This window comes from Lissotriton helveticus, chromosome 2_1 (assembly GCF_964261635.1).
Source record: "Lissotriton helveticus chromosome 2_1, aLisHel1.1, whole genome shotgun sequence".
Classification (NCBI taxonomy): Eukaryota; Metazoa; Chordata; class Amphibia; order Caudata; family Salamandridae; genus Lissotriton; species Lissotriton helveticus.
The window spans coordinates 1,110,183,644-1,111,337,076 of record NC_136059.1 but is presented as its reverse complement, the minus strand read 5'-3'; the positions used below and the strand labels follow the sequence as shown (position 1 = coordinate 1,111,337,076).

Genomic DNA, 1,153,433 nt, shown 5'->3' with positions numbered 1-1,153,433 from the left:
AACACACAGTGGTTTGGAGCAGTTCGACTATCTACTTGCTCGTCGCGCCTTGCTACTGCAAGTGCCGAAGGAAGCCGACCCTCCAGCAGACGCTCTGAGATAGACGCTGTCTTTTCTCTTGCCGAGAAACCCAGCTCCATTGTTTCCAAGCTACCCTTGCGGTTTGTTGGGAAATCGAGTCCTGCGCCTGACCTTCTCCCTTCCAAATTAAGGTACGGAGCTGATTAGACACTAAGAGAATTCTTGGACAGATTCTTAGCAAAAGAATACTACATTTATGCTACACCTCACTTACTTCTTCCCTCATACCAAGCTTAGGTTAGGTACATCGGCGTAGGCGTATTTTAGAAGCACCAGTTGAGTACTTTTAGCCTCTGTTATTTATGTATGTATGTATTTATGGTCTAGGAACCATACAATGCTCTTACAGTATTATTTTATTCTACTCTTTATACTGTCTGCATTATATTTTACAACCAGTTTTAGGATTGCAGCAGTTCATTTCTTATGCTTGAGAAAGAAGACTGTTCAATAAAACCTTTTTTATTAAAAAACGCCATTCTATCTATTTCTCTTCATCTCTGGTGAAACGAAGCATGCACGATTGACTGAGTGAAATATCTATCTATTGTTTACAAGACTCTGAGGATCAGTTTTATCTTGGGGAAACAAATTTGTCATATTTATGCGGTTGTCAGAGACTAATCCCTTCTTGTGAATTTGAGAAAGTTTCTAGTGACCTCTGAGCTAGCTGGCACTCACAATTAAGTCTAATATATTCGATAGAGACCTGGTAGACCTCACTCCTACGTCTAACCTATAGGATATATTATTCCAATGCTCAGAGCCTATTGGGAATATAGGAACTACAATACATGGCACCCAACATTTGGTAAGGCACTAATTTACCGCTAGATAATAGAGTAACTCAGTTGTGCTTTTCACAGAGACCCCTTTATCCCGTAAATACTCCAATAGACGTCTGGAGTGGGTTAAAGGATAAAATATCCACCGTAAACTGAGTAAGACAAAAAATCCTATGTATTAGTTTTGCTTTTGTTCAACGTTGAAGTATACAGTGTTCCAAAATATTGTGCACCTTATCTTTATTTAATTTAAACTTGCTCTGCAAACTTCTTAAACAAAATGTCAGACGAAGACAACCCTGGGGGCAGTGGAACAGCAGTAAATGCAAGCGAACCAGGTTTTGACACCACAGGGTTTAATGAAGACGATGTAGATGCTATAAACATCCCGTAAAATGTGCGGAAAGCCATAGCTATACAGCTTATAGAAAATGGCCTATCGCCAAGAGGTGGTAGAGTCATATTTGTCATAGAGGCACATGAATATCGGCAGACAGAGGTATTCTATTTATGGATTATATTTCCTCAAGAAAATCCAACAACACATGTGTTCCACTTCTACAAGATGAAGTAACGTCCAGCGGAATACGCTCCTTTCGAGGACGTTGAAATTCCACTAACTTACCAAGAGCATCAGCTCTGGTTTAAAGGCGCCCTACAACATCAAAATCACATTACCAGGCTCGGTCCACTAGGCAGACCAGGAGCAACATGGCTGGTACTAGCCAGCTATACACCAAATCCTGCCATAGAACAAATGACAGGTCCATAACTGTTAGCTCAGCTAAAACAATTAATCAAAATACATAGACAATTGGTACAACATGTCATATGGACTTTAACAGTCCAACCTGCTATAAGAATTCCACAGCACACCCCTCATCAGGGGAACACAAACAAAATATTACCACAGACTATACAGTCAGTCATCGGTAAATTGCCTGCAAAAAGGGAACAAATTCCATTCTGGTTAGCTCCAAAAATTACTTAAATAGAGGCAGTATTTCCCGATAGTACACATCATGAGAAACACAGAATTCTAACAATCTGTCCACCAATGGGGATTGCACCTCATGTGGAGGACTGTGACACTTGAGGTACAGTCTTTGCTTCAATCTACACAAAAACACATGGTGTTCCATCTATTGCGGTGATACAGACGTTCTGAGACAGATTCAAAATGAATACGGTCCAGAACCAGCTTTGAATCTTGGTATGATATTACTGAAAGATTTCAAACAGGTCTCAGCTATTTCATTAGCTAACAATAAAGTTAAAGCAGCATCGGTGGCAATTCACCAAAATTTAAAAGAACTGGATATTACTGAGCAACCATATGTGATGGAGCAAGGATTCGCACGTTACGCGACTTGCTTGTACTCATGAACCTTGAATAACTATAATAGATTAACCCAACCTGTTTGTCTTACTAATTTCCCTTTTATTTTGACATTGGGAATGTCCAAGAGAAGCTTGCCTATGTGTTTATTAACATTAACAACGCTTGTCATTAAAAATGGCAGCTGCTTGGCGGGGTTTTCTTCTGCGCATGCGTTGGTCACACTCACGTGACGTGACGTACTCGCAGTTCTGGTGGGAAATGTTTGCTCATGCGCAGTATAGCTAAAATGGCCGCTTTGTTTCTCATATGATCCGTGCTTGCAGAGCTGCTTTTGCAAAGTTGCTTGTTCTGCATTAATTCTAATGCTGTAGTTATTATAAAATTAAGGGGTATAGAGTAGCTATTCATGGTATACAGTGTAATAATTTTTTTCTGTATTTCTAAATAGTTTTCGCTTACTTTTCATGTACCGCGGTCTTGAGGGTCTGAGGAACACTCGTGATTCCATATTGAACAACCTTTCTGCGCATGACAGTCTTCTGCCGGTGGCATTGACCGCCTGCCAACTGGAGGTCCCTGCCAAGAGGCGCCTGGGAAGATGCACCTTCGCCTAGCAGAATGAAGCTGAACTGTCCTGCAAAAGCAACAATTGTATATAATCTATTGTAATGTAGAAACGTAGGTCATGGGAACCCCAAATTCAATAGGCGGTCCCATGATATGTAAATGTAGGCTTGTAGAAATGAAATGTGGTTGGTGTGTTGATCTATCCTACTTGGGGACCAATCGAAATTGGAGATTCTGGCACTTGCAACATTTGGGGGTGGTACACTGACCCGAAAACAGTATAACTAGCCTAGGTTTAGCTAGAGAAATTGTCCGACTTGTCTGAATAGCTGACCTGTCACTGACCCAACGCACTCAATAGGTGACTGATACAGAGGGCTGTGGAGCACTCTGCCCGTAATTTCCATAGACTCAAGGGGTTTTGCTGAGAGACCTCAAGTGCTGGCGGAGCACTTTGCTGGGGAAATCGTTAACCCAATCGGGATTCTGGCTGATCGCTGCAGAGAGGGTGGAGCGCAGGCGTTTCTTCCAAACTGCAGGTGCTGGTCGTACCTTGGTGGGCCTGTCCTGATCCTAATCTGGGTTTCCTGTCCTGTCCTGGGGTGTCCATTCTGCACCTGCTGTCCTATTGATGACTGTCCTTCCTTGGGGTTCCTCCTGTCCTTGACTGACCCGTGGCCAGGGTTGGTCTTCACACCATACTAGGTAAATATAGTGCTGAAAAGTCTATTCTGCACCTTCTATCTTTCTGTCTTTTGCTTCAATAAAGACATACCTTTGCACATATTGATTTTTCCATGCTTTTCGCAAACTACTAAACGAAAGGGTCATACATGATTGCTGTTTTCTTAGCATGTTCCTATGTTTCCCTTCCTTTAAGTACAATTCTCCACACCATTTATGAAATATAGAAGAGTTTTACATTTTCCTGATTAAGCTGACTGAAATGATGTTTCTAGAATTATAGCGTGTCCCACTTTTTACCTTCCCTATTAATGTATAGGATTCTAAAATTCTCACAGTATAAACTAAAGTTCTTTTCAGACTCATCTGTCTGAAGTATTTACCCAGTAGTGACATTCTAGTGTATTCCTTAATTTGCCCCATCTAGAGTTAATTAATTTGAAGTTCCATCCCTGAAATTTCTGATTAGCAGGTTTTCTATTATTACCCTCCTGTAGACCCATAAATGGTTAGCCTGATTTATTTCCTTTATGGATATGTGCTCTTTATCATCTTGGTTATTGATTGCTTACTTGTTGTAAATCTTATGTTTTCCGAATCTGAACTTTAGATAAAGGTTTTAAAACTTCTTGAGTTTGTGTTTATTACCCGAGTGCAAATATAGAAAATATTTTGGTATTCTGCCTTTCTTTTACAGCTAGCTCCCTGATCCGTCGTGATCATAGGTACCCGTAACGGTGGATTGGTAAGTCGGGTACATTAGAAATAAATAGGAAGGAACAAGGGTTACTGGTAGTAGAGTGTAAGGTTGCCCGATTAATAAATATGGTGAATTGAAATATATGGGCCCGATACGTGTATTGGTAAAATTGTTGGTTGGGTGACCTGCGCGCTCTATCAGTAATTTTCTGGTAGCAGAGGATGGTTAGGGACTAGCTAAAGATAGGTAAGTAGGTCGGATGCTGCTATAAAGATTTTTGCTGCTAAACTGTGAACATTTTATTGCTGCTGAATCGATCGATCACGTGAAATGTTTTTGTTTTAAAAATTATGAAATGTTTTAAATTGTTTTTTCTGCTGCTATATTGATAAATGTACTAATACACTCGTTAGTGATTGTTATATGTTGTTTGGAATCTCCGGGGAATTGAATAACGGGTGGTGAGGAGAATCCACGCCATAGTGAGGTCACTTACTAGAAGAAATTTGGTGAAGGTTAGGCAGAACTGGAAGCACTAATTAGGGTTTTCTGAATGTATGTTTGAATAAATGTTAGCAAAGAGTTCGCTGGCAAAACTTCTATTGTGATATAACCTAGTAAGGGTCACACGGAAGGAGTAGCAGGTTTGTCTAAGCTTGAGAGACAGCAAAGGAGTTCGCTGGTGAAACTTTAGGCTCAGTATATATCCCGAAAAGAAGTGGATGAGTCAAAAGAAGTAGCAGGTTCTCTAATGCTTGAGTGAAGGGTAGGCAGAAGAGATCTATCCGTAGTTTGAATTTAATTTGAATTTAAAAATATTTATATAGCGCGCGTTTACCTAACGGTTTCATGGCGCTGTGGGGACAGTACAACTTCAAGAGCAGGCACAGAATTAGATTAAGATGAGAAGGCTTGTGAAAACAGAAGAGTGTATGAAAAGTAGACAGAAGAGGTTTACTTGCAGTGAAACGTATCTTTCCTTTCTAGACACTCGAGTACAGTGGCGAATGTGTTTTTGTTGTTAATTTACTAAAGCACTTGCGCTTTAAGAAGAGAAATTAAGTTTCCGTTACCTTGTAAAGGAGGGAGTCAGTTGCGGAGCTGCTCTGATGTCACTCTGAGCCACGCTGGTATTGGTCAAGACAGCAGGTGTGTAGCAGAGCTGGAATTGTAAAGGAGGGGTGAGTGCCGAAGCGTGAGAACCTGTCTCGCGAAAAGGCTGCGCACCCATTGGTCGAGATTATTTGAAACCGTGCATTTGATTGGTTGCACGAAAATATAAGACGTATTTGGATTGGGAGTGATTTTGTAAACAAAGTCGCTCGCAGGAAATTGTATGTGGCACACGTATATGTCAGAGACTAGACCGGATCCAAGATATCTAGGGTTTGGAAAGGATCATTGGAAAGGGCATAACACCAGCATTATGTACGGAAATAAGAGAAAAATGACTTTAGTAGACAAAGTGAAGAATTATTTCAAAAAGGATAAACCGATCAAAACTAGAGAAGGTGTTGTTATTCCGGCGCCTGACACTCCCGCATCTTTCATGATGTTTGATAAAGGGTACCATTCGTGTGTGTGGTTGGAAAATTGGGTGGAATATACTAAAGATGATGGAATTCTGGCTTTCCCGATAGATGGTACTTTTAATAGTCGGATTCTATTTAATCTGAGAACCCGAATGAATGATTTGCATCCCAGACCCAGATTGACGCAGTATGAAGCTCTAGAGCAGGGGTCTCCAACCGGTCGATCGCGAGCTACCGGTAGCTCACTGGACCCCAGTGAGTAGCTCGCGCCGTGAATCTACATTTTGTAGCCAGTCATGCTCATTTATTTCTTTTAGGTATTTTTTCACAGCCGTTGCCTGCCCTCACCAAACTCAACAGCTCAGATTGGCCTAACTGAGCTCAGCTGGGGCGGGGCAGACCAAAGATGATGACGCTGTTGCAGAACTCAGCCTCCACGCCACCTGCCCTTCACTGCCTGGCACCGCGCTCTTCATCCTGCACGACATGTGCCGGTGCAAAGCAGCAGGTGAGCCGGAGCGGCGCAGCATGTCCTGGGAAAGCAGGTGGTGCTAGCAGCTAGTAGTATTGAACTGCTATGAACCCGCACCACCTGCTTTTTTTCTGCTGGCACATTATATTGGAGCTGCGCATCAATCAGTAAGCACTGGCCTGGCCTTTAACCTCATAATGCTCTGTTCTCCGGCATGAAGCTGCAATGTGCGCCGTCTGTACTGTAAACATACTTCAGCCGCTCTTATGCCACAGGTGATTGAAGGACTGGGTCTTGTCTTTAATATATAAAAAGTCTGCGCCCGCCCGTCTTGCTCGATCTGCTCCTGAACTATCAATGCTAAATATATTATCACTATGGTAAATACATTTCTGGGGATTTAAGTGCGAAAGAGGCCCAACCGAGGCCTTCAGCAACACTGCCTGATAGTGTGGAAGCAGCCAAAATCACAGCTAACAGACACAAGTGATAATTTATTTTTTTCCCCCGCTTTCCAGCTCTGGGTTTTACATCCAGATAAGCAGGGTTTTGTAAATTGTCAGTTTCCTTTACTTAAAGCACAACATAAAGAAAGCTCTCCCCATCTGCACTCTTAAGACAAATGTAAAGTGTTCCACTCTTTAGAACAGCTTTGAATTTCTGAACTAGTTTCAACTCTTTCATACCCTCTTTGGACAAGTCATTGACAGAGCACAGGCAAGCTCGTCCAAATTATAAATGTGTTTAAATTTAATATTCAGGGAGAGTGATGTGTGTTTTCACTATTTAACACAGCAGCAGCACACTACCATTACTGCAAATAATCCTCAGTTTGGAGTTTAACTGCCTCTTGAGAACATAGCTTTTTTGTTAAGAGTGCTCCGGCACCAATATAACCCTGAAAATAGCAAGTCCTACTCTTCATTCAATAAAAGCAATTCAATAATAACGTGTTTCACACACTTACATGAAGAATTGCGTCCCAAAGTTGTTTTACAATGCATTCTGAGCCTCTGGCCTGCCTAGCTGCATTGGTAAGGTGGATTTTACTTGCACATTAAATGCTTTCTCGACAAACAAATAAACGTGTTAAACTCTGCTAATCATTAAAATAAAGTAGTGTTTCAGACTCTTTTACTCCATATAAATAGCATTTATCTCAGAAGTTATCTTGTTTGCGAAGAAAGCTTGGGGAGGGTACCCACCTGCCTAAACAGAATAGCCACATATAGATCTGGAAACCTTCCTATTGGCCCCGGACCCAGAGCATCTGTGAGTGTTGTAATTGTATTTTTTTTCACAAACTCAGTTAATCTTCTACTTGATTGGGCCATGTATTATGTTGAAAAACATGTATTCTAAATAAAGAAAATTCAATTTTCATCCTCACATAGTATGAATAAAACCCCTAATCATAATGAATCAAACTAGTTAAAAATTATTTAAATCTGAAAAAGGATGGGAAATTTCAAAACTGTAATAAAAAAAAGAGTATGTGGTGAACTGGAAATAATTGAGGTTGTTAATAATAAAATGAGTCTCTTTTTTTAAAACAAGTGACTGCACATCTAAGCTAGACTTCAATAATTCACATTTGGTAAGAAATATATGTTCAGGTTTAACTGTTGCAGTAAGTGAAGTGTGAACAATTCGGAGTAACGATCACAAAAGCAGGTCATAGGCTTGTATCCTGCAGTATTTCGTTACACTTTTCAGGAATGCTACCAAGCAAGACAAGCTTTTGCTTCAGGTAGCACAACCTGCAGCTGTCTGTACCTTTAAAAGAGGGAGTGTGGCCCCTTTTTTTCAAACCACAGTAAGGGCTCTGAAGAAATTAGGCTTAATGTGAATGACACTGGGCATGGGGGGGTCTATCGAAAAAATGCGCGAGTTGCTTAGCCTTCAGTAGCTCACAATGATTTTCACTGCTCAGAAGTAGCTCTCACTACCGAAAAGGTTGGAGACCCCTGCTCTAGAGGAATGGGAGATAGAGGCTTTTGAGAGAGATAAGCCCCGAATGGATAAAGGGTTAACCAAATGGTATCCAAAATTGAAACAAGAAACACGAGAGAAAAAAATGAAACAATGGCGACAGAACATGATAGTAGAAGGATTGTACCCTATGATGGCATTAGAAGAACCCGGGGGAGGGAAAAAGACAGAGAAAACAAAACATTTGATGACCAGTGGGGATTCAGATGATGATTATTTGGAGGAAATATTGATGAAGAACCCACCTCCTTATAATGAGAGTTTGAGACCTGTAGGTGCCAGAGATACTTGTCTAAGACCACCCTTTAGTGGAGAGTCAAGATATTCAGGTGAGAGAGATTTCTGCCCAAGACCTCCTTATGAGGAAGAACCAAGATCCTTAAGCACAGGAAGCTTGTTACCGAAACCTAATTATGGTGAAGGACCGAGTATGACTCATCCTACTGCCCCAAGTTATGCCCCAACTTTGACCCCACAAGTATTGCATGAGAACTCCCTGGAAAGGATATTGCAGGAAAAAGAACGAGAGGTTCTAGCTAAACAAAGAACCGAAATAATTCAGAAAATCTCCCAGCTAAATACAAGCCCTGAAGCTTTGACAATCCCATTAACTATTGGACCAGTGGTTCCTTTGTATGGGGATAAACAGGGGAGTCCAAAGACTCCGATCATTACCCCAACTATAGCAAAGCCGAGAAAAGAGCCCTTAATTGTGGATGATCAGACGAGTGAATGTGAATCTGAGGTTTCTTTAATGGATTTGCCGATCAGGGAACCAGGAAGCGGTTCGCAGAGAAGACACACTCCGTTCTCTTCCGGAGAAATTCAAATGGAATCAACTTCAGGTACTAAAAGTGTCACCTTAGTGACTCCTGAAGAGATTGAGAGATGGAGTCGAGAATTAGAGAAACAAAATCCCCAGTCAAAACCATTAGATATTTACAAACTGAGAATAGAATTAGAAGAGCTGATGGCTGGAAATGTGGGGTTAGATAGACTAAATACCTATTCTGACGAAGAGCTGCTATTTATCTGTAAAAGTATCACCCGTAATACCAGGTTGTTCCATGAGAAATTAACGGACACCGCGGCTAGTATGGGAATAGATATTGGGAAATCAAAATCGTTGCAAAAACCATACAGAGCAGAGTTTTCAGACAAAGATTTGGAAAATATGAATGTGTCAGGAAAGAAGGTACAGATGAAAGAATTGTTGAACGTGTTGCAAAAATGGGGAGAACTAGAAAAATGGAAAGCCAGATGGGCAAAGAAAAAGGAGGAGGTTAGATCAAAACAGGTGACTCCTGAGTATGTTTTAAAAGAAGCTGACAAGCCAGAACAGTTATATCCTATGCGAGAAGTACCAGGTGGAAAGTATGTACATGTTCCATGGTCCCGACAGGATATTGTGTCTTTTACTAATGACTTTCCGAAATTACGAGAAAAGCCCGTGGAGTGGTACAGACAAGTAGAGAGGTTTATGAAAGTACAAAAATGCCTGTGGAAAGACCTGGATGGGTTTTTCGATATCGTAGTTCCCGTAGATTTGTGGACAGAATGTAAAATTGCCGTTGATTGGCCTAGTAAGGAATACCCGAGGGACCCTATTACAGGAGCTCCTTCTGATGATGTAATGAAGAAATACAATAAGGTAATATTGCATCTGAAGGGAAAAGTGCCTGCAAAGGAGACAGATTGGACCCGGATAGATAGAACTACCCAGGATAAAGATGAAACTGTGCATTCTTACTATGAACGACTGTTACAGGTGTTCAAAACGTACAGCGGCATAGATAACATTGAGATGAAGGATATGACACACTTCATTTACAGGTTTGTAAACGGTTTAAGGCCTGAAATTTGTCAATGGATCAAAGACAATAAAATTTGTTGGCAGTCAAAAAAGATTGATGAAGTTTTACGGCACGGAAAGTACTGTGAAGACGAGATGGCTGAGAAGCGCAAAGCCTTAAAAGAAAAGGCCATGTGGGCACAAGTAAAATTAGCTGAGCAACAAGAAAAGCAGTTAAGTAAAACAAATACCCAAAACCAAGGTTCTGGGGGTGGAGGGAAGCCCAAGGTAAAGATGAGTCGAGAGGAAGCCAAAAAGAAGTTTCCCTGTCACGATTGCGGACAGATAGGGCACTGGAGAGACGAGTGTCCATACGCACAAAATAATAACCCCCAAACAACTGATTTAAATCCACAGACGCAGAATGAAAAACCAAGAAAGACCCAGCAACAGGTAAAATCGAGTCAGTTGCCTCGTGCACCTAGACCGAATTTTAAGGGAAAGACACAGCAGGGTGAAGACATAGAAATTTGGGGAGGAAAGGAGGATAGAAATGCAGCAACATCACAATTTTTGTTGCGTGATACCTTCCTCTGTGATGAAAAATACTGACAGGGCCTGAGGGGGGAGGACGAGGAGTGCGTACTTGGCGCCTCCTTGCCGGTAGACCAGTCAGGGCCATACATTGAAGGAAAGGTTGAAGAAAATGACGTCACCTTTCTGTTGGACACTGGTGCTACCCGTTCTACTGTGAGAACAGCAGACGTTCCAAACCTACCCCTCTCGGGAGAAGCAATCCAAGTGGTGGGTGTATGTAATCAATTGATTAGTACCCCAGTTACTGAGCCCATGGAGATTACAATAGGGAATTTCAAAGAAATGCATAGATTTGTTGTTTGTAATACCAGTCCTGTAAACTTACTGGGACGTGATTTGCTGTGCAAAATGAATTGTACCATATTTTGCACACCAAAGGGCGTCGAAATACAAACCCCAGACGAAGATGGAATATACAAATTAATGTTAATCAGACCTGACTCATAAATTAAACGACTGACAATACAAAACTTACCTGAAGAACTCCAACAGACAGTGAAACCAGAAGTATGGGACTTTACTGGAAAAGATGTAGGATTAATGGCAAATGTAGACCCAATTAAAATAGCCATAAAAGAAGATGCAGTTTACCCAAATACTAAGCCATACAAAATGAGTACAGAAGTAAAAGCAGGAGTTGCCATTGAAATAAAAAGATTGCTAGAAGCAAACATCATACAAGAAGTACAGGGTAGTGCAGGACCTAAGAAAGGTAAAGAAAATCGTTGTTCCTTGCTGTCCTATTGTTCCGAACCCAGCAGTGATCCTGTACCAAATCCCATGGAATGCGGAGTGGTTCACCGTGATTGACCTATGCCATGCATTCTTTTCGATCCCATTGCATCCAGACAGCAAATTTCTTTTCTCATTTGAATTCGACAGTCACGTGTTCGTCTGGAATCGCGTCCCCCAGTGGTACACAGAAAGCCCCTCAATATTTAATCAGATTTTGAAAAAGTGCCTTGAATCTTTGGTCCTACCAGGAGAATCGGTTTTGGTGCAATATATAGTAGACTCTTGGTGGCGTCTAAAAGTCAGAAAGACTGTGTGACTGACACCATTGACTTACTGAACCATTTAGGTGAAGGAGGACATAAAGTATCACCTGACAAACTACAGTTCTGTACAAATTCAGTAAAATATCTGGGGCACCAGATAGAAAAGGAAGTCAGGAAAGTTACTTCAGAAAGAATCAGAATAGTTCGGAACATGCAATTACCCAATCCTCAGAAAGAAGTCAGAATGTTCCTTGGAGTTGTAGGATACTGCAGGCAATGGATTGTGGGATTTGCAGTCCTAGCAAAACCATTGATAAAAATGACAAAGAAAGGAGCAAAGGACCCAGTGGAATGGGATGAGGAAAGCTTGACAGCATTCACGAAATTACGAGAATGTTTGTGTACAGCCCCTGCTTTAGGAGTGCCTGATTATTCGAAAGAATTTGCACTGTTTTGTGATACACGAGACAATTGTGCACTGTCAGTCCTAACACAAGCGCATGGTTTGACTAGACGTCATGTAGCATATTTCTCTGCTACTCTGGATCCAGTGGCTGCTGGATTGCCCGGATGTCTGAAAGCAGTAGCTGCAACTTGCATGAGTCTAGAACAGAGTGAATCCATCGTTATGGGACATCCTGTAACTGTATATGTCCCACATGCAGTTGTAATTTTACTGACCAGAACTAAAACCCAGTATATCACCCCTAGTCGGCTGACTAAATATGAGAGGATTCTTGTAGGTGCTGCAAATGTAGTCATTACTCGGTGTAACATATTGAATCCAGCTACCCTATTACCAGACTCACTAATTGCAGAAGCAAAGGGAGAGGTCGAGCATGATTGCATTGACCTAACTGAGTTCAGTACTAAACCACGCCCAGATATCAAGGAAATGCCCCTGCCTGTAGAAGATTACGAGCTGTTTGTAGATGGCTCATGTCTGAGACACGAAAATGGAGGCCTAAGTGCTGCTTATGCTATAGTCACGGTAGCCCGCACTATAGAAGCATCCTGTCTATTTGGAGTAAAGTCTGCACAAGTAGCCGAATTGGTTGCATTGACAAGAGCTTGTAAAATTGGGAAAAATAAAAGAGTAACCATATATACTGACAGTCAGTATGGTTACGGGGTTGTGCATGACTTCGGCCAATTGTGGCTGCAAAGAGAGTTTCTGACTTCTTCAGGTACTCCTATCAGAAATGGAAAAGTGGTACAGGAATTACTGGATGCAATCCAGTTACCAAAAGAATTGGCATTGGTCAAGTGTGCTGCTCACAAATCTGGCGATGACAATGTGACAGTAGGTAATCGATATGCTGACCAAGTAGCCCAACATTGTGCCAGACATCGAATGTCTGTCAATATCAAATTGGGGGGATATGGAAACAGCTGCCAACTTATGGTGTTTGAGAATGTACCGACATGGGAGGAACTGAGAGATTTACAGAGTGCAGCAGGGCCAAAGGAGAAGGGAAGATGGAGAAAGATTGGTTGTCAACAGAGAAACGAGGATGGTGTCATTGTTGGCCCTGATGGTATGGCTGTGTTGCCTGACAGCCTGCTTGCTTCTATGGCCAGATTAATACATGGAGATGCACACATTGGTAGGGATGCCATGGTTCGTGTTTTCAAACAGACATGGTTCAGCTCGAAATTCAGGAAAGTAGCGGAGTCACTCTGCCAGAGGGGCTTGACATGTCAGCAATATAATGCTGGGAAGAAAACAGTAGTTGCCATAGGTAAAATAGGGAAAGCAGGAGGTCCTTTTACAAGATTACAAATTGACTTCATTCAGTTACCCCTTTGTAAAGGAATGAGATACGTTCTTGTCATTGTTTGCCTATTTTCAAAATGGGTAGAGGCTTACCCGGCAAAGAAAAATGATGCCATCACTGTGGCAAAATTGTTACTGCGAGAACTAATACCTAGGTACGGGGTGCCAGTCACAATTGAATCAGACAGAGGTGGGCATTTCCAGAATGAGATAATTGGTCAGATCTGTGAAGCATTCAAAATTACACAAAAACTGCACTGTGTATATCGCCCAGAGGCTTCTGGAGTGGTGGAACAACTGAATGGCACTATCAAGTCGAGATTAGGGAAGATGTGTGAATCTACTGGCATGAACTGGATAGAGGCTTTACCTCTTGTTCTGATGGGAATCCGAAGTATTCCAGACCGAAATACAGGCCTGAGTCCCCATGAGATCCTGATGGGAAGAGTGATGAGACAAGCATGGGTACCAGGACACAAACTGATAAGCATTTCTGATGATTTGGTACTTGAGTACTGCAAGCAACTGGGTGACCAAGTGCGTTCTATCTCTCACCAGATTGGGGAAGACGCCGTCGCCAGTCCAGCAACTCCAGTCCATAATTTGAATCCAGGTGATTGGGTGGTACTCAAGAAACACACTCGTTCAAGTTGCCTTTCACCAAAGTGGGGAAAACCAAGACAAGTGATTCTGGTGACCACAACAGCGGTGAAGTGTGCCGGTGTGCCGAAGTGGATCCATGCCAGCCATACCAAGAAGGTGACCCAAGATGAAGAAACTGACGCTGAAGGTTGTCCAGCTGAGGGATCTCCAGACGTTGGTCCTGAAGTAGCTGATGACGAACAACCGAGCACCAGTCAAGATGAGTGGATACCCATAATTGACCTGACATTTGATCCCATAAGAACCAGAAGCCAGACATATGCAGCTAGAGAGTGGAATAGTGAGGAGGAGACAGGGATAGAAGGAGACAATCAGATTATCGAAATCCATGTCAAATCCGATGAGGCAGAAGATCAGATAGGGACAGAGCAGGTGATCGACACACCTCCAAGAACTCCTGAGATTGAAAAGGGACAGACAGAAATTAGGGCGAAAGTTCAAGCGGAAGAAAATCAAAGGTTCGAAGTGCTTGAACAGGATCAGATAGAAATAGACGAACGTGTTCAGGATACAGAAGTTGAAACGCCCAAAAGTCAAAGCCAGACTACACCTGAACAAGGCCAGCTTAGCAACCAGGCAGAAGAAACTGAAATAAGACCTGGGACTAGTCAGACAGAAAGGGAAAAAACAGAAGCAGAAGTGCCACAACCAAACGAAAATAAGAGAGAAGAAAACCAAACCACAGTGCCAGTTAAAAGGTTCAAGAAAAAGAATAAAGAACCAAGATACATTAAAAGACTGAGACTGAGACTGAAAACTGTAGAGGAAAAGCTTGAGCAAAGAAAGCAAAGTTCCGGTAAAACAGAGCAAACTGGAGAAAGCTCCAAGCGAAGAAGTGATCGAATTAAAAGGCAGAACGAAAAGTATCAGGATCCTGAGTGGACTTACCTGGTGATGGAGGAATTTGAGGATCTTGATATAACTGACGAAAGTGACGAAGAACTGACGACTGACCAGTCTGCCGAAGAAGAAGAACCAACCTGAAATTGCTCAGTGTAAGCTACCTGTGCAAAATTACAAAGAGGGGTTGGAAAACTTCTTTTGAGCGAAAATGTCTGATTCAAATGTGAATGGAAGACCTAGACGCAATTGTTGTAAAACATGCTGCAAAGTATGTATATGTAGTGTAGCTTTAGTATTAATATTATGGATAGGACTAACCATTACTATTCCTTATATGATGAGCAAAAGTACTAATACTGACACTACAGAGACTCTGACGAAAAACATAGAAGAAGTGACTCCACAAAGTGTAGAAGGACATGAGAGAGCCCTTAGCGTTAGACAAACTAAAAGGGATTTAGAAGCACCAGATGAGGAAGGACTACATTATCACGGAATCAAGAACAGGACTCATTTAAATGTATTCGCTAACCTTTTAGTGCATTATGTAGAAACCATGGAAATAGAAGATTGTTATGTTTGCATGAAGCTACCTACTTCCGTAGCTGAGGGAGTGACATACCATCACTTACCACTAGCATATGGAATTTCCTGTAGTATTTTAGCTAGCTTATTCTATAAAAGAGGACCGTTACAGTACTATTACTCTAACTCAGACATAATATTTTCTGAACTTCCATATACGTGGAAATCTGAACCCTGTACATACGAAAAGTGATGTTACACGTTATATGGGAGAATATTTTCTGACTATAGGTACCATAGATTTAGGTGAAGCACATAGAGATAACTTGACCTGTTCATTACATGAACAAGAAAAAATGTTTCTAAACATGGCAGAGAAAAGAAGAGAAAGTTTCCAAAGAAAAGCGAATGATAAAAAGCAGAAAACTCCTAAGTGGGCTGAAAACATGGGAAGCACCTCAAATGGTGGGACTAATCCTGCTTTGTTGCTGAATTTCGAAAGAAAAGGGAAACTTTGTCTTCACCGAGAAAAGACTAGTTATTATAATAACATTTTCATTGGTTCCAGTCAATGTGAACACAATTACAAGGTAATTGGAGGTTGGGGTTTCAAAAATGGGTCAGAACCACTGTTCCCAATAACCTGCGCGCATGAGCACGCGCGTACAGAAGTCATCCTTAGCGCGCAGTGTGCTATATTTAGCGCGCACTCGGGTTTGATTTGATATTCGTGTTCATTACTGCGCACACCAGCAACTGTGCACTATTAGAAGAGTAATGAAAAGCGTTAAGTTCAAGGCAAACAGTAGCTGCATTAATGCAACACTGTCCAGTCTCTCCGCATTCAGAAGGGATCATAACATCTCCTCCTAGTTATTAGCGAAAGAACGCTTTAGAAACTCATTTCTTCAGTTTAAAACTACGGAAATGATATCTGATTCCATAGTCTTTAAACAGACGATTGCAGCTCACACGGACTAGAAAAGTAAAAACCGTTCTAACATACAGTAAGAAAAGGTTTGTCATCATCAACTCCAACAAAAACATATGGCTGTATAACACCACAAAATGACAATCTAAAGATGCACAGGCTGACGCATTCTTCGCAATAAAGCATTCTCAGTAGATCCTGGGTGACTCACTGCTTTAAAAATCTGCATAGTCGAAACCTGCAACCAATCACATTCAGCCTGCCTTTTCCTGACACACACGGATTCCCTGCTCTCTGCTCTCGAAACAGACAGAGGACTACACTGTGAAAGTTCAAGTTCAAACAGGTAAACAGTGCGTAGCCATAGTTTTGTTTCGTGCTTTGGCTCACAGCAACAAACACAATTTTACTTATTGAAAAATTAGAAGACAGAGCAGCCCTTGGCTGGGCCTGCAGATTTACTGTGATTACATCGATCTGCAGATAAACCAGGCTCATTCAGAAGGATGATGAGACAGAGCAGCCCAGCCTGCAGATTTTAAACTAAATTGATTGTGTGTGACTAAAATAATTTATCAGAGATAAGACTGTGCGTACCCCTCCATGGCGCCACCGACACAAGCACTAATTATTAAACTGTACACAGCAGCCAAGGTTTCAGATTGCTATGTGACATTTTCATAATTTCAGTGTAATTATGAGTGACACACAGTGACTATGAGTGACACTTTCTTGTGTGAAAAATCAAGCAATGAAGATGAGGAAAACATAAATATCAGAAATTACACCAATTTGAGCAACAAAACACTAAGGAAATCTTAAAACTTTTGCACAGCACCAGAAATGGAAGGGCACTAACTTCACACGAGGGCCTGTAGTGATAAATGAAGGCAAAATTGCTATTGAACTAAAAATGCTTGTGACAAGTGTACTACAGCAGCAAGGATGGCCTTGCACCTGAGCGGTGATTTACACAGTAAAGCTCTCCGCTCCTCTGGCCAGCTCTGCTCCCTGAAACTGTTGCAGGGCTGCTTGATAGTGCTGGTGCTGTCATCTGACAGACAGCCTTTCTGTTGTAGTATCTCTCTTCCACGGGTCTTGTTAGAGATGAAATAAAAGCCTGTCCTCCAAACTGTGACAAACGCACATGACTGGATGGCTTCACTGGTAAGTGTGAAGTTCAGATCCTTCTGGCCTGCCAATTATGTCCAGATGGGTTGGGGGAGGCTGCAGTTAGAGAAAACATCCTGCACCGATACCAAAAACTCAACAACACAGTACAGCACAGACCAGCGCAAGTGTTGTGCACGAAACCAACTGGGCTGGTGGCAAGGGGAAAAAAATGAAGAGTAAGATGTTTTTATGTAAATGCACCCACTGGTGAAAAGTGACAACATGCCAAAACCAGCTGCATTACTAGTGATTTCATAGGCCTAGTAATGCATGTCGTTTTTAAATCATCACACAGCTAAATTTTACCCACAGTCACCAGTCAATGCTACAAATGTTCCAAAAATGCATTTTTTACTGACACAATCAAAAACTTCGCAAAAGAAATAATAAATTATACAGCAGGCATATTTATGGCTTACCAAAATGGAAAGCGGAGTTCAAACAGCTAATAACACTGTATGTGTGCTGTCGGCACTTGGTTTTGGCCAGTGTAACGTAACTGGCAGCCAGCCCCTCGCTAACAATCCCACTGCCCTGTTCTCTCGGTCTCTCCTCAGGATCAGACTGTGTTAATTGGAGTGCGGCCGGGCGGTGCAAATAGGAATGGAAACTTTCAGTGTTTGTTTCCGTCTTCCAGCCCTTCCTCAAATGAAGAAAGGAGCATCCATTTATAGCAGTTAGCTGTTCCACAAATGCAACTCTGTCCGTTCCCTTCCTGTTCATATCAGGAATTTTCTGCAACAACTTTGTGACACCTATAAACACTATTTCCAACTTCTTCTTTCATTACATATCAAGACAAAACTTTTTATAAAGCTATGCCAATCTGTCCCAATGCACAGGAGGACATCACAGCAGCATTCTTACCGCCACCTGGCTAAGCTCACAGCAGATAAGATGTAGTCTTTAAACCTGCCGCTATGGTCTAAGCCGCTAACTAAAGCCTTGCTTTGCCATGCTAGGTTTAATTTGAAGGCAAGAGCAAAAATTAAGGAAGGGGACCAGAAACGTTCCACATGGCCTCTTGCGGCAGGCTAGAAGGCTACCACAATTTAGGGTCACTTTCTTTTGGGTTTTTTAATAATGCGATCCATGGCTGGGAAAGACGTCAGGATATGCCCAACCTTTACAAAGGCAAGATGTGGTGAAGATTCGAGGCACTCCCCCGGCCTGCCGTCAGACCGCCAACTTCACCAATTCATGTTCTACCGCCAACCCAGCCATGCAATGGAAGAAAGTACCCTCCTCCGTTTTGGATAGTGGAAACAATCTGTCATAAGGAAACCATCCAAATGACCTATGGGGCAATGATAGATGGTCAGATTTTTTAAGACATCGCACTCCTTTCACAGCTTGATTTGAATAGTTTGCGGCTTATTCAGACTCAGTTTCATGACATGTAAACAGACAGCGGAGTAATACAGTAAGCTAGAAAAAATACGGTATACATTTATAAGAGTAAATGAGATGTCCTCACCGTGGAGACTACTTTTGAAAAAGGGTGGAGATATTCTTGTCAATTAACAAGGATGCATCACCTAAAACTTCCAGCGGTTTAAGTGTTTGAGAAGGCGGAGGTGTATCATTGAATTCAACTGGACAACATTCACACTGCTTTGCTTCATGACTGAAAATAGGGTTTAGGTCTTACTGATATTAAGACAGATGGTTCATGGTTATGCAATACCTACTTTCTGTGTATCAGGGCATTACTGCAGACGTATAAAGTTACTTGACGTATTAAGAGCTATGGACTGTGACAGGGTGCAAGAGGAACCCTATAAAAAATGAATAGTATGGGGAAGAGATCAGAGCAAAGGATCCAAATAGTAAAAAGACTTTAATCAGATGGGTAATATCTTCGGGCAGTATTATTCTTGATCAGTTCTACAAGGAAGACATGCACGTGAAACCTGATGGGTTCAGAATTGGTATAATATGTTCAGCATCCATTGGTTGAGTCACACCCCCCTAGGCATTCAAAATGGCATAGCCTCATTCCATATCCATGGGTACCTTCACTCAGCAGATTTAAACAAACATAAGTATTTAAAATGCCAACCACCCACCTGTAAAGAGTATATCTATCTTAAATACTCCCCTACGTAAGCAGGTAGGATAGCTCTCCTTCCAGACCTTCTAAGAGACACCTCTGGGGCACCAGAGTCCACTGAACCTTTGCGGATTCCATCATTACTGCACCCTGAGGACGATTACATATTTTTCCTCGACAAAATTTCATCCAGGGCCACAGACAGAAAACAATGCACATCTACTGAGCTAAGCTTTGATCCCCGACACTTATTGTTTTACAAATTAAGCACTTTATCCCACAGTTATTGGCAATAGTTGAAATTGCCAAATGAAGATGAACGTTTCAGGCAACAGAAAAAATATTCCATTCCACAACTTATTGTGTATATGTAATCTTGTGTAGGCTCTCAACATTTACCCACCCAATGAATAGTGCTCCAGTTAAGAATCGTTAGTAAAATCTTATGATGACCCCACCGTTGGAATCTTGTGCTTTTGTAAACCTGAAGTGTACTTGACTGTGTAACCAATTCATGTCATGGCAGGTATATCCAAATTGCAAATCTGCCTTAAGACTCTTAACGTGGCACTGTATGTGTGGAAATGCACCATCTTTTAAGATTTTTAGGCAAAAGTTTGGAGTGATATTTGGCGCTGCACACACGCACGGTCTGGTTCCTGGCACACATAGCCATGGCTGCAGCGCACAGAGACCCTACACTGCCGCACATAGAGGAAAAAAATTAGAGGGAACATTGGTCAGAACCTGTGTTTCCCGGAATTTATTATATATGTGGAAACAAGGCTTATTTCAAATTGCCAGATCACTGGTATGGAAGCTGCTATTTTGGAATTGTCTTCCCGAAAATATAACATGTGAATGAAATTGCTGGAAGCAGTGAAAACACTAATGGCTTAGTGCGTAGTAAAAGAGAAAGCATAGGGGAAATAGTGGGTAGTATCTTTAGTGCATTGATACCTGCAGTGGGAGTGGTTCTGAACACACACAGAATTTGCAAATTGTCAACAGTAGTGAATCGGTTATCTACTGACACTGCTAGTGGGTTTCTGATGATCAATACCGAAATGGTTGCGATCAGATCTATGGTTTTACAAAACAGACTTGCTCTTGACACCTTATTAGCAAAAGAGAGCAGAGTCTGCCGAATGTTGAAAGCGCAACATTGTTGCACTTACATACCGGACAAAAGTGTTGAACTCAAAAGGTATGTGAGGAACATTACAAATTTGGAAAAGGAACTCAAACCACTGGAGGTTGATAGTGCTTGGAAGAGACTTACTGATGGTCTCTCCGCTGTAGGTCATTGGTTTTCTAAATTAGGTAAAGGTTTTTTGTTTAAGGTACTGATGCCAATTGCAGTAATAGGGTTTATCATATTCCTTATATTTGTCTGTTACAAATGTCGCAAACACCAAAAGAAATATACTGTGAATAAGAGAGGTGTGAAACGGAATGTGGATGAACTTGAATTAGAGGAACTGAATAATCAGATTTATAAAAGGGTGAAGAATTCTCACCCTAACAAAGAAACTAAAGAAAAGTTAAATCGAATGTTGGAAGAAATTGAATTGGGCAAAGTGTGAAGAAGTTGGCATCTGATTCCATTGGTTTTGTGATGATAGTAAATATCATCAAAGAGGGGATTGATGGAGCAAGGATTTGCACGTTACGCGACTTGCTTGTACTCATGAACCTCGAATAACTATAATAGATTAACCCAACCTGTTTGTCTTACTAATTTCCCTTTTATTTTGACTTTGGGAATGTCCAAGAGAAGCTTGCCTATGTGTTTATTAACATTAACAACGCTTGTCATTAAAAATGGCCGCGGCTTGGCGGGGTTTTCTTCTGCGCATGCGTTGGTCACACTCACGTGACGTGACGTACTCTCAGTTCTGGTGGGAAATGTTTGCTCATGCACAGTTTTGCTAAAATGGCCGCTTTGTTTCTCATATGCTCCGTGCTTACAGAGCTGCTTTTGCAAAGTTGTTTGTTCTGCATTCATTCTAATGCTGTAGTTATTATAAAAGTAAGGGGTATAGAGTAGCTATTCATGGTATACAGTGTAATCATTTTTTTCTGTATTTCTAAATTGTTTTCGCTTACTTTTCATGTACCGCGGTCTTGAGGATCTGAGGAACACTCGTGATTCCATATTTAACAACCTTTCTGCGCATGACAGTCTTCTGCCGGTGGCATTGACCGCCTGCCAACTGGAGGTCCCTGCCAAGAGGCGCCTGGGAAGATGCACCTTCGCCTAGCAGAATGAAGCTGAACTGTCCTGCAAAAGCAACAATTGTATATAATCTATTGTAATGTAGAAACTTAGGTCATGGGAACCCCAAATTCAATAGGCGGTCCCATGATATGTAAATGTAGGCTTGTAGAAATGAAATGTGGTTGGTGTGTTGACCTATCCTACTTGGGGACCAATCGAAATTGGGGATTCTGACACTTGCAACATTTGGGGGGTGGTACACTGACCCGAAAACAGTATAACTAGCCTAGGTTTAGCTAGAGAAATTGTCCGACTTGTCTGAATAGCTGACCTGTCACTGACCCAACGCACTCAATAGGTGACTGATACAGAGGGCTGCGGAGCACTCTGTCCGTAATTTCCATAGACTCAAGGGGTTTTGCTGAGAGACCTCAAGTGCTGGCGGAGCACTTTGCTGGGGAAATCGATAACCCAATCGGGGTTCTGGCTGATAGCTGCAGAGAGGGTGGAGCGCAGGCGTTTCTTCCAAACTGCGGGTGCTGGTCGTACCTTGGTGGGCCTGTCCTGATCCTAATCTGGGTTTCCTGTCCTGTCCTGGGGTGTCCATTCTGCACCTGCTGTCCTATTGATGACTATCCTTCCTTGGGGTTCCTCCTGTCCTTGACTGACCCGTGGCCAGGGTTGGTCTTCACACCATACTAGGTAAATATAGTGCTGAAAAGTCTATTCTGCACCATCTATCTTTCTGTCTTTTGCTTCATAAAGACATACCTTTGCACATATTGATTTTTCCATGCTTTTCGCAAACTACTAAACAAAAGGGTCATACATGATTGCTGTTTTCTTAGCATGTTCCTATGTTTCGCTTCCTTTAAGTACAATTCTCCACACCATTTATGAAATATAGAAGAGTTTTACATTTTCCTGATTAAGCTGACTGAAAGGATGTTTCTAGAATTATAGCGTGTCCCACTTTTTACCTTCCCTATTAATGTATAGGATTCTAAAATTCTCACAGTATAAACTAAAGTTCTTTTCAGACTCATCTATCTGAAGTATTTACCCAGTAGTGACATTCTAGTGTATTCCTTAATTTGCCCCATCTAGAGTTATTCAATTTGAAGTTCCATCCTTGAATTTTCTGATTAGCAGGTTTTCTATTATTACCCTCCTGTAGACCCATAAATGGTTAGCCTGATTTATTTCCTTTATGGATGTGTGCTCTTTATCATCTTGGTTATTGATTGCTTACTTGTTGTACATCTTATGTTTTCCGAATCTGAACTTTAGATAAAGGTTTTAAAACTTCTTGAGTTTGTGTTTATTACCTGAGTGCAAATATAGAAAATATTTTGGTATTCTGCCTTTCTTTTACAGCTAGCTCTCTGATCCGTCGTGATCATAGGTACCCGTAACGGTGGATTGGTAAGTCGGGTAAATTATAAATAAATAGGAAGGAACAAGGGTTACTGGTAGTAGAGTGCAAGGTTGCCCGATTAATAAATATGGTGAATTGAAATATATGGGCCCGATACGTGTATTGGTAAAATTGTTGGTTGGGTGACCTGCGCGCTCTATCATATGAACTTGCCAGAATTATTGAAAAATTCTATGAAGAACTAGGTAGAGATAGTTTGGGAGGGAAACCTGTAAAGCCCGAACTAACAGAAAATCCTGAAAAGGTTTTTATCAAAAACAATCTAAATACTCCTAAAAAGAAATGGGAAAATAGTAGGCAGTCACTTCCTAAAGAGAAGCGCTCTCAGTCCAGAGGTAGATCTCCTCAAAAGGAGCACTCTGAAAAGAGGTATATCCTTAGAAATTGGGATAATTTAAGAAAACCTGATAGATATCAAGATACTTATACACAATTCTCTCATACCTTTCAGACTTCCTCACAAAAATCAGAAAGAAGAGGACGATCAGAACACAAAGAAGAACGAATGAAGTCCAAAGACGATTAACACGTCCCAAAAAATTAGAAAACTCAATTCTCCAAAAAGTAGGTAGCAAGTATTAAAATCAGACATGCCGAGGATCTTGAGGACACAACTCAAGAATGAGGAGTGGGCCCAGACAATGCTGGACAGCGCAGCAGAGGTCACCATAGCTCGCAGGATCCTGAATGATCATCTGGAGACAGCGGATCTGAATGAATGCATTCAGGTTGAAACTGCAGACACCAGGGTTAGTGTACCACATAAGTTTTATGAAGTAACACTCCGGATAGAGGGGGACATAACTAGAAAAATTAAAGCACTCTTTTGGGAAAAGCGACCTAAGGGTTATGACATCCTTCTGACTGAAAAAGACTGGCCACCTGAATTTGTCAGGGAGTGCCCACATGGTGAAGAGATCATTATGCCAGCCTTCTCAAATCATATTCCAATTCATAGCAAATACACCTATGCCAGAAAATGGGCTGTGGCCCAGGCTCCAGCATAATATAAAAATCATGTGGGATGGGATGAGGACGCTCCTCAACATAAAATCCAGTTAAAAACTCAACCTACTGCTCAGCGGCAGTACCCAGTAAAGCAGGAAGCTAAAAAACAAGTCAGGGAGATCTTAGATCAACTTGAATACCAAGGGGCGATTGAAACATGCACCTCGTCCATGAACAATCTTTTGTTTTCTGTCTCTAAACCAGAAGAATCATATTGTCTAGTTTTGGATTACAGACATTTAAACTCTTGTTGCAAAACTTTTGCAGTATAAAATGCACACAGTGCAGCACGGATGAATAAAATCGTTCGCAAAAAATACAAAACACCATTAGACATTTCAAACGGTTTCTTCTGTCACAATATCGCACCAGTAAGCAGGTATTTGACCGCTTCCTCAATAATGGGGACACAGGGTCAATTTTGTCGTCTCCCCCAAGGATTCAAGATAGTCCAGGGTTATTTTCAGCCAGAGTAACAGTTACTACAAACGTATGATGAGGAGGCATTATCTTATGTCGATGACATCTATCTTACAGATGATGATTTGGACAGGCACTTGAATAGGGTGAACACCATAATACTTGGCTTCGCCTCTGAAGGGTATGAATTCAACTTAAAAAAATCAAGAATTGCCCACCTCAACGTCCTATTCTTGGGGTAGGAACTTTCAAGTGAAGGCAAAAGCCTAGCAGCCAACTTTTTAGAAAAATGTGTGCTGCTCCAACCTCCAAAATCGCTGAAAAACTTACAGTCAATTCTAGGATTCCTAAACTTCGGAAGAATTTACATTCTGAATTACGCAGAAAGGGTTAAACCTCTCTACGAACTAATCAAACCTGATTTCAAACATACAAATTGGACTCAAAAACACACAGTAATTTTGCGTTCAGTACAAACAGACATGTTGGCAACAACACACTTACAAACATGCAACAATGTATGCAATCTTGTAATCCGAATCATCCCAGGGAGATGCGGATTCACCTACCTAAACTTTAATGAAGGTGAAAAGGTACCAATAGCTTACAAATCACACTTGTACACACAAGCTGAAATGAAATTCACTTCAACAGAAAAAATTCTGACAGCGGTTCAAACTGCACTAGCAAAGGAGAGAGTCCTCGCACAGGGTAAAGGCATTAAAGTCGTTACACCTGTACCTGCCTTAGAGGCAGTGACAAAGGCAAGCATTCCAAATGCAAAAGCAGTACATCCGAGATGTATACAATGAGTTAATTCTCTTGCTGCAACAGATGTTGAATATGTTTTTGACACTTACTTGAAAACACAAGAATTTCTCCAATACGAACAAGAATGTCATCTGCCTACTGAAATTCTACCTCTAAAACATTACGGCTGTATAATACATACAGACGGATCAGCACAGCCCGCAAATGGGGGTAAACAAGCTTAAAGTGCAGTGTGCGTGATTGTTAAAGGTCGCTGGCGCGATGGTAAATTCAGACCGATGGTCACAAAAACTCAATCTCTAGGAGACTGTACAGCTCAGCGAGCTGAACTACAGGTTTTCAAGATGGCGCTTGAAAATATCGATAGTGAATTCCCCACACTTATAGTGTGTGATTCGTATTACTGCGTCCAGTCTTACAATTAATATCTGCAGAACTGGGTTCAAAATGGTTTTAAAATCACAAAAGATGGCACAATCAAGCATAAAATGCTTTGGGAACAAGTAGTTCTTTTGCAGAAAGAACTACGAAAGACTCAAGTGATCCATACACTGAGTCATCAGTGTGATGGTGTTCAAGTTGAAGGGAATTCATTGGCTGATGAAGCCGCGAAGACAGCTGTGCAAATGGCTTCCGTAGCTGCAATTACTCATTCGAAAATGAAAATAGACAGCAAAATATTGCAAACTGTCACTGCTTCAATAAAAGACAGTGGTGAAACACTACCAAATGGCTATCTACTCAAGTGCTCATAAATAACTGATGCAAATAATGTTCCATTTGCGTGGGGGATAGAGCAATCCCAAACATGGAACACAGGTTAGGACTAATCTTAGCAGGACATGAAAGGCTTGCCTTTGCACACGCAGGAGTTTCCGGCACAGTTTCATTATTAAAGCAATGATACTGGTGGCCACGCATGAGGAAACAAACCAGAAACTATGTTTTGGAATGTGAAATCTGCCAGAAAATGAAAGTTTCAACACTGAAACACCCGGCACAGTCGCCCCTTCTGATTTCAGATAAACCACTAGAGTGTGTTTACCTGGACCACTGTGGTCCCTTACAAAGGGATGGCAATTATAAATATATCATGGTCGCAGTGGATTCATGCTTAAGATTCATTTGGATGTGGCCTCAGCGCTTGGCTGACGCCCACACTGTTATAAAAGATTTCCGAATCTTTATCGGCACATATGCAATCGGTACACTACATTCTGACCAGGGTCCTGCTTTTAGCTCTAGGGCTTACAAGGCGGCCTTGGCCGGCTTGGGCGTTGCATTGCGATTTTCGAGTCCATTCCAACGTGAGGGAAATTTGGTTGTGGAGAGAAAAAAACGTGACATAAAGCAATCTATAAGATCTAGGGAATTAGGTTCGGCTGATGGGTGGGTCAAAAAACTAATAAATGTCCAACGTAGTCTTAGTAACCTGCCAAGAAATTCCCTGGGTGGAATCACTTCATATGAACTCCTTTTTGGTACTAGAATGCTGGTTGAAGACCTCGATCATCACACTTCAGTGGTGGAACAAAAACCATTTGATATCAAAGATTGTTTGGCTGTTTTGCAGGACTTAAATTAAACATGAAGAAGTCTAAGCAACACCAGTGAAAAGCCAACGACCACTGAAAAAAACCCACCTGTCCCAGCAAGACCTGTCTGTATTCCAGGTCAGGGAGAAAATAGCGGACAAGAAGGAATTTGTGCCTTCTTACAGAAAACCGGTACCTGTACTAGCAATCCACGGATCAAGAACAGTGCTACTGCCGCCCCTTGCTGGAAGAAAGGAGAACCGGTCTGTATCAATTGACCTTTTAAAACCACACCATGTGGCCGATAATAAGTAGTAGGCCCAGTGGGCTCCCAAGATGTAGCAGACGACCAAATCTTGCTACTATCCAAGAGGTTCAAACTCATCACCTTTGAAGATTCTGCAGTAAGAAAGGAAGGCCTATGCAATAAAGCCATGGAACTGTGCCTCTTGAAACTCAAATAACAGTTCATCGAGACACTCCCATCTACAATGATGTAGCATCTGACTATACAAACATCAAGGGAACAAACAGCTCCAGCGATTTCAAATAATCCGGATGAGATACCAACTATTGACAGAACTGCCTCTGGCTATTTTATCAACTTTGATAACTTTTCTGAGGATCCCAGTGAGCCAGAAACAACGCCAGCAAATAAATCTTTCAAGGAACAATTGACGGAACTTTGTCACCAGGTGGCAAATACATATCTAGTTTCACCATGGGTTGAATTTTGGATTGGATTAGGTGTATTTTATCTCCTACTATGGCTCATTCTCATTTTAAGTTTGGGAAGGCTGATAGATGGAAAACACATTAAATGGACACAGCAAGTAAGAACATCAACTTGCTTCTGAAGCCACACAAATCATCTCATCGTGAACAACGAGACCTGTCTCAGTGAACATCACAGCGGTTCCTCTACCTGGTGGAATACCATGGGATAGAACTGATCTTTACATGTATGGCTCTGTCGAGCTGCTGAAAATTCCACACCAATTTAAGGTTTCCTTGAGTGATTTTGTTTCACCTAGCACATTTTCTAATGATTAGGACTTTGAAACTGTTAATAACATGATGGCAGACTTAGAAATGTCAGCTACATTTGCAAAACATGAATCCTTAGAAGTTTAATCAAATTATGAAGAAATGTATTGTTTTAATCATTTTGGTCATCATTACTTGCATAAATCTGCAAACCCTAGAAATTTCTTAACTTATAATCAATGGGAACATTTGCCCAACACCTCCAAAAGGTAGTTCTAAAACATGTTTAAGAAAAATGTCCATATTTTACAGGTTTTATTGTTACAAACCCAGAAAGATTTACTTTAAAAATGAAAATAAGACAGGCATGAAAAGTATATTGACAAATACTAAACAAATTTATTCTGCAGCCTTTTATGCTCAATTGTCCACCTTAGGCTTTGACTTTTGGGAAGACAACTTTGGGGCAAAAACTGTTTGGGGCAGAAAAGACTGGCAGGTACAAGGTTTAGAAGTATTGTTCAGAGCCTGCACCATCCCAGAACAAATACTGTTCTTAAATGAAACTGTTCAACAGACATCTTGTCTTGGCCTGGCTAAGATAAAAGATTTAAACAAACCGTCCAAACTTAAGCCCACACCTGATAGTAATATAACTTCAGGTGAGGAGGTAGACGTAAATTATATTTTTCTACAAAACAGAATACATCCTGATTGGGAGAAATGGTTAATCTGGCCCACAGACACGAATAACTGTCAAGATAGATTCCTGAACAAGACACAAGGGTTCACAGTAACTCGACCAGATCCAAGATATATCCAAAGTCAACATCCAGGGATAATTACAACTTATAGTGTAGGAAAACTATGCCTTGAGTGGCTACAGAGATCTCCACTTCCAGAAATAAAACAACACTTATCTTTGCTTAAAGAAGGCTTTGATTTATGAGAATTCTTACTGGGTCCTCGTAATCCACATCATAAACGTTTCATATACGCCGGTATATAGCTACAATACAGAACCTGGTGACAGGGATTATTGCCGCACTACCTTTCAGTTTTTAAGAACCGTTCCTTGGTTACAGCCACAATACGCACTATTGGCCACCTCCTAAAACCAGCCACCTATATTGGTCTTAAATGTACTTCAAAACTTGGCCTTTCCAGGAGTAGAATCCAGTGAAGATTCCTTGTTTTTGGAGCTATCACGTCCCAGTTCAAGACATACAAATAAGCCCTGAAGAAGTTCGTGTTCGGCGAAACACGTAGGCTGTGGATTATATGAAACCCAATAAAAGCATTTGAAAACGACGCCATCTGTTTAGAGATTCATCACTCCTGTCATCCATTTATGTTTTATGTACGGCATTTGAAGCCAAAATCTGCATTGTACACGTTGCCTCTCCACATGTGTGTAAAAAAATACGCCGGTATATACGCTGCATACGATGAAGCATGGAAAGTCAACCAAATGGAAACAGCTGAATGAATACGAGAAATTGATCGTATTAAGTTAGAGAAAGTACTCTCCGTAGTTGACAATCGATTAACAATGGATTAACAACTCTGTCATCCAGAATATATTCTTTGGACAGCATTGTATCCTCTGCCATTGACATAATGGAACAGGAATTGCTAATGTTACAACATGGCCAGTCTCAATTACGTTCTATAATGCTGTTAGGCTGGACGTTGCAAAACCTTTGTTCTGGCTATGTGCCTTGGCGTTTAATCAACACTAGGTCATTGTTTACTGTGTTTAACCTTACAGATAAACAAATCTCGTTGGCACAGAGGGGAGCAGACTATACGGTGCTGAGCATAGAAAAACTGGAGAGATTACCTTTGACCGTTTCTGAGAAACCATAAGTTGAATGGATAATACATGTAATGTAATGGAATGGAATGGACACTTATATAGCGCTCCTACCACTCCAAGGAGTATCTTGGCGCTCAACCAACCCAGATGAAAATAGATTGGAGGGAAGAAAGCAGCTCGGTGAAACATACCTTACACAAATACTCTGCACGCAGCATCTGTGAGGGAGAACACCCAGGTTTTTAGGGCTTTCCTAAAATGATTTTCATGGGACAAAGACTGAAGGTGCGGCGGGAGCTTGTTCCAGGCCTTAGCGCCCAAGACAAAAAGAGATTTCCCTCCTTTAGTTACCAGACTGAATCTGGGGATTATTAGCAGATTCTGACTAGCAGACCTCAAGCAGCGGGTAGGATGATACCGTTTAAAACCATTGGACAGATATTTGGGCCCTTACTGTTGAAAGGCTCTGAATGTAATCAGGAGGATCTTAAATAAGATCCTTTTACCAATTGGTAACCAATAAAGCGCATTAAGCGCGGCCGAGGCAGATGACTTGCGGGGCCACCGTAGCACCAGCCGGGCGGTTGCGTGCTGGACCATCTGTAGCCTATGGAGTATGGACTTATTAACTCCAGCATATAGGCTGTTGCAGTAGTCCAGCCTTGAAGTTATTAGAGCAACTGCAACCGTTTTCCTGGCTGTTGGACCTGCGATGGGCAAGCCCAGCACACAGGGGGTAGCTTGGCACAAGTGACAAGGCAAGTGAAGGCTGTAGTGTTAAGCCGGCTTTGACCCAATAATAACCCCCTGTGCAGCCACACCAAAAAGAAGGACACCACACCACTGCTGTAGAAAAATACGATTCCTTTATGTAAAAATTCTCTGTAAATAGGGATGATTGGGATAGCACATATACATTTCTTTTAGTCACACATTTCAGGGCTTCAATTCTGTAATGAGTAGTTCCATAAATATTATCAAGAATAAATAGCATCAATAAATAGAATAAATATCAGGAATAAATAGCATCAATAAATAGAATAAATATTATCAGCAATCAATATCACAAATCAATAGATTATATATCACTTTCGCCTAGCAGAATAAATACTGGTTCATTTAAATAAATAAACACATGTTCATTCTGGTATCGCTGCCACCAATTAAATATTTTAGGAACATTTCATTTGCATTACGTTTCAATTTGGAAAGATAACTCTTACAGTTTGTGTTGGTTTCAATAACAATGCATACAGGCTTCTCTGGGCACAGAATGCGTTTTGGGACTCTTTAAGGCTCATTCAAGGAGTACGCGCGTCTATCTAAAAAGGCAAGGAAACACAGTGAACTTCTCATTTTCACGCGGCTGCCATCGGGATAGGATCTCTGCTTGCCGGTGGAGTCTCTACGCGCCTACGGGCTTTGTCATCGCTTGCACTCCGGCGGCACCAGTTCAAAGTCTTTAGACTGACGAACAGGCTGACGGCGAGGTCACGTAACTTCCGCGCTTAGGGAAAACAATGCCGGTTCACAGTTCCTTCACAACGCTGCACATTACTGGAAGAAACGGGCCCACCTCACGTTGGCTGTGATCGAAAAGCGATTCAGTCAGGGCACAGCCATCCTCACACCAGCGGCGCGATTCTCAGGGGCTTACCGGACCTCCCTCTTACTTCCGCGTTCAGGGTGGTTCCCGCCCACGGCCACAACTTCTGGGTCACTGGGGAGTGGCAGGGACGCTAGTCCCGCCCAACAAGGGTTGGCGCTCCGCGCCCCGGCGCACCACCTCACCTTCAGATCGCGCAGGAAGCGCTCTACGCTGGTGGGGCTCGGAGACGTCTGAGCTCCCCTCTAGAGGCGCCTGTCGCAAAGGGAGGCACAGTCGACGATCGCGGTCGTGGCGAACTTGCTCTCGCCACGCGACTCGTGAAGTCTGTCGCAATTCACAACCGGGGGGCGGGGAGGCACACGATATTGGCCACAGTCTTTGGGGATGATGAGGCACTCGCTGGGCAGGCGCTGTAGGCGCAAGGTCACCGCTAATGCGGATAACTGGGACGCCAGCCAGGGTCAATGCCAATGACCTTTGCCACTCTACTGCCCGCGCTACCAGCCACCTCAGGGGTCAACAGGGCAGGTGTCAATCTGGTGTCAAGTCTGGAATCTAAAATGAATCTAAAATGGCCGCCAGGGACTGAGCCTTATATAGCCAGTGCCCTGGGGTGCTGGCACGAGCCAGAAGGTTCCAGAACCTTCTCTGGCTGTGACAATGACATGGCCCTTTGGAGGTGTATTTAGGCCACACAGAGCCACCGTACTGTGGTTCTGGAGCAGCCATTTTGTGTACCTGAGAGGAAATAAAGAAATTCTTGTCAGAAGAGCGCGCTAAACAAAGGGCGCCAAAACCTCCAAAGGTCAAAGTTCATGAAGGCTCCAATGGGAGTCACTCACATGAAGGAAAAGGGTGTCTACCATTTTAGGGCCATATCTTTGGGTTGACAACCCCAGTTTGTAATGCCACCGGTTTCACCATGTCTTGTAAATAGGTGCCACAAACCTGGTGAGCTTCAAGGAACATCTAACCCCATGAAACAACACATAAAAAGTCCTGGCAGACAAAGAAAAGCGACAAATTTTGGGAGGTACAGGGGAACAAAAGAAATCATAATGGTGAGGGGACTCTCAGAAGCAGACAGGTCTAACACGCGTCCCCCCCAGCTGAAAGTGGGGAGAACTACCCAACCCCTTGGGAGTCCTCAACACTAAGGCGGAAATACCTGGAGAGACCGTCTGCATTGGCGTGGTCAACTCCGGGCCGGTGTTCCACCCGAAAGTCCATTCCCTGTAGGGAGATAGACCACCTCAACAGTTTGGGGTTTTCCCCCTTCATTTGCATGAGCCAACGAAGGGGTTGGTGGTCTGTCTGAACAAGGAAGTGTGAACCAAACAAGTATGGTCGCAGCTTCTTCAGTGCCCAGACCACCGCAAAGGCTTCCCTCTCAATGGTACTCCATCTCTGTTCCGGGGAAGCAGTCTTCGTGACAGAAAGACCACGGGTTGATCCAGACCCTCTTCATTGAGTTGCGATAACACCGCCCCATGCCAGTACTCACTCACCTGTCAAGCGCTTAGAGACCCCGGGGTGATAAGGCGCTCTACAAGTTGAAAATACAAATACAATGTCGGATGTATCTGTCTGGACAATGAACTCTTTCGAAAAATCTGGAGCCTTCAGGACTGGAGCTTTACACAATGCTTGTTTCAGAGTGTCGAAGGCTCGCTGGCAAGCCTCCGTCCAGATGACTCTCCTGGGTTGCTTTTTGGCTGTGAGTTCTGTAAGGGGTGCCACGATAGTGCCATACCCCTTTATGAATCGTCTGTTGTAACCTGTGAGGCCCAGGAAGGCTCGGACCTCAGTCTGGGTCTTGGGGGGTTTCCAGGCCATGATTGCCTCAATTTTCGCCTGAAGGGGCCGCACCATTCCCCTGCCCCCCAAGTGACCTAAGTACACTACCGACCCCTGTCCAATCTGACATTTGCTGGCCTTGATCGTCAAGCCAGCCCGTTCCAGGGCCTGGAGAACGGCTTGCAAATGCTGCAAATGATCCTCCCAACTGTTACTAAAGACAGCGATGTCATCCAAGTAAGCAGCAGAGAATGACTCCATCCCGGTGAGGATCGTGTTCACCAGCCGCTGAAAAGTGGCAGGAGCGTTCTTGAGCCCAAAGAGCATGACGCAGAACTGGTAGTGTCCACCAGGTGTGGAGAAGGCTGACCTTTCCTTGGCTCCATCAGTCATGGGAATCTGCCAGTACCCTGCAGTAAGGTCAATGGTACTGAGATATTGGGCAGCTCCCAACCGGTCAATTAGTTCATCTGCCCGAGGGATTGGATGAGCATCTGTCTTGGTTACTGAATTTAGTCCTCGGTAGTCCACACAGAATCGCAATTCTGGTGTGGTGCCAGGTGGGGCAGCTTTGGGAACCAATACCACCGGGCTAGACCAAGGGCTACTTGAAGGTTCAATGACTCCTAGCTCCAGCATCTTAGCTACCTCGCTTTGGATACTGGCCTTCACCTTGTCAGACAGCCGGTAAGACTTCGACTTCACAGGTGGGCTGTCTCCAGTGTCCACGTCATGGGTACACAGGTGGGTCTTGCCCGGGACAAGGGAGAACAGAGAAGCGAATGATCCCAAGACCTGGCGACATTCCTCCTGCTGCTCAGGAGTCAGGGATGGTGAGAGTTTCACTCCCTCCACCGACCCATCCTTTTCTTGAGACGCAAAAAGGTTGGGGAGAGGCTCAGTGTCCTCTTCCTCTGAACCGTCAGTCACCATTACCAACATGACTTCGGGCCTCTCAAAGTGTGGTTTGAGGCGATTGGCATGTAACACCCGATGCGGGTGCCGAGGGGTTTTCATGTCCACCAGATAGGTAGTCTTGCCCATCTTTTCCAACACCTCGTAAGGGCCTGTCCATCGGTCCTGGAGGGCGCTCAGCTCTCCAGGCTCCATCACCCACACCTTCTATCCAGGCTCCAACTCCACTGGGTGAGCATTGTGGTCATACCACGCTTTCATGACTGCCTGGCTGGCTTCCAAGTTGTCATAAGCTTGCTTCCACAACTTAGCCATTTGGCTTCGGAAGGCCAGCATGTAGCTCACCACATCCTGGGAACTTTCCGGGGAGATTTTTCCCAGGAGTCCCTCACCAGGCTGAGAGGTCCACGTACAGGGTGCCCGTACAAAAGCTCGAAGGGGCTGAAGCCCACTCCCTTCTGTGGCACTTCCCTGTAGGAAAAGAGCAAACAGGGTAGGAGGACGTCCCATTTCCTCCGCAGGCTTTCAGGTAGACTTCTGATCATACCCTTCAAGGTTTGGTTGAACCTTTCCACGAGACCATTGGTCTGTGGGTGATAAGGAGTGGTGAACCGGTAGGTCACTCCACACTCCTTCCACATGGCCCGCATATACGCTGACATGAAGTTGGTCCCCCTGTCAGACACAACTTCTTTGGGGAATCCCACTCGGGTAAAGATCCCCATCAGGGCCTTCGCCACTACCGGTGCAGTAATGGTTTTCAGAGGAATTGCCTCTGGATACCTTGTGGCGTGATCCACCAGTACCAAGATAAACCTGTGACCGGATGATGTCGGTGGATCTAGGGGCCCAGCAATGTCGATGCCCACCCTTTCAAAGGGGGTGCCAATGACGCGAAGTGGTTCCAGGGGAGCTTTCAGCTTCATCCCTGTTTTCCCACTGGCTTGGCATGACACGCACGACCGACAGTATGCGTCAGACGCCACCCTCATTCTTGTCCTGACCCAAGTGTCCTGCCAAGGGAATCTCATGAGCCAACTCTAATAGGAAGGCTCGGTAACACTGTGGGACTACCAGGGCCCGTGACAATCCGTGCACTGGTGCCCTGGGTTCACTGTAGAGGAGACCATCCTCCCAGTAAACACGATAGTTCCCAGACTCGTTACCTGCTGCCTGGGCTTCAGCCTGTTGCCTCAGACCCTCGAGGGTGGGACATTCCCTCTGTCCCTTGCTTAGTTCCTCCCTGGATGGTCCCCCTTCCACTCTCCACTCAGCGGGGATAGGCAAGTCCTCCAACGGAACCATGTCCTCCTCCGCGGACTCCGGGTCCACCTCCACAGGTGGCCTATCCGTCTCACGGGGCATGGACATCGAGGCAGGCTCCTCCTGTCCTCGAGACGCTCCCTCATCAGCAGCTGGGTGGGCCATTGTTCCAGGCTCCAACCCACGCGACTTCTCCTCCCGAGCAGCCGCAGACCTGGTACTCACACAGGCCCAAGCAGGTGTACCCAGCATCTCAGTATGAGTCCGGTATTCCACCTCCTTCCAAGCATTGTGCTCCATATCATTACCCAGCAGACAATCAACTGGCACGGCGGGGCTTACGGCAACTCGAAGTGAACCTGCAACCCCTCCCCACTCAAAGGGAACCTCGGCCACAGGATAGTGGCCCATTCTGCCGTCAGCCATCGCGGTTGGATGAAGTACGCCTGGAATCACCTGCTCTGTGGACACCAGATGACTCCTTACCATAGTCATACTGGCTCCTGTATCTCTCAGAGCTTCCCCTCTATGGCCATTGATGGTGACCCATTGCCCATACTTGGTAGTATTTGAGGGCACCTGGATCTTTGGAACCATCTCCCGATCACCCAGGGACACCAAGGTGACACCCGCCCACTCCCTCCCCTTAATTAAGGGCATCTCCTCCCCGAGCGCTACACTAGCGACTCCCGGGGCTTTTCCTCCAGTGGGAGGGGGTGGTCTCTTTGGGCATTTCACGCCTCCCTTATAATGTCTAATACCACCGCACTCAAAGCAATGGATAACCCTTGGCTGCTGACTCTGGCCAGGATTAGGGTTCTTCTGCGGGTTAGCCTTAGAAGTGGAGAAGAAACTTTTCCCCTTAAAGGTATTTTGGGGGCCTTTGGAGAACTCCTGTTTCTTTTTATCTCCCCCTCTTTCTTCTGGGAAGCGCCCTGTCCGGACTTCTGAGAATCTCCTCCCGTCCCCTTCGTGGACACTCGGGTACTTGCCCAAATGTCTGCCTCCTCAGCAAGCTTACGGGGGCAAGTAAGTTTGCTGTCTACCAGGTGTTGCCTCAGCTCAGGAAGACATTTCTCGAGTAGATGTTCCTTGAGTATTAGGTCGTACAACCCTCGATAGTCCTCCACCTCATTACCTTGGACCCACCCATCCAGGGCTTTCTTGGCAAAATCCAGGAAGTCAACCCAATTCTGTGAGCTCAGTTTGTGGCTGCCCCTAAACCTTTGCCGGTATTTCTCGGGGGGTCAACCCAAACTTTCTGATGAGCGCCACCTTCATGGCGGGGTAATTTACCTGTTCCTCCCGGTCTAGGGCCAATAGGGCATCCCTACCTGTCGGAGGCATGTACCGGTATAATCCACCACCCCAATGCTTCTCATGGATCCCATGGGCTCTTACGGAGACCTCATAGGCTGCCAGCCACTTGCCTATGTCTTCTCCAGCGGTATAACTGGCGACTACGTCCTTGGGTAAATGGGGCCTGGACTCCCTGGCAAATTCCTTTGACTCGACATCTTTCGGAGTGATGTTATGGGCCTGGAAGTCGAGTTCTCGTAGCTTGAACTCATGTTCCATTCTTTTCCCTTCCATCTCCAGCTTGGACTCATGTTCCAACCTCCTCCCCTCCCTCCTTTCTTCCAACTCCATTTTTGCTATTTCCCACCTTAACAGTCTTTCCTCTCTCCTGTCAGCTAACTCGGTCTCTGATAACACTCTCGATGACACACTGCTGCCCTCCCGTGAGGTTACCTTGGGGCTGATTGACATCTCACCCACCCCTGGGAGACATTCCGCAGTCCTATCGATGACAGTACCTCTGTCCGATTCCTCCTCCTCCACCGTTCCCTCCGTGTGTGCTTCCACCCATGCTCGCAGACTAGTACGGAGCTCCTCTCTTTTGGCCCCTCGCCTGACAAACACTCCCCTCTCCTGACAGAAATCCTTGAGCTGTGCCACTGTATAGGTCTCCAGCTCTGACATTTCGAATTCCATCTTGTCAGTGAAAAGTGTAGACAACCACCCCGAAGTAGGTGACCAGGATAAGAATTTTGAGGGTCACTTTCACCCACCTCCAGGAAAGAATTTGGAAAAAGCAAAACGTTGAATTTGAGGGCCGCTAGGAGAAAACTCCGGGTGTGTACCTGTGGTGCACACTGAATTATTATGGGGTACAAAACAAGCACGGCTCGCAATCCCACCCGCTGAGCACCAATTTTATGTTGGACCTGCGATGGGCAAGCCCAGCACAAAGGGGGTAGCTTGGCACAAGGCGAGTGAAGGCTGTAGTGTTAAGCCGGCTTTGACCCAATAATAACCCCCTGTGCAGCCACACCAAAAAGAAGGACACCACACCACTGCTGTAGAAAAATACGATTTCTTTATGTAAAAATTCTCTGTAAATAGGGATGATTGGGATAGCACATATACATTTCTTTTAGTCACACATTTCAGGGCTTCAATTCTGTAATGAGTAGTTCCATAATATATATCAAGAATAAATAGCATCAATAAATAGAATAAATATCAGGAATAAATAGCATCAATAAATAGAATAAATATTATCAGCAATCAATATCACAAATCAATAGATTATATATCACTTTCGCCTAGCAGAATAAATACTGGTTCATTTAAATAAATAAACACATGTTCATTCTGGTATCGCTGCAACCAATTAAATAATTTAGGAACATTTCATTTGCATTACGTTTCAATTTGGAAAGATAACTCTTACAGTTTGTGTTGGTTTCAATAACAATGCATACAGGCTTCTCTGGGCACAGAATGCGTTTTGGGACTCTTTAAGGCTCATTCAAGGAGTACGCGCGTGTATCTAAAAAGGCAAGGAAACACAGTGAACATCTCATTTGCACACGGCTGCCACCGGGATAGGATCTCTGCTTGCGGGTGGAGTCTCTACGCGCCTACGGGCTTTGTCATCGCTTGCACTCCGGCGGCACCAGTTCAAAGTCTTTAGACTGACGAAAAGGCTGCCGGCGAGGTCACGTAACTTCCGCGCTTAGGGAAAACAATGCCGGTTCACAGTTCCTTCACAACGCTGCACATTACTGGAAGAAACTGGCCCACCTCACGTTGGATGTGATCGAAAAGCGATTCAGTCAGGGCACAGCACTCCTCACACCAGCGGAGCGATTCTCAGGGGCTCACCGGACCTCCCTCTGACTTCCGCGTTCAGGGTGGTTCCCGCCCACGGCCACAATTTCTGGGTCACTGGGGAGTGGCAGGGACGCTAATCCCGCCCAACAAGGGTTGGCGCTCCCCGCCCCGGCGCACCACCTCACCTTCAGATCGCGCAGGAAGCGCTCTACGCTGGTGGGGCTCGGAGACGTCCGAGCTCCCCTCTAGAGGCGCCTGTCACGAAGGGGGGCACAGTCGACGATCGCAGTTGCGGTGAACTTGCTCTCGCCACGCGACTCGTGAAGTCTGTCGCAATTCACAACCGCGGGGCGGGGAGGCACACGATATTGGCCACAGTCTTTGGGGATGATGAGGCACTCGCGAGGCAGGTGCTGTAGGCGCAAGGTCACCGCTAATGCGGATAACTGGAACGCCAGTCAGGGTCAATGCCAATGACCTTTGCCACTCTACTGCCCGTGCTACCAGCCACCTCAGGGGTCAACAGGGCAGGTGTCAATCTGGTGTCAAGTCTGGAATCTAAAATGAATCTAAAATGGCCACCAGGGACTGAGCCTTATATAGCCAGTGCCCTGGGGTGCTGGCACGAGCCAGAAGGTTCCAGAACCTTCTCTGGCTGTGACAATGACATGGCCCTTTGGAGGTGTATTTAGGCCACACAGAGCCACCGTACTGTGGTTCTGGAGCAACCATTTTGTGTACCTGAGAGGAAATAAAGAAATTCTTGTCAGACGAGCGCGCTAAACAAAGGGCGCCAAAACCTCCAAAGTTCATGAAGGCTCCAATGGGAGTCACTCACATGAAGGAAAAGGGTGTCTACCATTTTAGGACCATATCTTTGGGTTGACAACCCCAGTTTGTAATGCCACCGGTTTCACCATGTCTTGTAAATAGGTGCCACAAACCTGGTGAGCAACTGGGCTTCAAGGAACATCTAACCCCATGAAACAACACATAAAAAGTCCTGGCAGACAAAGAAAAGCGACAAATTTTGGGAGGTACAGGGGAACAAAAGAAATCATAATGGTGAGGGGACTCTCAGAAGCAGACATGTCTAACACTGGCTGATAGAGGAAGGAGGTCAAAGAACTTCCTCAGAGATTTAATTATGTGAAAACACATACCAGCTACGGCCACCGCTTGCTGTTTAAAGGACAATTGGTCATCGAATTTGATGCCCAAATTTCGGGCAGACGAGCTGGTATTGGGGGGGGGCTTCGGCATCATCAGGCCACCAGTGTTTCGGGGAAAACAAATTTTGATTTTCGAACGGCAGGATTTCCGTCTTACCGGAATTACATTTGAGATGATTGTTGGTCATCCACTCAAACGTAGCCGTCAGGCAATTTTTCAAGTTTTCCTCGGCACCAGGCAGTTCCTTATCCAACAAAAGGTTGAAGGCTGGGCACTCCTTATTTTGTATATTTTTTGTCTATTTGTGACTCTTTAAATGCGTGCTGCTAAGGTAAGCACAAAGTCCAAATTGTGCTATTCAAACTAAACAAACAACTCAAGTGGAACCCACTTGACCTTATGCGCACTGTTGCGTTCCCTGCTGGAAGGCTAGATAAAAAAACTGTTATCATAAATTTCTTCAATCATTCTTCAACATCAACTTAATTCAGTTCACTTGAAACATTTTGTGATTTGTTCATCTTTACTTTACTTTGTTTCATATTTAGAATTTGAATTCATAATTTTCAACCAATTACATATTCATTGGATTACAATTTCACAAATTGTTCACATATACAGCGACTACTTTTTTCAATGCCCTATGCATTTCGAGCCTCTTGGCTCTTCATCGGGGGCTGAATCTGAAAATAAACAGACAGATACATGCTATTCATTATGATCCTTCAACGTGTTCGAGAATGCAGTTCATGCCTACTTAAACATCATGACTTTGTGTTATGTAAAAGTGAATTCATGCTGTTTGACTGTGACTTCAATAATGCAAAAACGAGTGAAAAAGAAGAATTCAAGAAAATAGTGAGGGTGCTCTATTAAAGCCGTGCGTAAAAAAATAATGTAAATTCGAGATGGACAGATAATAGCCCAAAGAATAGCGTCCTCTGGTCATGCAATTAATATAATGCCACTATAGAAACTAAAGTCGGAATGTCACGCAAGGCCTTCTATGGCTCCGTTGGTACTGACCTTCACAACGCTAAGTTAAGTTACTTGCGTTTCCGTTAATACATGCCGTTTCCTGTAGATCCTAAAACCACGAGAGAATTCAACTGAGTTACAGCTGAACTGAAACATATGCCATACAGTCAAAAGTCACAAAACTGTCACCATGAATCGATCCTACCTTCTCTTAAATCTTGTGCTCGTGGCGGAAGGGACTTCTAAGGTCTGCTATGGTCTTAACCCCATGCTGAAAAAATAAATACACGGAGTGCGGTCACTAACCGCGCTCATTATTGAACGGGGGGCCAAACGCTTTGACAGTTATACTCCCAGTATTTACCTGTCACGGGTCTCGAAGACTCGGTAAAGTTCCGCTACTGGGAAACCACGGTGTCTCCTATGCTTCGGCGAAGTATGGGTGCTCGGGTGGGTCAATACGACTTGTTTTAAAAGACGGACTACCGGAAAGAGGTAGTGTGTGTCGGCGGCCATGTTGGTTTGGGCTAACTGTGGGATGTGTTGCGTGTAGAAAATGTACAAATGAATAACGTGTTAAGACTGAAGTGCAATGTTCCAATTATTTCAATGTGCAATTAAAGATAAATAAATAAATTAAATATACCTAAACATTTACAATTGCTTATTTTCTGCTATTTTAACGATTATACAATTATATCAATATGTACCTTCGGATCGCACGCAGGCGACATTCGGGCAATATTCATAAAAAGCATCCTAAATCCACCCTATCATTGATCCCTTTCGGATCCTGTGTGTCTAGTCTCCTTATCCAAAAAATCTCTCTTTGTAACAATGCCTTGGTGAGGTTTTTACCGGGGGTGGGTTTAACTACCTCGAGTACCTGGAATTTCACTTGAGCTATGGTATGTCTATTTTTAGACCAATGGACTGCTAAACTGCTGTTGGGGTTGTTATTTCTTATAGTACTTTTATGCTCTGATATGCGGGTTTTTATTTTCCGCTCAGTCTTTCCGACGTATAAAAGCCCACAGGGGCATTTTATAGCATAAACCAAGTTCATTGTGTTGCAGTCAGCATTGTGTTTAGTTTTAATGGTCTCACCTGTGTGCGGATGCGTGATACTGTTACTCACGATAACGTTATTACATTGTACACAATTATAGCACTTCTTTGTCCCATTAAACGTCTCTTTAGGATCCATTTGGGGTGCTTTCAACATTTCTTTAATGTTTTTAGATCTTTTGTAAGCAAATATTGGTTTGTCTTTAAACTTTTCTTGGAAGTCATTCTCGTTGCTGAGTAACTCCCAGTGCCTGTTAATGCTTTTTTTAATTTCTCTAGAGCTGGTGGAGTATTTTGAAACGAACACTTGACGAGTCTTTTCAGTTTTGTTTGTGGTCGTTAACAAAGATTCTCTGGTTTTTCCTGCTGCTTTTCTGATGGTGTCTTGTAATATTTTTTCTGGGTATTTCTTCTCTAGAAATTTGTCCACTATTTTTCCTTGGTTACTTTCAAAAGATTGGGAATCTGTACAGATCCGTTTAGCCCTTAGTATTTGTGAGTATGGCAGGTTCTCTATCAGATTTCTTGGGTGGAAACTATAGTACATTAAGGCTGTGTTCTTATCTGTTACCTTGTGGTAAACCTCCGTTACAATTTCTTTCCTTTCCAATTTTACTAGTACATCCAAGAATGATATTTCATTGTTTTCAATGGTTCTGGTGAATTGCAAATTTTCATTGAGTGTGTTCAGTTGAAGTATTTTCTCTTCAAGCATTTCCTTGCTGTTTTGCCATATCATGAAGATATCGTCGATATAGCGACAATACATGGTTGTATTCTCTGTCCATTCAGGGTCTGCCAGTATGAATTCTTCCTCAAATTTTGCCATATAGGTATTGGCGTATGCCGGTGCTCCGGAAAATCCCATAGACGTTCCTTTGTTTTGAAGAAAAAAATCATTCTTATGCTTAAAGTATCCATGATGCAGACAAAAGTGCAATACTTCTAATAGAAATACTTTATCTGCCCTGATTTCCGTTTGCTTCAAAAGAGCCCATTCCACTGCTTCAATTCCACCTGTATGTGGAATGGAGGTGTACAATGCTTTTACATCCAGTGTACATAATATCAATCCTTCTTTGTATGGTACTGTGCCTAGCTTCTGTAGGAAATGGGTGGTGTCCTTTATGTACGAGTACCAATTCTGTACAAATGGTTGCAAAAAGTGATCCAGATATTTACCCAGGGGCTCGAAGATTGTGCCACACCCTGCTACTATCGGACGGAATGGTGGTTTCAAGAGGTCCTTATGGATTTTTGGTAGCATGTATATCTTTGGTTGCTTTGGGTGCTCTACTGTCAGGAATTGTTTGGTTTTGGCTGTGATCCATTTCATATTCTCGGCTTGATCCAGTAACTGATTAAGAGTGTGTTTAAGTTCTTCAATGGGATCCTTATCTAGTTTCAAATAAATTTCAGTATCGTTAATGTGTTCTTGGATGCTGGCGTCGTAGAACGATTGGTCCATTATAACGATTGCTCCTCCCTTATCAGCTCTCTCAATCCGTATGTTTGGGTCATTTGCTATTTGTTTCAATATTAATCTTTCTTGTCTGGTGAAATTCGTTGTCTTCTTCTTCCATGTATGAATCTTTTTTATGTCATTGAGTACCAGATTCTCAAATGCGTCTAAAATCTTGTGTGACGTTGGGGCTATGAATGTTGACTTGGGTTTAAACTCCTCATATTCAGTTGTAATTGGAGTGATTCCTGAGTCTGGAATATTCATGAAAAAATATTTTAAAGTGTTCGTTTCAAAATACTCCACCAGCTCTAGAGAAATTAAAAAAAGCATTAACAGGCACTGGGAGTTACTCAGCAACGAGAATGACTTCCAAGAAAAGTTTAAAGACAAACCAATATTTTGCTTACAAAAGATCTAAAAACATTAAAGAAATGTTGAAAGCACCCCAAATGGATCCTAAAGAGACGTTTAATGGGACAAAGAAGTGCTATAATTGTGTACAATGTAATAACGTTATCGTGAGTAACAGTATCACGCATCCGCACACAGGTGAGACCATTAAAACTAAACACAATGCTGACTGCAACACAATGAACTTGGTTTATGCTATAAAATGCCCCTGTGGGCTTTTATACGTCGGAAAGACTGAGCGGAAAATAAAAACCCGCATATCAGAGCATAAAAGTACTATAAGAAATAACAACCCCAACAGCAGTTTAGCAGTCCATTGGTCTAAAAATAGACATACCATAGCTCAAGTGAAATTCCAGGTACTCGAGGTAGTTAAACCCACCCCCGGTAAAAACCTCACCAAGGCATTGTTACAAAGAGAGATTTTTTGGATAAGGAGACTAGACACACAGGATCCGAAAGGGATCAATGATAGGGTGGATTTAGGATGCTTTTTATGAATATTGCCCGAATGTCGCCTGCGTGCGATCCGAAAGTACATATTGATATAATTGTATAATCGTTAAAATAGCAGAAAATAAGCAATTGTAAATGTTTAGGTATATTTAATTTATTTATTTATCTTTAATTGCACATTGAAATAATTGGAACATTGCACTTCAGTTTTAACACGTTATTCATTTGTACATTTTCTACACGCAACACATCCCACAGTTAGCCCAAACCAACATGGCCGCCGACACACACTACCTCTTTCCGGTAGTCCGTCTTTTAAAACAAGTCGTATTGACCCACCCGAGCACCCATACTTCGCCGAAGCATAGGAGACACCGTGGTTTCCCAGTAGCGGAACTTTACCGAGTCTTCGAGACCCGTGACAGGTAAATACTGGGAGTATAACTGTCAAAGCGTTTGGCCCCCCGTTCAATAATGAGCGCGGTTAGTGACCGCACTCCGTGTATTTATTTTTTCAGCATGGGGTTAAGACCATAGCAGACCTTAGAAGTCCCTTCCGCCACGAGCACAAGATTTAAGAGAAGGTAGGATCGATTCATGGTGACAGTTTTGTGACTTTTGACTGTATGGCATATGTTTCAGTTCAGCTGTAACTCAGTTGAATTCTCTCGTGGTTTTAGGATCTACAGGAAACGGCATGTATTAACGGAAACGCAAGTAACTTAACTTAGCGTTGTGAAGGTCAGTACCAACGGAGCCATAGAAGGCCTTGCGTGACATTCCGACTTTAGTTTCTATAGTGGCATTATATTAATTGCATGACCAGAGGACGCTATTCTTTGGGCTATTATCTGTCCATCTCGAATTTACATTATTTTTTTACGCACGGCTTTAATAGAGCACCCTCACTATTTTCTTGAATTCTTCTTTTTCACTCGTTTTTGCATTATTGAAGTCACAGTCAAACAGCATGAATTCACTTTTACATAACACAAAGTCATGATGTTTAAGTAGGCATGAACTGCATTCTCGAACACGTTGAAGGATCATAATGAATAGCATGTATCTGTCTGTTTATTTTCAGATTCAGCCCCCGATGAAGAGCCAAGAGGCTCGAAATGCATAGGGCATTGAAAAAAGTAGTCGCTGTATATGTGAACAATTTGTGAAATTGTAATCCAATGAATATGTAATTGGTTGAAAATTATGAATTCAAATTCTAAATATGAAACAAAGTAAAGTAAAGATGAACAAATCACAAAATGTTTCAAGTGAACTGAATTAAGTTGATGTTGAAGAATGATTGAAGAAATTTATGATAACAGTTTTTTTATCTAGCCTTCCAGCAGGGAACGCAACAGTGCGCATAAGGTCAAGTGGGTTCCACTTGAGTTGTTTGTTTAGTTTGAATAGCACAATTTGGACTTTGTGCTTACCTTAGCAGCACGCATTTAAAGAGTCACAAATAGACAAAAAATATACAAAATAAGGAGTGCCCAGCCTTCAACCTTTTTCTAAGATATTGTCCAACAAGCCGGAGCACCCACTTCATAAAAAATGTCATTTGACGCGATAACAGGGCTGACAGACAACAGAGCAAAAACTTTGGCTTACACAAAAGAACAGGCCACGGAAATATATTCATTAATTAAGGATGTACGCTCCTTCAACGTACAGGGAAGCAGTCTTTCCCAACAACTCAAGCAACTAGAATTTTTAACGAAGAGACAATTGAACCAGCGATTGCACGCTTCCACTTTGGTGCAATATCATCGAGCACAAAGAATCCCAAGAGGTTTAAGAATGCCAATTAAACCAATGTTATTCAGGTTCCATATGAAAAAGGACTTTATGGACAAATGGTACGCTGTACTTAATAAATGTTCCTTAGATTTGTTGTTACTACTTATTGAAGAATTGGCAGTAGTGATCAAAGAGATCACAGATGAAATAACTCAAGTAGAGACAGATTTAGAAAGCCGGATGGACCCCACTGATTGGACTAAATTTTTGGAGGATATGAACGCAAGACTGGAAACATATTCAAAAGACATACAAGAAGGCAAATTAAGAAAGTACAAACGGGACACTCTCGATTATAAGTTGAACGAGGTTTATACTTGGGCAGAAGTATATGCGCAAAGGAAAACATATTTCAAAAAAACATCTGCTACCTCATCCCAAGAAAGTGTTACATCAGAAAGTGAAACGACTACCAATCGGGTGCCCCCAAGTGTACAACCAAGTGAGAAGACTTCAGGAACATCAGGCGAACCTAGCACAAGTAGTGAACCAAGCACAAAAGGAGCGACGGGCGGGAAGCCGTCTTTTTCCCAACAGGACGGGGGTTCAAGCCAACCACCAGGCAAAAAAGGAAAACCAGGCGAAGTAAAAGAAACAACAAAACCAAATCTAAGGAGCACCAAACCAACATAGTAGTGAATATATCTTCCCAAACCATAACAAATCAACAAATCAAAATACTCAATAAAGGCTTCAATTTCGTACCCACTTACCATACCAACCAACTGGAAACCGAGATAGAATTTTTCAAATTTATGAGAGTACTACGTTTAAAATATTTTTTCATGAATATTCCAGACTCAGGAATCACTCCAATTACAACTGAATATGAGGAGTTTAAACCCAAGTCAACATTCATAGCCCCAACGTCACACAAGATTTTAGACGCATTTGAGAATCTGGTACTCAATGACATAAAAAAGATTCATACATGGAAGAAGAAGACAACGAATTTCACCAGACAAGAAAGATTAATATTGAAACAAATAGCAAATGACCCAAACATACGGATTGAGAGAGCTGATAAGGGAGGAGCAATCGTTATAATGGACCAATCGTTCTACGACGCCAGCATCCAAGAACACATTAACGATACTGAAATTTATTTGAAACTAGATAAGGATCCCATTGAAGAACTTAAACACACTCTTAATCAGTTACTGGATCAAGCCGAGAATATGAAATGGATCACAGCCAAAACCAAACAATTCCTGACAGTAGAGCACCCAAAGCAACCAAAGATATACATGCTACCAAAAATCCATAAGGACCTCTTGAAACCACCATTCCGTCCGATAGTAGCAGGGTGTGGCACAATCTTCGAGCCCCTGGGTAAATATCTGGATCACTTTTTGCAACCATTTGTACAGAATTGGTACTCGTACATAAAGGACATCACCCATTTCCTACAGAAGCTAGGCACAGTACCATACAAAGAAGGATTGATATTATGTACACTGGATGTAAAAGCATTGTACACCTCCATTCCACATACAGGTGGAATTGAAGCAGTGGAATGGGCTCTTTTGAAGCAAACGGAAATCAGGGCAGATAAAGTATTTCTATTAGAAGTATTGCACTTTTGTCTGCATCATGGATACTTTAAGCATAAGAATGATTTTTTTCTTCAAAACAAAGGAACGTCTATGGGATTTTCCGGAGCACCGGCATACGCCAATACCTATATGGCAAAATTTGAGGAAGAATTCATACTGGCAGACCCTGAATGGACAGAGAATACAACCATGTATTGTCGCTATATCGACGATATCTTCATGATATGGCAAAACAGCAAGGAAATGCTTGAAGAGAAAATACTTCAACTGAACACACTCAATGAAAATTTGCAATTCACCAGAACCATTGAAAACAATGAAATATCATTCTTGGATGTACTAGTAAAATTGGAAAGGAAAGAAATTGTAACGGAGGTTTACCACAAGGTAACAGATAAGAACACAGCCTTAATGTACAATAGTTTCCACCCAAGAAATCTGATAGAGAACCTGCCATACTCACAAATACTAAGGGCTAAACGGATCTGTACAGATTCCCAATCTTTTGAAAGTAACCAAGGAAAAATAGTGGACAAATTTCTAGAGAAGAAATACCCAGAAAAAATATTACAAGACACCATCAGAAAAGCAGCAGGAAAAACCAGAGAATCTTTGTTAACGACCACAAACAAAACTGAAAAGACTCGTCAAGTGTTCGTTTCAAAATACTCCACCAGCTCTAGAGAAATTAAAAAAAGCATTAACAGGCACTGGGAGTTACTCAGCAACGAGAATGACTTCCAAGAAAAGTTTAAAGACAAACCAATATTTGCTTACAAAAGATCTAAAAACATTAAAGAAATGTTGAAAGCACCCCAAATGGATCCTAAAGAGACGTTTAATGGGACAAAGAAGTGCTATAATTGTGTACAATGTAATAACGTTATCGTGAGTAACAGTATCACGCATCCGCACACAGGTGAGACCATTAAAACTAAACACAATGCTGACTGCAACACAATGAACTTGGTTTATGCTATAAAATGCCCCTGTGGGCTTTTATACGTCGGAAAGACTGAGCGGAAAATAAAAACCCGCATATCAGAGCATAAAAGTACTATAAGAAATAACAACCCCAACAGCAGTTTAGCAGTCCATTGGTCTAAAAATAGACATACCATAGCTCAAGTGAAATTCCAGGTACTCGAGGTAGTTAAACCCACCCCCGGTAAAAACCTCACCAAGGCATTGTTACAAAGAGAGATTTTTTGGATAAGGAGACTAGACACACAGGATCCGAAAGGGATCAATGATAGGGTGGATTTAGGATGCTTTTTATGAATATTGCCCGAATGTCGCCTGCGTGCGATCCGAAAGTACATATTGATATAATTGTATAATCGTTAAAATAGCAGAAAATAAGCAATTGTAAATGTTTAGGTATATTTAATTTATTTATTTATCTTTAATTGCACATTGAAATAATTGGAACATTGCACTTCAGTTTTAACACGTTATTCATTTGTACATTTTCTACACGCAACACATCCCACAGTTAGCCCAAACCAACATGGCCGCCGACACACACTACCTCTTTCCGGTAGTCCGTCTTTTAAAACAAGTCGTATTGACCCACCCGAGCACCCATACTTCGCCGAAGCATAGGAGACACCGTGGTTTCCCAGTAGCGGAACTTTACCGAGTCTTCGAGACCCGTGACAGGTAAATACTGGGAGTATAACTGTCAAAGCGTTTGGCCCCCCGTTCAATAATGAGCGCGGTTAGTGACCGCACTCCGTGTATTTATTTTTTCAGCATGGGGTTAAGACCATAGCAGACCTTAGAAGTCCCTTCCGCCACGAGCACAAGATTTAAGAGAAGGTAGGATCGATTCATGGTGACAGTTTTGTGACTTTTGACTGTATGGCATATGTTTCAGTTCAGCTGTAACTCAGTTGAATTCTCTCGTGGTTTTAGGATCTACAGGAAACGGCATGTATTAACGGAAACGCAAGTAACTTAACTTAGCGTTGTGAAGGTCAGTACCAACGGAGCCATAGAAGGCCTTGCGTGACATTCCGACTTTAGTTTCTATAGTGGCATTATATTAATTGCATGACCAGAGGACGCTATTCTTTGGGCTATTATCTGTCCATCTCGAATTTACATTATTTTTTTACGCACGGCTTTAATAGAGCACCCTCACTATTTTCTTGAATTCTTCTTTTTCACTCGTTTTTGCATTATTGAAGTCACAGTCAAACAGCATGAATTCACTTTTACATAACACAAAGTCATGATGTTTAAGTAGGCATGAACTGCATTCTCGAACACGTTGAAGGATCATAATGAATAGCATGTATCTGTCTGTTTATTTTCAGATTCAGCCCCCGATGAAGAGCCAAGAGGCTCGAAATGCATAGGGCATTGAAAAAAGTAGTCGCTGTATATGTGAACAATTTGTGAAATTGTAATCCAATGAATATGTAATTGGTTGAAAATTATGAATTCAAATTCTAAATATGAAACAAAGTAAAGTAAAGATGAACAAATCACAAAATGTTTCAAGTGAACTGAATTAAGTTGATGTTGAAGAATGATTGAAGAAATTTATGATAACAGTTTTTTTATCTAGCCTTCCAGCAGGGAACGCAACAGTGCGCATAAGGTCAAGTGGGTTCCACTTGAGTTGTTTGTTTAGTTCCTTATCCAACACCAGAATGAGCTGCGTGTCGTCAGCATACGATATTGTGCTAATCTGGAATGATGCAATTAGCTCAATCAGGGGTACCATGTACAGGTTGAAGAGTACAGGGCTTAAACTAGAGCCCGGAGGAACCCCAGAGCTGATGACTTTAGCTTCAGATTGAAATGGGCCCAAAACTGTGACTTGGCATCTGTTGTTAAGGAAATTTCTGAGCCAGGCCAGAGCCACCCCTCCTATACCTGCCATAACCATCCGGTCCACTAAGATGGTATGTGAGACCGTGTCGAAGGCTGCCGACAGGTCAAGTAAAATCAGGACAGCCTTCTTTCCCTGGTCCATGGCCATTCGTAGGATCTCTGCTGTAAACAGCAGGGCAGACTCGGTGGAATGTTTCGACCGAAACCCTGACTGGTGTGGGTGCAGGATGTTATTCTCCTCCAGAAAGTTTGTGAGTTGGCTATTCACGAACTTTTCCGCCAGTTTGAATACCAGTGGGAGCAGGGAAATGGGACGCAGGTTGGAGAGGGTGGTCGGATCAGATAGGGCCTTTTTCTGGATAGGCTTGACTGCTGCAAGCTTCCATTCATTCGGGATTTCTGCCGTGGCTAATGATAAATTTATGATGCCATTGATGGTAGGGTTAATCACCTCTACTAGCGTCTGCAGAACTGAAGGTGGGCAGGGATCAAAAGGAAATCCAGATTTACTGACCAAAATGGCTTTAAAGGTATCCTCAAGGGAAACAGGGTCGAATGAGTCAAAGCGAGGGGACCTAGTTAATGACTTCTTCCCCTCCATCTGTTCTGGATTCCCTGGAATGGGGGATACCGGAGGAAAGGTCTTCACAATGTCAAGGATCTTATGTTCAAAATAGTCAGCAATCGCATTGCAAAGATTTTGAGACGGAGGAATCTGCTGCGATAAGGCTGGTGGGTTAGTATAATCATTTACTATTTTGAAAATTTCTTTTTGTCCGTTGCCCGCGGTAGATATGGCCTGCAAATAGTGGGCTTTCTTGGCTGACTTGATCCCTACATGGCACCATCACGATAGCAGTGACGACTTTCCAGTTTCAGTATTGCTTAAAACGGATACCAGCAGGCCTGTATGAAAGGTTGGGTAAAGAATACATTAAGTCAACCTGGGATTTACCATACACACACAAATGTTGGAGTGGGGGAAAGGAGGTATTTCTTAGTGGTAAAAATTGTAAAAACTCACTAAGCGGTACACTGTTATGTCAAGGTATTAATTTACACGGAGCCTGCGAGGGTTCTTCCAATAACCGTTCTTGCCACCTGCAAGGTTCGTCCACAGCGGTGATAGATGCAATTTTTAGGCAGCTTTCCAATGGTAGCTACATTTTGTTAAATGATAACAGCTATTGTGGAATGATGCCAGGAATAGGCTATCTGGTTAGTGTGTCAGCCAGGGTCACTTTTTGTATGCAAGTATTGTTTCCTAAAAGCAAGACAGACGAGGAGTCGCTGCTATGACCTTCACTGAACATCTCTTCTATACGAATTGATACTTTAAGCAGAATGAAAGCCATTCTTTTGCAAAAAACGGTGCCACTGACCTCGTCCAGAGAGACATATGATCTGCAAGTTGCAAGGTCCTCTGCAGAGATACATGCGTTATTATCAACAAACTGCCCAATACATTTCGCAGAAATGTTAGGTCGTATCTTTAACATGTCTGATACCAGCGGTATTGCACATGTATTTAAGATGACTTTTTCGGGACTGTTAGCATCCTTTGAAGCAGTCCTGGGCAATTTTCCTAACTTCGCACATTCTGTGTTCAGCGGCCTGCCTCTCTTTTTGGGACTCGTAGCAGGGATACTATTTTTATTTCTCCTGCTCCGTTATGGCAAATCTGGCCACCAGCGAAACCCAAGTCAGCATGGAGAATGTGCTCCAGGCCATGAGGTATCGTAACAGAATAACACAGATCCTTGGCGTGGCTCGTTTGAGAGATCTGAATACCACATGGTTCCTGTCATTCCGACCAATCTGGCAAGATTGCATCTTACCTGTTCTACGATGCCTGCTTTGCGGAGTGGAATGCATGTTAGATATGTGTCTAACACTACCATTGGCTATGCCAACGGATGTTGACGCATTACTGGGTCCGGTAACGGCTCATGTGTTGTGTAGCCCCCAACGGCTACCAATCCTGATGACAGCATTTATTGAGATCTCACAGGCAAATCAAACTGGAGGTGAGATATGCGGACCGACAGGCACACAGGTACCATCTGCTATGAACGTTGCTAATGCGGCTGACGGCGATGCTTCACATTTATGTACAATTGACCTTCTTAACACCTTGGCTGCTAGGGGGTTTTCCCGCTGGGTGCTGGATCCTTTGTTTTCCCATTGTTCATGACAAGGTCAACTCGTCATAAGCACAGGGCAGGTAAAACCCATGACGAGTTGACCTTGTCATGAGCACTGGAGGGGTTAATGAAGTACTTGAACTTTCATCTACTGTGGTCGACGATTTCTTTGCCAGCCTTGACGACTTAATGTTTTCTCCTGACACCGAGAATAACTTTTGAAATTAGCACACAACGTTCTTTCGAACTCTGAAATTCGACCTTCACTTTTTTCAAAACAAAAGCTTCCGAGTTTGGAACTCTATTTCAATACAAATTAATTTGACTTTTTTCCAAAACAGACTGAACTTTGGCGCAAAGCAATCTGCTTAAAATAGAACTATTCCCAGAGAACCAGAATTCTTTGACTACTTCCTAGAAACAATATTTACCTAATGCACAAATAGAACTAACTTGCATATTCTGCTATGTAATGGTCTCGACCTTTTTTCTGTATCTAGAGCCATTTCATAAATGTAAATTTCGTGATTCATTTGGTAAGCATTGCTAATATCATATGCTTAAAATGAAATCATTGCCCTTAGATGCATATTGTACAAATGCTCATTTTGTGTACGACCATTTGTTTAATACATTCCAATTCTGCAACTCCATCGCCGACTTCATCAGCTCGCACGCACTGACCTCCACCAACTATATCCTGCTCGGCGACCTAAACTACCACCTGGAGAACAACAACGACAGCAACTCCTCCACCCTGATCGACAACCTCGCCACCCTCGGAATGAAACAGATCATCACCACCCCGACCCACATCGCCGGCCACACGCTCGATGCCATCTGATCCTCCAGCCCCCACGTTGCCTTCAGCCACGCTTCCGAGCTCACCTGGACCGACCACCACTGCGTCCACTTCACCTTCCAGAAAACCATCACCCACCACTGCACCCCAGAGTTCCTCTGCCGATGCTGGGGCAAAGTCACCAAAGAACTACTAGAAACACACCTCGCACGCAACCCACCGAGCTGCCCCACCGAACCCGATGAAGGGGCCCGCACCATCAGACTCTGGATGGAAGACTGCGCCAACACCGTAGCACCACTGAGACAACCCTCCGACAAAGACACCAGCCAGAGAGCCAGCTCGTTCACCCAGACCTCCTGGCATCCAAACGCACCTGCCGAAAACTCAAAAACACCTGGCCAACCGCGCAGCCCACAAAGACGCCATCCGCAACCATCACCACCTTATCAGGACCACCAAAAGAGCCTCGTTCAAAGACTGCCTCGACAACAACGCCCACAACAGCAAAGAGCTCTTCAACATCGGGAAAGAACTCTCCAACCCCAGGTCCTGCACCACGACATCCCGCCGTCGCAAGCCCTGTGCGACACCCTCGCTGCCTTCTTCCACCGCAAGATTACTGACATCCACAACAGCTTCAACCCCCGGCGGCACCCCACGGTCCTGGCCGCAACGAACACCCGGAACCCCACCCACCATGACCCTCTAACCACATGGACAAACGTGAGCACCGAAGACATTTTCAAGACCATGAACACCATCCACTCAGGCTCCCCATCCGACCCTCTACCTCACCACATCACCAACAAAGCTGACAGCCTCATCACACCCCACCTACGCAACATCATCAACCTCTCCTTCAGAACCGCCACCTTCCCCGAGAGCTGGAAACATGCTGAGATCAACGCCCTACTAAAGAAACCCAAGGCGGACACGAGCGACCTCAAGAACTTCTGGCCAATCTCCCTCCTTCCATTCCGAGCGAAAGTCATTGAAAAGATCTTCAACACCCAGCTCACCCGCTACCTAGAAGACAACAGCATCCTGGACCCCGCCCAGTCAGGCTTCCACAGCAACCACAGCACCGAGACCGCCCTCATCACCGCCACAGACAACATCAGAATCCTACTCGACAACGGCGAGACAGCAGCCCTCATCCCCCTGGACCTCTCCGCCGCCTTCGACATCATCTGCCACCACACACTACGCACACGCCTCTACGATGCAGGGATCCGAGACAAGGCCCTGGACTGGACCACCTCCTTCCTCACCGACAGAACCCAGAGAGTCTGCCTCCCCCCGTTCCATTCCGTAACCACCAAAACCATCTGCGGCGTCCCGCAGGGATCCTCACTCAGTCCGACGCTGTTCAACATCTTCATGGCTCCCCTCTCCCTCACCAAGGACCCCCTCATCGCCAAATCCAACTTGCACCAAGGTATGAAAGCGGCCGCCGATTGGATGGAGGCAAGCAGGCTGAACGGAGATCCTTGGACCCGACCCCTCAGCATGGGATGACTCCTGGTGGCCAACATCACTGGGAACCCCCCCAGCACCTACAAACCACGCACGCAACCTAGGGGTCATCCTCGATTCCAAGCTCAGCATGACCAACCAAGTCAACGCAGTCTCATCCTTCTTCTTCCACACCCTTTGCATGCTCCACAAGATCTACAGGTGGATCCCGACGGACACACGGAAAACCGTCACCCACGCCCTCGTCAGCAGCCGACTCGACTATGGAAACGCCCCCTACGCCAGAGCCCCATCCAAACTCATCAACAGACTCCAAAGAATCCAGAACGCCTCCGCACGTCTGATCCTAGATGTCTCGCGCCGAGACCACATCACCCCCCACCTGAAAGACCTGCACTGGCTCCCCGTCGACAAAAGAATCACATTCAAACTCATGATCCATGCAAACAAGGCACTCCACAACACCGGCCCAGCCTACCTCAACGACAGACTCTCCTTCTACACACCCAACAGGAAACTCCGCTCCGCCGACCTGTCCCTGGCCGCCATCCCACGCATCCACAGAATGACCTCCGGGGGCAGATCATTCTCCCATCGCGCCGCCAAGACCTGGAACAGCCTCCCCCTCCACCTACGACAGACCGCAGACCTCTCGGCCTTCAGAAGACTGCTCAAGACCTGGCTCTTTGACCACTAACTGTAGCCCCCCACCCCCCCAGCGCCTTGAGATCCTAGCGGGTAAGTAGTGCACTTTACAAATCCCCTGATTGATTGATTGATTGATTGATTGATGCATTTTTAGGGTGGGATTGTAAAATCACATACTCTAGCTTTTTATATCTAGTACTTATTTATAGATGAACATGATAACGTGGAGTGAGTGTTGTGAACCATTTTAGGACACTATTGTACATTTCCTGATTCATGCCCTTATATAGGTATAAATCACTATGTCCTTATATAGGCATAAGAATCATAACCATATTTAGTCATAGCTCATGCAGTCCAAATAGGGCAGGCTACTTCCACTAGTTCCGAAAATCTACAACGATTTCTTGGAAAACTCAGCTTCAGCAGCTAGGGATTTTTCCTTGCTCGTGAACTGACTTGTCCAAGAACTCATGGAGTTTTCAAAGAACTGAGAACTGAGAGTCTTAAACGACGACGTTAATATGTCCACCTTTACGTCAAACTCAGCAACTTCAAGGTATAAATATGCCCAAACTTGCCTTAGCAATCCACGGTGGTTTGGAGCAGTTTGACTATCTACTTGCCCGATGCGCCCTGCTACTGCAAGTGCCGAAGGAAGCCAACCCTCCAGGAGACGCACTGAGTGAGACGCTGTCTTTTCCCCTGCCGAGAAATCCAGCTACCCTTGCGGGTTGTTGGGAAATCGAGCCCTGAGACTAACCTTCTTCATTCCAAATTAACGTACGGAGCTGATTAGACCCAAAGAGAAATCTTGGACAGAATCTTGGCAAAAGAATACTACATTTATTCTACACTTCACTTTCTTCTTTCCTCATACCAAGCTTAGGTTAGGTACATCGGGGTAGGCATATTTTAGAAGCACCAGTTGAGTACTTTTAGCCTCTGTTATTTATGTATGTATTTATTTATGGTCTAGGAACCATACAATGCTCTTACAGTATTATCTTATTCTACTCTATACTGTATGCATTATATTTTACAACCAGTTTTAGGATTGCAGCAGTTCATTTCTTATGCTTGAGAAAGAAGAAACACCCGTCTATCTATTTCTCTGCACCTCTGATAAAACGAAACATGCACGATTGACTGAGTGTCATATCTATCTATTCTTTCCACGACTCTGATGATCAGTTTTATCTTGGGGAAACAAAGTTGTCATGTTTATGCGGCTGTCAGAAACCAATCCCTTCTTGTGAATTCGAGAAAGTTTCTAGTGACCTCTGAGCTAGCTGGCACTCACAATTAAGTCTAAAATATTCGATAGAGACCTAGTAGACCTCAGTCCTACGTCTAACCTATAGGATATATTATTCCAATGCGCACAGCCTATTGGGAATATAGGAACTACACTACAGTCTGAGTGGATCATTGATTATATGTTACCATCTGTAAGAATATGTGAGCAGGTGTGTGTAAATTAACCCTGGGCGTAGTTTGCATAGTAGCGGTATACGTAGCTACGCGAAGTGCACTTTGCACTACGCACGGTACGCGTAGCTACGCGAACTGCGTACTGCGGTAGGGAAAATGCAGTTCGCACTGATTGCACTGTGCAGGATGCTTGTCCTCACTGTGCAATCATTGCAAACGGCATCTTGCACAGTGCAAGCGGTAGTTTTGTGCCGCTTGAGTAGGTTTGTACTCGAGCGGCAGCTTTCACAACATGAAATGTTAGTTTCTCATCGCGAGCATACGCGACCACTCGTAATGAGAAACCTGACCTCCCCACGTTGAAAATCTCACCGGGAGGTTTATTTTCCATGCTCGCAATCAGCAACTTGATGTTGCTGATCGCAAATGAGGAAAAAGTCTTGCCAGGATGTTGATTTTGCCCGCTCGCGGTTGCCACCTTGATGTTGAGGATCACGAGCAAGCAAAAAATGCCTGCTACACTACACATTTTTGCACTGTGCTACGTGCAAGTTGGGTAGTGGGTAGTAGCGCAAACTACACGTGCTCCACGAGCGTAGTGTAGTACTACGCCCAGGGTTAGTGTGTATAACCTTATAGGTAAGTAAATGGCTATCTGATTGACTCTATAGGTGAGTGAGTAACTGTGTGAGTAGCTCTATGAGTGACTGACACTGTGAGTGGCTGTATGGCTTTCTGAGTCGCTATATCACTGGCTGTATTAGTGAGTGAGTGGGTGTATGAGTGGCTGTATGGGTGACTGAGTGGATGTGTGTGTGTAGACTTATGAATCAGTAAGTGGGTATATACATACTGGTATGGGTGTGTTAATGGTTTTGAGAATGGTTGTGCAGATGTTTGAGTGGGTGTTTGAATGGTTACATGGGGTGTGAGTTGCTGCATCAGAGATTCTGTGGATGATGTCATCAGTGGTATAATTTGAGATATCAGCAGTGATGTCATCAGTGATGTTACTGACCTTGTCATGAGTGATGCAATATGTGGGGTCATAAGAAGTGCATTGCGGGGGCATGAGTTATAGTAAGCTCAGCTAACTATAACTGCTGAATTTCTCTGGTTTTGTACAAGTGAAACGTGAGCCTAACTATAACGTTCCTGTAACCTTTGCTTGTTTTATTGAATTTCTAAGGTCTTTTTAAATTCTATTTCCTAACTTTAAGAGCCCTGTGACTTTTTTTCAGTGAATTTCCATGTTTCTTTAAGTAGCAATGGTCTTTGCAGAATGGTGTGGAAAGGGGGTGGGGCCTCTGACCGGATCTCAGAAATCCCGCTGAGTAGGACTTATAGAAAGTACCAGGAGGGTCCCAAAGGTTCTTTAGCATCCAAGACAACTTTACTCCCCAACCAGTAGTGTGCCAGGAGACATGTTTACATAGAGGGGCAGAAAGGAAGTGTGGCCTCAGAACACCTCTTAGTAAACTGACTGTGTGGAACTTCCTGGAAGTAACAAGGGGGATGCTTGGGCCCCAAACACCCTCAATAGCCAAGGGGACTTCATCCTCCAACAAGTACTATGCCAGGAGGCATGTTTGCAGAGTGATGCAGAAAGAAAGTCCTTGATGATTGCACAGATAGTGCCTGTATATTTCTATGAGTGCCATTGCCAAGGACAGACTGCGAATACCTAGTGTTTTTAACAAACTATAAAAAACATATATAGACATATTTTACATAAGGTTTTAGTGTAGTTGTTTAGTAAGATACAAATGTAACTATTCCGTTTGTATTCATTTGTCAAAATAACTAAATCAAAAATGCATTTTCCTTCTTTACTGGAACACTAGGGTTACAATGACATCAGTAATCACCAATACAAATGACAAAGTGAAAAACAAATATATAGACATATTTTACACAAAGTTTGAGTCTAGCTGTTTAGTAACATAATTATTTAACTTGAATTTAACTGGAGCAAGGTCACTGAGGAACACCTTAACTCCACCCTCAACCACGATACCTCCCACCTCAACCAACACCAACCTTGCAGCCGAAGAATTTCACAGATAGACTGCCAACTGCGCAGATGAGCTTGCATTCATCCACAATCCCGACAGACAGCACCCCAGGAAGGCTACCTGGTTTACCGCCAACCACCAAGATTCTAGACGCACCTGCAGATGCCTCAATAAGAATTAGGGAAACAGCAAATCCCCAGAAGACCAGACCACATACAAGAACGTCATGACAGAATACCACCAACTCATCAGATCCACCAAAAGGACTTTCACCTAGAAAAAGATCCCCGCCAACTCAAGCAACTCCAAGGAACTATTCAGCAACAATCAGGAATTCACCAATCCTACCATCGAAACATGGACATAACTCCCTCCCAGGACCTCTGCAACAAGCTCTACTCCTTCTTCCATCTCAAAATCGCTGTGATCTCCACCTGTTTCAACATCCTATGCATCCTTCAGGACATGTGCTATGAAATAGACAGAGCTGTCAGCTGTGGTTGTGTACAGCGTATCCTTTTTTAAATTGCGTTTCTTTTAAATAACTGCACTGTTGTTAAGGCATCTGCAGAGGAGGAGTAAGATGGCGAGTTGAAGCCGCCACAGAGCTCAGCCTAGTGGTGTCTCTCTCGCACCCGCACTGGTGAATCGAGCGGAGATAAGCATTCACGCTGTATCGGACAGCAGCTACGAAGCGGAGGATATCAGGAATTTGGAAAATAGAGCGAGTACAAACAGAAACTGCATTTGAATTGAACCTGAGCTTGAGCCCCAATTGAAACAGAGGAGAAGGAACACGGATGTGGTGGCCTTTCACTGTTAGGCTAGGGCGCTTGCTGTGGGTGTCTCGGCTGCTTTCCTGGAGGCTGGATGGCCGGTCGGCGATCGACTGGCCGGGTCTGGGCTTTGCTGTGACTCTGGCTATAACACCATTATCGGAAACTAGAGGATGGCACCACCGAAATCTGCCCTGAGGAATACCCGCGCCAGGAAGAACGATGTGGTGGGAGAAATGAGCGTTTCTGACGGCGGGAGCGCAGTGGAGAAAATTAGCGTGTAAAAGCCTAGCGTGGCTATTGGAAAGCAGCTATCGCGCTTGTTGCAGTCTGGGAAGGCGGCAGAGCTTCTTGTAGGTAACTTAGAGAGGGATAACCTAACTAGAAGCAAAATGACAGAGGTTCTGCTCGCAGCAATCTCAGATGGTAACACTGTTGCAATTGATGCTGTTGATACTTTTTCTGCTTCTGCTACTGTTTCTGCTTCTGCTACCACTCCTGACACGCTTCCATCTGGAGTTGGAAGTACAAATAATAGTGACACCACTGTAGGAGAGGGGTGTGGAGGGGCAATGTCGAGTCAGTCAGTGTATGAGACTTGGGTATCGGACAGGAGCCCCTATAGTTCACTTAATATGCCCGTACCTAGTGCTGCTGCTCAATTGAAAAAAGTGGAAGAACTGGGGGCAAGAGTCTGCAATGCTATAGATGTTATTGTCGGAGAGGCGAGAGAAGGGGAGAATGAGGAGCCAGACTCATTTGATGATATTGAGGAACCATTGGAGCTCTGCACACAGCCGACGGACACTGTTAAACTATCTATGGATAAATAGGGGAGAGAGAAGGCACAAAATAAAACAAAAGAGAAATCACCTGCTGGTCAGAGTGCGATAACCCCACAAGGGAAGACTATCTCGGATAATAGCCCTCTGCCGAAATGGGTACAAGCAAAGGGGGGCGTTAAGAGCATGGCGTTACGGATCTCGAGCAGTAGCCCTACTGAGAGTATTCCAGTAAGAGCTCATTCGGTGTCTATGGTGGCAGATGGTTCCAAGGTTCCAAGGTGGGGCCCCCGGATGGGATGCAATCTACACATTTAGGCCTTGGAGCTGCTCGTACTGTGGAAGGCACTCAAGGCACACAGGCGGTGGTTCCATTGGGGGATGGAGCAACAGGAGCAACTGGTAACCAAGAAGCTATGACACCATTGCTCTATCTGATATTGCAGTCACTGAATGAGCAAAGGCAGGAAGCTCAACTGCATTATATACAGGTCCGTAAAAATAATAACAGAGTGCAACAGTCTCTACAGGAGATGGCGAATAAGCTTGGAGGGATAACCCAAGATATCTCAGAGCTGCAACAGAGAGTTGTGGATACTGAGGAATTATCAGCTCTTACAGATGGTCTTATGAAGAAACATGATGATCAGATTTCAGGCATACAGATCAAATTTGAGGACATGGAAAATCGCCAGTGGCGACAAAATCTTGGACTTTTTGGCATCCCTGAAGGCTCGAAGGGGTGGACCCGAGGGCCTACATGGTTCAACTATTCCAGAAGGCCCTCCCTGACCTCTCCGATCGGGACTGGGACTCTCAGTTGCAGAGGGTTCACAGATTGCCATCAGCCCAAAGGAACAAGGGAGGACAATACCCTTGTCCATTTATGATTTCTTTTGGAAATATTTTGCTGAGACAGGCAGTTACACTGAAAGCCCAAACCTAACTCTACGGTAAGAGTTGAAACAGTTACTTTTTTTTGTCAAATCTGATTTAAGTAAATCTACAATGGACCAGCGTTGGAAGTTGCGCCAATTTATTGACTCGATAAAGGCCCTTGGGGCTCAGGCCTTTTTTGCAAGAACCTGCACGCCTAAAAATCCTTAGTGACGGACATACTTAATTTTTTGTTGCTGAAAAGGAGACGGGGCAGGCAGTGGCCAAGTGGCAAATTGAGGCTGCAGAGAAAAAGTAGAAAAGAGGGTCATAAACTTTTGTCTTTGGATATGGATACTGTCTAAAAGCTTAGATAGTGTGTGTGTTTTTTTTGTCTAACTTGCAGGGGGGTATTTGAAAGTAACTTATGTTCCTCTCAAAAGGATTTGTGAGTCTTGCTAGCTTTGTTTTTTTTTTCTCTTTTGTCTGCTATAGTCGCATTAAGGTTAATCCAAGGCTAATTCAAGCACTATCTCAAGAGAAAATTGTTGGTGATATCTTATGAGGGGGTGCAGGGATGAGCACCAAGGCTGACGCTCTGTAGGGCTGCCCTGTCAGCAGCTGCTGTAAAAAGGGGGAATCTTCTTCTATGGGACTGGGTGGAGGGAGAGTTTGGGCGGGTAGTGTGGGGTGGGGGGTAAGTGGGGGAAAGGGGGCAACATAAATCATCACTAGGGCACTGTTGGTCTAGTGCAAGTGGAAGGTTTTTAGCTTCCTTTTTTGTATTCAAAGGCAATATACTAAGTATCATTATATTGGAGGTGGTAAAGGGGACCTATTTAAAAGTCAGACATTTTTATTATGAACCAGGTTAAATGTATGGTCTGGAATGTGGCTGGTCTCAATAGCACAATTAAGCGACAGCTAGTCCGCGAGGAGTTGGGACTGTACCAGCCTCAGCTAGTTATTGTAACAGAAACACACATTGCTTACAAAGATTGAAACATGTTAAAACATTTAGGGTACGATTTTATTATATGTACTACTCAATCAGTATCTATAAAGGGAGTAGCTAGTTTAAAAGATAAAAGGTTTAATTGCAGAGTGCTAAAAAGTCAATCTGACCAACAAGGGCGTTGGGCACTTGCACAGCTTGAGGTGGGGAGCAAAAAATGTGTAGTCTGTACAGTATATGGTCCGAATGTGGATGACCCTGCTATTTTTTGAAAAGCTTAGTTTAGAACTGTGAAATTGGGAGGGTGAAAGATTGATAATGGGGGATTTTCAATTGCATCATAGACTATGGCACAGATTCTTCTGAAAAATGCCGTAATCTAAGAATGCGTAAGACACTTGCTGCTATATTTCAAATGGCAAGGCTTCAGTTTGTTAAAGACGTATGAAGAAACATATACTCGACAATACTGGGTTACACATATTTTTCGGCCCCCCCACAAGTCTTATTACAGGATAGACATGGCTTGGGTGTCGGATGGTCTAATTAGTACTTAAGATATGAAAATATGCCCTTGCGTTACATCAGACCACAACCCTATTATTTTAGTATTTAGGGTCGACGTAGAGAAGAGGGAGGTCAGGCCATTCTCTTTTCCTGGATATCTGTTGACAGACAACGATTATTTGGTTAATATGGCCCGGGAATTGGAGGAATTTTTTTGGGTAAATAAAGGGACAGCATCACCAACAATCATGTGGGATACAATGGAAGCGTTTGCTCGTGGCATTACACAAAAATATATTTATGCACAGAATAAGAAGCGTAAAAATGAAATGGAGTCTTTGGTGCACACTCTGTGTAATCTTGAGATGTAGCATGTGGAGGCAGTAAATAAAGATCAGATGTCTCAAGACACTCTGCTTCTATTGTTAATAGATGCTAGAAGAGCAATACGTATTGGGAATCAATGAACTAGGTTCTGTGCAAATATAATTTGGAAGTAGTGGATCAGACGCTACAGAAGGGACAAGTGGAGTTACCAACTTTTGAAGGGCATCGCCAGTGTTCAATAATTGACCACATAATAATCTCAGTACAAGGCCGGAACCATATAGTAAAATAGGAGGTGAAAAAAAACTGCTTAAGCGACCACAACTCAGTAATCTTAACTGTCAGGTTAAATGATATCCCCCGTGGAGGATTGTGTTTGGCACAAAGTATAAAAACCCAGGGAGAAAATGGTATTTCGATCAAATGGTCTGGGATAAATCAGACCGGTTTTATAGAGAGATTATTGAGCCAGTGTAAAAATGATAAAGAATTATGTAACAGCGGGGATTCTACAAATAAAAACATTATTGGGGCTTTTTGCAAAATAACCTAAGCAATTTCTCAGGGCTTAAAAGTTAAGAATAAGAAAAATAATAAGAAGATAGTTAGCTGGCTTGACTCAGAATGTACAGAGGCAAACCGCCTACTAAAGAATGCTCTTGAGATTAGACCAAAATATATTGAACAGATTAAAAATCGGAAGAGGATATATAAATTGACAGTGGAAAGAAGAAAGAGATAAATTCAAAGCGAGGCATGGGACAAGCTTAAACAGGCAGCAAGTACTAGGGACTTCTCTCTTTTTTGGAAAACGATAAACCATCCATATTTTAAAGACAATAGTGCTGTAAAGATTGAAAGCTTAGTACAACCCCAAGAGTGGATTAACCATTTTACGAAGGTTTTTAACTCAGAAACTGAAATGTCTGTATTAACAGTTCATAGTGACACAAAATATTCTTCTGAATCAAATGATAATAATATCTTCATAAATTTTGATAATGTTAATTTAGACCCCATTACAGTAAATGAAGTCACTTCGGCCTTAGAAAAATGTGCTAATGGAAAGGCAGCTGGTGTTGATGGTGTCCCTATAGACATCTTAAAACAGAATGTGGGCCTATGGGGTCCGTTGTTACAAAATGTGTTCAACAGTATTGCTGAGACGGGAGGAGGAACATGGCGGCAGGTTGACGCCGGTCGCGAGTGCTCTGCCCCGGTCTGAAGGAGCCTCGTGAGCTAAGTGACTAGCCTGTTTTTGGAAAGACCTACGGCGTCGTCCCATAGCGGTGAGACTATGTGGGTACTTTATTTCATATAAAATGTTAAGTTACTAACTGGCTTTTCCCTGTTTTCATTCGCTCCGGTGGAGGTGCCAAGGTTGGAGGTTGGAGGTGCCGAGGTTTGGAGGTTGGTGGTAGCGGAGGGGCACTAGGACCCCGCGGCATTCTCAGCGCGTCGGAGGTTTCATATTCTCGGATGACGGGACTCACGGCTGGCCGTGAAAGAGGAAGGGACGTTTGGGGATCAACCGCGGCAACATTTTGTCGCAGAGCGAAAACGGCTGCAGCAAGGACCTATTCTCGACCGGCTGTAATAGCAGTGAGCCGGTATTGTCTCCAAATTGACCGATGGGGGATTAGACTGTGTGGAGGGCCCGATAATGATAATGATTATGGTCTTGCACTTGGAGTAGCTGAGTCTCAAGTGCGCTCTATTTCCTTCAAGCGAGCCCTCAGTGAAGGTATGGACATTTCATCTGTCCCTGCCCCCCGAATACACCGGTGCGACCAGTTAAGGTGGGACAGCAGAACTTACATAAAGGAGATAAGGGTGATAAAGGAGATAAGGTAGATCAACTGCCTCTACCCACAGCATCAGCCCAGCCATCTCAACCGGCTCCTCCTGCAGTAAGGAATAGATACCTCCTTCGCTCTCAGCCAGACAAGGAGTCTTTATCCTCATTTAGCCAAAACTTTAATCAATTGGTCCCCCTTACTCCACGCCAAAAAAAAGAGAGAGAAGGGAGAAAACTAAAATAGGAGCCGAAAAAAAATCTAAAAAAAGCTCCATTATCTCTAAGCCAGCTCCCTCTCTAAAAACTTACTTCCAAATAATGGAGAAAGCAGTGTCTGCCTCTGCTAGGGATGATAAGGCAGTAGAGGTACAAATACGGACCCTGAACCCCTCTTCTCTTCCCTCAGCAGTGATTTTACAGAATAGCTATGCTCCCCTTATATTGGACCCGGATACAGATCTAGACATGGTAAATTCACCTACTGTTCTTGAAGTGTATGGGGAAGAAAATAGAGAGAGCGCCTTTTGTTCCCAGCTAGTATCAGTCCCGTCTCCTAAATCTAACGCCCAAACTCAGGCTACTCATTTTAATCGCCCCCTGGAAACTAATCCCTTGCAACCAGAGCAGGAGTGTAGCAACATGGGCAGCATGGGCAATATGGAGAGCTTATGTAGATCTCTACATGAAGATCTGTTGGCCAAACTGCTCTCCAAATTCGAGATTTCGGAGGGCAATCAGAGGGAGATTGCAGAGAAATGATCCTCCTTGGAAAGTAAACTGGATGATATTTGCTCCAGAACAGAGGTTTAAGAGGGGGAAGTAGCCATCCTATCAGGGACCTCTCAGACACACTCTAAGGCAATATCTGAACTCAAGGCACAGAATAGAGCATTACAACTAGATATGGAGCGTCTGGAAATTCATGCAAGGAGAAGTAACCTGAAATTTCTAAAAATCCCTGAGGGGGCAGAGAATGGGGATGTAAAATCATTAATATGTAAGCTTTTGAGAGAAGGCGTTTTGAAGGATAGACCAGACATCAATCTGGAAGATGAGATTCAGCGGGCACATAGGGATCCTTTTCGTCGTCATCCAGATAGGAGTGCCCCAAGGAAGATATTGGTCAACTTTCATGCCTTTGCAGTTAAGGAGCTGATTTTGACTAGGGCTCTTATCGACTCTACCTTCCAGATTGACTCTTCAAAATATTTGATTCGTTCAGATGTCGGCAGAGTTACAGCTCAGAGGCAGTGGGAGCGAGGGTCTCATATGTCGGATCTAAGAAGTCAGGGGGCCAAAGTCATGATGAAATTTCCCGCTGCACTAAGAGTAGTCTGGAGAAACAAAACTTACAACTTTACCTCCGTACAAGAGGTTGATAGTTTTCTCATCAGTATGAAAGAAGCCCAAAGATAGTCCCTTCTTTTTATTCCCATTCTGTATAATGATAAGTTGTGTTATTGGGGAAATAAAATTCATCACTGTGGAAAAAAAAATATATATATATACACATAAGAGCACATAAAATATAACAATATAAAATATAAAAAGCAGAAATAAATCTTTCTATTGTGAGGGGATGCTGAGAAACATAAGGGTGAAGGCATAAAAATACGCACTAAAGTATTGAAAAGAGGCAGACCCCAGGATCGGGTTGAGCCCTCAATGGCGACGAGATCGCCAAAACTCAAGGGGGGGGGTTCCTCAAGGGAGGTGGTATTGGGTGGGTTCTGGGGGGGTGGATAATTAGAAAAATTATTCCTCATAGAGTCGTAAAAGACGAATTGGATACGGAACAAATCTTTTCGATGTTTTGCCCAGAGATGAATTATACATACAGTCCTTTACTATTAGATCATGTCAAATACAACAAATAAGATAATAACTTGGAATGTTAATGGCTTGAGAGACGCAAAGAAGTTAAATAGAGTTAGTGAATATTTAAACAAATCTGGGGCCCATATTATCCTCTTAGAGGAGACTCATTTAGACTCAGCTGAATGTAAAGATGCTTTTAAAAATCAAAGGTGGATCCAAGATCTACTCTGTTCTACACAAGGTGGTAATACCAGGGGAGTAGCAATGATTATTCGGGCACATTGCGGGATTAGAATTGAAAAATACGAGACAGATTCTTCAGGTAGATGGTTGACATCATCTCTGATATTAAATACAACTAGATTAGCCTGTGCAGTATACTATGGGCCCAATCTAGATTCTCCTGAAGCCCTGGTAAATTTGAAATGTAGTCTTGCTGTTATGAATCTACCTGTCATCTTGGGAGGGGATTTCAATTTAGTTCTTGATTCAAATTTAGATCGTCCCTCCAGAGCCATCTCCTCCCTTTTACATAAATCAACAAGCATTTGCAATGCAATAGGTCTCGCATTAGGAAACTTTGAGCTATTGGTATGGTAAATGACAATTGTTGTATTAATGTGTTGGTTTTGAAAATCGCTAAATTAATAGCTTTGTCATTTACAATGCCAATAGTTTTAACTTTCGCAAATGTGACACCTATAGCATTTGTAATGCAATATGTGTTGTATTTACATGACTTAGATGTATTGATATTACAAATAACAATGGCTTTTATTTGTTTTAATAATTAATACTTACATAAAAGTTATTGTAATTTATAATGGCAATAGCTTAAACTTTTGTAAATCACTTTTGTGAAGATTATGTTCAGTGTGTTTTATTGTGATGAAAATCCAAGAAGAGAAGTGAAATATTAACATCTTTTTATGACATTTGTAATAAAGCTTGAAATATTGAGAGAACATATTTGAACCTGTTTTTGTTGAATTGTTGCACAGATTGATGCTTTGGTGGCACTGAGTGATGTTGTGGTGGGGCTGAGTGATGCTGTGGCGATGCGATGGATAGAGTGAGTGCGATGGATAGAGTGAGTGAGATGGATAGAGTGAGTGAGATGGATAGAGTGAGTGCGATGGATAGAGTGAGTGTGATGGATAGAGTGAGTGTGATGGATAGAGTGAGTGTGATGGATAGAGTGAGTGCGATGGATAGAGTGAGTGCGATGGATAGATAGTGGGAGGGCGATAGATAGAGGGAGGGCGATAGATAGAGGGAGGGCGATAGATAGAGGGAGGGCGATAGACAGTGAGGGCGATCAATAGATAGAGTGATGGCGATAGATAGAGTGAGTGCGTTAGATAGACAAATAGAGTGAGGGAGATAGAGTGAGGGCGATAGATAGAGTGAGGGCGATAGAGTGAGGGCGAAAGATAGATAGAGTGAGGGTGTTGTTGAGTGTGTGGTTGGGTGTGGTTGTGTGTGTGTGGTTGGGTGTGGTTTTGTGTGTGTGGTTGTGTGGGTGGGTCTGTGTGGTTGTGTGGGTGTGTGTGTGGTGATGTGTGGGGTTGTGTGGGTGGTTGTGTGTGTGGGCTTGTGTTTGTAGTGGTGTGTGTGTGTGTGGTGTTGGTTGTGTGTGTTGTGATGTCATATCAGACCTGAGTGTGATGTGCTCTGCTTTGTGTGATGTGGTGTCAGACCTGAGTGTGATGTGCTCTGCTGTGTGTGATGGGATGTCAGGCATGAGTGTGATGTGCTCTGCTGTGTGTGATATGGTGTCAGGCATGAGTGTGATGTGCTCTGCTGTGTGTGATGTGGTGTCAGGCCTGAGTGTGATGTGCTCTGCTGTGTGTGATGTGGTGTCAGACTTGGGTGTTATGTGCTATGCTGTGTTAGGTAAGAGAGAGTGAATAAACAAAGTTTAAATGTGTGCGCTGCTCTGCCCCTTACGGTGCCTGCCAGCTGCTGCTGAAAGGGATGGGCTAAAAGGGAGGAGGGAATGCAAGGAGCACAGCTGTACCCGTGATATGATCAACACATTTTATTTAAAACTTTCACAGAAACCACACAGGTGTGCTGGAAAATGTAGTAAAGGGTGGGCGTTGTTATTAAAGAGCCCAAACCGAACCTTTTTTTGAATGTTTACTGCAACAACGCTCGACTATTTTGGGAATGTACAAACCAGGTCGCCCAATATAAACATTGTTTTTCACCTAGCCAAAGTGGGAGAAGCCAGGTCTGAGTGACAGTCGGTGTGATCTTGGGCATGACAGCCTTCAGCGAGCAACGGGGGACGGGGGAACGGATTACTTTGAAGTCTGATACCGGTTGCAAGCAAACCAGCATGAGTGCGGAGAGAGGCTCACAAGCTGCCAAATGGTGTGTTCACCCATTCACTGCCTTACTTCGGACTAAGGCAGTCTGTGATAGAATGAAGCAAATGTCATAAAATGCATAGTCGGCATGCTACGAAATAACGTTAACGAACTGCACTCATCGTACCTGTCTGATCGTTTGCATCCTTGTGCATCGCCAAACACCATGCTGCCAATGCCGCAAGGTTCAACTCATGCCACGGAAACCCCAAACAGGACCAAATGACTACAAAGCTAGCAGCAACACACTGGTGCTGTCTCCTGTTTTCAAGTTGTTGAAGTGAAATAGTAAACAGTGACGGGTACATCACTCAGTGTGTGGTGGTTTAAGATTCACTCCGATACCACCAACACAGTCCAAGAAGAAATGGACTACACAAACGTATGCACATATAAGTACAGGGTCAAAACATAAAACACAGCTTTCTTTTTGTCTCTATCATTTTATCTATCTATAAGTTGGAATGTTTGCAATGGTGACACAGTAGAGCTATAGTGGCACAATAAAATTACATGCAAGAAATGGCACAGGTGCGTGCACAGCGAACAGGCAAATGAAGGGATATCGGACTCATGCAGAAATATTGGGCTGCACGTGATGGTATGCAATAAAACCACGGTAGTTGACATCGAGTTGCAGCTTTTGTTAAAATGCGGATTGCTGGTATTAAGACCTCTTGAATTAAACAAACACAGAGCTAAGAAGTATGAAAGAAAATATAAAACGTATTAAACAGAAAGAACGCTGGTTATAAAGCCTCGTCAGATTGTGCATAAAAGAGAGAAAAGTGCCCCATTTCAGGGGAAAAGACAGAGCTATCAGGTTACCACACACACTGCATGTGTTCATACGTACTGCAAAATTATTTTCCCTTTTAAGAAAAGCACAAACAGCATGTGTAGATATGTCATATCATTCCGTAAATGACAACCAGATCATTTCAAATTATGGCTTTATTTGGTTCATATATACATATCTGCAATGCAAAGTTGGAAAAAACACATGGACTAAAAGTCTCTCTTAGAGACCGCACCCACTTTCCATTAGAATACAGAAACAGAAATCTTTAACTATCGACCCTGCATTTATCATTCAATCGAACATATCACAAGCTAGCCTGATAGATTTAAAAAAAACAATGTGCCTATCTCTTTTTGGGGAGTTAGCACACATTTTTCAGGTACAATAGTACGTGTTAAAATGTACACAAAGATGCCTTTATTTTAACAGTTCACTGCATCTGGTTACCCCCTCCCCACACACACACAATAACAATAAATAAATACCGCCTTCGGGTAAAGTCCGTGCTATATAAAAATGCATAAATACATAAATAAATAAATACCGCCTTCGGGTAAAGTCCGCGCTATATAAAAATGCATAAATAACTAAATAAATAAATACCGCAAATCACCGCCGTCACTCTGCCGGCCTGCGACCAGGAAGTCAGGCAGGCCGGCGCGACAACCGGAAACAGGCAGTAGGAGGGCGGGAGCCTACCCCGCCTCCCACGGAAGAGCCGCGATTGGTTGCAGCACCGGAGCAGGCAGGAGCCTACCCTGCGCCCCGGTGCCGAAGAATGGAGGAAGAGTCCTGCTGCCGGTGAGTGGGGCTTCGCTTTGTGGCTGGCCTGAGAGGGCGGGGGGAGGGGCATGTGTGGGCGCGCGCGTGGCGGCGGGCTGTGTATGTGTGTGAGCGTGCGTGTGTCTTGGAGTCTGTGTGTATGCGTGTGTGACTGTGGGGGAGGAGGAGGGGATTGCCTGTCTGGGTGCCTGCGTGTCTGTGTAAGTGTAAGTGCGTGTGCGCATGTGCGCGTGTGTGTGTGTATGCAGTGTGTGTATGTGCGCATGCGTGAGTGAGTGTTTGCGCAAGGGAATGTGGACAGGAGAGGGGCACGGCGCCGTGCGCGCTCACGAGGTGAAAACTGAGCAGCTCTGCGCTCGTGCACCCTCTCCTGTCTACATTCCCGAAAACGGGCGACATAAGGTCTTTCGCTGACGCGAGACCTAAAAAGAGACCAGGACCCTCATAACTCAAGTGTGGCGCTCCCTGGAGGCCTGGCCCTACCTGCACTCAGCGGGGAGAATGCATTACGTGTTCCGAGCCATTGAGCACCGGGCAGCGGGGCACCTTTTAATCACAATTGAAGCAATCTGAGGCGTAAATAATGCATGCAGTAGTGCACAGTGAGGGGGTCGGACTCATTAACACACGTGAAAAGTGCATTCCATTTTACAAAGTCCACCCGTGCACCCTGCCTTTAGTCTGCGTGTGCGTCTTCTTCCACCGCCACGTGGTGCACCCCGTTTCCTGGCGGAAGCGGCCGGCAGGAGACAGTGTGGAGCTGCGGTTCTTCCCGGGAGCAGCAGGCGAGGGGGAGGCGCGCCGTCGGCCGTGACACGGTTCCGCCAATTACCCAGTGGCGCAAACAATCTGCTTAATGGAGAGTGGTGGGATTTATTATCCTCGCTGGTGAGGGCAGGCGCTGGGCCAGGCACCGGGGGGCGCAGTCTCTCGCGAGATGTATGGCCCTTATCATCACTCTCCAGCAGAGGGAGAAAGTAAATCCCACTGCTCGCCGTCCAGTAATCTCTGTAGAGCTGTTAGCATCACTTTTTTCTGCCTCTCTATTGTTCTCGCATCACTTCTTCCTGGTGTTTTTCAATACATTTGCATTTCTTGCTTTTCCTCCCTTCCTCACTCAATGGCCCTCGGGTTATGCCTCCTTCTCTTCTTCTTCTCGCCTGTCTTTCTTACCTTCTTCCTTCATCCCTTCTTTCCTTTTTTCTCGTTGCCACTTCTATTTCCTTCTTTTATCTCTCACCATCATAAACACCATCCCTCCCTCCTCTGTCACCTGTCTTCCTTTAGCCCCACTTCCTCCACTCTCTCTCTCCCCCATTCTTCATCCCTTTCGACACTTTATTAATGTTCCATCCTTTCTCTGTCTCCTTCCTCTCGTCCTTGCTATACGCCCTTTCAGTCACCCCTTTAGCTTTCTTTCCTCCCTGCTCCCCTCTCTCCCACCCTTCGTTCCTCCTACCATGTTTATTTCAGTGCAGTGAGACTCCACTAGCTTACCCTCCCAATGGTGTCGGAAATCAGAGTTTTAGAAAGGTAGACCTACCTCTCCCCTTTAGAGAAGTTTGGCGGATGAGAATCTTAATTTTAGCTGGGAACTCCTGATTTTGTTAAACAAAATATGAGAGTTACAATATTTGTCTACAGTGAATTTTAAATATCCGACATACCCCCACACACAAGAACGATAAGGAACACAAGTCTGGGCATACTGTTGACCACTTAGGACTTTAAATCAAACACACCAAAGGTGATAGAAGGAATGCTCGCAATAGTCTAGACTGCTTTCCCCCCACTGTGACTCACCTTATGTAAACATGTTCTGACCCAGCTTCTCATGGGAACAGTGTATCCCGAACTACCAGGCGGAGCCACCTCCTAAAAGGAATGCAAGTAACCCCAGACAAGTTTCAGCCTAAAAAAAACATGTATTCTCTGGTTCTTTTTAGTCTGAGAGTGTTCATTTGACTATTATTGGATTCAAGCTGTTATCTAAAGGCAATGGAGTTCTGGAACAGTTCTCCTGCTGAATAATTTTAGCTTCCTAGCAATCCCTTGCTTCTTTGTTAGAAAGTGCTGACTAGAAAAACAAGCTCATTTTATGGAATTGTTTTCTAATTAGTCACATTACACACCAACAGGCTGCTGCTGCAGTGCTCATAAAATAAAAGCTTACAGAGCAGAAAGCAAAGACGTGCGGAGAACATGACGGGAAAGGCCAGGGGCAAGTTAACCACGTGAATGTGTTTCGAGTTTGGTAAGAAAGTGAAAAGAAACTTCAAACATGGCACAGACACCAATATTTATGAACATACTAGCTATTGTTTTTTAAATGTATTAATTCATCTCTAACACGAAGGTGAACGATTAAAAAAGTGCAGATGTCAAATGAGGGTACATATATACAAGGGTCGCTCGAAGTCAGGCTGAGCATAGTAACACCAGGGTGAGAACTCAGGACCATAATGTTAAATTGCAAAGTGCAGTGACAGAGGGTGTATGATTTGTGAAGTGCAGACGGCATGTGAGAACACAGCTGTATGTATCCGTGATCTATGGTATTATAATACAAAGTGCTGTTACCAAAGGAATGCAATTAACAGTTGAACTGCTGAGCCTGTTGGCCGATCCTGCTCTTTAACTAAGTGCGAGCTTAAGATATGATTTTGCCAAACTTGGCTCTGTCAGTCACTGATTCCAGGGTGTCTAAAAGAAACAAGATTTGCCTAGTGTGAATTTTAAATATCTCAAATATCCGCCCCCACCCAAAAGAAAAACAGGATTAAGGCCAAAAATTCAGGGTAAACAGCAAGTCCTGGCGATTTGCCCTAGTGGAAAAAACTGCTGTCTTTGGATCCTACGACCTGGCTTTGCTTTTGCAGCTTAAAGCGTAAATATAAATTGTGAATACCTGAAACTCCAATCTCAGAGATAGAGGAATCATCGGATAAGCAGAGAGCCTAGGAACCCGGGTTCGAATCCCAGCTGCGGCGCATCCTGTGATTTCGGGTGAATAGTTGAATAACATCTGGAATACTCGAGGGACATTTCCAGAGCTCTGAAGTTGAGGTCTGAGCAGAAAGGGGAGTAAACGCTGCTCGGAATCTTCTGTGCACTTGATAGATTATCGAAGAAGGCGGTTACACTGAACCAAGCCACCAGCCATCGCTAACCCAGTCGGTTCATAATGGAGGGTCATAGCGAACGAAAGGCCTTGTGGTAAAAACCCGCCAAAACGGCGAGTTCATAGGTGTGCGCGGTCGTGGCTCAGTCATTCGTGACAACGCAACCAAATTTTGTTACCACCACAGTTTCGTAACGAAATAAAATAACGTTATCATTTTTGCCAGATAAGTAGTGTGCAATATCAAGCAAAATACGCATCACTTGTGCGATTTATTTCTCTTCATATATTTCGGGACGCCGGCCTCGCCGGCGGGGTGGATGTTCAGGTTATCAGCGGAAGCGCTGTGCAGTGCCGGCCGCCCGGCCCTGCTGCAGACAATGCCTCCTGAATGAGAGGAACCCGGCCGCGGGAGATAGGAGCCCGCGCAGGATGCCCGGGCCCGAGAGCGCCTGTTCACACAGCCCCAGATCGCATGTTTTGCTAGTCAGGTAATTAAACAAGGAAGCCTGGGGCTGCCGTTTGTGTGTGTATGCAGCGTGTGTATGTGCGCATGCGTGAGTGAGTGTATGCAGTGTGTGTATGTGCGCATGCGTGAGTGAGTGTTTGCGCAAGGGAATGTGGACAGGAGAGGGGCACGGCGCCGTGCGCGCTCACGAGGTGAAAACTGAGCAGCTCTGCGCTCGTGCACCCTCTCCTGTCTACATTCCCGAAAACGGGCGACATAAGGTCTTTCGCTGACGCGAGACCTAAAAAGGGAGTTGAAAAACATCATGAAGGATTTTAATCTTTTGGATGTTTGGAGAATTAAGAATGAGAATAATAGGGACTACTCTTTTTATAGCCATAGGTATAAACATCATTCACGCATTGATTTTTTTCTCATTGATCAATCTATTCTCCCGTCAATTGCCTCTACCTCCTATATTCCAGCTATATTATCAGACCATTCCACAATAGAATTAATAATTAAGCTTCCCCAGAAGTCGCAGATTAAACGCTGGACTCTTGAAAAATCTCTACTACTACAAAATGATGTTCAAGAATGCGTGTTGAAACAATCTGTTGAATACTTTAGATTTAATTTTGCTTCGACATCTGAACAAATAGTGTGGGAAGCTTTTAAGCCTTATATAAGAGGTATATTTACGGCACTCACAGTAGGTAAAAACAAGGCTAGGAGAAAAGTAGAAGAGGAATCGCTACTTAGAATAAAACTAAAAGAACAACTGTTACAGCAAGCATCACTAGAGCAGCATACAAACTTGGAAATTATTAAGAAAGAGCTTGAAGGATTGAAAGCCAAATACCAGGCTAATCTAGACAAAATAATGAAGGATAGGTGGGATGTGAGTAAGCTACAAAATTTCTCCTATGGAGAAAAATGTGGTCGTATACTGGCATGGAAGACCAGAATGGATAGGGTGAGAAATCAAATCGGTAGCCTGAGACTAAATAGTTCAGGTGAAATATCCTATGACAACGAACGTATCTCTGAAGAAGCCAGGGTATACATGAAAAATCTTTATTCTGGAGAAAGGGAAGCCTCGACTCATAGAGCAGTAAGCTGGTTAAAACAGGTGGGCCTACCGCAGTTAACAGAAGCTGATAGTGCTTTTATGAGCTCAGCCATCAGTGAGGGGGAGGTTCAAACCCAACTGAAAAAGATGGCGAAAGGAAAGGCAGCCAGCCCGAATGGGCTCCCAATTGAGGTTTATCAAATAAGCTCTGACATTCTGATCCCAGTCTTAACTTCCTTATTTAATAAAATACATCTGACTGGTGAAGCTATCCCTTCATCCTGGTTGGAAGCAACGGTTACCCTGGTTTTAAAACCAAATAAAGATCCCCAAACAGTTGAGTCATATAGGCCAATCTCGCTGCTAAACACCGATTATAAAATCTTTGTGGGTATATTGGCAGCGAGATTGGCCAAGGTGATTAAAACTGTGATACACGAAGACCAGAGGGGGTTTATGCCGGGGAGACAGCTGAATGAATTGACCTTCCAGGTAATTGCTGCAATAGACTATGCTATAAATAAGAAACCCCCGCTAACTATTGTGGCAATAGATGCCGCTAAGGCATTTGACCAGGTTAGTTGGCCATACTTTAGCGGGATTCGGTATCCCGAAAAACTTCATATCTTCAATAAAATCACTTTATGTAAATCCTCGGGCTAGAATCCTGGTCAATGGACCCCTTACAGAATGGGTTCAGATATCGTGTGGCACAAGACAGGGGTGTCCCCTTTCCCCCTTATTGTTTAATTTATATATCGAACCTTTGGTTATACAGTTAAGATCGGACCCTTTGATAAAACCCTTTTTTTTATGAATTAGCCTTAAAATGTGCATTATATGCTGATGATCTATTAATGTTTACGATTAACCCGGAGATTTCTATTCCTCGCCTTTTTCAACAAGCGGAAACTTTTGGTGAAGTATCCGGATATAAAATAAACAAAGAAAAAACAGAGGTTATGCAGTGGCATCAGGAAATAATATCCCCCTTAGCCAAAACACAGATGAGATATCTGGGAGTGGTATTGACGCAAAACATCTTAGACATATCAAAAATTAACCTCAATAGAATTTATAAAGAGGTATGTGGGATTCTTTCGCGTTGGTCTGGTCTTCCCCTAAATATCTTTGGTAGAGTTAATTTAGTAAAAATGGTTATTTTACCTAAGATTACCTTCTTATTTAATGCTATTCCTTTGAGTTTTTGTTCTAAAGATATAGCTAAATTACAGGGTAAAATTGGAACTTTTATTTGGAACTCGAAATCTCCTCGCATATCCTGGACAAAACTGAGGAGGAAACTTAAAGTTGGGAGATTGGTGTTACCAGACCTACTTCTATATTGCCATTCATTCCATTTTAAAAATTTCCGGTTTTTGGCAGATAAGGCTGATATGTCATCTCTGGGCCGTTTATTTCAGGCTTTATTACAGGGCATCCCACAGGGGCGTGAATATTTTCTTTATAAATTTGGTGATCCCAGATTTTATAAGAAAGTTAGGCTAAAGATCTTAGAGACTGCCCTTAAGAATTGGGTATTTATAAGGAAAAAACTGTGAATCCCTTATTTTGTGTATAAAGCACCAATATGGGATTCTCCAGGGACACCCGAATGTCTTAAAGATCCATTGTTAAATTCCCTTAAAATGGCGGGTCTTACACATTGGGGGGATTTAGCCCACAATACACAGTTGATGGACTGGGACTCCATCTCTAGGCTGACGGGAGGAACTCTTACTAGATTTAAATATTATCAATTGTCAGCTTGGTGGGCCACTATACCATGGGCCCCAGAGACCATTGACTCTAAGTTAGATCTAGTAAATAGAAAAGGAAAATGGAAGAAAGAGGTATCCTTCTGGTATGAGGCTATGTTAGACCCAGATGGAGTCACGGAACAGGAACTTTTAAAGTTGTGGGGAGGGATAATAGATGCCGAAGAAGGCAGTTTAAACATCAGGTGGGCTGACTCCTTTACGATGTTAAACACCATAATTAAATCGGCTCCCCTTAAAAGGAATCATTTATTTACTCTCCATCGAGTCTATATTTCTCACAAAAAATTGGTCAGGATCACTAATCAAGAACATTGTTGTCCAAGATGTAAGGTTCTCGATGCTGATGATCTTCACATGTTTGTGGACTGTCCTAGACTTTCCGACTTCTGGTCTAGGGTAGCTGATTTTATAACTGATGTGTTGGGAAAACAATTTTTTATCACTCCCACTACAATTCTATTTGGTTTAGCCTTAGAATATCAACTTAAAGAATTGGCGACCAAATTTATTTTTTATTTGATGATCTTAGCAAGGCGGGAAATATGCAAGGCCTGGAAAGACCCCTTGCCTCCCAAATTCTCAGATTGCCTGAACTACATCATATATATAAGTGAATTTGATATGGCCTGTGACAGCTCTAGCCATGATAAAATCTGGGCGGCCCTAACGGCTTGGCGGAATCGATGAGATTGTTTCTTCGTATTCCAATGATTTCACAGGGGCACTGTGGGTGTAGACTCTCCAGTTCAATCCAAGGGTGGTACAGTTAGTGAGAATTGGAGTGGAGTCTGCGAACAGTTGTACTAGAGGGGTATCCATACCCTTCCTTCACCCTTGCCTGAATCGAGAAGGTCGGAACAATATTGCAAGGGGGGGAGAGTGGGAACATCCCTATCTAGAATGGCCATTTCTGGTATATGAGGAATTCAGAAAAAAAAAACAGTATTGCTGAAGGTTTGATCCCAAGAACATGGACAGAAAGTATCATTGTCCCAATCTTTAAAAAGGGAAATAGGAATGACCCCAAATGTTATAAGCCAATCTCCCTTCTTGACACAACATCTAAAGTAATGGGTAGGATATTGCTGAAGAGATTGGAGAGGGGAGAACAAAATCCTTACTGAAACACAATATGGCTTCAGAAGGGAGATTGGGACAATAGAACAGTGCATACATTTACACCTTCTTATTTCTAAATACACAATTGCGAAAAAGGGTCATTTACATCTTTGTTTTATTGACCTCACATGTGTCTTTGACCTAGTAAATCACTAAAATTATGGGAAACATTGATTAACATGGGGGCACCAAATGACATTGTGAATTATCTTTCACAATTGTATAGTCGTCTGAGTACTAGAGTGTGTTAAGGGGTTTGAGGAGAGTGTACATCGAGTTTTAGGGTAACTCGGGGAATTAGACAGGGCTGTGTCCTTGCCCCCCTTTTATTTTCCATATATGTAAACAGAGTGGATGCAGAGTTACAAAATGTAAATGCCGATACCCCAAGAGTAGGTAAACGCTCCGTTCCAATTTTACTCTATGCGGGGGACGCACTCCTTCTATCAAGAACTTCAAATGGATTACAGTCCCTGATAGAAACATTTGCTGAATATATGCAGGATAGGGACCTTGCATTGAATTTGAAAACAAACTTCTCGATGGTGTGTGGACAAGGGAAATCAAAAACAAAGATTCACCATGTAAATAGTGTTCCTATTAAAGAAACAAACTCATTTGTATATCTGGGGTTGGTTTACAATGCACAAGGACATTGAAGAACCCAGAATGAGCAATGCAAATTAAAGCTTACCAGGTCCAGAGAGGCAGTCTTTAGGTTTTCAAAAAAGATAGGAAATAGTAGTAAATGGAACTTGTTATAGAGCAGGACTTTGGGGGGCGGCAAATTGTTCATCCCTCCAAACCCAAGAAAATACCTTCTTACAAAGATTGCTTGCTGTACCAAACTCCACACCTACATATAGTGTACATAAAGAACTTGGGGCACCGTACATTAGGGATTTTATAAAGTGTGGCTCAATGGTTAGAGCGGCAGACCCTGATGCAGAGGTCTAGCCCGGGACCAGGGTTCAATTCCCCGCCTCGGCGGCTCTTGGACTCAAAAATTCCACGGACCTGATAATTCTCGCCTCGGTGCCTATTCCAATCATGGAGTCCCACTCTGCAACTCTGGGCAATAGCTTGCTTAATCTCCACAACGGCCCCCACAACGCTAAGGATGCCTGGCCTCCACCTTGGGGGTGCCCAGGAGTGGACACCTCACAGGGAAAGCCAGGATGGGTTCCACAGCGGTATTCGTACAAGCGCCTTGAGACCCTTGCGGGTGAGTAGTGCGCTATACAAGTATCAATTTACATTTTTACATTTACATTTATAAGTACAGTAAGTTGAAATACTTGGTACGGGATATGGAGCAAAGAGGGTGCAAGGTTTACTTAAGAGGTAATCAGAGACTTTATTGCCGTTGACCATGGAAATAAAATCCTGTGGTTAATTTGTATGAGAAATCTTTTAAAGGAATGTGTCGAGGATGTTGACCTAGAAAATCCCTCCCAAGTACTATAAAAAAGAATTAAAAAGAAGTTTGGTGGACTCACGTAACTGGTTGAGGGAAGTAGATGCTAATGTGAAACCCTTGACAAAGGATTACTGTGAGAGAACTTTTGGGACTAGGACACAAGATTATTTACTGCAGGTTACAAACATAGCACACAGATTTTACATTATAAGATTGCGGATTGGTTTGGCTCACTTTTTAATAGCTTTTCCAAAAATAGGCATGTGGAGCCAAAATTTGACAAAGTGCCCCTGTGATGGAAAATCAAAGCAGACAATGTTACATTTTATTTTGTTTTGTAACTTTTATAGGGAGCTTAGGAAGTGTCTTTTACGACCTCTGTTGTTAAAGGAGAGGTTATTTTTATATAGATCCGCTTTTGAATATATCTGCAGTCTAGGTAACGTTAAAGTCTGTAATGCCGTGGCGATCTTCAGAAGGCAATTAAAATAAGGCACAATAATTCATATCTCGAAGCACTGATCTATGAAGAAACTGGGACATAATATGACAAATGATATTTGTACTGTATACTTATTTGCCCAAATTTGAATCTTATTGGGACACTATTACTAAGCCGGGGGATAGGAAGCTTTACTTTCAGCTTAGAGCGGGTTCTCTGCCCCTGAAGGCATTGACCTCTAGATGGTCTGATGCAAGTACCAACAGCTGCCCGGCCTGTGGGAACCATAAGGAAACTCTTGCATATTTTCTTTTTGTTTGCTCAGTTTATGCAATTCCGAGGCGTGTTTCGCGTGCACCAATGTGCAAATTACTCGGCACCAACAGAAGCTCTGTAGCCGAAAGGCTGATATGTACTAGCACCATGATTTATTTCAATAGCAGTAGCTAAATATTTGAGTTGGGTATGGATGCTAAGGCAGAACTTGATCCGAAGTTTATAGATTGTTTCCGAATAATGTACACAATTGTTGTCTTTGACCATGTCTAGATTAATTGCTAATTGATGTTATTACTTTTTTAACTTTTTATCAATTGATCCTATTTATTTTAAGGTATGAAATTGGATTTTTACTTCTTCCATTTTGCTGCTTGTTTCTGATTCCTTTTATTCACAATTTTTCAACTGTGTTATTTTTTTATTTATTTAAGATTCATGTAAGCTTGTCTGAACTATGTGCAATTTGTCTCGCTTTTATGAGTTTTATCTCGAATATAGCTATTTTGACTGACTGTATACTTATTTGTGGTTAAAATGGTATACAACCTTTACAACAAAACTTTTACCACGCACTACCATTACAACGCGGTCATTACAACGCAAACCATTACAAAGCAGTGCGCTGGGGGGCGCTCTAGGATAGGGAATAGGTTAATTTACTATCCAATAACCTTCCCTAGTGTCCACGGGGACTGGAGTTGGAATAGTAAATTAAACTATTCACTATCCAGCACCCCAAAGCGCTATGCGGTGTAATGGTATGCGTGGTAAAAACCGCGTTGTAATGGTATGCGTGGTAAAAGTATGCGTTGTAACGTCATACATCCGGTTAAAATATATGCATTTGTACTTTGCAATTTATTCCTTATTCCTTGTACCATATTATTAAATATTGAGATGTCAAACACTACTGTAAAAAAAATGAATATTGTTATTGATAGGAAAATCATTAATTAGATATTCTGTATACAAAGCTTGCAGAGGGTAAACTGCTAAGTGTAAATTTGTTAGTACTTCGTGATGTACAAAGTTTTATGATATTAGGATGCTTTTATGGTTTGTGTTTTTGAAACCGAATAAACCTACAATTGATTGATTGATTGAGATGCTAGAATACTAGTGAAGAAGTTTCTTAGGGATAAAATGGCAGCCAGTTATAGTAAACACCGTTTAGAAAGATATGAATATGGGGAAAATATAGGGCAGGTACTTGCCTATCAGACTGCAAAGGCGAAGGCTAAAACGAGGATAAGTGCTATAAGCGGTGTAGATGGGCATCTGCATACTGAATCTTCAGCTATTTTAGATCAATTTCTTTTGTTTTACCAAAAGCTCTATTCACTTACATGGGAACCAAATCAAGATGAGATACTAGGTTACATTGAGGAAAGCTGTATCCCAGTAGTAGATGTTGAGGAGGCTGCTATCTTAGAGGATACAGTCTCCGCAGAAGAAGTGGAATTGGCGATATCAGCATTACCAACAGGAAAGGTGGGCGGAAATGATTCGCTGCCATTAGAATTTTATAAATCTTTCAAAAGGGTATTGCTTTTGCCTTTATGCAGGGTAATACAATCTGTGGCAATTAGTGGGCAGATACCGGAGTAATGGAACACAACACAAATTGTTTTTTGTTTTTTTTTAAAGGGAAAACCATCAACAGAATGTGGTTCATATTGGCCCATTTCCCTTATTAATACAGACGCCAATTTATTTTTCAAAAATCTTGACGACTCGCCTGGCACCGCTTACACCGAGTTTAGTTTCTGATAGACAGCATGGGTTTATCATGGGGAGGGATACTACTGCCCACGTCAATATGACCATTGGAGCATCTGATTTTGCAGATAAGTAAGGGATTGATTTCGGCATGATACTTCTAGACGCCGAAAAGGCCTTTGACCGGGTCAGGTGGGATTTCGTATGGGCCATACTGGTCAAGATTGGCCTTGGATCTCAGTTTTGGTCCTGGGTACAGGCTCTGTACTGTAATCCACAGGCCAAGCTGTTGTATGGGTGGCAGATCTTGTGTGGGACTAGGCAGGGTTGCCCCCTGTCCCCACTACTTTTTGCTCTGTATATAGAGCCATTTTTAGGTACTTTACAAACTTGTGCACAAATTAAGCCATTGGTAGCTGATATTTCCAAACTTAAGATCACAGCATATGCTGATGACATCGCGGTCCACGCAGTTAACCCAGGTGAGGCCATGACACGTATCAAGGAAGAAGCAGAGAAATTTGGCAATGTTGCAGGCTACAAATTGAATGCTGATAAAACTCAAGTGCTCACTACAGTTGGGATTCAGAATTTTATTACTAGGCCTTGTACTACTGTGACCTACTTGGGGGTAAAGATAACGGCTACATTTACTCAGAATATCAACTTAAATTACACACCACTCCTAAAAGAAACTATCAAACTGTTAAATATTTGGCATAGGCTCCCTGTAGGCCTAAAAAAAATGAAAATTCTCCCTAAATTTTTATTTTCGTTTCGGTCCATTGCTTTAAAAGTCCCTAATATATTCTTTAAAAAACTTGAAGGGATTTTTAGCAGCTTTATCTGGGGATATAAAAAACCTAGGAGGGCGAGCGAGCTACTCAAATCTCCATTTGATCAAGGCAGACTCGTTTTCCCAGATTTTAAAATTTATTTTTGGGCTTCCTTTACGGGTTGGTTTCCCGGACTGCTTGGTTTGGATCAGACAGATTCAGTGTTTAGGTTTATTTTAGGGAACCAGAGGGACAAGTTCCTATATGGAATTAGAGACCCAAATTATTTCAAACGAGTGAAGTTCAAGACCATTAGAGTGAATGTATATATTTGGCAAGCAATGTCTGCTAGGTGTAATTTACCAAAATTTCATAAAAAATATCCACTGTGGGGGAATCCCATTCTTCCTGAGGTGTTTCATGATCAAGCATGTGAATCTTGGCTGAATTTTGAGGTAACATGCTTGGGTGATATGTATAATGAGAGAGGAATTAAATCGTTTGAAAATTTACATTTAGCTTATAAACTTCCTGCCCATTTTAAAAAAAAATATTTACAGATCAGAGATTATTTGGTCACTAACTCGGAGTCAAAAGAAATAGTGTATTCAAGTGTTTGGGATTGTATACATGGGGGGAAGTCTAAATCTCTGATAGGGTTAATGCACGCTCATTTACATAGTTTTAGAGCAGATGGTAGTGAGAAATTAGCAGAACGCTGGAGCCAATCCTTGGGAATAATGGTTTTACCTAGAATGATTAAACAGGTTTTAGGCCATGTTAATGATTCGGTTCATTCTGTTAGTCTGCAGCTCCAGCAACTACGTATTACCTGTATGTTGTACTACACCCCGGCTAGCTAATTGGGCCCAGGGAAAGAAGACGGGGATAAGGTAAATTGCCCTAAATGTGGGCTATATGCTGCTAATTTGAAACATATGTTCATCGAATGCCCAGAATTGAGGGGTTATTGGCAGAAAATTGAACAAATACTTCACTCTAAACTAAGGTTGGACCATCCACTCACGGATCTTGAAATTATGTTGGGGTACAAGGATGATGATCCAACAGTAGCACTTCTTTTTTCAATCCTGATGGCTGCTGCTAGGTTGGCTATCGCCAGGGTATGGGTCTCTTCTACACCACCTGTGGCAGAGGATTGGTGGGTGATTATTAGAGATACCTACGGCTTAGAGGCAACCTTGGCAAAGGCAAGGAGTATTCGCTTGATAGTTAAGTTAGAAGGGCTATGGAGACCATTGGCTTTGGATGGAATAAAATAGCTAGTATTAGCTTAATATGAAATAAGTTGTGTCTCCTTTAACCTCTCCATATTTGATATTATGGTTTCAAGTTTTTTCTTCCTTTTTATTTGTATCTTTTGCCTGATGTACAAACTATAAAACCTCCAGTTCATGTTTATTGTATAAATATGCCCTTTGGGATGAAAAAAATAAATAAATAAATAAAATACGGCATTGTTGTTTTTAACAATTTTACTCTATTGCTCTGTGCACTGCTTTTGTCTACCTGCACATCTCAGATACCCTCTTCTTTACCACACGCTCCTTGGTCCACTGTGGGTTTTCCCGTTTGCTGTGGAGGGAGCGGCTGTCAGTCTCACTTCCGGGTTAGAGGTGAGGGGAGGCAGAGTATAAATTTACATGCTTTTTGCTTCGTGCAGCGGAAGCGAGCTATGAAATAGACAGAGCTGTCAGCCGTGGCTGTGTACTGAGTATCTTTTTTTAAATCGCATTTCTTTTAAAAAACTGCACTGTTGTTTTTAACAATTTTACTCTATTGCTTTCTGCACTGCTTTTGTCTACCTGCACATCTCAGACACCCTCTTCTTTACGGCACTCTCCCCGGTCCACCGCGGGTATTCCCGATTGCTGTGGAGGGAGCGGCGGTCAGTCTCACTTCCGGGTTAGAGGTGGGGGGAGGCAGAGTATATATTAACTTGCTTGTCGCTTTGCGCAACGGACGTGCGCTATGAAATAGACAGAGCTGTCAGCTGTGGCTGTGAACAGTGTATCCTTTTTTTAAATAGCGTATTTCTTAAAAACGGCACTGTTGTTTTTAACAATTTTACTCTATTGCTCTTTGCACTGCTTTTGCCTACCCGCACATCTCAGACACCCTCTTCTTTACCGCACGCTCCTTGGTCCACCATGTGTTTTCCCGTTTGTTGTGGAGGGAGCGGCGGTCAGTCTCACTTCCAGGTTAGAAGTGGGGGGAGGCAGAGTATAAATTTACATGCTTGTCGCTTCGCGCAGTGGACACGTGCTATGGAATAGGCAGGGCTGTCAGCTGTGGCTGTGTACAGCGCATCCTTTTTTAAATCCCATTTTTTTTTAAACTGCACTGTTGTTTTCAACAGTTTTACTCTATTGCTCTGTGCACTGGTTTTGCCTACCTGCACATCTCTGACACCCTCTTCTTTACCACACGCTCCTTGGTCCACTGTGGGTTTTCCCGTTTGCTGTGGAGGGAGCGGCTGTCAGTCTCACTACCATGGTTAGAGGTGGGGGGAGGCAGAGTATAAATGTACACGCTTGTCGCTTCGCGCAGTGGATGCGCACAGCGGGCGCACTGGCGGTGCGCCAAAGGCAAGCCCGTCTGTACCCGTATGCTGCCGGAGAGGGCTAGGGGCCAGAACCCCTGCTCCAACTTGTAATGGCCAGAGAACTTATTCGCAAAATTACATCATGCCAGGTCCTAACTGTAAGCCTCTTATCGCTGGCAAATCTACCTCTAATTGCCTCTGCTGTGGTTTCTCTTTTAGCACACCACCCAGCTGGGAATCCACCCCCAGCAGACATAAAATTACACTCCTCTCTGCTAACAAGGACGTTGATCTTCGATCTGAATTTGTGTTTTTCATTATTAATTGCAGGTCACTCTCTAAGCATAAAGAAGACATCCACAACCTCTTATATATTTCACAACCAGATGTAATCTTCCTCATGGAGACTTGGCTTAATGGGAGGTCGGGACCTGACATTGCAATTGCTCTACCACCAAACTACACGATCCTTAGGAAGGATCGTGTGGACAAATTCGGAGGGGGTATAGCAATAATTTTCAAAACCGCGTATATCTGCAATCGGAGGACTTATCTTTTAAGGGCTGTGAATCTAGTCTTTTTAAACTCTCACACTCTCCTAATTTCACCCTGTCAGGTATCCTGCTCTATTGCCCGCCGGGACCGGCTGGGCATGGGCAGCTGCACGGCCAGATCTTATTGCCCCTATACTGTTGAAAGCCACTAATTTTACTATTTTAGGTGATTTTAACATACATTTTAATGAAGCCACCTGCGCTATTAGCTCCACTCTCGTTACCGCTCCGGCTGCACTGAGCATCTCTCTATGCAACTCTGGCCCCACCCATAACGCAGGGCATCTATTAGACCCTATTTTCTCTAACTTAGCCAAGATCTCATGCCAGAAAGCCTTCCCTATGCTATGGTCTGACCACTTTCTAGTCAGCTTTAAGGTGAAGCGGGAAATGGGGCATGATAACCCCTCTATCCTTTCTATCAAATCGGGGTTCAGAAATTGGGAAAAGCTAGATATTGATTGTTTTAATCTTCATCTTAAAAACACCATGCCTGTTATCACCACAACCCATATAGATGATGCTGACACAATTCAAAACTGGTTGACATCATCTATTGATGTATGCCTTCCTCTGGCGAAAAAAAAATTGAACCACCATCATCCTCCTGCCCCCTGCTTTTTCGAAAAACTAAAAGCAGAAAAAACTAAATGCAAAACCTTAGAGGAACGTTGGAGGAAAGACTATGCGCTGGAAGCAAAACGTATGTATAAATTAGCTCTAAAAGGCTATCATGCCCTGTGTTATACCGCTCGGGCTGAGCACAGACAGAACACTATTTTAATGTTACAAAATATCCCTAAAGTTCTGTTTAAAGTGGTGAAAGAATTGTCAGGCACTACTTGCCACCAGGGTTAGATGTACGCAATGTGAAGATCTGGCTGAATTTTTTATAGACATAATCGATAAAATGTATGCAGAACTTAATAACACTACAACAAACATGGAGTTGTTACCTGAGATCTTCGGCTCATCATTTGATTGTCCCATCTTGACCCTGTCGCAGGACACAAATGATAGACTAGGCAACACGCTGGATAATTGGATACCTTTCGACATCTCTTATTTTTGTTGTATTCTAACTAGCATCAAATCTGGTTCTCCTAAGATCCCCTCCCCAGCTCCATTTTGCAAAAACTGGACGTACTAATACTTAATATCATTATGGGCCTTCTAAATGCACCGCTTGGAAACATGCCATGGTCCTTCCCTTATTAAAAAAAGCAAATTCTGATCCAGAAGTTCTATCCAACTATCGGCCAATCTCACTACTTCTAGCTTTTTCCAAAATTCTTGAAAAACATATCAACTCGCAGTTGACGCAGTTTGTTGACTCCCAGAACATTCTAATCCCATCTCAATTGGATTTTAGAGCTGGATTCTCTACTGAATCCATGCTCTTGGGAGTCACTGAAACTATTCGCCAAGGTGTTGATAACGGAGACACTGTGGCACTCATTTTGCTTGACTTGAGTGCTGCGTTTAACACTGTCTCACATACAACTCTTTTACAAGTCCTACATTCTTGAGGCATTGTCGGCTCAGCACTCAAGTGGTTGTCGAGCTTCTTGTCAACCAGGACCTTTCAGGTCTTTTCTCCAACTGCAAGCTCTCAGACCCATGTCTCCCCATATAGAGTACCTCAGGGCTCCATACTCAGCCCATTACTTTTCAACATATGTTAGCCCCCTGGCCACTATAGCGGAGGAGGCTGGGCCGACCATATATTCATATGCGGATGACACCCAGGTGATTTTCTCTTTGTCTTCCGAGGAGACTTTCAGTGTGTCCTCTCCAGGTTGGGCTGCAAAAGATAGCTTGCTGGATTCACACAAACAAGTTGAAACTTAATGCTGGGAAAACGGAACTCCTTATCTCCGGTGGAAAATAAACTCTCTGGGGTCCCCAGCATTGGCCACCTCAGATGGATGATCGCCCCAATCCCTCACAATCTGTTTGCAACCTGGGTGTAATCATTGACGACCAGCTGCCTATGAAACAGCAAGTGGTTAAGGTTGCCTCAACCTGTTTAACAATTTTAAAATGTCTCAAAAATTCTCTGGATGCTTCCACCTTCCACGCAAAAAAATGTCATCCAGGCTTTGATCGTGTCCAGATTGGACTATGGTAATGTCTTATATCTAGGGCAAAGTAAGGAGATGATTTGGAAGTTGCAAGTGGTCCAGAATTCTGTGGCCAGATTTCTATGTCAGCTACCCAGAATGGCCTCCATTACAGGCGCAATCCGTGACCTTCACTGGCTTAGAATGGAAAACTGTTCCAAACTCAAATCCCTCTGCTACATGCAAAGGATCAAAATGGGTTCAGCACCTTATTATCTTAGTACCTTGGTACATCCTTACCTCCCCCCAAGTCTCCAGCGATCCTCTTATCAGTCAAAATTTCAAGTCCCCAGGATCAAAAGAGTACGTATGGGCGAACGGTTCTATGCCTACTTGGCTCCATCTCTATGGAACTCACTCCCGTCTCAACTATGTCACAAAACTATCTATCACAAATTTCTCAAAGACTTAGCTATTTAACCACTAGAGTCCTGCCCTCTTCTTTCCTGTGCAGGTCCATGGGCACCGGGAAACCTCCGGGTAGCTGTGCGCCATATAAATTTAAAATAATATTAATAATAATAATGGATCCCCCTAAATCAATGAAGAATGTAACCCACACTCTCAAAACCAAAAGGCTGGACTAGGGATACGCCCTCTACACTGGGATCAAGTTGCTGCTCCGCAAACTCCAGACCATACAGAACACCACAGCCAGATTTGTCCTCGGCATCCCCCCACACCTGAAAAACCTCCACTGGCTCTTTGTAGAATAATTTTGATATTGGATACTATAATATTCCCTGCCCACCGCTAATCTTCTCCCATAATGCTTTGCAGGGCCTTTGGTTGGGATTATTTTTTTGCCAATAACTGTGCTTGAGGTGTTCCTAATAGGATCGGACCACCACTGAAATTCAACAAAATGTGCTTTTTGTTTATGCTCTTTGTGTTCAAGGCATCTGCTTGGTCCTCTTCCTAGGTTAAGGGGGACCCCAAATTCATCAGCTCTCTCATTGCCTAATGCTTTCATTGTAAAAGCATGTCAAATTGCTTTTTCGGAGTATCTGAGGATGTTGTTCATTTAGCTGCTATGCTACATGATTAAGCACACTGTACTACGTAACTTTGCATGCTCCATTAGCTAATTATAACATTTGCTCAGAACCTATGTGTGAGAAGTTGGCCTAGTATATGATGTCCACTGTTCTAGTGGGCACCTTGCACTAGTCCAAACTACCCTTATTGATGGTAGGTTATAAAGTCAACCTTATAAAAAGCTGTACTAGTGGTAGCTGTCGAGAGCAGCCTTCAGGCTAAGACATGGAGACAAGATAAGAAAGTTGTTTTATCAATTATAATCTCTTGAATGATCAAACGAAAGCACACCATACAAGGTATATAATAAATATATATATATTTATTCTAAACACAACCCCTCTGCACTCTTTATGAGGTCAGAGGTAAAAGTACAATACAAGGAGCTTAATTAGCATACGATAAGTTGCACAGTATACGTTATGCCCTAGGGGCCTCACAAACCATACAAAAAAATAGTGGTATAAGAACCACGTGAGAGTTGGGGCTGCCTAGAACCACCAAAGGTTTGGATGTAAGAGGCCCACGGGAGACGCGTGCAGTGTCTAAACACAGCCACGGGTTACCATTGACTTTCTATGGAGAACGAACAAGTTACAAAGTTACAGTTTAAGGGTACTTCTAGGTGAACTACGATGGAACCCTTTTAGACTAGGACACTTTGAGAGTCAAGACCCACGGGAGCACTGGAATTCTCATGTTACCTCACCCAGGGAAGCCGGGTGCATAGGTGCCTTTTGGTGTTGGGTTTCGTCGTCGATTCCAATGGAGACAGCGAAGAAGTGCTGCAGGCGACCAGAGGAAAAGTTTCCGGATGGATCCAAAGGTGGATCGGAGATGTGAAGAATCTGAAAGCAGAGAAGACAGAGTCTGGGTCACTAGCCAGTGACCAGGATGGCGATAGGAAGATGCCAGCCGATGTTGGTTGATTTCAGGTGAGAATGTGAAGCTTGTCTCTTCAGCCACGAGGACCAGGAGGCGTTGACAGTGACCAGGAGCTGGATTCCAGCTGTCCAATAAAGATCTAGTTGACTGCAGTGTCAGTATCTGAATTGGACCCAACAAGCCTTGGCATATGTAATCCACGCAGGATAGTGAGATGGGCTTCGGTGCAGACCAGCAAGGTCTTAGGAACTCCCCCTTTAGAGAGAAGTTGGAGCAAACCTGGAGCAACCAGGAAAGCAAAGCAAATCAAGGATTGTCTTCTTTGGGGCTCACTAGCTAACAGACTAGGAACCTCAAAGACACATCAAGCTGAAATGCACAAACTGGGCCCAAGGGACACTTGTGGAGTGTGGGCCTCTAATCTTTGGTGCAAAAGGTGTTCGGGCTGGGGCTTCAAGCACCCCAAGGCAAAATTTCAGGATACCTCGGTAAGTGGGTGAAGGTTGCAAAATGCAGGATGCCCAGGAGTTCCGGTCCCATATCTCTCATGTCCGCTACAGATCTCAGCTTTGCTGGGAGCGCAGGTCAGCATCAGAGATGTCTGGAAGTCTGTGTCCTGTGTAACAGATTCTTTGGGATCTGGCAGGAGCCTCGAAAATGCAGACAGGCAAAGATGCAGTTGGTGCTTGTTTGAACAGGGTGGTCACTCCATGACCACAAGGGAGATTTCTTCCGTCTTCCAGTTGATATTGAATGTCGAAGGTCCAAGATATACGTTACAGATTTTTGTCAAGGGTAATCTAAAGTCCTAGGGAATGGGGTTCTATACTTATAGTAAGTTTAGGGGTAGGACTAACTCTAAGGTCCCTCCTATGGGTGGACCTGGGAAGGGGGTAGTTACACCCCTTCACCTTTTTTGTCCTTCATGCCAGAGCTGGGGCTGAGTGCCCCAGCAACTGGTTTGAACTGGGAAATGCATGGAGCACCTTGTGTACCCCAGACAGTGTCTGAAAAGCATTCACTGAATGCAACCCTCCCTGCCCCAATACACTAAAGCCTGTCTGGGGAGGTGCTAGCACCTCCCTGGACAGGAAACCTATTGTCCAGGCCTCCCCTGCCGGAGTTTCATCCAGCAGCAGGAGGGCAGACTTGTGTCTGTGGCAGCAGCATCCATTTTGTGATGCTGGGACTCTGTTTAACTTTAACCAGGTTTAACAGTAACTACATGTCTTCTCCCTCTAGAAGGGTGGAATGCTACCCCCGCCTCCAGAATTGATGGGGGAGTAGTATTCCAAATGTTTAACACCTTACACAACATGTTTTGATAAAGCTAAACCAAAGTTAGCATTAACTGTGAGGATTATAATGCACTTAAGAGTATATGGTATGTCTATATCATAGAACAGCTATAAGTAGATGGTTCCGAAAGCTGCAGATGGGCTCAGCTCATGCTAGGGCACCCTCTCACACAACACCAAGCACTCTGCCTCCAGGATTGTCAATGCCTGCCATAGGAGTACCTTATAGGTTACTATGTGTCTATATATAAGGTAGATATAGATATACTATATCTAAGTAAGGGGTGATTACGCCACCTTGCCCAGGCTGTAAGTACAAACCTGTGGTGTCAGTTCAAAAGGCTAACCAGGGGTGGCACAATACATGCTGCAGCCCCAGGTAGGCCTAGGGTGCACCTATGCCCTGGGTACATAAGGTGCCATATACAGGGGCTCACAAGGATGAACCAGTAACCAATCTGGTATGTACCTAAAGTACATGGTATCAATTTAGAGAGAGTACAGCTAGGCTGTGGGCCTGATTAGCAGGGGCACAGCCATACTAAAGTCAAAAAACCAGTGAAACACAGCAAAAAGTGGGGGGAACCATAGGAAGCAGACCCTACTCTCCTACACAATGCAGCCATCTAAATACCCACTTACAACTGATGCACACATTGGAATGCTGATGCATATCTGTGCACTGATGAAACACTCTGGCTCTATTCATTTACTCATGTAATTTTATAGAGAGTACCATTGTAGTAAACCTATCACCCATCTTGTCTAAAGACTACATATTCCTCAGTAAAACTTGTAAATATATGGGATTGTAGTTGAACACATCAATACTCCCTGCATGATTGAATGAGTGCATAGGTAGTGCCTACGTGATTCAGTAAGATTACAATTAGTGCCTAAATGATTCCCTGACTATGTCATAACTCCACGGGTCAATCCATAACTGCATAATTCTTGCCTGTATGTTTGCATGAGTGTACAAATAGCATCTGTGTGTTTGGATAACTGCATGAGTAGAGTTTGAATAATTTGACAAATGTGTGACAAATTCTTCAATAATTCAATACATTCATAGATACTGGCTGGGTGATTAGATGAGTGTAACTCTAGTACCCTAGATGTTTGCAAGAGTGCGTACTTAGTATATATGTGATTTATTCAAAGCATTGAAAGTGCATACATGATTGTTTACATAGCGCCTAGCCTATTGGATGCATGAATGAATAGTGTTTCAGCGATTGGATACTGCACATGTCTTTTGGGTTGACTGACTAGGTAGTGCCAGGACGCTTACAAAACTACATGGGCAGTGCCTGGAGAATTAAATAAGTTCATCAGTAGTGTCTACCTAATTAGATGAGTGCAAGACTAGTGTCTGAGTGGCTGTATGATTCCATTGTTAAAGCTTGAGAGATTGGATGAAAGTAAGTATGCTGCTCGGGTGATTGTATTCGTACAAAACTATTGACTCAGTAATTAAATAATGGTACTCTCTACGTAATTACATGAGTACATGGGTAGAATCTGAGTATTCCATCAGTGAATGTGTGTGCCTCAGTATTTCAGTGACCGCATGGTTTGTAAGTGGGTGTTTAGATGGCTGCATAGATTCTGCGCAAATGTTATAATGAATGCATAAAGCAAACACAAGGAGATGATGGACGGAGTGCTGAAACTTTCCAGACACTCACCCCCAGTCACAGATCTAGGTTGAATCCATCATCATTCTTTAGTCCACTTTGCCACCTCAGTTCAGACCCAGCTATATGCAAATCAGTCTTGACCCTGTGCCTCATGGGAGCAGTCCAGCCCGAACTGCCAAGCCAGGTCTTCCCTGAATTGGAAACAAGCATCCTGGGACCGGTTTCTCGGTAACACCCTTCATCAGCCAGGCTAGCTCTTGAATCCAGTGGCAAAGTGAGCAAGGGACCCACGTCTAGGCATACCCTGCCAACTTAGGGTAACCAAAGCAAACACAAGGAGATGATGGACGGAGTGCTTTAACATTTCGCACACTCACCCCCAGTCACAGATCTGGGTTGAATCCATCTTCATTCTTTAGTCTACTTCGCCACCTCAGTACAGACCCAGCTGTATGCAAATCAGTCTTGACCCTGTGCCTCATGGGAACAGTTTAGCCCGAACTGCCAAGCCAGGTTCCCTGAACTGGAAACAAGCATCCTGGGACTGGTTTCTGGGTAACACCCTTCATCAGTCAGGCTAGCTTGAACTCAAATTAGGATTTTGTCTTAAGACCAAAACTTAACACAAACTTAAGATAAAATCCTAGCTAAATTTGACTTAAGTTGAACTTGAGTTAGGATTTTGTCTTAAGACCAAAACATAAGACAAACTCAAGACAAAATCTTAACTTTACTACTCCTAAATGCCTTTTGTGAATACTGAAAAGTCTTAAAGTTATGATTGTGTTGCAGATTACTTTTGTGAATCGGGCCCCTAGTTGTTAACCTGGTTTCCTTTCAAAGCATCTCAATAAACGGTACCTATAGATGAGGAATATACCAGGCCTTCGTCACAGCCTCTCGGGCATCTGTACGTGCTTTAATATATTACATTCTATGCCAAATTTCTTCTTTCAACTTTAAAGTGCAGCATTTTGTACAAATGTTGAGCAGACATTTGTACTGATCGAGTAATACAACTTTGTTTTTCATTGGGTCAGTCTGTACTAATGTTATTTTCCCACATTTTTTGTGAATGCAATTGTGAATATGCAACAAATTATGAAGCTGCCGTGTTGTATAACTTTTTTCCTTACATCTGTTGGGATGGGGGAGTTTAAATGGAGGTGGGTGGAGGGTGAAACAGGGACAGTTAGAAGAAAACAGTGATGTGGCCTGTCAGGAGCTCAAGATACAAGGACAGGTGTGGGATGGAAATATGGGTAAAAGCAAAATGGATGAAGATGAAATAAAAGCATAACAGATGGCGGGGTATAAAATATATTGCACGCGAATCACAGTGCGAGCAGTAGATGGACAGCAGCAGAACGCCAATCAAACTAAATGAATTTGTCCTTGGTCCATGAGCCACATGCCCAACTAGAATACGGCAAAGAAGAGTGAGTCACTCAATCAATCAATCAACCAAACAGCATTTGTAAAGTACAAAACTGGCACTTGAGTCTCTTTCTGAAGTCTGTAGCTGGAGGGAAGGTTGTTCCAGGTCTTGGCAGCAATATAGGAGAAGGAGTGGCCACAGCTCTGGCTGTGATGGATGCAGGTGCAGGCAGTGTGTGCGAGTGAAGAGGAGTGCAGGTATATAGAACGTTGGTGGAAATTTAGTTGATGATTGATGTAGGGAGGTCCTAGTTCACGTAGGACTATGCAGGCATGCATGAGGATCTTGAAATTAAATCTCTTCTGCATGGGGAGCCAGTGGAAGTCTTCCATGTGCGGGGTGATGTGGATATGTTAGGAGAGGTCCGGGTTGAGTCTGGCTGCAGTGTTCTGTATGGTCTGGAGTTTTCTGATGAGCTGGGTAGAGATGCCGGTGTAGAGGGTGTTGCCGTAATCAAAGCAACTGGTGACAAGGGCCTGCAAGATGGTCTTTCTGGTGTTTGTTGGGATCCACCTAAATATTCTGTAGATTGTGCAGAGTGTGGAAAAAGCAGGAGGAGGCCACTGCATTGACTAGTTGTTTCATGATCAATTGGCTGTTGAGGATGATCGAGAGGCTGCGTGCATGGTCAGTCGGTGTAGGTCCAACTTCTACAGGCTACTAGCTGTGGTCCTGAGTGGATCTGTTTTCTAAAAGATCAGAACTTCAGTTTTGTCGGAGTTGAGTTTGAGGCAGTTGTCTCTAATCCATTTGACTTAGTTGGTCTTGGTGTTGCAGAAGTTGGTTTTGGCATTTGCGGGGTCCTCGGTGAGCGAGAGGATTCAGTGCGGATAATCTGCCTAGCAGATTATGTTGAGTCTGTGGGATCTGACGATGTCTGCGAGGGAGTCATATAGCTGTTGAATAGGGTGGGGCTGTAGGATGACCCTTGCGGTAAGCCACATATGATGTCTTTTGGTGCAGAAGTGAAGGGAGGCAGTTTGACAATCTCTGTGCAACCTGTAAGCAAGGAGGCGATCTACTTGAGGGCGTCTAGCTGTATGCATATTAGTATAGTCTGGTGGTGAGGGTGTTGGGGGAGATGGTGTTAAACACTATGAAGATGTCGAGGAGGATCAGTGTCACAGTTTCTCCATGGTCACAAAGTGTTCTGAAATCATCTGTGGAGGCAATCAGTACGGTCTCAGTGCTGTGGTTGTTACAGAATCCTGATTGTGACTCCTCCAGTAGGTGGTTTTGCACCAAGAATTTGGTAAGCTGCTGGTTGGTGTCTTTCTCGAGGACTTTGGCCAGGTAGTGGAGCAGGGAGATTTGCTGTGGTAGGTGGAGGCTTTCTTTAGGAGGGGTCTAACATCTTAGAGTTTCTATTTTTCCAGGAAGGTTGCTGTGGAGATGGAGGGTTTAAGGATGCTGGTGAGTTATGCACTGATTGGGTTTGTTGCAAGGTTGTAGAGGGGATGGGGTCAGGGGTCAATAGGCACCCTGAAGTAGATGGAAGACATGATTGCTGAGGTGGTCATGGTGGTGAGCGAAGACTAGATGGTAATGGTTTGGCTAATGATCACTGGTTGGTAGAGGTCATAGGGGTTTGAGGGTGTTGGTTGAAGTTGTTGTAGATGTTGGTGATCTTGCTGTGGACATAGTCGGAGAGGGTGTCACAGACTTCTTGATAGGGGTGGTTAGTATTCGCTAAGGCTGTTGGGTTGGATAATTCTTTGATTATTTTGAAGAGTTCTGTTCAGTAGTTGGTAACAGATACGATGCAGGTAGTGATGGCTGCTATCTTGGCTTATTTGAGGTGTTGGTGATAGGTTCTGAGGGCTGTTTGCTGTTTTGCGAGCTGCTGTTCTGTCTGTAGGGTTTGTGGTGGTGCCCCATTGTTTCTCAAGTCGATGATAGTTGCTCTTGGTGGTCCTGTGTTCTCGGGTATACCAGCTGGCCTGTTTGGAGGGCTTTTTGCATTTAGTAGGTTCAGAGGGGCGACTTTGTCAGTGCCTTTGATGATCCAGGCAGTCAAGTTCTAGGCAGCTTGGCAAAGCTCTATAGAGGTCTACGGTTGGGGGCTCATCACCAGTGAGTTGTGGTGACCTTGCCCCAGCTGCACTGGGGGGGATATCTGGTACCTGGTGAAGTCGTGTTGGGCACAGGTGATGATGACGTATACAATGGTGTGGTCAGTCCAGGTGACTTCTGTGGTGTGGTTGAATTTGATTCTGTTGCTGGAGGTGAAAAGGGGGTCGAATTTGTGTCCGGCTTTATGAGTGGGTTTGGTGACCAGTTGGGTGAGGCCGATATTGTTCAGATTGTCCATGAGGGTGGTGGAGTTACTGTCGTTAGGGTTGTCTGTCCATTGCTCTGGAGGGGATGCAGTTGGGGATGGAGTCACAGAATGTGCGGGTCCCCACGTTGTGTAGGCAAGGGAAACCCTGGTCTTGTGGGGTGGTGGGAGGGATATGAGGTGCTCTCTGCTCTCTCAGTACAGTGATACAGGTGGCAAGAACAAGAGGGAATACATTTCCTGGAGGTAAGGGCGGCGAGCCAATGAAATGTAAGCAGTGGGTGGGTTCCAAGCCCATTATTGAACACAAAAGTCTTGCAAGCAAAGCTCATGCACCAGCTCATGGTAAAGCAGACTCGACCTAAAAACTAGTACCAAGGCCAGCACTGCATGTGGCCACCCAGTGGCACTGCAACACTCTTCCGTGTAAAATAATGGAGGCAGGAATGTAAAACAAAACCCCTTAGGAAATAATGTTAAATGAAAGTATTGAAAATATTTAAAATATGAATAGCTATAAATTAAGGCTAAAAAAATGTCAACAGGGTATATATTTTATATATTTTATGGGTACATATTTGAATACCCTATTTTAAATGATAAAACAATATTAACAATATGTATTTTTCTTTAGGTGAAAACGTTTTTTTCATTTACATTTTAGAAAAATAATTCAAAATATATCCATAGTTTACTGAAATATTAATTTGATTTAGAATTATTTCCTTACATTTCAAAAATAAAAACACCTTAAAAAAATCTTTTTTTATTTGTATTTATCATTGTTAAGAGGGGTGTGAAGTCAAATAAAATTCTTTAATTGTTAATAAAATGCATTTTTACATACATTATTGAGGAGCCTATTAACATATTTTATAATAAATATGTACTCTATTTGTAAATATTTATTACATGAATGTGTGTGTATTTATATTTATAACTATTTTCAATAATTGAATTTCATTTAACATTATTTCCTAAGGGTTTTTCTTTTTAAGTCCACCACTATTTTTTATTTACTGGTGTAGAGTGTGGCAGTACTAGTGGTTGACCATGCACTGTGGTGAGTTTACTACTGTTTTTGGTTTTAGTAGTTACTTACAAACAGAGTTTACGAATATAAAAAAATGTGTAAACTTACTCAAAGGTGAACGTGAAAGTTACCTTCATAAACCTAGGACCAAATGAGTCCCTAAGTTATCTAGCAAATTATGACATGATACATAGATTCAGCCCAGTTTATCCTGATTTTCTTGTTTGACAACTACAATCAGCTCTAACTAAAGATAAGATTTGTTTTTGCATCTAAAGTCAGAGATGTGTAGCCTCCGCCTTACTTTCTCAGAGTCATGCCAAATTGCACTTCACATTTCTTACCTCAGGTCTTTCTTCTTTGCAGATCAGTTACGGGGCTCAGAACCCTGTACTCAATGACAGAGTAAGATTTCCATCCTTATACCGGACTGTCCCAACTGAGCTCTCCTTCTATATTGGAACTGCTCAGTTGTTAAAATATTTCAGATGGACCTGGGTGGGGGTCCTGACCACGGATGATGACAGCGGAGAGCGAGCGCTGAGAGAACTGAAGAACATGATTGGTCAGGTCGGAGGCTGCATCGAGTTCTCTTATATGATTCCCGCTTATGTTTCTAGCACTGACCCATTGAACCTGGGGACAGTCATGGAGGCTGTTAGGACATCGACTGCACAGGTGGTCATACTCTACTGCAGTACAGTGAACGCTGCACATTATTTCTCCTACAGTGAATGGAGAACAATGACCAATAAAATATGGATTTTGTCAGAGACTATCTCTAATTTTGTCAACTTTGGATTCCCCTTACATTTATTCAATGGAAGTCTGGCATTTTCAATCCAAAAAGAAGACATTTTGGGTTTTAGAGATTTTCTCCACAATGTCACTCCATGGAAGTTTCCAGGTGACTCAGCCCTGAAATTTATATGGGAGTTAAGTTTTAAGTGTCTTTTATTGGATAGAAATAATATAAATGTGACAGATGTTTCATCTGATGTTTACTGCTCAGGAAAAGAGACATTTCAAATGTTGTATGAATATCGCAATACCAACTATAGTCTGATCCATACTGTTAATACTGCTGTCTACGTATTGGCACATTCCTTACATAACATGTATTCATCTGACCCCAGACCAGGAAGAGGAAGTGAAGCTTGGAGCTCAATGAAGGAACAGAAACCTTGGGAGGTAAAGATGTGTCACATGTAAAATGAAGCCAGGAATGTAACTCCTTCCCTTATAACTCTAGAGTCAGCCAAGAACGGTTGATTTTACTTAAATTACATATATCATATATCATATACTTACTTATAGGCATATACAACTAGTTCTCTTCATCCATTGGTATGATCTTGTGTCATTCACATTTACATTCCACCCACCACAGCAAAAAGCATGGGGCAATGTGCCAGCTATCTTTGTCAGTACGTCTCTCCCTTTCAGTTTGGATCAGCAGCTCCTCTCACCCTAGGAGTTTGTATCAGCTGCTGCTCTCCCTTAGAGTTTGGATCAACAGCTATTCTCTGGATCAGCAGCTTCTTCCCCTAAGAATTTGGGTCAGCATCTCTTCTCTGCCTAGAAGTTTGGATGAGCAGCTCCTCTCTGGAAGGAATTTGGATCGCTGGTCCTGTCTCTCTAAGAGTTTGGATCAGCAGCTACTCCCTTTCTCTCTATTAGTTTGGATCAGCAGCTCCTCTCACCCTAGGAGTTTGGATCCGCAGCTCCTCTCTCCCTCCAGGAGTTTGAATAAGCAGCCCTCTCTGTGGGAGTTTAGAACAGCAGCACCCCTCTCCCAGGGAGTTTGGATCAGCATCTCCTCTCTCCCTAGGAGTTTGGATAAGCAGCTCCTCTCTCCCTAGGAGTTTGAAACTGTAGCTCCACTCTCACTAGGAGCTTGTGTTATAAATTGGCAGCAATTGGGATCAGCATTTGGCTGACGCCATCTTGTATTTGGCAGCCATCTTGTCTGCCATGTGCTCACCATGTGCTCTTTCCTACCTTGCTTGTCATTTACTCTTGCACTCTGCTTAAAGACAGACTATATTTAGGCTCTGCTACTCTGCACATGCAGAGGAGACTGTGACTGTCCATGCATCTGTTCTAGTGTGTATATGTCAGGTTATTCTTACCAGAGTCAGCAAACTGCTAGCTCCTCCTACTGTTGACTGTGCATTTCTGTATGACCTTTTATGTATGTAACCCTTCTCTTCTCTACTTGTACCACCTTCTTTTGAGCCCCTGTGTTGGTATAAAAGGACCATGCTCCTTCTGTTCAGTGTGCTACTTCATACACTACCCAAGGGTGTTGTGTGAATGCAGTTCCACCTCATGAGGTTAATACAACTTGGTTTTACATTCCAGTTTCTGTGTCAACTTCTATTCTATTGGTCTGAGGACTTGTGCAGAGAAGGGCAAACCCCTAGCACTGGTAGGCCTTGCTGAGGCCCACCACAACACTAGGAACAGCAGCTCCTCTATCCCTTGGGAATTTCCATAATTCACTGAAGCACAGGTTGAGGTAATCTTACACCAAATGAAGTCTGGGGCCCCTGGAGACCCTGCCTCTCCCCAAATTCTATCAAAAATAGCTCCTGCTCTGATCCCTGCCTTAACGAAAACTTCAAAAAATCAGTCCCTACTTCACTCTTCTGTCCCATTACATTGGAAGGAGGCCGTAATAAGACCTATCTTAAAAAAACCTTCAGCTGATCCTAAATCACTCCCTAATTATCGGCCCATTTCACTCCTTCCTCTGTTTGGGAAGATTATGGAATCCCTAATAAACAAACATCTCAAATCACATCTGGAGACACACAAACTCCTTGACCCCTCACAGTCAGGTTTTAGGGTATTCCATAGCACTGAAATTGCCCTGCTTGAAGTTGTGGACAACATAAGAATGACACTAGACTCCAACCAGTCTGCCATACTGGTCTTGCTCGACCTGTCTGCGGCCTTTGACACCATCTCGCATCTCATTCTTTTAGAACGTCTTGCTGAGATTGGTGTCGAGGGCTCCGCACTATGCTGGATAAAAAGCTATTTGACTAACAGACGGTCCAAGGTCCAAGTTGGTGTCCATTCCTCCAACCACTATGACAATGATAAGGGTGTTCCGCAGGGGTCCATACTGAGCCCTACGCTCTTTAATCTGTATGTGTCCCCTCTTGCTAAGGTTATTCGAGCACACGGTTTTGGGACCGTGTCCTACGCGGACGACACCCAAAAATTGATCACAATTAATCAGAACCCGGACGTAACTAAACTGAGATTTAAAAACTGCATGGTAGACATTCATGACTGGATGACCAGGAACTTTTTAATGATGAACGCAGGAAAGACGGAGGTACTGCTGTTTGGAAAGGCAGATAAAATCTGGTCCGATGACTGGTGGCCAGCCTCCCTTGGCCCATGCCCAACCCCTAAATCCTCAGTGAGGAATCTCGGGTAATAATCGACAATAAACTGTCCATGGCTGAACATATTAGCAGAGTAGTCGGTACCAGCTATGGCCTCATGCGTAGCCTGAGGAAAATCTTTAAGTGGCTTCCCCTCTCAGCTCGTATGCCTTTAGTACAGGGACTTATCGTCAGTAGGATTGATTATGGGAGCGCACTTTTGGCCTCAACAAATACCACCCTGCTGGCCCGCCTACAGGTCTTGCAGAATACCGCTGCAAGACTGGTGCTTGACCTTCCCTCCTGCACCCCTTCATTACCTTGCTTAAAAATCTTGCACTGGCTCCCAATATAAAAACGTATTAAATTCAAGTTGTGCTACCTTGTCCATAAATCCATCAATGGGCATGGCCCGGCATACCTAGAACAAAAGCTTAAGGTCTACCACCCGGTGAGAACACTTAGATCATCCACTAAGTTTCTCCTAAATGTCCCCAGGGTACGTACGGCCAGAAACGGTGACAGGGCTTTCAGTAAAACCGCTCCCGAAGCCTGGAACTCCCTGCCCCTCCAGATTAGGACGGAACCCGATTACCTGAGATTACGCAGACAGCTAAAAACATGGCTCTTTTAGACCTGCCTCTGCTCTGTCTGGGTTTCTGCTAGGAGTTTTCTGCGAGCGCTCTGAGACCTTCGGGTGATTTATGCGCTATACAAATGTAATAAAGTAAAAAGTAAAGTAAAGTTTGGACTAGCAGCTCCTGTCTCTCTGGGAGACTGGATCAGCAGCTCCTCTCTCCCTGGGAGTCTGAATAACCAGCTCCTCTCTCCATAAGATTTTGATCAGCAGCTACTATCCCCCAGATAGTTTGGATCTGCAGCCCTTCTCTCCATGTGAGATTGGATCAGCAGCTCCTTTCCGTAGGAGTTTAGATCAATCAATCAATAAATCAATTAATCATTTGTAAAGTTCACTACATACCCACAAGGGTCTCAAGGCGCTGGGGGGGACACTACTGATCAAACAGGCAGGTCTTGAGTATCCTTCTGAAGTTCAGCAGGTCTTGGGTCTATCGTAGACTCAGTGGTAGAGTGTTCCATGTCTTGGTGGCGAGGTGGGAGAAGGATCTCCCACCGGTGGTTGTTCTTCGAATGCGTGGGACGGTGGCGAGTGAGAGGTCGGTGGAGAGTAGCTGGTGGTTGGGGATGTAGAAGGAGAGACGTTTGTTGAGGTAGGCTGGGCCCGTCTTGTGGAGTGCCTTGTGTGCGTGGGTGAGGAGCTTGAGGATATCCTCTTGTTGACGGGGAGCCACTGCAGGTTTCTCAGGTGGGGTGTGATGTGGCCGTGGTGTGGTACATCGAGGATTAGTCGTGCTGAGGCGTTTTGGATACATTGTAGTCATTTGAGGAGCTTGGTCGGGGCTCCCGCGTAGAGGGCGTTTCCATTGTCGAGTCTGCTGCTGACTCGGGCCTGGGTGACTGTCTTTCTTGTATCTGTTGGGATCCATCTGTAGATAATGCAGAGCATGCGGAGGGTGTTGAGGCAAGAGGAGGAGACGGCGTTGGCTTGCTTGGTCATTGAGAGCATTGAGTCGAGGATGATTCCCAGGTTGCGTGCGTGGTCGTGGATGTCGGGGCTGACCCAGTGCCGTCGGCCACCAGGAATCGTCCCAGACAGAAGGGTTGGAGCCGAAGATGAGGACCTCCATCTTGTCCGAGTTCTTCTTCAGATGGCTGGTCTTCATCCAGTCAGCAGATTTTCTATACCTGGGAGTTTGGATGAGCAGCTCCTCTCTCCCTAAGAGTTTGGATCAGCAGCTACTCCCTTTCTCTCTATTATTTTGTATCAGCAGCTCATCTCTCCCTAAGAGTTTGTATCAGCAACTCCTCCAATCTCTCCAGGAGTCTGGATAAGCAGCCCCTCTCTGTGGGAGTTTGGAACAGCAGCATCTCTCTCTCCCTGGGAGTTTGGATGAGCAGCTCCTCTATCCATAGGAGATGGATCAGCAGCTCCTCTCTCCCTGTGAGTTTGGATAACCAGATCCTCTCTCCCTAGAAGTTTGCATTAACAGCTCTTCTCTCCATTGGAGTCTGGATCAGCAGCTCCTTTCCTTATGAGATTGGATCAGCAGATTTTCCCTCCCTGGGAGTTTGGATCACATGTTCCTCTCTCCCTAGGAGTTTGTATCAACAGTTCCTCTTTTGGTTGGAGCTTGGATCAGTTGCTCCTCTCCCTTTGAGTTTGGATAAGCAGCTCCTCTCTCCCAAGGAGTTTGGATAAGCAGCTCCTCTGTCCCTAGGAGTTTGTATCAGCAGCTTTTCTCTCCTTGGGAATTTGGATCAGAGGTTCCTCTAACCCTAGGAGTTTGGATCCACAGTTCCTCTCTTGGTTGGAATTTGGATCAGTTGCTCCTCTCCCTTTCAGTTTGGATCAGCAGGTCCTCTCTCCCAGGGAGTTTGGATCAGTTGTTCCTCTCTCCATGGGAGTTCGGATCAGAAGCTCCCCTCTCCCTAGAAGTGTGAATCAACAGCTGCTCTCCCTAGGAGTTTGGAACAGTAACTACTCTCTCCCTAAGAGCTTGAAACAGCATCTCCTCTCTTCCTGGGCGTTTGGAGCAGCAGCCTCTCTCTCCCTAGGAGACTCGATAAGCAGCTTCTCTCTCCCTGTGAGTTTGATCAACCAGCTCCTCTCTCCATAAGATTTTGATCAGCTGCTACTCTCTCCCTAGGAGTTTGGATTTGGTGCTCTTCACTCCATGGGAGTATGGATCAGCAGCTCCTTTCCTTAGGAGTTTGGATCAGCAGCTTTTCTCTCCCTAGGAGTTTGGATCAAAGGTTCCTCTCTCCCTAGGAGTTGGGATCCCCAGTTCCTCTCTTGGTTGCAGTTTGGATCAGTTGCTCCTCTCCCTTTGAGTTTGCATCATCAGCTCCTCTCTCGCAGGGACTTTGGATCAGCTACTCCTCTCTCCATGAGAGTTCGTATCAGAAGCTCCTCTCTCCCTAAAGAGCTGCTCTCCCTAGGAGTTTGAAACAGCAAATCCTCTCCCCCTAAGAGCTTGGAACAGCAGCTCTTCTCTCCATTGGAGTCTGGATTAGCAGCTCCTTTCCTTATGAGGTTGGATCAGCAGATTTTCTCTCCCTGGGATTTTGGATCGGAGGTTCCTCTCTCTCTAGGAGTTTGGATCAACAGTTGCTCTCTTTGGTCGGACCTCGGATCATTTGCTCCTCTCCCTTTGAGTTTGGATCAGCAGCTCCTCTCTCCCTGAGAGTTTGAAACAGTGGCTCCACTCTCCCTATGAGTTTTGATCAGCAGCTTCTCTCTCTCTCCAGGACTTTGGATAAGCAGCCCCTCCCTGTGGCAATTTGTAACAGCAGCACCTCTACCAAATGTCACTTTCTGTCCCTGGTTGTTTGGAATGTTTCAAATGTCACTTTTCTTACTGTGTGTCTTGGTATGCTCCAAATGTCCTTTCTGTCCCTGTGTAGCTTGGAATATACCAATGCCACTTTCTGCCACTGGGTGTCTTGGAATGTTCAAATATCACTTTCTGCCACTGGGTGTCTTGGAATGCTGACAGTGAGGCTTTGGGATGGTGCCATTGGGGGTTGATGCTGGAGGCTGAGAGGGAATATTAAAGATTTATTTTTCTGGTTGGAGCATTGTATACTTCCCCCTAGTCACAAACATTAGGGAATGAGGTTTGGCTGCTACTTGAGCTAAAGCCTCATCCAGAATTACCAGCCAGAAAAATGGGATATGGTTCTCTCACTCCTAGAAAAGCCTGGTGTGGAAAAATGCACCCACTCTCATTCATGCTGAGTTTAGTTCCATTTTGCAATTTTGCTCAGAGTGACAGTGAATCACAGCCGAAGACTGCAACCATCAATATGGATTGAGAGTCTCATTATGATGCCGGTCGGACACCATGGCGGAACAAGGACCACCTGACCAGGAGTCGGAGGCCCCGCCATAGAGATTAGGATGCAACCGCTTTCAAGGCGGTTGCAATGTGTATATTTTGTATTGTTGCGTGTGCGGCAGGCTGCAGCACATGCCGCAGTACAAAATAAACACATCTGACATATCCCTGAGCTATGTTGCAGGCACCATGTGGTACCTGCCACATGGTGCAGGGATATGTAGGGGGCACCATAGGTGCCACCCAGGGCCTATGTCAGAGGGCCAGGGAGGAAGGGAGGCCCACTACGGGCCCCAATTCCCTTTCTGCCAGCTTTTTCATGGTGGGTTCACCGCCATGAAACAGCCAGCCGAAAGGGACATTGTAATATCTATGGCGGTGCCTGAGCAGGCACTGTCACCTTTGTAGGGATTGAAGTCTGTCTGCCGGTTGTTTTCTTGAGCCTATCGGATGTTTAGAGGTGGGTCTCTCCACCTGTCCTCCATCTGCCCACAATGCAGTGGGAAGACATGCAGGGTCCGATGGCAGTGGGACCACCACCGACAGCCTGAGTGTGGCGGTACCACTGCCATCGTAATCAGGCCCTACGTTTTTTGCATCTATGTTTTTGGAATGGAAATCATGCATTCTTCCTGAATGTTCTTTGATGCCTGGATATAATGCTATTGCCTGCTCTGAGGATACTGAGAGGTAGAAGTCCAAGCTGTTCATCTGTTATTTATGCCATGAGGTATCCGAAGCTATGACCCAAAGTGTCTAATTATTATGTTTAGGAGTGCCTTTCCTACAGACCCAGTTAATTTTGAAGTATTAGTAGCCAAAAATGTTGATGTGTTCTAGAATTCACCCTGAATGCTGATGTCATCCTTTATTTTGGTCCCAACTGTAACAAAAATTAAAGCCACACTGTTTGTCCTGAATTTGACCTTCTGATCCTGTTTTTTGTGTTTCAGGTGAACAGTTTCCTCCAAAAGACACATTTTAAGACTGCTGCTGGGCATGTTATATTTTTTGATGACAAAGGGCAAGTACCAGCAAAGTATGACATTCTGAACTGGGTTTATAAAGACATCTATGTTGTGGAAGTTGTTAAGGTTGGACATTTAGATCTCACAGCACAACCAGGGCAGCAACTTGTCATCAACCTGAACCCCATTTGGTGGCCCGTTAGTGGCGACCACAAGAGTCAGGTCAGTGTAAAATCCTTCACGTATCCAATTAGTGGCAATCAGGTGGGACCTGTTTCAACTGTTTTAATTTGGGATCAACTAAGTTCCCAACATGTCAGAAGCATTGTACCACCTTTAAAGTTTTAAAGTGAGCAATGTGCTGTGGAACACACACTGCTATGCACATTCTGTCTAGGTACTTAGACTCAATGAATGAGGCAAATACTCTTCAGACACTAGAAATGCAGTTTACATTGATGATTGTGTTTTTATCTTAAAAGCATTCACCTTTGACTCAGTCAAAAGAGTTTCTCTGGGCAGATTTCATTGACTTATGAGTGGCAAGAATCAAGCTCACTGTTGGACTTGGCCCTTTTTGCAGGGTCATCCCTGGACTTTTTGCATTCCTCCTGTATTGTTTTATGACCCGTTGTTGGCTGTTTTATCACTCTGGGCACTTTATCACTGCTGATCAGTGCTAACGTGCATATGCTCTCCCTATGGCAGAATGATGTATGGATTAGTGACTCCATGGTTGGCTGGTTTTGTTTACTTTTCTGACCCTAGTACAGTGCACTGAGTATGCCCAGGGCTTGTAAACCATACATTGCTGGTGGGTTTGCAGCATTGCAGAGCCTGTGTGTAGTCTGGTACTGCTATGCTGACTGGGCAAGTGCACCCACTTGCCATTCCCTAAACCTTCACTTTTCAGCATATTAGTCACCCCTGTGGTAGGCCCAAGGGCAGGATGCATTGTAGGTAAAAGGTAGGACATGCCCTGATGTGTGTGGCATGTCCTAATAGTGAATAACAGCCATTTTTGTTTTTCACTATTGCAAGGCTACCTGTTCCACGTGGGCCAGAAAGGACAGTTTGATTATTACAGTTTATAATCCTAACTGGGTCAGGGAACTAGGTAGAGATTCAAGTTTAGTATGCCTGAACTCAGAATTATAAAATGCATCGTTTAGTAAAGTTGGTTTTAACATTCTGTGTTTGAAAATACCACTTTTAGAAAGTAGGTATTTTTTTGTCTAACCATCCAATCCTGCCTCTGCTAGGTTGTGTATTCCTTGTCTGGAGTTTGAGTGACAGGGGCTGGGGGATTCCAGGAGACAAGGTGAGTCAGAACAGGGCTGAATAGAACGATGTGCATGCATATGGGAAGGCGGAGTTGCACATGTGACCTGAAGAGGGCTGTGCCTTCCCTCCACAATGCTGGCTCCACCTCCTGTGGTGCATCTGATGTCCCTGCCCTGCACTGGGAAAGTAAATAAGGAGTCATGTAAACAGAGTGCTCCAGGACCCACCAGAACTGGTTTAGACTAGGCAAAGGCCTAACTGCCTTCAGAGAACAAAGATAAACTGTGTATAAAAAGGGGGACCCTGACCCCAGAACTTTAGATCACTTTTGGGATACAGGAATAAACCTTTGTTGAGGAGAGAAACCAGAGAGACTGAGGAGAGACGATCCCTAAGCTGAAGTGCTTCTTGGGGCATTGGCCTGCAGTGGTTGCCTGATTGCCAAAGAAAGGAGAGAGGAACTTTGTGTGTACTTTCATCAACTTGTGAAGGATCTCCAATGGCTTGAGAAAGAGCTTGTCTACTTCTGAAGTCTCAGGGACAACAGACTTCCCCCACGGGCTCCCGAAGAGTTCTTTGGAAGTGCTTGCAGTGGTATTGGGCTTTCTGAGGGTCTGCGTTTTGCAAGGAGCTGGAAGCGCAACTCACAAAGAAGTGTGTCGCCAAACTGCTGCAGTTGCTTTACAACGCCAAAGCGCTTCGCATCTCAGGAGGAGAGGATCGATGTTGCACTAGACCCTGCCACATCTTCAGAGAAGCGTGTTGCCGCTGTCATCGCATCGCTGGAAAAGCGTGTCGCCGCTGCAAGCTGTCGCACCATTTCCGAAGCACCTCGCATCGGCGGAGAAAAGGATCAATGTCACCGCGGCTCAGAAGAATCGTTGAGTCACCGCACCGCCGTCGTTTTGCATCCAAGAGAAGATGCCATCTTTGTTTTATTGCACCACAACTTCATCGCATCACGGAGTTGCGGGCTGCATTGCCACGGAAGCGCATTGAGAAACCGACGCATCACCTCCCATCGCAGAGTAGAACCGATGCATCTCCTATGCATCTGTAGGAACCCGATGCATCACCGTTCTTGCGTGTAATGAACCAACGCATCACCTTCCCTGCAACACTGTCGTTGTATAGCGTTACGCATCCTAAGGTACATTGACTCAGAGTGTTGCATTTTACATCTTAAGAGAACTAAGCTAATTCTACCATTTTTAAAGTACAGTATTGTGGATTTTTGTTGTTTGTGGTCTTGTGTTAAGTCTATATAAAAATACTTATTTTTAATATACAACTTGTGTGGTGTCCATCTGTAGTGTTGTCACTGGGTTACTGTATTTGGTCACAAATGCTTTACACACTGCCTCTGTGATAAGCCTGTCTGCGCGAGCCAAGCAACCGAGGGGGTGAGCAGGGGTTATTTTAGGAGTGTATTCCCTTACCCTGACTAGACACAAGGGTCCCTATTTGTCACAGGTACCTACCTCTGCCAACTAGAGACCCTCAAATCTAACATTCACTATTACCTTATGAATATATATAAAGCTTCTCTTGTTGGCCTGTCCTTGATACAAGTATGTTAATATTGAGAAAGTTGATGTCAATATGAGTAACGATATATTCATGTAACAAAAATAAATCGTATCTTAGTTGACAAATGCAGAATACAGCACACATGGAAAGAGGAAAAGTGAGTTTAAAAACATTTATTTTCCTTGTTGCCCTTCCCTGGGGAAACGTAATGATTTTTCAGCATCCCCAGGTTCACATGATCTTGTAAATCCATGGGTGTCGCATGGAAAAACCCACCCCAATGGCCATGGAAAACCTCTGGAGCACAGAGTAAGGCAACACAACCATTTGCGTGCCTTGTCGTACTCCATATCTATGAGGCCATTCAAAACCCACACATAGTGACTTTGCTTCGCCTCATAGATACAAATTTGAAATTTCCCACTCTGGAGCATCACAAAAAGTGACGCTCCGGCGGTGCAAGGTGCCCTTGAATAAGCCCCCTAGTGCAAAGCAAAATAAAAGCACATTCTGGGATATTTTTGAATTTCCCTACAATGAGGTATGAAATTAAATTTGACTGATAAAATATGCATTGCTGCATAGATCACTTTTTAAATATTAGCATTTTTCCCCCCAAAAACATTTTTAAAACATACATATCTGATGATTCATCCAAACAATGAAAATGCATGGATGACACTCAATGCTGTTCAAAATCTCCAAATCTTTGTAAAGCATGCTAAAATCATTTAAAAATCGTGCAATTTAAATATATTTTACTGTTTTGTGCCTAAGGAGATGAGTCCACATGGACCTTACTGCGTGTGGTGAAAGATGCATTGCGGGGTGGGAATCAGCCGCCACTGAACAAATGTATCCCAGCTTCTTCTTCCTTCTACTTGGCTTCACAGACTCCTCGCTCTGTCTGCAGTGAGAGCTGCCTCCCAGGGTACCGCAAAGTTCCAATAAAAGAGAAGCCTGTCTGCTGCTTCGAATGTGTGGCTTGTGCAGAAGGAGAGTTTTCCAACATGACCGGTATGTGGGAGATTGATGCCCTAAAGACTCACATTAAATATATGATCAATACTGGGGAAAATAGTTATGTGTCAGAAGATGACTAGTGACTGCAACATAAAACTTCAAAAGAGAGGAAATATAACAGTTAGTACAGTATGCTAAATGTAACGCCTGCCACCACCATTTCTGTTTTGTAAACTCACTTAAGTAGAATCTTTTACAAATCATAGTCACATATATAAAACAGTACAACATTAAACTCCCACATACAACAACAGACGTCCTCATTTGTGATAATATGATGCAGAAAAAGAGAGGTGAAAAAGGGTTCCCTGTTGCTCACAATCAAAGTAAATATGATGTTCAAAAGGGAAGAATGTTCACCCAGCATTCACAAATTACAGCCCCACTCGAGGTTCTATGTAAACCTATATACGCCTATACGGCACACGCAAATGTGTATGTGACACAGTTTTTATTAATAATGTAGTCTACGATAGATGTTGTTCCTTCAATCTTGTTCTTTTCAAACACTTTATTGCAAATTCCAAATGGTTCTTCACAGTAGTCAACACATGTTTCATCCTAATCAATTTCATCAGGGCTACAAATGTCAAAAAAGATATCAGAAATTTTTTTCTAATCTCAAATAGTTTTTGCTAAGATAATCTTGAACCTCCACCAGCTTCTTCACGCGGTACACTCCTGGTGGAGTGAGTGTGATGTATAGTGTGGTAGATGTGATGTACTTTACTTGCAGGGTTGATGTTGCAATTGTCTGGAGTGTAGGACAATCCTTCAATCAGGGACCCACCATACATTACCCAGCTAAAAAAAAACTTATGCTATACTTGTCTCATCACTTTCAGTAGCCTAATTAAAATATGTCAATCAAAATGAAGGAGGAGCAGGATAATATAAAATGAGTTGTTATGATTCAAATAATACATTTGCATTTATACAATCAGTTCCAAAAACAATCTTCTACGGCCATACCACACTGAAAGCACCTGATCTCATCTGATCTCAGAAGCTAAGCAGGGTCGGCTGTTAACTTTGTATTTAAACAAATATAGAGCTGACTGACATCCCCATATGGTTTGAATAAAGAAAACGAATCATACAACATTCGCCTGGAAGATGGTTTTTGGAACTGATTGTATGAATGCAAATGTGATTTTTGAATCATAACAATTCATTTTGTATTATCACGCTCCTCCTTCATTTTGATTCATGTAGTAGAAATAGGGGTTATTGACGATGCCCCTCTAGGAAGTTGAGCGTGACCATTTAGCCTGAATTATTGAGTAGGAGATTTTGTGTGATCGCTCTCTAGTGCACACAGCAGTAGACCCTACATCGTCTAGTCTTAGAGTATTTGTAACTAAAGTATGTGTGAGATGTGTATTTCTCTTTATTCTGACACCCCTTCCTCAAGATTAAAACACACTGGACCTTGCTTATCAACTGATGTCAATGTGTTTCTGCTCTTTTCACAAGCCTTGTATGGGGTTAAACATATTCATATTTATATGGACACAAATAGCACAAAATATGTGCCTGTCATCTTCAACATGATTAGGGTAAAATTGGTAAACAATGGAAAAGATCAGTCTCTTTGGAGTGTGTAACTGGTAATATCTTCTAAAGGCACCTGGCAAGAAACAAGAAACCTGTTATGTGTCTGCACTCATAGGACCACACCAGAGCACAGAGTACAGTCTAGCTCAGTTAGCTGACTGCCATCAGTTAACCCAGATGCAACTCAGAACAGCCTCCTGATGGACTACCAAGTGAAAGCAGGGAAAATATGTATATGTTAATGCCTCTTCCACTGTTCAAACTACTTTTATAGAAGAGACCTTTTAGTAAGATGGGACTCAACAATAATAAACATGAAATATGTCCACCACACTGTTGTCCACCCACAGTGAGAGAAAGTGCTAAGAGCTATGTTGCATATTTCAGAAACCAACCAATCCTGGAGCTACACCGCAGTTCTAGGATTGGTTGAAGCAGGCTAACCCAGCACTCATTGTGAGGTTGGCGGCCTTTGGCTGCAATCCCTCTGCTGTTTCTCAGTCTTGACATTGCATGTTATGAAGTGCGGAAGTCAGATTGGTCAGCTGCATGTTTTCCGTAATGGAGCCAGCCAGTCAGGACTGACTAGTCCCCTCAAGTGATCAATCAGAGCACTTCTCCACACCAGCACTTCAGATATACCTAATGTTTTAATCTCTTCATACCCAACTGAATTCCCTTTTTTAATCACTAGTTTCTTGAAAAAGGCTTAAAGGCATTTACAACAAATTTTCTGAGTAAATTGCCACATTTCGTTTAACTCTATTAAGTCAATTTTTTCCGTATCGGAGAGATAGATTTCTTATACACATTAACATGGAAAATCACACTTTTTATCTCTGTTTTTCTTGACTGGATCAGCACAAACCTTTCGAGAAAGGAGCCAAGGTGGATACATTTCTATTTTGGTATGTTTTGTAGTTTCCCCTTCTGATCCTTGGCACTGCCTTTGTGACCTTTAGCCTCAAAGGTAGCAAAGGCAGAACAATGATTGGAAATTACACAGGAGTATCTGAGCTTTGTTTACTTTCTGTCACATGCAGGGAATGTAACAATGGAAAGCACATTCAGAAAAACAATGCTACCATATTAAACCTTTGTAACCTGGTGGCTCCTTTGTGAGGTGCCTAAAATATTGTACCTTTGGCACGCCAAATGGTAGGACATTTGTTCACTTATTCTTTTAGGTATCACAGTACCGGGAGGGAGCTGCCAGCCAGCTTTGTAACAGCTTTGTCTCCCCAAGTTCTGACCCGGGCAACCACCCATCTAGAACCTCGAAGGCTGCAGTGTCACACTAGACAATACAACACATCTCCCTCCTACAAACAATCCAAAGATTTCCTACAAAAAATGATATGCATCACAATGCTATGGAAAAAATACATATTATTACACACAGTACATGTAAATTGATAATAAACAATAGCCACTAATATCAACATCCCATATTTACAATAATTTTCTTGAATGGAATACAAATAATAAAAAAAGTTGTATTCTTATTCTCATGCATCACTAACGTTCCATTACAAAGACATCAAACAATCTAGGTGGGTGGGGCACTCATCCTTGACCAGCATCCACATGTTCAAACACACCATCGTCATGTGATTCCTTGTTACCTTTTTCACCTCTCAGCAAACATTCCGCCATCCTTACCACCTACTTGGTGTTCTACACATTATCATCACTCAACAACAATGTATAACAATTTACCTTCCTGATTTGGAAAAGTTTTTAAAACATGGATAACCCCTTACACACTCTCAATGCCTTCCTTACATGTACCTAATCCCCCACTGCCCATCTCTCAATGACACTCTCAGGGGGTCCACCAAGAAACTCACCATTCCTTTCCTTCTTTTCCACATCTTAATCCAAAAGTGTCTAGGCTTTGCTTCCCCTCATAACACCGAAAAGCACATTGCCAGTGACACTATTGGGTGCTGTGCAATATGCACACTCCAACTCCCTTACTGCATCCCTCCAATGACCACCCTGAAACAAAGCTAACTATATACCTTTTTTAACAGTCATATTCAACCTTTCGACAGGACCAATACTTTGGGGATAATAAACTGACAAGCTCATGTGCTCTACCCCACTCTTCCTCAAAAAACCCTTCATGTTTTAAGATATCAACTGCACCTCATTATCAGTCACTGCACACTCCCTTATACCTTCTTGTTCCCATAAAAGTTTAATCACATCCAGAGTTGTCACCTGATCAGTGAACTTTACCTCAGGCTAACTCGAATAATAATCAATAGTTACCATGGTTTATTTAGGGTGGGAACCTAAGACAGCGAATGGTCCTGAAACGTCCAATCCTATTTACTTCCATGGACAGGCAGGTACTTCACTGTTCGCAGAGACCTATCGATCCATGCACATGCAAACAATCCATTACAATTCTCTCCACATCCTTATCCAAACCGGCCACCTGTACTCTGTTCTTATTCTAAGCTTAGTTGAGCTCGTACCACAATGTCCATCATGAGGTAACAATAATATGCACTTTCTCAATACCACCTGTACTACACACAAAACACCCCTCATCAATATGTTACTCTCCATAGACAGTTTTGTGCATATATTTCTGAAAGATTCTACCTCATCCAATGACTTTCCTTTAGCCAGCAAACCCACAGTCATGCACTGTACTATCTCCTGTAACATCTCGTCCTCCAAAACATCTTGTACCCACTCCTTATGAGAAATGAGTCCATTGGAAATGATGCACACGCATGCAACCATTTTTTCACTCTCATTGACCTCGTCAAACTCCAAGTCTTTTACTGGCAACCTCGACAGAGAATCTGCAACCACATTCTTTTTACCAGGCACATACTCCATGGTGTATGAAAATGCCATCATCCTCAACCACCCAGCGCAAGCTTGTCAATGAAGCTTGTCAAGTCATTGTATTAGTGAAAAGTCCATCAAAGGATGGTGATCTGTACGCATCAAAAAATATGTTCACCACACAATTTTTTTATGTATCCCCCACCAACATGCCAAAGCGTCTCGTTCGATGGTGGAATACTTCTGGTCCGCATCTTTCAACTATCTTAAAGCATACGCTATGGCGACTTCTTTCCTTCATCTGAGCTGCACCAGCACTGCATTTAGACCCACTGCCCTAAAAAAATACATATAAAGCTTTTATCTGTGTGGCAAAAGGTTTAAGCACCTGAGCAGATGCAATCTCCATTTTGAGCTGTTTTAACTGTTGTTCGCACTCCATATCTCATTCAAATCTGTTATTCTGCAACATTAATTTCTACATATTTTTGGTTTTATCTTCATATACCTAAACCACTAAAGAGAGAGTCTGGGGAAGACAAGGCAAACCTAATGTTCCCTAGCACAATAAAACAAACACAAAAGAAGTAGGTTGCCTCCTCGACCTTCTTAAACTATTCATGCCTTACAGCATCTAGATTTTAAGATCCTACCACTGTTTCCTTGCTTTTTGCATTATTAATTCGGCAACCTACTTCTTTTGTGTTTGCTGTATCTGAAAACATACACATGAATTGCGAATAATATTCCACTAAAACCAAAAACGTAACTCATGTTTATCACTTGGTGACAGAGCATCTTCAATCGCTTTCACCAGCTTCAGCTTTGGTGACACTCCTGCTTCATCCAAGCAGTGTCCAACATATTCAACACCATTCGCACAAAAGGTACACTTTTCTAACCTAATGGTTAAACTTCCTTGTTGTAAAACAGTAAGCATACTAGACAATAATGCTTATCATAATTCCTCCCAAAAATCTAAATATTGTCTTAGGAATCGGTTACATTGCACAGCCCCTTGAACAGTTGACGCATTGCCCTCTGGAACACAGCTGACGCTAGACCAAAAGGCATGTGTTTAAATCTAAATGGCCCTTCTGGAGTGATGAACGATGTGAGGTGCCTTAAATCAATACACATCCTCAGTTCTCCATTAGGTTTTTTAGCCAAAACCACAAAAGTCAACTACTCACAAGCCTCAATTCTCTTGATGATATCTGCTTTACACAACGTTTCCAGCTCTTTTTTAAAGGCTCGTTCATAACCAATGGCACAATATGGGTTTTTTTGCAATTAGAATGACTTTCCTCTTTCAGTACTATCTTGTGGGCAAAACCCTTGAGCAACCCCAACCCGCTCTTGAATACCTCAGCAAACTTATTGTGCCATTCACCTTTGCATGTTACATTCACATCAGCCCCTGCCCCAATACCTGATAACGGTGATTTGGGTCAAAATGAATCAGCAAATCCTTCTGTTGTTGCTACCCTAGCACAAAAGAGCCATCCTTAGCTATGTAGAACACGCTTTCAAACCATGAAACTCCAGTGAACTTTTGAAGCATACTAATAATTCTATGGGCTCACATCCAAGCACAATTGACTAGTAATTGGCTTTGTTCAAGAAACACACTTGAATATACCAGTTCTGGCATTTCAACGTAAATGGCGAGGACAAATCTTTAGTACAAATTTGCATGGGGTGCCACTATCTGGGTTGGTGTGGGAACCCCTTTCCAATTAGAAGATACTCAGGTTGAGTAGATATGTACTGGTCTAAGGATGCTTGTATGGCATGCCTATGGTACTGGGAATGAGATACACTCCCAACACAGCCCAACCACAAAATCGAGCCTCCCTCTCCACTGATCTCACCCCATGACTGATCTTTAATAGATCCTAAGCGGTGACTTCAACACTGTTCTAGACATTACACTGGACCAATCATATCATCCCCTCCAGGGCAAACCTGCTGTATGCCTCTCGGTGGTTCAGGCTGATTGGCTTGACCAATGGGATCTTGTGGAAGTTGGGCAGACATGACACCCTCAGGCAAATACATTCTCCTTCTAGTCACCTTCCCATGCCTCCATGTTCATCTTGATCCTTTCCATCAACTGATTTGCAACACATCGCTCCAAATACAATCGGCCACGTGCATCAACGTCAATTGCATTCGCAAACGGTGCGAATCGCAATTTTCGGCCGTTTGCGAATGCAATTGACTAATTTGCAATGTTGCGATTTCTAAAATTGCGGTTGCATTTAAGAAATCGCAATTTCAGATTCCTTAAATGCAATGCATGATCATTTTTTATTTGCGAATTCGCAATTTGGAAGCAGGAAAATAGCATGAAGTTGACCTTCATGCTAATTTACCGAAAACGTACAACTATGTACAAATTGCATTTTTTTAAGTTTTAATTTACACACACACATGCCCTTGGGGCATGTGTGTGTGTAAATTGCATTTAAAGTCACATTTCAGGGGTGCAGGGAGGGGTTCTTTGGAACCCCCTGCACCCTTGAAATTGCATTTACATTTTGCCAATCGCAATTTCAAATTCGCAAAATGTGAATGCCTTCCCATTCATTCCTATGGGCCTTTTGGCCCATAGTAATCAATGGGAAGGGTTTTCCTTAATTGCGATTCGCAAAATGTGAATCGCAATTAACGAAAAATACCAAATCGCAAAAGAAGTTGAGATTTTTTCATGTATTGCCGTTTGCGATTTCTAAATTGCGATTCCTTAATTTTCGCAATTTAGGAATCGCAAACGGAACCGTTGATGCATGTGGCCATAAATCTTTATGCAGATTATCTCTCTAAAACCTTCTCTGGTTATAATCCATTAATTGTGCACCTTGCCTGGGGAAGAGTGCCTACCCTAGTACCTACCTGCACTACAGTGCAGTACATTGTGGACAGTAATAGCTCAGCCTCAATCAGAGCGATTAAATAGGAAGTGTGCAAAGTGGACATCGGTAGCACTACACCGCATACCACAATTGGAGCGTGTTCATCCTAGGAGACACATTTACAACAGACTGAGTCAGAGACACAAGAGCTCAAAAACAAACTAGCCACTGCCCAACTTATCTCATATGCTTGAACACAAAAGAGACAAACATGTTGATCTTATGGAATGGCTGCAATGCCTGGATACTACAGCTTATGTGGCTCAAAACCATGCTGGAGCCACTAGACCAGAGTTACTTTAGCACACTTATTTTAGCCCTTGACATTAATACTGTATGCACTTCATCAGAGAAATCTCAAGGTCATTAGTATTCACACAGCACAGCATTGACCTAACGTTTGTGCCTCCATACTACAGGGACTTATACACATTGGCGCATTCTCTGCAACCAGCTGCTTTAAATCAATTTCTAAAGGTCCTGATAACATTGAAATACTTACATTTCCTAACATTATGCAAGAAATATATAAGGCAATATTGGTCCTCTCAAATGGTATGGTCCTGGATTAGCCTATTGATGAAGTTATGGGCCAACCATTACAAATCTTAAAGTCAATTGACGGTTGTTGTAGCCGAGAATCCAATAGGTTATCAACAATGTCTAATTCTATAGACAGTGTGAACAATGTGACCACACATTAAGAGTCAGAGTCCGTATCTTGAAGTTGAAAAAGGATTCATCATAAGCTCAAAGTCAAAGTAATATAAATCAAATAGAAAAAAAACATCTAGGCTTATTATAGGGAGACCAAATCAACGTTCACTATTGATCCTTAGCAACAAAGAATAAATCAGAATGTCCATAATTGTAATGCAGAAAATTAGGAATAAATTCTGATGAGTGGACAAATGGGTTTTATCATTCTCCCCATACATAGGAAACAGTTCATAATGTATCTATCTATACACTAAGCTAAAAGTAAAGGAAGCTGTATTAATCCAAATGCAAAGAAAGGTGTACGCATCAGAACTTTTGTAGAAGTCCGGGAAACATATGATCATGTATAGCATAATGTCGCAGAAGTCAAAAGAGATATATACCTCTCAGATTCTAAATGCATCTAATCTGAGGCATGGTGAGCTATCGAGCAGCTTTGGAGAGCCTCGATTCCCCACTCTTTGTCCTCTTGGCAATATGATCTACAACACTTGGCTCAGGCAGAGGGTACCTCCTTATGTAGGGAGAAGAAATGGGAGCTCTGTCGTATTCCATTCGCCGATCGCCTTGCTACTTGAATACAAACGGATGATCTCTAATGACGATCTCCTGCCCTGAAGGAATAGACACCTAATAAGAGGTGCTGCCAGACACAGTAGCCCCCTTCATCTCCTTGTTGCACATTCTGCAGGTGGATCTGGTTTCTTACTTTCACTGCCCCGCAGCTAGACCACTATAACACCGTACAATATCATGCTACAGCCCCCTCCATCTGAGCTGTATCTAAAGTCATCTCCATCACACTCTTCTTCTCTTTATATATTGTTATTTTACACTAGTTGTGACTTCCCCCCATTTGCTGAGCTGTTACTAATTGTTGCTTTACTGTTGTTGTCAGAACTACATTGTCATAGCTCAGGCAATGACGATCTCCCCATACACACATACTCGATTGTTGAAGGTATCGCTGCCGTGCATTCCCAGTACTATGTAAATATCAATAAGCATGGTTTTGAAAAGAAAGGAGTAGATGTTCTGGAAGTTTGCTGATTGAGGTGAATGTTGTTCTAAATTGGGACCCAGATTTAAATCTGTCTTTAAGTAGTTCCTGAATGATTCTATTCAGTTCTTTCTCATGCAAATGTTGTCTGTCTGATGTCTCAGTGGGAATGCTATCTGGGCGTTCTGTGCAATTCTGGTCAGAGGATAAGTTTACAATGTCCATCTGAACATTCCAAAGATGAAAGTGTAAGATCAACGGTTACAGAGTTTAGAGAGTTCAGAAAATACTATAAATGACCTTGAACATTGAGCTCTGAGGCCTCATAATCCATGTGATAAGCATTGTTGTTGGGTCTAAGAGACCATCATTTATTTCCTATTTCTTGAGGAGTGAGCTATGGTCAAGAACTTCTATAGTTTGGGATGGGTGTCAACAGAGCAATCTGAAGAGATAGGTTCAGATGTAATTCCTTTAGCTGCTTGGATGACTGTTCTTATATCGATGCTGCAGTAGACAGTCAGTGATAGAATGTGGTCTGCTTGAGGCCTTTGAAGACCTCTGTTGGATCTAATGTGACCTCCTGAACTCCACTGGGATTTTGATTCATTTGTGTAGCACACAGGGGAAGAAATCTGTCAGGAAGTTGAAAATGTCATCTTTTTCTGTGGTTTCAGTCACACCACATGTCCTAATGTTATTGCAGCATGACCCGTCTTCCATGTCTATAATCATACATTTTATAAACTAGACATCATGCCCCCAGTCTAGCAAGTTAGGCATTTGATTTTTGACTGCCTTCATAAGTTTCTCATCCGAGTCAATCCTTGCACGGATGCGGCAATGGCTACTCCCATGGATTTGATCTCATTCACCATTTCTGTGACTTTGTGTTCTTAATTAGCAATTGCTGGGACAATGGTGACGTTTCTTTCATGATGAATTCTCATGTAAATTTAAGCATCTTTCATGATGTTTTTCTATTCACCTGCTTATTGCCTAGACAGCTGACGTGCTGTTCTTGCACATGCTGCAACTGGGAAAAGTTACAGGGTTGTGACAGGTAGTGAAGTAAGTTTGTATGTGTGGACATATGTTATTGCAAGCTTTTAACATTGGGCATTAAGCTCGTATTTGCATGGTAGTCAATCCCATTTAGACGTGTGGCACAGAATAGACAGTATGTTACAAACCAACCACCACCTTTTTACTATTCCACATAGCCCTCATCTCTACTACAGGATATCGGGTCCCAGTGGTACACAAGCCTCAATGCATCCATGCATCAATACACACAGAGGGGATGATATACTGTACTATTCAGAAGGTGTATGAGCAGATGAAAAGGTTTTGTTCTGATTCAAATTCAAGGTCTCAATCATGGCATTTAAGCACTGGCCTTGACAGTGGAGTATTCAAGCTAGGGCAGGGAGGCGGGGGGTTGGATCATTTCAGTTTCACTATATAATTTGTGCAGTAGTCTCTGTCATAGCCTTTGGTCAGTCTACGCTCAAGAAAAAAAGTCACAGTGATGTTCTCTCACTGGCCTGCTGCCGGGGCACATTTCAGGGCGCCTTAAGGCAGTTGCTGTAGGCTCTGTCTACTTCCGGAGTCAAAGTAATCTACATGAGTGCTCCCCTATCCCCAGCCAAAAAATCTTTTTCCTAGTGTATGTAAGCACTAACTCCAGCAGTTTAGGTACATGCCCTTTACATTATTTGTAATCAGGAGGATTGAAGTCCAGGTTCTGCTGGTGTGCAAACATTCTATTATGCATTATCCATAGAAATGAGTTGTTGACCTGGACGGTTTAATGTGCAAGCAGGCATGGAGATTCCTGCTGTGTTTGGTGTGTACATATTTAGCATCTGTAGTAACAATTCTCCACTGCTTTGTACTTCATATTGGCTAACTCTTACAGTGGGAGGAGCAGCAATGTCTTTCTCTTCACTGCTCCACTGTCGATCACTCCATAAGTGAATATGACAATTAGCACAAGCTTCACGCATACTGTGTCATCCCATCACCAGCTCTGGCCCTGGTGCGGCTCTACAGAACTGTGCAGAATGGTCTCTGGGGGGATGCATCACCCATTTCATTCATCTGACCACACTTCTCCATCATTGTACCCCCTCAGTGTGATGCAGTAGCAAAGGTGGGGGACATGCAGCATCCAGTGGACAGCTAGGATTCTGCAGGTGCTCAGAAGTGATGGTAGCCTATACCCTCACCTCCACTTAATGGTGTTGATTTTCTTAAGGATCTTGGTCTCCTGGGATGGTGCATTTAGGTAGTAGGATGTGTAATATCAGCATTATATACTGATGCAATAGAATAGATCCACATCCTCTTTTCTGGTCACAGTCTAGTTTTAAATTATCTAATGTCATAGAGAGGTGAAATGTGTAGCCATTAAGTGATTGCATTTGAGTAGCAAGAGTCTAACTCAAACCCTGCACCTTTACATTCTTTTTTTACATCTAAAATTGCCAAAAGCTCACTTTTGTACTAAAAGTAAAACAAATTCGAAATACGTTGGGAATAAATGCTGTATTGAACAATCAAATAAACATTTCGGAAAAGCTTGAACCAGTGGAAATGATTGATTGTGTTTGCATTTTATTGTAGACATGGAAAACTGCATGCAGTGCCCTAAGGACCAGTGGCCGGATGTCAAGAAGGCTGGATGCCTCCTAAAGGACGTTGTTTTCCTCTCATACAGTGATATCCTTGGTGTGATTTTGGCCACTGTGGCCATGATCTTCTCTGCTATCACTGCTGGAGTGCTGGGAATCTTTCTCAGACACCGAGACACACCCATAGTGAAGGCCAATAACCGGGATCTCAGCTACGTACTCCTCAGTGCCCTAATGTTGTCCTTTCTCTGTTCCCTCCTATTTATTGGACGCCCTGCAGCATGGACCTGTCTGATCCAACAAGCTGCATTTGGGACTATTTTTACTGTTGCTGTGTCTTGTGTTTTAGCAAAAACTGTCCTTGTTTTCATTGCCTTTAATGCCACCAGGCCCGGGAGCAAATTAAGCAGATGGCTGGGATCACGGGTGTCCGTCTCTATTGTCCTCTTCTCCACACTGGGAGAAGTGACAGTCTGTCTGTCTTGGCTGCTCACCTCTCCACCTCACCCTGGCACTGACACACAGTCTGAGACTGGGAAGATAATCCTGCAGTGTGACCAGGGCTCGGTGACTGCTTTCTACTGTGTGATTGGTTACATGGGACTCCTAGCCTTTGCCAGCTTCATAGTAGCATTCTTAGCCAGGAACCTCCCGGATAAGTTCAACGAGGCCAAGCTCATCACCTTCAGCATGCTGGTGTTCTGCAGTGTCTGGGTCTCTTTCTTCCCAGCCTACGTCAGCACTAAAGGCAGGTACACAGTGGCCGTGGAGATCTTCGCCATTTTAGCTTCCAGCGCTGGACTGCTGGGCTGTTTGTTCATTCCCAAATGTTACATCATTCTGTTCAGGCCGGATATCAACGCCAGAGGACATTTAACTTTACATAGTCATTATTAGTTTTATATAGGAGTTCACACTTGAATTTAATATTAAAATGTTGTATTTCTGGAGGGCTTTAAAGAAATGCATCATCCTTTTGTATAGCATTTGACTGCCTGCAGTAAAGCATTAATACCTCTAGTAATAAAGATAGTTATTAAGGATATCCACTGTGCATGATTCTGAGACCTTTCTGTACTTGCATAGTTCCAGTGGTTTTACTACCACTAGTGATCCTGCAGCACTGATTCTACCACCCAGAGAATCTGGTGTAACATCTAGAGCAGCCAACCTCGCAGCTGGGGAATTGGGGTTGAGTCTACGCTGGAGGCTCAACAACCTTTGATTCTGGGCAAATCACTTTAATACCCCATGCCTAAAAAGGAATGTGCCCATCTGTAATACAAATGGTGCTCATGATGAGTTCAAATTATATAGAATACAATCTTTTAAAAAGTAGCCCTTTAAACCTTTTTCAGGATTGTCACTGCAAAACCTGTGTGTGTAGTTTAGCTGTTACCTCGACTTAACATTTAAAACCCTAAGCCAGGCCTTAAACTCACTTTTTATTACATATAAGTCATTGCTAGTGTAGGCCGTTGGTAGCCAGTAGAGCTGGGGACTGTTTAATTAAAAGGATGAATATGAGCTTTTACATTTTACATGCCCTGGTAGTGAAAAAGCCCGAAACTCATTTTTCACTACTTGCAGGCCTTCCCTTCTCATAGGATAACATTGGAGATTTCTTACATTTAATATGCTGTAATTTCTCATTGGGAGCAGGAAGATCAATCATGTTTAGTAACTATGAAATTGCAATTATAAACTCTCATTAATGGTAAAGTAAGACTTTTCATTACAATTTTGAAAATGCCACTTTAAGAAAGTTTACATGACCAAGTTAACCAAGCTGAAATTATTAAGTCAATATTCTAGATTCAGGGTCAAGTGAATGAATTATGACGGTCTGTGTATTTATTCACAGCTGTTCTGTCCTCTGATGCAAATATTTCATGAGCACTTAAACATATCTTTCAGGCCACAATTCAAATTTCAGGCACATTATTACCTTGAACACACATAAGTAAACACATCATTACAAAACATATTATACAATAAATTAACCAATAACTACAAAACTCAAAAGTGTTCACAAAGTACTTTCCATTTGAAACCAACCTCATAATCAATGACATGCAGAGGTTATAATCATTATTAATGTTTGGGAAATGAACCTCTTGATTGAAACGTCTCTTGGGGGTTAAAAATTCACTCTATTAGAGTAGGCCTTCCAGTTTTATTGATTGCCTGCTAAAAGTTTTCTGGTCAAAATATAGCATTCCCAATTTGTGTACTTTTTTGCTTTGGGTTATCCTCAAGACCGTGACTGACAAAGTTTTGTGATACAATAAAAGGTAATACTTTTAGTACACTAGATGCTGTAAAATTCTATTCTCTATAGTGTCTCTTCAGCCACTCTGATTTTTTAATTACCTCAGTCTTCTTTGAGTTCAACATATGTCTTAGGCTCAATAGGTTTTTAACAACCGTGTGCATGACAAGATGCACAACTGCATGGGAGTAAATGAGTCAAATACATTAACAAATAGATATTTCTTACTGCATAATGCTATTGGATATCTATTCCCCAGCTCAGACTAATGAAAAAAGAAAAAAGTCCAAAATACTGGTCTGCAAGATTTGTGTATCCTGGAGGTACAGAAGAAAGCTGACCAACCCACACAGCCAATTCTAATGGCTGAAACATGTCGACCTAAGATATATAGGGTCACTATTCCTTCATGACTACCCACTGCTTTTAAACTTGCCAATGGACCAACCATTAAAAAAGTAGTAGGATCCAGCAGGGAATTTAAATTACTTCTCACAATTCCTAAAATCACATATCCGAGGTACTCCACTTATTAACGTGTTGAGCCAATCCCAACACTAGATGATTGGGGCGAAGGTCCGATGATGAAGCACGCCATAGGTGGTACCTGTGGGTGAGGACCCTAAAATATATCCCACAAGGGCACAGTAATTGTCACTGGTTTACCTGGGTGAACAATTCCACACCCGAGTGAGACAGTGGCACCGCAACATTCTGTCTTGTGGATAGTAATAGGATCCAACAAAATAAGGTAACCCTCCACAAGGAGCGTTGCATATGAACAGGGAAGCTGACGGTAAAACCTTACACATACTTCTCACGCCTCCCAATTGTTGTCCTTACTAGGGTGTCTTCAGATGCATTTGGAAGGATTAGCTTCTGTCTTCTAAAGTGTTTCTTCTTCTGTAAGAAGGAGTTTAATACTAATTAAATGTAATTAAGTCAACCCTGATGGGGCTTCCATTCCTAGTTATTAGCAGTCTGTGGAGTACATTTTGGGCTGTTGCTTGCAGAGGTAATGATAGATTCCAAAGCTTATTATTTTTTATTTTAAAAAAAGGTGCTTTTCTTTCTTTTCATTTTATAAAGTACTTTTGCTCTTTTCAAATTCATTTGACTTCCTCTTTGGGAGCTGGCTAGGTGTTTTTTGACCTTGTGTAGGGTACAGGTATCAGTAAAAGCCCACTGCATTTTAAAGGTACATGAGCGGATAGTGTTAAAAGACCTACAGTGTTGGCATTTTCTTGCCTTAGTCCTTTGTACCTGCAGCCTCCCTTGGGTCACATTTGTGTTTTTGTCCTAGAGAGTCACACAATAGATGGATTAGGTGTGCCTCCATGGTTGCCTGCTGACAGGATGGGGGTGTGGAGCTGAGCACAGCCCTACTTATACGCTAATAGCCTGTGCTGTGCCTTCACACAAAGGACCCAGCGAGCATATGCTGTCAATATAACCAGCTTAGAGCCAGGGCAGGAGAGTCAGGAAATTTCATGCACTTCAAAGAACCTTTCACAAAGCTTCTCCAACGTTCCAGAAAAAGGGCACTAGGGTGTAAAAAGAGTACCTTCAGATCCACTCTTCAGTTTTATTACAGTACCTGTGGACCTACTGCTTTGACCTGCTCTGTACTCTGCCAGACTGCTCCTGTACCTTGGAAAACTCTTTTGCTACCTGGGGCCTACCTTGAACCCTCAGAGGCCAGCCCTGAGGGGAGCCCGGCATCGTCACCTGCACCCAGAACGTTCAGAAATGACTCAAAGGGCTAGTTTGCTGACTTCTTATTCCGTGCTGCAGGTGCATAAAAGGCTCCCACCATCTTGATCTTGCACTTAAACCCAGCCTGAGTGAGTCACACCAGTCCTGGACACTTGGCTGTGGTGCTAAATGTGCCCAAATGGAACATTTTCAAAACTTAGGCCAAAATTTGACCAAAAATTGTCTGTGAACAAGGAGGAGATCAGGACTCACCTGATCGCCTACCCACTTGAGGTACATTGTCAGCCATATTGTCTCATCTGCTACGTTCTTGTCCGCAACAGCAAATCCATTTGAAAAGTCCTTTGCTAAAGGGGTATCCGACCTCAGGAAACTGTCTTTAGCTACAGCCCTCTGCTTGGTGCTCCTTGAGTTTTTGACTGCCATTTTGGCGATTAAGTCCAAGCGTAGAAATCTTCAACACAGCTTCCACCTAGGCTATCCAATCGTGAGCTACTTCCTTGGACACCTCTTTCAGCCTTGCCCTGCTGAACTTCACCTCCTCTGACATTTTTCTTCAAGAATGATTTTAAGTCTGAAGGTAAGCGCTGATCAGGTCCAATCCACTTCTTGCATTCAAACTGTGCTCCATCACGGCCAGCCTTAATGTTTGACTTTGACCCAATATCACGTGACTACATAAGTGCAGTTGGTGCTATGATCTATTAGGTGCTAGATTTCTCATAAAACTTAAAAAAGTCACAACTCTGGTTGTATTGATTGGATGTTTGTTGTTTTGGTGTCAATACATTTAGTAAAATATACTCTATCTCAATTGGTTTATTGTTTTTCTTCTGTTGTATTTTCACATTATTACTGCTTGTGTGCTGCATAGATACTTTACACATTGCCTCTAAGTTAAGCCTGAATGCTTTTTATGCCAAGCTACCCAGGGTTAGGCATAGGTGAATTTAGTGATTTTGTGGGCGATCATTCTTCGTGGGATTGTGGCTGTTGCTTGACTAGGACTGACACCCCAGTCAACCAACAACCCAATTTCTCACTCCCAGGTTCATCCTTCAAGGCATGCTGAAAATCTTTGAAGGGATACTCATCTTCCTGCAATGTGAAATAGTTGCATTCTGCTACCCATGTTGTAGCCTAATATTTACATGTATCTGCTTTCTACATGATTTCAAAACATTTGTTGCAATCATCAGACTATGGTGTCATATAAATATGTTTATGTTGAATCTTAATGCAAATTTATTTGATATATTTACTTTAAATGTAAAACAAAATGAATTAAAACTATAATCAATGGAAATATATAAGATTAAAATTACAAAATCTATTACCATCTTAATATAGGCTATTAATAAAACATTTTATAATTAAATATGAAATATGTTCTGTCGTACCTTTTATTAATTGTTCATATATATTTATATTTTAGACTTTGTTAAGTAGTTTAATTTCATTTAAAATTACTTTCCAAACTGTTTTATTTTAAGCCTCTACTCCCATTATTTTCCATAGAGGATACTTCATGACCAGTTGTTGGCCACAATTATCTCTGGACTTCCTCCTTGTGTTTTTTAGCAGTAACTTAAACAACGGTAACTAGCATTTTTCTATAAGTTTACCCTTTAGAGTAAATATTCATAAACTGTTTTAAAGTGGGCTTCTGGTTGGCAGAGGTATGCACCCTTTTGAAGCAGGAACCACAATCCTACTCAGGGTAAGTCACAGACACACCCTAAATTACCCTGTGCTCACCCTCTGGTATCTTGGCACTGTGCAGTCAGGCATAACTTAAGAGTCAATGCATAAAGTCTTTGTGCCAACTAACAAACGAAGGCCTGTCTGTTCTGGCGTGAAATAACCCCCCACAGGATAATGAGAAAAAACCCTATATTTTTTTAGGTAATCATCACCCATTATGGTTGCACCTTGATGGCATGCTTCATCATCGGATTCCTCCCTCCCTGCTGCCAAACGAGGCATGCTGCAACCTATGGTGTATGTGGGAGCACTGAATGGTATACTATGATGATGGAAGTAAATAGTAGTGGCATGAGTCTTGTTTCGAAAGTTAAAAATACCTGCCGAGCAGGTTGATGAATCCTTTAATCTATCACAAGAGTTTAAGTGAGGGTTTTGAAACTAAGTTGCGGGGTCTGCCACTATTCCCAGATCTTTAATATATAATCTTCTAGCTTCAGTAGAAGGGAGGTGGTTTTAGGATATGCTGTCTTGTAGCATTACAGAGCTTTTTATGATCTATGGTTTATTGACCATGCTAACAGAATTATAATATGCATTTGTTTTCAATTCAATTCAATAGAGACTTTATTTCGGTTTTGATTCAAACCATAAAAGTACATGTGCAACAATGCAATTTAAAAATACAGTAGTATATGGGTATACAATAAAGTGCAAAACATACAAGGATCATTGATTTTCATACAAGAATAAGATTCAGAAAAGGAATAAATAAACACACAGATCTTCACTGATCCATACAATTTCTAATCCTTATACATAACTTTAAAAATTCAGTCACTTGAAGAATACTGTCCTTATGTAAAAGTTGTAAGTACATAAGGGCTGGTCTGATTTGTTTAAAATTAAGTTTTTTTAAAAGAACAATCAGATAGCGTTTGTGTGAATAATCATAAAACCTATATAAAAATATAAAATGCTGCATATCCTGTGGAGACTTTCCGTCGCAGCCACAGGGTGCAGCAGATTTATTAAAAATGTCACTTTTTGGTCTAATCAGCAAATGGTGATAGAGGTTTAGCCTAAACCTTGTTAGCAAAAACTTCTCATGCGAGTTCAATGAACCAGTCAAATATGGCTCCATTGAATCACATGTATTAAGCATGACATATTTTCTGACAGTTGGTTGAGAAGCTCCACACCTTCCCTTTGCATACTTCTGTCCATAAGGAAGGTCCTTTTAATTACCTCCACGTCCCTTTTTTCAATCCTACTTGGATGTTCAAAAAGATCCGAGCGACCAAGCCTGGAAAAGCTGGATTTCAAATAATTTAGCCATGGGGTGCCTATTGCATTGTCCTGGGACAAAAAGTCTTTCATGATCAAATGAGTCAATGGAATATCCTCATTTAACCACACATTAAGCCAGCAAATCAGCGGGCGTAAAGAGAAAATGTTGCTTAAATAATGTGCCCCCAGCTCTCCATGTACAGCAAAATTAGAAGTACCAGCTGGGACACACAAAAGGCGCTTCATAAAAGAGTTTTCAGCAGTCTGTAGCTGCTCCCCCACAGCATAACCCCACAGTTCACTACCATATACAGCAGTTGCCACTGTTTTCGCATTATAAAGTTTCATCATGGCACTGGTAGGGGGCGTGGCTTAAGCGCCGATGTGAGTGGAAGCGGGGCTCCGGAGCTCCTCCGTGCCTGCCTCTCTCCATCCTGTATCCTGACCCCCGGCCCGAGCCCCGGACCCCCAGGCACGCATGGGAGGGTCCCGAGAGCGCTGGGGGAGACACTGATGGCCCTGGCAGCCCTGTGCAAGCTGGAACCGAGCCCCTTACACGGAGCGGAGTGGCCGGTGAAACGAGCGCCTAAGATGGCGGCTGGTGTCCCTGCCTGCTCTGCCTGACGCATAGGAGCAGTTGCAGGTGAGGAGCGCAGGAAACGGCGGAATAACCCCAAGTGGCAGCGGAGGCCCCCCCGCAGTTGTGAGAGGTGGGGAGCTCCACCTGAAGCCGTGATGCAGGGGCGACCGCAGAAAGGGAGAACATCGGCCTGCCTGACTCAAAGATGGCGCCGCCCACGAGTCTGAGACTGCCCTGGCTCTAATGACCACAGGGTCACTGGGCCGCCATCGCGTGGTGGGACTGCCCTATTACTGAAGCGGAGGCCCTGGTAACACTTATCCTGAGGAGAGCGCCGCTTGCACACTGGCCTGGCCGGAGGGGCACTGCACTCGGTGGTGACACTAGCAGGGGCTGCTCGAGGTGAGGACACGATACCTGACAGGAGGCGGCGGACTACTGGGCGCCCGCGCTTTCGAGGCTGACCCGGATCAGGTGCTCGGAAGCGCCATATACACTGCGACTCCCTGGAGAGACCTACGCCTGGGGCGAAGATACTGGTGGCCCCCCCCCCCTCTTTTTGGGGGTACGACGTTAGTTCCCTGAGTCTGCTGCCGGACTGGAGCAGCACCTGGTGAGGGACGTGAAGGCGAGGGAGTGCCGTGCAGCTAAGGAGGGACCGAGATAGCGACTGACGGCGCTTGGAGCCCCTGGAGTCCCCAAAAAGAGACGCACCAATATTACGGATCGGCAGAATGGCGAGAGGAGGCAAAAAGAAGGGCTTCGACGTACTGAAGCTGGATGACCCGGGACACACCTCGGAGGTAGAGACACCGGCTCCTGGGCCGGGGAGCTCGACCCGCTCACGAGATCCGTCCTTGGGCGACATGCAGGCGATAGTGGATTCGAGGGAGGCCCTGGAAAAACGGATGGACACCATCGGGTCGGACCTGTCCCTCTTGAAGGACGACCACAGGAAGCTGAAAGAGCGAGTGGCGACGACAGAGGTAACCCTGAAGGAGCTACCGGGTGATGTGGCCACTCTACGAGCATCTCTGGCGGAGGTGGTGCAGAAGGTTCGGGTGCTGGAGCTTAGGGCCGAGGACAGCGAAGGGCGCTCCAGACGCAACAACCTCCGCCTCGTGGGGGTTCCCGAAAAAGCGGAGGGCCGGGATGCGGTCTCCTACTTGGAGGAGTGGTTGCGGTCTGAGGTGGCCCCGGAGGGGCTTTCCCCGTTCTTTGCCCTGGAACGCGCCCACAGGGTCCCGGCGCGCCCGCCCAAACCGGGAGCCCCGCCGAGACCGATAGTGATGCGCCTTCTGCACTTCCGGGACCGTGACCACATTCTCCAGAGGGCCAGGGACCTGCCGGACTTGCGAATTGACAACAGTAGGATCATGGTTTTCCCGGACTTCACCAGGGACGTACAAAGAAGTAGGGCCTCTTTCATGGCGGTCAAGCGGAAACTGCGATCACTACAGCTGCCCTATGCCATGTTGTTCCCGGCACGACTGCGGGTCATAGAGGGAGATCGCACTCACTTCTTCCTCACGCCGCAGGAGGCTTGGAGCTGGCTGGATACTAGGGGGAGTCCGGTGCGGATATCCACCCGGCGACCTCGCCTGAGGGGCGCTCTGCTGGAACGACGCCGATACGGAGGTCAGGCTCCCAATCGGGATGGCGGCAAGAAAGAGCCAAGGCGGTGCTGGCGGTGGCGGCCATCAGTCAGGGAGACGCCAGCCCTGCCAGTAGTGCATCGGAGCAGTCGAAGAACAGTGCTCTTAGTCCCGGCTCCAGTAGTGTACATGATCTTTCGGAGGCGGACCTGCCGGTGGTGACTCCCCAAACAGCGGACGGAATCCTTAGCTGAAAGGGTTCAGTGGACTCTGGACACATCTGTGAGGTACTGGGCTGGGGACTGAGGCTGCCTCTGGGTGATGGGTGGCGACATGGGGATGCCTCCTGGGCCTTGCCTTTGAGATATGGGGGAGGCTGAGCCGAGGGGGTCCTTCTGAATAGCCCAGAGGGGAGAGGAGGGTGCGGGGGGCTTCGGACCTGACTGGGTCAACGTACGGACCACTCCAGCCCTCTTCTGATGAGATACACTTACGTTGCTAGAGTTTGGATGGGATTTCCAAGTTGGTTGTCTGTCCTGGGGTGTGGGAGTTGGGGAAGTTTAGTTGATCAGGTTGGGGGGGGAGGGGACCTGGGCGTGCCGGGGAGATTGCTGAGAGAGTGGACGAAGCACGATGGGATCTACAATGGGACCCGGCGTAGGATACAAATGTCTCACGTGGAATGTAAGAAGGATGCATACCATGCATAGACGTCACAAAATACACGCCTATTTGGTTAGACGGGGCATTCATTTCGCCTTCCTCCAGGAAACACACATATTAGCTAAGGAGGGGAAGGCACTGCAACGGAGGTGGAGGGGGCAGGTCTACCACACCGGTTACTCCGCATATGCTAGGGGGGTGGCCATATGGATAAGGGCGGGGGTACCATTCCAATGCACACAGCAACTAATAGACCCGGAGGGGAGATATGTCATGGTACGAGGCCGACTGGATGGGAGGGATCTGACACTGGGTTGTTTGTATGCCCCGAATGTTGACCAACCTGCCTTTCTCTCGCTTCTGTCCAACAAGATGGCCCCGTTCTTGGTGGGACCAGTGCTCCTTGGAGGAGATTTCAATAGCGTGACTGACACTGCGCTGGACAGGTCGCACCCCCCCCTACCAAATGCACCGGCTGGCAAACTGGTGCTTGCGCGTTCTGCCTGGCAAAACCAATGGGGCTTGGTCGACTCCTGGAGAGCGAACCACCCGTCGGATAGAGACTACTCCTTTTTTTCCGCCCTTCATGACTTACACGTCCGCATAGATGCCTTCCTGTGCTCACAGGACGTGCACGCAGAGGTGTGCCACAGTGAGTATCTGACGCGCACGATCTCTGATCATAACCCGCTTCTCGTGCACCTGCGCTGGTCGCAGCGACGCCCACGTATCCCCGCCTGGAAGTTGCGCCCAGAGGCGCTAGATGATCAGTCCTTCCGAACCATAATAGCCTTGACTATCGAGGAGTACTTTCACATCAATGCGGGCACCGCGGGCTCAGCCGCGATTGAATGGGACGCCTTCAAACGGTGGTGCGAGGACAGTGTATGGCAACGGCGTCGGGAGTAAGGAGGACGCTACTGGCGGACGTTGCGCGGGAGGATGAGAAACTACGGGCTCTGGAGAGGGCGAGACCTGAACGGCCGGGAATACACGAGGCCCTACTTGAGGCGCGGGAGATGGTGGCGGCGACAGTAGAGCGTCTCCGATGCTTTGACTACAAGACCTATCTCACACGCGCGCACTCGGAGCGGAATAAAACAGGGGCTCTTTTGGCCTGGCTGGCCAACCCAGCTCGTCGGAGCTCGATCATCCTTGAACTCAGAAATCACTCAGGGGTGGCACGATTTGATCAGCAGGGGATCAACGAGATATTCCACGACTACTATTCGGAGCTTTATCGCAGCCGGGTCCTACCATCAAGGGACGACTACCAGGAATTCCTGGAGGGACTGGACTTGCCGGGGCTGGTGGCGGAAGACGCGAAGCTACTCGGGAGTAAAATAGAGGAGAGGGAGGTGAGAGTCGCCATTAAGAATATGGCACGGAACAAATCACCGGGCTCTGACGGGCTCCCTACGGAGTTCTATCTCACCTACGTAGACCTCCTGGCGCCCCGACTGACATGGCTGTACAATGAGGCGAAACGATCGGGCGGCCTTCCGGTAACCACTAGCGAAGCACTTATCGTCCCACTACTCAAACCGGGCAAGCAGCCATGGGACAGGGCGGTGTATCGCCCATTGTCCATGCTCAATCAAGACTATAAAATATTGAGTAAAATCTTGGCGTCGCGCTTGCTTCCCCATATGTCCGCGTTGATCCACGCGGACCAATCAGGCTTCATCCCGACCCGCAACACAGCGCTCAACGTCCGAAGGCTCCTACATGTCCTGGAGGCTGACACATATGATGAAGATGAAGCGGTGGTGTTCGCGGTTGACATGGAGAAGGCCTTTGACAGCCTGGAATGGCCGTACCTTTTCCATGTCATGCGCACAATGGGACTAGGCGAGGACTTCATAGACTGGACTACACTGCTCTACCGGAATGCGACGGCGAGGGTCCGAACCGGCAGACTTATCTCGGAAATGTGGGCGGTGGGCAGGGGTACCCGTCAGGGGTGCCCTCTCTCCCCCCTGTTGTTCGCCATTGCGGTCGAACCCCTGGTGGCGCGAGCCCGGCTGGGACAAGCATATCAGGGGTTGGATGTCTATGGACAAGTGCACCACATTGCATTGTATGCTGATGACCTGCTGATTTTCCTGGCGGACTCGGATGCCTCTCTGTGAGGGGCTAAGTCGCTACTGAAATCATTGAGCAGAGTGTCCGGCCTTCGTGTGAACTGGACGAAGTCATACCTGTTCCCGGCCCGACCACGTAGAATGTGTCCGCAGTTCATGGACGAAGTGGCTTGGGAGGAGAGGAGTCTGCGCTACCTCGGTACCTCGATCTTCCACGATCAGGCGGACATCCTCGAGGGCAATATTGGGTCGGCGATCAGACTAACTAAGGCGAACTTCGACTTCTGGAGCACGCTCCCATTTTCACTAATGGGGAGGGTGGCGCTCCTTAAGATGGTGACCCTGCCGAGACTGCTCTATCTCTTCAGGACACTCCCGATCTGGATCCCGGTGAGCTACTTCCGCCGACTGCGATCGATGGTGATTGGCTTTCTGTGGGGGGCGGGCAGGCGCAGGGTGGCGCATGATACGCTCCTCCGCCCTAGAACAGAAGGAGGGTTAGCGGTGCCAGATTACGAACTATACTACCTGGCGGCTCAGCTGCAGTGGCTAACTCAGTGGGTCGCGAGAGCCAGGAAAGAGGAGGATGGGTCAGGGGAACCGGCGGGACCGATCCAGGTGTTATCCCAGATTGTCCTGAGACTCCCGTTGGGGGATTTTCACCTCACCCAGGAATTTGCGACGGCCAGGAAATGCTGGAACAGGTATCTAAGGAGGAGTCGTATTGCAGTCCCGTACGCTCCTGAGATTCCGCTCCGGTTGTGCGGGGCACTTCCACATGGGGGCTCATGGCACCGCTTGGGGGGCTGGGACCTGCTGGGGCTGAAATCAATGGGAGACCTTTATGAGGATGGGGTGCTGCTGCCTTTTGATCTTCTGAGAGACCGCTTTGAACTACCGGGGGGGACTTTCTCCTTCATGCGGCAGTGACAACAGCAATCCGCAAGCACTGGAAAACGGGCTTGACGGAACCGCCACTGTCTCTAGGATGCCAATACATAGTGATGATGGCAGGGACGGTCAAAGCTGTCACGTGCCTGTATAGGCGCCTGATCTCGGAGGCTATCTCCCCGCTGCTGTCCCTGAAAGCGAAATGGGAGGCTGACCTGAGGACGGAGATCCCTGATGAGGCATGGGCTGGCATAGTGGAACGGGTCCGGAATGGGACGCGCAACGCTAGGTTTCAGCTGGTGCACTTTTATGTCCTGCATAGGGCTTACCTGACCCCTGACAAACTACATAAATATTTCCCGACCCATCCAGCGACCTGCCCGCGGTGCCCAGAGGGCTTGGCCGACTTCCAACATATGTTCTGGTCCTGTCCGGAGTTAGGTCCCTTTTGGCAGGAGGTAGTGGATTGTTTGAGGGAAGTTATGGAGAGGGACTTACAACTTACCATGGCACACTGCATCCTACATTGGTTCCCACACACGTCAAAGAACAAAATTACCAGCAAGTTTCTGGATCTGGGCCTGCTTTTAGCGAAACGTACCATAACATCCCAATGGAAAGCTTGTAGGGGCCCCACGATAGGAAGATGGAAGGATGAACTTAAAAAATGGGCCCGGTGTGAGGGGGAGCTCCGTTTGCAGGCGGCACTTCGAGCGGGCACTGACACTGCTCTGGAGAAGGCCAGAGCATGGGAAACAATGGTTTTGGACCTCACCCTTTTAGACCTGGTTGAGGAAGACACCCCCGCGCCCAGCCCCGAACCGGCGGCGCCGCAGCCTGGGATAGTGCTCTCCTAGCCTCTCTCACTTGTTTCCTTACTTTCTACGTGATGACTGCCAATTTTTGTGGTTCTATCCTGCTAGTATGCTTAAGGTTTGGTTGGGTCGGGGTGGAAGCAAGTTGGCACTGATGGTACTCTAGCACGCCTGGGGGGATGGGGGGTGAGGGGGGGATAGGACAGGGGGGGGGTTGGTAGAGTTGGGCGAGCAAGGGGTTGTTGCTTAGGGGGGAGGGGTGGGACTAGCTGGGTTGTTCAACAATTGAGGATATGTGGGGGAGGGGGGAGAGAGGATTGAAACGCAGCCCTGCAAGTTTCTGCACTACTGGCTGTCACTGCACCATGCTGTCTTCACTAGATCATACCTACTATATCCCTGGATTACGCCGCTCGACCTCAGGGGTGTGAGCTAAATGGCTGTGTAACTTGGGTAATGGCAATTCATAGCTAAGACAGACAATGGCTGTAAGGATATATGTGACCTGCTTGTACAATATATTTTGCTGCAATAAAAAGACATTTACAAAAAAAAAAAAATCATGGCACTGGTAGGTTTTTTACCAAGCTTTGCTGCAAAATTAAAAATGGAGGCATTCACCCTGGCCAGTTCGCCCTTCTTCTTAACAAGATGTGGACCCAAACTAAGTTTGTTATCGAAAATAACCCCAAGATACGAAAATGATTTCGAAACAGGGATCACTACATCGTCTAGCTTGAACAGGAAGTTTCTGCTTGGCTGTTGGCCGACTTGCATTATATAAGATTTTGAATTATTGACCAATAAATCTCTGTCTGACATAAACAGTTTAAAAGCGTTGAGTAGAGCTTGGAGTCCCCTCTCAGTTCTGGAAATTAAAACCGCATCATCTGCGTATAAAAGAACTGGAATACCCCGCCTTCCAACTCTTGGGCAGTCGGCTTGGATATTCTGCAGGTCGCTATCAAGATCGTTAATATAAAAATTAAAAAGAAAGGGGGCTAAAATGCAGCCCTGATGCACACCCTTTCTGATGTCAAAATTGCAAGTTACCCCCAGATCCTTAGAATACCTTACATTAGCACTGGTATTACTATGTAGGTCAACAAGAAAATTAACAATCCCGTTGTCAACACCCTTTGCCTCATGGTTTGCCACAGCTTTCTTCTGTTTACACAGTCGAAAGCAGATGACAAATCCATGAAGGCAAGGTGGATTGTCCCCCTCCTTGCTATAGTATACTTGCTTAAAATTAAGAAGAGATTGAGGCACTGTGTTATAGTTGAACGTCCACTGCAGAACCCGTACTGCGCGCTGGACATGATGTTCTCTGCAGTAGTATTCTGCCTACTATTTTAACCATAGAATCAATTAATGAAATTGGACTATAACAAAGTGGGCTTCCCCTGTCCCCCTTATTAAAGACCGGAACAATAGTGGACACCCCCCATGATTGTGGACAGCCGGCTATTACAGCAGCATTGAAGACCGCCTCCAATATGGGTGACCAAAAACTGGGGTCCGATCTAAACAGGTCAGGGGGGATCCCATCAGGGCCTTGCGCTTGCCCCGCTGTCAATCCTACTATGCCCTTCATAATCTCACCTCTTTCAAACCTGATAGTACTATCACTATCGCAAGGAGGAGAATTTTCCGTTGACGTACAACAGTATAGTGTTTTAAAATGATTTAACCACTCATCCTTAGTTATGCAACATTCCAGACCATCACCCGAATCCTGCACCAGGAAGGTTTTTTTTACCACTGCCCAAAATCTGGAACTGCACTTTAAGATATCAGGGTCAAGAATCTCATTCCACGCCTCCTCTCTTAGAAAGTCCTTTCGTGTGGCAATAACTGATTTTTATTATTTCCTACACGCTTGAACGGTCATTTTTACTCTGGGTTTAGCTACCAGAGCCACCCTTAAATTGCGTGCAGCTTTCGAACAATCCTGGTTAAACCATCTTGGTCCCCTGACTTCTGTATTTTTTGCAGGGGCCAACATCAGCTGAGATACTTTATCCGACAGATTTTGGAAAGCGTCCAAGACCCTATTTGGTTCGGTGTCAGCTGAGATACAGCTCGAGATTTCGTCTGTACAAGTATCTATTATTTTTCTGTACAGCACATCAGCATCAATCATAGAACATCTAATGCGGCGTCTACCATCCGTTGTACTAAGCCTACCTACAGCAGAGTTCCGCTTTTCCTTGACTACCCAGGGGCCCTTCAGCTGAAAAATGAGCAGGTTGTGGTCACTAAATACACTATTTTCAATAGAAAACGAATCCACAAAGGACTGCATTGGCAGTGTGAGTAACACATAGTCAATGAAAGTTCCCCGTCCGTGCCCTTTAAAAGTTGGGGTAAGAAAACACTTAGTAGGGTCCCTCAATTCCATAGCTATTATCAAATCTAAATCATTCAGTAGATCATTGAGTAATTCCCCTTCAACTGTGTGTTCCATATGTAGACCCTGGGAACGTACACAATGCACATCCGAGATACTTTTCAGCAAGAGATCACCACATGGGTGGACATTAAAGTCACCCATGATCAAGAGGTTATGGAGACATTCTTTCATATGGGAGCGAACAAAATTATTTAGTGCCTGAATTTGACTAAGAACAGAGCATAAATTTACACTATTATAAAAATTAACCAGGCCAGCCGAACAGTTATCTCCAGTTAATATCAACCCGATGATGCCTGGGTTATCAGTTAAAACTCTACATATATTACATGGTAAAGCAACAGAAATGAATATGACTAAAACCCCCTTTGGCCTACCCCTGCTAGATGCAAACGCAGGAGCATAAAAAGATTTGTAACCTTCAAGAAAATAGTCTCATTCAATTGACCAAGTCTCCTGTAGACAGATAATCTGATATTGCTTAATAAACTTGATCCAGTTGCAATCACCCATCTTTGAACCCAATCCCGCAATATTCCAACAAATTACGTTACTACAATTTGCTATCGCTGCAGGAATACATTCCAATCCTTCTTCTACCACATGTTCCTTTCCTTGCTCCACGCACTCCTTGCGTCAATCACACGCTCCAGTCCAGAGAGCAAATCATATCTATTCTGAATGCCAACATTAAAGCCGTTCCCCCCCTTGGATATCAGCATTATGACTATTGTATTTTCCCCTACTATAGTCATTCCACTGGTGAGCATCAACATTATGCATATGTGGTGTCCTCTGAACCGGTGTCAAAGACTGCGTCAGTGGTCTTAGTTCCCTGGTGTCAGAGGATGCAGCAATGAGATGGGCATAAAAATAGCCGAGTGGGCGTACACATACACTGTTCGTGTTGTAAACTAGAGAGGCCGCCCTTAGTAGTACTGTTGCCACATGTTGCGGGTGCTTAAAATTCACAACAATACAGTCCCCACTAGTGGTCTTAACCGACGGACCAATCCAGTTCACCCTGCGTGTTGATAATATTTGGTCCGAGTATTTAGTTGGGAAACCACCGTTTTTATTCAGCCACGCAACTGTTTTATTTTTTAAGGAATCATGAGATTCGACATGAGGCTGGGCAGAAAGATTATCAATAGGTGGAACATTTGTTAATACTGCCACATAAGGAGCACAGTCCGGCGGCAAATTGATATAACGACTTTTCCTTATATAGTTAAAGTCAGGCCTGCCATCAGGCTCCACTATAGGTTGTTTATTCTGAGCAGTTACTAGTTGTTGAGCAGGGGGAGTAGATCCAGCGGCAGAAACCTGCCGACAGATCTGCTGCACAATCTCTCTCCTGACACTCTGACCCTTCTCGACAACCTTGGGTGGGGCAGCTGGAGCTGTTGCCAGATATGCTGACAGTAATCCACCCAGTCTATCCACTTCTAGCGAGACATTGTCCAGCTTAGTGGTCACGGATCTCAACAAGTCTTCCATTTTAGCCTCTATTTTTGCCACTATGGAGCTAACAAGTAGGGAAAAATGCTCAGGATGTAAGAGCGTGCCCTCCTCTTTGTTTCCATCCACAGGACAAGGTCCTACAGTAGGGCCATTGCAAACCACTTGTGGGGGATCATTTTTTTTTTAATATGCTTCCCCCCACGTTTAGACTGCAATTTTCGACATAATCTCACAGGTCTAGTTATTGATGTTACCTGCTCCGATTCCTCGATAGAGGTATCATGCAGAGCGTCAGGTGTCTCACTATGTACCTGTGCTACTGTTGTTATGCTGGCCTGATCACATATAACATTACTGTTTCCAATACAATAACCCCCTGTGGAGGCGAAGCCTCATCATATACCAAGGGGAGATCAACTCTTCCCAGGGAAGCCCTTCTCTCATTATTGATTTGGTTCACCTTTTTAACAAGGTAGTTATCCATAGTGCCCAAACCGGGAGCAGGCTTGTCTGTTTTGGTTTTGGACATTTGCACGGTCTTGCCCCTACACAGTGGAAAGTATATGCAGTAGACAATAATCGCGGAATATCGGAGCACTTTGCACAGTTCACTATAAAATACAATAAACTATAAACAATAAACAATATACCGAAGTCTCACGTGAATCACAAAAATTTTGAACAAATCATAAACAATCAAAGTCTATGGGCCCAGCCCAGTCTCTTCAGGCCTCTGAGGGCCACAGAGGGCCCACCCTTTGCCCGGGCTTAGCCCGGCACGTCCCGCGCACGTCCTCGCGGGACGAGGTAGCAAGCGGTGCTTTATGCGCCTCCTAGCGCTGGCTGATGACGGGGGGCGGCGTCCCAAGTTCAATGCTGCTGGGAGATGGAGTCCTGACCGGCGGAGCCAAGCCCGGCCAGTCAGGAAGCAGAAGGACCACAAAGCTCGGCGGAGCAAAGCCCGGCCGCCACCCAAGAACAGGAAGCTGCTGACACGCCTCAGCGGAGCTAGGTAAGCTCGGCGGGCGTAAATTCCCCCTTCACGCTGCCACCGGGTCCTCGGCAGCAAGCGGTGCTTTATGCGCCTCCTAGCGCTGGCTGCATTTGTTTTCTAATAGTGGCACAAATACTGCATTTTAGAGCACGATAGTTCAAATACATATTCTAAACTTCCTTTGTGTCTCTTGGTCATCTTATTTTGGACAGGTATGAGTGAGAGAGCAAAAGGGTGTGTCCTGTCACCGTAATCCCTGAGAGGATTGAGAGAGTTGTGTTCTAGGGGGACAATTCACTGGCTTCTCTAATAAGGTTAAGAGGGCAAGTGAGGCACAATAGCTAGTCAGACTCAGGCTCATGGATACTGAGGTGGAATTGTGACTCAGTCCCTACATGCCAATGTTCTATAGTCCCAAGCATAGTTATGTTCCTGGGCAGAATACGTACGACAGGCTTACTGTTGTGTGGTTGGTTGATGTCCCATGATAAACCCCTCCCTGACCTTCGTTAAATACCTCTTAATCCTTCCTAATTTTTCTACCCACGTCCTCCATTCCCACTCTGTTTTAATATTAAAACATTATTTAAACTTAAACTTAAGTTAGTGAAGACTCCGAAGTCGGGGTGAAGAACTCCACACACATTAGCATAGGTAATGCACACACAGGGGCCCATTAGAATGTTGGGCGGACTTTGCCCGCCCGCCATCCTAATGGGCCCATCCTAATGGGCCCACCCTTGCGGTACTAGGGACCGCCCGCCATAAGGGCGGGCGTCCCGTCAGCAGCATTAGGATGCACCCACCACAGTGGCGGGTGCATCCTGCATTCCTACCATTGTGGTGGGTGGTGCACTCAGCACCGCCCGCCACAATGGCAGGAAAGCATGCTGTGCACTTCCATGCACAGCATGGCAGGCACCGCGCGATGCCTGCCATGCTGTGCATGGAACTGCTGGGGGGTACCATAGGTACCCCCCTTGTGCACCCCCCAACCCCCCGGAGTCCCTGGGGGCCCACAACGGGCCCCCGCAGGGATTCTCCGCATGCCTTGCCGCCACAGAAAGGCATTCACAATTGCCCATCATAATATGGCTGACGGTGTCTGATAGACACCGCCAGTATATTATTCCTTTTCCGCCCCGGCTGCAAGGCGACCGGGGCGGACAAGCGGCGGACGGTCTTTCCATCCGCCAAGGTCCCCCCCGCCATACTAATATGGCAGGGGAAATACGAATGCGGATGTCGGGCAGATTGCCCCCGCCAGCCTGGCGGGGGCAATCCGCCCGACATCATAATGGGCCCCTTAGTTTGTGAATTACAATTTGCAGTATGTTTTACATTTCTACAAGGCATAATACAAAGTACAAATTGTGAATCTGGCCTGGAGTTTGTGAATACCAAAATGTGGTACACATTTACTCAAAAGTGTAAACTTTCATAAAAGTGTAACTTTGTGAATCAGGCCCTATTTGCTTAAGAATTGTGTCCTACTTGTCTAATAAGTTGAGTCCTTGTAGGACACATTTATTTCATTTTTGTAATGTGTTTCTTCCTGAGTGGTCATGCCCACTTGTTCACTGCTCCATTACACTTGAGCTTGTTTTGCACACTTACCAATGCATGTATTTTGTATTTTCTTACTGTTATCAGTTTTATATAGTGCAGTCCAGACCACATGGGTGACAGAAAACCTTTCATAAGATTAAGCTATAAAGCAATTGCTACAAGTAAAATAGTTACATAAAATGCACAAAATTGGACATTATAACAACATGTATCACAATTTCATAAAATCAGGGTTATATGAGGGAAGAAAGATAGCAAATATCATACACTTATGAGAATGATAGACATTTTGAATTTGTAACTCAGTGCTTATGTTGGCAATAGCCTCATAAAATTACCATGTTCTCATGAAGAACAGACATTGAAACAACAAACTTTTCTGCCACTTTCAGAAAAGTTTTGTAAGTCTAAACTTGGCGCGTGCCCTTTGACCTGAGAGATGATTTGCTCTACCCACTCATGTTCGATCCTGTCTATCACTCTTTGTTCACTCTTCTAACCTTGGCACATCTAACCACCTTGTTTTAAGTCTGCCTACTACCAAAAACAAAAATAACAGTTGATGGACAGAATGCAGACCAATGTTATACATTCACCCCAGTACAGAGATCTGGGCCTAAATCCATCGTGTTTTTTGCTCACTAGACCACCCCAATTAAGACATGGACATATGCAAATCAGCCTTGACCCTGTGCCTCATGTGAACAGTCCAGCCCGAAATGCCAAGCCATGTCTTCCTTGGACCGGAATCCAGCATCCTAGGACCGGTTTCTGGCTATCAGTCGTCTTCAGCCAGGATAGCTTGACTCCAGTGGTGTGGAGAGCACGGGACTCACATCTGAGCATACCCGTCCCACTCGGGGTGACAAATACAAAAATACCAGTTGATGGACAGAATGCAGAACAATGTCATACATTCACCCCAGTACAGAGATCTGGGCCTAAATCCATTGTTATTTTGCTCACCGAGCCACCCCAGTTCAGACACGGCCATATGCAAATCAGTCTTGACCCTGTGCCTCATGGGAACAGTCCAGCCCGAACTGCCAAGCCATGTTTTTCCTGGACCAGAATCAAGCCTCCTAGGACCGGTTTCTGGCTATCAGCCGTCTTCAGGAAAGGCATGGCTTGGCAGTTTGGGCTGGACTGTTCCCATGAGGCACAGGGTCAAGACTGATTTGCATATGGCCATGTCTGAACTGGGGTGGCTTGGTGAGCAAAATAACGATGGATTAAATCCAGATCTGTGACTGGGGTGAATGTGTTGCCATTGTGCAACATTCCGTCCATCATCTTGTGTGTTTTGCTGTTCACCCTATGTGGGAAGGGTATGCCCAGACGTGGGTCCCATGCTCACTAAGCCACTGGAGTCAAGCTATCCTGGCTGAAGAAGGCTGATAGCCAGAAACCGGTCCTAGGATGCTTGATTGTGGTCCAGGAAAGACATGGCTGGCAGTTCGAGCTGGACTGTTCCCATGAGGCACAGGGTCAAGACTGATTTGTATATGGCCATGTCTGAACTGGGGTGGCTTGGTGAGCAAAATAACGATGGATTAAACCCAAATCTGTGACTGGGGGTGAATGTTTTGCCATTGTGCAACATTCCGTCCATCATCTTGTGTGCTTTTCTGTTCACCCTATGTGGGAAGGGTATGCCCAGACGTGGGTCCCTTTCTCACTAAGCCACTGGAGTCAAGCTATCCTGGCTGAAGATGGCTGATAGCCAGAAACCAGTCCTAGGATGCTTGATTCTGGTCCAGGAAAGACATGGCTTAGCAGTTCGGGCTGGACTGTTCCCATGAGGCACAGGGTCAAGACTGATTTGCATATGGCCATGTCTGAACTGGGGTGGCTTGGTGAGCAAAATAACGATGGATTAAACCCAGATCAGTGACTGGGGGTGAATGTTTTGCCATTGTGCAACATTCTGTGCATCATCTTGTGTGTTTTGCTACTACCAAAAACAGGCAGTAGCAAAGCTACAATGTCTCCCCTTTGCTGCAGGCCTTTGGGCTTTGCCACTGCATATTTGGTTTGATTTTTCTGAACCTTTATTAATGGAGCTTCCAACTCCTCAACAGTGTAAGTAAAAAACAAGAGTGTTGGCCCTGGCCCTATCTGCATGGTGGTGCCAGATTTTTGCCTTCCCTTGCCTCCCTTTGCTGAGCCCTTTTTCTTGTTTTAGGTCGAGCCTATAGCGGCACCGCGCATGCGCTGCTCACTTTGCGAGGAATGCAGTATTCAGTATGGAGTGGAAGCTCCGTAGAAGCTCAGCCCCACTCTCTACCCATGCTTTTCATTGGCTCGGGTCATTGTCTTTCATAAATGCAGCCGTCTGATTGATAATGAGTCTTATTAGTCCCTCCTTATCATGGCCATGTCATCATTTATCGTTATTTGCACCCTCCCATGGCTACTGGTCCCTTTACTTTGAATGTAACGCAGTACGGTACATGTTATTTAGACTGTGAGCACTTTTTCCCCCATCTCCCCAACCTGCACTGTGAAGAGACATCCTGCTGACATAATGCTGCTGACTCAATTACAGCATGAGCGCGCTGCTGCCCCAAACATGCTGCTGGAAGGATGCCTGGCAACCCGTCATACACCCACTCTCTCACCAGGACCATTCTCATATGTAAACAAACACATGCTTTTCTACTCTAGTCAGTGGGTACATCTTTATTTTAATTGATGGTATCAACGTACGTTGTAGAGGACCCCAGGGTTTCTGTCCCACGATGTGGTAAGCTACCCCCGTACCTCTCGCTGCTGTCTATGCTAACCACATTTGATACAGCGCAAAATGAATTAGCCCCATAGGGATATATACATGTCCACGGTCTATTTGTGCCACGGAACTGCCAAGTGGAACCGACCTGCTGCTTCGAGCACACTAGCCAGAATCATCTCGGTACAGGTTAAAATGAAACTGGCTCCAATACCTGAAACTAGAGACAGCTTGCCCGGATAGGGCAGTGGAGGGAGAGTGGATGAAAAGCTCAAGTGACATAACTGCATTATCAAGCAGGATTTTATTCAGAGGGTGCTGGGCAGCTGTTTACATTCCGTACGTGCCTCCGGGATCGAATGTCTGACAAAATATAGAAAGACAAATTATTTACCTACAAAATTACCGGAGCAAAAATATCGATGTCAACAATATTGACATCCTATCTACAACATGGTAAGTACAAAAATATCGGGAAAAAATATTAATGTCAAAAATATCGTTTTTTTAAATATATCGTTTTTTTAAATAAAAAAATATGTAAAGTAAAGTAAATAATACTTAAAAACATAATAAACTTAGTTACAAATATTTTATAATATTTAAAATTAATAAGTAATAAATAAAATGTAATAAAAAATTAATTAAGCATATACATATAATATGTAACATAGATACTTAATAATCAATTTATTTTAATAAGTATTTTAATAACTAATAAATAATTATATATATTATAAATTACAAATTCATCTATACACATAAAAAACAAATACAAATTAAATAAGTATGCAAAACAAATTTAAAAAATGAAATTTACTTTTAATATTCTTAAAATTAATCAAATACTACATTAAATAAAACAATACGAAAAAAATGAAATAACAGAGGTAATAAAATTCTATTACAACTCTAAAAAAAAAAAAAACAGTAAGGAAAATGTTGTTTAGCGTAGGGGTAAAAATTACTATTTCCACTCCAAAGAGTGCAACAGTAGGGAAAGTGTTGGATAGCTTAGGGGTAAAAATTACTATTCCCACTCCAGAGAGTGCAACAGTAGGGTAAGTATTGGCTAGCGTAGGGGTAAAAATTACTATTTCAACTCCAGAGAGTGCAACAGTAGGGAAAGCGTTGGATAGTGTAGGGGTAAAAATTACTAGTCCAACTCCAGAGAGTGCAACAGTGTGGAAAGTGTTGGATAGAGTAGGGGTAACAATTACTATTCCCACTCCAGAGAGTGCAACAGTAGGGAAAGCGTTGGATAGCGTAGGGGTAAAAATCACTATACCCACTCCAGTGAGTGAAACAGTAGGGAAAGTGTTGGATAGCGTAGGGGTAAAAATCACTATTCCAACTGCAGAGAGAGCAACAGTAGGGAAAGTGTTGGATAGCGTAGAAGTTAAAAATAACATACTTCTAAATAAATTAATATTTAAAAATATTTAATACATTAATTATTAAATAATTCTAAACTATTTACAAATACCAATAAATAATGATTAAAACCATAATTAGCTATGTGTCCTTGCTTCTTTTGCACATACCTTCACTCGCACTTTCCCACCGCAGCCGATTAGGTGCTGTCGGGTGGGGATCTCTCTAGCTGCCATCTTAGCTGAGGATTGGGTCGGCGGACTAGCTGATCGCCCCTCCCGCCCTCATTGACTCAAAAGCCGCGCCGCTCCCTACGCACGCAGACTAGCTGGCTGATCATTCCTGAGGCGGAAGCCGGGAATGCAACATCGCGTCTATTTTTTAAAAAATTGTGCTTCTTTGTTTTTAACATTGTGTCCTTGCTTCTTTTGCACATACCTTCACTCGCACTTTCCCACCGCAGCCGATTAGCTGCTTTTGGGTGGGGATCTCTCTAGCTGTCATCTTAGCTGAGGATTGGGTCAGCGGACTAGTTGATCGCCCCTCACGCCCTCATTGACTTAAATGGCTACACCTTTTCGGACGCAAAGGCAAGCCCGACTGCGCCCGTCCGTGGCCGACCGGGGCCATAAACCTTACATCCTCTGCACCCGTAATAACATCCTATACCTCCTGTAAACTACACGAGCTTAGGTGCAATGCACCTAAACCATGCGACCACTCTTGGCACCCGGCTACCACCCAGATCACTTGCTCATCATGCGGCTTTCATTTTAAGGGATCAAACCCTAACAAAACTCCCCCGATTAAGTACAAGATGTTCCTTCTAAACTGTAGATCCCTTGTAAAACACTCCCTAGAAATCCACCTACTTATTCAGGATCTCAATCCAGATATTGTTTTCTTGACTGAAACATGGCTTACCGATGACTCTGAACCAGACCTTGTCCAAGCCATTCCCCTTGGCTACCAAATAGCTTGCCTAGATTGTAAAACTGGGAGGGGGGGGATAGCCATCATCTTCAGGGACACGTTTCAGTGCCGTAGCTCTCACCGTCTAATTCCGGATTGTGAAAGCCTATCATTTGCTATAGATTTCTCCCCTACCAATACGTTTTCGGGATTGCTTCTATATCGTCCCCCTGGAACCTTAGGTGACTTCGTCTCCAACCTCCCTCCCATATTAGCTTGTCTAGCGACCAGGCCAGCCAATTTCACTCTTCTGGGGGACCTCAATATCCATTTTGATGACACCTCCAATCCCACTGCCCTTCACTTGCTCGACAGTCTAGCAGCCTTACAACCTACCCAGCAAGTAGCCAATCCTACCCACATGAAAGGCCACCTCCTCAACCCTATCTTTAGTAACTGTCCGGAGCTGGAAGTCCGTACTCCTTCCCCATTCCATGGTCGGACCACCATTTAATCTCCTTCGCCTGGACGGCTACTAACTCACACCTCTCGCAACATACTAATATTTTTCTCTACATAGAAACTGGTCCAAACTACCTCTGGATGAATGGCGGACTATCCTGGATAACACCAGACCCCATAACAACCCAGACCCCACCTCAGCAAACAAGGATTTTAACAGCTGGATTTCCAAATTCTTAGACTCTGTACTCCCTTTAAATCGCACGGAATCCAAGCGTAGCTCTAAAACTGCCCCCTGGTACTCCCCTGCACTACGTGAATTAAAATCCAAATGCAAACGTCTGGAAAGGAAGTGGAGACTAGATTTCTCCCCGCCAGTAAAATCAACTACAGAGATATGCTTAGTACTTACAAAAGGTAGATTAAATCAGCCCAATCAGTCTATTTCGCAGTGAAAATCAACACAGCAGCCTCTAAACCAAAAGAAATCTACCGCATTGCAAAAACTCTCCTAAAACGTCGAGAGCAGCCCCTCGACCCTGCCAGTGCACAAGCCTGTTGTAATAACTTAGCTGAGTTTTTCTCTGAAAAAACTCAAATTATCTATTCCTCCTTTCCGCTTTTCCCTACTTCTGCTCAATCAGCAACTATCCCCTCCACTGATACCCACCCCACCGCTTCCCTGCAATCCTTTCCTCCTCTCAACCTCATGATATTAAATTCCATACTACCTCTGGTAAAATCAGGCTCCCCCAATGACCCGGCCCCTCCACGCACTCTGAATATGTTAAATGACAAATTTTTCCAACGGTACTCAATCTACTTAACTCCTCTCTAGCTACGGGCTCAATTCCAACACCCTGGAAATGCACTATGGTTAAGGCCCTCCTAAAAGAAATCAAGCCTTGACCAGACAGACCTAAAAACTATAGGCCTATCTCCCTACTCACATGGATGAGTAAAATACTCGACAAATATGCCAACACCATACTAGTAGACTTCATGGAGTCTAACCCCCTGCTCGATGACTCCCAAACCGGTTTTCGCCCCAAGCATGGCACCGAAAACGCGATATTGGCAGTGACGGAGGAGGCACGGAAGATCTTGGACCAGGGAGGATCAGCTGCAATAATCCTCCTGGACCTAAGTGCCGCCTTCGACACTGTCAATCACAGCGCACTTCTTCTAAGGCTTGCTAACATCGGGATCTCGGGTAAGGCTATATCCTGGCTTGAATCCTTCCTCACCAATCGTTCTTTTCAAGTATTTGAGGGTACCTTCACCTCCCCATGTAAGCCCCTTCTCTGCGGTGTTCCCCAGGGCTCGTCCTTGAGCCCAACACTGTTTAATGTCTATATGGGGCCACTAGCTGAGGTACTCCGTCCATTCAGAATTAAAATCCTCACAAATGCGGACGACACTCAGCTAGTGGTGTCCCTCAACCAACTAAATACTGGAAGAAGTCACCAATTGGATGACCCTGTCATACCTCAAACTGAACGGCGATAAAACCAAGCTTATGCTCTTAGGCAACCCTTCCCCACTTGCTCTCAAGGCACTCTGGCCTCCCTCACTAGTTCCACCTCCCACTCCTAAGGACAAAATCAAGAGCCTAGGAATATGGCTTGATAAATGCCTCAATCTAAACGCCCAAGCCACTAAACTATCGGCGACTTGCTTTGGCCTACTGAGGCTAACACGAAAGATCCTTCCCTTATTGCCCTTCCAAGCCAGGAAAATAATGATCCAAGGACTCTTCCTTTCCAGACTGGATTTTGGAAACGCCCTGTACCTAGGAGCCCCTAAATCTACCCTCAACACTCTCCAGATTGTACAGAATTGCACGGCACGCACACTCCTCCAAATCCCCAGGCGCCTTTCGGTAAAGTCCGGACTGAGGAACCTCCACTGGTTGCCAGTGAGATGAAGAACTGAGTTTAAGACTCTCTGTATTTCCCATCGAGCCTACTGGAAAACTGGACCTCCCATCAATCACTCTCTGATCACTACATATAACCCTGCAAGACAACTCAGATCATCAACCTCCTTCCTGGTGACAGTCCCCAGGATAAAAAAAAAACAGATGTGGAGGCCGGTACTTTTCATATAACGCATCAAAGCTCTGGAACTCCCTCTCCCTCAATCAGCGCACATAACCAAATCTACTTTCCTTTTGCAAGCAGCTAAAAACACTTCTTTTCTCTCACCCTGATTAACTTTCCACCCTACCTCCAGCACGCACTAGTCTGTAGCGCTAGGATGCCTTAGGGTAGCTATCGCGCTGCATACATTTTCTTTTCATTTCATTCATAATTAATATCCAATAAATTAATTATGAACACACAGCTATAAATTTATTACCTACATAATTACATATTAATTACTTTACACACTATTCCCCTATTGTCACGGTTCCTGGGTTCCACCCTCCCGCTTACCTGTTGCAAGTGTGTGTGTGCCGTCACTCGCGTGGGACGCAGCTTTCCTCACTTCCGGCCTCGGCAGGTTAGCGTTTCAGCCTATGGCCGGAAGTGCTGTTGCGTCGCTTCGTATACTGTATTCGGCCTATTTCCTGTTTCTGAATTCCTTGTTATCGAGACCCGTTTCCGACTGCGTAGGAGCGCTTCCTGTTTTCCGTTTCAGCCACAGTTACCCCAGCAGCGTAGGAGCGCTGTCCTGCTTCTGGATGCTATCTCGCCTTGAACTCCGGATTTCCTCAGGTACAAGCGAAAAGAACGCTATAGGCATGTGGCGCAGGAGCGCTTGTGGGGGTTTTCACATGCTTAGCGCAGGCGCGCTGATATCATTATTTCTTTGGTGCTTAGCGCAGGAGCGCTGATAACATTATTTCCTTGGTGCTTAGCGCAGAAGCGCTGATAACATTATTTCTTTCTTTATTTCCTTGGTGCTTAGCGCAGGAGCGCTGATTAACATTATTTTTTTGGTGCTTAGCGCAGGAGCGCTGGTTACCTTATTTCTTTGGTGCTTAGCGCAGGATCGCTGATAACATTATTTCCTTGGTGCTTAGCGCAGGGGCGCTGATAACATTATTTCTTTGGTGCTTAGCGCAGGCGTGCTTAGAATCTTCAGTTCCTTTTTCATTTGATGGTAGCAAGGCTTCTGAAAGTTTAATAGGAGGTAAGCTGTTTCCTACCTGAGTGAATGTATGTGAGTGGTTGTCGGTTAGCGTATTGTTGGTAACCTGTGTTCCCTTGTCTTCCTGTCCAGCTGGTGCCCAAGGTCCATCCAAGCAGAGGGACATTCACCACTACCTACCCGACACCATCATGATCCTTAGTTATTGGCTACCATCTTCACTCCCATCCTTATCCTGGTTTGTTCCTTATCCAGAATAGGATAGGGTGGGTGTGGGGACGATAGGTCTTGTCGTCTCTGCGAGAACTCTCCACGAGAAACAGGTACTTGTGGGGAACCTGACACCTATAAATGCACAACAAACGTCAATAATAAAATAATACACTTAACATAATTATCAATTAATAAAAATTAATTACCAATTAATAAAAAATTAATTACCAATTAATAATTAATTAACAATAGTATAATTAGCAAAAACAATTAATGAAAATGAATTATTACTCAATTACATTTAAATTACTTCCCACCCCATTCCCCTATAAACCCCTAACCCGCTACAGAACATAATTATCAATTAATCAATCAAATTTTTTTTAACAATTAATAACAATTAATTACAGATTAATTAAAATTAATTCATAATTCCTAAAAATTAATAAATAATTGTGTATAATTAAATTACTTCCCACCCTATTCCCCTATAAACCCACAACCCGCTACAGAACATAATTATCAATTAATCAATTAATTACAATGTATTACAAATTAATTAAAATTAATTACCAATTAATTAAAATTAATTTATAATTCCTAAACATTAACAATTAATTTAGTATAATTAAATTACTTCCCACCCTATTCCCCTATAAACCCACAACTCTCTACGGTACCAAAATTCAAAATGTACTTAAATTACATAAAAAATAATAAAATACATATTAAATACGTAACAATAGACATAAAAATCATATAAAAATCGATATTACTAACATCGATATTAGTAACATCGATTTTACTTACATCAATATTAACAAAATCGATATTACTTGCCTTCGATATTCTGTCCCTTCTATATTAAAAAATTCGATATTACTTACCTTCAATATTCTGTCCCTTCGAAATTAAAACATTGATATTATTGTAGGTCGATATTAAAAAATCAATATTTTGTCTGCCTACCTCCGGGATCCCACAGCTCAGCTAGCGTGAGGCATGCTGCATAAAAGACAGGCGCTACTCTACCTGGCCCTGTAATACTTAGGGTCTGCTCCGGAGGCAGGAGGAACTCCCTGTAAATTTCCAGGTCTAGGACAGGTGCCTTCTTTTGGCAGAGGTCCCTGACAAGGAGCAGTGCCCTCTGACACAAATTGGCATTGTCCTCCTTAATGGCACTCATCGCCCAAAGTACATCGTTCACCCCCTCCTGCCCATTGCAACATAAACCAGAAGTGCGGGCTGTCTGAAAGATATTGAGGCTTGTTGGTCCCTCCTTATTATAGACATGTCGCCATGTGCACCCTCCCATGGCTACTGGTCCCTTTACTTTGGAAACTGGGCGCTGCACGCCAGAGCAGCGCCCCTCCAGGCAGGTCCATCCTTTCTGCAGACATCCATGCAGTCTCCTGGCATGTGCCCTCCCCTTCCACTCTGTACAGTCCTTTCCAGGCAGTCTAGGGGCACTTTGCACTCACTGGCTCTTCTCTGCAATCCTGGCACTGCCATGTGATTTGTCGTGGTTCCTCTGAGATCAGATATCTGTTTACTGCCACAGCATGGCTCAGACAGAGAGATTCTCCCACTAAATCAGTGTGATATCCTAATGGCACCAGCAAACATAGGATATATCCATTTCGTGTTAGCACCATCAGACAATAACGCCCAGGGCCGGCTTATACACTGGTGGCGCCCTGTGCGACAATGTTTGTTGGCTCCCCCCAATGACCACCTCCTCTACGGATTCCCTCACTACCATCATTTGACAATGTCCCCCCAAGTCTCCATAACCACTGTCTCTTAGATTTGTTTAGGTTTATCGCGCCACTTACACCTATTTAAAGTGTCATAACACTTTCCATCACACATACAGTGAATTGAGACAGGCGTATGTGTGTAAATCAGTGTACAGGAAATGTTACATAAGACAGAGGACAGCAAGGTGTAGGAGTCACATGTCATCCATACAGGTATGTATTATTTTTTAAGGGTCCTTGGTCTGGAAAAGCACAAATTCAGAATTTAAAATGAAACACCATTGTTAAGGGTTTACTTTTAATATTAAAATTAATTTCTACCCACATTTTTTTGCAATATCACAATAAGGAAAGACTTGGCAAAACAAAATGTAGCTTTAATATTTTCCTTGCAGTTTCCATGCGATGCTTTGATGGCAGTAAATAGCTTACTGCTCTGTATTAGGATTTAAGGGCCAGATGTAGGTAGCCCAATACCGGTCGGTAATGGCCAACATTACCGAATTTCTGCCGTTACCGACTAGAATTGGGTTTTGGGGTGTAAGGGCCAAATATAAGGATTCAGTAATTTACCGAATTGGTAATTTAAGGATGCGGTAAATTACCGATTCCTTAAAATACAGATTTGGTAAATTAATGAATACTTAATGTAGGGAACACTCAAGTGAGTGCATTTCTGAGTTAAGGATTCGGTATTTACCACCAACTAAAGGTTGGTGGTAAATATCGAAAACCTTAGAAAAAGCAAATTTGTGCTTTTCCAAAAGTGCCATGTGGCAGAGGGCATGTATGTATGCCACATGTGTACCCCTGCACTATTCAGGGGTGCTACAGGGTGTCAATGTGACATCCTGCCACCCTTGTAAGTTTTCCCCCTATTACTGATTCAGTATTTACCGAATCGGTAATTCCCATTCATTCCTATGGGCCTCCAGGCCCATAGGAATGAATGGGAATTACCAAATCGGTAAATACCGAATCGGTATTTACCTAATTTTCCCGATTCAGTAAAATTTACTGAATCAATACCTACATACCATTTACCAATTCTGAAATACCGAATCGGTAAAATTTGGTCTTTTAGAATCGGTAAATTTGGATTACCTACATATGGCCCTTAGTTTTTCTGTACATCTTCTGGCGTGAATTCATTGTTTTGGGTTCCTGTGACCTACGCGTTCTTAACAAACCCCATTGAACTTGTTTGGCTAGGCTTGCCAAGATGTGTCTTTCTCCCTGTGAACTGTATAATATATGAAATTAAGGCCCACAGTGCGTTTTTGCTGATGTGGGGATTGTTTGTCCTTTAGGGTGATATGTTGGCACAATGGTGATGTGAATTTTGGGCTCAGTACCGAGGCGAGTTGGTCGTGAGAGATTTATGATTACTGTACCTGTTGGGGTGACTTAGCTACGCATTGCCCCTGCCCGTAGTCTGATACCAAGGGCATTATATATACATCTTTTTTCAATCACCTTACTACCATTGGGGTGTCCTTTGCAGAATTATAGGAATGTGAAGTGTCGGGGATGAAACAATTGGGTGGACACACATTTTTGACTCGAGCAAAGAGCTTATGTGGACTCATCGGGTGTGTTGTTAAAATACTAGAAATATACTTTTATTTTTAGAATTCATCGATTGCGGTCTATCAGAACCTCTTTTGCATTGAAGGATGGGCGTCCTATATTATTGAACCACGTAAGTGCATTATGTATTATTTTGTGTTTGGGTTTCATTATCAGTTGTGGGGTTTCTTTTATATAGATACAGCCTATACAATGATTCATTAATTATGTATTTGACCAATATAGCGCAATATAGTTTCTCATCATGCTTCCGTACATGACTCCTTTTAGATACACATATTGCCATGTTTACATATACATTCCCGGGTGATATTAAAGTCTGGGAACAGTAACCATGTGCTATATATGCTTACAGTTTACTTTAGTTGGACTCCGCCTGCTGGCTTTTATATTTTTGCTGTGAATGCGGACACGCAAGGACCTTTTCACCTGAGTAAATCTTGCTCTGGGTAACTATGTTCATACTGTTTACTTATCGGATATATTTCAGACATACATATTTGTACATCTTTTACTAATTATCAAAACTTTTTTCTTTTTTTTCTTTTCTAGTTTTTCCAGTATTATGGAAATAAATGGTTTACATTACCAAATCTAATGGTGATGGCTAACTCAGACTGCCTCACTGTTTGAAATATAAATCAGGGGTATATTAGCAACAAACAGTGATAATTATTGCTAAATTAGCTTAGCGATTATTTATCGCCATATTTTATTGCAGAGATGACATGCTATTAGCAACGTTTATCTCAGTCAGTCAGTCAGTCAAAAATTCTTTATTTCGATTAATTAAAATCATAAAAGACAATACAAGGAGCATGAACCTCTACACATTAAAAATATAAAAGAATAAAACGAACATTCAATTATTACAATTCATATATACACTGACTAGAAATCGTTAAATAAGTATAAAGTGCATCATTGGGTATTTCCAAGTAAAACCATGATCCCCTTTTGAACCCACTGGGAAATTGCATTTAAGATAGTCTTCTTTTGTTAACCCGGGCCGCAGCCGCCAAGAAACTGGCCACGCTATAAATGACCTGGACAGAACTGAGCATTTGTAAATATATAAGAGCGGACCTTACTTGTGCAAATCCAGCCTCGCGCAAGATGGGATTTAAAAATTTTTTACGCGCTTCTGAATAATGCTCACAGAACATTACCAGATGTAATGTGTCCTGTATGGAAAAATGATCACAAGAACATGGCGCTGCTTCTTCGGGTTTCCCCCATTTAGGAAATGTACCCAACGTAAGATAAACAAGATTAAAACAGAATCTAACCAATAAAAAGCGGTGGAAGGGCTTAGTGACACAGTTCAAATACGGTTCAATAAATGGAGAAGTTGATAAACCATAAAGGCTTCTCACCACTGGTTTTCTCATCTCCTGCTCCTCCTTTCCGCCTCCAACAGATTGCGAAAGTTGTGTTTGATCCATCCTATGTCCTCCCTCATAATGCCCTGTGGCAATGAAAACAATTCTGTCCGACCCAGCCTAGCGCATGCCGCTCTAACATACTCCAACCATGGGACCCTATCTGCCTTCTCAAGGGCTACACAATCTTTCAAAATCAGGTGGTTAAGAGTTATCTCCTCGTTCAGCCAGGTTTTTGCCCAAAAAAGCAGCGGAGCCATTTTAAGGTGATCCGTTACGTAACCCATGCCTACTTCTGAGTGTATTGAGAATGTAGGTGGGGGCGGAGCCAGACCGGCGACCAAGATGGTCGCCCGGGCTCCCGGCTCCGTCGACCTTCTTCCCCTACCGCCGGATCCTGCTATCTATTCTGCGCTGCTGTCAGGATCCCGAACGTCGGAGAGGGCGCTGCCCCTCCGTGTGAGACTCCGGCTGATTTTTGAGCCCTGAGGACGAAGTTATGCCCTCCTGAGCATTGCGGCCTGCACGAGCCCCGGAGCCGCGACCCTGCATGATGCAGCTGCCGGCCACGAATGGAACAACAGCGGCCACACAGACCCGGAAGGTGCCGGTCACCCGATATGGAGGTCCGCCCACCTCTGAACATGCACTCGGCATCCGTTTTGTTGGCCCTGGTATATCTCCGCGCTATGCTGGCTATCCATGCCTGTCGTGCCCCCTCCTCGATTGCTGCCTATGGATCGGGAAACCACGCCGTCGCTCTTTGTCTCCCTTACATGGCTTTGTGTACCCGCGTGCAGCCGCTGGTATCCTGCACTCTAGGGGATCGGAGCCGATTGATCCGCAGCAGTTCTGCCGGCGCCTTTGAGACCCGGGGGGCAAGTGTTGGTGGGGACACTCCTGTGGAGTGCTGTTGTGGCTTTCACTGTGGCTGAGAAGCGAGAGTGCGTATTTTGGAAGCCTCCCAGTTTGCTCTGTGATGGATCGTCCCATTGATACCTGGTACCGTGGCACATGGAGTGTCGGAGAATCCATCGGGCGTGTGTGTCTCGGAGTCTCGTGCCATGTTCTTACTCCGGTTGCTGCTATCGTCATCCACTCCTTACGAACTGCAATGACTAATCTTTTTGGATTGGACTTTGTTCGCTTGATCTGAAGCTGCCGGATGGGCTGTGGATGGCTTTCGAGTGTGTCGTGCCCTGATATATTGCAAGATTCCCTGCTTTCCTCCGGACTTACCTGTTTGCCTTATTTTTGGTATTTGCTTGTTTGACCCTGCACTGAACGGACTGGGATATGTCTACGTTATGGCTGGGTGGGTCTGGGTTGAATGGTGGCTATCTGTGTCTTTTGGTTGCTGCATGGGGGGCTCTCGTCTTAGCTATATGACTTGTGGAGCTGGAGTGGTGACTGTTATCCTGTTTTAGGTTGTTGCCTTTGACAATTTAGTAACAGCGCTGGGGTGTTTGAATTGCTGCACGGCGGTGTGGGGGAGGGGGGGGCCGGGGGCCTGTTCTGGGGACCCCTCACTGTTTTTTCTTCTCTTTCTTTTTCTCCTCTTTATTATATTTCTTCTCTCTTCTATATTTCGGGTTTAGATACTGGGCGACGGGCAAGCTGCTAGGGGGGTAGGTCGTAGCCACCTGCAGAGGTGCGGGGTGGGGGGTTGGGGGAGGGGTTTTATTGTTTTTCCCTTTATTGTTTCTATGGCCTTTTTCTTCGCTCTTTTGGTTTTTCTTTTCTTTCTCCTTTTTCTGGGTTCGGGATCAGTTTACTGGGTGGATCTTTGAGCTTTCATTGATTTGTCTTAATTTGTGTTTCAGCTGTTGTTGTATTGTGGGTGGAATTGGGCGGGCGTCTAATCGGTACTCGTAGTAATTGTGTGCATGTATATCCTGACTCTTTGATGCAGTGCCCATGTCTTATTTGTGATCGTCTTAATTATGTTGGAATTCTTGTTTGGCCCGCCCATTCTATAACTATAACTTACGATTCGGCACCTGATCCCCCGTTTCTTTATACTATATTTGAGCTTTTTCCGCTCTTGATGTCATCCTGCTCGAAAATTAAAAATGAACCTCACTTATCCTGACATATGATCGATGTGCGCCATGATACTATGTCTTGCACGTGCTGCCGTGCCCCTGGGATGTTCGGCTGAATAGCGGTGTACACTTTTACGTAAATAAAGGTTTTAAAAAAAATAAATTAAAAAAAAGAATGTAGGTGACGATTGCGGCAGAGACAGGAGAGATCTAAGAAACCTGTTTTCAGCAATTTGTATTTTGTATGGAGCTACATAGCCCCACATAGCTGCACCATAAGAAGCAATCGCCAAGCACTTGGATTTATAGATTTCTAGCATGGCCTCCATGGGTCTAGCTCCCAATCTCTTAGAGAAATTCAGGAGAGCCGTTGTAGATCTTACTACTGAATTGCTCTTTAGCTGCATCTGGGTACCCCAATTACCCTTCTCATCAAAAAGGACTCCCAGGTAGGAGAAGAAAGGCACCCTCGTCAATTCCTTGCCATTACATCTGAAGGTTTTAACCTTCATGTTCTTCTTCCGTGCACTGGCCACCATTACATGGGATTTTAAGATGTTAACTTTCAAATCCAGGGCCTCCATGAACAAGCCAAAATTGTCCAACAGCCTCTGTAAGCCCAGGCCCGTGCGCGCAAGTATAACCGCATCATCCGCGTACTAGAGGACCGGGATACCCAATCCCCTTATACGCGGAATGTCCAGTGTAGCCAAACCCAAAGATTTTTCTAGGGCGTTAATGTAGATCGTAAAAAGAGGAGGGGCCAGTATGTAGCCCTGTCTGACCCCCCTTCTAGAGCTGAATTGCCGAGTACATTGGCATTCCCTCGTGACCCTAACAGAGGCTGAAAGGTCCTGGTGAAGATCACTTAAATAATTAACCAAGGATGCATCTAAATCAATCTCACGCAAAATAAACCATAATTTTGAACGGTTAACTAAATCAAATGCCGAAGATAGGTCCATGAAACCCAAATATAAAAAACCCTCCCTAGCAACTGTATATTTGCTTATGAGGAGGTGTAAATTTAAACATTGGTCCATGGTGCCCCTAAGTTTTCTAAAACCGTACTGAAGGTTAGAGAGGACTCCCCTGTCCGTAAGCCAATCCCCCACTCTCTGGAGAATGACTCTGCCCAAGATTTTAACGGCAGAGTCTAGCAATGAGATCGGCCTATAACAGGAGGGGTCCCCTCTGTTCCCCTTCTTAAAAATAAGTACTATAACGGAAGAGGACCAGGAGGAAGGAAAACCAGCTGTTGATACTGCATTGAATACATTGGTCAAAATCTTTGCCCAAAACTGTGGATACATGATATACAAATCTGCTGGTACCCCGTCCGGGCCTGGAGCCTTATGTCTGGTTGTCTCTCTGATCGCCCTTTCTTCCTCGGCCATGTCGAACCTAAGCGGCATGGCATGCTTTGCTGTATCTGTGAGGGCGGGCGATGATCCCTTCTGATCTATGTCATAAATGCTCTTAAAATGTTGGAGCCAGCTATCATCGGGGATCGTGCAGTCCGTATCTAGGTTTTCCTGTTCAGAGAAGAACGGCTGGTTTATAATGGCCCAGAATTTCCTGCTGTCCCTTATCACGTCAACGGATTGTAGATTTTCCCAAGCTTCCTCCTTAATGTGGCGTTTGTGTAAGTCAATGGCGATTTTGTACTCCTTACCGAGGTGGGCTATTACGGCTCTGTTCCTCGGCCTACTTTTAAGTGCCTTCAATAAGGCACTGTGAGCCCTAGAACAATTATTATCAAACCATTTAAAGGCCCTCCTAGGTTGTATGCTGACGCCAGCCTCCAGATATTTGGCAATCTGCTTGCACACAGCTACATAAGCTTCCACAACATGGGCTCCTGCAGCAGTGCCATCCAAGCAGATAGCCAGATTGGCCTCAGTTTTATTTGCAAGGTCCTCAAAAAAAATTCTGGGACGACCCTATTCCATTTAATCCGTCTCCCCTGATCAGTGGACGATAGATCCCTAAGGCCCCCCCCCCCTTGTTGAATCATTTTGCTCCCTAAAAACATCGAGATCAACCTCCAGCAAAACCGGGTTGTGGTCACTGAAAGTTGAAGACACTACTCTATAGGCTATTGATTTAGCCAAAACCACTGGGGATAGGAAGATGTAATCAATAACGGAGTTTGCACCTCGCCCTATAAAGGTAGGGGCTCTCTCCTCTCCCTCGCCAGTACCTGGTTCAAATAAATTCATGTTGGAGAGGAGGGCCTCAAGGGCCTCTCCCTCTTTACTTTGCTCAAAATGGGGAACCCCCTCGCCGGTTGACCCTCCATACTTGTCACTATAACAGTCCCTCGAACAAGGATGTATATTCAAATCTCCCAGAAGTACCACCTCTGGGGGAGAAGACTGCTCCTGATTGTAGGCTGACAAAAATAATTCCAAAGCACTAAGGTGCTCGTTTTGAAATGGCCATCCCTAGCATTGTAAAAATTAATTAATAAAAATTTGTGCTGATCAGATACAGTCCATTCGATTATTAGAAAGTTCTTTGAATCAGTTTCAAGTTTTTTAAAAACACCTGCCAAATTAAGCGAGATAAGGACAAGCAAACCCCCTTTGGGTCTACCCACTGTCCCGGAAACCGCTGGAGTAGAAAAACTAATGTAGCCGTCCAGGAAAAAACTGGATGAGGTGTCCCAGGTTTCCTGGAGGGCAAGAATTTCGTGCTGCCTAATATACTCCAGCCAGATAGGATTTGTGCTTTTAGATCTAATACCCGCCACATTCCAGGTCAAACATTTACATGAGGGTGTCTGGGCTCCTACCTCATCCCTCCCTGCTGCCAGACTTGGAGGTAGTCAATCGTTCGACTCCATAGGGGACAGAGGAGAGAAACGATTAGATAAACCTATCTCTACTGTGGGTAACCCACCAAGCTGAAGGACTGGGGAATTGTTAGAAGGACCCTTTTCCACACACCGTGACAACTACTGTGTGGATATTTGCTGTGGGATAGTATTAGCCTGGTGAGATAACATCCACTGGCTGGTGCAAGGGGGAGCATCCCAATGTGACACCAGAGATTTATCTGTTATTCTGACTGGCCTAATTGGTGGATAAAAAAACCCAAGGGGGAGTGGTCTAATGCCCTTATTCGTCAGGGCTGAAGCATCTCAGAACAATCTCTCAGCACTGGCCTGGTTGTTAAAATTTACCACCACGCAGTCCCCTGGAATAGATTTTAAACATCGCCCCACCCAACTAACCCTCCTTGCCATAATAACAGTACTCGTGATGTCTGCACCTCCACTACTAAACTGAGAACACCATTGCTTAGCCAATAACATGAGGTCATGGGTTGTTTCGTTTAAGCCCCCCTTACTGGTGGTACTCCTGTAAAGACAGCCACTAAGGGGGCCGCCTGCGGGGGCAACTCCAGATAACTGTCCCTGTGAGGGACCGGCCTAAGACCATCTAAACTGTTGTTTCTCCAGTTACTATCTCCACGATTACTATTCACTGTACCAGCCCTCATGGGTACCTGCCCACTGCAGGGTCCCACTATTTCCGGGCTTCTATCCCTTGAGGCTACAGGGCCCTTGTTCAATGTATTAGGCATGGGCACATTAGTGGTTACATTTTGAGAAAGTACCGAGATCCCCTTTTGACCTGACTGTAGTTTCAAAAAAGCATCAATTTTTTCACATTTGCTCAAAAGTCCCGCAACACATACATTCAATGTGTCCACAATGTCTTTCACAATGGCCACCAATGCGGGTTCGAGTCTTGATGAAAATAAGTCCTCAACAATTTTACAAACGTGGTCCCTTATGCTGTCTTCCAGATTTAAAGCCTTACCCGTTGCACATTTCCGTCTAGATGGTTTTAACGTTGACCTACGCTTGTGCGTCTGCTTAGGTGGTGAAACAAATAGGGATGTGTCCTTTAGGAGAGGGGGAGGGTGTGAAGAACTTAGGGGGACATTCGAGGGCTCCACAATAGGAGGGGGTTTTAGAATCACGATTGTTGGTTCCAGCGGGACACTCGGGCTGTGGTCTGTTTCTAGTGCTGGCTCAATGTCAACAGAACCCAACCCCAGTTCTTTCTCAGCACTCCCGAGTTATTTGGTTAAAGCCCCACAGTTGAAGTCAAGTATGAAATTATAGAATCAGACTTCCTAGGTATCTTAGCATTTTTGCCCTCATGAGCTTCCCGACATAACTGCTTTCTCTTACCCATAGTAGATGTCAGTGGGGTGGCCCAGCCTGGCCTCTGCCGACCTCGGACTGCCACAGATGGCCCGCCCTTTGCCCTGGCTTCGCCCGGCTTGTCCCGCGACGCGGAGGGCAGTGTCGGCTAAATACGCCTCCTGGCGCTTCAGCTGCTTCGATTAGGCGCGCCGCCGCTGGGGCTGCCGGGAGATGTGGTCCCGGGGCGGCGGCAGCGCTGTTGATGATGCCTGATGACTCCTGGCGGTGGCAGCTGAAAGGTAAGCCCCCCGGGAAAGTGGGCTTGCTGGTGGCGTGAGGCTACTGCCGGCTTACTGATGGCGTGAGGCTACTGCCGATGTTCCCCGCTCCGTCGAGGGCAGTGTCGGCTAAATACGCCTCATGGCGCTTCAGCTGCGTCGATTAGGCTTGCAGCCGCTGGGGCTGCCAGGAGATTTGGTCCCGGGTCCGCGGCAGCGCTGCTGATGATGCCTGATGACTCCTGGCAGTGGTGGCTGAAAGGTAAGCCCCCCCGGGAAAGTGGGCTTGCTGATGGCGTGAGGCTACTGCCGGCTTACTGGTGGCGTGAGGCTACTGCCGATGTCCCCCGCTCTCTCGAGGGCAGTGTCGGCTAAATATGCCTATTGGCGCTTCAGCTGCGGCGTTAAGGTGCGCCGCCGCTGGGGCTGCCGGGAGATTTGGTCCCGGGGGGCGGCAGCGCTGCTGATGATGCCTGTTGTCTCCTGGCGGTGGCGGCTGAAAGGTAAGCCCTCCCGGGAAAGTGGGCTTGCTGGTGGCGTGAGGCTACTGCCGGCTTACTGGTGGCGTGAGGCTACTGCCGATGTTTATCTCAAATGTGATAAAATATCCGGCGATAGCGGCTTAATGCGTGAATATCGCTGTAAATCCAGCGATATTCAAACATCATCGCCAATAGGGTCTTAAACAGAATATCCACCTCCCATTGGATATACAGGTTAAGAAGTGGTCTGAGCAGGCGTTAGCTTTTGCCGATATTCGCACTTAGTGCACATTTTTTTATCGCTTCGCCTGCGTTGATAATGGCCGATAGCGATGTGACTGTGACTGCTTTCAGTCGCTAACAGGTTGGGTACGCCCACTTTGCATGTCATTAGCAATAAATATAGCTGACATGCAAAGCGGGCCCCAAACCGGTCGCCATTGCCTACAAGCTTTCGCTAACTGTTGTTAGCGACAGCTTGCTAATAGGGCGATAAAATTATCGCCGCTTTCGCGGGAAAAATTCCTGCTAAAGCCACGATAATGCCCTTGATAATATGCCCCTCAGTTCTTACAGAGCCCTGATTTCGGGTTATCATTATTATCATACTTCCAAATCTAGACATCTAGGTCTTTATATGTGTTTTGAATTTCAGACATTGATTACATCTGTGTCTTCCCAGACTCTGCAAATACTGGATGAATATAGTCCGGTTTGCTATACTCGAACTGTGTTGGATAACCTTGAGCGGGCTGTTGCAGCAGATTGAATCCAGTTCAAATGGTGTGTTGACATTTTTAGGTTAGGAAGTAAGAATACTATATAGAGTTTTGAGTATGGGCTACAGCACTGACCCTCCCCACCTACAGTTCAACATTTTTAATTTAAAATTTATAATGTATAGCTTGGTTTGAAATCTGGGTCTGAAGGAAGAATTATGCTTCAACTTGGGGCACAGTACATGTATTATTTGTATTATTTAAATCAGTGTGATATTCTAATACTAAATCTTACAGCTGCAGTGCAGCTGAGGCAAAGCATTCACAGTTTATGCAATTAGCAGCCTCTCGGCTGAAAGGAGGCTGTGCCCTGCTCACATCCTCCAGACACCCTCGGTGCACACCAGCGGAAAGGTCACTGACATGTCAAGCACGCGAAAGGATGTGACATGAGCTTTTAGACAGATATATCTCATAGTGTGCCAGCAAGGCGGTGTAATGATGGTGTGTCATGGGCACACTGCCCCTTCCTCACAAAAGAACTGACATACACATATTCACATCAGTGAGTTATATCAACTTACCATACCATTTCAGGAAATTTTCTTTCCCAAGCACCCGTAGACAAACTTTCACACTCATCAAATATGAAAAGTTCAGCAAATGTTCCACTATGTAATACACTTTTTAGGACGAATCCCAAAATCTTAAGTGATTTTCATCGTGTGTGCCAATCTTCCTTAACATATGCTCTTTTTGGGTGAGAAATTTGACTTTTGTATCAAGTGTTGTGATAATTAATGCTGTTCTGGTTAGGTCTGGTTGTACTGGGAACAGATCCACGGAGCGTTAAAGAGTATGCCGGCCCTACACTATATGATGGGGAAGTAACCACTAGTTTCTAAATGCCATGCCAGATACCTGACATAGCACAAAGAGTTAGGAAGACAATACCGTTGGTGGTGATATCCGGAAGGAATGTTAATGGTATGGAACTATAATTTGCCTCATATATTGACAATATACTGTAATGCTTTCTGTCATATGCATATGGTTCTTCATGCGTAGCCTCAATATGATCTCCAAGCATTTGTAGGACTGTACTCCGATACTCACTGTATGTAAGCCAAGATTGGTTATTTGTGAATACGTCTTTCAGGTGCTATTTGGATTGCCCATTTGAATTGAACATGAAAATGTTAAAAATAAAAGTTTAAAAAAAAAAATAATGCTGTTTTGGTTCAGCCAGTGCCCAGTTCTATTATTTCTTGCATTTCAAATTCTTCTTATCAAGACATTTGCTAAACCAAATATTGTTAGTTTTCCACAGTGATGGTAGAACGTGTCTGTTCAAGAGCCACAATGTGCTTATCTGTATTTGGTTGTGCACCATAAGTGATTTCCTGATGTCACTAGGATTGTCCACAAAAGTAATTTACATGGAATTTGTTCGTAAATTTATTTTCTGTATAAACACTAAAGAAAAAAAATATTCCCCTTTCTGAATCCATTTTCGAAAAAGGAAATGAATGAAAATCGGGTCTTTCTTTGAATTGGATGGTGTCCTACAGGACTACAGAGTCAATAGCTCTTTAGAATAACAGAGTAGAGAGTTAGAAAAACAACAAGCATTTGCAATGCAATAGGTATCCTGCATTTGCGAGAGTTTGAGCTTTTGGCATTGTAAATGACAATGCCTTTTATTTCTGTGTTTTGAAAACCTGCAAGGGGTGCGTAAATATGCACTTAGTACTTATAGTCCTTGCTTACAATATGCAAAGCTGGCAGTAAAAGAGGAGCATTTACTGCCAGCCTTGCTTCTCCTAAGTAAAAAGGGCCTTATTTATGAGACCATATGCCGTTGTTGCGTCACTTTTTTGTGAAGCAGCTGTGACATAAAAAATGTGCCACACTGCGTCCTATGACAAAGTGATGAATCTAGGCAGATGCGTCACTTTGTAAACCTTTGTGCTACCTTATACTTGCATCAGGTATAATGTATGCAGGGTGGGCATATTCCCCTGTAAAAAAGGCTGGTAAAAGTAGAACTTATGACTTCACTACATCAAATTCTTACACCTGCTGCACAGCAGGCATAAGGAGTGACGCAGGCCCTTTTACATGGGACTTGCCCATGTGTAATGGCACATTGCTGGAGTTGCATCTATTTTGTGACACACTCCAGCAATGTATTGATGACTGGGTAAACAAATACGTCAGGATTCGTGACGTATCTATTCATTCCTTGCTTACATGGAGAGCCATAGTTTAAACACAGCTGCGTTTCCCTCATTGTTTCTGTGGAGGAATGCAGACTGTCTAAACCAGCACAAAGGAATCCGTAGCGATGACGAATCTAAGAAATTAAAATCATTACTTTCACGTGTGAAGTCTAAAATAATTGCTTTTTGTTCCTCTAACTTTCGCAGGTTGAAGTGAGGGGTTTTGTTTTTAAGATAGGGCCAGCACTGGTTATTTCTGGAGGCTGGCTTAGCCCACTTGTGAAGGGGCCCTACGTCATGTACCACACCAACATCAATGCCTGCCTTTGTAGCGTGCAGCACATTACATTTTGGGACATGAGGTTCTGTTTCAAAATTGAAAATCGCAACATGCAAAGTTTTGGGGCTAAAGGCAGGAAAGATATCACACATAGCCACTTGTTGGCCGTTTATTGTGCAAAGCCTCACCATATTATATGGGTTAAAATACCACCTTACTATACATTCTAAGGATATTGTACATCATCTTGCAGTTCCGTGTACAATAAAGGTACTCGGCCTGCAGACTTGCACCTCTCTACGGTCACATAACTTCTCTGTGACTTGCAATGTCCTTATAATATATACGAGGGAGTATTTTAATCCCATGTATATCACCTTTTCATTTCTAAGTTTAAAATATGCAAAGCTATTCGAGTATATCTGTCTAGTGTATAGCAACGTTTGTGCAAGAACTATCATTCAAAAACCCAAAATCTAACAGGTACCCCCTACTCAATTTTAATAATTCCTATATAAATGTTTCTCTTTAAGTTCAAAAACCACATATAAATTCTTTCACATTAAAAAAAACGTATAGCTAAATCACAAACTCTGTGGACTGTGCATTTCATTTGCGGGAGATACACATTACAGCATTTACGAGTCCCTTTACCTTTTCAAGTACTCTGCACTGTTAACATGCTCAGGTAGACTCTCCTGTGGTGAATTCCGGACGACGTAATAAAATTACAATAAGCATTAAGGAAGCCATTTCCTATGGGTTTACATGGTGACATGGTATTCTTATGATTCGGTAAGGCATATAGAACCCAAACAAGTTTAATTTATCTACGCCTCCTTATTTAGCAAATTGTAATGCTCTCAGAGGTCATAGCAGGCATCTCCGCTTGCTGTTCACCCACTTTTCTTTATCCTTGCTCACATGGCCATTCCTCCAAGTGTCACTCCATGCATTCCTGAGTAGGCACAGTGTGAGACGTATCACACTGGGCCTACTAGTGCTTCCGGGGAGATACTTTCAATTCAGCTGATCGCCAGAAACCGGTCCTAGGATGCTTGATTCTGGTCCAGGGAAGACATGGCTTGGCAGTTCGGTCTGGACTGTTCCCATGAGGCACAGGGTCAAGACTGATTTGCATATGGCCATGTCTGAACTGGGGTGGCTTGGTGAGCAAAATAAAGATTGATTAAACCCAGATCTATGACTGGGGGTGAATGTTTTGCCATTGTGCAACATTCCGTCCATCACCTTGTGTGTTTTGCTGTTCACCCTATGTGGGAAGGGTATGCCCAGACGTGGGTCCCGTGCTCACTGCGCCACTGGAGTCAAGCTATCCTGGCTTAAGACGGCTGATAGCCAGAAACCAGTCCTAGGATGCTTGACAGGTCCAGGGAAGACATGGCTTGGCAGTTCGGTCTCGACTGTTCCCAGGGACAGGGTCAAGACTGATTTGCATATGGCCATGTCTGAACTGGGGTGGCTTGGTGAGCAAAAAAAGATGGATTAAACCCAGATCTATGACTGGGGGTGAATGTTTTGCCATTGTGCAACATTCCGTTCATCACCTTGTGTGTTTTGCATTACTAGAGGGCAGCAGTATGACCATAGGGGCAGAGATGGGCTTTAAATCTGCTTGCTGACATATCTCTTGCCCATGTCGGTTTTTGCTAGGCCAGTGGTGTGGAGGACTACAATAAGTGAGTGAAATAAGTATTTAGGACTAATTAGCCTGTATTTGTGGTGAAGGGGGTTCATTTGGAAGGCAAAGCGCAAGATGAAATGGTCAAAGCATAGATGTTTGCTAAGCAATTGAGTATGCCATCTGTCTCTTTAACGGGATATGTGCAAGAGGAACAGCATCTCTACGAATCTCAGATGGGAGAAGAAATACAGAAGACTATTTACCCAAAATAAAAACACTTACACCATCTCAAAGCTTACAAGTGTGATACCATGCTTTGCATATTGAATGTTTTGCCATGTTTGGTGCATAAATATGCACAGTAGCGAGGCTCTTCCCAGAATATAAGTAGCACTCACTTTGGGAGTATTCTTAGGCCAGAAATGTCAGGCACTTAATTGGGAATATGAGTCCAGGATAAATTTAGGGCAGCTTCCTCTAATCATCTGAATTATAGAAAGACACTGGAGATTTAATTACAGAGGGAACCAGGCTGCACAAAAACAGTCATGGTGCACCACAAACTATCTACAGGCCTCACCAGTCCATGCACTGCTACCAATTTGGCATGTATTGGTTATTCTGTACGCCCCATCCAACCAATCGCCACCGTGGTCCTCTCCGTGCCTCACTCATCTAACCCCCTTATTTAGCAAATTGTTATTCTTTCAGCTATCGTAGCAGGCATCTCCGCTTGCTGTTCCTCTGTGGTCAGATGGCCATTCCTCTAAGTGTCACTCAACGCTTGCCTTCCGTCTGTTTCTCTAGCTTATATAGCCCCTTTCAGTACCAGCACACCAATTGTCATTTCTTGGGTGACCCTTGTGGTGGGTGAATAAAGAAGAAGGTACCACACAAGATATTGATCCCATGTGACCAGTCCTTCTACACCCCAAGGGGTCCAATACCATAAAAGCAGTAGGTCTGTGTGGCTCCCCTTTGTGGTTGGTAATATAAACTGTCACAAGCCTATTCCCCAAGCCCCCCCTACCCTTTTGGATAAAGTGTGTGCATTAGGAGTTAGGCCTGGCTGGCGAATGGTGGATTGTTTGTGTGTGACAGAGTACAAATGTATGAAAGAGTTCAAACAATATAGTGAGTGTCTGTGACAGAATGTGTATGTGTGTTAGTGTTGGACCTGGCCCTTATTGCAGGGTTATCTCTAAACCTTTTGCCTTCTTCCTTCTATTTGTTCTGACCCGATTTTGTTGGTTTTAGGACTTTGGGCACTTTACCAGTGCTAAAGTGCATATGCTTTCTGCCTAAATTGTATTGGTGATTGGTGTATCCATGGTTGGCATATGTGATTTACTAGTAAGCCCCAAAAAGGTAGGACATGTACTCGTGTGTTTTACATGTCCTGATACTGAAATACTGCTAATTTCGTTTATCACTATTGCACGGCCTATCTCTTCCATAGGCTATCATTGGGGCTGCCTTGTAACATCTTACAAGTGTAAATTCCAGTAGAGAACAGATTGAGATTTGGAATTTGGGATCTCTAAGCTCACAATTTTAAAATACATCTTTTGGAGGTGTTGTTTTTTAAATTGAGTGTTTGAAAATGCTACTTTTAGAAAGTGGGCATCTTATTGCTTTACCATTCCGTGCCTCTGCCTTTCTGCGGAATCCACATCTGGGTGTGGTTGACAGTTCGGCTCTTGTGCATTCACTTTAGACAGTCACACAAAGGGAGCTGAGGTGCGCCTTAGATATCTTGATGGGCCATCACCAGACTGAAGGGCCTTCCTGAGCTAGAGTGGTGGGAGGAGTTCTCACGGACACCTGAATAGGGCTGTGTCTGTCCGCACACAAAGCTGTCTACAACCCCCCTGTAGTGTGTCTGAAGCCAGGTCAGAGAAAGGTAGGGTCTTGTGCACTACAAAGGCCTTCCTTTGAAGTTTGCCTACCTCAAAGGCAGAAAGGGGTTTACATATTAGACCTCTGACACTCTCAAAGGAGATCACTTCTGGACTAAGGAGACATTCTGCCACGAAGAAGAGCTAGAGAAGCTGTTAGGACGGACTATCACTTAGCTGTGTACTTTGCTGTGTTGGCCTGCTCCTTGCTGCTTCTGTCTTGGGCAGTTAAAGGACTGTACTTTGTTTCCTTCATTATGCTTGTCAAGGTTCTCCAAGGGCTTGGGTGTGCTTCCCTACTGCTAGGAAGTCTAAGGCCCATCAAAGACTTCGTCTGCAGCCCCTGAACTCCTATGCAGGAAGTTCTGACCTGCCGAGTGGTGCTAATTCCAGTCCTTTGAAGATGGCTTTTGCTGCAAAGAATCAAGAAAATCCATGTATCAACCACCAGAGCCTGCCTTTTCCGAAGCAGCACCGCCGTGAGGTTTACAAAACAACACATCACCACAGTGCGGTCAAAGAATCAACGCAGAACCTGCCTTGCACCTGAAAGATCACTGCCACCCGGGTCCCGAGCACCACATCACCAACATCCGTGTTGCACGCTTTGACTCTGACGCAGGCCCTGCTATGGAGATGAAGGAATCAATATATCATCTGCTCCGCACCTTGAAAATCGATGCAGCACCTATTTGGCACCACCGCATCGACCTAGCACATTGGGATTTTCGCCGCATTGCACCTGTGCGAAAAGTTCTGCATTGAAGTTGCCCAGCAGTAAGGAACCAAGGCCGCATATCCGGATTTCGACACATCACCTTCTCTCACAGGAAGGAACCGATACTTCACCTCCCCTGGCAGTAAGGCACCGACGCATCACTTACCCTGGGAGTAAGGGACCAACACATTGCTTTGCTATTCCGGCATTTAACTTTCCCTGCGCCTGTTTTCGTCTTTTATTTTTACGCAGCCCAGGAACTTTGTGCTAGAAGTGATGTATCTATAGATTTATATGAACTGAACTGTTTTTAACCTATAAAAGTGATATCTTTACTTGTGTATGTTGGATTTTTGTTGATTTGGGCTTGTGTCTGTCAGATAATTATTTATTAATTTCCCAAACTGGTGTGGTGTCCATTTGTAGTGTTTTCACTGTGTTTGTATAAAAGCTTTATACATTGCCTTTGAGACAAGCCTAACTGCTCGTGCCAAGCTACCAGGGTGGTGAGCAGAGGTCAACTTTGCTGTGTGACTCCGTTACCCTGACTAGAATAAGGGTCCCTACATGGACAGGGTGCAAACCATTGCCAACTAGAGACCCCAATTTTCAACAGTTATGCTTGCAAGTGTGCTGCTCACTGGAATTTGTGGGCTGTATCAAATCCAGCCACTTAAAAAGATCTTTAGTCAGCATGGTGAACAGAATTCTCAGGGTGCATAGAGGACAGTGTAAGAGTAGAGTGTGCGCGGTGTCTGCAGAATGGACAGGAGGAGAGATTTGGCAATGAAGTAACAACATTTTTGAATCTTAAAATAGATATAATTGCTTACATTTCAAAAGTGGTTAATCTTGTGTCTTTCTTCTGCTGCCTGTAATTGTTCCCGATTTATATTCAAAATTAGGCCCTTTGGTCCAGGTTATGCCAGTACCTCAGTGAATCTGGCTCCCATGGCTTTGGGGGACTGGCCATGTGCGGGCTGCAGCAGTTGAGGAGAGCGAACCTAGACAGTGGGCTGGTGTGGATGAAAGGACCAACATGAGGCTGTTGGGGATACAGCAACTGGAGTGTCAGTTGGAGTGCTGGATGGGATGGTTTAACAAACTGCTTATTCTTCACAGCACACACGTAAACAGGAGAAATAACATGCACATGTGCCTTCGCAGAATTTTGGTGGAGGTCATTTTGAATGAGGGAAAATGCTATAGACTTAGCCTATTAATAAAAACATGGTTCATGCAGTAGCTATTGAACACAGTGAGCATTTCATGATGCTTCATCAATATTATTAGCCAATACTATTAAAGCATTGTAGAGGAGTCTTTCCCTTCCAAACTGCCACATCATTGCATTTTTTAAGTGACCGATCTCCCCTCAGGAGCCAACAGGAGTACGACAAGCACTGTTTTGTGACGGCAGCATACAACTTCTGCTCAATCAAATACTGTACTCAACTTTACCATTACAACTTCCAGTAAAGGGCTTGAAGAAGGGCCAGTAAATTCTGTCAATAACCAGGAGATGACGGCTACAATTAATAGTGATTTCAATTTCAACGTTTTTCAATGTGTTTATAGTCATCTCTTTGGTGCCGTCATATCCCAAGATTGCAGTTTTTAGTGACTATTACTTATTTGTTTTAGAGATACTTAGGTACAAGAAATTAGAATTGCAATAGGCTCCTAGGGCCATAAGAAGACATTGGAGATCAACATCTATCCCGTCTAGCAGGAAAGTGTCATCAACGTATCCCAGGAAATGTACGGACATCCCACCCAGTTATGTGGGGCTTGATCTGTCATTCCTAAAGCTGTTCTGAAGTCTGCCACATACAGCTTCAATAACAGGGGAGAAAAAGCATCCCTGTTTAATGCCCTTATTTGTTTTTGTTTTTTGGTCGAAGATAAAGTTACCTTGTCCTAGTTTAATACATATCCACGTCTCATTACATAATTGCTGTATGGCCCCTTGATAATGTGTCAAGATTAGCAAGTAATGTGTTGCGAATCTCCCTGGGATACAACTTGCTCCATAGAAAGTCTTCAATAATTGTATCAAAGGCGATTTGAAAATCTATGAAGCAGACATACAACAGAGTATTATCGGAGAAAGTATGGGAGTCAATCAGCATGGTTAAGGCTACTATGGTGTAAATTGTTGCACCCTCTTCATGGAAACCTGTCTGCAAACAAGGAATTAGTAGTTTTTTTGTTAACCCAATTCAATTCAATTCATTTTATTATGATTTCGAATTTCGAAGAATTCCACATAACATTACAATAAAACATTAATTCATAAAAAAACAGTATTAAAAACCCATGAGGTTACACCCTGTAATAATCCTACATTACACACAGTACATAATATTTTTTTCATTAAACCCCTAACTTTAGTTACGAATAAATACTGAAATAAACAATTTTCCTAAAATGACCTCCTCCCTAAAGGAACTAATCTCTGATGATCATTAAATATGTCACTTCGAGGGACAGAAATCTTCTAATCATTATCTAGTGAGGAACACTATTGGCTGACTCCCTAATTTGATGAAGAGATCTAATCTAATCTACGATTACATTTGGACAGCGCATCGTTAAGAAATTATGTATAGTTCATCCAATATACGTTTAACGATAATCAAAAAATAGTAATTAAAATCTTGTTTTTAAAATCATATTTTTGGGAGATGAAGTTTAAATGAAGATAGCGGCCAGTTTTTATAAAATACCATGTAAAGTGCCCATGCTTTCTACATTGTGCTGACGCAATAAAACCTTAATCTTTATCCAGGGCTTATACCTAATTCGACCCTTTTGGCTTTAGCCCAAGATTAATAAACTCAGCTACATTTATACAAATGTTATCCAATATACAGGCAGCAGATTAACAAAGGCAAGAGAAATTAAAACATTTCTTATGTCGAGGACAGAGAACAGTGTTAACAACAGATGATTTTGTAAAGTGCTACTGAGAGTGCAAATATATCAAGATAAAGTGCTAGTGCATAGATGCCCTAATCCTGGACAGAGCCCAGAATGATTATCTTGCATCAATATAACCAAAATAACTCAAAAGCTGCACAAGAAAGCAAACAGGATTATTAAACACACTAATAAATAATTGTTACTTATCGTATGTTTCACGAGTTAAAAATGCTTAAAGTACTCAAAAATGCTAAAACAAGGGAAATTATACAAGGTACTACATAATCCACTGATCACCCTACTTATTGGCTACTAATATACATTTAAAAATTCTTTAAAAAAACAGAAAATCTTAAAACATATCTGTTCTGACGGAGGGTGCAGAAGAAAGTTGCATGCCTGTTCTGCTGTTGAAATATTATATTGTAAAAAACCATGCCTTAGAAATTTGCGTCGTATTGAACTAAGTGCTGGGCACACAATCAAAACATGATTAAAATCTTGGATGCCACCATTGCATAAATCACAAAGTCTTTCATTTTTGGGGATACCTTCCCAGGCTCCTGTTAATATCCTCAACGGCAACAAATTCGTTCTGGAGAGTAGAATCACTCTGCGTACACCTTGATTCAGGTTCCAACGAACATACGGCTGAGGATTTTTAATAATTGAGCTCTCCGCTATGCAGTCCAGTCTGCCATTTCCTCTGCATATTTTCAAATCTCTTTCTCGTGAGATCACATATATGGATTTTTTAATTAATTGCTTTAATGCTATTTTGTTTAAAACTGCTGCCCCTACTAAGTCCAAACCAAAAATGCTTAACACTTTTAAATAGTTTCTAAAAATTACACTTTTACACAATAAATTATAAAAAATTTCCTTGTGCAATGCTAGCCTTAACAGGTTTTCTTGACCATTTATCAAAGCGTTACACCACCTTAAAGTCCCTGCCAATGACAAAACATACGTTGAGAGAAGGCCAAATTCGAGCCTAAGAGCCGCAATTAATGCAGCATTACTCAGGTTACATATTTGACGCCAAATTTTACCTTCCACTTTCTCAAACTTAGCCCACTCACATTCGTCAATTGTTTCACATGCGTAATTCAGGGTCTTTATTTTGTACACTGCAATAGTATGTGAAAAATGTCTTTTTTTTGTTAACCAATTCTTTCAGATCATCTAATGGAAGTGATCAATAGGCTTTCACATCAACGTTGATTAGGGAAATCATTCTATATGTTTTTGGGTACGTTTCGCAACCCTTTTTATGTAGAGAGTATAAGATTTAGCCCACCCATGAGAAATTAATTGGTGAATTTAAAAAAACAGTCATCTTAACAATAGATGGGTTGGCTATAAAATATATGTAGAATTGACTGGGACAGAAAATAGACCTGCAAACCAAAATAAAAGAGAAACCCATAAGTGAATTAAAAAGTGGCTCAAGTTTGGAAACTGGGGCAGATTTGATCTTGGATAGATACGCTGTATACATTTTTTGCACGGAATCGAAAATTGCGTAGATTGAGCCTGCTACAGATCGTTTGTTTTACTATTTCTGGCAATTTAACAGAAACAAGCATTGGCATAGCCAATAGGTCTCGCTTTTGGGACCTTATAAGTATTTAGTTATGCAGCACAATATCCTTGGTGCAACAACACCAACTGTTGCATGGGTAATCACTTATAAGGTCCCAAAGGTGAGACCTATTGGCTATGCTAATGCTTGTTATTAAACTTAGCATGGAGCTGTCCACTGATGAGCGACTAATGGGGAGTATATTCAAGGACCCATTAATGGCATCACTGGGATACGTGAAATAGGTTGTAAAGAGTGAGCCGAAAGTTGTGAAACTCGGATTACTGCGCAAACACTGACTGACTGGATTACAGTTCTAGCCACATGTCGAACACACGCTGAAACTACAATGAACTGCTGCCCACAACTTCCTGACCCAAGGATATTTGGGGCACCCTAAAGGCGTATCTGGCTGGTGTAGAACCAGATTAAGAGACTGATATGACACCCCAAGGTGGGCCTCTGGCTTAGATACTCCCAAAAAAGGTATAAATGCAATGCATTAGATCCTTAGCAAGGGGTGAAAGATAACTGTTTTTATTTATCGGATGTACAATAAAAATATTTTTTTAAAGGATGTGGACAATCAGCACAACAAATGTCTAAATAATAATGCATTGTTTTCAGTCACTGAATTGAACAAACTTCAACAGACAGTTGTACAGAGTACAGTGAAGCAGAGGAAGAATGTTTGAGAGGAGTACGGAGACGCATATTCAGTGAATGCCTGTATTGCCGGTGAATGTGATGGACGATGGAGAGTGCACGGAAGGTCCCACACGAGGGAGGTTAAGCATGGGACACAGGACGCCAAGTCCCTGGAGCTCAGGTTGTAGGCTTGGGATTGAAAATGTTTTACAGTACTATTGTGAAGGGGTGATGACGAAACAAATGGACGTTATATCACTGTAAAATGCAAAATGGACATTGCTCATAGGTACTAAGCCCTATGTCGCATGAAAGTGCCGGGGGGGAGGGGGGGAGTTGAATTACTGCACAGTTGCAGATAGGAGTTATCCAATAGTAATCTTGAGATAAAGGGGGGGGGCACCATTAAAGAGGAAAGGGAAAACAAGGAAAATGGTAAAGTCGTTAATCATATTGTATCGATGATGTAAAATATTGTATGTACAGCGGTAGACGGCATGTATATATGGTAAGAATGCCCCTGCTATGGCAATAAATACATTTTCAAAAAAAAAAAAAAGCAGAGGTAGAATGTAAAAGTTCCCTATGCAGGTAACATTGTTTGCGCCTGAAAGGATTTACATGCACATATACACTGGGTATTGATAGATTACATCCAAGTAATTTATCAAAATGTTGCTGAGAAATAGTGCAAATAAATCCAACTTTGGCTAAAAGCACGGATGAAGATTCGATGTAGTCAAATGCAATCATAATGGGAACTTGAGCTTAGTACTCAAGGAAAATAAATAAGTGATCCAAACAGTGGCACTCCTCTCATCAGCGGACCGCAGAATCAATTATTTTTCAAGATGGCGACTATGGGGCCGATTTCGATGTCAGACGGAAACGTGTCCGACCGCCATGGTCGTGGGAAAAATACTCCCGACCGCATCGCGGACAAACCGCCGGTGCGTTTAGGATTTTTCCACCATCACACACCGACCGCGGCGGATGGATCACACCAAAGACCGCTGCACGTGGATGGTACCACAGAAAAAATGTCCGCCGCGGACGCAACGCCCGCGGAAACAGACCCAACCTCCGCAAGGCCTATGGAGGGACCGGCCGCACGATTAGGATAACCCCGCAAACCCAGCGGAACTCACCACCGTCCACGACCGCCGCGGAAAAAATTCATCGACAAACGGAACTTGACTGCAGAAGAACCAAACGAACATCACCTCTGTTGTCAAACCGAAACAAAAATGGCGGACAGAAGGAAATAGTAAACCAAAAAAAAAGGGGACACACCTACCTGGAAAACCCACCCCCAACAACTCCACGCCCCAATGACACACCCCCAGCACAAACAAGAGCATCCAAGTCTCCACACCCACAGAACACCTGACTGCAAAAAACCATTGGGACACAACCACCACACAGATTATAAAAGGAATCCCTCCCATCACCACAATCCTTTGCATCACAGCACAGCTGCAAGAAAGAGGCACACATCACACACAACTGACACACACAAACACACATACAACCTGCACACCAACACACCCACCACACCAACCAGACACCACAATCCCTACATACCACACACCTGCACACCCAACACCGCCAACACCTTGCACATCACACACCATGGCCCCCAAGAAAAACACAAAGTTCACAGAGAGTGAGTTGAAGGTCATGGTCGATGAAATCCTCCGTGTAGAACCACATCTGTTCGGTACCCTAGTCCAGCCGACCACCTAGGCAAACAAGACCACAATGTGGGACAGGATAGTGACCAGAGTGAATGCTTCAGGGACCGTGCCACGCACCAAACACGATATCCAGAGGCGGTGGCACGACCTCAAGGCAAGGGTGAAAGGCATCAGGGCCAAGAACCACCTGCGGGCACACCAAACTGGCGGTGGCCCTCCCATGGATCCAATACCATACACCCAATGGGAGGAGAAGGTGCTAGCCACAATGCACCATGAGAGCCTGGAAGGAATAGACGAGGGAGTGGAGGCTGGTAAGTACAAACCAATGACCACCATCACACTGTAATGTCCTGCCTCGCACAACTGCTAAGACACATCTCCCAGTCTCCAATCCATGCATGTGGACCACACAGTCACCCAACTGTGAACCCCCAGGGCTCAAATGCACCCACCATGATTAACCACAAATGTAGCCTCCTACGTTCCCAGGCATGCATGTGGTCAAGCAGCTAACACCACAACTCCCAACAGGCCCCCATGTCCACAGGGAGGGAGGGTGGGTGAGAGGCCAGCACTACAACTCCCAGCAGGCCCCCATGTCCACAGGAAGGGAGGGTGGGTGAGAGGCCAGAACTACAACTTCCAACAGGCCCCCATGTCCACAGGGAGGGAGGGTGGGTGAGAGGCCAGCACTACAACTCCCAACAGGCCCCCATGTCCACAGGGAGGGAGGGTGGGTGAGAGGCCAGCACTACAACTCCCAACAGGCCCCCATGTCCATAGGGAGGGAGGGTGGGTGAGAGGCCAGCACTACAACTCCCAACAGGCCCCCATGTCCACAGGGAGGTAGGGTGGGTGAGAGGCCAGCACTACAACTCCCAACAGGCCCCCATGTCCTACCCCAGAGCTAAATGGAGTCCTCCACCATGTGCTGACCAGTGCATTTCCCTCTTCAAACTTACAGGTAGGTTGCCATCTTCACAGGGAGGGGTGGGTGTGAGGGGGAAGTCTGTACTCCAAATATAAATGTGCACCCTCCACCCTCATGATTGCAGCTAGGAGCAACACAACACATGGCTACGTAGTAACTCCATGGTGAAAATGTGACATAAAACATGGGACAGGTGAGCCTGCATACTGCATTCTTCAAACAACAAACAAGTACCATATGTCCACATAAGGACCCACAAATAACAGACCATTGGACACATGGAAGAGAAGCGTCACATCTGCACACATCAAAGAACTTGCAAGGGGAAACTCAGACATGGTGGCAGTCCACACAATACATGTAGTAGGCAGTCTGTGTAAGATGTGAGACTTGACATAGCCACAACAGCAAGTACAATGTGTGTCCTGACACAAGGCACATGGAAGCAATGTCCAAAGCTTGTCACTAACACAAGGTAGACCATCCACATGAAAGACCAACACATGAATCTTATGACAGTGACTAGACCAGGTACAGTAGCAAGGTAGGTTGTCCACAGCCCTGGTGAACATGCCCTAGTCCACATTGCTGAACAACACCAACCATGTCAAAATGACTCCAATGCTACACAGAGTCCAGGGGTACCAACCAGTAGCAGAACAGCACTACACATATCCAAGTATTGTCTCCCCACCTCCACACCACCATAATGCCCAGTACTGTGTGCCACACCAATGTGATGACATCAACAGCCATGTCCTGAATCCCTAGGAAATTGAAATGTAACAACAACAAACCTGTCATGTCCACAGCATTGATTTACAATTTGTGTCCCTCAGGTGACCGAGAACTGGCAGGAGAAGCCAGCAATCGCCAGCACCAGTCGCCCCCATCCCAGCATGGACGCTCTGGTGATGATTCCCTGGACATCTCGGATGCGGAGGGCGATGCCGGTCCGCATACACTCCCTGGGCCATCAGGCTCCCCGTACATCCCTGCCCCCACCACCTTGACCAGTGGAACCACAGCAACTTCTGCCATTGTGACCTGTGCAGCTAACACCACCACCACCACTACCAGTCCTGCCTGTGCCACCCTCCCTGACCCATTGGACGATGCCAGACCATCAACATCACAGGCTAGCAGGGAGAGTGGACGGGTGAGGACACAGGTGAGGACAGGAGGGCAGGTGCAAGGCCTGGTGGGGGACAAGACACACCCAATCCTAGGACCGAGACCCTGGATCTCATTTCAAGAGTGCATGCATCGTACGAGCGGTCCCAGGCACAGGCGGATCGTGCGCGCCAAGACTCGCTTGAGACCCACCAGCTGTTGAGGTCCATGGACAACCATATGGGACAAATAGTGGACCTCATGGACCAGTAAACATCTGTTTGGAGGGAGTGGTTATCCCGCAACACACCACCTCCCCCTCACCCAAGTGGCCAGCGGGACAGGACACCACCACCACCACCATCACCTGAGGCCACTGACAGGGAGGTGTCCCCCGAACAACCTGCCCCCACAGCTGGGTCCACTCCGGCTCGAAGACGAAGGGGCCGTCCAAGGCTGGATCCAGGACAGAGCAGTGGCAATGCACCAGCCACCCGCCAGAAGAGGGGCCAGCACTGACTTCAACATACCTTGAACCTGGCATTCACTCTGTGAACTATCTTGCCCCGCAATGCCATGCATTGACACACGACTGTTGGACTAGGTTAACACCACACAATGTGGTGTCTACACGGTGGGATCATCTGACATGACCTTCAACTCACTCCCCTCCACCACCATTTTGTAAATAGGTACTGACACAAATCCCCCCTGTAAATAAACACCACGGAAACACTCAAGGCTGGGTGACCTCCATGTTTTAAACACAGGTTTGTCTTAGTAGTTGTCATTACCAGGTGCAGGGATCAATGTTCTTCAGAATCATGGCTCTGTGGGAGTGACCTAGGGATAATGAGAGAACAACAAGCACAGGTCAGGAAACTGAATCACACCCATCACACCACACCGTACTGCAATATCCCACAAACCACACTCATCACAAATTAAGCGGATCGCAGGACACACATCAGGGAGCATTGCATGTACACCATCTCCCACACCCATTTGCGAACAGAACATACCAGAACAGGCAGCATTCACACACAACATCCACACAACACCACCAAACATACATCACGCATTGAACACCAGCACAAGACGTACTTACTCACATTCAAGGAAAGTAGCGGTCAAGGAGCTGACGTCTCTGGTCCACACCTTCTTCCTCCCCACTATCGTCATCACTGGACATGGGTAGGATGGGAGGCGGAGCAACCTGTTGGTCTGCAGCGTCCATGATGATTTCAATGTTCTTGCGCAAGGCCAGGTTGTGGAGCATGCAGCAGGCAACCACGATTTTGCATACTTTGCCGGGTGAGTATTGCAGGGCCCCTCTGGTTTTATCCAGGCAGCGAAACCTAGAATTCAGAAGACCAAATGTACGCTCCACCACCCGACGTGTCTTCCCATGGGCCTCATTATAGCGCATTTCCCCTGGGGTAGTTGGATTCCGTAGGGGGCCCAGCAGCCACGGCCGGTTTGGGTACGCAGAGTCACCTAGGTGAGGGGATGACAGACACATACATCAGTACCAGTACTGGTGGGAACAGCAAGGCACACATACAACACAGTAGTCATCGCAGCACACTCACCTACAAGCCATGCACGATCTTGACGCAGATTAGCCATCAGTTGGGGGACAATGCTCCTCCGTAGGATGTGGGAGTCATGTGCGGATCCGGGAAATCTGGCACACACATGAGAGATGATGTTGTCAGCCAGGCACACCACTTGCACATTGATTGAATGGTAGTGCTTCCGATTGCGATAGATGGGTTCACGTGCCTGGGGTGGGACTAGACCAATATGTGTGCCATCAATGACACCCACTACGTGTGGAATCTGGCCCAGGGCATAGAAGTCCTCTTTCACTGCTGCCAAATCTGCTGGACCTGGGAAATGGATGTAATCATCCTTGTAACGCATCATGGCTTCAAGCACATCCCGCAGTACCATGCTAAACATGGATTGGGACATCCCCCCGGCATGACCAACTGTGTACTGGAATGTGCCCGTGGCGAAGAAGTGAAGTGCCGCCATCACCTTTGCTGTGGGTGTAATTGCTCCAGGATACGCCCTGCGTGGCTGCAGGTGCGGTGCCAATTGTGCTACAAGGTCCAGCAATGTTGGTCGGTCAATCCGGAATTTGCGGATCACCTCCTCTCCTACCATGTCCTCCAGCACAGTGTATGGTCGATGCACATTAGGAGCCCTCCTGTCTGGGAGTAGATGTGAGCAGATGTCAATTGTACAACACAGCACAGCTGAACCACACTAGCACATCTTGACCAACACACCACAAATAATCCATGTTGCAGACACTGATTGTATGTGTGATGTGACAGAAATATAAGGCACTACAGACAACTACACACACAATGTTCACCCACAAACAACATCCTGTGAGCAAATGTGTACAATGGTACGTTCACACATGTTTCGAGCACAGCCGACATCACATGACGAAGTGCCCATGTGTGGACAAGCATCACCACAGACACACATAGATGTGCACTCACAAGACGAACCTGGAACACACCCTCCTTGTCTTCGTGCACCCATGAAACCACCAACAATGCTGTGCATGCTCACATGACAGGCACTGACATTCAACATACGACACACAGATGCATACACTGAATGCATGTATCCCCCATCATTACTCCTTGCACACACAAAACACACACTCACGACTGGATTAAACTGTGGGTGCACAGCCTTAATGGACTGTGTCGATGTGTACACTTTCAAACGTGTGATCCCAAAACCAAGATTGCAAAAAACACAGTTGATGGACAGAATGTAGAACAATGTCATACATTCACCCCAGTACAAGGATCTGGGCCTAAATCCATCGTTTTTTTGCACTCCACACCACCCTGGGTTAGACACTGGCTATATGCAAGTCAGCTCTGACCCTGTGCCTCATGGGAACAGTCCAGTCCGAACTACCAAGCCATGTATTTCCCAGACCGGAATCAAGCATCCAAGGACCGGTTTCTGGCTATCAGCCTTCATCAGCGTGGATAGCTTGACTCCAGTGGTGTGGAGAGCCTGGGACTCACGTCTGAGCATACCCAGCCCACTCGGGGTGAAAATTGCAAAAAACACAGTTGATGGACAGAATGTAGAACAATGTCATACATTCACCCCAGTACAAGGATTTGGGCCTAAATCCATCGTTTTTTTGCACTCCACCCCACCCTGGGTTAGACACTGGCTATATGCAAATCAGCTCTGACCCTGTGCCTCATGGGAACAGTCCAGTCCGAACTACCAAGCCATGTCTTTCCCAGACCGGAATCAAGCATCCAAGGACCGGTTTCTGGCTATCAGCCTTCATCAGCCTGGATAGCTTGACTCCAGTGGTGTGGAGAGCCTGGGACTCACGTCTGAGCATACCCAGCCCACTCGGGGTGAAAATTGCAAAAAACACAGTTGATGGACAGAATGTAGAACAATGTCATACATTCACCCCAGTACAAGGATCTGGGCCTAAATCCATCGTTTTTTAGCACTCGACACCACCCTGGGTTAGACACTGGCTATATGCAAATCAGCTCTGACCCTGTGCCTCACGGGAACAGTCCAGTCCGAACTACCAAGCCATGTCTTTCCCAGACCGGAATCAAGCATCCAAGGACCGGTTTCTGGCTATCAGCCTTCATCAGCCTGGATAGCTTGACTCCAGTTGTGTGGAGAGCCTGGGACTCACGTCTGAGCATACCCAGCCCACTCGGGGTGAAAATTGCAAAAAACACAGTTGATGGACAGAATGTAGAACAATGTCATACATTCACCCCAGTACAAGGATCTGGGCCTAAATCCATCGTTTTTTTGCACTCCACACCACCCTGGGTTAGACACTGGCTATATGCAAATCAGCTCTGACCCTGTGCCTCATGGGAACAGTCCAGTCCGAACTACCAAGCCATGTCTTTCCCAGAACCAAGATGTCACCACATTGCTGTTGCACATGTGACGCAATTTGAGGTCACATCACTGTCCTTTGATGACGACTGGTGATGTGAATAGTATGATTACACATGCAACAAATGGACATCGATGAGACACATGGACACGGCACATTTACATGATATGCTGAGTGTTGATGCATTCCGGACATCCCCTGACACACATGAACAACTATTATCATTAGATGAGTTCGGAGACATGCAGTGTGTCTACACACCGCGTCACGGCACGCCAACCGACATCACAGAAAATGGTCCTTACTACTGCAATCGTGCGTATCTTTGTCTGCATGGGGAAGGTCCATCACGGTCACAAACCGCCAACCGCCTGTGCGCGCTACTGCGATGGTGCATCATTTGAAAATCAACACTCACTGGCATCGAAATGGCAGAGCACGCAATCCGCGGGGGCGGGGCAGGCTAACAGATACATTTGACTGTGCAAGTGGAAATGGCAATTGGTATCCCCCCATTCACTCACATAGCGGCACCCACCGCCGGGTCCGTGCGGTTACCTACCGCCGGGTCCGGGCGGTAGGTGCCAATATGTGTATTGATGTCACCGTGGCATGGATGGCCATGGCCGGTTACCTACCGCCGGATCCGGGCGGTGGGTGCCAATATGTCACCGTGGCATGGATGGAACATGTTGGTGTGCTTGAGGTGGTCCCTGACTCCTGGCCTCTAAAATCTGGGAGGTGTTCTGTGGGAGTCAGTGTGGGTATGCCCCAGCACGCCAGGTACGTTGTGATGTGTTCCTGGTTCTGTCACTGACTGATTGACCTCTATGCTGCAAATTGTTATCTTTGGGGAGTCTTTGGGGAGTCACAAACATGACATGTGTAGTCTTGCGGCTGTGCTGGCCACAACCGATCACCTGCTTTGCATGATGGAATAATGCCATATCAAGCTGTCCGTGCCATACGTTGTACTGTGCTTGGCTGCAGACAGATACCTGTAACTTCTATCTGTGTGAACGGCAACTGTTCACTGACTTGCCCCCTCTTGTCTCCCATTATGGTAGGTCGAGCTGCACCATCGCAAGGCCGTGTGAAGGGCCATACCACGTGATGTACGGGCAGTGGGGGTGTGCAACAAGCGACACACACACTGCCACAAGCGGTGGGACGATATCTCCAGGCTCAGCAAGACTGTGGCGGAGATGACACTGGGGATGATTCCAAGATCAGGCCATCTTGCACGACGTACCATGACCCTCTGATGCTACGTATCATGGATGTGACCCATCCTGACCTGTCTGCACGGTTGAGAGGGGAGCAGCAGCAAACTAGCGGTAAGCACACTGAATGGGTCTGTGACTTGGGACTGCATGCATGTATTGCTGGTCAGACACAGTAGTGACATCCGTGGTGTATATGGTGTGCTGTTATTGATGTTGGTGGCATTAGAGGAGTGAGAGTTAGCATCCATGTCAGCCAGCTGCACATACTAGTTGCATTGTAGTGCAGGGGCCCAGGACATGCCATTCAGGTCTGTGGTCCCATGCCATCACATGTGTGGTGGGCTGCATGCACTTGCCATGTTTCTTTCATGTACATGTGTCACAGGGCCCACTAATTATCTGACATGAGGATGTCTGGTAGGGGTGATTCATGTGCAGATGGGTGCTACATGTTGGTCAGCAGGGAAGGAAGTTTGTATTTTGTAATTTGCATTACGTGGGTGTAGTACTTAGGTATACCTCTTTTCTCTCCCTTATAGCTTTGGACGAGGGCACTGACCCACATATGACGGAGCTTAGTGGTGGCAATGCATCTGTATCTGAGATCACACACATGCAAACTGAGACTGAAGAGAGCAGCCCCGGAGAGGGGGACAGAACTATCCCTGAGGACTCACATGTGGAGACCCCATCGTCCTCATCTTCAGACAGCGGTGGTGAGTCAGCACTGTTGTTAGACACAGGGAGTGGGCAATCTATAACTTCAATAGGTACACAGCACACTGGGCCCACACTGCCACCAACTGCAACAAGTACTGCTTGTGCTCGCCAGAGTAGGGGGAGCAGAGTGGCCTTTGGTGCAGGCACCGCTGCTCCTGCCCCTGTGACACAAACTGGCCTTAGTGCTGAGGCGGTTGATCTGCTTCGCCATCTGTGTGTAGGGCAGACAAACATGATTAATGCATTCCTGTACCACGATAGGAAGTTGGGGCAGGTGATAGCATTCATGAAGGGGATGCATGGTGATGTTGCTGGTCTCCACAGAACAGTACAGACCTTATCCAACACAGTGTCTGCAGCCATTCAACAGTCACATGGACACGGTTCTACTTCAGTTCCCCCATCCACACCACTTACTGTCTCAGGGGAGAGTGACATTTCTGAACAGGCCTCATTTTCTAGGTATTGCACTAGAAGCAGGCACAGGCAGCAAGGCAGGCAACGGAGGCCACAGACACCATCCCCTAGGAAAGTGAAATCTTTTACAGAACACGACATCAGCTACCCTGGAGTTGACACACAGGATCCTCAAGGGGTGTTGGGGGACACAGATTCACAGGGCACACAGGCATACCCCTCAAAAAGTACTCCCAAGGCAAAGTCACATCTCATGGACAAGGCACACACCAAGGACAGACGACCACCCACGGACACGGCTCCTCCCAAGGACAGGGACACTAAAAAGGACAGGGCACCTCCCAAGGACAGGGCACCTCCCAAGGACAGGGCACCTCCCAAGTACAGGGACACTGCAAAGGACAGGGCTCCTCCCAAGGACAGGGACACTACTAAGGACAGGGCACCTCCCAAGGACAGGGCACCTCCCAAGGACAGGGCACCTCCCAAGGACAGGGACACTACTAAGGACAGGGCACCTCCCAAGGCCAGGACACCTCCCAAGGACAGGGCACCTCCCAAGGACAGGGACACTACTAAGGACAGGGCACCTCCCAAGGACAGGGACACTCCCACGGACAAGGCACCTCCCAGGGAGCAGGCAGATCCCAGGGCCAAGGCTTCTCCCATGGACAGGACATCCACCAAGGACAGGCAGCTATCACCCCTGCATCCCCTGAAGCTGGTGTTAGTGAAGGAACGTAAAGCACATGTGTCAGAGGTGGAGTCACCCCATACCTCTGCTCCCATCCACCCCCCGGTGATGAAGAGGAAGGAGTACACTGTTGTTGCATCCCCCATTACACATGATGCAGAGGGCAGAAGGCAGGGCCAGAGCAAGCATCAAGCAGGGTCCAGCACATCCCCAGAGGGCAGACTCCCACCAGCACATGATCCACCTTTGATGTGCGATGTTTCAGATGAGCCTGCACCACTTACCAGTCCAGTCATGTCCAGGGAGCACTTACATATCCCAAAGAAACGGAAACACACACCAGTGATACCTGGCCACCCCAATGTCGCTCCAGTACAGCTGTCCCCAGCTCCCAGAGCCACCCTGCCTCCTGGCCCATACAGCCCTGTGGCTCATCATTTCAGTGGTCCTAGTGGGCCAGCTGCAGTTCACTCTCATGTGTCAGATAGTGGCACTGTGTCTGTTGTTCGCTGTCATGCCTCATGTAGTAGCACTGTGTCAGTTGTGCCCTCTCCTGTTTCAGGTACTGCCACTGTGTGTGTCCGCCACTCTCATGTCTCAGATGCTGGCATGGTATTTGTTGGTCACTGTCCAGGGACATGTCCTGCCAGTGTGTCTGGGTCTATGTCTCATGTGTCAGTCACTAGTGCTGTGGCTGTGTCTCACACTCCTGTATCCGGTCCTGCCAGTGTGTCTGGGTCTATGGCTCATGTGTCAGTCACTAGAGCTGTGGCTGTGTCTCACACTCCTGTATCTGGTCCTGCCAGTGTGTCTGGGTCTATGGCTCATGTGTCAGTCACTAGAGCTCTGGCTGTGTCTCACACTCCTGTATCCGGTCCTGCCAGTGTGTCTGGGTCTATGGCTCATGTGTCAGTCACTAGAGCTGTGGCTGTGTCTCACACTCCTGTATCCGGTCCTGCCAGTGTGTCTGGGTCTATGGCTCATGTGTCAGTCACTAGTGCTGTGGCTGTGTCTCACACTCCTGTATCCGGTCCTGCCAGTGTGTCTGGGTCTATGGCTCATGTGTCAGTCACTAGAGCTGTGGCTGTGTCTCACACTCCTGTATCCGGTCCTGCCAGTGTGTCTGGGTCTATGGCTCATGTGTCAGTCACTAGTTCTGGTGCTGTGTCTCACACTCCTGTATCCGGTCCTGCCAGTGTGTCTGGGTCTATGGCTCATGTGTCAGTCACTAGAGCTGTGGCTGTGTCTCACACTCCTGTATCCGGTCCTGCCAGTGTGTCTGGGTCTATGGCTCATGTGTCAGTCACTAGTTCTGTGGCTGTGTCTCACACTCCTGTATCCGGTCCTGCCAGTGTGTCTGGGTCTATGGCTCATGTGTCAGTCACTAGAGCTGTGGCTGTGTCTCACACTCCTGTATCCGGTCCTGCCAGTGTGTCTGGGTCTATGGCGCATGTGTCAGTCACTAGAGCTGTGGCTGTGTCTCACACTCCTGTATCCGGTCCTGCCAGTGTGTCTGGGTCTATGGCTCATGTGTCAGTCACTAGTGCTGTCGCTGTGGCTCACACTCCTGTATCAGATCCTGCTACTGTGTCCGAAACTACGAGGTCCCACAGTCCACCTGATTCTGTGCTGTAAGATGCAGTTACCATCACTAAAATCGCATTGTACTTGATGTCTGGAATGTCCATTGTAACCACCCTTGCATTATTATTGTCCATGGGACAGTCCACATGACACACGTTCATGTGCTGCCTCAGATGTACCTGCTCTGTTGTGAACACTGCCCTGTTGCTGTTAGGATGCTGCATTGTGCCCTCTCATGTGCTTCCTCAGATGTACCTGCTCTGTTATGAACACTGCCCTGTTGCTGTTAGGATGCTGCATTGTGCCCTCTCATGTGCTGCCTCAGATGGACCTGCTGCTCTGTTCTGTGCCATGGACTGTTGATGCTCTTTGCCCCTCTCATGTGCTGCCTCAGATGGACCTGCTCTGTTATGAACACTGCCCTGTTGCTGTTAGGATGCTGCATTGTGCCCTCTCATGTGCTGCCTCAGATGGACCTGCTCTGTTCTGAGCAGTGCCTTGTTGCTGTTAGGATGCTGCATTGTGCCCTCTCATGTGCTGCCTCAGATGTACCTGCTCTGTTGTGAACACTGCCCTGTTGCTGTTAGGATGCTGCATTGTGCCCTCTCATGTGCTGCCTCAGATGTACCTGCTCTGTTATGAACACTGCCCTGTTGCTGTTAGGATGCTGCATTGTGCCCTCTCATGTGCTGCCTCAGATGGACATGCTCTGTTCTGTGCCATGGACTGTTGATGCTCTTTGCCCCTCTCATGTGCTGTCTCAGATGGACCTGCTCTGTTATGAACACTTCCCTGTTGCTGTTAGGATGCTGCATTGTGCCCTCTCATGTGCTGCCTCAGATGGACCTGCTCTGTTCTGAACACTGCCTTGTTGCTGTTAGGATGCTGTATTGTGCCCTCTCATGTGCTGTCTCAGATGGACCTGCTCTGTTCTGTGTCATGGACTGTTGATGCTCTTTGCCCCTCTCATGTGCAGCCTCAGATGGACCTGCTCTGTTATGAACACTGCCCTGTTGCTGTTAGGATGCTGCATTGTGCCCTCTCATGTGCTGCCTCAGATGGACCTGCTCTGTTCTGTGCCATGGACTGTTGATGCTCTTTGCCCCTCTCATGTGCTGCCTCAGATGGACCTGCTCTGTTCTGTGCCATGGACTGTTGATGCTCTTTGCCCCTCTCATGTGCTGCCTCAGATGGACCTGCTCTGTTATGAACACTGCCCTGTTGCTGTTAGGATGCTGCATTGTGCCCTCTCATGTGCTGCCTCAGATGGACCTGCTCTGTTCTGTGCCATGGACTGTTGATGCTCTTTGCCCCTCTCATGTGCTGCCTCAGATGGACCTGCTCTGTTCTGTGCCATGGACTGTTGATGCTCTTTGCCCCTCTCATGTGCTGCCTCAGATGGACCTGCTCTGTTATGAACACTGCCCTGTTGCTGTTAGGATGCTGCATTGTGCCCTCTCATGTGTTGCCTCAGATGGACCTGCTCTGTTCTATTCAGTGTGCATGCTCCTGCCTACTCACAAAGCCAACCTCTGTGCTGTGCAATAAAGCAAGTTAATCCTGTGTTGTGGTTTATCTGTGTCGTTCCTGGTTGTCTCCTTGCATTGTTGATATATTGCTGCTGTCGTACATGCTGTGTCTGCCACTTTGACATGACCATTGCCCAGCACTGTTTACTTTAGTTTGGCAGGGGTGACAGTCATTACAATATGGCTGTGGACTGTGTAAGGGTGGGGGAGGCTCTCTGAGGCTTATTTTGGGACAACAGTGGCTTCCCATACACTGCAGGTTATGTGGATGTTTTTATATGGTGCAGGTGTCACAGTCATGATTTGTGGCTACCCAAGAGGTTGTTCAGTCTCGACTTTGACAGACAACATGTCAGGGCTCATCGTGTGTGTGTTTGTTCTTGATGTGTGTGCAGCAGGGTTGATTTTTGTGGTGTGTGGTGTATGGGCCCCTGTCTGTTAGTGGGGTAGGTGTGGTGTTTGCCTGAGGGTGGGCCAGCATGTCTCCTTATGTGTGCTATGCCTTTGTGTGGCGGTGTGTGTATGTGAGCCTGGGAGCTGTGTGGTGTAGCCATTCCTGCCTGCCTACCTAGTTGATTGTGGGTATGATATCCGTCGTCTGATCCGCTACGTTGCGATGTCCGTGGTGTGGCTGTTTGTTCACGGTGCGTGTTCAGGGTGCGTGGGGTCAGTTGTAGCCAGGAGGTTTTGCTGGGGGTGCATGTATGTGTGTTCCTGTCCAGAGCTGGGGTTCTGTTGTGGGCAGGGGCTTGGACACGTGCATGGTGTGTGTGTTGTGTGTTTGCGTACCTGCGTCGTCGTCGGCGACGGTCGATGACTTGCTGGTGATGGAGCACGTAGAGTACCGGGAATGCGTGTAGGGCTGGGTCCATGACGGTGGTCTGCCTGTGGTGTGTCTCTCTGCAATGTTTTGCCTCTCAGCTGTGGTGGTTCCGCCGAGTTCGGGCTGGTGGTTTTTCCGCAGCGATTTGCTGTGTATTTTCCGCCATGGTGATTGTGAGGACGGTAGAGACGTCATTCCGTACGGCAGTGTCTCTGGATTGGTTACGTCCACCGCGGGGTCGGGTGCGTTTCCGCGGCGGTACACGTATTTCCGCAGCATACGGAAATTTGGCAGTGCTTCCCATCCTATTATGGCAGACGGACTATCCGCGGTTGCGGACTGTTAAATGCATTTTCCGCATACTACAGGCCGGCGGTCATCCTTCCTTCCGCCATCGTAATCGACCTCTATGTTAGTCAGATGCTGCATATCACACATCAGTACAAAATAGTCCCTAGGCTGACATATCCTGGGTGATAACACCTAAATGACCCATGCTATCAGCGTAATAATTGATTAATTATTAGCACAAGATCGCCCCTTGAGATCAGTGCATAATGACATCAAACAGCAACAATACTATCCCAATTACATAAGTAACATTTTGCACTGCTAATTGTCATTGTGGCTTAATTTACTCTAATAAAATACCGATTTGAATGCACAGGATGATGAGTCCCAGGGCCAGACAGCTCCTCCACAGCCCCTAGGCTCTGCAGCTTTGCAGGATGGACATTGCTCTGCGGCCCACCACTGCTCGTCGTCTAGATCCCAAGGCTGGTATCAAAAAGGCTGTGTCCTTGTGTAATACAACTGGTGCTCATGTGAAGCGCTCTGATACCTTCGGGTCAAGTTCGCGCTATATAAAACTCCGGAAAAAAATAAGTACTGCAAGGTTGGAAGACTCAAGAAATTAACCTTCCATGATGGAGTTTTTTTAAGTGAGGAGTGACAGATTCGCCCAGACTTTACTCCCATGCTCACTGGGCAATACCTCTCAGATGAGGCCCAAAATGTCTGAAACTGTTCACTGGCTGCTTGATTTTCAGAATAGAGGTGGCTTTGACATGTAGTTCAGGATGGAGCATTCCTATTGGAGCATGGCTATCTCTGATTTGCATATGACTGGCCTCTATCCAGAGTGAAATGGTGGCGAAAACAATGCACTTAGATTGTGGCTCCCAGAATTCAAGCATTCCACACATCACTTTTTAAATGTTTTGTTTTTAAGTCGGAGCGCGAACACCTGGCATCCCTAAGCGTTACTCACGCTCTTTAACTGGTGACTATCTAACTTGACCCGGAAGAGCCAAGCCTTATTGGGCATATAAGAAGGGTTTCAGCCCATGTCCACTATCTCACCTGGCACTGATAAGTATGTCTCCTCCCTCAACCCAGACTGGTGCTGGTCGCAGGGGCACAGAGAACAGATTAATAACCCTCCCAGCACCTCAGGGTGGGTTTATAAAAACAGGAGTGCCCAGGGCAAACACCCTGTCCGCACTTGTCTTACCTAACCTTTACTTGTGACGTTCCTCTGTAAGTCTTGGCAACTCTATAGACCATGCACGTTAGAAGTGCACAAATGAAAAACCTAGAAAGTAAGATAAAATACTAGTTTCAATAAACGTAAATTCGAAGTGTTCCTTTAACTCCGTATCTGTTTATTCTTTGTTTGTAAATAACAATTAAAGACCTTCAAAGAAAAATACAACCTTGCACGGAAATGGATTACGCTGCTGCAAGTAAGAGATGCGCTGTCGCTAGAATCATTTTTTCGCCTCGGTTGTTTTATGTATTCTTTCTGGGTTTTTTTTAACACGAGGCACGTTTCCTCATATGGTGCGGTGTAGCTGCAATGTCGTCAGTGTAAATGCGTCCCTCCCGGCGGGTTGTCGTAAAGGGCGAAAGCAGCATGTGGCCAGCATCATCGCAGGCACTGAATGAAGGGTACATGGAGACAAGTGCTGGATTGTGACATCACCGGGGAGTGCACAGCGGATCAAGAAAGAGCGAGTTTCGGTTACACGGACAAAAATGTCCAGCCACAAACAATGGTGGGAACGGAAATGAAGACAAGCATTGGCCGCGCGGCTGTGAAAGAGAAAGTGAGTGAGGAGACTGATGGCGGCTGCGCGCATGCAGGCTCACATGAACGCAAGCGCTAGGCCAGCCAGTAGCACTTTAAAAACTCACCTACTAAATGTCTCTCTGAGCAGCGCATGCGCTAGCTCAGCGAGACCTAAAAAACGGCCCACCAGACCATAAAACAGGCCCATAAACAGCTACAAAATGGCACACACACTGATCTGTCAAACCAGCCCATCAGGCACTGCCTGATTGCCCTTTAGGCCAGTCTGACCCTGAATATGTGGTTTGGCGGTAGGCAGAGTTCAAAAGTCGTTGGGATCTACTATGAATGACGTCCCAAAGCTTTTTTCATTTTACTAAAATAGTCCCCATACTTTTTGTTAAAAACACAACTATTTCTAAACAGTTAATGTGACTTTTAAGGGCCGAAAAGAAAGGAAAGGATCTCCTGCACTGTGAAGTGAGGGGAGGGCCAGAATGCTAAAGAAACACATTTTTTCTCCAGTGTGCTTGCTATCTAAAAGAAATTAAAATGTGTGAAATTGATTAATCAACAAATCTAAATGCTGCTTGGGAGACAATATAGGCTTTAATTGATAGAAGCATTTGAAGCTTCATGATTGATGTCAAAGAGTTTTTTGTTTTTGTTTTAGAGGTACAATAAAGACGTTAACACCCATGCAATGCACCCTTTGAATGTAGACCAATTAACAGGTTTGCAACTAAGTATAGCTAGTGTATTACTAAAAATATAACTTTTGAAAGCTCTTAAGCACTTAATCTTTTTATACATTTTGTAGCTTATGTTGTGATCATTGGCGAAATACACATGAACTATTATTCTGTACCTCCAGGACTCCGCGTTGTACTACCTTCCTGGCCCCTTGGTCTATTTGTATTACTTGTATTATCGTCTCACTTGACTGTATACGTTCCCTCTCTGCATATCTTATCTTATATTATTGTCGTGCCTATCTGACTCTGCACCCTTCACCTACACCACCTCAAATATTACCTACTGTTATAATATTGATTCTCCGGCGTGACTATGCACCCTGTACTCTCCTACCTCAACTATGCCTACCTCTATGCTATTTACAAAAGTAGTTTAAGCACGCTTAAACAAGTTTATGCTCCCTCTTTATGTACTTTCTTATTATTGGTTTACCTGTTTGACTATGCACCGTGTACCTATACTACCTCAACTATGACCTACCTCTTATTTTGACCTACCTATGTAATTTTGCATATTGTACCTAACTACCTCAACTATTACCTACTATTATGCTATCACCCCATGTCCTTGTAAAGCGCTCTGATATCTGCAAAGATCTTGTTCGCGCTATATAAAACTTTGAAATAAATAAATAAATAATCACAGTGCTCTCTGTCACAGGCTGGGACCTTGTATTACTATAAATAGACATGTAACTATTACCCAGTCTACCATCAAGGGCTCATATCGGTGACCTCTGGTTACACATACTCTGACACCTAAAAATATTGCATTAGCCAACTAATCTTTCCTACCAGAACAAATAATTTCCCACAGCTTTATTTAATTTGCATTTCATCTAAGATGTGTGTATTACATTTAAAATGGACTTACCTATGGGTGAAAGACCAACTAACTAGTTTCCAAATAATGTATTTTCTTTAACAACGTCTTTCAACCCACCCCTACACTCACTGATCCCGCTTCCCAATTGAGCTCATGATGTTCCCATTCTTTTGGAGTCTGGCTTTTGAGGCAGTTGAAGTAATCTTGCCAGACTATAGTTTGTCCCAAAAATAATATGTAACATGCATAAGAAGAGGCTTTTGGTTATCTGCCTTTATCTAATAGTCAGTTAAATTTTCATTCACATTTTGCTGTCACTGAATGAGGCAATGACTCAGCACATTATCCCCAATGGCTCCTTTCACTTTGAAAGACTGCACAAAGCCTGTGTGCATTGGTTCCACCCACCTAAAAATAAATTTCTCTTCATTGATAAAGGTGGTTCAAATTATGCTTTTTTATTGTATTTATTTTTTATATTACGTTTGAACACCATTTACTTATTTTGCTTGGAGTTTTGGGTTGTCAGTTAAACAGCAATGTATCTTCTGTCTCTTTTTTAAAGTCGTTGTTTTAAAGTCTTTAAGGGGCGTTGTAACATTGTAACTGTCTCCAATTAGGTTAGGTGGTGATTTATTCGTGTCCCCTATTAAAAAGAATTGCTAGTAAAATAGCCACATTTGCACATTTCACAACACACTTGTGGCGGTCAGGTTTAGTTGATGGCATTTTTTTTTACTTTTAAAGCACTTCTTTGAAAAAAAATAAAGAAAAACGTAACCAAGGCAACAGCTTTCCAAGGCTCAACTTCTTAGCCGGGGCCGGACTGGCATTGTACTTCACTGCGCATTTTCCAGTGGACTAGAGTGACCGAAGGTCAGATTTTGAAGCTCAAGTCCACTACTGGTGCCTCTATCACTTTCCTCAGCTCCCCAAGGTAAATTGCAGCAAGCACAGGGAGGCTTATAGACAGAGAAATAAAGAGAATAGGGGAAGGTAGAGAGGAAACGATTAGGGAAGGAGAAAAAAAAGAGGAGGGGCACAATGGTCGAAGTGCAATGGAAAAGTATGGGAACTGTGATGCTGCGCTCAATGGATGCGGGGTGAGTGAGCATGGGGACAGGGTCAAAGGCGTGGCTAACGAAAACAAATACTCTGTAGCCTATTTCAGTCTTTCGCCTTCAAGTGACAACATGTAAAATAACACACAGCTTTACTGAAAAATGACTGACCGTTAAATTAATCAGTGGTAAATGCACTATCCTACATATGAACACTCAATTAGTTAATGCACTGCAGAGGTCTGTGTCTGTAACCAGAGAGCCACAAAATTGAAGAATTTGACAAACCCTGCACAGACACCACAGACATCCCCCTACCAAGACCCCTGTGACAACCCCGCCACCTTCTTCCACTACAAGATCATAAATATCTATGACAGCTTCGCAATTCAGGCCGCACTCGAATGTTCCAGAACCCAACCGATTGTTCGACTGGACCACCCTCACGCCTGATGACACCCTAGGGATCATGAAAACAATCCGCTCTGGAGGCACTGAAACCCCTGCCCCTTCAACACATTTTAAACAGAGCCGGCACCACCATTGCCCCGAACTCTGCTCCACCATCAACTGCTCCATCAAATCTGACACCTTCCCTGAAGACTGGTAACACACAGAGATCAACCTACTCCTGAAGAAACCCATTGCCGACCCAACGGACCTCAAGAACCACAGACCCATCTCTCTGCTCCCTTTCCCAGCCAAAGTCATGAAGAAGGGCATCAATGTTCAACTCACAGAATTCATCAAAACACACCTCACCCTGGAGCCCTCCCAATCTGGCTTGAGGAGCAACCATAGCACTGAGACTGCACTCCTTGCCACAACTGACAATATCCACACTCTCCTCGGCCCAGGGCAAACCGAAGTCCTCATCCTCTTGGACCTCTCTGCCAACTTCAACACTGTCTCCTACCCGCCGGCATCTGCAGCAAAGGGTTAGAGTGGATCCGCTCCTTCCTCACCGGACGAACCCAGAGACTCAGGCTTCCACTGTTCTCCTCAGAACCTACAGAGATCAGCTGTGGAGTCCCCCCGGGCTCTTCTCTGAGCCCCACCCACTTCAACATCTACATGGTCCTGCTTGCTGCCTTCATTAGAAACCACAGACTCAAGAGTGTCTCCTACGCTGACGACACACATCTTATTCTTAAGTAAAGTAAAAGTAGCTGATTCTCTCCCTCACCAAGAACCTACAACTGCTAAGAGCAACTTCCACAATGGGATGAAGGCAGTAGCTGCCTGGATGAAGGAGAGCTGCCTTCAACTCATCTCTGGCAAAACCTAAGTCCTCATCCTGGGCTCCACTCCCTCGGCATGGGATAAATCCTGGTGGCCAGCAGCATTCAGAACCCCCCCCAACATCCATCGACCATGCACACAACCTCAGCATCATCCTCTACTCCTCGCCCTCAATGAACTTCCAAAACAACACTGTATAATCCTCCGACTTCCACACCCACTGCCTACTCCAGATGATCTTCAAATGGACATATCCAAAACAATAAAGTCAGAGGGTTTAACCGCATCGATGCGGCGGCTTTTCCCGCTGTACGCGGCAATTTTAAAATTACCGCGTTACATGACGAGCTCAGCTCGTCATGAGCGCACGGCAGGTTACGCTCATGACGAGCTGAGCTCGTCATCAGCCTGGAAGGGGTTAAAGATGCAACCTACAACTAAGGTGACATGTGTGCCAACAGTGCACCAGAAACTTAATCTACACAGGAAGTCCTAACTTAAAGGACAGAATCCCATCACTCACCGAAGTGACATGCTTCATCATCTGGGAACTCCTCCCGGCTGTAACTCATAGTACAGCCAAGGGTTACAATCCCCTCACTGTGAGGGAGGAGCTCTGTGATGTTTTTATTGATGATAGAATTGACTAAGGGCTACTAAAACCCAAGAGGAAGAGCTGTGAATGTTGTATGTGAGTGAGGAGCGAGGTTGTATGTCAGTGCAAACTAATACAGAAGTGTGAAAAGTGAGCTGAAACTAACTATCAGGGGAGAAGAAGGACATTTAATAGTTATATCTTGATGTTAGGATTAAAAACAGTGCAAAGTGCAGTTTTTTTTTTGTGGTTTTTTTTAACGAACCTTTATTTGTAGCAAATTAGAGTACATAGATGGGCCTACAACCATCTCGGCTGGCCGCTAGTAAATTCAAAACATTGCAAGCGATAAGCATTGTGGCAACAATTCAAAGCACAGGATAATACAGTAACAGTACAGAATTCGGATGCGGCATAGCAGCTCGATTAAGGATATGAAAGGTTCATTTTACTAATAAGGAGCGAAAAGAAGCGTCACGCAGTCACACGCAGTCCCACGATAGTGTATAGATCAGGATAGATGAAACAGTACCTGTACGAGGGGGGGCCCCAGGGGATAAAATATACATAAAAGGAGAAGCAAAAGCACAGCCCCAGCATACAACAGGTCCAAACCCCACCCTTCAGCGCCATACACACCGCAAGAGACACAGGCAACGACGACAACTGAGAAAAAGAAAAACTAAAGGGCCATAGAAACGAACACAAACATACGCCTCGCCCGCAACCCCCCACCCTGCACACCCGCAGAAGGACATGGCCTACCCCCCAGCCGCGTGCCTGTCGCCCTAATAGAGCCTGAAATATAGAAAGATAGAGAAGAAGGAAAATGAAAAGAAAAAGAGAGAAATGGAGGAGGACCCTCAGTGCGCCTCTCGGCCCCGCCCTTCACCCCAACACTACGAAAATCCCAAAAAGGAGACAATACCACAAGAAAGATCAATAGAGCCTGGGCACAGGAACAAGGAAATAGCAATCACAGATATCCACCACACCGCCCGTCAGTAATAAAGCAAATAGATGGCAGGCCACCTCAGCCCTGACCCTGTCTGATAAGAATACTGCCTGAAGTTCTATCAATAAGCAATGGGAAGCACAGTCTCGAAGGTCCAAACAGGATAGGTGGGCCATAAAAAAACATAATAATTCAAAGCGACCCAAATACAGACAGTAAAGATAAGGCAACCACAACGCCGGTCCCATGAACTACCAAAAGCTGACACAAAAGAACAGCATCCAGGAGAAGAAAGTCAAACAGTCCGGCCATGGCCGCGAAACCCCGGGGCCAGTCCAAGAAGGAAAACAGCACTCCACTCCCAGCCGCCAGTCAAACATGTGTCCCAAGGATACAGTCATACATGCGATCAAGACGGCCAGCACGGGCAAAGAAGTCCGGGCTCCAAGCAGCCCAAGGAGCCTCCGAGGAACCAAAACCTTCCCCACAGAGGCAGCAGCATGGTCATCGGCCGACTCCCGGAGTAGAACCATGGTCGTCATAGGTAGCGAAACAGCAATGGCATCCAGTCTTGTACCCAGGACTTGGGCGTAGCAATCAACAGTCTCCTGCACAGCCGTTAAGGCAGCCGACACGTCACGGGGTGTGAACTCCGTCGTGCGATGCGGGCATCCATGTCCCATCTCTGCAACAGCCGCCCGGCCCGGACGTGAGCCGCGAAGAAAGGCACCAGCCGCCATCTTAAGCCGATCGGCGCCGGTCCCCTGCACAGATCCAGGGAGCGGGCCGCACCGTGAGGACACCGAAGGATGCATCTCCAGGGCAAACAAATTGTGGGGCAGGGTCCAGAAAGGAGAGCCACCAGAAGGCTAAAGTCCCGCCGGGCCCCGGGAGTCGCCCACCTGTATCAGAGCGATCTCCGGTTATGCCAGGGCAACAAACGTTGGGGAGGGAGCAGGAGTCAAGCGCCCCCTCCGATCCCACGCCGCCACTCTGTCCCACGAGGGTCCACGTCGATCAGTTCGGGCCGTTACCGCTGGCAGCGGTCGTTCATAACATCGGCCCCCACCGGCGAGGCGCCGCTCCACCCTCGACGGCCGTCGATGCTGCGGCCGAGGCCAGAGGCCCCGCCTAATCAACACCCCGGTCCCACCATCGCATGGGCCGCAAAGCAGACGGGGAGATTTCCCAGAATCGGCGGCACGTAGACGCTCCGGAAGCAGACGGTAGGTGTTCGCTTTCTTTCCGTAGGCAAAGGATGGCACTGTGGGTCAGGATATTCGGCACGATAGTCGTGTGGGGCGAAAGGGCTCGCGGAGCCGAGCGACTATGCGGCCATTTCAGATGGCTGCTTGGCTCCTCCCTCGCAAAGTGCAGTTTTAACATAATAACTGCAACTGTGGTCAACATGTTTTGGCTATCATGACCTAAAAAGTGTCTAGCCTTCTTCAGGACCTAGATGTTATGTGCTACAGCATCATGTGTATTAAAAAAATGGTGTAACCAATAAATAAGTGAATGGAACCAATACAACCTATACCACACAATATCTCTGATGGAGGCTCACGGTGTATCAGTCAACCTGTGTAGAAGAAGGAAGTAGGACATCAATTAATCATGTGTCAGTGAAAATAATGCATCAGTCAGTTAGTAACACTGACTATTATGATGTCCAATGGAAACGTACCTTTAAATTACGAGTAAGTATCATCACCTCACCTGGCAGCAGCTCAGGACGTGAGGCACCGCTCTGAAAAGAACAGAGTATGAAACTGTGAAATTATCAGATCCAAATAAGTGGTCTGTTTATCTCAAGCAGTAAAAATATCAGATCCAATTCAGTGGTCTGTTTGTATCAACAACTTGTGACTAATCGAAAGGCTTTGTTAGAAAGAACAGTATAAAAACCATGAAAGGAAACTACAAGTATGGTACAAATAGTATCTTTGAAATAAATTCATAGTTCAGCTGTAATGTGTATATCAAATATGTAACTGTCTATTGTTCAATTGCATGAGGTGTCATAGCAAACAGTGAATCAATATTAACCTTGATCAAACAATGATCCAAAGGAAACATAGACTCTATCTCTGTGTATATAATTGGGTGATAGGCAGAGATATCATTATTTACTAGCCCCAAAGAAAAGCCTATTACACGACTTGCTTTCAGCATAATAGGAACAACAAGAGTGTTGATGCTCAAGGAATCGTTGTAACCCCATCAGTCCATGCAATATTCAGCAAACGATGTAGCCTCAACAAGTGTATAAGTGTTCGCTAAGCGCTGTCAACAAAGCGTCAACTAACACCTAATATTTATGTTCTTTGTCTGGTTTTTATGGACAAAGATGTGGTTAATTTTTATGGACAAAGATGCGATTGATTGTACAACCACACATGCTGTCTTCAATTATAAAGTTATGAGACTCATGGGCAGCTCAAATGTCAGAGGCACTTAAAAGCTAGCACGTAGCATATTAACACAATGCTTAGCTTGTACGGACCTCAGTCAATGGTGCCGACAATTGTTTAAACACCCCCTCTACTGCTTAACGATAAAAATCTAATTGTTGAGGGCAGCTTAGATCTCAAAAGAGACATTCCAAATTACTTATAAATAGATGTCATGCACGCCTGTTAATATCTCCTCGCACAGTGCCTATTAATAGCAGGAAGCGAGTAAGCAATACAAAAGATGACACCAATTGCACTAACGCGGCAGGAACACAGCGCATACTGCGTAGCGCAGAACATATTGTGTGGATCTCACAGTATGTAAAGTATCAAGTTTGAGAGGACTTACCTCTCCGTCGGTACCCCGGGCTTTGCAAGGCTGCAACCGGAGGCACCGTATCAGGAACCTTACTTGCATTTCTGGAAATGGAAAAGGTATATTGACAATGTTTTCATGGTATGGCGAGGCGAAGAGATCACCATCTCTGAAGTTCAAGCATGGTTGAATTCTAGGAATGCATTCCTGAAATTCACAGTAGATGTGAGCAAGGACAATGTGCCTTTCCTTGACTTGAGAATTTTTCCCACGGCAGACGGACTACAAAGTGAACTTTACAGGAAACTGATGCCATTAAATTCACTATTACTATATACTAGCCATCATCCCAGGTCAATTCGTAACAACTTGCCATATGGACAATTTTTGCGCATTAGACGCAACTGTTCAACCAAAGAGAAATTCACTGAACATGCAGAATCTCTCTTTACAATTGCAGGAGAGGCAATATCCCAGAAAGTTGATTCGCCAGTCCATGAAACGTGCTTCTAATAACAACAGGGATGCACAGCTAGAAATCAAAGCACCTAAGTCTGATACTTCCAGACTTACATGTGTGACTACATTTAGCACCTCATCAAATGGCATTCAAAAGGCTATACGCAAACATTGGCGTATTTTGAACATTGACAAAGTATCTTTACCTCCACCTCTGTTTGCTTTTAAAAAGAGTTCCAACATCAAAGACAGTCTGGTGCATACACGACCAGCTAATAAAGTCTTAACACCTTCCACTCAAGACACATTGTGGAACTTGCCACCAGTCCAGGGCCATTACCCCTGTGGGTCTTGTGCGGCTTGTCCCCAAACAAGTCATAGTACCATGATAGACATAGGGACCGATAGACCGGGGTCTCAAGTCAAGCACACTAATTGCAACCATGGGCGTAGGAAGTGTGGGAGACGCGGTGGATATATCCCCCCCCAGATTTTGGAGTGGGGGGACAAGGGTGGGGGGACGAGGAAACAATTCCCCTCTACCATCCAAGATTAGCAGGGCCATTAGCGCGCAAAAGTGCTTTCTATAATGGCCCTGCATTTGCCCTGTGAGCTTCCGCCAGTTACAGAGGCCACCTGCCTTTTGTTATCCTGCACCCTCCAAAGAAATAGCCAATGCCTATGGATAAGGCTCGGCCACTCTGAGACGGGCAGAGAAGGAAAAAAGACATTGAAATGGTTCCAAAAAAAGAACTAAACACTTTTGCTGCAAATGTTGTCGTTTTCTGACCTTATTCTATTCCAAAGTGACACCTCCAGACCAAGAGGAAAAAAAGGATCAAAAGACGAAAAATAAATAACTAAATAAAGCAATACAGAGCGCTTACAGACAGGCCAGATTGGTGTTAATCACACCCACACACATTAGCACCACTTTACATAGTTTGCCAGTGAAGCGCTACTTTCTTTTTATCTTCTTTATTTGAGTAACATTGTTTTCCCAGGGTGGGGAAGTGCACCATTCCTACAGGGACTGCAATACCTGGTTGATGGGTGAGTGGAAAACGTTTAATGTAATCCTTTTCAACTGTTTTAATTATTTTAGCTTATAAAATATGTACGGTGGCTCTGTGTTTAAGGATGTGGTCTTTTTAAACAAACTCCTTAGGTTCTGTAAGGATATATGCAATGGACATTGGAACAGGTCCCTTCCAGGCCCTGTAGTCATGTCCTGAACTTTTGAGACAAAAGCACTTACTGATTTTCAGAATAATGAGTGTAAAAGCGTTAAGATAACCATGTTGTTCCTGCTTATATTTCACCTGCTTTACTTATCCTTGAATTCCCTATGAGTGTTTGCTTTTTCCAAGATTTTATTACTTTTTTTCTTCAGGCAGGATAGTACTCCTGTCTAGTACATAATTTGAATTGAGTCGCCGTACAATTAGGTTGAGTTTGAGTTGAGTTTAAAATATTTCTTAAGCGCACGTACACCGAGCGGTTTCATGGCGCTAGGCAGTACTACAAATCCCAAGGGACAGGAAAACTAGGAAACCAAAGGGGCATTTAAGAAGGAAAGGCTTGGGTGAACAGAAAGGTTTTTAGTGTCTTGCGGAAGAGGGAGTACTGAGGGCAGGATCTTAAGTCGGCCGGGAGGGAATTCCAGAAGGCAGGGGCGAGAGTAGAGAATTTGGAGCCTCCCCATTTAGGTTGAAGTTGAAGGCCGTGCAAGTTTCTCTCAGTGGGGCAGTATGATGTTCAGTGGGGGAGAGGATGTGGCACTCTGGCCAGAGCTGCCAAATTTGGAACTGGAGAACCAGGTTCAGCCTTCATGACCAGTCCACCAGAACACTCTCCTGACGGAACACATTCCCATGCTACACCTTAGAAGGCCTCGACAGACCTTAGAAGCCCTGGTGTCTTAGCACCAGTAGGTGGATCCTTGTGGTGGCAAATGTGGGTTAACCTTAAAGGCATGTCCACCACAATCCATACTGAAGTTCACCTCTAGTTTTGCGGGCAGGCATTTGAAGCAGCACACCCTAGAGTGATAGTGACTCTGTCACTGCGGTCACAAGACGCTTGAGGCCAGCCCACCTCACCTAACTTATTGGTATCGCCATTGGTCTTTTTCAGCAGTAGTAGAGCATTTCACTGGGGATCGGCAATCCAGGTTTTGTACACACACAACACTAAGTTTGCAAACTTCACGGGTTCTCTGCTTCATGCATAAGCACTTTAAACATCTGCTGCTTGCTCTGGGGCCACTGGAATTATGCAGCAATGAAGGAAAAAATTATGTCACAGTGAAGACTAAAATATGCAGCAAAAAAAGACTGCAGCGTAATACGGTATATTTTACAATACTTTATTATTTTGACATTCTTATATATACTAACAGCCTCTGCAAAGATTTTGCCTCATTAGTACCTGTGTAATATACAAATGCAGCAGTGACAAAGGTGACCAGTCAACCTTTGCAAAGGGCCCTCCACTTCGCAGCAACATAAATCAAAATTATTTTTGGTAATTTTTGATCCGTTTGAGCTACAAACAATTATTTTTTTGAAATCGTTATATTATGCAGCAGATGATGTATTATGCGGCAAATATGGTACATCCCTAATTAAGTGGAAAACATTTCTAAACTAGGATATTTTACCATTTATGTTTGAACTGCTCTTGTGGAAAAAGGGAGGAGAAGTGCAGATGACAGAAACGGCATGGCTCGGAGACAGATGGCTTATGATTCCACTTTTAAGCATATTTGTCATATTCTGTGATCGCTTTTTTATATGAAAAAACGGGGTTAACCCTGTGTCCCTCAGAACCTGGGTAGTTAATGATTAATTATACAGTGGTTCTGTCGGGTGACAACACAACTGATTTGCAAATGCTAATACATGCAATAGAAGAAACCAACCTTTGACCAAAACACAAAACAGGTTCTTACAATTAATGGAAAGAAAGCCTGTGTATAATTTGTTATGCTTTTGTATTTATCAAATTTCATTCAAAGCAATTCACAAATGACTGTCAATATAGTCATAAAAGTGCAAAAAGTGACAATAGTGAATAGTGATCACATGACAGGAACAATATATACAATAAAAAGAATTTCAATATGAACAATCTATACAAATATATACAAGTTTTAATTGCATAAAGGCCAACAGTTACTTTAATTTTACAGAATCCTAATCGTTTCCATCGATGTACTAGGGTTCTGAAATTTTAAGGCCTAAGTGGAAATGTCGACGTTTCGACCCTTAAAGCGCCAATCTCAGCTGACTGTCTGCAGCCGATGGATGAGAAGCTACGTAATCCAAGAGATACGAATACAAGTTGCTTGATTAAAGGACTCTGTGCCAACCCGGTCCAGGTGACTTACACGCACTTGGATCTCAGGACTGTTGTGCCCTGCATACTTGTCTTGAGAAAGACCCGCCGCGACCTCAAAGATTGGCGCTTTAAGGGTCGAAACGTCGACATTTCCACTTAGGCCTTAAAATTTCAGAACCCTAGTACATCGATGGAAACGATTAGGATTCTGTAAAATTAAAGTAACTGTTGGCCTTTAAGCAATTAAAACTTGTATATATTTGTATAGATTGTTCATATTGAAATTCTTTTTATTGTATATATTGTTCCTGTCATGTGATCACTATTCACTATTGTCACTTTTTGCACTTTTATGAATATATTGACAGTCATTTGTGAATTGCTTTGAATGAAATTTGATAAATACAAAAGCATAACAAATTATACACAGGCTTTCTTTCCATTAATTGTAAGAACCTGTTTTGTGTTTTGGTCAGAGGTTGGTTTCTTCTATTGCATGTATTAGCATTTGCAAATCAGTTGTGTTGTCACCCGACAGAACCACTGTATAATTAATCATATTCTGTGATCGCAGCATATCCCTGTTGTTAATGTATTTTAATGTTAATAACTTATATTAAACCTTAAATAAATATGTGTATTGGTTGAATTAAATAACGTAATACGCTGTAACCGGTTAGTGAAGTGCCACACAAATACTAAAAATAGGAACGTTTTGCTCTTTATGGCCACACCTCTGAATGCGCCCACAGACCCAAATCTCATGTTATTCTCGCCCTCTGATTCTCCGCTCACAGTTTTCCCACTTTTTTTCCCCCACTTCGACCACTGCTTCCTGTTTATTGTGTTTTGAATGTCAAGGACTCATGAACTGAACTATTATCGTAGCCTGACTGTGGGGTTAATCACAGCAGTTGCAGATCATAGTTGGCTCAGGTGGGAGCTGGGGCTTGAAATTAGGAATCACGGACAGTTTATGGCACTTTCCCTGTGCCTTCTTTCTTCACTAATGAAGCCTAGTAAAGGTACCAGATGACATTGTTCTATGTTAGGATTTTAACTTATAAACTGCAAGTAACAAAAGAATTTATCAGACAAAAGCAGTAACTCACTGACCTATTTACATTATATGTACTTTGTGACCTGCATGGTACACGTTCTTTGCAGCAGGCATATTAACCCACTGTGGCCACCTTACTATGAGTCAAAAATTCCACTACACAAACCTCCGATCTCTCTCAATGAGGAACATTAATCACTAGAGTTATCTTCACATTTTTATTGTTGCATTAAAATTGATGGACAGCAGGAATGCAGAAGCAGGTACTTTTCAAACCATGATGCAGTTGCAAACACCACGTCCCCAACCAAAGTCAACGACCTTTGTTTGCTTGGTACATGAAGAAGCAAATTTCATGAGCATTTTTTTCACATTTGGTCTAATTACTATGAATGTAAATAACAATAAAACATACTTGCAAATAGTTACTACATGCCTGCTTTTCTCAATATTTCACTTCAGAACTGTGCAATTGTATTTGTTTAACAGGTTTATGGTCTCACACAACGGGTGATTTGTAGAGGGCCACTGGAAAGTCCACAAGGTTGTCCCTGTCCCTCCAGAATTTTAGTGTCTCGTACGCCCCTGATTGCAACAGTGATAAACTTACCTAACTCATCACATGCCCTTTCCAACTGAAATATGTAGGCATGACGACTCGTAAGGTCAAACTTCATATTTCGGAGCACAAAAGTACGATCAGGTGCAAGAAACACTCCATGAAGTTGATCAGTAATTTTCTAACCCACCAACACAAAGCAGATGAATTGCGGTGGACGGTGTTAGAGCAACCTTTTATTCCTAACCACGTTACAGATGTCACAACATTTCTTTTCCTGAAAGAACAGCGTTGGGTTTTTAAGCTGAAGAGCGATAGTAGAAGTCTAAAAGACAATATACCATGGTCCCTTATATAGTCTCTGATTAAAACTCAGTTTAACGCCTGTTCTTATCTTGATGTATATGACACATTGAAATAAGTGTTACAACGCTAAAGAAATATAGTGTTGACAATTAGAAACATCTTCTAATAGAACTATAATGAATTATCAACATGCTACGATCCCTTGATGTGTGTCTTTTAAAATATAAATGACATTGGCTCTTTACATTACCCTTTTATGTAGCCATTTGCAATATAGTCATAGTAGCCATGTGGCCTGCTTCAGGAGCTTATTCAATCACTGGCAACTTTATTGTACTGCGATTGTACCGCGACCCACTTATACAAACGATTATCTAACATGCTCGCGGAAGCTCCCTTGTGCATCTCTGCTCACTTCATAGAACTGATACCCCTAAGATTCCAATAGAATTGTTGAATAACATTAGCTCCGAATAGCTAATTTGTGCGATCTATTGAATTATTAACGAGATCATCAGCATCGGTTTGTAAACAACTACATTACCCAGTTTTCTTATAAGCACAGTTATGTCATCTTTGGATTGAACAGGGGCAAATCGGCACTCCAACATGTTTCTCTCAAACCTTGTTTATACATTCTGCTCACCCTGTGAAAACAATATTTTCTAGATATCAATACAATTGTTGAATAATATTGCCTCTAATAGTTACGGCCGTGATTTATTGAATCACTCATGAGATCGGCAATTTTTTCATCCAACTGACTACATTACCCAGTTTTCCTAGGATCACTGTGACATCATTTCCGGAGGGACCAGGGGCAAACCGGTACTCTGTAAGAATAAAATGCAAGACAGGTTCCTGATACGGTGCCTCCGGTTGCAGCCTTTCAAAGACCGGGGTACCAACAGAGAGGTAAGCCCTCTCAAACTTGATAGTTTACATACTGTGAGATCCGCAGGATATGTTCTGCACTGCGCGGTAAGCGCTGTGTTCCTGCCGCGTTAGTGTAATTGGTGTTGTCTTTTGTTTTAATCACTCACTTTCTGCTATTAATAGGCACCGTGTGAGGAGATATTAACAGGCGTGCATGACATCTATTTTATAAGTAATTTGGAATGTCTCTTTTGAGATCTAAGCTGCCCTCAACAATTTGATTTTTATCGTTAAGCAGTAGTGGGGGTGTTAAAAGGCGCACAGCTAGTCGGAGGTTTCCCGGCGCCAAGGACCAAGCAACAGAAAGACCGTAGTTACTGGTTGAATAGCCAGGTCTTAAGATTTTTGCGGAAACTTATATGATTGGTTTCATGCCGAAGTAGAAGAGGAAGAGAATTCCACAACACGGGTGCCAGGTAGGAAAAAGAGCGACCCCCTAAGCAAGCAAATTTGAATCTTGGGACTGAGAATTTGGCTTCGGAGGAGGATCTGAGCAGGTGTGTCTGGTGATAGGTCTGGACCAGAGAACATAAATAGCGGGGAGCTGTACCTAGTTTAATTTTATGCATATAGCATAAAGCCTTCAATTTAGTCCTGTTCTCAATTCTTAGCCAATGGAGTACCTGAAATGGAAGATGTTTTGGGAACATGACAGAGCATCCTAGCCGCAGAGTTCTGTACAACCTGTAATGTGCAAATTACCTCCTTGTTAGCTTCCAGATAAAGGACGTTGCCATAATACAATCTCGATGTTATCAGTGCTTGGATTACAGTTCTTTGGGTAGGTCTAGGCAACATCCATAATATCTTACGGAGCCACCTCAAGATGTAAATGTAAATGTGTTTGTATTTATATAGCGCACTTCTACCCAGAGGTCTCGTAGCGCTGTATTCATACTGCTGTGGAACCCTTCCTGGCTTTCCTGTGAGATGTCCACTCCTGGGCACCCCCAAGGTGAAGCCAGGTATCCAAGCGCTGCTGGGGCCGTTGTGGAGATTAAGCAAGCTATTGCCCAGAGTCACAGAGTGGGACCCATGATTAGACTAGGCACCGAGGCGAGAATGATCAGGTCCGGGGAGATTGAGTCCAAGAGCCACTGAGGCGGGAATTGAACCCTGGTCCCGGGCCAGACCACTGCATCAGGCTCTGCCGCTCTAACCATTGAGCCACGCTTCTCCACCAAGATGATAAAGCAGGTAGAAGCAGTTTTGATAGCTTGCTGCTTCATGGAAAGTTGATCATCGATCACTATACCCAGGTTATGAGCGGTTTGGACTGGCTGAGGAAGTGTACCCATTTCCAGAGGCCAATGACGTGGGCCCCAAAGATCTTTATCTTTCCCTATAATCAGGACCTCTGTTTTACCCCCATTTAATTTTAGCCAGTTGTTGTACATCCAACTGGCTATTTTAAGCAGCCCTGTCTGTAAGGAAGAAACTTTGGAGGTATCATTGGCAGATAGGGAAAAAAGAAGCTGGGTGTCATCAGCATATGAAAAGATAGACAATCCAGCTTCTTCCGCTGTCGTGGCCAACGGGCTAACATAAAGGTTAAACAACACAGGGCTCAGAATCGAGCCTTGCGGTACTCCATAGGGGGATCCGTACGTCTTTGAATTAGCCAAAGAGGAAAAAACCTGGAAGGTTCTTCCAGTAAGGAAGTCTTTGTCCCAGTCCAAGGCTGAGCCAGCAATTCCCAGCGATTAAAGAACTTTTAAATGAGTGAGGTGTGACACCGTATCGAAGGCGGCACTTAAGTCTAACAAAATAAGTGCTGCCGTTTCCCCTTTATCAAGTATCTAGTGGAGTGTTTCAGTAACTCCCAAAAGAGTAGTCTCTGTGGAGTATCTGGCTCTGAATCCTGATTGAGATACGTGCAGGATTTTATTAGTTTCCACAAATTGTACAAGCTGTTGGTTCACGTATTTTTCCAATATTTTTTAAAAAATGGGGAGGAAAGAAATCCGTCGGAAATTGGACGGTTCTACTGGATCATTGTTAGGTTTCTTCAACAGGGGAACCACCATCGCGTGTTTCCACTCTGCAGGAAGAACGGCCTCTTTCAAAGAAGCATTAAGTAGTTCCATAATGGGATGCAGAGTAGTGGGTTTTAATTTTCAAAGAATCTGGACTGGTAAAGGGTCCTTGGGTGAGCCCGATTTAAGACTATTTAAAATACTGTTAAAAGACAGAGGGTCAAGTGATTGCCAGTTAGTGATTTTATGAGAGGAAACAAAAGCAGGGGTCTCTTCTGATTTATTTTCATCAGAGCTATAGGGTGCGGTGTTATTTTGCTACTCCACCTTAGTGGTTGCCATCTCCAGCTCCGTATAGATCTTTTCAACCTTCTCAATAAACAATTGTTGGCACTATTGACTGAGGTTAGTACAAGCTAAGAAGTATGTTAATATGCTATGCACTAGCCTTTTAAATGCCTCTTCCATTTGAGCTGCCCATGAGTCTCATTACTTTATAATTAAAGACAGAGGGTGTGGTTGGACAATCAATCGCATCTTTGTCCATAAAAATTAACCGCATCTTTGTCCATAAAAACCAGACAAAGAACATAAATATCAGGTGTTAGCTGACACCGTGTTGGCAGCGCTCAGCGAACACTTATACACATGTTGAGGCTACTTTGTTTGCTGAATATTGCATGGACTGATGGGGTTACAACAGTTCCCTGAGCATAAACACTCTGGTTGTTCCTCTTATGCTGAAATCAAGTCGTGTCATAGGCTTTTCTTTGGGGCTAGTAAAGAATGATATCTCTACCTATCACTCCATTATATACATGGAGATAGAGTCTTTGTTTCCTTTGGATCATTGTTTGATCAAGATTAATGTCAATTCACTGTTTGCTATGACACCTAATGCAAGTGAATAATAGACAGTTACATATTTGATATACAAATTATAGTTGAACTATAAATTTATTTCTAAGATACTATTTGGACCATACTTATAGTTTCCTTTCATGATTTTTATACTGTTCTTTCTGACAAAGCCTTTCCATTAGTCACATGTTTTTGATACAAACTGATCACTAAATTGGATCTGATATTTTTACTGCTTGGGATAAACAGCCACTTATTTGGATCTGATAATTTCACTATTTGATACTCTGTTCTTTTCAGAGTGGTGCCTCACGTCCTGAGCTGCTGCCAGGTGAGGTGATGTGTCTTACTCGTAAATTACGGGTACGTTTCCATTGGACGTCGTAATAGTCGGTGTAACTAACTGACTGATGTGTTATTTTTACTGACACATGATTAATTGATGTCCTTCTTCCTTTTTCTACACTGGTTGACTAGTACACCATGAGCCTCCATTAGAGATATTGTGTGGTGCAGGTTGTATTGCTTCCATTCACTTATTTTTTGGTTACACCATTTTTTTAATACACATGACACAGTAGCACCTAACATCTAGGTCCTGAAGAAGGCCAGACACTTGTTAGGTCATGATAGCCGAAACATGCTGACCACAGTTGCATTTATTATGTTAAAACTGCACTGTGTATAGCAAAAGAGGACAAAGTTCCTACGCCAGGGTACAAAAAGTCACCCATGCATGGTGGTGCAAACAGTCACCCATACTTTAAGAAGATAGAGGAAAAAGAAAAAGTGATTCCTAGGAAGGGAAGACCCAAAACTGTGAGAGGGAAAGACATTTTGTTTCCTCTGTTGCCCTCACAACCCGCATGCACCATCCGGCATTCCTCAAAAAAGATCTCCTACAAAGTGACCCTTCGGGGGACCCGTAGGGAATTGCAGCGCCGGCCCTACGAGGAGCAAACGCCCGATGATGAAGCATGACACTCTTCGGGGTGTGTGAGGGCAACAGAGGAAACAAAATGTCTTTCCCTCTCACAGATTTGGGTCTTCCCTTCCTAGGAATCACTTTTTCTTTTTCCTCTATCTTTTTAAAGTATGGGTGACTGTTTGCACCACGATGCATGGGTGACTTTTTGTACCCTGGCATAGGAACTTTGTCCTCTTTTGCTATATACTAATATTAGGAGCACGGACACTGGACCTTAATAAGCTCCTTGGTCCCCCCCTCTTTCCTTTTGATAAATATATTTAGCACGGCTGTTTAGCCGAGGGACCGTTAATTCTATCCTTTTTTCTTGCTGTTTGTTAGGCACATGAGACAGGATCACATCATTAGTGGGACTTGGTTCTACGGCATACCTGGACTCAATTGCCATGGTGATGCCGTGGTTGATTGCCACACTTCCGTAACTGTAGACGTGCAGAATGTATCCAACAGATAACCCTTAAAGATATCAATGTTACATTATGTACTTTTATATCCTAATATTTTCAAGAAATTGCTGGTGGCCATTGGAGTGTTCGTTATTAGTTAATAGTATCACAGGGCTATATCTCTTGTAGTACGAGGTGCGGTCCAGGTATGACATTAGGACAACCCTTTAATGGTAATTTATATGGCGATGAAGGGTATTGTACGCATACCATTTGGTGCTGTAATTGGCAGTACTTATTTGGGCATTATTAGCGACAATACCTGTCCTTTCATCCTGTAGTGGGCCATTGCGCATGAGCGGGGGAGTAGTGTACCCGAGTAATGCTCATGCGCAATTTACTTTGGCGCTCACACATGCGCATTCAGTTGCTTTTCTCTAGGACTACCCGGAAAAGGATACTGCCTATCACCTGACCCGGTCCGTTTATTTAAACCGGCGGTTTTGCCGATGCTGATTTTCTTTCGGCAGATGCGTGGACATGGGTAGGTTGTAAGGAGGCAGCACCCGAACTCATTTGTAAGTACACCATAGATGCAATGTCTGGCACTGTGAGCACTCGGCCTAGCACTTTTTACGATTGGCTAATGTGCCTCTATGCTCCTGTTTATGTGCTTATTGTTTCCTCAGCCCGGCTGCTCGCGGGCGTCCATTATTCTGACCACGTAGGATCTCTACACGCAGTGCTTGGTGAGCATGTTCTTTGAGTACTGGTAATTCTACAGTTTGGACGCTTGTTCTAAGTAAATAAACTTTGACAGGATGTTTTGTTTTATGGGGCACATAATGTGTCCCGAACCAGATTGAGGCCCACGTAATCCTTCCCCTCCTCGCTACTCGCTATGTAGGGGTGGATTTCCCCTTCCCCCTTTTTCTGCCTAGTTACGATTGACCTGTCTTGTGTGCCTATCTACTCAATTGTTTATGTGTAATTGATGTACACACAGAAGTGGTACATGCTGCGGCAACAAGTTGGTACTGATGCTGACCTATTACTTTGTCTTTCTTTTATTTTCATTTTCCTAGGTATCATTCAGGAGTGGCTCCCACCGAGTAGCTGTGACCATTATAAGGGTATACAGGTTTCTACTCCGCCCTGATTGAGATAAGAGGGTCATTTTTACATTCACTATTTCACGTGCACTTTATTTTTATTTGATGGTCCTGACGAAGCGCTAACGACTTTTTGGCAACGGAAGCGCGAAACATGTTGACCTTGATAATTGACACCTAGGCAAATAGGCCTCTTGGGTCAATAATTTTTAGCAGTATTGACTGCCAAGGGTATACTTATGAATCTTATCGCTGCATGTTTACCCTTGCATTATTTTTAAATTATAACACTGGCACGAATTTTTATTACCCTCCTTTTGACCCACTCCCCGCACACCCGCATGCACCATCCGGCATTCCTCAAAAAAGATCTCCTACAAAGTGACCCTTCGGGGGACCCGTAGGGAATTGCAGCGCCGGCCCTACGAGGAGCAAACGCCCGATGATGAAGCATGACACTCTTCGGGGTGTGTGAGGGCAACAGAGGAAACAAAATGTCTTTCCCTCTCACAGTTTTGGGTCTTCCCTTCCTAGGAATCACTTTTTCTTTTTCCTCTATCTTTTTAAAGTATGGGTGACTGTTTGCACCACGATGCATGGGTGACTTTTTGTACCCTGGCATAGGAACTTTGTCCTCTTTTGCTATATACTAATATTAGGAGCACGGACATTGGACCTTAATAAGCTCCTTGGTCCCCCCCTCTTTCCTTTTGATAAATATATTTAGCACGGCTGTTTAGCCGAGGGACCGTTAATTCTATCCTTTTTTCTTGCTGTTTGTTAGGCACATGAGACAGGATCACATCATTAGTGGGACTTGGTTCTACGGCATACCTGGACTCAATTGCCATGGTGATGCCGTGGTTGATTGCCACACTTCCGTAACTGTAGACGTGCAGAATGTATCCAACAGATAACCCTTAAAGATATCAATGTTACATTATGTACTTTTATATCCTAATATTTTCAAGAAATTGCTGGTGGCCATTGGAGTGTTCGTTATTAGTTAATAGTATCACAGGGCTATATCTCTTGTAGTACGAGGTGCGGTCCAGGTATGACATTAGGACAACCCTTTAATGGTAATTTATATGGCGATGAAGGGTATTGTACGCATACCATTTGGTGCTGTAATTGGCAGTACTTGTTTGGGCATTATTAGCGACAATACCTGTCCTTTCATCCTGTAGTGGGCCATTGCGGGGGAGTAGTGTACCCGAGTAATGCTCATGCGCAATTTACTTTGGCGCTCACACATGCGCATTCAGTTGCTTTTCTCTAGGACTACCCGGAAAAGGATACTGCCTATCACCTGACCCGGTCCGTTTATTTAAACCGGCGGTTTTGCCGATGCTGATTTTCTTTCGGCAGATGCGTGGACATGGGTAGGTTGTAAGGAGGCAGCACCCGAACTCATTTGTAAGTACACCATAGATGCAATGTCTGGCACTGTGAGCACTCGGCCTAGCACTTTTTACGATTGGCTAATGTGCCTCTATGCTCCTGTTTATGTGCTTATTGTTTCCTCAGCCCGGCTGCTCGCGGGCGTCCATTATTCTGACCACGTAGGATCTCTACACGCAGTGCTTGGTGAGCATGTTCTTTGAGTACTGGTAATTCTACAGTTTGGACGCTTGTTCTAAGTAAATAAACTTTGACAGGATGTTTTGTTTTATGGGGCACATAATGTGTCCCGAACCAGATTGAGGCCCACGTAATCCCTCCCCTCCTCGCTACTCGCTATATAGGGGTGGATTTCCCCTCCCCCCTTTTTCTGCCTAGTTACGATTGACCTGTCTTGTGTGCCTATCTACTCAATTGTTTATGTGTAATTGATGTACACACAGAAGTGGTACATGCTGCGGCAACAAGTTGGTACTGATGCTGACCTATTACTTTGTCTTTCTTTTATTTTCATTTTCCTAGGTATCATTCAGGAGTGGCTCCCACCGAGTAGCTGTGACCATTATAAGGGTATACAGGTTTCTACTCCGCCCTGATTGAGATAAGAGGGTCATTTTTACATTCACTATTTCACGTGCACTTTATTTTTATTTGATGGTCCTGACGAAGCGCTAACGACTTTTTGGCAACGGAAGCGCGAAACATGTTGACCTTGATAATTGACACCTAGGCAAATAGGCCTCTTGGGTCAATAATTTTTAGCAGTATTGACTGCCAAGGGTATACTTATGAATCTTATCGCTGCATGTTTACCCTTGCATTATTTTTAAATTATAACACTGGCACGAATTTTTATTACCCTCCTTTTGACCCACTCCCCGCACACCCGCATGCACCATCCGGCATTCCTCAAAAAAGATCTCCTACAAAGTGACCCTTCGGGGGACCCGTAGGGAATTGCAGCGCCGGCCCTACGAGGAGCAAACGCCCGATGATGAAGCATGACACTCTTCGGGGTGTGTGAGGGCAACAGAGGAAACAAAATGTCTTTCCCTCTCACAGTTTTGGGTCTTCCCTTCCTAGGAATCACTTTTTCTTTTTCCTCTATCTTTTTAAAGTATGGGTGACTGTTTGCACCACGATGCATGGGTGACTTTTTGTACCCTGGCATAGGAACTTTGTCCTCTTTTGCTATATACTAATATTAGGAGCACGGACACTGGACCTTAATAAGCTCCTTGGTCCCCCCCTCTTTCCTTTTGATAAATAAAACTGCACTGTGCACTGTTTTTAATCCTAACATCAAGATATAACTAATAAATGTCCTTCTCTCCTGATAGTTAGTTTTAGCTCACTTTTCACACTTCTGTATTAATTTGCACTGCACTCATCACTCACATACAACATTCACAGCTCTTCAACTTGGGTTTTAGTAGCCTGGAGTGCTAGTGGCACTCTTGTGGTTTGACACCCTGTGACGACCTTTGACTACCATTATTTTAACTGACTTTAGTGTGTTATTTCATCTTAGCCTGGATTTACGATGTCCTGCATTTGCCTGCTTCTCTTAAAAGTTTTGATCCTGTAATCTTGCTGTCTTTCAGTGGGAACTGTCACGGAGTAAAATAGCCTTGCCAAGAGCAGAGTGTGTGGGATGTACATTTGAAAGCATGAAAGAGAGAGAGAGAGACGTGTGGAATGTACTCTTTGGTTTCGAAGTGCAGTGTTGTGGGCAGTGATGCACACATGTGCTTGGTGTTGTATGATTATTATGAAGTGCTTACTATTGGCTTTGACATGGCCTCATTTCATCCTTTTTTTCTGGCTTTGCCTTGCTTCAGCTTTTCTACATGCACAGCAGCTCTTGCAAGTTGCTTGGGTTATTCACGTTCAAGGTCTTTCTGTTTTGGTGAGGGATTGTTTGTGTTCTGAAAGGCTTTTTAAGCTTTGTCAAGATAGAGGCTGGAACATGTGAGATTTGCAGAAGGGGATGTGAGAGCTCCTTCCTGCCATGCAAATGCTTGCTTGGAACTTGGCCAGTTCTGGTAAGATTCCTCTGGCCCAGGGGGAGGTCTTTCCCGAATCTTTTAGTGTGTTTAAAGCTGAGGGTTGTGGACTTGGAAACTGGGAGTTTGGAATCTGAGCGAGGACGGACGCCTCTATCTCTGAGCGTGGACCCTGGTTGCTGAGGTTCTCAATCACAGCTGTTTACTTCCCCAGTCTGAGATGAGGTATTTTGCACCAGGTAATGTACTGAGTTTTGATTATTGCCATTGTGATGTGAGCCAGTGGCTGTGATCATTTGATGTGTGAGTGACTGTGTTTTCTTTGTGTTGGTCCTTATTCAAAAGAGAGAGAGTCCTTGCATTTTGTTAAGGAAAACCCTTTTCTAAAGGTGCTGTGTTAAAGTGTTTCGATTGCGCCGGGTGTTGGGCTACTGTGTAGAAGATTCTGTGTTATCTGATAGGCGCAATGAAAGCATCTTGGCGTCACTTTCACAGGATTCGAAAAGAAAATTAAAAGGGGAACATGCTCTCTAAAATGCCTATGTTTTCAGAATCCCAGATGCCAAGTGACTTATTTGAAGAGGGAAAACAATTTGATATTTCAGACTTTAACAGTGGTGTCATTTTTAAAGCATTGATTAGCGTGTATCGAAAATTTGAACATTTAGAAAAAGAATGTAGTGAGCTGAGACGAGAGTTGGCTGAGGCTCAGTTTGAAAACAAGTCTTTGAAAAAAGAGTTAAACACGTACCAAGCTCCGATGCCATTTGTTTTGACTAGCTATTCCAATAGTCGAGATGAGTCAAATGTGAAAAATGTGAAGCCAGTTAATCTGCCGGCCTCACAGAAAATCTTAATTAATTCTTTTGACAATGTTCCTCAGCCAGAAATGAATTTGAATGAAGAAAATGTGAATGTGCAGGTCAATGAATTAGTGATCACTGGTTTCAGGTATAAATTAGACATGTCAGTGAATGATGAATCTTGGGCTACATGGAAAAACTTAGGGGCCGATTAGGATGGCGGACGGACTTGCGTCCGTCCGCCACCCCTGAGTTGGAGGGACCGTCCGCATGGGCAGCGGCGGTCCCTCCATAGCAATTAGGATGTGACCGCCACCCTGGCGGTCACATCCTGTATGTTTTACATTGCGGCGGATGCTGCTTGAAGCAGCATCTGCCGCAATGCAAAAAACGAAAGGTGTGCTTTTGCATGCACAAAGCGGCAGGCACCGCGCGGTGCCTGCCGCTTCGTGCACGCAAGGGCAGGGGGGTACCATAGGTACCCCCCATGTGCACCCCCCACGCAACCTTCACCCAGGGGGCCCGCAACGGGCCCCCAAAGTGACTGTCCGTATGCTTTTCCACGGCGGAAAAGCCGCCGCGGAAAAGCATGACTCACCCTGCATCCTAATATGGCTGGCGGTGTCTGATAGACACCGCCAGCCATGTTATTGCTTTTCCGCCGTGGTCGCCTTCCGACCGCGGCGGAAAAGCGGCGGACGGATTGGGAGACCCACCAGCCATCCTGATTTGGCGGTGGGTCTTTCAGGCCTCCTCGGCGGATTTCCCGCATACTCCGGGCCGGCGGTGGCTTCCGCCGGCCCGGAGTATGCGGGAAATCCGCCATCCTAATGACCCCCTTTATTTTGAAAAAAGAAATGCAGCAATGTGCTTTTGAATCTGCACAGCAGACTGTGCAGAAGGTTTTTAAAATATGGTCAATTCAGAAAGGAGACAGTGTATCTTGTGTGCCAGTCCAAGAGCAGTGTGCTATTTTCAGCAATTGTGAAACACAGGGAAAGAAAAGTATGCTTTTAAAGTTGTGATCTGTAGCTAGACAAATACAGATGCTTTTGTGCTTTTGCACATTGAAAGACACTGAGCAGAAGACAATAAGATAAAATGCTATTTGTCAATGGGAGGAAGCAACTGTAATAAAATGGGGTATACAGACCAAGACTGCAGTTTTGCATGAACAGTTTTTGCAGGTCCCAATAGAAATTCCAGGGGTGGGGTTTGAGACACAAGATTCCCCAGTGAAGTGGCAGATTGTACTGCAAAGTGCAGTTACTGTGCATGACAGAACCTTTAATTTGCTTACAGATGAAAAGGCTAAAATCTTGGAGACAGATTCAGATTTGGTGTACATGACTAAATATGAGCACCTATGAGAGAAAGACCACACAAACAGGTGGTCAGAGAATGAAGGGATCCATATCCCCCTAGATTTACTCAGAACTATTACTTTTATGTGTCAGAATGCACAAGCCAGACCAGTTTCACGGAAGGTGAGGGGCAAGTTGAAGAAAGGAAAATTACTAGAGCAGACTAAGCAGATGGATTGCCTTGGGTTTCTGCCAATTGATAAAGGGAGCATGTATACAACAGTGAGCGGAAAAATAGTCAGGAAGGAGACTGCCCCAGCCCTTCTTACCGTGCAGGGAAAAAGAGAATTTCATCCTAATACCAAGAATTCAGAGCCTAAAGTGTGGGTAGAATTCTCAGATAATTCCCCAGAGCCAGCAGAGAACCTTGCAGACAGGAATGATAATATTGTGACTTCAAACTCAAAACAGGGACAGGAAAACGTGCTTTTTAAAAAAAATGTTTTTTGCAAGAAGAGTGATGCTTGTTTCTTTTCCAGGTCATCATACTGTGACATGTTGGTGTGCCCGATGCCCGTGATTGTGTGCCCCGTTTGGGTGGGACCCATCCCCCTCTCCAATCCTGGAGAGATCACCGGACGGTGGAAGCTGACATCCTGTGGATGAACAAACCAGACAGACCCCTAAGGCCGATGAACTGATTCTATAAACATGAAGTTAAAACGAAATGCAATAAGGCTGTGTGTCTTTCACACAGATAGACTGTTTATTTAAAAAGAAAAAGAACAACAAAGATTTTTTTTGAGTTAAAGATAAAAAGAAAACAATAATGTTGTCTTTATTTTTTAGTGCAGAAATATATATTTGGCAGCTTCAACAGTAGAAGTTCCAGTATTAGCCATTTGAGACATTAGGAGCATAACTGAGTTCATTTGCTTGATTCTATTTGCATCATTTATTTTGTGTATCCATCAAACATTTATTATTGCTGAGTATCCAGATGTATATGAGCTATTTTTACATGCTTTTATGATTTCACAGTTTTATACTTGTGCTTTCAGTTCAACACATGATTGTTATACCTTGATTTCTACAAGTGCATCTCCTCCTTAGCTGCTCAGCCAGAATCAATGTGATGTCTGCGTGGAATGTTGGAATGCTTGATGACAGAGAGAGTGGAAGGTGAGTGCGCCTGCTTGTGTGTGGAGAATGACAGTTGAAGAGAGTAGGCTGAGCAGCAAACATGCAGCTCCTGGTGGGACCTCTACAAGATCTTCTTGAGACTTCTATGTAACCTGTAACTTACTACTGAACCATCCAATAAACCTTCTACATGAAATATACTTCCTGGCTACCTCTGGTCATTCTGTGGAATTTACCTTACAACAATTACCTTATAATGTTACTGCTTCAACATGAGCTTCAAACATAGTTGTGTTTTTCAGTTAAGAAATGCAGTCTTTCAATCATAGTTGTGCTTTCAGTTAAGACATGCATTGAAATGATTATCACATGCTTTTATGCTTTTATGCTTTCACTATTTTATTGGGTTTTTCATAGTTATGGTTACAGTTAAGAAATGCCGTTTTTCAAGCGTAGTTGTGCCTTCAGTTAAGAAGTCTAGTTTTGATATATGTAGATGATGATGATAGTCAAAGGTCATAGGGTGGAATGTAGTGGTAGAGGCACTCTTGTGGTTTGAGACCCTGTGATGACCTTTGACTACCATTATTTTAACTGACTTTAGTGTGTTATTTCATCTTAGCCTGGATTTACGATGTCCTGCATATGCCTGCTTCTCTTAAAAGTTTGGTTCTTCCAATCTTGCTGTCTTTCAGTGGGAGCTGTCACGGAGTAAAATAGCCTTGCCAAGGGCAGAGCATGTGGGATGTGCATTTGAAAGCATGAAAGGGAGAGAGAGGTGTGAAATGTACTCTTTGGTTTTGAAGTGCAGTGTTGTGGGCAGTGATGTACACATGTACTCAGTGTTGTATGAGTATTATGAGGGCTTACTATTGGCTTTGACATGGCCTCATGTCATCCTTTTACCTGCCTGTGCCTTGCTTCAGCTTTTCTGTGTGCACACCAGCGCTTGCAAGTTGTTTGAGTTACTATTGGTTTTGAAATGGCCTCATGTCATCCTTTTTTCCTGGTTTTTCCTTGCTTCATCTTTTCTGTGTGCACAGCAGCGTTTGCAAGTTGCTTGGGTTATTCATGTTCAAGGTATTTCTGTTTTGGTGAGGGATAGTTTGTGTTCTGAAAGACTTTTGTATGCTTCGTCAAGATAGAGGCTGGAACGTGAGATTTGGAGAAGGGGACGTGAGAGCTCCTTCCTGCCGTGGGAATGCTTGCTTGAAACTTGGCCAGTTCTGGTAAGATTCCTCTGGCCCAGGGGGAGGTCTTTCCTGAATCTTCTAGTGTGTTTAAAGCTGAGGGTTTGGAATCCGATCAAGGACGGACGCGTCTATCTCGGAGCGTGGACCCTGGTCGCTGAGGTTCTCAATCAGGGCTGTTTGCTTCCCCAGTCTGAGATGCGGTGTTTTGCACCAGGTGATGTATTGAGTTTTGATTATTGCCATTGTGATGTGAGCCAGTGGCTGCGATCATTTGATGTGTGAGTGAGTGTGTTTTCTTAGTATTGTGTGAGTCAAGGTGCACCTCCATAGTACTCATTTGATGTATATATAGCTTTCTGATCTCTTGCAGGACGTCCAGTATATTTGCTTGAGTCTTATCTCATATTATTTGCTTCTTGTTTATTCATCAGTATTATTCATGCATTTAGATTGTTGCTTGCATATAAATATATATATATATATATATATATATATATATATATATATATATATATATATATTTGTATATTCGAATCTTTTGCATTTGACATCTGGGAAAGCTTTTATTAGAGAGCATTTGGTAAAATAAACCCCAAGCCTTATTCAAAAGAGAGAGAGTCCTTGCATTTTGTAAAATAAAACCCTTTTCTAAAGGTGCTGTGTTAAAGTGTTTTGACTGCGCTGGGTGTTGGGCTACCGTGTGGAAGATTCTGTGTTATCTGATAGGTGCAATCAGAACATAGCCTTTAGTCAATTCTATCCTCAATAAAAACATCCCAGAGTTCCTCCCTCACAGTGAGGGGGTTGTAGCCCTCGGCTGTACTAGGAGTTACAGCCGGGAGGTCATCCCAGATGATGAAGCATGTCACTTCGATGAGTGATGGGATTCCGTACTTTAAGTTAAGACTTCCTGTGTAGATTACGTTTCTGGTGCACTATTGGCACACATGTCACCTTAGTTGTAGGTGGCATCTTTAGACCCTCGGACTTTATTGTTTTGGATATGTAGATTGGGGGATATAGTCTATGGTGGTCTTTAAACTTTTCCCTCAGATCCTCCTATCCTGGTTTGTATTTTTGATCTTCAAATTGATCCACATTGAGTCCAGGAAAATGGGCACCCAGGTGCTGGTCAGCAGCAAGCTCGATTACGGAAATGAACTCTATGCTGGCACCACCCAAAAACTCCAAAAAAAGTTGCAGTGCTTTTGGAATGCTTGACGTATCCGGGACAACCCCCGCTGAAGCCACATCTCCAGTCACCTGAGAGAATTCTACCAATCAACAAAACAATCACCTTCAAGCGCCTCACATATGCCTACGAAGCCCTCCACAACACCGGACCCGAATACTTCAACCATCGCCTCTCCTTCTACACACCGACCGGACATCACCGCTCCACCCACCTGGCCCTGGCCACTATCCCCCTGATCCACAATATCTAAGCTGGAGGAAGATCCTTCCCCTTCCCCGCCGCAACAACCTGGAACTCCTCGCCTCTGCAGCCCAAGAAAGCACTGTCACTGCCTCAATTCAAGAAGGACCTCAAGACCTGGCTCTTCAACTGAACTGCAGACTCTCCCCCCCTTTCCCCCTTAGACCCTTACAGGTGATTAGCAGCACTCTAAAAGAACCTGGTTGATTGGATCCCGGTAGGTGCAGGGGAGAATAGTGACTTGGGTAAGTTTAGTGCTATATGGTCCCAGCATTGGCAGAAAGCACTGTGAATATGCAAGTTGTTGTTTTAAACTTGCATTACACACAGTATAAGATAGGTTGCTACAAAATGCACAAAAATGCTTTAAGATAAAAAAGGACTATCAAAACATAGATTTTAGTAATGCCCAGACTGTATGTAGTCATTTTTAGGTCTCACTAGAGCCAGCGCATGCGCCGGTCTGGCGAGACATTTAGTGAGTGGCTTTTAAAAGTGCCACCAGAGGCTTTTGCTGGCCACAAGCTTGCGGTTACGCGCGATCGCGCAGCTGCCAGCTTTCAGTGCCTGATCGCGATCAGTTTCACTTTCGCGCGCACACAACTCCTGCTTCTCCCCCTTCCCCACCACAGATCGCCGCGCGCGGCCAATGCTTGTTTTTGGTGCTGCAGCTACTATGACTAATTGATTTGCTTTAGAGAAACATACGTGTGCTTTGTTGTGGACACTGTAGTTTACAACTACTTTGTTAAAAAATGCGTAATTGAACTTGACTGCAAGCACAGTTTGTGGTCTGACAACAATATAGAAGGAGGTTCCCTGTTTGGGCTAGGAATGGCAGCAGGTAAGGGAAGTAAACAGAGCAAAAGAAACAACAGAACCCTGCCAACGCTAGATCAGAATTGTCAAGTACCTGTGTTCCAACGATGATTACCGCAGGAGCCGATGCTAATCCTCTAACTCCCACACCTCAATGCCAAAATCGTATAGATTCTGACAGCAAGGAGGGGGGAAAGGGGAAGTGGAATGAGAGAGAGAAACACGCCACGTCTTCTGCCTGAAGGGAATTTTGGAATCTGCTCTGTTGTTCTTCCTGTCAAAAGAGTTATTATGCAACCGGGTACATTCATATAATAATATGCAACTCAATTATTTACTAGGATTAGACTCTAAACTTTATGTCTATGTTACCTTAACCTTCAGGGTGGCTAGCGGATCTCTACTGAGTTCTTGTACTGGTTTTGGTCTTACTTTCTGTAGTATTGTACCTAGAACATAAAACACCTGATTATTCTCCACTCGCTTTCACTGTTGACATGACTAATGGGACTTCTGAATCTGGTTACCTAAACTAAGTCTTAACAGTCTTTAAACTTGAACCTTGAAATTCAACACCAGAAGTCGAAGAGCTGAGAAGTCTTCTCTAAAGGTGGTAAGTATCTTTATATATATATATATATAATGCACACCTACTTGTAGATAACTCTAAGTGGACTGGTGTCTTCTTCTGAATGCCCAAACAAACTTTGGTAAGAAGTCTCTATATTAGTTGCGCAGTACAAGAGTCTCTGGAATAAACTTAGGAACTGGCCTTGGGAATATCTCTAGTTAAGCAGTCACTAGAAATTGAGTTCTATTTGCCAAATTTCCTGTGACGAACAGTCACTTTCCTTGTCGAAGAAAATATATACAATATTCACCAAATGGAGATTACAGCAATATCTCACCACAAATGCGGTAAGCAGGAAATGCAACGTGAGAGGAATTCTACTCACGAACTGCCTGAAATACGAAAACTGAAGCGCCGCAGGAGAATAGGCAGCCGCTTCGGGGAAACGAACAGTTGAAGTGCGCAGATAAAAATCAGTAGGCGCGCGACAACAACTGCGGTGATTTCTGACGAACAACTAGACCGGCAACCGATTTGGCAACACCGGCGGCCATCTTGGGATCCCTGCAAATACAGCGTATCAATCTCCTATGCACCAATTGAGACCAGCGCTTGGCAGGAGTTGAAATGATTTGCCCAAAACCATGTCGCTGCAGACTTGACAGGACCATTACCATTCCAGTAACATCACGTGGATTAGCAGGTCTAAAGGTATCCGAGTGATCGGGGGGGACGATCCTGACAGTACCCCGCACCAAAACTCCTCCCTCAACTTTTTTGGGTTTCAATGGATGTCTTTTATGAAATTTCCTTAGCAATCTGGGCGAATGAATATTGTCCACTGGTTCCCAAGTTCTTTCCTCTGGACCAAAACCTTTCCAATCCACTAGGTAAAACAACTTATTCTTCCTAATCTTGGAGTCTAAGATCTGTTTAACCACATATTCTTCTTCGACTGAATCTGCACTGGATCTGGCGGGCCTTTCTGTCTTAAATTGGGAGGACTTTTCCTTAATAAGGAAACATGGAAAACCGAATGAATCTTAAATTTCGGGGGAAGCTGTAATTTCACACTGACGGAGTTTATCACTTTTTCTACCGAGAAGGGACCAATGAACCTTGGCTGAAATTTTCTATTCCCTTTTAATCTCAGATTACGTGTAGAAACCCAAACCTGATCTCCAAGTTCATAACTAGGACTAGGACGTCTTTTCTTGTCGGCATATTTCTTATAGGAAGCCTTGGCCGTATTTAGATTAACTGTGGCCTGTTTATGTACTTGTTGTAGATTCTGTATCACTTCCTCTACTGCAGGAACTTCACTGTCTTGTTTACCTATCATGGTGTTTGGATGCCTACCAAAATGTAGGTAAAAAGGGGAAAATCCTGTACTAGCATGAACCGCATTATTATATGCAAATTCTGCCGCCCAAAGGATTTCCGGCCACTCAGATTAATGGTCCATCAGAAACAATCGCAAATACTGCTCCAATTCCTGATTCACCCGTTCCGTTTGACCATCAGTCTCCGGATGGAAACTGGAAGACAAACGAGAATCGATGTCCAATCTTTTCAAAAAAGATCTCCAAAATCGAGATACAAATTGTGGTCCCCTGTCAGAAATAACCACTCTAGGAATACCATGTGCTCTCACTATGTGCTGAGTGAAAAGTGCAGCTAATTGAGGGGCATTGGAAAGGGAATGCAAAGGTACAAAATGGCTCATTTTTGTGAAATGATCTACCACCACCCAGATTACTGAATAACCCTGACTAGAGGGAAGTTCAACAATGAAATCCATGGATACAGTGTGCCAAGGGTATGGTGCGGGTGGCAATGGTAGCAATAATCCCTGAGGAGACTGCCGGGTAGTTTTTCCCTTAAAACATTGTTCGCAAGAGGCCACATATTGTCCCACCTGAGCTTCCATTGATGGCCACCAAAATTCTCGTCGAATCAATTCCAGAGTCTTTTTAGTACCTTTATGACCAGACAACAGTTCATCATGAAAGTGCTGAATAATCAAGGTTTGTAATTCTTCAGTTGGAAAAAAAAGTTTCCCTTGAACGAATGGTCGACCTTCCTTTATCTCATGACTCTCACTCTGCTGTTCCCATTCTGCAAGATTTAAAGAGGCAAATTCTTGATTCAAACGTTCTTCGAGATCCGCAAATTGAACCAATCCAATAATTTTTTCTCTGGGAATGATTAACTCGGTCTGTAGAACAGAAGCGTCATTCTTGATATCCAAATGCGACAAGGTATCCGCCTTCCCATTGCTAGAACCAGGCTTATAAGTAAGAATAAAATTATAGTCTGCAAAGAAAAGTGACCATCGCAATTGTCTTGGTGTCAAGGTTCGAGCCGATTTCAAAAATTGAAGATTTCGATGATCTGTATATACAGTGACCTCATGCCTGGCGCCCAAGAGATAATGCCTCCACTCACGAAACGCATCCTTCACAGCCAGCAGTTCCTTGTCTGCAATTGAATAATTTAACTCTGCAGGAGTCAACTTGCGAGAGCGAAAGGCCACAGGGTGAAGCTGTCCGGTAATCTTGTCTCGTTGAGACAAGATTCCTCCTAAAGCTGAATTTGAAGCGTCGGCTTCCACAAAAAAAGGTTCTTCAGGGTTGGGATGTCGTAGTATCGGAGCAGAGATAAACTTTCCTTTTAGATTCTTAAAGGCGTTCTCTGCTTCCTCGGACCAAACAAATTTAGCTCCTTTCTTCAACAATTTCGTCAAAGGGGCAACTTTCTCCGAAAATCCTTCAATGAAACGTCGGTAAAAGTTAGCAAAGCCAATAAAACTATGCACCTGTTTTACCGAGAGAGGGGACGGCCAATTCTCCACTGCCTTCACCTTAGATTCATCCATAGCAATGCCATCTGGAGAGAGTACAAACCCCAAGAATTCCACCTGTTGAGCATTGAACACACATTTCTCCAACTTGACAAATAACTGGTGCTCCAATAATTTCCTCAAAATCCACCGTACCTGTTCAATATGATCCTGGAGGTTGGCTGAAAAAATAAGAATGTCGTCAATATAGACGACCGCAAAACGATCCAAGCACTCCCGCAACACATCATTCACAAAATGCTGAAAGGCTGCGGGAGCGTTGCAGAGTCCAAAAGGCATTGCCTGATATTCGAAGAGCCCCAATCGGGTGCGGAAGGCTGTCTTCCATTCATCTCCTTCAGCTACACGGACCAAGTGGTAAGCACCACGCAGATCTAATTTGGTGTAATATTTGGCCCCTTTTACTTGGTCTAGCAACTCCGAGATCAAGGGCAATGGATATCGGTTTTTCTTTGTTGCAGGATTCAGCGCTCTATAATCGATGCACGTTCTTAAATTGCCATTCTTTTTTGACATGAAAAATAACGGAGAAGAAACTGGAGATGTGGAAGGTCTGATAAACCCATTGGCCAAGTATTGATCGATATACTCTTTCAAATGTTGATTTTCTTTTTCCGTGAGTGCGTAGATGCGACTACAGGGTAATGAAGCCCCCTGTTCAAGCTCAATTTTACAATCATAGTCCCGATGAGGTGGCAACTTATTAGCTTCCACCTCATCGAAAACTGCTGACAAGTCGGTGTATTCCACTGGTATTTCTTGAGTTCAAACAGAGCAAATGGAAGAAGCCGAACTGGCAAGCAAGCAACATGAAGACATTGTAACCTTCTCAGTATTCACATGTTCGCAATTCTTTATGCAATATTCAGAATTCATTTGGATAGTTCTCTTAGCCCAATCAATCTTTGGATTGTGTTCCGTTAGCCATGGGAGACCCAGAATAAACTGAAATTGAGGAGCGTCAATGAGACTGAAATTCAAAACACTCACATGCTCCCCTGGGCCAAACAAACGAATCTTCTCTGTATGATAAGCAATTGGTCCTGAGGACAAACTTGTGCCGTCGACAGCTCGAACAGGTTCAGGTCTCTCCTTCTTGATAAATTGAATTCCCAATTCTTTTGCAAAACCAATATCACAGAAATTTCCCGTTGCTCCGGAATCTATCATCACTGAAATGTCTTCCTGACCTTTTTCCCCAAACTCAATTTTGCTCAACACAATTAAATGGGGAGCTGCCGATTGCAATGTGTTTGCTGCTGATTGTGTCTCTGGAGTTGACTCTTCTTTCGCTTCCACCAGGGCAACCCCTTTTACTGTGGAGCCTGTCTTTTAACGGCATCTGACTCTTGGGTTTCTTTTGACAATCTTTCAGGAAATGACCCGAATCTCCACAGTATAGACATAAGTTTCCAGCCCGCCTTCTTTCTCTTTCTTCTTTAGAAAGTGGTCCCTGAACTGAACTAATCTGCATAGGCTCTTCCTCTGACTGGACTTCCTTGGTCCTCAAACCTTCGAACTTGCTGCGATCAAAACGAGGGGTAACGTTTCTACCTTCTTTCCGTTTTTCACCTTTTCGTTCTCCCTGTCGCTGGTCAATCTGCAAGACCAGGTCGATCAACTCTGAAACCTCCGTAGGTCTGCTGGGAATTTGAGCCAGACAATCCTTCAGTTCATCTTTGAGGCCTCGATAAAAAATTGAAGCTCGCTTCGCCTCCGGCCAATTAGTCTCTACAATAAGTTTATTGAATTGTGCCAGATAGGCAACCAAATCTCGATTTCCCTGTTTAAGATCTAACAACTCATTGTCAGTGGTTTGCGATACTGAACGACGATCAAAAATTCTCAGAAATTCCTTCTTAAAGTTATCAAAGTTATACAGAATCGGATCATCTTTATTTACTAACGGCATTGACCAAGACGCCGCATCACCGCTCAGGTAGGACAACATGAAAGCCACCTTCGACTGGTCTTCCTTAAATATGACTGGTTTACAAAGAAAATGCAAAGAGCATTGTGTAAGAAAGATTTGGGCCTTATGCGGATCCCCATTGAACCTCTCTGGAGCAGCCAAAGGTATAGTAGGGGACATTGCATGGATTACCTGAGTGGTTAATTCTGTTGCTGATGGGGCTGGAGCAAAAGTTTGAGGTCTACTTCCCTTATTACCCACTACAGACGCTGTCAATAATTCATCTATTCTTTTTCGCAAAAATTGAGTCTCCTGATTTGACCTCTTTATCTCTTCCTTTAGGACTTGATTTTCTAGCATTGTGTCATTCAATTGTGCTTGAATACCATCTAAAACTGTGGCTAACGACTTTAGGTCAATTCCTTCAGCCATCCTGCTCAAGCGGAAGTTGGTTAGGGCACTTCAATCTGTCAAGTACCTGAGTTCCAACGATGATTTCCGCAGGAGCCGATGCTAATCCTATAACTCCCACACCTCAATGCCAAAATCGTATAGATTCTGACAGCAAGGAGGGGGGAAAGGGGAAGTGGAATGAGAGAGAGAAACACGCCACGTCTTCTGCCTGAAGGGAATTTTGGAATCTGCTCTGTTCTTCTTCCTGTCAAAAGAGTTATTATGCAACCGGGTACATTCATATAATAATATGCAACTCAATTATTTACTAGGATTAGACTCTAAACCTTATGTCTATGTTACCTTAACCTTCAGGGTGGCTAGCGGATCTCTACTGAGTTCTTGTACTGGTTTTGGTCTTACTTTCTGTAGTATTGTACCTAGAACATAAAACACCTGATTATTCTCCACTCGCTTTCACTGTTGACATGACTAATGGGACTTCTGAATCTGGTTACCTAAACTAAGTCTTAACAGTCTTTAAACTGGAACCTTGAAATTCAACACCAGAAGTCGAAGAGCTGAGAAGTCTTCTCTAAAGGTGGTAAGTATCTTTATATATATATATATATATAATGCACATCTACTTGTAGATAACTCTAAGTGGACTGGTGTCTTCTTCTGAATGCCCAAACAAACTTTGGTAAGAAGTCTCTATATTAATTGCACAGTACAAGAGTCTCTGGAATAAACTTAGGAACTGGCCTTCGGAATATCTCTAGTTAAGCAGTCACTAGAAATTGAGTTCTATTTGCCAAATTTCCTGTGACGAACAGTCACTTTCCTTGTCGAAGAAAATATATACAATATTCACCAAATGGAGATTACTGCAATATCTCACCACAAATGCGGTAAGCAGGAAATGCAACGTGAGAGGAATTCTACTCACGAACTGCCTGAAATACGAAAACTGAAACGCCGCAGGAGAATAGGCAGCCGCTTCGGGGAAACGAACAGTTGAAGTGAGCAGATAAAAATCAGTAGGCGCGCGACAACAACTGCTGTGATTTCTGACTAACAACTAGACCGGCAACCGATTTGGCAACACCGGCGGCCATCTTGGGATCCCTGCAAATACAGCGTATCAATCTCCTATGCACCAATTGAGACCAGCGCTTGGCAGGAGTTGAAATGATTTGCCCAAAACCATGTCGCTGCAGACTTGACAGGACCATTACCATTCCAGTAACATCACGTGGATTAGCAGGTCTAAAGGTATCCGAGTGATCGGGGGGGACGATCCTGACAAGAATAGATCCCATAAAGGGATCCTTTAATTTTTAGAGGGCAACAATAAGCAGTTTCAAAGCCAAAAAAACACTAGGTAGTCTTGAAATGTAATGTTTATTTATCATTTCATTCATGTTTCTTATAGGATTCCATGATTTTGGAAGTTTTGTGAAAGACATTACATATTTTAAAATCTATACAAAATTCAGATAAATACACCTAATAAGGTCCCACACATTCCACGCACATCACTCACTCAAAACCACAATCATATCCATTGGACTATCTATCATTCACACAATCTTTCATATCCTTATGCAAAAAACAGGTACATCAGTGCCTCTACGTGAAGTTGAGATGGTCAACAATTCATAAACAAAGAGGGGTGCGGGGCAGATGGAAGATGGAACACAGGATCAAAGGATGTACAATAAATCCTGTCGCCAATAAAAACTACGCCGACGTGCGTTTCGGTGTACTGGCCCACACAGGCCACATCTTCGTCAGGGCGATGAGGTACCGAGGAAATGGGGGGACAAACAGAGGCTGAAAATACACAAAAAGAATTTATTTAAAAATATACACATAAGAAACAGTAGCGTTCAAGTCATTTCATTGAGATACATCATCATTTACATTGTGTTTGGCTTTGAAATCTAGGGTTGCCTCCCAACGAATATCATAATCTTTGTAGGAAAACTAAATAGGAACCAATTAGGGATCGGGGAACAGCACCATAGCGACATATGATTACACATATTATAAATCAATAAACTCATTCATTCCTCCATATACACACACTCTGTAGACAAAGATAAAGGTGGTCACAACAATTTCAATGGGCATGCTCACTGAGGGATAGGTATAGTGAGAGAGGAGGATCAGCACGGGATCAGAAAGTATCATCCCAGGGAGTAAAGTTAGCCCAGGCACTCAAGGGTGAAAACGAAAAAATCAGGCTAAGTCAAAGCATGACTCACCAGAACTGGATTTAATTTCCACTTTATCAACCCACCCTAGATCACGAGGAGGGGGGGGGGAAAGGGGGAAAATGGGCCCAAAATCAGGGCTCCTTCCAATGACCCTCAGGACGGATAGTCTGGCAGGTGCGCGATTTTCTGTGGATTTCAAAGGAGAGGGAATGGCCATAATCTATAGGAGAAAGAAAAAGGGAGAAAAGGGCAACATCACTTTAGGGAATATAGCACAGACAGGGGGCTCAAAAGATAAGATATCGGAGGACAGAATGCCTTAAATCATAACACCACCCAGAGTATCCCCAACACCTGTCTATACCTACCTTAGAATAGTCGCCAAGGTGGAATACAGAGACACAACTTGGGAATAGTTGGAATATGATAGTTAACAGGCAGGGCGGCTTTAGGTGATCTTATTCTAGTCCTGGAACCTCTATGGGTTTTAACATCAAGAGGAACCGAGTTAAATCTGGACTAAGCATCTCCTCGTGAAGAACAGCAGTTATAGGGCTGGTGGGGGCTCTAACCAAATCATATGGTCACCATTTAGCGGGCCTCCATTAAACTAAGGGGGGCCGAGGGACTGAACATAGTTACCTTATGCGGGGTCACCTAGGCAGCTGGAATTCACCCTCGACTTTCAAAGCCGCTCATTATGCAGGTAACATATATCCCGGGATAAGCAAGGGGCAATCTGGGGAGAGGGATAAAAGAAATATTAAATATAATAAAAGTGAAAATTCACTTCAGGGGAGAACGACATTCCTATTTAGTCAAATCCTGGTCTTAAGCGGTACGCTCCAGGGCTAAAGTCTCGGCGGCCCCTGGAGGCATGACCCAGGGTGTGGCCCTAGTGTAATGTTTACAACTAAATAAACCTGCTAACGCCTCGAGTGAAGAAGTCGCCAGGGGCCCGGTAGCACTTACCGTGTGGCTGCATAGCAGCGCCGTCACGAGGGGGTGGTCAAGAGTACGCGGATGTGTCTAACTCCTCCACGGGAAGCCAGGAAATAGCCATAGTTCACAGTTCTATTTAAACCTGAAATCATCTGGAAACGCCCATCAATTAACGACTAAGTGGGTGATGGTAGAAATCAAGGACGGGCCAGATCCCACATTAGATGGCTCCAGTATATCGGCCATCTTGGAACGGAGCAAGGGAAACTCCTACTGTATCAGAAAGGTCGCATTATCGGGTCCAGGTGGTATATAGGCCTATGGAACAAAACTAGGACAGTTACTGAGGATTTGGAAAGGCTCAAATGGAAGGGGGAGGAAGACATAATATAGGATGCCCTGAAGATAAGGCTCATGAAATATAGTTAACCAGACACGGTCTAGATCGTATCTTAGTCTCTTTAGAGGGGCAAAGGGGGTGGGGGGAAGGGGGAGGGTGATGGGAGGGGGAGGGGGGAGAGGGTTCCCCCCCCTTGTCCCCACAAGGTTAAACGGTCACCTATTCCAGTTATAGGGGATCAGGGAGTACATAAATGAATATCGAGGGTACTAGCCCAATTCAGATATTCATGGCCCATAAACCCTGGAGCTCACAGATGCTTAGAACAAATAGGGAGGGGCCCATGAGAAAATCAGGACACAAGGTCCTGAGAGAGAGAATCAATCACAAACAAATATCGGGACAAGGATCCTGTTGGAAATTATACACATTATATAATAGCATTGGTCCAGGGGCAGTCCTGGTTAAGACCTTTCTTGACAGAGTTAAAAAAAAAGATCCAGAACACTTCTCGTGGAGGATAGTAGGATCCACTCCTGGTTTGGGTTGAATTTTCTCAAGAATGAACCATCTTAGTTCCTTTTCAGAGTGTTTTTTTTCTAGCCAATGTGACACAATCGAGGCTGACATTTTCCCATTCCGAATGTTGGACTTATGTTCCCCAATCCTCAGGTGACATTCTCGTCCTGTTTCCCCCACATATGGCAGATCGCACGGGCATAGGATTACATAAATCACATTGCCAGTGTGGCAGTTGGTCAATCTTCTATTGCGTGCCACAGAGATGGTACGTTCAGTGGTGGTAATGGTGTCACCAATCACAGCCTGAGGGCAAGCCTGGCACGTGCCACATCTATGGTTTCCAAAGATGGGGTCCATATTAGCAATCGCAGTTTGTTGACTGGTGGGGAGATCCTGAACCCTATCTATCACAAGATGGTTTTTTAAGTTCTTATTTCTTTTGAATGCGAAGATGGATCGGCGTAGGGGGGTTCTGTTTTCTTCCAGATTAAGGAGGTGCCAGCTGGAGTTAATGATTTGTCTCACCTTGTGATCCAGATTAGAATGTCGGGTAATGCACACCAGTTGATCAGAGGGTTCCTTGCTGCTAGTTTGGAACATGCATTCCCGATTGAAATATCTCGCTTGTTTGAATGAATCTTTGATCAACTTAGTGGGGTATCCTCGAAATGTAAGTTTCTCTTTTAGGATGTCCAATTGGGCTAAAAAATCTCTGATGTCCGTGCAGTTTCTCCGAATACGGAGAAACTGGCTGAAGGGTATGCTGTCCGTATGGCAGCGTGGGTGGAAGCTACCATATTGTAGCAAGGTATTTCTAGCTGTGGGTTTCGTATATAGCGATACCCTCAGTTCTTGGTCCTGATGACACACCCAGATGTCTAGAAATTCAATTTTGGCATTGCTGACATGGGATGTGATCTTGAGATTAGCATCAGCAGCGTTGAGCCACAGTAGGAACTAGTTTGTGGTCTGATTATATGTTTAAACTCTGGGGCCATGGTTGACAAGCTTTTTGACAACTAAAATCCTATAGCCTGACTTACTTTTCTCCCCGTCCGCATCATGTACAAGAGCAGCGTGCGCGTCACATCGTGACCATCTGTGAGAAGAGATGAATCGGGCTGAGCTCTTGCACGGTTGTTCTGTCAATCTCCCACGAGTCGTGCGTCGCGAGCCCGCCCACGTGACTCCTATTAAGTAAACGCGGAAGTACCCTCGGGCCAGGCCGTGGCGTTGAAGCGGTGGCATCTGCGACCTTCCACACAGAGGAGGTCCGGGGGCCTAGTCTTCCAGACATGACATCGAGAGCAGAGTGCATCTGCGCATCTCCTCTCGCTCTGCAAGTCCAGCGAGTAAGGCCTCTCAGGTGGAAATTCCTGGGATGATTTCACGCTAGCCTATTACAGCGCTAACTACAGACACAGGACGTCACAGTGACGTTCAAACCAGCTGTGTAAGGACACTGGTCTCTAGAACAAGACGCATGTATTTGTGTGGTATTATAAAATGAGAGTACATTATCTCCCTATAATGCACTTAATTTTATTTTCGTAATAAAGGAGCATTCTGATGTCAGAATCATATCATCCTCGTCTGATCAACCTGGACTGCATGATTTTAGGATTGGATTATAACAGCCTGATTGAACTGGTCGTATTAGGTGAAGGAGCACTTTAGACAATCTGGCTAAAACCTCGCCCAATATTAGGCGTTTGTTTCACATAAGAGACAGCCCCATGGAGGGGGCCCCATTGACAGCTATAGCCTCCACTGGTATGGAGAAGCATTTGACACCTTGAGAGGGAGGTTTTTGTTTATAGCTATGGAAGAGATGGGGGTGGTGGTCGCTCAGTAATACAATATTGGGCTGGATCAAGATCCCCTACAAATGCTGCAGCCAGAGTTAACAAGCATTGACATAGCCAATAGGTCTCGGTTTTGGGACCATATAAGTATTTAATTATACAGCACAATATCCTTGGTGCAACAACATCAAATGTTGCATAGCTAAACACTTATATGGTCCCAAAGGCGAGACCTATTGGCGATGCCAATGCTTGTTTTTTTTATACCTGTCCTTTAAAACACGCACTTCACAGCTCAGCTGGTAACTCCCTTGCAATACCTCTCAACAAGAATAAATGTGTCATCAGGAAGCTTCTAGTGATTCCATCAATTACAGCCAATGTGGTTTCCAAGCACTGTTTATGTAGTACATGTAAGTTGCCTTTCTAGTTTATCTGGAATACCTGTTAGCTCATGTTCTATATTCTATGTTCTTGTACTGTTCTCTCATGGGGTTCTTCACAGTGGCAGTTGGTGTCCTGCTGCTGCTGTGGAGGATCCGCTCTTACTCTGCTACTTATGATCCAATAAAGATCATTACATTTACCTAACTTCCTTTGGTGGACTGATTTACTACAATATTTTGACAACGATACATCGAATCCACGATTTACACACCCGTCTTTTGACCAGAGTAACCAGAGCGGACTAAATCAAGATAAAGCCAATCTCGTGCTGCCATACAAGACTCTACCGTGACCTCAGAGACCTCTTACAGAAGATTCCTGTTTCTTCTTCAAGCGCTGGCAAGTACTGTTCTTCCCATTCCCGCCTACCTGTTCCGCCGCATCGTTCTTCTCCTGCCTGCCTTCCCAGTCTGTGTCTAAGAGGGAATGATGACGCATTGGAACGATCCAAGAGAGTTGGTGGAAGATTGCATGACGCGCGAAGCTTCCCGAGCTGAATGACTGCAGCGGCGCTTCCTAACGTCAAGTCCAGGTCGCGTGAACAGCGTTGTTGTTTTCCTACGTCAGCACGCTTCGGGCAGCCATCTTGTGTTGCCGGGGTAACCAACGAAAGCCATTCACTTGGTGAAACCAAAGGAAAGGTTCACCCGTTTTATCTTCAGCAAAGCAGCGACGATGCGCACGTCTTTTGCGCATTCATTTCAAGTAACTTATTAACTTTATATTGCCCATTCCATAGCGTTAAAACTTCGTTTGGAAAGTTGCTTTTTTTATTGATACCTGTATAGTTAATTAACATCCACAACCTATCACCACAACTGTTTTGTTTTCATTAATTCAGTAAGTTGAATTTACCATGTCGGAACATAATGTCATACAGAGTGGTGCTGTTGTCCTTCCACCTAGTTTCCTTCCTAACCCAGGTCAGCCAAGCATATCCTGGGAAGATTGGTTTCCGATGTTTGAAAACTACTTGGATGCTTTGGATGCTCAAGACTACTCAGCTAAGAGAAAAAAAGCGCTACTCTTAAGTTCACTGGGCAAAGAGGGACAACGTGTTTTTAAGTACTTACCTCAAGTCTTACAAGCAGGTGCACAAGCTTCCTTAGATGAGTACAAAGAAGCTATCTCTAGATTGGAGATAAGATATGCTAAGGAAGAAAACCTAGTAATGAACAGATACAAATTTTACACTAAAAGTCAAAAGGTTGGTGAAACAATTGATGACTTTGTGTCTAGACTCAGGGAAATGTCCGTCAAATGTAAGTTCGGCAACATGACCGATGAGTTAATTAGAGACCAGCTCATAGTACAATGTAACAACAAGAAAATTCAAGAACGCTTATGGGCAGCGAAAAATCCCAATCTTCAAACTGCCATTGATCTAGCAAAGATTGTTGAACAATCGGAAGGTTGTATGAAGGAGCTGGAAAAGAGAATAGTCACTAGTGACGTCAGTGAAGTATCTAGTCACCCTCATTTGTTTTCTCCACACGAAGAAGATGATCAAGATGAAGTTGCAATAATCAAACAGAGGAAGTTTCCTAACAAGAAAATGGGGAATATCAAAAGTCAGAGTACTTTCAAACCAACTACGTCTAAACAATGTTTGCGATGTGGTAGCTATGGTCATACCACGGACTCAAAATTTTTTGCACTTAAGCAAGAATGTCTGAAATGTGGCAAGTTGGGACATTATGCTAGGGTATGCAAAAGCAGACCTCGCTCCTCTGTTTCGTGTATAAATGACATCTCAGAATCAAATGGAGAATTTGACAACATTTTAGTAGTTAGTGATGAGAATAGTGTACAGTACGAAGAACTCAAAAGGAAAAACAGACCTAAAGCCTTGTTTACTATCAATGAGAAAGATGTACATTTAATGGTGGACACTGGTTCACGTTACACTATCATTCCAAAGTGTGTTTATGTGCAAGTGTGGGGCATGGGTACTCTTCTTCCAAAGGACATATCTCCAGGTGGCTATCAGGGTGAACCCCTAGACATCCTTGGGTATTTTCAAGCTACTATAAGGTTTTCCATGAGACAAATTCAAGGCAAAGTTTATGTCTCTGAGTCTGGTCCTGCTATTCTAGGTTGGGTTCACCAATATGATCTTTCTATTATTGTTAATCCCCGTGCAGATCCCCAAGTCATGGTGGTAGATGACTCAGAATTATATTCAATTCTTTCAAATTTTAAAATGGTTTTCAGCGAAAATTTGGGTCATCTTAAAGGTTATTCCCATAGAATAATCCTTAAAAAGGATGCTATTCCCGTCCAACACAAAGTTAGACGCATTCCCATCATTATTAGAGATGAGGTTAAAAGTCTTCTAGACGACATGCTGGCCTCTGGAGTGATTGAACCAATTGAGGCTTCTCCTTGGGGTTTCGCCCATTGTCGTTACCAAGAAATCTGACGCCAAGCTCCGTTTTTGTGTCGACCTCAGGTCTCTTAACCAGTGTGTTGTAGCTGACACTTTCCCATTACCCAACATAACTGAACTTGTTACCACTCTTAATGGTGCTAAGTTTTTTTCTAAATTAGATCTTAGGAGTGCGTACCACCAAATAGATTTGCACAAAGATTCCAAATGCTTGACGGCATTCATAACTCCATGGGGTACCTATCAATTCACTCGTCTTCCTTTTGGTCTCATTTCGGCAGCGAGTGTTTTCCAACGAATGGTGTCAAGCATTTTTGAAGGTGTACCAAAGGTTGTCTACTTTCAAGATTACATTTTGATATATGGCCAAACTGAAAGTCAACACAATGTCACTCTTAAGTGTGTTTTAGAGAAGTTATCCACTGCTGGTCTTACCTTGCGTAAAGACAAGTGTTTGTTTGGAGTGGACCAAGTGGATTATTTGGGGTACACCATCACTTCTTCAGGCATCAAACCAAAGAGAAATTTATGTGAAGCTATTCGTTCTGCACCTCAGCCAAGTGATAAGGATCAGCTATGTTCCTTTATGGGACTGATTGAATATTATTCGAAATTTGTCAAAAAAAATTCTGATAAGACTGTTGAAATGAGATCTTTACTTAAGCGTGGGGTGAGCTTTATCTGGGGAATCCAACAACAACAAAGTTTTGATAATATTAAGAAAGAGATTTGTGATGCCAAAGTTTTGTCTCCTTTTGACATTCATAACAAGTCTATTGTCACAGTGGATGCCAGTGCGCATGGTTTGGGTGCCATGCTCTCACAAATGAAGGGGTCATCAGAGGTTACCATAGCTTTTGCTTCAAGGACACTCACAGATACTGAGAAAAATTACTTACTCAGTCATTGAAAGGGAGACATTAGCTGCATCTTGGGCGGTGGAATATTTCCGCACGTACCTTTGGGGCATGAAATTCACATTGAGGTCTGATCACAAACCCCTTATTCAGATACTTTCACCGGGAGGTGCAGGTAAGGGTTCAGCCCGGCTCATGAAGCTTGCAGCTAGGTTACAAGAGTTTCAGTACTCAGTAGAATATATTCAAGGGTGGAGGAATATTCAGGCCGAATGTCTTTCAAGATTGCCGTTGGACTGGCGTTGTTCTCATGAAGTGTACTTAGACAGTGATGACATTGCTGTAGCTTCAGTTGAGGATGCTGTTTTTGTTGGTGTGGGTGTGTTCTCTTCTAGTGATTGGTTAAGGGAGATGTCTGCCGATGCAACTCTTCAAGAAGTTATCAAACTGATTAGGTTAGGTTCAAGAGGTGAGAGTTCCGTCTCAGTATCAGTGAGACCTTATATAAAGGTTTTGGATGAGTTGTCGATTGTCAATGACATTCTTTTTAAAGGTGAAAAATTCATACCACCTTTTGGGTTGGGAAACAAGTTGTTAGCATTGGCACATGAGGGACACATGGGTCAGACTATCACTCAGAGATGCATCAAAGACCACTTTTGGTGGCCAGGAATAGATTCGCAAGTTGTTGAGTGGGTTGAAAATTGTTCATTGTGCAGAGAGGGTGAGAAGCGTCTGAAAACTGGTCCGAAAGTAGTTCCTGGTATTCATATTCAGAATCCTGGTCTACCTTGGCACACAATTTGCTTGGACTTCATTGGCCCGATGGGTGAGCTCAATGAGAGAGACAGATTTGCTATAGTGGTTGTTGATGTTTTCACCAAGTGGTTAGTTGTTCATTTTACTAATGACATTACCACGTCTTGTACCATCAGATTCTTAGGTAATCTCTTTAAAGAAGAGGGTCTACCTTCTGTCCTCATTACTGATAATGGACCTCAACTCACTTCTGGAGACATGCTGGCATTTTTGAAAGATTGTGGTATCTCTCATCATCGCACGTCCTTGTAAAATCCCCAAGGCAATGCGATATGTGAGAGGGCGAATAAAGTGGTCAAAGGTATTATTCAGATGGCTTCCTCTGGTGGTTGTGTTGTCAGAAAGATGGTGGATGAAATGTTATGGGCCTACCGTACTACGCCTCTAGTTGTTGGGGATTTATCACCTTTTCAATTGATGAGAGGGCGTGACCCTGGTTTGAAGTTGTTTCCTTCATGGATGAGAGATGTTGTCACTCTGCGGGTTCAGTCTGACACTTTTGATGGTGAGGAGGTCGGTCCTTCCTCGAAGGTCAGTCCATCTTCTTCACATGTTCCTGTTTCTTCTACCTTTTTGGTAGGGGATTTAGTCAAGGTTAAGTTGGGTAGGCTGCACAGGGGCTTGTCTAAATTCAAGGGACCTTTTAAAGTTAAGAAGGCGTTGAACCATTGTGTAATTCTTAACAATGTAGCATCTTGCTACAATAACCACAGACACTTAGTGATGTCTAAACTGGAGCTTTATTTTACACGTCTTGCTCGTGCCCTGTCCCTACTCTAACTGTCCCCTTCCTGTGTCCACTCCTCCTCTTCCTCTGGCCCCCTAGCTCCGCCCACTCCCAACTACTAGTGTGCTGACTTCACAACATCTCCCCCCTTGGTAACAAAACAAGCAAAACATACTGACTTCTCAGTCCATCTCTACGATCAGTCTCTTGGGTGGACGTATGTCGCAATGAGGTCGTGGCGATCTGACTCTCGGACTATTAGTACTCAGTGTCTCAATGATCGGAGTAGTGCTCTCACGATCATCTGAATGCAGTTCATCCGAACTGGGAGTGTCCATTTCACTCATCAGGATTCTGGAGGTGTCCTGTGACAGTTCCTTACAGTGTGAGATGGTTCTCGTGACTCGCCGCTGCTCGGACTCCACCGTCAACATGGTTCCTTTCCTCTTCGTGATCACCACTGGTTCGTCCTTGAATAGACAAGCTCTGCTGCTGAAGTCTGGACAGATGGAGCCTTCAGTGTCTGAGGTGCCAGTGTCTGAGGTGCCTATGGAGAGCTCAGTTTGATATCGGCAGTCTGTCGTCCTTTGTGACTCGTGCTCACGTGACGCTCTGCCTCTTTTCCAAGGGGTGTAATTCTAGTTCCCTTCCGAGTGTCTGCATGTATTTTTACTTCCTTTTGCCTTGTCAGGTTAAGAACAACACTGTCTTCCTGTTTCGAGTCTGGGATGCCAGTCGGTGGGGTATGAACTGGGGAGGTCATCTTGGTATGGCTTGGAGATTGATTGGCTGTCTCGGGTTGTTTCTCCCACTCCTGCTCGCGCCTAGAACAGACAACCCTTGGAACCGGCTGGGTATTTGTGTGTTTCGTTCTTATCCGATGATGACTTGGCTCTCCTGACGTGTCCGGCTTCCTTTGCAGATCGACTGGTTGGTTCGTCTTTATTTGGGTACTAATGGCCACGATGTCTGTTTCCACTTTATAGGACCAGGACCAGGACCTTCGAGTCAACCTTGCTGCCCCTACCCGGGGTGACGGTGTAGTATTTGTGTCGCGATGCACCTGTGATCGATGTGACAGGTTGTCAGGTGGAGTGATCGAGTGTGCATTGACATTGGTGTGAGACATGTCGCTCTTGACAGGAAGAGTGTCCCTTGGTTCGCTGATGTGTTCAGGTGCCTGGCGCCATGGCTGTTGTCGGGACCACGACTCTGTCGACTCAAAGGATCGGACCGACATGCTATCTGAATCAGAGGGGTTCTCCGTCACTTCCCTCTGAGAATGTTCCTTTAGGAATGTTGCGCGTGGTCGTTGTCGGGACCACGACTCTGCCGACTCAGAGGATCGAACCGACGTGCTTTCTGAATCAGAGGGGTGCTCCGTCAGTTCCCTCTGTGAGTGTTCCTTTGAGAATGTCTTACCAGGTGGTCTTCGGAACCGGGTAGTCCGTGACGAGCTGCTTTCCGCCTCGGAGTTGTCTTTGAAAAGCTTCTCCGTGTGTCTTTGTTGGAACATCTTCAATGTTGTCTCATTTGGTAGATTGTTTGAAGATTCCGTGTTTGTTCCTTGTGCTTGATCCCAAGCTTTTGCCTCTTCGTCCTTCTCACTTGAGGTTACCCATCTCCGCTCTGTTTCTTCGTTGTCGCGGGGCCCATGGATGCACGGATCTTTTCTTGCTTGTTGTTGTTGTGAGGGACTAGTCCGTCTTGTGCGATCTGGTTCTCCTTCCCGATTGTTTGGTGCTCTAATATTTCTGATCTGTTGGAGGTGTGTGCTCCTGCTAGCTGTTTCCTCTGACTCATCTTCACTCCTTGGCGATTGATGTTCCGGCGTCGATTTCCGGTGTTGACCATTGCGGCCCCTTCTTCTATGGTTTGTCTTTCTCCCCCACTTGTTGTGCAGACTGCCATTTTGTCCAGGAGTGCAATCTGTCCCACTGGACGCTCCCTCCTCGTCAGAGTGGCGTGTGTCATACTTTGAATGGCTCCTGGGAGTTGTTATTTGGATGGTTGACTCTGAGTAATCTTTGGTTGATTCTGAGTGGTCGGAGGCTGAGTAATCTGACTCTGAGTACTCCTTGTCACTTTCCTTGTCACAGTGTCTCCCCCGTTGTCTTTTCGCTGGTCTGCCTTCTCTCTCTCTCCTTTTGTGTTTGTTGGATTTCTGGGTTCTCTCTTCCCAGGTATCTCGAAGTTTTGTACTCAGATGCACATCCATCAGTTTGTCTCTTGCTTGGACTTGCATTCCAATTTCGGCTTTCTTGATAATTTCCTTTAGCGACCAATGCCCTCTCAGTATTTTGAGCCTTGTTTCGGGGTTTTCACAGCCTTCAATTATTCGGAGCCGAACAGCATCCTCATTTGTAAACGTGTTGAAATGGCAGCCTTGTACCAGACTCTGCAGCCGAGTGATGAAATGCGGCAATGGTTCGCCTGGTTCCTGCCTTGCTGTGTCGAAGACCATGCGATTATGATCCACCTCTGCCTGTGCATTGAGATGGGCACAGAGCTCCTCCTGGAGTCTATCATAGATGTCCGCTTCTTCTTTGGAAAATGTTCTAATTGGGCATCGGCCCCCGGGACCCACCAGATGGAGGAGTAGCACCAGACATTTTCTTTCTCTTTGCTCACCGTTGGCTTTCAAGAAATTGTCCAATGCTTCCAGCCACCAGTGCCGTTTGAGGTCCTGGATCCAATCGTCAGTCCGCGCCGCTGGGGGCGATACTTCAAGGTGTGGATTGAAACATTGAGCTACGTCTCCTCCCGCCATAAGAGAAGAAGGTTCTGATCTGTCGTAGACGCGGGGCATTATGCTGTACACTTTTCTTCGGGTTTCAGTTGCTTCTGCTTGTGTTTTAGCTTGAGCTTGATTGTCAGTTCTTCTTTCAGTGCACTCGTGTTTGGTCAGCATTGCACCCTTGAATTTATCCATGGTTAGTGACAATGTTGGGTTTCACTTGCTTGTTGTGTGTGTTCACCAGCTACTCCACACTTGCATTGGCTTATGCTCGTTGCTGGTTCCGTTGTAATTATTTATGCGTCGTCTTTGTTTATGTTTGCTTGTCGCTTCTTTTATTTTATGGATACGCGTTACTGCATTACATTCGCCACTGCGCATTCGCTTGCGTTTGTTTGGTCTTCACCAATGCCTGTTTTCTTCCTTTACCACGATTCGTCCAATGCTTGTTGATCTGCATGTATCAGTGCTTGCGTCTCTTTGCATGGATCAATGCTTGTTTCTTTGCATGTACCAATGCTTGTTTACTCTTCGCCAATACTTGTCTTTGCATGTACCAATGCTTATTTACTCTTCGCCAATACTTGTTTCCGTTTGTCCAATGCTTGTTGATTTGCATGTATCAATGTTCGTTTACTTGCATCTACCTTATGGTTATCAGTGCTTGTTGACTTCCTTTTACCAATGTTTGTTTCTTTGTTCTTGCCAATGCTTGATGATTTCTTGCTGTTGCCTGACTCCAAGATGGCCGCCTATGGATCACACAGGATATGTCCTTAAAACCCGCCTGACTCAAAGATGGCCGCTCGCCTGAAATCTCATCCCTCGCGAGACTTGCTTTCATTCAGTCTGCCACTCACAGGAATCTCCCCGGCACTCACCGGCCCCCTTCTAGGCAGCAACTCTTCTTGAGCCTTACACGCTCCTGGGCCTCCAGCACATCCAGGTAGGATCGGGGCAAACTCCCGATTATTCTTCGTTACCGGCATGCCATTTCTCACGCCTCGGGGGTGAGGTTTTCCATCGGGGCAACACAATTTCTTTTGGCGGGGCAGCGCTTCCTCTCACAGCGCTCTCACAGTCTCCGCTCTGCGTCCTCACACTCAGGCAGCACGGCAGGGTCGGGGTTGGGCTCCCGATCCCTCGCACAGTCCGTTTCAGCCCTCACCTCACTCGGGCACTTGCAGTTTCTTTTGGCGCGAACAGCGCTCTTACTTCGGGGCACATTCACGGGGCTTCCGTGGTATCTCAGGCGCCTTCTGATCACCGGAGCATCCAACAGAATCGGGGTAGGCTCCCGATCTCTTCTTCTTTACCTGCGTGCCGATATGCACGCATCGGGCGTGAGTGTCGTTTTGTCACGAACGAGCGTTCCTCTTCAAACGCCCTCAGCACTCACCAGCGCTCCACAGCGGGGCTTTATCAGGCTGGTAGCTCACAGGGCAAGTGCGATCACCACTGGCCTCTCATTCTGGCGCTCTGCTTATTTTGACATTCAAGTCTCGCCGGCAGTGTCTTCTTGTACTCGGCATGGGACGGGACACTTTTCTTCAGGGTCCTGTAGGCGGCAGGCTTCACCATCCCATCCTCGTCGCCAGTTGTAGCATCTTGCTACAATAACCACAGACACTTAGTGATGTCTAAACTGGAGCTTTATTTTACACGTCTTGCTCGTGCCCTGTCCCTACTCTAACTGTCCCCTTCCTGTGTCCACTCCTCCTCTTCCTCTGGCCCCCTAGCTCCGCCCACTCCCAACTACTAGTGTGCTGACTTCACAACAGTGAGTGTTGGAATTTCAGACGAGTTGCTCTTTACAAAAGGGTGAAATCTAACTTGTCCTCTGCTTCTCTGCCAGAGAGTGATTGTACTTCTCGTGTGCCTGATACTGCAGCTTCTTCTATGAGTGGTTACTTATTGGCTGATCATTTGTCCTTGGGGTCTCCACTCCATAGTGCTGTTACTACTTCGGGTGGTGGGGATGCTCCTGTTTCTTCACAGGTTTTTCCTTCTACAGAGAGTGGGCTTGTGAGCTCACGTTCTCCCAGGTTTCGACAGCCTCCTGCTTATTTGCAAGATTTTATCTGTTAAGTTTTTTTTTCTCTCCTTTTATTTATTGTTTTATTTTATTTTCATAACAGAAAGGGAGAAGATGTGTAGTACATGTAAGTTGCCTTTCTAGTTTATCTGGAATACCTGTTAGCTCATGTTCTATATTCTATGTTCTTGTACTGTTCTCTCATGGGGTTCTTCACAGTGGCAGTTGGTGTCCTGCTGCTGCTGTGGAGGGTCCGCTCTTACTCTGCTACTTATGATCCAATAAAGATCATTACATTTACCTAACTTCCTTTGGTGGACTGATTTACTACAGTTTACATTTGCAGATTGACCAGTAGCGCATGTTCACATTTCTTTCAGGCAAGCAGGCTTATTAATCTGTCAGCCCCTTCCTCTGCTTCACAGTTGAATTTGAACTCTCGGGCCGGTTGTTGTCGTTTCCCAAGAAGTAGGGGGTCTGATTTAATCATTTTTTTTAAAAGTATAAGTATGTCGTGCCCTTCAGATCCCTCCCACTTCAACTACTGGAAAAGAGACTTATTTAGCGTTAAAATCGTTGATATTAATGCACTTCAACTAGTGGAGTTAAGCTCCCAGATGACCTGCGTTTAAATTGGAACTATTTTAACTGGTATTAAGCTATTAACAACATCGTGTCTAGCTAGAAAAAAACGGCAGTTTTCTTTCTAAATAGGGAATGCTGACAGATACACCGCTTACAACTGCTGCGCCTCGCTGCATTGGAGAGAGAAACATTTACATTTTGAACAGCCAGGACCAGACTTTTCTTGAACTTCCTATTTACTTCAACAGGCTTTTGTTTCAGTTCTATTGACAACGAACAGCTGGCACTATAGAAGTCAGTGTAAGACGTCACTTCCAGAAACAAAAGCCACGCGTAATAGGGACGCGTGTGAAAGTCATTGGCATAGAAATGGGACTGCTTGACGCGCGTGTCACAGTGGGGAAAGTAAATAGCAATGAGAGGCTTTAGGATCATGTAACGATTGGTTAACAGGTGATGTCTGGGAATAGCTTCACCATAATTTCTTTTGACATAAAGCGGCATTTGCCATTCGTTTACCTGCCTTGACCGTGCGCCACAGGGCTAGAACCTCCAGCTGCTAAAGGAAAAGTTGTAGAGGACCTCTAATCCCTCTATAGCGAAGGTGAAAAGGCGCTGGCTACGGTGGGAGTTAACAGATCGGACAATCTGGAGTGAAGTCAGCGGGGATTGTAAATGGGTCGAGAAGTTTAAAAATACACCAAAATATACTTTGTTTTTGTACTCAAACACAAGTATAAACATGTATCGCGACTGTTTGGGGCGATTTGGGACAAATATTGTACTTTCAAATAATTCCTATTCAATGACAAATAATAACAATACGCTTTCTTCTATGTACTGTCGTTTCCTATGAGTGGCCGATGTTATGATTGCTAAAACAGTCTTAAGATGGCCGCCGGAGGTGGGCCTCCGTGTCGCCCCGGTGTCTAGTGTCATAGGCCCCGCCCCCATGGCTGCCGCTGGACTGCATGGAATGCAGGAGATGGCGGCGGCGCAGCGGGCCACGGGCGGCTGGAGCGGCGTCAGAAAAGCTAGCCGGGGAGCACCAGGGGTGGAGGCGCAACTGGAGCCCACTGCCGACTCCTAACGGAGAGAAAAGGCCCGCACCGTGGAAGAGGTGGCGGCAAGGGACTAGTGCGCTGGACTCGGGGACTGGAACCGTCAGCCCGGAGAGGCGACATGTACTTCTTGAGCGGGTGGCCCAAGCGGCTCCTGTGCCCGCTAAGGAGCTTGGAGCAGCCCTTCCAGCTGCAGCCCAACCCGCAGCGCGCGCTCTTCGCCGTGATCTCCAGCAGCCAGCTGAGCGTCTGGAGCAGCCGGGTGAGTAGACAGTTCCGGTGTACACGCTCTACCTCTTAAGTGACATTTGACGTTCGTTTTATATTCTCTTGCTGTCGCACAACATGTCATTCAGTTTAACGTTGTGTTGTTACGTTCAAGGTCGAACATTTTTGTGATGCTACATGAACCTTATTGCAACTATGCAATAGTTACCTTGTAGAACATCGCTATATAGGTATTGGCACGCAGGGACATGTTATGTATAGCTACATAAGCTGGGCAATGGGTGCGTTGTAGCCGGATGTATTGTTCACATAGTATTGAGTGCATGTGGCAGTGTCTCAGGTGGGCATGTGTGTACAAGCTGGGGTATTACTATATAGCGCATGCAGGCGTAAGAGACAAGGGCCTTAGTAAAAACAAATGTGCGTGGTGTAAGCAAGCGCTAGATCTGAGACCCACGCTCCTTGTCATATTTGCCTGTGACTGGCTATTTTTTGTTTGCTACTTTTACGCACATTTGGAACCCTTTTATACTCCCTTCAGTATGTGTTGTGAGACGTCAACAAAGGAGGTGATCATCTGCCAATGTAGGCAGACTAGTTCTCTGTTGGAAAGAATGGCCAGCTTCTCATGTTTGTTATGAACTACTTCTGAATCGAACTCTCATGCCAACTTTGACAAGATGCTCTGTCTGCGTTTACTGTTGCATAGACGCCTGCCTGTCAGTCACAGAGAAGAGCTGCTTGCTATCTCACTTTTTATTTTATTTTACACCTTCTTTACATAACTGCTTTGGATTTTCGATAATTTGCAGTTGAAGTAGCAAAGACGTTAAGTAGGGTAACGCTTTAAAAAATAATTTAGACTGTCATGCCACTTTTAGCCTACACTAAATTTTCTGCTCATTGGGAATGGAATGGCTTGGCTATGTTAACCGATTCTTTCCTGGAGCAAAGTGACCCCCTTCCAGAGCAATTGAAAATCTCGTTGATTGTCTTCATAACTGTAAATAAACTAAAACGTTCTAGACTGGCCGACACTGTTCAGTGTCACTCCATTGGCAGATTTGATCAGATCTTTTGGCTTCTCCCTGACATCCCATGATGGCAACCCACCAATTGTCATCTCATTGAACACTGATGTTTCTGGAGCAAATATCTGCGAATGTATGCAGGCAGTTAGTTCATGGATGTCAGGAAGTGTCAAAAATTAAACTCTGGAAAGAGTGAGGTCTTGAACTTCGGTGCCCAGCCATCCTTCTGGTCTCCTGCCAACTTCCCACACCTATGAGAATACCCAAGAACCTAGGAGTTCTTGTAAACAACAAATTGTCTTAGCATGACCACGTGAATGCAGTTACTTCTGCCGCCTACTATAACCTCAGGCTGATCCAGAAGATTCTACAGTTTATCCTGGCTAACTTACAGAAAACTGTAGTTACTTCTCTGTTGCTGTCTAAGATTAACTATTGTAATGGACTCTATTTGAATTCCCAACAGTACGTCCTCAACAAATTATACAAAATGCAGAAGCCTGTGTGCATTTGAAAATCCAGAAATACCAATCTGTCTCTGAATCTTTTAGAAAGCTTCACTGGCTTCCCGTAAGGCAGAGGGTTCTTACAAAGCATTGCATGAACAAGGTCCTTATATTTTGAAAAAGATCTTCACCTGGTACGTTCCAGCTAGTTCCTCATGATCTGCCTCGGCTAAATTGGTGTTAGTGGCTTGCTCGAAGGTGTAACCTGGGGTAGCAGAGACTTTGGGTTGGGAATTACAAAAGCTTGAAATGATCTTCCTCCTTATATAAAAGCTATGCCAAATCTTTTGGCTTTTAGGAATTTCTTGAAAACATGGATGTGTTCTGCAAATTATTTTTTTCTTAGGGCCTCCTTTTATCCCGTGCAACTAGCCCAAAGACACCTGTGAGCATTCAAGTGCTGTATATAAATACAAATATAACATTGCATAAAGTCTCTGAAATTCACATTTGCTGTCTTAGGGACCTCTAACTATTCTGAAATGTGGGCACTGGGTTGATTGGTTTGACCTTATAATTGTTAGAAGTCTTCTAATTTTGCAGCTCTAACTCGTGTTTAGTTTTGTAGTTTCGCTTCGCTTAAGCATAGTGTGTTTTGAAAGTGTCTAGGGTGCTTACTTTTTTGAGTCGCCAAAACCTTTGGCCTAGGTCGCTCATGCGATTGTATAATGTTGTGAGCATACTGAGCTTTACTCTTATACCTGTATGTAAATGATCAATGTGTGGCTTTTTTAATTTGATGCTGAAGCCTGCTTTGACAGACCAAGTACTGCATTTTGTTTTAATGAGTTACTTTGTGATCCCACGAACAAGTCCGCATTGGCTTTTTAACACAAACATAGTAAATGTTCCTACTTACACTGGATTGTTAACAAAGCACGATGTGGCTTAGATTTGAGCAAGGATTATGAAAGAGTTTGTTAAATTCTTTCAGTTGTCTCGTGAGCCCTGATTCTAAGGCATAATAAAACACCCTAGGTTTGTAATATCAATTTGCAATGTTCTTAAAAACCAGAGACAGCAAGTTCACAGTGCTTGCTGGTTTTATGCGTATGCAGGGATAAATAACACTGAGTGCGCAAGGATGAAGTGGCCGTCTTGGTAGCTTTTGTTTCAAGCATGTATTTTTTGTGTTGACCTAAGGGGCCTCTGCCCTTAATGTCATTGTATTTTCTATAGTTGATATTTTTTCATTTGTGATGCTATGAACATCTTTGGATGTGACAGGGTCCGCCTTAGTGATTGCCATGTATATGTTCCTGCAAAATAATTGTCCTCATGGTGCTCAAGGACGATGTGGTAAATGTTTACTCTGAGATGCGGGAGTTGCATAATTCCAGGAAAATACAATATTATAGACTTTATAAAAACACATTTATCATTGTAATTTAACTGCAATTATCTTGCTCTCATTGTGATAGCTGTATCGTTGTTGACCACTGATTCAAATGTCACATGCAGCCCCCTTCATGTGATGGCCACTGGATAGAATATAAAGTTAACTGAATAGGCCAAATAAACCTCTAAGAATTGTGGCAGCCACATTAAATATAGACATTTCGCATTATTGGAAGCCACTCCAACATTCAATGCTCGGGAAAAGATGGTTAACAATGTTTTTGCCTCATGTGGCGTGAGTATATCTGGAACTTTAAGAGTATGCTGCAGCAACTCAGAGAAATCTTGGTGAGACAGGTCTAAGTAACCAGCACCGATCCTGTGATCAGAAAACTACTTTAGTTTCGGAATACATTTCTCCATATTAAACATGGCCTATTGTTGATCAAAACGTAGTGCTTTTAAAACGTCTTGCTCACAGGAATGTTGTCGTACCTGTGAATTATTTTATAGGATTTAGGGAATAACATTCTAGTCAATGACAGATTTTCACCCAATACGAAAATCACAAAAGGAGTTCTTCAGTTAACTTTCTATCTGCACCACTTGGAAATTAATTATGACAAGTCCTTGATAGATTGGAAATATTAAAACACACTGTACAACTTAATTATTGCATGTTGTTCATTTCAGTTTGATCAGTTACCGTTGTTCACAGTTGTTCACAGAAAAGTTAGACTAAGCATTCTGTCCTGCAGTTAGTGGTTTGTTTATTAAATATTATGAAAGCACATCGCAATCCCCTTTTCCAAATTCCTGCCAGTGATGTTTACAAACATCACTGGCTTCGACTTTGTGTGTTTTTAGGTCGAGCTAGAATACGCATGCTTGCATGCGTCTAGCTCGACAACTATAGCCGTCCGTCTCCTGGGAATCTGAGACAGGGGCCGGACACGAGCGTCGACTTCACCTCGTGGGCGCGCACGCCCAGCCCGGCGCCGTGCTTATCCCCTGCCTCAGATTCACAGCAAGACAGGCTCTCGCCCGCGCGCACACACAGCCGCACTCACGCATGCACACACACATACACCCACGCAGGCACACAGACCCACATATACACACGCAGCCACACTCACGCATGCGCACACACATTCCCACGCGCATACACTCGCCCCCCTCCCCCGGCACATGCAGGGCTTACATACACACACAAACGCGCAAACACAAAACCCTCCCAACCCCACTCACCGGGCACACGCAGTGCTTCCATCACTGGGGGGGCGGGCACCGTCAATGTGCCCGACGCCCCCCTCACCGGGTCTGTTATACTCCTCTTGTCCTGTTCCTCCCTGTGTCCAGACTCCGCAGCCCGCTCCGTTGTTTCTCCGTCCCTTCCAGACAGTTCGTGCGTGTCACGCCTCTCCTTTCTCCCGCCCGGAAATCCGATTTGCGTGTCAGGCCTAGCTCTCGCTGTTCTAGGCGGCATGTTTAGGGTTTCTTTTGCGTGCCACGCCTCGCTCTGGCTATCCATTGCTGTTCTCAACAAGCATTTGCAATGCAATCGGTCTTGCATTTACTGCGAGTTTAAGGTATTGGCATTGTAAATGACAATGCGTTTTATTTACCAAAACATAAATAAAAGGCATTGTCATTTACAATGCCAATAGCTCAAATTCGCGTAAATGCGAGACCTGTTGCATTGTAAATGCTTGTTTATCATACCATTAGAATCCTTTTGGTCGCATTATAGGACCCGTCAATATGGTTAAGATGGTAAGTTTATAGGAAATGCTGTTTTTCAAGTACCTTTGGGTATATTTGCTGAATCTGCACCAATATTGACACTGATATCTTTCATTTAGTTCTGAATGTTTGTAGATGTGGTTATGTACAGCCCCCATATTGGGCTCAGGTACACACAAAACTACTGGAGAGAGATTGTAATTTAACAGTTTTTATGTAGCACATACTCACCAATTACTTGGTCTCTTAATGCTTCAGTGCAGAGTGTGTGCAGTTGAGGTTTTGTCATAGGTTCCACATGTTAGCCCCATGGGCACACCGTGCCCCAATGAGTAGTGTTGTGATGATGAGTGGACGATTTCTCTGCAAGATAGCGTCATGAAGGTGGTGAGCCTAATGGCCTGCCATCTTTCTGGGATACTTCTGCTGACGGAATTGACAATGAAGGTTTAATCTGTTTTTTACCAGTACTGTTATGAACTGCAATGCTCAATTTGAAATTTTTCTAAAGCCCAAAGTTATTACAAGTGGCACTATATCTTCAAATACTGCTTATGTATCCTAAAGATTCGATGTTTTACCTTGGTTGTGCTGTCCTGTTGTAAACATTACAATCTTATAACAAAGCATTCTTAGTGTTCATTGTGATTTTCGATCTGCTTGTGATAACATGCATTAACTATCACTGATATTATTCCAGCCTTCTGGACACACAGTTGCTATCACTGGTGCTGCAGACTTATCTCCATGTCATACAATATATGAGTGGATTGTGTGATGTTATTGGTCCCATATCGGAGGTCACAATCAATGTATCGTCAAAGTGAATATATAACCTTGTGAGGGGTGCCTTAATCTTCATACTCTAGGCCACATTGATACGTCACCTTAACCCAAGAAAGCCTTTTTAGAATGCAAATGCTTTGGCACTTTTAGGTGTGAACTTTTATAAACTTGCATATACAGCTTTTATATAACTCTTTTTATGTCTTGTGGTGCAACATTATGTCTAAAAGTACTGTGTAAGCACAATCCCCAGTCCAATCACGTGTCAACCGATTATTTGCATCAATTCATCCCTTTATTCGCTGTACAAACGTTGCACAATGCTTTTATGATACAAGGTATAAAAATAAAGCAATTGATGATGAATATATATAGGATTAAGAATAGTTAATGTACACTGGCATATCTATGCTGAGGATCGTAGTCAATATTATGGACACTGTATTGCTACAGGTATATATCAGAAAAAATAATTTCAACATAAAACAGATGCAGGGCATGGTAATTGGTGATGCCTTTTCCCTCTAATACCAACTTGGCATTACCCGAGCAAACATTTGTGTTCTAGCTTATTAATAATTCTCTATTGGAAAATTCAGTTTTGACACCTCACACTTTCTTCAGTATCGCCTTGTATTGTGGACATGGAGTGCTCTATATCTACTGCATAATGGCATAATTGTAGGGTTGAGGTCCGAACTGCAGGGTAGAGTTCACTTATGTCCTCTCCACAGAAGTTTGATTTGATTTGGAAAGAAAAATATTACTTAATGAGAAAAGCGTGTTCAACACCTCTTTAGAGAGTTTTACAGCTTGACACTACACTTTCCACCTCCCGCCTCATGCTCTCTGTCTTGCTCTCCTGCATCCCAGCTTGTTTGTTTGTTTCACACCCTTCCTACCCTGCTTTGCTGTTTATTAGGTTTCGCCTAGGCAGCTCATGCGCTATCTCTTTGAGACCAGCTGTATCACACCGCCTATCTTTTTAATTGGTTCCCCTTTCTGTCCTTTGGAAATGCCGGCTTTTGTTTGGTGAATACGCTTAGTAATTCCTCCTTTTGGACTTTTGTATCTTCCTATGAGGACTGCTCCTGTTACATGTGCTCTTACTCGCCAGGTTATTTATAGAGCATTAAGACGATTTTTTTGGGCCTGCCTCTACTTGTTAAATGTTCGGTTTACTTCGTTTCCCCATCTTCATTTGCCCTGCCGTCACTTAATCTCCTTGTGCTGTTCCCTTACCCCTCCCACAACAATGCTTGTCTGCCCCCACCACCCCATGAGATTGTTGCTTAAACAAAAAAAAAGTTATTAGATTTATTTAGTTTGGGCACGTGGGGAGATTAAGTGATTTGCCTAGATTCACAGGATGTTGAGCTGACACCAAAGCTCGAACATGGATCACCATCTCCTGAGTCAGTAGCTCCGACTGCTGTGCCACATCCTCTCCCTCTGGGGATCCATGTTGGAGTCTCCCTTTGTTGAGAAGCAGTGCCAGAAAATCGTCTCAAAGGTGCTGCTTTTATGTCTGAGGAATTGTGAAGCCATGCACCATTTTTTTGCACACCGCTGCTTGAACAACAACGCGCTTCGCACTTGTTTATTTTTTGTGTTTTTTTTTGTTTGCAGCCTGCATGTTGACAACGGGCACTTCTGTAGGTGCATGTGTGCCTGTGCCTCTTTATTCGAATGGGTGACGGGGGCTTTTTTGCGCCTTTTTGCTTTAGGCAGCAGCTCGGGGACCATGCTTTGTGTAGGTGCGGCTGCTATGGCACTGTGGTTTCGCCAGTGAATATGGTTCATGAGCAGCGCTTGTTGAGCGGGTTTTCTGCGCCGCAGCTGCCCCGTGAAGCCAGGGCTTGGCCTCCAACCTTAACTGCTTCAGCGCTACCGCATTTACCTGCTGTGCGCTGAAAAAGGAGCAAATGGCTTGTTTGTGACAAAGCCAGCTCGTCATGAGCGCAGGGCAGGTAACGCCCATGACGAGCTGGCTTTGTCATTAGCGTCGAAGTGGTTAATATGGTTACCTGTTTGCACGCTGCTCATGTACTCATGTAGCTTCTCGGGCAGTGCACCTCCTTGGTCATATGACAGATTACGAAAAGGAAGGGTGCTAGAGTGCCAGGAGTATTATTCCTTGTAATGTCTTCACTTGCAGATTTCCACACAGGCGGGGAGGTTAGTGCTCATTCCCTTGCCGTTTCAGGGGGTGTGCCTCCTAGATTCTAAGGTCTCAACACCGTTTTGTTGGTGTGCTGTCTCCTTTGCCCCCACTCCCTACCCATCCTTGCTTTCCTATACCCCCCTTCTTGTTCCTTCATATCCCTACCATCCACCACTGCTCCATGTTTCTGCCCCTTGTCTCTGCCCCTTGTCTCTGCCCCTTGTCTCTTCACTGCTCGCGCTGTGATGGAGGTTTGAATGTATTTTTATTACCCTTTCGGCCCTGCTGCTTCTTTTTACACTCACTTCTCCGTTTTCTTGCCCCACTCGCGGCTGCCATTCCTTGCATCTTCCTGGGATTACTGCGTTGTGCAGGCAGGCTCCCTTCTCAGCACTCATTTATCATCAGAAAAGAATGGCAGTTGGAGGGGCTGACTCTCCTCTGATCAAATTTGCAGGGACCCAAGCAGTTCCGGCCAAGCCCTCGCAGGAGACCTTTTGCTTATTTTCACTCTTCCGAGCTGTCCATTTAAATACTTTAAATAACGCGAGCCCATTCCAAGTCTACATCAATCTAAGGCCCACTGAGATCACTTGGCAATATAGCTAACTGATGCAGACTGCGCCCGCACTCAACTGGCTTATGAAGACAACAAGCATTGAACTCCACATAATTCAAAACACCAACACACAACTAAATGCCACTAAATTCTACAACTCACAAATGCACACCACAGAATTCCACTACACAACGCATTTCAACATCCCATAATTCCACACCACACAATACAACTCCACATCATTCCACTACATGCCACACCATAACAATACATCAAATTCAACTCCACAAATTTCCATTCCAGTCCATGCCACATAATTCCACTTGACATAATACCACAGCATGCAACATAATTCCATTACACTCGACGCAACCCAATTCAACTCCAGATAATTCCACTACATATAATTACATCCCAACCTACATAATTACACTTCACGCCACATAATTACACTGCACGCCACATAATTGCATATATCCACCCAGCTCCAAAAACTCATAATTACACTCAACAAAATTAAACTCTGCAACATGCCCCATATTTACACTCCACATAATGCCACACCACACCACACCACACAACATAAATACACTCCACTGCATACCACATAATTACACCCCACATAAATTTACTCCATGCCACATAGCAACACTCCATATAAATACAATCCACACCATGCAGCATAATTCCGCTCAACATAATTTCACTCAATGTCACACAATTCCACGCAACACAATTAAACTGCACACAATTCCACTCTACAACACATAATTCCACTCCACGACACACAATTTCACTGCACTCCACATACATCCACTGCACCCACATAGATCTAATCCACCCCACAATATTCCACATAATGCCACATAATTCACACCACGCAACATAATTCAACTAAATACATATCACTCCACGACACACAATACCACTACACATAAGTCCACTACACTTAATACCACATAACTACTATCCACATAATTCCATTGCACAATAATCCACTGATCCAGCATTTTTCATACTGATTCACTTCAAGTTTTTCCGCACACAGTTTCTTTACTATAACTCTTTACAAAAATTGAAATCTCAAACACACTCTCCTCCACCTCTTTCGGTGTCTTCTGTGTAACCAAACACAGCCTCTTTATGCATCTATAATCTTCAACCCCCTTCATTCTCTTTCTTCTACTCTATCTAGAGTTTGTTCGCCACTTCACACAGACTACCTATCACTCTAAATCTTAATTAAAGAGATTGCTGATGAAGAAGAATCGATCTATCTAGAAGGGGAAGAGAGTAGCACCAGAGAGGGGTGTAACGCTGGCATTGCACTTAGAAGAGGTTACTCGTCCTGTCCTGAACTGCTGGCTCCTGATTAGTCGCGAGCCCTTTATTTTTCAGCTCATGGCCAGGGGTTGGTCCTCGCACCATTCTAGGTAAATATAAATCTATGTGGTATGTCCTTGTACCGTTTTGCTTTTCCACCCTTCCCAGATACCAATGTCTAGATATTTTACTAAGTCTTTAAAGATTTTTGTTTTGATCAATAATTGTATTCTTGAGAAGTTGGTGATTGGCATGTTTAATTACAGTGAGTACTTCTAGAAATGTAAAAAAAATGCCCATGGACTTTGTTGTTTACATAATTCCATTGTTTTAGGGGCAATAGATTTTAGAGGTGAACTCTTCTTTGGGTCTTGTGTAGGTATGTTATCACAAAACCTCTCACGTTCACTGACAAAGCTTACGTTAAGGAACTTTATGATAATATCTAAATATGAACACTCATCAAAATTGTTCCTCTATAGTCACCTCTCGAGCAATATTGCTCCCACAGTGCACACATAGAAGAAAGAAGCCTATATTTGGGGTACTTTGGGTTGGAGGTGGGGACCATAACTTTTCAGTTTCTCAATTTCTTTTTTTAAGTCTTACATCGGACCATCATTTTCTTTGATGTAACTTTTCTCACTTAGGCATACATTACTGTGGATCAGTAGCCCCTCTGTACTTGTGAGACAATGTTAATGCAGTTCTGTTTAGTAGATGTATGGTAATGTTAAAATGAACACTTAAGTTTGGTATTGTAAATGTCGCCAGACACGCCTGAACATTAAGAGGTACTGAGTGCAGATTGGAAGTTCATAAACAATCAGTCTATTAATCTGCAATCTTTTTAGTTTGCAGGCTTTCACAAAAATCTGCTGGCCTCTGGTCAGAAATCCTTTCAGAAGGCTACAGGGCACACAGGGGGTTCTGGGCCTAACCGTGGTGGGTGAGGCCATTTACCCCTGACATCCCTGGGCCCGACCTACTATGGATCCTGAGCAACTGGGCCAAGTACTCCTTCTTCACATGACTCCCACTGGTAGATGTGGACAAGCAGTGAAAGGCTCCCTCGGGAGAGGGTGGGGGGGGACGTGCAGATGCAGGTATGTGGACTGGACTCATATATTCAAAGTGTGCCATTACGAACAATAAATGAATGCCCAGTCAAATACTTGCTTTTGTTGGAAAAAAGTATTTTATTTCCAACTCTACACATGCAAAGGAATAACGACCTCCATGAGCAATAGCACAATCCTTTTGAGGTTAGGCACTATTCGTTGTCAGGCAAATCCATGTCCTACCCTTTGTCTTGTAACATGGTTGGGGTTATTCCCCAGTCACTGGTCAGACCCTCCAGGATATCGCGATTTCGCGATTTGCCGCGAAATCGGCACTTTTTAAAAAATGCCGCGATTTTTACAAAAATTCCCGCGAAATCGGCATTTTTGTAGAAATCGCGGCATTTTTCGCTATATCCTGGGGGGTCTGCTTTATCCAAAGACATGCACCGGTTGCCCCACACCTGTAGATGATCTACAGACACTGGGGTCAGAGGGTTAAAGCAGCTCGGCTGCAGCTGGCAGTGTGAAGGTCTAGGCTCTTTGTCATTCAGAGCTGCCTGGGACTGCGCTCGTTCGCACCTCTTCCTGGCCCACAAGAATGACAATGGGAGCCCTCACCTTGCACATCAACAGGAGGGGAGGGGGGGATGGGTTGTTGTCACCGAGGATGGAGCAGGAATCGGACAGAGCAATTCTCCTTCGAGTGTAATGTGAAAGGGTTTGCAGTGACAGGAATAGGAACTTCGAGTCTTAGGCCTGTGAGAAGGCTCATTTACTGACCTGGCAAATTGTTTTTAAACACAGTCAGCAAGTCAATTTGGGAAAGAAACGGAGAACAATTTAAATTGAAAACAAAAGACACGCTACCTTAAATCTGTTAATATATATTTTTTTAACTCGAATCTTGCATTGCTGAGAGATTATCTGCAGCATGCACACCCGGAACTGTCTATGTGCTTGCACTTCTACTCTAATGTGAATTGTATTAGCAAAATGTCTGACCTTGCTTTAAAGATGTTGCACTAAGTGCTCCATCCATGTACGATTTTTAGCATTGGATCGTAGCAAGCTTCTCCTTAAAGCTGAAGTTTAGTGCAAAAACGCTGGGCTCTCTATGAGCATACTATGAAATCATGGTTTTATTCTATAGATTAAAGAATTAGCAGAGTATCAATTTTCCGATTTAAAAAAAGGACTAGAGGCCATAGAAGGCAAACAAGCAATGGCACCTTTCAGTACTCCAGGATATGGGGTGAATGGCTGAATGAAAGATTGAATAAATGGATAATGAGAGAGGATGGATGGATGGATTGATGAGAGGGGAAGGATGGAGAGAAAATTTAAATAGCTGGATGTATGGGTGGAAGGGTAGATGGATGAGGGGAAAGATGGATGAGGGGAAGGATGGATGATGGATGAAAGGAAGGATGGATGAGGGTAGGGATGGATGAAGGGAAGGATGGATGAGAGGAAGGATGGATGGATGAGGGGATGGATAGAGGGGAAGGATGGATGGATGGGTGGGTGAAAGGATGGATGGATGATGAGGGGAAGGATGGATGATGAGGGGAAGGATGGATGGATGGATGGATGATGAGGTGATGGATGAATGGAACAGGCATCCTCCAAAGTCAGTGGATTAAGTTGCCCCTCCTAACTGTGATTTTGGCTCCCAACTGGAGCTACTTGGAACCCTGAGGCCAGACGTCGGCCTGGCCCGCTTGCAGGAAAGCAGAGGAGCAGTGGACTGCTCTGACAAGTGCTGGTGAGCTGGGTGCTGCCATCAGGAGACGGGGGTGGTGTGCAGAGGACCCCTCTGTGGAGTGGATGCTCAGGGCCGGCTCTGGCCCTGGTGACTTGCTTGCTGATTGGTGTGGCCTTGGGGGAGGCCCATGCCAACTTTCCCCCCCCCTTTCTAAATGTGACTTTGGCACCCACCTTGTGCTGCTTGGAGCCCTGAGGTGGCCTGGAGCCTTGTTTTGACTTCCGGTGGCCTGCCAAGGGCTTTGGATCGGGCAGAAGAGCCAACTCCCCGATGACTTCTTCGAGTTTTGTCACTCATGCTTCTGCCACAAGACTGCAGCCAGTATAGCGGGCAGTAGATGTTGCTGGAGAGTGGTGGGAGTTGTTCGCCACCCCATCAGGTGTCCTGGGGGTTTAGTGCACAGTGATGTCACTTTCGTGGCTGGTGGAGTTCTGGGACTAATATTGTATATCCACTCTCAATTAAGGAGCCTCACTGGGAAGGTGCTACCTGCAGGCACCCTGTTGCTATTTCCGGAAAACCATACTTCATCAGGGTGGGTTAAACAAGATCAAGGACAACAGGAGCACCACCTGATCAGGAGGATGTCGCCCCTGAGCAGAAACAAGAGAGACAGGCGTTGGAAACCCTGGAAGACCAGGTGCAGAAACAGCTAACAAAAATACTCAATGTCATTGCTTACACTAGGGCCTCCTTACACCAGGATATTAGTACTGTGTCGGTGGTGCTGGGGCTGCTTAGAACAGAACACCATAAGCTAGCAGAGAGAGTTAAGGTAATGGAGTCCTCGCTCGCCGGCCTACGCCCCAAACACTATCACTTCCAGTTGCGGAGCTTTCTGTAAGGGTCCGCATGCTGGAACACGGCAGAAGATGCCGAAGGGCGTAATAGAAGGAATAACATCAGGGTGGTTGGGCTGCCTGAGGGGGTGGAGGGCAGAGACATGATTGCCTTCTAGAGCCATGGCCCAGCACAGTTGTCGCATTGGATGGCCTGTTGAACTTTTATACCCCAAACGGGCACATCGCGTACCAGCTCGCCCTCCAGCGCGCACCAGTGTGCCCGCCACGCCCAGTTGTGGCAAAGCTCCTACATTAAGGTGAAACTGATCCACTGGCGGCGGGGGAAGATGGCGGCTGGGTAGGACGCTCAGCCGGAGAGCTCCCGACTCCGTGATTCCTCTGATATGAGGCACCGTAGAAGAGCCTGTTAAAGCACCACACGCATGAAGGCAAGGTAACGGCAGACAAGCGGAGAAAAAAAAAGGATCTCTTACTATTTGCACAGGCCACACGGGATGGTTTCTTGTCTGGCATCGGCATCGACATCGGCATCGGTGGTGGAGTGCGGAGCCTCGTGGGGAGAGCCGGGCTCACGTCGCGGCGTGCTGGGGGAGGCGGAGCCGCTTGCTCTGGTGGAGAGACGCTGTTCGGATACTTGGGCAGCCGCTGCGAGAGCAAGGACGTGCTGCTGCCGGGCCTCCAGGAGACTGAAGTATCAGTTCCGGGGCGCGAGCGGCAGAGTAAGCGTCAAATTCTGCCCAAGCTTCGAAGAGAAATGCGGAAGTGAAAACCTGTATCGAACGCCTAGAAGATTGGAGTTTGGCTTAACTAGCACGGAGGGAGTGTCATATCTACTGTCGGACATCGAAATTGAAGGAGGTAACTTAAAGAGAGACAAGTGGGCATTGTTTGAATCCACACGCTTAATTACCACAAACATCACAAGTATCTCCCAAAACTTGCACATTAAAAGCCTGAGACTTAACACAGATAAACAGCATATGAGTGACTCATTAAGAGCAACAAAGGAGGGTGGTAAAAAGGACTGCTGTGAACTGGAGGAAAGCCCCCCTCAAGAAAAGTTAGCAGAAAAGTTAGCAGAAGCAAAGATACAGGGAGGGCGATCCTCAGAAGTACAGGGGAAACAGGTTATATCATCATATAGCTTGCGGAACAGGAATTTTTTGAGGCAAGAGCAATACCCTAAGGGCATATCTCCAAGGGAGATAAAAAAAAAGGCACAGAAAACTGGCCATGGAGAGCGCCAAGACAGCTCCTGAAGGTGGGTTAACCACCTCCAAGGGAAGAACAGTTTCCTCGTTGAAAACCAAAATAAAAGTTACACCCTCACTAAAAACTTACTTCAAAGTTCAACAGCAACAGGGCACAAATACAGAAGATCAGGCCTATATGCAGGCACAGTCCTCTACAGAAGACCCCTCACTTTTGAGGGAAGAAGGAGATACGCCCCCTCAAGCGTAGTAATACCACCCTCTCTTTTGGCGAGCCCCCAGACACTGCTGGAACCTGAAAAAGTGGCCCCAGATAGTATAAAAAAAAAGGAACAAAATAAAAACAAAAACAAGGTTGAAACAAAGTGTTTGGAGGACATTTGGAAGACTAACAAAGAAAGCAAGTTGGAAGAAGTAGTTAAGCCTCAAAAAGTACTCATGGCGGAGGGGGGTGAAAAGGAGATCACCGTCGAAATATCACTCGAGACTACAGATGACGAGGAAAGATTACAAGGGGGGCAAAAAGAATCCCAAAAAAACCACACAGACGAACTCCTAGAAAAAATATGGACAGAAATGAGGGAAACATTTTCAATCTCAGAGGCTAAACAAGATAAAATTCAGGAAGTCTGTGAGAAGTTGGACAATAAGCTAAATGCACTGGGTGACAGAGTGACGGCGGTAGAAAGCGAAGTTGTCGCCCTGGATAAAGGGGTGGAAAAGAACCAGAAAGAGATAAATTCCCTGAGGCAAGAGAGCAAGATAATGAATGAAAAGATGGAGTCACTGGAAAACCAGGCAAGAAAGAACAATATCAGGATCTTGAATGTTCCGGAAAATCAAGAGGGACCAGACATGAAGAAGTATGTGGTAGCACTACTGGCAGAATATTTCCCTTGGGCCGACGAGGCATTGCTAGAAGAAGACATACAGAGAGCACATAGAGACCCATATGGGAAAAACAAAGAGAGAAAAACACTGAGGAAAATACTTGTTAACTTCAAAACTTACGTGCTAAAAGACAAAATTTTGGGAGAGGCATTGAAAAAAGGTAACTTTAATAAAGAAAACTGGACCTTCAAAATAAGATCTGATATGTCGAAGGCCTCCCAAACCAGGCAATGGGAACTAGGAAACTTGATGCCAGAGCTTCCGCAGTTGGGTGCTTCGGTACAGATGAAATTTCCACCATCACTTAGGATAATGTGGCGGAATAAAATGAGAAACATGAAAGATCCGGAAGAGGTTAAATCTCTCATTGATCTAATGCGAGATCAAACAAGGACAGAGAAACGATAGATCTAACAAGAAATCCTTTGAAACATAATATTGGATACATTTTAAAAAGTATAACGGTGTAAGGCTATCAATAACTTTCTTTATGTAAAAAGTCAAGAATCACGGGAGAGGGAGTCATGAAGGGTTACGAAGATAACCGAAGGAAAAGAAGAAGGAGGCTTCCCCGGGGAGGGCAACATAAAAACACAAAAAAGAAAATACAAAAACATCACAAAAAAGAGAAAGGGTGGGGAGCAAAATAGGGAGAAAAAAAACAAAAAATCCTCATACGCCGGAGTAGAAATAAAAAACAAAACGGAGTTTCAATTCATAAACAATGACATAAGCTATGAGCAGAAGTGGGAAAGTGTCAGAATGAACAGAATGAATGGGGAGCATAAGTAGAGATATCAAAATACTCTCTTGGAACGTAAATGGATTGAGGACGAAGAGTAGAAGGAATAAAATCTTAGAGTATATTAGAACATCAGAAAGCGAAATAATAATTTTGCAAGAAACACATCTCCTGAAAGAAGAATGGGCTCAAATAACAAAGACCCTAGGCTGGGTAGACACATATGTTTGCACCACACAACAATGCAATATCAAAGGAATTGCGATAATTATAAAAAAATCACTGAAAGCTGTCTTGGACTCAGTAGAAGTGGACAATAAAGGAAGATGGGCGATTGCCAGAGTAAAGATTGAAAATAATCCTCTCACGATTGCCGGATATTATGGCCCAAACTTAGATGATGCAGATCCCTTACGGAAACTTTATTCGCAGTTATTATTAGCCACTTCACCTATAATACTGGGAGGCGATTTTAATTTAGTACCGGATCCCAGATTAGACAGGTCACCACCAGGGAGACAAGCTAATCTGCCAAAAATGAGAGAGTGGATTGGCTTCTATAAAAGAGATCTAGAGCTGGTTGACATCTGGAGGGATAAAGGAGACAATAAGCAACCTTTCACTTTGTACAATAAAAAATTGGGACACAGGTCGAGGATCGATTATTTTCTTATCGACCGAGATCTGTCAGGAAGTATAAAAAGTGTAGCCCACCTCCCAGTCAGATCACTCGGCTGTACAACTAACTCTACAAGTTAGAACAACATAAAGGAGAAGGAGATTTACAGTAGAGAGGGCTATATTACAAGACCAGCAGATTGTAAAAGAATTGGAAATCGAAACAACAAACTTCTTTGAACTTAACAAAACAGGCACCACAAAACAAATAACTTGGGATGCATATAAAGCTGTGTTAAGGGGGAAGTTGCTGAGTCTAGGGGCTCATAAAAACAAAAAATTAAAGCAAGAGATCACAGATCTGGAAACTAACATCAACACTATAGATACTTCAATATTAAGGGAACAAGATATGAGTAGAAAAGAAGAATTATTGCAAGAAAGACAACATAAAAGAGAAAAACTAGAAGACATCTTGGAAGAAAGAGTGCGAAAAAAGTGGGAGTCAAGCAAGCTAGCAAAACATGAATATGGGGAGGGATGTGGAAAGTGGCTGGAGTGGAAACTTAAAACAGACCTAGCCAGAAATAAAGTAAGGAGTGTACACCAGGGAGATCAAACAGTCCAAAGCACTGATGAAGACATAATCAGGCAAGAATTCAGGAATTTCTTTGAGGACTTATATACAGAAGATACAAATCCGCAAGAAACCCTGATCAACACCTATCTTGAGGATGTTCCATCCTCAGCACTAGCGGAAGAAGACAAGAGAGAACTAAATAAAGAGATACTAGCAAGTGAAGTAGAGGAGGCTATTAAGAGTTTGAAGAAAGGGAAGGCAGCAGGCCCTGATGCTTTACCAAACGAGTTTTACATGGAATTAAGAGACACCCTGCTCCCACATATCACGGAACTGGCAAACTTGATCCTCAAGCAAGAAAGTACTATACCAGATTCCTGGAACGACGCGATAATTACCATCATCTTAAAACCTGGTAAGGACCCTGCTAGATGCGAATCATATCGTCCGATATCGCTGCTAAACTCGGATTATAAAATCTTCACTAAAGTTATGGCAGCACGGTTAGGAAAAATATTGCCGCAACTTATAAACCAGGATCAAAAAGGATTCATCAAGGGGAGACAACTGCATGAAGTCACACATGAGCTTCTGACTGCAATAGACATAGCCACGCAAAAGAAAGCCCCTCTTACCATACTTACTGTCGATGCCGCAAAGGCATTCGACAGAGTGAACTGGGCCTTTTTAGAAAAAGTTATGATCAGAAACAACATTGGCCACCCCTTCATGCATGTTGTGAAACAAATATATAAGACACCGAGATCCAAAATTTTAATCAATGGCAGTCTCACAGATGATGTAAAGATAGGCAGGGGAACGAGGCAGGGATGTCCCCTTTCGCCTCTGCTCTTCAATCTATATATTGAACCACTTGCAAATAATCTAAGAAATGCTAAAGGAATCACTCCATTTAAGTATAAAACAGGGGAGAAGAAAATCGCATTATATGCGGATGACCTAATGATTTTTAGGGACGATTATCCTAAAGCTAAGGAGACGATTAAAGAAACTATAAGTGCGTTTGGGAAGGTCTCTGGCTATCTGGTAAATCATACAAAAGCGGAAATTATGACCTGGAACACTCAGTTTGAAAGTTCAAACATTAAGAAAGAAATAAGATATCTAGGAATCTTAGTGAATCATGATCTAGAGAAGATTCCGCAACGTAACATAAATAAGGTAGCAGGAGAGGTGAGAAAACTGCTTAAGGTATGGTCCACCCTACTACTAAGTTTGATAGGAAGATCCAACATTATCAAGATGTCAATTGTACCAAAGTTCACATTCCTTTTTAATACAATTCCTCTGGAATTTGGAAAATCATTGTTGAAAAAACCACAGAGTGAAATCACAAGTTTCATTTGGGCCTCTAAGGGCACAAGAATCTCATGGAGAAAACTTAGGAGGGGGAAGCAAGATGGAGGACTTGCTAGCCCAGATTTGGTAGAGTATCACAGAGCGTTTCATTTCAAAAACATCCGAGTGCTATTAAAAAGTCATCAAAACTATCCAAGGTACCTACAAGTAACAGAATCAGTTGACCACTTCTTATTTAAATTCGGACATCCCAAGTATTTCAAAAAAATAAAACTGAAGACCTTAAGGGAGGCAGCAAAAATCTGGGTACAAATCAGAGTCACTTTAAATATTACGTATTATAGCGAAATGGCCCCCATCTGGGGTTCACCAGGAACTCCAGAATGCCTAAAAGACTCATTGGCAATTCCTTTGAAACTAGCAAACATCAACTACTGGGGACAGCTATTAAACGGTTCAACTCTGAATACTTGGTCAGAACTTCAAAAGATGACAAAAAATTCAATTTCAAAATTTAAATACTATCAAATTTTAAGTTGGTCTAAAACGATACCCACATATACCAAAGAAAATGAAAAATTAGAAAAAGAAATGGTAAGGATTACACCGATACCTAAAGAAGTGGCAAAGTGGTACTGGGCGTTAATAACTGCTGGAGATAGAAACACGAGTATAGAAGATCAAATCTGGGGGAAAGACTTACTGACAACCGACTTGGACTTAATTTGGGAAAAATCAGTGGGGAAATGCTGGTCGACTCTTAAATCTGCGGCACTGAAAAAAAATCATCTATATACCATACATCGAGCTTATTGGACGCCAAAAAAGCTATCCAAATTTAAAAACGCAGGAGCAAAGAAATGCCCGAAATGTGGGGAAGAAAAGGCAGACGACATTCACATGTTTAGAAAATGCCCCCTACTAAAAGAATTTTGGAATGAAGTTGGTAAGACCTTGAGCATAATCATGAACAAACGAATAACTGTAAGTACTACCCTTACTCTTTTTGGGATCGAAGATACAGCAGATGGAGGGGGGTTAAAACAATGTCAAGAAAATCTACTCTTTGTGTTAATTGTACTTGCAAGGAGGGAGATTTGCATTAAATGGGTTGGATCTTCCCCCCCCAACACATGGAGAGTGAATGAACTCAGCTATAAGGATTAATAAACTAGATAGAAAGGGAAACGTCCGTAAGAGATTTAAGTACTGGGAAAGTTTTGAAAACCACCTAAATCCTAATACAGGGTAAAAACATCGGTCCTATGATTAATGCGAAACAACTTCTGGCAAACAAGTATGGTACTTGTTGAGTAGCCAAAGTGGCTAGCTCCCCCCGTTTCGAAACCAGAGTTTACGTTATGTGACGGCCTAAGGGTACTCCTCTAAAGATCTTCGAGAAGATGATAAACTCCCCATACAAGAGAGACCAAGGGGCAGAATCGGAAAAGAACAAAAAACTAGAGGCAGACACCTGAAACTCCGAACACATAGAGCTTCGCAATATGAGGAGAAGAAAAAAACAAAAAAAAAAAAAAAGCTCCTACATTAAAAGGATAGTGACATACTACTACAGAGGGCGAGAACCAATAACCTGTTTGTGGTGGATAATAGTAGGGTCTCAATATCCCCCAAATACACGGGGGAAGTTCCACTGAGACAGGCTTCTTTCCTCTAGGCGACAGACTGTGTTTTTATTGTTTAATAAACTAGAGGACTAGATGATGTGTTTTTAACTTTGAAGTATATATCTAATTGTATAGGTGGATACAGTCTATTATACATATGGATCAATGTATTTGGTGTATATCAAGAATCATAGTGAAAATATTTTGTGTAAGAAATTAATTTTAATTAATGAGACATTTTTACATATAACTATGTTCAGGGTTTAGATTCTGGAGTGATTGGTAGTATAGACATATTGAGCCTGAATGAGACTATATTAAATTATCTTATAGAACGGATAACTAGAGTGAGTGACACGAAAGGGACCCCTTCGTGTTTTTACTACATATTGACCCTGTCCGTTTTGATTGGAAGGACATCTCTCCCACTTTGTGGTGTGTCCTGTATTGCCCTGGATATACAATATATTTCACCATACATTCTCTTCCATACAAAAGAGTGCTTCTGAATGCTCTGTTTTAGTCATTCTTCAACCATCCCCCTATTTCCCTTTCCTTTTTTAGTTCTAACTTTACAGTGCACCTGCTGTAGTTTAGGAGGAATTCTTTGGATCCAACTGTTGGTGTGGGCCAGATGAAACATCTGTGTGCAGGAAGCCTCGGAGGGGGGAATCTGTTTTAAGTTTCTTAGCAGTTTGTTGATGGTTTAACGGCGCATACTTTCTTGAAGTTGTATAGCAACATCTGCGTCTTGGATGAATCCCAACCTTTTATGTTGTACTTTGTGTTGTGTTTGTAGAGGCGCTTCTCTAGGTATGCATACCAAAGTGGGATATCTTGTGCCAGTGGCAAGTTTCCACATTTAAGGATTTTGGCTTTGCCGGATATGAAGACGTTTCTCTACCAAAATAGCCGAAAAACCTGTGCGGTGGCATGCTACTGTTGCTCAGATTGTAGCGTTTCCTTCAGATGCTGGAAATTATTTTTTTAAATGCAAAAAATATATGTAGAATCTTTTTTTTGGAATCCTTTTCAAGTGTAGTAGATTCAGAGAAATTGTTGTATCTTCCCACTTTTACGTACTGTTATAAAGAATGCATAGAAATGTGGAGCAAATGTCAATTAACCAGTCTATCAAGGCCTATCTAGACCTATCAGATGGCCACTCCGGTACGTGGACGTTGTGTAGCATTGTGCTACTGACAAGGTAAGGAGTTTGTGTGCAAGCGTGTACACTCAAAGCACATAGATATTACTTGAGAGAATACTTTGTCCAGGGCTAAATGGCAGTGTTGGCTGGTACGGTGCAGGGGCGAAAAAAAATTAAAATTTCACTTGCCTAATCGCACCATCTCTCCTCAGTCCCTCCCACTTATTGTCTCCTCTGTGCATCTTCCAGAAAACACCCAGGCTACTCTGAGCTAATCACAACGCTGCAATGCATCATTGTGATTGGTCTGAGCACCGAGGTTCGCCGCTCAGTCTGGGACAGGGAAGCTGGGCATGATCTCCACTCAGGCTGTAATGCAGCCTGCGTGGAGAACATGCAAAGTCTGCATGATTGTTTGGCCGAGCAAATACCGCCGGCCAAAGCGGCAGGCACACTTTAGTGTGCAGCAACCACCACTCATCCTCCCTGACGATACTAAAAATAAAATGATAACTTCAGTTATCATTTTATTTTTTGTTTTACACTTCGTCAGCTAAATGGTGGGTCATTGTCCTGGGTGCCATGCACAGTTTCACTCGTATTCTGTGTCTTGTCCCACTAACCATTGTGGGATGTAACTTTAGGGGACTAGTGTACATAGATGAAACATAAATTCTGAACTTTCTCCTAACCTTACACCTGAACCCTTATCTTCTTTATTGGTGTAGCAAATTGCTTTCGTCTGTAGTTCCACAAAACAAAAACAAACCTTTATATTTTATATATAACTGTGAACAGTTGTTGTTTTAATTTGGAATCATCTTTTTGTGTCTCCCAGTTTGAACTGAAGTGCAGAAAAAGCTACCTTCTTTTTCTTTTATCTTCAGCTAATGATAAAGCAATGATCCGACTGGATATATTTAATGTTGATGTAGACGGACACTCGTGGTTTTGTGATTAAGTAGCAAGCCGTTTAATTATCGTCCAAACTGTACTACTTGGAAGCTATTTCCAATGTTTGCGGGAGGTAGTTTTTTACTGGTTGGTTTTTTTTCGACTTGTCTAATCTAGTGTGTAAATTTAAATCAATTAGATGGCAAAGCCTGCGCCGTACTCTGCTCGCTGCATTATTCGCCTCATGCTTGTACAAGTGTACTTACTTGCTACTTGTACAGTAATTATGTAAACGTTCACGGCACACACATAGTCGATTTGCATACATGAGCATTTCCTATGTTTAGAAATAATGCAGAGAGACAGAGGGCCAATAGGGAATTGTTGGCATATTGTGTATTTATCTCGAAGTCTGTGGCACGATGCTTTGCAGAGTCAGAGCCAGGTAGCTTCACATCAATAGATGTTCCCCATCCAACACCAGCAACCCTGAAAATGTACAGGTGCAAAAATGCACGCATTTGATATTCTGACTAACAGACAAATATGCTTTGGGTTGTGGAGGTATTGAGGTGGTTTTGAAGTGACATAGATACAGTTTAGGAGATAATATTTGAATTATGTGTTGGGTCTGCGTATTGCTAGGAGAGAACGATTTCACTAGGATTGGGAAATGTGTAAATTTTCTTAGACTAGTACATTAACCCACTTATCTAGGGCTTGGACTGGAACCTGCAACCAATATGTTACTACACACAGACCTTTAAAGTGTGCTGATGTATTAGCTTCAGCATATACAGAGATCTTTGCATGTTTATATACCCACAGTTTACCGACAGAGTAAAAATGTTCAACTCCAGGCTACTTTTGGATCTGTGCCATCTGATTAATAACTCACTCAACTATCTGATTAGAATTGGATCAATGAAAAAAAGTCACTGTCCTTGTGCCATCCCACTCAAATTGGAGCCTACGATATAAAGATATAGTTTATTTTACTGATATTTGTCAATAATGGGTTGATTTGTAATCTTTCCCCTTCTATTCAAACTCGATGTCTTCCCAATGTTTTTTTTCTGCTCTGTTATATATTTTTTTCGCTTTACTTTCACAATGCTGGAATAGGTACCAACTTAATACCACTATAATCTAAGGCTATTGGAAGCATTGTGGATCAACGGGTACATAGATAACAGTTCTTAATTAAATGGGATATGGTTAAACGGGAGATCGGTTCCCTTTCTCACTGTGATGTAATGTAAGTGACACTTTTATATCGCGGCTGCCACCCAACGGGTATCCTGGCACTGAGATTACCAAAAAAGAAACACTTTGTGTAACTGAATTTGAAGAATCAGAGCTGGAGAATAATCTCTGGTAAAGAGTCTAGTTTTCAATTCCTTCCTAAAACGTGACTAGGTGTTCCTTTGTCTGAGCTCAATTGGCAGTGTATTCCAGAGTCTGGAAGCTACAAAACTAAATGATCTGCCACCCAGTCGAACTTTGTTTGGCTGAAGAAGAACGCAGGCTTCTAGCTGGAGAGTACCAGAGGAATATCTTCTGTAGAAGCTTAGGCCCCATTTTATGTACTGCCCTGTAGACAATAAAGAGTGCCTTAACTGCACTCTCTGCGCAATGGGCAACCAGTGATGATCTTTTAGGGCAAGCGAGGCTGAAGCTCTGCGTTGTCTGTTTAATGCAAGCTTAGCTGCGATAACCTGTATCCTTTGCAGTATGTTCTATTTTCACTTGTCAATAGCAAGCAAGACTGGTGAAGTGCAGAGAACACCTGGAGTATTAGACACGCTTACCTCCTATTTGGAAGCACTAGCAAAAAGTGTCAATATGACCCTATCTCCATGGACACCAGGTTCCACTCTTGAGCTGGCTATATGGCAGCCTACTATCCCTAGGAGTTGTAGTCTTGGTTTACACTTCATAAGACTATGGCTAGAGGAGTTGGGACTATTGCAGAGCAATTATCGGCACACGTCTTGTTCTCACTATACAGCCTCAATGCCACCGAGCCATGTTTCTGGCAGGTCTAACGCTTTACCATGTAATTTGCTTGCACGATCTGGATTCCTCAGTGTACTGGATGTCCGGAGCACACATGGATGGTCTGCCTTTATATGTCTTATCACACTTACTAGTACAAAGATTGATAGAGTAGAGGAGGAAAAGAAAAGACGTGGCCTAATGACTAGAGCTGCAGACTGGAACTGAGGCAACAAGGTTCATATCCTACCCTTGGTTCAGCATCTTGTGATTCTGGACACAAAGCGTAATATCCTCTTGCCTACAAATTTGTACCATACTCTGGTAAAGCACTCTAATGCTCTTGGGCCAGATTTGTGCTATTGAAAACTGAAAAAAGGGTAATTTTCTAAACCACTATGAAGCATCTACCCAAGACAGACCCATTATGATACAGACAAGTCACAAAGGTAAAAGACTGGCGGTTCTTAACCTGTAGTCCAGAGACTCCTGCGGGTCTGCAACACATGCCCAGGGGCTCCGAGGCTGTTTAGAAAACAAAATATTGTTTGCACGATTAATAAAGTGTATATAAATAAAGAAGCAAAATTGAGAATTTTAAAATATTCTGTAAATGTGAAGGAATTTGAAACTGGAGGCAAAAAATGTATTTAGTATCCTCAGAAAAGCTTCCTTCTTTCTATTTAAACTTAGATTTGTTTATATTTGTTTGTGAATTAAATAAAATATTTCATTATTTTTGTCCCCGTATTCCAATAATGATTCAGTGGGGGTCCCCGAATTCCAGTAATGAAGGATAGGTAGGGTTAAAAGAAGTTAAAAGGTTAAGAACACCTGTAATAGATTAAATAAATGATACAACAGTTTTATACCAATGAACGTTCAATCGGACAGTGAGGAAAAGCCTGAAGACCCATCTGGTCTCCCATACGTTGGCGTCTTCTTGTCTGTTGAGTTCCCAGTACAACTCTTTGATTGTTTAAACAAGGTCCATTTATTCTACCAAGATCTGGCCTGCTGTTACAGTCCTAGTTTCCCTTTGTCAGTTCTAACACTCTTGTGCTTTTGTCCAAGGCCCACCAAATAAAAAGTGAATTAATGTGGGTACTTGCAGTTGTAGGCTGTTGGAAGTGAGGGTCCTTATCCCTCACCAAATGCTGGAGGCGGGAGTCCCTGCCCCACATCGCTGTTGCTGGGTTCGAGATCCGGACCCCTCTTTTCAACGTTACGCTAAGTAAGAAAACCGTCTGAGATAGCCCTGCTCACCCCCTTAGTAGCTTGGCACGAGTAGCCAGGCTTATTTACAAGGCACAAGTGTACAGTATGTGCAACCACACTCACAGCAACCCAATGATGTCACCACAAATAGACTTCACACAAGTTTTGTATAAAACAAGTATAATCTTTATATGAGAAGATATACGAAAGGACCACACGATACAAAACCAACATATAATAATGAGTAGTATTACTTCTGGAGGATTGGTACGTTCTAATCCTAACCACCGCTTCCATCCAACAGTTAAGCTTACTTCTAACCGTTCCCAAAAGGGTAGGCAGGTCGTATTGCTAGAATTGCACACGTTGGAAAAGAAAGGAAATATTGCAATGCGTAACGATATACTCCTGTACTGTGTAATAGAAAAACAATGCAAAACACATCACCACAGTCATGTACTTTGCAGTAGAAGAAATAATGCCATGCGTATCACTACCAGCATGGCCTGTGCAAGGAAGAAACAAAGCATTGCGTCACGCTACAATCATGTACTCTGCGATGAAGGTATAATGCAATGCGCCATGTTATAATCAGGTACTATGTAATGAAGAAATAATGCAATGCACCATGTTACAATCATGTACTCTCCAAGGGAAAAATAATGCAGTGCCTTGCGCACCAAGCATGTAGTTAGTCAGGCACAAAAAAGGTTGGGTGTCTTCTGACCGTTCGATAGTTCGTTAGCAGCAATAATGCAAAGTGTAATATGACAGTTTAGGTGCTCCGTTAACAAGTGCCCCCAATATGGATCAATGATGACACAAAAATACCGCTTCTCACTCCGGCCCCAGTACTGCTCCTCCTTGGGCCAGCACAGGCCTAGATCTGAGCCGAAGCAACAGGCTCGCTCAGCTGATAGAAGCGAGAGGCCGAGAGAGTATCCCTCCGGGCCCGCACCCCACCCCAGGTGGTGATCCACGTTACCTGGGGGGGGGCGCGACCCCACTCTCCTCTCCTCCTTCATCGACTTGGGCCTTTATCTAGAACTCCGTCAATGGGCACTGCGAGCAAGAGCCAGCGGCTCAGCTCCTCCAGGGCTGCCGGTACGGGCCGCTGCTGTTTCACTTCGAGGGACAAATGACCTTGCCCTCCTTCCGGCGGTCTCAGTGGACACCGAGACCCGCCCTCAGCACTGTGGAGACTTACTTCGAATTCGGTGCACACACTACCCAGGCGCTCCTCACCAGCGCCTCTGGGTGCACCTCGACACACACTCTGCGCATCCGAGACTCGCCTCTTCCCCGGTGCACACAACGACCAGGCGCTCCTCACCAACGCCTGAGCTTGCACCTCGACACGCACCCTGCGCGACCGAGACTCACTTTTTCTTTTAGTGCACACAACGACCAGGCGCTCCTCACCAACGCCTCGGCCTGCTCCACGACACGCACTCTGCGTGTCCGAGTCTCACCTCTTCTCCCGGTGCACACTATAACCAGGCGCTCTCCACTAACGCCCTGACTTGCACCATGACACGCACCCTGCACAGCGAGACTCCCTTCTTCTTTCGGTGCACACAACAACCAGCCGCTCCTCACCAACGCCTTGGCCTGCACCATGACACGCACTCTGCGCGTCCGAGTCTCACCCGGTCTCACGGTGCACACAACAATCAGGCACTCGTCACCAATGCCTTGGCTGCCCCACGACACGCACCCTGCGCGTCCGAGACACAGCTTACTCCTGCGTGCCCACGATCACAAGGCACAACTTCTGAGGGTCTCACAAGCTGCAAAAGCATGCACACACAGCATTGCTTGGGACTTCTCTGGAAACTTTTATGTTCCTGTGTTTCCAAAAAGGGAGCCAGCTCACCTCGGGCCCTTGGGGTTACAAGACACAGCACAAAGCACAGTCTCTGTCAAGCACAGGGACCCAACACCTCCAAGCACAGTCCCAACAGCCTCTTCCTTGGTTAGAACAGCAAACTGCAGACCAGCCCCTGATCACGAAGCAAGGATAGGTCTTTCCACAGCAGTCTCTTCAGTTGCTCCTTCTTTAGCAAAGGCTCCTCTTGACCACAAAATGGGTCCAAGCCTTTTCAGTCTCAATCCATTTCTGTTTCATTCCAACGTCCAGGGGTTTCAGCTCTCATAGTTATATCCCTTAATGTCTTTGAAGTTTGTATTGCTCGGGGGGGGGGGGGGTACCTGACCCCTCCCTAAATCAGCTCTGGGTGTCTCCCTCCCATTGTCACTTTCTCCCTTTGATACTGAGGGTCTGGATCCTTAATCACTCAGCAGGAGTTGGTTCAGTTGGTTTATAGCACCAGCCCAGGCCTTTTCACCTCCTGGGCTTCTCCTCCCCCTACTCTCTAGTTGCAGGTCAGCCTGGTGCCATCTAAACCCCTCCCTATGTCAAGACCTCTCCAAGCTCCTCTCACCTCACAGATCCAGACATTCAATCCACATTTAACAGAGACACACACAAATGCTTAAAGCAGCCACTTTCCAAAAGAGTGATTTCTGAACACAGTGACAAAAACACTTTCACAGAAAGATGGGTTATGGTGCTATGAGTTCATACATACTAAACTTCATCTCTGCATTTTAAACTTATAGGAAACTAGGCCAACAAACACAACACCCAGCCTCCCCCTTCTGTCCTATGGGCAGGATGGCCTTTCAGCAGTGAAAAACGAAATGGAGTGTTTTTCAATGTCAGGACATAACACACACCTTAGTATATGTCCTGCCTTTTACCCACACTGCACCCTGCCCAGGGGTTACCCGGTTCCTACCACAGGGGTGCCCAATGTGTATGCAAAAGAACTTAGTACTCTGCACGCATGCCCTACACTGCAGGCCTGAGTTCCCTTCTCCGCACGCCTTTGCAGTACTAGCCCTGGCACACACAGTGCACATCACTAGGGACTTTACTAGTAAGGCAAACATACCAATCATGGCCAACCAATTACCATTACACTTTACACAAGGAACACTTGTACTTTGACACTGATCAGTAGTGGCAAAGTACCCAAAGCATCTAAAAGCAAAAGAGGCAGAGGCAAAAAGTGAGGGGTAATCACACCAAGATATGCTAGGTCTAATATGGGCCATATCTGGTTCCCCACAAAATAACTCAGGTTGTCAGTTCTGTTATTGTACATGTTCAAATCCATGCTTATCCAATCTGCATGCTTACTTTACAGCTAACTTAAAAGGTCTGCCCAGCTGCAAATATGGACACAAATATTTAGCTACTTTGTTTTTTGGTCTCGCCTAAGCAGCGCTTGTGCTGTCTCTTTGAGACATGCTGTCTCTACTGTGTGCGCTTTAAACGTGCCCATCATTTGTCATTTGTTCTTTTTTTCTGCCGTTCATAAATCCTTGCTTTTCAGTGGTGCATTGGTTTTATTTGTCCTTCCCTCTGATGTTTGATTCCCTCTCATGGAGAATGGCCCTATTACATGTACTTGTCCCCTCTTGGCTATTTATGTTAGTTTCGGCAGGCTATTTTTTCCTTGGTCTTGGCTCGTTGTTTTAGAATGTTGCTGATAGGAAGTTTAGTTAAAAATCTATGTATATATTCAGCTCTATTTTCTGAACAGTGCACATGGTTGATTTCACAAATTTAATGTGATTTTAAGTACCTCGTATGCCACAGATGCTGTAGACATGGCTCCCCTTCTCTCCCCCAAACACTCCCATTTCACTGTTGCTTGCTAAATAAAACTCTTTCAGGACAATACAAAGAATTTCAAACATTCACATTTTGTTTTTGTCATTATTTTCAGAACCGTTTCCCCCCCCCCCAAACACCACATGCTTCGTTGTTGCTTGCTTAAAAGAAGTTTATCAAAAATTCAAAATTTGTATTACTCATTATTTTCTCAACGGCGCATGTGGGTGTTTCCCCATATTTTCTGTTGTTTTTAGTACCTGGCAGCGCACGGCTGTCGCAGATATTCCTTCCCTCCTCCCTTTATTAACCATGCACCTTAATGACTTAACTAACCGAACACTTTTGTTACCTAATAATTGTTACTTACTAATTGTACACCTGAAGTGTTGTTCTTTGCATTAGCATGTGTGATCCCCATTGCATACCATAAGGGCCATGTCTATTTGTGTGTGTTTGCACGCATTACTCTGCCCGCTGAAACTTTCTACGTTCTTGGGCAGCCGCGCATCACCAGCAGTAGCCCCTGCTTTTGTAGACATTTTAATACATTAACACTTGCCCCCCTGATACTGTACTCGAGCAATGCTTCATCCTACTCTCAAAGAAGGGCAAACATTGGGGTGCACCTCCCCATGTGACATCTTCTCTCCTGCCACTATTCTTACATATGTGAGCATTGCAATTCTTTCCTGCCTCTACACACGTCCCCCTGCGCACCGCATATGCATATGGGTCTTTGATATGTGTAAGAAAAAGTATTTTATTTTCCTCCATCACTTTACTGTGCGGATACTTCAATGTTGTTCTGTGTAGCAATGTGCTATTAACTTTTAGCATACGTTTATTTCATTTTCAAAAAACATAATATACGTCCTCTACTTCCCAAAAAAAACGGGGCTGTAATTACCTTTGTTGTTATGCATTATATAAATATTTTTGGATATTTCCCTAGTATGCATTCAACAAATAACCTACTGTATCCCAACCCTACCAGAGATTCCTAAAAACTCTTTCAAACGTCGTGAGGTCTAACCCAATATTATCTGCCTTTAAAAAAAGTTTTTTGCGTTCCAATTAAAATACATTCTGCTACTATGGTGTTTTTTAAAAATTTGAATTTTATATATTTACTGAACAGCGCACATAGGCAGTTTAGCAAATATACTATAGTTTTTAGCACTCCACATGCAGTGCTACTAGGGTGGAGGAGCCAGATGGAGAGACAGAGGGATACTTAGGTGGGAGTTAAGTCACACACTCACCTTGGTTCCCGAAGATGGCTAGCAGCCAGGTGAAAAGCTGTGCCATGCCAACTTTGCAGACACCGCTGCCACTGGCCTTCCACCTGCTACTTGTACCCAAGGGATAATAACAAATGGACCAAGCAGAATGCAGCCTTCACAGCTTTGGTCCTACTAGCTGTTGAAGAGCTATACCAAGGAAGTGCAGATAAAGAGCTGTGGGCAACAGCGGGAGCACAGTAAGGAGGCTCATAAGGATTGTTACGTTTATTACAGGGTAACTTAGTTGAAGCCGGAGAGTGGCCCAAGAAGTGAAAAACTCTTGCTGCACACCTGAGGAGCACCACACAGGCCCAGGGTGATGCAGTTAAGCACAGCACCCAAGAGTGGACATGAGAAGCTGTGGGGCAGTTGGGTGAGATCCGAGAACTCTGGGAGCAGGGCTTGAGGGCAGCAACAGGGGCCAGGAGGAGTAAAGAGTTTGCTGCACAACATCTGAGGACCAACACCTAAAGCAAAGAGTATAGGTCAAGGAATTTGAGGGGCAGCATGATAGAGTTCCAGACATAATGCAATGTTTATTACAGGACATAAGGAGAAGCAAACATGCCCAGTAGGAGCAAAGAGCTCAGAGCATTGTTGTGTGGCGTTTTCGGCTCCGAGTGAATTCTCCCGATTCATGCCCTTATATAGGTACAATTCACATTACCCTTATATAGGCATATAAATCAATCCCTTATTTAGACATAGCCCATGCAGACCAAATACAGGCATGGCTACTTCCATCCGTATCAAACGTCACAAATATTTCTTGGAAAATCGGCTTAAGCAGTTAAGGAACTTCCCCTTGCTTGAATATTGATTTGTCCAATAACTCATGTACTTTGCAAACAACTATTCCCTAGGGGTTCTTTCCTGACGTTATTATGCCCAACTTTACGTCAATCTATGGCATTCCTAAACACCTTCAAGGTATAAATATCCCTTCACTTGCTATGGCAAACTACGGTGGTTCGGAGCAGTTCGACTATCTACTTGCCCGACGCAACTCGCTACAGCAAGTGCCGAAGGAAGCCGACCCTCCAGCTGCCTTTCTCTCGCCGAGAATCCAGCTCCAGTATTTCCAAGCTCCCCTTGCGGGGTGTTGGGAAATCGAGTCCTGAGACAGAGTACCAGACCTCCTTCATTCTAAATCAAGGTATGGAGCTGATTAGAACCTAGAGAAACCTTTGGTAGATTCCTGGCAAAACAATTAAACCTGTACTACACAATACTTACTACTTCCCGCGTACTAGACTTAGGTTAGGTACATTGGGGTAGGCGTATTTAGAAGCACCAGTTGAGTATTTAACCCCTTCCTTGCTGATGACGAACACCAGCCGTCATGCACTACGGTGCTCGTGTGCTGATGACGGCTGGGGTTCGTCACGTCCCCGCCCTGTTCGTGGGTTTACCGCACAGCAGGGGAATCGCGGCCGCATGGAAGGGGTTAAGTCAGTTATTTATGTATGTATTTTTATATGGCTTAGAAACCATACAATGCTTTTACAGTATTATTTTATAATACTATTCTCGCTTTTCGCATTATACTTTGCAGTCTGCTTAACGATTGTAGCAGTTTACTTCTCTTGCATGAGAAAGAAAACTGTTCAATAAACCTTTTTATTGAAAACGCCCGTCTCTCTATTTCTCTGCAACTCTGTTGAAACGAAGCACGCACGATTATTGTTTACCCCCACTTTCTGCCTGGTGTTTTGCTGGGTTTTGACTAGTCTGAATTGGATCCTGCTAATCAGGACCCCAGTCTATCTGCTTTCTCCTTAACATGTTATGCCATGTACTTATACTTAGGTACACTTCAGATTGGATTCTGGGGTACCCTTGTCAGTCCCTAGTATAAGGTATACATGTACCCAGGGCATAGGTACCCCAGAGGCCTCAAATGGGCTGAAGCATGTATTATGCCATCCATGAGAGGCCATGCAAAATGTAACTGCAGGCCTGCCATTGCAGCTTGTGTAAGATGGTGCATGCACCACTTACTTTAGATATAGGTTTATTATATCTATAGGTCACTACACTTAAAACTTATCAGTCACCCCTCTAGTAGGCTTTGACAATCCTGAAGGCAGGGTGCTGGGTTTTACGTGAGAAGGTGCTCCTACATGAGCAGAACCACTTTGCAGCCTTCGGAGACCATTCTCCTGGGTTTTCGGTGACGCAGCCAGACATAAAGGTAGAGGTGCATTATATGCTCGCATGAAATGCTATCTCAAACGGCTGCAACAAAACATGTTGTGTTTGGTATCAACCACTTTGGAATCATACCTCCACACCGGTAACAGGTGTGGGAGGTATAATTCCACCCTTCTGAAGCAAGCTTCATTGGGTAACTGGTCTTCCCGGTACCAGCCTTCCCGAACCGGGCAGCACAAAATGGTTGCTGCTGATCAGAGACACATTTCTGCCCTGCTTCTGAGCCAATCTCAAGCAAGGGGAAGGCATGACAATAGTCAACCTGTCACAGGGAGGTTTGACCACCCCTCAGACACTATTTAGTGTATTGAGGCTGGGTGGATGCACTTCAAAGGGCCTGAAAGTCTGCATCTGGGGCACACTTGGTGCCCCTGTGCATAGTCCAGTTCAAACAAGTCCTGGGAGCCGTTGGCTCCTGCTCTGGCGCGAAACTGGACAAAGGACAGGGGAGTATTCTCCCCACTGCCCTGACCCTCACCTGGGAGGGTCCCCTGAATCTGTCCAAACTTCCCCCGTGGGTACAAAAGGGCTTACCTGGCTGTAGGACCCCAGATTCAACATAGACAAGATTCTGTTCAAGAAACCACTGACCTTCGACTGTCTGTACACTCTGGACTTCGACTGGGCCCGACTTTGTGTCCCTCTCCGTCCAAAGCATCGTCTTTGCCCATGCACCATACAGGCTTCGTGCAGGACCTGTGGCACATCAAGGACAACTGAAGTATCTCCCTTGGGGTAAAGGAGTTACTCCCTTCCATTCGCAGGCACCGTAACACAACTGAACGGTCTGCTGATCCTGAGCTCCTGCGGACTCCGAAGGCTCCAGCAACACAGGATGTGGGTTACTACGTTCCTTGAGGTCGAGCTGCCCTCTCACCAAGTTTGAGGCCAGTATCCCTCGTTTTGACCCCATAACCCAAACCCCTGTGCACCACATACATTTGCAAGTGCATATGCTTGATGACATTCCATAATCAAGTGCATTGTGCTATCAATAGCCCCAACTTCTGTGCACATTTCGTACAAAGGACTTCAGCCTCCTTGCACTCTGTGTCCTGTAAGCTGTTGTTTTGTGAAACTGCTAGAGGTCTCCTCGCGACTCCTGTGCTTTTGGCCTGTGGGTCCATTTGAGGGACAACACTGCTTTTCTTGGGCTCCCCTGGTTGCTGCAGGCTGGCCCTGACTCCCCTTGCTGTGGTTAGTCCCCTGGTCCTTGCTGGGCCGGACCGTAACCTTGTTTGTGGGTTGCCGTCGCCAAAGCCTGTTGGTGCTCCCGCCGGACACTGACCACTCAGCACTCAACATCCTTCGTGGGACAGCTCGTATCCGACTCCTGGTCATTCTCGACGTCTCCTGGTCCGTGCAGCTGTAGAGTCCAAGTCTCCTTCTTCACACCTGAGGCACCCGACATCGGTGCGCATTCGTCTACTGAGCCCCTGGTCACTCCTGAGTGATCCAGACTCTGTCCCCTCTGCTTTCAGGTTCCTTCCATCAAGAATCCTGCTGCGGATTCCACTGGACACTTTTTTTCTTCTTTCCAGCAGTGGCATTTCTTTGAAGACTCCCATTGAGAACGACGACGCTTTCTGATGCCACTTCAGCCCTATGCACCCGGCTTCCCTGGGATAGGTAACGCTGGTACTTCGGTATCTACAGGTTGGGTGGCTCTCCAACCTTCTATGGGAATGGTCCTTAAACTTTAAAATTGCAACCGCAAATCTCCCATTGAATTGTACGTAGCACGCGGTCGTGTTCTCACACTGCAACCGTTCTCCGTGGGGTTCCTACTTACTCACCTTGGGTTGTTCTTTGGGGTCAAAGCGATTCTACATCCTCTAGACACTGTCTTGAATCGAGTCGTGGTTCTTATACCGCTATTTTAATATATGGTCTGGTCTGCCCCGGGAGCCCACTGTGTATTAGTGCTACTTACGATTGTTTCTGTGCTACAGTATTTTGTGGTTTGTGTTTATCTGTGTGTATCGGATGCTGTGAGGTATTTAAGGTGTGTTATAATACTAAATATATATTCTTATAACTATTGTGCGGTTCTCCTCTCATTTATCCAATACAATAAGGTTGCATTCTGGTAAAACAAGCTGCTTAACATTCCTTCAAGACTAAGACTGAAGCCTGCTCTCAACAGCTACCACTTGGATAGCTTTCTGAGGTTATCTTTGACCTCTTAAATCACCATAAGTGTTGTTTGGACTTTAATTAGTGGACATCATATACCAGGCCAACTTCTCACAATAGGTCCTTGGCACAGGTATTTAATATCTGTTGTGTAAAAGAGTAGAAAACACTCCTTAAGTATCCTCTGAGAGAAGTGGAAAGAAATTGGAAGTGGACTGATACCTTGTTATACTCATTCTAGAACACTGCCCTGCCCAACCGATTGAGGGAAATACCAAGAAGCAGATAACCTTACATACTGGCTTGAATCTGTGCCCTTATGTGACCACTTCAACCATCCAAGCCTCGTCTGTGGTCTCCATCATCAAAGACTTGCTTTTATTGAGCCAGCGCATCGTTATGCAGTCTTAACCACAAAGAATCTCCTCTGGGTCGTTCATTTTTGCAGCTAAGCTTACTTAGCAGGTAGTTCAATCACAAAAGTCCTGTTTTGTCAACTTTTGCTGCAAAACACCACTTTTTATGATGAAGCACAGTTTACCCCTGTGAACATTTGACACACTCACTGAATCTTCGGCCTATAAAATTTCTTTTGGCGAATGACTTTTGCGGGACAATGGAATTTCAGTGTTGTATGTTTATTTTCGCTTTAGTTGTCAGCACTGAGCTGGTCCTTACTTTTGTCTGTTGTGATACTGCTAGTTTCTTCACCACTACAAGAGGGACTCCATCAGGATGGTTGGTAACCGCATGGAATATTTGGGAGGGGGTCTCCTTTTTTGTGTGCCACAAATTGGCCTCTTTTCTTATTTCTTGTAGTAGGAGATTCAACAAGTCTTTGCAACTTCTGGTGCCCTGGGTAAACCTCTCCACTTTGAGGTGGCCACAGCCCTTTCCAAATTTATGCTACTTCATGCATCATGGTTAGCAGTCCTTTGAATGTTCAATGACTCTACGTTGCACATCCAATTTTATCCTCAGTTGGCCTTATTTTCCTCCGTTCACTGAGTTTTCTGAGCCTTGCACCTCAGGAAACTAATCATTCATGATGTCTCTCCTTGACAATTCTATGGCAGGACCGGAGGCTCAGATTATGCTTTTCTTTCTCCGCAATTTATTATAATAGGGAAAACACAGCAGCCGTAGAAAAGCTCATAACGTAGAAAAAATGCTTAAATCACAACAATGAAGCATTATTATTACATATTCCAAGAAAAAATGTCTCTGGGACTACAACTCCCATCTTTGTACATAACAGTCTGTACGGAGTCCTTCTTCTATGTACACAGTCCATAGATAGGGAGCCCCTTCTCCATGTTCTTCCTCTTTCTTCGCTGCTTCCGCAGCCAGTTAAGTGTTTTTTCCCTTCCTCACAGTGTTTGGTGCTGTTTTGGGGGATTACTGGTGTATTTATTCTATATATTTATTCCGTTTGTTGGGGCTATGGGTCTCTGATGTTTTTCTCTTTACAGAGCCCCAGTTAAGTCGCGGAAGCGCCGTTTCGCTTCCTTCGCGGCTTTTCCTTTCGGTGTGTGTTGCGGTGCACAGACACCCGCTAGAGGGCGCTGCCGCGTCTCGTTGGTCTCCGGCGCGAGTTTCTCCTCACAGAGGAGCCGCGCTGAGGAGACCAACTGCCGCGGAGCCGAGCCCTCAAGCTGCCTCATTTAACGCCCGTATTTCGGGTCTGTATTCCTTTGCCTCTTATTGAACGCCCCGGTGGGGGTCTGTACTGCGGTGTTCTACCGCGTTTGACGCCTATTAGGCAAGCCTGCACTCGTGTATAATTGCTGGTGTGGTAGCGCGCTGTGAAGTGGCTGACCTGGTCCCCCTGGGGTGGGTCTGCGCGCTGAGGGTGTGAGTGCGCCCTATTCTTGCCAGTCCCTGGCATTCAAAGCCTTTGCAGTCTTCTGGTCTGCCCTAATCTCTGTGACACCCAAGCTGTTGGGTAGTGTGTGGAACCCTTGTGCTAGCTTTGGGCAGCATGGAGGACGACTATTATGGGGGTGATTCGCAATCCTACCTACAGGATGAGGAGTTCTACCAGGCAGTAGACAGCTCCATCTACCGCTGCGTGACAGAGGTGGTAGCTCCTATGGAGGAGCGTCTCTCTGCGCGCATAGTGGAAGAATGCGCCAAGTTAGCTCAGGCGCAGTCAGGAATCCCTTATGCCCTCCCAGGTCCATCAGGTGAGGGCCCCCCTGCTCCTAAGAAACCCTGCAGGGAGGAGTTACCGGAGGGTGCCCAGGGGGTGGACAAGGGTGCCTTTGAACGCCTGCGTGACGCATTTTTGGCTAAGGCAGCCGAGTCCCCGCCTGACCAGCCTGCGGCCCCCGCCTCTGTGGTGGCTACTGGAACTGCCCCTTTGTCTCCGGGGGATTCCCCGGATTCGGACGGGGACGAGGAATCAGTGCGTTCCTGGCGACCTTCGAGCTCGGCCACCGAGTTACCGCGGGACAGCTCGGGTATGCTGGACCCGGATGAGATTATGCATCCGTGGTCCGCAGCCTGGACCCCGGGTGACAAGGTGGCAAAGTTCGTGGCTAGTCGGTTGCGTAAACCTCTGGAGCAGGAGGCCAGGGGATGCCTCCGTGGGGAATGCCCTAGGCCCACCTTGGAGGGGAAAGTTGCCATGACACCGGATTTAGATACCAAAATGGCGACTTTTTTGGCAAAGTTTATGAAAGACCCGTGTAAGGGCATTGACCGATCCTGGCGGTCGTGTCAAGACAAGCTGCTCGACGCGGTGGAACCATTACTAAAATTCTTGATATGGCGGAGGAAGCTAAAGTTACTGGATCCGCCATTTCTCCCGACGTCTTGTCAAATTGGGCGCAGAGGGTGATTATATTCTTAGGCAATGCCAACTGCGCCCTTTCCACCGAACGTCGGAGGTCTTTCCTGATTAAACTAGACCCTAAGTTGGGAGACTTGGCCTCTTCGGAGGCAGGGGCGGTTGCCCAAGGCGGTCTCTTCGGCGAACCGTTTATTAAGGAGTTAGGGAAGTTCGTATCTACCTTCACCTCCCTTGATAAGGCCCAGGCCAGTATCAAACGCGTGTTCCAACAGCGTTTCTCCCAAGGGGCCGGTCGCGGTAGGGGCCGCGCTACCGGCCGTGGCGGGCAGAATGCCGGCAACAGAGGGCAAGGCTCCGGACGAGGGCAGTACAACACCTCAGCCAATTTCAACTCCTTCTACCCTACAAGAGGGCAGCGTTTCGGAGGACGAGGCTTCAGGAGGAACTCCAACGCTTCCAACACAAACGGTGAGTGTTATCCCCGCAGAACGGGTTCAGATTGGCGGCCGGCTGGCAGCCTTTCAGAGAGCGTGGGTGGATCTTACAGCGGATGCTTGGGTGCTGCAAACTATCCGCGGGTTTCATATCGAATTCTACGATCAACCTTTTCAGGTGTGCGTCCCACGGCCTATAACCTTTTCGGTGTCCGATGCCCAGTTGATAGACGAAGAGGTCGCGGAGCTCCTCCGCAAAGGGGCCGTTCGCCAATCAACTCGGCACCCGTCAGGCTTCATCAGCAATATTTTCTTAGTGGACAAACCCGGCGGGGGCCGTCGTCCGGTGATCAATCTCAAGGAGTTCAATGGATGGTTGGTCTACCATCATTTCAAAATAGAGGGGATTCATCTCCTTCGAGATATCCTCCTTCCGCGGGATTGGTTGGTACGGTTAGATCTCAAGGATGCTTATCTTGTGGTTCCAATCTATCCTCCACACCGTCGCTTCCTCCAGTTTCTCTGGCGGGAACAGGTGTTCGAATTCACGGCCCTTCCGTTCGGTCTATCCTCAGCTCCATGGTGTTTCACGAAAGTGTTACACCCCGTGGTGGAATTCTTGCGAGCGCAGGGGATTCGCCTGATCGTCTACTTAGACGACATTTTGCTAATGGCGCAATGTCCACACAGCTTGCTTTCTCAGCTGTGCCGGACTGTGGACCTCCTTCAGGAGCTCGGGTTTGTCATCAATGGAGACAAGTCGGTTCTTGTACCCTCTCAGAAAGTAGAGTTTTGGGGATTTGTCATAGACTCCGTCGACGCCTCCCTCAGTCTTCCGTCGCGGAAGTTGTCCAAGATCAAGCACGTCTTGCGACAAACAATTGCAAAGTCTCACACGTCTTTACGACAAGTTGCCAGAGTGGTAGCTCTGCTATCGTCTTTGATTCAGGCCATCTTCCCGGGCCCTCTTCACTACAGGGCCCTTCAGCGCCTCAAGGCCTATCACCTGCGCAGAGGCATGTCATACGACCAAATGGTTCCCCTCTCGGAAGAAGTCAAGGACGAGATGTCGTGGTGGTTGACCCACATGGAGGCCTGGAATGGCCGGGCGATTTTCGGGTCTACCCCGGACCTCGTTATCGAATCCGATGCCAGCAGAGTCGGTTGGGGAGCGCGCTGTGGAGATTTTTCCACAGGCGGCACTTGGTCCTTGGAAGAACAGAAGTTGCATATCAACTGTCTGGAACTTCTGGCGGGTTCCTTCGCAGTACGCTGCTGGACCGGGGACTCGGTGAAGTCGTGTGTCCTACTGAAAATGGACAATGTGTCGGCAGTGCGTTATGTGAACCACCTAGGGGGCTCGAGATCCCGTGCACTGGCGAATTTGGCAAAACAGTTCTGGGATTACTGTCTAGACCGTCACGTATCGGTAACGGCGGAGTATCTGCCGGGTCAGGCCAACCAGGTTGCAGACTGGCACTCCAGATATCTTCGGGACTCCAGTCTGTGGATGTTGGATCCCCAGGTCTTTCGCTGGCTCAACGAGCTGTGGGGTCCTTTCTCAGTGGATCTGTTTGCGTCCCGCTTGGACCATCAACTTCCGAGGTTCTTCAGTTGGAGGCTGGATCCGCTGGCAGAGGCCACGGACGCGTTTCTCCAGGACTGAAGCAAGGAGAGGCCCTTTGCGTTTCCACCTTTTTCGATGGTGATGAGGACGGCGGCTCAGGTTCGCCGGCAGGAGGTGGAGCTGGTGCTGGTGACGCCTCTCTGGAGGTACCAAGTCTGGTTTCCAGTTCTTCTGGAACTTTCCTGGGATTCTCCAATCCTACTCCCCCGGTTTCCTCACCTGCTCCTCAATCCGGATCGGGATCCTCATCATCTCATCGTTCAGGGCTCTCTCCGCCTCATGGCATGGAGGCTTTCAGGAGACGTTGGTCGCTCCCGGGCCTTTCGAGATCAGCTGAAGGTCTGTTGTCCAAGGCCTGGGCTGTCAGTACGTCGAAGCGCTACAAATCCGCTTGGTCTAAGTGGGTTTGTTGGTGTCTTCGACGGAATTTGGATCCCTTGGTCGCGGGAGTCGTTCCCGTGTTGAATTATCTAGCGGAACTGGCAGTGGATGGGTTTTCCTACCGCACAATTAATGCTGTGCATTCGGCTATTTCAGCGGCACACCATCCAGTTGACGGTTCTCCGGTCGGAGTACATCCTTTTGTGTGCCGACTTTTGCGGGGCATCCGTTTGTCATTGCCGCCGGAGCCCCGATACTCGGTCCTTTGGGACGTCAATGTGGTATTGAACCTTTTTCTGTCTTGGCAACCTAACAGGTACCTATCGGTCAAAGAACTCTCGGCGAAACTGGCTATGCTTCTATGCTTGGTGTCCTGCCGGAGAGTGTCGGATGTGCGTGCTCTGGATGTCTCGGCACGCGTGTTTTCACCGGATGGTGTCACCTTCACGATTGGTCGCCGAACAAAGTCGGCTTCTAGAACGATCTCGTATCCGGCTTTCGTGGATGTTCCAAAGCTATGTGTTGTTCAGTGTCTGAAAGCTTATGAAGATATGACTTGGGACATTCGCCCTCCGGGCGAGAGACAATTGTTAATTGCCTTACGAAAACCACACCATGCAGTCTCTTCCCCCACCATATCCAGGTGGGTGCGTTGGGTCATGCAAGAGGCAGGTATTGATACCAAACGTTTCGGAGCTCACTCTGCCAGGGGGGCCATGGCCTCTAAGGCTTTCTCTGTGGGAGCTCGTTTAGAGGATTTGATGCGGGCCGCGGACTGGTCCTCCGATTCCACCTTTAAGAAGTTTTACTTTAAGCCGGTGGTGGATATTGCAAATTTGGTGGTGAGTAAGCTTTAAACTATCATAATCTGAGCCTCCGGTCCTGCCATAGAATCGAAATTTGCCTAGCTTATGTAACGGTAAGTTTCAATTCTATTAAGGACACGGAGGCGAGGATTATCCCACCCAGGGTATCGTCGAGCGACATCCCGCCCGTATGGCAGTAAGTAACCAGGTTTTTCAGGGTTTGTTCCTCATGGTTGAATACTGGTCATGTGATTGTTTAATTCGGTTGTAAGCTTCTGTACTTTCCGTTGCAACGCTTACGCTGTTCTATTTTTTCTGTTAGGAAATGACGGTTCCAAACCAGACCAATGAACTGAGTGCGTAATTCGCGCCAAGAAAGAGGAAGAACATGGAGAAGGGGCTCCCTATCTATGGACTGTGGACATAGAAGAAGGACTCCGTACAGACTGTTATGTACCAAGATGGGAGTTGTAGTCCCAGAGACATTTTTTCTTGGAATATGTAATAATAATGCTTCATTGTTGTGATTTAAGCATTTTTTCTACGTTATGAGCTTTTCTAAGGCTGCTGTGTTTTCCCTATTATAATAAATTGCGGAGAAAGAAAAGCATAATCCTCGCCTCCCGTGTCCTTAATAGAATTGAAACTTACCGTTACATAAGCTAGGCAAATTTCGATTCCTCACCACAGCCCTGCCTCTCATCGCCTGTAGCAGTTTCCTGATGATCTGTTTTTCTCACACCTTTACCACTTACAGTTGAACCACATTTTCCAAGGCAGGCTAGTTAGGTCCAGTTGAGGAAATGATCCTTTCTGCTGCTTAGAACAGAGCACAGATTATCAAAGATTTCAGACTTTGTGAGCCCTCTCCTTCCATTCTTCAGGTCTTGGTTTGGGTTTCTATGGATTCCACCATTAGACTGGCTTTGATACGGAGAGGTGGTGTAGGGGGCACAGAAATGTAGTGCAGTAGATGGTGGGACTCTATCATGGAACTCTAAAAGCTCCAACACCCACCACCCATGCATTTGTCTAAAGGAGATGTTACAGTAGATTGGTTGCTCCGTGTCTGGGGTCACCAATTTCTCTTATGGCATAGCCTAAAAACATGTCTGATTTTTTTAAAAGAGCTAATGTATCTGCACTCTATGGCTTGATGTTGTACCCTTTTATCTTATTGAAGGCCTGAACAAAGCCCAATCATAGAAGTGACCTTCATAAAATCATAGTTTGTAATCTTAATGCCCTCTCGCCTTTGTGGGGGGAATATGTGTCCATTTGTTTCCCTCCAATCCTAACATTCTAATGTGCTGATTCTCAAAATGGAGGTGGCCAATTTTTGGTGGGCTATATATTTCACTCTACTCTGCTGGCAGAATTTTGCACTCTATGCATTTCCTTTGTAACGTTCAGTTCTGGGCAAACTCCGCCAACCACTACGTGGCAGAGTTTTTCCTCATTCATGGCTCCTAAAAAGTACGTTGACAGGTGAGATTTTGTGTCTGCTAGGGCGATTTTCAGTAAGTAGGGTGGCATCCAGCAAGATTTCTCCAACGATGGCGGTTGTGATTGTCCGCAGTCACAGAGCTGCCTCTTGAGTGAAAAATCTACTAGAGTGGCAGCGAAATCAACTCGAGAAGCTGCGCCCTCTGGTGCGCCGCGTGTTGTAATTCGCTCCGAGTTTTCAGCGTCGAAGGAGTTTACGGTACCAAATTACAGTGTGAGCACCACAGCATGTCTATTCCCGTCCATTTGCGAAGTTCCTTGGAATCTCGCACAGTTTTTTTGTAACTCCGTGAGTTCTACCCAGGCCTAACCAAAATTAGAAAATAGATCTTCCCTCATACTGTAGACTGATCCTTTATGTGGTGTATTCCATTTGTACCCGCTACAAAGAAAGCTTACAGATTCATATTTTACTAACTTACATAACACTAGTTCTTTCACTAACTGTTAATTGAAAGATTATTTCGGGAGGCACTTCAGTTCAGGGTGTGGGCAGTCTCCTCTGTCCACGTCAGATGGCTCTCTGTGGTACGTTGCTGCGGCATAGTGCGTGCTCTTGGGAGGCAGGGAACCTGGGTAGGTGTTTGCACCATGCCGCCTGTGTAGCACCATCTATGCACTGGTGTGTGTATGTGGCAGGCACTGGCAGAGCTGCGAATATAAACAACACATGTTCCAGTTGGAAAGGGACAGTTGATCGCAGCTGCTCTGGCGAGAGCAGACACAAGCTGCCTGGAGAGACAGGTTGCCTTGCTCTTGACACCAGTCACTCTGCCCTGAATAGAACTGTCCTCCCTCCCGCGCTCTCCAGTAGTCCTTTCTAAGAACTGCTATAACCAGTATCTCACAGAGCTGAGATGATCACTGATGTGTAATGGCGTGTGGGTGGCGTTTTTAAACTATTTCAAAGATACACCAGCCTAGCTCAATTTTGCCGACGTAAATGGGCCATTTGTTGATGCAGTGACACAAGCCGGAACTCTGTGTGTATGAGCCCTGTTCTGTGGGCCAGACCGAAAACTAATAAATGACTTGTTTCAATCATAAGTAAGAAAGGTTCTAGATTGAAAGTAAAAGCCACAGCACTTTCAGGTACATATTTTACAATATACTGTCATTCCATTATCGTGAAATTAAAACACAGTTTTTTAATGTTATTTTCTGTCACAAAAAGTGGAGCAGTTTGATTTGAGAAACGTTAAATGGCCTTTATTCATTCAAGTTATGCTAACAGTATGGGTGTATACAATAAAGATGTGCAAAAAGGTACTTATTACCGTTAAAGGTAATATATTTTCATTGGGGCCAAAAAGGGCAGCAGGGTACGTAGCTCAAGTAGGTGGGGAAGGACTGTTCCACACCTTCCCAAAAAACATGAAATAAAACAAGTATATTCTTTTCTTTGGGTTTTCTTTTCAGTAATTTTCAAAAATAACTTTTTATTATACATGTACAGTTAGACATAGTGATCGCTTTAACACCTTGTACACTCCAGAAATTGGCTCTCATTTCTTTCTTTATATATCAATTAGCATTTTTTTCAGTTGCAGCGCTGTGTTAAACTGGTTATGGATTTTCTCTTATTAGGGGTTTAATGACCACAAGTGTCGCATGATTTACTGGCCCACATTTCTATAGGCTGATAAAAACATTAATAGGATTCAGCCTCCTATGGAGCTCCATTTCGCAGTTATATGAAGACTTTCTGGGTGGTCCTTTGAAGCTACATGTCCCATGCTTTGCTTAGAAATCAATACACGCTGGAACCAACACCTGCCATGCTGAGAAGTTGACTGTTTCAGAAAAACGTCAGTCCTCTGGACTACTGATTACCCTTTAGATATCCCACACCGTTTGGGCCTCTGTTTATTTTATTTTAAAGGTTTTATATAGCGCTGCCAAGACCCGGAGGTATCAGAGCGCTTTACACAACTGAGATAGTGAAGTGATACCACTTCCCCTGGGATCACAGCTTACTGGACTTTGGACGTTGCTTTGACTCGTCTACCAGTTTGTGTCCCCGTCGCCCTTCCCCTCCTCTTTCCATGCGGTGGCCTTCACCCTCCCCTCTTCTTTCCCACCTTCATTACCTGTCTACTTCCCCAGCTCCTTCCCCCTTTCTTCAGTGTCTTGGACCGTCGCTAGTTTCACTGGACTTCTGTTTTATTTAATCCTTTATGTGCTATTAGACTCCCAGTTTTCTTTTTATTGCTCTTACCCAGACCTGCCTGTCTGCGTGTACACATTTGGAACAAACCCTAATCATTCTAAGAAACATAACATCCTGTTTGCATATATTTATATAGTGATCTCGCATCTAGCATGCAAAAGAACTTACTTTTCATATAATACCTGTTGTTGATCTCCGCCTACTTGAACATTTTTTTTAGCTAAACCACTGTCATTCTATGAACTTTTGTTCACACTGTAAAAAGATTTCTAAATTATGAGCGACACCACGTTTTACGGTCTATGTTATGCAGTGCACAGGTGCACAAGGCAAGCCTATCTGTGTGCGGTTGTTCACCATTATCTTCAGTGGAGGAGGACCTGGTGGAGATGTTGTCTAATGGCACAGTTGCTGACCTGGGGTCTAATCTTTGCTTTGCTGCATGACCAAAAATGGTTATATTTTGAGAAAATGAGTGCAAACAGACCGAAAATGCCTTGTGCCAGGGCATTTTGACAATGGCGAAAGTCTTTGGCCACACATTTTTTTTTTTTTTTTGATTAAGAAGTTTTTTATTGAGTTTTCCAAGTACATAAGACAAAAGAGAAAATAAGAACAACCAAAAAAGGAGAAGCAGTCATAAATATATACATCATATTACAAAATATAGGTACGCAAATAGCATAGTGGTGTAATATGAGCATAATATTGGAGAGAATAAGGGAGGAAAAGGAGAAAAAGAAGAGATAGAAAAAAAAGAAAAAGAAGAGGAAGAAAGGTTTAAGATTGTGTATAAGAATAATATAGAGAAAAGAAGAAAAGGACTAGTGTACGGGAGTATGAGTAGAGAGATATGTTGTAAAAGGTAGCCAAAAAAGATCAGATTTAATTTTTTGAGAGAGGGAAATGGAGGAAACATTTGCAATTCTGTGCTCATCACACAAATTAAATTCCACCAAGTTAATGAAGATATGTTAGATTTATCTTTCCAGGATGATGAGTTAACTTTGAAGGCTATTGCAATAAAAAGGTCAAATAACATGGAAATAGAAGATGAGTCATCAGCATCAGGTGAAGAAGAACCTAGAAAAACATTTTGTAACGATAATGTAGGATTCCATTTAAAAATTTTCATGCAAATAGTCCAAACAGATTTCCAAAAAGTTAATACATTTTAGCAATCATAACGTTGATGTCTCAATGTGCCAGTATCGTGCGAACAAGACCAGCATACTGGAGAAGAGGATGGAGAAAACTTGGAAATACAAACAGGAGTGATAACAGCTCTATTGTAAATAAAATACAAAGATGGGTTATACGAGCAGCAGCAGAAACTTTAAATAACTTAGACCACAATTTATCCCAAGTCGTAATAGAAAAAGAAGCCGACTAGTCCATTTCCCACGCAATTTCAATAGGGGATTTGGGTCTTTCAGTAATATTTGATAACAATAACTTATATACAAGAGCAGCTTTAGGTCTGTGTGTTGAAAATAAAAGATATAAAGGAGTGGGTGGGGTAAGAGATGGTGTTTCAGCTGGAAGGTCAAAAGTAGCTAATTGTGATTGTAAGGCATTTAAAATTCTAGTATATTCATTGATGCAAGAATCAGGTAATTGGTATTGTACTTGCAGAATGAAAAGGAATAACAGAATTTTGGTGAAACAATTGGTGCACAAAAATAATTCCCTTCTCCTTCCAATATTTGTAATAGATTGATTTACCTTTATATTTAAGAAATTTGTCATACCATATTGTGGAGGATACAAAACATTGAAATGGAGTGAAACCATTAGAAAATGTGTTGTATAATAGACTCTGGGAATATTTTAAAATAGGGCTATTGGACATGGAAGTGCTGTTGGACATAAAAATTACATTCTGAAAAGAAAAGTCTTTTAGTAAGGAGCGTTCAAAAACAATCCATTTGGGAATAGGGATATCTGCAAAATCATAGGATAAAGCAAAGGATTGCTTAATCAGAAAAGCCAAGTGATAGACTTTAAAGTTCTGAAAGCGCACACCACCCTCAGACTTAGGACAAATAAGTTTGGAAAGAGCAATTTGTGGATGCTTCTTATTCCATAACATTTTTATGCATGTGGAGTTAATTTGAGAAAAATAAGAAATTGGAATCCGAATAGGCAACATAGATAATGTGAATAGAACATGAGGTACAATCATTATTTTAATAGTATCCAACCTACCCCACCAGGAGAGATATAGGGGAGACCAAGTGAGAAGGAGTGATTGGATTTTAGTAAGTAACGCACTAAACTTGTATCTAATTGTGGCGGACAAAGTAGTAGAAAACCAAATACCAAGATATTTAATTTTTGTGGGACACCAAGCAAAATTAGTAATATTAAACATAAATTGGTAACATATGTAATTTAAAGGTAAAACTTCTGTCTTCGAAAGGTTTAGTTTATAACCAGAAATACTGGAGTACAGTCGGACCTCATGCAAAAAAGGCGGGAGTGAGTCAATGGGGTTCGACATGTAAATTAATATATCATCTGCATATGCAGATATTTTGGTTTCTATGGAGTTATAAGTAAAGCCAGAAATATGTGAATTAACACGGATACCCTCCAACAAAGGTTCAAGGCATAAAACAAAACATAAAGGTGAAAGCGGGCAGCCCTGTCGTGTCGTGTACCTCTGGATAAAGAAAAAAATTTGGAAAAATGATTATTAACAAAAATGCTAGCTCGAGGGCATGAGTACAATAATTTAATATAAGAAATAAAAGTAGGTCCAAAACCAAACCATTGGAGAGTTCTAAACATAAATTGCCAATTGATACGATCAAAGGCCTTTTCGGCATCCAAAGACAATGCTGCAAGAGGAGATTTGTATTTTTTACCATATGAAATAATATTTGCAAACATACGTGCATTATCTGATGCTAATCTACCCTTCACAAACCTAACTTGATCAGTTTGAACCAATAACAATAATTTCAAGTCGGGATGCAAGAATCTTTGGCAAATATTTTACAATCATAACTTATTAAAGATATTGGGCGAAATTTTTTACAATGGGAGTGGTCTTTATCTGGTTTGGGAATTATAATAATTAAGGCGTCCATAAAAGAACCGGATGCTTTAGCATCTGCATTAAAGGAATTAAAAAGTGCCAAAAGTTTAGGAACAAAAATGGAGGTAAAGGTAGTGTAAAATTCAACAGAGAGACCATCAGGCCCTGGAGCTTTTGATTTTTTTTTAAGGTTTAATAGCGTTAGTTATCTCCTGATTCGTGACCTCTCTTTCTAATGCAGTAAATCCATCATGAAGAGAAGGGGGAGGAGGTAGACTTCATCTGACGCCACCATTTGTTTTAGTAGAGTCATTTATAATGGGACCAATATCTTTACGTTCAGATTTGATTTTCAAATAATTGGCTAGCCTCTTACCCGCTTTATTTTGACCACCATGATATTTGGATTTAATTTTAAGAAGAATATTACAGGCTTCAATTGTTGCCAATTTGTTGAGTTCAGATTTGGCCTTAATCATTTCACGGAGAGCGGAAGGTGATTTAGAAGTAAAATACGTATGTTCTAACAATTTAAAATGTAGTAATTGGTCAGTATATTTTTTCCGCGTGACTTTCTTTTTATTCGAGACATATGAAATAGTGAAGGCACGAAAAGAGGCCTTGAAGGCATCCCAATTATTAGAAACAGAGGTGTCTAGTGAATTATTGAAGTTAAAAAATTCATTAATAAAAGTAGTGACTTCTTTGATGTAAACAGCACCAGATAATAAAAAAAAATTATGTTTCCAAGGACTGAATTGAAGGGAGGTAAGTGAAAGGTCAAGTACAGCATGAACCGGTGCATGGTCAGAAATAAAAATGGACCCAATTTCTGAAGTTTGAATGGAAGGAAGCAGGGATTTACTAACCAAAATATAGTCAATTCTAGAACGAGTGTGATGCACATTGGAGAAAAAAATATATTCAAGTGAGTCAGGGTTACATGTCTTCCAAACATCATATAATGAACGAGAAGCAATGGCCGTTTGAAATGCTTTGTGAGATTTATCGGGGTTAAATTTACATTTAGATAGTCTATCAGAAAAAGGGTCTATCCGTTGGTTAAAATCACCAGCCACAATAAAATTAGGGCAGTCTATGGAAGAGAGTAGAATTTTAATGTAATTCAAAAACTTAGGGTCTGGTTTAACAGGGCCATAGATATTTAGCAAGACTAGAGTCTTGTTTTGAATAACAACCTCTGCCATTACCCAGCGTCCTTCATCATCCTTTTGTGTAGACAACATTTGTACAGATAATGACTTATCAATAATGACTTATTAAACAATATAGCAAACCCATTTTTTGCTAGATGCCGGCGAATAACCTACTTGACCCACCCAATGCCTTTTCAACTTAAGTGACTCTGCTTCAGTACAATGAGTTTCTTGAAGAAAAGCAACCTGAGAATCAAGGTTGGATAAATGAGATAATACCTTCTGTCTTTTGACGGGATTCCCAAGACCACGAACGTTCCACGTAACAAACTTACACATAATGGAGGGATAGGAGGGTAATACACAAATGGAGTTGATACACGTCAGGAATACAGCTACAAAAAATAAAACACCACAAATGAGATTCATATATGGAAAACGTCACAAAAAACACACAGTACCAATATACACAAGCAACATATTGAATATATTTATCAGAGCAAAACAGATATGAAGAAACAAAGAAAAACATGATACAGAGACCAGGAAGAAAAAAGAGAAAGAAAATAGAAATAGAAGAGAGAGGGAGCGAGAAAAGAGATGAAGCAGAAGAAAGAGATAAGTAACAAAGAATGGAGTTGAAGGAAAAGGAGCATAGTGGCACCAGAGAGCACGGACCTCAGCAATAAGGAAATAGGAGAAAAAAGGAAGATAGAGCTTTATGAAGAGAAGAAAAAACAAATAAGGTACGACCATTAAAAGAAGATCTATTATAAATGCAAAGCAGTATTCTTAAAACATAGAAAAATCAAGTATTGGTATCCATCCCAGCAGATGAGAAATTTTGAAGATTAAGTTTGAGTTTTTCCGGGTCATCAAAGGAGCGTGATCGACCACCATGAGTAATCTTGCAGAGACAAGGATGGAGGATTCCATATTGAATATTGAGGTGTCTCATTTGCGGACGTAAAGCAAGAAATTATTTGCGACGAGCATTCGTTGCATTATAGATATCCTGGGAAATAAACAGATTATGGCCAGACCAAATAAGACGACGCTTAAGTTTTACAGCCTTCAACACATGCATCAGCTCAGTAAATTCTAGAAAAAGCATGATGATTCCACATGGTTTGGCAGCATTAGGATTTTTGACGACGTAAGCAGTGAGCTCTTTGTATATTGAGGGGACTTGCCGACACTTGAAGACCTAAAAGTTCTGGAAGGAATTTTTGAAGAAACAATACCATATCTGCACCTTCAATGTTTTCCGGAAGTCCATAAAGGTGTAATTTATTTCTGCGATTTTGGTTATCAAGGTCCTCAGCGTGGATTTTTAGCTTATGAATTTCCTGTTCTAGTAGAGGTATCTTTGATGAAACATCTTGCAGATCGCGAACACGTTGTTCCAGTTGTCAGAACTTTGCTTTCCATAACAATCCATCTCTCCTCAATCTGTTTTAACTTTTCATATGTCGTGGACATAAATGGTTGAAGACCTCGTACTTCATCCAGTATTGAATCCAGAACGGGATTCTGAGAAGAATGAATGGGAGAAGGCGGGTCATTTTTATGTCTTTTCGTTTTTGTCTTAGATATAGAGGATCTGGCGATGTGATACTCATTAGCCATTGTAGATTATACCGGAAAATACCAGCAGAAGTAAAAGAAAAGAATATGCAACGATTGCCACAGGAAACCCCAAAACTAGTATAAGTGTAATGTCCGTTATGAGCAATGTAAAGTAGGTTGAGAAAGAAAAAGACCTCCAAAAAGCAGAAAAAGCCACAGGTAAGTATCCTCAAAAATAAAAGGGCATCATTTTTAGACAAAAGGGATACTCAATTCCTTAAAAATGCTGGACACTGCATGAGAGCAGAATATATACTGAGGCAGAGGAAACATGCGTAGAGTCAAAAGTGGTTCAAAGTCAATAGGATGTGCCATAAGGATGTAAATTCATTCATTGCAGTAATAGAATTGTAGTACTGAGGTTAAAAAAGCGAGTGCAGCATGCAATTAAACTTAGGCTGAGGGACCTCCATAAAGTAAAAATAGTCGCTGAACTACAAGTATTTTTCCTCAGTACATAAAAGGCAGCATCAGTTGAGAGAAGAACAGCTCAATTTCCTCAAATGACAGTACATTTCATGTGGAGAAAGTATATGCTGAGGCAGAGGAAAAAGATGCATGGAATGAAAAGCATCTAAAAATCATTTACAAGTGGCAGAAGACGGTGAAGTGAACATTGCAGCAGGAGAAAATGCTTATTGACGCTTAAAAACGGAGGCAGCAAGCATGTAAATATAGTCAGCAATGAAAACGGCAGAAAACGTCATCACTTGAGTGAAAAACGAGACGCGAGCGCAGCGACCTAAAATGACGGCCGCTCGTGTCACTCACAGAGCAAATTTGCCGATAATAAAGTTCCGTTTAGCAAAGGCGTATCGTTGTCCCTGATGCTGTTGTCCAACTCACCGCATCTTCAGAAAGACACTGCCGTCGTTCAGCGCCCCAGGGATGTGGATAAAAGGCTCTGAAATGAATGAAGAGTTCCGCAGTGCAGCGGAGTTCACGCTAGGTCCGCCATGTCACCTCGGCGCCGTAGCCACGCCCCTCCGTCTTTGGCCACTCTAATCTTGAGCTCCAAAGGCTTGCTGTGTGTGAGAGTGTTATAGGGAAATCGCCCTCTCGCATCTAAGAACAAACATCTGCGTTGAAGCAGGCACTGTGCCCACAAAAACTTCAGGTTTTATGTTGTTTATTTTTAAACATTTGGTTTATATTTATCCATATTTATTTTTTGGCCATTTGATTGGTATTTATCCATATTTATTTTATTTTCTGGGAATAAATAGTCGTAAGATGGTATATTTCGACATTTACTTAACTTATAAACGTACTCTCATACATTAATGCCTGTCACATTTCAGCAAATGAAGCAGTCAAATATAAGCAAATACTACACCGACAGGTACATATTAGCATTCTATACAAATATATGTTAACCTATGACTGTATTTAACGAATATCATCCTATTTTTAAATCGCCATGGTGTCTCTGCTTAGCAGTTGGTCTGTACTTCATGAAGGACAACAAGGAGAGTCACTCACAAGAAGCACAATTTTCTGTAATTTTCCGCTTTTGAAAATAAATACAGACAGGAAATATATTGTTTTCTGTCTGTATTTCTCTGTAAAAATCAGTACAAAAAGGAACACTGGAAGCCTTAATTCTAATTTGTGCTCTGGTTGTCTATATAGGACAGCTAGGCCTGCCACAGTGAAACATGCTTTTAGGTCCTTGTCACTGTAGGGACATGGTAACATTGATTTTCTACATGCCCTGCTTTTAAATACCGTGCGCCCTGCCTTGTGGGCTACAAGGCTTCCGTAGGGCTGTCTTAATAATATTTAAAAGAGAGATTTTTACATGTCAAAAGGGCTTTCAAGGGCCAGGTTTTACAACGCAGAAGTCAGATTACAGTCGTAGATCCGAAGCGGTCTTTTATTTTGTCACACTAGTGGATGGCACAAAACTTGCTGAAGTCTGCAGGTCACATTTAACTTTTCATGCCATGGGTGTATTTCTGCACCATATACTATGGCCAAATAGAAAAGTTAAATACGCCAGTAAGAGATTTGGGACTTTCTACGTGTTTTAGAGGTCAGAGTCCCAGTTAGACACTGCGGTAATTGTGAGGGTTGAGAGCTGCCGCCTAAAAGGTGCATTGAAGTATTTCAATATATTGAAAGAGTCTCGTAGTTGTCTGAAGAACAAAAGGTGACTTTAGAATTTGTGGTTTGTCTTCTCGACACCGCTGCTAGCTACCTTACAATGTCTCCATTCTCTTCTAGTGGGCCTGTAGGAATGAGCCCATACAATGTTTTACTTGATATGCAATGTGCCAAAATACAAATAGCAGCATAACACAGCATCCATACATATTCTGTCAGTATAGCGTGTTGATAAAGCCTCCAGTTTGCAGGCAATTTAAACATGGCCAGTTACTGTGTGCCTGGCGAACTTTGTACCACTTTTTTTTGCCCGAGCTTGGCTTTCTGCACATTATGGATTTTGAAAAGTACCTTTCTTTTGTTTTTGTAAAGTTATTTTGTTTAGGCAAAGAAGCTTCATTTGATAACCAAAGATCATTCGGTCCAATCGTGGAGTAGGCATTCAAAGCCTTTGTTAGTGTAGTGACAGAAAACCATGCATGGTAATAAACATGTACCCATGCCCTGAGTACCCCAGATGCGGTAAAATCTGGAGCCTTGGTAACAAATTGAGGTCATGAGTGAACACAGATCATGTGTGTGCCTCATGACCTAGCCCTTCTCACATATTGCTGTTTGGTTAGACCAGGAGGAAATACAATGTGCTATCCTCCTAGGGGTGAAGTGCTGTTGTCCTTACCATGAGCTAAGTAGCTCAAGCATGGTGGTAGCAGCATGCAGTTATTAGGTCTCGCCTAGCGTTGCAGCGCATGCGCTGCTCGCTAGTGAGAGATATTGTGAGAGAGGGATTTCAGAAGTGGGCTTGAAGCCCCGCCCCTCATTTCCATTGGCTGCCGTCACCGTTTATGCTAAACGGTGGGCTGCCATTGGAAATTAGCTGTTTGCGTTGCCTCCCTTTCACCCTTTGGTCCAGCCTATCCGGACTGGATTGCCTGCTTCACAGCTGTTGTGAAGCAATTTCTTATCTCAAGGAGGCGTGTCATATAAACAGTCCGGATGGGTCGTCCCAAAAGGAGACGGGGCGCAGCGTGTTTATTTTTGCATCACGCTTTCACTTCAAGTGAAAACACATTGCAAAAATAAACAGCTGCTGCCTTCCCGCACGCTGTGCCTGGCAGGGTGTGACAGGCTCCAGGGGAAGCTTCTGCAAGCAGAAATGAAGAATTTTTGCAGGCGGGCTGAGAGCCAAACGGTGAAACTGTGTCCCTGCTGATGAGGCCTTAGTGTCTGCAGCTGACCGGCTTTGTGGTTTTAGTGCGAGTTCTGTCCTTGTTTTTCATATATACTCAGTCACCTAAACCAGTATTGGAATTTGGTGAGGACTCGAAGACTCAAAGTTGCAAGGCACGTGATTTCACTGTATCTGTATATATTTGTAGCCACATTAAAGTTGCACTTTGTTAGCAGTCGCCCCACTTGCCGCCCAGGAATGTCCGCTGCCCTGAGCTAGGCGCGGGAAGGCGAGTCCCCATGGAGTGGTGCGCCACAGCTCCTCTTTAACAACACTGCTCCCCGTGGAGGCGCTTCCCACTAATGCTGAGCGCACTGGAAATCTCCAGTGCTTGCTGTATCAAACATTTTGCCGAGCACATCCGGAAAAGTACGGACAAGTGATACCCAGACCCATTCTCTCCTTGAACTGGTGTCCGGTAGAGATCACCTTAACTATTATAACTTGTAAGAAGATGTCACACATTATGCTTTGAATTTAGAACTAACACGCTGGGATCAGCAGCCACAAAGATGATCTGTCAATATTAACAATTACGTTTAGGCGGGCTCTCCCCGCAACGCCCCGTTGGAGGAGGAGGAGAGCTGGGGAGGGGCGGGTAATTTCACATGTTTACTCAAGTCTCACTCTCAGCCTCCTTGCTGAGGAAAACAGGCGATCAATTAGAACGATTTTAATGGTGATTTTAATGATGGGGCAAATGGCTAGTTTAGCAGCTGCTGCCCTCCTCGCCTCCCCCGCCCTAGCCCCACTCCCCACGTCACGCTGCTCTTTGTGACAGAGTGAAGCCCCAGGAGAGGCTTTCATTGACCTCATGGCTTGCCAGCCGGGGTGGAACCACAATCCAGGAGCCACCCTCACTGCTCTTTTAACACTTAAAGATGTTTGATGTCTTCTTGCAAAAAACGTACAACAGCAAACGCCGTGATCGATCTGCTGTGATGTTTGCTCTGCTCCCCCAAGGATGACCACCTTTTAAAGTAAGAACATTCTCTTAAAGGCCCCGTCTGGCCGGGTTACAGGAAACTGCGGTGGTTCAGGCTTCATTTAAATATCTTCCCGTTTACCGCCTCCTGCCTTTGAGGTGGATGCAGCTTAAGAGGCAATAAGGAGCATTACCAAGTTGTACCCACGCATAATCTATAGAACTGCCCTTCCATTCTCTCTCACCCAAATGTTCATGCCTCCCTCCCACCCAACTAAGGCCTATGTACTCTTACTCACACATATATTAAAATAACGGACACTTTTCGGGTTTGTAATCACGGCACGTGTGTAAGGCGCGGGTATAAGAATGAGAACAAAAGAACACCCCCCCACCCTTTCCCTTCAACTATACCCAACAGGCTGCCCAGAAACATTTCATATCCCCAGCGTCAAGGCAGATTTCTCTAAAAAAATGCTCAACAATCACAGAGTGTGCTGGGCGTTCGCCCCTTTGGCTCCCCGCTGTGATGACAAGCTCCGACAATTACGAGGCCGAGCAGGGGCTGCACAGTACACTGATGTCTGCTCGCGGCTGTGCCACTGTGTCATAATGTTGGAATAATTAGCCATGCTACTGTGACGGAATCTTCAGAGGAATGCAAACTGATTACCCGGAACACACAAGCATGTGCAATGCAATAGGTCTCGCATTTACGCGAGTTTAAGCTATTGGCATTGTAAATTACAATGCCTTTTATTTATGTTTTAAAAAGTAAAACAAAAATAAAAGGCAATGTCATTTACAATGCCAATAGCTTAAACTCGCGTAAATGCGAGACCTATTGTATTACAAATGCTAGTTGAATGAGTAATCAGTAGCATGGCCAGGCCCTTTTTCCTGCGCTATGGGAGTAGGCCTACTGGTCCACTCAATGGAGGTTCTGTTGCTGTGTGCTTAGCTCTCACTTGGCCACCCTCAGGATGGATGTAGGGCTGGAAAAGCATGTGTATTACAAAGCACGCTGTCATGTATGTATGTCCATGGCAGCAGTGCATGGAGGCTTGCATGCATCTTTACATGGCGCGCTATTATGTATTTGTGCCTTTGGCAGCAGTGCATGGAGGCCTTCTCACACATCTCTACACGGCATGCTATTATATATTTGTGTCCATGGCAGCAGCGCCTGGTGCCTGCATGTGTGTTTTTACACAGCAAGCTGTTATGCATGTGTGACCTTGGAAGCAGAACATGGAAAGCTACAGAAGGGTTTGCATGTACTGCTAAGGATGAGCAAGTGCCTGGGAGTGGTACAGTGCATGTGGACTGTGGGTCCAGATAGGGAACCTCAGGGCTGGCTTGAGGTACGTTTAGAGGATTCCCCCAGATAGATCTGTGAATCGCTGCTTTCTTAAAAGCTGCGTGAGGCACACACTGGAGAAAGGTCGAGCCACACATCGTATACTTCAAAAGAGACTCTCTGATTCTGAAAGAGGTCACTCGTCAAAGGGTGACTGAATACATCACATGAATGAGATGGGACGGATAAGGGAATCATAAAGAGTAGGGCTGGAGCCTATTGATAACCTTTTGCTGCATCCCTGTGGCTGATATCTAGGTGTGAACCTCCAGTTACTTCCAGGAACTGTGTTTGGGACTGTCCATTTTTTAGGCTGCCCTGCTGTGATAAATTGCTCACTGGAGGAAGAGCACAACAGAGCAGTATAAACTTCAAAGTGATTGACTCCCAGAAAACAAATGTCAGAGGCAGAGACACTAAATGACATTTGTGTCTGGAAAAGTATTATAACCAGCATTAAAAATGCAATAGGTCTCGCCTATCATTAAGTTAAAGCCATTTGCTTTGCTATAGAATACCATTAGCAAAGCAAATGGCTTTAACTTAATCAAAGGCGAGACCTATTGCATTTTCAATGCTTGTTTTTATATGCCCCTGAAGCCGTCCTCCTACCGCCAGCTGCCTTGCACAGGGCAAGGACAGCAGGTTGCTTTATGACAGAAAGAGCAGGTTTCACTTTGTAACCTTCTGTCATTGGCATCGGGCATCCTCCAGTTCTGCTAGAGACTGTGAGGTTACAGATTGTAACACAGCACCGTCTCCAGCAGTTACAGCACAGGCCTTGGAGTATTTTGGTGGCAGTCACTTGTTTGGGCCACCCCAAAAATATCGCGAATTTTCAGGTTTTTGGTTGCAAATGTTGCTTTTTTTGGCTGCAAAATCCTGGAGGGTCTGACTAGTGTCCATGTCGTCCTTGGTGCAGCATGCACCCTATTACGGTGGTCCAGGGAGTGCAATACTCAAATGTATAAATATTAAGCGTAACACCAACAAAGAGTGAAAGAACCGATTGTCCTGTGTCGGTGTCTCTTTCTTATCTATCATTAAGTCAGGGTGTAGAATAGATACTGTGTAGTTATACTAAGGAGCTATATCTAATAGAAATACAAAACTTTGGAACTACTTTCTGAACCCATTGACGTACTTTTCTGTTATTCAGAGTCATTCTAAAGTGATCAGTTGTGCGTACATCTCACTGATTCTGTATCCAACAAATTCTTAGTGAAGTCTCTTCCGGGTCTTCTTGGTCCTCGCTGAAGGACTCAGACTTTTCTTCGAGCAGGGAACAAAGCGTCCTGCCCCATGCCTTCACATCTCAGCATCACTCAGATTCTATGCGCGATGCACGTATCACCTTAGCTGGGGCATGAAGTCAGCTGTGACCGTGCTTTAGTCAGCAGTGAGTCAGCCGCCGCCTGGACTGCCGCAGCGGGCTCAGGTGTGCGCTGGTGGCCCCCGACCAGAAATGAGGGCCGTTCTACCGGCTGACTGTGTCCTCAGATGCGTGGTGGCGGCCCCCGGGCCAGAAACGCTCACTGAGAGCAGTTATGGCTGACTATTTGTGTTGTGTCCTCCTCTCCTGTGCTGTTTGTAAAGGGGTTAGGCACGGATGGGGGAAATTGACCACTTGCTGCGTACATTTCGTAAAGGTTAAAAGATAAAAAGGAACATAAAGGTTTCTATGGGATCCCGTTAAATAAAAAAACAAGTAATAACATGAGCGACAGGAGATGCAAAGGATTGGCGGGCAGGCGCTTCTTTACATCGTGCTGTCTGTCATCCAGTCAGATCGGAGGTGAAAGGGCGTCCACAAAAAACCCTAATTTCCAATTGCAGGCCACTGTTTAGCGTAAACTGTGACACCAGCCAATGGAAAGGAGGGGCGGGGCTTAAAGCCTTTTTCTGAAATCCCTCTCTCACAAAATTTTACGCCAGTGCTTGAGACTCCCAAATTGTCAAACTGAAGCTATACATCAGTGTGATGAAGCTGAATGCCGGAGCACCCAAGACCTGCCGCCGGGCTTCGGACCACTCACTGTGTGACCAGAGGAGCTCCATGGAAGCCTGCTGCATCGACTGCAGGACTGAGATCTCTGCTCATCACCGGACCACAAAGGCAATCTCAAACACCGTCTGACACTCCTGCAAGAGCTGGTAAGACTGAACAAGGGTGGAACTTGCTTAGACTTAACTATGGCGTAGGTACACTTTGATTTTGGCCGAGCCATTGTAGATCTTCTAAGACTTGAACTCACTAGCGTGGCCTAGCTTAGATGTCACCTCATGAACTGGGGAATTACACCGCATTTTAGAAGAGGAGACTAAATTTGAGAAGGTGACCTGGGGAATGCTGGTGGGCTGATTTTGGAAGCTTGTATATCATTTGTACTGTGCCATATTATACTTGGTGTTCATATATTAATACTGCCTGCATTTTGTATGAAGGCACCAATTTGACTGGACCGTAATTTATTGGGAATTGCTAGATGTATTTCGAGTTGTGAGCCTGTATTTACGCTACACCTACCTCCCTGAGAAGCCTTGGACTTTGTGTGCTACACAGTGTCAAATGCTGAAGAGGTTCGTGGCCCATTTTTGCTCACAGTTCATAGAAAGTGGGGCCCCAGGACATTGGACGCAGAAGGCCTCTCCTGCCATGGTTGGGCCCAGTAGCTCCTGCTTGCCCTTTGGCCCTTTAAAGGGTTTCTCACAGATAGCATTTGATGGAGATGTTTAAGACCCCACCACTATCATTGCCTTAACTTATATTTCACGTTTCTGGACTCCCACATACTGTTTAAAATCGCCCCTAATGTCCTTTGTATTCTGCCCACATGCACATGTGAACTTGTGTTCGGTAATATGACGCCATGTGAATATTCAGCAGAAAATGTTATAATTTTCAAATTCAGAAGTCTGACTGTGCAGTAGAAAATAATAAAATATTTCCTTTGAGAGTTGGAGACAATGGCGGGAGCACATGCAAGGGTTGTTGTAGTCAGGTGGAAAAGACCAGACCTACTGATTCTCACCAAATCTGAAGCTTTCCATCCACGACTGCAAACACCGTTGAATTCCTCTTCCGATAACCTGGCACTTAACCTTATCAAAAACCGTTAGACCGAGGTAATGTTTTATGGTCACTCTAAAGCGCCTGCCTTTAGTTAAAAACTTCTCAACTAGAAATGAAGAAATTGTGCTCTTAATTTAGGTCTCTGCAGGAGGATTTTCCAGAAGGGATTTAGGGGCATAGTAATGAGGGTTAGTGAAAAAAGTCTGTGTTGGCGACAGTGTTTCTTGCATAACTGGCCTGTCACAGGACAGCGCTTGAGGAACATTTGGTCTAGCTGGAAAAGATGTACGCCTACAACCTCGATGGTTTGCAGGTAATTTCTCACCCTGGAAACACACACGGATGTATTCGTGTTCGGCGCACCTTAAGTGCATTTCCAGGGTTGCAGTATTTTATGTTACACCCCAAAAGATTATGTGTAGTACGAGGGGTTTCTTCACAGGGAATATGTTTTATGTGGAGCAATAAAAACACGATTAATATGCCAGCACATCTTTTCATTGGCTCTCTACATGCTGAATTGTATGCTTCCTTACAATTAAACATGAGTAAACATGTACACAGTTTTTTACTTCTAGTGACAGTCACGTTCCCAATACTAGGCCTAGCATTATTTATACATTTCCAAAAGCTCTCACATTTTCCAAACGTAGGAGTGATCATGCTGTAACAATTCTCCAACCATTTTTGTCTGGAAAACTGTGTGTAAGTTGCCTAGTGTGTTTGTAATAGTCTGTAAAGTGCAGCAATTAGAACATTAATTAGAGCAATGAATGTAGACAATTCTTAGTGTTTCTTTTTAACTATACCACATTTTAAGAAGATTGCACTTTTTTTTAATTACTTTGGATGGTTTGGGATAAAAGAGGCATAAAGTAAAAACATTATCAGTAACAGGATTCCCATGGAAAGGGTAATCTAAAGTCCCTCCAGGGATTTCGAAAGAGTAGTCCACAATAACGGCTACAGACTGCGTAGCCCAGGGCCGTGTATTCCACACCAGGAACTGCCTGACCTCGTTTAGATATTGAGCCCTAACTGTATAGTCCTCTCTGGTCAGATGGTTCAAAGACCTTGTGTATTGTAAAGAACAAATAGACGTATATGCTGAAGAGCTGCCCGAGGCGTCCAGACCTAAAGACTTTTGGTCACCACTGACTGCATATTTGTTGGAACACCCTGACATGGTATAATATACTTCTGTGTAATTGGCTTTTTTAAATTATTGTAATGTGTACAGGTCCTATGAATGCATATACATTTGCATGTGATGTGAATGCTCTACATTGCTCTGCATGCTTAGCTGTTTATATAAAGTTGCAACAAGGGGGGATGGGATAAAAACTTGTATCTTTTGTACCATCCTGTTTTGTCGCAGTTTGCGCGTCTGTGCATACTGCTATATGTAATTTGACCATGCAAAAAAAAAAAAATCAAAAAACAAGCAAACTGTATAGTCCTCTGAACTCCATAGGTCCATACAAATTTTTGTTTAGAAATTGACAGCTTTGAGAGAGCTGGGAAGTCACGATGTCTCCTGATGTGTTGAATGAGAGGGCTGAACTTGGGAAGATTATTTGGAAAGTACATCTGAGATCATCCACTTACCTCCAGTTTCTTGGTGTGTGACTTAAGTGTTTATTCTTCGGAGCGGAATAGAGAGTTCTTAATCAGTGTCTGCCTTGACATTCTACAGTATAGGGCGACCTACGGCTCATACTGAGCTATAATGTGTGTGAGTCAGCCAAAGAACAGAGCTCCAATTCAGTCATCAGTTCTAGGGATATCATTTAAGAAAGAGCAAATAGAAGTTCATGGTCTGGTGCAAAGGCATGTCCTTGAAACGGGTCATCGGTGATCTGCAAGCTATAAAGCATACTATGACTTCCAAGATAGTTGAATATTTAGTATGAAATTCATAAAGGGTCGTGTAGAACGAAGGGACAAACGTACCTACCCTCTGGGCTCTGATGCACACTGGATGTAAGCTTCAGCAATGCATCCTAACTTTTTCTTGCACATGCAATGTCAAACGATGTCCTTGAGCATAACAGAGCAGTTGGCCTCTTACTCTCAGCGTGGGTTGACAGATCCCATACAGCTGGTAATCAGTGAAGAGAATGGCAAGTAACGTGAAACCGATACAAATGCTGTTTGTTCAGCCGTCTTCAGACTTGTGCAGTGTTTCGTGGACGGAGCTGGATATTTTCTTTTTAATTGGATGGGCACATGTTAATTAGTGACCTCCTCCAACACTCGAGTTCATCTACTATCTAGGGAAACCTGGCTCTCGATTTCAATGAAGCTAATCCTTATTAGTACATTGGAATGTTGCGCACTTCATTTAAAATAATGGAGTGCAAAGGGTTTCTAATGGTTGGTAGAAGCCCGGAGCTTCAACATGCCAATGTTTAACAAAGGCCTCACAGAGCCCAAGGGGATTTCAATCCCCTCGGGCTCCATGAGGCCTTTGTTTTACAAATTAGAACTTTCTGCCCTCTTGGGGCGGAATGTTCTAATAGCCATTACAGCCTTCCGTAGCGGACTCTAACGGCCGTTAAAGGCCGGCTCCCTTGTTAAAGGACCTCGCCTTCGGCTCTGGCCTTTACCGCTGGAGTGGGCCTTTAATGGCCGATAGAGCCTGCTACGGTGTGCTCTGAGGCTATTTTACCGAATCGTCACAGACAACATTATTTAATAGCAATAATACTTGGACCTTTTGAAGTGGATGTGGGTATAAAATGGAGTTCATCACCTACAGAGGTTATATCCTTCCTCCCGCTCCCCAAACCTTGATTGTGGTAACCGGACTGTCAATACACTGCCGTATCCATTTGTTGTAAGCACCTTATTGCCTGAACCCCTTTGTCTTATTCAGTCGCGCTTCATTTGAACACATCAAGATTTCCTTTAACTCGCCCATATCCCTGTGCATCTTGTAAGTCATGTAGAAACTGCATAATGTGATTGGACTGTAGTCAAGCGAGATAATAAAAGATGTTCCAATCGCACAAAATGGAAGATGACAATTATAGCCGTCTGGTTCTGCCGTGGTTCCTGTTTCCCACTTGTTCAGCTTGCTCCTAAAAAATTGTAGTTGAATATAATCAAGAACAAGGAATTTGTGCATCAATTTATCCCCAAGCACTTACTGTTGAGAGCAATGAAATGTCAATAGTAACAGTGCAAGTAGCAAGTTCCAAGTGCAAAAGGTGGACGCATCAAATTCGGGCACACATACCAGACTGTACTTAGCCAGATTTTGATACGGTGATGTTAGATATTTTATTTTCATCATTCTTCATTTCATGTAGTAGCACCCACACATTACTGATTAACTTCTCTAACAAGGTGCCACCTGCACATAAAGGCAAATTATTTTCCTTCAAAGAGACCCTTACGGGTGATTGTGCGCTTTACAAATGTGGACTTTACTTTACTTTAAAGTCGTTATGGTTTTTTTTTCTACACGCGTGGTACAAAGGCTTTGATTATGTGTGTAATGCCCTTTGCTGGCAGGTTTGAACCCACCCACCAAAAAGCGTTTTTCTAGCCTTGCTGCTACTTGACAAAAATAACATTTAAAACAATTAACCGTGTCAAGCTTTTGGTCCCTACCGTTCTCCAAGCAGAAATGTCACCTTTTGTTTACCCCTGGCATTATCGTACAAGATACGATTCCTCCTCCACCTTCCCCCAAAACATGAAAAAGGCTGTCCAACTCTTTTTCAAGTGTCTTCCCTAGCCAGTCAAAAAACGTCTGGAATGGAAACACAAGGTGATAGTTTTAGGCCTATCCAAGCCTCATGTAATCAACTAAATTTAATTTTAAAAACATACATACAGAGTGGCTTTTGGTCCACTTTCTTCAACCACTGATGTGCTATTCTGTCATTCAGTTTTTGCTACTGCCCACTGCAAGCATACTCCATAGGCTAATGGGTCAGCACACTACAGCCATTTGCTCTCTTAAACTGTTACAACATTTTGCTTGACCACATGCACATCTGCCTAAAAAGAAGTAATGTGAAATGCCAGAGCTGGTGGGCCTATTCCTTAATCTAACGTTGCTCCGTCTTGCCATGTTTTATCCTTTGTTTTTTCCTCCTATGTGTGTGTTTACATTATGACGTCAGATTACAGAAATTCAAAGCCAATACTGCTTTTCTTTGAGCGACTAAGAATCGTATTTCCCAACGATGAGCATTACAATGTTGGCTTCTATATTTGTTTGGAGTGTATCTGCCTGCTAAGAAGCATTCGTACTGTTCTATTAATAGTATATGTGATATTAATTTTCATATTAAGTTGTTTATTGCAAGCATATGATAACCAAGTGTTTTATTTATTTTGGTAGTATATGCTTGAAATAAAACAAAAATTAACCAGTATACCACCTGCCAGTGCCATATCTACTGGCATTGCATGTGTGTGTGTGTATGTTCTCATGGATAATTGTACTGTTGTGCATTTGGACAAGATACAGGCACAGTGAATAAATAAACTATAGGCAAGAGGTGTGTTGCTGTGCAGCCGTTTTTAAATGTGCTACTCAATCTCTCCTAACATATCCTTTATTCCTTAGATGTCCTAGGTGGTCTGAATTTAGAGTCCACTAGTTTCTGCTCCGTTATGATATGCTTCTAGTTAATTTGAATAACATTCTCAATCTGGCACCTACCTGAAATAACGACTTGCTCAGAGAACTGATTTATTGTAACAGATCAGAAGAAACGCTTATTCTGAAACTTTTTGGTGTTCAATGGATGTAGAAAATCTGAATGCTATTCTGTGGGAGCGAGGGGCCAGTGTCTTCACTCAAGGCACAAATTCTGTTCCAATAAAGTACACTTGTTTCTATGCGGAATCCCAGGCTCACTCTTCGAAGGTTGGTATAAGCAGCAAGCAAGCCCATCCTGAAGAAAATGCATGTGGTTTATTGACATCTAGCTAAAACAGAAAGACCGTTACAAAGTAAAGAGTTTAACGGGTTCAATACAAGGATAGACAAAAATGTGATGAAAATGTCACAAAAAACGAAGACAATTGGATAAGGGCATAAAAAGTTATAAACAAAATTATAATCATCCTGGAGTAAAGCATTGGGGGGGTTGGGGGGAAATTATGTTGTTGCAAATATAAACAAGCATTGGTAAAGCCAATAGGCCACACTTATGCGATAGTTATTGGCTTCAGCAATGTGTTTTAGCTATTATGTACACCAGTGTGGCTGCTGTTCAGCATGGCTGAGTGGGGTGTGGTGGAGTAGATTGGGGTAGAGTGAATGGGGTGGAGTGGGGTAGAGTGGATTGAGGTGGAGTGGGTAGATTGGGTGCAGTGGGGTAGATTGTTGTAGAGTGGAGTCAGGGTAGAGTGGGGTAGAATGAATTGGGTGTGGAGTGGGGTAGATTGGTGTGGAGTGGGGTGATTGGGGTAGAGTGGGGTGAAGTAGAATGGAGTGGTGTGGGGTAGAATAGTGGGCGTAGATTGGAGTAGAGGAGTGGGGGTTGATTGAATCTGGGTAGATTGGGGCAAAGTGGGGTGGATTGGAGTGGGCTTTATTGGAGTGGAGTGGACTAGATCAGTGTGTAGAGTGAAGTGGGAATATATTGGGGTAGAGTGGAGTAGATTGAGGAAGAGTGCAGTGGACTGGGGAAGAGTGGAGTGCAGTTGATTGGAGAAGAGTGGAGTGGGGGTAGGTTAGTGAGGGGAGGGGTGGAGTAGATCTACTGATGATACCAAATCAAATATAAAATAATTTTAGTCGGAGTGTAAATACAAAACATAAATCACCATGGCGGGCATGCACAGAAAACCACTGTGTGCTAAACATGTTGTTTAAGAAAAGGCAAATCTTTCATGGGGAGGAGGCAGCGTGAGATAATTAATAACTAAAACGGTTGTGTAAGCTATGGACCTGGGTCTACTCTTATTCTCAAGATCACCAACTTATTTTGAGGAGCTACATTTTGTGCAATAATTGGGAAGGAGAACAGCCATTTAAAAGGTGTGACAAATCTCATGATCTTTGGTACGTTTTATTCATTTAGGTAGTCGGAGATGGGAAACGGCTGCAGACATTTAGCTGAGGAAGGAAGAAAGCAGCTCGTATTTTTTTCCGTTAGACAAAAGTTTTTTTTTAAATCATCTTTAAAAAAACGCTGGTATGGATGCGGACCATGGGGGGGCGTGGCTTGGAGGCAGATGGAGCTGGCTTCGTGAGCGCCGAGCTCCGTGATGATCCCCATGTAATCCTGACTTAACGCGGCCCTTCGGACCCCCCGGTGGCACCAGGAGTCGCAAGCGGAGGACGACCCTGCCCTGGAGCCTGCCCAGCGACACATAAGGCGTGGTGTGGGGGCTCCGGGACGTTTTCTGGCCTGAGGCTAGCGGCAGGGAAGAGGCACAAAATGGCGGCGGAGCTGGCGAGGGGCGTCCGGGCCTCCGGCTGAGGCACTGTGGAGCCGCCTGAAGTACGGGAAGACCAGTGCAGGGGCCAACGTGGAGCGGCACAGAGGGGCTGGACGAGTAACGGAGTGCGGCTGTATCCGCGCGGTGCGCGCCCTGTGGAACTCTACGCTGCGAGCGATCTGGAGTGGGGCGCTCGGAGAGACGGCGGTCTCGGAGGGAGCGCATTCGGCTGCCTGGGGGTCCCACTGCGGCCCCCCTTGCTCAAGAAGCTGCACGGAGGAGAGGAGCTGCGGAGTGACGAGCGGAGGAGCTCGGCCGCCTTCCTACCTGACCCGGTGAGTGGGGTACGGCCTGTCCTGCGGCCCTTGGCTGCGGAGGCGGTCGTGGGGCCGGGGGGCGGCTGTGGCCTGCGAGCCGCGGCGGGGACGGAAGGAGGCGCAGGCGGAGAGCATAGGCCCTCCTGAGAGAGGTTGCGGTGGGGCCGCTTGGCGGTCGATGCAGAGGGAGCCCAACTTACACACCGCCTGGAGGGGATGCCCCGGGGCACACCAGGCGGAGGTGCGCTGCATATCGCGGGGGGGGGGAGCTAGCGACACTGCCCCGAGCAGAGGGACCAGCGGGCTGGAAAGTAGAGGAAGTCATGCATGAAACAACTATGCAGGGGGAGAGGAAGCAACCCTACTGGCGTTTTATTAAGTGGAGGTGCGCAGGCTTTTGAGAACTGAGCTTGGCCTGGCACCGTGAGAGGGGCACAAACTAAGATGTGTTGTGGACAGTTAAGCAGCGTCGCCTTGACTTCCAGGGAGTGCGGGCCTTCGCCCCCCACCCCCCCGACACTGCAGGTGCCGGGAGCTGATGCCCACTATTGAGGATTGAGGACTGGGGAGAACCGGGTTTAATAGACACCGGTTGCCCTCAGGTTGTAGACCGGGGCGGTCGAATTACACGCTAAGACACTGGGGCTGCTAGGGGTAGTCCTCCCTGGCAAGCAAAGTACCCGAACTCCTGTGAGGCAGAAGCGGGCATTGGTGTTACTCCGGGAGCCTGGGAGACAGCGGCGAGCGCACTCACACCTTGCTGGTAATAAGAGACTCCGACCATGGGGAAACCAAGAGGAAAGCAGGGAGGTGCGTCCCAGCCGCCGGAGGGCGAGTTGCAGTCCCAGGCTGAATCGGATGGAGCGGAGGAGGCCCAGGACCCTCAGTTGCAAAGACAGTTTGACCGTATACTAGCGGCGATTGCGGATTCGCGCACAGCTCTGCAACAGGACATTGCACAAGTAGCGACAGGGCTGGGACTACTGAGGGCAGACCACTCTAAGCTGGTGGATAGAATGAAGCAGGTGGAAGTGACACTACAGGAGGTGACGCCAGCCCAAAAGATATTGGAGAGCAAGATGGTGGATGCGCTGGATCGCATATAAGCGTTGGAGAAGCGAGCGGAGGATGCCGGAATAGGCGGAACAACATTCGCGTGGTGGGCTTACCTGAAAAAGTGGAGGGGTCAGATATGGTGCAGTACCTGGAGCAGTGTTTGAAGACCGTGTTAGCGGTGGAGGATCTATCTCCCTTCTTCACATTGGAACGCGCACACAGGGTGCCTGCCAAGCCACCGCAGCCTGGGCGTCCCCCATGCCCGGTGGTAGTTAGGCACTTACATTATAAGGACAGGGACTTACTACTCCAGAGGGCGCGGACGGATGGGCCGTACCAGGTCGATAATGGTAGAGTGACTATATTCCCGGATTATACACTGGAGATTCAGTGCCGTCGCATATCATTCCTGGCTGTAAAAAGAGAGCTGAGATCGGAAGGCCTTCAGTACTCGTTACTGTTCCCTGCGAAACTGAAAATAATGCTAGATGGTGACACTCATTTCCATGACACCCCGGAAGACACATGGGCATGGCTGGAAACGTACAGGGCTGGCACAGATCAGAAGGAGCGACGATTGCAGGAGCTCTGAAGGGCTGCCCCAGCGCCAATCGCAGCGCCTTCGACGCAGGCGACAAAAGGTGCGGAAACCGTCGCAGGCCCAAACTGAGTTGGGAAGACATGACTCACTGGAGGCAGTGTCTGCGTTGTCTAGCAGCCAGACGTTGCAGTCGCCGGGGAGCACGGACGCGGAGAAGGACAAAACACAGTCGGACACTGAGACGTCGGAGGTTGGGAGTGCTCGGATGCCGTAGGTCACCTCGACTTCAGCAGATGGACTCATGGATGAGTGATAGATCGAACTTCCGGGAGCTGGGGCTGGAGGGCGGCTGAGAGGGCTGTACATGGGCCATGTATTACACTGTAGTAGAGCGCTGGTAGTGTGTGGTGGATAGAGAGGGTATTCTGGGAAGCGGCCGCGGGGCGGGGAAACACCTCAATGCACAGTGCTTTGTTACATTACTGACTGATGCACGGGTGGGGAAGTCAGCTGTGTTTTATTGGGGGATTACAGCGGAGTTACTATGTGAGCGAGAGCGGTCACCCATTGGCACTAGCCCCCCCCCCATCCCCCCCCCCCCCCGTTGCCCTTAAGTCATGCCTGCAGTGGATACTGCTGGGCTTAGATATGAGGTGTGTGTTGGAATGGTTTGGATGGGGAGTAACAGTTTTGTTTTAGGACCTGTTCTTGGTAGGGTGGGGGAGTTGGGGGCTGGGTTGGGTTTTGGGGTTCACCGGTGTGTTCAATATTGTAAATCAAGAGAAGAAGTGGTTGAATTGTGATGATGGGGGCAGTACCTGATTTGCGATGTATTACTTGGACTGTACGGGGGCTACATACTATGACAAGGCACCACAATGTTCATGCATATCTGGTCAGGAGGGGGGTGCACATAGCATTGCTCCAGGAAACGCACCTTACTAAATCGTAGAGCCTAGCACTGCAGCGTGGATGAAGGGGACAAGTTTTTACCACATCTTATTCGGCGTTTGCGAGAGGGGCATTGATTTGCATCAGGGCAGGGGTCCCCTTTCAGATGTTTAAACAAACAATAGATGGTGAGGGCAGATTTGTTGCGGTTGAAGGGTGCCTGTATGGCAGGGAGGTAACCTTATGTAGTATTTATGCCCCTAATGTGGATCAAGCGCGATTTCTGGACTAGATGTCCGGCACTCTGGCACATTTCCTGGTGGGCCAGATAATATTGGGAAGAGATTTTAATTCAATAGCGGATACGATCATGGACAGGTCTCACCCCCCCTTGCCAGATTCCCCAGTTCATAGACTGTCCAAGTATAGGCTTCATTGGCAAGCTAGGTGGCATTTGGTTGATGTGTGTAGGTCACATCACCCGCAAGTTAGGGATTATTCCTATTTCTCAGCACTACACGCGCTTCATGTTCGGCTAGATGCCATACTGTGCTCCCCATTGGTAGTGTCTTCCCTAACCCACTCTGAATATCTCACTAGGACCCTGTCAGACCACAACCCGTTGCTGATCACCTTGCATTGGACGAAGGAAAAAGCTGAAATTTCCACATGGCGATTGCGCCCGAGACATTAGATGACCCAGTGTTCCGTAGGGAGGTGGAAGAGGGGATAACACACTACTTTAATGAGAACGCAGGAACTGCTACTACTAGGGCGGTGGAATGGGACGCCTTTAAGGTGGTAGTAAGAGGGATATGCATAAGCAAGTATGCTGGAGTAAGGAAAACCCTGCTGCAGGACGTTGAGAAAGCGGACCGACGATTGAGGTTAGCGGAACAGGCAAGGCCGGAGCACCCGGAGTACTAGAAAGAAGTAATAGAGGCTAAGGAGATGCTGGCCACGGAGGTAGAGAGGCTGCCCTGCTTTGACTATAGGAAGTATGTTGAGAAGGCTCACGCAGAAGGCGATAAAGCTGGAACACTGCTGGCTTGGTTGGCTAATCCTATTCCGCGGGGCTCCCCGACCTTGGCACTAGAGGCGGGTGAGGGGACTACGGTCTATACTCAAAGTGGGATCATGCATTGGTTCCGGGAGTATTATGAGAAGCTTTATGTGAGTACGTTAACGGCAGGCGAGACTGATATTGAGTCCTTCTTGGAGAGCGTGACACTTCCACAGCTAGATGAGGAGCCGGCGAAACATCTGGGTCGGACCATTACGCTTGAAGAGATTAGGAGCGCCATTAAACAGATGGCACGGAATAAGACAACCGGAGTAGATGGGTTGCCTGTTGAATTTTATATGCAATATATAGACATATTGGCACCAAGGCTACTAGAGGTCTATAGTGAGGCGCGGGAATTAGGACAGCTCCCGGTGACTATGCGTGAGGCCCTCATTGTTCCACTATTAAAGCCGGGACGTGATAGTACAGACACGGCGGGGTACCGTCCATTGTCAATGCTGTCCACAGACTATAAGATACTTAGTCGGATCCTGGCATCGCGCCTGCTGCAGCATATGACTAGCCTGGTATACGAGGATCAGGCTGGGTTTATCCTTACCAGGAATACTGCTGCCAATGTGCGGAGACTGATGAGGGTCTTGGGAGAGGCTTGCGAAGGCTCGCCCATGGCTGCAATCCTCTCAGTGGACATAGAAAAGGCCTTTGATAGCCTAGAATAGCCGTATTTGTATAAAACGATGGGGTACTTTGGGCTGGGCGAGGCGTTTGTGGGGTGGACGACGGTGCTATATATCTCGGCAGTGGCAAGAGTAAAAGTAGGGCAGATGATTTCCCCCCGCTATGCGGTAGCCCGTGGGATGCGACAGGGTTGCCCACTCTCCCCGCTGTTATTTGCTTTGGCAATAGAACCTTTGGCAGCGCGGGCTCGGTTGGGACAGTGGTATGAGGGCCTAGCTTTTAGAGGGGAACAGCAATACATCTCGTTATACGCGGATGATTTGTTGTTTTTGGCGAATACGGATGACGCACTGGCGGGGGCAGCACGACTGTTATCAGACTTTGGGACGGTTTCAGGACTGAGGGTTAATTGGTCTAAAACATGTTTATTCCCAGTGCAGCCAGGGAGGGTAGCACCTAGGATGCCAAAGAAGGTGCGGTGAGAACCGTCTTGCTTAGCGTACCTCACAGTACATATCTGTCATGGAGCCAGCGATATACTAGAAAGGAATATATAGAGATGCATACGGGCCCTAAATGGGAGCATGGCATTTTGGAGTACCCTTCTGTTATCGGTGATGGGGGAGGATAGCCTTACTGAAGATGGTGGCACTCCCTCGGCTGCTGTACTTTTTTAGAACATTACCTATATGGGTGCCATGCTCAGTGTTCGCCAACCTGAAGTCCATGATAGTGGGGCTCATTTGGGGTCAGGGAGGCGCAGAGTGGCCCTGAAAACATTGATGAGACCAAAGGTGGAGGGCGGACTGGCGGTTCCTGACCTGGAATTGTTTTATATAGCGGCGCAACTACAGGTTCTTAAACAGGCGGTAGTCATGGAATTCAGGGGCCCTGAATCCGTGAGTGGTGGTGGAATTCCGAGACATGTCCTGTCTTTTATAGTATTGCAACAGCGATTGGACCTTAGAGATCTCACCTTGGAAGAGAAGACTCTGAGGCTGTGTTGGAATAGGAGCCAGCGGAGAGCGGGTATGCAGCACCCGTATGCGCCTGAGATACCACTAGGGATGCTGACAGCATTACCCCATGGAGGAGACTGGAAGTCATTGTGGGAATGGGAGCAGACAGGGATCCAAGTGCTGGGGGACTTATACGAGGATGGAGAGCTGTTGCCTTATCAGGTATTGCAGGAGTGGTTTGATCTCCCTAGGGGAGTTTTCTGATACATGCGGCGCTGGTGCGTGCAATTCAGAAGCATTGGAAGGGGGGATTGATAGAGCCTAAAATAACAATGGCGTCTTAATATGTGGTGATGGCAGCAGGTACGTTTAAAGCAGTTACATGCCTATACTCGAGGATGTTTAATGAGGGTTTAGCCCCCTTAGATACGCTGGGCCTAAAATGGGAGGGGAGCACTGGGAAGCCCGTAACAGAGGCCACATGGGGGCACATTCTGCGTAGGGCGTGGAAGGGCACCAGAAACGCACGATTCCAACTGGCGCATTTCTTTATATTACATAGAATGTATTTGACACCTGGTAAGATCATGGAAAATTATAATGTTAGCAATGTGATGTGCCCTAGATGCACTACAGTGGGAGCAGAATTGAAACATATGTTGTGGGGATGCCCGAACTTGGGGAGCTATTGGGGAGAAGTGGAAGACCTATTACATTTAATTACAGAGCGCCAATTGGACTTTGATATGGCTACATGCATACTACACTGGTTCCCTCACACCTCCAAGACGAAGGTAACAAGTAGGTTTGTAGATATGGGTCTAGTGCTGGCGAAAAGGGAAATTACGATGCGCTGGAAATCGAAAGAGGGTCCCAGCAGTAAGAGGTGGAGGGCTGAGCTGCTTAAGTGGGCTAGTAGTGAGGGTGCTATTCGCTTCCAGCAGGCGCTACGTCAGAATAATGAAAAGGCGCTGGACGCTGCGAGAGCATGGGAGGAGCTGGTTCAGACGCTGATAAGCCAATCGACCGGGGAAGACAGGGAATAGAGTGATAAGGCACACAGGGGTAACTAACACCCAGTAGGAGCATCCTGGCTTTCTGTCAACACAAGCCTTATCTATTGAATTGTTGTGAATATATGGAACACACCGGTGGAAGGGAGGGGGGAGGGGGGAAAGGGGAGGGAGTTCTCATTTGTTCATTTGATTAGAAATAGTATGTAAACAGTGTTGGTTGTCTGCCACAATACATGTGGATTGGCGGTACGCCACAGTTTCTTATTGTACTGCAAGGGGAACATTGGACATGAACATTACTTAGCAGAATCGTTGATATGTAATTGAGCCCACTGATACCTGATTAATGGGGTGAGGAATGTTTGTTAAATGTGATGGTGAATATCTGATTGCTGCAATGAAAATAAATAAAATATGTTTACAAAAAAAAAAATGGATGTGGACCATCGAATGATTATTTGGTCTAATTCTTGAGCTTGTGAAAGTCCGGCCCAAACGTTAATCAGAACTCTTTGTGGGAGGGATCGAATAGTTTGTGAACGGATAGATAAGTGTAGTTTGCTGTTTTTAAAAGATGAAAGTACTAAAGTCCTTCTCGACGAAAGGTATCACTAAGTTTTTAAAAAAAATACAGAAACGTGTTTTATGTGACCGACTGGAAAATAACCTATTAATACATATATTAGAAATATGACATAAAGGACATGATTAAAATGAGTCCACCCACCCTTCCTTCCAGAAAAATAGGATTGGCTGCTGTGGTTTGAAATCTAATGCTGTGCTGAAAGTGTCATATTGGGTTGCAAGGCCTTTCTGCAATGTTTCATTAGATTTTAGAACCTGGAGCGTAAACTACTACAACCCTGGACATACTGCTATAAGTCTAGCCTCAGGTATCACTGTGATGCTCAGGCTTCTGAGGAGGTAGGGGGTAAAAGGGAGGAGGTATCCCGTGGGCCCTTCGGTGAACTCCCCTCCTTCTCGCCCCCTTCACCCCCCCCTGCGCTTTTCCTCCCCTCTAACCCCCATGTGGGAGAGGCCCTTACCTGGCACAGGAAAGCAGTCCAGTTGGCCTCCATGGCACGTCACTGCAGTTATAAAAACAAATCTTCTCCCATCAGAGTGTACCGTAGTCTACAACAAAGCCCCCAACATGATAGCTCCACAACTTCCGGTAACCTCAGCAGGCCGAGCCCCTATGGCAACGGGGATGCGCGTCCTGCGAGGGCCTGATGGTTCCTCCCTCAAGAGTCCAGAAAAGCACAGCTGCGTCAACCCAAGCAAATGCTTCTTTTTAGTGAAACAAGTCACAACTAGTCATTTCGTAGCGGCAAATGGAAGGTAACACCCTGCAGTGGCAATGGTCCAGTCCACAAAGGAGGGGTAGGGTGAGATTAAGAGAAGATGACCACTGGTTGTCCAATTATAATGAGCAGAATTACCTCACAAGCCAAATTACTCCTACAACTGTTGAGACAAAAGCAACTGCTTTCTTTTTATTATAGCAAATTTCCTTAGTCATTTCAATCAGGAGATTGGGGGTATAACAGACCGACAAACAAAATTGACGCCGTACTCTTTAATCACGTTGTGCAAAGCCAGACTCTGTTGACGTGAAAAATGTCATTTCTTTACCACGGCATCAAAACCCACTTCATATAACATAATTGAAATATAAATACATAGCAACATCTCCTGAATCCATTACACTTCAATGTGAGGATAAACATTTCCAAGCTCCATCCTGACCTTTGACTGCGAGGGATTAACAAACACAATGAGGACTGACGTGTGGCGAAGCGGGGACGGGTGCAGATACAGACAAAGAAGAGCAGGAAATAAAAAAAAAGTGTTCCCCAAAACAAACACATAAACACCAAAGCGTAAAGATACCTTCAATTGGGCGGTGGGAGGTGGGAGGAAACAAAAAACAACAAGGAGGGGCAAAGAGGAAGGATTAACCACTAACAAGCAAGCCTTTTTAAAGGACAATCGAAGTAACAAATAAAAAGGCAATGGGCGGACTCTAAGCCCACAAAGTATGTACATGTCTCGAAGAGACGGGCAGGCGCTGCCTAGGGCCAACTTAAAAATGGTTTAAAAAAATAATAATAATTGCTACGTTTTCCCACAAGTCGTAAATTCACAAGAACTACTTCTTCAGACTACCGGATATGATTTACAGTTGTAGAATGCTTTCCACAACACATCCTCAAGAATGTTTCCAGTTCACTTCCAACGGGAGACGATCTCTGCAGCAGAAAACAGCTTTGAGTGACCTCTTTTGCCTTTTATCCGCAGGGAGTAGTTCCACATGGTTAAGCAGACTTCTATTGCATGTGGTTTACGCCCCTTTTATTCCTGTGGATCAATGGGAGATTGGTACCACCAGCCCTCGAGAAAAAAACAGGAACAAATGTTCCAGGACTGACCCGGAGACAGTTTGCCATGCTCCTCAAATAGGCAAACACAAATTCTTCTAAACAGCAGCCTGAGGGGGAAGTCTTCAGTCTTCCTTAGGTCATGGAAGATTGTCTATTTGGTGTTGATTTATGCAGGCTATAACACAGTATACCAGTCCGCTGTTGGTGATGATACCTATCCACTTCTAATAGAATTTCTAGTGTTCCTGTTCTGTTTTTTAGCACCATGATGCATTTCCTCTCCTGAAATCCTGTTTTGTGGCAACAGAACTATCCCAGAGTCCCAGGGCCCCATCCCCGAATGGGGTAGTAGACACATGTCTCGGCTCATTGGATTGTTTTCCCACTCTCCAACTCGTGCATGCTCTTTTCAGCATAAAAGGAAGTCTGCTGCTCTAATCCATGACCTGACCTCATCCCAGTGAGGCTGAGAGGGTCAATGAAGTGCCACAGAGATCTTTTAAAACAAACGTCTCACTTGATGGCTCTGTGAAATGTTCCCGCTCCTTTTTTCCTCCTTTGAATTAGCAGATGGTAGTCCGATCTTCACAGAAGGTGCGAAAAAGGCATAATCATAGACACAAATATGTATCTCTTTGGGATGGCAGAGTATGTTTAATATTCGTAAAGTAGTACAGGGTTTACAGGTAATAATTTTATTTAATTATTGATCGTTGCCGTCCGTGGTACCTATAAGTTTTGTTTTGATAATGCTTCCGTACTAGAAGGTCTATAATTAAGGGTTTTACATAAGGAAGACGTCTTGCAGTAACATGTAATCTAAACCACATGTTGCTTTTTTAGGTGTAGGCGGGGAAACTCCATTTCCTTTTCAACTTTATCCCATATATCTAATCTTACTTTTCAGGGACTTTATACGAAGGCAGTTGATTTACCAGATTGAAGGTTATTGCAGTTTACAAATTAAAAGGTGGCTCATTCCAGTAGAAAACGTTGCAGAGGTTTCTTAAGCAGCCCACTTAAAATATCAAAACCGAAGCTGTCTAGTCCAAAAAAATGGGGAATGAAAGAGGAAATAGAGTAAGCAAGTTTTGGCAAAGCCAGTACTTTTCCCTTCTGCAAGAGCAATTGGTTTAGTTTATTTCAACTGTGTTGTACAGCACTATGGTTGTTTAGTATATGTAAGGTTGTAGGTAGTCTAAATTGCCATGAAATAGCCATTATTCTTTTGTCGTTTATTAATGTGTGAAGGATGGTTTGAGCTTGAAATGGAAGGTAGGTAACAAAATGAACAAGCATTTACAATGCAATGGTCTCGGCATTATTAAAGGTAGAGCTATTGGCATTGCTCATGATTTTTTTAAATTTTTTAAATCAAACAAATGGCATTGTCATTTACATTGCCAATAGCTTAATCGTTAAATAAATGGCATTGTCATTTACAATGCCAATAGCAGCAGTGTCCTCACTCAGCAGTGGCCCTAGGCTGCAGCAGTGTCCTCACTCAGAAGTGGCCCTAGGCTGCAGCAGTGTCCTTACTCACCAGTGCCCCTAGGCTGCAGCAGTGTCCTAGCTCACCAGTGGCCATAGGGTGCAGCAGTGTCCTCACTCAACAGTGGCCATAGGGTGCAGCAGTATCCTCAGTCAACAGTGGCCCGAGAATGCAGCAGTGTCCTCACTCATCAGTGGCCCTAGGCTTCAAAAGAGTCCTAGCTTACCAGTGGCCTTAGGCTGAAGCGGAGTTATGGCTCACCGGTGGCCCTAAGCTGCAGCAGTGTTCTCGCTCACCAGTGGCCCTAGGCTGCAACATTGTCCTAGCTCACCGGTTGCCCTAAGCTGCAGCAGTGTTCTCACTCACCAGTGGCCCTAGGCTGCTGAGGGGTTCTCACTCACCAGTGGCCTTAGGCAGCAACAGAGTCCTCGTTCACCAGTGGCCCTAGGCAGCAACCAGAGTCCTCGCTTACCAGTGGCCTTAGGCTGCAGCAGAGTTCTCACCTATCAGTGACCCGAGGCTGTAGCAGTGTCCTTGCTCATCAGTGGCCCTAGGCTGCAACACAGTCCTCGCTCAACAGTGGCCTTTGGCTACGTCTGATTTCTCCCTCGTCAGTGGCCCTAGGCCGCAGCAGTGTCCTAGCTTACCAGTGGCTGCAGCAGTGTCCTCACCCACCAGTGGCCCAGGGCTGCAGCAGTGTCCTCACTCACCAGTGGCCCAGGGGCTGCAGCAGTGTCCTCACTCACCAGTGGCCCTGGGCTGCAGCAGTGTTCTCACTCACCAGTGGCCCTAGGCTGCAGCAGTGACATCGCTCGCCAGTGGCCCTAGGCTGCAGCACTGCCCTCACTCACCAGCGGCCCTAGGCAACAGCAGTACCCTCAGTCGCAAGCGGCCCTAGGCAGCAGCAGTACCGTCATTTACCAGTGACCCTGGCATCAGCTGTATGCTCATTCACCAGTGGCCCTAGGCAGGAGATGTGCCCTCACTCGCCAATGGCCCTAGACTGCTGCAGAATTCCAATCCATTAACCCATTAGTAACCACTGGGCTGAGAAAGCCTCCACCTACCGGTGCCCCCATGGTGCAGCAGGGTGCACCGCCACCAGTGCCCCCTGGACTTCAGCAATGGTTCAACCCAGCACTGCTCCCCTAGCCTGCTGCAGTACCCGCTCCAGCTGTATCCCCCAAGCACTAGCCCCTGTACTGCAGGCGTCCCCCCTCCCTTCCACCAGTGGCCCCTGGGTTACAGCAGTCAGTGTCCTCAGCCAGAGTGCCCCTAGGCTGCAGCAGTGGCACCCCCGGCCAGTGGCCTCCAGGATGCAGCAGTTACTCTTCCCATCCAGCACAGGGACCCTAGGATGCTAGTGCCTAGATACATTTGTCCTCAGCTGTTTGTCCGAAAGCACTAGCTCCTGTTCTGCCAGTGGCAGTGGTGCAGAAAAGCTCCCCGCCGCCCCCCTTTTGGGATGCAGCCGTGTCCTCGCCTTGAGTGGTCCTACCCTGCAACAGATACTTCCCCGGGCAGTGTCCCCTACATGGCAGTAGTCCGTGTTCCCAATCCAGCACCGATCCTCTAGGCTGCTAGTGCCTAGATCCTCTTGGTTTTCAGCTGTATCACCGCAAGCGCTATCCCCTGTGCTGCCGAAGCCCGTGCGGCAGCTCTGCCCCACCGAAGCTTCAAAAGCCCTCTTATCAACAGTGGCCACCCCTTGGCCACAAAACCGTGCTCGCAGGGCGAGATCTCGCATGCCACAAGAACCCGGGCCGTTATAGACAGTTACTGCCTGGCCAGAATCTCTGCTGGCACTTACCAGATAGAGCGTGGGCTGTAGCAGGAGCACGACATACCAGTACACAGTCTGCATCCTCCCGGCTCAAAGTTCCTGCGATGTGCCTGCGCGCTGCCTCTTGTCTCCCCAGCGCATAGGTCCAGGCGCGCCCATCCACTCTTGTGAGCACAGCGCGCTCCGTGCAGCCCGGACCGGCGCCAAGGCAGGGACCCCATGACCACCAGGCGAGGCTGGGCTTCGAGGCAGGGGCGGGGGCCGAAGGGAGCCCGGCGGCAGATCAAATTATTACAATCCAGCTAATCCAGCAGAGGCAGCAGGGCTCGGGGGGCTGCCGGGGGGTGCAAGGGCAGGACGACCACCGGAGACTGAGGGCAGAGCACCGTGCCACCGACTGCAGGAGCTACCTGTCCGCTCCACTCCAAGCAGTACAGGCAGAGGCGGCGGCAGCAGCAGAGAGAGGGGCAGACGGGCTGTCGGGGGGGGGGGGGGTGAGGCTGGGATTAGGGACGACACAGCTCCATGTGATCGCGACAAGCTGGCAGACGGATTTGCATACAGTGGATGTGTGAGAGTCCGCTGCTGGTGTGGGTGGGAGGGACACGCGTCCTGTGTACTCCCACAACAAACTCACCCTCCCCTCGCTTGTGCCAGAGAGCAGCCAACACGTCCCCTCTGCACTCAGCGCTGCACCTGCTCCCAGAGGGTGGCGTGGGCGCTAATGCCAAGTATTTCCAGCAGGACTGGTGTCCTTTCGAGTACGGTCACGGGAAGTGTGCGTGCACGGGCGAAGCAGAGCAGCCAGCCACACCTGTCTCTTTTTGGAAAGGACCTGGGCGCGTGTCCTCCAGAATTAGTCAGTACTCTGCAGACGGCACAGCAGTGCTCCGCTTTTACTGCCCGTACAGAGTAGAGGGTGGCTTGACGGTACTGGCGGGTGTGAGCCGCGTCGTTTTCTGAGCAGTGCTGTCCTGCGGGGATTGTTCGCGTGCGGAACACTTGAGGGCAGGGGGCGGATGTTAAGTCAAGCTGTGTGGCGACACCCAAGCCTTGAAAGTGCAGGCCCGTTGTATCCCACCTGGCAGGGCGGGATACAACGAGAACGAGGACACGGACAGCGGGAGGGGGACGGGAACAAAGACACGAACAGCGGGAGGGGGGCAGGAACGAGGACAGCGGGAGCGGGCGACCTCATCTTAACGAGCAGCAAAATGGCGGCCTCAAAGCTCCGAATATTTCGGAATCGGGGGCGTGTTTTTGGCGTTCTGAGTGACGGATGACGTCACAGGGCGAAAGAACGCAAAAAACACGCCCCCGAATCCGAAAGAGACGGGGCTTGAACTGAGTGATGCCTCTCTCCTCCAATGGCTGTCCTCCGTTTAGGAAGCCAGCCAATGGAGGAGAGAGGCGGCTTCAAGCCCCCATACTCGAAATCATTAAATCTCCTCCCGGAGACTGCGCAAGCGCAGCCTTCCGTCCTCGACCTAAAAACGGCTGTCTTAAAAAAAATAAAAAAAATTTAAATATTGTGAAAGCTACACTTTTTAAGGGGGCGCTTAATATAGAGAATGGCATGGGTAGTGGTAGGTAACAAGTAAAATGGGTAGTGTGATAGTAAATGCGCATCGTGCTCAGTGGAAAAGACTGATAACTTTTTAAATAATTTAAATTGATGGAAATTATTGTAAAATGATGCAAACTAATTAACGTACACATGTGAAATAGATTAATGATGCCCCCTCCCCTCCGTAACATTGCAGGTGATTAGAAGTGGGAAGCACATTTTCGTATTTTAAAGGACACGTAACAGACCGTGTGTTTATAACAGGCAAGCAGATATCCAAATTTGATAACGTGTGCTTGAGCTAAGAATGAATGCTATTCGTTTTTAAAAGCACAGCAAAAGTGTGTTCTTAAAGCTTTTTTTTGACATAGTAAAGTTGAAATAAAACAGGTTGCGGGAGAGGTGCAGTCGTAAATATTGTTTAAAGCTGTCTAACATAAAAAATGAAAGGCAGCATTGTTTGAGGTGGAATACATGTACATTTAAACCTGAATGTAAATGTTGCCCTCTTGGTCGGTTTTCTTGACACTCATAATCTAAAATAAGTGACTGGTAACATTTCCTGTGTGCCTTGCAAACATATGTTTTTGCATTCACAACTATTGTTTAAAGTGATTTAACAAAATAATTGTAAGGCAGCATTGTTCGAGGGAAATAAATCTTAGGTTGCGGTTGAGGTGCTATCGCAAATATTATTTAAAGCTATCTAAAATAACAAATGAAAGGCTTTGTCCGAGGTCCAATAAAGGTAAATGTAAAGCTGAATGTAAATGTTGCCTTCTTGGTCGCTTTATGGACACCCATAAACTAAAATAAGTGAAGAGTAACGTTTTCCAGTGTAGCTTGCACATAGTCCATGTTTCTGCAGTCACAACTATTGTTTAAAGCTGTGTAAAAAGACAGCATTGTTCGAGGGCAGTAAAACTTAGGTTGTGTTTGAGGTGCAGTCGAAAATATTGTTTAAAGCTGTCCAACAAAAGACTCTGAAGGCTGAATTGCTCCAGGTGGAAGAAAGGTGAATAAACAGCCCTCAAATGCAAGGTCCATTTCGTTTGAGATAAGAAAATGTGCTTCCCATACTGCTTTCGCTTGCAGGCGTGTGGGAATGGATGAATTAAAAAAAATAATAATAACGTGTCCACATTAACTATATTTGCATTACAATCATAAGAAGTTGTGCTGCCACTGAGACTTGAACGGGATTCCCCAGCTTCAAAGGCCACATTTATGCGCATAACGAAACACAGAGCAATGCAGGTCTCCTTATCTGCAAATCAGTGACCTTTGAAGCTGGGGAACCCGTATAAGTCCAGCTTCAGCATTGGAAGTACATTTTCTTATCTCAAAGGAATTGGAATGTGACAATGTGTGTGTGTATAACAGGAAAGCAGTTCCCTGTATGTTTAAACGTGTGCTTGAGCAGAGAACATACACTTGTGTGCAGGGTCCCCTCACAGTCACACATTAAACACATAAACTCAGGCAAATTAAAATTGTTTTTTTTTTAAAACACAGTAAGGATGTGACCGAGATACAATTGCAAACAGCGGGGAAAGTTAAATAAACAAGCGGACAGACAATGGGAGGGTGAGAGGGAGCACATGACTGAGCTAGCTACAAAAGATGTTCTCTGAACAGTAGTTCAACAAAAAGAAAAAAAGTACCTCCCAAAAGTGCGAGCAGTGGAAGGACACAAGTATTTGGGCATTCTGTAGGGGAGGGTCACATGCAAGAAAAGGGGACCTCCGCAGCAGGAAGCAAGCAATAGACAGTGTCTTTGAAGCCCACCAATTGTAAGTAATGGGAGCGCTCCAAGCCCACTAACAGTAAACAAAATGTCTTGCGAGACCTGAAAAGATGCCTCCATTTAATTATTTGCATCAAACTTACCTCACATTACACCTCCTACACAAAATGTTTCATTCAGTATCCTCTGTGTGCCTGAGATGTGACCACATTGACTAGACATGTATGGGAATGAATGCCCTCCACTGATGCACACCTGGACCCAGGTGCTAGAACAGGTGTCATGGGTGATCGATGTCCAGTTGCCACGGAGCTGCTTCTTTGCCTTTTAGGGTTTATGCAATGCTCTAAACGTAATAAATGCTAGCTGAAGCTAGTTAATCTGGAGGTGTCCTCTTTAAACGCTTAATTGACATGAACTGGAAGCCTCTCACCCACCCTCAATCAAGAACTGGCTACAGGTGACACATGAAAGCGCTCTGGTAGAGGCAGATGCCACGACACATGATCGTAGGGTGCAGGAAAGGGGTGGAGTAGCCACAATGTGGAACCCTTATGTTCTCAAATTGTTTGACAGCCTGAATCTCACCTTCCCCCTCACCCCCACAAGGCTGCGGAATCTGCCACAGGGTGCCATATGACTAGCTAGATTGACCCACTGGGTGACCCTTCCACCCAAACATACTTGTTTAAGGGACACTGAGGAAGCCCCTGTGTCCCCCTGGGCGGGAATATGTAGAGGTTTCTCTCCCCCCCCCCCTGTTCCCTCTGAAGCACAAGTTAGTTTACATCCCCCATGTTGTAACATGCTCCTGCCAATCACGTCTCCACAGTTCTGGTTAGCTGCCTTGGGCAGCATCAGCCAGACAGTTCCAGTAATTACTGACTTTTTGTTCAAATTTCTGATGAATACATTGACTACTCCTTTACTAGACAAAGTGATTGATTAAGGTCCTATCCTTTCCTTATTTACTTTTATTTAATGCCCCGCTATACCCTCCATAGCATTGTGTGATCTGCTACCAAACTTTGATCTATGTCAATATATTGGGATGTCTTTGATGCTCCACTGCATGAATGTTTATTAGTGTATCCTGTACCATATGTGAAGATTCGTGATTAAAAATGCTAACAAAGACATTAAAAAACCAACTTGCCCGTGAAATGAAGCCCACTTTCTTGTAGGCCATTATCAATTTCTGAACAATCACATTTTGATAATGACCAGCAGCCTCAAACTCACCATGAGGACCTTTAGCTCATTTTCCTGGAGACTGACTTCTCCTGGATCCCATCAGATGTCTTAACCGCTGCATGTGCATGGTAAAGCTGGTCATCTTCAGTGTACATCTTTCAACCTGTCTGCTTGGGGTTCCAGTTTAGCAGAAAAATTAGATGTCTCCAGGTGGACATTTTTTTGCAAGAATGGTTAGGCAGTTGAATATGATAGGTGTGTATACATGTGTAAAGATTACATAATTATTGTCTTGTCTAAATTGTAGCCAGATTTGGAAGACTAAATTAGTCTCACTTAAATTCTAGAGTAGGAGGGGTTCTATTAAGGAAATTATCAGTCTGAACTTTTCCAAAACCCATCATGAATACAACGCAGGCCTTTAAAATTGCACAATGTGCAGACATGTCGGACATTGTGCTTCTTATTCATTCTCCTGTCTTTTCCCATACTCTTTAACCAATCCTGTAAAAAATAAAAACGAAAATAAACGTACCTTGCGGCTTCCGTTTCTCCTGCGAATCACCTCGTCCTCCTTCCGGTCCTGGGCACAGGCTCCCAGCCTGCCCTGTGGCTCTTGCAGGAGAGCAACTTCAGGATTGGCTGGAGCACCGTCAACTTGGAGCCTGTGCCTGCTCTCTCCAGCCCCACCAACACAACTGGGACTGGAGATAGCTTCACTGTGCAGGAGGTGTTTGGTCAGCCTGAGACGGCCGGCCAAACACCTAATGCGCAGTGAAGGAAGTGCCCACCACTCCCGCACCAGGTGTCAACCCCTTGATCCGCCCCCAAGACTCTTTAGAGTCCTGGGGCGGGTCCAGGGGATTAAAATAAAACTGATTAAACCCCTTCGGTGCTGTCCGACGTCACGATGGGCATGTGCGGAGGACATGCATGCACATGCATGTCAGATGGCAGGGGGCCATCCGAATCCTGCCCACTTGTTAATTCACCTGCACAGTGGGAGAATTAGCGTGCAAGGGGTTAACACCCGTTTTATTATCTGCTTATGGAGGTGTGGGGTCCGCGCTCCTCCGCCCTAATGGAGTGGCCGCCCCTGCTGGGTTATACCAGCTGCACTGAATTAAGCCACTATAGAAATTGTATGCATAGGAACGATCCCGATCTAACACATTAAAGAAATACCATTCAACCAACTTACGCAGACACCTTCAACCTATATGTAGCTTACTACAACCCACACCACTCCCTGCTGTTTATCTGCCGGTATAACCTTGCTGTATTTGAATCTGCACTACTTCTTGGGTGACATTTCATCATATAGTTAAACGGGTGCCTTTGATGCCTCCTCTCCCACCATCTGTTGCACTTGACTGCTGTTCTTAGAGGAAGCCCTGTGGTTACCTTTAATGAAGGATCTTTGCAATACAGCCTATTGAGGAAAAAAGTGCGGCACATCGGAGACTTAAGATTCTGTAGATGTGTGATGAATGCATGTGCTTTGGCAGGAGCTGTGTGTACATGTTGATGGGTTTGGGCGGGTGGCTTTGTGGCTGCACTCCCAGTCAAAGCTGCTTGTGAGGGAGATGAATGATAATACGCATGCAAAGTCTACAGTGCATTTGCATATTTTAGTACTTCCTTTCAGCAATATATTCTGTAGACTGTTGTTCAGATTTTGGATTTCTTGTGCCAAAGTAGGAGGACTGTCATTAATATTCTTTTGGGTAAGAGTGACTGGATTAAAGATGAACACTGTGGAAGTATAATGATCAGATCAATGCTTATTTATTTAGCTTTAGTGTGTAAAGTATCGTCTACTATTCCTTTGTGCAGGTTTGTGTTGAGTCACGTTGCTCCTCCCCTGCCAGAATTATGCTTTCACATGTAAGAAATGGGTCCTGTCCATTTAATCCCCCTGGATATTTCACTTTTCAATTACCAGGTTTTTAAACTTTCTTCAACTGAGTCTCGCTCATGGTCAACTCTGTGGAAATTAACTGAGAGTGCTAACTTGCCAATGACCGCCTTTTGAGATAAGATCTGCTGTTGCACAGCTGGTTTAGAGACTCTGGGTTGGTTACACATATGCACACGCATTCACATACATGCGGGTGGAGCCTGTGAAATGACCTTCAGCATCAGCACGGTATCTGTACACGGGTAACCTGTCACAGAAGGAACCCTTAAGGGAGTTGTTCAGACCTATTGTATACCATATAGTATCTGTGGGCATTCCAGGTATACTCTCTATTGCTCACTGAAAGGCCGTGTACTCACTGTATTATACCTTATGTGTGAAATCTGCACCACAGCATAGTTTTGTTATACATATGCCTAGGGATAATGGCCAGAAATAAAGTTTAGAGTACAAATGTACACCGAGTGCAAATCCACAATCACATTTGTGATAACTGTACTCTTTTTGGCACTTTAGCAAATGTTGTATTTCCCTGGCTCGGCCATAATCGGATTCAATATATTTTGCCCCCTACTGGGCCAAGTTAATAACTCTGCTGGGCATCAGAAGGATCAAAGGCTTCCCCACACAATGGAGCTATTAATAGTGCTTAGCCCAGTTCCTGGCAAAGGAAAGGGTGTGGAGGAAATCTGCAATTGCTAATTAACTCTTCACACTGCACCTGGCCTAGGCAAGTCCACGCCTACCAAAACAGTACTGGAACTTGGGAGCCAAGCACAGGAGTGGGCTCCCCTTTGAAGTTTTGTTGGGAAGGGTTCAGGCAACTGTGTTAGTTGGGGGACCGAGCTGGAGCTCTCAGGGATTTTTTCTATAATCCACTTGTAGCTGCTATTTTGAAATGTCCCAGAGTGCTGTTCAGGAGGGTTGAGGCAGTGGCAGAGTTGATGATCTGGCACCCTCTGACTGGCCAGAGGTGCCCACCTTCCAGAACTTTCCACCCTCTCTCAACAACCTCTGCACAAGGAAAGCGACAATTGAGAAGAGAGTGCACTGGGCCTGTGATGCTGGACTAAAGTCCAACTGGAAGGAGAAGTCAGCCGGCCCTACTGAGAAGATGAAATTATGGACTTTGACTCCAACTAGCTTCTAGGACTAGGATGGTCTCTCCAGGGCCAGTGTGCTGGCTCTCATATGCCCCCTGTGAAACAGTAGGGTGAATGGCCCTGCTGGGACACACAGGAGAGTTCCTCTGGGACTTCTGTGGACTGGCTACTGAATCCATTGCTGACACACCATTGCCATGCAAGACAGCCAAAGCCATAGGGCCTTAGGAATGTTGCAGTGACAGTGTGGTGCTTGTTGCCTGTGGAAGATGCCCCCACAAGCAGGAGAGTGTGTCGGGAGCCCAGGCAGAGGACTGATCTGGTGAAGAGATCCTTAAGAATAAAGCTCGGCATCAAAAAGCAAATTTGCGTGTGAGGAGGCCTGACGAAAATGTACCTGGTTGTTAAAGCTGATCCCCAGCAGCAAAGTAAGACCCAGATCAGGCAAATTGGCCCTGTGGGGCCAGCAAAATTAACCCGAGATGCATAGTTCCATGGGGGGACCAGTCAGTAAACAGAGCACATAGAGGGTCTGCTGGGATTTCTACAGATACAGAATGTCAGCTCCCGAGCCCACACCAAAGCAATGTCGACCAGGATGGGAGCAAGGAGGAGTACGTAGTAGTGGACTTCCCATCACTGCCCCAATGGTAGGTGCACTCGCGTGAAGAGTATTTAATGCAGCGTGAGGCCACACACCAAAGCTAAACAAAATATTTCTGTCGAGAGGCAAAGTATTCATGATCCCAATCAGCTGGGACTTAGGAGCACTCCATAAGCCTCTGCGAGGGCACATTAATTTGCGATTTGTTTCTCATGGTGCCTGAGGAAGGGCACCACCAACAAATTAAAGAGTGTGTTTGGGAGATTGTCAGATGCGAAGAATTTTTCACAAAAGTTGCCCTAAGTCTCCTCGGTGGATCTGTATATGACCCCAGGTAGAGTTTGCTTTGGTTTATAAAGCACCCCTGGAGCTTGGGCTTTTGCATAGATACTCTTGGATGTAGGGACCCCTGTTAGTTGACCCTAGAGCTGCAGCAGCAGCAGTAAAAAGGTAGAAATAAGCCACTGGAACACGTTATTCAATATGTTGTTTTATTGAAGATATTGATGATTTACATTGCAAGGTTTTATATTACATTGAATAGTATTGAATTCTCCTCCATTTACCTGATTGTTTATATTTGTAATGAATGTGTAGTATTCAGTACTGTGTGTGTACCAAAAAGTACTTTTCCATTTTAGAAGTAAAAACACTGTCTGGACATTGAGTAATTCCTAGTTTTTTATATGCCAGTGAGCTGGGGGTGCTAGCTCACACCACCCCACTTGAGCAGGCCTTGGGCTGACAAAGTCAAGTGCTATGTTAGAGTACTTGGTTGTCAGTAAAGAGAAAGTTGCTTACTTAATTGCTTGTGAAGGACTCGCATCCTTCTCAACTAATAACCCAATTTCTTAAATCACTCCATACAGTTTTAGGTCTATCCTAGCGGCAGCGCGCACGCGCTGCTCGCCATGCGAGGCATGCTGTAGTAGGGTATGCTGTGGAAGCCTCGTCCACTCTCCGCCCGTATTTGTCATTGGCTTTGTGTCATTGTCCTTCTTAAATGATGACTTCTGATTGGTAAATCGGCTTTTTAGACCCTGCTTGGTATTGCCTTGTCTCCATTTGTTACTGTTACTTCCCATATGGACTGGACCTTTTACTGGTCATGCTACACGGTCTGCTTTATCCTGGCTAAGAGCACTTTTTTAAAATAACATTTTTTTTTTCAGCGCGGGCCGCTTTCACTTTTGCGGCCGCGTTTGGTTATTTAATTAAATTTGGTGTTTTCTTCTGCATGAGGGTCATAGGCAGAGCTAGAGCCAGGCACGTCACGCAAGGCTTGGTTCTGTTGTGGTGAAAGGCAGGCACTTTTACCTAAACCAGCATTTACAATGCAATCGGTCTCGCATTTACGCAAGTTTGAGCTATTGACATTGCAAATGACAATGCCTCTTATTTGTGTTTTCATTTTTAAAACCTAAATAAAAGGCATTATCATTTACAATGCAATAGCTTAAACTCGCATAAATGCAAGACCTATTGCATTGCAAATGCTTGTTCTTTTCTGGTTTCTGTGTGTTTGCGGATTAGCACATAGGTTTCATGAAATATGGCTTTGTTTGCCCTTTTCCTATGATTTGGGCACATGTTGACCGTAATAGCTTGCCCTTCCTGGCGCTTAGGGTTGCAAGCATGAGTGTTTTTTTTAAAATATCTTTATAATTTTGAGGGAAAAAAGCAGTTACCTTGTACTTATAGTTACAGTATTCGTAACAAATAGGCACAGATGGCTCCAGCGCACAACATATCAAATCTTGAGGTTGACCAGTGAAAATATGTACAAAAGCTGTGCATCATTACCAGCCAACCTCTCAGCCACAGGCAAAGAAATCGCAGAAGCACTGCTGAACACTTAACTAATTCAACCTAACCAGCGCTCCTCGCTGGTAACGTAAATATGCATCACCTGTGCAGCTGTATGGACAGTGAGTGACCGCCCCAGGTTACACCTCCTGTGGGTGCACACGCTGCACTCTGTCATCTGGCACACCGTCATAGGCGCGGACTGCACTCCTGCGTGCCCTCTAAGCGGGGTCCCAAGCTTATTTGGGGGATGTCCTCCCTCATAATCAACAGCCGCCCCCTATCACCAAATTCAACCATTACTGTCGTGAGTCTCCGGCATTAGTATGCCATTCAGTCGATCCAAATACTCTCCCCATTGCTCCATAAGATGACGTTGGCCATCCTGGGCCCTTGCATTTGTGCACACTGAAAGGTCTGCTGTGGCCCACATCTCTCTGCCACAACCTGATAATGGGGACTGTCGCCACTTTGCAACACGTAGCGATACACCGCTATGGGAGCACCAGACCCAAACCTGGCAGGCTGCCTCATCTGCTTGTTCACTATTCCAGTGTTAAGGAGGCAACGAGCGGGGTGCTGTGGTAGGATAGAAGATGTGACCTCTGATATGCATTGAGTCACTTTCCGCCAAAAGTCAACAATCAGCGAGCATGCCCATATCATGTGGCAGAAGTCTCTGTTAACTATTTGACATCTAGGACAAACTGCACTGGCACGCGGAAACATCTTTCCTATCCTGTCTGGAGAAAGGTAGGTAAGATGTATGTAGTTGATCTGAGTAAAGTGGAAATGAGCGTTCCTTGTAATCATCCCAACGAAACCTAGGCATCTCTTCCAGGAATCCTATCTCCAACTGTTCTTCCCACCACCCATTAGGAAACTGGATGCTGTTTATAACAGAGTCTGTAAGTAGAGCACTATAAATACCTGACATTACCTGCCCATGCCAGCCCAGGCTACCATCATTTCAAGGGTCCCGCCGCAGGAAGTAAGCCACCATCGGACTCTCACATACTGCTTGCCACTCCAAGCAAAGCCAAATACAGCAGGAACTGCCCTGGTTCTAGAACACCTGCATCAACCAGTTCCTCAAACGTACGCAGTTTCCCCTCTGACACCACATCGCCCCACATTGTGTACCCGCATCGATCCATTGTCCAATCGGATAAGCCAGTTTCGGACGCCTACAGAGCAGGGGGACACATAACGGCAGACCCGGGGCATAGGGCACCACCCCTCTTGCCTCTATTAATGTACTTCTTCCGGCACCAGACTGCCACTTTCAGCAGTATGTTTGGGATATTCTGAAAAGAGGGTTAGTTCAATAACCTTTCCAGCAATGGTTTACCCCTAAGATCAAAGCCTAATAGTTCCCACTTGGGGTTTGTAGTGTTCCTTAGCCATCGTAATGGCCACTAAAGCAGGGCAGAGGCATAATACAGCTCACAGTTGGGCACCACCAGATCCCCATCCTCCAACGCGACATATAAAGTGGTTATCTTATCCCCAAATCAAGGAGGCTAATAGTCGTTGCAGATCCCTGAAGAATGACGACCTCTGCACCACCGGTAGTGCAGCATAGAAAGTAAAGGAGTCTGGGGGAAGAATCAGCATTTTTAGGTCTCGCCTGTCGATGCGCATGCGCATCGAGCTTGCGAGCCTATTGCGGCTTAAACAAGCTTTAACTAAGAAGCAAGGAATCGTGGCGATTCCTTGCAGTGCCCGTGACTTTTAAGCTCAATGCGCATGTGCATTGAGCTTAAAAGCGCGTGCACATGCCCCCAGCCGCCTGGATGTCTTTTCCCTCAGCCGCACTCCTCCCACACCCCCGCTCCGCCCCCTCCCCTGTCTGCCGTGTCGCATTTCTTCAGGGCACTTTCTCCACGGCCGCCAGGCCACATCAAAGGCTTCCCCAGCACTGCCCCACCCATCAATCACCATCCCACTGCCACCCCCCTCCCTCTCCATATGGTGCGCTCTGCCTCAGGCCTCTCTAACTCGGCCCCCTCCTCTGCCCGTCGTGTCGCATTTCTCCTCCCCCCTCCCCTTCTCTTCCTTACCTCCGTCTTGCTTATTTTAAACATTTGCACGACTTCAGTGTTTGCCTTCCTCTCGTCGCAATTTGTTTTGAACAGTAATTGCCGATGAAGTGCCTCAAATCAAGTTTGCTTTTCTCTTGTTTTTTTTTATCACGTCTTTCCGCATCTCAGCTTGCTGCCCCCTCCCCAATCTCTCTCCCAGCACCCCCCCCCTCAAGCCCCCTCCCCTGCCCGCCGTGTCGCATTTCTTTTCTCCTCTTTGCCGCTCTCCCTGCTCCGCCCCCTGTACCCGCCCCCTCCCCACTCTCTCTCCCAGCACACCTCCCCCTCCAGCCCCCTCCCCTGCCCGCCGTGTCGCATTTCTTTTCTCCTCTCCTCATGTTTACAACATGGTATGTTTCCCCTATCAGTGCTGGGGGGGCTAGGGTGGCACCCCTGTGTCCCAAGTGTTCTCTGTCGGGAGCCTGCATGTTTCTCCCCACTCGGTGGCATGCACGGATGCACCCAGCTCGCCTGCCTGCAGTGTGAGTGGAGGCCATTAATAATCCCGGGGCGTGCACCCATTGCACTCAGCGATGACTTCATTCCCAGGGCCACCCGGTCGATGGCAGATGCACGCACTGCATTTCAATGCGCACCACTGGAAGGCAGCCCTCGAGCATGAGCACACCCCGACCTGACCGCATGCAGACGCCAAACCCAACTACCCCCAAAGCAGAGAATGCACTCCCAATATCCACCGGCCACTTTTCCTTCTTACGTTATTATGCATACAACGGTGCATGTTCTGAATGTAGGTTTGCAGGATTGTTTCTGAGGCATGGTTAGCAGTGCATTATTTGTTGGAAATGTTGTGGCGGTTTCTGTCTGGTAACTTTGCATCCAACAACTTACTAATGCAATAGGTCTTGCATTTGCGAGAGTTAAACCTATTGGTATTGTAATTGACAATGCCTTTTATTTACGTTTTAAAAACCAACACAAATAAAAGGCAGTGCCATTTACAATGCCAATGGCTCAAACTCTAACAACTGCGAGACCTATTGGCTATGCCAATGCTTGTTGCTATTGACACTCTGCCTATGGGAGACAGACACAACTCTGTCCAAAAGGGTAATGTCTGTTGTATCAATGTTAAAGCTTTCCCCCACATTACCCTCTATGACGTGTGTTCCATATGATATATCTGTTTCCCTAAGTATTTAATGGTGTCATACTGCCAAGGCAAGGAGTCAGTTTCTTGTGGTCCTCATGGAGGAATCCCATGTCTATTACTAAATTAACCAGTTTTGGTTCCAGGGAGGCTTTAAGACTACTAACAACGGTCAGTAGTTCCACAACTTTCTCCACATGATCTTATAGGAGATGCTCCATTGATGTTTTGGTGGTGGCTGCCCGTGATCCACTGCGGGGCGCAGCGTCATCTACGGTCCTTCCCTACCTTTACTGGTCTTCACTTTGGCCATGGTGATGGTCGCCTGGTGCCAGGCAGTGCTCTGCGGGGCATATGCATGTCCGTGTCCCTTATGCATTGCCCACAGCCCTGAGCAGTACCTCGGATCTCAGGCTTCGGGATTCCTGTGCTTTCCACGTGTGTCCACCTCCTCCCCCCCTGCCCCCCCCCAATCCCCCCCCCCCCCCCCCCCCCCCGGGATTCTGGATGTCGCTGGCTGCAGGACAAGACAATTTTTGGCGCAGGATCTCTGGAAACTGCATACGGGCTGGGACCAAGTCACTTGTTCTCTGCAGTCTCCTCTGCTGGGCATCTTCTTTTGCACTTTTTCTTCTTAGGTTGCAGGAATCTGCTTTCTTGGTTCAGGGTCCCCCCTAAATACTGTATTTAGGGGGCGTTTTAGGGGTCTCAAGGTCAGTAGCCAATGGGCTACTGATCTTAGGGTTACTACACCCTTGGTGTGCTCACCCCACGTGGGGGAGTGAGCACAATCCCTAATCCTGATTGGGAAGTGCCTGCCATCTGCAAGATGGCGGGCACTGAAGAGTGGGCTGCACCTCGCCTCCTCCACCTGAGTGGTGGAGTTGGCAGAGGTGGGCACACCTTTTGGGCTAGCTAGTTTTTCCCGCCTGTCTTCCCGCCGAAAAAGAGGGGCGACAGGAAGGGGGCCTGCTCCTGATAGCAGGAGAGGCCAGGGGTTGCATTACAAAGGCTGCCAGGCCTTTGAAGCTCCCCTGCCACAGATGGCTCTTTCTGGCCTGGGGGAGGTGTGAGCACCTCTGCCCAGGAAAGGCTTTGTTTCTGGGCTCAGGGAGCGAAGGCTGGCACCCTAGGGGTCCAGAAACATGTCTCGTGGTGGCAGGCTGTGTTGTACCAGTCAGGGAACCCACCAGAGGCTGGACGTTTTTCAGGGGGCATCTCTAAGATGTCCTCTGTGTGCATTTTTCATTAAATCCCACACTGGTATCAGTGTGAATTTAATGTGCTGAGAAGTTTGATACCAAACTTCTCGGTTTTCAGTGAAGCCATTTTGATTGTGTGGAGTTTGTAATGACAAGCTCCCAGCACCATATACTCTTAATGGCAACACTGCACTTACAATGTCTAAGAATGGACTTAGACTAGTCACTGTAGGGGTACAGGGATCATGCACCCGTACCCTCACCACTGGCATAGGGCACCCAGCTAGAGAGGTGACTGATCTATGCCAGGGCAGTGGGTTGTAGGCATGGCACACATGGATGTGTGCCATGTCGACTCTTCACTTTGTTCTGCACCAAAACACGGTCTATTGAGGCATTCGGGAGCTCCTTGGACCAATTGCAGATCGGCCCTCATCATCGAGTTGTCCGTTCTTTATTTTTAGTACCATTGCGATAGCCATTTCAGCTTGGCCACACGTTGACCACATTTATTATTTATTTATTTATTTATTTTATTTTTGACATTTGTAGAGCGCAGCGAATACCCGCAGGCGTCTCGGCGCTAATTCGTGCTTATGGCGTTCAGATCTGTGGTCTCTGTGAATCTTATGGCCGGTTGTGTTCGCATTATGTTATACTAATTACCTCCCTGGCTTGTGCTGTACCCGGAGCTCCTCTACCGACAGGGAAGTTATACGTCCAATATGGCGTCTGTTTTTGTGCCCATGGCTGACTGTGTGGATCAGCACCACTCGTTGATTTGGGAGCACCCGCACAAGGTGTTTGCAACTTAGCTCCCTATTTATTCACGCATGTGCGGCTTTTGATTTACTGATAACCTCGGAAGCAGACAGGCCCCCGGCTGCAACTCTCGAGAAGGACTTACCAGGTATGCATATTTCGAGAGGAGTGATATTGGACCTAAAATTTCTGCCATATACTGTTCTGCTTTTTAGGTCTCGCCTAGACGAAAGCAAAGCGAAGCTTTGCTGTCTAGGGCGAGACGACTTATGTTGTTACTTCTGGGGGAATGAGGACAGCAATGTTGCACGTGCTTTCTCTTTCCGAGATTGTACCTCGTGAGCGCGCACGTCGTCACTCACGCATGCGCACAAAGAAAGCCATACACACTGCATATACACACACGCACCCCCCCTTAATCAGACACACAGCGCACACAGACAGACAGACGCACGCACAAACACACTCAAACAGACACACGCGCATACACCCCACCCCCACTCACCCCTCCTCTCACTCAACACACTCACCTGTTCTGGCGGTGCTCGGCGGCGGATCTGCATCTCGGGCGGCGGTAGCGCTTTGCGGGGCTCTCTCACCACATGAGAGCCCCGCCTTCCCCATGCGCCCGGCCGTTCTTCACCCGGTCCCCCATCTCGGGACCGGGACTCAATGCGGAGCCTTCGTGGCTCCTCGGGCAGCTCTCTCTGTCTCTCGCCGCGATAGGGCGGGACTTCCGGTTGGGGCCGCGCTGTGATTGGCCGGGTCGTCGCAGGCAGCGCGGCGGCCCGGCGGGGACTTGTTTTAAAAGCACTCGTTTTCGATGCGTCATCACCATTGCCATGATTTTTTTCTCGTCACAAAAGGCCCTGCACAGAATGAATGGTTAACCGATGGCTGTAAACACACGGATACACAACAGGCAGAAAAACACGTGTCAGGAAAAAGCAAGAATAAAAGACCAAACATGCAACTAATGCTGCTGAATACCTGATGCTGTCAAGCTCTGAAAGCGCTAGGCAAACAACCCTAGTTTTAACTGCACCGTGGCTCCCCCCTGTCACTATTGTTGTGATAGAACACATAGGAGCTTTCAGCTTTTGTTAAAGACCTGCAGATCATTACAAAAGCGTGCAACGAGATGAATGATCATTGTCCCCCAGTTTAAAAATCACTTGAGGCCTGCACCCCAAATTAATTCAGAAAGCGGTGATGTACGAGATGAAGCTACAAGCCGATGCTCACAGGAGCTTTATCAGTTAAAAAAAAAGCTACAGAAGTACTGATTTTCATGAGGTATGTGAAAAAAATCAGATCAGGTTACTCCACAATGAGAACTAAAAGTTAATGCAGAGCACTGACCATCCCCTGGACATGTGTCACCATCAGAAGTTGTAAGAATTGTCTTTAAACCATTTCATAGAAAGTACAAAAGGATATTCTGATATCTTCAGATGTCTCTTCTTCAGTGGGATATGCGTGAGGTTAGTGTTCTGTGTCTTGGTGAAGGAAGAGTGTTCCATGGAGTTCTCTGCCGACCCACTGACAGATTCAGATGGGTCCTTGGCTCAAATGATTCTAGATCTCTGGTCCTGGCTTTGCCATTACTGCTTGTTCTAATATAGAATGAGCACGTTCAGATACAGCCAGATCTGTTCCTGTGAATGCTTGTACCTGATTCTTTGTGTGGACCTGCTCATTGCAAGGGTCTCCTGCACTCTTTTGAAAAGGAATCTAACCCCGTAACGAAGGCACGAGTAGAAACAGAGTACCACCGAGGAACAAACACCTTCTAGGTGCAATTATTTCAAGGGAAAGCTCTGAATATAGCATTGTTTTAGGAGTCTACAACCAGCGGCTCTCAAAGCTGTTCAGCAGTGAGAGACCAGCATTGCCCAGTCTGGTGATCCTTGGAGTAATCTGCTGATAAGCTCTAAAAGAAATATGCCTTCATGGGGCTAGTATGAAGACAGAGACTGTCGATCTTTGCCAAAGTGCATTTTGTACATACATTTGATTTAATTTTGTTTATTGTTTCGGGTGTTGAAGTTCACAGAGCTAAGCCAATATTTGAGATTTGCTGAAAGGAAAGAATGCAAGCCGTTAGTGCATCAGTACAGGAAGAGGTGATCATGTAACCTACTGTAAATGGGCTACTGTGTGAGGGGAGAGCACATTAGAATAAGGAGCAAGCAAAGGCAGCAGGAGATGCCACTAACATTGTGAACAGTTCCCTGACTGCCGTCATGGTACCAGATTTACTTTAAAAAAGTCTGGAGTGATGTCACGGCTAAAGAAAACATTATTGACTCCTGCTTCTCTTAATAATGTTCTGGCTATCATTTGGCTTCCATGGTTGTCACGGGTTTTAGAAACACTGTGCATCCAACTGCAAATTGTCTTTGAGGGACTTGAGATATGGGACTCTTATCATGAGGGAATTTGCCTCAACATGGCACTGAAACTTCCCTCGTGATGATAAGGATGAGCTACTATTGGCTGCGGATTAGCAAAACCTGTACCTGCTGTTTCAGAAATCAGCTCACTCTGCATTGCTATTAAATTTTGATATTGGAAAATCTACTTCAGTTTCAACACTTCGAAGGTTTTAAAGCCCATACCTCTGTGGACCAAGATCGTTCAGTCTTTGGGACCACTGGCTTGAAATTAAATACAGACAAGACAGAAGGAATGGTGCTGGGTCCTCAAAGTAATTCGTAATCACCTGCTGTCTGTCCTTGTCCCCATAAAGTTCTTTCAATCAGCTATAACAAGCATTTGCAATGCAATAGGTCTCTCATTTATGCAAGTTTGAGCTATTGGCATTGTAAATTACAATGCCTGTCATTTATGTTTTAAACACCAAAACATAAATAAAAGGCCTTGTCATTTACAATGCTAATAGCTCAAACTTGCATAAATGCGAGACCTATTGCATTGCAAATGCTTGTATTATATGTCATTCTCTGTCGCTTCTCTCTTTTTCCCAGCCTTGATAGTCATTAACCAGAGAAGCCTCTTCCTCGATCGACCCTCAATTAACCCCAATGCTTTTTCTCTTTGGGGCTACATACTTTTTAATAAAGCATTACGTAAGTAATACCATCGTGATTCTACGCATTCTACTTCTCGCTAGATCCACTGCATTAGCTGCGAAGTGGAAAGATTGCATAACTTTAACTGTAGGCTTTTAGCTTTGATGCTTAATTCCTTCACTTTTGTCTCTCGTCGTTCGGGTTTTTCCTCTGCCCTTGGTGATTGACACACATGCTTTCCTATGACTTAATATCTGAAGACTCCCATGTTGTCCATAATTTATCGACATATCATGGAGCTGGAGTAAGTCCCTTCCTTATCTTTGTACTGCTTTTAAGTGTCGTATCAGTGTTGTTTATAAATTGTTAGAATCCTTTTTCATAGGATCTTTATTCTTATAGCATATTTGTCTATGTAATCTAGCCTAGAGACTGTCTTTATTTAATAACTACTTTGTCGGGATAGCTAGTGCTTGGGCTGTTCACCATCTGGGAATGTATGTCCCCACTATAATAGACCCACCAGCGAGGCAGTGAATTGTTTTAAACCTTTTTTGACCCTGTACTCTTGAGACTTACTATGCGTGTTTTGCCTTTCCAGCGGGTCTTATCTGCATTTTAGTGCACTTTTGAACTTTTTGAGGTCAGTTTGATGTATGACTGAGTCTTTTGACTTCTTCTTGCGAGCCCGCTCTATTCAAGTAGGTTTACCTGTGGGATTTTTATATCTGTTTGGTCTTCACCACCCGGGACATTTTGTCATTTATTTTCTTCTAGTAGTATCAGAAATTGTTACTTTGTGGATGTGGCTCCAGTTTATTCTCTTCTTTTTTATTTATGTGGGTTCATGGTTGCTTGTCTGTAATCTCTCCCAGACTAAAGATTCTGCTATCTTTCTTTCATTCTTTGACGTCTTCTTTAGCAGGCTGCTTTGATGGCACATGCATTTTCGTGGTTTTTTTTCATGTTCAACATAGCTTCGAGATACATGGATTCTTGTCTGTATATTTATCAATTTTTTTTTCATTATTGTCCACAGATTTTGTTTTATGATAAATTGTGATAAGGAGCCCCCGACACCACTGTGTATAAATATATTTGAGAAACCTTGGATGTGATTAGACCCCTTAATGAATTGTACTGCCTGCGCCCTGACGAAGGAACTGTTGGTTAAGTCCACTCCGAAACGCGCGTCGGCGCTTTCTGTTTTTTTGTTGCTGTACATTGATGTTTTGAAACATTCATAGTGTGATTTTTTGACAATTGGTGGTCTGAAAAATATTTGTGTGATTTATGTAATTATTGTTTGTTGGATGTATTCTTCTTTTTTCTTTATTTGAGGTATGGCTGGTGTTTTTGGTGTGTTTGTGAGTTGTGGTGTTGCTATGTCTGTGAATATTTTGTATTATGTCATGGTGGGGCTGCTTTAGTGATCATGTATAGGATTGATCAGATTTGTTATAATTGAATTTATATATAAAAAATGTTAAAAAGCTACTTTTTGATAAAATAAATCAACAAAAGAATTTTCTCTGTGGGACAATGATGTCATTCTTATTTCTGGATGTATTACCTATCGATTAAGTAAATTGACTGGGGGGGGGGGTTGTTGTTATTGCACAGTGCCCTGGGTACCTGTGGTACCATTTACCAGGGGCTGACCTGTGGCCAGAGATGCCAATTGGATTAGTTTTGGGGAAAGAACATGCGCCCTGGGAACCTGATTGGCAGAGACCCAGGGTACATCAAGTGAAAATGCATCAGTAGTCTGGCGAAAAGTGGGGGGGTTACTGCAACAGAAACCCACTTTTCTATAGTGCGTTACTCTGGAACCCATGAAGGATTAGTGGTGAATTAGTATAGTGACATGTGAAAGGAATTTAAGTGGTTTATATGTTAGTCAGTTATTTGGATTGAGAAGGATAGTGGAGGGATAGACGAGGTAAAAAAAATTGCATTTATGTAGCGCTTGCTAACCCTGACAGGGTGTTGAAGCACTTTTTCGGTGAGTAGCATGATACTGCTGAACCCATAAAAGATTAGTGGTGAATTAGTATAGTGAATTATGAAAGTGATATGAGTGGTGGATAGGTTAGTCAGTTATTTGGATTAATAAGGATAGTGGAGGGATAGAAGAGGGGGAAAGCTTTGCATTTATATAGCCCTTGCTACCCTGATGAGGTGTTGAAGCGCTTTTTCGGCAAGTAGTATGCTACTCTGGAACCCATAAAGGATTAGTGGTTAGTTAGTATAGTGAAATATGAAATTAATTTGAGTGGTGGACATGTTAGTCTGTTATTTGGATTGAAAAAGATTGTGGAGGGATAGAAGAGGGAAGGATTTAGAATTTTGTTTTTTATATTTTTTAAATTATTTGGAGCTCATAGCAGTAGGAGGAGTCTTTGGATGAGTAAAAGGGAGGTGTAGGGGGAAGAGTCAGATGGAAGGGTTTAGATAGGCTGTTTGGGAGATCTGAATAGTAAAGTGGTATGCGATGATGCAAGGAGTGGTAGAGTAGGGACCTATGAAGCCATCCCAGGCGTGTAGGAACTGTCTTGGTTCCCCAGTGAGTCAGAACGTTTTGGACCGCCACCCCTAAGGCGAGTGCCATCTGTTTACCCCTACGGGATTTAAGCGGAAAAGTGAAGGCATTAGAGAGGTCCAGAAGAACATAGGCTGGGAATCTGGGGATCTGGGTGTCAAAGTGGGAGTCTATGTTGTCAAGGATCTGCTGCCAATATGCCCCGAGAGAGGGACACTCCCACAGTAGATGGGTAAGGGTGCCGAATGAACCTTATGCTCGCCAGGGCTGCGGGCTGCGGGCTGCGGGAAGGGTTACCTCTATGAAGCCGCACAGGAGTTAGGTACCGATAAGTGGCCACTTTAGTGGCAGTCTCAATGGATGCAATGTTACGCGCTGTGCGTCGGGCCCTATAATAAATGTCCATCCATTCTTTCTGTGTCAGGGCCCTACCCAACTCCCCCTCCCATCGAAGTTGTCCAGGAGTCTTCCCAGCATCAGGGGCACTTCTGGTAAATTTATATAAGTCAGATGTCAATCATGTGTCGCTATGTCGTTTTAGCAGCCACTTCTCAAACGGGGAAAGAGGTCTCTCCGCACCCTCCCGCACGTCACCGTGTAGAACCCAGTGTCGGATCTCTAAGTATTGATAACCCTCCGTCTCCGGAATGCCATAAACTTTCCGAAGGTCAGGAAAAGAACGGGGTCCCGAAAGAGCAAAAAGATGACCTATGGAGCGACATACTTCTTTGGTCCAGTGGTGAAACCTCCTACGGTCGAGGCCCGGTGTAAAGTCAGGGCTTTGTGCTATAGGTGTTATCGGGGATGGGAGTGTCGTAAGCCCTACCCTGTCCCAGGCCAAGAGGATAGGACGAGTCACCTCTGAGAGATACAAGTTGCGAGGTCGCCCTGCGCGCGCGAGAAAGGGGACTCACCATAGAGGCTGGCCAGCAAGTGACCTGTCCATGAACAACCAGTGTTTCTCAGATTTCGGGCATGACCACTCCACCAGTGCTCTCATTTGGGCCGCCCGCCAATAAGCTAAAAGGTCAGGGACGCCCAAGCCCCTCTCCACTGGGTCTCTATAGATAAGTTCCTGGTGCATCCAAGCCCACTTATCCCGCCAGACAAAGCGTTCTATATCTTGTTGCATCGAACGTATGACTCCAGTTGGTGGCACCAGTGGAAGCGTATGAAACAGGTAGAGAATTTGGGGCGGTATCACAATTTTCACTGCCGCTATGCGGCCCAACCATGATAGAGAATGTGGTCTCCACTTCCTATGGGAAGCACAGACTTGTCTCAGGATTGCTGTGTAGTTTGACATTTTGATGTCTGTAATAGTGGCGGAGACTTGCAGTCCTAGATAGGAAATGGAGTCGCAGGTCAACTGAATCGGGTAAGAACGCTGTGACATCCCCCGCATCTCCTACCCCAAGAACAGATCTAAGGCCTGTGACGTGTGCACGTTAATCCTGAAGCCAGAGGCAAGGGAGAACCTGTCCAGTTCGGCCAATAAAGAGGGTAAGGATTCCCTAGGGAGCTCTAATGTAGCCACCACATCATCTGCATCTATAAGCAGAGCTTGTGCTCTACCTCCCCCGAAGCGCACCCCTTTAATTCCGGGATCATCTCTGACCCTTTGGGCCACGGTTTCCATATAGAGGGCGAACAGGAGCAGCGACAGCGGGCATACCTGCCATGTCCCTCTGCAGATAGAAATGGCAGAGAAAGACGTCCCATTCACCCGCACATGGCCGTGGGGTTAGCGTAGCTACTAAAGACCCAGCCGATGTAACGGCTCGAAGGCCGAAGTGGGCCAGGGTCGTCCGGAGATATGGCCAGTGGACCCGGTCGAACAGGGTCGCCCAGAGATACGGCCAGTGGACTCGGTCAACCGCCTTTTCAGCGTCAACAGAGAGAATCCTGCGTTCCGCAGGAAAGTGCTCCAATCTGTCCACTAGATGAGTAAGCCGTTTGGTATTGTCGGAGCACTGGCGTCCAGGGATAAACCCGGACTGATCTGGGTCAATAAGCCCGGGGAGGTGTCGAGAGAGTCTGCTCACCAGTATACCTGTAAAGATCTTCAAGTCAACGTTGAGAAGGGATATAGGGTGAAAGGATCCACAGAGGCGCTTATCCTTACGCGGTTTAGGTATCACCGCTTCTAGCATGGTGGGCCGGAGGGATGAAGCCGGGTTAGACCCGATCGAATTAAAAACCCGTACTAGAAGTGGGGCCACCACTGCGCAGAACTTTTTATAAATCCCGTCTGGACCCCGGTGATTTATTGAGTTTCAAACAGGAGATTGGGGCCTCAAGCTCTTAGAGGTATTAGAAGAGAACATCTGATGTGGCAAGGCCCTGGAACTCAGCATGTGTGTATCCGTGGTTAACAGATGTGTTTCTCGAAGCAGGCAGATATGGGCATCCTACTGTTCACAAGACAGCCCTACATTTGGTGGGGTTATTCAGCCCTTTCACGTTAAGGGACAGGACATTAATGTTAGAGAGCATAAGGAAAAGTCCTGAGTGTGTTGTAGCGGAGAGCCCCCAGCCAGTGCAAACGGAAGAGAGTCGTCAGTAAGAAGTAACAACCTCCCTGCGAAGTTAGGAGAAGGAGGAGAGAAACCAAAAACCCACAACCAAAATACTAACCACATAGAACATTTACTTGCAAAGTCCACAAGTGTCCCGGGCAATTGCCCTGTGGGGAGGCGTGAGATGGATAGCAGGAACTCCCCGCCGCCCCCTCCCCGCACAGGGCCCAATCAAATACTTCAAAATGGTTCCCAGAAAGATTGCAAATGACATCGCCTTGACCAATATGTTTCAGTCTGCAGTGTTCGAGTCTTCTGACAGGGATTGCAGGACAGCCGTGCGTTCTTTCGCGATGGTCTCTGAGTCTGGACGTAGACCCAACTGAGAGTTCCCAACTCGTTGCCATCGTGTGGGGTCAGTTCGATGCCCTGATGAAACATCCCACTCTGGTGTAGTGCGGTCGTCCTCTGGAAGGCAGAGAAGCGACGTAGCCTCCTGAAGGGAGCAAACCTAACGAAGCTTGCCCTCCCATTTAAAAATGAGTCTGAACGGGTGGCCCCAGGAGTAGGAGATATACTTAGAGCGCAGGAACTCAGTAACTGGACGGACATCCTGCCTTTTCTACAACGTAGATGTCGCCAGATCTTGAAAGAGAAGAGGCCTGCTGGAGCGGAATTCAATGGGATGTTTAGCCCGTGCCTCACGTAAGATTGGCTCCTTAAGTTTGTGCACACATGTCAAAATGTCTGGAGGGGGGCGGTCGCTGGCATCTTATGTCCCACCCGATCGAGTTTAATCTTTAGTTCTGGGGATCCCCCTAGGATGTGGCGAAAAAGATCCACAACAAAAGCCTCGATATACTGAGCTTCCGTCCCCTGTGGCACCGCACGAATCCTAATGTTGTTCCGGCTGGAACGGTTCTCAAGATCCTCTGCGTGGGCTTGAAGATCTAAGTGTTGGTCTCTAAGGCGCAGGACCTCTTGGTGAAGTTGGGATACTTCTATGTCTCTGACTGTCGTCCCCTACTGAGTCGATGTCTCTGCTCATCTCCCGGATCTCCGCAGTCAAGTCCTTCTTCATGATGTGGAATTCCCTAGTGAGATCTGCAAAGAGGGATTCCAGGACACTGTGCGTAACTGGCCCATCCGAGTCCTCCGAGCCTCGTCCCGCCGAAGGTTCATTCTGCGTCGTGGTTGTCTCAGCACCTCCAGCCCCGGCCTTGAGTAGAAGGTCCTTAATCGAACTATCTTTGCGAAACTTGTTGGTGGCCATCTTTAGACAGGCGTCCCACTCGCCGTCTGTTAAGAAGCGACGAGGTGTCTGATGAGGTCCCACACCCCAGTTGCCGACGAATCTCCCTTCTGGGTAACTCCCCTGGTTCTCGCCACAAGGCACGCTCTATAGATCCAGGAACCGGTGTCTCAGTGGCCAAGTAATTGTGTCAGGTCCCCCGGTCAGGCGACCCGGCCAAATGGCGCTGTCGTATCCGTGCAGAAGGCCAACTCCAGCCCCATTGCGGAAGTCCAATGGAGGTCTCCGTAGCGACTCTCTCCAGCTGCAGATCCCCGCCGCTGCGGCTGCAATGGTGAATGCGTTGGTCTGCTTGCAATCGGCCCTCCCAGCCACACTTCCCTCTCTGGGGTGCAGGGGTCTCAGTCAGCACAGCAGCTCCAGACAGGGCCTCACTCCTGCACCCCGTTCTGTGCGGTAAGGAACCCGCCGGCAACGAGACACCAGTCAGGAAGGCGGGCATAACTGCGGGCCCGCCGCCTAGCGGCCTGTCTCTGAAAGCTCTCTGGCCCAGGCTCGGTGCTAGCTGCCTCTGTATCACCCTACGGGGCCGGAGGGAGGGACCGCAGTGTCAAGGGAGTGCCCTGTAGCTCGTTGACGCGGCGGGGAGGCTCACCTGCGAGGGTAGAAGCGATAGCTCCATCCACAGCCTTAAGTCTCTGCCGGCATATCTGCGCTGCCGCCGGGGCTGCGCACCAAGCACCTCCCGGTAATGGGACACAGGTCTCTTCAAACCGCCCCCCCACCCCGTATCCAGCACCAACACTCGGGGGTGTGGGGGTGAATCTCCGGCTGAATCTGTCCCGGGATACCCCCACTCTCACACTCCTCCCTCCCCGGACACGAGGTAGGCTGTGGGACACGCCTGGGCGGGCACGAGCCGTTCTCCGATCTCCAGATGAAAGAGCCGGTTTCGGGCCGGATTCAGGGCAGCGGCACTTCAGCGGGTACCGGACCCAAACGGAGTCCGAGGCAGTGTCTGGGAAAACGCTGGATGCTGCTATGCAGATTGGGCCCAGGCCAGCGGTCCGAGCGACGAGCAGGCACGTTCTATTTGGCTGCCATCTTGGCCTCGCCCATATTGGTTTACTTTTGAAGCTATCGCGTCACCTGTGCTTTATTAGCTTACGATGTTGAAAGCTAAAGCACAGGTGCCACAAAGGTCTCGCATTTGCTAGAGTTTGAGCTATTGGCAGTGCAATTGGCAATTCCTTTTATTTATGGGTTCACAAAACTAGCAAGCGGTGTTTAGGCACTGCTTGCAGGTTTTGGAAACACATAAATATAAGGCAATATCATTTACAATGTCAATAGCTCAGACTCTAGCAAATGCAAGACCTATTGCATTGCAAATGCTTGTTTCAGGTTTTTGCACTATGCACTTAGAAGGGAGTTGTGCCCTTTGTCAGGCTTGAGCGCGCTTTCACGCTTATGGTAGATGGAGACGAGAAAGGTCTGCTGAGGGGGTGAGGGTGAATACAGGCCGGTATGTTTCACAGGGTTTGTCTGCTGTATACCAGACAGCTATTCTATGTTTCTTATAATTGCAAGTCTACAGACCTTTAGGTGGCATTTGTACAAATCAGGAATAATACGATGTCAATGACACTGGGGAAATGGCAACGCTCAGACAAGGGTGAAGCAGCGACTGCCCTGCAAAAATATAAAGTAGTCCATTGAATAAGGTCAGGAAGCCTCTGCTTCAGTGAAAAATCAGCGTTTAATTTTGGATGAGAGCAAATATCACGTCCTCGTAAAAACAAGCATTAGGAATGCATTAGGGCTCGGGTTTGTTTTAAGTTAGAGATAATGGCATTGTAAATGGCAATGTGTTTTAGGCACTCTGCACTACCACTCTGCACTCTCAATCTGCACTACCACTCTGCACTACCACTCTGCACTACCACTCTGCACTCTGCACTACCACTCTGCACTCTGCACTACCACTCTGCACTCTGCACTACCACTCTGCACTCTGCACTACCACTCTGCACTACCACTCTGCACTCTGCACTACCACTCTGCACTGCCACTCTGCACTCTGCACTACCACTCTGCACTCTCACTCTGCACTAGCACTCTGCACTACCACTCTGCACTACCACTCTGCACTACCACTCTGCACTACCACTCTGCACTACCACTCTGCACTACCACTCTGCACTACCACTCTGCACTACCACTCTGCACTACCACTCTGCACTACCACTCTGCACTCTGCACTACCACTCTGCACTACCACTCTGCACTCTGCACTACCACTCTGCACTTTGCACTACCACTCTGCACTACCACTCTGCACTCTGCACTCTCAATCTGCACTCTGCACTACCAATCTGCACTACCAATCTGCACTCTGCACTCTGCACTACCACTACCACTCTGCACTACCACTCTGCACTCTGTACTACCACTCTGCACTCTGTACTACCACTCTGCACTACCACTCTGCACTCTGCACTACCACTCTGCACTACCACTCTGCACTCTCAATCTGCACTCTGCACTACCACTCTGCACTCTGCACTACCACTCTGCACTCTGCACTACCACTCTGCACTCTGCACTACCACTCTGCACTCTGTACTACCACTCTGCACTTTGCACTACCACTCTGCACTCTGCACTACCACTCTGCACTACCACTCTGCACTCTGTACTACCACTCTGCACTCTGCACTACCACTCTGCACTACCACTCTGCACTCTGCACTACCACTCTGCACTTTGCACTACCACTCTGCACTACCACTCTGCACTCTCAATCTGCACTCTGCACTACCTATCTGCACTCTGCACTACCACTCTGCACTCTGCACTACCACTCTGCACTCTGCACTACCACTCTGCACTCTGCACTACCACTCTGCACTCTGTACTACCACTCTGCACTTTGCCACACTTTACTGCCCCGATTAAACATGTTCAGCAACCTTCCTCTCATTAGGCCTGGCTGTCTCTGTAAATTTTTCTCAACCTCTACAGTACTACGAAAAATCTGGCCTCCCACAGTCTATGGCTCCGATGAAGTACCTCTGCTAGGCACCTACATGTTGCATGAGGCAAGGGTGACCTATGTCCTTTTGTGGGCCGAAAGCTAGAGACCCTTTCCCTGTAACTTGTGACTTGGCCATTAGCAATAAAGCTCCAATTGCGAGGCCGTGTTTACACGACGAAGCAACGTACAATGAGGAAAAGCATTACACCGAGTTCAGCCACCGGCCCTGATTTTTACCAGGACCCCACTAGGACGTGAAAGTGTTGATAGCAAGTATGTTGAAATAAGCCCGAAGGTCTGCCAACTGTAAATGACCATGGAATGCAAGCCTGTTCAGATACTTGGGCGGACTTTTCTGCCCACCGTGCCCACTGCGAAGTGTTATTGATGGAAGGCCGTCAGCAGAAGATCTTGAAATTTTAAGCTGTAATACCCGTTTAGATGTAACAACGCCACCCAGGCGCGGTGTCCGGCAAACAGACCAACTCCTTACAGCGCGTCTGATTGCTGCGAGACTACTGAAGGGCACACCCTGGCCCTGGCCGCCCCACGCAACCAACTGCAATTAAAACTTTTTGCGACAAACAGCGCGACACACAGTACTCCAAAATACCGCTTCTAAAACCCTGCCACCAAGGTCGGGAAAATTAAACAATAGCGTGGCATTTCGTAAGTCAAAGACGCCACTAGTAAGGATAGTTATGTCTCTTTCACTCCAAAGTCAGAACAGTAATAAGGCAGAATAAACAGATTGACAGAATAGTCCCAGTATCATCTCATCTAATACATGCCAAATAGACCCGATATAGAAGTCAATGGGTGAAATGCATTATCGTAGAACTTCCCTACATTCCCACTTCCTTTCCTACAATGTTGGCATGTATATTAACAGACATCCGGCAATCAAATGAGGGTGACTGTACCTCACCGCGTAAGAAAAGTCCAGGAGGTAACCGAAAGAACTTCGGGGCTTCGACCCATCACTGCTTTGTAACGGAAAGTACTTATATAATGCATAACTAGGAAGCAGGCATCAAACAGCGCTGCTATATTTCGGCGCGACTCAAAGATGAATTTGAAACCTATACCACGAAGCCACGCTCATACATATGGCCACGCTGTACCCCCATCGGGACAGCACCAAGACGTTGAAATGCATTATCCCGTTTAATTTTCCAACATCTCCCACTTTCCTTTCCTACAATGTTGGCATGTATGTTAACAGTCATCCGGCAATCAAATGAAGGTGACTACCTCACCGCCTAAGAAGAGGCAGGGAGATAACCGAACGAACTACGGGACTTCGGCCCATCACTACTTAGTAACGGAAAGGACTTGTATAACTCCTAACTAGGAAGCAGGCATCAAACCGCGCCTCTTTATTTCCGCGCGACCCCCGGCCGAATTCAAAACCTATACCACAAAACCACGCCCCCTCCATACGGCGCGCTCTCCCCCCATCTGGACAGCACAAAGACATTGCCGCCGCAGTCAGAATCGAAACCATACTGCGAAGCCACGCCCCCTCCACCCGGGCGCGCTCTCCACCCCTCGGGACAGCCACATTACATTACAGTTGTCAGAATTGAAACCCATTACCCATACCGTGAAGCCATGCCCCCTACACCCGGGTGCGCTTTCCACCCATCGGCACAGCAACAAAAGCACGGATAACAGCCTCATGTACCTCCATCAATGCAACACTCTCGCACCATCTGGATTGCATTACACGGGCACTCTGACAGCTCCTAATTAAGATTAATCACTCTGCCGTGCTCGTTCGCGCACAGAATATGCCAAATCGGGCACGCGTACATTACATACAGCCTATCACGTCAACGCTACTAAATACACAGCACAGCGAAGACGAATCACTACGCACATGCCAGAAAAAACTAAGGAATGTGCCAGCCGGAGCCCTTTCTGAATTCTTTTTCTTTTTGAACGCATAAGACCTCGGGAAGCTCCGCCCCCCACTTCGTGGAGGCGGAGGCCCGAGCCCTAATGACTGAACTCTACTTTCGTTTGGGGCATTTGGATGTGTTTACAGAGTACAGGAGCCTTCTGAAGTGGCCATGAAGTTAGGGCGTCCTTTTTACTCTATTTAAAGCACTGAAACATAAGAGCTACAATTAGTTCCTGGGCCAGTTGTTGCATATGTGAAAAATAAAACTCCGGAAGTGTGGACTTGGGTGCTGTGGCCTTCATAGTACGCCCCAACTGAAGTCGGTGGCATCTGTGTGAATCACAGCGCCTCACAAAAAACGGGGCTATTCTTCGAGAGCTTTTCGTTCCTTGGTATGCTTTGTAGTACACAAATCGTATTTAATACGTTGTGACACGTCTCCTCTTGTTCATACCAGTCTTTGCCGCCCTCCCTATGAAGCCACCCAGAAGACAGTGGAACAACAGACACCTTAAAAAGTTATTCCCCGAAGTAATTTCATTTCTGTGTTATCGCCACCACAAACTTTAAAGGCCTCTTTCAGAGGATAGATGGGAAATCCTCTTGCCAAGCAGCATGTGGACTACAACCATTCATTTTAGGTTGGCTGGCCCTTTGGTTTTACTAACAAGCCCAAGACAGCTTCCCAGTTTTCAAAGACATTTAGAGGTGTGCTGGATAGAAAGTCGCTGTGGATTGTTGCTTCTCTTTGAATTCACTCTAACTCAAGGTTTGTGCCTTCTTAACACATAGCTGTTGTAGTATTATTATTTTTTCCTCCAAATATTTTTTTGTAATTTCATGATATCATAAAAAACATTACACATTCTGAAACTAGAGCAATACTACGTCAACAGTAACAAGGGGTAGCAAAAACGGACACTTGCTACCAAAATAATTATTAAAGCAAATTAGATACATTAGAATAGTAGCTTTGTATACCAGTAATGGAGGTATTATAAAAGGTTTAACGTTCACCATGCTATAAAAAATTCACTACAGTTTATTCCTAACTTAAGCATGATTTAAGGACATTTAGAATCCTCTGCTAAAAAATGTTTGTTTGAGCTAGCTCCTGAAACTTCTGTAACAAATTAGCGAATATCACCCACAAACTCTCACTATACTGAAATATTATTTTAAAGTTCTTACATGTATAAATAATAAAGAAAGGTTTGGAAATGACTGCATCAAGCATACGGACTTGTGATGTATTTAATCTACTTTTTATACCTGCTGAGGTCAATTCAGTTACGAGAGAATTGGAAGAATTTTGAGAATGTATTTCCCAGACCTTATTCCAAAAGCAAGCATAGGCAAAGCCAATAGTCTGCCTCGGCAGTTTTGGGCAATAACTATTTTTAAAACGTTTAAATTGCAAGTCTATACCACCACCTAAACGTGGTGCTATATGTGTGCAATAACATAATTTAATTTTAAACAGTTAATTGAACCGGCTGTATTACTAGTGATTTTTCAAATCAGAACCATTTTAATTGCCCCATGCATTCTATTCTTATTTGTGAAGGAGAGAAGAATAATATCCCACTAGCCCTCAGATCGCAGGCAGCTGCTGGTTAAAGTGCCACTTTAGCACGGTATCACAGCAAATTTAATTTGAGATAAAAATAGATCCCCATCTAATCGGGCACCTGAATTGGAGGCAAAATAAACAGCCAGTACTATTAGTTATATGAAAAGAAATACCATGAAAGAGCTCACTTTGAACCAGCTTTGCAACTATAAAGAAATAAACCATTTTAGGCTCATGTGAGTATTGTACACCAGCTTTGTGCAGTCAGTCAGAGTAAAGGGAGCCAATGGATAAAGTGGTCTGACCCACTGCCACATGCTGAATGGTGTGAGGGGCAGAGGCAAAATATTAATTCCAATTTAACAGACTAGGTGGTGAATGCTGTTTACCAAAATAGCCCCTGTCTCTATTAAATGTATGATTTTTATTAAAATAATAGTTTGGTAAACACCTAAAGCTGTCTCAAATGCCATACATGACTCATAATAAATAAGTGACTGAATATCATATGTTGCAATGTTCCAGGGGAATCTCCACAATGCCAAAACAAAGCACTGCAACACTTTTATATAGTCTTAAAGTCCACAGTCCATTGCCTAAAACTATTTTTTTGTTACAAAGAGGCGGGACCATTAGTTTATATGGTAGTATGTAACCCAACTTCCAGACATTTTCCCTCTACTTGAATTCTTGTAGTTCTATTCCATTTTTTGTTATTACAATCTTTGCTTGCCCCTTTAAATCTCATATCTTAGATTTGTATGCAATTTAGAAGCCACATAAACTCCTCCGGATGCTGCCCTCAACTTCTCAACTAAAGGTGGTAGATCAATCTCACTTCTTCTATTTCCTAAGAAACAAGTGATGCTATTTTCAGTCTGAAGAAAGTTTAAAATGCAAATGTAGGCACCTGTTTTTCCACACATTATATATCGACATTAGTCTAAATGTGTAATAGTGAGACTCTTCTTCTGCTCCATTCATCACATTAGGTAGCTTTCCCTTTAACTTTAAATTTAGAAATACCCCCAAAGAGACCAGTCTTTTCAATATTTCATCAGTGGTAAACATGATTTATCTACGAGTAAAATAGAATCTATTTTACCCTTCGTTATAGGATCATTTTTGATCACACTACAAAATCCTTAGTCATCTAGGTTTAACTAGGGTTCGTATAGCCATACACAAAAGAGCACCCAGCCTTATTTGATGTGAATGGAAAATGCGGAGTTAAATTTCTCCTATATCTCTAGAAGGCTTCAGTGTTGTTTTCCACTTTTCCACTTATTCTAAGGTGCATACCCTTCCATGAGAATGAAGGTGCAACCTAAACTGCAGCTTTGGAAAACATCTGCCCTTGGAAGAGGGAGAAGACTCAGTATATGTGCAGGGCAATTTGAATTGTGGCAGCGGAGGACCACTTTCCACAGTAGGATTGGCTAAATTATGCAACAGGAAAAGTGAGGTCAAATTATGAAAGGAAAATGCAGAACATTATACGGCAGTACTATTTCCCTATATTCTCATTTTTACACACTAGTACTATTGCCTTGGCAAAACGTGTCCTTGTTACTACTAATTTAACCTTGTATCGAGCAGTAGCAGTATGTAACTGAACTGCGGTCAATTCACCTATGCCACCAGTCTGTAGATGTGTATGGTTGGGTGTGCTGTAGGCTATTGTTTTCCTTTTGATTGGTTGATTTGATGCCTTCTGTTGATGTATCACAATCCAAGTAGGTAATGATTGTGCGATTTTGTTAGCGTCAGGGGGTGGTATAAATATGCCGGATGTATCAATTTGGTTGTAGGGCACATATTGGTGTGGTGCTCGACAGTGCTGTTCATTTGGCAACACTTGCCAAATGTATTGCTTTGTTGTTCTGTTCTGTGCCTGTGTGTAGATTCTATTTGTCTTAAACGTTTATTGATATTATACGTCAGCATTCTGAACATGCAAGTACATATAAATGAATGTGTGTCCTGATGTAACGTAACTGGCGCTATGTAAAGCGCTCTGATACCCGATTCGGTTCGGGTCTAGTTTGCGATATATTAAACTCTGCAAAAAAAAATAATATATATATATACATCAACAGATGAAGGTGGAGCATCTTCACATTTAGAATTTTTTCGGACTGTTAATGGTTCCTGCTTTTGAGCTACATTTATTCTTGCCTATCTGTATACCAACCTTTCAAAAATTGGCCCTCCATCATGTTGCTAGTCAATCCAATGTGTAGTTTTGCCTTGATAGGACTCAGGGCTGCCATTCAGTACTGCGTGCCTCTGTTTTTTTTTATTAGGCTTGTAGATCTAGTGCACAGGGTTTAATATCCAGTGCAGTCACTACAATGTAGCCTGTGTATAACATCGTTCACTCTATAACAGATGACCAGCAAGTGCCAGCGTCCTCAAAGCTGGACTTTGACCAATTATTGTGGAGTATACATAAATCACCCTATTCATATAGAATAAGGGATAGGATGTGACGTAACTGCCAGTTGCCCCATTTTGAACTAGGGATCCAGGTTCGAGTCTCTTCATCGGCTCAACTTCATGTGATTCTGGACAAATCACGTAATCTCCCCGGGCCTACAAAAAATGAATTTGTTCTTGTGCAATGTAACTGGTGCTCATGTACAGTGCTCCAATACCTTCGGTCGCTAGATAAAACTGATATGTGTGTGTGTGCGTGCGTGTGTGTGTGTGTGTGTGTGTGTGTGTATATATATATATATATCATCATTTAAAAGATGATCTAAGGTAATTAAGGTGTGCTGTCTCGTGATGGCCATTTGCAGTAGGTGGCTGGTCTGCGCACATATAGACGTAATTGGGACCTCCAAATGGACTGTCACAGTGTGCACAGAAGACAACTGCAGTGGTGATCTAAAGGGGAAACGGCCTTTACAACGAAGCCGTTTCCACGAAATCTTTAACCACGCATGCAGTACAACGCATGCGTGGTTACCACTAATGCCTTTACCACGCATGCCTTTACTACGATGTTTGTAGTAAAGGCATATGCGGTAAAGGTAAAAAAAAAAAGGGGGGGTTTGGGGGGGTCTCCCCCCAAATAAAACAACTCACCAGAAGTCACGTCGGCATCAGAGTCGTTTAAGAGAAATCGGGAAAAAATGCCGTTTTCTCTTAACGACGTATGACGTCACCACGCAAATAGTCGAGGAAAAGTTTATGCGTGGTAAACGAATTCCGTTGTAACGCATGCGTGGTAAAGGCATGCGTTGCAACGGAATTCGTTGTATCGTCATAAATTCGATCTAAAGTGTAGTATGCATTTCGCTTCGTGAATTTCAGACATCGAACGCTGGCTGCCATTTCGCAGCCTTTTGTTTTCTCAGAGACGCACTGCAATGATCTGCACGACTCTCTTAAGCAATGTACTTCGCTCTTGTTCAGCTGTGTGCTGGGCTTTCTTCTGATTTTCCGGGCATGGTTCGTGACAAGAAACCATCTGGTGGTCGAGCTGAGGTGTTTTAACGGACTAGTGCGTGGCCCACAGGTTCCCGGAAGCGCGCGTGCTGGTCTTGTCAGTGATGGCCGCGCGGCTGCTGGCTTTCGTCATGGAAACGTGTTTACATCTTTTACATTTGCAATGTTTTTCTGTTAGTATCTTCTATGTAACGCATGTAATCCTAAATCCTTATGTTGTGCAACCGCTTCTTATTTAAAGCGCTCTGACACCTGTGGGTTAAGTTTGCGCTATATAAAATCGCATTAAATAAAATAAAAATATATAAGCGCGCTCCGCTTTGAGCCGCGCTCCGCCTCATCCTGGGGGACAGTAAGCCGTTCAGGAGCATCGAAGCATGACCCGGATTAGGGCAGGGCGGCCCAAGGCCAACGACGAGATGTATTGTTCCCTGCGGGGGATCGGTTGTCTGTGTCTGGCAGTTCAGGGTATTTTTTCAGTTCCACACACATGTGCCACTGAAGTGCCCCCGTAGCCAGCCCCAATAATAGCATTCCTTTCAAGACTGTTTGTTTTAGTCGCTGTGAAGTTGTCTTGGGGTCTCGACGCAAAGAAGCCAACACCGTCTGCTTGTTTCAAAGCCAGCATGGCAATATTGTTCATCGACAAACATAATTGCACTTAAACACACGGCCTGTTTAGTTTAGTTTTGGTTGAGTCATTACAAACAAAGGGATTGACTTTCACTTTCTTGGCACGAGCACACTCGGACTGTGCGTGTAAGCGAGGAGAATTAAAACAACAATGTCCCTAGCCTCCCTTCTTCTGCTTTAGTGAGAGGTTTGGCTTATTGTGTAACCCTTCATATTCGCATCCACTGGTGGTTGGTTTGTTCCCACTCTTTAACTCCATTGGATCTGTTTTTTTATAGCAAATTCTCTGTACGAGTAATTGCAGCCGTCCGTTTGTGTGTCGAAAACCTAAACTAAACTTTAATGAGAATGACAGCGCTTTAAAACCTTGTTGCTTGACTAGCACAGGGCATGCTTGACTGTACGGACTCTGATGTTTGACCTGCTCCCTAAGGGCGAATCGCAGTCTTTGAAAGCTATAAATAGATTAGGACCCCAGTGCAGGAGCAGTTGTGGCCTAGCGTGTGACGACCCGTAAACACTGTTGCAGAACTCGCCTTCACCCCAATAATATAGTAATAATAATCATCACACTCAACCACCTGAATGTGCCCGATGCAAGAATTTAAACAGCATGCATGTTACATCAATAACTGATTTTTCACTTTTAATCATTTGGTTCTGCTCTGCAGCAAGGCTGGTTGGCACTACGCTACTGAAGTCTTTACAAAGCGCATAAGTGCGGCTGCATGTTTTCATTGCACCACCACGAGGAATGCAGGATTGTTGAAAATCCTTTTTTTGCGCACAGCGCCTGTTTGAGGCCATATTATTTCTTTATTCAAGTAACACCTTATTTCACTATTCAACTTTTAACCGGCTTATATAGACATCACGTTAAAGGTATGTGATAGTAAGAGTTAAAATGAGAGGGCAAGTGAGTTTCCAAGATTCATAAAATATATCAGTGTGAAAGCTAAGAATAGAACTAGGTTCTAGTGATCTTACAAATAAGGAAGCTAGTTACCTGCCCATACCTTCATGCCACATAGGCATTTTGGGATCTCCCAAAACTAGATTTGGATTACCAAAGCGCCTTATATTTCACCAGTGTAAGAAATTGGATTATTAATAGGGGTGGGTAACTACCCACCTCAAGGAGTAATTACAACGCTTGTCAGGGTGAACCCTTAAAGTCATTAAATTAACCTGAGTTCAACCCCCTGATTGCTATGGCACAGAGCAGAAAGGCTGAATTTAGGACAGTGTGTAAATTATGCAGTACCAAAACAGTAATAAAGTTGAAAAGCAAAACAATAAAAATCCGAAACCTATTTAGAAAAATAGAGTAAAATGCAGTAAACAAAATGACAAACATCCAATTAGGGGATCTGGAGATATGTCTTTTTAAAGTTTTAAGTAGGAATAGCACCAAGAGCATGAATTGATAATGATAATCAATGGTTGATGCAGGACGGGGCCCAGGAAGTAAGTAAAGTAAAGGGAATTTCTGTATTGCAAATGTTATTCTGAAGAGTGTCCTGAGTCTCTGCAAAGACAGTGGAGAACCAAGAGGCGAAAGGAGCAGAATTAACTGTTAGAGAAAACCCATGTTTTTAGATTCTTCCGGAACAGAGAGTTTGGTGTAAGAAGTCTTAATTCCAGCAGGAGTTAATTCCATAAAGAGGGTCCCAAAAAAGAGAAGGACCTGCCTCCACCCCATGTGGATTTATGGATCCGAGGAATTTTGGCCAAAAAGCGATCTGCTGAGCACAGACTTCTGGGAGGGATGTAGAAACAGATTCTAGCTTTCAGGTATCCTGGACCTGTCCCGTTCAATACTCTGTGGATTAGTAATAAGCTCTTATAAGTAATCCTCTTTCTTACGGGAAGCCAGTGCAGTTCTCAGAGAGTCGAAGACACGTGGGTTCTCAGAGGTAGGCTGAGTACTGTGCAAGTGGCTGCATTTTTGACTACCTGCAACCTACTAATCAAACAATCAGGCAGGCCCAGATATAGTGCATTACCATTGTTCAGTCTAGATGTAATCCGAGCCTGGACCACCAATTTTCTAGCCAGCAAAGACTAAGTGCAGAAACTTCCTCAGCATATGTAATTTGCCAAATCCGGTCCCTACTACTGCATTGACTTGTGAAAGAAAGTAAAGTTCCCCATCAAACTTAATTCTTATATTTTTAATAGCATTTGTTTGGATAAGTGGAGGAGAAACATCCTTAGGCCAAAATGTCTGCCAGGGCACTTACCGATCTTGAACCAAACAATTTGGCACTGACCGCAAAGGAGAGCAGGTTAGATGCACCAACTAAGTTTGTTCTAGATAGAGATTTTACCTTCTGACTAAAGTCCTTTATGACCCAATCCCCCAGAGGCAGTGCTTAATTTGATTCGGTGATTTCCGGTGCTTCGCACTGGCGCAAATGGCGGCACAGTTTGACTAATTTAGAGATGGACACACAACAATTGTTTATTAATTCAACATACATTAAAAAATGACTAATACTAGACTGCCCACACATTCTTTTAGCTTTGGGTGCCTGGAATAGTCTGATTTGTTACACCAGTAGGGGTGTGATGGATTGAAGTTGTGTTGGTACTGTTATTGGCAGCTCTGGCAAGGGCAATGGGTGGTACAAGCAGCAGTGACCGCCTGACGAGGACCCGGGCATTTATTTTTCTATAAAAGCACTGCTCAGAGGAGTACACTTCTAAAACCCACCAAGACCCCTGGGAACACTTAGAGATTCACAGGTGTTCAAGGCAAAGACCTATGGCAGGGTCCAGTTGCCACTAGTCTGCTGGACAGCTCACCAGAAAAGGCATCTTCTAGCTTTTGTCTCTGTAGCTTTAATAAGTTAGGCATATGACCCTTATACTACTTTGTCCAGGGTACAAGAGGGAACATTTCCAGTCTCCCAGTGCTCCTCTCAGGTCACAGACAGCAGGCCCAGTCCTCTTCAGTTCTTCCGCAGGTCCAGATTTGGTCTTAACCTATGGGCCAAAAGTTCCTAGGGCCAAGCCTACCCACTTTGGGCAAGATGGCAAAAGTTTTCAGTCACACTAAACTTGGTCTCTGAGGGCTGGGTGTTTGTGGATAGGGGACTGTATTTTGTTAATCCTAGTGTCTTCTCACATAAAACACTAAAAACCAATTTGGAGCAGTCGCTGTACTCTCAATAAACCCAGACACAAGAATCTGGTAGAACAAAGCAGGATTTTCCAGCAACTAGACAGTGGATACACAAAAAAATATTTTGGCATCCTGCTTCCCATCCTTTCAAGTCTGTGTCCTGTTTTCTGTGTAACCCCCGCAGACCTGTCAAGCATGATTGGACATGCAAGCAGAATTCGACACTGTGATGCCAAAAGGGATGCTCACAGCCCCACCCTAAATGTTCTGTCGGGTTCAGAGGAGTCTCATCTCTATTCATTCAGGTCAGTCTGTTTGCTCCTGGGAAGCATTTCACACCTATTCAAATGCTTTTTACTGACTGGCAGAAGGCGTAGAGCAAATGTAAATGTAAACTTCAGGGGCTTCGTGGAGGTAAAATTTAACTTTCCCAAACCTAATTTTCCTTGATATTTATTAAAAAAAAAAAAAAACTTCACAATTCAGTTGAATTTTTAATAATTTTTAAAAATAGTGGTTTTTTTTTCTAGCTAGTTCCATTCCTGTAATGCTGTCTTAGATTGTTAATCTCTGCTCTGGTTTTCTCCATTGGACAGCAAAACCTATCACTGGGAAAAATAGCTTATGAGTGCTAGTCTCTGTAAGGACATGTTAACATTACATTTCTGCATGTCCTACTTTTAAATACAATGCAGCCTGCCTTCTGGGTGACACGGCCTACACAGAGGTAACTTATTAATATTCAAAAGTGAGGTTTTGACCTGTCAAAGGGATTTATTTTGACAGGTCGAATTTTTTTTTTTAAACTTCTACAGTCAGGCTACACTGGTTGGCCTGGAGCCATATTTGCATAGCCACTGTAGTGGATGGCTCAATAGGTGCTACAGTCCACTGGTGGTATTTAACTTCCAGGCTTTAGGTACACCTTGTACCATATTCTAGGGACTTGCAGGCAAGTTAAATATACCAATTATGGTTATGTTAAGTCAACCATGTTTAAAGGGGGAGCACATGCACTTTTCCACTGGTTAGTAGGGAGTAAGCGCACAAAGGTCTAACGCCAGCAAAGCTGTAGGGTCCAGCATAACGAAAAAATAAGGGGTGACCACATAAAAAGGCGTATTTCCTACAGTTTGCCTGCACATGAAACAGAAAGTTGACATTAAGTAGAAGGCAGCAGCATTTTGCACCTCCAGTTTACAAGTATGGAATTTAGCAAGGCCCTACCTTTACCTTGCTAGTTCTCTGTAGTTCTTGTGTACTGAGACCGATAACAGTGTCTGTAAGTTTCCCATCAAATTGAACCTCACATACAAGGAGTGCTACAACGTGTTCCTATGCTACAGTATGACATCAATGTGAAAAGGCGACTCCACTCTTGAATGCTCACATATTCTGATTGCACTCCTTTGACCATCAACCAAAAAACAAGTCTGTGCACCGAAGTCAGACATTTGACATCGTGCTCAGCAGTTGCCCTTTGGCACCATTAAGATCGGGACCAAGTTGAAAAGAATGTTGCTGCCCAATCGGCAAAAGGCAAACAAACATGGATGGAATCATATTGTTTATCTTGTTCGTAGAGTTCCTAGAATGTTGTTTAGTCGTACTTGCATATCCCCCTGGGTTGGCCGCTCTTTCTAAACATTATAATGATAGAAGTTACACAGTGAATGGTTATTTGTAGAGATTAAGGATGTTAATTAAACTCAGTAATTTGTTGTTTAGTGACACATTGTGAAATTAAGCCGACAAGTACCTGCTCTGGATTGTGGCTCACGGTCATTAGGTTAATTGTTCTATTCGTTGAGTCACAGCTGACCACAAACCATAAGATACGCACACACGGCAGACGAACAGGTACTAACTCAGACGCACAATGCCAGTCTGTCTGCAAACCCCGCAGGACCACTGAGTGGGATTCATATGTATAGCTGTGACTCAATTGATAGAACAGTCACCTTATTGCTCTTGAGATATAGGCTACACGCCTGGAGTGAAGCATTGTAACTGCATTTATATAGCGTGCTACTTCGGAACCTAAGGTTAGCGGTTAATCTCAACAGTCAACCAATAAGCACCGGATTAGTCTTGAGCTGTGAAGGGCACCATTCCAATCACTTAAACCAGTTTCCTTGTGGTAGGTTACATTGGTAGTAGTTGGATGTAATCACTATTGGGGTTATTTGAGTACACACAGTGGTTGAGTAGAATGAATGGATATGCACGAGGAGATTGTGTTATTGGTTTGCACAGATATCATTTCAAATATGGAGGTTGTTTCCGGTGAGGTCAGATGTGGGAGAATTGCATAAAAAAGTGATAGTAGGCAGACAGACTTGCAGCTTTGGACAGGCAGCTCTCAGATAGTAAGGTGTGCAGAGGACCAAGAGTAACGAGAGGATCATTCGATACAAAAGGAGAGAGAACAGATGATGATTTTAAGCCAGGCTCTCTCTTTCATACATAGTTTTGTCATATAGAGGAGACTTTTTGAGATAGCACACAATCAGAGTATACAAAACTGCAGAAAGAAACGTGTCGCATGAATTTCACAGGGTCTAATTTTGTGACAAACTACGAATTTTAGTACACATCCTGAATCATGAACGTAAACCTTAAACGGTGCATTCTCCTAATGACAGCACGAGAGTGCTTACTTCTATCACACCTCCATCAGTGAACCGCCTCCCTCCGCTGCAGTTCGTCCTGGGGCCCAGCACATCTGGGGGAAGCTGTGCAGAGTGCGTGGAATGTCGTCAGCACGCACCTGTCTAGACTTGTCATGAAGATTTCAGACATTACCACAGGCCTCAATACTTTACAAGACATTCCTTCCTTTTACCGGGTGTTGAAAAATTCCGAGCATTTAGCATGGCGAGCGAGGTTCCCGGGAGCAGAAGAATCGTGAAATACAGCCGACCGAATGTGGAAGCTTGCTCTTCACGAGGGCAGTGGTCTTTATTCGCACGTCCTTGCTACCATCACTGAAGTATGTGCGCCCTGCTTGTTCTTCATTGTACGTTGTATTGCCATGCTCTCGCGGTGCGTGTGAAAGCACGCACTTTATGAACCTCATGACCTCCCAGTGAGTGCAACTGATTGCCAATTCTGCTTCTCTGAGTGGCGGACATCCAGTCTTTTACTGTTATACAGCGCTCCGAAGCTAGAGAACACACTCTGACATGATCCGATAAACTTAGCCAAAGCTTTGCGTTTTATCTTCAACATTTCGAACATAAAACACTAGAAAAGCTGTGGATAATTTACCCGCATTATGGAAGTTACTGGTTGGTTACTTTACGTTGTTCCACGCCACCCTTCACCAAACTGTACCCCCTTCTGCCCCGTCGTTTGTTTTTTAGCAGAATTGACCTCTTAAGTTGAACCTCCAGTTTTGCTTTCTCTGCCATGAGAGCAATATTTCCTTCTTCATCACGTTATTTTATTTCAGTGGCAATTTAGCAGAAGAGAATGCTTCTAGTAATTCTGGCAGCGTCCATCTCCAACGGCTATTAAGTTATGTATTTGGTTACACTTATGAAAAGAAGTCTGCTCTACACGAACACTTTAACTCCGAACCGCAAAACCGAACATCGACATCCGTGTGCGTTCCAAGAATCCTGCTCTGCGTATGGGGGGTGTGCTTTCAGTTTGAGTCAAGCAGGTACATTCACCAGTATTGGGTTCTGCAGTTTGTAAAGAGGGTGGAAGCTGTTCCTCTAACTGCATCCCGAAGGACGTGACAATATTGTATACCAGACCACACTTATTTTTCAGATTTGTCGAAATGATATGCATTTATTTGGCAGTCTAAGTAACGTTGTATGTCTTGGTTTGCTTTGCTAAACCAAACCAGAAGTATAGACATACAGGCTGGTTTAAATCTGAAACCAGACACACAGGAACAAATGCTGTATCACGTGTTTTTCTCTTGATAGTAGACAACCTGAATCAGAGAGAAAAAAACAAAGCATTGGATTGGAAATTGCAATCCACACAGGCTTGCTATAGAATATGATTTTAAATTCAGCTTAACGTCCTTGCACACCGGCTAACCCCTCATACTCGTATTTGTAAAATAGCTCCTCTCTGTCACATTCGTGTATGTGAATGAGGCAACTCTTGAAAATGTGTGTGGTGAGAAGGGGTATTGTTTTGACTATTTTCCAAGTCCTGGGGCAATCTATGGTTGCTGTGTGGCCCTGGGGTACTATTGGGTCGAAGTCACAGGGCCTTGTACCTGATTTCTTAACATGTTAGATGTAAGTACAGTTCATTATCCTTAGAGGAGACCAGCAAGTGTTCCATGCTGTCCTTTGGCAATCATTTTAACTTATCAATGCTTTTCAAATACCCATACACATCGTTACTATTTTCAATGTTGTATTGTTTACTAAGGCATCCATAGGGAGCCTGATCACTGACTTTAAAACATTTAACCGAGAGCTATCTGAAAAGTGGTACGGGATACTACTCTAATGCATTTCTATTCTACCTCTGCACTGTTCAACAGAGCCAGAGGCTTTCAGTTGGACACATAACGTAAGTATGGAGATCTATATTACTTGATCTTGATTTTCCTATACTTGTCTCAGCACAGTCCTGGAAACTTGTCCATTTTCATCTGGTGGGCGGTGTAGTTTTGATGTAGATTAAAGGGTCACTACCTGCACCTCAGCTGCATTGTATTGAAACATCCTGCTCCCGCTCCTGAGCCCCCATCTACCAATCCCACTGACGACCCAGGAAACTTGGTCCTTAGTTCTAACAGGAGAAGGGTAAAATGGGCGAAAATAATTAGCTCAGAGGAAACTATTAGAAAAATCTTTGATATAGCGCTCCCAAGGTTTGCAGAAATAGATGAACTAATCAATCAACCTAGATCACCTGATTATGCCGTAAAACTCGGACATATACATGCAAACCTTGTGGGATCTCCAGCTGAGGTTTTTCATCCGGTGGTAGTACCTCGGCGAAATAAGACCCGAACTCCAACATGGTACAATTCTTCCTGTAAAAAGGTGAAGACAGAGCTAATTGCCACAATTAAAGCAGGAACAGACAAGGGCAAGCTCGCCAATCTTAGACGTAGGTACAAGGAAGCCATGGCCCTGGCAAAGTCGGAGTGGGATTGGAACCACTGGCGGGATCTCTCCTCTGCATTGGAAACCAGGGACTCGAAAAAATTCTGGTCCCTGGTTAATAATGGTACGGGAGAAGCTAAACCCGCAGTGGAGCCCAATATTGCACCATCTGCCTGGGAAGACCGTTATGGCAAATTGTATCAGGATATTGATCAGCCCGGCCATGTAGTGGCCTGTGATGATATACCCATCCCTGCAGCTGGTTTGGAGTTTTCATTTTCACTGGGAGAGGTGGTCAGTGCATTAGAGAGACTGGCAATGGGGAAGGCCCCGGGATTGGATAGATTGCGTGGTGACCTTTTCAGACATCAACCTGAAATCTGGGGCCCGTACCTCCTTATCATCTTCAATGCCATCCTGGGAGGTATGGAGATCCCTTGTACTTGGCTGGGAGCAGAGATAGTGCCAATTTTCAAAAAGGGCTCTCCTCTCCTCCCAGCCAACTACAGGCCGATCAGCCTCATAGATGTCCCCCAAAAACTCTTCTCTCGGCTCCTTCTGGACCACCTCCTCGAATGGATGGAGGCAAATGAAATCCTGAGTCCCCTCCAGGCTGGCTTCAGAAAAAACACGTCCACCATGGACCAGATCTTCCGCCTCATTCTCCTGTATTGGAAAACGGTGAGGATTGAGGGCGGGAGACTATACATGGTGTTCGTGGATCTGAAGTCAGCCTTCGACTTGGTCCCACGGAAAAAACTATGGGAGGTCCTAAAGGAGTTGGGTGTTCCATCCCAGCTGCTGCATGCCATAATCAGACTCCACGATGGCAACTATGCGCAGGTTAGGTGTGGGAGAGACGGCGCATTGTCCTCAAGGTTTCCTGTTCTTAGAGGGGTAAGGCAGGGCTGCGTTTTGGCGCCGACCCTGTTTTGCCTCTTTATTAACAGCGTTATATCTCACCTTGATGACGTCGAGGACAATGAAGCCCCGTTTTTGGCAGGCAGGAGGGTGCCAGCTATTATGTTTGCTGACGACACGCTCCTGCTTTCCAAATCCCCAATGGGGATCCAACGGATCTTAGATGGATTTGGTCTCTATTGTAGTCAACATGGTCTAGAGATCAACGCAGAGAAGACCAAGTTCATGATCTTTAATCCATCCCCAAAAACCAGACCCAATCCCACTCTGGGCTCAGCCACTCTGGAAAGGGTTACAACTTTCCAATATCTGGGGGTAACACTGCATGAGAATTTATCTTGGGACCCCCAAATAGCCAGATCTAGGCTAAAGTTGTCGCAACTATCTGGTGCAATTCTGAAGGTTGTAAACACTTCAACCTTCAAACCCATAAGCCCTGCACTGGAAATGTACAAGACACAAGCAAAAGCGGCAGCATCGTATGGCAGCGAGCTGTGGGGACATAAAGCGGGGCAAGATCTCGCGCTAGTGGAAAATACCTTTCTTAGACGTCTGCTGGCCCTCCCACGTGGCACTCCCTTGCTTCCCTTAAGACTGGACGTGGGGTTACCGTCCATCGCTGCTGAGCTAGAGTCCAAGCCATTAAGATTCTGGCATAGGCTTTGGTCCACCAGTGAGCTTACACTATATAGGAGTGAACTTGCCCATGTAATGGACCTGAACAAGCGGGATAGAATTCCCTGGCTGGCATTTGTTAAGAAGGAATTTTATCGCCTAAATTTGCCTGAGCTTTGGGAGGCTCCAGAACAAGGATGCCAGAGGCTTTCTCGTAAACGTTTGGTCCAAATTCACAAGGAAAAAAGCCTAGAACTTATCCTGACCGCAACCAACAACGGCACCTTAACTGAACGTTTTTTACAATCCAAAAACACATATGATTTTGAATGTTTTATGGACATAATTTTCCCCATTTTTGCCAGGAAACTGTTCATACAGTGGAGGCATGGCACTCTGCCCATTAAATCCTTTACCTGTAAATGGCTCCAGAGCAATGATAAAACTTGCCCAGGTTGTAATTCTTCTTACGAAGACGAAGTCCATTTTCTCTTCTTTTGTCCTGCGTATCACAGACCAAGGAAGTACTGGCTGGTCCCTCTATGCAGGAACCTGGGTTTCAGGAGCCATATGCATGCGTACAGAGTATTGAGAACCAGTACCCTGCCCCACATAGTTTTTGCAGTAGCGAAATGCATTATGGCTATGTGGCTGATTAGGAATAAACTGTTAAAGGCACAAATGTTGACAATATGAATCTGTTCCATAAAAGTATGGATTGTGCTCCTAATCAGGATTTGAAATGCCTTTCCTAACTATGAACTATTTTCTATCTGTATTATGTCCGTATCAATTTGGTAATTGTTTTTAATTACTGTATTACACAACTGTAATTTTTATAACGTGTTGTTTTAATGTATTTTGTATGCATCTTTTATGGTCTAAAAAGACCGAAATAAAGAATTTTTTGGATTGGATTGGTATTTGGCTCTGCCTCAAGCATTCTAGTTGAGAGTCTCCATCCTGCCTCCCATTTGCATAATTTCCCCAATTTCATCTGATTTCTTGTGCAACCCTCCAAGTGAGGCCATTAGTGTGTCTTACTCTTTTGTTGATTGCAAGCTTCACAGGTGGACTCTTCATAATTCCTTCTTTGTGAGGGGCACTCTCAGTTTAAAGGAATCTGTATCACCACTGCCTACATTTCATTTGAGCCTCTAGGACAGAGATTTTCAAACTTCTGGATGCCAACACCCCCAGTCAAAATTTTCAGTATTAAGGACCCCCTCCTGGCAAAAATCCCTAAACATACAGACATGGCTACGGGCATTATGAGGACCTAATTAAGCGGCAGGTTCGACTAAATTGTGTGGTAAGAAAATGCAAATAATACTTTTCTGATGCAGCATATATTGGCATAGTATTGCTTCATTATTATGAATTTTTTTACTCACAGTAACACTGAGGAAAGATTTCACCTCGTCAGTACCAGTTTATAACCAAAATACCACAATAAACAACAGAAAGATGTCTAGTCAACCTTTGAGAAGGGCCTTTACTCCGCCGGAATACATGTTGCCACATTAAATGCTCACCTGGCCTTAGCCAGGAGCAGCAAGGGTCCCTTAAAACCCTGGCGGTTCTTGTGCAGAGCTAAGCAATTTACCCACGGCTCTTTCCTCCCACCCCCTCCCTTCCATCCCATCCCTCTCTCCTCTCCCAACCCAGAATCCCTCTCTCACTTTGCAGGCCATTTTCTTTCACCCCTGTTTACAACTTCCGAACTCTTCCTATTTAACCTCTCCCTTCATGTTTAATCACCTCTTGCCATTCTGTCTTTTCACTGCCCTCATCTTAAACAGTCTCTTGCATTTATCTCAAGGCCTCTCTGGCCCCGTCCCCTCTCTCGCCCCTCAGCACTTCTCTTTAACCTCAAGTCTCTCCCTTCAAATTTGTCTATTTGTATTTTACACTGCTCCAGTACCCACATTCATCTTTCACATCTCCCCTTTGTTCTTTCACACCTTCTTGAAACAACGTCACTCTCCCCTGTTACCTCAGCACCCATCCCAGTACTCCCTCTCTTCCCCTATCGCTGCTGTTCCTCACCCATGTCGCATCAAATTCTCTTTTTACGTCACAGATCATCTCTCAGCCATCTTCTCTCACAGTTTAACATTAACCTTCACTGTGCCCTCACCTTTCGCTCACACTCACCTCTACTCTTGCATTTCTGCACATCCTTCGGCACTTCATATTTCACCTCATCCTTGACCTCTTAAATGGAATCCTCTCGTTCCCTTGTTGTACTCTTTCATCCCGCCTTCTCTCACCCTCTCATCTACCCTCAACGAGCATAGGGGTTGGTTTATAGTATAAACCGACCCTTATGCTCCTATCGGCCTGTGCCAATCTTCTTATTGTTCCCTAATTCAGGAAGGCACAAATTGTTGGTCTCACTGTTTTGGTGCATGCCTCACAGTTTTGGAACTTGCACCCTCCTTTGGTTCCCTCCACCAACAATCTGTTATCCTTTAGGGAGCTATAAAAACCTGGCTCTACACCCTGTAGGTTACCCCATTTGACTGGTATCCTTCCCCCATCTGTGTGTTTCTCATTTGCTATTTTAGGCAGCAGATATTTATTATTAGCCCTAGGACACCTTTTGGTAACAGTAGCACTCTACAAATGGAACTAATAATAGGCAGGTGTGACCAGGAATGTGCGACCCCCTTTCTATCACTCCACGACCCCCATGGGGGCGTGCCCCACAGTTTGAAGACCCCTGGTGTAGAGCCATTACGAAGGTGGTCGCCCCTCGATTATTTGAAAAACACTGGTGAAATTTCTCTTAAAATAGGAATTGTGAAAGTGCCCCACACCCTGTGGGTCACACTACAGCCAATTTGCGCACCCAATATATAATCCCGATTTGTGCCTCGAGTGTTTTGTTCTGGACACATTTTCTTATGGGCATATATAACTTTTAGAAGACTGTGCTGAACATGCACTGTGTTGTCCTATTTTTTCCTACTCTTCCTGGGAGGAAACCCTTTTATCCCCATTAATGACCTTGAGAATGTCCGGCTTGCTCACTATGTTCGCTTGTAGCAATTTGTAGCTAGTATCGAAACCACCTGGGCTGTTTTGGGTTCCCTGTCCATCTCTGAGTACATTAGATCATATTGATGTACTAAATTACAGTTAATAAAGGTAATCGTTTTTAAACATTCATGAAGCTCATCATGCCATTGTGATGACGTCATTAGTTTAACAAGGAGACAAGTCAATTTGGCGTGCCCACATGACTAAATAAGCAGAATAATTTTAGTATACAATAGTAATATTATGGTCTATTAAATCTGGTTAGTACTCACCCTCAGCTGAATAACTTCAAAGTGCTCTCAAATGTGATGGCAGCCTGGTAAAGTGATTTGCCATAAATCACACAATCTGATCAAGCAAGGAAGCTGAGATTTTGATCCCAACTTCCTGACTCAAACATTGCACAAATCAGCCATTGTGTGTATATCCGCTTCTCTAATATTAACCACCTTAGACAAAGCTCTGGGTTTATATTTCTGCGAGTAACTTTGCACTGTGTTGTCAGTAAATTGCATGTTGCATCAATATGACGTAAGAAAATCTTTCCTAAGAAAAGGCCAAAGTTAAGGGTAAGAGCAATCAAACAGAACTATTTGGGAAATGTGTCAACACCTCACTGAAAGCAACTATATACATTAGCATAAACAGGACGTTTAAGAGATCCCACGGAGCTCTGACAAACATTCACAGGGACAGGCGAAGCACCGCCTGGCTGTACAAAAACGACCTCAACTGCAGACAAACCGAAGGCACACTTTCTGCATTTAAACTCCCGGAGCAAGTAAAAGCATTAAAGTACCCTTGGGGGGCAGAGTGTGGCACTTACTGCACAGTAACAGAACTGCAAGCGGTCAGCACTGCCTGACACTGATTTCAAGAGCCTCTTTCCGTGTGGCCACTCACTGCCTGTTGCCTCGGACTTCTGCTGGACTCTCGGTCTGATTTCTATGGTCCTTGACTTGGAGACTTGGGGCCTCGCTTTCACCTACGCTATTTTCACGTATTTGACCCCTGTGTTGATGCAGAAAGGGAAGACACCACCTGCATTTGGTAGGGGCGTACTTTCGAGCATGAAAAAACTGCACTTCAGCAGAAAGGAAACAATATTTGTTGAGCTGGAAAAAATTGGAAAACTGCAGAATTAAGCACACCCTGCAAGTTTGTATGCAATCTACACGCCTCCAGAATTATGTCATTCCCAATTTAACGAAACGTCCCATTTGGGTTACGAAAATGTTATTTAGGTACCGGATGACAATTCATTTGGCACTGTCACTTTTAGCAACAGTTGGCTGAAAACGTAGAGGGGCCTCTCCACCACTCCCACGAACACAGCTCAAGTTACAGCAATGACAAAAATTCCCATGTGCTGTCTTTGCTTCATAAGGCCCATGTGTTATCTTTGCTCCTGTGGGCCCATGTGCTATCTTTGCTTCTCTAGGCCCATGTGTTATCTTTTCTCCTTTAGGCCCATGTGTTGTCTTTGCTTCTGTGGGCCCATGTGCTATCTTTGCTTCATTAGGCCTATGTGTTATCTGTGCTCCTCTGGGCCCATGTGCTATCTTTGCTTCACTAGGCCCATGTGTTATCTGTGCTCTTCTGGGCCAATGTGCTATCATTGCTTCACTAGGCCCATGTGTTATCCTTGCTCCTCTGGGCCCAAGTGCTATTTTTGCTTCATTAGGCCCATGTGCTATCTTTGCTCCTCTAGACCCATGTGCTATCTTTGCTCCTCTAGGCCCATGTGCTATCTTTGCGTTTCTAGGCCTGGGTGCTGTCTTTGCTTCTCTGGGCCTATGTGCCATCTTTGCTTCATTAGGCCCATGTGTTATCTTTGATCCTCTGGGCCCATGTGCCATCTTTGCTTCATTAGGCCCATGTGTTATCTTTGCTCCTCTGGGCCCATGGGCTATCTTTGCTTCATTAGGCCCATGTGTTATCTTTGCTCCTATGGGCCCATATGCTATCTTTGCTTCACTAGGACCATGTGTTATCTGTGCTCCTCTGGGCCCATGTGCTATCTTTGCTTCACTAGGCTCATGTGTTATCCTTGCTCCTCTGGGCCCAAGTGCTATCTTTGCTTCATTAGGCCCATGTGTTATGTTTTCTCCTCTAGGCCCATGTGCTATCTTTGCTCCTCTAGGCCCATGTGCTATCTTTGCTCCTCTAGGCCCATGTGCTGTCTTTGCTTCTCTAGGCCTGGGTGCTGTCTTTGCTTCTCTGGGCATATGTGCCATCTTTGCTTCATTAGGCCCATGGGCTTTCTTTGCTTCATTAGGCCCATGTGTTATCTTTGCTCCTATGGGCCCATGTGCTATCTTTGCTTCTCTAGCCCCATGTGTTATCTTTGCTTCTTTCGACCCATGTGTTATCTTTGCTTGTCTACGGCCATGTGCTATCTTTGCTTCTTTAGGCCCATTTGCTGTCTTTGCTTCTCTGGGCCCATGTGCTGTCTGTGCTTTACTGGACCCAGGTGTTATATTTGCTCTTCTAGGCCCATTTGCTGTCTTTGCTTCACTGGGCCCATGTGCTATCTTTGCTTCATTGGGTCCATGTTTTATCCATGCTTCTCTAGGCCCATGTGCTCTCTTTGCTGGTCTAACCCTATTTTATTTTCAAGGTTTTGTATAGCGCGAACAAAACCCTTGCGGGTATCAGAGCACTTTCTATGTGCTGTATTTGCTTCTTTAGGCCCACGTGCTGTCTTTGCTTCTCTGTCCCATGTGCTGTCTTTGCTTCTCTGGCCGGCCCCATTGCTGCAAAACCGGCCCCCACCCTTCCAGCCTCCCGGGAAAATGCCTAATGCCCGCTGCACCCAGTTCAGTACTGAATCCCACTTTTGACTTCATCAGTGCTGCAGAGATAAATAACTGCAGCAAATGCAATACTGTGCTCATGTCCTGAAGAGACCGACCAAGTAAGATGCAGAGAAGCTGCAAGCCTACGCACAAAGCAACAGTTATGCGGAGTGTGACCATGGGATAGAAAGTACGTCTTCTTACACTGTGCTATTGTAACTACTGTGTTAGCTTACCAATAGGCCAAGAAAACACAATAACAAGCCACACCTGCCTTTCATGAGTACTGGCTCTGTTACCGTAGGTATGCGGCGAGGTTGGCATCTGTAATAGAAGCAACACAGAGAATCTGTGGAAAATTAGAATTTTAAAAACAAACTAATATGTACCTTCTAAGTGAAGAAAATGTAGTTGTCCACAAAATGCTGTGGGATAATATTAAAATGTTGGACCAAAACGTTCTTTCTTAAAACAGTATTTAGCTATTCTTATATATCAAAAATATACAACTCAATGTAATAAAAACTATACAAAGCAATGTTACATAATGTAAAATAAAAAAAATCCAATAATCTATGACAAATTTTACAACTCCCATCGTAATAAAATGCATCACAACATTTCACAGTTTATATACTTTTTTTCTTTAAAAAAAGAAAACGTTTGCCACCCGCACGTTTGTAAGGAACAAATAGTAAGCCATTGGGAATTTTGGCCTCCCAGATTAGCTGAAACCACTAACATTTACACACTGAGGCGAATGCATTTTCTTGGTGTTGGTATCTAGTTGTTTTTGGTTCATCATTCTCAAAAGGGAGCAGTTGATGGTCGTCGGTAATAGTATACCCTGTTCCATTAGTTGTTGGATGTAGAGGGGTTGTTTTTCTCTCTCTGTGTTAGATGATAGAAAATTGTGACAAACCCATGTTTCAGCAAAAGCTAAAAGGAGTCTCAGTCAACCAAGACTTATCTTTGGAGGCAAAGCCCCAAGCCAAAAACATATTTTCATGTATAATATTTTGCAGGGTTTTGCTGTTCTGACCAGCCCTAAAAAAGGCAAGCAGCAGCTGGGAAAAACATTGAAGGGTACTTTGAATGACATGGGGAGTTGGGGAGCTGAGCACACTTTGGTTCAACCTGCTATGCTATGCAGTTTTATATAGCTCACAGCTGCCCCAGCAAAAGGGCGTCCCAGTGCTGAACAGAAAACAGCAAAACAATAGACAACAAACAACAATCTTCGGGGAAGGAAAGAGGTGCGTTTTGATAGCCTTACGAAAGGCCAGGTAGGTATCTATTCTACGTATAGCAATGGGGAACGCATTCCAAAGTTTGGCTGCCAATTCCCCTAAGGGGCGACCACCAGCACGAACCCTCCTCGCCCGAGGGACAACCGCCAAATGCTGGTCTGTGGATCGAAGTTGGCGGAAACGTATGTAGGGTGTGAGCAGATTAGCTAGGATATCTGGGGAGGACAGATTTAGGATTTTAAAAGACAAGCAAAAAGTTTTAAACTCAATGCGTTTAGCTACTGGCAGCCAATGTAGCCGACGAATAGCACTGGAAGTGGGGCATGTCCTGGTCAAACCTAGCAAGACTCTAGCAGCAGTGTTCTGAACCCAATGCAATCTTGTAACTTCTGCTTTGTTAACTCCCAAGTAGAGTGAGTTGGCGTAGTCTAATCTAGGCAAAATAGATGCCTGGATAATCACTTGCCTCATTGCGGGTCAAAGAACCCCAGCACTGGTTTAAGCCCCCGTAAAATGCCAAAACATGATCCAGCTACTTTCTTTGTGTCTGAAAGCTAAGGGCTGAATCCACCCACACACCCAGATTTGTTACCAACTGTTTGGGGGCGGGTGCACCACCCAACTTGGCAGGCCACCAATGCTTGCTCCACACCTCAGTGTTTTTCCCAACAAGCAGGACCTCAGTCTTGTTGGGATTTAACTGAAGACCGTTGGCAGTCATCCACTCAGATATGATCTCTAGATCCCTCCGGAACTGCATTCGCCCTCACCAGAGTCATCTGAGAGAGCGACCACCAACTGTGTGTCGTCCGCATAGGACACTGCTGTGAGCCCTCTGCTTTTTGCTACTCCTGCTAGAGGTTGCACATACACGTTGAACAGCGTAGGGCTCAGAGCTGAGCCCTGTGGTATCCATATTTGATGGTATGGATCTTAGATGCAAAAGGGGGCACTGCAACCTGAAAGGTCGTATCAGCAAGAAAGGAAGCAAACCACTCAAGGGCAGAGTCCCTGATCCCCACCTCCTCCAACCTCTGCAGCAGGATCTGGTGGGAGACAGTGTCGAATGCGGCACTGAGGTCTAACAAAATCAGTGCAGAAGTACGACCCTCATCTAGGGCCCACCTCAAATGCTCGGTCACAGCCAGAAGACCTGTAGGCCTGCAGTTGGTCACTGGAGGCATGATGCGGTTCCACCTCTTTTTAACATTGGCATATTTCACAGCAAGGGTTTCCCTTCCGTTTCAGCAGCCATGTTTTATATTTAAATTTTAATTGTTTGGGGCATTTCATTTATTACCTTTGCTTCTTAGAGAATGCATGTTGTTTACTAAAGGCCTTAGATACATCATGTTTTCTTTTTAAGGAGAGGAAAAATCGCTCAAAAATTAAAATACTTTTTGAGTTTATTTTTGGCTTTGATATACATTTTCATTCTAAACGACATAGGCAACGTTCTGTCTTTATCAGTCATTTTATGAGTAAGTATTAATTATTTTGTAATTTTAACAAAAAACCTATAAAATGTTCACTTCATTGAGCAGTTTCCATCGACCGTTTGCGTTTAATTTTATCCCTGTGGATCAGAACTACAAATTTCTAAGAAAACATTATTGCTGAGATATTTTGGACTCCTCAGTTACACGAAGATATTTGCACCTTTCTAAGATTCTGTTCAATTTAAAAAGTTGCGCTGTTGAACCTCTGTTTAATTAGCGGTGTCAGGTTGCAGTAAATATTTGATGAGATTTTCTTACCCAGATGTGTATGCTCTCATTCATTCTAATATTATAATAAGTAGTGCAATCTGAATAAAAAGGTCTACGTTTTGTCCTACCTCTTGCACTTTCTTCTGTGGCACTGATCATTTATTTACCATTTAGGGAGTAGTTAACAAAGCAAATTTTATAAATGGCTCCACTTCAAATTTACTATGCAAACATCCAATTTTCAAGCCTCTTCAGGTCAATGACTCTTTGCCACCGTATTAGTATGGAGCACAACCCAAACACATCTCTAAAATAATCTTCTTACAGCATTTAATGTTCAGTCAATGACAAAGTTTTGCAAGTATTATATTCTATTTAAAAGTTTAGTCTGTATTTTTGTCTTTTTATTCAGATTACTGAAATTTGTTTACAGAACTATTGAGAAAATTTGGTTAGAGAAAGCATACAAAATAACAGCAAGTTCCTTAAAGGAATTTGTCCCTATCTTAATCTAAAGGACCTAACCTATCCTAGTGAGAACCCCAAAAGATTTCTTTTTGGAAAAGAACAAGTACAATCTGGAGCAAAAGCCTAATAACTATGAAAAGGTCAAACTCCCCATAAAGAGTTGTTCTGGAAACTCAGCCTGGTTCCCTGACAGCTGCAGTAACAACCATTAAAACAGTTACAAGGAATTAATCACAGCAGTAGCTAGGATCAGCATAAAGATCACCGTTAGCAGTAGCTTGTGGCAATTCGGGCTAGCTGCTAGCACAACAAAGTGCTAAAGGGCATGGCAGGGTAGGAGTGCATAGAATACCATATCACTCTAGTTAGGAACACGTACTATGTAGAAAGCACAAAACTTGTTGCAAACCTTCAATGTTTAATCATTTCTAACAATAGGAAAGGATCTTCCGATGGTCTGTCTCGATTCCTACGGTAAACATCCATGCCCACATGTAGTTATTTGGATGCGACTACAGTGTATTTCAAAAAGGGTCTCGGGAAAACCTTTGCAAGTCTACTCTGTTAGTTGCTCAGTGTCTCATCATGTAACAGTGGTCTGCTCTATGAAATGAAACATTAATATCTAGCTTGTCCTCGTTAGATCATAGAATTTAAACCTACAGCAAGCATTTTCTTTCATTAATATGCTTGTTTATTATAAGCACGTGACAGAGGAAACACTACCTAAAATTTGCTGAATTCATATTGAATGAGGAAGGAAAGAAATACATTTTGTAGCAAACATCACATTTCACGAAGTTGTCAAGTTCTTCTGTTCAGTTATACGGTTAAAATAGTATTTACAAAAAGGCAAAAAGTGATCGAACAATAGAAATGAGGGCTATCTGCAGAAATTAGCATTATTTTCACTTTTTGCATGTTTAATAAAAGCAAATGTTCTCTAACCACTATTTTATAATGCATTTTCTATGTTGGCGTTAAAGCATATTTCTACATTGGTATGAGGTATATTTACTTTAAAATTTTCAACTTCAGAGAAGCAAGATGGCGCCTGACTGACTGCAGCACAGATCACCCTTTGCTGCCGAGTAAACCTTACTGTTGAATACTTGATGCAGATTGACTAAATCCTCCGTAATAACGGATCAGATCCCCCCCCCCATGACTCACTGGCTGGGGGAAGACGATTTGGACCCCCTTGCGGTGGCGGAGGAGCTCCCGACAGTGGTGGTGGTGGCTGCCCGGGTGGTGTTGAAGGAGCTTTGGTGGATTGCGACTGAGAACGGACCAGGAGGAGGGGCTGGAGACGCCAGAGCTGAAACGCCAGGATGGGTCGAGTGGCTAACGTTAAACCAGCTGAAGCAGAAAGGATGCCTCCAAAGGCAAACCGAGGAGCTCGAGGGAAAGCTCCCGACTTGCAGGTGAACCCAGGAATAATGCTGGGATAGCTGTATCTAAAGGAGTCAGAATAGCGGGCCCCATGAACAATAGTGCCTTGGCAAAAGGCACTGCGACCCAGGACTGCTTGAAAAACAGGTGAGAGCCGTGATGTACCTAAAAAGGGGGAATTAAACAGCAGCGGTATGGGGGTCAAAGGGACAAAAGCTGGGCTAACAGACTTGGGGAGGCGACACAGTATTATTGATTTTGTTTTCCCCACAACCCCGCCAGCTTCCAAAACCGATATCTCTAATGCAGGGAAAAACGGGCAAAATGAGATAGATAATGCTAACCAAGACCAAAGGCAGACTCATATGGCAGATTCTGTTTGCATCATACAGCCGGCAATTGTCCAGATGAATGAGCTCCAAGGTGATACCGCTGCAGAGACTAGTCAAAATGGCGAAAATTGTAGCCCATCAGCAATCTCCTATATTTACTGTTGATGGAAGGCGCACAAGAGGGCACAATAACCGGATTATCCCAGCGCTGGAAGATCTAGCAGGCACCATGGATCAACTGAACACGAGTATGTCAATAGAGGGGATTGCTGGAAGCAAGGGCCCAGAGGACATGTTAGACCTAAGGGACACGTTTTTTTGGGTGACGGATGGCTCCGAACTTAGCCCTTCTGAAGCAGAAGATAGCAGTAACATTCAGCTCTCCAGCTCCACCTCCGGTCTACGCACGCCACAGAAAGATACAGTTATTAGAAAAAAGAAACTCCTGATGAAACAAAGAGACTTACAAGTATGGGAGAAAAATGAAGAAGGGCTCTGCAGAGGAAGCATGGATTCTACTTTAAAATGGGATTATTCGGCTACTAGGAGTACCTATCCGGATCATTTAGGACAGGAGGATGAGGAGGCTGCACCCTCCTTAAAAATGATATTCGACTCAGTCAAGCAATTACAGGAGGAGAACAGAATGGATGGAAAGAAAAACAGATTGGCAACAAAGAAGCTTCAAGGTGCAGTAAGAAAAATGGCCAAGGCATGCCCGGATACAAATGTAAGGCTGACTCATGTGGAAGAACGCACAAGCACACTAGAGGATAACCTGGTTAGAACTCAGGCACAGGCTGAAACATACGATAGGCAGCTCACAGATCTTCAATGGAAAATGGAGGGTTTTGAAAATAGGCAAAGACGCAATAACCTCTGGATTCTTGGCGTCAAAGAAGGTATAGAAGGAGAGGATGTGAGGGCCTACATTTTGAGGTTGATGAAGGGAGCCTTTCCAGAACTCGAGCATTGGAACTTGGAGGTTGAGATACAGCGTGTTCATCGCTTTCCCATGACACCTAGGAAGCCTCCACAACCAAGCAGAGATGGAACCACAATGCCAAGAGCAATTCTAATTTACTTTGGAAATTTCCTGCTTCGTGAAGAGGTATACTCTAAGGCTCGCCCAAACGCCAGACGGACTTTTGAGAACCAGTCCTCCTTCACGAAGCCAGTCTATTGCCATGTCAATGTGGAAAGGCGCTGGCAACTAAGAGAACTGATTCAGCCATGTCAAGCCATGGGAGGTCGAGCTTCCCTGATGAACCCTGCAAGGCTAAAGATCATCTATAAGAACACTTCCAGAGTTTTTACCTCAGAGATTCATGCTAAAGCATATATGGAAACTCTAACATCTTAGAGAGAGGCTCACTTGGGTGTTCACTGATGGGAATACAGGAGGTTTATTAATGGGTAACTTGAGTTACTGTTTAAAAAAAAGGGGGGAACATAGGGGGGTGCGAGGGGAGGAACGGGTGGAGTTCAACAAGGAGGGTTAGAAAAGCGAAATCAACAAACACAAGGGCATCTAGTAAATAGGCGGGAAGGCAGCAAAAGGGGGTCGACTTTCAGGTTCCATCACAGAGACCTTAGGTCTGCTTGCTTCACAATATAGGTGGGGGGAGGATGGAAGGGGATGGGCTCGGGAGCAGGGAGGGCAGGGGGGAGTTAAGAGGGGTGTTTGGGGAGGAGGGGTGAGGAGGGGGTGAAAAGGGGGAAAAATCACCATCTTGCAATGAAAGTAGTTCTGGAATTCACTCAACTGAAAAAGTGGGAGCAGGGATTAGGCATCAAGTGCCAGGTTATATGCAGTATGACAAACTATACACAGTGTGCGAATAGTAACTATTAATATATGTGGGTTGAACGATGCCGCCAAACGAAGGACGGTGAAGAATATCGTAAGACCCTGCGTGCTGATATCGTCTGCTTACAGGAGACGCACATTGAGGGGTCTCGAAAGATTCTTTTAGATTAGTTGGGATTTCACCTGATAGCATGTACTGCGCAAGGGACTAGGACCCAGAGAGTGGCAATACTAGCTCAAAGGAGGGGGATAACTGTTAAAAATTGTCTAACCGATAAGTAAGGCTGGTGGGTAATCGTGGAATGCCAAGTGCAAGGGCTCAATTTCACGCTTTGCTCAATCTACAGGCGAACGGTGGACGATCCAGAAATATTTAATCATGTAAGTATGCAAATGGGTTGTGGAGGGGGGATTCAACCAAATTTGTAGGCCGGTAAAAGAAAGTCCATAGGGCTCTAGTTCAAATGATGGAGGATAATGGGTTTACAGATGTATTGGAGCAACTAACTCCCCAGGGAAGGGGCAGCACATACTACTCAGCACCACATAGGGCCGTAGCACGTCTAGACTACTTTTGGTCTCCTTGTCTCTCCCTCTGTAAAATCAAAACATTTCCACTAGTGGTCTCCGACCATAATCCCTTGGTGTTAGAGATCCAAAATTCTGTTGGGAAGACTCTGGTAACGAGCTACACGTTTGAACTGGCCTTACTGCAGGACTCAAACTATGATTTACACATGAATAAATGGCTTAAGGAATTTCTCGAGATTAACATGGGGAGTGCTGGGTTTGGGGTAGTATGGGATGCTCTCAAGGTTGGCATTAGGGGGGAAACCATGAGTTATTCTTTGAAATGGAACAAGATTGAAACAATGGAGATGGAGGCCATACATAGAGTAATCATGGACCTAGAAGAAGAATTGGCTAGGGCTCCAGCTTTAACATAGACGAGATTGCGCAGAAGCTTGCCTTAGCAAAGGTTGCAGCAGGGGAAACCATGGCTGCTAAAGCAGCAGGCCAATTCTTGGCCTGGGAACAAACTCACCACGAATTAAGTGAGCAAGGTGGACACATTTTAGCTCTAAAGACCAGACAGAGAGTTACCAGGGGGGACATCTCGGAGATCAAAACTTCAGAGGGGGCGGTAGTTACCACCCCTAAAGATATTTGTAACGTAGTCCACAGGTACTACCAAAACCTATATAGGGAGGATACTGTCGGGGACATTAAGGATGTAAAGGATTAGTTAGTTATCGTCCGTCGAGGCATTCTCTATAAGAAGACTCCATGACCACTGAGGCTAGATTTTTAGATGAAGAAATTCATGGAGCCATCAAAGATTTGCCATCAGGCAAGGCAATTGACCCGGATCTAATCCCATTAGAATTTTACATATTTTTTTTTCAACTTTGGGAGAAGATTTAAGTTTTGTGATGCACCAGGTACAGAGTGGGTAAACACCTCTGCTGTCATGGGGAGAAGCCAGTATGATTATCTTTTTAAAGAAAGGCAAACCCCCTAACGAACCCGGATCTTATAGGCCGATCAGCCTAATGAAAAGCGACGCAAAGATCTTCTCAAAAAGTTTAGCTAATCGCCTTAGTACTATCATAGGGAAGGTGATCTCACCCTGTCAGTATGGGTTCATCCCAGGAAGGGGTACGGTGGAACATATCAGGAGAGTTTGCAACTTGTTTGATGGCACCTCAGTCACACGAGACCCTATGGCGCTTATACTGCTGGACGCGCAGAAGGCGTTTGATAGGGTCTTGTGGGGCTTCCTTTGGTCTGCACTGGAGAATGTAAACGTTGGTAAGGGGTGCATGAAAGCCATACAGGCACTGTATAGGAATCCGAAGATCCGACTTCGGGTGATGGGGGGGGGACAGAGCGATCCAATAGATATTACGCGAGGAACGAGGTCTCCTATTAGCCTTCTATATTTTGACCCCTTTATCAGGAGAATTGAGGTAAACAAGGGCATCCTCCCAATACGGCTTAACAGCTTTGAAACAAAGATCTGGGGTTATGCAGACGACCTGGCAATTATGGCCGTAAACCCGTCTGTAGCTTTAGATGAAATAGAACATGAGGCAGAATGCTTTGGGGCAGATTCTGGCTACAGACTTTATCGCGGGAAGACACAAATTGTAGTCAATGATAAGACCAACTTGGTAGATCCAAGAGTAACTGATTCTGCTACTTATTTAGGGGTTATTGTAACCTCAGATTTAACCAAAGTTATTGAGAAGAATCTCGCTCCAGTGATTCAGAAATCAAAGAGAGACCTTGACAGGATGAATAATTTACATCTCTCGATTATGGGAAGATGTAACATTATTAAAATGATATTCCTTCCAAAAGTTTTATATCTGTTCAGGACAATACCCCTGAAGTTTGACAATATTCGGTTTAAAGAAAAGGAGAGAATGATTAACCGGTTGATCTGGGCTCAAGGGAGGACGAGAAGGGCACTCAGATTTATGTCACTCCCTAGGGAGAGAGGGGGCTGGGCGGGACCCGACTTAAGAGCATATTATTGAGCCTCGGTGATGCAATACATTTGTGGGCTACTGGGCGGTAAGATGACCGACCGGTGGAGGGATGATGATGCTATTCTGGGCTTTTATGAGCTACTTTTAAAAGGTGAAGCTCGCAACTGGCTTCTGAGCTTTAGTGAAGCCAACTACTATAAAAAAGTTAAATTCAAGACTCTGGGAGCAGCAATATCGGTTTGGACCGCTATTAGGAAAAAGCTGGGATTGGGCAGAATTCATTATTATACTCCTCTATTCATGAATCCATCTTCACCTGAGGTCTTTCGTGATGGTGTCATGAGGCGGTGGGATGTTTTGGGTGTTAAAACAATTGGTGACATTACTGATCTCGATGGCATAATTACATTTGAAAGAACCCAAACCCTGTTTAATCTGGAGTGCAGGAAATGTTTAAAATTTTTACAAATCCGGTCGGCCCTTGCAAGGAAAAGGGGGGATCAAGAGCATTTGGTAGGGATGTAGTAATGGAAAGGGTGCAAGATCCTGATGGGTGTACTATCACCCAGATTTATGGTGAGCTGAGCCAACAACAAAACGATGATCTGGAAAAATATTCCTAGAAGTGGCAGAGGAAGTTGAGCATTGAAGGGGGTGAGTTCAGGGCGTCACTTAAGTTAGGATGTACAGTTTTAAAGGTGGCCAACCTTCAAGCTCAACGTATTAAAACTATTTTTGAACTCTATTACACCCCTGCTAGAATAGCTCAATGGGGTGGGACTATGGGTATTTGTTGCCCACGTTGTCACAGCGACGAGGCTGATACAGTTTATATGTTCGCCTCCTGCCCTATGTTGGATCCCTTGAAAAGGGCGATAGAGAACTTTATGGGACAAACTCTGAGGATCCAGATAAGATTAACCAATGAGCTTGTGGTTTTAGGTGTGGTTAGAGATGATGTTCTAGTAGCTCACCGCAAATTTACATTTCTTGCCATGGCGGTAGTTAAAATCTGTGTGGCATCTGCATGGAAGGACCCTAACCCTCCCACTTTTCAACAACGGGTGTCACGGCTTTTAGCCATACATAATTTGGAAAACGGTCTATATGAGAAGAAAGGGTGGAAAGCTATGAAACTTGGGCCCCGGTAACAGGCTGGAAGACTAGATTGGAGTGAACCCAGCTATAATCATTGGTCCTGAATATAGCAAAGCAGTATTTGTCTTTGCTCCGATTGCTCTCTTATCCTTTGGGGGCGGCGGGTATATGGTGTGATTCAGATTTAGATTCAGATTTAATGATTTTTGCCTGTTTGCTCTTCTGATTATTTAGCTGTCGGATGGCTTGGCTTATCCTTTTTTCTCCTCTCATTATATACAGTGTAAGTTTGTCCCTGTCTTCTCTGATTTATCTTTGATAAGAAAACTTGTATAATGTCGGATTGTTATTTGTAATGATGAATTTGAAACTGACCGTGAATAAAAAAATATTTTAAAAAAATCAACTTCCACAGGAGATTACAAAAGTAGAATAGCATGTCCTTTGGTTGTCAGTCAAAAGTACTACCTCTAATGTAGCTGTGTGAACTGACCTTTTTTAAAATAAACTGTGGGCTAATGAGCATGTGCCTACTCCAGTTCACGCCTTTAAAGGATTTTGTTGTGTCAAAGTGACGCAATAATATTGGAGGAGCAGGTTTCAGAAAGGGTAGATGGTGCGTCATTGCTAGTCTTTAATTGATGCTTTCAGGATATGAGGTGGCTCGGTTTCCACTGGATTGATTGTTACTTTTTTGGGGAATAAACACCCCATATTAATACAGCTTTTAAAGGAAGGGCAGTGCTCTGTTCGAAATGGCTCATTACTTTGATTCTTATAACCATGTTAGCTAGATTTCTATCAGCTCCAAAATTTCCTTTGTTTCGCTCCAGCTTTAGAAGCTGGTCCTGTGAAACTTGGATTATTTAAAGCTCAGAAGGAGGAACTCCTTCTATCCATTAGAGTTTCACTTTTAGCGTCTCAAATCTGATTTAATACTGCTTTCGACTTGAAAGACTGGGTGATAATGCTCTTCTATGTGAATTGTTCTCTTACTATCGCTGAATGCAGGTGACCTTCAAAAAATCCACAGATCCGCAGGTTGTACACCAGTAGTGTAAAGTTCACCCTGATATAGAAAAGGTGTAACAAATGAATTTCAATTCGGTGAACTAATAGGTCTTGTCAATGGGCTAATAAAAACATTGAAGCCTTTTTAAGGCTGATCCAAATGCTTTCTGTTTTAGCAATTTCTCAGTTCACCTGTGGGGTTAGGACTCTTTGGTGGGCTGCCATGCTTTACTTTTGAAAGTTATGAGGTGAAAAGTTATGCCAGTGACGCTTTACAAGGTGATTGGATAGGAGTTAAGTCCAAGATTTGCGTTAGGCGCGCAAGTATGGAAGGTCTTTAATAAATTAAGTCATTGCCAATTGTAGTAAACTTGGATGAAGGTTGTCCTTTTAACCAAACTTCCGCCTGAGAAAACAAATTCTGTCAGGAGGTAGTTGCTGAGTGCGATTATGCTATTCCCCATGCAGACCTCTAAACCCTGTACATACTCCATAAAAGCTTATGTGGGCCAGCTTTTGTTAACATCTTAGGGCTGGGGAGCTAAATCAGAATCTCGGAGCCCGAATGTAGAACGGTGGCCTGGACTTTCACTGAACATATCTGTAAACGAAAGAGGAAATGTCGGGACATCCTTGGAAATGTCATGCTTGTAGTGTTAGAACCAGCATTTGCAATGCAATAGGTCTCGCATTTAAGAGAGTTTGAGCTATTGGAATTGTAAATAACAATGCCTTTTATTTATGTGCTGTTTTTAAAACAGATAAATAAAAGGCATTGTCATTTACAATGCCAATAGCTTAAACTCTCGCAAGTGTGACACTCATTTCATTGCAAATGCGTTTGTGCTATATTTTTTTTTTTTAAAGCGTTAGGAAAGAGCGTGTCCTGCCTACAACAGCAGGTAGGACAAAGCTAGCTGAGAAAATAGTGCTCTGAGGCTATATTTAAAGCCTACCGAGTAACAGCACACAACGGGTTTTCGCCATGAGAGGTTATAAAATGAGACATGGCGGTACTAAGGGGGGACCACTAAGCCTATTAACCAATGAACAGTCACAGTTTACAGTGGACAAGGACACAAACCAATGAAAAATATGGGCGGAGAATTGGTAGAGCTTCAAGTCCCTGTCTGAATACAGCATGCCTCGCAGGGCAGCGCATATGCTGCTCAGGCTCGGCCTAAAAAAGTATAAAGAGTATGCAGGAATATACTTGAGTTATAATGTTGCCATCTTCTCGACTTCTACATAGGTCACAGAAAGCACTACAGCCTCATCAGGTAATAAAAAAAATCCCCAACGTTTTTTGTTTACAGTTTGTCCTAGATGTTTGCTGGCATGTTTTCTGCAGCGAGAAAGTCCTTCTATCATGTAAGCCTGACTATTGCCCAAGCCTAGTCTGTTGCAATCTGTATAGTATCGAGGTTGCTGTACCAGGATCCCTGTCAGCCTACAAAAGCATACTGATTTGTTTAATGAAAGCCCAGGAATACCATGTTTTTTGGCATATGAGCAGGAATGTGGCAACCTTTGCTTCACTACAGATTAACTTGTAACATGTTTCCTTTTTAGGGCTCGGCTGAACGCGCGGAAGCGCGTCTCCGCCGAAGCTCTTTTGTCGGCATGTGTGCTTCCCAGGAGACAATCCTGGCCGCGCGCTTCGCCTTTGAGGCGATTTGAAAGTGGCACGCGCTGACTGGCACACGCCGCGCTCGGCCAGGCTGTCTCCTGGGAAGCACAAACATACCCAGGCACACCTCCCCCTGCACGCATGCGGCCACACACACACACGAGCGCAGACAGACATGCAGACAGAGACACTCCCCCCCTCCCCCGCACACAGAGACACACACACACACAGGAGCGCACATACACGCACACATACAGAGACACATGTACACACATCCACACCGTGATGCCTTTAAAATGTGGCGCGCATGGCCCTTGCGGTGCAGTTTACCCTATTTCCAGACGTGGCTCGCACCCATCCATGCCCGGTCGCCTGGCGCCCTCTCCCGGTCCCTCCTCCGGGTCTTGCTCTGCTCCCCTCTGCGGGTCCCTGTCCTCCGTAGCTCTCCAGAGCGACCCCTGGCGGAGAGTGTGTGTCCGTGCCTGCTACCTCCGGCTTCGCTGGGCAGCCCCGAACTCCTCGTTGCTGCTTGATCTGGGAGTCCTTGGGGCCGCCCCGACCCCCTGTTGGTCCTAAGTTCTCTGCCGCGCTCCGGGCTCCTCTCTGCGGCTGCAGCCCTCTGCTCTCTGCCCCTGACCTCTGCCTCCCTCGGCTCGCACACTCCCCGATCCCTCTCTCAGACCCCGGAGGTCTCCGCTCCTCCTCCTTCTCCCGGCCCGCACTTCCCTCCTCCACAACTCATCCCCCTCCCCTGATTTGGATGTCCTTTTCCAGGACACCCCTCCCCTGCACCACCTCCTCCTTCTCTCTTTATTTATTTATATATTTATTTATGCATTTTTATATAGCGCGGACTTTACCCGAAGGCGTCAGAGCGCTTCACATTAGGAACAGAAATGAAACATAATGAGAAACATTACAAAAGAACAGATTGCAAAAACAAACGTTACTTACATAAGGTAATAGTGACAATTGTGAGCAACCAAAATACATGAGGTAGTAAAAACTGTGAGCAACCAAAATTACATGAGGTAGTAAAGGTAATAGTGACAATCGTGAGCAAACAAAATACTTGAGTAAAAATTGTGAGCAACCAAAATACATGAGGTAGTCAAAAGTGCACAAGAGGCCCCCTCCTGCCCAGGCATCGGAGCAGCAGCCACCTGGGTATGTATAACCACTGGAGTACGCCATAGCCTGTGCCATCACTCACACGGAGTCTGACAGCATACGGGGTTACCTGGCAACGTGCACTGTCCTCCCCTTGTAATTGGTAGCCTCCACTAGTATTCCCGTGAATACCTGACGGCGCGCACAGTTGCGCACATATAGTGTATGTAAACAATGATTGGTAGCCCCAGGGAGCAAATGACACCATGCATTATTACCTCGGGCAGTACCCCACAGAATGGATTGTTGCCCATAGGGAATAGGGCATATGTGCAAGCATGCCACGTTAGCCCTGCACCACACCCGGTAGTAATAGCATACAGGCTTTAATGCCTAGCCTACATTATTAGTCCCAGGCAGTACATGCAGTATGCTTTGTTGGTCACGGGAATATTCAACAGGATGCACTGTTACCGCTCCCCCCCCCCCCCTCCCCGATCTAACTTGCAGTTTTATCCCCAGCCTATCTGACGCCTGCATTGTTAGTCCCAGGTTGTACATGGCAGCATGTACTGTTGGTATCAGACACGGAATTTCTGAGTGTGTGCACATTTACAGCATGACGGCATAAACTGTTAGACCGAGGTGGTGTTTGACAGCATGTTTTTTTTTACCCTACAACATGTATTGTTATTTGCTCCATTATTATTCCCAGGGAGTATCTGACTGACAGCGGTCACTGTTGCGAACACAGAGATTCAGTAAACCTCCATTTTTATCCCACAGGGAGTAACTCACACCATGCATTGTTACCCCCAGGAGTAACTCTCAGAATACAATGTCATTTATTTAAGATTTAAATAAATAAATAAAGAGCAATGCCAATAGCTCTACCTTTAATGCTGCCGAGACCATTGCATTGTAAATGCTTGTTCTACACAAGTGATCAGGTGTTTATATGATGGTGGCAATTAGACCTATTTTCATTTCGCCGCTTTCAAATTAATTAACTAGTTCAAAGCTGACATTTTGCCGTAGCGTAAATAAAAATGGTAAACTACAGCAACATTATTTTGCTTTGATCAGCAGTCAGACTTTTTCTTTAGTGTAGGATCCTATATCTGTGAGGACATGAATAGTCCAGTGTAGTAGATCATGAAGTACATCGAGAAGACCTGCTAAGCCTCTTTTGAAATTGATGACTAATTTCCTAAGTATCCTATGTAAATGCAAGCTGTTGCTGCGAATGCCTGGTTCTAAAATGCTTTCTTCGAAGATGGTTCTTTATAGGTCTGGCTACAGACAGCTTTAGTTATTTACCACAGCATATGTTTCCTATTCTTTAGAAAATAGAAAGTTTGCATTCACTCTACCCAGTTGCATGTATCTTTCACCTCATGCAGTTGACTGTTAGGTCTATCTTCCAGCCTATAGTGAAATGCTTGCCCTGCAATGCATCAGGTAATATTTTACTTCTGAAAAGAGTGGTTAACCATCATACTTTTTGTGATATTAAATTATTTATCTCATACGTTCAGAACCACTAGTACCTCCAGTATTACCACCACAAATGTCAGCACAACCAATGCCATCATAACAACCAGAACACCACCATAAAAAACACCTCACCAATGCCATACTGCCATCATCACCAAATATCAATACCACCACTAATACCACACCTCCACTAATACCACACCGCCACTAAGAAAATTGCCGCCTGAATACCACACTATCATAAATACAACACCACACCAATGCAACAACCACCAGTATCACACCACCATCAATACCGATGGTTAATACCACCACCAATACCACATCACCACACCACTCTACGGACACCGCAGCCAATACCAGCATAATTATCAATACCATTGCATCACCTGCCACCGGAACAACACCACTGCAACCGCTACCACGTTACTACAAATAACAGCAGTGTCATACCATGTCACCGCAACTACCAGTACCACCATTTTATCAATATAAGCACCACAACCAGCAACACTAATATTGCCACCTGCACCACTGCTATTACTACCAACACCATAAAGCAATGGTAAAGAAAATAGGTCTGGTTTTAATGTACGGTGGCACGGAACTCATATCTGCATGTATGTTTGCCTGTGTTGCCACATTAAATCTAAACCTATTAACTTTGCTAATGCTTTTTTTAACATTACTACCAAAATAGTTAAACGCCACATGTTATCCATGACATTTTCTTACCTCTTTTCTTTCAAATCATAGAACCTACAGTTTCACGTATGTTCTTAAAAATGAATATAACAGTCAAACGGCGGAGCGTTTGTAGTGAAAAAGTTGTTTGAAGTTTAATACAGGTGTATTATTATTGCACCTTTTTATGATTTGCATTGGCTGCCTCCCACAGACAAAATGCTTTTATGAACTTCAATTTTATTATTAATACCACTTGCTTTAGGTAAAATATTGTTTGGGCTTTGCATGTGTTTACTCGTCTCACTGTACCTTTTTGATTAGTTGCAAGGTACAAGGAGCACTTCGAGTATTGCGATTGGAGAGCAAGGTTTACACCCACACCTTCATATAGCACTCACTGTGCTAAGCAGAGGATGTCCCCATTCAGCAATTAAAAATCCGCAGCAGTGGAAAAATAATTTCCTCAGTATAAATGTTTTTAGAACAGAGCGGCTTACACACAAACAATAAAATGTCACTCAAGTTTTGGTCTGGGTCACACAAAACGTTATTGGCAACAAACACACTGCATGCCACTGAGTATGAATAGAACTACCTTTACAAATAGAAATCAAGCTTAATCACCCATCATGAACTGAAGAACCACAGACCGATTAAAAAGTTGCAAATTCTGTTGTAGCTATTACAATATAAAATGGACGAGCGCTGTCAAAGAATTAATCCAGTCTGAAATGTTGGCCAAATTATTATTGAAATGAATTTTCTCGCAATACATTTGCTGTGATAAAAAAATACCATGCTAACATCTATAGGAGAAAAGATAAAGAACCGTCCTGCAATTACGAAATTTTAGCAAGGATTGGTAAAAGGTCAATAGGTTTGGTGTTGGCAACCAGCCTTTTGTCTTTGTCAGTGCTTGATTTGTCATGATTTTGTAAAACTTTATTTTTGTGGCGCTATAAGGCCCTTGCCAGTATAAAAAAATAAAAATTGGCTAAAAGCAATTTTCTTTGGTCTCAAAAAGAACAACTTGCCATAGCAGTACTTGGTAGTGAGGGGCACTACTTTGTGTGTCGGTGCTCTTCGTGAAAGAACAGGAACTGTCGTAGGCAGTTAAGTTAGCCAATGGCTGAAGTGGATTAACCCGTTGTCCCATGCTATATGCTGTAATGGGGGGGAAGAAAAATGTGAATAGCACAACAAACGAGCAATTGATGAAGAGAGCTGGCTGAAAACCCATATAAGTAAGCATAGTATCAATATAATTTTAGTATGAACAAAAGGTCTTTGCGAATGCCACACCAAATAAAAAAGGCTAGTACAGTAGTATTGCTGATGACCCTCAACTGCTTGGATCCCTAGCCTCCACGTGTAGGGTCACCTCCTTTGAAAAGTTTATGAGCTCTGTGTGTGCAACCAATATGAATGTCAGCTCAGTGGAGTAGATTACACTCTCTTCTTTCATGTATTGTATGTGTTTGTCTTCATACATTGCTATATCTTTCCGGCCCTAGGGGTCATGCTCACCCTTTTTAGGTTTTGCCTGGCGAAAGCTGCGCTCTGCGCAGCTTTTTCGCGCAGGCGAAAACCTGATGAGAACTGTAGTGGGGTTTGGGTCGGCCCTCGTCATTTATTGGCTGGCTCCATAAATGGAGCCTAGCCATTGGACGAGGGGCCTGTCCGTCAATGCCGGACCAGATTCGGAGGCGTTCCCGAGATTCTTTGGCTTTTGCCGACGTCACGCGACGTCAGCCGAAAGCCGGGAACGCCCCCGAATCTGGTCCGGCATTGCCGGCACCAGTGACTATCCTGCTCCTGATTGGTGAAGCTGCGTGGACGTCACTGCTGGTCCACGAGGGAGCCCACTCCTCGGGAAACTTCGCCGCCCGCCTGCCTGAGCTAGAGACGGGCCGCCGCGCTGCCCGCGGCGACCCGGAAGTGACCGGCCGGCCGGCCAATCCTAGCGCAGCCGGCCGGAAGTGCCCGCCCCCCGCAGCCCGGGGGAAGAAGGAAGACGGCAAGAAGTATGGCGGCGCCCGCGGGGCTCCCGTGGCCTGGAGGGAGCCCCGGGAGATGCGGAGGACGTTGCCGGTCTCCCATGCCAAAGAGGGAGACCGGAGAAGTGCCAGCGAGATTGCCGCCGTCGATGTTGCCGGTCTCCCATGCCGAAAAGGGAGACCGGAGAAGTGCCGCCGTCGCAAGGTGCAGGTGAGTCGATCTGCTTGCACAGGAGGAGCCCCGGGGAAAGAGAACGTCCCTCCGCGGCCCCGGAGAGTCCCGAGGAGCGGGAGCTCTCGTCCAGCAGCCGCCGGACCCGGTGAGTGCCTGCAAGGGGAGAGGGGCGTCGGGACACATTGTCGGTGTCCGCCCCTCCCCCCGTAGTAGAAGTCACCATGTCCCCTGCGCCTCTGTCCCGTGCATCCCCGTGCGCCTCCTCCTTCCCTCGTGTCGGGTCTCCTTCTCCGTGGGTCTCAGCCGTCTGGCAAGAAGCTGGGACTCGGGTAAAGATGGCGGTAAATGCTCCACTGGGGCATATTTGGAATGCATGCACCGGGCGGGGGGTGCCAAAAAAACGAAAGTAGAGTTCTGTCAGCACATGGAAGGGTTCTACTCCGTGCTTGACACCTGCCTTTATTTTAAATGCTGCCTTGCCTTCCTGGTGTGGGGTCTCGGTGGCACAGCCCATATGCCAGTATACTCTTCGATGTTTACATGAATGCTTTGCCTTTTCATAGCCGATTTACAGATTGCTCGACTGTCAGACTTACAGCGCTGTGCTTTTAATGTCTGTTCATGGTGAGGAGGGTGTCATGTGAACTGTGAGTGTGACATGATATTAGTTCTCCCCCTTCATGAGGATCACAGAGGCCCCGTATATTTCTCAAGAGTAAGTTGTTGGCAGTGTCTGCATGTGCCTGGCCTGCGTGCAGTTACTGCTAGGAAAATACCTCCAGAGAGGACTTGCTGTCTTATGCATACCGAATGTTAACCCCTTAATTGCTGCCGTCGGCCAACGGTCGTCACGGCCACTACCTCCCCAGTGCTGCGCACGACCGTTGGACGTCCATTCAGCACTAGTTCCAATGGACAGCGCAGCACTGGGGAGGTTTATTTACAAGCTCTAAAGGGGTTAATGACACAGATTTCGTTAACGTAGGCCAGGCGTGTTAATGGGCTGGAGGGGTTATGTGTTTAATGAACCTACTTTCTGATGTTTAACCAAGCACAGGCAGCATATGGGTGGGGAAAGAGGGGTGCTTGATCCAGCCGCATCCAAAGGATGGTCATGGCCCCACCCATGGTCGTAGATGTCCATAGTGCAGCAGGTGCAGTGACAGTGTGACGTGCGACCCTATTTATGGCTGTCCTTTACTACCAACCACAGTGCCGGTCGGATTTTTCCTTGATCGCATTGTTTCTGTACGTATACACCAACAAGAGACAGGGTCACGACTTGTGCAGTCAGTGAACCCCCCACAATGTCACTCAGCTTCCCCGGAGGCTCCCCAGCCTCCTATGCACTTAACCGACCGATGAAACAAAGGGCGTGGCTCCAAAACTCAAAAGCTAAAAATATGTGCTTCGCAAAGAGTGCCAGCCGCCTGGTATTTTACTGTTTCTGCCCTTGTGTCCAGAGAGATAGGGACCCGTCTCAGCAGATGCTTTTTGGAACATCGTTGCTGAGCACTGGCAGGACCTGGCCCACTTAAAGCCCTGTCTATATGTGTGCCTGCTTCCATACATAATGTCAGAGTCTGAAGTGTAGAGGAGGTATGGATCTCTTTCTACAGAATCAATACTTCATGACGGATTAAACATGCAAACGACTTCATACTTGACCCCTAGTTTGTATTTTAAAATAAATGTAATAATCGTAACTACTGATTAGTAGAACAAACTATCACGAATTGACACTACATATGTGTTTTATTTTGTAGAAGGGCCATGTTTTGAGTTGGGTTTTCTGGGTGTGGCAAGTCTCTAGCTGTATTTGGTGAAGGAACAGCGACATTGTAATAAAGGGTCTCTTCTTTGAAAATTTCTGTGACTTAAAAAGGCATCTTGTTTCAAGAAGAATGTTACCGAAATATATTTTAGAATGTTTGAGTTCAAAAGAGGTCTTTGCTCGGTAGAAGAGGCCATCATCCACTTACTGCATTGTTAAAGGTGCATTTGTAACAGGGAATCAGGTGGCCCCCTATTGCAAGGCCAGAAATACACATAAAACACAAAGTAGGAGCAGATTATTCCAAATGCTTCTCTCACCCATTTGTCCTCCGTTCATGCACTTTGGGCACAGAAGGCCAAATCTCAAGCGTTTTTCTGTGAGTAGTGCCTTGCTCCAGACCTAGCTTGGGCGCCGCCTGTGATTCGCTGGAGTAGACGTGCTTCGTATTTAATTGTGCGTCTTCTTACCTTACTGCGCTGGCAGGTAGCCCTCTGAGGATGCAATGACCATGCAGCTGTGGGCTTGAATATTGTGATGACACAATGTTGCTCATCCCCACCCACCACTGCGTTCAGGCTTCAGGGCCCCTCCCTCTCTTTGCGGATGAGATCTCTGCTTCTGGAAGGTGGGACTATGGATCCATGCTTACCTCTAACCGGGCTCTCCGGTTGTCCTCCGTTCATGCACTTTGGGCACAGAAGGCCAAATCTCAAGCGTTTTTCTGTGAGTAGTGCCTTGCTCCAGACCTAGCTTGGGCGCCGCCTGTGATTCGCTGGAGTAGACGTGCTTCGTATTTAATTGTGCGTCTTCTTACCTTACTGCGCTGGCAGGTAGCCCTCTGAGGATGCAATGACCATGCAGCTGTGGGCTTGAATATTGTGATGACACAATGTTGCTCATCCCCACCCACCACTGCGTTCAGGCTTCAGGGCCCCTCCCTCTCTTTGCGGATGAGATCTCTGCTTCTGGAAGGTGGGACTATGGATCCATGCTTACCTCTAACCGGGCTCTCCGGTTGTCCTCCGTTCATGCACTTTGGGCACAGAAGGCCAAATCTCAAGCGTTTTTCTGTGAGTAGTGCCTTGCTCCAGACCTAGCTTGGGCGCCGCCTGTGATTCGCTGGAGTAGACGTGCTTCGTATTTAATTGTGCGTCTTCTTACCTTACTGCGCTGGCAGGTAGCCCTCTGAGGATGCAATGACCATGCAGCTGTGGGCTTGAATATTGTGATGACACAATGTTGCTCATCCCCACCCACCACTGCGTTCAGGCTTCAGGGCCCCTCCCTCTCTTTGCGGATGAGATCTCTGCTTCTGGAAGGTGGGACTATGGATCCATGCTTACCTCTAACCGGGCTCTCCGGTTCCATGGAAGCTCTTTAGCTACCAATTAAACAGGAAGGGCAAAAAAAGAGATGTGGCAGCAGTTAGATATTGGTGATGTTTCCTACAAGGCAGGAAGTCATTTAGCATCCTCAAAAAGCTATGAGGCTTGTGCACAAGCGGGCAGCTTGCTTGGTACATCTGCTTCCAAGCAGAGACATATTTAACAACAAGGGGTGGTGATGGACAGAGTTTCTGAATTAAGCGGAATACTCTCACCCAGTCAAGAGATCAGGGCTAGATCCAACACTGTTTTTTAGCTCACTGCACCATCCCAGCTCAGAACCTGGCTATATGCAAATTAGTCTGTTCCTGTCCCACTCCCAGCCTGCCCACTCCCAGCCTGCCCACTCCCGGCCTGCCCACTCCCGGCCTGCCCACTCCCGGCCTGCCCTCTCGCGGCCTGCCCTCTCGCGGCTTGCCCTCTCGCGGCCTGCCCTCTCGCGGCCTGCCCTCTCGCGGCCTGCCCTCTCGCGGCCTGCCCACTCCCAGCCTGTTCTCTCCCAGCCTGCCCTTTCCCAGCCTGTCCCCTCCCTGCCCTTACCTAGCCTGGCCTCTCCCAGCCTGTCCACTTCCAGCCTGCCCTTTCCCAGCCTGTCCCCTCCATGCCCTTTCCCAGCCTTTCCTCTCCCAGCCTGTCCACTTCCAGCCTGCCCTCTCCCAACCTGCCCTCTCCCTGCCCTCTCCCAGCCTGCCCTCTCCCAGCCTGTCCCCTCCCTGCCCTCTCCCAGCCTGCCCTCTCCCAGCCTGTCCCCTCCCTGCCCTCTCCCAGCCTGTCCTCTCCCTGCCTGTTGTCGTGTCCCAGCGGCAGCAGGCAGCAGGCAGGAGCGTGCACTGCGTCCCCGAAGTAACAGCCCTAAAGCAAGCAAGAAGTATGCCCCCCTCCCACCAATCCCTGTTAGGTAGTGGAAACTGTCCAAACTGGGGTGCAGACAGCCCCTCTCACCTTTCGGCCTGGAACCACTGCACCAGCCGCACTACTTCCCTACTGACCGTTCTCCACTTAAGCCCCGTCTAAATTACAATTCCTGCTTCTGACCCTTTTGCCTGCTTGTGCTTGTTTTCATGACCCTTTTGCCTGCTTGTGCCTCCGTGTGCCCCTGTTGCCTGCTTGTGCCTCTGTGTGCCCCTGTTGCCTGCTTGTGCCTCCGTGTGCCTCAGTTTTCGTGACCCTGTTGCCTGCTTGTGCCTCCATAAGTGCCCCTGTTGCCTGCTTGTGCCTCCGTGTCCCCCTGTTGCCTGCTTGTGCCTCCGTGTGTCCCTGTTGCCTGCTTGTGCCCCTGTTGCCTGCTTGTGCCTCCGTGTGCCCCTGTTGCCTGCTTGTGCCCCTGTTGCCTGCTTGTGCTGTGTGGGTGTGTGTGGAAGGCTCTGTGTGGGTGTGTGTGGAGGGCTCTGTGTGGCTGTGTGTGTGGGAAGCTTGTGTGGCTGTGTGTGTGGGAAGCTTTGTGTGGCTGTGTGTGTGGGAAGCTTTGTGTGGCTGTGTGTGTGGGAAGCTTTGTGTGGGTGTGTGTGTGGGGGGGCTCTGTGTGTCATTTGCGAGAGATAAAGCTAGTGGCATTGTAAATGACAATGCCATTTATTTATGTTAAAAAAACATAAATAAAAATAATGTCAAGAGCAATGCCAATAGCTCTAACTTTAACAAAGGCAAAACCATTGCATTGTAAATGCTTGTTGTGGAGGGCTACTGGTTAGTGCTCGCCTAGCGAACGCAGCGCATGTGCTGCTTCGCCTTGGCAAGACTATTGTTGTGGGATTGGTGCGCAAAGGGAGACAAACCATGTACAGGCACGGACAGGCGATGTGCACACGCATGGCGTCTCCTGTCTGCCTCACACGCTCCCACCATACCTCACCTCGCAGCCTGCTGCCCACCCTCACAGCTTCCGAAGGGAGCACGGCGGCGGTTATTTATTTATAAAGTATATATCATGATGCAATCTACAGCCCCTCCCTGGCAGAGGCTGCAAGCCCAAGCAACGGGTCTGTCTGCCATGCGCCACCCGTGTCTAACAAATGGCGCTCCAGAGCTGCGATGTTTACACAGAGACCTTCGCACCGCCGGCATGTCAGGAAGCCGGGGCTTTGTTTTGGATGTAATCCCCCCCCCCCGCCCTGTGGAAAAATAAACCGTGTCTGGCTTATTACACCCAAGGGCCTGTCTGCTGTGTGTGTATGGGTTAGTTATGGGGCCGGAGGAGCGCTCAGATTCATCAATTTGACGCCCCCGTCACAGCGCTGCACTCATTTAACACCTGTGATCACGTTTACAGTAGTCTGTGATTTTACAAGATAAACAGCAATTAACTCTCTTAAATACTTCCGTCTTTATTACGGTTATGTTACGCAGGTTTTTACAGAGAAATATTTGCCAGTTACGTGGCCTCTAGGCACTGTTGGCGGTGTTTGTGTGATGGGGCAGTTCCAATGAATCATTTGCTGATGGGGGCAAGGGAGTCTTGCGAGTTGTCTCTGTCCTTCCCGGTTGCATGGGCAGTTTCACAGTGAGTTTGGCCAGATTGCGGGCGCCCTGTTCCCTAACGTGTGTGAGGGTGCAGGGTCATACGCTGTGGTGTGCAAAATTTGCATCATTTCCTTCTGTGTAATTATGCAAAATTCCACAAAAATTAACAAAATTATGTTAAATGCAAAATTGGTATTTAGCGTGTAATGCATCCTTGTGTCCATTTTGGATGCCCAGATGCACTTCTCCCTCCCTGCCCCCCCCCCCCCCCCTCCAAAAAAATGGTGCCAATCACACAGGTGCAGCTAACATCCATCGCTTGTGTGCTAGTCCTTAGTTTTGTTCCTGTGCTAAACGTTTGCAGGATTATTCTGCTACCTGGTATATTTGTAACATTTCAGGAATTTCAAATAACCATCTAACTCGTCATTTCGACCACTTCTGAAAAGCATCTGCAATACAATAGGTCTTGCATTTTAGAAACTATGACCTATTGCAATGACCATGCCTTTTATTATTGCAGGTTTTTTAAACACATAAATAAAAGGCATTGTTATTTACAATGCCAATAGCTCAAAATATCGCAATTACGAGACCTATTGCATTGCAAATGCTTGTTTTGTCTGTTGCTGTTGCTCTGGATCGTTTCTTCTAGCACTTGTAAGATGGTACTTGCCATTAGACAAGTGCCAAACCTTTAACCAGAGCCTTTAGACACATTCTATTTGTTAGCTGTTGCTTAGGGAGAGAGACTAGGGGTGGGCTAGGGATAGGGGAGCACACTTTGTGCTAAATCTCCTGAATTGCAGCGGTGCCAGATTCAAGTGCAACCACCACACTCCTGTAATTAAACTTTGATCCTTGTGATGTAGATTACTTGAAAAGTCCCTCGGATCTGAACCTTTCTCCCTTCTGTCTCTGCTCCTGGCACTGCTGGGCACTATATGTCGGAGCAAGTGCTCTGGGTCCTTAGCTGGCTCCAGTCTCAATCTGTGCATCTCTTACTCCGCCTCTCTGAACCGGCATTAGCAGGAGTCCTCTTAGACTTGAGGAAGCTGCCAAACTGAATCCACTGTAATGTGACACATTGCTCTGCCCATTTGTTGGGCTTCTCCAACTACACGTCAAACACTCCATAGAGCTCCCTGGGCCTCTGCTTGAGTTTCACCTCTAACCTGCCTCTGTGTTGCCATTTTATGGCCCTGGTCCTTGGCAGGGACCCAGCCACAGGGCTCTGTGGGAGAGTTCATTTAGTGAGCCACGTAGGTTGTTCGGAGAGTTAACAAGGATTCATAGCATTTCTCAGAGATATTATCACTTTAGGTGATAAAGAGCTGGATGTATCCGAGCTGATCTTTTTATACAACACAAATAATATGGCTTCTGCGAAAATTGGATTTAAGATAATGATGATTTGTAGTCATATCTATGTCTTTCTGGTACTGAAACGTATTTAAAGCTACTGTTAACAGAAATAGAGGCTGGCATTAAATGTGATATGCTCTCTTTCTTTCTTCAGCCTAGTGTTTTGATTGTAAGTTACAAGGAGTCTGCTAAAGCTGCTACACAGTTTGGACCTTACAAACAAGCAGAATGGCGACCAGACAGCACAATGATTGTTGTGGCGGTAAGTACATCATTTAGAATTTACACTTTTCAATAAAGTAACATACGTGGTACATGTTCTTGAAGATGGCTGTTTACTAATGCTTCAGCTATTAATTTCCTGTTACGGCACAAATCCTTCCTTGTAGAATTCTTGGAAATGCCCAATTATCTTTACTGTATTGAATGTGCTGGCTTCCCGCCCGCAAACTGCTTCTACTGCTTTTCTAAGTCTGCCCAACAGGTCGCACATAAATATGCCTTAGTATTAGTTTTCTGTATTATTCTTTCCCACTCTGTCAATATTCTGGTTGGATCTGCCCACTCCACATAAGTCCAGTAAAGAATGCTGTTTTGACCCAAATTTTCATAACAAAACTATGGCCAGTGTACTTCTCTGATTTTTTTTTTGTTTGTTCTTCTATCTTATTAAAATATGTTTCTTCTTTGTTTTTGTTGTTTTGAGATATGTTCCATTCATGAAGGGAGCAGGACTGCTAGCCAGCTGTCAAATACACCACTTCTCTAGTCCTTGATGGTTGTGAAACACTCAGTTGACTTTGGATTTTTTCCTACCACTTCTTTTTAGTTTAGTCCATTGTTCTAGTTTCTATTGAAATACTTAACAGATCTGCACATTGAAAAAAGTCCCTTCAAAACCAATGCAAGGATGAATCGTTAGAGTGGCTCATATCTGTTGTCTCAGCATCACATTTTACACTGTTATGTTATTTATTGCCTCTCACCTTATGGGTTTCTTTGATGGATCTTCTACTTCTGTTCTGGTTGGTGTGTAGGTTTATGGACGGACTCTCATTTCCCATGCTCTTTAACCCCTTGATGCGCAGTGATTTTTCGCCCTGTGCGGCCGTTTTAAAGAGTGGGCGGGATTATGACGGCCCCCAGCCGTCATCAGCACATGCCCACCGTGATGCATGACGGATGGGGGACGTCATCAGCATGGAAGGGGTTAAATCCTGTGCTGCACCTCCTGGAATGGGTCAGGATTTAGGACTTACAAACTAGCTTTGCATAACCATTACATTGCAATATTTTGATCCTAATTACTTCAGAAGGGTTCAGTTCAAGCGGATAAGTGCGGTGAGACACATCTGATGGAAGTGGTGCAGCTTGTTTGAAATGATACCTATTAATAAACATACTTCACTTTGGGGTCAGTCTATGTTTACCAAAATACTTAATGATAGCATCTCCAATAAATGGGCATTTCTCTGATTGAATAACATAGGTCAACTTTTTTCAAGGGGGCGAGGGGATTAAAGTACGTGAAAAGTTAGAAGGGAAATGTAATATTCCTAAACATGATTTTTTTTAAATACTTGCAAGTTAGATATTGTTATTGATAAGGTGGGTAAGAATAAAATAGGGATGAATAGGATCAAAATAAGAGAACAAGCTTTTCTTGCCAAGATGGATATAAAGATTAGGCATGCTTATAAGATATTCTCGGATGCTGTAGATGAGGATTCAGATGGCAAATAAAAGGGACGGAAAAATTAGGTTCAGAATAACAAGTAAAAGATATCCAAGATACTATAGATACCGGAAACAAACACTTTATGGCAATTAACTTATGCTAACAGCAGTTAAGTGTTTAAAAGGTGTATTACACCACTGAGAAGATGTATAAATATGTTGAAGAGCCAGCTCCGATCGCCTCAGATGCCTATGAGGAGGGGCATACGTTTGTCACCTGTATTATTCTGAGTCCGTCGATAGCTTTATTTCGGTCTCATGGACCATAAAAGCACATTTTAAAATACATACATACAACAATAATAGAGTTAATAAATAACATGAAACAATACTAAAACAATCTTACATTTAGCATTATTGACAAGTTAAAACTAAATAATAATAATTTATTCATTGTATAGTTAATAAAAACCGTTACAATTTGCGTAAAAACAATATTCAGCAAATATTAGCCTAAAACAACAAACACAGAGAAGTTTCCATAAAATTTTCTTTCAAGTTCGTGGACTTTGCATAAAATTTCCTTTCATGTTCGTGATCTTAGCATGAAACATAAAAGAACAATTCTTAAATCAGTATTTACATATTAATAAGACTGAAGTGTCCAAATAAGATTATTTTGTTACAGACTCGCTTGCTTTCAGTAGTTTTTCATGAGCTTGCAAAAACTTTATCATTCTACAGTTCATTTGCGGGTCAGTTGGATTCAGGCCTCCAATAATGGCGGTTCTACATGAACGTATTCTCCTGTCCAGGAAGGCTTTCTTCAAAAAGATTGCACGCTCAGATTGCAGCTTCTTGCAATGGCATATTAGATGAATCAAGTCTTCCTTTTCATAGCCACAGAGACGGCATTCTTTTGTCTCAATATGCCTCCAAGATGGTTCGTCGGCTAAGGTTGGAAATTTGCCAAAGCGCAATGCCATAAGTCATTTTTTAATATAAATAGAGAATGTTGTGTCTAAGTAGGCTGCCGGTTTAAGAGTTTTGTAATTATTAAGCACAGTGCATGAATGAGAGCGATGGGCAAAAATACCTTTATCTGTTAACTGCGAATGAAGTTTTGCAGCTCTATTTAACGCCTGCTTGAATGATAAAAAAGGCAGATTTTTATTCCAAAGGTTAGAAGAACATGTTGCCTCCAGTGCACTGGTCAAGAATTTGTTGGCCTGTGATTTTGTTTTGCAGTTCCAATTCCAGCCATAAAAATTTGTTAAGGTTGTTTTCACTAGCGCTCTGTTTGAGTCGGTACCACACCTTTATATATGTACAAAGTCTGCCCAGTGATTCATTCATTAAACCAAATTCTAATCGCATTTGCGCTGGTGAGGCAGAACTGGGAATTTGGAGAACCTTTTTATAAATTTTTGTTATTCAAGTCAGTCAGTCAGTCAAAATACGCTTTATTCGATTTTTGTTAAAATCATAAAAGGCAATACATACAGCACAATATAAAAATCTCATTGCAATTTACATACAAAATTCAATTCATAATCAATTTATATTAAATTTTAATTTACTTAAGACCCTCAAGGCCAACATTTAAAATAAAACATTCCCTGGGGCTTGTTTCTTTCTTAATCTAAATGCAGCCGTTAGGTAAGATGCCACGCGAAAGATGATATGCGTGGTACCCAACATTTGAAGAAAAATTAATGCTGGCCTAACCTGAAGAAAGCCTGCTTCCTTCAGAATAGGTATTAGGTATTTTTCCCTAGCGGCGGCATAAAACCCACAAAAAACATAAAATGAAGCGTATCTTGGGTAGAAAAATTGTCGCATTTGCAAGGTAAAGCGTCCTCTGGTTTTGCCCAAGTAGGAAAACAACCAAGTGTATAAGGAATCAAGTTCATCCTAAATTTGATAAGCAAGGCTCTGTGAAGGGGATTAGTGACAATTTTTAAATAGGGTTCCAGAGAGGGAGTGGTGCCTAGAATCAGGTAAGCTCTAACTGACGGTTTCATTACTTCCCTCTCTTCTCTCTCTAACCGTACCCTTTTTAGGTTTCGCCTATTATCATTCGCTTGCGAATCTAATAGGCGAAAATTCAAGGGCTCAATCGACTAGTGAAACCACTGCGGTTTCTTCACAGTGCATGTGACCACGTGACCACAAAAGCGGGTCACGTGACCACACAAGCACGCGCATCTCCCTAATCCGCAAACAGCATTCATTCAAAAAAACACAGAAACCCCCGCCCCCATCCGGCTTCCCTCCGCGCATCTGCCTGCCACACTTCTCCTCCCCTCTCGCATTCCCGCCCCCCCCCCCACCAGGCTCTCCCGCCCCCATCCGGCTTCCCTCCACGCATCTCCTTTCACCATGCCTGCTTCTATCCCCACATTTCTCCCCTCGCTCGCATTCCCGCAACCCAAAATACCCTTTGTTTAATGGGGTCTGTGCCATACGATATTCTCACGTCCTTCGGGATGCAGTTAGAGGAACAGCTTTCACCCTCTACAAACTGCAGAACCCTAATACTGCGTGAATGTACCTACTTGGCTCATAAACTGAAAGCACACCCCCATACCCAGAGCAGGATTCTTCGAACGCACACGGATGCCGATGTTCGGTTTTGCGGTTTGGAGTTAAAGTGTTCGTGTAGAGCAGACTTCTTTTCCGCAAACAGCATTCATTAAAAAAAACATAAAAAAAACACAGAAACCCCCGCCCCCATCCGGCTTAACCAAATAGCGTTGCCAATAGGTTTCGCATTTGGAAAGTTGGAGCTATTGGTTTTGTAAATGACATTTTATATTTATATATTGTTATTGACAATGCCAATAACGATATATAAATATAAAATGTCATTTACAAAACCAATAGCTCCAACTTTCCAAATGCGAAACCTATTGGCAACGCCAGTGCTTGTTAAGGAAATGTTGTTTGATCCACCCAATGTCCTGTTTTCTAATGCTTGATGGGTCTGAATAGATCTCCGGTCTCCCAAGCGCTGCAAATGAGGTTTTAAGATATCTCAACCATGGCATTCTCAAGGCGCGGTCCCTTGATACCACGTCCAGCAGAATGCCATGGTTCAGCGTCAACTCAGAGTTCAGCCATGTTTTTATCCAAAAGAGTAGGGGTGCCAACTTCAATCTGTCAGTAATATATGGTAGACCCAATTCCTCATGGATGGATAACGTGGGAGTGGAATTTGGGACAGATAGAAATTGACGAATAAGCCCATTTTCGACTCTCTGAATGCGATCCTGGTTGACGTAACCCCATAGAGCAGACCCATAGGTGGCAATGGGAACACACTTGCTATTATAAACTTTAACGAGGGCTTCCATTGGTTTGGCCCCCAGTCTTTTCGAAAAGCCCATCAAAGCAGCTGTTGAGCGAGCCAGAGAGACACTCTTTGCCTTTATCTGGGGGGCCCAAGAGCCCCTCTCATCAAAAAGGACCCCCAAGTAAGGGAAAGTAGGAACCCTAGAAACCACATCCCCCCCACAGGTGAAAGTTAACCGTATGGTCTTGCTTCTCTGGCAACCTATGATCATAGTGTGCGATTTTGTTGCATTTACTTTCAGGTCAAGGCTCTCCATGAATGAACCAAAACGGTCCAATAGGATTTGTAAACTATTGCCAGTACGCGCAATTAGTACCGCGTCGTCCGCGTATAAGAGGGCCGGTACCTGGGCTCCTCCTACACGCGGGACATCTGCCACCCCTAGTTCAAGGTGTTTCCCTAAACCATTAATATAAATGGTAAAGAGAAGGGGGGCCAAGATGCACCCCTGTCGTACCCCTTTCTCTGATCTGAAACTATCAGTGCATCTCCCCTCCCTAGTGACCCTTACTTTAGTGAACAGATCCTGGTGTAAGCTGGCCATAAAACCTACCAACGGAGCCTCTATCCCCATCTCTTCTAGCAAGGACCATAACTTGGACCTGTTAACCAGGTCGAAGGCCGAGGAGAGGTCCATAAAGGCCAGATAAACTGACCCCTCTCCGACCACCGTGTATTTAGAGACAAGAAGGTGGAGGTTGGAACATTGATCCAGGGTACCTCGCTTTTCCCGGAAGCCGTACTGTATGTTATCGAGCCCCCCACAAGCCTCCAAATTAGTCCTTAATTTACCCAATAAGACTCTGCCCAGGATTTTAATCGCAGAGTCAAGGAGGGAGATGGGTCTATAGCACCCAGGATCCTCCCGGTTGCCTTTCTTAAAAATAGGGACTATGATAGCGGTGGCCCATGAATTTGGGAAGATATTATCATTTGCGGCTCTAAATACTCTGGTTAGGACTTGGGACCAAATTTTCGGGGAATGTCTAAAAAAGTCAACTGGTACGCCATCCGGCCCTGGCGCCTTATTTGTGGAGGAGTCCATTATGGCCTTAAAAACCTCATCTCCTCCAAACACTACTTCAGAGTGGACCTGAACAGTTCTTGTACCAGTCGTAGATGTACCACCTTTATTACCATATACCTCTTGAAAATGGTCAATCCATTTCTCATCCGGAATAACACAATCAAGGGGAGTATTGTCAGTACCCGAAAAAAACGGGTTATTTATGATATCCCAGAAGTTTTTGCTATCTCGAAGAACATCTATATTAAGGAGATTATTCCAGGCCTCATTTTTAATGACATTTCTCCTTCTTTTTAAGGTAAGTTTGTATTCCTGCCTCAGGCAAGTAATTAAGGCTTTATCTCTCGGCTTGTCCCTTAAGGCATCCTTTAGGGATCTATGTATGCGAGAGCACTGGGAATCAAACCATTTGTAGGGCCTTGGAGGGAACCGTGGTTTAGGTACCGTTATGTCCCTAGAGACTTGGGCACAGATAGACTCAAAGGCCTTTATGATTAGTTGGTTTGAAGAGCCTTGGGCCAAACAGGTTACAATTGAATCCTCTATTTTGGGCAGGATGGTGGCCATAAATTCTTCCTCGACTACTCTACCCCACTTAAGCCTTCTATCCTGGTCACTGGGCACCGCAGTGGCGCAAACCTTAGTTTGTCCAGCTAAGTTGCGCCGTAGGTCACTCCAGTGAATCACTAATAGCAAGGGATTATGGTCGCTGTGGGGTGAGACAGTTGTCTTATATCCTTTTACCTTTGGCATGATCGAGGCCGAGATAAAAATATAATCTATAATCGTCCCCTGCGCTGTCCCCTTGTTTGTGGGTACCCTCTCGCCCGCTCCTGTATACATTGGTTCATATAGATTTATACTGGCAAGCATCATTTCAAGGGCCTCTCCTGATTTGGAATGTTCAAAGTGGGGGATATCTACGGCGCCCATACCCACTTCAGAATCTATAAGACATGGTAAATTGCATTTGTGAATATTAAAATCGCCCAGTAAAATGAGCTCAAAATTATTTTGCGTGGATTGACTGTAATTAACTAGAAAATTCTCTAAAAAAACTATATGGTCCACTTCGTTCGCCCTCACCCATGAGTTGTAGAAATTTATTATTAGGAGTGTAGAACTTGAAGAGACAGTCCATTCAACGATTAAAAAGTTGTGTGAGCCATGCTCTAGTTGCTTAAATGTCCCAGCTAGTTCTAGGGAAAATAGGAGCAGCAGTCCCAAATTTTTGTTATTAAATTATTAAGAATATCCGAGTCTTTACCATGCATGGCGGCACTGGCATATGATAAGGTAGACGGGGCTTTGCCTGAGATAATTGTCAGGAGCGGCCTCAAAGATGGCCCTTCCAACTTCTTTGCCGCCAGTGAGCTAAATGCAAATATTAAGGCCCCTGCTCTCTGAGTCATATAATTTTTCTGATCTTGTAGGGATAACTTGTCATCTATGTAGTATCCCAAATACTTATAACCGGATACTTTTTCCAGTTATTTACCTTCTAGCCAGATGTTGTGATGAGCGGCTTGCCGATTAGTAAAAAGCATTGTTTTTGTTTTAGACAAGTTAAGTTCCAACTTATTTCTAGACAGGAAATCTGAAAGTTCAGTTAGGAGCCTCGACAAACCAACTTTAGTTCAGCTCAATAGCACAATGTCATCTGCTTAGGCAAGATGAGAAAGTTTTAACTTGCCTAATTTCGGGGAATGTGTAATAATATTGTCAAGTTTTCCTGAGAGATCTGATATGAAGAGCTTAAATAGGTGCGGGGCCAGTACGCACCCCTGGTTTAAGCAGATAGTTGTATATACTTTTCTTGATATTCTGGCACCTTCCCCAAGTTTTACTTGAGTCCAGGTGTCAGTATAAAATAATAACAAACCCCTCAATATCCTCTCTGGTATTTCCCATGCTTTCAACTTTGCCCACAGCAGGTTCCGGTCCACGCTGTCAAAAGCAGCTTTTAAGTCTATGAAACACAGATGCAAGTCCTGTTTCTCACGCTTGCATTTTTCAGCAACCATTGTAATAGAAAAGATGTTGGAGATTGTTCCAATCCCTTTTCCAAAACCTGTTTGATTAATTGGAATCCGGTTTCTTTCCCCAGACCAATTGACCAGATCTTCCAGCAGTAATGATGCAAAGTATTTAGCTTCTACGTCCTGCAGTGCCGTTAGCCTGTAATTAGTTGGGTTTGTTCGATCTCCTCCTTTATAAATTGGGGTTATAATGGATCCTTGCCAGCTGTCAGGTACTTGTTTATTAATCTAAACTTCAGCGTATAGTTTCTCTAAATGTGAGCTCCAGTATTCAGAGGCATGTTTGTAGATCGCTTGCGGAATGCCATCCAGACCTGGAGCCCCATTGCTTTTACCCTTTTTAATTATATTTACTATGCCCTCTGCTGGATAGATAGCATGATTTACTACTGGCTTAGGTGATTGGGACAAGTCTGTTGGTAGGGACTGACAGCTGCCTTCTTCTTCTGATTTTAGTTTATTCGAATTATCGAGTATTAATTGTTTCCGTGGAGCGTTTGGTAACTTTTGTTTACATTTTTGTGAAAGGAAGTTGACCCATTCTGTTTCCTGAACGTTTGACGTTAAGATGTTTCGATGCCTAATCAATTGATTTATTGTATTCCAAAATTTGTTTGAGTTTTGATGCCTAATGCTGAATATCAGTTTAGTCCAAAAGTTCTCAATTTTCCTTTTTTTGAATACCCAAATCTTCTTTTTGTATTGTTTGCTTTGTAGGAGAAATGTCTCCAATAATAGCCCTTCTGTGATATTTGATTGTAACTTCTTTTGTGTTCTTCTTAAGGCCCTTCTTAGGTCTTGCACCTCTTTCGGGAGATCAGTATTTGGATGGTATCTTTTGTCCTTCACACTCGAGACTTTCATTTTCGTCTTTAGTTTGTCTAAGAAGAGAGACCAGGCTTGAATCTTATTCATAGATTTGTTTCCCAATTCAGCCAAGATTTCCTTTATTATAGAGAACCACTCAATTTTGTTTGTATTTGTCCAATTAATACGTTTTTGATTAATTATATTTATTTGGCCGTCCACTATATTAGATGATTGGAATCTGTCTATGCAAAAACTAAATTTGATGTGTTGAAACCAATGATCACTCAAGGGGTGTAGTCTATATAAAAACTGACTAGTAATGGCATCAGCGATAGACTTATAATTGTAAAATCAAGTATTGATTGTGCCCGAGGGCCGTAGTACGTTTTTTTTGGCACACAGACTTCGTCTGTCTTTCCGTTAAGTACTCGCATGCCTTGATATTCAATATCTGTCACTAATTGCTGGCCCAGTCGATCCTAACGATCCTTCACCCCAACTTGAGATTGCTGTGGAACACACCAATGTGTATTATCTGCTATCAAGATTTCGTCTTCTTCTGGTGAGAATATCAAGTTTGAATTAAAGTCTCCAGTCACTATTAAACTCCAAGAAGGCTCAGCACTGCGTATGCCTGTAATTACTTTATTTAGTAGGGCATTTTTTTCCTTTTTGACTCGAAACTTCGGTTGTGTAATAATTAATCAAGATTATCGTTCTTTTGTTAACTGTGTTTTGATCCGAGGATTTAATCAGTTGTATACTAGGGTCAGGAGATTTAAGCTGTTAGGTTTTAATTATTAAAGCTGTAGATACATAGGCTGTCAGGCCGCCTATTGCACGACCATAATGCTTACATTTTTCTGCTGCTACAGTGTAGTGGACAAAGCCTGCTATCGGGAGATCTTCTTGTGACCATGTTTCTTGCAGGGCAATTACGTCGCAATTAGCCCACTCTTCTAGAGGCAGTCCGTTCTCTAGCAATTTCTTCGCACCCACTATATTCCACGATAGCAGATGTATACCTTCGGATTCTACGTAGATCTCCCTATCGCTCTTTGGTCAATTACTCCTCTTATTACTTAGAAGGCTGGGAATACTTAGCAAGTTTAAACTAAACATTTAGCCATCCCATTTCAGTAGAGTTATTGACAGATCATTTTAAAATACTCCTATGTTTATACCACATACCATTTAAAAAGCGCGAGACGGCAAAAACAATAGGGGGATGAGTATCATACTTTAAAACTCTTAAAGCTTGAAGACAATGTCTGAAACCTAAGTTTTTACAAATCGGAATCACCCAACGTTTTCTTAGTGCATAATATGCAGGACAAGTAAAAAAAAAATGTGAATTTCAGTTTCTATCTTATGTTTACAAGCTGGACACTCAGTATTTTTTTGGCTGTCCCATTTGCTAGTAAACAACATAAGAGGAAGAGTCCCCATCCTGAACTGCATATATAAATTCCTAGCCAGTGATGGATAGATCAAGTCTAGGACCTACTCTTTTTTGTATTCCTCTTTTACTCGAAGAAACTCAATTGTCAAAAGACTGATTGTAGAACTTGCATGAAGAGTTAAAAGATTGTGGTGCCTATAGGATCGAACCAGATGTGTCCTGGGTATTGCAGGGCATGCTACATCTGGAGTTTCCCACAGCCCAGGCTTTCCTATTGAACTACTGAGTGCCTTGATGTGACTAAGCCACAATTATTTTTTTGCTACTTTAGGTTACCCACACCTCCCTAAATTCATTTCTATAGGAGACTAATTCAGGGACTGTCCATAGCCTTCTCCAGTACATCAGTGACCTTAGAGCCACTTCCTCCTCAATGGGAAGTAACCCTAGATCCATACGAAGGGGCACCAACGGTGTACTAGGTGGAAGTCCCACCAAATTCCTCATGAATGTATGCTCTACCTTCATGAGGTTGGCAGGCCTAGAGTGCCCCCAAAGTTCAGCCCCATAAAGGGCGGCCGCCCTGGCCTGTAGATTACGATAACAGGGGCAGCTGGTTTAAACTCTAACCCTCTATGCATTTTCAATATCCCCCCCGCCACTTGGGTTAACTTTAGGGATGCCTTTACTAATTGGGTACACCATTCCAGATGTTCCGAGAGGGTGATGCCCAAATACTCAAAAGTCTTTACTCTCTCAAGGGGAGTGCCGTCAAAAAATGTATTCGGGTGAGTGGACCTCGGAGTGTTGAAGATCATAAATTTGGTTTTATTTAAATTGATCTCCAAACCTCTCATTACACAGAATGTAGCAAAACCGTCCAGGGTGCGTTGGATGCCCGTTGATGTCTTGGACAACAACAATGTGTCGTCCGGGAACATCAACGCGGGCACCCTACCCGAGACTAGCCTCGGTACATCACTGTCCTTGACTCCAAGTAGGTGGTCTATAAGCCCATTAATATATAGACAAAACAGGGTGGGGGAAATAACACACCCCTGGCGCACCCCCTGTTTCACCGGGAAGCGTGCTGACAGTTCTCCATGCTTCCCACACCCTACTTGTGCATAATTCTCCTTATGCAACCTCACCAGCACATCCAGAAGGTAAGGTGGAATGCCAAGATCGTACAGTACCCTCCACAGTTTTTCCCTGGGGACCAGATCAAAAGCAGACCTCAGGTCAACGAAAATGAGGTAGAGGCTGCCACCCTCCACACTCACCGTTTTCCAATATAAGACCTGAAGTCTGAATATCTGGTCGATAGTAGATGTGCTCGTCCTGAAGCCAGCCTGGAAAGGACTCAAGATCTCATTTTCCTCGATCCAACCCTGGACTCTGTCTAAAATAACACGCCCCATCCGTTTTTGGATAGTATCAATCTGGCTAATAGGCCTGTAATTGGACGGTAAAATAGGGCAGCCTTTTTTATGAATCGGGACTATCTCGGTACCACGCCAAGTATCCGGCGGGTCCATGCCCTTTAAGATAGCGTTGAACAAGGCACACAAATATGGTGCCCAGATTTTTGATTCTGACCGGAATAGATCCCCAGGCAGCTTGTCTAAACCAGGCGCCTTATTTGGTAGTAACTTGTTAATGGCGGATTCTACTTCGCATAGAGTAATCTCCCACGCCCCCTCCAATCGATGCTCATGGACAGGAGGCTTGTTAGCGAAGTAGAAGTGCCGTCATCATCCGAATTTGCATACAAAGCTCCAAAGTGAGCTTCCCAAGCGAGTGCCCTCCCTCCCCCCAGAGCTGACTATTGCCCAAAAAGTTTTCAGGTCTTTCACCATAAGGGCATTCCTGAGATCACCCCATTTATCAACTCCCCAGTTTTTCTTTTCTGTTTGAACAATCCGTTTGTAATTGCCCCTACATAAATTAATTTTTAACTTCTCCTTAGCCTTTAGAGCACTTAACAAATCTGTTTTGGCCTTTCGGCAGTTGGCATTATACCAGGGATGAGCAGTGACCTGATTCACCCTTTGAGTTCCTGCCGGATAAAATACTTCACGCAGTTACAAAGACAGCTGTTTATGTATTTTTAAAGGCCTATCCCCCATCCCTGTTTGTATGTCCATTGCCCCGCCCTCTCCCATTTCTCTTAAGTATGGCAAGACCTGGTGATAAATGCTAGCTAATTTAGTTGGGGAGCCCTGAATAAAGGACCATTTCACTCTCCGCCTATTATTAGTTAGAGACAATACATGTTCAGTTGAGCTGGGCACTAGTACCGTGTTCAACAAACCCAAATTCCCTGGTTTAAGAGTCATAACTAGAGCGTTATGATCACTATCTTGTCTCGGGTAAATCTGAAAGTCCAGGACCCTATCCCATGTTCTGGGTTCAACCATAATGTAATCCAGAATTGAATTTTGCCCTTCTCTTTTAAAGGTGGGCAGACCTGGTGTCATGTGGCGGCTTTCCGCCGTTCCGGGCGCCACAGGGCACATGCAGGCGTCGGGAATACTCACTTCCGTCCGGAAGTGGTGTCCCGGTCTAGTCCTCCGCCTCACTAGCACTTCCGGGGGACTACGCTTAAATGCGTGAAGCACCGCTGGATCGGTGCTTCTGATTCCGAAGTATTGTTCGAAGCCCAGCAGACGTCGGAGGACTGTTCTTCATCTCCTTTAGACTCCTGGAGGCTCCGCTGCACTACGAGTCACGGTACGGTAACGCCTTTCCTGTGTCAGTACGCGTTACGTGACTTTTCCTTGCCGTTTTGTTTCGTCCTCATCATCGTGTGGTGCGCTGGCCATTACTCTCCTGTGCCTCTAGTGCTCAGACAGCCATGCGGGAGCACTGCTACAGGCACCAATTTGCCAAGCGCTGAGAGCGCTGTGATACTCTCGTTGGGACCAGGATTAACCCTTTCCTTGGCAGCCGCGCAGGTGCGCTGCTGCATTTCTTTCCTTGTGTTGCCCCTCATTTGGCAGTGGCGCAGGAGCGCTGCTGCATTTCCTGTCAGTAAGCGCAGGAGCGCTGCGACATTCTTTGCTTGTGTTGCTTTTGTTTTGGCAGTTGCGCAGGAGCGCTACTGTTAGTTACCTGGCGCGTGTAGCGTAGGAGCACTGTGGAACTATTGCATGTGGCGCAGGAGCGTTGAACAAACATGCACTGGGCCGCGCTATAGTGCTTACCCTTGAGTCCTGGTATCGTACCCTTACGCGCAGGAGCGCCTTCTTATTGTTGTTTTGTACTTTGGTGGTTCTTACGCGCAGGAGCGCTTTATTTCGTTTCCTCTCCAAATTACCAAGGCACCCGGACGCTAAGTTGCTGACCTCTTCCTTGGTTCTGCACGAACGGTGTGTCTTGGTAAGTACCGGAGCCAGGGGCTCCTTCCTGCATGTGTTTTGTGGGGTGTTATGCTGTAGGAGTAGTACCACGTCCTAATTGGGTCTTTTCTTGTTCCCTCAGCTGTGCCAAGACCCTACCCTACGTCCCTTCCACCAAGGCCACTCCTCTTGCTTATTTGGCCCCCATCCCTGGATCCATCTAATCCGTGTCGGGTGTTACTCCCCGCGGGGGTTAGTTGGGAACAAGGGTGGTGGCTCCTGTCGTCTCTGCAGAATCGCTTCACAAGCCCAGGTGAGTCTTGTGGGACGCCTGACACCTGGTCTATCAGATTTTGTCCTCCTGTTACATGCCCTTAGTGAAGATGACAGAGTAAGCAAATTAATTTGTAGAACCAACGGCGTCCACGCTCTGACTGATGAAATCTGGGATTCGGGTATATGCCAGTACTGATCCTCATCATCTGGGCCTTCTATGCTTAATAGGGCAAGAATGGGAGGGCGCTCCTTCCGGTTCCTGGCCGCACAAAGATGGAACTCTCTTCCACAGAGGCTCCGTTTGGAGCCTTCTGAGGCATTGTTCAGGAAAGAACTGAAAACTTTTCTGTTCCCAAAATCCTAAGTTATCACTGCATTTCTTGCGTCTCCTTCTCTAGCTTCGACTCAGTCTTGACAGCGCGGGGACACACCGATAGGTGTAACCAGGCGCTCTAAAAACTCAGAATTATTATTATTAATTATTATTATTATTATTTTTGAGTTGGTTAGGGGTTCAAACTGGCAATTAAAATCGCCCCCTATTATCAGGGCGGCTGCTGGATCGAGAGTCAAAATAAACTGTCTCAGATGTTCCACGACTCCAGACTCCTGCCCACTCTGCACTGGCCTAGAATAGATATTAAGTAGGGCGATTTGTATGTTTGCTGGCATTGTTAAGAGGACACATTGAACATCCTCGGAGTTTGTTACAATCTGCTCAGCTTTAGCACCCAGGTGCGTCCCCACCCAGATACTTAAACCCCCCGATGGTCTCCCCCCTACCCCTCATCGTGGCCAGTATATTAAAAATGGCAAAGCCTCTCCACTGACAATCTTCCCGAGCCCACGTCTCCTGGAAAAGGCAGATATCGCAGTTCTCTACAAAAGAACCCCAATCTGGGCAAAACTATTTATTTTTAATGCCGGCCAGCTTCCAGGAAAGTATTTTAATATTGCCATTGGCCTTCTGCACTTGTATTTTTTTCTGTCCCCTCGTAAGTCCATCATCCCTAACTAACGTGCCTTCTAAATGCAATCCTACCTGAATAAAGTCTTGCCCATCCCCCCCTTGTTCTCTATCGGGGGCACTTCCAGCTACTGAAGGTAATGTCACACTGGCTACATCCTCCTGTATTGATGGAAACGAATCACCCAACAATATACCATCATCTACTGAAGGTAATGTCACACTGGCTACATCTTCCTGTATTAGTAGAAACAAAGCACCCAACAACATACCATCATGGTTACTACTACTAACCCCCCTTAAATTACCCCTGTTCTCATTAGTGATTCCCTTTTGGGCACTCTCGCACACCTGTGAGCTAAGGGTATTGGTGGGCCAGTCGTAGGCCACAGAGCCTTCCTTAGTTTTTATTGGGTCCTGTTTATTAGCGAGGGGGGCAACACATTGGCCACTTTTCAACTGTCAATCTACCAAATCCAGAACACTGAATCTGTTACTTACAGGAAACAGAGAAAGTGCAGGGATGTGATTACAATCTCCAACTCCAACCCGGTTGATGTTACCTAACTGGGCACCTGGACCCCGTCTATCCCAATCACCCTGGGACTGACCTCTTCTCCTTGCATTGAGGATGAAATTATTTGGAGTAGGTGGATAGAAATAGGTTAGGGGGAATGACTGTATTTGGGTTGCTGGCCGAGCTGAGAACCAATTGCAAATATATTCGACAGCCCATCTGTTCCTGAAGTTGATTACAATACAGTCTCCCTCGATATCTTTCTTCCGATGCCCCACCCAATCCATTCTACGAGCAAAGAGAATTTCGCTAGATACCTGGGTGGGTAATGGCCTATTGTAGTTCAACCAATGGATTCATTTATTTTTAAGGTCAGTGTAGGACTCCCGTTTCCCCCGACTTAGAGCAGGAACCCCTACCAACACCACAACGTACGGTGTTGACTCGGGGGGGGGGGGATATCTATAGAAGGGAGTACTATCATAGGTACATCATTGGTAAAAGCACTTTCTGCTGGAACTAGTAGTCTAGGCATTCCCTCTAGATCTTGCAACAGGCCCCCCTCTTCTCCCAACCTTACCGGATGCCTGTTCTCAGTTCCACCACCCCCAACATTTTCGACCCATCTACTCATTGTCATATCATTAATCGCAACAGAGCTACTAGACGAGGGTAGGAGTACCTTAGGCGGTGGAATGGGGGGGTGGCTGGAATTGCGCTACAATATTAGGAACAAACACATTACAGGGTACATTTGATAACCCAGAGAGCCCATCATTGTTTCCAATACCCCCTTCATTCCCTATAACAGCCTTTTCCTGGTTAGGAACAAACAATGATTCAAGGTGCAAGAGTCTGACTTCTATAGAATTTAGTCTATCGTAGAGGGGAAGGCATGACTTAGTAAATATGGATTCCATTTTGAGCCAAAAGTCCGCTCCAGACTGAATTAGATTATCAACACCTGGGCTTGATGTAGACATAATATCTTGTGCAGGCGACTGGCTCGGTACTGGACTAGTTGATATTCCAATTGTTGGCCTTTCCCCCACGTTACTAGATTTTAGAATTTTCGCTTTTCTACTTTTCAATGGGGCTCCTCCACGTTTCCTTTTGGATGTTGTGTCCAGTTCACAGATCTTGGCCGCTACTTTCAAGGTAGGACTGCGTGCTGACCTTGTTCGCGATCTTGAACTTAAGAGTTCAGAGTGTTCTTGATTTTGCAAAGAGGCATTTGAGGCAGTCGATATAGCAACCATCGAGGGAGAATTACTAGACAGACCTCCGACAGCTTGGAGTTGTTGGCTACCATCGCCTAAATTGCCTTGTGCACCACTGTCTGTACTAGGCTGTTGTTTCTGTGGCGAGGGCACCTGAGCCAGCCTACCCATTAAAGACCGTTTATCAAATGCGAGATCCAAGGATAACCGCTGTTCGGTTATTTCTATTTCATGGGCCAATACGAAGGTCGCCCTGGTCAAAATGTAATCCAATGTGCCCACAATCGACCCTCCAGATAAAGACTTCCTGCCCTTTCCAGCTCTTGAGGTCGTTATGATCAAAAAAAAAGTACAACGGCTACTACACTAATAAATTACAAACTGAGCGTAGGATGGATAACACAACTAGGCAAGCAGTCTGATACTCCAGCATACGAGTACTGACCTTCGTATGTACTTCACAACGATGGTGTAAGGGGGGGGCCCCGTCCCGTCCTCTTCCGTCCTCGAACGGGCTCAAACAGGCCAGCCTTTGGCCCGGGCTTTGCCCGGCGCGCGCCTGTGCGCGCCCCGCGAAGCGGGAGCCTCGAGCGGCTATGTAGCGTGTGGAGGCGGGGCAAAGAGGCATAGGTGAGGACGATTGAGGGGCTCCTGGGCATTGTGGTCCATCACCCTCAGCAGCAAACACCCCCAACAAGAGTCCGCGGCTTTGAGCGGCTCCCGCGAAGCGGGGGTCGCGGGCCACTATGTAGCGTGTTGAAGTGGGGCAAAGAGGCACAGGTGAGGACGATTGAGGGGCTCCGGGGCGTTGTGGTCCGTCACCCTCAGCAGCAAACTCCCAACAAGAGTCCGCGCCTTCGAGCGGCGCCCGCGAAGCGGGGGCCGCGAGCTGCTATATAGCGTGTGGAAGCGGGGCAAAAAGGCACAGGTGAGGTCGATTGAGGATCTCTTGGGCGTTGTGGTCCGTCACCCTCAGCAGCAAACACCCCCCAACAAGAGTCCACGGCTTCGAGCGCCATTGAAATGTAACTTATAAGCGATCAGGAGCCTACCACAACAGAGCATTTTAACAACGTAGCTGCCGACCAAGATAGGCCCTGTTTTCTCTGGTTTTCGAGGAGCAAGTACTGATGTTCTATTGCACCTTAAGCTGACCTACCTATAAACATAAGTAGCCCACGTTGCAACGCACTGAGTCATTTCTGGACTCAGGTTGCTAAAGTAATATCTATCCACGCCTAGCAGATGCAGTAATTTCAGCTAAGAGTATAATGCTGGCATCATATGGTAATGTTGTTTTTTATATCACAAATCATGTAATGCCGAAGCATATATGTAGTATTATTCAGTAACTAGATGCCATTCTCTTCTATGCTTATGTTACAGGCGTGAGCTAAGGCAATTTTCGACATTGTGGTCCCCAAAAGTATATGGCAATAACCAATTTTCAAATAGAACAGTTCCTCTTCCCCCATAACTTGACATTCATATATTCAAGCATGCCTTGTTGCAACACATTAGGTAGCAACTAGGTCAATTAGCGGATATACTCTTTGGTTCAGCAGTTAACAGGAACAGTCTCGGGCAGTATGGCTTCACAGGCGGATCCTAGACGTGTGCAGTCATGGGTGGCATGCAGCAGTGGCTGCCCATAGAGGACAGGTGGCGGGCCAAGACTCACAGATCTAGGGTATCACAGCGGGCCTACCAGTAGCAAGTAACAGCATTCAGGTATCGGGCAATTCTAGGCAGCAGGTGGTAGTGTATAACATGAGAAGGCTACTGTAGCCATTGCCTAGCTCTGTATAGCCCAGGATTGGATTAATTCTGCACCTAAGAATATCGATAAATGGCTGCCTCGTCTGTGGCACGTTTACGAAGTTAAAGGGTAGTCCAACAGATGGAAGACAGCATTTTTCAAGAAAATATAGTCCAACAGATGGAAGTACGCATTCTAAAAGAAAATGTAGTCCAACAGATGGAAAAAAAGCATTTTTAAAGAAAATAGAATGAGATTTTCCATTATTCGTTTCTAAGATAGGATGGCCAAGTCAAAGGGAAGATGTTTGTGCGGTTATATGTTAATCTTTTGGATAGAAAGACTTATGCTAATGTACTGGAACGTATTTATGCATATTTCCTTAAATACAAAAATTAAAAATTGGCTTTGCTTGCAGCCTGTTTTGAAATAGCTGGTAGATTAGTGATTTGACATTTTCTGGGGCTCTTTTTAAACACTGCTAGCAGAAAGTGCATTCTCAGAGGCGCTGAAAGACTTCTTGATTTTGCCTTTTACGTATATCATGTAGTTGCGTTTGCAGTTAGACTTTATTTTTTTTAAGACCTTTATGATCAGTATCTTACTCGTGATAGGGGAAGCTTAAACAAAGATAGAAATAAGCAGTCTTTTGTTTAGCATGCCTGTAAAGCAACATTTCCACAAGCACCATTCAGCTTCTCTCAAATTAAAACAGAATATCATTGATGGACGCGTGGAGCGCCCTCTGATCCGGTGAAAGACGTTTAAAATTCAATAACGTTTTATTTACATTCACAAAGTAACAAGTCAAGGCAGATATTCACATGGTAGTATCCCAGGCTTAGAGGTGTTCTGATTCATTTAAGGTCACTTGGTTATTCCCACAACAACAACCTTTTGAACTTTTCTTATTTATTTATTTATTTATTTATTTATTCAAAGTTTTATATAGCGCGAACAAGATCCTTACAGATATCAGAGCGCTTCACAAAGACAGGGTAGGGGCAGTAGGAATGAACAGAGATAATGGGAGCAGTATAATAGTCACTAACATGGTAGGATAATAATAACATACATAAAACAAATCAATATACAATCAGGTAAACAAGTAATATATGACGGCAAGTCATTGATCCCACTACAGAGGTGTTCAGGTACACCTTGGGTGTGTGGATGGCTTATACCAATGTTTTAGTATAGAGAGAACACTGAGTGGGGGCATCGGGAGAGTGGATCAGTAAACCAACGTGTATCATATATTGGTCGGTAGTAAGAGAGTAACATAGTAGTGTCCCCCTCAAGTAGAAGCATAGTGCCAAAGGACAAGGTGAACAGTGATACAAAGCATAGCAGAGTCTCTGATCAGCACCTATAAGGTTCAGGAGATCTTGGCCAGAAGGATGGTTTTCACCTCTTTCTTGAAGATTGCGGTGGAGGAGATAAGCCTGGTTTCAGGAGGGAGCGCATTCCAGATCCTGGGTACCATTCCTGAGAAGGAGCGCTTGTATATTTTCTCTTTCCTGAATCTACGAGGTTTCAGGAGTAGATTTTTTGTACTTCTATTGGTTCTCGAACCTCCTGATATGGACAACTTTTGAGCGAGGTAGTTGGGTGCATTGTGGTGCACGGCCGCGTGTGTCATAACTGCAATTTTTAGCTGTATTCTGGCTTCAAAGGCAGCCATTTTAGAGACTTTAAGTCTGGAGATATATGCGAATGCTTTCTTGAGCCAGTAATGAGTCTCGCGGCAGCATTCTTAATCTTTCAGCTCTGTGTAGCTACTGTTATGTCTGCAGAAGTTCCCATAATGATGCTTGTGTCATCCACATGCAATGTACATATGATGCGGTGTCATTTTCCACAGCTCTGCTTGTCACAAAATGGACAGATAGCTCTTGTTTTTCTTTTCTGGGCTGTCTCTGCTACCATCCTGCGGTCAATGTTTTGTTACTTGGTTGTTATTACTTAGCGGAGGTTTGGATGTACATTGGTTGTACACATTCAGGAGTTCCAGGCAGTGTTTTCCAAGTTAATGTCATTCCTACAGGAGTGTGCGAGTCTCATCTCTGGTAGTGATTAGCAGATTCTTATTTTGTTGATGTTGTTTTGAACTGGAAAGGCATATATCTATTTCCGAGGGTGTAGCCAAAAGTTGTACCTTTCTTTATTGTCAGCAGTAATTGATAACATGGTAGCACATTCTGGCTTGCACTGCTCAGGGCATGTTAGTGGACCCTCAGAACTTCAAAAACAGTAGATCTGTTTTTTTCTGAACAATAAATAGGTTTCCTACAAACCCAATTTTAATTCATTAGGTTTTACATTATGATTCTGCATTTGCCACACCTGATATAATCTTGGTTTTGACCACAGGGTGATCTTTCGTAGTGATATAGTATTAGTTTTCAAAGCCCAAAAAAATATCCTGGTCTTAAAGCAGGCCTCTGGCTTTGGTATCCCGTAGTACTAATCCATAGCAGAAATTTCTTGTATTGTGACTGCCCACTTGTGTATTTAGGATACCATTAGGCTGGGGCAGCTTTCTTTTCTTGCTCCCTGGTTCTGTTTAAAGGAATCTGTATGTTTATATTCATAATGTGTTTTGTTGGAGTGAAATATAATTACGTGCTACTACTATATCATCACTTGGGCTAAAATCAGTCCTCTTTCACGCCATTTCTGTGAAGGAAAGTTCCGGAAACTGCTGGGAACCTCAAAATTCCTACCATCCAGCATTCCCACAAATGTGAGGAAAAGTGTGATTTCAGCCAGAGGTTGGGGTTTGCATGGTATTCTTGCTGCGAAAAGATAATGGGATCCATAAATCTCGCAGCATCCTGCACTCCCTTGGTAGTCTCTAGTTTTCAGAGATGTCTGGGCTTAGTAGCTTGGTGGAGGCTGAGCCAGGACACAGTTACCACAGGTACCCCTAGCACCACAATTTATTTCTTTATTGTCAATTTGCAAGGCAAAATTTTTAAAATCGACATGTTGCATTTTAGAGCCTTTCCTGTCAATGGCTATAGGCCGAGTCTCACTATTGGAGTACTGATTTTATCTTATCGGGACACGTATGGGAATGCAGAATAATAGCCAGTTGGTTATTATCAATTGAATGTAACTTATTTCTTGGCTTCAAAATGTAAGCCAGTATGCAAGAAAGAATGCATTTTGCAAACTGCCCTCTGAAGTACTTGATTGCATAAGTAACCCCACATTCAGAGTTTTACAAATAACCCCTGTTCCTAAACTCAGTATCTTTGGCACAACTTAGCAATGCAAAGGTTTCCTGCATAGCCATGTTTCCTTCATTCAATAGGTTTTACAATATGAGTTGCTGTGTGTTTGGTACAAAATACAATATCTTTATAAAGTGCAGCTCAGTAGCTGGCTCATGTATTAAATGCTTTTGGACAACCAATATGCACCATATATCCCTGTCACTAGAAGCATCTAGTGGACATAACTGTATATTACATATTATTAGATTTCCAATTAAATCATTGCAACTTCTTTTTTTTCCTACTTATTGTTATTCTTTTTTTATTTCCAAAATTAGCTTCTTTGGGAAAACTATGAGTAGCCTACATAAATGATCTCTTCCTGAATTTGGAATCTTCTTACTTTTCTGAAATGTATAGCTTTCACTGATGAGTTTCCACCTGTTACCACTGCTAACTGCAAGTGGGTAGAAACCATAAAAACAGGAACATTTGACCAATACTTATTTTTAAAAAAATGAGTAAATGGTAAAATAATAGTGGTTTTTTCACAACTCTGCTCATTCCTGAAAGCTCGGGAAATGGTGATCTTAGCACAGCCGACCCATGTTCTTGCTATTTTTTACAACAAAAGAAAATGCTTTATTTCACAACACTTTCTTCCGATTTAAAAAAAAAAAACCAAAAACTTTTGCTATACTTTGACGATTTGCTTCTCTCTCTCTCTCCAAGGGAATCCACAATCCATCTGTACCTTTGGAATCTCCTGCATGTGAGTGAAGAATGCCGCAAATTTGGCCATTGCATCCTTTGTAGAAAAAAAAGTTATAAAGGTTTAAGCATAAAGTGTTCAAGACTGGGCGGGAAGCAAGCCTCAGCAGCTCAGGGGCTAATATACCCCTTATTATTAGAGTGCGGTATCTAAAGTCTCTATGTTTGACTATTTAAGAGCTAGTCTAGAACACAGATCTTCAATCTGCGGGGAACGACCCCAGGCGGGCTGTGGAGCCATAGGAATAATGGCTCGCTCATTCCCCAGCCTTACTTCTGCCTGAAATCTGGAAAAAGACAATAGTTTCCGAACGGGTAATCAATAGTTAAAATGCTTCAGCTGGAGTATCATTCAGGGAGTGTCTTGTGCTGTAAAACCAAAGCCGGCCAGACAGCTACAGAAGGTTCCCTGCCAGGGTGTCTGCTTGCTGAAAGAAATGCAAATGTGCTCTACGAGTTAAACCTGCAAATGTATAGGATGCTTGGGAGCTGGTACTGGCTTTAAGTGATCGAATCACTGTAAGATTTGTTCTTTTTGATTGGTAGAGCAGAGTTAACCATTGAGCTCTGAAGTGTGTGCTTTTAATTGCAATTGTATTTATTTTTCGCTTACTATGCCTGAGGAGGTGTTGAAGGTGAGTAACGAGCAAGAAACGGAGAAAACCTGGGGTGGGGAATGCGTGGAGGCCAGAAAAGAAATTGTGGCGAAATGTGTTGGAAGAAATGGAGTGTTTTATTTATAAAATGTTTGGGGTTTTGATGTTAAACAAAGGAGGGAGGCTAGACTGTAGGGGAGGGCAATATTCGGCATGGGAACGGGTTAGAGTCAAGTGTTAGTACAATTGTAGAGAACCAGTGTGTGTGCTGGACCGAAGGTCTCTTGTTCTTGTGAGCTCTGCATGCTTCCAAATAACGCCGTCTTTTCCACAAAACGTAAGCAAGAGTCAGTCATTTCCCAAGGTGGTAAATTTGTTTTCTAAATTAGCCGTGTTAAGAGTTTAAAAGGAAGCAATTTAGGAATATAAGAGACACAAACACATACCTAGAGAAGTGCTCAAACACCCGGTAATATGCATTAGAGTTTGTTGCTGTAAAGTGTCGCTTACCTGTCAGGCACATTACGAATTCCTGTTCTGACTTTCCTGCGGCTGATTTTTTCCCTTCGGATCAGTATCCCTGATGCGTCTTATGGCAGCTGACAATTAGTTAAAATGTTGGGGTACTTCAGTTTCATAGACAAGTACATTTTTACAGCAAATATCAATGTACTGAAAGACACTACTAGAAAAGTTGGTTTTAAATGGACAGCTGAGCTCTGAGGTGCATGTTTTTCATTGTATTTACATAGCGCTTACTATCCTTGAGGAGGTGTTGATGGGACAGTTATGTAAAAACAAATTGCATTAGCAGTTTATCTTATACTGTGTGTAATGCAAGTATAAAATAATGAGTTACATAAGTGCTTTATGTCATAGGCTTTGACCTTGTAGCACTAAAAATAGATAAATCACCCCCCAAACAGGACTGTCAACAACAGCAGCAAACTAATATAACCAGGAGTCCGTTTTTTGCTAAAATAGAAGTGTTTGTTTTCATAATGTTCAAAACAAAAACCTTTTTAGAAAAACTGTTTGAAAGAAGATTAAGAGACCATTTCCTCCCCAGGAATTAAAAGAAACCAACCTGCTTAGACTTTACAGTTCATCATTTATTTAAATTGTTTTTAATTTTTCAAAAACCTTTATTTGAGAAAAAAAAGGCACAGTACAATTACATAATTCCACAATTGCAAAAGGTTAGACACACCAGTACATTGCAGCAGAGCAAAAATAATTTCACAGAGACAACGCCATAAAGGATTATCATAACCTCATTAAAGGGGGTGCAGGAATGAACGGTCAGGGGGGAAGCAACCATCCTAAAGGGGACAGGCAGGGAGAATAGAAAGGCCGTGGACCAAAAGGGAACAACCTATGGACCAGCGGCCGGGGAGTCGGCGGGGAGCGCGGGAGGGGGCGCTGATTGTAGAGGGTCACGACTAGAGAAATAAGTAACGAGGGGGCCCCATATATCCAGATGACGGGACTTGGCTGGCAGGAGATCCCAAAACTCACACAGGAGGATTTGGCAGCGGGATACGTCTTCAAGCCAGAGAGGCACTTTGGGCACGGGCCTTCTGCCCCAGTACATGGAGACCCTGCGCCGCGCCAGAACCAACAGCATGGCAGTCAGGCGGCGGGAGGCGCCCGGGCAAAATTTAACGAAGCCCAAGAGGCAGATCACAGGATCAGGTTGGAGTGGTGAAGAGGTGATTTCGGAGATAATTACACAGACCTTCCGCCAATATGCTGAGACTCTGGGGCATAAAAAAGCGAGATGAGCAAAATCAGCTGCGGGTGCAGAGCAGTGCAAGCATCTGTCACTCGCCACGAGGCCTAATCTATGGAGTTGGGCGGGAGTGAGATATAGCCTGTGTATGTATTTGAAATGTATCAGACGCAAGCGGTAGTTGAGGGAAAGGCGTTTAATCTGAGTGCAACAATACAACCAGTCCGCTTGGGAGATCTTAATTCCCAGGTCCTCGCCCCATGCAGTGCGCGCCCGATCAGTGGAAATGGAAGAAGCCGCTAGTGTGCAAGCATAAATCTTAGTGACAAATTTCTTTGGAGAGGGAGATGCGTAGAGCATATCAAGGGAGGCCAGCGAGGGAGGAGGTTGGGGAAAGGTAGAATGAAGCTTTCTGCAAACCGCCCGGAGCTGATAGAATAACAGCGTGTCCATGGAGCCAGCATCGGAGGCGAGTGAGAAAAAGGTCTCTCCAGGGTAAAGATCCGAAATTTTGGAGAGGCCGAGGCGAGACAGTTCATCATTAATTATTGTAAATGGTATGATTTAATTATGGTAAATGATGATCAGCAGTCTCCAGTTCCATGCAGCTGTATAAGCCAAGCTGTCAGCATCCATGAAATTTAGTATGGTTCTCCCCGGATTCCATGCACCAAAGTTGCGGCCCATGCATTATAGCCATTATACCCAGGGGCACTGGGGTTATTCAATTTTGTGGCTGTAGCGATTTTCCCATAATTATAGATTTGCTGCATTTGCCACACAATCCATCATCTCCCACATAAATCTGCTGATTTTAACAAAAAAAAGTTTTTGTTTATAGCTTAACTGGTTCAAAAGTTACTGAAAAGCAGCCGCACGTTAAACTGGTACTAATGAGGCGCAACCACAAATTGACCGTCTCTTTGGAGAAAAAAACAGGCATGCATCACATTAGTTCAGAAAAGTTTTGTCATCCAACTAAGTTTAGTCAAATTATGACTTATTTGTGAAAAATAAAGTACCATTGTGCAATTTTGGGTAATCCTTTTTGGAGATTTTTTTTTTTAACTCTGTGGGAAGCCTCTGATACCGAAAGACTGTCACCCACAAACCTTTGGTTTGCTAAACACTGTTTAATATTCTTTCCCCACTGTAAAAATGATTTGCAGTGGGAACTGGGGACTTTGATGGTTCTCAATGATGATGGTGATAAGTACCAGGTTTTTGTCATGAGGGGGTCCTTATGCATAAAAATATTTGACAGGGAGGTCTTGATATCTAAAAGTCTGAAGACCTCTGGTCTAGAAAATATTAAGAACCTGTTCTTTGCTTAACTGACATGTTGAGGGTTTTTGCTGTGGTTAATTTGGCCAAATGCTTCCCCTAGGATATAGTTGCTCAATGTTATCCAGTAAAAGAGGTCAGCACCATGGATAATTTTGAACAAGTGGTGTGCTGAAAGTGTTGAATGTCTTATATTCTAGAGCCAGTGGAGGTGCCCCTGTAGTGCTGCAGTCCAAAGTCTGATGGCACAATTAGGGTCTCAGCCTTTCGGTTTTATGCTTCTTTTTAGGTTACTTCATGGGGAAAAACACTAAACTAATATTTAAACGGAACTAAAATCTGTTTAACCAGCTTTGCGCTGGTCGCATTTATAACAATGTACTAACCTCGTGATGGTAGACTCTCCTATTGCATCCTATTTGAGGAGTGGGGGGGGTCAAAGGCTATAATAGACTATATGTATGTTGTCTTGTAATCTGCTGTTTGCATTCACAAACAGCCAATTGGTCACTGCAATAAAGCAAAATCAGTTAGTTTGCTGAGGGCCTAAATGTGTCTCGTTAGAGGCACAGTAACATATTTTTTCAGAGATGCAAATTGTTACAATCTCAGAATATAAAGTGGTAATTTAGACCTGATGGGTCAAAGAGTCACAGAAAGGACTTTGTGACCCAGACAGTAAGCCTTATAACTGGGGTAAAGAGGCCAGATTGTTGCTGAACTCTGCATAGCCTTACAGAGTCACTGGGCCTCAAAGACAGTGAGATATTCCATTCTCGAAGCCACATCAGGTGGAATCTTGGGCATGCTGGGAATGGCAAGGAAGTGATAAGGGGTAGATATGTTTGTTAAAGGAAAGAGTGAGTCCCCGATCCAGCAATCCTCCCTTTTGCACTTAAAACAGTCTTCTGTTCGCCATCTCAAGATGGTTGGTAGAACAGAAGTACAGACATACAGCATACAAGTCACTGTCTGTGAAGCACCACAACTCGGGTCAGGTTGGTGAGCCTGGAAGTACTGGTCCAGAAGGGTCATCTTACATTCAGATTTAAAAGGAGCTGCTCATTAAATTTCTTTCATACATATATCTCAATTATCTCATCAGCCCTTAATAGTTAATAACTGTAAAGTTTCAATACCCAGTTAGTTTTTTATGCATCTAGGAGGTCTTTTAGCCGAACAAATCTTAATAGACATCTCCACGGCGATAGTCTGGTGCTTAATATGACAGTAGTTCTGAAAAGGAGCCCCTCTTCACCCCCCTTTTTACCTCTCTTTTCATCAGCTACCTCATGCAATGTCATCCTCATGCCCCCAAGTGTGCCAGGACCCAAACCCCATACATAGTTTTGTGTTCTAGACTTTACCAGCTGTACTCAAGCAAGAGAGGAGAATGATTAATGAGTTTATTAATGCGGAGTAAACAGAAATCACTGGATCGGCTTTCTTGTGTAATGAATTTTTCTACTGAGTTTGGCAAGGCTAGTCCATGTGTGTGTTATTAAAACAGATTATTTGTGCCAATTGCAACAGATTTGACAGACTCCCTAGACTAGAGCTTATTTTTTTCTAAAGTTAAACTTGTTTGTAAGAGTTCCTCTACCCCTCAATATCCTCAGGACTCCCATGCACGCTGATGGCCACCTTCCATTTGGAGATTCTCTTGTTTTGTTTCCCCTAACAGCAGTGCGATTGTGAAGACCTTGCTCAAGGCAACATCTATGAGCCTTTACACAAGATGGAGCAAGGGCTTTGCACCTTAATTTGAAATTCAAAAATCTGAAGCAGTCTGCAGAAGGGTAGCTCACCTTCTCAAATAGGAAATGAGAGTAACCTGAGAAAATGTGAGAACGCTTTGGCTGGCACAAGAAAAAAATCAAGCCCAGTGAACAAGGCCACTGAATCTCCAACCTTTTTTAGAACTGATGCTTTAACAAAGTTCAAATATGAGGGGCATTGGCATTAATGTTTGCTTTACCTGGTAGCTTTTAGCGATCAAGCATGGAGGATTTTATGATGAACGGCTTGCTCACTTGTTGGAAGTACCGGTAGGGTAGTGGTCTGGTGTCTTGAACATCACTGCAACAATAGAATGAAGTTGACTAGGAGAGTGCCATAGGTTTAGACGGGGAGAGTATGCTAGACAGTAGTAAGCTCCCACTGTCTACGGAATAGGGAAGAAAAGATACTTGTTGTCATAGTTTTAAGGCTGCAAGAAGAATGGCAAATTGCAGCGTAATGTTTATCTTATGGATTTATTTCTTGAGAGAGCCTTATACCAGATATGGATAGTTATGTTATTTGCTATATTGATGGTGGTAGAAAAATTGTTATCTTACTAAAAGGTTAACTGGGGTATCCCAGGGGTGCCTCCAGGGAAGGGGAGGTGCACAACGGTTAAATATGTTTGCATTCTGCTTCTTTAAATGTGTTTGTTATTTGGTCGGACCTGAATTGTAATGGATTCAAATTTAAACAGGAGTGAACCAGGCTGCATGTGCTGGTGAAGTGTTCCTGTATGGAGCTTCTAGGTTAACATTAAACGAGCTGGTTCATGGTATTGCTGAGTGTTTTTTTTAATACAATCAAGTGGACCTAATAGTAATCACGCCCTTCCTCCCCCCAAATAAACAGATGTATTGAAATTGCAACTGTGAGGGTAGAAGAAATTGTTTTCTTTTAAATAATGATATAAAGTTTATATCTAAAGTAAAATATGCAGCGATTTGATTGACATTAGTTTTAAAACTATCAAATATAAAATATTAAAAAGCAACCTGAAAAGTGTATCTGGCAGGTTTTCCTCATATTTGGGTCTTTCAATTTAAATGGTTAATGGTGATCCAACATTCCACTATTGGAAGTTTAAACCATCTTCATGGCCACTCTTCAGCCTGAGTCCAAATTTCATCCAAATTATTGTTTTTCCGTTCCATTAATTCTTCTTTTGCGGGTTAACATGTGAAAATGTGTTCGCCATCTATGGGTTTAATATAACGTAAACTTATGAAAATGACTTCCTGATGTTCGAGAGTGCACCTCCATAGGTTGACTCTGTGGAGATTCTTTCATGTATAGACAGCTGTTTCAACATCCGTGACTGCTATATTGTTTCCAGAACATAAACCCGTTGTGGCTAAGTATTTGTGGGTCCCTGAAGCGAAGCATATTTTGGGGCTCCCCGTTCGGCACAAATTTGAATTTTTATTAATTATTTTCTAAGAATTCGAACCTGCATAATGACAAACAATATTATATTGTATTTAAACGTTCACACAAAACAGATGAAATGTGTCTTGGTAGAGGCCCAAACATCCTTAAAATGACACCGAATAGAGAACCAGTCAGAGATAGACAAAGGTCCTGCTAGACTAGAGTATTCAAGACAAGTGGGAGAAACGGAGAGATGTTTGTTTACTACCTTTGAAGGTTGAGGCCCTGGGCAGTTGCCCTTAGCACATGCTTTAAAACGTCTCTGCGTAAACCAGCTCTGTCATATATCGCTGTCGGGCTTGAACTCTGGCCTACCTTTAAACACCGAATTTTGCCTCAAAATGTAAAGGTGGTATTGTACCCAGTTGCAAGTTGTTTTGTGTTATTTGCGGTCTGAAATCTTACGGTTCACTTTCATTGTCCTGTAAGCCGGAATGAACTGGTCTCAGTGTTTGGACAGGTTCAGGCACGTGCGCAGCGTCAGGGAATCCCTCCATGCCTCCGAGTCACCCTGTAGGCGAGGATTCGCGAGTTCGGTTGAAGAACAAAGTCTGCTCTATTTGTGTACAATCATTCTCGCCAGCAAAGCCTTTTCTTCTCTTCCAAGACTGTCACTTTATATTCCACTCATTGTTCTGAATAGTAGTTTTATTTTCAGTCAAAGCCTTCCTCAGTGAGACGGTTCGGTTTTTTTCAATGTAATAAGTGCACATGCGAATCTATAATTCATGTGGTTTACGAACTTTATAGTCTGGTGTGAGCACATTTCTTTGGTATTTTTGCTTTGCAGTCTTTGCCGCTTCTGCTCATTTTCACATTTGATTTTTGTATAGTGTCAGTATTGTATTTTTCTCAAACCCAAGAGGTCTCGGTAAATGTATAATTTACAGCTGCACCTTCTCTTCTTTACAATTGAAGGCAGATTCTCTTTTTTAAATAATCATTGACCCTGCATGTTTAAGTGTGTATTGCTGCTCTCAATTTCTATTCATTAGGCACTTGGTTACATTAGCTATGTTACTCCTGGAATCAGAACTTCTGCACTGTCACTTTATTCAAAGCAAACCAACATAACGATTTTTTCTTGCTAAAATGTGATCGTTTATAATTTACATCTTTTATTATTATCCCAGACTTGATCCACCTGGAAACTTTATTTTATGGACTGTTACTCTAATAACTAGATTTGCACAGTGAATTATATCTTTTATAACACCACCGAACTCATCGCTCTCAACACCGGCCGAACCCCGGGCTGCTACCGAGCCACACCGAGACGCACCCACGGACCCTTCAGCTGCCACTCCTGCAAGTTCACCTGCAACCGGACCCACGCCACACCAGCACCCACCAAGCCGAACTCCAGCAGCACCCACCTGAAGTGCATCCTGCTCAACACCCGCTCCGTCCACAGACACGCCGTCGAGCTCTGGAACCTGCTCGACACCACAGCCCCAGACGTCGCCTTCCTCACGGAAACCTGGATGAACGCCTCCTCAGCGCCCGACATCGCCATCGCCATCCCGGACGGCTACAAGATCATCCGGAGGGACCGCGTCAACCAGACAGGAGGAGGCATCGCCATCATCCACAGGAACACCATCCGCATCACGACCTACACCGACGACACCCTCGCACCCGCCGAACACCTGCACTTCCAGATCCACGTCAATCCCAAGACCACCCTCAGAGGCACCCTCATCTACAGACCCCCGGGACCACGCACACAATTCAGCGAGGACATCGCCGACTTAGTCAGTCCACACGCCCTCCCCTCCACCGACTACATCCTCCTCGGGGACCTCAACTTCCACCTGGAGAACAACAACGACCGCAACACCACCACCCTGCTGGACAACCTCGCCAACCTCGGACTCAAGCAGCGGGTGACCACCCCCACCCACTACGCCGGACACACACTCGACCCCGTCTTCTCATCCAGCAAGGACATCGCCTTCAGCCACGCCACGGGACTCCACTGGACGGACCACAGCTGCGTCCACTTCAGCTTCAGAAGGACCACGCTCCACCATCACCAGCAACAGGTTCCCCGCAGAAGCTGGAACAAGATCACTGCAGACCAGCTCGTTACCTCCCTGAGCAAGAACCCTCCCACCAGCACAACGAACCCCAGCCAAGCGGCCACCAACCTCACGAAATGGATCAGCGACTGCGCAGACGACCTCGCCCCTCTGAAGACCCAGCCGAGCAGACCCGGCAGCAAGAAAGCCCCATGGTTTAACGACGAACTCAAGAGCTCCAAGAAGAACTGCAGAGCACTCGAGAAAACCTGGCGCAGAGACCCAACACCGGACAACATGACTGCCCTCAAGCTCGCCACCCGAAAACACCACCAACTGATCCGCGCCACCAAGAAAACCGCATTCAAGAAACGACTGGACAACAACGCACACAACAGCAAGGAACTCTTCAACATCGTCAAAGAGCTCTCCAACCCCAACGCCGGAAACAACGACATCACCCCTTCGCAAGACCTCTGCAACTCCCTCGCCTCCTACTTCCACAACAAGATCGCGGACATACACAACAGCTTCAGCACTCAACCAACGCACGCCGCGACCGAACCACCGCCCCCCACCACCACCCTCCGCGCCTGGACCCCGATCAGCACCAAAGACACCATCCGCACGATGAACTCCATCCACTCTGGATCTCCGACAGACCCCTGCCCTCACCACGTCTTCAACAAAGCCGACGCTGCCATCGCACCCCACCTGCGGGACATCATCAACACCTCCTTCGACATCGCCACCTTCCCGGAGAGCTGGAAGCACGCAGAACTCAGCGCTCTACTAAAGAAACCATCAGCCGACCCCACCGACCTCAAGAATTACCGCCCCATCTCACTACTCCCATTTCTGGCAAAAGTAATCGAGAAGACCGTCAACAAGCAACTGGCCGCCTTCCTCGAGACGAACGGTTCCCTCGACCTCTCGCAGTCTGGCTTCCGGGCCAACCACAGCACCGAGACCGCCCTGATCGCAGCTACCGATGACATCCGAGCCCTGCTCGACAACAGAGAAACAGCGGCCCTCATCCTCCTGGACCTCTCCGCGGCCTTTGACACTGTCTGCCACCGTACCCTAGTACAGCGCCTCAGCAACGTCGGAATCCAGGAGAAGGCACTTGAGTGGATCATCTCCTTCCTCGCCGGAAGGACACAGAGAGTCCGCCTCCCCCCGTTCAGATCGGAGGCCACCGAAGTCATCTGCGGCGTTCCTCAAGGATCCTCGCTCAGCCCAACACTCTTCAACGTATACATGAGCCCCCTCGCAGCCATCGCACGCCAGCACAACCTCAACATCATCTCCTACGCCGACGACACCCAGCTGATCCTCTCCCTCACCAACGACCCCGCCACCGCCACCGCCAGAGCCAACCTGCACGAAGGGATGACAGACGTAGCCAAATGGATGTCGAACAGCCGCCTGACACTGAACTCGGACAAGACGGAAGTCCTCATCCTGGGATCCTCACCCTCCGCCTGGGACGACTCCTGGTGGCCCCCCGCCCTGGGCAGCGCACCCAAACCAACAGACCACGCACGCAACCTGGGCTTCATCCTGGACTCCTCCCTCTCCATGACCAGACAAGTCAACGCCGTCTCCTCGTCATGCTTCAACATCCTGCGCATGCTTCGTAAGATCTTCCGATGGATCCCCACCGAGACCAGGAAGACGGTCACCCAGGCCCTCGTCACCAGCCGTCTGGACTACGGCAACTCCCTCTACGCCGGAACCACCGCCAAACTCCAGAAGAGACTCCAGCGGATCCAGAACACCTCAGCACAACTCATCCTGGACATCCCCCGCCGAAGCCACATCTCCGGACACCTAAGAGACCTGCACTGGCTCCCGGTCAACAAGAGAATCACCTTCCGGCTCCTCACCCACGCACACAAAGCCCTACACAACCAAGGCCCAGGATACCTCAACAGCCGCCTCAACTTCTACGCTCCCAAACGCCAGCTTCGATCGACCAGCCACGCCCTCGCCGCCGTCCCCCGCATCCGAAGAGCCACCACAGGAGGAAGGTCCTTCTCCTACCTGGCCGCCAAGACCTGGAACTCCCTTCCGACCCACCTCCGCCTGACCCAAGACCACCTCGCCTTCAGGAAGCTGCTCAAGACCTGGCTGTTCGAGCAGTAGCGGACCCCCCCACAACCCCCAAGATCCCCCCGCCCCCCCACCCCCAGCGCCTTGAGACCCTCCGGGTGAGTAGTGCGCTATATAAATACTATGATTGATTGATTATAAATATGTGGTCGTTACTATTTAACGTGTGTATACTATGTAGTTTGTGTATTTTTTATCGTGTGTGTCTTTTATGATCTGCCTTTGGAAGATCGATTAAAGACAATTCAATTGAGAGCAGATTGTAATAGAATATATACGCGATTCTACATAGAGTGAGGACATAGAGAATTTTTTACCCTCCCAGGGACCCTTAGGCCTACCTAGTTCAGGATGGACTGGACTTTACCCCTGCTTTATTTTCAGACTCAACCAGGTAATTATTAAAGACAGTTTTGCAAATGACTTTTAAATGCATTTTCTTAACTAAATGTTCAATACTTATCCTGTCTGGAACTTTCCTCTGCCTTCCTCTCTGTTGAAGCACTGGTTTAAAGGTTAAAGGACTATCTAAAGTTTGGTTTCCATATCAGATGTTCATGCATTCTCCTGTATGTATAGAGTGTTCTGCTGATTACGAAAAAATATTAAATGAAACAATCCCTCAAGAGGCCATTGAGTTGAGGTGTTCACTCTGTGGAAAGAGGGACTGAGGACTGGTCAGCATATCTTAGTGAGCAGGAACTGGCAGTAGTATTTTCAGTTTCCCTGACTTATGTTTTGTTCAGTGCTTTGTTTGTCTGTACATGCAAATTCGTGCACAGGAGTTGAGCTTGTGATGCGGTTAGTGTTCTGTATGAAGTGGAATGTTTCCAGTGCCAGTTGGCGACAGCAGTGTGGAGGATGTCCTGGTCGAGGTAGTTTATGTTCTCTGTAATGTTTGTGTAGCATGATTTCTGAATGTTAAAAGCTTGCAAATAATTGTAAATACCTATGTCATGGGCATAATCACCTTTTTAGGTCTCGCCTGTCGATGCGCATGCGCATCGAGCAAGGCGAGAGTATTGGGACTTATCCGCTCTTTATCCACACTGCAAGGAATCGTGGCGATTCCTTGCAGTGCCCGTGACTTTTAAGCTCAATGCGCATGCGCATTGAGCTTAAAAGCGCGTGCACGTCCGTCTTTGTTTACCCGCTCCGCCCCCTCCCCTTCCCGCCGTCTCGCATTTCCCCTGTCGCACTTCTCCTCCCCCCTCCCCTCTCTTCCCTCCGTCTTGTTTATTGTACCCGCTCCGCCCCCTCCCCTTCCCGCCGTGTCGCATTTCTCCTCCCCCCTCCCCTCTCTTCCCTCCGTCTTGTTAATAAGCGCTTCCATGTGGGGGCAATACTACAACCTCCTTCTGTTCCTGAGCGCGTGCCATCAGGTGGACCCTGAATGCACACGTTCTTCGTAAACATCTTTCCACAACTTTTTCCAAACTCGTTCCCACGTTATAGCTTCCTGCGAGCATCATTTCATGTGCACGCTCTGCACACCCCACAGTTATAGCCCCACTGTGACTTCTAGGATTCCCGCCATTTCCCTCCGCTTACCAGCCTCGGCAGCGTCCAGCGCCAAGAAGCCTCCTAGGCCTGAGGAAGCACTGCCACAGCCTCCGCAGCGCCTTGAAGTTCCCTCCGTCTTGTTTATTGTACCCGCTCCGCCCCCTCCCCTTCCCGCCGTGTCACATTTCTCCTCCCCCCTCCCCTCTCTTCCCTCCGTCTTGTTAATAAGCGCTTCCATGTGGGGGCAATACTACAACCTCCTTCTGTTCCTGAGCGCGTGCCATCAGGTGGACCCTGAATGCACACGTTCTTCGTAAACATCTTTCCACAACTTTTTCCAAACTCGTTCCCACGTTATAGCTTCCTGCGAGCATCATTTCATGTGCACGCTCTGCACACCCCACAGTTATAGCCCCACTGTGACTTCTAGGATTCCCGCCATTTCCCTCTGCTTACCAGCCTCGGCAGCGTCCAGCGCCAAGAAGCCTCCTAGGCCTGAGGAAGCACTGCCACAGCCTCCGCAGCGCCTTGAAGTGCGGGGATCTCCTGCAGGTCGCACTCCGAGGCATGGCTGAGCTCAACATCCATTTTCAAATCTGGTAACCGCTGGCGAGCAGCGAGCTGGGCCGGAGCCAGCGCCTCCGAGTCACCGCCCCGCCCCGGCGGAGGCGCGCCCTGGTCTTTGGCACAGGGCGCTGCTTTCCAGACATGGTCTGTGACGCTCCTTTCTCACCCACCTGCACGTAAACCACTTTCTACTGCCCACTGTGTATCCGCATCTTCAGAAGAACCTTCACAGACACGGGGCATGCACTTTTCGTGTTTGTGTTCATTCACGTTTTTTTTTGGTTTCAGCATCAAGGGCACGCGCCGGGCGCCCGCGCTCTGTTGGTGATATGTATGCGTGAGAAATATGAAAGCGCACCGTGTTCGCAGCCGAGGTGGCCCAGCAGGAATGAAAAGCATCAAAGGACGTGGCATTTCCACAAGGGTTTACAAGGTCACCTTCACACGGCTTGAAGAGGCATTCACGGCACGTGCCCGCTTCACCCGGTGACGTGATGCCACAGCTGTGCTCGTGGCTGGTCGCTAACTAGGAACACCCTTGAATATTCCATCTCTTCTTCACACAGACAGCTTTAAGTCCCAGACTGCCCCCCCCCACTCCCTGTACACTTCTCCCCACTTCTCGCCCCTTCGCCCTTGCAGCCTGTCTAATTGAGTTAAACGTTCGCTGCTGAGACGTGCTGTAATTCGAATGCCTGACATACTAACGGATCCTATCCAAGTAGGTGTATAATAATACAAAAGGTATTTACCACACACGGCCGTGATGGCAGATGCGTGCAAGATGACAGATGCCGATCCACTTGCCGATCACTTCTATCAATACAAATTATTATGCAATTAGCAGGGGCACATGGATGACATAGTAGCAAAGGATGCATGATGCGTGCAGATGACAGATGCGCATTATGACTGATGCAAGATGCGTGTGCTGCAGTGACGTCATACCAATAGACACGGGGGTGCGGCAGGACATGGCAGATGGGAGATAGTATGCACTAACACGGAAGATGACAGATAAGATGGGAGATTGTATGCACGAAAACGGAAGATGACAGATGCGTGCCGATTTATGACATTTTGCGTGACGTTATACCAATAGCCACGGGGCTGACATTAGATGACATATGGTTACACTATGAAAAAAACGTTACTTTTAAACTATAGAAAATTATCACTTTAGACCCACTGATGCAAGATCACATGAGTTATCACGAACACGGAAGATGGCAGATGCGTGCAATCCATATTAACAAAGTCTGGACTATAATAAACACTTTCGGGAAAACGATTTTCTAGCATGCGATGTGATGACCGGCGATGTATTTGCCTAAAGCGGAAGATACACTCCAATAGCGTGGGGACAGCATGCGCACTGAATGCGTGCGATGTGATGCCTTTTGCGATGTAAAAACGGCGTGGTCATTGCTGGCGTTGAGGCGGTTAGCGATGTATCATCATACATCCCTAAGTGACACCTTCAGGCAGTCCTTACTTTTTAACCAAAAGCTATTTGTATCGTTGGGGCAGGGACAGTCACAACACATCTTTGTGGCAGCATTTTCACCGTCCTGGACTTTTCATTTACAAATCATTGTTTTCAGGCGTATTTGTTTAATTGGACCGAAACAAAGCTGAAATCCCCATGGCTTCGCACCTGCCATGTTCACGTGCATGTAATCGAGGGAGTTGTAATATTGTTTTGCTGTTGTTTTTCTATTTAATTATTATTTTTTTGAAATGTTTGACTTTGTTCACATTTATGAATGTATACCTGTTTTTTGTCTGTTTATATGAAAATGTTTGATTTTCGATCCCCTCACTCTACCGTCCTCACTCTACCGCCCTTGCTCTACCGCCCTCACTCTACCTCTCTACCGCCCTCACTCTACCTCTCTACCAACCTCACTCTACCTCTCTACCAACCTCACTCTACCACTCTACCGCCCTCTCTACCACTCTACAGCCCTCACTCTACCACTCTACCGCCCTCACTCTACCGCCCTCACTCTACTGCTCTACCGCCCTCACCCTACCACTCTACCGCCCTCACTCTACCGTCCTCACTCTACCGCTCTACCGTCCTCACTCTACCGCCCTCACTCTACTGCTCTACCGCCCTCACCCTACCACTCTACCGCCCTCACTCTACCGTCCTCACTCTACCGCTCTACCGTCCTCACTCTACGGCTCTACCGCCCTCACTCTACCACTCTAGCGCCCTCACACCCTCACTCTACCACCCTCAATATACCACTCTACTGCCCTCATGCCCTCACTCTACCACCCTCACACTACCACTCTCACTCTACCGCCCTCACTCTACCACTCTACTGCCCTCACTCTACCGCCCTTACTCTACCACTCTACCGCCCTCATGCCCTCACTCTACCGTCCTCACTCTACCGCCCTCACACCTACACTCTACCGCCCTCAATATACCACTCTACTGCCCTCAGGCCCTCACTCTACCGCCCTCACACTACCACTCTACCACCCTCACTCTACCGCCCTCACTCTACTGCCCTCATGCCCTCACTGTACCACCCTCACTCTACCACTCTACCGCCCTCACACTTTGACTCTACCGCCCTCACTCTACCACTCTACCGCCCTCACACTTTGACTCTACCGCCCTCACTATACCACTCTACCGCCCTCACGGCCTCACTCAACTGCACTCACTCTACCACTCTACCGCCCTCACTCTACTGCCCTCACTCTACCACTCTATTGCCTCTACTGCCCTCACTCTACCACCCACACGCCCTGACTCTACTGCCTTCACTCTACCGCCCTCACGCCCTCACTCTACCGCCCTCACTCTACCGCCCTCACTCACTCTACCGCCCTCACTCACTCTACCGCCCTCACTCACTCTACCGCCCTCACTCACTCTACCGCCCTCACTCACTCTACCGCCCTCACTCACTCTACCGCCCTCACTCACTCTACTGCCCTCACTCACTCTACTGCCCTCACTCACTCTACTGCCCTCACTCACTCTATCGCCCTCACTCACTCTATCGCCCTCACTCACTCTATCGCCCTCCGTCTATCGACCCTCCATCTATCTATCTATCTCCCTCCCCTCACTCTACTGCCCTCACTCTACCACTCTATCGCCTCTACTGCCCTCACTCTACCACCCACACGCCCTGACTCTACTGCCTTCACTCTACTGCCCTCACTCTACCGCCCTCACTCTACCGCCCTCACTCTACCGCCCTCACTCACTCTACCGCCCTCACTCACTCTACTGCCCTCACTCACTCTACCGCCCTCACTCACTCTACCGCCCTCACTCACTCTACCGCCCTCACTCACTCTACTGCCCTCACTCACTCTACTGCCCTCACTCACTCTACTGCCCTCACTCACTCTATCGCCCTCACTCACTCTATCGCCCTCACTCACTCTATCGCCCTCACTCACTCTATCGCCCTCCGTCTATCGACCCTCCATCTATCTATCTATCGCCCTCCCTCTATCTATCACCCTCCCGCTCTCTATCTATTGCCCTCACTCTATCGCCCTCCCTCCATTGCCCTCCCTCCATCTATCAACCACACCCAACCACACACACATACAACTCCACACACACACAACCACACACACAACCACACACACAACTACACACGCTGAACCACACGCTGAACCACACGCTGAACCACACACCCCACCACACACCCCACCACACACCCCACCACACACCCCACCACACACCCCACCACACACCCCACCACACACCCAACCACAAACACACAATCACACACATCTATCTATCTCCCTCACTATCGCCCTCACTCTGTCTATCTATCGCCCTCACTCTGTCTATCTTTCGCCCTCACTCTGTCTATCTATCGCCCTCACTCTGTCTATCTATCGCCCTCACTCTGTCTATCTATCGCCCTCATTCTGTCCATCTATCGCCCTCACTCTGTCTATCTATCGCCCTCACTCTGTCTATCTATCGCCCTCACTCTGTCTATCTATCGCCCTCACTCTGTCTATCTATCGCCCTCACTCTGTCTATCTATCACCCTCACTCTGTCTATCTATCGCCCTCACTCTGTCTATCTATCGCCCTCACTCTATCTATCGCCCTCACTCTATCTATCGCCCTCACTCTATCTATCGCCCTCACTCTATCTATCGCCCTCACTCTATCTATCGCCCTCAGTCTATCTATCGCCCTCAGTCTATCTATCGCCCTCACTCTATCTATCGCACCACCACAGCATCACTCAGGGGCACCACAACATCACTATGCGCTACCACAGCATCACTGAACGCCACAGCATCACTCGTCGTCACCACAACATCACTCAGCGCCACCACAGTATCAATCTGTCTGTGCAACCATTCAACAATAACTGGTTCAAATATTTTCTCTCAATGTTTCAAGCTTTATTACAAATGTCACAAAAAGATGTTAATATTTCACTTCTTTTCTTGGATTTTCATCACAATAAAATACACTGAACATAATCTTCACAAAAGTTATTTACAAAAGTTTAAGCTTTTGCCAATATAAATTACAATAACTTTTCTTTAAGTATTAATTATTTAAAAAAAAGAAAAAAAATTGTTATTTGTAATATCAATACATCTAAGTCATGTGAAGACAAAACATGTTGCATTACAAATGCTATAGGTGTCACATTTGCAAAAGATAAAAGTATTGGCATTGTAAATGACAAAGCTATTAATTTCGCTATTCTCAAAACCAACACATAAATAAAAAATGTGTCATTTACAAGACCAATAGCTCAAACTTTCCTAATGCGAGACCTATTGCATTGCAAATGCTTGTTGTCCTTTACGTTCATTCATGCAGTACAGCAGCCATGTTGCTGTACAACATGGTTAAACAAAACCTTGACAAAGCCAATAACTCTTGCATAGGTGAGACCTGTTGACTTTGCCAATGCTTGTTAATATAGCATGGTCTAGAAATAAGCAAAGAGACACAGACAGATTGGGGATACAGACACAGTAATGGTCAATCACAAACACCAGTCTAGAAATCCAATGCAACCCATGCTTTACAGTTGACATCATTCTGCATGAATAACAACCCGCAGCAGGGCAAGAATGATTCAATGGCTGCCACCCATTACTAAAAAAACAGCTCTGCCATTACTGAGGTGCATGGGTGCAAAATAAATCAGTTTAAGACGTGAATGATGTTATTGTAAAGATACAAGAATGGCAACCAAAAACACAGGCTGTTTAACGTTTCAAACGTAACTCAGTTGTTTGCGCTCCCAAAGCAGGGATTTCTATAAGCAACAGTCCAGATGTTTTATTCAGACTAGGTCAAATCCGCCCGCTGTCCTTCGATTAGTCCGGTACCACCGAATTGAGTAGTAATAACACCATGTAATATTGAACTCTCAAGAGGCAATCTTCTGGAACACACCTTGTGAACAATCATTATTATTATACACACCACGTCAAAGATACAAAGGAATAGCAGCTGATTATTTATCAAAACGATATATTTAAAAGTGTATATTGCGCTTTAGCTTTCATGTGAAAGTTGCTGTATGTAATAAAAACACATTCATAACATGAGATAATGAAAATGAGTGTCTCAGATCATATTTGGGACTTGACTCCGCAGCATGCTGCATCTAGCGAACGTGTGTAGGAATGCAACGCCACAAAGTCGTACTGCTGTCAGAAGAACATTGCTTCTTGCTAACAGAAAACAGTACTTCAATCAAGAGGAGTGAAAGGACTCTAATAAAGAAATTAATCAGTACTGTGGTATTACTGTAACAATGTAGCATCAATATTCTCTTTCCCCCACTTTTTTCTACGCAAATCTGGACTTGCTCTCTCTGATTTCTTGAGGATTTTTCTAAAAATCTAAGTGCAGTGAGGGATGTCTCCCACCAAAAAATCAGGATTCAGACTCTGGTGCTGCAATGGACAGAAGCCCATTGCAAATCCACACAAGTTCTGCCTGTGGTGCCTGGGGCTGCAGCATGATTCAGAGTTGTGCGACAAATCCAGCCTCATACGTGCCAAGACCATAAAAGTGTGCATGGCCAACCCTTTTCCTGCTCATGCCGAATGTGGTGCTCGGTGCTGGTCTGGATCAAGATCTGCCTCAAAGTTCTTTCCCTTCATCCAAATCCTCAAAGGAGAAGAACAGTAAATACTAGAAGAAAAGGAGATGGGCCAACAAAATCCCCTGACGTCGATTGGGGTCTTGAGGTAGGTCACCTCGATACACTCCAGTGAAAACCCCTCCTCCTCTCACCCTCCCATCAGTGAATGCCTCTGGCACCAGCTGGATCCACCCCAGCACCAAGCCCTTCGCCAATGACTTTACCACCGCCTTGGTTACTGACGTCATCCTCGGCATCTTCACAAGAACATTTGAGGGCCAAGGCAGCCATCCACAGAACACAAGTGGAGGCTTAGAGATTGGAAGAGAGTCCAGGCACAAAGAGCTTTCTCGACTTGAGCCTGTGCTATGCTAATGTTATAGGTAAACTATGGAGGTTGGATTCAGACCCTATCCAGATACCGGTCCCAGTCATACACTGTGGTGATGACAGCTGTGAGGTGGTAGAATTGTTGTCCACCGCCTCAGATAATGAATACGACTGGTCTGCTCTCCAGGTATGCATATGTCTTATGGGAGATTATGCCTTGAAATTTTTAATAATGTTGCTAGTCCTGCAGGTCTAGTGACTCAAATTGTCTACTTGACCTATCTGTAATGCACTCGACCTACAATATGGTCACACTTTTGTTTGTTTTTTTAATTTAGAAGCCCAAGAATCCCTAAAATCTTTGAGCCACCATACTGCTAACAAACATAATGCCTAAACTGGTTCACTAACGTGCTACCATGAGAAATGAGCCATGCGTTTTAGACCGTGTGGAGCCTTGCCAGGATACCAACAACATACATGCACACAAAAACCCCAAATACAGGTTGGTGAAATAAACTCAGTGCAACGGTTCAGACACTTACCTGTTATTTCGGCAGCTTTTAAGAAGCTCTGTAAATAGGTGTTATTATTAACCAATTCAGAACTGAGTTTAATGATTCTTAGAAGGTTAGATGGCTCAGTCGCAATCTTGGGATTTGAGCTAATGAGCTTCCCATTACAGCATGTTTTCATCAGTGACAATTTAATTCATTGAAGTCCAATATAAGTTTCATAGAGTGCTTAGTTATCTTGAAAGTTACTTCATAGTGGAGCAGTAAACACAATAAAATTGGAGCAACTACTACATTTTGATGTGGAATTGTAACGTGGCTCATTGAACAAACCTTGACTGCCTCACTGAGTGTATCACCAGTAAAACCTCATTCATGGCACAAGTTTGCTTTGTTCACACAGACTACAAACCTTAGTCTCGCCCTTCCAATACATCTGTAGCTCTGGCTCCCTCATCTGAGTTGGGTATGATCCCTGACACAGTGCTTTGTGTGGAGTTTCTGAGCAGGTGAAAGACATGCATACAAGTTTCTCTATGAAGAAAGCTTTACGGCTGGCATAAAATATCAGCATTTTCTACATTGAGGCAGGTTAGTGAAGGAGACACACTCAGGCCAGTCTCAAGGTGCATAATTGTAAAAGAAGATTCATTCCATGGACCTAACGTGAGGAATTTTACTGACAGATGCTGAGCAGAACATGAGTTTAAGCTCAGGGTACATCAGCCACTTAATCAGCAGGTCAGAATCGTTGTGGGCTATATGACCAATGCACAGCTCATATCTTGCACGGGGTCTGTCCTGCAGAGCTCCTGTAGCCATTGTCTTACCAACTCAGACTATCTATCATCCTAGCGTGGGATAGATTCTTCACAGCTCACAACCGACACACCTCATGCCACTTGCACAACCTCCACCAGGAATGGAAAGGTCCAACTGCCATTTACACCTCGTTCACGCTGCATATCCTACATCCGGACCAACATTGTCCTGTTTGTCAACTTATTTTCTGCCTAGTTCAGTAATGTACAACAACTCTTCCTTGAATGCATGACACTCTACCCAGCTGATGGTGCATAGCTTGTGTCTGTTGCTCAGGTCCCGTCCTGCTCCTTTCCTAGCTTTAGTGGTAGGCAAGCCAACAAATGAACTGGGGGCGCTATGCTAGGAATCTGGAATGGCCGCCGAGAACAAAATCTCAAGCTGAGCCATAGCACTATTTGGCATGTAAACTGCGTAACAAACATGTAAAAATACATATACAAATGTAGAGAATTCGAGTTCCTGAAAGCGATGTCAAGTGTGAAATGAGAAGCAAGTGTGTACCCTTTACATTTAGCCTATATTGTCATTATGAAGCAAAATTATAGTCTATTAAACCATATTCAAGAAAGGCTTTTGCATAGGGCACAAGCTGGGTTTGAAACCGTTTAGCCACTGGATGTATATCTTCTTTTCTATCCCGTTTAACACCCCTGCTTTCAGTTCAATTTTATTAGAAACTTCCCACTGAGTAGTCTATGAGGCAGGTGCCCGGCTAAGCCCAGGGTCCACTGAAACCAGACCGACCTTTCGGACACCCCTAACACAAAACGCCGCAGGGTATATGTTTTATGTTATATGGCATATGTTATATGTTTGATAATAGTTGTAACTAGGAGCTCAAGCCTTTGTAACCCAGGCTACCAACACCTAAGCCTAAATGGAATGCCACCCTGTATTGACAACGCGAAACGTCTAAATGTTAACTGTTGTATAGGTCTGTAAAAACCCAATAAAAATATTTGGAATACAAATAAATAAATAGTAAACAGTGTTAAATAAAGTGATCACATGTTAAATCCGGGGTGTCTAACAAAGGTCAAATAGAGTTGTGAATTGGGGGTCTCTAGTTGGCACAGGTAGGTACTTGTGACAAATAGGGACCCTCTCCTCTAGTCAGGATAAGGGGATTACACTCCTAAAATAACCCCTGCTCACCCCCTTTTTAGCTTGGGACGAGCAGCAAGGCTTTATTTCAGAGGCGTTGTAAGTTAAGCATTTGGGACCACATACCAGTAACCCAGTGCCAACACTTCAAATGGACACCACACAAGATTTTATATCAAAAATAGGTATATTTATATAGAGTTACCACATGACCAATAAACGACAAAAGGAATCCACAGTACTATTAGATTTCAAGAGTTCTGGTTAAAAGGCTCAAATCAAGGGTCTGTTCGAGTCGGTAGCCTGGTCCGGCTACAGCGTTGTTAAAATAACATAGAGTCTAGCAAATCCAGCGGACCGCGTCGGTACGGGCCCACTCAAATGTCGACAGACTCAGTCACAGTACCTTTTACTTCCGGCGGCCGGCACAGATGTGTGAGCCGGTTCCGGTGTTCGTCGCGGTGCAGAAAGGAAGCATTGCAGGACACGGTGTCCCTCGATGCGGTGCAGGCAGCGCCCCGTTGACAGTTGGTGGATCCAAGGCTTGCGTTCGGGAGTTGGTGTCAATCAGTCCGGACAGTGGTGCGAGTCGGGCAGTGCATCGCGAAGCGTGCGATGCGGTGCCCAACTCCGGTGTGGTCACAGGACTCGGAGTCAGCAGCAGGGACCTCTTTGGTCAGTCCAGTACGAGTTAGTGTAGTGAGGCGTGCACGTCGCGGTGTCCACCAGTCGTGGTGCAGGCTACTGCTTGGTGACGGCGTCAGGACGGAGTCAGTGAGTGCAGGGCTTGCGCTGTTCGAGGCGGACGTTGCTTGATGCGGTGCCTACAGGACACCAGGCCAGTCGTGAGAGTAGGTCACAGCTCCCTGCCTCTGTAGCCACTGAAACAGCGTTTCCAGCAGCAATCCACAAAGGCTGGTGAAGTCCACTGGTCCTGGGACTTCGGTCAGGGGGCAAGCTCTCTTCCAAGCCCTTGGAGATCTTTTGCACAAGTTGAAACAAAAAGTCCACAAAGTTCTTTCTCCTCTCTTTGGCAGTCAGGCACCCACTGCAGGGCAATCCCCCAAGCAGCATTTCAGCTTGGGAATAGTCTCTCCTCAGTTTCTTCAGGTTCCTTCTCCTCAGCAGAGGTTTCATCTTGTAAGTCCAGAAGTGATCTAATTTCTTGGGATCAGGGTCCGAATATTTAAACCCCAAAATCCTTTGTTCTCTGAGGGGAGAGGGGCCTGTGCCCAGTCCAAACCAGTTCTGAAGCACTCTGTTTACCAGACTTCTCATATCCTTTCATAGTGCAGGGCAGGAACATCAGACGCCCCACAGGAGGTGGAGCCAGCGTTGTGGAAGGCAAGTACAGTCCTGGAGCACTTTGTTGACAGTCTTCCTACTCTTCTTTCAGTGTGCAGGGCAGAGACATCAGATGCACCACAGAAGGTGGAGCCAGCATTGTAGAGGGAAGGCCCAGCCCTATTCAGGTCCCAGGTGCAACCCCTCCCTCCCATCTAGATGCAGACTTCCCTATTCACCATCTGGCTGCCCCAGCCTGTCGCTTGGAATACCCCAGCCCTGTCACTCACAAAACCAGACAAAGGAATACACAACCTCGCAGAGGCAGGCTCAAATGGTTAGGCAAGCAAATACCTACTTTCTAAAAGTGGTATTTGCAAACACAGAATATTAAAATTAACTTCACTAAAAGATGTATTTTATTATTCTGAGTCCAGGCATACTAAACTCAAATTTCTACCATGTTGTCTGAGTCTGCTAGGATTATAAACATGTCATAATCTAGCAGCCCATTCTGGCCTATGGAGAACAGGTGCCTTGCAATAGTGAAAAACGAAAATGGCTGTAATTCACTATTAGGACATGCCACACACATCAGGGCTTGTCCTACCTTATACTTACAATGCACCCTACCTGTGGGCCTACCATAGGGGTGACTAATATGAAGTCAAGGGAAGGTTGAGGGACTGGCAAGTGGGTGCACTTGCCCAGTCAGCATGACATTACCAGACTGCACGCAGGCTCTGCAATGTCAGACCTTAGACACGTTTTACAAGGCCGCTTCTGTGGGTGGCACAACCAGTGCTGCAAAGCCCACTAGCAGCATTTGGAATTACACGCCCTGGGCCCACTCAGTGCACCGTACTAGGGTCTGACAAGTAAACCAAATAGTCAATCATGGCATCACCAATTAATATATTCATTTTACAATAGGGAGAGCATATGCACTTTAGCACTGATCAGCAGTGGTAAAGTGCCCAGAGTCATTAAACCAACAACAACAGGTTGTAAATGTTTTCCATGAATATTTATTTGATGTATTTTTATATTACTTGGCTGTCTTGGAACTCTGGACCGGATCATGCCTTCTTTGAACTATGATAGACACCCCTTTGTTATATCACTGGACATAAGCTGTCGTTCTTAAAACAAATTACTTGAAGAGGGGACCGAACACTATTTAATTGCTAATATCACTGGTTTCCTCTAATGTTAAGATCCTGTAGATATACAAGGTAACTGTTATATTCCTGGGTTCGGCCAGTGTAGCGAGGCAGCTTATTCCTTACATTGTGCTAGGAAATAACATTTGAGCTATGAACTTTTGCACACATTTGCATGCACAAAAATGTTGATTAGTTTCTCTGGAACTAGTTTGTTTATACATCTTGCTTCGCACATTAGCACGATGCCTTGAACCTCATGTACTAGGCCTCTCTACGTAGTTGGTAGAAAAGTCGTCCTATTGTCATCAATGGGGCGAGAGCGCTATCTACATATCCATAACATCACTAATCTAGTGCACACATCGCGAAGGCTCCTTTTTATTATAAATAATAGGCATCCCGATAGATTGGTAGAGGAGGCACTTCTGCTGACACTGAAGGTCAGTGCATGCTGAGAAATCACCACCCCCTGGCCTGACATTCCGTGAAGGATGTCCATCTTGAGACGGGGTCCTTCACTCTCTCCCATCAGGTAATGGGGTTGGGTCGTCACTAGGGGGGATTCTTGGCTCTACACCCATACACAGTCTAGGTACACATAGATTTGGGTCGGCATCGTAAGAGTACGTTAGAGTACCATATTGCATATATACCTGTATATATTGATTGCTTTAGCACCGTGGTAGAAATGGATCTACTGTTCACTCTTTTGGTGCTTGTAATCTCCGTTATTTGCTTTGGTCTCCTAATCATTGTAGCACATATATTTTATATAAGAATTACATTGGTTAAATAAATACTATTGAAAACGTCCCGATGTGTATTCTCTGAATATTTCTCTGAGAACAAGTGAGCACAAGTGACTGAGCGAAAGATTCTGTACTGTTTCCACAATCCCTGAGTGGTCAGAGTTGTCATGTTCAGTGGTTGGCAGAAACTGTTCCCTCCCTGGTAGGTTAGGGTGGGTTGGGGGCTTACAGTGGCACTGTTTGTTAGCTGGTCTATAGACCAACATATCTTGCTGGTGTCTCCGGAACCAGTCTATTCACCAAGCCCTTAGTTTATGTTGTCCAAACAATGCGCAGATCCTACGGATTAGTAGGAACTACACAACAGAAGGTGAAGGGTGAACAGGACATTTGGCCTGAGCCACGTCCCAGTCTTGTGGTTCACCCACATGTACACAGCTTTGCCCTGTTTTTCCCATGCCTGTACATCTTTTATCCATAGTGCTTACTGGGCACAGCTTACATCTTGCGCTGCACTTTGCTTCTACCTATTGAGCTTTTACCTCTTTAAGACACAGCACTGACCCTACTTGAGTATAACACAGAGGGAATGGGAGGAGGCGGTAATTGGGTTCAGGTAGCTATGGAATCCCCTATTGTGATGTATATACTGTGCAAACATGCAGCATGAAATTAACATCGGGAGAGTTTAAAATAGCAAGGAACGAGTGAGCCGAATAAACATTCCGCTTCATATCTAGACAGAGTTTGAAATTAAAAAACTCGATGCAAAGGAGGTTTTGCTTGAAACGAGTAAAACTTCAGTGGTGCAGCCATTCCCAGACTCCAACAAAAATTATCAGACACCGCGTGTTGCCTTATGGTTCAGTTTAATTCCAAAGGCGAAACCGCATTTTACGGGATGATGCACCACTAAACAACAGATCCTGCTGTGTTTTTTAGGTCACAGGTGCTGCAGAAAAGCATTTTGCAGAAGGTATCATAAGACTGCTGTGACTAGCTGTCAACTGAGGCTGGCACTTAAGCCGAGGCTGCACGTCCTCTGCACTGATTTGGCAGTTTGACAGGCTCTGTACTGCCCAGTGCAAAACCCGAATTAGTTCTACTTTGTAGTTATGTCTACAGTCTGATTTAATTGGGAGCCAGATTACCAAACAGTACCCCTCAAGTCTCCTTCAGTCCTCTGCGCACTCTCTATCAGATGTATTTAATTAGTTTTATAGCACCACTCATTGCAAGTGGGGGGGGGGGGGTCCGAGCATTTTACATCACACACACGCACATTACACAATCAGTCATAATTGTGTAAATCAGTGTATAGGAAATGTTAAATGAGACAGAGTACTAGAAGGTGTAGCAGTCGTATGTCGTCCATACTGGTAGACAGTATAGTTAAAGAGTGCCTGGTCTGCAGAAGCACACATTCCGAATTTAAAATGTAACACCATGTTTGGGGGTTCTCTTTAATAATAAGAATTGATTTCTACCCAAATGAACCCTTTTTGTAACATTAGGATAATGAAATAGTGGGGAAAAAATAACGCTCTAATCTATAATTTGCAGTTTGCATGTAGCTCTTTGAGGACAGTTAATAGCTCACTGTTCTATATTATGATATCTGATAGAGACTACTAGCCGCAGATTCCTTAACATAGAATTATCCCCAGGCGTGAGACTGGATCGGAAAGCTTTTTGCCACCGCATCCCTGCGCGCCGGGGGGACAGCACCACGTGACTCTGCCCTGACATCTTCCACGTCCATGACGTCAGCGAGGATACATAAGTCCCACCCCGGCGCGGCTCTGTCAGTTTTTTCTCTTTTCCACGTGCAGCGTGGAATCTGATTGTGTCCTGGCCTGTTTTCGGGCCTTCTATTCTTTTACACGCTTTGGCGTTAAGTGGAAGAGTGTGCGTATGCCTTCGGGCTTCAAGACATGTACCTCCTGTGCGCGTCCTATGTCGGCGATGAACCCTCACCCAATTTGCATGTGGTGCCTGGGTGAACACCACGACTCGGAGAGCTGTGACGCCTGCCAGCACCTTAAGTCTAAGTCACGGCGGGTGCGCCCGATGAAGTTGCTGTTGGCGCGCTTGTGCAGGTCGGTGTCATCCCAGCGTCCGTCCCCTGCCTCGGAAGCAAGGAACTGCAGGTTTCATCTGCGACATCGTCTTTCGCCGCGGCCCCAAGAGCGTGGCTCGCTGGCTGGTAGGTCCTTTAGTTTGTCTCCGAGGCCTTGTCCTCTTTTCGCGATGGGCGCCTGCTCCCTCTGGGACATGTGCTCCCACCTCTCGCTTTCCTACCCGGCGCAGAGGCAACTAGGGCCCAAATGACAGCCTAAGCAGCGGTGCTCCAGGCTTCTTTGGCCCTTCTTCCATATCCTGAGACGTCCGCGGAACCTTTGCCTCGTGTGGGGCCTTCCGCAGAGTTGCCGGTGGAGTTGCCGGCGGCCCCGGAATTTCTGGCTCCAGTTAGTAGGAGGGTGGTGCCGTCGAGGTGCGATCCTTCGGGGCTCCCCTCTTTGGCGCCTGGCATCCCTGCCTCTCTGAAAATCCCTACGGGGCTCCCTGCGGTGTCGCAGGAGACCGCCGTGACTACGGGCTTGCCCCTGAGTCCCACTCGGTCCTCTGAGTAGGCAGCTGCCTCACCAGAGGCCGAGCCGGGCGCAGTTTCGGCACCAGGTGCCTTCCTCCCCGGCTCCGGTGGAGTCACGGGTGGAGGCAGAGGCCTGGGGTGCTTCCCCAAGTTTCCCTCAGTCCTCTGCGCAGGTGGCTGCCCCATCTGAGGCAGAGCTGGCGCCTTTTTGGTGCCGCTCCCTCGCCGTTGTGGCGTCGACCCTGCCCCTACCTCATGGAGAGAACGTGGTGGCAGGAGTTGACCCGCTTTTGAGTGAGAGCTGCTCTGAATAAAGAGAGTGGGCTGCGCTGCCTGTACAGAGGAGTTGAAGCCCCCTGCTTTAATTAGAAAGACTCGGAGCAGGAGCAATTATTCTACATATTTGTGTAGTAGTCCTCTCGACCCAAAGGGCTAGTAATGCCCGAAAAAGTGCTCGCCCCACCATAAATTGGCTTGCCATAGCGAGGGAGTGGAATTTTCGAGCCCTGGCAATTTCAGAGTCTACATGACCATCTTAAGGACTACTTTGCCAAAGTGGTGAGGGGCTGCCAAGATTATCAGGGCACGCCTGGGCACATTGGTTTCTGTGGACAGGGCTCCCAATGGCTTCACACACAGGCCAGAGTAGGCATGAGTGACTAGCACCTGGTTCTCCAGAAATGTACAGGAGTGCCTTATGGATATGCAATTTTACTGGGCTCATCTCTTTGGGGTCAAGGCAGACTTGGCCTAAGAGAAATTAAAGGCAGGGACAGCTTCCACCAGTACCCTTGGTCTCCAATCCCATCCCAGAAATATAGACGTTTCAGGATGTTTTGGGCCTTTTCAAAATGATTTTGCTTTCAACAGCATCTGGCCTCCCATCTAGTCCAACAGCCCAGTCAGTTGCTGTACCAGTTCAGAGGCAGAGACAAAGGTAGAGATTTGCAAGTCCAGTAACCACCTCTTTGTGCTCCCCCACATCACCAGGAAAGATGTTTTAGGTTCCTCTTAAAGGAACACGTGCAGCTGGTTTGTTGTTTGGTGCCCTCACTTCCATCTGGTGGGACTTGCAGCCATTGGAAAGAATGTATGCCCTAACCATCAGGCTCCTTCCAGTCCTTCTTCCTCAGCCCCTTCAGTCTGTAGATCACCTTTGAATCCTGCATCAGAAAATGGCAGCACTGCTGCAGACAGGTACGTGGATTGTGCCCCATAGCAGGAAATTAGGTTGGGTTACTACTTTTCTTGTTACCTGGTTCCGATGAAGAACGAAAAAGTTCAAAATTGTGTCCCTGGCCATATTATTCTGGTGCTGAAAGTGGAAGGTGACCCTCCCACCCAAATTGCAGGACGTGTATTTCCACATATCGATCCTGCAATCACAAATGCAGTACCTGCGTTTCATGGTAGAGTTCATACTTCACCAGTTTGCGGTCCTCCTATTTGGCATAACAGCTGCAATTTTAGCCCCTATCAAAGTGATGGCCGTGGTCGCAGCATAGCTCAGAAGATCATGGATCTTGTTGTTCCTGTACTTAAATCATTGGCTGCTTAAGGGGAGCTTGCCGTAGAAAGTGTCAGACCAGCTACAGGCAATAGCATCCATGCTGTTCTATTTAGACTTTTCCATCAATCTGCCCGAGTCCCACCTAGAACCCTCTCAGTGCCTCCTATTCACAGGGGCAGTCCTGGACACAGCATCTTTCAGAGACTTCCCACGTCCTCTGATGATCTGGGATATTATTTTGATGTTTCGGGAGTGAGCTTTGGTTCCCATCCTGATGGTTCTTTGGCTCTTGGGCTTGCTGTCTGTCTGCATCCTGCTGGTGACTTATGCACGCAGGCACATGGCAAATCTCCAGTGGTACCTTCGTTGACAGTGGTTTCACCTATGGGGAGATCTGTATGACAACTTACGATCTTCCAGGATGCTGCTGCAGACTTGAGTCGGTGTTTGGTAAAGGAGCACCTGACGCAAAGTATATCTTTCTGCCCTGTTCCTACAGTAGCCACAGTAGTTACAGATGCATTCACCCTAGGGTGGTGTGTGCACTTGGCGTAACTGTAGATCAGGGTTCTGTGGTCCCTAGAGGAGTAGGCCCTGTGCATTAATCTGCTCAAACTGCCAGTGATTCACATTGCCTTAAAGGCTTTTCTCCCGTTCTTTCACGGCCATTCTGTCCAGATTGTGACAAACAATACGACTGTAATGTGGCATGCCAAAAAAAAGGGAGGAGGAGGCGCAGGCGCAGACAAGTGAAATCTGGCAGTTGCCAGCTATCTGTCAAGCTTGTAAATACCTGAGCCAACAGCCTAAGTCCGCGTCATCTTGACGTACACGAGTACCAGTGTCACCTGGAGGAGGCATGTGCCAACTTTGTACTGCGGGCATCCCCAAGTGGACCCCTTCTCAACTTGCGATGACTCTCTCTGCCCACTGTCCTTTACCCTACAGTATCCGTTGCAGGGAGCCTTGGAAAACACCTTTTGGTTGAAGTGGAATTCTTAATCATACCCTTGATTCCTTGAGTATTTGAGGACTCTCCAGGACCGGGCCCAAGTCAGTCTGATCACCCTGGATTGACTGAGGAGTGCGTGGTATGCAGACCTCTCCCTGCATCTTCTGCTTCATCTGCCACTCAGCAGGGAACTCCATTCACATTTAGAGAGGCTCCCCAACAGAATATGGACCTATAGAACACGTCTGTTAGTGGTCCTTGATTTTCCTCCGTTACATTCCAGCACGGGTGGACATGGACTTTTTCTGCATACACAAAGTATGCTGCTCCAATGGCGTTTGAACCTTGTTTTGAGATTTTGAATGGGGGTTTCTTTTGTTCCCTTCACAATTGTCACTTATATTTACTAACGTTAAAAACTGTTTTTCTGTTGGCCTTTAGTTTGGCAAGGTGCTATATTTGTCCACCCTGTATGTACTTCTACTCAAAGAAACCAGATTTGAGGGCTAAAGTGGATTTTCTGCCCAAGGTGTCGCTGCCTTTGCATCCGGCTTAATCCATCTTCCTTCCCACCTTTTTTCGTCTACCCCCATTCCACCAAGGAGAAGGATCAATCACATTCTGACACATGGAAGACATTTAGTTACCACATGATGGAGATGAGGTTTGGTAGCAGGTTTCTTTGGGTATGTAGGCAGCAAGAAAGGCTAAGTAGTCAAGAAGAGGACCATAATACACTGTATCATTTTGCTCATCAAAATGTGCTATGCCCTTGCCAATAAGCAATCTCCTGAGGGATTCCGCACTCTTTCCTCCTGAGTGAAGTCCTATACATTAGAAACCAAATGTGTGGCAACATGACGCCACCTCACACTTTCGCATTTAGTATTGCATAAACTCAGAGCTGTGAAGAGATGTCCAATTTAAACAGTCGATGGGCCAGGATTTCCTCATCTGACCATACCTTCAGACCCTGCAGGTAGAAGATAGGTAACAATCTTTCTGGTGGATAAGCTGTCTACTTCCGATTTCTCACTGATCCCACCCGCCTCTCTGTCTAAAAGATGGTCGTATGACACATATAATAAGATTCCAAGTTAGTTTGTAGCTTTGTACTTTGGGGGTCTATCTGATGCTTACCTCATATCAGTCTCTAAAGCCACAGGAAACAAGCATTTGAAATGCAATAGGTCTCCCATTTACGTGAGTTTGAGCTATTCACATTGCAAATAACAATGCCTTTTATTTTAGTTTTTGTTTTTAAAACTTAAATAAAAGGGATTGTCATTTACAATGCCAATAGCTTAAACTCGCATAAATCCGAGATCTATTGCATTGCAAATGCTTGTTCTTTATCAAAAGTGTTCCCATAGCTCCTGTGCTGTTAGTGGCATGCCTGCCAACATTCGAGAAGAGGGAAGTGAGAGATTAAAAAAAAGTATTTGGAGAATGTATTTCCCTCATCAAAATGTATTGAAACAGAGGCAAGATCAGTCGAGAGGAAGAGGTGTGGCGCCGCGGCCAGGGCGACTGACGCTGGAATCTGGGGACCACGGTTCGATCCCCGGCTCCGGCGGCAGGTTAGCCCAGCACCATGTGACTCTGGGCAATAGCTCGCTTAATCTTCCCGACGGCCCCCAGCGCCTAGAGACCCTTACGGGTGATTGTGCGCTTTACAAATGTGGACTTTACTTTACTTCGAGAGAGAGCCAAAATGAACCTATTTTGGGCTTTTAAAAAAATCAGGATTTCAGTTATGTTATTACTCCACCCCCACAATCACTGATCCCATGTGTGCTCGGGATCAAAGTTTCCATACATTTTTATGCACTTCCATCAAAGTCTCATAGAAAGCAGGCTGTTTATTGTGACCGTTTAGACAGTCAAAGAGCGCTATCTGCAAGTTTCACATTGATCTGAAACTGGTTCCTGTAAGGATTCTGCACATACTCGGCCCTTAAAGGGTTCCATTTATTGTGGGTTTGTTTCATCTCAGTTGCTTCAAAGCCAAACCCCCCACCGCAGCCGTTCGTTCTGAAACCCTCACCAAGGGGAGAAGGCGTCTCTATCACGAAATACAACAGCGCCACCTATGGAGCAGTTCTTCACTCACTCTAACTGAGTGATGCCCTTAATTACTCAGATCCGTGATATATCTCTTTTAAATTATTTAAATATGTCCTGTTTAATGAGGAAGCATAAACGTGCAAATACAGTAAGAACGTTTCCAATGCTTTAAAAACAATTACGTGAGCTCAATAGAAAAACAGCGAAACGAGTGGTTGAAAGAACTCTTGAAATAGTAACAAGGGAGGGCGAGAGTAGAGGAATGTCAACAAGCGCGCGCGGCCACGCAAATTGAAACATATGGCCTCTGCGCGCCGCTACTCGCTCCCGCAAGGATGCCAGCACAAGCACGAGTGCTTGAAAAGAGCTGACCGATTTCTAAAGGTCACTCCTAAAGCAGCGCCGCGCGCTGCCCTAGGCTCGACCTATAAATGGATGGGCAACTGACGTGGGTGCACCAGGGTTGCATTATATGGCATATAAGCTCCAGTGACGCACTACTGCGCTGCTAGCGTCACCTTACGGCTGAGTAGAGCTATGAAAAGTTTCTGGAACCAATCTAAAGGTGATGAATCTGCAAGTGGTTAGTGTCTGCCTGAATGGTCGTTACTAACTTTTTCTTTTGGGTTGTAGTAAGTGTGCCTAGTGTGTTCTGCATTTTTTGTCCCTATGGCCCAATATATAGATTTAGATTTCTTGAAAGAAGGTTCGACAGTTAGTTTGTAGGGAGCATTATCATCTAGTGCTTCGTCTGTTTAAATTTTTTTTTTTTTTTTAAAAACACCAACCTTTATTTTTGGTTTTAACAATTATCGCCGCAATCGTAGGAATACAGATGTTGAAGGCATGTGATGGTCCACACCAGGTTGTTTTTTCTCTTACAATTACAATGCCAATAGTGATGGAACAGTAATTAATAATACATATGAATGCAAGGGTAAGTACATGCCCCTCACCTATCGTTCTTCACTTTTCACACGCCCTCCCTTTCAGGCATATCACCGCTAGTGTCTGATTTATGCTGGTCGTTCACAACTAAATCTGAGGCCAGGACAGCATTACACAGCTCAGGCCATTCACTAAGGTTCTCTTGCAGTTTGTCATCCCTACAGTTTAGCTTCATGTGGACTTCCTCCGCCAAGGTCCATTCGCGTACGTCCCTATGCCATGCTTTCATATCTTGGGCTCTAAGTTAGATCCAGGATATAGCCGCGGGGGAAAGTGGGGTGGGGACGCACGAACAAAAAAAGAAAAAAAAACACTTACCTGAAAGCAGCCAGCCGCCACCTCTCCTCTGTTCTCTTCTTCCTGTGTCCGGTCCAGCAGCAGGAAGCACCCGGGCTCCCAGGCTCCCCTGAGCCAATCACAACCCTGCAATTCAGCGTTGTGATTTGTCGGAGTGCTGTGGAGCATATCATTTTAATTTTCAATTTGAGCAGTGGGGCAATGCTCCTCCGCATAGCGGAGGAGCCGCCACTTTGTGGAGCCAGTGGAGGGTAGTGTAAAGACAACTCACCCATGAGGTGGAAAAATGCATCCGAAGTGGTTTGAAAATGACATTCTTCTCCGTAGCTAAGTAACATTTTGCCCACAGACGTTAAACGTGGGTTCCTGTTATACTTTGGGGTGCCTTCATGCTTCCAGAGCTGCACATACTTAAAGAATAAATAAATAGAAATGAAAGTACTGGTCTCAGGGCATTACGAAAGATAATGCCTTCAACACTTAACCTGTCCCCATTTATGTTGCATGGACCAAGAAAGAAATAGTTGAAATGAATACTAGGAAGGTTCCAATGGAATGCCCCTGTGCCCAGTTTTGCATCACCTGGACGGATAGATTGTTAGAGGGCTAACAAGTCTACAGCACCGTTTCACATCAGAACGTGACAAGGCACTATCTTTTTATTACCTGCATCAGATATAGCCAATGATGTCTCCTTAAGCAGATGTTTGGCCTAAGTGTTCCTCAATGACTAAGCAGGTTCAGTGTTAACAATAGATTTTGTCCACATATTCGAAGATGTGACTGCGACGTAAGGTTGAAGGAACCACTTTGGTCAAATGATCTCATGTATTAGGAGGAAGCATGTTTGATGGTATGTTTGACTTTGGAAGCAGGGACGTCCCTTTCTTGTTCCTGAATCTTGAAGACTGTGGATTGAAAGATGATCTGTCTGGAGTGCAGAGTTTACCTGTGCCCTCACCATGTTGCTTGGGACCTACTGTGCTTAGGTATCATTATTACAGGAAGTTTGTTTGAGTTTGCAATAATATTCGTTTGTATCTTATTTAATTGCATCTGCCTTGATAGTCTACGTGTCTGCATTTCAAAACTATATGGTGATTCCTTGTGTGCTCCATTGCATAGAGCTCTTCATTCTTTGGTGAGTAGATAGAAGCTCTAGTTAAATGTATCTGTCTCCTTGGGGAGATTTGGTGCTGGAGTCTGTTCGCTGCTGGTTCTTTAAAACATTATTGTCCCTGCTTAAATTCTAGTCTATGAATTGGAATTTGGTGCTCATGTAAACGTTGCATATGAAGTGCAGCACCGGTCGTGACACTGTAGACATTGTCATGTTTCACATACTGATTGCTGTTTTTGGGCATTTAAGGAGGAGAGAATTGGTCACGTTCTACTATTGTATCGGAATTGATGGGCTTGAAGCACTTTTTCTTGTAACGAGAAACAAAGGTTTATATTTAGGTATGATTAAAAAAGAATGGAAATAATGATTACCCTATTTTTATTAAAAAGGTTTTCTTTCAATTTCCATCCACATTTTTGTTTATTTCTCAGTGTGCTTCGAGTTGCACTTATTCTGGATTCACAAGAATTAAAAAAGTTTTGCATCTGTTTGTATGGTCCGAAGCGTCATTCTGAAATGCCTTATTGAAAATCCAGTTGGATAATATATATCTAAAGTAGAATAACTTCCGATGGGGCTGTATTTTATTGGGACAGGGCTTCGACTACAACCACAGTGTATACAGATAGTAAACAAAACAACCATTTGCAATGCAATAGGTCTTGCATTTACGCGAGTTGAAGCTATTGCCTTTGTAAATGACAATGTCGTTTATTTATGTGTTAAAAACCAAAACCAAAATAAAAGGCATAGCAATTTACAATGCCAATAGCTCAGACTTGCGCAACTAGGAGACCTATTGCATTGCAAATGCTTGTTCATGTCGGCATACCTCTGAAAAATAGAATAAAACCGGATACTTGTACCCCTTTCCACCCCCGTCATTAGTGTGTGCCATCAGCAAATATGAAGGACGTGAGGTTGCCCAAATACCTCTTCGTCGATCCGGAAAGTCAATTAAAGCACCCTTCGTCCACTTGCTCCGACCCCCCCTTCGCCAACAATACAACAGACGAAAATAAAGAAATTGGTTGTGCGGTGACCACCTCCGTACACACCAGACAAGCACTTCACACAGCCTCCCCTCAGCACCTGGGTGACCAAATCACTCCCGCAAGCATTCCTACGGCATAAATAAGGTCCCACAAAAGAATCTCAACAGCCATCATATTTTAATCCTGTTTCCCTTGTTTATATATGGATTGATCATTACACATGACTTACTCCGCTGCTTCGATAGAGCCTCGTTGAAAGGCGTACGCAGATATTTTGGTCGCTGTTCCTAAATAAGTAATAAACCTTGTATTTCTTCGCTATCGTAGTGTCCGATATGATCTCGCTGCATACGGGGGCCATTCAGTGCCTCTCTAAAAGACATGTGAATAATAAAAATCTTCCTTCGAATCTGTGAAAAGGGAAATTCTTAGGAAAATGAGAACAGGGACTGCAAGTGTGATCAGAAACGGGAAACTCATACGGAAACACGCACATCAATACATTTTGTTTTCATTAAGCACATCCCGGTGTCTTTAGGGACTCTGTTACACGTATATGTGCTTCTGAAAGGGTAGTTTACGTTTAATTTTTAGGTCTCGCGACCTATCAATGCGCGCAAGCGCATTGAGCGGAGCAAGAATTCATGTCCTGAAAATCCTTGTCAAACCAAGGGCTTCTTGCTGCGGTTTTCTTTAAGTTCATGTGAATCACGTGACCAAACAAGCACGCGCATCAGCCTCCCTCCCTCCTAATTGCATTTTTTTTTAACGCCCGCACAGCACATCAAAGGGCTTCGCCCAGCGTGCGCTATTCGGCTTCTCGGCTTCTCCTCCCCTAATTATTCATGGCTCAGTTTCCCGGCGCACGCATTTGTTCACCTCTCATTTCACGTCTTTTGTTGGCTTCTTTACCATTTCACTCCCTCAGCCGTTCACTAGCTCTCCCACCTAGAGCTTTCGCCTCCTCGGCCGACGCCTGCTCCTCCCTTATTCCTCCTCCTCCTGCCCGCACCTCCTTCCCTACTGCTCCGTTCCGATTACCTCTGTGTCCTCCACGTCACCCGTTATTTGACTCTAGCTTTCTCGTTACATGCCCATATACGTCTCCCTTCATTTTCCTCCACTTCTCCCAGGTCTTGTGCTGTCATCTTTTTTTATCATTCCATCAAGTCCCATCCTTACTTTCTCTACCTTCTCTTTTTGACACCCTGCTGCTCTGTTCTTTGTTTCCGCAGCGCAATCTTACTTTTGTCCCTATTTTGATTTCCCTTCTTTTCCTTTTGCTGTGTCCTTTTGCTCCTCCTTTTAGCCAGGTTTCCACTGTTGCTACATATCCGGTTTAGCTTATTCTTTCCTCAATTACTCTCTCCTTCCTACATCTCCTTCCTCCTCCATACCGCATCTTTTACATTCTGACATCTTCCTACTCCTTCCTCGTTCTCTCCGAGTCTCTTTATGTCTTCACTGTTGGCTTCCTATTTTGATTTCCCTTCTTTTCCTTTTGCTGTGTCCTTTTGCTCCTCATTTTAGCCAGGTTTCCACTGTTGCTACATATCCGGTTTAGCTTATTCTTTCCTCAATTACTCTCTCCTTCCTACATCTCCTTCCTCCTCCATACCGCATCTTTTACATTCTGACATCTTCCTACTCCTTCCTCGTTCTCTCCGAGTCTCTTTACGTCTTCACTGTTGGCTTCCATTCCATTTCACTCCCTCAGCCGTTCACTAGATCTCCCACCAAGAGCTTTCTCTTCCTCGGCTGACGCCTGCTCCTCCCTTACTCTCCCTTCTCCTGGTTAGGGATGCTTCGTCTTTTTTTGGGCAGGGTGGAGGTTGTCTATGCGATGCTGAACTGGGGCAGTTTTGTGTATCGATGTTCAGTCGCCCATCTTCCCCACACTTTTTCCTCTGCAGACGGAACGTGTCTGAGCACTTTTTAAAGGCAAGCATACATGCAGCCCCCCACATCCAAAGCTTTAGCATCTGTGCCGCCTTTTAGATTCAGCAAGCACAGATGGGTATGCTGCCTGTCGTGCAGATGCTACTTTCATTTCTACAGCTCTACATGCAATAGTGCAAACGTGCTGAAGGAAAAACGAAGAGAGGTCAAAATACAAATAATACGTTCCAATATTTGTTCATTTATCCGCCTCGCACATGCTTGGTGGAAGGCACAGAAAATTTTGAATTGAAATGTTCATTGTGTGTTGCAGAGCAGGTTGTTGGGCGACATTATGTTAATGCTAAAAGAGCAAAGAAACCTTTGGCTCGTAAGAACCATTTCCACCTGATCACGATGGAATCACTGCTGACTGATGCCTTAGCCCTCCAGGAAGTAGAGGTGGACGAGCCAACATATTAACACGGTGAGCCGAAGCCAGGGTCTGGCTTGGCCCTTAAAGTCGTGCACGAGCCGAGCCCTTAGAAAGTTTGCCCTGTAAAGCATGCAGAAACTTTGACATCAATTAGCACGTCACGTTACAGCGCTGCACTGAGAAGTGCTTTTTAAAAGAGGCAGTTTTAAAACCTGAACTTAAACTGTTCCTGCCCACCCTCCCCCTGACGACAGTACTATTAGTGAACTAAGAGGCAAGCAGTTGTCATGTGAACCCTGTGTGTCGCTAGATTCTTATAGACCGAGCAAAATTATAGTCTATTAAATCAAACACAATAGGTTTTGTACACCTGGTGTTCTGAACTTACACAGTGGCACGCGCTTTGGGCCCCTCGCCAGCCAGCTTCCCCCAGGCCGTAGCAGCACTCCTCCCACACCTTTGAAGTGAAGCTTAGCTTCACTTCAAAGGCCCCTGCTGCTTCACACCCTCATCGCCGCTCTCCCCGCTCGGCCCCCTCCCCTGCCCGCCGTGTCGCATTTCTCCCCCCCCCCCCCCCCCTTCTCTGCCTTCCCTCCGTCTTGTTTAGCACTTGAAACACATGTTACGGCCAATCTATATACTTCTTAAGTATGAATCTCTAAGTATCCCTTGCAACGATTCCAATCTGTACCCTGCAGGATATAGACACTCGTCAGCAGCGAAACTCGTGGAATTGTAAGGTGGGTGTAGCATCAAAATCCCGCAACATCATCTGCGTCTCCACGAGGAATAAACACTTCTAACGTTATACCATTTTTTAGTGGAACCGTGTAGCAATTTGTGCACACGGCAACTAATTAACACGCTCATTTCAAATGTTATCGGTCTCATGTTTGTAAAAGTTAGAGCACCTAATGTCTCCGATCAGGGAGACGTGTGTGTGAAGTACAGGCTGGGCAGCAGAACAAAACTAGGGAGCAGTCAAGGCTCACTCCAAGAGGTTGTAAAGAGATGTGAACTCGTACACAGGATGACATTTAAATGCTCAATATCCTGATGAACTATATTTTTTAAAATGGCTCGATATTAAGGAGGAATTATGACATAAAACCAAAACAAACAAGCACTGGCGTTGCCAATAGGTCTCGCAGTAGGAAAGTTGGAGCTATTGGTTTTGTAAATGACAAAGCCCTTTATGTTTTTAAAATGAAAAGAAAAATAAAAGGCATTGTTATTTGCAATTGTAATAGCTCCAACTTTCCTACTGCGAGACCTATTGGCAATGCCAGTGCTTGTTTTCTATTGCATGCGTGTATTCTACTTCTCTTTCACATGCATGTATTCTAGCTACGCTTTACCTGTGTGTAAACTCTATTTGCTGTTGTTCGGTGACACAATGTGCTCAGATTACAGTGTCTTTTTGCTAGAGAAGCTATCGCTTAATTAGTCACGGCCATCATTCAAATTAGCCTCTTTCACAGTTAACTGCCCTTCTGCGCTCGACTTTCAAACAGTAATACACATACAGTCAGACACATTAAATGCAATTAAAAATAACCGCGGCTGCTAAAGTGAAAGCGACTGTGCTGCAATTAAAAAAGTGCTCACCGATTAATTGAAGGAGACAGAATAAAGCCGCAAGTAAAAGATCCAGTCCTGATGGGCGGGCCCCAAAAGGAGACCGGGCGGTAACAAGGAGGTACTAAGAAGCCTCATTATCAATCGGAAGCCAGCGTTTACCATGGACGATGCCGCCAGCCAATGAAAAATATGGGCGGGGCTTCCACACCACTTCTAAAAAAAAATACCGTAATGCAGCATGCCTCGCAAAGCGAGCAGTGCCTGCGATTCAAAGCTAGGCGAGACCTAAAAATGAAGACATTTTTCAGACACAGCTAGGAGGCTCTTTTTATTACAAAGATCATGTGCTTGCGGTCTTGTTTTCTACTTTGTTCATATGTGCTTCACACAAACTGTTATACAGTTTGAGTATGCAGAACAGTATTAATACTAATAGTCAAACTTGTAAAGCACCTGGTTACACCAACTGGTGTATCCCCTCGCTGAAGCAAAGACTCTTCAGTGAAGGAGAAAGACAAGGGACCTATGCGTGGAAGAACCAGGTTTTTAGTTTCTTCCGGAAGAGAGACTCCGATGGTTCAGCGCGGAGAATGAGAGGGAGTGCATTCCAATTCTGGGCTGCCAAATAACTGAACAAACGCACACCATTCTAGCTTTTTGTACTTTAGGAAACTTGACTGAATGAGTTCTGGTCAATCTAAGAAGGCGAGTTTGACTGTAGGGTTTAAGTAGGTTGTGCAAGTAACTTGGACCTTTACCCTGCAGGCTACAGTAGCTAATGCATAGAGTTTTGAAAAGGATTCTTTCCTTAACCGGTAGCCAATGTAGGTTGGCAAGAGCCTTCCTGGTGGAAGCTCTCCTGGGAAGCTTCAGAACTAGGCAAGCTGCCGCATTCTGGATATATTGTAGCCTGTGAAGGCATTTTTCTGTTGCTCCTAGGTAGAGAGTGTTTCTGTTGTCCAGTTGGGATGTTCCCAAGGCGTGGGCCAAGGTTTTCCTTGCTGAGGTGGGGAGAATGTCCAGAGTTTTCTGTAATACTCTTAGGATTCCAAAGCACTTCCCTGCCACCTTTCTGATGTATGCCTCAAAAGAGAGAGTGGAGTCTAACCACACTCCTAAGTTTTTAACCTGTTTTCTTGGGGAAAGAGTAGGGCCCAATATCTGTGGCCACCATGCCGATTACCAAATGCAGGGGGATTTCCCCACCACTAGAATCTGTTTTGCTGCCATTTAATTTAAGGCAGTTATTTGTCATCTATGATGACAAGTCCTGCAGGCAAGCGGAAAAATTATTGGCTGCTGTGTCAGAGGCCTGCGACAGCGAGACAACCAGTTGCGTGTCTTCCACATATGACACAATGGTGACTCCCTGCCATTGCATAATCTCAGCCAGAGGTGCAATATAAAGATTAAAGAGAGTAGGGCTCAGAATGGAGCCTTGAGGGACCCCTTGGGACAGCGCTATGCTTTTTGAGAAATGAGGTCGTTGTGCCACCTGAAAACTCCAGTACTGCAAAATAGAGGCCATCTATTTAAGCGCTGCTTCGTCCAACCCACCTACTCTGAGACGCTGTAGGAGCAGTTTGTGGGATACCGTATCAAAGGCCACACTGAGGTCCAGTAGGACCAAGGCCACTGTCTGGCCTTCATCCACGTGTCTGCTTATTATCTCAGTGGTAAGAAGCAGTGCTGATTCAGTAGAGTACGTGGCTCTGAAGCTCGATTGTGTGGGGTAGAGTAGATTATGCAGATTCATGTGATCAATCAATTGAGTATTCACCACTTTTTCAGCAATTTTTGTAGAAATAGGGCAAGAGTGAAATAGGGCACAAGTTCTCCAGCTGACTCAAGTCGGCTCCAGGCCTTTTCTTAATGGGGAGGACCATTGCTTGCTTCCACGACTTTGGGACCACACTACTGGCGAAGGAAAGCTCAAAAAGCTGCCAAATGTAGGGCATTATAATCTCCAGGCCATCTCTCATAATTTTGGGTGTAGTTGGATCTGTGGGAGAGCCGGATTTAATACTTAAGACTACGCCTTTTACATCTTCAAAAGAGGGTGAATCAAATTTGGAGAGGCGGTTAGCCTTGTCCACATTAGTCCTCTCCAATTGGCAGAACATTCCATTGCGAGCCTCATCCGGAAAGGTAGTATATATTTTGGCTACCTTTGCGGCAAAGAAATCCGCAATTTGATTACACGACTCCACTGAGGTGGCAATGGGAGATAGAGTTCTCGCAGTCGAGGATATATCTTTAAAGATGGTAAATAGTTCTTTGGAGGAGCTCTCTGCCTGCTCTATTCTTTCATTATAATAGGCGGCACACGTTTTTATTTTATAAGGGGGTGATAGTGTTTTAAATTCAACTTATATGCGGTCTTCTTGTGGTCTGAGAAATCTCTCCTCCATAAGCGTTTTGAACGTGTACAGGATTTGTTTGCTATTCTGAGTTCTTCATTAAACCGTGGTGCAGATTTTGACTGTCTGCTTGGGAAGTTGGAGGTTCAGGGGGCCACTCTATCCAGAGCTTCCGTAATCCACTTGTCCACTGAACAATAAGCCACATTAATATCTTTTCCAATAAGTGGGCGACTCTGCTGGAAGGCATGACTAAAGCTAGCGGCGGTAAATCTAGACCATCTCCTATGTGCCATACTTAATCCTCTTGTAGCTGTAGGGAGGATATTAGCTAAGGGAATAGCGAAGGGGACTAGATGGTGGTCAGACCAAGGGACTGCAATCGGGGGTCAGTCTCTAAATCAGAACAGTTAGTGAAGATCTGCTCTAACATATGGCCGTGTACGTGTGTTGGGAGAGTGGATTTATGTGTTAGCTGGTGAGCGGCTAATTCCCAACAAAGAGGTTGAGCTTCAAAATTAGTTAGGTCATCAATATGTAGATTCAAAACCCCCAAGACTATCAATTCATTATAATGAAGTGCAGGTTGTATTATTTGTTCCCCTAGGCTGGGAATAAAATTAGTGGCAGAACCTGGCTGTTGGTAAATCAAAAAAAACCTTAACACTGCAATTCTCAGCTGCCGTGATCAAGAAGAAGGCTGCTTCACTTTTGTCTATGTTGGACATATCAAGAGTCATTGTAAGGATAATTTATGGATAATGGTTATTCCTCACCCACGTTTAATTTGGCGATCCTATCTGAGGATGCCATAATCCTGTGGGAGGGCTTCCAGTATCTCAGGGTCAGAGTCCTCATTCAGCCATGTTTCTGTGAGGAATAGGGCATGAGGTTGGTTGTCTAGAATACAGTCATGGATTTCGAGCTTAGGTTTGTTAAGAGATCTACAGTTGATAAGTATTAATTTTAGCTTGTGTCTTGCCCCAGGCCATGTCTTGTGAGCAGTTGTTTTATATGCACAGGGGCTGCAATCACAGATAGATTGTGCTTACATAGGCCTAGAACCGGGGAGACATAGTTCGAGTAATCACTTAGCTGAATATTTCTGAGTTAACCACAAACTGCCAGGGGTTCTGGCCCCTAGTCCCGGCCGGCCGCGGGCAGATGGGCTTGCCTTTGGCACGCCCACTGCGCGTGTCCGCTCATGCATGCATCTAAAATAGGTGGCGAGCCACCAAGAAACTAGCCTGCTAACTACTGTGCACGGCGGGCCTAGCGGAAGTGAATAAGAGTGTGGTCCCCGCCCTCCGCTCAAACGACACTGCAGCCGTGGCAGAATAGGGCAGGAGCACCAATGAGGTAAAGCGGAAAATACAGGTAAGAGCAGGTATAGAAGTTAAAACACAAAAGTCTTGAATAAAGTTTAAATATAGTTAAAAAACTGTTCACCCCCTTTATCTCGAGTCGTGCCCTATGCAGACACGGCCACTGTCTGCTTCTTCAGCGCGTCCGCTCAGGCATGCGTCTAAAATAGGCGTAAAGCCTTCAAGAAACTAGCCTGCTAACTAGTGTGTACGGCAGGCCTAGCGGAAGTGAGTAAGAACATGGTCCCCGCCCTCTGCTCAAACGGCACTGCGGCCGCAGCGGAACAGGGCTGCAGCACCTTAGAGGTAAAGTGGAAAATACAGGTAAGAACTGGTATAGAAGTTAAAACACAAAATATGTCTTGAATTAAGTTTAAAACTAGTTAAAAATCTGTCCTCCCCGCCCCCATTTACCAGCCGTGTGCTATGCAGACACTCCCACTGTCTGCTTCTTCTTAAATATAGAGTTCCTGCTCTTCCATGAGAGGCAAAATGAAACACTTTTTGTGAAGGAGAATTTTTCATGTGTACTGCTGAAAGTCTTTAGTATTGTTATTAACAATAACAATTTGGAAACGTATGTATCTTATAGCACTGGGATCCATTTTCAAGCAAGCACATGAAAGTGTATTTTATTTATTTATTTGAAAAGTTTTATATAGCGTGAACATGACCCGTAAGGGTATCCGAGCGCTGTACAAAGAAGCAAATATGATTAGCAGATAAAGGAGTACATACTAAACATATAGGATGTTGCCTTGCACAAATACTGAAAAAGAGCAACCAAACGAATGATACATATAAAGTAAACAAAAATTGAATAGTTGAAAGGGAGACCAATGTTGTGGACAAGAAATAAAAGTTTGTTAGGGTGGCTTCGCGTCTATTGTTGCAAGTGGTTATTCAGAGTAACCATTCAACTTGTTTTTAGAATGAGGAGGTCGAAGTGTTAGACCTTATTTCGGGAGGAAGAGCGTTCCATATTCTCTGAGCAAGACTAGAGAAGGCACGTTGTAAGTTCTTTTCTTTTTGAATTTGTGAGGTTTCAGCAGGATCGTGTTAGAGCTTCTCAGGACCCGATTCAAACCAGATAGTTTGAGTTTTTATGCCAGGCAAACGGCGGTGTAATAATGAAGAGCTTTGTGCATCAAGCAGGCTATCTTGAACCAAATCCTTGCTTCGAGCGATAGCTAATTGAGTTGAACTAGGTTTGGTGTGATGTGATCATGTTTTCTTGATCCCGTGATGAGTCTGGCACCAGCGTTCAGAGTGGGCAGTCTAGCTTTGGGTAACGCTGCTAGGGTCACAATTTCATAGTCTAAGCGAGAGATAACTAGGGATTGGACTGCTAACCGTATGTCCTCAGGAGGCAGGAACGGCTTGATTTTCCTTAATGTGTTGACATGGTGATTGGCTCCCCTAGTTGTTGCACTGATGGGGGTCTTGCATTTTCAGGTATATGTCCAGAGTTATGCCTAAAGATCTTGTGGTGTCAACAACATGTGGAGTGCATTTGAGTGCTGTAAGTTGTTTGAGCCAGTCTTGAATGGGTGCAGAATGATTGTGGGTGGCAATCAGAAGCAATTCCGTCTTGGGTGTTTTTAGCATGAGGTGATTGGGAGTTAACAATTGTTGAGTCTCCAGAAGCGCACAGTTAAGAGTTTTGATGTCATCCGGTGAAGCAATTTTCATGTACAATTGTCATCGACGTACATGTGATATTGTATGTTTCAGCGGTTCAGAATTTCAAAGAGGGGTTCCATGAACAAGTTGAAATGCGTGGGAGAGAGTGTGGAACCTTGAGGCACCCCAGATGAGACCGGCGTACTGTTATCGAGGGAATGGTTGACTTTGATTCTTTGCGTTCTATCATGTAGAGATGAGGAAAACCAATGTAAGACTGAGCCTGATAACCCCATTCCTTTTTCAAGAAGATCAATCAGGTTTTCATGTTTGACCGTGTCAAGTGCTGAGGTCAGATTAAGAAGAATAAGTAGGCAAGGTTCGTTCTGGTCAAGTAGTCTGAGGGCGTCATCAACAGTGTGTGTTAGAGCCTTTTCAGTACTATGTCCCTCTCTGAAACCCCATTGGTATTGGTCAAGGAGCTGAAACTTTTCGATGCGATTGCAGAATTGTATGTGTATGCATTTCTCAAGCCGTTTGGCTAAACTCATGATATTAGAAATTGAACGGAAGTTGCTGGGATCAGATAAGTCTGCATTTGGCTTTTTTTGGGATAGGGATGACTTGTCCTATCTCAAGGCAATCAGGAATCCTACCCTGCACCAGAGATTCATGGATAATCATGGACCAGAGTGGGAGAATAGCAGATCCAAGCTTTTTGAAGAACTTGGCGGGCAGAAGATCGTTGTAATGATTAGAGGGTTTTAATGAAGTTAAAGTTTTGAGTAGCTCTGCATCGTCTGGTAGGATAGAGGTATTCCACAATGCATTGTTTTTTGGAGTATACTTCATAGAGCAAGAGGCTAACCATGACGAGGGAGTGGGCTGGGTCTGATATTGCCGATTTGGTGATGCGAGTTGCGATTTTCTGTTCAATCTTTCTTTTCTTTTGAATGAAGTGTGCAGAGAACTCTTCACGGCTAGGAAGTGAGATCTTGCGTTCAGAGTGTTAGTTGGTTCAGTGGTTAGCTTGTTGTTTGGGTCTATTTTTGGCATTGTCAAGCTGTGACCTAAAGTGATCAGCTTTCACACTACGGATATGTTTGTGTCTGGAGGAATGTACCTACGCATAAGACTTTGAAGAAACCGATGAGGAGTTCTGGTGTCCACCTCACGGAGTCGACCCTCTTGAGTCCGTATCAAGAGAAGAATTGTCTGAAGAGCAACATTCCCTCGAAGCGATTTCCTCCAACTTTTACTGAATGTGGCTCCTTTAATTTGGGCCATTTTTCAAGATGATCCGAACCCTCAGAGTAACGTCTTCAGTCGCTCGGGACCAATAGCGAGTGAAGAAGATGCATCACGGGAGGAGACGGGAAGTGAGAACTGGAGAGAATGGCGAGAAAGCGGAGTTCAGGAAGGACAAGTGGAAGAACGACAAGAGGAAGCAGAGGAGGAGAAACAACGGGCTGCCAACGCTGTCGAGGGTCCCCAGCTGGGATCAAGTTGTGCCAAGCCAGGAGGCAAATATTTTTCACGATTCGCCCAGTCAGCATTACTTTCATTGTTGGTGCCAGGGGACTTGTCATACCGGGTCAGAAGAAGTGAGGGAGAGGCATAGGAGGTGGTAAAGGTGGAAGATGAGGCGTGAGGTTTCAGTGCTGAGGGGAGACTTTGATTAGGTTAGGTAGTCTGAACATTATTATCCAACTTTTTAAAAATCCGCTTAAAGATTCTGTCAAACTATTCAAGATTTTGGTCTGATGATTGTATAAGGATGTTTCCATTGTTGTAAAGGAATATGGCAAGATCAGCATTGAAGTCTGGTGAGGATATTATGGTTATTCAGAAACCATTGCTTTGGAACTAAGAATTTAAGTTACGACTCTTCTCCACTGGGCTCTTCTGTTAGTGAAGAAGATTAGGTCATTAACTACAACACCCTTTGACGTGCAGAAATAGGCATCAGAGACAACTGTTTCAGGGAACCATTTGAGCAGATTGTGTTTGAAGATCTTAGGAGCTTTTTCAGATAGGTTAAGGGGGTAAACAATCTTAAATGCATTAAGAGCCACCCTTGACAGAAAGTTATCGTTGGAGCTAATGTTAATTGGTGCCATGGTGGAAATGGAAACAACGTTGTGGGTTGCGAGAAGATCTAGGTTAGAGATTGAAAGATCTCTAGTTCATTATAGGATATCCAACCCTTTTTGAGTGTAAAGTTGACTTGAGTGCCATAATATGTGCTGAATAATTAGCTATGGTTTGCAAAAGATTTTTTTTTTTTTTGCTGACTGGGTTTGTTAAGTGCACAGTACGCTTTGATCCCCATCTTCTTTTTATTTCCGAGTTGCAAAGAGGTATCTACAGCAGGTCTTCAGTCGACTTGGCTGTCTGGCTGAAACTTTGTGTATACTGCAAGTTGTAGAAGTTAGAGGCAGTCACAGTTAAGCACCAGTACTGTGTTTCCACTAAATCTGCTATCACCACATGGTGTGCTTACCACACCTTCTTACATCTGACAATGTTGAATATTCACACAGCTCGCAGAACCATTGAATTTCTTTGTACAGTTAAGTGATGATAATGCTTGATTTAATTTGAGAGTAAAGTGATGTACTCTGAGTTCAAAGCACAAATCACAAGTAATATCTGACCAAATCATCCTGTATCTGAGCAACCCTATTTGGAAGTTACCCTAGCTTTTAATCAGTGTGGCATGTTTCATTTATCAAATTGTTATGTGGGTGTTAGACCTATCATCCTTAGGGAGATCTTCCCCAAACATTTTGCATGCTTACCTCTTTTTGCTGTATGTTTTTGTTGGTCTTAAGACTGAGCACTTTACCACTGCTGATCAATGCTCAAGAGCATGTTATTCTCCCCTAAATGTGGTGACATTGGTTTATATACATGATTGGCATATTTAGTTTACTTCACAGTCCCTTGTAAAGTAGTTAACCATAACCTGTAATCTAAATGCTACTAGTTGGCCTGCAGCCCTGGCTGTGCCACTCACACAAGTAGCCTTTCAAACTGGTTTCAATCCTGCCATGTTTGTGTGCAGTTTACTGCCACTTCGACTTGGCATTTAAAACCACTTGCCTAAACCTTAAACTCCCTTTTTATTACACATAAGTGACCCATAAGTTAGGCCCTAGGTAGCCCTAAGGGCAGGGTGCTGTGTAAGTAAAAGGTAGGAAATGTACTTGTAAGTTTTACATGCCCTGATAGTGACAGACTGTAAAAAAAAAATTAATTACTGTGAGGCCTACTCTTTTCATAGGCTAGCACTGAGAATTCCTTAAAACACCTTTTAAGCTGTAATTACTGATTAGAAAGGAGTAGCTGCATCATGTTTCATATCTTTGGAATAGTAATGAGAAATCCTCCTTAGCGGTAAATATGGATTTCACATTACTATTTTAGAAATGCCACTTTTAGAAAGTGAAAATCCTCCCAAATGCCAATACTGAGATTTTTGAGTTTTAAGAGGGCCTAGCCTTACTGATTATGTACCCAACCCTGTAAAGTGTATACAGTTTTTAGAAAGTGGACATTTCTCTGCTCTTTTCTTAACTCTGTGTTTGCAGCCTGTCTCGAATACACATCTGGGATGGGTGACAGCTACACTTTGTGCATTCCCTCTAGACATCCACAAACACAGGTATGATGGGTGTGACAGAGAACACATCTACATTCTGATTAGATCTTCCTGGGCAGGAAGGAGAGGGGGCTGACACACCTGAAGAGGCAGTGTCCTGATTCCCACACAAAGGGCTAATTAACCCCCACTGATAGCTTGGCAGACAGAACAGGGATGAAATGTGACTTGTGCATTTCAAGTGTCTGCTTTGAAGTCACCCCACTTCAACGGCACAGCTTGCGTATAAGTACTGGGGCTCTGACCCTACCAAGGTGGTACACTACGGGACCTGTGAAGAACTCTGCCAGGAGTAAAGACTGCTCTGCCACAAGTATTGCCACTTTGCCTGACTGGTTCCCTGAAGGAACTGATTTCTGCTTTGCCGAGCTGCCCTGCTGAGGATAAGGACTGGACCAGCTCACTTGAACCCAGACTGACTCTCAGGGCTTGCTGGCTTGTCTCTGTTCTGTAGTCTCAGGACCATCAAAGACTTCCTTCAACTCTGCACCAGCTCCTAAACTCTTCCATCTGTGAGTCCTGCTCTGCCAAGTGAAGCTAGTCTCCAGTCCTGGGCCTTTAAAAGTTTATTTCTAGTGTCCATAACCCTCAAAATCAGAACTAACGCATTGCCCTTCGACGCAGAGGCCGATCGACTGCATGACCATGACAGACTGCACGGCTCACCGATGGCGGACAGTGCGGCCCGACAATGAAGCAGTGCCTGCATCATGAAGAGGTTTCAATGCCTGTGTGGATTGATGCCGACGCATAAAGACGTCAGCGTTGGCGCTTTGCTCCATCCAAGGTACTTTCGCAACGGGACCTGCGTGAGTCCTGTAGCCAGCCTGCCCTCCATCGCGGTCAGCCTTAACTTTGGATTTGCCCCGTTCTGATGTAACCTCAAATAACCCCTTAGTGCCATTGACTTCCAAGCACTACTTTTGGTTTATTCTTTAAAATTCATACTCTGGATATTGGATTTTAGTCATTTCGGTCTTATTTTACTCATAAAATGATCCTCTATTTTCTAAACCTTTGTGGAGTATTTGTGTGGTGTTTTCATTGTGTAACTGTGTGGGTATGTTACACATTTCCTCTTTAGATAAACCTGACTGCTTTATGCCAAGCTACCACAGGGTCAGCTCAGGGTATCTTTTAGTGTGTTTCTAGCTTACCTTGACTAAGATTGTGGCTTCTGCTTGGACAGGGTGTATACCTCTGCCAACTAGAGAGTCAGTTTCTAACAGTGGGGTTTACTCGTGGTTTTCACTAGCTAATTTTTCCGCACTCATTGTCCTTGTACTGTTAGCAGAGGTCTTTAATCTGTGCTCTGACACAGCTGTTTGGTCGTTTACTTGTTATTGCTTCTCAGCTGGTTTCAAAGACTTTTTTTTAGTACAGTCGATCCAGTACATAAATGATTTAATTGAGGAAAGCATGGCATTTCAGAGAAGGCCAGCCACAGCAGTTTATCAAAATTCACGGAACCTTCCGTCCCCGCACTTCCTTTCCCCCCAGTTCAAGCAATAGTTGTATGTGTGTTGTGCAGAATGCTGTCAGTCAGGATAAAAACAAACTTGGTGCCAAATGTGTGCGTGGACTTGAGATTGCTAAAACTATCAAATTACCGGAGTGATACAGTCTCTTAAGATGCACTAAAGGGTCAGGCCAGTCAGTAGTGTTACAATTGGTCTCATACCCAAGCAGACATGATCAAAACACCTCCTGGAATTCTAGTGATTGGTAACTGTTGGTGATGCAGTAGAGGCTTGATAGAACCGTTTTTCTTTTCACAAGAAACCCTGTTAATATCACTAATCAGTGTGCACCCTACAAGCGAACCTTATCATAAAAGACATTCCTAAAATGGGGGGGGTAAAGATACAGTTCTCGTTTCGCTCTCAGTTTCTATCACATTAACATTTAACTTTGTCGGAGAATGTATAGTTTTTTGTTTTTTTTAAAGTTTATAGCGCTGAATGATGAAGCTGACCAAAATGTTCATTAACAGAAATACTGTACTGATGTGCAAGGCATACCTTTCAAGTATAGAAAATCATGCCCAAGAGTTTTATTATGTAGTAAGAATAAAGCCTTGAGCTACTGGGCCCTGTCAGAAGCGAGCAAAGTTCAAAGTTCAAGTATGAGTTAAAGTTGTCCCAGAAAGCAATTATACTGTTTAATACCAAAAGTTAAAACAGGTCAACCTTTAGGTACCCGTTAACTAGAATGTAAAATTTCCTAGCTACAGTGAAGAAAAGTTTCAAATCTATTCAGGACACCGAGGTGAGAATTATTGTACTTACTTTCTTTATTCAGCTCATCAGCCATTTTATTCAACAAAAACTTGAATACAAAACTAAGGACTACAAATCCTATGCTTCCAAGAAGAAACGTTCCAGTCCACCTATTACATAGATCGGTCACCATATATTAACATCCTCAAGGAACAGCACTTCCTCTTTCTTCGTGTGATAACTCTGCAGCAACCATTTCTTTACTGACAACCTTATTTATCTTTATCTCCTAGAAAGGCATAATATCCCATTACCACAATGAACCACACACCATAGTTCAAAGCCAAACATTGAGTACTATACAATAGCAAAATTTCATGTAGTCAGGCATTTGATTTAAACCCTTCGTAACATCATAAGCATTACCATATAATAAAGACAACAGAGAAAAGGTAACCAAGCATACTCATCCTAAAAGGAGAAAAACAAATCTGTGTAATTTACAGTCCAGGGAGTGCAGACCCTTGTAGTCTATTCTCCAGTGAAATAATCCTTGCCTCTGTTTCCTTAATAGATTGAAACTTTCCTTCACTGTAACTATGACATTTTACATTTTGCTTCAGGACCGGAGGCTCAGATTATGCTTGGTTGAACTTTACTGATTACCAATGATGCCGTCCCCCAATCCCATCACTGGTTTAAAGTAAAACTTTTTAAAAGTTGATTCTGATAACATATCAGCCACTCGTTGGATAGCCTCCAAGCGTCCAGCTATCGAAAAAGCTTTAAAAGCCATAGCTCCTCTTACTGAATTGACACCGAATGCAGAGGTATTGATGTCAGCCGCAAACATCACCCAGCAAACCCACCTTGCAATAACTGTGGAAGACACTGCCTTAAAAACATTCTCTAATGAGATCAACAATTGGCCTGTACCTTCAGGTTTGATATCCTCTGTAGAATATACGTAAGCTTTGATGCAGTGGACCGCTCACAGTTTTGTATGGTCTGGCTAAGCTGGATAATGAACCATTCTAATATGGGTTTTGGTGGTGCGAGACACCATGAAGGTGATCCCTCTTTAGGAGTGAAAATTCTACAAGAGATACCCAAATCCTTACGTGTGACACCAGAATATTTGAAACCATGCGCAAAAGCATTGCAAGCTTACCTGTTCTCTTCTTCCCCAGAACAAAAGAAGCTTATTTTCTTGCCAGGATTCCAAGAAACGTAATACCACATTGACATCCAAAAGTTGCGGATACGAACATTTGGGGTGTCTGGGGGTGGGTTCTGGATAACCTGAGCCCTCTGAGATGATGACAAACCAGGTTAATGTTCCCACACTGGAATGTCATTGAGCGGTTTATGACCTGTTGAGATTGACAATCTGACTGTGTTGATTATCTGATAGGCCAACCAATCTTGGGCCAATTCTGAAAGTAAATTCAAATTATGCACTACCTCTGCCCCTGCAGGATCCAAATTCCCTCCCAGACACCAATGGGACCACCAGCGCCAAGCAGACCAATACTGTTTGTTGGAAGACTCCACCCATGCACTTGAAATGAGGTCTGAAGCTTGTTCCGATATGCCTGGGATTCCCCAGAGTCTCCTGTTATCCGTCATGCCATCAACTGAAGCAATCCTCTCACCACCAGCACCATTGACAGCTGTCAGTATGTTCAGATCACTGGGAAAGTAGGATTGGAGACTCGATAGAAAGTTCCAGAAGAACTGAAACCACACTTGAAATCTCCAAACTGGGGTCACTAAAACCAGAGATGTCTCCCGATAGAATTACTTTCTTGCCACAGCCTTATAGGTCAGCCACACGAATGCAACTAAAGCAGGACAAAGCAAGCAATTTCAGTTGATGAACAAGGCATGATTATGAGCACTAGGAGGTTATTTGCCTGCAAGCAGGCTATTGGCTGCATTTATTTTGCTCTTGTTTCTACATAGGGCTTGAATCCTTACTCTCCATTATCACCTCTGTAAATATGGTACAGATATTGAGGGCGGTCAACCAGGAACCTGTGAGAGGGTAAGTGTTATTGAAACCCTCATAAAAGTTGGGCATAAGAGTTTAAAGGAAATAAATCACCTGCATTAGGCCTTAGTACACAATCACAAGTCACTACCACTCTTCCTCTCTGGTAGACTTCAAGCAAGATTTGAAATCCTTCCGCTTGTTGCAAGTGTCCAAAGTACACTGTGGTCTAGCAGCACTTTTTACTGTTCGCTGTGTGCTTTTACTACCACCCCTTTGAACAAGTGTCTTAATGAAGACTACTGGTTGTGTAGGTGCTTCAGAAAAAATATGAAAGTCTGATCATCATTTGCTTGATGCCAAGAAAACAAAGTTATTATACAACTGTGTGTTTATAGGACCAACAATCTTAGATCAGTCAGTAAAAAAGAAAAGACAAAAAGATGGAGACGTCATTTTGTAGGTGTGCGCATATGCTGGCTTGTTGATGTATGTGCGCACCTACTGAATATGTGAACGCCAACAGCAGCTGTGGTGTTGTCTTATATTTGTTGTTGCTGTTGACGATGTTAAACATCATTTAACTAGCAGATCAGCTAACTAGTAAATGTGTTTGAACTCATATTTTTATGAGTTAGGTCATTCCTTGATTGCTTAGAGATGTGACCTGATTATATCTGTATCCTTTGTGTAAAAGTTGTCCAAAAGCTTTAATAAAAAGGTAAGGGCAGGTACTATCTGTGATATTGAGACAATCTATCCCACTGAATTGTCTTATTTGTCAACCCCCCATTAGTGCATTCCTAGCTTCTAATTCATAATTCTCTGGAGACACCTCCCTGCATTTAGCTACAAATAATACCCATCCCACAAATGTATACATGGGCAAGAACAGTGGCAGGAGGGATGAAGGAGCAAGATGTGCTGTTCTTCAGAAATTATATTATGGACATCTCTCCAGTTCTCAATCCCTCCCTTCTCCCACACGATCACCTCCATCTTCTCTCAAGTCGGTTACCCCACTGGACACAGTTGCTTCCTTCAGTTGGTCTTTATCGCTGAGCTAGCTCCCTGAGAATCTGTGTCAATACTCCTGCTATTTGGTCCCAGACTCAAGTTGAGTCTCCCTTCGGCTAACTCTTTTTTGTTAAACACTCCTCGTTTTCATGCCGTTCAGATGGATCCTCCTCTTGTGGAATTAGCAAATTAATGTTTTGCAATGTAATTTGGTTTAGGTTCCAACCCACTGTCCAAATATGTTGGTCCCTTCAATTTTTCCAGGTGGGCTGACTTGCTAGTGAAAAGTGTTCCTATGGGTGTTTGCTGCCATAATTCAGTGAAATGAGTCACAGAGCTCCTCTAAAATTAAACGAGCATTTGCAATGCAGTAGGTCTCGCATTGGCAACAGTTTGGGCTAAGGTCATAAAACAAAAGCGCACAACAGTGGATCCCTACAATCGACAGCACCTGAAGCGCTATCCCTCCATTATTCTAACCTCATCTTTACTCATGATATGTGTGCACACCGTATCAAACCTACTGTCACAATTTTATTCCTAACGGAACTCTACAATTTTTAAACAAAGCACAGGTGCACCACTTCTCAAAAAACAAGAACAGACAATTATACAATTTATTCCCAAACAACAGTATTATTCAAAATTTCCTTTATTCAAATATCAAAAAGAGGTTTCTAAAAGCGGAGTCATAAGCATCACTTGTTGAAAGTGGCACAGCCGACGCGTTTCGTCCTTGAAGCGGACTTCTTCTGGGCATCAGTAGCTTCCCAAATTATAGGGGGGTAACTAAGTTTGGCAAGTATGTGGATCCAATTGCAAGGTGCCAAAGACAGCAAAGGTTCAATCAGAAATATCTGGTAGCAATCCACAGTGGAATCTTCTATTTGATTGGGTTAAGTGCCAGGCTACAAATTCATAATCGAAAGGAAAAAATGATCAGCTTAATGGCACTTCCTCCCAAAACTTGCTCTGTCAACCTGGTTCTGTTCGTCGGCCACATTGCCTGATATTTCTTGGTGAATGCCGAAAGGTCCGTCTGACAGCATACTTTTGTCTGCGAGCCAAATATTGACGATGTGTTGTCTTTATTACACATGAGGCGCATGGTTGGGTGTGGTTGATAGCTTGTTGCACCCAGTAATACCAACGATGAAGCTTGACAGACCATGTTGTGGGAGGAAGTGCCATTAAGCTGATACTTTTTTGCTTTCGATTATGAATGCGGGTGGACATTGGCGGTTACTTTTAGAGCAGCAGCCATTTTAATTGCATGCTAAATATATTCTATGGAGAACGGCTGCCTGTTTCTTGAAAACAAGTTGTTAAAGATTACGGTTACGACAGCATAACCATAGGGAGTTTATAAACTACAGCATCTGTACATACATGCCAACAATTTAGAAGAAGGCCTAAAAGTAAAAAATAGAAAAAAATGCAGACTGCATGCTTTTTTTCTATTTATTTACTTTTGTTACAGTGGTGGCACCCGCATTTTAGCTTAAGATTTTTAAAGCATGGATGCCACTGTTGTAAATACAAGTAAATAAATAGAAAAAAAGGCATGCAGCTGCGTTAGGTGATCGCAGGTTACAAAAGAATAGTTTTGCAGCCATTATTAGTGCTGAGGCTGCTGCGCTGTTAAAAAGTAAAAAAGTGTTGCGGGAGAGCATTTCCTGCCTGCAAAAGCTGGCAGGACAAAGCCTTTTAAGAAAATAGTGCTCACAGACTAAAATTAAAACCTATGGCGTAACAACACTTGTAACAGGGGGTGTCCTCGTGGGGGGCTACAAGAAAAGACAAGGCGTTACTAAGGAGGGATTACTAAGACTATTGACCAATGAAAAGCTACTATTTACAAAGGACTGGGACAAGAGACAATTAAAAAGATGGGCGGGAAAGTGGGTGGATCTTCACATCCTATCCTGAATACAGCATGTCTACAAGAGACGGCGCAAGTGCTGCCTAGGCGAGACCTAAAAATGTCTGTCTTTGTCAGTGAAACCAGACCACTGTTATGTTATGTTATGTTAAATGATTCTTGTTAAGCGCACTAACACCCGAAGGTTTCTTGGCGCTGGCTGAAGGGACATGTAAATGAGCGGAGAAAAGTTTATTCAGAAAGGGTGAACTAAAAAATCTTGAGAAGTTTCCTGAACTGAAAAAGGGAATTGCTGAATTTGATAATCAAAGGAAGGGAGTTCCAAAACTTGGGGGCAAGAAAAGCAAAACGACGGCCTCCAAATTTATGAAGTTTAAATTTGGGGGTGACAACCAAGTGATGGGAAGCTGAACGAAGAGAGCGAGCAGGTTGATACAGGGTAATCCGGGATTTCAGAAAAGCAGGACAAGGGCAGTGAAGGGATTTGAATACCAAGCAGCCCATCTTAAAGGCCGCTCTCTCCTTCACTGGCAGCCAATGAAGCCTGCGGAGCAGAGGCCTCGCCGATTGCCACTTAGGGATCTTAATTATGAGGCGGGCTGCCTGGTTTTGTACAACCTGACCACTCACTAATGTTGGAACAGTGGGCCTCCTCTTTTGAAGTGTGTAGAGGTAAACTCCACCCATCATGGGAAGCTTAGACTTGTCAGAGTTCTCACTCACGATACCTTTGGCTGCCTTATTTTTTGTCCTCCTTTTTTGTAATTCCATTGGATACCCAATGGGTCACTGAGGGTAAGAAATTTTCTCCAGTGGAATTGTTTGGCCATAGTCTTTCACTTGGCAGGGATCTTGTCGTCACTTTTCGTAGATGGCTTTTCACACACTGAGAGACCCAGATGCTGTGCCCCCTCCGCCTTCTGTTTCTCAGAGTTATCCTTATGGTGTGAAAACATTTTGTGCCAGCGTCATTGCGTCTCTCTGGTTTTGTAACCTTGCATCAAAAGCCACCACTTTGCCAACCAACAGTTAATAGCAGCATTTTACAACATAAATTCACCAGGAAAGTACCTAAGAAGCCAAGGTTTTTCTTTTACTTTTAATAATCCCTGCATGAGGTTTGACAGGACCTCATAGTGGTTTAAAGTATTTTTACCTCCTTCGCTTCCACTGCCTTTCATCATTCCATCCTATCTTTAGAAGTAGATTACCTGCCACAGAAACAAGAAAGTAATCCCTTTAACCAAGAAAACCGTGCTTTTGCATCATACAGTGCATGCATGCCCCCATGTGAACATGTGTTATCCCTCAAATAACATCTGGAAATATTCAAGATCCACCTTTTCAGTTTTAGTACATCATTCTTTGCATGTGCCCAAAAATATTGCGCTCTTCCGAATACTCAATCATTTTATCCCTAACACATGCTTTTCAATTTTAGAAGTTCACTAGATTAATTTACTCCTGCCTCAATTGACAGATAACTAGTGATTGTTCCCCATGGCAGAATTATGTGAAAGTTTGCCAGCATTTTCTGCCGTGAGCAGTTTAATGTTAATTCTCGCATGCCAAAGTGCTATTCTCCTATATAAAGAATTTACATCTTGTGCCAGGGGTACCCACTATATTCCCAGTAATGTCATGCCCATCACGGTCATTTTATGCCTGATTTTTGTTTTGCAGAATTCCTTGATATGGTGCTAGTTGATGCCACAATCTTCCCCAGAAGCCTTGTCCTCATCACATGCACACTTGTAGATGAGTTCACCACTACCCCTCCCTCTTTCGCGACTCACTCTTTTTCTACCTTTCTCTTTTTCTCTACCCCTCTCTCTTATGTGCCCTCACACTCCTGGTCTCTCCGTCTCACTCTGAATGTCTCCCTCCTGACCTAAGGGCCTATGTAGCTCAGCACTTATGCCAATTCAAGCATAGGGCAGGCTTTGGCTGCAACCATTAATTTGAGTCAGTGGTGAGGTACTGGCATAGGCTGGTGGTAGTGCTGCTTTGTGCTTGTCTCTGTCTCGCCTCCAACCGTTATTGGATGAACATCCATTAGGGTTATTTATTCACTGGAGTTTGCAAGTATCTGTGTTATTGTTAGGTCGAGCCTGGGCAGCGCATGCACTGCTTTACGAGGTATGCTGAATTCATGTTTGGCCTTGAAGCTCCGCCCATCTTTTTAATTGCCTCTTGTCACCGTCCTTTGTAAACTGTGGCTTTTCATTGGTCAATAGGCTTAGTAGTCCCTCCTTAGTATTGCATTGTCTCATCTTGAAACCTCCCATAAGGCCTGGCCCGCTTACGTGCGTTGTTACTCGGTAGGCTTTAATTACAGCCTCTGAGCACTACTTTTTTTATGACTTTCTCCAGCCTGCCGTTGCAAGCAGTACATGCTCTCAACTGTTTTTATTTTTTTAACCAGCACGTGCCTTTCTTTATCCATCGCATGCCTTTCTTTGTGTGTTCCTGGCCATATTAATGTTTTTTTTTTTTAAAGTGCTGCGACATCGCGCTTTAACTTAAAATATTATTAGTGAAAGTGCAACATAGGGCACTTTTACAAAGAAAAACATTTGTTTGTCAACTTAACAAACAAATGCATTTTTTAGTAAAATCGCCCCATACCGCGCTTTTACTTTATTGGCGACCGCACACCTTTCTTTAGACGCAGGTCGTCTAAAGAAAGGAGCGGGCCGCAATTAAAGTGAGTCTGCTCAGATGTGAGTCCCTTGCTCACTTTGCCACTGGATTCAAGCAAGCCTGGCTGAAGACGGCTGAAATGCCAGAAACCGGTCCTAGGAAGCTTGTTTCCGGTCCTGGGAAGGCAGTTCGGGCTGGACTGTTCCCATGAGGCACAGGATGAGACTGATTTGCATATGGCCATGTCTGAACTGGGGTGGCAGAGTGTGCTAAAGAACGGTGATGGATTAAACCCAGATCTTTTGACTGGGTGTGAGCGTTTGATTGGTTCAGATGCGCCGTCCGTCACCACCTCCTTTTGTGCCGCAATTAAAGTGAAAGCGCATCATAGGGCACTTTTACAAAAAAGCATTTGCAATACAATAGGTCTCACATTTGCGAGAGTTTAAGCTATTGACATTGTGAAATATAATGCCTTTTATTTATGTTTTTAAATTAAACACATAAATAAAAGGCAATGTCAGTTACAATGCCAATAGCTCAAACCCTCGCAAATGTGAGACTTATTGCATTGCAAATGCTTGTTGAGCTTGTTGGCTGGTCTTGAGATGAGGATGGTAGTGACCATGTTCCTAAATTGTCACACTGTGCATGTGATTCAAAGAGGAGACCAAAAGTTTAAAGGTCCAAAGCTCGCATCTGTGTGAGTGCAGCAAAAAATCCTCTCTGGGTCTCTCCTCTTTCTCATCCTTCCCCTGGTGGAGCCACAACTGTTGATAGGTCTTTGAAGAGGACCATTCCTACAAAGGACTCTTTTAATAGACAAATACATGATTTCCTGTTGTCTTCATCATGTGGCAAAATATTAGTGTGCACGCTTTCAACCAAGTCACCTTACATTTGACTCTTTACTGGTCTTGCCAAAATCCTTTCTATTGAGGAAAAATTAGAATCAGTAAGGGATGTGGAGAAGTAACATTTCATGTAATTTGTCCCTGTTCTCTTTTGGGAATCTAATAAGTTACCTTCTCCATTTGACCACGTCTTCCTTACTTATTTAACTGCTGAAGTTCTTTTGAGATATTTAACTATTCAGCATTATTGTTAATGGATGCAGCGTTATATAGGCCCACCAGTCAGCACAGTTGTGCTTCAGCGAGGCTCTGCATCTGTTTCATACAGAGTGGAATTGTGCCAAAATGAGTAATGCAAGCTGAAGTTCAATATGCAGGAAATGGAGGGTTTCAGATTTCTTTCCACTGGTTGTTTTGTGTTATTCACTGAAGTAGGCATGGAATGGAACAGTAACCCTTCTACTTCATGAATCATTGAACGATTTAAGTCTCTGCCTACCGAAGAGCTAGGTTACCAAACTATGGCTTGGCGGGTCTCTATTACAGCTGCTTGCTGGTCGCTTCCTTTTAATTGTTATTACTTGGTTATGATCTAGTTCCCTAATGCTGTCAACTGTTCCGGGGTCGTCTCCCTTGCTGACTAAAGAATAAACGTAAACACCAAATATAGGAAATGGTATGTTCTTTGTCTATAATGCGCAGCAGTATTCTTGTTGATCACATGTGGTATATTCAACATATTTCTAAACTCTCTCTCCTGCCCTCTTCCCTCATTTCCCATGGACCCTCATCTGCCCCATAAGTCACACAAAACGTAAGCATTTCCTAAATGCTTTTAATAATTTGTCATGCTTCTAACCTAAACTTTATAACCTTTTTGAAACGTATAAAATAAAACCTTCTAAATTCAGAGCTTTTTTGTTGTTTTGACAACATTTCTATCCTGCATTCGCCTATGAGGTTTGTGTTGCCGGCTATGCTGATTTTGTATCATGAAGACAACAGAAGGCACAATAAGCTAATGCTGCAGCAAGCCAGCTTTACTCTGTTAATATTTTTAAATGTTCTTTCCCTGCCTCTGTTCAGCATCTAATCCCTCTGTTGTCTTAAAGACCATACAATAGCATAGAGCTCTGAAACTGCTGGTGGTGACATAATTTCATCCTCTCATCACGAGCCACTGGCGTCAGCAGACAACTATAACATTCACTTCTCTCAAAACTCTCCTTTCAATACCACAACCGAGTTAAGAAAGTCAAGTGGAACACAGGCAGCTGCAGCAGCAAAGTAGGACACAGGTTAGTGTGGTGCGAATACAGTCATGGTGCACAAACCTGACAATCAAACTGCACAGAGCTACATTTAAGTAACCTTTGGATTATAACTGGGGCCAGTTGGGTGACAGCAGTATCAACAAGTGAGTTTCAGCATGAGCACCTCATCGAGTTAATTCCAGTCTGCTGGTCAGTCCTTCTCAGTACCTGACGGATAGTATCTCCATAAGAGAATTCATATCTTTCATCACTTCACTGGTCTTGAAAACTGCTGAGGCTTCCTCCAGGCTCAGAACATTATAATGTGCCCAGTAGAACAGCATTTGGACTGAGACGTACCACTCTTTTTCCAAGAGAGACATATCTACACACGTGGTTGTAACAGCTCTATTTTTCGGAAGCTTTAAAAATTAGCCCTTTTTAGTTCCATCATTCAGGCATGATCATGATTCATGTCAATCGATGTATCTTCAAATAAAGAATACTTTCCTTCCAAGTAGAACATTACCATATCTCAATTCTCAACTATGTAAAGTAGCTGCAGTGTACTGACCCAGCATGGCCCAAGAGAGATGTGGGCGTAGAAGAGACAAATGTTAGGAGCAGTCACTCGATTGCTCTAGCGCAGTACTTCTAAACCTGTGGTTCAGGGACCTTTGGGGCTCTACAACACCTACTCAGGGTGTCCACAGTTGCTTAGAATTTAAATAATATTAACAGTTAAATGTATGTAAATAAAGAAGTGTAACTTAAAATTAAAAATTTGAAAACTTTAAGCAAATCTGAAGGAATTTGCAATTGGAGACTGAAAATTAAGGTCCGTCCTTTGATTTGTGGGAGCAGTGCAAATGCTTAAAAATAATGTAGTATGGACAGTGAGTAGCCTTAATTGACTTTAGAAAAGCCCCAACCTTCTAAATAAAATGAACATTTTGATTTAAAAACATATATATATATATTTGTGAATGCGTGTTTCTTTATTTTGTGTATTGTTGTGAAATTCAGATCATCCAAATTGCTTTTTCCTGGTTCCCTGGCTTGCTGTAATGACTCATTGGGGGTCTGTGGATTCCAGTAATGATTCAGTGGGGGTCCCTTGATTCCAGTAATGATTACGGTGGGCACCACAGAATGGATACTAAAAGGAAAGACCAGAGTTAAACTTCTTAGATCTGGCCTTTGAAACCGCTTTATCTGCGTCGCCAGATTGTTTTAGCCTACTTCAACCACTGGCTCCCATGATTGTGAGTCACAGCATTTTATTTGTACACGATGTGCACTTTCTTCTTAAATAGTCTCCTTCATTGCCAGCGGTTGTGGGCTAATAATGTGCCAGTCTTATAAATATACGCTATTTTCTTCTTTAAAATATGTTTAGTTTTTTTTCTCTTGCCGAGGGCCCCACAACTTTTGCAAGATGATCACTATTTTTAATCTTCGAGAGCATTAAACAAGATGGAACTTTGGAACACACTCTCATTATGCATTCCAAAGCAGCCACAGCCATCTTATGCATTGCTCTCAATGAGTAAAATAAAAATACCAATCTGACAAATGAATGTCTCCCCTTCTATTTCCTTCTCAGAACGGTATATATTCAGTGATACAGACCAGAGCGAAAACTGTGGACTGTTGTTTCAATTTGTGCCCTATTCACAGCTCAGTGAGACAGACTGGTTTTTAGGTCTCGCCTAGGCAGCACATGCGCTCTCCCTTTGAGACATGCAGTTTCTAGAATATGGGCTTTAAGCGCTGGCCATCTTTTTTTCTATTGGTTCCTCTTACCGTCCTGTGTAAATGCCTGCTTTTGATTGGTGAATAGGCATTGTAGTCCCTCCTTTTGGACTTTTGTATCCTCCTATGAGGATTTTCCCTGCTACTTATTTGGTTAGTTAGAAAACTTGGGGGGGTTTGTTGGCCTGCCTCTGCTCCTGTTGTGTGTTCTACTTACTTAACCCGTTTCTTGCGTCGAACGTTCAGCGCCAGTGCTGAACGTTCTAAGAAACGGGTGAGGCCGCGTCGGCCGTTGGACGTGCACAGCACTACGGAGGTAGTGCTCACAACGGCCGATGGCAGCACTAAAGGGGTTAATGCATGGACTTAATGAAACGCCCGTCTTTGGTGTTTCAGCTTTGCCGCTAATTAATCTCCCTGCACCACCCCCAGTTGTATTAGAGACCGATGCATTCAATTTTCAGGCAGGACCGATGCCGATGCTTGAACTGGGATGCCCAGGTTCAAGGTCTGCCTCTCTGTACCTTATGCCACATCTAACCTTGCTCCATCCTCTCCTGTTACTTCCTCTTCCTGGTGTGGCCACTCCCTGCGTCGTGTGCGTTTAATTTTTTTAGGCACAGTTTTACCGGCACCAAGACTTGAACCCTGTTCCTAGGGTCTGAAGTCTGCAGCTCTGGAGGTTATGCCACAGCCTCTCTCCTGGTGGGCATAAATGTCAGTGTATTTGGCTGCAACTTTCGTAATTTATGTTTTTCTCGCTTGGTTTTTAAGCTAGGAAGTAACTTTAGAATAGCATAATTTCCAGCTCAAACAAATATAGCTCACCATGAAAGTTACTCATAAATAAAGACATATTGGACAAAACGTTTTCGTAGCAGTTTTATCAACTGGTCTTGTGGTGAGGATCATAGGTGACTTGCTGTCACTTTAACGCATTTCTCCATTGTTGAAGGTCCTGAGGCACTCAGTGACTGTTGCTAGCAGTGCTTCAATGTATTGAACTCAGGTGTTTATTAAACTTGGCGCCTTGATAATATTTAAAAGAAACCAATTTGTACACAGTCACGTTGATCGTGGCATTTAAATAATATTGTCGTAAAAGAATACCGAGGTCCTCGTTCTGTCAATGAGATAGTTGGTGCTCGGACAGAATGCCAAACATACATTTTTCGTGGTGGTACCGCCCCATGGAGCACAAGATCTTAGTCATGCGAATGCTGCAGTGGGTCCCTGAGAAGCTCCACGCTGGTACCGTGCGCCGGTATTCAGAATTTTATTGAAAGCAATGGCCATGCCTGCTCCATGGAGCCTGAGCAGTGACAAGACAGTTGTGCGCTACATGGTCCGTCCTCTCTGCATGTGCACTTTTGTGTTCACGCTCCCTCCCAGTGCACCTAGTGTCTGTGGTCGATGATGGCTTATCTTGCTCAGGGGTGTGGAATTTTTGAAAAACTGTACTTGTCCAAGGGACAAAGGGATACAATAATCTTCTAGCCCTGTAAAGAAATCCACTAGTCCCACGCACTCTATAAAACCAAAAGCTATACAGACTAGCAAGGACTTATTACTAGTCAACTATAAAACCCAAAGTATACATGACCATCTCTGCCTCTTTGCCCTTGCAAACTCTCTTATTATAAAGTATTACCTTCCACACTGTTTTCTTGCTATCAGCAGTAATCATTTGCCTTTCCACTAACTTGCCATAGGGCCCATACCAATTCCACATCTTCATCATAGGGTTCATAACCCGCCTGTTCTCTTTTCTCACAACAAGGGTTTCACACACTTACTGTTAAATTACACCACTCCCTTACTACAAATATACCTTCACACTATATACATTGGAATGGATATCCCTCTCACTACCCATCCCATGACCTTCTCTCCACTCCCTCATCACAGGCTCTGTACCCCTAGCACATTTCACTACAAGTTCTCCTCCCCTCTCATAAGAGGTTTTATTCCATCTCCAGTTTCACCATAGGCTTCATCCCTTCCAAAACCCTCTCTTGTCTACTGTTGCTACCTTGCCTCCACTTATCACAGGCTGCTCAGCCTTCTTTACCCCCTCTGCGATCTCATCTAAGCGCTCTGAGCAACCCTTTTACCTTAATCAGCTCACTTTGCTTCCTGCCTTCCATCAGCCCTGCCAACTGCCTCCACAGAAACAGAGGAAAGAGTCAAAATTGAGAAGCCTGCACAATACAGCTCTGAGAGTGGATATTTAAATAGCATAATACCTGAATCAATGAAGGGAATGTTATGAGACTCACAGATGGCACGGAGGTAGACCTCAAGGGGACCAGGCTGGATTGAGGTGGAGAGAACAGACACCCAAGCTGTGAATTAATGAAAAAATCACCAGGCAATATTCAGTGAGCTATAAACTGGCATCAAGCACCTGCATGTAAACTGCAAGACATGGGTTTAGAACCTTGTTTGTTCTCAATCTGTTATTATAAGGCTGCTAAATAGTTTTTTTGAGCATTATTAATAGACCATCCAGGCAGTGTCATATTTTAAACCCCAACTTTCAATTTCTACCAGCCAAACAATCGTGGCATATAATCCCTACCAGTAAAGACTGTTTATGACACTACACACTTGTATGATTAATAGTCAGTGTATAATGTGTGTGAGATGTAAAGCGCTCTGGCACCTTACAGTGGGATAAGTAGCGCTATGAAAGTATTAAATTAAAAAAGTTAGGAATTGCTATTTATTTTGTCATTCCTATCAAAACTCATACGTACTTATACAGCTCAAATTTTTACAGTGCATGCATATGTTTTACATATAGGAGCTACAGAAAATCAAAAACCAGCCTCCAAATCTTAGCTTTTTTTACTTAGTGATAACAAGCTGTGTGCCTTTGTTTCCCCCATTACTGTGGCATTTAGGTGTTAGGATCTAGATAGCTTCCACCCAGGATTATACTCGAACAGAAGGAGGGATGATGGCACTTTAAATGTTCTCTTAGTTTTGGGCTCGAGCATGAAGAGAAGATTACTAAAACCCTGGCAGGGCAGCCTCCGTCATTCAGCCTTCTAAGGTCACTGATTATCATCTGATTAAGTAGTGGTAAAGTCTGTTTTTATAGTGCTTGAAAAGAACACGAGTGAAGTGGGAAGCACTATAATATCAACAACAAGTACTGGCTAGTAGGGGAGAACTTGTGAACGACTGAGATATAGCACTAGAATGTGGTGCTAAAAGTTCAGTGAATGTGGTGGGAGGAAGAGACAGGCTGGGCACAAGCAACTGAAGGATTCAAAGCAGATATGTGGGCACTAGAGAACAGCTTGAGGTGGGCATTTATGATTATGGTGTGGCATTAAACAAAGGAGGTATTTAGAGAAAAGGATCCAAATACCTGAGGAAAGTGGGGGAGAGCGTGCAGAGCGGGTCAGACTACTAGCGTTTCGCCCGGGGAACCTGATCATCCCCATGAGAGTCTAGGCTCGGGCTCAGGGTAAGTGAGCCACGTATGGTGAAACACAAATTGTAGCAGCTGATCAGATAGGTTACTTGAACGGGAACAGAAAACAGTGAAGTTAGAAAACTGGGGAAGACAGGGAGAAGGAGGAATGGGCACCTTAGGGGACAAGAGGGTGCATTAACCACCAACAGCGAGCTCCCAGTGAAGAAAGGTCAGTACCATCTCCATTGGAAAACATATGCCTTTAAGACAATGTAGTAAAAGAAGGATTGAGCATTTTGAAACACGCGCAATGTCCCACTCCGTTGCTTGTTGCCTGCCACTTAGTTGGGATTTTGTTCCCACTAGTTGAGTTTTTTGCGCTTTCGGTAAGTGCCTCCTGGAAGCTCCTGCATTTCATATTTATCAACCTTGACACTGAGCCTACGCAAATGAGACGCATTGCAGAACGGACGCTGCACTTGGGAGTTTGCTGCTTTTTACCCTTTCTCCTCTACTCCTCGCGGTACCCGCTCTGCGGGTCCCGCATCGTGAAGGGAGTCTGAACATCGCCGGGGGCCACTGCTGAGGGACAAGCAGGAGAGGACTGAGCGAGGCGGGGCTGCGAGCGCGGGTGCTGGGACTCTGTTTCCCAGGAGCACCCGCCTGCCTGGATTGTGATCACCTGGGCCGCTCTCCCCGACCCCTCCCCCTCCTAGTCAGTGATTATTATATTTTGAGGCCAGTTCTCCCGCGGCGCGGGAGCGCGCCGGGAGAAGCCCGGGACAAGGGCGGGACCGTCTGTGGCCGTCCGGGGCCGCAGGAGGCCGGGCCGGGCCCACCCCCCTTTGTTCGCGTATTTGATTCCTGGACACACTTCTGGCCACAATCCCCGGCCGAATATAACTTTGTATTTGTATAATGCCGTCCCCTGCAAAGGAGAGTACCCCACTGAAGCCGGGTGGAGCTAAAAGCAGGACCTTAGAGAATTATTTCTCGCGGGCGGGGGGGGAGGGGGACAAAGAGTGTAACCTGTCTCGACTAAGGGCTGAAAGGAGACGCTCAATAGACAATTTGAAAAACACCCCCCTTGGAGATCAATCCACTATGCCCAGGGAGGAGCTGTCCTTAATAGATGATGTCCCACTCCTGTTGAGGGGTTGTATGAACACATCACCAGTTGAAGCTATGAGTATAGTCCCAGTTACCAGTCCCAGCCCCACCAGGATGACTATTGATTTAGTCTCCCAACCACCCCTAGTTCCTAAGGCTAGTAAAGTTCAACCCATACCCGCCATTGCGCAAGGAGTACTTGGGCCTCCCCCTAATAAACGTAGAAGAAAGTCGAAGGGCGTGCAGGGAAGGAACAAACCAAAAATCTTGCGTTTGGACTTTGGGAAGTCTTCTACTAAGCCCCCTGTACTAGTAACAAAGTTACCGGTTGACCCACATCCCAAATCTACTGCCCAGGATAACTTAGCGCCCGCCTCAACAACAATAAACGTGGGAACTAATATCGCTAACCTTCCCCTTTCTGTTGTGCCGCTTGGGAACTTGGAATTCTTGCTAAGGTCTCTATTATTACCGATTAGCGAGAGTATAAAAAAGATCGAGATCAGACTAACCATACTGGAGACCACATTAGGTAGTCTGAAAATCCCGGCTGATCACCAGAAAAGGAACTCAGAACACACTCCCATTACTTTAGCCCCCCAACAGCCTGTAAATAGGGCTGCAAATACAGTCCCCTCACAATCCGCAAATACGGCGGTTTCGCAACATCCTTTAAAAAACAACCCTGTATCAACTAGGCCCCCTAATTTTAACATCCCCATTCCCCCGTCAGGTCCGGTTAATCCGGCACAGCAGGTAGACAGCACCACACTGATCCCCCTAATGAAACTTCCCCCGAGACCACGTAGGCCCAACCTACCCCCCGAGACTAATGATTTTACTGTAGTCTTGGCAGGTGTTCGCCCACTTGAAGTAGGTGAAACTGAGGATTTTTGTGCCTTGAAAAGTAGGGTCATTAAGTGGCTAAATACAAATAGACCCCTCCCGTTACACCTTAATAATGAAATCATAATGGTAAGAAGGGTGCCATGGGTGGGAAGAACCCAAAAATCCAATTTTGGGGACTGCATATTGGTGAGTTTTAGGGACACAGACACAGTGACCTATATATGTCAAGGGAAAAATAGATCTAGGGAATCCACTATTCAAACCCTTCGGGTGTCTTTCTTCTTTCCCATCACTCCAGTCCCATTGAAGCCACCACAAATGCAAAACAACTGGGAGAGGGCTGGCAGGAGGGGGAGACACCAGGATTCTAACCATAGATCTTCATTTGGCCGACCAGAACCACCCATTCACACCTATAATCGGTTCAATTGTCTGAATGATTTAGAGGGGGTTGATTGACAGATGGATAATGCCCCCCAGGGTCATATGGAAAAGAGTGCCCTGGTAGAGGTGTTGGGAGTGCGGAGCTCTTATGTTCAGCAAACTGAAATGACTGGCGTTGGGAAACCAGGGTGCGTCGAACCCAAGGTTACAGCCACAGAATGTACAGGAGGGGGACATGGGCTGGCCATGCAGGGGCCAACAAAGGAGATTTTATCAAACCTACAGGAGGGTTTAGAAGGGAGGGGGGAGGGAATGCGACTGATTTCCTGGAATGTAGCGGGGATAGCGGGTAAATTCACCAACAAGGAATGGGTCGATTTTATTAGGAAATTTCATGTCATATGTGTTCAGGAGACATGGGCCTTGGTGAGCAATTACCACCTACAGGGGTACAAGTGCTTTTTTGTTCCTGCCCGAAAATCCAGATCCGGGAGAGCAATGGGCGGGCTGTCCATTTACATAGATTTAGACCTCCCAGGCACCTGGTCTTCTCCAGATTGGAACTCACATGGGATCCAGGTAGCTCGGTTCCTTGGAAAGGGGCTAAGACTCTCTATCTTTAACATCTATAACACTGAGTCATTAAACAACCATACCTCGCTACTAGCTGAATTAGACCAGAGGCTGGAACAAGAAATAACATCCCAAAATAAGGGGCAGTCTTATGGGCTGCTATTAATGGGAGATTTTAATTGCCATCTCTGTCCGGCATTGGTCACGGCAAATTCAGATTGGTCACAATGCCCATTGGAAAAGGGGCCGCATTTCTCTCACACACTGGGTCGGCTCTTGGTCTACTTCGGCTGAAGTATGACTTAGAACACACCATTACCATGATTGACCCACAGTTGGATGGTACACTTCCTCCAACTTTTAAGGGCAGGGGCTGCTCATCCATTATAGATTATATTTTGGCTTCGAGATCCCTGATAAACAAAATAGTCAGGGCAGGGATAGAATGGAGCAGCTTTAGCGACCACAACCCTCTCGTTTTGGTGCTCTCATATAGGGTGGGTGCTGGAACTAGACCCCGTGGTATAATTGAGGAGAGGGTCACAGACCAAGGTAGGCGACTGAAATGGTCCAAAATAGATGGGGCAAAGTTTTTCAAAACCCTGGGTGATAAGGGCCTACCGGCCATTAACGATTGTCTAGACTTAGAAGTTCAGGGATCAAGGTTACTGGAAGCATTTGAGCAGATTGCTAACCTGATCGATGGCCTACTTAAGTCCAGTGCGCCCCCTCGTAACCTGGTCAATCCTCGGTGGTTTGACAAAGACTGCTCTAAGGCACTAAGGGAGTTGAAATGCTGCCTAAAGCTAAAACCGAGGGACCCCCAAAAAATTAGGGCGTGCAGAGAGAAATATAATAAAGAGACCAAAAGGAGGAAACTTGCCCTGCAGGCAGAAGCTTGGGCAGACTTAAGAGAGGCAGGGGAAAGAAAGGATCTTGCGGGCTTTTGGAGAATTATTAATAGTCCGACTTTTCAAGAAAATGATTCCCCGGACATAGGGGCTAACATCCTACCGGAACAGTGGATCTCACATTTCAGAGGTTTATATAATTATGAGTCCGGTACCTCTGTTGAGCCACCGGTAACCCTAAGTCAGGTTTCTCCGGTGGTATTTACTCTCAAAGAGATCACTGTAGGGATGGAGGGTCTGACTAAAAATAAAGCTCCGGGCCCGGATGGGATCCCCCCTGACCTATTTCTCAGTAATATAGATTTATGGGCCCCTTTGATGACCAGGGTCATAAATACTGCCATCTCTTGTGACCTGCCTCCATCCTGGTCAAAAGCAATTATTGTGCCAATTTTTAAGAAGGGCAACAGGGACGACCCTAAGTGCTATCGGCCGATTTCCCTGATTGACGTATCGGCCAAACTCATGGGTAGGGCAATTCTTAACAGACTGTCCGAGTGGACCGATGAGAATAACATCTTCTCGGACACTCAATACGGGTTCAGGACAGGGAGGTCTACCAGCGACCAATGCCTGAAGCTTTACATGCTGACTGCCAAATACACTTTGGCTAGTGATGAACCTATTTATATGGGTTTCATGGATTTGGCAGCAGCATTTGACCACGTCAATAGAGGGAAGCTATGGGACATGATGTCAAGTATGGGGATCGAGAGTGGTTTAATCACCATACTAAGGGAATTACATAGCGACACTACGGCCAGGGTCCGATTTAACAGGGAGGGAGGTTTGTCTGACTGCTTTCCATGCAAGAGCGGAGTAAGACAAGGTTGCATCCTTGCCCCTTTTCTGTTTTCCCTTTACATTAACAACTTGGAGCAGTTTCTTTTGGGTTTAAAGGCAGATTCCCCCAGGGTCGGGCAGAGGCATATCCCTGTCTTGCTTTACGCAGATGACGCGGTTCTGCTCGCGCGCACCCCGCATAGCCTACAAATCTTGATTGATGGGTTCGTTAACTTCATGAGCACCCTGGATCTATCTGTCAACCTGGGTAAATCTTATGTGCTCCTGGCCGGCAAAAAACCTTCCTCTAAATTTATTTATACAATAGGTACCCATATTTTAGAGGAGGTCAAAACGTTTACTTATCTCGGAGTGACTTTCGATGGCGCTTTACAGTTTAACTCCTTGGTGACGGAACGTTGTAGCAAAATGATTGCCTCAAATGGGGCAATAGCAGGATACAGCAGGAGGCTAGGTAGATGGAGCCTGGAACAGGTGGTGAATTTGTATTGCTCCATATCATGCTCCAAAGTAATCTACGGGGCAGAAGTATGGGGCTTTGTGAACACTACTAGAATCCAACAGGAAGAAAACAAATATTTGAAATCTATCCTGAGGGTACCAACTAGCACCGCTGGATTTATAGCTCACAGGGAGCTAGGGAGGCCATACCTGGATGACCTGATAAAATTTAGGCCAATTGTGGCCTGGTTAAAAATATGGGCTAACCCAGAGGCGCATCTAAGCAGAGAAATTTTATTGGACTGCTTAGATAGGACCAATTGCATGCGTATCCCTTGGCTCAAATATGTGAAAAATACCCTTGAAGACTTAGGTTTTGGAAACCTCTTCACGAACCCCACAACAATTTTAGCCCAGCATAAGAAACAAGTAGGGGAAATTTTCCTAGAGCGGAAAATCCATTACAGACCTGAGGCAGAAACACTCAAAAAGACTGTGAGGGCGCATAATCTGGTGAAGAGTGTGGAGGGTATGGAGCCTTATCTGTATCTCATGCACAATGCACAGGATAGATTTCTTATGTGCCGTTTTAGACTGAATTTACTTCCCTTTATGTTGGCTTCCCCAGTAGGTTTTTCCACATCAATTGAGCAGAAGGGACCCTGCGGCTGCGACAATAGGTCTCCGCAGGACTCCCTTCATTTTGTTTTGCTCTGTCCCTACTTTTCTATGCCCAGGCGCAGTTTTCTTGTAAATATTTTAAAAAATGCCCATCAGGAACATGCCAGGGATGCACTAGTCTTTTTGCAAAAAGCTTCCGATCCCCTTACCCTGTGTTGTATCATGAATTTTATTAAGGTTGCAGTCCGATTAAGGATGACCAGGGGTTAGGTATGAAAGACTTGGACTCTTTATTGTATGCTTATGGATTTGTATATCGATATCTTTTTACCCACGCTGACTTTGTATAAGGATCTTGACTAATGTTTAATAACTTTTTATCAATGTATATATGTTTGTGCTTTTATGGTGTTTTTTAATCACCGAATAAAGATTCTTAAATGAAATGAAATGAGACGATCTATTCCCCTGGACAGAAACGGCTTTCCTGTGGAAAATGGCATCACAAATGGCAGCATGCATCTTTCTGCACAGTAAATAGAGGAATGTCCCAGCAGTTCCTTGAATCAGGGACTTCAGAACTCTCTACAAGTGCATCAGATATTTCCTGCATTACTGGTTTTAAGGCTCTCTGGTGTTCACACACAGTTGACTTCAGGGGCTTTTAAGCAGTGAGAAATCTGTATATGTTTATCAAACAAGTACATCTTATATCCGTAACCCTTTATGTAATTGAGGGCGTCCAGTGGCACCACATCCTCCTTGTTCAGCTTCCTTGCCTTCAACTTCAGCTCACAGGGCTCCTCTGACTTCTTACTCTTTTCGAGAATTTGCATACACAGCATTCCTGTACACTCTCAAGGAATTGTAACGTACAACATGCACATTGTTTTAAAATGTTGGCTTTAGTAAAGAATTTTAACCATTCAATTTTATGTCGGTTGCTGTGAATTGGTTTCCCACACCACTGCCTTGGAGATTTGTGACAGTTTTATTTCATTTTCTAAACCCACCCCCAAATGATTTAAATGCATAGGTTTTCCAGACCGAACCAATCTGATGGATCAGATTAGTTTCTATAGGGAATCGAAATGCAGAGCATTTGCGCTCATGGTAGGGAAATGTACACTCAGCATTTGTTTTCAGGGAAGCGAATCTTGCTTACTTATTTATACGGAAGTAGAAACAGAAAAAGAAATGCAAACCTTTTTTTTACTGGCATTTCAAGCATTGTTTTGGGTAGTTTTCTGAAGTAAGAATTTTTTTTCTGCCAAAGGATGGCGTTTTGCTTTTTCATAAAATTGAATGCAGTTCACAGTATTTCCTTTCCATTCCGTGTCCTTTTACATTGTTTAATCATCTTTGTGTGTTTAAATTATAACTTCAATTTATAGTAATTCAAAGCACATAGTACATCCTTGTTACATAAGTGAGAATCATATTTTCCTGCGATGTGCATTAATCTACAAAGGGTTTGTATACCTGTTCCGAGTATGCCTGCCTGCACCCGTTCTAATCCACTACCGTTAAAATGATATACAATGTTTATTTTATTAAGTCATATTTTAATTGCAAGCATATGGCTCCCTCTTTTAGATATTTTAACCAAAGAAGGGGGACTGAGCTGGGTTATGAGGTCCTGCACACAAGCTCCCAAAAGGGACAAGTGTTTAAAGAGGGTATGCAGTTCCTATGTGACAAGGGGGGTATTGAGGTGAGAGGGAAAGGCAGGTATTTCTTCGTGCTGCCCTCACACACCCCGAGAGGTGTCATGCTTCATCATAGGGCGGGTGCCCCTCGTCAGGCCGGCCCTGCAATGCCTGACGGGCTCCCTCTTTTAGATAGCATAGTTTATTTTTTACTTTACATTTTGTGGCGTATGCTTGCAATAAAAAAAGGTTAAAAAAAGAAACAATTGCAACTGCCAAAGCCAGGCTTACTAGCTTTACCAATGATTGTTCTTGCTTGCTTCAGGTTTTACGTTCCAGTTTCTCACAGTTTGGCATTGTAAGGCCGCACGTGTCCTCTTAGCCCCAGATAAAAGCCCCTTTGCTGCATTCAAGAAAAGGAAACATTTCCCCTTCAGTCTCTGGGTCTTCAGGCTCAGTTTAATCCCTTCACCGGTTGAATGGGAAGGCCCAGTGCTCAAGGGTGTCCATTATGTGATCATTTGGAAGGAGGGGGCCTATCAAATGGTCGATTAGTTCTCCTTGCAGGAGCCCATTGATCACATGCTTTATTAGGTCTCGCCTGTCGATGCGCATGCGCATCGAGCTTGCGAGCCTATTGCGGCTTAAACAACCTTTAACTAAGAAGCAAGGAATCCTGGCGATTCCTTGCAGTGCCCGTGACTTTTAAGCTCAATGCGCATGTGCATTGAGCTTAAAAGCGCGTGCACATCAGTTCCCTCAGCCGCAATCGCCGTCTGTTCCCTCAGCCGCATTCCTCCGACACCTTTTGAAGTGAAGCTTAGCTTCACTTCAAAGGCCCCGGCTTCTTCACACCCACATGCCGCTCTCCCCGCTCCGCCCCCTCCCCTGCCCGCCATGTGCATTTCTCCTACACCCCCTCCCCACAGCAATGCCCTCCGTCTGTTTTACAATTTGAAGAGGTGCCTCCTCACATTTCACTTCACTGCCTTCCAACCTCATGGTTGAAACTTTAGTCACCATCTCCTGTTTGTCGTACCTCAAGCAGCGGTGCACGCACTACCAATCCTTCTGTTATGCCACATCTCGCAGCTTACATTCCTTCTCTCTTTCTATTCCTCTCCACGTTTCTGCCTCTTTCACTTTCTCTTCCAACTCTCTCCCTCCCTCTCCATTTACTTACACAAATCTCGCATATACCCCAAGCAGCTGTCCCCGCACTACCAATCCTTCTGTTATGCCACATCTCGCCGCTTAGATTCATTCCCTCTTTCTTTTCTTTTCCTATCAACGTTTCTGCCTCTTTCACTCTCTCTTCCAACTCTCTCCCCCTCTACATTTACTTACACAAATCTCGCAGATACCCCGAGCAGCTGTGCCCGCACTACCAATCCTTCTGTTATGCCACATCTCGCAGCTTAGATTCCTTCGCTCTTTCTTTTACTCTCCACGTTTTTGCCTCTTTCACTCTCTCTTCCAACTCTCTCCCCCCTCTCCATTTACTTACACAAATCTCGCATATACCCCAAGCAGCTGTGCCCGCACTACCAATCCTTCTGTTATGCCACATCTCGCAGCTTAGATTCCTTCGCTCTTTCTTTTAACTCTCCACGTTTCTGCCTGTTTCACTCTCTCTTCCAACTCTCACCTCCCTCTCCATTTACTTACACAAATCTCGCAGATACCCCAAGCAGCGGTGCACGCACTACCAATCCTTCTGTTATGCCACATCTCGCAGCTTAGATTCATTCCCTCTTTCTTTTCTTTTCCTATCAACGTTTCTGCCTCTTTCACTCTCTCTTCCAACTCTCTCCCCCCTCTCCATTTACTTACACAAATCTCGCATATACCCCAAGCAGCTGTGCCCGCACTACCAATCCTTCTGTTATGCCACATCTCGCAGCTTAGATTCCTTCGCTCTTTCTTTTAACTCTCCACGTTTCTGCCTGTTTCACTCTCTCTTCCAACTCTCACCCCCCTCTCCATTTACTTACACAAATCTCGCAGATACCCCAAGCAGCGGTGCACGCACTACCAATCCTTCTGTTATGCCACATCTCGCAGCTTAGATTCATTCCCTCTTTCTTTTAACTCTCCACGTTTCTGCCTGTTTCACTCTCTCTTCCAACTCTCACCCCCCTCTCCATTTACTTACACTAATCTCGCAGATACCCCAAGCAGCGGTGCACGCACTACCAATCCTTCTGTTATGCCACATCTCGGAGCTTAGATTCATTCCCTCTTTCTTTTCTTTTCCTATCAACGTTTCTGCCTCTTTCACTCTCTCTTCCAACTCTCTCCCCCCTCTCCATTTACTTACACAAATCTCGCATATACCCCAAGCAGCTGTGCCCGCACTACCAATCCTTCTGTTATGCCACATCTCGCAGCTTAGATTCCTTCGCTCTTTCTTTTACCTCTCCACGTTTCTGCCTGTTTCACTCTCTCTTCCAACTCTCACCCCCCTCTCCATTTACTTACACAAATCTCGCAGATACCCCAAGCAGCGGTGCACGCACTACCAATCCTTCTGTTATGCCACATCTCGCAGCTTAGATTCATTCCCTCTTTCTTTTAACTCTCCACGTTTCTGCCTGTTTCACTCTCTCTTCCAACTCTCACCCCCCTCTCCATTTACTTACACAAATCTCGCAGATACCCCAAGCAGCGGTGCACGCACTACCAATCCTTCTGTTATGCCACATCTCGCAATCTTCCATCACACACGGAGCTGGTACAGCGCAGGCAACGGCAATGCAAGCTTCACTCAAACACGGAGCAGGTACAGCACAGGCAACAGCAGTGCAAGCTTCCCTTACACATGGAACAGGTACAGCACCGACAGCAGCAGTGCAATCTTCCCTCACACATAGATCAGGTACAGCACAGGCGGCAGCAGTGCAAGCTTCCCTCACACACAGAGCAGGTACAGCACAGGCAGCAGCAGTGCAAGCTTCCCTCACACATAGATCAGGTACAGCACAGGCGGCAGCAGTGCAAGCTTCCCTTACACATGGAACAGGTACAGCACCGACAGCAGCAGTGCAAGCTTCCATCACACACGGAGCAGGTATAGCACAGGCAACGGCAATGCAAGCTTCACTCAAACACGGAGCAGGTACAGCACAGGCAACAGCAGTGCAAGCTTCCCTTACACATGGAACAGGTACAGCACCGACAGCAGCAGTGCAAGCTTCCCTCACACATAGATCAGGTACAGCACAGGCGGCAGCAGTGCAAGCTTCCATCACACACGGAGCAGGTACAGCACAGGCAACGGCAATGCAAGCTTCACTCAAACACGGAGCAGGTACAGCACAGCCAACAGCAGTGCAAGCTTCCCTTACACATGGAACAGGTACAGCACCGACAGCAGCAGTGCAAGCTTCCCTCACACATAGATCAGGTACAGCACAGGCGGCAGCAGTGCAAGCTTTCCTCACACACGGAGCAGGTACAGCACAGCCAACAGCAGTGCAAGCTTCCCTTACACATGGAACAGGTACAGCACCGACAGCAGCAGTGCAAGCTTCCCTCACACATAGATCAGGTACAGCACAGGCGGCAGCAGTGCAAGCTTCCCTCACACATAGATCAGGTACAGCACAGGCGGCAGCAGTGCAAGCTTCCCTCACACACAGAGCAGGTACAGCACAGGCAGCAGCAGTGCAAGCTTCCCTCACACATAGATCAGGTACAGCACAGGCGGCAGCAGTGCAAGCTTCCCTTACACATGGAACAGGTACAGCACCGACAGCAGCAGTGCAAGCTTCCATCACACACGGAGCAGGTATAGCACAGGCAACGGCAATGCAAGCTTCACTCAAACACGGAGCAGGTACAGCACAGGCAACAGCAGTGCAAGCTTCCCTTACACATGGAACAGGTACAGCACCGACAGCAGCAGTGCAAGCTTCCCTCACACATAGATCAGGTACAGCACAGGCGGCAGCAGTGCAAGCTTCCATCACACACGGAGCAGGTACAGCACAGGCAACGGCAATGCAAGCTTCACTCAAACACGGAGCAGGTACAGCACAGCCAACAGCAGTGCAAGCTTCCCTTACACATGGAACAGGTACAGCACCGACAGCAGCAGTGCAAGCTTCCCTCACACATAGATCAGGTACAGCACAGGCGGCAGCAGTGCAAGCTTCCCTCACACACGGAGCAGGTACAGCACAGCCAACAGCAGTGCAAGCTTCCCTTACACATGGAACAGGTACAGCACCGACAGCAGCAGTGCAAGCTTCCCTCACACATAGATCAGGTACAGCACAGGCAGCAGCAGTGCAAGCTTCCCTCACACATAGATCAGGTACAGCACAGGCGGCAGCAGTGCAAGCTTCCCTCACACACAGAGCAGGTACAGCACAGGCAGCAGCAGTGCAAGCTTCCCTCACACATAGATCAGGTACAGCACAGGCGGCAGCAGTGCAAGCTTCCCTTACACATGGAACAGGTACAGCACCGACAGCAGCAGTGCAAGCTTCCATCACACACGGAGCAGGTATAGCACAGGCAACGGCAATGCAAGCTTCACTCAAACACGGAGCAGGTACAGCACAGGCAACAGCAGTGCAAGCTTCCCTTACACATGGAACAGGTACAGCACCGACAGCAGCAGTGCAAGCTTCCCTCACACATAGATCAGGTACAGCACAGGCGGCAGCAGTGCAAGCTTCCATCACACACGGAGCAGGTACAGCACAGGCAACGGCAATGCAAGCTTCACTCAAACACGGAGCAGGTACAGCACAGCCAACAGCAGTGCAAGCTTCCCTTACACATGGAACAGGTACAGCACCGACAGCAGCAGTGCAAGCTTCCCTCACACATAGATCAGGTACAGCACAGGCGGCAGCAGTGCAAGCTTCCCTCACACACGGAGCAGGTACAGCACAGCCAACAGCAGTGCAAGCTTCCCTTACACATGGAACAGGTACAGCACCGACAGCAGCAGTGCAAGCTTCCCTCACACATAGATCAGGTATAGCACAGGTGGCAGCAGTGCAAGCTTCCCTCACACATAGATCAGGTACAGCACAGGCGGCAGCAGTGCAAGCTTCCCTCACACACAGAGCAGGTACAGCACAGGCAGCAGCAGTGCAAGCTTCCCTCACACATAGATCAGGTACAGCACAGGTGGCAGCAGTGCAAGCTTCCCTTACACATGGAACAGGTACAGCACCGACAGCAGCAGTGCAAGCTTCCATCACACACGGAGCAGGTATAGCACAGGCAACGGCAATGCAAGCTTCACTCAAACACGGAGCAGGTACAGCACAGGCAACAGCAGTGCAAGCTTCCCTTACACATGGAACAGGTACAGCACCAACAGCAGCAGTGCAAGCTTCCCTCACACATAGATCAGGTACAGCACAGGCGGCAGCAGTGCAAGCTTCCATCACACACGGAGCAGGTACAGCACAGGCAACGGCAATGCAAGCTTCACTCAAACATGGAGCAGGTACAGCACAGCCAACAGCAGTGCAAGCTTCCCTCACACATAGATCAGGTACAGCACAGGCGGCAGCAGTGCAAGCTTCCCTTACACATGGAACAGGTACAGCACAGGCGGCAGCAGTGCAAGCTTCCCTCACACACCGTCACACACCCTCAGCTTCACACACCCTCACTCACCCTCACACACACACACACACACACACACACACACACATACAACAACAAAAAGAAGAATAGAAATAAACTATCCTAATCCACACTCTAACTCCTAGATTGAAATCCTGAGTCCTAATTCACCCTAATAAACTAACAGCCTAATTCACCCTACAAATACACCCTCAAGATACGCAACAGAAAGACATCCTAGAAAATAACAACCAAAGTAAAAATACGCGCAATGATGTTTTTCAAGCTTCAGGTCACCAAACTAACAATTATTAGGACAACAGAACACCAACAAAAGAACGAAGAAATCTCGGTCAGGATGCGAGGACGAGGATGTACAAACACAAAAGTAAAACAGCCTATTTTTAACTTGGGTAATAAACAAGCACTATTCATCCGGTAAATGGAACGGATTAAACACAATTGTCACGAGTTACACACAAAGCCGTAGGCATATAACAATAGCAGTTCATCACACGGATTTACATCAAATATAGAAAACATATTACGCAAGTTGGATTCAGCACTAACATCCCTCAGCCGCTCTCCTCCCACACCCCCGCTACGCCCCCTCCCCTGCCTGCCGTGTCGCGTTGCTTCAGGTATCTTAGCCCCACTCCAGGCCCCTGCTGCTTTCACACCCTCATGCCGCTCTCCCAGCTCACCCCCTCCCCTGCCCGCCGTCTCAGTTATCTTAGCCCCACTCCAGGCCCCTGCTGCTTTCACACCCTCATGCCGCTCTCCCCGCTCACCCCCTCCCCTGCCCGCCGGGTCACATTCATCCCCCCTCCCCTTCTCTGCCTTCCCTCCATTCACCCCAGCGCCACTTCACTTCCCCCCTAATTACATGCCTTTCACGGCAGCTCTCTCGCACATCAAAGGCTGCCCCCCACGCCTCGCAACAGACTTCGTTGGCCCCGAGGCAACCAGTTCTGACACACACCAACTTACAGCTTGACTTGTACTGACCCTGCACCCCAGCAGACATGCAATCATCAGACATCCACTATCATCAGACATATATATTCACCCACTCTGCTTCAGTCACCCACTTACACAAATCGCGCCGATACCCCGAGCAGCAGTGCCCGCACTAGCGAGCGTTCTGTTATGCCACATCTCTCAGGTTACAGATCCCTTCTCTCTTTCTATTCCTCTACACGTTTCTGCCTCTTTCACTCTCTCTTCCAACTCTCTCCCCCCTCTCCATTTACTTAGACAAATCTTGGTGAGGCACAGGCAGCAACAGTCCAAGCTTCCCTCACACACAGAGCAGGTACAGCACAGGCAGCAACAGTGCAAGCTTCCATCACACACGGAGCAGGTACAGCACAGGCAACAGCAATGCAAGCTTCCCTCAAACACGGAGCAGGTACAGCACAGGCAGCAACAGTGCAAGCTTCCCTCACACACAGAGCAGGTACAGCACAGGAAGCAACAGTGCAACCTTCCCTCACACACAGAGCAGGTACAGCACAGGCAGCAACAGTGCAAGCTTCCATCACACACGGAGCAGGTACAGCACAGGCAGCAACAGTGCAAGCTTCCCTCAAACACGGAGCAGGTACAGCACAGGCAGCAACAGTGCAACCTTCCCTCACACACGGAGCAGGTACAGCACAGGCAACAGCAATGCAAGCTTCCCTTACACATGGAGCAGGTACAGCACAGGCAGCAGCATTGCAAGCTTCCCTCACACACGGAACAGGTACAGCACAGGCAGCAACAGTGCAAGCTTCCCTTACACACAGAGCAGGTACAGCACAGGCAACAACAGTGCAAGCTTCCATCACACACGGAGCAGGTACAGCACAGGCAACAGCAATGCAAGCTTCCCTCTAACACGGAGCAGGTACAGCACAGGCAACAGCAGTGCAAGCTTCCCTTACACATGGAACAGGAACAGCACCGACAGCAGCAGTGCAACCTTCCCTCACACATAGAGCAGGTACAGCACAGGCGGCAGCAGTGCAAGCTTCCATCACACACGGAACATGTACAGCACAGGCAACAGCAATGCAAGCTTCTCTCAAACACGGAGCAGGTACAGCCCAGGCAACAGCAGTGCAAGCTTCCCTTACACATGGAACAGGTACAGCACCGACAGCAGCAGTGCAAGCTTCCCTCACACATAGATCAGGTACAGCACAGGCGGCAGCAGTGCAAGCTTCCCTCACACATAGATCAGGTACAGCACAGGCGGCAGCAGTGCAAGCTTCCCTCACACATACATCAGCTACAGCACAGGCGGCAGCAGTGCAAGCTTCCCTTACACATGGAACAGGTACAGCACCGACAGCAGCAGTGCAAGCTTCCCTCAGACATAGATCAGGTACAGCACAGGCGGCAGCAGTGCAAGCTTCCCTCACACATAGATCAGGTACAGCACAGGCGGCAGCAGTGCAAGCTTCCCTCACACATAGATCAGGTACAGCACAGGCGGCAGCAGTGCAAGCTTCCCTCACACACGGAGCAGGTACAGCACAGGCAACAGCAGTGCAAGCTTCCCTTACACATGGAACAGGTACAGCACCGACAGCAGCAGTGCAAGCTTCCCTCACACACCGTCACACACCCTCAGCTTCACACACCCTCACTCACCCTCACACACACACACACATACAACAACAAAAGGAATAATAGAAATAAACTATCCTAATCCACACTCTAACTCCAAGATAGAAATCCTGAGTCCTAATTCACCCTAATAAACTAACAGCCTAATTCACCCTACAAATACACACTCAAGATACGCAACAGAAAGACATCCTAGAAAATAACAACCAAAGTAAAAATACGCGCAATGATGTTTATCAAGCTTCAGGTCACCAAACCAACAATTATTAGGACAAAATAACACCAACAAAAGAACGAAGAAATATCAGTCAGGATGCGAGGACTAGGATGTACAAACACAAAAGTAAAACAGCCTATTTTTAACTTGGGTAATAAACAAGCACTATTCATCCCGTAAATCGGACGGATTAAACACAATTGTCATGAGTTACACAAAAAGCCGTAGGCATATAACAATAGCAGTTCATCACACGGAATTACATCAAATATTAAAAACATATTACGCAACTTGGATTCAGCGCAAACATCATCAATAAACATTACATATGTCTCTTAGCTTCACAAAAGAACTCGTAATACAATTAATACATTTTAAGTGTACAATATTCATGGCGAAAAGAGTACTTAGAAACTCAATGAACAGCTCTTGTACGTCAAATAACAAACAACTGCTAATAATACATTACATAACACTTTAAGAAAATAAATACATTACATATCGAATAATAAAAACAAGACTTTAATTACACGACATAATAATCATTTCGAAATATTACAAACAAAAAAATACAATGTCAACATTATTAAAAATACACTCCTATTCATTCGTTAACTTAAATATACTATATGTAGTAAATAAAACACTTAATTACATATAAATTACATAAATAACTAAAATAATTACAATCGCTAACAAAATGTCACTATTTATATAAATACACTCGTAATTATTAACTATTTTATGCATACTATCAATACTACTTTACATTATATTAAAAAAACACGTCGAGGGAATCTCTTACCTATCATACGACGCACCAACAGCACACGTACAGGAACACGCCTTCCGCATCCGGCTATTCTCCATGTTCTGGAGAATTCCACCGATTACGTATGCAAATCGGAACGCGACGTCAAAAACGTCGCGCTCCGATTGGCTAAAAAAAATGTCCATCAAAAAAAATACGTAACGGTAGGGAAAAGAAAAAAATAAACTAGAACGCTAACCTGGTAAATGTAGGTAGCGTTAAGGTGGCGATTTGCGTCAGACATTTTAATAACAAAAATTTTTTTCAACATCAACCCCTCACCCTCTATAACTCTCTATCACCCTCAACACATCACCATCACTCACCCTCACTCACCCTCAATCACCCTCACTCACCCTCACCCTCACTTACCCTCACTCACCCTCACCCTCACTCACCCTCAATCACCCTCACCCTCACTCACCCTCAATCACCCTCACTCACCCTCATTCACACTCACTCACCCTCACTCACCCTCACCCTCACTCACCCTCAAGCCCTCACCCTCACTCACCCTCACTCACTCTCACTCACCCTCACTCACCCTCAACACCTCACCCTCAATCACCCTCACCCTCACTCACACTCAACCCCTCACCCTCACCCTCACTCAGCCTCAAACCCTTACCCTCAATCACCCTCACCCTCACTCAGCCTCAACCCCTCACTCACCCTCAAATCCTCATCCTCAATCACTCTCAACCCTTCACCCTCACTCACCCTCAACCCCTCACCCTCACTCACCCTCACTCACCCTCACTCACCCTCACTCACCCTCACTCACCCTCACTCACCCTCACTCACCCTCACTCACCCTCACTCACCCTCACTCACCCTCACTCACACTCACCCTCACCCTCACTCACACTCACCCTCACTCACCCTCACTCACACTCACCCTCACCCTCACTCACCCTCAACACCTCACCCTCACTCACTCTCAACCCCTCACCCTCACTCACCCTCAACACTTCACCCTCACCCTCACTCACCCTCAACCGTTCACCCTCAACCCCTCACTCACCCTCACTCTCACTCACCCCCTCTGCCTCACCATCACTCACCCTCACTTACCCTCAACCTCTCAGCCTCACCCTCACTCACCCTCAACCCCTCACCCTCACCCACCCTCACCCACACTCACACTCAACCCCTCACACTCACTAACCCTCACCCTCAACTCCTCACCCTCACTTACCCTCAACACCTCACCCTCACCCTTACTCACCCTCACCCTCCCTCAACACCTCACACTCAATCACCCTCACCCTCACTCACACTCAACTCCTCACCCTCACTCACCCTCTCACCCTCAACCCCTCACCCACCCTCAACCCCTCTCCCTCACTCACCCTCCCTCACACTCACTCACCCTCACTCACCCTCAATCACCCTCACTCACCCTCACCCTCACTTACCCTCACTCACCCTCACCCTCACTCACCCTCACTCACCCTCAATCACCCTCACCCTCACTCACCCTCACTCACCCTCAATCACCCTCACTCACCCTCACTCACCCTCACTCACCCTCATTCACACTCACTCACCCTCACTCACCCTCACCCTCACTCACCCTCAAGCCCTCACCCTCACTCACCCTCACTCACTCTCACTCACCCTCACTCACCCTCAACACCTCACCCTCAATCACCCTCACCCTCACTCACACTAAACCCCTCACCCTCACCTTCACTCAGCCTCAAACCCTTACCCTCAATCACCCTCACCCTCACTCAGCCTCAACCCCTCACTCACCCTCAAATCCTCATCCTCAATCACTCTCAACCCTTCACCCTCACTCACCCTCAACCCCTCACCCTCACTCACCCTCACTCACCCTCACTCACTCACCCTCACTCACTCACCCTCACTCACCCTCACTCACCCTCACTCACCCTCACTCACCCTCACCCACACTCACCCTCACCCTCACTCACCCTCAACGCCTCACCCTCACTCACTCTCAACCCCTCACTCACCCTCAACACTTCAACCTCACCCTCACTCACCCTCAACCGTTCACCCTCAACCCCTCACTCACCCTCACTCTCACTCACCCTCACTTACCCTCACCCCCTCTGCCTCACCATCACTCACCCTCACTTACCCTCAACCTCTCAGCCTCACCCTCACCCTCACTCACCCTCAACCCCTCACCCTCACTCACCCTCACACTCAACCCCTCACACTCACTAACCCTCACCCTCAACTCCTCACCCTCACTCACCCTCAACACCTCACCCTCACCCTCACTCACCCTCACCCTCCCTCAACACCTCACACTCAATCACCCTCACCCTCACTCACACTCAACTCCTCACCCTCACCCTCACTCACCCTCTCACCCTCAACCCCTCACCCACCCTCAACCCCTCACCCACCCTCAACCCCTCTCCCTCACTCACCCTCCCTCACACTCACTCACCCTCACTCACCCCCACTCAACACCTCACCCTCACTCACCCTAAACCCCTCACCCTCACCCCCTTACCCTCAATCACCCTCACCCCCTTACCCTGAATCCCCCTCACCCTCACCAATAACTACAACTTTTCTAATGCGATACTTATTGCATTCCAACCCCACTCATCCACGCAACGCCACTCACACACGCAACGCCACTCACACACGCAACGCCACTCACACACGCAACGCCACTCACACACGCTACGCCACTCACACACGCTACGCCACTCACACACGCTACGCCACTCACACACGCAACGCCACTCACACACGCAACGCCACTCACACACGCCACTCATCCACGCAACGCCACTCATCCACGCAACGCCACTCATCCACGCAACGCCACTCATCCACGCAACGCCACTCTTCCATTTGCAAAAAGAAAAATGTCTAACTATTCTATTGCGAGACCTATTGCATTTCCAATGCTTGTCTAGCTTGATAGCAATAATACGAGCACAGCGTTTGCAAGTTAATCTGCACTGGTTTGCTGCTTTAAAGCACTGGAAGTAACTAGTTAATTCATGTTCAAAGCACATTTTAGTCTGTGTTCGGCACTCAGCAAAAAAGTTTAATTAAAAAAGCTGTGTGCAGACACTCGCAGAAGTTGTGCAGCTATTTTGAAGAGGTCTTTGTAACTTGGGTAGGATTGGAATCTTAGTAGTGTGCGTGCATACTATGAAGGTGCTTTTTATGTAGGCTCTGAATTATGTGACATCATGGGATGTTTTAAATAAGAAAAGTTCTTCATCTGCTACGCTTTGGACCAAATTGCGGAAATTACATTTCAGGGATGTCATTACAGAAATAACGAACACGCGTTTCTATATTTTTCTTTCTTCTGTTGTTTTATTTTGTGCTATGTTTTTTGATCCATGTTGCGGCTGCTTTTTACCAGCCTCTTAAATTCACACACATTCTCGGGCAAAATGATGCTCCTTAAATGAAAACATTTTCAGTAAGCGGCAGACCGTTCTTGGTGCCCATAGTTTCCAATGCCGTGATCTTCTCTCAAGGCACTGGTCTGAGAACGCCCCTGGCTCTTCTTGACCTCTACGCCCCTGCATCTCCTTGTCCCCTGTGCCCGTGTCTCCTTGTGCTCTGTGCCCCTGCGTCTCCTTGACCTCTGGGCCCCTGCGTCTCCTTGTGATGTGTGCCCCTGGGTCTCCTTGACCTCTGTGCCCCTGCGTCTCCTTGCCCCCTGAGCCCCTGCGTCTCCTTGACCTCTGGGCCCCTGCGTCTCCTTGTGATGTGTGCCCCTGGGTCTCCTTGACCTCTGTGCCCCTGCGTCTCCTTGCCCCCTGTGCCCCTGCGTCTCCTTGCCCCCTGTGCCCCTGCGTCTCCTTGCCCCCTGTGCCCCTGCGTCTCCTTGCCCCCTGTGCCCCTGCGTCACCTTGCCCCCTGTGCCCCTGCGTCTCCTTGCCCCCTGTGCCCCTGCGTCTCCTTGCCCCCTGTGCCCCTGCGTCTCCTTGCCCCCTGTGCCCCTGCGTCTCCTTGCCCCCTGTGCCCCTGCGTCTCCTTGCCCCCTGTGCCCCTGCGTCTCCTTGACCTCTGTGCCCCTGCGTCTCCTTGCCCCCTGTGCCCCTGCGTCTCCTTGCCCCCTGTGCCCCTGCGTCTCCTTGACCTCTGTGCCCCTGCATCTCCTTGACCTCTGTGCCCCTGCTTCTCCTTGCCCCGTGTGTGCCCCTGCTTCTCCTTGACCTCTGTGCCCCTGCTTCTCCTTGACCTCTGTGCCCCTGCGTCTCCTTGCCCCCTGTGCCCCTGCGTCTCCTTGCCCCCTGTGTCTCCTTGACCCCTGTGCCCCTGCGTCTCCTTGCCCCCTGTGCCCCTGCGTCTCCTTGCCCCCTGTGCCCCTGCGTCTCCTTGCCCCCTGTGCCCCTGCGTCTCCTTGCCCCCTGTGCCCCTGCGTCTCCTTGCCCCCTGTGCCCCTGCGTCTCCTTGACCTCTGTGCCCCTGCATCTCCTTGACCTCCGTGCCCCTGCTTCTCCTTGCCCCGTGTGTGCCCCTGCTTCTCCTTGCCCCGTGTGTGCCCCTGCTTCTCCTTGACCTCTGTGCCCCTGCGTCTCCTTGCGCCCTGTGCCCCTGCGTCTCCTTGCCCCCTGTGCCCCTGCGTCTCCTTGCCCCCTGTGCCCCTGTGTCTCCTTGCCCCCTGTGCCCCTGCGTCTCCTTGCCCCCTGTGCCCCTGCGTCTCCTTGCCCCCTGTGCCCCTGCGTCTCCTTGCCCCCTGTGCCCCTGCGTCTCCTTGCCCCCTGTGCCCCTGCATCTCCTTGACCTCTGTGCCCCTGCGTCTCCTTGACCTCTGTGCCCCTGCGTCTCCTTGCCCCCTGTGCCCCTGCGTCTCCTTGCCCCCTTGCCCCTCCTTCTCCTTGCCCCGTGTGTGCCCCTGCTTCTCCTTGACCTCTGTGCCCCTGCTTCTCCTTGACCTCTGTGCCCCTGCGTCTCCTTGACCTCTGTGCCCCTGCGTCTCCTTGACCTCTGTGCCCCTGCGTCTCCTTGCCCCCTGTGCCCCTGCGTCTCCTTGCCCCCTGTGCCCCTGCTTCTCCTTGCCCCCTGTGCCCCTGCTTCTCCTTGCCCCGTGCGTGCCCCTGCTTCTCCTTGACCTCTGTGCCCCTGCATCTCCTTGACCTCTGTGCCCCTGCTTCTCCTTGCCCCGTGTGTGCCCCTGCTTCTCCTTGACCTCTGTGCCCCTGCGTCTCCTTGCCCCCTGTGCCCCTGCGTCTCCTTGACCTCTGTGCCCCTGCGTCTCCTTGCCCCCTGTGCCCCTGCGTCTCCTTGACCTATGTGCCCCTGCGTCTCCTTGCCCCCTGTGCCCCTGCGTCTCCTTGACCTCTGTGCCCCTGCGTCTCCTTGACCTCTGTGCCCCTGCATCTCCTTGACCTCTGTGCCCCTGCTTCTCCTTGCCCCGTGTGTGCCCCTGCTTCTCCTTGACCTCTGTGCCCCTGCGTCTCCTTGCCCCCTGTGCCCCTGCGTCTCCTTGCCCCCTGTGTCTCCTTGCCCCCTGTGCCCCTGCGTCTCCTTGCCCCCTGTGCCCCTGCGTCTCCTTGCCCCCTGTGCCCCTGCGTCTCCTTGCCCCCTGTGCCCCTGCGTCTCCTTGCCCCCTGTGCCCCTGCGTCTCCTTGACCTCTGTGCCCCTGCGTCTCCTTGCCCCCTGTGCCCCTGCGTCTCCTTGACCTCTGTGCCCCTGCGTCTCCTTGACCTCTGTGCCCCTGCGTCTCCTTGACCTCTGTGCCCCTGCGTCTCCTTGACCTCTGTGCCCCTGCGTCTCCTTGCCCCCTGTGCCACTGCGTCTCCTTGCCCCCTGTGCCACTGCGTCTCCTTGCCCCCTGTGCCCCTGCTTCTCCTTGCCCCCTGTGCCCCTGCGTCTCCTTGACCTCTGTGCCCCTGCGTCTCCTTGCCCCCTGTGCCCCTGCGTCTCCTTGACCTCTGTGCCCCTGCTTCTCCTTGACCTCTGTGCCCCTGCATCTCCTTGACCTCTGTGCCCCTGCGTCTCCTTGCCCCCTGTGCCCCTGCATCTCCTTGACCTCTGTGCCCCTGCGTCTCCTTGACCTCTGTGCCCCTGCGTCTCCTTGCCCCCTGTGCCCCTGCGTCTCCTTGCCCCCTGTGCCCCTGCCTCTCCTTGCCCCATGTGCCCCTGCGTCTCCTTGCCCCATGTGCCCCTGCTTCTCCTTGCCCCGTGTGTGCCCCTGCTTCTCCTTGACCTCTGTGCCCCTGCGTCTCCTTGACCTCTGTGCCCTGCGTCTCCTTGCCCCCTGTGCCCCTGCGTCTCCTTGCCCCCTGTGCCCCCGCTTCTCCTTGCCCCGTGTGTGCCCCTGCGTCTCCTTGACCTCTGTGCCCCTGCGTCTCCTTGACCTCTGTGCCCCTGCGTCTCCTTGACCTCTGTGCCCCTGCGTCTCCTTGCCCCGTGTGTGCCCCTGGGTCTCCTTGCCCCGTGTGTGCCCCTGGGTCTCCTTGCCTTGCTCTTCATTGCCTGTCTTCCTGTAGACTTCCTTGCATGTGGATATATTTTGTAGTTTTACACTTCATCCATGTTAGGACAGGGGGCATCCGTTCTCTGCCAAATGTGCTAAAACAACTGTCCCATTTAGTCCTTTTGTGTTCGAGAACCTCGTACTGGTTTGTGTGTGTATATGTGTGAGAGAGAGAGAGATGCTTTCTGCCGAGGCTCTACCTGTATTGGGTTAGAGGGAAGCATGCACTAGTGCTGCTCACATGGTACATGCTTGGTTTCTCTTACTGAAGTTTGAGAATTATTTAACTATATAAGTTAGGAAGTTGTATGTAGGTGCTGGTATCTGATTGCTACATTGTTTGCATTTTGTTTTTTAACTCGAAACCTTTTTCCATTTCAGACTGAAAATGGATACATCCTATTTTTCGAGATCCTGCCAGTTGGAGAAGACAAATATCTTTACGAACCTGTGTATCCAAAGTAAGTACTCATGCTTATTATTTTGTGGGTTAGTTAATAACACGTGTTTCTGCACCTGTGGTTGGTGGTTTAAATGAATGCTCCGTTTTGGAAAAAAACAGCTCTTGTGCATATTAGCTATTATTGTGCGGTAGAAGATGCATTGTATGTTAACACAAAGGGAACTCGATCTCCTGCACATCCATCCTATCTATCTACTCATTTATTATAGACTGTTCACGCCACAATCAAGCACAACTTGTAGAAGTGTATTTGAAAAATGTTGATGCTGGCAACCAAAGTTTAGTATTAGAGCTGGCAAACAAAAGCTCAGAACATAGTCCTTTTCCAAATTTGTCATTCATGCATAAAGACAATTCTCAAAGGAGTGTAATAATCACAGACCTGTTTTTCTCAGTCTTATAAATATATGATGGGTAGGAGATGTTACGGGTATGACTGACTAACTTTGAGTGTACTTATCAAGAAGTGTCAAATTATGTATACAATTTCTTCAACTTAAAGAGTAACACAATAGGCGAAGAAGAGGTGTGTCTCATCCCCTGAAAGGTTTCTACTTAATTGTCCTTGACCTTCTAGGCATGGTTTTGGAATTCCTCTGTGTATCGTGGTTTTTGTTTTGAAAGGAGCCCTCTCTTGGGAGCAGTTATTACATTGGGGGTTGAAAATAATTGTAGTTAGATTTGTTAAATCCATTTTCTCTCAATTTTAATGAGGTTTAAGTGTGTGTTACCTTCAAATATATAAGTAGTTGAATTATATTAAGTAATCTTACTGCACCATGAATTTTGTTATAAGATGTCTCTCTACGCTGTGAAAAACACTGTTGCTTGTCATTTTTGCACTAACTATATTGATTTATGCGGGCGATATAGTCTTAATTTTCAGGTACACTGTCCATTTTACTCTGATGGGATAACTGTGGGATGTATAATTGTGCTACGTTAGAGTTGGCGCATCATATTTACCAGATTTAAGGACACTATTGGAGAGAGGCCTCCAGAACGTCTGCACCTTGATGCACATGGGCTATTGTTTATTGGGGGTGGGGGGTCATCAAGGGAGCATATCTAGACCTTGTTTTCAAGCCTGTGCCAATTTGAAGACATCTAGTATCAAAAACAATGATTTTAGAATGTAAGTTAGAAATGGGAATTTTAGAGAAAAATGGTTAAATGATGATAGGGCAATGTAATGTGGGAAAGAAACGTCCTCTGCCCTTTTTACGTACTAGGAATTTGTGTTAAGACAATGTATATGGGAGAGGTTTGACTGGGTTTCTAGGCAGTTGCAATGCAGTCATATGTCCTAGAAGTTGTGGAAGGGAATGTGATGGCTGTGGGTACACCTCTTTGCAGACTGCAGGTGAACAGAATCAGGACACTATTTGAAGAACTTTTGTTTTAGCAAGGATTCAAGCTTACTTAAATCAGGACTTTACTGAAGGGACAGTGTGTAGTTATTAAGCTGAGCAGAGCTATTGGACTAAACATTCTTGAGCTGCAAAAACATGCTTGATGAGGCATCATTTCCCTCTACATATCACACAGAACTGACAAGGGCTGTGCACCTGGAAAGACGGATTCTGGCTCAACCAATGATGTCAGGATGAGGTTAAAGGATGAGTACTGTTGCCTTGAACCTAGAATGGCTAGCATCTGTTGACTACATTTCCTGCATGTATCTTTCTGTGCGGTGCTGGCACACAACTGCAACATTAAAGACCTCGCTATCCTACTCCTTTTCTCCCTTTAGACAGACCCCCAGTACAAAAAAGCACTACCTCAATATTAAAAGGAGCGAGAAGCAGCTCGCCTGGGCCGTGCCCCCGAGACCTAGAAAATCCCAATTCTGAACAAAATCAAAAGTTCAGCAGCTGTTCACCACGCAAAACTGGTCACAATTGGAACTTAATTCAACGCACATTCACAAGTTCCACTATCAACAACTGACAGAAAGGGAAAGTGCTCACCAACCCATCAGAGGGAAATATGGACATTAGAATTTGCTCTTGGAACATCAACGGTTTGGCGCCCAAAAGAAATGACCCTGAGTTTCTAGAATATTTGACTACATTTGATCTTATCCTGCTCCAAGAGACTTGGGAAGAAAAAGTATTCGAGCTCCAAGGGTTCACGTCCTGCTGTATTCCAGCAAAAAAAAAAAACTCAACCTTTGGCCGAAGATCAGGCGGTCTGATGCTTTTTGCATCAATATCAACAATAGGCGAAATCGAGGCATTGGATCTTCATATTCCTCCCCCAAGTGTCATTCAGGTGGTAAAGATCCCACTTTGCCTAAAGAAGCAGCCCCAAGCTGTAACTATAATTAACACATACATCCATCCCAAAGATCAACAAAAAGGTGCGAAAGACCTAGCCAAACTGATGAAAAAAACAATGGAGGAAAGCGTGTCTGACTCATTCATCTTGACAGGGGATTTCAATATGCTTCTAATTAACCCCTTCTACGCTGATGACGAGCTGGGCTCGTCATGGCGTAGCCTCCTCGCACGCTGATGACGCGCCCAGCTCGTCACGTAACATGCGCTTTAGAAAACATCAGCGTACGGGCGGAATTCCGCCCGCACGCATGCGGTTAATAAAGAGCAACCTAGCGACCTCACCCGGGACCTGAACGTCGCATGGGGCGTACCGACACAAGGCCTTACAAAAAACAAGAATTCAACGAAGCATTCAAAACTCTTACTTCAACATTTGGAACAACTCAACTTAAGGGCCCTGAACGGCCGCTACCCTGGTGATGATCCACCAGTCGCCACCTTTCACACGAATAATCAATCCTCCCATCTCGACTACACGTTTACATCCCTAAACATGCTTTGTCGGGTAAAGTCCTTTAGAATAGGTACGACCGACCTCAGTGATAACTTGCCACAAGAGGCCATTATAAATACCTCTTCTCACCTAGGAACCGAAATCTTCATAGGCCTCGACACAGATATTGCCCCAAATTTAAGGCGGCTTCGCTGCACCGCCGAGAACATCAATTCAATTAGCTCCATGGCGAAAAACCTCTTCTCCCAAGCCACCAGCTATGCATCCAAGGGATCGGACGTCTGGGACATCTTCATCAAAACCATTAGGGAGCAAATGGTAAAAAAGGTTCCCACCAAGTCACATCATCAACAGTTGCCCCTTCGTGGGATTCACTCATGTCCAGAAATGAAACTACAAAAAAGACTAGTAAATCAATCACTGAGACAGTTGCGAAAGGATCCTACAAATCATAGCTTGCAAACTGCCTTACGGGAAGCCAAAACAAAATTGAAACGGATAAAATGGGGCAACCAGCAGCGAAGGAACGAAGAACTATGGGTGAAACTAGTGCACGAGGGGAAGCAGAAGAACAGCTCCAGATTCTGGCAAATGGTTAAAAGAATACATAATCCTAACCTCCCTGGTCAGAACTCGCACATAACTGAAGAAGTATGGTCAAAATACCTACTGGCGCACTTCAACAACGATGGGACCGTAGTCAAAACTACTACAAATAAACCTTCCTTAACAACTACAAAGCTTAACAAACAAGTAAACCCTAACTACTACACCCCTACAAACCCCCCTGAGATGGGGGAACACACTGCCACGAATAAACCAAAAATTGATAAACCAAAAATGGATAAAAACTTAACAGAAGCACTTGAGCTAGGGCCTAAGCCAATTCGCCCATCAGACATCCAACGACAAATATCAAGGGGGCGACCAACCGGTGCTCCTGGGCCGAACGGCTTACCACCTATGCTCTACAAATCAGATGCCGAATTTTGGAGCACATCTTTAGCACCAGTGTTTAACAGTATCAGACTCACACAGACCCTTCCTGAGTCCTGGCACGGTTCAATCATCAGCCCGATACACAAACAAGGTAGCAAGAGGCTTCCAAACAACTACCGCCTTATTGCTCTCCTAGATGTGGAGGCAAAATACTTTGCTGGCCTTATTCTGGAGGAGCTAACATCATGGGCAACTGAGAATTCCATCATGCCAATCAACCAAACGGGTTTCTGTAAAGGCCAAGGGACCACAACCAATCTAATGGCACTATCACTGCTGATGGAAGCAGCAAAAGAAACTAAGTCATCTCTATTCTTTTCATTTATTGACTATACCGCTGCATTCGACCACGTGGACCGAAACAAACTTTGGATGAAACTGGACAAATTGGGAATACCGAAACACCTATTAGACGTCCTAATACTGCTCCACTCAAACACCTGGATCAAAATCAAACTTGGGGCTGGAACACACCTTTCAAAACCCATAACGACAACAAAATGATTGAAACAGGGATGTCTACTTGCACCGATCCTATTCAATCTTTTTTTAGCCGATCTACCTGGGCAACTAGACAAATGCTCCAACCATGCACCGAAACTAGGGAAAATCATCCTCTCAAACCTGTTATATGCGGATGACCTGTTGTTGATAAGTCGGACTCCAATGGGCCTCCAACGTCTTTTGAACACAACCAATGCCTTTTCAGTAAAAAATGCATTACAAATAAACTTCAATAAATCAAAGGTGATGGCTGTGAATTTTAAGAAAAAAAAGAACCCTTGCTGGTACTTGAATGGCGAAAAGCTCGACCAGGTTATCACATATAAGTACCTGGGAGTAATTCTGGACTCAAATAACACCTCGAGGGCGCAGTTTAAATCTTTGAGAGGGAAGGCTACAATGACTTATCTGGCTCTAAAAGCATTGAAGGCCAAACTACCTTACTTAACACTTAAACCTCTTCTCGAACTATTGAGTGCCAAATTAAAACCGACTCTCACTTACGGGAGTGAATCACACCACGGTAAGGATGCGGCGTTACTGGACATACTCATTGCCAATTCATACAGGGCTATTTTCAATCTTCCCAAATATGTTTCCCCGGCTCAGATTCGATTAGAATTCGGTATCCTGAAACAAACTCTAGAGAGGCGGAGCATATACGCAACAAATTGGCATAAAATTCGCAATGCAGAGGCTGGATCTTTATGTGCAAACTTATGGGAAGAACTACTTCGGCACCGCAATCTCGTGCAGAGAGCCTACTTATATGAATCTCTTAAAGTTCTAGGCCTGATTGATACCTGGGAAACATCAATCGATTTCTTGTCTTTTAAAAAAGTAGCTAAAAAATCAGCTAGCATCATCTCAGCGATAGAAGACAAGAAAGACCTAGCAAATAGAGCACATGGATGGCTAACGGTGGGTGCCTATGAAAAACTGCGGCCACAAGCATACTTCAGCATCGGCATGAAAATAAACGTTAAAGAAAAATTCCTAAAATTACGACTCGGGGTAATTCCCATACTTCCACATCTTCCACCTTGGGAGAGAAATAACCCCTCACAACAGTGTTGCATGTGTAAAACCGGCAAGGAGGATATAATCCATGTGATTTGCATCTGCCATAGCGTAATGGACTTGAGGTTCAATCTCTTACGTCCTTTTTTTAATGTTCATGCCGTTCGGACCTGCAGACAGGCAGCCATATTGTGCTTTTCTACTAGCGACACTAAATTGAACTGTCAAGTTGTGAAATTCTTTGACCTAATAAGAAAGAGACTTAACCATGCTAGATGAACTTTTTTAAATCCTTTGATGGTAACCACAAAACTGTTAACAACACTGTAATTTTATGCATCCTATTTTTTGTTATGTTTAAATAACAACAACTACGGACGTTTTTCAATTTTGTAAAGATTTTAATTAATCATATACAAATAAACATTTTACTTACTTACTTACTAACTGCAACATTGGAAGGAAGCTTTGTGATTTTTGATGAGGGCTGCCTCCAGTGTGTCCAACAGAAGAACAGCACGTTTTGGATATGGATATTATTTGGTTGAAGCAAGCGAGGTCTTACTCACCACACATCCTCAGTTGATGAGCAAGTTAAATGAAGCCTATAATAATTTTAAATCATTTTACTACAGCACTCTGTTGTATTTCAAATCAATTGAGGGTCCAAGCTCTTTGTATATCACTAGAGTAAGGCTAGCACGATAAAAGGACCTACCAGCCCTATTAGGCTCTTGTTACATGATACTTTATGTGATTCAATCTTTTTAATACATTCACATTCAGTAATAAAGTAACATGTCTAATTTCTGCTTGAAATATGTCAGAGAATAGCACTGAGGGAAAAGATGGTGGGTACTAGGTGTTTAACTGTAGATGTTGAAGCTGAAAAAAGTGGCAGGAGATACACTCGAACAATTAAAATGACTGCATGGGTCTGGAATGTTGTATTGTGAGCAAATCATTGTTTATAAAATTCCACATTGTGTTGTTTGGAACTTCCTCTTTAAAATATACTTGCTACCGAGATAAAATCAGGGCGGCTTGGCTTGAGCCGGAGAATAGTGATATGCTGCTGTGCTCCGTGGCCCGACTCCATCCTTCATAAGAGATGTGAGAATCAAAATCACCATCAAACTTTTCCAGGTATTAAGAAAGCCTTTGGTACCTAAGCCGGTACTCTGCTCCAAACATGGTGACACATATACAAATCAAACCCTGATGCTTACATGCTTAACAGTGAGCAACAAAGGGTGAGGTTCTGTAATTCAGAAGAGGATACTTGGCCACAAAAAATGCTCCCTACATAGAGCTAATCTACTTTTTGGAAAGATGTAATGCTGAAGTGGGTGGGGAGACTGGTGGGTGTTGGGAACTTGAACCAAGACTTGTGGAAGGATGGCTGTAAGAAGGAGAAGCATTAACATCGTGTATGTCCCGGAGTTTTGTTAATCCAGACATTAAAGGTGTCATGACAGGCGGTTAATACACATAATTCTGTTATGGGTTCTATCTCCCTTGCTTACTGAAACTTCTGCACCAAGCAATCCAGAGAGACCTTTCCACTACAACTACACAGAGGTGCTTCTTGAGCAGTGATGTTACTGCACTAAAGTGTGGTGGCATTAGTCCCGACCACAGCGAGTCCTCTGTAGTGAAGATGCAAAGCACACACCATAATACCAAAGCAACACTCTCCTTGTTATCTATTTGCCGTCTGTTTACATCATGACAGAGCAAAGAAAGAAGGGTTCCATGACAACCCTTAAGTGCCCCAAAGCTGATATAGTGGGATTTCAAACAACACATCAAAGAACTTGCTGAGAGAGTCTCGGAACCAGAACTTGGGATTATCCAGTTGGAAGATTCTGAAATAAAACAGAGAAAAATAATGGATGCAACTAGGTGAAACATTATGGGCCATATGTACTAAAGGATTTGGCTACCTCAAACCCTGCAATTCGCAAAATCACTAGGTGTGCGACTGCAAAATCCTTACTTATAATGCACAAAACCCATTTTACCTCCCAGAAAACATTTTCCAACTTGGGTTTTGAGACGCATCAAATCGCAATTTTGGAAGAGGTGTGGAAAAGGCATGAAAGGGGTGCGATTCGGTAGGATATGTGTCAACGGTTTGCAACTGTAATTCCGGTTGCAAATCATTGAGCAGTTAATGCCTCTTAAAAGGAGGTGGTTTTTGATGCGTAAAGGGGAAGAAGATCCTTCTCCTTAGGGCATGTGCTTGGCATCGTCGGCTGAAGTAGGCAGTGGTCCATAAGTCAGTTCACACAATAAACTTCCGTTCTCAAAAAGTCAGTGCACAATTTGTAGCCACTTCTTTCAAAAGAAATCTTTGTACTTTTGGACACCTACATCTCTAAAGAGAAATTTAGGATCTGTTGGACTGCAAATGAAGAGAGAATTTGCATATATTTAGGCTTCCGAAAGGAGCAGAGGAAAGAGCAAATAAATGTACAGAATTCCTTAGGGCATGGATACCGTGAATAAGAGCAATACATTTTGAGAGAATGTTAAATTGGATGGGCACACAGTCCCTGTACATAATAACAATATTAATCTCTGCACCAAATGATTATGCCCTCAATGCCTGCTGTGATCCGAGTTAGAAGATGGGAAGCACAACTCTTGATGTTACTGTAGTCTTTGGATGTGACTTGCTACCATTTGATGTGGTTCTCAATAGACACTCAGAGTGTAAGTTTTGCCCTTCAAAGTCGCTTAGTCTAATGGAAAGGCTCTGTGTCCTCTATGACTGGAAAGATGTGTAGAGGGTTCATCATGCAGGCATGCTCCCCAGAAATGTTTTCATTTTTACACCAGAGCTAACCTAGGATGTATATTCTCCTTATTGATGCTAGTCACCCACCCTATATGGAAGAATCACATACAGAACTGCTGGTTCTATCAGGCCATGTATGTATCTTAATGCATCCTCAACTAAGCTCAAACAGAACCAGAGATATGGATGATGAATATAGTACTTCTGAATGATACAAAAGCGCTGCTTCTTCTTGTCCATTGACATAATAATTGCATAGAATCAGGGATCTTTCTTTTCATCCTCAGAATTTGTAGAACTCATTTAAGGTCACATTAAATTGTATACCCCTTAGGTCTAATTGCAATGGAAGTTAAGATAGTATTTTTCTTTTTTTGAGTCTTGTGAGAGTGTGATTAAATGTTTAGAAACAATGCACATTATATGATGGGCCCGCAAAATAAAACTCAGTGATCTGAAACAAGAGTAAAACATCCTCTCAGCAGAAGGGCAGGAACATAGGTTATTGAACTGAAGGTTAAAACCTTTTGTATTTGAATAAAGCTGAGAAGGTTTTGGTTTCTCATTTAAAATTCAAACTAGGGTTATCATTGTGGCTGTTAAGTATAATGGGTTCATAATTACAAAAGCCAAAGCTATATCAGAGACCTTAAACTCCTGTAATGGTACACTCTGTTCCCTGCATACTCTCTATCTCCTTATCTGTGAAAGGTACAGCAGTAATATTAACCTTGCCGTCACCTAGGAGACAGACATGAATTAAACCGCTCCATTTCAGCTTTTGACATTACCAAAGTAGTACTGCTAAATAGGTTATTCAGCTTTCTTTTATAAACATTGTTGTCATAACCTTATCAATGTGAAAAGTCTGTTCCAGCTTTTTTTTTTAACAAACTGGGCAAGTTCAATGTTTGGTGGCTGACTCTACCATTGTAGTGATCCACTACGAGGACAAAGATCCTTTGTTACCAAAGAATTAGAGGATAATTTGCCTAATAAATACTGTGCAAAATATATATAAAAGTATTGGTAAACAAATTTGTACAAATGTTTGTTAAATCTCATACACCTGGCACAAACTGGCTTTTTTAAGAAGACGGTTTATACAAAGAGGTAGGTACCCTACTATTCACAATAGGGACTGGGTAAGCACAACAGCAAGATCAAATATGTCCCACAGACATGAACACAGATATGTCATAAAAGTTTAAAGTTCCGGAACGCTGGTTGGATGCAGGGAGGCCGTAAAGTTTACTCAAGGTCTTTTAAGGAAAGGGATATATATATATACTTTTACCTGTACTGATTGGTCAGCCAAATCACAGGACCAGTAATACAACTTTGTGAAGATTGCCCATGACGGCATCTCGGTACTCTGGCAACATCCAAATGCGACTGACAAGGAGACCGTAGCGGGCCCTTTGAAAAGCTTATGCCCAGTGTACCTTGATAAAAAATAAATATGGTAGCTCCAACCGAGGCTTTTATATTCTGATATCTTTAAAAATTGTCACACATCTGGAGGGATCTCTCTAAAAATTAAAAGAATCTGACCCTCGAGCATTGTAGCAACTCTACGTACATGGAGAGAAAACTGTCCTGAAGAAGGTGAACATCAATTGAAATCACCGAAACGCCGCGTCGACTTGTTTTCTTAAAAAAACATTTTTTGTATTGACTGATTATGTTTTTATACATTTTATGAGCAAACTGTTTTTTAACTTTATATGTGTAATAAATTGTTCAAATTATTTTCTTGACATATCAAACTTTAGGGTCTAAGTGTATTATTCCGATGATAGCTGACATAATGTATGTTTAGGTTATTCATATTGCTTTGTGTTTGTATGATATGCTGCTAGTTTAAACTTATATGACATATCTGTGTTCATGTCTGTGGGACATATTTGATCTTGCTGTTTTTTAAGAAGACACCAGTGTCTAAGACAGACCCCAACCCTTACCATTAAACAACAGAGGGTCCCTGAAATGTCAATGGGGAGGAAGAGAGCGGGGAAAAACACAAGTTAAGCAACAGAATTCTCCTCCTAAGGAAATAGTATTATGGGTGATTCATCCAAACCATATAGATAGTTGTCTCGCACATTTTAAAACATCACAGCATTGTATTAATTCATATTTTATTGGTATCAAAAAGATAAGATAATCACATATATAGACATTTAAAAGTTACTTTCTTGTCTCAAAAGGGTGCTGTCAATAAACAGGCAGAGGCTCATGTTGAAAACCAAACAAAATTAAATAAGGAACGCAAGAAAAACACATAATACAATAAAATGACAATACAAGGAAGACTAGACAAGAAACGCCTATGCGCGTTTCGGAACACACAAACATATACAAAGTACCTTCTTCAGGGCGAGAACATTTTTGAGGATTTTTTGGGGGTCATCTGAATTCAATGAGGTGACCATCTGATATATGGTGTAGCAGCTCACAAAATGAAAATCTGCGGGAACAACAAAGGCAGATATAAATGCTATAGGACATTATATAAAGAACAACAACCCAGGAGGAGCTTGAAAGCAAATACATAAAACTAAACTAACATACATCACTACATTAAACCAATTCTTGAGCAGGTGATTTTAGAAAATACAAGTACCATCACCAAGGTAGAGAAAATCAGCAGTGGCTAAGTTTCTAATAACCCACAGTGCACAGCTTTAGCAAAAGTGCAAGAAGATTCAAATTAAAATCATATATACCTATATACATTGAGAAACCTACTTGGTTTGCGAGAGGAGAAAGAATATCTTCCTGTTGTAAGAGACAGCTAAAATGGCACACATGGAGGCTCCACAGACACCTAGAAGGGGGCATACATAGAAAGATAGTTTGGAACTGTGGCTTCATGGGGGACAAACCAGCCAGGATGCTTAACATGGTGAAGAAGGAAACATAAATTACCAAGATAAACAGCGTTCTCGAGATAGAATGAACGATCCAGAAGATCCACTAAAGGCCAAGGGCTGAACAGAATCTTCCCCGGTCCATGCTTCAAAGAGAGGATGCTAAAAAGACAGATAATGCAATGCCCAGGGTGGTTAAGGACCGTAACAGTATCTAAAAGCAGTGGAACAAAACTACAAAAGCGTGCAGCTAAGAGATGCACATTAGAGAATGAATGATACAGTGTGCGGCACCCGCAGGGCAATTTAGCCAATATCTCGGAATCGAGGAGAAGGAGGACTAATCACAGCATGAGCCTAAAAAGATAAATGCCAGTGAGGCCGACATAGGTTGCGATACCAAAATGGAACAGAGTCCTAATGAGGGCATCCATACTTACAAGGTGAAAAGGAAATTCAGCCTCAAAGCCGGGCTGAACAGCGTACGGCGCCAACAGGGCAGGATAGAGAGGTTCCCAATACCGGGATTCAAAAGCACTCCTTTCTGCGTGATTCTAAAAGATTATGAATGTGGAAGCCAGTCAAAACCAACAAAGACTGAGTCACCCAGTAAATGCAGTAAGGTCTATAAAACTGGCCCGGGGTGTCGCCTCTCCAATAGTTAAATAAACACTATACTAACTACAGGGTTGGAGGAGAGCTCCGAAATCGGCTCACAAACAAGTACCTACACCAGATAAATAATGCTAGCAGGGAGTCCGCACTCGGCTATAGTTTAGATCTGGAGATACGTAAGATATAGGGGTGCGTTCTATGCTTGTGCTCCCCTGGCTCGCAATGGAGACGGTCAACAAGGCATCGTCAGGAGATGAGTCTTCCCCTCCATAACCGGTAGCGAGACGGCAGAGAGACGCCATTAAATAATGGCTCACTGGATTGAGGGCGGAGCAGGCGCGTACGTTAGAGGAAACCGACGTCCGGACTGCTGCGGCTAATTCCTGGCTGTAGAGGAGAGGCAAAGCAGACCGCCATGTTGAAAGTCTAAAAATGCCGCTCATGGGAGCATGCCACTAATAGAGAACCGTAAAGGGAAGAAGAAATTTAAATATACCCACAAAGCTGCCCAAGAATGAGAGGAGGCAGAGGCCAGTAAGAAAAAACCTTTAATGTCAGCCGCTGCTGGAATAAGTATACAGAGCAACTAGCATGGGAGGCAGGAAATCCAAGGTCCCACGAGTAGACTGTTAAGACGATATCTGGGGTCATAAGCGAATGGCAAAGCTAAAAGCCCTCTTAGAGACTGGATAGGGTCACTAATGAAGATGGAAGCATACCTCGAGAGGTAATCAGCGGGGGACAAAATCAGGAGCAATTTGCAGGAGACAGTGGCCTTGAAATCAAACCTCTCGCATCGGCCACTGTTGATCAGAACATGTATAAATACTGACGAGGAGCAGGGAGAACATATCTAGGGGCAACAGGAATTGACGAGTAGACCAGGATGTTATAGAAGCGGCCGGAAAAGGCCCAGAGGTGAGGTGCAGTGACAGCATGAATAGGGCATTAATGGGACCGGAAAAGGTGACAACTCTACAACGAGACAACCAATCACGAGGGGTTAATGACATCTGATAAGACAGGGGAAGGCTCCTAGGGGAAAGGAGAAAAGGGGGGCAGTGCCAATCATAGGAGGGCATTCACCCAAGGGAGATAGTCATTGAGCACCTGTTTAACCGTTTGGAGAGTGTAAATCCAAACTACCTCCCTTTTGCGCCATCCCTGTTGCCATAGTTGTTCTTTATTCTTTCAAAGATCAGCCTTTTGAGATCTTCCACATGACCGTGGGTGCTCCAGTGTTCGACCAAGGGTGCTCCATTGCATCCATTCTTGGTGGCCTACATGTGCTCACTGAATCTAACTCTGAATTCTCTGCCAGTTTCACCTACATACCCTAGGTTGCAGGGACAGAGAATCCGGTAGATAACATTAGCAGTCTTGCAGTTGTTCATTTGTTTGAAGGTACATTTTTAATTACCCCACTGAAGAACATCAGTAACCATGGCAAATTTACATGCATGGCAATTGCCGCATTTGTGAGTCCCTAAGACAGGGTATTGCCCACGATAGATTTCTGGATGAACTCACGTTCTGGTTTGCAGGCAGACTTGACCAGAGAATTACGTACATTTTTGTTGCGATGAAACGCAAACACAGGTCTAGGAAGAGGGGCACTCTGTCCGCAATTGAGAATATGCCAATTTGAGGTGATTATTTGGAATATTTTATTGTTGACGATGGAATGTCTGGTGATGCAGACAGTTTTTCTTCCTCCGTGGGTATCTTGGTTTGAAAAAGTGATTCACGGTTATAGTATTTAGCCCTCTTAAAGGCATCTCTGATCACTCGCTTTGGATAGCCGCGATTGAGCACTTTGTTCTTGAGGAGCTCCGCATGCGTATTGTACTCATAGATAAGTGGTACAGTTCCTCCGGATGCGGAGGAACTGGCTGAAAGGTATGCTATCTTTCTGACACCGCGGATGGTAACTTTGGTAATGAAGAAGTGTGTTGCGTGCGGTGGGTTTAGTATACAGCGAGACCTCAATGGCCTGATCAGCAACCTGTATCCAGATGTCAAGAAATTCAGTCATCTCTTTACTTATATTCGGGTAAATTTAAGATGTGGATCACAAAGATTAATCCAGATTAGAAACTCGGCGAGTTGTTCATCTGGGCCCCTCCAAATAAAAAAGATATTATCAATGAATCTGTTCCAATGATGAATGTTCTCGGAGAAGGGTGCCACCTCGTTAAAGATGAACCGTTCTTCGAAATCATCCATGAAGATGTTAGCTACATTTGGAGCACAGGCTGCCCCTATGCTAACGCCTAGGATTTGCTTGAAGACCAATCCATTAAATTCAAAATAGTTTTCCTGGAGCTCGATGGCCAAGCATTCCAGGACAAACTGTGGTATATAAATAAATATTACCGGATCTAGGTTTTACTGGACATAGCAATAACAGATAGCTCAATAAATAAGAGTCAAGATTCGAGGTAGTAGGAGTTTGCAGGTTTAATACAGCATAAAGGACAGGAACAGGACAACCTGCACGGGAACAGGATGGACAGCGCTGCCGGGGGCAGGATCAGAATCGGCGTAACATTTAATAACAGTGCACAAATATATATACTAAAACAGTTACATTACAATGAATTACAGTAGGCGGAGCAGTGGGTGTGGTCAATAGCAGTCGCGAAAGATAAGGGTGAAAATGGGTGTAACAGGGGCGTATACATAGACATGTGATGTAAACGTAACAGAATATGTCATAAATGGGGCGGAAACATGGAGGGGGCTACCTAAGGAGCCGGGACCTCTAACCTAATGGTGCGCGCAAACTGACAATGACGTGTTACTAGGAGAAGCTGGGGGCTATGAACTCTGTGCTAGGAGCAGAGACTGAAGTCTGGAGAGTCAGGGCGACATGTACCTAAACAGTATCTAGTATCTGATGTTTAGAGAACATGTTGATAGAATCCAAAAGTTATCGGGGTAAAGGCTAACAGACTCTAAGAATGGTGCATGCATTACTCTACATGTAGTGCGTGATGAAGAATATTAAATGACCATTAAATGCAGTATTTCTCTTACATGGAGACGTAAAGGCTAGACAATGACGGAAACTATTGATGCGATTCAGTAGCTTAGGAATGCAGAGAAGGAGGGCTGGACTGATAACTAGAATCATAACATACTCTTGGCAGACTCAGAGGCAGAGCCAGGCTGAGCCGGGCACTGTGAGGCAGGAAGTAAGTGAAGGGTCGAGGATACAGGTGGGGGCTGTATCGCTCCTCAGCGAGGACTCAGAAGACAGGAGCTGAATCTGGTGTCCGGGCCCTTTTGAGGCCTAGAAACGGGGACTTTACAATGAAATAACGTGCACACTGAGAAACGTGGCAACGTAACTTTACATAGGCCTAATACTCGTAGCTTTCACGAGAACTGGAAACTGGCATACTAGTAATGGACACAACTGTAATTGCGTCTTTAATCAAACATGGGGGATACATATGCATATTTAATCATGCACACATAACATAAGATGGAGGACACGTAGGGACACAGAACATGGCAAAATTTACTTTTCCACATTCCCTCCTTGTCACTACGTTTCCATCAGGAAACATCAATATTCATGATACCATCTATCATTTCATACAGTATCATTTGCTCGTCTCGAATTTTCTTGGAACGGGATTTAGGACGGGACTCGGGACTAGGAATACAAGATGTAGCACAAATGCCGCAAATCGCAGGGCCACATTGTAAACAGAGGCAGCAACTGAATATGATCGCTACTGTAATACCCAGAAATGACAATACTTTCCATCCCCAGGCGGAAATTATATTCCAGAACCAACCGGACCATGTCCAGGTGCCTGGATCTTGGTGTAACATATGGGCAATTTTATGGAGTCTGGTAATAGCTGAATAAACAGACGGTGCGTTATTAGGAATGAAAATGCAGCAACTAGATCCGATGACTCTACATGCCCCGCCCCTATCGGCCAGTATGACGTCAAGGACGAGACGATTCTGGAGCACGACAATTCTCATAAAGGATTGTTCTTCAGTTAAGTTACCTAGAGCAGAAGTAGTCTCAATCACTACTGCTTCAAGTGTTCTGGTTAATCTACGTATCAGTTTACTATTCACGACAGTACCTAAGTAGGGGAAGACACCTTTATTGATATCTATGTATTGTTCTAGAGCAGTTTCAGTATAATCGACAATCGGGAGATTTCTCTTGTGTCTAGTATGTACTAGGTGGGAATTCCTATGATAGTCAGGTGGGGCTAGGAAAACTGGTGGCAGTAGGAAGGCAATGTAACATGTACCATCCCAATCAAGGGGCAGACGAACATATGCGGTCTGACCACAAACAAAATAAGAATGACGTGAAGCTTTGAAAATAGATTTCCTACTGTCACTATACTTGATAATAGTAGTACAATCACTATGGCCTACATGTATGGAACCATTATTTCGGACACATAATTCACCTTTGACTGGTAGTACTGACATGGCAGGTAAGTCTGGAGTAGAATCAGACTGAACATTCAGGACCATAAAACTCGAAGAATAATTACCCAAATTATAAACTTCATTTTCTAGATCTAACCCTGTTCTGTGGGGAAGACCTTGCTTGTCTGGGAAACATGTACTGTTCAGAAAAGACATATCTGTTAAGGATGACGTTAACGTGGACCATGCTCCACACGAACCATTATGTGAAAATGGATAAGGAAAGAGTGGCAGAACTCCCTTCGGTGTCTGGAAAGGGGGGAGTCGACCACACACCCAACAATTTGTGGCATTGCTGGTCTGGTGTGAATAATGTAACATGCGGATAAAGGAGTTATTACGCATAGCAAGACGATATGAGAGTTCATGAGGAGGCAGATCACTAAACGTGTGCTCTACTGTAACATTGGCAGACTTATTTACATGAGAAACTGAAAAACACAAATAAAATGCATAACTGGTGCAGGAAATCATAATGCTAAAATATAGCAGAAAACATAAAATAATAGTGCAACTTCTAGAGTTCTCACTAACTCTCTCTCTATGGTGGTCTATTATATACATGTCAGAAACCGGTCTAACCGTTTCACCTAGGGGAGGACTTAGACAATCAAACTGGCTGACTTATTTTACTAGACCTTAGTTTAAGCTTATACTCCTGCTGCGGAGTTTTCTCTAACAGGGAAGGGTTCGTAGCAATGTCTTTTGCGGGACAGTCCTTAAGAATAGTACTTTGGCAGTCTTTAGAATCCTCGGAAATGTTCTTTGAAACAGGCTTTAGTCCAAAAAATCTTTTCACATGTGACAGGTGGACCCAGCCCTTCCTGCCTTCCAGCTTGACGGCAGTACGGGTGGCCAGGAGGACCTGTCGGGGTTCCTTCCAGCGAGGCTCCAGCGGACTTGAACGATCAAAATTCCGGACAAGAACCATGGATCCGGGAACGGTTTAATGCGGTGCCACCTCGGTATTGTCTGGAAATGCGGCAGCAACCTGTGAACGACAAGAGTTGAGGGCAGACATCAAGGAAGCTAGGTAATCTGTCAGCATATTACTTGAAACATCGGTAATACTTCGAGGTCTAGGTGTACCCCACATGTTAGGGGGGCGGCCGAATACGACCTCATAAGGGGACAGACCTGATCTGGAATGTGCGACCATGCGCATATAAAATAAGGCAACTGGCAGAGCTACTAGCCAGTCCACACCTTTCTCTTTATATACTTTTGCAATTCGGATTTTCAGGGTCTGATTATGTCTCTCTACGAGACCGGCTGCTTCTGGATGGCGTACACAATGGAACTTCCACTGGTACCCTAACAAAAGGGAAATATGTTTCATGAGCTCAGATGAGAATGGCTGGCCGTTATCAGAATACACGACCCTAGGGAGTCCATAACGGGGGAAGAACTCACGAACCAACTGCTTGGCAGTGGTCGCGGCTTTGTAATCTGGGACTGGGTATGCTTCTGTCCACCTGGACAAAGCGCATACAACTACAAGGACATACTTGAAACCTCGACATCGCTCCATCTGAATATAATCCATCTGGAGGACTTCAAAAGGGTGGTCAGGGGGCTGGAATCCACCTTGTTCCACCGGGACACTTTTACCTGGATTAAACTGACAACATATCATACAGGTACGGACTTTCTGCTTGGCTGCAGCTCGTAAATGCTTGTTGAACCAAATGTTCTGGATACTATCTAACATAGCTTTTTCTCCTAAATGTGCTGGACTATGTGCGGTATTGATAATGACTTGAACCATAGAGTCGGGGAGAAACCATGTGGCTTTACCCTTCGTTACCCATCCCTGATCTGTCTGGACCCCTCCTTGTTCGGACCATTTCTTGATTTCCTCGGGAGTAGCATGTAACTGGATATCTATGACATCTTGAGTGGGGTCCTTAACTGTCATACAGGTAGTCAGATCTGGAGTGTATGTCGGTGTCTTATTAACTGGAATGTCTGGTGTCTGTGCTGTAAGCTTGGCTGTGCGATCTGCTAGATCATTACCTTGAGAAATAGTGTCGGTAACTTTCGTATGTGCTTTGCATTTCATGATAGCAATAGATGTCGGTAGGTGTATGGCATCTAACAGAGCTTGAATAAGGAGACCATGCTGAATCTTGGTTCCATGAGAAGTCATGAAACCTCTCTCCTGCCAGAGCACTCCAAAGTCGTGTACGACTCCAAATGCATAACGTGAATCTGTGTAAACATTAACTTTCAGGTTCTTGGCGTGTATGCAGGCTTGTGTCAGAGCAACTAGCTCTGCTGCTTGAGCAGACAGGGTGTCAATACGGTGTGTTTCAATAACTTCAGTGTCAGTAGTCACTGCATACGCGGCTACTAGTTCTCCTGTACTTGTTCTCATACATGAACCATCCACATAAAGTGTCAGGTCGGGATCTGGTAATGGAATATCTGTCAGATCTTGTCTTGGCTTAGTCATAATGTTAACTACTTCCACACAGTCGTGTGTGGCAGGATTTGAATTAACTGACGGTAACAGTGTAGCAGGATTTAGAACGTTGCAGCGTCTGATTTCTATGTGTGGCTGGAACAGTGTCAGTTCATAACCTGTTAAACGTGCAATTGTCAAGTGCTGAGTCTGTGTTCGGTTTAAAAGAACTTCCACGGAGTGTGGAACTTGTACTGTCAAGGAATGTCCTAATACTATGGAATCACTTTGTCTGATAGCTAGTGCTGTGGCTGCAACTGACTTGAGGCACGCAGGCAGAGCCTGGGCTACTGGATCTAATGTGCTCGAAAAATAAGCACAGGGCTTGTATTGTCCTGCTTGATCTTGTGTGAGAACAGATAATGCTGTACCTTCCCGTTCAGTGACAAAAAGTGTAAAAGGTTTACTGTAGTTTGGTGTTGCTAGAACTGGAGCTTGGCATAGAGCTTTCTTTTAACTCATTAAAACTAAGTGTATGTTCAGATGTCCAAGGGAGGACAGTCGATACGGCTGCCTCCTGTGTCGTTAACTGTATCAGTGGTTTAGCTAGAAATGCATACTGAGGAATCCATTGTCTGCAGTAAGAAGTGAGGCCGATAAAAGCACGTACCTCCTTCTGGGTCTTGGGCTGAGGAAGACTCGCTATTAACTGGATACGGTCAGGTGTCAACTGCCTACCCCTCTTGGACAGCAAGTGGCCTAAATAGATCACTTGCTGGACACAGAATTGAAGCTTAGAAGGGGACACCTTGTGCCCCATCTCGGCTAGGAAATACAAGACTGTAAGGGATGCTCGCTCGCAAGCACGTTCAGAACGGGCTGTGATCAGTAGATCATCGACATACTGGAGCAGGGCAGTGTCAGTTGGCATGTGAATATTGTCTAGTTGTCTTTTGAGTGCTTGACTGTAAATACTAGGACTTTCTGTGAAACCTTGAGGAGCTCGTGTGAACATATAGCTCCTTCCATTTAAACAAAATCCGAAAAGGAACTGGCTGTCTGGATGAATGGGGACACTAAAAAATGCGTTCTTGAGGTCTATGACTGAAAAAAATGAGGCTTCAGAATCAATGGCTGTCAATAGGGAAGAGATATCTGGGACAACTGGGTACTGGGGAATAATACATTTGTTGAGTTCTCGAAGGTCAATCACTAATCGATATACTGGGGGTGCATTTGGATCAGTACGTTTCATGACTGGAATGATCGGAGAATTACATACATTGGAGTCAGTTTCTACAACTACTCCTTGAGCGATGAGCTCGTCAATAATTTTGGATAAGGCTGCTACAGCCTCAGGTGGCAATCTGTACTGTCTGATTCGTGGTAACACTACACCTGGTTTGAGAGTCACACGATGGGGTGTGATTTGCATATAACCAACATCAGTTGGACCTTGCGCCCATAGATGCTGCGGAACATTAGACAATCTCGGATCAAAATCTCGTAATACATAGTGACCCTTGAAGTCACGTAGGAACAGTCGTATTCCCTCTGGGGAACAGCAAATAACTGCACCTAATTCTTTCAGTGTTTTAATACCTAACAAATTTTCTGGACATGACTTCGTAAGTAACAGATCAGTAGTGCGGGACAATGGACCTACTTCTAGAGTAACTGGCTTAGATATCTCGTTTACAATAGGCTTTCCTGAAAATCCAAGGGAAACATTTCTAGAGCCTGAGAGCGGAGCCCCTGGAACTTCGGCGTGACTAATGGTGGTCCTACTTGCCCCTGTATCAATCAAAAACTTTCTGTCTTTCCCTAATACTTGACTATGAACATAGGGACCCTCTTGATCTACAGGTATCTCGATGAGAGGCAAGCCTACCTCCCTCTCTAGGCTGTTTCATGAATATGGCTGATACTCTGGATACTCGGACTGCGCATACTGGTACATCTGCTGTGTAACATGCTGTGTTGCAGCGATAGGCTGCGGTGCTGGAACTGTCTGTTGTGCATTCTGTGGCTGAGAAGTCTGTGAAACTTGTTCTTGTCTAGGCGGACGTGGTCTTTCTTTAGTCTTACCGGTAGCTATATTGTGTTTCAGAACTGCACACTCGTTTATGAAATGACCTGGCTGTTTACAATAATTGCAGTTCCCTTTAACGGGAGCTGCAGGATGACTGGCTTGATTCGGACCCCTCTTTTGACTGTCTTGTGGAATAGATTGTGCAACCAGCACTTTCATTTTCGTGTCCTTCATACGCTTTCTCTCGTGTTCTTGCTCTTCTCTGATTCTATTCTGGTGGTATTGGAGCATCTGTAACATCTGGGACGGGGTATTAGCTTGCCAGGTACTTTCGACTTTCAAAACTCGATTCTTAACTTGTGGACTTGAATTCTCGACTAATTTAGTAACAAAAAGATGAGGGTATGACTCGCTACTCGTCTTGAGGCCACTGTTTATACTAAAACATTTCTCGAATCTAGAATAAAAATCACTAGTGTCTTCGTCTTGTTTCTGTTTACAGGCTGAGATTGCATCCCAGTCTTCCTTTTTAGTTGCTAATAATCTGGGCAAAACTTGTATTAACAGTTCAGGTAATTCTTTACATTTCTCTCCTAGACCGGTACCTGGTACTCGTGCCTTATCTTCAGCTTCTAGAACTGCCCAATCGATCTTTTTCTCTCCCACCTCCCAATCTTTTTCCTTGAGTTTCTCGTATACCCCTGCGGGCAATAAGACTTTTAACATTTTAATTATATCTGGATACGTGTATTCTCCCATACGGAGCATGTCTTTTAATTCCCGGTGGAACCCTGCTGGATCTTTATCATGACAGGGAATTAATTTCTTCATCTCTAAGAGTTCTATCTTTGTAATCGGAGTGTAAACAAACACTCGTTGCATTTCACCATCTGTTGTCCTAACTGGGTGTACTTCTCGTAACGGATTCTGTCTGTCTATGTAAAAGGGTTTACTTTCTGGAGGTGAGACATGAACAAAATGCAGGTTCAAAAACGTTCTATATTTGTGGCGCTGTTCTAGAATGACACTAATTAAATCGGTACCTAAACCTTTCCATCTATACTGGAGTAACTCGTTCAGGACATCGTGTAACGGACCTGGATCAGAATGTTGACCCTCATACAGAGTAATGAGGTGCTGGATCATATACATACCCACCAGTCGTTGCTCGGCTGGAGGCAGTTTCAGAAACATTTGTGCCACTATTTCGTCTGGAAAAGTGGTAGAATCAGTAATCCATCGGACCGCTGATCGGACTAGTTCTTGTTCATGCATAGTACTTAACTCGCTATAACCGATTCGTGATTTCAGAATGTGATCGGTAGCTTGAAATACTTGTTCTAGAGAACCTTGTTCTGGTGCCGGATGAGGAACAGTTTTCTTGTAGTCTAGACGTGAATGTCGGTCTGGAAATCTAGATTTTCCTACATACGCTATTCTGGCGGGATTCTCGTCCTCTACCTCTTCAGTAGAAGAGTCATTTTCTTTCTCGTTTACTTGTGCTGCTTTACGTTGTTCGTCTAACTTTATTATTTCTTTACGGATTTTCTTGTACATACTCTCTATACTACTGATAGTCTTGTGTTTACCCTCGGCTATATTATCACTCCACCTTGTCAGGATTTTCATTTCGGCCGGATCTTTAGTCGGGGAATCTTGTTCTCTTATTAGACAATTAATCAGGAACTTTAATAACATGAGCTGGATCTCAGCTTTCCTTTGAGACATGGCTTCGCCAATACTTTCTGGATCATCCCCTGTACGGATGAAACGATATATTCTGTCTAGATCTCCTTTCATATCTGGTAGGGTGTCTAAATACCCGGTCACCCGTCTTACACGGATGGAATATATTACTGTACTATCATCACCTGCAACTGGATCATAGCGGCATTCAGTAAGAGCTCGTCGGATTTCTGCAACGGACTTAAATTTGGGCGTACGCTGTAACGCACATTCATGTAACTCGGCCAACGTTCTACGTTGGTGCGGTGGCGGGGTACCAGGAGGACCTCCTCCTGCGGCCCCTAAACTGGAATCGTCGACTGATACTCTTCGTACTAGCGCGGCGGGAAATTGTAATGTAGCCTGGACCGGGGGTACCGTAGCAGGTACTGCAAGAGGTGCCCCGGTGTCTGGGGGAGCAGGAATTGCCTGATTTACAGGGACTGGCGGAACAGGATTTGCATATTCCGGGACTGTGTCGTCCAAATAGGACGAGATGAAAATATCAGCTGCGGTCGGTTTGTGACGTAGCTTAGTCGGAACTAGTGGTGGCGGAAAATTACTGGATGCCTCCGGGGTCGCTTTTGGCAAGCCCTCGGCAAGAAGAGGATACATACCCTTAATGAGGGCATGCCTCTGTCTGTCTGACTGTTCGGTTTTAACTCGTTCACCTATCTCGATTAGTTCCCTTTCTTGGGCTCGTTCTAAGGATTCTCTACTTAGTTCTGACTTTCTGATTTCTTTTTCGGTTCTTTTAAGAGATTCTTTGCGCCATAACTCGATGGCATCTTTCTGTGACTGTCTGGCTTTCTTCTTCCATAATGCTTCTTCTACTCTCATGATGCACTCGGCATCCCATGTGCCTGATACAGGCCATCTATACTTTTCTTCTAACTGTTTGGTATACTCTACCCATAAATCTAGATATAATATGGCACTTATGCCATGCTTTTGATACATAAAATGACCTGGACTGTCCCTAGGCGGGACAGGAACTGCTGCTTCTAGCAGACCTTTTCTGGTTTTTAACTGACGTAATTTCGAGAATAAAGGCATGACTGAACTGTAATCTAGACACAATACAATACGCAACGAACACGATAACTACACCACTTTCATACCACGACATTAAAAATACATGAAGAACATTTAAAATAACAGTTCGAACAGAATACTACCTGGAATACTCAGAATACATGAATTTTCTCGAGAACAGAACTGACTAGAACAGAAACTAGATGCACTGCTGAAACAGTACGAAACTTACCGGTCTCATAAAGTGACACGTCAGGACCTGCATCCACCGAAGTGGACACTTCGTTTGTGGGTCTGTGTACCACTGACCCACGGACCAGAGTCAATTAGATTGACCCTGTCTAGATACTACCCCAGCAATGGTACTCACCGGGCAGCAAGAACGGAAGGCCTCGGACTGGACTGGACTGCTTCGACGCCGGACGGACGAGCTTCGGACTTCTGTTACGGGTGGGCCTCCGGATACCTCGGACCTTGGACTCTCGGCTTGGGCTCTGGTCGGGACTCGCCGCGTTCCTCCACCGCCTCGTCTGGATGCTGGACCGCCACCTCCGTCTCCTCCGTGGGCCTGAGGGATACTTGAAGCAGAAATATCTGCACGTGCACGGTATGGTTCCGTCACGGCTGCAGAGGGTCAGGGGGCCGGCGTGGCTTCACCGGCGCGTGGGGAAAGGGCAAGTTCCTGTTCGGGCGCCATTATGTGGTATATAAATAAATAATACCGGAAAATTTACTTTTCCACAAAACAACCAATCAACTGTGGTGTCACAACTTTGAAGAGCTCTTTTGCCAGTTCAAGCGCCTCCCTCTGAGGTATATTAGTATACAGCGCTTCGATATCCATGGACGCAAGAGTCTCACATTGGGGATTGAACGCAATACCTTCAATTTTAGTGATAAGGTGTCCTGTGTCCTTCACATGGGACGGTAGATTAAACACCAGAGGCTTCAGGAAAATGTCTACGTATTTGGACAAGGACTCGGTGATAGAGCCGATCGTCGATACTATAGGTCTGAATGGTGGCCTGCTGGTATCTTTGTGCGTTTTAGGTACTCCGTATTATATAAAGATCCTCGTATATGGTTTGTTAAGATATTAAAATTCCAGGTTGCAAATAGAGCCTCTATCCAGGGCTTCTTGGGTAACCATGAGGATATCTGCTTTAATTCTTTGTTCAGGGTATACGCAGACCTTCCAGTAATGATCCGGAACTCCCAACATTTGTTCGATTTGTTCTTTATAATCGCAGCTGTTAAGCACCAGAATGCCACCACCCTTGTTGGTGGGTTTGATGGTAACCTCTTTGTTGGTGGAGAGGTTCTTAAGGGCTTGATATTCTTGGTAGTTAAGATTGAAAGGAGATTTGGGCACACATCTCATCATATTCTGGATTTTGTTATAGACAGTACGTTCGAAAATGGCCACTTCAGGCCCCACTACATCCAAGGTTGAGATGAAGGTGGAGTCTGGTCAAAGGCCTGATCTATTTATAACACTAGGCATGGTTCTGTTTTCAAATAATTTTTTCAATCTTATCTTCCTAAAGAAAGATTGGATGTCGCGTTTCATTTCAAATTTGTTAAGGAAAGTGTTGGGGACAAAAGATAACCCCTTGGCAAGCAGGTTCATAGAGAATTCCTCAAGGTGGATACGTGAGAGGTTGAAAATAGGGATGGGGTCCACATGGGAGGGGGCAATTATTCCCTTCAATATTGGTTCTGCATGGTTTGTAAAAACTGTGGAGGAGGGTCCTGGTGGTGATAAGGGCCTCGCTCCTGGGTTCTCAATCTGACACTGGTTGATCCCCGGCAGTTCCCTAAAAAACGATTTTCGATTCTGGCTCTCAAAAGGTGTCCTCCTGTCTCTGTATAAGTCAGAATTATTAGTGCTACCGTCTCCTTCAGATTCCGATGTGTCAGAGAAAGTAAGGACCTTTCTGTTAGTCCGATGTTGATAATCAGCTTGGCTACCTTGGTCTCTGGAGATGTTATAGAATTGGGATCCAAGATATGGATACTGTTTCTCCTCCAAGAAATAACGTACATCCTTCTTAAGTTTATCGGTCTTACTTTTGAGAAGGTAATCACTAAACCCATCAAGTTCCACATTGACCTCATCAAGTTTCTTTTAGGCTTCTACAACTGAGTTGTTCTTTCTCAAAGCTTCTTCCATCTCAACTATTTCTTTAAGTAGATTTTCCACTATCTCTCTGGCCGTCTCAGTGATGAGCATCATGAGGTCTCTGGAACAGCGGTTTGCTATGAGTGACCACCTTCCCAAAAATTTCCGAATTGCGACAAATAGGCCCAAGGTGAAAAGGAAATTCAGCCTCAAATCCGGGCTGAACAGCGTACGGCGCCAACAGGGCCGGATAGACAGGTTCCCAATTCCGGGATTCAAAAGCGCTCCTCGCTGCGTGATTCTAAAAGATTATGAATGTGGAAGCCAGTGGAAGCCAGTCAAAACCAACAAAGACTGAGTCACCCAGTAAATACAGTAAGGTCTATAAAACTGGCGCGGGTTGTCGTCTCTCCAATAGTTAAATAAACACAATACGAACTACAGGGTTGGAGGAGAGCTCCGAAATCGGCTCACAAACAAGTACCTACACCAGATAAATAATGCTAGGAGGGAGTCAGCACTCGGCTATACTTTAGATCTGGGGATATGTAAGATATATGGGCGCGTTCTAAGCGTGTGCTCACCGGGCTCCTTGCTCCATATTGCCTGCAATACGTCGCTGTAGTGCCCGTAGCTGTGGTTCTCACTCCCCTCCGCTCCCACCTGGTTTTAATTAGCATGGCCTTTCACTTTCATGGCCACACTTGTTTCATTGTTGCTTTCTGCATGCCCCTGCTTGTTTTGTTCCCCTCAGCACCCACTTTACGCCTTTTATCTAGCACTCATTTTAGAGCCCCCTGGCTTTCACTATCCCACTTAAAGCCCTGCAGAACAGTGCACGATGGCTCCATCCTGACTATAACTCATTATTAGAGAATTGCAGCCAGTGGTCTGTATGAGGTTTCCCACCAATAGAAGCCATGCATTCAACAAACACATGCATCCTTCTTTTCAAACCTTTTGTCTGTTGCACTGTCTTTCAACAAACCAATGAAGAAAAACCTCTGTGATAAATGGTTTCTGCCTGTTTGGCAGTTGCTCGGGCACAATTCCTCCTTGGGCCTTTAATAGGTGACTGGTGCACTTTCATAGGGGATATGGCCTCGATTTTATGTGAAACATCACTGGAAAGGTTTAATTGCACAAACATCCTCAGTCGCAGCAGCTGTAAGCAGATTTTTAATACGTTATTTGTTACGCTGCGCTTAATACTGAAGTCTGGGGCAGACACCCAGTCGGAACGTCGAACATATATTTTCTTATGCTTTTGAAACAGCAGGAATTCTTGGGAAAAGGAAACCAGTGTTTCAAGCACTGGCGAAGCCCTGCCCCAGTGGGGAGTAAGTGCATTGTCTGTCTGTTCAGTCTGTCCCCGCACATCAGGGGTTCTATTATATCAGGTCCGAGAAGCGCAACTGACCTGAATAGATCTGCTCATAGCGTGAATATACAAATTATTCAGCCCAAAGTGCTAAAGAAGTCACCACACTCTTGCCAGCACACTTTCTTCATTATTTGATTTTTCCACTGTGAGCCCAGAAAGTATATTTGTTTTCTCTTCCTTAATATGTAACGAAAATGGCTAGGAATCTCTTCCTGTACTGCCCACTTGCCACTGCTTTGTTTGTTGTGATGTTGTAAAAAAAATGGGTGGTCGCGCGTGAGAAAGAGTTCGTAAGCGGATCCTGTGATGAAAACTTGCTGTAGTGTTTATTTGGTAATGGGGGAGGAGGGGCGGCCAATCAGATGATAGTCCTGGCTTCCCTACTTATTCTTTTACCCTCACTAATGTACATCTCTCCCATGTTGCTCTCTCTCCCCCCTAGATCCCTTCCTATTGTGCTCGTCCTTGTGCTTCGCTCCACTACCTACATACACCCTCCTCCATGTTGCTTTCAGGTTAATCTCCATACCCTTCTTCGTGTTGCCTTTAGGTTAAATCTCACTCTTACTCCCCTCCACCATCAGCTGCCTCCACCCCCCATTGATTCAGCAACACAGCATTGCTGTTGGAAACAAATGTCGTAAATAGTAAAAGGAAATCTTAGTCTAAACTCTCTAAAGTAAACTTTTGGCTCCAGGGCATTGCGTTATTCAATCCTTATTGTTGATTACTGCTGAATTATCTTTTTTCATTCCCTAAAACATGTGCATGTCCTCCAAGAAGAGTAACTTACATGTATATTTTGACTTTATTTCTTGTTCAGTCCGAGATAGCCCCCTACTATACTTCTGTGAACCAAAGCCGTAATACTGGTTTTGTTACATTCTGGCCTGCTTGTTTCTGCGTCTGTCTCTACCATTCCCTACTGCTGGTGGCTCCAGGGCATGCACTGCAATAAAAAGTGAAATTACCACCACACATGTACCCAGAATCTTACAATAAACATCAAAATAAGGACAACATGAAATGCAAATCAAAACTTGCTGATAACTAAAGCATAACCTACTTTGTTCCACATCACAATAGGACACTTGCTCCCTGTTTTAATTAAATACAGATGCCTCATTTTAATGCCTTCTTCCGTTTGTGTATTTTTTTTCTTTTCCACCTCCCCTCTGTTGTAACCTATTGCCCATTTTCTGGTTCTCCAGCGCCGCAAAGCTATACAAATGGCAATAGCACTATAAAAATATGATCACTCCACTGTAAACAAAACAAGCATTGGCATAGCCAATAGGTCTCGCCTTTGGAACCTTATAAGTATTTAGTTATGCAGTACAATATCCTTGGTGCAACAACATCAACTGTTGCATGGCTAAACACTTATAAGGTCCCAAAGGCGAGACCCATTGGCTATGCCAATGCTTGATTAGAGTATAGCTGCTCTGTGGTGCGAGAACTGCTCCCTCACTTTTGTGTTTATTGAGCTAGAGTTTGTAGAAATCCAGGAAACAGGTTAAAATCCAAGAAGCTTTATTCATCAGCACAGCATCATACATATAGCTTCAGAGTCCAGATGCAACTGACTCAAAGACACAGAATGCATCACCAGGAAAGTTCTGAGAATCAGAATATGAAGGATACAGGTCTCACGCCATTAAAGGGGAAGGAGTAAGAGGAAGAAAACAAAGCAGAATGTAACACATCTCCCCCACAACATGGAAAACCTAAAGAAAATAAATTAAATAGGACTGTGTAGTAAAATAAAACAATTTATACATAATCCTGTAAAGACATGGGTCTCTTCCGAGTTCGGGAATCTTCCTTGATTCTGGAAGCAATAGTATCAGAAGAAGTCCTAGAAAACTTATCTGGTACAGGATAGGAACAACTCTGAGACTGAGAATGAGCATAAGCACCATACTGGATGGGACACTTCGCAACCTTGCTTACATTCCAAACGTTCCCATCCTGCGTGATAACAGAGTTATTAAAAACATTCTTGACCTGAATGGGTCTGCCATACTTGCTCATTCCCTTGCTAACAAAAGAAGGTTTCAGAATCTTGATCCAATCACCCACAGCCAAACCATGCTCTCTTGCTTTCCACCTCTTGTTGTACCATTCAGCCGATTTATTCTGTTTACAAGAAACTCTGTCCGCAATAATCTTAACATCCACAGAATCCTCACCAAAACCCTTACATTTCTCCTTGAACCACCAAGGACAAATAACAGAGGCTGGATCTCTTCCCTTAAGTAATTTGAATGGACTAACTTCAGTAGTGGTGTGAGGAGTTATTCTGTAGTTCCAAAGTTTCTCTCTGAGTGCATTCAACCAGTTACCTTTTTCCTTTATGGAATCCACAACAAAGTTCTTTAACACACGGTTGAATCGTTTAACTTGACCGTTTTCATGCGGTTCATAGAGAGAAGTTCTGACATGTTTGATATTACAGGATTGTAAAAATGACTGCATCTCTGATGAGACCAGTTGAACTCCGTTGTCTGACACCAAAACAGAAGGACAACCCTCTCTAGAAAATACTTCCTGAAAAAACAAAATAAAGACCTCAGAAGTAACTTTGGATACAAATTTTATCTCTGGCCATTTGGAATGGTAATCAATAATTACTAGAGCAAAACGAGAAGACTCAGGTAAAATATTAAACGGACCAGAAATGTCAAAGGCAATTTTATTCCATGGAAATTCAGGCCACACTACTGATTTAAGAGGAGGAACAAAAACCTTCAACATCTTGTCTTTGTCACAACACTCGCTACATTCTCTAACCACACGATCCACGAATCTGTCCAAACCTGGCCACCAAAAGTTCAATCTAATAAGACGCTTCATAGCAGAGATCCCAGGATGGGTCTTGTGTGCTAACTTGAGTATCAAATCTTGAACTCCAACTGGTGGAACACACTTGTCACCTTTAAAAACTAAGTACCCTTCACAAAACAACTCATCTGCAACATTAAAAAATGGTATAATATCCTCTCTGACATTGGCTTTGCTGGGCCAACCTTCCAACAGGTATTTCCTTAAAGTATTCAACTTATCATCCTCTTCCTGACACTTGAGCCAAAATTGTTCAGTAATATCTTGATACTGAGTACCAACAAAATCCTGCAAGCCAGAAACAAAATCAACATCCTTACAACCAGTAATACTATCAACCACACTAAGACAGGGAAGGCGTGATAGACAATCAGCTGTGACGTTTTTCTTCCCAGGTATATATTCCACCGTAAAACTATATTCCTGTAGTCTTGATGTCAAACGTGCAATTCTTGCTGTAGAATTCCATCTTCCTCCCACTGATAGAATATGAACAAGGGGCTTGTGATCAGTTCTTAAGATGAACTTGCTTCCCCAAATGTAGATCCTATAGTGTTCAATGGCCCACACACATGACAGTAGCTCTCGCTCGATAACTGCATATCTGCATTCTGTTTCACTCAAGGTCCTGGATGAAAAAGCAACATTCCACTCTGACACACCATCTGTTTGAGACAGCACACACCCCAAACCATATAAGCTCGCATCCGTAGTAATGATACACTTTTTGCCCATTCTAAAGAGTCTTAAAGTTGGTGAATTTACAATGTCTTTTTTTATCTCAGTAAAAGCCTTTTCTTGCTCTGTATTCCAAATAAACTCATTCTTCTGCCTCAACAGCTTCCTTAAAGGCTCCATTTTAGTAGCAAAGTTAGCAACAAATTTTCTGTAGTACTCGCACATGCCCGAAAAGGACAGAAGCTGTTCCTTAGTACTAGGAGCTGGGGCATTGAGAATGGCCTCAACGTTAGATTTCTTTGGAACCAAACCTTCCCCTAAAAGAGTATGTCCCAAATACTCTACAGATTTCTTAAACAGATTGCATTTATGTGCTTTAAGAGTAAGACCATAGTTTTGCAATCTGGAACATACTTCATCAAGGTGTGCAGAATGCTCAACAACATTTTTAGAAAAAATCAGAATGTCATCTTGAAAGCACTTAACGAAAGAATCAAGATCTCTGAAAATCTGAAACATTACACGCTGGAAAAGAGAAGCGACCTAAGCCAATCCAAACGGCATTCTCCTGTACTGGAAAAGACCCATGGGTGTAATAAAGGCAGTGAATTTTTTAGATTCTTCCGTCAACTCTATTTGATGGTACGCTGATCTAACATCTAAGGTAGAGAATATCTGCGCACCATCAAATAGAGAAACCAGTTCGTTTATATTTGGGAGCGAATGGCAATCTATGACAATATTTGAATTAAGAGCTCTCAAATCAATACAGACTCTCAACTTTTGATCAGGTTTACGTACGAGAACTATGGGTGAAACCCATTCTGAAGACTCTATGGGTTCGATGATGTCATCCTTCAATAGGTCATCCAGCATATCTTTTAACTCAGACCTGACATTAAGAGGTACAGCTCTTAATTTCTGCTTAACAGGGATAGCTCCATCTTTTAACACTATCTTGTGTGCAAACCCTTTCAACTTCCCCAGTTGATCACAAAAGACTTTATTAAATGTACTACTCCACAATGAAGTAACCTCCTCTCCCCCATCAATAATGGTGTTAACCATCTCCTGGTCGCTACAAAGCTCAATGGGATCCTTAGCTCGTGGATTTAACTTGATACCAAGTTCCCATTGATCTTGCCATCCTAGAACATTTACACCCTTGATAGCAATATATAATTTGATGTGAGCCAACCTACCCCTGAAAGTTAAAGGAACACACAAAAATCCTTCAATAGAAATATTGCTTCCATTAAAACTTTCTGCTAAAATGTCAGATGGTTGTAACTTAGAAAAATCACACACATTCTGTAACATCTCATCAAAATATTGTTTTGTAATGATGGTCCATGGGGATCCCGAATCCACCATCAATTCAACCTCAATCCCAAAAATGTCAAACATGCACTTAGGTGATTTCTTACTGATCGAAACAACAGTACCACTTTGAATGATAGAGACAACATAGCCTCTAGTAAGTTCTTGTGTTGTGGTTTCAGCATTATTAACAGAAGAAACTTTGGCAGAAGTGGGAAAATTAGAAATAGAACGTGGATGTCCCGCTCGCCCCTGTGTATTGAAACGTTTTTCTCTACAAACATTCCCAAAGTGTCCCATTTTACCACATATATTACAAGTTTTATTCAGGGCAGGACAACCTTGGAAAGAGGCGATATGTGACTTGTTTCCACATCTAAAACAAGAAACCGAATTGCTGTTAAAATCAGGTTTCCTGTAATTACCGCTTGACACATTTTTCGTACCCAAATGTGTAGTAGTAAAATTTTTCCCTTCATTTTTGGGCTTAACAAGGCATACTTCTTCCTCAACATTAGTTTTATTAGTATTAGTACTCTGTTTCTCTACAATATTCATCCATTTTTCAGACATCTCTGTGGACTTAGCAATGGCAATGCTTTCTTCCAGAGTGGGATCACCTAAGCACCACAATTTATCTTGGACTTTCTTGTTTTTGACGTGAACAATGATTTGGTCACGTATCATTTCATCGGCCATTGTACCAAAGTTACAGCGTAAAGTTAATGCTCTTAAAGAAGTAAGGAAATCATCAAATGATTCATCCTGTTTCTGTGCCCTGGTATAAAATTTGAAACGATTAAGGGCAATATTAGCAGTAGGTTTAAATCTTTTTTCTAGTCTAGCGAGTGCTTCAGAGTAAACATTAAGGTTATCACCACTTCCAGAAGGAGGAGTAACAAGAGGCAAAGTTCTAAAAATTTCTTGCCCTTCTGAGCCCAAGCAATGTAACAATATACTCTTTTTCCTCTCCGCACCCATTCGCTCTCCATCAATAGCCCTCATATAATTGAAAAATTCTTCCTTCCATCTTGCCCAAGGCAAAGGAGGGTCACCCTTAATCTGTAAACATTTTGCAGGAGGGTCAAATTGCATTTTAAATGACTAAATAACAGTAATAGTATATAAGAATGTAAAATGAATTTTTTTGAAATGCACTGTGAACTACAATACCTAGATGTAGAATGTTATAGTGAATACATTGTACAATATCATGGAAAATATACTGTGAGATGTAAAGAAAATATAAGGAATTAGAGAGTCAACAGATGTTGAGGTTTCTCCAAGTGATAGGAAAACAAAGTACCTTCTAAAATTTGGGTGAAAAAAAATTCAAAACGAATAAGCAAAGTAAAAGATTTGGAAAGTCAAATATCGTTGTTGAATAAATAAAGGAAACGCTGTCAAATACCATACAGCAGCTTCTTAGTTATTGCCGGTAATACCGTAACTCCTTCGTTATTAGCCGGCAAGTCAGTAATGCCGCGATCGTTGCTAGGTGACAAAATGTTATAAAACAAAATGGCGGCATGTTGCACGCAGCGTCAGACGTAAGACGTTACACGCGCTGCGTGTATTTGTAAATAATGTGTGTCAGGAAATGAATGCATCGGTTGCTAGGAAATGGTGAGATGACGCGTACAAACAGCATTGACTAATCGAAGGTTGGTTGCTAGGCAGCGTTAACGTCTCGTAGCTTGGTTCCAACAGGAAGCGCTGACGTCTTGATGCTTCGTTCGCTCAGCTCGGCGTCTTGGTATCCAGGCAGCAGGCTGGAATCTTCGCTTCAGGGAGCGAGTTCTACAGTTCAGTGTTTTGGTTTCCAGGCAGCAGGCTAGGATTCTTAAGTAATGCGTTGAGCCGGTAGAAGGACTTGAAAGATGCACAAGTCGAAATTTGAAGTAAATTGCAGAAAAACACAAGGTAAATTCTCTCAGGCAGTGAGGAAAAGAGAGAAATAAATCCAAGAAGGCACAGTTCCAATGTAAACATTTTCTTCAAAGATTGGAGGGCAAAATAACCATAAAAGTCTTAAAATAGTCCCAGAAGAATTAAAATAGGGTTCACTCCGCTCCTGTGCTGTAGATGGCTGGAGTCCTCGTCGCCAAAATGTGTAGAAATCCAGGAAACAGGTTAAAATCCAAGAAGCTTTATTCATCAGCACAGCATCATACATATAGCTTCAGAGTCCAGATGCAACTGACTCAAAGACACAGAATGCATCACCAGGAAAGTTCTGAGAATCAGAATATGAAGGATACAGGTCTCACGCCATTAAAGGGGAAGGAGTAAGAGGAAGAAAACAAAGCAGAATGTAACAGAGTTCTTATCTGATGTGCTCTTATCCACTGCTGGTAAGTTATTACTGCAGTTGTTTTGATGCTGTATATATGTGGATTGTATCACAGTCTCCTTATTCAGGATACTGGTGACATTGCCTTACACATGATTTGTATTACCTTTCATTTTTTCCTGCAACTTATAGTGTCATTGAATACCAATAACGTTGATGTTGGTATTTCTGCTTAATATAACTCAGACAAATAATTTGGTAAAGTTTCATGTTCAATTCTGTTTTCAGTTTGTTGATCGCTGCATACAATGGTGATAGTTTTATACATTGTCACAATGTGTCTACTGTAATTCCTAATCTAGAGTCAGGGTAAACAAAACTTTCTATATAGGTCTAGGCATGAGACAGGGCTGCCAGCTGTCATTGTTATTCCTGTAATATAATAAACACTTTTTCTGGCGACTAGCCAGCAAAATGAAAAGATAATGCTGATTATGTTAGACGCAGATGTAAATAAAGCGGCAGCTTATACTGACCGTGTACTCAAATTGAAGGAGGAAGCTTACTGCTCTATGCTGGCCCTGTTCGAATCAAGTTTAAACTTGTGTCCTGTCTTGGGGAAAAATACTGAACAGGTAGAACTTTGAATTTAACCCTCTTACTGCCTTTCATATATTGGGTGTGGTTGGTGACACTGGCAGTCAAAGTTTCTGAAATACCTCAGGATCTTATTTAATGATGATACAATGGTATCAGCTAAGCATAATGATGAAAACGGTTAATAAGGAAATCTATCTGACCAGGTAGATAACTCGTTCCCCCAAATTTACCTCATGCGTAGCGAGGATGAAAACCTTGAAAATAATGGTCCCTATAGAAATAAATTATGACCAGTATGTTACCGATAATATTGTCAAATGACTTCTGGAAAAATGACTAAAGCTGCATTGCCTGGAAGTTACATATGAGAGAAAGCTTGAAGATACTATTGTAAATTACTCTCTACCAAACATTCCTTGGACACCAGGGCTCTCTTTGGTATCCGCTTGCTGATGCCTCCACTGTAGACTGGCAAAACAAGAAAGTTCATTATTTACACCTCTTCTTACAGCCCAAAAATGCAAAGTCTCGTGCTTTTGGTCTATTTTGAAGGAAATGGGTAACATTATTATACAGCTGGATAAAAGGCTTAGTGTTATGCTGTTCGGATATTATGTCACTTTGATACACCAAGAAAATTGAAATTAATCACTTTACAATTTCTATTGTATTGGCCGATTTGGACCATTCCAGTGGATTAAGGTTCCTTATCTGTTCCACTTTGCAACATAAATAAGACCTTTTTTTTAGTTTGATCTTGCTTTATTGAAGACAAATATTATATGTTGAAATGGGCATGTAAAAGCACTTATGAACAACAAAAAATAATTGAATTGAGCATGTTCCCTCCCCTGGAATGTGCACAAGTAATTACAAATAAAACGAAAACATCAAAAAGGAAATCAATTATTGAATATGAATATGCACATGTTTGGTAAGAATATACTGTAGATCTAATTTCTGCGCAAATTTGTATGGCCACAGAAAAACGACTCAATCTTTTAAAGAAATACAAAGGAGGAAGCGGAGAACGGTATAATTTGGTTTTGGAGGAGTGTGGCTCACTGATTAGAGCGGCAGACCCTGATGCAGAGGTCTGGCCCGGGACCAGGGTTCAATTCCCGATGCGGCAGGGTCCTGAGCCCAAAATGTCCACGGACTCGATAATTCCCGCCTCGGTGCCTATTCTAATCATGGGGTCCCACGCTGCAACTCTGAGCAATAGTTGCTTAATCTCCACTACAGCGGCCCACCCGCTGCGGGATGCCTGCCTTTCACCCTGGGATACCCAGTAGGGGTTATCTCACAGGGAAAAGCCAGGACGGGTTCCCAAGGCAAGCGCCTTGATGCCTTCGGGTGATACGTGCGCTATATAAGTCGCAATACATTTACATTTTCATCTTTCTAAAATAAATGTCCATTTTATTCCACACCAGACTTTGTTGTCAATGATATTGCAGCGTTTCAAGGCAATCCTGTCCACACTCAATCAGTCAGGGGTTTATTAAGCGCGCTACTGACCCGGGAGGGTCTCAAGGTGCTGGGGGGGGGCAGCTCCGAGTCAGTCGAAGAGCCAGGTCTTGAGGTCCTGAACGTGTGCAGGGTCGTGGAGCGTCTGATTTTCACTAGGAGATCGTTCCAGGACTTGGCCGAGATGTAGGAGAAGGCTCTTCCGTCTTTTCTGCGGATGCGGGGGACGTTAGGTTTCTGCGGATGCGGGGGACCTCTGCCAGTGCGAGGTCGGCGGAGCGGAGGTTCCTCTTGGGTACGTCGAAGGATACTGTCGTTGAGGTATTTGGGTCCGATGTTGAGGGATTAGTAGGCGTGGGTGAGGAGTTTGAACGTGACCCGTTTCTCCACGGTGATCCCGTGGAGGTCTCGTAGGTGTTGGGTCATGTGTCTGTGACGCGGAGTCCCGAGGATGAGTCTAGCTGCGGCGTTCTGGATGGTTTGGAGTTTGTGTTGAATGGTTCTGTTGATTTCGGCGTATATGGCGTTGCCGTAGTCTAGTAAGCTGGTTATGAGTGCGTGGGTGATGGTCCTTCTGCAGTCAGGGGTCCATTTAAAGGTCTTGCAGAGGATGCGTAAGCAGTTGAAACTGGTGGAGGCAACGGCGATTAGTTTGAAATGGAGCCAGGTCTTGATGATTTCTAATTTGCAAGTAACGTCTTGACTCCGAATGCGAGGAACAAATCTATCAACATGTGATCAGACAAGTTTACATTATTTAGCTCTTTGTTTGCATGTGTACCTAGACACATTATCACCAGGTTTTGTGTTAATTTGATATTAAAAATATCCTGAAAATAGGTGTGAGCACCATGACTGGAGTATGACTAAAGCTTATCTGCTACTTGGAGACTATCTGGAGATTTGCAACATGTTCCGTAAATCTTGGGATGATTTTTTCTTCCTCCAATAAGTCAATACAGTTCACTAAGAAGGCAGACCAAGGTCAGCACATTTGTAAGGTGGCATCACAATATCAATTTGTTAATATATTATGTTTTTAGAAATTGCTGCTAAATGACACTTAGTGGTTACTCTCTTTGCAGCTTACTTTAGTATTACCTTTTTGTTCTACACCCTAATGTCCAGACAGAATTCCAATTCCAGTATCTATTTCTGGGATACACAATTAATTGAAAAGTGTTAGTGCATGTATTACTGTACGTTCTTGTGCAATACCCCAGTGCTTTTTACCTTACTTACAGGGTAAATATTAGAACCTGGAATGTGCTTCTATCTGGTTTTTATCTTACCCTTTCTGGTTAAGGTAATCTGTTTTCATGTTAACATTTAAATCCTATCATATTTTTATTGCATCTAGTCCTACTTTTCGTTGTTACATCCCTTGCTAATATGTTGGTTCGTGCAAGTCCATGATACAGTAAACCCTCCTCTCCTAAAAGTAAATGTTTACTTATCTTTTATGACCTCTCATTCTTACGTAGAATATGGAAAGCCTGTCCTTTTATAGTTAAAACCCTTTTAAATACTCATTAATAAAAAGAGGACTTGAACACTTGATAAATTAAAAGAAAACTTGGAGATCTCAAGAAATGTTACCATGAATTTTATTTTATTGGTCAAGTGCTTTCCAATCTGGCTTTTAATTCAGCCTTTTGCATTGTCAAATATTATTGAGTTTTCTATGCAGTTTGTCAGTTTGTATTTATTAGTACTAAAGAGGATTAACTCAGCAAATGTGCCAGGTAATGCACAGGTACACTTTAGACCAACCTCTCTCCTTCACCAGTAATGGCACTTACCCAGCAAGGAGCCAGAGATGAGGTAAGAATTCTCTCCTTTAACGTTAATGGCTTGAATAATAAAACCGAAATAGGGGCTGTTGAAGAATGGCTAAAAGGCTACTCTGCAGATATTGTCCTTTTACAGGAGACCCACTACGTAGCCAAGAGAAAACTTTCATTTAATATATTTCAGCAGTAGGCACGAAGCTGTTACCTTTCTTCAACGGGTATCACACAAAGAGGGGTAGCTATTTTTTCGAGTTGATTCTTCCCCTTTCAGGTCACATACTCACAGACTAATAAAGACGGTACGTGGGTAATAGTAAAGGAATATTTAATAACATTAAGATGACTATAGCGACAATGTATTCCCCAATAGAGGATAATCCCGCCCCCTGACGGATTTTCACCAAGCATTGCTGCTAATTCCTGGCTTAATCATTCTGGGTGGGGATTTGAATTTTTTACAGAATCCAGGTTTAGATTCTTCGTCAGGGTTGAGGAAACAAAAAACACCTCGGGTAGGAGAAGAATTAAAGGACTGCAAGACAAATTAATATTTGATAGATTCCTGGTGGTCAAGATATCCAGAAAGAAAAGAATATTCATGTTATTCAGAAAAATACAACTCGGCTGCTAGATTGGATTATTTCTTGCTCTCTATGGACCTATCACAGGCTAATTGCGTATATATACATAATAGCTTTTAAGATCATGCATTTCTAAAACTAGTATTAGGTGGTATTGATAGAAATTAAAATACCCCACAATGGACATTCAATAGAATTCTGCTGGAGGATGAAGACGGGTATGAGAAAATGCATGCAGAGATAGAGGGCTTTTTCCAGATAAATAGAGATACAGCCTCACTGGAGAATATTTGGGAGGCCTTTAAATCAACAATTTGTGGGGTTATATTATCCAAGCAGATTGCCATGAGAAAGGCACAGATGATAGAGAGAAATAACCTCGAGGCAAAGGTTAAGCATACATCAAGCGATACCTGAGGGTTAAAAGCAATAGGAATAAACAGGCCCTGGGACCGCGTCAGGAGATGCTAGATTACTATTATTCTAAAGCTTACACTGCTAACTCGGCCTATCTACAGAAGGTCTATGAAGAGAGCAAGTTTACAGGCAAGTTTTCAGCCTGACAAACAAAAGATAAACAAGCACAGAATAGAGTTCTTGCACTAAGTGATAAACTCATTAAGAGTCGTATTACAGATGAAAACATAATACAAAGTGGGTTTGTCAGGCATTATGAGTCTATTTATTCCATCAGACAAGAAGTGCATAGCATAAAGCTAGATTCTTTTTTCAGTGGATTACAAATTCCAAATGTAACTACGGATCAACCCTCAAGTTTAATGGCCGATGTGTCAATACAAGAAATAGTAGTGGTTCGAACAATGGCAAAGCCTGCGGGGAAGATGGGATTCCGATTGAGTTTATAAAGAAGTTTAGCCCAAGTCTGAATATGGAACTTGTGCTAATGGCCAGTCATATTTTACAAGGTGGGGAAATACCATCTTCTTTTAGAACAGCAATTGTCATTAGCTTTTTAAAAAAAGATAAAGATAAGAAAGATATAAAATCCTATAAACCCATTTGTTTGTTGAATTCTGATTATTAAGATTATAGCCAAATTGTTGGCTAACAGAATCAGCAACTGCACAGAGTCTATAATCCATAAGGATCAATGCAGCTTTCTTGCAGGACGACAAATATCTTTTAATACCACCTTTCTTATTGACACGCTGGATTATTTTAATCAGAACAAAATACCGTCCTTGATAATGCTTTTGGAGGCAGAAAAGGCTTTCGACCTAGTCTACTAGGAAAGCTTATTATATTCACTGGCCAAATTCGGTTTTCACCCCGAACTGGTCACGGTTATCTCAAAATTTTATGAGGGGGCCACGGCTCAAATAAATGTGACTACCAAGCGGGTTGGTGCCTGTAGAGTAGCTTGGGGGACAAGACCAGGCTTCCCGCTTTCCCCTTTACTATGTGCCTGTTTTATAGAGCCCCTAGCAATAGTCATCTGTTTTGTAAGTGGCACAACATCTCCAGTGACCGGCATGACTAGTATCAAATTGTATGCAGTTGATATCGCCCTATTTTTAAAGCCTGAAAGGGAAGTGCAATTGCTAATTTTTAATTTGTTTCAGGAATTTCAAACCATTGGGGGCTATAAAATCAATACATCTAAGACCGAGATCATGCTTTACAATTGCTCAGACGAGTCACTATTAACAGATCAAGTCTTATTAATTAACTCACTGCCTAAGAGATATTTAGGGATATATGTTAGGGAAAACATTGATCTTTACTCCCTAAATTATATTCCTCTCATTAATAAAATAAAGAATAAATTATTAAAATGGAAGGAACTTCAAGTCTCGTTAATAGGCAGTGTAGCCATAATTTGCATGATGATTCTTCCACTATGCAATTTTTTGTTTTTAATCAGTCCTAATGCGGTCAAAATGAATTTCTTCAAGGAAGTCCAAGGCCTCTTTTCCACATTTATATGGGCAAATAAGGTGTCAAGGCTGTCAATGGGAATGCTCTTTAGGCCAGTATGGGAAGGGGAACTAGCTCTTCCTGATTTGAAAGAGTATTATCATGCCAATTTTGGACACACTTTATATAGATCCATTAAGGTTTTAAATATAAATAGGTATGACAATTTTTTCTTAGAACTGATTTACAAGGAATATTTAATTCAAGATTGTATGCATTTAATAAAAAACCTCAAAAAAGTAAGATATAAAACCATCTAATGGAGCATTAAACGGAAAAGCTGTTTAAGCATTTCTCGATCCCCACGTTAAATGCAGAAACGTAACTTTCCGACATCTATGTAGATAAAGACTTACTATTAGATCCAGCAATTATGGCGAACTGGAGAAGACAGGGATTTAGAAAAATAGAATATTTCCTGCAGGGAGAGTGGAAAACCTGGTCTGAAATTGAACCGCTAAATCATTTTGCAATGGTCATTTGTTAGGATCAAAGACTTTTTGTCAGAACTTAACCCTACACTGATCAGCGATGTTAGCAATGTCACAGGGCGTCTGGTAAACCATGTACTTCGCATTACAATAAGTGGTTGGGTCTCCCTATTTCGCACTCAAGTAGAAGACAAACTCTGTCAGAAGGCGCAGAGAAAGTGGGAAAATCAAGAAGGGTTATCCATCTCCAATGCAGATTGGCATCAGATTAATAAATTCAATAGCACCTTGTTGAAAGCTGCCAACTTTAAGCGAATGCAATTTTACACCAAACGGCTGCTGTATCATACACCAGAGTTTTTGCAGAAAATGAATCCCCAGATTTCTTCAAATTGTTTAGATGTAACTTAGAGGGAGAAGGGAATTAGACCCATGCTATCTGTGGGTGTCTGAAATTAGAGGGATTCTGGGAGATCAACAAATATTGTCAAAACACACTGAAAGTCCCACAGACTCTGGACATTCAGACCATGATGCTAGGATATTCTGCAGAATTAAAATCAACTATCCAATAAAAAAAATAGATATTCATTTTGGTCCTGGATGCTCGGTCGCTGTTTCTGCAGAGATGGAGATTGGCGGATATTCCAACTTTTACACAGCCATTAAGTAAATTGGGTAGAATTCAGGAGCACAAAAGAAAGTATGCTCTGAGAGCAGGCTCCTATAAAAGGTTCAAGGTTCTGTGGGAGAATGTGGGTTTATAAACAGTTTGGGGATGCTACGATGCTGGAAACAGCTATATGTTAAAAATATGGTAAATCATATTGTAAATTCAAGGAAGCGAACTACTGCACTTTATCATCATGGTGGTTTTTATGGTGTATGGTTTTAAACACGGATTCCCATGCTGCTTGTGGTCTAAATGACTTGTATTACTTTCTTAATGCCTTTTGTATTGAAGATTCATAAACTGTCTCCGAATAAAAACAATTAAAACAAAAGAAGAAGAAAAAAGAAATGTTACCTTATGGTCCCACTTTCTAGCCATTGTTACTAGCATGAGTATAGCTCAAGGAGCAGATATCTGCTGCACATATGTGCTCAAACCCGTCTGGACCGGGCCCAGAGCCAGGACCCCTGTATCTGAAGCCTTGGAGGTAAGCCAAGGTAATCTGATTCGGCTAAGAAACTCAACATTCTCTTATACAAAATCAGAATGTCTTGTACATCTTTTTAGGGAATATCCATTTTTAGATTGCCCCAGTAAAACCTCACCACCCAGTGTGACCACAGAGAGGATAAAGCAAACACCAAAAATGTCAAGCTCAAGCATGCTCTCCTTCGTGTGCAGTCACTGGTCCAAAACAATAATGAAATTAATGATCTCATTCTTAACTCTCACCATGAGCTGTTCCCAGGGGATATCTAATCTTACATTTAGATTGCCCAACAGGAAAAGATGTGGACTGGCATATATATATTATGTAACAGCTGAATGTAACACAGTATTTCATTTAAACCATCCTTAACTCCGAACACACAGCCTTTAACATTGTGACATCTATCAAATGTATGTCGATTTATGGACCACCAGGCCTCAAGAATACCTTTGACAAACAGTAGCCGTATGTCTGTTAAACACATACCAACTGGCAGTGCTTGGATACTTTGATCTACATTTTGATGATCTATTAAGTAAAGTTGCACAAGCTGTGTGAGATGGGGCATACATTGAGTATGCTTTTAGACTCTCCACCGCTCTTTATACTCCTGGGCGTAACTGTTCAGTTGAACAGGCCATAAACCTATCTTCTTTTCAATTTGTACATTGTCTCCCTTCAAAAATCTAGGAAATATAAGTTAGTGCATGGAATAAACTAAATGGAAAGGAATGGGATTCTGCCCTACTAAGTTCCATCCCCTCCTTTAATCTGTTAGATCCATCCATGGGTACCCCATCCACGATAAGTTGCTTGGTACAGCCCTAGCTCGGCTTTTCCTGGTAAAGAGCATCAATATTAAGAGGCAAACGCCTCAGGAACCTTAACAGAGTGTAAATCTAAATATTAGTAAACAGTTATATGAAAAAGTAGAGAGATGATGTCAAAAACCTTTAAACAAAACATCTTTTAACGATCATCATCTCTCTCCCCCCTAAGAAGTGGCTTTTTCCTGTGGAACACATGTTGGCTAAGGCTATATTGATTATTGAGGATTTTTTATTTAAAACATATAGGTAAGATTAAGAACGGAATATGTAGTTTAATATATTAGGAAGCCTGTTGTAACACCCAGTGGATTTTGTGTATTAATTGTCCTTGTAAAAGGAATTGAGATTTCTATTAAGTGTTTATGTAACTGGATTAAGAATAAAAGATACTGTTTAATACCTTCCCATTCTAGATTGACACCTAAAGTAGGCAACAGATTGCAGCAATAATATTCCTGGGTCTTCAGGTTTTATGGACAAAGACCAGTCAGCGTCACAGCTGCAGATTAGTAGAGTACACTTAGATATATGCATTAATACATTGTATATAGCGCTCCCTCACATGGAAGGGTAGCAGTGAACTGTGCATCACAACGGGAAACCAGAAGCAAGCAGCATGGATAAATCAATAGCGGAAAAAGTACAATTAAAATGAATGTTGATCTGCTTATTTGGTGATGACTGAGGCTAGCTGCAGGGACTCCGTAGAGGATAGATGCTGTAGTCCCTCATGCTTTACTAATTGCTCAACTGGTTTTGCTTGGTATGCTATTTGCAGCTACATTGAGGCTATGAGACCTAGGTCCATAAGTCTTGGCAGTCCTGCTTGATTAATGCTCTGCCTTGGTTTTTGCTTCTGACTTACTAGAGGTTGTGGTTGCTGGTAAGTGGTCTTTGATTTACTCCTCGGTCCAAACTGGACTTTCTCTGGCTGTTGGGTGGATCCTGTGATGGGACTGCTGGTGCAATAGTTCACATATTGCTCCCTTTAATCTTGTTACCCCCTCCTGCACAGTATGGGTATTTGTGACTGTTGCTTGTCTGTTTCAGACACTTTTTTGGGTACAGCTGAGTTTTACACCTCTTCTGCGTCAATCATGCTGATGTTCTGCTCTGGGTGTAGTGCCAATGCGACTAAAATGTTGAGATAAATGTGGTTTCAAACATTGCTCACACACAAAGTAGAACTGGTAAGTGTTTTGTCTGTTGAAGTAAACAGTCAACTTGAGAGCTTGACCTGCAACGATGTAGACTGCTGTGCTATGCTGATTTTTTTTAATTATTTTTTTAGCCAGTCTGTTCGAGTAGTATTAGTTCCTGAAGAATATGCAGATTCACAGTTAACATTATTCACCTCTTGACATTGTCTAACCATGTGTAAAAGGGCTGTGTAATATCTATATGTTTAACACTGTGAAACGTTGTTTCTTATTGTGAGGCTCTGGCGGTTATAATTTTGGTCCTATTGGAATAAATGAATGAATAATATTTTTACACAGTACACGTCCACTCAAATCAGTGTGCCTGGTGCTGAGTAACAAGTAAACGCGAGAAACTCTACAGTGAGAATAACCATGTTCTGATGGATTTCCAAGAAGCAGGCTCAGAGAAAATAGAGTGAATATGCAATGGGATTGAATTTCTAGAGCTTTACTGTCCCTTATTTGAAAAACCAACTTCCTGTCTGGTACCCTCAGAATCTTGGGACAGAGAGAAGTCTACACCCCAAAGACCTAAAAGCCCTAGTACGGGTATGCCAAGTTCATATTTTTCAGAGGTATTTGGGCTCTTTACCCATAGCACCTCGGGTAGGTGAGATTACATGCTTTTAAGTGGATTTTACTGAATACTGACAGTCAGTGTTGAGTTTGCAAATGTTGAAGAGATGCACTTACAACTGTCAAAGTCAGCTATCAGCCAGACAGCCATGTTCTGGATGATCTGGAGGCTGAGAGTCAGGAATTCAGAAGCATCTTGCAGCAATGTATATCATAATCAAGAAGTTGTATCATATTAGAAGTTGTATCATATTAGAAGGTGTGAGCGCATGGATCACGGTTTTTACCATTGTCCAAGGGAATATAATCTGACTTTCTTCAGTGTTTTAAGTAAATAAAAGCAGATGGCTGGGACAGCACTAATCTGTGCAAAGAAGGAGAGATTAACATCCAATTTTATGCTTACATTTTTTGCTGCTCTGGTACGCATCACTGCTTTACATAAGTCATCTGTTTACCACACATGTGAGCAAGACAAAGCTCCCTGCCAAAACACAAAAAATCTGTTTTGTCAGAATTAAAGCAGACACAGCTTTGGTTCATCAATTTGGCTACCTCAGAGAGGCATTCTTTGAAATGGTGATGCAGCTTGACATCCGTCTCATAGAGGGGTAGGTGTGTTGTCTGCATAAGATACTATTTGACTGAAGATTGTGCTGCCTATACATTAAAAAAGGTCAGACTAAAAGCCAAATCCTGCTGGACTCCATAAGGCAGATACGAGTAGGCTGACGGAGGAGGGGGTAGTGAGGCATGGTACCAGCATCCTGTTAAGAATGGAAGGAGCATACCACGCATGTTACCACTAGGCCATAAATTAGATGGACGGTCCATTAGTAGGGCATATAAGAAAGTGTTGAAAGCGAAGGACAGGTCTAAGAGAATATGAACTTGTGAGAAATTTGTGTCCAGAAGAGAACAAATGGCTTCTGTGGTGTCTAGGGTAGCTGGTATCATACTGTAGTTTTGGTGAGAAGCAGTCTGGTTATCTCGCAAAAGATTGATTTCCAAAAAACTGGAAAATGTTCCTGTTGATTTTTCTCAAGGATTGTTTTAGGGAGGGGAAGCAAGAAGATAGGCCTATAGTTTGCTAAAGTGGCAAGATCTGTGAAAGCTTTCTTAAAAAGCGGGATGACCTGTGGCAGATTTCCAGACCTGTGGGATGCAGGATGAGACGACAGACAAATTAAGCAGTTAGCTAAGAAATGGGCTAATAGGGGCCAGCTCCTTATTGAAGACGAAAATGGGTAGGGATTAATGGGGGAACCCGATTTACAATTCCCATATGTTTTCCTCAAACAATTGCATGAAGTTAGACACCGCGATAACTCTCAAACCTTCATTTAAGAAACAAAGGGTCTCCTGTGCTGTTAAAGACGATTGGGCATGGAAGTCCTCATAAGAAGCTGAAACTTTATTTTTGACACTATCTGGCCAAAATATTGCATAGATCCAATCTAGGATTAATCTTCTGAATCTAATCTCAAGGTGACAAAGGAATTTACTACCGCAAAAAATCTCACTTGGTGTGTTACGAGTGTTGGAAATAGTTCTGAGAAAAATCTGCACAGATTTTCTGGACTAGCTTAAAGTACGTTTTTAAGGCATTATTTAAATTCCCTTTACTGCCGGATCATAATTTCATTGCCATAGGCTTTCTAAATGTTTTCAGTTACCTTTTGCTTTCATTATTATTGAAACGGGGGGAGGTAGGACAGGACAGTTTCGGTTTGTACTTATTTAGCTGGGATATTTTGTTTAGGGCTAAGGATATCTGCCCATAGTAGGTCTCAGCGTCCATAGTTCTAATACTGATAAGGTGTAGTTAAGTTATTCTTAGTCACCCATTCAGGCCAACATCAAACTGCGGAGAGTTTGGTTGGAGCTTTAGGAAGAGGTCTTACTGAGGCACGTTGAAAAGTAAAAGAGATAACCACATGATCAACTCAACGAGGAAGAAGCTCAGGGAGGACTTGAAAGACTGGATAATTAGTAAATACGAGGTCCAGGATCTGATCTGCTTAATGGGTATGTTTTTTTTTATTGAGTGACATTCAGTATCTCAAGAGTGTTGGCAAAGCTTTAGAATGTGGGGATCTTTAACCCTGTTCATACGTATGTTAATATCTCTAAGCTCAGAAATTAGAGTATTGGATGACCTGGGGAGCAAAAACATCAGCAATATTTTATCCAAAGTTAGCAGTTGATCCTGTGGGGGTGGTAAAGAAGGGCCCCAGAGAAATTACACGAGTGATTAATTTGGATGGGAAAGAAGAACCTCTTCAGTCTTCCAAAACTGAAGGGTATGACTTACCGGACAGATACATGTGGATGGGTGGGCAACAGCAGTGCTGTCTCCCTGATGGAGGGGTACAAGCGTGAAGAAGAATTTTACGGTCCTCTGGCAGCACTAAAGTGATAGGAGCTACCTTAAGCCACATTTCAATTGAAAAAAGTAAGTCAGGTTTGTAAGAAAGAATAACGTTAGATAACTCTGTGCATTGCTTAGGCAAAGATCTCGTGTTTAGAAAATAGCATAATAGTGGCTGTGGAAGTGTAATGTTGGCTATATCCGTCTCTGTGTTTAAATTATGTTTACAAGCCATATTAGAGAAAGAGCCGTCTAGCTGTAAAAAGTGGGCTGTGATGGGACACTTATCCTTGGAGTTGATGAATAGATAGCTCATTTAGAAGCTGGGCCAACAGAGTAGGGGTCCTGGCGCAGAGTACAGGACAGACGTGGATGGACACAACCAGGATTCCTTTTAGGGGGGGGGGGGCACTTTCGGATTAGTAAATGGTATCTCTGCTGTCCAGCATTGACTAATTTGAGGCATTCCTGGGAGGTCGGGTGAAGTGTTTTTGCTCTCATTTTCAAATCATAAGCTCTGTTAAGCCCCTAATACAGGGTGTGATGTATCAAAGGGTCAAAACCTTTCGCCTGGAAGATTTCAAAGAACTGAACAGGAACCTAGTGGGATAATTTCTTACACAAATACTATCCACTTTATTATATTTTTCAATGTAGATGTAAGACTTGGGATAATTTGTCACAAATTTTACGTACGGTTATACACCCATAATATTATAGAATAAAAGTAATATTTCATTAGGTTATATTCCATAATAGTATAAATTATTTTTGCTATTATTTTTCTGTAAATATATACAGTGGTTTACTGCCTCCAGGGTGTGGGGAAGTGGCATTCTCTTCTTGACAGCGGGCATCCCTGGGCCTGAGATCCAAGGGTCTGACTGTGAAGCAGAGAATGATCTCAGTGCTGCTTTGAATATTCCACTGCAGGAGCACACTGGGTATCGCTGCCAAGATTCCTTGCATCAACAGCCTTTTTAGTTCTGAAATTGCCAAACAACATGAAAGATTGACTTTAAAGCAGAAAGGCCTCTCCGCGAGCGCCATGTGGGCTTGGTTTCCCATGGCCTTCTAGGCAGGGAGCTTGTTTTCCTTTTTGGACTGAAAACACTACTATCCTTCAGACATGGTCCTTTGATCCTTAGTCCATTGAAAATCAACCCCTGCAATAGCATAAAAATATCAAACAGATTATATTCGGTTCTGGCTACATAGATGGGAAAGTACTGGTTTAAAGTGTGGCATATTTCCAGGAGTGGAGACAAGTTCCAACCGTCAACTGCTGTGGCACATCAGTACTGAGACTGAAAATAGAAAATCAAATGTGTAATGGCATTTACCTTTGCCCATACAGATGTCAAGAAATTGAATTCTAAATATGATTTCCTACATTGTAAAAAATAATTACATTGAAGTAATACTATGCAGGTTGTGGCACCCCAGGGGTTTATTGACCAGATGGTAGAGTGGAACACCTGGAGTTGAAACCACGGGTCCTACACTTCCCTGTCACTACTTGGGAGTGGCTTCTTCTTATATAGCATTGATGTTATTATTGTTTTGTATACTATTAAAATAATTGCCAATTGCTTTGTAAGGTATGTGTTTTCTTCGTGATACTTTTCAGGTGAAACGTTAACAAGAATACTAACTGCTGAATTGTTTCTGGTGATAAAGCAGTTCCATTCTTTTGTTCATGGTTCTGATGTAACACTGACTTTTAAAAGTTGATGCAGCATGCTTTGTTACATGGCATTTGTACGGTGCTGAGCTCGAAAATGACTTCTCCTTTTGGTGCATCTTGCAGACATTCATCCAGCGGTGATTATCTACAATTCATTCGAAACACATTGTTGTGGGTGGGAGGATGGTGTGGAGAGTGTGGGTTATCCTTAGAGATATTTCATAAGGTGATTGGAGTCTTACAAGCCTTTTAAGGTATGTGGGGAGTTGCTGCTGGCTCTGCTTGGTGGTTTGGGTACTGGATTCCTCTGCCTAACCTGAGCTTCATATTGAAATGCATTGGTGTGCATGATTGTTATTTAAGGTTTTACCACTGAAGGAATGTGCAAAAAAGGAGTAATTGCTTATAGCCACAATTTCAATCATGCATTGGTTGTAGTGTAATATGTACTAATTTTAGGAATTGTAATGATGTTTTAAGTTATGTTACCATGTCAATATGTTCAACCCTTTCCAGGATTTGGCGCAAGGATTTATATACAGAAAACACGAAGAGTGGAACAGGTCAGGATAGTGGTGTGTGACTATAACAGTAACTGGGGTCCAGCCGGTTGCATCTGCGAACCAGTGCTCCTTGGGAAACAAACAGAGCTAGTACCAATCCCATCAGACCACCCCTTCGGTGGAATATGCATCATGTGGAATTGCTGATCAATCCATATCTTGGCTGGCTATGTAGTGCCAGTTTTTGAAGTGGATATCAGAGGACTAGTCAAGATGTTTGCCATACTGTGGACTAGATAGTGCGCAGTGCTCAAGTGAAAGTGATAAATAAAATAACTACACTGGCTCTGGAAAGGCATGTGTATAACAGTCCGTGTGTCAGGGGATAAAAACGGCGCTAGGTAGTATGACTACCCTCTGGCGCTAGTGAAATACGGTCGACATGTTTCTGCCAAAGGGGCCTCCACTTCCGCTTGGTTTATTAACCGAGGCACCGACGGACAGAGCGGGGCCTCATGCTCCCGAGCGGTTGCCGGGTGAGGTGAGGTCTTCACCCACATAATGCTGGGAAGAAGAAATGTTTCTCTCCCTTTAGTGGACGTCTAACCATGAATGTTCCTGGTAGACATGTATCCTTTTACTAGTGACTGTTGCGCTAGTTATCATCCCTTGTGACTGTTGCAGTCACAGCGACAGTAGCCTATTTAATTTCGAGGTCCTGAAGAATGCCGGGGAAATTCCCCTTTGGCAGAAACATGTCGACCGTATTTCACTAGCGCCAGAGGGTAGTCATACTACCTAGCGCCGTTTTTATCCCCTGACACACGGACTGTTATACACATGCCTTTCCAGAGCCAGTGTAGTTATTTTATTTAACACTTTCACTTGAGCACTGCGCACTATCTAGTCCACAGTATGGCAAACATCTTGACTAGTCCTCTGATATCCACTTCAAAAACTGGCACTACATGGCCAGCCAAGATATGGATTGATCAGCAATTCCACATGATGCATATTCCACCGAAGGGGTGGTCTGATGGGATTGGTACTAGCTCTGTTTGTTTCCCAAGGAGCACTGGTTCGCAGATGCAACCGGCTGGACCCCAGTTACTGTTATAGTCACACACCACTATCCTGACCTGTTCCACTCTTCGTGTTTTCTGTATATTAATTGGGGAGTGAGTGGACATGTCGTTAAACATTCCCTCTGACCCTCCACATATCCTGCTGTCTGTTAGCAAGGATTTATATACCCAAATTTCACTTAAGACTTATGCATGGAAATGAGGGTGTTGTTCAAAAACATGTCCTTGGAGTACATTTTCTGTAAATTCACAAATCTGTTTCTCGTCCATTATAAAAAGGACTTTAACTGTCCATAAATATATTTGCCGCAGGAGCAGTTTAGTTCATTTTAGTGTGTTCAACGTTCACAAGACCGTTCTTATGTACATTTAAATATAGTGATATGTGGCTTATGTGTGGATGAGGATGCAAGGCCATTTCTGTACATAGGTCTCATAGAAAGACGGGTGCACCACTGGTATGATGCACGCCAAAGTAGCATCAGATGTTCGGTTTGAGTATTGTCCCACCTTCTGGCTCAGCTTCTCCCAGATAAATATTGATGCACTGTGGCACCAATACACTGAAGTATTTTGGTTTTCCACGGCTCACTGACTTAAAAGTAAATGTATTCTGTATCGGTAAAAAAACAGAAGTTTCACTGAGCTGCCATCTTTTTCCCTTCATGCTATTTTTTGAAACACTTCAAGCGGAAAAGAGAAACATGACTACATTGTGGCACATGAGTGTTCCTCATTTTAAATGTTACCTTTCAACTGCTAAAGTTAAAAGTGACAGATGATAAAGGAAAAATATAAAATTACTGAATTATTTTTAGGCTGATTATTGTAGGCCAGTCAATGCAAAAAATGTATCGAATTGAACTTTTCTTTTAAATATAGCATATGCTGTACATTAAATTAGTTCGCATCTGTACAGTTAATACTTCAGAGGTATAGTATGATCATAGAGTTAGTGACATATTATTGGGATGCCCAAGCATCAGGGATTACCATCTATGAAAGGTAAGGCACCTTGAGAGGAGTGGTATAGAATTAAGGGGAAGTTGTCGTCCGATGGCAAGTATTATTATGGAAATCGATGCATTCATTGATGAAAATGAAATCCTGTCCTTATAAACAAAATCGCCCTTTGTGAACTCCAATTCAACCTCCACTCGCAAATATGTAGTCAGGCAGGCCCTGAGATCAAGACCCAGGATGGCCCATTGATAGGTCTCAGGTGGACTGGTGTTTAGCTGGCAGGCAAACACGTTGGCAGGAAACTCTCGATCAATCCCACGTATAGGCGCAGCGACATTACAGGGGTCGAGGGAGATTGCCCCAATAAAGCACTCCTGGCCGGAGGAGTTACACGCTCTCCTAAAACACCATAAAAAGTCAGATGCCACATGAGTTAGAAACACATAGCCGATGAGGACCTAGCACACGCAGGTAGCACGCGCTCCCCATGCCTGACATCTGGACATGTTATCAATTGGCCACATTGTGTCCACTTGAGGTCCAGACCTCACTTCTTGATTGTAAATTGAGACAGTCCTGAGACCTTGTGCCTGTAACTGTTCTCCCTGCCGTCATGTTTAATTAAACAAACTGTTCTGTTTTGCCATACGCCTCTTGTCTTCTGTGATTGAAATGATTTCAAACTTAGGTAACGTCTTGGCAAACCAGATGGGAGGGATTGGGATCTCGGACCCAACTGCAGCTGAAGGAAGTCAACCCTACCCGGATGGATTCACAATTGTGCAACAAGAAAGGTGGGCAGACACCGCAATTGACTGGAAGTTCTGCTGAATCCCCAGGTTTAAGGTCCGCCCTGAAGCAACCGTCACAGAGGTTAGAGACTACATCAGAACCTCGAACATAGTATAAAGCACTTGGCATTTGGTAAACTAGGGAGAAGCGTAAAAAGATAACCTAAGTGCTTGTGTCACTGACGGGGTCTGGCATATTACCTATTTTATGTGTCCTAACTGAATCAGTCGTAAGGCGACCATGGAGGCGTTCCCGTGAAAGTCCCCTTTTTTTGATAGCGCAGCCCTTGATGACTCCCAGAACATTGATTTTTGGGGTACAGCTATCCTGATTGGGTGGAGTTGATACATCAGTCTCATAGTTTTTTAGTTCAAGGATTTGCCAGTGCTAAAAGGTTTCTTAACACCCTTAGTATTTGGAAGAAGTGTGGGAGGTACATCTAGCTTCGACCCTGGGCGTTTAACAGGGTGGAATTTGGACATGGGAAAAAATTGGACCCAGGAAACTGGCCGTAACTTGTTTGTGGCCAAGAGGGACTGGTGATTCCAGAGTTATTACAATATGGTTTCTATGATTACCACATTTGTTTAGGAGTGGATATTGGCAGACTATCCAGCCCACTTAGGAATGTGCTCCACGCAAGTCATATCTTGTTAGAGGGTAACGTGCTGAGAGCATACTCATTTTTTGACAAAGCAATTTTTTCTTATAACCATTATTGAACTGTATTATGTATGCGACGATGCTGTATTAATTGTTGATTACAAACTGTATTGTGTGAAATAAATTGAGGTTTTTCTGATCCTATTCTAACATATCGCGTATTCGCCCTATGTTGTAAGACTACATAAGCATTTTTATGTTGTTTTTATTGAAATGTTCAGTCGAACTGTTTGATGCAAATATTGTAAAAACACAGAGTTTCTAGTACTTAATTTGTAAGAGTGCACCAAACACAGTTGCCCCTTCTATAAGACCAACAAAGCGACAAAACGTCATTTGAGTTGTATTTATCCAAATTACTGAAATTGCCATAGATTCCCATTGAAGCATATGGAAACTAGGTTCCTCAAACAGATAAAGAGAATTAATGTTTTGCCAAGAGTGTCATTTATACACAAAGGCACACACATTTCCCTGGACTAAGGCGGGAACATTTTAGACAAATATAACTGAGCATACTAAAACACATATAAATACTAAATATGCAGGACAAAAGAGAGTCAATGTTAGAATTATGGGCCATCTTTAAAGAAGCTAAAACCAATAGCCCAACAATGCCGATAGCGAGCAAGGCGTCTGCACCGTCTCCACCATATGCAGGGATGGATTTATTTACACCAGCTCCCGCTGCATTAGGATATTCAAAACCAACAATAGTAGAAGTCGACAAGCCCCCCCACTGAAAAAAAGGACAGTTGGGTCTAAGCCTGAGAATATTTAAAGCAAGCAAACCCAAACGCCTTGTGTTCAGCCCAAGTCCCTGTGGATGGTCCCCAATAGCTCACCTCCCTGTCCACCATGCTCAACACGTGACACCTCTTTGGCAGGTAAAACACACACTTCCACTAGTTCAGATAAGCGTACATGAGTGTCAGGAAGGTTTGTGGCAGCTTTCGATAGCAACTCAGCAAGCTTGGGAGAGCTCTAGCCCCCTGGTAACCAATGATGAGGGTGGGGCTACAGGGATTGCCCAGGTAGCCAAGGAAGAAACAGCGAGTGAAATTGAAGGTGAAGCCAAGCCAACGAAAGCAGCCCATAGCTCAGAGTAAAAGAGACAGACCAGATGGCGCAAAGAAGAGAGGCATGAGCAGATGCTTTAGAGAGAAAGGGCTCACAACCAGGAGTTAGAGCAAGAGTACAGGACAGAGTGGAAGAATCAGAAATAGATGAAAGGCTACTAGTAGAGCTCAGAGTCACACCGTCCAGTCAACAAAGGAGAGGGGCTGACCAAGAAATAGGAGACAATGCAGCCTGGTACTTACACACCCAGACACAGGAAAAACAAAATGACACCTGTGCGTACACACGAGGGAAACTGCGATGCGGATATGCACTGCACAACAAAGATAAACTATACCCCAAGGGAGATAATAGCCAAAAAGGAAGGTGGGATATTTGCTTAACCATTTTGCAACCTATTAGCAGATTGGACTGTGGAGAAGGACCAATATGATCGGTCCTGGCAGAGGGAAGGATAGCATGAAGCAGAGGACATGGCAATAGCAGAGGATCACATCAGGCATGAAGGAGAAAACCCCAGTTGGAACTTACTCTGCATGCAGCAATGCCTCGCAAGGTAGGTGCGCTATGTTGAGGAGAAACCTGTAGAGTCACCTAGAATGAGAATGTACCCGTTACTGCAGAAAGGCATGGCGGGGATTATATACATTGAAAAACAATAGCAGCAACATGGTGATGCTTTACCAATCGCACAGCTTCAATGAGAAAATCTTTCAACCTTTTCTTATTCCAAAGTTCATGTTTATTCCATATTTTTTATAGTTTCTCATTCTTTTGTCTACTGTTCACAAATGGGCTGTTATATATAGACAAATAGGGGATTATATACATGCCATGGGCCCAGTGGACAAAGAAGGGTTGAGAGCAAAGTTACCGTCATTGCTGGATGGGGCAGGGAAATGGATTACATGCTTCAAGAAAAGCACTTGGGTATCAACCTAGTGATAGTTGACATTAAGACCCTAATTAGGAGAGCAGACACATAGGGTTCACCCAAGCTCGCATTCCAAGATGTCAGATTAACAAATACCCAGCATGGCAAAGCCACATTTAATATGCACAGGATCCGGATATGGACTGCCCTGAGAGAAATATTCCCTGACTGCCCGGATGTAGAAGGTCTAATGGCAGAGATCATGAAGCCAGAGGAAAGCATAAACGATGTCCTAAATAGAATGAGTGAAAGATAGGTACAGGAAACCAGATAGTCGTGGGACACCAAAGGTCCACAAGTCAAATTTTTCTATTATATTGTTAAGAAAGGGTTACCCTCTGAGGTAGAGTGGGCTGGACAGCGTAGTTGCTTTAGATACCAAACCCTGCCAGGAAATACAAGTTCACATACTACACTGCCCTTTATGTATAAACGAAGACTTCCTCGGTGACGGGAACAATGTTCTTTTTGCGCCTGGTGTGATAAGACCCTAAAACTTCACAGACCGCACATGCAAGAGCCAATAAGCTAATGGGCCTCAGCAGGATGACTAGTTTGAGACTCCAGTTGGAGGTAAACTCAACCTTTCACCCTTCTGGAGATTAAAAAGATGAGCACCAATTTCGTTAGGCAATCAACGACTGTGTCTAATCTGAGGAGCCCAAGCGACCGCAGCCAAAAGCTAGGGACAGCGGGCTGACCAGAAACACTGATAGAAAGCAGGGTATGGTCCCAGGGGGTGGGTGGTGGTGGGGGGGGGGGGGGTTGGGCGTGCGGGAGGGTTCCAATACTCTACCCCTTCTGAAAATGAAACGCAGGGCACTGGATGCACCCCTTTCCGGCTCCTTCCATTCCTAGCATAGTCCACTCATGATGCTCCAACCTTACAAGCTCAATCCAGGAAAACAGTTGACCCCGAATGCTGCCCCCACTGGGTGGTTTAGAGTAGTGTACGGGGGTCACAGAGCAGCCTCTGACCCTCTCCCAAGGGCAAGGGAAACAATGAGTTATGGGACTCAAGGAAACGCCCAAACTAAAAGAAACTGAAAGAAAAAACATCCAAAATTAGCATACAAAAAAATCCTGAGAAAAAGGTGGGGTCGAGGTCACCCACAGCCAGGTATCTGATGCCACAAGGGAGGGTCATGTAGCACACCACATGCCAGGAACAGGAAGAGGCGCAAACATAAAAATACATTCCCGGGGCATGTTGCAAGCCCTAGCAACACCAAACGGTAACATGCCCTCTCTTTCTATATGTCCAAGCACATGTAGCGAACATACAAGGACTGATCTTCATAGCTCACAGCACAGGCAACTTGGCATAATGTCAAAACAGGTATCCCCCAGCAGGAAAATTGTCTTTAGAAGGGTTCACCCAGGAACCGCACTCTTATGCACCCTTATGATCGCACCAGGGAGGTGTTTTTGAAAAAACTAGTGACACCCATAGAACCCCTGCTAAAGCCAGAATCCTGTCCCTCCCTGAACTCATGGGACCACTCCACAACATACCTAACTCTCATCTGACCACCTAGAGACAACAATTCGGAGAAGGTCCAAAAACACCCTAGTAGGATAAAAGGGGGGATCAATGGCTTATAAAATGCTATCTGTCTCATAGAAAATGTTTATAGTAATCACCCTTACTTCTCTAATCACTTAAAGTGTATCCAGCAGGGGTTACCATCTAATAACTCACCAGATCGTGACTAGTAGGTTGATGGGTTCACACCCTTGTGGAAAAATACTGGTTCTCCAAAACCATTGAGAACGGAGCGTATGGTCAGAAGGCACACAACCACCAGAGGAGCGCAGATGACTCTCAGCAGACCCATACCTAGAACTGCAATGTTGCAACAAACGTTATGTATATTTATATAGTTATATTCAATCTGCCTACTAAGGATAGTCCCACACTTGAGTACTACGGAGGAACTGCTGAACCAAAAGAAGTTGACTAAAAGGGAACTACAGCGCCTAAGTAGGGATCTCTTATACGTTACCTACAATTACACCAAACACTAGCATCTCACATGCACTGCACAGAGCCCTTTTGCATAACACATGGTACCAGCACATGACCACAGTTTGCTCCCAAGCATCAGCCAGGTCATGTTATGTATGTTCACCAATCCCACATGCGGTAGCCGCAGACAGGCTTTTCTTGTCCCAAGAGGTAGCCCCAGAGAAAGCAAGATGCCTTATGCTCCTCTACCTATGTACAATAAGGCCCAAGGTCCAACCCAACAAAATAGAACCACACATGGTATTTGTAAACATAATGTGACATGACACCAATCCAACAGCTCTATACATCCTAACTGAACCCACTGATATCCAAACTGAGCTGGACAGGATGTGTAGGAAACTGCTACATAGGGGAAGGTATCGCATGACCCTGAGATTTCCTGGAGAAAATACTTTTTAAGGTGGCAAACCCCCTAACTCAGTGCACAAACACGTCTGCTCCAGCGTCTGTCTGTGGACCGAGAGTGGCTCTTAGTGTAACCGGGGCAGTCTTCTTAAAAAACAGATGGTGTCCTGACATGTAATTCGTATGTAGTGGCATAATTGTTGATACCAGAATCTTTCCTGCTCCGATACCTCAAAACTGGTTTTAATGATTTAAAATTATCTGATTTTTCCTGAGATATATATGTCCACCACTATCCTACAGACTCCTTTCTGCTACCTCTTACATCCTGAACTTCCACGAGCTGGTGAAAAATCTTTTTGTGGTGTTTTGGAGTCAAAAGGGATGGACAAGCTGAAGTTCTCAAATGTCGCTCACCCCGGATCCGAAGTTTAAAATCTCTATATTATTGCTTGTTATGGGGAGATCTCATTCCCAGTTTGTCTCTGGGAGCTCTCGGAGTGTTCTAGGGTGTACTGAGTGGCGTTCTGTGCCAAACAAAGTCTCAAAGGTGCGTCCGCAGGGACTGGAGGGTCGAATTTTGTATTCGTATCAGGAGTACTTGAAAGTAATAACGCAGCCTGGGCACGATTACAATGTTTACTGTAAACCAACCTATCCAGGAAATGTATTAATAATGCCACCTACGGAAGTCCACATTTACACCTCAAATCAGGGATGTGATATTTGCCTTGAATAGGTGTGATATGTCCTGAGTTATATGTAACTCAAGTATTTCAAAGACGTTTTGATTCGGAAAGGTGCCATCGCCTTTGTTCTGTATCTTCACTTCTTATTTTATATTAACAGCTCTATTTTTTATGGGTTAACTTTATATCACAAGGCTCGACCCCACCCCTGTAATATTAGGGTAGAGATTTCGAATAGTACCTAACCCTGTATAAACTAGTGTGTATACCGCCTTCTGCGGGTTGGCTAAGTATGCCCTGAGTAGAGAAAAGTGGGACAGTGCTCCCTTTATATCATACATTGAACACTGAACTTTGGCATGACTAGCCTTTGTAAAAGCTTTGCTGCAGGGTACTCTTGTACCCAATAAAATGTTTTGAGAAAATGAGTAGTAACCCTTGGAGTACTATCGTATAAAAGAGGCTTTCAATAACTGTCCCATCTTTATTGAAGAGCTTGCCACATCCTCTGTACTGCACATTATAATCCATTCTGTCATTTACAAACGTGTAGCCATAACATTATGTGGCATGGCTTAGAGAAGTAGTAAGAAATACTCCATTCCATACTGATGTGATGTAAGCAGAACGTAATGACTAACAGTGGTTAAGATACAGTGAACATGCTCTGTTTTTCCCTTATTTCAAGACTTAAATTCTTACAATTCAAGGTGGTCACCAGGGCCTAATATATACCAGACTGAATTCATCAACCCAGGGCTGTAGACAATTTGGAGTGCCCTTAATGTTGAGTCCATCTCCATTAGGCTTTTTTTTTTGCAATTTTAGGATTGTAATAGGTGTTCGGTGATTCAAAATAAGGAGATAGTTTGATGTGGCTGGGTGTATTCAATAACATTCTTACTTACCTGGACCATGGGATGCAGTTTTAGCCTTTCTAAGTTCTTACTTCAACACTTCATGGCAGTGAGTGGACTCATTGTCCCCAAGTACTCAAGACAAGTCAATACAAGGTTTGAAGAGTGAAGAGAGCCCGGACGGGTGGTAGAAGATTCACTGTGAACGCAGCCAATTTATGGAATGCGCTGCCTTTGAATTTACGCACAGAGACTTGTACCATTCGGTTCCGGGAGTTACTCAAGACGCACCTGTTCCCCGCTTAATACTGTCTTCCTTGTTCTACACCCTTGAGTCATGGACAGCGCTGGGATGCCCGAGGGTAACCGCGCGCTATACAAGATTCCAAATAATAATAATTGTGTAGATTACTTGAAACCATGACAAGAAAAACATTTTAAATAGAAGGAACTTTTTTTTTTTTAATTATTTTTTTATTGGAAAAGATGGTACATATAAGGACATATTTCATAAATTATTACATACATGATAAGAACATAGGTCATACATTTGATATATTTACAAGACATTTTATCCGAGAAGCCTAATTGCAGAAGGGAAATAAATAACTAGAGAAAAAGAAAACCGTTTCGGGTAATTAAAAGAGGGCGCCTTTAACCATTTCTATCTACTCTCCAGTTTGTTACAGGGGCCCATAAGCGTACTCCCGTCTTACGCTCCCTTTTGCCTTTATATTCATAGAGATTCAGAAAAGGGGGTGGTGATGGACAGAGCATCTGAGTTAAACAGAACACTCATACCCAGTCAAAAGATCAGGGCTTGATCCATCACCGTTTTTTAGCTCACTGCACCATCCCAGTTCAGAACCTGGCTACATGCAAATTAGTCTGTCCCTGGCCCAGTGCATCATGGGAACAGGGCAGACCAAACTACCAAGCCAATTCTTTACTGGAAAGGAAATAAGCTTCCGGGGACCGGTTTCTGGCATTGCAGCCGTCTTCGGCCCGGCTTGCTTGAATCCTAATGGTGCAGTGAGCAAGGGACTCACATCTGAGCATACCCTGCCACTCCTATAGTGGCCAAAACGATTCAGAAAAGGGGGTGGTGATGGACAGAGCATCTGAGTTAAACAGAACACTCATACCCAGTCAAAAGATCAGGGCTTGATCCATCACCGTTTTTTAGCTCACTGCACCATCCCAGTTCAGAACCTGGCTACATGCAAATTAGTCTGTCCCTGGCCCAGTGCATCATGGGAACAGGGCAGACCAAACTACCAAGACAATTCTTTACTGGAAAGGAAATAAGCTTCCGGGGACCGGTTTCTGGCATTGCAGCCGTCTTCGGCCCGGCTTGCTTGAATCCTAATGGTGCAGTGAGCAAGGGACTCACATCTGAGCATACCCTGCCACTCCTATAGTGGCCAAAACGATTCAGAAAAGGGGGTGGTGATGGACAGAGCATCTGAGTTAAACAGAACACTCATACCCAGTCAAAGATCAGGGCTTGATCCATCACCGTTTTTTAGCTCACTGCACCATCCCAGTTCAGAACCTGGCTACATGCAAATTAGTCTGTCCCTGGCCCAGTGCATCATGGGAACAGGGCAGACCAAACTACCAAGCCAATTCTTTACTGGAAAGGAAATAAGCTTCCGGGGACCGGTTTCTGGCATTGCAGCCGTCTTCGGCCCGGCTTGCTTGAATCCTAATGGTGCAGTGAGCAAGGGACTCACATCTGAGCATACCCTGCCACTCCTATAGTGGCCAAAACGATTCAGAAAAGGGGGTGGTGATGGACAGAGCATCTGAGTTAAACAGAACACTCATACCCAGTCAAAAGATCAGGGCTTGATCCATCACCGTTTTTTTAGCTCACTGCACCATCCCAGTTCAGAACCTGGCTACATGCAAATTAGTCTGTCCCTGGCCCAGTGCATCATGGGAACAGGGCAGACCAAACTACCAAGCCAATTCTTTACTGGAAAGGAAATAAGCTTCCGGGGACCGGTTTCTGGCATTGCAGCCGTCTTCGGCCCGGCTTGCTTGAATCCTAATGGTGCAGTGAGCAAGGGACTCACATCTGTGCATACCCTGCCACTCCTATAGTGGCCAAAACGATTCAGAAAAGGGGGTGGTGATGGACAGAGCATCTGAGTTAAACAGAACACTCATACCCAGTCAAAAGATCAGGGCTTGATCCATCACCGTTTTTTAGCTCACTGCACCATCCCAGTTCAGAACCTGGCTACATGCAAATTAGTCTGTCCCTGGCCCAGTGCATCATGGGAACAGGGCAGACCAAACTACCAAGCCAATTCTTTACTGGAAAGGAAATAAGCTTCCGGGGACCGGTTTCTGGCATTGCAGCTGTCTTCGGCCCGGCTTGCTTGAATCCTAATGGTGCAGTGAGCAAGGGACTCACATCTGAGCATACCCTGCCACTCCTATAGTGGCCAAAACGATTCAGAAAAGGGGGTGGTGATGGACAGAGCATCTGAGTTAAACAGAACACTCATACCCAGTCAAAAGATCAGGGCTTGATCCATCACCACCCCCTTTTCGTAATTATTTTGGCCACCATGAGTGTGGAAGGGTATGCTCAGACATGAGTCCCTTGCTCATTGCACCATCAGGATTCAAGCAAGCCGGGCCGAAGACGGCTGTAATGCCAGAAACCGGTCCCCGGAAGCTTGTTTCCTTTCCAGTGAAGAATTGGCTTGGTAGTTTGGTCTGCCCTGTTCCCATGATGCACTGTGCCAGGGACAGACTAATTTGCATATAGCCAGGTTCTGAACTGGGATGGTGCAGTGAGCTAAAAAACGGTGATGGATCAAGCCCTGATCTGTTGACTGGGTAGGAGTGTTCTGATTAACTCAGATACTCTGTCCATCACCACCCCCTTTTTGTAATTATTTTGGCCACCATGAGTGTGGAAGGGTATGCTCAGACATGAGTCCCTTGCTCATTGCACCATCAGGATTCAAGCAAGCCGGGCCGAAGACGGCTGTAATGCCAGAAACCGGTCCCCGGAAGCTTGTTTCCTTTCCAGTGAAGAATTGGCTTGGTGGTCTGCCCTGTTCCCATGATGCACTGGGCCAGGGACAGACTAATTTGCATATAGCCAGGTTCTGAACTGGGATGGTGCAGTGAGCTAAAAAACGGTGATGGATCAAGCCCTGATCTGTTGACTGGGTAGGAGTGTTCTGATTAACTCAGATACTCTGTCCATCACCACCCCCTTTTTGTAATTTTATATTCATAGAGGCATGATTCTATGTTATGGATTCCTAACAATCTGGAGAGCCACATATGGAAGGATGGAGGATTCGAGTACTTCCACGCAGCGGAAATTAAAATTCGAAGTACCGCAACAGATAAAACACTAGATCTCTTTCATCTTCCCCCAGACCCAGCTTAGAATCTATACCAAAAAGCATTAAGGTAGGGGATAGGTCGATGGAATGACCTAGCAGCCCCTCCAAAAATTTCATTATCTCCTTTTTAACAATATCTAACCGTTTACAAGAAGAAAACATATGTATAATGTCAGCCTGGCTTTCGTTACATCTGGGACAATTATCATTTTCACTTATACCCCAAGCATATATCTTCGCAGGTGTGTGATATAGGTTAAAAATGGTCTTGTAATGTTGTGCGCGAAGATTTGATGCCCAGAATATTTTTTTATTCAATAAAAGAGCAAGATCTAAATCGACAACGGGATCGCCTAATTTTAGAGCCCAATTTGACTCAACCTTCTCAATATCATCAGGAATTTGATCCAATAAACAATTGTATATAATCTTGATCTTCCTACAGCCTCTATGTAGTAACTCAATCATAGGGAAGTCTGCTGTTACTGAAATCCGTGGCCTGACTGCCATAATCGTGCGGGTGACTTGACCGTATACCAGCCAGTGACTATCTGGAATACCGAATCTTTCCTGCAAAATTTCAAACCCCAGGATTTCACCTCCTTCCATCATATCTCCCAGAGACCTGATCCCCATCCCTTTCCATATCAGCAAGTTTCTATCATTTTTAAGATGGGGAAAGAGGGACGAATTATACAGTTGTACAAGGGAGTTAACTTTCGGGATATTAAAAATTTTCATGATGGCTTTCCATGCCAGCCATGCCCCAAGTAGTGTCTTCAGTCTTGTTTTTTTTATAAAATCTTCGTTCTAATTCACACTGAAATAAGTTTATAACCTTGTCACCCAATAACATCCTGTAAATCTGAGGGGGACACTGCTCATTTACAGACCCAGATACTATTTCAGGTAGGGAAACAGATTGGAATAAGGTGGTCATTTGGGTTAAGAGACAGGCCCAGTGATATAACCTTAAATTCGGAAGTCCCATCCCGCCCCTTTCTCTAGGTAACGCCATTAAGTTTGTCGAGCGCCTTACCCTTCCGTATTGCCAAACAAATCTAATAAACATAGATTCGAGATGTCTCATAATCTTATCCTCTATTAATAATGGGATGGCGCGGAATAAGTAAAGTACTCTAGGAAACATAGACATTTTAACTGCATTCACCCTACCTACTAGCGAAAGATGTAGTACATCTATTCTTTTTAATTCCATCTCAATATTCTTAATAAGCGGCAAATAGTTCTCATAAACAATTTTTCCAACATTGGCATTAATTTTCACCCCAAGATACATAGCAGAATCGACAAATCTATAATCAGTTTTGATAATATTTTTGGAGCAAATAACCTGTGTTTTTGATTCATTTAGAAGGTATCCTGACTCATCCCCAAACAATTTAGCCATCTGAATCAGGATGGGAAGGGTTTGTTGTGGGTTATTTGTTATAACCGCAAGGTCGTCGGCATAAGCCAGTATTTTATTTGAGAAACCATTACAGATTACTGGAGTTATCTCTGGACAGTCAAGGATACCCTGGATGAGGGGGTCAATATACAAGGCGAATAAAATAGGGGAACGAGGGCACCCTTGACGAGTTCCCCTCTTTATATAATTAACCCCTGATTTTTCGCCCATTGCAGTCACCTTAGCTATCGGATCTACATACATAGCTTTAAGGGCACCTATTATATTAGGACAAAATCCCCTTGCCTCTAAAATGGCCCAGAGAAAGCTCCAATACACACGATCAAAAGCTTTCTCTGCGTCGAGCAGGATCATGGCCATCTCCCCTCCCGCGGCAGCCTGGGCGTCAAACAAAGATATTGCCCTGCATGTGTGATCAGTTGTACCCCGACCAGGGACAAACCCATGCTGCCACGGGGATACGAGACCACCAATGACCCTGCCCAACCTTTTTGCCAAAATTTTTGAGTAGAGCTTTGTATCAGAGTTTATCAATGATATGGGGCGATAGGATCCTGCCATTTCCACTGGTTTCCCCTTTTTATGAAAAATTGCAATGTTTGTCTCTTTCCAAGAGGCGGGTGTTAATCCCGAGCACAGAAGGAACATAATTATGCAAAGGCAAAAGAAAATAATGGTTCCTTACAAGACCATATAATATAATGTAGATGGCATGTTGTGCCCGAGCAAAAGAAAACTCTTGGTATACAGGCTTTCTCTCTGCCTTCTTCCCTTTCCCTTATCTTTTATGGGGATAGTAAATAAGAATAAGTTTAAAAAACGCCGTACAATGGATTCAATGGTTCAACTAAGAAAAAACTCAATTGCAGCGTGGTCAAGCTCTACAGTGCTTCAATGTCCTTTGTTCATAAGCTAAGAGTTAACAGTTCATGATCATCTCAGTGCTTTATTGTGAGTTTTTAAGGAAGTCCTGCGCTGCTTAGAAAAATTTGCCTATTCTTGCCAATTCAAGGGGGAGCATTGTGCTAAAAATCCAGTTCATTGCGTGGTTGCATTTTCTTATACCATGAATTAAGAAAAGTGGCTTTAATAGGGTTTGGCGGGAGTCGAGCAACATCGGACTTCTGCAGAGTAGATGTAGAAGAGTTTCCGATTTGTAGCCAAAGTGTCTGCACTTATATACTTTAGAAAGCAGCGTCCAGTTAGGATTAAAGTCTTTGATTTGTAGTGCCAGCATCCTTGCCGCCAGGATTTTGGTCAGGCAAGTTTTCCCTATTGTGCAGTTAAGGTAAGGTTGTGCTCCAAGTCCGACTTGTCTGTCATTGTTGTATGATGCTGCCAGGCCCTTAAAGGCGGTGTATAATACATTTTTTGCAGGACCGTGGTCTGGAAAGTAGTATAGTCTGTTTTCTCATTATGCTTTTTATTGCAGTGAACGTAAGTGAAGAAGTGTTTAGAGTGGTCAGGTCAATTTGTAAAGTTTCTACTGCCCTCCTTAAGCAAGTAGACCACAGGTTGATTTTACATTTGAAAATGTCTTGCAAAATAAATTTCAGGGTACCTGGCATTGCCGTAATGCATCTGTGGTAGTACTTTATAAAAGACCCCATACTAGACCATGCGATGCCCATGCCATGTACTCCTTTTTCTTTAAAACTCAATTTGTCACAGACAAAGACTCTTCGCAATCATGCTATGACCCTCCATACGCTCGCAATCACTGTTATGCCTAATAGGTTTCATACTTCTCACAACTTGAATTACACTTTGCTTTTGCCTAATATGTGAATTGGCTGTACTGACCACTTAAACTTAAGCTTACGCTCGACGAAGAAATCTTATTTAGCACTAGAGCACTGTCCATCATTATTGTTATTATTTTATTATTGTCACTGTTATTACTGCCTTCCTATTATTTTGTCATTATAATTTTACCTCCACTATTATCATTTCTGAATAATTTTAGTATCATTATTGTCATGTACTGTGTTATCGGGATTAGCACTATGTTTATTACTGTCACCTTTTTAGGTCTCGCCTGTCGATGCGCATGCGCATCGAGCTTGCGAGACTATGGGGGCTTATCCACTCTTTATCCACACTGCAAGGAATCGTGGCGATTCCTTGCAGTGCACGATAAATTTAAGCTCAATGCGCATGCGCATTGAGCTTAAATGCGCGTGCACATGCACCCAGCCGCCTACTCTCTCTCTCAGCCTTCCCACAACTCCGCCCCCTCACTACTTGATTGCACGGCCGCTAGGTCTCGCCTGTCGATGCGCATGCGCATCGAGCTTGCGAGACTATGGGGGCTTATCCACTCTTTATCCACACTGCAAGGAATCGTGGCGATTCCTTGCAGTGCACGATAAATTTAAGCTCAATGCGCATGCGCATTGAGCTTAAATGCGCGTGCACATGCACCCAGCCGCCTACTCTCTCTCTCAGCCTTCCCACAACTCCGCCCCCTCACTACTTGATTGCACGGCCGCTAGGCCGTGCCTCCCCTACTCTCCTCCCCCCTCCTCCTCTCCTCCCATGCCTGCCTGCCTCAACTCTCCGCCTCCCGCCCCCTCCCCCTAGCACCCCCAGCCCGAGGCAGCTTCCCCTGCACAGACCTGCTCTCGGAGGTTCACGACGAAACCATAATGTTATTTGTTCCTTTACACATACTCTCCTCCCCCCTCCTCCTCTCCTCCCATGCCTGCCTGCCTCAACTCTCCGCCTCCCGCCCCCTCCCCCTAGCACCCCCAGCCCGAGGCAGCTTCCCCTGCACAGACCTGCTCTCGGAGGTTCACGACGAAACTAACACAGGTACGTGAAAAAACCAAAAATTTACTTAACGCTACCCATTCGACAATCAGACGGAGCAACTTGGGCATTAGAACGGCAAAAGTATGGATCGCTTCTTCAATTCTCCTCATCCACCCCCACCCTAGCCCCTTGCCCGCCTACTCTCTCTCTCAGCCTTCCCACAACTCCGCCCCCTCACTACTTGATTGCACGGCCGCTAGGCCGTGCCTCCCCTACTCTCCTCCCCCTCCTCCTCTCCTCCCATGCCTGCCTGCCTCAACTCTCCGCCTCCCGCCCCCTCCCCCTAGCACCCCCAGCCCGAGGCAGCTTCCCCTGCACAGACCTGCTCTCGGAGGTTCACGACGAAACCATAATGTTATTTGTTCCTTTACACATACTCTCCTCCCCCCTCCTCCTCTCCTCCCATGCCTGCCTGCCTCAACTCTCCGCCTCCCGCCCCCTTCCCCTAGCACCCCCAGCCCGAGGCAGCTTCCCCTGCACAGACCTGCTCTCGGAGGTTCACGACGAAACTAACACAGGTACGTGAAAAAACCAAAAATTTACTTAACGCTACCCATTCGACAATCAGACGGAGCAACTTGGGCATTAGAACGGCAAAAGTATGGATCGCTTCTTCAATTCTCCTCATCCACCCCCACCCTAGCCCCTTGCCTTGATAAAGCGGACTATTTCTGCCAATATTTCTGAAGATGATAGAAGCTGCGGCCAGAGTTCGCCACAGGTCTATTTTCTCCCTTTCTCCTGCCCTCTCTCTCTCTCCCCCTCCCCATCCCCCCCCCCCCCCCCACCAGCACCACCTGCTGCTCTGTGCTCCGGTAAGGTCACCCCAATGCAATGTAACACCCAATGCAATTTAACAGGTGCGCTCGTCATGCAGACGAATTAATGGCTGCATGCTTATGAACAGCTCTAATGTCTCACACCCCCTATTCTTTCTCCCCCCTCTTATTTTCAACAACCCCCCTTTCCATTGCCCATTACTGCGTACTCCGTGTGGAGAGGCATGTAATGGCTGCAGGTTTATGAATCTCTCTCCTCACCGTATTCCCCTTTGTCACCCCCCCCCCCCCTGCCCCCAGTAATGCCTCCATGACAGGTGCTCTTGGTGGAATGATTAAAGCGGCGGCTGGTTTAACCAATGCACTTTCCGGATGGTTAAGTTAACGAGCCTTGAGAAGATACATCTCCTGGCCTGAAAGCTTCTATTAAATAAAGAGATTTATGCACATAACATGCAGCTATAAAGGTTTATCATGGGGTGAGCAGTGGAGGGCAGAGATAGACATAGCACTCCAGTGCTCCATGTGGGAGGATTGCACACACTAGCTTCGATTTATTGTGTTTATATTGCACCAAGTTGTAGCCTTATGGTCCCTCTCGTGTACCATGCAAACAGTTGAGTAACAGCCTTGGCAAATACACTCTCACCCTCACTCACCCAAAACCCCTCACCCTCACTCACCCTCACCCTCACTCACACTCACCCTCACTCACCCTCAACACCTCACTCACCCTCACTCACCCTCACTCACCCTCAACCCCTCACCCTCACTCACCCTCACTCACCCACCCTCACTCACCCTCACTCACCCTCACTCACCCCCTCAACCCCTCACCCTCACTCAGCCTCAACCCCTCACCCTCACTCACTCACCCTCACTCACCCTCAACCCCTCCCCCTCAACCCCTCACCCTAACCCTCACTCACCCTCCCTCACCCTCAACCCCTCACTCACCCTCAACCCCTCACCCTCAACCCCTCACTCACCCTCAACCCCTCACCCTCACCCTCACTCACCCTCAACCCCTCACCCTCACTCACTCACCCTCAACCCCTCACCCTCAACCCCTCACTCACCCTCACTCACCCTCACTCAGCCTCAACTACTCACCCTCACTCACCCAAAACCCCTCACCCTCACTCACCCTCACTCACACTCACCCTCACTCACCCTCAACACCTCACTCACCCTCACTCACCCTCACTCACCCTCAACCCCTCAACCCCTCACCCTCACTCACCCACCCTCACTCACCCTCACTCACCCTCACTCACCCCCACTCACCCTCACTCACCCCCACTCACCCTCACTCCATCACCCTCACTCACCCTCACTCCATCACCCTCACTCCATCACCCTCACTCCATCACCCTCACTCCATCACCCTCACTCCATCACCCTCACTCCATCACCCTCACTCCATCACCCTCACTCCATCACCCTCACTCCATCACCCTCACTCCATCACCCTCACTCCATCACCCTCACTCCATCACCCTCACTCCATCACCCTCACTCCATCACCCTCACTCACCCTCACTCACCCTCACTCACCCTCACTCACCCTCACTCACCCTCACTCACCCTCACTCACCCTCACTCACCCTCACTCACCCTCACTCACCCTCACTCTCCCTCACTCACCCTCACCCTCCCTCACTCACCCTCACCCTCCCTCACACAGTGCAATAGTTCTCAGACCATTTCAGTTAGAGCTTTTAGAAATGTTTATGGCTTTTTTTATTTGTAATACTTTACCATTGGCTACAGGAAACAAAAATGCTAAACATTTACAAAAAAAACCCATAAACAATTCTAAAAGCACTAACTCTAATGGTGCGAGACCTATTGCATTTCCAATGCTTGTCTTTTATGGTACTGTACTGTTGTCCTTTTGTGTACCCTCAATAAAAACGATTTGAATAAAAAAAAAAAAACTCCATTTGTCTTATTTGAAGGATGTTAGTTTATTGTCTCTAACCTTTGTTTCTTTTGTTTTTCATCGAGTAAATAAATGTACTTGATGGTCTTTCTAACGTTGTGCTTCTTAGATGTGTTGTCTGTTTTATGGTGTATGGGTTTATTGTTCAGTGTTTAGATGTCTCTACCATCTGTCTTTGTTTCACTCTTGCAATTAATCCAACTTGTAATGAACGAATACATTTTGGAGTGCTGCCTCTTGTTGCTGGAATATAATGTCTACTAGTTTTGGGTGGGCACGTAACTGCAATTTTATATGTGCCAAAGCTGGAAAATTCCAAAACTCCCTGCCTTTTATTCTAAAGTGTAAACTGCTGCCGCCGCTAATGCCACCCAAAGCTGGCGGGCTCCTCCTGACGAACCACCGCCTCTTCCTCCATTTCCTGAGGTGTGGAGCTGCATCCTGAGCTGACGTATGCTCGGTCAGCCAGTCTTCTGGCGCGGTGTCAAACACTCTGGGAATACAAGCCCTTAGCTCTGCCTGTAAACTAAAGGCCATGCCTGCAGCCCTTCTGCACTTTAACATTGCTGCACACGGGCATCCTTTTGCAAACACTGTGTACCGTGTTTTCCAAATACTTAAAGGAAGGCAAACGTCTACGCACAGCAAGTGCAAAAAGACGGAAGGATATAAGAGCAAATGAGAAAACCCCGAAGGAAATAACCAGGGAACACATGTGGCATTGTTGGTGGCAACGCCTCTTGCTGTTGGCAAGCTCCATTTGGCTATTTCGAGCAGGTGTATTCTTAACTCTACTTTTAAAAGCCCTGTTCATTTGCTGAACAGAAATGGCTGCTCTTTGTTGACTGCTTATGTGACTGAGCTTGCTTATTCGGTGCATCGGGAAACTGAGCATCTACACTCCAGGCCGAATTAGTGCCCTAATATCACTGTAGTACCGCCTGGGACTCAATTCTCCTCTGCATCCCAGCATGTTTAGTTTACAAACCTCGCCCTAGCCGTGATGGTGATTGCAGGACACACATGTCAAGCTCCTGCCGTAGCTATGGCTTCATTGCATCCTTTCCGTGCTGGTGTTTCCTCACCTACTTTAGAATGTTATGCATACTTTTTAATTTAGTTTACGGGAAACATGCCTATTACAATCTATTTCACAACTATTCAGCATACAAGACTCATCTTTTGCATCTTGTGATAAAATACACAACTGCATTTAGTAATTTTCCTGTACTTTGTATCTTCTTTATTTGCTCAAGAGAGAAGCTGAATAAATACGTTTCATAAATAGAATATTAACATCACAATGTTAAGCTCTGTAAATGAGAAAAAGTGGTGAAAACCGCTGTCAGGGAAAACCATCACCAGTGTGAACAAGGTGCTTTCAAAAAGCTAAATGTAGGTGTAACCACTAAAGAATTCTGAAGTTTCAAAAAATAAGCTAAAGTGAGTTACCTAAAAATTATATTTATAACAAGCATTAGCAAAGCCAGTAGGCCTGTGCAAGAGCTATTGGCTTTGCCAATGTGTTGTAGCCATGTTGTACACCAGCATGGTTGATGTTCAGCTTGGGTAAAAGTTAGTGGCATGGAGAGGAGTTGCATAGAGTGTTGTAGAGTAGAGTGGAATGGTGTTAAGTAGAGGGACCTAGAGTGCAGTGACAAAGACTGCAGTAAAGTGTTGTGGAGTGGAGGGGCATAGAGTGGTGTGCCGTGGAGTGGCATGCCATAAAGTGTTGTGGAGTGGCATAGAGTGGAGTAAAGTGTCATAGAGTGGAGTTTTGTAGACTGGCGTAGAGTGTAGTAAAATTTCATAGAGTGTTGTAGAGTGGAGTAGTGTAGGGTGGTCTAGAGTGAATTGGAGTGGAATAGAAAGACAGAGTGCAGTAGAGTGTGGTAGAGTGAAGTAAACTGAAGTGGAGCAGAGTGGCCTATGATGGAGTGGGGTAGAGTGGAGTGGCGTAGAGTGTCTTGTAGCGTGTCGTAGGGCGGCATAGTGTGTCTTAGGGCGGCATAGTGTGTCTTGCAATGTGTTATTAGGGCGGCATAGTGTGTCTTAGGATGGCGTAGAGGGTGTGGAAGTACACTGTCATTACAGATAACACATTTTCAGTTGAAATAGCCATTACATTTGAACAGGCATATAGTTTTACTGCTAAGACTATACAGCGCACAAATGATAATGTGTTGAAATGGTATCACCTTGTGTATTGATTTGTCTTGATCGTATTAAAATATCTGTTTCCACCAGACTTCAGAATTATACATAAAATTTGCTTCAGTGGTGCTTTCCTAATTCTAATATACTCTGAATTATTTGCACAGTTCATTTACAAACATTTAAATGTTGTTGTTTGTTAGAAAACAATAACATTGTACAGCCTACCTCCAGCATACCTCCAGTAACCAGCATGATTGTCACATAAATCCCCTTTTTTGAAGTCAGAGAAGTAAAAGTAAACACCAAGCTCCCTTGGAAGACAGAACCCAGCATTTGGCCCCTGTCTTTAAATGCACAGCAAATGTGACACAATAAGAAGAAAATATAAAGGCCTGTTTACAGAAAGCGAGTTCTGGAAGAATTCAGCAAACAAGGTTTGGCAACTGGACAGACCACCTCAAGCTGGACAACCTAAAGATAATAAAGCCCATTAATAGAAAAACAGAAATTGTGAGTTCTAATCAACAAAGCCAATGGGTAAGCAATGGGAGGGATGGATTCACAAGGAAGATTTCCGAATGTCCCCAAGACTCCTTTGAAAACCAGTAGGCTTCAACCTAAAAACGGACAGGCAAGGAACTGTTCCTATTTATCAGATGCAAGTCTGGTATTTTTGACAACACGTAAGGATTATTCCAGACCAGTTATGCACCCCACCTTTAATGTCCTCATTAGCAAGGTTCTGGACAGTAAAGATTCTATGGCCTCCTCTGGCTTGTAAGGACCAATGGCCGTAGTGTTCAGCTTATCATCCTTTATCATCCGATTTTCCTTGATATAAGCTGCATTTCAACGTCATATGCTTTCGCGGTCTCCATAGGACTGGGGATGGATGGTGTGGACACTGAGATTTGGGCCCGTTTACCTTAATGATCCATAGAACCTCTGTGGTTGCAGCCTATCTACCTTTTATTTTGAAATATCAATCATGCTTAATTCATTAAATCGTTGGAAGAATTTGCAGAAGTTATAGCGAGTTTTATATAGTGCACCCCAGTCTCAAGGACAACATTTCATTTTATATTTGTAACGAAAGATAAGAAATATTGGCAAAGTTCATAAATATGGCTTTAATGTTGTAACATTTGCAAACAAGTGCACATATGTGCATGCCAGTGGTGGTATGTGTTAACATATTAAAACCAGAACTTGTCAAGTGCCATTTGGATAGTCGTTTCAAGTAGAAACAAACACAGATCACCAAGGTGACTTAGCCTCAGTCATCCTGGTAACTACCAGGATGATCTAGCCCCTTGCCTTTGCTGTAGCTTTTTTATTTGTAAGGAAGCGTTCATATCTATATTTATTTTTAGGTCTGGCGTTATCCGAGACCTTTTGATTTTTCTAAAATGATATGTATAAAATAAATAGAGGGCTATGAGCCAACACTCTTCATCTATTTAAGGTATTTCATTCATAGTTTTCTTACACCCAACGCAGCATATAGCATGGTGCAGTAGGACAGCCCACTTCAGCCATTGGATGCCTGCACTGGCACTGTGAGCACATCTGCACACAATGTAGTTCCCTTCAGTACCAGGTACTACTGTTTGCATGTGTGTTTTTTGAGACCGGAAAATATTTTTTGTATATATATATATATATATATTTTTTTTTTTTTAATTATAAAATGACGAGGGCCTTGCAGCTTTCCCAACAATAGCTTTGTGCAAAGACCATGACAAAACAAAACCAGAATCGATAAAGCCAAAGGGCTGATACCCAACACCATACCTGTTGACTTTGTCAATGCATGTTTCTATCATGAGCACAATAATACATCAGTATCATTTTATACGTTATCAGAATGTAAGCATACAAATATATGCAAGCACATCATTTCATTTAAGCACTTAATTTCTTTTTAAAGATAAAAAAAAGTCCAACAAATACATATTGCCAAGTCTCAAATATTTTTGGGATTGATCCCATCCTTGTTGCTTATAAATATTCTGTTTTCTTTTACTTTACACATTTTAATATACCAAATTTGATTAGTCAGATTCCATTTTTGTGTATTAAATAATTCGAAATTTAGTATTACTACAAAAAATAATCTGCTCGTTGTCCTGATCCAGACCATTATTCGTGCTGCAAAGTTAAATAAGGTCAATAGGGCGTCTTGTTCAGTGTGAAAATGAATAAGTTACTTAAAAAATGTAAGATTTGGGTCCAAAGCGCTTGGCATTCAGGGCAACTCAGTACCAAATATATACAGTCCCCGATATTCTCATTCTGTGCAGCAAAGTTCTAGAATTTGTTTTCTTGTGAATCTTCTGGGTATAAGAAACATCCAATTTGCAAAACAATAATCATCTAGAGTTAGTACTATAGATAGATGGATTCCCGAAGCAAACTGTGAAACCTCCTATTATAGCTGACTTGTAACGCTCACCCTACTTACCTTCTCTCATTTCATGAGCAGATCCTCAACAGACCAGTAGTTCCCTTCCCCCTATTTCATGCCAACTGCCTGTACCTACTATTGATAATTCCTCTGGAAATAAAGTGTTTATTAATTCTTCTGAATATTTGCTGGTGTTTTCTAGGCTGGGATATAGACAATCTTAGATTTTTTTTTTTTTTTTTTTGTAAAACCTTTATTGTACAAAGAGTGCTCACAAATACGGGCCTACAACCCAACGGGCTGGCCACCACATAGCGAAAGCATAAGTAGCAATATAAAAGTGTACACAGGATATGACGGCAAGAAAACAGGAGATACACCATAAGCCATAGAGCAATCAGCAGGAACAGGAAATTAGAAGGGTAATTTTCTTTTTTTTTTTTTTTATAGGGCGGGGAGTACAGGATCATGACGGGCAGTGAATCCAACAACAAGGGAGGGGCCGTGGTGAGCCGCGGTCCGGCGATCATAAAAATACAGGATAAAACCAACATGAAGTAAACATAGCAACAAGTACAAGCCCAATCGAAGGACCACAAGGAGAGGCAATGGCGTTCGCCGTCCAGCGCCCACCCACCACAGCAACCACCCGACTTGACAAACCTAAGTACAAAAAAAGGACCCCACCGTAAAAAAAAAACAATACGATACGCACCCCAACATAAGGAAAGAAACCCCTCACAAAGAGGGAGGGGAAGGAAGAAAAAGGAAAGAGAAGGGACTCCTACCCAATCACGCGCCCCCCGGCGACAGGCAGGAAAACAGAATCCGGTACACAGCATACATTAAAGGTTGATGATAGAACACATAGCGAACCACAATCACAGTACGACCGGAAGGTAAATGCATCAAAAATACACCAGGGGGACACATGACGAGACAGAGTCCCGAAACAGTGAATACTAAAGAGCCATAGAACAAAAAAGGGAGAAAAAAGGGGAGGAAAAAGACCCCCCAAAATGACAGACCCCCCCCACCCACCCCACAAGCCCACCCTGCACCCCTGCAGAAGGCTATGGCCTACCCCCCGGCAGCGTGCCTGTCGCCCTAATTAGAACCCGAAATATAGAAGAGCAAAGACAGGACGGAAACAAAGGACAAAAACGGGGGAGGGGAAAGGAAAAGGGAAGGAATCACACACGGGAGAGGGCCAAGGGACAGTATTATCTGCACCCACCCACCCGCCTGAGAAAAAGGGCAGAGCACACGGGAAGTCAAAATTATCAGGATACACTCCAGGAGCACCTTAAAGTCACACATAATCATACCGTAACATGCCGATCATCCAACCAATACAAGACTACCGCACATAGAGGCAAATATATATCAACCCTGTCCTTGTTTGTCCAAAGTCATAGCCGTCCGATCCAACAAGAACCAGACCGCGAAGAACCGAAGGCATAGAACAGGGAGATCTGACGGCAGTCCGGATAAGGCACGTGGAGTAAAACACGGAAGATCCAGGAAAGTCATGGTACATCGCACACATCGCAGGCACAGTTCCAGGGACAGTTCAAGCGAGGCCGACCCAGCTGGGTTGGCGCAGGAGCCATGGCCGGCCAGCCGAGGCGAGAAGGGGCAGGAAGAGTCATCGAGTCCAGGCCAGACGGAATCCGGCCCCCAGACCAGCGGCAAAGGAGACCGCACAGGACGATGAAGGGTAACGGAACCCCGTACACCCACAGACGCGGCTGTCGCCGGGGCCATACTTCCCAGGATATTTCCAGCCGCACCCAGCAACGGTGAGGCCACCCCCGAGATTGGGGGCCCAAACGGCCCGAAGAAAGGATCCGCCTCCAGAGCGAAAACGGGTGCAGTCACAGAAGCTCGCCAGGAGTGCAGGGCATCCAGGATATCCAGAAGTGTAGGAGAACCTTTATCACATCCGGCACCCGGGCCATGCGGCGGGCCTCCAGCGCTCGTCCAGGCCCGGCTGAGACACTCAGGGTCGGCCGCCATCTTGGAAGCCCGGCGAGGCCGCGGCGGCCGGCAACCTCCGTCGGGGCAGCAGCGAGACAAATGAAGACCAGCCGACCGGCGGCAGGGCATCCCGGGGCAGGAAGGAGGGCCACCAGAAGAAGGGTAATCGCCGGCTCCCCAGTGCCGCCGGTCCCGGTCTCCGAGTCCGGGCGGAAGAAATCAAAATGGCCGGACCGGAGAACAAAGGGGGAGCAAGCCAGATATACGAGTAGCCCAGCCAATGGACGGCAACGCCTCCACCCAAGGCCTCCGGCCCACCGGAGTCGGCCAGCAAGCACAGCCGGCCTACACGCACAACGGCCTCCACGACCACGTCCACTGCGCCATCAAGGGCTGATCATCGTGCTCCGTCCCGTCCGGGCGCCGCCGAGAGGTCCAGGCCAGCCCGCCCCGGAGGCTCCGAAGCGAGCGGGAGCGCCGCACAGGATCCACGGCACCCAGGACCACCGGAGCAAAGGGTGAGTGCCTGCAAGGCGTCTTCGCACTACAGCACAGCAAAGAGGGCTTCCCGGGGCAGGATAACGACAGGATAGACGATTAAAACAGGCAGGCGAACGGAGCCGAGCTAAAACGCGGCCATCTCGGACGCGAGCTAGGCTCCTCCCCGACAATCTTAGATTTGTTGGTGTGGAAACCAAAACTACATTTTATTATCAGACCATTGCAGCTCAGTCTGATTTCATGACATCCATTTCCCCTATATAAAAGTCATTTATGTAATTAAAACCAGTATTTTTCCTCTTGAAAAATTAAACCTGGAACCAAAACCTTTAAATTCATACATAGTACTAACATGAGTATATAGTATTTGGAAGTAGCTAAGAAGTGTTGTTTCTGGTGGATACTTCTAACCGCAGATTCCCCACCTTTGAATATTCCCCATGTGCTGCTCTTTGTTGCCATGCAACCTTGTGTTTACTCAATACCTCCCCGGGAGTGACTGAGCAGAACCGTATAAAAGCTCAACCCCTGTTGGCTGATGGCTGTTGCTGTCTTTCTGCATCTTTCTACACAGATGCAGAGCTCCACTCCCTAATTTGTCAGTTTTCCTATGACTTCCAAAGTTAAAGCAGTATCCTAGTGAGTGATGTCCCCACCAAAGATAGTCGGAATTAAACTGTGCAGTGACTGCAGGAGTCAGATGGTCCCTGATCTGTATGAGGTGCATCTTTGGTGCTTGGGCTAGGAACACAACTCTGTTGTGTGATACATTCACCCCCATGTATTCGAAGACTAGTAGGTGAAACTGTTTGCCACTGAGCAGAAGAAGAAGACATGACCTTTGCGTAGGTCCTGCTCCAAATGGTAGACCTGGACTCAGTCCTGATCTCTGGGATGTTCCACTTCAAGCTCAAAGTCCGGTTCAATTCCAAATGCAAGCATAAAAGAGTGACATAGCACTTGACCCCGGCATCCTGCCAATCTGACTCCAGGGAGAAAGCACAGGGGTGTCAAGATGCAAGTCACACTCCGGCCACATCATTGGGCACTGAGCCGATTTCTCAGCTGATCTCTAAACATCCAGAGTTTGCCAGGCTGCTGTTAACCCTGCATCAGATTGAGGCCATCAGAGCAATACTACTGATATTCAGAGAACTTCAGCTAGCTCTGGCAAGCTTTCGGGGCACCAGGAAATGCAAGGGCCTCCAGTTGGTTTACTGCTGGCAGATACTCCTCTGGTGTCTTCTGCCCCCGTACCAAACTTAAACATCGTCCCCACAATGTACCCTGACGTTGGAAGATGTCCTGGGCCATTGTATGTCAGATTCCGAACCAATGTCACCTTTAGCTTCACCTGTGTCATGCTGTGAAGTTACGAAAGCTCAACCGGTCCCGATGCAGCCTGTACCCAATCTGGTTCCTCTACCTTATTGCAGTAATCAACAGAGGCTCCAATATGTTTTTGTTTCTTACTCTGATCCTGTGCCAGACCAGGGTGCACTCCAGGATGATGATGATGAGTTGATCGCTGGCATCCCCTCATTAAACTGATTATGCCATATATGCCATATACCAGCAGTGGTGTTGACACCTCCCCAGAGATAGAGCTAAACTCACCACATGAGCCACCAGCACGGTGGTAGTTTGGAGGGCAGCTGAGGTGCCAGAGTTAAAGCTGCTCTCAATTGCGAACATTTTGACAGAAATCCTACAGCCTGGGCCATCGACATCAGAGCCCTTGCTTCCTTCAATGTTGCCCTTGCAAATACTTTGATGGCCACCTGGTTGAAACCATGTTCTTGTTCTTTGAATCAAAAGGTGGCGAGACCTAGATTTTCTCACCGACATTCCACTCCAGAGAGCCTTACTATTCAGGTCTCGACAAGTAAAGTGAATCCCAATTCCTTTCTGACCACTACTCCAGAGAGGAAGAACTTTGAAAACATATTTTCTTCAGCCAGTCTGGCACTCACTGTAATCTACCTGTGCAATTATTACACTTATGCCCTTTGAGACATGGCATGAGAGGTTTTGCAGGCCGGCCTGGAAGATCGGAGGGCCTCTTTGGCCCAGATAATACATGTTGGACAAGACGCAGCCTATTACATTACATGCGCAGATTAAGGCACCATGAATTGTCTTGGCTGAGCTGTTCCAGGGTGGTCTGTATGAGGTCTACTGGATTCTCAGGTGGTATTCAAGTTTTGCTGACTTTAATGGGCCCCTCCTCTTTGGTGAAAAGACGCTCCACTTTGGAACGCTCTACAGTGGTGGTTGACGTACAGCAATTTGTCCTGCATCAGGCTGGAGATGGTTGGAGTCCCAGTGCATCTTCTTGGCCGCCACTGTACCTGACTGCCACAGCAGACAAACATAGCAAATGTCATTAGGCATATCACGAGTGGTGGCTGCATTCCCAGGGTGGCTCAGAGTGTCTTCCACTATTGGGGAGAAATGTGATTAGATATGTTGAAGTTTTGGCTAGTGCACTATTTAGGGGACTCATTCCAGCTGGAATGTAGTTCCTTTTAGCTTTTCCACCACTTCTTCTCCTGTCCGAGTTATGAAGATCAGGAATCACTGAGCCCAAGTCATCCTGGTGATCTCTCCTCCTGAGCATTTTCCCCTCTAATTAGGCTGCAACTTTGGGAGGACTTCCTGTCTCAGCAACAGAGCAGGTTTCCTTTACACGAATGTTCGCTGTGTACACCGTCATGCACAGAGATAGATCAGCAACAATTGACTGTGTTTAATTTGCTAACGTGGTGCATTTCCTGCTCACCACCAGACTCCTCTTCCTTCTTACACGTGAAGCTGTCCTTAGGGTTTTTGTCTTTAGCCTAATAATGCCTTGCAGTGGGAATGATAAAAAAAAGGTTACTTGTAGGCCCCTTCTGCATTTGCCAGACCAACTTCCTTGTTCAAATAACCTGTTGTGATGAGGTTCAGTAAAGGTTTGCACACGTTTCTTCCCAAGCCATTTTTGTTGCCACAATGGGACCTTAACTTAGTCTTGATATTTCTCATGTGCACACCCTTAGAGCTGATGGATAGATGCTGGTTGTGCTTTGTGACCTTCAAGACTGTCTTCCTCATTATGATTATGCCAGCTTGTTGTATGACTGAATTACGAGCACTCTCATTTCAACTGCTCTACAGCACCTTTCACCGGACAAATTTGTTCTGAGGACTTGGGTGACCTCCTTACCAAAGACTGTGATACCTTTTGCGTTTGGTAGTTTATTGTACCAGTGCTCTTTGCTCCCCGTCACCCTCAAAAGGAGAGGAGAGGCTCCATCATTTAGACTCCAAAAGAGTTTTGTGTTTTTTATATTGATCATTACAGGTACATCAAGTGGACAATCAGCTCATTGTGAGGCTTTGTGTAGTGAAGAAAGGGAAGGCTTTCAGAAAAGGACCTTTTTAAGGTGGATAGTCTTTTGCTTTACCATCTGATGCACACTGGGCAACATGCATCCCCTGGAAGGTCGGAGTGTCCATTTGACCAGGGCTAAGGCTGCTACTGCATTGGTACAAAAAGTGCCTATCATTGATATCTGCCAGGCTGCAACATGGGCGGCTGTGCATTTTTTTCACAAACCACTATTACTTTGACAGCCAGGTCTGTCATGAAAGACACTTTGCCTGATCGATTCTGCAAGGCTTTTTGGTCTGAGTCCATTTCACAAACCCTGCGCCTTAGGGATGCACTGCTTTGGTATCTATTCAAGGATGAGCAGTCTGCAGTTAAAAGTATCCTTCAGAAGAACAAGTTACTTACCTCCAATAGTGCTCTTTCTGGCACATACACTAGCAACTGATTACACACTGCACTCCCATCTCGAAGAATGGTCTCTTTAACATCTAAAAAGATCCCAGGTTAGTACTCATCACACTGTAACAAAAAATTGTTCATATGGTGTCTGAGCGATCGGAAAGGGGACTGATAAACTGACATCACACATGACTTGTTCTCATATGCTGCTCTACTCTATAACTTTTGGCATGTGGGAGCACTGGTATGAACAATCTCTAGACCCAGTCTGGTGCCTGGGGAATATTAAAGGGTGAGGAATCTGCAGTTAGGTAAAGTACCCACCTGAAAGTGTTGCTGAATGTAAGTAACTTGTCAATAGTCCAAAATAAACCTGTTTGGGCAATGGGTTATCTTTAAGGGATACGTTAGCTCAATTTCCAGATCAATGAACATTCTCTCAGTTAATGAGTTATCTTACTGGTCTATATTACCATCCAAATTAAATGTATGAATGAAACATCGCTTCTTAACAACCAACCTCTAGAACTTTAACTCTGTAAATGAAGGGACCATATGCGTAGCTAAAACTCCATCTTCTTTTGCTATGGATGGTTAAGCCAGATTCATATGTGGTCTTTTATGATTCCATATAAAGGTTTGATGCAACCCCTGTACTTGCTTAAAAAACGTGGACGATGTTAGCAATCAAAAATGTAAATAATGGCCAGATTGACATTTTAACTATTGCCACTCTACCTACAATAGACATGTGAAGGTCTTGCTGTCTCTTAAGTAATGGCGTGATCATCTGCAGAAGAATAAAATGTACCCTATATAGATACTCGTATGGATTTGTGATGTAAATCAGCAGATATATTTTCACATTGTTTTAGCATGGCCTTAAATAATAGAAATTTTGTTTTCCGATTATTAAAAACAAACATATATATATATATATATATATATATTGTTTACCAAACCAATCTTCTGATTAAAGAAGGCGCTGACTCCGTGAGTTTCAATTCAAACGTATTTATTCCTTTTCAGTTTCTGCTCAGACGCGTTTCGACGGGCTCCTGCCGCCTTGATCACTAACATATATATGTTTCAAAATCCGCTCAGAAAGCGCTGACGACGGCCCCTCGGGAAGTGGCACCAATGCCGGCAGAGCACGCCGGTAACATAAACAAATTCCAAAGTTCCACAGTGAAGGTGCTCTCAGTCCGCAAAATAACACACCACCGCTGAAGTCTCCAAGGGTGTTTATTTAAAACATGTTTTAACGTGAACGTGATCAAGGCTGTCCGCAGCCGAAACATGTTGTTAGTTTAAATAAACACCCTTGGAGACTTCAGCGGTGGTGTGTTATTTTGCGGACTAAGAGCACCTTCACTGTGGAACTTTGGAATTTATATATATATATATATATATATATATATATATATATATATATATATATATATATATAAATGTAAATGTATTGCGACTTATATAGCGCACGTATCACCCGAAGGTATCAAGGCGCTTGCTTAGGAAACCCGTCCTGGTATTCCCCTGTGAGATACCCCGGCAGGGTATCCACAAGGTGAAAGCCAGGCATCCCGCCGCGAGGGGCCGTAGTGGAGATTAAGCAAGCTATTGCCCAGAGTCGCAGAGTGTGACCCCGTGAGTCGAGTAGGCACCGGAGCGAGAATTGTCGAGTCCGTGGAATTTTTGAGCTCGAGACCTGCCGAGGCGGGGAATCGAACCCTGGTCCACGGCCGATCTCAGCTTCCGGGTCTGCCGCCTCTAACCACTGAGCCACGCATATATATATATATATATATATGTAACACCAAGAGTTGCCCCCAAAGGAGATGTCACACATCAACGAGTTACCGCACTCACATCCGTGGCGATGACAAAGCAGCTGCTCTCATTCCCTTCCCTCAAATCACCAAACGCGTTTCGGGCGGTAAGCCCTTGATCACTGGTCTTGATTGAGACACGGAGGCAGCAGGTACGTAAGGAACTTGAATTTATTGAATATTTGAGTCCCCGCCCCCGTGGGCGTAAACAAGCACAGCATTGTGGTAGATGCAGTCCATGAGCTTGGAGAGACCCTAAAAGTTTCCAAAATGCACCCCAGTGGGTGATGCATGCCCCCGTTGCAAATCTGGAAGCGAGCGGGATGCAGCCGCTTTAACATCAGTAGCTCCCAAGGATGAGGCCTCGCTGATTCCGCTCGGTGTTTGTGATCTTTAACACCAGGATCCGCTGTAGATGGCGGCGGGACATCTCCGCGGCCGGGCAGGCCGCATAACATGTAACACCAAGAGTTGCCCCCAAAGGAGATGTCACACATCAACGAGTTACCGCACTCACATCCGTGGCGATGACAAAGCAGCTGCTCTCATTCCCTTCCCTCAAATCACCAAACGCGTTTCGGGCGGTAAGCCCTTGATCACTGGTCTTGATTGAGACACGGAGGCAGCAGGTACGTAAGGAACTTGAATTTATTGAATATTTGAGTCCCCGCCCCCGTGGGCGTAAACAAGCACAGCATTGTGGTAGATGCAGTCCATGAGCTTGGAGAGACCCTAAAAGTTTCCAAAATGCACCCCAGTGGGTGATGCATGCCCCCGTTGCAAATCTGGAAGCGAGCGGGATGCAGCCGCTTTAACATCAGTAGCTCCCAAGGATGAGGCCTCGCTGATTCCGCTCGGTGTTTGTGATCTTTAACACCAGGATCCGCTGTAGATGGCGGCGGGACATCTCCGCGGCCGGGCAGGCCGCATAACATGTAACACCAAGAGTTGCCCCCAAAGGAGATGTCACACATCAACGAGTTACCGCACTCACATCCGTGGCGATGACAAAGCAGCTGCTCTCATTCCCTTCCCTCAAATCACCAAACGCGTTTCGGGCGGTAAGCCCTTGATCACTGGTCTTGATTGAGACACGGAGGCAGCAGGTACGTAAGGAACTTGAATTTATTGAATATTTGAGTCCCCGCCCCCGTGGGCGTAAACAAGCACAGCATTGTGGTAGATGCAGTCCATGAGCTTGGAGAGACCCTAAAAGTTTCCAAAATGCACCCCAGTGGGTGATGCATGCCCCCGTTGCAAATCTGGAAGCGAGCGGGATGCAGCCGCTTTAACATCAGTAGCTCCCAAGGATGAGGCCTCGCTGATTCCGCTCGGTGTTTGTGATCTTTAACACCAGGATCCGCTGTAGATGGCGGCGGGACATCTCCGCGGCCGGGCAGGCCGCATAACATGTAACACCAAGAGTTGCCCCCAAAGGAGATGTCACACATCAACGAGTTACCGCACTCACATCCGTGGCGATGACAAAGCAGCTGCTCTCATTCCCTTCCCTCAAATCACCAAACGCGTTTCGGGCGGTAAGCCCTTGATCACTGGTCTTGATTGAGACACGGAGGCAGCAGGTACGTAAGGAACTTGAATTTATTGAATATTTGAGTCCCCGCCCCCGTGGGCGTAAATAAGCACAGCATTGTGGTAGATGCAGTCCATGAGCTTGGAGAGACCCTAAAAGTTTCCAAAATGCACCCCAGTGGGTGATGCATGCCCCCGTTGCAAATCTGGAAGCGAGCGGGATGCAGCCGCTTTAACATCAGTAGCTCCCAAGGATGAGGCCTCGCTGATTCCGCTCGGTGTTTGTGATCTTTAACACCAGGATCCGCTGTAGATGGCGGCGGGACATCTCCGCGGCCGGGCAGGCCGCATAACATGTAACACCAAGAGTTGCCCCCAAAGGAGATGTCACACATCAACGAGTTACCGCACTCACATCCGTGGCGATGACAAAGCAGCTGCTCTCATTCCCTTCCCTCAAATCACCAAACGCGTTTCGGGCGGTAAGCCCTTGATCACTGGTCTTGATTGAGACACGGAGGCAGCAGGTACGTAAGGAACTTGAATTTATTGAATATTTGAGTCCCCGCCCCCGTGGGCGTAAACAAGCACAGCATTGTGGTAGATGCAGTCCATGAGCTTGGAGAGACCCTAAAAGTTTCCAAAATGCACCCCAGTGGGTGATGCATGCCCCCGTTGCAAATCTGGAAGCGAGCGGGATGCAGCCGCTTTAACATCAGTAGCTCCCAAGGATGAGGCCTCGCTGATTCCGCTCGGTGTTTGTGATCTTTAACACCAGGATCCGCTGTAGATGGCGGCGGGACATCTCCGCGGCCGGGCAGGCCGCATAACATGTAACACCAAGAGTTGCCCCCAAAGGAGATGTCACACATCAACGAGTTACCGCACTCACATCCGTGGCGATGACAAAGCAGCTGCTCTCATTCCCTTCCCTCAAATCACCAAACGCGTTTCGGGCGGTAAGCCCTTGATCACTGGTCTTGATTGAGACACGGAGGCAGCAGGTACGTAAGGAACTTGAATTTATTGAATATTTGAGTCCCCGCCCCCGTGGGCGTAAACAAGCACAGCATTGTGGTAGATGCAGTCCATGAGCTTGGAGAGACCCTAAAAGTTTCCAAAATGCACCCCAGTGGGTGATGCATGCCCCCGTTGCAAATCTGGAAGCGAGCGGGATGCAGCCGCTTTAACATCAGTAGCTCCCAAGGATGAGGCCTCGCTGATTCCGCTCGGTGTTTGTGATCTTTAACACCAGGATCCGCTGTAGATGGCGGCGGGACATCTCCGCGGCCGGGCAGGCCGCATAACATGTAACACCAAGAGTTGCCCCCAAAGGAGATGTCACACATCAACGAGTTACCGCACTCACATCCGTGGCGATGACAAAGCAGCTGCTCTCATTCCCTTCCCTCAAATCACCAAACGCGTTTCGGGCGGTAAGCCCTTGATCACTGGTCTTGATTGAGACACGGAGGCAGCAGGTACGTAAGGAACTTGAATTTATTGAATATTTGAGTCCCCGCCCCCGTGGGCGTAAACAAGCACAGCATTGTGGTAGATGCAGTCCATGAGCTTGGAGAGACCCTAAAAGTTTCCAAAATGCACCCCAGTGGGTGATGCATGCCCCCGTTGCAAATCTGGAAGCGAGCGGGATGCAGCCGCTTTAACATCAGTAGCTCCCAAGGATGAGGCCTCGCTGATTCCGCTCGGTGTTTGTGATCTTTAACACCAGGATCCGCTGTAGATGGCGGCGGGACATCTCCGCGGCCGGGCAGGCCGCATAACATGTAACACCAAGAGTTGCCCCCAAAGGAGATGTCACACATCAACGAGTTACCGCACTCACATCCGTGGCGATGACAAAGCAGCTGCTCTCATTCCCTTCCCTCAAATCACCAAACGCGTTTCGGGCGGTAAGCCCTTGATCACTGGTCTTGATTGAGACACGGAGGCAGCAGGTACGTAAGGAACTTGAATTTATTGAATATTTGAGTCCCCGCCCCCGTGGGCGTAAACAAGCACAGCATTGTGGTAGATGCAGTCCATGAGCTTGGAGAGACCCTAAAAGTTTCCAAAATGCACCCCAGTGGGTGATGCATGCCCCCGTTGCAAATCTGGAAGCGAGCGGGATGCAGCCGCTTTAACATCAGTAGCTCCCAAGGATGAGGCCTCGCTGATTCCGCTCGGTGTTTGTGATCTTTAACACCAGGATCCGCTGTAGATGGCGGCGGGACATCTCCGCGGCCGGGCAGGCCGCATAACATGTAACACCAAGAGTTGCCCCCAAAGGAGATGTCACACATCAACGAGTTACCGCACTCACATCCGTGGCGATGACAAAGCAGCTGCTCTCATTCCCTTCCCTCAAATCACCAAACGCGTTTCGGGCGGTAAGCCCTTGATCACTGGTCTTGATTGAGACACGGAGGCAGCAGGTACGTAAGGAACTTGAATTTATTGAATATTTGAGTCCCCGCCCCCGTGGGCGTAAACAAGCACAGCATTGTGGTAGATGCAGTCCATGAGCTTGGAGAGACCCTAAAAGTTTCCAAAATGCACCCCAGTGGGTGATGCATGCCCCCGTTGCAAATCTGGAAGCGAGCGGGATGCAGCCGCTTTAACATCAGTAGCTCCCAAGGATGAGGCCTCGCTGATTCCGCTCGGTGTTTGTGATCTTTAACACCAGGATCCGCTGTAGATGGCGGCGGGACATCTCCGCGGCCGGGCAGGCCGCATAACATGTAACACCAAGAGTTGCCCCCAAAGGAGATGTCACACATCAACGAGTTACCGCACTCACATCCGTGGCGATGACAAAGCAGCTGCTCTCATTCCCTTCCCTCAAATCACCAAACGCGTTTCGGGCGGTAAGCCCTTGATCACTGGTCTTGATTGAGACACGGAGGCAGCAGGTACGTAAGGAACTTGAATTTATTGAATATTTGAGTCCCCGCCCCCGTGGGCGTAAACAAGCACAGCATTGTGGTAGATGCAGTCCATGAGCTTGGAGAGACCCTAAAAGTTTCCAAAATGCACCCCAGTGGGTGATGCATGCCCCCGTTGCAAATCTGGAAGCGAGCGGGATGCAGCCGCTTTAACATCAGTAGCTCCCAAGGATGAGGCCTCGCTGATTCCGCTCGGTGTTTGTGATCTTTAACACCAGGATCCGCTGTAGATGGCGGCGGGACATCTCCGCGGCCGGGCAGGCCGCATAACATGTAACACCAAGAGTTGCCCCCAAAGGAGATGTCACACATCAACGAGTTACCGCACTCACATCCGTGGCGATGACAAAGCAGCTGCTCTCATTCCCTTCCCTCAAATCACCAAACGCGTTTCGGGCGGTAAGCCCTTGATCACTGGTCTTGATTGAGACACGGAGGCAGCAGGTACGTAAGGAACTTGAATTTATTGAATATTTGAGTCCCCGCCCCCGTGGGCGTAAACAAGCACAGCATTGTGGTAGATGCAGTCCATGAGCTTGGAGAGACCCTAAAAGTTTCCAAAATGCACCCCAGTGGGTGATGCATGCCCCCGTTGCAAATCTGGAAGCGAGCGGGATGCAGCCGCTTTAACATCAGTAGCTCCCAAGGATGAGGCCTCGCTGATTCCGCTCGGTGTTTGTGATCTTTAACACCAGGATCCGCTGTAGATGGCGGCGGGACATCTCCGCGGCCGGGCAGGCCGCATAACATGTAACACCAAGAGTTGCCCCCAAAGGAGATGTCACACATCAACGAGTTACCGCACTCACATCCGTGGCGATGACAAAGCAGCTGCTCTCATTCCCTTCCCTCAAATCACCAAACGCGTTTCGGGCGGTAAGCCCTTGATCACTGGTCTTGATTGAGACACGGAGGCAGCAGGTACGTAAGGAACTTGAATTTATTGAATATTTGAGTCCCCGCCCCCGTGGGCGTAAACAAGCACAGCATTGTGGTAGATGCAGTCCATGAGCTTGGAGAGACCCTAAAAGTTTCCAAAATGCACCCCAGTGGGTGATGCATGCCCCCGTTGCAAATCTGGAAGCGAGCGGGATGCAGCCGCTTTAACATCAGTAGCTCCCAAGGATGAGGCCTCGCTGATTCCGCTCGGTGTTTGTGATCTTTAACACCAGGATCCGCTGTAGATGGCGGCGGGACATCTCCGCGGCCGGGCAGGCCGCATAACATGTAACACCAAGAGTTGCCCCCAAAGGAGATGTCACACATCAACGAGTTACCGCACTCACATCCGTGGCGATGACAAAGCAGCTGCTCTCATTCCCTTCCCTCAAATCACCAAACGCGTTTCGGGCGGTAAGCCCTTGATCACTGGTCTTGATTGAGACACGGAGGCAGCAGGTACGTAAGGAACTTGAATTTATTGAATATTTGAGTCCCCGCCCCCGTGGGCGTAAACAAGCACAGGGGGCATGCATCACCCACTGGGGTGCATTTTGGAAACTTTTAGGGTCTCTCCAAGCTCATGGACTGCATCTACCACAATGCTGTGCTTGTTTACGCCCACTGGGGCGGGGACTCAAATATTCAATAAATTCAAGTTCCTTACGTACCTGCTGCCTCCGTGTCTCAATCAAGACCAGTGATCAAGGGCTTACCGCCCGAAACGCGTTTGGTGATTTGAGGGAAGGGAATGAGAGCAGCTGCTTTGTCATCGCCACGGATGTGAGTGCGGTAACTCGTTGATGTGTGACATCTCCTTTGGGGGCAACTCTTGGTGTTACATGTTATGCGGCCTGCCCGGCCGCGGAGATGTCCCGCCGCCATCTACAGCGGATCCTGGTGTTAAAGATCACAAACACCGAGCGGAATCAGCGAGGCCTCATCCTCGGGAGCTACTGATGTTAAAGCGGCTGCATCCCGCTCGCTTCCAGATTTGCAACGGGGGCATGCATCACCCACTGGGGTGCATTTTGGAAACTTTTAGGGTCTCTCCAAGCTCATGGACTGCATCTACCACAATGCTGTGCTTGTTTACGCCCACTGGGGCGGGGACTCAAATATTCAATAAATTCAAGTTCCTTACGTACCTGCTGCCTCCGTGTCTCAATCAAGACCAGTGATCAAGGGCTTACCGCCCGAAACGCGTTTGGTGATTTGAGGGAAGGGAATGAGAGCAGCTGCTTTGTCATCGCCACGGATGTGAGTGCGGTAACTCGTTGATGTGTGACATCTCCTTTGGGGGCAACTCTTGGTGTTACATATATATATATATATATATATATATATATATATATATATATATATATATATATATATATCCCCCCTTGGTGCTGTAAATTAGTTCATTTTATCAAGGACTCGTTTGATGTTTGTTCTGTCTGCTTAAAAAAAATTTGTCATAACTGTATAGTTAATACTTTGCCATGGTAGCTAATTAAGACTTTATTTCTTTCATGTGCGCAGTCGTTTTGAAGTTGCTAGAGGCTCAGTGAATAGCACAAACAAAACTGGTGTCATGGGGCAGTAATCCCATGGTACCTCCGGTTATTCAGATTTACCCCAATTTCTTGGAATTCATCAGAACTGTCGCTGAAATGTACCTCTACAATTTGGCCTGAGCCTTTGTGAGCTAGGAAGGAGACCCTGAATGAGACACCATTGTTTCCACCTCACAAGGTCAAAAGCTTTCACACCATCAAACTGTGTTAGAAAAATGTTCCTTCAGTGAGATAATTGGTATTTGCTGCCAACTGTCTTCCAGGAATAAATCCACTTTGATCTATATGAATTATGCCTTTAGCTTGCCTCGTCAGTGTATTAGCTAAACTTTTGGCAAATAGTGTATAATCTGTGTTCAGGAGAATAATATGTCAGTATGAACTGGATTCATCTGCTTTTTTCCATTCCTTTTAAAAGCTCACAACAGTACCCTCTGAAAAAGAATAGGGGATCTTGCCTTCGGCTAATACGTGTTTTAACAGTAGACCTAGGGATGTCTTTCATTTTACTATGAACATTTATAAAACTCAGATAATACGCCATTGTTAGTGCGGTTACGTGGCCTGGTTAGGCCCATGTAGTGAAGCAGCACATTTTCTTACATTGTCCTCTTTTTTGCACAATAACAATTGATGCTGTTACCTTTTTCACATATTTGTATGCATGACAATGTTGGATTAGTTTCTCTCAAACTACTTCTATTTATACATCTGGCTTTGCATAACATTATCACGATGCCTCGAACACCAAGCACTTCTCTGACATCGAGGGTCCCTGCATGCTGAGAAGTCACCACGCAGTGATCTGACATCTCCTTGAGGAGTGTCCAATTTGTGTCCAAGATGGGGTCCTACATTCTCTTCCGCCAGGTAATGTAGTTGGATCTTCTCTTGAGGGTGTTCTTGACTGTACACCTACATAACAAAGAAGACATCCTCTGGGATGTATTTCAAAACGAATGTGTGCACCTAATCACACAGCACCAATCCAACTACCTACACACCACAATTATCCCTGACTGGCCCTGCCAACCTCGTGACTACAGTATATTGGCACAGAAATTCATACAAGGTCAATAGTGTTTGCAAATTAATAAGTTATTTTATTACAGTTAGTGTTAAAAACTGGAAAACACTTAGTTAAAAACATTTGTATTAAATGATAAAAACTCTACAAACAAACCAGGACGGATCGAGGGACCGCCGGTATAAAGAATAATACAGAGCTGAATTGGATGAGGTTCTGCAACGTTTAAAAGTGGGAGGAATCGCATGAAGGCACAAGATTCCCTCAAGAAATTGAATCAATAAGGATAGACCAATGGAATACCAAAGGGAGTAGTAGGGACATTCGAGAACCACAAACATCATTCTTTTTTTACAAATTTGCAAAAAAACGAATTGGATTATTTACATCGGTAACATCGCCCTAGGATCGCGATATTTGTGGCTAGAAAGGGTTTTAACGAGCACCCACCGAAACATTTGCAAGATACAAGAGGTTTTAATTTTCTGTCTTGATAAAGAAGGTGGAATAGGATAAAGCCTTCGAAACGCGTCAACGCACTTTTTCTGTTGCCACATACCCAGCTATACGGACAAGCACCCTAGATATTGATGGTTTCAAGATATCAGGGCGTGTTCATATGATTAGAATTCAGGGGTGTGGCCACTAATGACAAAGATAACTGTCTGGGTTATCTCTTGTTTTTTTGTTTGGGTTTTATTGATTTTAACTGTGATTCATGTGACTAATTGTCCTCCACTTTTGAATTATTTGTGCGTGATTATCGTTTAATACAAATGTTTTTAACCAAGTGTTTTCCGGTTTTTAACCCTAACTGCAATAAATGAACTTAGTAATTTGCAAGCACTATTGACCTTGTATGAATTTCTGTACCAATATACTGTAGTCACCAGGTTGGCTGGGTCCTTCAGGAATAATTGTGGTGTGTATGTAGTTGGATTGGTGATGTGTGATTAGGGGTACACATTCCTTTTTAAATAAATCCCAGAGGACGTCTTCTTTGTTATTTCCAGTTTTACCCTAGTCCTTTGGGCGATCAAGGGTTCCTCTCTTTTTCTGAAATAATGTACACCTACATACACTCTAGACACACAGAATAGGGTTTGCATAGTAGGAGTACGCCTGATTACTATCTTGTATTATATGTCTGCATATATGCACACTGTCTTAGCATCATGGTGGAACTGTATCTACTATTTAATCTTTAGGTACTTGTATTGAATTTCATCTGCTTCGGTCTACTGATTATCACAGCACATTTATTCTATACAAGAATAACGTTGGATCAATAAATATATTGAAAACCTCCCAGTGTGTATTCTCTGTATATATCTCTTAGAACAAGTAAACACGAGTGACTAAGCGAGAGGGTTCTGATCTATTACCACGATCTCTGAGGGGTCAGAGTTGTACTGTTCAGTGGTTGCCAGAAACTCTTCACTCCCTGGTAGGGTTAGGGGGCTTATAGTGGCACTGTGAGCTAGCTAGTCTCTAGGCCAACATATCCTGCGGGGGTGCCCGGAATCAGTCTAGGCACCTTGCCCAAAGTTTGTTGTCCAACACACGTGCAGATCCTACAGATTAGTTGGAACTACATGACCTGCTGCCGCCAACGTTGGTTGAGTTCTTATTTAATGGTCTACCTTAGTAGTTCAGTTGTGCTTTCTCAGAGACTCCTACTCACCTCCAAACCGGAGACGTCCATGGTGGTAAGGAAATCCGCCTAGCTGTGTTGGTATACCCTATGTATTGGCTGTAGGTTATTCAAGCTTGTAGGTTAAAACTTCCCACATTGTGCTTATCTCCAAAAATGTATTTACTAATTTACTTTTTCTTCTAACAATGTCGGTAAATGGAGAAATTGTTGAAGAGGAAAGAGTACTAATTATAGCAGAAAAGTGCTTACATTAAATAACTATGAAATTATTGCAATATGGTCTCCCGGCAACGGGCAGCCCTGCCAAGTACCACGCATCACATGTTAGATTAACGCATTTGAGTGTGGTGGTCCGCATCCCTGCACTGAAAAGCATTAGTCACGCATTTATAGCACCCAAGGAGCACTACGAGGCATGCACAATGAGGTTGCCCTGCAATACATAGGTAAGCTGCAGCTGCTGTGAGCGTTGTCGGCAGTGTGCACTATGGAAAGCTTGCAGTGTTAAACATAGGAGTCCGTTTTTAGGAGGATTACTGCCCTTTAATGCACCATGCGGGCAGGGCTCGCTTCAATCAAGTCGAGCCTGATCGACGTCTTTCAGCACCAGGTGGTCTGGGTCAGTTTAGAAAAACAAAATCCGGCTTTATTCCTGCATTGGCAGCACGTGTATCCGGGAGCAGTGCTGTGCCCGTTGTTCTTGCAATTTATCAATAAGTATTCACCCGTTTTGTATTTATTTTGTTTTTTCTAGTCATAAATTTTGTTAAGATTGTTTCAGGTGTGATTAAGAAAATAACGTATGATATTTCATTATAAGCTACTGGTTGGAATTTATTGCGATTTATTTCATGAACACGTATACATTATTATAAGAAATAATCCCTTGTAGGCACCTTTTACCTGATAACGTATCAGATTACCCAAGCCTTCAAGGGTCTATTGGGTTCCCCACTCTCCTGGAGAATGTTGTTTTTTCACGGCAAGGCGCCTGCCCGACTATCTCTGCTTTTTTGACCATTGGCTGGCCGCAAGCAGTCACTGTGGTGGCAGTAGTGCCAGCCTCTTTGTCTAGGCACGAGTCGACCATATTGACAGCCAGTGCTGCTCTGTGCTATGGTGGGGGAGGTCATGCACACGAAGTGAGCTCAGACAAACCTATTTGGAAGAATGTGCATGCTGCTCTTAGGCTAGAGATTTGGTTCTTGTGCGCCAATAATGTTCATCTCATTCAGCAGCAGTAATTATCACCTGTATGCAAACATGCGATTTTGGAGAGTGACATCTGGTAGCAGGAAGACCGAGAATCATAACTGCCTTTCTAACCTGCTTTGCAGTAAAGAAGGCCTCTTTTCAAAGTGGTTTTGCCCGTCACCCGCTCTTTCTTTGCTTGACCAAATGGTGTAATCCAGGACAAATACTTGATTTCACCAGGCCTACTTCTATTCATGATCACATATGAGAGCACATTCCAACTTGTGAGTTGTGTATGGTACGCTGTGCAATATTCTAATAAACTGTACTACAGTGAAATGCATTTGGCGAAGCAGATGTGTTGCAGTGTAAGACCACTGCTGGCAGCTGTTGCATTTCCATAGTTGCTAAATTAAAGAGGCCAGTTCAGGAGCTCAGCAAGCTTGTGAAGGAAAGGTGTGCTGGCAGGATGTTGTTTTCTCTGGAGTCTGCCTGCGTATCGAGGCCTGCCAGCCCCCACCTCCTCAGGTGCCTGGCTAGTTATTACATCCAGGGCCCTGTCCGCCGGTCCTAGATGAGAGGCGTGAAGTCACCTACAGCCTTCTACTTATCTCTCAGCAGTGTGTGCAGCTCACTTGCCCACCCTGAACAACATCCTGGTCGAAGACGCTTGCTGGGCTTCTGATGGCACAAGAGGTGAGAGTCCAGCAGAGCACAGAAGGTGATTGTTGTATAACCATGGGGGGAATAATCCTGTCTTTCAGTGTGTGTTTGAGTGGGGCAAAGACATCACATGGCTTAGAGAACAAAATGTCCTACAACTATTTTGGTCTTTCTTCTTCATGTACCCCTATGTAAAACTAATCATAGTATACTTTAAATAGAAGATGTTCATAGATGCAAGTTAAATTGATGGGAAAATGCATTCTTTTTTCTTTTACTTTCACCTTATGAAACCTCAACTGATTAATTCAATCACTGTAGGTTGTGTGTGTAACTAGACAGAGACAGATTTTAGCCCTGTTTTGTGCTGTGGGTATTACTGATTTCTGTATTGATAGTGCCATGATGTCCTAACAAGCAATTGAGGCACTGTGTAAATGTGCAGTAGTTGTCTTAGAAAGCAGCTTTAGTTTAGTGACCTTCCATTTTGCATCAGTTTAAAGATCTTTTTTAGAGCTTTTCATTCCTCAAAATGGTGTAGGTTCTGATATTAATGTCTTTCTGTGCACTAAATTGCTTGGTTTTACACATGCAAATGGAGTTTCTCGCTGCTCAAATGGGTATAATTTCTGATATTTATAGGTTTCCCTCGTCTTCATTGTTTGATTTTGCTCGAGAGAAATTGTCACTCATAGGCGTTGAATGTCACTCATTATTGCACATAAATTATGAAAATGTCACCCATAAGCAACCGAAACATTGGCAGCTATGAATGGGTAGACAAGTTTCCTTCGTGGCTGAGTTACACGAAGCATTCAGAACAGAGGTATACTATTCCTGGGTTAAATTCAAAGCTGAAGATGCTCGCAAACAAATGTTTAATACCTACATTGAAGATGAAACACCAGAGGAATATATTCCATACGTAGACATAGAAATTCCTCTCTCTTACAAATAACATATACATTGGTTTGAAGGGGCCCTCCCCCACACTACAGAAAATGTGAGACTCGGTCCACTCAGTAAAGAAGGAGAGACATGGCCAGTCTTAGCTGTATACACACCATATCCTAACACTGCTAATGGAACTGTTGCAGAAATGCGTACACTAAACAGTGATTTAGTAAATATTTACAGAAATATTACGCAGTTCATAATGTGAACATTTTGCTGCAGTATCAATCATTATGTTAAGTAACATAAAGGGGCAAGCAGCAGCATTAGCTATACACCAACGCCTGAGGGAATTCACTCCTGCATATCAGGAGCAGGAATTGCCTAGAATTATCGAAAAAAATCTCTGCTACGCTAGGTAGAGATAATTCGCTCAGACCATAGTAGTTAACCAATGTAAACTGAGCATTAAAGATGGACGGTATGACACATACCCAATTACTTTCCTTATCTTATGAGGACTCTAAAATGTCAACCTTTAGCATTTTCCTAATAAAAATGCCTGCTAGTCCCCCATGGGCAGCTTTGGCTATAGAAACATGAGTGGGCAATCAACGTGAGGATTGAAAAAAAGTTTTTGATCTGGTATTACCGGCCTTAAAATTACTTCCCGGCCATAATCCCTCAACCACCTCAATACTGCTTTACTCTTTCAGGAATTGTTCAAACCAATCTCACTGCATCAGATAACTCTAGAAAAAAAATGCATTTGTAACCTAGTAATTTCTGAACATTGCTGAAACCTTGTATTCTGCATTTTTACATACACTCTGAATTTCTTTAACATTAAAGTTTGTGTCTTTTGTATATATTTGATGTATTTATGCACAGACTAAAGTACTGCGTCTTCTGCACTTTTTTTATACTATTTGTACTGTCATTTGCATACATATTGGAAGATAATATATATCCACAACAGAAACACTTTCAGTCATATTTTGTTTTTATTAGATGCAACATAAATGAGAACTAGCTTCTAGGCTGCTTGAATAATACATTGGTTGTTGGCCTCGCTAGACATATGCAAGAGGGTGGTCCACTTCATGAAAAGAGACCAATGGTGTATTCTGTGTATTTAGCTAACTCTGGCCTTGGCCCCGTGGGCATGGAGGGTTGTCCTTGTGACACTACACATATGGAGCAGCACAGGAGCACTTCTGATGACAGAGCCACTTTAAGCAGGAAAAGAAATATGTAATGTCATGGCATATATCCTCAGAATTTAAGTGAATTGGTGGCCCAAAAAATAATCTCGCTAATGATAGCATCAAAGGGAAAAAAATTATTCATTAGCAGTAGTACCTGACAAAAAAAATCGCTACGCCAGGCAATATTAGTCACAGAACAGTTGCCAATTATTGGGAGCCTTGTGCTTTTGTCCGTTGTATAGAAGCAAACGGAGGAATATAATCAAGTCTTTCTTGCCATCAACTTAGAAATGCAAGGGAAAAAGTACCCTACCGCAGTAGCAATGATGAGAACATTTGGGCAATTTAGCTTGATAAAACAAAAATGTTTCTAAAAATACAAGAAAAAATACCTGGTAGTAATTAGGAGAAGCTGCCTGGAGCAGAAAAAATAAGCCACCACATTCTGATTCTTATCTCCTCCTTACCCTAAGATGGCTGCCAAGAACTGAAAATTAAAATAAATAAATTGTAGGCCATGTCAGGGTCAGGATCCTTCGTAATTCCCGATACGAAGATAACAATTAAAAAAGGCTGATGCTGTGGAAAAAAGGATTGCCTTAAATGCTAATGCAAGTATGACATTAAGAACTTAATGTATACTATTTGGAGATAATAAAAATAGCCTTCATGCGTTGAAATGGAAGATGCAAGGATTCACCGAAACACCCAATAGCATGTAGTGAATGAGTGGAGTATGTGCCAAAACCACATCTAGATAGGTATATGTTAGAGTATTGGTAACAATAGCTCAGAGACAAAGGCGCAGTCAAGCAAGACCTAAATATGACAGTTGCAGTTGCTACCAAAAAAGAACCTCTGCAGGTTTTTTTTTCTTCCAAAGAACAGTTTTCGATTACTGTTGTTTGCCAGGAAGAGGTTATTATCCTGCTTGGCTGTCATCCCTTTGCCACTGATGGATGGATGGATGGATGGATGGGTTTTTATATAGCGCAATATCACCGCCAGGTCTCAAAGCGCTTTGCATTGGGAACCCGTCCTGGTTTTTCCCTGTGAGATAGCCCCTACTGGGTATCCCCAAGGTGAAAGCCAGGCATCCCGCCGCGGGGGGCCGTAGTGGAGATTAAGCAAGCTATTGCCCAGAGTTGCAGAGTGTGAACCTGTGATTCGAGTAGGCACCGAAGCGAGAATTACCGAGTCCGTGGACATTTTGGGCTCAAGACCCTGCCGCGTCGGGAATTGAACCCTGGTCCAGGGTCTGATCTCAGCGTCCGGGTCTGCCTCCTCTAACCAGTGAGCCACACTTCTCCACGCTGGCATGGTATTAGAGAGGAACATTTCCAGCTGGTAATATCCTATGTCAAAACTAGTCTGTCGGGTTTTCTGCACCTGCCAAGGTGAGACTACCCGATCTAGAACTAGTGGTAAGCCGCTCCTGTGACAAGCAAGTTGGGTCAGGCCTACTTCTGATGAGTCTACAGTCCCCAGTCACCTTCCCTGCTACCTGCCAGTTGGATACTTTTCGAGTTCTGAAACCCCCCCAACTCTTTTATTAACAAGGCAGTGCCCTCAGCCTTCTTTCACTTTCTTGCAAACTCTTTTGATTTCGACTTTGGAGGATTTTGACAGTTTATGGGAAGAAAACATTGTTTAGCAGGGCTCGAGCAGTGGGAAGGTGGCTGTGCTGACCCTTTACTCTGCACAGGGAGCCTGCATGTTTGGAAGAAGACATGTATTTGTTGGTTTTCAGGCTTAAGACACTTGTTCCCTGAAAGGTTTGCTTGGAAGCCATGCAGCCATACTTTGTATATTTGTAAGGTTCTTAGGCACTTTGCACTACTACATTCCCCCACCCCCTTGATTAGCACCTTCTGCGGCCTTCCCTCCTTTCCACTCCTCATCTCTACTCCTCCTCGCATAGTCGGGTCCGGTCATAAAACATCCAAGTGTATGGACTGGGCCTGCACCAGCAAAAGAGACCTTGCCAAAGAAGTGCATCATTTGCAACCCCTTGGCGCTTGCAGCTTCCGATACTTTGTTTGATATATAGTTAGAAGCCCTTACAGAATGTAACACACGTTGCCAAAGTCAATCAGGGCACACGTCCTAAAAAAAGAAGTGGAGTGACTAACCAATTTAGGCAGTATGCAAGTGACATTGCCTTGCGTGACATCACATCACACGTCGAATCACAGAAAGTGGCAGCACAACCCACAGGAAGTGACATCATAAGAAGTGACATTAAATCTTAAGACCTCACACATATGTTTAGCAGGTCTATCATAAATAAATACATTTGAGCTCATTTGAATATTTAGCAAATTAGAATTTGTGTTGGGGTTGTGCCAAAAAAGAGACAGACAGACACATACACCACCCCCCACAAATCAGGATCTCAATTTATAAATTTTTTTGTTTTTAATCCTGACAAAGAAATTGGCAACAAGGAGAAATATGGCAATAAATCTTTTCTGCCTAACTGGATGCAAAGTCTGTGTTTTAAAATATCTTATGGGTGTTTAAGGCACCTGCTGCAGAGATCGTTGTATGCCAACTAAATCTCAGGAAATAATAAGGAAGTAAGATAACTGTGGGGGTTAATACATTTGCTGCAGAGATCTGTTTTTTGTCTAGCCCCAGTTTTGAATCAAAGTAGTATAGAGGGTTAATGTGTCTCCTTCAATGAACCTTATGTAACAGGCATATGAAAGATTGTATTTTATGTAAATGGGTAAGTGGGTTACTGCTTTTAACATAGAAATAATTTTGTTACTTGCAGTTCATAAATTGTAATCATTCTAATCCAGCACAATGAGCTATGAAGGACATGTGACTCCTACACCTTGTAATCCTTATCGTCTTATGTAACACATTCTGTGTATTGATTTACACACCTATGTGATTTCTTGTCAATGTATAATGTGTACATGTGGTGTAAAGCGCTCTGATACCCTGCATTGGGATGAGTAGTGCTGTAGCTATAAAAGACAAATAAAAGATAAATCAAAATAGTGGTATTTAAAGTATTTGTTTAAATACTGAGACCGACAAACGCATCTCACATTGCTAAAGTGTATTCATATATCCTATATACAGGAACTGAATAGTGAAAAGCATGCCTCTCTTTGCTACCTGGGAAATGATAAGCTGTGTGCCTTTGTTTCCCCTCCATTGTATGTAGGTGTGAGGGTCCTGATAACTCCCAGCCAGGTTACTCCAACAAAAGGAGGCCCACTAGTCCCTTAACTTAGGCCTTTGTTATGCGCTCAGCTGGACTCTGATAAGCCCTCTCCCCGCATGCACGTTGCTGCATGAAAGAAAGCAGACAACGTCGGGGCTCTGCTGAATGTGCCCCGGTGTTTAAAAATTACATCAAGACAAGTTTAGCATATTTCTGTGGGGCCTAACCTCACGGCAAAGTAGACAACATCCACCCTATGTAAAGAGTGGGTAGATGCCATCTACCTGCGTGTACCCTCGACCTGGAAAATAACTTGCTGGACATCTCCCAATCAGGATGTTGCTGACCACAACATGGAGACCACACTGATAAACGCTCAGATGACATCAGAGCCTTTCTCGCCCGAAAGCAGACTGCAGCCCTGAAACTCATCGACTTATAAGCATCATTCAACACCATATGCCACCACAACCTCATCAACAGACTCTACAACATCAACATCCAGGGGAACACCCTCAAGTGGATCGCCTCCTTCCTCACAGGACGTACGCAGAGCATCCGACTGCCTCCCAACCCAAAATCATCATCTGCTGAGTACCCCAAGGATCCCTCAGCCCCACCTTGTTCAACACTTACATGACCCCCCTTGCATACATCGTCAGATCCCACAGTTTCAACATCATAGGCTGTGCAGATGACACACAACTCATTCTCTCTCACTTAAGACCCGCTCCACCAGAATGAACTTCCGCAGTGCCATGACTAATGTCTCCAACTGGATGAGAGCTGATTGCCTCAAAATCAACTCTGACAAGACCGAAGCACTGATCTTTGGGAGAAACACTTCCATGTGGGACAACAGCTGGTGGCCATCCGAGCTCGGACCCATACCCGCTCCAACAGACCACACACTCAACCTCGGCATCATCCTCGACAACAAACTTACTGTAAAGCAACAAATCAATGGAGTCACCTCCTCCTGCATCCACACCCGCTGCATGCTCCACAGAATCTTCAGATGGATCCCAGTCAACACCAGAATGACCGTCACCCAGGCCCTCGTCACCAGCTGCTTCGACTACAGCAATGCTCTCTATGCCGACATCTCCACCCAGCTTCTCAGAAGACTCCAGACCATACAGAATGTTGCAGCCAGACTTATCCTGGACCTCCCCAAACGGACTCACTTCTCACCCCACCTCAGAAACCTTCACAGGCTCTCCATTCTGGAGAAATGTCAGTTCAAGCTCCTCACGCATGCTTACAAACCCTTACACAATCAGGGACTGGCTTACATCAACCACTGATTAAACTTCCATCAACCCGCTAGACACCTGCACTCCACTTCCCTAGCCGTCGCACACACCCCCCGCATCTGTCGCCGCCGCAGTGGAGACCATTCTTTCTCCTATATCGCCTCTCCACATTCGAACAGCACCCTCCCTTGCAGATTTCAGAAAGAAACTCAAGACCTGGCTTTTCGACAGAGACCTTGAGTCACAGCGCCCAGATACCACCAGGGGTGACAGTGCTGCGCTCTAAGAATACTGATTGATTGATTGATTGACTGACTGACTTGTGCCCTAAAGTCAATCGATTGATGTTTTTGCAGAGAAATTGTGCAAACAGTCCGCTATAATGCAAAATGTGTACAGAATGTCCAGCATCAATGCAAGTTAACTAGCAGGAACACGGACACAGGTGCTGTACAGCTACCAGCAGGTGTAGTTCGTCATCAAGCCCACCCCTTCACACCAGACACAATATAGCTTATATCGGGATAGGTGTGACCCGGGCAACACCGATATGTTTCAGAAGCCAGGCAAGCTTCCCTCACAACCGAACAAGTGCAGCGCAAGCATGATTGAAGGCTTCTGAGCCTGCAGCATCTATGGTTCCAGTCAGTGCTCACTTTTGATTTGAATTTTGTAATACGCTTAGCAGATGGCCATCTCCATGAATTTTTTTACGCTGTGGAAAATCAGTGACTTTAAGACGCAATATTTGACACGTGTTTCCCCAAAGCTCGCATGTTTTGAATTCAAAGAGGTTTAATAGTCAAGATGGACAGGAAGAGATTCCTTTGCATCTATCCATGGCATAGTGTTTGAGCTGTGGCTTCACTGGATTGCAGTTGATGAGATGAAAACGAGAATATTGGAGGGGAACTGGAATCTGAGATTCAGTTGAGAACTGTCAGAATGGTGTCCAGGACCTTGTGTTGCATGGGGCCGGAGCATTTGCAAGAAGGAAGGGGCACCAATACAGCATAACATGGCAACCAACGTGCAAAGCCATCATGGCCCTGGAAGAATAGTTTGTGAGAACATCATAGGAACCCCCATAGACCCCAGAATCCTCTAGGCCTTCACACCCCTGAAGAACACACCCAGCTATATGCCTCATGCGGCAACAGTAGTGCATCCTTTTCCAATATAACTACTGTGTGCACTACTCATTTACAAAAATAAGTCCCTACACCAAGCTGCAGCGTTGTGAATTGCATTTCCAGTGCTCTTTTTCAGAAGATCCCGAAGTAGAAGTCGTCAACCATCACTACAGCATGTGCACCCGCTAGTTACTGCGTCACTAGATACCAGAACTCATCAGCACAACACACGACTAGTTTCATTGTTATGCTGTAGATATGAGGCCAGGCTTGGGAAACACAGAAGAAAGCATTAGTACCAAAGCCCTGGTGATGCTGGAGACATTAAACAGTCTGTGTCAGTTGCGGGCGGGGGAATAAGCAGTATGTTTGGGTTTGCCAGGTAGTATCTCCATTATTATGGGTCCTTGTTTGAGTGTGTGCCTGAGAGGAGAGGGCAGCACAAGATTGACATGAGTTTAGCTTAATGCAGTGTATCCTCGTTTCTTATTTTACACAAGTCCTCGTCCTTAACATACTGCACATCTCATGAAATGTCCTTGTATTTCAGCCAAACGAAGGCGAGGCTTTGAGCTCCAACCCTGAAACTGGCTGTAGGGAATAAGGCACAGGAAGGGGATGGGATGAACTTAGAGAGTATGGGAGGCTCAACGTTGCCCTTCCATTATACCTAGGGGTGGGCGGAACTCGCCGAGTTACAAGAAAACTCAGAGAGATTCTACGGAGTTCCACCCACCCCTAATGTTCCTCCCACCCCATATTATACCCAACCTTTCAAATGTGCCTGTAGAAGAGACTTTTCTGACCTTATTCGCTGCAAAGCTTATTTGTGGTAAAGTCAAGAGAGAATTCAACAAGATGCATACTTTATTATAGCTTCTTACAAGGTGTATGCCCTCTTCCAAAAAAGAGTCCGGCTAACGGTCACTTAAATGTACTTGGGGTGATAGACTAGAGCGAACTCGTGCTCTATATATGGTCTGCAAATGAAAACTCGGCTGGTGTTATTTTTTTCTAATTTGTGAAGTCAGTACAGAAGCTACCAATATTACTTATGTTGAATTTTAATCAGAACATTATATTAAACCATCCTGATAAATAGTTATCAAGTGGTTAGATGTAGTCCTAGGATTCTGATGTTTGTCACCTTGGTGGGAGAAGCGGAGAGGAAGTTGTATATGAAGAAAGGGTAATGGTTAGCAACAATTTCTAATATATTTACAGCCTGTCATGCCTTGAATCCCATTGCAACGTAAAATAGATGTTCTGTTACGTCTCTCTACACTTGTGCGTTGCAAGTTTGATTGCAGCATATTTAAACTTGGCAGGGCTCTCCACAGCTGGCATTCAGCGGAAAAAGGAAACAGATGCAAGTGCTAAAATTAGGATATTCTCTTGTTCTGGGTTCCTCTTTTCAACTAATTCAGATGTGAGCAACAAGTCATCTATTACCATTATTGTTTATGCTTCAGATGGATTCATCTTCTTCAGTGTTTAGGTTACTCGTCTAACAATCGGTTGTTGTTAACTGTCCATTTCCTATTGAAGATATTCCAAGCCCAGTAGCTTCACAGTTCGACCTACAGCTTTTAATGATTGTTTCTCTGTCTCATTAGGTTGCAGTCTCTGCATTACCTATTCTGAGCACTTCTTCTGCCAGGCCTCATAGTGCCGCTGTCCGTATTTCTTTTTGGTTAATGGAGCACACCAAGGGTTCTTTCATGGTGAAAGAGGAATAATGCCCCTATCCTTGGTATAGCACATTAAGCTGTGGTGGCAGCATACCATACCCTCTTGTATTGTGTTCTGCTATTATGTGTAACGCAGAACCTTCTTCTGACATCCCATGAGTATGTGGAGTATGCATGTAGTACATATGTGCTAGTAGGACTCCAGTTTTGTGTGAGCCTGAGTACTGAAACCAATAGGATCCAGTTTGGATGGACCTGGTTTAATGTAGCGCAGGTTGGAGGATGAGTAACGCCTTCCCGAACAGTTGAAGTCTCTTGCTTGCATCCCTCTAGCTGGAGTGTGGAGGTCCAGACAATGAAGTGAGGAGGATGGAGACGGTGCTCCTTAGATAGTCCATGAAGAATTTGTTACCAAGGGGCCGCTAATTGGTTCTTCCTGAACAGTGCCACTTGGTTGATGTGGAAGGTGGTGCAGCAGTTTCTGCTGTTCAAGATGAGTCATTTCTAGGGCAGGCCTGACCTTTTCTCTGTCCCTGATTACTGCTTTAGAAAGACTGATGGCAGCCAGGTGCAAAGAACCTACTCTATATTGCGTCCATGGGGTGAGTGCTCAAGCTTTGAGACAGAAGCTTGCCACCTGGTGTGAGGAGCATCACTTTACACGAAGACGATCTAGAGCAGCTTGAGAAGGACACTTGATAAAAGGAACAGCCCAAATTGGTTGTGAAGTTTGAGACGGTGGACCGCATCCCTTGTCTGGAAGATTAGCATAAACTTGGGACCCAATCCACCCCAGTTGATTCAATTTCATAATCGTTCATGGCCAAAGAAGAGAGCGCTCCTCAGAATTCCCCGGAGAGATACTGTGCAACCAGGGCCGGTGTTTGCAGAACTGCTGTTCCCCCACAAGTGATGGGACATTACCTGAAGTCTGTGCTTCCTGCTGGAGGAGCGGAGTAGTTTCCTATTGCCTAGAATGCTTCTCGCCTGCTGAGAGAGGGAAGGAGGGTGCCTGGCCCTGCAGGAGGAGAGACTATTAAGGGGGCGAAGCCCAGAATGTTCCCAGTTTGTGGAGGTCCCAGTGGATGCGGATAGGATCATAGAGTGAAGCCAAGGGCAACCCTTTTCTTTAGTGGGTTCCCCAGTTTGTGTGATTCCTACCTGGGAACTGACTCAAAGACTGCACCAAATCGCGTGTGGCGTGTCCGCTGTCAGCCACTTCAGCTTTGAACTAGTTCTGCTGGTGTCTGAAACCAAAGATGACATGTCACCGCTGTGTGAGCCTAAAAGGTGCCACTGCAAGTCACTCCTATAAGTCATATTGGCCAGGGAAGCCTCTTCTGCAGTTTTCCTGTGTGAGCCTGATCAGCTCGAGATGCCACAACTTTTGGGAACTATATATCCTGACACCTGCACCTGCTGTGTTTTATTCAACCCCACTCCGCCTGCACCAAAGAGATCCTAAGGCAGACATGGAAAGTGTGGGCTGCGCCCTTCTCGACACGCAACCTGCCAGAACCTACATGCAGACGTTGCAAGGCCTCTCCAGCAACCAGAAAAAATATTACCTTTGTATTATAATCAGGGCCACTAAAAATATGCTCCATGGGAGGACCAAATTATGTGGCAGGGCTGACTCAATTATGGAGCAAAAAAGGCAAATTATGCCGCATAATGCGGCATTATTTTATAATAGTATTGCTTCATTACGTCGTCATTTTCACACGTTAACACTATCTAGGCTAAGGTTCCACCTCATTGCTCCCAGTTTGAAACCCAAATATAGCAATAAGCACCAGAAGGGTGACTCGTCAACCTTTGTGACGGGCTTTTCACGAGGCGGCGGCAACTTGGGTTGCTGCGATTGTTGTAACATTCCATCTTTTTGATCTAGAAACAGATTTTTTTCTTAAAGTTGCATGTTACGCAACAGATGATGGATTATGTGGCAAATGCTGCAAGTGCATAATAATGTGGACAACGTCTCGCCGCAAAATGGTATAATTCAAGTGGGCCTGATCATGAATACATAGGCAGGTGGGGTTTGTGGCATTTTTACACAATATACAAATTAATAAAGTTATTAAAGATGTATAATTGCGTTGCGCCTTTTCAGGAGGCAGCTGTCCGCACGGCTAGTAGATACATTTTGTGTCTGATTAAATTGCGCCCATGTGCACTGCCCGGCTCGGCCAGTGTTGCGCTCGTGTGCGCCCCTTCTCCTGCCCGTGCTCGCCCCTGGTCGTCTGCTCCGTCGATAGCCTCTTGCAATCCTTCAGTGCCGGCGAATCGGAAGTGAAGTTCATCGTTTGCTGATGTGGCAGACAGCACAGAGCGCATTCCTTCCCGCGGGACTTGGCAACAGACACTTGAAGCTTAAAGGTCAAAGCAATTCAGCCAGCAAATAAACTCATGTGACGTGGGCACGTCGCGGCTGATATTAGTGCGCGTTCAGGTGTGTATTTGAATTTGTGAACCTTCTTTTTGGTGCTGTTTTTGGATTGTCTTCAAACGGAATAATTTAGTGGCAGTATGTACACGCTCTTTTGTTCCAAGTGGGCTCCATGTCGAGTACGAAATCTTCAGTTAATCATCTCTTTGACCTAACACTTCTTCAGTATCCTTGGATTTTTAAACCCAATATTTACCATATTTAATAAATGCGCAACTGAAAGTACAAGAATGGAAAGTGCTGCAGGCTGGACGGTCCGAACTGTCTGAAGGTCTTGCACAAGTTTTGGGAAATTAGCAACTATTTGGTTGCCTTAGCTTTATTTAACACTTCAAAACTAAATTTGCGCGGGTGCTACATTAGCGCCCCTATTTTCATTACGTTTGCTAACATAAAGTGCAATCGTTTATGGAAAATACAAAACATTGTTTGTAAAGTTTTAAAATCACCTTCCTGATTTCATGTATATATTGGGAATAAACAAGAGCAGTCTGATTAAACTGTCATATAAGGAATTATCAGCGACACTAGAATTATCTGACAGCGGGGGACACATTTTGGCAGCAGTATTGACTAGTTTAGGGTTCAAGAAAAGACATTATGAAGTTCACATACCTAACAGACTATAGTCCAATTTCACAGCAGACTGTCGAATGTGTGTCAAATCCATAATTACATGGACAGCATAATGGGTTCCTTTAATTCTAGTGGTCTTGTCCATTATACACAGTTGTTTTGGGGGTTCACAGGACAGGCAGAGGTTGCTTGGCACAGCCTTGGCGAGTTGGGGTTCTTTGCCTCTGATGTCCTAGGGTCAGACCTATTATGGTAAAGCAAACTAGACCAAGTACACGCCCCTTCCGCGCTTGATTCTCTGGGTATAGAGGGTGAGCAGTCCAAGACATCTCCGCAAGGTAGTGTGCTTGTGAGAGTTTGGAACTCGACATTCAACTCTCACACACAGTAACTTATTGTCCAGCCCAGTGCTTGCCTTTCAGTAAAAATAAGTATTTTAATCACTCAACAGAATTAAATACTAAACAATTCAATTATGGTAAAAAAAAATGCAGTGTTGTATCCTTGGTTGCGTTCTTGATGAAGTGCTACACTCAAACTGTAGTGTCCTCTCCATATCCTGGTGCCTCCAGGAGCTACAGTCCCAGTATCCGGTAGCATAAGCACAGAGTACAGAACTGTTACCCCAGGGGGTTTAGAAGAGCAGCTCAGTCACTCAATTTACTTCTGGTTTACTTTGTGCAGAAAGTCTCAAGTTCTTGTGCGCAGCTTCCTTGGAGCGCATATTAGGCTATTTGCTCCACCTGCTGGTGAAGCCATGCAAGGCCCGCACACCGTTTATTAAAAACCTTTATTCATTCAATCACAAACATCATATGTAACATAAGCAGTATTATTTTTCAACACACATTTAATATCCAGTTAGACATAATACAGTATCGTGCTGAATATATTTTATAGGGGGCAGTCGTGCGTACATTGTGTGTTTTGCTCACGTATAATTATGGGGCTTTGCAGTGAAAATGACATTGACTCGTATCCATCCAGCAGTTAATCCCCTGCAATGCAGCACTATTAGTCCAGTCAGTATATAAAGACATTGCCACACAGTTTGTTCTATGTATTGTATTCTGTTAGGTGGCCCTAATAGCCATTACCTTACTAATATGCATCAAGATCTCGTAATACTTTGCGTGCTGGTTCTTGCAGGTCAGGTGGCACCTTCCTTATTGTTGGTTAGGTAATTCGCGCATCGGTTGCCTGATCTTGGTACTGTTATTTTCTCTTTACAATGGAAAGACTTGCACCTCAGTGTACACACTGGACTAGTGTGCTAGATGGCCAAAATGAATTCCACATTCAGTCACGTCATTTAGGGCAAGGGTACACGCCTGTATACCATGGAGAAGACTTTCACGCCCCAATACACCATCAGCCACACTGCCCTACTACATTCGTCAGCCACAAATACCCCACCAGCTATTGCAGTTCTGAGAGAAATACGCATTTTGTTAAAAGGGTGCTGCTAGGGTTCATCTAATTTGTCCAAACTGCAAGTGAATATGTCTGGAACGCTGCATTGGAGTGGAGAAGTGAGGCTCAATGGTTAGAGCGGCAGACCCTGATGCAAAGGTCTAGCCCGGGACCAGGGTTCAATTCCCCGCCTCGGCGGGTCTTGGGCTAAAAAATTCCACGGACCTGATAATTCTCGCCTCGGTGCCTATTCCAATCATGGAGTCCCACTCTGCAACTCTGGGCAATAGCTTGCTTAATCTCCACAACGGCCCCCACAACGCTAAGGATGCCTGGCCTCCACCTTGGGGGTGCCCAGGAGTGGACACCTCACAGGGAAAGCCAGGATGGGTTCCCCAGCGGTATTCGTACAAGCGCCTTGAGACCCTTGCGGGTGAGTAGTGCGCTATACAAGTATCAATTTACATATCAATTTACATTTACATTGGGCCCATTTATTGTTTAAACATTCCTACATTTTATTTGCTACAAAATGTTTCTTGGAATCATTGGGTGTGCCTTGGCTTTCTCCATTGCTTTCAGACACACTGTTACTCATGGAGAAAAGTGAATTCTCAAGATTTTCATCAAACTTTCAACAGCAGTCTTAGAACAATAATCCGTTACAGCTGTTATCCCACCGTTGTTGGCACCCCTAAACATGCTTCATGTCCCATGTGTTTAAAGCTTATGTTGTCGCTTTACTTTAAGGCCCTCGTAAGATTGGGAAAAGATGACAAGCTGTACTTTTCCTCTGTTACAATCAGTATGCCATTGCCTAATGGCTTTATGTTGACAATGGCTCAATAACACATTGATCTGTTTAATCTGAGGGGATTCCAGTGCTGTAACCTATGAACATTTCCTTTTAAAGTTGTGTGTTCAATTTAATTGTGTGGATGTCCAGTGCCTGATATCTAGGAGTATTTGACCAATTTCTCTGAAAGTTGTGCTCTCAAACACACCACCCTTGACACTTGTTTAAAAAAATTCTGTAGCCGGAGAATCGCCAAAGCCCTCTTGGAAGAGGTCCGTCTTGGTTGATTCACATACGCCAGCACTTTTAACGTTCATCCAATGGCACTGCCCCACGACATTGTCTATCTTTGAAACCTGACAACACTAACGCATTATAAAAGGTCTACTCAAGATTTCCCTTATAATAAGCATTGCCAAAGCTAATAGATTTGACCCTCAAACTCCAGTTCTTACAAAAGCAATACAAATAACTGCTATAGTGCGATTCTAAAAATATAGCTTGGTCAATGCAGTATAAGGATAAGATGCCAAATTACATGTGTATTGACAGCGGGTAGTTTTCAGATGTAAATAAGCCCCTCATGCATTCCATTGGAGAAAGAAGTATGCATCCAACTAGCCAATAGAACGTAGGTGAGACTCAAATACTCATATGAGCTGATCTGAGATGTGATTTGCAATGTTTAAAGCCAATTAATGATGCTTTCTGAGATGAAAAAGCCAATGTCTTAAGTAGGTAGATCCAAAGCCCTTTAGAGTATGTTTAGAATACATGTTTGTTATAAATCGTGCAATTGTTATACACATGCATTTACAAAAGGCTTTCAACATGCCCTTAACAGTCATTGGTCTAAAAATACTTGAGCTAGTGTCTTGAGTTCTTTCTACCCTGCAGACAAGATACATGAAGTGCCACAAATGTGTGTGCTCTGCCCACCACTTCGACCGTGCAACAATCCTAGGCTGCCAGGATTGTCACCTTGTTTTGGCTTCCATTGAAGCCCAGAGCACAGTTAATTGCTTTGCTTTACATCCAAAAGTGTTATATGCCAAAATGCCAACCTGGACAGTTATTAAAATCAGCCCACTTTCCCATTAATCATCCTTTTCAAATATTGCAGATCTCCTCATGATACCCCTCTGCATGTTTAGTTGCAGTAGAATTGTTCATTTCTTCTAATTAATGAATTCTTATATGGAATAGAGTGCCCACAGATGCAGAAGCGACCCTTGTGGGTAATAGCAGTGAGGGGGTAGGGAGGGAAGGGAGTTGACAGAATACAACAAGGGAAAATTAGATTAAAAAAAGAAAACCACTTACCTTGCGCTTGCCGCATCGGTGATGAGGCGAGCGCTAGGTAAGTATTTTTTTTAATTTTTTTTTATTTTTCCTCGTCTGTCGACTCCCTCCCCACTTCGCCCCACCGCTCTTACCTGTACGGTCCACTCCTGCACAGATGTATACCTTTTCTTTTTCACATTCACTTTAATGCACTTCAGCATGACCTTTCCTTTCCTTACGCAAATGCTGTATTTAATTATTTTTTTCATTTGTGAACTGTGTTATGTTCTCCTTCCTCATATATTTCCGGTTGGAGAATGAAGTAGAGATTGGGTTTGTAAGCGTGGAGTATGTCATCACCTTTCCAGGCAAAGGTTTCGAAATATAATTGGGGGGACTTAATGGCATAGCCAAGTCAATGTTTCCCGAGGCTATCTGTATTTACCATGAAAGCGCATCCTTTTCAGGGAGCAGCTACAAACATTTTTAGGTTTCACATGCACAGCTCTTGTGCAGTGCATGAGAAATTTATAGTATTTATTATATACTTAAAAGGGACTTCCATCCCGCCTCCTCTTTACTGGCTTCTCATTGGTTCCTTACTTTTCCTCCATTTCAATTGGCTGTAGCATATTTTCATCCATTTACCAATGGTTGTTCCTCGTCTGCTTCTCTTACCAGTTTCCCATTACCGAAATACTGTTAACATCCGCTTTGGTGGAACTTTTTTTTCATAAAGATCTGACTGTTACTCTTGCAGCATATTTATATAACAATTTATCACCCGGGGAGATTACGTGATTTGCATAGAATCACAAGATGTTGTGCTGCCGAGACTCAAACCGGTCTTCCCTGCTCTCGAATCAGCAGCTCTGGTGGCTGTGCCATGTCCTTTCCACTCCTGTGTTACTTTATTCATCATATACGCGAAACTGATGCATTACCAATGCTTGCTCTCGTAATGTTTGGCCACCTATCCCACTAGTAGTATTCTAGATTTAGGACCAGGAGAAGAGGTATATTTACTCATCACTCATGGTGTCCTATTGTTGTAATACAATACATTTATTACCATTTTATTTTTCCCTTTCCCCAGCTGAGCCGTGTTTGGTGTGGGCCACTGCTGCTGACAGGTAGCAGGAGAGTGGTGTTCACCCCACCTGCTTACACTGCGTGTGTCGTTTTGGCAGTCTGTCTTGTGACAGCAAGCCTGACATGCACATTATGAACCTCTCCACCCAGCTGCCTAAGACAGCTAGGTGGAGAGCAGACACGTGCCCACATTGCCTCGAGGAGCGTCGAGAAGCCTGTTCTAGGCAATCCTGGCATTGCTCTCATGCTGCTCTTCTGCAGTATGAAAGCAGCATCAGGTTTTATGTGGAGAATTCCATTGCTGCAGTCAGAGCGCAGAGGAACGAACTCACGAGGACAGGAGGAGGCAACCCAGCAGAGGCAAGTGCATTTTTATTTTTCATTTTTAATTGTATTTCATTTTTAGCCTTGCCCTCAACGCCAGAGCTGTCAGTTGTGTTTCGTTATAAATACTTTTTAGAACGTACCATGACTGGTACCCTAAAAATGTGGGTGGTTACCCCACCACATGTTTAGGGTACCAGCTGCCGCTGCACAAACTGGTACTAGCAGCTTGCCATCCACTGTATGCACTCCATTTTTATTATACACCGGCAGAACCCTCTTTGAATTGTCATTCTCTTAGAACCGGGTGATGAAGAAAAGATGCATGTAAATACGCCTGAAGGTTAAATCACAAACTTTTCAAACATGCTTATGTTTGAAAACATTGACATAGATTCACGCCACGTGCAGTAAACGTCGCAATGCGGCCGGGGTCGAACGAGGTAGATTCGGTGTTCTAACCATGCCCTAAGGGCATCATTGCTGGCCTGCCTGCCGCTAGAGAAGGAATCGAGCTGCAGAGGATGAGATGCGCATTCACACCCCTGAGCCTGGTGAACGGCTTAGGCAGCTCAGTGGATTAATGTGCCCTTGGCAGGGCTCTTAGGGTAACCCTTAGCCTCAAGGGCGCTATCCCACTAAGCCGCCTCAAGTAGATAAACTTTTCTGCCATTGAACTGCTCAGAGCGGCCTCATTGAATTACATTGGGAAACTGCAAAATTAGGCAGTAGAAAGTGCCACTTCTAGACTTCCTACTAAAACACATAGTAAATACACTATTTAGAGAGAATATGTGCATATATAAAGTACTTGTAAACAGTTTGGCCGCACAATCAGGGCTGGTGACGCATTAGATGATCGTCCCCAGGGAAGAGATGGAAGGAAAGTTTAATCGGACAGAGAAGTCTCAGTACTTATTTGAAATTTTGAGCTAAAACCTGTGCAGTTTTCAATGACTTCCTCACCGAACATTCAGCAGCAAGGGCTCTCTGTGCTGTGCTTCTGCCGTCCTTTTCACTCTGGCTTTGTAACTGTTGCAGTTTCCAGCAAACTGTCCCATTAGTGCTTTTGGTGACAGTCTGGCGATGCATTCTCTGGTTTGAATTGCAGCAGCTGAGAGCAATACTAACGAGCATTTTCAATGCAATAGGTCTCGCATTTGCGAGGGTTTAAGCTATATGTATTGTAAATGACAATGCCTTTTATTTGTGTATAAAAGGCATTGTCGTGTCTAATACCAATAGCTCAGACTCTCGGAAATTTGAGACCACTTTCATAGTGGCCGCGTCCTTTTCTTTAGACGTTGCACACTGTATTCAGGTTACAGTGTAGAGCATCTAAAGAAAGGGAGTGGCCAACAATAAAGTGAACCCATGTTATTAGGCGCTTTCAGTTTAAAAAAAAAAGTTTCTGTAGCGCAGCCGCTAGAGTGAATTGTGCTGCAAATTAATTAAATAAAGAAACGCTGCCGCTAAAGTGAAAGCAGACCGCGGTGCAAGTTAAATAAATAAATAAGGACGGCTGCGAAAGTGAAAGCGCTGCAAATTAAATAAATAAAGAAGCACAGCTGCTAAAGTGAAAGCGGACCATGCTGCAAATTAATAAATAAATACAGCAATAACAACAATGTAAAAGCGGGTGGGGACATTGTGGGTGGAATAAGGGAACACCATTAAAGAAAATAGTGCTCACGGACTAGATAAAGCATACCGTGTACAAGTAAAAAGTCCAGTCGTTATGGGGCATTACAGATGAAGACTAGGTGGTACCAAGGAGGGACTAGTAAACCTATTCACGTATTAAAAGCAAAGATTTTGAAAGGATTGTAACAGGAGCTAATTGAAAAGATGGGTGGGCAATGGGTGGAGCTTTTATTCAATTCCTCAATACAGCATGCCTCGCAGAGCAGCGCATGCACAGCTCAGGCTCAAACAAAAACCTGGACATTTCTTTGTTTTAGATAAGTGTTGGAATGCCAGGAAAGTCCTGCAAAAACTGGGAGTGTCCAGGCAAAACCAGGACGTCTTGTCACCCTACCCTGCTGGACGCTGCATGAAGCGCTCAGAAACACGGGTTGCGCAGAAACCTTTTACTCACTAAACCATGAGAATGCAGCAGGACAGTAGAAGTTTTGTTTTGATCCTAAAAGCCAAAATTGTAGTTAAAGTATCGACACAAGACATGGAATTAAATTATCCTTTATGACAGCAGTAAGATGCAGCCATTCAGAAGGGGCTTAGAGATAACTGCCACCACAACCAGAAACCGATTACATCATAGCATTCTACTGATGTCATGCTATACCAAACTGAGACCATCATTACAACTTGACGAGAAAAGCTATACAATGTGAAAGTATTAACCGTCTAACATGATCTGTTTTTTTAGAAGAACAGATTCTCTGTAGAATACAGTGTGTTTTTGTAATGCTGTTGCTTTTGCCTGGTACATTTTTTTCCTGGACTTATATCAGCCACAGAAAGGCGGTATTACTGAACACTAAATGTGAAACCTTTTAGTACACTTCCCTGCACTATGTGATACCATCGCCTTCTGACTTGTACCACATTGTGCTAATGACTTCAAAGACCACATAAACAGTATAAACAAAAAATAAAACAAATCGCATCAGTGTATCTATTCATTTTGAGCTTCCATTACATCTTGTGCCAAATAGAAGATGCAATGAGCTAAACAGTTTAATTTAAAACAAAAATAAATGTTACCTATGTATGAATATAAGAACTCTAAAAGTGTTTTCCAAACAATGTGAGCAACAAAGATAAAACATACCATTCTCCTTTGGCTGATTTAGCCTCATATATGCTGAAAAATGCATACATTAGACTTAACACTGCAAGAAAATTCTTCTGAATTTCCATAAAGAGCATACTGCAAAATTGGTTGCATATTGGTGCTCTCAATAAAGGCTACCACCTGATTTGCACAGGGTCACGAAATCTGACTCATTAGGGACCAGAGAGTTTCAGAGGCAAGTCTGTAACAATGACTACAGTTTTCAAATAACTCATCCTCCACTACAGGGCAGTATGTCTTTAGGGCAGTATGTGCTGCCTAGTATTGCGGTGCAGAAGGAGTATGACAAAAGGAGCTCACTTGACTGTGCTAAACAAGCCCGCTATGGACGGGGGGTCCATATGCAGGGACAGATGTGCACACGTATGGAGTGCACATCTCCTCTCCCTACGCGTGTACATCTTCTGTCCTGTACCCCTTCGCCCACCAAACCGAGGACTATAGGTCTCGCCAAGGCGAGCAGCGCATTCGCTGCGTCGCTAGGCGAGGCCTAAAAACTAGTGTACTCCATCCTACTTCCTCTTGCCTGTGTGAATGAAACCTTTCCTGCAGCTGCTTGCAAGGTACTTGCTCTACCTTTTAGGGAAGCTTGTATTGCTGCTGTTGCTATACCTGTGTTTTTATTGTGCTACCCATGATCTAATTCTTCTTTGTGTGATGGAAGATGACACTGCTACTGCTGTCTGTGCTATACTTGTTATTGTGAGACAGGATCTTGAACTGTGTTACCCATCCTTTAATTATTCTGTGTGTTAGGAAAGCTTGCACTGTGCCTGCTGTCTGTGCTATACTTGTTATTGCGAGAGCAGAGTTTGCACTGTGTTGCCCATGCTTTAATTCGTCTGTGTGTTAGTGAAGTTTGCCCTACGCTCCCGCCTGTGTTATACCTATTTTTGTGAAAGGGGACCTAGCCTATGTTGCCAATGCTCTAATTCTTCTGTGTGATACGGAAACTGTGCCCGTTCTGTCAGGACACCTGCACTCATCCTTCTCATTCTGAACTTGGATGTGTGTGTTAGGGGAGCTTACACTGCTGCTGCCCTTGCTGTATCTGTTATGTGTTTCAGTACGCCTGGCTCCTCCTGTTCATTGTATATTTGTCTGTGTATGTCAGAGAAACTTGCACTGCTCCTGCTCTGCTGTTTATGTATAGTTTTGAGTGCAAATGGTACTTTTTTGGAAAAAGCTTATTAATATTTTTTTTTATTGCTGATGACTTATTTATATTATGCTATTTGCCAAATATGTTTTCTCGCGACTGAGGCATCTTCCTCAATATATAAATATTTAATTATGTTATGTTATTTGTATTCATGTACAGCACAGTTTCTGTTGGTATGGCGCCGCAGCACTTTATACTTTCCAAATACGTCTGAGATTTCCATTGCAGACTGAAGCCTGGTTAGGCTTGTGAAGATGTGTTCTCAGTCATGTCAATGGGTGTCTTGTGTTCAGCGAGTGTGTGCACTTTTATTAGTTGTGGCTATGTGTTCGTGGTGTTTGAATGAGACCGGAGGGCTGTTCAAATCACACTCTCCTCTACTAGGATGTTAGTTAGGCAAGCCCATTGCCTTTCTAAAAACCAGTAAATGGCATATTTGGGTTGCGTTGATATTTTTAGGAGATCTCTTGAGTTGTTCTGTTGTATGATATCACATGTTTCTTGGTGTAAGTGGCTTTTGCAGCATAGTGATACCCATCTGTATGTATATCAGTGCTGTTAGTCATCTGTCTGCTTTGAACTGTTGGATATTGTGCATTCGGTGTGTGGTGAGAGGGATGTGCTATTGTGATAAGATGATAACCCATTCCATGGCTTATCTGTTCTGAGCTGGGGAAGAGTGCAGTATTGTGTGTACTTGTCTTTTGCTGAGTTTCTGTGTATTATCCGCAGCCAGAATAGTTATGAGAAAGTCGGGATTAAATGGACCATCCAGTGAACGTGTCAAGCAATCAATCAATCAATCATATCATTTGGAAAGTGCACTACTCACCCGTGAGGGTCTCAAGGCGCTGGGGTGGTGAATGTTGCTACTGCTCGAAAAGCCAGGTCTTGAGGAGTTTTCTGAAGGTCAGCAGGTCTTGGGTCTGTCGTAGGTGGCTGGGGAGGGTCTTTCAGGTCTTGGCGGTGCGGTGGGAGAACGATCTGCTGCTGGAGATCGCTCTTCGGAAGCGGGGGACTGTGGCGAGGTTGGTGGAGCGGAGCTGGCAGGTAGGGGTGTAGATGCTGAGTCGTCTGTTGAGGTACGTTGGTCCGGTGTTGTGGAGTGCCTTGTGTGCGTGGGTGAGGAGCTTGAAGGTTATCCTCTTGTTGACCGGGAGCCAGTGCAGGTCTCTCAGGTGGGGTGTGATGTGGCTGCGGCGAGGGATGTCAAGGATCAGGCGTGCAGAGGCATTCTGGATGCATTGGAGCCGTCTTAGGAGTTTGGCCGATGCTCCTGCGTAGAGGGCATTTCCGTAGTCCAACCTGCTGCTGAAGAGGGCCTGAGTGACCGTTCTTCTCGTTTCAGTGGGGATCCACTTGCAGATCCTGCAGAGCATGCGGAGGGTGTTGAAACAGGAGGAGACGGCGTTGACCTGTTTAGTCATGGAGAGGGTAGAGTCGAGGATGACCCCTAGGTTTCATGCGTGATTGGTGGGTGTTGGAGCGGTTCCCAGTGCGGTCGGCCACCAGGAGTCGTCCCAGGCTGAAGAGGTGGATCTGAGGATGAGGACCTCCGTCTTGTCCGAGTTCAGCTTCAGTCGACTGTTCCTCATCCATTCCGCGACGGCCTTCATTCCTTTGTGAAGGTTGGTTTTGGCAGTGTGGGGGTCCTTGGTGAGGGAGAGGATCAGCTGGGTGTCATCGGCGTAGGAGATTATGTTGAGGTTGCGCCGATGGGCGACATGGGCGAGCAGTGCCATGTAGATGTTAAACAGAGTTGGGCTGAGGGATGAGCCCTGGGGTACGCCACAGATGATCTCGGTGACTTGGGAGCGGAAGGGGGGGAAGGCGGACGCTCTGTGTTCTGCCAGAGAGGAAGGAGGTGGTCCAGTCCAGTGGAGGCGTGTTCGTAGTGTGTAGTGGCAGACCGTGTCGAAGGCGGCTGACAGGTCCCGGAGGATGAGGGACGGCGTTTCTCCGTTGTCCAGCAGGGACTTGATGTCATCAGTGGCAGCGATGAGGGCAGTCTCGGTGCTGTGGTTGCTTCGTAACCCGGACTGGGAGGGGTCCAGGATGTTGTTCTCCTCGAGGTAGCGGGTCAGTTGTTCGTTGACGGTCTTCTCGATGACCTTTGCCGGAACAGGAGCAGGGAGATGGGCCGGAAGTTCTTGAGGTCCTTGGGGTCTGCCTTTGGTTTCTTGAGTAAGGCGTTGATCTCGACGTGCTTCCAGCTCTCCGGGAAGGTTGCTGTCTCGAAGGAGGTGTTGATGACTTTCCGGAGATGGGGTGCGATGGATGTGCTGGATTTGTTAAAGATGTGGTGCGGGCATGGGTCTGACGGATCTCGGAGTGGATGGTGTTCATGATCATGATGGTGTCGTCGTCGTTGATGTTGGTCCAGGAGAGCAGGCGGTTGGTGCGGATGGTGGTCATGGGGGCGGAGGTCTCAGTGGTTGTCAGGGCGGTTGAAGCTGTAGTGGATGTCTGCGATCTTGCGGTGGAAGAAGGTGCCCAGCGAGTCGCACAGGTCTTCCGAGGGTGGGACGTTGTTGGTGTTGGAGCTGGGGTTGGAGAGTTCCTTCACGATGTTGAAGAGCTCTTTGCTGTTGTGCACGTTGTTGTCTAGGCGGTTTTTGAAGAAGGCCCTTTTGGCGGATCTGATGAGGTGATGGTGTCTGCGGGTGGTGATCTTGTGGGCTGTGTGGCTGTCTGGTGTTCGTTCACGGAGCCAGCTCTTCTCCAGCTTTCGGCAGGTTTGCTTGGAGGCCCGGAGGTCTTCAGTGAACCAGCTGGCTTTCTTGCTGGTGTGACTGTTGGAGGGTTTCTAGTTCGGGGCAAGGGTGTTGGCGCAGTCGTTGATCCACTGTCTGAGGTTGCGGGCGGTGGTGCCTGGGTCGGTGGGGTCGGTGGGTGGGCTCTGGGCGAGAGTGGTGTTTAGCTGGTCTTCGGTGACTTTGCTCCAGCAGCGGCGAGGTATCTGCTGGGTGCGGTGGTGTGAGGTGGGTTTCTTTAAGGTGAAGCGGATGCAGCGATGGTTGTTCCTGTGGAGTTCAGTGGTATGGTTGAAGGAGACGTGGGGGCTTGCGGAGAAGATGGGGTCAAGCGTGTGACAGGTGGAGTAGGTGGGTGTTGTGACGAGTTGTCTGAGTCCGAGGTTGGCTAGGTTGTTGATCAGGGTTGTGGAGTTGGTGTTGTTGTTCTCGAGGTGGAAGGTAAGGTCCCCGAGGAGGATGTAGTCCGTGGTGGCGAGAGCGTGTGTGCTGACGAAGTCAGCGATGGAGTCCATGAACTGTGGTCGGAGTCCGGGGGGGTCTGTAGATGAGGGTTCCTCTGATGGTGGTGTTGGGGTCGGTGTGGATCTGGAAGTGCAGGTGTTCGGCGGTGCCGAGGGTGTCGTCTGTGTTAGTCGAGACTCTGAGAGTGTTCCTGTGGACAATGGCGATTCCTCCTCCTGCTCCTTTGGTGTGGTCCCTGCGGGTGATCTTGTAGCCTTCCGGGTCGGCTATCGCTATGTCGGGTGCCGAGGCGGGGTTCAGCCAGGTCTCCGTCAGGAAGGCGACGTCTGGGGAGGTTGAGTCGAGTAGGTCCCAGAGTTCAACTGCGTGTTTGGGGGCGGAGCGGGTGTTGAGAAGATGCGCTTTGGGGCGGCCAGGAAGCAGGTGTGTGATCGTCCGGTGTTGGGTGCGTGGAGGGTTCTGGCATCGTAGTGGTGTCGGGCGGCGTGGCGTTCGCGGGGTCCAGGGGTCCTGGCGCTGGACGCGGTCCAGGCACGGACGGGCGCAGACGGGCTTGCCTTAGGCGCGCCAGCTGGGCGCCCGCTGCGCAGCCTCCATATGAGGGGATGTGGGAGGGAGGAGCAGCTGGGAGGTGGGAGCGGGGCAGCACATGGGAATGCAGGGGGGCAGGCACGGACGGGCGCAGAGGGGCTTGCCTTAGGCACGCCGGCTGGGCGCCCGCTGCGCAGCCTCCATATGAGGGGATGTGGGAGGGAGGGAGGAGCAGCTGGGAGGCGGGAGCGGGGCAGCGAATGGGAATGCAGGGGGGCAGGGACGCAGCGGCTGGAAAAACGGGCGGGCCGCAGGAGAACTGGGCACAGGAAGGAAAAACAAGTTTAGGCAAGAAAACAAGTACAGGCACAGTGGAATAAAAACAAGTCTGGGCAAGAAAGAAAGTATAGGCACAAGGGAATAAAAACAAGTCTGGGCAAGAAAGCAAGTACAAGGAAATTGATATGGGATGGCCGGCCACGCATTGCCCTGGCAAAGTTAACTCTTCCGTGGTACGACGGGGGCATCGCACTCCCGGACATCAGGAGGTATTATTGGGCGTCCCAACTTAGTGCCATCAATCATGGCATGTATGGCCCTGCACTGAACCCTGCATATGTGATGGATAAACTGTTGCTTCCGGGGGGTAGCTACTCTAGAGCTCTATACTCGACATCGGTGATCAGGTCATTGTCTGGGCCAACTAGAACGGCCGTTCGAGTGTGGCATGATGCTACCGCCTCCTTGGGCTGGAGGGGCCGACTGACTCTGGCGACCCCACTCTTTGACTCTGAAAGGCTTGGTAATTTGTGGAAATCCAAAGGGTTTGAAAAGTGAGATCTCATTGGACTTAGCAAGGTGGGAGATCTGTGGGTTAAGGGACAGGTGAAATCTTTTGATGTTTTGAAAACGGAATTTGAGCTGGGGGACTCGGAGTATTTTAGATATATACAGATCTGGCATGCTTTGATGTCGGTTTTCACTAGCGGTGAGTCGGTCCCCGAATCGACTCCACTGGAGGATAGATTGCTAGATGGTCATGTTCCAGACAGTACAATCTCCCTGGTGTACAAGAAACTGATTAATGACAGAGCAGATCTCCTGTTACCACTACGTGATCGGTGGGTCCAAGACTGTCTCGAGTTAGATGATGAGGACTGGCAATCTGCTGTCTCCTCGCCTAAGGAGATTGGGATCCCTGCGAGACTCCGACTGGTCCAACTTAAGATTCTGCACAGGGTATATGTCACTGGTCCCCATCTAGTGCGTATGGGTTTTTCTGAGGAGGGGCTCTGCAGGCGGGGCTGTGGCTCGGTGGGGACGTTTCTTCATATTCTTTGGGAATGTCCTGAGGTTGTTGCTTATTGGAACGGAGTATATAAGGTGATGCAGGAAGTCACAGGTGTCTCTCTCCTACCGGAAGCTAGGCGCTGTCTTTTGAATGTCTGGGAGCCCACGGATTATAATGCGGGCCAAACTCAATGGGCGACCCTGGGTGCCATGATAGCAAAACGTGATATTGCACAATTGTGGGGTTCGCAAAGACCACCTCAGGTCGAACTTTGGAAGGAAAACATGGACTGGTGCATGTTGCGTGAAACACTGTGTATGTGGCCCAGGGCCGTCCACAGAAATGGCAGAGTGTGTGGGGACTGTGGAACGCTTACCGTGGAGATCTATGCACTCCCCCAATGATGGATGACATTGATGCTCCGATGTCTCCCTAGCTCTGTTTTCACTGATTGTAATTTTGATTTATTGTTTGCCCCCTACATGTAATGTCGATTTTTCTCTTATTCACTGGCTGGCCTCCCGCCCGTGACAGCACTCTGTATTTGTTTATACCTTGCTTGTTTTTATAATCAATAAAAATAAATACAAATACAAAAAAAAAGAAAGCAGGTACAGGCACAGGAGAATAAAACCAAGTCTGGGCAAGAAAGGAAGTGCAGGCATAGGGGAATAAAAACAAGTCTGGGCAAGAAAGGAAGTACAGTCATAGGGGAATAAAAACAAGTCTGGGCAAGAAAGCAAGTTAGGCACAGGAGAAAAATACAAGATTAGGCAAAAACAATGCAGGCAGAGCCGTGCAGCAGCGTGGGGAGCGACCTGCCTGCGAGCAGGGTCAGAGGTCGCTCAATGCAATTAAAAACACAAACCGACATCATCAAAGAAAACAATATTGTATAATGCCTAATGTTAATGTTAAAAGGAGGACTGGGTAAAGAAAACTGTTTTTTAGGTTTCGCCTGCAGAGCGCTTGTGCTGTGCATGCGAAATATCTGGTATTTAAAAAACATAATCTTAATAGGGCTTCGAATCATCAATGCTTACAGTAAGAAAAAAGAAAGTGCTATGATGCTGTCAGCATTGTCTGTGTCATACCACTTTTTTTGTTTTACTTCAAGCCATATTGCACGGCAGCTCAAATGCTGTGCAACATGTAAAGCCAATATAATATGCACAGGCGAAATCTATTGTTTTTTGACAATGATTGTTTTCTCGGCAGTGGATGGCCCCTTCAAGTTGAAGGTCAACAAGACACGGGCTGAAGTGGCGCTGAGTGCACAGTGAAAGTTTCTTTCTTGGTTTCGTGTAGCTGTCAAGTGAGGGCTGCAGAGAGAAAACGAGCCGCAGGGATGTAAGTTGTTTGAGCCACATAGAGTAGAGAGAATCAGAGAACTGAGCACGTTATTAGTTTGAGAGAGGCGAGTGTGGCAAAGACGGACTGAATTGGACTTTAAGGTTATTATATGGATGATGGGGAAATGGAGGAATCCACTTTGAAGCCGAGCGGACACAGTCCAAGATCACAGGTTGGTGGATTTCATGGGGGAGTATTTGTCAATTATTTCTCCTACTAGGGTTGAGAACAGCAAAGCAGTTCTACAGAAAAGGAGGGATTGAGGCACAGGTTAGGAATATTACAGTACAACTGCTGTGTGGGCTGTAAATTGATGTAGAGCGAACTCTAGGAGTATGTTTTTGAATTCAGGATTAACACTGATTCTGTTGGGTTCGTAAGTCGTCATATTGACGCCACGTGAATTGGTTCTTCCGTGATCACTTTGCAACCTACAAAGATCATGTCGTACAAAAGTGCGGAGTCCTTCAGATAACCACTGCCCTCTCGTTCCTAACTCCACAAAGCAAAGTACCCTGTTTTTTCAACACACTGTTCACATTTTAGTGAAGAAAACGTTTCCTCTGTTTTTTTCGTTCAGAAACCCGATTTTGTATCAACCCTAGCAAGAGCTAGTCCTTATAGGGGCATACCCTCCTATGCGCATGTGGAAACGGTGGGCGACAGAGGAACCACATATCCCAGCCTCATTGCCTCCTATTTAGGATCTTTTCCCAAACATTCATGGGCAAGAATAAACTGCACCCTGTCAAGTGAAGGTAGGGTTATCTCCTGCACTATCAAAGTGTCAGGTCACACAAAGGGCCCTTCAGTTGCTTGTATTTTACAGGGAGCCTGTATAAGCCTGTTTGTACTTTGAGGCTTGTCGTGGCTAGTATTTTGGGTACCATTATTTGGGAAAACTAACATTAAATATTTTTTTTAATCTATTTCCATGCTGAAGAGAAACTAATGTCTAGGGACTCGTATTTCGAGGATTCTAGCCTTGGTGCAATTCTTTCTTTTACTGTTTTCTCTCTGGTTTCCTAGCAAATATTTTATCAGTAGGTATTCTTATATCCTTTTGATCATAACTTCATTGTTTGTAATTATTTTGGCTGCTTTGTGTCTACAATACGGAGAGGCTTGTCTTAGCTGAGCTTCCTATGCATCTATCTGACTTCTGCTGTTGCACTTTTTTGTCTCGAACCCCTGTGCCACAAGAACCCCACATTCAAAAATGAGTTGCAAGAATTTCTGAAGCTGAGACTGTTGTTGATATAATCACCACAGGAACAATGTTGTAGATATAATCACCACAGGAACACACGATGTAGGAACATCCATCTGGTTAATTCGTAGCACAGGATACAGCATGTGACAACAACGCTGACTAGTCACCAACTGACCAGCATTGGAATCATAACAGGGAAAGAACACATTACTAGAATATTGATGATGTTCTAGGATGGTACACTTAGCAAACAATATGAAAGACAGACTAAAGTGGAATGTAACGTTAGAAACCTATTTACAACAGAGACCTTTGTCTGCTTTCCTGTTTCTCTGCATGCAGTAAACCGTTTTGCACATGTCCCTGTTGTGGTTGCTATGATACATCTCTTATCCATGGATTGATAATACACATTACCTCCTCGTCCCTCCCTCGCTTCCATTTCTTACATCCCTCCCTCCTTCCCTCCTTCCCTCCCTCCTTCCCTCCCTCCCTGGTAGTCCAGACCAACCTTTTTGTATGGTTTCGGTCTCTGTTGTAATACAGGAGGTTTGAGGGGGGTGGGGGCTACTTATAGCCCTGCGTGATAAATCACGTGGTATGGGTGTCTGGTGAGGCAGGGATGCCTCGGCTACGTAAGGAATGGAAGCGAGGGAGTAGGACTCAAGAGTAATGGAATTACCGGTAAGTAATTGAGACATGTTCAATTACTCTTGCTTTGTCTGCTCTGTGATAGTACATTATATTTATATCTGGTTTGTATCCCAGTTCTTGTTTTCAGTTTCGGTCAGTTTCTTATGGTGTTGGTTATTTTAAATTTATTAGCAGGATCATCTCTCACCTTTTATTTGTGGAAGTAATGTTGTGGGGGTTTCCTCATACTAGAGCACCTGCTGTGCATCTTACTCTTTTTATTTTTCTGGGATATCCTGTGGAATATCTGAGCCGACATTTTCCATGAGGCCCTAGCATGAACTGGTTAGCCCTCCAGTTGACTGCCACTTCACTTTAGCATTTCCCAGAGTTCCTCCCTCTGTTCATGTTTTTTCTATTTGCATCGCTTCAACTGAGCTGAGCTGCTACCCACTACCTTTAAAATCTTGTTAACTGCGTCTTTTCATTTGACCCTGTACATCGCCTCGCTGTCGTTCGACTAGGTTCATGGTATGCAAATGCCAACTGCATACATTAGTCTCAGACTGAAATCTTGTTCTTTCCTGTCACTTCACCTTCTACATCTTTTCTTGTCCCTTTTTCCATTGCCTGTTCCCATCCAGCTTGCAATTTAGACGTGATCTGTGACACATATCTGCCCTCTATGACCATGTTTCCTCAATGATGTGGACCTATAGATTCCAAAATCAGTCCTCAAAATTAGTTATTTCTGAAAATCTTCAAGCTTTCATGGCTATTCTTTTTCTGTTGTGCTCCAGCTTTGACTCCTGTGCGTCTCTTCTTCTTGACTTTCCTACTTATTCTCCCAGTTTATGTTTGTCTTCCATTTGTATACCTTTTCAGCCTCCTCCAATGTGCAATAACTCTCCCTCTATTACATTTCTGTTGCCATTCATGGGCACCATTGTTTTACCTCTACCAAAATTAATTTTTTTGTTACTAACTATACACTTTCATATACAATTTTATTCTACCCATCAACTTTTAATCGTTGTTCAGATCCAAACAATGTTCAGTCCCAGTACCACCTTTTTCAAGACTTGCATCGAATCCCTGGAATGCCCAGCCCTTTGACTCGTTCTGCTTCCACTCTTTGCTCCTGTTGTCTCCTTAAGGCGAATCATCACTCTTGTCCAGTATGTATTAAAAAAATGATTAAGTACATACATTTTGCTAATACGGTCTATAAATTGATTACAATAAAATGAACACTTTGTTCTTCTCAGATGGAGACTGTACAAATGCAATTCCCCATAATCTATGCCATACGTTAAAGGCAGCTTTAAGATGGTTTCAGTCAGGCTACCGCCATCCAAGGATATCCTGTAGGGATTGTTTGCCTAAACAGAAAAGGCCCAATTCAGGGGCATTTCACAATTAAAGTATTGTGTAAGAAGTACAGAGCTAAAAAAGATAGCATTATCTTTGTGGTTGGATTTCTGCCAGCATTGTCAGTAGTGAATACCGTGGCCATAATCCATGGACAGTGTCTGGTCTAATATAGCACCCTTTAAAGGAGGTAAAAACGGAATATCATATCAGGTAACAGATTATATGTCTTTAACTGTGGAAGGCTTATGCCCACTGCTTGCTATGATCCAGATATTTTGATGACTTGATTTGCTGTGCACTTGTAGTGCACAAAGTATATGAACAGAGCTTCACATGCGAGGTGTTCAAACGAAAATGTTGCTAGAACAATTTAGGCTCCTTGCTCAATCAGGTGATCCGGAAAAAGTTAATTTGCCTGATTTATGTGAAGGCTATTTCCTCTGTTAAGTGATACCATTTTACAGCTTAGCAGGATTGTCTCAGATAATATGAATACTGGGAACACAATTTTAGTAGCCTGGGCAAGACCGCTGGATTTTTCCAGTCAACTCATTTTTGCAATCATTTTCAGGCCAAATATTTCCTCAAACTCCAATTACAACATTGGAATGTTGGAGCTCCATTGAAAACAGTGGAGTGCTCCAAGCTTCTAATGGCAGGTAGAAGCCCGGAGCTCCTACATTCCAAAGTTGTTGTTCACAGCTGTTGCTGTGAACAAAAACCTCACGGAGCCCGAGGAGATGTCCCCTTGAGCTCCGCGAGGTCTTTGTTTTTATTTGTTAGAACATTCTGCCCTCTAGTGGCAGAATGTTCTGATAGTCTTCTAGCTGGGCTATACCGGCATTAAAGTTCCACTCTCTTGTTGAAGGCCATCGCCTTAGGCTCGGGCTTCTAACACTGGAGCAATCCTTTATTGGCCGGTATAGCTCGTTAATGCTGGCTATAAGGCTATATTGCACCACCCCGTGCCCTACTAAATCCTCCTTTAAAAGATGGTGTTTTCTATAATCCAGGGGATAGGTTTCACCATCTGTATTGTTCAACTAGACCACCTCTCATACCTAGTCCCCAGAGCCTCTGGCAACCATGAAACTTGTATAATTTACTGAGTGTGTTACTATTTGCACCACTTTGTAGTAAATAGTACTTGCAACTAGAAACATTAAAAATGCTCGCTCTCGAGCGCCTGACGATGTAGCTACAGTGTGAATGGGTTTGTGGTCTGGGCAGTCACTGTCAGTGTATACCATATACTCTTTGCTAGAATGCCACTTAGCAGGATTTGAGTACTTCCTGGCTTGGGTTTGGTTCCTGTTTGCTGCAGTGATTGCACATATATCTAATTTTAGGAAATTGCTTACTTGTAATTCCTTCCTCATTGAAGGGTCAGAGGAACCACAAGGGTTCTTAGCAGCCTTTTCAGTGAATCTCGCGAAGTCCAGAGTGTCTCTCCCAGATGGTCCTGCCATCATTCGGTTTTGAACGTCACCCAAGAGTTGAGTTTTCCTTTGCTGCGTGCCAGTTTCATGCTAAGCAATAGAAGCGTGATTGTCGTTTCAAAGACTTCTGGCACCCGTGGCATTTTGTATCTTTTTTTTTTATTTTATTGAGAAAGTGGTACATGGAAGGACATGAAAAAATTCATCAAATAGTTACAAAAACATATTCATTTCTAAAATTTCAATTGATATATTTACACAGATTTACAATGTATACTTTCGCGAGAGGAGTAATAAATAGCAAATAAAAGACAGCTCATTACAACGCAGATCAATTCCAATCATCAAATTCTTGTAGCCCTCCAGTTTGTTATGGGGGCCCATAGCCGCTCACCCTTCTCACGTTTTTAATACCTTTAAGTTTGTACAAATTAGACTCGATGTTATGAATACCCAACAATCTGGATAACCACATCTGAAAGGACGGGGCTATCGCATCCTTCCAGGCTGCAGAAATTAAAATTCGGAATACTGCGACAGATATAAATATTAGGGCCCTCTCATGATCTCCCAGGCCCAGCTTAGAGTCATTACCAAGAATCATTAAAGTAGGAGATAGATCAATAGTATGACCTAATCTCACTTTTGACATCATCCAGCCGATTACAAAAAAAAAAAACATATGTGTTATGTCAGCGGGGCTTTCATTACATCTAGGACAGTTGTCATTTTCCCTTATTCTCCAAGCATATAATTTAGCCGGTGTGTGATACAAATTAAAAATAGTTTTATAATGTTGTGCTCGAAGATAAGATGCCCGAAATATCTTTCTATTTAGTAGAAGGGAAAGATCCACATCTACATCTGGGTCTTCGAGTTTTAAAGCCCAGTTTGACTCTACCTTTTCTAAATCATCTTGAATTTGTTCAATTAGTGAGTCATAAATAATCTTAATCTTTTTACATCCTCTACATATTATCTCCAACACAGGAAAGTCGGCATTCGGTGAGATCTTAGGCCTGGCCGCAGCGACCGTACGCGCAACTTGACCATACAGCAGCCAGTGGCTGCTGGGAATGCCGAATTTTTCCTGCAATGCCTCAAATCCAAGGATTTTATCCCCATCCAATATGTCTCCCAGATATCTAACCCCCAATCTCTTCCATTCCTGTAAATTTCTATCATTTTTCAATTGAGGCATGAAGGACGAGTTAGACAATTGTACATATATATTGAATTTAGGGACCTTAAAAAATGTCATAATTGCTTTCCACGCCTGCCAGGCACCATATAATGTCTTTAGCCGAGTCTTTTTATAATAGCCACGCTCCAACTCACGATGCAGTAGCCCAACTGCCTTATCCTTCAGAAGCATCTCAAAAATCTGAGGTGGTTCTTGTTCTACAACCTGTTCTGGATCTATAGCACCAGGTTCGGGCTGGACTAATATTGTCATTTGAAGCAGGAGACATGCCCAGTGATAAAGTCTTAAATTAGGAAGGGCCAACCCGCCCCTCTCTCCCTAGGTAGAGACAATAGATTGGTAGAGCGCCTCACCCTTCCATATTGCCATACAAATCTAATAAAGGTGGCTTCCAGATGTTTCATAATTTTATCCTCTATTAGTAATGGAATAGCACGGAACAGGTAGAGCACTCTAGGAAACATAGACATCTTCAAAGCATTCACCCTTCCTATCAGAGACAGATGGAGCACGTCTATTCTCTTTAATTCGGATTCTAGATTTTTAATTAGTGGTAAATAGTTTTCAGCAACAATCTTTTCCACACTGGCATTAATTTTAACACCTAGGTAAGTTGCAGAATCAACATATCTATGATCTGTTTTGCTTATATTCTTGGAGCAAATAATCTGAGTCTTTGCTTGATTTAACAGATACCCCGACTCACTGCCGAACACTTTAGCCATTTCCCCCAAGATTGGGAGAGATTGTTGCGGATCAGTTGTTAACACAGCTAGATCATCGGCATATGCCAAAATTTTATTAGGAAAGCCATTACAGTACACTGGAGGTATTCCGGGACAGGCGAAGATGTTCTGAATAAGAGGAACGATGTATAAAGCAAAAAGGATGGGGGAACAGGGACACCCCTGGCGGGTCCCTCTCTTGATGTTACTCACCCCAGATCTTTGGCCCATAGCCGTCACCCTTGCTATAGGTTTTGAATACATTGCCTTAAGGGCTCCAATAATGTTAGGCCCGAATCCTCTCACCTCCAAAACACCCCAAAGAATGCTCCAGTCGACCCGGTCGAACGCCTTCTCTGCATCGAGCAGGATCATGGCCATCTCCCCCCCCCGTAGCAGCCTGGGCGTCAAATAATGGAATTGCCCTGCCTATGTGATCAGTTGTACCCCGGCCGGGGACAAACCCATGCTGCCACGGGGAAACGAGACCGCCTATGACCTTGCTCAACCTTTTCGCCAGTATCTTTGAGTACAGTTTGGTGTCTGAATTAATCAGAGATATAGGGCGGTATGATCCTGCCTTTTCCGCTGGCTTACCCTTTTTATGGAAAATTACAATATTTGTCTCTTTCCAAGACTCAGGTATCAAGCCAGAATATATAACCCCTTTAAATAGATCTAATAAAAGTGGTGCAATTTCTACTTCAATGGCTTTGTATACTTCAAGGGGAATCCCATCAGGTCCTGAGGCTTTCCCTGAGGCTAATTCATGAAGAGCAGTGCTAATTTCCCCTGAAGTAATATCCTCTTCAAGTTTATTTTTAATTGACTCATCAAGTTGTGGGCCAGAATCTTGAATTCCCTCACCAGGTTTCTTACTAGGCATTTCATACTCATAAAGCCGCTGATAGTAGTTCTCAAAACTTTAAGGATATCCTTGGTTTCTGTATACTCTACCCCATCCTCTTCAATACGATCAATGTTATTCCTTACCTTTTCCTGCCTTAACTGAAGGGCGAGCACTCTCCCTGCTTGTTCCCCCGTCTCATATCTTTTAGTCCTATTAGTCTGGTATTCGCCGGTATCCTTCAAATTTATTTCATTCTGGAGAGCAGCTTTAACTACTAAAAGTGCATTCTGGCTTTCAGAACTATCTGAACCGGCTATTATATCCTTAATATGTTGCTCTTCGGCTTTCAGTAATTTCAACATTAAAACCTCAACCTTTTCCCTATCTTCCCTTTCCAACCTAGCGGAACAGCTGATAGTTTCACCCCTCAGGGCCGCCTTAAATGTTTCCCAGACCATATTCCTAGAAGTGCTGTACCTGTTTGCATCAAAAAACTGTGTTACCCATTTTTTCAAATGATCCACAAATCTCTCATCAGCAAGCAATTTTTTCTCAAAGGACCAGGGGTTTCTTTTCCTTTCTATATGTCCTAAGTCATATGATAGAATTAAAGGATTATGGTCTGATACCAGTCTGGGAAGTTTGCTAATATCCACTTTTGGTAGTTCAGACGAGGTGATAAGAAAATAATCCAATTTTGTATACCTCTGATCAGGGTGAGAAAAATACGTAAACCCATGATCCTGAGGAGATTTAGCCCCCCATACATCCTGTAGCCCATGAGAGCCCATCAGGGATTGTATAGATTGGAAAACTTTAGGCTTACGGCCTGCATATGGTGTATGGCCATTCCAATCAGCAGAGATATTGAAATCGCCAGTTACTATCAACGGGGTATACCACCCTACTAGTTCAGTTTCCAAAAAATCGAAGATATCAGGCTCATCAAAGTTTGAACCATATATTGAACATATCGTGAGACCTAGTTCTAATTCAACTACTGCCCATCTCCCGTTACTATCTGCTTTTATTTTCTTTATTCTACCCAGAGATTTCCGAACTAAAATAGCGACGCCCCTAATTGTCGATGTCTGAGTCGAACAGACCGCTAGTTCAAAACCATTCAGAAAGAGTTGCTTACGTTTAGCCCAAGGTAGATGGGTCTCCTGAATGCAAAGTATATCTATTTTTTCATGTTTAACCATGTATGCCAATCTCTGTCTTTTTTTCCAGTCATTCAGACCTCCCGCATTTATAGTGCATATTCTAATGTTTATCATTGTATTTTATTGTAAACTCAACTCTCAAGTCCTTCCACAAAATATTAATCAACGGTTCACTGTCTTGCTCTTCGCTATACCACCTCCCTTTTTTCCCCTTTTTCCACCCCACCACTCCCCCCACCCAACCCCTACCCCACCCCCCTCCCATTCTCCCCTCTCCTACCACCACCACCCCACCCCTCCAACCCCCCCTTCTCTCCCCTAGCTGTGGGGCACGCAGACCTTGTCTGTGCAATGATGGAGCGCAATGAGGGCAGTGAGGACAAATGTACACTAATTCAATAACCTACAACCGCAGTGGAGCCCACAACCAAAATTTCCTCAAGATAATAACATTAAATCAAAAAGAAAAACAATTATCCGTATAAGTTTTCACTCAATCATAAATGCATTTGCCCGGGCCTATACATCAGCCACTTGCTTCAATGAAACCCTGATATTCGGCTTAAATACCAACTTTTCACATAGATAGAGAATCAAGGTATCCTTTCACCTTGATCTCAGAAGAGAAAAATAGAGTTTTTCCATTGTTAATAATCTTTAAGGTCGCCGGATTTACCAGGAAGGCCTGTAAGTTCTTGTCCTGACAAGGCTTGATCATTTCCCTCAACCGCCAGCGCCTTTCCACCGTAGTGTGGCAGAAATCTGGTCTAACAAAGAATGAAACCCCTTCCACACTCCGCTTCGCTTTTGGCATTTTGTATCTGTGTAGTGCTTCATAAGTGGCTGAGATAACTGTTTGCCAATCACCAGTTGAGGTGACTAATGTAAGACTAGGAGTTCTAGATCTATCTCATATTTTCGTGATAACTGTTGATGAAGTATATATAGTTCTCTAATCTGTCTGTGTCCTCTGTTGTCAGTTTTTGAAAACGGAGGGACTCGTTTTATGGATTTCGTTATTGACTGGAGCAGTTGGTTCACAAAATGTTGCTGTGTGTCTGATTAGTGTCCAAAATGTAATATCTCCCGTTCATCTTTGAAATTGAAGTCGTGGTTTTTTATAAGAAAAAGCTTTTGTCCGCCTGAACTTGGTTTGTCCTGACTCAGAAGTTATGCGAGCTTCCAGGAAGGACTCCATTTGGGTCGTGGTATAATAGCAAGAGGCAGTGCTTTGGTCGCTGAACCCCAGTTAATAGGCGTCATCCAGTGATTGGCATTGTTTGCTATGTAATGCCATTTAACAGATATATATTCTCTCTAAATCACATGGATATGTACTGTATATCCCAGTAATGCGACTGTAGCGCTACACAAGAACTGTCCTGATAGTTCTTTTCCTCTCTTGAACAGGACAAACCATTTTAGTGGTAGGCTTGATATGTTTGTTGTGGTGCCTCCTAAGTAACACTTCCATTTAGAGAAAAACGAATTTACCATTTTCTCGTTAATAAATAAATGCTGCACTTTTCATTATAAGTAACTAAAAGTATGTGCTATGCATCATGTAGTACAATTCAACGTCCTCCCTCTTCGAACTGCATGACATTCCTTTGGTTGTTCATGCGCCAATAGTATCATTATTGTTGAGACCACTTTAACCCACCAGATCCCGGCTGGTTCTGCCTTAAAGGCAAAGTGTATAATCTGAGGCGTTTGCATGCTATGCACTTGCAGTTTCTTGTCGCTGATTAGGTGATTAACACATATTGGCTGTTGATAATGGGACAGCAGAGCCGATTTAACATTTGCAAAATTGCAGTTTTTATACGTTTTCCCCCCAAGTAAATCTTGTCAGTATATTTCTATAATTAAACTATATGTTAAGCTCTTCTGGAAACCTGTTTTTCAAACCTTACTGCACATAGGATTGTGTAATAAGTGGGCCATGTATGGTTAATTCTACTTGGGGCTTGTACGCTGAGCATAAACGTAGTCTGACACTTTCACTTCTATAACACTTTGATACCTCGTTGGTTTCGTTCACGCGGTAGAAAAACTGATACTGAGTCTAAAATAAATACATTTAGCATCCAGATATATTTGCTCTGCTGTTTTTACGCCTTCAGACCACTGCCACTCATCTGCTTGCCTCTGTTGCCAGCTGGAAAGAGTTCCACGTGCGCCTGCCATCTTTTATTTGTATAAGGTGCTAGGCGAAGGAAGCAGGCCTCTGTCCTGTTCCACTTTAGGTGAATTCACGCACATCTGCAGACTTCATTCTAAAAGTCTTGCCCCCATGCAACTCAGGGCCATAGCCACGTGTGTGTGTTTCTTTTTTGGGGGGGGGGGGTGGGGGGGGGGGGGCATTTGAGGCCGGGCAAGTCCATATTAATCTTTGCCCCCCCCCCCCACAAATAGCCAAGTCAGTTAGCACAGTATTTATGAAACAAAATAAACTGTACTCACATTTAAATCCATACAGTCTAATAAAAAAACAAAACACCATGCTCGAGTTTAGAAGGTGAATGAGCAATAAAAATGCCTTTTTCATCTCGCTACATTTGCTGCTTGTTCAAAGACAGAGTTTAAATTACAGGGTTTTTTTTCTGGCAATTTGCTGTTTATTCTGCCATGTTTACCTTTCTTTGACTGCAAAGTGCGAGGATTTTGTAAAGTAAACTATATGACAGTCTCGCTGCAGTCTAGGCAGGGTAAAAGTTGAATTATGCATCAGGGGATGCCCAAGTTATTGAGCAAGGTTGACAAAATGATTAAGCAAGAAACCGCAAATAAATCATCTTAATACGGCCTATTTTGTGATAGTATTACTTCATTATTTTGCCATTTTTACACATTAGCACTGACATTAGCGCTGTCTAGGCAACAATTTTACTTAATTAGTACCCCTTCCACATCAAAATACAGCTATAAGTAACAGAAAGGGGACGAGTCAACCTTTGCAAAGGACCTTTCACTGTGCTGCAGGACCTGTTGCAGTATTTTTAGTAACTTGTAAGTTGTAATTAACTTCAGCAAGAAACTACATTGTTTGTTTGCCGATTATGCAGCAGATTGAAGATTATGTCACAAATTCATATTCATGTGGAATTGGCAGCGGAAACACATAATTCCAGTGGCCCTGCGAACAGAAAGCGTAAAAGAAAGACTGTTGGATGTCAATGTGTTTATAATGCATAAAAAATGTAAATACCTGCAAATGAACTGGCAAATATTTTAACATATATCAGCAGTTATGAATGTGCTAATAAAGCACATTTTGTTTTGTAATTCTGAAGTGTGATGAATACAAATATTTTGATAGAATCAAAACAAATTTGGTGATGCAGAAATGATAAATGTTGTATTGTATTGCAGCATTTGTATAGTGCTTATTACCTTATGTACGGCACTGAAGCATTTACGTACATGGGCAGCAAGCTATGCCATATAGTATGGAATGTGGTTGGAAGGGTGTTGGCTTTGTTTTGTGATCCTATGTGGGAAGTGTTTCCATGTTGTATTGACCTACAGAGGGTTACCAGCGTGAAACCTTTAAATAAAATTCTCTCTTTGATGGGAAGCCAGTGAAGTTCCTTTATAATGTGCAACTGCCTAGGAACTTTTAATAGTAACTATGCAGCTGCGTTTTGGACCAACTGTAGCCTCGTTAGCAGAAATGCGGGAATAACCACGTAGAGGTTATTGGCATAATCAAGACTGGAGCTGATAAGGGCATGTATGACTGTTTTGTGAGCCGGCACAGGGAGTAAATACATTTTTTTTAATTGACTGTAGTAGTCCAAATCAAGAGCTCACCACAGCCGCCACCTGAGAGCCAATTAGCAAAGTCTCCTTTTTACTAGTTACATCGTAAATTGCTATTCCGCATCCACTGGAAAACAGCTCTCAGGCAGATCTTAAACCTGTAAAAGCATTCAGTGACTTACTGTCCATAGTAAGAAAAACCTATGTGTCACCGACATATGATACTATCTGGACAACAAACGACTCAACCAGTGAAGCCAGTTGAGTCTGTAGATAATAAATAGAGTAGGGCCCAAGACGGAGCCCTGAGGGACTCCAGATGTTATCAGCTTTGGGTCAGAATCAAATGGTGGCATCCAGGCAGATTGACCTCCGTGTGCAAGAAAAGAGGGAATCCAAACCATCACAGAGCCCCTAACTCTTATATTTTCCAGGGATTGGAGAAGGATGGAATTATGCACCATGTCATAGGACATGGATAAGTCAAGTAATATCAACATGGTCTGTTTCCCTTGGTCCATAGCCAACATGATTGAATCAGTTTTAGTTGGAATCCCCTAGAGCGGATATTTCCTTGTGTTTTAGGGGGCTTAGGGAGCCTTTCCTTTCACAAGTGACATCCCAATCAAACAAGTGGGGTCCTATTGTTGTCCAACGAAAGATAAAGGCACCGCCACTTCTGTTGGCAATATAGCATTGCGTTTATAAAAGCGCGTGGAAGGTCGGTCAGCTCTGTGGAACTGAAATCTGAACCTCAACTTCCAGTGTGGTAGACAGTTTCTTTTATATTTTTGTAGCCGCAGATACGTCATATATTTACATATTAAATCAACATTTGTGCAAGCACATCATTATCTTTAAAAAGATAATACTTTCCGCAAAAACATCTAATCGCACCTTTATGAAATGCGACTCGTGCAAGTATTAATGTTACGTTTGCGCACCACTTCTGCTCTACCAGGGTTCCATTTCCCCGGAAACGTAACAAGAAAATAATGTTTTTTTAACCTGTTCGAAAAGTTGTTGGTGTTTCTACCCAAGTTAGTATAGATATCTTCACATCCCACACTGCCTGACACTTCTGTTGTGTGCTATTGTCAGTCTGGTTTCCCTTCCATAGAGAAAGGGCCCTGCACCCAAACATAGTGCCAATGACCATGAACGTATACTGATCCATTTACCTGAAAATATCACCTTTCCTGACAGTCGTGGGGCTAGGGTATGGTGGAGTAATTCTTGCAGAATAGTGTAGGTTGGGATACCCCATAAACTCCCTGCTGCAATATTTTAGCACTCCAAGTATCATCTTTTTACCCCATAATCCCTGTCTTGGCCGTTGCATCTATCTTCACTACTAGCTGTTTGCCGTTTGTTAGGACGTTCATGGCATTTGCTAGCTCTTTATCATATTGTGTAGTGTTTACTAGGAATGCTCTCTGTTTGACTCGCAGGGGTTGCATCTTTACTCATATTCTACAAAGGAAAAGGTGTAACAGACAAATCTGAGTATTTGCAGGTACCTCTTTGGATGTGTGTAACCTGTCTGAGTCAGTGGCATGTAAAATCATAGAACAATCAAAGCAGGAGGTGTTAGAAGTCTGCGTACCTATCTCCGTCATATACTGATACCACATATTATCTGATAAGCATGCATGAAAACTATAGAATATATGTTTCTGTTAGGGTATTGCTCCCTGCAAGCGTGTAATGTTGTTACAAAGTACCATACAGGAGGTAAAATACCATTGGAATTTATCCGCCAGCATAAGAAGACATTAAAAAAATAGTCCTACATAACTGTTTGCTAGTAAAGTCAAGATAATACTTCACTCGCGCTTTAAAAAGAGACATTGTTACTCCTGTGTCTCTCTTTCCCCCTCTTGTACTCCTGTTTGTGGAAGTGTCTGAGGCAAGGAGGGGTCTAGTTGCACGTCTGTCCCATGGATCCATGGTTTCCTGCCATTCACTTTCACTACTGTGGGGGTACTCATTGTCATTGAGAAGGGGCAGTTCAATATAGGATCCTTCCATTTTCTGTCAAAATTCCACACACAAACTTGTTGGCCAACAGGTGTCGGTCTGGTCGGTTGGGCTGAGGCGGTCTTCTTTCGCAATCCCTGTGTAGAGAAAAACTTGACTAACTGAATTAACTCAGACAAATAACAATTGAGTTGGTTAACAATAACCATCTGTTATTCAGCGCCAAGATACCCTTGGGTGAATGTGTGCTTTACAAATATGTGTTATGTTAAGTCTGTATGTGTTTTCATCCCCATCAACCTCGTCTGTCTTATGGGCATCTGTGTTTTGCCTCACTATAGATAAAGCTGTGGACTTGGGACGTCCTGTCACTATTTGATGTGGTGTTAAATGGTGATCGCTTCCTGGCTGAGTTTTGAGGGCGTATATAACCAGAGGTGGGCAGTAGAGCCATTTCTTTTGCAGTGTAGCAGATAGTTTGCTTATTCGATTCTTGAGCAAGCCATTCAGGCACCCTACAATGCCATTATTTTGGGGGTGATAACCAGATGATAATTTGTTTTATACGTAGAGCAGTACAAATGTGTTAAAATACTGTGTTGACAAAATGGGCCCGTTTTCGGAGTGAATCACTTCTACCACTCCCCACCTTGGTATCACTTCTCTTACCAGAAAATTTGCTGCTGCTTTAGCATCATTATTAAGACAAGGTCCTTGGTGAGAATAAACAAACAACTACTATAAGATACCTGTAATTGTTACATCTTCCTATCATGTTTGCAAAATCTAAGTGTGGATTTTTAAATGGACCTGGTGGGTGTGGTTTTGTTGAGGTGATGACCCTTAAGGTCGGCCTGGGGCTATACTGTTGACATACTACGCATATTTTAATGTACGTGGTGATCATTTGAGACAGTTGTGGAATAAAACAATCTGCCTTTAATGTAGCAAGAAGATACTATTTTGTGGTGTGTGGTGGGAGGTGTGCTTGCTCTAGAGCTGCATACAACAGGGATTGCAGCATTACTGCCTTACCTGTACTCTCTTGCCTGTAGAATGCACCCTCGCTGTTCCTACAGCTACCTTTTGTGAGATAATGTAATTTTGCTATCTCTGTATGTGGGGGTGGTAATTCATAGCATCATGTTGCCTGCTTGTAATCATACCTAATGTGTGTTCATCACTTTTATTATAATTTGGGGATGCTTTAGCTGCTTCTTTTCCTGCCCAGTCTGCCTGAGCATTACCCCTGGAGATAAGGTCTTGCTGATTGGTGTGCGCTAAACACTTTATAACTGCTACTTTGGATGGAAGTGTTAAAGCTTTTATTAATTGTTCTGATTAATATTTATGCATCACAGGGGACCCATCAGATTTAAGAAATATCCTCCTTTCCCATCTGTGAATGCTAAAATGTACAGCGGTGGTGATGTATGCGGGATCTGAATAAACGGTGACTTCTAGTCCCTCAGCCTGCTGCAATGTTTCAATGATGGCCTCTAATTCAGCCACCTGTGCTGAAAAATGAGACGGTAGTGGCATCTGGCGAATGATTTGTAATGTATCCCTGCTGTTCAGCTCCCACAACTGCTGCTCCTGAAGGTCTATGAAAAAGGACCCATCAACAAAGAGGAACATGCTCCATGGTATGGGATCTTCCCCTGCCTTACTTTCTTTGCCTGGTGTATAATTAGCACAGTCATTTACTATTTCATCGTCAATAACTGGGTGTTCAAAGAATGTTGCTGGATTAATTGTGTGACAGCGAACCACTTCTAAAGATGATACTGAAAGTATTACTTTGTACCCAGATGCCCTCTAAGTTGTGCGGGTGCTCTTCTTTCTAAAATAGCAAATAACCACATGCTTTACATACAGTGTTAAAGTTGATCCCATCATTATTATGGTGCTTATCTCTATTGCAAATGCTTCTGTAGCCAGTGCTTGCTCACATGGGTAAGTGGCCTTTCATGTCCCATAGATGTCTTTTAAGCCAGTACAGCCGTTGTTGTCATTCCATTACAGTAACAAACAAGCATTTACAATGCAATGGTCTCGGCATTATTAAAGGTAGAGCTATTGGCATTGCTCATGATTTTTTTTTTTTAAATCATAAATATATGGCATTGTCATTTACATTGCCAATAGCTTAATCGCTTGCATATCGGAGACCTATTGCATTAGCACCCACACACAGAGTAAGTAGTAGAGTAGTAGAGTGAGTAGTTGATAGTGAGTAGGAGAGAGTTATTAGTAAAGAGAGTATTAGAGAGCGAGTAGTAAAAAGTTGAAAGAGTATTATATAGTGAGAGAGTGAGTAATAAAATCCTAGAGCCCCACACATTTACATGCACAGCCACACCCTTACATAAACAAAGTGTATTTTTATTTTCAGTAGTAAAGAGTGAGTAGTATAGTGACTAATTATGAGTGAGTAATGTTGAGTTGTAGAGTGTGTAGTACAGTATTACAGTAAGTACTATACATTAGATGCTATTTAGTACAGTGAGTAGTAGCGAGTATTTGATAATGAGTATACACAGAGCCACATACACACACACAGAGCCACACACACACACACACACACAGAGCCACACACACACACACAGAGCCACACACACACAGAGCCACACACACACAGAGCCACACACACAGAGCCACACACACAGAGCCACACACACAGAGCCACACACACAGAGCCACACACACAGAGCCACACACACAGCCACACACACACAGAGCCACACACACACAGAGCCACACACACAGAGCCACATATACACACACACACACACACACACACAGAGCCACATACACACACAGAGCCACATACACACAGAGCCACACACACACACACACACACACACACACACACACACACACACACACACACACACAGAGCCACACACACACAGAGCCACACACACACACAGAGCCACACACACACACACACAGAGCCACACACACACACACACACACAGAGCCACACACACACAGACCCACACACACACAGAGCCACTCACACACAGACAGACCCACACACAGAGCGCCACACAGAGAGCCACACACAGAAAGCCTTTCTAATGGGTAGTTATATCTGGCAGGAAAGAACATTGGGGGGCATACAACCTGGCCTCATCAGAACGGGCTTAAATCATCAAAAGCTTTCAATCACCACCAAAGGCCGGTAGGTGCAGTCCTGTACCTGCATCTGCGGGGCCCTCGCGGGTCTGGCGGGATCCGCCTAGAGCCAATTAGCCATGCTCCCAGCCTGCTGACCAGATGGAGCCTGCCTGGTGCAGACAGAGCTGCTGAGAGCTTTCTCCCAGGGGTGCTCGCCTATTAGCTACTGTCTGCTCCACTGCAGAGGCAGAGACGTGAAACCTGACTTCCAGGAGCAGCGCCTGCCCTCTGATGTGCATCTTCATACCAAACTGTCGCGGGATTAGCGAGAATACGATGACATTTCTAAGAGTCAACGCTACCTGGCACCATGCATTCAACTAGCTATAGCGTGTGCTTGCTGCAAACACTGGCAACACAAAAAGAGGAGTATCTAAAAACACCCGAATGCCAGGGATGGCAGCCAACGTAGAGACAGTAAACCCAGTGTCCCGTCCCAGCACCCACCTCATGCCTACCCCTTAGCTTCTACCATACGTCCACCCACACCTCCCTCGGCTACAATCACGGTGCACACCCTGGTCGTACTCTCCAGACTAGCCACACCGAAACTACTTCTGTACCCATAGGTCGCTGCCTACACACCCACACAGGGCCACACCTCAGCATCCCTGCAGCTTGGCTACGTCACAGCCGGCACCCCCACGACTGACCTTTGGACACGCCCTACACACACCTAGCACCTAATATCGCACCGCCAGCAGAGCTTATACAGCCCCCATCACCCCCACACACCTCATCTGCACCCACACTCACAGATACACACGCGCTGCACGCCAAAACATACCCCAACACACCCCTTTCTCCCAGCACCCACTCATCACACGTATCCCCTCACACACTCAACATCTCTGTACCACAGCCGATTCACAGTTCAATGACCCTCTGCAAAAGCTTTAGCGCACACCCCATAGCACAGCACCTGCCGAATAGGCATGCCATAATTACAGGTATATCACCCCCATCGTCCGTATTGCGTACCACACATTAGACACCTAAACACCCTAAGATGTGCCCACCGCATCAAACCTATACACTCCAGCACCCATAAATCACACTATATACCACCCACCACACACAACCCCCGCTGTATTATACCCACGCACGCCGCCCCTTAACACCACCACCCCTCCCAGCACACACAGACAAGCCCCAATGACCCCATAAGCCCTAGTTTGACCCTACCACACCAAAGGCTCTCCCCAACACCTCTCTCCTGCCCATCACACCCAGCACCACCATACCTCACTGACACGACGTCACCGGGACACCAACATAATATCCACAGCCAATCGGAGCCCACGGCCAGTACATACCCACAGTGCGCCCTCAGTGCCCTTTCATGCCGATATTAGACCTAAAGCCAATCCCGTGCGCCCCGTCCCTGCCCACGGAGGGGGTTATTTACAAGCCCCTTGCGCTGCCCGTGCACCACTTTTAACAGGGGGGAAAAGTGGTGCACCGGCGGCGCAAGGGGCTTGTAAATAAGCTCCAGAGTGAGTAACCTGGACCATGAGTGGGGGTTCGAGGTGAGATTGAGAACGGACGGGGAGGAAGGATTAAGCAGTAAGCGAGGATTGGAGAAAGTGTTCTGGGGCTGTCGCTGTCATGTGCTCTGAGAGACCGGGGTGATGCAGGCTCGTGGCGAGTGCTCTTCTCAGCTCACACTGAATGCGGGAGTGCTCCGAGCGGGGAGTGAGAGCTTGGACAAGAGTGCTCTCCGCAGCCAGTGAGGGGTTGGAGCGGATCCGAGGGTATGAGGGCTCTGAGGACAGAGTTGTGAACTGCCAGAGTCAGTAGTCTTGGAAAGAGCGAGTGAGGCCTCAGTCAGCCAGTGTGTGTTCCACGCGCGGTGGTGGCAGCTCGAAGACATTGCCGGAGTGAGCGGTCCATGACGGATCCGGGGATGTGAGGTTGGAGGGACGTACACGGGCCGGGGAAAGCCGGAGCCAGCAGTCTCTGCACCGCCCTCCGCCTGCAGGCCAGAAATGGATCTCCAAAACGCCCCGTCATTTTAGGATTTGGGGGCGTGGTTTTCTTTCTCTCCTCTTTCCATTGGCTGGAAGGTAAAATCCCAGCCAATGGCAAGAGGAGAGAACGAAAACAAGAAAGAAGCGAAAAAACACGCCCCCGAATCTGGAAAAGACGGGGCTTAAAGGGAGGGATGCCCCTCTCCTCCAATGGCTGGCCAGCATTTACAAGGCCAGCCAATGGAGAAAATGCCCCCATTCTAAGAAACATTAAATCTTCGGACCGAACTGCGCAAGCGCAGCCTACGGTCCTCGACCTAAAAAGGTAGAATGGTTTGTTGTAGCCAGGCGTACCTAACACTGGAACATTTGTGATTGCGTTCTTCAGCTCCAGAAATGCTGTCTCTTTCATCAGTCCAGTTTATTTTGTTCCCATTGGCATGAGACTCTTTAAGAGCAGTCAAAAGTGGTGCAGCCAGGGTGGCATAATCAAACACCCACTGTCTCAATTGCAGTGCTCTAGGAACTGTTGCATTTGGTTTGTGGTGGTGGGCTTGGGCATGTTTCTGATGCTGTCTGGTGTCACCCTCCCATCATTGGATATTATCTGTCCGAAATATTGAACGTCTGTCTGCATATATTGTAATTTGTCTTTGTCCACTTTGTATTCTTTTTCTGCAAGCATGCAAAGTAGACCAGTACTATCCTCCCTGCATATGTCTTCAGTGGGGCTACACACCAGAAAGCCGTCCACATACTGTAGAAGGGTGCTTTTGCATTTTTACATTTGCTAAATCCCTTTTTCTGGTTCTATTAAAGATACTCAGGGACTCACAATAGACTTCTGGGAGTCTTCTATAGCAATACTGAGTTGACTGTACGTAAACCCTGTTATATACTGACTATCTGTGTGCAGTGAAATGCTGAAAAATGCATTTTTCAAATCAGTCACTGAAAAGTAGGTGGCATCCGTAGGAGTGTTTGTCAGTATGACTAATGAGTCTGGTACCACCAGGAATTCTGGGATTACGAAATCATTCAGGGGGTGGACATTTTGAATTATCCTCCAAGTTCCCCCCAGCCTTTTTTATCGGGTAAATCGGTGTATTACAGGGTGATGTTCTCTCATATATTACTCTCTACTCAAGTAAGACCTGTATTGTGGGAAAGATGCCGCCTTCTGCTTTTTGGATAGGGGATACTGGTGTACACCGGGCAGTATCGCCCTGGGTTTCAGTGTTATTTCCACAGGTTCAGCTCCTTTAATCAGTCCCACATCATGTGGTTCTTTTGTCCACAGACTTCTGGTACCTTTGCCAATCCTTTTCTCTCATTGTACTGTCTTGTGCGTGTTTTGGCATCGTCCTGTATTGCAACTGTACTCGAATGGAAAATCATTTTGAAATACCACTGTCTCAACTGATGGGCTATTATCAAACATTACTTTATCTGGTATGCTTCTCAATTTGGTCCTCTGGATCTGTAAATATTACTGATGCCCATGTTGCTTGTCTCCTGTTAAATTCAATAATACATAAAATGGCTTTATTTCAAGGGCCATTATCTCTAACACCTTATCAGGTTCTTCTGTGGGATCCACAGCTCGGGTCTAAACAACAATTCTTTTAGTATCTGCCCTGTCTTCCCCAATAATGTTGAGGTATGCGCTATCAAAACATATATGCCACGCATAAAGGCCTCTGTATCCACAGGAATTGCTCTGACTAAGTCCTCATGAGCTATGAGCGACAGCATCCTACCTGGTGTGATACCAGGTGTGTAACGCCCCTTTCGACCTATCTTCCAAAAAGAGATGGTCATATTCAACATACTCATCAGGTCTCTTCCGAAAATATTGCCCAGTGCCTCTGGGGAATATAACAATGATCCTTCAATTTACATTTCTCCTATTGCCATTCTCGCTGATTTAGTAAAAGGAACCCTCCTGACAGCCCCAGAAAATCTGTGTGTGTCCATTAACTTGTGAGAAAGCTGTTCCTTTCTTTATATAAGATTTAGTGGCCCCCGTATCTATTATAAAAAACTATACGGGCAACCTTCTATGGCTACCATCACACTGAGTTCCTCATCTGATCTGTGGGTTACCGATAGTATTGTATAGTTCTCTGTGGCCTCTCTCATTGTGTATAGCTGTTGGTTATGGTCCTTCTGGACATTTGGGGTTGAACAGAAAAGGGATTACCTCCTCGTACCGGTACTTCTCCTATCTGGACATGTGAGGGTCCTCCTGTAATATTTTTGACATCCTGGGGCATATTCTGTGGCTTTTGCCCCTGTTGTGTGGTCCACAGAACCTGTGGGACCTGCGGAGGTCCCTGTGTTACTTATCTGAAAGAGACTGTAGTTATAGATTCCTTACCTTTAGAATTACCCCCAGGCGGTGCTGCTACAAGTGTCCCTTCTGTAGTTGGTTTTTCAGTTTCTGTTGCAACAACTTAGCGGTGGGCCTCTCTGCCTGCTCTGTCCTTTTCTTGTTTTCGATTGTAGTAATGTATTATAGGGGCTTGTGTTTTGTCCACTGTTTAGCCTCTATTCCCACTACTCCATCTAGGCTTGCTTGCATATTGGGGGCAGGCCCGCTTCAAATCATTATAAACAAGTATTTCATTCCCTCCAGTATATTCCCACTTACATCCTACTTCCTGTACCCATTGTTCTTTCATTCTGGTAATTAATTGTGTAATGTCTTAGTCGGTTTTATGCCCTCTGCCATAAGGGCTCCAATGTCTTTGTCTGGGTTTGTCCGTCAGATCGCATCCCAGACAAATTGGCGGCTATTGCTGAAGGATGACCTGTCAAATTGTAGCTATCATTGTTATTTGAGGGAATCCTGCCCTGATAAAATGGTACTTACTTCATCTCCCACCAGAGAACTTAGCAAGTTTTTAATATCGGCCAAGGCGAGGTTCACACCAGCAATGTGTTTCTCAAAGCATCCTGCCCGTTTTCCCGCTCCCTCAGACAGTGGGGTTAGAGCCCTCTTTAAATTCTCTTTATCCATTTGTGGCCATGGTACGTATGTGGGCAGTTGTCCACCTTTAAAAATAAGAAGTAACTGAGTTATCAGTTGAGGATTTGCTGGTCTCTGGCCTAACCTCGGATCTTGTCTAATACTAAGGATCAATTCAGTTGATTTGTCTACAGCATACTACTACCAGACCGCGAGGCAGTCTTACTTATAGGTAGTTTCAATCTGGGTTGGCCTGTCCCTGCCATATACAATCTTTGGCAGTTGCTAAATCGATGGATTGAAAAGACGCTTGTCGGGCCATTACTTCCTCTCTTCCTTTTTAGACCATTTTGCCAATTCAATCGAGAAGGGTTGACAATAGTAACTACTTTCCTTCTATTCTATTACTCTATGGCTATTAGATCTGACCTACTCTTTTTTTAAGACTGACTTTTTCAACATTTGTGAGGTGTCTCTTACAGCCATTAGTCACCCCGCGAGAACGCAGACAGAAATCATATGGTCTCTGGTTAGTGTCCTGTTCATTTGCACCCTTGTTGGGCCTGTCTTTCCACTTTTCATCTTCCTCTGCCTCCTTATGTCTTGTAACTCATTTGGGGGTTCACGATATTATGGCATCTCTATGTCCCTCTCCCATCCTTCTTCTTTTACCCATTCCTCAGCTGTCTTTCTCAAAGTCTCTGCAGAAGTGCCTCCCAGCCTAGGAATAAAATGTCCCTTAGTCCATTGTCCTTGAAAGGGAGCTGGCTTTCTAGAGCGTTCTACCTGTCTAACGGTGTGCTGCAATTCATTTGCGAGTCTGTCTCTTCGGTCTGGTTCGGGATCGGCCCGAGGAGTTGTAGGGGTGGGGTCCGAATGTGCCTCGTCACTCTTTTATTTTTGTCTGTCCTCTTTAGGTTCAACTCTAACAGGATTTTGGTACCCTATAGCTGGCAGAATGGGGTATAGGCCATAAGGTGGGGCTTCTCTGGGGACTGTGCTTCTTTGGGTGCTGCTGGTTTCACATTTGTTTTTGCATCACAAAATACTCGCCATAATGACGGGGTGCCTTCCATTTTCTGTCTTTTCTTTCGGTTATACTTAGAGCGAATGTAAGTCAATGTGTGTTCAATTAGGTCTTCGTCAAATGTCCCTTCCTTTGGCCATTGCTGTGCGTGGTCCTTGGTACAGTTGTACCATTGTTTACAGTACTTTTGTATCTTTTCTTGTCTGAATGGAACATTTTTATCATGTGTTCCAGAAGGATTTCCATGGTTCTCCTAAGGATTTGTGTGTTTCCTATGTGTAATGGAAGTGCGACGTCTAATCCCTTGTTTGTTTGCCTACTGTCTTATACCCATTTTGAAGCTGTCTCCTTCACTAATATATGTGTGTTATATGAATATCGCTAACCTATAGTAGTAATGAACACCTATTGATCTTATGCAGTGTTAGCTGACTTCACTTATAACACTGTGAAGCCAAAGTGATGAACATCAAGCATACTTATCGCTCGTCTTTGTAACACTTTTTCTATGGTTATATCTGAAGTGGGTGTATATATGCGGGCGTCTAAGAGGATTTGTGCGTGACGCAATACATGTTACAATATTATCGTCAATATAAAATACTATTTGCGGTGCTCAAGGATGTGGTCCCCCATTCATGTTTCAAATTACTGAATCGTAAACATCTATGAGGAATGCATCAAGAAGGACCTCTATTATGATGGGTGACTCTGTTATTGTATGAATTTGAGGGATTTCATGGACACAGGTGTTCTCCAAGGGCCCATATAAATGTCAATTCTAATTAAATCTCATCTGTTACCTGCTAAGGTGATTTATCAATCTCACTCATAGGTAATTATTATCAATCTTTAGGCTTGGCTTGGGAGGTTTTATGTTGACTCCCTGTGTTTTTATCTGGGATAATGTTTCCCCACTTCCAGAACAAGTTAGGGGTTTGTATTGAAATACAAACCCCTAAGTTCGCTTATATCGGACTCCCTGCTACTTCTCTTTGATTTGCCCCTCGTGAATATGCATTACTGTATTCTGTCATCCTCTTTATTCATGGAGGGATATCCACTTGCAACTAATGCCCTTGCTCAGGGCAAAGTTAATTAACACCATCAATTCTCTGTCGCGTTACCTAACTGCCAGACTCTCCAACTGATGCCTCAGTAGCTCTTCCTTAAAGATGCCTTCCAAATATCTTAAATCTGGAAACTGCTGCCGGCACCAATCGGATATATGACCATCTCTTTATCCCATCAGACTTCACACACGTGTTACCCAGTCCCATCTCACTATTTCTACACTAGCCCTCCAGATCTAACTGGGATACCTGTGAGCACCACCGAAGGAAAATGTTTCCAGATGTTTTCTCCTGAGTAATACACTTCTACCTGCTAAATCACTCCCCGAAGAAGTGTCTCTTCCAGGAGCTTCCTCCTGGGTAATGCACTACTGACTGCTAGAACACTCACCAAAGGAGTGTCTCTTCCAGGAGCTTTCTCCTGGGAAATGGACTACTTCCTACTAATCTTCCCTTTTATTTCAAAGGGCAATTCAAACTAGCTAGTCTTCCGGTGTGCACCGGGAATAATCACATTTAATTTCTCTTAACATATTATTGCATCCTGACTAAGGAAAAAAGAAAAACCCCATGCATGCATTCCAATACTATGATTGCCAAAGAATAATGTAATTTAAAATGTTGAGGTATGAAATCCCTTCTCTCCCTACACGTCTACTGCTCTGCAAGGCCTACCCTCCCACTTATTCTGCGCCTCTGTGCTGCTTTAGCTACCTTTTATATCAGACATGTGTTCTTGGAATGCGGATCTGTAACCTTCCTTTTCTACTAAGCCTAATCATATTTCTCCATCTACTAACACTCATATCCACTTCCCTCCCCCCAGGTTCTGACTCCATTTGTGGTTTTTAGGGCTCGCCCCTCGTGATGCACTGCGCAGCAGTGCTCGCTCAGGCGAGCCGTTTTGTAGGGGTTTTCAAAATGGACCTGGAAATTCCGCACGCTCGTGCGTGTTCATTTCCTATTGTCCATTTTGATTGGGCTTTGCGTGCGTGTTGTGGTATTTTTTATCAGAATATGCAATAGGCCATAGGCAGTCGCGTAGCACTGCCCATGGCCTATTGGTGGTCTTACGCACACCAAAGCCCATATGTTTTCAATTATCGTGCCCAGACACGGGTGTGATATTGGAAACCATATGCTCGCAGTGGCGCGCGCGCACCACTCGCAAGCTTCTTTTTTTTGGGGGATCCATGTCACGGCGATGCAACTAAATAAAACAACCGCTGACATCTTGTTTAATGGATGGAGTATCATGATATACTGGGTGCCTTGGGTCGAGAGATTTAGAGATAAGCATGTGGGGCTTTGTTCATAAAATTTTGTTATTCCAGAGTGAGGAACACAGTACTCAATTAAACATTCTGTCGGAGCGTGGCCAACCATTGACCACGATAGCCGTAGCTTAGCGAAGCTCCAGTCAGCCGCTGCTAGAAACCCCCGTAAATCCGATTAAGCATACGGCTGCAGTTATCAAAGTGACTTGGAAAAGTTGCACTGGCCCTGGGAGGGGCCAGATTTGACCTCGAATCTAAAAACAAGTGCCCTTCAATGGGGCCGACCGCCTCGGCCTGACATGAGAGACAAAGTCCTGGACTGCAGTGAGGCAGAGCTTGGCAGAGGCGTTTGCTCCCGAGCCTTGGGTAGGCATCCGCTTCATTGAAAAGAAACTTACCTGCAGAAATCGTCAGAGTGGGTGGAGCACGGACGGAACTCAGTCCCGCGAAAGGCAGTGATTGCACCGCCAGCCCGGGTGGCCGACCCGGCTGGCTGCGGAGTGCAGGTCAAACACCTACAGAAGTGTCAAGTGTTGCTGCCTGTCTGGCCGTGGTGGCGCCCCCCCCCCCCCCCTTCCCCCTTGCAAGCAGCTAAACTATTTCTGAAGAAAGCTGACCGGAGCCAGGCAGACCGACTGGACAATGGGAGGCCATCCTGGAGGCCAGTGCGAAGTGGTGTGGTGTCCCATATCCGGGCCAACGCTTGCCCTGGTGGTAGCAGCAAATCAATGGGGCCGATTGGGGACTTGGCTGAGGCCACTGGACAGATGATGGCGGAACAGAGGCCCAATGTGAGAGCGAAGGAGACCAGAGTTAGTGGGTGAGGCAGATGTTAAGTGGGGGCAGAGGGATTGAGAGCAGTGGCCCACCTCATGTGAGACAGTGTGGGTGTGTGGTGCGCCTTCCCTCATGTAGAAGGAATGTGGGAATTTCTACGGAACCAACCTGAAGCTAGGGTCCTGGCTCGGCTTGGAGGGAAACCACTTTAGGGACGGCCCTACTTCGGCGCTAGAAGTGAGGAGAGGACCTAAATGTGTAGCGCTGCAGTCCCGAGGTAACAAACTAACAGCCCACACATACAATAAAAATTGACTGGTCACCGTAGTGGCAGCTGGAGATGTTGAAACCCAAAAGTGGTGTGGTGTAGACAGTGGAAGGGAGATACACAATCTTGAACCCACGAGGGCAAAGCGGAAGGGAAGATACCCGAAAGGCCACTGAGGGAGACCTCTTATCCCTCAGGTTGGTGATGGCGACGGTCCCCTTGGCCTAGCCTACTACCCACCTCCTAAAACAAGAGGAACCACACCAGGAAAGGGGGCATATCCACTTGACGGCCAGAACATACATTTCGGGACCAAAGGGATCATGCTCTGCCCTCCAGACAAAAATGGAGATGTACACTTAGCCCAGAATTGAGACCCCCCACCAGTAGTATAAAACCAGCAACTCTCTGTGGTGAAACAGGCCCCCACAACTGAAGAGATTTGATGTGTGCACATTACATGTTTTTATTTAGTTGCATGAAGGAGAAAGTCAACAAAATGCTGCAGAATGTATTGTTTTTTGTTCTAGCTCGGTCCTCACATCTCTGGCCTCGCCCCCTATATGCACTGATCACGCCCAATTACACTCTGGATTACGGCTCCATTACATTTACTTTAAGGCTTTTTAACCGCTAAAAAGAACAGTAACAGCGGCGCTGCATTAGCAAGTACACATACCACAGGTTCAGGTTTCTAACTAACTATACACATTTGAGGCTCTTTCTGCCTCAAGCTGTGGGCTCTTGCGTCCCCTCTTTAAAAATAGTGGCAGGAACTCTGCGCATCCGCGCCCACCCGCAAAATGTGCCCATATGAGTAGGTTTCTCCATCTATGAGCTTTGCCTTGCCGCTAAGGAGTTAATTAACCCGCCAGCTCAGCATCCAAACGACTTTTACTGATGTCATTCCCATATCTGGCTTGAGGGCTAAGAGACACCTGCACAGGAAAGGAAGCAGCGTCAACTGCTTATGCCCACAGTGTCAGTAGAAAGTGGGGTGGAAGCAGGGCATCTCACTCTTAACTCTGGGCCCATAATGGGAGGGCAGTTGCTCAAAGGGGTGTTCTCCAGAAACACTATCTCAAATATTCAAGAAAAATTAAATGTCTGATACCATCCTGTAATGTAACCTCATTCAGGGGTCGAAAAATGTACTCGCCCGCTCGCAAATGCGAGTGAATTTCCTGAAGGGCGAGTCAGTTTCAAGGCCTACTTGACCGGCCTGGCGAGTGCTTATCTGGCACTGCAGTAGCAGGTGAAGGCTCTAGGGGGCAGCATTACAATGGCGGCAACGACGGCATTCAAGTATTAAGTGCACGCGGTGCGCGGTGAAGGCTCTAGGGGGCAGCATGCACGCACCACCTAACTTAGTGGTGGTGGTGTGGTGCGCTGCCTATTGTTTCTGTGGGTCCCAGGGCCGTCAATCTTGTAGCGCGCGAAAGCGCTACCAATGACGGCCCTGGCCTGCCCCCGCGCGCTGTGCTGCCTTAAGTGTAGCAGTGACGCAGCACGCCACCACGCTCGCTCTCTTTGGTGGAGCCGGGAGTCGGGACGGAGTGCGGGGCGATTTGGAGGTGAGCCAATTGTGTATTTTGGGTTTTGAACATCCTACATTAAATGCTCACTATCCTGAAATCTGCATTTGTGGCTACACTGCATTAGGCATGGCCTGGAAACAGTTGTCACCAACCTTCTACACATCTGCAGAGAAATGGCTTACTCGGTGAAGACCGGCGTTGTTTATGACATGTTTGCCTGTAACCGCCTTACTAATCGCCAAAGAAGACCTAGTCCCCCATGGTGGTTGCCACACAATCGCACCCATCCCAAAGAATGCAAAGAATGGTTGCAGTGTTGGTGTGTAACCCTCACTGTGTTAACCCCAGTAAGGGAGGAAGTCTTTGTTGCACAGTTGAAGCTCGTGCCTAAAAGTTATTCATTAAAAGAATGGTATTTAATTGTTGGTTTTCTGCAAAACTACAGACTGTCGGCGTACTAAACAACACTGATCTTAAACGTTTCCTAGAAAAACTTTAGGTTCTGTTTAAGTCTTGACCGAGCGTTACTAACTTTTGGCACGAAAACATCCAATTCGTGGATTACATACTAGATAAATATATTCTAATGTCTCCTGTAGTGGAAATCCTGCAAAGTTTATCACACATTTGTTTTAAAAACTGCATAAAAGTGATTGTTCGAGCATTTATTTGTTTTATTTTTGTTTGTGTTTGTAAGGCTTGCATAAGATCTTTCAGTCTCCTTAGTGTGTTAGGATATATGCGGATATATGAGTAGTTAATTGTCGCATATTTCAGTGGGCAGTAAACATTATGAATATTATAAACAGGTAAAAAGACGTGATACTTACTATAATATCTCGTCGTGATAGTCATGCTCCCTTTTTAACTGTTATGGGGTAGTAACTTCTATCTGCTATGTGTGGGGGTATGACTTGGAAGTATACTTTGAAGGCCTCGTTTGATCAGAGTCGGAGTGAAAAATAAATGTTGAAGCAACACAAACCTATGTGGAGCACCTCACAAGGGCTTTTACGTGTACAGTTGAATAAGCAGGGTGGAAGAGTCCTGCCCTCACACACAGAAACCACTAGACTGGTGGTGTAACGCAAATGAGGGAATGCCACTGCAAAATGTGATGAGAGCACCATATCCTTCCATATCTTACTCATATAAGTAGGTTTTAGAGTGAATGGGGCCTGGGAACTCTGAAGGGTGGGGTGCCCTCGTGCTACAGAGGGTGCAGAGTTCTGCATTATGGCCCTGCATGAGATAAGCAGCACTAGCCCCAGACTTCATTTAAAATGCTGATGGAGAAATCTTAAAATTGAATTCTGGATGAAGGCACTTGATAAGTGAAGGCACTTGATAAGTGTTGGTACTAAGCTGAGAAATATACTGGGTGGTCCCCTTACAGTCACCAGCGTGACTAAACAAAACCAGGGAACCTATTAGTGGTATAACACAACATTATGGGGTCCCTGCAGAACGTAATGCAGGTCCCAGGCCAAAGAGCCATGTGTCACAGTATTCAAAGGCTTTAGTTTAAATCAGGGACCACCTGTTGCGGCGATGCAACGTACTTTATAGCCTGTGTTACGCCCAGAGTTTTAAGTGGGATGAATAAACTGGGGATCTCTCAAAGGGGCATGGTCGATATCATTATTGGCATGGCTTAAACCACCTAAGCTAAGGATCTGTGCTGAGCACTGGTATTTTGCTGCTTCTGTCATTGCATCCTGACATATAATACAACATGTAACATTACACCCACAACAATATAGGATTATTGGCTTTCTCAATCGTTATTTGAATAAGATAAATAAGCATATTGAAAATACTTCCGTTCCGACATGATGAGACTGTGAAAGTACTATATATAATGCGTTTCTTTGAAGTTACCTCAAAGGCAATGATGGGCGATAATCTTCAAATGTGTTTTCCCCCTGGCGGGTGAGGGCAAAAACGGAGATCCTATCATGATAGGGAACCGTCTCAGCACCTGCTTTTTAAAATTGCGGGTTTGAGCACTGGCAGAACCCAGCCCACTTAAAGGCCTGGTTACCCCTCTGTTGCGATCCGGAAGAAAAAAGCTCAACTTTTGCAGTATTAAAAGCGCGCCTTACGCCCCCATACGACAGGGATATGGTTGAAGACCCAGGAAAATGCATATGTGATCAGTTTGCGGGTCGAGTGCATTGCTGTTAGGTAGAGTAGAAAGGGCTACTCACTCGACCTGCAGGTCAAGTAAGATTTTTTAGATTGGTCTAGCCCTGTCATTGGTATACACTTTACGGAAACCATTACATTAAGCCACAGTTGTATTAAGTGAGTATGTATATCATGCATATAGTCACTACATCAACTGCAGTACATTATCATAACTATCAGTTTGACCAAAGCCATAAATCTATCTCTAATCCTAACTCTAATATTAAACCTAGATAAATCCATATCAAGACGAGGTGGTGTTATTTGACGAAATATGCGGTATTCCCAATCTCCAAATGCAAATATGGGTCAATGCGCCTATAGGAAACGCAGATTAGTGGAGCTACACATACATCCTGATGTATATGATGTATATGTATTGGAACGAGTCCACACCCACTGCAACTAAGCAATGATCAAAAAGTCACCAGCATATTCCTCTGCACACTGGTCACTATCCTGGCTGCAACCGCTCTCAGTGGTGTACCAGGATAGATCTGGTTTTATTTAAAATTATCAGAACGGACCTTTGAAAGTCTGTTTTAGTCCCTGGAATTGGATATTTAACCTCCTGTCTTAAGGCGCCCGCTTTTATAAAACACCGCGCCCGCCTCTTGACCCCACAAGCACTGGCAGCTGCGGACTCGCCATTATGAGCCTGCCGCCGTGTAGCAGAGGATTCCAACCAGCTGCTGCCCCTGGACCAGCTGAAGCGCCTCGGCACCCCCAAGGACCTAGTGAGTACCGCAGCGCTACTTCCCTTCTCGACTGTTTGCTTCTTATGCTGAGAACATGCTGCCCGGGGCTGCCATTTGCATCTCCCAATTCCCACTTTCCCCATGTCTCTGTCCCTAACTCACTGCCCATCCTTCTCCTCGTGTCTATAATCCTGCCTGCTCTTATCCTCATGTCTGTGTCCCTGGTTTATCCTGCTATTGAATACAGGTTGGGTCTGTATTGCATCTTTAACACTTACATCTGTACACGTCTTTCTGCTAATCCTGCCATTGACATGAGTGATTTATTTTTCATTTTCCACATTCATTATAACACTATTGTTGTCAAGAGAGTGTATGAAAACTTTTGGTAAGACATTGTGAACCCCTACCTATTCCATTAGTGGGGTATGCTTTCACTTTTGTTTTGCTTTGTAACGTCCGCACTCAACAGCAAAACGATAAAATCTAACTCAGGACTTGTGGGACACATTTCATTCACATCCTGACTTTGATTTTGGAGAAAAATTGTTTCTGGTGTTTTTACCACAAACATGTTATTTTCCAGTATGGTGGTTGTGTGGTGGACAACAATGAGTCTTCATCTGTCCTAAAACAGTTAAACCTCACCAAATCCATGCAGCCTCATGTCCTGTCCAACAAGAAATTACCACGGATATGATGGGTATAATGCACTAACCTCTTTGCTCCATGATCGCAGGGGACTTCTCCAGTTCAAGAAGGCCGCCTGTATGGTAGGTTTCTGGTCTGGGAAACAGCGAAAAGCATAGTGGTTGATGAAAGGTGCTGCTAATAGCCAAGCAAAGGCAAGAGAAAGTTTCAGTTGACATACATGGTCTATAGAGAATAGGGCTAAAGAATAAATATTTTGAGAAGTACAGAGAAGATAGAATAGCAGATGGAGAAAAGTTCTAAAAAAAAAAGAAAAGATTGAGAGAAAGAACAGAGAGTAAATAGAAAAAGCAAGACCGGGAGCAAGAAAGTCAGAAATGGGACATGGATGTAGAAAACAGAAAGGGGTAGTGGGGAAATGAATGAGGGAGGCAGTGGGGACGGTGATTAGGAGATTGGGGGTAAGAAAGCGCCTAAGGGAGCAAAGTTCGAGTTATACACATGTGGAGAAAGGTGAATGCAGGTTTTAGGTGGAATTTATAACTAATAATGTTTTAGCCAATACACCTGGCCTAATGTGATTTCAATGCACAATTTTGCCCTTTACTTTTTAAAAGAAATCTTAATGTGGGGTCCAAAAATCACCTTGCAATTGTGATCTTTAAAGTTCTAATAAGATCTAACCACTGTTACTAATTCACATTATTGTTTGTAAATTGCTTAACAATGTCACCCCCTTGTTATTTGTTACTATATGCTCTTGTTGAGAAGTGCAGTCACCTTCTCTTTTAATGTATATTAGCCATGGCTATATTTACTGAAATAGTTGCTGGAAAATTCAACTACTTGCACAGATGTTTTGTAAGGATATGATTTGGCTCTTTAGTGTCAGTCTCTTAACTGTTTCATAACATGAAGCTTGACTTTCATCTGCATCTGCAGTAATGCTGAAACGATCCTTCTGCAATTACATATTTTCCATTTCTGATACATCCTGAGAAAATGAAAAAAGGAGGAAAAGCCAGAAATGAAGAAAACCTAGAGAAAGGGAGAACAAGCACTAACTGTACAGTTGCCTGAGTCTATAGGATCTATTTAGAGGGAGTTGTTCAGTGCAGCACACAGTCCCATGCTAGACGCAGCATCTTCAGCTGATTTACGCAGGTGCATATATGCCCGAAATGGTTCCCAGATGTCCCTGGGGCGGGAGGTGGCCAGCATCAGATCGCAATAAGTCGCTAACTGATTCTGGGAATACGAGGCGTCCCTCAGCCAGTCCTCCAGACGTCGGCACGGTCTGTGACCCCAGCACATCGCCACCCTTCTTCTACCTAGGAGCTGTAATAGCGCAACTAACTTGCAAAACTCTGGCTGGACTTTCTTGACATATCCCAAAAAGGCAGTGAGTGGTGTGCGATCTTATCTTAGCCCCGTCATCTCATCTATAGCATCCAGAATACGTTCCTAGTATCTCCGAACTGCTGGGCAGTCCCATGCCAAATGCAAAATATTTGCGCAGAGGTTTGAGCATCTAGCGGAGAGCGCCTCATCCAAGAGCTCCCTTCTGCATAACCACTCTGGCGTTCGGTAGAGCCTGCGCAAAAATGTTAAATGAATCAGCCGCAGCCTATAATTGGACAAGAGTGCCCTCGACTGCACACAACAGAAGATCCATATGTCTTCAGAGATGGGCACTCCCAGTGAAATCTCCCATTCTGATCGGGCACTCACACCTACATCTTGAGTGAAGGAAAATCTCGGGTGTCTAATCATTCAGGTTCAGGCTAAATTCCCTTTGCTATCAGCTCTCTGACTCTCTGCTGCCACTACTGTGTGCCACCGACCCCCAGGGAGCAGGCTTCTTCACTGAAGTGTCAATGCACCTCTTCCTTGGTAGCACCACTGCAGCCTCTTCACCCCTTCTTTCCTGTGGGTATTCTCTGCATGCCACAGCATGGCGCTCACTCCCATATGGCTGTCCTCTTTAGCTACATTATAGGGACACAGAGCAAAATGTGGTCCCCTATATCACTTCTGCAACAGGAAGGATCTACCTCGCACCCAACTCATATCTTCCAGGTGAATTTCCACCACCTAAGGTTAGGTCTGTCACTTACCTGATCTCTGCAATGGGGATGGTTAGTGTGTATCATGGAGTCATAAAATTAGTGGCTACCTAAAAGCCCAAATGCTCTTCAACCCCCTACACAATGTTCTTTTTGATCTGTTGATGCTTAACATTTAGTTTTCGAATTGGGCCAGGTGTTGCCGCTTCTTTAGTGGTGCACCATATGTTGTTTGCAGTGTCTTGTTATTTCGTCTGTAAAGAGTGAATGTGGGATTACAAATTAAGTTTTTACTATTTGTAAGTTTCAATAAGAAATAGTTAATCTATGACGTTGAACAATGAAGTATCACTCTTTATAATATATTTGTGGTCTAGAGGTCACCTGCAATGGAACGGTTTTGAGCCTCAAGATGTGCTTTCCTGGGCAATGTGTCCACAAGACCTTGATGGGATGGCTAGTTTAAATTTCATGTTTTCTGGCTAAACGGATTATTCGTTGCCTCAATTCGATTTAGTACCATTTTTTTATGTCACTGGTGAAAAAGTTATGGGAACTGAGTGAATAATCGCTTGGGCCCCTACTTTTGGCACTGTCTGTTGAAGCAGACGCTTGTAACTTGAATTAAGGTTGTGGCCCTCATTTCTTTTTTGTAACGTTATCTGATATAGCGCATACCTTAGCCACAGGGAGTGGAAAAGTGTTTTAAAGAGGACATATTTATTGCAGCAATGGCATAAGAAGCTGCATGTAGAAAAATGTTACATTTGAAACGAGAATTACCCAAACAAGGATGTTACTGGGAGGGTGTTCAAACATGGATTGCATTAGTATGAGGTGGAACACCTTGCAGTTCGTTTTTATGTTAGACAACTTTACATTGAACTAAAAGAAACAGGGTTTTAGACGTGAGGGAAATTCTGGGCGCACTGCTAAGTTAGCGCACAATAGGAGGCTTAAGACAGAAGGTGCATGCAGATGAGAGGCAAGGCCCTGTAACCCCTCAAGGTGTGTTAAGGGGACACACCAAGTAAACGAAACACAAATTCTGCAGCACACTTATAGGCACATTAAAGTTAAAGCGATGTCCCAATGGACATAAAATACAGAGTTCAAGGGCGAAGAAGTGGTCCACAAAAGTATCGATTCTTCTTTTATTGGTCATACATGAGCCAGCCGACACGTGTTTCGTCGCAAGAAACCACACTGTTTCCGCGACTCCTCAGGGCTGTAGGAGTGAAGATTTCGGACAAGCAGGTCGCGGTGCCGGTGATCATTCCGACCCGGAACTCGAACGCGGACCCGAAAGAGTCATAGCGAAATCATCCCCGCACCTTGGGGACCTAAAGACTGGTAAGGCCACTTGCCTTAACTTTGAAAACACAGAGCTTGAGACTCTCATCAATATTCCGACTTCGAAAAACAGTGTCCTCATATGGGTTTTCAACAAAGGATCTCCACCTAATACTGTTGGATGAACTACGCTCCATTCTTGTGAAATCCGTATCCAATTTCTATCAATACCCGGTCTCGAGCGGAGCCGGGTCGGAATTATCACCGGCACCGCGACCTGCTTGTCCGAAATCTTCACTCCTACAGCCCTGACGAGTCGCGGAAACAGTGTGGTTTCTTGCGACGAAACACGTGTCGGCTGGCTCATGTATGACCAATAAAAGAAGAATCGATACTTTTGTGGACCACTTATTCGCCCTTGAACTCTGTATTTTATGTCCATTGGGACATCGCTTTAACTTTAATGTGCCTATAAGTGTGCTGCAGAATTTGTGTTAACTTTACATTGAACTATTATAAATAATTGCACTGAAATAAACGCATTTATGTTTTGAGATATGAGACAGTTATTTTACCGCGAATCGCGCATTAGGTTTGTTCTTTGAGACTGCTTTACTGTCTCTACAAACTATTGTTTTTCCCAAAAAAGTCATGCATAGTATGCGTACAGAAAAGGGGCTTTTGGTCAGTGGGTTTAATTCATTGGTATGTTAAATTGTCATTCACAGGTTGCTTCCCCACACCTGCAGCACACTGAATTAGCCCACTATACTCCTTGGCCTTTCATCCTGAAAAACATTTCCCTTCTGTGATACAGCTGCCTCGAAGTGTGCTTTATGTTTTTCATTTACTTTATATGGTTCCTATTTATTTTGCGTGCACTTGGGGTGCCCAGTCAGAAGGATATTTAATTTCCGTCCTCTTTGTAAAGTTGCTGTAATATAGTATTTAAATTACACTGTAATATTGTGGCTGCCCCCAGTTTGAGTGCTTGGCTTGGTAGGTATTTATTCTTATCTCCTTTACAAATAATAAGCACAACCTAACGTAAAGGTTTATTTGAACAAAATAACGAGTAGTACAGCCAGCTCAGTGAATATTTTTTTCATTTTAAAATTATAATTAAAAGCATTTTGCAGCCACGTTTAGATGGCTGCATGTAATTTCTCCATTTTATTTTGTGGCAGTCGTTTATTTTTTTTAAAAATCGCATTAACGAATGCCAGTTTTATTAGCTTTGCCAGTGCTTTTTTTGTGCCTAAGCCAGAAATGATTGGAATCCCTGTCCCAAGGCGACAAGGACGGCAATGTAACCACTCGACCTCATCTGATATTTTAGCAGTAACCTGTTGTTAGTTTTGTCTGGATTTCTAAATGAAGACTTGAGCACAGGGAATTGCCAAACTAGGCAAGAAGTAGACATTCAAATCCAGTCCGTTGAAAAACGCTTTGTCAGCAGTCGAGTACAAAAGTAGATATTTTTAAGCATCCCTCGGCAGACCAAACATTCCTCTTAGTACCCTTCCAAATCACTGGAGAACAAACGAAATTAATGTAAGCTGAAAGCGCCCTTCGGGCATGTGACTGACTGACTGACTGACTGGTGCGGTTCTCCCAGCGAGGCTTGACGCGGCCTCTCATTTCTGCTTTCACGACAGAATTCTGAGCTCGTTTCTAGGCCTAGGCTGCGCATGCAAAATGAGACCCTGGGACGCATTATACATTTAGCAGGAAAGAAATGGTAACAATTGTGAGACAGGCTGTAATTTCACCCTTGCTTTCAGTGACAGTGACAAACGCAGGTGAAAATAAGCATCTGCAGTACTGATTCCCGGAAGGCGGGAAATGTATCTACTCAAAGAGAATACCCCATTGTTTTCTCTTTGTGAAGAAAGATATTTCCCTCTTGGTAAGTTTTAACCTTGAAACTTCTTGGAAAACGTTTGCTTTCATGGCCGTGTTACCTCATCACGTGTCTCCACGGGCGCAGGGTACCCACTTGGCAGTCCCTCAGTACGGCTTTGGGTGGTGGCTGCAGGTGAGATCCCCATTAGGGACTGGCACCAAGTCGCAACTACGCTGATTAAAACTGCTTTTTATGGAGATTTTCACAGTGGCGCCAACCTGAGCAACCACATTTGCATGGGCACCCACCATTTTGCATTGTCATTTACACAAGGCTTTGGATTGCAAATCAAATTAAAAAAAATAACACTTTGCAGATAGCCACCACGAAGGAAATTCAGAGTTCATTTTCAATGAGGCACCACTTCTTTTAAGAGCGAAAGGCTAGGTTTGGAGAAATACTACTTTGCGTTTAAAATTCTTTTTAGAAAGTGACATAATTTACTTCATTTTTAGGCTTTGTTTAATATTAATCTGTTAAATCTTGTTTAGGAAATGGTTACATAGAAGGGTATGTTTATCTTTTTAACTCGTAGAGCATTTGTTGTTTCTCTGTGCAGGTGAACTCTTCCATGGTAGTTTAACTAATAATCTGATAAATAGGATTCTTGCAAAGGCTTTGCTCCATTTGCATTTTATGTAAATGGATATAGCGATTGGGTTATTTTCTAAATTATTTTTTCACATATAAGGACCTGATTCACAAACGTAACCGTACACTTATGTGTAAGTTTATTCTTTTTCGGAAATCAGGAACTAGGATTTAATAGTAACTTTACGAATACAGAGACTGCTGTTTGGTAGAGCTCCACACACAAAAAGATAGGCGTGTCCTATTCGGCATGCCCTAAGTTTTTGTTGTTGTTTTTTTTTTTAAATCTTAAATCCTTCTCAGCTGTTTTCTCATAGAGATATCCCCTGCACATAAGGACGTGCCATATTAGGTTTCATTGTCCTTATTTTTTAATGCTAGGAAAAGTAGCAAACACCATCTCTTAAAGTTTTGTTTCGTTTTTATATTCTTTATTTCGGTTTGTACACCATAAAAGAACAGACACCGATAAGAACAAACAATGCTAAAACAGTTAAAAAGGCTAAAAATCATGATAAAAGCAGTTGTGAGTTAAAATAATTCTTGAGATTAAAACAAAAGAGAAGGTCAATCGCATAGCCCAGTCCATGGTTAAAGTTTAAGAAAATTCATCCGTGCTCACCACATAGAACTTGGAAAACGGGATACTGCATAGACAATAAAAAGTTCAGTGTTATATTTTAGGAGCCTGAATGCTTCTTTGCAATGTGTTGTGCCAAGGTTCCTACACAGCTGGATCAACCATCTTTGTCTGGTTTTGTGGTATCCCGGGCAAAAGAAGAAAACATGGAGTTCAGACTCCTCGCCCGAGCTACAAGCAGGGCACCCCAATGTAGTATCACTGGACCATTTATTGGTGAAGGAACGCAAGGGAAGGCAGCCATGCTGAAACTGCACATACAGTTTCCTGGCTAGTGTCGGTCGAATGTCATCTAGACATGGCTCAATATTATACGTATCCTTCATCACCAGAAAGTTTGATGTAAGAGATCCGGTGGTAGAATCTTCATTGAGTTTATCAAGTTTCCCACCCTATAGCTGGTAACTAGTTGTTTACGCGGGATTTTCAAACAGGCTGAGTCTGGATTATACCATAAATAGTCTCTGCCAATAGAACGGAGACCTTTCCTGATATGTGCTAACCATGATTGCTTACCTATGCCGGGGAGTCTCAAGATTTCTAATAGCTCGGACTTGTATTCAGCCAGTTCAGGTGTCACCCAGAGGCACCACCCAAAAAAGTAGAGGTCTGCAGCCAATTTCCTCCGCGATGGGTCTCACCTCTAGATCCATACACAGTCGAACCAGAGGGGAACTCACCGGTAGGCCAAATAGCTGCATAAGAAAGTTGTTCTCTGTTTTAACAATGGGGCTAAGGTGAGAATGCCCCCAGAGTTCATCCCCATATATAGCTGCACTCCTGAGCTGGGTTTTATAAATCTCCATGACTGGACTTACTGGCTTATGAAACGACTTTCTATAAAACTTGGCCAGGCCACCTGCAATCTGGGCCAATTTAAGATTAGACTTCTCTATTTGAGGCCCCCAGGCCATATTTTCAGTTTAGGCCCAGGTAGTCAAATTTAGATACCCACTCCAGGGGAATACTGTTCATGCTTGGTTGTGGCGGGTTGATCTATTGGGGTTGAAGACCATACATTTTCTTTTTCGAATGTTGATCTCAAACCCCCCTAGACCTACAGAACCCACAAAACCCATCTAAAATTCTCTGAATGCCCATAGGAGATTTGGAGAGGAGTAGGGTATCGTCCGCAAACATCATAGACAGAATTGGCTTGTGCGCCAGTCTGGGGTCATCTGTGTCCTTCAGTTCTCTCTGCGCACTTGTGATGTAGACGCAGAACAGAGTAGGGGCGGGCACGCATACCTGTCTAACTCCACTGTTAATGGGGATGGGCAATGTGAGTTCCCCATTCTTTCCACACCTGATTTGGGCGTAGTTGCCAGTATGTAACCTTCTCAGTATATCTAAAAGATAATAGGGTAGTCCTAATTCACGCAACCCCCCCCCGCCCACACACACACACACACAGGGCATCTCTGGGTACTAGGTCAAATGCACTCTTGAGGTCCACAAAGATCAGATATAGGCTACCTCCTTCTAAATGTACTGTTTTCCAATAAAGAAGTTGGAGCCTAAATATCTCATCTATTGTTGATGTTTTTTCTCTGAAACTGGCTTGCAAAGGGGTTATGATCTTGTGTTCCTCCAGCAAGGATTGCAGGCAGTCTAATAAGATCCTGGTAAATACTTTTTGTGAGACATCGATCAAACTGGTTGGTCTATAGTTTGTTGTTAAAAGAGGTGATCCCTTTTTGTATACCAGGAGGATCTCAGCACCTGGCCAGGTTGCAGGGAGGGCCATTCCCTGTAAGATGGCGTTATAGACCACCCATAAATAAGGGCCCCTGATCTTGGGTTCAGCCCGAAAGATCCCCTGGTATCTTGTCCAAGCCTGCAGCTTTCCCAGGAACTATTCTGCTTAGGGCTTTTGTGACTTCTGCCAAGGTGATCTCGGGAATAGCTATTTCAGACGTCGGGTATGTCAGAATAGCTGGGGGAAGGCTACTGCCCTCAACAGCATATGAGGCATAAAGAGCCAAAAATGCTCTTTCCAACAGTTGGCTGCTATATTTGGCTCAAAAGCCACCTTTCCTTGATTGCTGCCTGTGGATATAATGCTCCGGAATTATTTAATGTCTTTAGCCTCCAGGACCAGTTTCAGACTATCCCATTGATCCATTTCCCATGCCGTTTTTGCAAATGCAATGGTGGTTTTATTTGCTGACTTCACTGTAATATTACACTTGGACTTTATAGCCTCTACCAATGCCTTTTTTACCACCCGACAACTACGATTGAACCATGTCTGCTTCGGCTTCATCTGCTATGTAAGTGACTAGCCTGCACACCTTTTTAAATTAAACCTATCTTATTCCCAACGTAAACGAGAGTTGCGAATTGTGCCCACAATAACGAGTATAACAGCCCTGTAAGGACCTGGGCTAACCCAGGTCGGTCTGGGAGCTCAACCTAAGTCCTATAAAGGTTTCAAAATAGTGATACTAGTTTTACCGTAACTTGTCCCAATTTAAACACAAAGTCAACAATAATGCATACCTGATGGGTAATACTTGTTTTTACTGATACAATCAGCTGGGGTTGTTAACATTTGACGAAAAATAATGCATATGAAATCAAAATTTACTCAATACATTGTTGTCTCTCACATGTATCAATCATTGCAGTTTTCACAAAAATCTCATGTAAAAGTTATACATATACAAAACATGTCCCAATGCATTTCGGGTCCCTTGTGGACCCTTCTTCAGGGGATGGTGATTTTCATTAAGTACTGGTCCTTGACATTCGATAATTGTTCAGTTTCAAAACACTTCAATCCTATTTTCAGGCACTGTGTAAATGATAATCATAACGGGGGTATAAGTAACAACATAAACGGTATGTATGACAAACAATGCTTAATTAATTTCCACTAGATTCCAAGGTGATGTAAAAAGCCATCTGCCACTAATGTATTCGCTTAACCACGTGAAATTGTGCAACCTTCACCAGGCTTAAGTGATTAACGCCTCTATCTGAAGTATAAATGTCGGTCTCCCAAACCAACTAAAAACCACAAACGCTACCTCTCATTAAAGTGGCACGCGTGCTCAGCTGTATAGGATAATTAGACTTACCCAACTCGCATACGCTGTTGGTGTATGATTAGTTATCTCAAGGACTCATAGAATCATCAGGTTCTAGAAATAATAGTAATATTTGTTCGTCAGGAGTCACTATGAGAGGCAAGAGTCACTGTGAGAAACAAAACACTGCTCGTGCGCAATAAGTAAACAAGAGACACCCCTCTTACCAAAGACGCACGTATCCGAGACTGGTAGTGTCTTCCTATGTGCGGCGATTTTTCAAGACCTGGACAGCCAGAAACTATAAAGTTAAAATAATAATGTGTCAGGAACGAACCCTTGTTTCACCCGTTTCCTAATTACTCCGCAGAACGGAGAACACTTAACCGACGCTTACCTCCGTAGTGGTGGCTATTTTGAAACCTTTATAGGACTTAGGTTGAGCTCCCAGACCGACCTGGGTTAGCCCAGGTCCTTACAGGGCTGCTTCGGCTTCATCCCACGACCCCTTGCACACACTGTCCAAAATACCTCCTCCAACTTTGAGGTGGTGGACTCATTGATCTTTGCAACCTCTGCATGGGATGCGGCGATACCTCTTGACTTTACAAGCTCTAACATGGCCTCAAGATTGGCTGTAATGGCTTCAAATAGGAGGGCCATTTTTTGGGGCGATTTTTCTAACCATGCCCACCTGACTTTCTGCCTATCATATGTAAGTGTCAGACTGTGATCAATAGCGGGTACGTCTGCTGGTTGATCCCCAATCATTGGCAAAGTGAGTTCAAGTGTTGGAGCGTCATGGTCACTAACACGGCGAGGCCTGACAGTGAAATCCTTAACCTGGCCCACATCCTTGATTCTGCTGGGATATAATCCAAGATGGAGGAGTGGCCAACTCTTATAGATATAACTCTCGGGGGAATCCGAGCTGAAACGACCATTGCAGGCTCGCAGGGAATGCATTAGTGTAAGTGCTTTTATTTGCAGAGCCAAAGGTGTCCAAGCCCTGATCGGAGATCTATTGGTCTCAGGAATAGCCCACAGCTCGTCTTCTTTTGTAGCAGGTGTACCAATTAGATCTTTCATGCGTTCGAATTGGCAGTTAAGGTCACCCCCCAGCACTACTAAAGCGTTGTTCGAAAGACCTGCTAACAGACCGTCGAGTTGGTCTAGGGTCGGAGATTCTTGGCCAGTACTCACCGGCCTCGAGTAGATGTTGATTAAGGCTTTTTTTAAACTCTGGGGTGAAGGTCAGTTTAAGGAAGGCACAATGTGCCACATGCATCAATAGAACGAATAGCGATTTCTTACAAATTGCTCTTTAGGAATCGCAAAAGCCTATGCATGTAGCAATCGCTATAAAAATAGCGATTCCTACACATTCCATAATTGCTACTCGCAAATTGCTAGTCACAATTAAGGAATGCTGTACCATTCATTCCTATGGGCCTCCAGGCCCATAGGAATGAATTGGAGATTGCATTAGAAATTTGCGAGTACCAGTAGGTACTCGCAAATTGCTTATGCAATTTGAAGGGTACAAGGGTGTCAAAATGACACCCTGTTGCATCCCTGATATTGACCTGTGCACATATGTTGCACACACACATGCCCTAAGGGCGTGTGTGTCCAACATGAAACTTTAGAAAATAAACAAAAGTGCATTTTTCAAAGTTTTTGCAAATTACCATGAAGTTCAACTTCATGGTAATTTGCTACTCCTATTAGCGAAATCGCTATTTTTTTGACTTTCATGCAATGCATTTAAGGAATCTCAATTTGGGATTCCTTAAATGCAATCGCAATTTAAAGAATCGCAATTTAGAGATTCCTTAAATTAGGATTTTTGCATTTGGGATGATGCAAAAATACTGGTCGAAAAAGGGGCAGATTCTGAGAATCTGCCCGTTTGCGACTGGTTTTACTTTGATGCATGTGCCTGAATATGTCTAGGGCACAGTGCACCACTGGTGTGTCGCACAACCTAGATGACACCCAACCCACGTACAAAGCCCTCCTGAGGGTCTACCCCGTCCCCTAGATAAAGCAGGTATATAAAATGTAGCACATCCCAAACGTCTTAGTACCTCAGTTGCCCAAGATTCTTAAAACATACAAATGTCACAGGTAGCCCCCCCAACCCCCTGCCCCCCACCTCCCCACCCAGTCAGGGCAGTCTAGTGTGCTTTTAGGACCTGACACATTCCATGATAGAACCTTAAATTAGTTCAGTTTGCTAAGGTTAGCTGAAGTACCTTCCTTAACCACATTCACTGATAAGGCCTCTGGTTCCAATAACGCTGTGTGGTACTTCTTCGGTAGATCTGTAGATAACACTGGAATGGTTGTGGTGAACTTTGGACTGGAGGTTGCTGATAGAACTTTAGGCAGTTTAGGGTGGACAACAGGACCTGGGTGGGCAGTTACAGGGTTTAAAATAAACTCCTTGTTGATGGGGCTACCTGCCTTTATCTTAAATTCTGAGACCCTTTCCACTAAGGATTCACTCACACCTACCATCTCTTATAGTGTCTAATCATGTCTGAACTGGGGTGGCAGAGTGGGCTAAAGAACGGTGATGGATTAAACCCAGATCTGTTGACTGTGTGTGAGTGTTTGATTGGTTCAGATGCTCCGTCCATCACCACCCCCTTTTGTACCACTTTAATCTTGTTTACGGCAAAAGCTTATACCACAGATCACCTTTATAACTATGAAAAGACTACAACAAATATATCAAAATGAGTACAAATCAAGCACGTTTTTTTTGTAATTCTGCAATGTGGTGGAAACGCATATTTGCATAGGATCAAAATACGCCAATTCTTAACATGACATTTGCACACATTATCGTTTATGTGCAGTAAAACAGTATTTTGGTTCAAATGTAATTGCCATTTCCATTGAAAGTGTGTTGTCTGTATTGGCAGAGCATTACCACACCATGGCCACTCTACGCCCGTCCACTTTATGCCACACCACTCCATTCTACGACATGACACTCCACTTTGACATGCCACTCCACGGTATTCCCCTCCACTCTGTGCCCCTCCACTCTAAGACACTCAATTACACAACACTCGATTCCATGCCACTACAATGTACGCCACTCACTCTACGACACAACACGCCATGACACTCCACCACACAACACGCCACTCCCCTCTACGCCCCTCCACACCACTTAGCCCACTCCAATCTACCCCACCCCATTCCAGAGTGCCCACAATTTACCCCACTCTGCTAAAATCTAACCCACTCCACCCTATCTACCCCACTCCACCCAATCTACCCCACTCCGATTTACCCCACCTCACTTCAGTCTACCTCACTTCAATCTAACCCACTCCACTCTTCCCCACTCCACTCTTCCTCAATCTATCCACTCCAATCTACCGCACTCCACTTCACTCCTGTCCAATCTACCCCACTCTACTCACTGTAACCCAATCAACCCTATTCAAGTCTACTCCACTCCAGTCAACCACACTCCACTCAAATCTACCCCACTGTGCTCCAATCTCTCCCAGTCCACTCTTCTCTTCTGCACCCCACCCCAATAGACTCCACTCTACCCCACTCAATCTACTCCACTCCGCTCCACTCCAACGTACTCCAATCCCGTCCAGTACGATTAAATCTACCCCACTCCACTACAGTCTACCCCCACTCCACTGCAATCTGCCCCACTCCAATCTTACCCAGTCTACCCCACTCTACTTCAGTCAACCCCACTCCACTCAGTCTAACCCAATCAACCTCACCCCACTCCAATCTACCCCACTCCACCCCACCGCATTCAAGCCCACTCCATTCTACGGCACTCTACTCAAATCAACTCCACTCGTCTCCAATTTACCCAGTGTTACCCACTCCTCTCCAATCTACCATACTCCAATTCACTCCACTCCAGTCCATCCCACTCCAATCTACCCCAATCCACTCCACTCCATTGTATCCCAATCCAACCCTTTCCATTCTACCACAACCCAATCCACTCCATTCTACCCAACTTCAATCCACTTTGCCCCACTCCACTATACTCCTCTCCATTCTACTCCACTTCAATCTAGCACAGTCCAATTCACCACAACTCCTCAAATCTCGCCATGCCACTCCGATTTACCCACCCCACTCCACCCAAATATACCCCACCACACTCGAACCCTCTGCAATCCATCCCACTCCACCCCACGCCACTCCAATCTGCCTCACTTCAATCATCCCTCTTCAGGCTACCCACTCCATTCCAATTTACGACACTCTAATCAACCTAATCTGCCCCCTCCATTCTAATTTACCCTACTCTAATCCACCTAACCTACCTCACTTCAACCTAATCTGACGCACTCCACTCAAATCTAACCCACTCTACTCCAGTCTACTCCCCTCCACTATTCCAATACACCCCACTACAATCTACCCCAATCCACCCCACTACAATCTACTACAATCCACCCCACTCCAGTGTACCCCAATCCAACCCACTCCACCGACTCCACCCCACTCCATTCTGCCCGACTTCACTCCAGTCTATCCGACTCCACTCCAATCTACCGACTGCATTCAAATCTGCCCCACTGTACTCTACCCCAGTCTGATTTACCCGACTCCACTCCAAACTCCACTGAAATCTGTCCAACTCCTCTCCACTCTAATGTACCCCACTCCACTCCAGTACACCCCACTCCACCACAATCTACCCCAAACCAATGATCCCCCTTCAATCTACCCCACTCCATTCCAATCTACTTTTCTCTAATCCACCCAATCTACCCTCACTCCACTCCACCCTAATCTACTCCACGTCACTCTTCCACAACCTCATTTCACTGCAATCTTGACTCCACTCCAATCTATCCCGCTACACTCCAATCTACCCTGTTCCACTCTACCCAATCCACTCCACTCAAGCATACTTCAATCCACCCCACTCAAGTGTACCTCAGTCCAACCCACTCAAGCATACTTCAATCCAACCCACTTTACCCGAATCCATTCCAATCTACCTCACTCCAATCTACTCCACTCCAATCTATCCCAGTACAATTTATCTCACTCCATTCCAATTTACCCCACTCCACTGTGCTCTATCCAACACCTCTCCACTTTAATTTGCCTCACTCCACCCCAATCTACACCACTGCACCCCAATCTACCCCACTCCACCAAAATCTACCCCATTCCAATATACCACAATCTCCTACACCCCAATCTAATACAGTCTGCCCCACTCCAACCTAACCAATCTGCCCCACTCCACTGCAATCCACCCCACTCTACCACATTCCTCAAATTTACCTCACTCAAATGTAACCTACTCCACCCCAGTCCACCTCACTGCAGTCTACCCCACCCCATCCCAATATATCCTACTCCAATTTACCCCATCTACTCCACTCCATTCTACCCCACTCCACCCCACCGCAATCTACCCCACCCCAGTCTGTTCCACTCTGAACTACCCACTTAAATTATCCCTCTTCAATCTACTCTACTCCAATCACCTGCACTTCAACATCCCCAAATCCACTCAATCTAACCCAATTAACCCCCCACTTCAATCTACCCCACCGCTCCCTACTCTACCAGACCCAACTCAAATCTACTCCACTTTTCTCCAGTCTACCTCAGTCCACACCACTGCAATTTACCCCAATCCAACCCTCTCACTCTACTCCAATGTACCCCAATCCAAGTTACCCTTCTCCATTCCAGTTTACTCCACTCCACACTCCACTCCAATCTAACTCTTCTCTACTCCAATCTGCTCCACTCCATATCACCCAATCTATCCTACTCTACCCCACTCCACCCCAATATACCTGCCCCAACATAACCCGTCCCACTAAAAATCTACCCTACTCTAATCTACCCAACTCCACTCCAGTCTACCCTAAGCCACTCCACTATGATTCAATCTACTTCTCCCCACACTTACTCTGCTCCAATCTACGCCTCTCCAATTTACCCCACTACAGTCTACCCCATTCTGAACTACCCGACTCCAATCATCCCTCTTCAATCCACCCACTCCATTCCAATCTAGAGTTTTCTAATCCACCCACTCTACCCCACTACACTCTTCCCCACTCAATCTGACTCCGCTCCACTCCAACCCAACGTATCCAACTCCACTCTACACCAATCTGCCCCATCCAGTCTACCCACTCCATTCCACCCAATCTACTCCACTCCTCCCAATCTACTCCACTCAATCTACTCCGCGCTACTCCCGTTTACCACACTCCTTCCCACTCTACCCAATATACCCACTTCACTCAATTCTACCACACACCACTCAAATATACCCCACTCCACTCCAATATAACTTAACCCAATCCACCCCATTCCAACCTACCTCATCCCAATCTACCCAACTCCAATCTACCCCACTCCAAACTACCCCACTCCATTCCATTCTACCCTAGTATAATCCACCCAATCTACCTCACTCCAGCCTATCCCACTCGTCTCCAATCTACTCCACCCCAGTCTGTCCCAATACATTCTATCCCAGTCCACCCCACTCTTCTCCAGTTTACCCCACTCCACTCAACCCTGATCTATCCTATCCCTATCCACCCCACTTTAATCTACCCCACCCCTATCCACCCCACTTTAATCTACCCCAATCCGCTCCATTCTACTCTACTCTACCCCAATGTACCCTAATGCACACCACTGCATTCTATTACACCCTACCCCAACTCCACTCTTTGCCAATCTACCGACTCCACTCTACCCCACTGCAATCCACCCAACTCCACGCCACTAACTTATAGCCATGCTGAACAGCAGTCACAGTGGTATACAACATGACTAACACACCATGCCAAGGCCAATATCTCTCACATAGGTGAGGTCTATTGGTTTTGCCAATGCTCGTTAATCGATATAAGTGAACCCTTGGGTAGGACCTAAACAACCTTTTGGGCAGGGTGCAGTGTATTTAAAAAGTGGCACAGGTATTTTGTAAGTTTTATCTGTCCTGGTAGTGAAAAACTCAAGCTTTTGTTTTCACTATTGAAGGCATACCTTTCCCATAGGATAACATTGATTTGTTTACCCTTATTACATTTAATAAGTGATAACATGCTTTTGGTATAGGTAGGAATATCATCTTTGGTGTCTGAGGAATTGGAATTTATAACCCTCTTTAATGGTAAAGTCAGATTATAAGTAACAATTCTAAAAATGCAACTTTTCGGAAGTTGGCATTTTCTTGTCCTAACCATTTTGTGCCTTCAGCCTGTTTTCCTGGGTCACATGACTAGTTGTAGTTGGCCTTTGTGTATTTGTCCCAGACAGTCATACAAAAACGGGTCTGGGTGTTGACAGGATGGACCATCCTGACTAGATGAGAGAGGCAGAGCTGTAATCTGTCACACTTGCACTTTAAAGACACTGCCTCAGCGCTCACACGGAGGATTTCACACTAGCCTATTGTGTATGCAGACAGAATGGTTTAATTGTAGTTTTTACACTGCTACTGTCAGGCTACAATGGTAGGCCTGAAGCCATATTTGCATTGCCATTGTAGTAGATGCAGCATAGGTGCTGTAGTCCATTAGTGGCATTTAACTTCCAGGCTCTGGGTACATTTTGTACCATATACTAGGGACTTCTAGGCAAGTTAAATATACCAATTAGGAGTATGCCAAATCGATCATGTTAAAAGGGGGAGAGCACAGGAACTTTACTACTGGTTAGCAGGGGTAAATAGAGGATCCAGCAAATGGCGAAATGTCTGGGTTGACCACACAGAACAGCAGATTTCTTACATCTATAATTTGCACAAGGTCATCTTTAGCCAATTAAAAACTATGTTGGTGTATTACTTTCAGGAGTTGTCAGTTAGCTCCCAATGCTTACTTTTAAAATCTCCGTCTGCATTGTCGCTCCAGGTTGATGGTCCATCCAATGCTCTGTGAAGCTTTGGTCCACCTACCCGTCTACAGTGACTTTTGAACTCCTGCCTCTTCCATCCAATGCCTTCCTTGTCCCGGCACTTATCTCCGCAGTCTAAGGTTCCTGCTTTTGAGGTGCAGCATACTATATTCATAATGAAAAGGTCCATTTAGTACCAATGGAGCTCTGAGTATGGTAGTTTACAACCCGTCTCTATGAAATCTGTTAAAAACACTGTTCTGTGAAGGATCACGTTCCTAAGTTTCTTTACAGTTCTGGCGATTTATGAACGCTGTCAAAAACACACCTTTGCACAGTAGAAAGCAAATAGCATCTGCACAATTTCATTGCTGCCCTTTATGAAGTTGCCATGCCACTGCACCCTTTTCTTTTAAGTTGTTAAGCAGTACCAGGTTCATAATTAAACTGCTGCCATTTTAAACATGTTTTTCAGCTTCTGAGATACAATATTTCACTGTAAGGTGGATGTGTGTGGGCAGGACCACGGGACGTTTTTAAGGATCTTTTTACTCTTTGTTGACAAATTATATAGGTATTCATTTTATGGATATGAAAAACTTTTAAGGATCTGTGTGAGCATCTTCATGGTGAAGCTTTCCGTATTTTGTGTGTGTGTGTGTAACTTGAGTGTATTTATTCTTTGCAGGGGAAGTCCACACGTGAAGGTGAGCCCTCATTACAAGGAGGAACAGTGTGCTCCTGCATTAAATCTAGAGACCAAGAAAGTACTGGATTTGCAAGCATCCATCACAAGGTATAATGCATATATGTGCGCAGATATATATTTCTTTTATTTAAGATGTTTGTTACTCTCTCCTATGGATCTTGTGAATAGTGTGTGCTATGTAAATGCGATAGATCAGTCTGTCATTTTACTCAGAGTTACTAGTTTTAGTGCATTTTTAGGTTTTGCTTGGCAATGCGTACGAAGTACGCATGCGCTAGCAAAATCCTTATGTTTCTCTGTGGGGTCGGGTATCCGCCCCCTCCTCGCCCCCTCCTCCCATTGGCTAGCTCCATAAATGGAGGCTAGCCATTGGGAGCCGGATCTGTCCGTCAAGGCCGGACCAGATTCGGGGGCGTTCCCGACATTTTTTCCCTCTCCGCCTCTGCGATGTCGACATCGCGGCGGTGGGCGGAGTTTCGTTTTTAAAAAAAATGTGTTTGTTTTTCCCATTACGCGGCCGACCGCCGCTGGAGGAAGTCGAGGTGAGTGCTGCCGTTCCCTCCCCCCTCCCGCTGTCCGTGAGCCCCCCCCGCCCACCTCCCGCGTCTCATGTCGATTAGTTTCTGGAGCTCGGCTCGGGTCCATTCCCGCCCCCCTCCCGCTTCCCGCCCCCCCTCCCGCTCGGAAGTGCATGTGCAGTTGCTCGTGGGGTGAGTCAGCGAGCCCCCCGCTATGTATTGCACTCGCGGGCCCCGCTCACAGCTTCAAATGTCTCTATCCCACTCGTCACGAGCTTATATTTTTTATAATATAGAATTTATAGTTGCATATACAAAATAGTTGTGGGTCATTTTTATAACATTCCTTAGTGCGCCCGCTGGAAACGCTGTAGACGGTACTAAACCATAAAGCAAATATTTATTTACCACCCGTAGAGTTCCTCACTGCAGCAGCGTGAAAATGGGTAAGTGTTAGTAAAGGTTAATAAAGGTTTTACCGATAGATATACACATTATTTGTATATATAGTCAGTGGACAACGGCTTACCTCAGCGCCTCGAGAATGGTAATTCACATAGAATTACATTTTAAAAAAAGGTTGATGTATGTTCTGTAGAACACATCTTCCCGAAGAGTCGTGAGGCTGGAAGACTTATGCAACGAAACAATGAGCAACACATCCCAGTGTCGCCTATATAATAATTTTGTTTATAGGGCTTGCTCACTTAGTCGCGCGCTTCATAGCGCTGTGAATGACTCCAGCTCACTCCAGTGGCGCTCGACCGACCTCACTTACAAAAATGCGGAATTCATCCAGTACAGATTTGATCTAGTCTAAATATCTGCAGTAGATTCCTCAAACCAGAGGATTCTATTTAAGCACCGTGTTATTATAATGATCCCTATTTTCATCGCCTTTTAACTCTCGGAAACCCTCTTTCGTGACTTCGACGTCCTACGGGAACCTGAGTCAGAAAAATACTTTCACGTGGGACGCGGAGTGGGTGCCCTGCACCCCCATACCCAGCACCTCAGTCCCTGCCTCGCTGCCCCTCCCTCGAAGACAGGAAAGCGACGGCCTGAACCATATAGCACGTCCCGGTCTGGCTTCAAGGAGCTGTGGCCGCTTCTTGGACTGTCACCCGAAGGCGCTCGATTGTTAGTGTGGCACTGAGGAGCAGGATCGGCGTGTACTAAGGTTACAGGAGAAACGCAGGGCACACTCGCTGCTGGTGTTCGTGTGGGTTACCAGTTTCGGACGGGCACAAGCAGAGTTGCCAAATGCCAAACAAGTTGCCAAAGTCAGCTTTCCATCGCCCCCCCCCGACAGTTCGCGAGAAAAATATCGCATTATTTGCGAACATGTATTGCAAAGCTGGCATTAGCTGGTCTCGCCTTCAGTACTAGACCACACATCGTCTGATCTTGTGCACGCCGCCGTACCTAAAATTGCAGTGTATGCACTGGAAATGCACCGGGCCCCTGGTAAGTGGAAGGGAGTACGACTGCCATCGACGTCTCTCGGAGGGTTTATTGTACCGAGAGTCGACTAAGAACACCGCAGCCTCGTCTCTGGAGGCGGAAAGGGCAGTGTCAGAGTCCCCTCCCCTCCTCACCTCACTGGCACCCTGGGAGGGCCTGGCACCGCTCCTGGTGTCAGCCACTTGTGCCCGGCCATGGCAAGCCTCACTCCCTGTACCAACACACTAAAGGCACCGCCAGCCATCACCCAAGTGTGCCCCCACTCGAATTCTCACCCGCTGTACCTCAAAACGACCCTGGCATTGCTCCTGGCACAACTGCTGATGGCCAGGCTCGCTACGCATGTGCCACTCGCTGCCTTTCATAGAACATGCCACTCTAGTGTTATCCTGCACAGCTGCTGATGCTCAGGGTACACGTGCCCCTCTGAAACCCCATGCGAAGCCCCCCTCTCCGTGCCGGCCAGTCCCATTGTCCCCCACCGAAGTGGTGGGTGGGGTCTCTAGCCAAAAATACGTGTTTCCAATCCCTGTTGGACGTTCTTCCGGGCAGATTACTACAAATAAACAATCCGTAGACCCTACGAGCTTATTTCTCGCCCCTTCCCTAATAATACAATACAGACAGGGCTCTGTCGAGGTCTGTCTTAAGTTTCGTGTTTCAGTACTTCCGCCCCACCTCATTCCAATGCCCCCTCAGAGTGGGAAATTGTGGATCCCGACAATAACCGCATAGACCTACAGTACACATTTGAACATCTGTGCAGTGACTCGGGGGAGGACTCGCTTAGCACAACGCCGCGAACTCAATGACTTCTGGGTGCTTTGACAACACGTTCATTCACATAGTTTCATGCTTACAACCCATTCCATTTTTTATATTTTATATAGCATAAAATCAGCACAGATCCTGTTCGAAGCAGATTGGGTGATTTGACCACGATCACACGAGGTGATAGATGTGAGGGGAGCTGGGAGTAGAACTCAGGTGCACTCTATCCGCAGGTGTCAAGTTGACCAAGCGCCCCACGGCGTTGTTGTGGTGTGAGCCTGTGAACCCTATTCACAGAGGCCCCAGTGATGTCACTTCTGCAACATCACGAGCCAAAGTGCAAGGAGAAAGGGTCTATGCACCCCCCCTCAGACACAAACAGATCATGGCTCTCTTCTTTCACCCCCACAAGCAGGGTTTGCAGCTTCTCTTAAGATGCATCCACCCCTTCTGCTTCGAGCATAGCTCAGTCTTCAAGCAGAAGTGTATCTTGGCGCTTTACACCACACCTGTTATTATTGCCTAACCCAGCGGTACTCCTTTTATCCGCACCCAAACTGTATACGTTTAGGGATCGCAGTTTGCGCGCAGATCTCTGCAGTGAGCGCCCAACCCAGAAAGCTATCTAACTGAACAAACTGTGTGGCAGGATCCATTTGCTGGCACATATAGCAATAATAGGTGTCCTGCAGAGCACCAAAATGCTGCTTCGATGAGCTTCAAGCATCTCTATGCTTTCAGAAAAAAAAAAGTTAATAACCATACATTTGGCACTTTGCGCCTAAACCTCCTCTGTTGTTGTACAGCACTTTCTTCCACCTCTCTCCCTTGCCTTATAGCTACAAACTATATATATAACAAATAGTGCCAACCCCAAGCCTGAAGGCGCTTTGCTAATAATATTTCGCTGTACTTCATGTTGTGCTTACACTTGCTTGTATTTCCTGTGGTTGGGATGACACCTCTGTGTAGGACGAAACCTTCACACCAGATTTCAATTCGGTGGGTGGACAAGGGGTTGGCGTCAAATAAACCCTGTTGCTGTTTCCAGTGCCATGCATAGACGAACTGGTGGTCAGGGCCGGATTTATAGCTGGTGGGCCTAGTGCCACAGTCTATTTGCCCTCCCCCACCCCTACGACCTCCTTCTCTGTCGCAAAAGCGGTAACCCAGTTCTTTAATCTGCATTTTGCACGTACTGTTCAGCAGGCACATTAACCCTCTGCGCTACTTGGTGAATCCAAACTGCCCCTAGACATAACTCTGGTTTCACTTCTGCAGGGACATTAATCACCAGTTACTTTTACTTTTTAGTGCTGGTCCCACAAGGAACTCTGCAGCAGCAGGTACTTTTGAATCAGTAAGATAAAAAAAAAAAAAAAAGCGGCAGCCATCAAAAACACAGGCGGTGGTATCCAGCTGCCCCATCGACTGCAATAACCGGGATAAATTGAGCTCTGCTACTAGTTTTGATGACCCAGGTTAGTAAAGTGCTCAGTAATTTTAATGATGGGCCGTTAAGAAAGCAAAAAAAAATTCCCCTCAGGTCTTTCAGTTGTTGGTAAGATTGTCCCAGAATAAGGCGCTGTGAAATTTGCTGTTACTGCACCTATTATCTCCTCAAATAGTTACAGTAATATGTGCTTTGTGGGGCTCGCAGTGTGGGGGGGCTCTGTGTGGGTGTGTGGGGGGGGCTCGCAGTGTGGGGGGCTCTGTGTGGGTGTGTGGGGGGGCCTCTGTGTGGGTTTGTGGGGGTCCTCTGTGTGGATGTGTGTGGGGGGGCTCTGTGTTGGGGGGGCTCTGTGTGGGTGTGTGGGGGGCTCTGTGTGGGTGTGTGGGGGGGCTCTGTGTGGTTGTGTGTGTGGGGGGCTCTGTGTGGGTGTGTGTGGGGGGGCTCTGTGTGCGTGTGGGGGGGCTCTCTATGGGTGTGTGTGTGTGGCATTTGCGAGAGATTAAGCTATTGCCATTGAAAATGACAATGCCATTTATTTATCTGTTTTCAAAACCAACACATAAATAAAAAAGTTGTCATTTACAATGCCAATAGCTCTAACTTTTGCAAAGGCAAAACCGTTGCATTGTAAATGCTTGTTTATATATGCTTTAAATTGTGTTAATGTAAATATGGACTCAGGTGAGATTTTTGTCATTTTTCGTGCTAAATTATTTCTTTTTACATTATTGAGTTGGGTTGTGAACTTATAAATGTATTTTGTCTGCTCAATGTATTGAGTTCGCCCAGTAGAGATCTTTTTGGGATAGTTGACAGCATCTCTCCCTAACTGCTGCTTTAATTTGTTTGAAGATGGCAGTCTGTGAATCTAGTCTGCGAGTAGCTGAGCCATTGCTTTTCACTGCCTGTTGACAGTTTACAGTTTACTCTGTAGAGCTTAAGTTAGCTACATTTTCTCTGAATACTGACTGATTTTTTTCACATGTCCTTGATGTGAGAAAATGTGGTTTATTATATGGTGTAGTTATGCAACTTCACAGGGTAATAAGCTCACAAACCTGTTTTGAGCCCTGTCAAGCTCGTTTGTAAAACCTTCGCTTAACCCTGAGCAGTTCGGGCTTTGAGCAGTTGAGGCTTTATCAAAGGAACAATTGCACAGCATTTAGAAGTACCAAGAAATTGAATAAGAACGAACCATTAGTAAACCTACAAATCCGATGTGACTTGATAAAGACCTAGCTTTACTTTCTTGAGTCCCCTCACTCACCGGGGATTTCCCCACGGTGACTTGCTTCATCATTGGGGCCATCTCAACCCGCTGCGGGCTGAGGCATGCTACAACTTACGATGAGACGTAGGAGCACTAATCGTGAGGAGATATGTGTAGTGCAGTGGTATGGTGGAGCGGAGTGTATTAAAAGGTAATTAACTAGTGGGCAGAAAAAACTTTATTCTGGCTCCTAGTTGGTCTATTAAAACCGGGCTGAGTCTCTAGTGGACCTATCCAAATGCGTTAGAAGTCCCTAGTAGACGTCAACATGTTTCAAGCTTCCCCAAGGCTCTTCTTCAGGACAACACAGGGTCCTGCCTCGTGTGTACCACTCCATATTGACCTACAGTGAGATAAGTGAAAAAACTAAACAAACGCTGCCAAATAAGCATACAGTCTGTTGTTCATGTTACATGTTTTGTCTAATTGTGTGTTATGTCCACGGTGTAGTCACCAGGTGCATTTTTTACTTTTTCTTTTAAACAGCCTAAGCTCCATTATAACTTTAGGCATGCATGTTATTTCGCAGCTCTGCATGGTTAAACACACTTTGGCAGAGTGTAAGCACGCATCGCAAGGAACGCTTGGGTATTACGCCTAATCCCACCTACCCCCAAGAGGGGGCTGTGTTTCCTTAACTATGTTCTTTATTTATTTCTTTTTTACAGATACTACTTGACTATAATGTACCATACTACGTGACAATTTTGTATTGTATGTATTACTAACACCTGCTTATTTTGCAGCACTTTTCTTTAATTTTTTCACTAATCTCACTGTAGGTCAATTTGGAGTGGTACACACTGGGTGGGACCCTGTGTTGTCCTGAAGAAGACCTTAAAGGAATAGAGTTTTTTCTGCCCACAGGTACTTTTTAATACACTCCACTCCACCATATCACTGCACTAGACATAGCTCCTCACGATTAGTGCTCCTAAGTCTCATCGCAAGTCGTAGCACGCCTCAGCCCGCAGCAGGTTGAAATGGCCCTAATGATGAAGCATGTCACCATGGGGAAACCCCGGTGAGTGAGGGGACTCAAGAAAGGAAAGCTTTCCTTCCTTAAGATTTTCTAGCTCATACTGAGTGATAGTCTACATCCCAGCTAGGTCTTTATCCAGTCACACCGGATTTGTAGGTTTACTATTGTATCAGGAGGGTGGACCTAGCTTTTTCCCTCTTACTCCCCCTTATTTTTCGACTGAAGAACGAAACATGACACAAAGGTATTCCAACACAAATTGATTAAAATAGATCTTTGGGATGGATGGATGGATGGGTTTTTATATAGCGCAATATCACCGCCAGGTCTCAAAGCGCTTTGCATTGGGAACCCGTCCTGGTTTTTCCCTGTGAGATAGCCCGTACTGGGTATCCCCAAGGTGATCCCGCCGCGGGGGGGCCGTAGTGGAGATTAAGCAAGCTATTGCCCAGAGTTGCAGAGTGTGAACCTGTGATTCGAGTAGGCACCGAAGCGAGAATTACCGAGTCCGTGGACATTTTGGGCTCAAGACCCTGCCGCGTCGGGAATTGAACCCTGGTCCCGGGTCTGATCTCAGCGTCCGGGTCTGCCTCCTCTAACCAGTGAGCCACACTTCTCCACAATTCATCTTTTTATGAATTTGTACACACCAAAACAAAATCCGCCAAAGGGTTCCAGAGATAGGATTTTTTAAGTAAATCGTAAATAACAGCTTTTGACCAAAACTGCAAACAAGCAACTGCCACAATTAGGGGTTACTTTAGAAACTTTTGAAAACGTTTTAGAAAGTTGTGTTTTGTACTCTAGTCTGGTCCACTTTGGGTGATCAACTCTGGCATGGAGCAAGTCAAGGGAGCCAGTAAGGCTTAGCCTGACAGTTACCTTGCAGTCAAAGCAGTCTCTAGTCCAGTTTCAGGATCGTTGGGACAAATCGTATAGACTTAAATGGAGTGATCTTGATGAAAGGGATGCAGAATGAGGATGCTGATCTGGTTGACGGGGGTCATCCTTGGACCACCCCCTGGTCCACGAATGTGGTGGAGTGACATTGACCTCAAAGGTCGGTGTCCCTCGAAGTTCTGCCAAAAACCAGTGGTTACTCTTTCCCGGCCACAGTGAAACCATTGGTTCCCTTCAAATGCAGCTAGTGTCAGTCTTGAATGACTAAACTGAATTGTGACGACTCTCCTGGGTCCAGAAGATTCAAATGCAACTGGGTGTTGGAGTTTGGTCTCCCAGACGATGTTTCAATCGATAGCAGTAAACAAACAGTTGTGGCTATCAATTCTGCAAGGTGACTGCTTCTTCAGCTTTTGTGACCCTAGTGTTTGAAGAGAAAATCAGCCCACTGACTCTTTGAGTTATTCTTTTCTGCGAGGGGCTCGGGGACAACGTTTTCTCGAGCCAAGCATCACTGGCCTATTTGCTAGCTTGGGAGTACCAGGTGCAGTCCAGTCTTTGGTGCAGCCTCTCTTTTCCAGGTCCAGGGAACAGCCGGGCAGTCCTTCTTTATTTCTGTTTTCGGTGCAGACATCATCTGAGGGCCACTTTTATGCGCACAACTGTTCCTGGGGGATATGGTAACTATTAGCTAAACGGCTACCAGGTCCTCTCCTACCTGATGACGACTTCCTGCAGTGTGTGGGATATAACTATCCCAGAGTGCAACTTTTTACCTAATCCCCAAAATAGCAGGCCCCTCTCTCGATGTGTGGAGCTTGGTAGCTCAACTTAGAGGTGTGGCTACCTGAGGTCCACACACCTATGGGATAACTGGTTTGGTTACTGTTTACCCCTCTCTGTCCCCGATGCCAACCTGCCTACCCCAGCAAAAGAGTAGACCCTCTTGTGTGTCCACCATGGCATTCCCTTTGAAGATCAATGTTTGGGCTTCACACCCTGTGTGACTCCCTGCCAGGGAAAGGTATCACCTCTTCCAATGGCAGGCCTCTATTGCATCCTTTCCTGGGAGTCGTTCACATGTCTCCCCAGGAGGGCAGAAGTTTGTCTTGCAGCTAGTATCTGTGATTGGCCACTAGAAAACCTTTGAAACAGTGGCACCTTGCTAAATTTGCCTTTTACTCAAAAGTTAAATTAAATTCTACTTGGGCAGCAAGTCGGGTTTTTATGCAACAATTCTATTGTGACCTTGAAGTCTAATCTTTAGTAGCCCCATTTAGAAGTTAGCACAGCTGAGTGATCAGTGTGTAACCCTGCACGCGCCAATGAGGCTACAAGGCTTTCTACAGTAAAAATGACAATTTAGGATTTTTACTGTCAGGACACATAAAAACACATGTCCTACTTTTTAATATACATCACCCTGCCTTACAGCTCTATATTCGTGCCTTAGGACTTGCTTATATATTTTTTAAAGTAAGGTTTGGTCTTTGCTATTGCTTTACATGGCTAAGGCTGGTTAGCGGTTGAAAACTGCTCTGCCCGTATGCAGTAGCAGGCTGGAAGACATGCTTTTACTTTGTCATGCTCATGGTGACACGGCAAGTGCTTCAGTCAGTGATGGACACTTTAATGTACAGGCCCTGTGTACCCCTGGTACCATATACTAGGGATTTATCAATAAGATAACTAATACCAATTGGGTATACTCCAATCAAACATAAACATTGGAGGATCAGAATACTGGCAATGAGGTCTGGTTAGCACTTTAGCAGGCTTCAGTGCGCTCTATGAGTCGAAAAACCAGCAGCACCAGTCCAAAATGTTGGGGCTGATCATGCTGAAAGGGGCATTTCCCTACACTCAATATGTTCACTTCCACCCCAGACCACCTATTCTCTGTCAATCATAGTTTTTGTACTATATTATGTAAATGTATTTTTCTTTAATGCCATTTCCCCAAAGGGTATTACAGAGCTGTGTGTAGAACTTTACAACATATGTTATTTATATATGTGTACATAAAAAAATGAGTAACTATACATAATTGAAAAGAGGGTTGTCTTAGGAGGGGAATGCTGGGAAGGGTGAGGAGGGAACAATGCAGTTTGTGGAAAACCCAGCCTTGTGATTAAACTAACTGGATCAAGGGATGCGGTGGGGAGTGAGGCCTGGGTAGAGACTGGACAAGACTGTAAGTAGCATTGACTTCTTGTGAGCATTTCAGCAGTGTAGAGTGGTTCTCCTTTAGTTATCTCGATAAGAGGAGAATGTTGAGTTTTTCCTCGAAGGAGAGCATGCTCGAGCCCTTTTTTTAGTTGAATCGGTGGCAACGCCGGAATTAGAAACAGGTACAAAAGGGGGTGGTGATGGACAGAGCATCCGAACCAATCAAACACTCACACCCAGTCAAAAGATCTGGGTTTAATCCATCACCGTTCTTTAGCCCACTCTGCCACCCCAGTTCAGACATGGCTATATGCAAATCAGTCTGACCCTGTGCCTCATGGGAACAGTCCAGCCCGAACTGCCAAGCCATGCCTTCCCTGGACCGGAAACAAGCTTCCGAGGACCGGTTTCTGGCATTACAGCCGTCTTCAGCCCGGCTTGCTTGAATCCAGTGGCAAAGTGAGCAAGGGACTCACGTCTGAGCATACCCTGCCACACTTATGGTGGCCAAAAGCGGTACAAAAGGGGGTGGTGATGGACGGAGCATCCGAACCAATCAAACACTCACACCCAGTCAAAAGATCTGGGTTTGATCCATCACCGTTCTTTAGCCCACTCTGCCACCCCAGTTCAGACATGGCTATATGCAAATCAGTCTGACCCTGTGCCTCATGGGAACAGTCCAGCCCGAACTGCCATGGCATGCCTTCCCTGGACCGGAAACAAGCTTCCGAGGACCGGTTTCTTGCTATTGCTTTACATGGCAAAGGCTGGTTAGCGGTTGAAAACTGCTCTGCCCGTATGCAGTAGCAGGCTGGAAGACATGCTTTTACTTTGTCATGCTCATGGTGACACAGCAAGTGCTTCAGTCAGTGATGGACACTTTATTGTACAGGCCCTGTATACCCCTGGTACCATATACTAGGGATTTATCAATAAGTTAACTAATACCAATTGGGTATACTCCAATCAAACATAAACATTGGAGGATCAGAATACTGGCAATGAGGTCTGGTTAGCACTTTAGCAGGCTTCAGTGCGCTCTGAGTCGAAAAACCAGCAGCACCAGTCCAAAATGTTGGGGCTGATCATGCTGAAAGGGGCATTTCCCTACACTCAATATGTTCACTTCCACCCCAGACCGCCTATTCTCTGTCAATCATAGTTTTTGTACTATATTATTTAAATGTATTTTTCTTTAATGCCATTTCCCCAAAGGGTATTACAGAGCTGTGTGTAGAACTTTACAACATATGTTATTTATATATGTGTACATAAAAAAAATGAGTAACTATACATAATTGAAAAGAGGGTTGTCTTAGGAGGGGAATGCTGGGAAGGGTGAGGAGGGAACAATGCAGTTTGTGGAAAACCCAGCCTTGTGATTAAACTAACTGGATCAAGGGATGCGGTGGGGAGTGAGGACTGGGCAAGACTGTAAGTAGCATTGACTTCTTGTGAGCATTTCAGCAGTGTAGAGTGGTTCTCCTTTAGTTATCTCGATAAGAGGAGAATGTTGAGTTTTTCCTCGAAGGAGAGCATGCTCGGGCCCTTTTTTTAGTTGAATCGGTAGCAACGCCGGAATTAGAAACAAGCATTTGCAATGCAATAGGTCTCGCATTAGGAAAGTTTGAGCTATTGGTATTTTAAATGACACATTTTTTATTTATGTTTTGTTTTTGAAAGTAGCGAAATTAATAGCTTTGTCATTTACAATGCCAATAGTTATAACTTTCGCAAATGTGACACCGATAGCATTTGTAATGCAATATGTGTTGTGTTTACGTGACTTACATGCATTGATATTACAAATAACAATGGCTTTTAATTTTTCTAATTAATTTATACTTAAATAAAAGTTATTGTAATTTCTAATGGCAATAGCTTAAACTTTTGTAAATAACTTTTGTGAAGATTATGTTCAGTGTATTTTATTGTGACGAAAATCCAATAACAGAAGTGAAATATTAACTTTTTTTGTTACATTTGTAATAAAGCTTGAAACATTGAGAGAACATATTTGAACCAGTTGTTGTTGAATGGTTGCACAGATTGATGCTGTGGTGGCGCTGAGTGATGTTGTGATGGCGAACGAGTGATGCTGTGGCGTTCAGTGATGCTGTGGTAGCGCATAGTGATGTTGTGGTGCCCCTGAGTGATGCTGTGGTGGTGCTGAGTGATGCTGTATGCTATGTTTTGTTTTGCTTTCCTATGTTTTGTTTTGTTATGCTATGCTATGTTTTGCTATGCTATGATTTTGATTTGTTATGCTATGCTATGCTGTGTTTTGTTATGCTATGCTATGTTTTGTTATGCTATACTATGTTTTGCTATTCTATGCTTTGCTATGCTATGTTGTGTTTTATTATGCTATGCTTTGTTTTGCTATGTTATGTTTTGCTATGCTATGCTATGCTTTGTTGTGTTTGGTATGCTATGCTTTGCTATGCCATTATGTTTTGCTATGCTATGCTATGCTATGTTTTGTTATGCTATGCTATGCTTTGTTGTGTTTGGTATGCTATGCTTTGCTATGCTATTATATGTTTTGCTATGTTTTGTTGTGTTTTGTTAAGCTATGCTATGTTTTGTTGTGTTTTGCTATGTTTTGTTATGCTGTGTTGTGTTTTGTTATGCTATGTTTTGTTATGCTATGCTATGTTTTGTTATGCTATGCTATGTTAAGGTTTGCTATCCTATGCTTTGTTGTATTATGATATGCTATGTTAAGTTTTGCTATCCTATGCTTTGATTTGTTATGCTATGCTTTGTTGTGTTTTGTTATGCTATGCTATGTTTTTTTGTGTTTTGTTATGCTATGTTTTGTTATGTTATGCTATGTTTTGTTATGTTATGCTATGTTTTGTTCTGCTATGTTTTGTTGTGTTTTGTTATGCTATGCTATGCTTTGTTGTGTTTTGCTATGCTATGGTTTGTTATGTTATGCTATGTTTTGTTTTGCTATCCTATGCTTTGTTTTGTTATCCTATGCTTTTTTGTTGTTATGCTATGCTGTGTATTGTTAATCTATGCTTTGTTTTGTTATGCAATGCTGGTGAGGGTGTGTGAGGGTGAGTGAGAGTGAGGGTGAGTGAGAGTGAGGGTGAGTGAGAATGAGGGTGTGTGAGGGTGAGAGGGTTGTAAGGGGGTGTGAGGGTGAGTGAGGGTGTGTGTGGGTGTGTGAGGGTGTGAGGGGTGTGAGGTTGAGAGGGTGTGAGGGTGTGTGAGGGTGAGGGCATGTGAGGGTGAGGGCGTGTGAGGGTGAGTGAGGGTGTGTGAGGATGAGATGGGGTGTGAGGGGGTGTGAGGGTGAGGGGGGTGACGGGTGTGAGGGTGAGGGGGAGAAAGACATGTTTGCAGGGCAGAGAAGGATTTGTAGCAGACCTCTTAATGGGAGAGAAAGAGGCAGAGCATTTGACCGGGGATCAGAGCAGCTGTCCGCCCTCAAACATGCATCTCTGGGGCTGGAAATGCTGCTGTCTCCGATTCAGACGGTTGCATGTCCAGCACCTCTTGCCTGGCATCGTGCCAACATTCAGCTTGTGACTTCACTACATACAGGGATGTGGTACTTCGCTGCATTGCGGTTTCACGTGCTGTATGATCTGCAAAGGCATTAACTACTCCTATTTTATCAGTGACTTTCTTGTGCGCACTACACTTTACAAATTGGCACTTTCTTAGGATAGGTTAGGGCAGTAAGGAGATTATGCACTAATTCTCCATGCACTCTCTGTGTCTCATGTGAGGTGAGGAAACCCCTTACTTTCTATAAGCGACCAAAATTATATGCCACCCCGAATGCGTACTGGCTGTCGGTACAAATATTGACAAGTAAGTCTGTACTAAGCTTACATGCTCTTGTTAGTGAGTGTAGTCTGGAATTCCTAATACTGGTGCAGAACAAAGAGCTTGGCGTGACTGGTGTAAGGCATTCTGACATTCAGTAGTCTATGGGAGGGGCAAAATAGGGCCAACAAAGGTTTAATAATGTGTGAAAAACTGCCTACATAAAGAGGTGAGGCCAATCAGTGCACGGACATCCTTCTGAGTACAGGGCACAGGAGCATCTAAAATGGTCTGAATGCGATCTTGTATAAGTGCACATCCCCCCTTAGACAGGAGGTGACCTAAATAGGTAACCTGCTGTCTACAAAATTGTAATTTCTCTCTAGTGACTTTGTGATGATGGAAGGCACTAGGTAAGGACGCCAGAGAGGCATCCTCATTGATAAGACAGGATCTCTCAACCATTAAATAATTGTCATTCAAAATAATACGCACATCTTCCAGAGAACAACGTATTGTGGCACGAAAATATTTAATCATATCGATACCCACAATGTTGTCCGGTGTGGTAGGAGAGAGCAAAAATGGGCATGCTGCAGTAAATTTATCAAGTCTGAATTCAAGTGGCTGTGAAAGTAGGCTAGGTGTAGGTGTCCAATCAAATCCTATCAATGTTATCATTGTGCCAGACAGGGGAGCCCTAGGTACCATTTTTAGACAGAGTACTACGGGTAGCCCCTGTATCAACCAGAAACTGATCAGTAGATCCCAAGACGTTTGCGTCAACATAAGGACCCATTTGATCTACTGGCACCTCAACCGGTTCCTTACCCCGTCACTGGCACCCCTAAGGGTAATGAGAATCTGCAAGGACCTCATCAGAATAATCAGACATTTGATATCATTTTCGTCTATCAAAAGTATTAGAGTAATTTAGTCCTTGTTCAACTTCTTCAAATCTCGGGTGATCTCCTGTACCTCCCCTGTTTCCTTAATTCCCTGGGCGTCTTCTCACACTACCCCTTCCCCGGTGGTACTGCTAACTTTGCAAAAGACGGCACTCAGAACGCTAATGCCCAATCTCTTTACAATGAGCACACTGTTCAGGGGACACATTTGCTCAAGGAAGAGGGGGCACCCCAGGTGTATACATTGCACGTCCGCCTCTTCTACCTCCTCTAAATGGTGGACCATATACTTGCGCCAACATAACGTTTGTCTTCAACTCCTTAACATTCTTATCCTCCCTGCTTTTTGCTTCGTGTTCCTGCCGCTCATAATATTGGGCTATAGTAAAAAGGGAAACTGGGGAAGAAATGGTCAAGAACTCTTGCTGGCCTTTAAGCGACTAGCTATTTAAGGTAACATATAAGCAACAAATTTATCAACAAACAAATGCTTACCCGTATCATTGGCCACTGACAGACCACTAAAATCATGGAATGTCTCTTCAAATCTTGAAAAGAAATGAGAAACTAACTCATTCTTTTTCTGTTACAGGACGCTAACATAATCCAATCTATTTTCTTAGGGGGTATGAGAGTCTTTAACTTAGTCACAATAGCTTTAGGAAGATCTAATATCGCCTTCTGAGATTTCTGCGCAGGCTCCCATTCCGCATCTATTTGTTCTAAATGTTCCCAGGTATCACCATATGCTACATTGTCATCTATTTTACATATTGTTCTCCACATATCAGGAGGCAAAATAATCCCAAAGAACATATCAATATCTGGCAAGGTCATAGTGCACGAGCTGATGCTTCCTTCCACCTCCGCATAGAAGGCAGAAAGATTTTTCCGGGGGTCGGGTAAAGCAGCTTTGAGAGCCATCACATCAGCTCTACTCCAAAGAGTATAAACCAAATTATATAGAAAATATCCCTTTGCATCATTTGAAGTTTTATCATAGTTTGTTCCCGCACCCTTAGGAGGAACATACAGGGGTGCAGCTTCACGCATAGGTTTTACAGTAACTGTAGTACTACTGGGTGTAGCCTCTTCCACCGGAGCATCTTCATTCTGTGCTTGAGATTGAACAACTTCCATACCTCTCTGTTTTCTAGCTAATTCTTGCTCTTTTTGTAAACGCTTTTTGTAAACACAATGTTGTGTACCATATTTTAACCACTCATCTAATCATATCAGATAGGTTTGAAAAAGGAAAAGTTCCCTCTGTTAATAGTTTGTAGTCAGTATTTATATCAGCTGGCTCTAGTTCCTGAGAAATTTGTCTATAATCAAATATTACCTACCAAACAAATTTTCCTACAAAATAAAATTGCTCTGCACTGTTCCACTGTTGAACCATAGTTACAATGAGCGATGCCGCGTGAGATAGACAAGCCTCCTCCCTAGCAGCGGTTTTTAATTTATCTTTTTCTGCTCTGGTCAAAGTAGAGTAAGTCTGCCGCCCGCCTTGCTTATCTTTATCTTTATCCTCTGAAGAAGAATGCTCCTTGTCAAAAGCCTCATCCTCAGGGGCACTTGGAGTGGGAAATGTATACAAGGGGGGGATCGATCTAATAAGATGCAGTCATCCTGAGGTTTATTAAGTATGGGATAAGTAGGGTGCTAAACAGAGTACTGGCCATTTGCCTCTAATCGATGTTCTCTATCTTCTTTTTCAAATTTTTCCTTATTTTTTTTTTTAATTCTAACGCTTTTCGATATATCGTTTTTCGTTGTTCTTTTTCTGCTATAGCTTCTGCTTTCTTCACTCTCTCTGGTACTTCTTTCCAGTATTAGAAGTGGGCGGGATCAGAAGGGCATGACATGCATCAGACATAGCAGCCCTCATCATCAACAAGGAAATTGACCTGGCAATCCTTACAGAAACCTGGCTATCGGAATCGTCATCTCCAACCATGGATCTTTTAGTACCACCTCAATACAACATTGTGAGACTAGATAGACCAAGAAAATCGGGAGGAGGTATAGCCTGCATACACCGTTCTGACATAAAGGTCGACCAGATTCATGCTGACCCTCTAGAATCTTGTGAATACCTAGGTCTTAACATAAGATCAACTAGCAAACAAAGATGCATCCTGCATGCGATGTACCACCCACCAGGAGATAATGAAAAGTTCACTGAGCAATTAATGGAGATTATAACGGCCAACTCGAACTCGGATACCTATAACATATTTCTAGGCGACTTCAATTTACATTGGAATGATCCCAATGACAAACTGGTTAACACACTCAAAGATTTCCTCGTCGAGCTAAACTTCACCCAAGCCTGCATACAACCTACACACTCAAAAGGAGCGACCTTAGACTGGATTATCTCGAGGAACAATGAAACATCAAACCTTTCCATAACTCCTTGTGATTGGTCTGATCCTCATACTATAACTTTCGAAATACCCAAAGTGAAAAAGGGCACGAGTGTGCAACCTCCCAGGTCCAAAAACTGGATTCGAGACACAAAGGAGGTCAATATTGAGCTACTGGTTGAAAGCTGTGAGAGAGACCTAAAGCCCACTAGCTACTTACAGGATGTAAATGAGCTGACCGATCACTACATAACATCAGTCGGAAATATCGTCAACAACTCCATGCCATTAAAACTGAAAAGAGTCACGGAGAAGACGAAGAATCCTTGGTTTAATGGGACACTGAATGAAGACAGGCGCAAATTAAGAATGGCCGAAAGAAAATGGAGACAACACCCGTCATCCCCCGAGCTGAAAGACCTCAGAAAGATTAGCAACCAATATAACAAAAAGATCATAAAGTGCAAAAAGGAATTCATAAGATCAGAACTGGACAATTAAAAAAATAGACCACGAAAACTCTTCGAAGTACTAAAGCAACAATCAAATAGACTAGCCAAATCCGCTCAAGAGAACGCAAAAAATCCCTTAAGCTGCGAGGATTTTTCCACATTTTTCACGGAAAAGGCCAAATCGCTTGATGTAGAGCTCAAGAGCGCCACGGCTAATCTACCGATCCTACCTTCGTTGCCTATGAGTGATGCCATCTTGACAACAGAGTGTGCTATGACAAAAAACAAGGCAAAATGGGATACATTCGAACTATATGATCGGGACAAGATCAACAAAATGCTTTCGGATATCAAACCTAATAACCACTATCACGACCCACTTCCTGCAAAATGCCTTAAAGAAGTCAGGCACATCGTGGTTCCAATCTGGACCAAAATAGTAAATGCATCACTATCACAAGGGATCCTCCCAGACTGTCTAAAAACAGGTCAGGTTGTTCCCATAATCAAAAAACCTACAGCAGATGTCACAGATCCGAATAACTATCGCCCAGTGACCAACATCCCTTTACTGGCCAAACTAATTGAGAAATGCGTGCAGGGCCAACTGAGTCAACACATCACCAAGTTCTCCCTACTAGATGAATGCCAATCAGGATTCAGAGCAGGGCACAGCACGGAAACAGCGACGCTCCATATTGTTGATGATGCGCTACAAGCCCTGGATCAAAATCAAGCATGCCTACTAATTCTATTAGACCTATCATCGGCGTTTGACACGGTAAATCACGAAGCATTATTGACCAGGCTGCAGGACAGGATGGGATTGTCCAGAAAAGTGCTGAAATGGTTTGAGTCCTTCCTACAGAACAGAACACAACGTTTCCTGGTCAACCAATCGATTTCACCTCCATGCCCTAACTCAATAGGAGTCCCCCAAGGATCGACGTTATCCCCAGATCTGTTTAACTTGTATGTTGAACCTCTCACAGAAATTCTCCGGAAATCTCAGATATCCTACCACATGTATGCTGACGACACGCAAATTTACATAAAGATCGCCTCCCTTGATGACATTGAAATAATGAATGAGTCACTAAAAATGGCATTGCAATGGTTAACCACCAATCATCTGAAGCTAAATACTAACAAAACAGAGTTTCTACTAATTTCACCTACAAGGAGTAATACGGATATAAAGGAATGGATCAAACTGGTGACTGCACTAAACTGCATCCCAAACCTAGTCAACTCAGCTAAATCGCTAGGAATCATCTTAGACGAGAACCTAGACATGAAAGCCCATATTAATTCAATGGCGAAAAGTGCCCGCTTCCACCTGAGCTACTTAAGAAAATTGAAACCTTTCATCTCAGAAGCGGACTTAAACTAGCAATCCAATCGCTAGTTATTTCTAGAATTGAATATGGCTGCACTACCTTAGCTGGCCTACCAAAAACGCACACAGCCCCACTAAAAGCATGCCTCAATGCAGCGGCAAGACTCATCACTGGATCAAGAAAATTTGATCATATATCTCCCCACCTGAAAGTTTTAAACTGGCTACCCTATGAAGCCAGAATCCAAATGAAGATATTATGTATCACACATAAAGCGATTCAATGCAATACTCCAATATACCTAGCTAAGAAAATTGAGATATCTGGAGGCAACAGACCAACCAGGAGCGCCAAAGAGTTGCTACTGCGGCCAGTCCTCTTCAGAAAGAAAAGAACCTATGACGGAGCATTCACAGGAGCTGCCACTAGACACTGGAACTCGCTCCCCCCTAACATCAGGAAGATTCATAACATCGTAACATTCAAGCGGGAAGTGAAGAGCCTTTTGATGAGTAGATACCTTACATAAGGAAGCCTACTAATCAATATTATGGTCCATCGCTGTCCTAACACTGAACAATTATGTCACCAGAAGGGGAAAACCCGACATAAATTGTAGGATGGCTAATTGAGGTCACCTCTTTCTCCGGGGAATGTTGGCGGGAGAAGACACACATTTTTTGAGGACACCTGATTGACACCTCATTTAAGACTATGCTGTATCATTACCGTTACCCCATGTCAATATGAACATACAACCGTATTTCACATCCAAAACTATTTAATCCTCTACCTCAATTTATTGGCTTATGATATAAGTTAAGTCTAACCTTACCTCCTAATGTAAAGTGCACATGCGTGAGTATCATAGATCATCTACCTCATCTATGCTAGTTCTTGTAGAATTGTTTGTATATTTACTAATCTCCAATTCACTTAAATGTGTTTTTCAGAGCTTATGATATAAGTTAAGTCTAACCTTACCTCCTAATGTAAAGTGCACATGCGTGAGTATCATAGATCATCTACCTCATCTATGCTAGTTCTTGTAGAATTGTTTGTATATTTACTAATCTCCAATTCACTTAAATGTGTTTTTCAGAGCTTATGATATAAGTTAAGTTTAACCCTACCTCCTAATGTAAATTGCACATGCGTGAGTAACGTATATCATTTACCTCATCTTTGCTTGTTTGTTTATGCAGAATTGTTTGTTTACATATTAATCTCCAATTCACTTTCTATGTTAAGCGCTCTGATACCCAAGGGTCTTGTTCGCGCTATACAAAACACTATAATAAAATAAGGGCACGGTGTGCCCCTACTTTTAAAAATTATGTCAGTTCGTTCCCCTCCTTTTTTGTTTTTAAAAAGCGTCCCGGGACTGCCGGCATAGCCCTACTTTTAAAATTGCAACTTTATCTTTCCACCTGTGTGGTGCACATCGAGGAAGGCCTCTGCAGTGTCCACGACCCCCTCTCCCTCTGTGTCTAGGGGCCTGCAAAACAACACCAAAAGGGCCATCAGTCTTAGGTTAGCACGAAAACTGCTACCTCCGATGGCCCTGCTGCTGCCGTGATTCACACCTCATTTAGTGGGGCCGCTACTTGCCTGCACCCACTGTGACCAATACAGTGATCCATCAGGATACTTTGGTGTCCCCGCCCTTGACCTCCTCTGCTCTTTATTTTCTGGCTCACGCAGATTGCCGGTCGCCAGCAGCGGGAAAAAAAAGCATTTGCAATGCAACAGGTCTCGCATTTACGCAAGTTTTAGCTATTGGCATTGTAAATGACAATGCCTTTTATTTATGTTTTTGAAACATAAATAAAAAGCATTGTCATTTACAGTGCCAATAGCTTAAACTCTCGTAAATGCGAGACCTATTGCATTGCAAATGCTTGTTTACGCTTGGTGTGGGTAATTTACTTGTCATTTTTCTATTTTGGTATATATGTTTATATGGTGGTGAAGCCATTAGTATTCCAAGCCATATGTTTTCAGTTGTATATTTAACCAGGATGGTATGCCGAGGGGAACTCCCCAACATCCATTCCATTCTCTGACAGGACTGTCCAACGCAACTGATGTGTACTTTATGTAAGATTTGATGGAGTAGTTATGAGGCACCAGTCTATTTTCTTTGCAGCCTGGAGAAAAGGGAAATCTTTTGGGGTCCCTGAAATTTCAGCTTGCAGCAAAGCCTTCTATCATGCTGTGCTAGGGATTTCTACTATAAGAGGCCAAGGACGGAATGAGCCTTGATCTTCTACTCCTTCTCAGCAAGTGGGCTCAGTTGAGTATTAAATGTACCAGCTCCCCAATACAGGAATGAAAATCTGCATTACCCAAGTCTTCCTTATCCCAATCTTTGAATTCCATCCCTCTTGCTCAAGTACCAGTTTCAAACTTTCCCAGATTACATATCGCTTGGTAGTGAGTCCTTATTGAAACAAGATGACACGGGCAACATTTAATTTTTTTTTCTAAAGTTCACATCATTCAGTAATCCTTTGGACACTCCGATTCGCCACACCTAACAAAGTAATCTTAAACGAAAGTTCAGATTTGCCAGTAAGCATGTGGGAAGCCCTCAAAGAATGAGAGAGAGTATTGAGTAAGAATCAAATAGGACCAGGTGATAGAAACACAAACTACAAGATACCTGCTGTTCATGGTGACTGTATTTTTCTCCCAGTTCAAAAAAAAAATTCCTCCACTTTATGGCTTTGACTACTAGATGTGAAAGGACGTACCAAGGAGAGGCCAATGACTGTATGGGCGCCATCATTCTGCTCTGTTCTCTACTTCGAATTATATTTCCTGTGCATAAAGTGTACATGAAACCTACATCCATTCATCCATACAGCCTTCTGCCCATCTTAAAATCATCTCTTGAATACCCCTGAAGCTTTATCTGGTACTGTACGTATACTTGAATTCTCTTCATATGAAACACTCTGGGTTGGACTGTACGCGCCTGCGCCTCCGTTCAGCTGTTTACATGGGTGACAAATGTTGGCGTTCTGCACGCAAAGTGCATGTAGGTTTCTGTGCAGAAATACATTAGGGTTTCGTGTTAGTCTGCGTAGGTCATAAGGGGTTGTTGCTAAACGTGAGGGGACACCTAAACTACAACATGCAAGTCATCTAAAGCAATGTCGGCATCCTGCATCACTGTGTGAATGCACGCGCTGTAAAACAACAACCTGCTTCGTGGTTTCTCTAATATTCAACAGTTTTGTTCCACACCTTTCTGTGTTCAAAGAGGCAGCAACACATATATTTTACCTTTTAATTTTGCTACTGAAATCCATTGTCTCTAGGAAGTGTTTGCAAGTGTCTCTGTTGTGCTGGAAAGCATCAAAACTATAACCGGTTTCGATGGAACCCATCTCACCCTCACCCAGCGGGTCCCTGAAATTTCTGCTTGCAGCAAAGCCTTTTATTACGCTGTGCAAATGGATTTCTACTATAAGAGGCCAAGGACGGAATGGGCATTGATATTATACTCATTCTCCGCTTTGAATGAGAGTTCCTCAGCAAATGGGCTCAGTTGAGTATTAAATGTACCAGTGCCCCAATGCAGGAATGAAAATCTGCATTATTCCAAGTAACCTTTGTCCCAATCTTTGGATGGTGACTGTTTTTCCCCCAGTTCTCCAAAAAACTTCCTCCACTTTATGGCCTTTGACTACTAGATGTGAAAAGACGTACCAAGGAGAGGCCAATGACTGTATGGGCGCCAGCATTCTGCTCTGTTCTCTACTTCGAATTCTATTTCCTGTGCATAAAGTGTACATGAAACCTACATCTATTCATCCATACAGCTTTCTGCCCATCTTAAAATCATCTCTCGAATACCCCTTAAGCTTTATCTGGTACTGTACATATACGGGAATTCTCTTCATATGAGACACTTCGGGTTGGACTGTATGCGCGTACGCCTCCGTTCAACTGTGTACATGGGTGACAAATGCTGACGTTCTGCACGCAGGGGTACATGTAGGTTTCTGTGCAGAAATACATTAGGGTTTCATGTTGGTCTGCGTCGGTCATAAGGGGGGGGTGTTGCTAAACGTGATGGGACACCTAAACTACAAAATACGAGTCATCTAAAGCAACGTCGGCGTCATGCATCACTGTGGGAATGCAAAACGAAAGGGGATGATGGACGGAGTGTTGAACAAAGCAAGCACTCACCCCCGTCAACTGATCTGGGTTTAATCCATCATCATTCTTTAGCTCACTCCGCCACCCCAGTTCAGACATCTAACGCTCCATCCATCATCCCCTTTGGTATCGCTTTGTTTGCCCTAAGTTGGCAGGGTGTGCCCAGACGTGGGTCCCTTGCTCACTTTGCCACTGAATCGAAATTTGCCTAGCTTATGTAACGGTAAGTTTCAATTCTATTAAGGACACGGAGGCGAGGATTATGCTATATTCTTCCTTCGCTTTATTACAATATTGCACACAGCAGCTCAGGAAACTAAATGTTCAACCATGCTCAAAGGAACAAAGAGCATCAAAAACCACTTGTAAGAACTAAAAAACTACAAGTCCCATGATATTAGTCCTGGTCATCCAACGTAGTCCTTCCACTATGTCCGCTACCAGGGTAGAAAGCCAGTCCTTCCTTCGACTTCCTCCTCTTTCTTCGCGCAGATCACACCCCTCACTCACTGGTCCTGTTTGACGCCATCGTTTCCTAGCAGAAAAAAGACAGCGTAAACCAGTTGCCACAAACGTGCGAACAGAGGAGCATCGTAAGACTGGCACAACAGAACTACAATGTAGAACAGTTCGAAAACGCTTTACTTACTGCCATACGGGTGGGTCCCGACTATGGAGGGTTAGCTGGGTGGGATAATCCTCGCCTCCGTGTCCTTAATAGAATTGAAACTTACCGTTACATAAGCTAGGCAAATTTCGATTCTATGTCAGGACCGGAGGCTTCAGATTATGCTAGTTCAAAGCTTACTCACCACCAACTGGGCTAGGTCCACTACTGGTTTGAAATAGAACCTCTTAAACGTGGAATCCGAGGACCAATCCGCTGCTCGCATGAGATCCTCCAAACGAGCTCCCACTGAAAAAGCCTTCGAGGCCATGGCCCCCCTGGCCGAGTGAGCCCCAAAAAGTTTCGTATCAATGCCTGCCTCTTGCATGACCCAACGCACCCACCTTGCAATAGTGGGGGAGGAGACTGCTTTGTGTGGTTTACGCAAGGCAATTAGTAACTGTCGCTCGCCCGCCGGGCGAATGTCTAAGGTAATGTCCTCATAAGCTTTCAAGCAATGCACAACACATAACTTCGGGGTGTCCACAAAAGCCGGGTACGAAATAGATCGAGTTGCGGACTTCGTGCGACGCCCCACCGTGAAGGTAACTCCATCCGGAGAAAAAACACGCGCGGAAACATCCAATGCGCGTACATCTGAAACTCGCCTGCAAGATACCAGGCATAGAAGCATGGCTAATTTCGCCGAAATCTCTTTCAATGACAAGTAACGATTAGCCGGCCAGGACAAAAACAAATTCAAGACCACGTTGACATCCCAAAGAACCGAATACCTGGGTTCCGGAGGCAACGTCAGGCGAATACCTCGCAAGAGTCTACAAACAAAGGGGTGCTCCCCCACCGGGGAATTCTCCACCGGTTGGTGACCCGCAGAAATCGCAGAACGCATAGCATTGATCGTCCTATATGCCAGGCCTTTCGTCGCCAATTCAGCTAGGAAATTTAAAATGGGAACAAGGCCCGCGACCAGGGGATCCAGGTCCCTTCGAAGACACCAACGCATCCACCGAAGCCAAGCGGATTTGTATCGCTTTGTAGTGCTATCAGCCCAGGCTTTTGACAGGAGGCCCTGAGCCGATCCCGAAAGGCCTGGGAGCGACCAACGGCCCCGGAAAGCCTCCACGCCATGAGGCGGAGCGAACTCCGAGTGATGAGAGGATGCGGCTCCCGACTCGGATTCAGCAGGAGGTGAGGAAACTGGGGGAGTAGGATTGGAAAATCCCAAGAAAGTTCCAGAAGAACCGGAAACCAGACTTGCGATCTCCAAAGTGGCGTGATCAACACCAAGTCCGCCCCCTGGCGGCGCAGCTGCGCTGCCGCCCGGACCACCATCGAAAAAGGGGGAAAGGCATAAGGCCGGTCCCGGCTCCAATCTTGCAGATAGGCGTCCGTGGCCTCCGCTAGAGGATCCGGTCTCCAACTGTAGAACCGCGGTAGTTGGTGATCCAGGCGGGACGCAAACAGGTCCACCGTAAACGGACCCCACAGGTCGGCGAGCCACTGAAACACACGGGGATCTAACATCCACTGGCTGGAATCCCGCAGATGTCGGGAATGCCAATCCGCCACCTGATTGACTCGGCCCGGTAAGTATTCCGCCGTCACCGAAATGTGCCGGGAGAGACAATAGTCCCAAAAAGTCTTTGCCAAATTCGCTAGCGCGGACCTCCCAGATGGTTCACGTAGCGTACCGCCGAGACGTTGTCCATTTTCAGCAGGACACAGGCTGTCGCCGAGTCCTTGGTCCAGCAACGGACCGCAAAGGACCCCGCTAGGAGCTCCAAACAGTTGATATGTAACTGTTGTTCGTCGGAAGACCAGGCGCCGCCGGTGGAGAAATCCCCGCATCGGGCGCCCCAGCCCGATCTGCTGGCGTCGGATTCGATGACCAAATCCGGGACCGATCCGAAGATCGCACGCCCATTCCACGCCTCCATGTGCGTGAGCCACCAAGACATCTCCTCTTTCACTTCCTCCGTAAGGGGCACCATCTGGTCGTAGGACATACCCCGTCTCAGATGGTGGGCCTTGAGGCGTTGAAGCGCCCTGTAGTGTAACGGCCCCGGGAAGATCGCCTGGATGGAAGACGACAGGAGGCCCACCACCCTGGCAATGTGACGCAACGACGTCCGATCCTTTGCGATCGTCTGTCGAAGCAAATGTCTGATCTTGGCGGTTTTCCTTGAGGGGAGACTGAGCGTAGCTCCGATTGAGTCTATAACGAAGCCTAGAAAGGTAAGTTTCTGAGTGGGAACCAAAGCAGACTTGGGACCGTTGATCACGAACCCCAATCGCTGTAGTAGGGAGACGGTTTGCCGAAGCTGACCCGCCAGGACCACTGGACACTGGCACATCAAAAGAAGGTCGTCTAAATACACCAACATCCGAATACCCTGACCTCGCAGGTATTCCACCACCGGGTGCAACACCTTCGTGAAGCACCACGGAGCTGAGGAAAGTCCGAACGGAAGGGCGGTGAACTCGAACACCGCGCCCTTCCAACAGAACTGCAGAAAACGACGGTGTGGAGGGTGGATAGGAATGACCAAGTAGGCATCCTTGAGATCCAACCGCACCATCCAATCCAGAGGGAGAAGCACGTCCCGAAGGAGGTGGATCCCCTCCATCTTGAAATGCCGGTAGACCAACCACCCATTGAACTCCTTGAGGTTGATCACCGGGCGTTTGCCGCCATCCGTCTTGTCCACCAGGAACACATTGCTGATGAAACCAGCGGGGTGGCGCGTTGATCGACAGATGGCTCCCTTGCGTAGCAAGTCCTGAACCTCCCCGTCGATCAAAAGCGCGTCGGGTTCCGAAAACACAATCGGCCGAGGCAAAACCTCTTGAAAAGGCTGATCGTAGAATTCTATGTGAAAACCACGGACGGTTTGTAAGACCCATGCGTCGGCAGTGAGCGATGCCCACTCCTCGTAAAAGGTTGCCAGCCTCCCCCCTATGGGAACCTGATCCAAAGAAAGGACACTCACCATTGGTATTGTTGGGTCCTGGGTTCTTGCGGAAGCCTCTGCCGCCAAAGCGCTGTCCTCTTGTGGGATAGAAATTGTTGAAGTTGGCAGAGGTCTGGTACTGTCCTCTGCCGGAGCCTTGACCTCTGTTATTGGCATTCTGCCCTCGGCCGGGCGCGCGGCCCCTTCCGCGACCGGCCCCTCCAGAAAAACGCTGGTGAAAGACGCGTTTAATGGTGGACTGCGCCTTGTCCAACGAGGTAAAGGTAGAGACAAATTTACCTAATTCCCTGATGAAGGGCTCCCCAAAAAGACCACCCTGGGCTACCACACCTGCTTCTGACGAAGCCAAGTCCCCCAACTTGGGATCCAGTTTGATGAGGAGGGAACGTCTACGTTCAGTGGAAAGGGCGCAGTTAGCGTTTCCAAGGAAAATTATCACCCTCTGGGCCCAGTTAGACAAAACCTCAGGGGAAATGACGGTACCATTGGCTTTCGCCTCCTCCGCCATGTCAAGAATCTTCGTGGCAGGCCCGACCGCGTCAAGGAGCTTATCCTGGCATGACCGCCAGGAGCGGTCAATGCCTTTGCGCGGGTCTTTCATAAACTTGGCCAAAAAAGTGGCCATTTTCGCATCTAACTCTGGGGTCAGGGCTACCTTACCCTCTAGAGAGGGCCTCGGACACTCCCCACGCAGGCAACCCCTAGCCTCTTTCTCCAAGGGCTTGCGCAGGCGACCCGCTACAAACTTAGCCTCGGTCTCACCCGGTGTCCAAGCCGCAGACCTCGGATGCACTAACTCATCCGGGTCCAACATGCCCGAACCATCCCGCGGTAAGACCACAGCCGAGCCCGAGGGGCGCCACGAGCGCACAGATTCGCCATCATCGTCCGTATCGGGAGAAGATAGCACCGGAGACGGGGTAGCAGTCCCCGCGTCCAATGAAGGGTCAGGGCCCGCGAGCGGCGCAGGGGAGGCAGAAGACGCGTTAGCCAGGAAGGCATCCCTAAGGCGTTCGAACGCATCCCCTTGTCCACCCCCTGTGCCCCCAACGGAGCACCTTCCCTACGTGGCATCTTAGGGGCCGGTGGGCCCTCACCCGAGGGACCCGGGAGGGCAGACGAACCTTGTAAATGGGCAGACGCTAACTTCTGGCACTCCTCAACAATACGTGCTGACAGGCGGTCCTCCATGGGCCCCACTATTTCAGTCACGCAGCGGTAGATGGAACTGTCAACCGCCTGGTAAAATTCATCATCCTGGAAAGAGGGGTTAGATTCCTCAAAATAATTATCTTCCTCCATTCTAGCCATGTAAACCCAACTAGGGAGGGTGATCTAACTGCCTACCCTGGGCAGAATATGGGCAGTCCCTAAGGCTGCAATTTAGTTATGGGCCAAGGACCTGGCAATAGGGGTTGCACTGTGACCCCCAACGCGCAGACCCTCTCTCTGGACTGGGTCTAAACCACCCCCACAGCGCGTTTACCACACACACAGGCAAATGCAGTGCATAACTCGCCTTCCGGCGTTCAACGCGGTCCAAGCCGCTGTACAGACCCTTAACAGGGCGTCTGAAAACAAATGGGGTCAGAAATACAGACCCGGGTCTACCGGGCGTGAAGGGGTGGCGAGGGCAAGGCTCTGGCGCTGACTGACTCCTCCGCGCGTCTCCCAGAGTGAGGAGAGCGCCGAGGAGCCAGCGAGACGTGTGGGCGCCCTCTGGCGGGCGTCTACCGCACCGCAATAACAAAACGGGCAAAGACCGCGAAAGGAGCGAAAAAACGCTCCCGCGGTCGGGGCTCTGAAAGGCTAGAACGCCGCGACAAGCCCCCAACAAGCGCTGAAGCAACGCGCAATGAAATATAACACAGAAATCCAAATAAACAAGAAAATCAGGAAGAGCACTTAACTGGCTGCGTGAGCAGCGAAGAAAGAGGAGGAAGTCGAAGGAAGGACTGGCTTTCTACCCTGGTAGCGGACATAGTGGAAGGACTACGTTGGATGACCAGGACTAATATCATGGGACTTGTAGTTTTTTAGTTCTTACAAGTGGTTTTTGATGCTCTTTGTTCCTTTGAGCATGGTTGAACATTTAGTTTCCTGAGCTGCTGTGTGCAATATTGTAATAAAGCGAAGGAAGAATATAGCATAATCTGAAGCCTCCGGTCCTGACATAGAATTCAAGATAGCCTGGCTGATGAGGGTTATGAACACGAAACCGGCCCCAGGATGCTTGTTTCCGGTCCAGGGAAGACATGTAAATGTAAATGTATTGCGACTTATATAGCGCACGTATCACCCGAAGGCATCAAGGCGCTTGCTTAGGGAACCCGTCCTGGTATTCCCCTGTGAGAAACCCCGGCAGGGTATCCACAAGGTGAAAGCCAGGCATCCCGCCGCGAGGGGCCATAGTGGAGATTAAGCAAGCTATTGCCCAGAGTCGCAGAGTGTGACCCCATGAGTCGAGTAGGCACCGGAGCGAGAATTGTCGAGTCCGTAGATTTTTTGAGCCCGAGACCCGCCGAGGCGGGGAATCGAACCCTGGTCCACGACCAATCTCAGCTTCCGGGTCTGCCGCCTCCAGAAATAGGGAGAACAAGAAATAGAAATAGGGAATAGATAAATAGAAACCAGAAATAGGGAGAACAAGGTTTGGAATTAGTTATCAACAAACAAGGGCAGATGAAAACTACATGGTCAGCAAAGTGGGAGGGGGGGAGCTGGAGTGCTTATGGTAGCAGAAATGATTGATAGACAACAGATGTACTGGCAGCTACAAACTTGCTTTTAGCTGAGTCAGGAAGTCAACTAAAATAGATAGCACAGGCAGAGTGAAAAGACAAAAGAATTACGAAGGAAACTTAAATGGACACCTCAGTCAAAATGGCTGCTGCTTATGCCAAATACAATATTACACGTTTTCCACAATATGTCCTGGGGTTATTCATGCTGTAGTCCAGTATAGTGATGTGAAGTGTAGCGTTTTGTTGAGTAGTTTGATAATATTAGGTGTGATGCTATATGTTCTGTGTCAAATTTAGGTGTCATGAGGAATGTTGTCAAGTTGATGTGGTGTGCAGTTCAGTCTGGTGGCAAATGTGTAATTGTAAGTTACACTAACTGTTATATGCTGAAGGTGTGATGTGATATGATGAGCTGTTGGTTGGAGTGTTACTTAGGGCAGAATGTGCTCTCAACTGGTATATTTGCCTTATGACGGACTGCAAGGTAGTGTTGTGTGCTGGTTGGTGTATGAAGTACGGTGATGTAAGGTGGCGTGATGTTGCATGGTATGACGCTGTGCAAAATGAGGTTTCATGGTATGGTGTGGCAATGTATTTTGTCGTGTACTGTGGTATTGTAAGGTAAGGTCGATCAGGTCATCCAAGCTAGTGAGGATTGCATAATCTGCTGCGGCATACTTCTGACCAACTGTGGACCATAAGACTGGGACACCTACTAGGATAGGTCAAAATATGTGCCCTTTACCGATTTGTTTTTTTAAATGAGATGTTTTTATGGATTAAGGGATAGTGTGGAAGGTGGAGCTAAACATTTAATACAATCTTTAAACATTTAGAAGTTAAACATATGAAGTTACTCTTACAATGTAATTCAAATATTATTATAACAGTTTTATTTAGGAGTTGGCTACATTGTAGAGTCAAATAGTTTGGTATGGTGTGGTTTTGTTTGCAGTAGATTGGTGTAGTGGAGGGGTTGGATGTGCTAATATCTAATGTACAAATTAATTGTATATGAAGTTGTGGTATGGAGAGGAGTAGTGAAGTGAATATTGTGGGATATTTTGCATGATGGTTGACAATAATGTGGTGTGTTTAATCTGTTTTGCAAGAAAATTAGGTATAATGGCATGTGTGATAGGGTTTTAAATGGTTGTATTGTGTGCTGGGATGTGGTGGTGAATTCTTGTGCATGATATTGGTCCAGGTCTACTTTTCTGAAAGACGTTGGTATGCTTGGTGGTGTGACTATGGCCTCTCACTGTACTCAATCTAATATAGCTAAGGGTTGTTATAGAACACCCCGTAAGTTGCAGAAGGCTGTTTTTCATAATTGGAATTTAAATTATCTCTAAGATTGTGTAATCATCTTCATGTTTATCATCTTAATGTTTACAGAGTCTTTGAGGTGACTTTTTCAGTCCCACAGTCATGTGGCTACAATTGTATGAACAATTTGCATTGAACCCGATGCATGATAGTTTGTCTGATTTATTGCAGTATTACTAAAAGACCCTGAATTAAATATTGAACCATACAAACTGCTCAGTATTCTGCATAAGCTTAAGGCTATCCCCTTATAAGGACGTCATGCCCATATATATATATATATATATATATATATATATATATATATATATATATATATATATATATATAGATATATATATATATATATATATATATATATATATATATATTTATCTGCTTGATGCGTTTCGGCACAACTGCCTTTCTCAAAATGGGAAATCACATAAAATGAAACATTTTTAAACAGAGGAATGAAGGTCACGTGATAATTATCTAATAGATATGGTAGATAGACTATACATTTATATGCAGCATTAGTGTGTCTCACTGTGACTAAATCTATAATCCAGTAGTTAAAACATCACTACTAAATTGTCATGCATATTTATTTATTTATTTTCTTATATAGCGCCTGAGTCAATTCCCAAAGGGATATCTCTGCGCTTGAGCTTCTACTGGTTAGACTCAATCAGAGTTGTATGTTGCATTATCGGTTAGGTGTTGCCTATGGCAGCATAAATAGATACGTTTTTAGGTGTTTCCTAAAGGATTCATGGCTAGAGATTTGTTTCAGCATTGGGGGTAAGGAGTTCCAAAGAACAGGGCCTTTATAAGAAAGAGCCCGACCTCCCTGTCTAGCTCTTCTACACCTTGGGACCTGAAGCAATTGATGGCTACTGGAGCGTAGAGGGGTGTATGGAACAAATTTTTCCTTTAAGTATTTATGTCCAGCACCAAACAAACATTTATGGATAGTGCAACATATCTTAAACTTGATACGTTGCTTTACTGGTAACCAGTGTAGTTGGTGGAGCAGGGGACGAGAGGGAGTTCTGGGAGGGGCATTAAGAACTAATCTCGCTGCAGTGTTTTGGACCACTTGTAATTTCTTTTGCTGTTCTTCATTGGCCGAGATATATAAGCCATTACAATAGTCCATCCTACTTATAATCAATGTCTGGACCAGCGTTTTCCTGTGGTTGTCGGGCAGAAGTGGAAAAACGCGCCGAAGCAGCCCTATCACCCGGAAACATGCACCTGTAACTTGGGTGGTGTGTTCCTTGAGTAGGAGTGCTTGGTCCATCCGTATGCCAAGGTTTTTGACTATTTGTTTAGGGCTTGGGACAGGTCCTAGCTCTAAGGGCCACCAATCTGGGGACCACATAAGAGTCGCCTTCCCAAACAACATGACCTCAGTTTTGGTCACGTTGCATTGGAGGCAATTCTGTGCCATCCAATGTGCCACTGCTCTCATTCCATCCGCGAATGATTTTTGGATTGTCGGTGTGAGAGTGTGGAAGGGAAATAAAAGCTGGGTGTCATCAGCGTATGACACCGGGGTGAACCCGTAGGATCTTATGATGTCTGCCAAGGGAGCCACGTATACGTTAAAAAGCGTGGGGCTTAGGCATGAGCCCTGTGGCACTCCCTTGGTGAGCTCTCTAAGGGTGGAAGTGTGAGAGCCCAACTTGACACCTTGTGAACGTCCCGAGAGAAAGCTTTCCAACCATGACAGAGCTACACCTCCTATACCCACATTCCTTAATCGGCCGAGAAGAAGTTCATGTGACACCGTGTCAAAGGCAGCGGATAAATCTAACAGCACCAGAATCATAGAGCCCCCTCCGTCAAGTGACACCCTGATGTTATCAGTCACTGAGAGGAGGGCCGATTCGGTGCTGTGATTGGGCCTAAAACCAGATTGAGAGTGGTCCAGGCCCTCCGCTGCCTCGATGTAATTTGACAGATTGGTGTTCACATGCTTCTCGGTCAATTTACTTAGATATGACAAAAGGGATATGGGCCGGAGATTGGAAAGGTCCGTCCATGGTAGTGAGGCATTCTTTCGGGTGGGGTTCACCATCGCTTTTTTCCATTCCGCTGGCACAACTCCTTCCCTGAGGGAGTGATTTATTATTGCCTGGATTTGAGGTCCTAGCATAGTGCTCAGGGGGGGCCATCATTTTAGCTGGTAAGAAGTCCCTGGGAGATCCTGATTTTATATGGTTAATGAGGAGGGGAAGATCTAGGTCATTTACCAATGGAAAAGTTGTTCGAGAGGTTTTTCTTCGTATGGGTGTAGGGGAGACAGGAGTGTCATAGTTTGAGCTCATGGCATTCAGGATTTTCTCATAAATTAAGTTTATTTTGTTTTCAAAAAACAGTGATATATCGTTACATAGGGATAGTGAGAAATCGTCTGGGCTGGCACAAGCTGTTGGCTTAACAAATGTTTCCAATATTTTATATAATTCCTTTGAGGAATTTCCCGCCTCTGCAAGTTGTTGGGCAAGGCTGTTCTTACGAGCCCTTTTTATATTTTTATAATAGTTTGATTGAGCTTCGTAATGTGCTTTCCTGTTCTCTTCTGTACGTGCTTTCCTCCATTTTTTCTCTAACCTCCTACATCCCTGTTTCTCAGCTCTTAGTGCCTCGGTGTACCATTTCTCCTGTTTGGTTGCAGGGAATTGTTTGTGCAACTTCAAAGGGGCCAGCTTGTCTATAGCCTTAATGAGGGAGTTATTAAATTTGGCTAGAGTAGCCTCTACATCATCTGTTTCCATGAGGTTGGGCTTGTCCCAAACCTTCTGTAACTCCTCCACCGTTATCTTATGCCATTGACGGCGCCATATTGGTGATAAACTTTTCTTATCAGGACGTATATTAGTTTCCGGCAAGCAGAATTCTACCAGGAAATGGTCAGTCCAGTCTAGCTGGATAGCAGTTTTACATTGAATTGTGTTACAATTGGAGAAAAGCAAATCAAGGGTATGTCCCCCTTCATGTGTGGGCCCGTTGTTCTGTAGTTCCAGACCTAGAGTAGATAAATCAGCAAGCAAGGTTTTTGTTACTGGATGTTCTAGATTGTCTGCGTGAATGTTGAAATCTCCCAGAAGGAAGAAATTTTCCTTGGCTCTAAGGTGGGGAGCTAGTAGTTCCACAAGAGAGAGAGAAAAATCTGGGCATGGTCCTGGTAGGCGGTAAACTAGCGCTCCTTTCCTGGACACTTTGGTGGATAGGTTAATTCTAAAAATAACAATTTCTATTTGTGGGCTGCATTTTTGTTCTAGAATGGTAACTTTAAGGTGATCTTTATATGCAATGGCCAGACCACCTCCTATTTTGTTTGGACGATCCGCATTTAGGAACTTATATCCTTGTGGAACCCCTAGTGTAATAGCAGGGGTTGTGTGGGTCTTGAGCCATGTTTCTGTTAAGAAACATATATCAGGTAGTGAGGTCTGTAGTAGATCCCATATTTGGAGTTGGTGTCTGGGCATTGAACGAACGTTCAACAATACACACTTCATTCCTTTTTTTGGCATGTCTTTCACTGTGTCTTTCATGCTAGGGGTGGTAGGATAGAAAGCTTGAAAGTGACAGTTTACACAGGAGAATGGGCCCTCTAAGTGTGGCCATTTCACGTTAGTGCAGTCTGGCAGAGGAAGTGGTCTAAGATTTAACAGATCTTGAGCAGTATACCTGAGTATGTTATTCAAAGTGGAAGGTGAGTCTCGCCTAGTGGGGTACATGGCCCCTGGGCTCGTCCTGTCGCGGACGGGCGGGTGTGAATGTGCGCAAATTCATTAATGACAGAAACCATGCTAAAATTACTCAAGAAAAACTTTCACTATTTAAAGCATAGATTAAAGTTCATTTCCACATCTCTGTTGCTTTTCTTTGATAGCATCTCAATGTAGCACACAGAATTTCAGTGTCTTTCATGGTCTGTTACACGTTGGCACATCCAGTCCACTTTTTGTTAGTCACAGTGTCCATTTGTAACAAGATATCGGGCACGTGCCCCCAATCTAAGTCAAATTACATCTTTGACTCTGCCAATAGACCAGAAATTATTTCATTTTAGTACTGTATAAAAACTTTTAAATAATATCTTAAAATCTGATAATGTGCATTACAGTACCTCAGATATAATGTGCAAATTTGCAAAAGTTTTACAGTACATAGTAGTCACATGTGCAAAATAGAAAAAAGTGCAAAATACTTTTCAATCAATAAATAGAAGTATATTTCAATAAGTCAACAATGTGCTTTTGCTGATAAAATACTATTGTGCAAATATTGCTAATGAAATAAATAAAGTGCTAGTGCATACATTATTATCTCAATGTTATACAATTATTGATTCAGTACTTAATTCAAAGCACATCATTGTCATTTTTACACTTTATCGGACTACTTGGCTTTAACTTAATTAACCATGCTGCATAATTATTTATTGACCCTCTTGCTTCCTCTGAATTTAAAATCTACGTTCTACTCTAAATCAGATGAAAATGGAATTTTAATTTTGGAATTTTAGTTTTAATTTAAACCAAATGTATATTTGTATGGCTGAGTGAGGCAACTGTAATGGCCCGAAGCCCATGGAGTGAAATAAAGTCTATCGGTTGTCTATATTCCCACCGCTGCAGTAAGTTAAATTCCTTGAGAAATTCAGCAAAGGTTTTCCATCTGTTCTCTTTGATCAAATGGCACCATGCGTGTATGTACCTGAGGTCCTCCACCCATCCCATGATATTCGGGCTCCTTCTAGTAAGAATATGCTATTCTATCATAAAGAAATGCCACCATGTTATTGGTTTTCCATACATCCGAAGAGGCCATGAAACATGGAGAGAAACAAGGGGTTTCGGTTACAAGCCCATATAATCGTCAGTTGCCCAGTTTCAAGCGGATTAGTTAAGGCACAGATATAGCATCAGACGAAGGTATAAAGGAATGCCACCATGTAATCTAAAGTATACCCCAACAGTTTTATGTGCACTGTCATGAATCCTGCTGCTCTAGTAGGATGGGATTTAATTGCTTCCTGTCCCGTACGTTTTTAATATACTCCTGATTCAAACCTCCTGTAGAATGGGTCAGAGCACCCTCAGTATGTTCTTATGTTGATATGTCAGTACTATTCAACCCAGAAAAGGGGTGAGGGTCCTATAGGTTTAAACTCTACCACCCCTGACCCCCAGAAATCACAAATGTACACACACACAAGGGGGTGTATAGAGTAGGCCACACAAGCAAAACACAAAAACATAAATATAAATATCCCAAGCAGTCAAATCGCTCTGTTTGGAAAAACTGCCCTCACTCACATACCGAAGTACGTAAATGTAAATGTGGATGTACTTGTAAAGCGCACTGCGACTCCATGGAGTATCCTGGCGCTGAAGACTGCTGGGGAACCCTTCCTGGTTTTCCCTGTGAGATGGCCCCTTTCTGGGTATCTCCAAGGTGAAACCAGGCATCCCCGGCGTCTGTGGGGGGCCGTTGTAGAGATGAGGCAAGCTTAATGCCCAGAGTTGCCGAGTGTGTTCCCTGCTTAGAGTAGGCACCGAGGCGAGAATTATCAAGTCCGTTTTGACCCTGGTCCACGACCCTGCCGCGTCGGGAATTGAACCCTGGTCCCGGGCTGTTCTCTGCTTACGGGTCTGCCGCCTCTAACCAGTGAGCCACACCACTCCACACGTGACATGCTTCATCATTGGGCCTGCTTACAATACGCCCTGGTGTACCCACACTCAGGGCGGAGCATGAGGGAGGGGGAAAAAATAATAAATTCCACTTAACAAGACGTACGACCAGAAAGATTCAACATAGGACAACACATAACATAAATTGCGGTGAAAGTCGTGCAAACACCCAGTGACCAAAACTATAAGTGCGACCAAAAAGTGCAGTTCAAGGGAAGTGCTTAAAACTGATTAGGGGTGCCAACCAAACAAGTATTTTTATTCCACTTTCCTTGGTACCCCTATCAGGATTAAAAAGTAAGAAAGGGATGGGAAATGCCTTAAGGAGAAAATTAGGAATCTCAAGGCTTTCCTCCTACCACTGCTAAAGTCAACATGTTTCGACCGTTAACTGTGTGCCTCTAGGGGTCACTTCGGTCTTCTTCAGGACTATCGCATTCAGTGCCACTGTGGGTCCTCCCGTAGTTCGGACGATGGATCCCTAGGAATGGGCAGGTCCACTGGATCCGTACCCTTCCTACGTTATGTGTGGAGACTGATCCCTGTGGTCCGGGAATTCATTCACGAGTTTATGTGATCCATAAACCCGAACTGGTGTCCGGCAGGGAGGTGGCCTGAGAACACAACCGTTCCGTCGGCACACCGTCTCCCGTAAGCCTGTACTCCGTGACACCGCGCAGATGGATATGTCAGTACGCCAGAAACATACATCTCGGTTACGAAAATTGATGTACTATTCCGGGTCGTTATATATTGGGAAGCCTGTGAAAAGCATATTATTTTGTAATTTTAAATCTATTTCTGGAATGTCCCTGCAAAATAATTTTATACAGTTTTCTATAGTTTTCAGCAACCTTTTAGGTAGCATCAAGTGATCCATCTCTAAGGTATTGTTATCCTAAGATTTTTATTTTGTTAATAGTTTGGATCCTACCCCACATCAAGAATTGGTAACCTGGACCATATGTCCAGGATTTTAGTGATCTTATCAAGGAGCTGTCCATCTTCATATTCTCCGGCCCCTTATTAAACAATATACTCAGATACTTAAATTTATTAGGTTTCCAGTAGAATGGTGCAGCACCCAGTGAGCCTTTATCGGTGACTACTGTCAGTGGTAGAGTTTCACATTTGTCCCAATTGCTCCTATGCCCTGAAGATTCAGAAAATGTGGATATTAGAGCAGTTCAGGGATCGATTCCAGAGAGTGTTTTATTGTCATCATTATGGAGCAGAGCACTACCTTTTGCTCTCCTACATCTTTGTGTATCCCTCGTATTGTGGGAAGTTGCCAAATAGCAGCTGCTAACGGTTCTAAGTATTGGATTAGATGCAGTGGGGAAAGTGTGCATCCTTGCCTGGTTCCCCTCAATACCTTAAAAGGTGATGAAAGAAAAACTCCACAGTTAACAATTGCTGTTGGGTCAATGTACAGCCTTTTATCTTTCTCTCTAAAGTGTGCCCACTTTTTTCCATAATTTTAAACCGATATCACCATTCTTTGTAACCAAAAGCTTTTGTTGTGTTTAACGAAACAGCTGTAGTATTATCTTCGTCCCATCAAACCTGTCCCAATATATACCACCTAATATGTGATTGAGTTCGCAAATGGGCAATGAGGATCAGTTAGGGGCAAATGCAACCTGCAATGGTGGATTTTTATGTCTGCCTTAATAAGTGATATCGACCTGTGGCTACCATGACGCAAATGTTTTTTTCAAGGACTACTGAGATTCTCATCTTGTTAAATTCAGACTATAGTCTCTGTGTCTGTTGCTAAGGAACCTATTCTAGATTTGTTAATTTTATGGAATACAAGAAGTAATCCATCCTCTCCCGGTGCCTTTCTTACAGCCATCTCATGCATGTCTTTTATTGTTCTTCTGATATGTCTCTCCTTAAGCTAGCTGTAGTGTCTTGTTTCCAGGCTGGAGTGCAGCTCCTTTGTCCTAAGTTACCACCCTTGGAATGTGGAACCTAAGCGGCATTAGGCCCAAACCATCTTTACTTTGTGCCATTTGCTAGCTAAGGGTCCCTCAGAATAAGGATGAGCTTGTGAAGTTCTTGGGGATGACAGAATTTTATCCCAAGTTTGTACCCAACTTTGCTGGTGTGACTGGCAATTTAAGGAATCTCCTGAAGACGGGTTGTGAGTTTGCGTGGTCTAAAGCCTGTGATAATGAGGTTCAGAACCTGAAAGGCTGTTTGAGCAAAGCACCTGATATAGGCAGTTTTGACTCAGAGAAGGAATCTTATTTGATGACAGATGCCAGTTCTAAGGGTTTAGGTGTTGTACTTCTCCAGGGCTCTGGAGGTGGAGAGAAGGTTATATTGTTTATGTCTAGACCAATGAAGGGGGCAGAGTGCAACTATTTGGTTGTAGAGTGGGAAGCTCTTGCCATTTTTTGGGCCATCCGTAAGTTGCAAAAATATTCTTTGGGAATGTAGGTTTGAGGTTTTGACGGACCATAAACCGCTGAAGGAGGTATTTACCAAGAAAAGGATTGAGTTTGTTTCTCACCGCACATGGAAGTGGGTGGTGGCATTGCAAGAGTTTCGCTTTGTGGTATCTTATGTTCCTGCGGCCAATAACACTCTGTCTGACTGTTTGACTAGGTTGGGTGACGTGCACGATGAGGTGTCTGAAGATTGTGAATTGTTTGGAGGAGAAGAGCTTGAGGAGGAGGTTGACGTGTGCCTGATTAGTGATGGCATTGTTTCTGAAGTCGAATGGAAAGAGCTTCTGGCGAAGGACAAAGTTTTGCAAAAAGTGGAGAAAATGGTTTTGGAGGGATGGTGTGAGAAGGATTGTTGTCAGGACTTGAAGGGCTTCTGGCTGGTCAAAGGGGAACTAGCGGTTGTTGTTGGCATTCTCTTGAGGGGCAGCACGTTGGTTCCTCCTCTCGCTCTATGGGAAAAGTTACTGAAGAGTGCCCATGCTAGCCATATGGAAATTGTCAAAACAAAAGAGAGGATTAGGGAAGGCAGAGTGTGCGTGCAGTGATAAGATTTTAAAATGTAGAACACAACCCATGGTGCTGAGGGAACAGTTGAAAGAGCCTTGGTCTGATATTGCCATTTTAGGTCTGTTAAATCTGAATACACAAGATCGGTATGTTCTGGTTTCCATGGACGTGCCCTCACGGTGGCCAGAGATTAAGGTGATGAACTCTGTGGAGTCCACAGTGGTTATTGGTTTTTTGGAAGATCTCTTTGAGAGGGAAGGGTTTCCGTTATCTGTGGTCTCTGATAATGGTATACAATTTACCTCAAATTTGGTTGAAGAGTTTTTGTGTTGCAGAGGGATCTAACACAAGAAGGCAGCACTTTACCATCCTGAAAACAATGGTGTAGTTGAGAGGTTTGTGAAGGTATTGAAGGAGACTTTGCAACAGGCTCTTTCGATAGGAGCAGACTGGGAGGTGGCCATGAGAAGAAAAGTGAGAGAGTACAGGTTTACTCCGCATTTATCTACAGGGTTGTCTCCTTTCCGGTGTTCAAGAAAAGGGAGGCGAACATGGATGTTTGTCCCTCGTGGGTCATTGCAAAAAGATCCTTGGGTGACAGTAATGTTGGTTGTGTGGAAGGTTGGAGAGAAAGAGAACAAGTGGTCATGGAAAAGAGGAAGAGATGGTTTGATGAGCGAAGAGTGGTCAAGAACACTGTGGTGTCTGTGGGTGATTGGGTTAAGATAAGATCAGATCTCTCCGTTTGAGTAAAGGAAACTCGAAGTTCAGCAAATCATTCAAGGTAATAAAGGTTTTTAACAATGCCATCAAAACCAGTGACCACAGGGTGTGGAACTTGAGCAGAGTGGCCAAATGTCAACCCACTGATGTTATTGAGCTTTCTAAATCCGCCTCTGATTCCACTTCACGAGAGGAGGTCTCCAGGCCTCGCAGGGTGGTTAGGCGGCCTGTTAAATTGCATCATTATATTTATTTTGCTATGTTTCCCTTACTATTCTATTTTATGTAATTTGCTATGTTTTATTTGCTGTGCTGCTTATGTTGACGTTTGTTTGATTTCACGTCTTTGTTAGTATTGAGGGGGAGGTGATGTAGTGTCTTGATTTCATGCTGGAGTCCAGCTTCTGGTTCTTAGGTTACCACCCTTGGAATGTGGAACCTGAGGGTTGCCTAGGGAGGCTGGCAACTTGTCAGTTGTCAGGGTTTGCTGCTGGATGGGGTCTCTGTTACTATCGACTGAATAAACACAACTTCAGCTCTACCGTGGCCTCCTGACTACACTTTACCGGTGTAAGCCTGATCTTACACTAGCCTTTGATCCTCCATGAGCATTGTATGCTTAGAGCTTACAGAATGAATCCACCAGATTATCAGAGTTATTGTGATCATAATGGTAGAAGTCACTGTATGATTTAGCAGGGGGGTTTGTCATTTGTACAGGATTGATAACCAGTTGACTATTGATGTCTTTAATGGTTGGAATTCAAAAGTTCCAATTAAATTTGTTGCAGTGCTAGCTGTCTTTCACCTTGTTAGTAGTTTTTTTGTTTTATGCGAGCAAGGCATATTTGGTTTTAGATGTGTACAATGCACTAAGTTCTTGTTTTTTCCTAATTTGTGTTCTAAGTGTCTCAGTTTGATGTTAAGCTTTGTATGTGCAGATAAGATAATTGATCTCCAATTCCAGGATGCCCTGCATTTCCTGAGTCTTGCATTTAGTGAGAACTGAATCCCTCATCACCGCACCTCATTCACAGGCTTTTTCACCCCCACGTATATTATTTGTGCTTATGAGACTGACCCCCCCATTCTCTTTTTTTTTGTTTTGTTTTTGTCATCAGGTAATTTATATCTATACATGTTTAGCCTCCATAAGCGTTTTGGTGATGTGAATATACCTACATAGAAAATCAAGAGAGGGAAGGAAGAGGGAAACGGAGGTCGTGACTGACCCTAATCATATGCAGTGTCACAATCAAGAAAAAGTCTGCCGCCTAGGCAATTTTAAAGATTACCTCATATAGATTCCTCCCCATTTTTCCTTAAAAAGTTCTCCCTTTTACGGAAAGAGGTTGCAGCATGCCCTGACCCTCCAGAGGGTCGGGAAGAATTTGATGATGAAACATGTCACTGGATAACGTTCTGTGAGTGAGAGTTCCTTTAAGAAAATGGTCTTTCCCCTATATCCATTGTACCCACCTTTAGACGACTCGAGGTTGACTCTCCCTTGATTGTGAATAAGTGAATAAATATACCTATGCCTAGTTGTAGTCACATTAAATCATGATGAATGCTCAGTTCAGTATCATAATGATATCTGTCACTCTATTTAATATTGCTCTAGATGTCAAGAAGAAACCAATACACGATCGAGTGCAATGCAAACAAGAGGTGAACGTATAGTCCTACCTGGGTGCCAGCGTCTGGTTTTTCTAGTACATGATCTGCACTAAAATATTTTAATAAACAACAATTTTTTGTATCTCCTTTAATTTGGTATATCTGATGTATCTAGTAGGGTGATCTAACACTCCTTTTCAGATCCCAACTACCGCTACTTTGGATTATTTCATTTCCAGCAGGATTCTGGAAATACCTTAAAGAATTGTCATGTCTGCCATTGGGGTGTACACTGAACTAATAACCAGCGTGAGATGTCATATTTGGAGTTTAACAAAAAAAGTAATAATAACTGGGGAGGGGGGTGTTGGAGGGCAGTCCATATCTCTAAGATTCCTAATTAGTATTGCCACTCCACCCTTTCTGGGATGCATTGACAAAGGGGCATTGGGTGTAGTCATACATTACTTAAACCACCATGCCTCTCTCGAGTTTGTCACATTCCTTGAGGCTCAAGTTAGTTTTCAGTATTCAATCTAGATTTCGGTGTTCATACTGAAAAAAGATAGTTTTGATAAGATCATTTGATATACCCTCCAAACAACCAGAAGAGTCAAACTTCTAAACTTTCTCTAGTTGTAAGATGGTCCGCACGTGAAACAGGTCTTCCAGCCATCAAAGCTGGTCAGGATTTTATCACTGCAGTTTCTCATATGGATATGTCACTGTAAAAATGGTCCTAACAGCATGACATTCAACATGAGTTCTCTCTTATGTCCTGGGATAGTCAGATAGTTCATGCTACCAATATTCCATGTGTATAGTAATACTGTGATGGTGAGTGGCAACATTATGAGATCATGAAACCTGGTATATACAGAAATACAACATCAAAGTTAGAGCAACCATTTTAAAATAGCACAGGAGATGTATCTCATCCTATACGAGTGCTGAACTTAAAATCCAATTGTTATTTACAGTTTACCAAAAATTATCATGAAATAAGACTGTATCCAGGGATGGGTTATCACATGTACCATCCATACTTGGAAAAAAAGAAGTTTCATTCTGCCATATGCACTTGTTTTTCCCAAGTAAATTCATCATTCACGAATATCCTAAGGGCACTCTACAGGTGAGATCTTGATTTGTCTCTTACACAAGAGCATTTGTCTAATCTGTGTCTAGCCGTAGTAGGCCATCTCCTACGGTCTTTGGTTGATCCGCGCAGTTGACCTTTTGAAAGTCCAGGCTCAAGTGATCCGAAGTCTGCAGTTGTGAACTTTCTCTGCCAGTTCCTGTTGTATCTATGGAGATGATGGGAGTCCAATAGCCTTAAAAGTTCTCCAGTCCTCAAATAACTTATGTTTTACTATCCATTGTTATGAGCATAGTGGCGGATTCCAACAGTCCAAATCTAATGCCCTATTTTTTCAGACCCAGTCTGAGCGCCAAGAATTTTGTACGTTTCTGTTTTTTATCATGGGAGGAATCCTGCGAGATGAAGATCTTGTGGTTTCCATATGGAAATGGTCCATGATGTTTGGTATCAGTTAGGAGCTGTCTAGCCTGGTGATGTTTATGGTTCAGATCTTTTTTGCATTCGTTTTTTAACAAAATAACACTGCTTCATCATGAGCATTCAATGCTCCGCTTCGTAGTTCCGTGCGAATATGCATAACATTTCCCCAAACACCCCCCTCTCCCCTTGGAAACAGTGTGTTGATGAAAGATGTGAGTGTTGTGATCTCGCATATTGCGCTCATCCTCCTAGTTAGTGCTCTCCGAAGGTGCTGGTGGCGTTTTAGAAGCAAGGAATAATTGTCGACTAATTAATTTGTCCTGATATCTGGTTCACTCTCGAGGTCCCCAGTGAAACACCAGGGCAGGTTAAACTCCAGCTTCATAAGCTCAGGCAGGAATTCTTTAAGGAATCCCTTCCTGTCCTCACCTTCAGGGATTCTGAAAAGGAGAGTAGTCTTCTGGCTTCTGTCCTCATGTTCAAATGCTTTCTTCTTAAGCTTTCAATGCAACATCATTAAAATCACTAAAGGTAGTACCATCTTACAATGACGGTCATTAGGCTTTGTGGTTGTCAATAAAGCATTTCAAAACATTTCAGTGGCCTTCATTAAAGCATGTGATGATTCACTGTTAAAGTTGTGCCAGTCTGTAAAGCAGTTTGGTGAACTTAATTATTGCATGTAATGATTCATTGTTAACTGTGTCCTTGTTAAGAAAAAATCAGTAAAAAAAAAATAACATGTCTCTTTCTTCTACTGTTCACATGCTGCAGCGCACCTTACGGCCCACCAACAAGGTTCCCACTTTCCAGAGCATTGAGCAAAACCCCAGTAGGCCTGTAAAGAGACCAACATTCTCTGGGGAGAGTTAGGGCAACATTTCTAAACCCGTTGGTAGATGCTCCTTTGCGGACCGCTGCTCTTCTGGCAGTCTCCAGAGCACTTGCCTATCTAGTTTTCTTAGTGCTCCTGCCCTCTCAGCAGCACTATGAAACCCAGGTAAGCAAACTTTCCATTATGCAAACTTTGGGGTCCACCCAGAGCTGACTTTAAAAAATGGACTCTGCCCGCATGCATATGATTAAAGGTCTGTAAAAGTTTAGTTTGTCCTGATTATTTGGTTTGTTTGTCATGTATGTTCTTTTTGATTTTGCCCAGTTAAATTTAATTGCCAAAATGTAAGCCCTGGTGGAGACATGATAGAGTTGGGGGTGAGTGGCGGGTGGCAGTTGTTGGATTGCAGACTTTGTTGCATGTAATGATTTCCTATTATAGTGAACCCCTTCACCTTATGTAATCGCCAACCAAACGAGGCACTCCGAAACAAAGCCTTAGTCTGCATTTGTTGTAATTAATACTCTTCTGCTGACTACAGCAATATTTAGAAAAACACTCGTCCATAGACCAGGTCAAATTGCGAATGATACAGCAACATTAAAGTTTTTTTATATTTTTGTTCTCGGTCTCTGACGTGTTCATTTCTGCTTCCCATTCCTCTTTTAGGGTCATACTTCCTCTTTAAGTATGGCTCAGTTTTCGAACTGGCATTTAAAGTAATTTTCATGCTTCAACCGGCTGTTCTGTTGGGTAATTTTTGTGATATTTCATGGGTTCGAATTGTTGTCATTTGACATATCTAATGGATTAAATCTTTTGCCATTGTCGGCATTCCTGCCACTGTAAAATTCTTACGGGAGGTGATTTTCCGCTGGAAGGCACTTCTTAATAGTTCTAAATGTGAACTGTACAGTCAGTCTCAGTTCGCAAGGAGTACCTCTTTATATGTGTCTGGGAAGGCGTGCATGGCCATTGTGGTTAAATGAAACCACATAAAAGAACGTGGATACAAGTTTCACTCCTTTGTGCTACTCTTTGTTGAAGGCGTGTTTTCCTCATTGAATTTATGAAAAGAAAAAAAATGTTAAAAACATTTGTTTTTATGTGATCTGTGGTAGTTTATTTCAAAGCCCTAATACAGTTCTTAGAACAAAAAAGTATGGGTCCTGATTGTGATCTAAGCAACAGAACAAGAGGTAAGACTGTTTATCAGTTGGTTTGAGGCTATCAGTCACCTAGGCGTCTATTGCCTACATTCCCTTCATTCCAGGACTAGAACAATTCTCATTCAGTTCAGATCAGTTTGCATGCAGGATGTTCTGATCATATTTATGTCTTGGTTCTACCTTCATTTGCCTTGTAGAGTTTCGGGTTCTGTATTAGTCATCATTATCCACAATCGATGGAGGTTTCTAATTTATTCATCCTTATTACTTGCCATCTTCCTCTTTTGTCAAGCTTTGAGACCTCCACAATGGACACCCTTCATGTAGTAGTGCCTGGCTATGCTTTTGCTACTAAGGCCTTGACCGTATTACTTTTGTGGGCTTTTTTCGGCAATGTCGCTGCACTCTGTACATAGTTATGAAAACCTGAGATGACACAGAAGGAGAACATTACAGTTTGAACAACCTTCTCCTGTTGTAGAAGACTTAAATACTTATTTAATTAACTCTCGTTTCAGAATACAGCAAGCAGTTTTTCTTTTTAAAACTGGTTATGCCCTTTGCCCCCCCGTCACCTACTTCATGTGCTGTAAACCTCTGCGGTGTCCCCAGAAATTCGGAGGTACAAAAACTGCTACTCCTGATTACAGTAGAATTTGTTCCATTTGTTAACTGAAGCTAAGCTTTCTATACTTGCAATCTTTTTGTGGAAAAGGGCAGATTGGTTCTGTTTATTCGAATTTAAAATTTTCAACCAGCCTAGAAATAGTTCAATTTCTCGCTCTGCCCTCAATCTTGTCACTTGCATGGCAAAGAGCTTGATTGAGCTCCATCGACCTTCAACATCTAATTTACTCCTTCAAATTCAGGAATTGCTTATTTGATTTCTCAGATTCTTAGAGGGTTGAGTAGTACAAGGTTCCAACTTTTTGCTTTGTATATGGCTCTGGGGACTATATTTCCTTGACTCAGAGTGGACATTTACCAATTTCTGTACATCTGATTAATCAAAGCACCTCACTGGTGAAGAATCAGGAGGATGGTTCTGTGTTATTAGTATTGTTTGGATTAAGAGCTCTTTGTAAACCCACCCACAAGTTATTTTTGTTTCTTTGTGAAGATTCATTTTGCCTTGGCTGTCTTGGAAACCTTGCAAGAGATGACCTTTCCTTGACACTGCAATCCTAAAGGGTCCCGTTTCCAATCTATCACGCTGTCAGCTGATATACATACTGTTGGCGATGAGAAGAAGCACTGTGTCATGTTCACTGTAGGATGTGGCGCTTTCCTTCAAACCTTTTGAAACTTAAAGCTGTAATTTTGCCTTCTAATTCTCAAGAGGAAGATTATCTTGATCAACACAGACAATGTGTCCAACCGGTATGCCATCACAAATATAGGTGCCCGTAATACTTTTACCTATGCAGTCAGTGGATATGTGGGAGTGGGTGGTTGATTGCTCGTAAATGATCCGGAAATGCTGATCTTCATGCTGTTTTCTTTGGTGTGCATGTAAACAACTCAAGCTGCTTTCTTCATGCTCCTCACAAAAGGGAGCTCACTGGAACTGCCACATCCCGGACTTTCCATGCATGTGAGTACCCAGAGTTCTCTATATATACGGCTGATGTGGCCAACTTGTTTGGGTAATATCTATAAACACACAAACGCTGGTGTGATGATGCTTGCAATAAATCTAACCACTAGCAATCTGTCGGTAGCATTTAGAACCCATCAGTATTTTGTCCACCTTGCCTTCAGCCTGAACATCAAGCCAGGTCCTCTCTGAACTGAGACACAGGCAATACAGGTGGAGCAGTGTGTTGCCGGTGGCAGAGGCAGCCCCCTTCACTTGGCGATATTAATTGCAGTTTCTGTGGGACACTGTGCGCGCTGTTATAACGGCGAATGTTTTTAAATAGCAATTAGGCTTTAGTTTTAAAACGCTCAGTGTGGTGAATTCTTGTGTATTTACTTCCTGCATACTAACTCTCCCTCTCCCGCCCCGGTCCGCCGCGTCCAATCATGGACGATTGATGCGGAGGGCGAGGAGGAGCCTGTACATCCGGGCTCTGGGAGCTGAGCTCAGTGCTCTAGCGACGCTGAAACTAACAAGGGTATTTAAACAGCTGGGATACCGCGCTCGCTGTGGAGCAGTGTGTTGCCGGTGGCAGAGGCAGCCCCCTTCACTTGGCGATATTAATTGCAGTTTCTGTGGGACACTGTGCGCGCTGTTATAACGGCGAATGTTTTTAAATAGCAATTAGGCTTTAGTTTTAAAACGCTCAGTGTGGTGAATTCTTGTGTATTTACTTCCTGCATACTAACTCTCCCTCTCCCGCCCCGGTCCGCCGCGTCCAATCATGGACGATTGATGCGGAGGGCGAGGAGGAGCCTGTACATCCGGGCTCTGGGAGCTGAGCTCAGTGCTCTAGCGACGCTGAAACTAACAAGGGTATTTAAACAGCTGGGATACCGCGCTCGCTGTGGAGCAGTGTGTTGCCGGTGGCAGAGGCAGCCCCCTTCACTTGGCGATATTAATTGCAGTTTCTGTGGGACACTGTGCGCGCTGTTATAACGGCGAATGTTTTTAAATAGCAATTAGGCTTTAGTTTTAAAACGCTCAGTGTGGTGAATTCTTGTGTATTTACTTCCTGCATACTAACTCTCCCTCTCCCGCCCCGGTCCGCCGCGTCCAATCATGGACGATTGATGCGGAGGGCGAGGAGGAGCCTGTACATCCGGGCTCTGGGAGCTGAGCTCAGTGCTCTAGCGACGCTGAAACTAACAAGGGTATTTAAACAGCTGGGATACCGCGCTCGCTGTGGAGCAGTGTGTTGCCGGTGGCAGAGGCAGCCCCCTTCACTTGGCGATATTAATTGCAGTTTCTGTGGGACACTGTGCGCGCTGTTATAACGGCGAATGTTTTTAAATAGCAATTAGGCTTTAGTTTTAAAACGCTCAGTGTGGTGAATTCTTGTGTATTTACTTCCTGCATACTAACTCTCCCTCTCCCGCCCCGGTCCGCCGCGTCCAATCATGGACGATTGATGCGGAGGGCGAGGAGGAGCCTGTACATCCGGGCTCTGGGAGCTGAGCTCAGTGCTCTAGCGACCCCTCCCCCCTTTAGGATAAATGTGCTTCGGACAGCGTCCGCGCAGCGGACGCGTGCAGCGGGCGCGCCGGAAGCGCGCCGAAGTCGAGCCAAAGTCCAGCCCGTCTGCGCCCGTCCGCGGCCGGACGGGGCGCGGGGCTACGGACCCTGGCAGTCTGACACTAACCTCTATAAGGTATGATAGACATGCTTTACTAGCACTACAACCTGACACGTATGCTACCTGCAAGCACACCATGAGGGCCCAGTCACTCACAAAATGCAGGAGGTGTAGCTTCGATCCCCGCCCCCAAGTCCTAGATACTAGCTCCGGCCCTATCATTAAAGCAGCTCTACTGAACTGTAGATCGCTACGTAAGCATGCGCTGGAAATCTACCACTTGATTGACGACCTGAAACTTGACATCCTTTTCTTAACGGAAACCTGGCTGGATGAATATTCGGATCCGGATATCATTCAGGCGTTACCTAACGGATATTCTATAGCCAGGTTAGATAGAAAGGACGGTAGAGGTGGTGGCATCGCCATTATTACTAAAGCACCTCTCGTCTGCTCCCTTGCACACACACAGGTTGATCATAGTGAAGCTGGCATCTTCAGTATCAACACTGGTCCTAACTACTCGATATCAGGTATTCTGATATATCGCCCACCGGGCAGATTATATGATTTCACTTCCACCCTCATGGAGGTGGTCACCCATCTTGCTTTAAGGAAATCAAAACTGTTAGTTCTGGGTGACCTTAATGTTCACTTTGATGATCCTTTAGACAAAGATGCAGCTGACATATGTATGGAACTGCAATCGGTTCAAGCTGACCTCAAAAATAAAGAACCCTCACACCAACTAGGGCATCTATTAGACCCCGTCTTTGGTAACTGGCTGGGAGTGTATACTACTGATCCCATACCCATACCCTGGTCGGATCATTATATCATTCCCATCTCAATCCAACTGGAAAAAACTGAGCTCTTTCGGCAGCAGTCTCTGCGGTATAAACGCAGGAAATGGAAAAGTTTTTCCTTAGACTCCTTCACTCAAATTGTCAAGGATGAAGGTCTTCCGAAAGGAGCTGACTGTGAGGCTGCCAATGAAAGCTTGAACAATATTGTTACAAAGGCTCTGGACATTACTGCCCCTAGCCGCACTATGTCCAATGCTAGAAGGTCTCAGAAAAGTGCTCCTTGGTTCGGACAAGATCTACAGACCATGAAAACGGCCTGCAAGAAACTTGAGAGAGCCTGGCGTTACAAATTCTGTGCAGACATAAAAACACAGTATAAAACTGCACAGAAAGAATATTACAAAGCCGTCCGCCTGGCAAAAGCTGAGCACTATCACACTCGGATTACGGAAGCTGGCAACTCCTCTAGGGAATTATTCCAAATATATAAGGAGATATCCATAGTGGAGATGTCCTCCTCTATCCAAAATGACTCAGTGGAATCATGTAATAACATAGCTCAGTACTTTGCTGGTAAAATAAGTAAGATCTATACCAGTTTCTCTAAACAGGGAGCCCCGGCCGCAGATTTCGCTGAAAATGAGCAAAGTGTAAACACACCGGTCTGTCTCAAATCTTTTGAAGTCCCTCCCTATGAGATGCTGTCTAAGATGTGTAACAAGATCAAGTCGGGATCGCCCAGAGATCCGGCTCCTCCTAAAATATTGGCTGAAGCTTTCTCAGTTCTGGAACCTCACTTGAGATACTTGTTACTAACATCTTTTTCAACCGCTTGTCTCCCAGAGGAATGGAAACAGGCTATAGTGCTTCCTATTAAGAAAAAGCCCAACATCAGTGTGGACGTAATGGATAATCTACGACCCATATCCCTTTTACCGTATGTCGCCAAGTTGGCAGAAAAAATCGCTAACACCCAACTGATGGAACATCTGGAGACCCATAATGTCTTCCATAAATCCCAGTCGGGTTTTAGATCAGGGTTCTCAACGGAGACAGCCCTCCTAAGGGCCACCGAAACCCTACGTGAGGGAGCAGATGAGGGAAAGACAATGGCCCTCATCATGCTTGATCTCAGTGCCGCTTTTGACACTGTAGCACATTCCATCCTGCTACAGTGTCTAAATAAAGCTGGAATCACCAAAAAGGCACTGGGATGGCTGAAGGCTTTTTTGCTTGACAGAAGCTTTCAAGTCCAAAGGGGGAGCTTTCTCTCCGATAGGGTGAGGCTGGAGCAGGGGGTGCCCCAGGGCTCTGCCCTGAGCCCTACCCTGTTTAATCTATATATGGCCCCTCTGGCAGAGGTAGTGCAATCGTTCGGCGTGGAGCTTGTCTCCTACGCCGACGATACGCAGCTCCTTATTTCTCTGACCCAAGCCCCTTCCAAGGAAGCTGATAATTTCAATGTCTGCATGACTAAACTTGCCACTTGGATGAACGACCACTGTCTGAAACTGAACGGGACTAAGACGGAGGTCCTCATCATGGGAGGAAATGAGGCTAAATGGACGAAGGAGTGGTGGCCCAGCTGCCTTGGTCCTCTGCCCTCCCCATCCCGAGAGGCGAAGAACTTGGGTGTGTGGGTGGACAATAAACTGTCCTTTGACAGCCACATAAGAAAAACGGTGGGCAAATGCTTTGGGGTTATGAAAACTCTGAACCGTACCCTTGACCTGTTACCTATTAATTCCAGGCGTACCATGACGCAAGCACTGATAACGTCCCGTATTGATTACGGAAACGTGCTGCTCATGGGCACATCTGAGAAAAATATTAAAAAGCTTCAGGTGCTACAAAATTCGGCAGCTCGCCTGGTCTTAAGGCTCCCTCGGCGAGCTCCATCTCGCCCCTCTCTTGTAGCCCTCCATTGGCTGCCCATCAGGAAGAGGATTGATTTTAAAGCTATGCTGTGGTGCCATAAAATAATTCATCACAGAGCACCGGCCTACATGTCGGATTTGGCTACTGTCTATGAACCGAGCAGGTCGCTTAGGTCTAAAGGTATGGGTCTGCTCAGAACCACACGCCCCAAAAAGGCCAGAATGGGAGGCAAATCCTTCCGGACTTTGGCGGCCAGGAAATGGAACCTTCTTCCTGCGGATATCAGGATGGAGAATAATGAAATTCTGTTTAGGAAGAAACTAAAAACCTGCCTCTTCACTTGGTGATGGGTTTCCTCTATTCCTTCTCACACTCTCTCCACAGCGCGGGGACACGTCGGGAGGCGTCACCAGGCGCTCTACAAGCTCCTTTAAATTAAAAAACAGACTGGTTTCGCCATGACGGGGGCTCTTCAGTCAGGTTTAGCTTGGTTCCAGTGACACAGTGAGTGAGGGACCCAAGTGTGGGATCTGGCCTGGCAGTTTGGGGCTGGACTGTTTGCGTCTTTTCTTGCCCAGTATTAGTTGACTCTTGCTCAGATAAGCAGAGTTGGAAGTGGGGTGGGGAAGTGAAGTATGGGCAAACCTTGTGGAAGTGCTACTCCACATTAAATGGTAAAATTTATGGAGAGCGGATTTATCGGTATCACACCAGTTTTTCCACATGCCAAACCTAACAAGACTCTGAATTGTGTGCACTATATTTTGAATCTGATTTTTGAATAATGTTGACTCATTTTAAGTCTTTCTATTGAATGTCAGAAGCGTCGTTTAGAACATTACGTTCTAGTTCCTGTGCATGTTGTTTTTAATGTAAAGATTAACTTTTTAAGAATATATGTGCTTGCTATCACATGAAGTGATGAAATGGTCTGAAATAATTTTCAATTTTCCCCCTTTCCTTCTGATAGATGCCAATGCAATTTTATTCATGTTTGTATGCTCCTGGGACCATTTCATTAGGCTACCTGAACACACAATGAAGTGTATTTTATCCCTCTGCTCAGAGTAGTTACGTGACAGTGTTTATTTGGATGGTCCCTGGCCAGCTGCTTGGAGTTTTTACTCATGTTTCAAGAAAGGCAGGTTGAAGCATCTGTCACATAGATTTCTTTGCCGTGATATTTATTTCAATAAAACATGTAATTTCTCTAATCGTTTCAACTAAGCTAGGTGTTCTCCAACCCTCCCCGCAAAGACGTCCAATTGATTTTTACCTTTTTATGTCTTGCCATTGAATTACTTTTTGACCCAACAGGTGCTTGGCATTTGTTTGCCTCTTCACCCGATCTTCGATTAAGAATAGTCCGAGGATTAGACCCATCTTTTAACGTTAGAAGTACGCATCATATATATGGTCCGATAGTAATTTGCAGTAATTGGTGTGAATGTAATATGTAGAAGCCGAACATCTAAGTGTTTTCTGAAAGGGTCGAAATGAATACAGGCAGTCTTTATTCGACCACTAAAGGTAGCACCATTTCTACCTGCCCAGTGTTTACACCTCTGCATCCAGGCATTCTGCTGATCATTATTCCAGGCAGACTGTAAGCGCCACTTTTGTCCTGCAAATGACAATGAAAGCAACACTAGCCAGCCTGTGATGCTTTTTTTCTTTCTTGCTCATTTAAAAATCTAAGGTCTGTTTCCAAATGTTGTCCGGGTTATTATAACCTCAGATGTGTGTAGGTCAGTCAACTCTTGCAAGAGCTTGTTCGTTGCTATTCATATTTGTGAAAGATTTAATTTTGGAATCTAAATACTGTAAAGCTTGGTTTGCAAAGGCAAAGAAAAAGCCTGTGTGTAAATACATGTTTTCACTCAAAACTTTGTTGTAGGTAATTTATGGTTAATGTGTCCCACAAGACATTGAAAATCTGCATACATTCACTAACAAGCATTTACAATGCAATAGGTCTCGCAACTGCGAGTTTTGGAGCTATTGGCATTGTAAATGGCAATGCTTTTTGCCATTGTTATTTACAATACCAAAAGCAACACTTATTGCTTTGCATAGCCTCACAACCTGGGTTGGCCTACATCTGGGCTGCTCGGCCGAGACTATTCCGACTCACTCTGATGATATTCAGTGTGTTCTTCTGTCTTGGCCTAACTCCAACAAATTTGCCATCGTGAATGTATATTCGCGGCCAACTAGCGTTGCCAATGAGTCGAAAACTATCGAAGAGTTGTCATCTTTTCTTGGGTCTCTCAGTCAGGATGTACACTATCTGGTCGCCGGAGATCTAAATTACCACTACGAGCCACTTAGTGGCTTAAATGAGGGTGTCTTGTCGGGTGAGGATGAACACTGGGGAATTCCGCGTTCCCAGTCTCCACATCCGAAGTCCTTGTCTCCATTGGCTATCCAGATTACCACCCTAACTCTGAACAATTGTTTAAGGGCCTGCAACGGTCGCACGCATCTGACACTCCGTCCAAGTGCACTTTTAACAAAAGAGGCCACGAATCTAGACTAGATTATATTATAGTGCAGGTGTCCCTATGGCCAAAGGTCATTGACTTTGAGGTTTTATCTAGGGCGGACAGTGATCATAATGCCCTGACTCTGAAGCTAGAGTGCCCACTGCCTAGAGTAAATGGAAGGGAATCCGACCTGGATGTGCCAGAAGGGCTGGCCTTTATTAATAACAGGCGCAGAGTTAAGTGGGATAAGCTGGCTGTATCACGGGACGCACTGCCCAAATTATATAGCGCAGTCGTACCTTTCCTTGAGAAAGTGGCACTCTTAACCTCTCAGCACACGGCTTTGGATTTTAATGATAATCTGTTGTCCGTGCATCAGGACTTAGTAACCTGTCTATTAGAATTCCTTAATCCCCCGGCCTCCAAAAGAAAACGTAGGGTGCCCGTAGCCACGTGGTACAACGCTCCATGCAGGAAGGCAAAAGCAGAACTAATTGGGGCCATTAAAGATGGAAGAGATAAAACTAATATTCGCACTTTAAGATCACACTATAAAGAAATAATGAATCATGCGAGGATGGATTGGGATATGGACAAATGGTCTAATTTGTCCTACTCATTAGACTCCAGAGATCCACGCAGATTCTGGGCAATAGTCAGCACAGGGTCAGGAGCCCCTAGATTTGCAATTGAGCTAAACATAGCGGCGGAGGTCTGGGAGCTCAATTTTAAGACCCTATATGCTGCAGCCGCATGTGTAGGAAGCCCGTCAATTCAAAAATCCCAGCAGGGCGAACATGGTGAGCAGGAATTCTCTGTTGAGGAAGTTTATGTTGCTATCGGGAAGCTGGCCACGGGCAAGGCCCCTGGCCTAGATAGGCTCCCCGGTGATCTATTCAGGGACCAACCGCTGATCTGGGCCTCTTATCTCTGTGTCCTTTTCAATGCGATTCTGGCGGGCATGGAGATACCGGGCACATGGTTGGGAGCAGAGATTGTTTCAATTTTTAAGAAGGGCTCTCCTCTGCTACCGACCAATTACAGGCCCATTAGCCTCATAGATGTCCCTCAAAAAATCTTCTCCCGACTAATCCTAGATCGCCTACAGGAATGGATCGAGGAGCATGATATCCTCAGTCCTTACCAGGCTGGATTTAGGAAAAAAACTTCAACTGTGGACCAGATTTTCCGTCTCATAATGTTATTCTGGAAGACGGCAATACTGGAGGGTGGCAGCCTCTACATGGTCTTCGTGGACCTTCGGTCCGCGTTTGACCTAGTACCTAGGGACAAACTGTGGGCGGTGCTCCTGGATATGGGTGTTCCAGACGCTCTATTGGTGGTCCTTATGAGGCTGCATACGCAAAACTACTCACAGGTTAGATGTGGGAGGGATGGGGTGCTGTCGCCCAGATTCCCAGTTTCCAGAAGGGTTAGGCAGGGGTGCGTTCTGGCACCAACGCTGTTTTGCCTTTATGTAAATGGTGTTATATCACACCTGGATGCGGTTCCAAATAACGACACACCCAGATTGGCAGGCAGGAGGGTGCCAGCGATAATGTTCGCCGATGACACCCTCCTGCTTTCCAAGTCCCCAATGGGGATATACAGCGAGTGCTGGATGGCTTTACTAACTTTTGCCGCTCCCGCGGACTGGAGATCAATGCTGATAAGACCAAATTCATGATCTTCAGTCCGCCGGCACGCACCCGCCCATCACCGCTCCTGGGTATGGTTAGACTGGAGAGGGTACAGACCTTCCAATACTTGGGGGTGACGATAAATGAAAATCTTTCCTGGGGTCCCCAACAGGTGAAATCCCAACTCAAACTAACTCAATTAGCGGGTGGAATCCTCAAAATGTCTAACACATCCACATTTAAGCCAGTGGGCCCAGCACTGGAGATCTAAAAAAAGTAAAGGTAAGGGCGTCGGCCCTCTACGGTGGGGAACTTTGGGGCAACTATTGTGGGCCTAAAATTGTTAATGCGGAAAATAGGTTTATGAGGCAGTTACTGGCCCTCCCTCAAAGTACCCCTCTACTTCCACTGAGATTGGATTTAGGACTGAGTTCTATCCAGGACGAGCTAGCTTTGAAACCTTTAAGGTTCTGGCGCAGGTTATGGACAACCCCAGAACTGTCCAACTACAGGTCCGAACTGAGAGATGTCCTGGGCCATGGGAGTGCAGCAAAAATCCCCTGGCTTGTTTTTGTGAAAAATGAACTAGGGAAAATAGGACTACCAGACCTCTGGTATGACCCAGAACAGGCATGTAGGGGGGTCCCAGGCAAAACGCTTGCTAAGCTATTTATGGACCATAAACAGGGAAGATGGTTGCATGACTCCAAAGTTGGTTCCCTGACAACAACTTTTTTAGCGATCAAGGACTCCTATGCTTTCAAGGAGTTTTTAAATGTTATCTATCCAGTAGGAGCAAGGAAGCTATACATCCAATGGAGGTATGATAGGACACTACCTCTAGGATCATTTGTAGGCAAGTGGTCGACAACCACGAGCGAATCATGCCCAGGGTGTGGGGCGACAGAGGAGGATGATTTGCACATCCTCTTCTTTTGCCCCGCCTACAGAAAAGCCAGAAAGTACTGGCTAATACCCTTATGCAAGAACATGGGATTTGACAAATGTCTGGTTGCATGAGAGTGTTTAAGACTGATACATCCCCACACATAGTCTTTGCACTGTCTAAGTTTCTCCTAGCAATGTGGTCCAAAAGATGCTCCCTCATTACAGCGGCACCCAGGGGCGATTTTATACTCTGATTCTGTATTGTGATCACATATCATGTGTTTTAACTTATTTTTTTAAACCTGTTTTTACGCAAGGAGAATTTTATGGTTGCATAACTGTTTTTACTGTAATCTTTTATGACTGAAAAAATGTCGAAATAAAGATTTTGAAATGAATGAAATGCTTTGCATAGCATGGTGTCCATGAAGACGGCCCGCGCTCATTAAAGTAACCAGACACACACTTACTTTGCCCACCACCCTGGGAGACCTTGAACATAATTCTATCCTGGGCCTAAAAAGAGGCTCCCCAGCTGCAGTGTTGTTGTATTGTTACAAACCCCATTGCAATGGCAACCTTCCCCTCTTTTAACATTCTGCCTCAGTGCCAAAAAACATGGAAGCAGGGCAGCACTCTTGGGGGTTGGTTATATTGTGAGTGACTGCAGGACGGGTAGATCAGATGAGTGGCATGTCTGGTGAGTAGTCAGGGCCAAAGTGAAACTAGATCAAAGAATAGTATTACGGAGATACAAGCAAGTAAGGGGGAAGGACAGAAACCAAAACAGTTTTTTTTTGTGTAGATGAGGTTGGCCAGTCTGGTGGTCGACTCAGCAGTGGTGCCTGGTTCTAGGCACTGTGAGGACCCAGCCCCTTCTCGCATGATAGACAACTACTGAGGATGCTAGACATAGGCCTGGCATAACCCACATCCCGCCAACCTTCTTCCCGCCACTTTACATGCATTGGTCGCTCAAAGAAATCAGCAGCAATCTCAGTGGCAATGCACATTCTTGGGGTTGTGGTTGCAAAGCCTCTTCCGAGGGATACTTCAGACTCAGGGTGTTGTAGTGGTAACCCCTCATCAAATAGCCACTGGCAGCTCTGGGTGTCATAGAAACAGCTCCTCGTTGTAGGATGCCTGAAAAGCTTGGGTGTGGTGAGGAGCAACCCTTTCTCGCAGAGTGCTGTAAAAGCAGTCCACGTTCCCGGGGCGCTATACAGCGCATGAATGATTTGGCACAATCCATTATCAGTTGGACACGCAGGGCTTTAAGTGGGCCGGTTCCTGCCGATGCTCAGCCTTGGAAGGGCTTTCCATTTTTACCCTCACCCTAAGGATGAAAACAAAAATCTTACCTCTCCTGCAGTACCACTGCTTAAAGCCTTTGATGTAACTTCAAAGTGGCTCATTTTAGTTCTTTCAGTCTCATCATTTCGGAACTGGAGCACTTTCAATATTAAATACTACAAAGCCATAGTTGTTGCGTATTTATTTTATGCAGCAATCGTTGGCAAAGCCAATAGTCCTGGCTTGTTGTAGTTATAATGTTACTTGATGTTTCCATATTTCTGGATGCAATGACAGAAACAGCAAAATACCAGTTGGGCTGCAAACTATGCTAAGCACAGTTTTTAGCTTAGGTGTTTTTAAGCCACGCCCTCAATTACATCGGCCACGCCCCTTTGAGAGACCCCTCAGTTTTTTTTATCCCACTTAAAGCCCTGCGGACACTGCAAGCTATAGGGGCTGTGAGTGTTGCAACCCCTCCTCTCTGTGGCAGTGCACCCTCCGTTCCTGGTGCAGTGGTGATGGGCACTGGGCCCTTATCCCAGGAGCATAACATAGCTCTTGGATTTTAGAATTAATACCTTCTCTCACAAAATCCGGAAACTGCGGGAGATAGATCTCCTCCCAGCAGCAAGAGCAGTGACAGCAGCAAGAGCAGTGACAGCAGCCGTCAATGGGAGCAGTAGGGGCAACCCCGCCTCCCAGGAACACTGCACAGCGCTGAATATCATAGGAAATTAATTCCCACTTGTGGGGGACATCGACAAGCGGTGGGCGATACCCACAGTGCCTCTCACGCCCCACCAATGCTGGCATAAAACCGGGAGCCTGACGCCTCTTTTACCCTTCTCTCGCTTTACACTACAGCAAAAGGGGGCCAGTACTGCCAGAAAAAAATGCATGTAAGGCTATATTTGGGGGGGAAAAGAAATCCGGGACTAAACAGGATCACGAATTCCGCTCCAGATATATCACTAGCCCCACCCTCAAATAAATAACCCAGGATATGTAATCTGGCCAGGCGTGCTGCGATAGGGGGGGTCGTGCGGCTACAGAGCCGAGAGGAGGGTGTCTATGGAAAATAATCCCGCACTGTAGCACTCGGAAAATCAGAGCAGACATCTGGCGTCAGGGCGGGCCCTGCGTTCACGCACACGGCGGAAATGCACCTTGCACGTGCACCAAGGGACGCAGAGACACAAGATGGTGAACCTGGTTCGGGTTTAGATCAGCTGGAGGGGTGTGGCGGGCAAGGTGGGGAGGGCAGGGAGTGGAAAGCTGAGGAACGCACAAGGCGACTGAGCTCGATAATGTGTGCTGAAAACGGCACAGCGTGAGTATTGTGAAGTTAGCGTAGTGCCGCACTCCATTGATGTGTGCGCTGAGGGTGAGAACACGTGCAGGATGGTATGTCATACGTTTTCATGAGCATTTTACCGAGTGCACGCGGCACATTGGGGTTAATGCTATGTGAGGTATCGAACGACATCCATGACATAAAATGTGTATTCAAATTAAACATTCTTGTAGTAAGCATGCAAAGACTGACTTGACAAATGCATCTTAAGGTACAACGCTTAGCATACCATAGTAACATGGTAAAACGCCGTACTGTCATATGTACCATATAAAGTATCAAATCTCAGAAAAATAATGACAGTTGCCTTGTCAAGTGGAGAGTCGGACTGTGAAAAGTGCCACATGACGTGTAATGTGACATCTGCCAGCAGTGCAAGGGCAGGAAGCCGCAGACACCACTCTGTCCCCTCTTCTGCCGCTTAGTACCATCCTATCTGTCTTGCCTTGGAATAATGCACTCTCCATTCGCTCTATCTCCCTGTTTCATATTTCCTCCTGTCACAACCCCATCGCTCCCCACACATGTGCACCGAGTCCCTTCTACCTCCCCGGCCTTCCTGGCTCAGGCTCCCTCTTCTACCTGTACAACAATCTGTTCAGCTGCCGTGTCTTCCTCTCCACCCTCTCCCTGCCGCCATCTCTCTTTGCCTTCCTAGTTCACATCTTCTCATTTCGCCTTCCTTTACTTCTCCTGCCTCTCTGGCCCTTCTGCCCTTCCTTCTCTTACGCACCACAGCCTAGTTTTTTCCTCTATGTCCTCCTCGCATCCTGAAGCTTGTGCCCTTCCTCTTTTTATTGCATTCACCCCTCCTTCTTTCCTCTCTCTACTTACCTCTCAAACACTACCTTTCCTTACCGCCCTTCCCCTGCTCTCACTCGCCTTCCCTTGCTTCTTCGTCTTTCTCCTCCTCTCGCCGCTCTCGTTTTCTTGCACATTCATTTCTTCCTCTCTCTCTTTCCTTTCACGTCCCCCTTTCCCTCCCTGTGCGTGCTTTCACCTCTCTTTGCCTTGACTGCTCCCTCTCTCCACATCTGCCTCCTCCCCCACGCCCTCGCCTTACATCTCCCCTCCGTGTCTTCCTACTCCCTCTCCCACACCCTCCGCTTCTCCTGCCCCTGACCCGGGCTGCTCTCCTCCCTCCGACCACAGACAGGGCCCCCAGCGCCGCTTCCCCCGGCCTTACCTGCGGGAGGGGGTCGGGGCAGTCCGCCAGCCTCAAGCTATCCAGCGGTCCCGGGTGTTTTTCCTCATGTGGGACGAAGAGGGGGGTTCCCGGCCGCACAGCCTCCCCCTGTGTGGATGCAGCGATCGGTCAGTCCCAGACACGAAAACGCGATTAAATGGCAGCGATCAGAAAGAAAACAATCCAAGGCGTGAAAAGGCTGCCGTAAAAATGGTAATCTCAGCGGTTATTTTTTTTCTTCTTAGTTTAAAAAAACAAGGAGGGCCCTTCCAGCAAGGAGAACGAGGCAACAATGACGAAAACCGCACACACAAAATAAATAAAAAAAAAGGGGCGGAAACAACTACTGAATCCCTCCCCTCCAGGACTCCGTGACTGGCCTCGTGGTTGCCATAGCAATGTTTCTGGAAATCGGCTTGCGACACCAGAAGACAGGTCACGGAGTCCTGAAAAGGAGGGAGTATAGCAGATAAATCATCCAAACAGGGGCATTGTCCAATGGCAGGCCTCCATTTCGCGAGGCCGGCCAATGGCAGATGGGGCGTGGTTTCATGCCCCTTCTTGCTTACAAGAACTCTCGCCTGCAACAGCGCATGCGCTGCAACGCAGGCTTCGACCTAAAAAACTAGAGTTAAAGTGGAATTGTTTATAATTTTCAGTCGAACAAAACACCGAAATTCGTTAGTTACAGGAAAACATAACCTGCCCCTATTGCTCTGCTCATAACCTCGCATGTGATGTCATTGATGCATCATCGGTGCCATGACTATTTGCACCATATAACACCTCATTGTGTCCTCATGGTCTCAGCCCCCTTATATCAAAGCAACTGCGCAGTGTGTCAGCTATACAAAAGCAAGTTGTGGATGCAAGACCTTGTCTAATTGAATCTCCCGCATCCGGCCATCCTGCCACTGAGCTCACTTACTGCTCATTTACTGCTCAGGGTCTTAGTAAGTGAGCACTGGGCTCAGATCTTGAACCTGACACCTAGCATATGACTGTGCTCAGCAGCACTGGAGAGCAAGTTTGGGGCCTTCAGCGAGGCCCTACACCAACCCCATTCTAACAAAGCTACTGTGCCTCTACTTTGGCCATGGATAGCAGTTTTTCAGTCTTGGCCCTTTGGCAGCTACTGTGCACTTTGCAAGACGGTCTTTCTTGCACAGCATTCGGGGCACTTACCTCTCTTGTCAACCGTGTGCAACACATGGTCTTTGATTGTGGATAGTCTTACTGTGAAGTTTTGGGCTTTTAAAAAACTTTTTTCAGGATTCACCATAAAAAATAAATTAAACGTAAAAAATCTGCAAACTCTGGATTGCGTATCTGATACTAGGTCTGTGAGTTCTACAAAAAATGTGATGCTTTCTTTGTTTTGGGGCTGTGTCTGCGCTTTTAAAGCCCCCACCTACCTTTACCTCTACCTGACACCTTAACCCTAAGATCACCGTTCCATCTGATTACTTCTAACCTCACCATAATACTTTATTAAATCCCATCAAAATGTTATTTTAATTTAAATACTCACACATATATTTATATTATATATATATATATATATATATATATATATATATATATATATACACAAACACTCACTCATATTTGCACGCACACACACACACATAAATACATACATACATAATTTCCTGTGTAAGAAAGTAGTACATGATAGAGGATGCACAATATAAGTGAAAACCCATTATATATACTTACCTGCCTGGTACTTACCTCTGTGGTTAAGTCTGCGGTGTAAAGGTAATGCAGGGTAAAGACTGTGTGCTAAAGGCTACATATCCCTTCTAAGTATATCCAGAGTTGATCTCCACTGACATTTCATTTCATTCTAATCAATCACCCAATCAATCACCCAATCACCTCATGTTCTTAGAGAGGTCACCCCTGCCACAGTCAGAGGTTCTGTTTATTTTCTCATGACATCTGTCCTTGGGATCTAGAGCATGAGCACGGCTCAGATCTTTTTCAAGTTGTGCCTTCGTTCTATCGATGGCCATCACAAGACCGGAAAATCATTTGATGGCCCAAGTAAGTGACAGAGAACAAAGTTGTTGCATCACCAGGTCGTCCAGTTCCAGATCCTGTTACCTAGGTACATTCACGGAGATGGTTTCTTTTCTGTAGTCACCCTCCCACAAAAACATAAAGGAAGTACCAAATGAGTATCTTCTATTCTTCCCAGGTTGCTCAATTTCTCTCCCTGACTCTGACATCTATGACGTCTGTGGACTTGATCTCTCTCCAGGAGAGTTTAAGCATGATGCCCGAGCCTGGCTTCATTCTGGCTGTGCACCAGCCGCTGCAGAACTTGTTTCTTACATTTCCAGCCTTTATTACTCACCCCACTCAATTGGCTAAATTCTCCTAGGCCTGGTTGGCTATGTTCTGTGGCTCCCTCTGTTGCCCTTTCTGCCCCCAAGGCAGTTAAAGTACTTTTGACCATGTCGCCACCCATGACCTTAGAATCATAGCCAGTTGAACCTGTTGATATTCCTGGCTCCATTCTCCAGCATTGCCAGTCTTACAGACAAAGGCCTGGTGAGTGTTTCTGCATCAGTGTAGGCGTTGGTCATCTGTGGCACTGGCTTCAGATCCACTTCCCCCACAGGGCCATTTTCTTCAAAGAGGAACACACAGTGAAAGCCACCATTAGCGTTGAACCTCTGTGCAAGTCACTACCGCTGACACCACATTTTCTTGCTCTCCTTCTGACTTCAGCTAAATGACAGATCGGCTTCTGAGAGTAAGAAGATAGATAACCCCCCCTTCCCTCACATTCTGATGGAATCTCTATTTAAGCCTGTGACATGCCAGTGGCTTAGATTCCTCTGCTGATGTTGACCTTGAATACTCACAGGGTTTCTTTTCGCTGGACATACTTTATTTTAATGTGGTGCTATTCAAGGCATCTGGAATGACAAACCTGCCTTTATCCTCTGAACAGGTGGAAGCAAACTTTTTGATGGAAACCCAGTTTCTCCGCATCAAAACACTTGCTGCCTTTCAATGAGGTTCTGTTCGATCTGAGTGTTACTGCTTGGAAAAAGTCGGCCTCCACTCCAGATCATCAGCTACCAAGTTGCCCGCCACCATTTCCCGGCTATGGGCTGTCCAAAATGTTTATACTCTCTCCCTTCGCTTGAGGGCCTTCTGTCACAAACTTCCTCACGCACCGTACTTAATCCCAGTTAGTTTTCACCAACTCCATTTATTAGTGAGTGGAAACTGATTGAAGTGATGGGAAAGAAAGGTTTCTGGTTGGAAAGCCTGGTTGTTTGTTCCAGCAGCGCTACATGTCTTTTGGCTTTCTGGTAGAATACCCTTTGGGAGATGGAGCAGATGGTGGTTCTCTTATAATCATTTATAATATATTTTCTCCTCTAAGTACCCCCGTTTTGAATTATATATGTTCATGTATTTAGGTGTATGTTTGAAATATAAATGCACATTTATTGTTGTTCATTTCAACATAGCAATTCTGCCTGTTTTGAATATATTCATGTTTTTCTATATGGTTTAACTTGTCTTTCCAGTAATTGTTTTTGAAACAAATGGACAAGGCTTCATAGCAATTGCTATCTTAATTTCTCATTTATTGATTTGAAACAATATGCAGAGTTTCACAGAATGCACCTAAGAGATGGGTTAGTTGAGTTTTACTATTAATTGTTTATTTGGAAAATGTTCAGCAATGTTTACAGAATATATAAACTAGAACAGAGCGTTATTAGATAAAGATGGAAGTTCATACCATGGTTTGGAGATTGAGGGTCATTCAAGCTTAAGTAGATTAGGGAAATGAGTGACTGGGGTTACTGCTGTAAAGAAGTCATACATCATCATTACTGTGCAATTCTTTCTATTAATCTTCCTTCTGACAAGTATCATTTGTATCTTTATTCTTATAATAGTTACTATTCATATTGTGTGCACTAAACCTGGAAACTGGAATACTATTTTCTTGAGTGTGCCTATTCATGATGAAAGTGGGGTTGATTTCCACTAACTACCTTTCTGAAGTCTTTCTTACAAACCTGATCCTAAAACACACTTCACTCAAGTAATACTCGGTGGGTTTCTGGGTGGTTTGAGTCCACTGGGTTCTCTGCCTCCTATTGATGCATTGTCCTTAGAGCCAGATGGTCTAGAAATCTCAATTCTGTTCTGTTCCGGAGAAAAATCCAGAAAACATATTAGTTCCACTTCTGTCAGACAATGTGTGTTTTTTACCCATTAAGCAACTTCTAAGATCGGGGTTTGACACCATGGCTTCGGATGTCAGGTGCTTTGGTTCCTCCGTGTCCATATGTAGGCAAACTTATTTGTGTTCTACTGGCCTCTTGGGAGATGTTCAGTCATACCTGGTGGATATGTTCTTTAAGGGCTCCCGCCTCTTTGGCGTAAATGCAGATTCATCCTTGGAAAGATTTAAAAGTTAAACACCACTGCTTGCTCTTGGGGCCATGTCCTTTCTGCTCAGCAGTGCCTTCAGCAGTTCAGGGAATCTATAGGCTGCTTTAGAGCATGGCCGTACGGACAACGCAAGCATTCGCCCATCAAACCATTTTAGTGCATCATTGGAGGAGTACATGTACCCTGTAAATATGAGCTAACTTCCTGTCTAATGCCCTGACACCCTATCATTATAGACTGTTGGGTCTCTCAGATTATAGAGGGGTAATCTCCTCCCATTTCAGGTATTCCTTCCTGTAATTCCTTGTCATTACTTGTTATCATATACTGGTCCTTCAGTCCCTTAATGGGTCTTTTGCATTTTACAGTGGACTCCACTCTCTTGTCACTCTACAGTGCTGCTGTTTATCATGCCTTTGTCACCTGGTGCTCACATTAAGGGCACAACCATGTTTGCAGCATATCTTTGTATGCCATGTTAAATAATCTACAAATTTGAAAGTACTGTGGTTTGACTGTATGGTGTTATGTGACATGCTAACATTCTGCTTTTATAGTTTGCAGTCTATGCAGGAAGATCTCCTTGTTGCAACTGCTGATGGAGTGCTCCACCTCATTCACTGGGAGGGAATGACAAACGGAAGAAAATCCATCAATCTCTGTACAGTTCCATTTTCACTTGACCTGCAATCTTCTCGAGGTAATGTTCACTTGTGCACCACTAGTTGACATTGAAGGAGAACACGTGAGATTGACGTAGAGGTGGCTTACATATTTTGATACTAATTTTGTAAAACAGGGAGTGTTGTACATCTTTTAAATTTTACCTTTCAACAATTTCCCATCGAAAAACTCAGATACTTTGAAACTATCCATTTGGCAATGTGGATGTATTGCTCATTGCCAGTGCATGTCACTCACGTTCCTCCTTTCTGGTTTCTATTAAATGCAGTTATTGTTTTCCATTGGGCTTGTAAGTTGTTTTTGAACATTCTTCCGATAATAGAGCATATTTGTAAAGTGCATTCTCGCCCAACAACTGAGAATACTTAATGAGCTTGATGTAAGGAGAGGGTTGTACTTGAACATAGATAATGCAAAGTACCTTACGCTCATTCTGTATTTCTTACTATTGATCACAGTTGACAGTTTATGCAAGTGACAGCCAGCCAATCTCCACTTAGGTGATCCCACACATTTGATTTACAGACAAATGATATGTCTCAGCGGGACCAGCTATCCAGTCTAAAGTAATGTTCTTGCAGCCTGACCCTGTTACAGATTCCCTTGATGTGTGTATTCTGCTTTACAATGTTTTAGTAAATGTTAGCTTGTTTTTCATGTTCTGTTAAAAGCATTTAGAAAGTGATTATCTGTAATGAGGCTGTTATGTGGCAATGGATTCTAAACAATAAACAACTGTGTCCCATGCATTGGCACACTCTGTTTGTATTCCTCCATTCATTTAATTTGGATTGAAGAAGAGTCAGAAAGCACAATCAGGATGGCAGACTTAGCTAAGTGGTCTATATTGCCTTTTCATTTTGTACCTATAATCTTGCAAATGATTCAGTTAAACGCTGTAAAAGAAATGTCTTCTAAGGTTTGCCTTAGCAGCAACCAACTATTTCCGTGGAACAATAAACACAAGTTCGTAGTAAATCAATGCTAAAACATATCCACAGTATTCCTAACATAAAGCCAAAAGCCCTGGACTCTCCAAATAGGGTGTAGGGCTAGGAGAGTAGTGCTAAGAGACTGAGAGAGAAGCAGGCAAGCAGTGCACCATGAACATTCCAGAGGGTTGCAGTGTTGATTGGCTCAATGGCCAAGAGAAGCTCAATACTCCAAAAATGAGGAGGAGCAATTCGGGTGGTAAGATCCTGAAAATAGTGGCGACAATGCCTCTAGAGAAGATCACTTCCCAACATCATGTATCTTGTCAAAGACTTTTTATATGGCTTGTTTCTTCAAACACACATTAAACACTATACACATACATAGAATAAAGAATGACATTCCTCCACCTCTTTAGAGGCAGCAATAAAAAAATCTGAATCAGATGATTTCAAATGACCCATCATTTTGGAAGTTGATGAAAATGCCAAAAGTACTTATAATACTACAGGATTCACTAAATGGAGAATTAGCAAATTCAAACAAGCAAGAAAATGCGAAAGACTATGCAAATGCGAGATTGGGAACCGATGGAAGTTGCACCTGGTCTGATCGAAAAGGACAATCACTTCATAATAACTTATAACGTTTTTCAATACTTTATAGAGCAGAACATAAAACCTGCTCCTTTCGTCATCTTCATCATCTGATAACCACCTTACATAAATTTCTATTATTCCGTAGACCTGCTGAGAAATTTCACATTGAAGTGGAGGATTCAAACTCTTTATTGGAAATCTAGGTCGGCTTCACTATTGGAGAAATTGTTTATCAATGCCCCCCATTTCAAACATTTTAAGGAAAGGTTCTAGAAGCCACATTTAGCGTAGTAGGTTGATGATTCATTAAAAAATGTCAAAAATGAACCTGACAGCAAGATCCATAATGGCATTAACTGCATGTACACAATGAAGACGTGATACACAGTCCAAGATATGCTCACAAAACAGGCCTTTTAGGAGTCAAGGCGTGTTACCTGAAGCAAATTTCACTGTGGCAACGTAGCGACCTAGGGAAGTAACAGGGCTGGAACCAGAAGGGGTTGTCTAAATCACAGCAATTACTATGGTATGGACCCTTGACCCCACCATGGTTTTAGTGAGATCATGAATTTATACTGTTGCCTTAAATAGATGGGTGCCCGTACTGCAACCTACAGTTACAGTATCCAATTTGTTTTGTTGCAGTAAATGTACCTCTAAAACATAAGAAGAAAAATTGAGAATACAAGGCATTATCAATAAGGCAGGAGGTAAATGGCCCTCATGGGCAAGGAAGCATTAGAAAAGATACTTTCAGAGAGGTCCAGAAATGCATCCCCTTCACATCTGCTTCCAAACAAAATGTCTCTCTCAGCCCAGTTCTAGAAATACAGCATCCCACTCACTCTAAAATAACTTTTCTACAAAAACCCTTCTTTCGGATAAGTACCCAGTTATTTGGATATGTATTCACAATGCATTACTTACTTGCGTCAGACAAAATTAATTATGCCACGTTTGAACAAAGTTACTTTAGAGTTTGAGTTAATGCCAACCTCTGATCCATCCCTGCAAGGGCACATCTGCAACAGATTAGGGCTCGAAGGAAAAGTTACTTGCATGTAATCAAAACTTTGCAACGTGTACAGTTATAGTTCAAAGTGATACAAGACTACTAATCGAATAATTGTAGGTCATAATATCCTAATTAATGCTTAAATGTTAGGTAAAAAATATAATCAAAAGATGTTGCAGATGTGTGTGTAATTGTCTAGCAATGTTGAATAACCATTCAACACGATAATTTGCCGTATACTTGTTTCAGTTGTCTTTCATGTAGCCTCTCTCCTCAGTCCAACCTGTCAGTGGATGGACCTTTGTTTTGCATTCCTAATGGTGGGGCCCTGATTGGTATCTAGCTTCAGAGTAATTAAAAAGTCACAAATTGAGACCAGGTTGTTGCCCGTAGAAGCACAAGCGCGATACAAAGGACCCAAGCATATATCTGCTGAGACAAGACCTGAAGAGCTACATAAGAGGGACTGATATTCAAGCGAGGTTGCCATTTGCGACTCTGATATTATGAGTTTCATTGTGCTATTGCTTAAAGGAGGTAGTAATGGGCTAGTTTTTAGGTCTCGGTCTGCGTAGGCTGCACTTGCGCAGTCTCGCCGGCGAGATCTTATGTTTTAGAGTGTGGGGCTTGAACCCGCCCCTCTTCTCCATTGGCTGGCTTCCTAAACGGAGGCCAGCCATTGGAGAAGAGGGGCGTCTGTCCATTTAAGCCCCGTCTTTTTGGGATTCGAGGGCGTGTTTTTTCATGTTCTTTCTCTCCTCTTCCCATTGGCTGGAATTTTACATTCCAGCCAATGGGAAGAGGAGAGAAAGAAAACCACGCCCCCGAATCCGAAAATGACGGTGCGTTTGTCCGAGGCATTTCTGCTTGACCTCGGAGAAACATGGTGGTGGTTGTCCGATGGGCCGCGCAACAGACGGAGACTCCCCCCGATTCACCACCCCCCCCCCCCCGGCCGGTAAGTTTTCTTGCCTCTGTTCCCTGGCTGCGCTTGTCTTTTCATGCCTCTGTTTTTTGCCTGCACTCGTCTTTTCTTGCCTCTGTGCCCTGGCTGCGCTCGTCTTTTCTTGCCTCTGTTCCCTGGCTGCGCTTGTCTTTTCTTGCCTCCACAGAGGGCCTGCACAGAACAGTAGCAGCTGCCCAAGCCGGCGCTGAGGCAGCCACAGGAAGACAAACTGCAAACAAAGAGAGGGGTCCCCGCACCGTGCACTGCCCCCCGGCCCCCTCCTCGGGCGGCAGAGCCCCGCTAGACCTCGTCTGAAACCTCCTCGCAGGCTCTGCTTCTCTTCTCTTCTCTTCTTCTGCCTCTGTAGTCTAAAAGCAGCAGTATATCTCTCAATTTACTTTGTTTTTTTTTTACTTCTTTTTTTAGGTCGAGCCTGTCCCATTCCGCAGGAATGGTTAGGATCGAATTCATGTCGGCAAAATCCTCTTCAAACTAAGGGGTTTCAGCCCGGCGTTTTCTTGCAGTTCACGTGAACATGCACGAGCATTCACGGCCAGGGCTTCTCCTCCCCTAGCAGCACTCCTCCCACACCAGCAACTCCCCCCTCCCACACCAGCACCTCCCCTCTCTCTCCCCGCAAACACAGCCTTGCCGTAGCAGCACTCCTCCCACAACAGCACCTCCCCCCTCCCACACCAGCACCTCCCCTCTCTCTCCCCGCAAACACAGCCTTCCTTTCATTTCTCCTCCCCCTCCTCAGCCAGCTTCCCCCAGGCCGTGTTCCCTCAGATATGCTATTGCATATCGTTTGCTACCTCTTGTATTTTGTTGCTCTTGATACTTGCACAACTGTCACTATTGTCTCATGTAACGTAACGTTTGCTTTTGTAACATGCTCACTTGTAATTTTGGCTTCATGTATCTAAAAACGCCTCCCTCGCGCTCCTTTCTCCCTCTCTCCCACTGCCTAGTCCTCCCACCCCCTCCCTCTCCAGCGCGCGCTCCACTCGCATCTGCCTGCTGCTCCCCCGCCCACCCCCCCCCACTCCCCCAACCAGCAATGCCGAGAAGCTTGTTTCCTCTAAGAACATATCGTTTGCTACCTCTTGTATTTTGTTTGCTCTTGATACTTGCACAACTGTCACTATTGTCTCATGTAATGTAACTTTTGCTTTTGTAACATGCTCACTTGTAATTTTTGCTTCAGGTATCACTACTGTTGTCCGCACTATATAACAAGCATTGGCATAGCCAATAGGTCTCGCTTGTGGGACCCTATAAGTATTTAGTTTTGCAGCACAATATCCGAGTTGCATAATCGGATATTGTGCTGCAAAACTAAATACTTATAAGGTCCCACAAGCGAGACCTATTGGCAATGCCAATGCTTGTTGTGTGTGGGACTGAGAAAGCCAGACATGTTTTAATTTGTATTTTTTGAGCGCTCCTACGGATTCAAGATCTAGATACTTTTTTTTCCTCAGGTGAGTGCCTTTGTGTTTATGTATCTATTTTATCCATAAAACCGAACCTGTATTTCTGCTGTTAACATTCTCACTTTGCAACTGGAAAGCGCGTGAGGCTGCATTTTGAAGGGATGCTGTGAAACAAGAGAGGAGTTTGTTCTTCCTTGGTTCAGATGCTAGTGGTATTTTTGTTGGGTGAGTGTGCGTTCCTGATAGCACTGGAGCTCCGGGTTGGCAGCTCCTGATAAGGGGGGAGAAGATTTTTGTGTATGACGGGACACTGTTGTTGTCTCGAAGCATTAAAAGCCCGGAAATGGGAGCTGAAGTGAAATAATAAACTTGGATCCACTGAACTTCCCGTCTTTTTCTGTTGCTTTGAATGAGAGTTAATCAGCTGTGGCGGCAGGAAGCACGCGCCTTGGTTGTAAACATGGCAGGCAACTTTCAGGTTGCTGGTGGACAGGCGCCCGAGAAGCAGCTACCAGTGTGACTTGATAGACATTTGTAGATATGTAACGTGCAACGCCAAAGGTGGCTACTAGTTACGTTTGAATGCATTACATTTCTCCTACCGTGAGGATTTTTTTAAATCTCCCAGTGGCTGGCATGCTGTGCAATTCGTGCTGTTTATGTGAAGTACATTTTCTAAGGACCTAAGGTATAGTGTGGGTACGGTTTCGCTGTTTTAAACCGCGTTTGCTACAGCACGCGACTAGCTTATGCTTCGTAATTGCTGCGATGCCGCTCCCGATGTTTTACAACAGAAAGAAGTTTCAGCATGGTGTAAGATGAACACGTTATGATACTGTCCGATAAAACCGTAGCGCAGAAGTGACAGCACCTCCCCCTGACTTGTTTTCACTTCCTGTGTTACCATTGGAACAAGCGGAGGCTGCTGAATGCTGCTACCTCAGCCGTCTTTTGGCCCTTCTGACCCAGTTTGAGTGGCTTGAGTGAGATCGTTTCAGGTACAGCACACACTACTGTTTTCCAGTCGTGGGCTTCTCTTTCGTTGCTATGCAACTGTTCATTTGAAGAAAACCAACTCATGGAGTATGCTGGAAAGGTGATAGTGGCATGATTCAGTGACCACTGTCTTCCAGTATTAGCCATGGCATTTGAACACCATCTGCATTTTTCAGTTTTTCTGCCAATCCATGCCTCTTTCTAGGGACTGAGTTATTCAAGACCGTGGTGCTGAGGCACAACAGCATTTGACTACATTAAGTAGTAGCCCAGGTAGTCTTTTATGCACTCTTACATGACTTTGTGAATGAGCCCAAACACCTTATGTCCCATTAGTAAAATAGCAAAGAGGCACACTCCTTCCTGTTTGCACTAGTTTTATATGAATATTCCCTTAATGCTTCCATTTTACTCCAGTTTTAAACGTTTGTGGGTCCCAGTTCCCAAGGGCACATGAGTACGTACTTTACATGCTCGAAAAGTGTCTTGGAGATTAGGCCCAAACGTAGAAATATTTCTACATCTGAACTGCATCCATCGCTGTTCGTGTTACGCTCAAGTCAGTTCTGAATGAAACTGGCATGAGGCAAGAAAAAGCATGGACATTTCCTGAATTTCTTTGACGTTATCATTAAGAACTGAACAAAAACATTGACTTTGATTTTCTTGCTGTGCTTGGTCTCTCTTTCCAGTTTGACATTGCTATACATCTTTACAAAATCTTTGCCTGTTTGTTTTACAGTGTGTGGCTCTGTGTGTGTGTGTGTGTGTGTGTGGCTCTGTGTGTGTGTGTGGCTCTGTGTGTGTGTGGCTCTGTGTGTGTGTGTGGCTCTGTGTGTGGCTGTGTGTGTGTGGCTGTGTGTGTGTAGCTCTGTGTGTGTGTGGATGGCTCTGTGTGTGTGTGTGGCTCTGTGTGTGTGGGTGGCTCTGTGTGTGGGTAGCTCTGTGTGTGGGTAGCTCTGTGTGTGGGTAGCTCTGTGTGTGGGTGGCTCTGTGTGTGGGTGGCTCTGTGTGTGTGTGGCTGTGTGTGTGTGTGTGTGTGTGTGTGGCTCTTTGTGTGTGTGGCTCTGTGTGTGGGGCACTGTGTGTGTGTGTGTGTGTGGCTGTCTGTGTGTGTGGCTGTCTGTGTGTGTGGCTGTCTGTGTGTGTGGGTGCAAATGCAATAGGTCTCGCAATTGCGAGAGATTAAGCTATTGGCATTGTAAATGACAATGCCATTTATTTATCTGTTTTCAAAACCAACACATAAATAAAAAAATCGTCATTTACAATGCCAATAGCTCTAACTTTTGCAAAGGCGAGACCGTTGCATTGTAAATGCTTGTTCCTCTTGTGAAACCACTTAATGGACTGTTCTCAACTGGGCGTGTCTCCCCTTAGAGGCGAGGAGAAGTGTGAGTGGCAGTTTAGGCACAGCACATATTTTTGTACATCTGAAACTCCTCTGGGGTGAAGATGGGTTAACTTTGATTTCTCTTGAGTAGTGCAGGTTTTTTTGGTGTTGGTGATAAGATTATACTGGGGCGACAAAAGCCCCTGGAGTTTGTGTGTTGGGTGGAGTGAGCAAATGGTTAGAGGCTAAGGTTAGTAACTGGTTTTATTAGTTGAGGGGTTTTGTTGTTACTTTAGCTGTAGTAGGATATGCAGTTTACATACAGCCAAATGGCAGGGGTAGATAATGGAGCTTGTCTGGGCTGTTTCCGCATATAGTTATGGACATTAGTGGCATGAGCCAAGACTCAGATTGGCAAGGTAGATGATTGATGATGCTTGGGACACTGGAGGGGAAATTGGACTTTTTGTGTTTTCATCCCAACCTTCGCTTTAGAGATTTGATTCACCTTGAAGATTTAAGTGCAATCCTGGAGGCGGCACCAGGCTACAAGGGTGTATACGGTGACTTTACTGCTGCCCTGAAGAGGAACTGGGATTTTTGCAGTAAAAGTTGGATGGACACACTTAGGGACCCAACCCAGTTGACCTGGGCTGCCTCCTTCTGACTCAAGGTCGACAAAGCTGGCATCCACTAACTATATTACATGCATATTTCTCAGCGGCACCCCAGTCCTTTTACTGCCTCTACTGTTTCTTTGTCCCACACCCTGATGTTCAATGGGGTTCAGATACTCCCCAGCAGACTCTTAGACCGTGATCCTTCGAAGCTTGACCCTAATTTGCCAAGAGGTCTTTAGCAATTAAATACACATTGAGTGACATATGTTGAATTCTCCCAGTACATGTGAGAGGAAATGCAGACTTTCTTCTGACTGAACACTGGTACGACCCGATTTCCATGTTTGCTGTGGGAATCCTGTGACACACATTTGCTGTGGAAAATCGGTGATCCAGGGACGGCCAAAAAACACTCAGTAATGACAGTTCTGCAGTGTTAATCTTTTCTGAATTTGCATGCTGTGCATTACTCGACTATCTACTTGTTTGGGCTGTAATGATGTATTTAATATTCTTTTTCTCTTTTTGGTTTTTAACATACGTCGGTGCTGACCATTTGGCTATATGTCCCACCTTGATGTCAGGTGTACACCCTAAAGGCCCCTGTGATTGGTTGCCATCTTTGTTTTGTTTTTTCTGCCACTGGGTCTTGAAGCACGGACAACAGCCCTGGATCGAGCAAAAGAAACAATACACTTTTGTCAAAGAAATCACTGAAGTAAAGATAAAAGCTTCAACAGCCGATAGGCATTGAGGTAAAAGGCTGAAAAACAGTGGGGAGTTTTCTGAGGTACCCACAAGAGTAGCAACCACATTGGTCAGTGAATGTAAAGAGGATATGGAGCAAACAGCGTTTCACCTCTGCCCCAAGTACCATCGCAAATTCTCCCAGAGGGACAGTAATGAGGTTTGCAACCTCTATCTGCCGTGAGACCATTACTCAGAGGACTGCGACGCCTGCTCAGAGTTTCAACCCAATACTCTGAAATTGAGGGCAAAAAAAAGGTGAGCTCTTCACTCGATGGCACAGTCACAGAAGATAAATCCCAGAGAGGAACTCTCAAGCGACGAAAGCAATCTGAATTGAACCCAAGTGCCACAGAGGGAATCTTCTGATGTTTAGCAGACAGTCAATCCAGAAAAGGCCAACCCATGAGGGACACAAGCCTCGGGTAACAACACCGTGCTCTGGCGCAGAGCCAAGCCTACCGGAGTTGAAATCCCCTAAAAGCGCCCCATTGCCAAAAGGTTCAACAGTCAAGGGAAAAAGGAAACAAAAAGAGCCACATGCGTCCAAAGACAAGGTCACTGCTGAAGACAAACCCTTCAAACTAGCCTTAATCCCGAAAAGTGATCGAGAGCAGAAGGGAGAAGGAACCTTACAAGCAGTAGCTTAGACACCGAAGAAGAGGTCTTCGATAATTGGCATTGACTAGGAAAGACCTGCGGCAGAAATAGAACCTCTGCTTAGACAAAAGGAAGAGTCTGACAGCTCCTTAAAGGGATACAGGATCCGAACTTTGCCTCCTTGAGGCAGTGACCTTCCGCAGACCGAGACATTGGTAGATCAGCCAGAGATGGAACCATTAACAACCTCAGAGCCTGCTGAGGAGCCAGAAGAGGAGATGTACACATGTGGATGAGACAGAGTAGGGCCAGTATGACTCAAGTTTTACAGCGCTGAAAGGTTAATGAATGAAGGGTGGGAAGATGTTGAAACGCTGTGCAGAGGAGGGGGTTGACACATACCCCTTGCGGCAGTCTCTTCCAGATGACATTGCTGCATACAATGCAGTCATCAAGCGGGCTGGAAACAAACAAGCAGTGAAACTGGAAGAGGACCAAGCTGAATCCTGTTTCTTCTTCTAAACACTTGCGATCTCAGAAAGGAAAAAACAATATCTCCCAGTGTTTCCCAAATATCCTTGAGCGGGGGAGAGAGGCATTCAGGGAACCAGCACCCCAAAAAAGGTCAAAAAGAAACCTAAGCAATTATCCCAGGACCCAGCATACATCAGAGTTATAGCCACGGCAGATTCCATCATCGTCACCACTGCTCAGAAAAGGACAAACAAAACGGCATCCAGAAAAACTTCTGGAAGGCCGTCCGGCCTAACTGCGTCGGTCCACCTCACAGTCGATGGAACGGATGCCATTCAAATTCTGTCCTCTGTGCCACGCCAAGTATCCTAGCATCGACTCGCACAAAGTGTGTAACTTGTGCTTGTCTCTGGAGCACAACAAACAGGACGGGGGACACGTTCAGATCGTCTCAAAGAAAATGCTCCGCGATCATCGGGCTCGACTTCGCAAAATGCAGAGCCAAAATGTCGAATACACACCGGACATCTTCGGTGAAGGATCCGAGCATGAATTTGACGCACAAGGGGCTGAGGAAGAACAAGAAGAACTTGCATCTATTCGGGAATCGAAAGAAGACTTGCCACAAGGGCAACGTCCCGTGAGTACTGAACACACCTTGGCCCAAAATCCACATCAGCCTAAACAAAAGGCTTCGGTTCCACCCCCACCTTCGGGCCACGGTCGGCACGATAAGATGTTTCTGACGCCTCGCCCTCCGGCTCGGCACAGAAACACTTCACTTAGCCTTCCGGCTTGGGATCGAGTCGGCCAAAGTCTGGCACCGAGCCGAAACCTTCAGACTCGAAGCCAAAAACAGCTTCAGAGCCGAAATCATTGACACCGAAGTCAAAGACTCCTTCGGAACCAAAACCTTCCGCTTCGAAAACTCATTCTAACTCGGTGCCAAAACCAAAAAAATGCTCCTCCAAAGCTGCAGGATGCGAGTTTCGACTCCTCAACACCTAAATCGGACTCAAAACGAAAGGCACTTTATATAAATCCAGATACAGGACGTGTTCTTACTAAATCGCTTCAGAAACGCAAGCCTGAGTCAGAGGACACTCTTTATCATATTCCTTTGAAGAGGAAGAATGTAGGTACTAACCCCTCTCCTCCTCCCCCACGTTCCCCCTCCACCATCTTCTCCACCTTTGGAGCATTTACTCATTACACCAACTAACTCTCCACCACCACCTGATAATACTGATAATGATGATGAAAATAGGGGGCAATATTTTATCAATAGATTCCTAGAAGGATTACAATACTGATTCATCCACAGATAACGACCCATATCTTTACCCTGCAAAGCCTTCCCCTCCTGACAACAATGTAGGATATCTAGAATTACTTGCTAGAACTGCAGAATATCCTGGAGTACAGTTACACAAAGAATCTCTAGAGGAAGATTTCTTATTTGAAAAGCTCAGTAGCACACAAAGGGCTATCCAGACTCTACCTATGCTCAAAGGTAGGATGAGACATTCGGATGATATTTTTAAGACCATGTGAGTGCTTGCATTCTCACCCCCAGAATAGACAAAAAATATAAGCCTGCTCCCTCTGATCCAGTCTTTATTAAAGGTAAGTTCCCACTAGACTCCTTGGTTGTCTCTAATGCCCGTAAACGGGCCAGCTCACAAACTACAGGCGATGCCCCCCCTCCACACCTCCAGATAAAGAGTCAAAACTGTTAGACGCCTCTTGTAAAAGAGTAGCCGCCCAAGCAGCAAATCATTGGTGCATTGCCAACACCCAGGCCCTCCTAGCCAGGTATGATAGGGTACACTGGGGCGAAATGGAGCAATTGCTCCAATATCTCCCACATGAGCATAAAGCAAAAGCTCAAGATTTATTCAGGAAGGGAAGCTCATCTCCAATTCCTCACTTAGATGAGCTTTAGATGCTGCAGACATCGCAGCTAGAGAAATCAACAGTAGTGTGTTATTAAGGAGGCATGCATGGTTGAGGATTTCTGCTTTTAAACCTGAAGTCCAACAGTCTATTTTAAATACCCCATTTGACATGAACATCCCTTGTGGGCCCCAAGTAGATAAGTCATTGGAAAAAAAGAAAAAAGCTACAGAAGTAGCCAAGTCGATGGGAGCTCTGCAGTCTCCTTCTAATCGTGGCTCCTTTCGTCTCCCCTTCTACTGTGGAGGGTCAAAAACTATGTCTCAGATAATACAGCCACCTCGTACAAAGGCAACCATCAATCTTCCTCTACAAGAGGTTTTTTTAGATGAGGATACAGAGTTAACAACAGCAAAGGTTAGGGCAAAGGTTCCACACCACCTAATTCCGCCTCCCCCTACAAGCAGTGACTTGCCTACACTTCCCCTCGATCATTTACCAGCTGTCGGAGGGACGTCTTCTACAATTCCTCCCCATTTGGCAATCTATTACCACAGACAAATGGGTGTTAGGAATTATCCAACATAGTTATTGCCTGGAACATACCAACATTCCTCCAAACATTCCACCACGGTCTCACAAAATGTCACCAGAACATTTATATCTACTCCAACAACAGTTCCAATCTCTCTTGTCCAAAGGAGCCATAGAGCCTGTACCATTACAATATCAAAGGACAGGTGTTTACTCCCTGTATTTTCTAGTTCACAAAAAGGACGGCTCCTTGAGACCTTTTCTAGACCTCAGAACTAAACTGCTACATACTATCAGAGCATTTCCACAGGGTGACACTTCAACAAGTGCTCCCGCTTCTATAGCACGGTGATTTTATGTCTACGCTCGACTTAAAGGATGCATATTTCCACATTCCAATCCATCCGCCTCATCGTAAATACCTCAGGTTTATGATAGCGGGTCATCATTACCAATTCAAAGTACTATCATTTGGAGTCACCACTGCTCCCAGGGTATTTACCAAATGCCTGGCACTAGTCGCAGCACATCTGAGAAGACAGCACATCCACGTCTTCAATATTTGGACGACTAGCTCATCAAAGCCAGCACTAACCAAATGTATCTACAACACACTCAAACCACCATTCACTTCACTAACTAGGGTTTACAGTAAATGGGTTGAAGTCTCTTCTACAGCAAACACAAACCTATCTGGGAGCCACGATAGACGCTCAAAAAGCTCTAGCCTTTCCCAATACAGCAATGATTCACAATATTCAGCCCCTTCTCACTCAGTTTCAGCCCAACCAATCATTACCAGCAAGAGTATTTATGCAACTGCTAAGGATGATGGTGTCTTTCATCGTAATTGTTCCCTACACAAGACTGCACATGCTTCCGTTTCAAGAATGCTTAGTAGGTCAGTGGAACCAGTCGCAGGGTCAGTTGACCGATCTAGGGTTGGTAGATTGCCGCACCCATCGTTCTCTGCACTGTTAGAACCCACAGAATGTATCCAAAGGGCTGCCCTTTCTCAACCCCGTTCCACAGACAGTGTTAACCACAGACGCATCACTCACTGGTTGGGGCGCTCACCTACAAAGTCACACGAGCCAAGGATTATGGAGTCTAAAGTACAAGAGTCTCCATATAAATCACCTGGAGCTACTAGCAGTGTTTCTAGCGCTCAAAGCTTTTCAGATTGACCTAATGGACCTAATGTCCTAGTCCTCACAGACAACGTGACGCTATGTACTATATACAGAAACAGGTGAGGACACACTCTCTCCAACTGTCACGCCTAGCACAAGCCATTTGGAAATGGGCTATACATCACAACATGTATCTCCTGGCAGAACATCTTCTAGGAGTAAACAATCAGATTGCAGACCTTCTCTGCAGACAGAGACAGCAAATCCATGTGTGGTAACTTCATCCCCAGATTCTTCTTCCCTACTTTAAGGAATGGGAATTTCCTCACATAGACCTGTTCGCCACAGCTCAAAACGCAACATGCCCAAGCTTCGCCTCCAGGTTCCCACACCCGCTCTCCAAAGGCAATGTCCTATGGATGAACTGGTCAGGCATATTTGCCTATGCTTTTCCGCCTCTCCAACTCATTCCGTTGGTAGTTCGGAAGCTCATACAAACATCCCTCAAACTGATTCTCATAGCTCCCACATGGGCATGTCAACCTTGGTTCACCACCCTGCTGGAGCCCTCAATAATTCCACACCCAAAACTGCATCTCATCCCCATTCTCCTCATTCAGAGCCATGAAGAAATCAGGCATCCAAATCCCAAAAAACTCAACTTAGCGATTTGACTCCTGAAGTCATAGAGTTTGGTTTTTTACAATTACCACCAGACTGTATGAATTTCCTAAAGGAGGCTAAAAAACCTACTACCAGGACATGTTATACAGCAAAATGAAAACGATGTATTATCTACTGTAGCAATAACAATATCAATCCCCTTGATGCTTCACTGCAAAACATCATCTGTTATCTCTTACACTTAGAGCAATCTGGATTAGCCTACACATTCATTCGATTGCTTCAGGCAACAGTAGCTGCATACTTACAAAACAGAAACCAGTTATCTCTATGCAGGGTACCAGTGATTAAGGCCTTTATGGAAGGACTAAAGAAAGTAATACCATCAAGATTCCCACCTGCACCAGTATGGAATTTAAACATAGTCCTTACAAGGCTAATGGGTCCACCTTTTGAACCAATGCACAGGTGTCAATTACAATTCCTCTCATGGAAGGTTGCTTTTCTTATTGCAATCACTTCCCTAAGGAGAGTTGGTGCACTCCAGGGACTAACTATACAAGAGCTTTTCTTTCAACTTAAGACAGAAAAAGTGGTTCTTAGAACAAATCCTAAATTTCTTCCTAAAGTGGTTTCTGCTTTACATATCAATCAATCGGTTGAGTTATCTGTGTTCTTTCTTCAACCTGATTCTGTAGCAGAACGAGCTCTACACACACTAGATGTTAGAAGAGCTTTACTATATTATGTGGAAAGAATAAAAGGTTTTCGTAAGACAAAACAGCTTTATGTTGCTTTTTAGCTACCATACAAAGGCAATCCCATATCTAAATCAGGTATTGCAAGATGGGTTGTGAAATGTATCCAAACATGTTATGTGAAAGCGAAAAGAACCTTGACAGTACCCACTAGAGAGCGTTCCACCCGCAAAGTAGGGGCTACTGTGGCCTTCTTAGGGAATATTCCTCTAGCTGACATATGTAAGTCAGCAACATAGTCTACACCACACACATTCTCCAAGCATTATTTTGTAGATGTATTAGCGAGACAAGACGTCTTGTGTAGTTTCAGAAAGTTGGCCTGGGTATGCATTCTGCCTATTGCGTGCCACTGGCTTTGTGGTGTGTAACTCAAGTTTTATGATTACCATTTGCTGGCTTTATTTGCTTTAGGCTGTCCAGCTTGAGTTTGTACCTCCTCATGTCGATAACTGTGTTTACAGTATTCTTCCACAAACTCTTTTTCTGTATTAAACAGGCCTGTAAATCTTGTTCTTATCTCGTCACATTTGCTGGCCATTCAAAGACAGAGGTCAAATGTCTGGCGCGGTCTTCCAAGGGTGCTTGTTTTTATTGTTACTGAAACCTACCCTCCTCCTCTTGTTGTGAAGGTACCTCCGTGTCTGTCTGAGAACCTTTGATTTTTTTGGTACATTGTTCGCATGTTTGTGGCTTCATTTTGCCTCAGAAGCATGGTCAATTTGACAGTTTGTGTTCATGTTACGTTCGCTTCATTGCAGGTTTTGAAAGCTTTTTTGTGATTGTTTTATTTAACTTGTGCGTTAATATTAGACTGTCTGCCAAGATTGCAGTAGTTTTTAATTAGGTTTTTCCTCATTGGTGGTTGGCAAGAGCAGAAAATACAGATCTAATTCTATGCAGTACATTCAAAGAGATGCTGGCATAATGGCAAACTAGTCAGTTTATCAACCGGGCTGGTCGTCTGAAAGGTCAATAGGTTTTCCCGTGTCAGACTCCTTACATATGACTGACTCACTCCAGCCTGTTAGGCCTTTCCACAAATTACAGATCAGTTTATGTGCCAGTGTGGTCATGAGTTCATCTATGCATACTGCTGCTGGGTTCAAAGCATGACGACGGAGCATACCACAGAAAGCTGTCTTAAAGTAGCACAACAGTGTCTCCATGAAAGGTGTTCCTCGCCATAAAGACGTTCTTCGAGAGACAGTGATTATTCACCCATTTCCTTCTAGCCTTCTTGCAGTGACGAAGCTACTTCACTCTTGGCATAGATCAATGCTGACCTACAGGAACCCCAAAAGGAATCCTACAGAGTTGTGCACATCATGCTGCAAACAAAAGACATCTCCTGGGAGATGTAAATATTTGCCTTTATTTATCTGGGACAGGGCTTTGCATTCTGAATGTAAGTGTCACCCCGCTGATACGTACCACTTAATGACGGACCTTTCTATACTATGTATTTAGCCAACCCCTAACACTCTAAAGATTTATTAAAACAATACAGAGATCAACATCTAATGCTATTTTTGAGCAACAACCTCAGCAATGCCTGCATATCTAAGATCCTATTAGTTTACATGTTGGTAGCCTGTTCAATGGCGTAGATTTGCTCGCTCAATAAAAACATGCATTGGCATAGCCAATGGGCTTCTCCTATGTGAGATCTATTTGCTTTGTCATTATTTTTTTTAGCAATATTGTACAGCAGCGCTGGCTTCAGTGCAGTATGGCTAAGAGTCAAACTCGGTCAACACTGGCTGTCATACAGCTTTTTTTGTTACTTTGTCATGTTGCAACATGGCTAAGAAACATTGACAACGCTAATTGATATCACATAGGCAAGACCTATCGGCTTTGTCCATTCCTTTCGAGCTACAACTAGTTATGGTTCGTACTGCGTTACTGCACACTCTGTTCTATGTTTATATTTTGCAGACCACTACTAATTTTCTCTGGTATGCCACTGCTGTTTTGTAGAGCTGAAGTTAGTTTATTGTTTTAAATTAATGTACTGCTTGGTGTTCCAGTACTCAAAAGTAATTTTACAAAAATAACACCACCATTTGCAAAAGTAGCTGTAATTTATGAAGAACCTTGCAAATATTACCCTATAAATGAATAGAATGTCTGTTTTTTAATCCCATGTGGAATGCTTCCTCCCAGATAAAACTATCAAATGTTTTGCCTGTCTAGACATTGACACCTTGATGTCCAACTTCACTGAATAGGAATTAACAGAGCAGCAGAGACTACATGAGGTTTAATTTGTATCCATGCCTGAAACTTGTTCATGACACCTTCTTTTCTCAGCAGGTTCATTCCTTGACTTTGAAGATGTGTTCATTCGAGAAATGGAATACTGCGTGACACTTGATGGGTTTGCAGTGGTGTTTAACGATGGCCGAGTTGGTTTCATTACACCAGTATCCTGCCCGTTCACTGCTGAGGTACAACTTCTATTACATGTTGTATGGCTTCCTTTAGTGTCATAGTAATAACTTGTTTTTAAGTATCCCTGATTCTTTGCCGCACTGTAAAGAAGAGGTACCCCTATTACCAAACTCTGATACACCTTTTATTGACCTTGAAGGGCTGAGCCTAACCTCTAATGAATTCAAATGTTATTTTTATCAGCTGCAGTATGTTATATGTGTTAATTGTAAATGCAGTCCCACTTGTGTCTAAGCATTGCTCAGTTGATTTCTATTTTGTTCACATGTGCAGTTCCTTCTTTTTCCCCTTTCCATCTCCATGCTTTCCTAATAGAAATGGAGGGTGTGGGTTAAAAGAAAGGCAGGATGGAGAAGAAACCCTCAACATTAATTTAATTCTGAGACTTTAATTCTCAGTTCTCAACCCACATCACTTTATTTTCATTCTGAGCCTCTCTGCTTGAAGAAGTATATTCTTATAAAGTAGAGAACGTACATTTTTCAACCTATCCTGAAACAAATTCTGATTTCTATTAAGCACACTGAAGCTAAGTTTTTCATATCTTGCATTGCCTTTTTAAAGCCATCATCGTTGACTCTCAGTACTACTGACAGCAAGCAGTCTGAACACCAAACATACATCTGCCTTTTCCAAAACCGCAGGAAGTGGGCAACATAAAAAGAATCATTCGGACAACATCATTAATACATCATGCCCAGAATATTTGAGATTACTCTTTAATTGAAGGGTTGCATGATTCCCTCTGAAATAGAACTACGTTTTCTTCAATAGATAGGAAAATCTGCATTCTAGGGAAGATGGTAGTCAAGAGCTGTGCTCTTTTAAACCATATGCTTCCATCCTAGCCCTATGAGAGGGCTTACTGTAAAATATCTTAACCCTTAAACTCCAGACTCTCCTAAATGGTCAACCAGTGTGTTTTTCAGGATATCCTTCATTTTTGCTGCTGGCAAGAATGTCTTATATGCCTCAACCCCATGTCCTGAATGTTTCTCCAATCTGAATGTGTGTTTCTACACCGGCCTCGTGCATCTCCCACATAGCCAGAGTCAGTGAAGATACTGGAGCAAATGTTTTCATTAAGGAGATGAAAATCAAATTATGATTATTAGCTCGAAGCTCTCTCATTGGATCTTTTTACTATCACACCAAGTTTAGTATTTACATGAACACTGGGGTAAAAACACAGACATATCTGCCTTGGTTCTCTTGAAATATCAACCTTGAACCCCTTAGGTACGCTGCTCTCCTACGAGTGGTACAAAAGGGGGTGGTGATGGACGGAGCATCTGAACCAATCAAACACACCCAGTCAACAGATCTGGCTTTAATCCATGACCGTTTTTTAGCCCACTCTGCCACCCCAGTTCAGACATGGCCATATGCAAATCAGTCTGACCCTGTGCCTCATGGGGACAGTCCAGCTCGAACTGCCAAGGGTCAAAAGTATGATGTCCAACACCCTTACAGGAAATCGGACATTTATTTTTCTATTTATTTATTTTATTTTTAGTGTTTTCTATAGCGCGAACATGACCCTGCACAGGGTATCAGAGCGCTTTACAATAGCATATAAACAACATTCTTAACTTTACATGTTACTAGCCATAGGTGATTACGTATTAGCAAATCCGTAAGAGCTAACATAACCAAAAAGTTCACATATAGATTTCTATAAAGTCTTTGGAACTTAAATGAGATAAAAACTAGTATAACATTTCAACCTAGTACAGTGAGTTGCTTGTGTGGAAATTCTACCAGCCAGGCCGAATGAAATAAAAGAAGTACAGTTATAAGGATTTAAGGGAGATATTTCCTCATATAAAACGATTTTGCTTCCTTTTTAAATTTTGCGATGGTTGGAATTCTTCTCAACTCCGGGGGGAGGGCGTTCCAAATTCTTGGTGCCGCCCCTGAGAATGCTCGGTCATAAGTTCTTTTCTTATGGAAGCGCGCCGGTTTCAGTAGTAGATCAGCATTGCTCCTGGAGGAACGGGACCCTCCCGACAACGTGAGTTTCTTGGCGAGGTAGACTGGATATTTGTTGTGAATTGCTTTGTGTGTGACACATGCCAGCTTGAACTGGATTCGTGCTTCGAAAGGAAGCCAGTTGAGAGCTTTCAAGTGGGGGGAGATATGGTCAAATGTTTTGGATCCCGCTATGAGTCTTGTGGCTGCATTAAGGCATGCTTTCAATGGGGCTGTTGAGATCTTAGGGAGCCCGGCTAAGGTTGTGCAACCGTATTCAATCCTTGAGATGACCAATGCCTGAACTGCTGTTTTGAGGTCTGCTTTGTTTAAGAAAGGCTTTAGTTTTCTTAAGTAGCTTAAGTGGAACCTGGCGTTTTTTGCCATTGTGTTGATATGTACAGACATATTAAGGTTTTTGTCCAGAATGATACCCAGAGATTTAGTTGACTCCACAATCTTCGGAGTGCACTTTAGAGCTGTGATGAGGTTGGACCATTCAGCAATCAATGTTTTGCTTTTTTTAGGAGTAATCAGGAGGAATTTCGTTTTTTGAGGATTAAGTTTTAGGTGGTTCTTGGTTAGCCATAGAAGTGTTCTTGCTAGAGCAATGTTCATTGTCTTTAAATCATCAGTCGACGCAACCTTAATGTACAGCTGAGTGTCATCAGCATACATATGGTAAGCAATGTTAGCATTTTGAAGTATTTCCGTAAGAGGTTCTACGTATAGATTGAAAAGTGATGGAGATAGCGTTGAGCCTTGAGGAACTCCTATAGTATTGTCAGTTGCATTTGAAAGGGTTTGATTGACCATTATTTTTTGTGATCTATTCTCCAGAAAGGAGCTGAACCAGGATAGCACTGTCCCCTCGAATCCCATCCTGTTTTTAAGTCGATCGAGGATATAGGCATGGTTCACCGTGTCGAAAGCTGACGACAGGTCCAATAAGATTAGGACGGCAATTGCAAAAACAACAAGTGATGGACTGAATGTGGATCAATGTCACACACTCCCCCAGTCAAAAGATCTGGGCCCAAATCCATCGTTTTTTTGCACTCCACACCACCCTGGGTTAGACAATGGCGATATGCAAATCAGCTCTGACCCTGTTGCCCCATGGGAACAGTCCAGTCCGAACTACAAAAGCCATGTCCTTCCCAGAACGGAATCAAGCATCCGAGGACCGGACCGGTTTCGAGGTAACACCTCTCTTCAGCCCGGCTAGCTTGACTCCAAGTGGTGTGGAGTGCCTGGGACCCACGTCTGGGCATCCCCAGCGCACTTAGGGCGGCAATTGCAAAAACAACAAGTGATGGACTGAATGTGGATCAATGTCACACACTCCCCCAGTCAAAAGATCTGGGCCCAAATCCATCGTTTTTTTGCACTCCACACCACCCTGGGTTAGACAATGGCGATATGCAAATCAGCTCTGACCCTGTTGCCCCATGGGAACAGTCCAGTCCGAACTACAAAAGCCATGTCCTTCCCAGAACGGAATCAAGCATCCGAGGACCGGACCGGTTTCGAGGTAACACCTCTCTTCAGCCCGGCTAGCTTGACTCCAAGTGGTGTGGAGTGCCTGGGACCCACGTCTGGGCATCCCCAGCGCACTTAGGGCGGCAATTGCAAAAACAACAAGTGATGGACTGAATGTGGATCAATGTCACACACTCCCCCAGTCAAAAGATCTGGGCCCAAATCCATCGTTTTTTTGCACTCCACACCATCCTAAGATTAGGAGGCATGTTTTATTCTGGTCCAGAGCCAGTAAAGCGTCATCTACTATGTGCAGAATCGCAGTTTCTGTACTGTGATTTGGACGGAAACCGGATTGGCAGTCATTTAGAAGCTTGAATTTAGAGATGTGTAGGCTCAATTGATGTTGGACACATTTTTCCAGAATTTTGGCCAACATGGGAATATTGGTTACCGGTCTAAAGTTGTTCGCATCTAAAGGGTTCTCAGTCGGTTTTTTTAGGAGTGGGATGACTTGTCCTGTTTTTAAGCAGGCTGGTATTTGACCTTGAGACAACGAGGCATTAATGATCTTGGACCAGGCCGGGATTAGCAGGTGATTTATGGAGGACCAGCATTTCGCCGGAAGGGGATCATTGTAATGATTGTTAGGTTTCGAGGTCGCCATGATTTTTGAAATGTCTAATTCGCTGACCTGTGTAAAATCTGACCATCTCGCACTGTTTTTGGGTTCGGCTGATTCTGGTTCATCCGGCACCTTATCTCCCCAGTCCTTCTCCAATTCAATGTCATCCGCCGCTTTTTTGAGTTCCCTCTCCAATGAGTTGGCTTTGTTTGTAAAGAAGATCGAGAAGTCTTCGCTGTTCAAGCAAGTTTTGGCAAGGACTGGAGCTATTTTGGCCGCCTTGTTTGATTGATCTTTAAGTAGATCGAATAGTTTCCTTGGTCTATTAACTGCATTGTCCAGTTCTTTCCTGAAGAATTCTTTTTTAGATTTAATAATGCTTTTATTATACGCTTTCCTGGATTGTCTCAGTAAGGTTAGCTGTGGTGAGGAGGGGTGTTGTCGCCATTTACGTTCCGCTGATCTCAGTGACCTTCTTTCTTCATTTAGGGCTCCGTTGAACCATGGGTTTTTGTCTTTGTCTGAGAATCTTTTTAGTTTTAGCGGGGCTATGTCCTCAATGATGCTGGACATTGTTTCGTTGTAATGTAGCGTGAGGTCGTTGACGTCCTCCATGCTCATGGGTGGCTGCAGATCAATATTGCATCGTGCCGCTAGGTTTTCCATATTAATTTCTCTGGTGTCCCTAGACCATTTTTTAGGTTTAATAGTTTGTGTAGATGATTTAGATTTTCTGAGGGGGATTTCGAAGGTAATTATGTGGTGGTCCGACCAGTCGCAGGGTGTGATTGCAATGTTCTCAATAGATTTCTCTTTAGCTATGATCCAATCAAGAATAGATCCTTTATTGTGGGTGGGGAGATGACATCCTTGGACTAAGGATTGGCTATCCAGGAAGGATTTTAACAGGGTGATTTGATTGTCATCATGATCTTCCCAATGCATGTTGAAGTCTCCTAAGAATATATCGCTCGTCTGCAGATTAGAGTTAGAAGTTATGATTTCTATCAACTGGTCTGTGAATTTGGTCTTAGTACCCGGGGGGTGGTATAAGGCATGTAGTTTACAGTTCAGGTTATTTGCTGCTCTTAAGGACATGCCTAGATATTCACACGACTCTAAAGGCTCAGCTTGTATTTTTGTTATGGAAATGTCAGATTTATGTATACAAGCGATGCCACCACCTTTTCTGATGATTCTGTCCTGCCTCAAAATCTGGTAGTTAGGGGGGACCAGTAGGTCTAGGCAGGGCGACGAAGAGTCAGAGAGCCATGTTTCCGTTAGAATGATTATGTCAATGTTATGGTTAAGAATGAGATCAGCTATGTCTGCCGCATGTTTATTTGCCGATCGACAATTGAGTAGAGCGCAGCGAAAATGCTCAATGCTCAAGGGTGGCAGAGATTCTTCAGGCGTTAATGCCACTCTCCTAAGATTGTTGGCATTGATCCCTCTAGTATTAGCCTGAGAGTTTCTACAGGCTTTCGTTACTATAGTTTGAATATTATGCTACACAGGCGGCCTTTCTAGACAAAAAAGATGTTCAGCCAAACCCTGAACAAGTCAAGAACAGTGTTTATGACCACATTTAAAAGCTGCTACCTCTGGAAGGATTTGCCTGGTTTATCCCTTCAAATAACTTGGAGACAAATAATGTATCGTCCATTAGATGCACGCGCACCCCAGTACATGTCCCACTGCAGTGGCTGACGTAAAGGCATAATTGACTTATATGGTTTGCCTATTATGAGTTGCAAAAGAAAATGTAGGATGTCTACCACTCTCACTACAATGGAATCCTACCCCCCTCTTCAGACAACAATATGGCTAACCCCTGTGTCATTCAACACCAAAGCATATCTCCTCTTTGTGGATGAGCCGAGACACCTGGCAGAAGAAAGTAGGCCCTCCTAAAAAGCCTGGTATTTCCCATTTCGACCCAAAACCCTCCATCCTACCAAGTTCAAGCTGATCCCTTCCAACAAGGAATGAGGCTGCTCTGTTGTTTATGAATTAGGGAAGTACTATTGGAAAATGCTACAAATGCTCCAGTTGAAACCTACATTTATGCATTTCAGATATGAAGTGATCCGAACCAAAGAAGCCATCTGTCACCTAACCCACATGAACACACAGTATATCCCTACAAAAGTAGGAAACTCATTGCTTGTTTGAGGTGGCCTGCTTTGCAGGTAAGCATGTATAGAATTGGCCATAGGGTCCATCCAGCCTGCAGTTAACCTGCTGATCAATTAACGGAGAAGCAAGAAAGTCAGCGACACAATGCACCATTTGGCCATGAAGGACAGGAACACTTCAATGTAAAGCATCCAATTGCTCCTGTCACGGAGAAAGTGGAAACTCCAGCCTACCTCTGAATTTTCTTTTTATATAGAGAATGATGGCATGTACCTCATTGCTGAAATATTGGTCATGAGAAGTAGGATGCAGCTTTGGGCCCAGTCTCTAGCAATAGACTTGATTTCAAAAGTTCCCACTAAAAGGTGAAGCTGCTGAAATGCAGCCCTGGCTGCCCCCGGATCCTATGTGCCTATGGCAACATTTCCACATATTTATGCAAATCCTGACCTGGTGGCATTTGACTTGATTATCAGGTAGGGCACTTTCCCAAAATATTCCTCTGGCACTCCATGTTTCCATGTGGTTTAACTACCATTTGAGTCCTGCCAGTGGTTAATTTGTTAAAAAAAATAATAATAAGTGCCAGGCTCTCGTCAGGAGGCAGCTTGCACCAGCCCATTTCTCCTGTTAGCGCTGCCTAAAACAGAACCAACTACTAACAATGAAAGTGGGGAGCGGATGTGGTGTAATGGCCAGAACTGCCAACTTTGGAGCTGGAGAACCAGGTTTGAAATGTTGGCATCGGCGCAGAATGGGCCTCTGGGCAAATCACGTAATCTCCCCGTAAATGAAAGTGTACTTAACTGGTGTTCATGAAAAGCACCGGTGTTGATGATAAAGTGTTAGTGCTTAGTACCGGAAACCACTGGCTCAAATTAAGCATTCACATCTATACTGACGGGCAAACTGAGTATCTCAGACCTTTGAAAAGATACATAATTTTCTAGCATTGCAAAGCTCTGTGGTTTAGGGGTGCCAGAAAGTTGGTCTGGGCAGAGGATTCTAATAGATCGACCTCCCTGGCCAACTCCATGAGAAATGTCCTCTTTCTCAGGAGGTCCTGATTAAGTTACCTTCAGATCTATACTAATATTATAAAGAGAGAGCCCTAACCTTTGTGGCGGGTAATCTCATTAAACACAGCACCAATCACAACACCCAATACAGCATTGGAAAGGGCAGTTGCAGCAGGACATAGGCTATACAGATGGCCACCATATACATTTGAAAGGTAAAAGAACCTTGCCAGCAAAGTAGTCCCTTGTGGGTGTGTGCGTGGGCGGGGCGCGGCATGACGACAAAAAAAAGCGTTCCTTAAACGTGTGCGCTGTGCTGGGGCGTGTGCTGGGGCGTGACAAAGGCTGGGGGCGTGTGCTAGGGGCGTGGCAAAAATGGCTGCGGCAATCGCGCGATTGCGCGAGAGCAAGGGGCAAGACAAACGACAATGGGCGCGGCAATTGCGGAATTGCAAGGGGCGTGGCCTATGGGCACGGAAATGCACGGGAGCAAGAGCGTTCAATGGGCGTCTGAGTTCAGCTGGAGGCGCGCCAATTGCGCAAATGTGCGTGACAAACGACAATGGGCGTGCCAATTGCGGAATTGCACGGGAGCAAGGGCCGTGGACAATGGGCGCAGCAATCGGCCGCCAACAATCGTGCCACATTCATAAATTATTATGCCAATTGCGCACCTGGGCGTATGCGTTCAGTGGGCGTCTGCGTTCAGCTGGAGGCGTGGTAAGTAACCGTTCGCTCTACTCACTTGTGGGCCTGAACGTTGTGCTGGGGGCGTGACACACATACTGGGGCAAATGCAGTGTATGCCTTGTGCTGGGTGCGTGTCAAACAGACTGGGGCCCAATGCCGTCGGTGCTTTACTAAATTGCTGTTACGTTCCTGCCTTCACGCCATGTGGGTCCTAAAAAAATAATAATACCGGGAAATAACTTTCAAGGGTCACATAATTCGCATTGTAATACGGTCGCCGCTGGAGCCGGGCCTCAAGCTGGGGCACACGCCACTGAGCGTGCCTGCGGGGACAATAACTGCAGCGTCTCCTGCACGCTGTCACTCAACTCTCTGCATAAAGGAATTTACACATGGCGCACAACATCAACCAGGGCTGAAGCCGGCCTCAAGCGGCGGCTGACGCGATTAAGCGGCCCTGCCGGCACACTAACCTTCAAACTGACTGCACTTTCCCACACGCGCAGTGTCTCTAGCGCGACCTGTCACCCACTCAACTCTTCATACCCGGACAACGTCGGGACGGGCTGCTAGTAATGTATATTTGAGAAGCCGAAAGGAAGAATGTGGTGTACACTGTGTCTTTTGAAAAGCACAAGAACTCCCCTTAGTTGCCTGGTATCCAGAAAAGGCTCGTCAACATTTACCACAAATCATAGATTCTCCAAGCCAGACATATGTGATCCCTCAAAGTGTTGCTTTCCTGTGACATGCAAATCATGCTTTCAAGGTATATAATGATATATTGATCTCTTTTGAAAACGTATGAATTCAAGTCAAGTCAAGTCAAACCACTTTATTCGATTACTTAAAATCATAAAAGTATGCTATACAGTACATCAGATTTTTTTTTTTTTTAAAGATTAGTTAAAAATACAATATACAAGATAAAAATACAGTACAGAATCATTACAAACGTTAAAATAGTGTTGATATTCATTTTTTAAATTTAGGGCAATTGATACAGCAGTAAAAGCATTAAGTTAAAAAGGGTTGGCTTTCTAGTGCGGCTTTCTGTCTATCCCTCTTATATCTTACAGACACAGCTAGAAAGCTAGCAACACAAAACATAGTTACAGGAGATTCCAACAGTTGTAAGAATAATAAGGCAGGTTTACACTGTATAAAATTCATTTTCTTTAGAAGAGGGAGGATAAACCTTTTCCTGGCATCAAGGTAAAATGGGCAAAAGAGCATAAAGTGCAAGGTGTCTTGTGGGGGATAAATAATCACATTTGCATGGAGCAGCGTCTTCAGTTCTGCTCCAGCCGTCTAAGTCCCCAGAACAGACTGTATTTGGTTAAACCGAAATTTTGGCAGTAGCCATCTATGGGAAGACTTTGTCACTATGGACAAATAAGATGGCATCGCTAAAGACAAGGTAACCAAAACATGGCCTTTAACCGATATTTTACCTAATTCTATTACTTCCTGCTCTGCCTCCCTCAACCTAATAAAATTAGTTTTTACCCACTCTAGGTCAGCTTTGCATAAAGATTCTGGATTAGCAAAGATCTCAGGACGCCCCAAGTACATGGCTAACATTTTTATATGGGACAACCACTGGATTTCTTTCCTGTTATCGAGGTTAATACAATCATTCAGGATCTTGTGATTTAGGGTAAGGTTAGGGTTCAGCCAAATTTTAATCCATAGCAGTAACAGGCTATTTTGATTATGTCTGCTATGTAACCCATCCCCAATTCAAGATGGGCGGAATGGGTGGCTGTAGATTGAGGGAGACCCAGAAGGGACCGCAGAAATTTATTTTCCTCTATTTGGATGAGGTCCGGTTTTGTGAATCCCCATATTGATGGCCCATACCTTGCGATAGATATAGTCTTGGCTTTATAAATTGCCAAGATTGCCTCAAAGGGTCCCCCCCCCCCAACCTTTTGGCGAAACCGAACACTGCAGCTGAGGAGCTTCTCACTGAATTTACCTTAATTGTGAGCTGTGGGGACCATGTTCCCCTGTCATCAAAAACAACTCCCAGGTAGGTAAATGCCTTCACTCTGGTAATTACTTTTCCTCCACAAAAGAAAGTCTTCACTTTGTTCTTTGTGAGACCCAGTGACATGACATGCGACTTACCATGATTTACAACCAGATCCAGGCTTTTCATAAAGTCCCCAAATGAATCCAGCAATCTTTGCAGGCCCAGAGGGGTCCTTGCTAGTAAAACAGCGTCATCCGCATATAGTAACACCGAAACCGGTGTACCTCCCATACGAGGGATGTCTGGGGTCGCTGATAACAGGTTTACCTCCAACGAGTTAATATACAGTGTAAACAACATTGGTGCCAGGATGCATCCCTGCCGCACCCCTCTACCAGACTTAAAACTTGACGTACATTTGCCCTCATTCGTCATCCTAATTGAGGCATTTAGGTCTTTATGCAACTCGGCCAAAAAAGAAACAAGAGGCCGATCCAGGCCCAACTCCAGGAGCATTGTCCACAGCTTTGACCTATTAACTAGGTCAAAAGCCGTCGACAGGTCCATGAAGCCCAGGAAGATAGAGCCCCTGGCTGCCTTGGTATATTTAGCTATTATTAGGTGTACGTTCAAACATTGGTTCTCCGTGCTCCTCCCTGCTCTAAAGCCATACTGGGCATCTGACAGTATGTTGTTGTCAGTTGCCCACCCTGTTATCCTTGCCAGGATGACCTTCCCCAAGATTTTTATGGAGGAATCCAGCAAGGATATAGGCCTATAGCATCTGGGGTCTCCCCTTTGACCCTTCTTGAACACTGGGATTATTATCGATCGGGACCAAGATTTGGGGAATCCTACACAGGCCGAGGTATTAAAGACATTAGTCAAAATGTTTGCCCAGTACAACGGGTTAGCCTTGTACATATCTGAGGGAACCCCATCGGGACCTGGAGCCTTTCGTCCTGCTGTACCTTCAATTGCTTTAATAACTTCTGCTATGTAAAATCTTACTGGCGTATCAGGAGGGTCTGAGGCAGATTTGTTTAAAGTGGCTCAACCAGTCCTCCTCTGCTATGTTAACTTCCAAAACATTATTTTGTGTGTTAGAGAACAGGGGCGTGTTAATAATGGACCAGAATTTAGCACTATCTTTTAGGGTTGCTTTGTCCATAAGCTCCTCCCACGCTTCTTGTTTAATTTCCTTTTTCCTTACCAGTAATGCTCTGGTGTACTCTCTTCTGAGCTGGGAACCAGAGACTTGTTCCTTGGTTGCTCCTGAAGAGCTTTTTTGAGGAGGTTGTGCGATTTGGTACAATTATGGTCGAACCAACCCTTTACCGATTTGATTTTAGTGGATCGACTTTTGGATGTAAGTTCTTTGGCTACTTGGGAGCAAATAGCTTCATAGGAGGTTATAACCTCCTTCCCATTGGAAAGGGGGTCTCCACAGATGTTTAAATCATGAGCAGCCTTAACGATAATAGTGTTCAAAAAGTCCTCAGGCACCACCTTGCTCCACTTAACCCTCCTCCCCTGATCTTTGGCTTTCACTTCCACTACTGCCAGTGTCGTAACAAGTTTGTTTAAAAGAAAAAAAACATTTATCAACACAATTACCACTGGATTGTGGTCACTAAACGAAGACTGTATAGCATTATATGAAATGACATATTTTAAAAGACCTGAAGAAAGAAATATGTAGTCAATAATTGATTCACAATCCCTGCCTATAAAAGTGGCAGCACGAGTACTTTTATCCGAAAACCCTGCTTCAAACAAATCATTGTTAGACAAAAGGTTCCCCAGAGCTTCACCCTTGTTAGAATGCTCGAAATGTTGCGGGGATGTGAACTCTGGCCCGTCATTATCAGATAAAAGGCAATTCTGGCTACATAAATGCACATTAAAATCACCCAACAAGATATATTGGCAAAAAGAGGTTTGCTTAGCATTATAATCTTTTAAAAATTCAGTTAACCATACCAGATGTTCATTTGGGAAATCCACTTGATGCGAATTATAACAGTTCACTAAGATTATTTTAGAGTTATTTGTGGTGTTTACTTCCAAAATAAGGAAATTATTGGAGACACAGTCTACTCTTTTAACTTTCCCCCTAACATTCACAGAGACTAATAACACTAATCCCCCTATATCTCTCCCGGCAGAAGATCTTAGCGCAGGGACAAAGTGCGAGGTGAAACAGTCCAACCAAAATTCACAGTCTTTGTCCCAAGTCTCTTGAAGAGCCACAATATCGTAATCCTTGACAAAGTTCAACCAGTTTCTGTCCTCTCTCTTAGAACGCAGACCAGCGATATTCCAGCTTAGTAACTTAACCGTTTCCCCTTCCCCGTGATACATAGTTACAGGGTTACAATGATTGGTAGGAGGAATCAGAGACTGAGTGAGGAAATCCGGTGCCGGGGAAACCAAATCTGTGAGGGACTCTTCTCTAATACCCTCACTAGCCTCTCGTCAATCACATAGTTCTAAGCCAGAGAGTACATCAAATCTATTTTGGGTGGCAATGTTAGACCCATAGTTAAGATAAATCTCTCCACCGGATCTACGAGGAGAAGCCGGAGTCTGAGCCAAAGCAGGTGTGTGTGGTCTCATTCTCGCACTTTGAGGGGGCACTCTAAAGGGATGATTATTAAAAAAAACAAGTGGTCGCACACTGATGCTATTCGTATCATGGGTCATAGAGGCGGCCCTTAACAGAACTGTCGCCACATGTTGTGGGTGTCTAAAGTTAACGATTACACAGTCCCCATCGCACGTCTTTCTGGAGGGCCCTATCCAATTTGCCCTTCTAGTTGTTATGATATCGGGGGCAAAATTTGTAGGGAAACCACACCGCCTGTTCAGCCACGACACAGTTTTGTATTTAAGGGAATCATGCGATTCCTCAGGTGTCTGAGCTGAATGCGTGTCATGGGCAGGAACATTGGTTAGGAGAATTACGTACGGAGTGCACTCCGGCGGAAGGTTAATGGATTTACATTTCCTCGCCGGATTAATGCTAGATGTTACATCGGCCCCTGCTATTGTTCGTGTAGCTAAACTCACAGTAGTGGAGGGGGCTGAAGAAACTAGAGCTGGGACGGTTCTTGTTATAGGCTGGGTAGAATGCTGCTGATTTGCAACGCTTGCTGCCTGCTCAGTCCCTCCTCTAGCTCCTTGCTCTGTACCTCCCTGGGCCGTCACCCCCAGTTTATTACTGTCGGTCAGAGATATATGTTTGGACAGCAATTCTCCTAACCTTTTTACTTCGGCGGTGACACAGTCGAGTTTAGGCACAAGGGGTTGGACATATTGATCTAATTTAGCTTCAAACTTCGTTCCAAAGATCGAAGTAAGTCAGAAAAATTATCCGTGCTTAATGAATTACTGGCCACATTACAAGTATCCTGTATATTGGGGGACTCAACTGAATTGATCTGTGGTTGTAAGGGAGTTTCAGCCCTTCTTTTCGAGTGCTTCCCTCCCCTTTTGTTTTGTTGTTTCCTGCAATTTCTAACAGGTCTAGTGATGGGCAAAACCTCTTCGCTCTCGTTATCGTCGCTAGCCATGGTAATATCGGCTACGGGGGGCTCAATGTGAACTTGAGCAACCACCGTTGTTATCCCAGTGGGCTCCTTAATGGGGGTGGCAGCCTCAGGCAGGGTCTCCACAATGATCGGAGGATCTTGTATAAAATTGGGAGGACTACCCCTCCCCAGAGAGGCCCTCCTGTCGTTGTTTATTTTATTAACCATCTTAACAAGATAATTGTCGATAGGCCCTACCCCCGATATAAATTTTTCCCTTGTGCCACTAGGCATGGTTTAATCAATAGCCACAATTTGTACAACTGGGGTGGAAAATCCAATTCAATATGAACGAGGATGTGTCAATAATTACATCCAACACTTTACCCAATGCGAATGTCTTGTAGGCTCCAGGACACTGTTGTTGCCAGGAGGTATGGCCCAGCCCTGCCTCTTCCTGTCTATGACTGTCATAGACTGTCCCGCCCTTGTCCCGGGCTTCTCCCGGGCTGCTCCCGCGACGCGGGGGGAAGCGCTGTTCTTTATGCGCCTCCTTGCGCGATATCCCGGTGCGCGGCTTCCGGCCGCTGAGGGTCCTGGGCAGTGTAGTCCAACAGGCTCTGCCTTCCTCGATGCGGCGCTCGGCAAGCGGCAAGCGGCAACCTGCAGCGGTGATCCTGCGGGGCAAGGTGAGGGCACAACAACACCCCCGAGTTAGGTTCTCTCTCCCCCGCTCTGCCGGGGGAAGCGCTGTTCTTTATGCGCCTCCTGGCGCGATATCCCGGTGCGCGGCTTCCGGCCGCTGAGGGTCCTGGGCAGTGTAGTCCAACATGCTCTGCCTTCCTCGATGCGGCGCTCGGCAAGCGGCAAACTGCAGCGGTGATCCTGCGGGGCAAGGTGAGGGCACAACAACACCCCCGAGTTAGGTTCTCTCTATGAATTCATTAATGCCATAGAGAAACACAAAGAAGCTGATGATAAGCTGAATGTAAACCAGTCAACTCCTACACCTTTCCTTCCATTTGGACTGGAGAGAACCTTAATGATGGCCATTAATGATGACTGAAAGATGTGACTGTTTCTTACCTCTAGCCCTGCTATAGAATAAGGTGGCAACACATGCTACTGTTTTGTTACTGGTCCCTGATGGGGTTTTAGCATGTGTAGCTTCATCCTCTGTCTTTTAAACTGCAACAGTGAGCTGTACACAGATCACTACAGCAGGCATGCTAACGCATGGGCTCTTGACCTCCTAAGGCTCTTTGGTAATTTGTTCCATAAAACCTTTTTACTTTGCTGTTTTGCGAGTTTGAAATGCCACTGAGTAGGCGGTGGTTCTCCTCATGCGTCAGCAGCAAACCTGTGCTTTTTGAGAACATAGCAATTTGGCAAACAAGATGTCATAAATATTTACTTGATCAGCATACAGATGTGCTTACAGATTGTGGGTACAAACCCTCGAGTCCTATTCTGCCCCAATAGCTAGCCATTGAAAATGGCATTGCTAAGCAAGCATATTGAGGTCTTGCTGTGGTTTTACAGGCCTTTTCTATATTGCATTGCATACAGGAAAATACTGTTTCACACATCTGAACCAGTCACAAAGGTGAATATGAAATACAGGGGTCTGCAGACAGTTTTTTGCAGTGATTTAGGGGAGAAATGGATGTGTAAGTGGACATTAAATTGGCAAAAATAGTTGGTGAACTGCTGCCTCTCTTTTCGTTAGTATTTGTTTTCCAAACAGTAAACTTGTCCGGGATAATTACTCTTTTTTTTATACCTATTGCTTTGTTTTTCTTCTTCAAACAGAATTTATTTTGCCTGTTTATTATCAAAGTTTGATTTAAACCACTGCTGCAGGTCATAACGTTAGTTTTGGAAGTGATGTTGAGCTGCCCAGTTTGATGATGGCATGAATGCAGTGTGGGTCTGGCATCTTACTTTAAAACATTTTGCTACATGGAAAGAAATACACTAACTCAAGACTAATCAATGTTTTAGCATGAAAATGTTACTTAAATTGGATTTAAAAAAAAACCTGACCATGCCAGTAAGTTGGCCAGTGAATGTTGGTGCCAAGTATTTTGCCTTGGAAAGTCTGGTCTCTACGAATATTTCAGGTGTTCCAGATAAATATATGAATATCTTTTCCTGCGCTCATTAGATTTCCACTTGTCTGATGCCTAAGCATGGGTATCTGATCCGAAATATTTTTGGGGTTCACTACCACTTTGTTGAATACAGCTCACATATTCTGACCGATGACATTGTCTTCTGCCAAGAGACATGGGGATAAAAAATAACTGGGGCATCCTACAGCTCAGATCAGCAGGCATACTATTGTTTTCCCAGAATAAAGGAAATATGAAAGCAAGCCACAGTAATGAACTGAATGGTGCCTTGACTATGATTTCAATCTAAATGCTGGGTAGATCCACAGTTGCCCCACTATTGTTAAGTGGAGCAGGCTGTGCCTTGCCATCAGAACTCAATTTTGTTTACAGTTCAAAAGAAGCTATTTTGGGCCAAAGTGTAAGGGTTTTCCGTTTGATTTTTAACCACCCACCATAAAACTGCCCAGATGTTGAAGTTAATTGTGTGGAAGTTCAAGGCCCTTGTTTATCCCTTGTTGGATCCTTCACCATCCATTCTGCATAATCTGTTACTCTTCTCTGAGCCTCATCCCAGCTACTGTATGGAACGCTTGATATTAAATCAGCTGTTGATTGGCATTTTGCAGGTCTTGTACCTCCTAAGCAGCAATGCATGTGATGGGTTCATGTTTTGATAAGACTACAATTTGCTGGAAAGTTTGCTAGTATATAATACACCTTTTTAAGCACTGTTGTACAATGTTCCAACATTGGCAAGACTTTTCACGTGCAGCCACTGGTTTGAGACTTGTACTTGTCATCTAATCATGATACTATGTCTTCTGTAAGGTGACTAATTTCAGCCGTTTTATTGGTCAGCTTCAGATTTGCTTTTTTATGGGTCAATGTTTCGAGGGGGACTTGCACTGGCCATCTGCTTTGTCAAATTGCTTGGCGTGGCTGGCTAGTGGGAACACCCAGCTCACTTTATGTGGAATGGAAAGTCTGAACCTGGAACTCCACTTGTCTTGTCATTGCAGCAACAGCCGTATACATTAATATACTAATTATGCCTACAGAAAGATGAAGCACAAGGGAAATCAACAAGCACCTAAACCGTTTATTCATGTAATTCATCAGAATCTGCATGCCCTAGCTGATCTAACAATTGCTAGCCTTTCTGTGACTTACAGTCCCCACATAGGCAGTGCCACCTCAGTGTGCTGGACTCTCCCGTCTCAGGCCTCCAACTTCCAAGACTTGAAAGCCCTGTTCAGATATCACAGGTCTCTCAGGGAAATGATAGAAGGTAGGCAAGCAGCCGATACAAACACATGAGGCTATCTACATAGAAATCTATTTTTCTAAACTGCATAACCCGAAACACCTACTTTCCTTTTGTCCAATAAGTAGTAAAGCCAAAACAAAAACATTATGCACCTTTTTCAAAAAAATTCGATTTTTTTTCTTGTAGCATCTTCGTGGCGTGTGGGCGCAGGATGTTGTTGATGGTACTTGCGTGGCAGTGAACAACAAATACAGGCTGATGGCATTTGGATGTGCCAAGTAAGTTATGAATCATTTTCTACAAAATGACCATTTCCTATGCTGGTAGGTGAATTTGATAGTAGGGCTGATGTCTGCTTCTCAGTTCTTGACAAATTAGTATTTTCTTATCACCATGTATGTATTTAAAAAAGCTGCTGTTTCATGCACTTCTTTATTAGCTCAGAACTGTTTCCAGATCAACTATTTTAATTTCAGTGGGGTAGGAGACATCTTACTGTAGTAATGTGAAAACTGTTTCAGTTATGTCCAAGTCGAAGACAAGTTATACGTCTACTTTACATGGATTATACTTGTGAAATTTGGAATAAGGAGATGAGCTGGTACTGTTACTGCCATCATTGTTTCTTACTGTTTATACATTAAAGCTTTATTTAACTGGGAAGACATGTTTTCAAGAATAATTAATTACATTGTGAACTATGCCTAGTGAAAAGACTATAAAACCTCAGACAATGAATAGTGCAACATAAGATGTTTTATTGACTGCCAGTCCCGAAGAAGTGAGTCTTTTTTAGAATCTCATAATTAAATTGTTTAAATCAATGAATATATTATTTCATAGGCAATTTATAGGTTTAATTTATCTATATGTTCAATGATAGTAACCTAGGTGTTCTAGCCATTTACTAAACGTATGTGTTACATTGTTTATAATTCATCCCTTGTGAAAATGGCTAATATTGTCCCAGGTAAACTATACGCCAGTTAAATACTTTTATTCAGTTGACCACTTGTATGTACACTAGTAAATAGTGACATTGTAGACAAAAAATGTTTTATGTTTAGCAAAATGTTGTTTACATCATATTGAATGGTGCACTCCCCATACTTTACTTTGTATGAACATTCCATTAAATCATATTTCAGCTTTAGATTATACATTTGCATTAGCAAGTGCTGACATTTTTTTTAATGGTGATGTATTAGTGGGATTTTGGCAAAGTAAGACCTACGTTGCTTAACAGAATGTAGTAGAGGATTCAGGGTAATTGGAAGCATTTCTGCAGACCTTTTCGTGAAAGTGCTTTTGGTACACATGGAAGAAGAGTTCGGTGGTTTCTTGTCGGAGTTCTTTTTAGGCCGAAGCCTACCAGCCAGCACTGAAAAGACTTCTTTGGGACATCTTGAAAGCTTCTGTGGGAATGCAATTCCACACATTGCTTACCATTTGTTAAACAAATTTGTTTGCTTTCTATCTGCCGTCTTCTTTGTTTTAGGCAGTCCAGCATGTTTTTGCCCCTCTTGTGGAGCATAGCTGGTTTACGACCTCTCTGACTCGCTCCTTGTATTCTTCCACCAGTGCTCGTTTTTGTAAACAAACCATTACATTTTGTTCTTATCTTGTCACAATTGCTGTGCGTTCAAAGACAGAGGTCAAATGTCAAGCTATATATTTTCTGAGGGAGATTAGGGTTTCCTTTTCTTTCTCTGACTTCAAAGTGAAAGGGTTTATGCAACAGTCTTGTTGGGTATTTTCGTTGGGAAAATAAAGGGGTTTTCCTAGCACAGCAAAATTTAAATGTCAGAAAACTAACTGGAAAACTAGTTCAGAATATATCAGAATTAGGAAACCACAAATGAAGCACATTTTTTTGTGATTCTGAAGACTGGTGAAAACATATTTTATTACGATCAAAACAAATCAATCCACTAAGTGTTGCCATTTCCACACATTATGGTGAATGCGCTGTATACTTTTGTCAGTAAAACTGTATGTGCAAATTTAAAGGTCATATTTGAAAATGTGTTGTCTGTAATGACAGTGTGCCAACACGCCATGCATAATCCACTCTATGCCACTCCAGTCTACGTCACTCCACTATACACCATGCCACTAGATCACGCCCCTCTTGTCTACGCCACTCTTCTCTACGCCACTCTTCTGTATAAGACTCCACTCTGCAAGACTCCACTCTGCAAGACTCCGCTCTGCAAGACTCCGCTCTGCAAGACTCCGCTCTGCCATTCCACTCTGCCACTCTGTGCCACTCGCTGCCACCCTGTGCCACTTGACTCCACTCTGTGCCACTCAACTCCACTATGTTCCACTCCACTCTGTCACTCGACTGCATGACTCCACTCTGTGCCACTCTACACCACTCTGTGCCACTCTACACCACTCTGTGCCACTCTACACCACTCAACACCACTCTGTGCCACTCGACGCCACTCTGTGCCATTCGACGCCACTCTGTGCCATTCGACGCCACTCTGTGCCATTCGACGCCACTCTGTGCCATTTGACGCCACTCTGTGCCATTTGACGCCACTCTGTGCCATTTGACGCCACTCTGTGCCATTTGACGCCACTCTGTGCCATTTGACGCCACTCTGTGCCATTTGACGCCACTCTGTGCCATTTGACGCCACTCTGTGCCATTCAACGCCACTCTGTGCCATTCAACGCCACTCTGTGCCATTCAACACCACTCTGTGCCATTCAACACCACGCTGTGCCACTCCACTATATGCCAGTCCACTCAACCCCACCCGACTCCACTCTATGCCACTCGACTCCACTCTGTGCCACTTGACGCCACTCTGTGCCATTTGACGCCACTCTGTGCCATTTGACGCCACTCTGTGCCATTTGACGCCACTCTGTGCCATTTGACGCCACTCTGTGCCATTTGACGCCACTCTGTGCCATTTGACGCCACTCTGTGCCATTTGACGCCACTCTGTGCCATTTGACGCCACTCTGTGCCATTTGACGCCACTCTGTGCCATTCAACACCACTCTGTGCCATTCAACACCACGCTGTGCCACTCCACTATATGCCAGTCCACTCAACCCCACCCGACTCCACTCTATGCCACTCGACTCCACTCTGTGCCACTTGACACCACTCTGTGCCACTTGACACCACTCTATGCCACCCAACACCACTCTATGCCACTCAACGCCACTCGACTCCACTCTATGCCACTTGGCCCCACTCGACTCTGCTCCAATCAGCGCCACTCGACTCCACTCTGTGCCACTCAATGCCACACTGTGCCACTTGACGACACTCAGTGCCACTCAACGCCACCCTGTGCCACTCGACACCACTCTATGCCACTCAACTCTGTCACTCCATTCAACTCCACTCGACTCCACTCTGTGCCCCACAACTCCACTCTGTGCCCCTCGGCTCCACTCTGTGCCCCTCTACTCCACTCTATGCCACTCGACTCCACTCCACTCTATGCCACTCGACTCCACTCCACTTCTATGCCACTCGACTCCACTCCACTCCACTTCTATGCCACTCGACGCCACTCCACTCTATGCCACTCCACTCAACACCACGCGACTCCACTTGGTGCCACTCGACTCCACACTACTCATTGACTCTATATGCCACTCCACTCTACGACACTCTAGGCCATTTTACTCCACTCTACATGACTCCACTCTGACACTTTAATCCACTCTACATGACTACACTCTGACACTTTAATCCACTCCACTATAATCCACGTCAGACTTCTGCACTGTACGCTACTCTACACCAGTCTCTTCTACTACACTCTACACCACGACTCTATGCCACTCTATAACTCTTGTCCACTCTCTTTCACTTAAAGTCACTCTACTTTACGACTCTATGCTGCTCCACGACAATCCACTCTATGACACTTTACTCTAATCTATCCCAGTTTACGCTGCTGCACTCCATGCTACTTCTCTTTTTGCCCCTCCACGGCCTTCTACTTTGACACTCCACTCCACTCCACTCTACAACACTCTGACACTCTATACAGGTTCCTTTACACCATTATATGCCACTTTACTCCACTCTGACGTTCTATGACACGCTACTCCACTGTACCACGCTACTCTCCTTTCTATGCCAAACCAATCTATACCACTCTACTCTATGCCACTCCACAGCACTCTGTGGCCCTCATTTCCTCTCCATTTTACGACACTCCACTGTACCACTCCAATCTAGGACATTTTATTCCACTCGAAGCAACCCCACTCTACTCCACTCTATGCCCCTCCCTCCACTCTATACCACTCCCTCCACTCTATACCACTCCCTCCACTCTATACCACTCCCTCCACTCTATACCACTCCCTCCACTCTATGCCCCTCCCTCCACTCTATACCACTCCCTCCACTCTATACCACTCCCTCCACTCTATACCACTCCCTCCACTCTATACCACTCCCTCCACTCTATGCCACTCCCTCCACTCTGTGGGCCTCCCTCCACTCTGTGTGCCTCCCTCCACTCTGTGTGCCTCCCTCCACTCTGTGTGCCTCCCTCCACTCTGTGTGCCTCCCTCCACTCTGTGTGCCTCCCTCCACTCTGTGTGCCTCCCTCCACTCTGTGTGCCTCCCTCCACTCTGTGCCCCTCCCTCCACTCTGATGCTCTCTCTGCTCTGACGGTCTCTCCGCTCTGACACTGCGCCGCTCTATGCCACTCTACATTGCGCCTGTACACTATGCCACTCTGTGCTGCTCCACTCTACTATGTTTTATTCCACTGTACACCACTCCACTCTGCATCATGCTTCTACATTCTACGCCTATCCATTCTATGCTACTTTACAACACTTTACTCCACTCTACGCCACACCCCTCTACGCCGCTCAACTCTACGCCGCTCAACTCTACGCCGCTCAACTCTACGCCGCTCAACTCTACGCCGCTCAACTCTACGCCGCTCAACTCTACGCCGCTCAACTCGACGCCGCTTAACTCCACTTTACTCTGACACAGTACTCCACTTTACACCACTCCACTCTATGCCACTCCACACTGCCACTCTACTTCACTTCACTCTACACCACTCTACTCTACACTCCTCTGCTCTTCTCCATGCAACTCTTGTTGATGTGGTCTTACAGTGGTTCTCCTCATTCCTGCAGAACCGCACCCAACGAATAAAAATAAAAAACCACATGTCTGACCTAATCCCCATCAGCAGGGATGTCCCCCAAGGATCAGTTCTCTCCCCACAACTATTCAACATATACATGGAACCCCTCACCACCCTACTAAAAAAAACAACAACATCCCCTTCCACCTCTATGCGGACGATACACAGATCTATCTTGAAACCCCCTCCATCTTCGACATTTATTACCTAAACAACACTCTAAGGGAAGTCCAACGCTGGCTATCCCTCAATCACATGAAACTCAACCAAGATAAAACTGAAATCCTCCTCATTTCCAACAAGGAGCAGAACCCCCAAATAACAGAATGGCTAGAAGCCATTGATGCTCACAACTGCAACCTCACCCTGGCCGATTCCGTAAAGTCGCTGGGAATTACTCTGGACCCAAAATTAGACATGACAAAACACATCAAAATCACCGCAAAGAGTGCCTTCCTAAACCTAAAACTTCTCAATAAAATAAAACCCTTCCTACGACCTCAAACAAGTCACTCACTCCCTAGTGCTGTCCAGACTAGACTACGGGAATGCAACTCTCACAGGAACAGCAAAGTTTCACCTTGTTCCCCTCAGATCAACTCTGAATTCGGCAACAAGAATGGTCACCGGAGTCAAGAAATACGAACACAACTCCCCGGCTCTCAGAGACCTAAAATGGCTCCTAATCAAAATGCGTGCCAATTTCAGAACTGCCTGTCTCACGCAAAAAGCCCTGCACACTGGAAAACCTGCATACCTGGCTTCCAAACTCAGGAAGGCAGCCCAAACAAGGTCCCTTAGGAGCACAAACAAATCTTTCGGAGATCCTGTACGATATCTGAAATCACTTGCACCTTATGAGCACAAACATTCTACTCCTCATTCTTCCGAAAACTCGCAAACAAAAAAACCCTATCTCAAACCTTCTCAGGAAATGCGCCCAGAATATGGAACTCCATCCCAGTCCCTATCAGGACCACCACCACCTTCTTAAAATTCAAAAGGCAGCTCATAGACTTCTTCCTCAACGGATCTCTCCCAAATAGATAGCTATCGACGAAGCTCAGAATCCTGACCACTACGAAATCTTAATGCTCATCCAATCCCTGGCCTCTCTGCAGAGCGCACAGAGTAGTGGTCAGTGTTCCGGTTATAATTGTGCATCTGTACATATGGGTTTGATGGGGTACATTTTTATTCAAAATAATGATGACATGGCAAAAGTAAAAGGAAATGTAGGGCTCGCTTGCTTCTTAAACGTCATCCCTACCTTTTACGCCCTACCACTTTCAGATGTCACCAGCTGTCACTGTGTATACTTGTGAATAGTGTGCTCTGGTACCAGTGGAAACAATTGCCTCAAACTGATTTGTAAATGAGTAGTATTTGATTAAATGATCGAGTCAACATATTCGTCTAATTGGACGTTGCCTTCTTTGGTATATCTTAGTGGTTTGGCTCGTGCGAAGATCACTTTGAAGTTCAGCTAGTGCAGGCTCTCTCAGCATTTCATATTACATATGTTTTGAGCTCAATATGTGACGAGCAATAATAGCTATTTAAATGGTGAGCTGCTATTCACTTCAATGCATTGGCAAATTGACAATTTCTTTGTTAATGCATCATAACTTTAAACATTTGAAAGATTAGATACAAAACATTAACATTAGTGTACAGCAATACGTGATTAATTAGTTTAAAACTAATAAAATCGGACCAGCTCCCGTGCCAGAGCCGGCCGACCCGCCTGCACAGATCGCGGCTGCGATCCGGGTCGCGCCCTCAGTACCAGAGACCCCCCGAGGCACGGGGGGGGGCCGCCTACGGAGAGTCACCCCCCGCGGCCGGAGGGAACTGCGGCCCGGGCAAAGCCCAAATCCAGCCCCCGGTCTGGGCCTGCGGCCGGTGAGGGGCCGACAGGAAACGCTGGAGCGGCCACACGCTCTACTGCCCACGTTGGTGAGCCCCTCCGGCACTGCCACCGGCGCTGAGCCGCCTCCACCCCGAACCCACGTGGGACACCGAGGCCCTGTGCCTGCACACAGGGCGGACTGCGGCCCGTGCGCGCGCTGCTTTGGACCCCGGCTTGGGCCTACCCTGCAGTGGGCATCTGCTGATGTGCACCCGGCGGCGGCCGGTCGGCCTCCTGTGTAGACGCCAGAGGGGAGACCTTGCTCACATCGCGAGCGCTCGGCGCAGCGCGGACTCATCCCCTACCAGGCCATCTGCTGCTAAAAGACGCCCCACGTCGGAGTGCCGACCTGCGGCCCCGGTTTGGGCCTGTGTGGCGCAGCCACAAACGAGACGATCCCCACGGGTCCGGCTGGAGTGTGCCCGCTTTCGTGCCGCCGCCTGGGAAGACTGAGAGCGGACCCAATCTGCAGAATCAGAGTGCCAGCGCCCCGGCCCGACCGAGCGAAGCCCACTGCATGAGGCCTGCGAGACGGTTGGGCAGCCACATGCTCAGAGGTGAGGAGGGGGCGCTCGAGGGGCCTGGTGATCGTGCCCCTGGCGGGAGGAGAGAGGACACCCAGTCGTTATTCCCCCCCCTCGCCCGCTGGGACCTGCTAGAGGGGAGTAGACGGGCGGCAGTGAGGCCCGAGGGGTGCCACGTGGACACCTCACAAATTCCTGCGGTTGGCCCCGGGGGCGGTGCCTTGCTTTGACTCACGCCGGTGCTCCTCAGCTGCTGCTTCTCCTTGGTGACGGTGGAGGGAGTGGACTGACCTCGAGCGGCCTGGATTGTCACGGCACAATGTCCAACGCTACACGCAGAGGGGTCCGACCGATTAATGAGCTTCTCCTGAAGTCATCCACTAAAGGCGAGAAGTCCCAAACGCCTACGTCGCCATCGACATCTGCGACTACCCCCAACAAGTCCTCTGAGGAAGCCCCCATCACAAAGTCGTTCTTGGAAAGCCTGTTCAACACACTCCGTGATGATTTCCAAACTTTGAAACAGGAACTAGTGAGTGACCAGAGGGAACTGCGCCGAGACCTGGATGGACTGGGGGAAAGAGTTGCGGCGGTAGAAGACTCCAACCATGCACGTGGTGACGAACTGGAACACCTTCAACAAGAGGTCCTCCGCCTTCGGGAGCAACAGGTGGACCTCCAAGCTCACACGGAGGACCTCGAGAACCGTTCCCGGCGGAACAACATACGGGTTCGGGGAGTGCCATCGAAAACAGAAGGGAATAGCGTCACGATGTACCTCCAGGACCTTTTCCGCGAAGTCCTGGGAGAACCTGCTGACTTTCCCATTCGCATAGACCGGGCACACAGGGTGGGGATGCCCCGCCGGGCCCCAGCGCCCCCCCCAGACATCTTGGCATTCCTACCGGACTTTCCCCTGAAAGAAAGGATCCTTCGGGAATCACGTAGGGCGCAACCCCTTCGCTTTCGCGACAGCCCTGTTGAACTTTACCAGGACTTATCAGCTATACCACTGCAGAAGCGCAAAGACTTTAGGGTGGCCACCACATTCCTGAGAGAAAAGGGGGTGCCATACTCCTGGGGCCATCCATTTCGCTTAATCTTCAAATGGGAAGGAACCCTGCACCAGCTCCGTTCGCTTCAGGACACCTGTTCCCTACTGGGCCTTGAACTGCCCGACGACGCATCAGAGGGGTCACCTTCCCCGGGATCCTCCCAACATACCGGGACGCAATCTTCCAGAGACGGCTGGCAACAAGTGCGGAGACGTCGCACACCTAAGACCCACCTCCGACCGGACCCGGACACAATCGCCAAAGAACACACTGCGGCCATCGAAGCAGTGGTCAAAGACACCGCTCTGAAACCCTGAATTTGGTCCTGCTGGGGGTCCGCTCTTACTGCATGTTCTCATAGTGGGGGGGGGGGGGTGAGGGGCGGGGGGCCACATGGGTCGCCACTGCCACAGTCTCCTTCATCTTCTAAACCTACAGGCCTGAACTGACTATGGATAGGCCTGGGACTATGACTTCTGGGTGGGGTCCTCAAGTTGGGGTTAGGGTGGGAAGGGGAGGAGGGTCTGGGGTGTTGTTCACAATATCACTGACAACAACTGTTTTTTACTTGTGCCTATGGTTTGCCTGTTCGAAGTTTGGGGAGGTTTTTGGGGTTGGGGGGGGCTTTGAGGGCAGGAACCAATGGACGGGATCCGGGAGAGGGTGCGCTGTTGTGGATGGGGCGGGGTGGAGCACTGGGGTGGGGACCAGTATGCCAAAGGACATCGTCGAATTTCGGGTGTTAACCATTGCTTACTATGTGCCACGGCGGGCTGCGCTGCTACGCTTTGCCGCCTTCGCACTATCCCGCGATGACTGACACGCTTAAGATATTGTCACTCAACATAAAGGGCCTCAATAACCCGATAAAACGAAGAGCTGTTATTTCATATCTAGAACACTCGGAAGCTGACATCTGCTTATTGCAGGAAACCCACCTTCTACCTAAAGACTGGCACAGGATGCGCTCCCGGATCTTTCCTCAACAATTCTTTTCTTCACTTCCATCTAAAAGGGCTGGGGTGGCCGTTCTAGTCTCCCGGCGCTTTCGGGGTAGGGTGGGGGCCAAAACGGGAGAAATTAAGGGACGCCTCCTGGCTTACACCTTCCATATTGGGGACAAGGCACTGACAATTGGCTCCATATATGCTCCAAACACAGGCCAGGAACCGTTCCTGAAAACTGCACTCTCTGAAACATTTCAGTCACCTAACTCTCAGCTGCTCATTAGGGGGGACCTCAATTTGGTCATGGACACGAATAAGGATAGATCTGGGCACCGATATGGGGACACGGGAGCGCTATCTGCGGAGGGCGGGTCATGGCTGCGGGAGAGGGGTCTGGTGGATCTCTGGAGGACGGCACACCCCAACACAGCGCGCTTCACCTTCTATTCCCACGTACACCACACATACGCGCGTTTAGACCACTTCTTGGGCTCTTCGGATCTGGCCCCTCAAGTCACGGACGTTTCTATTGTCCCTGCGGCCCTCTCTGACCATGATGCGGTAGAGCTGACGCTCAGTATGCCCAGGACTCCACGCATCCGTGGTTCATGGCGGCTCAACGAACCCCTTTTGCAACGGCCGGCCGTTCATAAACAAATCCACCAATGCATATTGGACTACCTAGCTATAAATAATAGCCCCGCGACCTCGGTGTCTGCTCTCTGGGGGGCCCTGAAGGCTGTGGTCAGGGGGGAACTGATCGCCATTGCGGCTGCTGACGCTAAGATCCGCAAAGAAAAAAGGGATGACCTCACAGCACAAGTAGCTGAATTAGAGAGAGCCCACAGCCGCACCTGCGCTCCGAGAATTTGGCGTCAACTGAAAGCCGCTAGGGCTCAATTGGCCGGCCTGGATACTGACAGAGCGGAATTCGCCGCCCTTCGACTTCGCTATACCTACTATGTAGGGGGCAACCGCACCGGACGCCTCCTGGCCAGTACCTTGAAGGCCAAGACCCAACGCTCGAAAATCACCACTCTTCTCGACGACTCTGGTGAGACCCTTACCGATGAGTCGCAAGTCGCCGATGCCTTTCGCTCCTTCTACGCCTCCCTGTACAGTGCGGATAAGGTGTCACCTGCTGCCATCGATGCATACTTGCGCTCGGCGGACATCACGCCACTGTCCCAGACGAACACAGAGGCCTTGGAGGCTCCTATTCGCCTGGATGAAGTCCTGGCCGCCATCTCACGCTTACGCCCGCTCAAATCTCCTGGACCGGATGGATTTTCATCAGGCTTCTATAAACTCTTTGGCCAGGTACTGGCTCCGGTGCTCACGAGGTTATTTAATTCATTCGAAGGCCCGAGCTCCATACCCCCGGATATGCTGGCGGCAGAGATAGTGGTGTTGCCCAAACCGGGCAATCCCCCGACACACTGCGCGGCGTTTCGCCCCATCTCCTTACTTAATTTGGATCTGAAATTGTTGACGGGGGTATTGGCGGCCCGCCTGGGCCCTTGCCTACCGGGTATCCTCGAACCGGATCAGTCGGGCTTTGTCCCGAACCGCCAATGCAGTGATAATACTAAGCGGTTGCTGCACCTCGTGGACAAGACTCACTTCCAGGACTCGGACTCGGCGCTACTGGCAATCGACGCGGAGAAGGCGTTCGACCGAGTCGACTGGACCTATTTGCAGAAAGTCCTACAGCATTATGGGCTGGGCGACCGATTTCAGGCCTGGATCGCGAGCTGCTACCACCACCCTATGGCCCGAGTACGGTTAGGCAGCCTTAAATCAGAACCTTTCGAGATACAACGTGGCACACGCCAGGGGTGTCCTCTCTCGCCCCTCCTGTTCGCCCTGTACGTGGAACCCCTAGCGCAAAAAATCCGGGACAACCCCTGCATCAGTGGCATAACCTTCGGCCGTGAACCTCACGTGGTGGGGCTTTACGCCGACGATATCATTGCCGCACTTGACCGCCCTTCCCACTCTATACCGGCCTTCCTGGAAGAGCTGGAGAATTTTGGAGCGATATCTGGCTTCAAAATCAACCGGGGAAAGTCCTTGATCTTGCCGCTGGGTAGCAACGCCCGTCTTCACACCCCGTCACCGCACTTTGGTTGCGACTTACAATCTTCTCCGTAGCTCCCATATTTGGGGATCACTCTCACCTCCTCCACAGACTCGACGGTGACCCTTAACTATAAAACGCTCGCCTCCCAGATTCGAGCTGACCTTACACGGTGGTCGAAACAACCCCTCTCCTTGCTAGGCCGCATAGCGGCAGTTAAAATGTCAGCATTACCTAAGATCTTGTATGTCTTCCAGACTCTCCCAGTGCTACCGCCACCTGGCGCACTTGCTGACCTGCAGACCGCTTTCCACCAGTTCATCTGGGAAAAGAAACGCGCACGACTGCATAAACAGGTGGCGTACAGAGGTGTTGACGAAGGGGGTCTCGGGATCCCCAATCTCCTACAATACTTTCAAGCCTCACAACTCCGCTACTTGGTGGAGTGGTACAGACCCAAGTCCGAGAAGAGGTGGCTTTTTCAGGATAGAGCGATGGCCCAGACGTCACTGTGGAAGATCCCATTCCTAACCCGCCAGCATAGACCACGATATCTCCTCCGCTCCCCCATCACGCGCGCCATTATGAATACCTGGGACACGGTGGCGGTCAAGAGAAACCTAACCACTTTCCCCTCCCCACTCACTCCGCTCTTCGACAACCCGACATTCCCGCCGGGCACCGATCCTCAAGCCTTCCCACAGTGGCGTGGTGCGGACTGCCGTTCTGCCGGCCACCTCTTTGACTTAAACGGCTTTCTCCCCCTCACCGACGTCACGCAAGGCTACGGTGTCACCAGGCCCCACATGTTCCAATACTTTCAACTCCGCCATTGGCTCACGGGCCCGGATTACGCCCCCCTAGTTAGTAGGCAAATGACACCATTCGAAAAATGGCTGGTGACAAAAGACTCCGATAGGCACCTTATTTCGGACCTTTATAAAATGATATCTCCCGTGGCCGGCCCAGGTAAGACAGCGGGACAGAAGCGCTGGGAGGCGGAACTTGGCAGAGCACTATCGCCCAAGGAGTGGGAATTCATATACTGCAGGGCTGCACACACGACTCGCAATACTAGTGCCAGAGAGGCGGCGGTGAAATTGGCCATGTATTGGCATCTTACTCCGGCTAGACTCAATCGAGGCAATCCACTTCGAAGTGCGCTGTGTTGGAGGGGCTGTGGTGGACGGGGCACTTTGACCCATATCCTGTGGGACTGCCCCGCACTGCAGACATATTGGAAAGCAGTTCTGGACGACATCGACTCCACCTTTGACACTGAAATCCCGCGCTTCCAGGCATACACAATCCTGGGGCTGCCCAACGCACTTACATTCCCTTTGAGATCTCCTCGCGGCAAACAGATGGGCGTTGCCATGCAAGCTGCGTCACAACATATCCTGTCACTCTGGGGATCCGCCACCACACCCACCCACACCGGCTGGCTACATAAATTATGGTTCACTTTAGGTATGGAACGCATCCAGGCCACGCTCACACACACAGCCGACTCCTATCAGAAGGTCTGGCAACCACTTCTGTCCCTCTTGTCCAGAGAATTTCACGAGATAACATGCCCAAAATATCTCCGCATTCTACGGCTCACGGGCCCACCGGGAGAGCCCCATTGAGTTTACACGCCCTGAAACACACCACTCTGAGCGTATCGCTCCAGAAGTTCCGGATAAACGGCATACTGGTCGGGGAGGGGGGAGGAGGGGGGAAGTTGGGTACAGGGAGGGGGGTTTGGTGGTTCTTCTTTTTGTTTTGTTTTATTGACTTTCGTACATGGCATCTTCACCGCGACATCGGCAGTGACTCTCTGTGTTGGCATATTTTACGTGCTTCTTCGACGACTCTTAGAGAAGACGTGCCTGTCTGTCTCGCTCGCTTTATATGCCTGCTACATATATACTGTCTTGCTTGCTTTTTTTTTTGTGCCCTTAAAACCAATAAAAACAAATTTGAAATTAAAACTAATAAAATCATATAGCTTTAAGAAATATGAGAAACTTAAATTATCGCAGGCTAAATAACTCACATTCACAGGCACAGTTTCATACTCAAACGTTTAGTTTCTTTCCTGCCAGCATCAGGAATTTCACCAAACGCGTGTCATTGAGCGAAAAATCGCTTGCCGGAAGGTTTGTATACACCTTATATTAAACAGTTGCCTTTTGTCTTTCCATTAAGAGGACCGGGCAGATGTAGACTAAATAGGTGAGAGGAACGTCGGCTTTTTTCCACAGTTCGCACAGAATATTGTCCCTCACCGTTGGCCACCTGGAGGCTTGGCAGGTAACGTAGACGGTATACCGTGACTGGGATACCCAGCTGAAAAATAAGGTTGGCTGCGCAGTGTTTTGTAGCTGCTTCTGACTAGCTAAGTATGAGATCGTCTAGTTAAAGCCAATTGATCTTGAATGCTTCAGCGATGCTTAGTAGTCGTGCGTGAAGTCGGTGAATGAAGGGTAGAATTTTGAAGTATGTAGCTAAGTAAGTTTGGCCTTTTAGCCTATTCCAACCTCTCCTCCACTACCTATAGGGCACAACATGGAAGACCATCAAATAAATGTCAACAAACCACTTTGTCTCTGGTCAGCATGTCCTCCAGATCTTCAAAAGGTTCCCAAAGCTAAAAGGAACACAGAACCGTACAAATGATACCAAGTATCATGCAAATGAACATAAGAAAAAATACATATTGTTGCATGGGTAGTGCTGTGTTGTGTCTAGCTTGGCTTTTAGCACGTTGGGAAGATCACCCTCCTGCCTTTCTCATTGCTGCGAAACTAGTGTTGGATTGGTTAGCCTTGGATATCTTTTTTGCAAAACATAATGTCTACGTATTATTTCGCCATTATTTCTGTTTTGTGTAATATGTTTGGTTGCTCGAGAACCAGCTGGCAGATCTATACATGCCGGACACAGTAGAGGTTTTTTAACATTTGTACACATTTCTGTTGCTTTTCTCAGCGGTTCTATTCAAGTTTATACCATTGATAATGCCACAGGAGCCATGCAGCTGTCACACAAGTTGGAGCTAACACCAAAACAATATCCCGGTAAGCTGCATTTGTACAACCGTTATCTAAAAAGTGATTGTACTCAATGAATACTAAAATATAAATGTGCTTTATTAGTCTATTTGAAGAAACACCAGCATTGGGTTCCTGTATCTTACAGGTACATTTTGTCCAACTTAGAACCCTAAGATAATTACTGGCAGGGTACCCTTCCTACGGATATGCTTGTTACTATTAAGTATCCTCTTCATCCAAGGAAGTGTGATTTAAGAACCAATGAGAGAATATTTTCATGTATGCCTAGTTGGTTCACTGTGATCTGATTGGCTGACCACGCATGCGTTAATGTATTAGAGTGGAATCTCTGAGGAGGTAGATAAGAACGAGTGTCGTTTTCTGACGAATGTGACTTCCATGGGTCTACAAGACAAACCCTTGTGACGCCTGGTATTGGTGGCAGTGACCATACTTTACACCTTAAAGGGGAGTGCAAGGAGTTTACCCTGTTTCTACGGACTCCCACCTTGACTGCAAGGCCCTCTGTGGGAACCAAGAGCAGGATGGCCATGCTATGGTATTTGTTGACTCACTTGTGAGCAGATTAGCAAAGACCACATCTGTCAAGGATCTTATATTAATCAGATGCAGCAGTGTATGTGGAAAGGCTGGACCTGGACCTGTTTTTTTCTCACTGGGCAGCGCACAGCGAGGGCTACCAACTACATGGGCGAGTTAGATGGCACAGGGAGCACAAACTTCCACACAGTGGCCCACAGCGATGGCCTAACATTTATTTTTTTAGGTTCACTTGTAACAGCCTTTCTTAATGACACACCTGATCACACAGCAAGATTTTTATTTTTACTTGATACTGCACACCAATGCTAGGGCAGATCAAGCTCCATTTAGGAAGCAAAAACAGCTATCAGATATAAAGTAGCATCTAACACAAACCCCTCATTTTAATTATTTGATATTCCTACCATCAAACCTCTTACAACACAGTAACAGAATTTTTTTTTTTTTAAACACAGCTCTCTAGCAAGTGGTTCATGTTAAAGCCAGAATGTTGCTAAGGCAGCACAAAAAGGCAGGCGGCTGATTCCATAGTTTGCCATCTACTACACTGATGAGTTTCCCTCGTAGTTTTACACAGTGCCACTTTGGAACAATGAGATTTGCATCTGCAATGGGGGGGACAAGGTTCTAGTATATTGTTGGAACTGATATTGGTTCATCATATACAGAGGAGGCACGCCATCCTTGTCTTTCAACTCTATACACAAGACCCTCGTTTTTATGGATCTTTGATTTTGAGCTTTCATAACAGATAGAGATGTGGACTGCCCTAGGTGTGCTCATTGAGCCTTGAGACAGATTTAAGTACCCTTGTCGAGAAGTACTCCTGCCTATACCAAATGCATATCGGCAGGTGTACTTAAAAAGGGTCCAATCTTAAAAAGGTTATATAGATGTTAATGTGTGGTTTTGGCTACAGTAAATATTTAATGGTCAAAAGACGAGTTAGAATCAAAGGACAACCCAGGTTCTCAATGACTGGAACATTTGAAGGGAGTTGACAGTACAGAAGGGCAATAAAAATTCAGTTAGGGTAGATGGTTGTTACCAGAAAGTTGGATCCATTTTTCCTGCATTTAAAAACAATGGATTATTGTGCCCCCTCAGTGTAAGGAGACCTTTTGTGGGTCAACGTCTTGCTAAAGCTTAGTGACCAGAGACAGGCACATCATATAGGCAGAAACACATTAATTAATCAGATAGATTTTAAAATATCTGTGAGGATAGACAGAGCCTTAAGAACATCATTAATTGCATATTTTAATCTTGTGAGAGTGGGGTTAAATAAAGATTTTCACCCATCATCTCACAATTTTAATCCAGCCTGGCACACCTAAAATAAAGACAGCAGTACAACTAAACCTAGCTCACCTAGACCAGAAACTGAAAAGCCGCACCAAAATCCATCTTGGACTGGAATCCAGGATGATTAGGGATCCTGTCTTGAAGTATGGCACCTTGTGAGAGTGAAGGCTTGCATCCCTAAGTCCTTTATTGACGTTTGGGGCAGGTTGCACTTAAGTATTTATAACTTTTTTTTCTACAAAAGAAATCTTGACCAAATGTACGTCTCCTACTCCCTCATGTTAGGGAGTCTGGAAACCAAGAAAATAGTTGATGTGGCAATTTATTTCTCCAAAAATTGGGTAAAAAGAGGTGTATAATTAACAGTTTTTTCCGAGGTGGCCTATAAAAGGTTTGCTGTGCTAGAATCATCCTAGTCCCGTTTTTTTAGATACAACCAGGTTTTATTTGTTTTCAAACAATTGTGCAATTTTCTGTGAGGTGACCAATGTTTTCTATTTTTTGTAGTTTGTAAGAAGAGGTGTGAGCGACATACATTTCTGGAAAGTGGAATGTAATTATGCAGAAGTCATTTGTGTTTATTGGCCCATGGGTTTCCCAAAGATTTAAATGTTTCAAATTAAAATGATAGTGAAAGTAAGCTAGAAGAATTTAAATAGGTGGCAATGTGGTCATCTGTAAGTGTTTGTCCTGAAGTTCGAGGCACAAAAGTCACCTACTATTACTTTAGTCAAACTCTTTCAGTTGCATATTTATATAGTGTTGTCAGAGTCGGCTTTATCGCTAGAGGCGCCCTGTGTGGTAGTCGTTTTTGGCACCCCCTCCCCCATAACCTCCTCCTAGGATTACCTCACTACCGCCGGGCGAGTGCTTTGTCATCTTGAGGAAGATCTCCAAGGGCTTGAAATTGAGCTTGCCTCCTGTCTGAAGTCTCAGGGACACAAAGACTTCACCACAAGCTCCCCTGAATTTCCTTGCTGGGAATTCTAACCTGCAGAGAGGTGCCTGCTGCTGTTTAGGACCTCTAGAGACTGTTTGTCGCTGAGAGCTGGAAGCGGGACGCAACAACGAAGAAGCATGTCGCATCCGCACCGAGACCCGACGCATCGCCGAGCCACGGGGAAGAAGCGTGCTGCATCAACACCGAGAACATCGTCGCAGCTCCTGCCGTGTGGCTGCAAAAGTTCACGCATCGGACCGGATCGTAGCATCGCATAAACCCGCCATCTTTCACACCGGATCGTCGCATCGGGTGCCATAATGTTGTATCGTAACCGGAATGCAGTAAGAAACTGACGCATCCCCTCCTCTCTGGTAAGGAACAGATGCATCGCCTCCCCTGCACTGCAGTAAGGAACAGGTGCGCCACCACCCCCGAAGCAAGGAACTGACGCATCGCCTTCCCTGCGAGCCTTTTGTTTATTTTACGTGACGCATCTGAGGTTCTTTGTTGAAAAGTGTTGCATTTACAATTTGCATTGAACGTAACTATTTCTACCATTTGAGAGCCTTATTTTTAATACTGTATTGTGGATTATTGTTGTTTGGTCTTGTGTTGAGTCTAGATAAAGATTACTTATTTTTCTAAACTGGTTTGGTGTCCATTTGTAGTGTTTTCACTGTGTTACTGTATGCGTTCACAAATGCTGTACACACTGCCTCTGAGATAATCATGTCTACTCGTGCCAAGCTACCAAGGGGGTGAGCAGGGATTATTTTAGGAGTGTATACCTCTTTCCAGAAGCAAGGGTCCCTATTTGGACAAAGGTGCAAACCATTGCCAACTACAGACCCCCATTTCTAATAGTCCCTATCAAGTTTGCTAGAACAGCAAAACGTTTATAAGGAGAACATACATAATACACTTATAAGCCAGAGAGGCACCTCATACTTTACGGAACTACATCAGTTGCAGTCGTACCAAAACACATTAACAACTAAGTATAGCCATTCCTTCAGAAAGGTAGGGTTGTCACATTGATCACATCCTTGTGGGCAGTATGGGCACCAGACGTATTATTGTTCATTCACACATCCCTTTTGTAACCAACCACTTAACACACTGACGTCTGACACCCCCCACAGATCCACGTCTCCAGTTTCGGAGAACACAGTCTACCTTTCTGCAGTCTCAGCAGTTTACCACCACACACAGCACAAACCACCCAACACTTCGACTACCATTTGTAAACTAGCACACTACCACGGAGTGAAAGAGACACTGCCTCTTGCCATTCAATCATGCATCCACAAACTAGAATGTCAATAAACCAGTTATTCACACTTTGCAGTCCACAACTCAGCTGCATCACTTGTCCAACATCATCAAAATAGCTTCTCAGTCATACACATTATACCCACACTTGTGAAGCATACATGCAAAACGAGCTCACATACTTTTATCACTCATACTAAATACCATTAAAGCAACATTGGGAAAAACAAGTTCCCTAAAAGCTTAAAAATCCAAAGCAATGGGTACCACCACAAAGCTTGCTTTCTCAAGGAGTTTCCTATAGTTTCAACTTTGTGGGGTTCAAATTAAAAGGTTGGCAGGGGCACAAGGCAGGTTTGAAGGACACAGAAGAAAGTAGTACCTGGTCTCTATCCGGAATCCCTTTCTGGAAGAAACTTGACACTTCTGATCATGTTGGTGTTTCTTCTCTGAAGTTCTCCGAAGAAGTTTGGAAATTCTCTGAAGGAGTTCAGATAAGTGTCATCCAGTCAACCATAAAACCTAGTCAGACACATTGTGCACAACTCCTGCTTCATTCAAAACAATATTGCTGATGACTGCCTCCTCAAAGTAAAAAAAAAGTGCATCTTGTGTCTAGGATCTGCCTTGCAATACATATTATATGCACTGTATGTTGCAGTTTGCGTCCAGTGCACATCATGCTTCTTATAACAAGTACTGCCCTTACGTGCAGCATTGTAAGGCTGAAGCATCTGATCATGCTGGTCAACCCCAAACCTATGTTTGCCACTGTCAAAAACACACTTCGGCTTCTGGACTTCTGCTACTTTACCTTACAGGGACATTAGAAATGTTGTCACATTAAGCATTGTGGTCAATGGATCCAGGTTCCTACAGTCTTGGAACTAGATGGCTAGCAGTACTTCCCAGCACTAGCTTCATAGCGGCCAGCTCTTTGGGAAACACTTTTCTTTTGGTCCTATTTGTACAACAAGCTAGAGTGGCCATAGAAAACAACTGCCTGAATAGTGTAATTACAGTATAGAAATGATCTAGGTGCAAGTGGTAGCCATTGTTCAATGGAGATGCACAAGAGCCCCAAACAGTTGGCCCAGGTACTTAATGACCCATTTCAAACAGGTAATGAAATGCTATAGTACTTCTTAATGTAGACCCGTTGTAGATACTTACACAATGTAGGTTCAACTTCATACCATACCGTGCTCTATTTCTTTTGACATACAGCTTAAACAGCAGCCATTCCCTATACAAAACTGAGGACTCATCTAACCCTATGCTCTTTCCAGGTGTTTAGATTTCTCAAAACACCCACCAAAAGGCTCCTGCACAGAACAAACTTTGAACAGATGATCACAGTCTGAACATCACTGGGTAGGAAGAGCTTGTGCCTTCTTTTTGAAATGCAGCATGCACCACTGAAGCAAAAAAGATATGTATTAATGGCAGCAGAGTACAATGGAGTGCACCACAATGGGTTACTAGTCTGGTAAGAGGACACCAATAGTTTATACACAATTCCCCTCAGCAGTGTAAGACCACAACACTTCAACTCCTCAACACTGGTCGGAGTCGACGGGTGGATTTTTTAATGGGGGCAGTAGCCTGCCCATGTGCGGCATCAAATACTACTGTGAAAAATAGGGCAGCCCAATAATCCCCCCCTTGAGACTGGGTACTTTCAAATCAAGACTCAAAATTATTCCTGAAAAAGAGTCATTTAATCAAATATTTCTTAGTTATGTGATTAGTATCAGATATATCCAATCACCATTTCAAATGAAAGTACATCATAACTGTTGGAAACCGGCTATTTCTGGTAGGCTAAGGCTTATGCCAAAGCCAGGCAGAAACCACCATTCCAGTCAGGGCAAGGAAGTCACACGCCAAGATAACCCCTGCTCGCCCTCTAGGTAGCATGGCGCGGGCAGTCTAGGCTAAACTCGGAGGCGATGTGTAAAGCATTTGCGTCAGCGCACGACAGCAACAGCATACTAGGCACACCACAAAAGAGACTCCACACAAGGTTATATTAAAATAACTTTTGTATTGTCAAAACATATCAGATAGAAATCACACATGTACATTGTGCCAACTGGCACGGCAGTATTCACAAGGGATTATTTACAAGACAGGGCCACATGGGCCACTGTCTGAATCAACACTTTGCAGATATAGAAATACTTGTCAGAAATCAGAATAAAAGTATATAAACTTCACTGTAACACAAAGTAACAGTTATAGATCACACCCAGTAACTACTGGGAACAGGTAAGCACATACTACGCAACCCTAAACACCTTAGGAGCATGTCACGCAGGTACCCAGGACCTCACTAGGACCACCTGTACTAGAAAGAACAACCACCTAAGGATGAAATCCACTTAGGGGTATAGCTCAAAACACACTACCCATGATGCATGAATATACATTCAGAGGAGTAGTAAAGAAAGAAAACACATGATGTATAGACCTACACATTCAGCGGTGTTCAGGACAGAGCACATGATGCAATTAAAATACAGTCAGGGGTGCAGCGCAAGAAGACACATGATGACTAAACATTCAGAGGTGTAGCGCAAGAAGAGAAAGACACATAATGCATGAAACATTCAGGGGTGTCAAAGTAATACAATAGCGCAAAAATCACACGAGGCCTAAAAACCTTCAGAGGTGCAGGAATAACACATGATGCAAGAAATCACATTCAGAGGTGCAATAACCATATGATTGCGCACAAACTCACATAAGCCACCACCTGTGGCAGTCCCTAGGCCAATGGCCTTGTTGGGGCTCAGACGCCCTGAGTCTCAGTGTCAGGGTGCGCTGCCATGCAGCGCCAGTCTCAAAGTACCTAAAAGCCTAAACGTAGCAGGTGCCCACTAAGTGCTGGGCACCTGGAGAACAACAGAACTGAGCCAGGGCCCTCACTGGCCCTTCGGCGCCAACTGCGCCACTGCTGGAGCCACACAGGCTCTGGGCATAACACACATGCCCCATACGTTGGAGCCACAGAGGCTCTAAAGCAATGATGCCAACCGTTGGAGCCACACAGGCTCTTAAAACACTGGTGCTCCCATGAGCCTCGTCGGACTTTGGACAAAGAAATGCCCCCTCAGGGCCTTCTCCAGGCTTTTCCACGGTGGGGCGACCCTCTGCCAATCGGGGCCGCCCTGATTCCGCGTCGTTCACGGTGGAGTCCCCCACGGGGGACTCCAACTTCTAAAAATGCCCCCCAGAGCCTCTCAGGGTTCTGAATACCGCATGAGGCGGGGAGCCTCTCCGGGCTCCGTGGACGTTGGGGCGACCCACTGCCAACCGGGGCCGCCCTTGAAGCCTTCACGGCTTCGCGATGGCACTAGGCGCGAACACCGACAACGTGTCCCGGCGCCTCTCTTCTTCCCCACTCTGCCCAGCCCTCCGCCCAGACTCACCGGGTCTCCTGCGCGGCAGGGGCGGGGCTCGGCGGCAACGGAGGAGCTCCTGCTCCTCGCAGACTCTCCTCGCTTGGCCCGGTCCCCCGTCTCGGGACCGGGACGCAGAGTGGAGCCAGCCAGGCTCCCGGGCAGTCTCTTCTCTCGCGGCAGGACGGGGGCGGTCGAACCTCTCTCTTCCTGCAGGGCTCCCTTGGTACACGGGAGCCCTGCCAACCGGCCGCCTCGTCTCCTCAAATGCCGCCGGGCTCCCTTAGCTCACGGGAGCCCGGCCGACCCGCCAGCAGGCAGCGCCATCTTCCTTCTTCCTCGGCGCGGCCCAGCCAATCACGTCGCGGCTCCTGCGCCGAGCCCCTCATGACGCGAGGCCGCCAACCAATGGCAGCGCGGCCTCGCCGATCCACGGGCCAATCAGAGCACGGCTCTCCTCGGGTCTCGGCCAATCCGGTCGCGGCCCCTTCGTGGTTTGTTTTCCTCCGCGACAGATCGAGGTGGGCACTCGTAGATAATTATATCCATGCAGGCAGGAATCCTCAGCGCATCCAGCGCTATAAACAAGCAGGAAAAGCGCTCCTAAGCGCTAGAAAGTCCAGAAAAGGCGCTCTCAAGCGCGTGGGGGAAATTAAGCGCCCCAGAGATCTAGACAGCAGGCAGAGCGCTCCCAGGCGCTCAGGGGGAAGCCCAGCGCCTCCAGGCGCTAGAAATCAACTCCAGCGCTCTCCCCAGGAAAAGGCAGCTTCTCCATGCTGCCAGGGTCCCAGAGCTTCCCCAGGGGCAAAGCCAAGTCCCCCCTTCAGCCCAGGCAGGGCAGAAGGGTCCCCCAGGAGTCCAGGAATCCAGGCACCCAGGGGCTGGGCAGCGCCCACCCCTGGTAGATCCAAGTCAGCCACAAGAGCTAGAACAAGAACCTTTTGGAAGGAGACACCGTCCCTTCTTATACACAGAAATGCCTTTGAAGTACTTTGAAGCTTTCGTGCAAGGGGCCCTGAGTACTGGAATGTTTCTGGTTTACGTCTCCCTGACAGCTTCAGGGCCAGAGGTGACAGTGGGCCGCCAGGATGGAGAGCCAGCAGGGTGGGCGACAGGCACAGCCCGGCACCACCAGATGCTCTTTCCTCCCATCCCTGACAGCAGAGGGGCCTTTCATCTACCCCCTCCTCCGGGGCCTTGCAGACCCTGCAGACCCTGTTCTACTCAAACCAGACAGTCCATCTACCAACAGGTCCAGGCACTCCTGGGCAGACTCACCAGCCAATCACACGCTAGCACCAACTTACACAATTATGCCAACTTCCAAAAGTGGTACTTCTAGACTAGACACAGTCATGCTGCATACATCATTTTGCAGCATTCATTCTCACGAGTTCACACATATCAAACTCGCCCCTGCACTCCCCACGCATCAGGAATCTACCATGGGCATACATATTTCCCAGTCATTCCTATGGGAGGGCAGGTCACTCACCATCCATACACAGAAAGCACACGCACTTTACACTGTACCACAGTGAAAAAGTGCGCAGAGGCCTACAATCACCAATCCAGGTTCCAAAAACAGGCTAGGAAAAAGCAAAAAGTCACGGGGTAAACCTGCCCAAAGGACCGGGTCCAACACATCCCCCTTCCAGCCAAAACGCAGGGTAGACCAATCACTACACTGATGGCCTTCCATGCTTTGGGCGACAAAACCACGGAGACGGGCCTGCAGGGCAGGGCCACCTTACAGTTTTTCGCCACTCTGAACCCACAGGGATTTCCCTCACAAAAGCTCTCTGACACAACTAGGATACCCCACTGGTACACACTAGTCATCCACAGCCAGGACCAGGCCCTAGGCCACCCAACGGTCACAGGTCCTAACCAATCCACAGAGTGGGGGCAGAAGCCCCTGGCACACAATAGCCAATCTCCACTCTCTCTCTCAGGGTAGCTACACTACCACTGATCCTACACCCTAGGGACCACACCCTCAGGCTGACTAGAGGTCACAGCAAGAATGCCCGATCCGACCTCTACTCCACCAATGTTAGAACTGGGGGTCTCTAGTTGGCAGAGGTAAGTACCTTAGACCAAGTAGGGACCCTTGCTTCCAGTCAGGGTGAAGGAATAACCCTCACAGGGAAGCACTCACCAGAACACAACTCTCCTACCAGATCAGGACCTCACTCCGTCACTGGTCTACCACCTGGAAACGATTCCACTTCTGAGGTACAAAGCACACAGCACAGTCCCTCTTCAAGCAGGTGGGGGGACACAGCACACAGCAAAGCCCCCTTTCCTCTACCTTAGTGGAAACAACAAACTGCAGGTGGGCCCTAGAACACACAGCAAGGGCCGCCTCCTCAGTCTCTTCAGCTGATCCACCTTAGTAGAGACTCCTCTTGACCTAGAAGTTTCCTAATCTCCCAACCTAGGATTTACACCCTTAAGTTGCACCGGGGTCAGAAGTACACCGTCCTTCTGCACCTGCTTCCAGTTCCACGATTACAGGCACAGTATGTCTCAGGCTAGACAGCGCACACGCCAGCGGCGTATCAGCGACACACTCTCCTCCAGTACTCCCTATCACAGGGTGATTCTCAGTATGTTCCAGGCTAGACAGAGCACACGCCAGCAGCGTATCAGCAACACACTTTCCTCCAGTACTCCCTATCACAGAGTGATTCTCAGTATGTTCCAGGCTAGACAGAGCACACGCCAGCGGCGTATCAGCAACACACTTTCCTCCCACCGGGGTCAGAAGTAAGGACACCCTCCCTCTGCACCCCCCTCCAGAGTTCTGCACCCTCCCACCTTGGAGAGGTACCCCTGGAAGCCAACAACCGGTCAGGACACTGACTACAGATGCCCTTCCTTCCAGGTCAGGCTGAACCTGAACCTGGCCTCCCCCCTCCTCGGGGAATGACCTCCAGAGGCCCCAAAAATGGTCGAGCACTCTAGATGGTCAAATGCCCAGCGAACCAGGACTTCTGCACCCTCCACTTAGGAGCGGTACTGCCCAACACTAGGACCGCCGGAGTTCTGGTTACAGACACTCCCCGTCCTCTAGACACAGGAAGATCCTCTTCAAATGACTTGTAAGTACAGCCTAGGCCCCTGACCTGGCGCTCCCTTAGGGAACCCTCCAGGCCCCGAGACAAGGTTTCGGGCTAACGTGGGACACACCGTCCCACACTCACTCCGCCTCCACTGAGACAGGACGTGAGCCCCTACACCCCTATCATCCTAATGGGACATAGCTGGGCTACACATGAACCTCTTCACCTACACAGGATCATCAGATACACAAGCCACTACTTTTAGAATCACTTTCTAATGTCTCTGCACGACATCCAGCACACCGCCAGACATCCACCTTCTTGTCCAATGCCTCTGCAGGACGTCCTGCACACCACCAGAGGTACACCTCACGTGCAAGCTCCTTAAAAAAACCTCACACGAACTCCTCCAGTTCAAGACACCACTCATCCACACACTCCCCCTCCAGACTGGTGAGACAGTTCCTCACTGCCTCTGACTCTCAACCTGTCACTCTCTTACTGAGCACCAGGCACCATACTCTGGGAACTGGGAATGGGACTTCACGCACTGGACACATTTAAGCTGCCACCACTGGATCCTACCATACTGGGGAATCCAGACACACACACTACACTCAGGGAATAACCACCCTCCTGAGCAAGCAATTTCTCCTCCACCCTCCCTCTCTTCCATCTACCCACACAGGGACAGGAATAGGGATTGGACACTGGACCCAGCAAGGGATTCCTAACCTATGGGAACCTCCCCTATCTACTGGCGTCCCGCCCTGTCATTTTCTCTCATCTGCCACTAAACATAAAGCGCAGGAACACCATCTGAAAATGACACTTTTGAGGAAAAATAAAATCAAAAACAATAATCCCAAATATGTGACTATCTGAAAAACGCAGAGTTTTTGTAATGTAGCCAGTTGTCGCTATAGCACTGGGCAAATGCAAGTCCAAATCCGCACCGCTGACCCACCAATGTTGGAAACCGGCTATTTCTGGTAGGCTAAGGCTTATGCCAAAGCCAGGCAGAAACCACCATTCCAGTCAGGGCAAGGAAGTCACACGCCAAGATAACCCCTGCTCGCCCTCTAGGTAGCATGGCGCGGGCAGTCTAGGCTAAACTCGGAGGCGATGTGTAAAGCATTTGCGTCAGCGCACGACAGCAACAGCATACTAGGCACACCACAAAAGAGACTCCACACAAGGTTATATTAAAATAACTTTTGTATTGTCAAAACATATCAGATAGAAATCACACATGTACATTGTGCCAACTGGCACGGCAGTATTCACAAGGGATTATTTACAAGACAGGGCCACTGTCTGAATCAACACTTTGCAGATATAGAAATACTTGTCAGAAATCAGAATAAAAGTATATAAACTTCACTGTAACACAAAGTAACAGTTATAGATCACACCCAGTAACTACTGGGAACAGGTAAGCACATACTACGCAACCCTAAACACCTTAGGAGCATGTCACGCAGGTACCCAGGACCTCACTAGGACCACCTGTACTAGAAAGAACAACCACCTAAGGATGAAATCCACTTAGGGGTATAGCTCAAAACACACTACCCATGATGCATGAATATACATTCAGAGGAGTAGTAAAGAAAGAAAACACATGATGTATAGACCTACACATTCAGCGGTGTTCAGGACAGAGCACATGATGCAATTAAAATACAGTCAGGGGTGCAGCGCAAGAAGACACATGATGACTAAACATTCAGAGGTGTAGCGCAAGAAGAGAAAGACACATAATGCATGAAACATTCAGGGGTGTCAAAGTAATACAATAGCGCAAAAATCACACGAGGCCTAAAAACCTTCAGAGGTGCAGGAATAACACATGATGCAAGAAATCACATTCAGAGGTGCAATAACCATATGATTGCGCACAAACTCACATAAGCCACCACCTGTGGCAGTCCCTAGGCCAATGGCCTTGTTGGGGCTCAGACGCCCTGAGTCTCAGTGTCAGGGTGCGCTGCCATGCAGCGCCAGTCTCAAAGTACCTAAAAGCCTAAACGTAGCAGGTGCCCACTAAGTGCTGGGCACCTGGAGAACAACAGAACTGAGCCAGGGCCCTCACTGGCCCTTCGGCGCCAACTGCGCCACTGCTGGAGCCACACAGGCTCTGGGCATAACACACATGCCCCATACGTTGGAGCCACAGAGGCTCTAAAGCAATGATGCCAACCGTTGGAGCCACACAGGCTCTTAAAACACTGGTGCTCCCATGAGCCTCGTCGGACTTTGGACAAAGAAATGCCCCCTCAGGGCCTTCTCCAGGCTTTTCCACGGTGGGGCGACCCTCTGCCAATCGGGGCCGCCCTGATTCCGCGTCGTTCACGGTGGAGTCCCCCACGGGGGACTCCAACTTCTAAAAATGCCCCCCAGAGCCTCTCAGGGTTCTGAATACCGCATGAGGCGGGGAGCCTCTCCGGGCTCCGTGGACGTTGGGGCGACCCACTGCCAACCGGGGCCGCCCTTGAAGCCTTCACGGCTTCGCGATGGCACTAGGCGCGAACACCGACAACGTGTCCCGGCGCCTCTCTTCTTCCCCACTCTGCCCAGCCCTCCGCCCAGACTCACCGGGTCTCCTGCGCGGCGGGGGCGGGGCTCGGCGGCAACGGAGGAGCTCCTGCTCCTCGCAGACTCTCCTCGCTTGGCCCGGTCCCCCGTCTCGGGACCGGGACGCAGAGTGGAGCCAGCCAGGCTCCCGGGCAGTCTCTTCTCTCGCGGCAGGACGGGGGCGGTCGAACCTCTCTCTTCCTGCAGGGCTCCCTTGGTACACGGGAGCCCTGCCAACCGGCCGCCTCGTCTCCTCAGATGCCGCCGGGCTCCCTTAGCTCACGGGAGCCCGGCCGACCCGCCAGCAGGCAGCGCCATCTTCCTTCTTCCTCGGCGCGGCCCAGCCAATCACGTCGCGGCTCCTGCGCCGAGCCCCTCATGACGCGAGGCCGCCAACCAATGGCAGCGCGGCCTCGCCGATCCACGGGCCAATCAGAGCACGGCTCTCCTCGGGTCTCGGCCAATCCGGTCGCGGCCCCTTCGTGGTTTGTTTTCCTCCGCGACAGATCGAGGTGGGCACTCGTAGATAATTATATCCATGCAGGCAGGAATCCTCAGCGCATCCAGCGCTATAAACAAGCAGGAAAAGCGCTCCTAAGCGCTAGAAAGTCCAGAAAAGGCGCTCTCAAGCGCGTGGGGGAAATTAAGCGCCCCAGAGATCTAGACAGCAGGCAGAGCGCTCCCAGGCGCTCAGGGGGAAGCCCAGCGCCTCCAGGCGCTAGAAATCAACTCCAGCGCTCTCCCCAGGAAAAGGCAGCTTCTCCATGCTGCCAGGGTCCCAGAGCTTCCCCAGGGGCAAAGCCAAGTCCCCCCTTCAGCCCAGGCAGGGCAGAAGGGTCCCCCAGGAGTCCAGGAATCCAGGCACCCAGGGGCTGGGCAGCGCCCACCCCTGGTAGATCCAAGTCAGCCACAAGAGCTAGAACAAGAACCTTTTGGAAGGAGACACCGTCCCTTCTTATACACAGAAATGCCTTTGAAGTACTTTGAAGCTTTCGTGCAAGGGGCCCTGAGTACTGGAATGTTTCTGGTTTACGTCTCCCTGACAGCTTCAGGGCCAGAGGTGACAGTGGGCCGCCAGGATGGAGAGCCAGCAGGGTGGGCGACAGGCACAGCCCGGCACCACCAGATGCTCTTTCCTCCCATCCCTGACAGCAGAGGGGCCTTTCATCTACCCCCTCCTCCGGGGCCTTGCAGACCCTGCAGACCCTGTTCTACTCAAACCAGACAGTCCATCTACCAACAGGTCCAGGCACTCCTGGGCAGACTCACCAGCCAATCACACGCTAGCACCAACTTACACAATTATGCCAACTTCCAAAAGTGGTACTTCTAGACTAGACACAGTCATGCTGCATACATCATTTTGCAGCATTCATTCTCACGAGTTCACACATATCAAACTCGCCCCTGCACTCCCCACGCATCAGGAATCTACCATGGGCATACATATTTCCCAGTCATTCCTATGGGAGGGCAGGTCACTCACCATCCATACACAGAAAGCACACGCACTTTACACTGTACCACAGTGAAAAAGTGCGCAGAGGCCTACAATCACCAATCCAGGTTCCAAAAACAGGCTAGGAAAAAGCAAAAAGTCACGGGGTAAACCTGCCCAAAGGACCGGGTCCAACAATAACAATATGATGTACTTTGCAAAATCAGTCACAGACTGGTGTATAACCAACAAATATTTATTTAAACAATGAATCCTTTGTTTGTTAATTCGTACCCTTTTATTGGGTCACATAGGAAGCACCCCTTAGCTGACAGGGTAGTCACAGAAGTTCAAGTATTTTGAATGGCAACTGGAGTCGGCTAGTGAAACCACTCAACGAATTTTCAGCGTCTGTGTAATAAACTTAGTATTCTCTGATCCAATGTAACTTTGTGCTCCATTAGGAAGATGTTGTAGTGCTCAGAAAGTTTACATTTCGGTGTCTTAATGTCAGACCAGTATGTGGGACCATCTTCAAGACAAAGTATTGTAATAACACCAAATATAGACCCTTCAAACCTATATATTAAAGAAACATAATCCTTACATGGAACTCAAAATTAGACAAGCCAAGACAGCCCCAATTGTTCCCACAGTGTGAATCAACCACTCACAATACCTAATGACAACATTATCGTGCATGCATACTGCACTAAAACAGCACAAGTGACTCCGAAAAAACACTAAAAACATCATGAAAAGTGCCCACTGCTCGGCATATAGATTAGTTTGCACAACCATCTCGCTGAGAAACCCATCATCCCCAAATATATTGAAAAAAATCAATTGGCGCGTAATTGTTTCTGTCCAAAGTACAACTAGCAACTTAAGTAAAAGGCTTAAGAACAGGTTAGACTCCATCCAGAGCAACCCACCTGAACTGATCCTTTGCACTAACTCCACCAGGCACAAATCTGACCGACTGTATATGGGATTGATGTTCCCATAACACTGGAGGTGGCAGTTCCCGCGCAACAGAAACATAGGGGCTGATTACGATGGCGTAACTGGCCACCGTCACGCCATTGTAACGTGCTTTACCCACTGCCATATCACGATGGCGGTGGGTATCTCGGCAGATGGAAAGTCTGTCCGCCGCTTTTCCACCGGTTGGCAATCGTTACGTTTGCCGGCCTTGCGGAGCTGGGGCTCATATATGGTGGCGGTGCCTAGCAGGCACCGCCATTCATATTATGATGTGTGGATTTCAAGGCCTATCCATGGCGGCCTGGTGGGGATTTGCTTTGGGGGCCCGTTGGGAGAGGTGCAGTTGGGGCATACCCGTGGTACCCCTCTACATGCCCATGCACAAGGTGGCAGGCACCGCATGGTGCCTGCCATGTTGTGCATGGAAATGCACAACATGGCACTTTACCATTGCGGCGGTTGCTGCAGCCAGCAGCACCAGCCACAATGTTAAAATGCCAGATACGACCACAGTGGTCGTATCATGATCAGGGCCCGGGACCGCCGTGTGAAAGACGGGCGGTCACGTTCCCGATAGGCTACCCATCCTAATAGGCCCCACAGTTTGGCTCCGCAACAATAGAAGTTTCATTGCCAAATCATCTGAGGATTCCTCTCTGACCGAGAAATCCCTGCCACATCTAACCGCAGATTCCTTTTCGGGATCGTAATCTTGCTCCAGTTTTGAACTACATTCTATAATCCGTTCCAGTACTGCAGCAGCAGATATCCTAGGTGAAACCATATCTGTAAATCGAAAAACTGAAAAGGAGAACAAGAAATGCGTAGAGGAAAAGGTTCAGAATAAAACAAGCATTTACAATGCAACAGTTTCGCCTTTGTAAAAGTTAGAGCTATTGGCATTGTAAATGACAATTTTTTTATTTATGTGTTGGTTTTGAAAACAGATAAATAAATGGCATTGCCATTTACAATGCCAATAGCTTAATCTCTCGCAAACAGTAAAAATGATTAATAATAACTAACCTTCTTATCAAAGGACCAAAAACCCTGCCTTAAGGTGCAGTCATCAAAGAGCTTGCTGACAATTAGGAGCTCCCTGAGTGATGGTGTGTGTTTTGTAGGTGTGTGTGTGTGCACGTGTGTATTGCTGACATGCAATGCTCACATTCAATTAGGAGCTCCCTGAGTGATGGTGTGTGTGTTTGTAGGTGTGTGTGTGTGTGTGCGCGTGTGCACGTGAGTATGCACATGTGCACGGGCGTGTGTGCATGATCATTGTGTGAATGAACGTTCACAAGTGTGTATGAATGTGCGCATATGAGTGAGTGTGCATATGCGTGGATCCACGAGGCATGAAAATGTATGTGCCACTCTAGTTCGTCGATCTGCAAGGATTTTTTCATCATGCCCTCTGAGGCAATCATGGACCAGAAACAATGTTTACTGCATGTGTGAGTGAAAGCAAGTGAATGTCAGAATGCATATGTATGTATCTGTGGCAATGTGTTGAAAGTGGTGCGTGCATGTGTGAGGGTAAGTGTGTGAAAGAGAGAGATAGTGTGCAAAAGGCCTTGAAGGGCTGGTGTCAATATGCAGCAAATGTCAGCAACTCATTCTCCTGCTCATCTATGCAATCATAAACCAAAATGTACGTGTGTGTTCGTGCATGTGCACTCGTGTAAGTGTGTGTCTGTGCGCATTTGTGGAAGAATGCACAAGTGTATTAGAGTTTGAATGTGTGAATAATGCGTACACCACTCTAGCTAGGTGGTCTGGCATATTCGGCCTCCCATTAACATACTCACTGAAGCAAACATAAACTAAACCAAATCTTGTGTGTGAGCTGTAGGGTCTGTTTCCCTTGCGAAAATAAGAGGTGTGAAGCAAATTACCACATAGGAGTCAACCCCGAGCTCCCAAAGTGTCATTGCCTGCAGGGGAATGAAATCAAATCGTGATGCCTATTACCCCTGTCCCTAATCTTAAGGTTCCCAGGTCCACTCCATAAGCAATCCATTGTTTCCTTGTTATTGCGTTTCCTTAAACCCATTGAGATGGACCGAGCAAACCCAATTACACAGATAATGCCTGCGGTAATGTCAGCTCTGGGGTGGTGTCGAGGGGACTGCAGGGCCAGAAACAAGGCCAGCTCTGCTGCCCCTGGGCCGAGGCACACCTCATCCCTGCTCCCGCGTCACTTTCTCTGCCTCATACACACACACGCACACACAAACAGGGCCACAGAAGCAAGGCGCTCAAACAGCACAACACCAGCATGAACACCCAACATTCACGCAAACACGCACACTCAACACACACTCAAAAGGACGTGTGAGCCCAAAACACAATTACAGGAATACTTCACCGAAGCACACACATACAGCAATCAAACCATGCACGCCTATAACAATACAAACTCCTGTGCATTCGGGGTAGGCACACAACCACAAATTACAAACAAAAACTTACAAACATATGTAACACAAATCACAGCGATAGAAGCACAGCCAATCACTCATACATAATGCATATATTCGACACACACGGAACACTCTTATGTCACATAGACATGTACATATCAAAACGACAAGTGCACATACCCAAACATACATTGAACACAATTATAAACTTTCAAAGGCGCACCAATGCAGTTTAGCATACAAGACACGTATGGCAAAACACCAAATACAAACTAAACACATGCACCAAACACACACACATATCTACCAAAAGTAACGAAAACAGGTAACACAAAACCACTGGCCCAGAGCACACTGCGCCCCTCCAGCTCAAAGACAGCTTATGGCTTTGCAACGGACAGGAACAACTTCCGCAGGTACTAGGGGAGGGGCAGCAGGGTCGGAGATCCGAAAGGACCAGCACAGCAGTATTTATTTATTTTTATTTAGGGCATTTTTATATAGCGCGGACATTACCCAAAGGAACATTAAAAAAGCAATGGAGGGGGGGTGGGATAGGAGAAACGGACAGCGGGAGGGGGGGCGGGGGAAGGCAGGACAGCAAGCACGAACTGGGGGGGTGCAGGACAGCAGCAAGCACAAACTTTCAAAGGCGCACCAATGCAGTTTAGCATACAAGACACATATGGCAAAACACCAAATACAAACTAAACGCACGCACCAAACACACACACATATCTACCAAAAGTAACGAAAACAGGTAACACAAAACCACTGGCCCAGAGCACACTGCGCCCCTCCAGCTCAAAGACAGCTTATGGCTTTGCAAAGGACAGGAACGACTTCCGCAGGTACTAGGGGAGGGGCAGCAGGGTCAGAGATCCGAAAGGACCAGCACAGCAGTATTCATTTATTTTTATTTAGGGCATTTTTATATAGCGCAGACATTACCCAAAGGAACATTAAAAAAGCAATGGGGGGGGGGGATAGGAGAAACGGACAGCGGGAGGGGGAGCGGGGGAAGGCAGGACAGCAAGCACGAACAGGGGGGGGTGCAGGACAGCAGCAAGCACAAACTTTCAAAGGCGCACCAATGCAGTTTAGCATACAAGACACGTATGGCAAAACACCAAATACAAACTAAACACATGCACCAAACACACACACATATCTACCAAAAGTAACGAAAACAGGTAACACAAAACCACTGGCCCAGAGCACATTGCGCCCCTCCAGCTCAAAGACAGCTTATGGCTTTGCAACGGACAGGAACGACTTCCGCAGGTACTAGGGGAGGAGCAGCAGGGTCAGAGATCCGAAAGGACCAGCACAGCAGTATTTATTTAATATTATTTAGGGCATTTTTACATAGCGCGGACATTACCCAAAGGAACATTAAACAAGCGATGATACTGGACAGGTGGGCATTGGGCAATGTGGCTGGATGGCACTGGGAGCGATTGACAGGAGGCGGGCAATCCGGGAACAGAGGACGACGGCAACGAGACACGCAAAGACGTAAATAAACAAAATGCTGCTTACCTGATAAGGAGAGGACTGAAATCGTGCAACCCACCCCCGCAAAACACACGTCCAAAATGGCCAAAACATCACGGGGAAAAAAACATCCGCCCACCGCCGCATGACGATCGCAAAGGGGCGGGATGAGTAAAAATCGCCGGAACGCCCACGAATCTGCTCCGGCAATGACGGACAGATCTTTAATCCAATGGCTAGCCTCCATTTATGGAGCTAGCCAATGGAAGAGAAGGCGGGACAAAGCCCCATACTGGTAGAAACATAAGATTTCGCCTGCGCGAACGCTGCTGCGCAGCGGACGCCAGGCGAAACCTAAAAACACTGAAGAACAACCAAAGTGAAGCACAAATATTGTTTAAAGAAACGGTATTCTCCAATGTAGTACAAAAAAAGTGGATCACAGAGCACGAAAAAAACACCCAATAAATCAATGGTGGAAAAGGAGCTATATGTATGCAACCAAAATTTGAGAGAACTCCAGGACAAATTACTCCATAAAGTAACTGAAAAAATGTAAAAACAATCTAAAAGCAACCATATGCACAAAACAAGTACAATGATAAACAACTTGAGAAAATGCAAAATACATAAGGAAAGAGAATAAAAAAATTACAAAAATCAAATGACAAATACAGAAGTTGTAGCTTACTCTTTACCCAAAACTACCAACTAAACAAATTACAAGGAAAGTAACCAACAACCGTTAAAAATACAGTTACAAATAGAAATCTCATTAATTTTACACACAGCCTGCAGAAAAAAGGTCATACATAATACACAATGTGCCATTGCTGGAACAAAAACACTACACATACTCACAATATGCACAGCAAGAAAGTCTGTAACAGGATTAACATTGAAGACCTTTAATGTAAGCAAGCCAGCTGCAAATCGGGGACTGATATGTCCACCCCGACATTGCAGCATTTAGCTGCTGCTGCCACTTTCAGATCATCGTCAGTGGTATATGCATGCATACAGTACTGCACATGCATGTCCACACACCATGATACGGCGACCATTTTCAAAATTCATTTATTTAAATTCCCCTTTACAAGATATCGGACGACAATCTTGGAGTGATGTATAAAAAAAAAATGCAAGGTGTGCAAAAGCGCATTTGGAACAGCGAGCACCCCAGCAGCAAATTGTAGCTGCTGAGCCCTACACAAAATGTGAAAACAAGTGAGAGAAATGGGAGAGCAGCCGGTGAGGGACAAGGGGTAGCAATGGGAATGGAGTGTGCAAAGGAGCAGTGGCAGAGACTGAGGTAGGGGGAGGATGAAAAAATATATAAAGCAAAATAAACAAATTGCTGAAAGGAATGGGTAAGCAAACCATGAACTTGGGGAGTGGAACATGGATGGAGCCTTTTTGAGGGTGAAAGCAGTTCAGAAGGGAGAAAGTAAGAAAACGCATCCACTGGCCAAGAAGTGCTGAATGAAAAAGAAGTAGTCCCCTGAATGTGAGCAGTGGAGATCCAAGTCATCCAATCAGAAGGACTGTAATGAAGCTGTGCTCGAGGGAGGGACAAATACAAGATGAGCAAGGAACACCATCAAACAAGAAGCAGGGAAATATTGACTAGAAAGCCTACCAAAGGTAAGCCACGGGTTGGCCCAAAGCCCACTAAGTATTGGCGTCAACCAAGATAGTTCTTCCCCCGCAGACTGCTAAAAGCGGTTCGTAGGCAGCATCTAATATAGGCCCCTAGACTTGATGGTGCAGATAGCTCAGGTACTAATGCGGCATAATGCAGCAATCCAGCTCAGCGAGGGCCCGCTCAGACTATTTTCCTTCTGAGTTCGGCATTATGAGCATCACTAGCATGGCATTAGTGGTCCAGTTTACATTTGCAGGCAACTAACTGGGCGCTGTGGCCTCAATTTGATGTAGAAATGTGCTTTAAGCAGTGGTTAACGCTCACTGCCGGACGGACAGATTTTTTCAATGCTTTTCTGCAGGTTCGGTGGGGAGAGGCATCAAAGGGCTTTTTTGGCATAAAGGATTGGTGGTGAATTAGTATAATGAAATATGAAAGTAATTTGAGCAGTGGATAAGTTAGTCTGTTATTTGGATTGAGAAGGATAGTGGAGGGATAGAAGAGGGAAAAAGGTTCGCATTTAAATAGCGCTTGCTACCCCTGATGAGGTGTTGAAGAGCTTTTTGGTAGGTAGCACGCTACTCCGGAACCCAAACCGCATTAGTGGGAATTAATATAGGGAACTATGCAATTAATTTGAGTGCTGGACATGTTAGGTCTGTTATTTGTATGGAAAAGGAATAGTGGAGGGATAAAAGAGGGAATGGTCTAGAATTTTCTTTTTTTTGGAGTTTATAGCCTAGAAATTAGTGTGCAGTCCACATTTTACTGTTTTGTAAACGCAAAACAAAAACAAGGTCCACTTCGAGGCACACTTTCTGGGGTGGCAGTGGAGGCGGTTATTAACCACATCGCTGCGGCTGCTATTCCGCCGCAGCGCTAAGGGGGCGGGGGGCCCGTGCAGCGGGCCCATGCTGGTGACGGAACCGCTCCGTCACCAGCCGCGGTTGAGCTGTGCTCATGACAGAGCGGTTCTGTCATGGCCCCGCCCGCTTAATAGAACGCGCCCCGCAGGCGCAAAATCAGCGCTGCGCAGGCCCGTCGGGCGGGCCATGACGGAACCGCTCCGTCATCAGCACAGCGCCACCGCGGCTGATGACGGAGCGGTTCCGTCATCAGCACGGAAGGCGTTAACAAATGGGACTGTCCCAAACTGAATAAACATATCACATTAACTTTAATTAAAACCCGCCGCTGTCGACCATCTCAGTGGTGCACGTTACTCTCCTCAAGAATATGAAGAGCGGAATCACCCCACCTCTCTTTTGTTTTTAAAACTGGGTCTTGCAAGATGTACAGTGACATCGGCGTCTGGAGTATTTAATATCCCACTGAACTATCATACATGTCAGTAACCGTAATTAGGAAGTCGAAGGAAACTAAAATTATTTCCTTGTCCGCCCAAAATAAGTAAACCTAAAGAACAGCGTGGGATCTAGGGAAGTAGGCAGGACAGTTCCTACTGCAGTCATCTGCTTTTGACCTGTCCTTTCCATCTGCCATCCTCCTGGAATTGCTGAGGTGCTAAAATTATGTGTATCTGAGTGAATCCGATTACATGCAGAATACATTGTATGAAGAAATTAAAAATGTGCTCGGAAAATTAGATTGTTTTAGTTTTTTATTTTCAGCGGCGCTGCATTGCTTTGATTTTTATTCAATTTTTACAGGCAGGTACATTCGCTTTACCGTTACAGGGTACCAGCCAAGCTTGGCTGGTGTTGCCATGGTTACAGGTAGTTGATGTACATGTTTGGCTGCATCCCTTTACAATGTCTTGCTATAAGATTAGGACAGATGAAGGAAAGAGAGAGAGTAGAGGAGAAAGGGAGGAGATAGGTTACAAGAAGAGTAGTTTAGCGATGAGCCTATTCTGGGTTTATAGAGTTTTGTTTTGTGGGCAGCCGATCCGCTCAAGTGAAATCATGGGGTTCATAGGAGTCCAGGTACACGTCAAGCGATTTCCATATTCCCTTAGTAGCTGGTTTCCAGGGTGAGTTTTGGAGTGCCGTGCTGTCTACGCCCCTGAGGTACGTTACCCAATTGATCCAACCTTTGTATGACGTCTTAGCTGTATCCATCCAGTTGGACAGTACCATTTTCACTGCCGCAGTCAGTAGGAGGTCCAGCAGATCCCTGCCATGTTGTGAGGCAAGTCCTGCGGTCATGAATGCGGTGGTGAGGGCAGAGAATTCTGGGAAGGAGTGGAGGTCTTGTTTGTACCTAACGTGACTTAAATGCCAAGAAGTCCCCTTTTCCTCCCTTTGCCCAAGCTGCATGTATGCCAAATTTGGGGGAAATCTGATATAGGCCTACATAAATATGAAAGTACATTTTAAAATGGAAAACTCGTGTTCGTCCTAGGATAATTGCGGCATCCTAGGATATTTATGCCAGTGTCTAGATGCCTTGCACAGTGCCAGGCGCTATCCCGTAGGGCTAATAGGGCTTCACTGACCTGTCCCCCTCACTGCTCAATCTGTACTCTTACTCAAACAAGCCCATCTCTAACCACGCATTAATTCGTCCCACTCTGCACTTACATCTGAACCCAAATTCATATGGTCACCTCACTCGCCCTGCAGTCACTCCTCTCACCCTACTCTCTCACTGTCGCATCGCTCACTGTGCACTCACATGGGCACTCCTGCCACCCACACAGCACAGAGGGTTAATGTGCTGCTACAAATAAGGTGTACCATGCAGATCACAGAAGTGAGTGTTAGTAAACTATGAGTAGCGCTATAAATTATGAAATGTTTGTCAGAAAGATGCTATAGGGAGATGAGGTGCATTGTTCATGAGTGGTAGTGAAGTAATTAATGGAGAAGGAGAAAATGGGGGAGGGGCGCCAAAAAACTGCTACACAGTGTGCGACCAATGTTAGCGCCAATGTTAGGCTGTGAGTGTTCTCCACCCCCACCCTCGGAATTTCGGGTCTAGTTGCGCCCATGCACAGTGCATGCGACGGTTGTGACTACACGGGGGTAAAGATGTTGTTGTCACCAGTCAAAGTAAGCTCAGTGGAAACGCAGTATTGACATTTAAGTCTGGGTGTTGGTAAAGTATGGAATCTCTTCGGGAGCCCCCAGGCCCCATTTATCAGGAAGGCTACGAGTATCGCTATAAAAACCCTGAACAGCCTTGCAGGAAGATGCAAAGAAAGCGGTCTGAAGGGGAGACTGAAAAGGAATTTTATTAGCAAATCTTCCAGAAGCTTCTATTGTTAAAGTGTAGAACTCTCGATCTCTACTCCGGGAGCTATCAAAAACAAGATGAATCGTTTTGACGTTAGATGAACAATGCGACGGTAAAAACAGGGAAGGCTTCTGGAAGAAAAATAGGTACAATTCCGTTCCAGGCTGACCGTTTTTTTTTTGCATCTGTTATGTAAACCACTAAATCTTAAAATTACTAAATCATTTACCGTTAGCTTGAGGGTGGGCTTGAATGGAGTGGGCTGCCCTTGAGAGCACTTCACAGCTCTAGAAGCCGAGTACACAGATTTTCCAGGTTTTAAACGATGCCTGGTGCGTGCGTTTAAATGTCACAGGGGGTGTGGCTAGTGATGTTTTTGCCCACATGTAAAGAGCAGCATGTTAATGTAAAACAAGTAGACTATCGATGTGCTTTTTCGTGAACATTGTTGAATGAAAATGGCCACGTTTCGTGTGGATAAATAGTAATGTATTTATCAGGCTATTTCTCGTTTTTCTAGATATTTGGAACAAAACTGGAGCTGTAAAACTGATCCGATGGTCGCCTGATTGTAGTGTTGTGATGGTGACGTGGGAATGTGGTGGCCTTTCCTTATGGAGTGTTTTTGGGGCACATCTTCTGTGCACTCTGGGTGGAGAATTTGCGTGAGTATATTTAAGTTAAAATGGTACTTTAGAATAAGACTCCTTTCTTAAATAGTTTCATGTAATTGATTGTTGTTCCATCAATTTTGGGATTGTTCTGTGAAATAATTACATTCTTGCCTCTAGTAAATTCTGTCCGGAATACCAACACCTTAACTTCAATCGAAGTCAAATCATTGCAGCTGAGTGACGCTACTAAAGTGTTTATGCCTGATGTTCTATGTATGCTGATAACATTTATTTTAGTTTTTTTTAGCATTTGTTAGTACCAACATCAATCGAAAGTACTAATGGAGCATTGGGGGGCGGGGAGGGGAGCTAAAGTAAGCGGAGGGAGTACAGTTACTGGAGTGCATACAAGAAAAGCAGCTAGTAGTAAAATCAAGAAGCCATTTGCGTCTGCAGTCAGAACAGGTAGATTTTCAGTGCTATTCTGAATTTGAAACGGTCCCTTTTCGTGTGCTGTTATACTGTGCAGAGCGGTACAAAAGGGGGTGGTCCTAGGATGCTTGTTTCCGGTCCAGGGAAGGCATGGCTTGGCAGTTCGGACTGGGCTATTCCCATGAGGCACAGGGTCAGACTTATTTGCATATGGCCATGTCAGAACTGGGGTGGCAGAGTGGGCTAAAGAACGGTGGTGGATTAAACCCAGATCTTTTGACTGGGTGTGTGTGTTTGATTTGTTCAGATGCTCCGTCCATCACCACCCCCTTTTGTGCTGCTTTGTTCGCCACAAGTTGGCAGGGTATGCTCAGACGTGAGTTCCTTGCTCACTTTGCCACTGGATTCAAGCAAGCCTGGCTGAAGACGGCTGAAATGCCAGAAACCGGTCATAGTAAGCTTGTTTCCGGTCCAGGCAAGGCATGGCTTGGCAGTTTGGGCTGGACTGTTCCCATGAGGCACAGGGTCAGACTGGCTATGTCTGAACTGGGGTGGCAGAGTGGGCGAAAGAACGGTGATGGATTAAATCCAGATCTTTTGACTGGGTGTGAGTGTTTGATTGGTTCAGATGCTCCATCCATCACCACCCCCTTTTGTACAGCGTTATACTGTGCAGGGCCCCATTGGCACATGTACCTTTGTTTTCAGACGGGACTACCAGCTTATAGCAACTGACTTTTCATATGCGGTGGTCCGCAGGAAGGTGTGACAAACGTCATCTAAGGCAAAACTGAATATTGCTTTCTGGTTAAATCTCAATGCTGAGGTAATATTGCTGCAGAGATGTGGTTCATATATTATAGACCAAAGTTCATGCAGACTGCAATGTTGTTAACCCTGGGCTTGTTAACATATTTGCTGGAAGACCCTAATTAATGACTGCTAGGTGCCATATTTAAACGTTGTTGCAGTAGCCAATGGAACTAATGCTATAAACAAATGCAGATTTTGCAACATTAATATTTTATATTCACATGCTGTGCATGATTCCGCCATCTTGTAGTTGGGTCCAGAATTGTCTTTTTTTCCTTTTATGTGCGATGTCTGCGTCAATAATCCATATTTGTAAAGCACAAACATATCATCCCTTAAAGTTTCAAGGCGCTGGGGGCCGTCAGGGAGATTAAGTGAGCTATTGCCCAGAGTCACATGATGCTGAGTTGGTGCTGGGGTCGAACAGTGATCCCTGCGCTCTGGCGTCTGCTGCTCTGGCTTCTAAGCCACTATGTGCGGTTGCTGTCAATAGCATTGGGTCTTGAAGCAGAAACAAAAGCTCCAGACCAAGAAGCTGAAAAAGTTTTTGTCGGGGAAATTGCAGAAAAAACCCCAAAATAAAGATGAAACCTTAAACAACCAATGGATGTGAAGGTAAAACTTTTGGGGGCAACCATTGTGCAGGTCAGAGAATGAAAATATGGTATTGGCGCACCCCTTTTTGCTTCTGCCGCAAGTGCCAACACAAATTCTCCCAGAGGGAGAGTCAGAGGTTTACAACCTCAATCTGCAGAGACCCCATCGCTTGGAGGACTGCAAAGCTTACTCAAGAGTTTCAACCCAGGACTCTGAGATCAAGGGCAGAACAGTAGGCTCATTTCGAAATGAAGCAGGTACAGAAGTTCAATCCCAAAGAAAATCTACCCAGTGACAAAAAATATCTGGAGGGACCCTAATAGCGCAGGGCGAATTTCCGATGTTGCGGAGACAGTGTATTCTGAAAGGCCAACCCATGATGGACACAAGCGGCAGGTAACACCGCTCTCTGGCGTAGAGCTGATACCACTGGAGTCGGAACACTTCAAAACTGCATTGCCGCTGATAAGTTAGGCAGTTGATGGAAAAAGAAGACAGAAAGAACCTGGCAAGTCTACAGACAAGGCCACTGCTAAAAGCAAACTCCCCCCGAACTGATATCGATGATGAAAGATGCTAGAGAGGGAGGGGAGGAGTTTGACAAGAGTGAGCTTCAGTGCCAAAGAAGAGGTCTTGGACGATCAATGTCGACTAAAACATCCTCTGCATAGTGAGGAGAAAGAAAGAAGCTTGATGCCAATATGGAGACTCTGGGTCTGCTAAAAAAAACGAGAGCTTGACAACTCCTCAAAGGGATACAGGATCGGAACAGTATGTCCTCAAGACAGCGACCTTCCACAAAGGTCAGAGGTAGATCAGCCAGAGATGAAACCTGCAGCAACCTCAGATCTGCTTAGGAGACAGAAGAGATATGCATGTATGTGGATGAGACAGGGGAGGGGCCAGTACAACAGTGAGCCTTTTGGTGCCGAAAATCCAATATATGAAGGTTTGCAGAATGTCAAAGCAGACTCCCAAGAGGCCATCTCCTCCAGGCAACATTGCCACATACAATACAGTCATCAAGAGGGTGGCAGACAGAAATGAATTGAAACTGGAAGAGGATCAGGTTGAATGGAAACACTCATGCCTTCAGAAAGTAAGAGCTAATATCTTCCAATGCTACCGAGCATCTCTGACCAGGGAGGAGAGGCATTTAGGGAGATAACCGCCTCTGAAGTCATGACCCCAGTGTCGAACAGAAGTATAAACATTCCTCTCAGGATCCAGACTACATTAGGGGTACAGTTAAGGCAGATTCTATCATTGTTGCCACTGCTCGGAAAAGGAGGAGCACACCGCCAGCTATGGGAGTGCTGACTGACTGAAAAAGCAAGTGATTGGACATGATAGGGAGACTGTTGGAGTGCTGCACTTTGGAGCTCAGATCCGCTTCTCAACAGCTATGGGCCCCAAAATGGAGGATCTGATGCAGCACCTACCAGACCAGTACAAGAAAAGAACTAAGAACATATTCCTAGGAGTGTTATTATTGAGGGGCAAACACCTGTTTAAAATCACGGGTCCAAAGACAAGGCCAACGCTGAATGCCTCACTGACCTCAGTGACGAAAGGTGATAGAGAGCAAGGGAAGGATTTCCAACAATAGGAAACCTTGGTGCCGAAGAAGAGGTCTTTAATGATTGATTTCAACTAGAAGGCCCCCGATATTGAGAGGGAAAAATAACCGTCTCAAGTCCAAAATAGAGGCTTTGCTTCGACAAATGTGAGATTTTTATGCTAGAAGACAGTGCAGAGCATGTGAATCCAGAAAATTCTTCCATTTGCAAAACTACTCCTACGGGTAAGTAACCATTTTGTTTTTCCTGAAGGAATGCATGTCGCAACATTTGTTTAACCCCTTCACTGCTAGGCCTTTCCCCTCCTGTGCTAAGCCTTTTTATTGGCTATTTGGGGTAGTTGGCGCTTAGGCCCCTGTAACTTTTTGACCACATAAGGTATCCACGCCAAATTTGTGTCCTTTTTTTGCAACATCATGGGGATTCTAAAGGTACCCAGGGTTTGTGGATTCCCCTGGAGGGGACCCAGAAATTAGCCAAAATACAGCAACATTTAGTTTCTTTGGGGAAAATTGGGAAGAAAGGGCTGCAAATTAAAGCATCTGGGGTTTTCCCTGCAAATGGTATCAAAAAAGAAGTTATGGGGCTGTAAACGCCATTTTCCCAGCTTTTAGGGAATGACAGACGTTTGTCAGGAAACCAGAATTCTTTACACAGTTTTCGCATTTTTCTGGGACATAGCCTATTTTTGCTATTTTTTGTGCTTTCAACCTCCTTCCAGTTAATGGGAGAAATGGCTATGAAAGCTTAAAGAAAATAAATAATGGATCCTGGAAAGCTATACATTTTGGTAAAGTAGACAAAATTCTGAAGTCAGCAAGGGGTCATTTGTGTAGATCCTTCAAGGTTTCTTTATAGAAACTACCAGTTAAATATAGGAAAGATTGAAAATTAGTTGAAAAAACTGCCTTTTGTGTCAACGTTTTCATCTGTAATTTCTTCTAATTATGACAGCTCTTTGAAAGCAATATACCATTACATCAGGGGGACCTTACTGGTTGTGGGGGATATATAGGACTTGTAGGCTCACCAAGAACCCAACGAACCCAGAGCTAAAAAACTGAGCAGCAACTTGCAATGGTCTTTTATTATGTACTGGGTATATAGCAATTATTCTGGGAAAATGTATACATGGAAAAATCGGTATGAAAGACACCTATGTATTTCTGAAATGGGAACAAAATATAGAGTTTAGGAACAGTAGATATTTGCACATTTCCGAATTTGGGAATACTCATAGTAGCATGAGAATTATCGGTCATTTTTCAAAATGACTTGTTTTTACACATTGTCTTTCATTTGGAAGGCTGAAATGCATTGAAAGTCAATAGATAATAATAGTTACTTTACAAATCTGAATTACCCTAAGTCTCCCTATAAAAATGGTACCTCACTTGTGTGGGTAGTCATAGTGCTCACGCCAGTAAACTGCTCAAAACGCAACGTGAACACACCACATTTTCACAATGAAAAATTACCCTTTTTTTGCAAAATGCCTAGCTGTTGTTTTTGAACCCTAGCTCTGCCGGCACCTAGGGAAACCTAGCAAACCTATACATTTTTGAACACTAGACACCCAGGGGTGACTTGTCTGGCTCTCACCAGGTTCTGTTACCCAGAATCTCTTGCAAACCTAAAAAAACACATTTTCCTCACGTTTCTGTGGTGAAAAGTTCTGGAATCTGCGTGGATCCCCACATTTCCACCCACCCCGCATTTCCCAAAGTCTTCCGAGAAAAATGGTACCTCACTTGCGTGGGTAGGCCTAGTGCCCGCGACAGGAAATTGGGCAAAACGCAACGTGGAGACACCACAATTTCACAGTGAAAAATTAGCCTTTTTTTGGCAAAGTACCTAGCTGTAGTTTTTGAACACTAGCTCTGCCGGTACCTAGGGAAACCTAGCAAACCTATACATTTTTGAAAACTAGACACCCAGGGGAATCAAGGATGGGGTGACTTGTCTGGCTCTCACCAGGTTCTGTTACCCAAAATCCTTTGCAAACCTAAAACATTGTCCAAAAAAACACATTTTCCTCACATTTCTGTGGTGGAAAGATCTGGAATCTGTATGGATCCACACATTTCCTCCCACCCAGCGTTCCCCCAGGTCTCCTGATAAAAATGGTACCTCACTTGCGTGGGTGGGTCAAGGACCCGCGACAGGCAAGGGCCCAAAACCTATTAAGGCAACATCAAAATTACCTATCACAAACCAAGCTGGCTTTGCAAGGGGGTGTTCCATGAGTTTTTGGCCCTGGGCTCGGCGGCCATCTAGGGAAACCTACCAAACCCACACATTTCTTGAAACTAGACACCCGGGGTGTCCAGCAAGGTATGGCTTGCGTGGGTCCCCTAACATTCTCCTACCCAGAATCCCCTGCAAACCTCAAATTTTGCTGAAAAAAATAACTTATCTCAACTTTCTGTGTGGGAAAGTTCTGGAATCTGCGTGGATCCTCAAATTTCCTCCCACCCAGCCCCCCCCAGGTCTCCCGATAAAAATGGTACCTCACTCATGTGGGTGGGTCAAGGACCCACAACAGGCAAGGGTCCAAAACCTGTTGAGGCGACATCAAAATTACCTGTCACAAACCAACCTGGTTTTGCAAGGGGGTCCTATGAGTTTTTGGCTCTGTGCTCGGCAGCCATCTAGGGAAACCTAGAGTGATGGTTCAGTATATACAGTTGTATTAACCAGAGATTTCACAAAAATGAAATGCACTGTTAATAATTGAATGGACGAGAAACTGAGCCATTGATTCACAGCTCGTGAGCTGTAAAGCCACGACAAGGCACCACTCGCTTTACAGGCCATTCATACACCTTTCATACGTGTGACACATACAAAACCATTCACACCGCCAGCCGCGGGCCCAGCGGTTTACAACACGCACACAAGCAGACAGTGCCATTCAAGGGCCCATCACTTTCACACGCCCACATTCCTGACACAGCAACCACACCAGCTCACGGATTGCGTGGAATTGCGTTTAGCTAGCAGTGTGTGTAGCGACCAGAAGCAAATCACTACTCACACCCCGCCAGCACCCGTCCACGCACAATGCCAGCCAAGCGCCAATCCATGCACCCCAGCCAAGCAACAATCCGCGCACACCGCCAGCCAAGCGCCAGTCCACGCACACCGCCAGCCAGGCGCCAACCCATGCACACCGCCAGCCAGGCGCCAATCCACGCACACCGCCAGCCACGCACCAATCAACGCACACCGCCAGCCAAGCCTAATCTACGCACACCGCCAGCCAAGCGCCAATCCACGCACACCATCAGCCAAGCTCCAATCCACACACACATCGCCAGCCAAGCGCCAGTCCACCCACTGCCAGCCAAGCTCCAGTCCACTCACCGCCAGTCCACGCACACCGCCAGCCAAGCGCCAGTCCAGGCACATCATCATACATTTTTTTAGAAAACTCATACAAATTGCAACTAAATACTAAACTATTAACTACAAAAACAGCAGTAACTAAAGACATCATTCTATTGCCAAAAGTTAAACTGCACAACTATATAAAACCATACAGACCAGGCAGTAAACTATTAGACTCATGGTTGCTCCTAAAAACTCTTTTGAGTGTGATAGAATCTGAAACATGTGGGCAAACACAGCCCAGGATTAGAAGGAAAATCGGCACAGTGCATACGACTCTCCTCCCCCACACCTCTTTGCAAGCAGACTCTACATCTCTTATAGGGATTGTTTTTTTTGGGCATGGGAGGAATTAAATCAGGAAAGTGGCGATCTTTCAATCTAGCCACATCCTCCATCACTCCAACTTGCCTGTTCCACAACAACAAGGCTGCCTATCACGGACTCCTGAAACTGAACAAAAGTCATCTTTGACGCAGGAGAGCAGTCCTTGAACACAACAGACATGGAAGACCGGGAAGACATGGCTTGGCAGTTCGGGATGGACTGTTTCCATGAGGCACAGGGTCAGACTGATTTGCATATGGCCATGTCTGAACTGGGGTGGCGAAGTGATCTAAAGAATGATGATTTACTAAACCCTGATCATTTGACTGGGGGTAAGTGCTTGCAATGTTCAACACTGCGCCCATCATCCCCTTTGGTTTTGCTACCTTAACTATACTACAGGAAGTATAGAGGACATGCAGCCTGAGACAACTTAATTTCTAATTGAGCACCCCTCCAAATCATCTTTTGTCAAGCTCCCAATTTTCTAATAAACCCATTTATTGCCCATGTTATACCGATCCTGGCTGCAATGTCCTGGGGGTAAGTGCTTGCAATGTTCAACACTGCGCCCATCATCCCCTTTGGTTTTGCTACCTTAACTATACTACAGGAAGTATAGGGGACATGCAGCCTGAGACAACTTAATTTCTAATTGAGCACCCCTCCAAATCATCTTTTGTCAAGCTCCCAATTTTCTAATAAACACATTTATTGCCCATGTTATACCGATCTTGGCTGCAATGTCTCCTTGCTTGCTCAGCTTTAAACTGGGAGTTCGCTGTACATGGCATCATAAGTCAATATGACGTAAGTTGTTGCGACCAAGGATTACTTTGATATGACATCTGTGAAGGTACAAAGGTAGTTTATTGTGATGATTATTTAAAATCTTACAACATTTCGAACTAAAGTAAAATTTAAAAGTTATATTCCAGTTTAAAATCATATAAAATGACATTAAATAACCTTTACAACCCATTCAATCAATCAATCAGAGCATTTGTATAGCGCACTACTCACCCGGAGGGTCTCAAGGCGCTGGGGGGGGGGGGGTCCGCTACTGCTCGAACAGCCAGGTCTTGAGCTGCTTCCTGAAGGCGAGGTGGTCCTGGGTCAGGCGGAGGTGGGTCGGAAGGGAGTTCCAAGTCTTGGCGGCCAGGTAGGAGAAGGACCTTCCTCCTGTGGTGGCTCTTCGGATGCGGGGGACGGCGGCGAGGGCGTGGCTGGTCGATCGAAGCTGGCGCGTTGGAGCGTAGAAGTTGAGGCGGCTGTTGAGGTATCCTGGTCCTTGGTTGTGTAGGGCTTTGTGTGCGTGGGTGAGGAGCCGGAAGGTGATTCTCTTGTTGACCGGGAGCCAGTGCAGGTCTCTCAGGTGTCCGGAGATGTGGCTGCGGCGGGGGATGTCCAGGATGAGTCGTGCTGAGGTGTTCTGGATCCGCTGGAGTCTCTTCTGGAGTTTGGCGGTGGTTCCGGCGTAGAGGGAGTTGCTGTAGTCCAGACGGCTGGTGACGAGGGCCTGGGTGACCGTCTTCCTGGTCTCGGTGGGGATCCATCGGAAGATCTTGCGTAGCATTAGCAGGATGTGGAAGCACGACGAGGAGACGGCGTTGACTTGTCTGGTCATGGAGAGGGAGGAGTCCAGGATGAAGCCCAGGTTGCGTGCGTGGTCAGTTGGTTTGGGTGCGCTGCCCAGGGCGGGGGGCCACCAGGAGTCGTCCCAGGCGGAGGGTGAGGATCCCAGGATGAGGACTTCCGTCTTGTCTGAGTTCAGTTTCAGGCGGCTGTTCGACATCCATTTGGCTACTTCTGTCATTCCCTCGTGCAGGTTGGCTCTGGCGGTGGCGGGGTCGTTAGTGAGGGAGAGGATCAGCTGGGTGTCGTCGGCGTAGGAGATGATGTTCAGGTTGTGCTGGCGTGCGATGGCTGTGAGGGGGCTCATGTAGACGTTGAAGAGAGTTGGGCTGAGCGAGGAGCCTTGAGGAACGCCGCAGATGACTTCGGTGGCCTCGGATCTGAACGGGGGGAGGCGGACTCTCTGTGTCCTTCCGGTGAGGAAGGAGGTGATCCACTCCAGTGCCTTCTCCTGGATTCCGACGTTGCTGAGGCGCTGTACTAGGGTGCGGTGGCAGACAGTGTCGAAGGCCGCGGAGAGGTCCAGGAGGATGAGGGCCGCTGTTTCTCCGTTGTCGAGCAGGGCTCGGATGTCATCTGTGGCTGCGATCAGGGCGGTCTCGGTGCTGTGGTTGGCCCGGAAGCCAGACTGCGAGAGGTCGAGGGAGCCGTTCGTCTCGAGGAAGGCGGCCAGTTGCTTGTTGACGGTCTTCTCGATGACTTTGGCCGGAAACGGGAGCAGCGAGATGGGGCGGTAATTCTTGAGGTCGGTAGGGTCTGCTGATGGTTTCTTGAGTAGAGCGCTGAGTTCGGCGTGCTTCCAGCTCTCCGGGAAGGTGGCGATGTCGAAGGAGGTGTTGATGATGTCCCGCAGGTGGGGTGCGATGACGGCGTCGGCCTTGTAGGTATTTGCAATAGATACATCTCTGAGTTTCTTTTTAGCTAACAGTAAGAACTTTACAAAGGAGGAGTTTAAAACGATATCATTTGGGATCATACATTTAATCACGGCCTGCCTGCATGACCGTTTGCCGCGAGACTTGAGATGAACTTTTAGCAATGATTTTCTCTCTTGGAGGAGTTCGGGGCAAATACACAGAAGATGTTGAATGTCTTCCTCACCCCTATTGCATAGTCTGCATTTCGTTTGGGTTACTTGAAATTCCCATGGGGGAAGATGGCAGAGCCCTGGCATGGATCCGAATCTCGCATTAAGGAGCACCTGCTTATTTTTTTGCGTCCACGGAGTTATTAGATATTGTTGTACCTCCTGTAACCATTTAGCACCACCCAAGCGTGTTTCCTCTTTGTAAGGGTAGCTTTATCCTTTATGATGGATAGGTGGGCTGCCGTTTTGTTAATGATTTTCTTGAATGATGTCTTGGTTATATTCGTTTCCCATATAGACATAACCCCAAACTCGTTAATTGAATCTCTAAGATATAGAGCTGCAGCGGAGGTAGTATCCTTCTTTATTTCTCTCCATAAGAGCAGCGATATCTCATTTTGCTGGTCGCTTTTTATTTGATTCCAGACTTTTATAAAATGACCTTGCCTTGCAAATTGTTGATTGGTTAAACCAAACTCCAACCTTACTTGCGTCGGGGAAGCGTTCACTGGGAGATGAAATAACACTCGGTATATTCTGGTTATGATTTTGTTCAGAATATCACTGTCTTTACCCATTAAGGCTACGCTACAATAAGCGATAGTGGGTAGGAGTTTTGCACTGACAATGCTCAGGAGAGGTCCATACGACAGGCTGGGAAGCGACTTCTGCACAGTTCTAAATGCAGCCGCTAGTGAGTTCGCTTTTCTTTGAGCGTCACTTTTATGTAGCTGGTAATTGCCCCTTGAATCGAATAATACGCCCAGGTATTTATAGACCTCTACTTGTTCAAGCTCGATTTTGTACATGAACCATTGGCTTTTGTGTTTCGGCTTAACGTTTTTGGCAACTACCAAAATCTTGGTTTTGGTCACGTTTATAACCATTCTGTACTCTTTAGAATAGGTATAGGTCCTTTTCATTAAGCGCTGTAAGCCCACTTTTGTGTGGCTCAAAAGTATGACGTCGTCCGCATACATCAGACATGTGAGACGCTTGTCAGCTAGTTTCGGGGAGTGCGCGTTTTCCTCATCCAATATTCGTGGTAGGTCCGCCAGAAACAAATTAAAAAGAAGGGGGGCTAAAACACAGCCTTGCTTCAGACCTTCGTTAGCTGGGATCTCCCTGGATAGTGTTGACCATCCCCCATCCTCACAATCACCCATGTCTCGGAGTATAAGAGGCGAATAAGGTTAAGTAGGGGGACTGGAATTTTCATTTTTTCTAATTTTTTCCAGAGTAGTTTACGATTGACGCAGTCGAACGCGGATTTAAAATCAATAAAACAAAAATACAACGGTTGTTTTGATCTTAATGATTTGTTTATAAGTAGGGCGAGAACCAGTATGTTAGTGGTATTTCCTAATCCTTGTATAAAACCTGTTTGGTTAAAAGGCATTATTTTTGCTTCCGTCACCCAGGCAGTTAGTTTCGTCAATATTGTTCTGGCAAATAGCTTGGCATCAGTATCTTGCAATGTAATAAGTCTATATTTTCTGGCAGTGCCCAACTTCCTTTTTTAAAGATTGGAATAATTAAGGATCCGCGCCATGACTTGGGTACCGTTCCTGTCCGAGCGACTTCTATATACAATTTCTCTAGATAAATCGCCCATAATTCCGGGTTTTCTTTGAAGAGCGCAGACGGTATACCATTTGGTCCAGGAGCACCGTTCTTTGTTGTTTTATGAGTTTAATAATCTCTTCTTTTCCTGTATGGAATTGTGTATCCGTATCATCATCATGATAAGTAAAGACATTCTCTTTGTGAGATTTATGCCCTTGTTGGATTTCCAGAGAGGTTGCCTGTAGGGAGTCTTGATTCAAATGTTTCCTCAAGAACTTGTACCATTCCTGCTCCGTTATAGGAGATGAGACAACATGCTTGTTGGGTCTAGCAAGACCATTGATAAGGTACCAGAAGTCTCTTGAGTTCTTCTTGTTACTTGCGAAGAATATTTTTGCCCAGATTGCTTGTTTCGCTTTGTTTTTCTCACCCCATATACATTTTTTCAAATTCTGATTTATTAACTTTAACTTTCCTGTGATTTCTGCGTTTACCCCCAATTTCTTAGTCAGTCTGATAGTCCTATTTCGTTCTGTTTTCAATACCCTAATTGTATGAGGTAGGTTTAGATTAGCCTTATTTTCCTTTTTGGGTGCGTTTCCATTTTTAAACCTATTTGTTTTAGTTTGTCCTTCTGTTTTAGTCAACGTCTCAATCAGATTTTCCCATTGCTCAATTACTGTTTTTGATGTAGTGTCTTTCAGGCATTTATCCAAGATCTTTTCCACTTGATCGTTCATTTCCTCTTTATTCCTAATGTTCCAGATCAATTTTTTATAGTTGATAGTACCAATATGCCCTTGGACCGTCTGATAGGCTTTTTTCATAGCTATTCCAGTATCCATTAGTATTAACTGCTGGGCATGGTCACTTTCAATTACTTTATTTAGTTGGTATGAGATGATGTTATGGAACATATATAGTGTTATATGACAAGGAGTGTACCAGGCTATTACAGGACAAAAGAAACTACGAAATACTCTCATCAGATCCAACTGAGAGAATTTCAATCAAGATAAAGACAATGGTTGAGGAGGCACTGTCGCACGACTGGATTACCACCAAAGAAGGGGAATTTCTGTGTCAAAAAAACCCAAAGACCCCCTACCTGTACATCCTACCCAAGATCCACAAGGACCTTGTGAATCCACCGGGCAGACCGATTGTATCGGGGATCGGGTCGGTCCTCGAACCAGTCTCTAGGTTTGCAGACGCATTCCTGCGTCCAATGGTACAAAGCACATCAACATACCTCAGAGACACGAAAGATGTGCTTAATCTGCTCGAAGAGGTGTCATTTGACCCTAACACACAGCTATTAATTAGCTGTGATGTAGAGAGCCTGTATACAAGCTTGCCTCACAATGAAACACTGGCGATAATTGAGGATGTCCTCTTCGCAGATGACTGGGAGTACCAAACACCACGAAACGTGGTGATGGAATGCTGCGCCCTGGCTCTCAAGGAGAATTTCTTTGAGTACAACGGCACTTTGTACCTCCAAAAGCATGGGACCAGCATGGGAAGCACATTTGCTCCAAGCATAGCTGGTCTCTATGTTCACCACCTGGAGGCTACAAAGATATTAAACATCATTAACCCATTCCGGCCAAAGATCCTGACCTGGAAGAGGTATATTGACGACATCCTTATCATCTGGGATGGCGATGATAAGAGTGCCCAACAGTTCCTGACATGGCTCAACTATCAGGATGAATTCCTCAAATTCACCAGCGTCACAACAAAAACCAATCTGGTAATCCTGGATCTGAACATCTTCCCCAAAAATGGCAGATTGATGACAACAACCCATTTTAAGAGTACTTCCAAGAACTGTCTCTTGATGTATCAGAGCTTTCACCCGAGACACTTGAGGGATAACCTCCCCTACGGCCAGTTCTTGCGACTTCGCAGGAACTGTACGGAAGTTGCCAATTTCAAAACTCAGTCAGAAGAGCTAAAGAAAAAATTGAAAATGATGAACTACCCACCTAGGATCATTGATCAAGCCTACAAGAGAGCAAGGAACAACTGCAGAGAAAGCCTCCTGGAGGACAAAGTTAAAAAAGTGGAAGAGCAGAGACCCATATGTGTGACCACGTACAACACCAACTCTGACCAGGTGAGCAAAATAATTAACAAAAACTGGAAGATCCTCAACAGTGGGGGCTTGGAAATTCCAAAACCAATGTTCTCGCACAAAAGAGCACAGAGTGTCAGGGACATTTTGGTCCATACCAGACCAAAGGCCAACAGGGTGAACAACACTGGCAATCCTAACTTTGTACAAGGGCATTACCCCTGCGGCGGATGCAAGGTATGCTGTCTGACCAGGAAAAGCAAAAAATTGACCTTCAACAACGGGACAACATGGGAACAAAGAACATTCAGCAACTGCAATAGTTCCAATGTTGTATATCTCATCACATGTCCCTGCAAACTCGAATACATTGGCATGACGAGCAGGGCAGTGAAGTTAAGAATAGGTGAACACAAAAGCACAATCAAGTGCAAAAAGTCCAGCACCAAATTAACAAACCACTTCCTGGAAAGTGGTCACAAACCTGAAGACATACTGTGGACTGTAATTGAACAGATCGACAACGAAAGACATCTCCTTGAAAAGGAACAGAGATGGGTTTTTCGTGTCCAGTCCAACAAAAATGGGTTGAACGATGAAATTCCGTGGGGTCAGTTATAGAACCCTCGCACCCCAAAAGAACCCCCACTCTCTGAGGCACCACCCCTAACCGTGGCCAAGATAATAACAGAGGTCCTCTACTGGCATGTGGAAACCACCCCCTTTGGAACACAGCACCACGGGTGTATGACTACTGTGCCCAACCTTAGCACAGGGGTCAAGTCTCAACCCACTTAATAATTATGTTTTTCATAAACATATCCCACAGCGAATTTCGCTGTTTAATCTATATACCCAATACATCTTTTCCTAACTGGGCGAAAACCTTCGTAAATATTCCAAGCTGAATTCTATTAACCCTTCATACAGGTTTCCAGTATTTTGCTAAAACACCTGCACCTCTCAATCTAGGTCCACCACTAGTGACCTTTTCATAATATTATGACTTTCGCTCTAATTTGTTGTTGCATAATCTCCTCTGGCATAATTTGTGAATAGCGATCTATTTTGCATTAAGATTGACATTGTGCAGGTAAAATCTGAGTACCAATAGTATAGTACAATCTCCTCTGTCATAATTTGTGAATAGCGATCAATTTTGCATTAAGATTTACATTGTGCAGGCAAAATCTGAGTACCAATAGACACAGAAGGTAGACTTCCGCATTTTTACCCTCCCGCGTTCCATTACGGGCGGCCATTTTGGGTTAGCGCGCCAGTGTTTGGACACACCCGGCACCAGCGCGCAGTGAAGCTTAAATGATTCACCGCTCCCAACACGCGAGCATTCAGCAGAGCGGCAACACTGGTAGAAGTAAGACTTAGGGACTATGCGGACAAAGTAAGTTACAGACCTTTACCCCAGGTCTTAAAACGAGTGGGTTTTGAGACACATTTTTCACTCCTCGCACAGTTTGTACAAAAACGCTAAGGGCGTGGCTCTCTTTCTTGCAGAGCGCCGCGGTGAATTCCTACCGATTGTCAGCTCATGGGGCACCACGCACTTGCCATAACAGTATGTATGGTTACCATTCTAATGCAGGGGTGCGTCCCGGTTTGTGGGAATTTTATTGATTCAGTGACCATAACCTTAAGACTAGTATGAGAGATCGGGCTCCTCCTTTTTAATCCTGTGAAATGTCGTTGCATGTATTGAGTCGCGATGGTGTGTGTGTGTTGAGATAGAACCAGCCCTAATCACAAAGGGCGCGTATAAGTTCGGGAATTTACTCGGACAGGCAGGGGATGGCAGATTGAATCATCACTCTGTCCATAAAGTCTTGCATTAGGGCTTTAGGCAATGGGCTAATGAAATTTGAAAAGAAGAATTGTGGCGCAGACAATTATGAAAGCGCAGTGACAAACCACAGTTACTACTATGAACATCTGTGTGTTTTTCGTCCACTGTTCGGCATCACCTACGGACAGCCAGGGGATGGCAGACTGAACCATCACTCTGTCCATAAAGTCTAAAAGTTATTCTTTGTGTAATGGGTGAATGGATTTGATGAGTGAAATTGTGGCGCAAACAACAATGAAAGCGCAAAATTCACAGCTACAAATGTAAATATCAGTGTCTCCCTTTTTTTTCCCTTTTTTTTTTCCCTTTTCTTTACAGAGACCACATTTGGGTCACTATTTTTGATAATTTTTGCTTCCCAGGGGGCCAGCTCATGCCCTGAAGCATAAACTAACAGTGGAATTTTACTGTTAGTTTTTAGGAAGACAGGCTGACAATACTTAGCAACTGAGCTTATTTTCGTAGGGACCAGTAGAAGGTCCTGATGAGTAGGCAGTAGGGGACTGCCTACGAAACATGTAGACCAGGTTGTAGCGATCGGCTCAACCCCAAAACCCCCTTCTTAACGTCCCCAGCTAGAGAAGCTAATAAATTGTTTTTTTCTACTAGCCAGAGGATTTTTAATTTTTGTACTCACACACATTGTTAGGTCCCTACACTTTCACTGACACCTTGCACCATCACATAGTCCTGTCACCACTTCAGTGCTCCCGCGTAGTCGGTCAGGTCGTAGCACGCCCCGCCCCGTAGAGGGACGGGAAGACCCCAATGATGAAGCATGACACTACTGGATTTTTTTAGTGTGTGAGGGGTATTTTAAAAAGCACATAGCGCTCTCATCTTTATCACCCTAAGAGAGAGTACTTTCACTATATTTTCATCACTGTAAAACCAACAAATAAAATACATGTCCACACATTGATAGAATCTCCTTGTTTATGTACATATATAGTGTTGTCATGGTGTAATCAATCCTCAAGTTTACCTTGTGCCCGAAGTAACTGTATCTTGGTGGGACATCCGTTTTTATTCTCCCATTAAGTATTCGAAATCCCATTGCTTCCATATCCTTTACGAATTTCTGTCCCGTTTTATTTGTAATGCTGTTGTTATCGGTCCCTATGTCCTGCTCAGGAATTAGCCATTGGTGGTTTTGGAGTAGCGTGGTCTCATCTCTTGGGTGAGATGACAATAAGTTAAGATTAAAATCGCCGGTTATCAGAAAATCTGCTTTCGGATCCTCCAACATTTTATCGATTAGAACGTTGTTCAGGGTTCCACATGTTGACTCCCTACTCTTGTTGGTTGGCAGAATATAAACCGTAATCAAGTATAGTGTTCTAGGATTTTGAGAGATTATTTTGAAACTAAGTTTAACCATCAAAATATTTGAGTCATCTATCTTCACTTGCTCATGGTCGATATGCAACGCATTAGAAATACATATTTCTGCCCTCCACTGGCTCTCCCGAACCTCTGCTCTTTCTTTGCATTTTCGTAGTAGCCGGCATAGCCATGTAGCATAAATGGATTAAGTTCCCAGGTTTCCTGCAAAGCTACAATGTCTGGATTTCCCGCTATAGAGTTGATTTGTGCATTATTGATTTTCCCCCTCAAACCATTGATGGTCCATGAAAATAGACTTATTCTTTCTTTGACTTCACTATTAACATCTGTGAAGGAGAAACAGGTGTTTCTCCTAGAATGTCAGTTCTTGGCACCAATTTTTTTAAAGTTCCTGATAAACTCCTCATTCACTTCTGTTTTTAGGTCGCGCCTAGACAGCGCTTGTGCTATTAGGATGATCTGTTGTATTTAGTTTGTGGGGTTGTACCCTGCCCATCGTCCGTCATTTGTGCCATTGCTTGTCTTTTAAAATTCCTTGCTTGGGAGTTGGTAATTCCTCTTCCCTGTCCCTCCTTTTTGGAATGCATTCAATCCTCTGGAGCATTGCCCTTTGATTTGTTTGCTTCTGCTTTTTACTATTTTGTTTTTGCTGAGGAACATTTTCTTTATTTTGAACGGCTACTCTTCACATATGCGAACGCTGACTGCAGCTGCCTCCACCTCCCTCCTGCTTGATGCGTGTTCAGCTTTTGCCTGTATTTTATTGCATTCAGAGCTGCCGCTTATTTTGAAGCATAAAAATACTTTAAGCTATTTTGGAGGCCACGCACCTTTTATTTTGTCAGCACAGCGCCTGTTTGTCGGCCACCATGCTTCAATGTTTCAGCATGGGGCTGCACAACAAAGTTTACATGGTGCACACTTATTTTGGTTCCTACCCAGGCACGCCCAACATTGTTGTCACTGCAGGGCGGAGGTTCACTTAACAGCCGCTCTAGAAGAACCAGTACTGCTGGCGATGGAGAAGATGGGGGATTACTGCTGCAAAGCCTAGATAAAAAGCATGGTGGAATCTATTGGAATCCTAGCCAGTGCACGTGTTCCCTCGCTTCGCGGCCATTGCGCTTGTTTCCTTAATAATAACATGCTTTAATTAGTTTAGCTCTTTTATAAAATGTATTTATTCTATTATGCTGCTTAGTTTTTCCTCAATGATAACATGCTTTAATATGTTTAGCCATTTTATCAATAAATCAATCAATCATGCCATTTGTATAGTGCACTACTCACCCGGGAGGGTCTCAAGGCGCTTGGGGGGAGGGGTATGCTACTGCTCGAACAGCCAGGTCTTGAGTTGTTTCCTGAAGGCGAGATGGTCCTGGGTCAGCCGAAGGTGGATGGGGAGGGAGTTCCAAGTCTTGGCAGCCAGGTAAGAGAAGGATCTTCCTCCGGCGGTGGCTATTCAGATGCGTGGTACGGCTGTGAGGGCGAGGCTGGTGGACCGTAGCTGGCGGGTGGGCGTGTAGAAGGTCAGGCGGTCGTTGAGGTACTTGGGGCCCAGGTCGTGGAGAGACTTGTGTGCGTGGGTGAGGAGCCGGAACGTGATCCTCTTGTCGACGGGGAGCCAGTGCAGGTTCCTCAGGTGGCTGGAGATGTGGATGCGTCGGGGGACATCCAGGATGAGTCGGGCGGAGGCGTTCTGGATGCGCTGGAGTCTTTTCTGTAGCTTGGCTGTGGTTCCGGCGTAGAGGGCGTTTCCGTAGTCCAGTCGGCTGGTGACGAGTGCCTGGGTGACAGTCTTCCTGGTCTCGGTTGGGATCCAGCGGAAGATCTTGCGAAGCATACGCAGGGTGTTGAAGCACGATGAGGAGACGGCGTTGACTTGTCTGGTCATCGAGAGGGAGGGGTCCAGGATGAAGCCCAGGTTGCGTGCGTGGTCGGTTGGCTTGGGTGCGGTGCCCAGGGCTGGGGGCCACCAGGAGTCGTCCCAGGCGGAGGGCGAAGATCCCAGGATAAGGACTTCCGTCTTGTCCGAGTTCAGTTTCAGGCGGCTGTCCTTCATCCACTCGGCGACGTCTTTCATCCCTTCGTGTAGGCAGGTTCTGGCGGTGTCGGGGTCTCTGGTGAGGGAGAGGATCAGCTGGGTGTCGTCGGCGTATAAAATGGTATGTAGTTGTGCAATCACAAGTTTATATTTAAAATTGCAGCATATTGGAACAACTTTGTACAAATCACTTCAACCATTTGAGTCTTACATTCACTTTCACATATGTTAATCTGAGGCACTTTATCGTGTTTAAAGCCTATTCACTCAGTAGTCGTCTGAATCTGTTATCGCGCTAGATAATATCTTTGAGGATGAAGAGCCCGCCAGCCTGGCTGCTACATTCTTGCAACAGTGTTTTGTTTCAGTCTTCTCACTAAGAGGAGGTGACTCTGTGTGCTGTTGTGTAAAGATTAAAGAAATGTGATTTTTGTATATGTTTTTAAAAAAACATACATTTTTGTTTTCTGTGTTTATTTTGTTTTTTCACATTGCCACCACCAACAAATCCAGGCTGCATATATATATACACTACACACAACATATTGTAACATCTCATAAAACATGGCTCATTATTCAACTACACACACTTCCAGTACACATCCTTCGACTCCATGCTACATAATGACAAACCGGTAAAATAACCTCCACATAATTCAACTCTGCTCCATGCCAAATACTTACACTTCACATAATACCACTACGCTGCATAATTACACTACACTCCAAACAATATGATTACACTCCACACAACACATTTCAACTCCAAATAATTCCACTACATGTACTTACACTCCAATCTACATTTCATGCCACATATTTACACCCCAAATATATCCACTAAATTCAAAAACACATACCTACACTACACAATTTATATTCAACTTCGCAACAAGCCACATAATTCAACACCTTACAATACTATTCCACACCATGCCACTTACCACTCTAAACCGTCCCACATATTTCCACACAACACACAATTCAATAAAACACAAATCCACACAATATAATTAAACTACACATACCACTTAGTGCCACATCATTACACTGCACATATAACATAGAAGCACCCCACATAAATGCATTCTGTAACATACAAGCAAACAAAACAACTGCACTATACACCATAACATATAATTCCAATAAGCATAATTTCACTTAGCGCCACTCCGTTAAACTCCACACGTTTCTGATACACACCACATAATTCAACACCAAACTTCATATTTAATCTACACAACACACCACATACCTCCAATACACAACTCTGATTTTAACAAAATCCCCAAAAAATTAACAGCACACCACATAATTCACATCCACAATATGCTACTACACAACACACAATACAATTCCACATAATTATTTCCATAACACACAATATCATGATACATAATTCCACTACAATTAATATCATTTAGTTACTATCCACATAATTCCACAGCACACCATGCCACATATTTTCACTAAACACCACACCATACCACACCACATTATTCACGACGTTCTCATTTTGGTTCACTTCAGGTCTTCAAACATAGTTTCTTTCCCGTGCCTTTTCAAATTTTCAGTCTCTCAAACACACACTCTCCTCTTCTTAGTTTGGCTACTACGTACACAGGCCACCGCACCCTCTTTGTACATCTGAGGTCTGCTCTTCCCTTCTTTCTCTCTTTCTCACACACTCCTTCTGCTCCTATGTCTGGAGTTCGTTCATCACTTTGTGCACAAAAGACCAATCCATCTCTATCTTCCTTTCTATTCTATGCAGCTCTCTCACCCCTATCTATTCACCATGCTAGATAATTCCACTACGCAAATACTATACACACCACACAATTCCACAACTAACAATTGCAATTCAAAACACATAATTCCACTCCAAACCACATACATACACTACACTCCAAACAAAAAGCCATGGGTAACATGTAATTATTATTTACAACATAGCTCTAACTCTCGCAAATGCAAGTCCGATTGCATTGCATATGCTTGTTTTCTTTTGAGAACACTACTGCACACGTTGCTGTCACTCATCATTCTTAGATTTCACATACAGCTTTTCCCCTTTTTGAAAGATCTATGGTCTACCATACCAATACCAATATTTAAATATTGGTATTGTCTACAACAGTCTTTCAGCAGCAGCTGAAGCCGTCTTTAGGTAAGGCTTTGTGTTTGCCTATTGCTTATCATGTGCTGGCTTACTTTTCAGTGACTTACGTGGAGCATAAGTTCCTTGCCATCCTTTTAATTGGGTAACTGGTCTCCTTCCATTGCTTACAGTATCAAAACTAGTTTTTTCTTTTGAGACACTGTGGGAGTTTGTTTTTCCTTGCTCTCTACCTCTTTTGTGTGTGTGGCATTCCATCTGATATCCCCACACCCCTAGCTCATGAGTTGATTTCCCCCACCTCCTCACTTTGTGGCTTTTTCATTAACAACCCCTCTCCCTTTGTTATTCCCCCGCCCATCCCTGCTCTCTGCCACTGCTCATGGATGTTAACTTTATCTCCCCGGCCAATGTTTAGCTCCCGCCACCACGCATCATCACGTTTTTCTTTCTTTTTAAAAAAAAATTTTTTATTTAAAAAAAAATAACCCACTATTTAAAGAGAGGGTATCCAGGCGCTTTGGCAAGGTGTGTGGTCCCAAGGTGCTTATATAAAGAGCCAGGTCTTCAGCTTCTTGGAGAACTCAAGAAGTCAGGAGGATGCTCCGATGTGTTGAGGGAGGTCGATTCATGTATTGGATGCGTTGTAGGAGAATGAGCGTACACCAGTTTTGCTTTAGAGGATGCTGGGAGTGTGTTTCAGTGAGAGTGAGGTAGGTGTCTGGTGGGTTGGTGAAAGTGTATGCAGCTGTTCAGGTATTCTGGTTCTGTGTTGTGTGGGACTTTGTATGTGTGCATGAGAAGTTTGAGTAGACTGCACTTGTGAATGAGGAGCCAGTGAAGCTTCCTCAGGTATGGTGTGATGTGGCAGCAGCATGGAATATTGAGTATGAGTCTTGCGGCTGTGTTCTGGATGGTTTTGAGGCTGTGTAGGAGTTTTTTGTAGATTCTAGCATATAGAGTGTTGCAGTAGTCCAACTTGATGGTGATGAGTGCTTGCATGACAATCCGTCTGGTGTTATAAGCCAACCATTTGAAGATATTTTGCAGCATGCATAGGATGTGGAAGCAGGAGATCACACTGCTTTGAATTGAGCAGTCATGTTGAGCTTGTCATCTAGGATGATGCCTAGATTTCTTGCGTGATCTCTGGGTGTTGTTCCTAGCTCCAACAAACACGAGGTCTTGTTGCTGAAGACCAGTACTTCCGTCTTGTTGGAGTTGAGCTTCACGCAGTTGGTGGGAATCCAGTCTGCTGCGATGGTCATGCAGTTGGTGAAGTTGATTCTGCTGGTGTTTGTCTTGTTCGTCAGTGAGAGGATCAGTCAGGTGTCATTAATGTGGGAATCAACCGCAATGTCTGGTGATTGGATGATGTTGGCAAGCGGTGTCATTTAAATGTTGAAAAAGTGAGGCTGAAGGATGATTCCTGTGGCACACGCTTATCAGTTAATTGGTCTCCAATGTGAAGAGTGACTGCCTTACCCTATGGGTTCTTCCCATGAGGAAAGAAGAGTGGAGTCAAATAGAGTAGAGTGGGATGCAATAGAGTAGAGTGGAGTGCATAGAGTATAGTGGCATATAGTAAGTGATGTGGAGTGGCATGGAGTGGAATGGCATAGTATAGAGTGGCATAGAGTAGAGTGCAGTAGAGAAACATTGTGTGGAGAGGAGTGGCATAGAGTGGAATGGCATACATTTGCATAGAGTGGAGTGGTGGAGAGTGCCTTAGAGTGGCATTGTATGGACTGGCATATAGTAAATTGGCATAGAGTGGAATGGAGTGGCAGAGTCAAGTGGTGTAGAGTGTGGTGGAGTGAAGTGGTGTAGAGTGGGGTGGTTCAGAGTGGAATGTTGTAGCGTTGTGGGTGTTTGTAACTAAAGAGTCACTAGAGACAGCAGATAGGGTGAAGGCAACAAGAATAAAAAAACGTATGCCTGTTTTAAAAGTCGGAAAGCACATTGCACATCAAGAAATAATACCTTCATGCCTACAAAATAAAAGAGTAGTGTATTGCAAATAGGCGAGGAAGAACATCTGTTCTTGGTCCAGGCTCCAGGGAGGAGCTAACACAAGAAAGGAAAGGAGTCCTTTAGGAACCTAAGAAATTGAAATATTGCAAATGTGCCAATGACAACAACTAACTTTATACTGTGGCGAGGTGTAAGCCCACTGAATTGCAATCAATACGTCTCTCAACACAGCGCATGTGTGTTTAGGCAAGACCTAAAAATGGCTTTTTAGCCCTTTTATTATTCTCCCCCCCTCCATCCTCCAGGGGGACAAGTAGTTAGGTTTCTTCTGGAACAGATGACACTACTCATGAGTAGGAAGGAACAGCTAGAACAGCCATGCAAGGAGTCAGAAGCTATGAATGATCCAGTCCTGTTGGATTTGTCCTCAAAATATTTTTCTCCCCAAAATATGTTTTTCCTTCAAGGCTTGTAGGAGGGTATATAATGAGAAATATTTTCTGTTAAAAATGTTGTTTGTTTTTGTATAGCATGCTAGCAAGCTGCTATTTCTTAGCATTTTAAGGTAAATCCTGTACTGTAGTCAAAAGGAAACGTTCTCGATGTCCAATGCAAAATAAATTCTCGATCAATACAATGAACATACAGTCAATGAATTAAAAGATTCATTAAAATGTGATGCAGGGAACCATTCGGATTGAGTCCCTGTCCGTGAAAGGTGATGGTGTAATACACAAATTGGATGTTAGAAGGGTGCATAGAAACATGGAATTTCCCTGCAGCAGAGTGTTGCCATGCCCCGTCAGGCTGTGCTTTTCTGGTTTACTCTCGACACACATGCATTTAGCTCTTTACCTTGGTTGCCCAAATACTCTTTCCCTTTTCCAGTCGCTTGTTCTTTTTAGGTGGAGCCTAGAGCCAACACGCATGCTCTGCTCTGCGAGGCATGCTGTATTCGGTCTGTGGCTTTTGAACACACCCACCACACGCCCACTGCTTTCCATTGGTCGCTTGCACTGACTTTACTAATTCTATAGTTTTCTTTGATGAATAGTGCACATTTATAGGTGTTTGGTTTCCGCCCTGGCGACGGCCCCTGTTACATGGATCCTTTCAGTATGGGCCATATGTTTTCTTTAACTGCATTACTATTTTTCCGCCCTCTTGTCACTGTTGGCTGGCACACAGGCCTGCTTGTTTTAATGCCTGCCATTCAAGGTGCTTCACACTAGCTCTAAGGGACACTCTTTCTTCGCCTTCTGTGGTGCAGCTGCACCAAAACAACCACAGAGAACAGAGAAAAAGGTATAACCCGACAAGCTGATTTGTGGACACTTTAGTTAAACATAGGCAATTCTACCATGTATTACTGAGCAAATTGCAAAGTGAGCTGTAGCGCATTTTGAAATGACACCAAATATTGTGGCAGGTGCAAACAGATGTAGTCTGGATCTACAGATAGTTTTTAGAACTTTTATCATTTTTATCTACACTTAGGGGCCCATTAGGATGGCGGGCTGACTTAGTCCGCCCGCCATCCTATCGGAATTCGGGACCGCCCGCCATAAGGGCGGGGGTCCCGTGGGGGCTATTAGATGCGCCCGCCACAGCGGCGAGCGCATCCTGTATTGTTAGCATTGTGGCGGGCGGTGCTCTCAGCACCGCCCGCCACAATGTTTACAATGCACATATGCATTTACATTAACAAAGCGGCAGGCACCGCGCGGGGCCTGCCGCTTTGTTAATGTAAATGCAGGGGGGTACCACAGTATTTCCGTCCGCCGCGGTCCCCCCCCCCGCCATCCTAATATGGCGGAAGGGAATGCAGGTGCGGATGGCGGGCGGATTGCCTCCGCCAGGCCGGCGGTGGCTACCGCAGGCCTGGCGTGGGCAATCCGCCCGCCATCCGAATGCGCCCCTTAATATTGTAATACATATATTTCCATGTGCAATCGAATAATGCATAACTAGAGTGCTGGGAAAGCCAAATCAATGAATACATTTGTATTCAATATTGGCTTTATGGTATTATAGCTGGAGCAGATATATATAACCAAGAACAACATTCACATTTCAAGGTGATCACAACATTTAACGCATCCATGAATGTATTGTGCCATGAAGTTTCTATTTTATTTCTGTCTGGGCTGGCTTCTTCTGCCGGGGGTTTTGGTCACGTTACTCACCAGGCAGTAAGGGCCCCGCCTGCTGCCTCTTATGCCCATGGTGTCTCCTGTTGTGTATGCAGACCTGGCAGGCGACCCGCAAGGGGCGCTCCAAAAAGCCTAGTGTTATGATACTGACAGACGACTAGGATGTATACCTGGGGGGCATGGTAACTACACAGGACAGTGTGGTGTAAATGCATGGAGAAGAATTATTTTAGAGGGTGTATTACATGTATGGATGCGGTAATTGCTAACAAGGGCTCTTTATTGGGCAAGAGCTGTGTACTGTTTGTAACTACAAAGTAGGACAGGGTAACTGGGAGTCAGGTATCTTGTGGAAATGTTAACTGTACTGTCGGGCAGTATTGCTTTGTATTTCCTCGTCATGGTTAGTAATGGCTATATAAATACAATTACTCTACAATGTTTGTGACATACCTGACGGCTATGACTTCTTGCTGTGTGACGATTTATATATCGAAAATGGTCCCGGATTTCAATCAAGACACAATGAATGTACAACCTGCAGTTATTTGTAGCAGATTCAATCTTAGGCAAAGTCAATTTGCCCCATAGGAGATGTGTAATTTACAACCAACAATATTCAATGCATTAAACCCAACATATAAATTTTCAAAAACAAAATTGTTATATATCACAAGTTTATTTACATACTAAAAAGAATTTTTGACGATCCAGAGCAATTATTAATGACAATGAATAAGTGATAGATTCAGAAAAAGGGGGTGCTCAAGTGAAATGAAAAGAAACAATTGAAAGAATAAATGCAAAATAGATTGATACAATCAAAGGGCAAATTTTGCGATTTAGAACACAAGAAAGCCTACCCATACATTATTATATACATAATTTACAATTGGAATAAGAAAGTAGGTGTAGGCTGGGATGGGGGGGTAGTCGTCGACGTTTCGACCCTAACGCAATATGGGCGATTTCTAGGCCTCTGCTACGGGTCTTCTTCAGGACAAGGGGTAAGGGGCAGGTAAGGACTGGATCGATAACCATAAATGGTTAATAGCGGGCGTCAGGCCAATGTTGGAAACCAATATTCAATGCTTCATGTGTTCCAATTAATGGGGTATGTACTTCTGATGCCTTCAGAGATCGTCCACGCTTTGAGAATGAGACGTCTGGACAAGGGTATTAATCCCCTGCAGGTCAACGTGGGAGGTTCAAATAGACCGTTGACCGAAATTAATTTCGTCAGTGATGGCAAGCCTCAGGCTTTCACTGAATAGGAAAGGTGTCTTGCGAATCCAATTCAGGGCAGAGGAGGTGCTTCTCTTAGTCGAATTTATGACGTTCACATGTTTTAAGATAAACACTTTATCAGAAGCAGTTGAACAAGATTATGGTGCAATATCACCAGCCACGTATTGGCTTTGGTTTCTGGCATTTGAAGGTCTGTGTTCAAAATCAAAGTAGCAAAACTACAGGTCCTAGAATGCAATTGAAAAAGCAACTGCATGCATTATTCACAGAGTACATGTTGACACATCTGAAGTTATCCTATATCATGGTGTGTACACTTTAGTTGTTTTTGGAAAAATTAAGCAAAAAATTTGACTCGGATGTGTTTCCTGGACCTAGTCTCCTCTACTACTCGTGTTGGATGTGGAAGGGGAGGGTTAATCGTTAAGACTTTCTGAAGCACAGTTTTGGCTGGCTCACTGTTCCTTGCCGGCCAGTGGCTGTAGGCAAATGTATGTGTATTACATTTTCCAAATAAAATTATCTTTGATGGATAAAATGTATCCTCTATTTTTATATGGAGTGATTGAACTCTACAGTTATTAGAACATTAAATAACATTCCTCTTCAGGAAAACATATTTCCTACTACTCCCCTCCCAGTCTTTTAGCTAAACCTGCACTTTAACTAACACACTATTGCTAGAAAATGATTCCCTTTAGGAATTTTAATATCTGTACCACATTCCTTGATCAATTTTCTTTTCATTGTACTGAAGTTGTTCAATTTATCCTCATGTTTTAAAATATCCACCATGTATGGGGGCAATCTCTGAATTAGCACGTTTGAGAAGAAAAAAAATAGCCGGTTTAATCAAGATATTTGTATATTCATGCTTTAACAATTGTTTTCAATTTTAGTTATCGGTCAGATGGCACCAAAAAAGAACCTTTAAAGATGAGCTCTATGGTATGTATATTATTCCAGCATAGACACATTCCCATCTTATTGACCTTTGTATGTAATTTAAGTCATTTATCAGTTCTGAAATGCTAACTCTGTTGTTTCATCAATGTTGGGAGACGGCATAACACGGAATCAGGAAGCTCATACCGGAGTGTTACATATCTAATAGTTGCTCATCAGCCAAGATTCAAGGTTGCAGAATAGCGTCCAGCACAAACGGACTGAGAAAACTACCTTTTAATATAGAACTGGATTGCAGAGTCTCCTCATAAGAGTGGTATCAGAGTAAGGAGTCCAGCTAACGGCCAGTCACAGAAATCAGATCGGAAATAAGGATAATAATGACATGGATGTACAGTGCTAGCACATCAGGGATAAATTATGGATACAATACTAAACATCTAGATGGCACAGCTATGTCAGAACTGGAAATCCGTTTTGGAAATGTGCACTCTTAAAAATAGTTCTCCGTTGTTTTACTCATTAAAGCAGGTTTATTATAAGCTTTCATTTTTATGGTATAGGTATACAAATGGGCCGCACTCTGACCGATCATGGGAATTAATGCATAGTAAACATTTTTGTTGCAGGATTTGCAAATTCTGTTGTGAAGTCACAAATGTGGGACCCTTCTTCAGTTTGCAGGACCATGGGGAGGGTCAATGCAGACCAGGTATAGCATGGATGAAATCCCACCAGCAACTACGCTTAAACTACAAACAAACAATCAATGTAGACCCTTGATCTGAAACCAATTAAAGGGGACATACCTACATATAATAACCTAAGTTACAACACTTAATCCACCCAACAAAACAGGCACAACATAATCAGGAACAAGTAGCAGCTTCTAAAATAACACACAAAACAATAATCTGCAAGATAATAAACACCTACACAAATAAGAAATATATGATTGAATTAATAATTTCACAATAGATATTATATCATGATAAATCAGAATACAAGATGGCAAATACCATTCTCATTTACCCAAACTATATTGCTGAAATTCCAAATAATCCCATCTTCTATTGAACGGAACCATTATTGACTTAAACATCTTTCAGGGAAACACTGTTCTTGCTGTACTCATTCCTTCCCTTTGGTAACTTCCCATGAACCATGTTGCAAACCCTGACAATCAATGTTTTCACCTTTTTTTTTCTTCCAAAATATTCTTTGCACTTGAATTGTTCTCTCAATTCCTTATCCTTTGCCCATTCCACAATCAACCTACCAGATACCCCTGATGAATTTTCTCTACTTACTCAGGACACATCAAGGTACATGGTTGTCGTTTGTGAAAAAACTCAAACAGGGTAACACCTGTTGTCAATTGTGAAATAAATCTATACTGCACAATATGGTCAAACACTGCAGCTTTCTAACTCCCTCCACATCTTTTCGCCATTTGAATAGTCTCCTTAAGCATCCTATTGAACTTGTAAATCATACCATTTGTTTGAAGCAGTGCACACCTTTTATGGACAATTGCTCTTATTCCAAAACTCTGACATGACAGTCGGCATCAACTGAACTCCATTATCCGTTAGCAAGGCTTTAGGATTACTTTCTCTTGCAAAAATATTTGATAAGAACATAATCAAAGAAACCGTAGAAATATCACTAGCAACTTTCACCTCTGTCCATCTAAAATACATGTCAACAAGAATGAAAAGGTACTCAACACCCTCCTTAGAATTCAACAAGCCCACAATATTAAAAGCAATTTCATCTCATGGATGACCAATCAGCTTCCTAATATTTATGGAAGCAGATCTCCGCTTTTTGGATTTGCCACTTAACCTACCATCTACACATTCTCTTATCAACCTCTGTGTCGCAAGATCAATCCCAGGCCACCTTTAAGACATTCTCAAATGCTCCTTAGTCTTGCTGACTCCCTAATGCCCATTATTGGCAAAAGTCATCAATCGTTCATGCACACTTTCTGGGGCCACTAACTGTGAACTTCTGAACAACAACCTGCCTTCAACAGAGAGCTCATGAAAAATCGGTTTGCTCCACTCACAGTCCTCACTATATTTGGGATCATAAACTCCTGACAAAACTATTTCAACTACTCCATGCAAAACAGAGTACTTGTTCAACTTATCTAGCCTTTCCTCAAGTGAGAGACAACCTGACGTAGCTGTCCAAACCATGTACTCTTCATCCTTCCACCACACATCAGCAAACTCCTGATATTCCACAGAATCACACTGCATTCTAGACAGAAAGTATACAGCCTTGTTACATCTAATACATAGCTAGCAAATGGTTTTTAATGTGTATGACGGTTTGCGGGAAAACATATGGCAGAATTCGCATAGAATAACTTACTGATAGAATATCTTAAACAGCATTTCTGGCAAAGCAGGGATCTTATTGGATATCACCTCCTAATGGATACACACCGGTATGGCTACAAGTCGAGAGAGCCATACTGAACAATTTAAACCCAATGGTGCTGTTAACAGCTAATAAGCATTTTCACGCCTCCAGATCCATTTTTAAAAACACAAAAATTGCCTTACTAAGAATAGATAAGAAAATGGAGAACAGCCTAAAGGGCTCGAAGTTAGTCGCTCTGAGCCAATAGCAAGATACGATATAAGGGGAAATGCCTAGTCTTTGACACATGGATAGAGAAAGGCATTTCCCACCCATACCAACTAGAAGAAGGGGGATATCCCACCACGTTTGCCGAACTGAAATCTAGGCATAACCTAACAGACATTGATTTCAACAACTTTTTGAAAATCAAAACTGCCCTATCCAAAACCAAACTATTGACCGCTAAACCGTCAGTCTCACAGTACATGGCAAAAATCAAAAGACTAGGATACCCTGTCTCACACCTCTACAAACTTCTACGCCTGAAACCTAACGATAAGACAATTAACTATTGGGTAAAACAAAGCATAAACACACTTAATGAGCGTGAACTAGCAATGTTATGGACCTCTGCCTTACGCAATAAAATCTCCACGATACTTTCACAAACAAAATTCTGGCTACTCCATAAGGCTTTCTGTATTCCTGCATGCTTATTCTCACTAGGCCTCAGGGAAGATGCACTATGCTGGAACTGTAGCAAGGAAAAGGGGGAGCTAGCACATCTTATCTACCAATGCCCAACATGCAAAACATTCTGGGAGAAAATCTTTGGTTTCATAAATAGAGCACTGGAATGCACTCTAACAACTGAATTTTCCTCCCTGGACACTACATTCATGACCGCAGAACTAAGATCAGAGCATGACAGAGACCTAGTAGACCTGCTGCTGACTGCGCAGAACTCACCCTGAGACCATTTCCTCCCGGTGACACACCCCTGGCCCCCCTCTCTTATGTGTGGTAGGGCGAACGGGATGGAGCGCTACTACCATGGCCCTATGGGGCGATGGGTGGGCTCACTGGGCTACCAATCTCGCCACAAGCAAGCCAGTGTGGCGGTGGCTTTGTCACACGGCTATAAGTCTTATTAGTCTCATTACTATAGAAGCTTCCTTGTGTCCTCCTTTCACCCCTTTCTCTCCTGCTTCTTTCTATCGACCTTTTCCTAATTTTTAGCAACTCATATCAGATGGGGTTAGCTAAACATATATTTCAAAGTGCCTGTAAACACTGTTCTACAAATTACGTTTGGCTAACCTTGTAAAAGAAATGCTAATGTCTTTGCTTATAAAATTCATAAAATACTTTGAAATTAAAAAAAAGAAAACCTTACTAATGTACAAACCGAAATGTACATAACTTTGTATATATGAAGCAATAGGTCTTTTATCAATCCGAATGCTGTCTGGTGCAAATATTTCCAGGGGACTCAAATGGACCATTCTCTTGTCACAAAGAATTTAAAGAAGCAGCAAAACCTGAACATGTGTTTTTTTAAATTTCACAGTGTGATCAGTGTATCCACTGACAAATACATTGCTTAGAAATGAAGTTTAATTAACAAAAGAACAGATATTGCCATAATGCAAAGATTAAATTACGGCACATTTAGGTACTTTGAGAGATACTGTGATCAGAGTAAGTGAATGTCATAATATGTGCCATATTTCTCTGGCAGCATAATGATCCTTTCATTTGTATTTTGCCTCTGTTTAGAGCTGGGGTACGGAAGGTTATCACCTATGGGTCATCAGCGGAGATTACTCTCAGACTGCTACCAAGGAGCCTGACAGCACAGATGCAGCGCAACAGTCTGGTATTCTGCAGTTCCAGTTCATTAAGAGTTCACTAACTGTGAACCCTTGTATGGTGAGTCTGTTTTTTGCGCTATCTTAGCTGGTATTCACATTTAAAATCAATTTGTGCACTCCCCTCACAGGCCAAAGGAACAACTTTGGAGACGTTTTTGGTCGGTGCAGTAAGTGTCGTCTCAAAGTAGATCGAGCTTGCTGAGAGGCGAGTATTGATGGACTTTGGTATTGCCCCAGGCACTTCATTATTTCCCCTCCGTCAAACTACTGAGCATTCTGCTGATGTACATAGTGCACTTCCTCCAAGTTTCATTGAACCACCCGCTACCTGTGGCCTAGTCTGTTGTTAATCAAACTATCAGCTCCTGTGGAGTCTTCAATGACACAACAATTGGTGTCAAAGGCCCTCGCGCCAAGAGGAAGCAGGCAATGAAGCGAGGCAATAGTGCACCATCCTGTGTTAGGCCTAGACATGGTGGTGGCCTCATCGAGTTAATGAATCATCCTTCGCTGACTCCGAACAATTTAGAACTTATTGATTGGGATGTAATTTTAATTAAATTTGAGCTATTGGTTCAAAAATGTGTTTATCCTTTGATGGAAAAGCTACATGTATTGGAGCGTACTCTAAGGCAGCGGGCTCAGGGAGCAAACATTGCCACAGATAGACAGACAGCTGTGCAAGCTCAATCACCTGAGTTTGATGCTGGTTCTAACTGTGACAGGCCACTTTCCAACCTTGGTGGTTTCGGTTTAGGCTACCCCTCCCGGGTGTTGCATGGCTCTCCTCATCCTTTGACGGTTGTGGCAGGTATAGGTGGCCAACTCTTCTTCTAAAGATGTCACCCTCCAGGCCCATGCCCGGCTAGACCTCCCCCCCTGACTGTTGCCCATGCTTAGCTGTCCTTGCGGGAGTACTCCCACCCCAGGACTCTAGCAGAGAATCGTATGTCATTGGCTGAATCAGAATACTAACTTTAGCCTGTTGGAATATGATGACATTTTGCTAGTCAGGAGGGTGGATTGGAACTACCTGAGGGCAAAGATTATCGATGAGGACTGTTGTAATCAACTGTAGGGGCCTTGGCTTAGCTCAACAGCAGATTACCTGTGCGAGGGAGACCTACTTGAAGAAAGATGGTATTAGATTGGTCCCCCTTGTTTTTTTCTTGAGCCTGGTAGATGGGAAGGGAGATTGATTGTTGCCGGTCATCGGCTGGCGCTAACTCTTTGCTGATTACTCCCTCCAGTTTCTGTGCATGTACCTTCTGGTTGTGCGCGTTGTTACCTTGGCATGAGGTTTCACTTATAACCTCGCTGAATGCATTGGACCATTCTGAATCGAGTGCTTCTTCTCCCCCCAAATCCAAGCAATACTCTATTAGTCTACTTGAATGTTGCTGGTGGCTTACTCTTAAAGCTCTCTTGTCCCATTTGTGGCGCATTTATAGACATATTTGATATTTGTGCTTTCTAAGAAACATGGCACTAGCCCCGTAATTTCATGCAGGGGATGTGAATTCTTCTGTGCCTGCTACCACCTCAGGGAAAAGCAGGCCATTGGGGTGGCTTTCAGTCTGGTTAAGGACTTCTCCATGTTGTAAGTCTAAGGTTATCCCCATGGACAGTGTAGATGCCTAATTTATTGTTTTATCGTTCCCCTCTACTATTTGTATAAAGTGTATTGTAGGACCAGCAGTAGTGGAGCTGAGTCCCGGGTAATTGATCTGCTGGCTGTCCATTTGACGGACCTGCAGAAATCTTTTTTTTAAAAATTTTTATTGGCTTTTTAGCAGTGCAGCAATACATACATAGGTAGTGTATTCATCCTTATATATATTCAAAAAATTATTATTCGTAACAAGGATCAGTACTTTACATCGTTTCTCGCTCTATAGTAGACATTAGTATACAGGTGTCCTCACGATATACAAGGGCCAGTAGTTGGTAATACCAGTAAGTGGTAGTCTTTTAGGTGGTGCGTATTCGTACGTAGGTCGTCAACAAACAAGTATATCAGTAATACATTCGTATTCCATGTCTTTCAGCTTCCTTCCCCCCCTGGGCATAACTGCAATATATTAGACAGCGTAGTTTGTATCCCATCCTATGGGCTTGTCTCAGGGTCAGACAATTCTTGCGGGGATTCACATATCAGAAATCTTTTTTAAAGTAGATGTGGGGTACTTTAATGGTAGATATGAACCTTTGGCAGCACACGCATGAAGAACTTTGCAACAAAGAAGACCAAGTTTGGGGTATCTTGGAAATGTTACTCCCTCCTGTAAAGCGGTGGTCTCCTGTAGTATTGCAACTGAATGCATTTACTCTCACAAATGGCCTTCGGGCTTGTAATGGTAGATCTAAATCAGACAGGGTGGGGAGAGTTATGTATAATTGACCACACCCCTCCAGCTTTATTGATTATATTCTCATGGATGTAAAACTGTGTCCAGCAGTGGTAGACATGGCGGTAATTCAAAGGCGGGATAGGGATCATAATGCTTTGATCCTATCACTGGCAGCCCTGGGTGACTCTCTCCCTGCAGCACCCAATGTGGCTAGTATAAAAGACTAGTGCCCGCCAATAATCGGTGGAGGCTTAAGTAGAGTGTGGTGGGTGAGTCAGAAGAAACTCTCAAGAAGGTGCTAGGGGTTGTAACTGCAGGTCTGGAGTCAGTGGCAGGTGTGATTGCAGACAGTAAAAACCTAGACCCTTTACAGATTTTGCATGCAATGCATAATCCTATGTTTGCCTCGCTCAAGGCACTACTTACAGAGGACTCCGGGGGGACATGAAAAAGGAAAAAGGAGGCCTCATGGTATACTGAGCCTTACCGGGAAACCAGGCACGCTTTGCTAGGGTCCAGAAGAGCAGGGCATAGAGATACTAAATGACAGCCAGGTTCCATTATAAAGCCACAATACTAAAAGCTAAAAGAGAATGGGAATGTGCTAAATGGTCTATGATGTTAGATGGCATTAAAAGTAAAGATCTCTGTACCTTTTGGCATTCAGTTGCAGGGGGTGACCCAGGATATAGGCCCCACTTACTAACAATATTGCGCAAGTGCCTGAATTGAGCATTTTTCCAATTTGTATGACCAAGCAGAAATTCAGGTAGATTCCACTCAGAATCTGTCAGGAAGCTTCCAGAACTTGACTGTAGGAGAGGCAGAATCCCAGGCTACAGCTGACAATGCAAAGGTTATGTGGAACACTGGCAGTTTTGTTGGTGTTGCCACTACTGGCCTCATTATTAATCAATCACACTTTGATATCCCCACATAACTGAGGTGGAGGTTTCCAATGCCCTGGACTTAATTATGCCCAACAAGGCGCCAGGCTTGGACAAAGTGCCTGGTGACCTGTTTAAGATGTTCAAAGACATGTGGTGCCCATATTTTGTCCTCTTTTTTTAATGCCTTGCTGTCCGGTGCTCCCATGCCCTCAACGTAGACCAGAGCAGAGATCATTCCAGTTTAAAAAAAGGTTGCAGATCATCCCCTGCTAACTATAGATCTATAAGCCTTCTCGATAGTGCCCATCTCATCTCTTTTAATATACTGAGTGAATGGTGATGTGATGGTGGACACAGAAGTCTTGACTTCATTGCAAGCTGGATTAAAAAAAGGTATTGGCACTATTGAGCAGCTCTTTCGACTACAGCTATTGTACTGGAACTATGTGTCTTTGAGGGGCGGTCGATTGTAGGTAATGTTTGTAGATCTTCGATCTGCCTTTGATCTAGTCCCAAGAGAGTCTTTATGGAGAGCGTTTGGCGGAGATGGGAGTGCCTGCCTATCTTTTAAAAGTTGCTGTTAAGTTACATACCAGTAAGGTTGGATGTGGACTCAAGGGCGAACTGACTGCTCATATACCTGTAAATTGGGGGTGAGGCAGGGGTGCGTACTGGCCCAACCCTCTTCCTCCTTTATATGAATAATTTAGTTTCATTTCTGGAGATATGTGAGCGGGGTGTTCCATCTCTTGCTGGGGTGACAGTGCGGATGACACCCTTTCGCTATCCAAATCTCCCATGGGCATTCAAAAGCACTTGGATGACTTTGGGGTCTTCTGCAAACTACGGGCCTAGAGATCAACCTTGGCAAGACTAAGTACATGGTGGTTAATCCCTGCCCCGCAACCCGCTCGAATCCCAACCTCAATGGTGAAAGTTTGGAGCATGTTTGAGTGTTCGATTGCTTAGGAGTGACCTTATCAGATGACTTTGATTGGCCATTCCATGTTCAGAATCGAAAAATTAAGCTTGAGCAATACAGTGGTCGTATTCTGAGGACCCAGAGCATGTCCACGTACTGACCAATTAACCCAGCCTTAGAGATCTATAGATGCCAATCACTGTAGGGCGCACTGTACAGTGGTAAATTATGGGGCATTTGTGACACTAGGCCCCTTGAAGTAGAGGAAAATCTTTTCTGAGGGGCTTGATCAAACTCAGCAAGTATCCCCTTTTATCCTTTACAAATAGATCATGGATTAAAGAGAGTTAAGGACGTAGTGAGGCTGAAACGTTTAATGTATTGGTGAAGATTGTGGTCAGCCCCGGAACTTATATTTCTTTGAGGAGCCTTGAAAGAAATAATGGGGCAGTTGGGGTCCAGGAAGATTTTCTGGTTTATGGTTGTTGGGTATCGATTGAGACAGATTGGATTTGACAATCTCCGCTCATCACCAACTAATGTTACACCGATCTCCAAACAGGATTTAAAAAGAGCCTATTGGCATTATGTGGACAAAAATACTGCAAGTACCTCTAGGGTGGGCTCCTTCACTGCCTCTTTCTTGGAGTTCAAAATCGACTACTGCTTTGAATCATTTTTGGATGAGTTGGAACCCCCCATGCCAGAACCCTGTACTTAAAGTTTTGTTTAGGAATCCTCCCAATTCAAGCCTTTACAACTGCATGAAGATTTGGGAACTCAGAGTCTAACAAAACGTCCTTTCTTCCCTGGGGTGATCGAAGTGGTTGCACATGTAATTCTATTTTGTCCAGCCTATCGTGGTACAAGGAAAAAGTGTATTTTGCCACTCTGTTGTAATTTGGATCTGAGATATTACAGCATTGCCCTTAGAATACTCAGAGATTATACAAGTCAGTTCATTGTCTTTGCAATCTCAAGGTATCTGATGTCTGTGTGGAGGTTAAAACCGAAAAAGGGTATCCCCTAATGCTGCTGTGTACTTAACATTTTGACATATTTTATCCTGGTTTTACTGTAATATATTTAGTTGAATCTTCTTTCTCTCTTTTATATGCTCTCTACTTTTAATTGTTTTGATATATTTTATATTTATTTTGCTCTTTTATGACCTTTTAGTCTGAAATAAAGATATTGACTTGACTGACTGAATATATATTCACATGTTTGAAGGTGTAGTGCTAAAAGTACTTTTTCTCACATCGGGATCTCGCTACTAGGAGATGTCTCGGTGGGGGACCACATCAGATCGTTTGTAGACTTACAGCAGCGCTCCTCCCTCCACCCCTCCCAATTTTATAAATACTTACAGCCAAGACATGCCCTCCTAGGACACATTCCGTCTCCCACCTCCTCCCCGGAATTCAGCCCCCTGAAGGCCCAAGTGATGATGGGGAACCTGGTAGAGGCGGGGTGTCGCGGGTTTACTGCTCCTTAGTGAACAATGGCCCGCATCCCTGGACCTGTTACGTGCCCGTGGCAATGGTGGGTGGGTCCTCTGGATGACCGGACTGGAGGGACGCCCTCATGGCTCCCAAGACCTTGACGACCTCATCCAAGTTGCGTCTAGTCCAACTCTTATTACCGCCATACGGCATACCTCACCCCAGCACGCCTATGCAGCCTTCCCCGTCCTGCACACGATGCAACCACGCTCCCGCGGATTTTTACCACATGATTTGGCAATGCCCTGTCCTTGCACCCTTCTAGGCGGGGGTGGAACTAGCGCTTACACAGACCTTGGGGTGGGAGGTTCCCCACGACCGGCTACGCCTGATCCTGGGGGTGTTTGATGGCCTAGATGGCTCCCGGGCTGATAAGCGCTTTTTAGGAACGGTGGTGGCGGTAGCGAAGCGCGACATAGCGGCACTCTGGTCCCAGGCCAAGCCACCTACTACACGGAAATGGAGACAGGGAGTGGATTGGTGTGGAGCACAGGAGGAGCCCCTCTTTGAGGCCTGGGGCTGCCCAGAGCTTTTTGGCAAGATATGGGGCAAATGGTTCAACTTAATGCCCTGAGGGGCGCGAGTGTGTCGTGTACAAGACTGTTTATAAGCAAGTGTTTTACTCAATCCACAAGTGCCTTACAAGTCTGTCGTCTTTCTCTCGATTGTACCTTATCTAAATAATGTGACTGATTTTGCTACCAATGTATCTTGTGTTTTGTTCTCTAAAACAACAATAAACTTGATTATCAAAAAAAAAAAGTACTTTTTCCGGGTTGGACAGCTGCTATTTCCAGGGCGACCTGGTTCATTGCTAACCTATACGGCATACAATAACTAGATTTTGCACCAGAAAGGCAGTTCTTATTCTGGTCTAATGTAGTCCATTCATTAGGGCAGGGTTCTCCAAAGTCTGTCCTAGAAAGCCGGATCTATTCCAGATTTGTAAGCTAACTATACTTATCTAAATTGGGATATCCTCCAGGACCAACTTTGGAAAACCCTGCATTCGGTATTCAGCAGTATAATATGTTTTTGTAAGATGCATTTTTGTGACTATATCTTGCCGCCCACAATCACAAAGTGACAATACATGCAACATTTGTTTCTCATTTTTAGTTCTCTTCTACTAGAAATTGTATGAACTGTGTGTATTTTGCAAGACATATTTTTAGCTTACAGTGGACCTAGAGCCTACCTATTGGTTGGCTTCATTGGAAATCACATTTGCTTGATTCTTTTACATTAGCATGTGTAGACCTTCCTTCCTCTAGTGTTTGTCTATTCCCTGGAGCATGGACTTATTACTTTTCTTTCTACTGCTCACTTTACCAGGCATTAGTTTGTTCTTTTTGTTTAAGGTCTGCATGAGGGTGCATGTATTTTCCAGCTGTCTCCCTTGTATATTTCTCTCACCTCCCACTCTTGCTGCACTCTGATGTTCCTGTGTGTACATCCTCTGCTTCCTCCCTTACTTTCTTGACTGTGTTCTTGCCCATGCCAGTTACACTTTGCTCTGTTTTGCTTGTTTGCTCCCCCTACCTAGAACTCCTCTCTGAGCTCTCTCCCTATCCATCCTACCCATGCCCCGTGTAGTTTCTCTCCTCACTCCCCCATGTTACATTTGCGCCCGGACTCCTTTGTCACTTTGTTGTACCATTCCACATTCCCAATCCACAGTATTTTTTTACCCCGCCCTGTTGCTTCCAACCCCAACCCATTGTGTGTTGCTTCTGTCCCACCCTCTTAAAAAACAAGCAGTGACAGAGGAAAAAAGTCTCAACTAAGTGAAGGCTACTGGCTTTGCCAACATATTTTAACCATGGTTTAGAGCAGTGTGGCTGCTGTACAGCATAGCTAAGAGTATAATGTAAATAAATTAATTAAAAAAGCGCAATGGCGTGGCCAGTGCTAATAGTGTCATAGCACTTTTTAGTGCTCGGACTCCTCCCCCTGGGGGAGGAGTTTCGAGATCCTAATGTTATAAGAAAAAAAAGAAGAAGAAGAAGAAGGGCCTTGGTGAGAGGAATTCCACACATTCCTTTGCGTTTTCTGGCATCTGGTCAGTGATTCGTCTTCCCTGTGCTGTGTATGTAGTAGCCTTGAAGTGATAGGCTGTAAGTAATGTACGCGTGCCCGATGTGGCATTTTGTGTGCGAGAACGAGCATGGCAGAGTGATTAATCTTAATTACGAGCTGTCAGAGTGCCCGTGTAATGCAAGCCAGATGATGCGAACGCGTTCACAGCGGTGAGCGCGTTCAATGTTAAATGACGAGAAGCAGCAGGCGAGGCTCACAGAAGATGACTCATACATGCTCGTCTTGGTCGACAGCTGCACAGTCCGTGCCCTGTGACCCCGCTTCGTGATCTTGGAGGCTTGTCAGGCCGCGCCGCCCCCGCTGAGGAGACCCCCGCACCGTCGTGCCAAGGGTCGCGGGCCGCGCCTGCCTGATTGCACACGCCCGCTGGCGTCAAGATCCAAAAGTGCCCCCGATCGCCGGAGTCGCACAAGCCTGTGCCGACCCCCGCTGAAGAAAAAGGAAGTGTTCGTGAAGTCACCCCGGGCTAGGGGCCCGCAACGTTTGTCTTCCCCTTTGTTGCCGCTCCTGCCTGCAAGTGCCAAGGTACTGTTAATATCCCCCGCGGTGCGAGCCGTTCCTTTCACCAGACTCGCACCGCTCTGCTCTGTGTGCCTGCCTGCAGCCGTGAGCGCGCTCCAGCCCCTCCCGCTGGAATCCTTGGAAGTCGCCGAGTGCCCAGAGCCCCCACGGGTGAGTGAAAGCTGAAGGCTTCGTCTGCACTCCCCGTCAGGGACTCCGAGCCTCCCCCTGCCGCCCGCACTGCTCCCGGAGCCCTCCTGCACCGCTGGGCCGGCCCGCCTTTAACTCTGTCCTCGAGCCGAGAGGAAGAGCCGGGGCCGGCACAGGCGTGCTCACGCCCGATGCGTGAGCGTTGGTAGGGCCGGGTCAGTTTCACCGCGAAGAGGCAGGAGAGGCGCTGCCAGGCACGCCGAAGGCCGGGGAGAGTTCCAAAGCCCCAGAACGGAGAGAGGCTTTCGTTTAAAGGGCAAAGACACTGAGAGAACGTTGAGGAAGTGTGGTGCATTAACGCTCCGGCTCTCTGCCCGCGGCACCCTTCGCAATCCTAGTGCCTTAACACTGTTAGTGCAAAATGTTTCAGCCCCTGCATGCTGGGCTTCGATGGTATGTCAGCAACGAGAGATGATGCCATGAACCATATGGAAATTCCTTAATGGGCTTCCTGGCAATGGAATAGTGTTAAGGAGTGTCGAAGCTTTCATTCTCAAAATGGCGACTTGGTACTTCATTCACCGAAGACATTCAGTAAAAAATAGAATTTAAGGACATTGAGAGTGGAGAGAACACTGGAAATGCTACACGTTGGTAGCAGACATCCAGAACTCGCTGCAGAAACAGGCATTGCATGAAGCCAACGTCTTTGGAAACCTTGGCAGTTTTACGATGTTGTGAATTTTTTATGCTTTTCCCTTATAAATATGGGACAATGTGTCTCAGAAGCTAAACTTGGAGAGGCAGTTGCTTAATGTGCTTTTGTGCATTAAAAAACAACTGCAAAGAAAAGCTCTGTGTACAATTTCCATCTTGGCTGTTTCGATCAGGTTGGAAATGATCTTGACCTGTGGCTCATATTTACACGGGCAAAGATGCAATTAAACTGAGGAACTTCTCCAACTTGAATGTCGGAATCCAGACACTTGGCAAAAGTAGCCTGTGTAAAAAAAAAAACCAAAACTTTTTCCATACCCTTAATTCTGACCCCTCCCAGTGCAGAGGAAACGCCGAAGCTGTGCTTCACAAATATTGACAAATTCAGGTTTGCCCCCACCCCTCTGCATGCATCTTAAAGTTTACGTATAGAATTTATTTGAAATAATGTAATGTTTTTTAAAGAAATACTTACATTGACTAAAAGTTATTCACATATTTTGTAATAGCAATATTTGTTTTATTTATATATACTTCTTAACATGAAATAAAATATATTTATGTTTAAAAGAAGGTTTCTACGGAGAGTGTTGCCGTACAACTGTTTGTCCGTGTGAGTGCAGAGTAGTGAGGGCAGAGTAGTGAGGGCAGAGTAGTGAGGGCAGAGTAGTGAGGGCAGAGTAGTGAGGGCAGAGTAGTGAGTAGAGTAGTGAGTAGAGTAGTGAGTAGAGTAGTGAGTAGAGTAGTGAGTAGAGTAGTGAGTAGTGAGTAGTGAGTAGTGAGTAGTGAGTGCAGAGTAGTGAGTAGTGAGTGCAGAGTAGTGAGTAGTGAGTGCAGAGTAGTGAGTAGTGAGTAGAGTAGTGAGTAGTGAGTAGAGTAGTGAGTAGAGTAGTGAGTAGTGAGTAGAGTAGTGAGTAGTGAGTGCAGAGTAGTGAGTAGTGAGTAGAGTAGTGAGTAGAGTAGTGAGTTGTGAGTAGAGTAGTGAGTAAAGTAGTGAGTGCAGAGTAGTGAGTAGAGTAGTGAGTAAAGTAGTGAGTGCAGAGTAGTGAGTAGAGTAGTGAGTAGAAAGTAGTGAGTAGAGTAGTGAGTGGAGAGTAGTGAGTAGAGTAGTGAGTAGTGAGTGCAGAGTAGTGAGTAGTGAGTAGTGAGTAGAGAGTAGTGAGCAGTGAGTAGTGAGTAGTGAGTAGTGAGGAGTAGAGTAGTGAGTGGCGAGTAGTGAGTAGAGTAGTGAGTAGAGTAGTGAGTGCAGAGTAGTGAGTAGAGTAGTGAGTAGTGAGTAGAGTAGTGAGTAGAGTAGTGAGGTGAGTAGAGTAGTGAGTAAAGTAGTGAGTGCAGAGTAGTGAGTAGAGAAGTGAGTAGTGAGTAGAGTAGTGAGTAGAGTAGTGAGTAGTGAGTGCAGAGTAGTGAGTAGTGTAGTGAGTAGTGAGTAGAGTAGTGAGTAGTGAGTCGAGTAGTGAGTAGAGTCGAGTAGTGAGTAGAGTAGTGAGGTGAGTAGAGTAGTGAGTAAAGTAGTGAGTGCAGAGTAGTGAGTAGAGAAGTGAGTAGTGAGTAGAGTAGTGAGTAGAGTAGTGAGTAGAGTGGAGAGTAGTGAGCAGAGTAGTGAGTAGTGAGCAGAGTAGTGAGTAGAGTAGTGAGTAGAGTAGTGAGTAGTGAGCAGAGTAGTGAGTAGTGGGTGCAGAGTAGTGAGTAGAGTAGTGAGTAGTGAGTAGAGTAGTGAGTAGTGAGTGCAGAGTAGTGAGTAGTGAGTAGAGTAGTGAGTAGTGAGTAGAGTAGTGAGTAGAGTAGTGAGTGCAGAGTAGTGAGTAGAGTAGTGAGTAGTGAGTGCAGAGTAGTGAGTAGAGTAGTGAGTAGAGTAGTGAGTAGTGAGTGCAGAGTAGTGAGTAGAGTAGTGAGTAGTGAGGGCAGAGTAGTGAGGGCAGAGTAGTGAGGGCAGAGTAGTGAGGGCAGAGTAGAGTAGAGTAGTGAGTAGAGTAGTGAGTAGAGTAGTGAGTAGAGTAGTGAGTAGAGTAGTGAGTAGAGTAGTGAGTAGTGAGTAGTGAGTAGTGAGTGCAGAGTAGTGAGTGCAGAGTAGTGAGTGCAGAGTAGTGAGTAGTGAGTGCAGAGTAGTGAGTAGTGAGTGCAGAGTAGTGAGTAGTGAGTAGAGTAGTGAGTAGTGAGTAGAGTAGTGAGTAGAGTAGTGAGTAGTGAGTGCAGAGTAGTGAGTAGTGAGTAGAGTAGTGAGTAGAGTAGTGAGTTGTGAGTAGAGTAGTGAGTAAAGTAGTGAGTGCAGAGTAGTGAGTAGAGTAGTGAGTAAAGTAGTGAGTGCAGAGTAGTGAGTAGAGTAGTGAGTAGAAAGTAGTGAGTAGAGTAGTGAGTGGAGAGTAGTGAGTAGAGTAGTGAGTAGTGAGTGCAGAGTAGTGAGTAGTGAGTAGTGAGTAGAGAGTAGTGAGCAGTGAGTAGTGAGTAGTGAGGAGTAGAGTAGTGAGTAGTGAGTGGCGAGTAGTGAGTAGAGTAGTGAGTAGAGTAGTGAGTGCAGAGTAGTGAGTAGAGTAGTGAGTAGAGTAGTGAGTAGAGTAGTGAGGTGAGTAGAGTAGTGAGTAAAGTAGTGAGTGCAGAGTAGTGAGTAGAGAAGTGAGTAGTGAGTAGAGTAGTGAGTAGAGTAGTGAGTAGTGAGTGCAGAGTAGTGAGTAGTGAGTAGTGTAGTGAGTAGTGAGTAGAGTAGTGAGTAGTGAGTCGAGTAGTGAGTAGAGTCGAGTAGTGAGTAGAGTAGTGAGGTGAGTAGAGTAGTGAGTAAAGTAGTGAGTGCAGAGTAGTGAGTAGAGAAGTGAGTAGTGAGTAGAGTAGTGAGTAGAGTAGTGAGTAGAGTGGAGAGTAGTGAGCAGAGTAGTGAGTAGTGAGCAGAGTAGTGAGTAGAGTAGTGAGTAGAGTAGTGAGCAGAGTAGTGAGTAGTGGGTGCAGAGTAGTGAGTAGAGTAGTGAGTAGTGAGTAGAGTAGTGAGTAGTGAGTGCAGAGTAGTGAGTAGTGAGTGCAGAGTAGTGAGTAGTGAGTAGAGTAGTGAGTAGTGAGTAGAGTAGTGAGTAGTGAGTAGAGTAGTGAGTAGAGTAGTGAGTGCAGAGTAGTGAGTAGAGTAGTGAGTAGTGAGTGCAGAGTAGTGAGTAGAGTAGTGAGTAGAGTAGTGAGTAGTGAGTGCAGAGTAGTGAGTAGAGTAGTGAGTAGTGAGTAGAGTAGTGAGTAGTGAGTGCAGAGTAGTGAGTAGAGTAGTGAGTAGAGTAGTGAGTAGGACATCACAGGCAGCAGCTGTGCAAGCTTCTTACACTCACAAGGAGACCACAGGCAGCTGAGGTGCAATCTTCTCCCACTCACAAGAACGACATCACAGGCAGCAGCAGTGCAAGCTTCTTACACTCACAAGAAGGACATCACAGGCAGTAACGGTGCAATATTCTCACACTCACAAGGAGATCACTGGCAGTACACACCACATGAACACACTCCATAACACATAGCAACAATACATTGGCATTTACAATGCCATTAGCTCAAACTCAAATAAATCCGAGCCCGATTGCATTTCTAATGCTTGTTTTCTTATGGTAGGTGATAGCAGACAATGGAACAGTAAGAATAAAAAGTGTTACGACGAAGTCAGGGCTTGCCATGTCAGCACTTTCTTTTCTTATGACTGTTAGAGAGGCCAACAGGGACAACAAGGGGTGGAAGGGGGCTTATAAAAGCACAGGGTTTAAAGTAGCACAGACAATATGTGGAGGAAGGAAGTTTAAAGCATCATGGCCAACTGGGTCGTGGGGGGTTTAAAGCAACATAAACTGTGAGGGGTTGGAGGGAAAAAACAACACGGACAATTAGAGGTGATGTGAGGGGAAAAGGAACACAGACAAGGATGGCTGCGTAAAAAGAAAGAAAAATAGAACTTGAATGAAAGCATGAGCAGCTGAAGAGCACTAATCAAGATGAAGCACTCAGTACATGGTCCATGCATGTTAATATATTTTTACGTTTTCAGTAACTTGGAGAGTGGCAGATAGCTAATTTACAGAAAATGAGGCATGAACTTGAAGGAGCTTATTAGGAGGTCAGCACAGGACTAACACTCTAGCCTAAATCAGAAAAGATTCTTAAAAGCACCAAGTCTCACAATTTTGCAACCAGTGCGGGAATAATTACAGACCATTTAGGAACAAGAGTATTGATTGCAAAAGGCAGTCTTGACAAGTAGAGGACCAATTTTAGGATTATGAATTTAGACCCCATATTTCCTCCTGTGAACTGATTTATTTCTCATTTTTATAAAGTGCAACTCAACTGAGGAGCTGTACAACAGGACAACAAACTGGGTAGGGTATCCACTTACATAGAACCGAAAACATAGTAGTAAGGCAGAAATTCAAGGAAAACCATAATGACCTCAGTTTAAAACCAGTATGGATGTGGTATTAAGAGTAGAAGAAAAGGAGGAGGCAGGGGGTTTAGGATATAGGAAAAAGGGTGAGTAATAATGGAAAGGGTTTAGGAAATTATGAAAAAAGAGACCTCAAGAAGAAAGGATCCACATTTTTAGGTGAGGAGGCAGGACAGAATTAAAGTATAATGCAAAGGCTGGGAGAGATTAAAGTGGGAGAGGTGTAGGTATTTTGAGTTCAAGGGCAATGGTTGGACCCAAGGGAAGACTGAAGAAGAGAAATAATAAGTAGGAGGGCCGTAAATGGGTAACTTTGATTGAAAGGAAAACAATAAGGGATTATTTTAGGTGTGCAGTAGAGTAAGGTTTCAAGACAAGCGGGCTTTTGGGAGTGTGTTCAAGAGGACCATGGTAGCAAGAAAGTGAGTAGTTGACTCACAAAAGAGATTAACTTAAATATGTTTTAAACATGTGTGTGTGTGTTTTAATACTTTGCAAATTTAATTTGTAAGAGGTTTGTTTCAGGATTTCAACTCAGTGGCAATTTTGCATGAACTGAATGTTTTGAATTCCAGAATAAGCTTGTTGATACTCAAGTCGTTGATGTCATCAGAGATTTTAGGATAAACTCGTATTTATTCCTGGTATCAATTATGAACGGAAGTGATGCCTGCTACTTAAATTTATTTCTGACATATGGGAAGCCAGTGAAGTTCTTTCAGTGTAGGCAATATTTTAACAAAACATTTTTGGTTCCAGATATCATCCCAGCTGTGAAATGTAGATTGGCTTACATTAGCGCCAAAGATGAGCTTGAGACACCTTCTAGTGGTGAGTTGTCATAGTCCGGACAAGCCAAAACAGTAGCGTGAACAACAGGGTGGGTATCCTAAGGATGAAAAGTGTTTGGTTTTTCTTTTAAGTACTGCAGACCAGCAGCTGAAGCAGTGTGAGCAGTTTGTGAGCCCATAGTCAAACGTGTATCAATCCAAATTCCAGTGATTTAACCTCCTCTACTGCAGTGAGAGAGAAACCTTTGATGTTAAGTTTTGATAGCCATACCGTTTACATTTTGGTTGAGGTTGTCTTATGTTTTTTTCATGATCTAACTTGGAGAAATTCATTGACATCCAGTTCAGTTAGTCAATTTTTCATAGTACAAATGTCCTGTAGTAAAGAGATTTTTAGGTACATTTGGGTGTCTTCTGCATACTTGGTAATCACAACTCCTGCCTTCAAGCTTCTTAGCAGTTCCATATAAAAGTTTGATGCTTCATAGAGCCTAAGGGGATCTCACACATGATCTGGGAGGAGGTCAAAGGCATGGTTATCCATCATCACCAGTTATTTTGGGTTGCTTTTTGTTAGACCTGACACCTTTTGGCGTGGTTCTTCCCCCATCTTTTTGCCTCTGACTCATGTGTTTTGATGCTGTGCTGGATTTCGTTTTTGCTGATTAAGATGCTTTGGACACTCTGCCACTGCTGATCAGTGTCAGAGTGTAAGTGCTCCCTCTGTAAATTGTGATATTGATTGAATATACCTGATTGGCATATTTGTATCACCACGAAGTCCCTAGTAAAGTGCACTGTGTGTGCCAGGGCTAGTGATGACAAATGCCACTAGTGGGCCTGCAGCGCAGATTGCGCCACCCACATGAGTAGCTTTAAAATGGTGACTCAGGCCTGCCAGCGCAGAGCCTGTGTGCAGTCAGTGACTGCCATGTCAGCCTGGCCAGTGTCCCCACTGGCTAGGCCTAACCCTTCCCTGTCTGTGCACATCAGTCACCCCTATGGAAGGCTCAAGGTACCCCCTGGGCAGGGTGCAGTGTATGGATAAGGTAGAGCATGTGCTAGTGCAGGTACTATGCTCTGGTAGTGGGCTGCAGCCATTTTATGTGCTCACTGCTGTAAGGCTATCTTGCTCCATAGAGTAACATGGAGGAGGCTGGGCCCATGTGATACCAGCCTATCTTCTCATAGGAACAAGATGGGACATAAGTGAAAGATATCCCTGGACTCAGAATTTAATGACACATCTTTTAGTGAAGGGTGTTTTTAAATCCTGTGTTGGAGAATAGCACTTTTAGAAGTGGCTGTTCTCTTGTCTAAACCTTTCTGTGTGCCTGGGTTTGTGGAATGCCTGCCTGGTCTGGATGTGACAGGGGGGGGCTGCAGAGCCCCAGAGGAGAGGGTCGGAGCCATCCCGGGGATGAAAGGGCACATCTGCCTGCCTTGGAGGAGGGAGGAAGGAATGCCTGATAAGTGCTGAGCTGCGCCTGCCTACCTCCCCCACGTTAGCTCTCTCCTGGTGGTCAACTGACACCCCTGGCCCTGAAGCTGACAGGAAGAAGAAAACCAGAGACAAGTCAGTGCTCCGCAACCCCCAGAACTGGTTTAGACTGGACCAAGGGCCTCCATGCACAAAGACTTCAAAGAACTTCAAAGACATTGGGGGGTATAAGGAAAGGACCCCTGACTACAGAAGTTTAGATTCTGAAATTCTGCAACCAAGAAGGAACCTCTGCTGGAAGGAGGACAGCTAGGGAACTAAAGGAAGACTGCCTTGCTGTGTGCTCTAAGGGCTGACCTGTTCTACTGTCTACCTGGAAGCTGAGGAGAAGAAAAGGGGCTTTGCTGTGTGCTGTGACCCTGCCTACTTGAAACTGCTAAGACTTTGCTGTGTGCTGTGTCTGCAACTTGAATCTCCAAGGGCCTGAGAAGAGCTGGCCCCCTGTCTGCAACCCAGGGACATAAAGGTTGCCCAAGGACTGCAGGAATCTGCAGTGCCCCCACCTGAAGCTGCTGTGTGGCAAGGAGATTGTGGAACTTTGCTGGTTGCCTGCTTAGCGCACGGGCTGCTCTCTAATCTGCTTGAGAGCGCCGCGCTGACCCAGCCTGCTGAGTGGCCAAGATCGGCGTGTTCATCGACACGCGGGTGTGGGGCTTGCCGGAGACTTGTGAGCCTTCACCGTGCGAGGCGCACTGAAAACCACTGCCAGCCGTGTCACCGCCGCGGCCCGGGGGCCAGGAATACCCCCCCCCCCAAGATAGTCGATCGTTGGGGAGCTGAAGCGGCGAAGAACGAAGCCGCCGTGCTCCCATTGGTTGAGGGAGCCGAGCCCCCTCACTAACGCCGCGACGGGATTGGCCCGTGCGGCGCAGCGTCATTCGTGGTGGTGGGCCGTGATTGGCCGAAGGAGCGGAGCGTCATTGCCTGACTGTCCCGGGAGCCGCTCTGCCATTGGCTGACTCCCGGGTGCACCAGAGGCTCGCCCAGACGCCGCGACCGGATTGGTCCCCGTCCTCGGGACCCAGGGAAGCGTTGCGCGATCACCGCCGGACCCGGGAAGAAGAGACCTGCCCTCGCCGAGGGATTTCTCCGTGTGTCTTCTGCCCCGGCCTGCCGTCCCAGCCTGGAGAGCCAGGCCCGCTGCCTGCCGCTCGTTGGATGATCAAGAGCAGGCGGGGGAGCAGGAGGGACCGGCCGGGCCCGGAGGAAAGTGAGTTCTGGTGGGCGCAGGGCGCCAAAGGGTACACAGAGGAGCGAGGTGGAACCGGGGAAAGAGGAGAGTCCCCGGGCCTCGCGAGGAAGCGCACTTGCAGCGCTTAAAAGCCAAGAGTAAGATTTCAACGCTCACATTGGTTGACTGCTCATTTTTGAAAGCGGATTGCATAGAGATCAGGGGCCATAGTTTTAGACTCCTGATCTGAGAGACTAGAGACTATTTTTGTCTTGATTCTGAGAACTGCCTATTTACAAGAACCATTAAGAATTAAGTGCAACATCTTTCTAAATGAAGTGTTTATCGTGCAACTGCTTGATTTACCTTGCTGAAACTAGATAAAGTTATATTTTATATATACTTACCTGTGTGGTCTCAGTTTGTGGTGGATTGGGAATTATTGTTGTGTTAAGTGCAAATGTTATCCACATTGCCTCCGAGTTTAGCCTAGACTGCTCGCGCCATGCTACCTAGAGGGTGAGCAGGGGTTATCTCAGAGGGTTATTCCGTCGCCCTGACCGGAACTAGGGGTCCCTACTTGGGCCAAGGTACTTACCTTTGCCAACCAGAGACTCCTGGTTCTAACATTGGTGGCTCGCGGTGCGGATTTTGAACTAATAATTGCACTTGACCTGCAGTGATTCCTTGTACATCACTAGTCTAGTTTAGCAGAACAGGTTGCGCAAGATTTTTTCTTTTTTGGTGAAACCTTTTTAGTTGAAAAAGGGTAGGAAGTACCATGTCTCAGAACGCGCAAAGCATGAATGTAGAAGTGGAAGTGGAATTTGACATCCAGGAGTTGTTAACCTATAACAAGGAGCAACTGAGAAAAGTCTGCAGACAGCTTGAATGCCCAGTAAGGGGCGGCGCAAATAAGGAAGAGCTACGGACAGCTCTGAGGGCCTGGTGGGAGGCCAAACATGGTGAACTAGAAGCTACTATTGGAGAGGTTGGCGCACAGGAGATTGTTTTTCTGCCTAGTGATTTGCCAGTGGCGAAGCCAGCGTCTAGGGCCGGCAGCACCCACTCCAGTAGGATTATTTCTCCAGAGGAGGTGGAGGAGAATCAGAGAGCTAGGGCCCATGAGATTGAGCTTTTGAAGCTCAGAGCGGAAGCCGACGAGAAGAGACTGCGCCTAGAAGTTGAGAAAGAGGCGCAGGAGAGAGCGGCGCAGGAGAGAAGGCATGCTCTCGCTTTGGAGGAAAAGAAGCTCCAATTGGCTCATGAGAGGAGCATGAAGGAGTTGGACTTCAAATATAAAGAGAGGGGGTCCAGTTCTAATAGTGGCAGCGCACAACCAGTACAGGCGGGTAAGGTATACATACCAAAGGATCTGGTACAGAATTATCAGAGGGGTGAGGATATTTATGTGTGGTTCAGAGCGTATGAACTTGCCTTAAAGATGAATGAGGTGCCTAAGAAGAATTGGGGAGCAGGATTGTGGAAGCATTTTGAGGCCTCTGGGAGGGATGTTTTGGCATCCTTAGACGCAAAGGATGCTTTGTCCTACTCCGCCATGAAGGAGGCTTTGTGCCTCAGGTATGGGCTCACTGCTGAACAGTACCGCCAGAAGTTTAGGAACATCAAGAAGCTTGATTCAAGTACTTGGGTGGAGTGTGTGAGTATGTACACGCGTGCACTGGAAGGTTGGATGAAGGGCAGCAAGGTTACTGATTATGTGGGGTTGTGTCACTTGATTAGTAGGGAGCACTTAAGTAGTTTATGTGTCCCAGAGCTGCGCCAGCATCTTTTGGATAGTAAGTTAACTGATCCCAGTGAGCTTGCTAAAGAGGCGGACCGGTGGACGAGCACCAGGGTCCACAAGGGGGTGGTAAGTACCCCAGCCAAAGGTGGACCAGGTCCCCAGCAGAAGAGTGGGGGGGACACGGGTAATCAAAAGGAGTCTTCTAAAGGGCCCCAAAGTAGTTCCCAGGAGAAGGTGTCTCAACCCCCCAAGCCTAAGAAGTCCTGGCCCCATAAGGGCCCGCAGGACAAAAAGATCCTTACTTGCTATTCATGCAGGGAGGTGGGGCACATTGCTCCAAGCTGTCCAAAGAAGAAATCAGCACCCCCTGGTGCTCCAGCTCCAGCTCCGGCGTTGGCCAGTGTAGCTTTGGGAGGGGATTTGATTTCTAGTGGGGAGGAGGGGTTAGCATTGATGACCCTTGTCTCTCTAGGAGACCAAGAGATGGTCCAGGAACCCTTGCTGCCCCAAAATACTAAGAAATACGGGCAGAAGGTGACCATCAATGGACAGGTGGTGGAGGCTCTGAGAGACACAGGGGCCAGCGTGACATCTGTTAGGTGTCGGTGGGTGTCTGAAGAGCAAATTGTTCCCCAGGTACTCCGGCCTGTGGTGGCAGCTGACAGTTCAGTGCGCTACTGCAAGTTGGCGAAAGTTCCATTCGAATGGGGAGGAGTCTCCGGTATTCTGGAGATTGTTGTAAGTGATGCCTTGCCTGTAGATTGTCTATTAGGTAATGACCTGGAGAGCTCCCCCTGGAAAGAGGTGGAGCACAGGACTCACTTGGAAATGTTGGGTTTGCCTGCGTGGATCTGTGTGTCCACCCGTGCAATGACAGCAAGAGAGGGCGGTCTAACAGAGCTGGAGCCTGGAACAATGGCCCAGGGACCTGCCAAGAGAGGAAGGGGTAGAGGGCGCGGGAAACCGGCCCCCACTGTTCCCACGGTCCAGGAGGAGGCAGACCCAGAGGGGGATGCCCTGGAACCTACCGGGGAGCAGGTGGCCGAACTAGGGGAATTGCCTGAGCTGTCCCAGTGGCAGCAAGAGGGTGGTCCCTCCAGGGAGGAATTCTGCCAGGCCCAGAAGGAGTGCCCTTCTCTCATTGGTGTGCGGCAGCAGGCTGCCGACCAGGCCGCAGGCCTGGGGTCCAAGGAACATTTGATCTACTGGGAGGATGACTTACTTTATAGTGAGCCTAAGTTCGCTGAGCCCGGTGCAGCCCGTGTGCTGGTGGTACCGGAGCGCTTCAGGAACTTCCTACTGGGTCTGGCTCATGACGTGCCTCTCGCAGGACATCTGGGACAAGACAAGACCTATCACAGGCTTGTCACCCATTTCTACTGGCCCCAGATGAAGACGCACGTCTCTGCCTTCTGTAAATCTTGCCAGACTTGTCAGGCCAGTGGCAAGAGTGGAGGGAAGCGCGTGGCCCCCCTCCAACCCTTTCCCGTGGTGAGCACCCCTTTTGAGCGGGTGGGCATTGACATCGTGGGGCCCCTGGATCCCAAGACAGCCCTAGGCAACAGGTTTATCCTGGTCTTGGTGGACCATGCCACTCGGTACCCGGAAGCCCTTCCGCTCAGGACAGTCACCGCCCCAGTGGTGGGCCGTGCCCTGATGGGGATCTTTTCTCGGGTGGGATTTCCGAAGGAGTTCGTTTCGGACCGAGGGACAAACTTCATTTCTAAGTATATGAAGTCCCTGTGGAGTGAGTGTGGGGTGACATACAAATTCACCACTCCTTACCACCCTCAAGGAAATGGTTTGGTTGAGAGATTCAACCGCACATTGAAGGGCATGATCATGGGCCTGGAGGAGCCCATGAGGCGGAAATGGGATGTCTTGTTGCCATGCCTGTTATTTGCCTACAGGGAGGTGCCTCAGAAATCCTTAGGGTTCAGTCCCTTTGAGTTGCTGTATGGCCACCCTGTCAGGGGGCCTCTTACTCTGGTGAAGGAGGGGTGGGAGAAATCCCGTGGGAAAACCCCTCAGGATGTGTTCAGCTATGTGCTGGCCATCCGCAACCAGACCAAGCGCTTCAGGAAGCTCACTCAAGAGAACCTGGAGGCTAGCCAGGAGGAAATGAAGAGGTGGTATGACCAGAACACTTCTCTGGTTGAGTTCCAACCTGGTCAGAAAGTGTGGGTGATGGCGCCAGTGGAGCCTTGTGCGCTCCGTGACAAGTGGTCAGGGCCATATGAGGTGGTGGAGCGCAAGAGCGAGGTTACCTATTTGGTTAACCTGAAGACTCCCAGGCAGCCCCTGAGAGTGCTACATGTGAACCGCCTCAAACCCCACTTTGAAAGAACTGAAGTGACTATGCTCATGGCTACAGATGTTGGAGGGGAGGAGGATAGTGATCCTCTCCCTGACCTCCTGGCAGTCGAGGAGCAAGATGGGTCAGTGGATGGTGTGGTCCTCTCCCTCACCCTGACCCCAGAACAGCAGGAGGACTGTCGCCAAGTGTTGGGTCAGTTCGCCCCACTGTTCTCCCTGACCCCAGGTGTCACCAAGTGGTGCGTCCACGACGTGGACACTGGAGACAGCATGCCTGTGAAACAGAAGTTTTACAGGGTGGCTGACAAGGTCAGAGCTAGCATCAAGGAAGAAGTTTCCAAGATGTTGGCGCTTGGGGTTATTGAGCCCTCCAGCAGCCCCTGGGCTAGCCCAGTGGTCTTAGTGCCTAAGAAAGCTGCTACCCCCGGTGGCACCCCAGAACTTCGGTTCTGCGTGGACTACCGTGGGCTCAATGCGGTCACGAAGACTGACGCGCACCCCATCCCCAGAGCTGATGAGCTGGTGAATCGGTTGGGAGCTGCCCAGTACCTGAGTACTTTTGATTTGACTTCAGGGTACTGGCAGATTGCCTTAACTGACGGGGCCAAGGAGAGGTCAGCATTTTCAACGCCAGAAGGACACTTCCAGTTCCGTGTCATGCCCTTTGGGTTGAAAAATGCTCCCGCCACATTTCAGAGATTGGTCAACCAGGTACTGGCAGGGCTGGAGCAATTCAGCGCAGCCTACCTGGATGACATTGCTGTGTTCAGCTCCACTTGGGAGGAACACCTGCAACACCTCACTGAAGTGTTGAAGGCTCTGCAGAAGGCAGGCCTCACTATCAAGGCCAGTAAATGCCAGATAGGGCAGGGATCTGTGGTGTACTTGGGACACCAGGTGGGGAGCGGCAAGGTGGCGCCCCTACAGGCAAAAATTGATACCATTCTGGCTTGGGAACCCCTAAGACCCAGACTGAGGTGAGAGCCTTTCTCGGTCTCACTGGGTATTACAGACGGTTTGTCAAAGGCTATGGCACCATTGTGGCCCCTTTGACAGAGCTGACATCTAGGAATCAGCCCAGGAAAGTGAATTGGACTGAGGCCTGTCAAACTGCTTTTGACACCCTCAAAACTGCCATGTGCACAGCACCGGTGCTTAAGGCACCTGACTTTTCCAGTGAGTTCATTGTGCAAACTGACGCTTCAGAGCAAGGCGTGGGAGCAGTACTCTCACAGATCAATGATGAGGGCGGAGACCAACCTGTGGCTTTCATTAGCCGGAGGCTAATCCCCAGGGAACAAAAATGGAGTGCCATTGAAAGAGAAGCTTTCGCTGTGGTCTGGGCTCTGAAGAAGCTGAGGCCCTACCTGTTTGGGACTCACTTCCGTGTTCAGACCGACCACAGGCCCCTCAGATGGTTAATGCAGATGAGGGGTGAGAATCCAAAATTGTTGAGGTGGTCCATTTCCCTACAGGGGATGGATTTTACGGTGGAGCACCGCCCTGGTACAGAACACGCCAATGCTGACGGTCTGTCCAGATTCTTCCGCCTTAGTGATGAGGACTCCCAAGAGGTTGGGTAGTTCTCCCCACTTTCAGCTGGAGGGGACACGTGTTAGACCTGACGCTTTTGGCGTGGTTCTTCCCCCATCTTTTTGCCTCTGACTCATGTGTTTTGATGCTGTGCTGGATTTCGTTTTTGCTGATTAAGATGCTTTGGACACTCTGCCACTGCTGATCAGTGTCAGAGTGTAAGTGCTCCCTCTGTAAATTGTGATATTGATTGAATATACCTGATTGGCATATTTGTATCACCACGAAGTCCCTAGTAAAGTGCACTGTGTGTGCCAGGGCTGGTGATGACAAATGCTACTAGTGGGCCTGCAGCGCAGATTGCGCCACCCACATGAGTAGCTTTAAAATGGTGACTCAGGCCTGCCAGCGCAGAGCCTGTGTGCAGTCAGTGACTGCCATGTCAGCCTGGCCAGTGTCCCCACTGGCTAGGCCTAACCCTTCCCTGTCTGTGCACATCAGTCACCCCTATGGAAGGCTCAAGGTACCCCCTGGGCAGGGTGCAGTGTATGGATAAGGTAGAGCATGTGCTAGTGCAGGTACTATGCTCTGGTAGTGGGCTGCAGCCATTGTATGTGCTCACTGCTGTAAGGCTATCTTGCTCCATAGAGTAACATGGAGGAGGCTGGGCCCATGTGATACCAGCCTATCTTCCCATAGGAACAAGATGGGACATAAGTGAAAGATATCCCTGGACTCAGAATTTAATGACACATCTTTTAGTGAAGGGTGTTTTTAAATCCTGTGTTGGAGAATAGCACTTTTAGAAGTGGCTGTTCTCTTGTCTAAACCTTTCTGTGTGCCTGGGTTTGTGGAATGCCTGCCTGGTCTGGATGTGACAGGGGGGGGCTGCAGAGCCCCAGAGGAGAGGGTCGGAGCCATCCCGGGGATGAAAGGGCACATCTGCCTGCCTGGGAGGAGGGAGGAAGGAATGCCTGATAAGTGCTGAGCTGTGCCTGCCTACCTCCGCCACGTTAGCTCTCTCCTGGTGGTCAACTGACACCCCTGGCCCTGAAGCTGACAGGAAGAAGAAAACCAGAGACAAGTCAGTGCTCCGCAACCCCCAGAACTGGTTTAGACTGGACCAAGGGCCTCCATGCACAAAGACTTCAAAGAACTTCAAAGACATTGAGGGGTATAAGGAAAGGACCCCTGACTACAGAAGTTTAGATTCTGAAATTCTGCAACCAAGAAGGAACCTCTGCTGGAAGGAGGACAGCTAGGGAACTAAAGGAAGACTGCCTTGCTGTGTGCTCTAAGGGCTGACCTGTTCTACTGTCTACCTGGAAGCTGAGGAGAAGAAAAGGGGCTTTGCTGTGTGCTGTGACCCTGCCTACTTGAAACTGCTAAGACTTTGCTGTGTCTGCAACTTGAATCTCCAAGGGCCTGAGAAGAGCTGGCCCCCTGTCTGCAACCCAGGGACATAAAGGTTGCCCAAGGACTGCAGGAGTCTGCCGTGCCCCCACCTGAAGCTGCTGTGTGGCAAGGAGATCGTGGAACTTTGCTGGTTGCCTGCTTAGCGCACGGGCTGCTCTCTAATCTGCTTGAGAGCGCCGCGCTGACCCAGCCTGCTGAGTGGCCAAGATCGGCGTGTTCATCGACACGCGGGTTTGGGGCTTGCCGGAGACTTGTGAGCCTTCACCGTGCGAGGCGCACTGAAAACCACTGCCAGCCGTGTCACCGCCGCGGCCCGGGGGCCAGGAATACCCCCCCAAGATCGTCGATCGTTGGGGAGCTGAAGCGGCGAAGAACGAAGCCGCCGTGCTCCCATTGGTTGAGGGAGCCGAGCCCCCTCACTAACGCCGCGACAGGATTGGCCCGTGCGGCGCAGCGTCATTCGTGGTGGTGGGCCGTGATTGGCCGAAGGAGCGGAGCGTCATTGCCTGACTGTCCCGGGAGCCGCTCTGCCATTGGCTGACTCCCGGGTGCACCAGAGGCTCGCCCAGACGCCGCGACCGGATTGGTCCCCGTCCTCGGGACCCAGGGAAGCGTTGCGCGATCACCGCCGGACCCGGGAAGAAGAGACCTGCCCTCGCCGAGGGATTTCTCCGAGTGTCTTCCGCCCCGGCCTGCCGTCCCAGCCTGGAGAGCCAGGCCCGCCCCCTGCCGCTCGTTGGATGATCAAGAGCAGGCGGGGGAGCAGGAGGGACCGGCCGGGCCCGGAGGAAAGTGAGTTCTGGTGGGCGCAGGGCGCCAAAGGGTACACAGAGGAGCGAGGTGGAACCGGGGAAAGAGGAGAGTCCCCGGGCCTCGCGAGGAAGCGCACTTGCAGCGCTTAAAAGATTTCAACGCTCACATTGGTTGACTGCTCATTTTTGAGAGCGGATTGCATAGAGATCAGGGGCCATAGTTTTAGACTCCTGATCTGAGAGACTAGAGACTATTTTTGTCTTGATTCTGAGAACTGCCTATTTACAAGAACCATTAAGAATTAAGTGCAACATCTTTCTAAATGAAGTGTTTATCGTGCAACTGCTTGATTTACCTTGCTGAAACTAGATAAAGTTATATTTTATATATACTTACCTGTGTGGTCTCAGTTTGTGGTGGATTGGGAATTATTGTTGTGTTAAGTGCAAATGTTATCCACATTGCCTCCGAGTTTAGCCTAGACTGCTCGCGCCATGCTACCTAGAGGGTGAGCAGGGGTTATCTCAGAGGGTTATTCCGTCGCCCTGACCGGAACTAGGGGTCCCTACTTGGGCCAAGGTACTTACCTTTGCCAACCAGAGACTCCCGGTTCTAACACCTTTGATTGAGGAAACCCGTCCAAGGACCTTACCTCTGAAGCCCACACAGGATTCCAGGACAGGAAAGAGCCATTTGTGGGCATTCATATCAAATGCTGTTGATAAATCAAGAATACAAGCATCTCGGATATCCAGTGTCCAGTGATTGTCATTGAGAATTCTAAGTGTAGTCATTTCTGTGCTGCGTCTTTTGTGGTAGCCATATTGGTATGGTACTAGTAACTTGCCTTGTTCAATGCGCGTGGCAAGTTGGTAAACAACACATTTCTCAATACGTTTGTCCATCAATGGTAGATTAGTTACTGGACAATAGTTAAAAAGTAGGTTAGGATCATCTTTTGTATTTTTTTATATTTATAGAAACGGCATGATTTGTCCGGTTTTATGTGAGCCAGGGAAGTTGCCCTCTTTTCAGCAGCATTTATTTAAAAACGCCCTTGTTTCTTGAATAGATTAATTCTATTTTTGGCAGCAGTAGCCAAAATTGTATCATCATGGAACACATGAGTCTAGTATCTTTGAAAATCATACTCCGCTGATCTTCAGTGATAGGAGTAAAAATGAATCATGTTTTATTTAAGTGAGATTGAAGTGAGGTTTCTTCCTGTGGACTGTTTGAAGAGCAGGTGAAGTTCTTGTTTTGTATAACTTTGCTCCAAAAGAAGTAGTTAAGGAATTTGGTACATACCTCTTGACATTGAATAGGTGTTTCTGAAGAAGAGCATTTTGACTAGAGTATAACAATTTGGAAAAGCTCTTACCCCTTTTGATAGAACAAACTTGCAGGGTCAAGTCACATCAAGAAGTTTGCAGCTCCTCTTAAAGCCTCAAGCACCACACTGTCATTTCCTACATAGGCCACTCTGCAACCGTGTCCCACTTGCACCAAAGTGGTCAAAGCTACATGTCAAAGAAGACCAAGCTATCAATAGACCCTAAAAAGAAAACATTCATTAATGTTCCAGCTTGCACCTGACTCAGACAAGCCCTACAGAGTGCTGGAGAGTTACTCCATTCTCAGCAAAATCCTGAATGCATACTCATACTGAAAGATCGTCCCATTTTCCTCAAAGTGGGCCAAGTTAGCTTTTTATTGAAGACATGTAGCCATACACCTCTGCAAAGCAGTTTAATGATTTATTTTTGATTCACAACATCCTTAGGCATACCCCAGAGAAATGCATGATTTAAATTAATTTCCTGGCATGGGCATGTGTACCATAACCTTATGCCTTTGGGTCTTAAATATTTTACTTCTGTATATTTAGGTTTAGGGTAATTGTAAATATTTTACATGTAAATTCTTTCATTGTTTCTTCTGTATACATTTGTACATGTAAAATGTCCCTTCCCCTGCGCAAACAAGATTTTTAAAGCTGTTTGCCACACTTTTAGCCCATGTACAACTAGGCCAGAGCATATGCAACTGGGCATATGCTCAGACACCAAGCTGAATATGGAAGGATATATTTGTGAAAAGCCACAAAGTTTTGGACTTTGTCAGTGTTCACACCATTTTATTGTTCACTCCTGTGGCACTCTCTTGAAAGCTCCTAATGTTGCAGGGATTCTGCTAAGGAACACAATTATGCTTGGGACCATAGAACATCAGTACATAGGGACTGAGTCATCGTACCACATCGGCTCCTAAGGGCCTGAATCAAAATAGCTTATAGTGCCTCACTTGCCCTCCTAACCTTGCCAGAGAGACCAGTGATTTGGCATCCTAGAACACAACACTCTCGACCTACCTTCTCAGGGATGGTGGTAGCAGGTCCTCCCCTTTCATTCTCTCACTTGTCCACAATAAATCAAAAAGAGACATGAAGGAAGCTTACAATATTCATTGAAACTATTGTGCTCTAATATACAAAAGCTTGGCCACAACTAGAAAACAGATGCAAGTCAGTAATTTCATTAGCATTATTAACAGACCATATACAAGGAATAGGGGCGAGGAGATGGCCTAACGGCTAGGGCGGGCCTCCTCGAATCTGGAGGATTTGGTTTGAGTCGCGGCAATGACTCTGAACTTCCTGTGATTCTAGGCAAATCACTTAATCTCCCCCTGCCTAACAAAAATGAATGTGTCCTCATGTAATGCAACTGGTGCTATGTAAAGCACTCTGATACCCGATTCGAGTCAAGTTTGCGCTATATAAAACTCTGTAAAAACAAAATGAAAAGTATGCCTACACTCACCCCCCCTATTGAAGCAAAATGTTATAGTATAGATCTCTGGGAGTAGTGCCAAACTTCATACCTTGGTATACATAGATAGCTTTTCTACAACTCCGCTGACGCAGCCCTTTCGTCTCAGGACCTTTGCTGTGACTCCCTGCAAGTCTATGCTCTGTGTGTTTTATAAACTACATGTCCTGGGTTATATGCCAAAGCATGTGTGTTCATAAACAAGAGGTAGGTTTTCTCTATTATGCCTAGTTGCTAGTGTCTGACTAGAGAGAATAACAGGCAGCAATGTTGTTTGACCTTGCATGGGCTCTTACGACAATCCCAGGAAAGGAACACAATACAAAAGCAGGTGCTGTGTGTGAAAATACAGTGTGGCTAAAAAACAAGCATTAGGTTTGATAACATGTGCAAAGTAAATGCGGCCTTCAATGTTCATAGTTAGGCTAACATTGGGAAAACAACATACCGTTAAATAGGGAACACACAACAGTAATAGGTAATTCAGTTAGAAATATGACCTAAACCGTATTTTTAAAACAACACCCTTTGGAGTTCTGCATAGGTGGTATGGAGTTTGCCATCTTGGTGCTGTAGATTCTCCTAAGCTCTGTTGCAGAACCTCTTTGTACACCAGTTATGCCTGAGCTTTAAGAATGTTTGATGCTGTTAGTTGCAGTCATTTCAATTGTGGCCCCAGGCAAACATTAGTGATGGAGTTTTCTTAATGGAAAATATTTCATCCAAGTGTTTTTTCATAGTATTGCACGCCACCTCATGCCATTTGGCTCTGCGGTTGTATAATATAATTGTCTTAGTACATGTCATAAACCTTTAGTGAAACACTCTCTTTAAAGCGAGTTGAATGTTCACGCTGGTGGGAAGGTGAATGCGTTTGTGTGTAACTAACCTTTTTTACCTAAACCTTTTCTATAGAATGTTTGGATCCTGTAGTAAAATTCAATAAAAATTGTTCATAGATTGATTGAGCCTTTGCTGAAGACAGGTGTATCCAACTTGGCGAGCAATTTCCGAATTGTCCCTTTTGGTGTTGTACCCTCACAGCCTTTTAGGTCTTCCTACAGATTGCAAAGTGGACTTTGGTCAGTCCTCCACAAACATTGTCTTTCTTTATTTATTTTTTTACTTTTTATTAAACAAGCTCATTAGACAGTACAATCATGTTTGCAAGAGCATGCACATCTTTGAGTTACTTTTACATTCAGACATCGTGAACCATTGGCTTTTTTGAATTTTGTTTGGTTTGTCATTGCTTGGATGGGCTGTCCAACAAGGCCAAAGCGTTTTGTGTATTATTACATTGTCCCATTTGGGTTCCCATAGGTTATGGTGCTCTAGAATTTCTTTTGTTAGGCTGCAGAAGCAAGACATTTGACTTGTAGTTCAGAGTGTGTGTGTGTTCTTTAATTTATTTACTTTACTGACATAATGGCATTTTAACTGCTGTTTTATGACTTTTTTTGGTCGCGCATAGCTACTGCTTATAGCTTTCTGTTCTTGAAAAAATATTGGGTACAATACCAATACTTAAAATGAGATTTGTGTCAGCCCTTCCTCATCATTTGTTGATTTCTTGTCAATCTCCCTTGCTTGATCCTATTCAGTAGCTTGCCTTCCTCTTCTGTTTGACCCTGTCTTGGAGCATAGGTTCTATACCTGCCTTTGATAAAATGACTTGTAACCTTCCATCACTTACATCAGGGTACTTGTTTTCTCTTTCTTTCAACACTCCATCGGAGTGCGTGTATTTTCTTACTCTCCCCCTCCCATGTGCTCCTTTCCTAACAGATCACCACCCCTGTGCCCTCCATGTTGATTGGCACCCTGCAGCATCTGTACAAGCACAGTAACCAGTATATTTTAGCCAGGTGTTTCTTTTATCTCCTGCCTTCCACAAGTTGCAGAATAGTCCATATCTTTGCACACAAAGGCAGCATTTATGACTGTTAGACTTGGCATCTTTTGGCATGTTTCACCAGACTTTTTGCTTTCTGACCTCCCGGTTTTGACTCTTTTTGCTGGTGTAATGACTCTGCGCACTTTTCTCACTGCTGTCCGGTGGTAAAGTGCAAGTGCTCCTGTATAAAATGTGTTATGCATTGGTATTTCCATGTTTGACTTATTTGATCTATGTGTCAGACCCTAGTAAAGTGCACTACGAGTGCCAGGGCCTATAGATCAAATGCTGTTGGGGGGCTGCAGCACTGGATTGTGCCACCCATGTACACAGCCCGTAAAGTGTAACTCAGGCCTGCCACCGCAGAGCCTGTGCGCAGCCTGGGGCGCCATGTCGACTTGGCAAGTGCACACACTTGCAAGTCCCTAAACCTTCCCTTTTCTACATATGAGTCACCCCTAAGGTAGGCCCAAGGTGAAGCATGGGCAGGGTGCGTTGTAGGTAAAAGGCAGGACATGCCCTGGTGTGTGTGGCTGAATTAAAGCCTACTTCGTTTTTAGGTTTCGCCTCGACGAAAGCTGCGCACCGCGCAGCTTTTCGGCGCAGGCGAAATCTAATGTTTACAGTATGTGGCCTGGGAATCCGCCCTCTGTTCCATTGGCTAGCTCCATAAATGGAGGCTAGCCATTGGAACAGAGATCTGTCCGTCAAAGCCGGAGCAGATTGGCGGGCGTTCCCGAGACTTTTAGGCTTCTGCCTACGTCATGCGGCTATGGGCGGTTCCTATTTTTTTTTTTTTTTGGACGCCATGTTTTTATCTTTTGCCGCCGGAAGATGTCCAGGTGAGTGCGTCCTTGTTCCTTTCTCAACCCTCTTTTCACTCTCTTTGCCTGTTTGCCTCCGTTATTATGCATGCGTGACACCACAACCTTCTTTCTGTCCCAGGGCGAAGCTATTCTGTAAACACAGTCAGGAATGGGAGGTGCTAGTCTTCCCCCGTCCCCCTCCCGCTGTCCGTGTGTGCCCGTTCCCGCCCCCCCCCGCTGTCTGTGTGTGCCCATTAACGCCCCCCTCCCGCTGTCCGTGTTTGCCCGTTCCCCCTCCCCCCTCAGGCTGTCCGTGTTTGCCCGTTCCTGCACCCCCCCTCCTGTTGTTTTTGTTTCCATATACACAGGTAGTTGCTCATGGAGCGCCTCCGTGTAGTCCCGGGTCTTGAGCAGCTCCCGCAGGTCGGCCTTCAGACGCGCTACCTTGAAGCCGGCATCTAGGCACTTGTCGAGCAGGCTGCCCAGCAACACATTGCACCTCACGCTGCCCCGATGGCGCAGCCGTTCCCGGCAGCATGGGCAGCGGGAGAGCCCTTCGTAGCCCCCCAGGCACAATTTGCAGAAGGAGTGTCCGCAAGACAGCGTCACCGGGTCCCAGAGGACGCCCCGGCATGAGGGGCAGCAGAGGAGGTCCATGACAGGACGTGCCCTGGCAGCGCAAGGAACATCACAAGGGTCAGAGCCGCATCAGTGGCATCGGAGCTCGCTATCAGTCGAGGCACATGGCACCGTGCCACCTAACGAAGAGCACGGCTGTCCAAAGGAGGCACAGATGCCCAGTGACATCAGGGGGGTCTCTTACTCTGTCAACACGTCCATCCGAGGGCTGGGTCCCTTCACTAAACTCTGGAAAAGGAATCCCAGTCTGTAGGCGCTATATACATGACTTTGTTTCCACTCACCAACTCAATAAACCACCCTACCGCCAACTTTACTTGCAGTTTCTTAAGACACGAGTCACCTTCCCAATGCGACCAGGAGAGAACAAAGGGGCTGCTGTAGCATCTGCCCTGCCGTCTCCAGGCCCTTTCAACGCGGCCTCACACACCAGTGACCGCTAAAATGGTCCAAGCTGGATACCTGGTCTCCTCCAGGCGCTCACCCGGAAGGACGCATTAGAGACCCCAGGGTCCAACAAGGGGAATACCCTAAGAAGGTGGCATCATTTATGTTGTTGCTTCGTGAGCGAAAGGTGGGGAGGGGTATATTTACAGATGAGCCGTTACCAGGGTAAAGGTGAGGAGTCTGGTGTGGGGGAGGGGCGATGGGGCAGGGGACCCCGGTTCCTGAGGTGGCCGGTTGGGGGTTCCCTCACCAGCCTATTCTCTCCAATCCCAGGCCCTCCTCTGCCTCCCACCGCCCCTCCTACCTCGGCAAAGACCCCCGTGCCCACCATGAAGGTCTAAAGTGGGGCTCCGGTTGGGTTTCGAGGAATGAGGCTGGAGCCTGGATGGGCTCTCGGACCCGCTGCCCTCAGGAAGACTCGAGAGTTAAGCTCCAGGGAGAGCTTCCTGTTCCAGCCGAAGGACGGATTTCACTCTCACTCCCACACCAGTGTCCAGCACTCACTGCTCTCTGCCCCCTGTAAAGCCCAGACACAGGTGCTCCTCAGCACCCTCCTTGGTGTGCTTGCATACACCATTACACAGAGGCGTGTGATGGGGAACAAAAGGCAGACATGCTGCAGACATCCTGGGATCAGCCGAGTGTACCCCACCCCGCCCAGATGACTCTGGGGTTCCTGCTGGCTGAACCCTGACGGGGCGAAAGGGACCAGCCCGGCAATCCTTCAATACCAAACCTCCTTACCCACCCTGCAGTTTGCATTCCAAGCAGGGTATATAGCGCCCATTAAAGTTAAATGATAACATACCAAACAAAACTCGAGCATCACTTTTGTCGCCGCAAAAAAGAGAACAGCAGTGGCATTTGGCATCTTTTTAAATCCCGAAAGCGGGAGGTCTGTCACAAACGTGTGGGGGGGGCTGTGTGGGGGGGGGGGCTGTGTGTGGGTGTGTGTGTGGGGGGCTCTGTGTGGGTGTGTATGTGTGGCATTTGCGAGAGATTAAGCTATTGGCATTGTAAATGACAGTGCCATTTATTTATCTGTTTTCAAAACTGTCGGACTGGCACTCCGGACCACCCCCCCCCCCCCCCCCCCCCCCCCCCACCTGATCCCGAAGCTGGACGCACGGCGCCTGCCACAGCCTCCGTCGGGTCTGCGAGCCTTCCAGTCGGCTGCGTGTGGAACAGGACACGTCGCCGCCGCCGCAGACCTCAGAACCACAATACCCAGGAAACCCGTGCTTGGCGCATGCGCGACGCATGCGCAGACTCGGCAGCATAAATGGCGGCCGCCAGTAAGACACAGCGGCGGATATTGCCGAACGCGAGAGGAGTCCAGCACCCTACGGGAGAAGCGCGAGGCCAGCGCTTGTCTCCCTTGCTTGTACTTAGTGACCTGTGTGACCTGCCCTGACCGAGTCCAATCCGTCCCAGTCTGTGAACCTAACGCCTTGTTTTGGTCTCTCGCAGTGCCTGCCTGCTTGCTACCACGGGGAAGGAACCGTTAGGCGCTGATCAAGAGATACCCTCCTGAGCGCTTTCAGTCTCAGACTACACCAGGGGGTTCCGAGCGGTGACGTAACCGCGGGTTCTCCAACCCTGTTGCTTACATTTGGCCCTACCGCAGCAAGTGGAACTCGAGCGGCATTTTCGGCCGCTTCTTTGCACAGTGCCCTCCGTTGGTGAGCTGCCTGGACGGGGGCTCTTGCGGAGGACGGTTGGTCCCTCCTGTTCGCTCGGCATTGTCGGCCGAGGAGGGGTTCCGCCAGGAGTTGCTGAGCGGTGAAGGGTATCGTTGACTCTAATTTACTTACTGTTACTTTAATACCTGTGTGCTCTTTCTTGGGTGTGTCATTAAACATCCTAACAGGTCTATGTTGTCTGGGTGTTGTGTTTGCGGCACGCATTGAGTAGGCAACCAGGGCGCTTGAGCGCTGGTGGGTTCTCCCTGTGGTGGTCCGTACCAACCGTAGGTCGATCCCGAAGGCAGCGAGGATCACAAAAACCAACACATAAATAAAAATGTTGTCATTTACAATGCCAATAGCTCAAACTTTTGCAAATGCGAAACCGTTGCATTGTAAATGTTTGTTCACTATTGCAAGGCTACCTGTTCTCCATAGGCCAGACTGGGCAGTTGGATCATTACATCCTATGATCCTGACGGACTCCGAGAACATGGTAGAAATTCGCGACTCGTTTGCCTGAACTCAGAATGATAAAATACATCTTTTAGTGAAGTTGGTTTTAACATTCTGTGTTTGAAAATACCACTTTTAGAAAGTGGGTGCTGACCTAACCATCCAGTCTGCCTATGCGAGCGTGTGTATTTGCTGTCTGGTTTGTGAGTGACAGGGCTGGGCGGAGACAGGGTGATTCAGCCAGGCTGAATAGGCACATCTACACCTAGATTGGTGGGAGGAGTAGCGCCTAGGTCTGTATAGGGCTGAGATCACCTTCCACAATGCTGGCCCCACTTCCTATGGTGCGTCTGAGGACCCTGGCCCACACTGACAAAGAAAGAAGGTGCACCCTGGCAGAAGGCACCCCAAACTGGTTTGAGCTAGGTCCAGGCCCCTCTGCCTTCAGAGGACAAAGGATTTGCTGGTATAAATATTGGGACCCAAACCCCAAGACTTCAGATCTCGCTGGAATCAAGGAACCTGCCAAGAAGAAGAGCTGCCAGGAGGAGTACTGCCCCTTTGCTGTGTTGTTGCTTTGCTGGGTTGCCCTGCAGCTGCTGCTTCTGCCTTGGGCAGTGAAAGGACTGGACTGAACTTTCTCTACTTGTGCTGAGTATCACCAAGGGACTAAAACCAAGCTGGCCTCCTGTTAATAAGTCTCAGGGACTGCACAGACTTCACCAACCTCTGGGTACCACCTCTGGAACCGTTGTTTCAGTTGCCACAGAGGAGAGGGAACCGCGATCGACTCTGTCCTCCGACTCAGACACTGGCCTTGTGTCCTGAAGGCACCGCAATGAAGCACCGTCTTGCCCTTCGCCGCCCGCCTCGATTTCACCGACGCCGTCCTAGACGATCACCACCGAGTCATTGCTCGCACCGCATCGAGGGGCACTGCATTGCCTCGCTGCACTTCGCTGGCCTGAGCTCACTGACACGGTCACTGCTGGCTCGACACCCGTGACCGTCTCATCACGTACAGCTGTCCAGCTCGGCCCGCACCGATTCCCGCCAACTGGCTCTGTCGCTGCATTGCAACTTGCCAGCACCGCATCGAGTACTGTCTCGCCCTGCACAGCCCGCCTTGGTCCCACCGACATCGTCTGGACGATCGTCACCGAGCCGCTGCTCCCACCGCAACGAGGGACACCGCACTGTGCAACGCTCCACTTTGCACCGTACCAGCGACAGACGCCACGACCGGCTCTGTCACCTGCATCGCAACTTGCCAGCACCGCATCGAGCACCGTCTCGCCCTGCAATGCCCGCCTTGGTCTCTCCGACGTCGTCTGGACGATCGTCACCGTGCCGCTGCTCGCACTGCATCGAGAGACACCGCACCGCTGCCACTTTGTATTGCAACCGCGACGGATGCCAAGACCGACTTGCACCCCCGTGTGAGTTTCGCTAAGAAAGGTACTGTAAATGAGTCTGTCCCGTTGTTGCTGGCCCCTGCCGACGCGGTCAGCTAGAACTGTAAGACTCTGTTGTTTTCAGCATTGCGGTAGACTCGGACGGAGTTACAGACTCGTACGAATAGTGTTTTCAACGTAATTTTATCATTTAAAAGACATCTGGTGAAGCAACTATTTTTAAAGTACTGTATTGTGGATTTTTATCGTATTTGGTCTTGTTTGAGTATATAAAAATATTGGATATTTTTCTAAACTAGTGCGGTGTCCGTTTGTAGTGCTTACACTGTATTACTGTTGGTTATGTGCAAATGGTTTACACACTGCCTCTGAGATAAGACTGACTGCTCGTGCCAAGCTACCAAGGGGGTGAGAAGGGGTTATTTTAGGAGTGTAACTCCCTTATCCTAACTAAGAGTGGTGGTTTCTGCTTGCTTTGGTGCACACCTTAGCCAACCAGAAATCCCATTTCTAACAATGACGCTGGAGAGATGCAGGCTTCTTCACTCTCTCTGACCCTTCTTTGGAGGCTGGAAAGACACCCCATCTCCTATAAGCCTATAAATGTACCACCGGGCTGCTGTAAAACACCAAATGACTGTAGAATTTGTTCTAAGGTCTGAGTCGTGTGTAAAATAAATGGCAAACATTTGCCTTTAAATTCTTATGCTCTCTCGGAGAGCTGTTGAGTACTTTTATTCTTTTTAATTTGAATCCCATGGAACTGGTTATTTGTTATATTATGTCGATTTGTAGAGCACGACTAATCCATGAGGGTATTCAGGCTCTTTAGCAGGTGAGGGAGTGTATGGCAGGGCTGTGCAGGCCAGAGCAGGCATCGGGCATTTGCCTGGGAGGCTGGAAGGGTTAGGGCCAGGTTTGAAGTGGTGGGGGCTGGTTTTTATACTGAGGGCCTGTTTTACAGCTAAGCTTCAATATTGGCCAACAGTAACAAAAGCAGCAGTGCTGGGGACCAGTTTTGTTAAGCAGAAGTGCTGCCCCCTCCCCCTGGGGGAGAGAACCTGTATGCCAGGGCTGCTTTGGGTTCCCAATTCCAGCCCTGATGTATGGTCCCCACAGAGTTATTCGAAGAACCAAGACTTCAGCATCTTGCGGAACTCTAGAAGTGAGGAGGAGGCTCTAAAGTGCTGGGGTAGGTTGTTCCATGGTTTGGATGCAGTTTAGGAACCTCCTGCTCTGTTTTTGTGAATGAAGGGGTTGTGTGTGAGCGAGAGTGAAGTATATTTGTCTGGTCGGCTGGTGAAAGTGTATGAGGCTGCTGAGGTATATTTGTCCATTGTTGTGTAGGGCTTTGTATGTGTGAATGAGGAGTTTGAATTGGCTGTGTTTGTGAATGGAGAGACAGTGGAGCTCTTTGAAGTACAGTCCGATGTGGGTGCGTGGGAGGTCCAGCATGAACCTAGTGGCACCGTTCTGGATGGTTTGGAGACTTTGCAGGAGTTGATTGGGGATTACAGCGTAGAGTGCATTGACATAGTCGTGCATGCTTATGATGAATGCCTGGGTGATGTTCCATCTGTTGTTCTGTGACAGCCACTGGTAGATCTTGCATAGCATGTGTAGGATGTGGAAGGAGGAGGTGCTTACTTCGTCGATTTGCTACATGATGGAAAGTTTGTCATCTAGGATGATCCCTCGGTTTCTTGTGTGGTTAGTGGGTGTTGGTCCTAGTTCCGATGGCCACCAGGTGTAGTCCCATGGGAGGGTTTGTTTCTGAAGATCTTCAGGTAGTTTGTTCTCATCCATTCTAAAACTATGACCATGCAGTTTGTGAAGTTGGTTCTGGAGGTGGTTATCTTGTTTGTCTGTTGACTTGGGTGTCATTGGCATATGAGATAATGGAGATGCTTTGGGATCAGATGATTTTGTCTAGTGGGATCATGTAGATGTTGAACAAGGTGGGGCTTAGGGATGCTCCCTCCGGTACTCCAAAGATCTGTATCTAAGACTCTGATGTGAATGGTGGCTTTATAACTGTGGGTTCTTCCATTAAGAAGGAAGAAGGAGCAGTTCCATTGAAGAGCTGCTGCTTAGATGCCTATGTTGTGAAGTCTTCTGATCAGAGTGTTGTGGGAGATGGTGTCAAAGCCTGCAGACAGATCGAGTAGGATGAGGGCTGCTATTTCACCATGGTCCATTATGATCCTGATGGTGTCAGTGGCTGCAATGAGTGCTGTTTGATGCTGTGGTTCTTTCTGAAACCTGATTGGGTGTTGTCCAGTAGGTGGTGGAGCTCAAGGTGGGTTGAGAGTTGTTTGCCGATGGCCTTCTCCATCACTTTGGCTGGGTGCGGGAGCAGGGATATTGGGCTGTAGTTGCATAGTTGGTTCGGGTCAACTGATGTTTTTTTTACTTCTGTGCGTTTCCAGTCATCAGGGAATGTGGACGTTATGGAAGTGATGATGTTTGGGATATAGGTGCTGATATGTGACGTTCTTAGGTAGTCTATTTGGTGGGGGCATAGGTCTGTGGGGGCCCCTGAGTGGATGGTCCTCATGTTCGATGTGTCTTCTCTGGTGAGGGATGTCCATTCAGTCAAGTTGTTGTCTATGGTGGTGGATAGATTGACGATGAGGTCCCCAGGGTCTGGTTAGTGTGGGAAGTTGCTGTATATGTTAGTGATTGTAAAGTTGACGAAGTTTGATAGGTTGTTGTAGAGGTTTGGGGAGAGGAAGATGTTGACTGTTGCGGAATGTGTGGGAAAGTTCTTTATGATCGAAAAAAATCTAATTTCTGCTGTTGGAGCTTACTTCGATACTTTCAGCTAGTGCATGTTTCTTGATGTCTCATAGTTGCTAATGATAACATCTGAGAGCAGCCTTGTAGGGGATCTGTCTATGGTTTCATGGTTGGTTCTCCATTTCCCTCTATAGTTGTTTACAGTTTCTGTTTGATTCTTGGTGTCCCTCTAATTTCCAGCTAGCTTGCTTGTTGGATCTGTTTTTCCTATTAGGTTTGATCAGTGTGAGGGATTCTGCACAGTTCATGATTCAGTAAGTGAAGTTTATGATATCTTTTTTTAAAGTCATTTGTGGGGTTAGGTTGATCAGTGGGTGTGTTGACTCGAAGTTGGTTGATCTGGAAGTGAATGATAGTCACGGCAGGCATTAACACTGGGAGCGCCTAGTGTGTCAAGCATTTTTGGCGCCCCTCTCAAATGACCTCCTTCTCGGATTCTCTCACTGCCACCCAGCAAAAGTGCCCCTCATATCTCCATAACCACTCTCTCAAATACATTCCATTTGTTGTAAAGCAATGGTAAAGGCTGGCTTTACTAATCCACTCAGTTATGCACCTAAACTACCCATGTGTTCTTTGCAGAAGGCATAACAACCCTCTGCACTACTTTATGGTGAGTCAAAACTGCCACTAGAGAAACCTCCAACCTCTCTCTCTAGCAGGGACATTATCATGACATTTTTTATTGGTGCCTGACAGCTGAATGCACAAGGAACTATGTAGCAGGGGCTTTTAATCGTACGTTATTGCTAAACACAGCACCTCACAAAGTTAGTGCTCCCCTCCAGGTCAGCACCCAGTGTGGCTGCACCTGTCGCACTGCCTAAAGCTGACCCTGGACGGAGTGACCAGTCCATGTGAGTGGCGTGGTAGCGCTGTAGTTGAAGTAGCTGGTGATGAAGATGGGATCCAGTGTTTGTCTTGCTTTAGTTGTGGGTCCTGGGATGAGCTGGGTCAGACTGATGTCTAGGCTTTCGAGGAGTGGTGTGGTTCTGTCTTTCAGGTGGAAGTTGGGCTCACAGAGCAGTATGTAGGTTCTGGATTTGATAGTAATTGGGATGGCGAGATTGATGATTAGTTTAGACAACTTGGCTCACGGTCTGGGTGGTTGGTAGGCAAGGGTGAGTTGAGGGTGAAGTTAGCGGAGATTTGTAGTTTGAAGTGCACGTGTTCCAAGAATGGGGTGTCTTTTTCCGCTGATGTCGTACATTTATTGGATACCTTAAAGATGATTGGGAGTCCTCCTCCAGGCTTGTGGTTCCAGTCCCGTCATGCGATTTTGTAACCTGCTGGGATTGCTGCAGTGATGTTGGATTCAGATGTGAAGTTGAGAAAGGATTCCCTGATTAAGAGGAGGTCTGGAGCACCACTGCCCAGTAGGTCCCAAATTTCAGTTGTGTGTTTGTTGCGCCATTGTGTGTTGACTAGCATGCATGCATGCGGGTGGGTGGGTGGGTGGTTGGGGGTGTGTGTGTGTGTGTTTGTGGTTGCGCGGTCATATAGCAGCCGACATTAAGTAGGTCCTGGGAGGGAGAGAAACGCAGGGAGGTCGTAGGTGGGGCTTTAGATGAGCCGATAGAAGAAGCAGGAAGGTAAGGAGCGAGAGGCACTAAAATGCACTGAAGGGCAGAGATGGCTGCGGGGATTGCGATGAGGAGGAACAAACGAGAAAAGGCTCAAAAGAGAGGATGTACAAAAGAGAGATGCTCTAAAGAGAAAAGGCACAAGAGTGGAAAGAAAGTGGTCAACAGATGGAAAGAGAGAACAGATTAGTGAGCGAGAGAGAGAAGAAACAATAAGATGGGGTGAGAGCAGAAGGAGCGAGGCGGGAAAATCTAGGTGAGAAGACTGGTTCGAATGGGTCTAGGACTGGTCAGAGGACCAGTCACAGGTAAGTGATTTGGTAGGAGAAGGGGGCTTTCAAGGAAGCTGGGCCCAAGCAGTTACTATTGAAATTTTGTTAGGAGTTTTGTGTGTGAAAGTTCTGCCAATGCTTCTTTGTTTATGAAGTGCATCCTGTTTGTCTTTATGGTAGGCGAAGACAATTCACTCTTCGCCCTTGCCAGTTCATTTGTTTTACTTTGCTCTTGATCAAATGTTTTTGGATTTACAGCCTTGTTGGTCACAAAGAAAAATTGTGCAAACTACTCAAACTTTGTTTCAGATGCACCAAAAATATATTGTAGAAGTAGCGACTAAATATGATTTTTAGGTCTCGGCTAGCCGCACAAAGCGCGTCTCCGCCGAGAACCTTTTGTTGGCATGTGTGCTTCCCAGGAGACAATCCTGACTGCGCGCATCGCCTTGGAGGCGATTTGAAACTTGCACACGCCGACTGGCACGCGCCGCGCTCGGCCTGGCTGTCTCCTGGGAAGCGCAAACATACCCAGGCACACCTCCCCCTGCACGCATGCGGCCACACACACACGAGCGCAGACAGAGACACTCCCCCCTCCCCCTGCCGTCGCAGACAGAGACGGGCACATACACGCACACATACAGAGACACCCCCGCCGTCGCACACATACACACACATGCGCGCACACACACGAGCGCCCCCCAAGGCCCACTTACCGCCAATCCGGTGTTCTGTCGCCTCCGCTGGGCTCTCCCTCAGGCATGGGAGCCCCGCGTCACGCACTGCTCTTCGGACCAGGAACTCCGTGGGCGCGGGCTTCGCGCACAAGACGGAAGTCCCGCCCCCATGCTAGGTTTCGTTTTGGAATGCGCGCGCAGATATTGCAGTCATCTCAAAACTAAGATGGCGAAGAAACTAAAATGACAGGAAGAATGTAGATGATGCGAGAGGCCTGAAATACGGAATGGGAGGCACTGTGTAAATTGTAATGTATCGCTATTTAAATAGCGCTTTCCGTACGCTTAGCGAGACTCAGTGTAGTATGTTCATGGATAAGGGAATTTGACGCAATGTTGGGACGACGATGCATTGTGTAGGGTATTGCAATGGGTGATGTATTGGAGGTGAGATAGGTCCAGCGTAGGGGAAAATCTGGTGTATTACGCATAGGGATGCAAGAAGCGCAGTGGTTAAAAGGCACTGTTCAGAAAAGGGAGCTCCGAAAAGGAAGTGAGTAAAACTCCGAGAAAGCGAATGTTTCACGAGAATACACCCGATTGCGACAGGAGGCTCTAGTTTTTTTTCTTCAAAACAATCGCTGTGCTTTCCCATCGCTCCTCCTACAATCGCCTTATCTCCAAGGCACTTGAAAGGGGGGCATATATTACCTCAGTGTGTTTCCATATGTTGATCGGGCGTAGGTACCAAGGCAGGGGTGAGTGAGAGAACTAAGGTTTGAGAGACAAGAAGCCCGGCGCAAAACTGAACACACGGGGCGTTGGGGGGAAGTCACACGCCCACGACAGAGTGTTGAGCTGACTAGTGGAGGTGTAGTGAGAAGCCATTGCAGGTGGGTGAATGGGGTAGGTCGGCTAAGAGGCGTAAGTAAGGGTGGGGAGCGATTTCTGGTGTAGGTCATTAAACACTCAGTGAAAGAGAACGAGAAGAATGGCGAGAGAGAGAGCTGTCTAAAGTAGTGAGTGCAGAGTAGTGAATGCAGAGTAGTGAGTAGTGAGTGCCGAGTAGTGAGTAGTGAGTGCAGAGTAGTGAGTGCAGAGTGAGTGTGCAGAGTGGTGAGTAGTGAGTGCAGAGTGAGTGTGCAGAGTAGTGAGTGCAGAGTAGTGAGTAGTGTGTGCAGAGTAGTGAGTGCAGAGTAGTGAGTAGTGAGTGCCGAGTAGTGAGTGCAGAGTAGTGAGTAGTGAGTGCAGAGTAGTGGGTGCAGAGTAGTGAGTAGTGAGTGCAGAGTAGTGAGTGGTGAGTGCAGAGTAGTGAGTGCAGAGTAGTGAGTGCAGAGTAGTGAGTGTGCAGGTGCAGAGTGAGTGTGCAGAGTAGTGAGTGTGCAGAGTAGTGAGTGTGCAGAGTAGTGAGTGTGCAGAGTAGTGAGTGTGCAGAGTAGTGAGTGTGCAGAGTAGTGAGTGCAGAGTAGTGAGTGCAGAGTAGTGAGTGCAGAGTAGTGAGTGTGCAGGTGCAGGTGCAGAGTGAGTGTGCAGAGTAGTGAGTGCAGAGTAGTGAGTGCAGAGTAGTGAGTAGTGAGTGCAGAGTAGTGAGTGCAGAATAGTGAGTGCAGAGTAGTGAGTAGTGAGTGCAGAGTAGTGAGTGCAGAGTAGTGAGTAGTGAGTGCAGAGTAGTGAGTGCAGAGTAGGGAGTGCAGAGTAGGGAGTGCAGAGTAGGGAGTGCAGAGTAGGGAGTGCAGAGTGCAGTGTAGTGAGTAGTGAGTGCAGAGTAGTGAGTGCAGAGTAGTGAGTGCAGAGTAGTGAGTGCAGAGTAGTGAGTGCAGAGTAGTGAGTGCAGAGTAGTGAGTGCAGAGTAGTGAGTGCAGAGTAGTGAGTGCAGAGTAGTGAGTGCAAAGTAGTGAGTGCAGAGTAGTGAGTGCAAAGTAGTGAGTGCAAAGTAGTGAGTGCAGAGTAGTGAGTGCAGAGTAGTGAGTAGTGAGTGCAAAGTAGTGAGTAGTGAGTGCAGAGTAGTGAGTAGTGAGTGCAGAGTAGTGAGTAGTGAGTGCAGAGTAGTGAGTAGTGAGTGCAGAGTAGTGAGTAGTGCGTGCACAGTAGTGAGTAGTGCGTGCAGAGTAGTGAGTAGTGAGTGCAGAGTAGTGAGTGCAGAGTAGTGAGTGCAGAGTAGTGAGTAGTGAGTGCAGAGTGAGTGCAGAGTAGTGAGTAGTGAGTGCAGAGTAGTGAGTAGTGAGTGCAGGGTAGTGAGTAGTGAGTGCAGAGTGAGTGCAGAGTAGTGAGTAGTGAGTGCAGAGTAGTGAGTAGTGAGTGCAGAGTAGTGAGTAGTGAGTGCAGAGTAGTGAGTGCAGAGTAGTGAGTGCAGAGTAGTGAGTGCAAAGTAGTGAGTAGTGAGTGCAAAGTAGTGAGTAGTGAGTGCAGAGTAGTGAGTAGTGAGTGCAGAGTAGTGAGTGCAAAGTAGTGAGTAGTGAGTGCAAAGTAGTGAGTGCAAAGTAGTGAGTAGTGAGTGCAAAGTAGTGAGTAGTGAGTGCAGAGTAGTGAGTGCAGAGTAGTGAGTGCAGAGTAGAGAGTGCAGAGTAGAGAGTGCAGAGTAGTGAGTGCAGAGTAGTGAGTGCAGAGTAGTGGGTGCAAAGTAGTGAGTGCAGAGTAGTGAGTAGTGAGTGCAGAGTAGTGAGTAGTGAGTGCAGAGTAGTGAGTGCAGAGTAGTGAGTGCAGAGTAGTGAGTGCAGAGTAGTGGGTGCAAAGTAGTGGGTGCAAAGTAGTGAGTGCAGAGTAGTGAGTGCAGAGTAGTGAGTGCAGAGTAGTGAGTGCAGAGTAGTGAGTGCAGAGTAGTGAGTGCAGAGTAGTGAGTGGCCTCAAGTGAAGTACTCTGGTACCCAAGGATGACTAGCAAACAATATTATTCACAACGTTGCTTACTATTCAGCAACATTTGACAGTTTGCAAATCATCTTTATACAACAATTCAGAGTTTGATAACAAATTAATGTAACACATTGTAATATACAATGCCAATAGCTCAAACTTTAATGCTGCGAGACCTATTGCATTGTAAATGCTTGTTCTGTTTATGCTAATAACACTCTTCTTTGAGGGTACAGCTTAGCTCTGCTAATGCCGCCTGTTCCGCTAAGGGGTCCTACTCTCAGCTTCCTTATTGTCTAAGTGTTTGCTTCTTTATAGGATTTCCTTTCTATGAGAAAAATTCTCAAAACGTTCAACTATTACCAAACACTCCGCCTAAGAAAAAGCTGATCCTATTAGCTTTGCAATTACATGGTGGAAAAGTGAGACCTGTAGGCCTTACCACTGCTTGCTGTTTATGAAATAAGGCCTACCTCTGTATTGTCAACAAAATTGAGGACACCTGTCATGCATCAAAAGTTTACTTTAGAAAAGCCTTGTTATAAATTATGAAAGTAGATCTAATTATTCTCAGACTAGCTTTTTCCTCTTGACTTAAATAGCCAAGATAGTCCTAGCACTATGAAGTTTTTCCATGAGTGCATAGACATGCTTTGTTTATGGCGCCGTGATAAAATTTACAGACTATGCTAATTACATTTAAATATTGAAATCCAAAAATGGGGGAGAGGTGAACATTAATTATTGTGCATATTGCCCTTAGGAAGTGGAATCTGGTTGGTTTATTTGTACATCTCTCTCTCATGTATTGACATACATTTTTGTTTGTTTCTTGTACATAGAGCAACCAGGAACAGGTGCTTCTCCAGGGAGAGGATCGCTTGTACTTGAATTGTGGAGATGCAACGCAAGCCCAGAATCCCAGGTGCTCCCTGGCACACTCTGAACACAAGAACAACAGGGAAAGGGGCTCATTTTTGGATGGCAGCGTCGACTCTCAGGGTTTAAGCACTTTACTTGGGCACCGGCATTGGCATGTTGTTCAGGTAAATGTGTATTCTCTGTGGAAATTGATAGATAGATAGATAACAAGCTTGATTCGATTTCGATGCTAAAAAATCATAAAAGCACATCATACAATACATTATAACAACTTCATTACATTTCCCGTAGGGACAAGGTTGTAATACAGATCATTAATTCATTACAAAAGTTATTAGCTTTCTACAATTTATCACACTTTTCAGGAAATTTTTTAAAATCCATATCGAAAGTTCATTATCTGAAAATTGTAAAGCTAAGAATGCTGGTCGGCATCTTCTAAAAGCAAGTTTCTTTAAAAGTGGAACCAGCCATTTTTTCCTCTGTAGGCTATACAATTTACAGAAAAAAACTACATGTATTGTCATTTGCTCGGATATGTTGTCACGGGCATAATTGCATCACCCTTGCACAGTCATTCATATTTTGGAAACTCGTTATGCGATGAAAGGTATCTAGTCTGAATCTTGTGAGCAGCAATCTGTCGTATTGACCGTGCACTAAAATGAGATAGGGTTGAATATTAAAGTTTGTTATTATCATCTGGTAATGGACTACTGTGGGCTTTACTATTTCGTCTGTTAAACGGCGGGATTCAAGTATTGATAAGCATTTTTGTTTCAATTCTTTTCTAGACAACATACTTATGGTAGGTGGTTCTTTGTAGAACTCAGGATGTCCTAAGTCTTACAGAAACTTCCTGACATATTTTAACTATTTAAGTTTCAGCATGTCTGTCATTCCCAAAGCATTGGTGGAAATTAATAAAAATATCCAATTGCTTTCCTTTTACCCAGGTTTTGTGAAAATTACAAATGGATCTTAATTCCGTTAAATATTTGGAAATGAGTGGTCGATAAATGTAGCAAAGCAAGCTAGGTGCACACATCTTTCGGGTCTCAAGTTAAAGGGCTCTAAGAGGTCTGGGAGTAGTTGAATTTCAGTATAATTTAGGGCCTAGACAGATGATAAAAAACACCTTAACCAATATAATTATAGTAGGATAGATTAGTCATATCAGGAGGCAGAAGGATGAAATATGGAGGTCACTTTTGCTACCAACTACCATTATATGCAGTCAAAATTTGGTTTTAGCCAGTAGTTGCCTATCTGACTAAACTTCAAGGATGCAACTCTCAGTACACCACCCAATTTGGGCATGATTTTTGCTTTGGCACTTTGCAGGTTGAAAAATAATCCATTGGAAGAATGGAGAGAAGTGTGCCGGCAATGCTTGGTTGCATCCAAGCAATAAAAGATAACAGTTCAACTGCCTGTGACCTAACCTTGTGATAGGGTCATATCCAATAAAGGACAGCACTTACGCGATCAGCCTTCTTTTGGCAACTCAGTGGAGTAGTTTGTGGTGTCAAAGGTAATATTTGTCTAATAAATTCAGGGCAGTGGCAACATTGACATCGGTCACCAGTAATAGATTATCTGTAAAGTGTCATACAGTTTAAAACTGATCCATACCAGTGTTGCGACTGATGTATAGTATCGGCTTTTCCCCTTGGGTCGTCTCCTGAGATAATACAGCCCCTATGCCCTGATCCGAGACATCTGTTTGGAGTATAAAGGGACGGGAATAATCTGGACTAGTCAGGACAGTATCTGAAGATAACGAACTCTTCAAGGATTCAAAGGAGTGTAACACCTGAGGGAGGGGATCCCAATATTTCTTCGGTTCTGACATTTTTCTGAAGCAGATCAGTCAAAGGGGCCGCCATTTGGGTGAACCCTGGGATAAATCGCCGATAATAACCAAGTAACCCAAGGAATGCCCGTAGATCCTTTTTAGTTCTAGGCAATCGTATTTGTGAGATGGCCGTTAGCTTTGAAGCCTGAGGTCTTATAACTCCTTCCCCCAATAAGCATCCTAGGTATCGACCGGTCTGGGGAGCCAAGTGGCTTTTGGCCGGATTTATCTTCAGACCGTGTAACCTTAATGTCTGTATAACTTGTGATAGGTGTAACAAATGCTGCTCCCAGTTATCACTATAAATGATTATGTCGTCAATGTAGGCGCCTGCATAACTCTTATGGGATTGCACCACATTCATGGCCCTTTGAAATGTTGCGGGTGCCCCGTGTAAGCCAAAAGGTAACATTTTGAATTGATATAAACCATCCGGAGTCGAGAAAGCCGTTTTCTCTCTATCTTGTTTCCGGAGGGGTACCTGCCAATATCCCTTGCATAAATCCAAAGTGCTGATATACTTTGCTCTGCCTATTCTCTCTACCATTTCATCTATCCTAGGAAGGGGGTATGTGTCGAATTCTGAGATTTTATTGACTTCGCGAAAGTCAATACAAAAACACACCGACCCATCTGGTTTTGGCACGAGAACAATGGATCAGTTCCAGTCACTCACAGATGGTTCAATGATATCCATCTGTAACAGTAACATCTTTTGTATTTCTTCCCTTATGGTTTGACAACGGGCCTCAGGTATACGATATGGTTTTAACCGAACCCGTTTTCCCTGAGGGTTTTTTGTAGCATGTTCAATATGGGTGATTTCACCTGGAGAGGTTGAAAAGGTATTGGCAAGGGGTTGTAATACATGGGATAGGTTCTCTTTTAGCATTGGCGGCAGTTCAGAATCGATGCATTGGTGGAACAGGGGTGTCTGTGCTTCCACAATGTTTACCGACACCGGCAAGGGTCCCTCCCATTTTTTAAACAAATTGACATGGTATATTTGGGAGAGGTGCTTGGCTGGATCTTTTTCGATGCGGTAGGTCACAGGAGTCAATGCTGTAGGGACCCTGCCACTGTCCTAATAGCTTCTGTTCTGAGGACTCCATCATCAGCAATACAAGATCCCCCACTTGGAAAGATCTTTATTTTGTCCCTTTGTCATACTGTCCTTTTTGTGCATTCTGGGCATCTTCCAGGTTGGTCCGGACAATGGTCCTGATCTGACTCAAGTGTGTCCGTAAATTGGCTACATATTCGGTTAAAGGTTTGATATTGTTTGGTTCTGCTTCCCATCTTTCTTGGGCCATGTCTACCAATGTGCGGGGTTTATGACCATATAATAATTCGAAAGGGGAATACCCAGTGCTTTTCTGTTCCTTACATTGAATAGCGAACAATGCTCAAGGCAACATATCTTCCCATTTCCTTGATTCTAAAGCCAACAACTTTTTTAGCGTAGTTTTAAAGGTGGCGTTATACCTTTCAACCAACCCATCTGTTTGTGGGTGGTAGGCAGCTGTTCTGATGTGTTTGATTCCTAGTTGAGTACAGACCTGCTTCATTATCCTGGACACAAAGGGTGTTCCTTGATCGATTAGGATCTCTTTTGGGAATTCCACCCTTGGAAAAAAAAACAGTCATAGCTTTGGATATATTAGCAGTATCTGGACGACGTAGGGGTCTGGCCTTAGGAAAGCGAGTAGCATAATCTACTATGACAAGTACGTATCTACACCCGCTTCGGGATGGCAATAAAGGCTCCATTATATCCATACCTATGCGGCGGAATGGGTCGTCAATAATAGGAAGTGGCTGTAATGGAACCCGGGGATGTTGATATCTGCTCTGTCTTTGACATACTGGACATTCCCTACAATATCGCTTAACTTGTTGGTATATTCCTGGTGTAGGAACCGGGGTCACCAGTTCCCCGGGGGTAGCCTGGCACGAGCAGGTAGGCACCCGAAAGCTCAGGTGTTAAGTGACTATACAACACACGCATCCACTGAGACAATAAGTGCACGCAAGAACTTAGACCGCACCAGTTACGTTTGATTCAAATTAATAAGCTTTTATATAAGATTAGAATCAAGGTAATCAAAAATTCACAGTATCAAGAACTTATTAGCTCCCTTTAAAAATACATGTGTTTCATCACTCGGCAATAAATACTGTACTGAATAAATATTAAATATTAGATAACCATAAGCGTTGCAATAGTCCTGTTCTTACTCAGCACCTGCTAGAAATTCTTTATAAAGTCATTCAGATATCATTTCAGCAAGCACCAATAACCATCTCTACAGGTAAATAACCATTTCAACAGTACATTTCATGAGGGGAGCAAAGGACATTTCATCATCAATGCCACACACCTAGAGCTGAAACCACGGCTGCCAAATCATTAGGGCAATTACAGATTCACTACAGCATTAACTTCTTGTACATTTCATTAGAAGGAGAAACGCTGTCTTACTCAGCCGAAACTTTCCTAGCTGCAGGAATAAACGGTGCACTAAATGAGATTATAACACTTCTCACAATGTAAAACATTTCATTAGAGGTCAAACATCTTCTTTAAATGTAAACCATTTCTTTGGCCGGCTGTAGCCCCCTCTGTCTCAAAGTTACTCAATGCTTCATGAGGCTCTTGCCCAGTCTACAGTATTCGTATGGGCCTTTTAGGGGCCAACGGGGTCCAACAACAGTTTCCCCGAGGGGAGGGGCGGTTCCGGGGGCCTCCTGTTCCCTCCTGGGAGACCCCGCATCTACTCTGGTCCTCCGCCCTCCCCCAGGGTTTTACCTTTACTCTTCGGGCCCACGGCCCCTTGCGGAGCAGCTGCAGATGGTGAAGAGGCCTCCTGCGGCCTCTCGAACGATTCCGGGCCCTTCGGGGGGCCGGTGCTGACAGGTACGGGCCCTGGCTCTTTCTCCGAGCCTTCCGGGGTCCCAACAGGCTGTTCCCGGGCCTCTCGTGGCTTCCCGGCCCAGGGACCAATCGGGGGCGAGGCTCAACGGAGGCGCGCCTGCAGCTGCCAATGGCAGCGTGCCTGCGGGGCGCGATGACCGGGCCCAATGGGAGCGCGGCGGGGGCGGGATTGTTGACGACTCCCCCGTCACGTGAGCGGGGGAAATGCCTTCAGGGCCTAGCGCGGCCTACGGGGTGCTCGTGGCCGGACAGGAATTCCTGAAGCGGCGGCCCTTTCGCGATTCCGGGGGTCGCCGGGGGGGAACAACCAGCAGCAAGACACTCGTGGGGGGGCGCAGAGGCCCCGGGGATGTCAGCGGCCCTTCGTTGACGTGGCGCCGGGCCCCACAGTGAGTTCACACACGGCGCTAGGAAGCCTCGGCACCGGGGCGTGGAGCTGAGCAGCGCTGGGCAGATAAAGCGCTTTGTAGATCTAGCGCTTCAGGGCAGGAAGGTCTCTAGCACTTCAGTACTTCTCACAGGCACAGTGAGGGGAAAAGTAGACACCTCGTGGAGGCCATGCTCCGGGCCACAATTACAGCGCTAGCTTGCACCCAGCAGTTCTCGGGACCACAGCCGGTCTAGGCAGTGCAGCGCTCTACAGGGTCCACAGCAGGGGAGCGCTGGATAGGCAGCACAGTCTATTCGGCAGTTCACACAGGACAGGGAGGACTGCGCAGGAGCCCAGGTGTGGGGGGAAAGTGAACACAGGTCTGTACCTGGGGGGTCCTTCAGCAGTTCTTTGTAGTACAGACAAGGAGTCTTCTTGGCGCTAGATGGTCCTGCGCCCTTGATGGGTTGTTTCTTAAGGAGGGGGGGGGTTTGAGTTGAAGGCATGCCAAGTTTCCTCAAATGGTCACTGAAGATGGTCCCTGGGTTCCCCTCCCGCCGGGCCAGATCAGAGGGCTAGATCAGGGTACCTCACCCTACTTGGAAAGCAGCACCTAAGCCCTGTCACTCCCAGTGGCATAAGTCCCTGACTAGGCCCTACCGCCTAAATCTCCTGCGTGGGTCCCCCAGGTCAGTGATGCCCCAACTGACTGGAAAGTTTCCCTCCCTTTCCTTATATAGCGACAGTTGGCAGTTGCAATGGCAGTTGGTGTCACCTCCCCTGTTCTAGAAGGTTCCAGGAGCTTCCCTCATTCTAGCTATGGGCAGGCTGGTATCGCAAAATTGTTTAAGGGTTCCAGCCAGCTCCTGGCTACTAGAGTGCGTTTACAAAGACCACGTTGCAGTAGCAGGGGTCAGTGGCAGCCATGTTAGGGGAAGACAGCACCTGCACCTTAACATTGGGAAACAATGGGAAGGTGCCCAGAGACCTAAGGCCAACAAAAAGTAGGTGGAAAAAATGAGGCAAGGGCGAAAAAAATAGGGAAAGACCACCCTAGGGCTGACAGGTCTAACATGCGAAGCCCCCCCCCCCCCCAGCTGAAAGTGGGGAGAGCTACCCAACCTCTAGGGAGTTTTCGCCGCTAAGGCGGAAAAACCGGTAGAGACCGTCAGCATTGGCGTGGTCAACTCCGGGCCGATGTTCCACCCGGAAGTCCATCCCCTGTAGGGAAATGAACCACTTTAGCAACTTGGGGTTTTCGCCTCTCATTTGCATGAGCCAGCGAAGGGGTCGGTGGTCGGTTTGAATCAGGAAGTGAGAGCCAAAGAGGTATGGCCTCAACTTCTTCAAAGCCCAGACCACAGCGAAGGCTTCTCGCTCGATGGTACTCCATCGCCATTCCCGAGGGAGGAGTCTTCGGGAGATAAAGGCCACAGGTTGGTCTTGGCCGTCGTCGTTGAGTTGCGAAAGCACAGCGCCTACGCCGTGCTCGGAGGCATCAGTCTGCACGATGAATTCTTTCTGGAAGTCAGGAGTGGCCAGCACCGGAGCGGTGCACATCGTGCGCTTCAGTGTTTCAAATGCCTCTTGACAAGCAGCCGTCCAGATCACCTTGCGCGGCTGCTTTTTGGACGTCAACTCGGTCAAGGGGGCTACGATGGTACCATATCCCTTGACGAACCTGCGGTAGTATCCAGTGAGGCCAAGGAAGGCTCGGACCTCCGTTTGGTTCTTGGGGGGCCTCCCAGGCCATGATGGTCTCGTTCTTGGCCCGGAGGAGTTGCACCTTACCCCCGCCCACCAGGTGTCCCAGGTACACGACAGATCCCTGTCCAATCTAGCACTTGCTAGCCTTGATGGTGAGACCAGCGTGTTGCAGATCCTGCAGCACCTCCTGGAGATGCTGCAGATGGTCCTCCCAGGTGCTACTGAAGACAGCTATGTCATCCAGGTACGCCGCTGAGAAGGACTCCAGGCCAGACAGCACCTGGTTCACCAACCACTGGAAGGTGGCCGGAGCATTCTTGAGCCCGAAGGGTATCACTCGGAATTGGAAGTGGCCCTCGGGGGTGGAGAACACTGTCTTCTCCTTTGCTCCATCAGCCATGGCAATCTGCCAGTACCCTGATGTCAAGTCGATGGTGCTGAGGTACTTGGCTGCTCCCAGCCGGTCAATCAGCTCATCTGCCCGTGGGATCGGGTGGGCATCTGTCTTGGTGACAGAGTTCAATTCCCGATAGTCCACACAGAAACCGAAGTTCTGGTGTGGTGCCCAGTGGCACCAGCACGACCGAACTAGCCCACGGGCTGCTGGAGGGTTCGATCACCCCCAGCATTTTGGCCACCTCACCCTGGATGCTGTTCTTCACTTTATCGGACAGCCGGTAAAACTTGGTTTTTACTGGCGGACTGTCCCCTGTGTCCACATCATGGGTACACAGATGTGTAATTCCAGGCGTGAGGGAGAACGAGGCATACTGCACCAATACCTGGCGGCAGTCCCTCTGTTGCTCTGGGGTCAAGGATGGGGAGAGGACAACTCCCTCCACTGAACCATCCTTCTCCTGGGCTGCCAGAAGGTCAGGAAGAGGCTCACTCTCCTCCTCCTCGCTTCCATCCGTCACCATGAGGAGAGCAAGCGCCGATCGCTCATGGTGAGGCTTCTGGCGGTTGACTTGGAGCACCCGATGGGGCTGACGGGGGGTCTTCAAATCCACGACGTAGGTGGTCTGGCCTCGACGCTCCACAATCTCGTATGGACCAGTCCACCGGTCCTGGAGGGCACTAAGCTCCCCAGTCTCCATGACCCACACCTTCTGTCCAGCGTCCAACTCCACCGTCTGAGCTTTGCGGTCACACCACTCCTTCATGACGGCTTGGCTAGCCTCCAAGTTGTCTGAGGCTTCCTTCCACAGCTTGGCCATCTGGCTGCGGAATGCCAGCATGTAGCTGACAACATCACGGGGAAGATTCTTCGAAGTCTTCTCCCACCCCTCCGTGACAAGGCTGAGGGGTCCCCTAACGGGATGGCCATAGAGCAGTTCGAAGGGGCTGAACCCGACTCCCTTCCGTGGTACCTCACCGTACAAAAACAGCAGGCAAGGGAGGAGGATGTCCCATTTCCGCCTCAAGTCCTCTGGAAAGCTCCGGATCATCCCCTTCAAGGTCTTGTTGAAGCGCTCTACGAGCCCGTTAGTCTGGGGGTGGTAAGGAGTGGAGAACCGATAGGTCACTCCGCACTCCTTCCACATGGCCTGCATGTAGGCCGACATGAAGTTTGTACCCCTGTCCGACACCACGACCTTGGGGAATCCCACTCTGGTAAATATCCCCATTAGGGCCCGCCCCACCACAGGTGCAGTGACGGTCCTCCGAGGAATAGCCTCCGGGTACCGAGTGGCGTGGTCCACTAACACCAGGATGAACCGGTGTTCCGCAGAGGTCGGAGGGTCCAACGGCCCAACAATGTCGATTCCGACCCGCTCAAAAGGGGTCCCGACCACCGGGAGCAGTTCCAAAGGGGCCTTCACTTTTTGCAGTAGGTGTCAGACGCAACTCTCATCCTGGGCCAATAAAAATGTGGGACTAGCCTCGCAAAGGTCTTGTCCTGGCCCAGGTGTCCAGCCAAGGGTATTTCATGCGCCAGTTCCAATAAGAAGGCCTGGTAGCATTGGGGGACCACTAAGGCCCTCGAGGATCCATGCACCGGAACCTTAGGCTCACTGTAAAGGAGGCCATCCTCCCAGTACACATGAAAACTGCCGGTCTCCTGATCGGTCGCTTGGGCTTCGGCCTGTCGCCGCATGCCTTCAAGCGTGGGGCACTCCTTCTGCGCCCGACAGAATTCCTCCCGGGTAGGCCCTCCTTCCACATGCCACTCAGCAAGGGTCGGCAAGTCTCCCACGGGAACAACATCCACCTCCACGGACTCCGAGGGTACATCCGCGGGCTCCCCATCCATCACACGGGGTGTGTCCTCCACTCCATTCTCCTTTTCAGGACCAGCATTGGGTTGGGCCGTTGTCTCAGGCTCCAACCCGGGTTGAGCTTCTTGCCGGGCTGCCATGGACCGCGTGACCATGCAAGTCCACCCTGGTAACCCCAGCATCTCAGTGTGGGCCTTAAACTCCTCTTCCTTCCAGGCGGTATGTTCTAGGTCGTGACCCAGCAGACAGTCCACAGGCAAGGCAGGGCTTATCGCAACTCTCAACGGGCCTCGAACTCCACCCCACTCAAAGGGAACCTGAGCCACGGGATAGTAGCTCATACTGCCGTCAGCCAACACGGCCGGATGGAACACATTAGGTACTACCTGCTCAGGGGACACCAGCCGCCTCACTACGGTGGTCATGCTGGCACCTGTGTCCCTCAGAGCATCCACCTCCTCCCCATTGACCTTCACCCTCTGCTGGTACTTAGCAGTATTCGATGGTAAGGGCGTCACTGGGACCATCTCTCTATCCCCAAGTGAAACCAATGTCAGGCCTGTCCACTCCCCTTCCCTATCTAGCGGCAGCTCCATCCCAAGCGCTACACTAGCCACCCCGGCACTCTTGCCACCTGTGGGGGCTGGGGGTCGTTTGCGACACTGGGCATCTCCCTTGTAGTGCCCAACCTCCCGGCATTCATAGCACCGGACCACTTTTGGCTGCTGACTCTTGTCAGGGTAAGTGGGTTTTGGGGAACTGGACTGAGATGGGGTACCTACTCCTCTCCCAAGCTGTCTAGTTTGTTGGCCTCGTGAGAACTCCTTCTTTTTATCTCCCCCCCTCTTTCTTCTGGGGGACGCCCTGTCCGCCTTTCGGGCCATCTCCCCCGGGGCCCTTGTGTGACACCCGGATGCTAACCCAAGTATCCGCCTCCTCCGCAAGCTCACGGGGATCAGTACGCTTGCGGTCCACCAGATGTTGGCGCAGCTCCGGAAAACACTTATCCAAGAGGTGCTCTCTCAAAAAAAGATTGTACAGGCCCTCGTAATCATGCACCTCGCTGCCACGCACCCAACCATCCAGAGCCTTACGGGCATAGTCAAAGAAATCCACCCAATTCTGCGTAGACAGCTTATGGCTGCCACGGAACTTCTGGCGGTACCTTTCAGGGTTGACACCGAACTTTTTAATGAGCGCCTCCTTCATGGGGGAATACCTGAACTGGTCTGCCTTATCCAAGTACAGGAGGGTGTCCCTGACGTTGGGAGGTATATAACGGTACAGGCCACCTCCCCAATGTTTCTCGGGCACCCCATGGGCGGTCAAGGCCACTTCACACGCCTCCAACCACCTAGCAATGTCATCCCCCTGGGTGAAGCTCGCTATCACCTCCTTGGGTAACCAGAATCTGGGCTCCTGCTGAGCTCCTGGTACGCTGCCACCATTGGGACTTCCTGGCGCACCCAATTGCAATGCTCGCAGCTCCATTTCCTTAAGCTGAAGCTCGTGCGCCATCTTCCTTTCCTCCATAGCTAACTTCTTATCAAGCTCCCACTTCAATCGCCTCTCCTCCCTCCTGTCCTCATACTCCTGCAACGACGCACTCCCCCTGGATACACTACTCCCTGCCCCGGAACGTCTTCCTGGCAACACATTGTCAGACATATCAATGTTGAGCAGGCCTGGGTCCTCTGGAGTGCCCGCCTCCCCTTGTGTGACCTGTCCCTCCTGTTCCCCCATCCCCTTCCTCCTCTGGGTGGTCCCTTACCCATGCCCTCAAGGCGGTACGGAGTTCTTCCTTTGCAGCCCTCCGCCCAACCGGCACCCCCATCCCCTGACAAAATTCCCTAAGCTGTACCACTGTGTCAGTGGCAGCCATGTTAGGGGAAGAGAGCACCTGCACCTTAACATTGGGAAACAATGGGAAGGTGCCCAGAGACCTAAGGCCAACAAAAAGTAGGTGGAAAAAATGAGGCAAGGGCGAAAAAATAGGGAAAGACCACCCTAGGGCTGACAGGTCTAACACCTGGCCAATAGAATTTTTCTAAAATCAGTTTTTCTGTCTTGTCTTTTCCAAAATGACCCCCTAATAGGTGGCTATGGGCTAGATATAATACATTTTTCCTGAATGGACCTGGTACCAGCAACTGGGCTTTCTGTGTAGGATTCCCTTTCTATACAATATCCCATTGTTCTTAAAGAAGTAAGGACCTACGTGTTGGGGATCTTCACCCTCAAGGGCCTTATTCCAAGCTTCTTGTAATACTGGATCTTCTCGCTGAGCAGCGTGGAAACTTCTGTCTGTTTCCCTTGGGTTTTCATCTGGTATGATAGGCAACACCAACGGTTCTTTTCCCTTTTCGGCTCTCCTTTGTCTCCGGCTCTTTCTAGTTTTTGTAGGGGCCACTCTTTAGCCACATCTTGGGTAATGGGGCTGATGATAACCATTCTTCATCTTCTGAGGGACATGTACCATGTAACAGCTGCGACAATTTAGGATGATCGTTCCCTAGTATGGCTTGTTCAGGTAGACGTGGTATTAGCCCTACTGTGAAGGTGGTTCCTGGAACTTGGGTATGTTGTATATGAACTTGAGCAGTAGGGTAGGGTTTTGTGTCTCCATGAACACACCCAATCGCAACAACCCCATCTATTGGTCCCACCTTATTACTCAGGTCTTGGGGTCTTACCACATTATGCAAACACCCTGTGTCTGCTAGGGCAGTTACTGGATGTCTGTTTACTGATACCGTGCACTTATATATGGTGGTGTTTTCCTTTCTGTAGGCAAGCAATAATAGTTTCGGGCCATCTCTATTTCCATCGATTCTTCCTTTTGGGGGCAGAACCTGGCGATGTGTCCTATCCCTCCACATTGGAAACACTGAGGACCCATAGAAGGGGGTGGTCAAATGAGAGGGGTACTGGGTACAATAGCCAAGGGTTCGGGTTTCTTCACTATCGGGGTTCGGGGAGGACGATGGGTTACATGTCCCCCAGATTTTCCAGTGGGTTCCTCTCTTCCTTTTTGTATTTCCTGTGCTCTATTGTAGGCACTAGCTATCTTGACGGCAGTTTCCAAAGTTAGATTAGCCTGTTGTCTGACCCAGCGTTGTATGGGAGGGTGTAGAGAAGTTAAATACTGTTCTAGATAGATCTTGGCCATAATCCCTTCTTTGTCAGTAGTAGCGGGCTTTAACCACCTATCCGCCATGTCTTTCACCCTAAAGTACAGTGCCCAAGGGGTTTCTTGGGAGCCTTCCTTCATTTGTCTCAATTTTAGCCTATATGTTTCATCGTCCATCCCTGACCTTTCCATGATACATCTTTTTATATCTGTATAGGGTACTACACCTTGAAGGGTAGCAGCTTGATATGCTGCCTGTAGGTCTCCCGATAGGAGAGGGCCTAAGTATTGGCCCCATTTACCTGCGGGCCAGGATGCTGCGGTTGCCATTCTTTCAAAGTTATTGAAAAAGTAGTCTGGGTCCTCCCCGCTCACACATCGCTGTAATACTACAGAAGGTAGGGTAGTGGGACCTCTTTGATGTCCAAGAGCTTCGGTAATTTTATCCATTGCGGCTCCATGTGTTTGACCTTGTCCCGTGAGTACTTGTTGTAACTTGCCACGGTCTTCTTCAACGACTGTTAGGAAGCGCTCCATTACCTTTCCCAGATGCTCCTGGTTTTCGGCCATTTTTGCCAAGGCAGCCTCCATTTTGCCTCTCAATCCCACTTCTGACACCACTTGTGTGAGGGCGGGTTTGATAAACAGGCGAGGAGGCTGTATGAATTTTCGCAAAGGAAGATTTTTATTTTCAACAGTAGAAGTGATGGGGGTTTTATGTGGCTTTTCTTCCTGTTCTTCGTCCGAAGTGTTGTGGGAAGAACCTGAGCTTGACGGTGATCCCAAGGATGATTGTTTCTGCTCATCTTTCTTTGTGCAAGGTGGTCTCTCCGGAGGCTCATAGGAGGTGAAAAAGAGGAGGAAGCCGTGAGATAAGGGGTTGATTTAAATATGCAGGATTTAGACCGTCGCCACACCTTTTGTGTTGATAGAACTTCTTTTTATGCTGATGGTGGGATAGTAAGGGAAGGGAACTATTCAGTGCTTAGGGAATTCTGGGACAGTGCTTATTGCAAAAAGTACTAGTCTTAAACTTAGGGTTGGATGGCAAAGAACCAAAGAACCACATATGCACATGCCCCAAATTTAGCGGTAACGTTAAAATGCTGCTGAGATTTTCCTACAGACACTCCCCTGAATAACTGTGGAAGTCTCTCCCTTTACCCGTAACCTGCCCCGATTCCACCACCCACTTCCCACAACCCAACTCCCGGTTCCCTCGAGCCGCTCTCACTCACCGGCTCCGCCGCTCCCCAGCATCCTCCGGACACCACCAGTCTTCACACCAGCTCTTGTCCGGTTCCCCGGTTTCGCCTGGTGGTCTCGCGTCCTCTGCTTCGGGTCCCGCGTCTTCTGTCTCTGGTCCCGCGTCTTCTGTCTCGGGTCCCGCGTCTTCTATCTCAGGTCCCGCGTCTTCTGTCTCGGGTCCCGCGTCTTCTGTCTCCTCTCCGTCTCCTGGTGTCCACGCACAGGGTCCGTCCTCACTCCTCGACTTGCTTCCTGTCTCCAGCGCACCACCTGTCTCTGACCCCTCCCCTTGCTGTCGGCCTCCTTTCATTGGTCCAGCGGGAGTGTTTCCGGAGTCCTTCTTTGTTACTTCCGGCTTACTGTTGGCGTTTCGCTGTGGACAAACATGAGAGGGGCATGGTTGTTGGAGTTCCCCATGGTGACACCCTGGTAAGTCCGTCCTGGTTATCCTTCACTTCCTCACAATACCATCATTGATGTCAAGTTTGTGCTGCAACTGCGACAGGAAGAGATTGGGCATTAGTGGGAAGGATCCTCACAGTTCAGCTGTAGGTTTCACCAAAAGAAGTGTAATGGTGCCCTCTTCAAGTCTTTCTGGCACATCTCCCATAAAAAGCAATTCATTTGCTAAACATAGTAAAGAAGCAATGCATTTACTTCCTCAAGTAAGTACTAGGATAAGATAAAAGTGAAAAGAGTAAACTGATATCATTGACAAACATGAGGATGGTAGAACTGTGGAGGTGAGTCCACAGACCTATGGCCATGAATGAAAGCTTGCATAATTTTTGTATTTCTGGCTGTAGTAGTTTGAAGTATCTGCTTGCAAACAATCTAAATATCACTATGCGTATTCATGATCTGAATTATATGACCAAAGTATTTCCTTAAATTGCACCATCATTTTTAAAAAAGATATGTATCCTGTACTATGACTTGAGACCAGAGTCATAATCGTGATGTCTCTTTCTGTATTCTCGGTGGGTATTTCTGAAGTTTTCAGCTCTGCTATATGCAATTAAACTCTAGTTAATGTATTAGACCACACTGCTACAGGCAGCAGGAAGGGGTTCTCCTTGCAACACAGAATGATAAAAAATGAGGAAAACTGTAATGGAACCTATCACAGGTTCACATGCTTGAATTATTCCCCATTGTAAGACTAAAAGCACTTACTAAAAATGCTAAACAGAAGTGTGGACAACACATAATAACCATTAATATTACACCTCATGCATCATATCCTCATTATATGACCTGAGTAGAGTGGCTTTGTATTCCACTCTCCGTCCCAGCTCAGATTTCTTCTATGGGTTAAGTGAAGGCAATTCTCCAAAGCTCTTTTCTTTCGGGAAGAAATTCTTCAAATTTAATTTACTTACTTCAGATAACTTCAACTGACTACCATTCAGATAACTTCAACTGACTACAATTCAGATGACGTTTGTTTACAAACCTTTCTTTTCTCAGTGACTGTTTCTCCTATATTCACAATTCAAGGTGCAGGATGAAGAGTCCCTCTCTTATCCTGTTCCTGTGAAGCTTGGGCTTAGGAAGAATGTATCCTTATTCCAATGTGACTGAGCCCAACTTTTGAGTTTTTATTAGAAAAGATCTTTCAAATGTTGCAATCATGAGAAACATGGTGAAAGTACAAGCAGTATTTTACTGTACATGTGGAATGTCTGCAAAGAACTATAAAGCCCAGCAATTTTGACAAGTCTTAAACAGAGACTTTTGGCCTTAGGTAGACTTTTTCTTGCGTTTGATCGCAAATATGAAAATGTTAATTATCAAAGTACAGGGATGTGAGATGCTTGCCCACAAAAAAGCATGACACATCATTCAAAAATAGTCAAATGTTTTTTTTGGGGGGAGTGCAGGAAGCCACCCCTTGGCTTATTAAAAGAAAATACTGTGGCACAATATGATAATTTTCTACCTAACAATGCAGAATATGGCAAGTTAAAATTCCACCCCCAGCTGCTCCGGAAAGGGGGAATGCCCCCTCAAGCTAGTCATCAGATGGATATTGATTGTCAGAATTTTAATAGGCCGAACAATTGCACAGGTCACATGAACAGTACCATCAGACTGCTGGGTTAGTGCTCCATGTAATTACCACATACTCCTCCTGACTTACAGCATTCCCATCAACCAACCACAAGGACCGAGGAGGAGCATGCGACTAGTTTCTCCCAAGCCTTACCTATGGGCCATGAAGATGCACAAAAAAAATCTGGCCTTGCTCAAGAGCCAGGAAGGATAGAGCATATCCCCTCATGTCCTGCTTTGCCTATGGCCTTGAAGAGCAGCTCACCTCTGATTTTTGGAATTTGACATGTTATTGGGAGCCAGCAACAATGCATTTCTTTCTTTCTCCCCCCCCCCCCCCCCCCCCCCCCCCTTGGCCTCCCAAAACTTCAGGGAAGAAGACTACTGTCCCATTGTCCCCGTGACTTGGGAGGAGGTGGTCTCGGACAGATTATTGCTTCCATAGCCAACACTGTGATCACTTAAAATATATGTTTGAGGCATGTAAGGCTTTAGATTCACATGCTGTTCATACTCAGGCCATCTAGTGTTGGGCCTGGATGTGTGTGCATTGTTTTTCTTCGAAGAAGTCTTTTAATTCATGAGGTATTATGACTCCTCCGCGTGCTAGTAATGCACATGGTCATTGACTCCATTGTTACATTGTTTTCTTTCCGCTGTCCGGTTCAGTCTTGTGCTCCCGGTGGTCCGGTTTGACACTGTTGCCCTGCTCTTTTTGGTACACACGGGTTCCTTCTCTATGCCGCTATTCTATTTGCTTGTGTCTCCTTTTCTTTCTCCATCTCAGGTCGACATTTCTGACTTCGCAAGAGCGGGGTTCAGGTTGACCGTTGCCCGTCCGGGACCTTGCCCTTCGAGGCTTACTCCTGTCATGGTCGTGTCTCTCCACCTTGCCTTGGCGGTAACGGAACGGACCCTATTCTGCTATTTTCCTCGCTGCCATGCAAAGTATCCTCACACCGATCTCCTTCAGGTATGCAATTTGTACTTGCTCCTGAGCATAACTAGGCTGGTTGCAATGCTTGCTGCTCTTTTCGCTCCAAAAAGACCCTTAGAGACCGTCCGGCTCGCCGTTTGTCGATGTCGCGTAGGGGCAGAGACTACATCCTGGACCTGTTCGGCCCAGAGAACATAGAGAGGGAGCACCATCAACAGCTCTTTGCCACGGACGATGAAGTCTTTCCCACCGATGAGAGCTCCGGCTCTGATTTGGAGATAGATTACAGTACCCCCTTATCGCCGCTTTCAAGCAGAGCAGCCCTCTGCCAAGGGGCATCCGGTTTCTCTGGAATGCCAGAGACAAGCCACTGGGCCAATACTGCCTTCGGACCATGGTTAGCATTGACAGTCCTCTTTGGATGTACTGCCCATCTCTGACTCAGCACAAAAGAAATCAGTGAGACCGGCTCGCTCAGCGCCAACCACACCCACGCCAGTTCGATCCTCGGGCCGACCACTTCTACCCTGGCGCTGTAACGTAAGGCACCTTCGGAGCCGAAATCCTTGGTGTCGACCAGCAAATCCGACCTTGACTCTGGCACTGTGGAACCGATTCTCCACAAACTACAAGAAGAGGCACTTGGTCATTCATCCCACAAGGGCTGGATCTTTGCCCTCCCTTCGGAGACTGCAACTGCTCAACCCTCTAAACATCAGCTGTCCTTCAAGGTAGCCTCAGACTTTCAAACCCCACCGAAGCAGCCTGAGAAGGCAGACAAGGTTACCAGCCCATTACCCTTCACACATACATCATCCCACTCTCTTCTTCAACCTTCATTTTCCCCACGTGCGTCTCCAGGGGATTCACTTGACATTACACCTCAAGGGTCACCTAATTCTGAAACAGGTGGCCATGGGGGTGGGGCACATTTGACACTCCTCCGCAGGGTGATCCATAGGACTCCTGCAACTCGGACCCACCCAGGAATAGGGACCCAACTTATACCCTTCCTCTCCGGACGGGTCCATGTCCTATCAAGAACTTATTGGTAAGGCCCTATCCTTCCATTAGGTGGATCTTAATACAGAGCCTTTTCAGGAGGAATTCCTCTTTGAAACCCCCCCTCCACCCAATACTTTCCCATGCTCAAAGGCATGCCCTGCCACACGACTCGGATATTTCAAGACCCCATCTGTACTAGGGTCATAACTCCCAATGTTGGACAAAAAGTAGAAGGCCTCCCCTACTGAACTTTTTTTTTTTTGTGGGCAGCTCCCACCTCACATTGTCATTACAGCCTGTAAGAGAGCCTACTCTCAGGCTACTGGCGATGCCCCTCGACCAGACAAGGAGAGTAAGCGCATAGATGCGGTGGAAGAGGGTGGCAGCACAATCAGCTAATCATTGGCGCATTGCTAACTCCATTGGGCTACTCTTCAGATATGACCAGGCCCACTGGGATGAAATGGAGGAGCTCCTACAGCGCAGCCAGGGGGCAGGGAAGCAAGCGCAGCTAGGGGGCAGGGAAGCAAGCGCAGCCAGGGGGCAGGGAAGCAAGCGCAGCCAGGGGGCAGGGAAGCAAGCGCAGCCAGGGGGCAGGGAAGCAAGCACAGCCAGGGGGCAGGGAAGCAAGCGCTGCCAGGGGGCAGGGAAGCAAGCGCAGCCAGGGGGCAGGGAAGCAAGCACAGCCAGGGGGCAGGGAAGCAAGCGCAGCCAGGGGGCAGGGAAGCAAGCGCAGCCAGGGGGCAGGGAAGCAAGCGCAGCCAGGGGGCAGGGAAGCAAGCGCAGCCAGGGGGCAGGGAAGCAAGCGCAGCCAGGGGGCAGGGAAGCAAGCGCAGCCAGGGGGCAGGGAAGCAAGCGCAGCCAGGGGGCAGGGAAGCAAGCGCAGCCAGGAGGCAGGGAAGCAAGCGCAGCCAGGGGGCAGGGAATCAAGCACAGCCAGGGGGCAGGGAAGCAAGCACAGCCAGGGAGCAGGGAAGCAAGCACAGCCATGGGGCAGGGAAGCAAGCACAGCGCCCCCTTGTGTCTCTTCCACAGAACAATTCGTGGAGAAGTCGTCATGCGCCCAGGCCCTGGGGGAGCTCTCCCTAGTCTTGACATTGCGAATAAAAGAAACGTCAGCAATCTCGCTGCAAAAACAAGTGAGTGTGTGTGAGAGTTTGTGTGTGAGAGTGAGTGAGTGTGTTTCCACCCGTGGCCTCGATGTTGTTCACGCTTAAGATATGTTTTGTAAGTGCTGCCCCATTATCTCCTCACAAAGGTGCTGCTCACTCCTACACCTGCAAAAAGTGGCACAGCGAACAGAGTTACATCCTAACGAAACAAGCCGTGATGCTGGTCATTTACGTTCACTTGTGTATTAACATATTCTTCTTCAAAACTTTATCTCTTATGTTAACGTCGCCAGTTAGCAGGGGCGTAGCTTCGGGGAGTTGGGAGAGTTACACCCCTAATAAATACATTTTCTTGAAAATGGTTGGGAACAGAGGTTTTCAGTCTGGTATGCTTAGGTGAATGTCGGCTTTTACAAGGAATTGTTACAAAAACACAAAAGCACACTCTCCCTCTGCTTTGAAAATCTGAAACCCACCCCCATCACCCTAATCTTACTTACCAAGCTACGCCCCAGCCAGTTATTCCAAAACACTCATGCGTGTACTTTGCCTGGAGTCCCTTCACCCCTGCCTGCTGCAGCCATGGAGACACTTTGGGTGAAAGTCTAGCGAGAGACGGGCCACGGAGTCGAACTGGCACACGGACAGCGGGAGGGGGGGGCGGGAACGGGCCACGGACAGCGGGAGGGGGGCGGGAATGGGCAGACGGACAGCGGGAGGGGGGGCGGGAACGGGCACACGGACAGTGGGAGGGGGCGGGTTAACGGGCACACGGATAGCGGGGGGCGGGAACGGGCACACGGACAGCGGTAGGGGGGGCTTTCAGTCTGGTATGCTTAGGTGAATTTCTGCTTTTACAAGGAATTGTTACAAAACACAAAAGCACACTCTCCCTCTGCTTTGAAAATCTGAAACCCACCCCCATCACCCTAATCTTACTTACCAAGCTACGCCCCTGCCAGTTATTCCAAAACACTCCTGAGTGTACTTTGCCTCGAGTCCCTTCACCCCTGCCTGCTGCAGCCATGGAGACACTTTGGGTGAAAGTCTAGCGAGAGACAGGACACGGAGTCGAGCGGGCACACGGACAGCGGGAGGGGGCGGGAACGGGCACACGGACAGCGGAAGGGGGGCGGGAACGGGCACACGGACAGCGGGAGGGGGGGCGGGAACGGGATAAAAAAAGTAGTACAAAATGCCGCTTACCTGCTACCAAATCAAGGAAAGTAAAATCGCTCATCCCACCCCTGCAAAGCACACGTTGGAAATGACCAAAACATGCCGAGACAAAAAAAAACAACAACCGCCCACCGCCGCATGACGCACGAAAAGAGGAGGAGAGCGAAAAAATCACCGGAATGCCCACGAATCTGCTCCCACAATGACTGACGCATCTCTCTTCCAATGGCTATCCTCCATTTATGGAGCTAGCCAATGGAAGAGACAGGCGGGACAAAGCCCCTTACTGCAAAACATAAGATTTCGCCAGCGCGAACACTGCTGCGCAGTGGACGCCAGGCGAAACCTAAAAAGGGGTTATGAGATTTTCTCTGAGGGGTAACAAATCTCTAATACCGCTATCCGCTGTGCTATAGATGCCAAGGACACAGCCGCCAGAGGATTAAACGCTAGCCTTCACCTGTGCAGGTATGCCTGGCTCCATAATTCCGGCTTCAAGCTCAAGGTCCTACAGAACCTCTATCACATGCTGTTTGATGGTCAGCATCTATTTGGCCAGCAGGTAGACAAAACTTTAGATAAAATTAAAAAAGATAAAAAGACAGCAAAGTCTATGGGCGCAGTTCAAACACCTGCACCTCGCGGCTCTTTTTGTAGCACATTTTCCCATGGAGGCTCAAAGACCACCTCCCCCGATGCCTCCACAGCCTACCAACGTCCACACGCTCAGCAGCCCTCTCTCAGAGGCTAATTCAGAGGATCCTACAGAGGCAACAATTCAAAAGGCAGAGGAGCTGCCGCCATTACCAAACCCGGACTTGCCTCTCCTCCCCAAATTATGCTACACCTGTTGGGTATTCAGTTGTGCTTCCCTATTTAGCGGAACATTGCCTCTGACCAGTGGGTGTTGGACATTATCTGACATGGTTATTACCTAGAGCTCATTTCCATGCCTTCCACCAATCCACCCCGCAAACACAAACTCTTTCTGGAACACCAAAGGCTATTAGGAGAAGAGGTCGGAGCCCTACTTCCCAAGGCGGCTATGGAATCCACCCCCCCATCATCACCAGGGCACAGCAGTATACTCTCTGTACACTCTCTGTACTTCTTCATTTTCAAAAAGGACGTTTCCCTCTGACCCATTCCAGACCTCAGGCCCCATGACAAATACATTCTCTCAAAACACTTTCATATGGTTACTCTTCAAGATGTTATTCCGCTTCTTCAGTAAGGCGACTTGATGACTGCTGTGGACCTAAAGGACGCCTATTTCTGCATACCAATATGCCCTGCTCATCGCCAATATCTCAGGTTAGTGGTCAGCAGAAAGCGTTAGCAGTTCAACATGCCCCATTTTGGGTCCTCCACTGCAACCCTTGTGTTCACCAAGTGTCTTGCCATGGTAGCTGCGGAGACAGGGTGTTCATGTCTTCCCACAACCTGGATGACTGCCTGATCAAAAGTGCCCCACCGCAGTAATGCTGAAAACACACTCAGATTACCATAAACCTCCTACACGACCTAGGATTTACCATCAACACCATTAAATCCCACCTACCACCCCTCCAGATCAAACCATACCTAGGTGCAATTCTCCACTTCGAGGTTGGCATGACCTATTCAAGTCAAGTATCTTTATTTCGGTTGAACAAAACCATAAAAGATTCACATCATTATTTAAAAAAAGGAAACAGTTTGGAGCCAGAAATTCCAGATCACGCCCACTTTCACATTCATTGTTCCTTAAAAAAGATCCTTCAAGGCAATTGCAATATTAAAACAATAAATACATATTTTTCTAATTAAAAACAGAAAGAAGCATTTGCCATTCGTTAGAATTGATACAGTTGAATGTCTTGCAATAAATATACATTTTTAAAACATACTTAATATAAACAGTATTACTTCCTTTTCCTATACAATATATGAATAATCCTGACACCAATTATTGTCCCCTGTGCCCAAATACCAGCTAGTATATTACATAAAATGCACTAGACTGTGTCTCTATATTCTCAAAATCTAAGACCCCGTCTCCTTCGCACTATCTCCACAGAGAAAAGGTATCTACTTACACTAAAGACAATGGATTGAGTAGTCCTGCTTCTGAGAACTTTCGGCATCACAAAGGTGCCTAAAGCCCAGAAGGCGACAAATAGGTTAAATGACCTATTCAAACCAAGCCCTTTCAAGCACTAGTCCCTTTTTTCCAACCAGACTGTCAGACCTCGATCTGGACAGTCATGCGCCTTCTTGGCATGATGGCCCCCTGCAATGCTATTGTACCTCATGCCAGACTACTCATGCGCCTGTTTCAAGAGTGCCTGGCACACAGTGGTCCCAAGGGGAGGGTCATTGGTATGATCTATTGTTGATTGGCCGCCACACTTCTCGCTCCCTACAGTGGCGGAACACCAACAATCTGTTGTAGTGGCGGTCTTTTCTATACCCAGTTCCACAGAGGACCATCCCAACGGAAGCCTCCCTTGCGGGGTGGGTTGTGTACTTGGAGGATCGGACTGTCCCAGGACCTTTGGGACACCAAACACCAGGGCCTCCACATCAACTACATGGAACTTGTAGCCATTCACCTAACATGGCATTTCTACCTCATCTGATGGGCAAGGTTGTTCTTGTTTGAACTGAGAACAGAACAGCCATGTATTACATTCAGAAACAGGGTGGCACTCGATCTCCCCAACTCTCGCAGTTAGCCAATAGCATTTGGTGGTGGGCTATCCCCTGCCAAGTCCATCTGCTAGCAGAGTACTTCCATTAAACAGCAACTTTTCTGACCTCGTCAGCAGGATGCGGCAACAAGTCCATGAGTGGTAACTTCACCCACAAGTGCTCTGCCAGTACTTTCAGCACTGGGGTTTCCCAGAGATGGACCTTTTTTGCCACAGCAGAAAATGCCAAATGCCCAAACTTCGCCTCAAGGTTACCACACCCACAATCCAAGGGCAATGCACTGTGGATGAGTTGGTCAGGGATATTTGCTTACACTTATCCACCTCTCCCACTACTTCCAATTGTGGTTCAGAGGCTCCAGCACACCTCTCAGACCCTCATCCTGGTGGCTCCCATATGGGCCCAACATCCTTGGTTCATGACTTCTCAAACTCTCTCTGGTTCTGCACGAGAGGCTCCCCAATAGGCCGGACCTTTTCACATAGAACCATGTAGAAATCAGTCACCCAGACCCCAGGTGTTTCAACCTCACGATCTGACTCCTGGAGTCATAGAATTTGGGTACCTTAATCTTCCACATGAATGCATTGGCATTCTCCAAGAAGCATGCAGACCCAGGTCATGTTATGCAGCAAGTGGAAGAGGTCCGTTGGATATTGTCACTCAAAATATATTGATCCATTACAGGCCACAGTGCAGAACATTGTCTGCTTAGTTTGCAGATTTCAGGCCTAGATTTCTCCTCTATATGGCTACACCCGACTACTGTGGCTGCTTACCTTCAGAATAGACTCTCTCTTCAGAATTTCAGTCATTAAAGCTTTTGTGGAAGGGCTCAAAAGGGTCATTCTACCAGTCCGAAAGGGATTCTCAACATTGTACTAACAAGACGCATGGGTCCTCTGTTAGCTCCCCTCCATTCCTGTCCCCTTCAGTACCTTCTTGAAAGGTGGCATTTCTAGTTGCTATCACTTCACTCAGGCATGTCAGTGAGCTACAGGCATTAACCTTTGAAGAACCTTTCTTCCAAGTTCACAGAGATAGGGTTGTCCTACGCACCAACCCCAAATTCCTTCCTAAGATAGTCCCCCACTTCCACCTTAATCAGTCCATTGAACTCCCAGATTTTTTCTCCATAACCTGACTCAGTCGGATAATAGGCTCTCCATACTTTGGATGTGAAACGATCCTCATGTACTACATTGATGAAAACTAAACCATTTAGAAGCACACAGCAATTCTTTGTTGCTTTCTCCAAACCTCATAAAGGGAAGGCTCTGTCGAAGTCGGGCATTGCAAGATGGATTGTGAAATGCATCCAGACATGCTATGCTAAAGCTTAAAGAACTTTTCCCATTCTTCCTAGAGCCCACGCCACTCAAAAGATAAGGGCCTCTATGGCGTACCTGGAAACCATTCCAATAGCTGACATATATTTAAAGCAGCTTCCTGGTCCACACCACACACTTTAAAAAATCATTAGTGTGTGGAGATGCTAGCACTCCAACAAGCCAATGTTTTCACCAGGCAGTACTCCTACACTTTTCCAATAAACTGCTAACACCCACAGTTTCTGGGAGGACTGCTTTACAGTTTATGCACAGCATATGCATCTACAGCCACACATGCCTCAAACCCAAAATGTTGCTTACCCTGTAAGTATCTGTTTGTGACATGTAGTGTTTTTTTTTGTTTTTTTGTTTTTTAAAGACCTTTATTGTGCAAAAGTAGTATACAGTTACGGGCCCACAACCAGTCCGGCTGGCCTCGAAATCAGATCAGAGCACATACGGCAACAATAATACAGCTCAGCAGTCTCCAAAGTAAAAAAACAGCAAACATTACAACGTCCCACAGATTGGATGCGATTACCGAGTGCAAGAGTCTTTAAGGTCCATTTTAAAATTAAGATATAATACAAGAAGGATCAGAGACCAGATAGTCCATTGAAACACCGAGAGGGCAATGTGCACAGAAGGATATCCAAAAACGGAGATGCATAATCGGAGGAGCGGTACAGAACTACATTAATCAGGATAAAGAGGCATACAATCAAATTTCGTATCGTGCAAAACCCACCCCACATACATAAACAACCCCGTAGAAGCGAGCGTGAGCCCCAAGGAGACGAAAAAGGCACACAACTACACACCTAGCCTCCATACTGACCCAGAAAAAGAGGGAAAGAAAGAAAAGACAAACAAAAGGAAGAGAGTAAAAATAACGGTCCATAGAACTAAAAAAGGACAAAACAACCCCCCACCCTACACGCATGCAGAGGCTATGGCCTACCCCCCCCTCGCAGTGTGCCTATCGCCCAAAAACGAGTACCCGAAATATAGACAAAAAAGAGAAAGAAGAACAAGAAAGGAAAGGTTACAGAAATCGGTAGGCGGAACATACATATACACACACACAGACTCCCGGTCTCTCCAGCCAGAAAGGTACATTCTACCCCAGAAACCACAGCAGCTACAGGAATCGATAGTGCGATAAAATTGGGGAGAGGCAACCTAAGCTGCGCAAAGAGTGTAGCCTAAAAAACACGCCAAGTCACCCCCCGGCCACCACACAGATGTCACACATTAAAGAAATCACCTAGCCTTGGCCCGATCTTGTGGGTCCCCCAAGGGATGCCTGTCCAGTAAAGCCCGCTGCAATCGTCATAAAGGAACAAAATGGCCACAGAAGGTAAAGGAGCGACATGAAAATGCAAACAGGACGCCATAGATTGCCGATAAAGACACTTTCACTAATGTCCATCGCCCCCAATACCACCCCAAAATACTCATGCCATGGCCAAAATACAGGGGCGAGGAGAGAAGAGGCATTCACCGGAGCCAACAGTCGCCGAGACAATGGCTGGGCCACTTGCAGCGATACAATGGGCGAGGTCCCCATATCCAGTCGAGAATGGCACCCTGCAGTAGAGCAGAAGCAGACGGATGTTAGTCCACAATCATCAGCACAGTCCAGGATCTGTAAGTCTCCCCCGCACTCGAGTGCGACCACAGGATCTCCCTCAAAGACAGTGAGGGGCAAGTCCACGTACCCCCAGGAGCCATCTGATCGCGATCGTTTCAGTGTGGACACAAGATCGTCAAGTTTACGTCCCAACACACGATGTCTTTCCTTCAAATCGGACTGCAGGGCAAGAAGAGCAGCAAGAATATCACCACAAAGCAGTGCTGGCTGTGTGTCCCATCATACAGCATCGCTCGGCAAACCGCAGTCCCCAGACCACTGTGCTTCAGTAGGCAGGGCGATGTCCTGCCTTTCAATCAGGCAACCAGCAGACGGGTCCATTCGGGAGGGAGAGTGAAGGCAAGGCAGGGACGAGTCCGGTTCAGGTAAATTGCAGTGTGATACTCGGGGGCCGGCACAACACACGCCCAAGGAGCAAACACCGCTCCAGGTCAGCAATGGCAGCGAATTCGGGAGCGGCCCGCGAAAATCGGGCAGAAGAGCGGACATATCTCTCCCTCAGCGCTCCACTCGTAAACAGTTGAAGACCGAGCTCCCACTTCAGGGGAATAGGCCGGCAGTATCGCGTCGCAATCAGCTTCCCAGCGGTGTGTTTTCCCTCAGCAGGCACTCCGGTCCGGCGAGCCGACCCCACCCAGGCTCAGCTAGCCGCTGTTGACACACTAGCGCCCGGCCATGTTTCGTAACTGAGACCCCGGCTCCAGGGCCGCGGGGTCGCAAAACCAATTCGAGGATTGCTCCGGCTGTAGGGCCGTCAGAGGCGTCAGGATAGCGCGAGCGAGATCTGCGCGCATTCACCGTCACCCCGCCGCCAGTCGATCACAGGAGTACAGGCAGGATATACGTGCGGGGCTCGGAGGCTGGAGGAGCCGGGAGCCTACGCTTCCATTCAGGTCGCCATCTTGGCTCCGCCTCCTGTGACATGTAGTGTTGTAGATTCACTTGTGCCCACCGTCCTTCCTGGACACCTATGGCCACTGCAGTCTCTTGCTATCTCTTTTCCTCTTTTGCATGGCCACCTCTCTATACTTCACTTCACATACCATCCTCACCTGCTGTACTGGAATAACAATCTAACAATGGAGTCAATGACCAGGCGCATTAATAGCAAGACAAGGAGTCACAGTACCAAATGACTCGAAAGAATTCTTCAGAGAAAAACAACTTGCACACATCCGTGTCCAACACTAGATGACAGGAGTATGCACAGCATGTGAATCAACAGCACTACTTTAGAGGGTAGGTAAAGTTTTCTATATGTGTTTAAAAACTCTGCTAGCATGTCAATAGATTTCTCCATAGACACACTTTATGCAAAACTGGTTCTGTGGGACTAGTTCTGTTCCACTGTGCACAAAAAAAGGAATTAAAAGCAGAGAAACTCTTTAAAAAAAAAAAAAAAAGAAATTCATGGTGACTGGATCAGTTACGAGATTAAATAAAGGACACAGTCAACTATGACAGAAAAATAGCCTACGATACTTTGCATTGTAGTTCAAGTATCACCAACACATTAAGATTACTGTCATCACCTTACCATGATGAATGATCGAACCACATTGCATTACAGAATTCTCAAGACAATTCTGTTCTTATGAGGATAGGGAGAAAGGTGTGGAAGGTGAAGAAAACTATGCTCTATAGCCAGTGAGCATGGTTGAAGGATAAATAGTGGCGTTGGGTGCAAAGACCCATAGGTCAATCCTGAGACCCCTGTTACTATACATGGCTAAATCCCTTAGGCAGTGGGTGTGAGTGCTCGAGGACTTGTTGCAGGATGTGACAGACTTTCTCAGTAACTATTATGCAGGTCAAAAATCTGTAATCAAAACAGTTGTGGTCACAAACATTGGGCTGTTTTTAGGTCTCGCCTAGTCAGCGCTCCCCCCCCCCCCCCATCTTTCTAATTGGCTCTGTTTACTGTCATTCGTAAATGTCTGCTTTTCATTGGGTAATAAGCTCAGTAGAGCCTCCTTTTCTAACTTTGTAGCCTCCCATGAAGACTTCCCTTGTTACATGTGCTGTTACTCGTTATGTTATTAATTAGTTTCGGGGCACTCTTTTTTTTCCTTTGTGCTTCTTTAAGGTAAGGGTGCCCACCAGTGGCGGCCAGCGCAGGTAAGAGTGGTGGTGAGGGGGTGGGGCATGAGGGGAAGTAAACAGACAACAGAATAGGTCAAATTAAATGAAAAAATAAATAAAACCACTTACCTTGCACTCTCCGCATTGCCGACTCAGCGATGCGGAGATCGCAAGGTAAGTGATTTTATTCATTTTTAAATTTAATTATACCTATCCCGTCATATGTCCCCTCACCCAACGATGCTGCATCGCTCTTTTACCTGTGCCAGCCGCCACTGGTGCACCGCTTACTCCCTCTCCCTGGCTGCAGCTGGCTCCTCCTCATTCTTCCCTCTCTTGGGCTGCAGCTACCTCCCCTCCCTCCCTCCCACTTTTCAAAGGCACTGTCCCTGCCTTCCTATATTCATTGCCGCCTGGTTATAACAATACCAAATTTCCTGCACGGGCTCTTAGAGCCAGAGCCAAACCTTGGCTAAACTCTCCCACCTTTAGATGCCAATGCCATATGCTAACCCTCTGTGTAATCTTGGCCGGCCACCTAGCTGCCTACACTGAACAGAACACATCACCGAGAAAGACAGGGCTGCTATAAATATGCCACAACTGCTGTGCTTAATATTTCGCAAACTAAGTTCAGCGCGGTCCACGCTTGCTCACTCTCCCCGCTGCAGCTGACTCCCCCTTCGCTCCCTCTCTTTGGCTGCAGCTTCCTCCTTCTCCCTCCTGCTTTCAAATGCACGGCCTGCTGTCCCAGTCCCTGCTGTTGCCGCCTGCTTGTGACAATACCAGCTTTCCTGCATGGGCTCTTAGAGTCAGAGCCAAACCTTGGTTCGACTCTCCCTTTTAATGTGTTGACACGCCCACCTTTAGCCAACAATGCCATTTGCTAACCATGCATGTCATCTTTGGTGGCCCCCTAGCTGCCTACACCAAACAGAACGCAACATTGAGAGCAGCAGGGCTGCTATAAATACACCACAACCTCTGTGTTTAATATTTTGCAACCCTACAACTTTCCTCAATCAGGCTACAGTAATTCTGAATCTGAATGTCACAGAGTTCTAGATATGAGTTTCTTCTATTTGGTTTTATAGGCCTGAGGAAAGCGCTCCCTGATCCAAGATGGCACCACGTTTAGTCTGGCAATTATGCTTGTCCTTTCTCGTTTTTGCATTTACGGTCCTCTCTTGTACTAGCTTTTATACGTAATTCTGTACAGTTTCCTAGCAACCACCCACAGGCTTCGAGTCGACTCTGAGTGCAAGAGAGACTGCTCTGAGCTCTGGTCACCCTCAATAAGGACTGGGACTAGTACTCAGATCCAGCTATGCCATCCATCCGAGACCCGCTCCCGTACCCCAAGTACAAGAACGACGCCACTTACTGCAGATTTAGCCCAGTAGAATAGGTATTCTGAATTAAAAGCCACCTTAGTACAGTATTCACAGAGTCTAATGCTGTTCTCAATAAGTGCTGCTGCTCGGCCACCCAGGTCGTTCCTGAGCTAAGCTCCCGTACCCCAAGTACAAGAACGACGCCACTTACTGCAGATTTAGCCCAGTAGAATAGGTATTCTGAATTAAAAGCCACCTTAGTACAGTATTCACAGAGTCTAATGCTGTTCTCAATAAGTGCTGCTGCTCGGCCACCCAGGTCGTTCCTGAGCTAAGTCTCTGGCGGCGCCGATCTCTACCACCTCCTGCACTGTACCAGGACCGCATCTGCAACCATAAGCAGTCTGTGTGCTTTTCAACATCACAGGACTGCATCTGTCATCCCATCTGCCTGCACCTTAACACTCACAGGTTGTGCAGCATCCATGCTGTTTTTAACAAAAACGCTGTAGCATAATTCACTTTAATATGCCTCTCTACAGTAATTAGCGCTCTTTGTTATAGCTTTTTCGCGTCTGTCTGCCTCTTCGCTGTCTCCCCACCCGCACCCTTCACTCTTCCTCTCTTCCTCTCTCCTCCCCCTCCCCTCCTTGTCTGGAATGTATTTGCTTTGCTTATTTTTCTCGGGATCCCGCCATTGGTTAATTGTGAACTCGTACATAAAGAAATATAGCAATTTGCAACTCCAGTACCTCAAAATGTAATTAATGTGTGACCTATTGCAAATGCTTGTTTGCTCCAAGTGGCCACTGCAGCCTGCTAAAGTCTGTGGGTTTTGATGAATAAGGGCTGGGCATAGGCATGAATTTCAGTCATGCCAAGTGGCCGCTGCACTTCGCTGAAGACCTCAAAAATACTTTGATGGCCTATTACTACATATAATACTGGAACATTGCCTTAAAAAACAAAGCACCATGTTTCTCTACAGTTTTAAGGAAAACACTTTTCATCTTCTTAGCAACAGTAATTAAAGGTTTTTCTACTAGCATGGGGGAAACAAAGGGAAAAAATGAAGCTCTCTGTCAGAAGAGGAAGCTCCTAGCAGAGCAAGAGCTTCTCCTACTGGTAAGAAGTATGAGACCCCACACCACCCTGAGAGTGGTCACAACCTGCACATCCCACACAGACTTTCAACCAGTCAGCCCCATGGCCCTCTACCACCAGACATCTGAGGCACTTTTCTGACTGTATTTACTAACCTGTCTGCCTTTAGGATTTCCTCTGTTGACCATCTTCCCTGAGACAGTTATCTTTCATGGATGGTTTGGAGCCTTTTCAGGGCTGGCTTACTTATGCCTACTATCACCCTAGGGTATATTTAGGCCATCAACCAGAACTCTCCAACCATCTCTGTCCTAGGTTTTTCTCTCACTCTGGCTCCAAGTGTAACCTTTCTAATTGCAGCCAGCCTCGACGCCCCAACGCTAGGTGTTTCTTTTCCTTTTTCCCTTAGGGTTTCAGGTCAGGGCTTGCCTGGTGGTCTTTGGTGCAGACTTGCAGAGGGTGTGACCTGTTCAGCCCCAACGTCTTTTCATGATTTCTTCACAAGCAGGTAGTTGAAAAGACTGCTGCCATAGGTCGTTGTTGCTGATGGTGTTCGGCTTGCAGATTTGGAGGATGTTCCTCAGACAGGTGTTGATGAAGGTGTGGACTTTGTTGGTGGTGGTCACTGTTCTCCTCCAAGTTTGTGCTCCATTCTGAAGGTCCGATTTTACATTGGTGTTAAAAGACCTGATCTTGATTTGAAATTATAGGGTCCATGGAGCTCCAGATCTTCTTAGTTGAATGAAGGCGGCCCTTGCTTTGCCGATTCTTGCCTTGACTTCCGCGTCTGTTCCACCCTGCTAGGCAATAACACTGCCCAGGTAGGTGAAAGCCTCAACCTCTTACAGATGCATCGCCTGCAAGAGTGACTGCAGTTGTGCTGGTTGTGTTAGCTTGCAAGATCTTGGTTTTTCGCCTGTGAATCTCGAGGCCAAGTTGTGCTGATGTGGCTCCTATATTTTCGGCTTCCTCTTGTATCTGCAGATGGGTATGGGAGAGTAGGATCAGGTCGTCTGTAAAGTCTAGGTTGTCGAGCTGCATCCAAGGTCTCCACTGGATCCCATTTCTTCTCTTTGCTGTGGATGTCTTCATGATCCAGTCTATGAACAGCAGTAAGAGAAAAGGCGGGAGCAAACAACCCTGGCTAACTCCGATCCCCACCTGGAAGACTATCGTGAGTTGTCCTCCATGGACTTCCCTTGTAAGAGTTCCTGATCATTATTATGAGTTTATCTGTCACACCGTAGAGGCGGTGGAATTTCCAAAGGGTCTCTCTGTCTGCGCTGTCAAAAACCTTCTCATAGCTCATGAGGTTGACAAGGAGGGGAGGCGTTCCATTCCATCGACTTACCAATGATGATGTGCAGTGTTGCACTATGGTCTGTGCAGGATCTATCTTTGTCAAAGCCAGATTGCTGGTCTCACAACTCAGCATTGACTTGTTCCTTCATTCCGTTCACGATGACTCTGTTAAACACTTTACCTGTGGTTGATAGAGGAGTTATCCCTCTGACCTTTGCACAGTTAAGCCTGTTCAGGAGCGGTTTAGAAATTACGGTGAAGAGTGCATTGCCACAGTCAAATCTGCTGGTAATCAGGGACTTTATAATTGTGTCTTCCTGGTGTGGACCAGTAGCCATTTGAAGATTTTTCCTGACATCCTCATGATGTGGAAGCCAGTGGAGGTCACTGTTTTTACTGTCAGATCCAGCTTGTTGACCAGGATCATTCCAAGATTTCTGGCATGGGTGGAGGAGTGAGTGTGGGGGCTCAAGTCTGTTGGCTACAAGGTGGAGTCCTAGGCCGAGACTTTCTTTCCAAAGATCACCACTTCTGTTTAGTCTATGTTAAGTATGAGGCAGTTGGATTTCATCCAATTGGCTGCCGTGATCATTCAGGTGACAACTTTTTTTTTTCATTGTGGGGGTCTTGTCCAACAGGGAGACAATTAGATGGGTGTGATCTGCGTTGGAGAGTATGTTGATGTTGTGTGATTTTATGAGGTCTGCCAGCAGAGTCATGTAGATGTAGAAAAGTGTCCGACTGAGGGAAGATCTTTGGGGTGCTCTACATATAAGGTTCGTGGCCTCTGACGTGTAGGATGACAGGTTGACTTTTTGTGTTTTTGCTGTGAGGAAGGAGCAAATCCAATTGAAGGCGGGTCCTAGAGTGCCTGTTTGATGTACTTTTCTCATCGGGTTGTACGGGTAGACCACCTCGAAGGCCACTGAGAGCTTGAGCAATATGAGGGCCGCTGTATCTCTGCCAGTAGCGGCTGGCAAGGTTCAGGGCTGATTGGGGGGGGGGGGAGTTAGGGGGGGTAAAAAAAAAACACGGAACAGGAAGCACTCATGTTCCCCAGAGCCAATCACAATGCTGCAATGCAGCGTTCTGATTGGTCCGAGTGCCATGGTTCGGCGCTCAGATGGGGACTGATAGCCTGGGCATGTTCTCCGCCCAGGCTGTAATGCTGCCTCGGTGGAGAAAATGCTAAGTGCGCATGAAAGTTTGGCTGACCAAACATTTATGCACACATAGGAGCGACAGCCACTCCTCCCCCGTCAGCAGAGCAGCCATGCCCCGCCACCAAAGCTGCCACGCCTGCAACAGGAAAACAAAATTATAACATTATCATTTTATTTTTCCTTACACTGCTGAAAAGCAGTGGGCCGACGCTCCTCCGCCTTAGTGGAGGAGCCGCCACTGATCTCCATGGTCGAGGATAAACCTGATGTTATCTGTAGTTGCGAACCGGGTGGTTGTGGTGGTGTTGTTGGGCTGGAAGCCTGGTTGTGTGGTGTCTAGGAGCTGGTGTGCGTTGAGCTTGTGAGCGAGTTGCTTGTTGATGGCTTTCTCACTTGTTACTCAGAACGTCTGTCTTCCTGTTAGTAGTTTCTCTGCGAATTTGACTACTGTCATGCGTGTCTCATGTAGATATTCCTGGACTCCCTTGTGAACAGAAACTTTAGTGGTTTTTACTGCTGTTTCCACTACAAATGCTTTTTATGGGACAAGGTTGTTATCCTTGTGCCCAACCTCCAGCCTGGAGTGGCTTGCACTTCATCTGGTCTCTACCCTTTCATCTGTCCAGCTCTGGGGACTCTGCCAGGAGGTTAATCTCTCACCCACATAGCTCTCCAGGTCACTGGGATATACAATCCCCTCAACCACTTCAAGCTGGCGATCCTCTGAGCAGCATAATTACTAGCACTACTGAAAAAATTCAGCAGAATTCGAAAGTGTGCAAGAGAAATGTCTTCCCTTAAGCCCACAGACTTAAAACTATGTAACGATTGCAGGAAGACGACATGTAATCCTCACGTTTGCCTGTGGTGTCTAGGTTCTAGTCATGACTTTAAGTCATGTGACATATGCTTCCTGATGCACCCAAAGGCCATCAGGGAGCAGGAATCAAAACTGTTGCATACCACAAAAAGCAGGGCACAGGTAGCAGGGCCGGATCCGTGCCTCGTGTTGATCTCGCACCAAGTCTTAAGGTAAATCAGAATCATGTTGTATCGTAAGTGCAAGAAGGCCAAGCCGGTTTTGTCCTTCTCTCAACACTACAGGGCTGGAGAGAAGTCACTCATTCGGCACTCCAAATACTCAGAGCCCATCCTGATACTAGTACCAGCCTCCACTGAGCTTCCCAGGTTGCCTTCGTCCCATCAACAATTTGAGGTTTTCAAAGAGGCCATGGTGCAGATTTTTAAGGCAGTGCCTTCAGGCCCCATCGAGCCTCAAAATTCCAGGGCCAATTTCTCTCAACAGGCCCTCCTCCGCTGGGCCAACTTTCTCTTTTGGGACTCTTTCTGGCTCCCAGCGGTCACTGAACCATGCTTCCACTCCGGCGCCTAGGCTGGTTCCGTTTCATTCTTTCCCAACCCCTACTCCAGCAATTTTTCTCCAGGTACTCATTTCTGATCCAGAACCTAGATCGACTCACACTAGATCCATGTCTCATGTCTTGTTATGAGATAACTAAAGCACAATCTCCACCAGGGTCCAGGCTGCTTCAGTTGTGCTGGCGAAGGGTGTTCCTATCCTGTATATCTGTGCTACAAGGGCATCTGTGCATACTTTCACCAAGCATTACTGCCTCCACAGTCAGGTCTGCAGAGGTGGGAGTTTTGCCCTCTCAGTTCTACTGGACTTGCTGCGAGTCCACTCCTCAGACTGCCTTTGGGAGATACTGCTTAGGTATCTATCCAACAGGTGATGAATCTGCAGTTTAAAGTGAACATCAGAACAAATCACTTACCATCAGTTCTGGTGGACTCTCTACCTCACCATAAATTCCTCATCGCCCTCCTGCCTCCATGTTCTGTGGACAGAGAATATCCATATTTTAAAAAGGTCCCAAGTTAGTTTTCAGCACACTATTGTATTCAATTTTTAAAGATTAAATTAGATCCGCATCTGAGGGCACGGAAGGAGGACAATACAAAAACAGATGTCAGTGGTCCGTGGCGGACCAATATGCAACTCTGCTCTGTTGCTTCAGCCGTGATACGATGTGCCATGGAATCACACAGCACCACCTAGTAGTTAATGGGAGATACTGCTTGAAAATATCCAGCTCTAGCCTGCCTACTGGGAATATTTTTAAAGTGAGGAATCTGAAATTAGATAAATTATCCACCCAGAAGAACGTTAATGACGGTAATTAACTTGTGCATCTACCCCAGAAGCATTATTTCATTGTAGCAGGAATTTATGTGCCTGCTGAAGCTGCCCAAATATCAAGGTGTTTCCCAAAACATTCAGTGTGCCTATGGTATGGTATAATCCTTAGATAGGTTAGAGATCAGCCCGGTGTTCTTAACTTATAGATTTTTGCATTTGCATACCAGTTTTGCATTGGCTCTGCTAAGAACACCATGTTGTGATTGTTTTTGCACTGAAACCAGATGCAAGTCTTGTGTGAAGCACACTGTTTCCGCACTGTCCAAGCATTTCCTGTTTTTCACCAGTTAAACGCATATTTACAAATACCAAGTGTTGCCATGTTAATCACCAGAACTAAGCTGCCATGAGATACTTATGTATTCTCAATATTTGCATGCACAGACACACAAAACAAACATGCGGTCACATGCACATGTTCGCTGCTCGCCTTTTCTCATCTGTACTTTGGGGCCTAAAGTGGTGGATATCCTTTGCTACTCTGTGACTGATAGCTGGAGAGCCAAATAGAGGAGTGCATTAACCAGGGCATCACTTCAGGGCAGGCAGTATCTCCAGGAGCTACTCTTCTATTTCCGTTACCTTGGCAGGCAGATTACCTTAGGGAGGAATTGGGACAGGTAGGCAAAGTTATGTTAATTTATTTTTATAATGTGCACAGCTACCCAAAAAGGGTTTCCCAGCGCATGCCAGAAGGATCCATGAGATGTAAGCAAGAAAAACAGGTAAAATGAAGATTATTGATTAAACAACCAAGTTTTTAGTTGTTTACGAAAGTTTAGATACAATGTTTCTTTACGAATCACAGGCGGGAGAGAATTCCACAAAAGAGAACCAAGATGAGAGAAGGAGCGGCCGCCCATTCTCGCAAGTTTGATCCCTAGGAATCACAAATTTTTCTTGAATAGAGGAGTGTAGCAGATGGGAGGGCTGATAAGGGCGTACACGTTTTTGTAGATAATTAGGCGCTGTGCCCATCTTGATCTTAAACATAAAGCTTAGGGCTTTAAATTTCGTCCAATTTTCCACTCTGAGCCAATGCAAGTCTCTCAGGGCATTAGAAATGGAGGACATTCTTGGGACTCTACACAGCAGTCTTGCTGCAGAGTTCTGTACCACCTGAAGCTTACGTAGCACATCCTTATTAGCCCCCAAAAAGAGGATGTACCCATAGTCCAGTCGAGAAGTTACAAGTGCCTGGACTACAGTCTTTTGGGTAGCAATCAGGAGCATCCAGATGATTTTCTTTAGCCATTTTAAAATGGTAAAGCAGGTGGCTGCAGTTTTTACTGCATGTTGTTTCATAGGCAATTTATTGTCGATAATGAATCCCAAATTACGGGCCTGAGTAGAGGGCAGGGGTAAAGGCTCCATTACATCGGGCCGATGTTGGGGACCCCAAAGATCTGTGTTTTTCCCAAAAATAAGGACTCCCATTTTTTTCTCCATTGAGCGTGAGTAGGTTAGATTGCATCCAAGATGCAACCTTACCCAAGCCCAATTGAAGGGTTGAAGGTCCAGAGGATTCTTCCGCTGATAGGGAAAAAATAATTTGGGTGTTGTCGACATAAGAAACAAGCATTTACAATGCAATGGTTTTGCCTTTGTTAAAGTTTGAGCTATTGGCATTGCTCTTGACAATATTTTTATTTATGTTTTTTTAACATAAATAAATAGCATTGTCATTTACAATGCCACTAGCTTGATCTCTCGCAAATGACACACACAAACACCCACAGAGAGCCCCCCCAATACACACTCAGAGGCCTCCCCACACACACCCACACAGAGCCCCCCACACACACACCCACACACTGCAAGCCCCCCAACACACTGCAAGCCCCCCAACACACTGCAAGCCCCCCAACACACTGCAAGCCCTCACACACTGCGAGCCCCCCCACACACTGCGAGCCCCCCAACACACTGCAAGCCCCCCCACACACTGCAAGCCCCCCACACACACTGCAAGCCCCCCCCCACACACTGCGAGCCCCCCCAACACACTGCAAGCCCCCACACACACACTGCAAGCCCCCACACACACTGCAAGCCCCCACACACACTGCAAGCCCCCACACACACTGCAAGCCCCCACACACACTGCAAGCCCCCCCCATGTCCCCCTCCAAAACTGGCTTCTAGGAAACACCCCCGGGCCTGCAGGAGAGCGAGCCAGAGTTTATTTATTCAGTCAGCTCGACAGGACTGAGAGCCCAGAAAAACAAGCCTCTGCCTCGCATTTGGAGAATCAGTCGCTTCTCCGGCCCTGCAATACAGCCTTAACTTTACTGCCGAAAAGAAGTACTTTCGGTTTGCAACTGCAAGTCAAAAGAGAATGGTCATCACAGCTTCTGGCGGGTTCCCATGAAATCGGAGAAGATGAAGCCATCTATCTCTCAAATTTCCACAGAGAGCAGCGTTTTCTTCAGAAGGCCCTCGAGTTAGAGAGAGTTCTGGTCCTTTTGAATACATTTTGTAAACATACTTCATGCAAAACAGACCTTCAATGCAGCAACAGAGAGGAGTTTTCCATTGAAGGCCTTAATTAAAACAGTTCCTGGCATCCAACTAGTCCCAGAAAACATGCATACAGATATACCCACAATTTTAAGTTAGAAAACCCTCTGCTTCACAGCACACTTCGGTGGCAGTTAAAGAAGAATTCTAATATGCATACCTGCCCACCCAGAGCAGATTTTCACTGTGTGCAAGAAGGTACAGGGCCTAAAGTCAGCCAGGGCCTGAAGACCTATATAGGGACACGGAGGGTACGAGCAGTGGCCCCATGGAAAGGGGCGGGGCTTTGTGACCCACTGGAAAGACAACCACTCCCATCCTTCCCAAAAACCCCAACTCCTTTGTCTCTGGATATTTATTTGAAATCGTGTACACTGCAGATTATCACTGTAGAGCCTCCACAGCTGACTTGGAAACTCAGTTGGTGCACAGGGTTTCCTAGTGCCCCGCGTGTTATCGGCACTTCACCGGGTGACATGTCTTGTGCATTTTTGTTTCACAGTGCTAGCCCCATCCCAGCGCTCACTGACACGCTATCGCTCAACCCAAAGAGTACAGACAGAAAGAATGACACACTGCCGGGGGGGAGGGGCCGCGATTGAAGCGAGGGGAATGGGGCGACTCAGTCGGGGGGGGAGCCTCGGAGATCAGCTGAGAGCCCCCCGCTGCAATTTGCAATGTCAAACATTGTTTTTTTAAAGCCTCGCATCTGATGAACTGTGTTTAAACGCCGCCCTTTTTTACGTAAAAACCCCCCACATATGAAGCAATCACTAGCGACGTAGGCACGTGACTGATTAAAAAACACACTGTCGAGAAAAACGCACTATTTACAGGAAAACACTCAGCACTGCACTTTCCGTTTCGTTTCTGAACCTGCCGTTAAAGGGTGCCAGGGGCCCCTCGGCTGCCCGACGGAGACCACACAGGATGGGAGGGCACGGAGGATGTCCACTTGCATGCCCCACCGCCCCCGCCTGCTCGAGAACAGAACACCCCCCAAATGTATAAAGGAAGGGCCATCCAAACCAGGAGAGCGGGAGGGGGGAGAGCGGGAGGGGGGACGGCGGCGGGAGGAGGGACACGGACAACCTGAAAACTCACCGGACTGCTCCCAGGAGGCGGCGGGGGCGCTTGCGGTGTCCTTCCTCTGCCGGGGCCTGGCCTCTCTTCTCGGGTGCCGCGGGCGGGGCTCTCCTGCACCGGGGCCTCGCTGGCAGCCGCACTCCTTTCTCCTGGCATAGAAAGACCGGCGCCGACTTCCGGCTTGCCTGCGGCCCGGCCGGACCAGATTCGGGGGCGTTCCCGGCTTTCGGCTGACGTCGCGTGACGTCGGCAAAAGCCAAAGAATCGCGGGAACGCCCCCGAATCTGGTCCGGCATTGACGGACAGGCCCCTCGTCCAATGGCTAGGCTCCATTTATGGAGCCAGCCAATAAATGACGAGGGCCGACCCAAACCCCACTACAGTTCTCATCAGGTTTTCGCCTGCGCGAAAAAGATGCGCAGAGCGCATCTTTTCGCCAGGCAAAACCTAAAAAGGGACAACCCGCCTCTTCTGTTATTGCTGCCAAAGGTTGTACATATATGTTAAACAGGAGAGGACTTAAAATTGATCCTTGCGGTACCCCATATGGAGAGGAGTAAACCTTTGAAGAAGCCCTAGTTGAAAACACTTGAAATGTCCGCCTTGATAGAAAAGAAGACAGCCAAACAAGTGCCGATCCTGAAATGCCCAAAGATTGTAAAGATCCAATTAATACGATATGAGAAACCGCATCGAATGTGGCACTGAGGTCTAACAATGTAAGGGACACTGTGTTACCTGCATCCAAACGTTGTCTTAACATTTCGGTGACAATAAATAAAGATTTCCCTTGTGGCTATTCTAATTTTACCATAGACCTTAGTTCATAGTAAGAATGACATGTCCTGCAACATGTATTAACTCTGTGGTTACTCAGTCAGAGTTTGTTCTCTCTGTTAGCCTTCCAGTGTAATAGGAATAGCTGGTTGTCTGAATGTTTGTATGTGAGGGTATGAATGTGTGAGTGATGGATGTGATTTAGGTGTGGATATCTAAAGTTTTTCATAAATTTTGAAAAACAGTGGTATTGGATAAAACAACACAAATGTATTATGATGATGAAATAACTGTTTTTATATGTATTTAATTTGTCTGAAATAATATAATGACTTAGAGAAATAAGAAATCATGATGTATAAAAAAGAAGAAAAAAGTTTATAAAAAAAAGTCTTTGTGATATTACTATGGAAAAAATAAATAAAAATTGATAAATGTAAAGCACACTTGTTGTTAATACATGTTGCAGGACATGTCATTCTTACTATGAACTAAGGTCTATGGTAAAATTAGGATAGCCACAAGGGAAATCTTTATTTATTGTATTTGATATTTTCCCCTCTTTTCCCTGGCTTAAAGTAATTTGAGAGGGGGTCCCCTTATTCATACTTAACATTTCGGTGACACCAAGAAGGATTGCCTCGGTGGAGAAACCCGATCTGAAGCCGGATTGGGAAGGATGCAAATAATCAGAAGCTTCAATAAGCGTGGTCAATTGTAAGTTTACATGTTTTTCCAAAATTTTGGAAAACACAGGAAGTAAAGAAATAGGCCTAAAATGAGATGGTTGGGCAGGGTCAGCATTAGCCTTTTCAACAATGGGAAGACCATGGCATGTTTCCACTCCGGCGGCACCATGGCCTCTTGAAGCGAGGCATTAAGTAGTTCCATAACAGTTCTTCGAGATGATTGTTTGAATTGCAGGAGTATAGAGGCCGGGAGAAGATCACAAGGAGATCCCGATTTAATGCTGGCTAAATTCTTTTTTAAAGAATTAATGTTAAGAGGCGCTCACTTCTCTAACTTTATGAGGGGTTCAGCATCCACTGTAGACTCAAAAGAAGAAGTGGATTGAATGGGTGCCTTTGAACTAGTACCATTTAGTGTCAGATATAATTGTTCCACTTTATTTGTGAAGAAATGAGCAAGGGTATTGCATTGTAATTCATCCAAAACAGGAGGGCTGGATTGCGTATCCGAGCCTGCTAATCTCTTAACCATAGAAAACAGAGTGCGCGAGCAGTTCTGAGCCTTCGAGATAGTAGAGGAAACATATTCTGCTCGCGCTAATTTACATAAAACTTGATATTTTTTTAAGGCAGTTTTATATGTAAGTTTAGCTTCGGGGGAATAATTCTTGCTCCAGCGTCTTTCCATAACCTTACATCTGCTTTTTTCGATTTTTAATTGTTCTGTAAACCAAGGAGCAGGGGGGACGATGATTATTCAATTTTGTCTCAGAAAGTGGGAGACAATCATTAGTTGCCTTAAAAATCCAATTATAAATGATTTCTGAAGATGATAAAGATATAAAGTCAATGGTAGGGGCATTATTAGACAATGTTTGATTGAAAGCTTTTATGTCTCAATTTCCGCAATTTCTGGACTGAGGTTAAATACCAAGTGTCGATAGAGCCAGATTCATTAGGGTTGTAAATTGGAACTTAACTGCGAAGTGATCTGACCAACATAAGGGAAGAGAAGGTGGGCAAGTAATGTTGGATAGATTGGAAAAAATAAGATCCAATAAGTGGCCCGCTGTATGCGTTGGAACACTGTTACAAAGTAATAAATTAATTGCGGAAAAATCTGCAATCAATGCACTGCTCGTAGTACATTCTTTGGTATCTAAATGGAGATTTAAATCACCCAAAACTGTGAAGTTAACCATTTTGAGTAGATGCGGAGCAATCAAATCAGGGAGTGAAGACGCCCAAGGACCAGCTGGTCCTGGGGGTCGATAAATCAAAACCGCCGACATAGTAAACTGGGCAGTCAAAGTAAGTTTAAAAAGAGCAGCCTCACAGTCAACAAAAGGAAAATCCCCGAATTTGCAAGAATAACACTTTTTAAAAATGAATGCAATGCCTCCAAAGTGAGGCCAGATAGCAGGTGGTTTGGATAGTCAAGGGAGCCAGGAGAAATAGTTGCGAAAATAACAGAGGAGCTGCACAGCATGGTGGTTGTCCTCATACTCCATCCTAGCTAACAGCCACCCTGAGGTTCTGACCATGTTTCCATTGACTGATCCTGTTTGACAGTGCTTGGAGAGACAAACTGCGGTGCCGTGGTACCTGGGCAAATTTTCATTTTATACTGTATGATCTGCAGTTCGCCCACTGCTTCATACATCGACAACTGCAAATGTTTCCCAGTAGAGAAGCAGTCTAATTGTATTCTGATGATAGGCCCAAGAAAGCTTAGCCTTTGTGTGAAGCAGTGCGTGGAAACTGCAACTGTCCAGTTATTTTTTAAATTTTTTATTATCCTCATTAAGGAAACCTTGTGCTCTATACTTTTATTATTATGTTATTTAAGTCCTATTTTATAAACTAACATTTACTTTATATTTGTATGTTGCTTCAAAAGTATTTGTATCAGATTTAGTGAACCTGCCAATTGATTTGTAAGCCATTGATATGTTCTCTTTGTTTAGATTCAGAGCACGTACCTCGAGAGCAACTGGCCTATTCGGGTAAGTATTTTTTTCAAGTAGCAAGAGGAGTGCTCATTTGTGAAGTGCAGTTATTAGATTCTACAGACAGATTTGATGTACAGATATTGTGTTTTAAGTTTGAATGATTTGTTTTTGATTCATGTGAACACTTTTCGCTCTGCAGCTTTCAATACAGAAAACAATCATAATTCCATTTAAATAATTGTCGTTGCACCCATCAGCTAGTGACAAAAAGGGCGCTATAACCATGGGAATAAAGGGAATGACATAGGAGGATTGGGAAGCTAAGCATGAAAAGAAAATCATAGGTAAAGCGGGCTACATGCATAAAGTGTGAAAAGGCATCACCCCAGGTAAAACATTACCTTGCTAAATACTTAGTGCAAGTACGTTTCCTAACTCCACGTCGTCCATGAATGTAACTACTAGGAAAATTTGAGTGGTGCACATTTTGAAAGCCCCTTGAAAACACACGCATCCATATCATGTAGTTGGCATATGTTCCAGGTGTACTCCTCTTCATTGCACCACACTTTGAGATTTCTAGGGTTCCTAATCACTGCCTTAACCCCTCCCATGCTCATGACCAGCTCAGCTCGTCATGAGCCACGGTTCCCCACCTTTCCCCGGAGTGTCCCCACCTTTCCCCGGAGTGTCCCCACCTTTCCCCGGAGTGTCCCCACCTTTCCCCGGAGTGTCCCCACCTTTCCCCGGAGTGTCCCCACCTTTCCCCGGAGTGTCCCCACCTTTCCCCGGAGTGTCCCCACCTTTCCCCGGAGTGTCCCCACCTTTCCCCGGAGTGTCCCCACCTTTCCCCGGAGTGTCCCCACCTTTCCCCGGAGTGTCCCCACCTTTTCCCGGAGTGTCCCCACCTTTCCCCGGAGTGTCCCCACCTTTTCCCGGAGTGTCCCCACCTTTTCCCGGAGTGTCCCCACCTTTCCCCGGAGTGTCCCCACCTTTTCCCGTAGTGTCCCCACCTTTTCCCGTAGTGTCCCCACCTTTTCCCGTAGTGTCCCCACCTTTTCCCGTAGTGTCCCCACCTTTTCCCGTAGTGTCCCCACCTTTTCCCCCGTAGTATCCCAACCTTTCCCCCGTAGTATCCCAACCTTTCCCCCGATAGTCCCAACCTTTCCCCCGATAGTCCCAACCTTTCCCCCGATAGTCCCAACCTTTCCCCCGCGTGCCCCAACAGTTGCCCCTGTGTGCCCCAACAGTTGCCCCTGTGTGCCCCAACAGTTGCCCCTGTGTGCCCCAACCGTTCCCCCTGTGTGCCCCAACCTTCCCCCACCTACCCAACCTTCTCTGCCTGCCCCATCCTTTCCCCTGCCTGCCACATCCTTTCCCCTGCCTGCCTCATCCTTTCCCCTGCCTGCCCCGTCCTTTCCCCTGCCTGCCTCGTCCTTTCCCCTGCCTGCCTCGTCCTTTCCCCTGCCTGCCTCATCCTTTCCCCTGCCTGCCTCATCCTTTCCCCTGCCTGCCCCATCCTTTCCCCTGCCTGCCCCATCCTTTCCCCTGCCTGCCCCACTGCTTTCTCTTGCCTGTTCTACCTCTTTGTCTTGCCTGGTCCCCTTTCTTCCCACTCCCCACCACCCTCAATCTTAATCTCTGCCAGGGCCTCCCTCCTGCAAACTGCTCTGTTTGTTTCAGTTGAATCCCAAGGATCAATTTCTCATAGCAACAGTGCCAGTTCACCACCCTCAAACGACTTCTAATCCCATCACTACTCCTGTCTGGAAAAGGTCTCCTCGCACCTCTCTCGAGTGCCATGAGATCTCAAGGGGCCCTTCCATCTTTAGCCACACCTGGACCTTAAGGCAGAACCCCTTTTGCTTAAATCTCAGCTTTCGCTGAATCCTGATTAATGCTGACAAGAAGCTCTTCAGGTACTCTGTCAGCAGGTCTGGGACAGACTGAAGGGTGAAGTTGGCCAGAGTAGCTCAGAAAAGGGTAGCTATTCCACACTTTCATGTATTTATTGACTGGAGGGCGTGCAATATCAAGTGTTTCTGTGGTAAAACCAAGGGGCCAATATGCTCTACCCTAGTCAATACCTACCTGGAAGTAACTTCTCACTTGCACAATATTTCTCTCAAGTGGTTCCATCCAGGGCAACGTTCTTACATAGGAAGCTGTGTCCAGTGGCTTCTAATGCTGGAATTGCTCATTAGAATTCCTGAACAGTCATGGACCCCACCGCACACTTTTTTATCCATATTAGCCGCTCACTCCCCCAACTCATAGCTAATAGATTTTAAGATAGTGGAATGTCTTGTGACTAAATGGAAATTGCCATTAATGTCTTGTAAATTGGATTCCTATATAGTGATGCTAAGTCCTCCCAGCCTTTCTGTGTTTGTTTCATCAAGCTTTGTTCTTATGTTTGAGATTAGTGCTGCATGTTTTTCAGAAATCTTGTGTGATGTTGGGTAAATATTCAATTGTATACCTGCTGGAAAGCAGATTGAAGAGAGAAATTTTAGTAGGAAAGTGCAGCCTCTTTTTTCACTTAGTGTTCAAGAAAGTGCTAAACATGATTTTTTTTTACCCTACTTTGTATAGATCTCAACAATTGACAAGTTGGGAAAGAATGTTGCTGTTGTCGGCAAGTTTGGTTTTGCACATTATTCCTTACTAACTAAGAAATGGAAGTTGTTTGGAAATATAACACAGGTGAGTGCATAAACCAGTTTTGAAAACGAATTTTTTTTGTATGGTTTTAAAACCTTTACTTTCTGACAATAATTTGTAATGTTATCTTTTGAATTGTACTACTCGCTTGTTTTATTCTTCTGGTTAGCCATCATTTGTGATGGGCAACTTGCAGAGTTAATCAGTGCCAAGGGAAATGGGATTACTTCAAGAACTGTTCTCTTGGTTACATAATTTTCTTATTAACGTAAGTCTCCAATTACAACCTTAATTATATCGGTTTTCCTGCATTATACATTAAGTGAAAATGGGTTATATGGGTTTTGTTTAGCCAAGTTGTAGTTATACTAAGGTCCAAGGTCACAAGAAGCTTATGAGGAAGAGAGGACCGCCTTAATGATCATGCTCTGCACGCAGTTTCTTCTGTCTGTCATACATGGCATGATTGGTGAACATGAGGCTGCAGATAGGTCTAATGACCCCAGTTTGAATGTATCGAGTTTGTTCAGAAGATTAAGAGTGTAGAGCGTTCTGAATGCGAGAAGATAAATTCAGTTTTCTTGGATGAATATGATTTTGTTTCTCTATCTGGATAAGTGGCTAAATCCTTGAAAGGTAGGAGAGCTTTAAATAATGTCACCTTATTACTATCTTGATTTGGGTTATGAAGGGAAGCGTGCTTTGCTTGGTATCACAGGCTGATTAAGCATTACATACCAACCTTTGCCACCTGCCCTGGGTGTGAGGGCAACAAACTGACCGCTATGATAGTCTTAAACACTGTTTGAACTCAAATAAAATTTGTCCAAGGGGTAAACCATCCTAATAGATACCTAAAAATTGATAGTCAATAAGGACCAGCAGCCTAATTTTAACTGCATATTTTATGCCTGGTACAGCTTGGTGTACTTTATTTACATAGTTATCAGCCATGCATTTGTCTTAAATCATCAGCAATCCACGGTGTTCAGTTCTGTTAATGACCTCCTCCCCATATCTTGTGATCCCGTCCAAAATGTTACACAAAGATATGCGTTATAGAGGTAAATATATTCCAAAAACTGTACAGATCTGCTATTGGCACATCAGCTTACAAGATTGGTTAAATGGTTAACATCTTTAAAACTTTTAAAGGGCTGAATGATGTGGAAGAATTCCCTTCCCTCTTCTAGATTGGCTAAGCAAAGGGGGGCTTCTCCCAGTAACCACACTCTCACCATGCACTAAGTTACAAGTGAAAGGCTGGCTGTCACAAAGAACTCCACTGCTGAATATTCAACACTGGGATGCTCAAATATACTCTTAAATACAAGTAAAAAAGACTAATAGTTTTCCAAGCAAGGATCGGAGACTGTCACGGAAGGTGTTAATCAAGTCATGGCAGCCGTAGGAAGGGAACCAACAAGGTCCGTACCTTGGCTTAATCATGCGTTAACTGTGCTGTGCACGAACCAACAAAGCACCATCAGGGATTTCTAAAAGTGTCCTAGTTTCATGAGATTCCCAAAGGGGCTACTGGAATGTCCAGAGTCCTTTATGCTAAAATCTATTTTAACAATGTATTTTCCATATGTAATGGTTGTAAGTGCTGAGCCAATGGCTGCAGAGTTTGTGCTAGATCCAGAGAGGTATTCATGTTTAATACATTACACCCTGTCAAAGGCCAGATGCAGTGAGAACCTTTCACTTATTCTTCTTGATTACTCAAAGAAAGGGTTACTCCTCACAGTAGCCATGGTGTCATCCTGTACCAAGTTAAACTTGAAGGTGTCAAGTGTCACATTAAGAGTGTGCCAAAAGTTGGACGAGGCCAATAGGCAGATCAGATAAAACCTCCTTGGCAATATGAATCTCTTGATTGAAGATGGAGAAAGACAAGAAGAAAAACTAGGCTCCAAACCCACCCTGAGATAACGTAGAAACACACCCAGCAAAAAACAGGAGTATAGAATTTAAAGAAAAAATGGAAAATGTCAGTCACAAAAATCACTAGAGAGAGAAGTGAAAATTTGGCTTTTAATGCATTCCAAAACTTTCAGTAAGGAAATTGAATTCTTTATATAGTCATTCTACAGGAAGTGACTTCACACAACAGCATTTAGAGATCATCTTGAGCAGGGAAGGTCAGCTCATGCACAGGAGATAAGATGGGACTGAATGACTTCTACGATGGGGTTATACATATGACTTGCCATGTCCTTATCTTCCTGATGATGATGGTTAGCATAACAGCTACATGACAGGCCACAGTGTTGCTTCATTAATTAAACCACATATATTGTACAACACATTTTTCGAAGGAATTGGTCATTTTGGATAATCTTGGCTTTTTGCACTTTTTTTGCTTTAAACCTGGATAGGATGTGTGCCCTTCCCAATAGTTTTCATTTTTATTCAGCCATACCTTCACAGATAGATAGGAATATAAAGAAGAAATATTAGAAGAAACGTAATTGACATTATTATTACCATTATTCTAAGGGTAAATAGTGTCATCAGTAATTAAACAGCTAGGTCATTAAAGTTGCTTTCTTAACCAACAATCTCAATACCCCTTCTGAAGACCTAGAAGACATTTGAATACATAAATAAAACAATGGGTCTGTTGATCATCTTTCAAGCTCTCACCAGCATGGCAGTTAAGTAGATGCCATTACACAGAAGTAGACAATTATAGGACCAAAGCAATACCGAAAGCAAGACAGGCAATGCTGTAAAAGATAGTAGGTTAGTGGGGACGGTGGTAGCAAGGGTGATCAGTGCATGACCACAAAACCACTACTAGATATTGTTCTGCAGAAGATAAGCCTACAGACCTATTTTTTCTTTTGGTCTATGGAAACATTTGAATCATGGTATAGTCTGGGATGCATTACCATAAGGGAAACATAGTTTTGCAATGCTTAATGGTATTGTCATGAAAAAATACATCAACATTTACTTTTCGGTAGTGAGAGTGCTTATGTGTTGTGGCTGTCATTGCGAGTTGGCCCTTGATTTCAGGTGGTAATACTAGTTTCAGTATTATCGATACGGGATATATTGGTAGTACTTTGGTCTGCTATGGGGATAACAAGTTTTCTTGAATAGGTTTATGTCGAATGGGGAGTAGCCTGGAAAAGTTCTATTACCAACTCTACGTACAGCAGGTGGATCCGTAGTCGGGAATACCTCACTAATAATTCCCATTTTGAGGGAAAGTTTTCAGCTGGAATGGAAATTTCAGCTGGTCTCTAATGAGCTAAGAAACCATGTGCATCTTTATTGATCATTAGGGGAGTGTATTGTGTTTTATTTTTTCACATATTTTGTGTTTTCTCTATGCCTTTTAAGAATCGTCGAACTGTTTTTGTTTCCTTCTATTTAGGAGCAAAACATGATGGTGAGCGGAGGTTTGGCATGGTGGAATGAGTTCATTGTGCTTGCATGTTACAATTTAAATGATCATCAAGAAGAGGTGAGACACTAGATTAAAAAAAATGAAATTATTTTGCGCATATGCCTTACAAGTTTTGAAGAAACCTGTTTATTCCAAAAACTGTGTGTGTGTGTATATCTGTGTGTGTGTGTGTATATATATATATATATTTATATACATACATATAATTGTATATTTGTGTATTTATATATATGACCTGCTAGTGGTCACCAGTAGGTAGTTATAGTTAGGACCTGGTTTCCATAGGAAAATCATTTTTTGTTTTGCTGATAACTTTTGCGCTGTTTGACAAATAGTCACAAGTTTCAAAACTAGTGTGCCAGTCAATTCTACAGCTGTCTGGAAAGTTTTGGGGTGATTCGTCAATCATGGGCCTAGAAAAGGGGGACGGGGGGCAAATCGCTTTTTCGCCATGCAATTTCCCATAGGAATTTTAGACACGACTATAGCCAGAACCACAGAACGAAATTACATCAGATTTGGCAGAAAGATAGAGCTTGGTCCAGAAAGACTTTGTGTGATTTTGTGTTAATTTGTTCAGTAGCTTTTAACTATTTAAAAAAAAAAGATTTATGTATATCTAGGAATGCCTAGGGTCACCGGATTTGACAGATCTAATGGTGCCACCACTTTAACCATCAAGTGGTGGCAGTCATCTTGGGACTCAGCCCTAATCCCAAGAAAAATGAAAAACAAAAACATAAGGTGGCAGGATAGGAATACCCTGACCCCCTAGGCCTGGTGGTGGGGTCCCACAAGGACCACTCCAGGGGCCAAAATATTTTCTTTTTTTTAAAGTTGCCGCAGAGCTGTGGCAAACATTTTATAAAAAGAGACGGAACCATACTGGTCTGAAGAGAAGAATTAGAATTAATGTTAAAGTACAAATTAATGTTAAAGTACAATTTCACGAAGGCTGGAGAGAAGTTGAACAGGGTTACAATTCAGTCAAGAAAATGATTTGCACTGTTGTATGAGGTTATTCAGAGTTAATGGTCAGTGGCACCAACTCATTCCAATAGGAAAGCAACACAGGAGGTGGCTAAGGATTCCATGGAGGAAAGGCTTTAGTGGTATGGCGGAGGCAGGATGTACTAAATGCATCATAAACAAGTATATGAAAATGTACTGAAAAGCAAAGGAAGACATAAACAACCATTTGCAATGCAATAGATCTCTCATTACTTTAAGTTTGAGCTATAGGCTTTGCAAATAATAATGCAACGCCTATAGCTCAAACTTGGAGTAATGCGAGACCCATTGCACCTGAAATGCTTGTTTTAGCCCTGTGATGCAGTTCTTCTTTCACAGTGGCAGAAAGCTTTATTTCCTGGCACTCCTTACAAAAATTACCAGCTGTGAAGGCCAGCATCTGATTAGAACTCACTCACTCTGTGAATGGTGAGACAAAAACTAAAACATGAACGAGATCTACAGCGATGAAAGACAGAGGAGATACACCCACAGCTGCAGCATCTACAAGTACAAGCCTCGTTAACCGAACCGTCCAAATAGGGACAGAAAACAGGCCATATGTCATTTGAATGCAACAAGGTACCTACAGACAAAGTGAACTGCTGCTACTTTTTTGCAAACTTTGAAAGGAAATATTAAGACGTCATCCATGTAAAAAAAGAAAAATAGTGGAAGATTGAGCCCTATTGACACAGGCAAAAGTACCAGCGCCTCGGCTGGCGGAAAACAGGTCTCTTAGAAAACCCGAGTGTGTGACCTGGGGAGCCTCCCTGCTTTCCGGGTATAGGTTGTACCCTGTGTGACGTTTAGGTAACGTCCCAATCGATGACGTTTGGCCGACTAGTGGGACAGAAATAAGGAGTAGTGTGTGACCTTGGAGAGTTTAAATAAGCTGGAGCCGCGTGGGCGCTATTGTTGACTGTGTGTTGCGAGTGTGTTGATTGATGTGGGCAAGCCCTGCATATCAAAAGAAATGTTCTGCCCCCCATTCTTAAACGTGAAGCATGCTGTGGTGTTAAAAAAAGAACATAACACAAATTAAAACTCCTGTACTTTCAAAAATATATATTATGGCATGAGCAGCGTTAATAGCGTAGCCACTATTGTTCAAGCAAAAAACACAAGATAAGTTAAAGCACGCCCACGCTGCTTAAAAAACAAGCGGTTGCAGGAGAGCATACTGTGCGTGCAATAGGAGAAAGTCATTTAAGAAAATTGTGCTCACTAACTGTAAATAAAACATACTGACCAACAACACGCTACAGGGGCAGGCCTCATGGGAGGTTACAAAAGGAGATGATAAGGTACTATGGAGGGACTACTAATCCTATTCACAAATCAAAAGCCACCATTTAGAAACAACAGTAAGAGGAGCCAATTGAAAAGATGGGCAGAAAATGGGCGGAGCTTTGAGTCCATACCGGAAACAGCATTTCTCAAAGAGACACAGCAAGCCCTGCCTAGGCGAGACCTAAAAAGGTGTGCAGATATCAAAAGAAAAATTGACTTGCTATCTGGGAGGATATAGTGTGTATCAGTACTTACGATTGTAAGATTCCAGTTTCTTGTAAGAAGTTAGAGCCGCATGTTGTGGGCCGGTTTGTGGTTAAGAAAATAATTAGAACCTTTATGATCTGTCCTAGAGTTCCTTACCATTAAAGTGACTTTTCTACTCGCTCTTATCGTTACTAATTTTCCATATATTGTTTCCACTAGGGTGAAGTTTTTCTCTGAAGCAAATCAATCTACTAGTTTATTTCTAGCTCCAGTTGTATTTATAGTCCTTACTAATCCCACTAAAGAAGCTTATTTTGAATTATTTGCTCTGTTTCTTGAGATTACCATCAATATTTAGACCACTGTTAAGTTTTGCAGCCATAGGCTTCCAACTGGTTCATGAGATGAGTCTTAAAATCCTTGTTTTAGTAGTTTATTTTTATTTTTGTTTATTTCAGGAGTTTTCTAGAGCGCTAGCCAGACTTGACGGTATCGGAGCGCTTTACAACATTGTCACTTGTAGGGTAACATTAACATTTTAGTATGTACAGAGAATTAAGAGGCATCAAACAATACCATCGTATAAAACAATATGTCACTAGAAAGATATAGAATCACATTGGTATGTACATTGACTCAAGCTATTTCCATTACTGTCTTTGTAGAGAGCTCAGTGACTCTTGACGGGATGAGACCGGGGGAGGGGGTGATCATGAGGCGGGTGAGGTAGATGTCCTGGTATCAAGGTTGTTTTGATGCCTGTGGTAGATTGCGTCAAATAGGCTCATCAAAACAGGCATGGTACATGAAGAAAGTGAATACCTCTTTTTAATGCTGCAGTTGTTTCCTAATATCTCGGAACTTGCACCAAAGTGCAGGCATGACTTCGCCATTTATTTAGGTTACTATTAAGATGTTCTTTCAATAAAGCATTACTGAAATTTGATGTCAGAGGCATCTTGATCTTAAAAAGCACTGATTTACTCTTCTAAGTTCTCTTCAGTTTTCTCTGCCTTTTAGTCACACACTGTGTGGAAATGTGGTTTAAAATTAACTCTTTTCTAGGTACACAGTGCCTAGCTTTGTCCTTGGAATGTTGTGGAACAGCAAGTAAGAAACAACTTGGCGTTTTAGCCAGTGGCTTAAATTTTATCCACCAATTTACATTATTTTGATATGCAAATCTTCGAGTGAGCTTCTGTGCAGACTTTCATTTTGAGCAACCATCATTTATATAGTCAGTGGTTCTACAGATCTAGCATAGTTTCTTTCCTTGTTAACCCACAGTAATCACCCCTGCCACAGAGGTATCACTACTTATACATATATGATGTCAAGGCTTATTTTATTTTGATTTATTTCCATTACTACCTATATTTTAGTTTAGTAACAGTGCCCCCTAGCCTATGTACTGTTAAAGAAGCAAGAGACACACGCATGTTAAATTACTACGTCAAAATTCCAGAGTAAAAATGCTCAAAAGACAGTACCTATTACAGTACTCACTGACTGAACCAAAATTGTTTTTGTATTTGCCACCCAAATCTTTGTGACGCAAACCAGCCATTGTATATTGATTTGTAAACAAGGTATATTGATTTGTGAAGAAGCTACCTTATGTTAATTTCTCATTTCCGTGCATTGTTGTTTTTATGAATATATATACAAATAGATTGTCTCGTTTGAGTTTACTTACAGTGATATAATAGTACTAAAACATGATCTTTATTTACAGCTGAGAATTTACTTACGGACAGCAAACCTAGATAATGCTTTTGCTCACATTACCAAAGTGCAGTCGGAGACCTTGTTACTCAGCGTCTTCCGTAATATGGTGATATTATTTAGAGAAGACTGTTCAATCTGCCTTTACAGTATTGAAAGAAGGCAAGATGGGTGAGTACAAAAAGAGGTAGAATAACCAGTGATCCTGAATTTGAGTATAAATGCTCTTAAATGATTTGACCTTTTGTTTATAGTGAGTTTTTCTTAACTCTTTCAAACCTGTCAACAATAAAGAAGGTTGTTTTTATTTTTTTGTTACTTTGAAATGTGTTTGTAGTTCTCAGCTGCTCCTAATGTCCCAGCATCCTTCCCACGGACTTGTAGTTTGTCTTCCAGGTTCAGAAAGATTACAGCACATATCCATAGTAAAAAGTAAAAGCAATAGGGACGCATTGGTGCATGTACGGTTCCAACTGTGTCCCACCATCCTCATTCCCATAGGCATTCTTTCGGTTCTTTTGGTTTATTTGGTAGAACATCAGACCCTGCTATGGCACAACGTGCATAGGACCCAGCATGTGGGGTTTTGGCTTATGTTATTCAAGTTGTGCATAGTGTAGTGTTAATCCACTGGGATCTCTTGAACTAAAGCACGAGTCAAATTCAACTCTTGCACTGAAGAATGATTCAAAAACATGATGCTACAGATAGACCAAGATTCCAAATAGCTTAAGCTGCCTCAAATCTGCTTCAGAGCCTTGATGACCAAATAATCACTGCATGATTGTGTTGGGTTATGCAACAATATAAAACCGAATAGTGGATAATGTTACAAGGTCACAGCTCAGCAAAAGATAGTGAAGAAAAATTTCCCTGTGACTATGAGGTAAGGAAAGTTGAGAAAAATATCCTGTGATTATAATACTTTAATAGCACATCTTTTCTGCTGTCCTGAAAAACATGTGTGCAGGGGATCTTGGGAGCTTTTATGCAGTTTTGTGGCTGACGCCTATCTCATTCAGAAGTTCACAATACCCTTTAATTTGCACATTTCTTTGTTTAAAATCACTAGGAAGAGTTCTTAAATCAAAAATCCGAAGCAGTAACTGGGAAGAAGTAACTTGCAGTATGTGTTTGGTATTACAAGTTGTTTTACTGAGACACTACTCAATGTTATTGAGGAGCAGACAATGGTAATTTGCCGTTGCACTGCACCTTTTTCTTTTCTAGGCCAGATTGCTTTTCTGTACATAGTAGAATGCAATCAATAAATGAATGGGTGACTGAAATTCCTGAAGAAAATTGGGCAAATAAGTCCTCATCACATTGTATTTGGAAGGCAGTATTTCTTGTTTGTATGTAGAAGCATGCCATCTAGTAACAGAACAGCATGTTGCACCTGGCTATCTCTTCTGGGCAGAATAAATACACCAATGCCTTCAAATAAAAATTGGCAAATCCTGTAGGTCTGGTGTTGGCTATCAGCCTTTTGGTTTTGTCAGTGATTGTTTTCTTTGGCATGTTTGCAAAATGTTTTGTTGTGGAAGCTGCCAGGCTGAAGTGAGCTGACCCACTGCCCTATACTGTAAGCTTTGGGGCGGATGAAAAAAGTGAAATGACAACAAAATCAAGCGAATGGATGAAGATGGCTGGATGAAATCCACTATAAAAAAGTATATTTATACATCTAATATTAGTAAAATCAACTGGTCTTAACTAACACCAGTCCTAAATATTTTTACATTATGTTGGGTGTTCTAAATGGTAACTGAAATGCTCAGACTTCATCTCTTGCTCCTGCCTTCTGCTGCAGTCTTCAGTTCACTAGTTCAAACTCTGGCATAGCAAAATAAACCTTTAATTCTTACGAGTTTGAAAAATTGAGTGACTGTAAATTGAGTAATAGTAGCCTATTTAATGTATAATACTTCGAAATGTCAGAACTTTGAAATAAGCTATAGAAAATAGCTAAAACGACAGTTGGAACCTTTTCTCTTGCTCCTCTTCTCTTCCTGGTAGAATGTAAATAATATGTGCATGTTAGAATGTGGGTTGTTGATTGACTAGGTTATGAGCCCAAGTCAGGCAGAAACCACAATTTTAGTCAGGGAAAGAAGCATCCCAACCCTAAATTGACCTGTGTTCACCCTCTTGTAGCTTTGCAAACAAGTATTTGTGCAACACTTCAAACACTGCACACAAATATTCCACACCAAGTTGCAAACGTGGAACTTCATTTAATAAATAAAACCAGACCAAAACTACAAAAATTCTATATGTAGAACTTGAGATATGAATTTTAAAAGAATAAACTGTAAAATAGTGCTTGCAAGCAATAATCGCTTACTTGGGATATGTGGTCGCGCCAGACCGGGACAAAGTAAAGATTTCAGGCTGATCGCGATGGAGCATAGGCCGGGTACAGGGACCCCGTGAGGCCTGCTGAATAAAAGTACCTGCTGAACAAAAGTACCTTGATCTTGGATGTGTTGTCGGAGATGCGGGCCACAGCTGAAGCAATGCATCTCTGTTGATCCAAACAGTCGGAGCGATGCGTCAGTCCTGATCTGCGCAGCAGCGATGACGTGACTGCTCTGATGAGCGAAGAGCTTCAATGCGGAGATTCGTCATCGAGGATGCCATTGATGGAGATTCAGAGACCTTGTGCAGTGGTGGTTCCAAAGCGTTGCATAGGGTCGATCCAAGTAGCAGAGGCGATGTACTGGTCAAACAACAGGAGTGGTGTGCTGGTTCCGATCCACGCAACTGAAGCGATGCGCCGGTTCCAATCCACGCATCTGGGGCAGTGCGCCTATTTCGGATTTACTCAATGGCACTAATGCACCGCCTCAACAGAGGATGCACAGTTTTTGCTGCAGCAAGCACCTTAGGACTCACTTCCAAGGGTCCAGAATTGGGTAGCACAACTTGTCAGGCCAGACTCACAGATGGCAGAGTGCAGAAGCAGGTAAGTTGGAAATCTTTTATGTGCCTGAGACGTCAGATCAGAAGACCTATTAGCTAGCCCTTGGAGTCATTTTGGGTACAAATGATGCAGGTCCATTCCTTCTCACCCTGGCAGAGGGACTGCATGCAGCAAGGCAGGAGTCCAGCAAAGCAGCAACCCAACAGAATGGCAGTCCTTCCTGTCAGGATCAATTCCGGTCCAGAAGTGTACTTAAGTGATGGTGTCAGAAGTCCAGTACTTATACGCAGTTGTGCCTTTGAAGTGGGGGAGACTTAAAGACCGGTATTTGAAGTGCACAGAGGTCCTCCCTTCCTGCCCTGGCTCTAGACTCACTACAGGAGGGTATGCAGCCCTTTGTGTTGGAACAAGGTACAGCCTATTCAGGTGTAAGGGAGGCTGGGTCCAGCTTCTCCCTCCCATCCTGCCAGGATGGCCCATCAAGTCATAACTAAGCTCTGATTGTGCGTGGCTATCTAGGGGGAATAAACAAAGCCTAGCTGTCACCCTCCCCAGATGTGTATCGGAAACCGGCAGCAGGCCCCAAATGTCTACAGTAAGAAAATCTCAACTTCCTAAACGTGGCATTTTCAGAATTGCAATTTAAAATGGGACTGCACCATAAGTTGTGATTTTAAATTGTCATTCCAGAGACACCAAACTTGAAAAGACTCTCTCTTCACAATTGGGAATCACACTTGGAGAGGTAGGCCTTGCAGTAGTGAAAAAGGAATTTGACAGATTTTCACTATCTGTACATGTAAAAATTAAAAGTATATGCCCTGCCTTTTAAATACATTGCACTCTGCCCAGTGGATTGTCCAGGGCCTTTTATGGGTGACTTCTATGTATAAAAAGGAAGGTTTGGGCCTGGCAAAAGGTTTATCTCATAAACACAAAGGAGGGGTGAGGGTCAAGACCATTTATACTCTACCACCCCGGACCCCCAGGAAACTCTAATGTATGCACAAGAAGGGTGTATAGAGTGAGTTATATCAACAAAATAACCAAACAGAGAAGGCCCCAATAGGGCAAATTACTCTATTTGAAAAAACTGCCCTCACTCTCATACCGAAGTATGTGACATGCTTCATCATCGGGCCTGCTTGCAAAACGCCCTGGTGTAGCCACACACAGGGCGGAGCATAAGGGAGGGGAAAGAAAATAATAAACTTCTCTTAACAATACATACAGTCAAGACAAGTGGACATAGACAACATATAACATAGATCTTGGTGAAAGTAGTGCAAACTCCAAGTGATCACCACTGAAAAAGTGCGACAAAGGGTGCAGTTAGGAAAAGTGATTTAAAACTGATTAAGGGTGTCAACCAGAACACAACCTTTATTAAGCTTTTCTTGCCACCCCTATCAGGATTAAAAAGAAAGAAGAGGATGGGAAAAAGCCACTACGAGATAATTAGGAATCTCAAGGCTTCCCTCCTACCACTGCCAGAGTCAACATGTTTCGACCGCTCTGTGTGTGCCCAAGGGGTCACTCCGGTCTTCTTCAGGACCGTCGCACTCAGTGTCTCTCTGGGTTTTTCCGTACTTCGGATAATAATACCCTTGCGGTGAGGTAGGTCCACTGGATCCGTACACCTCCCGTAGTGAGTGTGGAGACAGTTCCCTCAAGTGCGGGAAAACATTTACGAGTTTATAATAATTACAAACTCGAAATGGTGTCCGGTGAGGGGGACGCCAAGGAACACAATCGTTCCGCAGGCGAGTCCCGGTTATGTCACCTGCAGCCTGTGACACCGCGCATACACCCCTCTTGCGCATACAAAAGGTTTATCTTGTCAGGTGGAAATGCACACACAGGCTCTGCAATGGCAGGCCGGAGACCTGGTTAGAGGGCTACCTAAATGGGTGCAAAGTTGTGCAGCAGGCCCACTCATTGCATTTAATTAACAGGCCCTCATCAATTTGTTGAAGCGTTGTGCTGTTGTGTGACACCCATTGTCACATTTATAGTCTTTTATGTTTTTTAATTCTTGATACACTAATGCAATGTGAATGTACCATTTACACATGGAGGAAGAATGCAGTAATGTAATGGCCTCTGTTCTTTTACATGTTTGTAATGGACCACTCTCTTGTGGTATAAATTGTTGTTGAAAATCAATAAACAGAATTTAAAAAAGAAAATTGACAGGCCCTAGGCATGTGTAGTGCGCTTTAGGGGGGGGCTTATAAGTAAATTAAATAGACCATTGAGTATGAGCCAACATTACCATGTTTAGAGGAGACAGCTCTTGCACATTAGCCCTGGTCAGCAGTGGGAAAGTGCTCAGAGTCCTAATGCCAGCAAAAACGAATTCAGCAAAAAGTGAAGGGTGAAGGCAAAAAGGTTTGGGATTGACCCTGCAGGGAGAGCCATTTTCCAACAGTGCATTTGTGGCTACAATATCTAGATAAGAGCATGTAAATAGTATCCTCTCTAAGTAGAACTGTAAGGGTGGGACTCTAAAACGAAACAGGTCCTGGAAAAATACTAGCCCTACGTTGCACAAGAAAGCAAGAATAACTATGCCTGATCCACTCCAGTGAAGTTTCATGGTTGCCTGGATTATTTTTGGGGAAACTATTATATTAAATAGTACAGTTTACAGCACTACTACTTTTCAGATACATTGGATGAAGGCATTATGCGCATTTCAAAGGGTGCAGAACAACATATTTAAATATTTCATGCCCTACATCAGCACCAGGGATCCTTTATTCTCAGCAGCGTAACTCTTATAAATGCTGAGAAAAACCTATGTTGTTTAATAGCAAACTCTGGCTGCATGGCTGCAATACCAAATATTCCTTCCACGCCAGAGACCTTGCTTATCTAATCTGGAGCATGAGACTGGAAACCATTCCCTTCAAAAAGCTTTTGCCACAAGCAACACCACAAATAGTACTGTGAAGGACACAGGGCATTTCACTCTTGTGACAGCAAGTAGCCAGGACATTATATACCAACAGAACTGGTTGCATAATTTTCTAGTTCATTTGCATCAAATCCACACGTGTGTGACTTAAATACTTTAGCCTGTGAATAATTGTATTAAAGTCCTGCTAAATAATATGCTTGCCCGCGGTGGTTCGTAATTTCCAGATGTCTGCTCAGTCTGCTGGCCTGCCGCAGGTATCCACAGAGGCTAGGATTGTCCATCACTGCTCAAAATACCAGAGGGCTCTTTATTGTCTTATAGAGCTCTTTCTTGCGCAAGGCATTGCTTCGGGTGCCTGGCCTACTACTAAAGGAGCTGGTACAGGTGACGCAGGAGCTTCAAGCTACTGACTTTTTTGTTTTTAGGCAGATAAAAACAGTTTTTATTAAAATGTAAACAGGCTACATGAATGTATAAATTAGTATAGTGTAGAATAAGCAAATACTGTGAACTTGAGTAAATGAGTGCTAACTCAAGATTTTAACAATTCCAACTTGCTTTGTAACTCATCAAATGCAGTTTACATAGGAGACATACCTAAAACTAGTGGACAGGTTACGGACGTTACATGAAGCAGTTATAATTTATGAAAAAAATTAAATGAATCGATTTGATATAGCGCAAGCAGCTACTCTGGCTAGAGTGTCCTGGGGCTAAGATGGAACAACAATGCTAAGGTGGACATAGTGAGTGGCAGGATGCTAAGCTAGGGCTAATTCTTGAAAAGCCAGGTTTTCAGGTGTTTTCTGAACGTTTTCTGGTCAGCTGAGACTCTCAATGAGGCAGGTAGGCTGTTCCATGTTTGTACACTCAGAAACCCAAAGGATCTTCCCCCTATGCACGCTAAGCGTTTTCTGGGGAGGCATGCAAGGTCTGCAGTAGACCCTTGTGGGAATGTAGCGGTTAAGGCGCTTCCAGAGATACTTAGCGCCTTGGCCATGGAGTGCTTAAAAAAATATTACCATGGCTTTAAACTTAATTCTTCCTTTCATTCGGAGCCAGTGCAGAGATACGAGAATAGGGGTCATATGAGATCAAGGCTTTGGCCTAAGGATCGCTCTGGCCTCTGCGTTCTGCACTACTTGTAGACGCTGAATGAGATAGTCAGGTAGGTCTAGGTACAGGCTATTAGTGTAGTCCAATTTTGATGTCACTAAGGCCCGAACCACGATCTTCCTGGTGTCCACTGACAGACATCCTATGTTGTTGTTCTAGGCGACTGTCAAGAGTTGTTGGCCAATATGTTTTCTTTTTAACTTTCTAAAGAATTTTGGACGTATTGCAGTAAGTACCCCCGAAGAAAAGACAGTGGATAGGGGAGTGTAACAGAGATCATGAACATGTGACTGGTCTGTTACAAGATATACTGACATTATTTACGCCCAAAGGACAGGGTTTATTGATTGTTGATGGTTTTTGAGTGGAGGGCAAACCCTGTTCTTTCTTGTCCCTCTGAGCTCCTTTTTGTGACTGACTGAGGGGGGAGACAACTCCATTGACCACCAAGCGCTCCAGTCACACACTCCCGCTTGCACAAAAAAAGTAATATCAGATTTGTCCGGATTGCTTTTTAACTGATTTATTTTAAGCCAGTTGAATAACATCGTGAGGCAGAATCTGATGCTGTCTCCGACAAAATCTGCTCCTTTTTCACACGTAAAGATCAATTGTATATCATCAGTTTAGGAGATAATCTTAACTCCATCTTCCTGTACCGAAGATGCTACGGGTGGCATATATATATTGAAGAAGGTGTGGCTAAGATTGGAATCCTGTGGTACTCCTACTCTCAGGATTGGCATAGGGGATGAGTAGGTGGTGTCCATATTTCGTGCGATCTGTCTTACAAAAATGATGTCATCCAGGCCAAGGCGGTCCCGTCCCCGTTCCTCAACCTGTCAAGAAGTCTTCATGCCAAACCGTATTGAAGGCCGCCGAGAGGAAGAGAAGCACAAGAACTGCCCTACCACCTTGATCAAGTTTATCCTTGATGTATTCAGTAACTTCCAATAGAGCGGATTCTCTACTATAGTTTAACCTGAAGCCAGATTGAGAGATATTCTATTTTTGATGTATTCTGAAAGTGCTTTGTTTGGATGTTTCTCTAAAACCTCAGAGTAAATCGGGAAGATAGCTATGGGCCTGTAGTTGGTTGGATCAGTCTGATCTGCGATAGTTTTTTTAAGAGAGGTAGGATTTTTGCCTGATTCCAGATGTTCGGAATTTTGCAAGTAGAAAAGGATATGTTCAGCACCTTATTTACCTATGGGGTTAACAATAGGAGCTAAAGGTGTTACTAGTTTGACAGGGCAAGCATCTGTGGAGGGACCTGATTTAAGGCTCAGGAGGTAGTTGAGTGACTCCTCTAATTGCAGTTCTCGGAACTCTAACAGTGCGGGGGCTGCACAGAACATAATTTTTCATTTAGGGATTGATAGAGGCGTAGGTCCTCCACTGATACTATGTCAAAAGACTGTTGAATAAGAGCAGTTTTCTTGTGGAGGGATGTTTCTATTTGCCTGGGCCACTCAGCTGAAAGTGGGGCTTCCTTCTTGGCAGCCCTAGGGGAGATAAAAGATTTCACTATGTTAAAGATTTCTTTATCCTTATTGTGAACTATTTCATTTTTATTTTGTAGGAAATTCTTCTTGGCCTCTCTAACTTGTTTATAATGCACTTTCAGGGCTGTTTCATAAGTCTTCCTGTCTTCATGAGAGTTGTATTTTCGCCATTTCCTTTCAAGACCTCTACAAATGTTTTTACTGGTTCTGTGAGGTTCATTAAACCAAGGAGCGGAAGGGTGAATCCTCCTTGCAGGTTGAGAGAGGTCAAAGGGGCCGCCGTATCAATGTTGGACCTTAGCCATGATTCAAGCATAAGAGCGACAGAGTCTTGATTGCCCTGTAGTGCTGGGCTGGACTCTGGAGGGTTCTAAAGCCTCTGCCAGTGCAGGGACCGCTACTGTATGGAAGTTTCTGTAGCTGTGTTCTTGCCTTGTCGTATTCAGTATGGTGGCCTTATTATCATTTGGAATTTTAAAACTAATAAGGAAATAGTCAGACCAAGTAATGGGGAGTGGAGGGGTACTCACTAATAACGTGTTCCAGAAAATGTGGTTCAGAATGTGACCCTTATTATGCGTGGGAGATGAGATCCAGGGGGTCAAATTGCAGGTACTCATCGTTTCAAATAGCAAGATTACTGGAGGATCCTGTGTTTTGTCCATATGTATATTAAAATCTCCCAGAAGTAGAAACTGATTGTATCTAAAGGCAAGCGGAGTGATGGCAGCATTAAGTGAAGAAATAAAATTGCCAAGTCCTCCCGGCGGCCTATTCAGCAGAATACCTGCTACGCATTAATGAGGGCAGAGAGTGCAGCGAAAACCCACACATTCAGCACCTGCGATACTGTCAGATATAAGAGGGAGACACTCGAACTTTTGTTTAGAAATGATGGCAACGTCGCCTCCCTTCCCTGTATTCCGATCTTTTCTAAGAATGTTGTTGCCTGAGGCAATAGTGGGATTTGAGGCCTCAGATAACCAAGTCTCAGTAAGCAACAAGAGTCTGGTTGATTGTCTAACAAGAGGTCATAAATATGCACATCCTGCTTTTGTAGCGAACGAGTATTGAGTGTACTGATAATCCCAGGATTCCAGTCTCTGCAGTGTTTTAGTGAGTTGAAGTGTGCCCACTCCCCCCTGGGTCCACCACCCCAAGGGAGCAGCAGAAGGATTCCAATGCTTATCAGGCAGCTCAACATGGACGAATTGGGGTGTGGATGGATAAAGAAGATGGGGAAACTGGCCAAAATGTTGCTGTAAACTGGCCATGCCTATTGCCCAGCAAGTGAAGAATTTGTGTTAAGGAACTTGTGGGGGGCTATTCATGTTTATTACTTGCAATGCAAATACTTTTGTCAGGCATGTCAAAACTGTCTGCACATATTACTGGCCATTACCTCTTTGGCATGATACTGGGCAAATGGCTTGGGCCATATGACCAGTACTATGCTTGTTTCATAGCATATAGTGTGTCTGAAATTAACTTTTACCAGGCACATTTGAACTCATATAACCTACTAGTAGCACGTAGAAACTGGCATTGCTTTTCACTTTTACTCTACCAATATGTTTTAAAATGAAAGACTACAATCTGGTACTAAACATGTAGAAGGATAAAGGACAAACCCCTTTGTCAAGCATTTTGTCAAATTTTGGCATGTTACTGACTCTTTTTTTCTCCCCAGAGAAGCCCTGGGGTTGGACTTATTCCCACTTTATAAGAAGTGCTTATATCTTGGCGTGCTCTGCTAATGTGCTTTCACGTTTACCTGCTTTACCAGTGTGCTCCTCAACGCACCATTTGGTACTATTTGTCCCAAGAATTCTTCATGGGGCGTGCCTTAGAGCCCTTTGTTATGCAGTTTATACGACAATCTGGAGGTGCAAGATGAGCGGACCATTTGTTTGGGCCTGTTTTATGGACCGACCCGTTTTTACTGTTCTGTTCCCTGACATTACGAAAAATATTGAATGCAATTTCCCATACCTTGCAAAACACCTAGAGAGCGAATATTTACAAGTCCAAAACTGCCCCGATTTACTGATTGTTGGTAACATTTTTAGATGTCTGTTTTGCTAATGGGGCCGTTGTTGTATGGTGCCTGGGCCTATCTTCTGTCCCAGTGCGACCCTCTTGAGAACAACACAATATTTATTGGGAACTCCTCTAACAATTATTAAAATAGAGAATGACACTGCCATAGCTTGGCCTTGTGAGATCAACTGAAGAACTTTATGAAGTGCTACAGAGAGAGTCTTCCCTTATGTTGATCTTTCTTCCTACAGCAGTTAGTTTGGAAGAATGTGTTTGCTTCCGTGTGAAAAACAGTGCTTATATTGCACTTGGTCTTATTCAAAATGGACTCGATTATCGATCCGAGCCAATCATGTCAGATGCCATTGGTCTGATCTGTTTATTTTTCGAAAGTAACAACAAAGACATCTGGTCTCCCTTACTTATCGTGAAACGCTCATGTTAAAGGAAATAGACCTTTATAGGTTGATTGTTATTACACTTGGAGGCGGGCAAGCAAACAAATTAACAGGCAGTGTTGAGCCAAGGATCTGGCTCGGATCTTAAAGCTGTGCACGAGCCGAATCCTGATTGTGTTTGCTATGTACATCATACAACAAACATCATCTAAAATAAAATAAAGTCTATTGAAAATTTAAAAAAGTGTATTTCTTTAACCTGCAGAAGCTTTGACATTAGTTTCTCAAATTAGAGCGCTGCACTTAGAAGCACTTTATTAAAAGTGATAGTTTTTCAGTAGGAACCATTAGTGAACTAAGAGGCAAGACAATTGTCATGCATTGTAAACTGGGTATATGGCCCAGTTTATTCTAGAGCAACGTTCTAGTCTATTCAATCAAACACAATAGTTAGGTCTCGCCTGTCGATGCGCATGCGCATCGAGCAAGCGAGACTATAGGGGCTCATCCACACTTTATCTAACTTGCAAGGAATCGTGGCGATTCCTTGCAGTGCCCGTGACTTTTAAGGTCAATGCGCATGCGCATTAAGCTTATGCGCATGCGCATTGACCTTAAAAGTCACGGGCGCGTGCATGTCCGTCTTTGTTTACCCGCTCCGCCCCCTCCCGCCGTGTCGCCTTGCCTACTCTCTTCCACAGCCTCCCCCAGCTCCGCCCCCTCACTACTTGATTGCACGGCCGCTAGGCCGTGCCTCCCCTACTCTCCTCCCCCCTCCTCCTCTCCTCCCCTGCCTGCCTGCCGCTAGCCTTGTTGATGCTTGTTAAACGCTGCCTTCCTGCTTGGCGTCTGGCTGACGGCGCTCGTCACGTTCCTTCTGATTGTGGTACAGCAGGGGCTGTGTAGGAGGCGAGCGGGACTGACAGCTTTCTCGCTTCTGAAGAGTAGCACGTAGATCCCACCCTGCAAGGTTGTCATCTGCTGTCCAGGACTCTCTTTAATTGTTGCTTTTTTTCCTGATGGGACTTGGCCCGAGGTAGATGTGGGTCTGGATGGGAATCGCAAGGCGATCTAGCGCTGCCTTGGGGCTCACTGCGCCCAGCGTTCTTGGTCTCTTGTTCAGTCTCCCTGATCGACTGGATCTTTTTCTTCAGCTTCTACGGCCATATCATGGCAGAATCCGTTCCCTTGACTGCTCTTCTTTCCAATCCCCCGTCGACACTCGTCGTCTCACTCTGAAGCTGTATATTCTGTCTCTGTTCCCACATCTGATCACGACCTCCGGGCAGTCATCCTTTGTTGCTGGCTCGCTTTTCTAGCGCTGCTGCTCTGCATGCTTCTTTGCGCATCCGTTCACCCTCAGTTTCAGCGTTTGCCTTTCCCTGTGATTGAGCGCATCCTCCGGTCCATTCCCAGCACAGGTCATTCTCCATCTTACACTCGCACAATAGGCCTCCCTCGCTTCTGCCAGTGCACGCCGGTCTCCCTGCCCTCTCACTGCGCGCATCTCGCATTTCTGTCTGTGTGCTACTTTACCAGCGCAGTTTCCCTCTGCCCTGTGCTTCCCTGTCAGTGGCGCTCCTCCCTGCCTGTGGTATGTGCTTTCCTGTCAGTGGCGCTTTTCCCTGTCCTGTGCGCTTCCCTGTCAGTGCCACTTTTCGATTCCCCATTGCATGCACTGCATGGTCAGTACCGCTTTTCCCTGCCCTATCAATAACGCTTCTCCCTGCCTTGTGGTGTGCGCTAATCTGTCAGTTCCCTTTTCTCCCGCCCTGTAGTGTGCGCTGCCCATTCTCCCTGCCCTGTGTTGTGCGCTGTCCTGTCGGGATCCCTGCTCCCTGCCCTGTGTGTTGCCCTGTCGGTGCCCCTTCTTCCTGCCCTGTGGTGTGTGTACTGCCATGTTTGGGGTATTTGTTTCTGACCTATGGGGTGCATTGCCCTTCCGTAAGTCCCCCTTCTCCTTGTTTCTGCTGGAAGTGTGTGCTTCAAACTATTAGACCTGGCTGCGGTAATCACATTTTGCAAGCAGACACTTGTTAAAGTGGCAGCTTTCCTGCCATACCAACCTTTCGTAGTTACATTGTAGGGAGGCTGTGATGCATGAAATGAAAAGCAAGTCAGAAAAGACATTACTCAATTCCAATATAAATAATTGTATTTACTACTGAGCGAAGGTGGTCTAGGGGCGCCAAAGGTCGCAAGAAGCTATCGGGCATCCTGCAATCGGCCCATGATAGAGCGGGGCAGAATGGAGTCCGATAGCATTGGTGTATAGATCAAACATTATTAGGTACGCAAATAAAAAGATGGCTATGCAAAAAATGCCGCAGTTGGGACTTATCCGGTGACTGGGACCACTCCTACACATGGGAAGATCTGTACGCAGAATGGGAAATGATAGTGTCTCTGGTTGTAGAATTGTGTTTTTGATGAGTGATGAAACCATTCTAAAAGCTGGAGTTTCTCACTCCCAGAAGGAGAACAATATTGATATCAGATGAGTCTCTGGTTCCTCTGCTTGCATGCTACTTTCGCGGCTCCTTTGATGTGCGTCCATTTGCCACCAGCCACTTAGCCACTTAGCCAATTTGTGTGCAGGCGCCGCCTCTGCTGGCGCGCGCCGCCTCTGCTGCCAGGCTTCAGCACACCAGGCTGCACACCCCTCACCCCCCAGTCACTTCATCCGCGCCCACTTCACACGCGCTCTGCAGGTCATAAACAGGACCATCTGCTCCACTCCCAGCACTGCATGACCATCTTCAAAGCAAGCTTGTAACACGAGCTGCCCTCAGACGTTCCAAGACACACTTTTAATGCTTCTGAGGTCGATAACATGAGCCCCGTTGCATTGACACACACTGCCCTCACACACACAAGTTACTGTCACACACACACACCCTCAACCCTCACCCTCACTCACCCTCACTCTCACTCACCCTCAACACCTCACCCTCACTCACCCTCAACCCCTCACCCTCAACCCCTCACTCACCCTCACTCTCACTCATCCTCACTCACCCTCAACCCCTCACCCTCACTCACCCTCAACCCCTCACCCTCACTCACCCTCAACCCCTCACCCTCAACCCCTCACCCTCAACCCCTCACCCTCACTCACCCTCGACCCCTCCCCCTCGACCCCTCCCCCTCAACCCCTCACCCTCCCTCACTCACCCTCACCCCCTCACCCTCACTCACCCTCACTCACCCTCACCCTCACTCACCCTCAACCCCTCACCCTCACTCACCCTCAACCCCTCACCCTCAACCCCTCAACCCCTCACCCTCAACCCCTCACCCTCACTCACCCTCACCCTCACTCACCCTCACCCTCACTCACCCTCAACCCCTCACCCTCACTCACCCTCAACCCCTCACCCTCAACCCCTCTCCCTCACTCACCATCAACCACTCACCCTCAACCCCTCACCCTCACTCACCCTCACCCTCAGTCACCCTCATCCACCCTCACCCACCCTCACTCACCCTCACTCACCCTCAACCCCCCACCCTCACTCACCCTCACTCACCCTCACCCTCACTCACCTTAAACCCCTCACCCTCACTCACCCTCACCCTCACTCACCCTCACTCACCTTAAACCCCTCACCCTCACTCACCCTCAACCCCTCACTCATCCTCACTCACCCTCAACCCCTCACCCTCACTCACCCTCACCCACCCTCAACCCCTCACCCTCACTCACCCTCAAACCCTCACCCTCACTCACCCTCACTCACCCTCAACTCCTCACCCTCACTCACCCTCACTCACCCTCACCCACCCTCAACACCTCATCCTCACTCACCCTCACCCTCACTCCCCCTCAACCACTCACACTCACTCACCCTCACTCACCCTCAACCCCTCACCCTCAATCCCTCACCCTCACCCTCACTCACCCTCACTCACCCTCAACCCCTCACCCTCAACCCCTCACTCATCCTCACTCACCCTCAACCCCTCACCCTCACTCACCCTCAACCCCTCACCCCCTCACCCTCACCCCCTCACCCTCCACCCTCACTCACCCTCAACCCCTCACCCTCACTCTCCCTCACCCTCACTCACCCTCAACACCTCACTCACCCTCAACACCTCACCCTCAACCTCAACCCCTCACCCTCACTCACCCTCACTCACCCTCACCCTCACTCACCCTCCCTCACCCTCACTCACCCTCACCCTCACTCACCCTCACCCTCCCTCACCCTCACTCACCCTCAACCCCTCACCCTCACTCACCCTCAACCCCTCACCCTCACTCACCCTCACTCACCCTCAACCCCTCACCCTCACTCACCCTCAACCCCTCACCCTCACTCACCCTCACTCACCCTCAACCCCTCACCCTCACTCACCCTCAACCCCTCACCCTCACTCACCCTCACTCACCCTCAACCACTCACCCTCAACCACTCACCCTCAACCACTCACCCTCAACCACTCACCCTCAACCACTCACCCTCAACCACTCACCCTCAACCACTCACCCTCACTCACCCTCACTCACCCTCACCCACCCTTACCCACCCACCCTCACTCACCCTCAACTCCTCACCCTCACTCACACTCAACCCCTCACCCTCACTCACCCTCACTCTCAACCCCTCACCCTCACTCACCCCTCAACCCCTCACCCTCACACAGTGCAATAGGTCTCAGACCATTTCAGTTACAGCTTTAAGAAATGTTTTATGGACCCTCACTCACCCCTCAACCCCTCACCCTCACACAGTGCAATAGGTCTCAGACCATTTCAGTTACAGCTTTAAGAAATGTTTATGGCTTTTTTTATTTGTAATTCTTTAGCATTGGCTACAGGAAACAAAAATGCTAAACATTTACAAAAAAAACCCATAAACAATTCTAAAAGCACTAACTCTAATGGTGCGAGACCTATTGCATTTCCAATGCTTGTTTTTGTACTGCTGGTATTCGGAACTCACATATTTGAAAGTGTTTTCATATATGATAATGAAGAAAAAGAGTTTTGGTCAAATAAAATAGTTGCCTAAAATCATACAATTTAATCAAGAAAGCTGCGTTGTTGTTCTAGGTTTTCTGGTTTTAATGTGTACAGATCAGCAAGTAAATGGTATCTGTTTGCCTTACCTAATGTTAAGGCTTTTTTTTTTTACCTCTTTGTCATTTTTTCTGCAGTTTTTATATATTGCAAACTTGACTTGGGGAATTGAGTGATTTTCACAGAATCATAGGATGTTGAGCTGATGCAGGGCCTGAAATTTCCCAGTTCCAAAGTTGCCAGCTCTGGCCGTAAGGTCTGACATAGATCAAAAATGTTCTGCTAAATGATGCCTCGGAAAAATAGTCTTTAAAATTGCACAGTTTAGCAATCATTTGTTCTGGTTTGCAATTTATTTGTGTGCATTTTATTTTGAAAGCAATCAATCAACAAACTTGCTTTCTTGCTTATCCCTGTTTTTGCATATAATCTGCAAAAACAGGGATAGCCTCAAATTGTTACGTTTTGAAAACATATTCATGTTTTTTCTTTACTAGAACCACTGTCAGTGATGAGGTCACAGCTCACTGCGTTTTCTTAGCTCGCCCTAATAGTAAAGGCTTCGCAGTAATGAATCATATATACACATTTGAATAACTTATACACATGGATATAAACCATACCTTGGTGGCAGTTAGTCATTTTTCACAAATCCATACGGTGGTGTAAACTGGCAGCCAAAGGTTTGTTTTGTGGTGAGGGGAGGGGTTGGGCCAGCAGGTCCAGTGTACAAAATAAACATGAAAACGTGTTATCTTTGTCACCACACCATCTGACAAAATAGGAATTCTTTACCACCTCATTAAAGGTAGATTGTTATTCACTGTTGGTAAGCCTACAGAGCGGTATTTTGATACACACAAGCTCTGATATTACCATTGTAGGCCACAATGGCAGCTGGTGAAGTGTTTAAGTGGTAGCACATACAATTATTACTTTTATTGTTAGTGAGTAAAGCTTTTTCAGAGCGAGGAAAGACTAAAGTTGGTCTTATTGTATAAACACTGTTCTCAAATGCTATGACCTGCACATGCATCTTTCGCCTTTTCCCAATCTGAAAAAACATGCGTGTTTTCTAAGACCACAAGCAATAATTTCATGCTTGCCTTCTTTAATACCTCGCTAGCTGCCATTGTAGGTAGTTGGTTTTCTGGTGGTTACCCTCCTATCCACTCCCTAACCCCTGACATTAAAAAAGATTTGTTATGTGAGAATTTTGTAGCCCTTTTAGAACGAGTTCTATTTTGTTTTGCCTACTTTGTGCGTATTTGTAATTTTATAGTGTAATACCTGATGGTTGCCTCATGAAAAAGCTTATGCTCAATATTGTAGGCTCGAGTGGGTTATGAGACAAGCAAATGATAAAAGCTACTGAACTTATTGGTTAATTGGGAAACGTTATGTCGGATGTCCTAGAACTGATCTGTTTATAATGATAAGTTACAACAAATGTATCAAGACTGGCCTGTTTATAATAGAAAAACCTGTGTTAAATACGCTAGGCCTTTAATGATGGATTGTAGTGTGTTAAAAGCTTTACCATTGTTTACGGTTGCAAGACGGCTGCCACTTTGCTTCTAATCATGGATGCACTGTGGGAATTTTAAGACCATTATAAAATATGCACAATAACATTCCTAAGATGTCGACCTACTGTAATGTTTTATATCGATTTTTCTTCAATGACAGTATAACCCCTCCTATCCCCCCCCACCCCCCATTTACTTGGCTGCATTGTTTCTAGTTTTAATTTATCTAGTGTATGTGTGTTTTTTAGGTCGAGCCTAGGCAGCGCACATGCACTGTCTGCAGGACATGTTGTTATCTCCTCTTTCGGCTTTTGGCATGCCCATGAATTGCCATTTATTCTTTGTTGTGCCATTTAGAAATCCGGGTATTTTCATTGGTGCATTGGGTCCGATTCTCCCGCTTTTGCATGCTTGGGTCACGCCCAGGCGATTTCACTCATTGTTTGCTTGCGTTGGCCATCCCAATACATCTGTGGTTCCTCCTGGTCATCCTGATCTGCCTTTTTATTTTGTAGGCCATCACCATCATTTTAGGCCTTCATGCCGTTTCACGGAGCATCCACAAAGTGGCAATTTCTGTCCGGTAGCTGTTGAGCTTTTGCATTTCTAATGCTTGTTATTGATAGGTGAGTGGGTGAATGCAAGATTGAGTCAGTTGATGGACCAATAAATACATGAGCATAAGGAAGAGTGACAGACTGCATATACGATGAGTTATTTTGTGCCTAAACTCACCAGCATTTGAGACACTTTCAGTTATTAACCAAACCCATGAATATTACCCATGCTTTCTTTTCTTTTGGGAGTAGAGATCAACAGTTAGTGTGGTTCTCTGACAAGTACCAGATCACTTTTTTTTATTCCCCTCTGCCCTTACCAAAAAAACCTTCTGTGAATACCTATGCCTTCAAGGCTATGAAAAAGAAAGTGAAAATAACCATGAAGTTACCTAGATAAAACAATGTTCTGCAAAGCAAACCCTGCTACAGAAAAACATTTGTTCTCCGTTGAAAAAATTAAAGGCAAAACCTGTGTTCGGGAATCCTCGACAAACACACAGCCGAAAACTAAACTGATGGGTCAACTACCCTTATGCAGCATTCTAGTCTATGAAGCTGTTTGGCTACCTAGCAGTTATTCCCCTGTCTAATGCTGTGTGCCTATGGATTTTTTTTAATATATTTTACTATTCTACCTAAATTTAACAGAAGGGTTTACATTATTCTGTTATGATACTCTTAGTCCATGGATAGTATTATGAATCTGAAGCATGGTTAAAGGCTTCCAGAGTTATAATGAAATGGACAGTAAATGTTGATTTCTTTGTGATAAACACTACACTCCAGGAAACTAATAACAGTTCTGATTTCCCTGAAGAAATGTATCCCAACAGGAAATAGGTATTGCCTGTGTATATTTTTATATACAGAGTTGCACATATTTTTTCTTTATATTTAAAGTTACCCAGCATTAATCTTCACAAAAATCACTTAATCAATACAAGGGCCACAAATACCTGCACCTTCTTGCGCACCCACTAATCCCATTGCCTTGTAGCTGATTTGGATTTGTGTACGCTTTTTAGTTGCCTTCTTGGGCTGTGATGCTGAAGGGTGCGTTTTCACTGCTCCTTTGCTTGGAGATTTGTTATACAGTTATTCAGACTGGCATAATGTATTCTATGATCTACATTTGATCTGGCTCCCTAAAGGGAACCTGCACTTGCCCTCTGGCCCAAGCTAGCGTGTTGCCATCTTCGCTTACCTGGTGTAATACTCTCTCCTGTTTTTTTAGGGAAAAGATCCAGACTATTCAGGCGGCGTTCACGCCCTGTGACACCAGCATTGGGGTGCCAGTGGATTCCCAATCTGCCGACCCTGTCCACTCCTTGTCCACATTTAGGACAGTTGACTCTCTTGAATCCTTAAAGATTCTGAAGGGTCTAAATTCTGGCTCGCCCTTGGACCCCTCTCCAGCTAGGCTATTGGCAGCAATGGCAGTGACCACAAACACAGAAGTAAATACCATCATTAACATTTCCCTTCAGAAAGCTGTTGTGCCACAGGCTTGGAAGTTGGCTAAGATCTTGCCACTTCTAAAAAAGCCGTCATTGGGCCCCCTTAGCCCAGGGAACTACCAGCCTATCTCCCTCCTGCTGCTCTGGCTAAGGTGTGTGAGGAGGTGGTTAATAAACAGCTTACGGAATTTGTGGAAAGTGAGGCGCTCCTGCATCCAGCCCAATCAGGGTTACGGGCATCTCATAGTACAGAATCAGTTCTGGTTGAGGTGTCAGATGCCATTCGTGAGTGTTTGGATGCAGGTGGGGGAACTGCATTAATATTGCTGGACCTCTTGGTGGCATTCGACAGGGTCCCACACTCACTTCTCCTGGCACGATTGGCCAGGATAGTTGTGGCGGGTGCCGCTTGGGCCTGGCTTAAGTCTTTTTCGGAGGGTCGAGTTGAGCAGAGTTGGCTCCCACCATCCTCCTCCTCAGTCAGTGACTACTGGAGTCCCTCGGGGATCCTCCCTTAGCCCCTTCTTTTTAATATCTATGTGACTCCGCTGATACATCTGGCTAAGGAGTTGGGGGCCAAGGTGATGGCCTATGCTGACGACACCCAGCTTCTTTTTTCTTGGGACAAAGATGCAGATTCTGTGCTTCTGGTCCAACACGGTCTATCCTCTATTTTAAATGGTTGGCAGGTGCACAGCTCAAGTGTAATGAAGAGAAGTCAGAGATTCTGCTGTTTGGGAAATTCCCTCCTAACTTTCGAGAGCTCCTTTGGCCTCCTGAGTTTCCATTGCCTACCTCCACAGGGAAGCCCACTAAAAATCTGGGGGTATGGTTTGATGAGGGTCTTTCCTTTTCAACACACATTATGAAGCTGGCTGGCTGCTGTTTTGGCCTTCTCAAAACTCTCAGAAGATTCTATCCCATGTTACCCCAGGCAGCGAGGAAAACCGTTACGTGTGCACTGATCCTGTAGCAGCTGGACTATGACATGGCCTTTTTGCTGGCATTCTGGGCTACCTGTTGAGGAAGTTACAGGCGGTCCAGATGCGGCATCTAGACTCTTACTGGGCACTTCGGCTGGGAACAGTGCTCGTCTTCAGTTGGGATCCCTCGATTGGCTCTCAGTGGCGAAAAGAGTCAAATTTAAATCTCTGGTTCTGGCCCATCGCGCCCTTCATGGCTGTGGTCCTCTTTACTTGCAAAGACGCTTTTCAATCCATGCTCCTGCGCGCTCCCTTCTCTCCTCGTCTCTACGATTTACTCCGATTCCCCGCTTCAAGCTTCAGAGGCTTGGTTCAGATCCTTTGCAGTGAAGGCTGCTGCTGCCTGGAATGCTCTTCCGCTTGTCCTGCGTATTATTCAGGATCCAGTGGTTTTTAAGAGGAAACTAAAAACAAATCTCTTTGTCTGATTCATGTTCCATACCCTGCTAGGCACCGTGCTGGGATACTCATGAGTAGCTGTGCGCGTTACAAATTTATGTAACATAGTCATGCACTGAGATTCCTCTGTCAATGTGTAATAACTTTTCTCTTAACATCTGATGATCCAGACGTTCTGTACTAATTTGCCAAAAGTATTGTTCTAGTTGATGCAATGGCCATTAGATTCCCAAATGTTAGACTAATGTTCTGATTTGTTACCTTTGCCTCAAATTGTAAAGCGCTCTGATATCCTCCGGGATCAAGTTTGCGCTTTATAAAACTTTATAAATAAAATAAATAATATAACTTGCAAAGCAAGTAGATCTTACCTTTAAACGCCATTAACTCACCTTTTAGTTTTGCAAATTCTTGTTGCTGGTCCTGAACTGCGTTGGCAAAAATAAAAACGATCATCATGCATGCACATATGTGCGTCATCACGCGGTGGTGGCCATTTTACTTTTAATTTACCATTCTAAGGTTGTGGCTACCCATCTTGGAGTTATAACTTAAATAATAAAATGCAGAGAAAGGAGCTGCCTGTTAGCAAATTACATCCGCTTTGTCTTCAGAAAAAAAAAGAACAAACAATAAAAATCGTAATAAAGAGAAGTATCTAGGAGCGATGGTGGAGTAATGGGGAAACAGTGGGAGCAACAATGAGCAGGGACGGGTGGGAGAGGAATGGAGAAGCTGAAGGTGATAGGAACAAAAAGCGGAGCAGAGAAAAGTGACAGTTGTGTGGACCAACATGTAGAGCGATGGAATGGGGATGTGAAGGGGGAAGCAGCACATGAGAAAGCAAGCAAGGTAACAGATGCACTGCCATGGAGTACTGAAATACAAAAGTAGTGTCCTCATGTCAGCCATGTAAAATGCAGGTCGTCCAGTCAAAAGAATAGTAAGACAAACAAAAGACGAGGAAGGAAAACCATTGAATAAGAAGCATCCAAATGGGATTGACAAGAAAGCCAACCAATGATAAGCAATAAGCTGATCCAAAGCCCGCTCTAAGTATTGACATTGCACATAATAGGTTTTATGATAACAGAATGTGAAAGTTGTCTGTAAGTGAGACCTAAAAATGAATGTAAGAGCTGTTTTCCTAGTTGTATGAAGATTTTACAGAAAAGATTTAATATTTTCAACCAGTTTGTGTTTTTTGTCCTCTAAGATAGTGGACCCATGTAATCTTAAGCAGACAATTTTTTATGTTCTGTCCAGTTTTGTGCTGAAAAAGTTAGACCATCTATTTTCTTTCCCTTGCAGCCCTAATCCAACTGCCTGTATTCAAGTCCTTCAGGAAGTGTCCATGTCTCGATATATTCCCCATCCTACGCTTGTAGTGTCTGTTACTCTTACTTCCGTAAGGACCGAAACTGGTATCAGCTTGAAAATGCCACAGCAGGTACAGATTATAAGCATTCAGCATGGAATATAGTTATATGATGCAAAATGTTTTTTAAATGGAAAACCAAAGGTTTGGTCTTTCTCCCCTATAAAATCTTAGTTCTTGTAATCTTGAATTAGCTGAGTGGTAGAAGGAATATCAGAAAGTTGGTGGTTTTGTATGAGAATCTTCATGTTTTAACATCTCACAATATAGCAATAAGTTCTCTGCAAACAGTTAAAAGAACAATTTCATGTAAAACCAGTGTTTAATTTGCAAAAGATTAAGTTCCAGGGTACAAAGTTTTCTCAGAAGCCTGATGTGCTATCAAAGGTGTGGGTGCTGACCAGCAATGCTGCATAGTCTTACTTCCACGTATGCCTCTTAAATCCCCCACCAGACTTTGTCTCTTTATCTCACTCTTGTAGGTTATTTTTTTCATCCCTGCTTTCTCCCTTTGCCACTGTTTTTCTGCCTTCCTCCTCTTTCCCCCTTTTGTATTTTTCTTTCTCTTTCTGTGGATCAGTCTGATGAGGCAAAATAAATGCAAGACCCCAAAAGTGAGTGCTGGTGGGCCTCACCTGCAACCGCCAGCTCAAATGAAAAGTTACATCAAACAGAAAGATTTAGCAGTTTACAGTAGACGTGTCGAAAAGCAATGTTTAAAATGTATAAATGTATAAATGTTCAGACTTTAAACCTTTAACAGGAGTACATATGAAGGTATGCTTTTGATGGTTATTGCATAGCACTTGCACTACTTAATGAACCTTTTTCTTCTTTTAGGCCTGTGATGCAGAGAGCATTATGCTGAATCTTGCAGGGCAGCTCATCATGCTCCAGAGGGACCGCTCGGGCCCTCAGATCAGAGAAAAAGAGAGTAGTCCTACACAACGAAAGCTTGTAAGTCGAGAGTTTTTTTCAATAATTTTCTTCTGTGTTTTTAACTACTGTTCCTAACTTGGCAGCCTTCCTTAACTTGAAAGCTGGTGGGTGATTGGTCACTTTGTTCCTTCATTAGAAAGACATTATTCTTCTGATTCTTGTTCTATGTGCAGTAATGGAAAGAAATTGTATACCAAATGTAACTGCCTCTACGCCAGCCCTCTCCCAAGCTCCTTAACTCCAATTAGCATGTTCTAATATTTCAACTTTCTGTGTTATCAATTAATGCTCTCTGATAATCTTAGGCTACCTGTCTAATGACTGAGATATGTATGCTTCTTTTCAATGAATGAAACCTTTTCTAGCATGCCTTTTACAGTGGCATCAAGTTGGCATGTCCGTTAACTGCAGCAGAATTCTTTTAAATATTTTAATTAGGGCTTGAAATGCAGCCTAGATTTACTGCCATTGCCAGTGCTTCCTATTCTACACAGAAGCTGCTTTGCCCTGCAAGGCACTATTACAAAGTCTCTTATGCAGAAGGACAGTGTTGCACTTTGCGGTGAATGCTTCTGACTTCATATTCCTCTCTTTAGAATCTTCTTCAGGCGCCAGACTGGATCTAGAGATTTTTTTCATATTAGGCCACAAGGTGGCATCGTGTGGCTCCGTGCTGGTTCCGTGCCACTCTATAAGTGATGGAGTGGAAACACAATTAAACGCCACCCATGAGGCTGGGGTACAAATGAAGGTAGCCTTCACAACAATTGTTGCAGCTTGTGTTACAGTCCTTTCGAGGCCTCAGACACTGATCCGGCAGACACTGTGCTGGCCAGCAGGGTCACCAGTTTTTCAATTCCTCCTCCCTTGCTATACCGGCCAACAAACTGCTCTCTTTTGCCCTCAGTAGCTCTTGCCCACCTTGTCAGATACTGATCTAACATTTTCTCCAGGACTGCTGATCTTTCACATCCAACAGAGGGGTCGTGCACATTATTATAAACTACTATGCTACACCCTTTCTTTACTCCCTCCTCTCCTCACATTCCTCCTACATTGAAACGAATTTCAGAAGAGCACCACTCCTTCAGGAAGTGTGCCTGTTGCTGTCCAAAGGTGCAATAGAGAAGGTACCAGACTTGGACAGAGTTGGAGGTTCTTACTCTTACTTCCTTGTTCAGAAAAAGGATGGGGGCCTCAGACCTATCTCGTACTTATTTCCACTTGATGCTTTCCGCTGGATTGACAAATTCAAGATGCTTACGTTGGCCCAGATCCTCTCCGCTTTGGATCCGGCTGACTGGATGGTGTCTTGGACTTGCAGATAACATATTTTCATATTGCAGCTCTCCAGTCTTGCAGGGGTTATCTGTGACTGCAGGTGGGCTCGGAGCATATTTTTTCATTTTCCACTCTTGTCTTCAGTGAAGAGCTTGCTTCACATCATTCTTTTGGAGCTGCGAGCCATTCATCTGGCTCTGAAGTGCTTCCTGCCATCCATCAAGGGGAGGCTGGTGCAGGTTCTTACAGGCATTACCACTGCCATGTAGTAATAAGCAGGGTGGGATCCAGGACCTGCACCAAGACGCCTTGCGTCTTTGGAGATGGTTTGGAGGGTGTCTTATTGGTCGCCAATCACCTGGTAGACTCCCTGATCCCAGGCCAGATGAACTGAACACACGTTGCCTGGCACATTACAAGTGGCAGCTACATCCTGAGGTGATGCATGGTGTATTCAACCAGTGGGGAGAACCCTGGCTAGATAGTTTGGCCATTGTTGAGTGCTCACTGTCATCAGCTACACTTTCTGTAAGCTCACCCATTAGGATCCGCATTCCGGTTTGAATGAAACAAGGGACTTATGCCATTCTTACCTAAGCCCTGAAAAAGATCTAGAAAGTAGGTACCCAAGTCTCCCTGGTAGCCCAATACAGTGTGGTACCTCAGCTCAAAAGCATGAGTTTTTGTCTCAAGATCAAGCCACAACAGGGCAGGGTTTTCCACCTGAATCAACGCAATCTACACCACATGTGCCGGAGATTAAGTGGTTGGCAATTTATTGCATTTTATTTGCCGTCTGCATTGTTGATGTTGTCCACAAAATCTGTTTATGCCTGGCGCAAGGACAAATTTGTGGCCTGTCTGACATACACGGCCCTTACAAGCGAAGCTGTCAAATGCCCTTTTATTTGTGTTGCCTTTAGAGCCCATCAAAGCTTTGCCATGTGCACTATTAAAGGTTATTTGTTGGCCCTTTCAGCTTTTTAAAGTTCTTAAAAGATTTTTCACACACTTCTTTAGATGCAGTTTGTGATGCCACAACCTTTTCTTGGTCTTGACATTTCTTGTGTGTTCATAGCTGCTTGCTTCGTCTCCTAACTTTTAAGACTATCTGCCTCATTGCGATAATGTCAGCTTGTCGCTTGAGTGAACATCGGGCACTTTAAGTGCAACTGTCCCACTGACTCTTTTTCCCGGACAAATTGGTGCAATCTTATTCTCAAAGTTGTGACTGCCTTCCCCATTCGGGAATCCATTACTCTGACAGCGTACTTTGCTCCCCTTATCCCTCGAAAGAGAAAGAGAGGCTCCACCAGTTGAACTTAAAAATGGCTTCAAGCTTTTACATTGATTGTACCAATGACTATAGAGGGGCCGGTCAGCTTTTTGTGGAATTCTCCAGAGTGAAGAAAGGGAAGGCGGTGCAGAAGAAGACCTTGTTGAGGTATATAGTACTCGTCATAAAGTTCTCTAGCACATTGGTCAAGAGGCAGCGTCTGGAAGGTCTGAGAGCTCTTTCGGCTAGGATTAAGGCTGCTGTCTCTGTGTTGCATGCACCATGCCTGCCCCTGAAATCTGCCAGCTTGCGATGTTGTCATTGGTGCATATGTTCAAGAAGCACTACTGTACTGACAGCCAGGTCCAGCGGGAAGATCATTTCATCCAATCAGTTGTGCAAGGCTTATTAGTCTTGGCACAATCTACTGAAGCTCCATGTTGGGGAGGTACCGCTTTGGTATCTATTCTAAGGTGAGGAATTTTACGGTTCGATGTATCCATCTGAAAAACCAGTTGCCTATCTTCAGGAACGTTTTTTTTGGGGGGGGTGGATACTCTAACTGCCGATTCCTCACTACTCTTCACTTCCCCATTCTGAGGAGTGTCTCTTTTTAACTTCCAAGTTAGTCATCAGCATACTGTTACCAATTGTCCACGCTCTGTGTCTGAGGGTTCAGAAGGGGAAAAAACAAAAAATTGTTGTTGCTGTTCATGGTTGCCACTTCCATGTTATTCTGCTTTATTATTTTTTGTGTAGTATGGAACTAGCGTGGAGCCTCACAATGTCACCTAGTGCCGCGCAGGAGCACTCTTATGAAAATTATCTAGATCCAGTAGACAGGGGGTAGGGGGGAGCTTATATTCTAATGTGAGAAATATGTGGTAAGACGGAGTAGCAACCAGAAACAATGTTACCAAAGGTAAGTAAGCATGGTAACAGATCTACAGAAAGTTTAAGTTCCTATTGCTGGGTATGGCTCTTTTCAAATTTGGTAACCAGCCTTCCAGACTCCTTCTCCTTGGAGGAAAAGAAATACATCCAAAGGTCATACTACTGCTTCAACAGCAAGTCACAGTCCTATTGGTTTATTTTGACAAAACCATTCCATAACCAATTGACTCCCAGTTATACTCATAACTTAAATAATGATCATTGAACTTCATAAGGTTGATTTAAATATAGAAGTGAATAAAATAATACACTATTTACAATAAGTAAGAATCTCATGCTATAGCGATCTTCAAATAGTTTTTCCCAATATTTGCTCTATCACATATAAACACAATATTTTGTCATTTACAAAATGAGGGTACATAGAAACAGTAGCAAACTGCAGACAAGGGAGAACAATGTGATGTGAAGTCTGAATAAAGAAGTATTTAAAAAAGAAGAATGCAGAAAAGAGCAAGCAAAAGAGAGTGGAACTTCTAAAAGAATTGGAGAACGCTTTTAAAATGAATGTAGGGAAAGAAACATAGAAGGGGAAGACAGGAGAGGGAAAAATAAAATAAAACATTAGAGCTACTGTTAAGAAGTAAACTCCACACAGGTTAAGTTGAAGGAGAGGAGTTTATTGGAACCGGATTCTTCAGTGCCAACTACTGGAGTGAGCTCCCCAACATTCCAAGGCGAGCTTCACTCCAACATTCTACAGGTGGGAGGGACCAACTGAGGGGAAGGGGAAAACAGGGAGCGAGGGGCATACCATGTTATAACACACCTCCCTCTGTAACACAACATTATGGGTACAAGCAAAAAGGCAGTAAAAAGACAACAGCCTAGCTTAAACTAAAAGGAAACCAAATGAGCGGAAGCCCCAATTATGCAATAAAATACAGTACATTGAAATTGCATATAAAAACCCTTGGTACAAACCATAAGTAGGAGGAAGAGCGGTGAGCACAGAAAGGTATACATTACATGCTGTAGTCAGCTTGCCATGCTGGACACCTACGTTGCCGTGCAACTCTTCCTATACTTGATTCACCTACCGCTTCGCCAGAGTCATCATTGCTAGAGGGTTTGGAGACATGAACATTAGTGCAACAAGCCAATCTATCCATGCTCCACAGATTCCCATCTTCTAACAAAACAGAATTATTGTTTACCTTCCTTATTCTAAGGGGTTTCGAGAAAACTGAAGGTTTAGACTTCACTAGAGTAGGTTTCTTGACCACCACCCAATCCCCGACCATCCATTCTCTGTCCCTTGTACCCCATTTAGCATCATACTTGTCTTTGTACTTTGCTTGATTTTCTTTCACCTTCTCTGAAACATTGTTCCTGTCAACCCACACGGGGGAACCTCCATTTAACCAATTGGGGGTGAGCTTAGAACCTGGGTTTCTGCCTTTAAGAGAGGTAAATGGGGAGACTCTGGACACTGTATTAGGTGTGATGTGATATGACCACAACATTTTTCTTAAACAGTCTACCACGGAATCTTTAGTTGACACAGCTAGTTGAATGGTATCCTTCAGCATTCTATTTGCCCTTTCTACTAACTCATTGGATTTAGGAGAGTACAATGGAGATTTGATGTGAACAATGGATAAGTCGTTCAAGAATTCCATCATCTCATCTGAGGTGAATTGCACCCCATTGTCCGTCATCAATTCACTGGGGATGCCCTCTTTTGAAAAGGTCTCTTTAAGAAACTCGATGAGGTAAGCAGTGGAGATGGAAGGGACGAACTTGGTGGTAATCCAATGGGAATGATAATCGATCAGAACGAACATGAATTTTTGGGAAAGGTTTGACATATTCAATGGGCCAGTAATGTCCATCCCTAGTTTATCCCACGGTTTTGTAGGCACGGTAACTGGAACCAAAGGAGCTTTTCGCACATTCTTGGATTTGTCACTAGTACCACACTCAATGCAATTTTTTACAAGTTCTTCAATTTGTGTGTCCATTTTTGGGAACCAATAGCTTTGACGAATTTTACTTTTCGTCAGACTCCGACCCGGGTGACCTTCATGCCCTAACCGTATGATGTGACCTCATACCAGACGGAGGGACTATCTTGTTACTCCTCCAGACCATGTCTTCCACAATGGATAATTCATCCTTCACACACCAGAACTCTTGGAGATCCTCTGGCACCTCCTCTTTTTTCTCTGGCCAGCCCTTTGAAATCATTACTTTCAATTTGTGCAAAACCACATCTTTCTGAAGTGACTTCTCCCACTCCTCTTTTTTTATGGCCGGGACATCAACCGCAAGGATGGTTTCTTCTACTTGGGTCTCCTCAGGTTCATTTTCCAAAGCTGGCATATGCGAAAGACAATCCGCCAAGGAATTTTTTGAGCCAGGGACATGTACAATGGAATAGTTGAACCCTTGCAGTCCTAGAACCCACTTGGAGATGCGTGGAGTAGTATTTTCTAACAGTTTGGTAGCAAATAGCGGGATCAACGGTTTGTGGTCCGTCCTTAAGCAGAACGGAATTCCCCACAAGAAGTACTTAAAATGGTGAATGGCCCAGTAACACGCAAGTGGCTCTTTCTCGATGGTGGAATAATTCTCTTCCGCAGTCTTCAAGGTTCTTGAAGCAAAGGCTATCACTCTTTCTTCGCCATTTACCATTTGAGTCAAAGAAGCTCCCAACCCTTTATTGCTAGCATCAGTTGAGTGTGTGGACTTTGCATTAGGATCAAATGTGTGCAGAATTGGGGCATTCACAATGGCTTCTTTGACGTGTTGGAATGCTTGTTGGTGCACAGTGCCCCATTCAAATTTGGTTCCTAGTTTGAGTAGTTCACGGAGAGGTTGTACTTGGTCGGCAAAGTTCTTCACAAACTTCGACATATACTCAACCAGGCCCAGAAAGGACTTCAATTCCTCTTTATTTTCCGGAGCAGGAGCAAATTTGACTGCGTCCACCAAACTGGCCTTGGGTTTGATACCTTCGCTTGAAATGGTGTGCCCCAGATACACCACCGACTGCACCCCAACCTTACATTTTTCTTTCTGGGTCGTGACTCCCGCTTTGCTGAGTTTAGACAGGACCACCTCCAAAACTTTGTTGTGCTCACTTTCAGATGCTCCATAGAGTGATATATCATCCTGGAAGCAGATAACTTTTTCAAGGCCTTGCAGAATATTTTGCATTATGCGCTGGAAAACAGCAGCCGCAGAAGCAAGTCCAAATGGTAACCTTGAGAACTGATATGCACCAAAAGGGGTTATGAAAGACGTGAGGTGCTTTGAATCTGGGTGAAGGACAACCTGGTGGTAGGCTGAGGACATATCTAAAACAGTGAAATACTTTGCTCCTTGAATTCCCATCAACATTTCATTAATGTTTGGGAGGGGGTGTCTGTCCACCCAGATGTTGGCGTTCAAATCCCTGAAGTCAACACAGAGGCGGATGCCCTTCCCCCCCTCCCCTTTAGCCGCTACTACAATGGGGGCCAACCACTCTGAGCTTTCAATACGCTCTATTATTCTGTTTTCTTCCAGTCTGTTCAATTCTGTCTGAAGGGGTTCTCTTAGCAACAAAGGGACAGACCTTGCTTTGTGTACAACAGGTTTAGAATTAGATTTCAGATTGATCTTGTGGAGGAACCCTTTAAGTTGCCCTAACTTGTCTGTAAATACCTCGGGAAATTTCTCACAAACCTCCTTCCCAACCGTAGGCCTTTCAATCAGCAACACCTATTCAGGAGTGTTCGGATCTAATTTGATACCTAGGTCTTTTTGGTGTTTCCACCCCAACAAATTAGATCCTTTTTTTGTGATATACACTTTACCCAATGTAGACCTATCTTTAAAATCAATTTGCATTAACAACATTCCCACCAAAGGAATGTGGTCGGTAGTGTATCCCCCTGGTTTGATATCAGGAGGCAATAGATTATACTCTTTATGGCCTGAATTCTCCTTGAATGCATACTCATTAATGAGAGTGTAAGGTGAACATGAATCTGCAAAGACATCATATGCAACATTGTCCAGTAATATTTTGCATTCAGGATATGCATTCACATTCTGTTCCCCAATGTTCAACACTTGAAAAATAATGTCCCCCTGCAACAGTTGGTCCGACTCTTGGACCACCATGTGAGTCGTACTTTTCTTTTCGTGGCATACCCTTGAAAAATTGCCTCTTTTCTTGCAATTACTGCAAGTGACTCCCCTCGCTGGACACTTTACATCATTAGCTAGATGGTTTGGGTTACCACAACTGTAGCACTTAGGCTTGTTGGGCTGAACACTATGCTTATTCGCCTCAGGTTGGCTAGACTTACTTTTAACATCTCTCTGGACTACTTAGTTCACACCATTGTCATTAACTTGTTTAACCTCACTTGCCTCCTTCATTTCATTCATACAGTAGCTTGTGTGCTCAATGCTGATGGCAATATCAATAGCTCTTTGTAAATCAGGGGCTTCTGCTAAGAGTCTCCTGAATTTTCTTTTCACATGTGCATCTAACTAATTGGTCCCTGATTAAGGACTCAGTAAGCAGACCAAAATCACACGTGGCTGCCAAACCCCTCAACACTGCAATATAATTCTTTACTTTCTCATTTTTACCTTGAGCCCGCAAGAAAAATTTATGGCGCTGAAGAACTATATTGATCCTGTCACCAAACTGTTCTGCCAATTTTTTCACTGTAGCCTCATACACATCAGGTTGAACCCCGCCATCACCTCCCACATTGACGTTAGCACCATCAACAGCTACTTCAGGTAAGTCTTCGAACACATCCCTTCCATATTTTCCCAAATTATGCAGTACAATGCGTTGCTTCCTTAAAGATGAAAATCTATTTCCTCCTATAGCAATTAAATATGATTCAAACAAATTAAACCATTTTTTCCAGGAAATTATTGGATCACCTGCTTCATCCAAAAATGGTGGTGGCTGAGACATATTTAAGGCTGTCATGATAATAGCTAAAGAGAGAGAAGAAAAAGAAGAAAATAGAAGGAGAGAGAGATGACCAGAATAATAAGAAATGAACCCCCAGAGTGGGTAAAAAAAATTAGAAGGTAGGGGGAAATTCGTCCAATTGCCAGATCCTAGGATGCGCAAGATATATTGAACAGGCCTAGGTAATGAAAATACACTGGCAATGCTGTGGAAAACACCAGAAGGATACTGAGGGTAACAAAATAAATCTGTGTTTATACAGATATGATGGTACCAAGAGAATACAGCATTTGCGTTATGTAGGAGTTTAAATGGGTTGCTTTTGCAGACACTAAAGATTATAAAATAAAGCGCCTACACCTGTATTTACCACCCAAAACTCTTTTCAATAACACTTTGACTACACAATTGATTAGGAAAAAACACGTGCACCCTCTATGCTTGCAGGTCGATGGCCGTAGGTGAAAACTACAACTAATTCTGACTAGTTAAATAGGTAACACGCAAATAGAAAGAAATGTCAGTCACAGTCTCCCTCTGACAACAAACCAGCACACGCCTTGAATGACGAGCGCTGTCTTCCAGAAGCAATTTACCGTTCCCTTGACCAGCGTGAAGACGGATCACAGTCATGCAATGTTCCTTGTCAACGGGACAGTTCCACTGACCGAAACAGGTAATAAAAAGAAAGAAAAAAAAAGAAGGGCTTTACACGACGTCTCCTACCTCTTTTTTTTTTTTTTTGCCCATACACAATAAGAACAAGAGGAATACTGTAACGACGTAGCCACACCGGAGGGTTCCAAGTTGTCACCGTAGATCAGGTCGGGACCAGTGGGCACAACCGCCAACTCGTCTCGTTTACCTCAGGGTGGTTCACCTGAGAGGTAACTGAGGGGCGCAGGATTCAGGCAAACAGGATCTTCTACGCTGAAAACCTTTCCCTTCACCGCCTCGAACTGAAGGCAGTCCGTCACCGCTCGCTTCTCTTCTTTAGGAACTGACATGACAGGAACCCTTAAGGCGGTGCAGACTCTTCACGTAGCCTTCCCACTCCGGTCACCAGTCGGAACAAACAAGCGTCCCGTTGCCTGGGAAACTCCGTAGGCAGGGATCTGACGTGACTGAACAGCAAAAGGTCACAGCAGGTTCACCAGCGCAATGTTTCCACACCAAAACCAGGCGGAACGAGCTCAGCGTCCCGTTGCCGAGGAAACACCATCACATCCCCGGACACAGCTCTCAAACGAATGAAACGAGTGCTGCCACGACATAAAAACGTCAGAGTCTCTTAACCCTTTCTTTGTCACCGATGAGTCACAAACCTCGATAATCTCACAAGAATTCTTCATAAAGCTAGAACTGTGACAGGGGTGAATTCAGCTCCGCGACGCCTCACTGCTGATCAGTAGACTTCTTTAGTTGGCAGTTATCACAGGGGAAAGAATCCAACCGTCCCCAGCACGGTATAAGTCGCCAAAATGTTAAGAAGTAAACTCCACACAGGTTAAGTTGAAGGAGAGGAGTTTATTGGAACCGGATTCTTCAGTGCCAACTACTGGAGTGAGCTCCCCAACATTCCAAGGCGAGCTTCACTCCAACATTCTACAGGTGGGAGGGACCAAGTGAGGGGAAGGGGAAAACAGGGAGCGAGGGGCATACCATGTTATAACAGCTACTTAGAAATATGATGTGAAAGAAGTACTAGTGAGCCAAACCTTTGTTGTTAATTCTTTTAATCAATCACAAAGTCTAGATCAGCCTTTACAATGTTTGGTGTTTGGCGACATGTTCTACTGATGTTTAGAGTGCAAACCAAACATTTTTTCTAATTATATGTTTTGCGATAAATACCTTAGCATCGCAGTTTGGGAAAACAGTAAGACCATTAACGAAAACAAAAAAGAATGGCTGTCAAATCAGTATATGGGTAAGTAATTTGTTCAAATCTCCACTATCCTCTATTGCGCCATATGATTATCAGGATTCTGGCCTTAGAGGTTCTCCTTATTTTAAATAATCATATACTTAAATAGCTGTCCACTTCCAGAAAGTGAATGATAGCTAAAGTGACAGGTTTCAAGCAGCATCTCCGTTTCACTGCTAGTATGCCACCTTTTAATCAAGCTTAAGTTTTAATTGAGTTATGTGGCATAAGATGTATCTGTTACAATGTTTTATCTATCTCTCAAGTGCTTATTTGTTAATGAATGTGTGGATAACAGCTACTTAAATACTCCGCTTTATAACTTCATTTCTCCTTTTCCAGCTGCCATTCTGTGCTCCAGTTGTGCTAGCCCAGTCGGTGGAGAATGTTTGGACTACCTGCAGGGCCAACAAGCAAAAGCGCCACTTGTTGGAGGCTCTTTGGCTCAGCTGTGGCGGCTCTGGCATGAAAGTCTGGCTTCCTCTGTTTCCCAGGGATCATCGCAAACCACATTCCTTCCTTTCGAGACGAATCATGCTGCCTTTCCACATCAACATCTATCCATTGGCCGTGCTTTTTGAAGATGCCCTGGTCCTTGGGGCTGTCAACGAGACTGTGCTGTATGACTGCTGGGGCTCTCAAAGCAATGCTACGGAACACTTGGAGGTCCTCTTCCCTTTTTCTGTTGTGGAGAGGACCTCGCAGATCTACCTCCATCACATCCTACGCCAGCTTTTGGTCAGGAACTTAGGTGAGCAAGCCTTGCTTTTAGCCCACTCCTGTGCCTCTTTACCTTACTTCCCTCATGTACTGGAACTGATGCTTCATGAAGTATTGGAAGAAGAAGCTACCTCGCGGGAGCCCATTCCTGACCCCCTGCTACCCACTGTGGCAAAATTCATTACAGAGTTCCCCCTTTTTCTGCAGACAGTGGTTCACTGTGCTCGAAAAACTGAGTATGCTCTATGGAATTATCTTTTTGCTGCTGTGGGAAACCCCAAGGACTTGTTTGAAGAATGTCTAATGGCCCAGGATTTGGACACGGCTGCCTCTTACCTTATTATTTTACAGGTAACTTTATTTCATTTAATCTCTTGAGATGTTTTAAAGTGAATGCCAGGTGGTGTTGAAAGGCTTTCAGCTAAGGAGTGATTGAAAGTGATTTAAAAAAAAAAAAATAACTTACGTTAAAGTGCATGTTCGTAATCAAGTCATACACGTGAAGGAGCATTTTTTCTTAGCTAAAGCATGTTTTTATAGCTTGTGCATTTGTGAGTCTATTGGTTCTTTTGTAGACCTTTAATGATTGTTTAATATTTTCTTCTACAAAGAAAATTCTTGAATGCTCTGTGCTATAGCCTGATATGAGCATTATATGGAATCAGTTTATTACAAGCATCTTTTGTTTACACAAATACTCTGCACTGCTGCTGCTAACTGTTGGAAAATGATGGGCATGCAGCTGAGCTGTAGGTATAGTAGTCCTGTGGACGGTGCTCCGCGATCCCCATTGATCTCGTAGGACAAATAGAGGTTAAGTCAGCTATTAATAAAATTGTTCAAGGCAAGGCACAAGGCCAGGATGGCATCCCTGGCGATCTGTTCCGTGCCAACCCCGAGCAGTGGGCCAAAATCTTCTCCCTTTTGATCAACGCCCTTCTCCTTGGATCCCCAGTCCCAAGCTCATGGAAGGGGGCTGAGGTGATCCCCATTTATAAGAAGGGGCCAAGGGGTGACCCTGCCAACTATCGTCCAATCAGCTTGATCGATGCTGGTCAGAAGGTGGTTGGCAGGGTTCTTTTGGAAAGGATCCTTTCCTTGGCGGAGGAGAATAACATCATCTCCCAATCCCAGGCAGGCTTCAGGGCTCGCACAGGCACCGTCGATCAGGCATTTAGGCTGGTACTACTCCACTGGAAGACAGTATCCATTGGTAAAGGCGGCCTGTACCTGGCCTTTATTGACCTGAAGACCGTGTTCGATCTGGTCCCCCGAGAGCACCTGTGGGTGGTTTTGCAGGAGATGGGGTTTCCATTGCCCATTCTGAACCTGTTGGCCCGCATGCACGACGGAACGTATGCATGCATCCGGTGGGGCACGCAGGAGCAGAAAACGGCTAAAATCCCGGTAAACAGAGGTGTCCGCCAAGGATGCGTCCTGGCGCCGACCCTCTTTTCTCTGTTTGTAAACGGGGTTGTCTCCTTTCTATCTGACATCGACGCTGATGCCCCCAGCTTGGCTGGTGTTAAAGTCCCCGCTATGCTTTTTGCTGACGACACGCTATTGGCTTCTAAAACGCCCATGGGGCTCCAAAAGCTTGTGGATCGGTTTTGTGTCTTTTGCAACTTAAGGGGCTTGGTTATTAACACCTCTAAAACAAAGCTCCTCTACTTTAACCCCAGTAGGAAAGCAAACCGTACGCTCACACTAAACGAGGAGCCACTAGAGCGTGTTGAATTGTTTGACTACTTAGGGATTAGGATATCCGATCAACTCAAATGGAACCCAGATATTGAAAAAATGGCCCTAAACCATAAACGTGTCGTGGGCGTTATCGGTAGGGAGCATAGATCCTCATTATCCAGACCCATAGCTCCTGCACTGGAGATCTATTCCGCTAAAGCTATTGGTAGCGCACTGTACGGAGCGGAGCTCTGGGGCTTCAATAATGTCGATTCCCTTGTCGTGGCTGAAAATAATTTCTTCAGGGAGCTTCTGTCCCTACCTAGAGGCAAGCCTAACAAACCTCTCCAACATGACCTTGGCCGCAGATCTATTAAAGACCTTATAATCCTGCGTCCGCTTCTCTATTGGGCTCGTCTGTGGCGCACACCTGAGCTAGCTAGCTACGCAGATGGCCTTAGAGAAGTTATGAATATGCCGGGGTCTCATAAAATTGTTTGGCTATCAAAGGTTAAGGAGCTGTTAACAGCTATTGGTTTTAGTGCTGCATGGGAGACCGGTGCATCGGTTTCTAAACTGGAGGTCAAGCGAGCATATTGGTTGTGGGTCGATGCCCAAGATGCTAGAGCTGAAAATCTGGGTAGACTCACAGACGAGTTTCGTCTGCACAAGACCGTACACTCTCTTGAACCTTATATGGACTTTATAAGAAAACGCAAAGATAGGGCCTCATACATCCAGTTTAGATTGGGAACCCTACCGGTTCGAGGACGCACTTCTAAGTGGAAACCCCCTCACCAAACACTTGCCATTTGTCCGTTCTGTAACGCTGCACTAGAAACTATTCCACACCTTTTTTTTGTTTGCAGCGCCTATAACAAACCCCGATCGAAATGGCTAAAACCTGTTTGTCGGCAGCTCGAGACTAGGAGCCATGTCTCTGCCTTAAGAATTCTACGGACAGATCCTAACACTACATTGGCCTGTGGGGTAGCAAAATTCCTCAGCTGGCCATGGGTGATTAGACAAGGCCTATGACAAATTTCACTAGCTGATTTTTTACTTTTAAAATCATGCTCAAAGCTGTAAATGGTTTAATGTTTTTTTATTCTCGTCTTTTAACTATTTAAGAAGTGGGGTTTTTTAATCAAAAAATGTATTGCATTTTAATTGTTATGTGCTTTTAAGATATTTTTTATATCGAAATAAAGCTTTGATTGACGTGATTGATTGACGATTCCACAAGAACCCACCACCAACCTCCAATCTAATCTTTCATGGGGTGTAGGTTAGTGCATGTCCCTGTGGATTGGGCATGCTGTGACAGGAATTTGTTGAGCATTGTGACATGCAGCCCCCACAACACTTTTATAAATTGTAAGTGGTGCCCCAGCCTTTGCTTAGGGCACCACAACAGATATATATATATATATATATATATATTTTTTTTTTTTAAGCTCATGCAGAACATTATTAGGCGTCCGGGGGGTACTTTTTTATTATATACACACACACACACACAAACACACAAACACACACCGGTCTCAAGTGGGCACTCACAGTCTATTTTTCTTTTTTTTAAATGGCAGCGCAGTGAGTGCACCCTGCCCTTGTGATTTTTTTATCTTTTATTTTTATTTCCATTTATATTTTTAGTTGGTGCTCCAATCCCATGACCCTCACAGGCCAGGTGGTTCTCCTGCCAGTACCCATCCTTGGTACCAGCGGGAGCTGGCTCTATAGCTTTTGTTTCTGGGGGAGTGTGGGAGGGGAATTAGATTCATATTCCCTACCCACACTGACTCTATTTAGGCCCCGAGGTATGGGGTACACAGGGCCACCCCATGGATCAGGGAGGAAACTCCACGCCCCCTCACCAAATTACACATCGGCCTCCACGGGGTGAGGTCCACTTGACCTTTAATATTAGCTTGGGTAGGGGGCCACATCCCCCTTAGCAAAATTATTACGTTGGTCCCAGGGAATGGGGTCCCCTGGGCCTTTTAGTGGCTTGGGGAAGGAGGCGGCATCCTCTCGTCCTCAAAATAATGTAATCAGCTCGAAGGGATGAGATCCCCAAGCTCTCGTAAAGGCTCAGGGTGGGGGCTGTATGCCCCCTCCCCCAAATAATTACATCGGCCCCAGGCATTGGGGTTCCCGAACCTTTTAATGGTTTGGGGGAGGGGGGCTGCATGTCCCCTTCCCTTTAAAATACATGTGAGCCAATACCCTAGGCCCTGGCCCACCCTGGCAAATTTCAATTAGTAAAGGGTGGCCTACAAGATATACAGAAGCTTAGATCTTAAAAACAACAGAACAGATTTACACCACACCAATGACCTCACTTTCTTCTGAGTAAAGTTCTACTTTTATGCTTAACTTGAGTTAAAATGCCAAAGGCCAGGCACTGTGGCCAACCCCTGCTGCGCCTGCTGAAGGGTATGTGCAGCAGGGAGGGGGTTGACTGAGCACAGCAGTTTGAGTCCAAGACCCACACTAGTTACAGTTTGCATGACTCTTGTGCAAGTTATGTAGTGTGCTCCTTACCATAATTGATAATGTATGTGGTTTTTGGGTATTCATTTGTAATCATAATTAACTTGAACTGTATTTTTAAGAGTGAGAACTGTGCAAATGCAGAGGAAAGAGTGTACGTATTGTCCACTCTTGCCATTGAGGGTCTCTTAACATTCAGACTTGTAGTTTGGAAACATCACCAGAATCAGGAGATGGGTGCATAGGACCCTATTATATGTCACCTGTTTTGTATTTTCTGCATTACATGTTTATTTTGGGATAGTTAACTTCAAAAAATAGTTTTCTTCCAAATGCACCTAACAGTGCCCACTGATTGGATTTAAAATGTTTAGGTGTACCTTTATGAACAAATTGTTAATAAAACAATGGACAGTGGTGAGGGCCAGCTGATTTTATTTTGTTACTGGTTGCAGCTATTACCACATAATGAAGGATTCATGATATTTGTCACATAAATTCCTTCATTTACAGATTTCTCAAAAACATGTTTTTAGCTTAAATGGATGAAAAGAAATTTTCATTTTGCTTTACAATTCAGAAAACAAAACCTTGCTGCATAATTTAGATAATCTTACTGTATGATCATTAGCCCCTGTAAATGGTAATTCTACAGAGTGGTATGGGGCTGTCAATAAGATAACTAAACCCGAATTTTCACAGAGAATTGTGAACTGTTTGTCATATTTTGCGCATTCACTGTGAAATGTGGGTAAACATACTACTGCATTGTGTGCAATAAAAGCAACCCAACAATGGTATTATATTTCCACTTTAGACTTGTCTCCTCTGTGCAGAACCACCACCACCTTAATGTGTGCTTATTTGGAATTGTCATGCCTCAGACTTGGGTGTGCGAATGGCTCTGTCCATTCCATTTCATACAGATAGCGACTCTTCTTTGGATGTTCACCTTGTCACCTCTTCTGCTTTTTGATGAAATCCACCATTTTGAACTTAATTGTCTCATAGAAATAGACCTGGATGCCTACTCTTAGTCACCTGACACCACTAGCGATGGCAAAATTACCATTGAAAATGTACTCCTTCACTTCTTATAGCCTCGAAGATATACAGCATATGGTTGGCTTGAGGTTCTCTTACTCTAGTTTGCACGCTTAATATATATTTGACTGTTAAAATTGTATTCAACGTGATGTTTCTGGTGAACGTTTCTCAGCATGTGTGTGTGGTGTAACCAAAGAGTGGGGATGCTTAAATAAGATAGCAATAGCTGTATGGCATAATTCTGAACATTTAGGATTGCTCATCAAAACCGATTTCTTGTCATCTCTGTTCCTGCCACCTTCCTATCTTATTTTTGGCAACTGGAGAAGCTGAACCTGCAATTCAGTTTTGTTTATGATCCGACATCTACTGAAAAGATTGTTTTGAGTGTTTTGTCACACCAAAAATATTTGTGGGTAAATTGCTCATTTCTTCTTTTAGAATTTCATTGCGTTTTTGGAGGTGATTCTATCCTTCAAGCACTGTATGCTTCTGTACTTAAGGAAATGTTCTGCATGGCCACCCCTCACTTTTGATTGTTGAATGATTTTTCAGCAGGCCCCACAGAGGTGAAATAGGAATGACCAAACACAATCATTATCACATTTAATCAGATGGCAAGGTCACAGCCACCATGGATCAAAGCGAATAGCTATTGTTTAAAGCAAACATCTATCATAATGTCAAACAACTTTTAGCTTTTTTCTGTCAGGGAATCAGCAGCTACTGCTTCATATGCTAGAATAGAAATTTTCCAGCTGAACTTGCCAGTGCTTGCTCATTCCTCTAAGTGTACTTTATGGAGCTTCGTTTGCGTCCAAATGGCTATGAGCAAATAATCCTTGGTCTTACTCCTTGTCCCACTAAAAGTTTCTGATCTTTAGGTCCAAGTCCTTTTTGGTACTCTGCATATAGAGGAGGTGATGCCTTTTCTCCTCATTTTGCCATAGACAACTGTCCACTGCGCATATTGGGACAATTTAAGCATATCAACCTTATTTTTGAGAGAGTTTTGGGGGTAGAAGTATGTTATGGACTCCCTATTTTTCTTGGTAAATGTAACTTTTTTTTCGAACGTCTTCTAGATAGGAATAGACGTAACGTCAGATATTCGCTGTCCTCAAGACTTGTTACAATATTCCTAGTCCAGACAGCCTTGCTTGTTGTTTATAATCTTGCAAGCATTCTTGTTCTCTTATTAGTTTGTATGTCATTATATTCTCAATTGTGCTCCAAAGTAAAGCTCTTCAGGCTGGAAGGAGCAACCATCATGGCTCATAGTCCTGTGAATTTGCTTGATCTCGCTCACTCTCCTGTAAATTAAAGGCTGTTGGTCATGAAGTCCTTGACGTTGTGAGCACCAGAATATTTGGACAATCTGAGCTTCCCATGGTGAATCATGGGTTGGTGCTAGGAATGTAGTAGTGATAAGACAAAAATAAGTAATGGGTATGCAGGGAGAAGCTGGTATCAAAGGCATAATTATTGCTACCCTGATATGTGTGATTTTATCCTCCCTCACTAAGATATATGGTTGAGATTCCAGCCACTTACTTTAAGAGTATCTCCGCTTCGTGTTTGTGTCATCAGCCTCCAAAGGCTTAGACTGGAAAAAAGTCCACAAGCTTTTATAATGAATTTATGGAAATTAGGTAGGGTGGCCAACCCATCCTTTAAGCTGCCATTTAATCTTGTATATGTGCTCCAGTTTATGTTGACTACAGTAGAATTAGAGATCTCTGCACATGATTATATTTTGAGTAATAAATGTAAAATAAGGTATTGAAAATGTAAGATGTATTCAAGTACTCTATATCTACAGACGGATACTTTGTTGACCCAGTTATCTAATTTAACTCTGCGACTGCCGACCGGTGCATGCAGGTGTTTTAGGCGCCAGTATAAAACAGGCGTTGACTAAGGCAATTGTTTGGCTTTTGTAAACCAGGAACTGTTTGTCTTCTTTCATCAAAGCTAAGTTGCAAGAGTATAAGAAGCTCTCCTCACACAAACAAACCTAACCAGCACAGCATGGGAAGCCGAGTTTAAAGTTCTGTTTCTCACAGAAGAGGCTGCAACCGTGCAAGTTTGATACACACATAACAAGAACAGCACTGAGAGTGGTTTTTCCCGCACACTCACGACGCATGTATAGCATGGGTAGTAAAGGCGCCTCCTTTGCCCCAGTGTTCATAATGGGCATCAGCTGCACAAGCTGCCTTTGGGAAAGCAGTACCGAGTTCTATTCTTATCTGCTGCACTTCATCAGGTTGCTAACTTGCTGCATAACCCTCCTTGTGTTTAATTAGGGCTGAGATGCTTTTGTTGGTGAACGTGGCGTGAAAATTATTTTCCATTCTATACTATAATCCTGGGTAAATTGGTGTATGGGATGGGGAAGAAAATGTAACATGCTTGCCGGACAGCACCGGCTTGGGGATAGACTTCGTGGGTAAGAGAAATCAACTTGTCTGTTGGGGACCCAAGCTGGAGGGACAATTCACAAGCAGAAATACACAGCCCCCGTAGCATCAGCAGCGCTAGATTCCCTCCTACACATAGGCAAGTTTTTCTCCTCTCTTGCTAAACACAAACAATTGTAACTCCAGTGCCTAATTTGCACAGTCAAGACTGCACCTCATATGTAGCTAACCGTTTAAGAACTAAACTCTGCCCAAGCTTTCACCTTAGCCTCATAGGTCCTCGGACAATATGAACCCAATAGTGCTGATGCACGTTTGTGCCTTTCAGCTCACCTTGCCTGCAGTAGATTTGATTTGTGGTTTGTACAAACAAATATTTAATAAATACCTGCCATCGAGGTTCTCCATCCTACCCTTAGATGGAAAAAAACAGGATTTCAATTAATTTACAAGACTTTTGGAGATTGATTAATTGTTCAGTGACTGCCCTTTAAAACCATGATGATGGATTAGAAAAAGTGTTGAGTATGAATTGCCAGCTATTTTTGTATACATCAAACAATGCAGCACTAAATATTATTGAATATGTCTGCATACAGTATTTCTACACAAATTAGGCCAATGGAGCCTTCTGATCCCAAGAGTGTTTGGTATTTTCGTATCATATACTAGTTGTTCAACAGTTTATTGCTTTCATTCGCTTCTGCTTTAATTCTTGCCTACGCAAATAGGGGGGCGGTTCTGTCGGACTCACTCAAACAATGTACTACTGAAAAGATATGTTGCATATGAAACACAAAGGAGAAGGAAGTTAAAAACAATGTATGCTAAATAATTAATAGCAAAAATATTGTATACAAATACATTTGAGAGGATACTCTATGATAAGTGCAAAAAGGTGCTTGTGCAGCATGGCAAGTCAATGTGTGATCCACAATAGGATGAATTGACAAATTATTCCATAATTATTTCAACAGCTTTGTTAATATTCCACATTCGTTAGAGTCCAGTATTGGTGGGATTGGGTATTATGTTCACCAAATTGATAACCCAACAAAATGCCACAAGAATCAGGGCAGGAAATTCAATCGACATTTAGACACAGAAGTGTCAATAATACATCAGCAAGGGTCTTCATTAAGACGGTCAAAAGGAACACACTGAGTCAGACAAGTAACAATCAAAATCTCCAGTGTAAACAGCTATACAAGTTATAAAGGTACCCCCAAGGTATCAAAGTTAAGCGACTCACCAAGTCGTCTGCAAAATAATACTGTTGGAGCCAGGAGATGCCAAATACTTTTTTTTTCTTAAACCACCACATGGGAAAATGGTTTTAACCCTTTAGGTGCTGCCGTCGGCCAACGGTCGTCACGGGCACTACCTCCCCAGTGCTGCGTGCGACCGCTGGACGTCCAGTTCAGCACTGGGGAGGTTTGTTTACTAGCTCCTAAGGTGTTAAGTAAGAGCCCAGTGTGTACACACGACCAAAACAGAGGGGAAAAAAATGTTGAAAAAAATTAAAATTAATTCTACTTCGAAAATAGGGAGAGCCGGATATCAGAATACAAAAATCACTCATCTAGGGGATACCTAAAGGCTCTATCGCTTTTTTTTTTTTAAATGAATATCACATCACACCAGAGCAGCAGGAAAATAAAGAGTGAATCCATAGCCATTGCAAAGAGACTCTCAGCAATGTAGACAAAACTGGTAGAAAAAACATCCAGGACCGGTATCATAACTGGAAAGGGTTTAGCAGCTTCCTTGGAATACTACCAGCCACTTCAGTGTGTCATTCGGCGTTTGAAAGAGGTGCGCCAAAGAGCCGGGTGAAGATATGGAGGAAAACATCCTCACGTAAATATGCATGTGACGCCCAAGCAAAATTGAAGGCCTGCTGCAAAAATGACCGTCGCGGGTGACCGTTTAGGCCTGAAGGACAGTGGTATGCCTGAAGGGGTTCGGCATCACAATGGCAAACACCCAGTGCCAAACGACTGAAAAACGTGTACACAAAAACATTGTATACATGAAGAATCCTTCATAAAGTCAGGGTTGTGTTCCACCATGTCAGTATTTCAAGGCTAAATGTAATACCGGAAATTGCTATCAGTGATAAAAAGCAGGACAAAAGAAAAAACAGGTACGTGAAATATAATGTAATGCGCTAACAAATAGCCATGTCATACAGAAAGATAAATGTGGTTGTAAACAACATCCGTACCCTATTTCAAGGCAAAGTTGAATACCAGAATTATCACCCCATGCCAAACGACTGAAAAACATTGTGTTCAGAAGAAAAACATTGTATATTCAAAAATCCCTCAAAAAGTCAGGGTTGCATTTCACCATGCCAATGTTTCAAGGCAAAATTGAATACCAGTAATGATTATCAATGATAGAAACCAGGGCAAAAGAAAAATATTTACTCAGAATATAAAACCAAGTTCTAACAAATAGCTGTGTCGTGCAGAAAGATACATTTACCATTATGGATAGATGCCACTTGTCGGTTTATTTCCTCCAGTTCATCCAGGCCAATCCGACCCTTGTTCAGTAAATGTATCAATTTACATTCTCTTATGTTCGATGTGGCAGTGATGTCACCACCTCTTGGATGTTTTTCCCAACACAAACCACCTTAGCTTGTTAACCTTGTGGTTGATTCCCAAAAACATGTTACACTAAAGGTGCTCCTGGGTCGCCTCATCTGATGCGACTACAATGTTGCAGGATTCTGGGTCTCACGTTCGGTCTTGTTTGCCCCACATAATCCAATCCGCACAGGCATTTAATGATGTAAACATCCGTGCTGTTACAATTGGTATGGTAACGCAAAATAATTTTGTTATTATGTTCAAAGTTCTTACGCTCCAGGTAAGGTCACATGCTTTACAACTGCCACTTTTCAAGTGACCTTAAACCGGGGGTAAGTTCCAATGGGCAAGTAAATCCGTGGGTTCTGGTAAGGGTAACAAAGCTCTGACAACATGATCATTTATATTTTTACCTTTTTTGAATGCAAATACTGGCTTTCAGAAGTATCCATTTTATCCTGGATCAGATTCCAATGTTTGTTAAGAGCTTTCTTGATCTCATTGCTGCGGGAACATAATGTGGTGACACGTTTTACTATCCGTATTGGAAGCACTAGTATGTTCGGTCTCTCTGGGGAAATACCAGGCTCTCTTTATCACCCTTTTCACCAAGCCTTTGGGGGTATCCCCTTTCAAGTAGTCTAGATATCAGGACATCCGATTCTGAAAAGTAATCAATTCTCAGGACCAATTCCACCTGATTCCTAGGAACTGACCAAAGGGTAAGTTATTCCTAGGACTCTTAGGATGTTGACTTGAGTACCGTAACAGTATGTTCCTTTCTGTCGACTTTCTAAAAGGGTGGTTTTTAGTTCACCGTCCGTTATTTGAGCCCCTTCCATGCTCATGACGAGCTCAGCTCGTCATGCAGTACACTGCTTGTGTGCTCATGACGAGCTGAGCTCGTCATGAACAATGGGATTCATAGATCATCAGCATGGAGGAGGGATCTCAGCAGCATTGATGGTGTTAATAGTGATTTCCAAGAAATCGGTCCCCCTAGCACTGTGTGGCATGGCAAACTGACTATCGGGAGATCGGTTATTGAGCCACATCAAGAAGGGCTCAAGCCATTAGGCTCCCCACTCCCTATCATCAGGACGTCATTAAAATACCTTTTCCAAAGTGTGGTATTTTCTTTGAAGGAATTGGAATCAGGGTATGTGTGTTTGTTCATAGTTGTTCATGAAGGTATTCGCTGGGTTCTGTGGAAAAACCGCCCTCATCGCAACACCCTTGGACTGAATATACGACTCATTCTAAAATATAAAAAAGTTTTTGCTTAAAACAATGTCCAGTAGTTGTATTATAAAGTCTTACTTAAAACCATATTCTCATGATTGGCATCCCTTGGGCCCCACTGTATTGGTTTGCAGATGATTTGGTGAGTAGCTGTACTTTGATACCTTGGTACCCTTGTAACTTGAATAGCTGTTCACATTGGAGATTTTGATTGTTACTTGTTTGTCTCATACAGTGTTCCTTTTGATTGCCCTGATGAAGATCCCTTGTTGATGCATTACTGACATTTCTGTGCGGTGGGAACTTGAGCTGCGCCCAGCAATTGAGCACAGAGACTGCTGGCCCTTCACTTGGCGCCGGGCCTGCCGCCAGGAGAGACTGAGGTCGTGCCCATCGCCTGGGGCTAAGGCTGCCAACTCCTTTGATGGGGGCTGTGAGCATAACTCCAAACAGCCCAAGGTTTCTTTCCATGCTCGCAGGGGCGAGAGTACCCAGTGAGAGGTTCTTGCGAGGCTTTCTTCTCTCCTCAGCCAGGACTTCAAAGGGAGGTTTGTGGAACTGAAACAGTCTCCACGCAATCAACTCACAAATTGCCAACCTAGCTGCTAGGCTGAACCATATGAAGGAGAGATTAGACTAGTACAGCAGAGGTATTAACCACTCTGAGACATGAGTATCGAAAGTGGGGGACACCCACACAGCCACTAATGTACCGCTTTGCAAGATGGAAAAGTTCTGGAGCTAACAAAAATGAGGATTTGGGGGTCTAGGTCTCTGTGGAACACCTTATGTACAGTGGGGATATCGGAGGCAACCGTCATAGATAAATTGGACACTTTTGTTGAAGACATGTTCCGCTCCTCTGTTTGGCGATGCCCCGTCTCCAAATGTTGCGATAGAGCGTGCTCATTGTTTTCTGGGCCCTCAACCTCCGCCGGAGACCACGGCACGCTTCCTGAAATATGAAGACCGAGACACTATCCTAATGTTAGCTGTGAAGCGCAGAGATTGCCAATACCAGCGAAGTACAAATGTTCTCTATTCGGACTTCATGCTAGCTGTGCAAGTGTACCACCGCAAGTTTCTTCCAGCCAAACATCTTCTCCAGAAGGCAGAGGTGGTCTGCACATGGATTTATCCTGCTAAACTTTGCATATCATTGCAAGGTAAACCTTGCCTCTCCACAGACCCTAAGGCAGCTCTGAAATTTATGCGTAAGCTTGTGCATTCCCGGGGGTCCTCCCTGGCTCATCGGCAGCCATGGACTCTGGCAGCCTTCATGACAGTGATTTATTTTATTTATTTTGAAAGTTTTATATAGCGCGAACAAGATCTTTGCAGATATCAGAGCGCTTTACAAGGACACGGGGGTGATAGAGTAATACAAAGTAATATTTGAGGTAGTTCGGTACAAGGTGCTTAGTTACATAGGTAGGTCAAAAACATGAGGTAGGTCACAGGTGAGGTAGTACACGGTGCATAGTCAAACAGTTGTGTTGATAATATAAAGTACAAAAATAAGGAGCATATACTTGCTTGAGCGTGTTTAAAATTTTTGGAGATAGCATAAAGGAGGGCATAGTTGAGGTGGGTGAGTGCAGGATGTATAGTCCCACAGGTGCGATAGTAGTAGAAAAGTAGGGATCGTTGAGGTGGTGTGGGTAACGTGTGCAAAGTCAAACAGGTGCGTCAACAATATAACAATATACAAGTCAAACAGGTGCGTCAGCAATATAACAATATACAAAGAGTGAGCGTATACAATCAAGTAAGTTGATAATACAAGTAACACAATAGACCAGGGGGGTCAGGCAGGTCTTGCAGAGAAGATTCATGAGAAATACGGAATAGTAGATCATGTGTATTTAGCCATGAGGATCGCTTTAACTTCTTTCTTAAAAAGTTTGTTGGAGGAGATGAGCCTGGTTTCAGGAGGGAGTGAGTTCCAGATCCTGGGTGCCATTCCTGAAAAGGAGCGTTTATATGTTTTTTCCTTCCGAAATCTTCGGGGCTTCAGCAGAAGATTGTTTGTGCTTCTAGTAGTTCTAGAGCCACCCGAAATTGTCAGCTTTTGAGTGAGGTAGGCGGGTGAGTTCATGTGTACAGCCTTGTGTGTCATGCAGGCGATTTTCAGGTGTATTCTGGCTTCAAAAGGTAGCCAGTTCAGGGATTTAAAGTCAGGGGAAATATGCGAGTGTTTTTTTGAGCCAGTGATGAGTCTCGCTGCGGCGTTAAGGGACGCTTTTAGGGGTGCCGTTGTAGTTAGGGGGAGCCCGCAGAGGGCGGTGCTACCGTATTCTATGTGCGGGATGACTATAGATTGTACAGCAGTTTGGAAGTCTTTGGCAGGAAGGAAGGGTTTAAGCTTTCTCAAGGTATTGATTTGGAAGTTCGCTCCTTTGGTTGGCTTGCTGATGTGCTGTTGCATGTTGAGATTGGCGTCAAGTGTTATGCCTAAAGATTTTGCTGAGTCTACGACGATGGGTTGTACATTTAGAGCCGTTAAGTGCTTAAGCCATGTTTGAGCCGTGGAGATTTTGGCGGGAGGTGAGATCAGGAGGAACTCCGTCTTCAGCGCATTGAGTTTGAGGTGATTCTCAGCAAGCCAGGATTGGGTGTTTCTGATCGTGGTGTTCAGAAGCATGATGTCCTTGGGAGATTGTATTTTGAGATAAAGTTGGGTGTCGTCGGCATACATGTGAAAGTGAACATTAGATGTCTGTAGCAAAGTAGTGAGAGGTTCCATAACTAGGTTGAACAGTGTTGGGGAAAGGGAGGATCCTTGAGGGACGCCTAGCGATACAGGTACCGGAGAGGACAACAGGTTGTTACTTTTGAATCTTTGTGACTGGTTGTGTAGAAAGGAGGTGAACCACTTGAGAACAGTCCCAGATATGCCCATTCTTGTGTTTAAGAGTTCGAGTAAGTTCTCATGTTTAACTGTATCGAATGCTGAGGAGAGATCCAGAAGGATGAGGAGGCAGGTATCGTTTTGGTCTAGGATTTGGAGGGCGTCGTCCACTATGTGAGTCATGGCAGTTTCGGTACTGTGCACTGCTCGGAAGCCTGACTGATGGGCGTTGAGGAGATCAAACTTATCTATGTGTTTAGTCAATTGTAGCTGTACGCATTTTTCCAACAGCTTAGCGAGCGTGGGAATATTTGTAATAGGGCGGTAATTGTTTAGATCAGTGGGGTCTGCTGTTGGTTTCTTTAGTAGCGGTGTGACTTGCCCGACTTTGAGGGCGTTGAGGATGGATCCTTGTTGAAGAGAGCTATTGATAATCTTAGTCCAGAGTGGGAGAAGCCAAGGGGAAAAGTCTTTTACAGCGTTAGCAGGAAGGGGGTCAGAGAGGTGATTGGATGGTTTCAAGGTGCTGAGCAATCTGCCAATTTCTTCTTCGGAGTAGGTGCCAAAGGATGACCAGGTAGCATTGTTCTTTGGTTCAGGCACTGCTGTGTGTCGGGTGTTGGGGTACAGGATAGCGTCATTGAGGAGATCGCTTCTTATTTTCTCAGTTTTTTGGATAAAGAAGGCAGAGAAGTCTTCGCAGGAAGGTGTAACGCCCATGGTGCTGAGTGTCTGGGGTTGCTCTTTGGATTGTGTTCTGATTAACTCAAACAATTTTCTTGGGCGGTTTTTTGCTTGGGCGAGCTGGAGGCTGAAGAAATCTCTTTTTGAGCGTTTTATTGATTGATCTGAGCCCTGCTAAACTTTTGCTGAACTCTGCCACGTCACATCATATTGTACATTTTCCTCCTGATAGTGGTCCACACAGTCATGGCTTGGCTCTTTGCGCCCTGCTCATCCTTTGGTCATGGTGCCCTCTGCATCCATTGCTTTCCTTTCTTCGCCAACCTGCTCTCTATTAGCAGGATTGTTCACTAGGCTCCTGACACCCTGAGGGATGTACTCTTTCCAATTTTTAGCTTGGGCAGGAGGTGTGTGTGTGTGTCTGTCTGTCTGTCTGTCTGTCTGTCTGTTTGTCTGTCTCAGTGTGTCTGTCTGTCTGTCTCAGTGTGTGTGTCTGTCTGTCTGTCTGTCTCAGTGTGTCTGTCTGTCTCAGTGTGTGTGTCTGTCTGTCTGTCTCAGTGTGTGTGTCTGTCTGTCTGTCTGTCTGTCTCAGTGTGTGTGTCTGTCTGTCTGTCTCAGTGTGTGTGTCTGTCTGTCTGTCTCAGTGTGTGTGTCTGTCTGTCTGTCTCAGTGTGTGTGTCTGTCTGTCTGTCTCAGTGTGTGTGTCAGTGTGTGTGTCATCCAGTTTGTGGGAGGGGGGTTGAAGTGGGTGGTAGGATTTAGGTGTTGTTTTTCCTCTTATGTTATTGAAGAGATTATGTACACCTGCCCTTTGCCACATATTTATGGCTTCCCACTATGCCTAGAGTCCTTAGTACAATATATGATGGCAGGCTTTGCAACTCCTTTAGTTGCGATGACTACCCTTTGATGTCTCACCTGGAACATCCGTGGACTAAATGGCCAGCGTAAGGCCCGCCTAGTGTTTGTATACCTCCGCTGGTATCGTATTGCTATTTACAAGAACTCTACTCGACTAATGCTACACTCCCTCACTTGCATGCCGGCAGGACTTGAGCATCACACGCAGCAGTCCATTCTAATTAAGGACGGGGGTTGATATTTTCATTTGCATAGGCCTTTAATGGCACACAGAAACATCCATATGTGACAAGCAAGGTAAATATGTTGTCCTTTGCGGCACATTTCTGGGCCACACCTTCACTCTGGCCTCAGTATAGGGACCTAACACGGATTGTTCTACCCTCTTTACAGAAATGTGGCAACAGATCCGGAGTTTAGGACCGACAACGATCCTGTGGGGAGGGACATTTAAATGTTGTACATGACCAACACCTAGACAAGTCCAGTGATACAAGACGGCCACACCCACGCAGTCACCCAATTACACCGTATACAGGAAGACCAAGTATTCATCGACCTGTAGAGAGACTGGCATCCCCAGGACAAGGAGGGTACGTGCACGGACGCTTCAAATAACACCTGGTCTAGAATAGACTATTGGTTGGCAATTGAGCTCCTCCCTCGGACACTCTTGAATCATGCACCAATCCTTCTTGAACTTGCTCTCCTCAGCACACTAGCCCGCACACACTCCCGGCACATGCCAGCAAATGCCCTCCGTGAATCAGTAATCCATGATGAGATCTGATCCAACTTTATAGAAAACCTTTCCAGCAGTTCAGTCCATGGCCTTTGTCTTTATGCTGTGGGAGGAGTTTAAAGTAATAATTCGGGAAATGTGCATAGCTAAGTAAGCTTGCGTATTGCGGGAAATAAGAGCAAGATGACCATACTTTAGTCCGAAATTTGTGTACTCAAGCTTGCCTTCTTTGCCATTGGCAATTCTAGCATTCTTGCCTCATTTAGTCAAAGGCTCAGTGAATACGCTGAGGAGGTAGCTTGGAAAACACTATCTTGGTAAGTAAGCGATGTAACGACGCAATGGAGAGGGGGACAGGCCGGCCAAATAGCTTCGCCCGCTCTGGGCCAGTGACTACATTACAGAACTACTCGGTGACAAGCGTACTCTGCACACAGACCCAGAGCGCCTTATACGTACCATGACCACTTTTTACACTGAAATATATAGCTCCACAATAGCTCATGACTCAGGACAATGTGGCAAATATCCAGATTCAATCGCGTTCCTTTGGCTTGACATTGTCCATCTGCAATATCTGGATGTCCTGTTCACCATTGAAGATATAGTTCCGACTATTCAAAGTATGCCTGAGACTGCCTGACAGTCGCCGTTTACAAAGAGTACGGCCAGATCCTTGCCCCTCATCTTTTGGCTGGGTATGATGAAGCTCTCTAGTTTGGAAGTCTCCCTCCTCCAATGCGAGAGGCAATGATAGTCATTATGTTGAAAACCAGGAAAGCCCCCCAATATGTGCTATTCCTATTGCGCTCTGTCGATGATTAATGACAACCTTGACAAATTACTTGCAGCTTGATTGACACCACTAGTATATCCTTATAGCCTGCCGTAGCGGACTATACCGGCTAATAAAGGCCCCCTCTCACGTTAAAGGCCCGAGCCAGAGGTAAGTGACTTTAACAAGGGACGGGACTTTAATATCCAGTATAGCCCTCCTACAAAGTGTTATAAGGGTATTAAAACATTCTGCCACTAGAGGGCAGAATGTTCGAACAAATAAAACAAAGGCCTCTCGAAGCTCGAGGGGATTTAAATCCCCTCGAGCTCCGAGAGGCCTTTGTAAAACATTGGAATGTTTCTCTGCGGGCCTTTACGGGCCCGTAGAAGCAGGGAGCACTCCATTGTCTTCAATGGAGCTCCCAAAATTGCAATGTTCTAATACCTGATATAATCAGGAACATCCGTGGACTAAAGGGCCAGCCCGGCCATAACACGTCCCACAGCCTAAGCACACTGTTCGTACTTATGCACTCCATCACTCCCAGCTCAAGGTGGCTGCACTTTAGCTCAACGCCACTAAGGTGTTTGACTCCTTGAAGTGACCCTTCTTACTCCAACTGCGGTGGAGACTGGACCTTAGTCCCCGCTTTTTCAGCTGGATAAAACTCCTCTATACAGTATTTAGGAGAACTAGGCAGAGGTGCCCACCTTAATCCTTCCTTTTTGCTATCGTAATGGATCCAGAGGCAGACTTTCTATGCACACATCACTCAGGTAAGGGACATGCCTTTCAAGCTAGAAGTATTCTAGGCTTGGTGTGTGCACATGATATTACCCTATATCTGCGGAACCCTCACATTAACATATCACCCGTGATTCGCAAAGTCATTCACTTTGGTAGCCTCACTTATTTATGTAAATTGGTCCAAGTCTGGCAGTTGACATTGGAATATGCGCCAACTAGCCTGACAGCGGCCACTCACGCTGGGTAATTTATATTCAGTGGGGCAATTTGTATTGGTGTAACATATACTTGACTTTCCACAGCATACCCAGCTTGATTTTATACATATTTCAGGTTCCAGGCGGCACTCTGACCTGTACATGATATGTTGCAGACTGCCAACCCCTCCCCCCCCCCCCCCCCCCCCCAATTACACTAAGTGGACATGATCCTGACCAATTAATCTCCACGAAAATAGATCACACCTTTATATGTATGTAATCATGCAGGACAAGTCACCTATTTACGCCCCTTGGACCGATCTCATTTCACTGCAGCACAATGGATATATTGTTGTGGACTGACTAGATCACTTCCCCAACTATAGATTGCACCTTCTTCTAATCAAATTCCTTCACAAAATGTACCGTACCTCTTCCCAGATGCATCGCATGAGCCTCTTGGCCGATGCACATGGTTGAAGATGAACTAACACCTCGTTTCACCACCTGGCGTGGTTGTGTCCTGCAGTGGGCTGTTTTTAGATCTCTGTTTATGAAGCAATTGCCTTGATCACTGATCATTCTCCTAACAGTTTCCCCTCTGATTGCCATCTTGTGATATGTTACGGATGGTTTTAGTGGAGTTAGACGCTTGACAGCAATGTTGCTACCTCTGGCTAAGTGCAGAGTTGCCATCCACTGCGGGTGTCGCCCTGCATCCCAAATAAACAGCTGATACACGATTGCCACACTGCCAGGAACAACTTACTACATATTGGGAATTGGTAGTCCAAGGGTCCGACCAGGTGGATATCTGGCCCATCCTTTGTCTCTTGCCTTACCTCTCACACAGACCCAGTTGGTATTTGTTATGTCTCCATCCCCACAAATGAGAAGGATCTCCCATGTGTATGACACCATCTTTACTCACTTGATCGTCCGCCTCCTAGGCATCGTTTGCCCCTGACGGACACATGTCGGGTGACTATAGAGGCACTTGATTCCCTAGACCTAGTGTCCCTTGGCACACACAACCTGATGAACCATATTTCCGTTGTATTGCATCCTGGAAATGCTGCCATTCCTGCTACATTGCATGCCTTCTTTCTGCCTTATTAGCCCGTTTTCTCCTATTTTGTAATTCTGATTTCTTGTTTTGTTCTCTGCTTGACAAGTGGAACTTTTCAATTGAAATTCAAAAAAGTATTTTATCAATCTTTGCGAAGGAAGCCTTCAATGTTATTATAGCCTTATAGCCCGCCATAGCGTGCTATACCGGCTATTAAAGGCCTGCTCACTCGTTATAGGCCCAAGCAGAAGGCAAGGGACTTTATTTAACAAGGGACGGGACTTTAATAACCCTTATAACCCTGCTACGAAGGGCTATAAGGCTATTAGAACATTCTGCCACTAGAGGGCAGAATGTAATATCAAATAAAACAAAGGCCTCTCGAAGCTCGAGGGGATTTAAATCCCCTCGAGCTCCAAGAGGCCTTTGTAAAACATTGGAATGTTGCTCTGCGGGCATTTACTGGCCCGTAGAAGCAGGGAGCACTCCATTGTCTTCAATAGAGCTCCCAACATTCCAATGTTTTAATTATTATTATACTCTGAAATAACAGAATAGGTACTGCAGGCATACAGCCCTAGGGCTATTAGCGGGTCTCTATAAGTGAATTTCAAGGGGAAGGCACACTTTGGCCATAGATGTGTGTACGTGTATTAGTGTGTGTGTGTGGAGAGAGGCGAAATGCGTCATGGCGGACATGCTGGGCGATCTTTTGATAATGCACCAATAAAGCACTAAATACCTGGCACCAGAAACGGGTTTTACTCTTCGTCATTTTCCTGCTGGAAGAAGTTGGATACGTGTTGGCGTGTGGCGAGAATTGTTTCTCTATATATATATATATATATATATATATATATATATATATATATATATATATATATATATATTACCTACTGGCGGTCGCCAGTAGGTATATATAGTTAGGATTTTTTCTCTATGGGATTTTTGAAAATTCTATGTCTAATAACTTTGGCGTTTGTGGACGGAATTGGCTGAAATTTTCAGGAAAATGGAACATTTTGTTTCTGAGCAGCCCCTGAAAATTTGGGGGGGTTTCGTCAAGGGGGGGCCGAGAAAAAAGGGGGGTCCCAAAACGTGTTTTTAACATTGAGTTTCCCATAGGGCGGTTGGCCTCACTTTTAGCCCGAACGGCTGAATGGATTTGCACGAAACTTGGCAAAATTGTAGGGACTGGTAGCCCGATGTGCCTTTGCTAGGTCTCAATATATGTGCTTCAGTGGATTTTGAGAAATTAACGTTCAAAAAAAGATATATATCTGTAACAGCGGACCGGGCAGCGCTCCGGTTCGCGGACTTTTCGCGGTACGGAGCTTTGTGAAGCGAAGCTGATTGGTTCTCCGGCGTCTGTGAACATTCCAAACAGTCCGTAGCGGCCGCCATCTTGTCTCTCGGTAGGATCGAGAGACAAGAGGAGGCCAAAGCGAAGGGGCAAATGACCATAAGGGGGCATAGTAGATCCTCGCTGACCCCCTAGGTTTGATGTGGAGGTTTTAAAAGGGCCCCGCGGGGCAAAAAAAAAAATAATAATAATAATCGAACGGCTGAATGGATTTGCACGAAACTTGGCAAAATATTAGGGACTGGTAGCCCGATGTGCCTTTGCTAGGTCTCAATATATGTGCTCCAGTGGATTTTGAGAAATTAACGTTCAAAAAAAGATATATATCTGTAACAGCGCTCCGCTTCGCGTACTTTTCGCGTTACGGAGCTTTGCGAAGCTGATTGGTTCTCCGGCGTCTGTAAACATTCCAAACAGTCCGTAGCGGCCGCCATCTTGTCTCTCGGTAGGATCGAGAGACAAGAGGAGGCCAAAGCGAAGGGGCAAATGACCATAAGGGGGCATAGTAGATCCTTCCTGACCTCTTAGGTGTGATGTACCATTTTGCCAAGTTTGGTGTAATTCCGTTCAGCCATTCAGGCTGTAGACGTATGTAAATGTCCTATGGAAAATTGCATGGGGAAAACACATTTGAAAGTGTTGAAATTTAGAACCAATTAAAATGTTACTTTGGTTTTGTATTTGTGTGTGATGAAAGTTAATTGGTTATGTATATATCTCAAATGAGAGGAAACCACAGCCATTTTGTGATACTACTGTCTGAGGTACATTTGTGAGGAATTTTTGGTGGTGAATTTCTGGTGTTTGATTTACACAGTACTAACACTTCTCCTACTTTTAAAAAGGTGAGTTGTTAATTTGTATGGGGAACTATGTTGTACACTTGAAGATAATTTGAAAAATGTTTTCTGTTATTTATTTGCAGTCCTTCTGTTATACTAAATACTTGATAAAGTTAGTTTTATATTATGTATTACTAAAAACGATAAATGAAAGTGATTATTTTTTTCTGCAATTTACAGCAAGCAATTTCAAAATAAAATGGCTCACAATGAAGAGACCGTGGCAATTTCTTTTGAATTGTCCACTACATTGATTGAAATTGACAGCACCAATAATGAAATATTGTCACAAGGAGGAGATGACTTGAATGATTCCACTACATTGATTGAAATTGACAGCACCAATAATGAAATATTGTCACAAGGAGGAGATGACTTGAATGATTTTTTTGATCAATCTGTTGATGGCGAATTTATCGAATGTTTGGAGACCATAGAGTTACAAGAATCATCATTGCAGACTTTTAATGAGGAGATTCCAGATGAGATGATTGAAGAGGAAATTTCTGATGAGGACATGTTACTAGTTCTTTCAAATTTAGAAAATTCAGAAGAATAAATTTATATTTAGAAATCAAAAATTGTTTGAGACATTATTCATTTTTATTTTTAATTTATGAGGTTGTAGCGAAGTGATTGTAGTATAAAATGAGACTTATAGTATAGAGTGCAACATTTTTATGTTACATGGTAAGTTTACTCATATTTACTTCCCTTCTCCCACTATATTATCTCCAATGTGTATTTGACATCTCTTCTTCATCTCCGGCCTCCTTTCTCTCACTGTGTGTCTCTGATGCATCTTATCGCTGCTATTTTGTGTAATTACAGAAGAGAGTAAAATAAAATAGTTCGGAACGTGAAAAGGGGGCAAAGTAGAGTACCCCTCACCCCCTAGGCCTTCTCAGGCGGTCCCAAAAGGATCAGTTTCTGCTTTCCTGAGAGATTATGGTATGAGTTCCATATACCACAATAATTTGCATTACAACATGCAAGATATATATCTCCTATTACCAACTTTTGGAGATATTCGCGCTAAGCGCGAATATCTCCAAAAACTAACACCTGCCCTGAGCAGTTCTTAGCCATGTTATCCAATGGGAGGTGGATAACATGGCTAAGAGCATTAGCTCGGTAATGCATGAATATCGCTGAGTTTTCAGCGATATTAATGCATTGCGGTCGTTTTTTATCGCATTTGCGATAAACCTTGATAATAGCAAGGTTTATCTTGGATAATTTCTGACGATGCTTAGCGGTAAAAAATTCGTTGGTAAGCATCGTTAGCGATAAATATCGCTTAACTTTGGTAATATGCACCAACGTCTGTTAACGTTCGATTCAAAGGAAATGAGGAAGTGTTGAAAAACATTGTTTGCGCCATCTTGCCTTTTTTGAAATGCCACACTTTTGTCGTGCACGGCAGCCATTTTAGATGCCTTGACCAGACCCACTCTCTGCACGCTGTCGATTCGTAGCATGGCTCCCCCTCGCAAGCATCTTCCCCAGGCACTGGTCACCCCCGCTCTCTGTGTTATGCATGGGCAATAAACCTCTCCCCATCTGCGCTGCTCTTCCCTGAGAATCACACTCTGTGCCCGCCCGACACCTCCCTTTCGCCCTATTCACTACCGCACCCTCTGACACTCCTCTTCCTCTGTGTCCGATTGTCCAGGCTATCAGCTAGCCCTGCAGATGTAGTTTATGGCCCCAGCTGTAAAGAATCACCCCTCTTCAAAGGAGTTATAGTAGATCAAGGCCCACACCCGATGAGATCCGTCACACCACACGTGTTCCTACTATCTGAAAACCATCCTGTATTGTGATTGGGGAGGGGACCGAGCCTGAAGCGGAAGATTCCAGGGATGACTCTTTGTACATCAAAGTTTTTACATTTATGTGTCACATTAAAAATATATAGCACTCCAACAAAGTAGTAGGATTATAAAACTTTAATAACTTATAAATATATACAACAAAACAAAAACAGTAAAAACATTTAAACAACGAAGAGACCGTGGCAATTTCTTTTGAATTATCCAATACATTTATTGAAATTGACAGCACCAATAATGAAATATTCTCACAAGAAGGAGATGACTTGAATGATTTTTTTGATCAATCTCTTGATGGCGAATTTATCGAATGTTTGGAGACCATAGAGTTACAAGAATCATCATTGCAGACTTTTCATGAGGAAATTCCTGATGAGGACATGTTACTAGTTCTTTCAAATTATGAAAATTCAGAAGATGTTGCCTGGGGGTGGGTCGTCAGTAGCAGTCTGTTGTGCGAATAGTTCCAGGGCAGCAGAACGCGCTGAAATCTAGATGGCACGAAGGTGATGTCTAGTAAGTTGCCGCCCAGCAAATAACGGCGTGGGGCGCCGCGGGGGTGAGTGAGTCCAGTAGGCACCACAGCTATTCTTACCGGCATTGCAGAATTACTGCTGGGGACAATGCCTGTGCTGTAGCAGGGTCACAGCAGAAACAAAAAGGATTCTGTTGAAGATGTTGTTGGTTTTCAATTTGAAAACAGTTCTGGTGTCAACTGCTATGCTAATGTAGTGGTTAATGTTTTGTTTTCTCTAGAAAATGTAAAAGAGGGGGAGGCAGTCCAAAGTTCTGGTAAAAGGGCAAAGGAAAGGATCGGTGGTTTGAACTATCAGTCAAAAAGGGGAGGGGGTGCAACAATTTTTCCTACCGGGTCACAGTGTGCTTTCACCGGAACTGAGGTTTGCAGGATTCTAGTAATTCAAAGTGAGGCTGGCGCCAGCATGGGAGCGCCGACGTCCCGCGGATACAGTTTCGTCACTCCACGGGCGATCACGGCAGTCATTCCCCATCGGGGGTGTCTGCGGGGGTCGGAGACTCCCGCGGCTCCTCTAGAATCTTCAAGGTCGTGGAGGACTACGGTGGTGGAGTCAACCAGTGACCGGGCCATTTCTTTATGCTGGGCCCGCTCTTGCCAGGTCGATCGCCATTTTGAGAGTTCGGTAGCTACTGGCGATCGCGGGGTCAAATGAGCGGACGGGCTCCACCCTGCCGGGCGAGACGTTGCAGCATCGCCACAGTGGAAGAACCCTTTTCCGGGCGCCTGGAGCGCTGAGGGTGCAGGTGGGAAGCCTCCACTGGGGAGGCGGGAGAGGCCTGTTCGCACCGTCTCTCCCTCCCAGTGCACCCCACGGCGTCTCGCTTGAGATTTGTTATGGCCGGACCAGGCGATGTGGACGAGGGGGGGGGGGTCGGAGGCATGTGCAAGACATCCCCCCCAGTGTTGTCAAAGCCATTATTGAAGAAAGAAGAAATGTCCCGTCCGTCTTCGGGCCGGGCTTCCGGTGGATGTCGGCCGGACGCCCCTTGCTCTGGCCCCATGAACGGGTTCCTTGGTTTATCGGCTGCAGCCGGATCCCATCGGCCCCGGCCGTTGGTGGCCGGACCGGTAGAGAATGTGGCGGGACTACCTGAAACTGTCAAGGGCCACCGCGGCCGGACTGGGAGAGAGAGGGGAGGGTCGAGGGCACGGACATTCCCCCCCCTGCAACTCTCCAGCGTTGTCAATCCCCCTGGCCGGGTCCCGCTGGCCTCGGCCTCGGCCTCTCCTCCGGCTACACCCTACGTGATGATCTCCGAGGCGTGGCAGCAGGACCCGCCTTATATGTGTTGCTTCCGGCTGGGCGTAGCCGAAAACCTGTTGCCCTTTGGAAGTTTCTAGAATGGGGCGGATGTCTGCTGACTTCTATCTTTCCCAGTTTGCCGTTATTTGGCCGTGGCAGGCGGTGGGACAGACACGTTTTGGGGCAGTGAGGGGCGATGTTTTCAGGTTTCTTATTACGGGCTTACTTCTAACGTTTCTTGTTTCTAGGACAATAATAGGTTTTATCATTACGTATTGTTATCGTTTCTTTGTTTGTTATTTAATAAAAAGTTCATCAGTGGCCTACTGATTTTCGTTTTCCTATTCTTTTCTTTCCAGGTTGTTTCATGCTAAAGTTTCTGTTAACAGGATACAGTGATCACTTCGTTATTACTGCATATGTCCTTTTCACTAGGGGTGCTCTCTTGTTGGGCCAGATGACCTATCTCTAGTAAATGGTCCGGGTGAAACAGGTGCATCAATCAGTGGGGAGTAGATAGGCATGACAGATTACAACGGGGGAGAAAGGTCCGCATTACCTACACTTTCACTACTTGTAAAGATTTTCCTACGTTTATTTGCAAACAGGGAATACCTCCAAAAAGAACTAATTCCCAAACAGTCAATGTTCGGACAATCAATCAATCAATGAGGAATGAAATAGGTACGACGTGTTAAAGGCTTGCGTTACCTACCCTTCACTATCTGCAAAGGGAGAGAGAATATTCCTATTCTTCCTCGTTTGCAGGCAGAGAAGATCCTTAAGAGAACCAACTTCGAACAATTCAATGCTCGATTCAAACAATCAACAAGGGGTACTGTGAACACAAATGAACGCCGCTTATGTACATACACATTGCTATTTTCAACAGGTTGTTCCTAATGTTTCTATTTTAGCGAGGTCAAAAAGAGATCCCATTAGTGGCCTACTGATTTTGCTCGATTCCTTTTGTTTTTTTACACGATTTTTCGCTATCTGCAAAGACTAAACAGAGTATTGCGACTCTGTGCTTGTTTGTAAATAGAGAATGAACCAAAGAGAACAATCAATCAAATGGAGAGAGAAGCAGGCACGACGGATTACAACGGGGGCAAAGGCCTGCGTTAACTACCCTTCACTATCTGCAAAGAGAGAGTACTCCTAATAGAAATGAGGGGTGGGGGGCAGCATTCAAAGCAGATCAGTGTGCATAAACACGAAAATGTTTTTACTTACCACGTACTTGACATTCGAGAGCTTATGATATTTGCTATTAAAAAACCATTGAAATTCACTGAAAAAAACATAGGTTATAGACCATATTTAGGGGCTTATTAGGATAGCGGATTTTCCGCATCCTCTGGGCCGGCGGAAGCCACCGCCGGCCCGGAGGATGCGGAAAATCCGCTGCGGACCCACCAAAGACCCACCGCCACATTAGGATGGCTGGTGGGTCCTGGTTTCCGTCCGCTGCTTTTCCGCCGCGGTTGGCTTACAACCGCGGCGGAAAAGCTCTAATATGGTGACGGTGTCTCTCAGACACCGTCAGCCAGATTAGGATGGGATGGGAAACATGCTTTTCCGCGGCGGCTTTTCCGCCGTGGAAAAGCATGTGTAACATCACTGCGGGGGCCGTTGCGGGCCCCCTAGGTGAAGTGGGGGTGGGGGGTGCACATGGGGGGGTACCTATGGTACCCCCCTGCATTTGTATGCGGAAAGCGGCAGGCACCGCGCGGTGCCTGCCTCTTTCTGCATACAAATGCAACACCTGCATTTTTTACATTGCTGCGGGTGCAGCTTGAAGCCGCACCCGCCGCAATGTAAGTAATAGAGGATGTGACCGCCAGGGTGGCGGTCACATCCTAATCGTACAGGAGGGAACGCCGCAGCCCATGCGGACGTTCCCTCCTCCTCAGTGATCGCGGACGGACGAAAGTCCGTCCGCGATCATAATCGGCCCCATAGTTAGGAATTAGCATTTACAAAACCTTGAAAATTCACTGAAAAAACCATAGGTTATAGACCATATATAGTTAGGAATTAGCATTTACAAAACCTTGAAAATTCACTGAAAAAACCATAGGTTAGAGACCATATATAGTTAGCTGGACATTTTATTGACATAAAACCAATGAAATTCCATATATAGTTAGTTGCACTAACTATATATCGCGCACCCGCAATCCACTGCTGATGATGTCACATATTACATCATTCATGACATGGTCAGTGACATCACTGATGACATCTCAAATGACATCACTGATGACATCACTGATGACATCTCATTTGACATCAATGACCACATCACTGATGATATCATTCATGTGACAATACAATGCATCTCCTCACATTTTAATATAAACTCTGTTTCACCCAGTGTTAAATACAGAGTATAATTTTTGAAACCATTGACACACCAATACTAGTTACTACATACGCACTCACTGATTGCTACGTCTACACACACCTTCACTCATTCACCCATACAATCATTCATACATACAATCACTCATCTTTACAACACTATCATATGCACTCATACACCTATACAGACACTCACAGTCTCACAACACAAGGAGGGAGGTACCCTTGGGACCGTTTACGGGACCGGGTAGAGAGTATAAAGAAAACAAGCAAAAGTCCCTACTTGATGGGGATATACCCTGGGGCGTAGAATAACCTGGCCAAAAAGGCTTTGGGGGTTATCTATGCTCACACAACTAGAAATATATCAACATAACATCATTTTATCATAATAATGGCGGCCAATAGTCAGTGTAAGGACCCTATCTATATGCACACACAACAGTTAAAAGACTGTAATCATTACCAGTGGAAAATCAGCAATTTATTAAAAAGTCATACATAAGCATTTGCATCACAAAAACATTGCACAATAAAATACACAATTAAAAAAACCAAAGGTCGACGCGGCGTTTCGGTGTCTTTAGTTGATGGTGACACCTTCTTCAGGACAGGGTTTTTTTGTTAAAAGTATCTAAAAGGTAAAGTTACAGAAAACAAAATAATCAATTGGGGCCTATTGTACACTGACTGTAAAGCCTAAGCTAGATGCCACATCTGCTTTATCCGCCATTTCATTATTAAGCATTGTAACATTATTACATCGCAGTAACTATCTACTATCCAATTCAGACATTTTTAACCTTATGCTTTTGGTATAGCTAGTACATATCTACCATCATTGTTACTTTAAACCAACTGTTTTATAAAAAAATGTAGGGATTTTTCCCAATGCATCGGTTACTTTTCAACATAACAGGATACATAACAGTAGCTGCAACATTTAGAAACATTCATTGTAGCTATTTTCTATTTTGAAATTTTTCATTTTAAAATACGACAAGACCTATGCTGAATTACAGTTATTGTCCACGGACTTTTCTGGTTTAAGATGTTTTTACATTGCATAGAAGACCTTGTTCCTTTTCTTTTCATAACAAGCATGTAGTCATTCTCTCAAATCCAAAACTGCATTATAGGGTAGCCGTTTTATAGATATATGACCTACCTCTACATGTAAGGGAGATATGAAGCATATGATCTCTCCTAAAGGTGCAGATTTTATTCTATCTTTAGTCTGCCATCTGGAAACTTTTCTTCATTGGCGGAGTTATGTCAAATATTTAATCCACCTGATGAGTAAATAGCAAGATTCAAATGTACCCCGCTTTATTTTAAGGCTAATCCTACATTAGTTATAGATTAGTCTTCCCATCAAAGACGCTCATTACCTGAATTTAAAATTTCATATATATGGTCTCTGCTGTATCTGGGGCGACCACCGTCTATCTTTTAGGCTTTAACCACACGTAACTAAAGAGAGACAGAAATACATGACACTCTTGGTGAACAATGCAAAACTCTGGAGTACCTTAGCCTTTTCATGTAAGGATCAATAAATTTATTGAGGAACTGACTCTACCTTTTGTAGTGGCATCTATGCAGCGCTCCAATTTTACATATGTAGGTAGGGTGTACGTTTATTACTTTCCGTTTTCGTCTACCCGCTTGCTTTGTCCTTCATTTGGAGGTGTCTTTAAGATGCACTTTATTTTTTCTCCACCTAAAAAAACAACAGATCATTGGTATTCCCTTGTCTTCCCTCGTGTCTCTATCGTCCTGAGCAACTGTCATAAATGTGGAGCGTGTTGTTTGCATGGACTTTCCTCACTATTCTTATACATGCACTTCTTTTGTATTTACTTTATTTTAATTTAAAGATTGTCATTTATTCTGAGTCTGAAACGACTGCTAGTTCGAGCCTTCGGTGACTATTACCCATTTATTAGCAGTCATTGAGTATCTGACATTAATTGTCCAGGTATCCCTTCTACACCTAGATTAGAGTTATGCCCCCCCTCCGTCCAGTAGGAGTTAATTCTAGGGGCAACACACTGACCGGGTAACCCAATTCTTAACTCTCTTAGTCCTCTGACACGCAGACATGGTATCTCGTTGTGGGGCGTTTCTTACCTATTTGGTGAGTGTCGGCCTCCCTGTCGTCTTGTTCCGGATACAGCTTCCTCGTGGACTGTGACCCGTAACAGACTGGCCTCTTTTATAGGGCCTTTTAGGTGCGGTCTTTGTCTTAATTACAAACAGGTGATATTACTTAATAAACGATCCTCTACTAATCCTATGGGGAAACGTGGCCGCCATATTTAAATGTGCAAATAGCTCAAATAGTATCGCGGTTGCCCCTATGTTCTGTTTACAAAGCGGCACTCCTCATATTATTCAGGTCATGATATAAACATGATAATATATTCTTATTGCATCGATCTCGTGCATTTAAATCTCGAGCAATCTCAATGTTGCTACTGTTATGTATCCTGTTATGTTGAAAAGTAACCGATGCATTGGGAAAAATCCCTACATTTTTTTATAAAACAGTTGGTTTAAAGTAACAATGATGGTAGATATGTACTAGCTATACCAAAAGCATAAGGTTAAAAATGTCTGAATTGGATAGTAGATAGTTACTGCGATGTAATAATGTTACAATGCTTAATAATGAAATGGCGGATAAAGCAGATGTGGCATCTAGCTTAGGCTTTACAGTCAGTGTACAATAGGCCCCAATTGATTATTTTGTTTTCTGTAACTTTACCTTTTAGATACTTTTAACAAAAAAACCCTGTCCTGAAGAAGGTGTCACCATCAACTAAAGACACCGAAACGCCGCGTCGACCTTTGGTTTTTTTAATTGTGTATATTATTGTGCAATGTTTTTGTGATGCAAATGCTTATGTATGACTTTTTAATAAATTGCTGATTTTCCACTGGTAATGATTACAGTCTTTTAACTGTTGTGTGTGCATATAGATAGGGTCCTTACATTCACTATTGGCCGCCATTATTATGATAAAATGATGTTATGTTGATATATTTCTAGTTGTGTGAGCATAGATAACCCCCAAAGCCTTTTTGGCCAGGTTATTCTACGCCCCAGGGTATATCCCCATCAAGTAGGGACTTTTGCTTGTTTTCTGTAGACACTCACAGTCTGCCACTCATCCATGGAGTTACTCACACACCTAGTCAGTCCTGTAAAGAATCAATGACACTTCCATTTTCTTGTCTATACAGTTAAACATAGAGCACCTTACATTTTCAAACATATACTAACACATACTTACCTTCTTATACAATCATTGATACAAGTACACATTGATCTGCACAGAGTCACACACCTCCCAGCTAGCCACACACACACTCAGTCTCCCATACAAATACTTGGGCAATCAATCAATAACCCATATAGTTAGTCATATAGCTACTGATCAACACATGCAGCAGTTTACAGAACAACAGACATAATGATGCACAAATTAAGACAGTTTAGTCACTAACCCATGCACTCAGTGAGACACATTTAATCACTCACTCCTACAGTCAGTCATGCACCTACTAAATCCTTCGTCCAGACACTTACACATCCACTCATTCTTCAATATGTAAGACATATTTAAACTTTACAGAAACAAAAAATCACTGGATGTTGTTATCAGTGATGTCATCAGTGATGTCATTTGAGATGTCATCAGTGATGTCATCACTGATGTCACTGACCATGTCATGAATGATGTAATATGTGACATCATCAGCAGTGGATTGCGGGTGCGCGATATATAGTTAGTGCAACTAACTATATATGGAATTTCATTGGTTTTATGTCAATAAAATGTCCAGCTAACTATATATGGTCTCTAACCTATGGTTTTTTCAGTGAATTTTCAAGGTTTTGTAAATGCTAATTCCTAACTATATATGTCTATAACCTATGGTTTTTTCAGTGAATTTTCAAGGTTTTGTAAATGCTAATTCCTAACTATATATGGTCTATAACCTATGGTTTTTTCAGTGAATATATATATATATATATCTATATATAGATAGATAGATAGATAGATAGATAGATAGATAGATAGATATATCTATCTCCAGACATATATGTATAAATAATATCATTTTAGGCTTAGAGTGCCACATAAATTATGCAAAAAAGTAACAAGGAACTCTGAGTACTTCCCAAGTTTAGGTGGAGAGCATCTTCAAAATAGAGCAGACTACAACACCAGAGATGCTATGAATCTGCTCACCTCAAATGTCTGTTTTTCTAGCAGAGTTTTTTTAGTGCCATCCCATCCACACCGAGCTAGATATATATATGTATGTATATTTATGTATGTATGTCAGGACAGACATCGTGCCATGACTAATAAATAAAGAATATGCTGCTACCGGGAGTGCCTGCATTTGCTCTTCTTTGTGGGGGCTGTTGTAAGAATTATATATATATATATATATATACTTTTTTCTGTGCCACCTCCGCCCGCTCATATGGTGGTTCGGCCTAAAGTGGGACAGAACATATAGTTGAGTGCGAGCCAGAACCCCCCCCCCCTCTCTCCCCCCACGCACACACACTCACACCCCCCGGGAAATCAGCAGCAATTAGCGGCCTATAGGGGTAATAGGTCACTACATCATCTTTCAAATGACACATTTGTGTACCCGGTCAATGGAACATCTTTCTTGATTACTAAAGAGGTAGCAGCAGAAACGTGTGGTTTCATCTCCTGACATGATGGTTTCAGCAGGATTAGTTATGCGAAGGAGGGTGTCACCTGCGTGAAGTGAATTAATGCTGATATTTACTTGTTGTGCAACCCGTACTTAGTAAAAAAAAGTCAGAGGTTCCGTTACTGGTGCTGAGATGATAGGATACCGAAGAGGTATGTGTTTAGTACACCACTGTATTTCCAGGCTTTGACACATTCGTTCCAATTCTGACTCTTTCTTAAGACTACATTTATAGTGTACAGTCACATCCTAGCAGGCTTTGGCCGCTTCTCACCGTCGAATGAGGTCTTACTCTTACACGACCCTTTGATTAAATGAATGAATCTTTACACTTTTATGGTTCTCTTTCTACCCGATTTAACACTTTCTTCATGAACTAGCAAGACCAACACCTACAGTATTCCATATAGCAATACTCTTGCTGAAGGTTTTATTTTTTTATAGCTGAGGGACAGTAGGAGTCAAACGTTTGTGGTTACCACTACCATGGCATGCAGCTTTGGAAATAGTGAGCACCTCTTTCTGGTGACTTCAGTGTTCACAAATGGGCGTGATGTTGCAGTTTGTATGCACCCCGGCTGGGGCAGTGACATAAAAGATGCAGGTCAGTGAAATGAACATTGGACTAAAATCATATACTCGCTAATTGGAAAAAAACTTCCAGCATACCTAGTTAAGTGCCTTCTATGACATCCAGGAAAGCAACTGTTATGGCATAGGCGTTATCCCTACTGTAGCACTGAATTGAATACAGTCTGTGGAGATTTGAGGTGGTCAAAAAAGGAAGCCTGATTTGTCAAAATAGCTGAAATCGGAGGGAGAAACAAAGCGACCAGACATGTCAGATTACAGACAAAAGAACAGTGTTCTACTAAAATTCGTACTCCTGTAATGCAGTTAAGTTTAAAAATACGTTTATTATGACCAATTGGTCTTTAAACTGCACATACCAACATTACACAGATAAAAATAGAATTATTAAAATGTTTTAAAACAACCTAAAACCAAAATTCATTAATTCTCATAAAACTTATTTTTGTAATATCATGCTGGACTCCAACCAATGTGCCTAAAAATGCAATATAGAAAAAAATATATATATTATAATTCTAATCATTCAATTTAACTTTGATTGTCCCTCCATGGGCCCTTTTGACCATTTCCTTAATTCATAAGAAGTCTTTTGGCTTCTTGGACAAACTTCGCTAAGGCAATTGCAATGTCCAAGAACTGCATGTCCGTAAAGCTCAATTGCTTGAATCCTTGACCTTATTCCATACTTTAAAAAAATTGGCCTTAAAATCAATCATCGCACAGATATCAATTTTTGGCAATCCATTAAAATATGTACAATCGTACATTTTGCACCAATCCTGCATGTGCATTTACCAGTATTATCCATTAATATATTTTTTATTTTCTCATTTGACCGTGAAGGATTGATGCCTATTCTCACCTTTAGTAATTCCAATCTCAACCAGTGGTTCGGTACGGTATCAAAATACAGATACCAGTTATCATTACTCCAGCTATTTAACATAAAATGCACAGACTCTTTTTGTTTCAGGTAATTAATATCGATTAATTTAGATTTTTCATTTCCCAAGCTTTTTAGAACACTCTTCCGTTCTTCAATACATAGTGACTCTGGGTCAATTTTTTTACTTTTAAGGATTCACAAATGGAGAGGAAAGTCTTTCTGGAAGCTTTTGCCCAAGTTAGTTGCAGCTGGTACCTGCAGCGAGCCAACCATAAAAACATGCACCTGGGACAGAGACATTATAGGTGCCCATAAACAATTGATGTTCTATCTAATTACTTCATCAAAATGAACATAGCATGAATAATGGCCAACAGATAAAAAGAAGAAAGGGGAACACACAAAAAGAGATGTTTCTGGTGCCGATATGGGAGGGTAAGTGCATTAATGTTGTGGCTCGTCCCTCAGGACAGGTTAATAATAATTTTAAAGTTTGCAGCCATACTCTTGTAAAGCCTTTAAGACTGCCTCCAATTATGCTTCCATTCACACTGTGTTTTTATTCTAAGTGAGAAGTTTGAAGACAATAGAGAGCTCTGCCAAGTGGACCAGAGCATGTAGGCGTCAAACATATCCTGGGTAGCTAGAAGGGAAGTAATACAGGATATTAAGATCATTGATGATTCTTTGTATTTTAGCAAATATGATTTATCTTCTCTGGAATCCTCTTTCTCAACACCTTAGTCCAGATGATGGTAAAGGAGAATGAAAATGGAAGACCAGGCCGAGGAAGCTAAAGTTTAATGGAGGACAGGCAAAAATATGTACGGTTTTTGACCCCACCTGTTCAACCAGCACTTTCCCTTATGGAAACTGTGTGGGTCATTAGATGCCACCACTGGGGCGATAATTTATCAATTCTCCAAATTGGATTGGTAGATTAAAATAAAGCAAACTGGCTATTCACCATGTAGCCTTTTATAGGCGGGTGATGATAGTGCAGATAGTAGTGGCTAAGTCCATGGAAAAATAGCTTGGCATCCAAGATATGTGTCATTTCTCTGTCATTTTAACAAAGGCAACAGGGGTTTCTCTTGTTATTCATTTAATGATTGCTAATTTCTTCATTATGAATACTGTTTCGAAAGACAAGCAAGGTAACATTAGAAGCAGCAGCTCAAGAGTAGCTGCAAGTAGAAACTACGACTTAAAAGAAGAAGATTCAACCCCACAGCAGTGTAACTGTAGTTACTTCTGTGACAAGATAGAGTAGCACCATCTAACTGCACAGCCCTATAGGAAATTGCAAATTACAAGTTGTTGACAAAAAGGAACACAATGCAGCATAAATGCAACACCGATCCAGTAACAACAATCTGTAGAATTGTGATCTGGAATATTCTTGGCTTTGGCCAAACAAACAGGTGATGAGCATTTGGCATAATATATTGGGGAAAATAAATTCTGTTGTTTTCAGGCAACTTGGCACTTGATACAACACTAATAGATGATGTTGTGGCATATTGAGACTCATCGGTTAAAGGCCTGTGGGTTTGGTTATTTACATGGATTTCAACAAGGAAGAGAGTACACATTAAGTCTACTCCAGGGGCAACTGAAATGTATGGTGTCTTAGATTGGAGAGATTGAATGATGATGGACCCTTGATAACATGTTTAATCTGTGTGTTCATAAGAATTTTGGGGGGCCTGGGCAAGAAGTATTTTGAGGAACCTCATGGGGACAACTTTACATCTTGTATCCATGTTCCGCTAACTTTAACCCCATGATGCCAAACAATAATGAATTATATGTTAAAAGGTAGAGACCGAGAAATATACAAAAGTAATATACAGAAAAAGACCACTCTTTTTAGAGGCCCCCTGAATGGTGGGGCCCTAGGCAATTGCCAAATGTGCCTATGCATTGAGGAGGATGAATTGTATTGCAGAAGTAATTGCCTTAAAACCAGTCTAGTGGGCTAGCCTGTATCCTCTGACAGAAAATATACAAAAAACACTTTGTGATGTTTTGCACTTGAATTTTTCTTTTTTAAAACTCAACTGCAAAGTCACATGGAAAACTTAAGGAGATTGTCCTGAGGAATTTTGGGAAGATCCAAAATGTATGAATAGAACTGCATTTAAGGAATGTTATTAGCACATAAAGCATGCAGTAGGAACCCAGACTAGCAAAAGATGATCTTTAATATCGTGCTATGTATTCATTAAGAATAAATTGGTGTTTAACCACGATTTGGATGATCTAATGTTTGAGATGCAGCATGCTTGGCATATACAATTCTGGATGGGTACCTCTACCACTGCTTGCCTATTCATCGTAATGGGACCCAAGTAGAACATTGAAATGAACTATGACTGTACCCTGACTGGAACTGAAAATATTCACTTCATGCTTTTAAGGCATGAGATCAAAAGGTCGCTGTTGTAGAATATCTGATAGAGACTTCTACCTGTAGGTTACTTACCTTCAACTTATCCCCAAGCATCAGACTGGAGCCGTACATTTTTCGTGAGCAGTACCCCTGTGTGCCAGTAGTTGGCCTCGTTCAGCACTGCGCTGATGTCATTTCTTTTCTTTCTGCGCCAGTCAGCACAGATCCGGAGAGAGCTACCCTGTCAGTCACTTTTTGACATCTTTTTTGACGTTTTTTTCAAAGTTTTTTTTTTTTTGTTTTGTTTTACAGTTCTCCTCCTGGCATGGCAGGGATGTCCACTATGGAGGCTGGTTTCAAGCCCTGCAGCTCCTGTCATCGACAAATATCGATGACGGACGCTCACCATGTATGCCTCTGGCGCCTGTAACACGACCACGATGCAAAGACCTGAGCCCATTGCTGCGCCATGCACCCCAAGGCCTTGAGAGAGAGTGGTCCCTCAAGCGTCTTGCTGCCCCATGTGCGACGGTCTCGATCCCACTTAAGAAGAAGGTACTGAGATCGGTCGCTGAGCCCAAAATCTTATTGCATTTGAAGTCGCCAGGCCACTGAGACTCTGAGTCTCTTGTCGTGACTGGAACATCAGGGCATATCCCTGGTGGTTCAATGCCTGTCGGGTATTCTGAATGCCAGGACGCACAAACTCAGCCGAAGATGCCTAGTGGATCATGAAGGACATCTCCATCAGGAGGTGGTGCAAGGTCTCTTTCTACAGTGGGGAGAGCCTTGATTAGCTGTGTCCATCACTACAGAGAATGCGCTCTGTCAGCAGTTCCCAAATGTGTCAGTTTCCAAGGCGGCTTTCGCTAAGAGACGCTTTCCATCTCAAGGGGAGGTCAGGCAGATGCAGATGAAATGGCATTGAATTGCAAGTCAAATATAGCACTAAATCATCGCATGGTAGCACTTTATATTTGGGTAGCTTGGTTACAAACAAGTGGCATGGTTGAAGGTGCGGGTGTATGAAGATCAGGTTAACAAGCACTTATTGTAATTCTTATAAGGTCCTGAATTGTGCAGTGTCAGTTACAAGACATATAGTGGCTCATCAAGAACATACAAGGGCTTGGAGCCCACCCATTGCTTACTATTGGTTGGCTTTCCTTGTCATCTTTGCCTACTTCTTATGTCTCAGCCTGTGAATCTTGTTTGTCCCTGCAATGAAGCATCACCTCTTTATATCTCTTTTGATTGGTTGCCTTCACTGCTTCCTTTTCAAGAACGTGTGATGTTACACACTTCATGAAAGTGCGTGCGTTTTCGAGCTGTCTCCTTCATCAGCTTCCCTCTTGCACTCTGTTGCTCTGATGTACTTCTGCTTCACAGGCCATAGCGGCGACCACGCCCAGTGGGCGGAAACTAATTATCAAAAGCAGTGCCCAGAGAAAATGCCGTGTGCTGTGCAGTTTAGCCGAGAGCCCCTGATGAAATGATGAACTCATGTAACGCGTCGGGCTGAAAACATTTTGTTGGACAGAGCTGACTTGTCACCACGCTCCTTCCATGAAAGATGAGTGGCTGAATTTACTTGGTGTTGGGCCTTTACTATATATAGCAGGCAACTCTTGTTGGTGGATATATATATATATATATATATATATATATATATGTGTGTGTGTGTGTTAGGGAAAGTTATGTTTGCTTGATTAAACTTCTCTTTATAATTACCCATATGTATATTGACGCAGCAATATTAACATGGCTTGCTGTCCACATTTATCTTGTGGTACATTTTTGTATTGTTTTAAATGGCCTATCTTTAGCTCAAGAGGGACATCTAGTGACGGTTTATAGAAGTGCACCTTTGTCAAAGATTCCTTAAATTTTTTCCCATTACTTCTTGCATAGATGACTGACTAACAATGTAATTTTGTGCAGTCGCATCTAAAGCACCAGGGCTGCACACTTTTTAGGTCTCGCCTACGCCGCGTGCATCTGTTGCATAGGATACCTTTAGCCGTCGTGCAGCTCTTTTTCAAAGCATATACTCGTCGTGCTTGTGGCGGCATACGCTACCGCGGCAGTGTGCAGCGGCGCACCACAAGCACGAGTATGTGCTTTGAAAAAGAGCAGACCGTTCTCTCCAGCACGCGCGCACCACTCCCGGGTGCACCCCTCCGTCTCTCTCCCGCTGCAGCACAAGGCGCGCGCACTAGTTTTCATTCCTGCTGGCACTTAAAATGGAGCATCAAAAGTGCAAAGCCCCAATTTTCAGTAAATACCTTTTAAAAGGAAGTCATCTTAAAATGTGTTTATTTACTTGTCGCGTATCAGATCCCTCAGACTACTGGGTTGCAGATAATGAAGGGTTTTGCTCTAGCATCTTCAGACGGTAGTGACCACAAAAAGTAAACAGCAATGTTTTCATTTCCTGTTTTCCTATCCTTTCATTTTTCATTTGTTCTTTTGCCTAACTTTTACCTTCCTTTTTTGTATTTCTGCGTTTGTTATTCTTCCTCTCGTTTGTTATATTTTCATTTTATTGCTTTGCCTTTTTATGTGCATTTTAATCTGTTTCATCATTTAAAAGGCTTGAGATCCCTGATTTTCTGCTTCTATATGTAAAATCACAAACCAATGTTTTCATATTACCGTCCGCCACTTTCATGCTCTGATTTAGAGTCTTTAACGAAGAGGTCTGTATATCATATGTTGAATTTTTTATCGATCATTTTATAGGTTGTTTTGGCATGTGGAGAAAGCCTCTTTCATTTTGTCTAAGTACAGCATAAGATGACACAAATAAATGAGTAGAGCAGGCCTTAGTGTGCTTTGGTTGAACACTTTTGTGTGCTAATTCAGCTGATTCAGGGAACACAAAGATGTGCTTCTTTCCCATATTTCCAATTGTAGTGTAGCTCCTATTTTCCCAATAGGCTCTGCGCATTGGAATAGTGCCTACAGCAGTAAAGGCCTAGGCCAGACGTTAACTAGGTCTACTACTGTCGATACTAGACTTAATTTTTGGGTTTGCCAGCTAAGCTCAGAGTTCGCTAGAAACTTTCTCGAATGTTCAAGGAAGGATTAACTCCCCTGATTAGACAAGAAGGGATTTAGTTTCTGACAACCATAGAACATGACAACTTTGCTCTCCCCTAATCAAGAGTCAATCTCGAGAGTCGTGTGAGCACAAGGCAATTATTTTACTCAGTCAGTACGTGCATTCTTAGTCTCATCAGAATGTAGAGAAAAGGAAGAGACGGGCGTGTTCAATAAAAGATGTTATTTATTGATCAGTCTCTTTTCTCGTACAAGAGAAATGGATCGATATTATTGCAATACTTATAGTTAAGTAAAGTGCATACATTAGAAGCAATAGTATAAAATAATACTGTAAAAACATTGATATGGTTTCTGAGCCATATGATGTTTAAAATGAATAAAATATATTTACATACACATATACATTTGACTAAACGTACTCAACTGGTGTTTCTAAATACGCCTACCCCGTGTACCTGACCTAAGTCTAATGCGTGGGCGGGAATAGAAAGTTACAGTTTAGTTTAAGTTTGTTTTTGCCAAGTGAATAACTAAAGAATTCTCTAGGAGGGGTTATTCAGTTCTGTACCTGGAATTTAGGATGAATGAGGAATGGTATCTCTTTCTCTGCTCTCGATATTCCAGGCTGCCTGCGAGGGCTGCCCAGAAGCGCCGGTGCTGGGTCTCTCGGCTTGAGATAGCAGCGCGTCTCTCAGCGCGTCAGGAAGGCGGGGCTGCTGCCTGCGGGGTCTGCTTCTGCTCTCGGCTTCGGCAAGTATGGCTGCTCCGTCTTGTCACCACGCGTGTGTTTGCATAGGGCAAGGTCGGCAATATTTATACCTTAAAGGTGCCGAGATTGACGTAAGGATGGACATAGGTACGTCAATAAAGATGTCATACGACTTGCTCGTTAGCACATTCTTTACTAAAGTTCTCTGTGAAATCAAAACAATGGCCGCACGGATTATCCAGGTTGTCATAGGTTTGATTTGTTATGAGAACGTCGTATGCCTTATCAGGGGCTGGAGGAATATCGCTTGTCTAATTAGATCTCAAGCGTTATGACCTAATCAGATAACACGTTCCTGTGCCGTAGTGTGACTGCGTCAGATAACGGTATCTGCATCATGGGGAATTTCTTGCCTCATGGGCTGACTGTTAGTTAACTAGCTAGGTAGCTTAACCAGAATAGGGTCAGGAATAGGGGGATCGATTCAGAACCTATAGAAATACACGACACCCACTCCACGCTAACTATGGTCATATCTACTAATCTATGCATAGTATAACATAGTACAACATACTATAGAGTATAGTGTATACCTTACCACCCCAAAATACATAAATGCATTTCGAAATTTTCAAATATACTGAAAAAATTGCAGTCATATATATTGTATGCACTTAAGCTATGAATTAAATGCAAAAGCAAACACGCATTGTTATGCATTATTGCTTGTTGGTATATGAGAAATACACATGAAATGGCTCTTAATATGGCTATACAGAAGAAAGTCGAAACCATTTCATCACATAAAATCTATTGCGAACATACCAGCGGGCAGCTAAAGTCTATAAAGTCTATAAAGTATCTAAAATAGAAATCTTAGTTCTCTAGGAATAGTCTCTTACTTTAAGCAGAAAATCAGTGTCCCGGGAAAAAATATATAGAAAAATATTTTAGGGGCTTGCTGAAAAAAGTTGCTGTCCGTGAACTGGATTGTAATTGTTTATGTGACTTTATTTTTAAAGTTGAAGGCCGAATTCAGGGAACGCCGTGTGCGAGTTTACTCAAAAGTCTCTATTTCTGTTCCGGAGAGAACATCATATCATTCAGGCTTTCGAAAAAACTGTCAACAGCTTCATGGGAAAGTTCCTCTAAGTCGGAAATAGGGGTAACCATGCATTCATGCGCATGATTGTCTCCATTGACATTCTGATTTGCATTGCTGACAGAAGGTCGTACCTGTTCGATGCTGCTTTCATCTTGAACTTCACTACTCTTCAATCGCAGTGGTGAAGATTCCAGGAATGCCGTCATCAGAATTGGCAGCCTTTGAGGGCAGCACAGTGCGTGAACCTTGGTAGGAACCAACAGTGTATCTGCATCCACCGGCGCATCCGATTGTAGCGTCAGACAGGTGTCTAACACGCATTCTTCTCCGCATAGCAGACACCTTAGTACAGGTAAAACACACCTTTGCCACATTGGTCGAAATGATAGAAACCAAGTCATGTTTAGGTCTCTAAGCCGGGATAGTCCCAGGATTTTTGATATCCGGTCCCGGTATCCAATGGCTAGGATCGTATCTTCCATTGTCGCGAGAGTTTGATCTGTGACATGGGTTGCCATAACGAAAAATAAGGACTAGGAATAGGATTCCTGCAATTAGTCCTAGGATCAGGGGAAGTCCGCCAAAAATCGAATGGACGAAGTCTGGAAAAATACCCAGTATGGCTTTGAATGGTGTTAATGCCATCGAAAATACTGTCTTAAATACCTTTGAGACCCCTGTGGTATCAGAAATATTTAAGATTTCGCTCAGGATTTCCGCGAAATGTACGGGGGAATTAGTTGATAATAATGTATGTATCTCTGCAGTCGTCCTTGCGACTTGTAGATCATACGTTTCTTTGGATGACGTGAGCCTTGTAGGCGTCTGAAGAAGCACTGTTTTCATTCTGCTTAAAGTATCTATTCGAATAGAAGTAATTTTCAAACCGGGCCATGCCCTTGCCTCCCTGTCTGGAAAGGAGCTGGGAAACAAAGAACGTCCACAGCACTTGACCTTCGCCGTCGTAGTGACGAGATAAGGAGTCCCGGGCATAAGACTACAGCATCTGCGGTCTACAATAAGAATGTAACTCCCATTATAGAGTCTTTGAAAGAATGGTTCTATTTCAGTTGCAGGTGCGCCTTGCTGGTGACATGAAAGGTTGTATGAATTCCCTTCACAGGCTCCGTGCAAACTAATACCGTTACACAGAAGCGTGCCGCTTAGTGACATAGCACAATTGTTGCCACTAAGAAACACTTTCTGTCCTTTGTTACTGACACATGCATGTGAATAGGGCAGGTTCCATGTTGTTTTAAGGTACCCCTTTCCCAATTTCTCGTACATGCCAGCCTGTATATATTTTTGGCAGTATTGAAACCTGAAGGTTGAGATTGGAATATTTATGATTCCGTGGATTATCCATTCACTGACAGGTCGTTCTGACATTGTCAACGGTAATCTTTCTAGTTTTTCAATGCTCAAGATTGTATAATCAGCACCCTTCTGAGCCATACCGATTTGTCTATCAGTAAGGTTAAAGATTTGGAATAGTGACGTTGTGTTGATTAAACGCCAAGGCACATAGCCTGAACGCAGATTTTGTAACGTCCAGCCAAGCTGTACAATAGAACGCAATTGTGACTGACCATGTTGTAATAACAGTAAGTCTTGCGATAATATATCGATTGCTGAAGACACAATGCTGTCCAATGAAAAAATTCTGGAGGACAGAGTCATTAACCCATTGTCCACTACAGAAAGTGATTTTTCCAAATTAATACGGTCAATTTCCCGTATTCTTTCTGCTGTCTCAATTTGAGTAACCTTCCAGGCCTCATTGTATGCTGCATATACAGAGGCTGCTATGAAACGCTTTTGACGCTGTTTGCGTGGTCCCATTATGAAATCACGCAAGTCAGCACCATCAGTAAGTAAAGTTAGGTGTTGCTTAATTTCAGGCAGTGTGGAAGTTTGTAGCCATTGAAGGCATAATTTGCCCACACTGTAGGTTGTTATTATCCCTGGGTGATGTCTTTGGGGATATCTAGGGTCTGGCCTGTTTATTTTGAAACCCTGTGTTTTATTCAGGAATCTATCTTGACAGTTATTTGTATCTGTGGGCCAGATCAACCATTGTTTCCAATCAGGATGTGTTCTGTTTTGGTTAAGTATATGGTTTATGTCTATTTCTTCATCTGTTTCAGAGTTATTGCTAAACATTGTTGGCTTTGGAATAGACAGGTTATTTAAATCTTTGATTTTGGCTAAGCCAAGACAGGTGGTTTGTTGAACGGTGTCATTTAAAAATATCATTTGTTCTGGGATCATGCAGGCTCTAAACAAAGCTTCTATACCCTGTACTTGCCATTCTTTTGTACCCCAAACACTTTTCAAATCAACATGTTTGTCCCAATAATCAAATCCAAAAGTATTCATTTTTTCAAAGAAAGAATCTGAATATATCAATTTTGTGTTGGTTATCATGGTTTTCATCCCTGTCTTGTTTGACAATTTGTAATAAAATGTTTCAGCATTAGTTATGTTAAAACCTGAAAAATATGAATATTTGCCATACACGGTTCTAGAGCTCCCTCTTGGAGGTGTAGCACAATGTTCCCATTGATTAAAATTTAAAACATTTCTAGGTTGTGCAGATTTATGCAAGAAATGGTTACCATAATGGTTATAGCAGTACATGCTGTCATAATTTGTAGAACCCTGCAAATAATCATGTTTTGTAAATTTAGCAGACATTACTAAGTCAGACATCATATTGTTTATACTTTCAAAGTCCCAATCATCAGCAAATGAGTTTGGTTTTGCAAAGTCACTCAAGGAGATCTTGATTTGGTGTGGATATTTCAGGATCTCGACCGGACCATAAATTTCATAGTCAGTGTTGTCCCAGGCTACCCCACCAGGTATTGGAATTGCTGTGAAGTTGGCTGAAGAAAGTTCTGAAGAAAGTTCTCTTTTCTCGACGTGTGAAGATGTGTGTGGTTTGAGGACCAAGTTGATGTTCTGACTTGCTGTGTCCATTTTAGCATATTTTCCCTCAATGAAGCGTCCCAAGGTAAATACCATGATGAGCCAAAGTATGAGGATAAATGCACCAAAACCCACCCAAAATTCAATCCATGGAGAAACTAGATATGTTTCTTTCAGTTGTTTCAAAAGTTCCTTAGCTTTGTCTTTAAAGGATTTTGATGATGGCTGTGTCTTTTGTTCGCTGAAACCGTCAGAGGAATCATCGAAGTTGATGAAGTAACCGGATGCAGTTCTGTCAATTGTTCCAATTGGTTCAGGATTTTTGTTTCTTGCATTTTCACTTGGTACTTCTGTATAGATTGGTGTGTCTCTGCTAAATGTCTTTATTTGGGTTTTTAGAGGTCTTAGTTCTATTGCATTGTTGCATAGTCCTTGTTGTTCTTCCGTAGGCGTTTCGAATGTGATGAGCCTCTTTGATAGGACCTCTGTACTGGTAGCAAACCTTGGTGTTCTGCTACTTATTGGGAGTCCACTTGGCCTACTGTTGGTTATCGGCCACATGTTGTGGTTTTACCAGGTCGATGGATACAACTCGGTTCTCCTTTTTTCCAGCAAGTGGCGGTAGTACAACTGATCTTGTCCCGTTGATAGACAAGACAGGAACTGCTTTTCTGTAAGAAGGCCCAAATTCCTTCTTTACCGCGATCTTCTCCCTGACTAGATCCCCGACTTTTGGAATCCAGACAGGTCTTGCTGGGACAGGTGGTGATTCTTCAGTGGTCGTTGGCTGTTGTTTCAACTGTATGTTGCTCAGGTCTTTTCTTGTTTTGTTTAAGTCCTGCAAAATAGCCAAACGGTCTTTGACATCAAAGCTTTTTTCTGTTACCACTGAAGTCTGACTATCAAGGTCAGAGATCAACATCCTAGTTCCGAATAATAATTCGTACGGACTGAATCCCTTCAGAGAATTTCTTGGCAAGTTATTAAGACTACGTTGGACACTTATTAGATGTTTGACCCACCCAGCTCCCGAACCTAATACCTTTGCCGTTATAGATTGCTTTATGTCACGGTTTTTTCTTTCAACAATTCCGTTCCCCTCAGGGTGAAATGGACAAGAGTACCGCAATTGCACGCCCATGCTGACCATGGCCTCCTTATAAGCCCGAGAGCTAAAAGCAGGACCATTGTCCGAATGCAGAATGCCAATTGCGTATGTGCCGATAAAGACTCGCAAATCTTTTATAACAGTTCTGGCGTCAGCCGTTCGCTGGGGCCACATCCATATGAATCTAGTGCATGAGTCCACTGCGACCAAGATATATTTATAGTTACCATCCCTTTGTAAGGGACCGCAGTGGTCTAGATAAACACAGGCTAATGGTTTATCCGAGATTAGAAGGGGCGTCTGTGCTGGACGTCTCACAGTTGATACTTTCATTTTTTGACATATTTCACATGCTAGAACATAGTTCCTTGTTTGTCTTCTCATTTGTGGCCACCAGTATCTCTGTTTTAATAATGATACAGTGGCTGAGACGCCAGCATGGGTAGAAGCAAGCCCTTCGTGTGCCGCTATTATCAGTCCTAACCTATGTTCCATGTTTGGAATTGCCCTATCCCCCACTCCAGGGATTCGAGCAAAAGGAACATTGTTTGTATCAGTTATGTGTAATTGAGTGGATAGTTGATCGGTAACGCCGAGCAGTCGCCTTTTGATGACGTTTTTACTGCCAGCAATGTTTCGCCGTCAATGTATTTTAATGTACGCTTTTTCCGATCTACGGGAGCCGGTTTACTGGCTGCCGCTGCGGCTGTTTCAGCCAATGAATTCCCTACAACGTGAACGCCATCACGCTGGTGACTCAGTGAGTGTGTCACGTGAGTCTTTGGTAGTTCTTTTTTCAAAAGAGCTACTTGTTCCCAGAGAAGTCTCTGCTTTATTGGTGCATCCGTGTCATCTTTGTAATCGTTCTGAATCCAGGTCTGCAAATCCTTGTTATATGCTTTGACGCAGAAATATGAATCTGACACTATAAGTGTCGGGAATTCGCGATCCGCATTATCTAGCGCCATTTTCAAAGCTAATATTTCAGTTTGTAGTTCTGAATTAGTTTCTACTGAGTGTGATTTTGTTAATAGAGGTCTTAGTTTACCTCCGTGCCACACTTCTTTTGTAATCTCACATGTGGGATTGTATGCATGTTCTCCCCAAACGGAGGGTTGAGCATGTCCGTCTGTATAGATTACACAGGCGTAATGTCGTAGAGGCAGAATGTCGATTGGCAGAGGATACGTTTTTTCATATTTTAGATTTTTTAATTCTTCTAGTTCTTAAAAGACTGTTAACCAGGCAATACTTGATAATTCATATCCTCCGTACTGGATTTTCAGATGGGCAATTCTGGACTTTTTGAAGTTGAATTTGTAACCCTCTGCAGCGAAACCAAGTATTATGGTGTTCACTCTTTTCAAGTGAGTTTCCAAGTCATCATCTGTTAAGTAAATGTCATCGACATAAGATAATGCTTCATCATCATATAGTTGTAGTAATTCTGTTACTCTTGCTGAGAATACCCCCGGGCTGTTCTTGTACCCCTGGGCTAACCGACAGAATTGTTTTTGAGTGCCATTTACTGAAAATGCAGTTAAATATCTGCTCTCTGGTGCTATGTTTTGACAAAAGAATCCGTTGGAGATGTCCAAGGTTGTTTTGTATTTTTTGCGCACTATGTTATTCATTAGTGCAGCACTGTGTGAGTTTTGCACTGCAAAAGTTTTGCAACATGTGTTAAGGTGTCGGTAATCCAAAACTAGACGGTACGAATTGTCTGGTTTGGAGACCGGAAACAAAGGATTGTTCATTTGTGAGGTGCAAGTTTCAATCACCCCTTGGTATTCTAGCTGATCTAGTATTTCATTTACTTGTTTTTTAGCTTCTTGCTTAATTGGGTACTGCCTTTGTGCAGTAGGTTGTGATTTTAACTGGACTTTGTGAGGAGGAGAATCCTCATCCCATCCTACATGATTTTTATATAAAGCAGGTGCTAAGGCCACTGCCCACTTTCTAGCAAGTGTATATTTTTTATGAATCGGTATTTGATTCGAGAAGGCAGGCATAATTACTTCTTCGCCATGAGGGCACTCCCTGACAAACTCTGGTGGCCAGTCTTTTTCAGCTAGAAGGATGTCATAGCCCTTGGATAGGTTATCCCAAAATAGTCCCCTTATTTTCCTAGTCTTATCTCCCTCTATACGTAATGTTATCTCGTATATTTTGTGGGGCTTGCTAACTCTGGTATCTGCAGTTTCCACTTGAAGGTATTCATTCGTGTCCACTGTCTCCAGATGATTCATAAGGACTTTGCGAGCTATGCTCACCTCTGCTGCGCTGTCTAGCATTGTCTGAGCCCATTCTCCGTTTTTCAGTTGTGTCCTCAGTATTCTCGGCATTGTTAACTACCTTGATACTGGCTACCTTCTTTTTTGGAAATTGTGATTTCTTTTTCAGTTGAGCAGGTTCCTTGTCTTTGGACTTGGCGTGCTCTTCTGATCGTCCTCTTCTTTCCGATTTCTGCGAGGAATTCTGAAAAGATTGAGAGGGACGTGTATCAATGTCTTGATATCTATCAGGTTTTTTAATATTATCCCTATTTCTAAGGTTATATCTATTCCCAGAGGGTTCACTCTGAGGTGACCTTTGTCTCGGGTTCGGAGATTTCTCTCTTCGCCTAGGAGACCTTCCTCTGGACTGGAATTTCTTTTCTTTAGGATTGGATTGTTTATTTCCATCCCAGTTCTTTTTTGGTGAATTATTATTAAAAAATATTTTTTCTGGACTTGTAGTCAGTTGCGGTTTTACTGGTATTCCACCTAGACTATCTCTGCCTAGTTCTTCATAGGATTTTTCTATGATTCTGGCAATTTCAGCTGGTTGGTCTGCTATATCTGTCTCTTTTAACCTCTGGCGGATCGCCACGTTTGCTGCTTCACCCTTTATGTTGGCTAGTAATATAGCCGAGACCTGCTTGAAGTCTTTCAGTAATTTCATACCAAGAGTTAAAGCAGGTTCTGGACCGTATTCATCTTGAATTTGTTTTAGCACATCTGGTATCACCGAAATGGATGGGACACCGTGCGTTTTTGTGTAGATGGAAGCAAAGACTGTACCCCAAGTGTCACAGTCCTCAATGTGTGGTGCGATTCCCATTGGGAGACATATAGTCAGAATCCTGTGTTTTTCTAATGGGGTGGTGTCAGGAAACACCGCCTCTATTTGGGTAATTTTCTGTGCCAACCAGAATGGTATTTGTTCCCGTTTAGCTGGAACTTTACCTAGGCAGGATTGGATGTTCTGTGGTGTGATTTTATTTGTGTTCCCCTGGTGAGGGGTCAGCTGTGGAATTTTAATCGCTGGCTGAATTGTTGAAGTCCGCATTACATACTGAACTAATTGTCTATGAATTTTTAGTAGTTGTTTTAGCTGTATTAATAGCTCTGCTGCAGGCATTCTTTCGATGTCTGGATGTGGTGTGTATCCGGCTAGGACCGGCCACGTTGCTCCTGGTCTTCCTAAAGGACCGAGCCTTGTAATGTGATTGTTATGTATTAGGGCGCCATCAAATAAGAGCAAATGCTCTTGGAATTTGAGTGGTACTTCCACCTCCTCGAAAGGAGTGTACGTTTCAGGAGGTTCCTCTACTTTGTAATAGTGGAAGTACTTTGTTACAGCATTTGCTGCTGGAAAATGTATCCATGTATAGTATACCTCTGTCTGCCGATATTCGTGTGCCTCAATTACGAATATGACTGTGCCACCTCTAGGTGTCAGTCCATTTTCTATAAGTTTTAAGGTTATAGATCTCCTTTTAATGACCGGAATAAGTATTATATCCGCGTCTGCTGCTTGCATGGTAGCATCAGCATCTGATATTTCAGTAGCTAATCTAATTGCCTCTCTTTCTCCATCGCTGTCTCCCATTTTACTGACAGGATGGTATTATTTTTGTTTGCAGATCAGGTTTCTTTATGGAAACAGAGATTAGGTGCACAATATTTTGGAACTGTTTTATCCTTCAACGTTGACTAGACCAAGAACCATACATAGGAGTTCCCTCCTGCGAGGTTTTGGAGGATATTATAACCTTTCACCCACTCCAGACGTCTTTGGAGTATTTGGGAAAAGGGGTCTGAGTGAGAAAGCACGACTGAGTTACTCTAAATGTCTTACGTTAGTTTTATCGCCCTTTCCAAACACGTTGGGCGCCATGTAGTGTAGCTCCTATTTTCCCAATAGGCTCTGCGCATTGGAATAGTGCCTACAGCAGTAAAGGCCTAGGACAGACGTTAACTAGGTCTACTACTGTCGATACTAGACTTAATTTTTGGGTTTGCCAGCTAAGCTCAGAGTTCGCTAGAAACTTTCTCGAATGTTCAAGGAAGGATTAACTCCCCTGATTAGACAAGAAGGGATTTAGTTTCTGACAACCATAGAACATGACAACTTTGCTCTCCCCTAATCAAGAGTCAATCTCGAGAGTCGTGTGAGCACAAGGCAATTATTTTACTCAGTCAGTACGTGCATTCTTAGTCTCATCAGAATGTAGAGAAAAGGAAGAGACGGGCGTGTTCAATAAAAGATGTTATTTATTGATCAGTCTCTTTTCTCGTACAAGAGAAATGGATCGATATTATTGCAATACTTATAGTTAAGTAAAGTGCATACATTAGAAGCAATAGTATAAAATAATACTGTAAAAACATTGATATGGTTTCTGAGCCATATGATGTTTAAAATGAATAAAATATATTTACATACACATATACATTTGACTAAACGTACTCAACTGGTGTTTCTAAATACGCCTACCCCGTGTACCTGACCTAAGTCTAATGCGTGGGCGGGAATAGAAAGTTACAGTTTAGTTTAAGTTTGTTTTTGCCAAGTGAATAACTAAAGAATTCTCTAGGAGGGGTTATTCAGTTCTGTACCTGGAATTTAGGATGAATGAGGAATGGTATCTCTTTCTCTGCTCTCGATATTCCAGGCTGCCTGCGAGGGCTGCCCAGAAGCGCCGGTGCTGGGTCTCTCGGCTTGAGATAGCAGCGCGTCTCTCAGCGCGTCAGGAAGGCGGGGCTGCTGCCTGCGGGGTCTGCTTCTGCTCTCGGCTTCGGCAAGTATGGCTGCTCCGTCTTGTCACCACGCGTGTGTTTGCATAGGGCAAGGTCGGCAATATTTATACCTTAAAGGTGCCGAGATTGACGTAAGGATGGACATAGGTACGTCAATAAAGATGTCATACGACTTGCTCGTTAGCACATTCTTTACTAAAGTTCTCTGTGAAATCAAAACAATGGCCGCACGGATTATCCAGGTTGTCATAGGTTTGATTTGTTATGAGAACGTCGTATGCCTTATCAGGGGCTGGAGGAATATCGCTTGTCTAATTAGATCTCAAGCGTTATGACCTAATCAGATAACACGTTCCTGTGCCGTAGTGTGACTGCGTCAGATAACGGTATCTGCATCATGGGGAATTTCTTGCCTCATGGGCTGACTGTTAGTTAACTAGCTAGGTAGCTTAACCAGAATAGGGTCAGGAATAGGGGGATCGATTCAGAACCTATAGAAATACACGACACAATGTCGCCGTAAAAAACATACTTTAGGGTGAAAAGTGATTCTATCAGCCTGCTGCTTTTGCTTCTGACCTTATGACAGCTACTTCTGATCTCTTTTACCTTTTGGTGGCTCAGCAGTGGAATTTCTTTATTTTATTTATTGGTATTTTTAACCGATACTACTAACATTTCAAGCAACAAGCCTGTTGTCAATCAATACATAGTCTTCGATACATTTACATACCATGTCAAATACAAATGTTAGTACATGAGAGTGTGTTCCTCTGCATTCCACGTGAAAAGGCTGAGATCCTACGTGCCTCAACAGACATTTTCCAAATCCCAAACGACAGTCTAACAAGACCCACAACCTCCCCCACCCAGGCTTGGTATAACAAGCATTGGCATAGCCAATAGGTCTCGGCTTTGGGACCTTATAAGTGTTTAGCCATGCAACAGTTAATGTTGTTGCAGTAAGGATATTGTACTGCATAACTAAATACTTATAAGGTCCCAAAGGCGAGACCTATTGGCTATGCCAATGCTTGTTTTTTTTGCATCCAACAATTTATAACAGATAGGGAGCTGTTAGACATACAGAAAAAAAAGTCTAAGCATCAGCTACTGGTTTTACCTATACATATGATGACTTCGCCCGTTTTTCCCTTACAGGCTGTGTACTCAGTCACAGTAATGGCTACCACCATCAGAACCCAGCATTGGCATATATTTTTTTATCCCATAGAACAGAAGCAAAAATTATTAGACTAGCAAAAGTGAATGTTTTAAATGATATGTTAAAGCCACACCATATGTGCCTGTCCACACCACCTGTCATGATCAAAAGCACAATAAGGTTCCTTTCCATTGTAACATTAAACAAAAGGAGATGTTGAAAGGGTTCTCCCACACGCATGGACGGGGCAAACCGAACAAACCTGGGAGGACAGCACATAGAGGCACCTCAGGATTTCCTAACCAGAGCCCACTAATGGACGTGGTCCAAATAATGGACTACGTGTCCTTCAAAGGTCATAAACCTTCGAAGGACCTTGGCCAAATGACCTTGCAGCAGCAACGCTGCAAAGCAGGAGGGAGATGCAAGAAATCACAGATCATTTGCCTAAATACAACGTCTCTTACTAGTGGGTCCATTAATTGAGAATCCTCTCCGTTTGGAATGTATAGAAACACTTTGTCAGATGGTTGGTGCATTCTCGGTGTCACAGAGGACCAGGACACCTTCAACACCACTACTGCACTCGCTGAGAAGCCGGTATTCAAAATTAATATGTGTATGTCTAACGCAAAATGAATAAAAATAATTGAACCATAAATGTCACTGTAACATTGCAGATGCCTGCAGTTTGAATGCTTCATTTGGTGGTGGTGTCGTCTTGTCTTGTTGACAAATAATAATAAAATGCATGGCACAGCTGGAAGGCTTGTTATTTAAAAGACATCACTAGTAAAGCAACAATATTGTGAATGCTATTTCATTTTAAAATTTGATGTTGAGCCTAAAGTATCCACGTTTAGGTGGCTGCATTTTTAATTATATTTTGTATCAGATACTAACTTTAAAATAGAGAAAAAAATTGCGATTGCAACAGCCTGCGAAGGTAGACCTAATGCCTTTGTCAAAGCTTGTTTTTAAGTGTGGACGTATGCGAGAACTTTAGGCATAAGGTACTGCAGCCAGGTCCTGCATGACCTGTGCTTCTCGTCCAGGATGTCTAGGGATCTCTGCACATTTGTGAAAGACTCTTGAAAGCCTGTGCCTGACTGAAGAGGGATATCTAGTAAAGGTTTGCGAGGCCTCCTCTTTGTGAAAGTCTCTTCAAAAACTTTTGTTAGGCTCACTGTGAAGTGGTTATATATATTCATATTAATGTAGATAGAGGAACACACCACATAAGAGTGGGGGCAGTGGTTTTTCATTTTCTAGAAGTTTGCGACTGGTGTAAAAAGATCAGTTCATTTTACAGGCAGGTTTACCTGTCTACTAACAAGAGGGCGGGGGGGGGGGGGTTCCAGAAAGGTAGAATGAATATTCTCCCTAATAGAAAGAGTCAAACACAAAGAATAAAGTCTACCTACGTGAGCTCAAACCTATACCTCGGTTAGGCAAGGATATTAGTTCCGTAAGGAATGATGAACTCTAGTGTGGCATACTTTACCTATGGGTTCTCTACCTAGCACTGAAGGCTACCCCCTTATTGCCAAGATAGGTGTGCATGTTTTTTGTTGGGTGTGTCATGTGATGGAGTAAAATGTGCTTGTGGAGTGAACCATTTGGAATTACCCATTTTAGGGGTGGAGCCTACACATTGCTGTCAACTTTATTCACATCGGTGGACTGAAATATTAATGTTTGAGCTTTAGCTGTCTACCAGAACGTACGTCAACACATGGAATACACCGTTAGAATAAGCTATGGGTCGGCCTTTTTTCATCCCTGAGCTTGTTTGAGTGAGACCCCATCAAGCAATGGTGTGCCCATCACAGCCCACAGCTTTTTGTGAATGTTACATTTTCTGCTGTTGAAAATGGCATTGAAGATGGGAAAAAGCTATGTTTTTCTGTTCCTCTCGTGTTCTTATCATTCTGTTTTTTATTTGTGTTTATTTCACATTGCAAATATGGAAGGAATCAGATGATGTGAGAAGAATTATGAATCAACAATGTGTATTTGTGGTTGGCAGGATACAGCATGTTTCTAGCCAGTCCCAATATGGCCTCTCGCCAGTTGGTCCAGAAGCAACTACCCCAAAGGTTACAGCTGAGCAGCACAAGAGCTGGCGCCCCATGCTGCTCCGCTTCCTCCCTCCACTCCAAGAGTTGACCTACCCAGTGCCCTGGCCTGCACAGCCAAGTGTTGCTTGGTTGTAGGGAGAGCAGAGACCTGGTACTGGTACCGGGCTCGACAAAAGGGTGAACCATTTCTTAGGTCAGGGCTCGTGCAGTGTCAGGCGCCATGGAGTTGCTGCGCCTATCCAAGGAAGCTCAGCAGAATAGGATCCTTTTCTCTGTGCTGGTCTGTCACATTCCTATTGCCCTTGTTGGAAATTATGGTTAGTGCTCTTTAAGCTGAAATGAGGACCTGTTTATAAATTTACATATGTCTTTCTCATCCAAGTGAAAACAAATCTGAAATGAGTGAAACATGTTCTTCCAACAGCAGCAGTATGTCACATCACATTCTTTAGTCATAACAAAAGTGAGACACTCATGAATGTCAGGAGTCCCACTTCCATAAGTCAGTCGTTGTATATCCCTGAATGAAAATGCAATAGCTCCAAAATCATTTTTATTGTACATTAAGAAAACTATACAACATGGTAAAATGTTTATAAAAGAAACGTTAAGCAAAGTTGAAAACCATTTATATGTGGACAGCCTAGTCAATAATTCTAAAGCGGTCTTCTCCACCAACATGTCCCACAGAACGAGTGCATTCTGTGAACACTCTAATGCTTTAATAGAACTCTGTGATCCTCACTGGCAGCTGCCAGGGGCAGGGGCTGTAGTGATATTTGGGTTGGTTCTGAAATGAGGCTTGACTCGTTGTAGCTGTGAATTTACTGGCTAGATATCATCTGGCTAGGAGCCAATCAAAATTCAGCATTTTGGTAGTGTGCAGCTGCCTGATTTACAGTTGGTAGTAATTACTCACAGCCAAGCTGCGGGCCTATTTGTACTATTCCAAAATTCTTCCATCTTTAGGTATGAACAGCAATGTTTAAGCAGCCCTGTGCTACCATTCTCCATTTAATACAATTGATGATTAGTTATATTGAAAAATTCACTTCCTTGGTTTTTATTAGTACCTTGGACTGAAAATGTAGTTTTAAACAAAAAAAGTGCTATAGTTTAAATAAAGTTATGGTATGCTTGAGGTAAAAATCAAGGCTAGAGGTCACTGATCCTGAAGGAAAAGAGTTGGTCTAGGGAGTAGAGAGAAGAGTCAGCGGGACTCTTACTTGTTGCCCTCACACATCCCTAGGGATGTCATGCTCCATCATAGGGTGGTTGCTTCTAGTCGGGCCGGCACTCCAGTGCCCTACAGGTCCCCCAAAGGGTCACTTTTGCTGAGATCTCTTTAATTCTCGCCGTATGATGCGTGTGAGGTAGTGTTCATGGGGTAGTGAGTGAGTGATTAAAATTTAACAGGAGGGTTCCTCTGCCAAAAGTAAAACCCAAAGATTGGGTTATAATGGTCATAAGTAGCCAGGTGTAAAAATGTGTGGTGGTAGTTTATTTATTGAGTCAACATGATTTGCTCCCCTAGTGGTCTCAGCCCGAGATCCTTGCCACTTCTTCAGGACCAGAAAAGGGTAGGTGAGTGAGAAATTGGGGGCCCACCCTCTAGTAGGCATTTTGATCCAGAGAGATAAGGAGGTCGAGGAAGGGGATTTCCTCCTTAGACCGGGATATAGTGAAGAGCAGGTATGGATCCACCGAGTTTATCCATGAGTGGAACATCTGACAAATCTCTTCTGTGCCCCTCCAGAAGATGAGGATGTCATCGATGTAGCTATTTCCCTGTGATGATTTCTGCTTGGTAGGGACTGGCATTCAAGAATACATGAGTAGACTCGAAATGGCCCATGTATAGACATGCTAGTCTTGGAGTGAAAGTGCCTCCCATGGAAGTGCCTTGTATCTAATGATATAGTTGGTTCTTACACTGAAAACAACTGTTTTTCAAGGCAGTTGTAGCGCAGTCCGCTTTTGAGAGGGTGTCTATGACCTCGATGGTGGCGTCCTGCGGGATGTTTGTGTAAAGTGCCTCCACATGGAGGGTAACTAGAAATGTGATATCCTGTAGGTTAGGCACATTCTTGATAAGGTGGAATACATCCTTGGTGTCCTTGAGGAAGGAGCGGGTTTCTTGCGTCAGTGCTGTAAGTAGTGGTCACAGAATTGACTTAAGGGGAGAGGATGTAGCCTTATGTCTAGAGCGGCCGACTTCGAAGTTGGGGAACTGGGTTCGAGTCTCGGCAACGACACTCAACATCCTGTGATTCTGGGCAAATCACTTAATCTCCCTGTGCCTAACAAAAATGAATGTGTCCTAGTGTAACGAAACTGGTGCTATGTAAAGCGCTCTGATACCCGATATCTTCGGGTCTAGTTCGCGCTATATGAAACTCTAAAAAAACATTTTTTTAAAAGGACTTTAGTAGTGATCCGATCCCAGGCACAATTGGTCTGATGGGTGGAGGACAAATGACCTTGTGGATTTTAGGAAGGATGTAGAAGTATGGGGTTCTGGCAGACGTTTTTATGAGGAAATCCGCTTCATTTTTGGAGATCCAGGCATTGATTTCTGCTTTAACCGTGATCTTGATCCGAGTTGTGAGGGCATCTGTGGGGTCCACCTCCAGTTTCTTGTAATGCTGAGTGTTTGCCAGTTGTCGTTGGCACTCTGTATTGTAGTCATTAGAATTCATGATGACTATTGCACCCCCCCCCCCCCCCCCCCCTTATCAGCTGGTTTTATCACAAAGTTAGGGTCGGCTGTCAGTCCTGACAGTGCCTTCCTCTGTTTTGAGGGTAGATTGTCAAAAGGTTTGGTGGGTTTTAGTTTGTCGACCTCTTTGAGGACAGCTTTCTCAAAAGAGGTAAAATCAGAAACCAATTAATGTATGACATGTTGCTTTGATTCTTTTGTAGAACATGGAGGTTCCAGCTGTAAGCAGGCAGCATGCCACCCTTCTCTTCAACACTGCTTTGGAGCAGGGAAAGTGGGAGCTGTGCAGACACATGATCCGGTTTCTTAAAGCCATCGGTTCTGGAGAATCAGAGACTCCTCCTGCAACCCCTACAACTCAGGTGTGTTAGAACCTGAAAATCATGAATTCCTTAATTTTTAACCTATTAATTAGTTCAGCTTACCTCAAGCAGTAGAGGAGCTGTTTGTTTACCTATGTATTCATTTATACTGTTTTACAGGAACCATGTGCAACTGGTGGCTTTGAGTTTTTCAGGAATCGAAGCATTAGTTTATCTCAGTCTGCAGAGAGCCTCGCATCCACTAAATTTAATTTGCAGAAAACGTTAAGCATGCCTTCTGGACCATCCGGCAAAAGGTAATGTTTAAAACTATGTCAGAATTCAAGACATCACTTAACTAATTGCAGGTGCTTTTTCATCCTTTTTAATGTGATTTACTTGACGTCATACGCTTAAAGATTCTGAGGTTTGTCGCACAAACAAACCAAAATGCCAATGTATTTTACAAACAAGCAAGAAAGCAAAGCCAAAAGGGCTGGTTTTGGGAAGCTGGTGCCAAGGTTACATTGTTACATTTTTGTAACACAGAAACATGCTTTCAATAAAATAATTGCCTTAAACAATAATCATTGCTTATAATTTGCATTTAATCATCGTGGCAAGAAGAGTACTTGGAACAGGTAAATATGAATAGCACAGGAAAACGATTCTTACAGGCACATAACATCTACTATTGTCTTTGAATTACTGTAGCCAGAACACAGTTTAAATAAACAAGTGTGACTCTAAATTAAAAAAGGATAAAGATAGAAAGAAATGGAAGGTCGTTATGCTGTTGGAGACTGGGAGGTTAACCTTTTTTTTTGTCACTGGGAACACAATGGGATTGAGACTGCGGGAGATGCATCAAAGGGAAATGGCCATTAAAGCCAGGCTGCACTTCAAACAGTTTAAAAACCGCCACAGGGCTTACTATAGTAGATTCCGACTCTACAAGATGGGGAGCAAGCACCCCTATGTGCCTCCGCTTTCTCAAGAGTGAGGTGCACATTACTCCACACGGTCTGGGGCTGCAAGACGGTGGCGGACTATTGGGAGTAGATAGTTGGGGAGCTGGAATCGGTTTTGGGGTACCCCATTTCTAGGTCACCACAACTGATTATCCTGAGCATACCCACTGACATGGATATTATATCAATAAAACACATGTAGTGATACTCAGCCTCTCTTCCTATTCGACTCCTAGTGGGAAAGCTAGCAACGCCAGATCAGATCCAACAGCTTAAGAAAACTGTGGACTCAATCTTAGGGTTGACATATCCGGAGGGTTAGTTGTCTCCACAACAGCGCCCCTTTCGTGGGTTTGGTAGAGGATACTTTCAGAGAAAGAGACGCTACATGCCAGCAGTGCAGGCGCCCAACCAGGCATTGAGAGGACTTGGTCGAGGACCAGGTAGACGGCGCACAGCTTCCCAAACACAACAAGTTGCCCAAACTCCAGCCCCCCCTTCTGCAACAACATCAAAGCCTCTCTAAGTGGACCTTGATGCCTCACGATTGGCTGATTGGGGGTCATACCACCTACTACCTTACAGCCTGGAGAAGTTTAACGTAAGACCAATGGGTGCTCTAGATCATGGCACAAGGTGGCTCATTAACTTTATAAGTATTCCCTCGAAACATTCCTCTACCACCACAATTTCTTTCGGTGGACCATTTGTCAGTTCTTCAAACAGAAGTTCATGCTCTGTTAGCAAATGGGGCTATGGAGAGAGTTCCACTTTGAGAAGTAGGAACTGGTTATTACTCCTGTTATTATCTAACACCAAAATAGGACGGGGGTTTTTCTTCCCATTTTAGATCTTCGACCCCCGAACTTCTTTCTGAGGAAGGACAAGTTAAAAAAAGATCACATTGGTCCAAGTTCAATTTGCCCTGGATCCAGGAGACTGGATGATAGTGTTAGGTCTGCGGGTTACGTATTTTCATATTCCCATTCGGTTTTCTCACAGACATGATCAGTGTTTTCAGGTGGGACAGGAGCATTTTCAATTCTCCGTACTCCCTTTTGGGGTGACCAGTGCACCTCAGTTGTTCACTAATGTGATGCTAATGTTTGCAGCAAATCGGTGGTGGTTTGGAATACCAGTCTTCCCGTATCTCGATGGCTGACTGTTAAAGGCGGACCAGCCTCCGGCAACTGCAAACCATCTCCAAACGATGGCCGACCTATCGATGTCTTTGGGCTTTAACATCAATGTGCCGGTGTCACACTTGACTCCTTCGCAAAGACTCCTTTATTGGAGCTATACTCGACACTGTGTTGTTTTGAGTTATGCATCCTCCTTGTCGAGTCCAGTACATTCGAGATAGGATCCCGACGTTTTGAGCCTGCAGCCTGGATCTCAGTGAGTGTGGCTCTTAGACTTTTGGCTGCTTGTCGTCCTAAATTCTGCTTGTTGACCATGCCAGATGGCACATGCAGGCTCTGCAGTGGAATTTGAAGTCTCAGTGCTCTGAACACCAAGAAAATCTGTCAGATTTCATCCAGGTGGCGAAGGAGACTGCAAAAGACCTGCAGTGGTGGCTACTAGACTGCATTTGAACCAGCAGCAGACCTCTCTAATTGCCCCACCCAGAACTGACCATTGTGGCGGTTGCATCTTTACTGGGTTGAGGGGGTCACCTGGGGAACATGGAAATCAGAGGACTCTGCTCTCCGGCTGAAGCTCATCTTCACATACATTTGTTGGCGCTTCGGGCAATCTGATTTGCGTTAAATGCTCTTCTTCCAAAGATCAATGGGCATCGAGTGCAGGTACTCACAGACAAAACAACTGCCATATGGTACTGCAATAAACAAGGCAAAGTGGGTTTATGGGTTCTGTGTGTGGAAGCTCTTCGTCTTTGTGAGTGGCTGAGCGTTCAGGGCATATCTCTGATCATTCAACACCTGGGGGGATCTTTAAACGTCAGAGCTGATGAACTCTACTGAGCGCATCACGAATGATATCTGTGTTTGAAGGTGGTACGGGGCTTCTTCAAATGATGGGGAGAACCATGGCTCGATCTATTCGCCTCTAACGCGCAGTGTTGAGAATGTTGCGCGTTGGCGTACCCAAGGCAGTCCTCTCTAGGAGAAGTTTTTTGCCTTCTCTGGGGCTCGGGACTCTTAAATGCCTGTCCGCCACTACCTCTTCTGCCCAGAGCGCTCAAGAACATCAAGAGAGACCAGGTCTTAGTCATCCTAGTGGCTCAGGACTGGGCAAGGAGTGTGTGGAATCCAGAACATTTGGTCATGCACATCAGACTACCGATTTGACTGCCTCTGAGGGTAGGACTTCCTTTCACAGCAGCAGGGTCGGGTACTGCACCCAAGCTTGAGTGGGTTACAACTCCATGTTTGGAGATTGAGTGGAGCCAATTGTTAACATATGAATTTTCTCCAAAGAAAGATATATTTCTGTCAGTCAGGCGTCCATCTAGAACGACTGTTTATGATGAGTGCTGGAAGAAGTTTGTGGAGTGTTGTGCCTCATATCAGATCCAACCCTTATAAGCTTCCCTTTCTGATGTTCTCTTGTTTTGTTTATCAGTGGCTCAGCAAGGTCTGGCTGTAGCTACAGTTAAAGGTTATTTAGCAGCCCTTTCGACTTTCTTACGTTTACCAGGTCAACGTCCTTTTTTAAATCACCTATTGTGATTCTTTTTTAAAAAATTTTTAAAGGTTGGTCCATATGTTTCCTTCTTTACCTTTTATAATGCCAAAGTATGATGTAGGATTCGAATCTAGTGTTAACTTATCTAAGGTGCTCATCTTTTGAACCTATGAACAGTTGGTCTTTGTGCCTGTTGACTCTGAAAACAGTGTTCCTTTTAGCTAATATGTCTGCTAGTCGAGCAAGTGAACTTTCTGGCTTTGTCATCGGCATCTCCATGTGTTTCCTTTTCTCCTGATAAGTTTGGCCTGCAAACGAGAGTAGCATTCCTTCCTAAGTAGTTACTCCCTTTCATGTGGGACTATCCATCACTTTGTCATCCTTTTATGCACCACCTCACCCTACAAAGGAAGAGAAATGGTTTAATCGTCTTGATCCTAAGAGAGCTCTTAGCTTTTATTTGGAGAGAACTGGAGAATTTCGAAAGGATTAACAACTCTTTGTTGGATTCTCAGGATTAAAAAAGGGGAAAGCAAAAAAGAGTGACCTACAAAGCAAGAGGCTATCCTCAAAAGTTCAAAAAGATCTGGTCCCCCTGGATGACCTATTATGGGTTGGAAATGGGAGATGGTGAGGATGTAATGGAGAGGGTAGGGTGGGATCAAAGAGCAGACCGAAATCGAATCCCCCTTTTTGTTCAGATCCTTCATGACCGGCCTTCAAACTACAGTTCCTTTCCTCATTGATGATAATTTTACATTGATCAAACAGACTGTGATTGCCACTGGTGTTAAGGCTGCTTCACCTTGTACTAGGTGCAATTTTGTAATGTTGAGTACTGCTCCTCACAATTCGTGTATATATGCTATATGTTGTATTACATCAATAAAAACAGTTTTTTAAAAAAAAAAGAAGGGGAAAGCAGCACAAAAGAGAACAATTTCTAGGTGGATTGTCTTATGCATCTAGTCAAGAAACAGCCTCCAGAGGGGCTGCGTACACATTCACCTAGGACAAAGGCTGCTACTACAGCTTTGACTAGAGGTGTGTCGGTGTTAGATTTATGTTACAGCAAACAAATGATGTACCGAATGCTGACAATGTAAACATTCTCCTCAGTAAAAAGATCTGGGTTAAATCCATTGTTATTTTGCCCACTATGCCACCCCAGTCTGGACCCAGCCATATGCAAATCAGTCCTGACCATGTGCCCCATGGGAACAGTGCAGACCGAAATGCCAGGCCAGGTCCTCCCTGGACTGGAAAACAGCATTCTGGGACCGGTTTCTGGGTAGCTTGAATCCAGTGGCACAGTGAGCAAGGGACCCACGTCTGGGCATACCCATCCCACTTAGGGCGAAAAGTGTTACAGCAAATAAATGCTGGACGGAATGCTGACAATGCAAACATTCTCCCCCAGTCAAAAGATCTGGGTTAAATCCATCGTTCCATCGTGTTAGATTTATGTAAGGCTGCGACATGGGCATCTTTGCATACATTCGCGAAGCATTATTGTTTAGACGGCCAACTCAGGAGTAAACTGCATCTCACTTGTTGGTTCTTGATATTGCCTATTTTTGGTTGGACAACCAACAAACACTGTATATCCCTGTGACCATCTATTTCTATTTTTCCTATTAGCTTTTTTTCTTTTTTTCTAGTTTTTTTTACTTCAATGGGAAACCATGATCGAGCCACACAGATCACCCCTTGCTGAATTTGCGATTTTGTCTACTTTTCAGAAATGTTTATTCTTTCGAGTTCACCCATGGGTTTCACACCTATATCCACCACAAACAGCATGTTGGTAAAAACCACAAAACAATAGGAGAAATAGACTGCCACTTAGAAAAATGTGAATGTGTATGGCTGGGTCCATTGAGCATTGCTGATGTGTGTTCTTCCTCCTTCCAAGCTCCCCCTCCCCCTCCCTCTCCCCCTTACACTTTCAGGATTATACAGTTTTCCCTGCTTCCCTTTCTGGACCGATGAGCCTTTCTTAAGGGTTTAGTGCTTGTGGCTTTCTTGCTGGTTTTCCAGAATACTCACGTCACCATTTCACACCCTGGCTATATTGTATGGCCTGTACAATCATCATGCTCACATTCTCCCATCTCTGTGGATGATATCTAAATATTGGGGTTATCCATGGTGGCTGGAGGATACCATACTTTTTTACCTGCTCAATCAAGGAATCCTGTCTCTGTAAACAAAGGTTTTGATGTTCATGTGAGCAATATTGCTCACTGCTCAGTATAATTCCAACCAGTTGCCCCTCTCAAGTATCTTCAGTTCTCTTCAATAGAAAATGTAACTACGTCAGCTCCCCATCTAACCACATTATTAACATGTTTCAGACTATTCTCACATAGGCTGCCAGGTGTTCCCTGTACTGATGTTTTTCAGAGCCCTGGAATGTATCTCAAATTAAACCTTGTGAGAATAGTGCTTAACTAACACCCTACCTCCTAATACTTTGCAAGAGAAGTGAAGGGGTCATTGTGATGCACATTGTCCTAGTGTGGTTAATAAACTTCCAAATTTAAAGGGACTTCTAGCCTCAGATTTCTTACCTTAGACTATTCCCCTTGCGTCAGACTGGATCTAGAAAATCTTAAGCTGTACCTCTGCTCGCCGGTAGGTGGTGTAGAACTGCTCTGCATTGGATGTGAAGTGCACAGTGCCTATATAGGCGGGATCCCAACACTGTGACTTCAGTTCCTTACTTTTTGCACCATCAGTGCTGATATAGAATAGCTACCCCACACTCTTTGATCACCTTTTTCATCGTTTTGACAGCTTTTTTGAGCACCATTGCTGCCAGTGTGCTTGAGGGATGTGGCCTAAAACGTTCGGGGTTTAAACCCTGCGGAGTCTATCACCGGCAAATATCAGTGACCGACCCTCTTTTGGTTTGCTTATGGTGCCTGGAGTCATACCATGACTCCAGGACCTGCCCGACTGCTGCATCATGAATCCCAAAGAGATGCAAGAGAGTCTGTAGACTCCACCCCACTCCAGGTTCCGATTGCCTGGAATATCTCAGGCCTGCTCTCTTTGAGTCGTTCCCATCGATCATCGCAGTCACACATTATTGGGTAAGGTCCATAAACTCAAATAGTCCATGTTGAAGTGCTCTTGAACTTAACCATGCTGGTAAAAGTCATCGGACGGGGCGCAGGAACGACACCATAAGTTGAGGCCCTACTTCCACACTCCACCAGCGGCCACTCCGCGCCTCCCAGAATTTCTCGTAGCCGGAGCGTCCTCCGCCCAACTCAAGAAATTATATGAGGTCACACGCCTCCATGTTTGGGCAAGCCGGCCACTCTGGAGTGCTTTAGGGCCTCACGGGTTGGGAACATACCCAGACTGGACTTCAGCTGGTGGGTCTGCCCTCTGCACCAGTCGTGCCCTCTAGATCCGTCTTGGATCCAGACTGACCCTGGTTGCAAATCCACAACTTTCGCTGCAGTTCATCCCTGTGACACTGCTCCCAGCTCTGCCCGGCCCATAGTCAATCCTGACTCTGATATGGAACCGGACTGTTCTGCTCAGGAACTGGGCAAAGCACTTCACCACCCGCTCCTTGGGACCCCGCTTTTCTCACCAAGCCCAAATCCCTAAGAGCCTTTTGGTGAAGGCCTCATCCTCCAAAGTACGTCCCGGCACGTACCCACCACTGCACCGCATTGGGGAAGGCTGGAATCATTCAGTAAGATGATTTTCTCTTCCACAGCCGTGCTGTGTGGTTGGTGAACACAGCGTGCCTCTTGGGCTGATATAGCCACACTCTGTGGCACTCGGTTGCACAAGTGCTGCCTGTGATCTCGGAGGCGGCCGGAGCCATTCTGAGCCAGGCCATTGCCGATGGCAGGGGCCCAGCAAAGCTTACCATCAGATGCAGGCTGGATACAACAGACTCACTGGGTAAGGCCATTGCCTCATCGATGGCACTCCGCCGACATGCCTGGCTGAAAACGACTGGCTTGTGGAGTATGGCTAGGTATCCCTCATGGACATGTCCTTCGACGACACTCTCTTGTATGGGGATAAAGCTGATTCAGCACTTGATCGCTTTAAGGAGAGTAGGTCACTGCCCGGTCGTTTGGGCTCGCCATGGCCCAACGCCAATCACACTTTTCCATTTGCTCCTTACGCGGCTATGGTAGGGACCTCAAGGTGCTCTTTCCAGCCTTTTCGAGGCTGCTGACGCAGGTCCCACATGTCCTGTGGCAACAATGGCCAGAGGCATGTCCAGGCCTCGCCCTCACCCACCACTCTGAACGGCAGCCAAGGCCACCAAACCCTTGTAGTATGCCCTCGCAACAACACAGGCACCCTGTTGGCGGGAGGATCAGGCCCCACCTGCCCCAATGGCAAACCATAACTTCGGACAAGTCGTGCTCCAAATTGTCAAGCTGGTTAACGGCCCATCACTTCTAGAAATTCTACTGACCCTGCCACCATCCTCAGATCATCAGAAAGAGGACCACTTCTCCTTGCTGAACCAGAATGTGCAGGTTCTTTTGACCAAAGAAGTCATTAATAGGGTGACAGCATCAGAAGATTCCCAGCATCTTTCTGATGCTTAAGGAGGACAGAGGCCTCCTTTCTATCTTATATCTATTCTCTCCCAATACCTTCCAGAGGAAGGAAAAATCAAGATTCTAACACTTGCCTGGAACCTGTTTGCGTTAAACCCTGGAGACTGGATGGTAGCATTGGACCTGCAGGACACCTATTTTCACATGCCCATCCTCCAAACCCATTGGTGTTAACTGTGGTTCGCGGTGGGACAGGAGGCTTTTCCATTTGCTGTGCTCCCATTTGGCTTTACCATTGCCTTTCGGGTGTTCACAAAAGTGATGGTGTTGGTTGCAGCACATCAGCGGAGGTCAGGGGTCCCAGCCTTCCTTTGCCTCGACGACTGGCTTTTGATGGCAGGCTTGCCCCAGGCAGTTCTTGTTCACCTCCAGACTACGGCAAACCTTCTGCATTCGCTTGGATTTACTATTAACATGCCAAAGTCACACCTGACTCACTCTCAGATGCTCCCTTTCATCTGAGCCATTCTGGATACAGTGCAGTTCCGCTCCTATCCTCTGGAGAAGAGAGTCCAGAACATTTGTGCCATGATCTCAATGTTTCTACCTCAGTCCTGGATTTCAGTGACTGAATCTGAGACCGCTCGGTCTGAAGGCCTCCTGCATCCCGCTGGTGATGCATGATCAATGGCGTATGCAAGCTCTACAGTGGTACCTGAAGTCCCAGTGGGCACAGCAGCAAGGGAATCTTTCCAACCTGGTACAGATATCATCCTGAACTATGAAAGATTTGTAGTGGTGGCTGACATCTGCGTTTGGGTCAGCAACAGACACTTCTCCCGTCCCCAAATCGAGTTCACAGTAGTGACAGCAGCATCACTCCTGGGCTAGGACGGCCATCTGGAAGAGATATAGATCAGAGTTTTCTGGTCTCCTTCAGAGTTTCGGCTCCACATCAATTTGTTGGAGTTGAGAGCAATTCGCTTGGTATTGCAGCCCTTCCTCCCTGCCATCAAGGGAAGACTAGTTCAGGTGTTCGTGTACCACACCACCGCCATGTGGTACTGCAAGAAACGGGGCAGAGTGGGGTCATAGGCCCTGTGCCAGTTTGGTCTTCGCCTCTGGACATGACTGGAACGTCATGGTATTTATCTAGTCGTTCAGCAACTAGTGGGAATTCTAAATGGCAGATCAGACAAACCCAGCCATCGATGCCTTGCGGATCATGAATGGCATCTGCACCATGTGATGGTTGAAGGTCTCCTTCAGGACTGGGGAGAAAGCTGACCATATCTATTCACCACCACAGACAACGCGCAATGTTAGCACTTCTGCGCATTGGAGTTTCCCAGCTCTCTTGCTCTGAGACACAATCTGATTATACTGCAACTCGGGACTCCTTCGCCTTTCCACTAATACCACTCCTGCCCAAGTTCTGAAGAAAATCAGGACCAACTACATCAAGTCATCCTCGTGGCTTCGGAATGGCCATGGAGCTTATGGTATCTGGAACACCTGAGCATGACCTCCGATGAGGCTGCCCCTTTGGGAGGCTCTTTTGCTAAAGAAACAGGGGAGGATCCTCCATTCGAACCTGCGGACACTCCAACTTTGTGTATGGAGATTGAGTGGCGACTGTTGAAAGTTTCGACTTACCTCCCGTAGTCTGTGATGTTATCTTGGCAGCCCGTCATCTATCAGCAAAGACTGTATAGGCCTGCTTTTGGGACAAGTTTGTGGCTTGTGGGCTGCAAAACACTTTAACCCACTTTCTGCACCCTTGTCGGAATTGTTGGTGTTTGTTCTTTCCTAGGCCTTGGCCTAGCACAGTTAAGGAGTTATCTCTCTGCTATCCCTGCTTTTTGTGGTTGCTGGATCAACCCTCCCTGTTTGTCACCTGTTGTGACACGTTGTTTGGAAGGTCTTCAGCCCGTTTCCTCCCAAATCTTTTGGAAAGCCCCAATGGACTGTTAATTTACTTTTCGTTTTTCTAATGTGTTCCCCCTTTGAACACATGCACAGCTGCTCCCTCAGACTTATGACTATCAAGACAGTCTTCTTGGTGGCCTTCCCATCTGCCAAAGGGTCATTGAGCTACAGGCTCTATCTGTTCACCCCCCCAAACACCATCTTTTTCCCAGACAATCTGGTTCTCTGTACCCATGATTTTTTGCGCCGAAGGTGACAACACCTTTCCATTTCAGCCAAAACTTCACGCTACCCACTTCCTTTGCTCTACCTTGTTCCTATGAGGAAGGGATGCTATAATGCTTGGACCCTAAAAGGGCTCTGTCATTCTTTGGTTCATCGAACACATCAGAGAACAGCGGGTGGATGATCAGCTATTTGGACTGGATCCAAGAAGGGGAAAGCAGTGCAGAAATGGACATCTCCCGTTGGATTGTACTTGCCTTAAAAATTTGTTATACATTAGTCAAGAAGCAACTCCCTGAGGTCTTGCTGGCTCGTTCCACCAGAGCTAAAGCTGAGTTCAACGTGTTAGCTCGTGGGGTGCCTGTCCTGGACATTAGTCACACTGCTATGTGGGCACCTTGACTGTCAGGTCCGTTGCGACTGTCACTTTTCCCATTTGTTCCTTCAGGACTTTGTGGTCTGAGCCAGTTTGCAGGCACACATCTGGGGCAGTATTGCTTTGATATCTATTCTAAGGTAGGTATTCTGCGGCTAGAATTTTTTATTAGATGAACAACGTACTTGCGTTCAGTAATGCCTACATAGTAGAGAATCTTATCTAGCGGAGTGCTTGCTGACCCTCCAATCCTCCCTGTTCTGCAAACTTGACTTTCCCACCTAAAAAGGTCCTTGTAGGTCTTTAGATTCTGCACACTGGCCTCGCAGCCTTCTGACATGGCTCTGTGCTTCTGGTGCAGAAATAGTCACAAATTGAAGTCAGCTCGCTTGGGTGACGCCTATATGGGCACCGCACATGTCACATCCGGCATGAATGCCGCAGACACTGAGTCGTTCAACACCACCTATCCACATGCAGAGGTACTAGTCGTGATTTACCAAATCCAGTCCGACACCTGAGGAATATTCTATGGGTATAAGGGAATCCTCCAATGTGAAGCATTCACTTGCATTTGAATAAGTCTTCAAGTAGCCATATATATCACCATTTTTTATATTTTTTTGCTTTGCAGGTGGAGTAAGGATAGCGATTGCGCTGAAAACATGTACATTGACATGATGCTGTGGAGACATGCTCGAAGGCTCCTTGAAGAAATACGGCTGAAGGACCTTGGTTGCTTTGCTGCTCAACTTGGATTTGAACTGATTGGCTGGCTGTGCAAGGAACGCACTCGAGCAGCCCGTGTCGAGGACTTTGTGCTTGCTTTGAAAAGGCTACATAAAGATTTTCTTTGGCCATTTCCGGTCATTCCAGCTTCCTCTATTAATTCACCGTTCAAGAATGGGAAATACAGGACAGGTATATTAGAAGTCTATGCTTCTTCACTTTCTTTATTCATCTCTAACTAACCATGTTGCACCCTTACAATATGTATGGGCCTGCTATTGGGAGTTGGGGGGGGGGGGGGGGGGGGGGTGACCACTAAACCAAAATATACAATTTGTATTAAAACATTGAAAAATGTTCATGTTTGTCTTATGACATGCATGAAAACCTAGTAATAGCCAGTTGTATTGTGCAGTAATACAGGAAACCTTCTGAATTAAAAAACAGATTGACTTGATTGTGACTAACCACAGTTCAAGACTCAAATTCAAATCATGGTCAATGGGGTGTGGTATTCAAACCTGGCTCTGTGTGGTTCTCTTCTTTGCACAGAAGAAACCTTTCAAAGCAAAATAGTATTGTGGCTTTAGACTTATAAGACACCAATCAAACATTTGGTTAACATTCAAAGCAAAAGTAGTTGTCATTTGGGCATCAAGAGTCCTGTCCCACCACTTAAAGGCAGGTACACTCCTTATGATCTATTGAATACCAATATTCATGGAGAAGTAGGGAGCCAAACACATATAAAGTTTAACAGAATGTACATATAGCATTTAACAGACATAATAAACACGAGTCCACCAGCTGTCTTGAGTAACTTTTATTTTTCAGTTGTGCGGCTTCTAAATCAGATTGCAAATTACCAACCAGCAAACAAATGTTTCATAAAACACCCTGCTTTGTCAGGCTTACAAAGATTACTAATTAGTAAATGAGTATTTAATGCATACAATGTTTCAATAAAGAGTATATTTTTATCCAATTCACTATTTCTTAGAATGTAGCTCTTTTTAATATAGTATAGGTTCATCTGCTCGCTACAGCAATTATTCAAATGTACTGGTGAGTCAAAATAGCTTTAGTTAGTATATAATTCTCACTGTAGGCCCATGTTAAGACATCGAGAAGAAATGTATCTACTCGATACAAAGATGATCTCAACAATTAAGCTCTTTGTTGTAGATATGTTAGATATTTCTTATTATAGACCCATTATATAGCATCCCTCAAAGTTTAGGTGTGTTGTGCAGTGTGAAGGGCACCTGGCCTTGGAATAATTGGATTAGCTGGAGTGTGTAACGTTAATAGGTGCTTATATATATTTGCACCCAAGTAATTAACATTATTTCCTCTTTGCTCTCAAAAAGTGGACTTTCATCAAGATATCTGCTTCTAGGGGCACCAGGCCCCTCCCTTTCTTCTGGAACCTGTTTTTCTAGTACTCTTGTTTTAGGAATAGTTGTTCATTCTTACAGTGTATGTGTGATGGCCTACATTTCATGTTGCTTTTAGTACATCCTAGCTATGGTTTTCTGCATATCATCTACTGCTTCCCCAAGAAAAGCAATGTGCTTCTTAAGCTCACATAAACAGGACTTAAAGTCAGCCTTGATTGTCCTTATGTCCTGTAGGAAGCTGGTGTCATGCCTCGAGGTCCGCAAACGGGCGGTCCCTTTAAGAAACCCCTTCATAAGCTGTTAGAGCCCTGGGAGCGACGCTTTACGTCCTTGCGTCAAGCCCCCGTTACAGCGTTTCCTGTCCTGGTTTCCTGTTGCCTGATTTCCGGATTTCCTTAGTGGAGGATCAAGCTCTCCTCCGTTCCTCTGCGTTTGAGGTTATCTTCTTGTTCCTGCTATAGTTCCAAGCTCTGGAACTAGTTCTTGAGCCCCGTTTGTTTATAGACTGCTCCGCCCGACGGCCGGGTTTGACTCCGCCGTCCGGCCGGGCAGAGTGTCAGTGTTCCCCTTGGTTTGCTGCTCCGCCCGTCGGCCGGGCTTGTGCTCCGTCGTCTGGCCGGGCAATCACTGACCTCTCCTCCTTTTTCCTTGGCTCCGCCCGACGGCCGGGTTTGTTACTCCGTCGTCTGGCCGGGCTGTTTCTCCCCCGTCATTTCCCTATTCACTGCTCCGCAATTCAGCCGGGCTTTTCCCCCGCTGACCAGCAGGGGACCCTTTAGGTATTTAGCCGTGTTTGTGTCCTTCCCTCACCCGGCGGCCGGGCTTAGTCTCCGCCATCCGGTGATTCCCTTACCCGCAGTTTGTTTCCTTCTTGGTACTTATCATCTTCCCTCACTTCCTGCATTCCTGGCCATACTTGCTGTGTGTGGGTTCTGCACTTGCGTGGACTCGTGAATGATTCATCTACACTACTCCCAGAATCACGGTAACAGCGCAGTGCGCTATTTCTATGTTATTCTCTATGAAGTCATACTTGTATTAATGTATGTTTGTTTTACATCTCAGCCAGTTAATTCTACGTGAATGTTACCGTCTGGTTCGGGTGGGCTCTACTGCAATACAGATGTTGGTTTAAGAGTCTTCTACATATGACCAAGTAAGACTACTATAATCCTGAACAGTGTAGACAAGTGCACAGTATTCCTCGAGTACTCATTATTGTGTTTCTTGTTTGTTCCTCCACCTTAGCTCAACCTAACTCCTGTCCCCCATACACAGTTATATGCCTGCAAAGTTTATTTACTCTTGGTATGTAGTACACATAACCTATAGATGTGCCTACTGTTCTTTTGTGCATGTTTCTGAGGGTTAGTAATTCCTGTTTTGGTTTTAGCCCCTACAACCATCAGAGGTCCAGGCCAGGTGCATGTACAACCACACAGAAGTCGTCATACCAAGAAGAATATTTTTTCCCCGCCTTTCCTTGTTTTGTCTCCCTGTTTTCCCCTGGCGAGCCTCTCGGTACTCTAGTGCTTGATAGAGTCGGAAGGCCGTAGGGGAAGGCTGTGGAATATTCATCGGATCCTTGGCGCTCCTGTGGAACCTGCCTGAGAACCATTACAGAACGTAAAGCCCACGTGGTTTGTTCTGCCCGAGCGTCATGGATCTCGATGCAGTATCCCTGGCTGATGTTGCTAGTATGTTGGGGAATTTACAGGTAGAGACCCAAGCATTGATAACTAGAATGGATGTATTACAGCGACAACAGTCGAGTGGAGCTACCGGGGGAAACCCGTCGGTGGTTCAAGTAACCACACCCCCTTCTCTACCTTTAGCACCACCTGAAAGGTATTCTGGAGACGGGGCACGATGTGCCGCCTTCCTTAGTCAGTGTCAGCTACATTTCTCCTGTAAGGCTGCATGTTTTCCGTCTGACCAGGCTAAGGTAGCTTTCGTAATTTCCTACCTTAGTGGGGGTGCTGCAGATTGGGCCATACCATTAGTTGACAGGGATGATCCGTTGCTACACAGTTACCCCGCTTTTAGGAGGGAGTTTCGTAAACTTTTTGATAGACATGTATACACCCAGTCTGCGGATACAGAATTATTAGCATTGAAACAGGGCAATCAAGATCTCGTGTCCTACATTACTTCTTTTCGTAGACTTGTAGTCGAATCCCACTGGCCAGAGGAGAAACGTGGTACCATGTTTTACAAAGGTCTCAGAGATGACTTGAAGGATGCTTTATCACAAATCGTAGATCTGCCTACATCATGTAACGAGCTCATTGATTTAGTGGTAAAGATAGATCACAGACAACAAGAAAGAAAGAAAGAGAAGGGTAAACCTGAAGCAAGGTATCTGCCTTTACGTGAAAAGAAGGTCACTGTAGAGAAATCCACTGACGAGAGTGAGCCCATGCAGATAGGCATAGTGAGGGGACCTCTCACACAAGAGGAAAGGCACAGAAGACGAACACTCAGACTGTGTCTGTATTGTGGGAAGGCAGGCCATTTTTTGAAGGATTGTCCTATAAAACCCGCACAGTCTAAGTTTTCGGGAAACTAGGAAGCCTGGAGTCCTGTGAGACAAGGACTCCAGGTAGGTTAGGATTAACCGTCTCTTCCACTGACTATAGAAACACCCCAACGAATCACATGTATGTGTCTGCCTTTTTGTCTAGCGGAGCGCATGGTTTACATGCGCTAGTAATGATTGATTCAGGGGCATCAGGAAATTATATGGACCAAGAATGGGCCAAAGAAAACATGTTACCTTGTACTCCAAAAACAATAGCCAGTCATGTCACCACCATTGACGGTAGTCCCCTTGTCTCAGGCCCTGTGACACATCATACCTCTGTATTACACATGACTATAGACCCCGAACATCACGAAGACATAAGTTTTGACCTTATTTGTTCTCCGCAATTTCCAGTACTCCTAGGCATACCCTGGCTCAGAGCCCAAAACCCTAACATCAATTGGGAAACCTCGACAATAACGTTTCCACCTAAACCAGGAGAACCAGTGGGAGGTACATTAGTTGACATGGGTTCCTTATGTAGCAGTAGTGATGAGAGCAAGACTAAACTACCCTCGTGTTACCAAGATCTGCACTCGGTCTTTGATGCTAAGGAAGCAGAGATCCTCCCGCCACACAGGGTGTATGACTGCCGCATAGACCTAGAGTCGGGAGCAAGAATCCCATGTAGCAGAGTATATGCTCTTACAGAAAAAGAGAATATATATTTACGCGATTACTTGGACGACATGCTTGCTAAAGGCTTTATAAGGTCTTCACGTTCCCCGGCCTCCTCTTCTCTATTTTTCATCCCTAAACGAGAAGGAGGTCTGCGGTGCTGTATTGACTACAGGAAGTTGAATACTGTCACGATCAAGAATCGTTATCCATTGCCTCTGATCAATTCCCTCCTTGACCGAATCCGCAATGCCAAGTTTTTTACCAAGCTGGACTTGCGTGGCGCATATCATCTTGTGAGAGTCAGGGAGGGAGACGAATGGAAAACCGCGTTCTGTACTAAATTCGGGCTATATGAGTATCTGGTGATGCCCTTTGGGCTCTGCAACGCTCCTGCAGCGTTTCAGTTTTTTATAAACGAGGTCCTGAAAGAAATGCTGGATCTATACGTCATTGCATATATTGACGATCTTCTGATTTTTTCTTCATCTTTGGGTGAACATGTACAGCATGTACGCAACGTGTTGGAACGTTTACTTGAGAATCGTTTGTATTGCAAACTTGAAAAGTGCAACTTCCATACACAAGAAGTCCCATTTTTGGGTTATATAGTGTCTCCTTGGGGTCTCAGCATGGATCCCGCGAAGGTGGAGGCAGTCTTGTCCTGGCCAGAGCCTCGTACAATAAAAGAGATCCAAAGTTTTTTGGGATTGGCCAATTTTTACAGAAGGTTTATTCATGGCTTCTCTACACTGGTAGCACCTATCACTGCTTTGTTGAAGAAAGGCATCCCTTTCGTTTGGTCCCTAGCGGCAGCAGAATCTTTTCGCCTGCTGAAGAAGGCCTTTACTAGCGCTCCTGTTTTGAGTCATCCGAACCCGGCCTTTCCCTTTGTGGTGGAGGTAGACGCCTCACTGGTGGCAGTGGGTGGAGTATTGTCCCAAATAGACACGGAGTCAGGCGAATGTCATCCGGTGGCCTATTATTCCCATAAGTTCACCCCTGCTGAATACAACTATGCAGTGGGAGACAAAGAATTACTGGCCATCAAGAAAGCATTCGAAGAATGGAGGCAGTATTTACTGGGTGCCAGATATCCCGTGGTGGTATATACGGACCATCGCAACCTACAATATATCAATTCCGCTAAGGCACTTTCTATGAGACAATTACGTTGGTCACAATTCTTTAGCGAATACAACTTTACAGTTCACTACAGACCAGGGAGAAAGAATGGAAAGGCCGATGCTCTGTCAAGATTAGGGTTTGAAGTTCCTACGGACGTAGTTGAACAACCGTACATCATCCCTAGGACTAGTATTGTAGGAGGGACTTCAGAGGAAGAAGATTTCATAGCACAGGTTCAGAGGAGCCAGGCTGCAGTAGACATGACAACGTTGGTGGGTTCCCAAGACATGATTTTGAAAGAGGGTTTAGTCTGGGTACAGGGGGGAGTGGTGATACCTTCTACTGACCTACAACAACAGGTTTTGAAGTGGTATCATTCACATCCAGTGGCAGGACACCCAGGTATAAAGAAGACCACCAAGGCAGTGAGGGAGAGGTTTTGGTGGCCTGGTATGCTTAAGGATATAGAGACGTATGTGAAGACATGTCACGTTTGTGCCCAAACTAAGGCTTCTCACCTTAACCCAGTTGGCCTGCTCATGCCGTTGGCTTCTCCTCCTAGCCCTTGGCATACGGTGTCACTTGACTTTATAGTGGATTTGCCTGTGACTAAGAGGAAGAACAACACACTACTGGTAGTGGTAGATTTATTTACGAAAATGGCCCATTTCGTACCTCTACAGGGCTTACCGACAGCAGCTAGCTTGGCTTCCATATTTCTACAACACATAACCAGACTCCATGGGGTCCCTTCCGTCTTAGTGTCCGACAGGGGTGCCCAATTTGTGTCACGTTTCTGGAAAAGTTTCTGTTCCATGCTCCAAATCGATGTCCGACTGTCCTCAAGTCACCATCCGCAGACAGACGGACAGACAGAAAGGGTCAATCAATGTTTTGAACAATACATACGTAATCAAGTATTACAGTCATTGAGTGATTGGGATGAGTTAGTATGGTTGGCCGAGATTTCATACAACAACAGCCCGCATTCTTCTATCAACACAACCCCTTTCTTTTGTTCTTATGGGTATCACCCTAAGCTATTGCCTTCAGTAGTCCATACTGATGGATCCAATCCGGCTGCCATTGACAGACTAGAGAAACTTCAACAGGTACACAAGAATACCATCGACTGTCTAGATATGGCGAAGGTGCGGTACACAGAAGGTGCTAACTTACACAGGAGATTAGAACCCATTTACACTCCAGGAGACAGAGTATGGCTTTCCACAAAACATATAACATTGAGGGGTCCACGCAAGTTCAACCCTAAATACATTGGCCCCTACAAAGTGCTGAAGATGATAAATCCGGTGGCCATGAAACTGGAACTTCCACCCTCTTTCAGGATTCACCCCGTGTTCCACGTTTCCCTGTTGAAACCGGTTGAACCAGGTACCAAACTGCCCCAAAGACCTGCTCCTGTGTACCTCCAAGATTCGGATGAATATGAAGTGGAGGAGATTCTGGATTCCCGTAGAAAAGGAAGGGGATTGCAGTATCTGGTGCACTGGAAGGGTTATGGAATAGAAGAGCGTACATGGGAACCTGACACTAATATCCATGCCCCACGTCTGATTCGTTTGTTTCACCAAGGTCATCCTGACAAACCCAAACCTGGAGAGGGGAGTTGTGGGGGGAGTGTGCTGTCATGCCTCGAGGTCCGCAAACGGGCGGTCCCTTTAAGAAACCCCTTCATAAGCTGTTAGAGCCCTGGGAGCGACGCTTTACGTCCTTGCGTCAAGCCCCCGTTACAGCGTTTCCTGTCCTGGTTTCCTGTTGCCTGATTTCCGGATTTCCTTAGTGGAGGATCAAGCTCTCCTCCGTTCCTCTGCGTTTGAGGTTATCTTCTTGTTCCTGCTATAGTTCCAAGCTCTGGAACTAGTTCTTGAGCCCCGTTTGTTTATAGACTGCTCCGCCCGACGGCCGGGTTTGACTCCGCCGTCCGGCCGGGCAGAGTGTCAGTGTTCCCCTTGGTTTGCTGCTCCGCCCGTCGGCCGGGCTTGTGCTCCGTCGTCTGGCCGGGCAATCACTGACCTCTCCTCCTTTTTCCTTGGCTCCGCCCGACGGCCGGGTTTGTTACTCCGTCGTCTGGCCGGGCTGTTTCTCCCCCGTCATTTCCCTATTCACTGCTCCGCAATTCAGCCGGGCTTTTCCCCCGCTGACCAGCAGGGGACCCTTTAGGTATTTAGCCGTGTTTGTGTCCTTCCCTCACCCGGCGGCCGGGCTTAGTCTCCGCCATCCGGTGATTCCCTTACCCGCAGTTTGTTTCCTTCTTGGTACTTATCATCTTCCCTCACTTCCTGCATTCCTGGCCATACTTGCTGTGTGTGGGTTCTGCACTTGCGTGGACTCGTGAATGATTCATCTACACTACTCCCAGAATCACGGTAACAGCGCAGTGCGCTATTTCTATGTTATTCTCTATGAAGTCATACTTGTATTAATGTATGTTTGTTTTACATCTCAGCCAGTTAATTCTACGTGAATGTTACCGTCCCCCATACACAGTTATATGCCTGCAAAGTTTATTTACTCTTGGTATGTAGTACACATAACCTATAGATGTGCCTACTGTTCTTTTGTGCATGTTTCTGAGGGTTAGTAATTCCTGTTTTGGTTTTAGCCCCTACAACCATCAGAGGTCCAGGCCAGGTGCATGTACAACCACACAGAAGTCGTCATACCAAGAAGAATATTTTTTCCCCGCCTTTCCTTGTTTTGTCTCCCTGTTTTCCCCTGGCGAGCCTCTCGGTACTCTAGTGCTTGATAGAGTCGGAAGGCCGTAGGGGAAGGCTGTGGAATATTCATCGGATCCATGGCGCTCCTGTGGAACCTGCCTGAGAACCATTACAGCTGGCTTATCAGAGGGTGGTGCTAAGCATTTGTTGATGCACACAGAGGCAATAAATGAGACACACTTTCAAGAATAAATCATAGACCAGTTTAGAAAACGAAGTTGTATTTTAATATTCATTTTGATACCAAGAACTTCATTAGCAAGTTTTCTTTAAATATTGAATTTTGCATATAATTAAAATACTCACTTAAATGGGCCTTTACACACAATGCTTTCCTATGAGAGATTAGGCATCAAAGTATGTTACTCCTTGGCCAAGAAGGAGCCTCCTGTGGGGCTGCGTGCCCATTCGACCAGGGCAACGGCAGCCATTACTGCCTTGGGACGTAGCGTTCCCTTGCAGGACATTTGTCAGGCAGCTATGTGGGCCTCGCTGCACACGTTTACCAAGCACTACTACCTTGACAGTCCGGTCCGGAGAGACGGCTTCTTTGGCCGTTCTGTGCTCTGTGACTTTTTGGTGTAATTTTGTTCGCAGACCCACCACTGGGGGGTTGGTATTGCTGGGATATCTATTCTAAGGTAAGGAATCTATCACTAACGTGTCTCTTTCAGATGCACAAGTTACTACTTGTGTAACGATATATCTGTAAATGACATTAGTCAGTGATAGATTCCTTACCGCCCCACCCATCCTCCCCGTTCTGCGAACTGGTTACTAGGGTTAAGGTCATATCCTTTTAGGGCCCTAGGTTTGTGCACCAATGGTCAGTTTCTTGCATGGCTCTGCTTTTCGGCGCGGAAAGTCGTGTTCAGAACGTACGTACGCGCGCATGGGTGGCGCCTAAGTAGCCTCTGTGAGGTCATCCCGGCACTTACGATGCCAGTGACGGACGCAGACCCGCATGACGCCACCTACTGGCGTGCAGGGGTACTGCTAAGCTGAAATCTTTCCAGATCCAGACTGACGCCTGGGGAATATTCTAAGGGACGGAATCTATCACTAACTAATGTCTCTTACAGATATATCGTTACACAAGTAGTAACTTGTGCGTTTAAGTGCTGAACAGGGAGAGGGGCACCTACTTGTCTACTTCTGCTAAGCACAAATTCAATCAACTATTCCTCAAGAAGTCTGCGGGCTGTCCTCTTCCCTTTGCTGGTGCATGCCCCATGTGTGCTGTGACCAACACATGTAGTCTTTTTTTTCCCACCCCCTGCACAGTGCTGCTAGTTGTTGAGACCTCCTCCCCCCCCACCCCCCCTCCAACTGCCTACAGCCTCCAACCCCTCCTGGGGTGCTCCTCCTGCGTCGGTAAACGAAGTCCCAGACAACCCCCGTGAAGAGACTGGGACTTTAGGTTATGCCCCCGTCCCTCTAAGCATCATAGCACGCCAGGTCATCGGCGTTGTGGTCCAGCTGCACACACTGGAGAAGTCCTGCCTGTAGGTAGTCCCACACACCAGAGGCACTGCAGGTCTCTCCCCTCCAGTATACTTGCTCTGATTGAGATTTTTTGGTACTGTAGTTGCCTTACTACTCTGTTTGCTTGGGGTTTAGAGGCGCTGCATAGAAACACGTTTACTTCATTGTCTCCCCAGCCATGCCCCCATGCCTAGATATTTAGACTTCAAGTTTTATTGAAGTGTGTCAATTTTTCCTTTAATTATCTTTCCTAAGGGGAAAATGCAACATGTAATGATATCGGTGTGTATATCTATTCCTTGGGAACATTATACAAAGCAACATATGCCGACAGCAGTTGTCAACTACAATGATGTAAATTCAGTGTTCAACCAAATACAGGTTGCAATACTTGCCTTGTGCCTGTTTCCCTTGATCTTACATAAGTGTAGAAAAGGTTCCCCTGAAGTGTTTACTGGATCACAGAGTTCAACGTGATCAACCAGTTACTTAAATGACTTGTGGCAATGATAATAATAAATACAATCCTGGTCAGGGTGAACTGCAAAAACCACTGTGTAAACCTATGCTTTACCCACTGGTAGCTTTGTAATCAGGCTTAATTTAGGGGCAGTGTGTAAAGTCTTCATGCAATACTCAAACAGTAATAAAGTGAAAAATCAACAAAAGAAAAATCCCAAACCACTTTGGAAAAATAGAGAACAAAACAACAAAAATCCAATAAGTAGAACTGGAGATAGGAATTTTTAAAGTTTGAATTAAAAATAGCACCAAAAAGCACAGCGTGCCAACTAGAGTAATCTGGCTGCACTAGACCGGGCCGAAGTCAGAAGCATGGCCGACCGCGATGGAGCACAGGTCTTATACTGCGACCAGGTTCATCTGGGTGGAAAGTTTACCTTCTAACTTAGAAATTTTCCTGGAGAAAAAGTGGTTGTCAGAGGAGCAAGCTTGATCCGAAGCAGGGATTGATGATGGCGGGTTGCTGAACAGCGGAGTCGACGAAGGCAGGAAAGCTGAGAGCAGGCAAAGTCTGCGGTCTGTCCCCAGAAAGATTTTGATGTTTGTTGGTTGCTGCTCAGTGTCTGTTCTGGTGAAGTCTTCTACGTTCATACCTAGAAACTTTTATGAAAGCAAGATTTCCTTTAGCGGGGCAAACTAGTAAGTTGAGTCCAAATGGCAATTTGACAGCTCTGACTTAACAGTAGTCCAGGTTTCCTGCCAGTTCGCTGGAGGAAAATTTGCCAAAAGGTTTCTAAGTCCAAGCGTTTGCAGTTTGGTCAGGAGGAGTACTCTTAACACCAGCCAAGGATCCAGGACCGGTGAGGCACCGCTTAGGGGTTAGCTCACTTCGCCACCCCAGTTCAGACCCAGCCAAAGAACGATGATGGATTCAACCCATATCTGTAACTGGTGGTGAGTGTCTGAAAAGTTTTCAGCACTCAGGACATGATCTTTGTTCGCCCTAAATTGGCAGGGTTTGCCCAGACGTGGGTCCCTTGCTCACTTTGCCACTGGATTTAAGCTAGCCTTGCTGATGAGGGGTGTTACTCCGAAACTGGTCCCAGGATGCTTGTTTCCAGTCCTGGGAAGATCTGGCTTGGCAGTATGGGTTGGACTATTCCCATAAGGAACAGGGTCAAGATTGATTTGCATATGGCTGGTTCTGAACTGGGGTGGTGAAGTGAGCTAAAGAACGATGATGGATTCAACCCAGATCTGTGATGGGGTGAGTGTCTGAAAAGTTTCAGTGCTCCGTCCATCATATCTTTAGGTTTCCTTTGTCCTACCCACATTTGCGGCACTTCCTATGTGTTTTTTTGTAAGCTATCCCACAGTAGCCCTCTTTCTCTAAAGCTACCATAGCAGAACCCTCTCTCCCCTGGTCAGTGCTCGATGTTCCAACCCACTGGGGTGGCTGTGGAAATGGGCAAACTCTCCCTTGTGGTCTCTCCAAACCAGTTCTGGGGCTGCCCCCTACTCCCACTTGGATTGGAGCCAAGTTGACTAGGAAGACAAAGGGAGGCAAGCTTAGGTGTGCTCTACATCTGCCAGTGACTGGGTAAGCATCATTTAAAGCTCCGTGAGGGGCTGAGCGAAGCTCCCAGGCCATCCTGCTCAATGAGGAAAACACCTCTCCACACCCACGCATTTTATCCACTGTCTGGTAGCAATCTACATCTCACTAGAGGGGAGCCTTTCAGCAGTCAGGCTCACACTGGCAGAAAGGCCCTTTTGGCTTAGCCAGAGAAATGAACATTTTCTAATAGTGTTAGTTCTAAAATAATAATATAAAATCTGACTTGACCATTAAGTTGGATTTAAAATTACTATTAAAATGAGTCCTTTGGGGGGCGTGGCCAAGATGGCGACCTGAGCGGACGGAAGATTGAGAGGCTCCCCGTCCGAGGTCCCCTGTTGTGACCCTTGTACAGAGCTTCGCCCCCGACGAGTGAGCCCCGAAGTTAAGAGACGCTCCGAGCACCTGGTGATTATCTCTGAAGCGAGTTGGAAGAGAGGAGTCTTCCTTTCGAGCATTGACGACCAGGGAGACGCGACCGCAACATGGCGGCGGTCCAGGCCGAGACATCGCGACAGTGCCCTGCTGCCTGAGTGGCCCTGAAGAGAACTCCGCCTGTGGCACAGGGCCGAGGACGCCCCTCGAGAGGCAGGGTGAGCTCCGGTGTGGTAGGAGGTGAAGCGGGGCTACCGCTGAGACTCCCTGACGGCGGCGGTGGAGGTGCCCGATCAGGGGAGACGCAGAACTTGAGCCCCGGGCTTTGGGGCCTACGCTGGAGAGGCATACATCGGCCCTACCAATTAGCACCCCCAGGCCCATCGCAACTAGCACGATCGAGACTGGCTGTAGGTCGGCTTCACTGGCCTCACAATTGATTTAGCGACCGAAGGCCGCCAGCAGCAGCACGAGTAGCCCTGTCGCGGGACACGCGAAACCTCAGCCCCAGGCTTTGCGGCCTGCTGCCTGGAGCGTCCGCCGTATAGATCGGGCCCACGCCCCCTCCACAGCGGAGCCGGTGCAGAGAAATGAGACAACGGAGTGACCGCATGTAGGGAAGTTGCGGGGGCTGCTGTTGTAACAGAGGATTTGGTGAAGGAGGCCGCCAACAGCAGTCCGAGTGGCCCAGTCGAGGGCAACGCGACGATTGAGCCCCAGGCTTTGCGGCCTATCACCCGGAGCGTCCACCGGTTTGGTCCGGTCCATACCCCCTGCACAGTGGAACTAAGGCGGCGAAGTGGGGCAGCGGAGTGACCGCGCTTAGCGATCGCCGAAACTGTGACCAGAGGCTGCAGGCAGTGCTGCGGAGGTACGGCAGCTGTGGGCGCGAAACCTGAGTCCGGGGCTCTACGGCCTGCCCCGGAGGAGTCACAACTGGCCTTGCCGGACTGACGCCCGCGGACACACACAGGGCTCCACCTTCCATGGAGAACCGGGCCATACAGCAGAGGGCTGGTTGCTGGAGGTAGAGGCAGATGCAACAGGGGTGAGACGCGGGACCCAGCGTTGACACCCAAGAGACTGGAGCCAGGAGATGAGCGGGTGCCTACCTCTGGCCGGTGCCAACAGTCTGCGAGGTGAGGGGAGCAGGCGAGGTTGGAGTCCCAGAGTTCCCCCTGCGACCACTGAGGGCCTGTGGGTAGATTACTTAAGGAAGACTCTTTGGGCGCCGTTTGTTACTGCATGTGAGGCTCCTGAGGCCTAATTCGGACTGCCACGAGGAGGAACCTGCCTGGACTCCATTCCGCCCTAGTTGCAACCGCACCACTTCATCAGCGAGATACCCCGGGTGACTTGGGGGTGGATCGGACCTTCGAGGTGACTAGCCGGGGCGGCGATTGAAGGGGAGAACCCTGGAACCGTGTACACCGAGGAGGAGAGGAGGCTGAGATTTGCGCACTCCCCCTACCAGGCAGAAGGTGAGAGCAACACTGAGGAGGGAGAGACGGCGAACCATGGCCAACACCGGCTGCAGAGGCGGACGCACCATCACCGAAATGCTGACTAAGGGCACCCCTAAAGGAGAGAAGAGCCCCCCCACCCATACCACAGGCAGTGAAGGAGGCCTCGGAGTCGGGGGAAGAGGAGATGCCCATCACAAAATCATTCCTTGAGACTCTATTTAATTCTTTGCGCGAGGACTTTTAAGCGCTAAAACAAGAAATGGCCGGGGAGCACCGCGAGCTAAGGCGAGACGTCGATGGATTGGGTGACCGGGTGGCAGCGATGGAGGAAACGACGCAGGCTCAGAGCGAGGAGATAGACCAGCTTGAGCAAGAAGTTATTCGCTTGAAAGAACAGCAGGAAGACCTCCAGGCACATACAGAGGACCTCGAGAACCGCTCTCGGAGGAACAACATTGGGGTCCGAGGCGTTCCATCCAAAGCCGAAGGGGACAATGTCACAAGCTTCTTACAGGAGTTGTTCAGGGACATTTTGGGAGAAACCAACGATTTTCCCATTCGCATAGTCAGAGCGCACAGGGTGGGCATGGCGCGCCGACTGATATCCTGGCCTGCCTGACTACCCATTGAAAGAGAGGATCCTACAAGCAGCATGTCAGAAACAACCCTTGAGCCACCGGGGGTACCAGGTGGCACTATATCAAGACCTCTCAGCCATCACCCTGCACAAGAGAAAGGCCTTCCGAGTTGCTACATCGTTCCTCTGAGACAAGGGAGTCCCCTACTTATGGGGCCACCCCTTTAGATTGATATTTAAATGGAAGGGGACTCTGCACCAACTCCGATCACTGCACGACACGTGTGCCCTTCTGGGTATTGACGCTCCCGAGGAGCCCCAGACACTGGAGGGGACTCTGCGATCCTCATAAGAGAAGTCCCCGCGATCCTCGCAAGATGGGTGGCAGCGAGTGGGCCGCAGACGCTCACCCAAGGCCGTCCTGAAGCCGGACCCCGCCGCAGTGGCACAGGAACAAGCATCGCCTATTCACGAAGTGTCTAAAGGCACAGCTGCACTACATTGACCACATAAGGTCGGGGCAGAGGCCCTCCTTGCACTTTGGTTTAGCGGGTCCGACGGGGGAGCGGGTGGGGGGCCGAACAGGTCGCCACAACCACTTGCTACTTCACGTGTTGTTACCACAGGCTAGAACTGAGTGTTACACGGCCTGGGACTATGGACCGCTTATGGGAGTTCTTTGTTGGGGTTAGGGGGGGGCGGGGGGGAAGAGGAGTGGGAAGGGGGGAGGAAGGAGGGATGGGGGAGTTGGGGAAGGGGGAGGGAAGGGTGTCCAGTGCTCAGTGTTTGTCCTCTACTCCCAGATGCTACACCCGCGCAGGGCGGTGGGTTCCCTTCGCCTTATGCAATCACGCACACCTATGCCATACCCCGCCGGGCCTCACACACTAGCGTGACTAGATCTCTCATAGGCGATGCCCCCACACCACCCTTAAAGTACTGACCCTCAATGTGAGGGGTCTCAACAATCCTGTCAAACGGAGAGCGATTTTGTCCTGGCTAGAAAACGCGCAAGCGGACATATGCTTATTGCAGGAGACTCATTTATTGGCGCGAGATTGCCATCGGCTGCGCTCTCGCAAATTTCCGAAGCAGTTCTTCTCCTCTGCCAAAACAGCGGGAGTAGCGATCCTGGTTGGGCGACACTTCAAGGGGGTGGTATTACATAAAAGTGCAGAACTTAGAGGGAGGCTGCTTGCATACCGCTTTACCTTGGGGGGGGGGTCTCACATTCACGGTTGGGTCCCTGTACGCCCCTAATGAAGGCCAGGAACAGTTCTTACACTCGGCCATCACCGAAGTCACAGCCACGCCAGACAGACACATTATCTTAGGGGGCGATCTAAACCTAGTCTTTGATAATATCCTAGATAGATCAGGCCAATGCACTCACCAGGTAGGGGCGCTCTCCACTAGCAGCATTGACCGACTGAGGGATTTGGATCTCCACGATCTCTGGCGCAGACACCATCCCCAAGATACAGAATACACCTACTATTCTAATGCACACAAAACTTATGCCAGATTAGATCACCTTTTAGCCTCAGGACCGGTGTGCACATTAACGACCTCGACAGAGATAGGAGTCATCTCTCTCTCAGACCATGCACCAGTCACCGCCACGCTCACTCTGCCACCTACATCTTACCCCCCTAGAGTGTGGCTTCTTAGAGACACATTATTGCATAGAGGGGACGTGATGAAACACATCCAGGACGCAATCAAAGATTACCTCTCCCACAATGCCAATTCCGATACATCCCTTGCGACGCAATGGGCAGCGCTGAAGGCCGTCCTCCGCGGGGAATTTATAGCCCTTTCGTCAGCTGAAAACAGGGACAGACCGCGTAAACGCGATGAACTTACGCAGCGCTTCCATGAATTGGAACAAATGCACCAGAGGACGGGGGCTCCAAGAATTTGGAAGCAACTCAAGGCCATGCGACACCAGTTATCGGCCTTAGACATGGATCGGGCGGAATTTGCGGCGTTGAGGTTGCGGCATGCCTACTATACAGGGGGGGACAAGTGTGGTCGCCTGTTGGCTAACCGGTTGCGAGTAGCACATCAACAACAAAAGGTTAAAGAAATTGTCCGATCCAACGGGATCTGTGTCTCGGAAGACGTCGACATTGCGGACGCCTTCTGTGAATTTTATGCCACCCTCTACGCGGGCAACCCGCCGAATGGCCCTGTGGCAACTGCTTTTCTAGACTCGGTCTCACTCCCCTCTTTATCCACGCCTCAAGCAGAACATCTTGAGAGGGACATTCATGTAGAAGAGGTGATTGCCACTATCTCTAGGCTCAAACTGGGGAAGGCACCGGGGCCAGATGGCTTTCCAACCATCTTTTATAAGAAATTTTGTGCCACGCTTGCACCGCTCCTCGCTCGCCTGTTTAACACGTTTGCTGAACCCGGAGCGATACCGTCCGACCTCCTACGGGCATCCATAACCGTCATTCCCAAGCCGGGGAAAGACAGGACTAGATGTGGGGCCTACCGGCCAATATCGTTGTTAAATGTAGATTACAAACTCTATACAGGCATCCTAGCAGCCCGCCTAGCACCCCATCTACCAGGCCTAATAGACCCAGACCAGGCAGGCTTTATCCCTGAACGCAGACGGTGGATAATACTAAGCGCATCGCACACCTGATAGAAAAAGCTACCCGAGTGCAGGGAGAGAGAATCATGCTAGCAGTGGACGCCGAAAAGGCGTTTGATCGAGTCCATTGGCCTTATTTAGAACTGGTATTGGCAAAGGTAGGGATTGGGGAGAAATTCCGCAACCTCATTTTTAACTGTTACAGATCCCCCACTGCAGTAGTCCGGGTGAATGGATATAGCTCGGCCAGTTTTATCATTGAGTGGGGCACGAGGCAGGGGTGCCCACTCTCGCCCCTCTTATTCGCCCTGTACATGGAGCCACTCGCCCATAGAATACGTCAAAATCAGGAGGCTACAGGGATAAAGTTTGCAGGCTTCACGCATACCATTAATCTATATGCGGACGATATACTGATCTCTTTAGAAAACCCACGTACTGCTTTACCAGCCGGTATGGCGGTACTAGATGCATTCGCCAAAGTGGCCGGGTTCAAAATGAACACAGATAAATTGCTTGCCTTAGACTTATCACTATCTCCATCCACAAGCGTTTATCTACTGGGCCTCTTTCCCATCCAGTGGGCATCGGGCACGGTTCCATACCTAGGGATCCAACTGGCCCCTTCACTCACCACCATGGCAGTGGCTAACTACACGGTACTTCGTGGGAAGATCCAGGAGGAACTGGGCCGCTGGCGACACTTCCCACTCTCCTGGCTGGACAGGATTGCAGCGGTCAAGATGACCATCTTACCCCAAATCCTCTATCTTTTCTGAGCCCTACCCTTGAGACCACCCGCTGGCTGGATACGGCAAACACAAGCGGAACTTGCCCAATTTATCTGACAGGGACGGAAACCTAGAATGCGGAAGGCATTGGTCACGCTAGCTCCGGAATCCGGGGGCCTGGGGATACCGAACTTGCATAAAGACTATCAGGCGGCGCAATTGCGCTACCTGGTAGAATGGAGCAAATGGGAGTCGGAGAAACCTTGGCTCTTCCAAGATCAGGCCGCCCGTTACAGGAAATCCCCTTTCTCCGGAAGGCCCACAGGCCTGCTAACCTATATGCCTCGTTCATCAAGCGAGTCCCTTTGGAGGTGTGGGACGCCACTAGTATTACCCATGGCCTTACAACTTTCCCGTCCCCGCTTACCCCGCTGGTAGATAACCCAGACTTTACACCAGGCACTGGGAAACTGACTTTCACACACTGGAGACCTGCGGGTTGCCGCTTCTTATATCACATCTATAGCCCGGAGGGAGTGCTCCCCTTTACACATTTTAAACAAGAGTATGGCTTCCCAGAGGCAGAACGGATGAGATACCTTCAAGTCAGACATTGGGCACTCCAACCACAAGTGAGGACGGACGCAGACAGACGATTCCTACCGTACGAAAGATGGCTCCTAACCCGCACCTCAAACGCTAAACTCATATCTGACCTTTATAAGATGTTGCAGACACCACAGACGCATATCTATAACCCAGGCAGGGAACGATGGGAGAGAGAACTAGGCAGGGTTCTTAGCCATAAAGAATGGGGAAAGATATCCTACAGAGCACGTCACTCCGCCTACCACATTGGGCTCACAGAGGCACTCGCGAAAATAAAAACATATTGGCACTTCACTCCAGAACGTATGCACGAGATGGATCATAGCAAAGAGAAACTCTGCTGGCGGGGCTGTGGCCAGGTTGGCAACCTGGTACACCTGTTATGGGAATGTAACCATCTCCAATCTTACTGGACACAGGTGCTGGACGATGTGGACAAACACTTCCAAACGGAACTTCCACGCTTTCCAGCATATGAATTATTAGGGCTTCCTAACCCCCTAACGTATCCCCTACGCTCCCGCAGAGGACGTCAGATAGCCATCGCACTGGGTTCTGCGGTACAAAACATCCTTGCACACTGGCGCACCGCCACAACCCCTTCTATCACTGGTTGGCCGCATAAGATGTGGCATGTCCTGGGCATGGAAAAACTATCGCTTACCATGGCGGGGGAAGGAGATCAATACGAGGAGCTCTGGCAACCGTTTCGATCACTCTTGATCACCGAATTCAGAGAAATCACCTGTCCTAGGTACCTTCGGCTATTGAGGCTCACGGAGCCAAAAGAGGCAGATCCTTAAGGCAGGAATGGATGGGGAGGCACAGTGGATGGGACAGGCGGAGAAACTGGGGGTGGTTATGAGCACTGGACAGGGGGCAAGGGGGGGGGACAGCTGGAGGAGTGGGGCGGGAGATTCTTCATTTTGTTGTTAGAACCTATCTAGACATTTCAGAGGCTGGGGTTTTATCAGACTATATTTTGGAGATCGCTTCGTACCTGCACTGAACCCCATTTGCTTTTATGTCCCTTTATCAGCATACGACTAGAAGGTGAATGTTGTACCTTTTGTTTTTCCTTCCTGTATCGATTTCAATAAAAAGAGTTAAACCATAAAATGAGTTCTTTAATTATTTTTTTAGCTGCTCTCAAACTGAAATTAAGCATTGTAAGTTGTTACAATGTAACCCAGTGATTTCCTATTGGAGAGCCAGCATTGGCTGTGCAGTGAAAAATTCAACTTGGGGGGGGTCACTGCCAGGACATGTAACTCAATAAATATACATGTCCTGTATTTTAAATACCATGTAACCTCCACTATGGGCACTTAGGGCTTACCTTTTGGGCGACTTATATGTAATAAAAAAGCAATATCTGGCCTGGCAAGAGGTTTATTTTACCAGGTCGAAATAAATGTTTAAATACACCCCTGGAGGATATGTTTTATAGTGCTACTTTAGTTGGTGGCACAATGAGTGCTGCAACCCGCTAGTAATAGTTAATTGACTGGCCCTGGACACATTTACTATATACTAGGGATGTTTAAGTAAATTAAATTTGCCAATCAGGAATGTGTACATTTTTGCGTTTTTAAAAGTGGAGAACAAGCACTTTACCACTGACTAGCAGGAGTAAAATGTGCACAATCCTATGGCCAACAAAAATGCGTTCTTATAAAAGACATACATCTGGGGGAATTTCACGCAAATTATGGTCATTTCTTACATTGGTGAATATTTCTAGCTGCATATTTCTCATCTTTTGAATACCCTAGGTGCCAGATTAGATCCAAAAGATTTTTCAGCATAGGCCCTGTGCGGCAATAGGTGGTGTTGGGCGGCTCTGCATCAACTCCCATCCAGCCCCGAAAGTGAGGGCTGGAGCCAAATACAGGCCGCTAAAATGTGCTGATGTCAATTCCTTTCTTTTTCTTGCCTAGGTAGGTGGATCCAGAGCTAGCTCCTACTTTTTTTATCATCAGTGACAAGCTTTTTTTTCTTAATTCTTTGCCAGTGTGCAAAAGAATATGTCCCCTGATAACTCTGCAGGTTTTTCGGCTTGCAGGGACTATCACAAACAAATGTCCCCCACGAGCTGTGTCTTTGGTGTTCGTGGTCGAGCTATGTCTCCAAGCCGTGTGAGGAGAGTGCACTGAGGCACCCGAAGGCCAAACTCTACGTCACCGAGCAGTGAAGGAAGTCGCCAAAAGGCTGCTGCCACTCAAAGTCCTGGACAATGGACCAGTTCCTGCTCTCGGAACTGATCCAGCAACAGGCTGTCATCTCAGTTCAAGTTAGATCCACAGGCTTCTCTGGTTCAGCCCTCACTTATGGTTATGCTTTTTTGACTCGCCTCACCTCTTTGGTAAGAAGGCAGAATCTGCCCTCCAGCGCTTTAAAGAAAGTAGAGCTACTGCATGCTCCCTCTCTTTTCAATTCATCAAAGCAGTATAATTAAGAGGTTCACCTTCAGACAAAGTCAAGACCCACCACACAGACAGGCTCCCCATTACTATTGGGGTAGGGGCAGCAGATTGCATCAAGGCCAGCTGAAAAATAAACCTGCAGTTCCTCAGCCTGTGTGGCAGCAGCCTCCAACATCCTTAGTTTGTGCTTATCGGCACACGTACAAACCGTTGAAGGCAGGATCACTCATTTTCTCCACAAAGGCAAACCATAGTAGCAAAAAGGTAGGTACTGCAGATACAGGCCTCCTTTCTGCCCTGTTGCCTATTCTACATACAACAGAGCACCTTTTAAAGGACTAGTTGTCCATATTGCAGGAGGAAGTTCAGGCTTTTTATAAGAAAGGAGCCATCGAGAGGGTCACAGCTGTGGAGACCTGAACTGGGTTGTTACTCTGTTGTTTCCTAGTGTCTAAAAAGGGAGGAGGCCTTTTCCCTATTTGAAATCTTTAACCATTCAACTTTTTCCTGCAGAAGGACAATTTCAAGATGCTCATTTTGGCCCGGTTTTTATCTGCCCTGGATCCATGAAACTGGGAGGTAGCGTTGGGCCTGCACAATGCCTATTTCCATATTCCCGTCCAGCGAGCGCTCAGACGCTATCTGCGTCTGAATTTGGTCATGAGCATTTTTAGTTTACCGTATTCCCTTTCAGCTAAAGAAAAGCAGGACTAGTCTTTGTCCAGGTGGTTAGCCGTCTGCATTAAGATCTGCTATGCGATGGCCAGAAACCATCCTCTAGAAGGGTTGAGGTTTCATTTCACCCTGGCCACGGCTGCTACCACTGCGTTAGCATACAAATCATCTGTTGTGGATATTTGCCAGGCTGGAATGTCGCTTAAGTGCACACTTTAAGAAAGCACTACCCCACTGACTGCCAGATCAGCATTTTGGCTGTTCCGGCGTGCAGAGCGTTTTGGTCTGAGTCATTCCACAAAACCACCACCAGGGAGGTACTGCTTTGAATCTATTCTAAAAGCCAGGAGTCTGGAGAACAAGTTACTTACCTTCTGTAACACTCTTTCAAGTGAATACTCTATAGATTTGTTCAGCCTCTCTGGTCTGTGGAATGGACTCCTTCCATATAAAAATGTCCCAAATTAAAGCTCTGCACAATAGCACAAACAGTTGACGTCAGTGTGCTTGGGAGGCACCTATATGAGCTCAAGTCATCACTTCCGGGGCAGAGTAGTCTTGACATGGAGCACACAACACTGCGTACTGGCACACTGGTGCTATGCTAAAAAATCTTTAGGTGCCTATCTGGCACCTGGAGATAGTCTAATGTTGAGGAATCTGTGGTTAGACAGGAAAATGCATTACCAGAGGTAAATAACTTGTTCATCATTTAGAGAAATTGCAATTTGACCATGGTCCCAAGCACATGCCCCGGTGCTGAAGTCAACAAAAAGCATTTTGAATACCGATTTGCCTTTTCATAAAAATGCTTGGAGACTGAAAAGAATTATAAAGGAAAATTATATGATGATATAATACATTAGGAGTATTTGTTTTCTTTACTGTGCTACCAGAGTGCCTCATTAAAAATTACTTATTATGTTTTTGCATTCTAGCTATTGGGGAGCAGTTCCTCCAGTCCCAGTCTGCCGAAAATTTTATGAATATGGATTTGGACACGGGAGTTTCAAATCCTCCTCGAAGTCACAGTTGGCTTGGCAGCCTGACCTCCACCCAGCGAGAAATGGACACAGCTTCCTCCAATGGACCCCACACCCAGGATGCTTTCCTCTCGCCACTATTAAGTAAAGGTAGATGGATCATTCATGTTTTCTTCTTATGGTTTCTAAAAATAATTTGTTTATGTTTATTTTTTGAAGTTTCAACCTTTTACTAAAGCCAACCACACATTGAGGGAGATATAACGCCAAGGTGAGTAATTTGTTCCCCCTTTTAACCACTATACACCTCGACACTGGAAGGGTTCCCTTGTTTTCTTTGGCAGAGTCCCTGCTCCCACTAGTTGTACAATGAGCATGCTACAGATTAGGCCAGCTTTCATTACTCCCTGGAGACTAGAAGGCTGTACAAACAATTAATGATGTGTCCTCTTTGCCGTGACCTTTTTTTGCTGTTCTCTTGATCTTGGTCGGAGTGATTGTTGAGCACCAGTCTTTCATGCTGTCTGCTGTGCTTGTTCAGGTATAAGCATATAACAGTTCAGTTTTTAGTGCTGCATTTTCGTTTAGTGAACAATAATTTTGTTTGGCCAAAAACATAAAAACTGTTAAAAAATGAGCTGTGGAAATGAGGGATGTTGGGGAAAATAAACAGCTTCAGTATTTTAAGGAAAGAACAGCTATTAGCAACTTTTCTTTTGATTCTGTGGCAGATTTCATATATGATTCCATAAGCTCTAGGCTTGCTACCACAATCCAAGCTTTCTTTAAGAATCAAGATGTTGGCTCCTCCTCTACACTTAATGTATTTAAAGGATATCTACTGCCTTACCTTCCTTTTTATTCCAAAACCTTTGGTGTTTCATGTTAAGTAAAATCATATATGGTGAGTATACATTCACCAGAAGTAAACTTGTTGAAAAGGCAAATTACAACAGGTCCTCTTGGAGTCACACTGTGATAAAATAACTAAACCAATATAATGTCCAGGGTAGCCTTCATCCTTTATTTCCGCTTCATAGATCCATTTCGGCCTCCTGAGTGCTTGGTCCCTCATTCACACCTTATATTTATTGTATTATTTATTTTTTCACAATAGTTAAAGCTTTTAAATTCATTTCTTCAGGTGAAGCCTACACTTTGTTCCTTAAAAACCTTTTCTTTCTGAAGACCAGCTCTCCACTTTAAGCATTCAGGAAAGTATACTCTGTTTTCTCAGTATTTGAGATTAATCCATTCCCCATTCTTTGTTTGTGTGTTAGATAAAGAGTTGCCAGGTACAGGCAGTGATGTGTGATAGTTTCCCAATAGGTGATTTATTTACTTTACTCCAAATTTATCTTTGGATCCTATCTTTCTTCCATCAGAAGGTAATTGGCAGTTTGACAGGTAAGAGGAATTGAGCAATTAGTGTCCTCTACCAGCCCATAACCATCGTACTGACTACACACCTTTACTTGAGATACATACTGTTTGACTGCACTTGAGCCTCACCTCTCCAGAGACTCCCAAAAGGCTGAAGCCAGTCTGGGTTTGGCCATGTTTCGGTCTGTAGGGAACTTGGCCTGGCAGTTCAGGATGAACTTTTCTGAGTGGAACTAATGCTGAGATAACTAATTCATCAAAAATCATTCTGCTCAAAAGAAATTGGGATTCAACCTACAATTTGTTCAATTGACTGAAATCTGGTGTCTAAACCGGCTATTCTATCCCGGATGTGCAGCTACCAGGATCATCTTTTCAATCAGCTGGTTGGAGAAATATGCCTTTCTTCTTTGTTAATGGCCCATGAAACTATATTAGTCACAGTCTCTGTACCTTCCTTAATGTGATATCCTCACAGTAGGCTTATCAGTACTGGTGTTTGTAATTCCTAAGCCTAGCAAGAGTCCTAAGCCTTCTCTATTCACCCCCAGAGGGAGGTGTAAGTCATACTCATCAACTGTTGTATGTGGTACTTCTATAGTACAAACCTAACCGGAAGACAAAAGAGCGCTGTTCAGGGTCAAAGAAAAGGATGAAGTCAACAAGTGATAAGATGTGGCTGGTTTGTGAATGTAGTATTCTTTAAAGAAGTGCATCTTCAACTCGTTCCTAAATTGGAGCAGTGTTGGGGCAGTCCTGATGTATGGGGATTCTGTTCCAGATCTTAGGTACATTGATGGGAAAAGCCTGCTGCTTTGCTTGTTCTTTCTAGTCTGCAATCTGATGCAGTGTGCTGAGAACCATCTGAGATGGTGAACTGTTCTGTAAGATAATCAGGGGTGATGGTCGTGGTCGCTTTCTAAATGATGCAGCTGGTGTCTAGGATGGTTAGGGCCATCAAGGGGAGTCCGAGGAGATCCATGATGATGGGGGTGATTTGATCAGCTTACTTCATGCCCCAGATGAGACTTGCTTCAGAGTGTTAGATGCCCTTAAGGGATGCCTGTGTAAAGTCTGGGAAGCCATGAAGCAGGGCGTTATCACCGTAAAGATTTGAGAGTAAGAGGGCTTGAACAGCAGTTCTAAATTCGATTTCTAGAAGAAACATTTTCTGTTTATACAGATGAGGGAGCTGCTACCAGGCCATCTTTGTTTTTTTGTTAGTGTGTTTCTTGAAGGTGAGGTTGGTGTCCAGGGCGAATCCCAGTGACTTGGCATTCAGTGAAAGTTGGAGTTCGTAGCTGTCAATGTTTGTCATTCAACCAGGTTTGTTTGTTCTTGATGTATATACTAGGAATTCTGTCTTGGGTGGGTTTAGATTTAGGTAGGTAAATGAGATCCAGGTATGGATAATGTTCAGGCAGTAGTTGAGGCATTTGATGTCTGAGGTGCAGGAGATTTTCAAGTACAGTTATGTTTATCTTCAGCGTATTGGTGAATCTTGATATCTGGGAGTAGAGTACGAAAATGCTCCATGTAGTGGTTGAAGATGGCAAAGGACAGTATGGAACTTTTCATGTCTTTTTAGGTGATTGAGATCTTTTTGTAACCTGGGGGTACCTATGTGTACAAACTGGTATTGGTTGGGAAGGTAGGAGAAGAATCTGTGAAGAACAGTGCCGGTCAATCACATTTAAAACTCTGGGGTGCGTATGAGGGTGGGATGATCCCCTGTGTCAAAGGCATTTGAGACATCTGTAATATCAGGAGGCATCTTTATCTGTGATTAGGAGGTAGTCATCTACGATCTGCCAGTTAGCATTTTCCATGGAGCTGCATAAACGTAAGCAAACACAAGGAAATGATGGACGGAGCGCTGAAACTTTTCAGACACTAACCCCCAGTCACAGATCTGGGTTGAATCCATCATCATTCTTTAGCTCCCTTCGCCACCTCAGTTCAGACCCAGCTATATGCAAATCAGTCTTGACCCTGTGCCTCATGGGAACAGTCCAGTCCGAACTGCAAGCCAGGTCTTCCCTGAACCGGAAACAAGCATCCTGGGACCGGTTTCTGAGTAACACCCTTCATCAGCCAGGCTAGCTTGAATCCAGTGGCAAAGTGAGCAAGGGACCCACGTCCGGGCATACCCTGCCAATTTAGGGCAGCATAAACGTAAGCCAGACTGTAAGTCATGCCAGAGATGGTTATCAATAATGTAATCTTGGAGTCGACCATAGACAGCTTTTCAATTATCTTGATAGGTGCATGATAGGCTGGTAGTTGGGAAGGCCATCAGGATCTAGAGTGTTTTTTTTTTTTTTAGGAGTGGGTGGATCTAGCCTGTCTTGAGTGCTTCTGAGAAGATGCCTTCAGTCAGGCAGGCATTGACAATGATTTGAAGGTGTCGGCGTGAGTCCCCAGAGCGAGCTTTTGTGAAGGGCGAGAGTAAGACATCCTCTTCATAAGACGTGGCTATAAGGAAGTTGAGTATGTTGGCAAAATCTGCAAGAGATGTGGCTTTGAAGGATGACTATTGTAAGATGCTACAGGAATGGGTGGGCTAAGCGATATGAAACAGGTTTGGTGTTGCCAATGAACCACCGAATGTTCTGTATTTTTTCTACTGAAGAAAAATTTAATTACATTGCACTATTCATCTGAACTCACAAAAAGGTAACCGGATGATGTACCTACACTACTCCCCAGATATTCAAAGTGAGGGGGGGAGGGACAGACGCACACATGTGTTAAGACGAGAACCCTTTTCGTTCTAGCAAGGCAGAAGCATGTTGCCCTGATCTTAATAGGGAACATCCCTATCCCTATTCTCACTGAGCTTATTTTAATCTATCCACTGGGGACACTAATAAAGGATTGACTTTGTCAACCAGGAAATAGTTTTAACTCACATTTTGACTCTTGCACTCTGCCCCTCACTTTGCCCTACATTGGATGACATAAAACACCTCACGCTCTTCTCCTGCGGTGGAGTTGAAGACCACACTGGGTACCTAGCGGTCCCAGTGTGCAAGAGGAAACCCAATGATGAAGCATGTCATCTTAGGGTGAGTGAGGGTTCTTGTCTTAACACATGTGGGCGTCTTTCCCTCCCCCTCACTTTGAATGTCTGGTGAGTAGTGTAGGTACACCATTTGGGTACCTTTTTATGAGTTCAGATTATATGGAGTGGTACTGTGGATGGTAATAATTCCTCCCTTTGGAACCCCTATTGTGAGATTATATTGCGCTATTCATTACATTGCATTATTCTGTGTAGTGAGAAATATGTTGGCCTTGCACAGAGCTAATGCAGTGCTTGATTGTCTTAAAAAGGGTCTGATTTTGTTGGTGGTTTAATTGATGGTGTTTTTATAGTACTTTGCTTTGGTTGATGTCATGAGCTGTCTGTATATTGCTCGGATAGACTTAAGTATTATGAAGTCATCTGAAGTTTTGTTTTGGCCCATGACTGATTTTGAAAGCTTGCCTGCTGAGGAACACCTTTTCCACAAGCTTGTGCACTCCTTCTCTAGTCTCAAATTTGGTCATAACCCTGAAAACGTCCTCTAAAACTCAGAATATGAGTAAATAAAATGATTTCCAAGTCTTGACTTGAGAGTAGGTGGCCCATTGTTTATTGTGCTCAATTAAGGATTCTTGTGACATTAGGTTCTTGACAAGCAAACCACTTTACTGATCGCTGCAACTTCCGCCAGGAGATTTGGAGGGCGGTTTAATGAACCGTTCCATGTATTCTCTCTGTCTTTCATGGTATGTGTAGGATTAATCATCATGTTTGTATCTCACGCCTCTGTAGCAGATCCAGAAGATTCTTCATTATTTGGGCTTAAGGAGAACAATTATGTTTTATAAGGGCTGGCCTATGGTGGGTTTTGAGACTGCCATTTACTGTGGGGATGTACCCGTCAAGGATTCCTTAACATTACCTGTTAGCTGGATATTTAATTCCACACACTTTCATAGTAGTCGCAGTGATTCAGTTCTTTAGGATATCCATTCACTGTGCATTTTCCAGAGGCATGTACAAGTCGAATAAGCTCTTTTTTTTCCTCAGAGGCTTCATTCAGGTCTTGTATACAGTGTTTTTCAGGCTGTACTACAACATATGTTTGCTTAAGTTGTGAGACTTGGATCTTTTTTTAATTTATATCAGTATCCCATAATGTCCAGAAGGCAGTTTTGACAGGGTCATTTGCATATCCATGATATCCCGGGGTTAGATTAAAGAATGGTACTATCTCATTTGTTTTACTTACCAGTTCAATGGTCAATTGTCCACAAAAATGAAATGTAAAAAAAACAAAAGAAGACGGGGCCAAAGACATGGGCTGAGCAGCTATACTCAATGGTACTTTTTGCCTATAAAACCTAGTTTCAGCTTGCTTCATATATTTGAAAAGAGCACAGACAGCAACGACTCATGCAAAACTGCTCATTATGCCACAGAGCTAATTCAAAACTTGAAAGACCCTGAAGGGGGATGACCCAAACAATTCAAAGGCAACCCCAATGTTAACAGGCCAAGTCTGTTTGTGTGTGTTAATGACATGATCAGGCCTACAAATGTGGGGTGCACTTAAGTGGGGGTGGGGTACATATTTAAAAAATACCTAAATAAAAAAAAAAATTAAAATTCTTTTTAAGCACAGGAATAGCAAGTGCCATCAACACTGAGCTGATAAAAAAGACAAACACTTTTTACTATTCCAGGGACAGCAATACAGCTTTGGGTTGGTAAAATACCATCAGGGCCAAACTGGAATTAATAAAATCAACCTCTTCCACATCTGTTTCTATTTTATTAGAGCTGGTTATAGAGACATAGCTTTGTACGGACACAGAGAGCAACCCGTTGACTTCAAAACAATGCCTTTTCAGGCTCAGAATGCTGCATACAGTATGCAAAAAAGAAAGCAGGGAATCCTGCATAGTTTCCAGGGATCTGGTGGAGAGTAGTTTTTAAGCTTAGGATTAGCATATTGCTACTCACGCCGAGCTAAAAAGTGACAGCCTTTTGCCATTTTTGCAGCATAGTCTTTTAGCACAGGACTAGCAAGTGCCATCCATTTCAAGCTGGCGTTGATAGTGCCAGAGTAGTATTATAGTTATAGATACATCAGACTTTCTATAGGAAAGGCATTTTTTGTTTTCTTAATAACTTTGGCACTGTTCCGGAAAAAAGTCCATCAACTTTGGCTCCTATATTGAAATATTCTCAAAATGTTGAATTCCTATTCTAATTCTCATAGGAAAGTTTGCTCTCTAATATAGAAAAAAGTGCTTAACCAAATGACACCAAATGTTGCAGAAAGTTAGAACACTGTGCCAGACAGCCATGAGACTGGAAATGGCTGGACCACCAAGGAATCTTGCTGATGGCGAACCACTTGGCAGGATCGTTGAATAAAAGTGCAGACAAGTGCAGCCGTCGGCGCCTAGCGAATCTTGAGGGCAATTACACCGGAGGTGATGCAAGGTCTCTTGCGCGAATGGGAAGAACCATGACTCAGTCTGTTCACCACCTCAAAGAACACACATTGTCAGCATTGCTGTGCATTGATGTATCTAAGGCTTCTTTTGCTAGGAGACGTGTTCAGCCTCAAGTGGAAATCAGGACTCATGTATGCCTTTCTGCTGATACCACTCCTGCCCCAAGTTCTCAAGAAGATCCGGAGGGATCGGGTCCAGGTCGTCATAGGGGCTCTGAAATGAGCACGGAGAATGTGGGATCCAGAAATCCTGGGCTTGAGCATATATCCTCTGATTAGGCTTTCCCTCCGGAAGGACCTGCTTTTGCAGCAACAGGGCAGGGTTCTGCACCTGGTTCTTCTTAAACTTCACCTTCATGCGTGGAGATTGAACAGTGACAGCTGTGTTCATCCACCATCCACCACCTTATTTCCAGATAAGCTAGTTCTGCTAACTCTAGCCTCTTTTTCTCTGAAGGTAGTGATGCTGTTCCATTTTGGTCAAACCATCACCTTGCCAGCGTAATGTGGTCCGCTTCACCCCTCTACAGAGTAGGGTTCTCTGGAGTGAAAAAAGGCAGGGCTGTGCAGAAGCATGCAGTCTCAGTGTGGATCGTGCTCTACATTATGATCTGCACCGCATTGGCGAAGAAGCACCATTCGGAAGGCTTGCTCTCCCACTCTACCAGGACCAAAGCTTCTGCTAGTACTATATTAGCAGCTGCCAGGTAGCTTCGTGGGTGTCTCTCCATACGTTCATGAAGCACTGTAGTCTGGTTAGGCTGGTTCGTTAAGAGGAACATTCTGCCAGCTTGGTCCCGCAGAAGGTGAGGAACTGAGGCTAGAATTCTCTATCAGAAGAACAATTTACTTACCTTCGGTAATGCCCTTTCTGGTAGAGCTCTAGCTAGCCGCAGTTCCTCACCGAACATCCTGTGATTGGACTCTACCTTTTAATAACAGCCCAAGTCTAGTAATCTGCACACTTCTACCAGTTTGCTTTTGGGGCTCAATAACTGGCGACACAGACAGTCTCAAAAGCAACTGACATCAGCAGATGGGAGTAGCACCTTTATCTGGATCCAGTTTGACACCTGGGGAATATTCAAAAGGTGAGGATCTGCAGCTCATAGAGTCTCTACCCGGAAGAGCTTTACCAAAGGTCTTATGCATATTTTTTCAAGTTTTTTCTACTTTGCAGAAAACAATGTGGTACATTTCAGTACCACAGTTTTTCCTTTTTTTTGTAGCCTTTATTTTTATTCAAGGGATTCAAGACTGAGAAGAAAACACAATGTAGCCTTTATTTTTATTCAAGGGATTCAAGACTGAGAAGAAAACAACACAATGTAAAGCAGGCAACCTCAAGGGTTACTTGATACAGAAATATGAGCTGGGGGAAGCATAATGTAACAATATCTCTCTCCCTCCTTCTCAGTGCTTTCCTCCAGAAGGAGAAGTTCAAAATGCTCACCCTGGCCCAGGTCTTGCCTGCTCTCAACCAAGGAGACTGGATGATGGTGTTGGAGCTGCAGGATACCTATTTCATTTTCCCTTCCTGCCGGCCCATTGGCGCTACCTGCAGTTTGTGGTGGTGGTGAGGAGGGGGGGTGTTTTCAGTTTGCTTTGCTTTCCTGTGGCCCAGCAGTGCCCATCGGTGTTGATGAAAGTGATAACGGTGGAGGCAGCACATCTTAGGAGGTCAAGGATGACAGTCTTCCCCTACCTCAACAGCTGGCTGTTAAAATGGGGGAGAGAGAGAAGGGAAAATGGAAGGGCAGAGAGAGAGAAGCGGACAAAAGGGTGAGGGGAATAGGGGAGAAAAATTGGGGGAATAGGGTGCAGCCTGGGAGGGCTAAAGAGTAGGAGGGGGGAATGCAGTGGCCTGGCAGGAACCAAGGGCTCCCAAGGCTTCCATCTGCGGCGTCCCTAGGGTTCATCCCTCAGCCCAACACTGTTCAATGTCTACATGGCCCCCCACGCACAAGTGGCCCGCCATCACGGCCTCAACATCAATTCCTACGCTGACGACACCAGCTCATCCTCCAAGGACCCACACACCGCCAAAACCAACCTCCACGAGGGAATGAAGGCCGTCGCCGACTGGATGAGGAGCAGCCGTCTGAAGCTGAACTCGGACAAGACGGAGGTCCTCACCCTCGGACCCACCCCCTCAGCCTGGGACGACTCCTGGTGGCTGACCACACTGGGAACAGCACCAACACCCACCGACCATGCAAGCAATCTAGGATTCATCCTCGACTCCTCCCTCTCCATGTCTAAGCAGGTCAATGCCGTCTCCTCCTCCTGCTACAACACCCTCCGCATGCTCTGCAGGATCTACAAGTGGATCCCGACCGAAACAAGAAGAACGGTGAAACAGACCCTCGTCAGCAACAGACTGGACTACGGTAACACACTCTACGCAGGAATCCCAGCCAAACACCTACAACGCATCCAAAACGCCTCCGTCCGACTGGTCGTCAACGTCCCCCGCCGCAGCCACATCACCCCCCCACCTGAAAGACCTACACTGGTTCCCTGTCGACAAGAGGGTCACCTTCAAGCTCCTCACCCACGCACACAGAGCACTCCACAACGCCGGACCAGCCTACCTGAACAGCAGACTCAGCTTCCACACCCCCATCCGCCAGCTCCGCTCCGCCAGCCTCGCCCTCGCCGCTGTCCCCCGCATCCAACGAACAACCTCCGGCAGCAGATCCTTCTCCTACCTCGCCACCAAGACCTGGAACACCCTCCCTACCCACATACGGCAGACCCAGGACCTACTCGCCTTCAGAAGACTTCTCAAGACCTGGCTCTTCGAGCAGTAGCAGCACCCCCTCGGCGCCTTGGGACCCTCACAGGTAAGTAGCGTGTTTACAAGTACTCTGATTGATTAAAGGTCCCATCACCTGTGGCCAGGGCAATGTCTATGAGGCACCGGGAACCGTGGAGGCATGCAGAAAATGGGGACCGTAGGTCATATATCCAGCTGTGGGGACAACTGTCCCAGGTACTGTGGGCGCGTAAGGAGCGGCTTTCACCTGACAGCAGCAAGCAGACCCAGCCCAGCGTCTAGGCCCCATCCCTGCCCACTTCGTCATTGAGGAGACCACATTATTTTCAATGCAGCTAACATAATGTATTGGTTTTAAGATAACTGTGGCCAACAGCAAACCTACACTGGGTAGAACTATGGCACTGGCCAATTAAATGTAAAATGTTTAATGTAAAATGGTTTAAATGTAAAACAGCTCCATATCTGCCAATTATTTAACTATGAAGCCTTTATATGTGCAAGTATTTTGGATCTGCTTATATTCAGAAACCCTCCACTAGCTTAACGACCCATTCATCACTGCTAAACCAGAGATGCAAGTGAATCAAGTTTAAAATATAGTATACAGTGTTCTTGCAGGCATAGGTTCTTGTGGTGCATTTATGTGTATGCTTATACTATAAATGGTGCAAGAGTGAAACCTTATGCACATGGCATGTAGCCAATTTAAGTTTCTGGGTAATACAGCATCAGTTGGACAATCTGATCCAGTTATCTCAGGTTACCTGCCACAGGGGTTTCATTGATGCTCATTCTACCAGTCGCCCTTGGGTACACCAACTACAATGGTCTACCATACCCTTTCTACTCTATTCAGAGGAACCTCTCTTAACCTGTGGCACTCAACCCTTATGCAGATCTCCATGCTTTACTCCTGCCCTCACATATTACATCACCCATGACATGTTCTATGGCATCATTGATATCATTAGAGATGGCAACTGCAATAACACTATTGTGCATGGCGAGGGCACGAGTTATAGTTACTTCAGTTAACTATAGTGAATTTCAGTGATTATTTTTAGTTTAAAATTTTACGTTTAAACTGACACTTTCACCTAAGTATAACGTCACTGTTTTTTTCAGCATTTATTTATTTTGCCGGAGTTAGGGGATTATTGGCCCAGCAATTGCCAGTCCTGTTGTAATACTTGCACTTGCCCGTTATTGGTAATGTTTAGTAATTCTTAGCATTTTCATAATAATATTTTACTGCTATCTGAGGTCTCAGTCTGTTGGGGTGGTGTAACTTGCTTGTGCCCATCCATGCAGCCATTCATGAATCCAATTACGTACTCCCCACCAATTCATCATGCCATTCATTAGGGCATTCACATATTCAACCATTTATCCAGCTACGAAAACACTCAGCCTACACTTATCTGTATCACATGCTTATCTATTCAAGCAACCATTTATCCAATCAACCAGTGACTCATCACATTAACCCACTCATTTGTCAATCCATGAAGAATCTGTTTCTCCTATAAAATATATATATTACCCTTGCCAATGCTTGTTATTGCAAATGATCCTTTAGAACTGTTTATTATAGACCTGATTAATCACTTTCCTGCCCCAGTATGCATTTGCTTACTCAAGGTTTGAGTCTGAAAAAGCTAATCCCCAACAAGGTATTTTGTCACCAGAATTCAACTGTTCCTGTGCAGAACAAACACAAGAACACAGAGGAAAGCCATCAAATTAAGAGTAGACAACTGAGATAGACAACAAAGCCTTCCATTCATGAGCAAGAGACTGACTCAAAGACCACCCTAAGTATATGTTATATATTGAAAGTATTATGCTTGCCTGCAGATAGCCTACAGACCGCTAGAGCTGTCTTTAGCCGAGACCTAAAAAAAAAGGAAGACAACAGAAGTACAAGGCTAACACGCATATTGTTTCTCCCCTGTGTAATACGATTTTTTTTAAATGCCCCCTGGCTTATCAAGCCAGTTTAATAACATTTTGGGTTTCTCAAACTAAATATGCTGTTTGTGCTTGACAACTCTGAAATTTTTCTAGAGCCATACTCTAAGAAACACCCAAACAAGGTATTGATTTAAAACATTTAGTTCCACATAAGGTATAAACTGTATGTATATTTTGTGTCAGCGCTCTGAATCTGCCCGGAATATAAAAGTGTTCCTTTGGTCTCCACTTACTTAATACTTACTCTTCTATCAATGAAATCCACCTGCTAGACTTCACCCTTGTCGACAGGGTGCACATATGGACAGCACCATATCAGAGGTGGGTGGACAAAAATCAGCACCAGCTCTTAGTACGGCCACTGATACAAAAGCAACGCTGCTTGTCTACCTCACCTTTTAGCTGTCTTCTCCCGCAACCTTTCTTTCTGATTTTGATTAAATGGATTATTTTACTTTCTTGATTTAGGTGATGAGTGCAGTATTGGTTCTGCTACAGACCTGACTGAAACAAGTTCAATGGTAGATGGAGATTGGACAATGGTGGATGAAAATTTTTCTACTTTAAGCTTAACACAGTCTGAGCTGGAACATATCTCCTTGGAACTCGCAAGTAAAGGTCCACACAAGTCTCAAGTTCAGCTACGGTAAGATAAGATGTCTTTTTTGCATGCATTTTAAAGAAAATCAATGCTGCACTATTTTATGACATAACCCACATGCAGGTGATTGCAACCACTCCTCAAATTCATACATTTTCTGTGTTGTAGATATGTTGGGTTTTGTTGCCTTCCCGTTCAGCAGCACCCTTCCAACATGATATGACGAAACCCATAGCAGCTACCAATAATATAATTTCCTCCAACCAGCATTGTGAAGCTCTAGCCTAGTACTTTATCAATAAAATTGACTGTATTTATACTACCCTCGATGTGCGTAGGGTGGTACCTAAACCACGGCCATCTATCAATATCTCAGACTCCTCCCTCCGATTACAAGCTCGACCCCCCCCTGTCCTGTAAAGACATGGAAACTCTCTCTAATAAGGTGAAATCCAGCTCTCCTGCCGATCCTGTTAAACCTGATATTTTCAGGTAGTTCCAAGACTGCCTCCTGACAGAGGGGAGGGCACTGATTAATAGGTCATTTCAGTCAGCGGTGCTTCCTAAATCATGGAAACACGCTAAGGTTGTTCCAATTCTGAGAAAGCCCACACTGGATGCATCGGCCCCTGAGAATTTCCGACCCATCTTATTGCTCCCTTACCTGGCGAAGGTCATGGAATCCCATGTTAACACCATCCTTACCAAGTATCTGGAGGAAAATAAGATTCTGGACAAGTCACAAAACAGGTTCCAGCCTAATCATAGCACAGAATCCGCTTTGTTGGCAGTCACAGAGCAGCTGAGGGCGGCACTGGATAAGGGCAGCACCACAGCGCTGGTGCTGCTTGATCTGAGCGTGGCCTTCGACACGGTCTCTCATGAGATCCTGCCCCATCGACTCAGGGAGATTGGGGTTAGTGGAACGGCCTGGGGCTGGTTTGCATCTTTCCTATCTGAGCGTTCTTTCCAGATCTATGCCCCCCCTTACCAGTCCAATACCCATCCCCTCAATTGCGCTGTCCCTCAAGGCTCTGCGCGGAGCCCTACACTCTATCGTGTAGGTCCTCCCTTTGACCCTTCTGGCAAATGGCCCGGGAGATTCATATGCTATCATATGCGGACGACACGCAGGTGCTATTCACCTTCTCCAAAAACCCCGGCCAAGACCAACTGAGGTTCTAGGAGGATATCATGGCAATCGTAGAATGGCTGGCGGAAAACTACCTCCAACTTAATTCTTCTAAAACGGAGGTGCTCCTGTTTGGGAGAGACTCGCATAGATGGGATTACCAATGGTGGCCCGCTGCGCTGGGTCAACCTTCCCAGCCAAAACACTCAGTAAAAAACTTAGGGGTCCTGATAGATAACCCTCTCCTTTGAATTGCATGCCAAAAAAGTGGCAGGCACTTGCTTTGGCCACTTACGTGGGCTGAAACCCATTTTAGGATTCTTTGCTGCACCCATCCATCAGGTGATCATTCAATCAGTAGTCTTGTCTCGACTGAACTACTGCAACGGACTTTTATTGGGTTAAAATAAAACGGTCACGAAGAGATTGCAACGGGCCCAGAATGCCGCCGCTCGCACTCTTTGCCCTCCCTAAACACTGTAACACTTCCCATCTCCTGCATCGCCTACACTGGCTCCCGATCGAACGGAGAATTCATTTTAAAACTCTCTGTATCATTCATAAAATTCTTTACAATCAGGGCCCCCAGATTTTGCAGGCGCTATGCTCATTGTATGTACCAACACGGGCTCTGCGCTCTGCAGATTTGCACCTGGACTGCACTCCCAGGGTGCGCAGGAGCAGAGCGGGTGGGTGCTCTTTCAGGGCCCTGGCTCCTGCCCTCTGGAATTCTATCCCAATCTCGGCCCGCCGCACCCAAAATCACTTGGCTTTCAGAAAACAGATTAAAACCTGGCTATTCTCTTCCATCTAGGCGGGGACGCCTGTGCTGGGCACCTTTGCCCCGTGGCGCCTACACTTTGGACATTTCTGGGCTGTCCTTCTCTTCGTCTTCACCTTCCATCTCTGTCGCCTTGTTCCGCTAGCGCTTGGACGCCCCGTTGCTGGAGTAGTCATGCGCTATATAAGCCTTTTTAACGTAACATAACATAAAAGAAAAAGAGAGTAAGTCCCCGGGCAACACATATAGCCGGCACTTCCAGTGAGACAGCAGTGTACATTAAGGTATGACATCAAAGGATTAGTGTTGATGTACTTCATCATCTACAGAGGAAAGTCCGATAACCCCACTGTTGGTAAGCCGGAGCTTTTAAAGCTGGGCACCCAAGAGCAAATCTGGATTTTCCACCACAGATGTTACCTATCCAGGATACAGTTTTGATTTGAAGGAATTGACCTAGATGAGTCTCCAGGAAATTGGTAGGCAGCCGCCATTAAAAAGGGTGCCTGTGCACAATTATACATCATTTAATTACTACAAAGGCTCTGCATATTGCTTCAAAACATTTCAGTTAATCATTGATTTTACATATGAGGCTTTCAAAGGAGGCTATAATCAGGTCAATTTTCCGGTCTATAAGAGATGGGGGCATTATTGACTTTTTACTTGCGCAAGATACAGCTTTTAGCCCCTGACATGATGGTTTCTACCCATCTTTTCTTATGGTTGTTGATCCCTGTTTCCCAGTGTATCATGAAGGATTGCAAGGGATGGTATCAGAGTCCAACAACTCGACCCCTTGCATAGAGGACCATATGCAAGACCAAACTATACGCACAATATCTTCATCTGGACTATCACACCTCCAGTTAAGAAAGTCTTGGGATTAGGTGAGCTTGGTGGAGTTCGTCGGGTGTCTAGGGCAATCATGTAGTATTTCAGAAAAGCTGTACTGGAAGCATGCTTCATGTAGGCCTCTATCTTTTGCACTGAAGATAGGTCTTCCTAGTCTTTCCAGTCAAGTTTTTCGAACCTGGGTCTCCATTTACACAGCAGCTATCTCCCGAGTCATTTAGAATACTCATTTTTAAACGGGGCATTATAGTTTTCTGAAGTCACCATTTAAAGACATACCATATTTGCAGATAACTGAATCAGGGACTCCAGTAGAACATAGCTGAGCATCCAAAGCGCTATAGAGGCAATAGTCTAATTGAAGGATCTTCCAGAACTGGGCCTGACGTATGCAACATCATTCTCATAATTAATCAAACTGCTTCCAGTTTTCCTTCTCTAGCCTATTTTATGGTCAGGATGCATTTCTCCTCCCAGTCTCTTTAATGGATTGGCCGTCCCCTAATGTGGAGTGCTGCATTGTTCCATATCAGTTTTTGCACATGCTAAGAGCCATGAGTTTTCATTAGGCTATGGTTGTCATCCCATACTCTTTTAGTCTACTCCATGACAGTCGTCCGGATTCTTGAACAGTACTTTCCCTCCGTATTGTGCTACCGGACTCATGAGCCCAACCATTAAATACCTAGTCAGTAGTACCCAGTCGAGGTTTCAGTTGAGGAGAAATGAAATGCCAAAATGGACAATTTATGTACCCTATAAAAAAAGTAATATGCAAGAGATGCAGGCCATCCAGTGTGGTAGCCACAAATAAACAGTCTTGGTGATTCCATGTCTTATACTTGTTTGTTTACTTCTGCATCAGTTCTCAGCAGCATTCCATTGGCACACTGATAGTAAGCATGCTGCAAACATAGTTCAATGTAGGCCCTGCCACCATCTTGATTATCTGAATCTTACCCCATAATAACAGATGCAGTTTCACCCATTTTCTTCAGTCCGTAATAGATGCCCCTATTCAGACCGTGAAAGTATGTATAATTTCTGAACAATGTGGGTTCAAATGATGCCTAAGCATTTCTTTTATATAGGAAGCCATGTAAATGGATAGACCTATAGAGCATGTATTTCATACCTAGAAAAGCTGGAGAATTGGGACACCATATTCAAAAGAGTAGGTTTGATGGGTTTGACAGTTTTAAGAGAATCATATCCGCATATAAATCAGTTTAATTTCCCCTGCCAGTGTGGATATGCCCTTTATTTCCCTTTCTCCTAATGTTCACAGCGAAGGGTTCCTAGGGCCAGTAGAAGCGTTAGTGAGGATAACCAGGCCACAAAACGTGAAGAGGTGGGACGCGGTCTGGGCCGGGACTTGACTTTTAACATGAGGGTAACGAAGAAGACCCTGTTGCACTGATGCGGGACATGTGAGAATTGTGGCGGGGGCCTATGGAGGCTTGTGACATACGCCAGGGTGGGACCACGAGGCATCAGCAAGTACACAAGGGAGAGGACCTGGAGCAGCAGCCCACTTGATAAACGAATGGGGGCAGGGAAGCACCTCTGCCTAGTACGCCTGTGACAGGCTTGAGGTGTTAGGGGGGGGGGGGGATCAGCGACCCTGTAAATTCAAAGTGTGTGAAAGGACAAGGGGCAGCGGACAGGGGCCGCCCAGCAGTCGGTGTATACCCGCTACGCAGGCCCAGGAAACCCAGCTCATCATAGCTACTGCAGAGTCAGAGTAAGGGCTCTCCACAACACGAGAGCTGAGAGGTACAAGAAAGGTGGAGGGTCTCGGTGCCATTTAGAGCCCACTCAAACACTAGGCCAGATCTCTGAAACATTGAAGGAGCTACTGAAGGACGGTGGCTGGCCGGAGTAAACCCTGCTTCGATAGAACTTGCCTGCAACAGCAGTTGTATAGGCGCAGTGAAGTCACAGATCTAGTGATAGATTCTGGCGCGCCTGAATCCAGCAGAAGAGCCAGATAAACAGCATTGCCGCTTCCTAGCAACTCATCAAATTGTAGCTCAGTAGGACTCCCCCCAGCCGAAGAGTAGTCCCTGAGAAGAGACACCAACTGCGAAGGGACTTTGAGATCCGCCCGAACGGTGGATCGGCACCGGAACCTCGCCTGGCACGACCTGTGCCACCCGGGACACCAGAGTTGGACGAGATGGCCGGGAATAGAACAAAGAAGGAGCGGTCCCTTAAAGAAATGTTTGGGAAGACTGGCGGCCAAGGGACAGAGGACAAACCACTTGCTCAGGGGGCGGATGCCCAACTGGATTCAGGCGACCGGGAGGACCCAATCACTAAAGCGTATTTAGACTCTCTCTTCTCCTCCTTAAGCACAGACCTACAAGCAATGAAGGCAGAACTTGCCTCTGACCTCCGAGAGGTGCGACGAGCGGTGGACGATGGTGGGCGAGCGAGTGGCAGAACTTGAAGATAAAGAAGTCAGCCGAGTAGAGGAAGTTGATTGGCTCCAACAAGTAGTCCTGAAGCTGAGGAACCAACAGCGGGACCTCCAGGCACGCAACGAGAATCTGGAGAACAGATCGAGGAGGAATAACATTCATATAAGAAGAGTGCCATCAAAAGCAGAAGGATCCGACCTACGCGAATATGTAACGGACCTCCTAAGACAGGTTACGGGCCTCCCAGAAACCTCAACTTTCCAATTGGATAGAGTACATAGATTGGCCTTGAAAGACCTGGAAAAAGGGCCCTAGCTGATATTTTAGTATGTGTCCACGACTTCCAGATCAAAGAAGACATCCTCAGGAAAGCCAGGGACTCCCACCCAATCCACTTCAAGGGTCACTCACAGATATTCTTTCAAGATCTCTCAAGGATTACCCTCCAGAAACGCAGGGACTTCCGTCCCCTTCCGGAGCACCTAAGGAAAGCTAAGATACCTTACGCATGGGGTCATCCGTTTCGCATTATCTTCAATCTGGAACGAGTGCTGCACCAGATTAGATCCTGAAAGAAGCTTGCACCCTCCTACAAATCACCATGAGAGAGGACATGGGAGAGCCGTCTGCTTCCCCGGTGTGGCTGCATCCCGGGTGGCAGAAGGTGATACGCAACCGGCGTGGGCCTAAACCTCATCCAGAGACTATCACAAAAGAAAGGCAAGCGGTGCTGCAAGCCCTCTCAACTGAATCCACCTTCTCAGAGGCATCTTGAGAAGATTATGGTCCTGCTTGGGGTCCGGAGTGGATCTGGCTAGACCTTAAAGGAAAGGCGGCAGGGGAGCGATTGGTCAACTGACTCTTGAAATGACCCGCTCTCCACAAGTCCAATGGAATACTCAGGGGTCACCCAGAGGGGTCTTCTCCAGAACAGTTCTTCCTTGGCGGTACATGCTTCGTCTCGACACGTCAGATCTGACGGACTATGGTCTCCTGTTACTGCTTATCCTTCTGTTTGATGTACCCTTTAAGTTCTTTTTAAGGGGCTATCTATCTTCTTTCTTTTCCTCTCCTCCACGCCAACCAAGTTTGACTATAGGTACTAGAGGTACAGGTCATCATGCCTCTGAGGACTCCACTATAGCTCAGCACTTGCAACAGGGGCGCAGCAGCCAGGCAGCATAGCTCACTCAAATAGTCAGGATACACAATGTTCGTCTGGTGAGCTTCAATGTACGGGGTCTTAATAACCCTGTAAAGCTCAAAGCAATCTTAACGTGCCTGGAGCAATCCGGGGGGACATATGCTTTTTACAGGACACCCATCTGCTTGCTAGAGATGTCCACTGCATGCGCTTTCCTAGGTTCCCTAGACAGTTCTGGTCCTCGGACTTAGCTAAAAAAAACGGCGTAGCAATTCTACTCGCACGGAGCTTCAAGGGCAAGGTCTCCGAGGTTGTGGCAGAGCATAAAAGAAGGGCTAAAGGTCTTAGATTGCAATTGGGTCGTGCTCAGTTCACTGTAGCTTCCATATACGCACCTAACGAGCATCAGGAAAGTTTTTTGCTTACCTACTTTCTGCAGTTGCTGGCAACCCCGGACCGAGAGGTAGTGCTTGGGGGAGAGGGGGACCTGAATTTAGTAAAGAATATAGACCTAGATCGCCCTTCCCAACGCTTCACACAAACTGGAACTCGTTCACAGGCAGGTCATCAGTGGTTCACAAGCAAATTTCCTAAGTGATGTATGGAGGCAATTGCCGCAGCGCACAAAACGTATGCCCATATTGTCGACTTTTTAACCACGGCTGCATTGTTAAGCAGTATAGCTGAAATAACGATTGGACCTCGTATGCTTTCTGATCATGCTATGATTACTTTATCTCTGAACTTGAACATCACTCGGGCCTGCCCATCACGCTGGCACCTCCGAGATGCTCTACTACACTCAGAGCAGATTACACAAGCAATACACAAATCACTTAGACTACCTCTCCGATAATGATAGCGGAGAAATTCGCCCAGCCTCACTATGGGAAGTTCGAAAGCTAGTCATTTGGGGAGAATTCATAAGCAAAAACAGGCTTCGCAAATAACACAGAAGAGAGATGGAGGCAAAAGTGGCGGAGCTCGAATCCATACACAAGCTTACAGGAACACCCCGTGTCTGGAGAGAACTGGAAAAGCATTGACTCATTCTCAACAGGTTAGATCTCGATAGGACAGAGTACACCCTGCTACGACTGCGACACAAATTCTTCCTCAGTGGCAATTGTTCAGGCAGCATTCTAGCTCAGAAATTGCGCCAACGGGAGATATCGGGATCGATTGCGGCGATCAGAACTGCAAGCCGCGCCGTGGTGCACGCGGACTCAGACATTACAGAGGCTTTCTGCGCATTCTATGCTGGGCTCTGCTCGGAGGAGGATTCTCTCTTTGGAGACCGGGTTGCATATCTGCAGGGTGCTAGGTTAACTGCACTACCGGCAGACATAGCAGAACTTATTGATCGCCCCATGCAAGTGGACGTGGCAATCATGGCGATAGCTCGCCTCAAAACCCAGTTACCAGTCCCAGATGGCTTTACCTCCCTGTTCTACAAGAAATTCTGCCGGACCCTGGCCCCTATTCGAACACGGTTCTTCAACTCATTCCTTGATAACGGGGCTTTACTCGACTTCTTCGCGGAAGCCTCCTTTTTACAAACCCTACCAAGGTCGAGGCTCTGGCTAGGCAATTCCCTTTTTCTTGGGCTAGAGATCACATAACATATTTGGGGATTTTGTTATCAAGCACCCCGGCTAAAACCCTAAAAGTTAGTTATGGTCCACTCCTAGAGCAAACTCACAAAACTCTGGCCATCTGGGCTCGGGCGGGTCTCTCTAGGGCGGGCCACATCGCTGCGGTCAAAATGACAATCCTACTGCGTATATTATACATCTTTCAAACTATTCCCTTAACCCCACCTCCGGCTATGCTGCAGAGTCTTCAGCAAGATATCAACCGCTTTATCTGGGGGAGGAAACAACCGCAACTTAGCTTCACTCAAATTACAAAACTCAGATGCTGGGGGAATGGGGTTACTGGTCATCTCACAATACTTTCAGGCATCGCAATTACGCTTCATTCTGGATGGAATCGCCCCATTTCAGAGAAGCACTGGTCATTTATGGACCAAAATGTTGAAGGACTCAACATGTGGCATGAGATCTGGCTTCCGCGCAAACACAAGGCCTGGGCACTTTACTCCTCCCCTGTTATGGCAACAACTCTGAGGGTCTTTGATGCCATAGTGGTCCGATTCGGCCTCACATCATTCTCTTCCCCGATGCCGCCATTGGTGGATCAACCAGACTTCCCTCCGGGGTGCAAAGCAGAGTCGTTACAAAGATGGCACGAGCAGGGCTGCAAAAGGGTGGGTTCCCTATTTGACCGGAATGGAATCATTCATTTTGACCAGCTTAGAAGAGACTATGGGCTCCCCTCCTCTAATTTATTTTTATATAACCAAATAAAGCATTGGGTAACTTCGTCAGAGATGAAACCACGGTCCTCCCAACACCTAACAAAATTTAAAAAATGGCTTGTTACCAAGGAGGATGATCAACACCTTATATGAGAATTATACACATTCCTCGCAATGGACTCCGCTCACACGAAAACTAAGGGTCAACTTAGATGGGAAGCAGAGCTAGGACGAACCCTCACAGATAAGGAGTGGAAGGATATATATTTTAGGTCCCATCACACAGCACATGACATTCCGGGCACGGAGGCAGCTTAAAAGGTGGCTGCATATTGGTATCTAACGCCGGCCAGATTAAATCAATGGAATAAAGAGCGCACGGTCTACTGTTGGCGAGGGTGTGGACAGACAGGATCACTAGTGCACCTGCTATGGCACTGACCTAAACTAGTGAGATATTGGGACACAATAATCCAAGACATCGATGAGGCTTTCAACACTGATATCTCACGCTTCCCTGCCTACATTCTTTTAGGACACCCCAACACTTTAACATTTCCCTTGTGCTGTCTGCGAGGAAGGCAAATAGCCCTGGCCCTGAATGCTGCACGAACAGTGCTGCTGGCCCACTGAGGTGCAGATAGAGTTCCTGACCATGCAGCTTGGTTGAGACGACTATAGTCTGTACTAGGTATGGATCGGCTCTCTATGATAGCAGGGAACAAAGCAGATGCATACGCTGACTTATGGAAGCCTTTTATTGCTATACTCAGCAAAGATTTTAGAGAAGTGACCTGCCCTAGGCTTTTGAAAATCCGGCGCCTTACAGAAGCTTCCTAGCATAATGGTACGCAAGGAGAAAATAGCGAACACACGGATGCCCCTATGAACGTATGGGGGTACACAACCAGGGTGCTGAGGAGATAAGGTGGGAGGGGTGGGTGGAAGGGAGGGTCTTTTTCCAGGGCTATTCTTCATCTGGTTTTGATTTTAGTTCTTTCTATGTGTCGGAGAGTTCATCCAACTATCTCTCCGTTTCACATGACTTGGCCAAAGTGATTGATATATCAATGCAGACCTTGGGTGATTAGGCTTATATCGCTAAAATTCTCACTGCCGACCTCCGCGTTGTGGGCATTTGCTGTTTCTCTAGTATACCAGTGCTAAATTATCGCTTGATTATAATGCACAGGTCTAATAGGATATCTTGTTGCTGTGAAACTTGTAAAACGAAATAAAAAGACCCTTATTGGGTTTAGGTATCAATGATTTTATAATCTTGATAAATATTCTATGAGGGCCATTGCCCGCCGCTGTAAATTTGAATATCTCACATAATAATTAACTCCTTCCAGCTCGTCGTGAGGCACGGTGGCCGTGTGCTCATGACGAGCTGAGCTCTTCATGACACGTGTGACGCTCACACGCGCGGCTAATTCCCCCGCGGTGCTGAACATTCCATTAAACGGGTTTGGTCATGACGAGCTTGAGCTCCTCATGGGCACAGCGCCACCGTGACGAGCTGAGCTCGTCACAAGCATGGTGGCGCTGCCATGCCCCCCTCCCCCCAGCGCCGCGGGGAAATTAGCCCCGCGGCGAAGGGGTTACCCTGTTGGGTAGCCTCTTCTATAAGGGCTTTCCTGTATTCATTACTTTAATGGCTTCCTGGATGTCATCATGTTTTAGGTGCTCTTCTAGTTTAGCTCTTCATTGCTCAGACAACAAAATGTTAAAAATATAATGTTAAAAGTGTGTGTGGCTGAATAAACACATTCTCTGCATACTCCTGTCTTTTAGTGTTGTGCCCGGACAGTTACAACTTGTTTTTCTTTTAAGAAGTCTTTTGAGTTACAAGGTCTTGGTGACTCCTCCTCTGGTTGTGGATGTGCATGTGCACCGATTCCATTGTTAGGTAGTGTTCTGCCATTGGGGTCAATAGTGACACAGCGCACTCATAATCTTGTGAGTTCATAGGGTCCCATCTTGACCTTGGAGTCCATTGCCCTCCACCCTGTCGTGAGAAGACTTCTTTCACACGTTCTCTGCTAATGGTACCATTTAATTCCTCCAGTCCATCATTTGCGAATGACCAGGCCTCTCGAGCCTCGAGGCCCTTCGTGTTGCTGCTGGCTACCCATCAGGGAATGAAGATTCGACATCTTCAACTTTTGCTTCTCGTCGGAACATGGTGAGAGCTGCTGCGACTGATGCTCAGCATTGTCCAGCAAAAAGGCTCTAAGCCACCGCCGAGACCAGCGGTGGGCCCACAACAGGATAGTGCAATCCTCTACAGAAACACCAGACATCTTCAGCAAGGCCGAGCCGCTCGGTGCCGAAGAAGAGGAGGAAGCATTGGTTGGGTGGTCTAACCTTCCGTCACACCAGCCCAGTCCTTTGTAAATTGATTAGGACATCTTGGAGTCAGGTAAGAAGTATCCCTTGGAGGAAGAAGAGGCACTTGAGGATGTTCCATTAACCTCGGTCACCTTTAGTCAAAGCTTGAGGACCACGCCTTGTGTTCGACACCATCGACGCCCCAAGCACTCTAAAACATCCGAAACAGCATTACATCAGAGCTGAGCACTGCCCCTCTGAGGGGGAGTGGGCATTGAGCCCTGTGCCAAAGCCGCCGGCACCTCAGGTACCTCAGCAACCAAGAGTGCTGGTTGACACTGAATCAAGGCCTCGGATCTGAACAAACTTTCAAGGACCTTGCTCCTGGACCTCCCTCAAGTCATAGGATGTGTGCCGGCACTGAAACATTGACGTCAGCTCTACCATCAAAGCTAAAACCATCACCAGCAGCATAGCAGTGCTGTGTGTGTCTACGCTGGCATCTGCTCAGAAAGTCTCCACTGTCTAAATCCTCCTCAGGGTCTTTGGATTCTTTCTTGGACACCGGCAGTCATAGCCATTATTCTCCGGCTAAAGACTTTGCCCCAATCTACCCTGATCTCAGATGATTCCTGGATGGACTAAGATGTAGACCCGCCAACAGACTCTGAACTAGAACATTTCCCAGTCATGTCCTCCAACACCAGATGACTCCATGGCTTACCACATTGATATCCAAAGCACAGCCGCCTACCATGAGGTAGAGATGTATGCCACCATAGAAAAGCCTGACATATTGGTGGAGATGCTCTCAGAGATTGAGCGCTCTGCCTAGTAACTCCCCATGCTCAACGGAAGGATTAAGTCCACCCTGAAATTTTCATGGAGCTGTTTAAATCTTGCGTGGTCACACCACTCATCAAGAAAAATATACAAACCTGCACACTGTGACCCACTCTACATCAGGGGGTGATGTCCCACCTTATTCCTTAGGAGTTACTACTGCTAGGAAGAGGGCAGCAGTCCAGGCCACCAGGAACATGCCCCCTCCTGATAAAGAAAGCAAAAAGATAGATGCTGTGGGGAAGAGAGTAGTGGTAGGTGCAGCCTCACGTCAGTGCATCGCCAATTCTATTGGCCTCCTATTTAGATAGGATAGAGCCCACTTGGAGGAGAAGCAGGGGCTCCTGAGGCACCTCTCAGACCAGTATCACAAGCAGGGGTGAAGATAAAGCTATTTTTAATGCAACCATTAGGTGTGCTTTGGATGAGACAGCGGCCAGAGGTGTGAACACCTCGGTCATCCTGCAGCGCCTTATCAACCTGCCGTTCGATGAGGAAAACTGTTCGGACAACAGGTTGGTACTATGCTTGAAAAGATCAAGAAAGACAAAGAGACAACCAAGACGATTAGCACCTTACAGCTTCTCTTTGGCAGGGGCTCTTTTCGGAGGCAGCGATTAATAGGGGGGAGTAAAAGCCACCGCCTCAGAACCCACCCAGACCTACCATAGGCAGCAGCAGGGCTACCACCAACAGGGTGGCAGGGGCTTTACACTGGGCTCCTTTAGAGATAATAGCTCCAAGGGTAGAGGCACCCCTAGTAAGGGAGCCTCCACTTCCAAAAAATGACATGCCTCGTATCCTTACCGATCATACAACATCTGTCAGTGGGAGGCTTCAGAGATTTCTTCCCAGTTAGGAGGTCACCACAGACTGATGGGTCTTTTCTGTCATCGAACATGGCTATTTCCTGTAGCTAGTCATATCGCCACCAAACATCCCCCTGCACCCACACCCTCTGCCCCGAACATGTCATACAGCTGCAAGAGAAGGTTCAGGTGTTCCTGTCCAAAGGAGCCATAGAGGCAGTGCCCCATCAGCACCAGGGCAAAGGCATCTACTACCTCATTCCCAAGAAGGGCGAATCTCTTGATCTCCAGTCTCTCAACAGATGCATCTTGTCAGAACATTTCCACATGGTCATCCTTCAGGATGTCATCCCAAGGTGAAGTAATGGCCACCCTGGACATGAATGAAGCCGACTTACACATCCCTGATTTATCCAGATCATTGAGGCTACTCCACTTAATGGTACGTGATTAACACTACTAGTTCAAAGTGCTGCCCTTCAGCATCAATCACCTGATCTGCAAGGGTTTTCACCAACTGCTTAACAGTGGTGGCCACTCACCTCATGGGTGAAGGAATTCACATCTTCCCTTACCTAGACGACTGACAGATCAGGAGTGAAAGCAAACAGGAATGTCTATCCCACACCCAGGCTATTGTCTCCCTCCACAGTTTAGGATTATCTGTAAACACTACAAAGTTCACTTGGAGCCCCTTCAAGTTCAGCCTTTTTAGGAGCAGTCCTCAATCAATTCATTGTTAAGCAAAGCTTTTCCCAGCCCTCAGAGAGTGCAAGCATTCCAACAGTGTCTGCCTCTTTTTACAGCCACTCTTTCAGTTGACAGTTATGAGCCCTATGTGAATGATGGCCTCATACCCACACCAGACTCCATATTCATCCGCTTCAGGAGTGCCGCACAAGCCAGTGGTCCCAAGTTGAGCACTATATGGAGGATCTAGTGTTAGCAAGGCCAGCACCCTTCGCTCTCTGTAGTGGTGGAACAGCAACAATCGGTTGCAGACCAAGTTCCGCAGATGGCCATTACCACGGACACATCTCTAGCTGGCTTGGGGGCAAACCTCAACGATATGACAATCGAGGGTCTGTGGTCAAGGGCATCTCCACCTAAACCACTTGGATCTATTAGCCATTCATCTAGCTCTCAAAGCCTTTCTTCAACTGATTCAAGACAAGTTTATCCTTGTGTGGACAGACAACATGATCACCATGTCCTACCTGCAGATGCAAGGAGGCACTCGCTCCCCTCAGCTATCAGTCCTAGAGTACCAAATCTGTCGCTGGACCATCCATCACCAAGTTCATCTCCTGGCAGAGTATCTTCCGTGAGTTGACAGTGACTTCGCAGACCTGCTCAGCAGGACGCAGTAACAAGTCCATGAGTGGAAAGTCCACCCTCAAGTCCTACTCTCTTACTTCCAGAGATGGGGCACCCCATGCATGAAAAAATTAAATGCCCAAACTTCGCCTGCAGTTTTCTCGACCCCCAGTCTTTGGGCAATGCTTTGTGGTTGTATTGGTCAGGTATCTTTGTGTATGGTTTTCCTTCTCTCCCACTAATTCCTTGAATGGTCAGAAAGCTCAGGCAAACATCCCTTACCTTTATCCTGGTGGCTCCAAAGTTTACCAGACAACCATTGATTCTCAGGCCTTCCCAAAATGTTCATTGTCCCTCATGAGAAGCTTCCCAACAGACCAAACCTTCTGATACAAAACACCTGGAAAGTCAGACATCCGGGCCCTAGACAGCTCCACCTGGTGATTTGGATCCTGAGGTTCTACATTTCATTTAGCTGAACCTACCTTAAGAGTGAATAGGCATACTTCAGTAAGCCCATGGGCCCACTGCACGCACCTGCAATGCAGTTAAGTGGAAGCTTTTTGTCTAATATTGTACTCCAAAGCACACAACCACTGTTAAACCACTATTGCAAGACATTATTTGCTATCTCCTACACTTACAAAAGTCAGGGTTAGCATGCTTGTGAATTCATCTGCCTTTAGCTGCTATTGCTACATCTATGCAAAAGAGAGAACACTCTTGCCTGTTAAATATTTCTTTAATTAAAGCTTTTATGGAGGGCCTTAAGCATGTCTTTCCACCAAGGGTCCCTCCATCCCCAGTTTGGGATCTCATTATTGTCCTCACCAGGATTATGGACCCCCCTTTGAGCCACTGCTTTCATGCCCTTTACATTTTCTCTCCTGGAAGGTTGCCTTCCTCGTAGGTTTTATCTCTAAGCCTTGGCGATGAACAGCACTCCGCTCGCGGAGTTTGCAAAGTTTTCCACATTCTGCACACGGAGTTCCTAAAGACTCAGTTCTTCGGAGCAGAGTTGTTTTCCTTGCTCACGCTCCCCAACATCAAGCTGGCGAGCGCGAGCAAGGAAAATCCACCTCCCGGCGAGATTTCTCAACGCGGTGGTCGTATATATGAATGTGGGCTGTCACGAGTGGTCGCAACCGCTCGCGTCGAGAAACATTCTGTTTGCGTTGAGAAAGTTGCCGCTTGGTTAGAAAATCTATTCGAGCAGCAGAAAAGAAGCAGCACCCTCTTGCGCTGTGCAAGATGCTGTTCATGTTGATTTTCCAGCGCAGGACAGACCCCCGGCGCTGAAAATCAATGCGAATGGTCATTACCAAGAACCCTCTGCCGCCTGCAGAACTCCGCGCAGCAAAGGGGAGCTCTGCGACCTCTGCCCAGGCTTAATAATGTCTCTCACATGTATTGGTGAACTACAGGCCCTCACATTGCGTAAACTTTTTTTCCAGGTCCATCATGGCAGAGTGGTCCTTAGAAGTAATTCAGAATTCTTACCCAACGTAGTCTCCAATCTTTTTTCCGTGCCCATACTCTGTAGCTGAAAGGCCACTACACACACTCAATCACAAGCATGCCCTTTTGTACTACATAGAAACAAGTCTCTTAAAAAACGCAACAATTGTTTGTGACTATTTTGCATCCTCATAAAGGCCAAGCTATTTCTAAGGCAGGAATTGCCAAGTGAATTGTCAAGTGCATCCTAACTTCTTACGCTAATGCTAAACGATTCCTAAATTCCCACGACAAACCTCACTCCACCTGCAAACAGCATGCTACTATTGCCTTTTAAGGGAACATTCCTGTGGTAAATATTTGTAAATACCCATAGTGAATATTTGTAAAGGTGCCACTGTCCCCAGAACTCTGTTTCAGACCTCTGCACCCTTCACTGGCTAGCCACCACTTAAGGGAGTACAGCTTTTCAGGGGATGGAGGGCATGTTTATCTACAGCCACGCATGCTACGAATGGATCTGCCTGTTTCATGTAGTTCTGTAGATTCACATGTGCCCACCTTCCTCCACAGAAGCCAGTGTTTATTACAGATATCTTTCACGTAATATTGTTCTCTTTCTACACGCATGGACACTATTCTTTTCCTACTCACTAGTCCTTTCCTACCTTCACCCATTGGACAAAAATCCAATCTAACAATTGAGTCAGTGCCCATGCACACCCACGAGCAGAGGAGGAGTTATGGAAACCTCATGACTCAAAAGACTTCTTTGAAGGAAAACAAGTAGTAATCATCCAAGCCCAAAACTAGATGGCAGGAGTGTGCAGAGCATGAGAATCTACGCGTAACAAACACATGCTTACAGGGTAACATCCATTCACCATCCGCTGACTAGTCACTTACAGCGATGTACGTGTTATAGAAAAATAGGGTAATTTTGTTCAATATTTGAACAGAGTGAGCCTGTAAACAATGACCAGCAATCGTCAACACTGGCATTCATGTGTTAGCCTCACGTTGTTTCATTTGAAGAGCCAATGTTTTAGTTTAAGCTTTGGTAGAGTCCTTCTGCTTTGGTTTAGAAGATGGAGTTTAAGCTGTATTTAGCTTGAGTCAGGGCTCTGAGATTGACAGCAGTTGAGGTTGCACGATAGATAGCTTTCAGAGATCATGCATTTGTTTTTAGTTCTTTCTGTCATTCTTCTGTTTCTCAAAACACTGTCCCCTTATCATTCAACACCTAAGATACGTTTTGGCAGGCACCCATAAGGTTTGTAGAAAAAACACTGAATCATTATTAATTTTTAAGTAGTCTTTGAGGTGTTGTAGCTTTTTTCTTTTCTGTTGGCAGTTTATACCATAAAATGCTCATTCTCCATTGGGCACATGTAGGATTCCCCAGTGCTAGATCTAGTTCAAGCTTAATTGGAGCATGGTCTCAGATTCTACCCTGCAATAACTCAAACACAGACGTTTATGGCATCAGACTCTGCCTGGGTAAATACAATCAATTCTGGACTCTGTACCATGCGGATGTAATACTAGAGAGTATTCGATTCTATTTGGGAGTATTAGCCACATTGAATGTGAATGCCAACCAAAAGTATAAGCCTGTCACTTGATTTATTGGGCCGGGCTCATGCCTATTCAGTCTAGTACCTGGTCTGGAATGAAGTTCCAATCACCGCGAAAATCACTTTTGCTCGTTGTCCAAATTCTACAAAGATTCTGTATAGTAAAGGATAAAAGTATTTTTAACATCATTTATGCCATAAATTTAACCATAAATCATTGAGCCTTTTATACTTTGTTTTTTGCAAACACAAACCTCTCATTCAAATCCACCAATATTTTCTGCACTGTAAGACATTTGTGAAGCAGGATATATACTCCACTTTTTCATTTTTTTTAATAATTCAGAGCATCTTTTATAGGTTGTCTCAGGACAGCACCACTTTCCCCACTGAAATCAAGTCTCAATTTCTCTAATTCTGATTTAGAGACAAGTGTCTCTTTTAATAACACAATGTCTGGGCATTTCATAATCAGATATGATGGGATGTTCTTCTTCTTAACATACATGAGAGGCCATTGATATTCATGGGCCATATAGAGGGGTCTGTGAGAAAGGAGGCAGGTTTGGGGAAGTCAGGGTAGGGTAGCCACAACGCTTAGGCAAACCCACTGTAAAAAGTGCTCAGATCATTTAGGCTTCAACTCGACTTGCTGGGTTGTTGCCGGTGTGTTGCAGTCACAGGAACGACTTGGCACCTGTGGCAGCACTTGTACCCCTTTGCAACAGCAGAAGTAAGTTCATTTATAAGAACTGTCTGTGGTGGTATGGTGGACCATACAAGAAACGTCTTTTGGGGTACGATGAACCATGCCTAAGTCCAGCCACCAACGCGGAATGTCTGGATTGCCACATGTCAAGGATGGCCACTTTCAGTTTAACTTCATTTTCAAACATGGTGCAGAGCTGAGCCTTTACCATGTGGCCATCTTCCTCACATATTAAGTCCCAATTCCTCTCAATTTACCTTTTAGCGGAGAGCATTTGTTCAGCCCACATGTGAATGTGGCTCCAGAGAAGATCAAGAAATCCACAGAAATTACAAAATCAATGGGTGCTACTAAAGGGAGACTTTTCGAGGACAAAGGTTCAGTTTGGGGTTTTCAGTCCATCTAGCCAAGTCTCACCTGAAGCCCGCCCAACATTTCTAGTTCGTAGGGCCAGTATTGGTTATGACCTTGCTCTGGGCCTTCTTTCCTCTGTAGAAGCAGGACATATGGGATATGCTCTGATGTTTTGCCTGGGAGCTTGGGTTCCAGTACTGGCAGCCGTGCATTTGCTTGGTTTGTTGTCTTCTTGCATCCTCATGGTCACACACGCAGGCACATGAGATCCCTCCAGTAATGCCTCTGCAAAAAGTGGTTCTAGCATCAGGGGAGATCTGGCAGAGTCCATGATCTCTAGGGCTGCCACAGCAAATTTGAGCTGGTGGAGCTAGGAGGAGTATCTGTCTCGAAGAAGATTGTTACGTCCCCCATGGACTGTGGCCACAGTGGTGACAGGCATGTCACCTTTGGGTGGGGCTCTCATCGAGGGATCTGGAGATCAGTACTTTGTAGCCACTTGAAGAGCAGAACTTTAACATCAGTCTGTTGGAACTCGGGGCAATCTGGCCGACACTCAAGGCCTTCCCCTCTTCACTTCATGGTCGGTCTATCCAGGTCTTGGTGGACAACACAACTACGACGTGATACATACACTTAATCCTCCTCCCATGAAGCCCAGCTCCATCATCACTTAGGATAAGTCCCTGGAAAACAGAAAAAAATAGATTTCAAGATTTCAAGATTTTTATTTTGGGTGATCGGTCTTTTTTAAAACAAAAACCATTACACCAAATAACAGCTTTTAAATAATAATACTACTACATATATACACATAGAATAGCTTGCTTAATCATACAAAAATAATCAATAAGTTACTTTTATGCATCTAATATTTAAAATTTCGTTTTTAGAGAATCTTTTTTACTCTTTGTAATTTCAACAGATTTCCTTTAAATACACGTTTAAAAATTTCACCCCTCTACATGCTAGTGGGATTGAGGTTCCGCCTAGCCAGGTAATTACCGCTTCTCTGCATGAGCGTATATTCAAATTCAGTAGAGATTTTAAAAGTGCTTTCCGTTCTTTTAGTAACACAGGGCATACACAAAAAATGTCTTGAATGGATTCATCTTTATAACTGCATAGTCTGCACTCTCGATTTTCCCGTTTATCCTTCCATGCTGGGATTAAGTCTTTTGTTTCCCACATGCTCAGACGCAACCTCGTAAATTGATGTTTTAGAGTACTTGAGAAATATGCTGATATGGGACAGTTCGTCTCTTACTACGAAAAATTATACACTCCTGAGAGTAGAAGCACGGAAGACCAGATTCAAGCTTATATAAATGAGAAACTACCGCCAAAAGAATATTTAGATCGGGAAAGACTTGATAAGTTAGAAGAAAAGTTTACAATAGCTGAATTACGCTTAGCTGTCTTTTCTCTTCCATCCAATAAAGCAGCAGGTGAGGATACACTTCCAATAGAATTATATAAAATCTGTGCAGATGAAATCCTCTCGTTTTTAGGTCTCGGCTAGAAGCGAGCGAAGCTCGCTCTCGCCAAAGACCTATAGTTAGCGTGTCAGCGTTCCAGGAGGACAGCACTGGCCGCGCGCGGCGATTTGTTAAGGTCACGCGCACGAGAACGCGCTCGCGGCCAGGTGCTGTCCTCCTCGAAAGCTGCCTCCCTTCCCCGTGCAGGGCGGGCCGCCGCGCTGCCTGCGGCGACCCGGAAGCATTGCCGGCCAAACCGGAAGTAGGTGCTCAAATAACACAGCTCGATTTAAAACAAGCCCTCTCACTTATGTTCATATTTGCTCGTCTGCCCCAGAGCTTTGAGGGACACTGTGTCTGGCTCTCAGCGTCGGTGCTGTGAGGCTGCTGCGACGCTGGGTCTGAGACTGCAGGGTCTGGAAGCAGCAGGACTGAGTAGAGCATGTACTGGAGGAGGGGGCGGGCTACCGAGGGTGATAGCTGCGGCGGCGGAGGAGCGGGGTGAGTAATGCCAGAGCGCAGACAGAGGCACACTCCAGCCCTGAGCCTGCACGCACACACACACGGCCAGGCACCTCCAGCTGCCACTCTGCGGGAGCGCAGCCCTGCCCCACCCCCTCAGCCGGAGAGCAGCCGCGCACAGACCGCGGCCCCTCCGCCTCCAGCGCTTCTGACAGAAACTTGTGCCTGGACCCGCCGGCGCCCCGGACGGACCACGGAGGTGCCTTCAGGGAGACTGACCCATGCAGAGGGTACCGAGGAGCCCGCCGGGGACACCCCGGCATTGTAGAGCAGCAGGTAAGGGCCGGAAGCTGCTTCTTTAAAAAGTGTCCCATTTGGGAGTCTTACATCTACTGCATTAGTTAATATTGCATTTTTTTCTTAATTGGGATGTGGGAGAGCGCGCCACAACTGCCGAATTTTCTGATTAAAGAGCCTACTCTACAGACACATACATCTTTGATTAATCCCCTCAGCGTTTGGAGATGCTTCAGGAGCGCGATTTTGCAGCAGAGTAAGGCTCTATTTGTATAGCGAGCTGCTTAAAGAGTAAAACAGATAGAATTAATTATGTCCCAAAATAATGATGCCTATTACACAGGTGCCTACAGATAAAAAAAATGTGCAGGCTATCACGATGCAATAATTCACAATATATAATGTTCATTGAGCTTGGCAACGTCGTATATTAAATAAAGTACTCCTTGATGTCAATGAGGTGTAGTCAGGGGTAGTGGCTGCAAACCCTGGATAGACCACCGGTGCGACAGCAACAGGCAGGTTTTTAAGCCCTATTTACTGTTGTCTGTTACCACACTTGGACAATTCCCTAGTTACCACATCTATTTTATTTATTTTTGTAAAAATGTATTTATCTTGTGATGTTTTATTATTGCTCTAGTGGATTTCGAAGGAGTCAAAAGTTTGAAATAAACGTGCCTTGTTCCTTCCAGTTGTCACACTTTGACAATTCACTAGTTGCAACACTTTGACACTGACTCACTCACACTAACTCTCTTACTCACACTGACTCTCACTCACACTGACTCTCACTCGCACTGATTCTCTCACTCGCACTGATTCTCTCACTCAAACTGACAGACTCTCCAACTCTATCACTCACTCACTGTCACTACCAGACTCTCACTGGCTGACTCTCCCACTCAGTAACTCACTCACTCACTGTCCAGACTCTCACTGACCGACTCACCCACTCTCTCTCACTCACTAACTGACTCTCTCACTCACTGACTGACTCGCCCACTCATTCTCACTCACTGACTCACTCACTCGCTCTCAACACATATTGCAGTACAAATGCAATAGGTGTCACATTTGCGAAAGTTATAACTATTGGCATTGTTATACACAATGCCAATAACTCAAACTTTAATGCTGCGAGACCTATTGCATTGTAAATGCTTGTTGTGTTTAGTGATCAACTCAATTGGCGATACAGGAAAGGCCCCGGATTCTTGGAAAACTGCCAAAATCATGTTCTTTTAAAAAAAAAAAAACACCTACGGACTGTGGGTCCTACAGACCAATTTCTTTGATAAACGCCGACGCCAAGGCCTACTCCAAATTGCTAGCAATGCGAATGGCACCCCTTATGCCATATTTGGTAAATGACCAACAGCATGGCTTTGTAGTAGGAAGGGATACTACTACCCACGTCAACATGGCCATCACAGCTTTTGATGTGGCTGCTACTAATCTCACCCCACTCGGTATGATACTTTTAGACGCAGAAAAGGCGTTTGACCGAGTGGGGTGGGATTATCTGTGGACGGTTTTGAAGCAGTTTGGCATTAAGGGACAATTCCTCAGAAGTATACAGGCTTTATATAGGAATCCTAACGCTAAAATTAGCTATGCCGGATTACTTTCTTCAACTTTTGGGATTTTAAGGGGGACTCGGCAGGGGTGCCCGCTTTCACCCCTGCTCTTTGCTCTCTCCATGGAGCCGTTTATCAATGCCCTGCAAATGGAAGAAAAGATTGTTCCAATGCAGCATAAAGATAAAATCCTCAAAATAACAGCATATGCGGATGATTTAGCTATCTACACCACTAATGTGGTGGATGCATTATTTGGAATAACAGAGGAAGCTAATAACTTTGGACCCTTTTCAGGTTATAAATTAAACATCAATAAAACACAAGTCATCATGAATTACCAAGCTAACTCCGTAGTGCCAGGACTTTGTAAATCCGCAGTCTACCTAGGGGTAAAAATCTCCTCTAAGCTTAGTGAAATAAATATACTAAACTATGAATCCTTACTAAAAGAGGTGACCACGCTGCTTAAAAAATGGCATAAGATTCCACTTACTCTACTTGGCCGAATCAATCTGATCAAGATGAACATTTTGCCGAAATTTTTATACTTTTTTCGCTCCATTCCTTTTCGGGTTAATAATCTATTCTTTAAAAAATTAGATGGAATTCTAAGCAGTTTTATTTGGGGCTATAAGAAGGCCAGAAGGTCTATGACTATTTTAAAACTACCACTTGAAAAAGGGGGTCTGGATTTTCCGGACTTTAAAGCTTATTTCGTTGCATCTTTCTTAGGCCGGCTTCGTAGTTTGTTTGTTAGCAATCAACACTTTTTTTATCAGTTCATGCTTGGCACAAACTCAAAGCAGTTCCTGGCAAAAGTGCAAGATCCAAACTATTTTAAACGCGTAAAATTTAAGACAGCGAGAGATGCGGTACGTATTTGGAATTTGATCCTTCGTCAGTGCGATACTTCTTTTTTTCACACCGAGTTACCACTTTGGGATAACCCGGGGCTTCCTGATATTTTTTGTGATAAAAGTGGGCGGGACTGGGCCAAGTTTGGAATTAAGAAGCTTGGAGATTTGTATGGCACAGATGGATTTTTACCATTTACAACATTGCAAACTTTGTATAACTTGCCGGAGGTAACGATATTCAAGTACTTACAAATCAAGGACTATTTGATCCGTAAGATGAATCTGAAGCAAATAACTACCTCAGCTATTTGGAGCTGTTTCTATTCCACGAAAAAGAAACTAATTAGTCTGGGATACAAATGCTTTCGCCTAAATAAATTAGATGACTGCCCTAGATTGGCGTCAAAATGGTCTGACGATTTGGGAATTAAAGTGACATCCCAGAATGTCTCAGATGCACTATATAATATTAATAAAGTAGTCCATTCCTCTAGTCTGAAATTACAACTTTATAGGACGGTCAGCCAACTTTATTATACTCCACTAAAAATATCCAAATGGAAACAAAATGCTACTAGCAGTGCCCGTACAAAATGTCCTAAATCTGGTCAGGTGGCAGCAGACCTCATACATATGATCTACGCATGCCCTTTGCTAGCTAAATATTGGTTAGAAATTGAAAATGTCTTACTTCAAAAGCAACTAATCAATACCTCAATTACTGCATCTCTGGTACTACTTTCTATATACCCTACGGGTATTATAAATAGGAGTTGGTTAAGTATAGCTTTGTCTTGCGCCAGATTGGTGGTAGCTAGGGCTTGGATTTCACAGAACCCACCTCATACGATCGAGTGGTGGAACCTTCTACATGAAATTTATACTATGGAAAAGGCACTGGCGAAGGGTAGAAGCTTAAAAGCAACTATCAAATTTGAAAAATAATGGGATAACTTCTCGTAAATCTTACTTGGATTTGTTTAATGGAATTTCTGTGTTCTGGATGACATTTCTGATCTTGTTAAGCATTTATATTTATATTTGACTGCGATTAGTCTTCTTCTTTTTAGGTACCCTTTTCTGCTGAATGTTGATTTGTCCCGCCAACGATTGAACATTATTATTTTCTGTATGTATATGAAAATTGCAATGCTCCTGGACTTGCCTGTCAAATAAAAATTTCAAAAAAAAAAAAAAAAAGAGATATATGCTGATAAATATTCCTGGGGCTTCCTTTTCCCATATGAGTTAATGACTGTCCAGAAAAAAATAGAATATTAGAAAGAGAAGACAGTCTAGGAATAAGAGAAACAGAGGACCGACAGAAGGAGATTAAATAAAAAGAGATACTCTTGCTGTTGTTTGGGGACTCTTGCACTATGAAGAAGGATGCTGTCTTCAGGGAGAGTGCTGAGTGGGAGGGGGCGTTCCCAATAAACACATTGACGCCCAGAGGGGAACTGATGTATAAAACAAAGAAAATTGGGCTACACGAGTAGTTGTCTGCAGTGGAGGTAACAATGACCGGCAATTCTAAGCGCCAGGCGAGGAACGTGGTCCTAGAAGAGCCCTTGAATAATTGCCCTTGCTCACACCACGATTCTGGCGTGGCTAGCCAGCTGCATGACTGGGAAGGAAAAAGAGTGGAAAAAGGTACACCAGCACAATGGCTGTGGTGAAATTTGACAAAAAACCTCAGAAGGACTGTCATAGAAAATAAAAGCGGCATGACAGGAGAAGGGAAAATAAAACTACTCTAGTGGTACGAAAGGTTATTCAACTGAAACCCTCTTGAAAGGAAGGTCTGTTTGAAGAAAATAAATCTAGTTTTGATAAACTACCCTGGACCTCCCCACTCCACTTGGAAAAAGTTTCACACCACAAACTTTTAGAAATGAGTTTCCTGAGAGAGATTAGTGAATCACTTTCTAATTTAGAAAGGGGAAGGACATTTTAGGAGAGGCATTGGAATAGGGACACGTTTCACCTCTTCTGAGCTAATACTTATTATTGGAGCTGTGAGTAGCAGGGGACAGTGATGGTCCGAAAATAAAGAACCTGGGAACTGAAAAAAAGAACATCACTCACTCCTGAAAGGAGACTTTAGAAGAAAAGAGTAAAATACTTTTTAATCGTCTCTTTGAAGAGTTGTCATAAATACAGAAGACCATTTTGGGTGAAAAGGAAGTTTGGGCCATTATCATGAGGACTGTTTGCTGTAGTCAAGCAGGGAAGCTGTGTTGAAGACTTAATTTGCTGCAACGTCAACTGTTTTTGTGAACTTCAGCCGAAAGGGGAAGGGAGTCTCCTATTCATTCAGTGCATAGCTTGTGATCTACAACAACTCATGCTTCAACTGGAAATTGTTACTTACCTCTAGCAATTGGTTTGCAGCTTGTCTTGTAGATTCAGAGACCCCTCCTCTCTTCCCTTTGAATGAAAAGTAGTATAGTTGCTTGTTTGCATTGTGCGCCTCACATATGGCAGGTTAATGAGCTGATCTCTCAATATATCTTCAGTAAATAAGAATTGCTTTAAATAGACCTTTTCAACAAAGGACAATCATTGTCCTCGTTTTACCCCCACCTGGGAGTAGATGACAGTTCCCAAGTGGGTGCTTTCCATGTAGTTGGGTTGCATAGTTCAGCAACTGGATCCAAATCTGTATCCGTCACTACCGTTCTTGTCCTTCAGAGGAAAATTCCAGAGAAAGCAGCTGGACTTTTCTGAATCAAAACATTGCTAATGCGTGCATTTAGGAAAGCAGCCTCTGTTTTGCCAGCGGAGTCTTGAGCAGTGCTTTAAACCCTTTCCAACCTTCTTTAAATGGTACCTGCAATAGTATTGTTCCCTGTCTCTAGAATATATATGTCTCCTAAAATAAATTGATATAATAAATTGAAGGGAGAGGATCAGAGATACTGTGTGGGGGCAGAGATATAGCAATATTTAGACCATAAACTAACAAAGCTATCAGTGTGAGGAAATGACTCCCAAGTTTCCTAGTGCTAAAGGTGCTAAGGTAGCAATTATATTTGGTCAAGGAGCTAGGGATAGAACCTCAAGTCTTCATGCAGGACCACATTGTAAATACTTTTATTCAGGCATCTCTCTTGTGTGACTTGAAATTGAAGGACCGAAGGACAGCTTGTTAGGCTAACCTAGTAAGCAAGCCACTCTGAAACAAATCTACGAGCTTCGTCCCATTAAAAATAATCTTTTTTTTTTGTGTGCACACGACGATTAAATAAAAGGGTGTGTTAGGTAAATAAGTTAAATAACTCTCCAAGAAGGGGTACCCTCTCAACTTGGGGTGGTTAAAGCATTCGGAATAAACTAGAAAAGAGCTTATCCTGGAGAAAAAGGTAAGTGGTTGAAAAGACCAGCCGGCAGAAATGTTTAATAAGTGTTTAAGTTGTAGTTTCTTTTGTTCTCACATAGATGTTTTTAGTAGTGCAGGCACTTCATGTGGTGATGAAATATCAAGACTGAACTATGGCAAGCCAGCCTGACATATATAAATTATTGTTGAGGATTTTATGGTTTAGTCAGTACTAAAAATTATGTATACAATATAAAATGTTGCCATAGCCTTATTGTACTATGTTGTCTTTATGTAGATATTTGCTGCACATATTTATGGAAGCCGGGTGCCTGGAATGGTGTGTCATGATCGGCTTGATTCTCCGAGAATCCTCTGTAATTGTTCAGGTTTTGAACTTGATGCAGTCTCCTGAACTTGCTGCTGAGATGCTTCAGAACATTAAGAGTGGTTTACAAGCAGTAGAGAACTGGGCCACTACAGACTGGTAAGTGATAGCAATTGAAATTCAGGATGTTTGGTAATGAAAGCATGGATTCTGTAAATCCCACACCTGCATGGCCTGGCACATTTAAAAGACCAGGTTTGGCTCTCTGTTACATCAAGGGCCTCAGCAGAATTTGTCATGGGTGCTGAATAGTGCAATCATTACATTTTACTGATATTTCATTGGTTCATTAGATCATCTTAAAGAGTTGTTACAGTAAAGGTTCAAAGGCGTGTATGAACCAGTAGGGCTGTCAAATCAGCCTGTTTTGCTACCTCCTCTTGACAAACAGACCTGGCATCCACATCTCTAGCATTTGTTACTGTTTTTTTTAAGAACGTATGCTAGTTATCCTGTGTAGAAATGATTGCCTGCTTGGAGTTCTTAGCCCATTGATGTCTGACTATATCTTTTCTTTGGCCTTTTCTTCATTTAAAATTTTATTTTCTCACATATTTCATCATTGTTGTTAGAAGCTGTCACTAGCTGATATTCTGCTTTATAGAGCTTTGCCTTTTAATAACACATGCAGAAAAGTACAGTGGCCCACGTAATGACATTTTGATTCCAGTTGAGTAAAAATATTAGCTGAATAACACAAAGTAAAATTGCAAGGATTAGCCCATTAAAATAAGCTATCAAGAAGGGCGCCAAAATAGTGAACTAGACGGACACACCTCAGTGCCGCTCTCTGTCCGCCTCACAATTCCCATATCCTAATGGTGCTGAGAAAGGAAAATACAATTTCAGATGTGCATAGCCACTTCTGAAGAAGTAAAAGAATGTCATGCCAGGTCCCTGTGGTGTCTCTTGAAGTCTGATTTTAACAGATGCAGACCTCTTTGTTCTCACCTTGAGCAATCTAAGAAGATGACTGTAGCACCCCTGTGAAGGCGCAGCCACTGAGACTCAGAAAAACAGAACACACTGCTGCCACCAGGCAGTGGAAACAGGCAGCATTGCAGACAAATGTCAGCAGTCCTGGAAGAGACTTTTATATTAAGTGAGAAGCAGCAAGGGGCCGATAAGTCAAGAAGAAATGTTCAAACCATTAAAAACCTAAAAGGAAAAAAGGCCCTTGGACCAGACATCTTCACAAGCTGTTTTTATAAAACATATACCACCAAATGCATTCTCCATCTGGAAAAACGTTTAAACCACATAGTAAAGTAAAAGAAAGTGGCTCCTATGATGGGAGAAACCATTATAACAATCATCGCCAAACCAGGTGCTTTTCATACACACCAATAGTGCTCCTAAATATGTACACGAGAATCTAATCAAACAAATTTGCCGCATGGATTGGTTAAAATATTACCAGTCCTGATACAGTCAGACCAATCTGGATTTGTCACTTCAAGACTGAATGAACCATGTGTGAAAGAAAACAGATACTCAGGTAAGATCATAGAAGCCTAACTCAAAAATACCCAGCAAGCATAAAAGTATTATAAGGCCAAATTGCCACTTCAGTGGACCCGAGAATTGCCCCATGATCAGTTGGAGCTTGTAATGCTAAAATCTTTACATTTTGGCTCTACATTTATTCACTTTCTTCTCCCCCTCAGTAGGAAAGAACATGTGATATAGCTGAAACTACTTATAGACACTAGCAAGCAGTTGCAGTGCTCTTCTCTTGGGAAGAATGCAAGAAGACTTTCATGAGGGATACAGTAAGCTAGGGTGAAAAGGCTGACTTAACTAAATCTGCAGTTCTCACTTCTTTGTGCTTGCTTCAGAATGTGGTCAACTTACTAGAACAGTTAAACTAAATGTTCACTGTACAACATAGATAACAAAATGGCTTTGCATTTACAATGTGTGTAAACATGCAATATTTCAAAGGCTTTAGTTTTAGTTAGCAGGCATAAAAAGAATATGCAATTGTTAATGCAAACAGATGGGTATACGCAAACAAGTACGTCCTCACATGACAATACCAGAAGACTAATACACCTGGTTGAAAATGTGCAGAAAAAAAAGATACTACCGGTGTTGGTGTCATACCTCTGGTGTTTGGGTGCGGGGTACGACTGCAGAGTCCTGAAAAGAGTGTGCCCGAATTCAATCCAATAAAGTAAAGCGAAGCTGTATGTTGGCAAACACCAAAAGAAGTCTCAGAATCCTTCTCAAATTTGAATTCAAGGTCAGGTCCTCTTCGTATTCCTTCTTCCGGTATGTCAAAGCGGGAGCACAAGAAGCCTATGCAGGACTGGTCCTAGCCCGATACTCTCTACCAGGAAGTTATAAGGACATCAGGGCGTCTCTTGGTCTCCCTCCCAGTCCCCTGCTGAGGAGGTAATCCTGCAACTGATCCCTGTGTACCCCCAGTTTCCTTAACCATCAGTGTCGCCCTCTGGCACGCCTTCGAACGCCAATGATCCATGGAGGCCTCCAGTCTGATTACTGCCAGCGAATCTGCCCTCTGTGCTGTCTGTGCCTCCTGAACCAATCTTCGGTTCTGCTCTGACTTCAGGGCCAACTCCCACTAGATGCCAAAATCCATGTCATTTTCTATGACGTTGACACCAGAGGAAGATCCCATCTCAATAGTCATGTCTGGACTTCAAGCCAAATTCAACTCTTCCCCCGACCAAGGCCACATCCTGAACCATACCAATATACCCAGTCCCAGTTTAATCCAGCCCAGACAGAGTCTTGGAGCAGAAGCTCCTGGCTCCAACAACTTTTTAGTTCCTACTCTAATCAGAGGCAACCAGTGTTTGAAGATGTTAATGGAGATGATGGGAAAGATTTTTCCACACTCTATGATAATGATGACCATCTGAACATGGACTTGCAAGAGAGCGGTGTTTTGGATACTTTCCTGGATACAGGGTTCTGTTCTCCTCCTTCCCCAATTACACAACAGAGCTCCTATATAAGAGATATTAGAGATGTTCCTGTGCCATCTATGGAAGTTAAGACTGCAGTGGAACCTGAAGTCTCAGTGGGTCCAGCACCATAGAAACCTGTTGGATTACATCTATGTTTCGGGCATGATTGCAAAGGCCTGCAAAGACGTGCTCAATTGCAAGCCGATGAGCAACAGACCCCTCTCCCTACCCATCCAGAGGTGACAGTGCTGACTGAATCATTTACTGGGATTAGGAGGTCAACTCGGAGTGGTGGCAATCAGAGGTCTATGACCTCCAACGGAGATCTATCTACACACCAACCTGTTAGAGTTGAAGGCCATTCACCTGGCACTGAAAGCCTGGATGATTGTCCATCAGAGGGAGGCTGGTTCAGGTTCTCTCAGACAACACCATTACTATGTGGTACTGCAACTAGCAAGGATGGGTGGGGTCCTGGGTCTTGTGTTAAGAGGAACTTCGTCTCTGGGCTGGTTGGAGCGCCAGGGCATTTCCCAGGTCGTGAACCATGTGGCAGTACCTTTGAACACCTTGATGGACTAACTTCACAAGCGGTGCCTGGTGAATAACCGATGGTGTTTACATCCAGTTGTGGCACAGGACTTCTTCCAGCATTGAGGAGTACCCTGGCTAGATCATTTTGCCACCATCGAGAACACACCATGTGAAACAAGGCTCTCTCTCTGAAATGAATTCCAGGTATAGTGGAGCATGGTACTCATGTACACATTTCTGACACTGCCTCTCCTGAATTCTGAAGAAGATCTGGAACGACAGGGACTAAGTTATCGTTGTGGCTATATATTGGGTAACTTGAGTGTAAACACTCTAAACATCTTTTACAGCAGCAGGGCACGGTCTTGGACCCGAACCTGTGCAGTCTGCACCCTTTTGTATTGACATTGTGTGTCATCAGTTGACAGCGTTTGATCTTCCTCCCAAAGTTGTGGATGTCAACCTTTCAGCCAGGCATCACTCTACAAAGTTTGTCTACGCTGAGCGCTCGGACAAGTTTGTGGCAAGCTGTGCCACCTGTAATACAACGCTCTACAGGCCAAACTGTCAATTGTTTTGTTTGTTTCATCTTTGGCACAGCAAGGACTCACAGTGGGCACACGAAACGTTATTTGTTGCCCATTCGGCATTTTTGTGTTTGCTGGACCAGTAGTCCTTGTTCAAATCAGCTGTTATGATGTGGACTTTAAAAGGTTTGACACCTATGTTTCTCCCCAAACCATTTGTGATGCCACAGTGGGATCTCCATTTGATTTCCTGATGCTGAAAATTGTATTCCCAGTTGCAATAACTTCAGTTCATTGTGTGAGTACACTCCGGGCTTTCTCAGCACAGCCATCTTGCACCACCTTTTTCCAGGGAAAGTGGTTTTAAGGATCAGGGCAGCCTTTTTTCTAAAGATCATAATGACTTTTCACGTTGTGCAGTCCACACCTTCCAACTTTCTTTGCTACGCTTCATCCTCCAGAAGAGGAGGAGAAACTTTAACATTCGGCCTTACCAGCGCCCCACGGGTGTTCACGAAAGTGATGGCGGTGGTCGCAGCTCATCTGCGCCGGTTAGGGGTTTTAGTCTTCCCCTACCTCGACGACTGGTTGTTGAAGGCGGGCTCGCCCCAGACAGTCGTCCACCACCTTCAGATGACGGCAGACCTCCTGCATGAGGTGGGGTTTTCCATCAATGTGCCGAAATCACACCTGTGTCCCTCTCAAAAGCTCCTTTTCATCGGAGCGGTTCTCGACTCGGCGCAGTTTCGGGTTTATCCTCCGGAACGGCGGGTCCGGGATATACAGGCTTTGATTCCCATCTTTCAGCCGTTATCCCGGGTTTCGGTCAGGTTGACGCTGCGGCTGCTGGGGCTGATGGCTTCCTGCATCCTTCTGGTGCATCACGCCCGATGGCAGATGCGGGCTCTGCAGTGGGACCTGAAGTTTCAGTGGGCCCAGCATCAAGGCAACCTATCCGACCATGTCCTGATCTCGGAGGGCACTGCGAGACAGTTGCAGTGGTGGCTTACGGACCGCGATTGGGTCAGAGGCAGATCCCTCTCCCTTCCCCAACCGGAGCACGTAGTTGTGACGGACGCGTCCCTCCAGGGCTGGGGAGGCCACTTGGGAGAGGCGGAGATCAGAGGCATCTGGTCTCCGGCGGAGTCCCGGCTCCATATCAACCTGTTGGAGCTGCGGGCGATTCGCCTAGCACTGAAGGCATTCCTCCCCTTTGTCAACGGGAGTGTAGTGAAGGTGTTCACGGACAACACCACCGCCATGTGGTACTGCAACAAGCAGGGCGGAGTGGGGTCGTGGACCCTTTGCCAGGAGGCTCTGCGTCTCTGGCAATGGCTGGAACGTCAGGGTGTGACTCTGACGGTTCAACACCTGGCAGGTTCTCTGAACGCCAGGGCGGACGAACTCAGCCGTCGGTGCTCGGAGGATCACGAATGGCGTCTGAACTCGGACGTGGCGAAAGGCCTCTTTCTGCAATGGGGAGAGCCTTGGTTAGATCTATTCGCCACAGAAGAGAACGCGCAATGTCATCAGTTCTGCGCGTTGGAGTTTCCAAGACGGCACTCGCTCGGCGACACCTTTCGGCGCGAGTGGAGTTGCGGTCTATTGTACGCCTTTCCGCCTATACCACTTCTGCCCAGAGTGCTGAAGAAGATCAGGCGTGACCGGGCCCAAGTTATCCTTGTGGCTCCGGACTGGGCTCGAAGGTACTGGTATCCCGAGCTACTCAGCATGTCAGTCGGTCCCTCGATCCGCCTGCCCCTTCAGGAGGACCTTCTGTCGCAGCAGCAGGGGACGGTCCTCCACCCGAACCTGTCCAGTCTCCACCTCCATGCGTGGAGATTGAGCGGCGACAGTTGAGGTCATTTGACTTGCCTCCTGAAGTTTGTGATGTGATTCTGGCAGCCAGGTGTCCCTCCACAAAGTCGATATACGCCTGCCGGTGGAACAGATTTGTGGCATGGTGCACAGCAAAGGCTGTGGACCCTCTCTCTGCCCCTCTTTCCGAGGTTCTCCTCTTTCTTCTCTCTCTTGCCCAGCAGGGCTCTGCTCTGGGCACTATCAAGGGCTACCTTTCTGCCCTTTCGGCCTTTCTGAGGCTGCCTGATCAACCTTCTTTGTTCAAGTCCCCTATTGTGACAAGATTCTTGAAGGGCATCACGCACATGTATCCACCTGTTCCGTTCGTGATGCCTCAGTGGGACTTGAACCTGGTTCTGACTTTCTTGATGTGCGCTCCCTTTGAGCCACTTCATTCCTGTCCTCTCCGTCTCCTGACTTTAAAGACGGCCTTCCTGGTTGCCATCACCTCTGCCAGGAGAGTGAGTGAGCTCCAGGCTCTTTCTGTCAAACCTCCTTTCCTGTCCATTCATCCAGACAAGGTGGTTCTCAGGACTAGACCTTCTTTCCTGCCCAAAGTGGTCTCTGCTTTTCACATCGGGCAGTCCATCACCCTCCCCTCCTTCTTCCCGCCTCTGCATCCTTCAAAGGATGAAGAGCGGCTCCATCTTCTGGACCCAAAACGTGCGCTTTCATTTTATATGGATCGCACACGCCAGTTCCGGGTGGATGACCAACTGTTTGTTGGCTACGTGGGTGCGAAGAAGGGACGGGCGGTACATAAACGGACCATCTCTCGGTGGGTCGTTCTGTGCATCAAAGCGTGCTACTCTTTGGCTCGGAAGGAGCCTCCTGTTGGGCTGAGAGCCCATTCCACTCGGGCCACGGCGGCTACTACTGCCCTGGGCCGGGGAGTCCCTTTGCAGGACATTTGCCAGGCGGCTACGTGGGCCTCGCTGCACACCTTTGCGAGGCACTACTGCCTGGACAGTCAAGTCCGGAGGGATGGCTTCTTTGGCCGTTCGGTCCTCCAGGACTTTCTGGTGTAGGATTGTATTGGTTCGCAGACCCAACACCGGGGTTGGTATTGCTGGGGTATCTATTCTAAGGTAAGGAATCTAATACTAACCTGTTTCTTTCAGATGAACAAGTTACTTACCTTCGGTAACGATATATCTGTAAGAAACAGTAGTTAGTATTAGATTCCTTACCGCCCCACCCATCCTCCCCGTTCTGCGAACTGATACCTAGGGTTAGGGACATCCCTTTCAGGGCCCTAGTTTCAAATGGCACCAGTGTTGGTTCTCACATGGCTCTGTGTGTTCTGGCGCGGAAAAGCTGTGTGCAAAGAACTGACGTCAGCGCGCGGAGGCGGCGTCTATATACTCCAGCGACGTCATCACGGCGCACGACGCCGACGACGGACGCGGAGCCGCAGGGGACGCCTGCAGACGACGCCTACCGACGCGCAGGGGTACTGCTACGCAAAAGTTTCCGGATCCAGACTGACGCCTGGGGATATTCTAAGGTAAGGAATCTAATACTAACTACTGTTTCTTACAGATATATCGTTACCGAAGGTAAGTAACTTGTTCGACTTGACCCCAAAAGAGCATTAAGCTTTTGCATCCATCACACCAAAACCCATCAGGCAGATGATCAGCTTTTGTGGGGGTCTCTAGAGGAAAGAAAGAAAAGGCAGTAAACAACTTCCAGAAGGACTAAGGGCCCATTGCAGCAGGGCCAAGTCTGCTACAACTGCAGTTAATGGTTTACATTCAGATTTTTCATTATTAAGTTTGTACCCTGATAATTATGGAGATCAGAGCCTTTATCGAGGGCTTTGGTTGATCTGTTATTATCAATTTGTCATCAGCATAAGCGGCCAGTTTTACCACGGACCCCTTGATATCAACCCCTTTTATGGTGTCATTTAGTGTTATGTCTTGTATGAGGGGTTCGAGGGCCACAAGGAAGAGTGGCGGCGTGAGTGGGCCTCCTTGTCTGGTTCCTTGCTGGAGTCTGAAGGGTTCAGAGAGTGAACCGTTTACCGTGATGCAGGCTGAAGGGGTTTTGTACAGGGCCGTGGTCGTCCGAATATAATCCTCCCCTAGGTCAAAGGCCTGCATGCATTGCTCTAGGAAAGCCCAGGAGACCTTATCGAAGGCCTTCTCTGCGTCCAGTGTAATAGCTACTGCCGGTTCTGGGTTCGTGGAGATTTGTTCTAGTATATGGCAGCGAAGCCGTGTATTGTCTCTGGACATACGATTTCGCATGAATCCGACTTGGGCTTTACTTATTAATTTGGGTAGGACCGTGTTTAGTCTGACCGCCAGGGTTTTGAAGTATATTTTGCAGTCCACATTGGTGAGGGATATGGGCTGGAAGTTTTGGGTAATTGGTGGTCCTTGCCCTCCTTTGTAATGACTATTATAGTCGCCTCTGTCATGGATTGTGGTACTACCCCTGTAGATGCAGCCTGGTTGAAGACTCTTTTCATGGTTGGGGTTAGTTGAGTTAGAAAGGTCTTATAGAGATCGGCAGTGTAACTGTCTGGCCCAGGTGCCTTATTTTTTTGTAGTGACTTGATTGACTATTCGATTTCTGCGCAATTGATTTCCTGACCTAGCCTTGCGGTGTCTGCGTAGTGTAACTTTGGGAGCCCTTATCTGTCTAGGTATCTAGTGCATTCTTCTCGGTTAAGTGTCTGCTCTGACTTGAATAGTTCTAAGTAAAACTCCTGAAATGTACTGAGGATTTCTTTGTGTCTTGTGTGTGTTTTATTGTTCGAGTCTGTGATTGATGTGATCAATACTTGGTTGCGTTTGTGTTTCAAGTATGATGCCAATCGTTTACCAGCTCTGTTTGCTTCACACAGGTTAAGTGCTTTGCAATTGCTGAACCACAGTCCTGCCCTTTCGCTCAAGATTTTATTGTACTCATACTTGTGCTGTTTTAGTTTGGTTAGTAGTGCGTTGTCATTTGTTGCTTTTACATGGTCGAGTTCTAGCTGTTTTATCTCTTCCTCCAGTGATTTATTCTCAGGTTTTTTTTGTTTATTCTAGCCTTAATTCCAATTAATTTACCCCTGGTTGTTGCTTTTAAGGCCTCCCACAGTGTAAAAACGCTAGTCTCTGGGGTATCGTTATGTGTTAGGTAGTCCGCTATCGCTTCCTCAATTTCTTTTTTGTTTCCTGGGTCTGAACTAATTTCATTGTTAAAGTGCCACCTTCTTGGGACCGCTTTGTTGTGACAGCCACTTAGTTTTAGGCTAATGGCTGAGTGGTCTGAGACTAGTTGTGGTGCAATTTCGGAGTCTTCTATCAAGTGTGTGTGTTACCCCGAGATAAGAATGTAGTTATGTGGGTTGGAGTAAAAGGTGTAGTCTTTAGTATCAGGGTGTTGTAGTCTCCATGCATCTTTGAGGTTGAATTTGGTGCAGATGTTCTGAAGTGCGTCGTGGGAGTTAGTGGGGTGGTATTGGCAAGAGGACTGTCTGTCTATTATGTGATCTAGTGGGATGTTGAAGTCCCCTGTTACAATCGTGAGTCCGTCTTGCGGTAGTTTTTTCTAGTGTGACTGTCACTTCAGCCCAGAATGTTTGGTCGTCAGTATTACGGCCATATATGTTCGCAACGTGGAACCGTTACTCCCCACTTGTCAGGTTCGTTATTAGTAGTCTGCGCTCCTTGTCGTGGGAGTCTATCGAGATCTTCGATCTCTTGGATACCAGGGTCAGGACCCCTCGCTTCTTTTTGTCTGCTGGTGAGCATACAAGCTGCGCTTCCAGTTTGCTCTGTGTAGTTTGGCATCTTTCTCATCTAAATTGGTTTCCTGTAGGATATTAAGTTGCCTTTGGACTTTGCAAGGTAATCAACTATTTTCCAGCGTTTAATTGGGTGGTTTAGGCCCTTGACTGATACTATATTGAGGTCTGTTGACAGGGTGAGAGTTTTGTTATTAGCCATCTGGTGCGTTGTGTTCAGTGTGCCCAACATTGAAGGCTATGTGGCCCCCTTCCAATATGCAGTGATTTGCATGGTTTGATAGTTGACGTATGCTGTGATATAAAAGGTGTGGAAAGAAGAAAAGATTGGAAAATAAAGAGAACAGATACCTGAGATATACTAGTGCGGCTACCCCCTCCCCTTGCCCCCCCTACTGGCTCACTTTTGCTCTTCTTAAGTTGTTGCTGATGTAGCCTCATTTCTCTGTCAGCCATGTTACCTGTCCTGCCTTGCTTGTTTACTTTATCTTCCTTGTTCTTTTGGCTCTATAGTGTGTTCCTTTATTAGGATCTCCTCTGCCCTCACTCCTCTCCCTATAACCCCTTTGTATGTGAGGTTCGTTGCTCCTTCTTGTTGTTAGTTTGTTAGGATCCCGTTTTTGCATGGCCGGCTCTGAGGGAGAGTGTGAACGATAATTCTTGTGGCTTTGTTTCCGCAAGCTTCCGCAGTGGCCTTATATCTTTGCTCAGCTTGTACTCTTATTGTTTCCTTCACGCTTTGCCAGGAACTCTCTGCCCCCTCTGTAGGTGGTGCTTGACTCAATCAATCAATCAATCAGAGTACTTGTAGAGCCGCTACTTACCCGTGAAGGTCTCAAGGCGCTGAGGGGAGGGGGTGCTGCTACTGCTCGAAGAGCCAGGTCTTGAGGAGTCTTCTGAAGGCAAGTAGGTCTTGAGTCTGCCGTATGTGGGTAGGAAGGGTGTTCCAGGTCTTGGCGGCGAGGTAGGAGAAGGTTCTGCCACCGGAGGTCGTTCGTTGGATGCGGGGGACAGCGGCGAGGGCGAGACTGGCGGAGTAGAGCTCACGGGTGGGGGTGTGGAAGCTGAGTCTGCTGTTAAGGTAGGCTGGTCCGGCGTTGTGGAGTGCTTTGGAGGGCTTTGCGTACGTGGGTGAGGAGCTTGAAGGTGATCCTCTTGTCGATGGGGAGCCAGTGTAGGTCTCTCAGGTGGGGGGTGATGTGGCGGCAGCGGGGACGTTGACGATCAGTCGGGCAGAGGCGTTTTGGATGCGTTGTACTCGTCGTAGGGGTTTGGCTGGGATTCCTGCGTAGAGTGCGTTGTCGTAGTCCAGTCTGTTGCTGACGAGGGCCTGTGTCACCGTTCTTCTTGTTTCGGTCGGGATCCACTTGTAGATCCTGCGGAGCATGTTGTAGCAGGAGGAGGAGACAGCGCTAACCTGCTTAGCCATTGAGAGAGAGGAGTCGAGGATGAATCCTAGGTTGCGTGCCTGGTCGGTAGGTGTTGGTGCTGTTCCCAGTGTGGTCGGCCACCAGGAGTCGTCCCAGGCTGAGGGGGTGGGTCTGAGGATGAGTACCTCCGTTTTGTCCAAGTTCAGCTTCAGACGGCTGCTCCTCATCCAGTCAGCGATGGTCTTCATTCCTTCGTGGAGGTTGGTTTTGGTGGTGTGAGGGTCCTTGGTGAGGGAGAGGATGAGCTGGGTGTCCTCGGCATAGGAGATGATGTTGAGGTCGTGCTGGCGGGCCACTTGTGCGAGGGGAGCCATGTAGATGTTGAACAGCGTCGGGCTGAGGGATGAGCCCTGGGGGACACCGCAGATGATGTAGGTGGCTTCGGATCGGAAGGGTGGGAGGCGGACACTCTGGGTTCTGCCGGAGAGGAAGGACGTAGTCCAGTCAAGGGCCTTCTCTTGGATTCCATCTTCTAGGAGGCGTGTCTTTAGAGTGCAATGGCAGACCGTGTCGAAGGCGGCCAACAGGTCCAGGAGGATGAGGGCTGATGTTACGCCTTTGTCTAGTTGGTGCCTGATGTCATCTGTGGCGGCTATGAGGGCTGTCTCGGTGCTGCGGGTTCGTCTGAATCTGGACTGGGACGGGTCCAAGATGTTGTCTTCCAGGTGGCGGACCAGTTGCCCTGTTGACGATTTTCTCGATGCCTTTTGCCGGGAACAGGGGTAGGGAGATCGGCCTGGAGTTCTTGAGGTCCTTGGGGTCCGCCTTGGGCTTCTTGAGGAGGGCGTTGATTTAGGCCTGCTTCCAGCTTTCCGGGAATGTCGCTGTTTCTGAGGAAACGCTTCTCCTTCTACCGTCCTAATCGGCCTCTGCGCTCCGCCACCCAATATCAGCTGGTGGTTCCACGCTTTCAGCGCTGCCGTTAGGAGGCCAGTCCATTTGTGTTAAAGCTGCCTCTGCCTGGAACTCTCTTCCCCTGGCCCGCCTCTGCCTGGAACTCTCTTCCCCTGGCCCTCCGCTCTAACCCACATTACCTACTTTTCAAAAAAGCACTTAAGACTCATCTGTTTAAATTAGCATTCTAAGCTCTGCTCTTCTTCTATATCATCTGGCCTTGAGTACTTCACTTCGCGCCAGGATACTCTAGTAGTAATTGCGCGCGCTATAAAACCCCATATAACATAACATAACATGTTGATGACCTTCCGTAGTTGGGGTGCGATGGCTGCGTCTGCTTTGTTGACTACGTGGTGTGGCCACAGGTCTGACGGAGATCCTGAGTGGATAGAGTTCATGACCTTGCGTGTCTCGTCCTTGTTGACGTTGGACCAGGAGGTCAGGCGGATGGGGCTGGTGGTGTTCGCAGGGCGGTGGAGTCTGGTGTAGTCGGGCGGTTGTGGTGTTGAAGCTGTCTTGGATGGCAGTGATCTTGCAGTGGAAGAAGATGGCTAGTGAGTCGCACAGTTCTTGTGAGGGCGGGATGTCGATGACTAGTTCCTTCGCTTTCGGTTGCCCGCTGTTCTGTGTAGCACGCAGTCTTTAGCACTGTCTGGCTTGGGGTGCTGTGTAGGTAGCTGTGTGTGTGCGCTTTCGGTCTTGTGGCCCTGAGGCTGTCCCTCCTAATGAGCTTATTGCTGGTTTTCACCCCAATCTTCTTCTATTGTGTCTTGCCTCCCCTGGCTGCTGAGTGCTGCCTGCTTGCTTCCTCCACATGCGCTCGATAAACATCCGTTGCAGCTCCCCTCTAGCTTTGTTGTATTGGGTGTGGCCCTAGATCGCCCTTGCTAGTGCTCTGTGTGTGAGCTTCTCACTTTTGTGTTTTGTTTCTTCTTTGTGGTTCAGTCTGCCTTGCATTGACTAATTTGGTTGTTTCCCTTATTTCAGGTGGCTTCCTTGCGCAACAACCATTCGTTATTTTGCCCCCACACTCGCTCATTGCCCTTTCTGTGCGCTCCCCCCTTTTCCGATGTTGTGTCTTTTGGGAGGATGCGCGCGAGATTTGTGCTTCCTCTTTTCAGCGTTAGCTCATCTGGGCTCAGGACAGTTCCCTTCTTGGTGGCACCATCTTGTCTTCACTTCCCCCCTCACACCGCTCCACTTCTCGCCTTAGTGCGGGTTTCGTCCAGTTAGCGGTGTCTAGTGGTGTCCATCTCCTCAGAGGTGTGCTGGGCCTTAGGGCGCTACGTCCCGATTGTCCGGTGGGCACGATGGTATTGTGGGCCTAGTCGCCCTTTTTATCGCTAGCAATGTATGTCTGTGCGCGCTCTAGTGAGTGGGTGGGGCGGAACGCTCTAGTTTCGGTTTCGCTTTCTCTGGCATTAGGGCGATTTAGCTCGTAGCAAGCCCGTTTTTCAACAGTTCAATAAGCAGTCCTGGGTGCCTCTTTAACTTTTAAGCTTTTACTCGGCCGCCAGCACACACCCCGCTCCCATCGACAGTCTTTCCGCGCTGGGCATGCGCTTTACTGCGCTTCGCAGGGTCGATGGCTCGTGCTCCCCCCGTCATGTTCAGTCTCCCCAGATCCTGACCTGTTGTCGGGTACTGTGGGGCTTGTGGGTCACTGTTGTCCGTGCCTGCAGCACGACCTATTAGCGGGGTTCCATTCCGTATAGCGCGACTTTCCTTTGGTCAGTTTCACTTTTCCTGGTCGCCATCTTGTTTCGACTCGTTCTTGGTGAACCGTGCTCCTTAAAGCACTTTTTCTTCTTTACTGAGTGCCGCTAACATCTAGGGATAAGAGTAATGCATGGCGCTGGTGTTCCGACATCCGAATCTTCCTTCCGACGGGTTATGACCACGATTTTTAACTGAGTATTTTGGCTTTGTTTTCTCTGTTATGGCCTCATACATAAGCGACCCCAACCCACTGACACTGTATCTTAATTTATTTTTTACCCAAGGATGCTCACAGAATTCCTCTACACCAAATTAAATATTCAAAAAATAAAGGTGTAAGTGTTAGATGGACAAAGATAGATAAGGAAGCCTTTCACAGAGATCTATTCACACACAATCAGACGGAGAATCTGATCTTGCACGAGGACTCCAAACCATGCGATGTAATCCAAGCTTTTATCTCCCTCAAAAAGTATATTGCAGATAAACTGACTAAAAGAGCTGGAAAAAATCGTATTAGCCCAAGATGGTTTGATAGTACCTGTTCTAAAGCCCACAAGCTTTTAAAGCTGGCCAAATGTCCAAGTGACAAATTGGGAGAAACCATGGCTAGAAAATCCTATAAAGAAGCAGTTTTAAAAAAAAAGACAGAAATAATGGAAACGACTTGGGAAGAGTTAAGAGCTGTAAATGAGCTAAAACTCTCGATCCTTCTGGCAAATAGTAAACTCTCAGACTCTTCTTGGCGAGACTCTTCCTAAAGTCAAGTGTTGTTTCAAGCAGTTCTTGGGTGACCCACTTCTCAAATATAATTGGTCCAATGGTACCGACACTTACACAAGGCACTGATGGCATAGCTATCTGCGATTCTATTGCTAGCCTGTAATTGAGTAGATCCATCAAGGTTGCTGATGTTATTTAAGCAATAGATAATAGTCCCTCTGAGAAAGCTCCAGCACTTGATAGGATTCCTTTAGACATTTTAAAATCTTTTCTACAGTTCTGGGCACCTCTTGTAACTCATGTCCTAAAAAGTGTAATCACTGGCCCCTTGGTCAAAACATGGGAAGATGCTATCATCATTCCTATCTTTAAAAAGGGGGATACAAGTCAGCCCCATTGTTATCGGCCAATTTCACTCTTGGAGAGTACGGTTAAGATTTTAGGGAGGGTTTTATTGGGCAAACTAGAGGGCTGGACATGATAGACTCAGGGGCTACCAGATTTACAGTTTGGGTTTTGCCCAGGCTTGAGAACAGTAGAATGTTTTGTTTTTCATAGTCCAAAAATACACAAAGGCCAATAAAGGCTGTGTCTATCTTGCCTTTATGGATTTGACATGTGCCTTTGATACAGTGGACCATTCAATATTATGGGCAATAATGTCAGAATTGGGCATGGAAGGCACAATTATTTCTCTGCTTCCCAGGCTTCATGCACACACCAAGGCCAGAGTATACTTTAGTATGAACGGGCATCTCACTGAAGGTTTTCCATTAGTAACTGGGGTTAGACAGGGTTGTGTCCTGGCACCATTTATTTTTTTAATCTATATTAACTCATTGGGGGATCATCTCATTAAGCATTGTAAAGCTATACCTTAGATCAACTTACGAGAAATTTCTGTTTTACTTCACGCAGATAATATTGTTCCTATTACCCGAGCAACACATGGCCTTCAAGTCTTAAGAGATGCTTTTAATAATTTTATGGACAACCTAGGTTTAAAAACTAACCATACCAAGTCATATGTTATGAAGGCCCAAAATTGTCAAAGACTAGGAAGTTTGCACTTGGGGGTGAAGAAATGTAAAAAAGAGTACTGCAATTTTAAAGGGCAATTGATAGAGTTTTTAGATTTTCAAAAATGCTTGTACACAAACCAATAAGTGCAATTTTTGCATTTTAAAAAGCAAATGTGTACCAGTTGCAACATTTGGTGTGGGCATCCGGGGGCATGCAAATTGTAAAGCCCTACAGACGGTACAAAATAGGTTTGTAAGAAGATTATTGGAAACTCCACCTCAGCGTCATTTTACCATGATGAGGTAGAGTTAAACTGTTTAGGAGATTACATCAAATTACAACCCCTTTTATTGTGGCAGCGAATTTGGAAAAACCCAGATGCCAAATTGGGCAGATTTATCCTGTTCAATTGTATGAATTTGGATAATTATTTAGATATCCCTTGGCTCAAATATGTTAAAACGAATTTTGATAGTCTGGGTACTCCAGCATTTTATCAAACCCGGCTATTTTATCTAGCACTACCTCAACCTAAATAAAATAACTCTTTCTCCAACGTAGGCAGAGGTACGATTAGGAAACAGTTGTGAGGAGAGAGGAGTTATTTCTAGGATTCTGCCAGAACGCCCATCACTTTATTTGCAGCTAATTGTAAGCAAGAGACACTTTTTTGACAAGATTCTGACTCAAAATTGTACATTTTTTGGTAGCCTTTCCTACCAAAGGCGCTTGGTTTCCAACCCTGCCCCTCTGTCACTGTTAAGTTCCAGCTGAACAAAGCACTATGCACTTTCTTATTTTGTCCCTTTATTCCCAACAAAGAAGGCAGCTCCTGTGCCCAGTATTGCGCGTACTGGGCTCCAGATTTCATGCAGTTGCCTTCTCCTATTTGCAGGGTCTGGGAAATAAAAGCGTGATCTAGGCTGTCTTGAACTATATTTTAAGCTCCCTAAGATCACGATCAAAATACTGAAATTTCTTTCTATACAGCTGATTTTTCATTCATTGGATGGATGTCAGTGATTTTATTTAAGGATTTTATAAATCAGTACTTTTATCAAAGTATTTTTATGAGATTTAAGTGTGTATTATTATTTATTGTATATATTTTTTCTGCGATGTGACTTTTATGGCTCAATTGAGCCAAATAAAGTATTTTGATTGATTGTGGACATCAATAGTTGGATAATCACAAAAATTGTATGCAAAGTATATATTTTAACAATACCAAGGATGCATGATGCAAAATCTGTACCCAAATGTATATACATTTTCTTGCTAATGTTATTTTTCATGCTAAATATTTGTATGGCTTACAGCGCCTTTTAGCTGTGTGTGCAACAACTGATTTCTTAATGTCTGGTCTCTTTACGTGGTATATAAAATACTCCTTGAATGTGTTGTGTTTCTCTCCAGTTAATACATTGGTCTGTGTACATGAACCAAATTCAAATTATGTTCCTCAGCTAACTGTCATAAATTAACTGCTGATATATATTTGGGAACTGGTGCTTAAGCTATTGCAGTTGTTTTGGGCTTTGAAACAAATGTCATACCAACAAGTTTTCTAGCTATGTACTAATGTGTGTACTATGCTCTAAGTTAATATGACTAATTCGATTTTTATTCTGCTTCTGCAGCCCTGGATACAAGCCATTTTTAAACATCATCAAACCTCAGCTGCAGAAACTGAGTGAAGTAGCAGACGAGCCAGTTCCACCAGAAGCCTTTCAGCCTGTGAACTCTTCTAAAACAACAGAGCAAGGAAGTCCCAGGGCAGAGGAGAGCCGGAGCTCTGCTAGCCACAGCGCTAGCCCTCAGAGCGACACAAGCAGCAGCAGCAGCCGGCATGAGGAGGACATGTCCAGAGAGCTGCAGGCAGAACCTTTCCAGGAAGGGAGCTATGACTGCAGTGTGTCCTAGCCAAAGCTAGAGTTGAGAGAATTGTGTGGCAGTATTAGTGGCATCACAGCTTGCAGCACGTACACCGTGGAAAGGCGATGCATTGAAACGGACACTGGTTTGGTTTCACAACATTTCCCGCACATCCTTCCCTAGGGACATATAGTAGAAAAAACTCAACATTGGATCCATGTTGGAGGATCGCTTGGATTTAGTTCTTCTGTGCCTGGTTTTGTTTTTACTTTGACTGCTGGCGAAATAAATACCAATAACTGTTTTACTTCCATAACTGAAGACATTGTGCTGTTCTCAGTAAACAGACTGGCTTCTTCAACTCCACTTTGTTACTAATCTTTGCATTTTATTTACTGCAAACATCATATGGAAGGAATGAACACGAAAAGAGAGCCTTTACACGGTTCACTGAGCCTTAATTGTTTCTGTCGAAGTACATGCATGCAACTATGTAAATGTTGTTGTAGAGAGAAGTCATGGCATGTAACTGGAAGCAAGCATTCTAGAGTCCCCACACTTTTTCCACCCTTAAGTGAAATACCTAACACAGGTCATTTTCAGATTATATTTTGAAGCATTATCACTTGCGGGCCTTTGATGCAAGCTAACATGTCTTTGTTTTTTATCTGTTCTGTGCTTAAAACAGAAGACTTTTGTTCTTATGTCTAGACTCAAAGCATACAACCATCAAAGGAGAAGTGCCTGCATGTACCTGTTTAGAAGGAAACTCACATTATTTAACGTTTTAGAATTATTGCTCCTTCTATCTACCCCTCTCTTTGACAAACATGAGGATGACAGAATCTTAGGGATTGGCAATCTTTGCACTTTCAGGGTTCACCTAGAAACATTTATTGAGCAAAAGGTGATTTTACTCCTTCAGGCCATCATACCACACATAACCCATCTGCCCTTACAGTTAAACTAAAATCCTTTCTGATGTTAAATCGATAAGCTAATGTAAATGTATTCACGCCTCTGCAATTTGTTTTTTTCCATTTTAAACCCAAAGAGTCTTTCATTTGAACAATTGTGTGCATGTTCCCTGTTCTTGGTCCAGTGTCACAACAGCTCTTTACTTCCACTAAGCCTATTGCGGTTCTGGAAGAAAAGGAATGTAGTCTGTGCATGAAATGTATGTCTTTGAGTGGATTTGTGGAAATGAATCAGTCAGTGCAAAATGTCTTCAGATTATGAACTCAGTAGAAGACTCTTGGTTGCTAGAGACATTGTAGCCTGGTCTGATGTAAAGTAGAGTGCCCTTCCTGCGTTCATCTTCCTCATTTGCTTTTGTTCTGCAGACTGAAGAGGACTTAGTCCTGTGCTGCATTGTATGTATGTATATATATATGTATATATAGTTTTTGTTTTTCTCATCTTATATCAATACCAGGCACAAGGGCTGCTGTTTGCAGTGGAATTACATTTAATCGCACCATATCTCTGTGAAAGTTTCAAGACATCTTTATCTTGTCCACAGATCCTAGAACTGAAAACATGCATGGGATAAAAATCAGTGGGTGTGTGTCACTGAGGCTTAGTTCTCTTATCAAAATTAGCCAGTTGCCTAAAAAGAGACTAACCCTAGTTTTGAACTGTTAACCGATACTTGTACTAGGGTCTCAATCTTTGTAAAGAACCAAAAAAAAATTCCACAGTCGATTTCGCCGCCCTTGATTTTGCTCCAAAATCTGCCTGGTCCTCGAGATTGCCAAAGAATAAGAAATAATAATAAGATCAAAAGATCTTTTATCAGCAGACTATGGTCCCTGTTCTTTGAAATTGAGGCAATTTGTTGGCACTAAATCCTTTGTTGTCGCATCCAGTCAATCTTGAAAAACAGTTTTGGAAACTGACCCGTTTTAGTGGTTGAGGAATTTAAGGATCCCGCTCCCAGTGGCCTCTTTAAGGCTCTAATCAGTGTGATGATGTAATATAAACATCATGAATGTATTTGTGGGGGGGGAAAAAGTCTGGAAAAAACAACAATGGCAGTGCAGGCTTGGATTATGATTGAGATTTACAAAAAACATTGTGATATCCCAGATGATGTCATGGTGTTGAGAGTCCTAATTCCCACAGGTGTGCATAGGAGCCATATACATTAAATTAGGAATTGGATATTTTCAAAATGGCTAATTACACTAAAAAGAAAGAGGAGAGGTGGTTGACAGATGAAACATTACTTGCATGTCACTAACCTACGGAAATATTGCCAGAGTTTAGACTCTTCTTGCCCATCTTTGCACTAGGATGTTCTCAAATGTACCCCATCTTTGATGTCTAACTTGCTTAACAGTGTATAATTGATATTGTCGTTAAGTGTGGCTTTTCGGTCATTGAAGTTTGTGCCCAGTACTTGTTACCAAAATATGATACTTGTTTTTCATCATTTTCTGAAGTCATTCATATCTCTTAAAGTGCAGAAGAAAGGAAGTTAGCTCTTACAGAGCCCCGGATTGCTCTTCAAGACCTTATTTTCAACTTCTATTATATTAGTGTTACCTTATGACGTGTGTGACCTGGCAGGCATTTCCTTAAATTAGTTATCATTATGGAAACCATCTACCAACTGTGAATATTAAACTTATTTCACTCGACATATTCCCATCAACAAGCGTCTGCCACCCACTATTGTGTCAGAATATAGTGTATCAGCAGCCTGAAGCTTCTCCACCGGATCTACTCACAGAAGTGTTTCATGCTTTCTTGTTTTCTTCTTTTGCTATTGTATAGGAGTCCTATTAGGCTCCCTAATCTTAAAAGAAAATATCACCCCAGTATATCAGATTATCTTTTCTGAGACTATAGCTCAGGGTAGCTACATAAAGCAGCCTGGATATGCCCTACTTAATGGTTGTCTCGTGACCCCATGCATGCCCTTTACTCAACTTCACCACACAGGGAAACTAGAAAGTCATCTTTAACAGGAGCTGCATTATTATTCTTATAGCCCCAGAGTGGTCCTGCCCCATTGTGTGCTTGGAGTGCTCGGATAAAGGACCATAATCTTTCATGCAAGCCATTTTCTCCTTTTCTCACTTATTTACGACATTTCGACTTTGCAATGTGGTTCTGGAAGACCCAGTTTACAAACTAGTGCACCTTTCCAGTTAAGCTGCTGGGTTTGTAATTTTTTCCAGGAAAGATACAACTAGATCACAAAGATAGTAAGGTCTTTAATTGTTTTTCCAACACCAGAATCTTCACTTTCTTTTTGTGATTGATCAACTTAACTAATAGGCAGTTTAGTTTGGCAGATAACAGCATTCAAATTGAATCTGGTCAGATATTCTAATTGCTCAAATCTTTTCCTTCTGCTAGTCCATTCTTGAAAAGATTTGAAATGTATAATCCTTTGGGGATAAAATATGCTCATAGTTCTCTAAGCCCATTTGTCTCAAGCGGAAAGTATTTGTACCAGTCAATGTTTCATCAAGAAGAGGCGACTATCTTCTCATATTGCATGACATTGTCCTCCTAACTCAGCACACTTTATTACTAGATGCTTCCTCTTGCATATGAAATGTCCTCGTTTTCTTTTAAGCATCTGCAGAGGAGTCCCTTTGTAATGTATGAGCGAAGAAGACCCTGCTCCTGCACTGTTCGCCTTGTGACAAGCTCTTCACAATATTACCAACTTCAGCATACCCTCTTCTCAGAGCACCACATCTAGAGAAAATGCTCAGCTTGGAAAAGTTCTTAGCTACTTCTTGGCTTGTACTTAATTCAGTCCTTTACTGTATACTCGTCTAAAATATACATTTATCCCGTAAACCCTTCTCATCCTAAAACAAGGCCAATTTCTCACTTTCTTAACATAGGTATTCTAAGTTTTAGGGTTCCCTCTGATTACCACCAGCCCACAATTAAGTCCCGGATCCGATCAAGAGTGTTCTGACTTGGATTTCCTTGTTTGATATCGATTTTGCTGAGCAACTTGAACTGAGGCAGCATTTTTCATGCAAGATTCGTAGTAGAAGCTAGTGGTGCGCTTTCTCCTGGCTGTGTTCTATCTGATACGCAGGTTTCCTTTGTGTTAGAGGTTCCAGGGATCCCCTAATAAGTCAGGAATCTTGGTGGTCCACAAAGAACTACTTTCACTTGGGTAACTTATCTCTTGATTTGTCAGTGGCTCCATTTGTGCATTTAAGCGCGGATGACTCAAAGTTTGAAGCCGAACTGGGTTCAGAAAAGAGGTAAAGAAAATGATTTAAACATTTTGGAGGTAATGAAACTGCAGCTGTTCATTTCGAGTGAACACAAATCTGATGTAACATTAAAATTGTATTAAACACGTGTACATATAATGTATGTTTTTTGTGAATATTCCTGTACAGATGTTCCCCAGGTACTGCTCATGGGGAGTGTACTATAGAATCTGACAGAGCATTCTTTGTGCTCTGAACATGTACAGCATAACTGTAAAAAAAAATAAACACCAGCCGATTGCACATTGCAGTGAAATTGAATCTCTAGTATTGGCGTATGAGTGAACTGCAATGTCGTCCAGTAGTGGTTTAATTTTAAAAATATAGTAACTGCCACCGAGCGGAAATCTCAGACTTTTGCGAAAAATATATATTTTTAAACATGTTTCCATTGGTTCTTATTTATTACATTTGTAAATGCATTTTGGCAGCGTGAATGAATTTGTATGTATATAGTATCTGCTATCATGTACCAGTTCTGTTTTCAACTCATTAATGTAAACTGTGCATTCTTAACCCCGTTATTCTTTCTTGACCATTTTTATGGTGTACAACACACAAATAAATACGAACATTTATTTTAATTATCACACCATTGTGAAAGTCTGGCTGCAGGTTGTAACATGCACATTAATCTTTCAGGTACTTATTTTCCTTTCCGGCTGATCTCAATTTGTGTGTGCTCAATGTCTACAACAGTATTACAATTTAAATATTAGCTTATTTGTACTGTGCAATTTGAATAAAAATGCAACATATTACTTATTTTATACCAAACTATTTTTGTAACAGAAATGTATTTGATTAACACATGGACCAAATTGACGTTTGTGGAGTTTGAAGAGCATGTTACTCTGCCGGCTTCGTAGCACAGTTGTATAAGAGTGAATGTGCATTGTTTATTTGAGTTCATGATAAGGCGAGTCTTCGCCTTGCATTTTAAGAGTGCAGAATTTCCACAACGCAGTATGGACAATACTTACCCTTGTCTATTTTTACAATACATTTCTGTTTTGGATGGCCATTCTTTTGTTAACTTAAAGAATTATCTGTTTGGGGGGGGGGGGGGGGGTTAAAGGTAATTCATCAAAGGAAATTTTTCAAAATTCAGTTTCTGAGCTGTGATAGGTATGTTGCTTTAATTAGATTGCGAACATTATGACCGTTTTGTACGTTACCACTACAAGTGCAATAACATATCAAGTAATAAAAAGATGGAATTCTTAACGTAGCGCACTGTGATTGATTTACGGAGGGTATGCTTTACACTGTACTGGGAATTCTATACACTTAACAGAAAATACAATCCTATTGCTGATGGTTTGAAGGCCCATTCTGCTGCTGATAAAACAACTGTCAGTGTGTGTTTGAAAAACATGGGCTTCCTGGTCTTCATTCAATGAAAACGTCAATGGATTATAACCACAAGCCTGGCCTACATAGTAATGTTGCAAAATGTCATCTTGTAATACACCACCCCTCTCCCATCACCAACACCGGTGGAATAAATTGAGATGGACCAACTGGTTAGACACTTTTTGCCAGAAAACCAGACATTGTTGTAAAGAATCTCGCGAATAAAGCCATGACTGTAGAAGTCTCAGTTTCCAGTTATTACAATGCAGACTGAAGGTGATGAAACACCTAGAGATTCTACATGAAATGAATAAAGCACCAGAAATTGTTCCAGCCCTTTCAGATAAATCACAAGAAGCTACTGATACTGCCCAGAGAAGAGACCGACTAACTTGAGAGAGAAGCCATGGTTGGTGCACTAACAGCAGCTATTAGAGATTAATGCTGAACACTGTCCAAACATGTCAATACTCTTCTCAAAAGACTATACATGCATTGGGCTTCAGTGGTGTAAACACCTCTTACCTCTTTCGTTTGACAGTTTGATTCCCTGTCTTAGGGAGTGCTTCCTTTGCAGTGCTTGTTTTTTAGCAACCGGCAAGGTCTATTTAGAGAATGCAGAAGCCTTCTGGGAATGATAGCTTTCCCCGCTAAAAGCAACACATTGTGCGTGTTCACCAAACACTTATAGATATAATCTAGATAAGTATGTAAATACACAGTAATACTTGTTAGGTATTATTTATATGTATAAAAAAATCTTTTTATCAAAACAAATGCCAAATCAAAAATATAATTGAAAATACACGTGTAGCTCATACTTTAAGTAAGCATATCTGTATGATGACAATTTTTGGGGTATTAGTAGAAAAGGGCACATTTCCAAGACTATTCCTGACCATCTCTTTCTGTGCCTTGCTCCACTGGCTACTTACTGCCTGTTGCGTGTTGCTTGAGCCTAAATTCAGGACTTTTCATGCAATTTAATTCTCCAATGTGCCCCTCAGGAGCACGGAGTGCTGTTGTACATTACCTGGTGACACACTGGACTTTGACACATTTGTCTAGCACCACATATTGTAACATGCAGGTTCCTCTCCCACTACAAGAGCTGTCTGTTCCCCTGCCTTGTCTACTTAAATAAGCCCTCCACGTGGCAGCCTGTTTGCAAAATGAGAATACACTACACTCTGTGTAGAGTTAGCATCTGTCCACGAATGCATGTTGTTATTCCCCATTTTCCCCCCCGCAGGGAATTTCAAAACGGTTGTTACAACGACCGCGTTGTGATTCTGCATACTTTTTACTTTTAAATCTTTATTTCGACCAATTAGATCATAAAATATGAACACTCATTATAAACAACAAAATATTTACAATACACAATGAGAATTAAAAGTTGGTCTTAGATGAATAAATCAAGTTATAATTTGTTAAATAAGATTTGGTAATACATGATTAAAAGTCCGCATTCAGCTTAATAATGCGAGAACGTGCGTGCCACATTGCCGTTAGGAATTTTGCCATTGCAAAAACAGTTTGTGGGGAGGAATCAGTCTTCAAAATTCTATATGCAGGTAAAAAATTTCTGAAACCCATATTTTTGAAGAGGGGAATAAGCCAATATTTCCTAATTTTTCGATAGGATTGACAAAAGAATACCACATGTAAGTCTTTTTCTCGATGGTGGTCACACCCCGGGCATCGCTCGGTAGTCGGAGGCGAGGACCATGAGCTCGTGAATGACCTTAGTGGTAGGGTTCCATACCTCCACTGCATAAAAAGTTTCCTCGCAAGCGGTGGGTTCATTCCGTCCAAAACGGACTCGAAGAAGTAGAAGTCTTTGTTTTGAGTGAATAGGTTGGTCAAAGAGCCCACCCGCGTGCTATTCACGGCAACAGTCAGTTTTGAGTTGTAGTAAACCTTTGAAAGTTCTTGCCGTGTAATCCTGGTACATGCGTTTACCGGGTCATTCCATAACTCTGGTAAGCCAAGTGTCATGAATGATCTTTTTATATAGGATAACCAGGGAATGGAGTTAGCTTTTGGTGTATTTAAAAACTCCTGGAGCTCAGTCCTATATTTGACAAGATCAATGCTACTCCATAGTCTTCGCCAAAATGTTAATGGCTTGAGTCCCAATTCATCCTCGATTGGCCTGATGTTCAAATCCAGTCTCACGGGGATCAGGGGCGTACTTGCAGGGAGTGCTGCCAACTGCCTGATGAATTTGTTTTCAGTAAGCATCAGTTTCTGGGCGGTGGTATGACCCCAGAGTTCGCCCCCATATATAACTGCCCCCGGGCCTGTGCTTTATACATTTGGATGATTGGACTCAGTGGACGGTATGTGGAATTCTTGACCATCCTTGATTCTGCATACCATTACTCCGCAAGTCGGAACGACGACTTGCGGAGGGAGGGCGCTGGATGTTGGAATAGCATAATTTACTATTCCAACGCCAGTCTGTGTGGACAATAGGGAAGGCGTTGAATTTTAAATCCAACACCTCCCCCCCTCCGCAAGTTGTTGATCCGACTTGCGGAGTAATGGTATGCGGAATCACAACGCAGTCATTGTAACGACTGTGTTGTGATTCCCTGCGGGTAAATAGATTTGTGATAAATGTTGTTTACCTCTGGCCACGGTATGTGTCTTTCAATCAGAAGAACTGAGGGTTCCAACCACTTTGGGAGTGATGTATTTAGGATTTTGCTGAAAACACATCTTTAATTTAAATAAATAAATAACCAAGTCTCAAAGTCCAGTAACGGCCTGCGGCTCTCTATTCTTTGCGTTTTTAAAGTAATGCACACACTAGTGTCATTTCCTATCACAAGAGCTGTTCATGGAATAGATTACCGGGTGGTAACCGGAAGCTTTCACAGTTTCTCAATTAGCAGTACATAGTATGCAATTTCCTCTTCCACTACAAGAGCATTTTTAACTTTCACCTGTGCCATGGCTGCACCAAAGGTTTTTTTTGTACACATCATATTAGTTCTACACAATGAATTAGAAAACGAGCATTACAACAGTCAGTAGGTCTCTCTTTGTAGGTCTCGCTAGAGCCAGCGCATGCGCTGGTCTAGCGAGACATTTAGTAGATGGCTTTTTGAAGTGCTACCAAAAGGCTTTCTCCGGCCACCAACGAGCGGTAACGCGCGCGGGAGCGCGCTTCCGAGCACAGACGCCCTCTCGCGGGCACCCTTACAGGCGCGATTACTTTCATGGCGCCGCCATCTGCCTTTCCTTCCGCTTCTCACACACCACAGAATGCATCCTATTTCACGGCCGCGCGGCCTTTTACTTTTATGGCCACGCAGCCAATGCTTGTTACTCAGTGCCAACATGTCATGCTTACAGCTTCATATCGAATTCCGTTGTGCGTGCTCGTAAGGATAACATATTCGTCACTTTTTTGCGAAATCTCTAATTTTCATCTCCCTTTCTTCATCTTCCATTTCTTCCAGTCTTAGCCTCCGCTTCCTCTCTTTTCCCTTTACCCGTCCTGGTGGTACGCGACTACGTGTGCCCTTTCGTGCAAACCATGCAGCACTGTTGATTACTGTCACGCATAGCAGCACACTTCTCCGTCTTTCCTCTCCTCAGCTCACCTCTCCATCCCTCTCGAGATAGGCCCCTAGGGTACAGTGGCTCGTGCCCCTCCCCTGTGTGGTTGTTTATGCCATCATGTGATTTTCCCACCCTTTGCGCACAGACGGGAAATTCAAATTGCGTACTTGGTGGGAGTGATGGGAAGAGGGGCTTTTGGTACCTTTAACGTCAGTGCCTCCCATCCCCCTCCTCGCTTGTGTCATTCCCCCACCTCGATTCGATAAGGGAGCAGGACGTGTCAGTGGTCCTCCTCCCCCCAGATAGATAAATAATGCGGCATCCACCTTTCATTCCTTCCAGGAAGAGGTGGGCCAGAGCTCGGTTGCCTTTCCCCTCTGTCGCCACGTATGTGTTGTCGGCTTAAACACAGAGCGAAGCCAAGTTTCAGGCAGTAATGTGTCCTTTTTTTACATTACTTTGACTTTTAGGTTTTTTGCACAACTTATTTTTGTCTGTGAAAGCTCGAGTTGCATCTTGGATACATTTCCTGCACGGAGTAGGCTTTGTCCGGCAGTGAACTCACTGTAAACGAATCCTACAGAAGTGAAAACCTATTTATTTAAGGTGTTTTGTGTAGCACTGAAACATGTGCCTTTCCAGTCTTCAACCCGCTACACAGTGGGTTTGGTCGAAGAGTCAGCCCATTCATTCTAAAAACTGCAGACTTATGGGTTGGTTGAGGCTGTCTTGCTAGAAGCAAGACCTGACATCTCCGGTCATGTAAATGGAGGTCACCCCTTGTGGAAGAAAGCTGGGAGTTGCCCCAGTCTGTGACTGGTGTTCTAAAGGTGTGTGATGTCTTTCCTTAACTTGGGGTGGGTCTAGTTCGTTCCAGAGATGGTTCTGTTTCGAATCCAGTAGGGTTTGCAAGTGGTTGTAGCTTGCCTTCTCGGTGTCCAAATATGGAGACGAAAGATCATATTTATTTGAACTCTCAAATGGTGGCCTTGTTCCTGTTCTCTGCTGAGCCTACACCCTACATTTTACATTGATGCCTCTGTTGGCCAGACTGCAGACCAGAAGCTGACATTTGCAGAATAGAAGAAAATGTAACACATGGCAATAGCCTCTCCTTCATACTTCTGTTATCTGAGGATCCTTCTTCAGTGTCACATCATAACCCTAAGGGATTCACTGTGGCAGTGTCCTGTCACAGCCTAACAAATTTAAAGGTATCTGCCTCAGGCTGTGTGGTCGCACTGTGAAAGGCATGTATCCTGCCTAAAGCTCTGCTGCTCATCATCTTTGTGGTCTTTCACACAGTCTACAGGCATGAAAACATCAAACGATTCATATCCATATCACTGCTTAACCTTCAGTGTGTTTTGACTGGTGCCTGTCTGTCTCACTAGAGGTGTTCTGGCCTTTCGGCCAATTGTCACTAAAGGTTTTCCACCCCAGTCCCAAGGACTGAATACCTGCCAAAGGACATTGTTTTTGGGGGTAAAGGCCAGCACTTTGAGGCTTTTCCTTTTAGCACCACAAATATCAAACCTGTCCGACACCCTCACCTACATCTGTTGCTCATCCCCCTTGCTTAGATTCTCAGCCCCTGCAGTGACTATCTGACGGCTTGAACAACTTAAAAAAACAAAAGTTTTAAAAAAAAAGTGTTCTCATGCATGAGAAACTCCCAACATACCTTTAAAATACCCTACAAAATTTAGGCTGTATATTATTTGTTCGGAAGAATTTGCATCAAAAACACTTGTTTTCAGTCCAACTAAAATGTTGTACACATAAGAAGGTGCTCTGCTAGTTTGTATACCGTATGGGCATGCAGGAGACACCATTCATGTTTGAGGCTGGAATACGGAAGTGTATGAAGTCCAGACTGGAGCAGGTTTGTTCTCCATAAGACTCCGCATTGCTCACTTGGGGCAGAAAGACTCCTGCTGGCCGGCGGTTCTCTTGGACCTCGACAGACCTTCCTTGGAAGCCAGGCATGTCATGGGTGATGGTAGGCAGTGCCACACTGCTTCCCAGAGCAGAAAAGGGGTAATCGGAAGAGCTGGTTTTATACTTATAACTGACCTCCTTTTACACTGTTCAGTATTACGACGGCCCATGATGAGAAACTACACATTTTGAAACAATAGTGAAGCTTTCCAGTTGCAGAATATTTAGTGAAGCGACTGTACTTGACAGTATAGGTTCAACTCTTGCAAGTAAATGTGAGCACACAGCAGCTCAGTCCGCGTGTAAAAAAGTACTCTGGTATGAGAACACCACGATCACTCAGCACCACCACAGCATCACTCAGAGACACAAAAATATCACTCAGCACCACCACAGCATCAGCACCACCACAGCGTCACTCTGCACCACCATAGCATCATTTACGTACACCACAGCATCACTCAGCACCACCACAGCATCACTATGCGCTACCACAGCATCATTCAACACCACCACAGCATCATTCAACACCACCACGGCATCACTCAGCACCACCACAACATCACTCAGGGGAACCACAACATCACTCAGCGCCACCACAACATCACTCAGCGCCACCACAGCATCACTCAGCGCCACCACAGCATCGCTCAGCGCCACCACAGCATCACTCAGCGCCACCACAGCAACACTCGGCACCACCACATCGTCACTCCACACCACCACAGCATCACAAAGAACCACCACAGCATCAGTCTGCACCACCACAGCATCACTCAGGACCAGCACAGGGTCACACAGCACTACCACAGCATCACTCAGCACTACCACAGCATCACTCAGCACCACCACAGCATCACTCAGCACCACCACAGCATCACTCAGCATCACCACAGCATCACTCAGCACCACCACAGCATCACTCCGGGACACAACAATATCAATCAGCACCACCACAGCATCACTTGGGTACACCACAGCATCATTCAGCACCACCACAGCATCACTATGCGCTACCACAGCATCATTAAGCACCACCACATTACTCCGCGCGACCACAGCATCACTCAGCACCACCACAGCATCACTCAGCACCACCACAGCATCACTCAGCACCACCACAGCATCACTCGGCACCACCACAGCATCACTCGGCACCACCACAGCATCACTCGGCGCCACCACAGCATCACTCGGCGCCACCACAGCATCACTCGGCGCCACCACAGCAACACTTACCACCACCACAGCGTCACTCAAGCACACAACAATATCACTCAGCGCCACCACAGCATCAAATAGCGCCACCACAGCATCACTATGCGCTACCACAGCATCATTAAGCACCACCACATTACTCCGCGCGACCACAGCATCACTCAGCACCACCACAGCATCACTCAGCACCACCACAGCATCACTCAGCACCACCACAGCATCACTCAGCACCACCACAGCATCACTCAGCACCACCACAGCATCACTCAGCACCACCACAGCATCACTCAGCACCACCACAGCATCACTCAGCACCACCACAGCATCGCCACAGCATCACTCAGCACCACCACAGCATCACTCAGCACCACCACATCACAACCATACCACATCACAACCATACCACATCACAACCATACCACATCACAGCACCACCACATCACTCAGCACCACCACCACATCACTCAGGACCACCACAACATCACTCAGGACCACCACAACATCACTCAGGGGCACCACAGCAACACTCGGTGCAACCACAACAACACTCAGCACCACCACAGCGTCACTCAAGCACACAACAATATCACTCAGCGCCACCACAGCTTCACTCAGCGCCACCACAGCATCACTCAGCGCCACCACAGCATCACTCAGCGCCACCACAGCATCGCTCAGCGCCACCACAGCATCGCTCAGCACCACCACATCACTCAGCGCCACCATAACATCACTCCTGAACACCACAGCATCACTCAGGGGCAGCACAGCATCACTCAATGCCACCACTGCATAACTCCGGGCAGCACAGCATAACTCAACAACACCACAGCATCACTCAGTACTTCTTACACTTTTTTATTACAACTTCTCAGCATGCTGCACAGCAGCCACACTTCTCTACAGCACAGCTTAGAAACATTGGCAAAGTCAATAGCTCTACCTAAACACTTATAAGGCCCCCACAATGCATAGCCAATAGGTCTCGCCTTTGGAACATTATAAGTGTTTAGTTATCTAGCACAATATCCTTCATTAAACAACATCAAGTGTTGCATGGCTAATCACTTATAAGGTCCCAAAAGCGAGACCTATTGGCTATGCCAATGCTTGTTAAACATGCACTGCTAACCCCATACGGCTTGTAATTGAAAATGCAAGCCAGACCTATCAACTTTGCTAATGCTTGCTACCAGAGTTCCCTCCAATCAGACATAAGTCTTTGCTGTAGCAGGTTCTGGTACCTTAGCTAGTTATGAGAGATCCCTGGAGTCTAAAACAAATCACTTCTGTGGTTGGCTCCTGGAAGTCAGACACACATCCTTTTTAGGTCGAGCGAGGCTTTTTGTAAGCACTTAAAACTTCTATGTGTGGGTCTGACTCCCCGACCAAATTCCCCCCCCCCCCCCCCCCCCCATTTACTGGTTTGGCTGTTGCCTGTGTCCTTTTCTTATTGTAGCCTGCCAAAGTCGGGCACATGGCCCACCTTTTTGCCAAATGTTCACTCCAACAGCCTTTTGCTTGTGGGAGCGAGCAGGGGCGCGCAGGTTGGCAGCTGCATTCCTCTACTCGTGGGTCAGATTACACGCACAGTGCCATGAGGAATTCCCGCACCTTGTGGGGATCTTGTTTACAATTGGTTTCATACTGTTTGAGATCACAGTTGTCACTTTGAAGCTGTCTTTTAACCATCATCCCAGTGCCTTTTGCCCAAAGGTTACTTTGCCAAGGAAAGCCAATTCCATAGCTCAGAAAGGTGGAGTACCTCAACAGTCATTGCTTCTTACACAACAGACAGACACAATGTATCAAAATATTAAGTATGAAATGCACTGAATACAGATCAAAGCAGGTTGTCGTCAATCTCACATAAACCTGACCTTAAAACATGTTTATTTCTGAAACACATTCATTCACACAAAGTTGACAAAAATAAGATGAGTCTAAGATGAGAGATTTCTAATGCATTACTCCTGCGTGAATAAGCTAATGAGCACACCTTGACGGTGTTCACTTATTTGTTACAGAGAATGTCAGTCTTCTGTGTTTTTTCACAAACAGACACTGCATATACCACCAGAATCAAAACCGCGTTGGATTGGACACTGCCCCGCGAGGAGCCTGTTTACATTCAGCTGATGTGCTAAGTCTGTCACCTCCCGTCATGCTTGCTGCATGTGGTCTGACACGTTCGCCATTTCGCATGTTCACGCTAGCGTGTGCATGTGTGTTTGTGTAAAGACACAGAGAAACCAGGAGGCAGTGGGCGCTCATTTGGAAGTCAATAAATCTTTGCTTAGTTAACCCCTTGGCTGCTGGGGCTATTCCCCTGCTGTGCTGGGGGGCGGGGGGGCGCACAGCGCCCCCATGCTCATGACGAGCTCAGCTCGTCATGTGCCATGGTGCTCCGGTGCTCATGACGAGCTCAGCTCGTCACGACCACGCCAGTTTAAAGGAACGCTCAGCACAGCAGGGGAATTAGCCCAGCGTGCGAGCGTTCCACGGGCCATGACGAGCTCCTCATGAGCACCGGAGCACCGTGAACTCGTCATGGGCATGGGAGGGGTTAAAAGCTTTTTTATTGGTCTGGTCTACCAACATGAAATTGAAAATAAACATAAAAGAAGAAAAGGACAATGGCCATGCAGCTAGAATTGGGCATGGGTCAAAAATGTTCCAGGCACCCCAAAAAATGTAGCCCACATTTGTTCATTTTGACATCGTGCAAAATTCCATAGGTAGGATCAGTAGTGGTAATGCTGAAGGGTGCTACTCAACATAGCCAAAGATGATTACAGATTGGGCAAAGAGTGAGAAAAGCAAAGCCAAAGAGGCAGAGCCGTCCCCTACTCGGATAGCGCCCTGGGCGGAAAGACATTTGGCACACTCACTGCAGCTGGTGAATAAAATGAAGCAGCAGGGGGCCCGTTTTGAGTTGGCAGGTCAGTCACACATCAGCAGTGACTGGCTCTGAGCACAAACCTCTAGTTACCTCCCCCCAACTATTCTGATTCACTTACAGTTTAGCTGGATGAGGCTAGTGCCAAGTGGTTTGTGGTGCCTATGGTGGTGAGTGGCGGCAGGGTTGAGAGGGGGAGGGGAAAGAACGAGCTAAAGGGATGTAATACACAAGCTGTGGCAAGTAAAACAAGCATTTGCAATGCAATAGGTCTCGCATTTGCGAGAGTTTAAGCTATTGGCATTGTAAATGACAATGCCTTTTATTTATGTTTTAAAAACCAACACATAAATAAAAGGCATTGCGTTTACAACGCCAATAGCTCAAACTCTCGCAATTGTGAGACCTATTGCATTGCAAATGCTTGTTTGTAGAAGGTATCAGTACCTTTGATCATTACTAGAGGTCCCTAGAGTCTGAAACAAAGCTTTTCTACAGCAGGATGCAGTACTTGAGGCTGTCACTAGAGGTTCCTGGAGTCAGACATTTGTCCTTTTATGTAGTACCTTTGGTCATTGCTAGAAGTCCCTATAGTCCGAAACAACTCTATTTTTATAACATGATGTAGTACTTTAGGTGACTGCTATATGTCCCTGGGTTCAGAAACAAATATTTTCCTTATGTCGATATGAGAGAGTCCTGGAGTCAAGCACAAATCCCTGAAACAGGGTACGGTATGCACGGTCCTTAATTGAGGTCTGGATTCAGACCCAGTTCTCCTCTGTAGCAGGCTGCAACACCTTAGCTTGTTCCTAGAGGTCCCAGAAATTGGAAACAGATTTTCTCTGAAGCACAGTGCAATTCATGTGTCCCCACGTGGGTCCCCAGTGCCACATGTGTCCTTTTTAATGAGCCTACAGTACCTTATGGAATTACTCGAGGTGCCATTCGTGTCCACCAGTTTTTTCAGTCTCAAGATACACGAGAATTATTAATAGAGCAGTTGTCTTAGAAAGTCTCTTGTTGGATGTGAAAAGAAACAATCGCTAAAAGACGTTTGCATCGGTTTACATCCCGCAGAGCACATGCCTTCAACATAATTTGCTTATTGCCTTGCACAAGTCTATCGACTTTTGCTTATTATCTATGTCCTGAATAAATATGCTAGGCGTTATCCAAGCTCTCCATATGTTCTGGAAGAAGACACCATGGCTTTTTTGCACACAAGTAATCATCTGTATCTAGAACAGCAAGTGGTATTATAAAAGATAGTCTTGAGGAAATCCGTCCAGATGGAATAATGGCCATGCTGATGCAAGTAAAAGAGCGGAGTCATTGAAAGACAAAAAAATTGTTCCGTGATCTCAGCAGTTGAAGCATACAAATCACCCAATCAAACCACTGTGCAACTGAAATACAGGACAAATATGGAGGAAAGCTGCCAACTCATTAGCAAGGATCTGAGACAATAAGCCATCCAATCATGAGCAAAGGACTGACCTAAAGCTCACGATAAGTGTATGTTAATGTATTGGAAACAATAGATCTGAAACGTCTGTAGTTGGGCAACCTGTATTTTAAAATTGTAATTTTTTTATCTGAAACCACAACCTAGCATACTGGGTACAAATATGTCAATCTGATGCCAGATGAGTGGAACCCCGGAGCACATAAGATTACTTCATTACATGGCACCCAATCATGTTGGGAAGTGGTTGTGGGTAGCTTCCTTTGAATGTAACAATTACAGAATGGGAATAATGCACCCTTCAGGCACTCTGTTCATCACCACCCCTTTTCTGAATCGTTTTTGGCCACTATAGGTGTGGCAGGGTATACTCAGACATGAGTCCCTTGCTCACTGCTCCATCAGGATTCAAGCAAGCCGGGCCGACGACTCCTGAAATGGCAGAAACCGGTCCCCGGAAGCTTGTCTCCTTTCTGGTGAAGAATTGGCTTGGTAGTTTGGTCTGCCCTGTTCCCATGATGCACTGGGCCAGGGACAGACTAATTTGCATATAGCCAGGTTCTGAGCTGGGATGGGGCAGTGAGCTAAATAACGGTGATGGATCAAGCCCTGATCTTTGGACTGGGTAAGAGTGGTCTGCTTAATTCAGACACTCTGTTCATCACCACCCCTTTTCTGAATCAATAAATAGAAAGGCCCCATAACTTGCCGCTAATGCAGAACTGACCTTGGGCCCTACGTCCTCTTTGTTACAAAGGGGGGGGGGCTTATCAATGCCCGCTCCTCAATGTAAACATGCTCAAGATATCCAGGATGTGAACTCTGATTCCCACCTAGACTTTCTCTTTGTCTCAGAATCATGGCTTAACCCCTTAGCTGCTAGGCCTTTTCCCCTCCTGTGCTAAGCCTTTTTTTGGCGATTTGGGGTAGTGCGCGCTTAGGCCCCTGTAACTTTTTGACCACATAAGGTGTCCACGCCAATTTTGCGTCCTTTTCTTCCAACATCGTGTGGATTCTAAATGTACCCAGGGTTTGTGGATTCCCTTGGAGGGGTCCCAGAAATTAACCAAAATATAGTGAAATTGTTGTTTGTTTCAGAAAAATAGGAAAACGGGCTGCAAATGAAAGCCTCTGGGTTTTTCCCTGCAAATGGTATCAAAAAAGGGTTTGTGGGGCTGAAATCTCCATTTTCTTAGCTTTTAGGGAATGACGGTCTTTTGTCAGAGAACCAACATTTTTCACACAGTTTTGGCATTTTTCTGGGACATAGCCTATTTTTGCTATTTTTAGAGCTTTTCACCACCTTCCAGTTAATGGTAGAAATGAGTATGAAAGCAATAAGGGATCCTGGAAAGCTATACATTTTTGATAAGTAGACAAAATTCTGAATTCGAAAAGGGGTCATTTGTCTAAATCCATGAAGGTTTCTTTATATAAACTAACAGTTAAATATTGGAATAATTGAACATTTGTTGAAAAAAACAGCCTTTTGTCTCAACGTTTTCACCTATAACTTCTTGTAATTTTGACAGCTCTTGGAAAGCAATGTACCATTACATTCGTTAGACCTTCCTGGTTGTGGGGATATATAGGACTTGTAGTTTCCCCAAGAACCCGACGAACCCAGATCCAAAAATTGAGCAGCAACTTGCAATGATTTGTTTTTATTTACTGGGTATAGAGCAATTATTCTTGGAAAATGTATATGTTGAAAAATCGGTATGAAAGACACCTATGTATTTCTGAATTGGGTACAAATTATAGAGTCTAGAAACAGTATATAATTGCACATTTTCAAAATTGGGAATACTCATACTAGCATGAGAATTATTGGTAGTAATGGTCTAGAAACAGTATATAATTGCACATTTTCAAAATTGGGAATACTCATACTAGCATGAGAATTATTGGTCATTTTTGAAAAAGATTTTTTTTTTACACAATGTCTTTCATTGGGAAGGTAGAAATGCATGAAAACTCAATTGGTAATAACAGTTGATTTCCAAATCTAAATTACCCTAAGTCTCCCAATAAAAACGGTACCACACTTGTGTGGGTCGGCCTTGTGCCTGCGACAGGAAACGGCGCAAAATGCAACGTGGTCACACCTCAATTTTGCAGTTAAAAATGGACCCTTTTATGGCAAAGTGCCTACCTGTAGTTTTTGCACCCTAGCTCTGCCGGCACCTAGGGAAACCTAGCAAACCTATACATTTTTGAAAAGTAGACACCCAGGGGAATTCAGGATGGGGTGACTCGACTGCCTACCACCAGGTTTTGTTACCCAGAATCCTTTGCAAAGCTAAGAATTTGACAAGAAAAACACATTTTCCTCACATTTCTGTGGCGGAAAGTTCTGGAATCTGCGTGGATCAACAAATTTCCACCCACCCAGCGTTCCCCCAGGTATCCCAAAAAAAATGGTACCTCACTTGCGTGGGTAGGCATAGTGGCTCCGACATGAAACAGCGCAAAACGCAACGTGGTCGCACCTCAATTTCCCAGTGAAATCTTGCCCTTTTTGGACAAAGAGACTACCTTTTGTTTTTGAGCCCTAGCTCTGCCAGCACCTAGGGAAACCTAGCAAACCTATACGTTTTTGAAAACTAGACACCCAGGGGAATTTAGGATGGGGTGACTCGACTGCCTACCACCAGGTTTTGTTACCCAGAATCCCTTGCAAAGCTAAGAATTTGACGAAATAAACAGATTTTCCTCACATTTCTGTGGTGGAAAGTTCTGGAATCTGCGTGGATCAACAAATTTCCACCCACCCAGCGTTCCCCCAGGTATCCCGAAAAAAATGGTACCTCACTTGCGTGGGTAGGCATAGTGGCTCCGACATGAAACAGCGCAAAACGCAACGTGGTCGCACGTCAATTTCCCAGTGAAATCTTGCCCTTTTGGACAAAGAGACTACCTTTTGTTTTTGAGCCCTAGCTCTGCCAGCACCTAGGGAAACCTAGCAAACCTATACATTTTTGAAAACTAAACACCCAGGGGAATTCAGGATGGGGTGACTCGACTGCCTACCATCAGGTTTTGTTACCCAGAATCCCTTGCAAAGCTAAGAATTTGACAAAAAAAACACATTTTCCTCACATTTCTGTGGTGGAAAGTTCTGGAATCTGGGTGGATCAACAAATTTCCACCCACCCAGCGTTCCCCCAGGTCTCCCGAAAAAAATGGTACCTAACTTGCGTGGATAGGCATAGTGGCTGCAACATGAAACAGCGCAAAACGCAACGTGGGTCGCACCTCAATTTCCCAGTGAAATCTTGCTATTTTTGGACAAAGAGACTACCTTTTGTTTTTGAGCCCTAGCTCTGCCAGCACCTAGGGAAACCTAGCAAACCTATACGTTTTTGAAAACTAGACACCCAGGGGAATTTAGGATGGGGTGACTCGACTGCCTACCACCAGGTTTTGTTACCCAGAATCCCTTGCAAAGCTAAGAATTTGACGAAATAAACAGATTTTCCTCACATTTCTGTGGTGGAAAGTTCTGGAATCTGCGTGGATCAACAAATTTCCACCCACCCAGCGTTCCCCCAGGTATCCCGAAAAAAATGGTACCTCACTTGCGTGGGTAGGCATAGTGGCTCCGACATGAAACAGCGCAAAACGCAACATGGTCGCACGTCAATTTCCCAGTGAAATCTTGCCCTTTTGGACAAAGAGACTACCTTTTGTTTTTGAGCCCTAGCTCTGCCAGCACCTAGGGAAACCTAGCAAACCTATACATTTTTGAAAACTAAACACCCAGGGGAATTCAGGATGGGGTGACTCGACTGCCTACCATCAGGTTTTGTTACCCAGAATCCCTTGCAAAGCTAAGAATTTGACAAAAAAAAAACATTTTCCTCACATTTCTGTGGTGGAAAGTTCTGGAATCTGCGTGGATCAACAAATTTCCACCCACCCAGCGTTCCCCCAGGTCTCCCGAAAAAAATGGTACCTCACTTGCGTGGGTAGGCATAGTGGCTGCGACATGAAACAGCGCAAAACCCAACGTGGTCGCACCTCAATTTTCCAGTGAAATCTTGCCATTTTTGGACAGAGAAACTACCTTTTGTTTTTGAGCCCTAGCTCTGCCAGCACCTAGGGAAACCTAGCACACCTATACATGTTTGAAAACTAGACACCCAGGGGAATTCAAGATGGGGTGACTCGACTGCCTACCTCCAGCTTTTGTTACCCAGAATCCCTTGCAAAGCTAAGAATTTGACAAAAAAAAAACATTTTCCTCACATTTCTGTGGTGGAAAGTTCTGGAATCTGCATGAATCAACAAATTTCCACCCACCCAGCGTTCCCCCAGGTCTCCCGAAAAAAATGGTACCTCACTTGTGTGGGTAGGCATAGTGGCTGCGACATGAAACAGCGCAAAACGCAACGTGGTCGCACCTCAATTTCCCAGTGAAATCTTGCTATTTTTGGACAAAGAGACTACCTTTTGTTTTTGAGCCCAAGCTCTGCCAGCACCTAGGGAAACCTAGCAAACCTATAAATTTTTGAAAACTAGACACCCAGGGGAATTCAGGATGGGGTGACTCGACTGCCTACCACCAGGTTATGTTACCCAGAATCCCTTGCAAAGTCAAGAATTTGACACAAAAAAAAACACATTTCTGTGGTGGAAAGTTCTGGAATCTGCGTGGATCAACAAATTTCCACCCACTCAGCGTTCCCCCAAGTCTCCCGAAAACAATGGTACCTCACTTGCGTGGGTAGGCATAGTGGCTGCGACATGAAACTGCGCAAAACGCAACGTGGTCGCACCTCAATTTTCCAGTGAAATCTTGCCCTTTTTAGACAAAGAGACTACCTTTTGTTTTTGAGCCCTAGCTCTGCCAGCACCTACGGAAACCTAGCAAACCTATACATTTTTTAAAACTAGACACCCAGGGGAATTCAAGATGGGGTGACTCGACTGCCTACCACCAGGTTTGTTACCCAGAATTCCTTGCAACGATAAGAATATGACAAAAAAAAACATTTTCCTCACATTTCTGTGGTGGAAAGTTCTGGAATCTGCGTGGATCAACAAATTTCCAACCACCCAGCGTTCCCCCAGGTCTCCCGAAAAAAATGGTACCTCACTTGCGTGGGTAGGCATAGTGGCTGCGACATGAAACAGCGCAAAACGCAACGTGGTCGCGCCTCAATTTTCCAGTGAAATCTTGCCATTTTTGGACAGAGAAACTACCTTTTGTTTTTGAGCCCTAGCTCTGCCAGCACCTAGGGAAACCTAGCACACCTATACATGTTTGAAAACTAGACACCCAGGGGAATTCAAGATGGGATGACTCGACTGCCTACCTCCAGCTTTTGTTATCCAGAATCCCTTGCAAAGCTAAGAATTTGACAAAAAAAAACCATTTTCCTCACATTTCTGTGGTGGAAAGTTCTGGAATCTGCGTGAATCAACAAATTTCCACCCACCCAGCGTTCCCCCAGGTCTCCCGAAAAAAATGGTACCTCACTTGTGTGGGTAGGCATAGTGGCTGCGACATGAAACAGCGCAAAACGCAACGTGGTCGCACCTCAATTTCCCAGTGAAATCTTGTCATTTTTGGACAAAGAGACTACCTTTTGTTTTTGAGCCCTAGCTCTCCCAGCACCTAGTGAAACCTAGCACACCTATACATTTTTGAAAAATAGACACCCAGGGGAATTCGGGATGGGGTGACTCGATTCCCTACCACCAGGTTTTGTTACCCAGAATCCCTTGCAAAGCTGAGAATTTAACAAAAAAAACACATTTTCCTCACATTTCTGTGGTGGAAAGTTCTGGAATCTGCGTGGATCAACAAATTTCCACCCACCCAGCGTTCCCCCAGGTCTCCCCAAAAAAATGGTACCTCAGTTGCATGGGTAGGCATAGTGGCTGCGACATGAAACAGTGCAAAACGCAACGTGGTCGCACCTCAATTTCCCAGTGAAATCTTGCCATTTTTGGACAAAGAGACTACCTTTTGTTTTTGAGCCCTAGCTCTCCCAGCACCTAGTGAAACCTAGCAAACCTATACATTTTTGAAAAATAGACACCCAGGGGAATTCGGGATGGGGTGACTCGATTCCCTACCACCAGGTTTTGTTACCCAGAATCCCTTGCAAAGCTCAGAATTTAACAAAAAAAACACATTTTCCTCACATTTCTGTGGTGGAAAGTTCTGGAATCTGCGTGGATCAACAAATTTCCACCCACCCAGCGTTCCCCCAGGTCTCCCCAAAAAAATGGTACCTCAGTTGCATGGGTAGGCATAGTGGCTGCGACATGAAACAGTGCAAAACGCAACGTGGTCGCACCTCAATTTCCCAGTGAAATCTTGCTATTTTTGGACAAAGAGACTACCTTTTGTTTTTGAGCCCTAGCTCTCCCAGCACCTAGTGAAACCTAGCAAACCTATACATTTTTGAAAAATAGACACCCAGGGGAATTCAGGATGGGGTAACTCGATTGCCTACCACCAGGTTTTGTTACCCAGAATCCCTTGCAAAGCTAAGAATTTGACAAAAAAAAACATTTTCCTCACATTTCTGTGGTGGAAAGTTCTGGCATCTGCGTGGATCAACAAATTTCCACCCACCCAGCGTTCCCCCAGGTCTCCCGAAAAAAATGGTACCTCACTTGCATGGGTAGGCATAGTGGCTGCGACAAAACGCAACGTGGTCACACCTCTATTTCCCAGTGAAATCTTGCCCTTTTTGGACAAAGAGACTACCTTTTGTTTTTGAGCCCTAGCTCTGCCAGCACCTAGGGAAACCTAGCAAACCTATACATTTTTGAAAGCTAGACACCCAGGGGAATTCAGGATGGGGTGACTCGACTGCCTACCACCAGGTTTTGTAACCCAGAATCCCTTGCAAAGCTAAGAATTTGACAAAAAAACACATTTTCCTCACATTTCTGTGGTGGAAAGTTCTGGGATCTGCGTGGATCAACAAATTCCCACCCACCCAGCCTTCTCCCAGGTCTCCCGAAACAAATTGTACCTCACTTGCGTGGGTAGGCATAGTGGCTGCAACAGGAAAAGGTTCAAATCGTACGGTGGTGAATTTACAATACCCTATAGCAAAACTACCTTGATTTTTTGGGGGGGGCACCTGAGTTTGTGGCCCGGGGCTCAGTGGCCATCTTTTGAAACTACCAAACCCAAACAGTTCTGAAAACTAGACACCCGGGGGAGTCCAGGGAGATATGCCATGCGTGGGTCCCCCAATGTTTTCCTAAACAGAAATTCCTTCAAACCTTAAATTTAGGTTAAAAAAAAACACTTTTTCATACATTTTTGGGTGGGATCTCCCTGTCGGCACAAATGTCCTACCACCCAGCGTTCCCCTTGATCTCCCGAGTAAAATGATACCTCACTTGTGTTGGTGCCCCAAAGCAGAACGGGCTAAAATTGAATTAAAAAAAAATCTAGTATATAGGTTTCACAAATTAAGCACCCCAACCTTAGTCACAGGGCTTTGGCCCACCCACACAAGTGAGGTATCATTTTACTCGGGAGATCAAGGGGAACGCTGGGTGGTAGGACATTTGTGCCGGCAGGGAGATCCCACCCAACAATGTATGAAAAAGTGGTTTTTTAACCTAAATTTAAGGTTTGAAGGGATTTCTGTTTAGGAAATCATTGGGGGACCCACGCATGCCATACCTCCCTGGACTCCCCCGGGTGTCTAGTTTTCAGAACTGTTTTGGTTTGGTAGTTTCCAAAGATGCTCGCCAAGCCCCGGGTCAAAAACTCATGGGAACCCCCTTGCAAAACCAAATTGTTTTGAATGAATTAAGTTTTCAATTGGAGAACGTGCGATTCAGGGGACAATATCGCATGAAAATTGTGGCAGACAATTTCAAGTTTGCAAGAGATTGTGTACAAGAAACAACAATAGAATTCACCAGAAAGACATGACCATATACTACCATGAATTAACAATAATATCTAAATTTAGAAAGTTATTTATAGCTATAATATACACCATAACTGAGTTACTCAAAAGTCAAAGAATCAAGCACGGCTATCTATTCCTCAAAGACACACACATACAGGTTGGATTTGGCACGAGGGAGAGTGATGGTTTAGTACATAAAATTTTATTAACATGATATTTCCAAAAAAATGAAATGCTCTGTCAATAAATAAATGCATAAAAACCGAACCATTGACTCGCAACTCGTGAGCTGTAAAGCCACGACAAGGCACCAACCGTTTTACAGGCCATTCACGCACCTTTCAAACCTGATACAAACCAGACCACTGACACCATCTGGAAGGAAAAGCAACACATTACAACAATCACAATAAGGGACAAGGTACACCCTACTGCAGAAAGAGAAAAAAAACAAATATTACTGCACAGCCATCTAATCCGCAAGCACACACACATACTGGTTGGATTTGGCACGAGGGTGAGTGATGATTCAGTACATACAATTGTATTCGCAAGTAATTTCACAAAAAATGAAATACACTGCGTATAATTGAAAGTATGATTAACTGAACCACTGACTCACAGCTCGTGAGCTGTAAAGCCACGTCAAGGCACCAACCTCTTTACAGGCCATTCATACACCTTTCGTACGTGTGACACATACAAAACATTCACACCGCCAGCCGCGGACCCATCACATTTCAACACTCACACCACCAAACAGTGCCATTCTAGGGCCCATCACTTTCACACGCCCACATTTCTGACACTGCAACTACACAAAATGATGGACTGCGTGGAGTGTCACTCAACTAGCAGTGTGTGTAGTGACCAACAGAAAGTAACTACTCACACACCGCCAGCCGAGCGCCAGTCCACCCACACCACCATCCAAGCACCAGACCATGCACACCGCCAGCCAAACACCACTCAGCGCACACCGACAGCCAAGCACAACTCCGTGCACAGACAGCCAAGTAGCACTCCACACACACCACCAGCCAAGCACAACTCCGTGCACAGACAGCCAAGTAGCACTCCACACACACCACCAGCCAAGCGCCACTCCACACACACCGCCAGCCAAGCACCACTCCGTGCACAGACAGCCAAGCACCACTCCGTGCACAGACAGCCAAGTACCACTCCACACACACCGCCAGCCAAGCACCACTCCGTGCACAGACAGCCAAGTACCACTCCACACACACCACCAGCCAAGCGCCACTCCACACACACCGCCAGCCAAGCACCACTCCTTGCACAGACAGCCAAGTACCACTCCACACACACCACCAGCCAAGCGCCACTCCACACACACCGCCAGCCAAGCACCACTCCGTGCACAGACAGCCAAGTACCACTCCACACACACCACCAGCCAAGCGCCACTCCACACACACCGCCAGCCAAGCACCACTCAGGGCATAGACAGCGAAGTACCCCTCCATGCACACCACCAGCCAAGCGCCACTTCACACACACCGCCAGCCAAGCACCACTCCGTGCACAGACAGCCAAGTACCACTCCACACACAACATCCAGCCAAGCGCAACTCCACACACACCGCCAGCCAAGCACCAGCCTGCACACACCACAAACACATTTAGAATTCTTTTTTCAAACTAACACTAAACAAATGGAAAAACTTACTAATCAGCTAACACAA

The 1,153,433-nt window shown here is 45.1% G+C and overlaps 2 protein-coding genes and 1 long non-coding RNA gene across 7 annotated transcripts; all 3 read left to right on the top strand.

The window, feature by feature from the left end:
- Positions 1–109,529: 109,529 nt before the first annotated feature.
- LOC144820206 (vomeronasal type-2 receptor 26-like) lies at positions 109,530–122,180 on the top strand. The gene is made up of 2 exons (XM_078677814.1): positions 109,530–109,638; positions 121,276–122,180. The coding sequence occupies exons 1-2, from the start codon at positions 109,632–109,634 to the stop codon at positions 122,178–122,180; spliced, it is 912 nt and encodes a 303-aa protein (XP_078533940.1). The 5' UTR covers positions 109,530–109,631.
- Positions 122,181–149,395: 27,215 nt separating this feature from the next.
- LOC144818463 (uncharacterized) lies at positions 149,396–218,253 on the top strand. 4 transcript variants are annotated; one of them, XR_013607109.1, is made up of 6 exons: positions 149,422–149,535; positions 150,044–150,234; positions 153,517–153,586; positions 183,206–183,475; positions 183,904–184,080; positions 217,450–218,253. It is a non-coding gene; the product is annotated as an uncharacterized LOC144818463 (long non-coding RNA). The 4 variants fall into 4 exon arrangements; XR_013607108.1 differs by lacking the exon at positions 150,044–150,234 and having other exon boundaries at positions 149,396–149,535; XR_013607107.1 differs by lacking the exons at positions 150,044–150,234; positions 217,450–218,253 and adding an exon at positions 187,756–188,336 and having other exon boundaries at positions 149,396–149,535.
- A 26,344-nt stretch (positions 218,254–244,597) lies between these two features.
- Positions 244,598–1,127,428, top strand: RIC1 (RIC1 partner of RAB6A GEF complex). 2 transcript variants are annotated; one of them, XM_078675923.1, is made up of 26 exons: positions 244,598–244,989; positions 398,852–398,959; positions 510,039–510,118; positions 680,893–681,000; positions 745,419–745,561; positions 762,512–762,645; positions 779,657–779,748; positions 794,125–794,213; positions 819,031–819,175; positions 846,277–846,325; positions 850,442–850,594; positions 894,505–894,708; positions 936,224–936,262; positions 938,804–938,914; positions 942,261–942,350; positions 946,540–946,700; positions 968,703–968,841; positions 969,610–969,726; positions 980,419–981,147; positions 1,037,140–1,037,298; positions 1,037,419–1,037,555; positions 1,048,570–1,048,856; positions 1,071,106–1,071,300; positions 1,083,271–1,083,448; positions 1,109,757–1,109,945; positions 1,126,881–1,127,428. In XM_078675923.1, exons 1-26 carry the CDS (start codon positions 244,849–244,851, stop codon positions 1,127,161–1,127,163), a joined length of 4,260 nt encoding a protein of 1,419 aa, XP_078532049.1. In that variant the 5' UTR covers positions 244,598–244,848; the 3' UTR covers positions 1,127,164–1,127,428. The 2 variants fall into 2 exon arrangements, with proteins under 2 accessions (XP_078532049.1, XP_078532048.1); XM_078675922.1 differs by having other exon boundaries at positions 244,621–244,989; positions 762,509–762,645.
- The last annotated feature ends 26,005 nt before the right edge of the window (positions 1,127,429–1,153,433 follow it).

Excerpts from the sequence above, each read along its gene's own strand:
- RIC1 (XM_078675922.1), top strand. The coding sequence starts at position 244,849 with ATGTACTTCTTGAGCGGGTGGCCCAAGCGGCTCCTGTGCCCGCTAAGG. Across the intron at positions 244,990-398,851 it reads TGAGCGTCTGGAGCAGCCGG|CCTAGTGTTTTGATTGTAAG; the intron begins GTGAGTAGACAG and ends TTCTTTCTTCAG. Across the intron at positions 819,176-846,276 it reads ACTCTGGGTGGAGAATTTGC|TTATCGGTCAGATGGCACCA; the intron begins GTGAGTATATTT and ends TTTCAATTTTAG.